The sequence below is a fragment of the Microtus pennsylvanicus genome, chromosome 4 (assembly GCF_037038515.1).
Source record: "Microtus pennsylvanicus isolate mMicPen1 chromosome 4, mMicPen1.hap1, whole genome shotgun sequence".
In the NCBI taxonomy this organism is placed as follows: domain Eukaryota; kingdom Metazoa; phylum Chordata; class Mammalia; order Rodentia; family Cricetidae; genus Microtus; species Microtus pennsylvanicus.
In genome coordinates this window covers 117,050,171-118,203,603 of record NC_134582.1, presented here as the reverse complement: position 1 = coordinate 118,203,603, position 1,153,433 = coordinate 117,050,171, and the positions used below count along the sequence as shown (strand labels likewise).

At 39.5% G+C, this 1,153,433-nt stretch overlaps 5 protein-coding genes, 2 non-coding genes and 2 pseudogenes across 10 annotated transcripts; 4 read left to right on the top strand and 5 right to left on the bottom strand.

Annotated features, from left to right (window-relative positions):
- The first annotated feature begins 436,995 nt into the window (after nt 1-436,995).
- On the top strand, nt 436,996-982,352 carry Adarb2 (adenosine deaminase RNA specific B2 (inactive)). The gene is made up of 10 exons (XM_075970268.1): nt 436,996-437,488; nt 799,285-799,371; nt 811,443-812,350; nt 895,648-895,762; nt 923,083-923,251; nt 926,930-927,081; nt 939,441-939,609; nt 954,449-954,630; nt 973,101-973,279; nt 976,476-982,352. The coding sequence occupies exons 1-10, from the start codon at nt 437,386-437,388 to the stop codon at nt 976,650-976,652; spliced, it is 2,241 nt and encodes a 746-aa protein (XP_075826383.1). The 5' UTR covers nt 436,996-437,385; the 3' UTR covers nt 976,653-982,352.
- On the bottom strand, nt 449,462-449,910 carry LOC142848915 (large ribosomal subunit protein uL15 pseudogene; annotated as a pseudogene).
- Nucleotides 982,353-987,217: 4,865 nt separating the features above from the next.
- On the bottom strand, nt 987,218-987,345 carry LOC142849123 (small nucleolar RNA SNORA33). Its single transcript, XR_012910525.1, has one exon. It is a non-coding gene; the product is annotated as a small nucleolar RNA SNORA33 (small nucleolar RNA).
- A 12,728-nt stretch (nt 987,346-1,000,073) lies between these two features.
- LOC142849162 (U6 spliceosomal RNA) lies at nt 1,000,074-1,000,181 on the bottom strand. Its single transcript, XR_012910555.1, has one exon. It is a non-coding gene; the product is annotated as a U6 spliceosomal RNA (small nuclear RNA).
- Nucleotides 1,000,182-1,010,947: 10,766 nt separating this feature from the next.
- Wdr37 (WD repeat domain 37) lies at nt 1,010,948-1,081,415 on the bottom strand. 4 transcript variants are annotated; one of them, XM_075970264.1, is made up of 16 exons: nt 1,081,126-1,081,415; nt 1,076,839-1,076,973; nt 1,072,117-1,072,198; nt 1,065,678-1,065,855; nt 1,060,253-1,060,349; nt 1,055,345-1,055,440; nt 1,054,944-1,055,008; nt 1,051,267-1,051,402; nt 1,049,389-1,049,460; nt 1,047,156-1,047,200; nt 1,045,271-1,045,347; nt 1,036,964-1,037,204; nt 1,035,637-1,035,778; nt 1,019,153-1,019,287; nt 1,018,602-1,018,716; nt 1,010,948-1,013,987 (listed from the first exon to the last, which is right to left on the bottom strand). In XM_075970264.1, exons 4-16 carry the CDS (start codon nt 1,065,813-1,065,815, stop codon nt 1,013,856-1,013,858), a joined length of 1,491 nt encoding a protein of 496 aa, XP_075826379.1. In that variant the 5' UTR covers nt 1,065,816-1,065,855; nt 1,072,117-1,072,198; nt 1,076,839-1,076,973; nt 1,081,126-1,081,415; the 3' UTR covers nt 1,010,948-1,013,855. The 4 variants fall into 4 exon arrangements, with proteins under 4 accessions (XP_075826379.1, XP_075826380.1, XP_075826381.1 ...); XM_075970265.1 differs by lacking the exons at nt 1,076,839-1,076,973; nt 1,081,126-1,081,415 and adding an exon at nt 1,072,410-1,072,786; XM_075970266.1 differs by lacking the exons at nt 1,076,839-1,076,973; nt 1,081,126-1,081,415 and having other exon boundaries at nt 1,036,964-1,037,201; nt 1,072,117-1,072,389.
- LOC142848359 (isopentenyl-diphosphate Delta-isomerase 1) lies at nt 1,081,363-1,089,777 on the top strand. Its single transcript, XM_075970267.1, has 5 exons — nt 1,081,363-1,081,570; nt 1,083,581-1,083,753; nt 1,084,442-1,084,534; nt 1,084,914-1,085,044; nt 1,087,666-1,089,777. Exons 1-5 carry the CDS (start codon nt 1,081,437-1,081,439, stop codon nt 1,087,981-1,087,983), a joined length of 849 nt encoding a protein of 282 aa, XP_075826382.1. The 5' UTR covers nt 1,081,363-1,081,436; the 3' UTR covers nt 1,087,984-1,089,777.
- A 7,518-nt stretch (nt 1,089,778-1,097,295) lies between these two features.
- On the top strand, nt 1,097,296-1,102,072 carry LOC142849070 (isopentenyl-diphosphate delta-isomerase 2-like; annotated as a pseudogene).
- Nucleotides 1,102,073-1,104,395: 2,323 nt separating this feature from the next.
- Nucleotides 1,104,396-1,122,944, bottom strand: Gtpbp4 (GTP binding protein 4). Its single transcript, XM_075970261.1, has 17 exons — nt 1,122,813-1,122,944; nt 1,120,842-1,121,012; nt 1,119,002-1,119,105; nt 1,118,781-1,118,917; nt 1,117,945-1,118,045; nt 1,116,424-1,116,516; nt 1,115,129-1,115,320; nt 1,114,606-1,114,671; nt 1,113,190-1,113,279; nt 1,112,684-1,112,794; nt 1,111,264-1,111,341; nt 1,110,803-1,110,854; nt 1,110,274-1,110,374; nt 1,108,987-1,109,184; nt 1,107,381-1,107,446; nt 1,106,534-1,106,677; nt 1,104,396-1,105,525 (listed from the first exon to the last, which is right to left on the bottom strand). Exons 1-17 carry the CDS (start codon nt 1,122,858-1,122,860, stop codon nt 1,105,373-1,105,375), a joined length of 1,905 nt encoding a protein of 634 aa, XP_075826376.1. The 5' UTR covers nt 1,122,861-1,122,944; the 3' UTR covers nt 1,104,396-1,105,372.
- A 13,494-nt stretch (nt 1,122,945-1,136,438) lies between these two features.
- Nucleotides 1,136,439-1,136,911, top strand: LOC142848914 (large ribosomal subunit protein eL30). The gene has a single exon (XM_075971081.1). It carries the CDS (start codon nt 1,136,549-1,136,551, stop codon nt 1,136,894-1,136,896), a length of 348 nt encoding a protein of 115 aa, XP_075827196.1. The 5' UTR covers nt 1,136,439-1,136,548; the 3' UTR covers nt 1,136,897-1,136,911.
- Nucleotides 1,136,912-1,153,433: the final 16,522 nt, after the last annotated feature.

Sequence of the window (1,153,433 nt, the reverse complement as noted above, 5' to 3'; positions counted from 1 at the left end):
GTAAAATTAAATAATGTTTGCTCCATTAGACATCTTTAAATAAAACTGACAATAGCAAAAATTTCTTATTATTAAATTTAGAAAAATATTATGATTCAGAAATATAATAAGGGTATGACTTAAAGTTGATCATATTTTTCAGTGAGTAGACAATGTCCATTGAGTAGATTACTGACAACATTTAGATTAGAATTGGATGTATCTGAAAATGGTATAAAAAAGGAACATGGATACCTGAGTAAGAATGTGATAATGGCCTATTTGATGTAGTAGAACTTTTAGATAAAAGGCCCTGGGACTGTAAAAACAAAAATGTTTAGGAGTTGGGGTGTGTGTGTGAATAAGAATAGTCCCCATAGGCTAACAGATTTGAATGCTTGCTCACCAGTGAGTGGCTTCATTAAGAGGTGTGGCCTTATTGGCAGAGATGTGTCTTTGTTAGAAGTGTGTCACTATGGGACAGGCTTTGAGGTTTCAAAAGCTTAAGCCAGGTCCAGTGTCTCTCTTTCTTCCTGCTGCCTGAGGATCCAGATATAGAATGCACAGCTACCCTTACAGCATCATGTCTGCCTGCATGCTGCCATGCTTCCTACTATGACAACAATGGACTGAATCTCTGAAAATATAAGCAGCCCAATTAAATGTTTTCCTTTCCAAGAGTTACAGTGGATATGGTGTCTCTGCACAACAATAGAACACTAACTAAGACAGGAATGATGGAAAAATACAAACAATTTGAATTCTAGAACCATACAGGAAGTATATGTAAATTGTTTTCATAATTTGCAATTGTCTTCCAGTTATAATATTTGCAAAGCCTTTGTAAGGGAATATTTTTTCTTCAATCCATATATATATATATATATATATATATATATATATATATATATATATATATAATGGCCATTCAAAGGCCATCTATACTTAAATTCAAGATTATGTATAGCTGAGTGGACTTTTACAACACCATTTGTCAGAAAAAATGTAGAATTTTTTTTTCAGAATTAAATTAAATTACAATAGTCTATGTTTTATGTCATAAGATGTAATAACAATACTGTTTAACTGTAATGGATCTATTTATTAGTTTTGCTTAAGAAACTTGAATTATTTATGATCTACCATTCACATTTTTATGTTTAAAAAATCTTATTCTACTGCAGGTATATGATGCATTGGCCTAAACAGAAACTGACAAATTTCATAAATACAATGTCAAATGCATGTTTCCCACTAGCTCTTATGAAATAATATGTAAACATTATCTGTAAATATTCTATGTAAACTGTAAATACTATATGTAAATAAACTATTTCATGGAAAGATATACTACCATACGCTAAACTGATAAGAAAGATTAAATGTAGAATAAATGCCTATTTCATACATATTATTTTACCTCTTGATTCCTGTTAAGTACACATGTGTTGGGATGTTTCTCTTGCACTGTTGCAGATTAAGACTTGGGAAGATAATGAACCTTTATAGAAAGCTACTATAACCACAGATACATATGAATAAAAAGGACTTGGTGTAAGATAAACTAATTCTACTGAATGTACCATCATCTTTAAGCTATAGGCTAATCTTATTGCTATGTAAGTGAGCCCCTTAAAGTTTAAGTGAGATTTGCTTGAAATACATGCCTAATAATAGACTCATTTTCACGTGACAATCTTACAGGAAGAAAATGTCAATGCAGGTATTTCCTTTTCTTGCTGTTTTGTTCAGGAGAAATTGCTTTTGTGGCACAGACTTGTTACCTTAAAAATCCTGCAATTCATTTCACAGTTCATCTAAAACTCATTGTAGGATTCTGGCACAGAAAGACAAGCCTCCTAAATAAGGACAGAATATAATCTTGAGACCAAGTTAGCATTTTGATGGAATATGGTTTTTAAATGCTACTGTTTTCTTCCTGTAAATCCTAAACACTATTGTGAAATATTTCCCTCCTAACTTTCTTCAACATATCCAGAAATATCTCATTTTAACAATGCTTAAAAACACTTCCATAAATAATATAAAGGTTTGATATATACTCATATTGTTGGGATTTTTTCTGCACCCAGATATTTATATTCCCCCAAATTTGAAAACTATATTCAGTTTATGAGAAGAATGAAAATTAGTCTTCTAGCAGCTGGTAGGAATAATGTATCTCTTTTCCATTTTCAGAGGAAGCTAGACATTTCATAGTCAGTTGTAGCAAGTGGTAGAGATGTAACCCAGGTGGTATAGTATCTATCACATCTGAAGCCCTAAGTTCAATTGCAGCACCATAAAAAATTAGGTGTGATAATGCACGCATGTAGCTCTAACAACTAGCAGGTGGTGGCAGGAAGACCAGGAGCTCAGGAGCATCCTAGACTACATAGAGAGTTCCTGGCCATCTTGGGCCTGTCTCAAAACTGAAATGCAGTTATAATTTTTGTTATCTAAGGTAACTGTGGTTTTCCTTCTAGCACCACTCTGTCCTAATGCTTATGGATATGAAATATATTTGCAGTAGATCCATTCCCTATTTCTAGTTCACCAGAACAAACTTAAATCAACAGTTTTTTTTCTCTCTGTCATGATTGTCACCACCTCATAACTAAATTCGTTTGTATGTGCTGCAATCCATCCAGTATTTAGCAAGTATAACCACCAAAGATCAAAATCCTATACTTTTTTAAATTAAATTTCTACCATGGTATCATTGGTGTAAATATCAAAACGTCTTACCCTGGCCTCCATAGTTCTGGTCTCAAGCTTTACCACCACCACTTTTTAACACCTTAACTCACCACAGAAACCACCATTTATTTTTCTTACTGAAATACTTGAGTTTAGACATTTTATGTCTGAAACAGCACTTTCTTTAGCTTCTGTGTAAATTAATTCTCCATCTCTATCATCATTATATTTTATGCTATCTCCTATGCTGTTTCAACATACTTGTTTTCTTTGATAACTCAATATATCAGGGACAAATGCTTGTTTTAGTAGGATCAAACTTTATATCATGACTGAAAAAATAGAGACATCTGTAGTGTGGAGTGGCGGGCTGCATTCCCGCTGCCCAGCTTCCACACGGCTAGCTTATTCCCGGAAATAACAACACACAAACTGTATTCTTTTAAACACTGCTTGGTCCATTAGCTCTAGCCTCTTACTGGCTAATTTTCACATCTTGATTAACCCATCTCTAATAATGTGTGTAGCACCACGAGGTGGTGGCTTACTAGAAGATCTTAACCTGCATTCATCTTGGAGAGGAGAGCTATGGCGACTGACTGACTCGGCTTCTTTCTCCCAGCATTCTGTTCTGTTTACTCCACCTACCTAATTTTCTGTCCTATTAAAGGTCAAGGCATTTTCTTTATTAACCAATAGACATATGGCCCTCCTCCATCAGACATCCAGATTATAAAATGAGACACAAATCAGAGTCATTAGCAAGTATCAATTCATCAATAATTTCAAGTGTAGTGGCTATCAGGAGGCAAATGCAAAGCCAGAAGGTCCTTTTGATTCGACAGTTTTCACAGGGTCATGTTTATGACTTACTGATCAGTTTGATGAGTCAGCTTCTTTAGGCTGCAGTCTCTAGTTACTCAATGAAATACTATCTAAAATGCATTTTCTGAGGTCCCTATTCAGTAGAATTAAATGAAGAAGTGATCTGAGTTAATCTGGGTGGACAAATTTCATCAGCAGGCAGATCTATAAAAGGCGTCACCAAGTGACTGTAGAACCTTAGAGGACTGGCAGACAGAAGCTTCAACTGGAGCAGTTCTCGCCTGTACTGCCAGCTGCTCACAGAGGTTTCTGTCCTGCCTGGCCCCGAAGTCATTCAGTCCCAAAGAAACACACAGAGGTCTACATTAATTATAAACTAGTTGGCCTATTAGCTCAGGCTTCTTACTAACTAATTCTTACATCTTAAATTAACCCATTATTCTTGTTTGTGTTAGCCATGCCGCTTAGTACTTTTTATCAGTGAGACATTCTCTGCTTCCTCTATGTCTGGATGAGGACTACTAACTGACTCTTTCCTCTTCCCAGAATTCTCTTGTTCTCATTGCCCTATCTCTTCTTCCTGCCTGGTGCCCCACCTATACTTCCTGCCTGGATACTGGCAAATCAGCATTTAATTAACACAAGACTATTGTTCCACAGCGGTCAGTCATCACCTCTACCTGGATTTGAGTGCCTTCAGAGCTCTGAACACTTCTGTATCAACTCTTTCCATTTATCTCCTTCAAATCTCTGTATAGGTCCATTCCACTTCTTTTTATTATTCTGGTATATCTCTGCACATATTATGTACAACCCATAATTTTCCTGTAAATTTGTCATTAGTGATTCCCCCTCCAGCAATCTTCTAAAGTAATACCTGAAACATTTTGGGGAGATCCTATTCCATATTCACCTTGTAACCTACAATCAGGGTGCTTTGCCTCAATCTGATGCCAGTTAATTATCAGCCACTGTGCCACTGGCTTTTCCCTGAGTATTTCAAGATATAAAAAAAGAGATCTATATTATCACAAGAGCTATAATTTGTCCTTACAACCTTTCCTAAAGTAAGTTTCCTTGAAGTTTGATTCTAGTAAATGTCACTGGTTAAAAGTGTTGGCTAAAGAAATTCTTTTTAGAAACCCAAACATGTTATGATATAAGTTCCCCATTCACGTTTTTAAGCTTTGTTTGATTCAAGGTTTTGAAACCACATTTAAACCTGAGCTATTTGCTTTTTATTGGTTTGTTTTATTTTGGCAGTATTTTCCTTTTATTGAAAAGAGATTCTTTTCTTATACACACATCTTAGTTTTCTCTACCTCCACTCTTTCTAGTTCCTCCCCATCTCCCCTTTCTTCTAGATCCACTTGCTTTCTGCCTTTTATTATAAAACAAAAGGTTTACAAGAGACTACAATTAATCATGCAAAATACAATATTATAAGAAAAAGGAAAAACTATCATATCAAAGAAGGACATGGAAATCTAACAGAAAGAAAAGAGGCCCAAGAATAGGCACAAAATTCAGAGATTCACTCATCCTCACAGTCAAGATTCCCATGGAAATAATAAACTAATAGCTATGATATATATTCAGACAACCTGGTGCAGATCTAGGTAGGGCCTGTGCTTGATGCTTCAGTCTCTGTGAGCTGATATGTGCCTTGATTAGATGGTTCAGAGGACTTTGTTTTCTTGGTATCTTCCATCCCCTCTGGCTTTTACACTTTTTCTACCTCTTTTCTTCTCATGATTCACTGAGTTTTGAGAGGAGGAGATTGATGGAGATCTCTCATTTAGACTTTTACTCAGCATATTGTCTGGCTATGGGTCTCTGTATCTGTTCTCATCTGGTTCTGTGGTCCTGTGAAGGAAGCCTCTCTGATGATGAGTATCGCAGAATAATTTTGAGTCATTTTATTAAAACTTTTTTCCCCCAATAATGTTTAGTTTTACCTTTGCTCTCTGGGCTATCTAGTCTCTGTTTTTTTTTTTTTAATTTATTTATTTATTAAGGATTTCTGCCTCCTCCCCGCAACCGCCTCCCATTTCCCTCCCCCTCCCCCGATCAAGTCCCTTTCCCTCATCTGCTCGAAGAGCAATCAGGGTTCCCTGACCTGTGGGAAGCCCAAGGACCGCCCACCTCTATCCAGGTCTTGTAAGGTGAGCATCCAAACAGCCTAGGCTCCCCCAAAGCCATCTTGATTAGACAAGCAGTTACTGGTATAGTTTCTCATGGAGTGGACCATAAGATAAATCAGACATTGATTAACTACTCCAACAAGTTCTATGCCACTATTGCCCTAGCATAGTTTGCCAGAAGGACCAACTCTAGATCAAAACTTTTGTGGTTAGATTTGTTTTTACATTTTCCTTTGGTTGCCTACAAAGTGCCTTTGATGTGGGATTCTCTTCTGTAATTCTGTGATTACCATTAATGAATAAAGAAGCTCCTTTGAACCTATAGCAGGCCAGAACTCAGCTAGACAGGAAAAGCAAAACTGAATGCTGGGAGAAAGGAGGCAGAGTCAGAAAAGAAGCCATACTACAGTAAAAAATTTTAGGAGGTGCTTTAAAAATGTAGTTAAACTGCCTAGTCAATGTCCTAAATTATTTGTTTTTTGCTTGGCTCATTAGCTCTATCATGCTATTGGCTAATTCTTACATATTAATTTAACCCATTTCCATTATTTTCTATTTTACCATGAAGCTTGTGGCCTAACAGCAATGTTTCAATGTGTCTGTCTCCAGCGGCTCCATGACTTCTTTTCACTTTCCAAAAGAAAAATTAATTTGCTAGAATACCTAGCAGGCTTTGTAATTTAATTAAAAATAAAATTTTGTTGAAAATTTTGGAAAATAAAGTTGAAATTTTGCTAGTTGGATAGTGGTTTATAATCAAAATGATATCATAATGCAATATGATTATTGTATTATTATATTATCACAAAAATTTTCCAAATTATTTTCTTCAGTGTACACTGAGGCAGTTAGGTTAAAAAAAATCAAGAATTGTAAAGGTCATTGATCAAGACATTAAATAATTTGGCTACTTATGAGAACACTAATCTTTGCTCTATTAGTTATACTGACTTACTTTAGTTAATGCTTTTCAGCATGGTTTTATTTATATACCAGAGTAGTTTAAAAATTCTATGTAGCTGAAGATGACATCAAACACTTGTTCTACCTACCTCTGTCTTCCAAATGCTGAGATTACTGATGTGAACCATCATGTCCAAGGAATTATTGCATGTGAGAATACTTCATTACCTGAGCTATATACCCAGGTATCAGAGTTTTGACTTCAAATTCAGATCTACGGAGAGTGGCAGGGACCAGTGATTTAGTTGCTTATAATTACTGACTGTAATCCTTTCCAGGCTCTGACTACAATTTCATTTTCTCACTTAACCCTTTAGCTGACAGATAAAGTACCTCCTGCCTCTATGACTCTAGAACTATTGTGGAGCCAAAGGCAAGAGCGAACTGTAAGAAGAGGTTTTCACGTTCAGTGAATTTATTGATAAAAAGTTCATTAGCACCAGTGTGTTTCAATAGCTACTTGAAATATTTCCAGAGTAAGAATGTATGCTATATTTTGCCCTTTCTTGGTGCCAAAGGGTAAAGAAAGAAAGATTTCATTCCAGTCACTAAAGAGATTACATCCAACTGAGGACAAGATAAACATTTTTAAATGTCACATATAATGCAGCATATAATAGATTTTGAAGGGCATGCTACATATGGATGATGAATTAGACATTTCTGTTAGTAAAATTGAATGTTAAATACCCAACATCAGAACTTGGGTTGACTTTACATTCTATTTAACTAAATTCATTAAACAAGAGAAACAAGGCAAACAATTTATGAACTCTGATATGCCTAGAAAGAAAAAGAATAAAACATTCTGGAAAAACAAGAAAAAAAAGATACAGGTCAAAAGTCAATTTGACAACAAAAATAAGGGTAAGCTATGAGTAGATGAGTATGTACTAAAATCTTACATGTTTCTTCATCAAGCAGACAACAATCTCACTGAGTTTGCTTATCTTTTACTCTGAAAATAAATAATTTCAATCCTCCTTGATTTAGCAATTGTATACCATGTCTTAAAATCTGTAGTATTTCATTTTCATAAATTCTCTTCCTGAAACAATTTGGTCTTGTCAGTATATTTTTAGCCTTTCCATTTTTACTTTGTAATTCCATACTCTTGAACACATTAATCTTTCTATGTTCCATGAACATTAGCACTGTATGTAAACCCTGAAAGTGTATATTTAAATATATAATAGAAAATCACTGTGTTTAGGGATATTTCTCCCTCTACTAGACAACAAAGTTTGTATTCATGACATTTTTACTTTGCCAATTAACACTTTAATCTACTGACAAGAAACACTGGAACATTCGAAGTCTCAATGAATGTGCGGTCTTGTTCAGAGGAGAAATTACAATGATTCAGTATAAACACAGGAAGTGCTTTACTTGAAGCTATCTTGATATAAGGAAGGATAGATAACATTCTATGTAAAAGAATATAGATCTTCATTTGAAAATGAGGTGTAAGTATTGTCATACATTGTCAAAGGAATTAAAGGTTACTTAAGTGATATAGGACTTGAAGAGTCTGTTGTAATTTAAAAAACACCATGAAGAGAAGCCACACCATGCAACAAGACTCACATAGGTGGTTTATTGGAAGCAGAGAGAAGAGGGGAAGAGAAAGGGGCAGAGAGGGGTCAGAGACTTGTTTCTATGGACAAGACTGGTGGAAGAGAAAAAGAAAGGGAGAGACAGAGAAAAGGAGAAAGACAGGAGATGGGCAAGGCCCACCTTTAAAAGGGAATGTAGCAAATCAGGGACCAAGGACCCTGAGCCTAAGAGAGCCGTGGTTGCCTGGTACTAGGGCTTAATGAGTCAAAAGGTGAGAAACCATGCTTGAGAGATGAGTCCTCACACATGGAACATAGACAGATATGGAGAAGAGGGGGTTTACCAATTAAGCAAGTGTTAAGTGGAGGGGGCCCAGTGATCCATTAGTTGGAGAAGCAGAGCTATTACATGTGGACTAGGTTCCAGGGTTCCAGCATGCTTCAGACTACTGGCAGACAGAAGGAAGCACTGGTAGGGCCTTCCCTAGTAAGAAAACCAGTGCAAAAAGACGTCATGCCACACAGCAAGTCTCATATAGGAGGTTTATTGGAAGAGGAGAGGAAAGGAACAAAGAATGGGGAAGAGACTACTCCCTGGAGATAAGAGTTGCAGAAGAGAAAGAGAGAGGGGAGGAGAGAAAATGAGAGAAAAAGAGAGAGAGAAAAAAGGAGAAAGAGAGCAGAGGTTGGCAAGGCCTACCTTTTAAAAAAGAATGTAGCAAATGTGCACAGGAGGTGGTCTTGTGCCTGTAGCTGAGGATGTATTCTGTCAGGACCATAAGGACAGGCCAATACAGATGCCTAAATATTAGCAGAGTCAACATAGGCAATTGTCCTGTAGCAGAAGGTAGCATCTGTTACTACTTGAGTAACAGATGAAGGAACATCATAAGATCACAGAGACAAACTGAAGGAGTCACATGAGAAATAAGGCAGATGGTGCATTGGAAATAATAATAACCTTTAGAAGAATCTGATATACCTACTGGATAGCATCATGCTTTCCTATAAAACAACAAACTGCATTAGTGGGGTGTGGGAACAGGGATCTGAAACCAGTGAGTAGTGAGATACAGTGGGGAGGGGTAAGAAGTAAATCGAAGCAAGACATGTTTAGACAGAAAGAAAGCAGGTTAATTGAGGAAGGACACATAAAGGAAATCCCACACTAGCTCAGAATTGAGAATAATAGAGGGTTATTTATTTTGGGGTAGACTCACAAACCACAATCCTCTGCTGGAACAGAGAACAGCAACTGAATCCCGCAGCCAGAAAAGAGACCAGATGTGCTCTTTATATGGGCATAAATAGTGTAAGAGGCCACACCCAAGTGGGAGGGTAACTTAAAGGTTGCTGGCAGTAGGAATTCCTACAGCACCTCCCTCTTTTGTTTGAGTAAGAAAGTTCTAAGCCTAATACAAAGTTAAACACAATAAGAACAAATATATCAAGAAAGAAACATGATAAATGTTTCAATAATTATCGTATCCTAATGAGTTTAAGCTTGTATAATAAATAACTTGGCCAAGTCATGAGAGGAAAGTAACTGCAACTATCTAGTCTTCAACCCCATCAAAGATCTGAGAAGGAAGTGATATTACTTGAGTAGGCAGGAGTGCAATCAAGCAACTTCCAAAAATGTACAACAAATGACAGAGACAACTGGCTACCTGGGCAATCATCCAAAGTCTTATTTGTAATGTTGGAGCAACCAACTTGACTAAGGCCTAGAGTAACAGACAGACAATTTTCAGAGGCAAGAAATTTTTCACAACCATCTTACCCTGTCTTGGCAAGATTTGACAATCTTTTTTCTTGTATCTTGCTTATCCTGTCTGGACATCGTGCATTTTGTCAGTGGTCGATGCATGGGTAGTTTCTTGCCCAAAGGCCAGTTTTGCCAAGAAGAAAACAAGTTCCAAGTGGAGTATCTTCAGTGCTCAACATCTCTCGGGAATAGATCATTGCTGCCAGGTGCAATTGTGTCTGATGTCAACAGAACCCTAAGGTTATTTAAATGCCATATTCTACAGCTCTTTGAAGTAGTTGAAGTGATTACCTATCTATGCAGAATACAATCTCTGTGTATTTAACAAACCTGAGTAGTCTAACTATAAGTATGACAAACATAGCTGACTATTGATCTTTAATACATAATACCTATATAACTTAAAGACTAAGATTTCATATTAAAATACTATACAATAAACAACTGTGCAACAAATGAGGACAATGACCTCCAATTGTAAACAATGTATAAGTATCTTGATCAGAGGTAAAAATGTACATTGCAATATGATAAATATATCCTAAAATTGTATCAATATACAAAAATATTTTAAGCAGAGTTAGAAGCATGCATGCATACAATATGACAAAATAACTTTGCCTAGATATAGAAATATTGTAGATGAAAATAAGAACATATTCAATATAATTTAAGTTAGTATCAATATACAAGAATCTATACCAATGTAAATTGCCTATAAATAATAGCTCACAAGTATTCAGTCTATTACTCACTACTCTCAGTGTGAGTAAGCTCACACTAATCTATTATCCCATCTAATTTCTCCCTTTTTATTCAAAGAGATCCCTGAGCCTACATAATTTTTCTCCCAACTCTTAACTGTATACCAATTATAATCAACCCCTAAGTGAGTCCCTAACCCTGAGGACAAACTTTGCTGGGAGAGGGAACATTGTCTTCTAGAATTACTTCCAGCTGTCATGGGGGTGATGTTCTTTCTATGGGATCCTATGAAAGTGAAATGATGGTTAAGTTACAAGATTACTGTCTGATATAATTTTAATAGTCTCTGAGTATTTGGTAGGGTTTTTCTGAGGTTTCTATTTGGAGTTCTGGTCAGAGAGTTGTAAAAAAGTGCACTATTTCAGCTAACCAAGTGGGAACCATCTTGATCAGCTGGTATCCAAAACAGGTCTACATCAACCAGGTAGAGTTGTTGTTATGGGTCCCCATCTTCTCCCTGGAAACTTCGAAGATTCCTGCAGGAAAATTCATTGTTCACTGTGGAAAATTTAAACATTATTTATATAGACATATATATTCAATAAAAGTATGATAGAAATAAAAATAGGTATAAAAAATGTAAATTTTTTTCTAATTCTTTCATCTTTCTGTCCCATACCAGATGGCTGACTTGAGACAGAAACTCTGAAGTTTTCTTTTAACAACATACTTGGATTTAGAGAAGGACAGAGCTGTTGTCCAACTCCAAAGCCAGCTCCATATATTCTCTCTCTCTCTCTCTCTCTCTCTCTCTCTCTCTCTCTCTCTCTCTCTCACACACACACACACACACACACACACATTTAAATGTATATGTTTTATTCACCTGTCCTTACAAGTCATATTCCTTTTTCTTGATGATTCTTATTGGATAGTTATTTTTTAGCGTTCAAACATCCAGATTCTTTTGAATTTTTGGAGATGAATATTTTCAAGAACAGAACCCTGCCCCAACCATTATGAGCCCTCCTTACCACCTGTATAGTTGCCACCATTGTGGATTATCTTTCATTTCTCTTTTTCAAGAGGTTTCTTCTTTTTCAAAGTGAATCTTTATTAATTTCAATGGTATCCATAGTTTTTCTTCTCCTGTGGAAACAAGAGCAAAACCCCTTTCCCAATCCAGGAGATGTTCTGTGAGATCAACACGTCCTTGAAATACACTGGTTGACCTAATTCAGAAGACTTTTCTATTATCCAATGTCTCGCTACTGCTGTTGTCCCTTTCTCATTAGTGGTAAGAAAATTCAAGGTTAACAAAGCACTATACAATCTATTTCTGGGAGTATTTTCCATCCCTTTCTGTTTGTTTAATATATTCTTTATAGTTAAATTTGATCTTTGTATAACTTCCTGACTTGTAGGATTGTTTGGAATACCTGTAATATACTTAATATTATAATAAGCAAAAACATTCCATTTTCTTAGAGACATATGCTGGACCATTATCTGTATTTATTTGTGTAGGTATGTCCATAACTTCTAATAGATGTGTGATTATTGAATCAGCCTTTTCTGAGCTCAAGGTAGTTGCCTGCTGAAAACCTGAATAAGTGTCAATGGTGTGGTGTACATATCTTAATTTTCCAAATTCTGCAAAGTGGAACACATCCATCTGCCAGATTTTATTCCTTTGAGTACCCTTTGGGTTAGTCTTTGCAGGTAGCAGAGTTTAGCTATAGAAAGAACAAATAGGACATCTCTTTATAATCTCCTTAGCATATCGCCATGTGATAGAAAACTCTTTCTTTAAACCTTTGTTATTGACATAATGTTTTTAATGAAATTTTGAGGCCTGCAACACTTCCAATCAATAAATGATCAGTGACTGGATGTGTGCTATGTATAAAGAACAAAGCCTATCCCTGATTATATCTTGTACCTGGATAAATAATGAAGTCAATTCTGTATCATCTGGTATAAACTCAGCTGTTTCAATATGCAATGCAACTCTTTCTGTATATTGTGAATCAGTAACTATATTAAGAGGTTCTTTAAAATTCTTAGTGCCATGAGAATAGCATATAATTCTGCCTTCTGTACAGAATTACAAGGGCTTTGTTCCACCTTACTTAATTCTTCTGATTTGTAACCTGCCTTCCCCGATTTATTTGCACCAGTATGAAATGTGCAGGCTCCAGTTATTGGAGCATCACGTACAATTTGGGAAAGAACTTAGAAGTTATTTTTGTAAGGTTAAGTCTATTGCTTTCGGGATAATTGCTATTAATTTCTCCAAAAAAATTAACACGAGCTCTGTGCCATGGCTCATTGTCTTCCCATAACTTTTTTCATTCATCAGTAGTAAAAGGCACTATAATCTCTGCTAATTGACAAAGTCTCAATTTGCCTTTTGTCATTAATTCAGAGACATTTTCTACATAAATTTTTAGGTTTTTTACTTGGTTTATGTGGTAAAAAGATCCATTCTAAGATAATATCATCCCTCTGCATTAAAATTCCTGTAGGAGAAATTCTGGATGGAAATATGACTAGAATAGAATTAAGATTTGGATTCCCCCTATCCACATGTGCCTCCTGTAATTTCTCCTCAATAATGGTCAATTCCTTTTCTGCATCAGCAGCTAATTCGCTAAGACTATTCAAGTCTTTATCATTATCTAAGGTTTTGTTAGAATGAATTATTAGATCAGGAATTTTTTCCAATGGCCTGTCATAGACTGGAAATATCGCCTCACAATCTTTGAAAGTCATTAAGAGTCCTCAACCAGTCTTTCCTAATTTGTGCCTTTTGTGTTCTAATTTTCTGTGAATTTATTTCATAACCTTGGTAATTGACAGGATCTCCTCTCTGTCTTTTTTCAGGAGCAATAATAATCCCCATTTTGGTAAAACTTTCTTTCAGTGATGCAACTAGTGGTGACATCAAAGGCTCTGAGCCGCTTTAGTTTCCCACCTTGGTACTGATCAAATACTGAGAAATATGCTTTTCTTGACAAATTAGAAGCAATTAAATCAATTCTATACATGGAGCGAGAAGCCCAGAACTTACAGGCAGGGAGCACAAACTGGAAGGTGTACAAAAGATGCCATGTAGCAAGGAACACAGAAGTGGGGGAGAGGATGTTCGCAAGCTTGGGAAATTTCCAAGTCACTGTGCACAGTTAGCTCTTTGTGGCGGGGGTTTTACAAAAACTTGCTTAGGTAAAAGCAAGCCAAATGGGCAGGGTTGGGAGACTTTCTAAGATGTGTCTATACCAGTTAGGCCCTCAGGCTGTCCACCCGGTAGGTGTGGAGTACGAATCCACGTGGGGAGCCAGATGAAGAAGGACACTTAAAAGAAATCCCACACTAGCTCAAAACTGAGAGTAATAGAGGCTTATTTATTTAGGGGTAGACTCACAAATCACAATTCCCTGCTGGATCAGAGAACAGCAACCGAATCCCACAGCAGGAAAAGTAACCAGACACGGACTTTATATTGGCATAAATAGTTTAAGAAGCCACATTTAAGTGGGCAGGTAACTTAAAGGTTACTGGCGGTAGAGATTCCTACAGCAGTTAATATTATAAAGTAAAGACTAGGGATGTTTACTTTTGTAATGTTGTCTTCCTCTTTGCAAATGAAGTCTTACTCTAAGAGTAGCTAATAGTTTATGTTAGCAGTGAGCAGTACATTCCTAGTTCATACAGTCTGACTGCATTTCTTTTATGAAATCTTTGAAACTTAAGAAGTTTTTTTTTTTAAATATATAGCCACCAAGCTTTTCTGAATAACAGACTACAATCATTGCTTTCACTTATCTAACAGAGGCTACCAGCTCTACATTTCACTTATCTAACAGAGGCTACCAGCTCTACATTTCACTTATCTAACAGAGGCTACCAGGTCCACACGTTTTGCTCTTTGTTGAGGCTCCTGTCGGGCTTTTAGTCATATCCTTTCAAACTTATTTTTGCTTGTTCCTATGTTGGGATGACTAGTCACTATTGCTTGAATTTCAATCAATTTTTTGAAACTGTTCTTTTAGAGGACTTCAGCATGCTCATTTCATTTGGATCAATTTCTTTTCCACTAAATGCAACTTTAAGAACTCACAGTTATTTCTGTAACATTTCAAATATCACATCTTTCTTCTTAGCCATTTTCTCTTTTCGTTTATAAGATCAAGTCAAGTTTTGTTGTTTTACAGGAAAGAAGTGTGTGAGTTCACATGCTGAACTCTTACACATCTGAGTGCAGCTGTGTCTTTTAAATTTGATTTATAGGTTTACTTGATAAAACTGCCAAGAGGAAAAAATATCTTTCACTTCATTGAAGGTCAAGCTCTCTGTAGTCTACAGTTCATTCTTACTCACAAAACCGTTATTCCTTTTCACTTGGGAAGATATTTTAAAGATCCTTTTTATTTCTTTAAGGCTGTCTCAGCCATTTTCAGTTCAGAATTTTTAACAAATGTATTTGAATCTAGGGAACTTTTGTCTTCTTTCAATTGAAGACTGACTCAGAGAGCAAGTACATAGTTTAACTTAATATTAGTCAATATATACCCAATTTGTTGCATCTTTACTACAAATTAATAAGTAGTAACCTTCCCATGTAGGTTTGAATGAAATACACAACCCCCACCCCAGAATATCTGAAGTTTGACCTATAATTGCTATTGTTCAGACTTGGCATTTCAAAGGAATTTCCTTTCAAATGAGCAAATTATATTTATCAATTTTAGAGAAGAAATGAATGTATTTATTATCAGTTACAGAATTTAAAAATTTAAGTACTTTATGGCTTCTTTGATTTTCTTCCGCTGTATGTGGAAATGGCAATAGTGACTTATAGCACAAATTCTAATAGGTCTTAATAATAAAAATCTGGAGTCAGATATTAGGGGGTAAATATCTGAAAGATGAGAGAAGCAGAGCAGCCAGCCACTAGAGTTCTTTTCTCTGTGAAATCCTCAGACAGAAAAAGGGCCACGGTCCAGTCTCCTCCTGCCTTATATTCCTCTCTCTGCCTAGCCATATCGTTTACTATCTCCACCTTCCTAGTGCTGGAATTAGAGGTGTGTGCCTCCCACGTTCTGGGATCAAAGGTGTGTGCCACAACTGCCTGGCTTTTATGGTTAATTAATGGCTAGCTTCAACTTCTAACCCTCAGGCAAGCTTAATTTGTTAGAGCACAAACAAAATATCACCACAGTGTCTCATATTTTTTTTTCATATAATTAATGAGATGTATCAGTCTTTGGGATATTCTAGCAATTTGTCAAATTCATACCCCTTCATGAGCAATACATTAAGTTATAAAATCAAAGATGAGGAAAAGACTCCATTAGCAAATCACAATTTTCTCTTTAAAATGAGCCTACTCAAAGTATGAATGCCCACACTGGGAGTAGTCTTCTAGACGTGCAGATTTGATTGGTGATAAGTCTGAGTTGTTTTATACACTCACTGTCAAAGCTTTGTGTACCTCACACCACTCTGCCTCATGAAAACACCACTGTTGTCCCAGATACATTATTACAGGTTCCTGTACTGGTTCTGCAATTAACAGAGTGGAATCAAACCGGACTCTAAATATCTCAAGAATACTTTTGATGTTCCTAAGAACCTACAGCAAAACATTTCTTGGTTTCTGGAGACATGGAGGATGGGGGGATGGAGGAAAGGAAGAAGGGAGGAGGGACGGGAGGAGGGAAAGATATATAGCATGTGCCTATCCAAACAATTAAAATGAGGAGAAAAAAGAAACTAAAAGACAGAAAGCATCCAGCAACTATCTGAGAAAAAAATGAATAAAAATAAAAAATAATAAATTTTGCACTAAAATTTAAAAAAAGATAAGATTTTTATGGGAAAGTGACAATGACCATACTTTAATAAAATCTTTTATTTTATTGTGTGATGCACTCTTGTTTCTTATTTTCCACTATTAAATGAGCAGGTTAATTAATTTTGTGATCAACAAAACGGTAAAAGCTAAGTATGGTTCTCACAAAAAACAATTACATTTATTATTATGAATTAGGTAGTCATGTTTATTCCTTCGCTTTGTTTTATAATTATAATTACTCATAATTATAAGTATGTGTTCTCAATAGGTAGTCTTTATTTCTAATTCCTCATAATAATAAACATCTTCTATACATGAAAAAGTATCTATACATTAATGTAATCCCAAAGAAATCTTTACAGAAATACATAAAATAATAATTTGAGAGTTATGACTGTTTTCTTGTGTGCAATTTGTTTTTCTCAAATAAAACAAGAAAAATAATATTTATATTCAAATAAATGTAGTTTGTTTTTAAGTTATGAATTAGATTTTAATAAAATCTGGAACAAATGGTCAGGTCTGAAAATATATATACAAGTAACATTAAAGAGGCTCAACAGGTTATATTTGGGAAACTATATGTGTGTACACCTGTGTGTGCATGTAAATGCATGCATGTTATATATGTAAATATATGTATGCTATCACAATTCATTTGTATATAGCATTTTATATATGTATTTATACATAAATACATGCATGGTTTACAGTTGAAGAAAAAAGAGGCCACAAGTGGCCATGGGTATATGGGAGGATTTGGAGGGAAGAAAGGGAAAGGGAAAGGAAAAACATTGTAATTAAAAAAACATTCTCAAGAGTGATATAGCTGGATTTTGAGGGGGGACCTGTGAGGGGTGGAGAGAGAGAAACTACTTTCGGGAAGAATAAATAAAAGTAATACAATCTCAAAAATAAACAAAAAACCTTAAATTTAAATCAAAAGAAAATGAATTTTAAAAAATGGTTTATAATTTGAAACAAATAATATATGAAATTTTACCTGTTGTATGCCTAAACTTTCTAGATCTCTCAGTTAGCTGGCATAGTGGCACACATCTTTAATGCCAGTACAAGGGAGCAAAGGCAGGCAGATCTCTGAGCTCAAGGCCAGCTTGATCTATCTACATAGTGAGCTCCAGAATAGCCAGAACTACATACTAAGACCATGACTCAAACAAACAAACAACAAAAAAGAAAGAAAGGAAGGGAGGAAGGGAAGGAGGGAGGGAGGGAGGGAGGGAGGGAGGAAGGAAGGAAGGAAGGAAGGAAGGAAGGAAGGAAGGAAGGAAGGAAGCACACAAACAAAATCCCCATACTGTCTCCTCCTATTTTTGTCTTAGATTGTTTACCAAATTCTTCTAATTTATTATGGAAGCTCTCTCAATTTCTGCAAATACATTATGATTTCTCAGTTCTTTCTTCTTAATTATAGAACACACATCCCTATTCCTTATTTTCAAGAATGGAATTTGTCATTATTTTCAGTTTATTGCGCATTCTGAAAAGCTAAATGCAAGAAAGAAAAGAGCCGGGAAACACTTTGAAGCCTGAGAATGAGACTACACGTAGGAAAGAGCTGCAGATGTGAATCATTTAAAAAGTAAGGAAAACTAAGTGTTCTGGTGAAATCTCAGAGAAACTGGCTCATGGGCGCTTGAAGAAGATCAATGGTAAAGTTTATTGCTTCTTTTTCTGTTTATAAATAGGATACAACTCAGCATTTTGTGAATCTTCAGAGGAAATGTTTGTTTTCTGTAAGAGTACATGGATATGAAATACTTATCCGGTTTCCACTTATCCTTGATATTTATTTGACTAAAGAATCTACAAGTTACTATGTTAGGCATTGTGAAATATAATGGAATTAAGGATAGCAGTCACGGACAGAGTCCTCTCTTCAAACGGTTTATTCTTTGGGATATAAACCCTGCATTATCCAAATTATCCCACTGACTATTGTATTTTTATGCCCTTTAAGGGATGCTCAAGTACAGTTAGCTTTCCTTCTGGGAGCGTGGTAAGGTTGAACTTTGTGCTCAGCTAGAGTCAGGTGCATTTATGTGGAAAGTATGGTGAGGTTTTAGAAACTTATGAGCCAGTTTATAATTTCCCATGCTGCCTTTTTTTTCTTGGATGGTGACTAGGAATATTCCAGACAGCCCCTGTGATGAACATATTATAAGTGAGAATTAAACTGCTTTCAAATACTGAGATCTAATATGTTGTTCACCCATGCCTATCCTGATAGCTGCAGAACCGACATCAGAAGCTAATGGGTGAACAGGAATGTGGCAAACTTTTCCAAGTTTCTCTTCTTGCTCCAAAATTCTGCACTAGGAAGCTGAATTGGGAAACCATTTAGTTTTATTATTAGTTCTGATTTCATTTTTGGCATTACACGTTGGGATCTTATGTTTTTGACTTGTGTTCTCAGCTTACTTAACTTTTCGGTGAATTTACTTTGGACACATTATACATTTCTCTTGGGAAGCTACATCCCCATAGCACAACTACACCAGTCAGTGAACAAATAATCCATCATCTTTAGCTTGCTTTTGCAACATTTTAATGGTAAATCATATGATATTCCTACTTTTAGACAATAACATCTATTTTCTTGCTTTCTTTTCCAGTATAGCTATGAAGAAATGCTGTAGACGAAAGCAGTTGAGCTGAGATTTAGATGCCCATTTTTATGACTTCATTCAAACTCAGTCATAGGTTGCTTGTCAATAGTCCATAGAAGTTTACCAAAATTAAACCAATTGTTAGAAGGTTTCAAAATAAATCAAAGGGAAATTATGGGCCAATACCATGGAGAAATTCATAAGCCATGTGGGCATTGATTTCCATGGCTGACCATGGCATGGGATCCATATGTGTGATGACAAAGTGGAAGCATAAAACAGTCAGAGAACACGCTACAAAGATAAAATCGACACTTGCTTTATACTTGACTAATCTGCCTTCTTTATTGTATACACAGGGTCTAAAACTAATAACAATCTTCTTCTGGGTGTATCAGGCTTCAGTCATTTACTTTTCCCTGCAGGATTCACAGTTTGTTGGAGTCCAGTTTCTCAACTTTCTAGACAAAGGTGTCTCTTTTAGATACTGAAGGCTAAACTATTGTAGTCTCCTGTCAGAAAGTGGTTGTTTGTGTACAACAATAACACTACTTAAAATAGTGTTATTAAAAGTTCTAGTTTGTTTCTGTTTCATCTTTTCTTGTTTTGGTTTTTGTTGTTCTGAAATTAAAATATAGTTAGATAATTTCCTCATTCCTTCCCTCCAGTCCTTCCCTCATATACCCTCTCCCTTGCTCTCCCTCAAATTCATGGCCTTTATTTCCAAGTTGTTCATTTTTCCTCCTACAAACCTTCTCTAAGCTACAGCTGCCAGCTGGCAATCAAACGAAAAGAGCCCTGGCTAAGAGTCTGTTACTAATGTCTGTGGAAGGTTGACTGCAAACCTCCGAGTATGGTTTAACTTCTGCAAAAGAATAAAGAACTCCCTTGGCCACTCACAGCCATGAATATCCTGGAACTCTTGGTGCCTCATCCCAATGTAACCACAGTGAATAAAACTCCTCTTTATGCTTTAAAAAATATAGTATGCTGCTAGTGGTAACAGTTAGAGTTCTCCTTGATATTCTTCTGTATTGTACACTTTGTTATGATCACTAGATAGAAATCCACTCTCCCATCTTGCTAATGTCAGTAGGTGCAGAAATGAAAACTCCTTCACCACTGAGCCCATGGTTTTCAAATGTTTTTGAATTGTTTGCTTTGTAAAACCATAAAAAGTCTTATAAGTGTAAATTTCCAGGTATTGTTTTAAAATAAATACAACTGTGAGGCAAAACCAGATAAAACATTTATATTTACAAAGAAATAATAAATCTTCTGCATGTCTTGAATTTCCTCCATCAATAATTACAATGCATTAGAGACAAGGCAAGGAGGACAGGAAAATACCCTTCTTTAATAAACATTGACACACAGCTACCATGTTTTACAAACATCATCAGATTTTCCATTGGAAAAAAATATTCTCCTTTTCTTCTTCTGCATTCTGTTCACTTTAAGCTCAATTTGAGATGTTTCCTTTCCAAATATTTTACTAACATGTGTCACTTAATGCCTATAAATTACAAATAATAGTTTCACTTTGACAATAGTGGAAACTACATAAAAATATGACTATGTTTTTTGAGTCAAACATTTTACTTTAGTCTCAAATATCATTCCTTACCATCTATTGTATTTGTAGATATATATTTTTATAGATGTTAATTGGAAATATCAGGATTTTTAAATCTATCCAGTATAATTGCTTAGAAAAGAGAGCAGAACTGTTTTTTAAAATATAAATTCACTTCCAGGATTGCCCAAAATGCTTTTGTTGATATGGTTTCCTAGGCTACCATGTGTTAAATAATCATCAAGTCTTTGAATCCCTTGACACAGAAAATCTTATGTTAAAAAAAAATAAAAGAAAAAAAACTGAGAAAAAATGCTAAGAACTTGTAAAAAATTAGTTTTTGCCTTTATGAATCATTTGTTAAAGTAAGTGTAAATTCAGACTCAGGATTTTTCCATTAAATTTAAATCTGGTCATTTTTAACTTGAATTGTGCTGAAATGCTCACATAGATCTTAAATTTGAGCTTTAGACAGGTGGAACCTCAGTGTCAACTTCTCACTAGCCCTATGTAGAGGAACTGGATTCCATAATCTTACTTCACTTTGAAATAGGTGGGTACACAAAAATAACTAAGCTATTTCCTGATCATTCTATCCTGAAATTGCGAATAACATGGAAAAAAACTTCAGTGTTTTTCCTGTAAAACTAAGGTGGAATAAGTATTGAATTCATAGATCATTATTCAACTATATGTTTTCATACTCTTCCTCTAGCGTGAAACTGCAGAGAACCTAAAAATATGTGATAGATATCAGTCACTTCAAAGTTTTCACTTTTCAATAAACCAAACAGATATTCACCAAAAATATAATGGGAAGGTAAGCATCTGGCCTGTATCAGACTTAGGTAGTTTTGGCTCATGCACTGATTACTTTTGCTTAAACTCTGTAAAAGACTTTACAGTGTGCCCTATGTTATATGATCTGCGCAGTGTACTCTTTACTATGAGCTAGTTTTTCATATTCACATTGGCTATAGACCTGCCAGTAGCCCATGAGTACAGTAAGTTCAGTTAAATCTTACCAAAGTTTCTTTGAGCTCTGTTCTATAATAATCTGTAACTAATATCTATTTAGGTTCGGATGTCATTATTATTATAAATTATATTATTTATATTATTAAAAAGTATTATTATTAATAAAAAATAATTTTCATCAAGAAGCTAAAACTTGCTTCTTCAAGCTTGTTTTTTTTGTGTGTACATACTCATAATTATATATACTGTGATTTGACAAATATCCACTGTTGTTTTCTATGTAATTAAAGTTTCTGTTTCTATCATTGTACCTTTTGTTCATGATATAATATTTATCTACAGAGAGTAGGTATTAATTTTACAATGTTATATTTTATTTGTACTTGTCAAAATTTTGAGGATGAGTTAATAATATGCGCACTGGAAGTCTTGGGGTAGACATCATTTTTGCTTTACTACAATTAAGGAACAAATAAATTTGGAATAATAAACCCTATAGAATTTTTACTACATTGTTTCCCAATGGAAGGAGTTAGTTTAAGTCACTTTTTCCTATATGTGGAATATATATATGTGTGTATGTGTACATATGCTTTATTTTATTTACATATAGATTACCTGAATATGTCTTTATAAACAAGCATATCACTGGCTGACATGAGAGTACAATCTTGAATATTTCAGAAAAAAATGAGTATGAGTTGAGATGGGGAGAAGGGAAGCCTGAGTGGTGAGAACTTTCAAAGTACATGAACTATTTGAATAAAAAATGTCTTTATAGAACTAATTACAAAATACAATGAGTATACATAATAATATATAGGAAAAGTATCTAAAGAACTATTTTATATGAAGAAGAGTTTGGAAATATCCAGTAACAGAGAAATAACTAACAAATAAGAAGTATCAAACAAATTTGAAATTTTTCTAAGGGTATTAGAGAAGGTTCCAGAGATGATGCCTACTGACTTGTTGGTAGCTGAGAAACTGATCATCTATATAACCAAAAGACAAGCTGAGTTTAATGTCTATAGAGAACTATACCAATGATTCACAAAGAAAAGAAATTTAATTTCAGATTGAAAAAGGTTAAACTGATTATTCCTCTTGTGAAAAGAAAACCATTGAAATAATAAGTTTTGAGGTACTTGAGGAAGAAGTATTCAATTTATTGAAAGGTGTTTGTGCTGTTTAGTCTTGATTGTCAGCTTGATGGGTCTAATAACTGCCATGAAAAAATATCTCTAGGCTGTCTACAAGGTTATTTCCAGAATGGTTTATCGAAGTGGGAAGACCCACTCTAAAGATGGGCAGCACATTTTCATTGGATGAAATCCTGAACTGAATAATAAGAAAGAGAGCACTGGGCACCTTTCTCTCCTCTCTGCTTTCTGACCGAACATTCATTGTGATCAGCCGCTTCCCTCTCTTCTTGCCATGCTTCCCTTGCCATAATGAACCATATCCTCAAGCTATGAGTAAAAAGGAACTCTTCTTTTCTTAATGTTGCTTGTATTCATTTTTGGTCACAAAAACAAATAAGTATCTAATACACCATGCTACTAAGACTTATCTCAAATATTCTCATTTTCTCTCCAGAGACATAAGAACACACTGAAAAGGTGGCCTGATGAATGGAAGGGAATGAATTCAGAAAGCCTGGCCACCAGAATTGATAGGAGAATGGAATACGGATACAATGCCTGAAGTAGATGAATCACACCTAGCAGGTTTTATAAAATGTCTTATCTGTCACTGGAAGGAACCATTGCAATTACTGTCAGGAGTTATTTGTATTTGATGGTATTTGGAATTTTGCAATTAAGTCAATAGTGATTTTTAATGTGACTCTGATAAAAGAGGGGAAGAAAGACGTATTATAGAAAAATACGCTATTCATAATTTCCTTGAATGCAAAACTACTAGAAAAATTAAATTTGATAATTCATTAAGTAATTTTACACAATACCAGTAAATATATGAAGACCTCTAGCAAGACTAGGAAGAGATTTTAAATAAATAGAATGTTAGGAAAGATTAGGACGTGGCTATATTTAAGATTAAAGCAGAAAACACTTGGAAGGTTATTTTATGGTAGAAACCGCCAGTGTTCTCTCCTGCAGGAGCTCTCTCAAGAGCAAATACTGATGAAGTGGGTCTTCTAAAAACACAATACATGCTGCCAGGTTTTTTTTTTCATAAAATATCGCCACGAGTCACTTAGAAATTGTAGAAAATCTACAGATGTGCAGAGAAGGAATAATATTTGAGAGTGATGGTGACAGAGAAGAGAGCTTAAGGGGGAAAATGGGGGGAAACGTGGGTGGTTTAACAGGGAGAGAGAAGAGAGATAAATACAGAAGTTGTGAGGAGGACAAAAATAACAGAAACAACATCTAAAACGGCATAAAGAATCATATTATCTACCTATCTAAACTGTCTATAATACAGGTAACCATTGGTTTAAATATAAACACATTTTTAAATAAGATTTCTCAAATGGGCTGGCAATGCATCCATAATGAGCCATAGACTGTCAAAAAAAAAAAAAGAAAGAAAGAAAAAAAGAAAGAAAGAAAGCCAAGAGCCACAATAGTAAGCATGAGAACCCCTCTTTCGAAACTTTGTTCAGAATTGCCAAAAAGATTCCCAAAACATAAGATATTTCATTTGCCCTTGGTTATCTGCCAGAGCAGTGAGGTAAGTCCATATTGCTTTAAAGACCATGCGCTTTGGACACAGGGCCAGGAGGACCATAACTGGATCTGAGTAGAAAGTCTCCTACCTGTGGATTAGCTTTCATTGTACCTGAAAACATCATATGGGCTTCCAAAGTTAGAAAAGAATTGATCTTTTTTTTCTCAGTGTTAACTGCTTTATGTGTGCAAAAATACAATCCTATCTAGATATGACCCTATGAACCACAATAGCACAAGCATGGCACAATAACCCTAGGGCTGCAATAGTGACACACATACTTTGACAGTCCACTACAGCTCTCAGATTGGCCCTAAAGTCATGCTGAACAAGAGAGAAACATACTTGGTGCTAGAGACCTATAACCACTACTTTACTAAATCAGCATAATCTCTTAATATCTGTCCTTTTACCATCAGGTAACTGTAGTCCTCTCTCCTCACCAAGAAAACTGCTATTTACAATAGCTGGAGACCAGAAGATAAAGCTACAACCACCTAAAGTACAGTTATGAATCCTAGTCCCAACAGGTACCTCTACAAAGACAACTCCTGCTCCTACATTTAAGGCTGTTTGAAGACAAAGAGACAGAACAATGTTAAGACCCACTGGAATGGGAAGTTTTTTGTACAAATGTGACACCTAGAAATGTCAGAGAAGCTACACCCAAGAAGTCTCACTAACATGGGTGCCTTAATGAGATCTGAACCTGGAAGAAGGAAGCTCATGAGGCCTCAACGCCACAGAAAGAACCATAGGCAGCTAACAAATGTTGAGCGTGAGAGAAATAGTCTTCTCCAGGGAAGAGTACACCAGTTCGTCACCCGATACCAAGTGACCAGCCTTGCAAACGTGCATACAAGTAACATTATACAGACTTTTCTGGTTTCACAACACACGTGCGTGCATGCGTGTGTGTGTGTGCGTCTGTAAAACAACAAATAATGAATCCATTAAATTGATAGAGACCAGGGAGGGAAACATTGAAGGATTCGGAGGGATGAAAAAGAAGGGAGGAAATAATGTGACTCTTTTATAATCTCAAAAAGCTATAACAAAAAAAGAAATTGACATTTATTTTTTTTCTAAAAGAAAGTGAGTAATTTTTCCACAGAATTAAAATGAGAAGAATACATTTCAAGATGAATGATCTTCTTCTTTCATAAAAGAGAATCTTTCTAAATTCTGAGGCTAGGGAAATGAATTCTTAAGACACACACACATCAGTGACTGTTTTGCAATGACTGCATTTTCACTGAAAATATCATCACCTTTAAAAATAAGGAAACGTGCCATCTTGGAAATAATGTGTTGTTCAGCAATGTTCTGGGCAGAAGCGTTGGCACGTCTGAGCCTAAGAATCCAATCTGTCTTCCTTGCAGCTCTGTGAAGCAAGATGGCCTCTGACAGTGTTAAAAGACCGCTGCTGGAGAGCACTCCTCCACCTGCCTCTGGAAAGACTGTTTGGCAGGTTTGAGTTTCTGGCTGAGTGCTTCTGCTATTACCGCTCCCATTCAGTGTTTGTTATTGAGTTCTGCTGTCTCACTCATCAGAACCAGGGTATTTTATGAGACTTGTATTGTCACTTTATGTTTTAGAAGTTCAGAAACAGGAACAGGTGAATAAATCTTTCCTAAAAGGAGAGAAATAGCAGACATTTTATCTGACTTGCCTGTTGATAAGAGAAACTACGTCTATGAAATAAACAAGAAATTGAAAATAAATTTCTCAAGCTTCTACCTGAGATGTTACCGAGGGTTATATAAAACAGAAAGTCATGTAAAATACAATGTGTGTGTGTGTGTTTTTTATTAAAGTGGAAAATCAGAATTTGTGAAGTATCTGCTTTGAATATCTTTTAGAGTTCTAGTCTTGCTGAGTATATAGCTTTGAATACAGTTCTTTGTGTCACTTTTCAGTCCCTGATTTCCATCGCACCTTGCATTGCTGAGAAGTACAATTTCCTTTCACGTTTAAAGCATCCATCATTCCATCAAGTGAGGCAAATACCATGGCCTTTGTAACAACTAAAGACTCAGACATTTACAAGGGTCAGGTCACTTGACGTTCCTGTACCCTCCGATCAACTGCCTGCTTGTGAGGGTTGTGCTGGGTACCTATTCTTGCAGCTGGCACCAGAGCAATAGAAGAGACAGCCTGCAGCATTATTGCTCTCTCCATGAGATGAAAGGAAAAAAGGAACAAGAAGGAGTAGAGTTTGTAAGATTTAGAAATAAAAGACAAATGTTTCAAGACTTTTAAATCCATATCTTAGAATTTCGTTACTGTTGAAGTATAATAAACATTGAAGGCTTACTAAAACACCACAGAAGTCAAGACAGTGTAACACTGGCTAAAGAACAAATTGAAATTTCAATAGTATATAATGCCCATCCCAGAAGGGAACATGTGTGAACTGTCAGCTGATTTTTTTTTTGCCGTTTTCAATAAGACTTTATTGGTAAAACCAGGCCGAGGGCAAGATTTGAGCAGCAGGCTGTGACTCAGCAGCTCCGCTCTGCTCAGCTGCCTTATCGATGCCTCACGAATACCCTTCTGTGCTTCGGGTAGGTGAAGTAGACAAATCTCTTCCTACAAGATGCTCCAGGGTGACAAAGAGACCCTGGACTGGGAATAAGACATTTAACCTCGGACAGCGATGCCATTTTAAAGCTATAAATGTTGACAGATAATGCTTCCCCCCCCCCAATACCGTGGAAGATTAATAAAAGTTTATGTGAACCATTTGATTTACTCAGCGGAATATCATATTTAATATTAAACTGATGTTTTTTCTTTTTTTTTCTTTTTTTTTAATTTATTTATTTATTAAAGATTTCTGTCTCTTCCCCGCCACCGCCTCCCATTTCCCTCCCCCTCCCCCAATTAAGTCTCCCCCCAGCCCGAAAAGCAATCAGGGTTCCCTGTCCTGTGGGATGTCCAAGGAACCCCCACCTCCATCCAGGTCTAGTAAGTTGAGCATCCAAACTGCCTAGGCTCCCACAAAGCCAGTGCGTGCAGTAGTCTACGGCCATACCACCCTGAACGCGCCCGATCTCGTCTGTCAGCTGATTTTTAAGAAAAGCAATGGAAACAAGGAAGGTCTTTTACTACATGGCACAGTAACTACTGAATGCACACGGGTAAAGCTGTACATCCATGCACGTATCCTGCAACAGTTCCCCAAATGAACTAGATTACCTTCAAGTAAAATAGGAAATGATAAAAGCACCAGGAGTTAGTAAAGCTCTAGGTGGCTTTATGTTTGGAGATGATTTCTAAGTTATGATAAAAAGAATTGTCTCACCCACAAAGGGTGCTAAATTGAACTATTATCCAGCATATAGACAAAGCCACCTAATATTCAACAATTTAATAACAAATGGATCAAAGACATGAACAGACTTCAACTTAAAACCTACGTAGATGTGAAATAAGCAGGAGCAAAGATAGCATTAGTTATTACAAAGGAACAAGATACCATTCCATACCTACTTGGAAAGCCACATTCAAAATACTGGCAACTGTAATTGCCGGCGAGGATGTGGAGTGACAAAGTCTTCTTTGCTTCTTCTTTCACTAGGAATGGAGAACATCGTGGCCACTGTGAAAGATTATTTAGCACTCTCTTCTAATAGTAAATATACCACTGAAATAAGATTAATAAGTCCAGTTTCTTGGTCCTCAGAAATGTGTTGGAAGTACATTCACACAAAAATTTGAACATGAACATTTACAGCTGCTTTATTCATTGTTTCCCAAATTCTAATCAACTGAGAAATCTTTCAGCAGGTGAATGGATAAAAATACATTGTATACCTAGAGAATGGGATATTATTCAGTACCAAAGATGAGAGATCAAGATAGGAAAAGGCATATTTCTAAACAAAATTAAATAATATCAAAAGGTTGCACACTATATAATTCAATTTTCCGTCTTAGAAAGGCAAACTGTAGTAAGAGTGAAAAAGTTTGAATGTTTCAAAGATTATGTGAGATGAATGGGGAAGCAGAAGGAAAAGAAATCTGTCTGAGGAAGTGAAACTACCCAGGCTTGATCATATCATGATATGATCAAGGTAATAAATGATCAAATAATAGATTTTTAGACCCAGAGAAAGTCCAACATGAAGCAGGAAACTGCACAAGCTATGAACTCCGGGTGATAATGGTGTGTCTGATGTATCTGGGGGATATGTACCAAGGAGGAAGTGTACCTTTATGTGGAGTTGTAGACAGAGAAGACTGCATGTGTGGAGGCAAGCGATAGGCAGATCTTATAGACCTCTCACTTGTGATATGTACCTAAACTGTCTGAAGTTAATTGAATTAAAAAATAGTCATCAAACTTATTATTTTCTGATCACACATTTTTCATTTCCTTCATCTGGTTCTTTGGTCAGTGTACCTAGCAGCCTCATAACAAAATTGTCTTGATTAGGAGGTAGAACCTGCCCAAGCCACTCTCTGTCCTTTCCTGGTCACTTGCAAGATAGTTGGGTTTTAGAACTTTATTGTGCATAGTTTATAGCAGAAGAAAATCTGAAGAGCATGTTGAGCTTCCACTAATTGTCATTTACAAATCGCAACTTTCAGAATTCAAAACACCTATTGGACAAACTCTCATGTTAAGAATGAAAAAAACTCTTCCCTTTCCTCAGTTTCTCTTTTTATCTGTGAGTGAAACCCATGAGTATTATATCCTACAATGAATCCTAAATGGCTCTTAACAAGTTCACATGCACAAAGGCAGAGATGAACACATATGTATGCACAGGAAAGAACATAACAATGTCCCAATTAAAGGTAAAACATCAGCCCAGACACACCTGGGTCAGTCTGTAAGCTGTAAGTTACATTATAGCTACACAGAACAAAACCCCCAGAGATGGTTTGGACATAAAGTCTCATCTGAGTTGTTCATTATATTTTAGTGTGCATTTGTGCATGCCTCTGTGGGGTGTGTGTGTGTGTGTGTGTGTGTGTGTGTGCGCGCGCGCACGCGCCATAGTGCTCATGTGGAAGCCAGAGGACAGGTTGTGGTGGTTGGTTCCTACTTTTCACCATTTGGTTCCTATGATCCAAAATCAGTTCATCAGGCTTGGTTACCCCTGTGCCATCTCTTTGGACTTCATACACACGATTACTGGAAACCACCACTTCAAGTTGTCACAAAACCATTTTCTAGATGATCTAAGGTTTTTATTAAATAAATATGACTAGCAATAGTTAGGGAATTTGAATGTGCATGTTTTATTAGTGTAAGCTCATTAGATAATTTCATTCCATGATACACAAGTGACCTCATGACAATATCATCAAGTATAGGAAGTGATTAAAAATTAAATGGAGATAGTAAACTGGCTATTGAGAAAGATTTTGACAAACAAGATGTACAGATCTGGTTAGCATTTTCAGTGAGGTGCTGGTAGAAATCAAACAGGACAGTGGCTTCCCAACAAAAACAACACACACCTTCATCTATGATTAAGGAATAAACTTTCAAGTATTTTAAATAGTAATTAGATATTTTTAAAGATTTATTTACCTTTATTTTCCTTTTATGATTTTTCTGCATATATATGTATGTATATATATATATATTTGCCAAAGGACAGATATAATAATAATAATACTAACAGAATATCCCCTTTGAAAATTAAGTTGGAAAAGTGAGCAGTGATCCCCACACCTTCCCCTCCTCACACATTTTGTCCATTGGCTCTTATTTTTTTTGCCAATACTTTTAACAATGGTAATTTCATCAGACACTGATAATCAAAAAAAATATTTCAATAGTTATTTTAGCAACATACTATAAAAATGAACAATTGTGTTGGAGAGAGTTAATGTAAGGTTCACCTGCAGAAATAAATATGGAAGTTAGTTGAGAATCTGTCAATCAAAATCACGATGGGTTCTTGCCTTTGCGCTATGGACAAACAGCATGAGAAATTGTTGTTTTCTTTTTGAGGGTGGAGTATAACCCGTGGCCTCTAATGTTCATCTTTTAAAGTTATAGCAGAGGGTCTTGCTACTACTTTGATAGTGCCTGACACACCAATAGATCATGTAAAAGCTGGTTGCTGCCAGGAAGCCCAGGATGTGGGATGAAAGATGTGGAGTCCCTTTGCTTCTCTGGGGTCCCAGCATCTTCATACGGTGAAGCCATCTGATCCTGATTATCACATTCCAAATTAGTCTCCTAGACTTCCCATTCTGAGTGACAATTGGATCACAATTGTTTGTTACCTATTCTAGTGAGTCAGAAGCAGGACAAAGAGAAAATACCTTTCTGAAAAGCAAATGGTAAACCAGACATCAGTATAAGTAACTTCTTGTAGTAGACACAAACTATTCTGGATTATAATGGAGACAGGAGAAAGGCAGAGAAAGGTTAATTTTGACTTCAAGATGCAGGACAAGGGCAAATGTAAAATCCCCAGAGAATTCCTGAACACATTCAGTATTCTTTTGTATTCTTCATGTTGAATTATCTTTTGGTTACATTTTATTAGTTATTAGTATTGTTTAGTTACCAAATTATTAGTAGTATTATTTCTCACTGAGAACTCTAAACTAGCTTTGTATTTTTCTTTTGCATCTAATATATTGTAAATTATTTTCACCAAATTATTACACTCCCCCACTGGCATTATGTTGGAGGATCCCAAGATTGGAAAGCCTGGCAGAACAGTAGAAGCACAGGAAGTTGGTGAAAGTTATAAAATTCAGGTAATTAAAATATTCTCAAGCCCCTCCCCCAAGGTTCTCTAAGCAGCTAGGATATGCTGGGAGGAGGGATAATTCTTATATTTCTGACTGCTATTCAGAACTCCATGAATGCAGATTTTTTTAAGTCATCATTCATGTAGAATGGACTACTTGATAATGCCATTGCCTTTGATTCACTCATCTCCTGTAAAATAATCGCAATAAATAAATTTAATACATCAACATCAACTAGGGGAACCAATTCTTTGGTTGATCATCTGTGCTCTATCTGTAGCTATCAAGTTTTAGTCCATGTCGTCTCAGGAAATTTTACACAAGACCATCTAAGTATATGCCAGTAGCCTTCATTCAGTTGTTCAGTCTAGACACGCTCAAGAATTATGTTTTTTTAATTTCCGTCTACAAGCTCTACCTATCTGTGAATGCAAAGATACCTAGTTTAGAATAAATAAGGATTTCACTCATTAACACCTTATGCCAGCCATCATAGTTACTCATGTGCTAACATCATCTCCTAACCTTGGTCCTCATTGTTGGTTAATATACGTTCTCTGTGTAGCATTACCTGCCTCATATTCTTTTATCTGCTGCTTCTCCCATACATATTAATATGAAACAAGTGCTAGACTTACACCTCTACTTTAATTAATCTGACATAAGGCTAGTGTTTTTGCATTTCCTACTAATTTTTTTTTTTTTGTGTGTGTGTGTGTATACATATATGTGTGATAGGCATATGAAAGTATGTATGTGTTCTTGTGTTTATGGGCCAACATGCACGTGAATATGAAGACCGTAGGTTAGAAGTCTAATATCCTTTTTCTCTTTACACCTTATGCATTGATGTAATAACTCTCACTGAGCTCAAAAGCAGAGCTAGTGTACATAGACAGCTTGCCTCAGGATCTCCTGTGTCTGCTTTCTGAGCACTGGTATTACCACTGAACCACCGTTACCACCCAGATTTTATTTGAGTGACTAGGGATTCAAACTCTAATCCTCACACTTGTGCAGCAAGGATGTTATCTACTGGACCATCTTTCAGTTTCATTGTCTACCAAGATTAATGCTTTACGTTAGGTATCCAATGCTCCCTTCCACTCATCTTTGGGAGATGTGCATAATGACATGTGGTCAAGTTGATGGAAGCTCCGCATCCATTTCACAGCGTGGTCTGGATTGTGCTTTACTTTTCTCAGTGTACTAATTGTTGACCAGATACAGTTTTTACAGTGTCTATCATATGTCTCTCTGTTGATTATCTACCCCTACTGTCTATATGTTGATTATCCGCCCCTACTCAACTAGAACACAATTTCTATGAGAGCAGTTTTTTCCTTTATGCTTTTAACTACTCTTTTCTGCTTTTAAATACTGTAATTATCCTAGGTAATATTTTGCAAAAGATACTTAATAGTCAGTTTCTAAAGAATTCTAAAGATTCCAGAAATTTAAAATATGTAGAGATTTAATTTAACAGTGAATTCAATCCACTGACAAATGACCTTTAAAAACTGTGATAACAACCTAAGATTCACATTATGTCTCTTAAAGGTATCTAGGCTTCAAGACGTCTAAGGAACATGAACCTGTTTGTCATCACTCAGTGACATCTTATGCTATTGTTTCATACTTCCTATTAGGTGATACATTGTCTTTTTCTTGTCTATATAAAGAATTCCAGCTTTCTAAGGATGTTTTAACATCGAGGCGTTCTGGACTGTATTAGAGAGTGAGGAACAAAATGACTAATTCAATATTTTAAAGGTTAGAAAAGGCTAATTCTTTGATTTGCAACAGAAAACAGAAAAAGTATTAATGTGCATTTTTCTGATCACTTTTAATAAATGTCACAAATGATTAGGGTGCCAAATGCAGTCAATGGCAATAAAGGCCTCTGTTCCACGTTCAGAGCTAAGGAATGTATGATGTGCTAAACTTGATTTTAAAAATGTATTTAAAACTATAAGTGTGTGTACATGTGTGTCAGTATGGGGTCATGTGCACATGGGTGACATGCTTGTAGAGGCAGGAGAAAGTCATTGATCCTCTGGAGCTGGAGTTACAAGGAGTAGTCAGAGCCCAACATGGGTGTTGGGAACCAAACTCTAGTCCTCTGCTCCTCAAGCTTTTAAAGGTATCAACTGATTGAATAAAATTGTGCCATGTCTCCATTTGAGTGTTTCAGAGGAAATGAAGGAAGAACATATGAGTATACCTGGTAAGCAGAGTGCATGGTTTAAGACACTATCTCAGTCAATTCATGCTGATATAACAAAATTTTCATAGAGTGTATAGTTTAAAAAAACATGAATTTTGGCACAATTCTAAATGTTGCAGTTCAAGACAGACTTTCTGTTAGGTTAAGTTTCTGGTGAGGTCTATTTCTCAACTGCCTTCTTGCTATATCCTCAGATGATCTTTCCATGGTGTGCACATGAAGTCTGAGATAGCTTTTCTAATTTTTCTTCTTGCTACCCAAACAGCATGTTGCCCTATGGTAGCTGTGTTTAACCAACTTCTGTCCTCAGTGTCCACATGCAATTAAATAGAAGGCTATGACTTCAACAAATTAATTTATGGTGGATACAGTAAATAAATAGTAAATGTGCAAAATAAAAACAATCGTCCCTAAAAACAGAGGAGAATAAAAAAAAAAAAACTTGTCAGAAATTTTAGGATAGGTAGCTACTGATCATTGGCCAGTGATTTTTCCTTTCAATTCAATAACATTAATATCAGCAGAATGTCTAAAATTTAGCAGCAGTGGTAGCCACCTTGGTTTCCCTGTCCCATCACCACGAATAAACCAGGTGGACTTGTTTCTTCTCATCCCCCAGGCTTCTGTCTCTTTCTCTTAAGATTTGCTTTTTCCTTCTCCCCTTTTATGTTCAATGCTTGTGCATATTCCATTATTCTTTTTGCTTTTTTTCTCATACACCCTGAGTGATGCAAACTTCTCTGTACCTTTATCTTCTAACTTGAACCCTTGAAGAAATCTGTGAAAACAAGAAATAAATAATTTATGAGTATGACTTTGTGGCTGATAAATGTGAAGTGTTTTTCCTTTTACCAATATCCCTGGAATAGTGATCCATGAATTCCATGGACATCAGCTAGAAAAAGTGGGATGTTGGCTATCCATGATATTAAAATCAAGAGCTTGAGCCCTCATTACAATTGTTGACTTATCTGCAATTTTTCTTCCATTAATTTTTATGATGAACTTATAGATAGTATTCAAATAAGTCCCCAAATTTCTGAGATCATTTCAATTTTATAAAGTATTCCAATACATATTATCACATCACCATTAAGGTATCATTGTGTTAGTATCTTTTGTTAAGATAATAATAGGGTCACTTTGCAAGAGGAAAAACACCATTCCTGGGGGATTAACGGTCTTAATCATCACCTAAACACCCTACCCATTTTTAATCCTGGAACTGTACTAAGTATTTTTAATATACAAAATAGGGATGGCAACACTGTTCTTACAGCCATGCTATAATCAGCCCTTTATGCATTTTGGTTTCTCGGAGAGGGTGTGGTCCTTAAGTGAAAAGACTGAGTTTGAAGACTCTCTTTACTATTAAATATTGGCTAATAATGTTTCTCCCCTTTAACTCTACTCTGACATTTTCTATGAAATGCCAAGCAATATCTCCAAGATGTCTGGTTAATTAAATTATGTCAATAGAGGACAGAAAAATTGTTTGAATAAAGACATCAACATGTTAATTATACTATTTTGTTTTATTTGATTTATATTTTTAGATTGCTTTAGTTATCTTACACACACACACACACACATCCAAGAAAACTTTTGTTTTCCTAGTCATGTTTTGTTTTCTGAGTGATGGACATTGCCGTAGTTGGAACATAATTCTCCTCACGGCCTTTCCTCTGAGAGTGACAGATGTGTGTGAGAATAAATGCTTGTTATACTCAAAACAAGAATATGAATATTCAATATGTACCTGCATCCAAACATCCTCACACCTAATTCTGCATGTGAACTTTTAGGTGAGAATTAGTTTCTCCTATTTTTTTCATATTCATAATTTTTAGCAATGGCAGCTCATAATACAAGAGTTGCCTAAATTACAGCAATGTATAAATGGGTTCTTCTCTTTGGAATGATTATAAATTCTTAGAAGGTAGATACTGATTTACTCTCTTCAGTTGTTATCTATCAGAGAAACTGTTGGAATAAATAATTTCTACAAGTTAGATACTTTAATATATCTTTTTGAATTCCTAGAGCTTGAATCATGGCAATGTATACAAAGCAATTGTTCTATCACTGAGTTATATTCTCAGTCCTTGACAGACCTCCTTTCTGATCTTGGAAGAAATATAAAAGAGCCTTTCAGTTTATATATGTTACAATCCCAGAATGTTAATATTACAGAAAGCTGACACATAATACTTAAGGGTGAAGTTAATTTTGGCTCACAGTTCGAAGATTACAGTCTCTCATTAAGGGATAAGCTTGAGAGATGTAATGGCTTGTACTTGGAACTAGTACCTATAAAAGCCATTCTAACAGTCCCTAACCCATTAGTCTAATTTTCCCCAAGCCCAGATTCTTTCTGTTCTTTTCAATTGTTTATCTCCCAACTCTTCTCCATCTCTTTGGAATCCATGGCTATAGTTTCTCTTTATTCATCCATATCCATATGCTGCAGAGATGGAAAGGGAGTGGGAATTGACCAGGATCAAATCAAATTACTTTCATTTTATTAATGAATTAACATATGTAGGGATAAGTCCCGCCCCTTAGGGGGTGTGTTTGCCTTGGGCTAATGTTGGCCTATAAATTTGGCAAGCGTGCTCCCAGCCGTCCCTTTCTGCTTTCCTGGTCTCCACGGGAACAGTGGTTCTGTAAGTCTATTTTGCCATTAAAGCTATATATATTTTTATAATCTGTCTGCATTCATTTACGCCGTTACATTTTGGCGCCCAACGTGGGGCTATTTTGCCCCTGACTCAAGCGGGTAGCCCACTAGCTAACAGAGCACCCTCCCAGGTGCTGTTTTTAGTTCGTGACTCCGGCACCAGTGCTGAGTCTGAGACATACTCGGCCACACAGGCCCATTCTGCCTGCCTTGGCTAAGTTTGTAGCGGAACCCCACTGCCTGAATTAGCAGAAGCTCAAGTACCTGCGGTTTTGCAACAAAAGCTGCCACAGTGGCAGATTTGGTCTGATACAAAGTGACTTGGCTGGGCAGTGGTGGCGCACGCCTTTGATACCAGCACTTGGGAGGCAAAGGCAGGCGGATCTCTGTGAGTTTGAGGCCGGCCAGGCGGTGGTAGCGCAAGCCTTTAATCCCAGCACTTGGGAGGCAGAGACAGGCAGATCTCTGTGAGTTCGAGGCCAGACTGGTCTACAAGAGCTAGTTCCAGGATAGGCTCCAAAAACACAGAGACCATCACTGGCAGGAACCGATCATTGCAGGTAAAAAAATTTTCTTTTATAAATAAAATGTCTGAACATGTTAGTATTCAAGAATTTAACAGTTTTTTTTTAATTGTACCATGTGGGAGATTTTACAAGAGGTGTCTATCACCCCACATCTATGGATCCTTCTGGGATTCGTAGTTTTCATTGCCACTAAATGGTTTGATAATAGAAATATGATAAAGTCTTTACGAGATGAATACAGGATTCTTAAGGCAGAGATTGAATGCTTAAAAACAATTGAGAATCAGTTTGAAGTTCTCCAGGCTGATGTTAAGAAGAAATTCATTACTATGGAAGAGGGAACAGTTGATCTGGATCGTAAGCTTCAGTCCCTTTCTGTAGGAACTGAAATATTAGTGGCTGATATTAAGGAGAAATTCATTACTATGGAAGAGGGAACAGCTGATTTGAATCGTAAGCTTCAGTCCCTTTCTGTAGAAACTGAAACATTAGTGGCTGATATTAAGGAGAAATTCATTACTATGGAAGAGGGAACAGCTGATTTGGATTTTAAGCTTCAGTCCCTTTCTCTAGGAAATGAAACATTAACTGAGAGAATCAAAACTGCTGAATGTGACAATCGGATTTTGTCTAAAGCTTATGACAGATTGATGGAAAGATTGTCAAGACAACAAGGCACAGTTTATGCCATAAAAATTATGTCCAAAGATGAGATGTTATCTCTAATGGACAAACTTCATACTTTAGAATCCTCAATGAAGGCTTTGGAACATAATTTTGGACAGGAGATTCAGACATTGCAGAAGGCAATGGTGAATAGAATTGAAAAGATTGAGGAATTTCTAAATTTTGATGAAGAAGAGCAAAGGGTAGAAAGGCAAATTTTAACTATATCTGTGGGTAAATCTCTCCGGGACAATTTCCACAAAGCTCTACCTACAGCTCTACCTGCCTTTCCAGTAATAACAACAGAGAAGGTGATTGGTTCCAGAAACCCTAGGGTCATCAAGGAGGATACATGGGAGCCTGTCCGTATGAATGATCTCAAGGAAATAAAACAGGCTGTCATGACTTTTGGGATGCAAGCTTCTTTTGTTAAAGAGATGCTAAGATCTTGGGCCACGACAAGCAGAGCAACCCCCTCGGACTGGCTACAGCTGAGCTCTGCGGTACTTGAGAGTGGACCACAATTGAAATGGAAATGCTTATTCAGGCAAGAGGCTAGACTCTTAGAACAGCAGGAAAAAGTGAAGGGAATTGACATTTCCCTAGGTAAAATTCTACAGGAAGGGCTCTTGTCCGACCCTCAGGAACAAGCTAATTTGGATGAAAACATACTCTCCATGTGTACTACAGCAGCCTTAAGGGCTTGGGACAGAGTACAAGACCCAGAACAGAGAATGGAATCATTTATCACAGTTAAACAGGGTCAGAGAGAACCCTTTAGTGACTTTTTACAAAGATTAACTAAGGCTGTACAAATAGGGATATCTGACCCAGAAGCAAGACGTATAATATTTGAGTCTTTGGCTTACGAAAATGCGAATGTGGAATGCAAAAAGATCTTGGGGCCTTTAAAATTCAGATCAGCGTCCTTGGAAGAATGGGTCTTGCATTAGTTTACGCCGTTACAAACATATGGCTTGAAAAAATGAAAACACAAACCAACAAGAACATTGAAAATTCATGCTGCTTTTAAGGTTTCTATCATCATTCTTTGATGTGGGATTTCCCTTTGTATGTTATGATTACCATTAATGAATAAAGAAAACTGGCTTGGCCTGTTGATAGGACAGAACTTAGGTAGGTGTGGAAAGTTGGACTGAATGCTGGGAGAAAGAAGGCAAAGAGTGAGATACTATGTAGCCAAACTGGAGACAGAAGACTAGTTGGACTCTTGCTGGTAAACCACAGCCACATGGCGATACACAGATTAATAGAAATGGGTTAAATTAATATGTGAGAGTTAACCAATAAGAAGATAGAGCTAATGGGCCAAGCAGTGATTTACTTAATACAGTTTCTTTGCGATTATTTCAGGTCTAAGCTAGCTGGGCAGCAGAAACCAACAAGCAGCTCTCTCCTGCTACAATTCTTTTAATTGTATTTTATTAGTAACTAACTTGATTCTTTGAGAATTTCATTTACCTATGTAGTACATTCTGGTTCTTCTTTTTTCTACCCTTGCTATCTCTTTCTTATTGCTATCAATCCTTACCTCCTTCTTTGCTACTTGTTCTAAGTTCCTGGGTTTATTGTTTGTTTGTTGTTTTGTTTACTTTTTTGACCCATCTAGTTAAATCAGGGCATCTGTTTGACAACTGGATTGGAACTGTCCATGGGTACTTTCTTTAGTCTCCAGACAGTATACAGCTGAAAGGAATGACTCCCCCTTTCACAGAATCTTTCAGCAGGAAATAGTCCAACATTGAGCAGTAAGGTTCACTGTGCTCTTCCTGCATCCATGCCTGTCTGGGGATAGGTCCATACTTATTTTTTCATTTTTCTTACTTTTAATTAAAAATATGTTCTTATCCCCATAAAATATATTCTGATTATAATTTCTTGTTCTTCCTCTCCCTCTGGTTTCTCCCCACTTTGCCTCTCCTCCAGTTCCACTCCATTTCTATTATTAGAAAAGAACAAGCTTCTAAGAATAACAACCAAACATGACAAAATAAAATACAATAAAATGAAGCAAAAGCTTTTATAATGAAGTTAGGCATGGCAACACAATAAGAGTCCCTAGAACAGGCAAATAAGTCCATTCTTAAATAGTCATTGTGATTCTGGAAAAACATCCAAACTAGACTGTAGCACACATATAAAAATCTTTACTTTCAGATGTAATGTAAGCCAGATGTGGTGACACACAACTTTAATCCCAGACCTTGGGCAGCAGAGGGAAGCAAATCTTTATGAGTTTGAGGCCAGCCAAGTCTACAAAATGAGTTCCAGGATAGTTAGGGTTACACAGAAAAACTCCATCTCAAAAAACAAAGCAAAAAGAGAGAACGAGGAAGATGTAATGTAAACTGTGAACTAAAAGTAAGACTGAGCAATAGATTTCTGGTCTTACCCAACAGTGTCTCACAAGCACTAGAGGTAGTATCAGAGACAATATGGGGCTAAATAAATCATGCTCATTTGCAAGAAAAAATGCTACAAATAACCCATTCTATAGTGTCTAGCTATATGTTCAAATATCCTTTTCTGAATTCCATTGTCATAATCAAATTTCTGCATATTTTCTTGGATAGCTACCATTTTCTCTCCTTTTAAGCATTAAAATATCCTGAAACTTTATAGTGAAAACTCAGTTCAAATCTCAAATTGCAGAATCTAAATTGAGAATCCATAGTTCAATCCAGATCTTCATTCTTCTAGAATTTCTCAAGTGCACCAACAACAATCCATGGGACTTCTACCTGCATTATTACAGATGAATACCTGCCTGAATATGTACTGTTCTGATATGTTCTGAACTTATACCAACAAACTGATGATGAATATATTTAGGAATAAATTCCAGAGTATATAGTCATAGAAGGAAAGAAGATGGGGTCTCAGAACATTTCAGATCAACTCTGATAGCACCAATGATTTACAGTGTTTTAATTTTGACTTGAAAGGTATAGTAGAATCTGTGTTCAGTGATATTCAAAATCACAGTGTGCAGCTATCAAATGCAGTAGTTGATCAAGGTATTTTGATTGTCAAAGAAGCCCTTTCTTTAGGCCTTTGTCCAAAGCCCTTAAGGGGTATCTGGATTTACCCCAAAGAAGTATTCCTAATTGGCCTTAACCAGTTTCAGACTAGATAAAGGCTAGGTATTGAATGTTCTGATAGCAATCCACATTACACTTATCTTCCAATTATTTGCTTTTATGTATATTATTATTGCTCAATATTGATACTTTCCATTAGGCTGCAAATGACATAAAGTAAATGAAGCCTGATTTACTTACTGCTATGCCTTTCCATCTAATAGTACAGACACAATGTGATATAATCATTTAATAAATAAAGTGAAGAAGGCAAATATTTTAAGGGAGAAAGATGTCTGAAAAGAAGTACAAAGATGCACCACTTTTGCTTTTATAATTTTCTTCTATTTATTATCTAAGAAAATACACAATTCAATAAAGTTAAGAAATTAAGAGGCAATTACAGGCAAGATATTAATAGTGTTCTTTTATTTAAATATCAATATTTATCCAAGGGTAAGGAATAATAAATCATTTCATTGGTGTCAGAGGTTCTATTATTGTGGACTACACTATTCAACTCTTTGAGTCATTTTTTAATTCCATCAAATGTCAAAAATGCCACACTGAGTTTGTAGACTTGGTAAGGTATCCATACCTGCTGGAAATTGAAATGGAGATGTTTTAACAAACTTATGGAAAGTTATCTTCTTTTTTATTTATTTATTTATTTATTTTGTATTGAAAAAAAATTCTGACTCCTCGCAGCCTCCCATTTCCCTCCCCCTGCTCCCACTCCTCTCCCTCTCTCTCCACTCCTCTCCCCTTCCCCCCACTCCATTCACTGTCCCTCTAGAGTCTGAAGAGCAGTCGGGATTCCCTGCCCTTTGGGAAGTCCAAGGTCCTCCTCGCTCCATCCAGGTCCAAAAAATCAGTTGCCCTCCTATACACAAAGGAAAGGAAGCAGAGAGGGAAATCAGAGAAGCATCACCATTCACGATAGCCACAAATAGCATAAAATATCTTAGGGTAACTCTAACTAAGGAATTGAAGGATCCATTTGACAAGAACTTTAAGTCTTTGAAGAAAGAAATTGAGGAAGATACCAGAAAATGGAAGAATCTCCCTTGCTCTTGGATTGGGAGGATCAACATAGTAAAAAGGGCAATTCTACCAAGGGCAATTTATAGATTCAATGCAATCCCCATCAAGGTCCCATTAAAATTCTTCGCAGATCTTGAGAGGATAATAATCAACTTTATATGGAAAAACAAAAAACCCAGGATAGCCAAAACAATCTTATACAATAAAGAAACTTCTGGAGGCATTGCCATCCCCGACTTCAAACTCTATTACAGAGCTACAGTATGGAAAGTCATCTTCTTAAATTTATATGTTTACTGTTTTTTTTCTTTCCACTATATGCTTGCTATAATTCATGGGCTTTTTCTTCCATATGATAGGTTGACATTTGATTTTTCAAGATCAAACTAATATTTTCTAAATCTAAGAGACTCTACCAATCCCAGTAGATTTTTAGAAGGAGTATTCAAAAAAAGTAAGTTTTAAAAAAATTAAGCAGGCTGCTGGGCAGTGTGGCACACACCTTTAGTCCCAGTACTCAGGAGGCAGAAGTAGGTGAACCAATGTGAGTCCAAGGCCAACCTCATCTGCAAGAGCTAATTTCAGGACAGCTAGGGCTGTTACACAGAGAAACTCTATCTCAAAAAACAAAAGCAAACAAAGAGTTAAGTAGGTCAAATGTGGCAGATCCTTTTAGGCCATTATTAAGAATTTTCAAACCACTACTTATGATAGATAATATAGCCTTGAAGATAGAAGGGAAGGCTCTGAAATCATTTTATGTATGTGCCTCTTAAGCTCCAGTTTTTGAAAATGCCATAATCGCCATGGAGGGTATTGATGCTACATTCACTCAATACTGCAAGCTGTTATTTTTGGAGTTGACTAAAACCAAAATTCAGCTTGAGATACATTGCCTCCAATTCTACCAATTTACTTGACTTAGATAAAAAAAAAAAAGAAGAATCATGCATGTATTCTCTTGAGAAATCACTCTTTGAGATAAAAGACTAAAATCTATTCACTTTCAACATTATGGGATTATGTAGTCACATCCTTTTGATGTGTTGTTGCTGGAGCAAAATGTGTACCTGGGTGAATTTGGATACCATCTGAGTTGCCTAAAAGGAATTTTCTTCCTCTACCTTCGAGCATATACTAAGTCAGGCATGTGTTGCTAAACCACAGAATACCATTGTCCCACATCCTGATCCCAGTCTAGTGCTACCCTGTATTTTGCATTATAATAGAGACCCACATTTCTGTGTTCTCCTCATAAAACCCAAATGATTTGTCCTGCTCTTTAGCAGAGTCCTCTACAGGGACCTCAAATGAAGAAAACTCAATTGTGGCCAGAGTTTGGTAGTAACAGGTGTCCTCCTGACACCGAAGCATGTCTCAAAGACAGCTATAAGAACAGAAATGAACCTCTGAGCAGAATGTCCACATATTTCAGCACCTTGGACAGTGGTATGCTATTTTTAAAGGGGAATTCTCATCATTTATATTCACAACCAGAAAATACATGCTCCCCAAATGCTATGCTTTGATTTCAAAAGGGAGAAGTGACTGATTTTTCTCACCAGGTTGTAAGGATGCCGTCTTATAAGCTCTGGAGTTCTCAGCATGGTTGCCTGGATACTCAGTCTCCCTGAGTATTATTCTGATTAAAGGGCAATTTAGAGATTTTTTTTTCCCAAACCTATCTGTCATTTAGAAATATTATCAGCCCTCTGGTGCACTGATTTGTCAAGTGGCAGATTGAGCATTATTATTTAAAGATGGGTTTTCAATAAGGTGAAATAAGAATGTGATTGGCCATATATCATCAGCCTCCTTTTGATAGATATGTACTAAATTTAGTGAATCTTCTTTGGAAAAAATGAGTTCAATGGATTGGTGGATTGCAAAGTGTGGGAAGTAAACCATTGGCTAGGAGTTTCTATTTTATAGTTTAAAGATAATCAACCACTATTATGAATCAGTGGCCCTCAGGATGGTTCTTAGGAGAAAAGAAAGAAGAAAATGCAACAAAATCAACATTTTTAGAGGACTTTCTTCTAACCTTTTACAGCTATTATGATAATGATCTCAGAAGGCAAAGACCACAATTCTAATTCACAGAAATCTTCATGCAATAAAAATATATAACCATAATCAATCGATAGTCATGCAATGTGTTTCTATATAGGCAGAATTTGCATATACTAAGCTACATTTGTTTAAGGTGTTTTAGTTCAGTAACCTGTGATATTTGTGTCCATCTGTGGCACAGCTGCCCTCAGTGAGAGGGTACAAAAGCAGCCATAAGCTTCCCTGTGTCGGGTGCTGTTCCTCTCACTACTTCCCATGAACATGTGTCCAGTTTGCTCAGGTCCATTTCCTATCCTAAGAAGTAAATTAGCATTTTCTAGAGAATTTCATAGCTATGAGTCTTTGTATTTTTCCCATCTACTGCACAAAGAAGCCTTTCCAATGATAATTGAAAAGGGCAACTATACATAGATTATTTTTTTCCTAAACTGCCCTATGTTCACCCCTAAAATCCATTCAGTTTCTCTTTCTGAGGGACATCCATGTATCCCCCTTAGTCCCTTCCTCTAAATCTAACCTCTTAGGGTCTACAGATTATAGCTATATATGTAATGGCTAATATCCACATATAAGCGAATACATAACAAATTTATTTTTCTGTTTCTGGGTTAGCTCACTTGGGACAATTTTTTTTTTATTTTATGATGCTGGGGTTCTTTTTGTGTTGCCGTTGTTTGTTTTGACTGCTCAGTAATGCTCCATTGTGTAAATGTACCATATTATCTTTAAATTCTTCAGTTGATGGGCATCTAAGTTGTTTTGAGTTCTTGGTTATTATGAATAAAGTTGCTATAAACATAGTTGAGCAAGTATCTTTGTGATAGGATGGAGCATATTTTGGGTGTATTTTCAAGAGTGATATAGCTGGATCTTGAGGTAGATCAATGACCAATTTTCTGAGAAACTGGAATATTTCCACACTGGCTATACAAGTTTGCACCCCCATCACAGTGGAGAAGTGTTTCTCTTGCTTCATATTCTTGCCAGCATGCTCTGTCACTTGTGTTTGATCTTAGCCATTCTGACTGGTGTAAGATGGAATCTCAAAGTAGTTTTGATTTGCATTTCTCTGATGGCTAAGGATGTTGAACATTTCTTTAAGTGGTTCTGGGTTTATTGACAACTCTGTTTATATCTGTACTCCATTTTTAAAATTGGATTTGTTCTTTTCATATCTAGTTTTTTGAGTTCTCTATATATTTTAGATATTAGACCTTTATCAGATGTAGATAGGGTAAAATCTTTCCCCCTAGTATAGGCTGCTGATTAGCCCCCTTGATGGTATCCTTGCCTTCAAGAAGCTTTTCAGTTTCATGAGGTCCCATTTATTATTTATGGATCTTAGTACCTGTGCTATTGGTGTTCTGCTCAGAGAGTTATCTTAAGCTATCATCTGTGGTTTCAAAGCTCAGACCTCCAGTAAACAGTTTCCTTAACTGTTCTGGTTTCTTTGGACCAATGTCCTCCATTTTGAGACTGGACTCACCTCTTCCAACTTGAGTTCAATACTGAAAAGCTTCTTTTTTATCATGTGCATTGGTAACACATCCTGACAGTTATTTCAGGAAGATGGTATTTGTGTTTCAAGTATTTTAAACTTAGGATATGAACCCTTCTTGCTTCATGGTGTGTTAAGTGTGAATTCAATCTACTCCCAATTAGTATTCAAGAGTCCAAGATTCAACTGAAGTCAAATACTTAACTGCCTATTATTATCATTCTTAATATTGTTTATGTGCTTTAGAGAGCAAGCAAAATCACAAACATTCTCAAGAAAGACACAGGATTGAAAAATAATCATGTGACCTAGGCTCATAGTAATCATTTTTAGGATGTCATTGATACAAATGAATAGTTACGATATTACCAAACTCATTAAGTTTTGAAGTAAATTGTTTTATGCAACATTCCTCATGAGAAGGACTTACAACAGTATTCACTAGGCCCCAGCATTCATTTGCTATAAGTGAAGATACTTTTGTCACAATAACCATGCATTTTAAAATAAGCTGAATTTAATTAAGTAATTGTCAAGCTGTAGTTTCAGTTCTGAATAAAAAGTTGGAGTTGGGCTTAAGAAGGACGACTGGTGAAGCACTTAAAGATGACTAGTCAAGACACTTCTCTTGAAAATCATATCTCCAATTGGAAGACAGGGTTCTTGCTATCAAAGATATTTAAGCATCAGAATTAGTATATATATCTGCAGTTATTCAAAGTCCCTGCATCAAGAATCCATATTCTATCTCTGGAGGAAACTAACTCCCACTATGAGAAATCATATCCATTCTCACATTATCTTAGTATATTAATAAATAAATATATTATAAATTAAGAAAGGGTTGGTTAACTGGTTATTAAGATGATGAGAAGTTTTTTGGGGGAGGGGTTTATATATAGGGTTTCTCTGTGTTACAGCTCTGGCTTTCCTGGTACTCACTCTGTAGACCAGGCTGGCCTCAAACTCACAGGGATATGCCTTCTTCTGTCTCCCAAGTGCCGGGATAAAAGTTGTGCACCACCACACCTGGTGGGACAAGAGGATTTTCTAACTTTAGAATCCCAGTATAATCAGTAAGCCTTGTGAAAACAGAACAACACAAATTTTGATCCTAATACCCAGTGACTTGTGTTGACTTTCTAAACATTTACTTCTGTCTGTGTGGATGGTGGTGAATTTGCACGGGTGCCACAAGACATGTGTGGAGATCAGAGTACAGGAGAAGGTTTGATCCTTCCACCGGGAGGACTGCAAGATCCTAACTCTGGTTGGCAGGCTCAGAGGCAAGCCTCTTTACCCACCTGGCTATCTTAACAATACAAATTATGATTTTTAAAATCATTTACAGACACTTTACTTTCGAATATCTTTCTTCACCAATAGGGGACTGCAATTAACACATGCCCCATTGAACACAAAGCAGGAAACTCTCTTTTACTGTCAGATGCTCCAGGAGAAGCAGAAACAGCTGTGCAAAGAACTCAGAATACATACTTAAAAGCAATAATTTCAGGGAATAAAAATAAGCAAACTTCTGTTTCTTTCACCACAGTAATTCAGCTATCAGAAGGAGACAACTATGGTTTTGAGTACCAAATTTAGGAGTACTTAAAATAAGACTTGAGCCTTTTTTGTAACAAGAACAACAACAAAATAAGGTTAACCAGAAACAACTGAATGGAGAAAATATGTATTGAAGGGATCTTGGCATGAAAGTAACAGGAAACATCTGTACTTCAGCAACTAAAAACAATGTGCACACATGCCCACACCCAGACATACACACACACATGCATACAACTATATATATATACACACAAATATATATATTGAGAAGATGAACTGAGGAGATATGTCTCAGTAGCTAAGAGCATTGACTGCTCTTCCCGACAACCTTGGCTTGATATCCAGCATGTATAGGGTATTTTACAAATATTTGTAGCTCCTGTCCTACAAGATGTGGGAACCTCTTCTAGACTCTAAGGGCACCATACATATAATCGGTGCATAGTCATATGTGCAGGCAAAATATCCACACACATGAAATAATAATAATTTCCAAAAAGATAAATTGAATCTTGTCTGCTTTATGTCTATACAGAATAATAAAACTGAAACAAAGCACAGAGTCTTAACCTCTAAGGCTGCTTCAGGTCTTTCCTGTTTTACTCCGTTCTCCACACTAGCAGCAGGATAGTTGGTGGAAATTGCTACATATAGCCAGGAATCATATGTATACCACAGTCAGGACCCTGTGACCTAGGAATGGAACACAGATCTTCAGAGTCAGCTCAGACATCGGTATGGTATATACTTTACCTCAAAGCTTGGACTTACACACATGGAATTTTGTTTTCATTCATCCATTAATTTTCTATTTGAGTTTAGACTTGTTGAATTTATGTCGTACACAAAGTTAAACACATCTTGATGAACTCTGAGCACATTTTTGGTTTTTCATTTATCTTTTTGATTTGCTACATAAAAAGCAAAGCAAGATGAAAGTGCATCTTTGTGTCAGTGAAAGTCAGTGGCAATGCTGGTAAACTGAGGTCTGTTGTGAATAACCTTGTACCTCCAGGTACAATGAGCAGGCATGCTCCTGAGCCATAGCAATTCTGGCAACACGGGTTATTCTCTTCTGGGGCTTTCCCGGCCACTGCAGACAGTAATGGAGTCCCTCAACTCTACCCACGAGATTACAGTATGATCCCTAGGTTTCACAATGAAAATTGTCATGAGATTTGACCTGATATATCATGGTGTTGGGGTAAGGGAAGCAATACATGGTCAACTCAAAATGGAATCAGTAGTAATTTGCAGACATTTTAGCTTACATTGCTTTTCTTTGTTTCTGTCTTCTTAAACTTTTAATTTTATTGTAACACTTCTGATTTTGTGTTTCTGTGGATGTGTGTATATATGTGCATGTGTGCTATACTTGTGTTTTCTTTCTTCCCTTTGTGCTGCAGTTTGTTTGGAAATTTTTGCTTGTTCATTTGCTTGCCTGCTTGCTTTCTAAAGAGCAAGAGAGTAAGGGCAAGTGGGAATGTGGAAGGGATGGTAGGGGATCTGGGATGAGTTGGGAAAGGGGAAAACATAATCAGAATATATTGTCTGATTTTTTAAACTAAAATATATTTGCACATGTTTATTTTGTATTTAAGAGTGCATGTATGTAACAGTGTATAAGTATATTCAATTCTGATGCATTATGTACCCTCAGTACACTGGTGATGCTAGGTAGTGTGGTAGTGTTCTTGTACATTTGATGTTATAAGCTTGGTCTGAGGATATAGTTATAGAATTATTGGGTCCTTGGTTCACATCTCAGTACTTCACAAAAACTCACATATTTGAGACACCATAAATAAATAACAGAGAATCCCAGAGAAAAAGTACAGTAAACTACATTAAACTTAAGGCAAGAAACTAAATTACAAATTTAAAACAAAATTTTTCAGTAGTTTTCCTTTTTACACTCATAAAAATTTACAGATGTGGGTAGATTTTGATATAGCTATCTATAGAACAATGCATAAAGCATAGCAATTCTCTAATACAGTAATTATTTTACATATATATCATAATACACATACATACATACACAAATTTATACTTCCCTCTGGGAGCACATAAATGTATCTTCTTACCCAATAAGGATGGATCATAAAAAGAATCCAAAGATAACTGAACTTACTTAAGACACAGCTGAGTAAAAACAACAAATATATCATTGATAATTAAAGTATGATTTACATTAGTTGGAGTTTGTAAAAGTAAAACAACAAGCAACAGCCTTAAATATGCCATACACTTTGTTGTTCCTTTGCACATTAAAATTTCAGAACAATCCCAAGTAAGAATAATGTCTTCTGTCTTTAGTTTTGAGTTTCAGACTGTATGCAGGAAGTGTCAGGGTGGGTGGGAAAGCCACACTAGGATGTTTAAAGATTTGAACACCATATTTCCAACTGAAAAGCTTTTGCTTCTCTCTGAGCTGTCTTCATCATAAGAGTTACTAAGATCTCCTTGTGACTAAATTATCTATAAATTCATATGGACAACCATTTTAAAGATGAGCTACATTAGTGGGTGTGTTCACCAGTTTCGGAGGCCAGATGGATTCTCCAAGGTTTTCTCACTGTGCAATAGAAGAACCTGCTGTATGGGGCAACCAGAGATCTACAGGGCTTCCTCTGGTTAACAGTATATTAATTACTGGAGCCCATAAAAAATGTTTAAAGCCTGATGAGATGGTTCCGAGGATAAAGAAACTTTATCTCAAGCTTGATGATCTGACTTCAATCCCTGAGTTTCAAGGAAATGTGGGAAGAGAAGCAACCTACAGTGTTATTCTCTAAAATACATGTGAGTCCTGTGGACATCTCCCACCATACACATTATATATATGCAAACATTCAAACACACACACACATTTTAAAAATTAAACCTGACTTTTCTTGTATAGTCATTAATATTTCTTGTATATTCATTAGTATGCTTTCTCTTGCTAAATTGGGTTTGTCTTTTTTCAAAGAATCATCATTCAGTCCCCTCAGCACATCTTTGCTATAATATAAGGCAATATATTAATCTGAAAACGCATCGTTTTTGAAAATTTACAGCTTTATAACCTCAAAACTTAAAATGTATATTGTGTTAAAAGAAGCATAGACTGAAGACAGAAAGTCTACTCTTAGGATGTAGTAATATGGGCGGCGGGGCTGCGTCCCCAACACCCCAGCCGCCTGCTCGGCTAGCTTTTGCCCCGAAATAACAACACACAAACTGTATTCATTTAATCACTGCTTGGCCCATTTCTATCTAGGCTAATTCTCACATATTAATTTAGCCCATTTCTAATCATCTGTGTAGTGCCCATAGGTGTGCCTACCGGGAAGATTCCAGCCTCTGTCCATCCTGGGTCGGAGCTTCATAGTGTGCGTCTGCCTGGGAGCTGGGAGCATGGCGTCTCTCTGAGGCGTCTGCTCTGGAGACGAGAGCTGTGAAGTCTGAGCTCACTTCCTCTTCCTCCCAGCGTTCTGTTCTGTTTACTCCACCTACCTATGCTCTAACCAATAAAATGGGCCAAGGCAGTTCCTTTATTAGCCAATGACCTTCCTCCATCATTTCCCCTTTTTCGGTTTAAACAAAAAAAAGGCTTTAACTTTAACATAGCAAAATTACATATAACAAAACAGTTATCAAGTAAAAATTACAATAATCTTTATCATAACTAAGGAAAACTATAACTATAACTAACTATTCTTAACTCTGTCAAAGACTCCAGAAAGATACAATACTACCTAAGCAAACAAGAAAAAAGCAACTTTTAAAACTCTAGAAATGACAGAGACATCTCGCTGCCTGGACAGTCACCCAAAGTTCCTCTGTACTGCTGGGGCATCCATCTTCAGCCTTCAGGCCCATGGTATCCAGCAGACATTTCCATAAAGCAGGAAAATTCAAAGTCAGTTCAGTCACTATCTGTTGTGTCCTGCAGAATGTCTTGCAGACTCTTTCATGAATCAGGAACCCCGAAAGATCATCTCACCTTAGGCAAGTTCAGTAGTCCTCTCTCTGCGGGTTCTCTGTGTCCAGTTTATGCAACAGTCCAGGCAAGAGCAGTTTCTTGCCCGAATGGCTATCAAACTCCATAAGGATCCTCTTCGATGCCCATCTTCTTCCTGAAGTAGATTGGTGCTGCCAGGAGCAATTGTGTCTCACTATCATGAAACTCTGAGTTAGATTAAAGGACATTTTCTACAGCTCTTTGAAGAGGTTGAAGATTATCTATCTATACTGAGTATAATCTCTATATTTCTAAAGAACTTGATTAGTCTGATTATAAATGACAAACTTAGATGACTATATCTATATAATTCTCAATATCTATCTAACTTAAAGACTAAGACAATAAACAACTGTGTAACAAATGAGGATAATGACCTCCAAATATAAACACTGTACAAATATACATTGCAATATGGCAAATATATATCAATACACAAACATTATATAAGTATCTTAATCAGAGGTAGAAATGTATATTGCAATATGGTAAATATATACAATATATATATCAATACAATATATGTCAATACATAAAAATGTTTTAAACAGACATAGAAACATGCATGCATACAATAGTCAATATAATTTAACTTTGTTTCAATATACAAGAATTGATACCAATATATTTGTCTAAAAGCAGTAACTCACAATTATAAATCTATTATCCCACCGTTCCCACGGAGACCAGGAAAGCAGAAGCGGCAGCTCCGAGCTTGCTAGCCAAATTTATAGGCAGACATTAGCCTGAGGCGAACACGCCCCCTAAGGGGCGGGACTTATCCCTACATTAGGATTCATGTAAAGGGGAAGGAAAAGAGGAAATGCAAATCAGAGGATGAGAACTGGCAGACACATGGATGAGTAAGTCTAAAAGTTATAATATATACTCTCACAACCATAGGGAGTAAAATTGTAGTGTGGTGATATTCATGCTAAATGAGCAAGTGTTAGTGAGTCTTGCTTCAATAACAACAATGTGTAACTATGTAAAATGTGTCTATACTACTGTATTTACCATATAAAAATCTATATGTATTTATAATATCATCTTGTATCTTTTGGTACAGCTTAAGTATGCAAAATAAAATTTATTTTATAATACGAAACGAATGACAGTCATTCATGTCTGTGTGTCTCTTTATATGTATGTAGAAATGGGCATGCATGCATGCCTCTCAGAGCACATGTAGAAGAGAAGCCAGAGGAAGACACTGGTAGTTCTGCTCAATAACTTTCCACCTTATTTACTTGAGGCAGGCTCTCTCACTGAATCTAGAGCTGATCTGGCAGTTACTGATCACAGTAATTCTTCTATGTTCGTGCCTCACAGCATTATAGCTGTAGGCTACTACATAGTCACACCTACAGTTTTATGAGGGACCCAAGGATTTGAACCTCAGTACTCATGCTTGTTCAGTAAAGGCTCTTACATACTAAGCCATATCTCTAGTCTCAGTGATGGGGTGTTTTTTAAATGTTATTAATGTAAACAATAATTGTCATTAAGCGCTATGTTGTGACTAAACACAAAACTTGACTCTTCCAATAGGCCAAAAAAAAATGTCTTGGGAAAATTCACTATTGAATTAAATAAATAAATGTGTACAAAGTTTAACCAATAAATCCCTAAATTATATAAAACAATTCTGTTCACCACCAGGCACATATTTAGTGTGCAAGCCTTGAAGACTTCACATAGGTCCTCAGATCATTTTTGCCATCATTGCAAATAATGGGCTAATGAAAGCTTAGTGGGACTGACTTGGAGATTTCACGTATGGGTCTCTATGCCGCTCTGGAGATATGATGGGTTGAATTTAGAGATATTCCAGTAATTAAAATAGGCTTACTAAGAATATTCTAGCATGTTCATAATTAGTAAAAATGTAAAATAATTTGTTAAATGGGAGGGAATCAGGACACAGCTGATAAAGATACACAGATGAGACCTATGCATTTCCAGCTATTACATAAAGTAATGGGAGGACTCTTCTGTTTTCTGATGATGGAAACACTAGTTCCCTTTGTAGACGTTTACCAAAGACTGGCTTAGTAATTGCTTTGACTAAGTGAATCCCTCTTTAATTATGGTACACGCAGCAGGTGTTTGGTCATATAATTTACATATGTGCATTTTCATTCTATTGTTGTGATTTTTTCTTGAGACAGAGTCTCATGCAGTCCAGGCTGGCCTCAAACTTGTTGTCAGGTGAGTCTGGCTTTAATGTACCTATTTTGTGGATAATATGCCTATCCTCATTTGCAGTATCTCTAGTCTGTCATTTAACAGTCACAAACCTGTTGAGGTTTTTTTTTTTTATTTTATTTATTTATTTATTAAAGATTTCTGTCTCTTCCCCGCCGCCGCCTCCCATTTCCCTCCCCCTCCCCCAATTAAGTCTCCCCCCAGCCCGAAAAGCAATCAGGGTTCCCTGTCCTGTGGGAAGTCCAAGGAACCCCCACCTCCATCCAGGTCTAGTAAGTTGAGCATCCAACCTGCCTAGGCTCCCACAAAGCCAGTGCGTGCAGTAGGATCAGAAACCCATTGCCATTGTTCTTGAGTTCTCAGTAGTCCTCATTGTCCGCTATGTTCAGAGAGTCCGGTTTTATCCCAGGCTTTTCCAGACCTGTTGAGGTTTGGCAGCAATTCTAACTAAGATATTTCCTACCAATTGTTTCTCATTATTGACCTTTATTCTTCTTTGATATGAACCCCTAATGGCTGGATTAGTTTTTGTCCTAGTCCATTTTAAAAGCCTATTTGCTAAACCTACAAAATTTTTTCACTTGTACAAATTCTAAAAGTAAATAATGACTTGCCTTGGCTTTAAGCTTTGAATAGCATTTCTTTCTTTCTGTATTAAAGACATTGATACATGTCAATTAGTTTTGAAATACTCCAATCATTACCAGGAAAGCTAGTGTGTTTATTTCAGCAAAATTTTATTCATTTTTTTTATAAATGCTACAGCAAGATATTGAAACTAAGTCAAATGTGTTGTGCATAAGTACATATAGACAGACATACATATTACATGTGTCTGTATATGTTCACATGTCGATGCATATATATGTTTCTGTTTCCTATTTCACACACAAACTCGTTTCAATATACTATTGTTTTAAACTTCAATATTTACAGAAATTATATTTTCTTATATTTTTAATTATGTGTTTGTATATGCAGTGCTCACCAAGTCCAGAAGCGAGCAATAGATCACCTGCACCTGTAGCTAGAGACACCTGTGAGTTGCCCCACCTGGGTGCTGAAAACTTGAACAACACTATGTGTTCTTAACAACAGAACTGTCTTTTCAACTACATATAATTTATATTGATAGAATAGAGGTATTTATTTTGGTGCCAACACAGAAGACAGATAAAAAGTATTAGAAAATTAATTGTGACAAATGTTAGGACATGGAATACGGGTAACTGCTACACATTTAAATTAAGTGAATGAAATGCACCTTATACAAAAGGAATATGAACAACTGCTTACATTATATGGAATGTATATCTTAGACCATAAATGTCCATTATAGTGTCTACTAAGTATTTAACATAAGCATGTGTAATGATGGAATAATGTTTTCTATGTCATCAATATCAGTATATGCAAACAGTTTTCTCTTTTTCTTTGCTGCATGCATAGGCATTCTTGTAAGAATCATTTGATAGATAACTTTAAGTAAGAATAATTCTGGGGTATTCGTGATGCAATGATATTAATATTCAGATGTTTTATTTCAACATTGAAGCAACAACAGTGGTAAAATATCTTACAAATTGAGGGTTTCTGTATATTTATTTATTTGAGCATTTCTTTTGTTTATATTTTATGAAGGAGGAAGCAACACTGAGAGGAATTAATGGCAGGTGAGGACACAGAAGTAGAGACTGGAGCCATTGATTAGCATCGAACCTGACCGGCCATTTATTCCTAGGCTCTTACTGGGATTCTAAGGCGGAGGACAGGAGTACAAAATAAAAGAAATAAAAGCTGGGTCAGCAGGGCTATAAGGCAGGTGACCTCAGCCAACAGGTTTATTAGTATCACAGCTCCTTATATACCCTCAAATGAAGAAGCAGAAAAGAGGTCGGTAAAGTTCATCAGACAGAAGAATTACTGGAAACCCAGAGAATCTCTACTTCCTCTTTAACAAGGTACATGCAAGAACAGTAAATAAGACCCTTCACATCTTAGTGTTTGGAACATTGGACCACAGCTTTACAGAGAAACTGTTAAGCATCAGCTCATCGTCAACCTTGTTAAGTATGATTGTGGCAGGAACAAAATCTCAATGCTCCTTGTTCCATCCATAGGATCCAAAAGGGTCTTTGGACCTACTATCCCCAACATAGCATGAAGTGGTGTTCAGATAAACATTGGGGTCTCTTTTTCCTCTCAGGATAATGCTGGTTGTTGCTCACCCCAGGCACTTTGGGGTGCTGTATATGTCCTTAGCCATTCTGTTTAAAGACCACTTGATTCTTTGTACTGTAATCAATTTTGACATTCCAGCACTGTCCTGGCCTTTAAAAACTCTTTGGACTAAGGAGGCAGCAGCAGACAAAAACGTTCATTTTTTCCTTCCCTTTCATGTCTTAAGATTCTTAAAATGTGCCTACAAAAGAAGAAATGGAAACATCCCCAAAGTACAATTCATTAAAACACTCAGTATATTTGTGTATGTGGTCCTAGAACAATTCACAGGCTGAGGATCCTTGCTTCAGAAATCACTACTGTTAATGTGAATAACATACTTTGTTTTAGATATACTGATCAATAAATACGAAATTTTTGTTTCTGAAAAAGTTCCTTTATAATATAAGATTATGACCTCTCTTTTCATGTTGAGGAACTTAATGTTACCACCTCGTAAATGTCACAGGTTGATCTTGTATGCACTCATGATTTATACTGTAGGAAACATAAGAACAAGCAAACTGTTGTCCCTAAATACTGTCACCCTTCTTCTCAGTAAACATTTTACTGTTTGATTATGGGAGAAATCATTCTGTGGAACACAAGATATAATACTATGAGCAGATAGTTCCTAGCAGAACATAAAATTTATGTGTATTTTTATTAACTTACTTACACACACAAACACACAGAGGCCTGTATGTAGGTAGACATACAAAGTTACAAACCTGAGCTTTTAAAATAATAGTTCATATTCTAATTTTTCATTACAGTATTTCTCAGAAAGAACAGCTTGAAAAAAGATCTGAAGAACAAATTCACATTTAATGACTTTTAGTATATTTTAATTCCCTTAATAAAACATTGAACATCTACAGATGAAGACAAAAATTAAATCATGATGAATTTCATGAATAAAACGTAATGAGTAGAATTAAATGGCACAAATTATTTTTACGCTTTTAGTTGAGAAATCCTTACATATATTTTCAAATGTTGTTTTAAGATCTATTAGAATTATGCAAGTTTATACTTTTCTATGATTTCTCTCTGAATGTTATCCTTTAATAATTTATAGCCACATATAATATTAATATAATACAAGATTAAAAAGTAACTGAATTAACAATTTCGCTTCTTTATCAGCTAGGAGTTACCTATTCTTCAGCAAAAATATACTTTTTATATTAGTTATAAGAATTACAATCTTTCCAATAGAGCAATATATGTCAAGTATAGGAACATTCCGATGAGAAGTTCTTTGTATATTAGAAACTACAGGTTAAGAGCACTTTCTGCTCTTCTAGAGGACCCAGATTTGATTCCCAGCAACCACATATTAGCTCTCAACTGTCTGTAACTCATGCATGTGCTGTACAGATATGTATGCATGCAAAAGAAAAAACCCAACACCAACACAATACAATAAATAAGTAAAGTTTAAAAAAAAACCCAATTTGAGATGAATAAAAGAACCTAGGCTACCAAATTATAATGAGTTATAAGAATTATTTAAATTATTATTAGTAATGCTTAATCACTCTCATGCTCCAATATATTTTATGTGTATTACTTTTGACAGTTCTGTGGCCTCTGGGGTGCCGTAAGCTCACTCTGTGTGTAAAATGCATTTGAGTGTGGTGCTGAAGAGATATGCAGGAAAGTTGCCAGGGTCACCTTTTGTTCTTTCTGGTAGTTGATTTCTATATGTAGACACACCTAATTAGTTTCTTATTCCTGTGACCATAATAATTTCAGAGAAGAAATACTTGATTCACAATTTTAGGAGACTTAGTCCATCCTGGAGGGAGGGTGGGCGATGGAACAGTTCAAACTCCATACTGTGAAGAAGTGTCCAAGGTTATTTTCACCACAGAAGACTAGGAAGCCAACAAGGATGTTCACACCATGGCACAGGAATCAGGGACAAGGAGCAACACTACTATTGAATGTCCTCCATGTAGGACACACCTAGCAGGATAACAAGTTACCAAATCAGGACCCTATGGAGGACATTTCATGCTCAAATCATAACACTGCATATGTTGTTTATGTTCTATTAAGTTGCCATTTTGAAATTAGAGGTGGATGTGCGAATCTGATTACACAAGAGAGGCACAGTAGGAAAGGAGGGAGGATGCCATCTTGACAGATGCCACACAGTCCAGAAACAGCTCTGGGACTTGACTTTTCTTTTCTAAATGATTTCAGTGATTTTGAACCAAACACTGGGACACGTTAGATATTAACACTTGAATTTGTTATGTAGGAAGTGAACTAAGTGATCTCATGAATTCTGCATCAATATAACAAAATTGACAATATTTAAAATTCCTTAGCAACAATTTTACCAAAATATACCAATAAAAGATAAATTGGATCAACTGACAAAATGACTAGGAGATTATCCAAGAATGGATACTACATGAATAATTAAAATAAGAGATAAAATAAGTCTGTGTGTCTGTCTCTCTCTCTCATTACTCTATGACCTTCATACTAAATCTTCCAGTTCTTCAATGATTGATGTTTTAAGCCATCATATTATCATGCACTTCAAAAATATTCAGATACTGTTCAACATTATATATTGCAATAATGTACCTATTCACTGAGGATTTGGTGATCGACATTTCACCCTGTAAAAATACAGATATCTTTACTTTCTAAATATTCTGTTTTCAATATATTAATCACATATTTAGTTTTTCTTCCACCATCTGTATATACCATATCTTACTCCAGGTTTTTATATTGCTTGTATTGTATTTTTATGACTAGAAGAAATAGTCAGAATGACAACTGTGTAAAATCAGAGTATTCAGCCTAAATTTATATACATTTAAACCTTAAAAGATAAAAGAAACAATAGTGTTTTAGTAGGTGGAGATTAAAAATACTTTTAATTGGGGTAGGTTTTAAGATTTTACCATAATTTCATTACGAATAAAATAACTTCTGATTATTTCAGGTATATTGACAATATTATGAATTTATTGTTATTATCCCATTGAAACATCTTTAGCTATTTAATTGCATCAGAACAATAATTCATATTCCAAAAAAAGGACCTTTCCAAAATATTTTTTGTCTCTATTTCCTTGTTTCTGACCAGTTCTGCTGAGCAGGTCTCTGTATATTAAAAACTAGGCTATCAAAATAATAATGGCAATTTAAGATACAACAATTATTTACATTAGTATTACAGAGAAGTTAAAAAATGTAAATTAATCTTTGTGTAGCAAAGTACTCCTTAAAATGGGTTTTCAGCATGCCTGGTAATGAATATTGCTATCTCCACCGAACAGACATCTAGAAATAACTGTGTCCGAAGTTGTTTAAAATCCTTCTGCAAATATTTCAGTTTGAGGAATGCAAGGATGACTGATTTCCCCCTAATAAAATGGAACAAAACAAGACTGTGTCCTGCCACCCTCCCTGACAAATCAGCTGTGACTTTGATATGTTTCCTGTTGACCTTCTCGGGAATAATCACGACGTTTGACTTTTGAAGATCAATCAGCTCACACAAAGATGACGTTCATTTCATTAATATAAGAAGTAAAAAAAAGAGAAAAAAAAAATCCCAGGATGGCTCTTCATGCCATTTCCTGTTCTAAAAAACTGCATCCTGTAAACAGCAAACAACAAATTTCCAATGAAGCTGCAAATGTGCCGGAGAGGTAAAAATGAATTTAAATGGATGTGACTGTGGGTTTGGGATTGCAAAGATTAGGGGTGATGCCTGTTGTTATAATTGCCTGCTTGCTTCCCCTGTCACTCAAGAGCACCACGGCTACATTAGCCACTCTCATCAGAATCTAATTCTAAGATCAAATTCCCATCCTCAATATACCTTTAATAAGACTTCCATTCTCCATTTTTTACCCTTAATTATTGTTCCCTGTCTCCCTTGACAACCAAATTAAAGATACCTGCTACAACTCTGTAATGATGATGATGCTCGTCATCATGCTTTTAACAATCACAAACTGCTCTATATGGTTAATCCAAGCTAACCTTGTCAAGGTTGGCTGTGTTCTGATAACTAGATTTTTCTATGGATAGCTTCAGCCCTGGAAGATAAGAAATACAATTATGTAATCTTTTATTGATTTTTCTCTTCTTTTACCTCCCCTTCAGTACTATGTACAATTACCCAGGCAGTTTTCAGATTGTTGAAGTTGGAAGTGGAAAATTTACACTCAGCCAAAGCAAATTGCTTTAACTCCTTGCTGGATGCAAAATAATAAAGCCACAGCAGTTTATGTGATACAAGGGCTTCGGGCTACCTGGGTCAATGTACTGACTAGCTTAGTCCATTTTGTGACTTTGTGAAGGTTATTTATTGAAGTCTAAAATCTATATTTGTAACTACAAAGTGCAAATAAAATGTCTTTGTAATTAATGTTTGCTGTAATTCTCCATAAATTAAAATAAGCCTCTGCTTTCTGTATATCATTTTCTAACAATGATTATACTATTCAGTTAAGTTGTTTCTCAAATTTTCTTTCTCTGTAGCTTCCATCTTTCCTTCTTCTTTGGGGAATTGTAGCTGAATTTCTCATTCTGTTTTAGTTCTTGCTATAATTGGGATTGACCTGTGGTCATTGAAATTTAAACCAATTCTTAATGACATTGCTTTATACCTATATTAATGCATCTCTCAATCCACATCAGAAAAGTTTCCATATGCAGTAGGTGGTGATTAACACAAATACCAACACCTGGACAAGGTGACGGTAACAAGGAAATTCAAAATAGTCATCCTTATATGGGACATCTGAATCACAACTCTCCCTCTCAAGGCTAATAGATACCTGCAGAAGTGGGGGAAGAATGAGTCTCAAGGCCCAGAAGCTGTGAGTGACTGCAAGGAATCAGTGCAGCAGCAGTGTATTCTGGACCCAGAAGGTCATCTGAACATATACATTCACAGCAGTTGTGACAGCATGCACAACCGTGCAAGCACAAGATGGAATGAGCCCCAGAATGCAGGGAACAGGTTGACATGAAGTCCTACTCCTAGCTCACGAGCTGCTGGCAAGTTGACCATACTCCAGTGGAAGTACGCACTTCCAGTAATCTATAGGCACCCCCAAATTCTGCATAATGAGTTAGTACAAAAGAAAAGACACAAAGTCGGGCTGCTAGGGAATAGAAGCTATATCTGGAGGTAGTTTGGAGTGCAAAAAGTATCATCTAAACAGTAATATAAAATTCTCAGTGTACTAAGGAAAAAATTAAAGCTTACATCAGAGGATGTAGCCTCAAGGTAAGTGAGAGAACATGTCTCAAAAATAAGGGGGAGAGTAATTGAAGAAAACAGCTGTGTGTCCTCCATTGCATGCACACACAACAAATGGCATTGCCAACTATTATTCGTGCTGGCTATAGCAGTGATCGTGGGAGCAAAGGGATCATTTACATAGAATGCTTGATAAAGAGGTTGATTTGGAGTTAAACATATTTAGTCATGGGACGGTGAATTGCTGCTGTAGAAGTCAAGGACAATTGAAGTGAATCTATAAGGCAGTGTTTTTGTAGATAAGGAGAGTCTGCAAGAAAGCAGAACTCAACATGGAAGCCTTTAATTACTCAGATACCAGTATTGATTGGGATAACAACTGTGCAGAAATGAAGGCCAGAGATCGGCTTGTAAGAGAAGGGCAGGATTGTTTTTTTAAGCAGTTTATTGAACTATCTACATGGTCTCAGGCAATACTAGCTCTAATCCTTGGAAATAGGAGGAGCCTTAGGGGAGGAAAAATGCAATGAGCCCTTGACTGATGAGTGGCTTCTTGTAGATAGAGATGGCTTATAGTGAGAAAACACAAACAAAGGCTGGGTCAAAAATGTCAAATAAAGATTAAAAGTTAAAGGAGTGCTTACATATCCCTGATTGGGAAGCAATCTGAAAGCAGGGGTGAACCTAAAAATAATATCACTGCAATGACTGGAAACACTGCAGATGCAATCCTGTACTATGTGAGGGCAGTGTACTGAGTGAACTTTAAGGGTAGCTACAGTGCTCTGTCCTCTATCAAGAGAAAGGTCTCTTTGGGGAGATGCTTAAACACTAAGTCACTTGATCATCTTAACAAATAATAAAAAGTAATTTTCCATATACATTACCAATAAGGTTACTATTGTTTAAGAAATTTACTTAAATTTATAACTCAAACATAATAATGACAAAATGTACATCAGTGTGTGTGTGCACGTATGTTTTACCTAGAGCAATAAGTCAACAAAAGGAGATCAAGGGGATACAAATAGGAAAAGAAGAAGTCAAACTCTCACTATTTGCTGACAATATAATAGTTTACACAAGCGACCCCATAATTTCTACCAAAGAATTTCTACAACTCACAAACACTTTTAGTAATGTAGCACGATACAAGATTAACTCAAAATAATCAGCAGCCCTCCTTTCCACATATTATAAATGGGCTGAGAAAGAAATCAGAAAAAAAATCACCTTTCACAATAGCTACAAATAGCATAAAATATTTTGGAGTAACTCCAAAAATACAAGCAGAAGATTTGTATGACAAGAACTTTAAATCTTTGAGGAAAGAAATTGAAGAAGACACCAAAAAATGGAAAGATCTCCCATGTTCTTAGGTACATTTAACATAGTAAAAATGGCAATCTCACCAAAAGCAATCTACAGATTCAATGCAATGTGCATCAAAATGCCAGCAAAATTCTTCACAGACCTCAAAAGAACAACCCTCAATTTCATATGGAAAGGAAAAGAACCCAGGAAAGCCAAAACAATCCTGTACAAAAAAGGAATTTCTGGAGGCATGACAATCCCTGACTTCAAACTCTACTACAGAGCTGCAGTACTGAAAACAGCCTGGTATTGGCATAAGAACAGACAGGAGGACCAATAGAACCAAATCAAAGGCCCAGATATTAATCCACACACCTTCAAATTTTGACAAAGAAGCAAAAAAATAAAATGGCATAAAGAAAGTATATTCAACAAATGCTGCTGGCATAACTGGATATCAACATGTAGAAGAATGAAAATAGATCCATATTTATTGCCATGCACAAAACTCAAGTCCAAATTGATCAAAGACATCAACATAAAGCCAACCACAATGATCCTCATAGAAGAGAAAGTGGGAAGTACAGTTGAAAGCATTAGCACAGGAGATCACTTCCTAAATATAACCCCAGTAGCACAGACACTAAGAGAAACAATTAATAACTGGGACCTCCTGAGAAGCTTCTGTAATGCAAAGGACATGATCAACAAGACTAAACAGCAGCGTACAGAATGGGAAAAGATCTTCACCAACTCCTCATTGGACAGAGGTCTGATCTCCGAAATATACAAAGAACGTAAGAAATTGGTCATCAAAAGAACAAATACTCCAATAAAAAATGGGGTAGAAACATAAACAGAGAATTCTCAGCAGAGGAATATAAAATGGATGAAAGACATTTAAGGAAATGTTCAATATCTTTAGCCATCAAAGAAATGAAAATCAAAACAACTCTGAGATTCCTTCAACTCCATTGCTGGTGGAAGGGTAAACTGGTACAGTCGCTTTGGATATCAGTATGGCGATTTCTCAGAAAATTAGGAAACAATTTACCTCAAGACCCAGAAATACCCCTTTAGGGTATATATCCAAAAAATGTTCAATCAGACCACAAAAACATGTGCTCAACTATGTTCACAGCAGCATTCTTTGTCATAGCCATAACCTGGAAACAATCTAAATGTCCCTCGACTGAAGAATGGATAAGAAAAATGGGGTACACTAATACATACTACACACCAGAAAAAATAATGACATCTTAAAATTTGCAGGCAAATGGATCAATTTAAAAAACATCATATTGAGTAAAGTAAGCTAGAAAGACAAATATTATTTGTTCTCACCCATAAGTGACGTTTAGACATAAAGCAAAGAAAAATAGCCTATAATTCATAATCCCAGAGAACCTAGACAACAATGAAGACCCTAAGAGAGGGATACATGGATATAACCTACATGGGAAGTAGAAAAAGGCAAGATCTCCTCAGTATACTGGGGAGCATGGGTAACATGGGAGAGAGAAGAAGGGGTAGTGAGAGGAAGGAAGGAGGGTGATGAAAAATATATAATTCAACGAAAGCAATAAAAATGAGGTGGTTGCTGAGTACCTTAAAAAGTCAAAGATCAAGGTAACATTTTTGTATGTAATTCATACTCTAGCCTTCATATGTTTCATCAGCTTAAAATTTGTATGAAGATATGGTTGACAGAGGCTATGAGAGAAAAACAAGTTATCTGAAGACAGACGTGCTGGAAATAAGGACAGAGACCCAAGCTTCTCTGTATTCATCAAGTATGCTCAGGAGGTGGTGCAGTCTAACTACACTTCAGAGTCTTTGTCTACAGAATGTGGGACAGGAGGAATTACTTAAGTATCAGAAGAGAAATTAATAAATAAATTGTAAAGGTTTTGCATTTATATTGCTTAGAAAATATGAAATAAAGTACAATAAATCTTGATAATCAAACATATACAACTATCCACATTATTTTTAAGTTTCAAAATTTTAATCTTTTCTAGCATCTGGAACAAGTATCAAATACAATCTTTCTAAAATATCTTATTCTTTTGAATCAGGCACCAAATTTCTTTACTCAGATGACTGAGTAGGTGAGCAGTAAAAGGTCATTAAATGAGCAACCAGAGACATAGACATCTTTTCTAAACCTGCTGTTAATTTTATTATATCAAAGCTGGCCAAGTTTCTTTCATCTTAAATCCATTTTAATCAAAATTATAGGTACCCAAAATTAAATTATCTCAAAAATGTTTTGATGTTCAAATGGGGTAGCTCTTCTACTTATTAACTTCTTTAACAATGTCTTTTCATCTTTTATTGTAAAGTTGTACACATAGCAATGTAGAACCCAGGAGCTGGTCTGTCTAGCATCTGTTCACTCATCTACTGATTTCTCTGTCTTAGATACTTTTCTGTGGCTACTAAGAGACACCATGACCAAGGCAATTTATGAAAGAAAACAATTAATTGATGCTTTCTTGCAGCTTTTGAGGCTTAGTCCAGGTTTATTTCAGCAGGAAGCAGTGGTCAGAAAGACAGATAATTATGGCTCTGGAGCAGTAGCTGAGAGCTTACATCTGCTTGCAAGATGGAAGCAGAAAGCAAGATTGAGACTGGAATCAGCATGAGTGTGAAACCATCCCCAATGACATACTGCTTCCAACAAGCCATACCTCCTGATTCTTCCTAAACAGTCCACCAACTGGCAACCAAACATTCAAATATAGGAATCATTGGAGCCATTCTCATTTAAACTGTCGCATTACCCACCCATCAATGCATATATCTGTTGTGTCTGCCTATCTATCTATCTATCTATCTATCTATCTATCTATCTATCTATCTATCTATCTATCTATCTATCTATCTATCTATCTATCTATGTGTCTGTCTATCTATCTATGTATCTATGTATCTATCTATCTATCTACCTACCTACCTACCTAATCTATTATTAATCACTAAAAAATTTTATACACACACACACATATATGTACACATGTCTATTAAAATTCTCTGAAATTGTTGGCATAAGTATGCAATGAGTTTTAAATTAACTTTTGAATTTTTAAACTATAGACAGAAGTAAATTAGCAATACTGAAATGCCATCACAGGTGGAAAGACATTTCAAATAACTCCTAACATCCATTATTCTACCCATTGATAAGATAACGGGCCGACAGCTGGCCTGGGTCTGAAAAAGCATGGGATAAATCCGGACTAGCTGAACATAGAGGACAATGAGGAATACTGAGAACTCAAGAACAATCGCAGTGGGTTTTTGATCCTACTGCATGTACTGGCTTTGGGGGAGCCTAGGCAGTTTGGATGCTCACCTTAAGAGACCTGGATAGAGGTGGACGGTCCTTGGGCTTCCCACAGGTCAGGGAACCCTGATTGCTCTTCAAGCAGATGAGGGAAGGGGACTTGATCGGGGGAGGGGGAGGGAAATGGGAGGCGGTTGCGGGGAGGAGGCAGAAATCCTTAATAAATAAATAAATTAAAAAAAAGATAATGGGCCGACAGTTTATATCCAAATTAGATTGCTTATTTCTATTTACACCTCTACATTTATTTTTCAATAATGTAGAGTGAGAAAAATATTCACAATTTCAAACATGTTTATTCTCCTTGATGTTAGAAGATAGTTGGGCTATAGGAGATGGTGAGCAGGAAACTGTCTTCCTGACTACACTGTGCTTCCAGGACACTTTGGAAGGATCGTATAAATGAAAAGGCAGAGCCTCAAGCCCAGGAATACAGCCACTGGGTCCAAGCTAATAAAACAGTCATGCAGTTATAAGGAAGTAATGAGACTTATATTTGGGTGAAAGTTTTCCACCAACTATGTTGAAAGCACATGATGGGCCTCAGCAATGTATATGAAGGGAAAAAATTCTAGAATTTGCAAAAGTAAAATGTATTAATTATTATGATCTTGTTTCTTTTATGTATGGTTTCCTTTATGGGAGAATGTTTGGGACGCATGGTCATTGAGGATTAAGGAGAAACTGACTCAGTAATAAATTTAGTTTTATTTAAAAGAGGAACCAGGATTAATAAAAAAACTGGGGATATTTTCAGGATATTTAACTGTAACAATTGTATAATATAATGTGTTTCTCAAATATAAATGATGAGAAACATCTTCAATAAGAGCTTTAGAAAAAGAAACCAAGTTTGCTATTGCACCAATAAAAAGGATAACTCCCACTTCTAGACATAGAGTAGTAGTTGCTGAAAGGATAATCGTTTTGTTGTTGTTATTGTTGCTGTTGTTGTTGTTGTTTTTTCAGGGATGAGTCCCCTGATAGCTTATCCAGTCTTAACTCATCATCCTTAAACTCATGTGCAAAATTGTAGCACTAACTGGATTCAATAGATGTGTATTTGTGTGTGTGTGTGTGTGTGTGTGTGTGTACGCATGCACGCACACACGTGTACAGCAATAATAGCTAACAATTATTTAAGGAAAAAGTAGAATTTGAGAATGAACAGAGAAGGACACAAGAAACTTAGAGCAGGAAGAGGGAGGAGTATAAATGATACAAAACAGTATTAATGTGTGAAATTCTAAAAAATACATTCAAAGTGAAAAATGACAACATTATGTAGGTAGAACGACAGATCATAAAACATATAACAATATCCTATTCTGAGGAGATTTTAGACAATAAATATTGCATACTTTGTGTTTCTTACTACAGCAGTATCCCATATGGTAATATTTATAATTTTAAGTGTCTATATATTACACACTCAGAAATTTATTATTTTTCTCATGGGATTCTTCTTTAATCTAGAAAAGAATGGAGATAAAGGAAGTGTAACAAATCAAACCTGTCATAGAGGAAAGATCAGCAAACTATGGTTTGTCAGAACACAACATCTTCAGGACACATATTTAAATAAAGTTTTATTGGAGCATGAACATGCTCTCCTTTGTATTATATATAGATGCTACAAGGATGGAACTGCATAATCATGGGGCTTATGGCTACAGTAATTTCCATTTTGTTCTGTATAGAAAATTTTGCAGGGGACAGCTCTCTTGTGAGGGTCAGGGCCAGCTCTCTTGCTGTCCAATGAAAGGCAAGACCAGCTTTCTCTGGACCAGTGAAGGGTGGGGACAGCTTAGCATGGCCATATGATTTCATACTGCATAGTTCCTATGGCCCTCTGAGGTAATCCGGACCACAACATCAACACAGACCCCAGTGGCAGCAGGACTGTTGACCCAGACATGGCCCTTGGCAGCATCTTGGTTAGGGCCGGACAACACATTTTAGTACAGGGTAGAAGCACTGACCACTCAGGTCGGGTTGGTTCCTACGGCAACGTGAAGACTGAACACCAACAAGACCTCAGGTTGTAGACCCGTCCCGGGCTTCGGTGTGACCTTTAGTGGCAATATAGGACTCGTCCTTCAGCTCAGACCCCAGCTGCAGTAGGATTATGGACCCAGCCATAGTTCTCGGAACCAGCCTGGTTTGGATGTCACCGCCGCCTCAATTGACAGTGCAGACCTCACGTATCTGCAAGGAAGAGTTGGCCTTGCACTTGGGAGAGATGGTCCCACCTTCACCTCACCACAGGCCAGGGTGAAGCATCCCTGAGGACTGAGTCTAAGGGAACTAACTCCACCCTCTCACCTCGGCAGGTGGCTCAGGCTGACAGTTGACTCCCACACAGGTTCACAGCCGGGCGTGGGGTTGGTTGGTCCACCCTAACATCTACCTCATCTAGGACCTTCTAGAGCCCAGGAAGCACCGGTGTTGCGGAATGGAATATTATCTGCAGGATCCCATGACTCGGAGCAGCTACGGGATATCCCAGAGGAGTCCCAATGAGGATCCAGTGATGATGGGGTACCAGAAATCAGAGGCCTTGAACCAGACCAGTGACTCACGTCAGTCAACAACTGTCAGTAAAGTTGATCGGACAAAAGAGCATAGCACTATGGCATACCGAGGCTCCCAATGCCACCAGGACAAATGAAGAGGTGTTTGAGAGGCAGAAAAGGAGGGACAAAGAGGTCTTTTTGTTTTGCTTTGTTTTGCTCTCATTTTTTTTTTTTTTTTTGCTTGCTTGCTTGGTTTTGTTTTGATTTGGTTGATTTTTCAAAAAAATTCTTTTGTGAGGGGGTGCTGCAGGGTTGAGGGGAGGATATGGAGGTACTTGAAGGTGAGCAGAATCAGGGTACATAATGTGAAACTCCCAAAGAATCCATAAAGAAATTTAAAAAGGAGAGAGAAAATTTTGCCGCTGAAAGCCAGTGGGTCAATGCTAGCATGTATGGTCTCACATCTATGAAGAACATATGCCGAGAGACTGATTAAGCTAATGTTTTAAGCAGTAATTATTTTAAATTATTTAACATAAATCACTCTTTAATTATGCTTTATTAGATAAAATGCAATATAAAAGAAATAAGAATATTTAGAGGAGTGTAATTAGAAAACATGTTGTTTTTCTAATAAAGCAAGCTTTTTCCATTTTCTCCATATATACGTCTTTAGATTTAAAGTTGAAGTTTAAAAAGAAAATGCATTGAGACATAAGACACATTGGCCAGTCTTAGCACATATCAGCCAGATATAAATGTATTGGCTTTTCCTCTTTGTTAACCTTGAAAATATTATGTGGCTTGGATCATGCTCCTGATTTCTTTATGGCTTAGCTTCTATTGTTTTCAAATCTTTGCATTAGTCAAGTATCGTTCCTTTCTAATGAGACAGCCTTTGTCTCTGATTGATACTATTGTAAAGTCATAATTAGAACTGCGGGAAAATGAAACAAACAAACAATAACCCTGACACCCAAAGGAGAGAGGGCAGCACTGATGAGACAGCAGGATATTGTTCAGATTCCGTTTGATATACACTGAAACGAAAAGGTTATATCCACAAAGATTCTTCTTCAATCACATGACAAAGAACAGTACTACTTCAGGACAAGCTATACTGCATACCAGCTTCCAGTCTTAGAGGTACTATGAGGAGGGCAATGTTCAGAAGTGCTCACTGTGACCACATTTATGGAGCATGAATCTTTGAATGTGATTTCTAATTTTTCCAGGGATTCAGTAAAGGAAGCTACAGCCACAGAAGTAAGGGGGTATTCAGGAAGGAGAGCAAAACCATGGGGAAGGAAATGCTGTCTCAGATTCAGAGTTTCCAAGAGGTCCTCCTGACGTCAGTGCTTGTACCTCCTGACATATAACTGCACAAAATCATCTTCTTTTTTTGGAAATGAGGTCAAGGGAATTAATACAACAATCAAAGCATCAGCAGTTTTCAAACATTGATGTTGAAATGAAGAGAACAAATGGCATCAAAATGCTGGACAATGATCACATAAAAGGGAGAAAATACTCAGAATTTCTTCAGTATTTTATGTAATTATGAAATCAAGCCTATATAATAAAATTTGAAATAAACAAATCTCCACATTAGTGCAAATAAAAAACCTCTTTTATTCTACCCCGTCTGCACACACATTTGTACATTTTTAAAAAAACTTTTTATTGACCTGAAATATTCTATTTTTCTTATCCCCAAGAATAGCCTTATACCCTGGAACCACTATATTATTGGTTAACTATTTCTAAAATTTTCAGTATTACATTGTGAAGGGGAAGCCGGATGTCTCATGTCTCTCACGTTGCATTGACTGACTATATATTAGAGGTTGATTCAAATTTTTGGTCCCTCCACCATCACCTTTTGAGCATGGGGCCTGTCGACATATGGCACCATTCCCTGTCTACTCAGTGCTTTAGGTAACTTGGAGCTTTGTGCAACCTAAGTAAGCACTCTACAAAGTTCTGCACCCTCAATGCTATGAAATTAATTGCATTCACACACAGCCATCTACTATAACCCAATAAGCCCTCCTCTTTATGTCTTCCGAATAGACTTTAATAATTTTGCAAAAATCAATACAAAAAATTGATAAGAAACATAATTGAATGTGATTATTTCACATCTATTAGCAATTACTTTCATATCGTTATATCCTGTGGGAATGTCACATAAATCTATGGTACATAAAAATGCATGTATTTATGTAACAAGGATAACACAGGAGTTAATAGTAAGAAAAACCCCCATCTGTCATGCTTTCTGCTTTTGTTATGTTTCAGAAACAATTATAAAGGTACTTTCTGTATTGACACATTGAAGAAAGTGCCAACAACTCTACAGCATAGGAAATATTTTATTCAAATTTAAAAATAAACCCAGGGCAGGATACTCTTTACAACATTCTCCATTTTGTTTTCCAGGCCAATGCAGAATCAAAGATATCTGCCATGTAACAAACAGGCACAATATATTCTAGGTCAACAGAGAATGATCCGTGTGGATATCTCTCTCACCATATTTTAGTTTTAGGAATTTTTCATTAAACTGACTTGGTTTTATGCTTCATCTCAATCTTAGGAAACTGCGGCACTTAACAATTGCCATTCCTATTTGCTTTGAGTTTGGACATCTACCTTCTGAAAAAAGGCAGACTGTAAGTTCTATACAAAGAGAAAAAAGAAAAGCAAATTCCAAGTGGAATTTCCAAGACACTTATAAGTGATAAGTCCTCTATGAGGTAGACTGTTTCCATACCACTGCAACCAATCCACTGTCTAGTAATCTGCATGTTTGCTGGTTTCATGGAGCTTAGAACTCCACATGAGAGACAACAAAGCATCACAATGCTTGTTACTGAACCAAGATGTAAGTACAGGTGTTTTTTATTTTTCAAAGAATGCCTTTGGTTTTCTACTCCTTGTGTATATTTCATCTAATTATCTTTTGAAAAATTCTCATTATTTTAACAGAAGAGCAGATATTAAGGGATGACCTTTCCCTACTATTCTTGGCAATTTTTAGTGAACCTTTAAAGGAAATCCAGAAATCTACATCTCAAGTGGTGTAATGTTGTGGTTTGCACACTCTAATCCATCTACACTGTTTCGGGAACTCCAACTGGGATCTGCTGCTTTTTCTATCAACTTCGAAATAAATGGAGAAATTGAAGCAAGAATTTTCTTTCTTTTTTTTTTTACATGTCAAATTTCTTTTTTTTATTTGCCATGGTTTTATTTTTTTTAATTTATTTATTATTAAAGATTTCTGTCTCTTCCCTGCCACCGCCTCCCATTTCCCTCCCCCTCCCCCAATCAAGTCCCTCCCCCTCCTCAGCCCAAAGAGCAATCAGGGTTCCCTGTCCTGTGGGAAGTCCAAGGAACCCCCACCTCCATCCAGGTCTAGTAAGGTGAGCATCCAAACTGCCTAGGCTCCTACAAAGCCAGTAGGTGCAGTAGGATCAGAAACCCATTGCCATTGTTCTTGAGTTCTCAGTAGTCCTCATTGTCCACTATGTTCAGCGAGTCCGCTTTTATCCCAGGCTTTTTCAGACCCAGTCCAGCTGGCCTTGGTGAGTTCCCACTAGAACATCCCCATTGTCTCAGTGTGTGGGTGCACCCCTCATGGTCCTGAGTTCCTTGCTCATGTTCTCTCTCCTTCTGCTCCTGATTTGGGCCTGAAGCAAGAATTTTCTAACGTGTAATAATCCACAGACTGTAAAGTAGTTATGCAGCTTCAAAGAAATAGAAATGAAGCAATACAGTGTTTAGAGTATCAACTTTGTGGTAAGGACAACAAAGAAGAAAGGAAAGAATACAAAATACAGAATTAGAGTGCCTTTGGTGGGTTACAGGAGAGGATGGGACTGGGGAGGTTAGATTAGGAACATCACTAATGCTTCTTTTATTGATTTACATGGGGATTTTTCAAAGTGTATGCTATAATAATGCTTCATTGCTTCCATATATTTTACACACATGTGCTAATAATTGATTATTATGTATTCATGCACTAAGTTGTGATTTATCAATTATAACACTGTAGGTAATCATATTATTTATTTCCTACCATCTGCTTGTAAAAATTAATTAGAAGGAAGGAAGTCACTAAAAGTAGCATTTGCAGCATCTAAATAGGAGATAGAAAATGATGCGGGCTGTGTAATCATTAAAACATGAAGTTCTGGTGTATTAGTCTCGATGTACACCATCTGAAAGGTCAAGATGCTAAGAAACACTCTCATTATAAAAAGAAAATCTTCTGAGTGAACTAATCAGGGCTTCTCACTAGAAGACAGGGATTGAAACCTTGACACAAATATGTTTTGACAGTAGTCAAGGGATTCAGAATAAGAGCCTATAATTTAATCAGCTAATTCCCCAAAAAAGATCCACAATCAGAAATAGTTTTGTACAGGAAGATGTCAGCAAGGTGGGCAGTACAAATCGGGTCGATTCAGACAATGAGCACATTTCAGAACATGTACGATTTATCAGATGAAAAGCGGTCTCAAAAGTTAGTGAATTAGAACAAGATTTTTAAGTACTGACAGTATTGTCTGTCTTAGTGGGAATTTTTAACCTGTTAATATGCAGCTCCCCCATAGAAGCTTAGCCATAGAAAGAAAACAAAATTTATGAGTTCATATGAATAAAATAAGTCTAAATTCCGTTTACCAGGACCAGTTACATTTATTATTATTAGTAGTAGTAGTAGTCACATTTTCAACAGGATCAGAGGCCTGCTGCCTGGGATTATGCCCCAGACCATATATATGTATGTATGTATGTATGTGTGTATGTGTATCAAAATACCACCTTGTTTGGATGAAAATATATTCTTTGATAAATTTTGTAATAGTTCACATATGAATCAAAAGACTTAAGTATAGCCTAAAATTTATTGAAATAGGAAAATAATGTTCATTCTTAACATACAGCTGTTTTTAAGATTTCGAGCTTCCATTTTAGACTATTTTCTTTTATTTTTTACTGAATGTAGTTTTATCATACAATAAGGACTTAAAAATGACACGCAGAGCTGGAGAAGTGTCTGAGGTTAAAAACAGGTCCTGACTGCTCTTGTAAGTTTGTAAGTTGGGTTCCAGGCACCCACACTGGGAAGTATGTGTCTGCCTTCTAACTCCAGTTCTATGGACGCTAACAAATTTTTCTGACCTCTGCTGCCACTGCACTCAGGTGCACAAACTCCCTCACTGAGATACAATAATTGAAAATAAAAGTAAATTGGAAAATTACACATAGTAATGCAATGACATTTGGTGTTCCCATATGCTAAACACGTCATACAATTCAGGCACATAATATGCAATACTGTCTATAATTATGTTAGTCATCAATTTAGATCCATTTCCAATGTAAATTATTAATTTAAAGAAAAGTTAAGCATGAATATTATGGCACCATTTGTGTCAAAAGACAACAAATATTAAATTTAAGATCTTTTTTAAAACTTTTTATTGAAAAAAATATTTCTGCCTCCTCCCAGCCTCCCATTTTCCTCCTCCTGCTCCCACTCCTCTCCCCCTCCCCCCACTCCTCTCCCCCTTCCTCTCCAGTCCGAAGAGCAGTCAGGGTTCCCTGTCCTGTGGAAAATCCAAGGTCCTCCCACCTCCATCCATGTCTAGGAAGGTGAGCATCCAAATTGGCTCGGCTCCCACAAAGCCAGAACATGAAGTAGAATCAAAACCCAGTGCCAGGCTGGGCGGTGGTGGCGCAGGCCTTTAATCCCAGCACTCGGGAGGCAGAGGCAGGCGGATCTCTGTGAGTTCAAGGCCAGCCTGGTCTACAAGAGCTAGTTCCAGGACAGGAACCAAAAGCTAAAGAGAAACCCTGTCTCGAAAAATCAACAAACAAACAAACAAACAAAAAAACCAAAACCCCTTGCCATTGTCCTTGGCTTCTCATCAGCTCTCATTGTCCGCCATGTTCAGAGAGTCCGGTTTTATCCCATGCTATTTCAGTCCCAGTCCAGCTGGCCTTGGTGAGCTCCCAATAGATCAGCCCCACTGTCTCAGTTGGTGGGTGCCCCTTTCGCGGTCTTGACTTCCTTGCTCCTCATGTTCTAAGATTTTACTTAGGTGGAAATACAAGTGAATACATAAAAAAACAAATTAATCACAAACATCAATTTTGTCTAAGAAAATTTATGACAAGGTCACATGAAGCCTTTCTGCATTTCTTGCCGCGTTTCGTCTTAGCTTCCTTTTAATGATGTGATGTGAGGACATAGCCCAGAAAAAGATGAACACTTCTGAGAGGAAGATAAACAAACCAAATGACAAACAAATGGGAAAAGCCGGTGAAGACGACTATCTAAGATGAAAAGATGCTCATACAGAATTTCCCAAGGTAGTATTCAAAGAGACAGCATTAAAACTCAAGATGAATCTGCAAGAGAGCTGTTGAGCGTGATTAACACTAACAGAGACAAGAGAGTCTTGGACCAAATATACAGCCCGTGTTCCCAGACAAATGGCACACAGCGGATGTGTGATGAGGTAAGGCTCACATCCCAGAGATGATCCAATGTTGGGACGGCAGCATGAGCACTTGCTAAGTATGGACAGCTCTTAGACAAGAACCATTTTCACCAAAACCTTAGAAATTTCATTTTGACTATATTGCTTGAAAATTTCAAACTAAGTTACTTTTACATGCAAATTTTGCTAGCTATTACAAATGTTCTTCTTATTGAATAGTGCGTTCCTATACCCTATGTTAACTTTTTGTAAAATCTTTTTTTTGGGGGGGGGCTTCCATTTATTAATATCTTCCACCCAAATAAGGAAATATTTTAAAAGAGGAGTCTAAAATGATAAAAGTTAAAGGTAATTGTGGGGACACATGGGAAGATGGGAGGGTCAAGTCCAGAAATAATCCAGTAGAGGTTTGTCTGAGGCCAAAAGGACATTCACATGCTGGTATTCACGGGGATTGAAGCTGTGGCAGAGGTTCTGACTCATGGTTCAGTGCACAGAAAAATAAGCACATCAAACAAATGAAGGTGTTGTTAAGTCTAGAAAACTGAAAGCCAAGAAGGAAAAAGTGATTATGGTTATCCATGTGGTCCAGATGCAATTGATATTTACACGGTCAAATAAAACAACTCCTGTTAAACATGGCAGAAGACATTTCATGATCAGGGCTGGGAGCTTGAGAGACCAGAGGAGGCTGGGAAATCTGAGCTTCCTTTAGAACTTGTCGGGATGACCAACTCTCTTCCATGACCTGTTCTTAATCTGCTGTAGTTACTTTTTTTTCTTTGTTGTTATTTTCCTTTGAGAAAGTAAGACCAAATTTATTAGCTTAAAAAAAAAAAGACTTCATGTAGTTCAGTTTGTAGAATGCTTGTCCATTATTCATGAGGCCTTGGTTCGGATCCCGCCGTTGCACATTACATGCATGTTACAGGCATGGTGGCTCAAGGCTGTAAATTCTAGCACTTGGAAGGTGGAGACAGGAAAATCAAGAGTTCAAGGCCAATCCTTAGCTACCCAGTGAGACTTTGTCTCAATGAAAGGACAACTAAAGAAATAAAGGAAGATACAGATAAGAACGGCGAGCACGTGTCAGCCACTCCGGACCTGTTACTTCTTTGCTGTGTGTCGTTTCTGCTCATGGTACCTAATTAACAGATCCACAGTCAGGAAAATACTATTCTCTTTCCTACAGCTGAGTTCTGAAGCCTCTTCTTCAATATCAGTTTTTTCCAGGGCAGATCCTCTGTGTCGCTGCTCTTATCCCAGCTTGGGCATTGATGCCTCTCACTGTTGAGACTTCTGTCACACAAGCAGAATTTGGAATTTCTTTTTTTTAAAATTTATTTATTTATTAAAGATTTCTGTCTCTTCCCCACCACCGCCTCCCATTCCCCCCTCCCCCAATCAAGTCCCCCTCCCTCGTCAGCCCAAAGAGCAATCAGGTTTCCCTGCCCTATGGGAAGTCCAAGGACCACCTACCTCCATCCAGGTCTAGTAAGGTGAGCATCCAAGCTGCCTAGGCTCCCACAAAGCCAGTACGTGCAGTAGGATCAAAATCTTTTTTAATTATGCATGGTTGGTTTTAGGCATGCATTGTTATATATGTCGAAATTGTATAGAGGTATTAAAAAGATAAGAAACTGTAATTAAATTTGTGGAAAAACTCTGATACTCAATGTGACAGAGTTTGGAGCATAGTATTAACCCCCTGATTTCTGACACCTTTTGCATCCCTTTTGTGTTTAAAGACACGCAAGACCTTAGCTTTGGACTAACGAAATGGTCGCTGAGTTATATAAAAAAAATACATTTAGTTGTGGAAATTATGTTGAGAAAGTAGTTGTTAAAAATGCTAAAATCGTAAAAAAAAGTCAAAAATCTGAAGAATATGTGAAACCAATGCATGAGTTTATGATATGAAGTAGGAATGTGTGCATTTTTTTCAGATTGTTTTATAAGAAAAAGCCATAATTAAATATAATCTAACATTCTTATCATAAGCTCTTTTGTAAAGTACTGGGTGTGTGAACAAATAAAATGTTTCTCCTTTAAAGGAGGTCATAAGGTAGTGAGTCTATTTTTAGAGAAATAATTATGATATATTTTGCAAGTACTATACTGCAGAAATATACATTATCAGGGACATCTGATATCCATAATAAAACTTTTAAAATACTGCGTTTGCTTTTTAAAATTATAGCACTGTATACATTTAAACCATGACCAAAGTAAATCTGAGGAATTGCATTCAAGATTTTTGCGTTTCATTCTTCCTACAGAACAGTACAAGTCTGTAAGTTTATGGATATATTATCAAAATCAAGATTTTTCATTTCAGCATATCAATACAAACTACAGTTGTGTAAAGAAAGAAGGCAGATGTTCAATATTCCACCTGTAAATTGAAAAGAAACAACAAAATTCCTTGTGTGAGGATCTTAAGTAGACAAATAATAAGCAGCGACCGTGGAGGGACGATTTAATGAGAAGTAGTGGAAATTGGTTTATTTAAGTCTGCGATTGCTGGTTCGATACATTAATTCTAAATAAATTATTTTAAATGTTACAATAAAAACAAAAGAAATTTTAAAAAACTAAACAAACAAACAAGCAAAGCTTGGGAACGCTAAATTCCCAGGGACTCACTTCTTCCCTGTGGGCCACACATTGCACTGGAGACCTGATTTGCTGGACCCCATCCTTTTCATTCTTACTTCTCTGACACGAAGCCTAAACTCTAAGCCCAGAGAAATGAGTCAACAAGAGGCTTATTCTAACATAAGGTAGAGATATATTTAACTCAACGATCCACACCAATACAGATAATTTATGTCTCCTTCAAAGTGTGCAATTAACTCCAAAGTAAGTATCTGTGAAATCACCTTCTCACATAAGAGGAGATTTTAGTAATTTAGTGTGGGCATATATATTATTCTAGCATTCCAGTTAATATAGATCTGAGTGAAATAAGGCAGAATTTACATAAATAAGTTTTGTGATTTTCCATCACTTATAATTCTGAAAATGTTTGATAAATATAAAAGATTAATAGAAAAAGTATGCCCTTAGGTGTTTTACTTTAAAGAACATTTCTATAGGGTAATATACAAAAAGATTAGTTAGTATTCAAGTCAACAGAGCATGGTTAATATACACTCATGATACTATTAAAATTGTGGGAAACACTGGGATAAAAAAAATGATATAGGATCACATGTGGAATGTTTGTGTTTTGTTCCAGAAGAAAAGGTGAAAAAAAATTTATTCTTATCTCATGATGGACACTTTCCTCCTTAAAGCTACAGACAGAAATTAAAACATGGTGATTTTTTATTACTGATGCATTCTGACCCGTATAGCAGTGCTGGCCAGAACTTAGACCCAGCTGCATGGACCTGCTCTCATCAGTAATCCGCTGACTCTCCTGGAGCCTTCCTCGTAATAGTGGGCAAGTGGAAGCCCTGTCAACTTGCAGTTTCCTGTCCTTTCCGGGCAGCTATGAGGTCTGCCAGCCACATGGCAATTGTTCCCAAGGAAGGGAAACAACACATCTCTTTGACATTGTAGGATCTGACCTACTGCTTTAATTACCACTTTTTTTTTTCAGAAAAGATAGGTAAAACGACAGCTAATCTTTCCTACTTCCTTCCTATGGTCTGCTTCTCGAGCATCATTCCCAATTAGTCGTGGGAGCCAGTCAAAGCAAACTGTGAAGTACGACTCTATATCCTCCTCATAATCTGGAATATGTCTGCACAGGAAGATCTGACATGGAGGGAAGACACTTTTTTTGATTTATTTGTGCTATGTTATGTGGAGTGTTTTCCCTGTCTATGTGTATGTGTACTATGTATGTGTCTGGAGCTCTTGGAGGTCAGGATAGGTCTTGAACCACCTAGTCGTGGAGTGATAGATAGTGGCAAATACCAATTATAAAAAAAAAAAAAAGATACCAGGTGGGTGCTGGCAACTGACCCAGACACTAAGGTGTGTGTAACCATGGACCTATCTTTCCATCCACAATACAGAAAGAGTTCTCAATTCCTTGTCAGGAAAATTTTACCAAGCAGTTTCCTCCCTTAGGACCTATTATAAATTAACCACAGTGAACCACAGAGACCTACATTGGAGGAAGCTTTTATTTATCACATTACCAAGATCCTTTTAATTTGCACAGAGTTCCTTAAAGCCAGCCACTACCTCTTACCCCAGACTTCTGAGTATGCAACAGCAGATGAACGAAAACTGTAATGGTTTTGATCTCCTTAGGACATAAGCATTAGTGGGGAGCAATTTTAAAAGTAATTGACTATACTTTACCCAGCACTGGGAGGGGGTCGATCTTACAGCCCAACTTTTTCTGAGGCTCTTGTGGTTAGCATTCGCCTCCGCTGTGTGCCCATGTGTTAGGTTTCCATTCCTCAGAGGCATTCAGTATCTCTCTGGTATTCAAACCACAGCCTAAGAATATCATGGCACTAGCTAATGCTGCCCCCAGTTGATTGTTGACAATCTTTCACCCTTAGGGAACCCAAATGTGTTGTTTCCACCTTGACAGTTTCACGTTTCTCTCTACTTAAGAATCTGCATAAAATAAAGGGCCATATTACCTCTGATGATTTGTAATTTAATGAACCCAGTTTCTCCACTAAAGCTTTTACTGCAAGATACAGATCCATGCATAAGCCATGATCTGATTCGATTTTCTTAAAACTGTTTACACCATCTATTGTGAATTTACAAATTCAATAAACATTTACTTTAAAATATCTTTATGTTTACAAAGAAAAGTAAAGACTGTCAGCTGAGGTGAGAATCAGAGCACTCAGGAGACTCAGACAGAAATGCCATGAGTTTTGTGAAAAATGGGTTGCATAGCAATGTTGCCTCTTCAACAAAAGGGTCAAATATTAGAAATAATTTTGTATTTTTTGTTTTTATTATTTATTATAACTGATCATACATTATGTAAAAATAAATAATGTCATATTTTACTAATGTCCATATTTTATTCATATTTTCTCTTTGTCTCGTCACATATCTTTTCTGTTCTGGGGTGATATAACAGATAGAACCTGATGCAGAAGCCAGGATACAAAACTAAGGCAATACTGAGTCAACAATAGCAGGATTCCTGGATGTCAAACATGTCTGTGGACAGTGCCACAGACTACAGGGTTCCAGCAGCTCTCAGCGGGGCCCATTCATAAAAGAAGGCAAAAAGGTAATATCAGGTAAGAACATAGTAATGGCTTGGCTCCAATACTTACATTGACAGGTTCCCAGCAATTAGATTAAAGTTATGCAAATACTGGGAGCCAAACATTGGAAGTCTGGATTTTCCACCTGCGCCAATACTTCAGAGTAAGCCATACACCCATCAACTTCCGTCTGTATCTCTGGCTGTGTTTGATGAGCAAACACAGAAAATTCTACTTAGCTTGTCCGATACCTATGTACCTAAAGGATGGCCTTCACATACTTCATATTAATTTAGGTTTCTGATAGCCAGAAAATAGAGGATTTCTATTTTATAGTAAGAATACAAGGTACCTGGAGAAAGAACCATCGATTACATTTAACAACCAAGTGTATGTGAGTGTGTGCACCTTCACACACACTCGCATGTGCGCACGCGCGCACGCACACAAAAAGAGAATGGGAATGAAAATGTGTGTGTGTGTGTGTGTGTGTGTGTGTGTGTGTGTGCGTGCGTGCATGTGTGTGTTTCCTAACAAAGCAAGGAAAGTTATGTGGCTTGTGGAAATTGAATCAGACTGCATTTCCTAGGGAAAATGTGAATGGACTTTAGTGATACGCACTTGAGGCATCATGGCACTAGAGTCAATGCTTTGTGAACCAGAACCATCACAAAAAATTTGAATCCCACACTTAGATGAGACAGCTTCAGTGTTTTGTTTTTTTAAAATTACCGAGAGAAATCTTTTTCTACATACATAGCCCAGAGACATTTCTTCTCTGTCTCCTTAGCATGTGAGCTGTGGGTTTGGGGTGCTGGGAAACAAACTTGGGTCCCCTGGAACAACAGCAAGCGCTCTAAACAGCTAATCTGACTCTTCAGCACCCCAATTTACTTTTATCTCTAATTTAAAACATAATCTTTTTTATCTTATAAGTAATGAGGAATAGAATTTTTAAAATTTAATGTTTCTTTAAACTTTATTTTTTATGATTTGTTTATTAGTGTGTGTGTGTGTGTGTGTGTGTGTGTGTGTGTGTTTGTGTTTGACTTAAGATGCCTATGGAAACTCAAAGGACAACACTGTGGTCTTGGTTCACTCCTTCCACCTATGCTTGGGCTCTAGGAGAAAATTAAAGAGTTATCTCACAGTTTCTAAAACTTAATGTTAGATAATCATCGTCAAATTATATATGTTCCTGAGCTTATATGATCATATAAATCAACCATTATATCTATGTATGTAACGAAAGAGAAAAAGAGAAAGATGCATATATAGGATATAACAGAGAAGTAAAACATGTAATGGGTAGGTACAAAATTTTGTTTCAACTTTTTCATATTTTTATGTTTTCCCTTTATGTTTGAAAGCACTATAATATAAATGAAAGTTAGTGAAATAATTTAAAGAATAAAATCTTCAAACAAGTTGAACAAATGATCAGCATGTTAGCATCTTGGCTTTCATCTCCTCGAAGCTGTTTTTTTTTTCTCAGTTCTGCTCTGAGAACTGAAGAATTAGATTACACAATGAATAAGTGGTCATGAGTTTTTGTTCTGTGTCATGCCTTCTTCCAAGGTGTAGGTACAGAGTGCTGAGGAAAACTGTTCATATTTTTGCTGATTTTGGAGATTACAGTTCAATAGAGGGAAACAGAAATCAATTTTTAAATGCCTGGAATTTTTGATAGTAACAATTTCCAGGAAAGGAAAGTAATACAATTGGTAAGGAACAAAATTATGTATAATAAATTTATAGATCCTGGGAAGGCAAAGAAATCCTCCCCAAGGGCTGGAGACATGACTCGGTGGTTAAGGAAACTTGCTGATCTTGCAGGACTTGGGTTCTAATCCTACCATCCACATGGTTATTCACAGCCTCACTCATGGTGTGCATACATACGTGCAGAAAAAGCACTTCTCCATAACAAAACATGAACAAATCAAATTATTTTTTGAAAGAAAGCTTCTTTGATAAGATGGTGGTAATAGGAGGACAGTGTTAAATCCATAAAGACAAGAGAAATCCTGGAAGCCAAAGATACAGAAGTGAAACGTGTTTGACATAAGTTACAGAGGTGAGGAAGAAAAGAAAGGTAAGGAGAGTTAAAGAGAAGAGAGGAGGATATGGGAGAATGAGGAGGGTGGATAGGAAATCAGTTTAAGTGTACTGTTCAGAATGGACACTGTGTGTGTGCTTATTTAGCGCGTATTTGGCATGCCCACCCATGGCTGAACTGAATGTTTGTGTCTTCCCCTTTTATGTGTTGTACTCAGATCTTCTAGTACTTAGAAGAGGAGCCTCTTGAAATGCACAGACTAAGAAGAGAGCATGAGTGTGTGGTTGCCATGACTGGAGTCATTGTCCTTTTCAGGGAAGAAATTAGAGAGCTAATGTACTACTTTGAGAACTTACCTAGAAGTGCCACCAGCCAACCAGAAATGGTCATTTCCCATTTTGTTTATTGCTACCTTAACTGTGGACTTCCATCATCCGCCACTGGAATCAATAAATTATTATTTTTTTCCAGTGTATGGTTCTGTCCTATCATGCTAAAATATGGACTAAAAAATGCTCTAACTAGCAAATTTAAAGCCTTTTGGGGTGGAGCAGACACTCCCGTTTAGGTGTTTCTCTGAACAAGAGCAGTCATATCACTTCCTGAAATCCTGAAAATGATGTTGGTAAGAAGAGTCATTAATTTCACTTTGTGCATATTAAATATGAAAGATTAAAGTCAAAAGTTGGCTAACCAGTCAAGAATGAAAAAGAAAAAAACCTAAACCCATTAGCCTAGAAAATTAAGATTTACACATGACCCCCTCAAAAAAATGAGATGCTCATGTTGATTTTAACTTTCATGAAATGGTACTTTAGCCTGCAGAATAAAAGAAGTTCATGAAGCCATACATTAGGAGAGTCTTCAGTGTCATATGTATTTATTGATGTATCATAACTCCTAACTCATTGTTATGCTTCTGTATTATTTTCTGAGAATAGCAAAAAAAGAACAGAAAATAAAAGAATTCACTTACAGAATTATTCACAATTGAGGCATTTGGAAAACAGTTGTGGAGAAGGAGAAAACAGACTCAGGAGTTTTCTATATAGAACAGCATTAAGAACTCCCAGCTGCCTAAAGACAGGCCTAAACAGAGAACTCTCAGCAGAGGAATCTAAAATGGCTGAAAGACACTTAAGGAAATGCTCAACATCCTTAGTCACCAGAGAAATGCAAATCAAAACAACTCTGAGATTCCATATTACTCCTGTGTGAGTGGCAAAGATCAAAAACACTGATGACAACTTATGCTGGAGAGGTTGTGGGGTAAAGGGAACACTCCTCCATTGCTGGTGGGAGTGCAAGCTGGTACAACCCCTTTGAATATCAGTATGGCGATTTTTCAGAAAATTAGGAAACAACCTTCTTTAAGATGCAGCAATACCATTTTTGGGTATATAGCCAAAGGATGCTCAATGGTGGCACAAGGACATGTACTCAACTATGTTCATAAAAGCATTGTTTGTCACAGCCAGAACCTGGAAACAACCAAAATGACCCTTGACCAAAGAATGGATAAGGAAAATGTGGTACATATACACAATGGAGTACTGCACACCAAAAAAAAAAAAGAGACATCTTGAAATTTGCAGGTAAATGAATGGATCTTGAAAACATTATATTGAGTGAGGTAACCCAGACCCAGAAAGACAATTATCATATATATTCTTTTATAAGTGGTCTTTAAACATAAGGCAAAGAAAACAAGCCTACAATTCATAATCCCAGAGAACCCAAACAACAATGAGGACCCTAAGAGAGACATACATGGATCTAATCTACATGGGAAGTAGAAAAAGACAAGATCTCCTGAGTAAATTGGGAGCGTGGGGACCATGGGAGAGGGTTGAAGGGGAGGGGAAAGGAAAGGAGGGGAGCAGAGAAAAATGTAGAGCTCAATAAAGTCAATAAAAAGTATACCCCCCAGACAAGAAGTTATGTTTGAAGCTTCATCACCTCTAGTGATCCCATTACAGTATACTCATCACGCCAAATGATCTATCTAACCCTGGTGGTAGAGATGCCTGTATAGGTTCCATTAATAAATGTGAAGATTTGATATAGTCTCTTACTGTCTAATAGCTATCAAAGCATCTAAGAAGATAATTTTACTTGAGATGGTTTCTTTTATTTTAGGGTTTTTTGAAGCATGTGATTGGTAGGGTACACTTGTATGTCAGATATTACATGTGAGTGTGCATGCATATAGAGGTTGTACCATAAGTTGGTAATGAGTATCTTTCTAATTAATTTCTCATTTCTGTATTTTGAGGTGATAATTTTTATTAAAGCCTGATGCTCACCTTTGGTCTAGTCTCCCTAGCCAGCTTGTCTCAAGGTCCTGCCTCTGCTTCCTGCATGTTGAGATTACAGGTAGGATTCCATGCCTGTTTGGCATTTATGCAAGTTCGAGTGTGGATTGCCTTGGCGGGCCACTTAGTCTAGGGTTAGTAACCCGCCTGGCAGTTCAGTTATTCCAGGGTCACGGAGAGGCACTACCTGGAAGATATGGGCTAGGAGACAGGAAGAAGGCCATGCAAAGTTTGTCAGAGCCTCCGTTTATTACAGATGGGGTACAGCTTTATATAGAGTAAAGAGTTGGGGGATGGGCACAGGGTTCTGGGCTCTTGCCGCGTGGTTCACGTTGGTCACATGGTCCGAGTTGGTCACGTAGGCAGGAGGTTATCTTCGGTCAAGTCACAGTAGGCCTGGAAGTTACAACTAGGAGATGACACACCTAGTTCTCTAGATAGTTTGGAATGGGGGGTGGGTTCCGCTAACAGATAGCTCTCATTAACAACCAATTTGGGTGTGGGGTAGGCTCTGTCAATAGAACTATTCCTAACACAATTAGGGGTGTGGGGTTCTCTGCAGACTCCCCAGGGTGATGGTTCCTGTAATGATTTTAGGAGGAAATTGGCTCCTGACATTCGAGGAACCAAAATTCAGGTTTTCATGTTTACATAGCAAGTGCTTTATCCACTTAACCATCTACCCAGCAACAAGGTATTATCTTACTTGTATTTACTGTCAAAGTCCCTCTAAGACAAACTTTAATACAACCTGAAGACTTTATTAGAAATAATCAAATCACTGAAAACAAAAATGAAATGATTATCTATCTATCATCTATCTATCATCTATCTATCTATCTATCTATCTATCTATCTATCTATCTACCTATCTATCTACCTATCTATCTATCTATCTATCTATCTATCTATCTATCTATCTACCTATCTACCTATCTAGTTACCTACCTATCCAACTATCTATCTGCTGTGTGTGATGTATGCATTGTGCACATGTGTGTTGTGGTACACATTCCCAAGTGTTTACTTGTGGCAGTCAGAGATTGAAACCCGTATCTTCCATTAAGACACTGTAACTTATATTTCTGAGATTTGGTTTTTCATAGAAGTGGGAGCTCATATTTTGAGTCGACTTGCTGTGTCTTCTCATACACCACTGGGTTACAAGCACAAGCTTCCACATTCACCCTTAACATGAGTGTTAGGAATGCAAAAGCAAGTCTTCACACTCACATAGCAAGCATTTTGTCCATGGAGGCGTCTCCCTAGTACAAAACATTTTATATTAATTTACTCTTGACAATAACACCAATTAGAGTCTTAAAATGAAGACTCAGGAAAACCTCTCTTTTTCTGAGTAGAGGTTTTACCTGACACTCCTGTAAGTGGAGATATCAGGTACACTACAACCGTGTCAGAAAGATCAGCCATGCCCTTTCATTACAACTCATGACATTTTGCCTTAGATTGACTTATTGGCATGTTTAATGTCACCTCATAAACTAGGAAGAATTTAATTACTACAGAATATAAGTAAATAATGCTCTCATGTGATCAAATTACAACTCCAGGTTCAAGCTTTTCACTTAAATACATGCATCTGTTCCTATGATTTTCAGTAAATCCAAGCTGATTTCACCACATGTTAAATTCTCTAGCGTTATTTAGAATGTCCCCTAAGTTGAAAATGTTAGGGAAAGATGCAATGTGCAAATAAGATGTTTTGTTCATTAAACGGTTTGTACAAACTGATTTGAAGGTAATTTCATTTTATCTATTAGTAATCCAGTTTAATTCATATGTCACTAATATTCTGCAGAAAAATAAATAAAAACCAGTATTCCAAAGAAATAGCATGTACTTTGGAGTGCTTGATGACTATATGACAATAAAGGAATAAGGTCCCACTTTGGGGGTTTTGACCTTCGTTTGGTCTCCTCAGGTCACTGGTGAGCAGGTAGTGAACATGGGCCAGATATCAAACTAACAGCTTCATGAGTGATCAAAATATATAATCTATTTAAAAACCATCACTATTTAAAAACTATCACTGCAAAATACAACATGAAGCATGATATCAGAATCATAGATTCTGCAATGACAAACTCAGAAACATATAAAGCTTACTAAGATGTCTACTAGGTCAATGTTCTTGGTGTTTGAATTTTATATAAGCCATCTTTTCAAAGAACATTGGAAAAATCAAGAGTTGTGGTATCTTGAAAATTTAGAGTACTGACTCATGGAAGCTTAGTTGATTTTAGAGTGTTGTACATGAAGAGAAAAGCATATAGAATTCAGACACAGGAGCTTACACTAATCAAATATTATCGCTATGCAAGGCCCTAGTGGTTCTTATACTTGTGTAAAGGCATTACACAAAAATATTTGCGATGCCCTGACAGCTTCAATGTTACAGGGTATTAATAACTGAACATATGACTATCTTCATAGAAAAAATTTCTTTTCTTGTACACTTTCAAGCTACAAAAAAATACTGTCCATCCAGATGGTACTGACTATAAAACTTAATATTTGTAGAAAATAATTTAGGAAATATATAAACATCAAGAAATTAAAAATAGTGATTCTGTATGTGGTGCTCTTTTTTTTATTTTTTGTGGTGCTTTTTTATACGATCTGAAGAGAAACCAGAGCATGTGTGGTGCTTTTTTAGATGATAAAAATATTAGGGTAATCTAGTAAGGATTTATCATATTAACAATGAGTAGGATTAATATATCCAAGAGTAACCCAAATGGGATATTTGTGTATTATTAGCTTAGCTGCTATTGGCAGCTACAACTGGAACAATGTACAAATGGAAACTGCTCAAAACCATAGCCTGGAACAATTGTGTACCAATAAGTGCTCAGAGAAAACCAACCCACATTCCCTCTATCCTTATTAGCAAGCCTAGTTCACAGTCACAAGTAATAACTAGCAAACTCACCATTTACAGCTGTATAGGTAGAAGTCAACACTGATGTCGTTTAAATGGAAGACCTGGGATACCTATAAGTTGTGTACAGGTGTCTGGGTTTTTGAACTTTCTTCTGTCAATTATATAGCAAACATGTGATTCACTTCTCAACAGGTAGACACCCACCCATTCTTTTTTGAAGTGGGGGAAACAGCATTTATAAGATAAGTCAATATGTGAAAATCAGGGCATTTTATAAGTCAGAGCCATTTTCCCTCTTTGATCCAGTTTTTAGAGATAAGTAGGTTGTAATATCTCATCTTTGATGCGGTACAGGCCAATTTGGTATGTATGTAGAGCCACAGCGATAGCCATTGTCTCCCCCAGCTGCGAGGACTGGCACTCTTTACCTACGGGAGCAATGAATGACATGAAGGAACACTAGGGTGGCTTTGAAACCACTGACAAATACATCTGTCATTCTGATTTCAATATTTTTCAACTGAGAATGGCCTTCAAAAGAGAAGAAAATGACATGCTTTGAAACAGACTTCTGAATCTTAGAAAATGGGGGTTTCAAGCCAAGTCAAAGCATTTACACATTTCTTGAAATCAGTTTGTTTGCACATAAGAGCATGTGCTAAGTAATATCATTGGTTCAAATCACAGAAGAAAAAGGAAACACAAATTTTCTAGAAAAATCAGGAGATTCACACAAGATCAGTCACCTGTTTAATTTTTAGAAATTGAAGTCTATAAATAATATTTTCATAACATTTTGATTCATTATGCATTTTTTCATTTTTATTTTCATCTACCCATTTTTTTGTTACACTAGACAAAAGTCATATTCCTTAGCTCTGTCCAAACCCTGCTCCTTTGACATGGGAGATGTACTTTCAACTTTAGTCTTCATTTTCCATGTCTGGATTTGAAATTATATGTGTGTGCATGTTTGTATATAAGCACACATTTAATTATGTAGGTCAATGTAAAAATGAGAACTGTTCCTAAAATGCCCTTAATCCCCCAAAATATTCATGCTAGGTTGTGGCAACACTTAGTTAAATACCTACATTAGTGTTTACTATTATTATTTGTTTTGTGTTGTTTTAAATTCACAATTTATAGGAAAAGTAGAAAACAAGCATACACACCTGTACACATTCACAGGTGTACACAAAATGACTAAACAAATAGCTGGGGCTTATTTTCTTAGCATGATGAATAGTATTAACAGGTTGTACAGTGCCTTCATAGAATATATAGACCATATTCCACAGGGAAGATATAACGGTAAAATGGAGTAATAGTAAAACAAACTACAAAAAAAGAGAGAAGCTCTGCCTTGGGTTCGCTTTGCTACTATAGTTGAACAGTAGTTAAATCTTTAGGAGTTTTGAACATTAGCACTATCACTCCCTAATGAACAATCAATGTTAAAAATATAAACCATAACTCAAAATGCTGGTTCATATTTACTTTTCAATACATTCTATAATATAAACTAATTCTATCCTACATTTGATATATATTTCTTCATGGGTGTAATTTATGCTCTATTCGCAAACAGTCCATATTCATAAATATCATGTTTGGATTGATTTAGTTTTGTCTTTGTACACAGCCTGTTTCATAGGCTCCTAGAATTTTAATTAATCTGGATTTGGGGCATTAATTCTTTGTGCCCTGATTAATACTGAGTGGGCTTTATTTAATTAAAGGGACAGACTGGTAAAAAATGTTTTAATCAAAATTTTCAAACGCATACAGTACTTCTGTATGTAGTATTCAGATAGGGAAAACACTGATTTATTGTATTTATTTCTAAATGATTTGAATAAAGCAATAGTCATACACCCTGTGATGAATCATTGTACATACCTACTTAATCTCAATGTCATGAACACAGAGAAGAGGAAGAATAGAGAAAAGGGGAGAGACAGAAAGAGAGAGAAAAAGTCCAGATTGTAAGGTATTCATTGCAAAGGCAGCAGGTCTTAGATGAAAACTGGCAATAAAACCTGACTCTTTTATATTTCTCAAGACGTCCTACTAACGATGTCTAGGCCCCTGAGGGAGGGATAACTATTAATTTTCATAAGTAGTATATAAAGAGGTAGACCTTAACCCTAAAGTTTAGGAAACTCATTATGGTTGAGAATCTATGTTTGACATAAGAGCATGTGCTAAGTAATATCATTGGTTCAAATCACAGAAGAAAAGGCAAACACAAATTTTCTAGAAAAATCAGGAGATTTTTGACACTCTTGAAATGGACTGCTTTTTAGAATGACTGTTTCATGCATTGTGTTCAATGTCAATGTACTCAAATCCCATGGACATGTTAGCCATTACCCTACTACTATGTGTGCCCTGTTGGCTATGACATCATTCTCTGTAGAATGGTTCCAGTTTGAAAGCCATATTATAAAAGCATAGTAATGGTGTAGTAGCCAGACCATCAGATTTTACTATAAATGTTCTCCAGTGCCAATAATCCATCTAAGTGAGTTGTTGACCGAAGGGGCTCCAGGAAAAACCCCTAAACATACATCTAAGGTTACTTGCAAAGCTATTGGTTGCTATCTTCAAATTGATTGTGAGGCCCCATTACTGAAAACAACTTTGACATCTCTCATTGAACTCTGAAAAATCAAGCTGGTGCACACACAGAACCTTCACCCCTACCAACTAGTTTTCATGTTACTGTAATACATGCTGCACACCAACGTAGCCTCAAAACTTCAATCTACAACAGGAACCTACCTGTATGACACACTGGTACAATAGTGGGACAAAGGTGTGGAAGTAATCAACCACTATCTAATTGGATGTGAGGCCCCTTTTATGACATGGAACCCTGCCACACACGTAGCAAGTGGCCAAGAACCTGAGACTAGCTAAGCCATGGACCTAGAGAAAAAGCAAATACTATTGTTCTGTTAAAGGAATGTAGCAATAAAATGACAAATTACATTCTGCTATATCCATAGACCAATGTTTCACTAAGAATTAGTACAGATACCTACAACTGGACAATGTGCAGGCTGTGAGAAATTTTGAAACACTAAGTCCTAAATGTGATGTCTGCATTAAACACCTCCCCTCAGGGATCAAGGGACTATAGGGAGGAGGGGGTGAATGATTTCAGGGGCCATAGGATGAATGACACCAAAGAATAGTGTCTTCCAGACACAGCAGGACTGTACACATGAACATACAAAGACTGTGACAACATGCATTAGGCCTGAACAAATTCAAGCCAGATTGAGTCCCCATCCTGTGAAAGAGGAGTACACAAGATCTCTCACCCATAACTTGCTAAGGGAAAAATAAATTTTCTCTAATGGAGCCTCACAAGGCAGATAATAAGGGTGGGCCCATGTCCAGCAGTAGATGACCAACACCAAACAAACTCAATGATGCTTTTATAGATTACTTCTGTCTCATATTGCTTTGGAGCTTTTTAATAAAAATCTTATTCGTATTTTGTTTGTAAGTATGAATTTTTAATGGTTTTTATATGTATGTATTTTTCTTGTGCATTCTTTTGCATTTTTAAATTATTATTAGTTTCCTTTTTACTTGCTAAAAGAGAGAGAAAGAATTAAGGCATGGAGTTGGATGCATGGAGCGGGAGAGGATCTTGAAAAAAATGGGGAATAAAAAAACATGATCACAATATTATATGAATTTCCAAAACAAAGATACCGAATGCAAGGACTGGTGAGATGGCTCAGTGGTCAGGAGAACTTCCTATTCTTGCAGAGGACGAAGGTCCAATTTTCAGCACCAACATGGTAGCTCGCAGTGATCTGTATTCACCAGTCAAGGGGCTCTGGCATCCTCTATGGTCTCAGCATACACATGACATTTGTATGGATCTTATACTCATGTAGATAATCACTCATACATATAAAAAATAATAGATATTGAATGCAGTTACTTAGACCAAACTCTTAGGAATATCTAGCCACTTTTTAAGATTCTCAAAGGCACACATGTTGTTAAGTTCACTATATAAGAAAATGTGAATTTTTACAAAGTAAAATGGCTTCAAGAGAGCTGTTAAATTATCCAGACTTCTGCCGGGACATGTTGTTATCAATTCATTTTCTGTGTGTTTACAGTTTGCTTGGCATATTTTATGCAATTCAGCCCAGTGTTTGGACACTTATTTTTCTTGTAAAATTAATTCAGACATCAAGAAAATGATGAAATCATTTCCAAATCAAATTTATGAAAGAATATCAGCTGTCTATGATTCAAATATTTATAGAGCACTGGAAACAGTTCAATGAAACAGTTATGTGGATTGCAGAAATGGAAATATTTGTACAGTTTATCTTTCTCTCTCTTTTGATAACTTCAAAATGCATAGGGGTTGATCCAAAATAACATAGATTCTAAATCAAAAGAGAAGAAAATATAATTTGCACGACATTTTTGGTAGATTTTTAAATTTAAAATAGTAGAATATGAGAATTAATAAAAATTATATTCTTAAGTACAAAATTATGTATGAAAGAACATATCTATATAGCATTTTAGATGAAACAGAAGGGATACATTTCAAGATATTGGGATCTGTGTGTTAGTGCTTGTGCCTTCCAGGCCTGGAATGGTCAGATTCCCTTGGGGCTGGACTCAGAATATTTTGTGAGCCACATTGCCCGGGGGCTTGGAACTGAACTCAGGTCCTCTTCAAGAACAATGGGTGTCCTTAAGGACTGAAGCATCTACCTCTCCAGCCCAGATAGCCTTATCTTTAATTCATGAAGATGATAATGCTTGTGTCTTTCTCATTAGAACTCCTCATTCTAGTCCTCATTATCAAAAGTGACTCCTCTCAGAGGGCACGTGGTGACTGTTGCTTCCTTCCTGTGTTTAGTTTTATTTGTTTGTTTTAATTTCTTCTAATTTATCTTCATTTGTACTTAAATTACATTGTGCTAAAAATAATAAAATCTAGTTATGCCATTTCATTTTTACCACTTATATGCTTTTCATAGTATACAACTTAACAATTATGCATGTGTGACTATACATATTAATATTCACATATGCACATGGTGCATCTAGAGTCAGCTTACTAGACAAGTTTGCTGGTTGCATAAAGTTTCATCCATATGGAAGGTTTTTTTGTTTTAATATCCCAAGAACTGATTTTATACTTTGGAGTGTGTCATATCTTTCTTGAAATCGTTTCTTTAGTTCTTGACCCAAGTGCCACTGACTGGGAATTCAACAGCATTTACATCAGGAGACCCAGGCATGAAGAGCCTACAGCCAGAGTCAAAAAGTCAAACAAAAATGGCCAGCCCTAAGCTCTGAACCTAGAATCAATAGGATCCTATGGAGCGTCAGGGGAGCCCACATGTGATTTTTACTATAAGAACAGGGTTGTTGCACACAGGAGTCTGAAAGGAACAGAAAAGAGAGAAAATTGTACTGCTACAGGCAAAAGCTGCACTGTTGTTAGAAATTTCCCAGAGGACCAGCCCTGTGTTCTTTTTGCCCAAACAAAAAGGCTTAACTTGTTCACTAAAAGGATGCAAAAGTTTGTTGTTAGCTCAAGCAGTGACCAGGGATAAAACAGCCTGGAAACTGTTGTCCAAACAGCTTAGAGGCAAGTCAGTCACATGTAGCTTTCTACACAAATGTGCTTCAGAGACTCCTCTAAAGGGAATGACAGCAGAAGGTCACATCTGCAGAGTTTTGCCAGTTCCTGCACATATCAGTTGTCAGCACCTCCAGGTTATGGCTGTCTGGCAGGAGATTACAGATCCATTGTGTTACAGATTTGACTCAAAATAATCACAGGTGTAAATCTTTCAATGTCTTTTTGTAGAATTGCAATTTACCCTTAAATACTACTCCCTATCTAAGGATGTACACAAATCTTGAATGAAGATGCCTCATCTTATCTAGGAGAAAACAAGAGGATGTGCTCAGTAGATTATCTACCGCAGTATTTTCAAACCACACTTTATCTCATTCTATAATCTTGCTTCCTGCAACATTCTTTTCTTTGTATTAAAGTAGAATAACTAAAAAGCAAATCAGGAAAGACTTTGCTCACACATTATGCAGCTTAGTTTTATATCCACCTGACACAAGCTAGAGTTATTTGTGAATAGGGAACCATAATTGATAAAATGCCTATAGAAAAGCTTATGTATTTCCTTGATTCACGACTGACGTATGAGGTACAGCTCATTGTGTGCAGTGCCACCACAAAGCAGGTGGTCCTATGTGCTCTCAGAAAGTGGGCAGAGCAAGTCATGGGGCACAGTCACGAAGCAGCAGTCCTCCAAGGCCTCTACACCACTTCCTGTCTTCAGAACTATGCCTGAGTTCCTGCCATGATGGCCCTCAGTGATGGAGTGTAATCAGAGACTTGTGAGCTGCAATAAACCTTTCATACACAAGTTACTTTACATCATGTTTCTATATCACATCTATAGAAAGATACACACATGCCTACCCTAAATTATGAAATGAATTCAGTTTTCATCTTAAAAGTAAGCAATAAGAATCCTTTCTTTAAATTATACAGAGAAGCCAATATAATTAATCAAGAGTTTTGCTACTTATTTTTTCTTTGTGATCAAATTGATAAGAGTCAACATTTATTAGGAGGTGTTTATATGCCAATTACACTGAAATATTACTAGCCCCTAATTAAGTTGTTTATTTTGAATGAACTAGGTTTGATCTCTAATAAATTAGTTGCATATTTGAATTATGGATAACACAATTGTCATTGTAATATTCAAAGTTTACAATCTCTCCCTATTATAAATATTAAAATGTAGTATCAAGAATTATAGCATTTATTGTAGTAGCATTTATTTATGTTTTTGCTTCTAATAAAAACACAGGCATAATTAGTATCTTAAATAATGAGAAATTTTGGAAATTTATTCCAGAATATTATCATGATATTTTAATTAATATGTAAGTGTTAGCATACTATCTAGGGGAAGCTGCGTATTCTTTATTTACTGAATAATGAATTAAAATGTTGTCTCAAAATCATGGTTATTTTTATAGTTATTATTCCACAGTATGAATTTTGAAGGAAAATATTATAATTAATTTTTGATACTTCAGTAATAAGGGACACCATTGGTTTATCAATAAAGACAAAAGCTTACTCTAAAATGTGATTTAAACCTCAGAAATCAAGGTGTATACTAAGCAAAATATTTTGTATGTATATATTGATGATTATCATGCTGGATAAAGTCAATGAACACACCTAAATAATACTTCAATGTTGTGTTTTCCTTGCATTGCCAATGTGACTTGATGAAAACCAAGACTCTGGGCTTTACTTTTTATGCTGGGAGTATATAAATTAGAAAATCAAAGCCAGAAGAATATTACAAAGTTTTATACAGAATTTTAAGGTTGGCTCAATCTCAGGACAACAATTTAAGCAACTCACTTTATTAGAGGCAATAAATCATAATACCTTTAAAAACATGATTTTTAAAGAGATACCATTCAATCTTGAAAAAAATAACAGCAAAAGAGAAATCGATGCGAACCCTTATGATTTCTAAGGGGAAGCTGCAAACCTGCCTGAAAATTTTATTATAATTCAGAATAAATGGCTGAAATTCTGCCTGCAAAGTTGATTCCTGACTAAAGAGTTTGCTCTCACCATTCTTTAATATTCGGTATTAAGTTATAATTCTATATTTATAAACTGCATGCCTTCCTGACTAGTAATTTCTAAAGACTCTTAATTTAGATATAGAAGATGAATTTATTCTATTAAAGAGTACTGACCAAAAAAATTTTCCAAGAAAATCAATTGCTTTTTTCTTTTTGTGAAACCTGAAGATTTAGTAGAAAAACCATATCCTCTCTAATTGAAGACAATATGGACAGTTTAGGAGACATCCAAGCCTTTATCGTCATCTACCAATAAACATGATATTGTTCTCTCTTCTATGATAGGGAAAGGATGTCAACCTTTGTCCCTCTTACTCAATTGACAATGGAATTCTTAGTCATAGGCCTAAGAAAATAGGAGGAAATAAATTCAAAAAGTCTATAATCCTTAGTTTCTTTTTCCTTTTTTTTAATTTTCGAGACAGGGTTTCTCCATATTAATCCCTAGTTTCTAATAAAATTATATGTTAACAGACTTGAAGAATGTCATAAACTCTTTAAAGAGATAGATAAATTTATTAAAGTGGCAGCACCCAAAAGCTATTTGCAAATTCAGTGGCCTTTTACATAGCAATAATTACATTTCTGAGGGGAAAAAAATCAAGAAAGCAAATCCAGTCATGGTTGCTACAACAAATAAATATACATAGGAATAAATTTAACCTAGGAAGTTAAAGAGCTCTCCAAGAAAAATCAACAAAGGTATAAAATAAATTGAAATGAACATCAAGAGCAGAAAGATATTCTATGTTCTTAGACTGGCATGAATCATACTTATGAAATATTCATGGCACCAATACAATCTACAGAGTCAACATAATTGTTATCAAAATGGCAATTGACTTCATTATGGAAGTACAAAATAGAAACACTCCTACATTTGTACAGAACCACAAAAGAACTCAAATAATCAAAATTAACAAAGCTAGAGTTATTAAAATGTTTGACTTAAAATTGTTAAGTGATAGTAGCCAAACCATGGAGAATAGACAATAAAACTAGCAGACACACACACACACACACAGAGAGAGAGAGAGAGAGAGAGAGAGAGAGAGAGAGAGAGAGAGAGAGAGAGAGAGAGAGAGCGCAATAGAAAGATAGTATTGTGACAATTAGATACTTACACACCAAGGAATAAAACTAGGCTCACTTCTCTAACCATATTCAAAATTAACTCAAAATGGATTAAAACTGAAATCTGGAATTCTAATCTGTGTATCTTCAAAAGTACATAGAACCTGCTTGTAGGACTTAATGGTCTGGGTAGAAATTTTACTTAAAATTCCCAAAATTTAGAAAAAAAGTAAATACTGAAAAAAGAAATTACATCAAGCTGAAATATGGTGTACAATAAGTTTTAAAAAAAATCTCACAGAATTAAGGTATAACCTACAAAATGGTAGAACTATTACAAGCAGTACAAGGACTGAGGAATTAATTACTAAGTTATATTACTTAACAAATTAATGATATGCTTTCAAAAAGTATAAAAGACTTTTAAACCAACTGTTTTATTTTTACTGTTTATATTTGTTTATGTATTTGCATGTGCTATGTATTAGTGTAGCCATGTTTGCATGAATATATACTCACCTGTGTATGGGGTATTTGTATCATATGCATGAATTTATGTGGACCTAAGGTACATGTTTGGATGCCTTCTTAAATTGTTCACCACCATATTTTATGAGACAGGTTATCTAAATGAAGGTGGAACTCACTGCTTCAGCTAGATCTCCATTTCCCCTGTGTTGACGTTAAAGGCAATTTTCACCATATCCAGGATTACAGGGCTCTGAACTCAGGTCCTCCATCTTACATGACAAATACATTGTCCACTAGGCCAAGTCCCCAAACTGCTTTTTTTTTAAAAAAAAAATGGGGTATGTACATGGCTAACAGGTATAATATGTGTGTGCCTGCATGTGTGTGTGTATACAAAGACACATATATAAAAACTCAGTAATCAGAAATGCAAAATAAAATTATATCATCTTACCCTAGTTACTGTGGCTACTATCAAGGCAAATATAATAAATTCTGGTAAAATTTTAGAGGAGGAAAAAAATCTCATGTAATGTTGATGAGAGCACAAATAAACACAGCCACAACAAAGAACATGTTCCTTACACAAAAACTAAAACAGGAAACCAATCTATATGTCTATCAGTGGATGCATGGGTAATGAAAACATGGTGCATTCACATAAGTATTTATCAGCCACAAAATAATGATTTTCTGTCATTGTTTTGGCAATATGGCTGGGACCCCAAGACAATGTGTTATGGAAAGTAAAGCAAACATACACACAACCAAATACCACAACCCCAGTTGTATATGTAACCTAAAATTTAAATAAAATAATGATCTCAATCTTTTGTGGAGATAGTTCAGTGAACAGTACTTGCCTTGGAAACATGATAATCTGAGTTTATTCCACATAAACAATATAACTAAGAATTCTGTTCCTGGCAGCACGTTCTTGTAATCCCAGTGCTAGGAAGATAGACAGGCTGGTTCCTGATACTTACTGATAAGGCACTCTCTCTAAACTGTTGAGTATCTGGCCATTGAGAGACCCCGACTGAAAGGAGGGATATAGCCATCCTGAAGTTGAGGTTGTCTTCTGGCCTCTACACACATAATCATACATGTGAATGCACTCAAACATACATGTGACTAAATATACAGTGACATCCCCACATAAAAATTCTGAGTAGTATATCCTAGAATCTTGGGAAAGCAAGAAAAAGATCAATGAGAGAAAATGGAAAGATGGTATTTAGACAAAATACCAAGCTAAATTAAATACTAAAGATACTTAATAACTCAAGGACAAGACTGGGTAATGGAATAGAAAAATGGCTTTAATGGGAAACATTAGCAATTCAAAATAATGAACTATAGTAAATAGTATTTGCCAATGATAAAATATTAATGTTTAGAATTGTGATATGATTGAATTAGATGTTCATAGCTTTGGAAATGGGATAATTAGAATATGTAAATAATTGGTAGAATTTCTGAAACAAATTTTATTCTTCTTTGAGTCTTAAAATTGCTTCAAAATTTTTAAAAAGGTCAAAACAAAGTGATGAAAACAAAACACGTTTCCTTTAACAGATTTTTCTGTAAATGAAGGTCATGGAAGTCTTTAAGGTAGCCCCTTCCATGTGGCTACATGAAGAGAGAAATTGAGAATAGTTTGAAGCTATTATATTTGAAAAGGTAGTGTATCACCTGAATTATGAAGATGAGCTTCAGCTGTTTCTATAAAAAAGGGTTTCCATAAAGCCAGAGGGCAGAATTGAAAGCAAAGGAATCACTTGCATTGATGGAGGGGTTGTGAATGGTCTTTTGGAAGCAAGTTTAGAAACCTTCATCTCTCATCAAGAAAACTTCTCCTTACAACAGAAAGAGACCACAACACAAAACTATAACCAATCAAAATGTAGAGTGGTGGAATCTACTTTTGGTGGATACACCTACAAAACACTTCTGAATCAAAGGCGCAGAGAACACTGGGAGAGAGTGCAAAAAACTGCAAGCACAGGAGTAACAAGGAGTTTGCTGAGAGACTGGGTCTTCTGATAACATCAGAAGTTACTCTCATAAAGTCTCCCCAAAAATCAGCTGAACAAGGAAAACACCAATGAACACGTCAAACTGGGTGGAGAAAAGCCAATGAGGCTTCAACATGACACCAAGAAGTACCAAAAGAACCTGGGAGCAGGAGAGGTGGTCCCCAGGGAAGAGCGCTCCAGTTGGTGTCCTCTACCAAATGATCAGCCTTAAAATGTACATATAAGTAAAATTATTCATAAGACTTTCCAAGCATATTTAGGAATATATATATATATATATATATATATATATATATATATATATATGAATATATTATATATTGCATATACTCACATGAATTCATCAGCAATGAATGAACAAAGAGGCCATGAATTTGAAGGGGAATGGGAAAGGGTATATGGGAAGGTTTGTAGGGAAGAAATGAAAGGGCCACATGTTATAATTAAATTTCGGTCTCAAAAGTAAAATGTTGAACACAAACCTCTTATACATTAATAAATTCTATGTTATATGTCAAGCCAATTGAGACAGATCATATGTTTAGGCAAAAAGGCATGCAAATGCCCAAAGCACCAGGTTTTCAATATCTCCAGAACCTTGAAGTGGTATCAGACACAGAAACTGCTGACTTCATAGACTGCATGTGAGTTTTTCCTTATGGTTTGGTTTTAGTTACTCAGGGAGATCTTGTATAACCTAGGCTGCCCATGAACTCACTATTTAGCTGACAGTGACGCTGGATCCATTTCCAAGTGCCAAGATTATAAGTGCACATTACTGAACCCAGATTTCTTACTATTTTATTAAATGATAAAAAAAATCTATACATATGTGTGCCTTAAAATATTATGGTATGTAAAAATGTGTTGTTGATGATCTTGTAGTATGTGAGTGCTCTTATATAATAAATCACAGTATACAGGTAGAAACACAGAGAGAAGATATTGTTGCCTAGGGTTAAGGAAGGCAGATGAGACTAGCTATAAGCAAATTATTACAAACTTATTGCAGTAATAGAAATGCTCAAAACTAGATTCGGATGATCGCTGAACAACACTGTCAACTTACTTTAAACATTACTAAAAGATATACTTTCAAGGGACATTTTATGGTTATAACAATGTTTTATCAAAGATTTAATAAACTGCTTGCTAAAGAGAAGGCTATTTATCAGACACTATCAGGCCCATCTGTTGCATAAAATCTGTGCTAGGGAAAAGCAGTGCAAGAAATACACCGAAAAGGAGCAGATACTACCTGATGGGGAGCATAGATTGGATTTCAGAATTCAGTTAAAATATATCAGTAAATATACATGTATATACATTTATATATCTTAAATAGATATATATAGAGAGAGATCTGTTTGTGATCTGATATATATATATATATATATATATATATATATATATATATATATGATTGTGTACGTGTGTGTCTGCCTTTCTAAGTTTGTAATATACGAGTGCAATGCCTGAAGAAAAGGGCGGCAAGCCCCTGGAACTAGAGTTATAAGCCATGGTGAACCGACAGAGTTGGGTGCTGGGGCCTGAATATGGGTCCCAGTGAGCAAGTGCTCTTAACCAAGAAGCTATGCTCCCAGTCTTACCAATTCAATTATTTCTCAAGACTTTCACCATTTTGTTGAAAAAAATATCTCATGTGTGCCAATGGCAGAGATACTGAGGCTGGCTGGGATTGAAGGCCAGAATCTTTATCACATAGTACTTTTTAAGAGTTTTGTAATTTCAAGTTGTGTAAAAGTTATGGGTAAAGGCCTGCCTCCCTCAGCACCTAGCTCAGGTTGAAACTTCCTGAATCTTTGAAATCTATTGCTTTTGTTAAACTTCTCAACATAGTGGAAGATTTGTGCTGTATGCATGACATTCATTGATATTGTATCAGTAATTTAGAAATAAAGCTGGTATTGTAACATGACAACTTATGATAGTTCATATCGATTTTCATTTTGACTGGTTTTAGACTCACCATGGAAAAATACCTCTCAGTGTGCCTATGAAGACATTTCCAGCAAGTTTTAACGGAACAATAAGTATACACCCCCCAGTATTGGTTTCACTATCACATAAATTACTTTTCAGGACTTAATATTTTAAAACAAGTGATCTGAGTGCCAGCATTTTTCTCTTTGCTTCCTACCTGTGACTAGCTTCTTCGCAATACTTCCTCACACCATCACCACAATGGACTGTCCTCAAATTGTGAGCCACAGTAAAGCATTTCTTCCTCAACTTGATTTTTTTTTGTATTTTGCCACAGAAATGAAAAAAAAAATAACCAATATAGAAATCTATTATCACAAGGGAGTGACAACTGATGAAGCAGGTCCAAGCCAGAGACCTCGGTGGGACAGGGCCCAAGCTAGGGACATTTGTGGGAATAATCCCATGCCAGGGACATTTGAGGGCATAGGCCTGAACCAGCAACCTCTGACAGAGCAACCCCAAGCAAGCAACCACCATGGAAGCAGGCCCCCCAAACTTCCAGGATTAAAGAACAATCCCCAGGCACACTGAAGGACCTCTGGGAACATTGAGTAACCTCTGGGATAAATGAAACCATCTTTCTGACTGCAGCATGAGGAGCAACCATCTGAGCCTTGGATCCACTGGCACCTGAAAGATTGATCACTAGAAACACAGCCCCAGCTACACCAATCAGAAGAAAAGATGGGTAGATAAGGTAAGAACACACTCAACCACACAAATTGCAACACAACACCAGTAAAATCTAGTGACCCCATAAGAGCAATACTGGAACCACCAAATATAGATGAAGTAGAAAAAAATGACCTAAAAATAACTTCAGGAGAATGTTTGAGACTCCCAAAGAGGAAATGAGAAATTCTTTCAAAGAAATGGAGGAAAAGACAAACAAAAAATTAAAAGAAATAAAAAAATCCCTTAAAGGAAACCAAGAAAAAGCAATCAGATGAAAGAAACTATTCAAAACATGAAAACCAAAAATAAAGACAATAAAGAAAATACAAACCAAGGGAATTTTAAAAACAAAAATTATAGGAAAGTGATCAAGAACCAAAAATATAAGTATAAACAACAGAATAAAAGACATGTAAGAGAGGATCTCAAGTGCTTAAGATACAATAGAGGAAATAGACTCATCAGTCAAAGAAAACATTAAATCTTACAATAGTTTAACATAAAATATCCAGGAAATATGGGGCACAATGAAAAGACCAAACCTAAGAATAATAAGAATAGAAGTCCAACTCAAAAGCACAGAAAATATATTCAACAAACCCGTAGAAGAAAACTTTCCCAACCTAAAGAAAAATATGCATATGAAAATACAAGAAGCTTACAGAACACCAAACAGACTGGATAAAAAAAAAAAGGCTCTTCACCACATACTAATCAAAACACTAAGCATACAGAACAAAGGAAGAATATTAAGAACTGCAAAGGAAAAAGGCCAACTATCATATAAAGGCAGACCTATCAGAATTACATCTGACTTCTCAGTGGAAAGAATGAAAGACAGAAGGACCTGGTCAAGCATTATGCAGACATTAAGAGACCGTGGATGACAGCTTAGATTACTATACCAGCAAAACTTTCAATCACCATAGATGAACAAAACAAGATATTTCATGACAGAACCAGATTTAACCAATATCAAACCACAAAACCAGCTCTATACAAAGTACTAGAAGGAAAACTCCAATCCAAGGAAGTTGGCTTCATCAACAAAAACATAAACAATTGATAATATCACAGCAGCAAATTCCAAAGAAGGCAAAGGCACACACAATAACATCATAAACAACACTCAATAAAGTAACAGGAACTAGCAATCACTGGTCATTAATATTTCTTAATATAAATGGACTTTATACAAACTAACCAAAAGGCAGAGACAGAATATCCAAATTAACAAAATCATAAATGAAAAGAGGAACATAACAACAGACACAGAGGAAATCATTAGGTCATAATTCAAAAACTTGTACTCCACAAAATTGGAAAACTTAAAGGAATGGAAAACTTTATAGATAAATATTACATTGATGCAAATATATTCAATAAAATACTGGCTAATCAAATCCAACAACACATCAGAAAAATCATCCACCATGATCAAGTCAGCAACATCCCAGAGATAAAAAAAATAGTTCAACATATGAAAATCTGTCAATGTAATCCATCATATAAACAACTTAAAAAAATACAAACCATATAATAATTTCATTAGATGCTGAAAAAGCCTTTGACAAAATGCAACATCTCTTCATGATCAAGGTCTCGGAAAAAGCAGGGATAGTGGGAACATACCTAAACATAATAAAACCAATATACAACAAGCCAACAGCCAACATCAAACTAAATGGAGAGAAACTGAAAGTGATCCCACTGAAATCAGAAACAAACACGGTTGTCTACTCTCTCCATATCTTCAGTATAGTACTTGAGATTCTAGCTAGAACGATAAGACAACAAAAGGAGATCAAGAGGATACAAATCAGGAAAAAAAAAGTCAAACTCTCACTGTTTGTTGATGATATGATAGTTTACATAGTGACCCCAAAATTCTACCAAGGGACATCTATAACTCATAAACACTTTCAGTAATGTAGCAAGATACAAGATTAACTCAAAAAAAAAAATCAGTAGCCCTCCTTTACACAGAAGATAAATGGGCCGAGAAAGTAATCAGAGAAACATCACCCTTCAAAATAACCACAAATAAGGTAAGATAACTTGGGGTAACTTTAACCAAACAAGTGGAAGACCTGTATGACAAAAACTTTAAATCTTTGAATAAAGAAATTGAAGATGACACCAGAAAGAGAAAAGATCTCCCATGCTCATATAGTAAAAATGGCAATCTTACTAAAAGCAATCTACAGATTAAATGCAATGCCCATCAAAATCCCAGTGAAATTCTTCACTGACCTCGAAGTAACAGAACTCAACTTCATATGGAAAAGCAAAACACCCAGGATAGCAAACACAGTCTTGCATAATAAAGGAACTTTTGGAAGCATCACAATCCCTGACTTCAAACAGCCTGGTATTGGCATAAAAACAGACAGGAGGACCAATGGAACTGAACTGAAGACCTGGATGTCAGTCTACACACTTAGGAACCCCTGATTTTTGACAAAGAAGCAAAAATAAAATGGAACAAAGAATGCATGTTCAACAAATGGTATTGGCATAACTGGGTATCAATGTGTAAAAGATGAAAATAGATCCATATCTATTGCCATGCAGAAAACTCAGGTCCAAATGGATCGAAGATCTCAATATAAACCCAGCCACACTAAACTTAATAGAAGGGAAAGTGGGAAGTACACTTGAACTCATTGGCACAGGGAACCACTTCCTAAATAAAACTCCAGTAGCACAGACACTAAGAGAAACAATTAATAAATGGAACCTGCTGAAACTGAGAAGCTTCTGTAAAGCAAAGGACATGGTCAACAAGACAAAATGGCAGCCTACAAAATGGGAAAATATCTTCACCAACTTCATATGGGACAGAGGACTGATATCCAAAACATACTAAGAACTCACGAAATTGGTTATCAAAAGAACAAATAATCCAATAAAAAATGGGGTACAGACCTAAACAGAGAACTCTCAACAGAAGAATCAAAAATTCCCAAAAGACACCGAAGGAAATGTTCAACAACCTTAGCCATCATAGAAATACAAAGCAAAACTCTGAAATTTCATCTTACACCGATGAGAAATTTATGCTGGAGAGAATGTGGGGTAAAGGGAACACTCTTCCATTCCTGGTGGAGGTGCAATCTGGTAAAGCTGCTTTGGATATCAGTATAGTGATTTCTCTGAAAATTAGGAAACAACCTGCCTCAAGACCCAGCAATACCACTTTCGGGTATATATCCAAAGGATACTCAATCATACTACAAGGGTATTTGCTCAACTATGTTCATAGCAGCATTATTTGTTATAGCCAGAACCTGGTAATAACCTAAATGTCCCTCTATAGATGATGAATAAAGAAAATGCGGTACATTTACACAATGGAGTACTACACAGCTAAAAAAAATTAACGACATCTTGACATTTGCAGGCAAATGGATAGATCTAGAAAACTTCATATTGAGTGAGGTAACCAAGACCCAGAAAGACAAATATCACATATACTTACTCATAAAAGTCTTTCAATATAAATCAAAGAAAAACCAGCCTACAATCACAATCCCAGAGAACCTAGACAACAATGAGGACTCTGAGAGAGACATATGTGGATCTAACCTACATGGGAAGTAGTAAAAGACAAGATATCCTGAGTAAATTGGGAGTATGAGTATTCTGGGAGAAGTTTGTAAGGGGAGCGGAAGGGAGAGGAATGGAAAAAATATATCACTCAATAAAAACAATTTGAAAGTAGAAATCAATTATCATTTTTTATCCTCTCCCCACATAGATCCACAGTCTTACAGCCTTTAAAAGTACTAAAGGCTTGTGAATGAAGTCCTGGGGATCTCTTAATGATATTAAATGAAGACATCTATCAGTTCTTGAGGAGTCTCATAAGCTATGGTGATAGATCAGATTAAAATGTATTAGCTAATATTTATTTAAATACAATAAACATATCCTATTTTTAGGTTCATTTTTACCCTGTAGGAAGACATTGAACAGTTAAATAAGTTCCCCTGAGTGATGTGAATGGCAGGTTGCCAACAGGGAACGGAGACAGGCAAGCTGACTTACATACCTATCATGTCACACGGTGCCTCACACCTCCAGAACACCTGGCACGCCTGAAGCAGCACTGTAGTACGATCTGGAATAAGAAATTCCAGAGTTCTTCTCTGAAATGGAAATGCATAAATTCTCTGATAACACCAAGGATCCAGGCTTAGCCACCATATATCATAAGAAGTTTTTATGGAAGTCCATATGCATGTATGGCCAACATCAGAGGGTGCCTCACATCTTGAATTTATGGCTATCTGAACCTGCCATTTGTACCTAATGTATATCAGGAAATACTGAAACTATTTGAAATTATAAAAGCATGAAATAATGAGAACTACGCTTTCAAAGCTTACAAAGACTCCACAGGAAATAAAACAACAAAAGTCTGAGATATCTGACTTAAATGTCTCAAAGACATTTACCAAATTTGATGCAGTACTGAGCTGGCTCAGTGGGACATACCCCTCCCTAACTCCTGCCTCCAAAGGGGAAGTTTTCCGTACTTTCACTGGCCCAACAAACATCAGGGTTCCGAGAAAAGATCACTTGGGTTGTGGTCTTAACTGTTTAGCAGCACTTCATAAATTCTCTTTTCATAACTCTAGATAGCAAAATGAGATATGGATGGGAACAGTTGAGACACATGAAAGATGGGGTAAGGTTAGATTTCTGAAGAGAAAATTATCTGATAGCACCAAGGAGCCAGGCTCAGCTAATGCTGATACTATCAACAAGGGGATGTGAGAACAACCTCTCTCCTCAAAAGAGAAGACTGCCTTTTGAAATCATCAAAGCACAAACATTTTATCTGAGTTTTCATTTCCATAAGGTAAAAATTGAAAACAACAACAAATAGTAGACTCTTACTTTTCAATTATCTCCTTTTACACAATCTGTTTTCTTTACTTTTCAATTATTTTTTTAAATCTGTAAATATATATTGTCACCACAAGAAAGTTTCTCCCTGTAGTAGGTAGCCCCAAACCTTGGGGACATAATAAGAACTTCTACCTAAGCCTTGAACTGTTTTTAGTGCCTTCATTTCTCTTTAACTATGTTTTTAAACATGCGACTCTCCATGTTAATCATTGAAACCTAATGAGCTCCATGTGAGGAAGCCTGCCACAGTGGTAACTGGTAAAGTGACTCACGTCCTTCAGATTTAGAGAAAAGGGGTATTATATAAAATCTCCAGGGTAAAAGGGATTGGTAAATTCATTTTTTTAAAAAAAGAAAATCATATCTAAAGAGGTGATTTAAATATCCCAGAATTCAGAAAATATGGTATCAATAACATCTATTCAAGGTATACTGAACACTGAACAAAAACATCACAACCTTTTTGACTGCTTTAAATTAAAGAATGGGTTGAAAATCTTGGGGTGACAATCAAAGGTTTTAGATTTCTGACATAGTTTTGGATTAGAGCTAAACAAAATACAGGACACCTCAGACAAATATTCTAAATGTGAAATATTCCAAAATGTATGACTTCTGGATAAAAAATATGGCATAATCACTATAAGTGAACAATTCGACACCTGACCTCATGCAATAGACCAGTCAAAGAGTGGGTGCATCAAAACATTGCAATTAAGGTATGTGTATTAGGTAAATATGGAACTTAAATGAACTCTGGGTTTAGATTTATGACTCTTTTCTAAGATTTCTTATGGTAGAGAGAGATGTATTCTAAAGTTGGGGGGGGGGGTAAACTCCTCAACACCACTGGTACCAAGTATTTTTGATAAGAGAAATGTTAGGGATAGTTATTTTTAACATTTATTGTTCTATCTACAAAATAAAGCTAGTAGAGTCAAAAAAAACTTAAAGACATTGTTTGAAAAAATATAAACTCAATATTAAATATACATAAAGTCATGCACCTTGGTTTTCTGTCTGTTCCACTTAGCTCCTACTCAGTCTCTCCAAAACTGCAAAAGAAAGACTGAAGCTAAGATGCTGCTCTGTTTTGGTTACAGTTCAATTGTATTCTCAAACGTTTCCTTTATTCAAGCAGAGTCCCCAAATGTGAGATATTAAAGGGGAATAACCTTAATCTGATCACACCATTTATAGGTGGCGATTAGCTTTGGGGGATAATTAAAGTTATGTAAAGCCAGGAAGAAGACTTTTATTTGAGTCCTGGTTACTTTACAAGAAGAGAGGTACAGATACCAAAACATATGCCCCCACATATTCGTCTTCCTATTATGACATGATATCACTACTTGGGACTCTGCTAACAATAAGACAAATTCTAATTGTGGCCCCTTCACATTGAATTAAAACTGGAACCAAAATAACCTATACTCCATTATTTAGTCAATTTATGACGCTATGTTTTTATAAATAGAACATTAGCTAAGACAAATACTACACTGATGACCTTTCCTCCCTTACCTGGACTTCTGGCTTGGTAAGATATATGTTATACAAACATTTAATAGAAGACCAACATATTTACCCACTTAAAAATGCTGTCATAGTCATCCTACCCAAGAGTTTACATGTTTTTCTCTATTGTGAATTTACTATTTTCTGACCAATTTCACTTTTGATAAAATGTTACATGGGAAAAATTGTGATAGCAGAGAATAAAGATTTAAAGTAATTTCACAAAAGAAAAAAATATCAAATGAAGATAATACCAGCCATTAAATTTTTGGTGTTAGGAGAAAAAGACTACTATTATCCCATTTCAGTGGTAGAATACCCTCCATCTAGCTCTCAGAAATCAAGAGTCCACAGATGCTTAATGTGACAACCACAGTAGGAAGAAGTGCATTCTTTTTGTTTGGGACATAAAAGATGGAGGAAAGAGTAGAGTGATTTGAGTAGGGAAAGATTGGCAGATGGTCCTTTGTCTGCTTCAGGCTCCTAGCAGGTGGCCTTCTGTTAGTTTTCTGTGCAGTTGGGGATAGAAGGAGACAGGGAACTTTCTGGCTGTTTATTTTGAAATTAGTATGGTTTTACTTTCTTTAGAAACTTTAAAATATTATTGCCTTAGCAGACAAGCAGACAAGAGTGTAATTCTCTGGTACATTTCCATGATCTTTGTTAATGGGTACACTCATGACCATTACTAGTCAAAGCATAAGAAACTTAAAGCATCCTAACAACCTATTTTGGGACCTGTTCCAATTTAGAAAGTATATCTTACCACCTTGGGAAAACAATGTTCTGATGTCTGTCTAAAAGTGTTGAGTCTGTTATGGTTTGGGTATGTTCTTCCCACAGGGTATTGGATATAAAACTTTGATTCTAGCTGATAGTGCTTTTAAGAAATATTTGGACCATAGTGTGGACCATGGGGGATGCTTATGTGATCAATAGGTTAACACACTGACAAATACATAATTTACAATTTTCATTACTGAGATACCATAGAATATAGGACATGAGGACAACAGTTTGTATAGAGTGAGTCACTGAATATGTATTGAACGCATTATCTTGTTTCTGGACTCTTCCTGCCTACTTCTGTACTTTATAGTCATCATGAGATAAACAGTTATGCTCCTCCATGCCCCCTGTCACAATGTTCTCCCCCTAGGGACTCAAAAACAATGGAGTCAGGGGATACTGACAGAAACTTCTGAAACCATGGGCCTTAAGCCAAAAATGAATCTCTCCTTCTTTAATTGAAAAACTGTGCTGTCTGCCACCACAAACAAAGTCAAGCAGAGACAGATGATGAACCTTTGAACTGTGTAATATTTAGTAAGAGGTAATATGAGAAGGAACTGGGTTAATTACTCTAAAGTAACCAGCCTAACATCTCATCCCCAGCTGGTGTCTTTATAGAGAGGGAAACACAGAAAACTAACTAAATCCTATTCCTTTGGTCGGGTGCCCAACAGATTCCTGGAATTGGTGATGTCCTTGCAGCCCCCATTTTTGCCCTCTTATACTTTTAACTCATCAGATTTTGGGTCATCTCTACTCAGACACTTCTTCCATGCCTGCTGGAGTAAAGGAATCACAAGTCTTTACATTCCTCCAGGCACCATCCAGGGTGGAGTGCTATATCAGAACAAAGAGGACATTGAAAATGTCTATGTAAAAGTTATGATGAGTGTGGACAAGCAACCTTTTTTCTGCTGAATGGCACAGAAAATTCCACCTTGTTTTCTTCACGCTTTACTACTCTCACTTGTTTTCCTAAGATGTTTTTTTTACAGTAACAGAATAACTAACATAGGTTTGAATTTTGTCAGTGGAACTGTAGAGGCTATATTCATTGTAGATACATTTCATTGCTAAACAACGAAGGTATTACTGACATACGGATGAGAAAGCCTGGGCATTTTCACCCTAGGGAACATGTATGAGTTCTAATGTATCATTCTAATATGGAAGCTAATAGTTATTGAACAAAAACTGATCAACAGATACCAATCCTAAAGTAAAACCTCAGGAGTTGTAGAAATTGCTCAGTAGTTAACACAATTCCCTGCTATTGTAGAGGCCCCGATTTCACCCCTAGCATCCATATGGTGGATAATAACCCTGTAGAAATCCAGTTCCAGGAGAATCAATGCCCTTTTCTGGCATCCGTGGGCACTGCATACATGTACACAAACATATGCCAGGTAAAGCAATCACACATAAAATAAAATAAATATTTATAAAAGAAAAGAAACTCCTACTTTCCCTAACTAATTACAGTTTTAGTTTCTATTTCTTTTCCTGTTTGTGGCTCTGTTGTGTAACAAAGGATCTTCCTTGATACTGTTTTTACTTTCATACACTTTATATCTCAAAAAATATTTACAATCAAATTTTATGTCTCAGGCAAATATGCTTCACAGATGTTTACTAGAATGGTCAATGGAATATTAATTGTTCTTATTTTTAATATGCAATGGAATTAATCCTAGGAAACACAGTTATATTTGGAAAAATATTATCCTACAAGTTGACTACAACAGCTAATTATACTTACTTCTAACTTTTGCAACTACCAATGATGATTTTGGAAAAATAATCCTTCCTGGAAAACTTCCTTTTTCATATAGTCAGGGCTTATAAAAATATGCTAGAGAGCAATTTCTAGGTCAGAATAAATTAGAGTTTGTAATGCATTTGCCTATATTGAGAAAGCATAAAAAAAGAAATGAGGTAATTTTGTCAGGGTTTGATGCTCATTGTTCACTGAAACATAATGCAAGTTATGTCTTTAGCTATAAAATAAAATAATGAGACAATATATCCCAAGTCATTCTCATAGATTATAAGCTCAATATTCCAATTGTGTATATTTAATGACTCTACACTGCTGATCACTTATTTCCAAATGGTGTTTGGAGATAATAAGCTCAATTCTTTTCAGAGAGCTGTGGAATTTGCTTTTCCAAAATGAAGGGTGCAAACAATTCTGTTCATGTTACCAGGCTCAGTGAATGCCGTAACATAAACCATATTTTACATATATGCCTATGAGATTCTACTTATGGCCTTGCAAAATCTATAATTTGCAGAAGCTAAAGAAAAATTCTCAAGTATTTTAGTACAGTCATATCTTCATTAAACATAGAATTTCTCTTTAATTGTTTAATGTAACTGGCTACAGAACTCTGAGACAAAACCCAGAGTCAATGATATTTCTCAAAGAAATATAGCAATCATGAGTTCTGTATGCCAAGAACATAGCATGTATGTAATATTATATATATTATGTGTAATGAGAAAAAGGGAGGAATTGCATTTTAAGAGCTGAAAGTGAGTGATATCAACATTAATTGTGAAAACCTTTACCATGCAATTAATTTTCATACTTGTTCATGCTTTCTCTATAACCAAAGTTTACTTGTGTTTGAATGACACCATTATCAACTGCCAACGATTATTTGAAGTATGAAAAATGTAAAAATAGCATTACTAGACTAGATGAATGGTATGTTAAGAATTCAACAATGAAAGGCAAAGACTGTATTTGCTCAAACTAGAAAGTGACCTGGAAAGAGAGTATCACCATCACACAACACCATACACTTAACATGCTGGGCTTTATTATATGAGTTGGAGGGACAAAATTGCAGGTAAAGATGATAATGATTCATTGTATACAGGCATATAATTTTCAAGAACCAAGGTGATGTGAGATTCCTTTCTGTATGCTGTGAATACCATTGGTTAATAAAGAAATTGGCTTGGCCTGATAGGGTAAAACAGAGGTAGGTGGGGAAAACTAAAATGAATGCTGGGAAAAAGAAGGCAGAGTTAAGAGAAGCCATGGAGAAACCATTGGAGACAGATGCGCCTGTGGGCCACGAGCCTAGTGGTAAAATATAAAATAATGGAAATGGGTTAATTATAGATGTAAGAGATAGCTAATAATATGCTTAATCTATTGGTCAAACAGTAGGGCAAATAATATAGTTTCTGTGTGATTATTTCAAGAGTCTGGGCAGCCAAGAAAACACAAGAGGCATCCCTACAACACCAAGGTAATGTAGTAATAGGAGCAACAGGCTGCTTCCCGCCACCCGGCTAGCTTTATACCCGAAATAATTACATGGAAACTGTATTCTTTTAAACACTGCCTGGCCCATTAGTTCCAGCCTCTTATTGGCTAGCTCTTACATATCAATCTAACCCATTTCTAATATCCCTGTAACACCACGAGGTGTCTTACCAGGGAAGATCTTAACCTGCGGCTGTGTCGGGAGTGAGAATCATGGTGACTCCTGAATCTGCTTCTTTCTCCCAGCATTCTGTTCTGTTTACTCTGCCTACGTAATTTTATGTCCTATTAAAGGGCCAAGGCAGTCTCTTTATTTAACCAATGAAATTAACACAAAACAGAAGACTCTCCCCCCATCAAGGTAATACAATTTTTTTTTAAATAGTACGTTTGGGAGAAAGAATTTCTGTTTTGGGAAAATTAATCTCAATGACCATAAAGAAAACATGAGGAAGCCAGGCAGTGGTGTTACATGCATTTAATGCCAGCACTTCAGGCAGAGGCAGGATCTTTGTGAGTTCAGTGCCAACCTAGTGTACAGAGTGAGTCCTAGGACAGCCGAGGTCTCAAAAAGAAAAAGAAAGAAAACATGAAGAGATAGCAAATGAGAAATATTCATGATGCTCCATTATTTAATGATAAAAAGAAAATAAAGTAGTCAGAAACAAAGTGAAAACATAGCATAGTGAAAACAGCACACTGGAAAATGAATAGGAGATTTTAAAACTGGTTGGTGACAACATATGACCAGTAAGTTCTGCTGAGAACATCCACATGACCGATGTCCTACACCATATGCTGTGGATCAGTACCAGAAGGCACAGTCACACCTTCTGTGGAGATCAAGAACATGCCATTTGTTGACCTTTTGATAACCTTTCGTAGTCATGCTACTGTATAAAGCAGTTAATAGGTTTTTTTGTTGTTGTTGTTACCTATAATGAACAGAATAATGAATAGAACAGAAAGTTCTATTTTTATGATTTGGGGCATTAAGTGGATGTTCTATATGGCAAGAATAATTACACATAGTAATTTGATGAATTTCTTACTGGCGAAGACAGGTTATGAGCTTTTAATGTATTCCATACTAGAAGGCTGATCAAAGCAGAGATTTACTGGTAGGTGGAAAGATGGTATTTATAGTCTATCCTTTTGGTATATGTCCAGCACAAGAGCCTCACAGATGAGCCATTGCATTATCTAAATTTTATTCTCTGAATAATTTAATTAGATCCAAAAATCAGTCTTGTCACTTTCCTTCCTTCTCCAAATCCTCCTACTCTCAACCCTGCCATCTATTGAATTCTGAATGACATTTTCTAGTAGAGTAGTTTCTGGTCAATAATTTGCTGACATCAAGTATCCAAGATACGAATTTTTTATACTCTTTGTGGTATTTAAATGGCATGTTAATATAAAATGGGTTATAATATGAATTTGTCATTTTATTGAGCTTTTGGAACACAAGCAATTACATGATTTTAACATAAGGAAAAAATAACATTGTACAAATCCACTAACATGACCTCAGATTTAGGATCTATCTGTGGGAAATTCATTGTATTGTATGAAACACCTCATGATTTAATAATTTCTATAACCATAACAGACACAGGTACAGGTATGCTTTCCTAAACTCTGACAGATGTCTCAGCCCAATCCTTTTTTCAGTCAGATTGATCATTACAACCTATTCCATGTTCACTCCAGAAACAAACATATATTAATGTTCTTGTTCATCAATGACCATGAGATTAAGAGCTGTGCTCAGTTAGCCTCCCCATACTACAATGTTCTTTCTGCCTTATATAGTCAGAGTTGGCTACAGACTGAAATCTATAAAACAGGAGGCAAACAAATCTTTCCTCCCAAGTTGATTGTCTTAAATATTTTCTCAGAACCAAAAGTCAGCTTATACAATGGACTACATTATGCTTCTGTCAAGAATCAGTTCTGAAGGCTGTTAACATTCCTATTCTAATAATCTATTTTCAATTAGTCTTAATTCACCTGACCGAAAAACTTCCTACTCACTCCCCTATTACATTTCAAGGTGTTTACTGATAGTGAAAGACAGTGCTGCAGGAGAGTAAACATCTGTAACTGTATATCCTGTGTCCATGTACTTAAGATCTGGTACAACATGATTCTATCATCTAAAGCATCCCTTTAAGTTTTGGGCATGTGAAGTTTCATGGGTTAGATGTGTGCCTTGCCTGTATGGTAATGTTTCAATATCTTTATTTATTTTGATATGACTCTAATAGAAAACTTTGTCTACTTTTAGATAAATATAAGACAACCTATTGGGTTTTTCTTTGAAAATGGCAATGATTTGTCAACCTTACTCTACAGAAGGAAGTGATTCTTTAACTGTGTCTCATTCCTACTGTCAACTATGCTATTTTCCACCTGTAGAACTGAGGATTTCTGGAACTTGTAACATTCAACACTCAGACATGTTAAGAATTCAACATTTCTCTGAAGCACTTTAATTCTACAACTAATTTAAAAGAGAAGAATCAAGAGCATCTGCAGCTTTCTTAACTAATGGGATATTAACAACTGCAAGTTAATGGATTTTTTTAAAAAATGTTATATATATTCATGGAAAATACATGAAGAACTAGATCTATTTTCCATTAGACTCTTAATATAATAACCATGATTACTATGTTTTCTTGTGTTAAAACATGCTTTAATTCTTTGACAAAGCCCTACATGGTTATTATGTTATTTCTCATTCATAATCCTAAGCAAAGTGTGCTGAAAGCTGAAATGCTTTTGCAACAGTAAAACATATCCATTAGAATTTTTTTATTCTTCTCTCATACAATACATCCTTACCGATGTTTCCCTTTTCTCCACTCCTCCAAGCCCCTTAATACTCTCCACCAGATTCACTCTCCTTCACTTTCCTTTAGAAAAAATCAGGCCAGCAGAAAAATGTTTTGAATTAGGAAATAAAAGGTGGAGGGAAGAGATAAAAATATTTGTTGACTCAGATATGATCTAAGTTTATGTCTAAATGTATTAAACACTAAAGAGATAGTGTTCTTCTCTGTTGCTTAATACATTAAACAAAAATAATGTAGAGAAAGAGGTTTATTTGCACTAAAGTTGTTGTGTGACAAAACTTTCCCCTGAAGAACACTACACACATTGTCTACTCACCTCAGATGGGAAGCCAATGACAAGCCAAGGTATTGGTACTGCCAAAGACCAACTTGGTAAACCAACGTTTGTTGAGATTACTTACAGGAATGAGAGAGGTAGAGAAGTACAGGAGATACAGACATACAGGAACAGAAACAATTCAAAGACCACTACATCACCAAAGCTCACCCCAGCATGTGTGACACCTCACAAAACTTGGGAAACTGGAGGACTCTGAGAAACCTTACATGCAGCTCAAATGGTTGAAGCTTAACACAGTCTCCTCCAAGTTCTGTTTCTTCCAGGCAGCTCTTTGGGGCTGACTTGACTGCAAGTTACTCTTGGCAGCTTTATTGCTTACTCTGGAAAGGAGAAGCTGAGTGAATCTGGTCAGTTTCAGGGACTTCCTGAGGCTATTTTGAGTTGTTTACTGTTCTGCTTGATGAGGTTCCCTGAGTGATAGAATGTTTCAGTCTTTGTGAAAACTGCTACACAACAATAGGTTACAGGGAAACCAAGGAAGGACCCGGGAATAAAGAATTGAAGTGAGATTAAGGAGGAGTGTTGCTTACTGGATTGCCATGCCTTTCTTTTTTCAACCTAATTTTTTCATACAAACCAGATACACCTGCCTAGTGACGGTACTGCCCACAGTGAACTCCAACCTCTTAAGTAAATTAGCAATTGGTAAAATGATTCACAGGTATGTCCAAAGGCCAATTTGATCAATGAAGGAAATTCTTCAATGAGGCACCCTCATCACAGAAATGGAACAAGTTACGATGAAATGTTTCACTTTTGGAAATAGCCCAGATAATAAGCAAATGGATTTGAAACAATAATCCCTCTTAAAATTTTCCTTTAAAATTCCTAATTTGCATAGAAATAGCTTCTAATGTGAAGCTCCAAGAAAAAAAGATGACCGCAGATCCAGAATTATTAAGTTATTTAAGTCTCTCCTAGTAAGAGTTAAGGTAAAAACTTTATTGAACTTCAAAGGAAATGAATTAAATTCATCTTTTAACTCACAGCCCTTTCCTGTGTTCTCACCACTGTTTTTCACCAACACATGTAAATATTTGGAGAAAGCATTCTATGTACATTTTATGAATGAATTCATCTGAATTTGCCTTACTCATTTACCTGTCAATTTTCTGTTTGGAGAAATATGTCGAGGCAACGACAGAGCTTTGGACTGTAGTCTTAAAAGTGACTATACAACAATGAGGAAAATGTGTAATATCAACTATAACATCAAAGATGTTATAAAGATGATAATTGGGATAGGAACAATAAAAGCAACTAAAGAGTCTGTAGTTTGCATTGTACTGTGGGGCAGAAGGACTAGATGGATAATGGTTTGTGGCTGGAATATTAAGGGCCACATGCTCTGCAGAGACTCATTTGTTGTCCTTCCACCCCGCTTGTGGTGTCACTGATAGTTGATTGATTCCTTATGGCATTAGGCTCATTAGTGAATTAAACCAACTGCATAGATGAATAAACTTTTTAGCGACAAATTAAACAAGGAGTAGGTTCCTGGTGTCATGCCTTTGAAGAATTCATCTTAATTTCTTCTCTACTTCATGGCTGCCATAAGGTGAACCAACCCTGCCTCCACATTCTCTTTCCATCACAATGCTCTGCTTGGCCACAAGTCATTAACAGTGAAACCCTTCCTTCATCCATGTGCTTATATTCATAAGCACTTCCATCTTTTAGTTGCTTTTTATACATATAAGTGCTGTAGGGGAAGAAAATTAATTAACACATGAGAAAAGACTTAAAAGAGTAGAATTGAGAAGCAGAAAACAGAGAACGGAGATTCTGGTCTTTAAGTTTGTATGTAGGAGGACAACAAAGAAGTTTATAAACCAAGCGTGCAGAATAAAGGACTTCTAGATGCAGTGTATATAAGAGAGTATGGAAGAGGAAGCCATACTTTTGTTGAGGAAATAGTTTTCAGATACTAAAACAAAGTGTGGAATTGCCAAGACCACCTTCAACAAGTCACTCATATATATAGTGTGTGTGTGTGTGTACAGATAGATGTGGCTCCATTCCAAGCAAATTCTAATTTTGGATGCTAAAATTCAAACTTCATATATAATGCAGTTTTAGCTTATTATTTGATATTTTTAAAACCACATAAAAATATGAAGATTTTATTCTCCTGAGGATCAAATAGAAGTACATTCTTGGGCTAATTCACAAGCCAAGTTTGTCATCCCCTGACACAGTGAACATAACAATGAGAACTCCAGCTAGGCATCATTTCATAATTCAGAATTATAATTCATAAATTACAGAAACAAAGGGATGGATAGGAATGGTGAACATTCTTTTAAAAAGAGTTGAGTTTAGTTTAAAACCATACTCTGATAATTTTATGAGTTTGGCTTTCAGTTAGGAGGGGTGAAAAACACAGGTCTAAGCTACTGAAAAGTTTGCATTCACATAAACACACAAAGAAAATTGAGCTGTACTTTCAACATCATTGCGTATTTATACAATAAAGACAACGTTGTCTTTTAAAGTGGAAGACAGACTAATTGCATGTTAAGGAAACCATGTCACATGCTGGAAACAAATGATGATACAGAACATAAGGGTGTGATCAAAGGAAACAAGGGCAGAGGTGAATCTGTCCCTGAGCATGCTCAATTCATTAATTATAACTATAAAGGTGGAAAAACACATGACAGCTTGGTAAGAGTAGGACAAGGTTGTCATGCACAATACCTTTGGCTCCTCTCCAATTTCTGCTAACTTTACGAATTCTTATTTTGAAAGAAAGAATTGTCAAGTGCATGCCAAATTTTCAGAAAGCACATCCTGACAATTCTCATACAGATAAAAAAAAACAGCAGGTTTTTTTTTAAGTTTAAAGCTGTGTCTGAGAATTGAGTTGTATAAAAAGTTGACACTGTTACTCAATTTCTCAAGAAAGGTACTGTTTTATTATTTCAAAAGGAATTATCAAGCCTTGTTCAGACATCTCCGTCACTGTAAACCAAAGACGTAATTTGATATTTTACATTGTTACAGTAGAATTTATCCATTCTAGTTCTAAAAGTAATTTTTTCATTTAATTTGTCGGATCACTATAGCACCTATTCATTTTTATTTCAAGATTAAATTTATTAAAATATTATGATGTCTCTTATATCAAAAACCATAAAAATGAAGGCTTTTCTTGTCTTGAGTCTGAGACACGATATCAAAACTTAATTGAGAAACTCATGTTTGATTCATCTCAATTATGCCATTGGAAGATGGCTGAAAAATAATATTCATCAAGGCAAACACAAAGCCAGAGAATTCTGTAAAATAACCATCTAGGATCCCTCAACAAATTAAATATTTTGTGAGATCTCAGCACTACTCTACTTAAATGTATTGTTTTGAAACATTTTTTATCAAAATAATGTAATTTTAAATTTGAGGGGGCATAAAATATTAAAATAAAAACATGAAATTATATTTAAATTCCATATTTGAAAACATTAATAATGTTACTAATACAGTTACTAATAGTAAGCAGGGGCATGAACCCATGCTGGTACACATATGCTTAAATAGATTAATATATAGTTGTATATAGTCCTACATAAATAAAACAAGAATTAGACATATTTCCTGTTGTATTACATATATGTAGTAAACAATTTTCTAAATTAACATTGTCTCCCTTTTTCCTTTTAATAAAAGTTTGTTTAGCTCAGTTTGGAGGACAATGGGCCTAGTAGTAAGAAGAGTATTGTCTACTTATTTTTCTGCTTTTAATTTTTTTGTTTATTAATGCTATTTAGTGTTTTGTTTGCCAATAATGACTGTTTGGTTTTTTTGTATGGAGTAGAGAAAGCCCTGAGTGAGTGAAGGTTTGAATGAATGTGAGTTTGGTTTGGGCAGTGCCACATCGATGACCCTAAGTCAACTGACACATGATAAATTGCAAAGTCTTTACCCACATGAGCCAGGCTCAGGAGAAATGGTCAAGCTTTCCTCTTGAGTCGGAGTGTTTATAACCAATTAATCAGTGTGTGCAGAGAGCAGCAACTGAGGTTCCTCCTCATGGATTTCTATGGCCTGGGAATGCACACCATAGAGACCTTTTACCAATTCCTGCCAACTAGTGCCCCCTGTGCTGTACCCAGTAAACAAATTGAGGTTCCAGGTTGCCATGGAGATTTAGAAAACTAGACCCGACACCAGATTCACTGTGCATGGCTCTGTGTGTCTGTCTTTTCATTCTCTCACCTTGCGTAGCAAGGGATCTGAGACACAAACTGAGTAGGAATGGCTGGTTATTATTATTAATATTATTGCTGTTAAGTATTTTGTTAATATTTGTTCTATGGTTATTTTCTTTTTGACTCACATCTATAGAATGCATCCTTTATGTATTAATTCAGATGTTCTGCACACTACTCTTTGAGTCTGAAATTTTTTCTGTAACAATTTTGAATAGTTTGTCTCCTGAAGAGTTAGGATCTTAGCAATAACAAGTAGAAAATCTAATGTTTTCTATGGCCTCTCTCCTCCACACAGCCTTTGGTGTTATCAACGCAGCTAATAAAGAGTCATTTCTTCACACTTATGAATAGCTGGTGGTGTGACTTCATTTTCAGAATCTAGAAACTTTATGAAATGGAGCCTGCCTAGGAAAAGTAAATAGGAGTGTGTCTTAGGGTGCTCTGCTTTGCCCCAGTTTATTCCTGAAATGTAGCTCTCTATTTCCTATCAACTACAATACAAATGGCTTCTGCCATACATTTACTTCTTCAAGATGTTATGCCTTAAATCAGACTCAGAAACAGGAGTCAAATGACCTTGGTGAAAAAAAAAAACATTTGTGCCACAATTGCACCAGTGGGCATACCTTTCAGGCAGGTCCTTATTGTAGCTAATGTCGTTCACAGCTGGGTGAGACTGTTAATTCCTTTTTGAATCCAGAATTGTGTATAGCTCTTCTAGTACTGTGAACACTATCCTATAGCATGATGTTTTTACATAGTGAAGATAGACATATTAATAAAGGAGGATTCAAAATAAATATTACTTATTGAATTTTAAAAAAAGGAGTCAAATGACCTTGCACTGAACCCTTTGAAACCATAAGCCGAAACAAACCTTTATTCCCATAAAATGTTTTTTTCTCATTTGTGTATTCATAATAAGCAGAAAAAAGAAAAGTGACCCGAATTTTATTGAGAGTAATTTTTATAATATAGTTCTAAAAATCATCAGTAATACAGCTATAAATGTCTAGGTTCAAGTTTTCATGTGGGCAACTTTCTTTGGTTGGTGTCATGGAAGGTCATAACTAGACTTTAAAATATATTCTGAGAAATTTTCCGAACTGGTTTTCACAGTGCCTATGCAATGTTACATTCCTCTTAGCAATAGATAACAGTTCCCATTGCTTCACGTTCTTCATCCATGTCAGTATTCGGGTGTTGAAAGTGAATCATTCAGTTAGCTGTATTGTGATGACTCACTATTTTAATTTGTATTTTCCTAGTGATATGCCATGTAAAGCTCCTTTAATTTCTGTTTCACTGGGGAGTGTGTTTGTGTGTGTGTGGGTGTGTGATGGTGGTAAGTGTATGAGTGTAGCTGTGCCTGCAAAGGCAAGAAGAGAGTATCTTATCTCCTAGAGTTGGAGTTTACAAGTAGTTCTGAACCACTCAGCATGGGTACTAGGATCTGAACTCAGGTGCTCTGGAAAACACTAAAAACTCCTAACCATTGAGCAATCTCTCCAGTATCGCTTGTTCCTTATTTTTGATACAAGGTCTCCCTATATAGCCTAGGCTGAATTTATGCTTCCCTTCCTTCAGTCACCAGAATGCTAGAATTACACGCATGTGTAAGTCACCACACTAGATCTGTATTTTATTTTGATTATTTCCATTCTGATGGTTTTCATTAGGGTCCTAGTGTACATTTTGTTGCTGTTATAAAACCCTGACCAAAAACAACTTGATGAAGAAAGAGCTTAATTCTTTTATGTTTCTGGCTCACAATCCATCATTATGGGAAATCAGGGAAGTAATTCAACAGAAACTGAAGCAGAAACCTTGGAGGAAAGCTTCTTATTGGCTCACATTCAATAACCTACCCAAGGATTATATCGCCTACCATGGACCAGGCTCTCCCACATCAATTAGAAATCATTAAAATATTCCACAGACACAACCATAAGTCAGTCTTCAGCTGAGAATCCCCATGAAGTCTTTTCCTTTATAAATCATACTTTTGATATCATATCTAAAAGGCTATTGCCAATTCTTGCGTCATAAAGATTTTCCTCTGTGATTTCTCATAGAATCCTGGTACTTGTGCTTTATTAAACATGGGCAGTTACCCATTTTTAGTTGATATTCATGAAGGATATGGAGTATGTAGCTAAGCACTATTAAACTCACTCTATAGACCAGACCGGCCTCCAACTCACACAGATCTGCCTACCTCTGCCTCCAAGTGCCGGGATTAAAGGTATGAGCTACAATCACCTAGATAGTAGTATTTTCTTTATCATGTTATATAAACGGAGGTTTCCCTGTCCCACAGCTGCTTCTAAATAATTACTCAGAGGCCTAACGATAATTACAAACTGCTTGACCTATAGTTCAGGTTTATTCCTAACTAGCTTAATGTGGATGTATTTGCACCATATTCAAGCACTAAATGTAAACAGAGACTATTCTCTGTGCAGCCCTATCCTGCATCTACTTCCAAATACTCACTCAGAGGCTTATATTAATTTTAAATGTTTGCTCGATAGGTCAGGCTTATTATTATCTAGCTCTTACATTTAAATTATCCCGTATTTCTTATCTATGTTTTGCCATGTGGTTCATAGCTTGTTACTTTCATTTTTATGTGTCTTGCTTCCTCAATAGCTGGCAATCATCTTCAAGATTCTGCCTTTCTCCTTTATCTCTGCTTGAATTTCTTGCCTGGTTCTATCTTGCCTTGCCATAGGCCAAAGTAGTTTTATTTATAAACCAATGAGAGCAACACATTTCTATAGTATACAGAAAGACTATCCAACAGCAATCTTGTCTTCGCTCCTTTGAGAAAAAAATCATTTGACTATTCATACATTTATTATTGGGGGCTCTCAGTTCTGTTCCATTAGTCTACTTATCTATTGTTTGTCTAAATAATAACTTCCATGGTAAATGTAAATTCATAGTATATCTGGAAATCACATAGTACTCATCCTACAAATATTTTCTTCTCCTTTAGTATTGTGGTGGCTACTCCTTATCCTTATGTGCTAATAATTTGTTACTCTTTAATTAGAAGAAATAACTTAGAAAACTGTTTAGTTTACTTTCCTCTAATAACTATATTAATTGAATAACCTCAAATCTTAACCATATTTTGAACTAAAATATTTTTATTTAACCTATGTGAATGTTAGATAATGGATTGAATGTTAGAATTACCACTGACCTTTTCATTTTACCCTGTTATTTCTGCATGTTCATTGTTTGATTAAAGTCTTATACTTTCACTTTGGACTGGGTCATGCTATGAGTATTGGAGGGAAGCGATCCTACAGAAGTTAGGGATCCCTATCAGATGAAGAGGAAGAAGAGACTCCCAAAGAAAGCCATTTTGTATTGTTTGGAAATAGAACAGAATATGGTTTTATTGGAGCAGATGTTATAAGTCAGAAAACAGTGCCAGATGGAACTAGAAATATGAATGTGTTTATGATCAGAAGTCCTGGGTTCTCAGCCATGTCGTTTAACTGAGTTGTCAGGGTGATGTTACAGACTGTTCAATAGCATGTCCATTATCTATTTTGCTGGCAACTTTAATCCTCCCAATAACAGTTCTAAACCATTTGACACAAAGAGAAATAAAACCTTACAAATAACCAAGGGTTTTTCTGGTACTATGTGATATACTCTGTTAACTACTCGTGTGACTATGATGACTATAAGTGACCGGAACCCTTACATTTAATTATGATATGTACAGATGTATTTTCGAACTGTGGAAGATACCAGGTTTCTGATGTATCAAATTGTGTTTTAAAGATTATTGAAAAATTCTGCTTCATTATAATATTCAACCTTTCTGGCTAGTTTTATGTTAACACAATCTATATTCATTTCGGGAATGGGAACCTCAATTAAGAAAATCCCCCTAGCACATTGGCTTGTAGGCAAGACCACTGGGCATTATCTTGATTCATGATTCATGTGAGAGGGCTGAGAACCCTGTGAGAGGTAGAACCACTGGAATGGTAATCCTGAGTGCTATAAGACAGCAGGCAGAACAAGCCTTAAGCAATCCAGTAAGCAATGTTCCTTTGTGACTTCTGCTCTTTTCCTACTTCAAGGCTTCTGCCCTATGTAAATTTTCACCCTGAATTTTCTTAGTGATGGACTGTAATCGGTAAGGAGAAATCACACCTTTCTTCTTTCTTCACATTGTTTTTGATCACAATACCTTTTATAACATTACTAATCTTAATGGAGACATCAGCTTTTATGTATTAAATACTTCAAAATGTCTTTAATATGGAAGCTTCCCCTTCCCTTTTTTGGTTACTCAGGACAGGATTTCTCTCTGTAGCTCTGGCTGTTCTGTATCTAGCTCTGTAGACCAGACAGGGCATGAATTCATTGAGATCCTCCTGCTTCTGCTTCCTGAGTACTAGGATTAAAGGCATGCACCACTACCACCTAGCAGATGCTGAACTTCTTACTCAATCATTGAGGAAGAAATGGGTTTTTTAAAGAGAAGATAATATAATCTCTTTAATATGATAAAGATGAGATCATTATGTGGTCATTAAAAGAGAAATGAAAATTAAGGGATGCTGAGTAGATAGAATCATGAATATACAGTGTTACTAAAGGAAGTTATGTGTCATGAAAACAGCCTATAACTAACATATGACTATAAATATGTGATCCTTATGAAAGTCAAAGATTGTCATGAAATGAAACCCAGTATTAATTTGCAATTCCTCTTCTACAACATATTTTGGATATTTGTATTTTAATTCATAAGTATTTGTATATTTCATTACTCCTTGTAAGAAGAAATTTCATTTCTTACATATGATGCAGTCTTGTTGGAAATGTTGATATGTCTCGGTGCTTTCATAATGGGCTAACTTTTTATTATCTATTTCTTCTCTATCTTTTTTAGGAACAAATTTAATGCACCTAGAAGCATCAGCACCTGGGGGTAGGAACAACCCTGCTTACCTGCATAGCAAATAACTATTTAAAAAAGAAGAGGAAATAGCTACTCTAAACATTTCTATTAGCCATAAATTGCTCCATCTTTAAATTGCAACTTTGCTTTAATATTGTCATTGGAAATAGTTGAAAATAGTTGAAGATCTAAGACATTTGTCACTGCAAATACACTAGAGAAAAGATTCTCTTAAGTCAAGAACACTCTACTCTGACAAATTTACTAACTTTCTACATGAGGACGGAAAAGCATTTAAGAATCTCAATGGGAAAAAGCTGAGTCAATTAGTAGGATTGATATATTGTTAATACAAGGCTTCCAAATAATGGTGGTTTTCTATAATATTATATTATCTAGTATTGCCATAGAAGTGTGCACACATAACCACATACAATGTATAGATTTAGAAGATCATTGAAAAGACATATGATGAAACGAATGTGTTATAGCTTTGCAACTAATTAAATAAAAAGACAGTTGTGGAAGAATGTGAATTCTTCTTATCACACCGGAGCCAGCTCCCAGGTTCTTTAATTTCAGAAATGGAGAAACGCAGAATTCCCTATGATAAACAGTATTTTTACTGAGATAATAAAAACACTGTGTAATTACATACTGTTTTTAAGCTGTGCACTTGGCAGAGGTGATCTAGTAGCATAACCCTGGGTTGGCTATGCTTTTGTTTTATTTGGAAATACTCATTTATATGTGCTGGAAGAATTATATTTTTGGAATATATGATGATCAAGTTGAACACAGGGTGAATCTAAGTCTCACTGATTATGTTCTAAGCAAGACAAAATGTGCAGTTATTCATTTCTTTGTATAAATCGTGGCTTATATATTCTCTCATATTCCCTCTCTCTCAAATTTAATGCTGACTATATGCTGAGGATATTATTGAATTGTGACACAAGATACACTAGCATTGAAATAAACAAAACAAAAGAAAATATAGACACAATACTTGCAATTTGGTTCAAATAAAACATAAGGCTTTTGTTTCATCTTATCTTTTTTTTCTGTCATGTATTTTACAATATGTTAAGGTTTGGCTGTTTGCAAATCACATGTGTTCATTTCTATAAGAATCACAGAATCACTGATGGCTTCAATTTTCTCATTGCTTCAAGAGAAGTGCTGAAGCCTTGCTTGGCACAACAGTGTATGGGATTGTAATGATCTGCACTCAGGCCACAGTTGGACAGTTAGAAAAACTTGATTATGGACATATAAGTTATTGAAGAACAAAGGTATAGTGTCCCCAAAGAAGTTGCCCAAATGAGCCAAATAATGATCCCTGCTGGGGAAGAACCACTTCTGGTCTGGATATTTAGTGCTTGGGTTCAATCCAGGCAAACAGACAAGTATGCAAGTGACATCTTATCAATGGAGAAGGATTCTTCCAGGGAAGGAGACTATGAGGAAAAGGGAAGTGCGTAGGAAATATGGCTATTAGAAGAGCAGAAACAGTGAGCACTCACAGATAAAGAAGAATACCAGTATCATTAATATGAGGGAGAAGGAAAAAGTCTAGAAAAGGTATGACCTCCAGTGTAAGTCACACATTAATCTGTCTGGATAAAAGTAGGAAACCCTAGGTGGACTAAAACAACATGTGTATATCCTCTTACAGTTTGGGGACAGAAACTCTGAATTCTGGGCTTGGGAATGAAAGCAGAGTGTTCCAAGGTTATGCTTTTCTTGGATATCTAGGAGACAGGTGACTCAGTGTGCTGCTGTGATTTCTGTGCTGTGTAGAGCTATATCCTTAAACTGTGACCAAAATAGTCTCTTTCTTCCTTAACGTACTCTCATCTGGGTGCTTTACAGCAGCAATGGAAAAAGAAATGAAATCCAGGAAGCTAGTCATACTGGCTCATATTGCTCAGCCCATGATTTCCCTTCTATATCATCCACAGTGTAGCACCCCCATCTCTGAAGAAGGTAGCATGATATCTACCTTCTGGGGTAGAGTCTACAGCCCACAGGGACTCTGTGTTTACAGTTCAGTTCTAGCTAGATAATTGAAGACAATATTCTAGTCTTCAGATCCTTAGTGGAAATTACATTGGAAAAACTCCCTGTCTTGGCATCAAGTGTCACCCACAGTTCCAGGGTTTTGTGCTTAGATAGCTGGAAGATATTCAGACCATTACACTCCAGAAGGAAGGAAACAATTCCACTTTATCTCCAAAAAGTATTGAGTAGACTTCTTCCAAAATAAGAGGAAGGTATCCCATACCCAAACTTTGCCTGCTGTATATCCTACATCCTGACTTTCATGAACATGGCCCTTGGTGGATGTAAGTAAAGTGACCTTTGTTGTTCGAATATTATGAGCACTTGAAACGATGGAAACTCACTCAGGACAATATTCAGTCAGGATCTTCCCCAAGAGTTGAATCATTTTAGATTTCTTTCAGTACTTTATTCCAAAACAATTGGGCCTCCAGGATTCCTAAAGGGTATCTCAATTTTATTTTATACGTATGCTAGGTAAGATAAAATAACAAACTCCTTTAGTAAGGTACAGAACTTCTGGAAGGTATCCAAATCCCAAACATCCAAAGCCTATCATCAGTATGCATTCTAGGCATTTTGTAATAGATATTCTTGAATACACTTTGAAAACAAAATTGTATCTTGCACATGAACGCATTTTGTAATAGATATTCTCGAATACACTTTGAAAACAAAATTGTATCTGCACAAGAACTCAAAATCTCAGAAACAGAAGATCTGAAGATTAATTTGGAAGACTACAAAGACTGGGAATGATAGCTGGCAACTATGAGCAAACCCAAAGTCAAACCTAAAAGTCATCTTAATATCAAGTATATTATATTATTATAAGCTATGCAATATATATAATTATTATTATTTTATCCAAGTGTTAATTGTTTGAAAATCTGTATTGATTTAAGACTACCTGCTTCACTATTGGATCTTTAATCATGGATTATTTAAATTTTGGATATTTCATTTCTTTCATGATTTATTTTTACTTAGCACTCAACAAACTAACACACAGTTAATACTGAATCACTACCTACTGATTCACATGAAAACAAACTGAATTTTCATCAGTAAAAATAATTCTCCTATTTTCTGTTGAAGATAATAAAAATGATTTGGAGCTATTAATAATGGGTAAATCAGTTTGTAATTTCCATGCTTTGTTAATGAAGGTAACCTTTCGCAGTTTTATTTCATCATTTTTATAGTTGAGGAGATGAAGCAACCTAGGAATCCAAGCTCCTCTGGAGTTTGAGGGAGATTAAAGCAAGAGAATTTCAATTAGGTCTAATTAGTATATTGGGTAGATTCAAAGCAAGAGATACTGTCTCTAAGATCAAAAGTGAAAAGACCTCTGGGGATACTGTTCAGGGCATTTACGTATCAAGTAGAAGGACCAGGTACAGTCTTTACCAGCAGTTCAAATACGTTATATGTAAATGAATAAATTGATGTACAAATTTGCTATGGCTGTTCCCTTTTCATTGATGAACTGAATGCATCTAAACAGAAAGAGAAGAGTCCTCGCTGATCTACAGCCATGTGTGATTTGTCCTCACAGGATCTTTTTTTTTTATTAAAGATTTCTGTCTCCTCCCCGCCACCGCCTCCCATTTCCCTTTCCCTCCCCCAATCAACTCTCCCTCTCTCATCAGCCCAAAGAGCAGTCAGGGTTCCCTGCCCTGTGGGGAGTCCAAGGACCTCCCACCTCCTTCCAGGTTTAGTAAGGTGAGCATCCAAACAGCCTAGGCTCCCACAAAGCCAGTATGTGCAGTAGGATCAAAACCCAGTTCCATTGTTCTTGACTTCTCAGCAGTCCTCATTGTCCGCTATGTTCAGTGAGTCCGGTTTTATCCCATGCTTTTTCAGACCCACTCCAGCTGGCCTTAGTGAGTTCCCGATAGAACATCCCCATTGTCTCAGTGTGTGGGTGCACCCCTCTCGGTCCTGAGTTCCTTGCTAGTGCTCTCTCTCTTTCTGCTCCCTCACAGGATCTTTTAAACCACTCTTAATTTACCTGTGCAAGAACTTGTCTTGTTAATCCATCAATTCAACATTAGCTAAAAACTTGGTATTTAATTTGTTAAATACTTATTTAAAGGCCATATGATTTGACTGGATGACTAAGATATGACTGCACCAACACCGACTTCATAAGAGCAGTAAAATTAATTGAGAAATAAGGAATGGTGTCCAAAGCCAAGGGTAATTTGCAGTACATGCTACAGTAGCTCTTCCTTTTAAGACCCATTTGTTTTCACAGCAGAGTCACTGAGCTTTTTTACTGACATTTTAATAAAACAATTTCTTAAGTAATTAAAAAAAAGAACTTGATAATTCTCATGTGGCAGAAGGGAGTGGTTGCTTTGGTGAATTGTTTAGGAAGCCTCATGATGACCGGGGACTGGGGGTGGGACATTCTAAATGCTTTGTCTTGCTCATTGAGCTTGAAGCTTGAACAGCCTCAGTAATTAAAAAGCTCAATCCACCTGAGTCAAGATGGTTGCCTGTAGCCAGTGCTGCTGGCCAGACTGCTCTAAGTCATAGGGAAATTTCCACCTGAGCTAGGTTTTTAAAGTTTAACTTGAAAACATGCTAGCAGCCTCAGATCCCATCAGGTGGCCCCACCTCAAATAGATTCTACTACCATTAGCTGAACTGGGAATAATTTGTCTCCTTTAGAAGTACTGAGTGAGAATGTAGGCCTTCCCAGGCAAGGAAAAGCAGCCTACTAGATAAGTTGGACATATAACTAACTGGACCATGAAAAGAAAATTAACACCTGGCACAGTAATTGCATGTCTTTCTTTTACATCCAAGAAAAGAATATCCTTACAATTGTGTCAAATAAGAAATTTTATTTCTGAACTGCAGAATAGAAGTTGAATATGCTTAGATTATTTTTAAAATTCTTAATTTGATCTTACATGTTCAGTAGAAAAGAAATGGATGCTTGGTTTATTTTTAAAAACTCATTTCCATGTCTTTAAAGATGTATATACACTATGGTTAATTTTCAGAATTGATCAGGCTTAGGAGATGGTTCAGTCAGTAAAGTACTTTCCATGAAAGCATTGGGACCTGAGTTTGGGCTCTAAAAACCACACGGAAAAAGCAAGAAATGATTTCCAGCATTGGAAAGGGGACAATAGAATCCCTGGGGCTCAATGGCCAACCAGTACGGACTAATTGATGAGCTCCAAACTGCTAAGGATGCTATGTTATAGAGCAAGGAACATTAATGATACCTAATGATGTCTTCTGGCCTCTACATGCATGTGCAACTGTGCCCAAAGGCATGTACTCACACATGCATCTACACACACACACACACACACACACACACACACACACACACACACACATTGTCCTGTTCTGCTTACTTTTCTATCCTAGAATGTTACTTATTTCAAAATATTAGCACATTCAACATAATATCCTTATATCTTTACCAAATAATTAATCCAAGAATTACTACAAAAATATCCTTATTTGTAAAATATTTAAAAGTAGTTTTTAAAGTGTGATAGTATGTGTATAAATATAAACCAATGAAACATGACATATGACTATTAAGTAATTAATAATTATTGTTTTATTTTGTATATAACTAGAGAAAAGTTACGTGTAAGTTCACTCTAGAACATTCTTACGAATCAAAAAGCAAAGACAAATATATAAATACGAGGCTAAACATGTAAGAAGTTCTAGGCTACTCTAAGCATCACTTTCCAGGCATCCTCATACGTATAAATTGGTATAATGGTAGAGTTAGGATTTTCCCACATGGTGGGAAAGTTTCAGGATTTCCCTAGAGAACCTATGGATATTTCCCATGTTCAGTTTAGGATTTTCCAGAGCTGACTATTGGGTTTCATTGCCTAGTGTCCCTGAATAGTTGAGCTGAGGATGACTGTAATCAGACAGAGTTCTACTCCTAGCAAAGATCAACACGAACAAAGCAGAAGAATCATAAACCTGAAAACAGAGTAAGGTGAAAGAAGTCAATAATTCTTAAATGGACTTCTTCATAGTGAATCCAGGACTAAATATGTTAGTTGGAGGTATGGGAGGTTCAGACAGGGCTTCTCAGGTCCATGCCTCTCACTGAGAGATATTCAGACTGTTTCTCATTCCTGAGGGAAACAATCCCTGGCAACCTATTTCACTTTTCTGTTGCTGTGGGAAAAAAAAATGCTCTGATGCAAAGCTGTGTGGGAAAGAAAGGCTTGATTCTGACTTACACTTCGAGAAAGCAATTCAAATTGAGGGACCAGAGCAAAAGATGGTTGCTGGTTTGTTTTTAAGTTCAGGTTCAACTACCTTTCTTAACTAGCCTAGCACACCTGTAATGGTCTGTCCTGTCCTTTTAAGAGACAAGCCACGCCCACTCCACAACCTCACTAAGGCAAGCTGATCTTCAGCTTCCAGCCTGAGTCCCAGTCCCTCCTTTTCTATTCTCTCTCTGTCTCTCTGTCTCTCTCTGTCTCTCTGTCTCTCTCTCTCTCTCTCTCTCTCTCTCTCCTCTTCCCCCTTCTCCCCTTCTTTTCCATAATCCACTAAATAAATACCCAACTTCACTCTGCATGGCATTCTCATAGTCTCGGGACCTGCTGCTGCTCTGGGACCTGCAGCATGGTCTCATGACCCGCTGCTCACTTTGGCCACTGGGGACCTGCAGTGTTTTACTTAAACCATTACATTTACCTAGGGATGACACTGCTACAGTGGGCTGTGCCCTCCCACATCAGTCAAAACTTAAGACAATTCCTCATAGATATGGCCACAGGTCAATGTGATCTGGGAAAAATCCCCAACGGAAATGTCCTAAAATGACACTGTGGTGTATCAAGTTGACAGCCACAGCTAACCAGGACAGATGTTTTTTTCAAAAACACAGAGTTCTTGATCTTATTGTTCCACTACTTGTTCTGCTAATATTGCCAGGGTACAGAGGAAAGATGGTTATCACAGTTGGTTTTATGTCAACTTGACCCAAGATAGAATTATTTGTGAGGTGAGAACTTCAATTGAGAAAATGTCCCAACAAGATTAACCTGTGGACAAGACTGCAGGAGATTTTCTTGAACAAAGATTGATATGGTAGAGCCCGACGCACTGTGGTTGGGTCACCTGAGCAGCTGGGTGTTATAAGAAAGCATGCTGAAGGAAGTGTGGAAAAGCAGTCCAGTAAGCATCCGTTCCTTCCACTTCAGTTGCTACCTCCAGGTTCCTACCCTGAGGACCTAATCTGACCTCCCTGAGTGATAGACTATGAACTTGGAGTTGTATGGTGAAATAAAACCTTTCCTCCCCACGCTGATTTTAGTCATATTATTTTATCACAGTGATAGGAATCCCAGGTAAGACAATGGTGTTTCATGAAGTTGAGAACTGGGAAGTGTTTGTCAAAGCAGATTGTGGCTATGCTGTTTGCCAAAACTGATGACATCATGGAGAAAAGCATTACCACAACATTAGAGATGATTATCCCCAACTTTTTAACTTTTAAAATTAAATTTAAAGTGTATAAAGGCAGGGAAGTCATCAAATTCTGAAACAGCAAGATCTGATTCCCAATATCCTTCTCTGAAGAAGTAGTTACAAGGAGTGTCAGCATTTGAAAGGAAAGGTGATCTGATCTCAAACTCTTATTTGAGTGACGATGAATGGTCTTAATTAAGCTAATCTGCATTTCCACATTTCGATGCCTTTATTAATGATGATATTAGAAACTCCTTGATTTCCTTAAAACCTGTTCAACTAGCCAGGTGATGGTGGCACACACCTTTAATTCCAACACTCAGAGGCAGAGGCAGGTAAATCTTTGTGAGTTCAAGGCCAGTCTGGTCTACAAAAGCTAGTTCCAGTTCCAGGACAGACATCCTTTCCTAGTTACAGCATTGCTTAATTCAAGAAGAAATCCAGGCAGCACAATATGTCGCTGATGGTAGAAAGCTGGTGACAGTGGAATGCTGAATTCATCAGGCAGATACGATAGCCTGGACATTAAAGTGAAATAGATGTGTGGGCTAGAGAGTTGACATAGAGGGTAAAGAACTAGCTACAAATGCTGAGACCTGAATTTTGTATGCCCAGCCCTAGCATACGGTGCAGAAGTACATAGAAGCCCATCTGCAATAGCAGCACTGCATGCTGCCCTTTTAGACTAACTAAACTGGCCAGCTCTGCAGTCAAATGAGAAAGAAGAAAAAGAAAAAGAAAATCTCCTGCTTCATTATATAACATGGAGATCATATGAAGATGCCTCATGTCAATTACGTACATAAACGCACCCCCTCACACACTCACAACAACATGTACACATGTTAGAAGAATCTTTTCGATGATATACTTGTTATCAAATGCACTTTGGAAAGAATCTAAATTAGAAATAAACTCAGTGGTATTCATCAACAGTGCCAATATCAGCATTTTGAAGAACGTCCTTCCTAAGTATGGAGAATTCGGTGAACTTTGAGTTCAAAGAAATGCACAAGAGAAAAAAATGTAACTCACCCCTGAGGCATTTGCCTGGACGTAAAGAAGACTTAAAGACTTCTTCAAGTGAAGACTTAAAGCAAGTAGGTTCTGTCAGTCCTTACATATATAGCCACTGGTAAGGTGAAATATGGGCTTTATCAATAAGAGCATAAGACTAGAGAATCTGGACATGAGGGTGACTTGATCAGGGGAGGGGGAGGGAAATGGGAGGCGGATGAGGGGGGGGAGGCAGAAATCCTTAATAAATAAATAAATAAATAAATAAATAAATAAATAAATGTTAAAAAAAATAAACTCCGAAGTCATCATTTTCTTTTTTTAAAAAAAAAAGAATTGATTTACATATTTTAAGTAAGACAATCTAGAAGACCTTTCAAAGGGCTTTAAGTAAAAGACATACTTTACTTTCTCAAAAGAAATAAAAAGTATACTGTCTAATTAAATAGTACCCAAAAGCTCAGGACGTTTTGTTTTTCTTAGTTTGCTTGTTTTATGTTCTAACTCAGTATCTTACTCTTCTGGTAGTACGGAAGATTGAAACGGGGACATCATATATACGAGGACAGCAGTCTACCATGAGCTAAAGTCCCAGCAACTCTTTTTAAAAATGCAAGCATCAGACATAGAGGGATTCCAAACAATTCTGGCTTTGATGTCCTAAAGCAACACAGTATAAACCATATGAATTTATTTACTTAAAACAACGAAGATGAACATCCTGTTGTTCTTGAATGCATTATGCTCTTTATAATTTTTTAGATTTCCCTCCATTCTTATGCCATTCAACCATTTAAAAATTGGCCCAGACCCAAAACAAAATTGTTTTCATTACTCTGGGGCAAGACCATCATAAATGCGGAGATTTTATATGAAAATATTCAACTTTTCCTTCAAAATACACTATCTTCCTTTTCAAGAAACTGCATCTCATAATTTCCTTTCTGCATGCATTTATTTAGTTTGTGTGCACGTATTCATGAGTGGTATAGGGTCATGTTCAAAGGAAACCCTACAAGAGTTGATTCTCTCCTTCTATTTTGTAGTTGATGGGCAATGAACTCGAGTTATCAAGCCTGGTGGCAAAGAGTTATTTTTTTCCCATGAGCCATCTTGCTGGCCCTATTTATTTGCTAACAATCAAAATCATTCCTCAAACGATAATGAAAAACTTTACAAAAGCGTGAAGCATACCTCATTAGACATGCAGAGTCTAATAAAGGTATCACAATTATACACTCTTGCACAAGAATTTTTAAATAATCTTTTGGATTTGGATAAATTCACCTGGGAGGTATAGGAAGCATCATGCTGAAATATAAATCAATATCATACCACAATCTCATCTCCATATTTTCAAACCTTTCTTCCAAAAAGCATCTTAAGTGCTTTCACTTCATGAAATTTTTCAGTAGATTGGTTTCGAGACTCCTGACAGTTGAAAGCATGCCATCCATAATTACAGTTGCTACTGTGACATGTATTTTCTAGGTGGCATTGTTGGTTCTGTTACATTCATTTATTTACCATTTATCATAGCACAACTATCTGATTCCTTGATTAAAAATAAAGTTCGTGTGCATTTCAGTGAACACTTCATTTTATTGTGGAGCGATTGCACAAGCTCTTAGTGCTTTCAGTTAATTGATATTAATATCGACATGTATCACCAGCTGTACTAAGAGAGCAGCTTTGTTTTTATTGAGAGTGTTGTGACAGTAACTTCTGAAGCTTCTATATATCCAAGAATGATTCTGTATTTGTTCCCATCTGTTGCAGGAGGAAGCTTCTATAATGAAGGCTGATCAAGGAAATGATGTATTAACACAACAGGATGTCATTAGGAGTCATTATTTTGCTACCTGTTTTTCATAACTTTATCTCTATTTATTCTTTGTATCTTTCACACCATGCATCCCAATCCCACCCATCTCACACTCCCTCCCACCCAAAACAAATAAAATTTAAGATAAAAAAGGGAAAAAAGAAAGAAATGTAAAAAGGAAGAATGGGAAATCTCATCATGGAAGCTGCAGTGTGAAACAGTGAGTTACTCACTAAACCTTTTTATTCTTGCATTTTTATATGCAGGCATTTATTGCAAAGAATCATTGGTTTAGTTTGAGGGCCCTGATCTCTTCTACACTATCAACCTTGGACCCTCACTGGGATTCATCTGTCACTGCCCTGTGTCATGGAGATCCCATTGCTCTGTGTTGGCAACACCTCACCCCCAACCTTTGTACCAGCAGATCACAGAGGTGGACATTGGGGTGAGCCAATACTTAATCCTGGTCCTGTGCCTTGGAGTTGCAGGACTGGTTTGCCTATCTACTCTCTCTCCCTTGTCTTCATCACCAGGTTGAATGCCCCAGCTCTGGCTGGTTCACCCCTTGCAGCTAAAAGCAAGGGGCAGAGCCAATTCTGCTTTCACATCCTCAGGGTAGGTTCTCCCACACTTACACCTTCAAAGTCAGCTCTACTGTTTTGCCCAGTAGAGGAGTAGGGGTCACTCTTTCCAGAGCTGCAGCAGATACAGAGCAGGGACAGTTATTTTATGACCTCAGGGTCAGCTCTCCCACCTGAGTCTGGAGCGGGGAATCTCTCCTAACCTGTGCCTCCACAAGACAGAAATGGGGACAGTTCTTCTGACTGCCCCACTGATTGATGGAGGGCAAGATTTCTCTCCTGCCATTTCACCCCCTGACAAATAATGGGTCCAGCATTCCCATGCTCACAACTTTGAGGCTGGTTCACCCACACCTCTGCCAACAGGGTCAGGTCTGCTCTGCTGCCCAAGTGAGGTGCATGGCCCACTTTCCCTAGTGCTGCAGCCGGTATCAGCAGGTGGTGAGGGTGATGGGAAAGAGAGGAGCATCTCTCCCTGCCCACACCACCACCTGACAGTGGAGTAGTGGTGACAACTTTTTCACACTCACACTTTTGCTCTCTCGCACCTCCGACAACAGGGTTTGACTCTGTTGTGCTGCCCAAGAGAGAGGCAGGGCCTGTTCTCCAAGTGTTGCAGCTGGAGAGGGCAGCTCTTTTGCTCTTATGACCTCAAGTCATATTTCCCATCCATGCTGCCATGTGGCAGATGAGGAATGGGGCCATGTCCCCATGGATCACCTGTGCCCTTGTCAACAGGATCATTTTTTTTAAGAACAGTAGTATTTTGTATTACCCTCTGTCTCTGGGTTGTCTAGTCTCAGGTTCTCAATCATCCAGGCATGATTTCATGATGAGTATGGGTTTTATCTCATAACTGAGTGGGCCTTAAGCCAAATCAGATATCAGTTGGTTACACTTGCTTGTATCCCACAAGCATTGTACCAACATTGCCCTAGCAGGACATGATTATAGATCATAGGGTTTTGACTGCTTTGGTATTTACATTTCTTTGTTTGGTAGTGTGCAGAGTACCTTCCTTTACCAACAGTGTTAAAGAGTAGGCATGAAGGCTCTATGTAGGCATCAGCTCAACTTCTCCATGTTTAATGAGTTATTTGGATGCTGCCTTCGGCAATGGGCCATGCTGTCAGTTGGTGGAGCGCACCCTAGAGTCTTGATAGCAGTTTTGAGAGTTTGGGGATTCTATGGACTCTTTTGGCCAACAACTGAATTAGATGTAACCTAATTTCAGTAGAAGCTTCCTTTGGTGATAAGAAATGGTTAAATGGGACTCTACTTCCCCCTTTATTTGGTGATTTCATTTAGATTGCTTTCATATATGTATACATTTTAGGAAGTGTTGGGGACCCCTGATCTAAAGTGCCGACCAATCTTCCTCATCCCCTCTACAAAAATAGATTTCTGCAGAACAGCCTACTGCATAAACAGCAATAGTTTCGAGACAGAACTGACCGCAAACATTCCAATGAGACATTACACATATAGCTGTTGTCTTCTGACACGTCTCATGGTCAAGACATATTATAGATAGTACAAATTTAGTTGATGATGTTCCAAGCGTCTTGTGGTCAAGACATTTTATGAGGAATAACTGCTTCCCCCTTGGCCTAGGGCACTATAGTTTTAGTTCCCCTCCAACCTTACCCCTCCCTGCCAAAACTTTCCTATAAGAATAAATCCCTGCTTGCAATAAAGGGAACCTTGACGCATTTCAGATTGACTCTGTCATTCTTTACTCGCGCTTGGTCTCTCTCCTTCTTTCCCTCCCTTCCTACCCAGGTGATCCCGAACTTGAGGCCCACGAATAACCTGGCCTGCTGGACGGGTCAAGGAAGTTTCTACTGTATTAGATTTCCATACTGCCCCTTAAATGGCCCTTTATTTTAGCTGTTTCCCTCTGTATTCCTTTCCTTGCCCCCTTCTTCCCTCCTTTTCCCTAGTTGATGTCCCCATTCTAGTCTCCATCCATCTCCCATCCATCCATAACTATCTATTTTATATCTCTTTCCTAGGGAAATCTTTATGTCTCTTCCTCTATATCCAACCTCTGTAGCTCTATCAATTCTAGCTTGGTTAGCATTGACTTAACTGCTAATATCCATATGTATCCTTCTTAAAGTTAGATACATCTCATTTGCTGGAGATAGTTCAGGTCAGTCCTCCTCTGCATCCTTGTAAGAGAGTGAAAACACCAAGATAGAAGATATTAAGGAAACCTTGGTGCATCTTACTTTGAATGTTCCTTCCCTGTGGCTCAAACCACTACATTAATATATACACATAATGCCCCAGAACGTCATCTTGAGGGAACTAAAATACAACCAATGAATGCAGATAGTCTGGCAGTTCTGCCTGTAATATATACATTTTATCCTTGATACAAGAGACTTGTTTCTTCCTTCAGTATAAACACAGGATATTGTGGCAAGCCAATTTTATACTTTTAAACTATGGTAAATATCAGACCTTTTAAAGGTTTATATTTAGCAAATTGTACATTTATCAGACAGAAACATACCTGTAGCAAAACATGAAAATTTAACTAAACTGGGTGTAATATAGTAAAAAAAGGGACTTAAATATTCACTTTCATTTATATAACCACAAGTTTCATATGTGTTTTGAATACGATCGTGCAATTTGATCATTATTCAGAGTCTCTACAATTTCTATGCTAATTATGCATATGTCATAACCTACCAAGCAGTAGAAGAAATTTATCAAGCAGTAGAAGAAATTACAAAACACAAGTGGGGAATTGGGGAAGGTCAGGCTGCTTGCAATTGGAAATTCTGAGGTCAGGATTTCAAAGTAGCAAATACATTAAAATCAGGTAAATCAGGAACCCATAATTTCTAATTGGGATGTCAAGACAAGTTTAGGATCAGAGGTCAGAATCCTCAACATATGATCTGAACATTAAAGCTTCTGTATTTCAAAATGGCAGAGCAAAGCAGTTATGGACCAAGGCTCTGGTCGAAGCAGATAGAGACCTGACTTTGACACCTCCAAATTCTTTGCTTGAATTCTGGTTACTGCTTCCTGCGAGTCTATTAACCAGTAAGATTACCTCTGCATCCTATCTTTAGTATTTTGAGAAAGCATTATTAATTATAAAATATTAAATATAAAAGTCAGAATTTTTAAATAAATGAAAGTATAATATTTCAAGTGGTCTTATTTTAAGTCTAGTTACAATATTAAAATAGAAAATCAACAAAGATTTTAAGAGACCTGCCAAATTCCTTACAATGCCCTCACTATGTCCATATGTCAGTCTTCCAAGCACAACTGAGCTTTCCTTCTTTAGAGAATGTGCTCTCATATAGAAACAACTTTATACAATTTACTTAGGAGATTAACTGAAACATGAATCAATTATTTTTCTCAAGTCCTGGTGTTCCATAAAAATGTATTGTGTGAGGAAATTAGTTTATTCTTAATCATGAAAACAGACGTTCCAACTCAGTGAATGTAATGGGAAAAACTAACAATTTATTTTTGGAGCATTTTTCTCCAGGTTTTAATATCAATATATTTATCCTCAATTTACCTTTGAATCTGAAAATTACTTAATATTTGACTTGTTCTTCATGAGCTGCTTTTTTTTTGAAAAATAAAGTTTTTGACATTTTTCATAGCCTTGCTCTGGTTATTGAATCCTATGTGGCCCATTATTTTATAAGTTTACATTGATTACGAATAAGTATTTTAGGAGATGACCGTAACTGCTGTCTATTTCTGTTCTCCTTGGTCAACACGTTAGTCAGTGTCATAGTGATTAGCACAGTCATTCTTCTCTATACTCCCATTTAGTAGCTGTGGAATTTGAAGCACGGATGTGAACATTGTTAACAAAGATGGTTTTGCAACAGTTGACATCTTCACAAAGTCCAGAACCAGATTGCTGGCTTTTCATCACCATGCTACGTGGCCCTATCTACAGTGGAGTGAGCAAGCATTCTGGATGACACACTAAGTACTCCTTGAAAGGCTAAATGCAAAGCATAATTTCACCCTAACTTTCAGATAATTAACATAATAGTCGAGTGCTTTAAAGACAAATTTTTGATTCATTTATATGTATGCATTTGTGTGTGTGTGTGTGTGTGTTTGTGTTTAAACATTTTAGGAGAAAACCCACTAATATTACTCTGCTAGACAGACATGAGAGTATATCAATTCCCAATGACTGATCATATTATTGTAATATGATAAGACATTTTTCAACCCTCAACACAGAAGCTTCTGTTTGCAGTAGATACTGATCAACACAGACCCACAACTGGTCAAGGTGCAGAGAATAAGAGGCCACAAACCATCTTCCTTCCTCCACATATCAGGGATAACAGAACAAGAGGGGAAGAAATAGTGTAAGAGCTAGTGCCTAAAAATACCTATGAAGAAACAGTGAGTTCTGAATGCAGCAGGGAATTGTCTCATATGAACTTACAGTAGTTGTAATATCAATTTACAAGATTCAACCAGGCTAAATCCAAGCAGGGAGAACAGAGTTTGGCAGAAGGCTCTACCCATAGTGTAGGAGCTATTGGAACTTCTTAGCTGTAGAGGGAAGGTTCAGTTTTTTCAAAGTATAGTTGAACCACACATCCGAACTATTTGTATAACACAGATAACACAAATTAGCCTTAGTGAAGAGAAAAGAACATAATGTTGGATGAGAAGGAAAGTATGTGGCTCTTAGATGAGTTGAATTGGAAGACTGAGGGGAATAAGGTCAAAACACATATACATTTCACAGAGAATTGTGTGTTGTGTGTGTGTGTGTGTGTGTGTGTGTGTGTGTGCAAGATTGAATTCAGCTCATTTAACAACAGAACTCAGATTTCTGAGCATAGTTTGTATGCTGCATGTCATTCTCTCCAACTTCCTAGGCCATGTGAACAAGATATGCTCCACTTAGAAGGTATTCATGTCCCTCTAATATGACCTGCCTATGTGAGCATTGCCAAATATAGTTTTGTTGTGTTTGAATAAGATTTTTCTTCTTTGATTAACCATTTACTTTTTCAGGTTCCAGTTATTTAAATGTTAAAATGTTAAAGACCCAAGACAATCTTATTATGATTTCCAAGATCAAAAAAAGCATAAGTTGAAATTATTTTATTAAACAAATACAGTCTTAATTTAATAACTTGGTAAAGGAAAATTTACTATAAATAATATACCACTTAACATAAGAAAATGTCACAACTATTATTAGATTAGACAACTGAAAATGTTGTGTATTCCATAAAGTAAAATCTGTTCCCTAGGAAACTTATAACATAAGAAAAATTATCAATAACCAATAGTAGAAAGCCCTACAAGCATTTATAAAGATTGATGAAAGTGAATATTAACATTTATTTTTATAGAGATTTAATTAAAGTAATGATGGGAAGAACTTAATGTAGGTAAAAGAGTGAAGAAGGGTTTTAAAGGGTATCATTATGACTAGGATACTCAAAAGGTGGGAAGGGGGCTTCCTGCCTCAGGGCATTTCATGAAGAAAACATGTCATTTAAGAAGAAAGAAGAACAAATGTGTACGGTGTCACAGAAATTATAATTTGAAGTAATTTTTTGTACTTCTTTGAGGTCTTTGTTTTAATACCTTCAATTTGTTGGTTGTGTCTTGGTTAGTGTTTCTATTGTTGTGATGAAACACCATGACAAAAAATTTAGGGAGTAAAAGATTTCTTTGCCTTACATTTCTGTATCACCGTTTTTCATTGTAGGAAGTTAGGACTGGAATTCAAACAGGACAGGAACCTGGAGGCAGGAGCTGATGCAGAGACCATGGAGGTCTGCTACTCACTGACTTGCTCCTCATAGCTTGTTCAACCTGATTTCTTATAGAACCCAGGATTACCAGCTCAGAAAGAGCAATACCAACAATGGGCTTATAATGCCTGGGTTAATATTTTCTGAATTAGTGTTTTATTTCCTTGTTAAAATGGTGATTAAGCTCATATGGCAAGTCTATCAATATTTTAAGCTGTTATGTGAATGCTGGTAATAATTATATCTTTACTCTTATACATGCATAAAATGAATGAATTACATTCTAAAGGCCAATTAATCAATATTATTATCCCTTCATCTTTATCTGTAAGGAATCTGAAATAGCAGAGAAGACATCCCAATTTATCTAGTAAGCTAGAGGAACATCAATGCAAATAAGACTTAAGAAACATTGAAGGAATGAAGTTTGAAGATTATGGTTGTAATCAAAGACTCTCAGGGCCAGTGTATAAAAGAAACAAGTCAAACACAGAGGAGTAAATCATTCTTCATCTCCACCAGTACTAAACTTTTGATATCTTTTTTAAAATATTTTTTTATTTAAAAATCATTTTAATTTTACATATTAGCCCCAGTTTCCCCTCCTTCCCATTCTCTCACCCACCCACCTCAGCCCATCCATTTCTCAGAGCTGGTAAGGCCTCCCTTGGGAAGTCAAAAGAGTCTGGCATACCAAGTATCAAGGCTGAGCAAGGTATCCCATCATAGGGAATAGGCTACAAGAAGTCAGTTCATGCACCCAGGATAAGTCCTGCCAGATCCCCTTCAAGAGATCAAGTCACACAACTGTCGCACACATTCAAAGGGCTTAGGTCAGTCCCATGCAAAGTCCCCGCTGTCAGGTCAGAATCCATGAACTCCTACTAGCTTAGATCAGCTGTCTCTCTAGTTTTCCCAATCATGATCTTGACTGCCCCCCCCATTGCTTGTTTTATCACTCCTCCCTCTCTTCAACTGAGCTCCAGGAGCTCAGCCCAGTGCTTGGCTGTGGATCACTGCATCTGTTTCCATCAGTTACTAGATATAGGTTCTTTGATGACAATTGGAGTAGTCACTTGTTGGGGACTGTGGACCCCCCAGACCCTAAATTTCCTGTAACCTTCTGCCTGCCAGAGTAGTAAACAACTTGTTTTCCTATGCTTACAGCTGCTCTGAGCAAACAACTTGTTTTGCAGCTGCTCTAAACACGAGACCCTGAGGAGTTCCTGATGGCAGGGGAGTGATTTCTGGTGGGCTTGCAGCTGAGAGTTAGGGTATGGCCATTAGTCAAGGAGATCCTATAACCTGCCCTGGAACAAAATAAAGGGGCATTCTGGGGGCGTTCGTAGCATTACCCGTGTGTGTGTGTGTGTGTGTGTGTGTGTGTGTGTGTGTGTGTGTGTGTGTTTCAATCTCCAGGCTCTTGCCCGACTTGAGAACCAACCATACGCATGAAGCGCATAGAGCAGGCCTTGTACCGCAGTCACTAATCTGATTATAGGGGAAGGCCAATTCAGGCACCCTTGCCATTATTGCTAGTAGTCTTAGCATCCTTGTGAATTCCTGAGAATTTCTCTAGCACCTGGTTTCTCCTTAACCCCATAATGACTCCCTCTATCAAGATACCACTTTCATTGCTCCCTGTCTCCATCTCTCTCCCAACTTGGCCATCTCTCGTGCACCCTCATGTTCCCATCCCCCATCCTCTCCCTTCTACTCCCCTTCCCAGTTTAACAATTTCTTCCCAGATCTTAACGATTTCCCTTTCTTTGGGCCCACCATGTGTGTCTCTCTTAGGATCCTCCTTTTTACCTAGCTTCTCTAGGGTTGTGTATTGTAGACTGGTAATCCTTTGCTTTACATCTAATGCCCACTTATGAGTTAACACATACCATGTTTGTCTTTCTGGGTATGGGTTCCCTTACTCAGGATGGTTTTTCCCAGATCCATCCATTTGCCTGAATATTTCAACAGCCAGAACCTGCAAACAACCTAGATAAACTTTTGACTTCTTATCTGCAGCTGACTTGACATCTTCCCCAAAACTCTTGTAATTGCGTAGGTTTACACAATGCATTACCCAGAAGACAACCCCACCCCCCCCAAACCATGTTGCTTTAATGCTTTTTGCTAGAAGATTGTACAACAAACTATAAGAACATTAGGTTTATATGTTTACACTAAAAAAGAAAACAGTTGTGAAATTGGTGAATGGATATTTAGAAACAAAATCAACAAATACCCACTAAAATGACCTACCAATTTTGGGTTTTGTTACATATTTTTTTTCTGGAATTCCTAGGGTAACATTCCATGAAACACATCATTATTCTTGTTTCAGAAAAGAATTAAGATTCAAGAACATGAGTAAATTTGCTCAAAGGGATACACACACAGTCTACAGCAGAATTAAGATTCAAACCAAGAACAGCCAAAACTGCAAGCAGTGTTTTGAGATCCACCCAGTTCAATACAATGATTGGTTTGTCATTTCCCCTTATTAATTTAAAGTCAAACTGCTCTTTTCCAGAAGTAGAAACTGAATGTGTGAGATTGTCCCGCACTTAACATTCACAGACAGGTTTGTGTCTTCTAATATTATGTACTGAAGGCTTGTAGCTATTTGCAGACAAAAGACCAAGAATTAATTTATTCTTCAAGGATTGATTTTTTTCTTTTGTTCATGTGCCCTATTGTTCGCTCTGCACCTGTAGGCACTTTCTTTGAATTCTCAGGAGCATTGCTTTTTAAGTTACTTGAGCTGACATCCTTCATGACCTGCCAAAGGCAAGAAAAGTAAACACAATTTTATGATAGAAGAGTTCCCACAATATACTCTTTGAGGAAAAGCAAAGCTTTTCATTGTATTAAAGTACAAGTAAATCACATTTTGTATAAAGAAATTTCCTTGGGATAAAAGAGGAAAAATGCGATGCTAACAGCTCCATTTTACAAGTTTCAAACTTGACCCTCTTAACCATTATTTAGAAAAGGGACATGTTAAAGAGGCACATTTGAAGATAGTGCCTAACATTCAGTGTATTTCCTTATGCAGATGCCTTGAAGCAACATGTCTATAGGACCAAAAGGCAAACATTAAGGTTTTTGGCAGCCATAATAATATTAACGGGTTATTAGAAACAATAGTGATTCCACCTGGAATACAATAGAATATGCTTTAAAATATTTATACAATGAAACATGATATAACAATGGTAAATGAGTTAATAATTAATGAAATTAGATGAGAGTACAGTATTCAGGATGGTGCTTAAAGGCATGTGGTATTGCCAATCTCTCAGAGTCCCAGATATGATTTGTAATATTGCACATGTGGTGATTCTCTCTCTCTCTCTCTCTCTCTCTCTCTCTCTCTCTCTCTCTCTCTCTCTCTCTCTCTCTCTCCCTCTCTCTCTCTGGGTGTATGCATAGAAATACTTACACATTTACCTGTTTATAATCCAATTTAGCTGGGTTTGTAAGATTTGTCTTTCTTATTATAAACCATTTTAAGAATAAAATTACCAAAAATAAATAAAATATACTAACAATGTAAAAATAAATGTGACTCATATTTAAATTACATGTTCTTAGTGTCAGTAATCAATTTCATTTATTAGAAACAAATTTTTGGATTGGTAAGTATATAAAATAGGAGAGCACACGTCTTTAGGTTTTGAAATTCACATTTCAAACTTTAAATATAAGTATATATTATTTCCTATAAATGAATTATTATGAAATATTGAGAATGCAGTTTTACCTGCTCTGATTAAAAAATATGGTAGCTTATCTGCACACCGGTTAATATTGTTTCTTTGGGAGTGTATGTATGCAAAAAAATGACATAATAGAAGTACATGTTCAGTAAAATTAAAAGGCAGAAAATCCACAAATCTGCAGTTGTAAATATATCTCATAACTAACGTAATATGTGCAGCGAATCATGCTTGGGCGGAAACTGAAAACCGTGTAGGACTATAGTTGAATCTTATAAAGCTTTATAAAATTATTTTCCCTCAAATGAGTTGATATGACGGGTTTATCAGGAAAAAGGGGAAAGATTCCAAGAAAAAAGTGGAAATAAAAAGAATGAAATTTCAAATACATCACCTACTCATGAAGGTGTCATAAAAAAGACTCACAAGGAGAACCCATGGTTGGAGTTACACCCCTGTAAATCAGATGTTCTTTGTCAAAGCAAAGACTCAGAGGAGTCCAGTTACAGACCTCTGTCATACTTTCAAAATGCAGATTCCTAAAGCCTGTGCTTGAGACCTTTGGAAATTTATTGTGCTATCCCTGTTATATGAATATTTATCAAAGCTAATCTAGGATAATAACCACAACTTACATGTCAATATCACAGCAAAAGTAAATAAGTATAACTTCTATTAAAATGCCACTGGGCAGTGCCCAGTGAAGTATTGGTTCCTAACACATTAAGAAATTATAAAAGCAATTTCACAGAATGTATGAAAATCTTAATCCAACCCTCACAGGCCATGAAAGGCATAATTTTATACCAATAAAATATAATAAAAACTGTAACATAGTGTTAAAATACAAGATTTTAGAAAACAAACAGTTCAACAATAGACAACAAGGGTGTGGTCGTTTGGTTGAAAACAGCCCTCATAGGCCCATAGGGAGTGGCACTATGAGGAAGTGATGTCTTATTGGAAGAAGAATGTCACTGGGGGCGGGATTTAAAGTTTCAGATGCTCAAGCCCGGCCTACTGTCACTCTCTCTCTCTTGTTCCCTGCCAGTACAGATACAGAACTCTTGGCTAATTCTCCAGCACTCTGCCTGCCTGTGTGTCACCATGCTTCCTGGACTGACAAGAATGGACTAAACCTGAACTGTAAGCCAACCTCAGTTAAATGTTTTCCAGTGTAAGAGTTGCTGTGATCAGGTGTTAACAGCAATAAAAACCCTAAGTCAAAAGATTTGTAAAATGTGGGCTGGGAACCTCAGCTTGGTGGTAAATGCTGTTGTTCCCAGCATTCAGGAAGCAGAGAAAGGTGGATGCCTATGGTTTTGAGACCAGTCCAATATACATAATGAATTTCAGGCCATACAGAGCTACATAGTGAGACCTTGTTTTAAAAACAAACAAAACTAAGAATATAGACTGGAAGATAGTAGGGTGATGTGGGAGTCACTCTGTGTGCTGTGATTACCATTAGTGAATAAAGAAACTGCCTTGGCTTGTTGGTAGAGCAGAACTTAGATAGGCGGGGAGAACTGGACTGAATGCTGGGAGAAAGAAGGGTGGAGTCAGGAGACACCATGCATCCACTGCCAGAGATAGATGTGCTGAAACTTTACTGGTAGGCCATGACCTCTTGGTGATATACAGATTAATAAAAATGGGATAAATTAAGATGTAAGAGTTAGCCAATAAGAAGCCAGAGCTAATGGGCCAAGCAGTGATTTAATTAATAATATCTGTGTGATTACTTTGGTTCTGGGCAGCAGGAGAAACAAATGGCTCCAGGCAACAGTAGGGTGTAGAAATGAAAGTGTAAATAAAGCTAACCTCATCTGAACTACAAGTACCGGATGTGAAATACTCATCAACAACACCTTTACATGGGCGGGACATGAAGAAAACTAACAACGCCCCCCAAAGCAGTCATAGACTATAGTAGATGCAGAAAATTTACATGAAGATACAGTTGGCAATGGCTGTTTAATTCTCCAAAGAAGGAAATAGAATCACTTCTATGTGCGATATCCTCAGTTCTTGTGTCTATCATGAATTGTGATTGTTCTTAATAATAAAACCTTGGAGTCAGCTATCGGGGGTAAAAGCTTCAACCTACTTGCTTAGACTCCTCAGACTGCTTCGGACTGCTGCCTCAGACTGCTCCTCAAATGGACTTTTCCTCAGACTGACTGCTTCAGTTGCTGCCTCAGACTGTTCCTCAAACTAGTGCTTAAGATGGCTGCCTCAAACAGTACTGAGCTCCTGTTTCCTCCCGTCTTATATTTCTCTCTCTGCTGAGCCCTAACACTCATGTCTCCATCTTCCTAGTGCTGGGATTAAAGGCCTATGATCCCAAGTGCTGGAATAAGCTTTGTGTAAGCTTTGTTTCTCTTTTAGATTGAATCAATTTTGAGTAGCTCAGGGTGGTCTTGAACTAACAGAGATCCTTCTGCCTCTGTCTCCCAAGTCCTGGGATTAAAGGTGTGTGCCACCACTGTCTGACCTCCAGTGGCTTAGCTTTGCACTTTGATCTTCAGGCAAGTTTTATCTGTTAAAACACAAACAAAATATCGCTGTACTTGTGTGTTGAGCAGTTGGGAACAGTCATTAGAATTAGAAGACGTTTTAGCTGGGTATTAAATACTTAACTCAAACATTCTTTCTTTAACATTGTGTGTGTTTTTGCTATAGTGGATCAGTAGAAGAACATTAAAGTTAACCTTCAAGAAAATCTTCTTAATTGAAAGACATAGACCTTCCCACAGAAAGAGCATACTGTGTTATTTCAGATTTAGCTAAAATGAACATTACAATGGATTTCATTGGATAAGGTAGCTTTTGACCAGTATAATAATTAATCAAGAGAATTAACTTATAAAATAAAGTTGTCAATAAGGTTTACTTTGTACAACAGTTTGTGAGGTTCTAAACCTTGACTGGTTAATGTGGTTGTTTTTACATATAAGATAATACAGTGCATAAAGGCAAACCCAGTCAAATAGCCCATTTTACCACATGCAAAATTAAAATCAAAAGTAGGGGGTTGGGTACACTATATAAATTAAGAGTATGCTTGAAATAACTCGAGGATATGTTATTGGGTCCTGTCTTTTAAAGATTTCAACTTTTTTAAGAAGCAACATAGGATATTAGTCAAGCCTTTAGGGACATTCCAGGTACAAAATGCAACAATCATTAATGTACAAAAAAAAAATCATGTGATATTTCTGAGAAAAACCTCAGGTAAGAGGAGAATAGAAAGGTCAAATCAATTTTAAGGGAAAGAAAGGTAAGTCTTATACTGACGCTTGACAACAACATCCAGTCACAGAAACAACGAAAAAGTTAGCATTGTAGAAAGACCACTGGAGTCAAGGATCTTACACACAACTAAAGTGTCTTCTAGTTCTGAAAGCTGAGTGCCTAGAGGGCTCAACAAATCAGAGTGCTGAGAAGGGTTCTCATACAAGCCCTTCTGAGAATTAGCTCACAGCGACTTCACACCTTCACACCCTACTTCCACCCCCCACCTCTAGACAAGAACACCACAGCCAAGAGAGGTCACAGAGAATGCCAGCAGCAAACTTTGAACAAAGCTAATATTTTTCAGCACACAGCCTGTGAATTTGCAGTTCTTGTGATGGAGTAGTGATAATATTATTTAGAACGGATGACAAATCCTGTGCAAGAAAATAAAATTAGGATTTTCATAATAAATACGAGTACTAAAATATGAGCAGATAAAGTCTTGTATTAAATTAAAGGTATAATACATCATAAGCAAGTGAGATTTCTTCTAATGAAAGATAATTTCATATTAATAAATCTTCTTAGATTAATAGAACTAAGGAGAGAAATGTGTGATACTAAGAATATATTTAAAATCTAGTGACTATATTTTAAGCACTCAAAATTCTGTTGGGAGTCTGGTACGATGGCTCAATGGTTAAGAGTGCATTTTACTATTGAAGCAGAATTAGCACCCATGTTGGGTCGTTCACAAATACTGTAACCCCAGCTTCAAAGGATCCAAGGTCTCTGGCCTCTGTAGGCACTGCACTTATGTGTATGGACTCACATAATTAAAAATAAAATACGCTTTAAATGTGAGTCTGTTGATGGAGTTGGAAACTCATGTATCTAGCCCTATGCAATCACTTGATTCTGCTCATCAGAAGAATGTATGCAAAGATGTAAACCACTAGAAAGATGTAAAAGGTTATTAATTACCAAGATTAGAAACCGCTAAATGTTTGACAATATTATTCTGCATAATGAACATGTTGCACACTGTATAGTGGCAAAGCATGTGCAGGATATGTCCCTCAGTCACCCATCAGTTAATATTGGCCTGAGGAAGAGCAAAAATCAGACTGTGACTTCAGATGACTATGCTGTAACTCTGGAAATCTATGAGGTTGGAGAGTTCTAGCAACAACATCTGTTCTGGATTTCTCTAGTACTGCTGAAGACAACTTCTGGATCCAGAAGGACTCAGTGTTTCCTTTGCTCAGGAGTAGCCCTCCATCAGGAGGTACTAAAAGACTGATGATCAGCTCATGGTGATTTGAGGTCATTGAACAACATGCTACAAAGGTTTGTACATGGAGCTCTTGGGATTGACTTCTTCTGTCCACTAACATCAATGAGTTCAATAATTGCTCTTACTGATATCATCCTTTGCTGTCTTCTCTAGCATTTTCTTATTATCTCTTGGAGATATACTCTTGGAGGCTTGTATTAGCTAGTACTTCACTTTCAGTACAAACCAAAGAAGACCTTGTACAAAAATTAATAAACAAAGCAAAGATTTTATTTACACATTGAGATTATCTATTTTTAAGTGAAAAAGAATAAGAATACACCAGCATGTTATTTCAGTAGAATATGCATTAATATATACTTCTGTAGTCTTAGAATCGCTTGTAGAAACGTGTGTAGTATGTCTTTGAAATATATTGGAAGAAGGGCAATATAGGTAGTTATGTTTGTATATTATGGCTATTGTAACAAAACTCAAAATATTAGGAATTTCAAACTACACAAATATATTATTTCACAATTCTGGAGACTGATAGGTTCATCAAGAAGTCAGAGGTGTGGCCTATACTTTAATGTATAGTTGACTGACTTCTTTAAGTCGTTTTACAGAGCATTTTTCCTGTGCCCCTGATGCCTTCAGATATCTCCACTTTGTAAGACAGCACACGTACTTAGATTGGCCTGCCATAAAACATAGTTTGGAGCCCCATTTTGAAGTCATGAGCTTAGGACTTTGATACATGAATTGGGGATGTGGCAGAGTTATGCATACTCTGGAGATAGGTTAGAGATATATGCATTAGCAATTTTTATCCTTCTGTGTTTTGATTTACAGTCCTATTTACATAAACTTCTGATTAATTATTAAATTTAATACAATATTAACATATATATATATAATTACAATTTCATAAGTTCTGAAAGAATACTAATAATGACAAGAAGTCATTCTCTGGCTAGATTTTCCGGATGATGACTAGTTATGGTAAATGGAAAGGACACTGTGGTCTTCACCTGTTTTTCCCAAAGCTATTTTTTCTAGCAGTGTCTGTCATCTCCTATAATTATTAGCTGTGACACTTGTACTATCTCAGTAGAGAAAACACACAAAGTGTTTTACAGATGTTTCTGTTTAGTTCTAAGAATAACAGGGCAGGGGTTTGAAACCTGTGTTCTCTTGTTTGCAGTTTATGCTACTCAACATATAAAGACCAAAGGCTTTCGTCAAACTACGAAAACCCTGTTGATAAAAAGAGTTTCCTGTACTAGTGAGGAAGATTTAGCCTGATAGCCAGGGGCTGATAATTTTACTGCTACACAGTGGACACAGAAGTGTACATATTGGGAACCCATAGGGCTTCTCGCATCCTCACTCAGGTTCTATACACAGGTAGAGGTTTCTCAGCAGGCAGTCATTTGGATCTGACCGAAGTCCTACAGTCGTGATACTCAGGAATGAAATCAGAAAGCCTATTGCCATAGAGTAAGAGGAATCTAGACTTGTGTAGGAGGAGATGATGAATACAGGCAGCAAGCAGACAGAATCAAATGTGATCATGAAATTAATCATTTGATTTTATCACTCTATTTTTTGTCTTTCAGTAATTGTAGCTTTCTATTTTTTAAAGAAATGCTCACTAACAAGTTAGAATTAATACTGTGCAGCAAGAATGGGTCCTGGCAGAGAGGTGCATGGGCTGAAAATTTTGTTTTCATGATTTCTCTATATATCTTGAGAGATCATAGATAAAAGTTGACTGTTAGCTTCCAAATTCACCCAAATCTCCACAATACTGACTGAGTAATTCCTGTGGAAACAGGAAGTTTTTGTCTTGCCTAAAAACTAGACAAGGAAAACCCTGGGAAGAAAGCTCAGCAAATGGCAGATGGAACTGAATTACATGTTACTCGTGCTTTATATTCCGACAGTGGGTCATCTCTGTGGACTGCAAAACTAAAAGAAGGGAGAATAGGGATCCTGGCGTTCTGGAATAATCTGTGTCAGAGTCAGGTTGGTAGTTCCTCCCTTCCTTTGGAAGATATACATAACTCTGTTCACCACATTTCATAATTAAATTAATCCTTTCAATATGTATATTCTACTTACTTAACGGTGCTAAATTTTAATAGGTATGATTTCCATAGACTTGAGAAATGTCTCAATGGTACAGAGCAGTGACTGCTCTTGCAAAGGATCTGGTTCAATTTCTCGCACCCACACAGTGGTTCACAGCTGCCAGCAACTCCTGTTCTACAGATATTTGATGCCCTCCTCTGACCTCCATGGGGACCAATCACAAACACAGCAAACAAACATACATTTAAGGCAATCCATTAATAAAACAAAAGTATATAGTGATATAGAATTTAAAGATAAATAAAGATAGATATTATTTCTATTTCAGACTGACTAAACACAAAGATTTTCTTTAAAAAATTTAAAAATCGTTAAAATGGATTTTTGAAAAAAGACCACAGAGAAGTAAGGCACAGATTTAAACAACATGCAGAACTGGAGTTCAAATAAACTTTTCAACGGCTTTTTGTCACAGGTTATTTCAGACTAAGGGATGAAATAACTGCACAAAAATGTCATAAAGCATGTTCAGAGATTTCTCAGTGGAAGGAGTTACCAAGACACTTATAAAATCCATAATAAGTGTGGGAAAGACATTAGCAAGTCAAGAGAGCTTCTGCAACGCAAAGGTGGGTGACATGTCATCTATACATTGTTTGCAGCTTTGTATGCCAAAGTGCCATTTTTGAATGTAGATTTATTCATATACTGTGTTTCTATTAGAAGTCATATCATTTTATTCCCTAAATTGTAAGACTGTGAAGTTATCATCAGTTGGTAATAGCTGTAAATGAAGAAAATCAAAACATTTGTAATTTTAATCTGTTTTGAGGTAAAATTTTATTATCCTCAAAAATTGCATAATTATCTATAAAAGATTAATTATATAGAAATAACATTACTATGATTATTAATTTTACTATCATTATTATATTACATTGTAATGAGACTATAATGACATTACAAAAAAGTTAAAATTTTTTGTCAAAATTAGTAAAGAATATCATTCACACATTGATTTTCTGAAACATTTTGTGATTCTCATTACTACGATCTTTAGCAATAACAGAACAATCTTCATTTACTTTAAGATACTCACATATCTAAAAATGTTCCTAGATAATAGGACTCAATTCAAATGATCTATCAGAATCTGGTGGTTACAGTTAATAATAATGTATGTTTTAAAGTTTATGAAACAGGGTAGCTATCTTAGCCAGGGTGACTAGCTGTAATGAAAGAGTATGGCTAAAGCAAACTGGTGAATAAAGGGTTTATTTGGATTTTCCTTCCACATTGCTGAGCATCACTGAAGGAAATCAGGGCAGGAATTCAAACAGGGCAGGAAACTAGAAGTAGGAGCTGATGGAATGGGAGCTGCTTACTTACTTAGTTTCTCTGGGTCTGTGGATTGCAACATGGTTATCCTTTTCTTCATTGCTAATGACATTTATAAGTGTGTACACACCGTATTTGTCTTTCTGAGTCCTTGGTTACTCACTCAGTATGATCTTTGCTAGTCCCACACATTTGACAGCAAATTTCATGGTGTTATTGCCTTTAATGTTACTCCTTTGTGTAAATGTACAGATAATATAAAATGTATTGCTATAACTCTAATCAGGAAAGTGAAAGACCTGTATGACAAGAACTTCAAGTCTTTGAAGAAAGAAATTGAAGAAGATATCAAAAGAGGGAAAGATCTCCTATGCCCATAGGTTGGTAGGAATAATAGAGTAAAAATTGCTAGTTACCAAAAGCAATCTATAGATTCAATTCAGTCCCCCATAAAATTCCAATACAATTCTTTACAGAACTTGAAAGAACAATACTCTGCTTTGAGACAGGGCACTAGTACAAGCACAAGCAAGTGCATGCAAAGTCACAATGAATAAGCAAAATTAGCCAAAACAGCCTGTCAGAGGACCATAAGCATAATAACTAATGACATGCACTCCTAGACAATCACACCAGCAATGATCACCAGTTTCAAAAGGACCAACCAAAAATGTTCCGGCTATAGCTTAATTTCCCTAACACCATAAAAAAATGACCTTTTAACAATAAAGAGCTTCTACATTGGAATCTCTTAGAGCTTGTGTTGTTGCCTCCTTGATATTGACTCACAGAATGGGCCCATTTCTACCCTTACAGCTTCCACCAATGCCTTGGTCAATGCCAAACTTGATAAGGATGATAATTTTGTCCTATCAGACCATGTTTTCTGGGTATATGGACAGTCTGGCCACTTACATAGGGATTGGCACAGGGCTAGTCCAAAGACCTAATGCCCTAAATGCCAAAAGGGCTATCATTGGGCACTAGACTGTAGAAGCTCCCAGAGGTTCCTAATATAAATAATAGACTGGACAATTGCTTCACATTCCTGGTGCATAAAGGTAAGTAATGTGCCTTGGTTTTTAATGGTTAAGGTAGCTAGTTCTCATCCACTAGGCAGATCTTTTCAATTTCAGAAGCATAGTAGATATCCTTTAAAAAGAAGTATTGTCCCAATACTATTATTCTTTCTGCTGAGGTTACTTAAACAGCAGTAGGACCAAACTTAATAGAGATTTTGGTGTCTGTGTGAACTATCTTGAGAGCATTGGTGGAACACCATTAGGTCCTCTTCCAGAGCCAAGGTGGCAGCAGGGAGTTCCTGTTGCTCATGCTCTATGTGCTCAGCCAGCTTTCTAGGATAGTCTATGAAAATAAGACATTTGCTGCCCTTCAGGCCAATCAGCCACTGCTTATGGTACTTGGTGTACTTCCTGACCCAGGAGTTACAGTTGTAGTTATAGATTGTAGAGACATTGTCATAAGCAAAGTCAGGAGAAAACAAAATAAAACAAAAAAACAAACAAACTCTTAGAGAGGAAGTCTGTTTTAAAGTGGTTGCTATGTCCAATATGGACATGCTAGATAAACATTTCCCTCAGGACAGACGACTTTCTTCCCTCTGCCTTTTAAAATTGAAGATAAAAAGTTATGCCACACCATCAAAAATGCCATCCTCCTGGCCACTATAGCCTTTACAGATGCTAATGAAACTAATTTTGGGATAATAATAATGGGACTTAATCATAAGGAAAGGGCCTATACCCAACTAAATCCTGGATCAATACAATTAGAGGAGTTATTGGTAGTCCTTAAGGTATTGGAAATGACCCAATCAGAACTTGTAAACATTTTCTCTGATATCCACTATGCTTTACAAGCTTGCAAAATACTATCTTTTGCAAAATTAAAGTCCCTAAAGGATTCCATCTCCAAAACAATGAAAATTGTTTAAGACTTATTACAGCCCAGAGGACACCCTGGCATATACAGCATCAGGTCTCATATGGGGTTGCCAGGAATGCTATCAACAGACAACTTCAGATTAGACTGCCTAATTAAGACTATGACAGTATCCTTGCCTTTTCTGTAACAAGCTATGCTCATCTATCAGCAATTTCATTTGTCCCCTCAAAATTGCACACATCTTTACCTGGTTTTCCCTTGCCCAGCTGTAAACATTGACCATCAGAACCTATGCAACTTATGACAGGAGTCGAGTCATTGGATTTGTCTACCTAATTTTTAGACCAAGTAAGGGATCACATAAAATCCCTACTATATCCCTCTAAACTTATTTCATGGTGCCTTATGGGAGGGGTGGTGCTGGATCTAATACTTGGCTTAAGTGTCTCCTATAGCTATGATCCTCACAACAGCAGGTGAACAAGGTAACACTGCAGGTGTTAAAGGCTATAGAGTGTGCTGATCCAAAACCTCCAAGAGAGGTGGTCCATGCTTGGAACAAAGTACAGGAGGCCATTTAAAGCTCCTAAAGGTCTCCTCTTGCTTCTGAATTCTTGGAACCTTCCAAGGACTCAATCCTTCGAATATTGGTAGTCAAAGATGGTAAAAGTCTGTTTGGCAGGTCAACCTAAGACAGGCACAGCCCAAAATACTGGGGTATCCCCAAGGTTGGGTTATAAAAGTCCATAACTTCCACCAGGTAGGCCAATAAAAATATAATAAAAAGGATGAGATTAGGCAGGGCAATAGTGCAAACACAAACAAGTGCATACAAACTCACAATGAATAAGCAAAATTAGCCAGAAAATCCTATCAGCAGACCCAAAGCATGATAACTAGTTATGTGCAGTTCTAGCCCATCACAACACACCATCAGCAACCACCAGTTTCAAAAGGACCAACCAAAAACATACCTACAGAAGCTTAATTTCCTTAATCCCATTAAAATACTGATCTTTTTTTTTTACAATAAAGAGCTTCTGCATGGTAATCTCTTGGGGTCCCTGTATTTGCCTCTGTGTCTTCTCACCCCCTCTCTCCTGGGAAATGGGGATTACACAACAGGCAGCAGCAACAAGCCCACAACAACTATACTGCTTCATATGGAAAAGCAAAAATCCAAGAACAGCTAAAAACAGTCTTGTACAATAAAGAACTTCCAGAAGTGTCACCATTTCTTATTTCAAGTATACTACATAGAAATTATAATTAAAAAAACCACATTATTTTGGCATAAAAACAGACAGGTTGATCTATGGGAGCCTAACACAAGAACTAGAAGTAAATTCACACAACTATGAACACTTGATGTTGGGCAAAGAAGGCAGAATTATACAATGAAAAAAAGACACCATCTCCAACAAATGGTGCTGGTCTAACTGGATGCTGACATGTAAAAGAATGCAAATAGATCACTATCTATCACACTGCCCCAAACTCAAGTTCAAGGAAATAAAGACATCAACATAAAACCAGATACACTGATCCTGATAGAAGAGAAATTGGGGAATAGCCTCGAACACATTGGTACAGAGGACAACTTTCTGAAGAGAATACCAATCCCACAAGCACTAAGATCAACAACTAATAAATGGGACTCCATGAAACTGAAAACTAAGAAGGCAGAGGACAATGTCAAAAGACCAAAATGGTAGCCTATAAAAAAGAAAAGATTTTCACCAGGCTCACATCTGATAGAGGGCTGATATCATCCTACGTTCTTATAGAAACCAGGAATACCAGTGCAACTGTGGCCCCAGACACAATGGGATGAGCCTTCCCTTATCAATAACTAGTTAAGAAAATGCCGTAGAATGGTCATTCTCAACCTTCCTAATGCTGTCACACTTAAGTACAGTTCCTCAGGTTGTGGTGACCCCAAACTACAAAGTTATTTTTGTTGAAACTTTATATTGCTACTGTTATGAATAACATAAGTATATATTTTCTGATGGTTTGAGGAGTTGAGACCTACATGTTAAAAACCTCTCTAAAAGTAGCCACCAGACCTATCTTATGGAAGCATTGTCTAAATTAAGGATCTCTCCTCTCTGATGGCTCTAGTCTATGTCAAATTGACATAAAACTTACTTAGGTCAATAAGTGTTTGAGGAATGAATATTTTAGTTACTTCTATTATTGTTCTTACAGTGAGAAAATATTTTCCACAAACGATTTAAGGAAGGAAGGTTTACTTTAGCTAATGTATTCAGATGGTTACAGTCCACCTTGGTAAGAAAGGCATGGCAGCAGGAACATGTGGGAAGGATTTCTTATGTGGCAGTTAGCCAGAAGACAGAAAGTTAGATCAGAACTAGCATGATGCCAGGCTTTTAAAGGCCCACTCCTCCAAGACATGCCCTACATCTCAAGGGTGTTTCAACTCACAGAATAGTGTTTCCTACTGGAGAGAGCATCAAAGCACATTAGCCTATGGAAAACATTTCAGATTCAAGCATGACCACAAGTCCCAGGTTAGTTTTACTATATGGACATATTCTTTGCATTGTACAAGGTGTGCACACATATTAAATACAGAACTATTACCAATGAGAATGATTTATTTAAGCCCTAGAGCATGCACCTCACAGACATAATAAATACAAGTATAAAGGCAACTTTCAGATGAACTATGTCTATGTGTATGCTCTGTGTGTATGTATATATATACATTTTTTTGCTTTTTTAAATCTAAAACTAATTATACTGATTTATTGAAGTAAAATGTCTTTTCTATCAATGTAAAAAACCAACTAATTTAAGTTACCTGGACATCTCATTAAAGTAAGTGTAAAGATAATATTGCTCGCATCAATTAAACAAAAAGAAAAATTGAGAAGGGACACACTTAATTTCAGTATGGACTTAATGTCTACTAAAACAAATCAAAATAAGCACTCTATATTAATCTATAGATTTGATTTGAATAATTGCTACTAATATATATTACAGAAAGATGAGTGATCAGAATGCAGATATATGTAGATGCTACAGGCTTGAGTATTTATTCTATTCTGGATAGTTATTTTAAAAATTCTTAAGATATATTTCTAGAATGAAGAGGAAAATAATTTCATTTTTGTTCATTTTGAAAACTTTTAAAAGAAGACATTCACTCTCTATCCAGTTACCATGAAAGCTAATTTGAAAATAAGTAGAAATCACCATTTTTACCCAAATTATACTTAAGGATATAAAGCATAGATGACAAAGAAAATATTTTCTTAAAGGCAAACAAGCACCTTACTGCAAAACACAGAAGAATTGTAGCAAAATCATGACTATTTGATCCTTATGAGGTAAAAGCCACACATGATTACACGATAGTACGCCAAGGAATGGTAATATGGGGAGGTGTGGTTAATGAGCACTGAATTGCTCCCTTTGGGAGCCTCGTGTGCCAAATGTATCTATCAGACATCAGCCAACAGTGAACAAAGCTAATTATTCTCTCAACAGCACCTGGCCCTGGACTCATCGTTATAGCCAAAGCTCATATAACTGTAATATAGAACTAATCTCTAAATGGACAATGGTGGAGAGATTGGCTGGCTTAAAAGACTTTAATAATTTCCCCCACCTCTTGACATAATTGCAACACTATGATCTACACCTTCACAGTAAATTAATTGCCACATTTGTATTGCTCCTCCTACCGAAGCCCAATGGGGCATTTTATCTCCACTAATGTAGCACCATTACCATTATGCACACAGAAACTACGCTGCTTCAGATTCAGAGACATCATGATAGAGCCAATCACATCAATAGGAACCCAAATAACAGAGAAATATATTTTATAAGTGATACCTTGTAGTGTTGGATCACATATATGAGTACAAGAGAATGAAACATCAGAAAATAAGTATCTGAATAAGAAAATAATGTTAGTTTTGTCATTTGCTCAGATGTGTAGTGAAACAATGAATCCGATAGTTTGGCATCAGGAACATAAGGAGATTAATTGAAGTTTTAAAAACTTATCTTGAATTATATGTCTTTATATATCTGTGCATGAGTATATGCACACACTCTATAAAGTCAGAGGTTTCTGGTTCCCAGAGCTGGAGTTACAAGTCACTGTGAGCCACCTGATACGGGTTCCAGGAACTGAATTGAGGTCTTTTGGAAGAGTTTGTACTCTTGATCACTGAACTTGCTCTCTTGTCCTTAAACTGGAATTTAAATAATGTAACACTTTCTCTTGTTCACTCCTTATGCTCCCATGTTGGAAGATCCCTCTGAGATACCAAATCCAACGTAAATCCTCATCAGCGGCCTATACACATCTTCAAAGAACTGGGTTCTTGCCTTTCAAAGCTTCCACTTACTCTCTGGAGGGAAAAGGCGTTGTGTGCACACTGGAACCTGTAATGTCTAGGATAATGTATTAAATACATTTGGAATATGTGGCTATGGTTAAAAACAGTCTAAGTCCTATAAAAGTTTATGACCTTGCAGCCTACAAAGCCATTTACTCAGTCAGACACACACACTGTGGGAAGCTAATTAGAAATGAAGGGTCAGCATTATCTGCCTTCACGAGTAAAAGGAAAGTGGTGGAAGCGTAGAGCTGTTTAGATTTTGTAACAGTTACAGCAGGACCGAAGTGTTGTAGAAAAGAGTGGTACTCAGCAGAAAGTAATTTTTCCAGGAGTCAAAATTTGAACCCTATGACATCAAGAGTTTTGTTTCTTAGTAACAGCGACAAGAGGATGATGGGGAGTTAGTGTCAGCACAGTCTTTCAAACCCATCTGAGAATAAACTGAGCTAGAAACACATTACAGTACCTTCAAGGGAACTTAATAAAAGAAAGGTTTCATTAATGAAGAACTCCAAGAAGAGAGTCCTTTAATTATACGGACAGAGTGCCAAGATAGGAGCCACACTATTCAGCTGCCAAACCAGAATTTAGACGAGAAAGGACATCAAAAGAAGTAATGGGCAGATGTTTAAAAAAAATAACAGGTGATAAGAAAATGTAGGAGACAGAATAACAAATGCTATATAGATAGTAAGCTAGCAAGAAATGTTGCCATAGAAACGCAATTTAAGACAAGAAAAGGTCGAAAGTTCCCCTTAAAAGCTATAGGATGATTAGGCTGGAAAGTGTAGAGGTCACCGAATGCAGCCATCTCCATTTCATTAAAGAGAATCTGCTGCTGCTGGTATCTACAAGGCCCTCCTCCGCAAATGCAATAACAAGTCTGAACCCAGAAAACAAAGCAGAGGGAGACAAGAAAAAGACTGCAAGACAAATGGAAATAGGAACAAAGAAACTTCTCTATTAACTGAGGGATGGGTACTTAGTAAAATCTCGTACCTTGTTCTAAATCAAATAGGAATTTTATAATATCAAATGGCCTAAACTTACCATAAGTGATAGATAAACAAGAAAGCCATAGATAACACACCATACAGTATTGTAGCATGTTTACAGTACTTTGTTGATTTATTACTAATTTTGAAGGGTAGGCAAATAAGTATTGATCAATAGAATAGGACTTTCCCAAGAGTAGGAAGGAGTCCTGAAAATGAGTTGCTTGAGTAGTTTTTTTAACACCAGGGTTTCAACTCTATTTGCAAACAGATTATTAGGCAAGATTAGCTGTGCAGCTAAGCTATATGAACACCATTTTCACCTCTAATTTTGAGATAAAGTGTCTTTAAGCTAACCACATTGACCTTGAGCTTGCTACACTCCAACTTTACTCTCCTAAGTACAGTACTTTGGGAGGTATTATGATACCTTATTTCAATGAAATCATTCCTAATGATATTCTGCTATACTAATAGATTGGTGCCTAGCCCAGTTGTCTTCAGATTTCACCTAGCAACTGATGGAAAAAAATGCAGACCCATAGCAAAACATTAGCCAGAGCTCGGGGAATCCTGGGGAAGAAGGGTAGGACAGAATGTGGGATCAGAGAGGTCAAGAATACCACAAGAAAACTCAAAGAATCAACCAACCTTGATTCATAGGGGCTCACAGACTGAACCAACAACCAGAAAGCTTGCATGGCTCTGACATAGGCACAATGCATATATGTTATAGTTATGTAGCTTTTTGTGGAACTTTTAACAGTGGGAGGGAGCAGTGGCTGGCTCTGATTCTGTTACCTGCTTTGGGAATCCTTCCTTACTGCTTGGTTGCCATGTCCAGCTTTAGTAAGAGAGGAGCTGCCTAGTCTTACAGCAACTTGATATGCCTTGGCAGGCTGATATACATGTTTGTCTTGACCTTTTCTGAAGAGAATGGAGGAGAATAGATGAAGATAAAAGAGCTTGGGAGAAGGGACTGGGAGAAGAGGAGGCACGGAGGGGAAACAGTGATTGGTCTGGAACAATAATTCAATAAAAAGGGAAGCATATTTATTCATGACTTTTATTTTAATTGCCAGTAATGTTTGGTTCTATCCTATGTCTCTGGGGTGTCCAGCCTCTGGGTCCTGGCCATCCAGGCAATATCACAGATGGGCACTCTCTCATGATATGGCTCTCAACCTGGACCAGTCACTGATCGGTTATTTCCCTAATTTTTGTTTCACCTTTACTCCAGCACATCTTGTAGGCAGGGCAAATTGTTTTAAAGACAAATAAGAAGGGTTTGAATGTCCACTGTGTGGGAAGACAATGCTGCACCCAAAAGATATGAGTAATCAAGTTAAAATTTCACTTCCGAGCGTCAGATTCTTCCCTATGAATTATGTAAGAGAGGCTATAGCGTTTTTCAAAACATAAAGGTGATTGCCATCATCCTTGGTTACTCACTATAACTATATGATTTGACTATTTTTAAGATTCTACACATTTGGCTAAGGACATAGAGAAATTAAAATTTCCAGGAATGTTCTTCTCAGCTAGCTTTTATGGAACCAAATGGTGCTATGTTGGCCCTGATAGAGAAAAAAAAAAAAAAAAACAAAAAAACTCAAAGGTCTTATCCAGTGCTGACTCCTGCATACTAAACTCCTTCCTGCCAGGCAAGACAGGCTCATAGAAACAGTGGTTACCATGCTTTGTCATAGTAACCAACCACTCCTTTCTATTCTTTGAATTTTTTTTTAAGTTAAGATAAAATGTGGTAGGTTTTGTTTTGGCAGTTTCTTACATTTGTCGTTATGCTTTGGTATTTTGTTTTCCACTTCCACCCCTGCCATCCTCTCCTGTAGCTTCCTCCCCTCCTGATGAGTCTTTTCCTCTCCTGAAATAACCATCTTTCTGTTTTCATGTTACATGTATTCCACTACTTGCTGTTTCCACCCACCCCCAACTTAAGCTCCTTCCTTCCCCTCCCATGAAAAGTTCTCAATTGCATTAGTTCATTTTTAAAACTGTTTTTATTTGCATTTTTTCAGGTCCTTTCAGCAAAATGGATAGTTGACTATAGTCTAACCTACAAAACCATTTTGTCCCCATAGTGCTCTTAATTCATAGTTATCATTTCCATCCACCAAATAAAGAACAAATTGTATGTCACATAATTTACGTAATGACACTAATGTGAGAAGCAGTAAAAATACAGCCTGGATTCTATTTTGTTCTGAAGCTTGTGAAATTTCCTACAACACTAAATAATTCTCTTTGGAAAGGAACTTTGAATATATGGTGCTTTATAAAATACATAAAAACAATTTTAGTGGATGTAATAAACCTGTTTATTCCTCAGGTAATGAGGTCTTCTGTTAACTGAATATGAAAACTCATGATACATATATAATAATAACAATGGTGTCTCCTTTTCAAAAAATAATTCTAACTATAAATAATTCTGTAGTCACATAAGTCAAATTTATAACTGAAGTAATGATCACCTATATAATTAAAATGAAGTCAGCTGAACACATTCTAAAATATACATTTCACAAAAGACAAGAAAGATTTAGTTGCAATACAAAATTGTCTAGTAAAGTAGTATTTTCCTAAATTCCTCCAAAAGTAGGTTGAAATCTATAACTTTAAACTATCAGAAAGAAACCCTTCATATTTCATGTTATCTTTGATTTAGTATGTACAAGGCCTAGCCTCATCTTTACAAAAATATACTAAGAGTGTCTTTTAGCTATTGTCAGTTTGTTTTTAATTGTGATAAAACACTATGACCAAAACCGGTTGGGGATGCAAGGGCTTATGTCAGCCTACAGCTCCCAGGTCAAAGTTCAAAACTGAGAAAACTCAAGGCAGGAGCTCAAGACAGAAAACTGGAAGTAGAAATTGTAGCAGAGACCATGGAGAAACACTGCTTATTAGCTTGCTCCTAGTACCCCATTGTCCCATGTCTTGAACCCTTGGGCCACCATTGGTGGAACTGTTTTAAAGGGCTTAAAACCTTTAGGAGGTAGAGCCTCACTGAAGAAAGTCAGTCATGTGGAACATGCTTTATAGTTTACTTGTCGATTCCCACTTCCCATCAGCTCTCTGCTTCCCGATCTTCTGAGTTGTAAGCAAGCAGTCATACATGTCCCTGCAGCCAAAGTCAAAAGCCACCTTCCACGCCTTCCTTCCCATTAAGGAATATAATCCTAAACCACTAGGAGAACAAAAAAATCCATTGCTTAACTTTATTTCAGCTAAGATAAATTTGCTTTAGTTAAGATGAATATCAGAACAATGATAAATGTAAACAACCCCCAGAACAAGTAAACAGAACCAACCTGGAAATGGAAGGAGATACTCATATTAAAAGGACTTGGAAGGCTAGTAAAGCAGAAAAGTTGTTAAGAACACACATGTGTTCCAGGACAGGGTTTATTTGCCAGCACTGGTAATGCAGTTCCTATTTTCTTGTAACTCCATTTCCTGGGGATCCAATACTCCATCTTGCCTGTGCAGTCACAAGCAATACATTTGGTTCACAAACATATGCACATACATATACACAAAGTAAAACTAAATAAATTTTAAACTGTCCCTTTCAAAAGAAACAGAAAAATACACGGAGACATGATGACACTCATCATGAGTGTCTTGATAACTGGTCTCCATCATCTAATTATGACATTAGCTATTCACTTTTTTTGGCATACAGGCACACTCTGAAGGACTTCATAGACCTCATCCAAATGCTGCATTAAACTTCAAACCAAAGACTGTCAGGTCTTCTTTATCCAGAAAATAAAAATGCGTGCTTATAAATGTTACACACTGAAACTTCTTTGAACAGTCTTGAACTTTAGCACTGGCTAATATGTTATTGGTCTATCTACTGTCTCCAATCTCAAGACACCAGTGACATGACCTTCATAGTACAGTTTGGGACACCTTATTCACCACCCTATACACATCTTGAACACTGTGTTATGATAATAAATATGCCCACAATAAACATGCCCAAGTAGACAGAGTTGAAGAATTAAAGAATGTGTTGCATAAAGCACAAATTGTTCCTTAGGAGACTCTGAGATCTGCTAGTCAAATACTCTAAAAGGGAAGAAATGCATCCATTAGACAATTCTTTTCCCATCAAAGGAGCACCAATGGAAAGGTCTGTCCCTTCCTTTTGAGTATTCTTTCCTCTCCATCACCCTACGTCATTCTATATGGCACTTTAGAAGAAACAGACCACAGTAGCTGAGAAAATTTCAATTTTTCTGACAAAAGGAATCTGGGAGTTCTTGGAGTACTTCTAATTTTTCTTTATATTTTCTTCTCCTCCCATCTCTTCTCTTTTTATTTGTTTGTTTGTTGGTTCATTCTTCCTTCCTTCTTTCCTTCCTTCCTTTCTTCTTCCTTTCTTCTTTTTTTCTTATATTTCATGCAATTTCATTCCCTTTACAAATATGTCATTGGCTTTGAGCCTCTGCAGCTCCAATGAAAGCCTTAAGACTTCTTTATACTTGATTCAGTTTCCATCCATTTGGAGAAATATAAACATTCACTTTTTTTCCAGGCAAACTTCTGCTTCTAGTCTTGACTTATACATTTTTGAATACAAGTGACTGCTGTGGAAATGGTCTTTGAAGTCCTTTTTGTTCAGTTCTATCTGCCAATTGGTTATGGCCTCAAATCTGACAGTGATTATTAAAAAGGGTTTTTTTTCCTGGTACACAATGATTTGGCTTCAGTCTTCAGGCTATATATTATTTTGGGAGACTTTTATTGGCTGAACAGAGATGAAAGATTAGGAGTGGCTTAAATTTCTAATCTCACAAGACCAGGTCTATGTATATCCCTGTAAATTTTGTATTCAAACTGACCATTAAAAAAATCCATTCATCTTTTACTATAAAATACTATGAACAACTGAAATCAAGCAATTGAATTTTTAATATTGTGACTGGAAATGGTGTTACCTACCCCAACTAGATGTTTATTAATATGTTTTTCAGGTCACAGAAGATAACAGAATGCAGAATTCTATTTAGTTTTCTTGTGCAATACTAATCATTATTTTTAAATTCCAATGGAAATTTTCATGATTTTTGTCCTTGATCATCTCAATAATTATTTTTCTTAGTTTCTTAGCAATGATTCTATGTAGGTGTGAACCATTATATACATATCAGATGTTCAAATTTCCCATAAGTCTAGATGTTGACCATGCAAATCTACCATTCTGAGCCTATAACTGATATTGAAGATCAGGTTTTATTTTGAGATTTAAAAAAAAAAACTTGAGGTTTTGGAATCTGATTTTAAGATATAGATCACCAATAAATTTGTGAATTTTGCATTACAAGCTCTGCCTTAGTTCCTTCTCCTCCTATTGCAAATATGGTTACCCAACCCTGAGATCATAGTTTTCAAACACCACATGTTCTACACATGCAGGGATCCCTATATATTCTCTTACTGTTCTCCTTTTATGTAGAGCAACTTTGGTTTATGTAAAATTTTGAGAAGCACAAGAAACACAATGGGAATAAGAACATCACAGATTATTAGCAGTAGTTAATTGTTAACGAAGTTAGATGGCTATTGACCACCAGATAATTCATGCTCAAATCCAACTCTTTGTTGCCCTGAAATTGAAAATATTTAAATATTGAGAATAGTGTCTTTATAATACATAAGAAAAATTGAGCCATATGAAGGTGCTACAAGAAGGAGAGATTGGAATACTGCCATAACAGAGAAATGGGAAAAAGAGAACTCCGGGGAAAGATGCTGTCTTCTTTTTAAAATGAGGAGAAAGGAGCTCAGATAAAATTCATCGCCATGCTGTACCAAAGAAACATACCTCATGTCTTAAGAGCCTTTAGGTGCTCCAATTACTTACTTTCCAAATTTTAAATTTGAAATGCTGGGGTTGCGTTCAATACTTGAGGTCAAGGGCCTTTCCAGCCCTTAATAATTTTGAGTCACTCATACATGGGAGAAGACACAAGATAAAAGTAAGGAGAGAAAAGAGTACTAGAGAAAGAAACAGTGGTCCTCCAGGTTATTGCAGAGGAAATGCACAGTGACAGAAACTGGACATCCAGACTTGATACTAGTGAAGAACAATGAGTTTCAGGCACAGCCCCTAACTTACTGCCTTTGCATGCTGGCACCTGCGAGACAACCATTTAATAACGGGTTAATTTTGAATGGATTTGCTTCTTGTGGAACTGAGCATATGTTATTGGGCTTTGCAATATGTTGAGCCATTCTTAGATGTTAGCACTAAAATGTGCCTTCTTCCAGGCATTTTTATTAAAATTGAAATAGATGTTTTTATGTGACAAAACTACACGATCGTATTTTTATTTAATCTGTCAGGTAACGACATTATAATTCTTATTTAACCAAGAAGCACAAAATCCAGATTTTGTGAAGCTTAAGCAGAGTAGTAGAGAATGTTACTAAGGGTGGGATTCAGCCTTAAGAGTTTTAATCCTATATGTTTTGACACAAGAAGTTCATTTCTTTCTGGGAAGAATTATATAGCACAGGACAATTTGAGATATTGGGGACATAGAAGAAAGAGTATTTTATATGCAGACAATAACAGAATTGTGCTAAAAAGGAAAAGTTGGGGGGTCTGTTCTGTGCTGAATGTGAGAAGCAATGAAGCTGGCAGAAACAGCGTGATTTCAAAAATGTATGCTAAATGCTAATTTGTGTCATGGATATTTTATCTCTTCCTCCTTTCCCTCCCCTTAATCTTTTCTCGCAGCATGCTCAAGCAGAAGAAGATAATAATTAAGCTCGTATGCGTTGTCTTTCACTGTCTTTGGCAATTTATGAAATGAGACAGAAGAATAGGCCTCCAAAAAGCTCCTTTAAATGGTGATATGATATTATGTCTTGTGAATTTACATAGAGCTGCCAGCAGTTCTGTCCCCATGTAGCTTTCTTTGCTTGTGGTCCAGCAGAGGTTGCAAACTCTGGACAGGAAGGATGAAGATGGACAGGAGTTGCGGCTCAGTCCTGTGACTTTAATTCAGCACTGGTGGTATGAACCTTTAAACAAAAGAAAAGATCTGTTTTCAGTCCCAGTATTTCCAGAAAACTCTTCTTGAGAGGAAATTAGGAACTTGGAAAAGTTCTGAAACTCTAAGCATTATATCAAGGATAATCTGAAAATGAATCATCAAATAGTCAATTTGCATCAGGATGAGCTTGATGGAAATCTGGGGAGGGGGATGAATTATGATATTCAGGGTTTGGGAGCTAGCACCATTGATATAGTACTTCTGTAAACTTAGGCACCTGAATCCAATCTCCAGAACTCACATAAGCAAACCCAGAACCGGGGCGTGTTCTTACAAGTAGAAAACTGGAGAGGTAGAAACAGAGGAATCCTGGCAGATCACTGGCCAGCCAGCCGAGCCTAAGTCTGCAAAAGACAATGCTGTAAAAAACAAAGTGGATGGATTCAAGGAGCAACATCCAGTGTTGGCTCCTGATCGCTACATCCCCATACACCCACACACTCACATGCACATAACGGGAAAAACACACATTAAAACGAAATGGACTATTCCCATGCAGATCAGCTCTGTATTCCTTGTCCTGGGCTAGAAAATGAATGTCCAAGCTTGTGAGATGGTCCCTGTTTAGCACACCATGGGAGAGAGAACTCATTTAAAGTTTTATTTTATTTTATTTGTCCAGGGACTGATTATAAAATACTTATTCTATAATAACTTATTATAATTAAAGCACAGGTATATATCTCTTAATTGATATATTTTACTTCCCCATGAGAATGCATTGTCTATTAGTAGGAACTTTATTATTATTTTTACTGTGTTTGTCTTTACCAAAGATAAGGAAGAGAAGCAACATTAGGAAATGAGTGTGTTGACCTAGGATAGGTTACATTTCAAAATAGGTACATAGGTAACTAAAACAAAGAAAATAACTATTTTAAAGAAACATTTTCAATTTCTACAGATTCTATCAGTACCTGTTTATAATCTAGTAATCACGTCAAATTTAGTTCTGATGTATGCATTTTAGTTTCCTTAATATTCTTTGGACATATTTCATAACCTTTTGGCCAATAAAAACAAACATCTAAAAGTGACATCATTTATCCTGGCCCATGAAAACATTGGGTTAGATGTTCTAAAGCTGTTCTTAGTTTTATACAATGCATCTAGACATGATACAAAATGTGATGATGGCAACATAGCATTGGATCTTTAACAATCATCTTCATAATATGAGGATAAGAAAGCAGTACTGGGAGCATGGCTTGGTGGATAAAATGTTTGCTTTAAATGCCTCAAACCTGAGTACCTGCGTTTAGTTCCCCGGCACCCACATGAGAGCCAGATGTGAGGGCACACATATGTGATTCTGGGGTAGACACAGGTCTGTCCCAGGGATTGCTTTGTCAGGCAGTCTAGTCAAAACACAAACTTGAGTACAAGAAAGGCTGTCTCAAAAATATGGCGGAGCATGACAAAAGAATATATCTGATGCTGGCCTCCGGTCTCCACATGTACACACACAGAGATGAAGACATTCTTGAACACACTTGCACATATGTACACACACCACACACGCATTCAGAATGAGAGAAGCCAACAATCCTAGTAGACACATAAGTAATTCTGTGATCAAGTAAACAGTTTAAGAATATATAGGATGAAGTCTGTGGTGATATGCATGGTAAGACCTTTCTGAAAACACATCAACAGAATTGAGGCAATGAATAAACAACAGTTCAAAATAATAATTTGTAGTTTGTATTATTTCCCAGATATGACTGAAAAATGACATTCATTAATGGGAATGAAGCAATAACAGCTCCAACAGAAGACTTTTGGTAGAAATATTTTAACAAAGTAGAAAAGAAACAGTACCAAATTAATGGGGCAAGTAGGTAGCAAGAACTTACCATGTTGCCAGGCGTGGTGGTGCATACCTTTAATTCTAGGACTAGAGATGCAGAGACAGGTGGATTTCTATGAGTTCTAAGTCAGTCTGGTCTAACTAGAGAGTTTCAGGAATATTGTTACATAGAGAAATCCTGTCTCAAAGAAACAATTAACAATAAAAAAACTGAAGGTGAATGCATAGTAAATTCAAAGAGGGGGGTTTTCTGATGAAGCTTCCTATTCACTGTTTGAAAGCCAATAACTTCCCACATTGGTGAATGCAAAGACAATACTTTATAAAATGGAGAAAGATTCATTAGTGCAACAGGTAAGGGGAACCATGGGAGTTACTACCAAAATAACGCCCTCCTTTAACAAAGAAACAAGGTGATTTTGTTCATGAACCTATAGATACTAACATAGGAAAGAATTTTCAAGGCAAGCACACTTCTGAAATGCTGTATTGAAAGAGTACATTAGTGACATACTCACCTTTACATCATAGATTAAGAAGGAAATTTAATGGATTTACTTCGTTATTTTTAGCTCAACACCATAGGGCACATATACAAAAGACTGATATAGTAAGGAAGGAACACGTTGGAATATGATGAGATTCCTTTATAAAATTATAGTTGATAAAAAGTAAAGGAAATGTTGAAAGCCATCAGTATAGGAACAGTGCCCCCAGGGGTGTCCACCTTCTTCAACATCTGTCATCTACAGAGGTCACCACATGCTTTTAGTTCATTCCTCAGATTTAAGCATGGCACATACGTGTAGAGTTAACTACCAACTGAATATTCTATTCTCCTGCTGTGGAAATCTCTGGTCCAAAGGGACCAAATATTAGTTTGGAACTTCAGCGGATCTTATCCAGTTTCCCCAAATTAGATTTAGCCACTTGAACTGAAAATTATGCTTAACATGCATTCCTTTCTAGAACACTTTTCCTAATGTTTTCACATTGATTATGATCCCCTGATCTACCAGACTGTGGTTGGGTACAAAAACATAACACAACATCATTATATATTAACCAAAAGTTATTCAGTGGATGATCTAAACAGAAATAAATTTCCAGAAATTTGAGGCACCATGAAAAAGAACCATGAGTCTGAAGGATAAGACAAAAGTTAATGATCAGAAAAATTAATAAAGATTAAAACATAACTTTTAAAATTTTAATTTTACAACTCATAGGAAAGTAACAAGAATTTACAATAAACCAAAAGTTATTTTATTTTAAATTTTTTATTCATTTTGCATACCGAACACAGTTTTCCCTCCCTCCCCTCTCCTGCTGCCCCCAGGTCACCACCCCCATCTACTCTTCATAAAGGATAAAGCCTCCAGTGGGGAGTAAACAAAGCCTGGCAAAAGTTCTTTAACAGTAGAATTACGTAAAAATTTAAAAGCCTGATCAGAATATAAAACATAAACTGTCAATTCAAAGTAAGTATCGTGGTGTGCAATCAATAGACTACAAATACTTAGAAATTCAGAAAAAACTCAGAGAAATAGCAAACAATAACAAAAATATATAAAGATCAGCAAATGGACTCCTTCATGAAAAGCAATCAATTCAGAACTTGCAATAGGCACTTGATAGAAGTGATAGAAAGATGGATTAAACAAGTTATGACGGATACATTTGTCTTTTATTTTCAACCAAAAGAATAAATTAGCAATAAAAAGGTAAGACAAGTCTGCATGTAATATATGTATATATAAACATTCATATGGCATGTAATATGTATATGTATGTCATTGTGAGTGTATGTATGTATGCTTAAAATTTGGCGCATGCCTTTAATCCCAGCACTCGGGAGGCAGAGGCAGGCAGATCTCTGAGAGTTTGAGAGCAGCCTGGTCTACAGAGCTAGTTCCAGGACAGGCTTCAAAGCCACAGAGAAACCCTGTCTGAAAAAAACAAAAAACAAACAAACAAACAAAAAATTAAATGGCTCAGTATTTAGAAAATATGAGTCTTTATCCTGAAGATTGTATTCAGCACAAAAGAATATGACTTAATGAGTAATTCTTAAAATGCTAATGAAAAAAATGAAGGTCTTAAAAGCTGTCCAGAAAGAAAAAGAAATTTTATTTCAAGGTCAGAAGTGGAATGACAAGATTGGCAATATTCATCCTGAAGTTTCTCAAATGGGGCAATTTCCAAGATAGAATCCTATTATCTCTCCAAATGAACACTCAGTAGGATTTGAGAAGAGACCCTCCCGAACATTCTTTCAATTATTTTGAACCCAGAGTGAATCTTTACAAAATTAAAAAATGTTATAAAAAGGTATAAAACTCCCTAGGCAGTATAATGGCAAACATTCTTTTCTTGATGGATATACTCATAATTTTGACAACCAATGTTTAGAAATAAATCTGTAATATAAAGATATGCTGTGAAAGTGAAAAAAGATTTAAGACAGACAAGTCCATCAAATAATGGAATATACGGGATACTATACTTAACTTTAACAATACATTTCACACATAGATTTTGTTATTCATGATAAGAAGTACATAGGCCAGCTAGCATGACATATAAAACAGACATGAGATCTTGTGTCATATGAGAGAAGGCAAGCACAAAACTTGAGATTGTACTCTGACCTCCACATACGTACTGACACAAGTGAGCTTATACTCAACTATGTTATATACAAATACAAACAAAACTTAGTGTATGGCAGAAATGTGGGACCTAATAGAAAACAGTAATGTGACTGTTCATGGAACTTTAAATTAGCGGAAAAAAGATATATCCTAAAATTAAGTACACAAGAAAATGTTTGTAATCAATGACAATAATTTGCCCAATTTTCTCAACTTTATATAGAAACCAGGGTTTGTACTCCAACAAATTATTCAATTCCAAAAATTAAGGTAGAGTCAAAGAATTGTTGGCCTCTGTGGTTCCTCTGTGTTGCGTTTTTAATGAAATTTCAATAATAACACTAGCTTTAGATAAATGTTGAAACAAATTTCTGAGTTTTCCATTCTTAGCGCATTCTGATTACTGTATGGAGGTTGGGCCGACTGACAGATACAGACACACACAGACACACAGACACACACACACAAAGAAAAAATATCCTAGATGCCATGTCTGGCCATATAACTTCAATATTCTGTTCTTGTCACTAATAAAGAAGTCTGGGAAGGATCTTCAGCAACTAAATATAGGACAGAAGGATTCTAAAACACTCAGTGACTGCTGTCAGAAGGCAATTAAGCTGAAGAAATGACATTAGGGAAAGCAGATGTCAGATTCAAGACAGGCTCCTAATTTTCATTCAGTCGAGGCCTACTGGTCTTTCATTTTCTAATAAACAAAAGATTGACCAACACCTGTCTCTCTCATCATCCAGCAAGCCGTTTATTTGGGGAGTAATGATAGCACCAGGAACAGTTTAGCATGACTCCCAACATTCTGTGTTCATTCCTAAGTAGGGCAGAAAGAAAATCAAGGAACTTAAAGTGTGGAATCTCTTTTAGGTTTAATTTCACAGACATCTAACTATAATTTTTACAATCTCAAAAATAAATATCTTGATAGGTATTGTAGATTGTTTTAATAAGACTGTCATTTTTCGTGGGAGGGATAGCAATGGTTAATGTGTAAAATGAATTAAAAAATAAATGTAAAAAATAAAATAAATAAATACACTTCTTACGATCATTCCACAGCAACACATGCCTTGGTAATTAACATTGTTTTGTAGTAACAACTAGTTTCTCAAATTCATTCCTGCTTCCTGTCAATCAAAACAAAGTCCTTTCTTTCTTTATTTAAAAAAAACAACAACACTAAGTACACTTAGCATGAATCATAAACACCCAGAGCCAGATACTGGGATTCAACCTCATACTAAATTGGCTATCCTGTCTCCACAATTCCTCAGAATGAGACTGAGCTGAGACCTGTCTCCTCCAGTTTTATATTCCTCTCTAGTACTAGGATTAAAGGCATGTACTCCAACGGCCCACTAACTAGTGTGGCTACTGGTATTAAAGATGTGTATTACCACTGTCTGGTCTGTAAGGCTGACCGGTATGGCTGTTTTACTCTCTGATCTTCAGGCAAGCTTTATTAATTAAAATACAAATGAAATATCACAACATCTAAGTATGGATAGAACGGTGTTTTAAATGATCACAAAATTATATTTTGTCTCAGTTTCCTTTGCAATAAATAAATCCATGAAGGTCTAGTATCAAGAACATTTTTAATTGTATATTTTGTCATGATTTGCATGGGTGTATTTAGTATAAAATAATTTCATTTCAAATTTTTATTTTCGCACCTTCTCTGTCAAAATATGTAGAAGACTTTATTTCCCTCTGAAACCTAAAAATGCCTTTCTGTTCTTCAATTTAAATATTCACTTCTCCATATGGTCTGCTTAGCCTGATAAACTCATCCACACATTATAAAATAATTGTAGCAGAGCTAAACAATTCATATCCGTATAGTTAGGTTATGCCAGCATTTTTATGTGGAATGACCCCTATTCAATTCCAGGGTTTATCACTGCACAAGCAATTTGTTTTAAACCTGCATGCAGGTGGATGGAAATGGTGTGTCATGCTGTATTTTGCCCAAGAGATTATTTTTGCTTACCAATGTGGTTAGTTTTAAAATCCATTCTTTTAGGAAATTTATTTTCTGCTCTTATTTTTAAAATGCAGTGGAAAAGCATAAATTAATTCAACTGAATCAAAAGCTAAGTACTTTTATCTTAGTAGTAATCTTATTAGATCTGCAGAAGTTATTCCCAGTCATTAGCATAATCTGTAATTATTTGACTGATTCCTCTTCTTTATGTGAATTATACTTTAGTAAGCTGTCCTAACCCAAACACTTGAAGTATATATTTAAAACAAATGTTCCTTTGCACTGATACTAGATTGAAGAGTAAAAAAACTAAGTGAAATTAAATTTTTTTTCAACAAATGGTGAAATTAAAATTTAATGTGCCTAATTTTGATAGCGGAAGTATCTCCCGATATACTGAGTGGAATACTCTCAGGAACCTAATAATCTATGTAAGACAATATGTGTGTATATTTTGCTATTGATTATTTCCACTGAATATTCAGTATCTATAGTCCAAGATACTTCCCACCCCAGACTATCTTCATAAGCAAAAGTGTACTTGCGCAGACACATAAGTTTTGGGTTATGTAAAAGAAAATGACCTAAACAAATCAGTCTGTTATGACTGTGACAGAGGCCATATCAGAGAATCCAAAGACTGTGCAGCCAATTCTCAGAAAGCACACGGTTTGTAAAATAAACCAAAATAAAATAAAATTCTAGGTTACTCAGTAGTGAATAAAAAGGTATTCACTATAGCTTGATAGACGGAAAAAGAAAACTAATTGTAAATTATTATTATTATACAATAATTAACACAAGTAACAAAATTATATTTTTTCTTTTATTGAAAATAGAATCTTTTCTCACACAATATGTCCCGATTACAGTTTCTTTTATCTATACTCCTTTCATCTTGTCCCACTTCCCCTCCACCAATATCACTCACTTTCTGTCTCTTATTAGCAAATACAAGGCTTCTAAGGGATAATAAGATATAACCAAAATAAAATACAATTAAGCTAAAACAAAAATTGTCAATTGAAATTGGACACCACAAACCAACAGAAGGAAAAGAGCCCAAAAGAAGTGACAAAAATCAGAGATCCACTATGATCATTCACACACTAAGGGATCCCATAAGAACACTAAACTGGAAGTTATAATATATGCACACAGAAGACTTGGTGCAGACCATATATGGAGGCCCTAAACTTACCTCTTCAGTCTCTGTGAGTTCATGTGAGCTCTGCTCATGTAGAGGGCCTTGTTTCTTGGTGTCCTTCATCTCCTCTGGATCTTATGATTTTCTGCCTCTTCCCTACGCAGGGTGCCCTGAGTTCTTAGGAGAGGGATTTGATATACACCTGAATGTTCCAGTTTCTCTCTCTCTCTCTCTCTCTCTCTCTCTCTCTCTCTCTCTCTCTCTCTCTCTTTCTCTCTCTGAATAATGTCTAACTGGGGGTGTCTATATTTGTTCCCATCTCTTGTAGGAGGAAGCTTCTATGATGATGGCTGAACAAGACACTAAACTATGAATATAGCAGAACGTCATTAGGAATCATTTTATCACTGTTTTTGTTGTTGTTTATTTATTTATTGTTTTGTTTTTAAGGCCAGTAGTATTTTGTTTTACCCCAAGACCTGAGCTATTTGTCCTCTGGTTGTGGTGACCCAAGTGGTATCAGATATGGGTTTCATTTTGTGGACTGGGTCTTAAGTCAAATCTGATACTGATTAGTTACTACCATAAGCTTTGTGCCAACATTGTCTTAGTATATCTTGTTTGCATGGCACCATTGTAGGTCAAAGGATTTGTGGCTGTCTTTGTGTTTATGTTTCTTTTTTGGTAGTGATCAAAGAATTTTTCTGTACCAAAAGACACTAGAACATAGGACATAGGAGTGAATGCTCTATTAATGTGATTTCTCCATGTTTAATGAGTTGTGTAGGTGTTATCATCAACAACGGTACCTTGCCATCAGCTTGTGGAAAACAGCCTATTGCCTTGGCAACAGAAAAGTTTGGGTTGGATATTCCCATGGGATCCCTTTTGGCCAATAACTCAATTAGATGTAACCCAGTCCTGGTACTGGAAGCTTCATTTGGTGAAAATAGGTAGCCAGTTGAGACTCTGTCTTCTCAGTTACTTGGTGATTTTGTTTAGATCACATTCATATATGTTTATATTTTATGAAGTCTCTACATTATTTGGTTTTCATAATATCCCTGAAACATACCTTCATTTTAGCAGTCTCTTCCCATATTCCCTCACTCAACCCTCTCTCCCCCTTTTGCTTAATCTTCCCAAAGAAACAAGAGTCTTATAAAAATTGCTACAGCAGTTAAATGTGCATCAAGAATATGAAAATAGAAGTGATGACAATAGGAATCTCAAGCAGAATACATCATGAGTATAAGCAGAATTTCCTGGTAATACATTCTCTTTTAAATCCAAGATTCACGAGTGGCATAAGAGATGTGCCAGGCAGCAAAATGCTTTCCTGGAAAGCATGAGAAACTGACTTTGATGCCGAGCACCTACATAAAATTCTAAGTGTGATATCATGTGATTGCAATCTGGCTTGGGTGAAAAAGGTAACGCCCAGGGGCTCATTGGACAGCCACCCTTGCCTCATTGGCAAGTGTAAGAAGCAATGAAAGATCCTATCTGATAAACAATGAGAGGGGAGTTAGACTTAGACTGAGTCTGAGGAACAGCACCCAGAGTAAACAGGCCTCTGACATACAGTTTCACATATGCGATCACTAAACATCAGACACAGACATGTATCAAAACATGATTTATGAGTTCTAGATCATTTTGAAATACGGTAGAATACTCTTCTTTGTTTAAACATGTCTAAAACAATAGCCTTGAAATTTAACCGAAACAGTAATGCAATAGTAATTATAACTTGCATATAGTACTAATTATTAGTCAATCATTCTTCTGGGCATCTCACAGAGAACTCACTAACTTATTAATTTATTTGATAAATATTTGCAATTGTTTTATCTCTGAATATCCTTGAAAATTTATATTTAATATTAACTAATAACATCTAGTTGTTCCCACCAATATTAACATGAGTGACAGTCACTTGATACTGAATTTCACCTGGCAAGTGTATTGTAATGGTCCATCTGCTAATGTGGAGCCAACAAATCATTTACTACAATAATACTACCAAATTTAACTGAAAATCTAATACTAAAATGCACCAAGTCAATTTTATATAAATTATATCAAATTATTTATCAATAATTCATAGAAATAAGATTATAAAAATAAGTTTGTATTTGCTATATGAGCTAGTGCCAGATAGAATTAGATATTACAGAAAATTTATTGAAGTTTACATAGAAGACAGGAAAACATGGGCACTAGAAAACATCATGGATGTTCCTTGCTCTGAGCTGTTTAGCCTCTACATTCTGAAAGGCAATTGAATTTATATTTTTAGGAAGTGATGCGTGTGTGTGTGTGTGTGTGTGTGTGTGTGTGTGTATCCCAAGTAAATGTGAACTGGCATCTGAAATGCTACCTTGTTATTAAAAAATTCTGAAATATAGAATTTTGGTTTGACAGAAGGAAAAAAGTAAGTAAACATTTTACTCCAGAAAGCTAAACATTCAGCTCTTCCTGTGTGTACACGTGTAACAGAAGTGTATGGTTGTATGTGCGTGCATGAACTATTATGGAGCCTATCAGGTGCCCTTCACTACCAAATTCTTCCTTATTCACTTAAGATGAAATGTTTTACTGACTATTGATGTGGGAGTGTCATATATCAATCTGTTGATTTCTTTGGCTAAGCAATAAAGAAACTGCTAGGCCCATTTGATAGGCCCACCCTTAGGTGGGTGGAGTAAACAGAACAGAACGCTGGGAGGAAGAGGAAGTGAGGTCAGACTCCGCAGCTCTCCTCTCCAGAGCAGACGCTTCAGAGAGAAGCCATGCTACCTGCTCCAGGGAAGACGCACGCTATGAAGCTCCGACCCAGGATGGACTTAGGCTAGAATCTTCCCGGTAAGCGCACCTAGGGGCGCTACACAGATGATTAGAAATGGGCTAAATTAATATGTGAGAAGAGGCTAGATAGGAATGGGCCAAAGCAGTGTTTAAAAGAATACAGTTTCCGTGTAATTATTTCGGGTAAAGCTAGCCAGGCGGCTGGGGTTTTGGGGATGCAGCCCCACCGCCCCTATTACTACAGACTATGGAACAGGCTAGCAGCCAACAAGCCTAGAAGTACTTCTGTCTATTCACCACCAGCACTTTGGTTGGAATGAATGCAGCTATGCCTGGCTTTTTACATGGACTGAGAATAGAACTCATGACATTACTCAATAAGCCATTTCTCTAGTCAAATATTTTCGTTTGTTTTTAGGAAACCAGAAATGCTTTAGAAAGCAAAACTCATCTCTAGGGGGTTTATAGCTCTTAAGAAGAAAGTAGAAATCTCATTATTTTGGTTTTACCATTCATCATAATTCAATAAAATTATAGGCCATGGAAGTAGTAGAGTAACATTTTCAGATCTCAGTATCATCTACAGAACAGAAACACACACACTCGTTTATGCTGTGATATTTTAACTAGTATATTCTAAAAATTGTAAACTATGTGTGTTTGAATTTGTTTTCTGTAACTCACAACTACCCAAGGAACATAAAATAAGGGACTGGAATGTTCACTTCTCACTGAACATCTATATCATACTCCCTGCTCCACAGGCTCAGGGACTATTTGGGAGGAGGATACAGAAGGTTCATAAGAACAAAAGTATTGGAAGACTACAAAGAGGCTGTGTCTTCTAGATATAGCAGTGCAGTTGCATATAAGATTTCACAGTGCTTGTGACAGTATGCAGAAAACCTGTAAGAGCTCAAACCAAACCACATCCCAGCATGGAGACAGGGCTTGGGCACAAAATTCCACCTGAAGCCATAGAGCTATCGACAATTGGTAGCTTCTGGAACAGGGAGTATTGGTTTTAAGGGTGAGGCCCTTGAGAAATTGACCATGCTTCAATGGAAAGTCACTTACCCAAGAATATATGAGAAGGACAAATTAAACTTAACATTTTGTTTCTTAAAGAATTACATGGAGTTGTAGAAACGGCTCATCAGTAAAGAATACTTGCCATTCTTGCAAAAGAACCAGAGTTATTTCCTGGCATCCATATGGTGGCTCAAAACTTATGTAACTCCATTTCCAAGGATTCCAACACCCACCTGTGTTCAATCTATTGATATTTCATGCAGGTGGTGCACACTCATAAATGCAGGTAAACACTCATACACAAAATAATATATATTTATTAATATATAGTATATAATAATATATAAAAATATATTAATTTAAAAGATGGCGCAATAAAGAATATGTAGGGATAAACAGGAATCTGGGAAGAGCTGGAAGAGCGGGTGAAATGACTAAAGTACATTGTACAAGACTTTCAACAAACTAAAAACAATATAAAACAAAGAACATGAACATGATGGTTTATCTCTCTCTCTCTCTCTCTCTCTCTTTCTCTCTCTCTCATATGTGCGTGCGTGTGTGTGTGTGTGTCTGTGTGTGTCTGTGTGTGTGTGTGTGTGCTAAGATTGAGTAAGAGCACCTTTTGGCCATATACTCCCTTTTATTCTTTTTTTTAACTTTTTAAATTGATTTTTATTGAGCTCTACATTTTTCTCTGCTCCCCTCCCTGCCTCTCTCCTCCTCTTCAACCCTCTCCCAAGGTCCCCATGCTTCCAATTTACTCAGGAGATCTTGTCTTTTTCTACTTCCCATGTAGATTAGATCTATGTATGTATCTCTTAGGGTCCTCATTGTTGTCTAGGTTCTCTGGTATTGTGATTTATGGGCTGGTTTTCTTTTCTTTATGTTTAAAACTCACATATGTATGAGTACATGTGATAATTGTCGTGTCTTACCTCCCATTCTTTAAGCACCCTTTTTATTCTTTACATGATGCCTTTTAGTATGGGAAAGTGTCATTCTGAGGTAAAACTGGGTTCAGCCTTAATTGTCTGTGAGATTAGTCTTTTATCCATTTTGGAGCACATACATACATATATGAAAACATATTTATTCTATATAGGTATAACATATAATGTACCTATATGAAATACACTATAAATTATATACACACATGTAATTGAGAAGATACACACACCAATGTCTGTATGTATATACAAAATGAAACTCACAAAATGTTATAGATATAAATTTTTAATTATCATAACTAAAATACTGGCTTTATTGAAAACATGAAATCTTGCTACTCAAAATATAATCCTAGGTAGGTACAGAGATTTTAAAGAAAAATAAAATAAACTTTTATTTTTAAAAGACAAGGAAGTTTTGATTCTTATTCTTTTCAAATGGAAGGATTGTTGAGGGCAAATAAATTAAACATGAACTCAACCATAACTTAGTCATTGATTTCCTCAGAGACTGTCCATTAACTGTGCTTGTGAAGAGCACAGGTCACAGAGAGAGGGAGATGCCTTAACCTAAGTGGACCCTGAGACAGACATCCAGACCTCCTACACAGTTGAGGATACAATTATTTCCATTTTGTTATTAAATGGAGTAATAAAAATAATAACTTAAAGTAAGGGTAATAAATTAGCAAATACTACTTTGGGAAACACAAAGTTGAGGAGAATTGGGAGGATCTGTATTGAACTTCGAAGATATTGTGGCAAATTCAGCCTCCACAACTAGCATTCCCGAAATCAGTTATCCTCTCTGTAAGGGTTAGTATGAGCCTCTTGCACTTAACAAACTGCTTGAGCTAAAATATAGACTTATCCTGGGGCAAGCCATTCCTTTTTTGTAACTCTGTAGAGGTTTCATATAGAATGCTTCATTATTTCTGAAGTGAAAGTGTAGAGGTCAAATACATCACAGACTCCTTTTCATTGACGTTACCAAGGTAACTTTCTACCATGGGAAATTTGGGAAATATTATTTTATTTTGTGTATTACAGTTCATAATAAGCAAATACCAAAATAATATCCTTTTGGAGACAGGGAGCAACATAAAGAATTCATATCTCCTTTGCCGCTTTTCACAAAATGTGTTGTAAAAGTGAAAATATGTCAAGGTGGAAACTACAGACCCTCAACTGTTAAGCATGAAGACGTTGCTATGCTTGAGTGCCTTGTGTTAGATTTGGAGTGGGATGGACCAGGAGCTGCATCTTTCCCATGCGGCCCAAGGATATATTCCTGGGATGTGTGAACCTTGCCTTGAATTCATTTTCCACAAGACTTGGTACCTTAACATCTTCTGTTTTCATGTGAGGACAAAGGCTAAGAGATTGTCTGACCTTGATGTACAGGTCAGCTTTTTCCAGTTCACAAACATAATTTATAGCCATATTCCCTTTACTCCTGTTCACTCCATGCCCCATTTCCTAGGCCAAGTCAGATGAAGCTAGGATTATGATAAAGATGTTTTTTTTATTTTTTAATTTTTTGTTTATTTCCCTGCTTACTAGATATCTTAGTCAGTACTCTATAATTACAGACCCCATAATTACAAAAATCTGCAGAAAAAAAAGCATTTAATAGGGGCTGACTGACAATTCAGAGGTCTAGTCCATTATTGTCGTGGTAGAAAACATGACATCAATCGAGCAGACAAGGTGCTGTAGAGGTAGCTGAGAGTTCTACACCAGGATTGGCAGGCATCAGGAAGAGACAGAACCACTGAGCCTGGGTTGAAGTTTGAAACGTCAAAGACTACTCCTAATGGCACACTTCCTCATCAATGCCACACGACTTAATAGTGCCGCTACCAACTGAGCAAGCGCTCAAATCTATGAGCCTACAGAAGCCATTCTTATTCAGATGACAACACTGGATTTCATTCTTCCCAGCCCTGTCTTCTAAAGACACGGCTTGTTTTTATCTTTTTACCTAGAGGTGATTTGAACAAATATTCTGAGTGGTCTCTGCCTGTTTCTGAAAGATGCTCTTTGCTCCTACAGGGCAATCCCCACAAGAGTCCCCACACATCTTCTTAGGGACAGAAGTATGTCTCAGCATTCCTAAATGATCCCATTTTTTAAATTTATCTTACTTTTTGGGAGATTGCATCTCATGTTGATTTAGAATTATTTTCAGTCCCTATAAAAAGGTCAAGTGAAGTTTCATCAGTCCTGTTTCTTAACTTGGAGCTTGTTTATCTTTCATGTTTATTTTTCATGACAGTTGTCAAAATGCTCTTTACCTTTTCCACAGCCTTGTTCTTACTTTTCTGTTGAAAATATGGTATTAGCATCTCCTTTCTCTTGTAATATCCACAGATATTTTCTACATCTTTTGAGTCATCTTCTCTAATTTCAAATTTTGAAGTAATTATACATGCTTTAGTTTCACCCTTCTGTAGATTACATCCCTTGATTTTTCTCATCCGATATTGACTGTCTTCAACTACCAGGAAGCTAATGTGTCTTAGTTGAGTAGTCCTATTTTAGTGATAGGAAACACATATTGTGTTATCAGGCAATATTTTATGATTCATGTCTTTTTTTTCTCTCTGAAGTTACTGAGGGTCCCAGCCATTCTCAAATCTGTTGAGTTTATTGTTGCATGCAGGCTTCAAAGCAACCCATTGCCTAAAACTGAAGCACTATAAATGTTAGTGGTATAGTTTAATAACAACAAAAATATGTAGAAAGTTAATGGGTTTGATAAAAATTAATAAGGAAAGCTACAATCATGTGACAAAAAATATTGATGTTGTATATATATATATATATATGATATATATCTATCTTCTTTTCATCTAAAGGACATTCTATTTATTTATTTATTTTTGGTTTTTCTAGACAGGGTTTCTCTGTGGCTTTGGAGCCTGTCCTGGAACTAGCTCTGTAGACCAGGCTGGTCTCGAACTCACAGAGATCCGCCTGCCTCTGCCTCCTGAGTGCTGGAATTAAAGGCGTGTGCCACCACCGCCCGGCCTTAGTGTTTTGTTTTGTTTTTTGTTTTGTTTTGTTTTGTTTTTCGCTAAAGGACATTTTAATTCAGGCTTAGTGAGGGTGAATGTAACTATATAAGAAATGATAACCTTCTGCTCCTGATTTGGACCTTGAGATTTCAGTCCGATGCTCCAATGTGGGTCTTTGTCTCTGTCTCCTTTCATCGCCTGATGAAGGTTAATATTCAGGAGGATGCCTATATGTTTTTCTTTGGGTTCACCTTCTTATTTAGCTTCTCTAGGATCACGAATTATAGGCCCAATGTCATTTATTTACGGCTAGAAACCAAATATGAGTGAGTATATCCCATGCTCCTCTTTTTGGGTCTGGCTTGCCTCACTCAGGATAGTGTTTTCTCCAAGCAAGGAACCCAGGACCTCGAGGGGTGCACCCACACACTGAGACAATGGGGATATTCTATCGGGAACTCACCAAGGCCAGCTGGCCTGGGTCTGAAAAAGCATGGGATAAAACCGGACTCGCTGAACATAGCGGACAATGAGGACTACTGAGAACTCAAGAACAATGGCAATGGGTTTCTGATCCTACTGCACGTAATGGCTTTGTGGGAGCCTAGGCAGTTTGGATGCTCACCTTACTAGATCTGGATGGAGGTGGGTGGTCCCTGGACTTCCCACAGGGCAGGAAACCCTGATTGCTCTTTGGGCTGATGAGAGAGGGGGACTTGATCGGGGGAGGGGGAGGGAAATGGGAGGCGGTGGCGGGGAGGATTCAGAAATCTTTAATAAATAAATAAATAAAATATTTTTTAAAAAGAAATAATTACCTAACTAATAAGCACTGCAATTCATAACATATATACATACATATATAAATATGTGTGTATACATAACACATTTCTGACCACATATTTGCAAGAAATATTTACGTTAAGATTATTTTTGAAAATGTATATCAATTATATATAACAATTAAAATAATCCAAATTTTAAATTATGTGTTAACCTAGTTCTCTTTTGTAGTAGTATGTCCTTAAATCTATAAATTAAGCGAGTCTAGTATTTTTAGTAATTTTCTCTTTCAAATATCTTTGCATGACAGATTACATAAAATCTCTCAAAATGAGGAACCTTAATCATCATAGGCAAAATAATTGTTTCGGGTAGACGTCTGCAAGTTTGAGGCCAACCTGGTCTACAGATTAAGTTCCAGGATAGTCAGAGCTGTTAAAGAGAGAAATCCTATCTCAAAAAAAAAACCCAAATAAATAAACTAACTTGCCTATGTGGTACATAGTACATTTGTCTAGACCTTTCTGGCTTTTAGAATCTCCAATGAGAAGTCAGGTGTAATCTTAGTATATCTGCCTTTATTTGTTACTTGGTCTTTTTCACTAGCAGTTTCTAATGTTCTTTCTTTGTCTATTACATTTAATATTTAGATTATTATGTACTGAGGGGACTTTTTTTGTAATCCAGACCACTGTGTTCTATAAGCTTCTTGTACCTCGATGGGCATCTCCTTCTTTAGGTTAGGGAAATTTTCTTCTATGATTTTGTTGAAAATATTTTTTGTGCCTTTGATCTGAGTTTCTCCTTCTACTCCTATTTATTTATTGCTTTAGTTGGTGGCATGAAGCTGCAAAATCAGGGTCTAAAACTGATTTGAATTAAGGCACAGTGTAAAAGTTGGACTCATACCCAACACTGTTTGGATGATCAAGTACCAGAGACCAAATAGCTTGGGAACATAGAGTAAATCCAAATACTAATGTTCTAAAAGCAAACAAAAAACCCAATACATAGCAATACAATTACTTCTATTGACATACTGCTATACTCAGAAATCAATGTCTTGTTCAGCTATCATCAGAGGAGCTTCCTTCTGCAGCAGATGGGAACAAATCCAGAAACTCACCAGACCTACATGATGAAGAGAGAGAGAGAGAGAGAGAGAGAGAGAGAGAGAGAGAGAGAGAGAGAGAGAAAGAAAGAGAGAGAGAGACACTTTGGGACATCCCACTCTAACAACTCTCCATCAAACTGTTCCCAACAGAGCTCAGGAAATCACAGGGAGAAGGAGGCAGACAGAGTATAAAAGCTAGTGTGGATGGAGGGCAAAAGAAAAACAAGGTCCTCCAAAGCAACGTGACAAAGTTCATATGAACTCAGAGACTGTGTGAAAATGCATAGGGCCTTCACAGTCTGCACCTGGTCCTCTGCATTTTTATTTTGTTTTCAAGTTTAGTGTCTTTCTGGGATTCTTAGATATGCAAATGAGTATATCTCTGATTCTTGTTCCTTCTCTTGGACCTTTTTCTTTCTTTTTTGTCCAAATCCATTGTTTTTTGTTTGTTTGTTTCATCTTATTGTATTTTATTTTGTATTATCCCTTAGAACCTTGTAGTTTTGTTGTTTTTTTTTTTAGCTCTTTGCTCTTTGAGGGCCCACCACCCAGATCTCAGATAAATACATGGAGTTTTATTCTTACTTTATTAATACATGGCCTTAGCTTGGCTCATTTCCAGCTAGTCTTTCTTAACAAAATATTCCATCTGCTTTTTGCCTCTGGCTTATACTTTCTCTATTTTATATACCTTTCTTTACCTCTTTTTCCAGACTTGCTGTGTAGCTGGCCCCTGGTATTCCCTCTCCTCCTTTTTTTCTTTCTCTTCAACCTTTCTTTCCATAATTCTCCTCTTATTTATTCCTTCTGCCTGCTAGTCCTAACTATCCTTTTCTCTGTCTAGCTATTAACTGTTCAGCTCTTTATTAGACCAATCAGTTGTTTTAGACAGGCAAAGTAATACAGTTTCACATAGTTAAACGAACACAACATAAAAGAATGCAACAAATCATTGCATCATTAAACAAATATTCTACAGCCTGAAAAGACGTAATGTGTCTTTAGCTACTATTCCACAACAAGACCCAGATGTAGTATATAAATATATACTATACATACATATATGCATACATTGCACAAATACATGATAATTTCTTCATCTAAAAGTTTATATTTAGTAAAATATTATACACTAGACAATCATGTATATATATTATATAATTCATATGAGTTGCTGAATACAATTCCATAAAGAATAATGTAATAGAATAAAGTAAACATAAATATAAACGATAAGAATACAGAACATTTTCTTTTGATGACCAATTTCTTGAGTTCTTTATATATTTTGGAGATCAAACTTCTGTCTGATGTAGAGTTGGCGAAGATTTTTTTTCCCATTCTGTAGGCTGCTGTTTTGTCTTGTTGACCATGTCCTTTTCTATACAGAAGCTTCTCAGTTTAGGGAGGTCCCATTTATTAACTTTTTCTCTCAGTGTCTGTGCTACTGGGGTTATATTTAGGAAATGGTCTCCTGTGCCAATGCATTCAAGTGTACTCCCACTTTCTCTTCTATGAGGTTCAGTGTGGTTGGCTTTATGTTGAGGTCTTTAATACATTTGGACCTGAGTTTTGTGCATGGAGATAGAGATGGGTCTATTTTTCATTCTGCCACATGTTGATATCCAGTTATGCCAGTACCATTTGTTGAATATGCTTTCTTTTTTCCATTTTATATTTTTTGCTTCTTTGCAGACCTAAACAGAGAAATCTCAACAGAGGAATCTAAAATGGCTAAAAGACACTTAAGGAAATGTTCAACATCCTTAGCCATCAGAGAAATGTAAATCAAAACAACTCTGAGATTCCATCTTACACATTGTAAGAATGGCCAAAATCAAAAACACTGAGGACAATGTATGTTGGAGTGGATATGGAGTAAAGGTAACACTCCTGCATTGCTGGTGGGAGTGCAAAATGGTACAGCGCCTTTGGATATCAGTATGGCGATTTCTCAGAAAATTAGGAACAACCTTCCTCAAGACCCAGCAATAACACTTTTGGGTATATATCCAAAGGATGCTCAATTGTGCCACAAAGACATGTGCTCAACTATGTTCATAATAACATTGTCCTAGCCAGAACCTGGAAACAACCTAAATGCCCCTCAACTAAAGAATGGATAAGGAAAATGTGGTACATTTACATAACGGAGTATCACACTGCATAAAAAGATCTTGAGATTTGTGGGCAAATGGATAAATCTTGAAAACATCATATTAAGTAAGGTAACTCAGATCCAGAAAGATAATTATCACATGTACTCACTCATAAGTGGCTTTTAGACATAAAGCAAAGAAAACCAGTCTATAATTCACAATCCCAGAAAACATAGACATTACTCAGGACCCTAAGAGAGACATACCTTTATCTAATCTACATGGGAAGTAGAAAAAAGACAATATCTTCTGAGTAAATTGGGAGCATGAGGACCATAAGAAAGAATAGAAGAGGAGGGGAGAGTAAGGGAGGAGGGTAGAGAAAAATACATAGCTCAATAAAATCAAAAAAAAATTTTAAAAATAAAACTGAGAAGACTGGAAGAATGAAAGCAAAAAAAAAATACAGAAAATTTTCTAATCTGAATTCTTCTCTCCTATATTTGAACTATCTCCTGTTTCTTCCATGGCTGCCAGTGGCTACATAGTTGATTCATGAAACAGTGCAATTCTATTCCCACTTATCTCTAGGAGATCTTATTTCCACGCACCCTGGCTTCTCAGATTAAGGTTCTGTCTGCTTCTCCTTGTCCAGTGCCAGACATGTTATTGTAGTCAACTGTTTAGAAAAGGCCAAATGTTCTTAGCCAATCTTTGCTCCAAGAGTCCCCTGGGGAAGAACACAGGGGCCTGGAAGAACATTGATGAAAGATGACAACTCATGCCTATGCCATAGAAGTATTTTGTACTAATATATTGCCTTGAAATGGTTATAAAGTTTCTTTTGAAATTATAACACAAAACAAATACTGTCTATAATTCTTTAGAACATTTCTGTCTTGAAAGGTTTGTGATGGACGATCTGGTTATATTGATCTTTATTAAACTGAAAATTTCTGATGTAAAAATGTGATTAGGTAAGTATTCTATCAATCAGCCTTTGACCTCATAGGGGTAATGTAAATGCAATGTGGGAAGTCCTTCTGTCTATGTGTTGATTTTAATGGTTAATGAATAAAGAAACTGCCTTGGCCTATAGAATGGGAGCTAAAGACAGAGTCAGAGAGAAGCCATGGAGTCGCTGGAGACAGATGCTGGAAACTTTAGCAGGTAAGCCACTGTCACATGGTAATACACAGATTAATAAAAATGGATTGAATTAATATATAAAAGTTGGTCAATAAAAAGCTAGAGCTAATGGATTAAAGAGTTTTAATTAATATGGTTTTTGTGTGATTATTTCAGGGCTGAGCAGCCAGGAATGAACCAGTAGCCTTTCTTCCAACATAAAAGTACAGATGATATTAGATGGAGAGGATTCCAAAATTCTCTGCTGTGATACTTATTTGAAATCAAAGACTGATATTGGATTCAGTTATTGGCATCTTCAACTGCAGTTATAGAGTCAGTGCCTGAAACATTGCTCTGTTCCATAGATGAAGAAAAATGTTGAGTGTGAACAAGACAATAAAAATGGATCTAATAATGCTACATCCACAACATAGTGTCCACCAAGAACAACAACCTTTATAATTACTGTCAATTCTAATATACTTTAAAATGAGTGAGATTTACCAAAAATAAATTTATTCACCCATTATTCTGATTTGACATTTTTCATTGGCACCTGTAATTTATCATACCAATCTTAAGAACATCTCAGATTGTTTCACGTTTTGTTTGATTTTTGCCTTCAATTTGTTCTGATCATTCTGAGTAATCCAGGTTTGCTTTAAACTCACTACACTTTTGTCTCAGTTTCCCATAATGGGGATTATAAGCATGCGCCATCATGTCTTGACTAGATTTGGTCTTATCTACACTGTGGTATTTTGAAAAAAAAAGCCTCCCAAATGGAATGACACTATTGAGAGCTGTGTCCCTATTTGAGGAAGAGAGTCACTGTGGAGGTGGGTTTTGAGATCTCATATGCTCAAGCCACACCCAGTGTCTCAGACCTCTTCCTGTAGGCACTGGGATCAAGATGTCATTCCATCTCCACTCTCAGCTCCTTCTCCATGTCTGCCTTTATGCTGCTGTGTCCCTCCATGATGATACTGGACTCAACCTTTAAATCTTTAAACCAATTAAATGTTGTCCTTTATAAAAGTTGCTGTGGTCATGCTATCTCTTTACAGCAATAGAAACCTTAAGCCATATACTAAACAGAGAATTAACAAGTTGTCTGCTGTTTATATTTGCTAGGTTATAATATGGGATTTCAGTTCATTAATGAGAAAGGCAAGAAATAGGATATGCTTAACTAGTAAAAGCAAATGAAACATGTGATTACATGATGTATTCTATTATGAAACATTTTGTATATTAATATTATATTGAACACTAAGACGTGTAGTATTAAGAATTTATTTTGTATACACCTACATTTTAATATTAAAATTTATGAATTAAAAGAAAAAGTATTGTAATAATAGACTTTAGTATCATCCAATTAAAATCACAGTGAAAATAATTTGGAGTGCTATTCCACTCAAAGAATCCAGAGATGATTATAGGTTTCTCAGTCAGTATAGTTACCATCTCAAACTGCATGATTCTAACATATTAGCCAAAGTGAATTTATTATAGCTTTTTACCAACCCATGCAACTCTGATTTAAAGTCATGCATTCTAATGTGTTTTGACAAGTAAATTGCTTGCCTTTTTTCCATGATAGCCAACCATATAAATAATGCATGCATAGTAATAGCTAGAGCAATAACGTAAAAGTCAACCATGAAGCACAGGCGGCATGTTAATGACAAAAGTTCCCTAGCCTTTGAAGAAGAAAGTCATGAGGACCCGTACAAAAAAAAAAAAAAAAACAGCATTCCTGGGTCAAATACAATGAAGTTTGCACATTTTTTATCCCACTGTCCCTTTCCCATTTAATCCCTATATCCTTTATACATAGGAAGTATCAAGATTTACAGTAGTTCCTGTCTTAAAAAATACTTGATATGTTTTAGAATTAACTTATGAATATAACAGTATATAGAAGCATCCTAAAAATGATAACAAATTATTAGAAAAAAAATTTTACTCTCAAAATATTTTAACAACAGCTCTCTCTCTCTCTCTTTCCTACTTAGATATCAAATAATAATGTTACCTGAAATGAAAATTTTCAATAATTTTCCTTCTCTATATCCTGTTGGATAATATAAGATTTAAGGTTTTTCTCTGTCATGTTCTTGTTTTAATTCAACATTAGACTTTTTAAAAATAAAAACAAAAACCATATATTCATGTTCATACTAAGTTTCCAGGTTATCTATCATTATCACCAACATCCCCATAATCACTGTCACCATCTTCATCATCACCATTATGATTGCTCACTATTACCATCATCTTCCTTATCATCTCTGTTATCATCAGCATCATCATTAGTTACAATCATGCCAAAAACAATTATTAATCTCTAAAACTGATCCCACATTCTCCTTCTCTGACTAAAATTGCAATATCTATAGTTCAAATTTCACAAGTCATATTGCAATGATCAATTCACTGCAGTCTCCATTCTGCCATTATTATTTATTGACCTTGGTGGAATAATGTGTGCCAGAAATACTTGTGCTCCTTATAATTCCTACTCTGTGAAGTTAGACAAGGAAATGAGCTATAATCAGACTTGAAGCAGAAGGAATGAGTATCATTCAAAAGCCTAAAAACAGTTCCACCTAATGTGAACAGTCTGACATGCTAACAGCATGCACAGAAGGTATCTATGTAACAAGAAAAAGATGACATGAATTTTAAAGAGAGCAAGTGGAACCAGCTAGCTACATGAGAGGGTTTAAAGGGAGGAAATGGAAGAAGAAATTGTATACTCATATTAAAATTTCAAAAGCTAAAACTTTTAAATAATTTCTAAAAAGAATTCTGAGACAAAAGCTGAAAATAATCAGGAATTAACTCATAACAAGGCTACTGGACATGTGATAGTTTCAACGTAAGAGAATAACAAATTGGGACACACTAAAGTCTAAAAAGTAAGCTTGTATTTTTTTACCAACATAATTTTTCTGATGTTCTCTCTGTGTGTACATGTGTATGTGCAAATGTGTGTGTGTGTGTGTGTGTGCATTTGTGAATTTGTGTGTGCAAGCTCAGGCATGTGGGCTTTCATACATGTGTTCCAGGGCCCAATGTGAATGTTATCAGCTATTACTCCTTGCCTTTCTTCTGGCTTAAGGAAGGGTTTCTTCATTGTTCTTCACTGTGTAAACCACACTAGCTTCCCTGCAAGATTCTGGGGATTCTCGTATAGCCACCTCATGCTTTATCTGAATTGCAGAAGTGTCTACCATAGTCAGCTTTGTGTGAATTCTGGTGGTCTGAACTCTAGTCCTCATCCTCACCAAATGCTTTTACCTACTGAATCATCACTCTAGCCAAAATATTTGTTTTATAGTAAAGGGTTAGTAAGTTTGGGGTTTAAATCCCTTTTAGTAAGTATTCTTCTTGTGTCTAAAACCATTTCAACACTGGTATAATTTAAAAACCCACTAGTTGCATCAACAATGGTTTATCTGAGACAAATTATACTTTTTTTTAGCTGCATGGAAGGATTGAGGTGACAGTGATATTATAATAGTGACTCCTTTACATAACTAAAGAGACAAAATGATGGAAGTAGGATTGTAGCTTATTGAAACAGTAGAAAATATGGAAATATGACAAGGAAATCTAAACCATAGCAGACATATTTGTAGATAGAATAGTCTAAGAAAAAGGAAAGGGAAATAACAAAATGTCAAGGGAGGCTCATTTCCAGAAGTTCTTTGAAGTAATATTTAAAATCACAGTGAAACCTCCAACTTTGATCCATGGTAAGGTCATTGATAAAGTCTATCAATCTTGTAAGTTATTTTCTCCATTTTTATAAATCTATTTCTTATTAAAAGAAAAAAGGACATAGGCCAAAATTATCTTAATAACAAACCAGGTAATCATATAACATAAAAAACTCAGACACAAAAGTTCTTAGCAAGACATTACTATAAAATACAACTGAATAAAATTATCATTTTATGTCCCATTTATGAAAACATATTAAATTTAAGAAACTTTCCCTCAACTTAACAAAAAAGAGCTAAAAAGAAAGAAAGGAAGGAAGAAACAAAAGAAAGAAAGAAAGAAAGCAAGAAAGAAAGACAGACAGGAAGGAAGAAAGGAAGGAAGGAAGGAAGGAAGGAAGGAAGGAAGGAAGGAAGGAAGGAAGGAAGAAAGAAAGAAAGAAAGAGAACCATACAGTGACTATTATGCTTAGTTGTCAAACACTAAAACCTTTTCTGCTGAGTAGAGTTGCATTAGTTTACTGTCAAAGTAGTAAGTGTAGCTGATGCACTAAGAAAAGAAGAAAGAAACAAAGATTTACAAGGTAAGAAGAAATAAATAAAGATGATGGTTTCTAAGTTATTATTTTGTTCACGTAGTCCCATACATCTAAATGATCTAAATCTAAACAATTGATAACCAGGTAGCAGGGGGTAGATATATAAAAGAAAGATTAAATCTACTAAAACATAGTTTGTTCAAAAATGTCATAATGAAATTTAGTACCTTGTATGTTAATGCTAAAAATTAAAAAAAAACTTTTTATGATACAAGTGCAGATTGGTTTCAAAACGAGAGAGAGAGAGAGAGAGAGAGAGAGAGAGAGAGAGAGAGAGAGAGAGAGAGAGAGAAGAGGAGAGGAGAGGAGAGGAGAGAAGAGAAGAGAAGAAAAGAAAAAAGAAATAGTAGCTACGTAGCTACCAAGGACTGGAAGAGATAGAGAGAAATAGATGAACAGAATAGAGCATACTTAGGCAGTGTAAATCTAATATTCATTATACGTTGTTCAAACTCATAGAATATATAAAAGCCAAGAGTGAGTACTAATGGATACTTACTATATGTGACAATCATATTAATAATGACTCATTAATATTACCAAAACTTACACTCTAACTACAGATCCCAGTGTTTAGAGAAGGGAGTTAGCTGGGAAAGCGCAAATAGGAAAGTTCTATGAATCTAAAACTACTCTAAAAAAAGCAAATCTATGACAGAGGAAACTAAAATAGAACGCATCCATGAATTAAGCAGTCTTTTAAGCATGAAGAAAATAAATTTTATAACCATAATGAGATTCTATTGATCTGGGAAGAAAGCAATGTGGTTTGATAACAGTGATTTTTTTTCAGAATTTGAAAAACTATTTTTATAAGAATTGGGTATTTAGTATTGTGTTTCCTGTTTTCTGACACGAGGCTGAAAATGTTGGCTAACGAAACTACAGTTTATGTCATTTGCACAGTGTGCTTGCAATATTATATAATGCTTCAGAGGCTAAATCTGTCTACAGTCTGCTGTTTTAGTAACGAATATGCATAAAGCAAATGAGCTAAAATGGAATTATAGCTAAATATGCTCAAATCCTACTTCTTTTCATTTTGTTTATTATTACAGTACCAGTGTGCTTGTATTCTCCTCTGATCAGGCTTCTGAACTAATCATTGTAAGTATGCATTGATTTTTTTTTGTCTCTCTATGTATTTATTTGTGACTATCAAAATTTCTGACTGGTCCTTTGAAATGATACATTAGTGAATGTTTTGTCTTGCTAAAAATGTTTTTAATGAGACTTTAAAATAATACTTGGCTTACAATCTGGCAAAATTAGTTCAAGTACTAATTCTTTTTAACTATATTTATAATCTAGTTTATTCAGGTAATCCCGAGTATAATTTGTGCTCTATTCTGAATAATGCAAACATGGTTATGCATTTACCTTTTATAAACAATATGATGCATTATTGTATCTAACATTCATCTAAGACAAACATTGTTCAGACCATAACTTTGGAGAGTATGCCATTTAGTTTGGACAATATGATAATTGGTAAAAAGTACTTCTACAAGAGGATATTAAAATTTATTTTTAAAGGCATTTATTTTGTCTGTGTGAATACTTTGCATACATACATACATTAGAACATGCTCCTTAATGTCAACATAATCTAAAAGAATAATTACATTACCTGGACCTGAAGTTATAGATGGCTGTGAGCAACCAGGTGAATGCTGTGAGCTGAACCCAGAACCTCAGCCAAAGCATCAAGTGTTCTTATGCACTTAGTCATCTCTCCAGCTCCAACAATAAGGATTTAGATCAAAACTCATAGCCATCATAAATGAAATTATAACCTTCCTAAAACTTACACCTTTCCAGATAGGTTCTTTTCTTATGTCTGTCTGTCTGTCTGTCTTTCTTTCTTTCTTTCTTTCTTTCTTTCTTTCTTTCTTTCTTTCTTTCTCTCTCTCTCTCTCTCTCTCTCTCTCTCTCTCTTTCTTTCATTTTGTTTGTTTTGTTTCTTCAAGATATGATTTCTCTTTATCTTTGGAGCCTGTCCTGGAACTCTCTTTGCTGGCCTTAAACTCATTGTGGTCCACCTGCCTCTACTCCCGAGTGCTGGGATTAAAGGTGTGCACTACCATGGCTCAGTATGTCTTGCTCTGTTCAACATGTGAAGGAACAGGTGTTATTTGCAAGAAATGACAGACATAATTGTTATATATATATATATATATATATATATATATATATATATATATATATATATATATATATAGAGAGAGAGAGAGAGAGAGAATTTAATTTTAATTTTATATGTATAGGCATTTTGGTGTGGGTATAAATGTGAATCATGTGTGTTATGCCTGATGATACTAGAAGAGAACAAAGGATCCCCTGGAACTGGAGTTATAGATGATTGTGAACTGCCATATGTGTACTGAAGACCAAATCTGGGTCCACTGGAAAAGCATCGAATGTTCTTAGACATTGGCCATCGCCTACTGCAGTGATTCTGAACCTGTGGGTCACCACCCCTTGGAGGTCTAATGACCTTTTCACAAGAATCACATATCAAATATTCTGCATATCAGATATGTACAGTATGATTAATAACAGTAGAAAATTATAGCTATGAAGTAGCCACAAAAGAAATTTTATGACTGGGAGTCAGCACAGCATGAAAAACTATAATAAAGGGTCACAGCATTAGGAAAACTGAGAACCACTGTTCTAGTTCCTTATAACTTATATTTAAGAACGCTGGTTATTTAAAAACAAATACCTAGCAGAATAATTAGTGTGTGTAAATGAGCATTTAACAGAAGTTTTGTAGGAATCATGATATAAATTCTAGTGTCATGTAGTTCATGAAACAATGTGAGCTACAGAAGTCTTAATAATATAAACTTGAATATTTAGAGGAAAAAATCTTCAGAAAAAAACAAATTGAAAATATTATGATAATAAGACAATGATGTTGAAAAGTAGATTAGTCTAAAGTAAATGTTTAATTACAATGAATTTTCCATTGATGGTAACAGCAAACATCATTATCAGCTCAGAAATTATAAAATAATTTCATTATATTCATTTATGCTCTTAATGTATAATTCATTACCTACTTGCTGTTATGTCCCAAACTGTCTGCAGGGATATTAGAAAACAAAAAAAAAATGCTGTTAAGTGCAATATATGTAAGATATACATACAGTCTAAAAGGAAATAGTACATATTATTGAAGAATAAATTGGATTTCAAACAACAATCCAAACTGGCTAAAATTTTGTAACTCACATTAAACAATTTCCTAGCTATCTTTGAAATGTATGGGGACATGTGTCACCCGTCCTACACATGTGGCATGAACAATGAGTCAGAATGAGTGGCAGTGCACATCAGATAAATCAAGGCCTCCAAGCTTCTCTTCTAAAAAGTGCTACTCTAATTTGCATTAGCATCATTTTAATTTTGACATCTCAATATTGTCTCCATAGGTTTGCTTTGACAATTGTGTTGTGACACTGTTTTCAGTTTTATTCCAAAGCCTTAAAATTTTAATTCTTTGTTTCATATCAGAAGCACAAGGGCACTCAGTTAAGATATTTCCCCCACCCTCTCTGTACTGTTTTGAATAGGGAGCAGTGGTCTGAGATCCAGTTGAGGATTTTCCCTCCCTTGCCATGGGAAATACGCGTAATTGACTTCTAAGACCCCAGCATCATTTTTTTCTTGATTTCTTGATTTTCTTGACTGAAAGTTCAGGATAACATTAGTGATGGGGAGCCCTGGGGTCTCGCTTCTTCAGGTGAGCTTCCAGGGCTTGAAACACAACAAATAATGGTTTTTAAATTTCTGAAGAAACATAATATTTCAGCACAAACCAATTACATTTTGTGTGTTGTTAATAAAATTTATCAAATGCTCTGCATGGTGGTATCTACCTGAATTTCCGGCATTTGTGGTGGAAGGAATAAGTTCAAGGGCAATCTAGGTTTGAGTTTTTGTCTCATATTGACTCTCCAAAATGTTATCACATGCTTCAAAAAGAGTGTACAACATTGAATGTGTCTTGTAAAATTGAGGGCATGTCAGCATAGGTTTTTAATGGTCTCCAAACTTAAGTCTAAGTCTAACTCAATCTATAGTTCTGACTAGCTCAATACTTAAGTTTAATGACACATCTTTATTTCAGCTAAGTTGTGATAGAATTTATATTATGCTGTATCTATCTAAGTGCTACACATCAAATGTAAATAGTAATTTTAACTCGTTATGATCCTTTTCCTCTAGAAGAATGTAAAACACAGCCTTCTAACAGCCAAACAAACATTTTACATGAGATAAGTGTTTAAGAATCAATATCTTCTCATATCTTGGAAAAATTACTCATTTAAAAATTCTCGGTATAATGTGTTTGTACATGAGTATGATTAACAGTCCCCCTAACAAACTAATTGATGTCATCTGAGCATGCCCTTAACATAATACATTCCAGTGTTTTAAGATGCAAAATAATGACAGTTAAACCTGTGACTAGGCCAGATACCCAAGTATATATACCCAGCAAAACTTTCAATCACCATAGAAGGACAAAACAGCATATTCCATGACAAATCCAGATTTAACCAATACCTAGCCACAAACCCAGCCCTACACCAAATACTAGAAGGGAAACTCTAATCCAAGGACGTTGGCTACACCAACAAAGACACAGACAATCGATGGCCTCATAGCAGCACATTTCAAAGAAGGGAAAAACACATAAATTAACATCACCAACAATGAAAACTAAATTAACAGGAGATAGCAATTACTGGTCATTAATATCCCAAGTATATATTAAATCTTCATTTCTATGTGTCTGTGAAAGTAATTCTGGGAGGTAAGTTTTAAATCGGAAATTTATGTGTATAAAATAAACAAGGTTGACAAAGATAAGCAACGTCTTTGTTCTTCAAACTGAGGTTTGGCTTTCATAAGTATAGATAGAGGCCAAGCATGGTGACTCTGCACTATTACACGTGGGCTGTGTCTAAGCCCAGCGAGACATGAGCCAGTCCCTGAAGGATCATTGCAGTTCTGTTGCTAAGCCACTGTGATGACTTTAACACAGTATGGCTCTATATTAAATGATTAACTGTAAGAACTGTCTAAACTTTGACATTTAATGTTGTGCTGAAAAGCTCAGTGTGTACTCATGCATGCACACATACGCCCACAGACAAACCCTCACATAAGCAGCGATATCTGAAAAAAAAAAGTTATCTTTGAAGCTAGAAAAGCATAGATGGAGTCTACAGGATCACAACTAGCTTGATTTGGTCAAGCAAGACACAAGAATATTAAAATTCAAGGCTCTGTCTCCTAAAGACATCATATCTCAGAGGAATTAAAGTGTTATGTATCAAAGCTTCTTTGCACATCATAGCCTGTGTGTTTACTGCTCATAATTGCAACATCGGTATGCACATATACCATCTCAGTGGCAATCACATATAAACAGGAGATTTAAATGCAGGGTCCTCACACCCTCAGGTCCCAGCTCCAGAAGCAAGTCCGAGAAACAGCTGGATTTCCTTGTCTGTGCCTAGGTTTTCCTTGTCTGTGCTTTTCTGTGCAAGCATGCAATATTTACACATAAATGGATCATAACTTTGCATGACATTCTTCTTTGCTTGCATGGTTAGTTGTCACATTTTATTTTTAAATTAAAGTTCTCAATGCTTCTAAGAAATTTTGGCAGCCAGAAGGCAGAAGCGGGTGTTCAAAGTAAGCCATGAATACCGAGCCAAAGATGTTATTTTTAAGGGAATTTAAACTAATTAAGGCATTTTTAAAATTAAGTCTATCAATACTAATTAAAATTAATTGGCAGACGTCCCTGGGCCAGCATACCAAGGAAAATAACTTTAATTTATAATTTTAAAACTCTGTTCCCATCCACTTGACTTTATAAAGCAACATTTTTCATTAGGATTCTTGACATTAACTGCATATCTTAAACAATTACTGTTTGTGCGTGTGTGATCATGAATTAGACTATTTACAGGTTCTTGATTGATAATTGCTGAATTTCTAACATTTTCTTGTTTTTCTCAAAATACAGAGACTTTATCCAGTCTTTAGGCAAGTGGAAAACATGTGTTTTATTGAAGGAACAATTTTAATGCCAAAAGAAATACATTTTGACAAAATAATTTGTTCTGCATAAAACATCAAAATGTGAAAGAACAAAAAAGGTTTTACTTCCTAGATATCATTTAATGAAGATTAATCACGCATATGTTGCTCAAGATGGGTGGTTGAGAAAGGAACAATTGCTGACGCATTGAGACATATGGTTCTCTTCCTTCTCTTTCCAGAAAATTATGATACTATTTAGGCTGGCAGGCAAGTATACTTACATATAAACCCATAATCTGCAAGTGGAATTTATCTTGTAAGCTGAATCCTATGCTAGATCATTTTATTTTTTCACAATGTCAGAATTTATTGAATAATAATATATTCACTAGGTCTGACTATTTCATAGGCAGCAGGTTGCCTGAAAAATCCTGCTTTCTCTTTTTAATCTGGCCAAGGCAAATAGTGCTTTTTTGTTTTTGTTTTTTTATTTTATTTTTAAAACAATCATATTTTACCTACCAATTCCACTCTCTCTCCCTACCCTCTTCCTGCTTCCCCATCTTCTCCCACCTCATCACCGATCCATTTCACAAAGAGGGTGAGGCCTCCCATGGGGAGTCAACAAAGTTTGTCACATCACTCGAGGCAGGACCAAGGCCCTTCCCCTTTATCTAGGCTGAGTAAGGTATTTTTCCATAGGGAATGTTTTTCAAAGAGCCAGTTCATGCACTAGGGATAAATACTGGTTACATGGCTTAGTGGCCCCACAAACTGCCCAAGTCACACGGCTATCACCCACATTCAGAGGGGCTAGTTTGATCTTATGCACACTCCCCAGCTGTCAGTCTGGAGTCAGTGAGCTCCCACTAGCTTGGCTCAACTATTTCTGTGAGTTTACCCATCATGGTCTAGGCCCCTTTGCTCATTGATATTGCTCCTCCCTCTCTATGGCTGAACTCCAGTAGTTTGGCCTAGTACTTAACTGTGGACCTCTGCATCTGCTTCCATCAATTACTGGGGGATGGTTCTATGATGACAATTAAGGAAGTCATTAATCTGATTACAGGAAAGGACATTTTAGGTTCCCTCTCCACTACTGCTTGGATTCTTAGCTGGGGTCGTCATTGTCTTCCTGAGAATTTCCCTAGTGTCTAGTTTCTCTTAAAGGAACTGTTTTAGAATACTGTTGCCCATGCATCTTTCTCTGATTCTTGGATAGCCAACCTTATTTAAACAATCACGAAGCAGGTAGGTCTTGACCATGCACAAAACCCCAACACCAGTTTCTAAGCTAGCCCTTCCCATACTATCACAATAAACATCTTACATGCTTAGATTAGGGAAGGAAAGTCTCACATAATATTTTTCATTACTTTCTGATATAAAGGAAAAAGAAATTACAAGACTTGCCATCACAAAATACTCCAGACTGTGTAGCTTAAAAAACAGAAATGTATTCTCCCACATCTCCCACATTTAAAGTCTATAGTCAAAAATCAAAGTATTTGGCTGGATTGGCTCCCTCTGAATAGCTCCTTAACTTAAAGATGACTACTTTAATGCTGTGTCCTGGTGAAACCTGTTTGTTTCCACATGCCCTTGTATGTCTTATAAGTCCTATATAATCTCTTAAAAAGACATATGGATGCCTGTCATAATGAGCACATTACTAAACTCATTAGCTCATTAAAGTCACAGTGACCTCAGATACTGGGTGTCAAAATTTAACATGTCAACTTTGAAATAACGTTATTCAGGCCACAACAATATATTCATCACAATCAATTTGGAGACTTTGCTTCAGTGATAATTATTCCTTTATCTATCCATTATTTTTCCACAGTGAAACTGTTTTTGCCTTCTTATTTAAAGAGGGTCACCTCTGAAAGTCTTCACGGTCTATCAATTTTATATTTGACAGAATATAAATATTGATCAATGACTATCCTAGGTATCTTTTGAAGATAGGTCCTAAAACGCAATGGAACTTGCACCTTAATCATAGAAACATGCAGCCATGTTATACACAGACTGAAGCACAAGGAGGAAGTCTGTATGAACATTCTGGTTAACAGGCATTGTCAGCTGTCATCCTGGCCCTGGTTATGTAAGTGGACAAGACAATACAGATGTGTCCAGCGCTTCTAACATGAAATAGACAGCACCGTCATGTGCCAAATGATGGAGAGACGGAAGGATTGTGGAGAGACCTGTTCTTAAATCTGTGCAGTCTCCCAAAAAGCACCAGAGTGTGCTCTTGACGCTTTAATGATGATTGGGAGTATATTCAAGAAAAGCAGTATCAGACCTTGAGGACCTAAACATACTACATCTGGGTGGAACATTGTGCAGGTCACTGGAGGCAACACAGAGCATCACAGAACTAAATAAATTCTAAAAACCCATCTGTGCTTCAAGGCACTATTGTCCTCTCCTCCATGATTATGTTAAAATGCAAGAAAAGATGTGGATTGGTGACTCATTTGCTCAGGTTTCAAAGGGAATTTCTTAGAAATATAAATGAACTAAGATTACTTCTTATGCAATCTAACCTACTTCTTGTCCTTAATCTCTCTCTTTAGAAGAGAGAGGAAGAGAGAGAGAGAGAGAGAGAGAGAGAGAGAGAGAGAGAGAGAGAGAGAGAGAGAGAGAGAGAGAGAGAGAATGCCTAGGTATAGACAAATTCATGAGTGTAACCAGAAAAATATGTCTCTAGGATAAATGTGGGGCCAAAGATTCCTATATGCCCACTAAGGTTCATACACCATAGACCTGTTCAGAAAAGTCTATGATCAGATATACCCAGAGTGATTTTCACTAGTGAATTATAGAGATATGTATTTGACATACAATAGAGGAGGACTAGCATCTGAACACAGAATAGCTCTTTTGTCCACTCAATTAGGGGTTACTGGCAATACATGATGAAAATAAATTTTGATTGGCAGCATGGAGGGTCACAAATGTCCAGTGAATTAGGGAAGCATGACTGGTAATTTCATGTTGCTATAAATGAAAAGATGATGAGGACTCTGTCTTAATGAGCACTTAATGCCCCAATGACACGGTTTCATAAAATGATTGGGTTATTTGAAGATGGTGAAAAGAAGGATGTGGGATCCTGTGAGGGAGAGTAGGTCCCTGGGGCACATCTTACAGTTGCCCTGCACCCTGTCCCTTTCCTCTATCCCATCTACCATGAAGTTAATCAGTTTCTGCTGCTTGTACTGCTAACATGATGCATGCATGCTAACATGAACAGAATGCCATAAAACCTTAAACAAGAATAAATGACTATTTCCTTTATTCATATTGGCTCACACTAACGTACAGATGGTCAACAAAGTAACAACTTTTGAAGGTGCTTGTTTGTTTATTTTGTGAATGCAGATACTTTTCTTACATGGAAGTCTATGCCCATCCAGAGAGACTAGAAGAAGATGTTGGATCCTCTGGAACTAGAGTTGCAGAAGGTATTGGGAACTGAACCCTGGTCCTTTGGAAATGCAGCAATGCTCTCAGCTGCTGAGCCATCTCTCCAGCCTCACTAATGATTTTTTTAAAGTGATCCTCTCTTCCATTCCTTCAGCTGAAATGAAACACTCCAAGCACAGAGACCAATTGTAAAGAAACCAGTCTGAAGCAAACTTGCTAAAACAGAGAGCATTTTGTAGTCAGCACTACCCTATTCACACCACAGGATGGCCTTTCTTGTACACGTTCACATCACATACCCTACATGCACACTAAGAGTTCCCCCTAGTCACGCATAAAAAAAATACCTAGATGGAAATGCAAAAAACATACACACACGAAGGTTTACACATAAACCCAGCATAACTGGAAAATTTTTATATAGAAATATGTAAGACACAAAGAAAGAAATAAAACTAAAAGAAAAGAAAAATAAAGTCAGTAAAGAGGCTTTTTAAATAGATATAAACATTTCTGCAACCTAGTCCAACAGCAGTATTTGTATAATTTCTAATAGCTTTTTATGTAAGTCCAAGAAATTACCTATGGAAATAATCATAATGAGTAGTTACACATTTGATACAGGAGATTTTCTTCAGAACTTGTAAAATGAAACTTACATATGAACAATTGCATATATTTATATATATTAAAACATGAATAATAAATTTGTGTGTGTGTTTGTGGGGGGGGAGACAACCTCTGGTGTCTGTCCTTGACTTTACCTTGTTTGAGACAGGGTCTGTTCACTGTTTTGTTCCTTGTGCATGCCAGGCCAGCATGTCTACCGACTTCTGAGGATTCTCCTTCTCTACATTGGGATTAGAAATTCTTGTTATCATCCAGCTTTTAAATGGGTCCTGGGGATTCCAAGCTAGTTCATCATGCTTGCATAAACAGTGCTTTTACCAACTAAGCTATGTCCTCAGCTTTCAAAATATTTTTTAAGACAAACGTGATTTTCAGTCTTTCTTGTTATGTTTTAGAGGCCCAGATGTATTTATTATGTTTTAACTAACATTTATAATAGTTTAAAATTTTTAGAGACATATATGCCTTCTGTTTTTTCATTTGTTAGGATGTAAATGTAAATATATGATAGGCCTGGCTAACTTACAGACATACCCAGTATGTGACAGAAACTCATGTCATAACAGCTTGGCTTGCCTCTGTCTAAGATCTGTGATGGGTTTATCTTTTGTGTGTTCAAGAAAATGTGAAAATAATAATTCAGTACTTTTAATAGTTTAATGTGACAATGCAATTACCACAAAGCACAGTTGAACATAAGTCTATATTATTATCTATTTTTTGTATAATCACTCAGCAAAACTTGACAGCTAGAATTACTGAGGGAAGTTGTGATAACAAGAATAATAATTCTTTAAAATTATGCGGGTTGGCATGGGTTTTGATATGTGCACCTGCCAACAATTACTTTTCAGCCTAGAGAATAGCTATACTCTAATTATAGGATGTATGGTGTAGGGGCTTTTTGCCATCCTGCATACTCTATTAGATGAAATGTTCCCAAATTTACTGGCAAAGATCTATGAATACATACTTGGTTATAAGTTATATTGCAATTGACGGTATGCAGAGGGTCACACATAAAAGGTGCTCAAGAAATATTTACTAAAGATACTTGTTATATAGTGTGTTTATCTACTGCCTAAAGTCCGTAGTTTATGTCAATGAGAACAAAAATAATTTGAATGCACAGACTGTGTTCTGGGTTCCTCTATTTGAAGTCTTAGCATCTTTTGTTTTCATGTTGTGTACTGAGCTCTGCTGCTAACAGGAGGCAACACCATTCCCAGTTAACATATTTTCATGTCGGCCTGGTAAAAGTAATGGGATAAGGTTTGAAGAAAAATCACTAAAGGTTTTTGTGGATATAGTATGACAGTGACTTTCTTTTCACAGAATATCCACTTCTTATTTTACAATATTTCATTCCTGACCACTTGAACCCACTTTGGGTCAAATTCTTATAAATCATTTTGGCTTATACTGGAAAGGAAAATATACTATTGCTATCATCCATGTCCAGCCTCTGTGTTCATTGCATTCTACAAAAGTAGAAGGAGATCGAGAGCAGTTAATAGCAGCTCCAAGTGCTACCAAAGGGTATAAAACATTTACTCCGAAAATTGTTTAATACTTAATAGCTACAAGAAAGCATCCTTGATTTTTAATTTGTGTACTAATCTGATTTCAGAACAGGTGTATAATCAGCTTCAATAGTCCACACAAGCACTGTTTTCCATCCAAATTGGCTTGAATTCAAATTTTATTCATCCTTTGAGAAGACCATCAGTTTCATTGACAGGTGCTGAAAATGCAAAAGGAATAAAATATCTTATTAGTCTGTTTAAGAGAGTGGTCTCATTAGCCCATGCAGGCCTTGAACATGCCATGTAGACTAACTCCTGATTGGCCTTTCTCCATATTCTGAGTGCAAATATTTTTTAATATTATTTGTATTTTTTATCGATTTTTATTGAGCTTTATATTTTTCTCTGCTCCCCTCCCTGCCTCTTCCTGCCCCACTTCAACCTTCTCGCAAGGTCCCCATACTCCCAATTTACTCAGGAGATCTTGTCTTTTTCTATTTCCCATGTAGAGTAGATCTATGTAAGTCTCTCTTAGTGTCCTCATTACTGTTTAAATTCTCTGGGATTGTGTTTTGTAGGCTGGTTTTCTTTGCTTTATATTTCAAAACCACTATGAGTGAGTACATGTGATAATTGTCTTTCTGTGTCTGGGTTACCTCACTCAAAATAATGTTTTCTAGCTCCATCTATTTTCCTGCAAAATTCAAGATGTCATTATTTTTTCTGCTGTGTAGTACTCCATTGTGCAAATGTACCACATTTTCTTTATCCATTCTTCGGTCAAAGGGCATTTAGGTTGTTTCCAGGTTCTGGCTATGACAAACAATGCTGCTATCAACACAGTTGAACACATGTCCTTGTGGCACAATTGAGCATCCTTTGGATATATACCCAAAAGTGGTATTACTGGGTCTTGAAAAAGGTTGTTTCCTAATTTTCTGATAAATCGCCATACTGAAATCCAGAGGGGCTGTACCAGCTTGTACTCCCACCAGCAATGCATAACTGTCCCCTTTACCCCACAACCTCTTCAGCATAAGTTGTCATCAGTGCTTTTGATCTTGGCCATTCTTACAGGTATAAGATGAAATCTCAGAGTTGTTTTGATTTACATTTCCCTGATGACTAAGGATGTTGAAGATTTCTTTAAGTGTCTTTCAGCCATTTTAGATTCCTCTGTTGAGAGTTCTCTGTTAGGGTCTGTACTGAGTGCAAGCATTAAAGGCATGCACTACCATGCACAATTTTATGTGATGTTAAGGATCAAACTCAGGCTTTCATGCATGTTAAACAAGCACTCCACAATTGAGCTACATCCCAAGCCTTAAACTTCCTTTCTTATGAACTTCTCTCTGCTAATGGAGAAACACATAGCTACAAAACGTTGTGTTAAGTACGCAGATGCTGGCCTGTAACTGTAAAGAATCAGCATTGACTATTCCACATCTGTGGGTCAAACCTCGTCTACTTCTAAGACATAGGACCTTGAAATTCTTTAATACAGAGCAACCTTTGGCAGTAAATTTAGTATCTTTTAAAGATCTTAGAAAGATTTACTGATCCCAAAGAGAAGTAGTAAGCGATTTGCTGAACTAGGCCCTGCATGTGGGTGATAGTATTGCAGACTTGACTTTTGTGGAAACCCTGGCTGTGAGACCAGGAACTCTCCCTGCTGCATGAAAGGGCTTGTGGGAGTCCATTTTCTATGGTGGGATGTCTTGCTCAGCCTTTATGCAGGGCAGGGGGACTTGTTTCTGCCTCATCTGAATGTTCCAGACCTTGTTGACTCCCATGGGAGGCCTTACCCTTTCTGAGGAATAGATAAGGGTGGGTTAGGAGGGAGTAGGGAGAGACAACTGTGTTTGGCATGTGAAATGAATAGAAAAAAGTAAATACACATAAAAAAGTGATTTGCTGAATTCATCCTGAACACTGGAGTGTTATAAGAGGAATGTATTCATTTTTCATCTAAGAAGAATACCACTTGAGCATAAAAAGGAGAGAAAATTGATGGATTTAGAATAAATGCTGCTCAAATATGCATGTATATGTAGGTGACTATGAAACAATAGATGGGATTTTATAGGAAATGATAGTGAAAAGTAAGACTAAAAAAGCTGCACCGACAAGAGAGCTTTTGAGATGTGCTAAGACAGCATATTCTCAGGCAGCATGAATGGTCTCCTTATAAATTGGTTTAGAATGTGTCTCCCTAAGAAACCCTTTACTCAAGACAAACACAACTGCTCTGTGAAGATTCCTTAACTTGGGGTATCTTAAATAATTATGAAATATGGAAAAATTCTGCTTGTCTTTTTAAACTAATTCTATTTTCTTTTACAACAGAATAGTTCACAGAAATTTTAAAGGAAAAACTCTAATGGGCATTTGCTTTCTACTTCCCAGCCCTGTGCTCAATCAGTGGATGACTCACTAGAGGTGCTGGAAGAAAGAAATGGGCACCTAAAATAAAAATAATCAACAATTCACTGTTAAGGCTCAGATGAGGTGTCATTTCATTTAAATGATAGCCGTAAGCTCTTAATCTTTTAAAGTTCCTTTAAAAAATATGTTTCTATTTATTTATATGCATATGTTTGTCTGTATCTGTGTGTGTGCCTACACCCCCCCCACTCAAACACACATACTATGAAGATCATAAGACAACTTGGATGAGTGAGTTCCTGTCTTTCTCATTGGGGTTTCTACGATAGAACTCAGAACTTCAGGGTTGGTGGCAAGTACCTTGACCCACTGAGTTCTATCACCAAAATCTGTTTGACTTCCTGTAGTGAAGGACCATAGGCTATGTGAATTTAGAGCCATAAAAATGCATGTTTCAAAGTCATTGATTGTAGATGTCGAAGTCTCTTAGCTTGGCATCTGGCAAGGGCTCTGTTTCTGGTTCATGGAATGTGTCTTCTTGATATGTCCTCTCATGAGAAAAGGATCCCAGTGCTCTGACAATACCTTGCTTCCTCTATCATATGTATTCTTCACCCTATCATTTTTGGAAGCTTTATGACAAGACTCATCCTGTGCATTTATCTCTACTGCATGTACTGGATTTTTTGGGGATCTTATTCTTTTTGGATGTATACCTTGTTCAGCCTAGATGTAGTAGGGAGGGCCTTGGACCTTCCACAAAGGAAAGTGCCTTACCCTCTCTTAGGATTGGAGGGGCTTGGGGTGGGTGGGTATGTGGAGGGAATGGGGGGAGAGGAGGGAATGGGAGGAGAGGAGGGAATGGGAATTTGGATTGGTATTAAAAAACTACTAATAAAATACTAATAAAATAAAATTAAAAAAGAATTTTAAAAAAAGATTCATCCTGTCTTTAACCAATCACAAAAGCCCAGGCTCACTGGATGTCCCCAATGCCATAGGATTCTAGACTCATATTGTTCTCTGATCCCCATACTTTACATGGCTTCTTCATTATATCCTTGAACAAGGTCATCAGGAAATTCATCGATGGATGCATATCTTTTGAGGATTCCATTCCTATGCTAACCCAAGATCATATATCGTGCATGTTTTATAGTCTCTTTCTTATCTGTGACCAAATAGACAAACCATTGCTGAGAGAAGGTTGTGTATATTCAGTGTCCTGATAAAGTATCCCTTTATGCAAAACAGTGGTAAGGAAAACATGTAGCTCTTTTCACTGCAAGGTACCTTTTTGCTTTGGGTACCCAAAATATCAAGACACCATTGTAATAGAAGAGTGTCTTTGCCTTCCTTAAAGTTATAGCTAGACCGTAAGGTCTAAAAGGTATAAAAAAGTATTGGAGGATGGTTTCAGAAAACAGAAGAGCTAGCAAGTAAATCAGTTAAGAACTTCATAAGCAGCTGAAGAGGACAATGGTTCTTGCACATCTTGGTGGATTCTCTAACAAAGTTCAAGAAAAAGTTTTCAGATTCCATTTGCTATCACCTCTCGAAAGGTCAAATTATCACATCCTTCATCCTGCTTTGCTAACAAAATTATTTCAATGAGCTAAAATTAAATGTTATCTTACTTTTAATACTAAAGTCCTTCTGATTATTTTAATAACATGCAAATTGTATCTTTATAACTCAAAGTACATAATAACGTGAGTAATGATCCAATGGATTAATTTTGGATTAAAATGTATTCAATTAATTAACAGCAGTTCATTGAAATTATAAATATGCAAAACATCTCTCCATTAAGAAAAAATGATAGCATGGTTGAAAAAAGGACACTTTAGGTTCTAATTTATTTATTATGTAGTTAGTACAGACAGATACATTCTTTAAGATCGATCCTGTATCACTTTGCTTATATTGAGTTAAAACAATAACAATGGATGATTATAAAACATTGTAATACTTTAGAAAGTAAATATTTGTCTTCATGTTGATCCTTTCTTCTTTAAGGAGACAGCAGCATAACTTCACTAAGCTATCAACAGTGAGGTGACTGAGTAGCTCAAACCACTTAGAAGATGTTATGATTTAGGAAATAACTGAGTTAACATCAGGAAACAGACAGCACTGGAAGGTTCAGAAGGCGAATCTCTATGTAGCAACTTAGTTTTCAGCAAGTAACCTTGAAAATTAAGAGAACAGACTTCTACTGACACTACTAAGTTGTAGACTTTATCTTAACACTTGAAAGTAAGTCTTCTGCTATAACAGAAAAAAAAATCTCTGTAACTTTTTTGTTTTCTTAGTATTTTCAAGTCAGAGTTTTTCTGCCTAGCTTTGGAGCCGTCCTGGAACTCTCCTTGTAGGCCAGACTGGCCTGAACTCACAGAGATCTACCTGTCTCTGCCTCCCGAGTGTTGGGATTAAAAGCATGTGCCACCACTGCCAGGCTTCTGTAGAAATATAATTATCCTTTATGGTTTGTCACTGAGCTCATAATATTTCAAAGTAGATATCTTTATTTGCTACTTTTGTTAGCATTTCTCTTCTACTCTTTTTGCTGTTTATTGTGCATGTGTCAACTTCTATTCACCTTAATATTTATTATGTTTATTATTAATGTGTTGTACGTGCATGCATGCATGTGTGTGTGTGTGTGTGTGTGCGTGTGTGTGTTCTACAGCACTCTTGTGTAGGCCAGAGAACATCTTTTTGAGATAAGTCCTCTCTTTTTACCTTAACATGGGTTCTGGGGATTGAACTCAAGTATTCAGGATAGCGTTACGTATTAGGTTTGCATGTCAAGTGCCTTTCCCTCCGCCCCATCTCAATGGTCCTTAAACTCCTAATCCACCAATTTACTTAAGTTATTTATAGTAAATTCAAATCATGATATTATATTTGACAGTTGGCAGAGCATCTGAATATCTGGTAACTGTCAGCAAAGAATTTATATGGTACATTCATACATTCCATACCCACTCCAGCAAAAGTTCTATTTCATTATCTCATTTAACCTGCTTTGAGAGACAATACAAAATGTGGGACATCAGCATTAGTTTTTATAGAGCATCAAGGCATTCCAGGCTTAATAAAATGCAAACCAGCCCTGTGTAACTAGATAAGTTAGCAATAAAAACCTTTCCTGTCTCTCAGGACCAACTGACCCATGCCCCAAATGTTGTTAACTGCTGAATTTAACAAAAGACGTGGAATGGTAAATGAGTAAAATATTGATCAACAGCTTCCAGACAGGATGCTCAATGATGTTACACAGAGAGTGCCAGAGAAAATCCATGTTTATGCCCATTTAAGGGAAGTCATTTAAAGTTTGATTACAACTGGAGACTAAGATATAATAACAAGGAACAAAATATGACCATGCTCAATACTATAGTCTGTGCAGAAACCAAGTGGGCAGAATATTCATCACGGGGAAGAACACCAGAAAGAAATAATCTATGCCAACGTAAATAGGAGCTTTGGGAGAACATGTGCACTGTAATTGGAAAGGAAAAGGCCCCTGTTCTGGCCAAAGGACAGACAAAGCAAAGGGAATACTAAATTTGAACATAAATGTCAATGTGTAAAAAGCAAATTTTGTCTGAAATTATAACGGACAAATTCTAATCTAAAAATACCACACAATAACAAATGTTTCAAACAATACTACTTTTATAACAACTAGTGTCCCTTAAAGAATCTAAAAGCAGAGATCAAGGATTAATAATAGAAATAAAGGATTTTAAGAGCATTTGTGTAAAATGCTATTGATACAAATAATTAGTAAAATCTAGACTCCATTGACTCCCATAAAATTTCTTTGCAAGCCAAATATATCTGATTTTACATATCAGTAAAATATGAGAAAAAGTATACTTATGTCACAAGTATCAGCTTATGAAACTGCTTCTTACAAAAGTTCATCTATGTAGAATATTATAATGTTTGGGGAAGTACAGGAATAAAGAAGTAGATAAAAGAAAATCTTTAATGTAATTGCATATTACACAATGTTCTAATTGTCACAATTACTAAAACTTTAATAAGTGTAAACTCTAAGTTGTACAAAATGGTGATACATAATACACAATGAGAGATAAGTGATGATAGATAAATAGATGAATGATAGATGATGATACATGGTAGGTAAATGATGATGCTTGAAAGATGAGAGAGACAGATGATGATAGATAGATAATAGGTAGATAGTAGATAGATAATTAGATAGACAGACAGATAGTAGATGATAGATAGATAGATAGATAGATAGATAGATAGATAGATAGATAGATAGATAGATAGATAGATAGGCTGGAACAAATAGAAAACTAATACTTGCTAATATCCTTATATAAAAATTTATGTACCTATTCAATCTAAATAAATGTCATATTTTAAAAAGTAAAGTAATTAAACTACATTGGTCTTAAGTCAACATTTTGAAACATAATTTAACTTTTAAAAGAAGAATATTTCTTTCTCAGAACACATAATCCAGGCACACTTAGGAAATTGGGCTAATATCAATTTGTTAAAATTTAACCTACTTATCTTTTGCTACCACTTTTCAACTATGAAATAATTGAATTCTGTAAATACTAAAACCAGCCTTCTATTAAATTCTTAAACTTTTTATGTCATTTAATAAAATGAATTTCAATTTGTTAAAATGTAATGTTGTGAAATTAGCACTAAACATAAGCAGTGTCTAATGTATGCTTCTATTAGCTCACTGCTGCCAATGAGTTTTAAGAAGGAACTACATTTTTCTCTCTTATTTGTTTGAACACAGTCTGATACTTCTTTAGTATAAATTCTAGTGTAGAATATATTGCTTCGTTCAAAATATGGTATTTACAGAACATGCCCATTATATGAGGACTACACGCCAAATGTGAAAATCAATTTCCATATTTTAAAATCTGCATTTGACATGCATCAATGGATTTTAAGTGTATGCTTTATATACAAATCATTAAATGAAAGGTGACAGAACAATATTAAGTACATATAAGATGCTAAAGAGATAGATAGATAGATAGATAGATAGATAGACAGATGATAGATAGAAAGATAGATAGATAGATAGATAGATAGATAGATAGATAGATAGATAGATAGAACGTTAATATGTATATTATCATTATTTGAGTCTGAGAATCTCTTCATTCAGTTCTGTCTGGTCTTATCACATATACATATTGTTCCTAGAATGTATCCCATTTTCTAATGTCAATGGAGTCAGACAAGCTTCTGCTGAACCTATCTTACTCATTCCCAGATTCTGATTGCTGCAGAACCTGGATGAATGGAATTAACAATCACATAAAAGAAAAAACAGTGTGCAGAGAGACTAAGGTTACCTCAGCAGTGTTTCTGTAAGTGATGCTGTTGAGAAAGGGTCCTCATGCACCCAAGGATAAGTCCTGATCCAGTCAATCCAACCAGTGGCCACAGGAGTGACCAGTACTAGTTGGGGTTTAAGAATTTAGATCTTCTGAAGTCTAGTCAGGCTCCATCTGGACATGGAACAAAACAACAACTTTCTGTCCAGATATAGAATTTGAGAAGTCTTGATGGACTTTAAGGAGGCCCTCAGTGCACTCCCTCATGCCTCCTCTTTCTTTAAAGCTTCTTGAGAAAATACTCTGTATTATAATGACAGTATGTCTTTTAGTTTATTAGACAAACTTGCAAACATTTTAAAATTTATCTACTGAGCTACTTCTTTAAAAGAAGCTCCTGTTGAGGACATGGTCTGTAGGGGAGACTCAGCCAATCACCTTGCTTGCAGTGGGGCGGGGGTCCCCCGAGGATTTTTTTACTTATAAAGATTGCTGGCTTGCCCCCCCCCCACCCTTCCCTTCTGTTTTCCTGTTCTCTGCTGGAACTTTTGGTTCTGTATGTCTATTTCCCAATTAAAGCTGTATATATTATTACAATTTTTGTCTGAGTTCATTTAAACCGCTACAATGGTCAATAAGTTTAATAAGAAATGAATCATCAAAATTTCACTCAAACTCTACTTTGAACCCAAAGTTGAGCTATGCTTTGTGACAGATTTATTAGCTTTCCATGCAGTACCCTCAAGGAGTTAACAATGTATTTAAGAAGATGATTATAACACACGATGCAAATGTGACTATAAGACAGCATGTAATTGAGAGCTAAATTGTGTGGAACATCGTCTACGAACTGTCAAAGTTGGAAGGAGACAAATTAGTAGAAGCTGAAACACAGAAGCAGTGTGTACAAGGAATTGAGCTACACCTTTAAAAGTCGATCTCTAATGGACATCGTCAAGAGACACTGGGTTCAGGAAAAAGAGAGAGATAAGAAAATATTCAGGAAGAGCAGGGGTTCAAATCCTAGGCAGAATTAAAATATGAATCAAAGACATGGAGAGTAACCACCGTATTTTCTGACTCACAGCTCAGAACAAGGTGTACTTCCAAATGACTCTTACCATTCTCAGTTCTCATTAAACCGTTAGAAGTGGGAACTGTGATTTTCTAATTTAAACACACCAACTGAGGCAGAGTAAAATTAAATTGTCAAAGATCCTTCAACTAATGAATTGTAGATGAAGATTCAAGGCACACCAAAATGCAGAAGATACAGAAGGAAGAAAGAGGGATAAAGTCAAAGAAAAGAAACAGGATCTACGTGTTGCACTACCTTATTCTCTAGAGCAAAATTCTCTTTTATTCTCTTATTGAACATATATTTTTATATAATATATCTTGATCAAGATTTCCCCCTCCTCTGCTTCTCCTAGTCCTTCCCCATTTCCCCTCCCATCATGATCCACCTCCTTCCTTTTCTCACTAGAAAACAAACAGGCTTCTAAGAGCTACTAATAAAATAAAATATAGTAAGATAAAACAAAACCAAATACACTGGAATTGTAAAAAAAATCAAAGAAATAAAAAACAAAACAGAAGGAAAAAGAACCCAAGAAAAGGCCAAAGAAACAGATATAGATATGGAAATACTCATTGACACACTCAAGGATTCCATAAGAACGCTAAACTGGAAATCATAAGACATACATGAAGGACCTGTAGGAGAGAGAGAGAGAGAGAGAGAGAGAGAGAGAGAGAGAGAGAGAGAGAGAGAGAGAGAGAGAGAGAGGCTCATAAATAAGAAGATAACAGGACCTAATTAACTAAGGATTAGCAAAGATTTCAAAGATTGAAAAAAGTAACCTAAGATATAAAATATTGTAAAGAACACAAAGATCCTTAAAAAAGAGAGGGAAAAATTTTAAAAATACATGTAATCCAAGATAAGATAACACATATCAGATCAATACAGTACAATGTTTTGATGGTATATTCTATGTTAAATTTAAATATATAATTATATGAGAGTAATACAAGTCTTTATGAAAGGCATTATTAATTATTAGACTATACTAAATACAATACACTGTATATATAATATAGCAAAAAAATGAATTGTAAAGTTTGTGGATACACAAAATACTTCATTTCTCTGTGCCAGAAACAATCATGCTATTTACTTTATTATGCATTTGTTAATACATATACATACACATAATACATGTGTATGTATATAGATAGAAATAGATAATGCATATATAGTTATTAGTGTTATGATTTATATTTTATCGACTTTATGTTTGATTTTTCTTTTTAATTTTGCATAGTTGGACAAGGGAACCCATGCAATGGTGTGAGTGTTGATGTCAGAGGTCAGCTTATAGCAGCTGTCTCTCTTTCTACCGGGTAGTTCCAGGGATCCAACTAACGTGGTTGTGATTGACAGGCAGTGCCCTAACCTTCTAAATCATATCACTGTCCCTCTCCTATATCATCATGAGGATAAAACTCTACTTCAATGTGAAGGCTGTGCGTTTTATGCAAAAGAGAGATGAAGTCTCAATCATTTAATATATCTTAAGTTCACTTCTCAAGTGTATTGTTTTCAGCTGTTCGTGGATATCATTAAAGATACACAGTGCTAAATAAGCAATCAGAATTGTTCAGTAGTGTGTTTTGATTATTTATATAGACTTTGCTGTTTTTGCACTTTTTACAGGATTCGGTATATCATGTTCATATACCAGCAAGTTATTTTTTATACTATAACTATTGAGTTTTCCCTTCCAAAGCCTGGAAACTTTTCTTGACTAAGTATAATAATCCATACCATAGTCCTGCCTTTTTATGGGAATCCTAAAGTTATAATTAATTTAAAACGGATTAGTTCATATTAAATATGCAACACATATAAACTGAATATTGTATCTTGTTTCATAGCATTATATCCTCTTATTAAAAGTTCAACCATTATCAGAAAACAGCATTAATATAAGGCAGTTTTGAATGGTTCTTTGTGAAACATTACACTTTCAGCTAGTTTTATTGCTTTAAGAAGATATGCCCTTCCAAGAAATATCGCTAATTTTGTGTTTCTATTTTGTTTGACAGGCTAGTTGGTTCCTAAGCTTCTGGGATTCTCCTGTCTCTGCATCTCATCTTCATGTAGGAAATCTGGAATTACAGATGAACTCCAAATTTCACTTTTATATGGGTTCTGTGAATTTTAATTTACATCCTTGTACGGGACTAGTAAGCTCTTCAGTCAACTGAACCATCTTCCTACCCATTGAATCAAGATTTCTTCTAAATGTGTGCATACACGAATGTGTGTGTATATATGTTGAAATACATACATGTATATTTAAAGTCACATACTGTCATACTTATGCATAGGTACACATACATGTGGTTGGAGATACAAATACAATATGTGAATATATACTTTGAGTGTATGCTACATGTATTTCTTCTTTATACTTTCTTTAACTTACATAAATAATAGAGGCAAAATATTCAGTCTAAATTCCTATTACAGAAATAAAAATTAAGTTAAATAGACAAATTTGTTTATTTTAATGCTTTAGAATCCATTAATTATTGATGACGATGAAATTCATTTTCAGACATGTACAGAATACATTGCCAGTCCTCTGCTATCTTCTCTTGTCTCCCTTCTTGAAGTTACTTAAGTGCTGAACCACATTATATGTTAAGTCTCAAACCCTGGGGAGTGACTGTTTAACATATCAAAGCCAACCAGGCCACTAGGTTCTCCCAGTATCCTTCAGTCCCTACCTGTTACAGGGTATGGTTGGCATACTCTGTCCCCTACCCCAGAATTCTTTAGCAGGGATTGAGCTGCCCTTCCCCCAGAGGCTCTTCTCCACATCCAGCCCTTTGGTTGCCTGCCTTTTTACCTTTTGCCCTCTTGGCTGCTGCACCTGAATCATCCTCTCCACCTCTCCCCTCTCCCCTCTCTCTTCCCTTCCTCCATCACCTCGCGTGGCTCAAGGTAATGTCCACTCTGGACTCTCTCAGATGACCTTGCCTCTGGCTATACTTTCCTGGTTTTCTACAGTGAACTTTCTCCTCCACCCTACCTAGGGACAGTCATGCCCTTTCATTATTATTTATTCCTTCATTCACTATACTGCAATGAAAAGCAGTTCTCTTTACTCCTCTGCCAAGAAATAGTCTCTTGACATTCATTTCATCTGAAAAAAAGTGACCAAAGGAAACAGCCTTAACAAGCTTCCACTATTTCCTGATAAGATTTAAAAAAAAAAACTACCACAATAATTTTAATAGTTAATCCAAGTATTACTCATGTTGATCACGTTTAGAGTTCAATATAACTTCTTATCTTTAAAATTCTTTTTTAATTTTCTCCATTTATAGTGAACGAAAGCTTGGCTGGGTATAGTAATCTGGGCTTGCATCCATGGTCTCTCAGTTTCTGCAGTACATCTATCCAGGACCTTCTGGCTTTCATGGTTTCCATGGAAAAGTCAGGTGTAAGTCTGATAGGTTTACCTTTGTAAGTAATTTGGCCTTTTTCCTTTGCCGCTCTTAATATTTTTTCCTTATTCTGAATGCTTTGTGTTTTGATAATTATATGGCGAGGGGATGTTTTTTTTTGATCCAGCCTATTCGGTGTTCTGTATGCTTCTTGCACCTTCATAGGTATATCTTTCTTTAGGTTGGGAAAGTTTTCTTCCAAAGAAGTCGGGACCGCGAGGGGTGCACCCACCCACTGAGACAGTGGAGCTGATCTACTGGGAGCTCACCAAGGCCAGCTGGACTATTACCAAAAAAAGCATGGGATAAAACTGAACTCTCTGATCATGACGAACAATGAGGGCTGATGAGACGCCAAGGACAATGGCACGCAGTTTTGATCCTACGCAATCTGCTGGCTTGGTGGGAGCCTAGCCAGTTTGGATGTTCACCTTCCTAGATATGGACGGAGGGGGGAGGACCTAGGACTTACCACAGGGCAGGGAACCCTGACTGCTCTTTGGACTGGAGAGGGAGGGGGAGAGGAGTGGGGAGAAGGGGAGAGGGGTGGGAGGAGGGGGAGAAGAGTGGGAGGAGGGGGAGGGAAAGGGGAGGCTGGGAGGAGGTGGAAATTTGTTTTTTTTTTCCTTTATTCTTTTATCAATAAAAAAAAAATTCTTTTTTAAGTAATTAATTTATTTATTTAGTTTATTTTTTTAGTTGTTGCAAAAAATAAAATTTCTGCCTCCTCCCGTTTCCCATTTCTCTCCCCCTCCTCGCACACATCGTCCCCTCCCCCCACTCCCCTACACCTCTCCCCCTCCCCCCCCCACTCCATTCCCCCACCCTCTCGAGAATGAAGAGCAGTCCAGATTCCCTTCCCTGCGGGAAGTCCAAGGTCCTCCCACTTCTATCCAGGACCAGGAAGGTGAGCATCCAAACAGGCTAGGCTCCCACAAAGCCAGTTCATGTATTAGGATTGAAACCTAGTGCCATTGTCCTTGGCTTCTCATCAGCCTTCATTGTCTGCCACGTTCAGAAAGTCCGGTTTCATCCCATGCTTATTCAGTCCCAGTCCCGCTGGCCTTGGTGAGCTCAAAATAGAACAGTTCCACTGTCACAGTGGGTGGGTGCACCCCTCATGGTCCTGACTTCCTTGCTCATGTTCTCCCTCCTTCTGCTCCTCATTTGGATCTTAAGAGCTCAGTCCGGTGCTCCAATTTGGGTCTCTGTCTCTATCTCCATCCATCACCAGATGAAGGTTCTAAGGTGATATGCAAGATATTCATCAGTATGGCTATAGGATAGGGTCATTTCAGGTTCCCTCTCCTCAGTTGCTCAAGGTACTAGCTGAGGACATCTCCCTGGACACCTGCGAGCCCCTCTGGAGTCAAGTCTCTTGCCAACCTAAGATGGCTCCCTTAATTAGGATATATATTTCTCTGCTCCCGTGTCCACCCTTCCTTTATCCCAACCATCCCATTCCCCCAAGCTCCCCCCATTCTCCCCTTCTCACGTTTCTCACCCCATTTCCCCTTAGCCCCATGCCACCTCATCCCCATGTTCCCAGGTTTTGCCCTGCAATCTTGTCTACTTCCCATATCCAGGCAGATGACTATATGTTATTCTTTGGGTTCACCTTCTTATTTAGCTTCTCTAGGATCACAATAATATGCTCAATGTCCTTTATTTATGGCTAGAAACCAATTATGAGTGAGTACATGCCCTGTTCATCTTTTTGGGTCTGGGATACCTCACTCAGGATAGTGTTTTCTATTTCCATCCATTTGCATGCAAAATTCACGAAGTCATTTTTTTTTTTACCGCTGAGTAGTACTCTAATATGTATATATTCCACACTTTCTTCATCCATTCTTCCATTGAAGGACATCTAGGTTGTTTCCAGGTTCTGGCTATTACAAATAATGCTGCTATGAACATAGTTGAACAAATGCTTTTGTCATATGATAGGGCATCTCTTGGGTATATTCCCAAGAGTGGTATTACTGGATGTTGGGGCAGGTTTATCCCTAATTTCCTGAGAAATCGCCACACTGATTTCCAAAGTGGTTGCACAAGTTTGTATTCCCACCAGCAATGGATAAGTGTGCCCCTTACTCCACAACCTCTCCAGCAAAAGCTAACATTGGTGTTTTTGATTTTAGCCATTCTGACAGGTTTACACCTTTGATGGTATATCAAAGTTGTTATAATTTGCATTTCCCTGATGGCTAAGGAGGTTGAGCATGACCTTAAGTGTCTTTTGGCCATTTGAACTTCTTCTGTTGAGAATTCTCTGTTCAGTTCAGTACCCCATTTTATAATTGGGTTAATTAGCATTTTAAAGTCTAGTTTCTTGAGTTCTTTATATATTTTGGAGATCAGACCTTTGTCTGTTGCAGGGTTGGTAAAGATCTTCTCCCAGTCGGTAGGCTGCCTTTTTGTCTTAGTGACAGTGTCCTTTGCTTTACAGAAGCTTCTCAGTTTCAGGAGGTCCCATTTATTCAATGTTGTTCTTAATGTCTGTGCTGCTGGGGTTATATGTAGGAAGTGGTCTCCTGTGCGCCCGTTTGTTGTAGAGTACTTCCCAATTTCTCTTCTATCAGGTTCAGTCTGTTCAGCCTGATATTGAGGTCTTTAATCCATTTGGACTTGAGTTTGTGCATGGCGATAGATATGGGTCTATTTTCATTCTTCTACAGGTTGACAACCAGTTCTGCCAGCACCATTTGTTGAAGACGCTTTCTTTCTTCCATTGAATACTTTTAGCTCCTTTATCAAAAATCAGATGTTCATAGGTTTGTGGGATAAAATCTGGGTCTTCTACTCTATTCCATTGATCGACTTCTCTGTTTTTATGCTAATACAAAGCTGTTTTCAATACTGAAGCTCTGTAATAGAGTTTGAAGTCGGGGATGGTAATGCCTCCAGAAGTTCCTTTATTGTATAAGATTGTTTTGGCTATCCTGGGTTTTTCGTTTTTCCATATAAAGGTGGTTAATGTCCTTTCAAGATCTGTGAAGAATTTCAATGGGATTTTAATCAAGTCCTCATATTCGGTGCTAATTTTCATACATTTGTCCATTACTTATTTTTTCTTTTGTCATTTTTAAAAATTATTTATTTATTTATTAAAGATACCTGTCTCCTCCCTGCCACCGCCTCCCATTTCCCTCCTCCTCCCCCAATCAACTCCCCCTCCCTCATCAGCCTGCAGAGCAGTCAGGGTTTCCAGCCCTGTGGGAAATCCAAGGACCTCCCACCTCCTTCAGGGTCTAGTAAGGTGAGCATCCAAACTGCCTAGGCTCCCACAAAGACAGTATGTGCAGTAGGATCAAAAACCCATTGCCATTGTTCTTGAGTTCTCAGTAGTCCTCATTGTCCGCTATGTTCAATGAGTCTGGTTTTATCCCATGCTTTTTCAGACCCAGGCCAGCTGGCCTTGGTGAGTTCCCAATAGAACATCCCCATTGTCTCAGTGTGTGGGTGCACCCCTCGCAGTCCTGAGTTCCTTGCTCGTGCTCTCTCTCCTTCTGCTTCTGATTTGGACCTTGAGATTTCTGTCCAGTGCTCCAATGTGGGTCTCTGTCTCCTTTCATCGCCTGATGAATTCTTTACAGATAATTTTACTATATACAAATTTAAAATTCTTTACAGATAATTCTTCTCTAAACTTTTGTCACCATACATAAATAATAGACTTTACTACACAAAGTTAAGTTCTGAAAAATTAGTGTCTTTCAAAACTGATATATTTTCCAATGTTAATGTTTAAATATAAAATAATTTAAGCTTTATTGTGGGCTTTAGGGTATTTTTAAGTTCTCGCCTTCTGACAGCTTGCTATAACTTAGATTTAGACAATAGGCATATTTCTATTATGTATTACTTGAGGAAATTAATGGAATTGCTATAGTTCCAACACTGCATCGTGTATCTCTGCATGAGGTAAAAGAAAGAGCCGGTGAGAATTAGTTTCTTTACCTCACATCACATTTTTGAAATACCCCTCACATCTCTCCCTGCTGGTAAAGGCACTGATGGAGTCAGAAGAGGAGAAGCCCTCACATTTAAGTAGAGACAATTGATTAGAGTAAGGGATTTGTAGTTGACATCTTCTTTCTGTGGGGCTGTAAGACCCTCCCTTCTATCCTTTCAAGTCACACTTTCTTTACTGGAAAGGCAAACTCTTGAATCTCTCGTTTGGAAGGCACAGAATATGTTATTTTTTAATGGTTTTCTTTATGTATTAATTTATTTTGAGACATAATTTTGAGAAGTAAATTTCATAAATCTGAATATGAAAACTGGTATTTTGAATTGGTTATGGTATCTGCTTTCTTTTAACACCTTGCTTTTCTCCTGTAAATTTGTGAATATACATATGATATGTTTATTGCTTCTTTTGTGAGGTGTCAATCATAACTGATTGCTAGACTTTGGGAAGGAAATGTATAAATCACTTTATTCCATGTTCATGAACTGTAAGTTAACAAAGTGTTATATTTTTCTTAAGAAATTTTTCCTTCAGGAGGAATTAGCCAAAGTTGGAATCCTGGCTGCTGTCAATGACAGAAAGGCTATCATTCCAATATCAGTTTTCAATTATCAAAGAAGCTATTGTACCTTGCACACACTGAGTCTTCTTCTCATAAATAAATAGTACTTCTCTGCTTTATAAATTTTCTTTTTAAAACACGTTGGTAAATTACATGTGAAATTGAATTTGTTTAGATCTCAAATATCTCCTCTACATAGCAATTAAATAATAATAGGACATCTTGAGGTTAATAACCTACAGAATATTCTTTTAAAAATGCAAAAAACCCAACTTGGAGGCCATTACTGGTTCTCAACAAGGAGAAGAATCATCATCTAGGTTTTTAGTTCTGCCTCTAATATAGCCTTCCTTTCATCTATGAACAATTTGTGTTTGCTAGTTAATAAGCTTCTCTGTCTGTTCCTTAAGATTCTGGAACTGAAAGTCCAGTTGTCAGTTTGCTCTGTGTCAATAGTCAATTCCTTTAAGAAATTATTAATCCCAAGGATTAATCTGTTTATTCCAAAAATGGAAGGAAAAAGACCACCAAACCAAATCATCACAGACAAATTAATTAAAACAAGCAATTAATAAAAGCGGTTGTTTTATTCATTCATGTACATGGCCTGTCTCTGAGAGGTCAACATTAGATGTGAGAAAGACAAGGCTTTTATATTTTATAGCTCAGGGGTAGGGGGTTTTACAAATAGTAAGTTTGGTGGGAAAAACATGTGGAGTTACAGGAGTGGAATATAAACGTAGAAAGTCAGTCTCTCGTGAAACAGACATGGTTGCACAGTCAAAGTAGGTACCAAAATAAGGTAGTCATGTTAGTTATAGAACCTTTTAAAGCAAAGGTAGAATTGTGACATGGTTATAAAATACTTTCTGTAATAAAGACATTATTGTCATTGCTGTAATTGTCAGTACAGAACCATATGTAGGTAAGACTACAAGGTCAGGCATAAAGAAACCTTGAGAAACAGAGGTTTACTCAAAAATAGGAATGAACCTAGTTTGTCTTCATTATAAGATGGTTTATAAGCTTAAGACAGAGGCAGACTGGTTCTTGACTTCCTTGAATCCCTTTTATTTTAGGAAAAAGCCCATACCTTCGATTTCTGAGCCCCCCCCCCCCGAGCTTTTCAACACAAAACGCAGTTTTAGATGCAGCTGCCTCCTTCATTGTAAGCCAGTTGCTCCGTCTGTGCTTTATAAATTTAAAATCTGGAAACTTATCTCCATTCTGGTTCCACCCAACCTCAGCAGCTTTTGTATATTATTAACCCATTTCTCTTGCATTTTAGTGGCGTCTGAAGAGAACAGTCAATACATGAATTGTACATTTTAATCCTCTACTTCTTCATTCTTTCACGAATTTCACCTTCTGGTGAGGTACCACAGCATGAATCTCTCATTTACATGGTAGTAATGAATGTTAAATAAACTATTATAATACACACAGTTTACAAAATCACATGACAGCATAGATATCTCATTTTGTTCTATTATTATGAAAGAAAACATTCCATTTTGATAACTGCTTTAATTGTTCTACATTGCTAACCTCAACCCTAAAGTAAAATTTAAAAGGGTCAACAGTAGTTTTTGTTTTCTTTCATGAAAATGTAAGAATTCTCCTTGTTCAGCAATTAAATTCTAATATAAGCTATATATTAGAAAATATTTACTTTGACTGTATGTTTTTAACATCTGTGAGCATGAAACCACATACATAAACATCATTTGAACATGCCAAAATCACTTTTAAAATATCTTGTGATAGTATAAGGTTTGTCATTTTATTCTTGTAAACAGCACAGTTAATTGTGTCACTACACTGACAAGTTTGTAAACAATGCCAACAGTTATTTCCAGAATTTTCAATCTCCCATTCAGAAACTCTATACCCTATGAACTACAATTCTCTTCTTATTCCTAATAATGCATACTTTACTTTATTCTTTATGAATTTATCTATATTAGATACTTTGTATATACACAAACACTCACTATTTGTTATTAGTAAGTTTTTATAAAAACTTTAATTTTTTATAAAATTAAATGATCAAGTTTATCTCCATTGTAACACTTTTCAAATTAAACTTCATGACTACATAAAACACCAGTATATAAAAAGGTACATTGTGTTGCCCATCACTTATTTATGTACATTTGGATTATTTTCATCATTGGGTTATTGTTAATAATACTGCAAATGTACTTGATTCTTAATTTTAATTTTTTTGTGTTGAAACTAAAGATGGAATCATTTGGCCACTGTGTAATTTTATATTTTGATTTCAATGTTCTTATACAGCATTGCAAGTTCTTATACTCCTCTAGTAATGCACAGACACACATATTTTTATTGTTTTTATTGAGCAATATGTTTTTTCCAATCCCCCCTTCATCTCCCTTCCCCTTCTACCCTCTCCCATGATCTTCATGCTCCCAATCTACTCAGGAGATCTTGTCTTTTTCTACTTCCCATGTACGGCTCTCTTAGGGTCCTCATTGTTGTCTAGCTCATTGTTCTAGGTTCTCTGGGATTGTAATTTGTAGGCTGTTTTTTTTTTTGCTTTATGTCTAAAAGCCACTTATGAGTGAGTATACATGTTATATTTGTCAACATAGTGGACTAAAATCTATGTAAAATCTGAGAGGGCTTGAAATGGAATTCTAGACACAAAAATCAAAGTTTAGCAGCTTTTTTTTTTTCTAGTGTCTTGGCTTGCTGCAACTCCATTAAGAGAGGTTTTTCCTGATTTAACCAAAGCAAAAAAAAAAAAAAAGACCATCTTATATATTTTAAATGTAATTTTATTTTCTCTCCCTTTAGTTTGAAAATCTGCACTTAAAGCAAAGAGAAAGAAACCAATAATTGTCTTTGAAGACAGACTGACTTTTCTTGTCAGCAGTGTTTTTCTTTAACTTATATGCATATGAGCTCTCTATAAATATCCTTTGAACATGCTATAAACTGTGATTTAAGTTTTCTTCTCCAAAAATGTTAAAGCTTATTGTGACTATCTTTTCATAGTGATGTTGATATAATTTTCTAACCTCAAATATGTTTCTTTTTGTTATAGATTTGATCTTTATGCATGTGTATGTTGTTAGTTGCTTTTACTCCTTTTACTTTCAGGGTCTGCCAACCAACTCCCAAATAAATCACAAACAAAGGCTTATTATTACAAATACCTGGCCTTGGCTTTCTTAACTTAAACTATCCCATTTACGTTTTGTCTCTGGCCTTTTTCTTACTTCTGAATATCTTACTGTTACTCTTACTCCATGGCTGCCTGTGTAGCTGGGTGGATGGCCCCTTCTTTTCTTGCTCCTTCTCTTGCTCCTAGGTCTTTTGCTTCTTTTTATTCTCTCTGCCTGGAGCCCCACCTATCCATTTCCTGCCTTGCTATTAACCATTGAGCTCTATATCAGAAAAATCAGGTATTTCAGACAGTCAGAATAACACAGCTTCACACAGTTAAACAAATGTCATGAAAAAGAATGCAACACATCTCTGCATCATCAAACAAATGTTTCGTAGCATAAAAATGTAACATATCTTAAAGCAATCTACAAATATATGTGTATGTATGAGCACATGTGTACAGTTACCTGTAGAAGACAGAGAGGGGTGTGAGAAATCATGAAGCTAGAGTTACAAGCAGTGACGAGTTACCTAACATGGGCGTAGGGAAGTGGACTAGAATACATGCTCTTAAATATCTAATCCCTGGGTGCAGTTTATCTTCTCATCATCCTTCATTTCTTTTAGCATTTGGTGACATTCATATTTATTTTGTTGAAGGTCTATCATTTCACACACTTTATTTTGTGTTGGCATTACATTTGACCCACATTTTCAGTTGAACACACCCAGCCTTCAGCTTTTCCTAAATGTAAAATTCAGAAGTCAAACATGAGGAACCCATATTCTCTAGTTGTAGAGAGGAATTTATGCAGTGTGTCGCAGTAACATATGTGACGATGCTTATGTTTGCCAAAGGAATAAGAAAATATGACTGATTTTTATAATTGGTTTAGCTAGAATTAGCTGCACAGTCATATCCGCATCATATACCCCTCATTAAGAGAAAGATCTACAACACAAGTAATCTTTCAAGATCATTAGCAATTTTCTTGTTCACATTTCCTAGTGTTGTATCAGTACTGAGAAATAAAGTTGTATTGATTTAATTTTTTAACGCTTAAATATTTCTGATTTAATTTACATAGCAATTTCTTAATCATTGTTAATTTGTTAATGTAATATAATTTTAAAAATATCTTTTTTTAATAAATAGAAAGGGTCTCAGAAATTTAGAAATCAAGTAATCCTTCACTACATTTCCTTCATTTGGATAAATCCATCTCAAAATGTTTGAAGAAAAAATCTCGAGTGAACGACTCTGCCTTAAACAGAAAGGTGATGAGTGGTGAGAAAGAGAGAGAACACCAGTCCCTGGCCTTTACACACTAGCAACAAGCACACAGTTATATGAAGCCTCATGCACATCCACATACATACACAACCCACAAGCACACACACAGTAATAAACACAAAAACTATCCTCATTCAAACCACTTCTCCACATACCTGGATGTATCACTGCACAATGAATTATTTACCTGCCGTACCCTGTTTTCATATCTGTAGAATTCGACTACCTTATAAGACTTTGTTGGAAATTAAATACTTTAATAACTCAAATGTACTATGCGCAGGATCTACCACATACTTATAGCTCATCTCGTGTTGAACATTAGGTGTTGATGAATAGTACTATGTGCTGCTTTCTTATGTTTGCTAGTGTTGCCTGGCCCCATTTGAATGCAGGGCAAAACATTACCAAAATGCGCGGCTTGGAAGTATGCTTCTTGTTTTATTTATATAAAACATTTTTATTAAAAATTAGTCCTTAGTTCTGGATAATGGTCTCCAATATCCAAACATTATTACCACTTAGGAAGAAAGCATAGGAACACATAAATTTTTTAGAGTCAATTTTTCTTAAGGTAAAATTTTATTTTAGCAAAGTTTTATTAAGTTAATATTCATAATAATATCAGTAGCCTGGCAGAAAGAAATAAGTGTGTTGAGTGTTTAACATGTAAGCAATATAAATAATGTAAAAGGAAGACATTTAATTCATATATGGCATCTCAATCGTCTTCTATTCTGAAAGCTCAAGTGTATCAAAAACAGAGGAGAGAGAAGACCCTGGATCCTGTGAGTACAGGGTTCTGTAAGTACTGATTCCTGTGAGTATTGGGTGCTGTGATTACTGGGATGAGTGAATACAACATATAGGTACCCAGTTCTATGAGTACCAGGTGCTGAGTACAGAGTCCTGTGAACAATGAGGATTATGAGGATTAACGGATTCCATGAGTACTAGGTTGTGTGAGTAGGGGTTACTGGAAGTACTGAGGGATTTTTGTAGTTTCTTTTTTTTTATTGAGATATACATCTTTCTCTGGTCGCCCCCCCTTTCCCTTCTTCTTCCCTCCCCTTCAACCCACTCCTGTGGTCCCTATGTTCGCAGTTTACTCATGAGATCTTGTCTTTTTCTACTTCCCATGTAGAGTAGATCCATGTATGTCTTTCTTAGGGTCCTCATTGCTGTCTAGGTTCTCTGGGATTGTGATTAGTAGGCTGGTTTTCTTTGCTTTATATTAAAAGCCGCTTATGACTGAGTACATATGATATTTGTCTTTCTAGGTCTGGGTTACTTCACTCAATATGATGTTTTCTAGATCCATCCATTTGCCTGCAAATTTCAAGATGTCATTATTTGTTTTCTGCTGTGTAGTACTCCATTGTGTATATGTGCCACATTTTCCTGAGGACTGAGTTTTAACATAACTGAGTCCTGCTAGTTGTGGGTCCTGGGATGTGAGCAGCATCATTATAAAGCTTCTTCTGGTGAGGCTCGTGAAACCGAGGACTTTTCTAGTCAGAAGTCTTAACTCACTGATTTGGTTGTCATTTGAATTGTGTTTTAAATACCCTTTATATGTTTATGTACAAGCTTGAGAATTTGCAGTTAACATACAAAATATCAGACGAGAGAGAGAGAGAGAGAGAGAGAGAGAGAGAGAGAGAGAGAGAGAGAAAGAGAGAAACAATTCAAGTAAGCCAGAAAAGAAAACTCAGTATTTTGAATGTGTTGATCAATCCAGAGTACTTAGTTATATAATGTAACCAAATCTTAACTCTAATAGTGAAGGCGTAAGTCAAGATCTTGCTGAATATTCTTAAGAGTGAGGATTGTAGTTGTGGAACTCTTTCATAGTGAATTCTATGGCCAAAACCGAACATGACTGGCTCAGTGCAAGCACCAGGTCACTAAACATTATAAGCACAAGTGTAAGTTTCAAAGACCTGACCTTAAAGATCAGCCTTAGGTGTGGAGAGCGCAGGTGAGGCACACAAAAGCCTGCTCTTGTAGACCTAGCTCACTTTTAAAAGCTATGAGGTAACATTGAATGTTTTTAAGGTATTTAAACTAAGCATATGCAAAGTTCCCTACAACTTAAATCCATGTGATATACTATTTGTATACTATTCTCATGAAAATTCTATGGAATATGTGCTTTGGTGAACACTTCATGATGAGAAAATAGAGCCAGACATTGTGACTCACATCTATATGCCAGCATTTGAGATGCCAAGGCAGGAGGATTACTGATAGTTCCAGGCCAACCTGGGCTACATAGGAAGCTCCAGACCCAATAGTGATAAACATGGAGACCTTGACACAAAGAAAACAAGCTCAATAAGATATCAGAATACAGGATAATGATTTCAAACAGTTTGCTTTGGGAAACTTAGCTAATAGTAGACATGCTCTTCTGACCTGTAAACCATGTCTTTAAATTTGAAAGAAAATAAAAGCATCTGCTCCATCTCAAAGGATGTTGTGCACACACACACAAAATATAAGATTATACCATCTAAGTGCTACAAAAATTAGAACTGGGACAGATTCAATAGACAATATATTTGCCATAAATGTATAGGAGATAATTTCAAATCTCCAGAATCCACGAAAAGCCAACTGAACTGGCACACATACACAATCTCAATGCACCAGTGGCAAATTGGAAAATGAACACAGGAGACTCCCCAGGAGCTGGTGAACCTGCTAGCCTAGTGTACCAAAGGCCAGCAGCTAGAAACCCTGTCTCAAAGAAGACAGAAAGTAAGTAATGCCAAGGTTGTCTCCTGACCTCCACAAGTGCAATGAAGCATTGAAGCACACCCCAACACACATATTGTTGATACATATCTACACACACACACACACACACACACACACACACAACTGACATTTGTTGTTGTCAGATCAAATGACGATTAGGAAACTACAAACTATGCTTGAGCCCCCCCTGCAACATGAGATTTTTTTAAAAAAAAATCAAAGACAAGGCTTAAGGAGATAACTCAATTGGTACATATGCTTGATGTGAAAACCTGAAGATGTGACATCAAATCTGAAGCATTCTCTTAAAAGTCAGATGTGACTGTGCATGCCTGTTACAGCACTGGCAGGTGAGGACAGACATTTCCCCAGACTTCACTGGCCAGACAGCCTAGAGAAAATAGCAAGCCTTCAGTTCAGTGAAGCTGAAAGCAAGTTCATTGTCTGAAGGAAATAAGGCACTAGCCTCTGCAGGTGGGGGGAGAACAGTCAAAGACAAGTGTCTGGTTTCTGTTTTCATTCACCTTTATTCAGCTAATGGGCACGCATTACTTATTTGCAAAGAAAGTAGAAGTGTGGGCTCTGTCTAGCAACAACATAGACACTAAAAATTTTCCTAGGCTGCTAGAAATCCTCTGAAATGATGACAGCCATAACTCCACTTGACGTTTACACAGTTCTTCACCAGATAAAATCCAGGAGCTGTGAAGCTGGGCACTTCATCCTGAATGGGCAGCTGTGGAAGCACACGCTTTGTTATAGCAGTGCCCCAAAGTTCTGCATATGGATACCCAACACGATAAGGCATAGGTACTTCCCAAAACAAGCATTCTTTTTGCCCAATATTAAAGAAAGAGGCATATATCTGAACTATGTTTTCCAAGTTCTCTTCTGAATTTCATTGTTCACGTGCAACTGAATGTAATATTGTATGGAAACATTTCTCCACATCCTTGAGCACTGAGATTTTCATCTACTAACCCCAGTCTTCTAGGCTCTACATTGTTCTCCCATGTTGGCTAGCTCTGTTTAAGTCCTTCCAGTTGCAATAACACAATGCTTTAGTTGGCAAGCTAGTGATGTTTCTTAAGGCTGATTAATACATTCTTTACTTTGGTTAACTGTAGTTAGAGTTTTCTGTACCATCACTGTTCCCAAGAGACTTATTAATTGTAAATGATCAGCCTATAACTTAGTCTTGTTACTAACTAGCTCATACATTTTAAATTAACCCATTTATTTTTATGTATGTTCTTTTCCTTGTCTAGGTTAACTTTACTTTGTAATGCCCATGCTCATGTTACTTCCTCTGTGTCTTGCTGGCAACACTCACAACTCCACCCTTCTTACCAGCGTTTTCTCTGCCTTGAAAATTTTGCCTAGCTATTAGCCATTCGGCTTTTTATTAAACCAATCTGAGTGACAAATCTTCACAGTATACAAAAAGATTCCACAACAGTTAACCCATCCCTCAACTATTTATTCCCACATCTTCTGTTCCCATCCCCACATAAGCCTTTAATTCCAGGTAACCACCTTCATTTTTACATCAAATGCATTTTAATATCTTCTTTTGTTACATTTTATTAGAGTAGTAAGTTCACGGGTTCCCATGTAACTTCTTCACCTACACTTTATTTTGGCTGAACTTCACTGTCACAAACACTTTCCTACTGGTGTGTCAATTTTGGTGTGCTCCAAAATATATGACATGAGTAAGAAAAGGAGTAAGAGTCAGGAATCACCAAGCAGGAGGAAAAGAGCTAACAAGACTCTCCCGGGGACAAAATAGGCCAGTCACCCTCCAACACAGACAGTTAATGGACAGTTTTACTAACGACCTTGTTATTTGGATTAAGAAAGACAATTGCAATTTTAAAGACTTTGTAGGCTTAGCAGGGCTGTTAGGAGGGAGTGCATATGGATTAAAATGTCCTTCTGGTTTTTAAGAGCACAATCCAGTTAAAAGTGGATAAAAGCTTTTGTCCTCCACTGGTGATAAGCAAATCTGCTTTCTAAAATCTCATCCATTGGAGCTGGGATTAAAACAAAAATAACTCAACAGACCCACATCCCCTTTATTTGAATAGTGAGAGCATCTGCAGGCAAAATGCTGTTAATGTATTTCATTCACATGCTTTCCAGTAAGAAACACCACAAAACATAAAGGTGGAAATGTTTACATGGGAAAGGATGTGTAGAAGGTAAGCAAAGGGAACACATAGGTCACAATTCATTCTACGTATCTTTTAGGTGTGACTAGCCCTTAGGGAAGTGGTTGGCCATTGAATTGCTTTCTAAAGAGTACATTTCACCTACAGGTGGTTTCCCTTTTAGTCTGCATTTATACATACAGGAGAAATGGTTATATCGGGGGGAACACTGGCACACTACTAAGAAGTGGCACAGATACCTTCCTCCTGATAATGTGAGGAAACAAAAAAGTAACAACATACTAGCGATCTCATTCATAAAAACATCACAATCAATTTGCAACTTTATTAATTCAGATTTGTAATCCCTACAGCCTTTTTCTCAGGCAAGCTATTTTTCCTTATGAATGCTACATATTTTCTAACCTGCCCCTAATTAATTCAATCATAATGTAGAAAAACATTATGGCTAACCATCTCCATCATTAGAACATGATTTTCATTCACTCATGATGAAACATATGCTATTAAGAATTTAAAATCACGATTGTGAAGTTTCGTATTCAAAACACTTTTATCTCATACTCTTTGGAGACTCAAAATTCAATTCTGACTCTCAAAAAATAAGAATTAGGTCTTCCATATTCGTGGTTCTTTTGTCTTTTCTTCTACCTCTGTGGAGTGAATAACTGTGGCACAGAGAAAGGAAACTATAATTAGTAGATATTCAAATCTAACTCACTTGCAAATTCTATGTAGAATTCCTACTATAACCCACAAGAGGAATATGACTTAATGAACCATGACACTGAGAACGACGTCATTCTTAAATATTCTATGGAAGATTATTCTGTAGGCTCTGAAATATTCATTCTGTGCTTCAATTAGGAGATGTATTGTGAAGCTGAAGCGTCTGATGACTGGAATAGCCGCGTGAGTTACACTAACAGCCTCGGTGTTTATACTAAGTGTTGCTATGCTCATTAGGCAGAAAGATTTTCTCAAACATTCCTGTGCTTTCTAAGTTACACATTGTCATTTTATTTTATAACTTTTGGCTATTATCTATTCCAAACATTACCTGCCTCACCATTTTCTCTTCCAGGCTACTGGCATTGTCTTTTATTTCACAATGCAAGGATTCCAAAGCTTCCTGTACCTGACAGAATTTCTTAGATGATATCCAGAATTTGCAACAAGACAGGAGAGAAAAAAATTGTTTTATCATAATTCCTTTTTATACAAAACAAGTACACATACACATGTATACACATATTCACACACACACACACACACACAGCGAGAGAGAGAGAGACAGAGACAGAGAGAGAGAGAGGACTGTGAAGCATGTGAGACAAAAAAAAATCCGTAAGAAAGCAAGAAAAAAGGCATTCCACAATGATATAAAAATGAGCTCACCTTTTATCTCACTTATTTTAGACATATTTCTGTTTTTCAGTTAAACATTTCTGCAGTTGACCGTTCTATGCTTAGTTTAAGCATGTAATTTTAAAATATATTTCTGATCAGGAAGATTTCACTCTGATTTCCCATGCTTTGTAATGTGATTTATTTTAAATGGCATCTATCCAATGCTGTTTTTTCTTCTTCGTTACACAGAGCTAGGCTTATTATTAATAAAATAAAATATCACATCTCTTAGTAATATATTTTACTTGAAATAACTTCATTAACACACATTTTCTTGACTTAAATTCATCTCCCAGGTGGTAAAACATGGGCGATATGGATGACGACAGCATTCTAATAGCTGTCATATGAATCCTGTATTTTGGTTGAAAAGATTTCTGAATGAGGGATTGTTATTTTCTTGGTTACTAAGCAATGGACAGGGAACATAAGAAAATATATTTTTTTCTTTTCTTTTCTTTATTGAGCTTTACATTTTCTCTGCTCCCCTCACTACCTTTCCCCTCCCCTTTAACTCTCTCCCAAGGTCCCCATGCTCCCAAATTACTCAGGAGGTCTTGTCTTTTTCTACTTCCCATGTAGAGTAGATCTATGTCTCTCTTAGGGTCCTCATTGTTGTCTAGGTTCTCTGGGATTGTGATTTGTGGGCTGGTTTTCTTTGCTACATTTAAAAAATACTTATAAGTGAGTACATGTGATAATTGTCTTTCTGTATATGGGTTACCTCACTCAAAATGATGTTTTCTAGCTACATCCATTTGCTTGCAAAATTCAAGATATCATTATTTTTTCTGCTGTGTAGTACTCCATTATGTAAATGTACCACATTTTCCTTATCCATTCTTTGGTCGAAGGGCATTTAGGTTGTTTTCAGGTTCTCAATATAACAAACAGTGCTGCTATGAACATAGTTGAACATGTCTTTGTGGCAAATCGAGCATCCTTTGGATATATACCATTTTTTAAATGAACAATTTTCTGAGTGGCTAATCTTATCTAACAAAGTAAAAACGTCCTTTTGTAAAGATTAATATAGGAGATTTGCTAATATTCCATTATATACATCACATAGCTATATGCTTCCTTTTTACTGAATCCTTTATGCCATGTGTAATATTACGATGTTATTCTAAAAAGTTCTAAGTGTGAAATTATTTACTACCTTTAGTAACAGCAGAACACTTCATTATATAAACAGAGATCCCACACTCTGATGATTATTTTTGTTTCTGTAATGACAACTGAATCTAGGGCTTTGTATCAGTTACTTTTCAGTTACTGTGATAAAATATCTTAACAAAAGCAACCAAGCAAGAAAGTGTTTCGATTGATTCGCTGTTCCAGGGTATAGTCCATCATGGCAGGTAACCTTGGCTGGCAGCAGGCATTTGATGCTGCTGGTCACATCACACCTACAAACTGTAAGTAAATAAGAGTACATGCTTCTATTCTACCCCTCTCCCCCACCCCTGTATCTCTTTCATACCATCAAAGATTTCAACTAACCGGAGCGTGCAACCTAAAGTAACCAGGTTCTCCTCTTCAGTTAACCCAAATGATAAGCTCTCACATGATACCCAGGGGCAAGTTGCTCAGGGGAGTTTAGACTTCATCAAGTTGGCAATTGAGATTAAACCATTATAGACCTCCTGTGTGTGCTAGTTAAGGGCTCTCCTCCTGCCCTCTGTTCACTTTGCTTTTTGTTGCTTTTCGTTGATTTTGGATATTTTTGTTTTGTTTTTGAGACAAGGTCACATCCTGCCTTGGTCTCCTAAATAGCTTTAATAATGACTATCTTTGTGTCTTTATGTGAAGCAAAAACAAAATGAACGTTTTACTCGGGTTTCCTTCTACACTTAGTCTTCCCAGATCTTATGACACTTGATTTTTCAACCTCAAGTCTATAGTTGATTTCCCCTCAGAGTCTGCGTTCTCATACGTTATTGTCACCAAACTTTTTATTTTACAACTTCCTGTTGAATACACTTCTTCTCATTCTCAGAAATCATTAATATTGACACATGCACAGTGCATCTGTTGCCATGGAGGTTTGTTAGTGTCCTAACCAATCACTCTGTAAGTATTGTTTAGTATATAGTGATGCTTGTAAGCATGCGATTTGGAAGGGAGGGATTTTTGTCTGAGGAAGTGTAGTCCTAAAGGTGAAAAAATTGAGCATATGCCAGATGTGGACCTTTTCTACAATCTCAGAGGAAGAAAAAGACTGTATGCCTTATTATATATTTCCCCTACCCCAAAAAATTCCATTATAAGAAAAATTGGTTATGAAAGGCAAGCTGTTAACAATTAGTGCATAACTAGTAAGGCAAAATCCTCCTGGCAGTTCATTGATAATCTACAGTTATTATCCACCATTCAACTTTCTAATATAATGGAATGTTTCCCATCAAAAAATTTTATCTGATGTAATCTTTCAAGATATTATTCAGAGGTGAAGTTTATTTGTGTGTTTGCATTATCATATGTTTTAGAAGGAAAAGTGTGTGGATAAGTTTAAGGTTTCAGGATAAAGATAAAGAGGATAGCCACCACCTATAGTGGTTAAAGAGGTTAGCTCCAGGAGAAAAAGACATATAACTCTTTATTAGAAAGCAGAAAGGGCAAGAACTTACCTATGGATGACTCTATCTTATAATAACGTAGAATCATTTGAAAGGAGAAAGCCTGAACTGAGATTTATGCTGAACAGGTTCACTGTTTAAAAAACCTGAAAATGAATGTATCTCCCTATGCTGAGTATACAAAGGCCAATGTAATTGTGGTCCAAGTAGGCCAGTATCCATCCAAAGCTGGCATCAGAATTAGTACCATTGTTCCTATGGTACTGGTTTTCTAGATGTGAAACATGAAATACTGTGAGGGTCATACAAATCTTTGACTACACTTGCATAGAGCTGCTGAGGCCTTGCAATACATGGCAAGAGTTGGTGAAATTGGTCGCAGAAATGTCAGTATATGTAACTGTGAATGTGATGTCTAAGTTTCAGTAAAAACTTCAGGATGCAGGAGATGCCAGAACCATGAGATATCCTGGAAAGAAATCTGGGGACATGGAGTGGAGTCAGTCTAAGAAAGTCTATATATCCCAGAGTAAACAAGGGTATGTGATCTAGGCTATCAAAACTCTTTGGAGCCAAAAAAAAATTTTATCTAGAGCCTCAAATTCTGGGTATTAAATTGGAGACTTTGGCATTTTTCCCATTGGCTTTTGGTTTTGGTTTGGTTCTGTCATTCTTTTCTGTGCTATATTATGTACAACATTGCATGCATGCTCCCTGCCACAAAAATTTGAAATTCCTTGTAATAAAAGGAAACTAATGTTAATAAATTTTCATAAAGATTGCAAGTACAACTTACACAAATGAAAAATAAAATAATTATGTTTAGCAGCCTATTTATAATACACTGTGGAAAGCATAATACAAACTGAATTCCAAAATGTGACATAAATAGTATCATTTTACCTTTTATCAAGATTGTAATGTTTCTAAGGAAAACAGTATGATTACTATAGGATTCTAAAGAAAAATATCCTTTTTCTGCTTGTAACTGCATAGCCTTTGTCAAATGTAGATTTTTTATGCTCAAAATAATCTGATGTCTCTATAAGACAATTTCATTTTAAGCAATCATGATGATTATATGAGCTACAGACTCTGAGAACTTGAGTTTCTACTTGACCGTAAATCAACACTGTTTATAGCAGTGCTAAGTTCAGGACTTTCTGATTTCAGTGTTATGGCCTTTCTGTAACATGGTACAGTAAGTTAGGCTAATGACTTCATCAAATATTGACAGCTTCCAGCTTCACTTTTAGCACAGTATGTATCCCAAGGAACTTTCTTACACTTTTGGTACTCTCATTTTTTTCTCTATAGAAGATTTTATTTATTTACTCATGCATGTGTTTTTGTCTTTGTTTTGTGTCAAGGTCTACTTAAGTTGCACAGGCTGACCTTGAGTTGTGACTCTTCTGCTTCAGTTTATTGAAATTTTAGGTATAAGAAGTAAACTCAAGAGAATGTTGAATGATTCATGGTCCCACTGAAAAGGAAAAAATGCATTTTTATAATTTTTGTCTGAATCTTGTCCTAGGAACTCTGGAGCAAGACTGAGAATATGTGCTTGATTCTGTATTTGTGTTTGTGTGTGTGTGTGTGTGTGTGTGTGTGTGTGTGTGAATAGACAATTCTTTGTGTAGTTTCTTAAGGATTGCTCTCAAAAGAAATGAAGAAGAATATGAGAAAATAGGGGAGAGAAGAAGAATCCAAGCTATAATAAGTCAGAAACAAAGGCCTGGGTTAGTTTGCTCTTCCGTGAAACTTTAGAAATACAGAGTGTATCAAGGGTCAACACTCTGATCTATTGGAATCCTGAACAGTCCTTAGCGGAGGACTTCACTGGAGCTTGAGAGGGAAATAGAGTTCAAGGCTAATACTGAAAAATAGATCAACAATTAGTGTGTATCTGTGTCTATCACCTTCTCCTGGGAGGCTGAAAAGTCTTTGGGCATTGGTGGTGATTTTTTGAATTATTTCTTTTAATTTTTGAGATTATAATGTAGTTACTTCATATTTCCCTTCCTTTTTCTCCTCTAAACCTCCCACATAACCCTCCTTGCTCTCTTCAAATTCAAACCTTCTATTTTCACTAAATGTTTCTACACACATGAATAAATATGTGTTAATAATTGATTGATATGTCCTTCCCTGGACAAGACTATTTCTTCCAATCACAGTATTCTTTAGCTTTCTCCACCACTTTTTATAGAGCTGAGGCCTTGTGAGCGTCCCCAGTCCACTTTAGCATGCTTTGTTTTTGTCCTTATTCAGGTCATATTTAGGCAGTCATTTTAGTGAGACTTTGTGGGTGTAGCTTCTTACATTACTGTATAAGACCATCTCACGGCAAACTCCCTGATCTTCTGGCTCTTAAAGTAGTTCCACCCACTCTTCTGCAATCACTCCTGATTGGAGTTCTATTATAAATATACCCATCCTGACTGGGTTTCACAGTTCTGTATTTTGACTAGTTTTGATTTTCTGTAATGGTCTCTGTATGTTGCAAAGAGAAGTTTCCTTCATGATGGATGAGGAATTCACTTCTCTCTGGATAAAAGAACAAGTATTTGTAATGCAGTCAAGGATGATAAAGGCATACTGAAGTGGTGGTTGCAGCTTCTTCTCCATCATCTATGTCTTTACTATCCTTGGGTAACTAGCACCAGGCATCCCTTCTGTCTTTTGAGAAGGTCTTACGTCAAATAGAGAGTTATTGATTATTGTCAAGTAATGGCTTCCACTAGTGAACCCTTAGGGTTATTGTACCATGCTGGTTGTTGTGGTGGTTCAGAGGTGTCGTAGATGGTTAGGACTGCTGGTTATTTCCCTCCATTAAAGCTGCTACGGAGCCTTCTGGTACTGTGAGAGCTCCTCCTCGGGGAGGAGCTATTCAGGTCAGTTCCTTATCAGGGGCCTCTGAACCTTGTGTCTTCATCAATGGGACCTATTCATCTCTGTCAGACAACCAAGGATAAAACCAATAAGCTCTACATTTGGGGAGTCCTAGACATTCATGGCCAAAAGAGGACTTCTCATGCCTGGTGCTGGTTATTGTTATTATTATTATTATTATTATTATTATTATTATTATCATCATCATCATCATCATCATCAAGGTCTTTGGCTCTTTGGGAAACATCAGCCCAGATGAAAAATTTTCATTTTATATATGTGGACTTACTCTTAGGCTTACCTATAATTATATATTTTTCAGCATATAGTTAATAACATGATTCTTTATAATTTTTTTTCAGAATCCTTTTTCTTATTTTACCCTTCTTTCACTTTATTCTGGATTTATCTTCCTCCTCACCCTATCTAGAGCCCCCATCTTTTTTAATTTCCCCAGTCAGGTTACTTGTACCCTGTAATCCATTGTTTATTGTTTCCCAACATCCCCACTCTGACAGTGGCTCCTACTAATTTCCTGGTTTCTGAAGATACTCCAGAATATATACTTATATATGAAGATTTAGAGCTAGGAGTCTCTGATGAGAGAATATATGCAATGTTGGTCCTCCTGTTACCTCAATGTGTTACCTCACTGGGATTTTTAAAAAATCATATGTAAGTAGAATGAATTTATGCTAAGAATACTTCAGCACACTTGTGTCAATCATTATATAACAATATATGTCATTTGAGACCGCTGACTTGTGGTTATAGAAATTCATAAACAACAGTCATATTGTGTTCCCTGTTTTATTTTCTCTCCCCTTCTCCCATTCTAATTACATTAAGTCTACTATACAACTTTGCATCTTTGCCTCAAAGCAATCAGAATATAGAAAGAGAAATTCTAAAAGAATACAGACAAAAGCAAAAATATCCATCAGGATTGTAAATGTGGGTAATCCTATGAAAATACAAAACTCTTGTGCAATATAAATCAACACGAAGACCAAGTGCACCTTTTCTTGCTAAAAACAAAATGCAAAAGAAAACAACCTCTGCTTTCATGTAACCATAAATAATGCTTCATCAGCAGAGATAGAACTTTTGATTGTAGAAATTAAGATACTTTAATGTAGGTAGATAGAATGGCAATTATTTCTTTTTATTTTATTTCATGACCACATCAAACTCAAACGGTATTTCTCTTTCAGTTCGATCCACCCCACAATGAGAATTGCTTACCTGTTATCTCTCTAACAAATTTGACCCATGACAGTTTAGGCAGGATAATAAGATTGCGTGACACTGAGTCAGCTCTGTGTGGTTCTCCTCCCAAGTGTGATTAAAGTAGCGATTGCACGCCAAATGGGATGGTTTCTGACTGAGCCAGCTAATATGAGAGATGTATTAAATTATATTATCTGTTACTATCACCTTCTCTCAGGAAACAGAAAGGTCTTTGGGGATTATTCATGGTACTGTTTTAATAACTCCCTATAGCTTTGCTGATGTGTGGTCATTAAGAACTTTATAAGGAGTGATTATAGTGGAAGTGGATTTTTTAATAAATACAGGTCTTGCAAAAATGCTTCCTTTTCTTTTTTTTTGAAAACCTTTTCAAAATAGTATTTGACCCACAGAGTCTAGAAAATCAGCCAGAGCTTCATCTATAAAACCTAGGAAATAAATGATAAAATGGAGAAAACAAGAGAAAAGTTAAGGCTTAGTTCCTTTCCTGGTGGCTTTGATGTCCTTGAGGATAAGCCAGCGTCATGAAAATATAGAACTGTCAAAAGAAATAACTAGAAGCAGTAAAATTATGGACATCAGATCTAATAACTATGTAAATGAACACAGGACCTGAGTTGAGTGGTTTCAAATACTTAGTAATAGAATATTCAGAACTTGGGGTAGAGACGAATTATTGGCACTGAAGTAGATATGTCTAAAGCAGAGAAAGTTACTTTTCATGTCATCAGTTAAAAAACAAAAGCATTGGACCACATACAACTAGTTCTGCCTTTCAGAGTAGTGATCAGAAAAAGGCAACAGGTTGCATTCATAGAAACATCTTCTTGAGTCTTTATATTCTTACTCTGACCCGTACCAAACCTATAAGCTCAGTAAGTTATTTATGCTTGATCTCTCCTTTTCATTTATAAAATAGATAAAATATGTGCATCATATAATTACTTTAATGACCGAATTAAAGATTTAATAAAGGTAGTGGAAAATAAAAAATGTTGCATTAAAATGACCCAACAGCATTAATGTTGCTATTGTAATCCAGTCTTTGTATATAAAAGAAGACATGGTTCAATAGTCCCTGAGGTCAGAAATAATCCTGACATTTTATAATGATGAGCTATCCACAGGTATGGTGTAGCATGTTTCCTGCAACTGGCAAATGACACGAGGGATTGTCGCTAGATACCATTTATGCACTCAGGAAACCAAATCTTATTTTATTCCAAGTAGAATCAGATCTATTCCAAAAATTCTTAGATTATTTTTTGTTCATCAAGGAATTGTTTTCTTTACCTGATAATTACTGAAAACTATGAAATTGCTTGTTGGAAGATTTTTGGTAAGGTTAATTTCCCCAGGGATAAAATAATTGAAGTCTGCACTGTTTAAAGTATATAACAGAATTATGTTGTTTAATGTGTTTAGCTGAATTTTGTTGTCTATCCAAAAATGATGCAGAGTCTTTGTTGCTGTGATAAAAACCATGATGTCAGTAACTTAGGCAGAAAGCTTTCATTCTGGATACTAAGTCAGGGCAAATTCATTATGGTGATGAAATAAATAGGGTGAGAAACAGAAACCAATGATTACTTGTTATCTGTCAGCTACGTTTCCCCATTTTATAACACCAGGATTTGCCAAGGAAACAGTCCTGTCCAAAGGCAGAGTGGGTCTCCCCACATCAATTAACTTAACCAAGATAGTACTAGAGTTTTACCCCCATGACAAATCTAGATTCTGGCACATTGACAACAGTCACCATCACAGAAATTCTTCTTGCCTGCAATAAAAGGCTCCTAAAATACAACTGTAGGTCCTTGCTTCTCTGTCGGTAGTGTGAACTCCAAATACATCAAATTGACTCCTCAAGGAAGAACTCATTAAAACCATATCATTGATCTAAGTTAGCTCACCCACTTTGGCTTTTTTGAAATTTTATTTTATTTATTGTTTTTAATTGAGCTATACATATTGCTAAGTAAACTTGATAAGAATTTAATTATCCAAACCTCTTCCATGAAAAGCCAACTCTTCTGATACGATGGGCATGGATTCTTTTTCTTATGAAATCACTGTTACAAAGACTTTAAGTATGATCTCATATTTTAAAAAGCATTTTAAAAGCTACCTAAGTGACTATGTATTTAAAGCAGGTGTAGGTCAGGAAGTACTTAACCAGAGAACACATTAAGTGGATCAACTTCACTTCGGTCTCAGGGTTGTGTACACAGACCATGTGAAAAGCACGTTGCGCAATTCCAAAGATGAAGCATGGAACAATGACTCAGGGATCAGGGTCCGATGAGATTTAAATAAATGAGTTTATGGAGATAAAGGACTAACTGGCACTGATCTCCTAGGGATAGTTGTAATCCCAGAGGAATAGCGACAGAGTAGCTCCAGAAACTACTTGGGATAATAAAAAATATTTTAAAAAACAGAATCTTGAGGTCACACATTTATCATTTATTATCTTACAACCATTGTCTCTATCTGTAGCACAGGCTTGAGGAAAACAACCGTGTAGCTAGATTGGTCTCTGATTACCAGCCTTCTATTTCCGAGCCTTGTATTCTGAGAGTATAGACATGTGCCACAATGCCCAGCACTAGTGATTATTCTTAATTCCACAATAAATAGTAATTATCATATGTTCAAATCCTTCTCCTTAATGTTTTAGAGTGTCTAGTAACTCTCAGATCAACATTGCTAAAGTACATTGGAGCACAGGACAGAAATCTCAAGGTCCAAATCAGGAGCAGAAGGAGAGAGAGCACGAGCAAGGAACTCAGGACCGCGAGGGGTGCACCCACACACTGAGACAATGGGGATGTTCTATTGGGAACTCACCAAGGCCAGCTGGCCTGGGTCTGAAAAAGCCTGGGATAAAACCGGACTGGCTGAACATAGCGGACAATGAGGACTACTGAGAACTCAAGAACAATGGCAATGGGTTTCTGATCCTACTGCACGTAATGGCTTTGTGGGAGCCTAGGCAGTTTGGATGCTCACCTTCCTAGACCTGGATGAAGGTGGGGGTTCCTTGGACTTCCCACAGGGCAGGGAACCCTGATTGCTCTTTGGGCTGACAAGGGAGGGGGACTTGATTGGGGGAGGGGGAGGGAAATGGGAGGCTGTGGCGGGGAAGAGACAGAAATCTTTAATAAATAAATAAATTTATTTTTAAAAAAAAAGTAGAAAAAATCCCTTTTAAACTAAACCTTAATGTACACATTCCTTTTCTTCTCTCTTCAACTGGGCAGGTTTTAATGACCTTTTTTTCAAATGTGTCTCCCTTATATAGACTTTTTACCTGTCAAAGGATACATTTCTTCACAAATACACTGCTATTTTTTCTTTTTATCCTTCCTTGTTTCCCTCTTTTGCTTCTAAATACTTTCTAATCATTTTTTTCCAGCTAACACATCTAGTTGTGTGTGCTCTCTGATGTGCACATTTCTCCTCTTCCTGATCTGTGTAGACCACGATGTCCTTGTTCCTCCACAGCAGCAGTGAAGACTAAATGGTCACAAACGTAGAACTGCGGTGTTTCTTTCCACTGCTCTTATTGTGCTTTCCTTTTGTTTAAGATAGCAATCATGCTGCAGTGATTATTAAAAAGACAGACTGACAGACTTGTAAGATGTCCATTCTTCACTGAGGGTCCACTAGATTTCTCCCACTTCACTCAGAACATTTTTCTTTAAGTACAACTTAGTTCATCTAAAGAAACAAAGACTGAGTTTTCCGCATCGTATAGCACCTTTTCCATGCACCAGAGCACTGTGCTATGAGCCCTTTTGAGAAGGGCAAGGTCTACTTAAGCTCTCCATCCCCCATTCAGGGTGTTCTAGGCTGTTCGCTGAGAATTACCAACTCCCATCCCGCAGTAAGGGGGTTGAAGGTCACCCAAATTCTCAATGTCCTAGACTTATCCCTGTACCTCTAACACATATGCTGGTATCCCACGTTACATGAGCCCTTTCTGTCTTATTCCATTTGGCTTTAACAACTTCAAGATTCCTCTAGAATGGTAATGCCAGAGAATTATGCCAAACTTCACACTGATGCCATGTTTATTAGACTCCCACCGTTCCCTTGGTCCTCTGTAGTACTAGAAGCTCATCTACCCTGCAGAGTTATTTCCACAGTCTCTTCCAGATCCTTTCTGTGCTGATTATATTGTCCTCTGTGAAGACTTTTACATTCCTTTTCATACCAAGACCCTGGGATTTCTCTCTGCTGTAGACAGTCTCACTTCTATCAATACAGCTATGGCTTCTCTTATTTGCCATAATTTAACTGCCATATTTTGAGTGTGGTTGTATACAGAAGTGAGTATAACCAGTATAGTAGTATTAATAACTTAATTTTTCCTTTCACTTCAGATAAATTTCTTGCTTATCAATATTGGCATTACACAAAATCCCTTTGGTCTTATTCTCCAGAAAGATCAAGACCTAACTCTATTGGTTGAAATTAACAATGTAAACCAGACCACATAGCTCAAGCCTAGAATTTGAGGAAAGATGAGTACAATTCAAGATCAGGGTGGGTCACAAAGTGATTCAAGGCCAAGTTGGATAACTCACTGAGACCCTGTATCAATTTGGGAAATGCTAATTGGATTTATTCAATTATTTAAAAATAAATAAAAGAAGTGGAGGGCAGGAAATTGGTAAAGGATAGAGATGAAGGGTTGGGGTCATCTCTGGGGAGCTGGAAAAAGAAATTGAGTGTAAATGTGATCATATTTTGTTGATTAGATTGTGCGGTTCATAAAGAATATATAAATATGAAGGAAAAATAAAAGTAGTAGAGATATCTCACCAGTGTGAAGCATTTGCCATCAGGTATAAGGTCTTAGATCCAACTTCCAAGATACAAAAACAAAATAGTGCCAAGAAAGAGGATACACAGTTCAGACATTACCTCTTATTCATGTTTGATCTGACCTCTAGATGTCTGCCCTTATTCCTTCATTCTTGGATTACTTAGTTCTTTATGTTAGGCACTTCTGCTTCAATTACTCTAAAGATAGAGAAATTCGGGCACTTGTACACTACCAGTCATCAAAATTGCTCATCTAAAACTTTTAAAGTAAGCACAGGTATCATTCATTTAGAATATGATAATCAAGTGATGATTCTGTCGGTAGAATAAAACATTAATCATCACAGCTCTCATAATTGTTTACAACACTAGAAAATGAATTCAGGGTAGGCTTTGCCTTGGAAAAACAAATAATCATCTTGATGCACATTTATATTCTCTCTTGAACAAAAAGAACCACACTTAACAACTGTAATTTTCAAAGATGGCTCAAAATGACCGTGATAACAGGCCAGCACAGGAATGACTACTAAAACAAAATAAAATTCCTTAGATATTCATACGAGTTTTGTCTTCAGAAGTGTTTTCTCATTTTTCCTTTTCTGTGTTCAGTGTATTCCAATGCTCAAATACAGTTATTAAAAGACAATTATAGAATTCCTATACACATATTACGTGTAGAGCTACTAACGCTGTTGACATTGATGCCATACTAGCAGTGAATACACAGCACAAATTCTCCTTGGTAATGTGCCTTATTTTCCAAATATCACAAAATAAAGTCTATAAATTTTGAGTGCCAACTAACAACTTAAACATCTACACCATATGTTCATGTGAATACAAAACAAAGTGGAACTCATAAGATTGGTGTTTTATCATCATGGAAACCCTGGTTGATGCTCCAAAACCCAAGTTTACTTCACAAAAACAGGCTTCTATTAGCAAAGAATAGTGTGAGCAGAATATTGACAGTAATATTAAAATACTAGATATTGGCTGAGTTACACAAGCCTAAATAAAATCTATCAGTTCTGATGAATACTATTAAGCATGAGACATAGAAAATCATTCAAATAATCATAATAAAAACATACATATGAATTACATAATACAGATTGAGCAAGTTGTATTTATGTATCTTAGAATGTGTCTTTGTGTGTGTGTGTAACAACATTAATGAAAAAAGAAAGCATAAATTTGAAAGCATAAATTCCATATACAAGGAAAAGTATATGGGAAGATTTGAATGGAAGAGGGAAATGATGCAATTATGTTATAATCTCACATATTAAAATAAATACATTTTTTAAAGTCCTATGTTCTAGTCACCAATAACGTTTAACCTGACACCACTTGGAGTCACCTGAAGAAGAAATATCAACTATATGATTTCCTAGATCAGACTTTCCCGAGGGCGTGCCTGGGGAAGATTGTCTTGATAATTAGTTCAAATAGCTGGAACTAGTCATTTTGGGCACCATCCCCTCGATAGCTGGTCCTTAACTATATAAGAAAACTATCTGAGTATAATCCTATCTGAAAATCAGCTAGTAAGCAGAATCTTCCATGGCTGCTGCTGTACTTCTGTGGCTGTGCAGTAAATTTCTTGGTCAGAGACAACAGTTCACGGGAAAGCAATCAGCCTTGCCTTCCTTGAGTCCCTGACTTTTTCTAATGATGAAGTATAACCTACAAGCTGAAATAAAGCACTTTCTCCCCCAAGTTGGTTTTGGTTGTGGTATTTGGTACAGCAATGGAATAAAAGTATAACATCATATAAAAATGATTCAGAGAAAATATGAGATAAAATTAATGAGTGTGTGTGTGTGCATGCATGTGTGTGCATGTGTGCACACGTGCCTGATTGGCATAGGGGAAAAATTTAAACTGCAGTCAGTTGATTTCCATTACAATTCTGTTTCTGAAGCCACAAGCAGATCACAGGTAGCCCATGCCCATATTATATTGAGGAACTTTATAGTCACACAGAACTCAAGCCATCTGATCTTTTCCTGACTTTTGAACAGCACGCTGCTGTGGCTAACTGACTCATTAAGGTCAGCCATTCTTCTTGCCAACTTTAAAAATCACATTCTTAGAAGAATTACACAACCAAGTCAGACACTGTGGGCAAATTTAATTAACTAAATGTCAGAGACTGCTGTTGTTACAAATGACACAAGAGGAAAACACAGGGTAGGACACAACCTTGAAACACTTGTTATTTGTGGGAAGTGTTCTTAAAGAACTGTCACAGAGTGTACCACTTGGTCTCAGAAGCAGGTGCAAAGGATACAAATATTTCAATAAACAAAAATATTGTATTGGTTTTCCTGCAATTATCTTTGTTGGAATCACATGAAAATAAACAAAAAAAATAGGAGACACTGTTCATTTTGTCTGTTTTCTCAAATGTTAAGTTGGGTATTTAGAAGAACCATGTTCATAGAGATTCCTATAAACATGGGTCTATTTATATATTGATTATTATCTATGAGCATAGTTTTATGGATCTATTATCTATCTACCTTCTGGCTAACCAATGATCACATAATGAGCCCACATAGAGTACATCACTCTAGGAAGTGTTAAAATCCTCTATTATGCTGAACATAACATGGTCACTTAGAACTGAGATGCCATCAGAAGAAAGTATAAATCAATTGAACAATTTTAGATTACTAAGCTCATCTTGCTATGGTATTAAGCATCTACATTTTGTCCCATCTTACTTCCTTTATTTCAATAGGCATCCACTTACTAGCAATAGCCAGGGATTTCTATGAAGCCTGACATAGGCCTCCGGTCATGTCTACCCCAGCTCTATCCTTATCTATTGAGAGGAGTTACAAGTCCTTTCCTGACTTGTACTCAGATTTTATTGAGTTATTTCAGCTACATGACACTTTGCCATGGCTTTTCAAACTTTTGATCTCTTCTGAACATCTAGAGTCTTTTGCTGCCACCAACAGACTGGAACAATGTGCTATGCTGAAAACCTGGGCTTGCAACATGAAAACTTTCCTGCTATTGAATCACAGGCCTCTTCATTGTAAATAATAGTCAAGTGTTATAAACACTTATCCACATTTCTAGTATGTGACTGGATAATTTTTCTGGTTTTGCTTTTTATTTTTTATTAGATATTTTTTTAAAAAAATACCAATCCAAATTCCCACTCCCTTCCCTCCTCCCATACCCTCCATCCCCCCATTCTCCCAATCCCCCCTAATCCCAAGAGAGGGTAAGGCATTTTGCTTTGTGGATGGTCCAAGGCCCTCCTTACTACATATAGGCTGAGCAAGGTATACATCAAAAGAGAATAGGATCCCAAAAAGCCTGTACATGCAGTAGTGTTAAATCCCAGTGCCACTGCCAGTGACCCCTCCACCTATTTCTACCAGAAAGGTATTTTTATAAACTCATTATAAAGAGCCGTTTTGGTTATTATTTTCATTTTATTTACCTGGACTTTTTCTGTAGTAGTAAACAAAGACTTTTTAAATAATAGACTAGATTAGAATTTTCTTTTGGGTCTATACTCAATAACCCAATTAGGATACATAGTTTATTCTTATCTCTGGCATTTCTGATTTATTTCATACAAATTAAGAATCACCGTGTAAAATGAACACGGACTGTAATAATTTTTTAATAATCCTAATCATTGCCTTCTGAAATGTTTGATATTAAGGAATAAAATCCATATAACATAATTAAGGACATAACCATTCTTAATTAAAGAATTGGTTATCCAGAGAGCATATCTAATATTTCAAGTTCCTTTTGTTTCAACAAATTTATTAATTCTTTATCAACTCAGACACCTAGAAATCTTGAAACTGGAATGGCACTTCTCTGCTGCCTTCTAATAATAAATAGTTGTAAAGATGATGAATAAAAATTTTATCGTACTGATTTAAGTGATCTATGAAATCCTTACTGAACCATCTATCATCTATCTATATTTATTTACCTCTTTCTCTTATATACATACACAGAAACAGAAACAGACACAGACAAGAAACAGCAACCCCCAACTTACTCACATACAGGTGCATCATTTCCAAGAAGAAACCAAGACATAGAGATTGTGAAACTTATTAAAACTCATCCATATCCTAATACATCAGCTATCATTCTGTATAAGTCTTGACTCAATAGGTTCTAGCTATTTTGTTACAATACGGTACTCTTCTACATCAAACCCAGCACAAATTCACAACAAATAGAAACTTCTCTACTTTCTAAGCAACCACCCTTACTTGGTCGTAAGCACAAAACCCAATATAATTTGTAGGCCAATCTCATAAAATAATCCCTTTAGCTCATTTGAACAAAAGAAAGTATTTGTTATTCATGTCAGAAAAGTTAAATGTTTAAGTCACCATTGTGAGGAATCTGGATAAATGACTTAAGGACTAGCATTTACTAGAGAATTTACTTAAGACAAAAGAAAAATTAATAAAAATTAGAAAGCTAAACTCTTAGATTATGGGGTTATATTTTATATATATGATTATAGTGTTAATATTGATTTAGAGTAAAAGCTGTTGAGTTTAGAGTAAAAGAATGTGTTTGTCAGACAGAAGATCACTCTTAATAAATAATAAATTATGTAGTCTCTCTGGATTTGTGTATGTGTACATGGCTCATGTGTGTTCAAATATGCCTATAAGCATGTACATATGCTTGGATATGCCAAAAGAGAATAGCAGGTCTTATTCCTCAGGTGCTATCTAGTTTGTGTTTTGGAAATAAGGTTTGTCTGGGGCTTGCTGATTCATTCAGGCTGGCTGCTCAGCCACACTCAAAGGTCCAACTGTCTCTGCCTCCACAAAGCTGGGATTTCAAGCACTTGCTACCTTGTCTGAGTTTTCTTTTTCTTTTTCCTTATATATGGGTATTCAAGAAATCAAATGTGAGTCTTCATGCTTCTACGGTGAGCACTTAAGTGACTGACCTCTCCATCTAGCTCCAATGCTTTTCCTTAACCATTTAAGAATACTCCAGATATTAATAGACTCTCTTAACAAGTACTCATCATGAAAACAAATACATACATTTGCTACTCTGAAGAAAACTTAACTGAATAATTCCAATAACTTGTGAGTTTTTGTCTTAAATCTTCAAGATATTTTTTCTGCAGAACATTTGAAGTGGCTTCTGCTGCAGTCTGATTTCTAAGTATTAATGAGGAATGGTTCCTTATGAGAATTCTGAAGCGCTGCTTAAAGATAGCTATGACATATTTGTTTAATAATACTCTCAGTGACCAATGCATTAATCAAAGGAAGAGAAAGGATGAGAAAAAGGGGAAGAGGGGGAGAAATATGGAGAAGGAAATGAAAAGCAGTAAGAGGAAGTAGTAAATTTTTTATAGTTTTCATCCTGAATTTATTAAAAAAAATCTAACATGGACTGAATAAAAGCATTGCTTATAGATTATGAAGATTAAAATGATAATCCAAAGTGCTTTACATATGGCAAATTACATTTACTATTACAGATTCGTGTGGCAGATTTGCTGTTCAGAATTGTATACTAGGTTTTCTTCAGAAGATTCATGGATAAACTGCTTCTGAAATATTTGTCAGTATATAGAATAGAATTGAACAGATGTACCACTCAAGTACTATGAAAATATTATCTGAAACTTATATTGCCAGTTGATGGTGTACTGGAAGACAGGCAACTTCGAGTTGCCAGAAAACCACTAGAAGCTTGAAAGAGAAAAGGAAGGGTTTTCTAGCAGGTAGCAGAGGGAACATGTCTCTGTTGGCCTGATTTATTTTATTTTAGCCTCCAGAGACATGAAACCATTAATTCTTATTACTCTAACAGGTAGTATGGATATTGTGTTACAGAAATTGTGCAGTACTGAATCTATATACATACCACATCTAAGCAAGGATAAAGAGGAATGTTATTAATACAGATGAAATTCAAGTATTTGGAATTGATGAGGTTTCTCTACGGCTAATAAATTAATCAATAAGGTAAATAACTTTGTATACTGACTTCTTCTGGTTTCAAATTGTTTAAGAAATTTGAACTACCTCTTTATAGCTCATTCAAGTTATTTTTGATGTACCTTTGCAGCAAAGGAATAAGACAAAATAAAAACGTGCTGTGCAAGTTCATGCTTCTTCACTTGATCACATTTGGTTCTACTACATTCTTCCCAGCTGTCTTTAATACAAGGTATAAACTTATGTGGGATGTCCTTCTGTATATGTGTTTCTTTTATTGATTGATGAATAAAACTGTTTTAGTGAATGGATTAGCAGAGTAAAGTCAGGTGGGAAATCTGAACAGAGCTAAAGAGAAAGAGTATGCCAAGTCAAGGGGATGTCATGTAGCAGCAAAAGGAGAAAGATGCCAGAAGCTTACCTATAAATCACAACCTTATGGTGATACATAGATTAATAGAAATGGGTTAATATAACATTTAAGAGCTAGCTAGAAAAATGCCTTAGACATTGGCCAAACAGTATTATAATTAATATAGTTTCTGTGTGATTATTTTGGTCTGGGTGACTGGGAAACAAAATCACAGTCTCTGTCTACAATAAACAGAATTCGTCACTTTGATGATGTCAACAGAACAATTTATTGAGATTGATACTGTCTAGAAGAAATCCTTTCTCTCATTAATAAATAGAATTCACCAGCTTTCTTCTCAGTTCTGAAAATTAAGTCTTTTTCCATTTATACACCATCTCTCAGGCTTGATGTCAGAAGGTCAATAATGTAGCTATTTTGATGAGATCATACTCATAAATGTGTTTATGGCCGATAGCAATACTGTAACCAAATGCTTGAAATTAACAACTGGAGGGATGAACAGCTTAAAAATGTGTAGAGTTTTATAAGCAGCTTCATCCAGGCGGTGGGAGTGGTTCCATTCCTGGTTAGCAGAGCTCTTCAAATGTCTTTAACCACATTAGAGTCAGGGCCATTCATGGAGACCTGTTTCCCAATGAAAAGTTCCACATAATCCGAAAGGCACCTGCCAACTGTAAATCAAATAGAAACATAAACATTGAAGGCAATATTTTACATTCAATTAATTACAATAAACATCTACCATTTCCTGAATTAGCTCTTACAGAGAAAGCTGTCTGAGGGTCTCTACTCTTTCCTGATGTAATTATGCTCCATCCCACGACTCCTTTCCCATAACCTCATCCTCCACACAAATCAAAAAAAAAAAAAAATACAAGTGTTCCATGAATTCTTGCCTGGCATTTTAAATAATGAAATATCATGGTTCATATCTCATTTAAAAAGTCCTAGAGACTGAATTTGAGAAACAGAAAACTGGATCAAAGTATACCTTGAAAACATACTGTGTCTACCATGCCCTTCTCCTGTGACCAGTTCTAAAAGTAACGTTTCTACTCTTTCAGCACAGTAGCTAGCCCCAAAATGGTGGTCAACAATTATCAATTCAAGAAAAAAAGATCTAAACAGTCAGTCAAAACAAAAATAGATGAACAAAAGGAATAATTCAATGTAACCAATCTTACTACTTTATTCACTTATTTATGTATTAATTTATTTGCCTGTTCATTTGTTGGTCTGGGACAGGATCTCACTCTGTAGCTAAGGCCAGTCTGTAACTTGTTAAGGAGCCCAGGCTGGTTTCAAACACACGACTATTTTTTCTGCCTCTTTCCCTTAAGGGCTAGAATTACAGGAATAGTTTCACTGTTTTCAAATAGTGATAAAATTTTAATCAGTGTCTTCATGATTCGGCAAAAGGAGAATAAATAATTACAGAAAAATATGTATTTTCAACACAGAAATAATATGTGTTGATTGATAGCATTTGTAAGAAAGAGGGGTATAAAAGCAACATTGATGAAGTTCATCTTTTAAGGAAGCATTGAGTGTAGGAGATTAGTCACACTGTATGACAGTGTGCTCAGACTAAAGATGTGTTTGTAAAGGCTGTGGTCGAGGGTTTCTGTGACAGGAAGGAGAACTGTCTGAGGAAATTATAAATAAGTAGACAGTAGGGTTGCAAAGGTCAACTATGTAATTTAGGTTCACATATAGGAGGACACCAGCCATAATGGCTGCTCACAGAGGATGCATGAGGCACACTTACATCTGGACTCTGTTTGGGATCCACACTGAACTATCCTGTTAGAACAGCTAGAAATCTCACTGTTCACTATACTCACCAATGTGCCACTAAACCCCGTCTTAACGGTGTACAGCGTACTGTGATTGCCATCATTTATAGTAAATGTAGGGTGTAAGGCTTATCTATGATTAAATGTAAACTAGGAAAAGGTAACTTTTGAAAAAAATCTTCCATTTAATGAATTAAAAAAACACGGCCAGGTATGCTGGAATTTGCCTGTGATTCTAGCACTTATAAGGCTAAAGCCATGAGTTGAAAGCCAGTCTGGGCTACATGGTATGATGTTGTTTAAAAACAATCAAACAGAAACTATCTTGCCTTTTCCCTGTCCTCATTTTATTAAAAAGATGAATAAATAAATCACTAAAATAGGTGAATGTTTCTGAACCATATTAAAATGCATGTGACTTTCTCAGGAAGAGTATTATTATTTACTTTTTCTACTCTAATAATGTCTTCAATTTGTCAGTAGTATGTAAGGCAGCTTACAAGAGGCACTTAAGCATGTCAACAAGGCAGAGTGTATTCATACCCATTTAAAATTGTTCAAGGAATTAGCTCGTGAAACAAAGGCAGCTGGGGGATTAAAGAATTAATTAAACTTCACAAACAGAGCTACAAGTGGATGTGAAATTGCTTTAAGCATGAAAAATAGTACCTTTGGCACTCACTTGTTTCTAACAATAACAAATAAACTCTTTGAAGTAGAAGGACTGATTTAACAATGGAGTGAGAACTCAGAGGAGATACGAGTTGTTATTGAGATGAGTAATTGGAATCACATAATGCAACTCATGGATGAATATTCAACAACCGTCATTACATATAGTCAATACTTACAGTAATTTGGTAAAATGAAGGTGATTTAGCAACAAAATTTGTACTTAAAATTTTAGCAAATATGCTTTTATATAACTTAGAAGTGTGGGTTCTAAATACAACAAGTTTGTGCACAGTCCAAATGAGTGAAAAGATCAGAATCACTGCAGCAAATCAATTTTGAAAAGACTCAGAAGTTAATACCTTGGATGATTGGGTGATCCTGCACTTGAGACTAGCATAGAAGAAACGCAAAACCATTTCCTGTTGTTATTAGATCTACACAAAAGATACGTTATTCAGAGGAATCACACGCGTACTTACATACACACATGCACACACACACACACACACGCACACATACACACACACACACAAGCACACATACACACACACACAAACACACACACACACACACTGGTTTTAACCTACATGTTTATATACATTTCCTGATGAAGGATTTCATGAGTTAATATCCTTTATCCATCACTAGGAATTCTTTAATTACCATTGCCTTACATATCTGTTCTCTGGGACATAAAGATACTGTTTCCTCAGCTTTGTACTAGAGATATGATATGGGTGAAGTCCCTAGACAACCATTAGAAGTTTGTATATGTGAATCAGCAAGTAGGAGATATGGGACACATCTTTATACCAGGTCAGGCCCTCTCAAATTATTACAGTGACAGTTCATTAGGAGAAGAAAATAAAATGTTCCCCAATTCCCACTACCATTGACCTACATGATTTGGTTTTATTTAATACCCTCTAATTGCTTACTATAATTCAATTGCAACATAAAGGATCAGGTACTTGATATTATTATGCAGTATAGTACACAAATGTCTGGAGAAATGGCTCAGTGGGTAAGAGTGCTTGCTATGTAAACAAGAGGATCTGAGTTCAGATCCCCACACACATGTCAAACCCATGCATGGCAATGTGTTCCTGTAACCCCAGTATTAGTAGGTGGATACAGTATGAGAAGTGATAGGCAAGCTAGCCTAGCCAAAACCATGAGTTTTAGGTTCAAAGTCCAACTCAAAAATAACAAAGAGGTGACAGTGGAGAAAGACACTCTACCACCCTCTGGCTTCTAGTTGTGTGGTTATGGACTTACAACATGTATCTACTCAACAAATACACACACACACACACACACACCTACATAATATACAAAAAATATTGACAAAATACTGCTTTATTATTTTCTTTTTTGTTTGTTTGTTTTTGTTTTTTAAAACAGAGTTTCTTTGCATACTTTTGACTGTTCTAGAACTCACTCAGTCAAGCAGGCTGGACTTGAACTCAAAGAGATCCTCCTGCCTCTTCCTCTCAAGTGCTAGGATTAAAGGTATGTGCCACCACAGCCTGAGTTGCTTTATTATTTCCTAATAAAGTCTTGCCACTACTGTATAAGTACAAGTCAATTAATCAGCTAGTACTAGAATATACTCCTATCATCCTAGCGTTCAGCACAATGAAACAAAAGGCTTGCACACCTGCCCCCCTGCCGTACCTTGCCTACCATGATGGACTATATCTCTTCAAACTTTGAATAAAAATAAACCCCTTCTCTCTTAAGTTCCTCCTTTCAGTGTTCTCTCAGTGCAAGAAGAAATGTAACCTCTACAGGAATCCCTGGAAGTGAATACAAGCCTGGACTGACCTTAGAACAGGATGCCTTGGCTGCAGGAAATGAGTGGTTTTATGCCTAGTTCATGGAGGACAGGAAGAGCAGATCTCCCTTCTATTTCTCACTTGATTTATGTACTTGCTATCTTTTCATTTTTAACAGACACAGTTTGTCGCTGGGTTTTCTTGGGAGTTAAGTACAGAAGGAGAGACCTTCCTGTTTGAATTTAACTTACTAATTATTATGATAAAGAGACATTCTTGAGTATAAAGACCATGCTATCTGCATGTGTCAAAACACCATTGGGAGATGTGCACAAGACTGCTAGCCACTGACAGAGATTCATAGCTGTACAGAACAAAGCAGTAAATAAATATTTAACATGGAACCCTTTACTTTAAAAGAAATAAATTATATTGAACTCTGTAACTACCACAATTATTAGCCCCTAGAGATAGTGATGTCATATTCCTTAGCTGTATGAGTAAAATCACAATATTTTGTCATCAAGTATCTTTTTGACTTATTTTTTTTAATCACAGACTAGTCTGTGTTCTCACCTAAAAGGAACTCTTTCCATGGGAACTTTATTCATCAAAGACTTAGTGAGAACTCAGAAAATCAATATGATTCTGAACGAATCTGGTGAGGCCGGAGCAGATGTTGGAAGGGGATCATTTTAACCACTCCAGGGTTGGCTGTTTACCATTTTTGATTAAATAAGTGACACTGGACTGCCTCCTAACCAGGGAAGGCATAAAAATTTTAGCTGATATCGAATTTAAACACATTAGGATGTCTCTTTGTCATGCTAACAAGACTCTTATTCTTTTTTTAAATATTAATTTATGTATTATGTGTACAATATTCCGTCTGTGTGTATGTCTGCAGGTTGGAAGAGGGCATCAGACCTCATTACAGATGGTTGTGAGCCACCATGTGGTTGCCAGGAATTGAACTCAGGACCTTTGGAAGAGCAGGCAATGCTCTTAACCACTGAGCCATCTCTCCAGCCCCAAGACTCTTATTCTTTTTATTTATTTATTTATTTTATTGAGAAAAGGAAGAAAAAAAACAAGTTTCCACCTCCTCCCAGCCTCCCATTTCCCTCCCCCTCCTCCCACCCTTCTCCCCCTCCTCTCCCCTTCTCCCCCTCCTCCCACTCCTCTCTCCCTCCCTCTCCAGTCCAAAGAGCAGTCAGGGTTCCCTGCCCTGTGGTAAGTCCTATTCTTTTTGAGACCCCAAAGTTCCTAAAGCACCCAAGTCCTAGGCCTACTTCGATGCTTGAATTTAAGGATTTTAACTTTATGTACATACATTCAACATCAAGGATATGCATCAGCATCATTCTGAAGCAAAAATATTCCTGCTTTATTGGATGCAGCAACCTTTGTCTTTTTGTGAAGAAGAATATCTTCTGAGGGGGTCCTGAATCCTAATGTTCCTCCTGAGCTACTAAAGAGAAAATGCTTGCTGTCAATCAAACCTAAGCACTCTCTATTCGTAAACAGCTAAGTTATGAAACCCGCAAATCCAAAACCTATGGGTAGGTATAAAAAGGCTTTTCCATTCTTACTAAGTTAATAGTCATAATAGTATGGACTTTGATTTTTATTTTATTTATGGACTTTTAGTTTTATCTTTGGTGTCTGCCTCTTGCTTTCTCTGCATTAGCACAGTTAGATGCCGCAAGCGTAGGGAAGAGAGTAAAGGAATGTCTACGACACTGAGTCTAGTGAAGGAGCAAAGAGCTAGAGTAGTCTCCTGACGCCACCATTCATCACTTCCTGTTTTCAGCATCATTGTCTTCCGGCTATTTTCAGAAGTGACCATTTCATAGGCTTCAAAAGTGCACTTCTGACATTTTTCTGCTTGCCTATGGAGGAAAGATTGTTGATATTTGCTATTAGTCCTTTGATGACTTCTTAACTCCACAAAGGAATGCGGACTTCACAGGGAGAAGAACTTATGCCCTGCTGTTATTCACTGAAAAGATGGCTTTCATCAAGTAGCCAGTAAGGACTGTCACAAACAATATCAAGTAAAACACTACTTTGAAGACATGTGCTTCAAACACTCCCCAAGGGAGGTGAAAGAACCTCACAAAAAGTGAGCGTGAACATCTACTACAAGGGTGTCAGATGTTGAAGGTTCTTTACTGAAAGAAAATGATACAGGAATCTTAGGTACAAAAAAATAAAAATAAAAAACCAAAGGGACAGTAGAATAAATAAATTTTATCCATATTTATATTTAAAGGAATGACTATATTCAAGGATGAACACAGTCAAATACTGTGTACTTGTAATACAAATAATAGTTATAATTATAAAATTGATAATTATGATATATTCTGTGTCTAATTATCACAGATGTGTACTTACATGCAAACATACATGTACAAATGTATAGGCAAAGACCTATATATAAATGACTACTATGTGTCTAGTTTAGTTCTCCTCAATAGGATCATTTCTCAGTTTATTGTCCTTCAGGGATGTCCTAAGAAAGGGCTGGGATGTCATGGATGCTCAGTCTCATGTGGTCCTTTCCTATCATCAAGACAGCCGGATTATAGTCTCTTCCTCCAGTATCAGTTTATGATAAATACATTCTTTTAAGGTTTGAGTTTGAGGTGTCCCATGAAGCTGATGTGTTGCAGGCTTGGTGGCCAACTAATGGGCCTTGGGAAAGTGACAGAGTCACAAGGAATCATCAACAGATGCAGAGCTAAAAACCCAAACAAACAAACAAAAAAAAAAAACCTACGTAATTAAGATGCAGGAAGAGAAACTTTTGTCTTCAGTCAAGATTTTTATTAACTCCCAGACAACTGCCAGAAACACTCCTCTGCTCAGGCCCACACACGTTGCTAAATCTCAGGCTGCCGAGTTAAACTATTTTTCCTCTAAGCCACTAAAATTTATGATGATCAAACGTTACTTTGACAAAAATGGACGGATACTTTCTGTTCATAAGAAAGAACTGTTTTAACACTAAATACAATATGGAAGAGGTGGGTGGCTTGCATACTCATAAGTGGAAGTGAGTGCATCTTCCAAAGACACATAGATTGGTGGCATCTGGGGATGTGCGTTTTGTTAACTGAACCTGGGACACGTTAACATTCGTAGGTTTTGATGAGTGAGAAAATGAGAAAATTAGTCATCTGCTTATTAAAAAGTACAATTAAGTGTCCAAAGACAAATAAAAGAATCGAAAATATGCTTTGGAACTTAAACTAGCAAAACATAAATTTAAAAAAAAAGTACTGGAAACACAGGAAGCAGAAAAGACAACACAGCAGAGAAGGAGAGTCTCACAGTCTTTCTCCAAGCTTATAGTTAAGAGGCTAGAGAGCAAAGGCAAGGCCATTCCAGCTCAGAGGGGCCTCAGGAAAATGCAAATTAAATCCTCAGCAATTTAACAAACCCACACCTACTCAAACAGTGAGATAATAAAGACTGAAAACAGGGCCTGGAAGATGGCTCACTGGGAAAAAGTAAGAATAAAAATAGCTGGCTTGGTGGGAGCCTAGCCAGTTTGGATGTTCACCTTCCTAGATATGGACGGAGGGGGGAGGACCTAGGACTTACCACAGGGCAGGGAACCCTGACTGCTCTTTGGACTGGAGAGGGAGGGGGAGAGGAGTGGGGGGAAGGGGAAAGGGGTGGGAGGAGGGGGAGAAGAGTGGGAGGAGGGGGAGAAGAGTGGGAGGAGGGGGAGGGAAAGGGGAGGCTGGGAGGAGGTGGAAATTTGTTTTTTTTTTCCTTTATTCTTTTATCAATAAAAAAAATAATCAAAAAAATAAAAAAAAAATATAAAAAGAAAAAAAACCCAAATTTTTAAAAAGCTACTTGTCATGCAGATGTGAGTACCTGAGTATGACTCCTCAGAACTTGTATAAAAGCCAAAGGCTTCAAACAAGCTTCCAGGATTCAATGTTCCTGCTGTGAGGTGAGAGGCTAAGACTGCATCCACAAGCCCTGAGTCTGGAGAATGCAGCAAGTGCAGAGTACCAGCACCTGACATTGGCTTCTGGCCTCTGCATATGTGCACATGCTAGACCGCAGTCACACACATGAATACAGGTACACACATGGGGTGGGGATGCAGAGACAGAGAGAGAGGAAAAGAGAGAGATCTCTATCACAGATAATTCAAGGAAACCACTCTACATAAAAGAACACAGGTGGGTCTCTGTCTCTATTTCCATCCATCGCCAGATGAAGGTTCTACGGTGATGATGGATGGAAATACAGACAGAGACCCACACTGGAGCACCAGGCTGAGCTCCCAAGGTCCCAATGAGGAGCAGAAGGAGGGAGAACATGAGCAAGAAAGTCAGGACCACGAGGGGTGCACCCACCCACTGAGACAGTGGGGCTGATCTATTGGGAGCTCACCAAGGCCTGCTGGTCTGTGACTGAAAAAGCATGGGATAAAACCAGACTCTCTGAACATGGCAGACAATGAGGGCTGATGAGAAGCCAAGGACAATGGCACGGGGTTTTGATCCTACTTCATGTTCTGGCTTTGTGGGAGCCTAACCAGTTTGGATGTTCACCTTCCTAGTCCTGGATGGAGGTGGGAGGGCCTTGGATTTTCCACGGGGCAGGGAACCCTGACTGCTCTTCGAACTGGAGAGGGAGGAGGAGAAAAGTGGGCAGGGGGAGAGAGGCGGGAGGAGTGGGAGGGAAATGGGAGGCTGGGAGGAGGCGGATTTTTTTTTCTTTTCAATAAAAAAATAAATAAATGATACCACCCGAAAAAAAAAAAAGAAGAAGAAGAACGCAGGTGTGGGATAAATAGGTTGGCTGTTAAAAGCCCATACAGCTCTTGCAAAGGATCTGAATTAGATTCCTAGCTGCCATGCCAGAAAGTTTGCAATCTGCTTTAACTACAGCTCCAGAATTATCTTATTCTGCTGAACTCCATGGGAACTTGCACTCAGCCACACACACAACACACACACACACACACACACACACACACACACACACACTATTTAAAATTAAACATAAAAAATCACATAGGAAACAACCATGCACTATGAAAAATAAAAGCAAACATCTTTTCAAATCTGTGATTCCTCCTCCTCCTCACACACTTGGCATGTGAGCATGTGCACACTAGTAATTCCTTGTCTGAGCCTTTCTCTCCTGTGCATGTCTTCAGTTTCCTGATTTCCAAAACGATTGTGCTAACAAAGAGAGACCAGAAGTCACCCTATTCAGCTGTCTTAAGAGTGTACACGGAAACGCAGTATTGTGTTTTGCTTCTCAACCAAGCGCAGCTTGGCATAAAGAATAAATTTTAGGTGGGTGGACTGGAGAAATATGAAAAAATAAATAAAACCAGCTGCATATGCCGAGGTGGTAGTTTGTGCCAATAACTGATTCATCTACTCTCTGCATGGGCTCATTACGTGTAGAAGTGCTTTTCTTTGCAGGCAATGTAATGAGTATGTCCGCCCCCGACCATGCAAGCCCCGGAGCTGCAGTAAAGAGTCCATAGGCAATCCATAGACTGGAGCTCTCCTTTGTACTTGCTCTTAATTTTTTTATGAGGTATGTTAATCGCCACCTCACTCCCTACACTTTATAATTAGAATGACACTTACACTTTCACCTTACTAAGTGTTTCTGAAAGGCTTTCAAATTTAGGTTATGGGTTTCATTATGACCATATTATTAAATTTGAACTACTGTTACACAGAGCTCAATGTAAATAAGTTCCAGGGGATTTGGCTTCTGTCTACCTAGCATGATATTTTGCTGCTGGTATAATCTAATAGAAGGCTTTCCGAAGAGATGCAAATTTGCTATAAAGTAACACCCCTTCTCTCTGTAATTAAAGCGAGGCTAAGAATAACTGTTTGTTTGATTGACTATAGCTGTGAACCCAAGTGGGTGTCAAGCTGCCAAGAAAAGGCTGAAATTCTGCTTGCTTTCTCCAGGTCTCTAGATCATCTTCAGGGGCTATATTTTTTAAAACCTCCAACATTCCCACCTCACCTTCTTCCTGATGATTAATTCCCTGCCTACATTTGGAGCAAATTAGGAGGCATCCAGACAACCAGCAGCACTTCCTTCCACAGATCTCACCTGTACCCTATGTTAATATTACCCCATCACTAGTGGTCGTCTCTGTGTCCTTTCTTTTGATGGGTAGTATTATACATGTGTACACAAATCTAGAAACTGCCCAGTGATCCATTTTAAGATTCTGCACCAGAGCATAGCTTTCAGGTCAGCATTCAGCTACAACTTGGAGAATAAAAGAAAGAACATAATAAGAGACACTGCTGCTTTTCTGCACAGGGAGCTAACGACAATTTTGGATCAGCCTTCTGTTAAACTAAGTGTTAAGAAGCAGAAAGTCATTTCCACTGGTGCTTGCCTTGTTGCACATCTACATGATGTTTCTTGACACAGTTTTATTCTCATCCCCCTTCCTTATAACACCTCTAATATCATGTCCAGCTTGATCCTGGAAACATTACTAGGGTGTCAACAGAACGAAGAAAAGGCTGCACACACACACAGGCTTCCATACAATGCTTGAATCTGACTATCTCTTGTTTGTTAGTTTTTGAGATTGTGTTTTAATCTCAGTATTTCTCCCTTCCTCATCGTCCCTTCAAACCCTCTCATAGGCCCCTCTCCACTCTTCAAATTCATGGTTAATTTACCATCAGTTGTTATTGCACGCATATACTTATTTTATATACATAAAGTCTTAAATATAAACTTTTGAATATATAATGTTATTTGTATGTATGTTTTCAAGACTGACTGGCACTGGACAACCTATTGGTGTGCTCTTCCTTAGGGAGGACCACCTCTTCTTCTTCCAGCATTCCCCAAAAGTCTGTGGTTCACTGCGTAGGGTTGAAACCTCATGGGTTTTCCCATACACGTTGTCAAGGTTTTTGGTGTCACATTTGGGTGGTCATGTTGGTGAGATTTTAATGGGTGTAGCTTCTGATATTACTGGGAGACACAATCTCACAGAAAAAATCCCTGGTCCTCTGGCTCTAACAGTCTTCAGTTGCTCTTCTACGTTTCCTGAGCCTCAGGTGTGAAAGTGTTTTGTAGTTCATTGGGACTGTATTCCACACTTCTGCATATTAACTGGCTGTTTTCTGTAGTGGTCTTCATCTATTGCTAAGTTTCTGGTTGAGGGGTGATGGAAACTGCTCTTATCTTGTATATACGAGCAAATGTCTATAGACTGCTGCTAGGAATTATTCTGATTTAGTAAATAAGTAGTTGTAGATGCTCTTCCTATACTCATAATTTCATTAGCACTGATTAGTTAGCTAGGTTTCCAATCCCAGACATGGTATCCTTCTTGTACATGGATCTTAAGTCTTATCAGAGAACAGTTAGTTACTGCTAAGAAAATTGTAACTGATTCTTTAGGGTTTTTATGTCACACTGGATGTTGATGTTGTTCATGGGCTTTATAGCTGGGTTGGACTGTTGGTTATAATGCATAAATTCATTGTATAAATATACATGTACAGTCTTAATAATATATATACATACACACATAGATATATGATAGATAGATAGATAGATAGATAGATAGATAGATAGATGATAGATAGATGATAGATAGATAGATAGATAGACAGATAGATGATAGATAGATAGATAGATAATAGATAGATAGATAGATAGATAGATAGATAGATAGATAGATAGATAGATAGATAGATAGACAGATAGACAGATAGATAGATAGATGTCAGTCTGAGCTGATGATGCCCCTCTAAGAGCCAAAACCACCTAACAAAAGCCCCAATGCAAACATAAGCAGCTCTCTTTTGAGTTGTTGGCCTGGGTTATAGAACAGATTCTCAAAACATTTAGTCTATTGCTGTTTCCCTTGGTTACTCCCAGCGACAGAAAATAAGGAACTATTGCTGAGGACCTCGTGCACTTCAGAACAGGGATCCAGAGGCCCCTGAGCTGGAGCATACTTTGATGACATCTCCTTGAGAACTAGTTTTCATGGTACCAAAAGAAGCCACCTAAGCTACCAAAGAAGGGAGACAACAACAGTCTAACTTGAATTCTAATTCCAACGTGGCAGTGTGTTGTCCCTCGTAGCAATATTGCCAAACAAATGGTAGTCAGAATATTTAACTTGCTCATCTTTTGTTAGTTAATGAATCCTAAAGGAGTTGGAGAAATTGCTCAGTTGTTAAGAGTGAATACTGCACTTATTTAGGACCCAAGTTCAGTTCCCAAAGCTTCCTGTTAGGCTACACAGATTCATCCATATCCCCAACGTCGGGGGATCTCATATCCTCTGCTGGACCCCATGAATTACATTTGGATATAACCATACAACACACACACACACACAAAGTAAAAATTCTAAAATAACTTAAATTAACAATAATGTATTGCCCTATTCTAAATGACCTGAAAAAGGAGATTAATAAGCAGGCAATTTTCTAGCACTTCCTTTACTAAATAGGAAAATGTTATTGATTCAAGTAAATAAATGTTCCATCAGTTACAGCGATAGAACAGTAACTGTGGTCATTGATAACATTTTCAACAGGAATGAGGTTTCTTATCTGTTGTTATTCAAGTTGCTATTGACTCTTATGTGAATAAAGATTGATCCATTAGAATTATGAAATAATTTGAATTCCAGTCAGCGTATGACAACTTAAAATTTAGCCTCAGCTTTCACAGAACCCACAGTTTTACTGAAGTAGATTAGGCTGTACAAACCTACAGACAGTCTCTGTATTCCTAAGTCTTATAGGATCATGGCAATGTGAGGACAGTAGCACTCCTTAAAGAAATCAAATATTTTTTGATAATCATATAAATTACATACTGGCTACCAGATGGAATATTTTAGTAAAGGATATTGGAATATATATATATATTCCTTGGTGCCAGGGAAACTCCCAGGAATCCACAAGGATGATCCCAACTAAGACTCCTAGTAATAGTGGAGAAGTTGTCTGAACTGTCCATCTCCTGTAATCATTGGTGACTACCCTAATTGTCATCATAGAATCTTCATCCAGTAACTGAAGTAAGCAGATGCAGAGATCCCATAGCCAAGCACTAGACTGAGCTCTGGGAGTATAGTCGAAGAAAGAGAGGAGGTATTACATTAGCAAGGGAGGTCAAAAGCATAACAGGGGAAACACACAGAGGCAGCTGACCCAAGCTTGTGAGACCTCATAGACTCTGGACTGACAACTGGGGAGCCTGCATGGGATGGAACTAGGCTCTCTGCAAGTGGGTGACAGTTGTTTAGCTTGCTGTCTGTGGGTCCCCTGGCAGTGGGACCAGACTCTTTCCCTGGAGAATGAGCTGGCTTTTTGCAAGCCATTTTCAATAGTGGGATGCCTTGGTCAGCCTTGATGCAGAGGGGAGGGGCTTGGTCAACTGGATGGGCCAGGTTTTGTTGACTCCCCATGGGAATCCTTACCCTTTTTGAGGAGTAGATCAGAGGGTGGGGCAGTGGAAGGTGGGAGGAAGTGGGAGGAGGGGAGGGATGGAGGACTGTAGTTGGTATGTAATATGAATAAAAAAATTAAAATTAAAAAAAGATTTACATTACACTCATACATCACTGTTGTTTAATCGGTCCTTTGTTTCAACTTGTTGAAGTGACATGGCCATTGTTGTGTCATGAGGAAATGCAGTTGATTCTTTCACAGTGCATCTACATGCTCAGATACTGCCGAAAGAAGCATCACTGAGAGTTTTAGAAGCCTGGTGTTGTCTGCTGCTCACTCTGCAAACAAGTATGCCTCAGATGCCTATTCAAGAAGGAGCTCAGCTGTGCTAAATATTCTCTGAGTGTTTTGGAAGGTCCTTTCTAGTTTTTCCCATTTGTAGCTCTTCAGCTTTGTTCTGGAAGAATATTTTCACCAGGCAACCAATTTATTGGCAAGGACACCAAAATACCAAATTGTGTATTTGGAACTATAGAAGTAGTAATACAATGTGGATAAAGGGAACAGGTGCTGCCATTTTTCTTTGTCTTACCTTGATCAGCCAACACACAAATCTTTATTGAACACTTTTTCATGTTCTAAGCTGATAGCTTGGCTGCCCAGAATTCTACCCTCTTGTATATTTTTGTTCAGTCAGTTGGCACACACATTATCCCTGCTGAGGGTCAAGCTTTGCATTGGTTACTGAGACCAGAGAGTGCCAAGGAATAAAATTACAATCAGGATAATGATCTTAATTGATTTTATTTTCAATTCTACACCTTGACAATACTTCATTTCACAAGAGGGGCAATAAGTGTTCCAATGTGCGGAGTAGCAAAATTTAGTCTTATACTGGCTTAAGAGAGGTAGATAAAACAAACAGAAATAGTCAGAGCCAGATGAGGTGGATGCCTGTAACTCCAGCTGTTGGGAGGTGGAGGCCTATGGATCAAGAGTTCAAGGCCAACCTTGGATATATGAGATGCTGCCTTAATTTTTTTCCAAGGTGTTTATATAATAATAGAATTCTCCAACTTAAATTGCTTCAATTAGGCACTCTTAAAATCATAGTACCTGCTGACTAAAAGACCTTGGAAGATCTTTCTTCTTCAGGATCATTTAAATCTAAGTTGATAGGTGCAAATATTTAGGCAAGGTGATAAGAGGAGTTAGATCAGTTTTGTCATTTCCAGGAGGATCCTTCTCTTTGAGGAGGAGGGAAACTTGGTTCACTGGTGTTTTCAGATGGTAGGAAACTAACAAGGATCATGAACCCTGTGGTATTTGCTTGGTGATTATGATAAACCTTTGAACAAGAGTGATGGTACACACCATTTAATCTCAGAGCTGGAGAGGCAAAGACAGGAGGATCTTTGTCAGTTCCAAGCCATATGAGACTCTGTCTCAAAACCAATAAACAACAAAGAGCCTGTGGACTCTCCATATATCATACAAAACACGATTTTTCCACAGATGTTTTAACATCTGATTGATTTATATAGCTATACAGAGTTTAAAAAGTTTCACATTTGTAATAACAAATTCAAAGTACTTGAGTATGTGGAGATTCTTTGTTGCAAGCTTGCTTATGAATGTTTGGAACAGCTGAGATGAATGAGTTCCTATGTACCACAAGTTCATGAATCAATAGCTAAAAATAAAAGGAGAGAGCAATTGCTCTCTCAACCTTCTATCTTCTAAAAATATTAATACAATGCAAACAAAAAGTAGTGAGTATAAAATAAATGAAATGAAAATGTCATAAGGATGTACTTGTTTCCATGTATTCATTGGAATATACGGATGTAAGGATTCATGTACCATTCCGATTGCTCCAGTTATTGAACACACAGATGTTGCAACATATAAGAGAAAGCTAGAGAGGTTTAAGAAGCGTAGACATGGTATAGGCAAATTATCGAGAACTTCTTTTCTTATCCCCTGGCATAAATTTTCTAAAGGAGAACTTGCTATTCAGAGAGAGTTGTTAGAGTAGAAATTTAAACCTAAGAGACACAAAGAAATGTATAGCCCTCAATTACATAATCTTATAGTAATTTATAATGTAAAGTTAAGAATGTAAATAGAAATTTATTGTTATGATTAAATGGTCTAGATTAAATGAAAACAGAATAAAATGTAACTAATGAACCAATTGCTACGGCCAATTCAGAACTTTGACCCCTCAAGAAGCTATACCGATGGTTTGGACTGTTACAGAGAACCTGAGTTCAATTTTCAGCACACACATTGGGTGACTCTTAACCTGTACCTACAGATCCAGGGGTTCAGACAATCTATTCTGGATTCTGAGTGTTTCTATAAACACATACAATAATAACAATAATAATAGATCAGTAAATAAGTAAAAATAATAAAATATCTTTGAAATCTTACAACCATTAAGTGTCAATAACTAAGGTAGATGATGGACTACATGTAATATTTTCATAAGTTTTGTATTTGTAGAAAATTTCACTTGTATTAGATAGATATAGGTAAATAGGTAGCTAGATAATCGATAGTAGATACGAGATATTTTATTAAATTTCTACATCAGCATAGTAGATTAACTTAGTTGCTCGGTCTACAATGATTTTCTTAACTCTTAAAAATAAATGAATGTATCTCCTACCTGTGACTGATCCTCTTCTCATGGCTTCCCTTTGGGCAGCTGGGCAAAACATGGTGACTGAATGGAGAATGTCTTCCCTTCACAAATCAAGTGAAATTGGACATGAGGGCAACCAGTAAAATGCATTTTAACAATGAGAGCAAAATTATTAAATTTACTAGCCATGTATATAATTTTATTAAACAACATTGTCAAGCTACTAGATTAAGAATTGCTAATCAGCCATTGTAAAAAGTGGATTTTGAACAATAGTGTTTCATATAGTTGATTTTTTAGGATATCTATCATAGTTATATTTTTTATATAATTAAAGAAGGTCGCATTATATTCATCTTATTAAAAGGGATTTGAATATGACTGAGTTATGAAATTTGGAAGTATTCAATGCATAACTGAATACTACACTGAAAACTGATTATTAGCATTTCATGTTTCCTAACATCAATTTTCCTTCCGACAGGAACAGATTGAGGAAGGCGTGAGGATAGGAAGGGCATGCTGGCTTTCACCACGGTCTTATTTTGCATTTTATTTAGACTGCATTTAGAGAGATTGATTAAATTATTTTGTTATCTCCATAAACACGGCAATTTTCTGCTCTCTTAATTTTTGAGCACCACATTCACTTTGAGTGGGTTTTACTTTTCTTTTATTTATTTATTTTTATTTTTTATTTTGATGATGCAGCCTCGAAATTTGAATATATTTATTTAGTCTTAGGATGTTGAGCCTGGAAGCTGTCTTCAGTATTAGCAGCCTCCAATGTGGGTATCTTTAATTTGCTAACTGCTCTGCTTATATTCTGGAACAGGCCCACAGCACAGGACCGGTGCTTTCGCTTCTACTGTAATTGCCGTTCGCAAATCATCTTCTATAGAACCTGATCAACGGACTCCACAAAATAATTTCCAGAAATGTAATTTTTCACCACCTCCTTTACAATCCATCACTGTAATTTATAACTGCCGTTTGAAAGCTTTAATTTCCTGGTGGGAGTTGCCTTATTGCACACCCAGGATAAAGGATTATGGAATGCTCTATTTCTTAATGTGAATGTTCCAGCAGACAGAAGTTTGCTTTGCAGCACCCTGCTCACTAAGCTGATCTCTCTCAATCCCGCGCCTGCCATCCAAAAGCTAATTTCCACACCCTCTTTCTCATGCTCATCCAGAAAAGAGGGGCAAGAGCTTAAAACCAGGAAATAATCTTAAGTGAATTTCCATATAATTTAACTCTTGACTGCTTTTCTGTACTTTCAGCTTCCTTAAAATTGAAGGTCAATAATGCAAATAAACTGAAAATACATACATAAAATAGGCAATCTTGATCAGTCTTCTGGGCTTCACGCGAAGCAAGTCTACTAACTAATTCTTTTCATGTATTTTTTTTCCAAAAATTTCAGAAACATGAAATAAATTTGCTGTCGGATTTATCATACTGTGAATATCTAAAGATAAGGAAATTGTAGCAGTACATGTGGACCATTAACTACTATGCAATGTTTGCACTGAATAAAACATCAATAAAACATTAATAATAATAATAAATAAGCCAAGACAGGAACACAGCAGGTTTGGGTAAATGTTCTTTTCTTTGTAATATTTGCATATATTGAAATTGATCATAGAAAAATATTAATAATGATAAGCCGCTTGGAATACAAAATATTGTAGAAATCTTGAAAATAGCCAAAAATTGTAAAATTGATCACATGTTTTTCACAAAATGTGTAGGTTAAATTTTAATGTCAGTGCACAAGGCAGGTAGTGATCAAAGGTTATGTCTTTAAATCCCATAGTGTTACGATTGGGATATTTCAAGTTAAAGATCAGCATTATAGTTGGTAGAATTTGTAATTAACCCTCAAGAAATCATGTAAACAAATGCAATTCCTAAAAGAACCACTTTACATTAAAAATTGATAAAAAGCACTTTTGGGGAAATACTGAAAGCAAACTAAATATATTCAAAGGCTAACATAAGAAAAATTTAATGGCATGCATTAAATATTCAAAATAACCAAGTGCAATGAGGTGTTTAAAACTGCCTCAGCAAGCCTTCTAAATATTTTTATTTCATTATTGTGTTGAATATATCATCTTTCATTATGCTTTCTTTTTTAAAGTTTGTTCTCTCATTTATTGCATCCCAACCAAAGCGTCCCCTGCCTCCACTCCTCCCAGTCTCCCCCTCTCCCCTCTTCCCCAAATCCACTCCTCCTTTGTTTCTCTTTAGAAAAGAGCAATCCTCCAAGAAATATCAAACAAACCCAGCATAACAAGTTACAATAAGACTAGTCACAAAGCCTCATATCAAGGCTGGACAAGGCAACCCAGTAGGAGGAAAAGGGTCCCAAGAGCAGGCAAAAGAATCAGAGGTAGTTCCACTCCCACTGTTAGGACTTCCAAGAACACCCAAGCTACACAATCATAACATATTTGCAGAAGACTAAGCTCAGACACCCATAGGCTCCATTATTGTCACTTCAGTCTCTGAGTCCCTGTGAGCCTCTTCCACAGGATTCTTCAAGTTCCACATAATGTTTGGTTATAAGTCTCTTCATCTGTTCCTATCAGTTGCTGGATGAAGCCTCTCTGATGATGATTGAGCTGGGCACCTATCTATGAATATAGCAGAATATTGTTAGGAAGCATTGCATTCACTTTTTTTTTCTTTTGCCAATCATGTTTGGTTCTACCTTAGGTCTCTGGGCTCTCTAGCATCTGGGTCCTGGCCATCCGGGCAATGTCAGGAGAGGGCTTCCTCTCTGGAGAGGTCCTCATGTTGGACCAGTCATTGGCTTGTCACTCCCACAAGTTCTACACCACTGTTATACTAACCATCTCCTCTAGGCAGGGCACATTGTAGGTCAAATATTTTGAGGCTGGATTGATGTCTCAGTCCTACCACTGGAAATGTTGCCTGGCTACAGAAGATGGCTGGTTCCAGTTCTGTTTCCCCCATTACTTGGAGTTCTCACTAAAGTCACCCTCATAGATTCCAGGGAGTTTCTATTTCATTAAGTTTCCACATAACCCTCAAAATACCCACCCCAATTCCAGTCATCTCTCCCAGTACTATCTTCCTCCATCTCTCACCTCACACAAACCCTCCTTGTCCCATACCCTTCTGCCCCCAGTCCACTTGTGAAATTTATTCTATTTCACCTTCCCAGGGAGATCCACGTGTCCCACCTTGAACCCTCATTGTTACTTAGCTTCTCTGGGTATGTGGATTGTGGCTACCCTTTACAGTTAATATGTACTTATAAGTGAGTACATACCATGTTTGTCTTTCTGCATCTGTGTTACTTACTTGGGATAATTTTTTCTAGTTCTGAAGATTTTCCTTCAAATTATGATGTCATTATTTTAACAGCTAAGTGATACTCCATTGCATAAATTTATCACATTTTTAAGCCCATTCATTCTTTTGAAACATCTAGGTTGTTTCCAGTCTCAGGCTAATTAAAAATTATGACTGACATCAACATAGTTGAGCAAATTTTCTTGTGGTATGTTGGAGCATCCTTTGGTTAAGTGCCCAGAAGTGGTATAGGTGGATCTTGAGGTAGATTGGTACCCAATTTTCTGAGGAACCACCATATTGATTTCCAAAATGGTTATATTGTACTCCCACCATAAATAAAGGAACGTTCTCCTTGCTCTACATCCTCACCAGCATGAGCTGTCACTTCTGTTTTGTATATTAGCCATTCTGATAGGTGTAAAAAAGAAATCTCAAAGTCATTTTAACTCACATTTCTCTGATGGTTAAGGATGTTGAACATTTCTTGAAGTGCTTCTCAGCCATTTGAGATTCCTCTTTTGAAAATTCTTTTTGGATCTGTACCACATTTTTTTTTTTAACTTAGACTGTTTGGTTTGTTGATATCTGGTTACTTGAGTTCTTTGTATATTTCAAATGGTAGCCCACTGTCAGATGTGAAGTTGGTGAATTTTTTCCCATTTTGTAGGCTGCCATTTTGTCCTTTTGATGGTAACTTTTGCTGTACAGAAGCTTCTCAGTTTCATTAGATCCCATTAATTAATTGTTGATCTTAGTGTCTACACTATCAGTGTTCTGTTCAGGAAAGTGTCTCCTGTACCAATGTATTCAAGGCTGTTGCCCATTTTCTCTTCTATCATGTTTGATTTACCTAGTTTTAGTTTTATGTTGAGGTCTTTGATCCCCTTGAACTTGAATTTTGTGCAGGGTGATAGATATGCATCTATTTGCATTCTTCAGCATGCAGACATCCAGTCATTGCCCTTTCTTACCCCTTCTTGTGGAATAGAATATTTGTTTAACTATGTAAATATCTATTGCATTTGTTTAACTATGTAATGTATTGCATTTGTTTAACTATGCAAAGATGTGCTGCTGTTTCACCTTGCCTGCCTAAGGCACCTGATTAGTCTAATAGAAAGCTGAACAGTCAATAGCTAGGCAAAGGAGAAACAGGCAGGGTTTCTGGGCAGAGAGAAAGGCCAGACATAGAAGAAGCAGGAAAGCAGGATTGGCAGTATGTAGATGAGGAAAACAAGCCTCAGGGCAGCACATGGATTAACAGAAATGGGTTAACTTAATTTTAAAAATCGAAAGATAACTATCCAGCAAAAAGCCTAAGATAAAGTTGTACATTCATAATTAGTAATAGGTATCCAAGTCATGGTTTGGAGGCTGGCGGTCCAAGAAAGCCTGTTACAACCTCTCCCACTCCAGATGACCTCTTCATTGGCCTCTCTTACACCTATAACTGCAGGTGATCCCATCTTCCCCCTAGTTCCTCCCCTGATTTCATATATTTACCTTATGGGGTGTGTGACTTAGCAAGTTTAATTGGAGTTGCTGATAATGAGCATGGGTAAGTGACTATTTACTAGCACAGAAACAATTTACCATTGGCTAAGCCAATGAGGGCAATGACCTCCCACACACCATGACAGAATGTTCAAAGGTCCAATTTGGTCAGCTGTTATGCAGGAAGCCACAGTTGCTGTGTGTTCATAATCGTAACAACGATGTCATATCCAGCAGATGGTGCTTTAAGGCATTCTTTCCCATCCTCTGACTCTTACAGTCTTTCTTCCCCTATTCTCACAATGTTCTTTGGCCTTTGAGACATGTTGCAAATGTTCTGTTTAGAGCTAAACATGCAGCAATTTCTTATTCACAGCACTTTGACCTGTTAGACTTTCCATACCAGCCATAACAAGAAGCTTCTCCATCTGAGGCTAAGTAGAACACAAGTTTATAGGAAAAATTATAAATGCTTACAGGGTACTTGATAAAATTTAGTGAAAAATCAGTAATAAATTCTTTAGGCCTGTGGCCTCTGAAGCCAGATCAGCTATATGTTCTCTCCCATGGGTAGGTCTTGCATGCAATCTTAAAGTAGTTGGTTAACCCCCAAACAGCCATGCCACTATTTTATTAATAGGTATAGCTTGTCTGTTAGGCAAATATTGTAATGTTTAGAATATTGTAATGTTTTATCAGGCTACTGATAAAATTTCTTCCCCAGCAGCAGCTTAAATAACATATTATAGCTCTGTGTGTGGTGCTAACCAGCAAGAAGGAAGCCTCAAGTTCAAATTAGCTTGATTTCTGTGTCCTTTATCCACAATGTATTGTCTTCAACCATAGACACTTGCCATATAATTCTGGTGGGAAACCAAGAGAAATGGCGATAGATTATATTTTTTTGAGTGCCTCTGCAATATCCCTGGCCAACAACTCATAGGGAGGCACCTCACTTCTGGCACTCAGATGTTTGTTTAGAAGCTTCTGGGAGCAACGTCTGTACCTATGCAAGATACATCTACTCAAAACTCTCAAAAATTATATATATATATATATATATATGTGTGTGTGTGTGTTTATATATACATATAGATGTAAGTAAGTGTATATTTGTATGCACAGATGTATCTGCAAATATAAATGCATATATATGTGTGTTTATGCATAATTTAGTCCAAGTTAACATATATGTGTTAGCTTATAAGTAATAGATTTGTATATGGATTTAATTAATATATAGTTTTTCTTAGCCTTTACCGCTACCCTCAGTTTTTCCCCATCTCCCCACCTAATCTCCTTGTAAATCTTCCCATAGTATCCCACCACTCTGTTTCATACTGCATGTGGAAAGCAATATAAATGCCGCTTTACTTGATATGAATTTCACATCTCTATTTTAATGAGAAAATTTAACTTTAGAATTTAACACAAGACATTTTCTATACTAAGGCAAACATATGTATTTTATATAAACAAATACCTCTACATAAGTTTTTTTTTTTTTTCTTCTTGAGAGCAGTTTCTCTACTACATAGCCCAGGCTGATCTTGAAATTATACCAGTTCTCCTACCTTAGCGTCCCAATGCTTGGATTAGTCATGAGTCACCATGTACAGCTTACATAAATACCTTAAAATTGATTCTTAAGGTGATTACTTTTATTTATATCATGATCTAAAAGTGAACCCTACTTGTAAATATGAATATATTTGCACTTGTATTTATATAATATATGTGAAAGAATATTCTGTAAAATTTTCAACACAAATGGAAACACTATTAATTTTAGGGTATATTAGTAAAAATATAGAAAATTAATCAGAGTTTGAGTAGGAATCTTAGGAAAAAATTCTGAAGATTTTATTTTGGCATTGATTTTTCCACTGAAATTATCTCTGACTGATGCAATAAAAATGCAAATTCCAAGAGAATTAGATATTAATAATTGATGCAGACCTGGATGTGTGGTTAGTTACCCTGTAGGTTACAGACTGTGAGTCTGAAAGTTGTTATCAAATCTCGTGAGTTCATGCTAATGAAAGCTAATAAATGTGAATAATCATTTAAAAACACAATTAATGTGGTAATTTGGCTTTAATAAAATACACCCTAACACTCGTATCAATTATTTCTTCTGATTTAAAAGTCAGATATAACCTAATTATTTAACCATGGTTTGATGGAAATTTTACTTAATATAAACTAAAAATATTTTGATAAAAATGTGAATCATATAAGTGAACCAATATGATAGAAAATGAAACAAAATAACTTTCTGATATAAAAAATTAGGAAATATTTGTTGAAAAACTAAAGATTTAAAATTATTATTTTGCTTTATAAAATATTGAAAATGATAAATGTTACATTAAATGGTCCTGTGAAAGAAAACTAAACATCAGTTTAAAACTAGGGTAACTATTTAAATATCTCTCATAGAGTGCCCTCTGCATAGTAGGCCTGAGAAAGTGACCTCTGTTGGAGCAGGTCCAAGGCAATGACCTCAGCGGGAGCAGTCCCAAGAAAGCAACATCCATGTGAGCAGGCCCAAATGACCCCCAGTGTTGCAGTGCGATGCTGAGCAATCTCCAAAAGCACCAAGTACCTCCAGGGTGACTGGAACCTTGGCCCTGACTGCATCTTGAGGAGAAACAGTCTGAGCCTTGGATCCACTGGCACCTTGAAGATTGATCACCAGAGATACAGACAGACCCAACTCCACCAATCAGAGAAAAAAGATGCATAGACATGGTAAGAATACACTCAACACCAAGAAAAGAAACACGACAAAAATAAAAACTAGTGGCCCTACAACAGCACGAGTTGAACAAACAATTGTAGATGAAGCAGAAAAAAATGACCAAAAAATAAAAAAATCAAATAAAATAAACTTTAGCAGAAGGTTTGAGGCCCTTAAAGATGAAATGAAAAATTCCTTCAAAGAAATGGAGGAAAAAACAAACAAAAAATTGGAAGAAATCAACAAATCCCTTTAAAAAAAAACACACAAGAAAAAGCACTCAACAGATGCAACTATTCAATACTTGAAAACCAAAATAGAGACAGAAAAGGAATCACAAATATAATATGGAAAAAAGAAGGCATATTCAACAAATGGTGTTGTCATAACTGGATATAAACATGTAGAAGAATGGAAAAAGATCCATATCTATCGCTGTGCACAAAACTCAGGTCGAAATGGATCAAAGATCCTAACATAAAGCCGACCACACTGAACTTCATAGAGGAAAAAGTGGGAAGTACACTGGAACGCATTAGAACAGGAGATCACATCCTAAATATAATGCCAGTAGCAAAGACACTGAAAAAAAAACAATAAACGGAACCTCCTGAAACTGAAAAGCTTCTGTAAAGCAAAGGACATGGTCAACAAAACTAAACAGCAGCCTACAGAATGGGAGAAGATCTTCACCAACCCTGCATCAGACAGAGGTCTGATCTCGAAAATATACAAAGAACTCAAGAAAATGGTTATCAAAAGAACAAATTATCCAATAAAAAAAATGAGTATAGGCCTAAACAGAAAACTCTCAACAGAGGGATCTAAAATAGCTAAAAGACACTTAAGGAAATGCTCAACATCCTTAGCCATCAGAGAAATGCAAATCAAAACAGCTCTGAGATTCCATCTTACACCTGTAAGAATGGCCAAGATCAAAAACACTCACGACAACTTATGCAGAAGAGAATGTGGTGGTAAAAGGAACACTCCTGCATTGATGGTGGGATTGCAAACTGGTACAGACCCTTGGATATCAGTATGGTGATTTCTCTGAAAATTAGGTAACAACCTACCTCAAGAGTCATCAATACCACTTTTAGATATATACCCAAAGGGTGCTCACTCATACCACAAGGACATGTGTTCAACTATACTTATAGCAGTATTGTTTGTCATAGCCAGAACCTGGAAACAACCTAAAGGCCCCTTGACCAAAGAATGGATAAGGAAAATGTGGTACATATACACAATGGAGTACCACACAGCAGAAAATAAAATGACATCTTGAGATTTGAAGGCAAATAAATATAGTAAACGTCATATTGAGTGAGGTAACCCAGACTTAGAAAGACAAATATCATATGTACTCACTCATAAATGGCTTTTAGACATAAAGCAAAGAAAAACCATCCTACAGTTCACATTTTCAGAGGACTTAGGCAACAATGACGACCCTAAGAGACATACATAGACCTAATCTTCATGGAAAGTAGAAAAAGACAAGCTCTCCTGACTAAATTGGGAGAGGGCAGAAAGGGAGGGGAGAAGAAGGAAGGGGAGCAAAGAAAAATACATAGCTCAATTAAAACAATAAAAAAGAATTATTTCTTTTATTTTTTAGATTATAATATAACTGTCATATCCTCCTTCCATTTCCTATTTCTAAAGCCTCTTATCTCTTATTTATGCCTTCTTTCCCTTTTTCAAATTCATGTTATCTTTACCCCCCCCACACACACACATAATGGATATATACAACCAGCTAAGTTTTATAATGCTGTTTTTATTTGTATGTATTTTTTAAGGCTGACCATTTGGTACTGGATAATCAATTGTTGTGTTCTTCCCTAGAGAAACTATTAAATTTCTCATGGGTTAATAATGTAGATCTTGTAATAAGTCTGGTTATTAATAATATCAACACTGTTATAACTATGAATATTAAACAAAGTTAATACAAATTTTTTTCTTTACCAAATAAACTTAAATAGGATTGAGTGCCACTCAAAGAAAGTTTCTGAGAAGCTGAAGCAAACGGGGATGGCCTTATGTAAGGAAGCCCTTAAATGGTGTTCCATGTGCCAGTTCACTCTCAGTGTTATGACACATGCTTTATGAAGTACATTCAGCTCTGTCCCGTGTCTCTGTCAGATGAACAATTATGATCAAATACACTTTTAAGTATTAAGTATTAAAAGACAAAATTAATTAAACTATATAATATAGATTTTTGAAAAATTTTATTTAAATATATCAAGAAAAAGTAGCTAAGCTATCCCAACATTGAAGACTAATCTAGTTGATCAGTTTCTCTCTCTGTACAGTTGTTAGATTTTGTTATTGCTATGTTATTATTATATTTTTCTCTATCAAAATATTTTTTCACATAACGTATTTTACCACAGTTTCTTCTCCCTCATCTCCTCTAAGACCTTGCTACCTAACCAGCTCCATGCTTTTTTTATCTTGCTTTAGAAAACAAACAAATTAAAAAAAAACATAATAAAACAAGGAATTACAAAAGTAAAAACAGAAAAACACAGATACATACACAAACAAAATTCATAATAAATAGAGGGTTACTTTCAGGTTGTTATTAAGCATTTTAATTTTTTAATGTGCATTTCTTTTGCCTATATGTGTGTCTTTATACCACATATATGTCTTGTCTGTGCAGAGGGCAGAAGAGTGCATTTGATCGCCTGGGCTCGAATTAGGCCCTTATGATTTTCTATGTGGGAACTGAGAACCGAATCCAGTCCTCTAGGAGAACAGCCAGTTTTCTTAACACTGAGCCATCCCTCCTGCCTCATCTAATGTTTTTAAGAAAGTGAATTAGTGTGTTTCCTTTTTAAAAGAAGGGTATTAACAGGGTGTTGGTGGAACACACCTTTAATCCCAGCACTCAGGGAGCCAATCTCTGCGAGTTTGAGGCCAGCCTGGTCTACAGAGTGAGTTCTAGGACAACCAGAGCTATACTGAGAAACCTGTAATTCGGGCACTATGTTACATGTCTTTATTTATAGTTTCAGAATATGTGTCATGAACTGACAACACACAGAAGCCCATGTTCCTCAAATTCTGATGCTCTTTTTGACTCATGTAGGGTATGGGAGGTGGGAAAATACAAAGTCTGTTCTAGAGCCTGATAAAAGTAATCACAGTTCCTGTAACACAGTTGCACGTTGATCCAAATTCCATTTTGCAAAATGAGTGAAGTTTTATGAAGCTTTTATCGTAACAGAATTAGGAAAGCCATGAAGAAGGCACTTTTGGTATATGTTGATTGAAACATGAGAAAGGCCAAGCAGAGAAGCCTCAGTGGGGGGGGGGGATCTGTTGATGCCCATAGCCTTTGCTGCCTAGAAAGTATTGTTTTGTTAAGATAATATGTTCAAATTGTTTTATACACTACTCACAGAATATTAGGTCAGACACAAAGGTTGACAAAGGTTGTCAGGGAATGGTTATTTACTGGGTCAAAGCTAGCCCAAAGTAAACTGTAGTCTAACTCTGGAGCTGCAACATTCCAAACTCTCCACATTTATTGCCCCTTAATATCCTATTTTGGAAGCATGGGGTGTATAGTATTACACTTTGAAATGTGAGAGTTGTGGGCTTTTGTGGAAGCAGATGTGAGCTCTGCAATTTGTATATAACACAGTTTCCTATTACTGCTCTAGTGTCTAGGAATTGCCCTCTGCAAAACTCCCCCAAGAGGCATCAGTATCACTGACTATGTAAATAATGGTCCCAAAGGCTGTGCTGTCCCAGCTCTGCCACTGCATGTAGTGCTCTCCATGATACACAGCATAACATATAACACACGATTCACACCGTGCAACGTACAGGGACTTCACTCTGAGGTGCAAATGTGCTCCAGGAAAGCTGTATATAATATTTGGAGACACAAAACAAATTATTTCTTTTTCATCCCGTGGACTTTATTTAACTAAATCAATGCAGTCTCATTGATCAGCAAAACACCTGTCAGTATAAAATAGGCTACCTTTGTGCATAGGTAGTAAATTCTTTCTGGCTTGTCTTTTATCATTCTGTAATGATCAGTTTGAAATGTACTTGTGGTTTTCAGACCTTACATATACATGCAACTTGTAGTCAGGGAAAGAGCAATTGGAAGATCTGGTCTATTACCCTGACCTTCCCTTTATAGGAATCTGATTTATATGCTGTCCCTGCTGCCATTGTTTTCTGTTATATAGAAAAATTGATTTTATCCTGCTGCTCAAGCTTGTGAAGCAGGGTAAGCCAGAACACAAAGTAAAACAAGCAAAAGTTACAAATGACCCAAGGCTAAGGAGAAAATCTTTTAATGGGCACAGAACTCGTCACACCCTCCGGTAGTAACTGTTAGCTCCCTTGAATAAATACTTAATAAACATCCTCAGAATCATCCGTGTGAATTCCCAGGGTCAAACACGAAAAAGGCAAGTATATAGGTATGTAATATTTTCTAACATAACGGTGTTCAAATGTGGAGAATTTCTGAACACTTTTTCCTGGTGTGGAGATGATTTCTTTCTTAAGGAATTTAAGTACCATGTAAAACAAAGAGAAGGGCATAAAGCCTTCGGCACCAAGAAGATAACTGCAGTGAAAATCACAGAGATGTTAAGAGAATCCTAACAATACACTTCTTTTTTGTCAGGAGCATTCTGTTTATCTCCATCCAGTGGAATATTCAGCGAAAGCACTGTCACAAATGCACGATGAATTTCCATGTTTGGGAGTTGCAAAAAAAAAAAAAAAGCCTTTCTGTTTTCACTAGATTAAGTACTCAAAGAACCCCCAAGAGACCATGATATATGAAGTAAATTGGATGTAATTAATTGGAATCTGTCACCTCCCCCCTTTTCCATATGTTCATGTTCCTGATGTCCTTTGCAAAATGGCAAGACAAATTCCAGAAACAATGAAAAAATAACCCCAAGATTTTTATCTTCCAACTCCATTTTCAGAAGTTATGTTTATATCCGTGCATGTTTCATGATGTGCACTATGCGAATAAGCATTCTGTTTCATGTTATGCACTATATTCTTACTGTCCCTTAGGAATTACTCAGTTATTCATTTTCTTAATATCCATTCTTTGGTGAGGTGCTCACTGCTAACTAAAAGTAAACCTGTCAAACATAACATATTTGCTGAAGTGTGATTGTCTCAAATTCCAACATTTTGCTTTCCCTCTGCATGTTGTTTTGAATTCCAAACACTTTAGATTATTTGCCCTTTTCCCTCGTTTTATGATTATTTTTGTTTGTTTTTGAGATAATCTCACTACTGAATACTGGCCTCAAATTCACTAAACAGCCAAGTTGGAGCTGAATTTCTGATCCTCCCGTTTTTGTTTGCTGGGTGCTGGGATTGCAGGTGTGTGCCATCACAATCCTGTCTAGATTGTTCATTTGTAGAATGGAAATATCAGTGTGATCTGACTAGTGTGGCTGTTGTAAGGGCTAAGAGGAAAATGACACAATGGCCTAGTTGAATTTACATTTATATATCATGCATGAATTTACATTTATATATTATGCATATAATAGCTACTGGTGTCAACAATGGCAAAGAAAATTATCATAAATGAGTCATTAATGATGATGGTAACATTTATGAATTTCACAGTGTTTAAAACTGTAAGCATGATGTTTGTGTTTAATGGTAATTTCAGTGTGGAAAGAAAGCCACTAGTTCATTTCTTTATTGTCTTGCCGCTCAGACCCAAAATATCCACACAGAAACTATATTATTTAAACCACTGCTTGGCCTATTACCCATAGCTTCTTATTGGTTAACTCTTACATCTTAATTTAACCCATCTCCATTAATCTGTGCATCACTACAAGGCCATGGCCTACCAGCAAAGTTTCAGCACATCTGTTTCCAGCAGTAGCTCCTTGACTTTTCCTGACTCTGCCTCCTTTTTTCCAGCATTCAGTTTAGTTTTTCCTGCCTAGATAACTTCTGCCCTGCTATAGGTCCAAAGTAGTCCTTTATTAACCAATGGTATTCACAGCATATGAAGGGGAATCCCACATCATTTCAGATACTAGGTTTCTTTAGATTCCCAGAGTGTTGTCAAGGATATAATAGCAGATTATATTTGCAATTTGTGATGAAGGAACCTGTACTCCTCACAGGAGATCATGATTTTATTTTTTAATCTTATGAGAAGATATACAATAAGAATTATTCAGAAAATATGTTAGATTGGACTTCTGATAAAATGACAGAAATAATCTATTCCACCAATACAGATTGTTATTTTTCTTTCAATTAAAGAACATATAAATGTTAGAGCCACCGTTTCACTGCTTTAGTTATAGGAAAATTTCTATCTAATTTCAGTTTATTTTCCCATTACCGGCTGAAATAAAATGATGTGTGACAATTAATAGCTCTTACTCCGATGTTTACATTTTAATTAAAATAAGAAACTACCTCTGGGCATATTAATGTTTTGCTGTAACTTGAGTTCCTGGTCATAGAAATATCAAGTCAATAAAATTTAATGCTACCTTTTAAACACATTACCATAATTTAATGTTTTTGTCTTTGGGGAGAAAAAAAAACACTTGTAAAGTATATCATGCTTAAAGTTAGTTAACTAACTCTTAGTGCACTGAGGTTTCTGTGATTCCCTGAGTCTTTCAATATTTATCATTCGATTTACATTATAGATTCAAAATGTTTTAGTATAAATAAGTTCCTAAACTTTCAAGTTTTATTTATTTTTCTTGTATTCTGTTAATTCTTCTAATTGTGGAGTTTATATCATACAGAATATTGGATGAAGCATAAGCAAGAAAAAGAAATTGTTAGGAATTTTTCCTAAAGCAAGCTCTCTGCCATGCAAAAAATCCCGATCAAGCCAATTCACAACAAGTCAAATTAATATCCAGGTTTAATGGGATTCCTGAGCTCTCCGGTGGCCCCGAGGGGGAACCCGGAGGCCATAAAGGTGACCTCCAGGAGGAAGGAAAAGAGACCAAGGTTCCTCTTCTGGGAGCTCTCTTAAATACCCTCCAGGGAGGGATCAGGACCTAGCACACTGGGATTTAGAGCCCAGACCAAAACAACTCTCAGGCCTGGCGGCTATGCTCCCAACTTAACAGAAATGATTTTCAACAATGCACAGGATAACCTGACTCACTCTGTAGCCATTGGCCATTCACATTCCAGGAAGCCCAGCCAGGACCCACCTTTGCTGGAGGCTGTCTTTGTCTCCTGCTGTTTCCCTCTCCTTCCCTAGTATTCCAGAATTTATAGATTTCATGATCATGTTGTCACCCAAATTTTACCACACACTCCGTACTATCTAGAATACTTGAAGAATAGCCTACTACCTCATGACTGTTCACAACTTGTTTATCAGACATGAGATAGTGTTTGTTTTGACATAACAAATTTAATTAAAACATTAATCAGTGATTTTTGTGAATTCTTATGTACAATTTTCTGTTCTTGCAATACCAAACCACACTAGATCTATTTACAAAACTAAAAACTAGCTTCAACAACTAATTCTGAGATGTTCAGTTTTGATTAAATAAATCTACATAAGGAAGAGGCAAAATGTAGGTTTCAGCCATTTATTAAATATTGTGCACTTATTCTACAGATATAGGAAATTTAATATTTATGAAAATTACAAAGCATATGTGACCTTACCTTTATTATAATTTTGCCATGATTATTTAGTATCTGTACTTTGAATTGTTTTTATTTCCATTATTTCCTTAGATACTTAATTTTCAAAAGTATTTAAATGATTTAGATGCTAACGAATACATAACATAATGTAAATGTGTTACCAAAATATTCTCCTTCAAATAATACTTATAAAGCTCAACACAGTTTGGAGCTTTAAAAATCACATGGAGAATGTTCTTTTTTTTTTTTCACTTTGAAAGTCCCCGAACACTTCCCGGTACACTCATTAGCCTAGCCTTGGACAAGTAGAACACTTCAAAACTGCCCATAGGCGACAGAACCATGTAGTCCACTAGAAAATCCTCAAACTTTTCTATATGACATTTTAACATTCATTTATTGTGCTTTGTTGACATGTTTAAATGAGTCCTTACAGCATTAACTTTTGTGATCAAAAGGTGGAAGAATCAAATAATGAACTAAAAATAGGCATCAATAAAAGACCATATGAGAGAAGTTAAATAAACTATAAGAAGCTGTTTGAGAATCTACAGAATTTATAAATTCTTAGGAATATCAGTCATGAACTAGAGAAAACATAAATATTTTTAATTAGATGTGATAAGTACATATAATTACTGACTTCAAAGTTGCCAAAAATTTTATGGAGATATAATGAAAATGTCTTAGAAATATATATCAAATACACTCAGTCTGAAGAAAAACATATATAAACCCATCTAATCAGCCCATGCCCAGCATAACTGTAGTCTTGGGCAGTTGGTATCTTTTTATTTTCAGGATGCTTTGACTCAGCATAGCCGTCAAGGCATGAAGGTCAACTTGTCCTGTAGACTAACTTTCTATTCAAGTATCATTTATCCCCATAATTACCCATCCCAGATAAAGACTGAAAGATAACTCTTAACACAAATTTTAAATAAATTCAATTACTTACTACGATATTTCCACAAAGAAAACTCCATGGTATAGAAGTAATATAGTAAATTTTACCAAATAATGAATTAAGTAATAATACTTGTTTCTCAGAGAATTGTCTTTTCTGTGAAGAATTCTTATTTGGATAGAGCGGTGCGTGCCTGTTCCAGCACTCCGAAAGCTGAAGTAGGATCAGCCTCTTGATTCCAGGGCAGCTTGAGCAACAGTGAGTTCAATAACAGCTGGGTTGGAATGTAAGACTGTCACACACAAAAATAATAATAGATGGAACACGTAACTATTAGATTAATATTAATTTCATTTATATGCTCAAACATTTGACATATCTTCATCAAAATTATATAAATGAAATATTTTATAAACAAATCTCATTGCTGTAGATACAGACAGCCATTCAAAAGTCATTCATGATTAATGATAAGCAATAAGATTTTAAAACCAATTTAGATGTTATGAATGCAATAAAAGCAGACCATATACAATTATACAAAAAAAAAACTAATGGAGAAATATTCAAACTATCTCTTTGAACCCAGGAAGGCTTCTTCTATTTATTCTGTATATTAGAGAATGTCCACCGATTCAGTAAAGCAAGAAAAATAAGGGCATATGAAGTTTTTGAAAAAAAATAAAACAATTAAGCATATAGTTTTTGCATGCAAAAATTTCAGTAGAAAGTACAGAAAAGTAACAAGAAGTTTATGTAAAATAACAAAATTTAAATACTGTAAAAAAACTTTCCATTCTTATCAGCTCTCAAAATTTGTAACAAAAACATTCATGAATTTTTTTCTGTATAAGATTATGCTATTTAATAGAAAATTTAACCATGTCTATTTCCTATTAAAAGTTTTTGTTTATTTTTTTCCTGACTAATTGCTCTGGTATGAACTTCTAGCACTTTGTTGACTTTAGAGGAAAGCTTTCATTTCGTCACCATGGTTATATTAGCTGTGGCCTTGACATGCATAGCCTTACAAACAGTCTTTATGTTCACGTATAATACTTCAATACCTAATGTCAGCTGAGAGGGTAAAGGACTACCAGGTGCATTCCAGCCTCTCAGCACCTTTCAGAGCTTTCTCATATGTGTGCTGTAATGAGCAGGGCTTTTTGGTTGTTGATGGAATGGTTTGAAAGGAGCCGTGACTTACGCAGGAACCTGTCATTCAGAATTCAACAGTTCTCTGAAATCCATGATACATCAACCTTCCCGAGAAGGGAAGGAAGGGCTCTGAACTACCTCCCATGCTTTCAATGAAGCCCTGGGCTGTGGAATTTCTCCAGTACCCACTGAAGAGTGCACAATGATACAGCAGATGTAATGGAGGCTGAGACTGCCCCCTGGGAAAGTTAGCAGAGATCATATGTGAGGACTTGTGGGGTAGCTGGATTGTCTATTTGGAAAGAAATCAAGGTCCAAAGGCAGATGAGATAAAAATCAGTCTGGAGAAGCACCCAAGGTGTGCTTCAAACAATTTTCCCTGTCAATATCAAGTTAGGTGTTATTAATCCAGTTAAAGAAGGTGGTATACAAAGCCAGGAAGTAATCAAGTTTTACAAAAACAGCCAAAGATTTCTTTCTAAATCTGGGTCTAGGAAGTCTTTAGTGATTTGGGGGGGGGGGGGTGGATAAGCTTGACCATCAGAAAAACCCAGCAAAGAGAACAGAAATGGATCAAAATATATTGACACCTCTTACTGAAGTGAAATAGGTATTTTAATTAGTTGTAACTAATCTGCAAATAGTATAGATAATCAAGTAGAAAATGAACCCACGGAATTGTCTCATATTTTAAAGCATTTTAAGCTGAATAAAAGTATGGTATAAATAAATAAAAGTTATGAAAGAACTTGCAAAAAAATCAAAATGTGGTATCAAAGTAGGGAATGTCTCCCTAAAACATCTCACTAGACGACATGAGAAATGCATATACATACATATGCATACAAACATACACACCTGCATAACCAAAAATTCTACATGAAATTAAAGGCTAATCACACAATAGAAAAAGTATTGCAACATGTATATCAACAATTCTGGTTATGAATTTTAATATATTGCAGTTATAAAATAAGAGTTTGTTGCACAAAATGTATATTTAAGAAATGACCACAAAACAAAAACAAAAACCAACCAACCAATAAACAAAAACCATATCGGGCTAGAATGCTTAAGGAGCATGTGCAGCTATTTGAGAGAACTTGGATTTGGTTCTGAAAAGCCAATGGCTCACAACCACCTGTAACTCCAGTTCTAGGGGATCTGAAGTCCTTTTCTGACCTCCAAAGACACTTGTACCCATGTGAACATACAGTCTCATATACACGTGATTTAAGATAAAATCTTTTTAAAAACTATGTCACTTTGGTTCTTTATTGTTACAGAGTTCATAAAATGTGTGTCTATCAAATATACTTCTCTTCACTTAAAAAACTCCTAAGTTGTCTAACATTCTATTGTATGCCAGCTTAAGATATCCAACTTAAAACATATCAATCTATAGTCCTGCAACAATTAAATACAAAATTCATATCACAAAATCTGAGCTTATTGATTGTACATTTGTGTCAAAAATTGTATGCCACTTATACGTTTAAGTAAAAAATAATAAAATCAGAAAAATGGATGTGCAGGAGCCAACTGAGAAACTTCCCCTTTTGGTTTAAGCTGAGGTATCAGAGCTTGAGGAAGTCTGTATAGTTGGAACATTGTCTTTCCCTTGCCTTTCATCGTTTCTGAAGCATCCACCTACTTACAGCTTTGCTGTGCATTTGTAGAGACTGTACTGTGTAAAAGTCCTTCATAGAAGGTGATAGCTGTGATAATCAGAGCATAATAATAAATACTCTAGTTTAGCGTACTGACTATAGAGACCACAGGCGGAACATGGTTTCAATTTCCTCACTATTTTCAGGCCTATTTCTCATGAGCATAAGGGACATTAAATGATGTCATATTGATTAATTGAAAAAAGAATCTTCATTGATGTAGTAGATATCCACTAGGCCCATTGCTTAATGAGTTAAAACACAAATAAAGTAAGAATTAGCTGCAAATAAAGACCACAACAGGCTTCCACATGACTACAGGAAACAAACAAGGACAAATCACCCAGGCAATGTTTGTAGAGTTTCTAGGGAAAGTGGTAATCCAGCTCCATGTCACAGGTGTTGCTTTGCACTGTGGCATTTGTACTGGTCTATAGGCATGGGTTTTTACAAGTGCTATGACTCTCTTATCCTCCCTCAACTTGATTGAATGCACCACAGTTATATAACCAATTGCACATCAGAGGACGTAGAGGTATTTTCTTCATCTCCTCCTGGTAAGTACAAAAGATAGAAAACTCCCTAAAGACTCCTGCACGTCTTGTCTGCAGAGATGGAGGCAAATAGTTGCTGCCTGTGTTATTCTTGCATGTGTAAAGAGGGTTTGTATAAGAAATCCTCTGGTGTAAACACTTGAAAAATTGTCCTAAAGGATTAAAGCACCAAAAATGATCTGGGGAACTGAGTCTTCTCACGACTGCCTTGATGTAACAAAACCTCAGACTTCCAAAATCATTTTCAGGAACCAAGAAGAAATACAAATAAACAAAAGTTAAAACAATCATATATTCAGGATTGGTTTCATTATTTCAATCAAAACATGAATGACTCAATATATGTAGGTCAGGTAGATATATGCATACACAAGATTTATTGGATAAAATTGGAGACAAAGGCTCATACAAACATATGCGTTCATTCAAGCCAGGTTAAACTGAAGGCAACAGTCTTATGTATTTATGACCTCCAACATTATATCAAATCAGGTATATGAAACTGCTAAGAATAGAGAATGTCAATCTGAGGCCCAAGAGAGGGAGCCCATGCCAGACACTGTGTGGATGGCCAGGAATAGGAGGCTGGATAGCCAAAGACCTAGGATAGAACGGAAAAAAAACTGGCAAAAATAAAAAGGCAATAAAATGCTTCCTTTTTATAATTAATTTTTCTTTTATGTGCATTGCTATTTTGCTTACATGTATGTCTGTGTGAAGGTGTCAGATCCCCTAGAACTGGAGTTACAGACAACTATGTACTGCCATATGGGTGTTAGGATTTGAACCTGAATCCTTTGGAAGAGAGGCCAATGCTCTTAACCACTGAGCCATCTCTCCAGCCCATGAAATAATTCCTAATGCTATTCTGCTATATTCATAGATATGTGCCTAGCTCAAATGTCATCATCTAGCAATTGATGGAAACAGATGCAGAGACCCACAGCCAACCATTGGGTAGATCTCAGAGAACCCCACAGAAGAAGGGAAGGAAGGGTTGCAGGAAACAGAGGGGTTGAGGAAACCAGGAAAACAAGCAGGGCTCATAGGGGTTCACAGAGATTGAAGTGGTAATCACAGAACCTGTATGGTCTGTGTTGGGTCCTCTGTATCTATGTCATGATTGTGTAGCTTATTGTTCTTGCGGGACTCCTTACAATGGGAGTCTCTTTTTTTGAGTGCTCTTGGGACACTTTTCCTCATACTAGGTTGCCTTGTCCAGCTTTGATATGACGGTTGGTACTTAGTCTTATTGTAACTTATTGTGCCATGTTCGATTGATATCCCTGGGAGGCCTGCTCTTTTCTGAAGGGAAACAGAGGAGGAGTGGATCTTGGAGACATGGGAGGTGGGAGGAGAAGGACTGAGATTAGTGGAAGGAAGGGTAACTACAGTCAGGATATGAGAAAAAAATAGAGAAAATCAAAGAACAGAGGAGTCAGAATACAGGTTTGATGGCATGCTAACATAGAGATTTCAGGACATTTCCTAATTTGCCATTCCATTTCTCATAGCGAGTTTTTTTTTTTCTCTTCCAGCTGCGTCAGAAAGTTGCTCAATGTCAGTGTTTGTTCCCTGAAAAGGAAGCTTGGTCTGGCTGTCATAATAATCTCCTTGGATCACTTAATCATTAACAGCTTTAATCCAGCAAAGCACTGCTTTCATCTCCTGGCCAAGGTTGGTAAAGAAGACAAATATCTGAATCTCAGGATGCAGCCACTGGGCAGACTTCTAATGCCCTAACAATATTCTAAAGATTATAGATAAATCTAAAGATTATAAATAAATCACAAGCCTAAATGGCACCTTCTGCCCATCTGCTCTGCCCTCTGGAATAGAAAGACGCCAGAATACATTCCAATTATGGTGGTGATTCCTGTCCTATCGCAAGATGGGACACCCAGCTAACCTTTAAAGCTAGTGTGTCATGGGGAAGTAAGTCAGAAGAGGGCTCACTGAATAATCTAAAAGATGAATTTCCAGAATTCACTAAACATGTGTTTTCAAACTCAGTTTATGCTACTCAACACAAACTTAAAAATATTTTAAGAAGAAAATTACTAGCTGCTGGTCATCCTTGGTAACAGTTAAAGAGGAACAATATTTCCAGCACATGCCATCAGACAGCATGCCCTCCTATGTTTTGCATTCCAAAATGCCACCTAAGTGGAGCTGGGGGATCTCTGGGGATTAATAACAAAGAAGCAGAAAGCTGTAGTCTTGAACATGGAGATTACTCCATCAGTGATTCTGAGACTCTTGATGCACTAATTGGCATTGTAATTAGAAACTACTGACTTTCTAACATCTACTCTAAGCTAATTTTCTATTTAGCGAGGCCTCAAAAAGATTATTTTGGGGGGCATGCTGGATCCTGTTACTTAAGTTTTACAGATGTTTGCTCAGTATTTCCAGAGTAATTCCAAGGCATGGGCTGCAGGCCAGCTTTTCTCGCATTCTCTTGTCACCACAAAGGAGAATTTTCTTCCACACTTTTTCCACACCTGCACTCAAAACTGGGGGAGACATTCTATTCCACATGTTTTTCAGATTCTCTTAACTGGCCTGTCAAAAACTGCCTGCTTTCGCCTTCACAAGGACCCTGCAGACGCTGTACAGGTTGCTGACAGAATGCCTGCACTTATTTCCAGATTTCATTCAGGAAAGGATTGTACTCTCTTGCGCTTTTTCCGTTTCATAATAGCTAATATCAGTAAAAAAAAATCACAAAATATTTAAGAGAGTTCTTTTTAAAAAAATAATTTGCGTATGCCTCAGTTACAAGAGGACTTTGAAGGAAGACTTGATTCTAGAAAGGTCTTTCTTAAAATTTAGTTCCAAAAACTATAGGAAGAGAGTCACTAATATTTTACCAGCTATTTTGATGTCTTTTTGCTAGTTGTGTGTGTGTATATGTGTGTGTTTGTTTAATCTTCTCACATGTCTTTTATTAGGGGTTTCATGATAACATTGCAAAGAAATCAATTTCATCACTGTGGGGCTTTATCAGCCATACTTCCTCTAGCTGTAAATCAAAGACTGTACATAGACTGTACCAGGTTCCTACCACCAACGAGTTGGGAGGAGACGGGGCACCACTGTCTGTTGGCATGACCTCACTTGGTTTTCTTCTCTGGGTCTGCATAATTATAGCAACCTTTTCCTATCTGGTGCTGTCCACCAGAAATGGAGAGAAAAGCTGTAAGATCTACCTTGGGTACACCCCTATTCCTCCCGCTAGTGAAACTTTGTTTTTTCTATTGCAGTTGATGGTGTTGTGAATTTGCCAGCTACATGACCTGGTCAGGCTGCTTTCTTGTCCTCCAACATTAATTAGTTTGCACTTTGTGCCTAACGCCTGCTGCCTAGAATCTCAGGAGTTAATCACATCGCAGGAGAATATGTGCTAGCTTAGAGACTTGATACTGCAACATTAATTGTACAATTAGTCTAAGGTTAGTTGGGCACAGGAGCCATGCAACCTCTTGCAGAAATCAGAGCATAAATCTCAACTGGAGCAAGACTTTTCTTTCACAACCACACAGAGGGCAATGAGAACTTCATCCAGATTGCAACTCTTTATCTTATACGTATCTGAATGTACTTGCAGGTATTGGTAACAGGAAAGAGTTGCTGAGCACTTGACTATGGGAATTAGTTGAATACAAAATTTACTGAAATATATAGGATAGGTACAATCTACAGTTAAGCATCATTATTGTATGCAGGTGTAGCAGAAATCTCAAATGGAGGTTTTCCATATCATAAAAATTGTAAATGAATATTGTTTCAGAAGGCTCTAGGATCCAGAGGACACACACACACACACACACACACACACATTTTGGCCTAAGATAAATATATCTAAGTGGAGCATTTCTGAATTCAAACTAATTTTAAGGTGATGTACAAGAGGTCTAAGACTGTAGACTGTTCTGTGACTGCCAAACAATCTAGTTAATCAAGGGCAGTCTCTCATAACACTCTTACAGTTTAGTGAAGTGAATACACTCCATTGTACTTAATCTATTTTATACCTACTTTAATAAAAGCAGCACTCGAGACTGTAAAATGTAAGTACTTGGAGGTAATTTTATGTTTCTGGCTTGTGGAAAAAAAAATACTTCTGTTTTAAGGAGATACTTTCCTAGTCTACTGCTATATTTTAAAAAGAAGCTATTTGCATAATAATTGATTGAAAGGGTATGTTTATGAAGGAAAGCATTAAGATGGGGAGCTTGTGGTATAGCTTTAGCACTACATGTAAAAAAAAAGACAGTTTAGTAATATATAGGAAATATGCCAAATGGACAGAAAATTGCTGAGTTCATCTGTCACTTGACCTGCATCAGGTCAAAAGTGCTTTCCTGGTGGCCTCAGTGATGGTCATTTGCTGTGCCATGACACCGTGTCTGCGTTTGTTTCTCTAGTGGAATATGGGGATCTGGAGATTGGGAGGTGGATAAGATTGCATCATACTCAAATTTCTCATTCAGCTTAAGAATCATCCTAGAGCTGAGCCTGAAGACCTTCCAGACTTACCAAAATGCAGGAAGATGAAGGTTAAGTGTAATGACCAAGTGCATGTTGCAGGCCAGTTCAACTTGGAACCTGAGAGGCATATTTCAATTCATTTGTGACATGTCAGTAAACACATAGATGGTTTTGTGGATGATTTGAACTTTGTTCAACAATTCTCCAATAATTTGAGACATTATTATTTCACTTTCTGACCAACATTTGTTAAGAGACAAAAACCATAAGCTTCATGGAAATGCAGTCTTAACAAATCAATATGAACACTGACCATGATTTCTCAAGCTAGAAACACAATCACTGAAAAATAAAAACATAATACTAAAAAGTTAAAATATACATAGCAAGAGCAGGATCATTTTATAAACACAAAACTACAAACAAATAAATAATAAAGTCTTAAACAGAAGTTAGGCTAATAAAAGAGAACAAAAAATAGAATCAAAGTATATTTTCAACAAATACAACTTAAGTGCAAAAGGAAAAAGAGAAAAAAGCCTCTGAAGGGATAATGTCAAGAAATTTTTCAAAATGAATAAAAGTGCTAAACCTGAATCATAGGAATTCAGTGGACTTAGCACAAGAAACAAGCAACACATGTACACTTCAATATTTTTATGAAGTGGGACTTATTTTTATTTGGAAGATAATAAGAAAACAATATTTATCAAATAAGACCTGAAAATATAAAATGATAGTTCAATTGTTATCGTCTACAAATGTAGCCAAAAAGGAATTAAATTATATTTTTAAAATTAAAGGAAAACATGCTTTGATTTAAAATGTTATGGTGATATTTAACACATTATATGCCATTTGAAAATCATTTAAAAAAATTAAAGAAAATCCTTTTCATGCTGAATTAACTTTCTTTTTTATTTACAGAAAAATTATACCAGAATACAAGCATTAATATTATTCTAGTAATCTGTACCACTGTCAAACTTGATTATTGGTTCTGGATTTTTCATCATAGGATTTTGGATTTTCTATTAAGAAAATTATACTCCATGTGAAATCATCCATATTGTACTATTCTATTAGCTTCCTGCAATTCTTTTTGTTTTTTAAGACAGGTATCTCTGTGCAACAGTCCTGGCTGTCCTGGAATTCCCTTTGTAGACTAGGCCTGCCTCGAACTCACTGAGATCTGCCTGCCTCTGCCTCCCAAGTGCTAGGATAAAAGGCATACGCCAACACAGCCTGGCCATGCCTTACTTTTCTTATAGATAAACATGAGCCAACATTAATTTGTTCTGGCTAGGATACCAATGAGAAGCAAAGAAAGAGTTCCACACAAGTGTAGCTTTGTGAGCCAATAAGGTTAATGCAATTACTTACAGTACTGACGATGAGGTTACTGCACCTACTTACAAACCCATGGGTGACTTAAAGGCACCTTCTACAGCAAAAATCCCATCTCAACAAGGGAGATCGCTCACAATGTTTCATCTTCTTAGCTCGCTGCCAAATTTTTAAGCCACTCCTTTGAAACCCTTACCTTCCTCAGCAATTGCTATGGTTTACATAATCTCCAACAGGGGGCAAGTGAATCTTCTACTGTATTTCATTTACTTCCTGAGTCTTAGGAACCTCCCTCTGTTCTCCAAGAAGGGAGTTCTCAATTAAAAGGAAATGCCTACAAAAGGCATCTTATTGTGTTGTCTAAAACACTCAGGATTAGGATGAGGATTAGGGAGGAAATGCCCCTGTCTTGCTGCTGATCATAGAACCATCATTCACTGTATTTTTTTAGATAGCTGTCCTTTTTTATGTTGCTATACTTCCTGAAGGCCTCTTGTTTTCTAAAGGATCATTTTAGAATGGGTATTGAATTTGCAACAGGGTCCTCTAAATCTCTTAAGATAATCATGTGCCATTATTTAAAAATATATTTACAGATTTAATTAAGTTTGCTGTTTTTCTGTTTTACTTATTTGTCATGTTTATCTATTTATTTATTATTGAAGATAATACATTCTCAATTCTCAATTCTTCTCTCATGCGATACATCCTGACAAAAGTTCCCCCTCCCTCCACTCCTCTCAGCTCACCATCACCCTCATCCTCAGATCTACTCCCCCATTAAGCCTTCATAAAAGAGCAAGTGATAACAAACAAACATGACAAAACAAAATACAACAAGATAAGACAATAGCTCCCCTTTGCAGGCTGGACAAGGCAACTCAGTAGGAGAAAAAGAGTCCCAAGAGCAGGTAAAAGTTCAGAAACACATCCCTTCCCAGTTAGGAGTCCCACAAAAACACCAAACAAAAGCCAATAACATATACACAGGACCTGGTGTAGACCCCTGCAGGTCCCATGCTTGCTGCTTCAGTCTCTGTGAGCATATATATGCCCCACTCAATAGATTCAGTGGGTCACTGCTCTCTTGGTGTCCTCCATACTCTAGGACTCCTACAATCTTTCCTCCTCTTCTTCTGGCTTCCCTAACCTCCAAGGGAAAACTTAATGAATACCTTCAAATTAGGCTCTCTTTCTCTCTCTCTCCACATAATGCCTTGCTGTGGGTCTCAGTACCCACTCTCATCTTTTGAGGGAGGAAGTCTCTCTGATGGTGACTGGACAAGGTACCAATCTATGAGTATACGAGTGTAGCAGAATATTACCAGGAATCACCTCATTGATTTCTTTTCCATTTGTATTTGGTTCTACCCTAGGTCTCTGGACCATCCAGTCTCACGTTCCTAATTATCCAGGGAGTATCAGGCTTGGGATCCCTCTTGTGCTTGAGCCTCAAGTTAAAGTAGGCATTGGCTGACCACTCCCACAAGTTCTGCTCCACCATTGTTCCAGGGCTTCATACAGGCAGGGAAGATTGTAGGTCAAGGTTTTTGTGGCTGGGTTGGTGTCCAGGTTTCTCTTTCCATAGCCTGTAAAATTCCTTCCTGTACCAGAGAGACTAGAATGTAGCAGTGAAGGTTCCACGCAGGCACCAGTTTGACCTCTCTACCTTCACTGAGCTGAGAGGATGGTATCCTCAACAATGGGGCCCTGCTGTCAGTTTTTGGAGAGCGACCCTCTGTCCTAGCATCAGCCTGGGTTGGGCCATTACGCGGTTTAGATCCAACGCAATGTACTGGCTTGGTGGGAGCCTAGCCAGTTTGGATGTTCACCTTCCTAGATATGGACGGAGGGGGGAGGACCTAGGACTTACCACAGGGCAGGGAACCCTGACTGCTCTTTGGACTGGAAAGGGAGGGGGAGAAAAGTGGGGGGAAAGGGAGAGGGGTGGGAGGAGGGGGAGAAGAATGGGAGGAGGGGGAGGGAAATGGGAGGCTGGGAGGAGGTGGAAATTTTTTTTTCTTTTCTTTATTCTCCTTTTATCAATAAAAAAAAAGTTTTATATACTGAAAAAAAAAAGGAAAATCTCACAGCCAAAAGTATAAAAGTTTACTGACTTTCAAAGTTTAAAATATCCTTATATTCTTGGAAAAAGTACCAGTTTGCCATTTTTATATGTTACGGGATTCTATAGTTTTGTCTTTTCTCAAAAAATGTCTCAGCCTCTATTTATGCAGACTAATAACCAGTAATTTTCCTATAATATTTTCAACTTGCTATTATATAATGCTGTCATTGACAAATGAAGGACTTGTGTCAAATTGGCATCTTTTTCACCTACACACTGAAACTATAGGGCAATTATACCTTTGAAAGTACATCTTAACTAAAATAATTTTTAATACATAGACTATTGTTCAAATATATTATCTCAAACGTACTTGGCAATTTGGATTTCCAAAGAGTCTCTGCTGCTCAACTCATTTGCATAGAATTGTTATTCTTTGAGTGACTGTGGGACATGATGTCCTCACTTTGTTTCTAATATTCAGACTTTGTACTTTTCTAGTTTATTAGCATTGGTTTATGTCTTAAAAATTAGGTTTTCAAACTGATTTGCTACTTTTCTTATGTGAATTTAATGAATACCTGACCTGACTGCTTTGCCTTCTTCATATATGGCACATTTATTTCTCTTTCTCTGCTTTCCTGGAGTATATTGATTTTTTGTATATATTCTTTTATAATAGTTTAAAGGAATAGTTGCTATCAATTTCTCTTTGAGCACTTCTTTAGAAAAGTGGAGCACTGGACTGAACTCCTAAGGTCCAAACGAGGAGCAGAAGGAGGGAGAACATGAGCAAGAAAGTTAGGACCGCGAGGGGTGCGCCCACCCATTGAGACGGTGGGGCTGATCTAATGGGAGCTCACCAAGGCCAGCTGGATGATGGAGCATGTGATCAAACCGGACTCCCTGACCTTGGCTGACAAGGAGGGCTGACTGAGAAGCAAAGGACAGTGGCACAGGGTTTTGATCCTACTGCATGTATAATGACTTTGTGGGAGCCTAGTCTGTTTGGATGCTCACCTTCCTAGTCCTGGATGGAGGGGGGAGGACGTTGGACTTCCCACAGGGCAGGGAACCCTGACTGCTCTTTGGACTGGAGAGGGAGGGGAAGGGAGAATGGGGGGAGCGGGAGGGAAATGGGAGGAGGGAAAGAGGTGGAAATTTTTAATTAAATGATAAAAAAAGAAAAGAAAAGAAAAAAGAAAAGAAAAGTATCCCATTCTTTCCTATGCTGCTTTTATGTCTTCTTGACCACAAATAGACTGTTTTGACATCTGTCCTCAAGATGTAGCCTAACAGTAGAATGGGAGTCATGAGATTTGCATACCTTAAAATAGTGTCCTTACACTAGACCTTCCTTGTTTTCTCTTCATATTGAATTTTAAATGAGATGTTGACTTCTCTCTATTGCAGTTAGGTTAACAACCCACCAGACCCTAGAATAGCTTCAGTTTTTGCATCTTTTTTCCATCCTTGACCTTAGAGCAATTCCTTCCTTCTGATAGGATTTATTCAAACTAGGCATGAGAAATGCAGACCACAGCTGGAAATTCTGTCTCGTGCAGTGAAAACTCTCATTCTCCAGTGCCAAGACTCTCAAGTCTCAGTTGCTTCATCTCTCCTAGACTCTTAGGTCAGCCACCTCAGCTTAACATGATCTTAGAATTATACAGGGACTTTAGAGCTTTCTCTGAGTTTAGAAATTGTTCTCAGACAAAAAATCAGTATGACTGGAGGACCCACTTCATGAGATTTCTTCAACAAATGCATCTCATACATGGTAGGACTAAACTGTGTGTTACAATCTGGAGAAGCAAACACGACATTGCGATTTAAAATGGAAATGGGCTACCCCTGTGTCACTCGTTTCCATTATACCTGGAAGTAGAAGTCCAAGTCTCCAGTAAACACTTTTAGTAGTTAGTTTCAACTGTCTGCTTAACACAAACCTAGAATCATTTAGGAAGAACAGAGCTCATCTAAATGACTGCCTTGTTCACATTGTCCTGTGACCATGTCATTGAGGCATCTACTTCATTGTTAATCAATACAGGAAAGCCCCACCTACTGTGGGTGGTACCATTTCCAGGCAATTGTTCCTAGCTTTATAGTGAAGTTGAAGAAACAGAACCTAGGGGAGATCAAGTCAGGAAGTAGCATTCCTCTGTGACCTCTTGCTGAAGGTGCTGCCTTGGCCCCACCTTGACATTGGACGTACCCACATCATTAGATAAAGCCTTTCCTACCCAACTTGTGAATGTAGGATAAACTGTAGCAATACCCTTTAAAGATATTTAGTCATAGGAAAATTAATTTGAATTCAGTATGCATTGTTTTTCTGTATTAAGTAGAAAAAGTGAGCCAAAACATCTGTCCTTTCCAGTGCAGGCTTCACAGCTCATGTGTGAAGTTTCCAAGGAACATCTGTTGCTACAAGCACCATGCCAGAAGTCAGTAAGCTTGGAAAGTGATGTCACTGTCAGTCATGGTGAGCGTGTGAACATCTGATATTACACATTTTCAGATATCTCCAGCAAGTACTATAAGAAACACATATTTCTTTGTTTCAGAAATGATAATAATAACCACAGAATGATAGCATCCAGAGGAAAGAGGACAGGTGCTAAAAGCTTAGGAGACATGTGTCATCTGGAAGGCGATGCTGCTGCAAGTGTAAGAATCTCAATATCAATATATTTCTCAGGGACTTTTGCCATGTAAGTGTTTTCAAAGAGTGGCGATGTAATTTATGTAATATAAAAACTTAATACATTGTTGGTTATAAATATCTACTGAGCTTTTATCAAATATCAAAAAAACAGCACACTTTTCTCCATCATGTGATTTTTTTTCATGTACATAAGGGCATGAATATTAGAACAATGAAAATTAGAACAAAATTTAATTATATTCCTATTTTGAAAACTTGATAAGTTAAACAGTGAACAAAAATCATAATATTTTTCATTAGGAAATACTAATATAAATATATTTAAAATTTTGACAATTTCAGTACCGTATACCTCAATGTTAGACAACTCATATTTCCCTGTATATTACAAATTTAAAACCTCACATATTTTATTTTAATGTAAGGTCTCAGGCAGCCCAAGTTAGTCTTAAACTCACCATATGGTCAGATATGACACTGAACTCCTAATACTCCTGCTTCTGCCTCTCTGACCCCAGGATTATAAGCATGTCATCACTCTGGCACATACACATTTATTGTCGAGCAAGACACTGTAAAGATTTGGAGAGATGACACTATGGGTCAATACTTGCTGCATGAGCACGAGGACCTGAGTTTGCTTACTCAACACCCCTGTAAAAAAGCCTACCTGCAAGCTCGGTGATGGGTTAAGTTACAGCTGAATTACAGGGCCTTGCTGGACTTGTGCACACATAATCATACATTATAGCATACACATGCGCACACACATGCACAAATAGAAACTGAAAAAAAATTATGAGACATAGAAACCTCAAAATAACTCATATATTACCTTTAAAGTTCTGTTTTTTATATAGTCATATTTTCTGTGTCCCCTTCTAGAACTCATGTATTCCATATGAACTCTGGCATGTTTACTCATTGGACATTAGTGGGATTAACACAATGATCCAACCCTGTGGTTTTCCAGGCAAATCATGGCAAATTTCAAGAGCAATACACGATGTCCCAGGTTTGAAGCAAATATCTAAGACTGTGCCAGCATCAAGTGTGTTACTCTGGTAACCAAGAGAACTGAGTGTCAGAACCTTGCTCAGTATTAAGAATATCAAGAAAGCTTTGACTCATCCTGGAATGTCTACTGCAACATTCAGTATGGTTCACTGTGATTCCACTCATCTCTGTCCCTCTCATATGGAAAGTTCTCTCACCCAACCAGTGTCCTCCACGACTCACTCTGGTGAAACAAAGCTCAAATTTTAGTTTCATTACAGGCATATTACATGCCAATTTGGCTCCTGGAATGCAAACTTCTCTTGATACAGAAACATATGAATTAAAAGTTAGTGGGGCAGGAGAGATGAATTAGCATTTAAGAGCACCTGCTGCTTTTGCAGAGGATCATTGCTCAGTTCTCAGTATAAAACTGTCCATGACTCCAGCTCCAAAGGAGCCAATGCCTTCCTCCCACCTCTCTCTCTCTCTCTCTCTCTCTCTCTCTCTCTCTCTCTCTCTCTCTCTCTCTCTCTCACACACACACACACACACACACACTACTATTTGAGTAGCCCTATACTTGCAATAGTCACTCAAACACAATAGAGTAATAGAGTGGAGGCATTCTAGTTACTGGTCCAAAAATGTTTGGAGTTCTGCCAAAGCACAGTTACATTAGGTAAATCAGCAGTGTTCCCAATGAAGCCTTGGCACTAATCCTTACTAGTGACGCTGCATTCTTCTACCCTGTGGGGCATTCAAAGTCCTTGGCTACTCACAAGTGGCTCACTCATTCGTTGCTGTTTGTGGATGTTGGTTTCCCTAACCCTTCTCTAGCTTTTATCCTCTAAGACAGAAACTATCATCTTTTGCCACATGAAACAGCTGATTTACAGATACTGCAAAAACTGAAATCTTAGAAGTGTCTTCAGTTTCACACGTTACAGCCTCTTCTAGGGCCATAGGACATTTTCCATTCTCAACCTCCTGAATTCAGGATGACTTTTTTAATACACTATTTGAACAACTATTATTGGCCATCGGTTTCTTCTCTTATAGTAGTGAACAAGACCTTGTTCCATGAGGTGTTTGGTCATTGTGCAGATGTGATAAAGAGCCCCCAAGGCATTGCCATTAGATAATCTTATTTTATGAGAACACCACTAAGTACACACTCTAAGTCTATATTTTGGAAATATGTTTTTCTCTCAATCTTGTCTTAATCATATTTATGTGATTAAGCATATAAAGATTTTATTGTTAAAAATTTTAGAAAATTATCAACAGTAAACCTCTACAAGCAATCACTTTGAACATTCTAGGATCCCCAAAAAGACTCCAATAGCTCACATTCAGTTTGATCTTCAGCTCAATGATCCTGTTAATGGTGATTCTTCAAGAACAGATAAGGACATGATACAGGACAAAGACTGAAATTCTGAAGTGCCTTGTTTTTCCCATCTAAAAGTTTAGGAGAAATTTAACATTGTCATTTATAGAGACATTTATGACTCAGGGTACAAGGACATATTTGGAAAATGGCATCTTGCCAAGCAATGGAACACTTTGAAATGCCACAAAAAAATCACAACATATTTGAACTTCAGCTGGAAATCAAAGCAAATATTCTTAGTTTCTGGTAATCTCTACAAGATATATGATTTTTTCCACAAGGTAAACTTGTAATAGAATACAACATTTTAGTTTCGGTTAAATGATTTAGGAGAATATTGCCTAGCAACAGATTTAACAGATTAAATGATTGTTGTGTAGTTCATACGTGTGTGTGTGTGTGTATGAAACTCTGAATCAGGTGAAAGTATATCTTTTAAATTAAAGTGACTTTACTTTTTTGCTTTTGTTTGTTTCTTTGTTTTTGATTTTCAGGACAAGGTTTCTTTGTATGTAGCTATTGCTTCCCTGGAACTTGCTCTATAGACTAGGCTGGACTTGAACTCACAGAGATTCACTTGCTTCTGCCTCATCAGCACTGGGATTAAAAGTATGTGCCACCACCACCCAGGTAAAATGGTTTTACTTTTAATGGCTGTTGAAATTATTATGAATTCTACAAGTTAGCTTCAAATGAGAGTGGCCTTTGGCATATCCAAAGCTTTTAAAAAAATATTTGAGTACCTAGTAGATCTGATTCCATCCTCAGGAAACTGTTTTCTTTGGGGGGGGGGGTTCTTATGGAGACTCCACTTCAGTGTCTATACCTCATATCCATTACAAATAGTAAAGTGTATGACCACATAAAGGTTGAGTTCAAAACTATATAGACACATGGTGAATCCCTCAAATTGATATGGCAGCTATATGTAATCCCACCACTAGAGAGGTAGAGACAGGATATACCAAGAAGTAGCTGCCTGTCAGTCTAGCTAATCAGTGAACTCCAGATTCAGAAAGCTTCCTTTCTCAAAACTAATGTGGCAAGCTATTAGAAAGGTATCCAGAACCAATCTCTATGTTACACACCCATTCAAAGATACACATATTTGCACCACACACACATTGCATGATCGAACTGATCTCTGTAATCTGAAAATGTCCGACCCATAAAAGAAGAAAATTATCATGGTTACTAGAGACCAACGGTAAACTAACTAAATAAAATATTAACCAAAATATACAAGGCTAACTTAGAGAAGTGGTCTAAAGTCACTGACCCTTTGCACAAAATGGTGACATCCATAAATAATAAAATATTCTACATGCCAAAATCATCAAATTGGTATAGGATTATGAGAAGCAATTTTATATTTAGTTTGAATTGTCTGTTCTTTTATGTAACTACATGTGCCCCATGAAAACCTGCATATGTATTTTTATAACAGCTCTATTCATAATTCCCAAAACTTAGAAGCATTTCAAAATTCCCTTCAGTAAGAAACCTTACATCAATTGCTCTGTTTCAGTAAGCAGCTGACAGTTAAGCAGTAAAGGCTTAACTTAAAGTAGCTTGGCTCTTACTCTGTATGTTCAGTGCATCCGTCTTCCTAGGAAAATGCCTGGTACTGATTATTAACATGTTAAGATATGTTATGTCCATATGAAATGTAACAGAAATGTTGCTCCATGGATACGTTACAATGATCAGAGGCAAAAGTTGGATCTGAGATGGAGGATGCTCATGAAGGGGTCAGAGACTAACTTAGACACATCCGTAGGATTCCCCTGGAAGAAAGAATAAGTCTGGGTTTGATTTTAGAAGTCTCTGAGCTCAGTCAGTGGAAGCAATCTATATGGAATACATCTTCAGTATGCTGTGATTAACAAAATACAAAATTAAATCAAATAGTGATTAAGGATATTAACTGATCTTTGTCCATGTTTCCTAAGTGGAAAGCCCTAAGAACCATCCTAAGAGTTCTAGGGCTTCAGCATGACCAGACTCTATTTGTGGACAAATGCGAAACACGGAGATAGCTTAGCTATGGTTTTGTATTCTGGCTGCTTTGAACCAGACAACCTCTGAAATTTGGTGACATATCTATTTGCTCCAGGATAGTAGTTTGTTACTTAAACTTCAAATACACCTGACCTTGGGGGTCTAAATTCATTTAATCTAAGAATGCCCGACACATCACAGAATGAGTCAAGTTTCCTCCTTTCCTCTCATCCCATGGGACATATAGCATGAAACACTTATTTGGTATGGAAAGGACATGGATTGTGAGCACACTGCATTGGATCTTCCGCTGAGGGTGGGTCTGATTGCCACTTTAAATGACTTTTGTGCAGTAATGACCAAAGTTAAAGGCTATTGTCATTAAGTGCTACATCCTCCATAAAGGAAGTGATGATGACCTTACACTTAGATAGCTCCCTTCAATGTGGAATGGTCCCAAGTTTATTATGTGCTTAAAGTAAATCACCTGATCCATCACTAAAATATGGCTGCTTCCAGGAGGGAAGCACATTATTGCATTGAAAGTGCAGGAGAGTGTGCAAACATGCAGTGGACATCACCTGTAAGAAAGTACAAATCAAACCAAGTGTGTCTCTTTGCTTGTGAAGATAGTGTACAGTAGTTAATCCTGACTGACAGCCCAAATGGAGATGAGTAAGGCACACGTCTAGGTATGCATATGGAGGCATTTCCTAATATGTAGAGACTTCATCCACCCTCAATATGGATTGGATTATCCAATAAGCTCGAGACCTGCATGAAACAAAGGCAGAAGATGTGCAAGCCAAGCAAGTATATGTTGGCTCCTTTATTCTCTAATTAGAACATCTATGCATCCTTTGCTGTTACAATCACCCATAGGCCGTAGGGGACTCCAACTTCTCAGTGTTTCTACTCAGACTGGCACTGATGACTCTTCAGGCAGCTCACAGATCTTAACCCCCAAACAGGAACACTAGCATTAGTTATCCTCTTTCTGAAGCTACTAGTAGCTTCTAGTAGACTGTGTGGCTACTTTCATTATCTACCCTGATAATCAATCCGCTACCAAAACACTCTTTGGTTCCTTGTTGTACAGATAGCCATCATGTTGCTATCTGTATGTAAGTCATGTATAAGTATGTAAGTCAATTCAATAAATTCTCATTTTATAGCTATTTACATATTTAAAACATGTAATAAATGTGTATTTAAAGTGTGCATTTTGTATATTATATTTGTATATTTTGTAAAGATAAATATCACATATAAAATTATATTATAAATATGTATTATAAAATATATATTATAAATATCATATATAAAATTATATTATATTTAAAATTATTTATATAGCTATCTGCTTGCATGTCTATGTGTATCACATGCTCGAGGGTGCCAATGGAGGTCAGAGAGCATTGGATCTCCTGGAATTAAAGTTATAAGCAGTTGTGAGCTATTATGTGTGTTTGCTGGGAATGAAGCTTCTATATCTTCTCTGTAAGAACAATAAGTGCTCTTAACTCTTGACACAACTCTGCAGCCTCCAGTGTGTGTGTGTGTGTGTGTGTGTGTGTGTGTGTGTGTGTGTGTGTGTGTGTATTTCTCTAGAGAATCCTGATACACATGCTTTTTTATATCATAAATAAATTTTTGGTTCATTTTTTAAAAACCAAAGCTAGTTAATGATCTTTCAAATTTAAGTAGGATGTAGTTATCATCTTCATAATCTCAAACAGGAATCTGAATCTTCAATATAACAAGAATGAGGTTACACTTATATGAATTTAAATAAAATGTGTGTGTTCTCGTTATTGACTTTTTATTAATCATTTTCTCTTTGACTGCCCACATTTTTGAAGAAAATATACTCTCAAAAAACTTCTTTTCTTTATGACTTAGAGAACACAAAAGAATGAACTTGAAAAGAACACTTACAAATAGTTCTTACCTACGCGAGCTTCACTTCACTCCTGGTTTTCACCATCTCAGGGTTTTCATGAAAATAAGATTCTTTCTCTTCTATAAATTGATTATGGAGTTTTTTATTACTTCTGGAGGTATTTCTTGAGGTAAGGGTCACCAGTTTCTCAGAGAAGTCTTAGAAACACTGTTGAGAAAGAAACAGGTTCTCACGGCCTTCACCAAACAGCACTACCAACTTTTGATCCTATAAAAATATGAATTTGGACATGGATTCTGTTAACACATTCTTTTGTCTGAAACTATACCAAGGCAGGTGAGGTCCAGTTCAGCGCAGGCTCTACATGACAACGCTAACTACATTACCTATAGCACTATTCTAAGCTTCCAATTCCTGAGGCTTTCTGTTATACACCATGTCTTGACTGTGCTTGTCTTGTGTTCATTTTTTTGACCTAGTCACTCATCTCCAGGGAGGAAGCCACCTTTCATTAGTCTGACTTGCCTTCCTATCGTTTGGCACAATTATGGTGGTTCAAGAAACGTCATTTGACCGTGCAGACCACCTCCTGCTCTGTAGAAATGGCATCTCACTCGACACCTCACACAGCCAATGGTATTTTGTTTTCTTTCTGAGTGGCAAACCTACAAAAAAAAAATCCCTAATACCTTACGTTTAAAAATAAGTAAAAAATGAAAATTTTCTGATACATTATGGCCAGAATTCATAATCTTGCAGTTAATAAGTGGGAAAATTAGTAAGATAGTTGCAAACTTGAATTGAATATTTATCAGTCTTCCTCTAGCTCTCTTACACACTTCCCGCTTTCTCTTTCCTTACTCTTTTCTTCTTTTTCTTTTCTTCTGCTTCTTTCTCTCCCCTGTCTCTTCTTTATTTACTCTCCTTATCTCTTTCTCTTATTCTACAGTGTCTTTCCAGACAGAATGACTTGTTTTAAATTAAGTAATGTAGACTGTGATTCAGTGTCTTTTAGAGTCCTCATCCTCATCAACACTGTCACCAAACACAATGCCAGGCATAGTTCCAGCATGCCAAAGATTCAGACTTTTGGATCCTTCATTATTTACCCTGCTTATCAAGTAGAGACTCTGAATTGCACTTGGCTTCTGCACTGTAAATCATCAGATGGAATAATATTAAGCTGAGTGGATACTATACTTGAGACCAGTACCCACAGAAGGGTAAAAACCAATAACACTCATTTCTCTTTGGGGAATTGGAAAAATACTTGATCCCAGGAGGCTGCTGACAATGTTATGACAAAGCAATTTCCACCTGAACCTGAGGGCAGCATTCTCATAGAATGGAATTTGAGGTTTACATCATTACATGCAGGTCAAGCATCCAATTGATTTTTAACTGTCTATTTTATTGTTTTTCATGAAAGACAAAAAAATCCAATTTAAGGGGATTGGTTCCTATAGACAAGCTAGTCACTTAAATATATACTGGTCAGCCTCAAGAGAGCATGTCTTAGTAGCAGGTGACTCCTACCTTGGGGACACACAGATTGGAGCCATCACAGAAAAGGTCACTGAAAGAAAAATGTTAGAAACGAGTTACAGCAGAGGTGGTTAGGGGTTATAAAGTATTATTACCTTCTTTATTGCTGGATAAAACAGCTAGTTCTTTCTCAGTGTTAAGACAGTGTAAGTTTTAGCAACTCATCAGCCATTTGTTCTTGAATGTGAAGTGGGTTTACGAATTCAGCAAAGCTTCCAGGAGATGTTAGGATACTAGTGTGGGGTTGAAGAAACACTGAAATGACTCTGAAATAGTTATTATCAACCTTTGACCAACTTTTCAGGATCTCTAAGAGATACATATTTTGAGTTCTAGAATATTGGTCTTTATGTCCAGAAATACAGATTTATATGAGGTCTGATCAACATACTTATTCTTCTAGACAAACATCCACGTTTTTATTATGGTTTAAAATTCTTCTATTCCTTCATGCCATGAAAATTGTCTTAGGTTTTGCTTTAAAAAGGTCTCTGAGACCTTATTCATCTAAAAAAGAATAGGAAGCAAAAGTGAAACAGAAGAGCCTGTGCTAAAAAGAAGGAACATAGCTAGTCCCACAATAATGCCACACACTCAGTATCATCACCTACATTTGATGAAGCAAAGGTGTCTTCTCATTGTACAGACACTAAAACTTGTGCTTAAGGGTAGACATGAGAATTCAATGAGATAGAATTGCTTATGAACAGGTGTATCTAAAGTTCTTATGCCAAGTCTTATCCTCCTAGAAACCACTGCATTTGTAGCATCTCTGATCCAGTCGGAGAAGGGAAAGACCAGCAGTTCTTTAATCATTCCAACCTAAAACCTATACAATCAATGACACAACTCCAAACGTCTGCAGCCTTCATCAGAATATCGTAGTGATATTTTGTTTGTGTTTTAACATATAATGTTTGCATCAAGATCAGGATACAGAGCTAAGCCACTAGAGACCAAGGAGTGGTAGCACACACCTTTAATCCCAGGAAACAGAAGCAGACGGATTTAGTTTAAAGTCACCCTGAGTTACACAAAATTGATCCAGTCTAAAAGAGAAGCAGCTCACACAAAGGTTATCCTAGCACTTGGGGTCACACACCTTTAACCCCAACACTAGGGAGTGAAATAGCCAGGGAGAGGAATATAAGGTGGGAAGAGACAGGAGCTCCGTGAAGTCAGGGGATACAGTCTGAGGATGAAGTCTGAGGATGTAGTCTAAACATGCAGTCTGAGGATTAGTAGAGACAAGATTACCCCTTTTGTCTGAACATTGGTAGAGGTAAAAACTCAGTGGCTGGCTGCAGTATTTCACTGATCTTTCAACTTTCACCCCCTATTATCTGACTCTGTGTTTTTATTCATTAAGACCAATTATACTTCATGCTACAGAGTATAGATGGGTAATATATAAAAGATGGATAATATATAAGTAAGTTAATATATATGTATATATAGATGGATGGATAGATAGATAGATAGATAGATAGGCAGATAGTGTGTAGATGAAATATAAGTTAGATCACAGAAATAGAGAATAGAGATAGCATGCAGGTGTAAAGGTGCACATAGAAAGAGGATATAGAAGGATATATGATTGGTAGATGCACACATGCATACACTACCTATTTACCTATGACAGCCACAACTTACAAATGGATGTTTTAGGTGGATTTTTCTTTGTTTCTGAGTATACGTTGTAACAGTAGCCACGAATCTTGTTTTACCTGTAGCACCAACAAGATTCTGCTAACAAGGGTCACTTATAAATCACATGCATTTGTAATTTATGGCATCTGTGTGTGTGTGTGTGTGTGTGTGTGTGTGTGTGGTGTACCAAGCATATGACAAACTTTTACCAGTTCTAGAGAGTTTCCAAATGGCACTGTGTTTTATATTTGCTTGCAGCTAAGGTACTTTCATCCATTGCACATAAGGGACAAGTTTTTCTAGGGAGAAATATTTCACACCCTGTCATGTCAGTTTTATGCCAAAAGCTCCCTGCTTCAAGAATTTATGAAGAAAATACTGTATCTCAGTTAAGGGTGGGATTAAGGATAAAAGGGGGCACTTATTTCCAAGAAGTGATTATCACCCTCACTTGCATGTGTGTATGTGTAAATGTAAACAAATGGAAAATAGAACCCCAAGATGAGACCACGCTATAGGGATGACCCAGCACGCAGGATGGCGGAGCTGATACTCTATGAATGATGGGCTGTTGGAGAGATCACGTGGATTTGCTTATCTTCTGAAAAGCATTTGCCGAGAAGAGAGATCATGTTGAGACTTTGACTCTGAAGTTGTCATGGAGTCATTGTACAGAATTAGTCAGTCATGGATATATTCTCTTCAGGCAGGTGAAAGTTAAAGGACAAAGCACCCAACTTCTACCTATGTAGCATCTAATCCTGAAAGCCGGGATTCAGTTAAGACAACACTTGTTCAAGATTCCCCTCATCCACCTTTAGTAAGGAGAGTTGGAGCAAATGCTCTGGTCACATGCTGTATCCACTTACAGGGCCTCCAGAGGCGTCAACCAGAGGTCTGCCTGTTGCCTTCACTCTCTATTTTTTCCCATTTTTCTCATGCCCAGGAAACTAATTCACAGATGTGGAGGACCTGAACTAGTGCAAGAAATAAGAATAGAACTCACAGGAATACACAGAGCCCTCACGGATTTTATTGTTTTGAAAATGTTTATGTAACTAACCCTGGCTTGGAGCACTTAGACTGCAGGTGTCAATTTTATGAATCAAATAAATTCTTCCTTGTTACTTGCAGTTGTGTTCATGTCTCCCTGAAGACAGGGTGGCTCTCAGCTTTATTAGCAAACATGACATATTTGGAGAGTTGGGTTATGCCTGAGAAAGTCATGTGCTTTGAACCAGCAGTGAGCATCCCTTCTGGACAGACACATACGTTGTTGAATCTGAGCGAATATTTTGGCTTATACAAGGTAGCCTTTTCAGTTGTGTGATTATTTTTTTTTTGAGATAGTTGGCCATTTCTGAGACATCAGGGGTTACTTCTGGTGGAAGGTGTACCGGAAGAAGATTGACCTTCCAAAATATGCTCTTCTAGTTTTAAAACTTAGATGTGTTTAACAACTTACAGTTACCTAACCTGTAAAAGAAAATGAGTAGAATAGTTCATAGCATACAGGTATTATAATACAAAAAAGTCACCCCATTCCTGCCTGGAATATACTAATCAATAACTCATATGCAATCTCTTAGAGATTGGAACAGCTGCAAAGACGGTTATGTAAGCAGTAGCAGTGGAATAAAAACATGATGACAAGGATCATGCCAAACATTGGATTGGAGGTTACCTCAAAAAAATAGTCTATCATCATGCAAACACTCCTCAGTGTGAATCCAGAACCAGGTTATTTTGCATTCTAGAGAAGAGAAAGGTGTGTGCATACAAGACAGATGTTCAATGAACCTGCGTCACACATGAGTCTGGCTACTCCTTGTCCTATCTAAAGTCAGAGGTGACCTTGCATCCTCCCCTTCATATTTAATACCGTATAACTAGATTCTTCCTCAAACGGATACCATCTCATGGAGCCTCCCTCTGATCTGAATAGATGGGCAGAAAAGCACTTGATTGCAGAGACCATCACTTGATAAAATCTCGATGTTTTTGCATATTCCTTGTGCTATTGAACTGAGTTAATTATTCAGAGGAAGGAAGAAGGCAAATTATACTCTTAAGGCTGTAGATGGGTATTTAGGTGATATTGGTGGAAGTAGTTCTATTGTGAGCACAGTGCCAACAAATCTCTAAGTCAATTAAAGACCAGATCATCTTCGGTCAGCCGTAGACTAGCTGATCTCCTAAGATAGATCCTATCAGCATTGCTTTATTTTTTGAATGAAGTTTTTGATAAACATCAGTTTCCCTAGAAACTATTTTTCTCCAAAATCTCTGGCAAACTCTCCAACTGGTTTAATGTATATAAAATATTTGACATAAATCAACCCTAAAAATCTGTATGATTAACCATTATTCATTCTGCTTTTTCTGAGTCATTTTATTACCTAAGTCCATCACTGGTCCAGTTCCAAAGTCTCAACTTTGTGCCTATGTTGTTTAATCATTGATTTCATGCAAAGCCTACCATAATTTAAACAAATTGAGATATTCTGAAAGCCCTTTCTGCAAAGTAAAACCCAAAGTTTCTCAAGTTCATGAAGTCCATCAGAGATATCTAGTTTTTTGAGTTCATTAAATAATGATGAAAGAAGAATTAACATAATCATGATCAATAGATTTAATCAAGATTCCATGAAAATTAATATATTTGTTAGACCACAGTTTAGAATCTCTGTTTAGGGATTAATCTGTATAAGTGGTCCTCAGGTTGAGACTTTGAAATCTGACAATTAATTTCCTTTTAATAAAAATGACAGAATATTTCATTTAGAAAATTAAGGCTCATTATGACCTTCAAAGCATTGCACTGACTTTTCACGTGAGTATCTCCAAGGACAGACCCTATTGTAACCTTATTTTTTGCAGACAATTAAATACAGCCTTCAGTGGTTGTGGCATCATTAGCCTGTGTATGGAAATCGGAAAATAGTTGGTTTATGATGAAGGTGCTGTAATGACTTATTTAAAATGGTAAGTTCTGTAGAACCAAGCTAGTTAGGGCAACTCTTAAACTCCAGATTGACAGCTGTAGAGCCTGTGTGACCGAACTAGGCCCTCTGCATGTGGGAGAGAGTTCTGCTGCTTGGTCTATCTGAGGGGCCCCTGGCAGTGGGACCAGGATCTATCTCTGCTGCATGAGCTAGCTTTTTGAAACCCATTCTCTATGGTGGGATGATGTGCTCAGCCTAGATGAAGGGGGAGAAACTTGGTCCTGCTTCAACTTTGATGTGCCAGGCTTTTTTGATTCCCCCATGGGGGTCTTTACCCTTTGGAAGAAGGGGATAGGGGTGGGCAAGGGGGAGCAGGAGGAGAGGTGGGAGGGAGAATTGTGGTTGGAATGTAAAATAAAAAAATTTTTAAAAAGTAAATTCTGCATTGACAGCAATAAGTGACTAACAACCCCTACTATAGAATGCATTACTGAGCTTGGGTTTAGTACCGAACTTTTTTTTTTTAATTTCAAACTGCTGTTTTTTTTTTTTAAATATGAACATGAAGATACACCACACTCTCAAAAAAAAAAAGGACATAACATTTTAAAACACCAGGAAAAGGAATCCTAATGAAAGTGTAGGAAAGGGTCTGTCCTCCCAAGTCCCTAACATGAAGTATTTGCTATTTTCTTTCCTTTGAAAACTTATGAAAAGAGGAACGATACTAAAATAAAAAGGTTCCAGAACATGAAAAGAGAAGTACAGTATCTGGATTATAAAGCAATTATTAGAATTAAAAAAAAATTGGGAGGCTGCCTGAAAATGCCAAAATATGTTTAGTATACCATAACTCCTATTTTCAAACTACTGAAAGACATTCACAGTAGCAAGCAACCAGACTTAGTCTGTGTGGCAACTGCAGGCAGATTCTATGTACATTAGAAGCCAGACAGGCTGATATAATTTTGATTTGATTTATTTTTCTTTTAAGTGTATCTTCTGTTCAGTAGATACACTACAGAAATATTTACTTGTGGTACGACCTGAGCGGCTGAACTTACACTAGGGGCTTCTTATCACCACATACCTGTAGGCAGTTGTCTTTAGCTAGGGTCTCTATTGCTGTGAAGAGACATCATGCCCATGGCAATTCTTGTATGGAAAACATTCAATTGAGGTGGCTTGCTTTCAGTTTCAGAAGTTCAGTCCATTATCATCATGATGGGGAGCGTGGTGGCACACAGGCAGATGTAGGCTAGAGCTGAGAGTGCTACATCTTGCAGACAGGAAGTTGACTAACTTGGCACTAAGTGAAACTTAAGCAAACGAATTCAAAGCCCACCTCCATAGTGACACATTTCCTCCAACAAGATCATATGCACTTCAACAAAGTCACACCTCCTCACAAGGCCACTCCCCATGAGATGATGGGAGTCAATTACTTTTAAACTAACACAAGAATGAAAGGCAGAAAAGGCAGAAAAGTTTATAGGATCACTAACTAGAATCATTCTTGGTAAAAAGAAAACAAAGGCTTAGTCCTGTGGTTATATAGATCCTGCACTTCTGCCGCTGATGACAAATCCTCACTTCCATATATACACTCCTTGACAGCATTACTCTCAAGATGATCGGAGGATCTGTGCTTGTTGGTGTTTTAGTGGGTTTTTGTTTGTTTATTTATCAAGAAAACCTCTCAATAAATTGCCAGGTTATCCTGGAATTTATTATGTAGTAAATACTGAACCTTGAACTCATAACCCCTTAGTTCTTTCAAATTGGGATTGTTGGTGTTTGCCGCCTCACCAGGCTCACAATGTACTTCATGTTGATTCACTTCATCTGAAGGATCAAAGGTTTATGATAAGAATATTCCTTTTTCCACAGACAATATTAAACTTAAGTCAAGTAAAAGAATTTGTGAGCAAATATCAGTCCTCCTTTGAAATTTGTAAAATTCCAGGCTAGACCTAAAGAGTAGGAGAGATGGAAGGAATAAGAAAGAAAGAAAGAAAGAAAGAAAGAAAGAAAGAAAGAAAGAAAGAAAGAAAGAAAGAAAGAAAGAAAGAAAAGAAAGGAAAGAAAGAAAGAAAGAAAGAAAGGAGAAAGAAAGGGAAGGAAGGAAGGAAGGAAGGAAGGAAGGAAGGAAGGAAGGAAGGAAGAAAGAAAGAAAGAAAGAAAGAAAGAAAGAAAGAAAGAAAGAAAGAAAGACAGAAAAGCAACATGGCAATCAGCATCTTATTTAAGATTTTCTGCCTCAGATGTGTCCTTATGCCCATGGTTATATGAGTTCCTAGCAAGATGAGCCACAGGCCTATGAATATCTGTCTCATGACTAAACAGCTATTCAGAGAAAGTTGTCATTATGTAAAAGTTGCTATACAGTGCTCAAATATGGTTAACACTTCGAAGCAGAATATGACATTTTATTTTTTGTTTGAAAATAACTTTACAAAAGGAAGGAGCTTCCACCTTCTAAAAGACATCCTCGGCCTGGGTTAAATCAAATGTTTATTTATCCAGTGCATGGTTTTACTTCCTTACTAGAGTGCCACCAAGGGCTACATTTACAAAGAGGCCTTCCTTTTGTTTGGTGGACTGCCAACATTTCTTTTATTTTTCCTTTTTACCAGTTAGTGAGGAGGTTGTCCTCATAGCACTAGTGATGGCATCCAGGGATGTAATTTTTCCAAATTGCTGGTTTTGTTTAGCAGAATGGAGTCGGCTATCCATAGCAATCTCTGACAACTTTGCACTGAATGTTTAGACCCACAAAGCAATTAGGAGGTTCTCAGAGGAAATCCCACCTGCAGCTGGTTTCCCTGTGAGAGCTGAGCCAGATCTCAGAACTGTGTAGCAGCAAATGCCTTCCAGAGCTTAGCTTCAGAACTCATTGCCTTCTGTTGTCCTATTTAATTCTAGGGACCTGTGCTGCTCTGTCACACCACAGGTACAGAATGAACTGCTTGCTACTGCCCTCCTGGTCCTGATCCTCAGTTGAGTGCTGGGAATGAGCAAAGGCCAGAACACACTGCTTCTTCTTGGTTTTATTATAAGAGAAAGGCGGAAATGTTGTAATCTGCTGGCCTGGCCTGTCACCTTGGTACCTTGTCCCTTTAAGAGACAAGCCCTATCCACTCCCTTCCTGCCTAGGCAAGTGGGTCTCCTGCCTCCTCTCCATCCCCCTCTTCAGCCTGCTCTCTCTTTCTGTCTGCCCTTCTTCTTGAGAGGCAGCTTCTGCTGCTCTCTCTTTTTCACTCTCCCTTTCCTCTTTCCTTTTCCCCTCCATAACCCACTAAATAAACTTTATACTCCAGCTCTCTCAGCATGGTGTATTTGTCTGTTCCTCACCTGATGTAGTCTTCCACCCGCACGGGGACACACTGAGACCTTGGGTCAACAGCTTTATGAATGATAACAAAGATCACCCCTTCTTCTCTCTGCTTCTTTGCACAAAGAATAAAGAACATGCAGAGGTAACATACGTAAGTTGATTTATTTCATTTTTACCCTCAGACCCTATTAGTCAGATCTTTGCCTGCTATAGTGAATCTTTCTGAGCCCTCACAAGTTTAATGGGCTTAACTCCAAAACACACCTCAATAAGGATGACCTGGAGCCTGCAGGGGTTCTCCTGTCTTCTCCCCCGACTTCTCCATGAGTTCTGGACTCTAACCATGTGTCACCTTGCCAGGCAATGTATGAATTCTGAGATTAAACTCAAGTCTTCACTCATGCACAGCAAAAAAATTGCCTCCTGAACCATTTTGATATTAATAAAATAGCTTTACAGGACTAGGTGGATAAATAGTGATTTTCTGACATTGCCCAAGTTTGGGTAGCCCTAATTAGTTGTGAAAAAAATGCAATTCTCAAGCATCAGGTTGAACAATGATACCAAATGTGATAGCTAATCTTGCTTTGGCTAATAAAGAACTTTGTTTTATTTAAAGGCATATGGAATTATTCATAAATTATTCAGTGCTTCTGGGAAGACAAAAACAATTGTAAGAACATTAAATTTCCATTAACCATATTAAATGCAAACATACTGTCAAATGTTCTCTTGAGTATCAGATGCTGCACTGTGTCAGATTGTGTGACAGGAAGAAGCTGGAGTCAGTTTAGCAAAATATACTAAACTGTTATTTAAGATAGAAGTTAAAAATTAACCTTCCCAAAGTACTCAGGGATTCAAAAAATGAATAAATCACTCTACCAGTGTTAGAAATCCTGTCCTTTGGGGTACAGCTGAGGTAACTAAAAGACTTTATACAAACGCAGGTATCCAGATACAGAAAATGAAGCATTGCATGATCTCATTTATTTATGAGAATCCAAAAAGGGTAAATTTCATAGAAATGGAGTAGAAAGAGAGTTACTAGGGGCTGGAAGAAAAGAGGTACATGCGGGGTAGGGGCTTCATGAATCAAAGAATTCAAGTTTTAGTGACCTGACATACTGGTCAATATAGTTAATATTAAATTACTGTGTATTTTGAAATTGCTGAAAGAATATATTTTAATATCCTTATCATTAGAAAAGTTGTAACTTTACAATGTGGTAGAATGCATTGAAGAGATTAATAGACCATTTCTATAGCATAGACATAGTTAAAGGTATCGTATTGTTTCCCTCTGCAAAGTATGCATGACAATCATTTGTGATCTAAAAATAATGTGAACATACACTGCTTCGGGTAAATATATTGCTCACAAAAACATTTTAGGCCAAAGGAACGTGAATCAATCAGGACAAATGGTGAAGGCACCCTAACTTAAATATGTGGGAAAATCATTCTGAATTCATATTCAAAACTAACTAGCTGTAGGGGAGAATGGAGGAGAGCAGGGTAGGGGGAGATGATAGGAGGAGAACAGGGTAGGGGAAGATGATAGGAGGAGGATGGGGTAGGGGGAGATGATAGGAGGAGAACAGGGTAGGGGGAGATGATAGGAGGAGAGCAGGTTAGGGGGAGATGATAGAAGGAGGATGGGGTAGGGGGAGATGATAGAAGGAGGATGGGGTAGGGGGAGATGATAGGAGGAGAACAGGGTAGGGGAAGATGATAGGAGGAGGATGGGGTAGGGGGAGATGATAGGAGGAGGATGGGGTAGGGGGAGATTATAGGAGGAGAACAGGGTAGGGGGAGATGATAGGAGGAGAACAGGGTAGGGGGAGATGATAGGAGGAAAGCAGCGTAGGGGGAGATGATAGGAGGAGAGCAGGGTGGGAAGACACAGAATCAACATACAGTATAGACATGTAAAAATATTCTCTGCACAGTACCATGTACAATGAATACATATAATAGGACTAAACAAGGATAACTTGTTTCCGTCCCTCCTCTATTTAAACTCCCTTCTACCACATTAGACTACGTGGATGATGGAGGTCTATGTGGCCCTCACACTTAGAACTCACAACAACCCAGGACAGGATTCTTACCTCAGCCCTGAAGCTAGGTCTCACCCTTCCAGATCCACATCTGCTTTCTGTACATTTCACAGTTTTATTTCCATCTGAGTCACCTCTTCCTATTCTTTGGAAACTTATTGTTTCTCTTATTTTCACTTACTCAGGCAGGCCAGCAGTATTAGCTACTAGAGATGTCTCTTCAGCCTGGCAGAATTTTTTAAAAATCCTGTACAGTCTAGGTCCTCATTGATGTGTGAAATACAGAACTAAACAACACCTTCAGATACTATCTGCAAAAGGCCACAAGAAAAGAGCAGCATCTATTGCTCTAAACCACAGGCTCAGAAATGAAGTCCTCCTGCCTCTGGGTGGGTTGTACCATAGTGTAATATAAGCCCTGGTAATGGATATGATTAGGCCTTATTGCATTTGTAAGAATAAGTCAGACACAAACCATAGCACCTGTTACAAAAAAAAGCCCCCAAATAGGAATAACTGTTTCTTTTCTATACATTTGACTTTTAACTTTTAAAAAAGTTTCTTCATTTTTTTTAAAAAAACTTAGATAATAAAAAGTGATCCTTACGGCTTTATGGTGAAATACTGTGAACAGCTATCTAGTTTGAAAAGATTTCTTAAACTAAGTATTCAAATGTATCTCTAGAGGAGTGAAGTGATAAGATATTCTTTCCTGATATGCATGCATATTAATACAAAATTTCATACAATGCTATAGCCACTGAAATATATTTTCATTAAATGTAAAACTTACAGAGATCTAAATTTTTGAAAAGGTCACCACTTAGAGAAACATGCATTATGTGTAATATTGCCAGATTCAATGATATCATCTGATAAAAATCAGTGTTCTTTCACTTTTCTGCATAATGTGCCTTAAAACCAAACTAGTGATTTTATTATGATATGGAAAGTGGCAATTTCTAGGCAGTGATGGGAAGGATTTTGCATCATGTAATTTGGATTTACACAGAAATGGCTAAGACCCAGAACTGCACCATACTATGGAAAAATGAAATTGTCACTCCAGGACTAAGTTTTGTATCTAGACTCCATGCAAGGGTATTGGACAGGGAGGAAAGAACCTGCAGAAATGACCTAGCAACACTCCTTTTGCACTGGTGCTAACAATTCCTATTAGGAATACAATGATCTAAATCCACACATTACTTTTATTTCTGCCTTGATGAAATGCAATACAGAAACAATATAAGCAAAGGATTATTTTAGTTTATGGTTTCAAAGCTTTTAGTCTATTTTTGGGTGGGACCAAAATTTGGGACTCATGGCATCAAAGTAACAACAAATCATATTGTGATAACAAAGGGAAGAGCAAAACCTTAACAGGAAGGGATCAGGGCAAAATATGTGCTCCAATGATCCAAGGACTGTCTTTTTCTGAAGACACCAAAGTCCGTAGTTTCACCCAGTCTCAGCAATCAATTCAAGTTATAAATTTATCTATGATTAAGTCACTTATTCGTCAAGTGGTCTCAGCATCTAACTATCTCCGAAGATTCTCTCCAGACATGCTCAGAGATGTGATCTATAACTCCTAAGCGTCTCTTAATCCAATCAATGCTAATCAAGATTCACCATCACATGCCCACTCCTTGTTGACTTGAAACCCAGATGTGTATCCTTAAGCCATGAAATTCTGCCCTCACATACATCTCAAAATATGAAACTCATTTCGTTCTTTTCCAGTATTATGGTAGAATTAACAAGTCCAAAATTTTCAAAAGCCCAAGTAAGATTCCAGGCAGCTTTTAGCTGTGAACTACTATAAAATAAAGAGCAAGCCATTTCTTTCCAATGCAATGGGGAGTAAATATTTTCATTCCATCAGAGATGAGTAAAAGAATATCAAAGAAGAATCAGATAAAGGAAGACTACACCAAGCAGAGAAATCTCTAAATCCTATAACTCTATCTGGCATCTGGGAAATGTGTCATGATATGAGCTTTATCCTCCGGCTCTTACAATGCATAGTCTAGTTATAGCAAAAACTACATCAATAAAGTCTCACCAGCATGACTGCCCAATATGAACTGGACAAGGATGACACCAACAAATTTGCCCAGATAGACAAAAAAAAGGACCATAAGCTTCAACTGTACACAAAGAACCATAGGCAAATGAGGAGAGCTGGGAGTAAAGGGGTGGTCTCTCCAAAGAAAATACCAATTGTCTGTCTAGTACCAATCTGTCAGCCCTGAAAACACACACACAGGTAGATTATTGAGATTCTTCAGGTTATATTTAGGAATATATATGCATAAACATATATAAATATGCATGTAATAACAGTAAATAAGAACAAAAAGCTTGTTATTTGAAGGAGAGCAGGGAAGGGTGGGGTATTGGGAGAGTTTGAAGAGATAAAAGAGAAGTGAGAAAAGTTGTAAATAAATTATAATCTTGAAAAAGGTTGAAACATCTCATTATTATAGTCTTATACTCTGGAGCGCATGTCTATATTGACTGCCCTTGATAAATCTGGGAACATTCCCAGTCTGAATGTCTTCCAGATTCTGGAGTTACCATTATATCTGCACCTTCACAGCTCCATGCACTGCCCTCTCAGGGGCTGCTTCTAGGGCTTCTGACCCTGTCATGCATTGCTTGGCATCATGGGACTTTTTAAAAAAAATCTGAGTAGAAGATTCCATGAAACAAAAAAAAAATGTGGAAGGCAACATTCATTTTGCTTCTGCTCTTCAGTCCAGAATTCTGGCAGCTGGAGAATGAGTATCACCTGGTTAGACACATGGACTCCCCAGTGCCATCCTCTGCATTCAAGCATGCTCCCTGGGTAGATCCCGTGTGCTCTAAGCACTGAGTCACCCCACTAGTCATCTTACTGTTTATCCCATACATAGAGAGTGGCAAGTGAGTATATCATTCAGAGGATGCGTAGGACACTGGAGTCTACTCTAATCCTCAATAATCCTCCTTTCCACTAGAGATCCTATAAGTCCTACTTTTGCCCTTTGAGTTTCTATGAATTTTCACATCTGATCTCCCATCATAATTGCCCACTGGATTCTGCTTGCATCATCCTTCATTTTATCTAGCCAGTTTTTCTAATGTTTTCCAGATTCTTCTTGAACTACTTTTAAAGGCTTGAGAACCACATACTAAGGTTTAATCATAGCAAAGACCCTTATTCCTGGTAGCAATTTTCTGTTGTAGAATATTTGATCATACTGTGTAAATATGTGTCTCTATTTTACCTCATCTGCCTAAGACAGCTTCTGATTGGTTTAATAAAGAACTGAACAGCCAATCGCTAGGCAGGAAAGATAGGTAAGATTTCTGGGCAGAGAGAGTTAACTCGGTGGAAGAATGTGAGATTTGGAGATTCACGAATGGGACATGGAGGAAATGGGACACACAATACCGAGGAGAGGTAATGAGCCATGTGGCAGAACACAGATTAATAGAAACAGGTTCATTTAAGTTTTAAGTGCTAGTTGGGAGCAGGCCTAAACTAAGACTAGGATTTAATAATAAATAAAAAGTTGTTGTGTTTTTATTTAGGAGATGGCCATCCAAAGAAAGACCAGTTATTGTTTTCAGTGTTTAAAAAATAACTTTGAAATCATTAGTGTAGAAACAAGTCATAGGAGTACCGATATCTCACCGTGACAACTGTTCATGTCCACAATGCTAAAAATACATTTAAATATACTGCGTAAATTTGATACCATATTATTTTGCGACATGGAGAATTTGGGAACAAATTCTAAATAACTCAGAATAAAACCTGGATCTCAGGTTTGTTTTGTCACTGTTCTACTTATCTTTGAAGACTGCATGCAAGAAAACAGAAATTAAGGTAAATGATACATGGTTTTAAATTGTGATAGTTTATTCAAGAGCTCAAAATGGACACAGGGTGAACAGAAAAACCATATTTTTCATAGAAGTTTTGGAACTGACATTTATTATGTGTGTACAAAATAGTATTAAATAAATAAAAGAAACAGAGCCAGCTCCCACAAATAGAGAAAGATTTTACTTCATGTGCACATGAAATATTAGGTTTATTTCCAGCTTATATGAATTATCTTGGAAAGAGTTTGCTGGTAGCAAGAACATTGGGAGGTTTTTTTTCATGCTGATTAATTGAACATTTAACAACTTGTTTTCATGTATGGTTTACACAATTTATATAAGCAATTACTAGATTTGCATGTACAAATGGATGAAGCTGCAAAGCCTAAGGTATTTATTTTTTTTATTATATCCACTAAATTTGATTCAGGAAATAGGTCTTTAAAAGTAGCATTTGGCATAGTTCTTGCTACTAATGATAAGCACAGCTCAACACTCTTATTTGAAAAGAAGTACTGGAAAGGTCATAGTGAACAAATAAAATTAATTGAATTTGAAATGCAGGAAATATTGTTTCCAAGCATAAAATGCAAGAGCATGAATCTGAAACATGCCCAACCTTGATCAAGGCCTAACATCTTAGTGCCTTAAATTACTAATGCAGAAACAAGTTACCGGAATGTAGGTAGCTTACTGTGAGACATGCTCAGGGGTGTGAGGTTAAAATACATTTGACTTTACTATGTGAGGTTGATTTTGTATTATTTTGCAGTTTCTCATGATTGAGAATAACTTCCTCAAAACTTTTGTATCTCTATGTATGTTTGTATGTATATGTATATGTGGATGGGTTCAAGAGCCCATGTGTGCATGTGTATTAAGGTCAGAGTTCCATACTGAGTATCTTCCTCAGTCACTATCTCACATAAATATTTTGGGAGTTATTTTATTTTTAGGTAATATGACAAATTTATACAATGTATGCTGATGGTATCTGTACAGCACAACCCACCCTTCAACTTCCTCCTAATGTCCTCTAGTCCATCTCCTTCAACTTCATGATGATTTTTCACTTATTTTATTGTTGGGTACAATAAGTGTTTCCATTTGGTCATCAGTTGGGGCCATGAGCGACCTATCAGCTGTTACATTTCTCAGGGAGAGTGACTCTTCTTCTCTCATTGGTCATCAACTGTCAATAGATCATCCAATAAAAAGAGCTACCTCATCCATTCTGAAATTTTGACAACCTTGATTTTGTACAGGACTTATGCAGGTAGACACAGCTTCTGTGAGTCCATGTATACAATAGCCGTGCCATGTCCAAAAGTCAGAAATCCATACACAGGCCTTCTCTCCATCTGCAAATTCCATTGTTCTTTCTGTCCTCTTCCTAGAAGTTCATTAAACCTTAGACAATAGGAGACTGATACAAATAAACTATCAAGAGCTGAAAATTAAGCTGAAAACTTTAGAGTCCCTATGTTAACTACAATCTGCTACAAAAAGAAAGTTCTCTGGCCAAAGTTAGTGGTGTCTTCAACAGCAGGGCTTTACCATCAAGCTCATGTCTTAAGCTTTTGAGACAAGACCTTTAATATCTAAGACACTCTCCAGCCCCTCCATCAAAATTTGACATTACATATTAAGCTATTTAAGACTGCATCTCCTTATTTTATCTGACTTCCATTCCATAATTTGAATTGTATAATTCTAATACAGCCTATATAAATAAGGAAAAGATACTATTGTGATTCCTGATTACTTCTAAGCCAAGATGTCATGCACATTTCTATTTATTGAAATTTCATGTACATTTATATTGAATAAGCTAGAAATTTATTAGTGAATTCATGTTTTTAAAAGTTTTATTTATGGCACGATTGGTGAATTAATCCAATAAAGCTTTGTCACATCGTATTAGATACCCTTCTTCTCAGAAGTAATGCTGTGGTTTAGATTTGAAGTCTTTCAAAGCACATAAAATGTTCTCACATTTATATATTTTAAGTCTTGTTAGTGCACAGTGAGCTAATTGGTTTGTAACTCCTGGTTATAAATCTAAAAGTCTTTCCACCCTAGATCGCTTCTACTTTGATCTCCACTGAAATGTATCATAAAGAGTTGGAGTGACAATCAGAGAGTTTTAAACCTATAAAACAAACCCAATAAATTTCAACTGTTTGAGGCATTGTTATAGATTCTAGGCTACCTTTGTGAGCATTCAGTGATTAGTTCCTCCAAGCTAACATGGATCTTCCCCTTTACTGTACTCTTGGTGGGTAAACTGCCTTAGGAAAATTCGCCCTATCACCTTGCCTCTCATGATTCATAGGCTCCAAGTTTCAGCCTTATGAAAGCAATTTATGTTTAGTGGAGTTCAAAGACAACTTAAATGAATACACTGTCACATCCCCAGATTGTATTGGTATAAATGATGTAATTCCTGTAAGGCAAATTTGAATCGATTCTGCAATAACATTTACTATGTATGTTATGTATGCAGATTGGAATTATTAATTCAGTTATTATTTGTACAGATTTCACACTGAAATTAATTTTCAAAGTAATGTCTAATGCCAATTGGCATGCACAGATATGCCTGGCATCATGCCAATACCACTACATTTCTCTAAGTTGAGATTCTCTAACTTGAAATATGATAGTCTGATTTACACTCTGTAACCCTCATTTTACAAATAAGAAAATGTTGAGACCCATGAAAAAAAGAAATAACTTGTACAGGATGCTAGCTCCAATTAAAGGTCAGCTAAAGACCTAATACATGAAACCCAATTACATACTTGACCTATAGTTCTTATGCTTTTTCTAACATTATTATAAATGTTGGGCTTTTTAATCACTAAAATGTGTTATGACAGAAAATGTATAAATTCTTATGTTACAGTTTGAAACTGAAATTCCCCCCAAAGACTCTTTGGTCAGAGGCATGGTTAACAACTGAAGGGCCTTTGAGAAGTATTTGGATCATGATAGCTCTGACCTCATAAGTAGATTGCACCATTACAGCAATCATAATTTGAGAACATTGTTTGGAAATGATAGAAACCAGGAGATGAACCATAATGGGAAGATGCACATCAACAAATGATGTGCCCTACAAGAAATTCATCCCATATTTTCAGCATCACCTATTTTCTCTCTGTATCTTTTTGTCTCTGCCATCAATCATCCATCAATCCACCCTCTGTCCATCCATCTACTCATGGGTCTAGCCGTCTGTCCGTCTGTCTATTTATCTATCTCTGCATCATCTACCTCCATCTCTCTCTCCTGTAATAATGTATTATCCTCTGCCAAAAATTCCTGCCACCATGCTGTTTTTTTCTCACCACAAAGCCATATCAATCAAAGTAATCATAGAATTAAACATATGAAAGCATGAGCCAAAATAAATCTCTCTTCTTGGCAAATTGATTTTGTAGGTAAGCATTTTTGATGTTGTTACCAAAAAGCTCAGCCCCTAACAAAATCAACACAACCTTTTAAAGTTTCTCCTCTATATACATCTAAGTCTGTAAAATCCATCTAAAGATCTCAGGTGTTAATTTTTTTGCCTGAAATCAAGAAGCTGTCCCATGAAAATGTAAGAAAAACCAAATAGTTCAAATTATACTCAAAAGGAAAAAATGGAAAAGATTTTATGTCTCCATTTTAAGGTACCCTTGCACACTAGAATAATGGTGATACAGTTATGCTAGCATAAAGACAGATGTGAAGACCATCATATGTAATTAATAGTCTATAAGTAATCTTGTGCATATAAGGAGAACTGATTTATGAGAAAGATTGTCAAGATTAAATGGCTAGGGGATAGTCTTATCAATGATGTTTCAACAGCCGTTGATCTTTCTAGAAAAAAAAGTCCTGAACTGCACCCTTAACCTGTACCAAAAGAATAGTTCAAAGTGATTTTTAAAATATATGTATGATATACAGATATCCAAATTCTTATAAGAAAAGATGGATATAGATTTTGATCTTGGATGGTACATTGATTTCTCTTTTCAAAGCTTCTTTATGTTTGACATATATATGTATATATAAACACAATGAAATATAATCATATTTACCTTAATTTCTACCTTACAATTCTCCCCCAATACATCACTCCTCTAATTTCATGTCTGTTTTGTTGTTTGACAACTGACCTAGTCTAGTTGGTGCAACCCATGAGCATGGGTGTTGGGCCATCCATTGGAGCATAGAAATCCTAGCAATGGTCATGTCTTCAAAAAAAATGATTGGCCCTCTCCCAGCAACTGCTAATATCTACTTAGTAGACTTTTTGAATTTCACATTTCAATGTCTAACATATTCTGTTAAAATATGTTAGCTATAGCAAGCTATTGAAACTTAACTCTGAAACCCAAGCTGGCGTTGAAAATGTATATCCTGGAACTGTCAAACTCTCTGCCATTCAACTCTTCACAATGAATAACTTGTTATGTTTAAGAATGATTATTTAACCTGATCTGATTCTCAGCTACATTTACCCAAGTCTTAAACCTAACATTATAGCACTTATGTTAATGAAAAGTTGCTTGTCAGTCAACAGTGTGTGACCCAGTACAAATGACATAAAGCTGACCTTTATCACCTTAAGTGCAGCCTCTGGTTTCAGATGCAGGGCATCCTAGGATCCACATCTAAAAATGTCCTCCATAAACATTTTCTGCCTGTACTAGGGCTTCAGTCTGCTCATGCTTGCCTTGCCATCATCATTAACCTCTTTTAAGCAGAGAGCGGGATTATATAAAGTGGGTTAGGAAAAATGATGTGCCGAAATTTCAAAGTAATAATGCCAAGGCTGTTTGTATATTAGCTGCTCATGAATCTACCAATTTGTTTCTTCCCTGGAAACTGTGTCCTGTGGATAAAGCCCTGACTTCATGTTTCTCAAACACATGAAGTTATAGATTTTTTTCCTACCATCACCACCAATCATGTTAACCTGGACTGGACTGTTGATCATGCTGTCAAAATAATTGATTGCTCACAATACTTCATTAAATGGTTAAGCTTTTTGGAGGTAAAACAAGACTATTCATGATTTTCCTGTTTCCCTTAATCAGAATCTCCCTTCAGAAAGAATCTTCCCAAATATCATTTGATGTTCATGTTCATTGTATAAAAGATCCATGACCAAGTTTTGTAAATCAGGCAGAGAGCAGGGAGTCATTTTTCAAATAGTGCCTGCAGTACAAAATATTCAGGACATTGTATATTTCATTGTAATCAGCAAAATGATGTTAGTTGAATTACATTAATCTTTTTAATGAATAGGCTTCACGATAAATAGTACAGGGTACAGAAGTACCTCATTGACAAAATGTTTATCTAGCACCTACAAAACTCCAGGTTCAAGACACAGTATCACATAAGCTGGCAATGGTGGCTGAGGGATAAAATACTTCTGAGACTGAGATAAGCAAATGAAGACATTCAAGGTCATACTCAGTTGTATAGTGAGTTTGAGGTCATTTTGAGCTGTATGAGATACTATAGATGGGGAGATGGATAGACAGATAGATGGGTAGATGGATAGATAGATGATAGGTAGATAGATAGATAGATAGATAGATAGATAGATAGATAGATAGATGATAGACATAGATGTAGAGATACAGATGACAAACTGGGAATATTTTTCTCTTTTTTTCTACAGTTATAGTCTTAAATGCATATATCAGATACAAATGACCCTCAAATGAATGAAGAAGGCCCTCCTATGAACAGTTAAGGTACTATATTTATTTCTTTAAAGCTTTAAGAATTTTTCCCATGGATTAATACTTTTAAGATGATGTGTAAAATCCAAGCTTTTGTATTGCTGACAGAGTTTTGCAGTGCCTTTGAAGTACAACTCGGAAAGGGCCCCTGCATTTAGTTCTTTCACCAATTAAAATCCTGTACAATTTTTGAGGAGAAGAGTTGTATAAACTGACAAGTCTGAATGTTATAAAGCTATTTTGTTGTTATGGAATATTAGTTTAAGATGTGTTACATTCATTTATATTGTGGGATATTTGTTTAATTACACAAAGATGCATTACATTCTTTGGCGTTGCCTTTGTTTAACTCTCTAAAGCTCTGTTGCTTTTTCTGCCTAAAACATGATTAGTCTAATGAAGAACTGAACGACCAATAGTTGGCAGGAGAGAGAAATGGGTGGGACAAACGGCAAGCAGAGAGAATAAATAGGAGGAGAAATCTAGGCTTGAAAGCTAGAGAGGGAGGAGCAAAAAAAGGTAAAGGAGAGGAGGATGCCAGGGGCCAGTCACCCAGCCACACAGTCAGCCATGAAGTAATAAGGAAAGAAACATATATAGAATAAAGAAAGACAAAATGAAGTTAAAGTGAAATGGGATCACTGAAGTTAGAAAAGCTGACCAGAAACAAGCCAAGCTAAGTTCAGACGTTCATAAATAAGAATAAGTCTCTGTGTATGTATTTGGGAGTTGGATGGCAGTCCCCCAAACAGAAAACAAATAAAACAAAAAAACAGAAACAACAACACCCCCCCCCCAAAAAAAAGTACATGTTGGCCTTCCAAAATGAGGCCTGAATATCCACACAGAGTTTGTGAACCTTTAAAAAAAAAAGAAAGAAAGAAAGAAAAAAGAAAAAGAAAACAAATAGGAAATAGCTCCTGTACTAAACAGTGTTTTCCAGGCTAAATAGAAACAAAAAAAAATAAGTAAAATACACCTGCCACAGTTCAGGGCACCAACATTCCAGAGCTGGAGGACTGAATGCAGTTCTCTGTCCCCTACCTCCAAACCAGCCCACAAGCTTTATGTTTGGCTTTCAAGGACCTAAGAAGGGGCAGAGTCAGCCAGCAAACCCCACGCAGGGACTGAGGAACCAGCCATAGCTTAGCAGTTTAAGGATTTTCTCATGCAGAGAAAAAATGCTAGAGAAACATAGTAAAAGAGGTCCAGACAGAAAAAAAAAAAACTCTAAACAGTGTTTTAACAATGTGTATAGGCTTAAGAAAAAATAGAGAAAGGATGTGGACATTATAGAAAGAAAAAAGTTTAAAAATAATAAAGTCTTTAAAAAGAATTAAAATAATATGAAAAAAGAATAAGCCACATAGAGGTAGGAAATACACAGAGAGTCTGGATCCTGTATGTTGCCGTATTGACCTTGAATTTTTTATTGTTAATAAGTAAATAACAGCTGCTGAGAGACGTAGGATTGAAAGGAATGTTGGAATAAACCAACCTATAAACTTTAGGAATACCTTAACTTCAAAATGGAAGTCAGAAAATGTATTTGTCAAATGGAAATCAAAAATGCTTTGGGGAAAAAGTTATGCTTTAGTTTACATGGGAAAGGAAAGGCTATGGGTTTCTTTAGGATTGATATGGCTCAGGTTTGATCTGGAAAGAGCTGTTGAGTCTTGACAGGCAATATATATCAATAAAGATTACATCTAGTCTTCCCAGACCTTGGACATTATCTTAGTTTTCTCAGGGACCCATAAAGATGCCTTCACCCACCGACAACAGGGAGAAGTCTGGAGAATGACACCCACATTCCTAAGAGTTGGTTAGGGTGAGTTGTTGGTTATTTGATGGGTTTTGGATGTTTGTTATTATTTAGGGGAATATAGGATAAAAAAGACAACTATTAATCTCAGATAATTTTGCATTGGTATGGATTTTGACATTGTAATACAAATTTAAAGTTATTTTTGTTACACTGTATATATGTTTCTACTCTTGTTTGGGGTATTGTGCTTATGCAACTCATTTAAAAATGCAATGTATAAGCCAGGTGGTGGTGGGTTTTGCCTTTTATCCCAGCACTTGGGAGGCAGAGGCAGGTGGATCTCTGTGAGTTTGAAACCAGCCTGGTCTACAAAGAGAGTTCCAGGACAGGTTCTAAATATACATACAGAGAAACCTTGTCTTGAAAAACCAAAAGATAAGAAAAGAAAATGTATAATTTAGAAGCAAGGCTAATAGTTCATATGTTATGTACTCCACAGCATAAAAACAATAATGACATCTTGAAATTTTCAAGTAAATTGATGGATTTAGAACACATCATACCGAATGAGATAACTCAGACTCAGAAAGACAAATACAATATGTATTCATTTATAAGTGGCTTTTAGACATAAACCAAAGAAAAAACAAGCTTACAATTCACAATTACAGAGAATCTAGACAACAAAGAGGACCCTATGATAGACATACATGGATCTAATCTACATGGGAAGTTAAAAAAAAAAGACAAGCTCTCCTGATTAAATAGGGAGCATGGGGATCATGGGAGAGGGCAGAAGGGGAGGGGAGAGGGAAGGAAGGGTAGAGAAAAATGTATAGCACAATAAAAACAATTTTAAAATAATAATCATCTTGTAGTCACTTTAGGTATGCTTTCAAAGTTAAACAGGTATATTTTTGACAGACAGATGATTGAAATACCTACAGAATATGGCATTAAGAATATTTAATAACCTAAAGCTTTTCATGAAAATGAGACACATCTCCTTGAAGTACCAATTTATTTAATAATATTATGGGTATTGAAGAAGCTCCATAGAAGGTTTGCTTTCAATGTGAAAAGGCTATCCATTTGGGTGACAAACTGCTCTTGTCATAATGGCTACCAGTATGCTGTACAGAGTGGACAAGTGGTATACTGGAAAAAAGACCATTGAGACCTGCCAAGACAAGGCAGTAAAGTTTTTTGATATTCCTTCTGGGGTCTTTGATGGAGCTAAAGACTAAATAGTTAGATTACAGTTTTTCTTAGTTATGACAGAAAGTAGGCATAAAACTTTTGAATCACTAAGACAAGATAGATAACGGGGTATTTTTTTCTACATTTGCTAAATACAAATAGACTAAATTTTGTACATGTAACTCTTACTTGATAACTGTTTTTGTTGTATATAGTTTTACTATGTTAAAGATAAAATCTTTCATTTTTATTTAGACAAAGGGGGGAAATATGGAATATTTGTTTCAGATATGTTACATTTGTTTATGCTGTGAAATATTTGTTTAATGTTGCAAAGATGTATTGCATTCTTTAATGTTACACTTGCTTTTCTCTGTAAGGCTATCTTACTTTCTCTGCCTAAAACATCTGATTGGTATAAAAAAGAGCTGAAAAGGCAATAACTAGGAAAAATAGAGAAATAGGCATGCAGAGAATAAATATAAGGAAAAATCTAGGCTTGAAAGGAAGAGAGGGAGGAGCAAGAAAGGGAGAAGGAAAGGAGGATGCCCGGGGCCAGCCACTTAGCCAGCGACAGAGTAAGAAGGAAAGAAAGATATCCAGAATAAAGAAATGCAAAAAGCCCAGAGGCAAAATGTAGCTAAATAGAAAAGTGATAATATAAGTTAGAAAAACTGGCTAGAAACAATCCATGTTAGGCCAGGCATTCATAACTAAGTCTCATTTGGTATTTCGTTGGTAGACCCCCCAAAGAGAAAACCAAACCAAACAAACAAACAAAAAACCAACTTAAGTGAAATAAAAGCTGTGTCAATTATATTAGTCTTATGCTGTAGTCTATGTTTCTTCAACTAATATATGTGATGGAAGGCTTTTAAATCATTTCAGAACATACAAATATTATCTTTATATATACAAATAAACATGGAAAATCCTAAAAAACAGAAAGTTTTAAATAAAAATAAATAGGTAAAGAACAACTACGTTCACTGTTTGGTATTAAATATATATTTGTCATTTAAAATGTATGATGTCATTGTTATGTTGCCCGTTATATCTATTTTTCATGGAAGTGCCCCTTTCCCATAATCTTCAATTCACATTTTAGGGTTATTTTCTGAAAAAAAAATTCACTCTCTGGAGATGCTTACTCTGTAAGTACCCAAAGGCTGTGATGACAGATGGGTGACTGAATGTCATAGCCAACTCAACGAGATTTGCAAATAGATTTATTCCACCACTTAATTAAGCACATTAGTCTATGCAGGTTTAGAATAGAAGGTCATTTTATCATGAACACCAACTGATATGTGAATACATGCCTTTATAAGTTAAAATTTTGTTAGCCTTGTTTACCATCCATGCAAGATCCCATTATTTATCAGCCAGGCTCTAAAGGTAGATAACTTGGTCCAAATAAAGTTCTACCACTGCATTTCAATGATTCTGAATAAACACTTATCTCTGTGTACCTCAATCTGCATACAAAAAATGAACATATGTAAAACTCATCTCTATTTGACTATTTGCAACTAAACATTATACATATATGTGTGCATATGTAAAAAGATGATAACTATGTAGAAATATAATAGAAAATATATAGGTAGGTTGATAATAGATACATAGATGATAGATAGTTGGCATATAAAAATGATTGATAAATAGGTGATACAAGAGGGGGGTATATAGGTAGACAGACAGACAATAGATAAATGTGTGTTAAGTAGACAGATGATAGATTGATGATTGACAGATAAAAAATACATAAATAGGCAAGTTGACTTGGTTAAATATATGACATTAGTACATATACCTAGTCTCACTGTTGTTGTTATCATCACCAACAACACCATGGTCATTGATGCCAGGCATGCGAAAAAGTGAAATGTTATGTTGTGATGCTGTTCGTTTGAAGAATGTACCTGAGGTGGAAGATGAAATGTATTTAACTAAAGGAAGTTTAAAATGACTTATTAAAGAGAAGTAGAGATGGTAATGTTTAAGCAATTAATAAGAAAAATTAATAAATCAAAGTATTTCTAGAATTTTATTATTATGTTTGTGAAATACTTCCAGACCATTTCTAGAGGAATAACTAACAACATCTTCACATAAATATGAAAATATTGACTCTTCCTTCTCTACCTTGTGATTTACAAATAACAGGAACTAAACTAATAGGATTGTCCAATTTTTAATTATTTTTCTTATCAGTTAAATCTTAATTAATCTAAAGTGTAGTGGAAGATATCAGGTACATTCTCAGTCAGCAAGGTTTCCTAAGAATAAAATCCAAAGGCTGAAGACATCACCCAATTGCAGAAACTCAATTATATAAAGCAACAATGCCAATATTGACTTGTTATTTCTTAAGTACTATTTTATTATATACTAAGCAAATAAACAAAATGGTTACTCTTGGGGGGGGGGACATGCAAGAGGAACAACAAACAGCTTTGGAACTCATAAAAATGGCTCACCAATCAGCATCATCATGGTTGGTATGACTAGGAGAGGCAGAATCTGGAGGACCATGTGTCCTGAGGACCTCATGCTGTCATGGAGCATAACTCTGCTCATTGCCCTGCTGGTCACCACATCCTTCATCAACCATAGGTTGTATGAAAACTTTAAGGTGGTTTCTAGCCCTCACTGGACAGTGCCACTGTTACTCACAATAATAGTGATTACCTTTTCCCAAGCATTGCTGCTGGAACACATTAATCATTACTACCTTAGGAAAAAAATTGGTGATAATGACTGTAGTTACTAGAGATTATTTTAACTCTTTTTGTTTATTATTTGTGTGTTTCATATCATGCATCTCAGTCCCATTAGTTTCCCTGCCCCTTTGTATCTATTCTATGCCCTTGCAACTTCGCCCCCCCAACAAAAAATTAGAATAAAATTTAGGAGAAAAAAAAAGAAAGAAATGAAAAAATGGGGAAATCTCTTCATGGCAGCTGTAGTGTGCTACAGTGAGTCATGCAGTAAACTTTTTTGTCCAAAAACACTTGTAAGTGTTCATCATGGTTGTGGTTTTATTCCTCTGGTTTCTGCTACACTATCAATTCTGGAGTCCTCATTGAGACTCCTTCTGAATAACCTGTTGTTGTCTGTGTCATGGAGATCCTGCAGCATTGGATCTGCAGGACTGGACCTTCATGTGTCCCCACCAATCATAGATGGGAAGGATGTTAAGGTGGGCCAGCTCATAACCCTGATTCTGGGCCTGGGTAGTTGCAGAGTTGGTCAGCCCATAAGCTCTCACCTGTCCTCACCACAAGGGTGAGCTATTCAACATTGCCCCAGCTAGTTCACCTCCTGCAATGAGCAAGGGACAGGACTCTCTCCTGCCTTCAAGCCGTCAGGGACGGGTCTCCTACACCTGGACCATCAGGGCCAGCTCTACGGTTTTATCCAGGTGAGGTACCAGGGGCCGCTCGCCTGAGTGGCAGAAACATTTCTCCCACTCTTATGACCTCAGGGCTATCTCTTCTACCTACCATAGGGGTGCGGGGCAGGAGGCATCTCTTCCCTGCCCACACCACCCACTGACAGTTGGGGGTGCAGATCTCCCTTGCTCATGTTTGGGGCCAGTTCACCCATATACCTGTCAATAGGGTCAGCTCTACTGTGCTGCCCAGGCGAGGTGCCATGTCCACTTTCCTGAGTGCTGCAGCTGGCAAGGGGAAGGAGGGTCAACTACAGGTGGCAGGGTCCACGGGGAGGAGATCATCTTCCCCCCACCCTCTTCATCAAATGGCTGAGGGGGGCAGTGTGGCCAGCTATCCTATTCTCTCACCCTCTTCGTCAGCTCACCCATGCCTCCACCAACAAGGTCAGCTCTTCTGTGCTGCCCAGGCAAGGAGAAGGGCCCTCTTTCCTGAGTGTTGTAGCTGGTAAGTGAGAGAGATAGCTCCCCCTTCTGTCACAGACATTGAGGGGCAAAAGGTGATAGGGTGGGGGAAAACTCTCCCCCACCCACACACTTGCATGACAAACATGTGGGGACAACTCTCCCACACTCACAAACTCAGGGCTGGCTCAGCCACGCCTCCACCAACAGGGTCTGTTCTCCCATACTGCCCAGGTGAGGTACATGACCTGCTCTCACAAGGGCTGCAGCCGACGAAGGGCAGGACCAACTCTTCTGCTCTTATTACCTCAGGGCCAGCTCTCCCACCCACTACCTCAGGCACAGATGGGTTGAGGGGGCCGTTGGGAGCTTTGCAGCCAAGTTGCAGGGCAAGGCATCTGTGGAAAGAGATTCTCAATGGCAAGGACCAAAAGTCCATGGTACAGCATGGGAATTTTGCAAATTCATGCCTCTTGCAGGTTCTTTTCTCTCTCATTATATTGGTGATTCTTTAAGAAGGTTTTAGTTTTACTTTATCAGTCGCAAATGCAATAGCTGTAAGTTTCCCTGGAAATTCTGTTCTTTTTTGAATATTTTCCCCTAAATTTCAACAGGGGCCTAATGCTTCTCAAATCTCTTATCTGGAATCACTCACTATTACTAATTACTACTCCTAATCCTGGGAAATTTTCTGACTCAATAAAGATAGTTAGGTACATATGAGAAAGCAATACTTGGAACTCTAACCATGTCTCAGTTCTGGGAAGGAAAGGAAAGCACACATAGACAGAATAGGGGGAAAGTCTCAGGAATACACATAGTGCCAACTGTTGAGAGTAAGTTCCCTGGACACTAAGCATGGAATCATTGGTAGACTTTGGTATGCTCCGAGAGGAAATACTAAAATAAAAAATATGGTATGAATAGATCCATCTTTAACGTATATAGGAGCTTCTATTGTCAGAAGAAGTATGGCATAGTGAGATGGAAAAAGAGCTTTGTCGAGGTCTGTTCTTTACAGAGAGATTGAGACATGGGATCCTCTTGTATAAAAACATCTTGCAGACATGAAAGAATTGTCTGGGTTTGAATATTATTGTCTTAAAGTATTACACCCATGTCTATTTTCTAACTTTGCAACTGCAAGTAGCTGCCAGCTGTTATAAGTGTTCTGAGAGCAGGATGTGTCTGCCTCGATATTTACTTAAGCCTGCAAAACTGCTAAACTCTATGTCTAGAAAAAGTTTAGGCAGGGAAGGTGTATTTGGGGAAGCATAGGGGGGAATATTGGGGGATGTGGGGCCGAATCTCTCCTGCTCATGTTTTTAGGCCAGCTCACCTGTGCCCCTGTAAATAGGATCAGCTTTGCTACGCTGCCCAAATGAGAGCTGGTAAAGACAAGTGTCCACTCCCTCAACAGCTGGAGGTGATGGGGCAAAGTAGGGGCATCTTTTCGTCACTACCACCACACCACAATTGAGGGAGGCAGTCCAGATATGCCCCTCTCATGCCCTCAAGGCTTGCTTACTCGTGTCCCTGACTACAGGGTCAACTCTACTGTGCTGCCCAGAGAAGGTGCAGAACTTGTTCTCCTCAGTGCTGAAGCTGATAAAGGATTAGGTCAGGTCCCCTACCTGCTGTAGGTGGCAAGAGATGAAAGGAGAATACCTTTCCCTCACCCAGGCTGCCACATAGCGTACAAAAGCGGAGTGACCTACTCTTCAGTTCTCATCAACTCAGGGTCAGCTTGCCCATGCCCTGTGAACAGGGTCCGCTCTATTGTGCGTCCTGAATGAGGCGTAGGACCTTCTCTCCTGAGTGTTTCAGCAGGTGAGGGGTAGGATCAACTCTCCCTAGTGTTGCAGCCAGCGATGGGTGGAACAAATTCTATACAGCTCTACCCAATAGGCTTTTAGTGGTATCAGGAACCACAAAAATCAATAGAAGCCAAGGCCACATCAGAGCCATGAACCCAGACAAGAGCCTCCAGCAACAGTCTTCTAAGCCCAAACATCATCATGGCCCTGGGAGCAATCAAGTCACGCATCCCAGCCAGCTTCTCCCTCCTTTTGCCTCTTCAGGTATGCCTCTATTCACAGGACATGAACAATTCTCTCACTCGATCATACCACACCATATTTCTGCCAAACATAGTAGTGCCAAGGCTAGAAAGTCTGGGTTGTATTTGGTTGAGTTCCTCCCTCCCCAACCTGGTTAAGACGTTTTTGTAAATGGATTTGATGTAGAAAATCTTGGGAAACAATTTAAAGTTTAGAAAGGCACAGTTTCAATAGTTGATCATGGGGCTCGTTAAGGTCAAAGAACAAGAACAAAGGCAGCCCAGTTATTATTAGCTGACCTTCCTTTCTTGCTAAAGATGGCCATTTTTGCCCTTAGTTTCCTTGTATGACTTAATAACAAATTGTTGATGGGTAGGTATGCATTCTGAGGACTTAAAGTAGAAATGGGTGGTTGTTTATACATATAAAAGTTTAGATTTGCTATTCTTTTAAAGTTTCTGTAAGATTACCTTTTGAGATAAATAATAAATAATTGATCCTTTCTTTGTAACTGAAAACAGCTACTTGCCAATACAAAAGGAATGAGCTGAAATATCTTGGCTTACTTAAAATTTTGTTAATCAATTATAAAAGAATTATTGCATAAGGGCAAAGAAAAATGTTTAACTATTTGTGGGCCTCTAAGAAAAATGTGTGACTTGTGAGCATAATGGGATTTTTCTCCTGTGTAAAGATTTTAACTTGTTTTTGAAAAATGTATAACTTGTGGTTGTTAGGTAATCTTTTCTTGCATAGAAAAATTTTATCTTAGGAGGTATAAAAAGGATAAGAGAAAAATAAGAGAAGTAGAATAAAAACATCAGAGAAGATATAGAAGGAAAATGTCAGGGAAGATTTAGAAGGAAAATATCAGGGAAGAGTTAGAAGGAGAAGAACTGGGAGGAGGAGGAGGAGGAGGAGGAGGAGGAGGAGGAGGAGGAGGAGGAGGAGGAGGAGGAGGAGGAGGAGGAGGAAGACAGCAGGGTAGAAGAAAAGAACAGGGTAGGAGCAGACAGAAAAAAAACTAAAATGAAAAATTCAAACTAAATTAAGAATTAATGCTCAGATAAAGTTCCCATGTGTGTCTGTGCATCTGTCTACTCCACATCTTGTCTTCAGTTTTGAAATTGTAAATGACTCCAGTCAACTCAGGGAGCGATAATTTCATATATATTACAAGACACTACCAGGGTCTACACAGTGTAAATAAGTGTATTCATGTCTACGACAACAATGCCTTACTTGCTGTGTGTGCATGTGTACATGGTATGGAGGTCAGAGGTAAAAACTGACTTTTGGCTTCAATCACTTTCTCACTGAACTTGGAGCTTCCTTATTTAGACTGCTGGGCTAGTAAATCCTAGAAGTGAATGAGTCTTTCCCTCTCTCTTTCTCTGTCTCTGTCTTTCTCTCTCCCCCCATCCTTCTCCCTCTTCAATTGTCATTCGTTTGGAGGTATAGTGGCTTAATTTCTAAGTTATTAGAAATGTTCTGTTTTATCATAACCAGAAAGATCACAATCACTCAAAACCTAGTTTACAGGCCCTAACAGGTTTTCAGGGATTGAAATCTTTCTAGAACTCTCTCATTCATGTGGTCATTTTTGATTCATGGTTCATGTGTCCTTGAACAGAACATGCCTTTTCTCAAAGCTGGACCCATTATATGTAATTCAGTTATCTTTTATGCAAAATTAATATATTAAAATACTGTGTATAATTTAATTTTTTTCTCTTTACTGGCAAACATCACATTCTAAACAATGTCACATGAATTAAGACCTCATTGATAGATGTATGTGTTTATTCTTAGTTAGATCTATTTTTCTTTATATGTTTTACAGTCAGAATGTGGAATACACACGGATATAGAATATCATTGTTGTCTTTAATCCCAGCACTCGGGGGGCAGAGACAAGTAGATTTCTGTGATTTCTAGAAAGCGATTTCCACAACAACCTCTACAAAAAACTAAGACTGTCTCAATAAAACAAACAAATAAACCAAAAAATAGAGAATATAATTATCTTATTGGAATAATCCTTTGTCATTTGAGATCTTTCTTATTGATGCTAAACAATGGTTATTATTTCCTTGATGCATGTCTTATTCTGAAACTTCACTTTGTGATTGGAACATGTCTCAGCAGAACCACTTTTCTATTCAGTAATATACACTTATTTTTAACTATATACCAATTGAAATTTTTTGTATGTACTAGTATAATTGATTTTTAATATTGACTAATTTTCTCTTCAGTTCTACACTGAATATTTAATGCATTAATGATTCCTAATATGAGGCATCAATATATTTAATACAGTAATAATAAACTCAGAGTCACCAATAATGTGTTGGTGTCTGATTAAGGAAATAAAATAAAAGCACTCCCCAATGCTGTCAATTACCCAAACGTGATCCCAGACTTAAGTTCTCTTAGTTCTCCCTGTGTCTTTTTTTGTCCTTGTCTGTCTAGTCTATCAGTATGATTATGTCCCTACTTGAATGCTATCTTGTGATTCTGTCTGTCCCTAACTCTATGTGTGTACATCTGTGTCTGAGTGTGTCTGTTTGGGTGTGTCTCTTGCTAGCAAAGAGCTTTGCTCTCTCTTTTATTGAAAAGCACAGGAAGTATCACATGGTGAGAAAATGCTGAACATTTTACATTAATTCTTAACAGAATTTGACAAGGGCTTAAGTCACTGAATTCAACAGACCCCAAATAACTCAGGCAACAACAGTCCTATAAATACCTTTATTAATCAAGCATTATCCATATGTTGCATTTAAGATTTATGGCAGCTATTCATTTTATAAAATTACCTTCAACTTATATATGCTGTTTTCATCAAATGATTATCACAGTGCATGTACGCAAGTTATCTTTGGATGAAGGACATAGAAGACTACATAACTTAAGATCACACTTACACATTATCTTAAATTAATTAAACAAAAAAATCCAAGAAAGCAATGTTGGTTGTTGCATTGTTCTCTTGTAGGCTAGTAAAACAAATAGGCTACATTACAATAACAGTCTTAAATGACCTCAAGGTGTGTTGTTAACTTTGGCTGTGAGATATTAGAAAAGATTTAGTCACTTAGACTTAGTCACTTGGGATATTATTATCACAATGCTTTACACTATTCAAGACATATTTTGAGTTACTTCGACTATTTTTATCTGTTATTCATCTATGTCCCACCACATAAAAACAAGTTTATTATTTAATCCTTTGGTATCTTTACTGCACACACTAGGGATAATAGCATATACTTTTGACTTGCTGCAATGCAACATAACATATGCTTACAATTTATGAATATCATTAACACCACTTCTCTATTTGTGACACTGGTTCAAAGCTAAGATTAGTACTGGAAGTTTCTCTACACCATAATCAGTAATGTTTTTGTTTAAAAAATAGTTATAAGAATCCAAAATTTTAAGTTAAGAATTAAAATGAGTTTAATGACTAATAATTGTATATTATTTCAACTGTTTTTATGTCTTTATGTTACAGGTACATATACTAAAGATTCAAGCTCTTTGTTTATTGACTATGGGGCACTGATAGTCTCTTGTTTATTTTATTTTATTGTAAGACTCTGAGTGGGAAGTAGCTTATTAGTTCAACTGGAGACTCCAGTTAGACAGACATGCTTTTTAAAGATCTACAAAGCTGGTTTAAGAGATCTTTTACTCGAGAGCTTTTTTATAAGCAGAAGACATTCTGTGATCCACTGGATGGAGTCTACTCAACAACCCTCGTTCATTAGTCTGTGATACTGTTTCCCATTAATAAAGAAGGTAAATGGAGAGAAATGTGCTTCTATTAAAAGTGGCTCTTGATAAGCTGTTTTATGTCATGCATTTATTTTAAGGAGAACATTTTGAAGAAACTAAAAATAAAAGTCCCTAAATTTAAAGATATACCTAATATACAGGATTAATTTCCATCTGGATACTATATAATCCCATCATTTGATGTGATAATTACTGGTTTTAAGAAAGCTCAATTGAGGACAAAAATACAAAAAGCATCCCCAAATTAGGGGTTTTACTGCAAAATTCAAGTATCTGAATGCTTTGGAGATGTGTGAGAAGAGGTATTTGTGCCAGATCCGTGGGAGAAACAGGGACAGAAAATCGTCATGACTCCTGCTTCGGCACTTCATTCCATTCTATTTCCCCTAGCCTTTCCGGTCCTGTGCTAAGTAAACATTCACATTTAATGGTCCTTTATATTCAGCTCTTAAACAAAACACGCTTTAAATATAGATTATGATCTAAATCTAAAAGGCACCTCAAAAACAGGCAAGTTAGTTCATGTCCCTTCTGCCGGCACTCAGGAGTCTGATGAAGGCAGTTGATATGTGTTTGACAGGAGACTAGGCTACAGCGTGAAACCTGTCTAAAAACAAAATTAGTGTTCTGGCTGGTTTTGTGCGTCTGCTTGACAAAGGTTAGAGTCATCAGAGAAAGAAACCTCAGTTGAAGAAACGCCTCTATGCGATCCAGCTGTAAGGCATTTTCTCATGGAGTGATCAGTGGGGGAGGCACCAGCCTATGGGATGGTGGTCCTGGGATCTATAAGAAGGATGGCTGAGCAAGCCATGGGGAGTAAAACAGTAAGTATCACTCCTCCAGGACCTCTGCATCAGCTCCTGGCTCCAGGGACCTACCCTGTTTGAGTTCCTGTCATGTCTCCCTTCAGTGATGAACAGCAAAGCTGAAGTATAAGCCTAAAAAGCCAGTTCCTCCCCAACTTGCCTTTTGGTCATGGTTTTAAATGTCAGCAAAAGAAACACTAAGAAAAATTGATACCAGTGTAGTGGAGGTATTGTTATGACAGATCTGATGATGTTGTCGAGAGGACTGTGCAATGACGTTGGAACTTTCAGCTAGAAGAACCATTGAGTGGTAAGAGAGTGCCAAAAACAGAGGCCTGGCTTGCAAAATTCCAGAGGGAGGTTTAGAGACTCTATCAGAGCCATTGATATTTTGAATTGAGATTCTGTGGTTCTTGTTAGCAGGGCTGAAGCATCAGCTGCGATTAACAAGATGCCAAAACTTCTGAAGTGAAACCTTTATTTTACTGGGACAATTGATGCTGGTCAGCTGGAACTAAGAAATTAGCAGTAAGAAGACACCAGCATCACTGGTGATATCTTCTGGGAAGTGTTTCCCAAGAGCACAGAGAAACTGTTCCAGAGACAGCTAAGATTTTATGTCATGCTGGTGGCTGGACTTGGAAATGCATAAATTCATGAAGAAGTCATGGAGAACAGCTGAAAGTTGGCACTACGAGAGGCCAGGAAAGGCCATTGGTGAAGCTGCAACCTCAGTGGCAGTTGAAGGCCAAGGGCTGAAGTGGTCATGCAAAGAGTTCAGGCTTGGCACCATGAAGAGAGCCTTTAAGGGGCTACTAATGAAAGTGCAGCTCAGTTGCAGCAAAGGATCCCAGGATTTTGGTGATTCCAGTACAACGGAAGACCACCAAGAACAGTAGCAGCAGTGGAGTGGAGCCAGCCAGAGTCTAGAAGATAGCATATGCAACAGGGGGCATTGCTGGAGAAGTGTCCCAAGCCCTTTGGAGGAGTCCAGAGGATCATGAGGAAATCCCAGATAATTGGACATCGAGTTATTTATGTGTTGGAGTTTGGGTTTGCTCAGTTGAGATTGTGACAGTACCCTGGTTCTTCCCTTTTGAAGATGTATTTAATTTTGATTTTTAAAAGAACCAACAGCTGAAAGATTTGAACTTTTAAAATGGATTGGCTCTTCTAAAGAGACTAAAATTTTAATGTGTTTGAATTGGTAAAGACTGTGGGACTTATAAAATTATTTATGATTATTGTGGTATCTTGAGAATTAATATGAAAGCAAGGGATGTGACTTAATAATGATACATTTGTGTGTCAAGTTGGCAACGAGTTAGTTGTGCCTAAGAGAATTAGTTCATCAGAAATTAAGTCTGTATGTACACTTGTAGAAAGATGCATATAGTGAACCTCCAGAGCTTCTCAATAATTCTTTAAAATTAGCATCTACTACTAACCATAGAGATCTGAATGAATCTCCCCTTTACCTGGTTTTCTTACCAGGAAAGAAAGAACTTGGTGCATTCAATCTATGATAAATGGACATCATGACTGCTAAGGAGGATCAAATATTGCATCCTATAGCTCAGTGAATTTTAATTTTAGGCATATTAGTGATAAAAACCTGAAAGTCTTTAGAGAGATGGATAAAGAAAAATATATAATTTTCAGCTACAAGAATCACTGTAGAGTACATAATTTCATTTTTAATGTACAGATGGAAAAACAGAAATCAAGAAGGTTTCATTTCCTGACACCAAACCAAGACATATTTTTGTTTTCCTATTAGAAGTTTTAAATAAAGACTATCATTTGCCTTAGGAATTTTAACAAAACTAGCTATTTAAAGAAAATAATGTTGCGTCATTTGTTTTCATTCTTAAAATCATTTATTAGGTATATCCTATAATTGTATTCAATATATGTACAAAACCACAAAATATTAGAATTTTAACATTTTCAAGTATACTCTAAGTGATCAATATATACCTTAGATGCCAGCCTCAAAACTAACACCATAGAGTAACATGCTCACATGGAAAGTACTTGTATCACTCAGACATTTGTAAAGCTAAGATGTAAGTTATGCCTTGCTTCAAAAATAACAAACAGCTGGTAATGGAGCAGATGCCCAGAACTCTTGCATACAGGTTGTCATCACTGGGCTGTACAGTGAGACTGGCTCTCTCTCCTCACCATCACCATATGGATATGGATATAGCATATATGTAATACTCTACCAAATAATTTGAAAACAGAAAAGAATCTTTAACAACTATTGATACTATTGGTGTTGCTCTTTTGAACAGCAATTAAACTTAATAATATCATTCCGAAGAATGTATGCAGGTTGTCTTAACACTATTTCCCAGCAACAGACTGCATGAGAAACCATCTTCAAAAAGTCTGATTTCCTTCTCATTTTCACATTGTTTGATTCCTTGTGTTTCATTTTGTTTTTCTCGTTCTGATGCTTTCCCGGAAGTTTAGCACAATGCTGCCCTGTGCTTAGACGTGTGGCCACAGGCGTCAGGATCCTGGAAGAATCTCAACAAACCCTGGGATGGCTGCAGAATCTGGTAGAGCCAATGCTTCAGTTAGCACTAAACCCCAGAGGACTGGTTAACAGCGGCCTGTGTTCTAGTACAAAGAGTGCTCTACCAAACATCCCTGTCCGGCAAAGAATCTGCTGCAACTATTTACTGAAGTGTATGGTAGGTAACCTGCTCAGTCAAGGGTTCTGCCAGTCAGCGCTGGAAAAGGGAACAATCTGTCACAATCAAAAGGAATTCCCAATTCCATTCTGCTCATAATTCTATGACCATATTGCAGTTCCTCTTTTTACATCTGCCTTATTCTTTGTTCTAATTTCCACATTGTAATTTGTGTGATGTAATTGATGGTCTTTAGTAAGACAATGAGCAATTAACAACTACAGGCCTTTATGTTCATGCAGATGTAAAACCACCCTCCATTCTAGGCTGTGTTTTCCCAAGCCAGTTCTGGAAAAGGAGCACACAAGTCTAAAATTTCTTATTGACTTTAAAAACCCCTCACTTGTGGGAAAAAATTACTGATTTAAAAACAAGAACTGTGTAATTGAGAACATAAAACAGTTTATAGTCTTCCTGTACAACAGGTTTGAAGTATGTATAAATTGTGGGAGGGCTAATGTATATTATTCTGCATACTTACTTTTATATGAAAAGAATACTCAAAATCTCCACTTTGAAAATTTCTAGAATGTATTACAATAGTTTTAACTACGGGTAACACATTGTACTGCAGATTTTATGAATTTAGGGGACATTAGGCTCCAGTTTTATAAAACCAGTTTTATTAAAGGAAATACCATTATCAGAGAGAAGTGAGCATGTTTTCTGCTCTGTGCCCTGCAGGAATCTTAGGACCCAGTCTTTGTTACCGTAAGTTCTGGCACCCTTCCGGCCCAGAATCTAAAGGAAAGTTGCTTTCAGCCCTGCTAAACTACAATGGCCTTCAGGTCCGTTCTCCTTGCTGTCAGATTTAGTCACCTGCTTGACCACTGTTCTACATAATTCTCTTCCGTGCAGTTGTTATCTGCTTTGGATCTCCATCTCACCCATCCTCCCATCCTCATCTGTTTGTTACTGAACCATATAATTAACATTTACAGAAGGCCACCAGCCTTCTACAGATGCACCTGGGCAGGCTTAGTTCACTGCACCGCTGCCTGCACAAAGCAATCCAGTCTGTCCCCCAGGCTGGCGGCTCGCCCTGGCCCTCTCCCTGACTCTTATCTACTCCCTGCATTTGTTATTCAATTTCATATCATCTACTCTCTGCCACGCAGCTCTTTGGTTTCTGTTTGTCTTATTTCTCAAAACAGTTCCTAGAGTGCATTAATTGTACTTTTTGTCAAAATGAATATGCAATGTTTACCAATGTTGAAAAGGTCTATGAAGCTTGTATTTTAATTCTTTGAATGTTATTAATGGCATCTGTATGGTTTTAAAAAGTGGATGGGGAAAGTAACAGAGTCTTCTGGCTGCAGGAAACAGACACTGGTGATATCAGTTGATTTTTAACGTGTAAATGGCAAAATGGAAATCGAAATTAACTAATGGATTTCTCTCAAAAAAGATTTATTTATTTATTTATTTATTTATTATGCATACACTATTCTGTCTGCATGTTTACCTGTCCAGAAGAAGGCACCAGATCTCATTATAAATGGCTATGATCATGCTGGGAATTGAACGCAGGACCTCTAGAAGAGCAGCCAGTGATCTTCACCTCTGAGCCATCTCTCCAGTCCTGATGAATTTCTTTATATGAGACAAAAATAAAGGCAGAATTTCTGGCTTTCTGGACTATGGAGAGTTGCCATTAAGGGGTCGCATTTTTGCCTAAAAATCTGATAGCAGAACTAGCTATTCAAAAGAAGTAATATTGTTGTTTATGACTTTTAAAGAGGCCAGTTGTTTCCTCTTAGCTCTTAAAACTAATGGAGCATTGGGTTTCTGAATAGTTACAAATGATCTCAAAATATCTGAATGTTAGAGGGGTATGGCACACACTCCTATCATCTCAGAGCTTGGGAGATGAAGGCAGAATTAACAAGAGTTCAAGATCATCCTCAATCACATAACAAATTTAAGGTTATCCGAACCTACATGGGACCTTCTCCTAAAAGCCCAAACAAGCAAAACTAAAATAAAAACTATATATATCATAGCAAAGTTCAAGGAAATTACTCAAAAATAGACAAATTATGGTACATGTACATATAATACTGTGCCCTTTCTTTTATTATTTTTAATAATTATCTTTTCAAAGTAGACATTCTGCTGCGAGGCATATCTGATTGAACACATTGCTATTATCTCTGAAATGGTAATTACTGGGGTAAAGTTTAATGATGAAAATGGGAAAAACATAAAAACCGAACCGTCATGACGACTTGAAGAGCTTGCTGTGAGTGGGCTGTGAAGACAGGCTCAGAGCAAAGGACACCATTGCAAATGACAGACTTCTGCTTCATTCTGCTGCTCTGAGGGTGACAGGCTGAGACGAACAGACCTAGCGTTCCTTCCTAAGGCATCTCAGTCGTGGGATTGTGTGTGTGTGTGTGTGTGTGTGTGTGTGTGTGTGTGTGTGAGAGAGAGAGAGAGAGAGAGAGAGAGAGAGAGAGAGAGAGAGAGAGAGAGAGAGAGAGAGAGTCTATGTGTATATGCATCTATGAGTCTGCGTATGTGAAGGCCAGTAGACATTGCTTGTCTTCTCCCATCTCTCTCCACCTTAGCTTTTCGGATATGGTTTTCTACTGAACTTGGCACTCACCAGTTCAGCTAGACTGGCTAGCAGTGAAATCCAAGAATCCTTTTCCAGCACTGGAATTACAAGACCCAGTACATTTGCCCCCACACTTGGCTGTTTAATAAACATCCTAAGTATCTGAACTTGGGCCTGTATGTTTGTGCAAAAAGAACTTTACTGACTGAGCCATTTCTGTAGCCTTGATTCAACTGTGAGTTTGGTCTGCTTGTGTTTTTTAAAAGTGTAGTTATTTAGAAATATCGTCAAGTGTTTATTTGACCATAAGCATGTAGGCTTATCAATGACATGGGGTTGCTAAGTTTTCCCACGAGCAGATTTTCAGGATCCTAGATGGATTTACTTACAGCTTCCTGAGTAGCTACTGATTGAATTGGCAGGAAAACAAGCACCCCAGTGGCCAAGGAGCAACTCTCAACAGAGGTGAGTGCTTACAGCTTCTGATTCAAGAGAGGATGGATCTCTGTCATGCCTTCTTCTGTCTTTCTAGCATAGGGACTGTGTCTATCTAGAAACCTTCCTGCTTGTTTAATGGGAAGAAGTTTCAGCTGAACCATGCGAATCATGAGCACACGCATGTCAACACATCAGAGGGTATGGTAGAGAGGATGCAGACAGAACAGAAGATACAGCAGGAGAGTGACCCTTAAAGCATTGATTGTATCAGGTTGGTTTTGTTCTTGGGGAGGTCATGGAGCATGGTCTTTTTGCTGTACTCCAGGATACATTTTGAAAATACCAACTGTACAGATAAGAGAATGAAATAAAAAGCAAATTTTATCTCTTTCAGCTGGTTTCCATTAGGAGCTCAAAGATGATGCCTCAATCATATACTTCTGAGCAGAATTGTTTTTAACTGTGTGTGGTGAAAAAATAAGCACTTAGATACTGTTTTAGGTACACGTCTCACTTAACTTTGGAAGGCACTTTTAAATTAGCTCTTGTAATGAGATTGCCAAACTGAAAATAGCCATAGATAGAAAAAGCTATAGATGACACACATGCTGCAGTGTGATTTAAACAATAAAAAGAATTTTAATACTGATAAGGAAAATATTGATAAGAAAAATAGAATAAAATTAATTTGTGTTTGGGGAGATGGTTCAGTATATAAAGCACTTAGAGCAAAGGGATGAGAATCAGAGTTTGATACCAGAACCCACACAAATGCCTGTATTCACAGGGCATCATACCTGTAATTCCATCACTCAGAAGGCAGAGAGGAGTTCCCCAGAGCAAGTTGGCCAGCTACATTAGCCTAATCAGTGAGCTCTGGGTTCAATTGAGAGAGCTTGCTTCAGTGAGGAATGTGGAAAGTAACTGAAGAAGACTCCCAACCTCTATCCAGCATGAGGTCTCCACACATGAGCACACTCACACATGCACGCACACACACACACACACACACACACACACACGGGTGTGTGTGTGTGTACCTACAAACGTGGACACAAAATATGTACCCATATTTGTATAGTTCCACTCTGAGCTAACCCTAATGAGAAAGACCTCAGGAAAATGAGCTAATTAAGAATAGTAACTTTAAAACATAAAAGTGTTAAGACTGAGGAGGTATATTGTGAATCTCACCTGTAACATATCTATATACAAGACAGATAAAAAAAAACAATAAAACATGGGGCATGCCTCTTGCTACATAGTACACAGAGTAGTGCACTCAAGACTCAAACCGTCAACCTAGCAATTTCAATTCACAACCTAGGATTCTAGATTCACAATCATAACCTAGCAACCAAGAGTATGTTAACATGTTAGTTCAAATACTTTCCTTATCAGGGGAGATTTTTCAGCACATTTTACCCCAAAGCAAAGCAAAAGAACAGGATCGAAATCCTTTTCAACAATCCTGAGATCTTTGATCCTCTGAAACTCAAAATGTTTAATACCAGATTACAAAAATACCAGATATAACCTGAGCTTGAGGGGCACTCCTTCTCATCATTTGCAGGACTGCCAGAGTTGCAGAGGTTTGTCAAATAAAGCCTGGGTGTGAAGGTGAGGGGTTGGCATAACAAGACTGTAGATGACTCTCTAACTCATCCACGATGAAACTGCTGAATAGAAAACTTTCTTCCCTGCTAATCTTCTAAAACCCGAGAAAGTATTGGTTCAACACACTGACCCTGCAAGTTTTAAAGACACTTCACTTAGAACCTGTCCTGATAGTTAGTCAGTGTAGGCAGAGACTGCTCTGCTAATTCATTTCCCAGCTGCCCAGACAGGTAATAATTACACAGAAACTACATTAAATACAACACTGCTTGGCCAATTCGCTCATGCACATTTCTAGTTAACTCTTACATCTTGAATTTACCCATTTCTATTAATCTATGCATCACCACAAGGCTCGTAGTTTACTGGTAAAGTTCTCAGGCATCTGTCTCCCCCCCCCCCCCAAAAAAAAAAACAGTGTTTGATCAGATTTTACATTTTCCTTTCTTGTACAGTTTCGAAAGGACACTGAAACTGAAATTTTCCTCTTGACATATTCACCTCAATTCACAGAACATGTTCTCTATTCCCCTAATATTCTTACTCCACTTTCTAGATTATGTCTCAATACAGTTCTTGCAGACTGATATTCTACAATGACCTCATACGGCTTATCTCAGAATATATATACCCCATACAAGACAAAGATTTTTATGTTGTGTGACCTACTGGCTAAATATTTAAATAGCCTGAATATCTTCATGTTTTGTATGTCTTGCTGTGTATAAGTACCACTTTTAGACATTTTGAATATACTTTTTAAAAGTGACATTCTGTAAATTTTTTTCTTCTAACTTGTCCATTTATAGGTGAAAGATTTATTTCTGTGAGTTTACTTGCTGTGGAAAAAAAATTCCTATTCAACTGATTTCATCTTCTAACTTTTTTGTAAAGTGGAATATATTTTAAACTGTAAGGGTCTCTCATAAATACAGGGTTCAAAACCTTTCACCCTCACCCACGTACCATGAGAGCCAAAGTTTTAATTACTATGCTTTAGAGATCCATGAAACAAAAATGCCTGTAATCTGAAAGCCTCTTGTGCAAGTTCAGATAGTTCCTAAAATGCTGGAGGCTATTATATTTGAAGATAATAAGTCACAATTTTTTACTCACCTAAAAAAGTTTGCTTGACTCATCTGTACTAGATGTGCTTGATCACATGTGGGCAGAAGGTTCATAGGCAGGAAATAGTCAGGATATATGCTTGCCCCTGATTGGACCTGATGGGAAATGCAATGAATTATGGGTTTTCCTTCTTAAGTCACTACAAACCATGATTTGCGGCTATTTCTCAGGAACCTAGGTATGGACCTGGGCAGAGCCCATCCACTAGCCAGTAATTAAAGCTTGCTTCAAATTTGGCTTTAACCTGTGGTTGTGGTCTTATTCCCAAATGATGAGATTAATAATATTTTATTGAGTCATGCTTGACAAATCAAAACAAAGCATTCACATTCAAGGTGTATAATAATATTAAAATGCACTCTAAAATTAAAAAAAAAACCGAGTGTGAAGTGTAGAGCTTGAAAGAAAATTATACAAATGAAGCAATGAAAACCATTATTGTAAAGACCCCTGGGCAGTATTCATACTGCATGCCCTCTATGTGAGTTGTAATCTCCATGCTAAATAAATGGCTGAAGCCCTATACAGAAGACAGATCTTGAAGAATTCTATCATTATCTTTGTATGTACTAATTACCCCTTTCTTGGAAAATAAAACAGAAATGTGTGTGTCATTTAAAAAAAACATTCAATTTATTTCCAAATTCGCATCATAGACAGGGAGAGGCAGTTTTGCATATAATTCTTGTTTCTATGTTATTTCACTGGACCATGTTATTAAAAGAAGAATATGATTCTTTACTTTATAGGCAAAGCAAGATAAATTCACCAAGAGTGCCTGGCTCACATTTCTCATCCTAATTCTAATGACATTTGTGCAAATATGAAAAATTACCTTATTGCTCTATAGTGAAGCAAAACTATAACTTTATAGTCTCTGTGAGTTAATACTAGATTCATTTCCTAGTAAATGTTTTCTTATTTTCTAATGAGGTCCCAGTAGAATGAGAATGAAACTTGGGATGACAGGGTATACTTGTTTCGAAGCTTTTCATTACGTGTTAATAGTCCAGGGATTTTATAATCAAATATGTCAGGTATTACATGTACATCAACACTGTGATATTCAGTCATTGGAAATTATTATTAAAAGAGAATACTTTTAATAATATCTTCATCCAGAATTTTTTATAAATGTTAAGTGTGCACTGACAGTATTTAAACCTCTTTATAATAGCCTAGGAAGGCCAAATCACGAGATGAGGAATGCTGCACACAGATCTTGCTACAGCACACAATTGGAGCTGGAGATTATTCTTCAATAGGAGGAATCCCATTGTGCCCTCCTAATTACATCAAGAATGGGAAAATTAGACATTTACTAGATACACCTGATCCCAAGGATGAAATGTCTACAATTCAGATGCAGAGCCTGAGGCCATGGAGGACAAGAGCTCAGTTAATAAGCATAGAGGAGTCAGAATGGTATGGTATAACATAAAAGGAGTAAGACATCAGGACCTTCCCTTTGGGAGTGTTCTGAGGGAAACAGGCCTATATAGTAAGGCTCAAACATAATTAGGGAACATCTCAGTGCTTATCCTCTTGCCAAGTAAATTGTAGCCTAGTGTCTGGCCCCAGAAGAAGTATTTTCCCATGGTCAGGCACTTGGATTAGGGCATCTATTCCCTCCAGGGCTTGAGGAACATTCCTGTTTGCTAAAAACGGTAGACAGCCTCATCTCCAGCAAGAGAAACTTGTGGCTCTTTCATTCACATAGACTTGTCAAAGTCAAGGCTTGTTCCTCCAATCCCTGATCTCAGGGCACACCCCACCCGTTTGTTCTGTTTAATCCTACATGCTATAAAAGGTGTAGTCTTTTGGACCTGAACCCCCACCGAAGCAGGTCTCCAGCAAATGATATTAACACCTAATGTAGTAGGGCCTAAATTATACTTAGAACAGTTCCATGAAATATAAGAAAGTATTCAGTTAATAGTGATTAGGTCAAGGTGATTCGTTTTCTTTTCTCTATTTGCTAAGCATCCTAAATTAACCACTGCTATCATGTAAAAATGAAAATCCAATAATAATTTTAATGTGCCTTTCCCATATTAATTTAATTTTTCTATATTAGTTGTTTGTTCAAATAAATCTCTGGTATCTAATATAAACAATGTATTCACAGGTATTTCTTAACATATGTTTCTATGAATTAATGTTTTTAACAAAATATTTACAGATGTATAATTTTTCTCATTTAAATTTCATAATCTATTGATTTTGACAAAGGTAGTTTGAAGAATCAAATGGTCCATTGCTAAAATAAAGTATTAACAAGAATATATTTGAGTGTGGAGGTAAAGGAAAGATAAATAGCTCAGTGTTAGATATCTGAAGTTTAAGATGGCACTAAGACACAAACGGATATACCTTAAAAAGGCCGGGCAGTGGTGGCACACGCCTTTAATCCCAGCACTTGGGAGGCAGAGGCAGGCGGATGGCTGTGAGTTCGAGACCAGCCTGGTCTACAGAGCTAGTTCCAGGACAGGCTCCAAAACCACAGAGAAACCCTGTCTCGAAAAACCAAAAAAAAAAAAAAAACTTGATCACATACTTGTACACAAAGCAAGTCTCAACAGATACAAGAAAATCGAAATAGCAGCCTGCATCTTATCTGACCACTGTGAATTAATCTGGATATCAACTACAGAAAGCTTTCAAACTCATGAAAACTGTACAACTCTCTACTGAACGAAAAATGGGTAAGACAACTTAAGAAAGAAATTAAAGAAGTTCTAGAGTCAATGAAAATAAATATACAACAAACCCAAACTTATGAGGCACAATTAAGACAATTCACAGAGTCAAGTTCATAACATGAATTGTCTGCATTAAAAAAAATTGGAGAGATTTCATAACAGCAACTTACCTACATACTTTAAAACTCTGGACAAGAAGAAACCACTCCAAAAAGAGAAGGTGGCAAGAAACAGTCACAATCAGGCCTGAGATTAATAAAACAGAAACAAAACAACAACAAAAAATACAATTCTTAGAGAAAATCAATACGATTGACAAAAATATTATCCAAAATAACTAATGGGCATGAAAAAAAATACCTAAATTAACAAAATTAGAAATGAGAAGCAGGACCTGACAGACACTGAGGAAATCCAGAGAATCGTTAGGATATACTTTAAAAATCTGTACACAAAATTGAAATGTCTAAAAGAAATTGATAATTTTTAATACATATAACTTACCAAAGTCAAATCAAATAATCAATTAAACAAACCTATAACTCCTAGTGAAATATAAACAGTCATTAAAAGTATCTCCCGCCAAGAAAAAAGAAAAGGTCAGATGGATTTTGCAGAATTCTGCCAGACTTTGAAAGAAAAGTTAGTGCCAATACTCCTCAAATTATTCCCAAGTAGAAATAGAAGAAAATTTGACCAGTTGATTTTATAAGGCCTCGGTTATCCTGATATTCAAACAACAGAAAGACTCAACAAAGAAAGAAAATTACAGGCCAATTTCCCATATAAATATAGATACAACACACTTAATAAAATACATACAAACCGAATGTAATTAGAAGCATAAATGGCCTTTGACAAAACTCAATACCACTTCATGATAAAAAGTCCTGCAGAGCTTAGGACAAGAGATGTAAGAGAGACAGTTTACAGCAAGTTGATTTAAATGGAAAGAAACTCCAGGAAAATAAAGCCCTGTAATCAACATGAGCAAAGCTCATAGGAACTCACAGAGACTAAAGCAGCATGCACAGGACCTGCAAGAGTCTGTACCAGGCTCTCAGCAAAAATACATGGCTTCTCGTTTAGTATCTTTATGGGATTCCCGGGTGTGAGAATGAATGGGTCTCTAATTCTTGGGCCTTCTCTTGGTTTGTCCTATCCTACCTCAATGTGATAACTTTTTGTTTTATCTTATTATATTTTATTTTGTTATACATTCAAGAATTGAATTAATAAATGAAAGCCTAGCCACTATGGTAAAAGTTAACAATGAACTATCATTTATTCCTGGCTAGGGAAATCAATTTTTTCTAAAGGAATGACACTAGGTACACCAAACATTCCAGGAAAGCCCTCATGTTCAGGAATATTTGGTCAACATATAACGAACTGGACAGCTGTTTTTTTTCTTTCTTTCCTCTTGTGAGTGCTTTTATTTAGTTGCAATTTGTTGAGTTTTGTTTTACTTTGTTTTTTGGGTTGTTTTGTTTTCTTCTTGTTTGAATGTTATTTTATTTTGTTTTCCTGGTTTGGGGACATTTTGTTGTTGGATTGGATTTCTGTTATTTATTTATTTATTTATTTATTTATTTATTTATTTATGTATTTATTTATTTATAGAGAATGAACTTGAAGTTGGATGGGAGAAGGATCTGAAAGAACTTAGGAGAGGGGAAAATATCACAACATTTAAATTTAAAAAGTGTTTTATATAATGAAATATAATAAAAAGGAAATAAAATCAAAGTGCTTTAGGCAAATAAATCTATAAACACCTACAAAACCTGAAAACAATGAAAAGATGGCACTAAGATGCCAAGTTGGACAGGGCACATGTAAAAATACTAGAAATGATAGGGTATTCAAACAGGTGAGGCTAGAAAGAAATCGGGGTTGGGGGGAGGTCGGTACTAAATCTTGATCTGAAAGTGGAGAATGGAGGAAGACTAAGCCTCACCAAAATAAGCACTAGTATAGTGGGAACTAAGAGAAAGTGGAGCCAGGGGAGCCCGGAAACTCCAAGGAGGAAGGTAATCAACAATGACAAATTCGGAGGTGAACACACAGGAATGATCACCAGGTTTACAGATGTGAAAGCCATTCTTGCTTTGCAAGATATGGAAAAGACCTTGTCTTATATTAATAACTCTGATGTAGAAGACAGAGTTTGAGGTGGCTAATTATACACTATTCTATGTCCCTGAGGCTTTTTACCCTGAAGCTTTTTGTTTCATACTCAAATATAATAATTTTAGTATTATCACCTGGACTGCAAATAACCATACTCAGCATCAGAGAGGAGATAATTCTCCTCAAATACTCAGACATATTAAATCAGCTTACAGACATTACAAATAAGAATAAATAATGAAAATGAAAAAATTTTCACTTAGACTCAGATATATTTACTCCCCCCAGCACTGAAAATAGTTTCTCTTCCTAGATCCTGACTATTGTTTGACCTCCTTCTTTTTCACCCAGTTCCTCCTCGTCTCCCCTCCCTTCTCAATAGAAGAGAACAGGCTTCTAAGAGATGACAATACACAAACAAAACCAAACACAATGAAAGATAATAAACAATCACATCAAAGTTGAACAAGGCAAACCAACAGGAGGAAAATAGGCCAAGAGAAGGCACGAGTATCAGAGACCCATACATTCACACACTTGGGAGTTCCAAAAAACACTAAACCTGAAGCTAAAATAAATATGCACAGGACCTGGTGCAGATCCACGTAGGCACTGTACTTGCTGCTTCAGTCTCTGGGAGTTCATATGAGCTTTTCTCAGTTGATTCAGAGGGCCTTGCTCTTCTGGAGTCCCCCATCCCCTCTGGCTCTTCTACTCTTCCTCCCTCCATTCCCACAGGTTTCTCTGAGCTCTTGGGGGAGGGTGGTTGATGGAGACATTCGATCTATAGCTGTGTGTTCTGTGTATCTGTCTCTGTCTCTGTCTCTCTCTCTCTGTCTCTGTCTCTCTCTCTCTGTCTCTTTCTCTCTCTCTGTCTCTGTCTCTCTCTCTCTCTGTCTGTCTCTGTCTCTCTCTCTCTCTTTCTCTTTCTCTGTGTGTAAGCAATGTCTAGCTTTTGGTCTCTGTATTTGTTCCCATCTGCTGCAGCAAGAAGCTTCTCTAATAATGCCTGAATAATGAATGTATTGACTTATGAATATAGCAGAATGTATATTTTCTTATTAAAGGATATTAGCCATTAAGTAAATTATAACCAAGCTATAATCCATATACCAAGAGAGGTTAGTTATAGAGGGACAAGGGACACATGGATCTCCATGGGAGGGGAAAATAAAATAGATTTTATGGATGAACTGGGGGTGAGAGAACGGAAATGAGGATCAGATGAGGAGGTTTAGGGAGAGAACATGGAACAGACAGAACTGAGGTGCATTTGAGGGGTGGTATGGAAACCTATTACAGTGGAAACTTCCTAAAATATACAAAGGCAATTCTAATAAATTCTCCAAATAATGAGAGAGATGGAATCCCAGATGGCCATCCCTTTTCACCAAATGAAGTTTCCAGTACTGGAACTAGGTTACATCCAATTGAGCTATTGGCGAAAGGGATACCATGGAACAGTCTAAACAATCCAAGCTGTCGCCAAAACATTAGGTTGTTATTCAATAAACTGACAGCAAGGCCCCATTGCTGAAGTCAACATCCACACAACTCACTGAGCATGGAGAGGCAGCTGGTGCTTACATAGAACATTCACCCCTAAGTTCTAGTTTCTTTGGTGTGGGAAAATACTCTGAAGGCTACCAAAAGAGAAACATAAACACCAATCTAGTCACAACCTTTTGATCTACAATACTGTCTGGCCTACAAAATATGCTAGGGAAATGGTGGCATAAAGTTTATGGAAGTTACCATCCCATGTCCCGTTAGACTTAAGACCCACTCCATGAGATGGAAATCATTCTGACATTGATTAGGTGAGAAAAAACAGACACTAGCTAGCCCAGTGACCTAGGGAAAACTAAATATTACTGTTCTTAAAAATAAAAGTAGTGATAAAATGACTCCTAATATCGCTCTTCATTTCATTTATTTGTGTGTATATGGGGAGTATTTGCTTGCCATGGCACCCATGTGGAAGTCATATGAAAACCTTTGGAACTTGGTTTCTCCTTCCCCTTTGTAGACCCTGAGGGTTATACTCAGTTTGTTAAGCTTAAAAGCAAGCACCTTTACACACTGAGACCTCTCACCATCCCATAGTGCTATTTTTATAGAAGTCAATTCAAAATAAAAAGTGATAAATTCATATACTATCTGGACCTTGAACAAGGTTTTACTGTAAAAAATCATCTCATACAAGATGATATATACTATATATATATATATATCAAGTATATATATACTATATCATCTTGTATGAGATGATTTATATATAGGGAAAACAAGAACTAGGTTTGTAATAAGAATATACACATTGAATCTTTGACATTAAGAAGTTAGCTATATGCTCTATAACTGCTCCTGAGGAAAAATGAACAAATGCCTTTTGACCACATAGCGGATACCAACAAATGCCCAATGAAATGATACCAAGTTTAGTCTACGGAATCAATGAGTTTATTGGTCTTACATTATAGAACTCAGGTGAGAAGACACTTAGAGGAGAATGGATGGCATAGGTAGCTGCATCACCTGAAAGCTCATTCCAGCATGGGTGGTGACGTATGAACACTATGTCCAGGAGCACTCTACACAACTTGCAGGCAGTTCTGCTGAAGAGTCTCTTCTCTTCAGCAATGAATTATTACTTGAATAAACCCAGGGAGGGGCTCAGAAATCGTTTGAGTTTCCAGAGGTCATGGTTTGCTTTTAATCTTACATGTTTCTTCTGATCTTCATAAACCTTCAGAGCATTTCTTTCCTCCAGAAAAATAAATTGTTTCAACTCAAAGAAAATAATTACATAATACAGTAGGATTGATTATCAAATGAGAAAAATTAGTACCAGTAAAACTGATTACCTAAACACACGAAGAGTGTCAAAAAGCTAATTTTTAAATCAATCTCTACCACTTACTGTTTAAACTTCATGTTGTTTCATTCCTTTGCCCTCCAGTTTTCTTATCTGTAAAATGAGGATAATTTTATATACTTCTACTGTTCTTGTGAAATTTATATAGGGATAACAGCTAATTCATGATTTGGGTAAAATTAAAAACCTAGACAGGCCTTAGTCTTCTTATTGCTGATTAATTTTTTAAAAACTTATAAACAAGTTTTTCACAATTAATCTACAATTATTAAAGGCCAGGTAGCATGACAAAAATTTTTGAAGACTTTTTTACTTGAAGATCTACCATGAAATATGTAGTTCAGAACACACATATAGACGGTATCTCATTTTGAATGTGTGAGTCCTTTTTTTTTGTTTGTTTGTTTTTTGTTTTTTTTTTTTCGAGACAGGGTTTCTCTGTGGTTTTGGAGCCTGTCCTGGAACTAGCTCTTGTAGACCAGGCTGGTCTCGAACTCACAGAGATCCACCTGCCTCTTGCCTCCCGAGTGCTGGGATTAAAGGCATGCGCCACCACTGCCTGGCTTTGTGTGAGTCCTTATTAGATTACACGAGGAACTTTTTATTATGGTTTTGTAATCAACCAAAGAGACACTATTCTGTTTCCACAGTCATCCTCCATGACTTCCCACATCACCTAGACCTGGGTCACCCACGAATGGTTCCTGACACCCCAAGACACCGTTCTGTCTACTGTATAGCCCTCCACACAGCACGTGGAAACTGACATCTTGTTATTGCTCCTTCATGTCACTTCAGACTGGTCAATGACTTATTTTGGTCCTGACTCTTATGGACTCTTGGGCCTTCTGGAAGTCCAGTGACAGCACTTATCCTGAGTGAATAGTATAGATTTCTTGCTTGATAACATTAGTAGGATCCAGGGAAAAGACCAAAGGGACATTTATTTAAAAGAGCTGTGGAGGGAACAGAGTCAAATATAAACAGAGATCTGAGGTTTCTTCTTGTTAACAGCTAAGGGATTCTGCTATCCATCACTGGTCAGAAACCACACTTTCTTCCCCAGGGTCACAGGGGAAAACTTTCTGTACACCTACTTAGGACACCAGAGCCAAACACTGCGTTTCAGATCCCAGGTGATATGGTGTCATCATTTCCCAAAAGAGTGAAAAGTTTTTATATCTGAATAAAATAAAATCCTATTGTCATGGCAGGGGCATTGGCCATCACTTCCATAAGGAAAACATGAAACTCTCTAACACTACAGGGACTACAGAAATGTGTCCAATTCTGTTTTAATAGTAAATTCTTGTAAGTGTGATTTTTCACAAATAAAAATAGTTTGTAAAAATCCTGTCTAGTGAAATCACATAGTCTTAGTGCTTCATCTGCACCTCTCCCCAGAAATCTCTGCTTCAGGTATTTTTCAAGTTCCAACCCAAAGGTTTTCCATGATAAAATCGCCTTGCGTCTGAGTCAGAATGCCATGCAGACATTGGAGAGGGTATCAGTTTCAGTCACATGGCATTATTCTATTTAGCAATAAAGGTAAATGTATTCATCATAGAAATCAAAAGCATACCTTCAATTTTATAGTGAACAATAAACTGTTTGAGAACAGAAATAAGTCTGACCTAGTGATGACTTCAAACTTCAAGCAAAAGAATTTCTACACCTCCAGGAATGTAGCTTTTGTCAGTCACAGGCCCTTGATACAGTCATGCAAATGTTGTTTCAGGAATATTATACATATTAATAGTTAAATGAATCTCTGCAGAAGGTGAATCTCAAGGTTGAGAATGGGAAGTGGGGGAAGAAGAGAGGGTGTTTTATGTTTAACTGAAGATGAAATAAAATAATTTCAGCTGCAATAGGAAAAAATGAAACAAAGTATCAGGCAGAAGTGAAAATAAAATGATACAGAAGATTCCGCCGCTAGAAATAAAGTCAGAGATTTATCACGAACAGAGCACCATACACACATTCGACACAATGCATTGTAGGTGAACTTTAGATTGTAAGCAGGAACAAATATCCCTGCATGAAATAAAGAATCAGAATCAGAGTTAACAAGGCAGCACGCTAACAAGGGGAGAAAAATTATGTTCAATGCTTGAAGAGATAACAGGATTTGAAAAGAGAAACGTAAAGAGAAAGTGAATGAGGCGGGAAGGAGCTGTATAAAATTTTATCTGGAATAGTTAAAAGGCAACTTTTGTATGTGTGCAAGGCAAAACTAGTGGACTGTTAGGATGAAAAGTTATAAATAATGACAAGGGTTTAGTTTAAACTTTCAAAAGCCCATTCAACTATCAAACTATCTTTGGAGGTATGTATTTGAATCTGTACACTTGAGCAGAGACCAGAGATGAAGCAGATATGGAAGAGAAGAATAGATTGTGTTAAAGTAATTTTTCTAAAAATAAAAAGTGAGTTGTATAGGGTCAGTAAATTCTAGGACAAAAACAGTTTTAGTAAGACATCAATTGAAAAGTTTTTGTTTTTTTTTTTTTAAAAAAAAAGCCTTTGCCTAGAAGGGTGTGGATGGGGAGCCAACACCTGTATCCCATGGCATAGTTCAGGCGTGGTTTCACATTTTCAGACACAGAGCAAAGCCCTTTTGTGCCATGGTGTCCCTACTGTTTGCCAGGTTTGGATTTACCTCATATCCACACCTCTGTCTACTACATAGATGTCCCATGTCTTTTTGAAAGTGACTTCTTGATATTGCTCTGGAATTGTGACTTTAGTATGGCCCAGAATTCACTTCGGTCCTAAGCTTCCTCCCCAGTGGCCCCTGTTGTATATGATGGGGGTGGATTGAGCTAACGTTTGGGCTGATTACAGAGGAAATGGTAACATCAGGGCTCCTTTACTTGCTGGTCACTTCTAGGAACTGATTGTAGTACAAAGTGGTATTAACCTTCTGAAATATCTAGTTATCTAGTTAGATTTATCTTATCTAGTGAGTGACTAAGAGAAGCCCTTCAGAACACTTCACCTGTGTACTTGAACGACCCCCTTCCTTTCCCACATCCCTTTCAGGACCATAAAGTTCATAATCAACGGGCTCTTCACTGAGAGATATTCATATGCCTTTTTAAAGCAAGTTCTACAGCTAGCCAGCCTGTTAACAAGTGGTCCACAGGGTGTTGCATTTTGTTTATCGTTAAATAAAATTTTGTTCTGTGTTTATAAGTTTGGGGTTCCTTTTGTGCCTAAGGCACTGATTAGATATCATATCAGAATGCAAGCAAGTCTTCATTGTGAACAAAATCACTGCCCAAATTAAAAAAGGACAGGGAGAAAGGAATTTGCTTTTTGGCAGTTGAATTTCCCACTGGCAGCTGAGTTCACTTACCCTGTTGCTGCCACTGATGATTCTGTCACTGATATTTAAACCAACTTTTCTGGGCTTTTGATATGGACTGAAGACCAGTAGCTGGGTAGTATCCCTCTAGGCCTTTAGAAGCACACAGAGACAGCTGACACTTTCTGCCTCATAGAGGGAGAGGCTACTGTGTTGTGGGCCTCTCTGGTGTGATATAGGTATCGTTGGAATAGTTTAACCATGTTGCACTAATGTGTTCAGTAAATTCTTTTTAAACACTCCCAGTGCCGGAATCACCCCCTACCCAACCCTCCTACACATATCCATTCTACCATAACTGTTCCTCTAAAGAGCCCTGGCTAACAGAATTAATATTGTCTTGTCTTGGTCTTTTTTTTTTTTTTTAGTTTTACCTTAGTTTAAAACTTACTCTTCTATGTGAACCAACTCCCCCACATGCCCTAGCAGATGTTTTACAAATTCATGCACAACTCTTGATCAACTGAACGTAATTCACCTCTAAGTTGAAAATTTTCTTCCATCACTGAATCAACTGTCCAGAAACTCTTGACCCAACCACACTGGTCAATAGGGCTTCATATTTTATTGACACTGGGTAATGGAATCGCAAATTTCATGGCTTTGAGCTTCATAGTAATACTGTTCACTGTATTTTTGTTCGCTGTCATATGTATCCAAAAATGCAGTGGTCCCATATTTGCATAATATTCCCATGCATTTTAGATTTACACTTTACATGTTGGGAAATCCTCCTCTTTCATTTTAAGCACCTTCTTCTAAGTAGCATGCTTGTAAGGCTTATCTGTGCTACAGATTCACATTGGAATTTCAATTATTTTTAACATTATATGAAGATATTTTTTTAGATCCAGCAATATAAATAATGATGTAATTTAGGTTCATTAAACAAATTGCTTAAATGTGTGCATTAGCTGGCTGAAATTTAGGTTGTGTGTGTTTAGAGGTGTTAATTCTGTTGACATATACAGTTTTGTGAAGACATTTGTCAGAGTTCATTTTTGTCAACTTGACACAAACCTAGCCATACCTGGGAAGAGAAGATCTCAACTGAGGAATTCCCTCTGTCAGACTGACCTACAGGCAAATTTGTGGAGCATTTCCTGATTAATGGTTGATACGGGAGGACCAAACCCACTGGGAAAGTGGGCATTAAGGAAAGTGTATTAAGAGTATTACGGAAGGTAGCTGAGCAGGCCAGAGTGAACAAGCCAGTAGGCAGCATTCCTCTGTGGTCTCTGTTTCGGTACCTGCCTCTAGGTGTCCGCTTCAGGATCTTGCCTGGTTTCTCTCCGTGATGAACTGTCATCTGTAAATTGAAATGAACTCTTTCATCCCGAAGATGCTTTTGGTGATGGTGTTTATCACAGTAAAAAAGAATCAGACTAGAACAGAGTTATCTCTAAATCTTAATGCTCTCCCTGGTTTATACTGTGTTTACCATGTTGTGGGACAAAGTTATAAAAACTTTGCTCTGTCTTTTGACATTAGAAATAATTAACCTCCCACTTGCTACTGTTTAGAAACTATTTCTATCTCTAGGGACCCTCAGCATCCATACATGTTTAGGATCAGTTTGTTGAATTCTCCAGTTATATATCTGGGTCATTGACAGGACGTTATCCAATCTGGAGGTTAATTTCCATCTTAGCTAGACTGTCCCATTTTCATGAGCATGAAATGGTTTTCCATGTATTGAGATCACTGACTTAGTTCAACAAGATATTAACATTTCCATAGTATAAATTTTGGTTTTCTTCTGTTAGTTATATTTAATGTATGCCTCTGTGGAATTTTTGTTATTGTTGATTTTGTTTTTGGATTGTTCATAACTAGCTCTGAGAAATAAAATTGATTTTGTGTGTTTATTTTGTAACCTAAAGTCACTTGTTTTAATCAATTGAATTATTCATTCTCTACTATATTCTGTATACTAGATTTTATATGATATACACAGATACTTTTAATATTTTCATTTTAATCTGAATGCCATTCGGTTTCTTTTCTTCCCCCTCTGACCTATGTTGTTTTCCAGTTTAATGTTACAAAGTGATATTACAAATATAACAATGGAGAGCAGGGACAAGGGAGGAGACAAGGGAGGAACATAAACAGGGTAGGGAATGTATGTAATTTTAATTTAATATTTTAAAATTTATCATTTTATTTTTTTAAAACAATATTTTCTCTTCTTTATACCAATCCCAGTTCCCACTTTGTCCTCTCCTCCTGCTTTCCCCACCTTTACCCCCCACTCCACAACCCCATCCACTCCTCAGAGAGGATAAAACTTCTTTTGGGGAGTCAATAAAGTCTAACACATCACTTTGAGGCAGGGTCAAGGCCCTCCCCCTTATCTAGGCTTAGCAAGGTAGATATCTCTCCATAGAGAATGGAGTCCAAAAAAGCCAGTTCAAGCACTAGGGATAAATCCTGGTCCCGCAGCCAGTGACCCCACAGACTGCCTCAGCCATACAGCTGTAATCAGATTGATGACTACCTTAATTATCATCATAGAGCTTCCATCCAGCAACTGATGGAAGCAAATGCAGAGATTCACGGCTAAGTACTGGGCCGACCTCCCAAAGTCCAGTTGAAGAAAGGAAGAAGCAAAGGGGTCCAGACATGATGGGTATACCCATGGAAACTGACCTGAGCTCATGGGAGCTCACTGACTTTGGACTGACAGCAGGGCAACCAGCAGAGGACCAAACTAGGCCTTCTGAGTGTGGGTGACATAAAAATTTTAAACATTAAAAGAACTAACAACTGTGGGTAGTTTTTCTTGCTTTCTATTTGAGGTATTTTATCCTTGATTCTGGGGCCAACTTTAAGTATTTTAAAGGAAAATTTTACTACAGTAACTTTGTTCTAACTCTTGTTTTGTTGACTACTTTAATGAGTGGTGTTGAATTCTATTAAAGCCTTTTAATGTCTAGTGAAGCGATCCTGTTGTGATTATCCTTTATACTGTTGTTATGGTATATTACATTAATTGATTTTTAGGATGCTAATCCAATCCTTCCCCTCTAGGATAAATCCCTCTTGATCATGTTATATATTTATCCCATGATTAATTGGCTGGCAACGATTTTTAGTGTGTAGTCATACCAAGTTTTTCATGAATCCTCATGGGTATTGTTATTAACATAACATGCTGCAGAGAGTGAATTAGGAGTGAATATTTGTTAGTAATTCTTCATTATCTATTAACGATTACAAGTGAAAACAATTGCTCTTTATTTAACTGCTTGGGAAGTTTTTTAATTACTAATTAAAGTCTCTTTAGTAGGTCAAAAGTCAACTGAGCTTTCTAAACTCCTCTTGACTTAGTCTCAGAAGCTTTTATTTATAGTTCTGGAAACATGGCCTTTTCACCTAATGTATTTAGCTCATTGCCCTAAGATCTTTATTTCTGTAAGATGATTTTTGTTAAAGTTCCCTTCTTCACTCCTGAATTTAGAAGCAATCCTCTCCTTTTGGGGATTGATCAGCGTAACTGAAAGATCTGCCAATTCGTTGCTCTTTAAAAATAAACACCTTCTGGTAGCCTTGGTTCTTCTCCATGGATTTTCTGTTTAGGGTTTCACTAGTTTCCCTTCTAACATTTATCATTTTCTTCTTCCTGCTGGCTTTCCTTTTAGTTTGATTTTCACTGTTGCATGTTTTAAAGTATAAAATTAGCTTACCATCTCAGGTTCTTTCTTTTTTCCTCCTGACTACAGACTTTTCAGCTGTTAGCATCTCTTTAAACATTGTGGACTTCACTGACTTCTAGGCAGAAACTTCACTATGCTATACAGAGGAAAAAGGCATCTAGTCTTTTCTAAGCAGTTGTTTAGATTTGGTTAATGAGCTCTTTGTTTTTCCTGGAGAATCTGCAGTGTGTCTTGAGGTTTATAAGTATTTGGCTGTTATTTGATTGAATTATTCTATAGTTGTTCTATAGAACCCATCAGTTTTGTTTCATAATCAATTATTTAATATTATTAATAAGTTATTGATTGGGAGATATACTGACTAAATAGAACCAGAATATACAAATATAGAGAAACACAACACATAAGAAACTGAAGCATCAACTTTTAAAAAACTGTGTACAATAAAGGTATAAAATAAGTATTCAGAAATGTCATTTATTGTGAGACATGTTTGCATCAAGGAAGATCTGAAGAAAAATAAGAATTAAGTTTTGGTCATGAAATAAGAAAGAGAAGAGAAATGAACCATTAAATAAGACTTTAAAGCTGCATGCCTTGTATAAATCAAACTTGAAAGTTACAGACTAAGACCTAAAAAATTATGATAAAAATGAAATATAAAAATAATAAAGAAAAAGTAAGTTGCTAATTTTAAAATAACAGTGAATGCTTAATGCAATGGTTTAATGAATCTACGCATGCACTAGTCACCTTTGTTTCAGGGTCCCAGACTCCTGTTCTTATCTTCATCGGCATGCATTCATTTACATCAATTTGAATAATACTCAATCTATTGCTTGGGACTTATAAGGCAAAATATCACATTCCTGACCTCCCAAGCTACCTGATTTCAAATAAGGTTATTACTAATCCTGTTTGGAACCTAAGTAAATGTCCACAAATTTTCTCATAGATATTTAAATTCACTGGTATTAATTCTTTTGAGCAATTATGTAGACTGGACCCTGGAAATCATAAGTAGTGGAAGTAAAAAACAAATTATTAGTAAGTTTTGTGATTGAGCTTAGGCTGTCCCTCTCTTGTCCGGTTCCCTGAGATGTTCAGCTTTCTTGAGGAGTGATCCCTGACCTTTACCCTCTACTGTAAGGCTTCAGAGACATTGTCCAGACACCCTGTGTAAGATTTATTTATTTAAGAGTCATAAAACTCATAAGATCCCAAGCTCTCCTTTTCAACTGCATGCCCTGATTTACATAACAAGTTCCTTCCGAAATGTTTCTGTTTGTCTCCTAACACAGCATGCCCCATATGGAGGCCTAATGAACAAATTTAATGAGCCTGCCCCGATCCATTTGTAAAGGATAAATTGGTTTGTAACTTACAGAATCGTTCTGAACACTTATTTGCAAATTTAAATATACATGGGTCCCTGTTGCAAACAGTTCCTAACCATTCTGGACAGATTGGACATCTTTGAAACCAAACGAAAAGTTTTAAGATTTTTGTTTGATCTTTTAAAAATCAACTATGTTTTTTTCTTTGAGAAAATCATACATATAGACAATATGTTATGACCATGTATGTCCCCATTGTCTTCTGACCAATCCCCTCAATACATCTCTCTTCTAACTTCATACATGTATTTTTTTTAATTCCCCATGTATCCTATTACTGCTGCCCATTTGAGCATGGGTGTGGGGCCATCCACTTGTAGAGCTTACCACAACCTCAAAGAAGAATTATATTCTCCCTGCCACTTGTCATCTGCTGCCAATCGTTTCTCTGCAAGGGCTGAGACTACCAGAACCTGTACTGAGCCATGCTGGGATTTCAACTGGGTTGATTTCTTAAAGGTAAAGATGAAAATGCAATTCTGAAGTTACTATGTTTATTATATATAATGCACATATAGTTCATACTGCTTCTTACAGTGTACAAAATGAAGCTTTCAATCTGTGAAATCAAATGTGTGTGCACAGTCATATTTGAAAAACTATGCCATGAAAACCGGGATACTGAGACAGTGCTATGTTTAGTGAGTGTATGAACACAAAGTTTCCATTTTTAAAAAAAGAGGAATATATTTTGGCTCAGAGTTTAACAGTACAGCCCATCTGTCAGGAAATTATGGCAGGAGGTCACACAGTGTCCAGTCACTCAAACAAGAAAAGATCAATGCTGATTTACCCTTTCCCCATTTGCTAGAAAATTCACTTGGCCTGTCCTAAATCTCTGAGCAGCACCGCAGGGAAGAGCAATCTTATGCAGGCACTTCTGCTATGAAAGTGTCAAGGAAAAAACACCAAGCTCATACAAAACTAGACAAAGTTGATCAGTCTATTTCTTTAGGGTTGAGTCATTGAAGAAATTATCTGGTTGCTTTATTCTGGATCTAGGTTGCTTAAAATGGATTTTCTACATTGGTTTCTAGGACCATTCTAAATCCATCAAGATTTTAAATATAATTGAGGATTTACATTTTTAAAAGTTTAATAAATTTCTAACTTTTAAATACACAGTCAACTTAGAAATTAGTCAACTTAGAACTGCATGTAGAATTCTAAGAGTTATGACCAGTTTCATCCTATCTCTTTGCCTCTCTTCATCTTTCTCCTTTTTCTTCCCCTGCCCTCCACTCCCTTCTTATTTTCTCTTTGTGCATAACACTTTAAGTATATATATATATATGTGTGTGTGTGTGTGTGTGTACATATATACATGTATCACATATATGTGTATATATATGCACATATCACATAAAGATACATATATAAAACATGCTTTGCATTACATATAGTATATATATATATAAACTGATTTTATGCATCAACCTGACTTAACCATGAGATGGTCGGGTATTTGGCTAAATACAATTTTGAGGTTTCCTGTGAGTACGTTACTTATGTGTGTGTGTTTAGATATTTATTTCTATATCATAAAACTATCATGGATACATGTATTTCACTTGCATGCACACATAAAATAGATGTTCTAGGGTGACGTAGGACAAGGCACCCTTTCTTTATGAGTTTGAGAAGTTTATGACTGCTTATAAACCTCACTAGAAACGTGGGATAACTAAATAAGACACCAAAAAAGAGTGTCTCCCAAATTTAAAAAAATAAAAATGTGCCACAAGCTGTGCTTGGCAGTTTAGGCTCTGTACTTACACAGTAAACACAGCTTGGAAATTAAGTCTCCTATTTTTTTGCCTTAAAAATAAATCAGCGTCTCCAACAGTTGATGCTGCAGCATCCTCTTTTCACTGGTCTTGTCAACCCTGATCCGCATCCTGTCTCTGCACTGTGTTGCTAGGCAATCCTTGGCATGGTTGGATTTGACTAGACATATGGATGGGCACACGTGCTTGCATTCCTGCGAAACAGCCAAGACACTTCACCCACATTTGCTCCCAGAGCACATATGAGGCAAACAAGATCCCTTCATTCCCCTTCACACCAATGACTGAAATGTTCAAGGAAGTTGTCATTTAAAATTTTACTATATGGGGGTGTGGAAAATTAATATAAAAAGTTAAGTTTCATTATAAATTGAAATGTTGCTATGATATTTGCTCCATCATAGCTCAACAGTTTAAAAAAACATTTTTAAAACTTCATACATTTTTCTATTGCCATTCATTTATTTTAATCATATTTCACAGTAATGAGATTTTTTAGAGGAAATGATATACTGTTTCTCTTTTCTGGGTATAAGAATATTTGCTAATGATGTATGAACATGTAGTGCTAAATACAGGAAGTGCAATGAGAGAAGACAGCCTTTGGCTTCTAAGAGCACACATGTAAACTTTCTGAATGCTCATTGTTATTTCATGAATCATGGCTCCATTTTGGGTTTCCTAAGATGATGCTATACTACATACTCACAGTAGAAAAAGACAAGATCTCCTGAGTAAATTGGGAGCATAGGGACCTTGGGAGAGGGTTGAAGAGGAAGGGAGAGGCAGGGAGGGGAGCAGAGAAAAATGTACAGCTCAATAAAAATCAATAAAATAAAATTTAAAAAGAAATGTAAAATAAATAAAAGAAAAATATAAACAAGCAATATAAACAAATATAAGGAAAAATACTTTAAAAAAAATCTCAACCTGTACATATGTGTAAGACAGCAGCCACTGATGGACAAGTGTGTCTACACACACTTACACACTGACATAACTGAATTCATATTGTACTCAACATTACCTCAGATCCACTTCTTACTTTATTGCACTGTCTTTCCACTACAAACCCTCTCATAACTGGCACACAATTATATGTGCATATTGAAAACTTTCCTTGGTCGTGAAAGATAAATAGACACACAAGTGTGTGGATGGAGACTGCTTGTTCATTTTCTGGCTTCTCAGACCAAATAATCACACAGAAACTATATTAATTAAAACAGTTTGACCTATTAGCTCAAGTTTCTTAGTGGCTAGTTCTTATATCTTAAAATAACCCATTTCTATTATTCTGTGTATCGCCATGAGGCTGTGGCTTATGGGGTAAGGTTCCCACTACCATCTCCTTCAGCAGCAACATGGCGTCTCATTGACTCCACCTGCTTTCTCTCTATATCTCTGTTCTGATTTCCCACCTGGCTTTACTCTGCAAAGCCATTGCCCCAAGCATCTATCTATTAATCAACCAATAAAAGCAACACATATACAGAACAATATCCCGCATCACAAGTGGAATAGAGAAAAATAGCTGAATGACATTACTTTCCCAAACTTCTTGTATTTTCTCCACATAGTATTGTACAAAGTAAACTTTTTCATTGCAAAGAGTGAGTATAACACACAATGTTGTTGTTTTCATGATGTCAAGCTTTGGCTTTAGAGGTATCCATTTCATTTGTCAAAATGTATTTTATATATTTAGTAGAAATATTCTCTTAGTATCTATCATACCTGAATTGAAATGAAGAAAACAAAGGGAAACTTTTAATCATGAAATAATATACCATATTTTTTTCCATCACCACCATGAATCCCTATACTAGGTTTAATGAGTGGGTCCACCATAAAAGACTGAGTGTAGAAAATACCACTGAGATGGCACAGAACTTCAGAGATGGCAGGCCAGGCAAGCAGCTCTGCTTTCCAAAACCAAAGTTGAGAGCAGGTGCTGGGCAACTTATTTTATAGCAATAAAGGAAATATCAGTGTTCCCAAGAATTCATTTCAGTTCTGCCTCAGGGTTTATGGGTAAGTGAATTCCATCACAGGTTTCTTCCTTCCTGTAACTCTCAAGTACTACTATAAATCAATTTGATAAACTAGGAAAGAAAGAGAGGGAGTGGACCAGAGCCAGAGACCTCTATGGGTCCAGGCGCACCCTAGTCTGGTACCTCCGAGGCAGTAGATTGGAGCCAGAGACTTTTGCGGGACCAACCCTAAGCCAGGGACCTCCACAGAAGCAGATCCAGACCAGAGACATTTATAGAAACAAGACTGAGCCATCGACCTAGGCCAGAGCAGGCCTGAGACAATGAACTTATCAGGAGCAGAGCAAACCCAGGGAGCACCAAGTGATTTCCAGGAACACAGAGTGACCAATGGGATGACTGTAACCATGGCACTAACTGCACCATGAGGAAGAAGAAGAAGAAGAAGAAGAAGAAGAAGAAGAAGAAGAAGAAGAAGAAGAAGAAGAAGAAGAAGAAGAGGAGGAGGAGGAGGAGGAGGAGGAGGAGGAGGAGGAGGAGGAGGAGGAGGAGGAGGAGGAGGAGGAGACTGGAACAAAAAAAAGTCCCCTCGCCACATAATAATCAAAACCCTAAACATACAAAATAAAGAAAAGAAGATATGAAGAGCTGCAAAGGAAAAAGGCTAAGTAACATATAAAGGCAGACCTATCAGAATTAGACCTGGCTTCTTAATGGAGACAATGAAAGCCAGAAGGTCTTGGTCAAGCATTATGCAGACATTAAGAGATCATACATACCAGCAGCCCAGATTACTATACTCAGCTTAACTTTCAATCACCATAAAAGGACAAAACAAGGCATTCCATGACAAATCCAGACTTAACCAATACCTAGCAACAAACCCAGCCCTACACAAAATACTAGAAGAAAAATTTCAACCTAAGGAAGTTGACTACATCAACAAAAATACAGACAATTGATAGTCTTACAGCAGCAAATCCAAAGAAGGAGAAAACACACAAATTAGCATCACCAACAACAAAAACTAAAATAACAGGGGCTAGAAATCACAGGTCACTGATATTTCTTAATATAAAGGGACTCAACTCACCTATAAAATGGCACAAGCTACCAAATTGAATATGAAAACAGAACCCATCCTTTTGCTGCATACAAGAAACACACCTCAACCTTAGAGTAAAGAGATGAGAAATTTTTTTCCAATCAAATAGACCTAAGGAACAAGCTGGTATAGCTATCCTAATATCTAACAAAATGGACTTCAAATTAAAATCAATCAAAAAGGCAAATAGGATATTTCATATTTGTCACAGAAACATCCTTCAAAAGGAAATCTGAATAATGAACTTCTATGCCACAAACGCAAGAGCACCCTCATATATAAAAGAAACACTTCTAAAGCTTAAATCATGCAGTTTGTCATAGCCAGAATCTGGAAACACCCTAAATGCCCCTTGACCAAAGAACAGATAAGAAAAGTTTGGTATATTTACACCATGGAGTACTACACAGCAGAAAAAAATAAAGATATCTTGAACTTTGCAGGCAAATGGATAGATCTATAAAACATCATACTTAGTGAGGTAACCCAGACCCAGAAAGGTAATTATCATATGTACTCACTCCTAAGTGGTTTTTAAATATAAAGCAAACCAGGCTACAAAATCACAATCCCAGAGATCCTAGACAACAGTGACGACCTTAAGAGAGACATATGTGGATCTAATCTACATGGGGAGTAGAAAAAGACAAGATCTCCTGAGTAAATTGGGAGCATGGGGACCATGGGAGATGGTTAAAGGGGAGGGGAGAGGAAGGTAGGGAAGCAGAGAAAAATGTATAGTTCAATAAAATCAATTTTAAAAAGTACAGAGTAAGCATGTCTGAGAAGAGCTAGGGTCATGCAGAGGACAAATTGATCAAAAAGGAGATTGTAATTTGGAAACAGTTATATTTTTTTTCTCTTGGGTTTGTGGTTTCCAACAAAGAAGTGTGCAACAAACATAGAAAGAATTTATGGGACATTTCCCACATCATATTTTATGTAAATCATAATCATCCCATATGTTGTTTAGCTTGTTTGTGAAGTATAAGAGTAACTATTTAGGAAAATGCATGTCTCGTGGGATTTGAAAGGCTTATGTTTTTAAAGAGAGGCCCATATGTTGCCACGAGGAGATACATTTTTCCAAGATATAGATATCCCCTGCAAGCAATGTGTCGCTTCAGAAATTAACTTCTCCTAGCCAACATGTCTTTAACATTATATTAAAAGGCAAGTTATTTCGCATTTCACAATGAGATAAAGAATGATCAAAATCTTTCCCACATATTGTACATAGAAATGAATTCCACTTGGAATTTTGCTCATGGATTAGTCCTTCAAAGATGATGTATTCCTATCATGATATTGCTCCTATGAAAGTGTTTCTCCTTTGGATAACAAAGTATATACTGAGGAGCTGGAGAGATTGCTCAGTGGTCAATAGCACTATTCTTGCAGAGAACCTAGATTCAGTTCCCAGCACTCGTATCAAGCAATTCGAAACTACCTATAATTCCAGTTTCAGGGAATGTGATGCCTTCTTGTGGCTTCTGTGCATTCAAGGCATGCATGTGATACACATATACATTTATGCCTACTAACACATAAAAATAAAATAATCAAACAAATCATTAAAAAAGGCAGCTATTGATGAAGGCATTCAGAGGACACTTCAGCAACCTGAGACACAAGCCTTTAGGAACAGTTACCTTAGGTTTAAGCACAGTGATGGTTAATGTGTTTCCATGTACAGGAACTTGAGCCAGCTTTTTCTTGCAGAGGCTCAAGGAGTCCTCTCCTACTAACTTGCCTTCTGCATATTAGGCATTAAACAGAAAGCCGCTGCCTTCTTCCGGCACATTAACACTGTTTGTAAAGAAAGCACTATTTCTCTAAACCAGCTGCTTTATGTTGCAATTTCCTGTTTCTTCCCTAGCCCAGCATTCCCTCTGTCAGCATCTGCCCCCCATGGTCACTCCACAGCGCATTAGCACTGAAAGAGAGCTGCAAGATTCAATAGGATTGAATGGTTGACATGGGAGCTCTCAATCACCATCCTGGAAACAGTAGCATTATCCGTCGTTGCCAAAACCTGGAAGAAACCTAAACTCCTCAACTGAAGAATGGATAAAGAAAATGTGGTAAATTTACACAATGGCATACTACACAGTGGAAAAAAATAATGACATCTTGAAATTTGCAGGCAAATTCATGGATCTAGAAAACATCATATTGAGTGAGGTAACCCAGACCCAGAAAGACAATTATCACATGTACTCACTTGTAAGTGGCTTTTAAACATCAAGCAAAGAAAACCAGCCCACAAATCACAATCCCAGAGAACCTAGACAACCATGAGAACCTTAAGAGAGTCTTACATGGATCTAATCTTCATGGGAAATAGAAAAAGACAAGATCTCTTGAATAAATTGGGAGCATGGGGACCTTGGGGGAGGGTTAAAGAGGAGGGGAGAGGAAGGGAGGACAGCAGAGAAAAATGTGTAGCTCAATAAAAACAATGAAAAGGGACATAAGAAGAAAATAATAAATATTTCCTCGTTTTAGGTTGTTTATGTTCGACGTGCAACAAGAAAACAGTCTCTTACTCCTATAGTTGTTGCATAACCTCTGCCTTTTGTCTCCTTTGTGTACACACTAAGTACATCCAGTTCATCTTCTCATGAGGACACAGGCTTTTCCTTTTCTTATTTTTTATTTTTTTTTATTTTTCCATTCAAAAATTTAAACTTCCTCCCCTCCTCCAATTCCCCTCCCGCTCCCCTACTCACCCTCCTCCCTACCCCTCCCTCCTTAAGAGGGGGCAGGGAACCCTTCCCTGTGGGAAGTCCAAGGTCCTTCCCCCTACATCCATGCCTAGGAAGCTGTGCGTCCAAATAGACTAGGGTCCCAAAAAGCCAGTACATGCAGTAGAAACAAGTCCCAGTGCCTTTATCAATGGCTTCTCAATCAGCCCCCATTGTCAGCCTCATTCAGAGAGTCCGGTTTGATCACATGCTCGTTCAGTCCCGGTCCAGCTGGCTTTGGTGAGCTCTCATTAAACAGGCACTCTGCCTTAGAGGGTGGACCAACCCCTCTCAGTCCTGACTTCCTTGCTCATCTTCTCCTTCCTGTTGCTCTTCAACTGGACCTTGGGAGCTCAGTTCGTTGCTCTGATGAGGGTCTCTGTCTCTATCTCCATTTGTTGCCGTCAAAGATTCTGTATCATCAGTGTGATGGTGGGGCAAGGACAGTTCAGGCACGCTCTCCTCTGCTACCCAAGGACCTAGCTGGGGACATCACTGTGGACACCTGGCATCCCCTCTAGAGCCCAGTCTCTTGCCAACCCTAAAATGGCTCCCTTAATGTAGATATCTTTTTCCCCGCTCCTATAGCCGCCCTTCCTCCATCTCCACCCTCCCACTCCCCCAAGCTTTCTCCATTCTTTCCCTTCTCCCTTCTTTCTCCCCCTCTCCCCTTCCCCCAACCCCACCGCACTCCCAACCTTTCAGGCTTTTCCTTTGACACCACAAAGATCACCAGTGTTCAGGCTCTTAGCTTGATCAGCCCTAAATCAAGACATATTTTTACAAATATGATTTATCTCACCTAAAATGAGATAAAATTGCACCTAGTATGCACTAGATCCTGGCCAATCCTTAGCACTTCAAAAAGACAGAGAGAGATAAAGACAGAAAGAGGGGGAGGGAGAGAGGGAGAGAGAAATTTTGCAACCCACTCTGAAGCCCCAAATCTAAAATGCTGTCTTCACCTCACATAATTTTGCAAGTTGAGTATGTTAAATAGATTCCATACTTTTAGTTTAAAAGTGCAATATGATTGTCGGTGTTAGGATGGCATCTACAATAGTTAAAAATAATGACAAATAAAAAAATCATTCTTTCAGGTTTTCTGCACTCAAAATTCAAAACAACTAATTTGAGTGTTTGTGTGACTTTTTTTTTTTTTGAGTTTGAGTTGCTGAGGTATCACATTGAAGCAGCCTGAGACATTCATCTTGATCTTTTTATTCCCTCAGGTGCCATTTCCAAATAAATATATGCACTCCATAAAACCAGTGTCATAAATATAGACAGCTGACTCATAATGCTAACAGGATTTCAATCTCTTTTGCAAAGAATGTGCAAAGCCATTCAGCTCCCACCCAAGTGGGGAAAAAAATCTCTAAAACTTGTATTTTTAGCCTGCATTTTATTTTATTATATAAGAATGCTGAGAAACAGAACAAGCTCATATCTACATAGAAAATACACCCCCAAGACACAGTACTGACTTTTATTACCAGTGTGCATTACAGCTGTGGGAACATTCCTCAAAGAGGTCTTAAAACACTAGTAGCTAGCTATCAGCCAATCAAAAATTATTACAAGTATTTTGCCTGCACAGCCCTGAACTTGATATCCCGAGACAAATAATGAAGTGTGAGACAGATTTCTCGGGCAAAATTATGTAATGTACTGCAGTTGGCATACTGTACCCAAATTGGCAAGGAGAAACTTATAGAGGACTTCCTACCTATAAACAATATGTAACAAACTTCTGAGCACAATTCAAGAGAAGGGGAAATTGTGACTGTATGTGTGCATGGGAAGGAAGTATGTGGATATATGCAAATATTCAGATAAATTCACAATGATGATTATCTGAACTTGTCTTGGTTTCAAAACTGATTCTCAATATATATATAGCCTAAAATAGTCTGGACCTCACTGTGTGGCCCAGGCTAGTCTCACACTGAAAATCCTACCTCCTCAGACTTCAAATCCTGGAATTATAGAAGTATGACAGCACCTCAACTATATTTGTGTTTGTGTTGGTGTGTGTGTGTGTACATCAAACATCTCAAGAAATGGTACAACATGTTTGATATCCAGGAAACACATATAAGCTTCATTTTACTAGCAATGTGTTTAAGGCAAATTTAATTATTGCAGTTGAAAGAACTCTAAGAATAATGTACAGTGAGTTTATTTTCATATGCTGGGAAGATCTGGCAAGAACCCCAGCTAATACCCGAACTATGGGTGCCCTTGCCTTAGTATCAGTAGACAAATACTGCAGTAAATGAGATACGTCATTTACTCCATCCTGATTCAGTCATCTTTTTACTACCTGTTTTCTTCTTCATTCTTTATTTTCAGGTCTCTTTTAGCTGCCAACTTGACATAACTGAGCATTGTCTGAAGGAACCTGACTTGAAACATTGTTTCGATCACATTGGCTTGTGGACATAATTCTGAGGCATTGTCTCCCTTGATGATTGGCATGGGAGGCTTAGCCCACTGTGGGAGGCGCTATGAGCAGGCAAGTGGGTGCTGGCATACTGAAAACTAGCAGAAAGCAAGCCAGAGAGCAAGCCCGTAGGCATTGTTCTTTCACAGTCCTTGTCTCCAGGCTACTGTACTAACTTCCCTCAATGATGGTTTAACCTGTGAACTGAAAAACAAAAGCAAACGAACAGAAACCTAACCTTTCCTCCAACATTTATCACAGAAACAGAAAGCAAACTAAGGCAAAGCAGCATGATATGAACACACTAACATTTTATGTATGTCTTCACTTATGTTATTTTTTAAGACCGGTATTTTGTGTGTATGTGTACACTCTTAATTTTCATTTTGGGTACTTTTAAGTAGATGTAATTAAGAACACGGGTGTTTGTTTTTTACTATTTATTTACAATAGATTTGCCCACTAAATTCTCTCTCTCTCTCTCTCTCTCTCTCTCTCTCTCTCTCTCTCTCTCTCTCACACACACACACACACACACACACACACACACGCACGCACACAAAAACACAATTCTTCACAATTTGTGCCATTTTAGCAACCACACTCTCCTTTGCACTTCAAATTCCTTGGAAAGAGAGCATATAGCCGCACCCCTGCCCTGTACTCCCTCTCCTCTTACTGTCCTCACCTTTAGTTTTGTGATGCTGCCCGGCAAAGGTCACCAGACACCCATACAGACACTGAACGTGCGTTTCTACCAGTTTTCTTATATCCCTGGAATAGGCAGCTTCAAGTTGCTGAATTTTTTCCTCTTCTGGGATGTCACCTCTCTCAACTTCTCCAATGCTCACCCATTTTTCCCTGTATTGTTCACCTTCTGACCTTCCCTTTATCTCATGCATACTAAATGCAAGAAGGTTCTAAATGACATAGTTTCTTATATTTGAAAATCAAATAAATGCACCTTGGTTTGTCAGCAAGATCAAAAAAGCAGAAGCATGCCCAGTTGCTGATCAGACTTGAAAGAAACACGTGACAGATAAAGCCAGAAGCAGACTTCAGAAAGAGCTTTCTCCAAGGTCAGGTAGCACCTGTAAATGCCATTATGGCCCCCTCTTCGAGTGGGTATTGCTTTCTATCTAATAACACCCTAGAAGTGCTTGCTATTTCCACCCAGAAATTGGATACCCCGTTGCTAAACTGCCCTTAACTCGTAGCAGCACCTAATCCCTAATTAATCCTCACTTCCACTAATCCCTCCAAAGAGCAAGCAATTCAGGACTGATCCCTGCCTCCCCCAGGTCTGCATCTTATTTCTCTCTACAAAGAATTCTTCCACCTTGTTGTTAAGATGCATCTTCCACTCCTGTGCAGTGCTCTGTGGCTGCACCAGATCAAAACATATGACGACAGGCTAGTAGTCACATACAGGTATCTATGTTTCTCATACTCAAAACCCCTTATTGTAACTCTAAAATATATCCTTGGCCAACAGGATTGTTGAAAACATTCCATTTTGTTTAACATATGTGATTTATTCAATATATCTTAAGCCCTTTAAATTATATTTACTTTATATATGTAAGCATATAATGTATATATATCATGTGTTAGTGATATATGCACATATACTTGCATAAATGTGCCCCAACATATATGTATAATAATGTCCATAAAGATTATCATATTTTAAGCAATCATTTGATTTGATTTAAACAGGTCATATGTTACAGTTCTACCCATAAAGATAATAATTTATTTTTTATAGTTCAATGTCTGCAGCACTAAAAATTATCTCAGCTATATGGTCATCAAAATTATTGACTTCCCATAAAAATGAACTTTAGCAGTATCTCCCTCTTAAAAATGCTCATTAAAGCTAGTTTCCACTAAGAAACAGTAAGCAACTAATGAATAACAAGTGTAGTTATTAAATATTCTTGTTTATATTTGTTTGTGTCAGAAAATGATCCATGAATGAAACTGTGTGAGATTTCTGAGATTTTGTAAGAAAACCCCAAATAAACAAGAGTCTTGTAACCTCTGCTTTTCCATAACATGGATTTGGTTTTGGAATCTGTTTTCATCACCCTCCCAGGTGTACTAAATAGGAATGGATTTTGCTTTAGATTACCTGTTATTATTCAGAATGATGTTCCCATGCATAAATTTTCTTTGTGGTTGTACACAGCCTAAACTCATGTGACCTTTTACTTGTGACTGTATACAACTTTAATGCAAGTGAACTTTGTTCACATGACCCTTCTTAACCCCCAGAATGCCATGAAATATAAATTATCTGAAGCTTTGAATAAAGTTGGCAATTGCAAAAAAAAAAATGCTCATTGGCTTCTTTCTGTTAAACTAAGTATATTACGTAGTTTCAAACACAAACTTTAAAAACTATACAACATTAAAATTACATTAATCCTACATCCTAGATGAACAGAAAAAAAGCTGCTCATTTCACAGTGAGGAAAAGTATAAGAGATCACTTGTTTTACAGACAGCATTGCAGAAACTTAAAGAACAAGTTTTCCTTCATACTCAGACACCCAGAATGAGGAAGATGGGGAACCTCTGATTTCTCAGGTCAAATTTCTGTTTTTTAGCATCTTCTATCAGGCTTTCAAAGCCTTAGAAAATGCCAAAATTTCATGAAAGGTAAAATTGTGTTATATTGTTGATCAATATATTTTGAATAAAATAAAATGAGAAGGTAGTTTTCATTAAATCTCATTAAGAACATGTTTGAAAAGGTATAAACTGAAATGATGCTGCCTCTATTTATGATGCAATTATTAGGAAGCATAATAAAAGCATATGGAATGATATAGGGTACTTGATATTCTTTCTAATTCAAAATTTTATTGGGCTACTCCATATATTTTACTGCCTATAAACATTTCGCTGCATATAGATTTTTCTGACATAACCACAATTTGAGTATACAGCTGTAGACACTGGTTAAAACGTACCACACTAAGGAGTCATTTTAATTTTCATCATTTATCTGTCTGCTTTCAGTCTAATCACCATGCAAGGAGAGGTTAAGGAACATCTATTCAACTGTTATCTTGTTGAACCCAGCTCTGACTTTGTGCGGAGCTTTGTCAGTTTTCATAATACAGATTAATTTTTAAGCGCAGATGAAATATTTAAGACAGACAGAAACTTGGAACAGATTTATAAAGTTTATCCTATGAAAATCTCAATCATGTGTCTTGGGTCTTCATGAAATAGATTAATTTACTTTTTACTTGCTGAAAGCCTTATCTCTGGAAGATTTAAAAGTGAAAACTGTAGGAAGTGAGTTTCTTTGTTATTTCCAAACAGAAGCTAAACTTTCAAGTGCATCTCACTCAATATTTCAGTTAGGAAATATGTTCATACATTCATTCCTTCTAGATTTACATACATGTATGTATGTGCATGGTTTGTGTCTCTTGGTGTAATGCTCATTGATACAATGAAACTACTTATGTATAGTAAGAGGATGATGAATATTAAGGAATTTTGCAATGGCTATAGAGATTTAAATTATCCCTCTACTCTTTCTTCCTTGAAATTCTGTCCAGATGTTCATACATATGCACATACACACAGTGACACACATGTGTGTATATATATATATATATGCATAAGCTTATATGTACACATAAACCTACCTGTGCTCAAACACACAAACACACACTCATACATGCACACATGCATGTATGCATGCCAGCACACAGATACATACACACACACACACACACACTGCCTATCTTCTCACACTATCTCCACAGGTCCTGGACATTTGCTTTTCATGTTCCACACTTCCTTCTCATCTGCACACACCACACAGTAGCTTTCAAGTCTGAATACTTAGTTCACTTAGCCTCCAGCTTTTACCTTTCCAACAACTCCAACAGACAAGTGCTCTCTTTTCTGATTCTAACTTCCTAAAGTTCCCGTGTTCATGCTGATGGAATACTTCGTGATTGCCTATGTGTATGTCTTTCTTCCCTAAGATATCAGCTTTCCAGGGAGGGCATGACTACATTGCCAATGAGAAGTCTGCATTGAGCCATTAAAGTATGTTTCCTAGTAGTAAATCCAAAATCTGACTGACCCGTTCCCAGCTTGGGGATCCTCAGAGAGGAAAACCATATCTTTTGTTCTTTTTACTCAATATTTTAACTGAAAGAGGTATTCAGAACAAGCAGTTTTTATTTATTTATGTTAATATCATTAAAAATGCCTTGAAAAAATGAGTCAAATTAAATTCGACAAATCTGAATTCTCCATATCCCAGTCAACTTTCACATTAATCCAGTGGTCAAAACATCTTTTCTGTAAGCAGTTATTTTATATGAAGTCATCTAAGACAATCTATTAAATAGGCAATATTAAAGAACAAATTAAAATATCAAGTAAATTTATCAACACTATGGACTGACTCCTAAAGATTTGTTTCATCTTTAATTACATCTGTCTGTCTCTCTGAAGGCATATATGCATATGAGTGCCCATGGAGATCAAAATAGGGAACCAGATCATATAGAGCTGGGGTTACAGGCATCTGTGAGCCACCCAACATGGGAGCCAAGAATTTGAAAGGGCAATTCATGCTATTAACTGCTGAGCAATTTCTCCATCTCAATCAATACCATAAAATCGTAATAAACACCTTCAATATAAAAACAAGTACCAATTTTCCTATATATAGTTAGATAAGACAACTAGTCAAATGATAAAAAATTAATCTCTCATATATTGTTTACAGGAACATAGATCTTAGAATACTATGAGACCATTTTTATCTCCTATCTTACAAAAGGTATATATGTTGGAAAAGCCCCAGTTTATACTTGTGGTTCCAGAAAAATGATTAATCGAGTTCTTTTCCTACTATTAAAAATATTCACTCTTGCATGACAAAGAATTGATGATATGATTCATAGGACAATTTCCAGGAAGTAAAAAGTTTGGCTAGAGGGAGAACTGCTGGACCAGCAAGACTTCACGGCATTCATCTTGATTCATGCCAGTGGGCATGCTCTTCCCTGATGCCCAGCATGTCACTTATCTTCAGTGAGTGCCACTGGGCTTAGTTGAGTCTATGAGTCAAAGGGTCCATTTATATCCAGTTCAGGGTAAGTAGCTCTTGAAACAAATGCAATCAGCCTATGCCAGGGTTTGTTGAAACTCTATATGTTTTATGACATTTCCTAGCAAGACTGGTTCTACTCACCTCAATTAGAGGGGCTAATCAGACCAAAGAAATCAATCCATTCAAGTACCGTTTGAAAAACCAACGAGTTTGTTGGGATTATTTTCAGGAGCCTGGGTGAGGGTTTACTAACATAAGTAAGAATGACTTGGTCAGTTGCACCACTGAGAAGTCCACTGCAGCATAGGAAATGATTCATAAAAGCTATGCTTTTAATTTATCCTGTACAACTTGCAGGCAGCTTCATTGAAAAGACTTCTCTATCCCAGCAACTTCTTACTACTCTCAAAACATTGAGGAAAACTCCCTTGAGCCTTATAAGTTTCCTGATATTCCTCGCTCTTACAATTTCCTTATAAGTTTCATAAGCTTAGCAGGCTTCTCTCCTCCCTGCAGAAGGGAAGGTTACAACCCAGAACAAACAATACTGGGCACTACATCATCATGATCCATTCAAGAATCCTCAGTACTCCATCATATGGCCAAAAGGAAAGCCACTTTGTATTCCAAGATGATCCTGCTACAGCTAATTCTCTTGCTTTCTGAGTAAGCTGATCACTATCAACCACTTTTAGTTACTATTCAGGAGAAGTATTTAACAATGCTAAAATCCCACCAGTTTCAAAGTCAAGAGCTATATATGCTATTGTTCACTGATGGCAGCAATTGTTATACTTTCTCTTCTAGAAAAGCGGATATTCCACATTAATTTAACCGTGTTGGACCTCTAAGAAGGTCAGATTGCTGAATCTTCTGTACTTTTCTTCTATACTTATATAACTCTAAATATTTTTCTGAATATCTAGGATAATATGTACTTCCTGATTTACTATGTCAGATTTTCATGTTGCATACACTGAATTAGCTAGTCATCTCCAGGTATAACTAGAATGCCAACATCCTACATTATAAGAGGCAAGAGAAGGATTCAAATACCTTGAACTTAGTGCATACAGACAGGCAGACTGTCTGTATTCTGAGGATTGGATTTTTGTCCTACTTTTGTATTTATATTATAATTTTTTGTATTTATATTATAATTTTTTGTATGTGCTCTTAACCTCTGAGCTGGACCCCTTGTTTGTGTGTTTCAAGAAGGACTTTAAGTCCACAGTCATTGTGTCAGCTAATACCTCACTTCTTTCATGATTTGTAATTGTGTCTTTCTCCAGGTAGTTGGCTTAGTAAGCAGCTACACCTTCTTTGGGAAGAATAGAGTCATAGTTTCCTCAAACACACGCAAAGCATGGAAGGTACCTTCCACAGGAAAGGAAGCCTTCCTGTTCATCAATATTCACAAGGTTCAGCCCAGAGAAATTTGCTAAGTTCAGTAATTGTGGTCACTCACCTTTGAGACTTCAAACATTGAACATCTTTCTACATCTCATTATTTCCTGTTGCAATGTCCTTTTATCTTCCTCTTCTTGCCTACTAGCCCATCTCTATTATTTCATTTTTCTTTATTTTTAAAACATTTTTGTTAGCTGAGAACTTATTACTAGCCTTATTTACATCTGTATTTTTTCATTTATACCTCATTGCATAATTTACTCCACAGTATATGCTTATATACTTCCTTCAAAACATAAGGACACAAGGATTTGTTACTTTGGTCATGATGCTCCTAGCTAGGCTACTATGTTATTGGTTGTCTTATTCTTTTCTCTTTGCTATTTTGGGGGCATCCACCACCCAGCCCCCAAATATATCTCATATGGAGTCTTATTCTTTCTTATGACCAGCTTCTCTTGGCCTGCTTCTAGTCAGCTTTTCTTATCTTCTATTATCCCATCTATCTTTTGCCTGTGGACTTTTTCCTTTCCTTCCTTCTGTAATCTTACTCTGTGGCTGGCTGTGTGGCTGGATGACTGGCTCCTTCTTTTCTTCTCCTTCGTTCTCTCTTGCCCCTTCTCCTTCTTCTGATTTCTCTTTTTATATATTCTCTCTGCCTGCTAGCCTCACCTGTTCTACCAATCAGGTGGTTTAGCTACACAAGATAGCACAGCTTCACAGAGTTAAACAAATGCAACATAAAAGAATGTAACACATCTTTGCATCATTAAATAAAGGTTCCACAGCATAAACAAATGTAACACATCTTAAAATAATATTCTACAACACTACTATTCTTATTCCTTTGTGCTCTGGCTGCCCCATTTCTCCCTACCACCTACCTCTTCAACGACTGATTTTTAAATAGCCAAATAAATAATGAGCTTCTCATAAACTAAGCAACATGCCATCTCACAAGATTCAATAAAACCTTGCCTATCCCACGTTCAGGCACATGGTGACCCAGATGCTATATGCTGGGCTGAACTGCACATGGTGACCCAGATGTTGTACACTGGGCTGAACTGCACATAGTGATCCAGATGCTGTACACTGGGCTGAACTGCACATGGTAATCAAGATGCCGTACTGTAAAGAATCTGATCTTCTCTTCAGCATTCGTTCCCAACAGCAACAAGATAGATGTACTCTGATTAACCACTTAGAAAGTGTCAGGAAAATTGCCAAATGTATTTCTTTCACAAGATTGCTCTATTTGGAAACTCTCAACTTCCCATTACCATGGAAACTACTAAGATTTATCTGTGAATTATAGTTTGAGAATTTTTAGTTGGTTGTGTATAATTAATTTTGTTATAACATGTTATTTTGATATACCAGAAAACACTAGGGCAATATGCACAAAAAGACTTAATTCTCTGATTTTAGAAGGTGTAAGATATGGAAGGGTCATGGGAGAAATCATAATTCATGTTCCGCCACTATCAAAGCTGTTATTATATGCATAACTTTAAGTAAGATAAACCTATTCTTCACCTAACTCTCTCTACTCAAGTGCTGGCTTAGCAAGCTCAAGTATATTTGCAGACCTTCAGGGCTCTGAAATGTGGATCTGATTTAGTTCAAGCAGTCCTCTTACCTTTCGTGTGACACACATGGACCTAAGCACTAGGGAAGAAGCAGTCCTGTCACAGAAGTCTATCCTTGTCCGAATAAAATTTGTGTCACATTCTACCTGGGGCTTATTTAAAAGTCCTTAAGTAGGTAACATTGGCCCAATAACCAATCTGAAATTAACAATTTTTAAAACATCACTAAATAAAATAATATCAATAGTAATGTTAATAATAATCTGGGCATACAGGCACAGATCTTTAATCCCTGTTTGTGAGAAGCAGAGGCACGAGTATCTTTGTGAGTTCAAGAACAACCTGGTAGACATAGATTGTTCCAGGACAGCCAGAACTAGACCTGTCTCAAATCCCCTCAAAACAAAACAAATAATAATATTTATACAGATGTTACTGCTACTTTCTAAGAACATGCATATTTCAGGCTCTGAGCTAGACATGACAGAATGACCTACAGGAATGACTTTAAAATGTAATGACTCAGGGACACAGGGATCGCTCAGTCAGTTTTTAGTGTTAGAGTTTAATGATCAGTGCCCATGTTAAATAGCCAAGCATAGTAGTGAATGCTTGTAACCACAAAAGTGGAAAGATGGAGAAAAACATGTCTCTGGTACTTAGTGGCTAGCCAACCTAGCCTAACTGGCTATTCTGAGCCAACAAGAAACCCTGTCTCAAGAAAATAATCTGGACATAATCTGGGAAACAGCACCCAAAGTTGTCCCCTGCCCTACGGATACACTAATACACATTATACACATTGACAATCATCAATATCCATTCTTATAGAAAATCGAGGTTTTAAATTACTAAATTAAATAACTTATCTCATAATCTCTGTGTTATAAATAGTAGGACTAGTTTTAAACTCTGGTCTTTTCACACTCTAACCTTACTACTTTCCTATAATGTTTTTCCTCTTAGTGAAGGGGCCATGAGGGACTCTTGTTCTACTGACGTTTCCTGAAATTATAGTGTCGTAGTTTTCTAATAACAACTACAAAACCAGCAATTTATATTCTGATAAAAGGGAAAATGAAATTAAAATCTCATATCTCCAATTTATTCTCAGTCATTGCATATAGTTTATTATTATTATATTATTATTATTAAAATAAAATTCAAGTAAGTTGTTTTTTTTTCAAAAAATGCTTTAAGGACTAGTAAGGTGGCTATACTGGATAAAGATACTTAAATGTATTTTTTCATTTTTTATTGATTTTATTGAGCTCTACATTTTTCTCTGCTCACCTTTCTTCCTCTCTTCTCCCCTTTAACCCTCTTCCATGGTCCTCATGCTTCCAATTTACTCAGGAGATCTTGTCTTTATCTACTCCCCACGTATATTAGAGCCATGTATGTCTCTCTTAGAATCCTCACTGTTGTCTAGGTTCTCTGGGATTGTGATTTGTAGGCTGGTTTTCTTTGTTTGATGTCTGAAAGCCACTTATGAGAGAGTACATATGATAATTATCTTTCTTGGTCTGGGTTACCTCACTCAGCATGATATTTTCTAGATCAATTTGCCTGCAAATTTTAAGATGTCATTATTTTTTTCTGCTATGTAGTACTCCATTGTGTAAATGTACCACATTTTCCTTATCAATTCTGCGGTCGAGGGGCAGGTTATGGCTATGACAAACAATGTTGCTATGAACATAGTTAGGATATGTTCTTGTGGTATGCTTGAGCATCCTTTGGGTATATACCCAAGAGAGGTATTAATGGGTCTTGAGGAAGGTTGTTTCCTAATTTTCTGAGAAATCGCCACACTGACATCCAAAGGGGCTGTACCAGCTTACACTCCCACCAGCAATGAAGAAATGTTCCCTTTACCCCACAACCTCTCCAGTGTAAGTTGTCATCAGAGTTTTTGGTCTTGGTCATTCTTACAGGTATAAAATGGAATCCCAGAGTTGTCTTGATTTGCATTTCTCTGATGGCTAAGGATGTTGAACATTTCCTTAAGTGTCTTTCAGCCATTTTAGATTCCTCTGTTGAGAGTTCTATGTTTAGATCTATAGTCCAATTTTTTAATGGATTATTTGGGTTTTTTATGACAAATTTCTTGAGTTCTTTGTTTATTTTGGAGATCAGTCTTCTATCTAATGTGGAGTTGGTAAAGATATTTTTCCTATTCCCTAGGAGGTCTCAGACTCACATCTGGACCTGCAGAGGTCTCTGGTTCCCTCCTTGTCCCTCCCTTGAAGGTCCCATACTCATATCCAGACCCTTTGAGGTCCTGGCTCAGACCTACTCCATTGGTTGTCCCAGACTCATGCCCAGACTTGCAGATGTCTCTGGTTTTTGCCTACTGTCTCAGAGGTCCCAGACTCCCACCCAGACCCTCAGAGGTCTTGGCTCAGGCTTACTTCCTTGGAGATCCCAGACTCATGCCTGGACCTGCAGAGATCTCTGGTTCTGGCCTACTCCCTCAGCAGTTGCTCCCTTTTTCCTGCTCCTATGGAGTTGCTGTCTCAGGCCTGTTCCAACCTAGGTTCCTGGCTCAGTCCTGTTTCTGAAAATGACCCTGATCTGTATCTGCTACTGTGGAGGTCCCTGTCTTGGGGTTGGTTCCTCAAAGGTCTCTGGCTCTGGTCTACTCCCTTAGAGGTCCCAGACTCAAGCCTGAACTTGCAGAGGTCCTTGCTCAGGCCTAGTTCCTCAGAGGTCCCAGACTCCTGATAGACATAATTTTTAAATTGCATTTAACTGTCAGTAACTGTGTAAGAAATATGTCATAACGCAAAGTATCTCAGGTATAGTATCCAAGTTGATAGACCAGTAAAATAACTTGTTCCATCTCTGTGTCAATTACTTTGTTTCTATTATTACTTCTTTCCTATGGTCAAATGGTTTAAATGGTTTATTGTACTGTTTCAGATTTTTCATAAGTGTGTGCTGATTAATACGTAGTTTTCAACAGCAAATTTTTTGCTAATGGGTTCTGCAATTCAGCACCACAGGAATAACAATTATGAATCAGATGATCCAATCCCTGTAAAAATGCCCAGAAACAACCAGGTGGAAAACTTTAAACTTTCACTACAGTTTAGAAGATAATCATATGCTTTACCTTCTTTTGCTTTGGATATTTGGATTGTTTACTTTTCCCCTCAATATATAAGCTATATATTCTCATATCTCTTTTGAGATTTAGATACAATTAAACCAAGGCTTAGAACCAAGGTGTTTGGAATAGTGGCATCTAGACTGCAAGACCCGATACTCCTTTAACTTTTATACCTGCAGAACTTTTCAATCCCCTGGTAAGGTCCATTTCTTGGAAATCATGCTATGGTAAATGCCGCAAACTTTTTAAATTACATTTTCTAACTTAATGAATATGTTAGTACCATGTGTATATGTAGACGTCAGAGGACAGTTCTTTCCTTCCAACATCTGGGTGCTGGAGCTGCATCCACTGAGCCATCCCAACAATCCTTTGTACATTTTTATAAAGGTTTCATTTATGTATTGTGTGTGATGTAAATAGTTTATGTGATTTTTGAACCAACAGCAAATATGCAGGATATTTCTAACTTGGCTGGGAGGAGGAGTAGAATCACCTATAGCTTATAATTTAAGTTCCATGGGTGATGATGAACCTGAACCTTCCTCATTAGCTGGTTTTATACCTGGTGCCAAACCACCCAGAGTGATTCATCCTTGGCTCCAGGGCCACCTCATCTCTGTGATGCTCTGAAAGGAACTCATCCTGGTGCTTACGGCGGAGTGGGGGTGGGAGCTGTTAGTTTTCATTTGTCTCTGTTTAGTTATTTGTAAATTCATTTTGTTTGTAGTTTCTTGGTTAAACACTCACCTAAATTAGAGCTAACAGTATCTTCCTTTAAAAAACAAAAACACAAAAAAGTAGAGCAAAAGTCAATTTAGGACAGTGGTGCCTAAGGCACCAGAACAGTCATAATCATTTGGATTGTGAATGAAACTTTTTCTCTCCCTCTGTCTCTGCTATGTTATTTAAATATTTTTTGACAAGCACACATATTTATATTTTAATAGTTTTAGTCCATCATTTCTGAATGGTATAATGCAGAGGAAGTTACAAAGCGAATAGCATAACTGGTGTTTTGGAAATGATCCTAGACAGTTGATTAAAATTAATAGCTAGCCTTGACTGAGTACTTGTGTCCCGTATGCTGCTGTGCACAAGCAAATGACAACCACCAAATGAGGAGGGGTGAAGGTTCAGCGCAGAGGTTGCAACATGGTGGTGTGCAGATCATGTGAACACAGAGGACATTTGAAGGCAGGCATAGGAGGGAAAAGCATACGGAAAAGGTCCAACTGTCACATATATGTAGATGGCTTAGGTCAGCCGTGTAGGCCCATATTTCCTACATGGTGTGACAGCCATGTTCACGGGCCATGCCTGGTATCCAAGGCGGTTACTGTCCTGCCAGCCAACCTGTGGCTCCCTAACGAAAGGCTCAGTATGAATGGCTCCTACTCTTTGTTACTCTGTAGATCGCCCGGAACGAGGTGTGAATTCTAAGCTGGTGACCGAGTAGCACATGTGACTGTACTCCTGCTATCCCCCACAACCTGGAAAGAGAATATGAATGAGCTTCCATCTTGGTTTAATTTGGGGAAAAAGGGTGTTTAAATAATAAACGTGGATGATCTTCAGGAATGAATGAAGCCTGAGACTCCCTTCCGATATTGCTTTATGAACTGTGTCTCAATTTTTCCCGTGCCTCCTCACTGGTACAGAGAGGGAAAAGTAGTTTATGTTGAGGCATTGGACTCCGAGACAGCCCCATGAAGCCTCTCTGGTGGTTGGTTCAGATTCTTAGGAGTTTCTTTGAGCCAGTTTTAGTTGTTTCTATAGATTTTCTTATAATGTCCTTGACCCCTCTCCTCATACAGTCCTACTTGCTCTCTTCGGTGGATTCCCCCAGTTCGGTCCAGTGTTTGACTATTGGTCTCTGTATGTCTCTACCTGTTGATGGTTCTGGATGAAGGTTCTCTGGTGACAGTTGGAGTAGTCATCAATCTGATCACAGGAGATGGCAAGTTCAGGCTACATAGCCACAGTCTTTCTTTGTCCTAACGCTAGTCACATACTTCTGGGCCTCTTCATCATCACCACCCCTCACTTAAAAGAATTGAAGACTCAACACAATGCTTTCAGATTGTTTAGTCTTGTACTTAAATCTGATACACATGATGATTCCGTCAACAGTGAGTTTATGAGTTCAAGAAAACAGAAATAATAAGAAGCAATCAAATGCAATAATAACCTTAAGTATCATCAAAAGCAGCCAAATAATCCATAAGGAAAAAAACATTTAAGTCTCATTTTAGCTTGAAAGATAATCATGAAAGACTTAATTTTTGTCTGCGAAATTAGAGCAAAAGCAAACCTGTCAATTTGTCTTCCAGGTTGTGTCTCGCAGACGATCATAGACTCACTGGCAGACAAGTCTAATTTTTTTTAAATCCTTTTTTAAATATTTATTTATTTTTTATGTATACAATATTCACTTTGTGTGTATGTCTGCAGGCCAGAGGAGGGCACCAGACCTCATTACAGATGGTTGTGAGCCACCATGTGGTTGCTGGGAATTGAACTCAGGACCTTTGGAAGAGCAGGCAATGCTCTTAACCACTGAGCCATCTCTCCAGCCCCGACAAGTCTAATCTTTGACATTGAAATGTAACTTTGTCATCTACAAAATTCATGTTTCAGAGCTGTGCAACTGAGTTAGTAAAAAATAATAATATTCTCATAATAGTCAATTAAGTTTAGGATTTTATGTATGGCGACATTCATAGTTATCAAGGGCATGTGTGTCTTCCAGGTCAAACATTAGCCACTCCTATAAGTTTTTTCATATAATATATTCTGATCACAGTTTCTTATCCCCCAATTCCTCCCAGGTCTTCCTTGACTCTCCGCCCACCAATATCTAACACCCTTCTTTCTCTCTCATTGTAATACAAACAGGCATCTAAAATAATAAAATAAAATACAAATAAAAAAACAAGAATAGGATGAAACAAACAAACTATCGGGGGATTAAGAACCAAAGAAAAAGCATAAGAAACACATATATGCAGATACACACACATTCATAAACATAGAAATCACATAAAACCTAACATTAGGAAAACCATATAAGGCATATAAGGAGAAAAGGAAAGATAATGACCAAAGTATTATAAGGTAAAGACCTCCCAGATGCCATTGAGGTCATTTAGTGTTTGCTATATACTGCTGGGCATGGGACCTGTCCTTAAGTGTGGTTTGTATATCTAGTGAAGATTCCATTGGAGAAAACTCCTTTTTCCTTTCTGAGCAGTTATCAATTACATACAGCTTTTGAGTTAGGAGGGGATGGAGACTTATATGCACTTCTCCAGTCTGCATCAGGGCCACATCATGCTTAGAACTGTGCATGGACTATGCAAGCTGCCACAGTCTCTGCACGTTCATGTTCATGTCTTGCTGTGTTTTAAAAGGCCTTGATTCCTGGGTCTCCTCCAGGCCCACTGCATTTAACAATCTTTCTACCTGCTTTTCCACAGGGTTTTTGGAGCCCTGGGGAGAGTTTTAATGGAGCATCCCATTTGGGACTGAGTCGTCCAAGGTCTCTTATTCTCTGCAGTTTGTTCCATTGCAGGTCACTGGTTTTGTTATCACCTACTGGAGGAGGAAGATTCTTTGTTGATGGACCATCAAGGAACTGATCTATGAGTAGCAGATTGTCATTAGAGTCGTTCAATTGTTACGCTCTCCTAGTAGAACTGCAGTATTTGTATTTCCCCTAAGTCCCTGATCTATTTAATCATAGGTTCTTGGATACCTAAATTGTGTTGGGTATGGGTTCCACCTCATGGAGTAGGCAAATCTAATCAGGCATTGATTGGTTATTCCTGCAAGCACTGTGCCATTGTGGCATCAGCCTATCTTGCAGCCAGGTCGTGGTTGTAGATCTAAGCACTGGTAGTATTTACTTTTGTCCATGATATTTTCTTTTCATAATATGAAATAAATTGTAGTAGCTATCCAATATTTTATAACAAAACAGATTTAGGGAGACTAGCGAGATAGTTTAGTGTGTAAAGTGCTTGTTGTACAAGTATGAGAATTTGCGTTTGAAACCTCAGAACCTATGCAAATGTTCTGCGCAGTAGAGTTCATATTTGTAACTTCAGCTTTCCTACAGGAAGATTAGAAGCAGAGACAAGGGGATACAAAACTAGAAGCTTGTAAGAGAGTAATCCTGGTGTACTGTACATAGTAGAAAGACAGCAACTAGACCCTGTCTCAAACAAGGTAAAAGGGCAACCAGTGTTCAGCAATGTGCCTACACTCAGTACACACACACACACACACACACACACACACACACACACACACACACGCCATATACTTACAGAGATAAAAAAGAAAACTATTAAATTATTTTGCCCAATTATAGGTTAATATAGCTAAGCTACAACATTCAGTATATTAGGAAGAAAATGTGCTTTGATTTAAGGAGTTTTGAGTGTTTGTGTATGTATGTGAACATATTCATGTGTATGTGGGAGCACATGTGTGTACCTGTGCTTGTGGAGACCAGAAAATAGCATTGCTGTTGTTCAATAGCCACTGTTGATGGTTTTTTTTTTAACTTGTTTTGAGGCAGGATCTCTTGCTGGTCTTGAACTTGCCTAGTGGTCAAGGCTGAAGGCCAGTAAGGCCCAGTGATTCACCTATCCTCACTTTCCCAATGCTAGGATCAAAGCATGAGCCACCACATCCGCCAGTTTTGCATGCATCCTGGCAATTGAACATAGGTCCCTCACACTTACAAGGCTAGGTTTTTACTATGTAAACCATCTCCTCAGCCCCTCTCTTAATGGTTTCTTAAGCTAGAACAAAAGGATGGAGATAGAACTTTGCGAAAGTAGAGGAGCATCTGTAAATGTGTTGCCTACACCTCAAAGACATGAGAGCCATTAATTTGCAATGCCACCATCAAGAAAGAAGGGGCCTCTCACTCCTAGACTCTGTTTAGAGATTCAGGACTTCTCTTGCATATGTGAGCTAACCCAGAGATTTCATTGAGACTGACTCCCTACTTCTCTCTCTTTCTCCCTTCCTCCCTCCCTTACTATACTAGATCAGAAGTACTCTAAGAGCAGGGGTTTAAGTCAGTAGCAGACTTAGATATTAAACAAGTTAAGTGTAAAGTTCTCTCCACAATGAGAAACTCATGCCTGGTACTGTAATCTGCCCAGAAACTTGAGACATAATTCATAGGGGATAATCTATTACTATTGTTTTGCTAAATGGACATAACACCAAACTATCTTCTAATTACTTATCCTTTCCATAGATAGGTGCAACTCTTTGTCTTCATCAGAGAAGCTTCTTTACACAGTGGGCAGCAGTTAACACAGAGATTCATCACTGATCAAAGTATAAAAATTAAGTGACTGAGGCATGCCCAGCCCTAATTGAGACATCTGAATCCCACTTCTTGAAGCTCTTGAGGGAGTGTGACCTTACCCTGTAACTGAAAGACAGAAAGAAAATGGGGAATTGGGGAAGGAAGATGGTATGGGTGGCATTTATCACCACAGCCACCGTTCTGAGCCCCTGCCAGAAAGTGTATACTGTGCTTCCATGTCGCTTCATTCACTTCTCACAGTTACTTCAACACCCAGTTTTGAACAGTGTTAAATCCAGAGGTTGGGGAGTTCTACTGCAACACACACACAAAAAAAGTCATTCAATCATGTTAACATTTTTCATTCAAGTTTTAGTGAATGAGCGAATGGTAAGTCGGTACATTTAAGGAGCCCGTTAAGAGGCTCTTGGACCTTCTAACTACTCTCTACTTGTACAGTCCATGTCTGTCCTTTACTGGACATATAAGACCCAAAGGCCAAAAGTAAAATTTCCTAGGGTGCCTGACACCAGAAACAGGAATCACAAGCCACATGCCGATAGCCCAAAGCTGTTCATGGCAGGAGTTTCACAGACTTATAAATGGTATTTTACCATTGCATTCAAATGCACAAATCTCAGTTCTCTCTCCCACCTATCTATATTCTTCCCCAATCTGCTTTATAAAGCCCTATCTTTTTATTAGTATTATTATTATTATTACTTCGATTTATTTTACAAAGAGCTGTGGATTTCTCTTTTCCTGTCTTTCCCTGATAAGCATTCTGCTAAATGAAATACAATGAGGCTATTGGTGCAAATTACTGAATAGATAATGTAGCCTGACCTTGGGGTCAATGGTGTTGTTTGCAGTGGGAAGATAGTTAAATTGAAACAAAGAATTGTTCAAATTAGAGAACACGCAAGTTATTGGCTGGGCACAAAGGGTAAAATTATAAATATGCTAATATGTCTGGCTATCATACTATGACTTTGTTGTGAATAAAATATTGAAAATTTATAATTATATTAAATATAGTAGACACAGTACTTTTTAAATATGTATCTACTATTTGACTGCATTTTGAACTTTCATCCTGACAATCACAACAGAGAAAAGAATAAATACAATTCTGGTTGATGTTATCATCATTGCTTTTAGACTAAAAAATACCTCAGTAACATTGAGTTCTTTTAAGAAAAAGAAAACTTTGCATTCAAGTTTTTACGAGAATAATGCTGAGTCTCTATAACTTTTTCTGTTTATTTTTACCAGTTGATCTTAACTCTATTATGCATGTCTAGGAGGTGATGTGGCAGGAAGTGGAGTGGGAGATGATTTACTGAGCACTCTATACTGTATGTATACTGTACACACCATGTTTGTGTCATGTCAGCTCCTTCAGTTCCTCCACAAACTCCCCTCCTTCTCCACCCAGGTCCATCTGAAGACACTCTCAGTTATCTCTAAGTGACCCTCTAAATTACCAACCTGCCAGATGTCAAATAACACTTGCCACAGCAAGAACCTTAATCAAAAACTATTTGTAAAAGGCTCCCTAAACCAAATGACCATCAAGGAAAGTCAAATACCTGACACGAAATAAAGCAAGTTCACACAGGGAGAGACCTGGAAACAATTTCAAAATTCTTTGAATTATCAGAATTTCTTTTCTCCCCCACCTCTCTCTCTCTCTCTCTCTCTCTCTCTCTCTCTCTCTCTCTCTCTCTCTCTCTCTCTCTCTCTCTTCTGTGTGTGTTCATGGGGAGGGGGGAGGGAGAGCAAACATGCTCATGTGTGTGGAAGCCAGAAGCCATTCTTGTGTATCTTCCCCAATCATTCCCTTACTCTCTATTTTATGAGACAAGTCCCTCCTCTTTCTCATGCACTGATTCACCAAAACTTGTTCAAAAAGACCCCAGGACAATTCTGCTCCCACTTCTCAGATTTTTTATTAAAAGTATACACCATTCCTGGCTCTATGGTCCTCCTACTTGTGCGCCAAGAAGTTACCGAGTGAGCAATCTCTCCAGTACTTGTATCTAGCTTGGAACTAAAGGCCAATTAAAGAAAATGATTCTAATCAACACAATCATTCAGTCAAAACATGGTTGATAGAATATTTGCCAACAAAGAGGACCCCAAAATGGGTGCTTGAGATGAGCTGGCTAGACTCCTTTTAGAAGCATTTCCTGAAGAGGGAACCCCTTCGTCACTTTTCTGAATGATGGCTGCTAATGTCTCTTGACAGCACTTTTCTAGAGGAATTATCCTTTGCCAAAAGAACTTTCTCTTCATAGGTAAAGTACAGCCAAGGAAGCCTACCATCTTGGAAAACAAAAGCCAGCATCCTCCTCTGTTCAGTGGTACATTCTTGAGCTTCTGCTCTGAGAATCATATACCTAAGCCCACACGGAAGTGTTACTCAGTCTTTCCCAATCACCTCCTATGTTCTTGACCCTATATGAGTCTTCCCTATGAGTAGCCTTGAAATCAGTGTCATGTATCACAACCATTATCAGAGATAAGAGTGTGGGCTTGTACCATCACCCCCTGAAATGAGTTCATGAATCTTATAAAATTTGTACAGAACTTGGGCTATCGTGAAGCAGGTAAATAATTCTGTCTCAGTCTTTACCACCACTGCTGATCCTGACCTGAGCCTCAGGTGTTGTAAAATAATCACAGTTTTAAATGTGCCATACCTCTGCATACTAAAAAAAACTCATTCTCTCCATCCAAAAATTACTCAGACATGAGTTGTGCATGATCCTTTCAACTTTACCTAGGACATTATCAAATATAAACCCTCTAAATCTCCACTGATACATCTTAGTTAGGGTTTTTATTGCTGTCAGGAGACACCATAACCACAACAACTTTTATAAAAAACAGCATTTAATTGGGGCTTGCTTACAGTTTTAAATTTTCAGTCCATTATAATCATGGCAGGGAACATAGCAGTGTGCAGTAAGTCATGGTGCTGGAGTAATCCCCGAGAGTCCTACATCTGAAGGAAACAGGAAGTCGACTGTGACACTGTGATGCTTAAGCAAACAATCTCCAAGCCTGCCTCCACATTGACACACTTCCTCTAACAAGGCCTCACCTACTCCAACAAAGCCACACCTCCCAATAGTGTCACTCCTTTCAGGGGCCATTTTCTTTCAAACTACTGCAGATACTTTATGGATGATACGCTGAACTAGTTGTCCCCAACGACCAACCCGGACAAATACCAGTTGACTTGATCCAGTCAAACATGAGTCTGTCTTCACTTCTTCCACTAAGCTTTAGCCGACCCTTGAACTTAAGCTTGAAAAGACTGGATATCTTTCTTAGAGAATGGGCTGACTTTCTAGGTGACACTAGGCCTCTCAGCTGTGGGAACTAAAAGACTGACGTCGGGCCATTCCTCCTATTGTAACTCCCAACCTAATATTTTATTAGTCTTTTCAGATAAATCTGAAATACTGATACACTTTAAAAGTCAAGTGCTTATTGCAACTAGACCTTTAAAATGTTTATAATGAAATGGAACAGAGCCTCTTAAAGTATATTCATTCAGAATGATGATTTAATTGATCAGTTGAGATACAACTTTTCTCAACTTCTCTGAGATACAAATATCATTGATGAAGGTTTATTACAAATGAAGAAATTTGGCCCTAAACACCCACGAGGTTGAATATATTTCTCCCTCAGATATCTCCCTTTGTTGCTAGCTTCCTTTCTCTACTATGTCGGATAGAAATTTGTCCCTTGAGATAGTAGCTGCTCTCTGGAAACAGAGGACTGTTTTGTTTTGAATATTAAATATTCCCCACTGGATTGTGTGTTTGAACACTCGTTTGGCAGTCGGTACCACTATTTGAGGATGTTGTGGAATCTGTAGGAGAAGGAGCCTCATTGGAGAAAGTGCAGCCACGCTGGCTTCCTATTTGTTGTCTCCTGACTGCTGGTCAAACAACCTCCTTCTTCTGCTGCCATCTCTTCCCTGCCAAGATAGACTATATTCTCTCAAACTATAAGCCAAAACAAACTCTTACTCATTTAATTATCTTATTGCAAGGTATTCTGTCATGGTAATGAGAAAAGAAACTATTAAAAGAGCCCTGTTTAAGACCCTATATCTCATGCATAAGTGTCATTAGTGTTAATGCATGAACAATGCAAGATCCTACTTCATAAGCCTGTTGCAAACATTTAAATGGTAACTGTGCAAAGCTCTTAGGTGTTCTGACAACCTCATAAACCATCACAAATGAGTATTTATAATGTGTCCTCTCAAGCACTGCACAAACTGTATTTCTGGCAGAGAATAATCAAAGACATTCTTGCTGCCAAGAGCTGGCCTCCTTGATTACAAAGCTCTTACCATGTATACAAAATTTGGTTCTTTCTGAAAACTTAGATGTTAATCTGAGCCTCAGTATGGGGAGCTACCTGAAGAATGGGCACCATCTACTTGGAACGGATTTTCTCATGACTGAAAACAGCTTTGGCAGCTATATTCCATGTCTTTATGGGGCTCAACAGGATCAATCTCCCGCAGCCGCGCTTCAGGAATGCACTCTGCAGCAGCAGGCACAGTAGTACTTACCAGTGTTAATATTACAGGTTATCTTATCATTTGTCTCTGAAAGAATTTGTAAACAAGTCAATGTCAGTTCCTTAGAGTTCCAGACTGCATTTCTTAGTTTGTTTTATCTGTGTTTGGAACAGGCAGAACTTACTTTGTCTGTTTGTAATAACTAGTTAGGCACCCACCATTTGTTTTCAGTCTTCTACCATGACAAGGGCTATCTGAGATAGTTTCAACTATCAAGTTTGCACAAACTAATGTCATTTTAAAGGGTCTCAGTTGAGGGAATACCCAGATTAGTCTGTAACCATGTGTTTTTGAGAAATTATCTTAATTGATGATTGATGTAGGAGGGCCCAGCCCACTGTGGGCAACACTAACCCTAAGTAGGTGGCTTGAGCTGTATAAGAAACTAAATAGACCAGAGCTATACAGTGAGCTAAAGTGAGTGAGCCAGCCAGTCTCAATCCTCCTTTGTCCCTGCAGGTTCTTGCCTTGAGTACCTCTGCTGACTTCCCTCAGTTATGGACTTGGACCGGGAAGTGTAGGATTAAATAAACCTTTTCCTCTCCTAAGACGCACTTGGTGGGTGTTTCATCACAGCAACAGAAGGAAACTAGAACTGGGGACTTTTATTTTTGTTTCACTAGAAGGTTTGTTGTTGACGAACTTTCAAAAGCAGCTCTGTTAAATTTCATTTTCTTGGCTTTAGTCTAGCATTATATCTTATTGAGTTATTGAAGTGGGGACAAAAAAATAAAAGAGAATTTGCACCAGAAATTATAAAATATAAACTATTAAGAAATCCAAGGGCAATATATGCAAAATGAAATATTTCCAAAATAAGCAGGTGTGTTGGATCATGTTGGGAGTCCTAGCACTCAGGTGGCTGAGGTAGTGGTATTTCTAGGAGTTTAGTGCCAGCATGTTTATAGTAAGTTCCAGATCTACCTATTTATATAGCAAAATCTTACTTTTAAAAAAAGTCTTAAAATAAATGGAGAGTCACGGTTTGTTCGGGCATAGGTGTGTGTGTGTGTGTGTGTGTGTGTGTGTGTGTGTGTGTGTGTCACATAAAACTAAATAATCATTAGGGAAAGAAGCTGGGACTGTGATTTCCTTTAGCCTTTGTCCAGATGTACCATAGTCAACACCTACAATGAAATAGTCATTGTTAGACATAAAACATCGCCCACCAGAAGCACATCTTATTTAAAGCAAATATCTCTCAGCAAAGTCATTTGTCTCCTTCACGACTCCAATATGGATTTTTCAGTAGTTTTAGTTATGCCAGTCAAGCAGAAGGGAACATAAAAATAAGTTGAACTTAACTGTGTTCTCTGTCCCATATTAAACACTAAAACTGAATTATGCTTCTCCCTATCTCCAACTTGCCTATAATCACTTTTATTTATGACATACACTTTGGAAAGGAATCCAAAATACATAAAATACTTTAAAAGAATTAAATAGATACAAACTTATTAGATTTACATCATCATTTTTACTATACATTTTTATATTTATGTTCTTAAATTTCATGTAAGTCTAAAGAAGTTTTCTATGTGATTAATGCCTGTATCGATCTAATAAAATCACAGGAGAAGTCATCACTGCTAGTTCAGTAGCCTTCCCTCCCAGCACTATTTGAATAATCTGAGTTACCTCGCTCTAATAAAGTGCACTAATACTTGCTAATACCTTGTCATTTAGAGAAATAGCCCTTGCTCAGTTACAGTGGATTCAGGAGGAGCAAGTGGCTTGCTAGTCTTATAGTTTGTTAACTTAACTGATTTATTTTTACTAGTTAGTTGCTTTTTTAATTAATCAGTCAGATTATTTGAGGAGCATGCATTTTATGGCACGTATGTGGAAGTTAGACAATAACTTGCAGGAGTTGATTCTGCACTTCCCCTGCATGTCCAGAGACTCTGGTAGTCAGACTAGGCAGCAAGCCATCTCTGCGGTCTTCAACAACAGGTTTATTCTATGGTTCCGGAATATGACCAAGCAATAGTATGTTTATGAATACATCTTTACAGATATCTTCTACTTAGAGCTAATCATGATAATCACGAACCTTTCCATGAAACAAGTAGACATTTGTTGGGGTTTGAATGTGAAATGTTCATAGGCTAATACATTTGAACTCTTGGTCTCCAGGTCACAGTGCTGTGGAAAAGGTCATGGGATCTGTCGGACACTGAGATGTGCTGGAGACAGTGGGTGACAGGTCATGGACCTTGAGGTTTCATAGCTGAGCACTCTTTCCTGTTCACTTTCTGTTTCTCTTTGTCTTAGTTAGGGTTTCTATTGTTTTGATGAAACACCATGACCAAAGAGCAAGCTGGAGAGGGAAGGGTTTATTGGGCTTGTTCTACACTGTAGTCCAGCTGAAGGAAGCTAGACAGAAACTCAAGCATGTCTTGGATCTAAGGCAGGAGCTGATGCAGAGGCTGTAAAGGAGTGCTGTTTGCTGTCTTGTTCCACATGGCTTACTCAGCCTGCTTTCTTTTAGTTGCATTTTTTCAGTTGAGGTTCCCTCCTCTCAGATGACTATAGTTAGTGTCAACTTTACATAAATCTAGTTAGCACAACTTAGTCCTTGTCAGATTTGACGCACAAAACATCACTATTAAGTCACAAACTTTCCTTTTTTGATCATCCCCAAGATCACACATTGAGATATCACAATATAAAATATTTCACAAACTTAAAAAGTCTCACATACTTACATATTCAAACACATTAAAAATGTTTCTTTAAAGATATCCAGTCCCTTTAAAAATCCAAATTCTTTATTAAAAAAAAGATTTGGGAGTTTAAGTTTAAAGTCCCTCAACTATGGACTCATAAAATGAAAAATAAATTATGTACTTTTTTATTTCAAGAGGGAAAAGCCAGGACAAAGTCAAAATATGAGAAAAGCAAAGCCAAACCCTTAACAGTGTAAATAATAATGGAATGTCCAACGACTGGGCACCACATACCATCCACTGTACTCCTTCAAGGGCTGGCTCACTTTTCTGACTGGACTCATTGCAGCACACACGGTTTGTCTTCCAGGCTCTGGCTAGTTCTACTCCACAGCTACTAGTGTTGGTGGTGGTCCTCCCATGCTACTGGAAACTCCAAAATGCTAAGGTCTTCTGCTGCAACTGGGCAACAGCCTCTCTGAGGCTCTCTTCATGGTCCTGAGCCTCAACATCTCTGCATGACTCCTTCAGATCTGGGCCTTCAATTGCCACACAGGCTCCAGTTTCACCAATGGCCTCTCTTGGTCTCTCACAGTCAAGTCTCAGCTTCTTTTCATGATCCCTTAGTGCCTTCAAATCCAGTACCACCTGAGAGACTCTTGGACTGCCAAGTTTCGTTGCCTGCACAAGGTACAAACTTGGCCATTTCTGGAGTACAGCTTCTATTTACTCACTCTCAGGAAACACTTTCCAGAAGATTCCACCTTAGTGATGCTGGTCTCTTCTTAATAAACACCAATCTTTTTAGCTCCAGTCAACCAGCATCAAGTAGCCCACCAAAGCAAAGGTTTTGCTTTTCTAGCTCTGGTTTCTTGTTAACCACAGCTGATTCTACAGCCGCAGCTAACCAGAACCATGGGCTCTTAATTAAAATAACAAATGACCCTGATAATCTTTAGACTTCCTTCTGAAACTCCCCAAGTCAAGCCTTCATCTTCTACAGTGCTCTGAACATTCTTTTCTTACAAGCTCCTACAGAAGAGCTGACTGTGTTCCCAACACTCAATGGTTTTTCTAAGTCAAATTTCCAAAATCCTTCCACAATCTTCCCTAAAACAACATGCTCATGTCTGACACAACAGTACCACACTGTCTTGGTAACAACTTGCTTTATTTAGGGTTCGTATTGCTTCGATGAAACACCATGACTAAAGTTGAAGAGGAAAGGGTTTAATGGGTTTACACTTCTACATTTTTAGTCCATCACTGAAGTAAGACAGAAACTCAAACAGGGCAGGAAGCTGAAAGCAGGAGCTGATCCAGCAGCCATGGAGGAATGTGGCTTACTGGCTTGCTCCACATGGCTTGCTCAATCTGCTTTCTTATAGAAGCCATGACCATCAGCCCAGGGATGATGGCCCCTACCCACGATGGGATTGGTCCATTAGTCACTAATTAAGAGAATGCTCTGCAGGCTCTTCCACAGCCTGATCCTATTGGAGGCATTTTCTCAGTGGAGGTCTCCTTCTCTCAGATGACTAGAGCTTGTGTCAAGCTAAGAGTAATCTAGCTAGCACACTATTGATGGTGCAGTATACACAATTGGCTTCATGTTTCTTCCTTAATGTGATGAACTGTATTCTCCCAAATTTTAAGACAAAATAAACTCTTTCTCCAGTATGATGCTTTTGGTCAGACATCTTATCACAGCAAGAAGAAAAGTAACTGATACTATGTAGACAAGTCCTGAAATTCTGCTAGTAAAGTCATTTTATCTTTAATTTTACAACAGGTACCAATGTATTTAGCAAATATCAATGCAGTTAGCAACAGCCTTTCTAAATGTAGGCTCTCCAATGTTGTGGTTTATGAGTAGAATAATTATGTTTGTTGAATTCCATACAGCTGGATGTGACAAATCTAAATTCTACAGACTTAGACCACTGTGTGTGATAGTTTGAATGTAAATGGCTCCCATAAGTTCAGAGGAAATGGCACTATTAGTTGGTATGCCTTGTTGGGAGTCAGTGTGACCCGGTTGGAGGAGGTACATCACTGTGGGTTCAGGTTTTGAGGTTGCCTATGCTCAAGTGATGCCTAATTTGGACACAGACTCCTGCTGCCTGCAGATTAAGATGTTGAACTCTCAGCTAACTTTTCCAGCACTGTTTCTGCCTGCATGCCACCATGTCCCACCACGATGATAATGGACTAAACCTCTGAACTGTAAGCTACCCCAATTAAATGCTTTCCTTTGTAAGAGTTGCTGTGGACATGGTGTCTCTTACACAGCAATAGGAAACCTAACTAAGGCACCACGACAGGAAAAACACCTTCAGATGCTATATATTCATTACATTCCTCTCTTGTAGAAAATTTTATAATTTGTTTACCTGGGGCAGACATTACTATTGTGACTTATCAGAATTAACTATAACTTGACCAGTAAAAGGCAAAACTATTGACAAGATAATTTTGTCTCTAAAAGAATATTACCAATAAACTTTACTATATTCTTCAAATGAAGTTTTATCTTTGATTCCAAGAATAGCTGTATTAACTCATACCCTATTTTCATTGATACAGCTAAGTGTTTCAATATCAATTTTGGTGATTTAGGATTTGGTTCCTTTTAAATTGTCATCTATTAAAACTGTTCTTTAATAATTTCTCATATGTATGTATGATATTCTGATTACCTTATTCCTTCCCCTTTCTTAACTTGCTTCCATGCGAGTATCAACATCCATAAGTCCCTTTCTCAGACATATGTATTTTTGAGTAGTGGTGTTTTATTTGTATTTTAATAAATAAACCTTTCTTGAGGATCAAAATAATGAACAGTCACACTGGCCAACCTGAAGACCAGAAAATCAAAGCAGCCAACCACTGGCTCTTACCTCAACCTCAGTCTGAAAATGGTGAATCCGCCTCCAAGAAACTTCAGAATGAAACTGAAACTGAGAGCTATCTCCTCCCATCTAATAATCCTCTCTGGTTCTGGGACTAAGGGCGTGCACCACTACAGCCTGGTTTCTATGGCAAGCTAGTGTTCCTACAGGGATTAAAGGTGTGTGTCATTGTTGCCTGGTCTGTAAGGCTGGCCAGTGTGGCTATTTTACTTTTCTGATCTTCAGGCAAGATTTAGCTATTAAAGTACAAATGAGACACCAGTATATTTCATTTTGTTTAGCCATTGTCATCTTTATGGCCATGGGTTTGTAACCATCTACTGGAGCATGCTGGGCTTCTCAGTGGGTACACAGGTGACCAGAAGGTCTGTCCATCCTCAGAATCCATCAGCCTTAACTACAAGTTGGTGCCCATAAAATTAACAGTTTGCTTCTGGGAGTGTATATTACTATTACAATATAATTATTATTATTTATTCTTTTATACCTAGACCACAGTTCCCCCTTTGTCCACTCCTCCCAGTCCCTCACCTCTCCCTATCCACTCCTCTTCTGTTTCTCTTCAGGAAAAGGCAGCCCTTCCACGGATATGAACCAAACATGGCAAATCCAGTTGCAATAAGACTAGGCACTTCCCCTTATCTTAAGAGTAGACAAAGCAACGCGGTATGAAGGAAAGAGTCCCAAAAACTGTCACAAGAGTCAGAGATAGCCCTTGCTCCCACTGTTAGGAGTTCCACAAAAAGGCTTAGCTATACAATGGTAGCATATGCAGACGGCCTAGGTCACTCCCATGCAGGGTCCCTGGTTGTCAGTTCAGTCTCTGAGAGCCCCTAAGAGTCCAGATTAGTTGAGTTGAGTGTGTGGATTTTTTTTGGTGTCCTTTACCCCTCTGGCTCCTACAATCCTTCTTTATCCTCTTCCATATAGGATTCCCCTGAGCTCCTGCACCTAATATTTGACTGTTAGTCTCTGCATCTGTTTCCATTCAATGCTAAGTGACACCTCTCTGAAGACAATTGGGCTAGGTACCAATTTATCAGTATAGCAGAGCATCATCAGAAATCATTTGACTGCCAGTTCTGCTTGGTCTTTTCCTAGATCTCTGGAGTAGTCAACCTCTGGTACCTGGCCCTCCAGGCAATGTCAGGGGTGGGTTCCCTCTTGTGGCATGATTCCCAAGCTGGTTGGCCACTGCCACAATTCCTTAGTTATCTTTACCCCCAGAAAATCTTGTAAGCAAAAGCAATAGGTTTAGGGAGGATAGAGGAAGAAAGTACTGGGAGAGACAACTGAAATTAAGGGGCATCTTGAAATGAGCTAGAAACCTAGTGCAATGGAAACTCCCAGGAATCTATGTGGGTGACCTTAGCGAAGACTCCTAGGAATGGGGGATATGGAGCCTGGCCTATCCATCTCTTGTAAGGAGGCAAGACTTCTAGTAGAAGGATTGGGACACCAACACAATGTCATAGCCTTGGATCTAGAGTGTTTAAACTGCAGCAAATGCTAATGTTCACTGAGCTAATTTGTTGAACCATCTGTATTTCTTTTCTTTATTTATTATATGAATATCTCTGCAAAGGTTGTGATCTTTGTTCCATGAGATTATCTTACAAAAGAAAATAAAGATAAGTAAAGCCTGGCTTTAGTACTCACGAAGGGACACAAGAACCTGAGAGTGTCTAACAATAAAACAGACTAGGGATGGAGAAAAATAGTGATTGATAAGGCTTAAGGAAGATGACAGAGCTTTGCAATATATGAATAAAGCAGAGGAACTATTAAAATTCTACATCACTTAAATACGTCCTTATCATTTCATCCAAACTGCTGTGTTTACTCTTCCTTTTGTTGAAGGAGATAAACTAGATAATGGACAGTCAAATTATAGACATCAAAACACAACTTCATTCAATACAAAGAATGGCATATATCTAGAAAGTTAAACCTATTAAAATCATCTAACTTATAGGGCGATATGAGGTAAACACAGATTATACTAACCCTTGATGAGAAAAATGAAGCATGAATGGTGACTATGTAAATAAAAGTCGTTTTCAAGTATAAAAATCTGTAATTAATTATTATACTAATACAGAAAATAATTTCTAAACCCTTCATTCCAAAACCCATGAGAATTGCTGGAAATTTCCAAATTTATTAACAACTTTGTCTGATTATTGTAAAGTAACACCTTCAGTGATCATAGACCAGAAAACATTTTGTCACTTGCTATTACAAAACTGTGTCCTATATAGTAGAAAGAATGTGCATCTGTGCAAATTATGAATTTCAGTCTTCAGAATATCTCTTTAATGTTTGTAAAAGGGAAACCACAAAGCTACAGAAAACCCTGTCTTGACCCCCCCCCAAAAAAAAAAACTTACGCAGGCCATTTAAATTCCAAAACTTAAACTGAAGTTCATCACAATAAATTATTTTACTTTTAAGAAGTTGACTATTAAGAGACAATAAGTCACAGATTAAAATAAGGTGTTTTAAAATCACATATTTGGCAAAGAATTCAAGTCTATAATATATAAAGAACTCTCAGAATCAACTAACACACAAACAACACATTTTTGTGTATAAAGGTGTTAAATAGAGACTCCTCTATGTTATGTCAAAAACATGTAAAAATAGATCATCATCATCCTTCAGGGAGACAAGAACTATTGGCTCTATTTCTGGGAAATGGGATTGACACACCTCATGAGAAATTATTTGGCAGCTTTTTTTCTTATTTAGTATTTATTCATGATCATAAACAACTCTACAATCCAACTCTAGAACTGGAAGGAAATGAGTAAAATATGGAACCCAAAGAACTCCAGTGAGAGCAGAGATTACAAGGTATTGCAAGCAGATGGGGTGGGGGTACTCTCCTCGGTTACAGAAGGAATGGTCTGGTGGGTAAGATGCCCTAAAGTTAGAAGAATTAGAGTTGTTCACAGATGGAAATGGTGATCTTCTTGCTAGTCTTGCCACTTCTGTACTCCAAAACGCTCCCTTGCTTCCATGATGTGATGCTCACGCCTTTTTTCACCTTCCCAAAGGTCACATGTTTGCCTGCCAGCCACTCAGTCTGAGCAGTGCAGGAAAACAAAAACCAAAACAAAACAACAACAAAAAAAAAACCTGGGAGCCATTTGTGTTTGGTCCAGCATCTGCAATGGACAAGATGCCAGGACCTATATGCTTCTGGATAAAGTTCTCATCCTAAAATCTTTTCCCCAAAGATGGACCTGCCACCAGCATTGTTATGGCTTCTGAAGTCACCACCCTGGGACATAAACCCTGGAACAATCCTTTGAAAGGAGAAACCCTTATATCCAAATCCATTCTCTCCAGTGCTCAGACTCTAAAACCTTTCTGCTGTCTTTGGAACTTTGTCTGCCAACAGCTGGAGGGAGACACAGTTCAGGGGCTTGACATTGGCCATAATGTTGAAGAAAACTGTGGAGCTGACCATAGCTGCATCATGTGACAATAGGGGACAAGGGAGTCTGCAAAGCATGTTTGGTATCTTCCTCAGATGTTAAATATATACCTGCCATAAGATGGAGCCATCTCACTTCTAGGCATTTGCCCACAGAAATCAAAGTTTATGTTCATCCTAAGACTTGCACATACAAAACTGTTAAAATATTAAGAATAGATTAAAGCAGATTAAATGTCTATGTCCTTTTTCTAGTGTTGAGTAAAAGAGTTAGGATGCAACCTACTCCATACCAATTAGAGTTCCTGTCTCTAATGAAAAGTAGATTCCCAGAGAAGCAATACCCAAGATTGGCCTCTGACTGCCACATGTACACATATGTGCACCTGTGAAAATACACACCACACATGCGTGCACAGTACTTTTTGTTCTAGACATTCATCAAATAAAAAAGCTAATAATATTCATTAATTATTATACCTTAGGTCTATAGCAAAAAAAAATAGTAACTGCTGTGTCAGTGCTTACTATGGAAATACATAGGCTTAAAAGAAAATATAGATTCAAATGAGTTATATTAAAAAAAATCAAAGCACACATTTTTCTCAATTTGGAATTTATATTTTAGGCTATGAGTTAGACTTCTATCTTGACAGATTTAAATGGTAATTTGTTATAACATGAGATGGCATGAAATGTATTTATTGACATTTCAAATTACAGCATTTTCAATGAGAAAGATATCTAATTTTAAGCCACTAAAACAGCATGATGCAGCCATACATTTCTTGCTGAATAGCAGTCACTCAGATATGGGTTCTGATTTATTGCTGCTATCTAGGATGGGAGTACTACACACAAAAAATGATGTTAAGTAGACAAGAGGTTGCCATCACGGTTATTGGCATGCTCCACTTCTATTTTAAAATGCTAAGTAATTCTATGATGTTTCAGCATTTAATAATTGTGCCAGCTCAATAAAAACATGTGAAACCATTATTTCCTGACATTAATGAAGTCGACTTCTCCAGCACTATTTGAATAGGCAATTGAATGAGGAGACTCAAAAATGCATTAAAACCAGGTCAGCTGTTCTGTGTTTGCCACAATACGTCCACAGTTCCATGAAGGGTAATCTTGAACTATTTTTTTAGAGCAGCCTGTACATCTTTATCTTGAAATTCCAAATGTTTCAACAATAGACAATTGTTAAGAACCAGACAATTATTTTTCAGCACCCACTGATTAATGACTTAGTCTGTGACACGGGAGAAGTGTTAGAACAAAGGCATCCATTATAATAAATGCACACGCATTAAACCATCTTCATTAATGGGAACTTCTGATTTCAGTTCAGCATAAAGCATAAATATGCCAAGAAAGAAGCTGGGTGGTAAGAATTTTAAACGTATTTTGAAACTCACTTGATAAGAAGATTAAATAACATCACTGTCCCCTATTAAAACTTTTTTCTTTCATTTATATCTTTCTCTTTCATGCCTCCATCCTCTTTTTTCTTCCTTCAAATTTCAGTCTGTTCCCCTCTCTCTTTATCTCAAGCACATTTACAATGTTAACCCAGTAGAAATTATCATAAAATGGCATTTTATATTACAAGAAATTAATATTTTTAAACTCACAGGTTCAGCTGTCATTTTTATTCCGAAGATGAGCATTTTATGTAATTACCGTCTTTTCAACAAAAATGCAATATAGCAGTAGAGAGGTGATATTGCTTATGTCATTTGAGTAACCTTACCCACTGGGTAATTTCTGTAATAGTAGCAGGAAAGATGAAGCTTTAGAAAATGAGATTTTAAAAAACTGTTTAGATGCTGAGCTTGGTCTGTAGAATTCCTGCTCCTGACAGAATTGAAAAGTGCATTGTGATTATCATTCCACCCGAACTTTCCCAGAGTCCTATCAGGCCATTGCTCGGTTCCCTATCAAATACATATGTATATGTGCTGGTCAGTTCCTTGGTTGCTTCCACAGTGATAGTAATATAAATATAGATATAAATAACCAAATTCATGAATCAGAAAGCAACTATGATTATCTTTATACCTGGTGAATCTGGCACTTTTCAAATCTACCCCAAGCAATCTGCCTGAATAATGTCATCCGTTTTCATAAGAGGCAAAGTCTGTAAAAGCTACAGACATTCCCATTTTACAGAAGAAGAAAATGAGTCTTGGTGAATTTGAGTTTCAGATGATGTCATGGTTTTTAATATGGACATTATAGACCATTTTAATTCTGTGTGTCTTACATGGGTGAGTTGTCCTGTAACTTTTTGGAGCAGCCCTAATCTACATTCCCTTTTACTGTCACCATTCTTCGTACATATTTGCTATTCTTCCTAGTCATTTATTCATAGTGTACAACCAAAGTACCTTTGGGGAACAGAATTAGGCTGTTTTCCCAGAATGCTTTTGATCTCTGCTTCTCAGCATGCACCTCTGTCTGTATTAGATGTGATGAGCAGAAACCTGGGGGGGGGGGTCAGAGAATGTCACTTCTGTAATTTAGTTGTGAAGCTTTTTTGCTTCTGTCTTGAATACCATCACTCCTCCTCTTCAGCGTCTTCCTTTTCACCCTCCCATTCTTTCTCTTTCTCCTTCACCCCTTCGTCTTCTTTTGCCTTTAGTCTTCTCTCTTTCTGACTCTTCTAAGTCACTTGGACGGCTACCTTTTAGAAATCCTGGAATACTCTGAAAGCTCATGGAGAAGCTCAAAAGCTGAGAATCAGAAGTCTACTCCTAATAGTCAATAAGGACCTGTATTTGCCCAACAACCACTGTGGGAGTTTGAAAGTAACTCCCAGCCAAGCCTCGGGTAACAGGGTATTATCCCTGGCCACTATGTCAGAAGCAAGAAGCTAGGAAAACTGTGTTGCACTAAGATGCTGAGTTCCAGGGTAATTTGTTGCCCAGCAACAGATGGATGAACAGGGAGTGAGAGAAAGGCAACACTTTCTGAAAGTGTGGGATATATAGTGCTATTTGATAATTATAATGCTTTTGACCTTTGAAACAAGTCTATGAAATATTATCACCATATTTTAGAGTTGAGATCAAGGCTAACCACAACCCAAGCTCAAGTTCTGTCTAAAGAACTGGGCTGTGGGCAGAGACGGCAGAAGACAGAAGAACCAGCTCTTCTTTGCTCAGGGTCTACCTTTCCACTCTAGAAAACTGGGATGGTGTGTGTGTGTGTGTGTGTGTGTGTGTGTGTGTGTGTGTGTGTGTGTGTGTATTCTACCAATACCAGCACAGGATGAGATTCTTAAATTTATCAGATTGCTGCTTGCCTGGTGTTGGTGGAGGATTAGTATGATGAGCATTCTAAGTCTTAATGTTAAGATTCTTAACTGCTTTCTTGCTTGTTTCAATCTTTGTACTAGATTTTCATTACAGTGATCTAATCTGACTTTGAGTTTCCTGATGCAGACTGCAATTAACCTGTGGATTTTTCCGGGGATTTAACTACAGAAGATATCTGAGCAACTCTGCCAACATGCTTGTGACAATGCTTGGCTGCTAGTTTTCTTGGGAATTAAGACTTTAGAGCTGGTTTGAAACTGAGAAAAACAATTTAGAATGTTTCTGTATATTATTGGGGTGAAGACTAATGGGAAGTGGGACAAGTTAGAGAACTAATAGAAAATAATTAGGCAGTTTAACCAAAAGCTTTTCCAAGGCTTTAAAGATGGTTCAGTGAGTAAAACGTTTGAATTTCAAGCATAGGGACCAGAGTTCAAACATCATGAATCATGCAAATATGGGTATAGCTGTGTGTGTCCTTACTCCCTGTGCTCCTATAGCAAAACAGGAGGCAGAGAGAATTGCCCAAAGCTCAAATAGTTAGTCTTATGTGTGCAGCAGTGGAGAGCAAAGAAGACATCCTGTCTCAGTCTCAGTCGAAGGTGAGAACCCACACTGCAGTTGTCCTTTGATTTCTATATGCCAGCCACAGTATACACACACACACACACACACACTCGTGTTTTCTATTTGTATCAGTGTGGATATTTGATTTTCAATAAGTTATTTCTTTTTCCAGTACAAATTTCTTTGTGTTTGGAAGGCAGCAAACATTTACCCATCACCCCAATGCCAGTGTAGACTATTAACAGAAACCTTAGGAATGGTTTCTTTCTTTGTTGTCAGAATTGTTAAATAAAATAATTCCTCCTTTGGGACTAATTTTTGCATTCTTTTTTCTTCATCATTTAATGGTTTTCACTGCTTAGTTTCCATCTGAAAGGTAACTTCTTACAGAATCCTCTCCGAAGTCAGTGTCTGTGCTTGTGATGGTAAAGCTGACTGCACTCTGTGAAGGATCCATTAAGTAAATGGATAATTGCCCAAGGAAAGTGAAAATGTGTGTATTCATTGAAATGGTACTATAGTAGCTATTTTCTCAGTGCTCTGACAAACATCTAACAAAAAGTTACTTAAAAGACAAACAGTTGGTGTTAAATCACAGTTCAAGTGGATCTCGTTCAACAGATCTAGCAAAACACAGAAGCAGGCAGGGAGGGCATGAAAGCAGGAAGTGGTGAGAGCAGGTCACATTGCATCTTCATTCAGTGATTAGAGAATAAATAGAACCCAGAATCAATCCATAAAACCTCAAGATTCAGACTTCAGCAGCCTGCTTCCTCCAACAAAGCTCCGTATTCTAAAAGATCTATAAACTTCCCTAGGGGTGTCATCATTTGAGGACCAGTTGTTTAACCACATGTTCTTCCTTGGGAACATTTCTGTTCAAATCACAGCAGGTCATGACCATGGGGTTGTCTTCTGTCTTTACTACCAATTCTAACTCTATCACTGAGTGTCATAATGCACACACAATAGTCAGGAAAAGGGACAACAAAATGAGAGAATTGTACAGATCAAAAACACTAGTTGTCATTATTTATATCTTGCTACCTCTAACTGCCAAAGTTACTATGAGCATAGAGTGTGTTCTTGAAACATTTGCTCCCAGGAGAAATTTCTAGATGCTCCTGGTCATACTAATTCTGACATCAGATGAACATGTAACTTTATTTGTGTGTTTATTTAAAGATAATGTATGTCTTAATTACTTTTCTATTGCTGTGACAAAACACTATGACCAAGGCAATTCTAAAAGACAGAGGTTAATTGGGCTTATGGTTCAAGAGGTTTCAATTCTATGATAGGGAAGCAAAAACAAGTAGGACGTAGAAAGAGAAGCCCACTGGGAATGGCACAAATCTTTGAAACCTCAAAGCTGGCCCGCAGTGATACACTTTGTCCGACAGAGCCATACTTTCTAATCCTTCTCAAATAGTTCCACCAACTGGAGTCCACGTGTTGACAGGCATGAGCTTATGAGGGTTATTCTCACTCAAACCAACATCCTTTGTTTATTATTTACTGTGGAATCACTGACTGTGAAACAATGGAAATCAAACTCACCTAAACAAAATTAAATTAAAACGCACAGATTTTCTCAGTAAAGAACATCACAACTTATGTTTGAGAACACTAACAGAATAAGTTAGTGTGCTTGAATCACTGTGCTTGAATTGCTTTAAATGTCTAAATCACCAACAAAACCTGCCAGAATGTAAAAGCATGACACTAAGTCATGAAAGAATAGCTGTTTACAGCATGCAGCCTAAAAAAGCACAGAGTCTCTTCTCAGCATGAAATGTGGGTGTCAGTGACCCCCCCATATCTCACTACTTTCCAAGTCCTGAGTGCATGTTTGCAAACAACCCTAGCACCATAAAGATTTTTTAAATTGAACAAAGCAGGGGAACCCAGAAACACACATCTGGAAATAAAGAGGGCCGAGTCTGGTAGAAATTTACCACAAGGATGAGCAAATCATCGCCCAGAATCCCAGTGACCACTATTTGTGCTGGTGACGTAGGGAACTAGGTCAAGCCTACCAGATATAAAACCCTTCCTGGTGAGAGAGATGGTGCTTAGAAAACCAAATTTCTGCACAGCCTGGAAGAAGTGATAAGAGGAGATGGCTGCTTGGGCAGAGGGAAGGAACAGCTCACCTTTGAGTTGGTCGTTTGCATATTTATCTATGTCATTTATTTGTTTGTTTATTTATTTGTTTGTTTGTTCATTTGTTTATGGAAAAGCAGAGGCTCACTTAGCCCAGGCTGGCCCAGAACTTATTCCTTTATTGTTAGGATAATCTTTATCTCCTTATTCTTTTAGTTCGACCTTCTAGTTTCTAGGCTTACAAGCCTGTGCCATGAAACAGCTTTAGTTAACCTTTGAACCACAGTTTTATTCAACTAGAATGTTGTGTGGTTTAATTTCAAAGACATTACATAGAAATTGTGGGAAATTTGCATATACATCTTATTGTGAAGATTTGTGTTTGGAAAAAAATATTTCATTGTTAAGTAACAACTTTTTATTTCAATTTGTTTCTGATTTCATTTCCCTCTAGACTTCACTACCCTTCCACAGAATACACCAGTAACATTAATTTTAAGCATCAGTGAGCCACACCTTCAAAAACAAATTACCCACCCCCAAGAAATGGCAACGTTTCACGCTACTTTCATTCATTTAAACTTTTCTTAGCTTTTAAACATCGAAATCATGAAATTAAGGTCTCCCAAATGTGTTTGGAGGTCTGATTTCCCCCCGGGAAGTCTCTGTGTTGCAGTGGTCCACAGGCATGGGTCCTGGAACCATGACTAGGTAGAGAGAGGGAATGAGGAAATGACAGACACCAAGGAAATAGCAGAGACACTAACACAGAAAAGCTGCTGTTCTGGGCTATGTGCTTTCTGATGAAGCCACGCCAGCTATTTACAACGGCAACAACGTGGGACCTGGGGTGGTGTTTATGTACAGCACAGAGCAAAGACTTACCTAACCCTCAAAAGAGCTGTTCATAGGTGAGCGATCTCAGTCCATAAACACAGCAAAGGAAAGAGCTACAGCTGTCAGGGTTTGCCAACAGGTCAATTGTCCATCCTGAGGAAGAAGGCTTTTTCAACTTTGAGCCTGGTGTAAATGGCAAAAAGTTTTGCCAATTTCCCATAGATAAAAGGTTTCAGTCCTTGTCATGGTTGTGCCCATGTTTACAATATATGTTCATATTCACCTGAATTTAATTCACTCGGGGCTTCCTTAGCTCTCCACACTGTTCCTTACACAGAAAGCTATTAACAAAGAAATGCCTGTCATGATAAATACATGCAAAGTATAAGGGGAGGGCTAATTACATGAGATTCTTTCATTGTCCGGTGAGGCTTATAGTACTGTCATAGATGAAGCCAGCATACATACTGGAGAATCATTTGAGTTCTTGCCTCATTTAGAGTAGTATTTGTAAATTATTAGCCTAGAGTGTCTAATAAAATGTTCACTTTAATCATCAACAATAACCCCTCTTGAGAACAGTTATTTCATTTATATATGAAATATATAATCATAATAAATGAGTTGCTCATTGTTGTACAGATTCAACTTACTCTGCTTTTTTAAAAAAATGATATTTTAGAAGATAGTTTTGGTGATTTTTTTTACAATGTTAAAAATGTATGTAGGATAGTACTTGCTAACCTCCTGAGAGGAGTATGCCTGAGTATGTCCACTGCACATGGAACTTGTATGTTGTCATGCGACTGATTATTGTTGGATGTTTAATAGAAAAACTCTATGATAACTAAGAATTGGGTTATAAGTCATTTTATTGATAAGCAATTCCACTATAGTTTCTAAACAAATAACTTGAAGAATTTCTTTTTATATCATTATGCAATTCCCATTAATTCAAATTAGCAGTAATTAAAACATATGGCCATAGCAGAACAGCCCATCAATTAAGAGGTTAGTAAAATCCAAAAGGATTTTAGCATAAAGTATTTATACTTTTTATGTGATTTTTCATAATTGCGGCAATGAAATTTTTGCACACGGGGGGGGCGTTGCGATTATTTTGATAATAACCTATCTCAGTAGCAGCAGCATTGTTATATTTGGATATATCCCATAACTTTTTCTTCCCATTCTGTTTGAGTTTGGATTTTAACTTGATATGGTTATTGCTCAAATGGCAGTGGCAGGAAGTAATATATTCCAAACTTGACCAAAAACTGTGGGCACTGACTATGGTTTAGTCACTGTTCCTCTCTTGCTCTCTTGAACACAGAAAAGTGCCTTTGGGTTTGCTGTTAACTTACATCTGATAAAGGTAATTGTCATGGATATCCTTGTTAACTTGACAACTACTGGAATTATCTAAACCTCAATAAGTTAGGTAAATCTGCGTAGGATTTATTTTTTCATTTGAAGTATGAAGACCCACCCTAAATTTGAATCTTTTGAGTTAAGAAAATCCACCTTAAATCTGGGCCACACACAATCTCTGTAAAGCACACTGAATAAGGAAGTTTGCCTGCTTGTCCTCATTCTCCCTGGCCAGTTCATTCCTTCACTGGCATTAGAACTATCTTCTTGGGGATTCTGATGTATGCTGAAGACTAGCTGAGGCATTTAGCTTTGTGGACTGAGCAGCTATTGAACGTGTGTTTTTTCCACCGAGAGACAGTCATTTGGGGAATAGTCTAACCATAACGTGTAAACCACTCTAATAAACCGCATAGAGTCATTCTATCAGTTCTGTTTCTCTAGAGAACCATGACTAATATTATAAAGATGGAGACCTTGTAGCCCAATTACATAACAGACAGCTAGAGCGATTAGAAAGAAAACTTGTGAGCACTCATTCCTGCAACCTAACGTAGAAAATGTTGAAAGCACAGGTTGATATTTGTACTGGCTGGCTCTGTGTGTCAACTTGGCACAGACTGGAGTCATCAGAGAGAAAGGAGCTTCAGTTAAGGAAATGTCTCGATGATATCCAGCTATAAGGCATTTTCATCAGTAGTGGAGGGCCCAGCCCATGGTCAATAGTGCCATCCTTGGGCAGGTAGTCCTGGGTTCTATAGGAAGGTGGATTGAACAAACTTTGGGTTCCTTACTGACTTATTTTAGTGATGAACAGCAATGCTGAAGTGTAAGCCTAATAAACCCTTTCCTCCCCATCTTGTTCTTTGGTAATGAGGTTTTGTTGAAGCAATAGAAGCCCTAAGACAGTGTTGATTTAGGAAAAATGCAAAAAAGGTGAATTATCACTATTTCTAGAAAGTTTTGACTTAAGCCTATTGTGGTGGATTATAAAAGCGAGCCAGACCTTAGTAGACCCTTGAGATCTTAGCACAACTGACTCCATGATAGAAGTACCATTCAGGCTGTAAAACTCAGCATGTAGACAGCACTGACTGCCAAAACCAAAACAGAGACCTAATCCATCAAAGCCCATAATTCTGAGAAAATGTACAAGCCTTCCTTCTTGGCTTTGGTAATTCCTCTTCTGGCTAACTGTTCTTGTTAACTGGAGTATGTCAACCCAGGATATGTTTTTTTGTGCTTAAAAGCTCATCCTGAGAAAAGCTCGGTCCTACTCTGGGATCCCGAACACCCAGTGTAGTTGCCAGCTGGCTAATAAAGACTTTCTATTGGCACAAACCCAGGTCTGAGCAGTCTTCTCTGGTGAATACCCCACAACAATACATGCTTGTAATCCTGAGATGAAAATAGGAGAATTAGGAGTTCATGCCAGCCTTGGTATGAGCTTGAGACCAGCCTAGTTTCCATGAGATCAGCTCATAGAAGAGAGCTAGAGCCAGAACAAGGAAGGAGACATAGAGGGAGAGAGGAGAGGAGAGGAGAGAGGAGAGGAGAGAGGAGAGGAGAGGAGAGGAGAGGAGAGGAGAGGAGAGGAGAGGAGAGGAGAGGAGAGGAGAGGAGAGGAGAGGAGAGGAGAGGAGAACTTCATTTCAGAGCACAGATCAAAGAGCTTGGAAGTGAATCGAAATGATTCTTTGCAACTGGGAATGTAGCTTAGTTTGAAGAGTGCTTGCTTGGCATGCATGAAACTAGAGGTTTAAAACCCCAAGTCACACATTATCGGATGTGAGTACACGTCTATATCCCTGCGCTCTGGGGATAGAGAAAAGAAAAGGATCATTATTTGGTTATCTTTAAATACATAGGGAATCAAAGGTGAGCCTGGGCACAAACTAGGGGATTTCTTGTCTCAAGGAAAGAAGAGACAAAGAAATATATAGAGGGGGAGGGAGGGGAAGGATGAGAGAGAGAGAGAGAGAGAGAGAGAGAGAGAGAGAGAGAGAGAGAGAGAGAATTCTTTATATGAAGAAATAGATCCCTTAACTCTTAAGGCTTATGTTAAGACTTAACAGAAAGAAATACCTTAGAATTTCATGATACATCATCATCTTTGTGTTTTTCATAGTACTGAAACATCTGCTATTTTTCATAAAATAAAATTCAAATGTCTATGCCTCTAATAAATTCCTTTCAGAAAACCTCCTCAAATTTGTTTGCCCATCATCCCTACCATGCCTAAGTACTCTACGGAAGCCAGAATGAATACCTGAATACCCCTAAAAGATGGTAGGCCACCCCGTTCCTCTGTCATTGTGCCTGCATTCTCCTTCCTATCTGCAGATGTAGATCTGAGGCATCAAACAAGCCCATCTCTAGTTCAAGGTAGTTATACACACAATAGGAATTTGCTGGTTCAATGCAAGCTCACTCACTGAATTAAGACCTCTCAGACTTCTTAGTATTATGAACTCCCAATTTTAATTCTTGATCTTTTCCTGTTTGTATCAAAATTAGTGTAACTTTCCGGAAGGATTTTATGAGGTAGTAGTTAGCTAAATTTGCATACATTATTTAAGCTGTCTCTATGCTGCATTTTATTGGACAACCATGGTGAACGTTTCCTAGAGAACAACCTGCTTGTGTATTCTCTATGACAAATATCTTCACATCTGTTGACCAGATATCCCTCTTTTTTCACTAATCCATATTTATGAGACTGATAACTTAGCAACTGAGAAAGTCGCAAAAATCACCTCCATATCTCTAGTCCGAAATGTTTGCTTTATCTTTCTCTAATATAAAATTTCTACTTATAGACATTACATGATGGCAGAAGGGAAGCTATTTGGAAGAGCAGAAAGAGAAGAAAAAAACCTGCAAAAGAATGAGTAAGAAACAAGTATTTTAGCCTATATATTTGAAAACCCTACAATGAATCCAATTATTTGTATGCTAACTTTTCAAAAGTAGTTAAAAAAAGATTTTCTCATGGAATGAAAAAGTTAGAGTAAATGCTTTTAGTTTTATGAAATTGTGTGCATAAATTTTAAAATAAATTCAGGATATGGTTACTCAACAGTAGATAAACCTAACACTTTGTTAAGCTCTGTTCCTTTATTGTAATAGATTAAACTCAAAAAGTCAAACAAGAAAATCAATCTTTCCATCACGCTTACAATTTAACATTCAGAATTTTAATTTTCAGTTTTCTCTCCCCAGACAAGGCATCATAATAATTTTTTCCAAACTCCACTTTAAACACTGTAACACTTCTTAAGTGCATTGTTGTACTCTTTCATTCTTCCGTTTTTAATACTTTCCACATCACGCAGTATAGCTTTGTCCCTTGTCTTTTTTAAAGCCAATATTTTGGCACCTTTCATTTCTTTTCTGGAACTTCAAGCAACCGATGCTGTTCTTTTACAAGAACACGCTTGAGGAAACTTGTCTACACAGGAGAATTTATCTCCAGCTCTCGTTCCCCTTTATTAAATACTTAGAAATGAATTCCTCCTTTAATTTTCTTGCTTCGCTTTTTCTTTAATCTTGTTCCTAATGAGAGTATCCTGAGGCAGTGCAAGAATTTTGCTGATTTAAGTTATAGAAGGATGCTTTAGTTGACAACAGCTTTGCTCTCCAGTGACCCCCTGTGGCTACACAAGAAAGAGTGCATTCTCTACCACTCTAATATCACAGATGTTTAGTTGAGTAACTGGTGTGTATTGGTGTACATGTGTTCATTTCTGTGTACTAAGATGTACCTTCATTTAAGGAACAGGAATGATCAGGCACTGTACTTTGTTAGAATATATTAACCTGGAAAGCTTGATTATTTTAAAATTGGAGGCACTGGAGGTTGGAGAGATGGCTCAAAAGTTAAAAATGATTAGCTGTTCTTTCAGGAGCCCAGGTTTAATTCCCAGGATACATGTGGTGGCTCACAACCATATGTAACCCCAGTTCCAGGGGATCCAACTCCCTTTTCTGCTCTTTGCAGGCACCAGAAACACGTTGCATGGATATACATGCATGCAAAAGACCCATAGAATTAAAACAAAATTAAATTAGAATTTTCAAACTGGCAACATCTTTCCTCGCTCAAACCACAAAATCAAAGGGAAGTATTGTTCAGCCATCCAAAGATTATGGACTCAGAGTTCGATGTGCTTGCCTGTATTCTGTCTGCTGATAAAAAAATCTCAGTTGGACTATGATGGGAAAACACATCTGTAATGTCAAGACCAGAAAACTCTAAAACATTGTTTTAAGGATAACAGAAAAGCAAAGTATATTTTAATACAGTGAGTTATTATTAGGGGTAAGCACTGGTTTAGAAATGGGTAAGGAACCTACCAGATATTTCAGTGGGTAAAGGCTGTTGGCCAAGCCTGATCACCTAAGTTGGATCCCTCAAACCCACATGGTTCCTGCAAATTGTCGTCTTACATCCATATGTGGGCCCAGGAATGTGTGAGCCGAGGCACATCATGATTGCACACATATACCACACACAAACACACACACACACACACACACACACACACATACATACACCTACACATGTACAGGAATAACTAAAAGCAAAAAATAAAATAAATAAAAACAGTTAAAGGGCTGTAAAAACAGTGCAGTTGGTAAAAGCTTACTCTATAAGCATCAGGAAAATAGTTGGGCACTGGAAATGGCCACACAAACTTATACCCCATCACTACAGGTTAATAGGGAAGAAATAGAAGGATCGTTGCTGAGGCTTCCTGACTGCTACCCTTGCTCCAGTTTCAATAAGAGACATATCTCAAGAGAATAAAGGAAAGGCTGATAGAATGGAACATCTGATTCCCACTAGTGGCCTTTGTGCACACGTATATGCTCAATTACCTACACACAGAAACCACACACAAACATAAACAGTTCGTGTTTTGAATGCAACTTGTAAGCACTCCTAAAGCATAGTTATGGCAATCATTTCTGATGTATTAAAATGCAAACTTTTCTCCATTTCCCCAGTTTTATTGACCTGTTGATTGGGCTGTTGGCTTCTTCTTTCACCCAAACACTCTCTTTAAAACTGTCACCTGGGCACAAAGGAAAGTTTGCAGTGTCCCAGCACCTAAGCAAACCTCTTCCATGTAGGGTGACACCCCTGGGAAGAAGGGAGCCATGCTTCCTTCGTAAGAGCCTAGAGGTTAAGAAAGAAAGAAAGAAAGAAAGAAAGAAAGAAAGAAAGAAAGAAAGAAAGAAAGAAAGAAAGAAAGGGAGAAGCAGAAGCTAGAAGAATTTTTGCTCCTGTGTAAGATACTGAGACTTTTATAAAATCTGTGTTTCACAGATAAAAGATAGATTCATTACCCCCTTCCAAAAACAAACAATAACAGAAAATCTGAGGGTGGTTGCAATTTCTGTACTGAAGCCCCATCTAACCCCAAGTCGGCTCTGTGGGCTAACTGAAGTCATTCATGTTCAGTCTATCCTCAGACAACAGAACTACATTGACCTTAGCAGTTTTCTCAAGCTCAGCACAAGCAAACAGGACTTGAATTATTGCTCTCCTACAACATAACAATCTGATTGTTATGACCCCTTGTGTCTTGCAAAATACACTAGAGAGGTAATTGTGAATGTTTCGCGTTCCGTGTGTTATAGTTGGCAGGGGTCAGCATTAGCCGAGTGGCCTTTGCCCAGTGCTCAAAGAGGTAACATCTCTTCCCTTGCTCACTTGATAAAATGTTAAACAGCATCAATTCAGGCCATGTTTTTGTGACTCAGGAAAGCCAAAATCATTTTCCACGGACGCTTCTCTTTCAACATTAAAGGAGAGCTGGAAGCATGACCGCTCACACCCATTTCTAACAGGTATGGATACTGAAATATTAAAAAGTGTTCTTTATGAAGAAATGGCTCAGTCAGTAAAGGGTTTGATGTGAAGGCAGGAGGACCTGAGTTCAGATCGCGAGCACACACATGAACCGCGGCTTTGGGTGGTATAAGCCAATAATCGCAGTGAATGCTGGACAGACAAAGACAGATCCAGGAGCCTCACCAGCGATACTATGTAGCTGAATCAGTGAGCTTTAGGCTCTATTAGAGACTCTCTTTCAAATAATAAGGTAAAGAGCAATTTAAATAGGTACCAGATAACAACCTCTGGCATCCACATGCATACACATGCATGAGCATATAACACCTACTCACAAAACACACACTATACCATACACCACACACCACACACACTACACAGACATAGACATGGACATGGGGACACACACACACACTACAAGCTTTATCTTATATAAAAGATATATATATATATACACACACATTGGCAATTTACCTAATGACTCATATAAGGAAACAGATAATGCCAGAATTTAAAAAAAAAAACAGCTTTAAGTCAACATTCTTATTTAAGCCATATATGGGAAAAGATAGGAAATTACACATGAATATGGCAACTTAACACAGGCATAAACAAAACTCAGGGTCCTTTTTTATTTAATCACTGATCATTGCAGAAAAGATGACTTATGTCCTTAATCAATGAATGTCATCTAGCTAGACACTTAAATATTATACTCAGTCATTTTCCCCAAAGAATATTTGCATTAGACTTTGCAAGGAAAACATAACAAAAATACAAAATAAAATTAAAAAATATTTATACACCTAAAATCAATGCAAATGAAACACAAAGAAAACCCCCAAAATACCATTGAAGTTTCAAAATCTGAATTAATATTAAAGATAGACTGATGTGAAAGTTCCCATTCATTTATTTCTGTTTTACTTGTCCTAAAAACAAACTAAACTTTTACAGAAAGAATAAAGTAAAATCATAATAAAAGAATGAAACATGTTACTTGGGGAATAATCACATGGCTGTTAATAAAACTGTAAAAGTCTCCAGCTTCTTGTATAAGTAGAGGCTATGAAAAAAACTATTTTGAATTATAGGAATAGTACTTAGAACAATAGTGCTCTACCTTCCTAATGCTATGACCCTTTAATACAGTTCTTCATGCTGTGGTGACCCCCCAACCATAAAATTATTTTTGTTGCAACTTCATAAATGTAATTTTGTTACTTTTATATACTACATTATAAATATTTTTGTAGATAGAGGTTTACTAAAAGGGTCATGAACAGCTGTCTTAGAACAATCAAGCTAATAACTAAACCCAGATTTCATTGGGGAAAAATTCTAGGAAGCATGTTAGTGTAGTCATGGAGAAAGGCCTTCAGTGGCCCACTGGGTAGCCAAAGTCTCTCGTCTTAAGCACTTAGCTCTCAATGTGGAAGCTTATTGATTCTGCCCATCATCTGGATTCTTCTTGGGATATAATTTAAATGTTATTCTTCCTCATTTATAGCACTGTTTTAATCATATTTAATCATAAATAAATACATTCAATATTTTGCAGCTTAGTTAGGGCAGTATGTCATGAAATAATTTCCCAGTCCTTGCCTTGTTCCATTGATCTATGCCTAGCACACTTCTTCCACTTAACACATCTACTAAAATCACAGCTGCCTTCATTCTTCTCTTTGTCATGGAGGTATGTGCCATGTTGAAGTCAGTTTCATCATTTACACAGTGGTTACACTGGTTTCTAGCATGAAGATTTGTTAATTGCTCATTTCTTGAATAGATGTGTGGTAGCATGGGAAGACGATCACAGCTTCTAAACTTTCGGGATGTCAGCTTTATTCCTTTTTCTTTTCTTTTTTTATTTAAATTTATTTATTTATTAAAGATTTCTGTCTCTTCCCCCCCACCGCCTCCCATTTCCCTCCCCCTCTCCGAATCAAGTCCCCCTCCCTCATCAGCCCAAAGAGCAATCAGGGTTCCCTGTCCTGTGGGAAGTCCAAGGACCACCCACCTCCATCCAGGTCTAGTAAGGTGAGCATCCAAACTGCCTAGGCTCCCACAAAGCCACTACGTGCAGTAGGATCAAAAACCCATTGCCATTGATCTTAGTTCTCATCTAGGAAAGGACAATTTCTGCTAACTCTTGAATTCAGTTGGACCTAACCCCAAAAGTTCTAAAATTTTTAAAAGAATTAACCTACCTCAAGATCCAGCTATATCACTCCTGGGCATATTCCCAAAGGACTCTTTACCATACCACAAGGACACTTGCTCAACTATGTTTCTAGTAGCTCTATTTGTAAAATGCAGAACTTGTAAACAACCTAGATTCCCCTCAACCAAAGAATGAATAAAGAAAATGTGGCACATTTACACAACGGAGTATTACTCAACTGTTAAAGACAATGACATGAAATTTGCTAACAAATGGATGGAACTAGAAAAGATCATCCTGAGCAAGGTAACCCAGATCCAGAAAAGTTGATGGAGGTTTTTATCCCACCCAGTCCGGCAGCCATTCAGTCCCAAAAGAAGTTGACATTAATCATAAACTTGTTGGCCTATTAGCTTAGGCTTCTTATTAATGCTTATATCCTACATTAACCCATAATTCTTGTCTGTGTCAACCATGTGGCTTCATACCTTTAATCAGCGAGGCAGTCTCACCTTGCTTCCTCTGCATCTGGGTGACAACTGCAGACTGAGTCTTTCCTCTTCCCAGAATTCTCCTGATCTTGCCACCCCACTTCTACTTACTGCCTGATCCCTCCACCTGTACTTCCTGCCCAGGCTAATAGCCAATTAGTGTTTTTTTTTTAAAGCAATACAGGTAAAAGTGTAGAAGACCATTGTCCCACAGCACACTCCTAGTTTTTCTTCAAAACAAAAGTTCTGCATACAATCTCTTTTGTTTAGCTTTCTTCCTGACCATTATCCATAACAACTTGTAACCAACATTTTACACAAAGACAAACATCCATAATCCATTTTATTCAGGAATCTGGGCAGCTAGAAAATGAACAAGCAACCTTCATACAACAAATTGAAACTCCAACGTGTGCTAGCAAAATTCACATAAAATCTGAGCGGGTTTGGAAACAGCTTTTCTCAAGATCCAGCAATACCACTTTTGGGTATATAGCCAAAAAATGCTCAATCATGCCACAAGGACATGTGCTCAACTATGTTCATAGCAGCATTGTTTGTCATAGCCAGAACAAAAACAACCTAAATGTGCCTTGACCAAAGAACGGATAAGGAAAATGTAGTACATTTGCACAATGAAGTACTACGCAGCAGAAAAAAATAATGACATCTCAAAATTTGCAGGCAAATAGATGGAGCTATTTCTTTGAGTGAGGTAACCCAAACCTAGAAAGAAAATTATCATATGTACTCACTCATAAGTGGTTTTTAAACATAAAGCAAAGAAAGCCAGCCTACAAATCACAATCCCAGAGAACCTAGACAACAATGAGGACCCTAAGAGAGATATAGATGGATCTTATCTACATGGGGAGTAGAAAAGTCAAGATCCCCTGAGTAAATTGGGAGCATGGGGACAATGGAGAAGGGTTGAAAAGGAAGGGAGAGGAAGGAAGGGGAGCTTAGAAAAATGTATAGGTCAATAAAATCAATTTAAAAAAACTGAAGGGCTTGGAAGGAATTCTAGACACGCAAAAACAAAGTTTAGCCACATTTTGGGGAGGGGGGCTGATGACATGTCACAGCTTCCTTAAGAGAGGTCTTCTGAGGAGCAGTAGCAGGAGAAAGAAATGCATCACATGCTTTTTCAAAATGGCAGCTTCCTGGGCTGTGCTGGCAGTATGAACTCTGGCTCTTTCAGGAGACTGATCATTTAAAGGGGGTTTGTAAGCAGCATGTTACAAACTGCTTAATGGCTTGAGATAAACTTGCTGCATACGTGGAACTGGGGCAGTGCCATGCTTGACTGGGTGGAGTCAAAAGGCAAAGCATCTTTAGTACTTGTCAAGCCACTGCTTGACTTTTTCAGTAGTGCTTACCATTTTAAGAAGCAGTCCTGGTCAGAAAATAATTACAGATACAAAATAAAGACAGATTTAGATAAAAAAAAAAAAAGACCTCTAAATGGGTTGGATAAATGTATGTACGCTTGGGAGAGGGGAAAAAAGAATATAGGGTGTTATAAAAAGAAGTAAATGGTTTTTAAAAAAAAATAAAGCAAAATTTTTAAAGAGACAGAGTAAACTTGTAAAAAAAGTGATAAAAATAAGGAAAAATAAGCCGCATAAAGATGGAATATACACTGAGAGTCTGGATTATATATATTATTGCATTTTCTTTAAATTTTTTTATCTGCAGAGAGACATTTGATTCTGGAGACTGCTAAGTTAAACCAACATATATATGCCTCTAGTCATTGTAGAATAGTGGTCCCAAGTCTCCCTTTACAGAAACTGCACAATAATGTTTCTTAGGTTACCTCTGTATATGCTGTAGCATAGTGATCCTCAGCTTTGCACTATAGAGTCTCCAGAATAGCGGCCCTCGTTGTCTCTCTAGGTGCCTCAAAAATGGTTCTCATCATCCCTCTGTAGATGTTACAGACAGTAGTCCTCAGCCTCTCTCTTTAGATGCTGCATATAATGGTCTTCACAGCCTCTTTATATAAATACTACAAGTAGCATTACTCCTCAGTGCCTCCTCCTGTGAATATTACAGATCTGACTCCTCCCCCCTCAATCTTTTTCTGTATAATAAATATAGTGTTCCTTGGCACCTGCTTCTACAGATGTCCCATATAGTGACCCTCAGTCTCTTTCTGTAGATGGTGTGAAACACTGATCATCAATTTTTTTGAGCATTCACAATTACCTGTGGAATATTTAAAGGTGTCAAATTTTTAGGATTCCAATCTCAGATTCTAATTAGTGGTGAGCTTTCTTACTACATTTTTATTTAAAGCTCTCCCTGAACTCATAATGAATGAATTACTGATGAGAAAATAGAATTAGCTCTGTAGTGTCTTAGGAACTTACCCCCCCCCCCAAATTTTTGAAATTAAAAAGATATGACAAGTGCTTGTTTTCTTACCATTTTTGTCTGAATTTGGTTATCTAAGTGGTGAAAATCTATTTTAGCTAACTGAAGGACCTTGTAATTTGAGATTTTTTTAAATGAAATTAAGCTGTGATGAATCAATAAACTATATTAAGCTGTGCAGGTTCAGGAATCTATGAAAAATGTTATTCATGGATAGTTGATGCAATCTATCAGCAGTCAAATAATTAGTGTTGCATAGTGTTTTTAAGTTATGTATCATTTAGCAACCTTGTCACTTTCAAGAAAGCTTGATGCCCATCCAGTATTATGGATAATAATCTCCAACTAAAGCAGAATGGCATGCGTTAAAAGGGGAGTTTATAAAATCACACCCATTGTCATGTAGCATAGACAGAAGTTATACATGCATCTTTCTGTCAGTGATCTGTTAGCCCTGTAGACTTTTCCCACACGTGGCAAATAATGGCTCTCTCTATAGATGTTGCAGAATAATGGTCCTCAACATGTCTCTGTAGATGCTGTAGAACAGTGGTCTTTAGCTCCTCTCTCCATATTTGCTACAGATAGTTGTCCTACTCTGCCCTTTTGCATGCCACATGTTATGATCCTTAGTCCCCTCTCTAGATTTTCCAGGTAGTTGTTCTCAATCCCTGCCTCTATAGGTACTCTGAATCATGGCCCTCAACCTATTTCTAGAGGTGCTACAGTTGTCTTCTGTCTAATATATCTAAGACAAAAATGTTTTATAGATAAATTCTTTTCTTTTGTACTTAATAATTTAGATCAGATTTTAGAATATAGTAAAGTTATCTGTTCTAAAATGTGATAGTAAATTTGTAATTGGACCTAAAATATTATAGTTAATATTACATATTTATGCTATATTTAGATATATAATATGTAGTATAATATATAAATTCTTATCTGAAACATTGTGGTTAATATTTTATAGTTAATCTGTAATTTGGTATAAAGCAATGTAGTTGGAACTTTTGGTCATACTGTTTGCAGGTAGAAAAATTAAACAGAAGTAGAGATTTCCCATGCAATAACACACTCCTTCAGTTCCCTATAAGCTTAGTATCTTCTCTTTGGGGTACTTTGGTTAACATTTGTGAACTGGCCTCATCAAGACATCATTACTACCCAGAGTCCTTGGTTTACCCTTTGCTTTTGGTGATGCGCACTGCATGATTCTGAACCAATGTGTGATGATACATATTTACCACTATAGGGTGGATTTACTGCCTAAAATACTCTCTTTTCTCTGTCTAGTAATCCAATAACTACTTCCTAATGCCTAGGTACCAGTGGTCCCTCTACTGTACCCTTCATTCTGATTCTCCCGTGTTTTCACTTAAAGTCAGACAGTAGTTAAAACTACACTTTAGTTACAGTTGCCCCTTTGCAGATGTGCTATTTTCACTTAGCAATGTGCATGCATGTTTTCTCCATGGTTTCTATAGCTTGACAGCTCATTTCTTTCCTAAAAGACTATATAACATTACTTATATGGATGCCATTCATTAATCTATGAACCTACTGAAGAATATTTTAGTTGTTCCCAAGTCCTTAATGAATAAAGGTCCTCTAAATACCTGCATGTACATTTTGTATGGAGGTGAGCTTCAATTCATTATGTAAATACCAAGTAAAGTAACTGCTAACTCACATTCAAAGAGAATGTCTTGTTTTGTAGGAAACCACCACACTGACTTCTATAGTATCTGTACCATTAGAGAGAATGGTAATAGTTTCAGTAGAGGCTTTGGCTTTGCCTTCTTTTAAAAATATTAATATTACAGTGCGGGGGGTCCTACATGCATATTATATTCACATCATTTCTAATCTTTCTTCTAGTCCTCCCATGTCCCCTCAAACACCTCTCAAGTTCATGACCTCTATTCTAATTACCATAACATACATTCTTCTTAGTTCATTTATGTTGATCATATGCATATGCATATTTGTTTAAAGTTAACCACTTGGGTTTGGATAACTTATCAGGTGATTCATTCCTGGAGGAAGTTGATTCTCCATCTGTCTGCAGGTATTAACTCCCTATAGATCTTTATCTATGGTTGAGGCCCTGTGAGATATCCCCATACACAGTGGCATATCAACTGGTATTTTCACTGTGCAGGTTTTGTTGAGAAGACCATATCTTTGAGATTTGATGGATGCTCTTTCATTATCATTTACAGAAGAAATCCTTGTCCTCCGGCTCCTAAAAATCTTCTCACCCCTTCTTCTGTGATGATATTTTGGTATAGGGGTTACCTTATAGATATAAAGTTTCTGTCCTGCCCAGTCCTACAACCATTCAGTCCCAAATAAACACACAGAGGTTTGTATTAATTATAAACTTTTTGGCCTATTGTCCAGGCCTATTATTAACTAGCTCTTATGACTTAAATTAACCTATAATTTTTATCTCTTATATTTAGCTATTGACGTGTTATCTTTTATCAGTAAGCCATTCTCATCTTACTTCCTCTGTGTCTGGCTGGTGACTGCATCTCTGCCTTTTTCCTTCCCAGGCTTCTCGTAGTCTAGTCAGCCACCTATACTTCCTGTATGGCTATTTGTCAGAGTCTTATTAAACCAATATGAGGTACAAATCTTTACGGTGTATAAGAGCATTATCCCACAGCAATAGCAATTGATTATGGGCATCCCATTGCTATTCTCTGCATTTGGACCAATTGTAGATTTCTGTGATGGTCTCCAGCTCCTACAGAAAAACCCTCCTTTGATGAGGGATGAGAAGGACAAGTTTTTAGAATGGAGTTAGAAATAACACTGGCTTAGCAAAATGGCAATAATGGCTTCTCCTCTAAAGTCCATGATCTCACTATCCAAAAGTAGTTGATAGGTTTATAGTAGGAATGGTTGGGAGAAAAAAAAAACAGTGGATGACTATACTAAAACTGTTTTTCCAGACCCAATAGGGTAGTTACACACATGAACTCACAGTGACTATGACTGTATGTATGCACAGGCCTACAGAAGATCAATCCAGACAAAAATTTAACTAGGTTTGAAGGAGATATCACACTTTAGCTGAGGAGCTATAACAATTCGTGGCTGCTAGGAGGAAGGAAATTCATTTTTTTATTAAAAATTTGCACCTCCTCTCCTCCTCCCATTTCTCTCCCTCTCCCCTTCCTCTCCCCACTTCCTCTCCAATCCTAAGAGAGGTCAGGGTATCCTGCCCTGTGGGAAGTCCAAGGCCCTTCCCACTCCATCCAGGTCTAGGAAGGTGAGCATCCAAACAAACTAGGTTCCCACAAAGTAAGTACATGCAGTAGAATCAAAGCCCAGTGCTATTATCATTGGCTTCTCAGACAGCCCCAATTGTCAGCCACATTCAGAGCATCCGGTTTGATCACATGCTCCATCAGTCCCAGTCCAGCTGGTCTTGGTGAGCTCCCATTAGATCAGTCACACCGTCTCAGTGGGTAGATGCACCCCTCATGGTCCTGACTTCCTTGCTCATCTTTTCTCTCCTTCTGGTCTTCTTCATCTGGACATTGATAGCTCATTCCATTGCTCCAATGTGGGTCTCTGTCTCTATCTCCATCCATCGCCAGATGAAGGTTCAAAGGTGATATGCAAGATATTCATCAGTGTGGCTATGGGAGAAGGCCAGTACAGGCAACCTCTCCTCTGCTGTCCAAGGACCTAGCTGGGGACATCCCCTTGGACACCTGGGAACCCCTCTAGAACCAAGTCTCTTGCCAACTCTAAAATGGCTCCCTTAATTAAGATATCTTCTTCCCTGCTCCCATATCCACCCTTCCTCCCTCTCAACCATCCCACTCCTTAAGGTCTCCCCAATCCTCCCCCTTCTCCCTTATCTTTCCCCCTCTCCTCTTCCCCCACCCCACCACTACCCCTATGCTCCCAACTTTACCCAGTGATCTTGTCTACTTCCAATTTCCAGGAGGATAAATATATGTTTTTCTTTGGGTTCACCTTATTATTTAGCTTCTCTAGGATCACAAACTATAGGTTCAATGTCCTTTGTTTATGGCTAGAATCCACTAATGAGTGAGTACATACCATATTCATCATTTTGGGTCTGGGTTGTCTCACTCAGTAAAGTTTTTTCTATTTCCATCCATTTGCATGCAAAATTTAAGTTGTCATTGTTTTTTTACTGCTGAGTAGAACTCTAATGTGTATATGTGCCACACTTTCTTTATCCATTCTTCCATTGAGGGGCATCTAGGTTGTTTCCAGGTTCTGGCTATTACAAATAGTGCTGCTATAAACATAGTTGAACAAACGCTTTTATAGTATGATTGGGCATCTCTTGGGTATATTCCCAAGAGTGGAATTGCTGGATCCTGAGGTAGGTTGACTCCCAGTTTCCTGAGAAACCGCCACACTGATTTCCAAAGTGGTTGCACAAGTTTGCACTCCTACCAGCAATGGATAAGTGTTCCTCTTGCTCCATATCCTCTTCAGCATAGGTTATCATCGATGTTTTTGATTTTGGCCATTCTGACAGGTGTAAGATGGTTGGTATCTCAAAGTTGTTTTGATTTGCATTAGAGAAGTTCATTTTTCTTTAGGGATATATCCCCTAAGAGGCCACCTATGGTCTAGTACATACTGGCACATACTGGCAGCACCAAGCACATACTGGCAGCACCAAGTTTACTTAGTGTTTGTTTGCATGATTGTTTGTTGTTTTATGCACTAGAAATTTGAAGGCAATAGTGCCTCAGGGATGAGGAGGATTTGGAGGAAAGGAAATAGGGATAGAGCTGACTAAGCTATATTGTAAGAATGTACAATATTTTCAAATCATACATATAAAAATCACTACACTTCATTTTCCTGTTTTGTGTGTGGAAAGTGAACAAGGTGAACACAGCCAGTAATAGATCTGCTGCCTCCATCTCAATGAGCAGAAGTCATCCAACTGAGAAGAGAACAAAGAAATTTTGTAAAAGAAGTTTCAGTTTAATAAAGGTAGGAAATAGATACAGCATTTTGATCCTTAAAAATAGTTCTATGAATTCACAGAGAAATGCCATACGTTCATTTACTTGATCTTAAAAGCCTCAGTTTTCCTACCTGCAAACAAGGAGGGGAGGATGATGAGGCAGAGCAGTGGCTTGTGAATATGCTCCTAAAGAACAGAGAAGTAGCTGTGCCCAGAGTCCAGGGCAGTAAGGAGGCCAGAATCTGCTTCCAAAACAGCAGCTGCTTCGACAGTGAGTATAATTGGTCACTTTCAACATACACTTTCATTTAAACAGGGTTTTCTCTGTCCACAAAAGGTATGAATATTCATGATCCTAGTGATCATTGAAGGCAGCCTTTGGCCCTAAATTCTGTAAAACCCATTGAGTCTTATGAGGAAGGTCAGTGATTTGAAGAAAAGAATGAGAAGCAAATCAACTTTACATTTTCAAATCTGAATTTACTTTACATCATGTTCCATGTGGGCAGAATTTGTGGACTCTGATGATCTTTTCCTCAATTCCATTTTGTGTTTACTTTCTTGCTTTGCCTGGATTTACTCCTCTTAATGAAGGAGAATGAACAGAGATTTCTTCCACATTTTATCCAGCAAATCTCAGACTTACTAGGAACAGCAGCACTGAACATAGATTGGGGGCCAAGGAATCTCCATTTCGACCGCTCCAGAGCCTTGGGTAGTTTGTATACCTGAACAATTGTGAGAAGAAGAGTCTTAGAAGGATGTAGATACATTCATATAAGTGAGTCATAATACATATCATACTGGCCCTACCTACGGATTAAAAACTTTTCAAAATATATTTTATTGTAAATAATACAATTAAACAGTTTTTCTGGGGTGTCTTTGTTCTTGTTCACACATCCTTTGTCACTCTAAGCCTGTGATGCACACTCATTAATGAACATGACAGAATTGGCATCACTTTTTCTAAATTATGGCAGCAGATCCATGTCTGGAGAAAGACAATGACTATAAAGTACATGGCATGGGGAAAGTAAAGATAACTGCTAGAATATATGAATCAAATGTGATATAGGTTAATAAGGAAAAATGTGAGTGTCCCAACCATTCCCAAACACCACTCACAGCCTATGACAGAGTCACTCTGAAGGCAAGCTTATCCTATCTAAAAAGCAGAGGACCTGCATTTGATCTCCAATTGCCATCTGGTTTGTAATTACATGCAACACTATGATCAACCTGCCCAAAGAGCCCTTATCTGTTTATTTTTATGTTTTGAAATTTTGAGTAGATATATTATTACAATAATGTAATGAGAAAACAATTTTATTTTCCCCATGTATCAAATTGGAAATTTACACAAAGTAAAAGTGGTACATTTAATTATTAACACAATGTGAAAGTAAAAAGCAGTCATTTCACCCTTAAATATTTGAGTCTCATAAAAAACCAATTACAGCACTGCCTAGTAATTTTCCAATACAGACTACAAATTTTAAAATATAGTTTTACAACAGTAGACATGCTAATGTGGATAACGAGTAGCCCAGGAGGCTCAGCCTCACACAAAGAACTACAAGCAACCACTGAGGGCTGAGAGCTGGAGAAATAGTCTTCCCCCGGGAAGAGCACACCAATTGGCTTTCCAGTACTAGATGGTCAGCCCTGAAAATATACACTAAGTTAACATGATGCAGACTGAACAGTTTGTACTTATGGATTTAAGAATAAATACATATTCATATTCAATACATATGCATGCATATACATATACATACACATATGTTAGAACAATTAATGAAAAGAGGAGGCCAAGAACTTGAAAGAGAACAAGGAGGGGTATATAGGAAGGTTTCAAAGGAGGACAGGGAAGGGGGAAATGATGTGATTATAGTATAAACTCAAAAAATAGAAAAACAGTTTTTTTAAAATTGAAAAATAAAATATTATTATTGACTTATTTAAACTTTGAGGTCTGAGATATCAAGAGACTCAGTCTTAAAATTATTGAAACACTATGATTTGTGTAGGTTGTAGATATAAGGTTACATTTTTAACATGCATCTCTAAAATTTTCTAGTTTTTTTAAAAAAAGAAATACCATATTAGCATATTTCCTTTCATTTTATCAGAGACTGCTTCCTAGCTACTTAAGAAATGGAAAACATTGTAATAATAGCCAAAATGATTTTTCCATTTTAATCCTTTTCAGGGAGTGCTCAGAACCGATTATTGCTTTAATGGCAGGCCTTTGACTCTAACCGTAAGAAGGATCGGTATTTGTGGTGGTGCCTTGTCCACTGGGAGGTGGTCACTGACACCATGGATCAGCTGGTGCCATCCAGAGTGGATTGCGAAGCAGAACAAATGCGTGCTGAATGCATGCCCTCCACAGGTCCAGCCAGTTCTGCTGCCACGAACAATTACAAAGGACAAGAACACAGACACTTGAGCAGTTGGAAAGCTTGACCTGAGAGCAGAGACTCATTTGGCACCACACTTATTCAATAGAACACTGCCCTGTAATTTCCCCTCCATTGTTATCTGTGAGCGTTTACACAGCTTCACCTTCATTATGTCCCCTGTTGCCAGCATTGGCTGTTTGTCACATCTATTGATTGCACTCAAACTGCAATTTACATGAATTGCTGGTGACTGGTCTTAGAAAATCCTATCTCCCTCTGATGGCTTGGCTGCTAGCTCTTCGGACAAAGGACCATCACAGAGTGTCCCATAAAAAAACAATATGCCTTTAAATAAACTTGTGCCACTGTCAGTCCATAGCCAGGACGGTCCCGGCTACATAAATACTGTGGGTATATCTAAGGATGCTGGAATCCTGGCAAACTTTGTAAGTATGTAGTTGAAATCTGCTTTCCTTTCCCAAGGAAAGTCCCAAGTACAATAAAACATCAATAATATCCCTATGCCTCTTTAGTGACACCATAATGAGGGCAAAGGAGAGATATGGGAATTCCTAGGAAGTGTCTGGATGTGGCATTTTCCATGAATCACATTATCTGGTGGCCCAACTTAACACATGAATACATATCTTGACATGTGGCAGATTAGATGGCTAACATCGCAAGGGTTGAACTGTAGTCAAGGATGCATGGCTCCAAATCCACTCTTGTTCTCAGGTTCTGTCTACACTTCCATATGCACTTGAGGAGTACACGCCTCCCAGTGGAACTTTCTTGTTCAAATTTCTCTTGAAATTATGGACTTCTCATGTAATGTTTTAGAACTCGTCCCCTTTTTTAATTTCTGCATTCTCTCTTTTGCAATTACTCTTTTGCAATTGGAAGACTGCAATTACTTCATGTATGACATTTCTTGTGTCATTTTGAATGAAATATTTCTGGTTCAGAGAAGGACTATATGACATTAGACATGTGAATTAACAAAGAAATCATTTACTACTCCATCCCCTTCTACTCTGACCCAAAGATTTACTCTAGAAAAGAGAAAAGGCATTTAGTCACATGTACAGTAAAGAGAAGAACCCAGACATTGGTGAATGTGTCTACAAAATTACAATGGTACCAAATATATATTAACATTGAATCTGTGGTCCAATATTAATGTGGAGCAATACTGTGGTCAGAATAGTGTATAAAACACTTGAACATGAAGATCTAAGTTCAAATCCCCAGAATCCACTGAAAACCATGGCAGAACACATATTTAATCCTAGTGTTCCTGTGTGATATAAGATGTGAAGTGTAGACAGGAAAAATCTGTCAATGCTTATGGGTTTGCTAGCCTTGACATACATCACACACACACACACACACACACACACACACACACACACACACACGCACACACAGACACCGGGGGGGGGGAGAGAGAAATAGAGAGAGAATTTCTTATTCCGTGTCATCCTTCCTCGTGATTTAGCCACTGTTCTGACACTAGGAGGTTGGTACCAATATTCTCTGCCTCTGCCAAAGGGAAAAGTAAAAATACAGATAACCCAGTTGTGGTCCCATCTGGCTCTACCCCCTCTCAACTATCTTCTTTCATCGTGATGCTGTGCCACCTTTCTCTGCCAACAGACCTGTAGGTTGTTTTCAGAGACAGCAGCTGACTTGAGTTATTTTCTGGTACCTGCACACAGATTTCCATTGCTTCAATAACTTTCAAAATGCCAACTCCTTTAATCCTTACCTTAATACTTTGAAGTATAGCTGCTTCCCAGCGTACAGAAGAGAAACCCAGGGTCAGAAGGCCTTAACTCTTGGGGGAGAACTTCCCTAGTGGTTGGATTTTGAAGTCGTGGACTGATATATAAATAATTTGACTGAGAACTAAAAATATGAAGCAGGAGAAAGCATGGAAATAAATTGCTGGAAGGATGTCCCATGCTCTAAAAGAAAGACAATTTCGTTCTCATAAAATGTTCAAGAGATCCCCAAACTCCCTAGGAAAATTATAAAGACAAAGGGCTGGAACTCTGCAGATGTCCTATGGAAACCATCGTGGCTCAAAGCTAAAATGACATTAATGGTTCAGTAGAAGATTGCAGTAAGCTTTCTTTTGTTCTGAAACATTAAGGAGAAGCTCATGAATATACCCAATCCTACTTGCTCCCATGATGCTGTGGTGTGATCACTCACACTGTCTTCATTGTGCTTTGTTTACTGTTTCTGTGATAGTGATATAGTAATAGTGATAGTGGTGTGGTCCCAGTACAATTGTTTGTGTTATCAGTGCACTTACAAAGGTGAGCAGGATGTGGATTATTTGTCTAATCCACGATAGTGTTAGAAGAAAGATTGCTCAGTTTGGATCCAGTCTTTGATAAGTAAGAGAAAATGCACATTTCATGAAACTTAGACACATGATCAGAAGTTGCATTTTTAATGAACATGTGATAGCAAAAATACTTCATTTATTGTGCATTGCTAATATTCAAAAATAATACATTTATTCTTTAAAAAGTTTATCTATAGATCTTATACACAAATTACATATATACACATATTTGTATTTATAGTATTTTGTTCATACCCTCCTCTAGTTTCCCCCAAGACAATCCAAAAAAATGTCTCCCTCCCTACTTCGTGTCTTTATAAAAACTTCTGAGGATGGCAACACTGTCACATAGTGTCTACACTGATCTGTTGTAGTGCAATGACACTATTCGTGTAAAGGATTATCTTTGGGGGGAATCACATTGACTCAGGTAAGAGACAGTATTATGTTTCCTATAGGAAAGCCTAACACTACTGCAGTGCTGGCCAATTTTATTCATGTGCAGTCTCAGAACTACCAGATAGTGTGGAGGCACCTGCAGTGAGATATTTCTGTTGCTATGCTAGAAAGGCAGTCAGGTGCAGATCCCAAGACAGAGAGATCTCTGAGGAAATAGCCAACTCCTGTTTTAGCCTCACTTAAAACCCACCAAGAACCCACATCTGTAGTCCCGCTAGTATTTCCCTAGTTTTCCCACTGTCTCTTGTAACCCAACATATGACCAATAGTGCAAGGTTTTAGAAAGTAGTACATAACTATCAAAAAATTCTCATTCAAGCCATTTAAATATTGTGACAAGCAGTTGTCCATTTATCTCTCTGGAGACAATCAGAAACCAATGTAAGGACTGGAAAATGCATAAAATATTATGTTAAAATTTTATAATACTCACACATTAAGTACATATGCATGTATACATGCATGCGTGCACACTTTGTATCTCAAATAAAGGAAGATGGAAGACAACCAGAAGAAGCAAACTGTTTAGACTTTAAAAAACAGAATAGAAATTTAAAAAAAAAAAGGATTACATCAGTTGGTTTTAGTTTGAATGACAGAAATGGATCCTTGACAATCTCCCTTCCATTTCTTTCAACTTATTACACTGATTAACATCCCAAACCATTAATTTCACTTGTGTTTCCTTTCTTTCTTGCTACTGTTGTGGAATATGACATCATTCATTTTGAAAATCACTGGTTTCTAAAAAAAAAAAAGGATCTGGAAAGTACAGGAAGAAACAATATTAACGCCTTGAATTGTGTCCCTTAAGACAAAGAGACACATACTGTAAACTGTGTAGCTGCATACCTTCAGATGATGGTAATTCTTTATGATTCAATAGAACGTCAATGTTTCATATTTCAGAAACTAGTAACCAAGAGCCTTTTACATGCAAATGTAAGCAATTGAATCTATCTTGAATGGGGAGGATTATTTCATGCCATTATTTTCATATCCTGCACAAATATTTAGTAGTAAAATACCATACTTGACTCTATCAGAAGGTCACAGTTGTCATAAAGCAGTGATTCTGCACATTGTCCCTGAAGCTGGCAGAGCCATCTCAAGAATGACCTGAACCCGAGGAAAGAAATGGAATCAGCTGTTACAATTAGCCCTGAGGGAAGATTGATTCCTCGGGGTCACCTACGGTGCACAGCTTATGGGCCTTGGGTTCTGCAGACTCCCCGGCAATTGGAACCTGTGCACCAATGTGCCTGTTGTTTGAATGCTTTATTTTTTCATGGGCATAGCAGGTAAAATCAATGCCCCGTGTGCCACAAGACGACAACAAACATAGTATTTGACTTCATAGTTTCAGGGTCCATTCACAAAGAGTCCTACATACTTGCTCCTATTTAATCTACAATTCTGGTGTCATTTTCTTTCATTTTATAGGGGGAGTCTAGGACAGGCCAATGTCTTTAATAACACAGTAGACATAGAACACAGAGAGAAGGAATCTGAAGTTTAAATTTGCAGCTATAAATGTAGGTGTATTTAAAAAAAAACTCATAGGATCTCATATAGCCCAGATGTGCTACCATTTGCTACGTAGCCCAGAATGGCCTTCAACTCTCTCTCATCTCTCTTCCATGTTTGCAGCACTGGGAACACATGCACTTGCTACCATATGTGACTCATGACTCTGGGTATCCTGCCTAGATTCTGGTGCATGTGAGGCAAACTCTCCACCGACCATGCCATAAATTCATTATTTTTCTTGTTCTGTATTTTCTTAGCAATTCAACTTTAATGCAGAATTCAAGTAAAATTTTTCTTGAATATAGAAAGCCTACATAAGCAAATTAAAATCTGTGTGATTCTCACCAAGAAAAAAAATCTACCTGAATTATTTTGCCTAGAAATTTGTTTTAGTTGCTTTAACTTTAAAAAAAGAACTTCATAAATCTGGTCCATACCATGTTCACTTCGAAAATTGCTAAGAATGCACTTGGGGTTCCTAAACCATAGGCATGTCTGGGAAAAAAGAATCCAAGAACAAAAGGGGGAAAGTAATTTTAGTAGGCGCATGAGGTAGACAGCATTTTCACATTCAAGATTCTTCCCTGCTCCCCAGGACCTCTCCACTAAGCCTCATCTCACCAGCCTGTCTCCACACCCTTTGACGGGCATGTGAATAAGAATGCATTTGATACAGTGGCTGTTATCGCAAAATATCATTCTGAGATATTTTCTGGTCTCATGCCCAAGTCCTTTGATGTGAGTTATTTAAATTTAAGAACAATGGCAGAAGATGAAAGAGTAAAATAGCCCTCTTTTACTGTGTCTCTGTTTGTAAAAATAATAACTTAATACCATGTATGATGATATAGTGAGTCAGCAAACACAAATATCTCCAGGGAAACCTTTGTTCTGATATTTCCCACCTAGTGAAATTTTCTGGTAGGGAGAGAATATTAAACAAAATCCCGACTCTAAGCAAGTCATGTTTGTTTATATTGGTATTTGCAAAATATATGTATATATATACACATATATACATAGATATGGATAGATATAGATAGATGGTATAGGTATAGATAGACACATGAAGTTTTACCAATCATAAAATTATTTCATTTGTAGAAAAATGGGTAGAACTGGAGATGATCATGTTACATGAATGAAGTTAGACCAATAAAGAGAAATATTATACATTAAAGTGAGATGTATTTGTGATGCAAAAAGAGAAAGAAAATGGTGAACCAAGAAAGGAAAGCAATAAAGGATATGCTATGATAAAAGTAGGTCATGTATATACACACATATAAACTTACATATATACATGGCAATATCATAATGAAGTTGTTATTTTGTTCAGTTCATGTGCTGATAAAAACAAATAAAGGATCAAAGCCCTTGTGGGTTTGTATTAAGCATTAAGACTCCAGAATAAGCATGTGTGGTTGTACACTAATACAGGAGTTCAAAGAAAAACCATCCATAATGAGAAAAAGAAGACTTGAACTTGTTCTCAAATCTATCATCTCTGTAGTTGTACCTCATGATATGCTCCTTGATTCTCTTACTAGCAAAATATGCAAGGTCATGTCTGTTGTGAGAGCCTATAATTCTGACAGTTGTTCCTTTTGGATGGCATTAGAATAGCCTATGGAAGTCTTGGATCTATCACCATCGTTGATGGCTTTCCTCTCTACCTGTACATTTATTCCGAGGAAAAACAGGTAATATCTGGGTGTGTGAGAATAATAAATATAAGCCAGGGGCCTTTCTACTGCTGCTTTTAGTATGATTGGAGTCACACTCAGTATTAAAAGATAGCTCTGCTCTTTTTCTTTATAAATAGCATTTCCTAACTCACAAACATGTTTTTGTTTTTGTTTTCAATTTGAAACAGGGTTTCTTTGTCCTGGAACTCTCTCTGTAGACCAGGCTGGCCTCGACCTCACAGAGATCTGCTTGCCTCTGCCTCCCAAATGCTGGGATTAAAGGTTTGTGCCACCACTTCCAGGCTACACAGGCTTTAAGTTTGCTGAATTAACTGGTCTCAGACTCTAGAGTAAAAATCAGTATTGCATAGTGATAAATCATCAAGGCTATGGCCTAAGCATGTCCTCTGACTTGCAAACATCCACATGAATTTTGGCATGTTTCTTTTTCTCCAAGCCTCAGTCTCCTCATCAATAAAATGATCTTTGCTTTGGTTATGCTTTGCAATATGTGTTGCTTGAATTCAGTGAGATTCATGGTAATAGTTAAACGTTACCTGTTCTTTGGAAATTACGATGCATCATGCAAACAAAATCTTCTTTGGATTTAGAGTTGTTCTGAGTTGGGCACATGATTTTAACTGTTGTAGAATAAACATTAAAGAAATTAGCAAATTCATCATGCAAAAATTTGGATTGTTATAACACTTGTAAGAGGCTTGCTGAGAGCAGTGAAATGTCACACAGGATTGAAACCAGGGAGACACTTGAGTGTGAGGACAAGCAGAGGCCGTATTTCCCCCAAGTCCTTCCATTCTTAGCTCTACAGCTTATAGGTACATGCAGAGCTATGGAGCTCTTGTTGGCATTTTTGATCAGCCTGGCTCCTCTTTGGAAGCCCCTTTGCTAGTTCTCTGTTCTGTGGGAAAAACAGCAACTGAATACAATTAGTACAGGACACATCCGTGATGCAGGCTGATGGGCAGTGGGTTGAGACTGGCTCCTGAGCCTAAGCCTCTTCCAGCTGCTCTTCATCATCTCAAGCTGCCAAGCTCTGCTCAAGTGATCCAGGAAAAAGACAAACAGCGAAAGGACTCATCAGAAGAGTGGCAGACTGTCAACACTGCTCACTTCCAGCCCTGCTGGCGCTAACAAACTGAAACATTAGAGACCATGCCTGAGTGTAAATATTTCCCATCAGAAACCGCTTCTGCTTCTAGTATGAAGACATACATTTGTTTTTATCCCATTCTCACTAGAGGACTAAGTATACCATTTATGAGGCACCATCACACACACGGACAACAAAGTATACCAAGAGACCTCTGTATAGTAATATTGCATAGATTATGCACAAAATAAACAAACAGAAACTTCAAGAAAAGCAAATGTTTGCCAAGATTTGTCTAATTGATGTTAAATTAAGATATTGACTGCTTATATTCAGAATTTAGTCATGTTATTCCCTCTCCCAAAACTATATATATATGTAAACACACACACAACATATATATATATACATATATATATTCAAAATTCTGTTCTATGCCTCCCTTACATACTGTCCTAGTAAAGTAAGACTCAGTGTGTATGAGTCTCAGAGATTACATGGTGGTGTGGTTATGGACCTATGGGAACATTATTAATGAAGTCATATAATCAAGTCGCAATGGGTCATCTGTGTGTAGTTTTATCTGAAAGACCATCCATTGGTGACTCACCCTGATGACAGGCTTTCTGCAGGCACACACACAAGAAGGGAAACTCAGGATTAGGTCAGGCATTCTGTAAGGAGCACAGATGCTTATCATCTGTGAGGTGTGGTTACACAGCTGTATTTCTTTTTTTTTTCTTTTTTTAAAAATTTATTTATTTATTAAAGATTTCTGTCTCTTCCCCGCCACCGCCTCCCATTTCCCTCCCCCTCCCCCAATCAAGTCCCCCTCCCTTGTCAGCCCAAAGAGCAATCAGGGTTCCCTGCCCTGTGGGAAGTCCAAGGACCTCCATCCAGGTCTAGTAAGGTGAGCATCTAAACTGCCTAGGCTCCCACAAAGCCAGTACGTGCAGTAGGATCAAAAACCCATTGCCGTTGTTCTTACAGTTGAAACTCCCAAGCCTTTGCAAGGCTGAAGGGTTAACACGGCTTCTGATATTTGTCCAGCTTCTGACATCCCCTTGAGGCTTGGATGTGCCAAGGAAGGAATTTTTACAACTAAGGTCAACTTAAGTCTTTTCTGTTAAACTCCATAATTTCCACCTTTGATCTTATAAGCACTGCATTATGAATGAGCTTTTTTCTTCAATGTTGACCTCATGGCGTGTTTACTTAATTCATTACTGAAAAATCTCATAACCTAGAGCAGAAGGTGTTTGTTTCCTTGTTCTTTGTTTGTTTTGATTTTATCTGATGTATTATAATTCCTCACAGTGTCTGCTCTCCTTGAAGTACACCACAAAGTCTGTATGTATGTTATGGGAATTCTCAGTGAACTTCTCCAGAATCTCAGTCTCTTATGTTACAGGTTATGTGAGACTGTCATTTGCCTTCTCAGCAATCAGGAGAAGTCCTCAGTAGCACTAGGCAGAGATGTTGTTAGAGGGAATTGTAGAATCTAACCCAAACTGGAGAAGTTTGTTTGACTGCCGTCTTCTCTTTGAAACATGTCAGGATGTCAAATAGTCTAAAACAAAAGAAAAGCAAGTTCTCGATCTCAAAGGCCTACTTGTAGGAGTTTCTTGAAATTATCCAAATTATCATAGATAAAGTTAACAATCACAGAGTGGTTATTGTCTGCTAGTTACTGTCTATAAATGGTCTATAAAAGTATGAATGGCCCCATGAAGGCGCTGTGGTTGCTATCTATCCCTGTTTCACAGATGAGGAAACAGAGGCACTGTTTATGCAAATGGCTGTGAATCATAGCAGTGGAGTCAGGATTTAAAATTCACAGTCTCTGTCTATCATCGATGAAAGCTGAGTAAGGATTGCTCAGCTCACGAATGCAGCAATCCATGGACATCCTAATTACTTTCAATGTTCCCTGGAAGAATTATGTCTTATATAAGAGAAATAATATGGAAATATCAAGGGCCATAAGGAGCTTGAAAAAGGAAATATGGAACTCAGTAAATAACAGAAACAGAAAATAATTTCCCCATCTTCCTGTAAACTAATCCTACCAAATTTCAGATTGAATGTTTATCAAACCAATCTTATAATCATTCATTATAATGATTAATAATTTATGAGATTTAAATACAAGATGCCATTGTGATTGCTGGATTATATTCCTTTCTATGTCTTATATCGGAGTTATATGTCCTGGAAGTCAATTCTTGAAACCTAGAATATCCCTGAAAACACAATTTTAAGATTATCTCAATTTATAGTCCACTTCTTCCTCAATATTCCGTTCTGTATGTAAATATTACAATTGCCATGGAATATCCTCCTCTTCCTTCTCTTTCTCCCCCCTCTCCTTCCCTCCTCCCCACCTCTCCCCTCCTCACTACTAACCTGTCTCTCCTATAATTGCTCCAACCGTGGATAAAACAGCACGGGAATCCCCTTTCTATAAAATTCAGATGAAATCTTAACACCAACTTTATGAGGTTTTCCTTTTTCTAAAGGAACAGCCTAGGGATATGAAAAGGAGGTGGAGTGGGAACCCACCAGAACAAACATGCGAACGGACAGATACTCGGTCTCTGAGTAAACAATTCCTAAAGAGCTTGTCTTTTTTGGCAGTTACAAATCTCAGCGTATTTCTGACTAAGGTCCTGAACCGAACGAGATTCTTCCCGCTTCAGACAATGAGCGTATTAATAAGACAACTAGTTAAAAATTGCTGGGTTTGAGAAATTAGTCCTTGCGGCTTTCGAGCATAACAAGTGGACGCGGCAAGAAGCCTTGACATCCCAGCATAGCCACCTTCCCCGAAATCGCATCTTTGGACTTCTCCCAGTAAAACCAGTTCGGTGTGGTTGTGGCTTCCTCTGAAGCCTCTCTCCTTCCAGCCTGCCCTGGGCGGCTCCATCCGTCCAAATGGGAGCTGAGTTTGCAAGCTACCAGAGGCGGTGGAGCTGGTGCTGCTGATGTCAGAGCCAGAAGACAGTTGTGATTGGATCTAATTAGACTTTGCGGCAGCAAATAGACGAGCTCCCTGCGTGATTGGCTTTAAAGTGGATGGTGCCAAACAACTCGCAGAGGCGCAAAAGTAGCAGCCCTGCTTTGGGAGCCCAGAGGAGGAGAAAAGAGCTCCGGGGCGCTCAGGACGCGCGGGAGAATCTTTCCCAGAGCTTTCTGCCTACGGAAGGGCTCAGCTTTCCAGCGCACAAGGGAGGCTTTCAGCAGCTCTAGAACCAGGGGACGCGGCAATTAAAGAGAAGGTGCTTGCTAGCATTCCCAGTCCTAAAAAGTGAGCCTGCTACTTGATTTGGAAAGCCAGAAATACTCACCGCAGCAGCCACCGCAGCAAGAATAAGAAAGGCGAAATTGAATAAGGACCGGCTCCTCTCTAAGTCTCCCAACTGGCATGGCATCTGTCCTGGGGAGCAGCGGCAGAGGATCTGGAGGGCTAAGCAGTCAACTCAAATGCAAATCCAAAAGGAGAAGAAGGAGGAGGTCCAAGAGGAAAGGTAAGAAGCTCTCGCTCTCGGTGCGTGCGCTCTGGTGCCCGCTGCAACTCTCCCCCTTTTCTCCCCTTGTCCTTCCTGCGATCTCGGTGGCCGCTTGTAGGTTTCCGCTTCTCGCCTTTACTTTAGGATGTTTCTGGGATGTCCACACTCAGTAGGGCACTTGCGAGTTCAATTTTTTTTTTTTTTTTTTTGTAAATAGGAAGGGGTCTTTCCCCAAGCCCGAACGGTACAGCGAGCCAGCCCACTACTAAGAGGAAGATGTTTGGCAGGAAACACTGGGAAGGAAGCTGAGAGGGCAGAGCAGAGGAGCATCCACTCTCTGATGCTTGTATTCTGGGTACCACCGTCCCTACTGGATACCCAAGGCTGGCACTTAGACACTCTTGGAGCCGACATTATTAGAGGGTGCAAAAAGAAACACTCACTTAAGCCAACACACATAAAAATGAGGGAATGAGCTCTTGCCCCAGCTCCTCCTATCCAAATTGTCTCAGAGGAAAAAGAGGGCAAAGCCCTGACAATCTCCTTCCCAAATTGACTGGCTTTTATTTATTTATTTTCTAACTCAGTGAAATATCTCGTGGTCGTGTAAACACTGGCATAGACAAAGAGGACAAGGCACGTCCTTGCAGAAATTACTGCCAGTAAAAAAATTATAATAATAAAATAAAAGCTGTGTATTAATGGTAGGAAAAGAAAGAAAATTAAGCCTTGCAAACCAGAAAAGGATGGACAACCGGATGGCAGGTTGCACCTGACAAACTCGGGCTGTGCCTTGCTACTGACAGTGTTGGAAACGGGCGGCTCAGAACTTAGTCAATGTCACCACAAGTGCAGGGATTCCATACAAGGGTTTGTGTCAAATTAGCAATTCTTCCAACGTGATAGGCGGTGCCCTAACATGCATCTTTAGCCCGTGTGCATTCCACAGATGTATTTAAAGATGGTCCCAAAGCTGTCCCTTCCTTCTCAGAGAGGAACTTGACTCTGTGAGTCGGTGGAAGTTCAGTGCTCTTACCAGTGTCTGGAAAGTATTTTGTTTTTCTCTGAGCTTTTAAAGTGTTCCTAGAAATATGCAGAGCAGACACAACTTAAGTGAGTTGGAATTTTTAAACTATTCTCATGCAGAATACATTGTGAGATATGGTGGTTGTACTAACCCTTCTAGAATCTATATCGATAGCCTAAGATAAGTTTCTGCTCAATGGTTTCCCAAGTGTTTTCTAGCAGTCCCTGCATCCGATATGATTTCTAATAACACAAATTAACAAAACAAAAATGTCAGAAGCAAACAGTCCTTGCTTATGATAGTGCAAAGACCCCTGAGAGCAAAGGAGAGCTGACACCTGCCTTTGATTGTCTCGAAACGTTTGGTTTCACAGGGGGGCTGATTTTATAATTGTACTTGAATTCATAAGCAGCTTAAATGTATTTGGTGTTCATTTCATTATCTGAAAATGTTTTGAAATTGACTCACTGATTTCTTCTAAAGCTATGTACTATTAAAAATGACATGGATAGTGAGATAACCATAGCTTTCAACAGTTTGACAAAGAATGTCAGTTTTAAAAGAAGTAAAGAAAAATTGAAAGTTTTATAGTCTTTTTAACTATTTAGAACAAAGCAAATGGAGGAATATTTACAATAACACCGTCTCTAGAAATGTAAGCTGCACCAAATCCTCATCTTCCTTCATTTGCCTTACCATGAAGGCATACTAACTTAAAAGCATTCTGGAAGGAAATAAAAAAAAATCTGAGAAAGTCTTCATTTACTAGAAACTGAACCATGACAGCCCAAAGTAAAACATTTCACAGAAAATATTTGTACGTTTGACTATATTTGTAATTTTGATGATAGTAAGTGTCCAGATTTTGATAACAAAGGCAATAGGCAATCATATAGCAATTTCTATTGTGTGTAGACCTGTATATAAGTGGCCTTTTTGGTGGCACCTGTCAGCAGCTCTTGTGGTAGGATAGACAAATGAAATTATTAAATATTTGCTTCTACTAGCAAAGTTAACAAAATATGATAAAAAAATAAAAGCTAGTATACTTGATTACAAGACATAATAAATAATTTTTTACATCTCTCAAAAAGATAAGTTTATTTATAATATCTTATAAATTCACATTTCTTCTGCTCCATAAAGAGCAATGGTGTCTTTAAATTTTATCTTAATGATCATGTATCTTCACCAAGATGGAACAGCACAGCTTCAAATTGTAAGCCAGACCAACATGAAATCCCAGACATGCATGGGAGAGAGTTAAGGAATTCTAGAGAGGTTATGGAGTAAATTTGGAAAATGTTGATTATAATCTGTGAAATTATTCTTGCAAGTTAAGAAATGTAGCTATGATAAATGCATGTGTGCATGTATGTTCCCAGCTCATCTCTCAGCCAAACTTCAGGTTTTTAAAAAGTGCCTCCTAGCATTCAGCTGGTCAGTGTCAAAGGATCTTTTATTTTCCATGTATAGCCTTGAAAAGTGTCTTTGGTGCGGTATGCTTCCCATGCTCCAACAGTCGGTTTGAACTGAAACACTAACTACAGCCTAACCATGGTAATGATAGGATATGATTATCGGCAAATGCAATCCATCACCTTGGAAATGGGGTTCTTTATTTCACAGGGTGGGTTTCTGTCACACTACCACTTAGGAAGTAGTACATATCTTTAAAGCATAAAAAACTGAAGGAAAACTTAGGCACAGAATATTACTTCCAGGACTACCTAGCAGAAGCACGCATTTCTTTGCCAGATAGACTTTAAAGAAAATTCTTTGAGAAGATTTCCTTACCCCCATCTACTTTACATTTTCTTGAGACCCTGTATTAGTCACCTTTGCGTGTTTTCTGTTTTGGTTAGGATTTCTTTTAGGGATGGTTTGTACGTGGTTTACACTGTTTAGACGAATGGAAAGTGTGAGAATCTTACTTTTATATGAGACAGTGACAAGCGAAATAAAAGTACACTGAGAAGAACAGGCAAAGCTTTTGATTTTTGTACCTGTGTAAAAGTAAGGACCAAACCCATTTATGTGTGGAGTGTAGCAGTTCATCCTCCTTTGCTGTCAATTAGAGACTTTGGGGAAACAATGGTAGCGCAGGTAGTTATGAAGGCTATCACCTGCCATCATTAACCATACAGTATTGCCTGCAATAGTTCACGGAGCGAACAAAGCGATTGCACTTTATTTTTCTAGTTCTTGGTAGAATTACACAGCATGATTGTAAACAATTTCATCTATTCCTTACTTTATGAAGGATAATTCTGCTTTCATTAGAAAATATTGCCACTATTGAGTAAATATTGCAAAAGAATTCATTTTAACTTAAATAAAGGTTAAGATTCGAAGTGTTTTTTTTTTAATTGTTGTGAGCAGCAGATCACTCAGGTAGTTTTCAAAATAGTTCAGTTACAGAGAAGTAAATCACTTAAACTTTAATCCCTTCCCATAGACTGTCAGGATAATATATTTGAGGAGTCTCATAAATACACCTTGACAGTCTCATTGATTAAAATAGTATATATTTTCTGTGTTGTGTACCTGTTTTTCTTTTTCTTGTTGTTGTTCTTAGTGTACTTTCCCCAAAGAAGCTATACATTGACCTGAAATTCACTTTTCAAATAAAATATTTAAATAGACAGCCCTTATATAAAACAAATGAAGTTACTGAAAATTTAAAACAAAACACCTCTTTTAATATGGACCTAATTTGAAACAGATACCCACTCAAGGTAAACTGAAGGACACACAACATAGTGAAGTGTATCCATCTTCCATCAACTAGGAAAGGACTTAGGGAAAGTATCTAAGAGATATGCAGACACTTACCTGACTGGTCAGCTGAGCTGGGCATTGGCACATAATGTGTCAATCTTTGGAGCATTGACAACAGAAAAGTTGTCTTGAAATGAGATATTGTTCCAGAGTGGTTCAGTGTACAGATCTTTAGGGGTCTGGGTGTGAATTTTGGAAGCAACCCCACAAAGCAGATCTACGAAAGTAAATTGGGAATCTCAGCAAGGTGGTGAGGAGCAGAGCAGCCTGCGAATGTTGTGAAATGCAAATAAAAAGTTGGCAAGGGGGACATAGTAAGTGGAGCAGATGGATAGCAGACGCCGGCTTGTTGGGAAATGAAATTCCATGAAAAATTAATGAAATAGAAAGATTGTGCACTGGATGAGGGTGCAGCGGCCGTGTTGCTCTCTATCCCCTGAACGCTTTAGTAATCCATGTGGCTGTCATCTCGGCGGGTAAAAGACAGCCCGTCTACACCACTGGCTCTTATCTCGCTCGCTGACAGCTCAAGAGGAAGGACTGGATTTAGGGATAAAAATCAAATTGATTAAACCAACCGTTAGTCAGGATCTAATTGCATGAGAGGTTTTCCGTTTTTTCTTTCTTTCTTTCTTTTTTTAAAATTTATATTGGTGCTTCTGATTTCTAGTGACCCATGTAATAACAGTAATTTAAGATTGCTTCAAGGGCATTAGGTATGATGAGGGAACATGAATTTAGAATATAGGTATTATATTTGTGTATTCTTACCTAAATAGAGGCAATACGGTTATTGCAAAAAGCCATCTCAGAATAGTCTTACATAAAGAAATGGAGAGTGAGAGACTGTATTTTGTGAGACACAGAAAGGTAACATGTTCTGAAAGCATTGTGTTTAATTTAAAACCTGTATGTGCATATATGTTCCTATGCGTCTGTGTGTGCATGTATTGCTATGTATGTGTTTGTATCTAAACAGTAAAGACTAGAAATATTGGATCAATTTTATACCTGTCTGTATCTTTTTCAAAAAATTCTAGAAAATGGAAGTGTATATTTTTATAACAAAAGCAGTAGAGAAATACCCTAAGAATGAAAAAAAAAGCATTATTTGACTCTTGGTCATTTATAATCTTTATTTCTAAACAGATGTTGCTGTGACCAATCTGGGTGCTAATGATTTGTAAGCAAGATTTGTAAAGGGGCATATTTTCTTATCATGAACAAGATATGAAAAACACTTAACCACTTTGACAAAAATGAAATCAAATTCCAAGTGAGCAACGAAAATCATGAATGTCCATTACAAAATAGCTTAACTATTGAATGTTAATAATTTGTATGGGGTTCCATGTGAGCACAAAATAATTGAAAATAATAAAAGCCCGAGAACATAGAAGAGACACAGTAGTGTGCCCTGGCTGATGGTGTCACAATCCTGATCCTTACTGCTTGGGGTTTTTAGATAACATGAATCTAAACTAACCCTTATTCTTCAGTTATATGGTTTCCTTTGCTTAGAGGAATATATGCTATAAATTCTTGATTGCGTAAATACAACTGTTTATTTATTGCTCTTAATATATTATAACTCACTTAATGTGCCAATATCAAATAGAGGGACATGTTTTTTTTTTTTTTTTTTAAGGAGAATAAGTCAGGGGGAACAGTTCCTTTTCAATTTTGAATACACATCCTTTGATAGGCTCGTGTGAGACCTTGGGAAGCAAGTGTAAAGTTGCCTTTAGACTTCGCAAACTCCAGGACAGATCTGTGTGTCTGTTTGTGTCCCTTGCTAGCTTGGTCCCCAGGCATCTGTGTTTAATGATGGTGGTTCAGGTTTTCCTCTCTGTTTTCATTTTACTTAGAAGGAAAGAACGTCAAGGGCTGTTGCGTCTGGCTGCCTGGATGGCTGTAAGTAAAGTCTAAAGCATAGCTCTAAGCTCTAAATCTGCAGCTGAAAATGTGTGAGTGAATCCAGTTTCCCGGGAATCACATCCAGGCATCAGCCACTTAGGAGCTGACTCGTTTGCCTTTTAAGGGAATTTTAGTTTCTCAGAAATGAATCTGGCCACTGGCAGAGACAACGGACTTTCTTTTCTGGGGAATTATGTATATTTTTATAAAGAGTTAATTGGAATCACCTGGGTCCTCTAAATAAATGCTGGATATTTAATTACCTTTTATTTTAGTTATAGGTATTGAATGTGAAAGGCAGTAACATAATTCCATTTTATTCTTTTATTGATTGTGAATGAATTCCATTTACATCTGGCTTCTGGGTAGAAAATAGCCAGCAATTGCCCCCTTTGTGCTATTAAATTCAAATATATTAGAATTTATTATCACCTGTGCTAAATTAGAAAACTGTCAAATAGTTAATGTTTCTTCTAATTTTTCAAAATAGCAAACAGGTTATATAAATTTTATGTTTACATGAAGGACATAAAAATGATATTATACCTGAGTAAGAAACCATGTATGATAAACGGAGCCTTCCTATAAACAAAGAAAAGTAATATTAGTTTTTAAAATTGAAAGCGAATACACTCTAAATACCCAGACATTTTTATGCTCAGATAACTTCATGTTCAAACGTCTTAAAGCTGAGAACTGAAAGTGTTTATGAAGCTCTGAATACTTCAAATCTTGAGCCTGAGGGTGGATCTGACAATCCACTTCCAGGGTAAAGGACAATTAGAACAGTCATGTTTGCTTAACTGCTAATACATTCCAATCTGAATAGTCACCGAAAGCCTTCTCTCACCTTGGCAAAGCAAACACTTCTGTGGATGAGAAAGGAAGGTCTGAATACAGAGATACAGTGTTGCAGGTGTTGTTTTCAGTCTAAGTACCTGCCTCTTACATTGACACTCAAGCTACAACCAGGTGCCAGCAACGCCACTGGACATTTTTTAATCAGTGACAACAGAAAAATCATTCATGTCACAGGCCAAGTTTTCATTCTGTGGCTGTTATTTTGCTATTCAAATAATACATAAAACAAAACTATTCATAATATATTCCTAAACTCTCTTTTCTGGAATCTTGAGTAGGTGAAGTGAATCTAATGCTGAAATGATCATCATAACACTTTGAAATGAATTCGTTCGTGTGTGATGCTTTTAAACACCTTTCCCATAATGTGCCTCGGATAATTCTATAGATTTAATTAACCTTTGCTGTTTCGTTTATTGGATATGAGATCTCTTCTTCTTGTTTCCGTCTGCCTCATCATTTTGTAATGTCTTACATGATTTCTCAAATACGTCTTCACAACTATGGTATTAAAATAGGGCAGATGTGTGGGGACATCTTTTCTCACCATCAAAGCCTGTTTTCAATGGAAAATGCTAATCTGGTCAACTTCCTTCTTAGGGTCAGGATGAGACAAAGGTGGGGAGTCTAATTTTCCTAAAAACACACCATCAGCTAGTGGGATGCTCACGCTTCAGATTTTTTTAATTGTTTGAAAAAATCAACTGTGCTGTTCAAACTACGTTGGTTAGTGTGTTTCGGCGTAAAAGCAATATTTTTTTAAAAAAAAATTTAATTGCATTCCAAAGAATACAATTTAATAAACATGACAGAAACGTCAGCAAAATAGATTTTGACCTCCTCCAAACCCCAAGTCTAGCTGGGTTCACTCATCCCTGTCTGTAACAGCTGCTGAGTTCACATTGGGCCCGTGGCTGTGAAAATAGCTGGGGTCTTAAAGGAGAAGCCCACCCTCTTGATGTTAGGCTGTGTTGAAGGTTAAGAGCCCAAATATTAGCTGTTGAAAATATATGCACACAACTGTTTCTTAAACTCTAATTTATAAATTTGAGGGATAGATAAATAAATTACTGAAAAACAATACTTTTCCTTAATCCTTAGGTGAACAAAAAACATTGAAACATTTATCTGTGCTGAGCCCCTAAATAATATAGCTGGAACTCGAAGGACAAGCAATCATCAATGTTCTACCAGAACTCTAACAGAAAATGACTTTTAAAGCCAGTGTATGTGGTCAAATTAATATTTTAAAATTTAAATAATTATATATCTCAAATTTTCTCCTCGATAAAGAATCATGATTCAAGAATCATTTATTAGATGTCTAGGTAAAATAATAGGATATCACAAGCATTTGAGAAACTCTGAGACAATAGCAGAGCTAACTTTGACAGCCCTTCAAACGCACACACAGCAAATAATACAACGCTTAAAAGTAGCTTTGCTGTGTGGTAATGTACTCCTCCAATATCAATATACAGCTCCAGTCTGGGGTTTAGCAAATGGGGAGACTTTGAGTACTAACTGAAATTGAGAGATATACTTTTACTTACTAAGCACATAGGAAGAAAAGTCCTTTATTATTAAGGCTAACAAATTTAAGTGTGCATGCATATCATTTCATGTAATCAGCAGAGTTTTAAATCCACTTTTTCATTGCATGAAAATTGAATCATGATGTGGCTTTTGTGTGTAGCTAATGAATGGCATTCAAGTCATTAAATTGTGTGCTTGTGTGCTTTGTGTAGACTGCTAATATATGCACGTGGAATAGAGAAATGCCAGGCTCGAGATTTAAAATGCAATAAGTATCTATTGAAATATTGAATTTTAAAATGTTAAGAGATTCGTCAACTCTGAAATAGTAGTTATCTATTATATATTTTTAAAGAAATAATGTACCACAATAAAAATATCTTAGCTATATCTGAGAGCGTAAACACTTTGAGAAATGGTGGGAAAATGATAGTGGTTTGTGGTTATACTTCATATTTCTGAGGAAAACATTAATTGTTTAATTGCAAAAGTTCCAGGGGATCAACAATTAAAATTTCTCCTTGTGCATATTTCACATGAAGTAAAATAAATCTTCTTGTCTTTGCTACTAATAAAAAGTAATTCATCTTCTTACATCATTAAAAAACACTCTTGTACAAAAGGATTTAATAAAGGACAAAGAACTCACAAACCAAAGTCAAATGGAGGGGATAACTTATAGTATCTTTTCCTAAGCTTGATTAAATTTCTCCCCTCTTACCTTTTATTTTGTGTAGCTTTCATTACACAAAGATACATGATTTAAAAATATGAGCCAACCCATTCCATTCTGCTGCTTGCGGAACTGCTAAATTTTGCCTTAAACAAGTATGAATATGCAGACAAAAACTGTATTTGATAATTTTTACTAATCTACTTACTTATTAATGTGTATGCATATCAGCATTTCCTAGTATGGTTTATATAATATAGATGCTACCAAAGCCCAATAAAATGAAGCCGATATAGTGATCTTCTGTAATCTTATATTCCATATAAAAATACAAATCCGGCTGTATCAAATGAAAGCAGGGAGTGATAATAACCTACTATGACCGCATGTAATGTTGGGTCTTGTGATATTTTAAAAAGAATATGCTCAACATATACTTTAAACTTGTATTAAACTATCCTCATATATTACAGTCCCATTCACAATGAACATAAACAATGATTTGTTTAAAACAAAAGCCACTAAGTAGAATGAGTTGCTTTTATAAAATTAAGTATAGCTTGTATTTCTTTTATTATTTAAAATAAACGTTCCTTATAAAACTAAGCTATTAAGATATAACATTGCCACTCTTTCTATAGTGTCAAAACATAAACGGTGCCCATTCGCTAGGAGGAGCTTCAGGGTTGGCTGTGCAGTGAAGAGCACTACCTGCTTGCTATCCACAGGACCTGAGTTCAATTCTCAGCACCTACATGGCCCCTTGGAGCCATCTATGACTCAAGTCTGAGGAGATCCAACAATGTTTTCTGGCTTCCAATGACACTCACATGTGTGGTACACAGGCATACACGTAGACAAAATAACCTTTAAATTTTTTGAAACTCACTGTGAAAAAAAAATGTCAATTTTGAAATAAGTCGTGGTCGGTGGAATGTTCTCAGAGAGGCTATCTGGGTGAGGCTAGAGGTAGGAAAGGGAACATGGAAAGTATTGTAATTCTATTTTAATTAAAACATAGTCTTAAAATGACTTTTTTTAAAAAAGAAATAATCAGAAAACAGAAGACTTTCTACTAAGATTATATATAGATAGTGTGAACTATGGCAGCTATGGGAAGGGAAAATCAGGGAGGGTTATAAAACGGCAACCAGCATACATCTTTGGGGACAATGTAATCTAGGAAAAAATAGACTCTTCAGATCTCAGGTGTGTGAAGGAATGTGCAGGTTGAATGAGGGTGTTGCTACACTCTTCTTTGTCATCCCTCAAAATGGATATCCTGGTGTGCTCTTTTGTATTCTCTGGAATTAACACAGTGATAGCATTGTGCATTATCAATAAATATTTGCTGTAGAGTTATTTATAAAGCGTTCTGTCTCCTTTATTTCTACAGAAGAGTTACATAACTCTAGAGTTTATCCATCCACCAACCATTTAGTAGAACCTTTTATTTGTCAGTCATGTAATAAACAGTAGAGATTAAACAATGTAAGCTCTGAAAACTGCTCAGAATCCCAGAAATCAGATTTCGATGTCTTCTGCCTTCTCTGACATTTACGTGGAAGAGATATTTTACAAAACTCCCTTTTCAGAAAACGTGGGCGGCTCACTTCTATTGTTTGCTGAATTAGTCTCCTGATGATTGGCATGCTCATTGCTCATCAGTATTTTCCTTGTAAGAAATGAAATGAAGCCATCAGACCCAACAAAACTAAAAGAACATGAAGCCTTTCTCCTGGAGCCAGCATTCTTAGACAAGTGTCTTTGCTGCCAGGCCAGGTTTTCTCTTCTCTGCTTCGTTTATCCTGCTTCCAGCCTGAGCACCTGTCATCTCTGTAAGGGGGTGGTCCCTGCTCCTAGATGCTCCTAGATATACAGCTATGCTACTGCATCCCTTGCCTGGAACAAGTGACTCAATTTCCTTCTTCCGAAATGGTTCAGGCACCAGCCAGTTGTTAGCCCACCATTTGAGCTGAAAATGAACTTCTGCACTAGCCACTGTGTGACACAAAATCCTGGCACCAAAACAAAGAAAGTAACTTAAATTGCTGTCTCCTGCTTGTAAAATACACTAGCAATTTTTGTGACCAAGGACAGGATAGCTCTGCCTGGAGGTCATGGAAAGTGGGATGTACACCCATCTGTCTAATACAATTTAAGTACAGTTCATCTATATCATCAGTAAAGGTGTTGGCACTCCCTCCCATTCCACTCAATATTGTCAATATGAGATAGATTGTGACAAAAACAATGAAAGTCACTAAATCTACCCTCAGTCTAACTAAATGGCTTGCTCCTTGGTCTCCTTTATCTTCTATGTCTGCCACTCGCCTACCTGTCTATAATCTATTGTCTCTTTCTCTGTACAAGCAGGAGACATATATAGAACTCACTCCCAAAATATAGTATCAGATGACAAAATTCTTTAGTAGCTCTTAAGCTATTGACCTGTGATTTGCAGCTACAAAGGTACTGGCTGCAGTAGATACATCTGGATATTGATTTCCAATTGTTCTTGGATTTTTTTTTAAACTTGAGCATCATAGAAGTTAAAAGTGTAAAGTGATTAAATTGAAATCAAACAAAGAATTGAGTGTCATTTGCTATTTGTATATATTTATCTGGCTAAATTATACATTGTCCATGATTTAGATATTAGCACCAATGCCTCTTCTGTATGGAAGCATGGCATATTAAATCTGGTATCTTTCAGCAAATTTCTCACACTTGGTTGTTGCTTCTGCTGTCCACCTTCTAGCTGGGTTGTTCTTTCAGCAATCTCAGGAAGACTTGCCTCTTGTCCCTCTACTATGAAGGAATACTTTATGCCAGAGTTCTTTTCTCCAGTGTCCAATACACCTGTAACTGAGAACATTACAAGTTTCACGCACCAACACCCCGAGATTCTCTTCCATACTGAAAGTACTTTTCTTCCTTCCATTCCTCCCTTCTGGTGCTGCCCTGGAAAACCATTCTGTCTTTGAGCTATCCTGGCTCTATCTCTCCTGGATCCTGGATCCACAGCACTCACTAAAATGTCTTCTGCATGACTCTGATCTAATAGTTTGTGATTTGTTATAACGTAATGTTGCAAGAAAGAATGATGTCCTAGTCTTAGCTCATTGCAAAAACAGACCACGACTTTTTTTTTTTTTTGAAAATGTTAGCATTTAATTGGCCTCCCTGAGTGGCTTCAAGCCACCAGAACAGAGGCACTTCTAACACCCTTTATCTTCTCTTCAGCTCTTCTGCTGAAAAATTTGGCTTTCACGATGACAGGCCGCTTAGGGAGCTTTCCCTTCCCCAGAACTTTGTAGTAGCCCGATCCGTCAGGACATCAATGATGGGAGCAACTCCAGTCTTGTTCTTGGCCGCATTGACCCGGGTCTGCTCACTGACCAGCGTCCACAGTTTATCCAGGTTGACAGTCGGGCAGAAGCTCTTGTTTCTCTTTAAGTGGTAATGCCTCATCCCAACTTTCCCGAAGTAACCTGGATGATATTTGTGGAAGTTGATCCTGTGATGATGCATGCCTCCAGCGTTCCCGCATCCTCCTGGATGCTTGTGGTGTTTACCGATGCGGCCATGGCCGTGGCTCACGTGGCCCCAGAGTTTCCGGGTCTTCCTCAGTCTGGATGGCATGGCAGTGGCAGAAAGGAAAGAGCCAGACCATGACTTATAATAACAGGAAACAGAAAAAATAATCAGAAAACGAAGAGCATAGGTAATATATTAATAGGAAAAAATATATGAATTTCTATCTGAACTATAGACTTTTCAGTTTACTCCTAACACAATAAAAGTATAAGAAGTATAAGAGAGATGGCTCCACAGTTAAGAGTGATTGCTGATATTGCAGAGGACCTGACTTCGGTTCTCAGAACCCACTTAGGTGACCCACAATCCCTTTAACTCCAGCTTTAAAGAATCAAAGGCTGACTTCTGGCCTCCACAGACACTTCTACAAAATGTGGTTGGGAAACACACACACGAGAGAGAGACAGACAGAGAGAGAGAGAGAGAGAGAGAGAGAGAGAGAGAGAGAGAGAGAGAGAGAGAGAGAGAGAGAGGAGAGAATCAGATACATTTATGCTAAAATTGTTAAACTTGCCTTAGAGAAACACAATATAAGGGAGTCTGGATTCTAAAATGTTGAGGTTTTTTTTTTAACCATTAATATGAAGATTCATTGCATTAGTCAATACAATCAGCAAGGTACCATTTGGTTCTTAGACAACCCAAACATCTAATATTTGTCTAACACATTGTCCTGAGCTTAGGCTATCTGATTTAATCCTCCTGGTGATACTATAAAGTAGTGATGTGAGTTATTTTCATTTTGCAGAGAAAGTGCTGAAATACGCAGAGATGAAGAAGACATGTGCTTGAGGCCACATGTTCAGGAAATGGCACTTCAGGCATCATGACTGTCTTCAGTCTCATGGGTGATACTATGATTTATCAAAAGTTCTGCTACCACTTTCCTGGTTAAGTACTGCTCTCCCACAGCGGACCAAAAGGGCTAGAGTCCCCCACTTTTATATATGTGGGGGAGGGGGGTTGAAGGTATATGGGGAGTGTATGCATGAGCATATGTAGTATACCTCATGTGTGCAGGTGCCTATGGAGACCAGAAGAGGGTGTTGAATACCCTGGAACCAGAGCTGCAGATGATTGTGAGCCTCCAAATGTAGGAACTGGGAAGCAAACCCAGATCATCTTCAAGAAGATCAAGACTATTAAACATTGAGTAACCTCTACAATTCCAGGGTCCCATACTTTGAACAGGAAATGTATCACATCTAATTCTTTTATTATTTCATGTGACCCCAAGCTTTCCAAAGAACTAGTAGAAACAAGTGACACACTAAGACCAAGCACAGAAAAGAGGCCTCACAGCACGCTGCTATTGTCTCACGATCTTTGGCAGGTCATCACGTTGCAGTTTACAGGAGGAAGTTTAGTGCTGTGCACGCTCATCATCTTGGAGGCAACATATCTTAAGAAGATCATTGCAAGGATTTCATATACTTAATATGTGAGGATGACCATGAACTGGCCGAAGATATATTATGCTGTTTCAAAGTCAAAGAGGCTTTCAACTGGTAGTCACATTGCATCATTCTACACAAAAGACCAGATAACAGCTTTTGGAATTTAAAAAAAAAATTAGCATGTCAAGAAATTGGCATAAACGTAATTATAATCATAGAAATCATAACATAAAGCAAATGATTCTTGGTGCAACATATATATGTACATAGTTTTAATCCTAAATTATGTTGTCTACTCTAAGATCTAGAGATTACTCTCAGCCATGTAACAGTTGCCTCTGACGTGTAGTAGGCTTTGAAGTATAATTGTGTGATGTATGTGTTGAGTATTTCACTCTTCAAACACCTTCTTTCTAAATGCTGTCACAAACTGAGCATGACATGTTAGATCTCCTAAATATTCTGAGACTAAGTTACTTTTTACTGGTATTCTTGGTTGTCAACTTGAATTTATCTTGAATTAACTAAATCCCAAGTAACTAGGTACACCTGTAAAGGGGGGTTCTTTTTTTTAATTTTTTAAACTTTTTTATAGACCTGTTTGTGATCTTCCTTTTTAATATATAATATTTTTATTGAGCTCTACATTTTTCTCTGCTCCCCTCCCTGTCTCTCCCCTCCCCTTCAACCCTCCCACAAGGTTCCCATGCTCCCAATTTACTCAGGACATCTTGTCTTTTTCTACTTCCCATGTAGATTAGATCTATATATATCTCTCTTAGGGTTCTCTTTGTTGTCTAAATTCTCTAGGATTCTGATTTGTAGGCTGTTTTTTTTTTTGCTTTATGTTTAAAAAGCACTTATGCGTGTGATAATTGTCTTTCTGGATCTGGGTTACCTCAGTCAAAATGATATTTTCTAGCTCCATCCATTTGCCTGCAAAATTCAAGATGCCGTTATTTTTTTCTGCTGTGTAGTACTCCATTGTATAAATGTATCATGTTTTTCTTATTCATTCTTTGGTTGAAGGGCATTCAGGTTGTTTCCATGTTCTGGCTATGGCAAACAACACTGCTATGAACATAATTGATCACATGTCCTTATGGCATGATTGAGCATCCTTTGAATATATACCCAAAAGTGGTATTACTGGGTCTTGAGGTTGGTTGTTTCCTAATTTTCTGAGAAATCACCACACTGACATCCAAAGGGGTTGTACCAGCTTGCATTCCCACCAGCAATACAGCAATACAATCCCTTTACCCCACAACCTCCCTAGCATATGTTGTCATCAGTGATTTTGATCTTGGCCGTTTTTACAATTTGAGATGAACTCTCAGAGTTGTTTTGACTTGCATTTCGCTGATGACTAAGGATGTTGAACATTTCCTTAAGTGTCTTTCAGCCATTTTCGATTTCTCTGTTGAGAGTTCTCTGTTTAGGTCTGTACTCCATTTTTTTATTGGATTATTTGTTCTTTTGATGACCAGTTTCTTGAGTTCTTTGTATATTTTGGAGATCAGACTTCTGTCTGATGTGGGGTTAGTGAAGATCTTTTTCCATTCTACATGTAGGCTGCCATTTTGTCTTGTTGGCCAAGTCCTTTGCTTTACAGAAGCTTTTCAGTTTCAGGAGGTCCCGTTTATTAATTGTTTCTCTCAGTATCTGTGCTGCTGGGGTTATATTTAGGAAGCAGTCTCCTGTGCCAGTGCATTTAGTGTACTTCCCACTTTCTCTTCTATAAGGTTCAGTGTGGCTGGCTTTATGTTGAGGTCTTTGATCCATTTGGACTTGAGCTTTGTGCATGGTGATAGATATGGGTCTATTTTCATTCTTCTACATGTTGATAATCAGTTATGCCAGCACCATTTGTTAAATATGCTTTCTTTTTCCCATTTGATATTTTTTGCTTCTTTGTCATAAATCAGGTGTTCAAAGGTGTATGTATTAATATCTCGGTCTTTGATTCAGTTCCATTGGTCCTCCTGTCTGCTTTCATGTCAATACCAGGCTGTTTTCAGTTCTGTAGCTCTGTAGTAGAGTTTGAAGTCAGGTATTGTGATGCCTCCAGAAGTTCTTTTTATTGTACAGGATTGTTTTCTTAATTAAATAACCTGAAAATGGGATGTTGCACCTTTAAAGTGAATGTTTGAGGTGGGAAGATCTACCTTTATTCTGTGCCACACCTTATGTTAGCAGCCCATACAAGAGATGTGGAAGGAGGAAGTTCTTGCAGCTTTGCCTGCTGACCTTGCTCTCACTGGAAAGCATTCCCTCACCAGCATTAGAGCATACTTCTTCAGGGTTCCAGCATCAGCCGAAGGCCAGCTGTGGCATCCAGCCTCATGAACTAAATACTGGGTTTGTGGGCTTTCTATTGGTTGGCATCCATTGTTAAACTAGCTGGACTGCAGCCTGTGAGCCACTCTAATCAATCACTTTTATCAGTTTTGTTCTTCTAGGTCTAGAGAACCACGACTCATGTAGTACTTCATCCCTTGCAACCAGAATATTACATTTCTGTCACTTTGGATACATTTCCTAGACAGTAAAGCTAGATTATATTATCAGAATCCTCTCCAGAAACAATACCTCTACCTCTGCAAATTCATAAGTACTGTTTTCATCACTTTAAAATTGCTCATAGATAAACTATAATATCTTCAGGGATGTGAAATCTTTGTAGAACTGAATTAATAGCAGATCCATTTAATGTCCAGAACATTTTTCTTTATTCTTCTGTCATATCCATGGCTACACAATGGTGTGATGCATAGATTGTGAAATGTATCTTGTTCTGTCTTGTTTCCTCATCTCCCTGACTTCTCTGAAGTTCTCCCAGTTCTAGTTAACAGTGGTGGGAATTGACAATGTTCCGAAAAGAGAGTAAAGTTGTGTTTCCTTGTGATAACTTTTGTTCTCCAACAAACAGAGTTAGTCTCATAATTTTTTTCCCTTTGATGTAAAAAGAAATTTAAAACATGGATAGCTGAGCAACATTTTTATTTTATGGATAAGAGAAGTGAGATCAAGAAACTGGAAGTAACTCTTCAGAAAACTAGATGAAAAAATAAAGTGAATTGTGTTTGCCACATAAACACCAGGACATAAGTTTAGATCCCCAAAACCCACAAAAAAGCTGATGTGGATATCTATGTACATGCTGAGCAGGTGAGAGCAAGCTCCTTGCAGATCACTGGCCAGCCAGTATAGTAAGTCAGTGAGCTGCAGGTTGGATGAAAGACCTTTACAAACATATAACACACAGACACACACACACCCACACCCCCCCACACTCGCATGTGCATGCACACACACACGGTAGAGAGTGATAAAGAAAACAGTCCACATTAACATCTGGTCTCTACACCCACACAGGCAACTACACAAAAGAAGACTTATTGTGTGCCAATGTGGTGGACTAAATCCATGAGAAACCTGAGAAAGCTTAGAAAGGAATTTTAGACACAAAAGAACAGAGCCAAGCATGGTTTGATAGCATTATTTTCTTGGGTGGGCTCAGTTTGTTAGAAGCAAGCAGAGTCATGGCTCCTTTAAGAAAGGTTTTCCTGATTCAGCAGTAACAGAAAAAAAAAAGCTGTTGTTTTGAAATACTGGCTTTCTGGGCCATACTTCCGGTACAAACTCTGACTCTTTCTGGAGGTCCAGCTATGGAGCATTTGAATGGGGTTTGTGAGGAATGTGCTATGGCTTGCTTGGTGACAACATGAACTGGCTATGTGCCCACAGATGAGGCATTGTACATGGCTCTCGGAGGCAGGGAGTAGCTTCACATGCTAGACTGGGCAGGGCAAGCAGGCAGTGCCATATTTGCCCTAGAAATGGCACGCTTTAAGTTTTTAAGAAGCTGTTAGCATTTTAAGAAGCACTCCTGGACAGTAAAGAATTACAGATACACATTAAGACAGATTCCATCATAAAAGACCTCTAAATGGGTCATAGTGTTGGATAAATGTATGTAGGCTTAGGAGAGGGAAGAAAAAGGGTATAGAGAGTTGTAAAAAGAAGTAAATGGTTTTTAAAAAATAAAACAAAGTCTTTAAAGAAACAGAGTATAGACAGTCAGATTAAAAGAAGTAAAAAAGTAATAAGACATGTAAAGACTATAAAATATACAGAGAGCTTGGATTATGTATATTATTGTGTTTTCTTTGAGTTTTTTGAATGTGAAGGAGCTAAGTAGAGAGAGAAATTTTATTGTATGGGCTGCTAAGCTAAACCAACATATACGTTTTAAAGGTTTCTTGACTTCAAAATTTGCATCTAAGGATATGTCGCTTTGGAAAAGAGCTTCTTCCTTTGTTTCCACAGAGGATGAGAATCTGTGGATTCATTCCAGGCTAATGTGGTTTGATAGACCAAGAGCCCCCTGAAAGGTTGTCTTGAAAAAAATTACTTTGCCCAATAAACAGCAGAAAGAAGTTTGGAGAATAACTACACCCATATTCCCAAATATTGTTTATAAATGTTTCTTTACATTTAAAGGGAACTATGCTATAGAGATTTGCATTGGTTATGGATCTTGGTTTATTAATACAAATTTAAGGTCAATTTTGTTTATATATATATGCTCCTGAGTAAGGTATTGTGTTTGTGCATCTCATTTGAAAATGTAATGTATAATTAAGAAATATAGGTTAATATATAATTATCTATAATAGTCAAGCTTGTAGTCATGTTAGTTAGGTTTACAAGATGTACATATATGCATTTCAGATGAATAGCCATTCTTCAAACCTTTCAAAGACTACAGAATATGGCATTTAAAATGTTTAAGAAGTTAGGACTTTTCATGACAGTGAGACACATATGCTTCTGGCAGCACCAATCACTTCAAGAAGAAGATGGGCATCGAAGAGGCTCCCTATGGATTTTGTTAGCCATTTAGGCAAGAAACTGATCTTGCCTGGACTGTTTGATGAACTGGACATGCAGACTCACAAAGAAATGGCTGATGAGCTTGCCTAAAGGTGATATGGTCATTCAGGGTTCCTGTTTCATGAAAGAGTCTGACAGACATTCTGCAGGGAAAAAAAAGTGACTGAAAGCTGCCAATATAGGTGGAACTGTCTTTGAAATTTCATGCTTCATGGGGAAGTCTGCCAGATATTATGGGCCTTTGGGCTGAAGATGGATGCCCCAACAGTCCAGAAGAACTTTGGGTGAATGTCCAGGCAGTGAGAAGTCTCTGTCAATTCTAAAGTTTTGGAAGTTTCTTACAATGTACTTCCTATTTACTTAGATAATATTCTTCTGGAGTCTTTGATGGAATTGAAGAATTTATAGTTATAGTTTTTCTTAGTTATGATAAAAGATAAGGGATATATAAATATTGTAACTGTAATCCTTGCTTGATACCTGTTTTGTTATATGTAATTTTACTGTGTTAAAGTTAAAAACTTTTATTTAAACAGAAAGGAGAGGTGATGTGGGATTTTCCTCTGTATGCTGTGATTACCATTGATTAATAAAGAAATTGTGTTGGGCCTTTGCAGGGAATAGAGGTAGGTAGGGAAAACTAAAGTTAATGCTGTGAGGAAGAAGGTGGAGTTAGAGAGAAACCATGGAGCTGCTCTTGGAGACAGATGGTGGAAACTTTGCTGATAGACCACGACTTCATGGTGATGCATAGATTAATGAGATGGGTTAAATTAAGATGTAAGACTCAGCAATTAAGAAGTTAGAGCTAATAGGCCAAGCAGTGACTAATTAATACAGTTTCTATGTGATTATTTTGGGGCTGGGCAGCCAGGAACCAACAAGCAGGCTCCTTATAACAGTGTGTGATTAAACATATATATGCAGGAGACTACCAGTAAAGCACAGACTCATGAAAAGATATTTTACAAGAAAATACAAAACTCAGGAAAGGATAATCTCTGGGCAATAAAATTAATTGTCACTTAAGAGATTTGTATGATGACTTCTCCATGTTGATTTTCAAACAACTGTCTCATAAGCAATATGTTACTAACAGCTGTCACATAGAGTCATAATAAAAGGGAGTTTGTAAGGAGAGTTTTATACTTCTCTTTCCAAGAAGATTCTGAAGAACATTAACCAAGTTCACATTGCCTTACCAGTAATATGTGGAGTGGATGTATGTGCTTGTGTTTGTCCTTACGCCTGTGTACACATTCAGGTATGAACAATTTATGTATACCTTTCCTGTGCTTTCTCTACCCAGGTAGCATCAGTCATACAATTTTCTGACATTTAGATTAAAGGAAATCTTATAGATTGCTGAACTAAATTAATATACACAAACATCTTCCTTTTTAGATATCATTCATTATATGATTATTGAGTTTCAAAATAATTATTAATCACTGTTCACTTAAGTAATACAAGCAATAAAGATCAGAGTTAAATGTTTAAAATCTTTAACTCAGGTAATAAATAAAAAACGAAATAAATATGCTATAAAATGTACATATCACACTCACACATACACCATACAAAAGACAAGTAGAGATGAATTCAATGCTGTTATACTCAATTCAGCTAATAGTTTTCAATTGAAAGAAAGCATGTCATCCATTCAGAAGAAACTGGCATCTAAAGTCAACCACCATGTGTCTATCAGATTTAAATAGATAATTTGTTTAATGTGCATTTAAATTTAAAATGAATCACCCCACCCCACCCTCACATTACCTTGTGTCTCTGGTGCTTGCATACAGTATATTTTCATCTTTGATGCATAAACAATAAGCTTAATGATTATGTTTCCTAGATTAAGTTTGTTCTCATTTTATGCAGGCAATATAAGGCTAAAATAAAAATGAAGCCCTCAGTAAACATATGTAGGTAAATGTATGTATCCTGTTTTAGATGTAGTTAGCAAACAAATGAGGAGTAGATTAAAGAGACAAATCCAGATGCAGAGTGGTCAAACAGGACATTTGAACTCAGTGTGTTGTGACTGACTCTTGGTGTGCCACCCTGAAGAAGAGAGGTAAAGTCATTGAGCCCATCCTAAAATACAGACTGTGTGCCCACCAGATAACAAAGGGAAGTTCACTCTCAGAAGAATACATGAACTCCATTACATACACATTAACCGAAATGGCTCTCTCCATCTGTTCAAACTTTACTTATGAAACTGTTTTACATAAACACTCACAGGTAGGTTTTCTGTGGTTTGACTTTTTCTGTAGTGACATTTTATGTCTAATAAACCCAGGATTGTCAAACCCCATCCCCAGAAATGAAAACATGAAGGTTCTTCATGCCCCTGAACAAGTAGAGAGTTGGTTTCTTTAGGTTCTTGCCTGAGTCCTTTTATGGAAGCATGGAATCCCCCCCCCCTTAGCTGAGAACTAGGGCAAAGATACCTGCGGGTGGGCTGAAGAGAAAATTATATGGGCCTGAGACCCAAAGCTCAGTTCAGTGAAACATGCAGGCTTCAGTCCACCAATATTTACATCTGACTGAGTTTATACATGGCAGTCTGTACATCTGGCTGCTACAGGCTGTTGACTTCTAAATCTATAGTAGCAATGTGTAAAAATTGTCATACACCCATCTCTTAATATTTACACAGGATTAGTATCAGAACTCTGTTAGATACTCAGGTTCTCTGCATAAAGTGAAACAGAATTTTCACAGAACCTCTGCAAACCCTCCAGTCTACTTTGAAGCTCATGTAGATTACCTATAATAACAAATACACTGTAAGTGCTGTGTATGTAGTTGTTACAATGAACTATTTGGGGGATGAAAATGAAGTTTTTTGCATAAATTCAGCAGGAATGTAAATTTTACAAACATTTTAAGTGCATAGTTAGTAGGATCCACGAATGAGAGAGCCTTGCGTATGAAGGACAAACATGTCAAATGCTCTTATGACTCAAATGCCAACAAACTTGCAGCAGAACTTAATTTATGCTGCAAAATTAACTCTGTGTGTGTATGTTTGTGCACACATGAATATATATGCACGTGAGTGTGTGTGTGGGTCTGATGATTGTACTCCATATTCTATTTAGAGGTGGAGCGACATCAGGTTATTTATTATATGCGTTTTTTATATTAAAATGGCATGAGTAAATTTGAAAGTAAGTTAATACATTAGTTTTAATGTCTGTGTTTTGACACTGTCCACTTTGGATTAAATTATATCACCATGAATATTTCTTTGATCTGATCTTTAATATTCAGTATGATTTCACCTTCTGCAATAATTTAGTTTATTTTTCTCTCTTTGTTACCACCTGTATTCAAAGTGATATTATGTCTACAGAGTCTTGATAATGATGGATTAATCACTCTGTTGAATCATTGAGTTTATTCATTCTGTTTAGATCTCTTCAAACTGAGAAAGGCAAAACCCATGAGCTTGAAATTTAGGCTCTTTAATTAATCTCTTCCCTCATTCAAATGAGGACTGACTTAAAAAATAAAGTTGCTCAGTGCATTACTCCCTCTTAAGTCACAGGTTGGGTTAAAATTTTAAAATTATTTTTATCAAAGAAATGGGGAAGACTGAGTGGATTGTGTTCTCTGTATATTTAAAATGACAAATGCCTTAATTTTTGATGACCTCTAACTAGAAGCATCCAAGATATCACACATTGACAGAAAATCACATGGTATTTCCAAAAACTCAGAAACTGATCCTTCGATAACTTCATTAGCTCTTTTTCTCATTACCAAAATGAAAGGACTTCAGTGAGAAAGAATTATATTGGCTCACAGTTCGGTGAACTCACACATCAGTAAACAAGGAAGCAGAAAAAGTAAAATGCCAATACTTGGCTTGATTTTTTTTTTCCTACCTTCATTCAGTCCCAGAACCCAAACCATGAGACAGTTCTACCCACATGGAGGGGTCATCCTTAATCTCATCAGTTAATCTCTTTTTGACCCTCCCTCAAAGACATACCAAAATCATGCTTCATTCATTCCCTGAGCATTTCTTTAACCCACCATACTGACAGTCAAATCAATCATCACCCCATTTCACTACATATGCTAATTAAAGACAAAGCCCAACACAAGATTTTTCTTTCAGTAATTGTTTGTCAAAAAGATTATGTATCAAATGCATGTAAAAACAGTTGGTTCTGTGGAATTTTTTCTCTATTTAAACAGGTTGGTATGAATGTTGCATTAAATGAAAGGAGATGAGATTCCCAAATTGGGAAGCAACTGAAGGCTACATTTGTCTCTGATACCCTGAATGTACTGAGGATACATGAAAAAATAGGCTAATAAAATTGTTTTGGTTTTTCTTTTAAATTTGGTTTTGTTTGGGGAAGGGGTTGCAAGGGCAAAGGGTGGATATGAGGGGATAGGGAGATGAGTGGGATCAGAATGCATGATGTGAAATCTACTAAGAATCAATAAAAGTTTAAAAAATGAACTTTCCAAGGAACAAAGTATATGATTATGAAAAAGAGAAATATAACTTTACAATGTGATCAAAATGGATTTCAATGTATTCTTTGCTATGAGACAGATTGAAAACAAATGTTTAGCATCTCCACAAATGCACAGAACACAATCCCCATGCTTCATGAACCTTGTATTTCTCTAAACATGAGTCTTGGATACAAGTTAAAATACAAAAGCTGAGCATTGTTCTGGGAGTGCAGAGACTGGAATGTTATTGATGGAAGCTGGTGACTTGCATATTAAGCAGGCCTGAGATCACATATACCTTGAGTTGATTGAGTCAGACCCCCACCAACACACCTGCTCCAACAGATACTCAGAGAAGCCACATTCTACATCTTCCTAATCCTTCTTCCCTGTCTTCTTTCTTCCATGGAGTGTAATACTTCCCTGTCTCCTTTCTTCCATGGGATGTTGCACCCTTTTACAATGAGTAGAAGAGGGACCCAGAATCAGCTCCACATTAGCTCATGGACTCCATTGTGAACTTGCACAAAGGCATGCAATAAAAAGAGCAAGAGGGGTCTTGGTGTGGTACTGAGTGTGCACTGTCCTTCCAGTGTTCCGCAACTGCAGTGGTCCACATGCAAAGGGAAGGAGTAGCAGTCTTATCAACCAGGAGATAAAAATAGAAGTTCTAGATGGTTCTTCCCAGCCATAAAGTAACAGCAAAGATTCAGACCTGGAGTCAAGGGACTAGAAGAGATTACAGTTTTACCTAAATTATAGCTCTTTGTACCTCAGCATCAATATTTGTGTCTAAAGTGAGTATTCTTGCTATTATTGCATATGCAAAGATTTATTAATGTTAATGTAAGCCTGGGTTTCATTGTTTTAATTGGTTTCTGGTTTTATCCTTTATCCTCCCTCTTTCCCTTCTTTCCTTCCATACATCCACCCATCCTTCCTTTCTTTTTAACACTGTCTGCTTTATGAATTTTATAAATTTGAGATCTCTGCTTCATATTTTTCTAATTGTCATCAAAATGAAATGTGGTATTTTAAAGCTTATTAATTTTTTAATTTTATTTTATAATTGAAAATTTTCCAGGTATCACCATGTTGCAGCTTCAAAGCCAATTTAGTCTGCATTTGCATTGAGTGAGGCTAGTATCTTTCCTAAATCAGAATCTAGAAGTGGCCATGGGGGTATCAGAGTGCTTCTTGAGGGATTCAGCTCTGTGAACTAAGCTTCAGGGCACAATACAGAAGATAAGGATATATGTACCCCAGTCAGAATTGTGACACTCAGGATACTTAGTTGCCTCCCTGGATGTCCAGAGCTACTCCTTATCCAGTCAATCTACCACATAACTCAAAGGGCAACTGTTAATGTCATCCTCATCACATACACACAGGCCTGTGAATTCTGCCCTAGAGTTGCTCTAAGAAATGGGCCAAGCTGTCTCTAAATGGAGGAAACACAAAGACTTTCCAAAACAAATAAAATTGACAAAAAGTGGAAAGAAAAGATATTCAAAACAAATCCTAGGTGGAGAGAAGAAAATCAAATGTTGATAAAATTGATATCCTAACTGAAAGTGGTGGCTCATATTTATAATCTCAGAAAGTGAGTTAACAAGGCAAGAGGATTCCTATAAATTCCAGGTCAACCGGACTAGAGAGTAAGACCTTGTCTCACAAACAAAAATTTAAAAAAAGTGTCTTAGCACTTTAGTTTCCTACTTTATAAAAGTGGGTGGAACTAAGATGATGGTTCAGTCCCTAGCATATTTACCATGCAATTGTGAAAACCTGAGTTTAGCACCCATGTGAAACTCTGGGTATGGTGATCTGTGCTTTTATTCCCAGTGCTGTGAAGGAGGAGACATGCAGATTCCCAGAGTGAGGTCAGTTAGCCTAGCCTACTGGGCAAGCTCCACATCAAGTGAAAGACCCTGTGCCAACACAAGTTAGGTAGGAAGACACCACCCTTGATCTACACGGACATGTGCACACATATGCACACAGGCATGCACACACACACATACACACACACACACACACACAGAGAGAGAGAGAGAGGGGGGGGGAGAAAGAGAGAGAGAGAGAGAGAGAGAGAGAGAGAGAGAGAGAGAGAGAGAGAGACTCTGAGTAAAACAGAATTAACAAGTTCAAGCTCAAAAGAATATTGTCTCTAGGAGTGCTTTTAATCCTGTAAATCTTTGTGGATTAAACATATAGTTTATTGTTATCCAAGATGTGTGTGAACTTTTTAGGGTTATTTCCCAGACTGTTTTATTTTTGGACATTTTCTCCATAGTAGCTCCTTGATATTCATAAGAGATATACCCTCAGAGATTTAAGGATCCTGAATCTGCCAAAAGTTTTAGGGCATACCATTTTTTCCACAGAATGAAATAAAATTTCCAAATGGACTTCTGTGTAAGGTATATTTATTTAAAAGAAGAGCTTGAGATATTATGATTTATATAAACTTAACAAGTTTGGCTGGAGACTTTTCAGCCAAGGAAGAGTAACATATTGTATTTCCTATTCTTAATTCAACCTTAAATTTTGGTGGAGCAGCATGAGAATCTTGCTAAATAGTAGTGTTCAATGGGATAGCCTTTAGGAAATTCTTAGGTCATCTGATAGTAGTTCCAGAAGTTTCTGTTTCATAAGAGAATTTGGTACTAAGTAAATGGTGTTAAATTTTCAGTTTATCTGCAGTGTTTGTTTTCTTTTTATAAATTATAATATTTTTAGTTTTTTTTAATACTTTCATCATGACTGTCCCTAACTATATTAGATAAATGATTATCTGGCTAATGGTTATTTTCTAAAGATTCAGAATCTAAATTTGCCTTCCTAACTAGAGAAGCCATTGTGCTGGCCTGGGTCTAAAGCAGGAGTATCTAAGAGGACATCACACAGTACACTGAATTATGAGGCTGGATCCAGGTTGTCCCCTAGTAGAGGTGCCCAGAGATTGTATTCAGTAGTTGGGGGAAGAACAGCATGACTGGAAGATTCACCTTGATATACAGTCACCCGGCTCCCAATCTTTCTCGGAATCTTCAGAAATTTCTCACTTCTGTAACTGGACCAGTCTTCTTCCTATGGTCAGGCATCTTCTATCATCATTCGATGAACATTAAGGAATTTAGTTTAAACCTGAGAAAAATAATAACTAACAGACTGTATTATTCTCAAGATTTTTAAAGCATAATAAAACAAAGCAAGGCGTGGCGAAAGCTGCTGGGAAGTGAATATTAAGCTACCAACTCAATCACCATAAGGGTTGGTTTTTTAAAATTACTTTATTTTTTATTCATTTTACATACCAACCAGAGTTTCCCCTCTGTCCCCTCCTTCCTCTCTCCCAACATCTCTCCAACTCACCCCCATCCACTCCCCAGAAAGGGTAAGGCCTCTTCTGGGGAGGCAACAAAGCCTTCATCCTGTAACTGATGGCGGTAGATGCAGAGATCGTGATGGGAAACCCACGATGGTAGGTTTTATCTGCTAGATAATCTAGATTCTAGACTTACCTAGGGCATGTCTCTGAGGGGCTGCAGTGATTGCATCAGCTGAGGAGGGAAGGCTGACCCCCTCAGCTCCATAAGGCACCATTCCTTATGGAGGTGATTCTGAACTGCAGAAGAATGGAGAAAGTAGGCTGAGCACTAACATGCAAACATTACTTTATTACTGGCTGTGTATATATTGTAGACAGTAGCTTCAAGTTTCCTGCTGCCCTGGCTTCCCCACAGTGATTCACTATAACCTGTAAGTGTGGGCCAAATAAACCCTTTCTCCCACATGTTGCTTTTGTCAGGGAATTTTAGAGAAGCACTAGAAAGTGAAACGATGACAGAATCCCACTAGCTTATTTTACTTTGTTTAGAAGACAATTCTATTTCCGTAGTGCAATGCTTCCATATCTGTTTCTCTAGACGCTTGGGGTCAATTTTCCTTCATACTGTTTTAAAAATCACATTGAATTTGAAATAACCCTGATAGGTTGTTTTTTCAGTCATCCAAAATCTGCCACTCACATAGTAGAGAAGTACCAAAATATATTTAGTGACTTATTCGTACTCTTACTCTAAGGAGGGGTGTAGTTTAGCTGGTAGAATGCTTACATGCCACACAAAAACCTCTGGATTTGATCCCCAGCAGAGTCATATCCAAAGCCCTTCTTCAACTTACTGTCGTCTCTTTCTTCAAGGAAGTTATTAAAGCTATTGTATCGATAATTAGCTTTCAAGTATACTAAGAGGATCATTTATATTTCTCCCGATTCCTCTGTCTTCTCTCTTCAATCTGCTACCTGTTTACTAAACTGATTATCACTTTAAACCAACGTCCTAAGAGTACATAGTCTGAACCAAGCTTCTTTTCCTAATTCTAGAGAATTAGGATGGATGGAGGGGCACACACACACACACACACAAACACAAACACAAACACACACACACGTTAGTTTTACTAGTCATCACAAGTTTTTCTGAAATAGGCCAGCCCACTGAGACTTTGTGAAGTCCATCCCTACCCTGTCAAGCTTCCCAAGTAGGTGTGCCCTCCTCCTTAATGCTCAGTGTATTTAATCTGATAGCCCAAGAAGGACGCTATCTCTGTTTTTTAGCTGGATTTCTTTCCCTATTGAAATTTGATGGCCCCCACTTGAAATCATATGATAGGTAATTTCACAAGGATTTAATAGACTGACAAAAACATGTTGTTACCACTAAGGAATTTTATTGTCAGTATGTAATTCAGTTTTTGTAGAAAGTTATTAAGGTTAATGTTATTTTAGTAACTGATAAAGCTATTTGGGAGGATGGCAGGGCCCTACTGATGCTATTAGGTGGCATTGAGGCCACTGCCAGCTCCTCCTGAGAGAGTCAGCATACTAGCTACATGCCTGTTTCCTCATGCAGAAGAGAAACAAAGAAAACGAGAAGGTATGAGTCTTGTTATGTTTTGGGGATTTATTTCTCACTTTTCTACAAAAGAGCTCACCAGATTATACACTGTTTGCCTGTGAGGTTTTTTTCCAGATGTATTAAATTAAACTTGCATTTCTGCTTGGCCAGGCTGTACAGGCCAGTTTTGAACATCAGTCATATGCCAAGATATAAGCACAGTGTAACTCACAAATAAGAGCTTAGTCTCTGTCACTTGATCCTTTGAAGCATAAACGTAAGGTCTGTGTTAAATGTAGTTTATAATACTACAGCCCCTTACATTTGCTTAGTTTAATGTAGGCATGCATAATTGTGTATTTCTTTTTACATTATTGTTTGACTGCTGTATGTGTGTACATATGTGTGTATGTATACATGTATGTGTGTGTTTGTGTGTAGACAAGAAGTGACTCAACATCAGGTGTCTTTGTCATTGTCCTTAATTGTTGAGAAAAGATCTCTTATTAAGCATGGAATTCACCAGATCAGCTAGGTTGTTTGTCTGGCCAGCAAGCTTCTGGAATATACCATTGTCTGTCCCAGTAGGATTAGGGTGCTAGTTGGATGCCACTGTTCTGGGCTTGCCAAGGGAGTGCTGGGAGTCTAAATTCAGGTCCTCATGCTTCAGCAGTAAGAATTTCACCAACTGAGACACCATTACAGCCATGGCTTCCTATTATTAATATAATATTTATTTGCATATTTGTTTGTTTGCTGTATAGGGATTATGCCACAACCTGTGTATGGAGGTCAGGGAAAACTTGCAGGAGTAAGTTCTTTTCTTAAAACATATAGATTCCAAGGATCCAACTTTGATTATCAGGTTTTATGGCAAATGCAATTACTTACTAAACCATCTTTCAAGCCCCAAGTTTTTTATATTTAATGCATTTTTTAGCATATCAATTACAGGCAGCTTGAAAAATCTTCAAGAACCAAAAGTAAGCTTTAATCTAAAGATAAACAGCTAAACACTCAGACAATTTATCTACGTTTTAACTCCTCATTGAGACAGCGAGTGAAAGTACAGTGCAAAATTGCATCAAATTCTAAGGAGCATTGTGAATTCCACTACAATCCGGTGTAACCTAGAAATGTCAGCTCCCCTTTCTTCCTAGTTCTTAAAAAATACAAAGCTGCTCTTGTAGACATACAATGACATGGAGAGAAGGGAAGTACTTCTATCATTTGTTCTCATGAAAAAAGGTAAACAAGTCGTCACTTTTAAGAGTACTATAGCTCTCCATTTGTTAGAACTATAATTCCAGAGAAAACTAAAAGAGTAGCTGAGATTGATCAGCTGGTAAATTAGTTACGAATATTCTCAACATCATATTATCCTTTGTTTTCTTTTTTAATTATAATGTAACACCTTCATGAAATATTCTCTATCAGGACGTATTATATACCAAAGAGCAAGTTAACGAAACACATCAATCATTAGTTTTGGGTGTCCTGGTTAACTGTGAGGATGTTCCCAAGTTCAATAGTGGTCATGACCAGGAAAAGAAGCTGTCTTCAGGGTACTCTGTTCAGAGTTGAAGTCTCAGATTCGGTCTCTAAGCTTCGTACAGAAGGTGTTTCAGCCTAGATTTCCCAGGAAATATGTTTTCTGTGTTCTTTTTAAATTACAAATCTCTTCACAAGAACAAGAAACTGGTACCTCAGATCCATCCCACATATGCAATGTTTGGTTTTCCAAACAGAGTTCAAGGCATACCATGACAAAGCCACCTTCTCCACATTAGGCTGAGTGGATTGAGAAATAATGTAAGGGAAGATATTGAAGTCTCAGTGTGGTCTTTCTAGTCAGTAAGACAGGAGTGTCCTAAAGACAGGAGTGGGATGGGAAAGCAAGAGCAGTTCATGGGACCTTGGGGTCCGCAATAATAGATGGATACACAAGAGAAGGCCAGAGTCCTCCTTCCGTGTGTGATGAGCTGAGTCCTTGTATTCTTCACTTGTGGGTAAAGGGAACAGGGTAGAACGAAGCCATGGCAGCTTCTATGCACATGTGTTCTAAATGTAGACACCAGGTTTGCCTGATCAACTTCAACCCCATGGAGATTCATAGTGTTTTCTGCTGACCCATCATATTCCCTTTAAATAGTAACTTTTGAGGAGAAAGTATGGTAATTATCAAAGACACACAATGCCTGTGGCATCTAATTCAGTGTGACAGGATATGAAGACGATTTCTCATTTTCAGAATTCATTATTACTATTCAGAGATCACAAGGGAAATTGCATAAATATATTAAAAATCAAATTTACTCTTCTGGTGTGACTATAAAGGAAAGTAAGTATCCCTGGCATGTGACAAGTTAATAATCAGTAAACATCCTTCACGTTGAGAATGGGGACTGCCCTAGGAAAGCCGTCAAGTCTTGCTCTAGTTTCTGATCAATGCTAAGCCTTGAGTTTAGGATTTAGACGTTTAGGACACTCTGTCCTCTACCAACTGCTTCAGAGGGAAGGTTATTAGCACAGTGAGGGGACTGTTCTCTCAGGAGAGCTGCACGTAAAATGACCAGGGAAGAAAATAGCAGCAACTTCTCAAATTAGCATAATTAGTAATTATCTCTTAATCGCCCCACTCGGCTTTAGAGACTTGGCACTTGAATTTCTGCTTAAAGTTCACTGAGGAAAAACAAATTTCACGCTGAAACATCTCAATAACACAGCTGAGCTGCTAGGTAGTTCCTCTGCAGAGGTAAGAGGACAAAGAGGGACATATGGAATTGAAGTGCGTTGTAAGAGTCAGGTAGGCAAGCTTCCCTATTGTGACAGGAGAGCCCAGAATTCAAGTGTGTAACTTCTTTTAAGTGGTCCCTCTTTGCTTTCTCTTTGTCTCTGAATATATGTTCAAAAGTTTGCTCCCTTGGAACTGTGTTACCTCCTACTCTAAGAAACATTCTATCTAATGAAATAATGCCGCTTCCTTAGGCCCCAAATCAGCCCAAAATAAAGAGACTATACAAAAGAAAACAGAAGGATACACTGCCATTATGTGTGTCATAATCACACGCTACCAAACTTACTTTTTGCCTATTGGAATGCAAATCCTAATAAAAATAAAAAATTAATGTCCATGATGAGAAAGGAAATAGACTCTACCATGGTGATATGCGACATGGGAGACAACTATAGCTTAGAAAAACTACACATCACCTTGATTGGTTCTAACTAACAATGAATGATTTGCCACCTACTAAAGCAATCATCTGTAATTAATTAGTTGTAATTGGGATAAATTGCAATGATTTGTGCAGAGCCTAAACCATCACTTTACAAGATAGATCAATAAACAACTGGACAGTAAATATGGAACGGGCAGACATAGGTTTTCCCTTAGCAAGTTCAACAAAGAAGCTTATGCAATGCAGGAGCAAGGCACATTGTAAAATTAATTATCACAGAGTTGGGACTCTTTACTTCAGACAACCTAGCGTATCAAGATGAAGGATGAGGATGCTTGTTGGAATTGAAGACTGAAGTCCCCTATTCCTTTCTGCTAAAACTTCCTTCGGAGCCACTCTCCAAGTCCCTGACTTCATGCACATACTCTCTCCACCATTGTTTTCCCTTTCTGTTCACTTGCAGACCACACCCCCATTTGCTTGTAAATCAGTCACAGCTGTCAGTGGTCACAAATATGGCCCACAGGCTAATGAGTTTGTTGTGTGTGGGCTCTAGAAATAATAAGTAGGGGAGAAAGGATTTGGTATGTGATGATCACTTCATGTCTGACAGTGGTCTCTCTGGTAATCATGTCATTGATCTTCGTAATGACCCAAGAAGGAAAGGTTACCATTTCTCCTCTGTAGTAGAAGAAAACCATGCCCTAACATAGCAAGAAGGTAGCTTGGTTCTAAATATTTCCAATGATTCTAGGTCACCCATCAAATCTCAAGCTGATTTTTCTGTTTTGCTTAATGTTTAGATGTATCAATCACAGATGTTTATTAATTTGTCTCTAGAGCTTCTGGTGTGCTACAAATTCACATTAGCAGCCTGGAGCTTGCTTTAAAGTGGCTCGTAGTGTTTGCTTAGATGGAATACTCAATGTTGTAACTAAATTAAAAAACAGTCATCAAAGCTCTCAAGAGTGTATAGCAGCATGTATGAAGGCTTTTTAAAAATATTTTTTATGTATTTATTTATTCGGTGTGTGTATATGGGTATACACACACACGTCTGCATGTATGTGCATCATATATATGCAGTGCCCAAAGAACCAGAAGAGACTGTTGAATTCTCCCAGGAGCTGGAGATAAGAAAATTGTGAGCATTTTTGGGTGCTGGGAACTGAAGCTGGATCTTCTGTAAGAACAACAAGCAGTCTTTAAAGCTGAGCTATGCCTCCACTACTCCGTTAAAAAAAAAAAAAAAACATACTGTATTTCAGATCCTCGGAGACCCAGCAGTGGAAGAAAGCATTAAAGCATTATTTACAAGTTCCCCATTACTATCCTGAGGAAATGAATATGGGTCCTTGCTGGCAGCTAGCACAGGGCATCCCTGCAGGAGTCTCAGCAGCACCAGTGTGCATGAACTCATCCTTTGCATTCAATAGGAAAATCAGCACAGGTTTAGTCACAGCTGACTGTTACGACGCAAAGCATGAACGAACACAGCACAGCATTGCTCCATCTTGGAGAGGCAGACGGCTTTTGCAACCCAAAGCTTGGTTTGAGCACCTGCCCTGAAAATGCAAGTGAGTAAAGTGTTTTTACAGAGTTCCTTTTCACTTTCTTCTCTAACACAGTGAATTTTCCTGACTTTCTCTATGCTGTCACTTTGTACGTGCACGAGATGAAGTCAGGTTAAATCACAATCTTTGCTATGGAGGAGTGGCAACTGCAAGGGACAGGAAGCAACCCACGTGTTCAGAGTCATAGAGAACATCACCAAGTGCGTTGGAGCTCCAAACTCATACACCTATCATTCTACCCTGGTGCATACAAGACTGGATGTCATTTTTCTAAGAGAAGCCTATGTCTTGGGCATCTCTGTGTGAAGTAAGGACTTTTTACACAGTACTTTTCATGATGAGAAATAATTGTAGTCACAACTCTTCATAGATCCCCTTCAGTCCACCCATGGACTGGGGGCTGCCTCCTTTGTCCTCAAAAGCCAGTCTGGTTTGCTGCACAGATAGAGAACAAACCAGGGATAAACTCAAATTCCGTGGTGCCTGAAGGAAGCAACTTTAATCCTGAACTTGAGTTGCACAGCGTTCAGAGTCTACTTAACATGCATACAAAAGAGAAGTCAAGGTATTTTTCTAGGAAATTCTAAGAAAGCCAAATCCAGCCCACTGATACAGTGCTCTATCTATGGTCAATGCCTTCCAGCTTGCCTAGTCTAAAATCAGACATGGAACCCATCATTGGCTACTTTCTGACACATGTTCAGCCACTGCAGCTATTTCCAGGCACTGTTTTAACAAATAAAAACAAAACTTTTTAAAATCAGGAAGACTTGACAGTTGAAAAAAACAGAAAATTACTAATGCATAAAATGGTACTTTGAAAATAATAGGACTGTAAGGAAATGGCTGCAGGATTGAACAGTTTGCAAGTCAGACAAAATGGACCACCACTGTGCAACGTTAAAGTACACAGAACAAAGAAAATTCTAGAAAAACATATCAATGAGAACTAGGAGAATCAGAGTGCTTACCTCTGTCCTTTTCTTCCTTAGTTTCCCCCATCTTGCTCAGGGAGTTAGAAAGCAAGCAGAAGCCGTGAAAGCCGTGCTGTGTGGAAAGGGCAAGAGCAGACTGAGGTCAGGAGTATGGAATTAGGAAACCATGTAAGAGCTTAAAATATCTTCAAAAAGAATCCCATGTGAAAGACAGTAAAACCTTAGAAAATAATTTTTATTATTATATAAATAATTTTGATATCAAATGTAAAAAAAACTGTGTTTTACTGAATACAGTTCACACTTCATTGTGGACTATGGTTTTGTTTTGGTTTGTTTTTTTGTTTTTTGTTTTTTTTTTGAGGGGGGGGGGTGTTTTGAGACAGGGTTTCTCTGTTGCTTTGGAGCCTGTCCTGTAACTAGCTCTTGTAGCCCATGTTGGCCTCGAACTCACAGAGATCCACCTGCCTCTGCCTCCCAAGTGCTGGGATTAAAGGCATGTGCCACCACTATGAATTGACAGAGAAGAGTGTGACTGCTACAGTATTTGCCTCAATGGGATTTTATTGACTGTCTTTTTCTCTTGACTCTTCAGTAGAGATGATATTTTCAATTTAAATGTAAGACCTCATGTCCCCATCATTAGCTAAGGAGCTATGTATTGTTGATGGGTTATGGGATAGGAAGAACCTATTTCCTTTGGGAGTGTGGTCACTTGTAGGTCTACCATGCTCCAATGGATGGTTTCACATTTGTGAATGTATGTGAAGCAAAGCTGGACTTGATGGATGATAGATAGATAATAGATGAATGGATAGAAAGATGGTAGATAGATAGATAGATAGATAGATAGATAGATAGATAGATAGATAGATAGATATAGAAAGATAGAGAGATAGATTAGTTTTGGGGGATTAAGGCTGGGGATATATCTAGGATGAGTTAGAGCAAAAAGTGACAAGGAGAATATGATCAAAATACAATGTATATATGTATGAAATCTTTAATTAATAAAATATTATATATTTTAAACAGTAAGAACTCTGGCAATCAGTGTTTGATTTGGCCTTATACACAGGAAGAAGATAACAACAGAAGAACAAGATTTAAATTGCCTAAGTTACTTCATAAAGCTGTACAATTGTGTTATATATATATATATATATATATATGTAATATATTATATAAAATTAAATATATTTTGTCTCCAACTTCATCTTTAAAATAAACATACTTGACGGGATCAAGAGAAAATGGAGCTCCTCTATCGGACATCGTTTGAATCTGTTGTCTTGAAAGGGAGAGGTGGCCGTACTATAAACATGATGATTACACATATATGAACCGATCGTTGTCCTCCCTGTGTTCATAATGCGAAAAATTACTCAGGAAATAGGGGCGAGGGAGGTAGGATTCTGGACTCTCCTCCTCGTTGGTTTCACCCATAGCTCTCCCTCAGTTCTTAGTCCCATTTCACATACATGGAATCTCAGCTTCTGGGCAGGAAGAAGTATGAGTTCTGTGATGTCAGCGGGCACACCTTTGAAGAGTCGATGTCTTTTAGGGGATAAGTACTGTGGGCACTTCAGAGCAGACCTGGAAAATACCAGCTCCTTAGCAGTTAGAGTAAGACACAAGCAGAGGGCTAGCCCCATACACACCCACCTTATAGCCAATAAAAGCAGGTCCGTGTTTTATGCCAATCACACTCACTTTAACTTTACTAATAAAAGCTAATGGTTGGTTAGACATTTATGTGGACTAGTACCTCAGAGAAGAAAAATGATAAGATAAAATGACAAATAATGCAAACTTTAATATAGGGGATGAAACTTTTGGAATTCACTTACAACATCTTTTGCAACCTTTGGATCTCAGAATATCTAAAAAAAGAAAAACTTAAGACAAAAAAAGTCAGACAAAAATTGAACACCAGATATACTAAATTCCAAGCATTTTGGATGGCAGCATGTAACTTTATTCTCACGCCCCCTTAGAGCCGGGCATTGGAGCTAGTAATACACAGGAGTAAAAATTGCTTGGAAATCAAGTGTTGGCTTTTACACGTTTCTCATTGCCTGCTGTAACATTGGCATGGCTCTTCAGTTAAGTATTAGTGATGGAATGTTTGAGCCCTACAAACTTAACGAGCAACATCCTGTTACCCTGGCAAGCAGTAGGGATCTTTATTTTACTGGAAGGCAGAATGACAAAGCCTGACTCCATTTTTTATTTTGTTTGTTTTCTTTGCTTTTGTGATTACAGGTGGACCTGAAGGAATAAAACCCTTTTCACGGGATGCTGAGGGAATTTCTGCTGTGGATGGTTCATGTTCAAAAGAATGATCTCTGGGCCCCTCTGTTTCCTTTAGACAAAAGACACCAGACCCAGATTCCCCAACAATTTGTAGGCACATGCCTTTGGCATAATGAAAACAAATGGTGGCTGTTCATAAAAGAGGGAGAGAGAGAGAAAAGTTACAGATAAATTTAAGACAGAGTATGTTCTTAACTCCTTAACTCATCACCGATTAAAATTTTTATTTTAATAAGTTCTTATTTACCCCTTACTATATATCAACCTAACCTCCCCTCACTCCATGCTGTAATCTTTGGACTGCCAAAAGTCTCTTGTGGAATGAGTTTAAAGTTATGCAAATGTAAAATATAAATGAAATTACCTGAAATAATATTTTACTCAAATATTCATAAGAATGGGTATTTTATTATATCATAAAAACACTCATATGGATATTACAGAGTAGATTAGAGATGGTATAGCTTTTTGAGGCTATAACTACATCCAAGACCTTTAAAGCTGTCCCAGACTAATTTAGTCTATACCATGGAGAAAGAGGGGTCATCAGGCATTTGAAGCAACTCAATAGTGACAAGGGACCACAAAAGGAGTTGCACAATCATCTTGTGGAGGAATTCAGAATACTGAAAAGGAGTGCAAACCAATCAGGGAAAACTGGAGTTCTGTAAGCTACTACTGCCTTGAAAACTACCTGTTGTGGGTCCCAAACTAGGCTAACGTACTTGGGTGTGTTAAATGAGGTATTAGAGTCTGGGTAATTTGCCTAAATGAACTGACCACTCAAGGTAGATACTTTCCTTATTTGGTATTAAAAAGGAAATGTTTTTCAAAAAAGAAAAAGACAAGGTGTAATGACAGAGCTCTGAGAGGAGCTGAGTGCCAGAAAACTATTGTGAACTAAGGCAGAAAACAACGGGTGTGTCCATGAGGATGGCCAGAGTGTGTAAGAAATTAGCAAACAGGGCAAGAAGATCCGCATATGAGGAGGGGAGTAAGGAGGTTTCTTCAAGTGCACTATGTAGGAGAGCTTGATTATTTAGAAAGAACATGCACAGCTGATTGAACAGAGGAAACTGGCATACCACAGTTTGGTTCCACGCAGAGAACTTGCTAAGCAACTGCCCATTCTCATCTTTTCCTGACTTGGTAACTATTTCCCCTTTATCGTCTCATCTAAGCTAAACCCTCAGTTAGGATGGTATTCAATCCAAAGATTTTGTATGAATATGATTGAAAGAAACTTGCAGACAGTTAGGGAACTTGAAGCATGTAAGGGTCAATTGAAGAAGTCCATCAGGACTTTTTAATATCATCGTGATATCACTCACTTCAGGACACAGCAGGCACTTAGCTCTGGATCTCTTTCTATGAAGGAGCCTGGAGCTCACGACACAGCATGAGATGTTCAGAGCATGGACCGTAGCTGTAATCACTCTCTTCAGCTTGTCTGTGCTGAGGGTGGACATGTAAAGCCATCTGAGGGGAGGAGTGAGCATATGGTCTGAAGCTTTCCCTCCGTGTTTGAAGAGTTTGTGCCTAAAACTGTTCTTACTTCCTTGGTGTGCCTTAGGTTTGTGTTTTGTTTTGTTTTGGGGAGGTTGAGGAGGTTGTTAGTAGCTTTTTTCCATATTCTTTACCCTCTCATAAATATGTCTTATAAATATGTCCAGTCATGGGGTAATTTTAAACAGTGTTCTATTTTATCTGTTTTAAACATTTTTTTGGTGTACATGAATGACTGGCTATTTTGTGGAATCCCGGGAATAAATGAAAGAAAATAAGATCAGATCAACAAAATGCTGACTTTAAGATATTTTCATGTTCCCCTGTGCTTATCTTCTTTTACAACCCCAATAGAGAACCTACATAAGTGACAATGTTGTCATGTGCTCATGGGTTGGAGGGATTGCTCTCTCTCTCTCTCTCTCTCTCTCTCTCTCTCTCTCTCTCTCTCTCTCTCTCTCTCTCTCTCTGTGTGTGTGTGTGTGTGTGTGTGTGTGTGTGTGTGTGAGAGAGAGAGAGAGAGAGAGAGAGAGAGAGAGAGAGAGAGAGAGAGGAGAAAGAGAGAGAGCTGGGGAGTTGGGGTTGGTAGAGTGGCAAAATATCCCTTCCTGCAGTTGTGGCTCCTGTGCAGACCCTGGGTTGCCCTTGTTCAAACAAGAGCCAAGGTAGAGTCAATTAAAGCAGAAAGAGAAACATTTGGAGACCATGGAATTCAGAACAGGAAACAGAACATGTTCTGATAGCTGGAGCTTCTGAGAGGAAGTAAATTGTCCTTCCCTGAGGTAGCCTCCTGTCAATCTTAACACAAGCTTCAGGGCCATTTGAAATATGTCAGACAGAACTGGTCCCCGAGTAGGGAGGACAGGATATGATACAGGTGTCCCACTTAGGGCAGAGCACTCTACAGTCTCTTTTCTCTGAGCCTTGACCAGTTGTGGGTCTGTGGGTTAGCTACCATCTGTGGTAGAGAGCAGCTTCTCTGATGTGTGATGAGAGACACGTTAATCTACGGGCAGAATGAAAAGTCATGAGGAATTCAAGGAAGCTGTGTTTTCTAGGCACAGCAAATATGATCAGACAGCAGTTGTGACAGCATGAACAGGACCTGCACTAGCTCAAGTCAGACAGAGTCCCAGCGTGGAGAGAAGCGGTGGGCACAAAACTCCATCCCTAGCTGAGGAGCTATTGGCAACTGATAGCAGCTACAAGGGTCAGTTTTCTTTAAGGGTGCACCTGCTCCTCCCAAAGGTTGACCATAGTCCAGTGGGTGGCCACCCACCAAAGAACATGCGGACTCAAACAAATTAAATAAACAAAAACAAACAAAACAAAACAAACAGGTTTCGATTAAATTTTTTTAATGAGAACACAAATTTGGATACATTGGAAAATGTGTGGTTCAGGGAAGAGTTGGGGGAGGTGGTAAATAGAATGGAAATACATTGTTTGAAACTCTCATTTTGAATAGAAATGGAGGAGCAGTGGATTTGAAAGAGAGGCGAGATACAGGGAGGGACATGGGGGAGGAGAGAGTGGGAGACTACAGTCAAGATGTATTGTATGAGAGAAGAATGAATTATATATACATATAAATACACCTACACTATGAATAAAGATATAACTACAAAAAATAAAAAAAAATGAGCCTAACACTCTTACAGCAATGCTGAGATGCAATCCTCTGGTTAGCTCACCTGGAAAATAGTTTCAGCAGATGTTTCTCCCACAGGTAAATGTCTAAAATATCCTTGGAACACAAAGCAATAGGACATGGGTTTTAATCACAGCATAGGTAATTTGAGTTGAAATAAGACTATTTAGAGAATGAATATCCTCAATGTCAAAAAAGCAAGAGTTCTTATTGTTCCATTGCTTTTAAAAGAATATAATATGTAGGCACATATATATAGTCTGGTACAACATCACTTCTACCATCTACACACAGCACACACGTGCATGCACATTTGCATACACAACACATACATTCATACTGTGTATTTGTATACACATACTTCTATTAACTCATATACACACAGGTGCATATATATAAACATGTACACACTCTTTCACATTTTTGTCCAAGTAAATAATACACACACACAACACACACATATTACTACCCACGCACATCCTAGCTCTAAACTTCCTTTTAAATTGCCTCACTTATCTAACCATCTATATACATTTTGAGATTGTTCAATAAACAATTGATTAAATGAGGGATTGACTCAATGATGATTATTGCCCTTAATGTGAGCAACTTAATAGGAAAAGAGATGGGAAGCATCATGGCTGAGCTGCTGGTATGTGCTCAGCTCCTCATTCAAGTTGGCTGTTGCTGGTGAGTAAGCTGAGGCTCATGAGAGACCATCAATAGTACCCCCATGCTTCACACTGGGCAAAAGTGAGGCTTAGAGGCTAAACCAGGTCTGATAAGTCCCCTGGGTGCCATTCTTCCAGTAAACAGCATTCTGATGCTCACTATGCAGGGAAGTGTTGCCTCTGCTTCAGGAGGGCTATGAGAAGCTCCCTGTATTTCCAGAGCAGGTCTGTTGATGAGTTAGTCTACTGCCCGTTCACCCAGTGCTGCTGCAACTCTTTCAGCTGCAAAATGTCCAGGATCAGACATTAACTGATATTTACATTCAATTGCCTTGCAGATCCTCAGTGCCTCTTATAGCCCCAGAGCCATGGTGAGCTACTGTATCGGCGTAAATAAATGCAATGCAGATATTAAAGAATATTTACCACTTTAATGATAAACTTACAGAACCGAAGTTCCCGTAGCACAGGAGGTAGGAAGGAAGGGGCGGAGCCACCTCCCGTGTGCGCCCATTTATCGGTAAGCATTTGCCCAAGGCAAACCTCGCCCCCTAAAGGGGCTGTCTTAACCCTACAAGCTACAGCCTTCTGATTACAAGTGTACATCACGTTAACCCTTCACTTGAACACGAATCACTGTGATGCGCTACATAACTGGGAACATCTTGCTTTGCACCTACCTAACAGGGCATACCTAGCTCTGGCAGAATGCTCCATCTCAGCCATCAAAAGGCTGCTACTCTCCACATGGGTCTGTCTCAGGACCTTCTCATTGCTTGCAAGCATTATATTAAAAGTGTGAAATTGAATGAAATTTATGCCCTGGCAATGCTGAAGCATGCATGGGCAGCCCACGTAAGGTGGTTCTTGTTGACCTTGTCCATATTGGGTTTCATGATCTAAGTTGATGAGGATGACTGACCAGGTCTCTTCCTCCGAGAGGGCACCTGATCTCATTACAGATGGTTGTGAGTCACCATGTGGTTGCTGGGAACTGAACTCAGGACCTTTGGAAGAGCAGGCAGTGATCTTAGCTGCTGAGCCATCTCTCCAGCCCTGTTTTGCTCTCCTCATTGTCCAAGGGTACTTTAGTTTTGGTTCTCTCATTTTACAGTATATTTAATAGGACTAATACAGTATATTTAATAGGAATAATCAGTTTGAGGGTCTGTTGAGGAAATCCTATATGTTGACAAAATGCACAATAAGCTAGGTTTACTAAACTGCAAAGAAAACCAGAAATCAAAGTCTTTCCTAAATATCACCAGGATATCCATCACACTGAGCTCTATGTTCAGATAAATTTAGTGACCAAAAAGTGTGGCTAGCTATTACAGTTGATAAATATAGAGTTTCATAATATGTATTCAATTAAAGAACAAGTAAGACTCAGAATTCAATATTCATGGGACAGAATAAACATATGCATTATTTATACTGCATTGACCATTTGAAAAGATTAAAGCACAGCCCACCTGAGAGTTTTCAGCAGAATGAACTGTCTACATAGCACACTGCCCTAATTAATATATAAAATGATTTGCTAGTCATAAGAATGGATTTCAGAAGCTTTGAGTTTCACACCAAATACTGAAGCTTAATCAATATTCCCTGATCAGTGATATTTGTAATAAAATAATATAAAAATACTCTTTGGGAATAAATATAAATCAAAAGCAAAATTGTTTTACTGCTAATCAAGTAAATGCAGGAAGTCTGTACTCAATACGCTCCATAATGTTATGTAGATTAAAATTCAAAACATTCATTGAGAAATTCTTAGACTTCCAGAAGCCATTTGGCTCCAGCATCTCTGATCTATGCAATGTCTGCTATGTCCTAAGCAACTGGTGTTCTGTAGTTTGCCTTCTAGAAAAACCTGTAGAAGGGACCCATTGACTTTTTTTTGACAGCCTGTTTGTAGGCAAGCCTTGATGAATATCAGACAAGCCCACCTGAATATCAGTCCCTAACAATGATTTGGAAAGGAAAGAGATACTCTCCAGTCCCCCCACCAAAAAAAATAAACCTTTAAGGGGGATTCTAGAACATGTGTTATTTTCCTTTCATTTCTATCATATAACTATTATGTAAACACGAAGTGACATTTTGAGTTTAACCCTTCATCATTTTTACCTCTGCATTGATGGTCTTAAGTTAGTGTCTTAAGATTGTCGTATTTCCATACTTAATATGACATTAATCACCATGAGCAATCATCAAAGACCCCAACTGAATTTCAGTATCTTACTAATAGAATATTATCACCTGTGAATCTGTATTTAGGGTATTTATGGTTGGTTTTGTTTTTTGAAATAATACCTGATATGGGGTTCTTTTCAAATTGAGTAATTATAAATGATATCCCCTAAAAAAAAATAGTAGTTCATTTAGCTTTAATCAAAGGGTTAAAAACTACTTAGAGTTAGGTTATTGATTCGAGTTACTATGTGGGAATTATAACAAAAAGGAGATAAGGGAAATCAAAGTGTGATGGGTGGGGTGTAGAGACCTGTTCTGCTGTCCTGAGCACTCTTGCTCACTTTTCACCATCCAGCAGTTGCCTTGCAGGGTTTGTTCTCGAGACCAGGCATTGAGAGAGCCAAAGCACACTTAATCTCCCTAGACTCAGACTGTTCAGCTGGAAAATGAGAAACAGGGCAAGGATTTCCTCTAAGACCCTTTTAAGTTAGGAAACTCAGGTTTGCATATTCCCTAGTGTCCCCACAACTTCACCAACAGACAAACCTATGTGTTGCATAATTAGAGATAAAAGACTTAGCAAATACCTGAGAGTTTAACACACCGGAACCAATGAGCTCAGTAACTTACAGTTGATGACATAAAACTTCAACTGAATGGAGGGAGGGTCTTCCAAAGACTGGAGGTTTGGGGATCCCTCTTGGAGGGATGGAATAAATGAGAAGGGAAAAAAACAGAGAGAAAAAAATTATTCAACCAGGCCAAGAATATTCTAGGAACTAGAATCTAAGTGAATATAATTTGTTAGTATCATTAACATGCTAATTATTATTCGTGGTTTCAAACTAGAATTGGATCAATATATTTCATACTTGATATTTTTGACCTTAGAAAGTATTTTAGACATAGCTTCCATAGTCCACTTTATCATTATCCCACTTATTCAGTTTATGTTGTGTGTGTGTGTGTGTGTGTGTGTGTGTGTGTGTGTGTGTGTTTACACATGAATTCAGTTGCTTTGCAAGGCCACAAATCTCAGAACCACTGGAGTTGGTAAAGAGGTTTAAGCTACTAGATGTGAGTGACTGGGAACAAAATTTGGGTTCTCTAGAAGAGCATCAAGTTTTCTAAAGCATTGAACCATATCTATAACCTTCTATTATTTATTTTTATTGCTTCAAGAAAAAATATTTATAGATCTCCATCTACCAAGAAGCGAAGTATTATTAAGTCTATTATAGCCATCTGAAATATCTGATATATAGAATTTCACCACGACTTGTCTCCCTTAAATTTTTATCCCAGTGTTAAATAAGGCATACCTCCCTCCTTTGTAATCTGCCAGCATTTTCTTTTGTTTAAGTCAAGACCCCAGGACTTGAGTTTATAACTATCTCTGTTAACATGGAACTGGAAACTACCAGTAGCGCTGTCCACTTGTCCCAATGATCCGAAGTCAGAAGACAGCTCCAACGGCACTTATCTCAGCCAGACCCATCTTTATCCATTCTTGGGGGATGAAGGCATGTCCAACGTTTTGACCATCCAAAAGGATGCAATCATCTACAAAGCTTTTGCTCAACAGCTATATGATTCAGTTACAAAACAAAACAAAAAATCATAATATTTTCAAGAAGTTTATGATTGTATTCTGAGCTGTATCCATAGTTATCCTCAGCTGCTGTAGGCTGCCATTAAGTTAAAACAATTATTATAGTTTTAATAAAACAGATTCTTCTCTGTTAATCTAAAGGTTGATATTTCTGATGGAAAATGCTTCAGGTATATATAGGAATGGTATAGCTGGTCATTAGGTAGTTTTACTTTCAGATTTTTGAGGAACTTCCATACTGATTTCTGAAGTCCTCAGGCTAAGAGGATGATGATAATGGCTTAACTATATGGTGTACTTAGACAGAAATGTCTACGAAACCCAACCCAACACTAAATATGGTGAGTATATATCAATAAAAATCATGTTAAATAAGAATGGCAAAAGAGAAGCACATGTCATTTTTCCCTCTTTCTCTCCCTGCTATTTTCTCACTTTCACATGATTTTTTACAAATCTAAAAAAAACCTCTCTTTGCATTGTAGAATTTTAGCAGATGCTAGTCCACCATTGAGAGTCTCACAGTTCTAACCAAATGCAACTTTTTATTCTGAAACTCTTTCCTGTGACCCCCATACTTACACACTGTTTGATCCAAAGTGGGTCTTTTATTCTTTCCCACCAAAGCTTTTGGGTCAGCAAAAACACATGACCACAGGAAGAAAAATCTGTGTTTCATATCTTGAGGCAGATGTGTCAATAGTTACTTCGACCCAGGGCAGCTTGTTTCCATTGGTGAAATATCAACACCAGGCTTTGTGTTTCTGCTCCGTGGACAGTACACTGTGATCACTTAAGCTTCAACCCTGTACATGCCTCTGCAGCTGCGAAACATAAGCCTCCACAGAACCGTGTGGCATTAACGGCAAATTCACAATGGAAATTAATCTCCCCTCTCTGGATCCTTCCACTGATTACTGCCTAAGAATAGCTGGGAAAGTGTACAATGTGCTGTTTTTTTTTCCAGCCCCACCAGCTCTTTGACAGCAGGAGGTCTCAGGGAAGCTTTGTTTGTAAGGGAAATCTGTTTCCTTCCAGGAATCATTTGTAATTTTAATAGTAGAATCTGAACCTTCTGTCGTATCGCTTAAAAATTGCCACAGATATGTAGGAAAAGAGACAATTGTTAATATTGCTGTAACTTGGTGAATAAATTTTAGCTATTAAAATCCACTTAATCATCAACTCAACAATTTCATATTGACATACACCGCATATATTTTATGATAATGCATATATGTTACCAATAAAATGTTGAACAAGGATGTTTCTTGAGTCATTTCTTGAAAATAATCCCACAATAGTTCACTTAAATGCCTGCCTGTCAAGAGGAAAATGGCAATAAATTATATCATGTCTTATTATGGAATAAGTTATGACCATGAAATGCAAGGGCTGAAGTTAAATGTTCTCCAGGATGCATTTGGGGTAACCTGTTAGTGGTGAGTCTTCATTTGGTATATCATATAAACATACATTCTCCTTTGGGCATAAAGGACTTAGGCAAGGTGATGCAAAGCGTTCCTTATTCTGTTTTCAGGGGTACAGGGTACTGAGGACATAAGGTGAAATGCATTTCAACATATAAACAGTGATTATCTCTTCATGATGTGGCTTGTCAAGTGAGCCATTAGACAATTTGGTCATTGTAAGAGCTCATGCTTACTTACCAGTCCAAGGTTACTTGATATGGCCTTGAGGAATTAAACCAGGATGGTTGGAGGGGACACAGCAAGACTGAGGCTGTGATAATTTTATTGATAGCAATAAGATTTTTATATCTATATCAGAAACAGAATATAGTGGGAATTGCCAGGATCCATACAGTTAGTAGTTTTCAGGATACGATGATGTCTGCAAAGTTTACAGGGCACACAAGATTAAATGACAAAGACCAATTGTCCTGTCAAGCTTCCATGCTTTCTTGAATTCCAAAGGAACATACAGAGAAATACAAAGTGGCCTGAATGTTTCACTGCCTGAGGGAGTGCAACAGTCTCTCAGGAACTGGAAGGCACATTGTGCCCCAGGAACCAAGGACCTTGACACATGTCTCTCAAAGCAGTTAGGCCAGGCTAACTGGCCTACAGTTTTCTGCAGGTCATAGGGTAGGACCACATATTATTATGAGGAAATACGCTCTTTCAGAACACCAGCATATATGTGGTCAACCATCTAAAACATTATGTGAGGTCTGATGACTGGGCAACTAAGAACACTTGTGGCTTCTGCAGAAGACACAGTTTTGGTTCTTAGCACGGCACATAACAGCTTACAATAGCCTGTAACTTTAGTTCTGTAGCGTCTAACATCCTCTTATGGTCTCTATAGGCACCAGACATGTACATGGCACATATACAAACATACAGGCCAAACATTTGAACACATAAAACAAAAAATAAATAAATAAACTTTAAAAATTAAAAAATAGTTTGTCACAGAGCTTTATTTGTGTTCTTTGTAAATATGTGTTTACAGTATAATTAGGTTTTTTAACTTTTAGAACTTATACAGAAGTATTGATGATTTGGAGATTCTACAATAGCGGTTCTCAACCCGTGGATCACAACCTCTTTGAGGGTTGTATGACCCTTTTACAGGGGTCACATAAGACCATTGGAAAACACAAACAATCCATTGTAATTTATAATGGTACCAAAATTACAGTTATGAAGTTGCAATTAAATAACTTGATGGTTGGGGGTCACCCCAAATGAGGAACTGTATTAAAAGTTCCCAGCACTAGGAAGGCTGAGAATCATGGTTCTGAGATCTTTACTGACAATCTCAAGGTCATGGAACTTGGAATACTATTGCATCTGAACTGGAAGTATGAAGAACTGGGGGAAAACAAGGTACTAGGATATCACCATCTCTCCTTGACATTCTCAATGCCAGGGTTACCTCTGGGAGAACCCAGAACTCACTCTTGAAGGAAGGCCCAGTCACACATCCCAAAGGAATGGGGATAGAGACAGGGCTGGGGTAGTAAAACACAGTCAAAGAAGCCTTTCTTCTCAACTTCCAATTTATCTATTGGTTGTATCTAATCCTTTAAATTAAAGCTCCCTATTTTTACATCTCCCTGTTTGTCCAGACTATCAGGCCCTCTAAGTATCCTTATTTATTTATCATTTATTTATTTATGCAGCAGAATGGGCTTCATCATTTTATTTTGCATATTTATTATTTTGAGACATTTCTCTGAGATTTCACTGAAGAGCAATCAGATATTCTAAATGAAGTATCATCTGCTCACAGTCTTTTGAAAGGAGGCTGTGAATCCAATGACACATGTGACATGCAAACACTGAGGCTGTTCTCTTCAAGGCTGCCACATTATGTATGCACTAGTAATTTTAATATCAACCTATTCAAACCTCCTTAATCTCTAATGTGGTGGAGCCGAATGGAGGAGGTGGCTTCCCTTTCCCTCACCACGTGTCTAAATGTTGGGTCACCTACACTCTATTCCTCCAGGATCCCCAGGGCCCGTCTCAGCTCCTGGTCAGGCTGTTGCAGGCCATCCATTGAGCAGTAGCCAGAATTAAACCGTGGACTCTGAGTCTTTAAACCTACAGGAAAATTTGGATCCCCAAAATTTCTTTTCCAATGGAAATATTATTTCAATAATTCGATGTAGGTTATACGTCTTATTATAAGCTTAGTTTGCTAAATCAAAAGTGAATTTTACTGTATTATAAAATCAACTAAGTAGGACCATAAAGTTTCTCTTGCAGAGTTAACTTTAAACCTGGAAATTTGGGGGATAGAATTTTGGACACCATATTATGTTAGTTTGAGGATTAATGGGAATGTTAATTTGCCCTTGTTCACCACTGTGTACAAAATCTATTCTTGCATATAGCCATGAAAGAATATTCAAATAGCAATTAAGCCTTAAGAGCTAATTCAAAATTCTTAGAAACTCTTCCTTTAAACAGTTATGAAAGAATCTGTGTGAAATCCACACGTTAGTTATTTATTGGATGAGAAGGAGGAAAAATCAGACTTTTGATCTTGAGCACATTGAGCATAGATGGCAACTAAACAAGGGATAAGTCTCAAATGGATTTTTTCATTTTAGATTTGATCATGATTAACTACTTGATACATTCACACATCTAAGCTCATAATTTGAGGTTATTCTTTGGGTTATTATCATTTCTGAAATGTTCAACAATAAGCATTTTTTCATATTAGTATTACATCAATGATAGTATTCTGGATGTATATCATTAGCATTAAAATATTATTAACGTGCCCACTACATAAAATAGTTTAAAGCATAGCCTCTGATCTTCATGTGCAAGCAGGCTAATTATCAAAACAATATGCACCCATAGACAGGAACAGGGGTATACAATCACATCAGTTAATTGCACACCAAAGCCCATTTCATTCAGAGTCTTGTGTGTTTCCTTACCATGTGCTGAATGTTCAGCTATTCCCGAAAGATTGATGGGCGCCATCAGCACCCTGCGGCTTTTGTTTCTTATCACCTAAACACCATTAGACCTTTCTCTGGTTTCACGCAAATTAACTGCTCATCAATTTCATGATTGCAAGAGCTTGCAGCAGCTGTAGCTTTCAAACTATGATTACTTGAAACCTATTTGATACTAACTTTCAGCACATGATCCTCTCTTTGTTCAACTCAATTGATTCATTCCAACCAGTTTATAACAAGGACATTCATTTCACTTAACTGTCTATCTGAATAGGCCATAGAGAGAGTTGGCCGTCGCCTCAGCACCTGCAGTTTAGTGACCCAGCCATTGGTACCAGCTTTCGAAGTAAAGCACTAGTCTCCATCACCAACTTCACTTTTTCTGATTTTTATTTTTGTAGACAAATTTGAGAGGCAGGTAAAATGTCTAACAGCTCTCAAATGCCAAGGTTTATTTCACTGAGAAGCAATTACCATCTCAGGTCTGACCTGATTAAAAGAGGGGGGAAAAGGGGATGGGCTGGGGAGAGGGTTCAGGGAATAGAATACTAACTGCTCAAGCATGAGGACTTAGATTCAGATCACTAGAACTCATTCTGAACACCAGACACAACAGCACACAACAACCTCAGTGTTAGGTAGGTGGAGAGAGGTGGACACTGATGGCTTACTGGTTTGTACAAGATGGTGCACTTTGGATTCAATGAAAAGCCCTACTTCAAATAAAGAACAGGTGGAGAGTGATTGAAAAAGATGTTCTAATGCCGGCTTCTACACATATACTCAAGCAAAATACCATCACACACAGATACACACCCATGCATACACACAATTTTCTAAAGATTAAATGCAAGAAAAAGAAAGGGTACAGGATTAGGAGAAGTAATTCTTAGGATAATCAACTTTAAGAAAGTTTGTAAATGCCCCACCCAGATAAAGTCATACTAAAAAATTTCATGCTTCCTAATGGATCTAAAATCTTGTCAGCCAAGCACACACCCTTTCCTTTCAGAGATCTCAGTCACCCAAGATCTACAAATGTCTGTTGTGTTTGCTTTGATATAATGACTCTGCCAGAACCTCATTCCAGCTCTCAGCAGTCTCAGCAGGATCCTTTAGATGTTGGCATGTTAAAATGTTTTTATTAATTCTTTGATAATGTCATATAGTGTATTTTGATTGCCTTCTTTACCCTAACTTCTCCCGGTAACTTCTCTCAGATGTATCCAGAACTCCTTCTGCCTGCTAACTTCATTCCCTCCTTTTTATTTTCTTTCTATTTAGTCATCCATTGTCGCCAGTTTGTGTTTTTCACATATTTTTGGGAATAGTGTCATGTAGCGGAGTATTGATGAACTACCAAGAGCCACACTCTTAAAGAAAACTCACTCTTCTTCCCCCAGAAGCCATTAGCTATCCTAGCCCCTAGGTTAGAGGGGGAGGTTTGTGACCGCCTTCCTACTCCATGCTAGAATGTTGACTGTCATACACATACACAGATTGTATTAGTCCAGGAGATGTTGTTTTTTCTCTTCTCTGGGCCTCCCTGATCACTGGCTCTTAGATGCTTTTACTCTTCCGTGATGGCCCCAGAGTGTGGGTGAGGGGATGTGATGCAAATGTCCCACTTGTGGCTGAGCCTTCTACAGTCACAACTCATGTACTTGGACCAGTTATTAGCACCACTCACTGCAGAGAGAAATTTCTCTGACAATGCCTGAGATTAGCACTAATTATAGTTCAGGACTGGTATGCCCCCACCACTGACTATTTTTTAAAGATCTGCTGGTGTTTCTAGTTAAAAAAAAAAAAAACAACTATGAAACCATCCCCACAATTTGTTTTCTTTCTCTCTGTTGAATCTGTGCTCTATATAAGTATAAAAAGACTATCCCACATTTCAAAATAGAAAATAAAACAATTACTTTGAATAATTTCTTTGATTTGTTAGAAAAGGAAATGGGAATTTTCTGAAATTTGTCCCAGAAAAAAATTTAAATTACAATGATAGTAGTGTGCTTATTTTAATGGTTACTGTCTCTGCCTCTCCATCGTCTGCCTCTGTGCATACATAGAAACACACACATGCACATCCTCACACGCACACAAACGTATACATATGCATAATACACACATTCACATGAAACACAGAGAGCTGCTAGATAGCTAATATGCCCCTGGCTTGGCTACTTAAACCCCGTGTTTTCTTGTCTGGAAGGTCTGATGTTCCCCGTCCTTCATTCGTCACCATGGGTTCACCCATACCTTGTCTCTAAGCACAAATGGAAGCAGAATTAGAACCAGGTGCTTACTTGACCTTGGGGCACCTCTTACTCAAAATCATAACGAATTTCTGTCACTTTATTAAAATCTGAAAGCCTTATATACCAGTTAGTTTTTTCTGAGCAAAACCTGACCTTACCACGTACCACATAATAGCTAAAACCAAGAAAGTGTTTGGGCATACTAAATAGGACAACAAGTTACATAGCAGTAATTAATAAGTTGGATTAACAAAGCCATTCCCATTTGTGAAAATATGAAAGTCTATAAGTGTTCAGGTTAAGGCAAGACAAAGGAGTGCTTGAACCCTCTTTGTTTTTTAGTTGAGATAGTCCACGTTTCTGGTCTTGTTTTTTGTACTGTGTAAAACAGAAATATCAATTTAAAAAAATTCAGGGAACACCACTCTACTATTTCAAATAACCGATACACAAACCACACACAGGTGTGTGTATGTATACATACATAAGTGCATTGTGCATATGATACCATATATGTATGAATATGATATTAAGTATCAAGAGACATGTAAGCACATATAACACATTTTTCTGTGTAAAATTCACTGTTAAATTTTATGCCAACTATTTTACATTCACTGCTTCTCGGAGTTCTAAAAACATATTTACAAGTTGTGGAACTTCAGAAGAAATTAAAAACCAACAAACAAAATAAACATTATTTCCTGGGTGAGAAGTGTGGCTTCAGGTTTTAATGTCCTCTCAAATAATTCATCTCAGACAAGGACCTGTGTCTCTGTCATGGATTTCAAAGGCATTAGATTGGACTTACTATCTTCAAGTGACAGATACACGATTTTGTTCCATGCTTTGGGGGCAAGCTCACTGCATTGTCTTGTATTGGTTCACTCAGATATACTCTTTAGAATCATAAAATGTGTTACGCTCTCAGAGGAGGACTATCCACATCTGGTTTGAGCACAGGGTATATAATTCTATGTCAAGCTCTAGAATTTTAATAAGCCAATAACGGTTTTTCATATTAGCTTAAGCCATTCTTCCTGTGATCTCTTTAAAGTGGCATGACTCAGATAACTTGCTTCTCCATTCAAAACACTAAGGCTGGCTAAGTGAGTTCATTACACATTTAACATCTTATTAAATGTGTGAATATATTTTTGCATCATTTTTTACCTTCTGTCTATTTCTCTGGTCATCCAAAAGAAACTATAATTTCTATGCCACAAATTTTGGAAATGGTTATACTATTTTTCCTTATTTCTACCCTCCCCAGCATTTCAAAATAGAATGGGGTGTCACATTAACAACTAGGTATTTGTTGCTGTCAGCTGTCTAAATTCTGTGTTAGAAAATTGATGAAACCAGTGCTAAAACTACTTTTCTTCAGTCCTGGAGCTGAAGACACAGGTTACTCAAAGAATAAACCAATTCTGCCCTCACTTCTGACCCACGTGGCTCATTGTGTTGCAAGCCAGCATCAAGGACCACATTCAGGGAGCTTGGCACTTCCCATTTCTAGTTATTCTGAGTCACTCGGGGTGAATCTATGGATGAACACTGGTTCTTTTCATTTCCTTTTCAAAAAAAACAGAGATCATTGGTGTGCTCTTGGGCTGTTTCTTTTTATCCCCACGCCTTCTTTTTGAACCACATTCCAAAGATGGCATCGGTGTCAATAAAAGCCAAGTTTCACATTTATAGAACTAAGTTCACTTTAGTACAAAGAGACGTATAACCCAAACTGGGAAATATACATACCTCTGGAAGCAGACTTTACCCGGATAGGAAATTTAGAGTTACTTCTAATTTTAACTGGACAAATGCAAGCAAACGTCTCACCTACGATCCAGGAGAAATATGCACACCATAAGAAAACTGTGAAAAAGACTCAAAGGGATGTATTGTGATAACCATCTCTACATCCATACAAATTCACCCAGGATGAACTGAAGGGTTGTGTAATGATAAACTTACTCACTACAATTTAACAGCCTTTTATGACCACATACTTTTCTTTTTATAGTTTAAACTTATTAATTAAGAATGTAGTGTGCCTCAGGTATTTCCCTACCCATTTTGATTATTTTTCATTTTTTAAACATATGCAATTTAATTTTCATAGAGACTCACCTAGTGTTTTCAACTCCTCAATACACTCGGCAGATGACTCAAATATGCTTTTCCTCATCATACAAGTAGAAAATGGCGATTATCCCAGCACACTTTTTAACATCAGGAAACAGGAAATCAAAATAACCATTGTTGGAGATCATAATGACTTTCAGAAATGAAGCCTACACATTGTGATATGTTCAGATTAAAGAAAAAAACAGCTAGCCTGAAGAAGAAAGGAAGAAACCGTGTAATATTAAAGTTCTTTTTCAGTCACTTTCTTTAGGAGGCACTTAACAGTTTTATTGCTCATTTTATTGGACAGTTTAACACAGACATTTGGGTGGCATTTTCTGTGTTTACTTTTCTCCTAACAGTGCCCATTGTATTCTTGAATTTATTATCGTTTGGAAAATTATCTCATGGCCGTTCTTCTAGGTTAGACCCTTGTGGATCTCTAGAGCATTCAGGAGAACACAGAACTGCAGTCTGACTGTCCTGGTTATTTTGTGTTTTAGTGTTTGCCACATCAAGGAGCTGCTGACTTTGTGCTATAGAGTCTGGAGATCTTTGATGGCCTGTGCTCTCTCGGTCCTGTGTTATTTTTCTCCCATCTTCCTGAAGTTTTAGTTCATCTTTGTTTGCACCTGACTGTCTATAATTCTGCCTCCACAAGTCAAGTTCAGTGATCAAGAGAGTGAAGGCGGTTTCAAATTTATGTGAATAATTAATATGTGCTAGGAGCTAGGGTATAGCCTGATCTCTAACTATTTGTTGTTTGTTTTTTTTTTTAAAAAAAGGAATGCCAGGGTTAATGAGATAACTAAATTGATAGTGTTTTCTTTACAAGGAAGAAGAGCTGAGTGTGGTCCCCAGAACCCACATTAAAGAAAAAAAATACTGGACATGGTGGCAATTTAACACCAGTGCCCAGTGCTAGTGGAAAGAGGCAGATTCCTGAGCCCCAAGCTAGCCTAGCATACTTGTGGAGCTACAAGCTACCAGTAAGGAAGTCCTAGTCTCAAAATATAGATATAAATAAATAGAGATAGATATATAGGTGGATGGATAGATAGATAGATAGATAGATAGATAGATAGATAGATAGATAGATAGATAGATGATAGATGAATGAAAGATATGCAATACCTAAGGAACAAAGTCCAAAGTGGTCCTCTAGCCTCCACATGGATGTTCTCAAACACCCATTAACACACACACACACGTTTGGCACACTGAGTGTGTGGCATTTCCTTTGACCCTCACATGCTGTTTCTAACATGGTCCATCCTGGCCCCAGTCTTTATCTTCATTACCATCCACGTCAGGCTGCTCTGTGGTATACGCACTTGCCTTTGAATCCTGGCTTTTATTTGCTGCCTTCTCACTTGGGATTCAGTGGCTAGGAGAATCATTTGCAGGAAATCAAACCAAACACCCAAGCCTCTTGGGCTTATTGTTTGCACAGGAAATCAGTGTTACTGGATGCTATCATGAAGGTAGAGGCAGGAGTACGAGGGTAACAAAAGCTCTGGTATGAAGCCAGAGTATTCTTTGGAGAGCTTCTGCTCACGGGAGAATTGCAGAGCAGTGGCTCCCTTGGAAAGCTCAGGACTATCCAATTCAATCACCTCATTTTACAGGTGAGGAAACTATGACCCTGAGGCCAAACAATTTGCCCAAAGTCATACAGATAATTTATTGCAGAGCCAGAACTAGAATCTGTACGTTCTAATTCCTGATTTAGGGCTTATTTTTTTCTTCTTTGAACTGCATTAGTTTACTGCTTCAAGTTTTGGACTTTTCTATGAAAAGGAGAAATGAAATAGTAATGGCCATGACAATATTTCTTTGGACTTTTATTCTCCAAGTTGTTGGGAAAGGGGACATTAAGCACCATGCTGTGTGTGTGCTCTGACTCGGAGTCGACTGCTTTGAGGAAATGAATTTGAGAGGGATGTATTCTGGTCTCCGTGGCTTGGTCATAAAAATTATTCTATTGCTGCTACTAGGTAAACTTGTCGCTTGCAGCAAAATAAATCAGTTGAAAACAAGTCAGAATGGCATGCGTGCAGACAGGCAGGGGGGCTCCTGCACTGAGAGCAGTGTACTGTATTCACACCGTGGGCTTCTCTGACATCACATGCTTTCTGCTCAGGGAGGCCCATTAGCCCAACATTTCCAACTATATCATGATCCAGAAGGCAGACACTTAGTCATCACCATCTAACCAAGATGCTGTTCACTTTGCATCGCTGTGACAACATACCTGAGATTGCAATGTAATCTCAGGGAAGAAAAATTTATTTCAGTGGTGCAGTTTCGTGACTTTGGTCCATACTGTGGGTCTGGAGTGAGGCAGAGCATCCAGACAAAGAGGGCAGAGTGGAAAAGAACAGCCCTTACATCATAGTGGTTGGGAAGCAGAAGCAGAGAAGAGGCCTGGACAAGGCAAACAGTTCAAGAGCATACCTCTAGTGACCTACTTCCGCCAATCCACAGCTATGATTTCGCCGATGGATTAATCCACTAATAAAGTTGGAGGCTTTGTGGCACAATGGCCTCTCAAATCCTAGTGTCTGTAAACCAAGTCTTTGCTGAGTGAGCTTCCCATGGGGAGTTTTAAACTCAAACCATAACATCTTTTTTTCATTTTCAAAATGGATTATTGTGTTACAACTTACATGATTGATTAGTAGAATTGGTAGGTCTAAAATCTGGGATTTAACATGGTTATGATGGACAGTGAGCTAAACGCTGGTGTTTAAATGCTCTCTTCTTTGGCCATAATGAAGCATCGCCAGGAAAACACCTCAATTAACCAGGTCACACAAAATGAGCTTTTAAGGGTCCAGGAGTTTCACTAAGTGGGACCTGATCACCTTGACTGTAATCAACCATTCTGTCCAGGATAGATTTCCAGCCAAAATAATGGCACAAGGGTAAATCTCTCATTAGTAATTCCATTTATGCAGAATTCTAATTAGCTCTGCTTGGGAAGATATGTGTCTGATGATATGATGGAGCAAGGGAAATAGAAAAAGGCCCCTGCCACTGGGCACACGGCACAGTCTCCTCTAAATAGGATGATCGTATCATTTATCATCCAAACCAGGACACTTTTGAAAAGGAGACGGCTCTATTAATAATTATTCCAGGACAATAAGCATAAACTGGGACTGTCCAGGCGACCCGGAATGTAGAGTCACCTGCCCTCTAAGGATAAATGAGAAGGTTTTCTCCTTTCTGCATTTCATTTCTCAGTGACCTGAGTTATCTTTGGAAAGATGAAACAGAAAGTGTCCCATATCTGTTGTTTAAAGCCACCTCTCAGGAAATGTAGCACAGGCAGGTGTCTCTTATTGTAAGAATTGGACCAAATCGTGACTGGTAGCAGATTAGGAGAAATTAAATGGAGAATGCAGTCATGTCCCATTTCCATAGGTACTGGTCTGGATGCCATGTGGCTATGAGCTCAGAGTCCCTAGAGTCATGCAGGACCCTTGTCTCCTGCTTCGTTTGTGCTTAGTGGGCATGGAACTAGCAGAACCAATGCTAGGCACCAGCGTCTAGAAGAGACATTGAGAAGCAACACATTTGCTGTAAAGAGCTATGACAGACAAGAGGAGAGGAGGTTTAGTGCAGAAACAAGAGAACTGCTTCTAAACATTGGAGCCACGTGATATGGAAGGAGAAAGGACTACTCTTGCTTCCAGTGCAAAGGCCACAGACAAAGAAATGTCCATTTGGAATTAACTACAAGTGAAAATGGCCTGGTAGAGGCAAGTGAACTCTCAGCCATGAAAAATCACCTTTCTAACTGTAACCTCACTTAAAGGAGTCAAGAGAGTAGATGACCTCGTTGTCCTTTTAGGCTCTTTGGACATTGGATCATTCATGTGTGTGCAGGTGTGTCTACATGTGTTTAGAGGAAAAAGGACAAACAACATCGTGTCTTTCTTTGTCAGGCAACATTCACTTTGCTTTTTAATACAGAAATCTCTCACTGGTTTAGCTGTGATTGAGTCTGGGGTCCTTCTGTGCCTACCTCCCCAGTGGAACTATAAACTAGCACCAGTATGCCCAACTTCTAAAAATATATATTTATATTTTTGAGATTACAATTACATTGTGCCCCCTCCCTTTCCTCCTTTCATACCTTCCCATATACTTCTGTTTCTCATTTAAATCGTGGCCTCTTTTTTCATTAATTGTTTTTACATACGTATGTCTATATGCATATGCCTATATAGGTCTAAATGCACACTGTTCCCCAACATTTTACTTAGGCATGCCAATCAAACCCAGATTCTCACATGAGTATAGTAGCCACTAAACTGATGAAGCCATCTCCCCAGCCTCAGGCTCTGAGTTCACGAGATGCTGTAAAGGAAAGACAAGTGAATATAGAAAGGGAGACCTAGAAGACAAAAGAGAGGCTCAAGTTCCGAGTGACCCAGCTGTGAATCGCATAGCTTTTGGTTCTATTATGCATGAGCCTGTGCTGCTACTGTGCCAAACACTGGAAGAAGAAAAAAAAGAAGAGTCAGCTGCTCACACTGACATCATGTGGATTTTTGACTTGGACACTTGCTGTGTGACTGTTGTCCCTCTGTTAGATGCTAAAATCACTTTTCAAGTCAGTGACTCTTCCAGAGTCTGTGATCACAGGACTGAACTTTTAAAGCCATCGGGTCTTTGGTATGGTGGGTGCCAAGTGATCCACGTTGTTCTCCTGCTGTCTTCAGGCTATTGTAAACCAAAATGCTTACAGGGAAGGATTTGCTGGGAGATGGAGCCTGTGCTTGGAACCCTCTGCTGACTGGGAAAAGACATAATGGTGTTGTTTACTGGGTGCAAAGTAGATCAATATAATAAGCGTTTTAGCGAGGTAAGATTTTCTGGGAGAGTATACAAGCATAGTTTACAGTCCAGTCCTCAGAGAGGAGTAGTATACAAGGAGATTCTGAGGTTTGCCTGGGTATGACCACAAAGATGATGCCGCCCCATTATTATTGCAGTGAGCATATTATGCAAATACAGTTTAGTTGCAATTTCTAAGAGATGACAGTTAGGTGCACCTGAGTATAAATCAAAATGTTGGGTGCAGAGGAACCTAAGCAAGAGATTATAGCTCAGGGGTCACACTGTTACATGTCTATATGCTTACAAATGAAACATATCAGCTGTCTTTCCCCCAAAGAAATTCCATGACCTCAAGCTCCCTCTAATGTCCTAACAACCCCACACACGTTTATATGCAAATGTTTGTCATCTTCTCAACTGGGCCAATACTAGCCCAAGACTGTCCAATTACAGTGGGTTCCAATATTTAGAAGACTTAACAAGAGCCCAGGTCTGGCCAATTCCAATGGGTTCCAATATTTAGAAGACATATCAAGGCTGCTCCCATAAAACTCGTTGCATCTATTTCTATGTTTTAATTCAAAATGAGAATTCCATTGCCCAAGGGCAGAGCTCATTATCTGCAGCTGTAGTCCAAAGACAACAATGACAGATTCATATAAAGGAGCTTAACAAATGATAGGCTTACAAATGTTAGAGGAGCAGGTAAAGGCACTTGAGCCAATGTGAGTGTGATTTTCAGTTGGGGCAGTGGAGGGGTTGTTGCCTAGCTGGTGACTGTAGAGGTTCTTGTTTACTGGATCTGATGAATAAGAGAAGTTCTTGGGCAGTTAGGGGGATTCTGGAATAAGGAAGTTACTACTCATGTGTGCTGAGGAACAAGGCTTAATGAGACTAGTTTCTCAAGGTTTCAAAGACTACATTTCATTTTCTTCCCCATTGTTTATTTGTTTTTTGTTTTGTTTTCATGTGAGCATTTGTTGATTTGGCAAATGATCTCATTTAAAACATAAAAATTGGCAAAACTCAAAACTCAATCAGAATACACATGACAGTAGAGTCTACAGACATATTTAAACAATCCCTGTGATGTTTGCAAGACCCCATGTATTACTCCTATGAATAAGCTCAAATGGTCATCATAAAACTGAAGAAGAAAACCACAGTCCATTTGGTGTCTAATGTGGTCATACACATGTCATCCTGAGGCCTCGTGGGTATTAAAACTAATGAACTATCCTGCTTTTAAAGAGGTTTCTATGCTTTAACATATTGCTATAAAATGTCCATGAAATTTTTAAAACATAAAACACCACAGGCTATTGAGCCAAGGGCTCACATTCTAGGGCTTGTGTACATGCGGAAGCCCTGATCACAGGTTCAGTGGCTCTGATAATAGATATTAAAAAACCTGAGTCTGCAAAGTCTACACAAACGAGACTATTGTGAAGATCTGAATATTGACTCCTCCTGCCCTCAGTAGCCAAAGATTTTGTTTGTTTTGTTTTGTTTTTGTTTTTCAAGATAGGGTTTCTCTGTGTAACTTTTGAGGCTGTCCTGGAACTTGCTCTGTAGACCAGGCTGGCCTCGAACTCACAAAGATCCGCCGTGATGAGAATAAAAGCCCATGTTACCACTGCCTGGCAGCAGAATATCTTAATGCTGCTCTTCCAAACCATTTTTGCTTAATTCATTTAATATCACAGTTCTCCTATACAAGTTAAGGGAAATTTTGCCTTAAACTGCATTAGAACCTTCAGGGAAGGATCCTGTTACCCAGAATTCTGTGAGCATGGGTCATAGGCCCACACAGATTTGCCCCAGTGTAATAGACCTGTTAATACACATCTTCATCTAAGTGGGTGAAACACTAATTCCCAAGAATTTTCATGTGTTCCTTGTCTGACAGGAGTTAGAGATATATTCTCTGTGGAAATCTAAAGCCCATGTACTTGGACTGCTCCTCAGAACAGAGTCAGGTACCTGACTTTCTTCAAGGAGGGAAACATGGGGCTATTCTCCTCTGCCTAATAAGACCAATCATTCCCTGTAGTCAGAACTCGTCTTTGTTTAGTTTAATTTTGTTTCTTCTTCTACTTAATGATTATCAAAGAAGGACAAAACATCCCATTCAGTGTTTTCCACAAATGGTATCATCGATTCTTGGGCAATAGTCCTTTGAAAAGGGCTTTATTATCTCTGTTATTACTGATAGGGACACTGGCTCAGATTAAGCAATGAATGTTAGGTCATAGGTTTCTAAAAATGCATATTTCTGAATTCAAATCTCCAGAGTTGGGTCCTTTGTTTCTGACATCATATATTAACAAAAAAAACCCATATCCATGAGACTTGTATGTCTGGATATCATTCATATTTCCCTGTCTTCAGTGTGTTGAGTGTGTGTGTGTATGTTTGTGTGAATGACTGTATTTATGTTATGTGATTGAGTGTGTATGTGTGTTTGGGTGAATGACTGTGTGTATGTTATGTGATTGAGTGTATGTGTGTGTATTATACTATGTGGGTAAGTGTGCATAGATATGATGAGTCTTTCTCAGTCCTGCCAGTTAGCAATCAAATAACAACATGGAGATGTTATTAATTATGAAATATGGCCTTTACTTTAGGCTTGTCCCATTAGCTCTTAGAACTTAAATTAACCCATATTTTTATTAATTTACATTTTTCCATGTGGCTTTTACCTCTCCCTCATTCTGTGTGCCCAACTCCTTCTGCATCTCTATGGCATCTCTTGTGTGCCTAGATTCATCTCAAATTTCTTCTTTTACCCCAGAAAGCCCACCTATATCTCCTGCCTAGCTATGGGAAATTCAATTCTTTATTAAACCAATCAGAAGGCACCTTGGCAAAGACACATCTTTGCAGTGTAAACAAATATACCACAACACATGGCCATACATGTGTGTAGAGGTCAGTGGCTCATCACAACTGTCATTCATTAGGTATTGTTGACATTGGTTTTTTGAGATAGGGGCTTTCACTAGACCCACTGGCCATAAAGTCCCAGGGATCCACCTGTCTCTGCCTCCCCAGTGCTGGAATTGCAAGCGTGATTCCTCATGCCTATCATTGTTGTAGGAATTCTGTGTATTGAAATCAAGTCTTCATGCTTGCATGGCATGAAGCAATCTCCTCAGTTCCTCAATTTGTTTCTTGGACACTAAACTCCCATGAGATTTGTTTTGTCTCTTTTATATACTCTAGGTTGATTAGTGAGCAGTATGTGACCTTCAGGACTGCTCCTTCAGAGAAAATGTATCATAGTTTGATCTAGAAGCTAGAAATCAAAAGCAGCGTGCGCTCTTTAACCTTTCTAACCACAGCATGAGCAAAGGGCCTGGTACGAATAACTTGAGGTTTGGGGCTAATGATTTGTGTGTAGTTTATCAAATCAAGAGTGACACAGTTTCATGTGAGGCTGCACTTACTGTTCCCTCCTGACTTTTAATGTCAAACAAACTCAAAAGTGATATAACCAACATTTTTTAAGTCATAGTGGCATCAAATCCTTCACAATGCTAACCGAGGAGTCCTAGAGCGTCAATGGCAATGACAGCAAACGCATGTAATCAACTGAATGAAACACAACGTAAAAGTCACTCTAAGTTAAAACTCAGGACTTATAAAGTTGGAGCTGCTAAAGCTACCACACTTGCCAATTTTCTAACAGGGGGGCTAGGGGATTAAAAACAACGGATGTTTCAGAGAATCATTTGTTTTGAAGTAGAGAAAAAGAGAAATGTTATGAAAAGCACGCCCAGCATAAGAGATGATTTCTGGGCGACGGGCCAATGCGGTGGCTCCCAGATGCCTTTTCTCATCCCTCACATGTAATATTGCACTTCCTTTAACTGCGGCGGCTAAAACTTATGCTACATAACTTTTTACAAACAATAAGTGCACGTTTGTTTTGCTTGGTTTTGCATACCTAGAGCACTTATTTATTATTCACAATCACACTGGGTATTATAATAAAGAATAGATGAGGACTCTTGGTGCTGATTCCTTTCATTCTCACCATGAGCCATTCTAGGAAAGAGATGAGCTAGAGTTTGCATCTAGTATGTCCCCCACAGGGTCGCATTTTAAATACTGGGCTCACAATTTGGAAGACTATGGAGCTGTTAGGAGGCAGGGCCTGGCCAATAGACATAGGTAACTATGGATGTTTTTTGAAGGCTATATTTGCCTCTGGTTCAAAACTGTACATGCTATATCCTGTCCGTCACTATGTGAACAAGGCTCCACGGCATGCTGCCCCTACAAAGGATGGAGTTTCCTGGCTACTCTGACTTTCAAACAATGATTAATTGAAATCTCCAAATTCAAAAAAAAAAAAGTAGGGAAGAGCCTGCCCACCCTCAGGAATGTGGCTCGAAAGTCTTTACCAAACCATATCTAGTTCTTTCCCTCCATCAACCTCTTGCCTCTCATGGCGCCTCCACCTCTTGTGAGTCCTACCTCCCTTAAGTTTCCTGTGAAGTATTTGGTCACAGTGACGAGAAAGTGTCCAATACAAGACGGTATCCTGTTTGTTTTGCAAATGAGTAAGGAAGGCCCAAAGATGTTAAGCAACTCACCTTGGACAGATACCATCCCAGAAAGAATTGAGTCAGGACACACCCCAGGTGCCTTTTCTGGAATATAAATGAAAACTCAACACTGCCCTGCATACAGGCAGTGCTCACTAAGAGGTAGCTACGAAGTTCAGCTAGGGTTAAGCCTGCATTTTTTCATCTAGATACAATGTGTGAGAGGACTTGGAAGCCTCTCTTTACCATCCACATGGGTCAGCCATGTTTACCATGTTTCTTCTTCTCGATGCTCTGTGCCTCCCTATGTCCCACGTTCTTATGAGAACAATCAGTACCTCAGTCACAGTTTTCATGAATAACTTACAAGTGAGCTGGTGAGATGGCTCAGTGGGCAAGGACACTTGCTGAGTGGGGTCCTGAGTTTGGGTCCCAGGACCTGAATGGTAGAAAGAAAGTACCAGCTCCCCCAAATTTTCCTCTGGCTTCCATATGTGCCATGGTATGCATATATATGCACTCAAAATAAATAAATATAATAAAAATTTGTAATTTTTCTATAAGTTTTCGATCTGAAATTCTGTTGTTTTGAATTTTATATGTATGTGTGGTACACCCTATTTATATACTCTCTCTCTACATCACGTCATCCCTCCCACCCATGTCTACCCTCCACCTTCCTGCAGTTCCTTTTTCCATGTGAATACCTTTTAATTTGGCTTTTGACTCATTGATTTTTATCCAGGACTGTCTTCGTAGCCAGGGGTTTGGAACTATTCATGGGACTGGGACTGTGATAGAGTCCATAGGGGAAAAAAATACTTATGATATTCTAAGTCAGATACTGAAGCTAAGTTATTTACTTACAACGTAACTTAAATCCTTGTGGATGTAGACAGAAATCAGAAGCTTGTTACACCCGCACACACACACACACACATACACACACACTTTTTCATTTATGTTTTGTGACTTTGACATGGGGTTTTTACAAATATCAAAACTGTAGGTTTTTAAGTAGTCCATCAAATTTCAGGTCATCACCATTAGCCCTGGCAGAGGCTTTACCAAGAGGGTGCTGAGATGAGGTGTGTTTGATACGGTGGTGCAAAATTTGAGGCAGAATCAGACATTTCCACTTATTCTGCCTCTGGCCTGTTAGTAGCTCACAAAATCCAAAGCTGCTAACATTGGATGAGCAGGAAATGAAGTCCTTGTTAATAATGTGTCTTCACCTGACCTGATTCATTAATATACCTTACGCCTATTTCTAGTTTTTAGTTGTCTTGTTTTTGTTGTTGTTTATCTTTTTTGTTTTCCTCTTAAATGATTTGTCTTTGACTTACTCATTCCATCTAAAAATTAGAAGTGAAAGTTTCTGGGTGGGCACTAGGAAGGAGGAGTAGGAAGCATACACCACTGAGAATAATTTGAGCTACACCCAGAGATGCGATAACGAGCTGTGAGGAGAAATCCAAACAATATACATACCAGCTAGTGGAGCCAAATCCTCCTCTCTGGCAAGGTTTGATTTTTATATACCTATCCAAGAAAAGTCAACAATCTTGCAATCAATAGCATTCACTCAAGAGATATTAATTACAAACCATGTACAGTTTACAGGTAAGTCTAACCAAAAGAGACTTTTCTACATAAAGAGAAAAAACGTTGCTGCAAGTTCACGAGGTGTTAATTTCCTACTTACCTAACACATCAGAGCCCATTATGGAGTCTGTAATTTAAAATAGAAACCTTATCCACATCCTCCTGTTGAGATATCTCCACAATCTGACTCCCATCCTCTAGACTACAGCTTTCTATCCCAATAGTCCTCGAGCAAAAAAGAATAGTGTGGTTCTGGAGCCTCAGCATCATCCTTTGGACCACAGGAAGTCCTAGATGATGGACGATGTGGTCTTAGACACGGACATAAGTACACTAACAAGAGACAAGTGTGAGGCTAGCGATCCTCTGCCAATTCTATGCTGTCTTTCATGGGTTGTTCTCAATCTTGGCATCGAGGAATTTTACATTAGCAAGACCACATGAACAAAGAATAAATATGCTGATGAACAAGGGTTTTAAAGCAGGTCCCCACACTTGCTGTGTGATGTTACCTAAGGAAACATGAAAAAATGTCTGTTCACTCCAGATAAGGCATCAAGAACAGAACAAACCACCCAAGGAAGCCGATGATAAATCAGTGAGGTTTAGAAGTAAGGCTGCCTCAATGGCTGTTGAAGCATGCAAAGACCCTCCCCAACCTTAGAGGGGACTCGGGAAAGACACATCCTTAAAGTTCCAGACCCAACTCACGGGCAATTCCAGGACCTCCTCTCCTCAGCAACTGTTTGCTGCTCATATAAATTTAAGAAGGGGCCTTGTGAACCTTCAGACTTTCAAAGATTCCTGAGCTATGATCCTCCTTTCTTCTTCTAGGAGGGAATTTTCTATTTGGGGTAAATAGTAACCTAGTTCCTTCCAGTAAAAAGGAGAAAGATGGCTTGGATTAGCAGCTGTGTAACCTCACACTCAGAACATTTTTTTTCCTTTTAAAAAATTAATAATTAATTAAAATTTCCCCAGCCTGATCACAGTTTCCCCTTTCTCCCTCCTCTTCTATCAATCACTCCCCCAACCTCCCCTCTCCCACCCCCACCCCCATCCACTCCTTCTCCATTCTCTTCAGAAAAATACAGTCCTCCCATATATATCAGGCAGCTGTGGTACATCAAGTCGCAGTAAGACTAGACACCTCTTCTCCTATTAAGGCTGGGTGAGGCAAACCAGTAGGAAAGGGGCTCTAAAAGCAGATACCAGAGTCAGAGACATCTTCTGCACCCTCTGTTAGGAGTCCCACAAGAAAATCAAGCTACACAATGGTAAAATGTGTGCAGAGGGCATAGATTCATCGCATGCGAGTTCTCTGCTTGTCAGTTCAGTCTCTATGAGCCCCTATGAACCCAAGTTAGTTGATTCTGTGGGTTTTCTTGTGGGATCCTTGGCCCCTCTGGCTCCTATATTCCTCCCTCCTCCTGTTCTACAGGATTTTCCTAGGTCTGCCTAATGCTTAGCTGTAAGTCTCTACATCTGTTTCCATCTGTTGCTGGGTGAAGCCCTCTGATGACAATTGAACTAGGCAACAATCTGAGCATAGCAGAATATCTAGGTGTTTTCTGGCATCTTGATGTTACAGAACATATTTGTGGCAGAATGGCCACAAACACCTCAGCTTGGCAAAAGGCTATGAAACATCCCTTGAGGGCAGGAGACAGGATACAACGGGACAGTACAATTTTTAAAATTAGACTTTTATTTCAGTAAAACGTATAACTTCCTGATTTGATAGCATTTGCCAAGGGCTGTGACATGTGTCAGGTATAATCTGAAGGAAGACTTGTTTGATGCTGCTCAAATGGTGCTGGTCTGTTTTTCACAGAGTCAGTATTGTTAGTTCTATTCCTGAGCATATGTGTAAGCTCACAAATGTGTGTGGTTGGAAGGATGTGTGTGGTTGGAAGTAGGTACAACCCATGGCTCATTTTATATATTGCCAAGTTGTACATCATTTGACCTAGAACTGACAAATATTATCAGTTTCATAAACAAAGAAAGCACCAAAATATGTATGTGTCTTCTCCCTCACAATTTGTGGTGAGGAACCCCTGGCTGGGACTTAAAAGATATAAGTTTTATAGAGACAAAGAAGCAGAGCCCAGACTTCTAGGAGTCTCTGCACGTGGGTGAGCAGATAGCATTGGCGCTGTCAGACAACTGTGCCTTTCTGGAATCCTCATTGCCCCAGAAACGGGCTGTCACTTGGCAGAGAAGGAAAAAGAGAGGATATGAGAACAGACAGCAAACCTAGAAAATTATGTTTGAAAAGTGGATGTATGACAGGGAAGATGAAATTACCTGCATTTGACCTTTCTTTTTCTTTCCACATAAAGAATTTGAAATTCCATTTAAAAATCAAAATAAGAAAAAGGCTGGAGGTGTGTAGCTGACTCACTCAACAGACGTGTAATAAATGCAATTCCCATTTATCAGTGACACTGACTTCCTGCCTCCTCCACCCCTTCCAGGCGTCTGAGCTTCCCATTGTCTGAAATCGTTTCTTGTCATGGTGCCTGCACAGACATCCTAATCACCTGCTTGTAATCACTCTATATAGAATCGCACACAGGGCGCTGACAAGAAGCAAGAACAGAATAGGCAATCCAGGAAACCAGAATTCTGGCCCTACATCTATGTGTAGAGTCCATGACCTTTTTATTAAATCTCAGCCTTGCTGAGCCTCAGTGCTGTGAAGTTACAGGGAAAGTAGCTGGACCTTATAAAGTGTCACACACTCAACTGTTCCCAGGCACCAGGAAGCCTTCAGTGGCTAAACCAGGCCAGATGTTGGCTAGTGGTCAGTGTCTGCCAGATAAAAAGAGACACAGTACACAAGAATCCACAAAATACGCCAACAGTACCAGTAACATCCCTGCCTCTCTGGTAAAACATTTGCTATCTCCAGTGGTCAGATGTTCATTAGGAAATTAATTATTAATTAGAAAATATATTGGAGGGAGACTGTGTAGGGAATGAGGTTTTTAAATGTTCCAATGTTCTGAGAGATTAAAATGCCCCCTTTACCTACATTTTAAACATATATGGAACAAACCACCCTTTACTTGGAAGCCAGGCTTGTCATTGTGGAAATCAGCTATAATAATATGAAACACGATTAATAAAAACTCAAAGACAGAAAATGGGGGCTAAACCTGAAGATCTGAAAAGCAAAGCAGCCAGTTCCTGGCTCTTACCTCTACCTCGGTCTAAAATGGCGATCCCACCTCCAAAAATCTCAGAATGAGACTGTGTCTGAGAGCTGTCTCCTCCCATTTTATAATCCTCTCTAGGTCTGGGATTAAAGGTGTGCACCACTGGGATTAAAGGCATGCAGCACCTGGTTTCTATGGCAACTAGTGTGGCTAATGGATTAAAGGTGTGTTTTACCACTGCCTGGTCTGTAAAGCTGACCAGTGGGATTGTTTTACTCCTTGATCTTCAGGCCAGCTTTATTCAGTAAAATCCAAATGAAATGCCAGTATGATAATATACCACAGATAGTCCAGATGTGGCCTCTTGGACTTCTCCTCAAGCTACCCGTCATAAGCCACAGTTCGGGGCAACATCTGTCAGGGTCCAGCCTTGACAGAATTCACAAATTCCAGAGTAGGAGTGTGAAGATTAAAATTATTAAGCAAACAGAACAGAGATATGAGAAAAATAAAAGACAGAAACACAGAACAGCATTGGGAGGGAATGCCTGTGTTTATTTTCCACATGCTTATATACTTCACTCCAAAACGGGAGAGGGGGAAGCAACAGACTTCATTAACATGATATAAGGAATAGACCAACTATCCTACAGACAGCTACTTTCTGGAACCTCCTGCCAATCTCCTTGAAGGAGCAGGAATAGATTTGAATTCTCTGACCTTTAGACAGGTGGAGCAGATTTACTGCTATACTCAAAATACTCATTAACCACACCCTAGGTCAGGATCTCTTATTTGTAAACACAGCTGGTGTCAACAATTTTGAGAGAGCAAAAATAAGCTCAAACTCTCTGACCTTTAGTCAGTTTGGAGTAGACTCACATTTGTGGGCCCTAGGAGTTACCCCCCACCCCAGATGGCTACTTGTATCTGAAATCCTGTATCTTCTCTGCTTTCAGTTACATTTCTTCAGTGTCAGGAAGCCTATAAGCCCCTGATTCTAATTAGCTGACTAAAAATATCAAAAGCTTGGAAACAAAGAATATAGGTATTTAGATGTTCATTTAAAACATGGGCATATTATATCTGAACCTGCATGCGAGGTACTTGCCCTTGAATGAACAACATTGCTTTCAGTGTCTAACTTTTGAGCTGTTTCTTCAGATGCCCTGAACACATCACATATGGAAAAGCAAAGTCATCACGCAGCTGGGTTCTAATATGCTACCTCAAATATAAAAAAAATAATAATCATAGGAGTTGATCAAATGGGTAAGAAGCGCTATATTCACATGACTGTAACACAAGTGACCAAGCCCAACTAATACATCACAAGGTGAATTAATGTTGTAGATGGAAATTTCTCAGAGGAGCTGGTGGGTATCCACACCTCCAGGTAAGGAGGAAGTCTCAGCAGGACTGTGGCTGATACTGGCTTTTGCAGGCCCACAACAATCACTTTGCAGAGGGACCATAGAGGGGTCTCATTGTTGGCGAAGGAGACAGAAAGAGGCACTGATTCAGTCCTAGCCCAACATACTGCTAACAGTACCACGCAGGTAGGGCAAGAGAGAGAGAGAGAGAGCATGCACGATGTGTATGCATGTGAATGCATGCTTGCATGGTGTGGTGAGCCCTACAGTTGTAGGATGGCTTTTGTAAAGTTCAAGAGCATATTAACACAAATGAAAAACAGAATTTTATCATTAAATTCAGAAATCACAAGGAATAGCCCAGAAAAGCCTCTAATTTGGGCCCTTAACGGACAATTGAACAGCATTTTTCTTGTTTATCTATGGGTTTGCAACAAATAATTTAGGACCTTTTTGAAGTCTGCTAAGTGTGGGCTACTCAAACTGCCAAGTGTTCTCCAATTACAGTAAACATCCCTCTGAATATTCAGCTGTAAAAACAAGGATTGCTTGGTCTCACTGGAGATCAGAAAATTGTTTATTTTTTTCATCAGTTGCAGTTTACAAATGCATGGTTTATTCTCCTGGAGCTATTTCTGTTTCACACACAAAATGACGATGTTTTTATTAGCGAAGTTATTTATAACGAACCCCGTCTGTAACTTGATGTAGTTTTACTTACAGAATGTGTGAATTCAATTTACACACACCAAATCCCAGTGCCTGTGAAGTCTTTAAAACATATCTAAATACAATATTTGCATGTTTTCTAACTCTCATAAAACATATGCTTTAGGCTTGATAACTAAAGAAAAAAATCAGAGAGACCTTAGGTATAAGACTGCGGTATCTGTTAAATCATCATGTGACATTTACTATAAGATTGGGTTGTTATTCTGAGCATTCCAAGACAAAATTTTAAATCTATGATTTCAATTTTAAATCTTTTTGAGACAAGCTATGCAAATAATTTCTTACCCAAATATTTATAGATGCAAAAAGCATTTTTAAGTATACTGATAATTGTTGGGTGGTGGTATCAAATGCCTTTAATCCCAGTCTTAGGAGGCAAAAGCAGGCTGATCTCTGAGTTTGAGTTCCAAGACTGCCAGGGCTACACAGAGAAATCCTATCTCAAAACAAGCAAATAAACAAAAAAAAATTAATAATATCAATATTAATTTCATAGTAAAACCTGAAAATAGCTCTAAGTTTGTAGCAGATTGTGTTGGGGGGGGCATTTCAGAGTCTCTATACATTCTAAAAGTGTGCACAAAGGTCTTTACCAGAAGTCCTACCCAGTACTTTGGCAACCAGGATATAAAACTCTCAGTCAGTGTCATTTGATGAACACAGAGTGCCCCAAAATTCCAACTGTTTGTCAAATCTGTCTGCTTTATATACTGGCCTTATTGAGGTTGCAAGTTTTTTTTCTTTTCCATTCTTAATTGACACTAATAATTGTACATGTTTTAGAAACATACTAAGATAATTTGATTCATGAATATAATGTATAAATATCAAATCAGAGTGGCTATCATCCATATCTACTTAAACATTTATTTTTTTTCATATTGGGAGAATTAAAGCTCCTTTCTTCTACAACACTTGAACAATTGTTGTATAGTTATCTATTATACTCTAGAGTACTAGGACTAATCCACCCAGCATAACTACATGTTGTGTTTATTGCCTAACATCTTGACACCCAGTTTCTCTCATCTTCTTAGCTTCTAATGACTTTCAATCTTCTCAAAGTCTTTTTGAAATGTGCCTTTTTGTCCTGTACATGTTAGTCACACAACGTAACATTTGTCTTTCTTTATCTGGCTCATTTTAGTTAATGCAATGTCCTTCAGCCCCAAGTGCAATGCTGAAAACAACAAAACAAACAAAAGGATATTTTATTCTTTTTATAGTTAAATGATGCTACATTATATAAATATACCATCTTTTCCCTATCCACTTCTCCATGAATGGATAGTATGGTTGACCTGTATCTTAGCTGTCGTGAGCAACACTGCAGGATGTACTGGAGTACATCTATCTCAATCATATATTGATTTCTTTCCCTTCATGGACCCACAATTGGGAAAGCTAGATATACAATAGCTTCACTTATTAATTAATTAGTCAATAATTGCCTTTCACAATGGCTATACCTATCTCCACCCCCACCAACAGTGTAAAAGCATTCCCTTTCCTTCATTCTTGCCAGCACTCATACTTGTCTTTGTCCTACACTAAGGCTCGTGACTAGTCAGACATTTTTAAAGTTTATCAATAGATTACATCTTTATAGATTCATACATTTCCAGTGCTTAGACACTTTTCTGAAATAATAAAAAGCAATAGAATAGTATGGGAGTATGCGTTTGAGGAGACTGCAGCCCGTTGGAAATTGCCCTCATAATTCCGAGCACACATTCTGTTATAGAAGATTGCTAGATATCTGTGATAGGGAAGACTCCAAGAGGCTGTGCAGGGAATGGTGTGCATGTTGTTTTTCATAATGGAAAAAAAAATCATCGTCTTCCCAAAAGAAATGTGATTTGTGGAATGCAAATGGGACCTGTCGCTCAGTGCAGATCTGTACAGTCACAAGACTCATTCAAGAACAGAGTACAGAAAACAGAGCCAAGAGAGTCTATTTCTGCAGATGCTAACTTGAGTTTGAGCTGTGGCTAAAGAGCAGGTGACCGAGAAGGTTCCGTATAGATAGCCCAATCCATGGACAGTTAGGGGTGAAAGTTCTGTGGTTCTCTGCTTGCCTTGAGCCACACTGTTCCACAGTGTCCTCTGGTCTTCTCAAGATTCTTCTCTTCTTTTCTGTTCTGCTCTGCCCAAATCCCCTGGTGTCCCTCGATGTTATTCTGCTATTCAGTAAATATGTCTTCTACACCTGATGCTTGGGACCCACAAAGTTAGAATCTTTTCCAAGGACCTCCCCAGAGAAACCCCATCCATCCTTTGGTCACTCAAACCCTACATCAGTTGTATATGCTCCCTAATTTCTATTTCTGATCCTGAAATATAAGAGTTAATTTCTCAGTACCATTTCCTAGCTGCTGATATTTTTCCCCTGGTTGTCAATGATCACTTCTTGGCATGGGGTAGAGTGGAAAGAATCCTGGATTGGAACCAAGCTGCCAGGTGCTGCCATTAACCCATCCACCATCTAGGTGAGGCACTGGGCCAAAGGATCAGCTCTCTTGAGCCGCAGGTGGTGTATGGGAGGCAGCGAGTGTTTTGCCAGATGATCTTTCAGATTTGCTCAGCTATCGTGTGCTAGGAGTGGGTGCAAAGGTCTTTATACCCCAAGCTGAAAGCATTCACCATTCATCTGACTTGACCTCTGCCCGTAAACCCCTCTTAGTGACCAAACACAAGACCGCAGACAATGCCTGCCTGACGTGTGTTTTGAATTAACTAGAAATTGTCATGCAGGATTTAAATTAACTCTTATGCAAAGCTTTAAATATTAAGGAGAGATCTAGGGCAATAAGCAAAGGAGCCAGGGGAAATAAGCAAAATTAAAGATGTTGAAGTCAGAAGTTCTCAATGACCTAAGCTTTTTTGTTCCTTCTTGTTTTTTAATTATAGCTTCAGCACATCCTATGGGAAAGGAGGAACTCTTAAGAGAAGTTATAACTCTAGTGACTTTAGTGATAAATATACAGGAACTTTCTATATTGCTCCTGGTCAAGGATGTCTGTGGTAGCCTGGAGTCCCATGGTTGTTTTCTGTTAGTTTTGTGGATTCCCAGGTGTGATTCCCCTGTCTGGGTTTCTTCACCCAGTTCATTCTAAGAAAATCAGCCAGCACACTCAGCTAGGCATAGAATGACCCTTGACAGTGCTTGAGAAGGCATTTCAGAAAATAAGTAATGTCATGGTATGATCAAAAGAGATAGGGGATAGAAAGAGCACAACCTTCTGAGTCAGCTTAACTTGAGTTTCCACTTCTATTTGCTAACTGAGATCTTTGGGAAGTTATTTAACCTTCCCTGCATTCAGTTTCTTATCACCAGGCAAGAGATAATAGTAGCTACCTAGCAAGGCTTCCAGATGATTAAATGAGGTGAAGAGTATGAATCTCCCCTTCCCCAAGCACACAGCATATACAGAAAGAGAGGTAACTTCGTTTAGTAACTCAGTGAGATGATATAAGTAAATCTAATTCCCTGGACTATGGGGCCATTTCCCCGAACGGAAGCTCTGATCACAGTGTCAGGCGGGTCATTAGGTCTGTCCGGCTTCTGAAAGGAGCAACAGGGAGTTTCATTCATTGATGGTGCGAATGCGAAATGGTGCCGCCAGTTGGCAGACAGTTTTACAGTTTCCTTTAAAATTAAATGTACCTTCACCATGTTGTCTACCAACCCTGCTGCTCCATCTTAACACAAATGAGTTAAAAGTCTCACATCCATACAAAAACTTACACATAAATGGTTATGACAACTTCATTCAGACTTGCCACACTTGAAAATAATTAAGATGCTTTTCAGTAGCTGAGTGAATAAACTATAGTATATCCACTCAATGGGATATAATTTATAACTAAGGAAGAAATGAATTATCAAACTGTAAAACTGAAGGAAACTTAGTAGCACAATGTTTAGTGAAAGGAGGCAGTGTGAACATTCTATGTACTATATAGTTTTGACTGTATGACATCCGAAGTTGCCAAGACAATTGAAGTGGTAAATAAAAAAAGATAAAGCATTCACAGGGGCCTTGGAGGCTAAGGTTGGATGGACAAAACAGAGGATGTTTTAGGAAAGTAAAATATTTATTAAAATACCATGACAGCTGTTATACATTTTTAACACCACACGACCATTATGACCAACTGAGTGAAAGAGGAGCACGTTAGGTTGAACACAGTGTTTCTGTATGGCTTCTTCATCTATGGATGGACCACACTGGTACCAGTTGTTAATAACCAGGGGAAATGTGTGTGCAAGAGGAGAAGGAAAGTGTGGTTGCACTTTCTGCTTCAAATTTCTTTTAACCTAAGGCTGCTCTTAACTTTTCATTTACAATTGATTACTTTAGTTGGGCTGCAGGGGGGTTGCTCAGTAGTTAAAGCGCTCACTGAGCAATCATGAGGCCCTGAGTTTGTACCCCTAGGACCCAAGAAAAGCAAGGCATGATCATCTAAGTCCATAATTCCAGTGCTCCTATGGAAAGAAGAATGAAGAAGCAGGAGAATCCCTGAAAACCCACAGGCCACCTAGCCTACCACATACAATGGTGGGAACCAAAAGGGGGATCCTGTCTCAAACATTCTGAAGGTGAAGAACAAGATCTAGGATTGTCTTCTGACCCCCACACATATGTTACACACAAACATGCACAAATGCAGTACACATAAGATTAAAGTACTTTATTATTTGCCACAAAAATTTGTTAAGCATATTCATTTGTCAGGTGATAATAGTGGTACTTAGAAAGAGTCGTATGCATGCATAACTGATTTAGGTTCAATTATGCTTCAGCACATGTCTGTATAGAGATAGCTACTCTCAGCACATCATGGTCTACATTGTTGGATTAATGAGCAATTCTCCCAGACCATATTCTTCTGTTTTGCTGATGTTTATAGTCTTTGTGTATATAAATGTCTGAGCAGTGTATAAACACAGCATAGATAACATGAGCCCCACTTCAAAAGCCAGTCAAGACATGTCTTTGAGACTAGAAGACTGAAGCCTCGTTTTCTTTTTGTTAGCCTAGGGTTGTCTAAGTGAATCTGTATTACTTTCCCATGGCTGTCTTAACTACAGTGGATTGGACAAAGCTTACAATGCCTCTGATTTTAAAGAGACAAAATCCCATGATGTTGAGGGTGATTAAATTGTCTCTGATTACGAAGGGCATCTCCCTATTTCAGGAGAAACCTAACGTATTTACAAAGCCCTTTCAATTAAGCAATGTACTCAACCCCATGGGTGTCTCATGGGGCATGGTTGTCAAAAAGGGACTATTCCACTTACTACTCATGTGCTGGGACAAATCACTGCAACTGGGCTTTATTTGTTAATGCATCTAGTTTGCCTTTACTACAAGCTCTTTCCTTTCCTTTGGCCTGATAGATCTCTCTCAGCCTGTTTACCTCTCTAAAGGCAGTGTGCTTTGATGGGAGGAGAAGACAGTTCTTAGAGCAATGGTTACCACCTTCCTAATTTCAGCCCTTTAATTGGTTCCTCATGTGGTGATAACCGCCAACCATAAAATTATTTTGTTGTTGCTTCATAGCTGTAATTTTGTTACTGTTATGAATCATAATGTAATTATCTGATATATAGGAGAGCTGATGCGTTACCCTGGGAGAGAGTCATTCTGCCCCAAAGGGGTCACGACCCGCTGGTCCAGAACAACTGTCTTAGAATATGAGCATCAAGTTCTAGTCTTTTTTTCTGTCCCGTTTTGCCTGCAAGATTTATGGAAATTTTGTGAAAGTGGTGCCTTAAGTACCAACGAGAATAGAATGATTATCTGACAGCATTTTTGAAAGTTGACTGCAAGCATGTTATAACTGGGCTTATTTATTCTATGGTAATAGACTGAATTCTTTAGAGGTTAACCTTGTGCCTACTCCTTAGCCTGCCACCTCCCTCTTGAGTTTTTCTCTACTTTGCTGTACTCCATGTTTTTTGCTGGAATCACTTTTTACTACAACTCCCAAATACACACACACACACACACACACACACACACACACACATATATATATAAATCTCCTCTTCATTTTCTTCCCTCCAATCCCTCTTATATACTCCCTTGTTCTCATTCATGCATATATATTAGTGAGTCTATCTATCTGATCAGTCCATCTAATGTTACTTGTATGTATATGTTTTCCTAGCTGAAAATTTGGTATTTCATAAGCATTTGGTTTACTCTTTCCAAGAGAAGACCATTTATTCTACTCTCAGAATTCCTTAGTTGTTTGCAGTTCTTTGTCCTGTTGCCTCTTCAGATTGATGAGGACATATATAAAAGCATTCAGTTAAATAAAGACAATAAGGATAAAGAACCTGGCAACAGTCAGCCATCCTTGTTCTTTCTCTCCTGTAAAGAGATAAGATGAGTAGATTTCAGGATGGGAATGAAAGATAATCCATAGGACATAGCTGTCTGTCACCTCAAAAACCTGGAAAACCATACTACCTGCAGGTGTGCATAAGAAAAAAAAACCTGTGTCAGATGATAGCTCAGATAAAATGACTCCAACAGGAAAATGGAATGGGATTTTACACCCTGGATGAACGGAAAGGCCAGAGAGTCGGGGAAACAAGAGCAACAGGTTGAGGCAAGCAAGGCATTCACACATAGCGGGTTATCAGATCACTAATCATTTTACACTCCTGATCACATGATAAATTAGGTTCCAGTGATAGAGCTGAGAAGCACGGGGAGGAAAGTAATCATGGAATTAGTCATCCTGCTTCTGGAATATTCAGCTGGTCAGCTTGAAGTGTGATAAATTAAAACTCATGGTTCTACTGATCCCTGACAGGAGTTCCCAACAAGGACTTAAAACTGTCATCAAAATTGGCAATATTCCCTTCAAACTTAGTTTGGTGTGTTATTTTCATTAGCCTGAAAACTTACCAGGGATAAGACCTATGTAACTGTCTTAATATAATTTCTGGCATGAAATAAAAATCTCAGTGAGTTTTTAATGAATAAAAGCTAAAACCAGCCAACAACAGTGCTTGTTAACAACTATATAATAACTTACTTGTGACTGCTCCTCCAGTCAATGTTTTGTGTCTGTTCTCAAAAGAAGCAGGAGCTGGAGCTTGTGGATAATGTACAGCATCCTCTTCTTCCTACAGGTCCTAATGGGTTGCTAGGGAAAGAGGGATTAAATAGGAGGCTCCTACTCTCAGCAGCTCACAAGACACAAAAGGGATAAGCTTGGATAAATTGGAAAATGACCCTATTTGATACAATCTAGTGCATTCGCAAAGCGTCTGCCAAGGGCATCTTGTAATTGTAGATTTTCTGTATGGTGAATGACACAAATCTGGACTAGAATTATATAGGTTTTAACATCTAATGTTTGTACCACTTTCTAATCTGACAGTATCTGGCAGGTTGTGAGAATTCAGTCTAAGGTGACCAAGTAGTGGGTCTTTGGGAGAGGATCCTTCCAGGGAGGAGCAATTTCACACTATTACTATCTAATTTGTGTGCATATTTCATTCTAGCATTTATATTTCCTTTTTACTTTACTTTATTTTATTTTTTGGTAGTGTGAACTGCTAAATGGTTCTCTTTAGCAGAATTACGCAGGGTCTTGTATGCTGTCTGTGTGACTGGTCTGTGTTTGCTTCTACTCTGAAACAGGATGGGAATTAGATAAGCAAAGAGACCCTGGGGCAAGCCAGTAACGATGGCCATTACCATTTATTAAGCAGGTGTTGAATGAATTGGTCTTTTTATCGTAATGCAGATTTACAGTGCAATAGGCAATCCATTTTTCAATTTGGTGTACTGCCGCTGATAAATTAACAGATGTCGATTGATTTTTTTCCCTCCAGTCCCCTGTTTACACCTGACAGGCCATACTTTATAGCTGAACAGTTATTTGAAGTTATAAACATTATAATTAGCAATTTTTTAATTAGGCTGACAATTAACAGGAGATTTGCAAAGCTGCTAATTTGACATGTCATACTCTCTGTAGTGTTTATGTTAACCACAACTTGAGTGAATTCACTTGAACAGAACCACAGTGTCTGGTTTTTACAAAAACAACTGGGTCTCTGAAGGACCTCTCTCCCCACTTGGCTAGCATCACAGACTGGCACTTTTGACAGAGAAGCAGAACTTCTGTTGAGATTTCACAGGATAATAACACTGACAGGCAGTTCTGAAACAATAGAATCCCACACAAAGGGAATAGCTCAAAGCACATAACACAAAAGCCATTTTCACTCACTGCGTTTGAGATGCATATGTTAAAGTTATACCAATCCCAGGCACATTTGTGACTGTGTTCAGAACCAAGGATTCAAATGGGAGCAAAGTAGGTTCTTCGAACTCGTGGCCAAAGGATCTTTTCGATAAGATCCACTTACTTGTTGTGTGACTTTTTGTAGAAAGTCATAAACAAATGTCATTTTGCCCCTAGTTTGGGAACTAGTGAAAACAAAGTAACAATTCTACCAATGTCCAACATGGAGAATCAATGAGCTTACATAAGGAGTTACTTGCAAGAGAAAGGATGGCTCAAACCCAACCATGTCAAGAAATATCTGGCATAAGTTGTAGACAGCTCAACAGGTCAGAAAGAGAATGTCTTCTCAGAAGCAAGCCTTACTGCTTAGAAACCCTTGAGTGGGGAGAGGTGAAGTTGTCTACTCATGAAAATTTCCTTGCGACTTGGGAGTTGTCTTCAGAGATCCCTCCAGGATGGAATGCTTCGGTTTAGAGGGAATTGTTTTCCAAGGACTCCCAGCAAGTTTCCTCGGATCTCTCTTGCTCCTTTGCTATGTACTTCAGTGCTGTTATTTCCTGTATTAAATCTGATGGAATGAGAAAGAAACAGAAGGATGCGAACAGAGATAAAGGTTGTGTTGCTGGCTTCCCAGGAAATTTCCCAGCTTTCCTATCACGCCATCGTCATTTTCCTACCAAAAGCAGGGTTTATGTTGGCTCTCAGCTCCTGACGTTCTAAAATGACATACTTAGTTTATAGGGCAGGTAATGTTCAGCTCCTCTGCCATCTTCTGCATTGTCCTAAGAAACAGTTCCCAGCAGAGAAGATGCTACATGCTATTGAACACTCCAGATAGTTTGTAAAAGGAAAGAGGCTCAGCAATTTGTAATTTCCAAAGTGAGATGGACAGTGTGGCTCATTTTCTCCACAGTCTGTGCAAGGCCAAGAGAATAGAAAAGAAATTACTGAAAATGTCCAATATGAGGAAGATGAACCATTATTTCTGTCAGGCTTAATAAAAGGAAAACATTTTAAAGATAAAAGAATATCCAGTTTTAAATTCTACCAGTCCTTCACCACCTTCTTTCCCACCAAGGAGTCTAATTTTCTATATGCCATGAGCAGACCATTAGTAAAAATTTACAGTTCTTCTCAAAACAACTAATTGAAGTTAGAATGTCCCCTGAGCGTTAATTAATAACTTTTTGCTGAATTCATTTTTTCTATCTTTTAAAATCTTGATATGAAGAAAGTTGCCACCTGGACATCTAAATCTAAAAACTTCTTTTGATGTTTTCACAAGCCTCATGGTTTCTCTGGTGTATGTTGCAAAAGAATATGATACTGTAGAATCCAAGTGCACTGAATTATTCAGAAATTCCAAGCATCAAAAGCACTTTTATTATTATAAAATTAGATAAATAACATCACTTTAAGGAAACAATTTATGAATTTTTTAAAAATGCTAAAACATCTTTATTTTTAAAAGTCAATTCTGTTTTTCTCTGGTCTATCCTCATGCCTGTACTTCATGTTATGGGAAAAAATCTACTACCTTTCTGAGTGACAGAAAAGCTAATGATTGAGAAAAATAATTTAAAAGTATCTGCTACAAATATAAATCCCTTTTTAAAAAATAACAATTATGATTTTTATAATTAATTTGATAACAATTAATTAATTAATGTTAACAATGTATTGGCCTAATGAAGTTCAGCCCTATCCCAAATTTTAGCCATATTTTATACACATTCCATGTATTGAAGAGCCATAGGTCTTCTAGGTCACAGCGATGAACCACAATTATTAAAAGAATGGCCTCTTATGAACCAAGCAATGTGTCACTCACAAAGGTATATACTTTACCACAGAAGACCACAGAGTCTTATATAATTATCCTTTTTTCCCTACTTAGCCCATAAGAAAATTGAACAAACTAATTATTATACCTTAAACATTTTGCACAAACTTTATTTTCGGTTAGGAGACTGAGCAAAGAAGGAAGGTAGAATTAGACATGGGTGCCAGAAAACTGATGAAAGACGGCCAACGAACAGAAAATGGTGCTATCTGGAACCCGCCAATAGGAATATATATATATATATATATATATATATATATATATATATATATATTCATATTTTTCTGAACACCCTATTAACCCAAAAGGAATTATTTCAGTGTCACTTTCCAGGAGAGTAATAGACATCCACATGGATGACACTGAACCTTAATAAAATTAACTTGCTATATTCTTGTAAAAGGCATGGAAGTCAGTTTTAAAATATCAGAAACATGTTACCAAGAAATGATTGTGGTTACATTCAGGCCATACTCTTAAAGAGATTTACTTCATTATTTAAATTAAAATTAGATAAGTGAGAAATACATTGCATATATGAGTAGCACATATCTCTGACAAATCTTACCCTCAGAACAAATTTTATTAAAAATACTCAGTGTAGTATACACATAATTAATGCATTTTAAACACAAAAGATGCCTTCTTTTGCTCCCCCAGAAGGAGCTAATTTATATCCACAACAGTGACTGTGAATAGGAATGCCAGTTAAAACTTTCAGGCCTCAGGTTCTGACAAGTTAGATGGGACACTAACTCTGAGTTTCCTGATAAACTTATTTGTGCCCACTAGGAAGATTTATAATAAAAAGGCATTAGTCAACATACAGTTGTGCTTTTATAATTCCACATTTATAAAGTGGATTTCCATCTTCTCTCTAGAACCAATTGAAGTGCTGAACTTTGGCCTAAAGAATAGAATGTTTGGAAACAGAGAAGCTGTGGGTACTCCTTCCCTGTGATGATGAAGTAGACAAGACAGTTGTAACAGCGGTTGTGTTACGATAAATGGTTAATCAATAGTAAATTAGTTATAATTAAGTATGCATTGCAAAGGTGTTCTCAGCCTACTAATTAAGACTGTTTTCTCCTAATGGACCCAATGAGCCTTGAGAAAATGCAAGCCAGAAAGGCCCATTCGAAGATCTGCCAGCAAACACTTTTTCATATTCTACATCTGCCTCATCTGCTTAGACCACGGGGTTTCAGAGAGGTCGCCATCTTCTGTAATATCATGCTATGCATTCTTTTAACAGCCCTCAGATGTTCTAGTGTTTGTCTTTCACAATAATGATGCTAGTGTATTCAGCAGTCCTGCAAAGAAACCCATGAGAAAAACTAAACCTGCTGACTCCAACTGTCCCCCATCTTGATCCTCTCCTGCCTTTTTCTGTATTCCTTGTATTGAGAAGTAAAGATTTTTTCTGGCCTGTTTATTCATCCTCCAAAATTATAGGTGTCTTTTGAACAGAATAAAGAATAATGAAGAAAAGAAAAACACTGGCATTTCAGCTACCATGGTCTTATCAATGATTCAACCGAACTTTGATGTTTCATTGTGCATACCTGAATTGGACCAGTGTGACCAGAGGCTAGACTGAGGAAGATTAAAACAGAGGCAGAAGAAGCAGGATTGGTACTCCTGACTAAGGAGTGTCTGTGATCTCCAAGCAGATACAGGTGGGCTGACCTTCCAGAAGGCTTTCCTGGAAAGGTAGCACAATCATGAATGTGCTATGTGACTGTCATTACCAACTAGTGCTTATAGAAAGATACTTTTAGAGCAGAGCATGTAGCTTAGCTAGCGGAGATCCTGCATAGCAGGCAGGCTAGGATTGAACCCCCAGAACCACATATACCAGGCATGGTACTGCATACCTACAATCTAGCACTCAGGAGGTAGAGGCAGAGGGGTCAGAAATTTAGAACCATATGTAGTAAGTTCAAGACCAGCTTGTGGAGGACTTACTCTGCATCCAGGATGAATTCATATTGGAATACATCTAGGTAAAAGTGAGAATGCCCCATGTGGAGGAAGGTATATTCTAGAAAAAGTAGGCAGAGTACAGAAGCAACAAGGTTTGCACTGCAATTCCTGCAAAACACCAAGTGCACAAGGGACTAAGGGAGAGGCAGAGCATGGCACAGAGAGGAGGGAGCTCAGTTAAAGCAGGAACTGTGAGGCCTGGCAAGAGTAAGGGAGGCTATTAAAAAAGTGAAATTTAAGCCAGCACTAGATAATGGAAAAGCATCCTCATGCCCCCAGAGAAGACGTTCTCACAGGAGACTATCCAAGCCAGATTCCTTGACTTTGGGCAGCCACAAGGGGAAAAAAAACCCTGAGGCTCATGTGTAAAGGTCAACTGAGGCTTGGTGAGAAAGGGACTTGACAAAAGTCACAAAAGTCTTCTAGGAGTCTGTAAAGAATGTGGCCTTTGCTTTGATAAGTGACCAGGCAGGGATTGGTCATAGAACAGGACCCAGACTGTGAACAGATGGAGCTAGTATTGTCCTGACTTTAGGTGATTTCTTACTCTCCTCCAGCTGCCATAGGAAACTCCCACAGACAAGGTAATCATTAACAGAAGAATGGGGAACTACTGGTTGTGCTGAGGGCTTCTCCCTAGCTGTCAGATGAGTAAATCTGTCTTTGGGTGGTACAAAGATGGGTAGAAAACTATTAGGGTCTCTTTTTAGGACAATTAATCTTATTTGTGTAGACTTCACCCACTCCCAAATCTCGTATCCTAAAGCTGTCACCTAGGGGCCAGGATTTCAAACATAAGACCTTGGCAGGGCACAATCAGTCCACAGTAAGCCATCCAAAGTGGGAGCAGGCAGGTGAAGAGCTGATGCATAGTCTATCATAAGGCAAGAAAGGACAGGATGAGCATGCTCTGGAATGCAGGTGAGGCACTGTGGCAATCTAAGGAGGAGCCCCTTGGATTGAACACGGGAACTCTCCATTTGTTTCTTAGTGTACATTTTTTAAACATTGATTCTCACAAGCTCAGGTCAGCTATCTCTGTGGGTTTCACCATCATGATCTTTATCTTGACCCCTGCCCCCTTGATCATATAATTCCTTCTCCCTCTCTTTGACTGGACTCTCAGAGCTCAGTCTGATGCTCAGCTGTGGGTCTGTGCCATATGCTTCTATCAATTACTGGATGGAGGTTCTATTATGACAGGTAGGGTAGTCACCAATCTGATTAGAAGGTGCATGAGCTGGCTTATTGGAACCCATTCCCTATGGTGGGATGCCTTGCTCAGCCTTGATGCGGCCGGGGATGGGGGAGGTCCTACTTCAACTTAGTGTGTCAGGTTTTGTTAACTTCCCATGGGAGGTCTTACCCTTTCCAAGGAGTGGTTGGGGTAAGTAGGCCTTACCCTTTCCAAGGAGTGGGTTGGGGGAAGTAGAGGGGAACAGAAGGAGGGAAGGGAGAGGGAACTGTGGTTTGTATGTAAAATGAATAAAAACTGTAAAATTACAAAAAAAACATTCATTTTCTTAATTTACTTTCTCTAAGGAACTCATGTTTCCAGCTTCTGATTTTCTAAAATGTCATGGGATCCATAAATACTGAAAAATGGGATGGATAGAGAAAGCAGTTTATTCCCAGACAAGCTCCTGCTGGGATTCTACAGGTTGGGTTTAAATGACAAGTCTCAATTGCCAGGAATCAGAATTCCTATGTGGGTCATCACCATCGAAGATATAGGGAAGATGAAGTCAGCAGGTCCTGGTAGTCCCAGCTCCTCTCTACATCTATGAGTACCTGAGATCAAGAAGCTTCAGATATATTCCACATTGTTCTTGGTGTCTTTAGCCATTATATGTGAATAAATATCCATTATATGTAAATTATTGCCATTAGATGGCAATAATTATTATAAATGGCAAAAAACATTTGTCTAAAATCCCTGTATGTTTGATAAATGTGTTTAGCTCACAAAGGACTAGCATTCCTAATTTATAAGATAATTCTGGAAACATCAATCAGGAGAAGTGGCTATGTGGATTTTATAGATGAGATCAGCAGACAGGATAGGGCTCACTGTGGAAAGAACCCTGGCAATCAGCTTGCAGAAGTGCGGTTTCCCTCCTTCGGAGAAAACAGTAATACATGGCCCCAGGTGTGTCTCCATAGATTTGTGAAATGTAGGAAAATGACTGCCGGAGCCCAGGCATTCCTGTCAGGCTTGCCAGAACCGCCAGGTACATCTTTGGAAACTGTATGTGTGGGGCTGGGGCAGCATGTATGAAGAACTCTGATGAAGATACATTCTCTGCTGTTTGTTTAAGCACACAAAGTTTCTAATGGAGCCGTCAGACCTTGCTTATTGGCTAATAGTTTAATTAGGCCCATCTGGAGGATGCTGTGGTGAACACTGCCCAGGCTCTGATAATGGCAGGGATGCAATTTGTCATTCTGTGGCCAATGACTGGTACACTCCCAGCCCTAAAGCCATGCAGGAGCAGTGCTGACTGTCTCTGGAGGGGACAGGTGAACACCTGAAGCATTTCTGTGGTTCACCTTGGTGCGGAAGAAATCACAGCTTCAGAAAGTCACACAGAGACTGTCCTGTCGGCCATCCCAGGAGAAAGCTTTCTCTATCATGCGCAGTGAAGTCATTGCGATGCATTAGCCTTTGACAGTGAGTGCTCTGCTCTCCGCTGGGGAAATACAGCAGGTGGCTAAGGAAAGGAGGGACATGCATCTTTTTCAGGTATGACATTAAATGTCAGGCCTGCCCCCACACTACTGGAACAATACCACAATGAGTAAACAGAGAATTAAACTTTTACACCCTGAAAGACTTTGCTGATGTTCAAGGTGAGTGATGTCCTCGGGCAAAGATTATAGGAGAGAAATTAAATTAAACCTTTTATAGACCGATAGCATTGATTTCTGATGCTGTTAGATTGGTGTCTGACATTTAATAGTTCAAGGTTCTATGGCTTCCACAAAGAAAAGACTGGAGAGTTCCACTTTTCTGTTGTGAGATTTTATTTTTAAAGTCATTTATTTTATTTTATTTTTTTTATTGAGAAAAGGAAAAAAAAGTTTCCCCCTCCTCCCAGCCTCCCATTTCCCTCCCCCTCCTCCCACCCTTCTCCCCCTCCCCCCACTCCTGTCCCCCTCCCTCTCCAGTCCAAAGAGCAGTCAGGGTTCCCTGCCCTGTGGTAAGTCCTAGGTCCTCCCCCCCTCCGTCCATGTCTAGAAAGGTGAACATCCAAACTGGCTAGGCTCGCACAAAGCCAGCACATTAAGTAGGATCAAAACCCCGTGCCATTGTCCTTGGCTTCTCATCAGCCCTCATTGTTTGCCATGTTCAGAGAGTCCGGTTTTATCCCATGCTTTTTCAGTCACAGTCCAGCTGGCCTTGGTGAGCTCCCAATAGATCAGCCCCACTGTCTCCGTGGGTGAGTGCACCCCTCGTGGTCCTGACTTCCTTGCTCATCTTCTCCCTCCTTCTGCTCCTCACATCTACTTGCACAGTAGTTATACTTTCGTTCTTCTACTTCCTTTTGTAGCCTTCTCCTCTAGGACCACTCTTAAAGTCCTTAACATGTTAAATATCTGATCCAAATGTTTTTTACCATTTTATCATGCAGATGCTGACCTAATCAGAACATCAGCAAGCTCCCATTGCAAACCCAGCATTTTCTTAAGTGACATAGACATCAACTGAGATTGAGTATCTTCTAGAAACACTGAGGGAAACATAAATATATAAATCAGCCTGTAAATCTCTCTTTTGATAGGGATGTCCCTTAACTCTGTGTTTTAAGGGGGAATGTGGGAAAATCCCATGGTAACCATCACAGTATTTATGGCTACATTCTATGTGGGAACCAATAGCTATGGCACATGCCATGTAGCAGCTCATCAACATTTCCCATTTTAAAGACCCTCAAAAATAATCTGTAATTGCATTGGAAAGCCTTTCCAGTGGGTTCTTTTTCATTTTGGACTTTATACACGAGCACTGCATCTACACCACTCCTGCTTCTCCCTCCCTCCTCCATCCAACTTCTCCCATTGACAGGCCTCCCAAAATTAGGATCTTTTTTTAATTAGCATTGGTACATGTATAATACACACACACACACACACACACACACATATATATATGTTTATATATATATATATGTACATGTTCATACAACATACTAAATCCATTTAAGCTTAGGTAGGGTTCCTGTTGCTGTGACGAGACACCATGACTCTTATAAAGGAAAATATTCAACTGAGGGTGGCTTAGAGTTTCAGAGGTTTCATTATGACAGGGCATGGTGGCATGCAGGCAATGGTACTGGAGAAGGAGCTGAGAGTTCTACATCTTGATCCATAGGCAACAGAGATTGAACTGAGACACACTTCCTCCAACAATGTCACACCCTCTTCACCAATATATACCTCCTAATGTGCCACTTCCTGAGTCTCTGGGGTGTCATTTCTATTCAAAACCACTCAACATGTGCCCAGTACTGACCACTTGGACAACTGTGTGGAAGCTTAGATGGGAGGAGACTAATTCTCCCTTTCTCAGCAACCGTAGATCACCTGTAGTTCTTCATCTAGTAGTGGGACCATGTGGAATTTCCCATATTAATTAACATTGTCATTATAGTAATATAGTTTGGGCAACCATTTTGTTGAGACTTCATAGGTTAATCTACCCTGTCATGTCTGGGGAGCATTGCCTAATGGCAGGCACTTTGAACTTCAATCTTTTCATCACCTTTTTTTGTAATTTTCTCTAAGTGTTAAGAATAGTGGTTACATTGTAGATGTAATAGCTGGAGTTGGGCACACACAGCCACTCATTCTGTACATTCTAGGCAGTTGTGGATTTTGCAACGGTACAATATAATATGAGTAGTCGTAGTGCAATTACAGAAGCCAGACTTCTAAAGCATCCTGTTTACATAATCGTCACTCCTCCCTTAGGACATGATTTCAGAAATTGGTTTAGGAATAATTAAGTACACGTCACAGACTCAAGAATATTAGCAGAAGTTGAGAGACTTTTTCCTGCCTTCGCATATCTCTATGACATGCAAATAATACACTGGAAACCAGTGGCTCAGTGGGCCAGTAAGTGGGAAGGGAGATGTAATCAGGAAGATTCCAGAACTGTCAGTAGTTTCTGCTGAGACATACCCACACTGACATAAGGAGGAGACACCTACTGAACCATAAGTTTTGACAGCCTGTCTTGCTATTTGCCCAAGTTAAAGGGTAGTTACTTCCAAAGCAATCCACAAATTAGATTTAGTTTTATATGCCTAAACATTTAAGATTCCAAAGAAAACAAAAGAGAGGGTTGGAGAAATGGCTCAGTAGTTGAGATTTCTACCTTGCGGGGTGGGGAAAGGAGAGTGATGCCTCTTACAGGTAATCAGCAGTCTCTGAGCAGCCGACTCCTGGTTCCCTCTGCTAAATTAGAGAATCACAACAGTGCCATCCACAAGGCATTGCTGTTAACCTGATTGCTCCAATGCCCAAAAGTATCTTTAAAATAAATGACATAGAAAAATTGTTCACTAATTAGTCACCATTTATTCTGCTGCAAGCTCAGACTCACTCATACGAAGTTTTGTTAGTATAACTACAGATTTAGTTTCTGCATGTGCATTGAAGGGGAAAAGCAACTAAAATAGTAGAAGAGGTTGTATGTATGAGATTATGTTGGTGGTCCAGATCTCTTGATGAAGCATGACTATCAACCAGTTCTTAGGTACATACCTATTTTTCTACAGTTATAAGAGAAAAGAGAATACAAAACTGATTCTGAAGAAAACATAGTGGCTGATATGATGTTTCATTGGGTAAAGATACTTGTCAGCCAGATTCGTGATCTGAGTTTCATTCCTGGAACCTATATGATAGAAAGAGGTAACAGACCCCTGCAAGTTTTCCTCTTACTTCTATATATGCACCGTGGAATGAGTGTCACCTTCCCTATCCACATATATGCAAACATATGTATGTGAAAAATTAATTTGAAAAAAATGTGATTTATCCTGTAAAACTAAGGAACTAGTCAAGGAAATCCCCAGACAAATATTTTAAATTAAATTTGCTCAACAACTCCTAACCTGACTCTACCTCTGTTTTCATTTGTTCAATCCTAGGAATGCCTGATGGAAAGGCTGAAGATAAAACTTGCTTGACTTCCTGCCCCTCCACTGGCCACTTCAAATTAAAGCACATCACTTTGTGCCTGGCTATGTGTGAAAGAGTTAGAAATAAATCCACTTTGAAGAGAGCATTACTGAGGAAGATGAAGTATTTTAGGAACCAAAGGAGAGAGTCTAGGACACATGCAGTATAAACTTCATATAATAATCTTCAGAAGCTCAAAAGGGCAGAGAAATGCTATGCTTTATTAGAAAAGGAGAAGCTTTTCAAAACTGTAAAAATATATTTTTCAAATTTCTAAGCTTCCTGCTAACATATTGACACATTCTTAAATCCAATCTTGTTGAATTTCTCTATGCGATTCCTCTATGTGTGTATCTTTCTATTTAGAATGAAATGTATCTATTTAGAAATCCTTACACCAACTCAATGATGTCGAGCTCATAAACTAGAGCATACAATTTCTGATACATCCTAAATAAGTTAGTTACACAGAGACAAATATAGAGTGGATGAGGATGGAGATGGTGTAAGTGGAAATGATGGAGACAGAGATGGAAATAAGGATGAAGATGATGGAGATGGGGTGTGGATGAGGTTACAGATGGTGTGAGTGGAGATAATGTTACATGGAAATGACAATTTTTTCTTTTTTAATTTTTAAAATTTTTAGTTGATTTCACTGAGCTATACATTTTTCTCTGATTCCCTCTCTTCCTCTCCCCTCCCCTTTAACGCTCTCCCACGGTCCCCATGCTCCCAATTTACTCAGGAGATCTTGTCTTTTACTACTTCTCATGTAGATTATATCCATGTATGTCTCTCTTAGGGTCTTCATTGTTGTCAGGGTTCTCTGGGATTATGAATTGTAGGCTGGTTTTCTTTGTTTTATGTTTAAAAACCACTTATAAGTGAGTACATATGATAATTGTCTTTCTGGGTCTGGGTTACCTCACTCAATATGATGTTTTCTAACTCTACCCATTTGCCTGCAAATTGCAAGATGTCATAATTTTTCTCTGCTGTGTAGTACTCCATTGTGTAAATGTAACACATTTTCCTTATCCATTCTTCAGTCAAAGGGCATTTAGGTTGTTTCCATGTTCTGGCTATGACAAATAATTCTCCTTCTGTAAAGCAAAAGACATGGTCAACCAGACAAAACAAGAGCCTACAGAACGGGAAAAGATATTCACCTACTCCACATCAGACAGAGGTCTGATATCCAAAATATACAAAGAACTCAAGAAATTGATCATCAAAAGAACAAATAACACAATAAAAAATGGAGTACAGACCTAAACAGAGAGCTCTCAACAAAGAAATCTAAAATGGCAGAAAGACACTTAAGGAAATGCTCAACATCCTTAGTCATCAGAGAAATGCAAATCAAAACAACTCTGAGATTCCATTATAAACCTGTAAGAATGGCCAAGATCAAAAGCACCAATGACAACTTATGCTGGAGAGGTTGTGGGGTAAAGGGAACACTCCTGCATTGCTGGTGGGAATGCAAGCTGGTACAGCCCTTTGGATATCAGTATGGCGATTTCTCAGATAACCTTCCTCAAGACCCAGTAATGTCACTTTTGGGTATATAACCAAAGGATGCTCAATCATGCCACAAGGACATGTGCTCAGCTATGTTCCTAGCAGCATTGTTCTGCTGTAGTTGATTGAACCTAACACAGCCAATATGTACAGAAATGAAAACTAACATAAGTACTCCCAGCACTCATCATTGCCACCATTGTTGGTATTTGTATCTTTGCTTCTTATTGTTTGATGCTGAGAATCAAAATTCAGATTTGTCCATTCTATGCAAGTGCTCTGCCATCCAGCCCTCTTAAAGTCTGAGGATCTCTAATTCTCAGAGCACACACCCCCTAAACCCAGTTCTCTTCCAATAGAAATCTGCTAATGGTTTTACGCTGGCCTCAGCTGTCCAATATTCATCCTCACATTATACACATGGATTATTTGTCCTCCAGGAACCTCTCACAGATGCCTTTGTATTAGGTTAGGCACCATTCACCGTGTCGCACACTTCCTTTAGACCTCAAATAACCATTCTTATTTGTCATTGTCTGTTTGCCTGTCCTGTCAGATGATGAGCTCCACGGAGACACTAGAGGATGTGTCCGAATGAACCCTTTGCACATTTGAGAGACTGAATTTATAAGTGAATAAGTCTTGATGAATGAGGAAGAGTGAGGGTTGTGGAAATGCATTTCCAACAAAAATAAGGAGCATTGGGGTGTGAGCGTTAAAATCCATGGCATGGAGCAGAGGAAGATGGAGAAATGAACATAAAACTGAGTTACAACGAGGATGAATCAAGGACACTGATGAGGCTAGAAGGCAAACTGGTAGCAAGAACAGACCTGGGGAAAGCTGGACTAGAAGAATAATCTTGGGACTGTTATGTATATGTAAACCACCAGTTTCATCTTCAGTCTTCTGACTCTTCATGTGTATATTATCTTCTAGCTTACATCCAGCGCTCAAATATGATTTTTTTCTGGAAAGTGATTATGTTGGTTTATCCTATGTAATTGGTGTGTGTATGTGTGTGTGTTGGATGTGTTTGTGTATGTGTGCATGTGTGTGTGTGTTGTTGTGCGTGAACATTTCTGCATATTTGCAGAGGTCAGAAGTTGACACTAAGTGGTCTTTTTTTTTATTCATTCTCTACCTTATTTTTGAGAATGCTCTCTCACTAAAACTGGAGCTTATAGATTGTCCAAACTGGCTTGGCATCCAGTCCTATGGATCCTCCTGTCTGCCTCCACAGCAGTGGAATTAAATGTGTAAGCTTTCTTGTTCGGCTTCTTATGTGAATGCTGAGTGTCTGAACTCAGGCCCTCATGCCTATGTAGCGAACACACATCTGAAGCATCTCCCCAGCCTCCACAGATAATTTGCTGCTTTGATTGGGATGTTGGAATTTCTTGTGCTTCATGTGGTTACAGATTCTGTTGGTCTGCATGCACCTCTTGCCTGGGTCCACTTACTCTAGTACAGACACACTGAAACATTGCCTGTTGGTTCTGCCTCATCTGAGACTTCTGAACTGGTTCAATCCCTTGTTCCATAACATGACTGAGGACAGAAGCATGCCAATTTAAGAGTCAGATCTCCTATTAGCTACTCAACTTCAGCATTCTCAGTTCCTTCATCATGCTATTTCCCCCGACAGAAATGCACACTCTTTTCCTCCTTGAAAGTACCTCAGTGCCTGCTGGATTTTTTCTCTGAAGACAGATTTCTACTTTTTTTTTCTTCAAATAGCTACTTCTTTTACATCCAGTAATCTTATGGAGAATACATTTAGCCAGACTCTGAGATTCTATATTTTGTCTCACAATGGTCTTTCTGTATTTCTCTAAGTGTAATATGTACTTTAGAAAATAATTATGAGTATTAGTATTATCAAGGCTAGAAAGACAACTCAGTCAGTCGGGCACTTCACCATGTGAGCACGGAGAGCGGAGTTCAGATCGCCAACACTCATGTAAAAAATGTCAACTGTAGCAACATACACATATAAAACCTAGGTAGCAGAGGGTTCTTGGGTTTGTTGACGAGAAAGTCTAGCTGTATTAGTGAACTCTTGGTTCAATGAGAGACCCTGATAAACTAAAAAGATAATGGTGAAGATATCTAATGTTAACCTCTTGCCAACATGCACACACAGACACGCACGCATGCACACACACACACAGACACAGACACACACAAAGCAAGGAAAGCTAGCATTAGAGAGCCATACCTAGACAGGCGTATAGGCATTACCATGTATAAGTGAAATCTCATTTCAAAAATACAAACATTAAGAAAACAAAATGAAAATAAAAGCCTGAAAAAGAAAACCAGGGTTCTGATGCCTGTGCATTCTATGAGTCCATCAGAAAATTAATTTAAGAGGCTCTATTCCGTTTTAAATGTCTAATGTATCTGTGGCAGGAACTCTACATAGCCTATCTAGAGTAGACAAGAAAAAACTGTGCCTGCCACCATCATCATTGACTGTCCACTTCGTGTTGCTACCTGACAGGACAAGACAAAGCTCATGTGACAGCCACTAGACTCACCTGCACATTTCTCTGTCACTGTCTATGGTAACCCGTGTGGCAGTCACCAAGCTCATGATTCTTTTTTCTAAGGTAAAGCTTACCACTCCTTTGTCCTTCTCTGCATTTCCAACCAAGCCCTGATAGCAAAATGAGGTGATAGATGCAAACAGCTAAAAATAGTTTGTTTTGCATGTAGCATACAAGCAAGTGAATAATTTCCTCCTGTAAGCAAGATGCCTGGGGACAGGGAAAGCTTGGTGGCAGTGGCAGCGTGAGGACATTGATGGAGTACTGTTTCCAGAGGAGTAAATCAGTAGTGGCACAGCTTGGCACACTAGTGAAGGTGGATGAAGCCCAGAGGCAGAAAATACCAAAACCCTAGAGAAATACTTCCTGCATTTAAAAATTATTCTTGAGCTCTTTGGCAGTTGACACAAAGAGTTGATCATTTCTCCCTTGCTAGTATGAATGGTGTAATGAGAGTCCCATTTCCCTGTGTTAGCTGTACCCGCTCCTGCCTATGTGATAGACTGGAATATTTATTTATCCTGAGCCAAGAGGAGACAATGATGGTTGAATGAGCTGTGAGGATGTTTAGTGATTAACCCTTTCATAAATGAAAGATAGAGGAAGGAAACCATGTCGCCTCCGATTTATGATCAAGTAGAGCATCCAGGTCTTCAGTGAAGGCAGATGAACCTACCAGGCAACTGTCGTGGGACAGTCACTGTCAGTCTTTCAAAAACATCTTTAAAATTGGACTCAGATATCTGTGATTGGTTTTCTGCAGAGGCAGCAAATAAGTCAGTACACCTGATCGTGGCAAAAAAAAAAAAAAACAGTGAAATTTGGGTGTAAATAAATAAAACATAAAAGTCAAAATAACAAACAAAAATATGCACCAAACTGTCCAAGATCCTGCATTTACAGCTTTACTAAAGTGTCTTTTGCCCTCTCTACAGTAAAGAGGTTTCCTCCTTTAGTGAAGTGGCAAATGCAGGATCTTAGAGTCAGTCTGCCTGACTTCACCTTCATAACAAAGGTATGAGGGAAAGGGGCTCTTCTGAATCCCAAGATGCTATCTTTTGCTCTTCTTTTAATTTTAGGTGACTTCTGCTTACAACCTAAATGACTCTTACAATCTAAACACAAATATAGGCTATTTCCCTTAAAAGTGAGCAGTTTAAAGAACAGTCTGAGCGGATCTAGGCCTACTGTTAGATTGTTCATGTCTTTGTTGAAATTTCATTAAGCAGCAGAATTCAGTTTCACTCAATTAGAAAACTGAGTGGGAAAGTGTGAAGAAACCCATTTTGGATTGTTGGTTCAAGGGGAGATTATTAAAAGGTCTTAATAACTCTTGTAGAGATATTTCATTCCTTGACAATTCTGAACTTAAATATAAATTTCTAAAAGTTTTGTTGGATTATTGTATGCTTGTCTCCAAGTTCTAGCATTGGTTACTCGTGGATTTCATGATAATTACATGCATTTTTGTTTGAATAGTGATTTGTGACTTGCCATAGTTAGCTTGTATTTAACTAATTTTATGCTTTAGTAACATTGACTAATAGCAGACAGAAATAATTATACTTTTTCTCTTAAAGCTAACTTTCCTTAACTTGTGATATTTATTACCTTTAGATAAGAGTAAATTTTGGAATCTTATTTTTTTTTTTTACCTCAGGCAGGAATGCAGGATAACAATAACCCTGTTGGTACAAGTTATAAACACCAGCCTGCCTGATTCAGAATTTTTTTTCTGGCTAAAATTCATTATCTGTCTTTAGTACCTTCTTAAAAGTCATTTTTAGCAGTAATACATTTTTTTCAGATGACATGCAGAGACAGAAAATTTTCTTGTGTGGTATATATGTGTCACACAGAATGTCCTGTTAAATTATTGATGGTAAAATACACACATGCACACACGCAAACCATATATTATGCATACTATAGAGCCCTATAAATATCCCAGGAAATGACAAGATTTACTGTAGATTGGTTTGTTGTGTATAAAGTGTGTAAGATGTTGACTCAATTTATGTGTTGAGTTTAGAGCATCCCCTGGTTTTGGTTTTTGTGTTGTTTTGTTTTTATCTCTTGATTGTGGTTTTCTTCATGTTTAAAGTCAAACTGTAAATGGGATATTTGGCCCCTTTAACTGTGATAAATCATACTTGCATTTAACCTTTCCTGAAAGGTGAAATTGCTTTTTGCTCATTTGTCATTTTTCATCTACTTTCTTTTAAACATCACTAGCAATTATCATGCTAAAAGAGAAAATAATATTCTGTCTTCTCTCTTCCCCACTTGTCCACATTAAAGAGCTGAGCAGCTAGAAAGTATTTTCCATTCCCTCTTCCTTCTAAGATGGAAGACAGTGATCACCCCAGGCGAACAGGACTGTTAAACTGAATTTCCACAAAAGTACCATGCTAGGACATTACCAGAAACATGCATGAGGGAGAGGTAGTGAGTTTCTCAGCAATGCGGATGTTTAAACATAGCTGACCTTCTGTCTTGACCCATTCAGTGACAAGACAGAAAGGGAAAGTTACAGATGGGAGAGGAACTGGAGAGAAACTGAGAGGAGTAGAAAGGGCAGGTGAAACTGTAACCAGGATATAATGTATGAGAAAGGAAACTATTTTCAATAAAAGAGGAAAAACATATTCCAGACATGCCTCCATCTCCTTACAGTTTAAAGTTTTAATCTGTGTGTAACTAAGAGAACTTGGGTCTGGGGCTCAACTGGGTAGCCAGCATTGGTAGAAATCAGGCCCAGGCAGGGACCAAGGGCTTCCTTTGCAGGGGTATGGAACAAATATGGCTCAGCAAACTATTCTGAATAGTCCAGAATTTCAAAACTGAAGGCGAGACTAAGTGAAATGTGTGCGTTCATATATATAATACATATATACATAATATATGTATTCAAAGATCATGGCATTTCCCTGACTCTTGATGCCCTGGGACATCCTTGAAGATTGTGGGTCTGAGCAAGCTTCAAGGACAATGAATTGCCAATAGAACAGAAAACTGAGACAAAGGCTTGAGCTGTGGATAATGAACATTGTTTTTTTTTTTTTTCACTAAACCAGTTTCTCCCATCTGAAACTTTTCTGACAAGGTTGAATTCATGTTTTGACTCATTTCTACTCCAGCTACAATCACCCTTTGACTGTCATGAAAGGTAATAGCTCGGATATTTCCAAACTGAGACAATGAGGCAGTTTTTCCCCACTGACAGACTGAGTGATGAGAAAATCAGTCAGGTGCCCTCTACCCCAGTTTGGTGGTGGGAGGGGAGATATATTATCTATAATGTGAATGAATGAGTTAAGAATGTGCGAGCAAGTCACACATATTATTAAGTAAATAGAAAATGAATAATGGATGAAAGATTTTTCTTTTCCTAATGCAGATCTGATCATGTTATCCTAGACATCCTAACAGGAAGGCTGCAACAGGATGCGGAGCTCATTAGATATCTGTCCTTAGACAAATGCTAAATGTTGACTCCCATCCCACAAAGTGAAAAGAAAATGTTCTTTCTTCTAAAACTGGTATAGGAAACTATAAAAATCACTAGATGTGACACAAACAAAACCATTTCATCAGTAATCAATACTCAATAAAAAATAAGCTAGAATATATATTTTTTGCTTTAACTGACCTGAAATAAAAGTCTAGTGAAAGTAAAACAATGGAATGGCTCTTTATAAGGTCTCAATTGAGTAAAACTGGGAGAAAGCTTGCCTTTAGCTACATCTGTTATAGCTTTTATAAATGCCATTTTTATATTAACACTGAAAGATTTATTTGACATCAAGTTACTCCAATATATGTACTCTAAGCATTTAAATTAACTTCTTGTCCCGTAGTCTAAATGGGGAAATATGTCATCTTTTTTTTTCAAACAATCAGGGCTCATTATTAATTCAAAAGTTAATGACATTTCGAGACTATTTCCCTATATTGAAGTATAATATCTACATCTGTCCTCTGCTTCTCCCAGAATGATTAAAGGTTGCTTCATTTATATTGGCTGTTGGATTTGACAAGGTAATTCAAGAACTATCATAGCAATGAATGAGATTTAGAAAAGCAACATTTTGTTGTTAGAGTTTCCTCCAGGTTGAGAGACGGTCTTAACCATTTTCTCCGAGTCGTCCAGTGGTCATGATTGCCCCCAGCTCTCAGTCCTCATCTGATACTGCAAGCTGCTTCACTTCTCCTTGCTCACAGAAAGAACTTGCTGTGTTTACCGTGCCAAACAAATGATTTAGTGATTTTTATTTCTACTGTTCCGCCTGGAATTCCTGATGTAAATATCTTTACGGACACAAGAAAGGGGGCACCATGAAACATTGGGGAGCAATAGAAACCCTCTATCTTACAATCAGAAATCACTCAGATATGTTAGCTTATTGAAGAGACAAATTACTGAAAGCAATTTTTTGGCATATCGTACTATAAAAATGCCACTTAAGACTGGGGAAAAATTAAATCCCATGCACACATGCACAATGAAGTGTTTGGAAATATTTTGATAGCTGTCTTATTGTCTTTTCCATTACTGTGACAAAACATCATAATCAAAAAAATTTATAAAGGAAAGAATTTAGTTGGGTTTATGGTTTTAGGAGGTTAGAGACCATGATGTCGGAACAAAGCCATGCCTATAAAAACTGCTGAGAGCTCACATCTTGACATCCAAGTAGAAAGCAGAAAGGTACACTAGAAATGAACGGGGTCTTTTGAAATTTCACAGCCAGCCCCAGGTGCCACCTCCCCAGTAAGACCACACTTCCTAACCCTTCCCAACACCAACAGACGTCCAGGATTTGAACATAGGAGCATGTGGTGCCATTCTCTCCCAAATCACTACAATAACAGTTTTATCTACTCTGTAGCTGAGAGCTGCTTGGAAGTAACCCTCAAACTTGCTGCGGTGCTGCCCCATCCTCCTGAAAGCTGATATTGCAGGCATGCGCCATCCAGCTTGTGATAACTTCTTTTTTTTTTTGATGAGTATTTGCTTTCTTATTAGATTTCTGTCGTTCCATAACTGAAGTAAAGGCTTGCCATTTTGATTAGACTGTCTAGCCAGTAAGTGTACTTTGGTGACAGATGTGTGTTAACATGCTTGGCTTTTATGTGGGTTTCAGGATCTGAACACTGGCTTCTCATGCTTGTCTAACATGCACTTTAACCCACTAAGAAATCTCCCCAGTCCCAAATGAGTTTCTTTACATACAATTATTTGAATATTCTAAAACTCTAAGTTGAGATAATTGTTTAAGCAAAAAAATCTTCACAGTCTAAAGGAAAGTATATTTGTTTTTCAAGAGTATCCTGTGTTTCATTTAGCCTGCATTTTCTGCTAGTAATCAAGATTTACAAAGCTCTGTATGATTACAACTCTAATCAAGGAAGAATGTCATAATTAAAGACTGAAACTCATGACAAGCGATACTCCTCATTCTTTCTTGTTCCTAAACTGTTAAGGTAATGCATTCCAGGGATTCTGTATAAATAGGATTTACATCATTGCTAGCAGAGAAATAAACTGCCACAGGCCTTATATCAACAATAGAGCCATCATGGGGAGGGGTCCATATTTTAAAAGTAAACACTGGCTGGGAACGTAGCTCAGTTAGGAATGTTGATCTAGCATTCAAAAGACCCTAGATTTGATTCCCAGCACAGCAAGAATAGGGTGTGATGGTAAACACTTGTAACCCCAGCACTGGGGAGGTAAAGATAAGGACCCTTGGAAGTTCAAGGATACCGTCAGCTACACAGTAAGATTGAAGCTAGCCTGAGGTATATGGCATTCTGTCTAAGCAAGAAAGCAAATAAATTAAATAAATAAATAAACATAAATCAAATAGTTAAGTAAATAAATTAAAAAATGGCTTATGGCTTTAGTGTCCCAAGTTGTACAGCGTACCTGCTTCTGTAGAAGACCACAAAATTTTCCAATAAATTTTGAACTTTTTAATGTCCCATAAGTAAAAGTAACAGAATTTTGTTTTCACAGAAAAATGCTATCCTCTTAAGAGTCAGAGTTAAACAAAAATGTAAAAATAATGGGATTTTGAAAAATTATTATTCATATGTGCGTGTAAATTCATACCAAATAAGTTCAAATATTACACATCCTCAAAGTTTCCTTCTAGTCGTCATGGCTGACATTAAGCACAGCGCTACCTGTGATGTCTCTCCTGGAACCACGTATGTGAAAACATCCCCAAAATAGACAAACAAGGCTTATTTCGTTCTTTTTAATCGCTCAGTGTGCTGTCCTCTTCGGTTTCTCCTCTCAGCCTTGCTGTCCCTCTACCATCTGCTTTTGATTACTCTGGTTTTCCTGAGTTGTTTCTCACATTCACTGTTGCAAAGCCATTATCCTGCAAGACGTTGCGCATAAGAAAGGGGTGACCTTTCACTGGCTAGAGCTCAGAGTCAGGTGGAAGGAATCTTTGCGCTGAAGTCCAGGTGTGGTGTTTGCCATGACAGCTTTTAGACTGCACAGTCACTTTGATTTCTGATTGATCAGACTTTGAGTTTCTGTACAGGCTCCGGATAGTTCTGTTGGCTAGATAATAAACCCTTCGATAAACACTTTGATAGAAACACCACTGATAGCCCAAAGATGAAAACCGACAGGATCACAAAGAAGCTACAGTTTGCTTGGAGAGAAATTTGGAGGAAGATAAAAGGGACCAGAATCAGTCGACAGAAGAAAATGGAAAGTGACTGAATGATGATTTTTGTTTATTTTTATCTTTTCTTCATTTAAAGAGTATTGTGTGGTATATGTACATGTGTAAACATATCAGCAAATGCATGGTGTGGGTGTGGGTGGGTGTGGGTGTGCGTGCGCGCACGTGTGCGTGTGTGTGGAGGTGCAGGTTTGTGTACATGCACATGGAGGGCTGAGGCTGATATTTTAAATCTTACTTGATTTTTCTACCATCTTATTCTGATGAGGTAGGATTGCCCAGTCAATCCCGGAGCTCCTTGACATGGGTTGTCTCACTAGCCAGCTTGCTCCAGGAGGCCCCTGTCTCTGTGTCCCAGCACTGAAATTACAGGCGATCCATCATATATACCCACTCCGCATCCAGTTAGGGATCCAGGCAGCAATTCTCTTGCTTACTTAGCAAGCTCTTTTTTTTAATGATACCTTTTCTCAGCTTCCATGACTGTTGAATCTACAATAAAACACGCATCTGATTCTCTTCAGGAAAAACTTTATGGAGAGAGGTGAGGATGCTTTAAATCCAACATAAGGATGTCCAGCAGAGGAAAAAGCTTAGTATCAGGGATGGGGAGTACTGCAAGCCATGTATGTAGATTTCCAGCTACTAAATAAGGTAGAAATCCTCTGGGAGGAACTTGGTCCTATCTAAGGAAAAGTGTGAAGGCAAAGTCTTTTGGCAAGCCCAACAGTATGTTCCTTGAACCCAGCTATCTCAGCCGGAAGTTGCCCAGCTATTTCACAAGTCATATTCAATATGCACCTGCAAATGGCAATTAGATTACTTTCTGATGGACTGCCATAACAAGTTTAGTATTCCATTCATGGCGTTTGCCACTAAAACTCCAAAAACCCTATTGAATGAGTTACTAGATAAACATTTCATGTGGTGACAAGTTTCAAATAAGGAATGGATATAACCATTCTCCAAAAAAAAAAAAACACCTCTTAAAAGTATATGTATATTTAAACCTTGACATCCAAAGTTTATAGAAGCAAAAGGCATTATTGTATGTAAGATAAATTTAGAAATATAAAAATGTCACAAACTAGCATACATTACGATCTCTCTCTCTCTCTCTCCCTCTCTCTCTCTCTTCATCCTTCCCTTTCTCCCTCCGTCCCTCTCTCTCAGAGTGCACTTGTGTGTGGGTGCATGTTTGGAGTCCAGAGACTGACAGAAGGAGCCTCTCTCAGTTGCTCTTTACCTTTTTTTTTTTTTTTTGATGCAGCTTCTCTAGCTGAAGCTGGAACTCGCCTATTCAGCTTGCCGGCTGGCCAGACTATCTCCACCTCATCGGTGCTGAGGGCACTGCCATGATTGGCTTTTCTCTGTATGTCCACATGTTTTCCACAGCAAACAGTTTACTGGCTGAGCTATACCCCCACCCCGAGACATGATTAGTGATTTATTTTTCAGTTTCACAAATATGCTTAACATTTATTGGTTCCTAGAGAAATGCTTAGGTATATGCACATTTTCAAGAGTTTACATGAAAGCTAGCTTCTAGACTACAGATTGGTTTAACTGCCTCCCATTTCAACGGTGAATTGCCTAGAGGAGAATAGAATAGAAAAATTAAAAAGTGTTTGTTTTAGAAAGTAACCACTGTTTTGTGAAAATCTTACTAGAGCTAGCTAAAGCTGAATTATTAATAAATATTTGCATATTTATATTTTTCAGCTATTCCCTACTGGTTTTTAGTTTTGAACTGAATTTGAATGAAAGTATGTTGATGATATGTAATCCAGAGCACATAAATTATATGAACTGGAAAGATTGCATGAATGTATTCTTGCTTATAAAGCTCTTTAAGAAATCCGAAGTGCTATAATTGTCATAAGTTAAGTACATAAATGTTTCAGAATGCATGATAATACTTGATCAACTCAGGTCTAGGCTTAACCTGGACTAACGTTAACTTACAAATTTTAGAAAAAGCAAGTGCCTAATGGTAAGAAGGGCTAGCTGGAAGGAAAAGGTTTTGAGTATGTGCATTGCCTGAACTCAGATGGTAACTGAGGAAGCAGGAAGCAAAGGAAATGGGGCTTATTTTTTTTAAAGCAAACATAGAGCTAAAATCACTTTTGTTATCTGTCAACATGAATATGAAGAGAATTTAGGAAAGTGCCCTTGCCTTGAGTTAACAAACTACATCGCTATGTGCTAGGTATTTCCTAGCACATGTGCATGTATGTGCACATGTGTGCACATCTGTGCACTCTACGTGTATATGGCTGCAAATATGTGAACTTATTTAAACAGTTCTATGTCTAATATCTGTGTTGTTCTTATTTGTGGAAAATTTAATGCCATTATGAATTTATTTATTGAAATTTTTACTATTTCTACGGATTGTTTATATATTAGCTGAAGATAATCGTGCTTCTAAGATTCATAACGTTGAAATTCATTAGTCTTTCATTAAGACATGCTTCAGCACTACCACTGCCATTTTCGAAGATAACAAACACAACAAACAGAGTGCTTGTCTAAGAGTGTGTTCATTGACACCTCTTCGTAGCAGCTTTGAGAGACAGGTGACAATCTCTAATGTGTGAACAGTCGCAATTTAGAATTTCTGCAGTACTCTGCACCTCCAGAAGCACTCAGGGCATCTTGTTACATTCTAACAGCTTACTTTCCAAGCTGGCATTTGGAATTATATATTCTCATTTATAATAGCATGCACAAATACAGAACACACCATACTACGACAGCCCAATACTCTGTTATATTTAAAGGGAAATATTGGTTCAAAAGAAACCAAATATCCAGTGTTGCCATCTCTGCATGCTTATTCAGCCACTCCACTGTTTGTCTGTGTTCCTTCACTACACTGTACCTAATGTCCAAAGAATTGCTTCTCACTTCTCCTAGTTAGACGTCCTTTCTAAGCAGAAAACAACAGAGGCTGATAATGGTGGATACTAGTAAGTTTCGTCTAAAGGAAGAAGGCAAGAATGCAATAATAAGGGATGGAAGTGCAGGTGTTTCCTTAAATGCTCTTATGATTATATGTGAGGACTCTTGGTTAATTAAGTAACTGACAAATACTAATTCATTTTAGTTCTTTGGACATTGGAAATGCATAGATGGCGGACTAGTGCACTTACCATTCTCCTAACATGCTAACTAGCAGTGAAGAGGAGATGCTGTTGACATGCACAAATTTCTCTGATTATATCCGTTATTCTGAAATCTTTTTTTTAATTTTTTTTATTGATAAAAGAAGAATAAAGAAAAAAAACAAATTTCCACCTCCTCCCAGCCTCCCCTTTCCCTCCCCCTCCTCCCACTCTTCTCCCCCTCCTCCCACTCTTCTCCCCCTCCTCCCACCCCTCTCCCCTTCCCCCCACTCCTCTCCCCCTCCCTCTCCAGTCCAAAGAGCAGTCAGGGTTCCCTGCCCTGTGGTAAGTCCTAGGTCCTCCCCCCTCCGTCCATATCTAGGAAGGTGAACATCCAAACTGGCTAGGCTCCCACCAAGCCAGCAGATTGCGTAGGATCAAAACTGCGTGCCATTGTCCTTGGCGTCTCATCAGCCCTCATTGTTCGTCATGATCAGAGAGTTCAATTTTATCCCATGCTTTTTTTGGTAATAGTCCAGCTGGCCTTGGTGAGCTCCCAGTAGATCAGCTCCACTGTCTCAGTGGGTGGGTGCACCCCTCGTGGTCCCGACTTCTTTGCTCATGTTCTCCCTCCTTCTGCTCCTCATTGGGACCTTGGGAGCTCAGTCCATTGCTCCAGTGTGGGTCTCTGTCTCTATCTCCATCCATCACCAGATGAAAGTTCTAGGATGATATGCAAGATATTCGTCAGTATTGCGCTAGGATGGGGTCATTTCAGGTTCCCTATCCTCAGCTGCCCAAGGAACTAACTGGGGACCTCAGCTTGGGCACCTGGGAGCCCCTCTAGGGTCAATTCTCCTGCCCACCCTAAAGTGGCCAGAACCTGGAAACAACCTAGATGCCCTTCAATGGAAGAATGGATGAAGAAAGTATGGAATATATACACATTAGAGTACTACGCTGCGGTAAAACACAATGACTTCTCGAATTTTGCATGCAAATAGAAAACACTATCCTGAGTGAGGTATCCCAGACCCAAAAAGATGAACATGGGATGTACTCACTCATAATTGGTTTCTAGCCATAAATAGGGGTCACGGAGTCTACAATTGGCGAACCTAAAGAAGCTAAGTAAGAAGGTGAACACAAGGAAAAACATATCGTTATCCTCTTGGATAAGGGAAGTAGACAAAATTGCCGGGGAGAAAAGTGGGATCTTGGGGGTGGGGTGGGAAGGGGGTAAGGGGAGATGGGGAGAAAAAAGGTAGAAGGGAAGGAGGGGGGACTTGGGGAAACAGGAGGATAGGGATAAAGGAAGGTTGGATAGGGGAGCACGTTATTCTGAAATCTTAAGGGAGCATTTCTACAGAGAATGAGTTACTGAGGCTGGAATTTCAGTTCTAAGAAAGAGAGTTTGTTAATCACGGAGCAAGGAAAAGCAAATGAACAAACAGTAAGACAGGTTTTACCATTTGTACAGTTTATGAGTAGATATACAGATAGCACAGCATGAGCAGATCGAGTCCATACACCATCCTGCACAAATGTCTGGGGACAGTGTCCTGCTGACAATGTCATGTTGGAGTTCCCGACTAAGAGTCGCTGGTGGAACAGAGATTTCTCCCTATGGATGGGCTTATGGCTTCTTATTTATACTGCAGTCTTTACACCGTGGGATTAAGCAATAGTAACCTCAGCTGAAAATGGCTTCTCTCAAGGGTACCATGTTTTTAATGTCCATGGATCAACCTGACCCAGGATGGGGCATCTTGGTGGACACGTAAATATATTTGAGTCATAGAAACTCTCTACACTCCAAGTGTGCTTCCAAGTAGTACAAAGAGCACACAACAATTTATCCATGTAACTTATACTACAACACAGAGCACCAATGCATTATGGATTATGGACTGACATATGACTTGCACCTTCAACAGTTTTATGTCAAAAACCAAGCATTTGAACATATGACACCTCCAACCACCCAGCTCAGATTCCCTGTTAGCTAGTTAGACACAAATGCTTGAACTGAGATGGGAACTAAGGCCACTTCTTATGGTCAGCATGTAAATGACACATTCCACAAAAGAGCTCACTTTAACCAAAACAAAGTGCAAAATAATTCACTGAGCTGTTTCCCATAAACACTCTGATGTTAAAGTGAAAGACAGCAGCAGCTGGCTAGCAATCCACCTGTTTGGATTTGTGGAGCACTTATCACTCCCTGAATGTATGTCTCTATTTGCACATGTATCATCTACCCTAACCCTCACTTGAACACAAGAATCACATTCAGCAAAGCCCTGAAATTACGGTTTCTGGCTGCTCGTAGGTTCTTTCAAAATGTTTGGTTAATATGTGAAAGAAAACCATTCACCTCCTTTTTTTTTTTTTACTGAAGAGACTAAGGCAACAATGCCTAGTGCTTTTGGTAGTATATATCGTAACTGAAATGTTAATCAGTTGGCTAAATAATCCTGAGCAAAACAAAATATACCAAGTAAAAGCTCTGGGGTGACCACAAAAGCAGAGTGAAAATACAAACTCAACTTGGGGATGATGAACAAATAAAGACATGAATTAAGTCAACTGACATGAAAAAGACGTTCTCTTCCTGCATCTTCTTGTGTCTCATTAAAATATATTCCCTATTCCGTTTACAATCAGGGTAGACGATTTCATGTTAATTTCTTTTAATCAGTACATATTAATTGTACATCAAGGCAAGTTTGTCTTGCTAGCTTCTGTGGAAGACACAGAATATTTATGAACAGTAACTGAATTGATGCCTCTAAATTCACATCACCTGTGCCATTGTATCTTAAGAGTTTCTAGCAAATTCAGGAGCATGACAGTATTTCCCAATGCCTTCTCACAAAAGTCACTAAAATAAGCAAAACTCCCTGCTGTTTTAGAATGGACTGCTGTGGAGTGACAAGCCTATAGATTATTAGCAAAGAAGAATTGTATCTTGGGATAGGACACTCCAAGGAAGCTTTATAAAGAAAGCTAGTAATGAGATGTCCTGTGAAAGCATTCTCAGCTACCTGGAGCAGCAAACTCAGAACCAGAATGACCTCATTGAAACATCAGTGATGACTTGTGGAAGGTGGAGACAGCTGTGGTTTGGTTCAAATGACAGAAGACAAAGTTGGAAAAAGTGGCTAGGAATCCAAGTATAGACACCAGGAACACCACCATGAATAGATGGCCATCAGTTTTCAAGGAGCCACATTTTAAGGAACAAACTGGCAATTGCTTTAGAAATAGCATTTAAAGAACTACAAAGTGGCAGGCCAAAATCCCATGTTCTAGGCCCAGGCCACTCAGCAGGGTGTCTTTGGAGTGGGGTTCTGTGGATCTTAGAGAAATGAAGGGGAAAGGTGACTCAAGGGCCTTCAAAGCCTAAAATAAAAACCTAAACCCTATGAATGTGAAATGAAAGTGTATGTTATTCTTGGATTCTGGGGTTGATCAGGAACATTTAAAAGAGATGATTTGAGTCAGTTCCTACCGTTTGTCCTCTCCAAGATAACGTCCCTGTTTCAAGAATAGCATCTCCTTTTGGTTCATTGTGAAGCCCCAAAAAGAGGACTATCTTTTATCTTTCTTACACATTTTATTGGTTAGTCAAGTCTCTTCCTGAAATAAAATTAATTTTATGTATGCTCAGCCCTCACAGTGAAGATAGAAAAATTGGCAGACCTGGAATTAAAACCTCAACATATAGACATTCTAGTGTGGTATCTCAAAGTGTATAAGTAAACTTAGCTGACAATAACATGTGTCTGGTTTGGAGGTGGGCCCCAGGCTCAGAAAGAAAAACAAACAGCAAAGAAGGAACAGGTTGTCTTGAATTCTTCTTTAGGGGCTGCAGACAAAGTTCAGAGGTTAAGAGCACCTGCTGCTCTGGCAGAGCATATGGACTTGGTTCCCAGCACCCACATGGATGCTCACAACCATCTTTAACCCCCTTTGGCCTCCTCAGGCACCAGATGTGTATGCACTGCAAATATTCTACACATAGAATACAAATAAATAAAAACTTCAATTCGTTTCTGTTTCTTAGTCTACAGAAGAAAGATTCACCAGTGAAGTTTTGCATTCCTTTTAGTTCATAAAAACGCCAGCAGTGGGGCTAGCGAGGTTGCTTGGTGATAAGAGGATGTGTTGCTCTTTCAAAGGACCTGAGTTTGATTACCATCACCTATGTGCATTGGCTTTTAACCATCGACAAGTGCAGCTTGGGGAGATCCGACTCCTGCTTCTGTGCTCATTAGGAACCCACAAACCCACACTCACATTTGCACAACCTAAGAATCAATGTTTCCAAGTTATTAGTAGTATTTGGATATGTGTGTGTGTGTGTGTGTGTGTGCGTGTGTATATACCCATGCTAAAATATTTTAGTGTTTGAATTAATTTTCTCTAATCTGACTGTCTTCTAAACCCATAAACTCATTGCATTCTTTTTACATACAAAATAAAACAGAAATCTAGGGCAGCTGAGACCCACAAGGAACATGCAGAAAGATATTAAGAATACATTTCTGTTACCAACAGCCAGTGGAAAAAAATCCATAATTAAATTATTTTCATTGTAAAAAAAACTCTATTTGTCTTCCTTATGCAGAATAGTGGCATATTAACTTCCTCCCTGCGCCATCACAGTGGTGGAATTCTAAAATGTTTTGAAAACATTCCTTAGAGCCACACAACAATAATTAACAGCCTAGCAAGTGCCGAACAGCAAGCAGCTGATAATAACGCAGCCTAATGTCGGCTGAATGCAATTAATCATGGCAACTACCCATCGAGAGGAGGATTTATGCTCGGTTCTCACGCAGCACCGAGGAAGCTGCTCTTGGCCTTTTCCAATGTATGTATTTAGTGTGTTTTAAACATACTAAGAAAAGCAGAAGGAGAACACAGAGAATTGGATTTATTCATATGTTTTTTTTCTTCTTGTCCCATTATGCACTTAACAATCTTTTCCCCAAGGCTGTACCTTGGTTCCTCAAAGCTGCCTGCACTCCTGATCACCCCATAGATAAGCGGAAGTGGGATCCAGAGTATTTACAGAGTGACAGGCAAAAACCTGGATTTCCTAAGTGGAAGCAAAAAGCCTGTTTTACAATGGTGATAAATCTGTCCATGGTACTGGTGAGGGATGCTGGGAGGATGCTAGCAAAATGCTGGGATATGCTCCTTCCTCCTGGACACTTCCCACTGGATTTACCTGCTCCACACTCTGTGACATTCAAATGAATTCCTAACAAGTAAAAGGATAGGCATCGAACACTCTACAGAACACCAGTCAAAGCAAATGTACTCACTGTATGAATGAAACAGCGCTCCAACCTGTAACCAGGAACTGTTTGCGGATAGAAATGGCTAGTGCCTTGGGATGTAGTCAAGCGCAAGTCCTTTTTTCTCCTTTCAAGTGTCTGTTGTTAATATATACAAAAACATGAAGGCAAATTAGTGTCATATTAAATGTAGTCAGCCCTTGTCAGTTTCAGACTCCTGTTTCTTCCTCGTGTAATGAATGGATAAACCCCAGCATTGTCTAACTTACTGTCATCTATAGGGTGGTCAGGAACAAAGCGAAGCACTGTGAAAGTTGGGAACAAAATTAATGATGGATTCTCCACACTCCTAGAGAACCTTAGTTGATATATATATATATATATATATATATATATATATATATATACACACACACACACACACACACAGTGTGTGAAAAAAGGCAAACAGAAATGACTACCATGAGCAGGGAAGAGGGAGCTCAGTCTGTAGTCTGGGACGTGCAAGCAGTAGGTCCTGAGCTCAGCCCTCAGAATCTACATTTCAAAATCCAGACGTTGTATTTCTATACACACACACACACGGAAGTGAGGAGATCATTGGCCATCCACACTCAGCTACTTGGCCAGTCTTAGGAAATTCAAAGACCCTGTCCCAAAAAATAAGGTGACTAATATATGATGAATCACATACAAAGTTGTCCTCTAGCCTCCATGTACCCACAAATGTGTACTCTCACACACATAAACATGTACACATATGCACACATGCATGCACACACACATACACATATACAACACACACACACACACACACAGTAAGAGAAATAAGTTTAACAGAAATATATGAGAAAAAAGTTTGTTGGTAGAGGAAGAAACACAGCACCTGGAGAGTCTGTAGAAGATACTGAGTGTTTGGGCTAGACCAGAACACATGTTTCCAAAAACCAGAGTAAGTCACTGTAAGGAAAATCCCAACCAGAAAGACATGTTGCAGGTTGTTTGTTCTTGTATCTTATTTCGTTTTATATGTAACAGGAAGAATAGAAGGCACAATAGAAGGATAACAGCAAAGAACAACTGTTGAATAAAAAATTAAGAGAAAAATCCCTTTTCCTGGTGGTAATTTTGTAAAAAACAGTCAGGAAATTTTGTTCTTCTCTCTTACAGCAAATAAACCAGCAAAAGAGAACCCTATTCGAAACCCCAGCACTAAAGAAAAGTGTCGCTATGGTCATGTATGCACAATAAAAATGAGCTGTTATAGCTGATGCTTTTGTACCATGATTATAGGAACTATGTAAGAATTGAGATTTAAGTCTAAAATAAAACTTGTTTGCTAGATACTGGGATCTTTCCTTTAACCTCCAGACAGTATCATTAATGTGTGAGAGAAGAGATGGAATGCTAAGATAGAATGGCAATTCATCCAATTAAGATAGAGCAATCTTGAATACATAGACTGACTCTACCCTGAAAGTAGAACCATATACCTCATGACTGCCAAACTAAGTCCTTCTCACATTTCAAATACTATTAAAAACCATCTTTCAGAATTCTAATCCTTCACTAATGTTGGCTAGACAATGGTCTCCAAGGCAATAGATCGATCAGAAGTTAGCCAGACCCCTATTGACTACATACAAATTTATTAAATGTGTAAGCCTCTGTACTTTAAGAATGGGTAATTTATTTAAGGACAAATGTCCAGAACATGGGGATAACCAAATCACACATGAACAATTATAGCAAGGCAGCACCCCAGCTATAGTACCCAGGAAATATTTCATAAAAGCCTAGGTGAGCTGAGGCTCAAGGGTGAACCAAAGACCCCAGCAGAAAAGCAAGGTGTAGAAAACTTTTCCCTCTCTCTTAGCATTGTGATCTCCAATTGCATGATTCTCCAGCAAATTATATAACTTCATTCTTTATCACAATTGAATACACCACACTTCCTTTATTCTTTCACTTGTTTTGCATCTAGGATGTTTCTGTATATAAATGTCTTTTAATAAGTCATAAAAGTAACATATTATTAAAATATCTGTAGTCATCTATGGTGACTCCATCCCTTCAGTTCTATCCTCCATCTAAGGCTAGGATGGATTTTCTAGACTGTCTCTGTTGGATCCAAGGACAACCTCAAGGCACCAAAGAGTTGATTGCTGTAAGTTTGACATGAAGCTAGCTGTCATGGCACAGGTAACCTGAACTTTAGCTAAATTAAACTTCAATAACAATACAAGTAACTCACAACTCAAGGAGATTGCAATAGTGTCAGAAAATACCGTGAAAGCTATGTGCAAATAATACCTGCTGAATTGCAATAAAGGAAAGATGGCAGACTGGATATGGAGTTTATATTGTAAGTCAAGTACAGACTGATGTCCAGGCACGAGAGGGGCAATACAAACTCTGAGAGGGTATAAGAGACTGGCATCTTAATGGCCATACACAATTGGAAAGGAGAAGAAGTAAAAGTCTAGAGCAACTCAAAAGTGAAGAGAAAAATAGCAAAGAAAGAAAAAAGATTAAGACGGTTAATTGAATGTGGGTTATAGAAGGCCTTAAAATTTTTTTTAAATGTGGTGTAAGTTTTGTGGGCTGATTCTTTTAAGACTATCTTTCTAGATGATGCACAACACCTGGCTGCCAAGAGGCAGTTTTTAGGCCCAAGTTGTGACATAAATTGAAGCTCACCACACATTGGTGTGATTACATTGAAAAACTCTACACAGCTTCCCTACTATATTTTTGTATTTATTTAAGATTTTAACTGTGAAAAGAACATATAATCTACCTTACTATATTTTTGAGACAAGGAAACACTCTGTAGTCAAAACTGACCTGCCACTCACTGTGAAGTCCAGTGAGTAACCTCATAGGAGTCCAGATGCCAAGCTCTGGTGTTAAGGAGCAAGTCACCATGCCTCGTGGCTTCTCACTTCTTTTTTTTTTTATTGATAAAAGAAGAATAAAGAAAAAAAAACAACTTTCCACCTCCTCCCAGCCTCCCCTTTCCCTCCCCCTCCTCCCACTCTTCTCCCCCTCCTCCCACTCTTCTCCCCCTCCTCCCTCCCCTCTCCCCTTCCCCCCACTCCTCTCCCCCTCTCTCTCCAGTCCAAAGAGCAGTCAGGGTTCCCTGCCCTGTGGTAAGTCCTAGGTCCTCCCCCCTCCGTCCATATCTAGGAAGGTGAACATCCAAACTGGCTAGGCTCCCACCAAGCCAGCAGATTGCGTAGGATCAAAACTGCGTGCCATTGTCCTTGGCGTCTCATCAGCCCTCATTGTTCGTCATGATCAGAGAGTAAGTCGACCAATGGAATCGTATAGAAGACCCGGATTTTACCCCACAAACCTATGAACACCTCATTTTCGATAAAGGAGCTAAAAGTATACAATGGAAGAAAGAAAGCATCTTCAACAAATGGTGCTGGCACAACTGGATGTCAACCTGTAGAAGAATGAAAATAGACCCATATCTATCACCGTGCACAAAACTCAAGTCCAAATGGCTTCTCACTTCTTAAGGAGTAAATGGCAGTTCGCATGGTGAAGTTCTTGTGAACCACCATGATATAAGCTCACATTCCAAACCTGTACAAGTGAGTCTGGGCAACAGCTCTAAAATAAAAAGGAAGGAAACCCAAAACAAAGTGCCGAGATCGCAATCGAAGTCTCTATTAACTAGTACACTGTGGCCAGAGTTTTTCGATCCCACACCTACATGTGAAGGGGTCATTGTACTATGTTTCATATTAACATGTTACATCCTAATATTTTTCCATGATGATAAAAGAGGCAACTGTGACTTCTGATTCAATAAAAGGCCTAAGTCTTAATGGGTGTGTTTAGAAAAAGGCCTTGTTCTACTGTGTACTAGATACATTTGCCTCAAAATTACAAAAGAAAAATAAGCCAAAAAACTAGTCTGTTGAGATTTAGATTCTAAAACTCATCAATAATTCTGAATAATTTATGGAGACATTTTGCCAACACTAAACAAATAGATAATTTCATGTTTTTCCAAAGACCTTAAAAAATCTTTAACTAAAGCAACAGTTGAAGAAAGATAAGTGCTTAACCGTGGATGTGGCTCAATGCTACACAGCATGCTTAGCATACAAAAGCCTTGGATTCGATACTTAGTACCTCTCCAAAATAAGTAAGTAAATGAATAGATGTTAGAAACTGTTCCAACACAAGTTTCTAATTTTATTTTTTTCAAAATTTATAGATATTTTAGACAGGCCCTTAAATAAATATAGTATATATAACATTATTCACAGTTTAATGGTTAAGGGTGCTTGTATGTGAATGTGTGGCTGTATTTACATATTCATGTGTTTTCAAGTGCACATCGAAGCTAAAAGACAGTCTTGTATGTCACTCATTAGGCACCCTTCATATCGTGTTTTGAGATGGGTCTTTTATTTGTACCCGAGTCCTACAAAGTAGACTGTCTGGAAGAGCTAATAAGCCTCAGGATTCTAACTGTATCCCCAATACTGGAATTATGAGCACACACCACCATATAAGGCTTTCATGTGTGTACTGGACTTCAAACTCATGCTTGTAAGGTCAACATTTTACCAACTGAACCATGAGCCACCTCTCTAGCCCTTTTTTCCCCCACACTAAGTCAAGGAAACTCTACAGTAATTATAAAAGCCATATTCTCTTTCAAGTTTTCTTCCTTTCAGAGTATTCTATTCTTTACCTCCAAGGACTCTGAAGATGAAATTAGCAGTCATTTTATTCCTGCATATTGGTAATGAATAATTATGCTGTCAAGCACTACATAACTATTAATTACATGGCTGCCTTCTTATTTCAAGGAGTTATTTAATAATTTTTAATAAAGAGTTACATATGTCAGTCTCTTAAAAACATATCAATCAACGTTATTTTCAGAGGTGGAAAACTGTCATAATCTCATGAAGAATCACTCAGTGTGTGATTATAGATTTCATAGTTAGAAGGATGCCACCATCTCCAGGAGTATTCACAGCATCTAGAATACACACAGCAGCTCCCAGGACACCAGGTGCCTGCAGGTGGGGCACTAGGACAGAACGACAGGATTAGTGGTGTGATTACAGTGTGTAAACCTCCTGTTGAATAGTGTCGCTGTGCCCATCTCTGTGCATGCCGTCATGTTGCAAGGTACTTTTGTGCCACTTTCTTACGCTCATCGATGTTGAATCACTACTGCAAGTATACGTTCAACTATAGAAAAAGCTATTAAGCTGTTTCTTCCAGATAGATCCACCATTTTATATTCCCAATAGCAAACAAAGTATGAGGGATCAAGCTTCTCCATAGTCTATCCAACACAAGGTGTCATTGTTCTTTTAGTTAGCAGAGCGTAGAGAGTATGTGGAAACGCCGTATTGTGATTCTGACTGAATTTTCCTAATGACTAATGTTGCCAAGCATCTTTTCATGTTGGTACTTGATTTTTTTTACATGTCAACTTTCAAATTTTATTTTTATTGATATTTATGTATGGGAGAGCATATGTGGCTGCCTGCAGAAGCCAGAAGAGGTTGTCAGATTCCTGGAATTGGAGATACAGACAATTACTAGTTGCCATATGGGTAATGGGAATCAAATACAAAGCCTGCGGAAGAGCAGCAAACGTTCTTAAATGCTGAGCATCCTCTCCAGCCCCAATATTGAATTTTTAAATTAGTAAAATGGAGAATGTCTCTGTATTTACTCTGATCTCCAGCTTATCACAGTAATTCTCTCACTGTTTCCAGTATACAGATTGTGGTTTGCTTTTCTTAATAGTATCCTTCATCTTTTATTTTTATTTTATTTTAGTTTTCTCACTATTACTTCTTTGTATTTTCAGAGTGTCAGGAATACATAAACTATGCATGGCATAGTTGTATTCTGGTGTCCTACAAATCCTAGTAATATTGTTCATTAATTCTAATAATTTTATTATTATCCTATCAGATTTGTTGCAATTTGCTAATTGCAAATGAGTGCTGCTAAATTTCTTTCCTTTCCTGAAGTGCCTGAATATGTCAGCTAGATTGAATGGGTTTATTCAATTGTTTAAATACTTAATTTTCCAGCTAATTGTTTATCAATAAGTAAAGTAGAAAATGCAGCTTTGCTAGGGTTCCTATTTCTATGGGATATGTTTTTACCATTGTTTTGAATTTTAATCTATTTATCTCTCTGTTTCTATGTCATGTATACTTAAAGATGGAATATAGTTAAATATTTCTCTTATCAATTCTGATCATCTCTGCCTATTTATTTGCATGTTTAGATCATTAAAGTGTAGTGAAATTATTAGTGTATGTGTATCTGCCATTTGCCATTTCTTTTTCTTATGTCTCCTGTCTTTTATTTTTCTCCATCTATCCTCCAGTGGTTCAATGTGCCACTTTACTTCCACCATTGATTTTTTTTTCTAATCATTCACTACTCTAAACCAAGTGAACCGCTGAGCACCACCACAAGGCTACACGTTCTCATAGGCCATTCTCACCTGCTAAAATCTCTGTTGTATAGCAAAGGTCAGGGGGTGGTTTCAGCTCTGTGTTTTCTTTCAAAGGGAAGATATGAATGTTTCTTCAACTGCTTATTGCTTGAAGTCCTATCTCAAATTTGTTTTCAAGGGTTACTTTCTGTCATGTCTTTGAGCAAAGCACAGTGTTCCTTCTGTAAAAATAAACCCTTTATTCTTTTCATTTAACACATCTAGAAAACATGTGTATTAACTTGTCATGGGTTTTATTTTTAATTTTTCTACAATTTTGATTAAAATTTATTCAATCCCTTTCAGCCCCATGTGCCCTCCCTACAACCCTTCCCATGTCCTCCATTCTCAAACTGATAGCCTCTTTTTTTTATTGTTATCTTTACATGTATTCATGTGTGCACAAATATATAAATACAACCCCTTACTCTGCTATTGTTATTTGTGTGCATATGGTTTCAGGGATGACCACTTTGTATTGGATAACCAAATGGAGAGCTCGTACCCAGGAGAGGTTAAATCTCCTTCCTGTGGTAGTCATTGGTTGCCTGTAATTATTGTCTATGGGTGGAACATCCCCTCTCCCCATTAGCATGTCTATTGATATTTCCATTGTTCAAATCTTGCTAATGCAACCATTTCTAGAATTTCTTACAGTAGATTTCCTGGTGTTATAGTTCTCATAATTTTTCTGACCCCTCTTCTCTGTAACTCTCGGCAACATCACCTAGAGTCTAATTTTCAAACTTAATATTATTAATAATTGTTTTTAAAATGACCCTTTAAAGATAAAAATTCCTCTGAGGGATAATATTTGTGGTTAATTAAATCAACATTTCCTATAGTTATAGGCTAGTTTTAAAAGCTGCTAAATGATAAATATTATTGCAATAGTCATTATAAACATTGATAAGTTTTCATTCTTTGAAGTCAGTTTTAAAAATATGTTTGTGGATTTGAAAAAACTAGAATCATAGAATCTTAAATGGGGAAGGGTTCATAAATAAACCCATTTTTCCCATTTAAAGAGCAGTTATATGATACATTGATATGTGCAGTGTTTAAACAAAGATGGAAACTTGGGTATCACAAGTTTTGTGGAAGCAGCAAAAGGCACACTCAGAGTGAAATTTAGAAAGGAAAATATCCTCAGAGGTGTGAAGAATATTGGGAGAAGCAAAGATAACAAATTGTTTAAGAATGCACAGCCTAAGAAAAGAGAGTGAGTTCTTAGCACAGAGGTCTGTAGCTAGGGAGGAAAGTCATTCAAAAGAAGTCTCAGTCTTAGGTGGGAAGACACAGCAACTGTCAGAGACAGGCAAATAAAGACGTCTAGAACTCCTAGCCCCACCCTCTGAAATGCAGCCACACATGCTAATGAGTTGAAATCAAGAGAAATATGAGAAGTGAAATTCTCAAACACCAAGTTTCCAAGGCACGGAGTCCCTGAACAGCAATGCTGCTGCCAGTCCAACTGTTTTTTGACCATCATTCAGCTTTACCTGGATCAATCATTTAAACTTCCAACACAAGAAGGGGCACAAGTTCTATCAGTAGAAGAAATTTAATTTTCTGAGGATTGGAACTCAGGCACACTTCCACTGAGGCTGTCTACCAAAAGGCAAGTCGTCGTTGATGTCTTTCCTACATGGTGTCAAGAGAAATGAAGGAAATACGTATCAATGGACACAACTGCCATGTTATGGGTTTTTGAACCTACTGCACGTACTGGCTTTGTGGGAGCCTAGGCAGTTTGGATGCTCACCTTACTAGACCTGGATGGAGGTGGGTGGTCCTTGGACTTCCCACAGGGCAGGGAACCCTGATTGCTCTTTGGGCTGACGAGGGAGGGGGACTTGATTGGGGGAGGGGGAGGGAAATGGGAGGCGGTGGCGGGGAAGAGACAGAAATCTTTAATAAATAGATAAATTAATTAATTAATTAAAAATAAATTACAGCCATATTATCTTCCAGAGTACTCTCCATGCCCAGCATGGATATAATATTCTTAGAAAGAAAGGACACCTTCAACTTAGTTTCTGTGATTCTCTGTTATTGCTGTATGTCTATCATTCCAAGACATTTGCTTTGGAAGCATGATGGAATGGAAGATGCATCAGGATTGAGTCAAAGCACCAGATGTATGAAAACCTTGCTTCCTAGTAATCAGTAGTAGTGTGCCTTACATCAAGTTCTGTGTTTGTGCCACTTCTTTGAGAGTTGTGGTGTACAGAATACACAGGGGGTACAGTAGAAGGATTAAAGTGACCGCTTATATTATTATACAACTTTGAAAGAAATGACACTTGTTTCTTGATCTTGGGTTCTTGAGTTCTATTTATGTCCAAGGTTATCTTTCTTTCTAGGAAAATTATTTCCATGTTGGGCATGGTACCTTTATATGCCCACTCTAATCCATAAGTTCTGATCCCAATAAAGCATCTTTGGAAAGGAAAGATGCAGGGAAAGACAAAGTAGTAGTCTGGAGAATGAAGTGAGAGGTATAATGTGTCTTCTGATCCCTTCTAGAGCTTTCTACCACATTTTCATTGTTGTAATTCTTATCTTCATTTTCCTCTCTTAATTAGAAACATGGAGTATTTAATCTTATTAATTTCTTTTTTATCATTTTAACTTACTTATTTATTCATTTTACATATTCATATGTATTTGGTTTTCATAATTTTTCTTTTTATTTGTATTTATTTGGGTTTTTTGAGGCAGAGTCTCCCTGGGTAGTCTTGAGTAGTCTAGACTATACTATGTAGCAAAAGCTGGCCACAAACTCACTGAGATCCTCCTGTCTTTGTCTCCAGAGTGCTGGGATTATGGGCATGCACCACTACAGCATTATTTTTCTAAATCCAGTGTGGGGAAGCAGGGGACATGAAAGAAAAATAAAGAGCATACTTCAGAAAGAAGTACTTTATAAAATAATCTACTGCACACACATCTCAGAATGCGGAGCAAACAGCCCAAGCAGTCCACAGGTACAGAACAGAAAGCAGGCAGGACAAGTGGGCCCTTGAGATCTGTCCGTGGTCCTGAATCTAAAGGCAACTGCTCTTAGGAATCATATGTGTTTTCTGACAGCTATCACACAACACAGAGAGGAAACATGTTTTCCTTCACCTCGAGTGTATACTAATCATCAAAACTCAATGTCTTTGTTCACTGACCTAAATTCTGATAGCATACATAATCAATCTAAGCTTCAAAAATTTTAATCATGGTTTATAGACTCTTTTTTAAAAAATGCTTTATTTTCCCTGTGTTTTACAAAGTTCAAATTAAGACTTTGGATGATGTATACGAATTATGATTGCTTTTCCTGACTCAAAAGTCTCCCAGTGAGAAACAGTGGCTTAGAGAAAACACTGTATTTCTTTTCATTTTAATGCTGTCAAAAGGCACAATTTTTATATTCTGATAATATGGTATAATCAAGTCTTTTCACTTTCCTTGTCCTAAAACAAAAATTTTACTTTTTACAGTTTTAAGTGGGTGACATCTGCACATCAGTATGCATTTTCTCCAGAGATGGAAAGGTTCTGTTTCCCTCTTTAACAGCCCCGGCTGCTTTCAGGCTTGAATTAACATGCCTGTCTGTGTGTTATATCAGTGATGGACATTTAGACTTCAAGGTATAATTTCCAGTAAAGAAAAGTCATTTTATTTCCATCTGAATAAGCACTCTATCCTACTAACCAAGTCAAATAAAGTTATTATCTGGCTTTTTGCCAAGGTATAAAAAAAATTAGAAAGGTCATATTTTTAATAGCTTTGTACTCTATAGTAATCAAATTTGTAAGCCTGGAGAAATAAACTCCTTGAGCCTCTTTGTGATTGGCAAGCACGTTTAACCACTCGCTTGCTGCTCTTTGGTATAATACCATGGGCTGTCAGCATTCTGCGGCTACCTTATGCTGGTTATTAGCTTTGTACATAAAAGTCCCATTGCCAGTCATACAGTGGTAGAAAACATCTAAGAAATAACAAGTCTGCACAACCCCACATTTGAAGACTGTACCAGAAGATAACTATCCATCCAGTTGCAGCAAATGAGATTGCAATGTGTAAACGAGCATGCTCTTAAAGTGCTAATGTATTACTCAGGCTGACATTAATTAAAACAAACACCTGCTTTAAAAGTCACCTTTCTTTTGGGTGACTGCACTGCAGGGCTTGGCATTCTAAGCAAATTACTCCAGAGTGCATCTGTAATAGACTTTTGAGTTTTGCTTTGAAATTATAGATAATTCTTAGGTTTGAAGTATGTCCTGTGGGTATTGCATAAGAATAATAATGACAATACTGGGGATAATCAATGAGAGAGATACTCTACTAGAGAAACATAAAATCCTTTGTGTGTCTACACTGTTGCCCATGGCACCCAGACATTCAACTCTGCTAAGTTCTACTGGCCCCTGGGAATTTAACCTCAGTCCTTTTTATTTTTGATTTAAAATATTGTATGAAATGGATCGTAGGCGACTCAACTGACAGCAAAGAGCTTCAGTTGTAATAAATGCTTATTTTTCTCAACAGACATTCCACAACTTAGAGTGTGACCTATGAGTAAATGATCTCACTTTTCATCGGTTTCTATCAACACTCTTGAGATTGAAATACACTAGTAAAGCTTATTTTGTCACTGTCATATGCATTCTAGAAAACTATTACTTGGCATTTGTCATTCCAGTGTCCACTGACTTGCTAAGTATCTTAGTCAGTGTTGTTCTGTGACTCTAAAAGTGAAAGAGAGTGCTAACCTAACCCTATCTCATCAGTGGTAGCTTTTACCCAAAACATCAGACATTTCTTTAATTCAAAAGGAAATGTACTATAGCTACTAATCACAATAGCCAGATCGTTTTAAGCAGAGCTCAGCAAACTTTTCCTTGATGTCATATGGGAAGTATTTGGGGGCAAAGAGCAAAACCAAGATATTACATCGCTACTAAAATAGTTAATATTGCTTATAAAGGAGATTTATTAGAATGACTTTCATCTTGTGGTCCACTTATTCCAGCAATGGCTGCCTACCAATAGAAGATCGATCCATGAATCTAGTAGTTGTTCAGTCCATGAGGCTGGATGTCTCAGCTGATCTTCAGAATTCTGATCTCCAGAATCCAAAGAAGTAGGCTCTAATGCCAGTGAAGGAGTAGACCTGCCAGCAAAAGCAAGTAGGCAAGAAGAGCAAGCTTCCTTCTTCCATGTCCTTTATATAGGCTGCTGGCAGAAAGTGTAGCTCAGATTAGAAGTGGATCTGCCCACCTCAGTAGATCCAGTTAAAGGTATATAGTCCCACTTCAAATGACTTATTAAGAAAATCTTCCTCACAAATATGGCCAGCTGCTTGGGTTTTGGTTAATTCCAGATGTAATCAAGTTGACAGCCAAGAATAGTCATCACAGTACCTATAGACATGCTTAAAATGGAACCACTTAAAAATGTAAAAAGAAAAAAACATGGTTATTTATGGGTTATAAAATAAATACACAGGTAAAGAAAATATCAAATAAACTAAAACACAGGCTCCAATCTAACTTTAGCCCAAAGTTCATTAGCAGGAAAGGGTAATGATTTACAGTCAAAGTTCAGAAGAGGGACCAGTGGGAGGAGTGATTAGGAACAAGCTAGGATAATGGGGTGGATATGCTATAAGTACATTGAATACATGTATGAAAATGTCATAATGAAGCCCATTAGTACATACAACTGCAACACCCTAGGAGCCCCAAAGATCTAATGGAAGAGAGAACAACATCCAATTTCCCTAAGTTGGGTAAAAGAATCTAAACATTCAGCCTTTAGATATATTATGTTTCTTAATTTCTGGTAATACTAAAGTTGACCCTCGCAGCTCCACATGGAATGAAACAGCTAAGACACTCATAGATCCCCAGACTGAGAGGAGTCTCTTGATTATGAGTCTACTCATATAACGATGGAATACTCAGACATCCCAAGGACTCTACCTCTGCAGTGTTCTGTTGTTGCAAGAGTTGCTCCTTGAAAGAAAGAGTGGATTTCATGCACATACACACACACACACACACAGAGAGAGAGAGAGAGAGAGAGAGAGAGAGAGAGAGAGAGAGAGAGAGAGAAACATTAAAAAAAATACAGCAAGTCACCTTGAGCTAAGGTCATGTGGAAGGAATCCCATACTTCTTGGCAGAAATGACACCAAAGACATTCTTTTTCCTTCATCTTAATGTATGTGTCACATCTTGTCTTAAAAATGTCAACAGGAGGACATGTCTTGTTCCCAAGGAGAGAGTAAATATACAATGCACTGCAGAGATGAGAGCAGGGAAGGAGAGATGGGGTAAAGCTCCCATCCTGCTTAGACCCTTTCTGTTCATGGGCCTTTGGGGAAATGAGAAACTTCAGCAATATAGGTTCCTATTAGCAAAGCTGCAAGAAGAGAAAACCAATTACTAGAAAGAGAATGTCATCCAGACAGGTGGTTTCCAAAGGAGTGGGAGTGAATTTCCCCCTTGGATTAAATATACTGCCACTGTCTTAATGTCTTAAATTATTTGTTCTGAGAGTAAGCTGAAACAACTCCATGTTAGAGAGTTTGGTAGCCTCTGCGTTCAGGAGCCGATTTACAGGCCTTCAGTGGACTCAAGGTACAGAGAATAAAGTGGGGGAGGGAGAGGATATGTTTTATCATGCTGTGGTTTCACTCCAGACCTCCAAGACATACTTATAAGAATCACCCATGTGACAATTATCAGCCATATAGAAGAGTCTTTGGTATAGAGAAGAGTTTTCTATCCCCCTCTTGCCTCTGCCTTCCATGTTTGAGAAAGGGTGAATTTTAGAAACACACACACACACAATCACCACTAAGAATCAGAAAACTGAAGTTTTATTTTGATTCATCTGTGTGTGTGTGTGTGTGTGTGTGTGTGTGTGTGTGTGTGTGTGTGTGTGAAGGACCACATATTTGCATCTGAATGGGAAAGACAATGTCAGTATTGTGCACCAGAAGCTGTTCACCTTGTTTTTGAAACAGAGTCCCTCACTGACCTAGAGGTAGGCTAAGTCCCAGGACCTGATTTTCTCTACCCCTCCAGCGTGAATTCTGGGGATCAAACTCTACTCATCGTGCTGAGAACTTAGATACTTTATCTGAGACACTGAAAGTAAACAATCTTTTAACACCAATATTTCAATTAAGTACCATGTGTATTTCTTATTACTACAATCTGAGACTCTTTTTATTTCGGTCTTACAAGTTGTTGGGGCCAAATTAGATTCACAAAAGTTCAAGTGTGAACTCTAACCTCAAATACTTCAGATGGTACCTAACAGTCTGGATACTGATGTCTGTAGCTAGATACCTTAGTGTGTCTGTATCTGCAGTCCTTTGTGTAAGTCTATTCTCTCTCTCCCTCCCTCTCTCTATCCCTCTCTATAAGTATATATGTGTGTGTGTATATCTATCTGTATGTGTAAGTCTATATCTGACTATGCATATGTGTAAGTATGTGTCTTTGTATGTATGTTTGCCTGTGTGTGTGTGTATGTGTGACTGTGTGTGTGTATGTGGACTTGCTTGTGTCTGGATATAAGTGTCGGTGTGTGTGCGAGTGTGTGTGTGTGCGTGTGTGGGCGTGTTTGTAGTGAGTTTTGCTGAAGTCATCCTTCTTTGGCTTTAGTCAGGTTGCTGCTGCATTTTCTTCTTAAAACTTTGAAGTTGATGAGAACAATCCTCAGTCTCTGCCTACATTGTCTCCAGGGACTTTGATTAAATACTATGACACAAATACAAAGAGCTCTTGACTATGAGTTGTTCATGGACCAGAGAGGAATCAAATAAATCACTGTAGGGGAGGGGAATTAGTTGCACAGGGAGCAGGGGAACAGCAATGCTTTCTTCCCTTTATGCTGGGCACAGCAGGAGACACTGGACAAGAACCAAGACTAAGACCATTTGTTCTGACCCCAAGTAAATTATCCAGTTTTTATGGGCACTCAACATCCTGATAGCTTTCTTTTATCAGCTTGTTTTACCCAGAACGCAGTGAGGGTTACTGAAACTTTTCCTTCCATCATTGTAAAGACACTGAAGGGTGAGAGAGGTCTGGCACTGAGTGGAGTGTGAACAGGAGAGTTAGACTGAAAGGTTCCTGGCTTTTGTGGTAGAATGCAGTGAGAAATGGGGATCTAAGAACACATAGTCAAAACAAAACAACAACAACAAAAATACAAAAAAAAAAAAAACCTAAACCTACTCAGGCTCTAGATGAGTACTTAGTGTAGAGTCCTGCTGTAGGGCAGACTATGCTTGTGGTCTGTGGACTCTGGAAGGACAAGGAAGAAGTTAATCAAATAGGAAAGATGCTAGAAGCATTGGTGAGGACGGGATATGAAGTTTTACTCTCTTGTTTCTCTCAATATATGCAAGCCTCTCAACTCACTCTCTCTCTCTCTCTCTCTCTCTCTCTCTCTCTCTCTCTCTCTCTCTCTCTCTCTCTCTCTCCTGGCTAAAGCCTGAGGACCTGCTTCACATGCCAATCAGAGCTGGCAGTCTTCTATCTAAATCTAAGAAGGACACCTAAGAAGTTGGAAAACAATGGCGTCTTTATCCCTTAGTGATAAATTCACTCACGATTCTGGGGTTGGAAACATTGCACTGCAATTGATGTGTCCTTCTATGGGGACCTTCTTTAATGAGCCTACAAGGAGCAGGACACAATAGACCTATGAGATGTGCACACCTAAGTCCAGCTCCACTTTGTAAGGACATTCGGGAAATCAGGGTGGCTCTAGGTGTTCATGCCCTCCAAATCTCCCACAGCCTGGTCCTGTGAGGTTCCTTCAACCTCCACATGGTTCGGCCACAAGCCTACTTAGGATGAGCCATTGTCATTAATGGACACCCATTATAGTTTATCACTGCAATTTAATGTCTGTGACCTGTTGGTCACCTCATAATAAGAGAGTCTTTAAAAAGAAAACAGGCAGTAATAACAATAATTAAAATTATCAGTAATCCAGTTCAGCTGGTGGTTGCCCAAGCTTGAAGGGCTCTGGGCACCTTTGTTTAAATACCTAAAAACAAAATTATAATAAACAGGAGCATTAAAAGTCAATCTGAAACTTGCCCTGCTCCAATCATAATGAAAAGGGCAGACTGGTACTGGGAGCACCCTGCTATTAATTACTTGCCTTTAAACACTAGAGAAGTGTATTTAAATCAGACACCTGGAGAGGCTGTTTGCTAATTGCATGTGCTGAAATGGCTATGGACACATGGAAGATCGTAGTCACTTCAGCTGAACAACTTGCCCTGTTGTATTGATTACAACTGTCCTGCATGTCTACAGATGTCAATATGAGGAAACACCCCCAAATGATGTTCCCTTTGTAAGCACTGTCGTGAGGGCAGGCAATATCCCAAGATCTATCTTTTTATGCGCACAATTAGGGTGGTATGCAATCCCATTGTCCCATGTGCAACCTTCGCCAGCTTATACTCTGGTTTAAAACTAGAGCTTTCTACAAGGACTTGGGGTCCTAGCTGTATAGACTGTGGTCCTTGTCTACTTCTTAGACCTAAGGACCTGAAATGCAGAGACAGTTATCTGGCAGCTGTGCCCTCTGCCCCATGCAGCCTTCTGGCTTGCATTGTTTAGATCTCAGCACCAGGGCAGCAAACAGTTAAAGAAAGAGACAAAACCCACTGTGACCAGCAGGTCTCCGCGCAATCATCAGTAGAACTAGCTATTATAGCCAATTTAATAGCTTGAAAATGAACTCATTAGTGGTCTTTTATCAGTGGAAAAAAGTCTATTAAATCCGGATGTGTGAAGCGGCAGCCCGGCAGCTCATTTCCATCCCACTTGTGACCTGAACAAATCTGAGAAATGCTTTTCCAGGAGTGAGGGTCACTCTCCACACAAGGAGAGCTGAGGACTGCCTTCTCCACCCCCAGCCTGTACCTCTCCTGGAGGTCTCCTGCATTCATTTACAGTTTGCTGGAGGGTGTCGCAGGCGCCTTCCTAGCCTTCCACATTATCCATGCACACCCCAACAATGAACAGAGGCTGCGAGAAGCCGTGATCTGAAAGACAGAACTAATACATAACAGTATCATCAGGCCCTGCCCACAACCGCTGAGCAGGGCAGTCAAGACATAGCAGCTGGGACTGTGTCGGAAAACAGAGCTTTCCGGATTTCTCTCTGCCTCCCCACCGCACTCCTTTCTCTTCCCCGCCACCACTCTTGCTGTCAGTGGTCACTGAAGATGTGGCGAGTGGCTACATTCACACACATTCAGCATTTCCTGAATTCTCATGGACTAATGGCTTAGCTGAAACACAGGCAAGCTGACTCTTCATTAGCTGTGGGACTGAGGGGCCCAGTTAACATAAATCTATGAAATAAACTGTGGGGGCAAAGACAAAAGATCTTCCCAGCATGCCTCCTCCGTCTATAATATTTTGAGAACTTTCCAGGCTCTGTTCCGGACACCAGTCCTTGCTTCTAGATCATTGCAGATCACTTTTCATTTGCATTGTCTCTTGTGAATAAAATTGTAAATAATTTTAAGGCAGAGACTATTGTATCGGATTTTTTTTTTTTTTAGAATTGTCTCAAAACCTAGATTTGTTTTCAAGGGACACGTGTTAGCTTAATCCCCAGTTGTTGCAGGATTAGCACCTCAGGAGCTAATTGGATTATATTTCATTGTTATGGCATGCTGTTGTATTGGGAACAATCAGAAGAAAGCACTCTTTGGAATGATCCAGCCAGGTGGCAGTGCTAAGCACAGCCATTGCTTGCCTATTAGAAGCCAGTTTCCTACTTAAATTCCTACAACCCCTGGAGGTACATACCATTAGCCGCATACACAGGTCAGTGAATGGAGCTCGGAGAAGCCAGAATGTTTCCCAGGGCTAGAAAGCCAAAAGCCCTGTGATTTCTAGTATGTGAGATTGCACAGCATCCTCTGGACAAATCCAGAAACACTGCTCAGATCCCTTTTGCCTTGTGTTTCTGAGCTCCTTCCAGTGGACTGCATTGTATAAAAACCACGGCATACTCTGACTTCTCTTGAGAATGACTGCAGCAGACACAGAGACTTTGGTCCATAGGGAGTACCCACCCTAAGTCTGAATCTACACTGGAATTTGTATTGGATGCCATAGCCCTAATCACCTCCACTTCTCCAAACCAATGCAGTACTGTTGTCTGTGGCTGAGATGTGTACCTTAACCACAAGCATGATATGATATGTTGATATGATAGGAGTATCATAGCCAAGGTTAATCCCCTGTGTGCAAGAGTGTCTCGGGTTTCTGACTCTAGAATTTCAGGGACCTCACCAAATCATTGCTAATAAGTGACAGAGAATCCCATCCCTGCAGGCCTGGTATCCTGTTAACATCCTGTTGCTGCGGTCGAGAGAGACAGAAGACAAAAATCTCCTCAGCTAGCCTCCATTTCCATCCGCTGGACCTTAAAAGTTGCATGTTTATTACAACATAAAAGACCTACTTTCTAAAATAAATTGTTTGGTGTAGCGTGTGTTATGTAAAGAAAAAACACCCCGGCTGCTGTGGCCTGACTAAAAGTGAGATGCTTTGTTTTCGGTGTGTAGCGCTGACCTTTCTTTATAAGAACCTTCATGGATTCAAGTGCGAAACTCTTCATCCTTTGACACCATCTTTGGTCTTCGCGATTTATGTTTTGTCATAGATATCCCAGCAAATGTCCAAAATGATAAGAAACCATGTTCCCTTTCCTTAAGATCATTTTAACCTCAGGTTCAGTTTGTGGAATAGACACACGTGGGTGACTAGTTACAGCCTGTTTTCACAGGCTCCTTTCCCTTAGAAGAAGCAAAGTCCAGCCTGTTAAGCCTCCCATTCCTTCTGCAGGAACATATCTCCTCCAGTGAGCCAACCCACAATTCCTGCCTGCACTGTATCTCAATGGGAAAAAAATTCCCATCAAGAAAGTACTATTTCTGTGAGTTTGAAACCAGTCTGGTCTATACAGGGCATCTGGTCCCACATGACTACAATTATAGATGGCTGTGAGCTGCCATGTGGATGCTGGGAACTGAATTCAGGACCTTTGGAACTGACTCAGGACAGTCAGTGCACAGCCAGTGCTGTTAACTGGGTCTGATCTACACAGAGATCTCTAGCTGAGCAACATCCAAATGGCAGCTCACAGCCATCTATAATTGTAATCACGTGGGACCAGATGCCTTGTATAGACCAGACTGCTTTCAAACTCACAGAAATCTGTCTGTCTCTGTCTTCAGAGTGCTGGTATTAAAGGCGTGTGCTACTATGGACCTGGCTTCTCTGCTGCTTTTGTTTCCTCTTGATAAATGTCCAGTTACACACAGCTTTCCCATGGCCTCTTCATGCTTTCACTGATTCCCAGAACTTATGTCTAAAAAGACAAGGAGCAACAGTATACACATGATCTCAGTGCTGGGAAGGAGACAGGTGGATCCCTATGAACACTGCCGGGGCACCCTCACCTACTTAGTTGTCTGCAGGTGGTAACTCCCTATTTCTAAGTGGGAGTGGGTGAGTGCAAGGTATCTGAAGACTGAGAAATCACTCTGTCCTCCACATCCAAGGGCACACACGCATGCGCGTGCACACACACACACACAAGTCATAAATATGTGAAGGGCAATTGCTAACTGCAAACTTCAAATAATTCCCTACTAGCCAAAGGACTTGCTCTTCCCAGGCCTGGTCATGCGATAAGAACAGAATGCCGTGGATTTTCTGCTTAATCCAGAATCCAGCTTCCTTGAAGGATACCACTCCATTCAGAGCAAAATCAGGAATTTACTCCGAAGAAAAGGCAGTCAAGTGGGATTCTGGACCCCTTGACTCTGTGGGCGTTAGTACTGATATACAGGACAGTGACATAATTAAAGTAGGAGCTGCATGTAATCAAAAAAATCTGATTAAATTAGCGACCAACAACTGTCTGCAGGTCCCCTGTAAATTACGGACTGATAGAATGAGGCTCTCGGTGACCCCAGAGGCCATACAGGCAAAGCTGCATTTGCTAGTAAGAAAGGAATATTCAAAGGGAAATATGATAGGAAGAACTGATTTTCCCCCTGGTAGTCTGTTTGCAAACAGTCTGGTTTTATATAGATGAGATTTCCATCATAGCTAAGTTATTTTCCCAACAGGAAAATTTAATATACTCTTTATTAGCATAACTCCATTATATAAATGGGTTTGTTCTGCTATTACAAGAATAATTGCATGGGAAATGTGCCTTGTGAACTCCCTGGTCATAATAGCTTGCCCTTTATGTTATCTCAGTCTTCTAAGTTTTAGCTGTGATGTTGAGGACAGAAGAATGAACAGCTTTTTAAAAAAGCATCTTCTTTAGTGGTGCCCAAATGACAAGCCAGGAAGACACTTTCTCTTCAACCTTACCCCTAGAGTTGCCCACTGCCCTTTGAACCTACAGCCAAGCCAAATATGCCCAGGCTTATAGTTGTGTGGATTATGGATGCATTATTTCATTGACACCCATGAAAGAGAAGACTTAGACAAGAAATGTATGAATTACAGATGTCAGTCTCGAAACACTTATTTCAGCTTGTTAAAATTGAGGGCCAGTGACAGGGCTTAGTATGTAAAGGAGCATGCTACCAAGTATGCAAACCTGTGTTTGATCCCTGGAACCCACATGGTGGAAAGAGAGAACTGATCCCAAAAAGCTATCCTCTGCCCTCCACATGATGATGTGGGAATACCAGAACCAGACAGGTTGCTCCCAGGTAGAAATCATCAAGTTCATTTTCATGAGGATTCAAATGTGGGCTGAGAAAAGTGGTATCTAAAGCATAACTGATCGAAGATGACCAACACAGATGAATTTGCTAAAACTACAGAAGGAATCCAAAAGAGTAAACCACTAGCTGTGTACAAACCAAATGATTGCATCCATGTCTATGGTACCAATATGCCCTCGCCCCGAATTAAACCACATGGTGTTTCCTTTACAGCCTTCTTCAACGGAAGGGCATTGAGAGGCCCAAGGCAGTCAACCAAACCTAAATGTGTTCATGGAATGGTGATACTACCTTGACATTTTACACTACAAGGCATCTTGGTTGAAAATTCTAACCTACTAACTAAAGGAACAATTTCTTAAAGTGAACTCTACTCTAAAAATAATTGTGACTTACTTTAAAATAGGGATAGCTATAGAGCACTTAACATCAAAATATATGAAAATATACTGTTGTCAAGCACAATCCTAACTACTGCAGAGTCTAAGTTAGGAGGGTAGTAAAGCTGGGGGCCAGCCTGAACCACACAGCAAGACTTTGTCTCAGCATGCATGTCGAGAGAAGGGATCAGTTTAATCAGTGTGTAGCAGGTGAACTTGAACAGTGGCTCAGAGAAAAATCTGAGCTTCACAGAAATGTGTACCTTCCCAAAGTGCAGCCCAAAGAAATGGCTGGCTCAGAATTAACAGCCTACCAGGTCTATGTATTTGCATATGCTCTCTAAGTTCCACTAACATATTTCTATCTGTTATATTGTGAACTTTTGCAGTATGAGCCAAACAGTATTTTACCTATGTCTTGTTTCATTCATGATCATCTCCATTTCCCTTGTCCATGAAATCCTGGTACTCTGTGCTTTATGGGTTCTACCAGAGCCTGAGACACGGAGAAAGTAGCACAGACCTTTAATATCAATTCATATAACATTTTTAATATTTACTGTAAGAAAAGGCACAAGACGGTACAAAAAGAATATTGTATTTATACATTTTAGATAAGTTAAGAGTATTTTTCATGTTTTATAAGGCAAATTTCTAAAAATTTGGGAGTACCATTTGTCTGGCTCCTATCATGGCCAGAATAATCTTATTTATCTAGAAAGTCTGGAATAAATGTGGGTTAATGGTTTATTATTCCATAGTGCAGCTTGTCACAAATTATCAATTTTAGGGTTTTTTTTTTGACACAGAATGGGTTGGGGTTATATAACTTAAAAATGGTAGAAAATTTCAACTTAGTATTAAATCATTATGCCATTATGACATTGACAACAATTATTTATCCACCACAATATCTCTGGATTATCACAAATCATAAGAGTGTAAGCCTCAGCATCCTTAAAGGACCCTGCATGGCTCTTGGCTCCTAATGAGCTCTGAAAATATATACATGTTTCCCTTAAAAGCCAAAGAAATCATTCAAATCAAAGTAACTTCAGATGTGACAGATAGGATGTTGGGGACTTCCTTCTTCTAAACAAAAGCTATCAGCTATGTAACCCAGTGGATATCTGCAGCCCTTCCAGATGGGACAGGCTGTGCTCAGAGCAGAATTCTAAAATGCTCAGAGCTGACCATCTGCAGGGGGCACCTGTTTCAAAGCAAACTCTGCTTTCGACTTTGACTGATGGGGCACTGGGGATCTGGCCTATCTGCTCAGGAAAAACAATGGCTATTTTGTCCCTGACACTGCCCTGCTTGTCTTCCCAAGTGAGATACCGTACTAATTTCTCTTCAAATTGATCTTTCTCACCCTGGGCACCACCCTTAGCTCTTTTCTTTATTTCTACAGACAGCTACAACCAAGCACGTTCTAGAAGAAATAGCCAGGGTGGCCTCATATCCTGCTATGCATTATGATGGAGTCTGTTTCTTTGGTGACAAAAGGGGCCAACCACCTCCTCATTTATCATTGAGAAGTGAATCGACATCCTGAGAGACAAGGGAAAAGGAGAAGAAGAATGGCCACCTCTTCTCCATCCTTCAAGGGGTCTGTCTCTCTGGGATGCTGTTAAGAATAACTAATTTGAGGCAAGAAGACAGTGCAGGAAATAAAAAAAAAGTTAAGCAGAAACAATATTAAAAGCAGAGTAGACCTGGATTTTAGAGAGGTGTGGAACACAAAACAAATCTCAGCGAATGACTTAACACGTCCCGAGGCTATGGCTGTCCAGAGTGCATTTGTCAGGTGCCAATCAGGTGAACAAATCTCTGTCTTAGGAAGTCTGTGGCTTTCCTGTCACATAGCTTAAAGGAGAAGGGGTTATTTTTATCATGTTTCTGGAGTGTTCAGTCTGTCACAAATGGGTGTGGTATAGTGACATGGGACAGCTCACATATGTCAACTGTGAAGGAGGCAGAATCCATGTTAGAGAGGGCTTTCTCTTTCTTCCCTTTTATCCTGCATGTCCCACTCACATTCATGGATGAGTCTTCTCTATCCTTAGTTAATTCTCTCATTAACGCCTTCACAGACACACTCACAGTGAGCTTCATTAATCACCCAGGCTCTCCACAACCCAGTCATGTAGACAATCAAGATTAGCCATCCCAGGAAGGATTAGTCCCCAGTCATGTAGACAATCAAGATTAGCCATGCCAGGAAGGATTAGTCCCCAGTCATGTATACAATCAAGATTAACCATTCCAGAAAAGGTTAGTTCTCAGTCATGTAGACTATCAAGATTAGCCATCCCAGGAAGGATTAGTTCTTTCTAGATGGGATACCTAATTGTACAACCATCCCTAGACTATAATCTTCTCACCTCTAATTCTCAATGGAATGATGCAGGAGATTTTTAACCATACACCCATGCTTCTGTTGCATTTCCCAAGGGACCCCTGTTATTCAGTTTGGGTATTAGACCCAACAGACCTGGGTTCAAGTATCTCTTTCACCATAGCATCTGTAAGGACCATCCTCAGAGGGATGGTAGACTAAAATAATTTCAGACCAGGCAATGTTGGCACAGCCAGGCAGTGCCTCCAGTACTCAGGAGGCAGAGGCAGGCATATCTCTGTGTATATCTGTGATTCAAGCCATGTGTTTTTTTTTTTTTTGCTTTATTTTGTTTTGCTTATTTGCTTATCTTTGGCTTAGTCTTTAAAATTATTAATAATAACTGTGACATATAAGAATTACTTTAATAAGTATCATTAAAAATATCCTTTAAAAGTAGCAAGAAGCATCCTAAAACAGACGACTGCCGCTGCCTCCAGCCTTCAATATTACTCTCTATGATCTATATTAACTCTCTATGATCGCACCATCTTTCCTTCCAATGCCTCGCAAATGCCTATCAGCATCGCAGCTCTGGTTACTTAGGAACTCAGCACTCATTTATAATCTACACAAAACAAAGACACTTGAGTTCTTTCTTACAAGACTATCAGTCTAAAGGACAATGGCTGAAACATGTGTTTAGGAAAACATCAGGCTCTAAATAGCAGTGTTAGAGAAAAACTGACAGCATTTGGCAAGGCACAGACGAAGCATTTCATTCAGAGAATTCCAACTACTAACTCCGAGATGGACATGCCAGCGAGAGAGTGAGAAAAATTAGTTAGCTTAGAATCAGATGGCACAAATGACCTTGGACTTTATCCAACGATCACGCTAACACCCACCTGGTACCACCTGGTACATATCACAGCATTGCCCTCTCGGTCCCTGATGCCTGACCTCAGGCGAGCCACCATTAGCGGGAACAGTGAAAACAGCAGGGAGTTTGTTCTGAAGTTCAGCACCTCACTCCATGCTTCCCTGGGAAATTAGGAAACAAGTTAGCAGTATCCAAGAGAGCAGAGACCAGCCAAGGAGGTTGGCAGAGTGTGGATAATGGAAACCTGGCTGGTTTTGCATCTGAATAACACAAGCTCTTCACACTCCGAGATTATTTCCTCCAATAAATTGTATCTGGCATCAACCCTCTGTGCCTGAGTAAGGCCCTGCCACTGCTGCTCACATTAAAACATTATTGCTGCTGTTATTGTTATTATCATCTCTGCTACCAGCTAATCTGTTCTGAGAACCGCATGCTAAATGCTTCATATTTATCATCCGGGGCAGTCGTTGCAAACACCTGTGAAAGAGGGTACCATTAGTATCACTGCTTTATGGATCAGAGTCCTGAGGCTCAGAGAATCATGAATGTGTCCAAAGATGCAGAGCCGCTAAATGACAGTACAGGATGGATGAACGTGGAGGTGGAAATAAACATTGACTAGTTTCGAGGCAGGGAGAACGTCTATTACCTGCAGTGCTACATGGTTTCCTAAGTGAATCTTAATCTCCACTAAGTGCTAAAAATACTATTGGATCACAGAAGTAAAAGGACAGCAGTCTGCTGATTGTGAGACATTGCCTGTGTGGTTTCTGTATGTGTTGCTATGAGTGAGTAACTGGCCCAAGATCAGTGCTTAACCGGCACAACTACAAATCTTAATTTATCTCTGCAGACAGATTCTCATTCTCATTTCTAGTTCTGTGCTGTTTATACCATATATGCCCTGCCAACAGGACAGCCTGGCTTTATCAGATAGTCATGACCTTTTTGATTTATGTGTGTGGTATGTGTATGTGTTGATGTATATGTACACGTGTGCATGCAGATAGAGACCAGAGGTTAATGTGTCTTCCTTAGTCACTTCATTTATTTTTCAGGTAAGATCTTACACTGAACTTGGAGCTTACTAATTTGGCTAGAATGGCTGGCAAGTGAGCTTTAGGGGTCTGCCTATCAACCTCCTTACTATTAGGATTATAAGCACATAATACCATGCCTGGCTTTTACATGTATGCCAAGGGTCCAAATCATGTTCTCTTGCTGACACAGCAAGCACTTTAGCGATTAAGCCCTCTCCCCAATGCCTAATTAAGACTTCATATAGATTTCTAATAAATACTATTTTAACTTTGTAATTTTTATTTTTACAATTTATTAGTTTGGTGTTTTGTGACTCCTAACAGTGGTAGTGGGTATTTCTCTGACTCTTTTGCATGCTCTTGAGATTTTTTTCCTCCTATTGTGTTGCCCTCTTCCAGCATCGATATGAGAGGTTTTGCCTTGTCTTATTGTATCTTCTTTATCCTGTTTGGCTGTCCGTTCTTGGAGGCCTGCTCTTTTCTAAAGAGGAAATGGAGGGAGAGAAAGGAGGTGGTGAAGAGCTAGGAGGAATCAAGGGGAGAGGGGAAACTGTGGTTGGGATGTATTATATGAGAGAAGAATCTACTTTCTTTATTTTTAAAAATTTTCATATTTGTTTTACATATCAACCACAGTTCCTCCTACCCTCTCCACACTCTTCATCCACTCCTCAAGGAGTGTAAGGCCTCTATGGGGAGTCAACAAAGCCTGGACATGCCATTTTCAATTTTTTAAAAAAAGTTCACAAAGACTCCCTAGACAGAGGTTGTCTTTTTGGCGGGTATGCTGTTGTACACCTGTAAACCCAACTCCTGATAGGCCAAGGCTGGAAGATCACAGTTGAAGACCGTTTTGAGCTATATAAAAGACCCTGTCTAAAAACATAAAAGAAAAAGAATTTTGTTTGAATGGGTTTTTGCTTAAACATTTCTATTGACTTCTGCCATTCCTAATCCTTCTTCTGTGGTTTAAGGTTGAACTGGGAAGGCTATATTGTCCCAACAATAAACAGTGTCCTTTATGACCAGGAAGCTGTATTCAGTATTAGTAAGTCTTTTATAGAACACATGCTCTCTAGATCCACATAACAAAATACTTTCTCCACCAGTTGATTTCTTATCTAGTTCCTGTAGCATATGTACATATTATACAAGTATAGGAGATGCTAGTAGTCATAATAGTGATGATACCAAATACAATATTCACGGAGACTAATAGTTATTTTATGCCTATAGGTCAAAGCACCAATGCTATATATGATTTCTCACTTAATCTTCACAATAAGCCTCCAAATTTGAACCTATTATCATCCTCATTTTACAGACCAGCAAACCGAAGCCCATAAGTAAGTTCCTGATAATAGAAGAGTGAGATTATCCATTGCCTTGGTTCATCCTTCTCTACCATTCCTAGGCCCTCAGACCCTTTATCATGACAGCCACAGCAACCAATCACACACTGAGAAGTTTGAATTGTATGTTTTAAATGCACTATTAGCTCACAAGATGCAGTTCTTAATTTATCAACTTAAATTTCTTTCGAGTCACTTCATTAGCATTGTGTATATGCTTGGGAATTACATTCTTCAACTGCACCATAAGTTGACGAGATTTGTGTGTGGCATGCAAGTCATGGTCTTCATACTCCTGTCAAGCTGCGCACTGAAGTGTGTCTGCATAGCCTCCTTCACTCAGCGCGCAGGTGCACACTGATGCCTGAGAGATTTGGTGGTGGAAACATGCCCTGGAGCCTGTTCCCTAACATGGGATTCACTCTTTCCTACTGGGGTATCGCTTGTTACAGGTGAATCTTTTTATTTTTCCCCATAGGCATTGAATCTGTCTCCTAACCAGACGTTCCTGTGATTCTCTTATGGGGAACTTAGCATTTTGATAGTTTAAGGGATTCCAATTTAAGATGACCATGTATCTTTTCAAAGTTAATTTCTGAATGGTGCTATAGGGATTCCCCCTCAGAGTGGCCCTATCTATGCCTGGAGGAAAAAAACTGCCTTTCCCAAGTGTTTCTGATCATTGATTGTTGATTGCTTACTAACTAAAGCTGCTTATAGCGATTGCACTTTAGCCTGGAGTTTAGGGATAGGACCATGTGGAATTGAATGTGCACCAGCATCGCGATTGTCAGAAATCCACTGCATCAATGCTTCACTCGCTTCCAGATGGCAGCTGGTCTGTTTATGTGCTCATTAGCAAGGCTGTGCGTGTCACTTACTTTACAGAATCCCCTCAAAGATAAGTGAGATTTGTTTCCACAGTGGTTCTATATCCCACCAATTTGACAATCAAAAGTTACTACCATATTGGGTGATGGAAAATTGCTTTAAAGATTTTAAAGGATAAAGACTACAGTCATGTACATATCTACTTTAGTTTTTGCGACATACATGTATAACTCCCAAAAACTGAGCAGAAAAGCCAAACCCAAAGGGCTTTACTTGAAAGGCTTTATTTTCATTTCATTACTGTCACTTGAAAGATTTTAATGAAGGCTTACAGCTCTTCAAAAGAAAGGCACCATCAGCATGAACTATAATTATTTTATGCTCTTTGCTTATATAATCATAACTCCCTAAGCCTGTGGTCGGTAGTTCTAGTGAACTTACATGAGACTAGTAGCCCCCTGGGCAGACGGTTCATTTAATGTCTAGCACAGTGCACTACCATTGAGGGACTTTTATTATTATGTCCCCGAACACATTTCAGACTAAGGTGGCTATTAGCACCAGGGAGATTTAATAAAGAAGGACTTCAGAGGTGGGGAGGTGGTTAATGCAATAAAGTGCTTCCACTCAAGCATGACGACCTGAGTTTGGATAACCAGAACCTATAGGAAAAGCCGGGTGCAGTGTTGTGATTTTGTGTCACCAGCACTGGGGAGGAGAAGACAGGCCAATGATTCCTGGGTAGAGTTAGTCTAGATAAACTGATGAGTTTCTGAGTCAGTTGGAGACCCTGTCTCAAAAGACTAAGGATGGGAAGCAACTTAGGGACCCCAAGGTTGACCTCAAGGTTCAATATGCACATATACACATCACACACACACACACACACACAGGCGGAATGCTTCCGTGTAAGCTGTGGACTTTTCCCAAGTTTCCCTCTGTTGCTGTCCTCCTTGCCTTTCCTTTCATCAACATTGGCATGTCTGCTATACTACAAGGACTGAAGGGCTTTCCAGGTGGAACCTCCAAGGTAATGAATGATCCGCGAGTCAGAACTTACTGTTTGATGACAATGAACCCTTCTTTCCTATATAACTGGATCCTCTCAGTCCTGGCCATAGATGTAACTACTAAACACCAGTCACCAAATACCACCTTTAAACATTTCCTAAACCTAAATGCACAGATATGCATTCTTGTGCTGAGTAGACACTGGTAATGCAGGCTCTCCTCCAAAACAAACAGAACAGCAGAACAAAACAACGACAGTAACAAAAAACAATGCTTTGAGGTTTTTCTTAGCTCTCAGTGCAGGATTTTGCACATACATATTTGTCAAGTAACTCCAATGGCCTGACATCAAAATTTTAGTTTCATACCCACTGATGTTATTATTAGTATTGTTAATTTTTGACAGTATTACTAATTGCAGAAAAAATTAAAAAGTTGCTTCTTCATATGAGGAATTATCTTTCTACTTGACCTATTTTGTTCCTAAAAAATAGATTTGTCAATTTTCTTTTTCTGAAGAAATTGAGATATAAGAAAAAATAGCTCTGTTGTAAGAATCTTTACTTATCACTCTTTTCTCACTTAATAATGCTATTCTTATAAAATATCCCCTTGGGATGTTATTATTTTTAACACAAACTCATAAACTATAAAAAAAATCCTAAAATATTTAACTCAGTGGTCCATAATATCCAATAATGTGCACCCCTTTTCACCTAGTATTTCATTGACATGAATAAGCACCTCTCATTATTCTAAAAGCAAATCCTAAAGAGGTCACAAAAGACGTGACCATTTATATAGGCAGACTGCGGCGCTATAGGCTGATCTATGACACCACCAACTATGGGTGACTTCTGAAAGCATTAAACAGGTCAGTGGGTCACAGCAGGTCAGTGGGTCACAGCACAGTGTTTTCATTAAACAGGTCAGTGGGTCACAGCACAGTGTTTTCAGAAGTTTGCTCATTTTCACATAGTGAAGCCGAGACACCAGCTGTAAAAGCTGCCGCATCTGAGCTGTTCCATTCTTTATGGACACCTGTCACAAGCAAATTGGAAGTCAGATATGTTCAGTGCCGAGTGTTTGTCTTCTCTGCTGGACTTTATAACGTGATGGCAGGCAGCACATTCCACTCCTCTCTATTTCCCTTAATGTCTGAGGGTACCAGTCAGGTGCTTGTGTGGAACTAGAAGGAAAAAATCCTAAGACTAGGTGTAAAGAGGATTTCAGAGACTTGCTCTAGAGTTCTTATTGACCCCATAGTATATTCCTATTATATACAATAACTTATTACCTATTATATATCTCACATACATATAACCTAGTCAACAGTATAGTTGTTTTGCATATATAACTGGCACATTATATTTATATTATCCTATATTTCTAACTTTCCATATGAGTCTTGTTCTCATATGCATTGCTGTGCTGATTGGAGGCTGGTTCTCTACAGCACTTAGTCTAACACAGTTCATTTTGTATAATCTCCTCCCACATTCATAGGTTTCGGTTTTGTGCTTGTATGAAGCCCAGAGTACATGTCATGTGTCCAAATCCTTCCATCCCTGGCAGTTATAAAGATCTTTTTCCTCTCTCTGCTGTTATTTCCCTATTCTGAGCCCCGTTATCACTTCCTACAATGTTAGTTGTATACAGGAAATTTCCAAAAGACAGTTCATGAAACTATCCACCAGGAGAATTCTCTTCTTCGTTGCAAATATGCTACGAACCAGCTCCCAGTTTCTTTGTAGCATTCCATACCAGTCCCCACTGGCACCAGAGGTGTTTGTGTTTGCTACGGATATGTTTCAGCAGTTCACCATACCTACAGACTCCCGAGGAAAACCTGTTTCTCGTGCATCTCCAGTTTCTGCACTCACATTCCCAGCAGGTACTGTGCAGAGGGTAAATATTCAGTGAATGTTCACTGACTGGAATGATGCATGAACAAATGAGCCAGGCACATTTGACCTGTATTTACCCACTGAAGGGGTGAAGGAAAGGCTCCTTAATTTTAAAATTCTTGATTCTCCATTTATAGGATTTACAGGACCTAAACCCCTGCAACTGGCGGCAGACTAGCTGAGGGTTCTTTCATTATTTTCCAACAATTACACTTTATCTTGCTCCAGTGGCTTAAGCTGCTTTAAATGTTAATGTTGAAAAGGAGTCTTCTGGTCAGCCAAGAAAATGATGAGCAAATGTTTCCCATAGCATTAAACTCATTACAAAGTATTTGTCAGAGCCTCTGCGCTGGCATGGTGGGGCGCTGACAAACACAGAGAGCCTGGTTCGTGTGGTGTGCAGCCCACTCTGAGAGTCTGGGCCATTTGACAACTAATTAGCAACATCAGCTCATAGCAAGTGTCCATGCCAAAATCATTTCCAACAAACTTGATGGAAAGCTTCCACTCTTGGAAGCCGAAGTTTGTAAATAGGCCTATCACTGAAGGCTTTAGCAGGAAAGTGGAGAGAAGAAAGCTATCACAGAGAGGAAGCCTGGTACCGGGTGCCTGGCGTGGCAGAATGCAAATGTGCAGTGCAAAAGTCAATGAATAAGTAATATTAACCGTGCAATTAAGAGGCCTGCATTCATGTCCAAGACCTGCTGTGTGATCTTCATGTCCTGCAGCTTTCTGAGCCCAGTGAGATAGGCTGAACTGAAAATATGCATGGAAAAGCACTTTGCATATTTTCTAATATTCTCAGGCAAATGTTATTCTTATGAATTTTCCCAAAATTGTTCCACTCAACACTAAATTAAGAAATAGAAGAGAGAAGGCTGGAGTCAAGTACATTTGGAAAAAAACAGTTTGCACACAGTAAGTTCTAAGGAACTTTACATTAATAGGCAAGTCAACAAGCTAATTACTTTATTAAAAAGGCATTTTATTTGCTTTTCTGTTCTTATGTAGCCATTCTTATTTTTGAATTTTTAAACATTAATATTTAACAGAAATGATGAACAATGGAATATAGCTGGAAATTATTGTGATTTTAAGAATTATTTTTATATCTAATTGGAAGTATCTAATGGGGGTGTGTAATGTATATTTGATAAATTCAAGATCACTTTGCACTCAAGATATGCTTTACACTTGGTCAAGCCAAAAGAGGAAGCTTAAAGAATACGGCTTGGAGAGGGAGAGCCTGGTGGATGGTCTGAGCCTGGCAGACAGCCATGCAGAACAGTATGGATGCTGGACACTGAGAACTTTGACTTCACTGAAATTGGAAGAAGGTATTCCCTAGTGTTATTAGAGTCAATAGGAATTTATTTCCCTCCTTGAGTGCCTGATGTTCTTAATATCTTCTTCACATCTTCTTAAGCGGTCACTCAGATTAGTTGTGGGTTGATCACACCCTGATAAGAGAATCTGGCTAAGGTGGGCGGTATTGATATTCTTGGCAAGCCAGCATCATACATTGGGACAATGCATATCTGTCAGAACAGCTCAGAGGGCACCAAGGGCCTGGGCTTTATTTGAACAAGGTGAATAATGCTCACTGGAAGAATTTGATCTTGCATTTTCCATGACTAACTAGTGAGCAGATTTTCTTTCATTATAATAATTTATCACTTACAAGATACCAGAGCCACACAGAGATTGTTGAATAATAGATGAAATTGTGCTGAACCAAGTTTCTGCCCTGAGGAGTTTGCCATGTAGAGGCGTAAGTGGAATTATGTCGGACAAGCGTAACACTATCCAGTTGCTTGTCAGACAAGATGGGGTGAGATTTCTTTTGTGTGTGTGTGTGTATGCATGCGTGTGTGTGTGTGTGTGTGTGTGTGTGTTGTAGTAATAGGAGCGTTGGGTGCCGTTCTGTTGTATTAGAAGCCACGGGGCTGCGTCCCCAGCACCCCGGTCGCCTGGCTAGCTTATGCCCCGAAATAACAACACACAAATTGTATTCATTTAAACACTGCTTGGCCCATTTCTATCTAGCCTCTTCTAGGCTAACTCTTGCACCTGGACTAGCCCATTTCTAATATTCTATGTAGCACAGCTAGGTGCGCTTACCAGGAAGATTCTAGCCTACTTCCATCCTGGGTCGGAGCTTCATCGCGTGTGTCTGCCCAGGAGCCGGGAGCATGGCGTCTCTCTGAGGCGTCTGCCCCCAAGAGGAGAGCTACCGAGTCTGAGCTCACTTCCTCTTCCTCCCAGCATTCTGTTCTGTTTACTCCACCTACCTATGTTCTAACCAATAAAATGGACCAAGGCAGTTCCTTTATTAGCCAATGACCTTCCTCCATCAGTGTGTAAAGAGAGAGAGAGTGAGAAAGAGAGAGAGAGAGAGACTACATAGCAGATATAGAAGCAAAAGACAGAGATGTGGAGTAAAATGTATAATGACAGAAATATAAGAGAGGAAAAGAGAAACAAAAGATTCATTTACCACACTGTATAAAGTAGCAGGCTGTGTCCTACCAATTTAACACACACTGGAGAGGACAGTGTGGCAAACCTAGTAGCAGTGGAATATTTTCAGAAAGTGCTAAGGAAGATCCATTTTCCCAAGACATAGTACTGTACCTAAGAGTCTTGAATACCATTGAGTCCAGACATTCTTTCACCAATCAATGGAAATGACTGAGTCCTAGCAGCAAATGCTTTAACAGTACAGAGTAGAGGCGAAACACTAGCTGGACATAGAGGTGCGTTGTCGGAGAAAGAAAAAAGAAAAACTAAGCAGATGCTAAATAGCACCATCTCTGTTAGGTACTTACAGAAAGTCTTCCATGTAAAATGGGGAATAATTTGAAATTACTTCTCACCCCCACCACTCAGAAGGACTTTGAACCCCGAGCCTCATCCCTACTTGGTCCACTACATTCATCAAGGACACAGAGGTCATAAAATCAGGCTTCTCTCCAGATTCTCAACCCAGTCAGGAAACTTAAGAGTCTTCTTTGGAAAAGCCACTAAATATATGTCCATCAGTAAAGTGCTTATCTGCAACCTGGAAAACTGAGTTGTGTTTTCAGAACGCACTTAAAGAAAAATCTGAGCATCATGATGAGTGCTCTTCATCCAAAACGGGAGACTACGGGTGGATCTCTAGGACTCTAGCCAGCCAGTCTGGACTATTGGGTGAGTTACAGGCCAATGCAAGACTCTGTGTCAAAAAACCAAAGGGAATGAAATTTGAGTAACGGCACCTCAGGTTGCCCTCTGAGCTGCACACACATGGATACACATGCATTTTACACACAGAAAAAAAATAGCTGAAACTAATTTTATAAAAACTTTACCAAGATAACGTCTGTGCATATTTAAGGGACATAAGATCATGTTTTAATAAAAATATTCAAGTTGTTAAATGATGACTACACTCAGTCAATTAACATCTTCACCTCCACATATGGTTCCCATTATTATTTGTGGGGAAAATACTTTAGAACTATTTAGTCTCTGAGCAAAGTTCTTGTATATAACACAGTGCTATAACTGTATGACACCGATAGCTCACTGATGCAGAAGACTATTCTGGCAGGCAGAGAAGCAGAGACGGAGAGGAGCCACTGAGGAGATAGAACACCTACAGAAAGTAGAGTATACATAAGAGTGTAAGGGATACAATAGCACTGAAGCTGTTTTATGTGTTGTGCCAAAAAAATGTCTGGAACTTACCAGAATGTACTATCAGTGCTGACTCTACTATTAATCAGCTTTGCCCTCTAAAGATTGTTTGATTTTTCCAACAAAAGATAACCTTAGAGGCTCCCCGAGAAGGAGCCCATTTGGCAAACCACCTGGGCTATTTAGCCTCCTACTGGGACCTTGCCCAGAGTTGGCTCCCTATGCCACCCATCCCCAGGAAGCTGGGGAAGAGCACCTGAGAATCACTTGAGACAGGGATCAACCATCCTAGTAGCACCGGTTTAGGTATGAGTATGTAAAGCAAATTAAAGCCTCTGAGACATTGGCTGAAAATCTGGCTCTCAGAGACACAGAGAAATCGGAAGTGTCACCACTCTCTGGGAGCATAAGTACTCAGAAGAGATGAGTCTGACATTTTAGAGCAGCAATGTCCAACCCTTCCACCTACAGAAATGACCACAGTGTGATCCTCAGCAGCTTTCCCAACCTCACTCCACCTACGTGTGTTCCACTCCTGTGCCTCTTTGCCTGCCCGCCAGGATTATCTCACATCCAGTCACTTTCTGCCTGAGCCAAAGCTCCTAACATACTAACTAGGTTTTGAAATCCTCTTTATGATTTCATAGTTTCTTTCACCTATGCCCACACTCCTCTCAAATGGTTAAAGCCATTTTTGAAGCCAGTCACTCCCTCTGCTGCCTGCTTCTAGGAGCTATAATAAGAGAAGGGACCCCATCTCTGCTTCTTCTACCAACACTGTTCATTCTGCTGGTCACACGGGTTCCCTGGGCAAGCCTTGACACCAAAACTTGGACACACCTGAACACTCCCTATTATCCTGTATCCGGCAGAGAACTTTCTAGGACTTCTCTTCAGATTAAATGCACTGACACAGTGCTGAGTGAACACTGTGTCTCCTCAGTCACAGAGAACCACTGGAGGCACCTTTCTTCTTCTTCAGGGCAAAGGATTTGTTGGGTCTGATGTTCTCTGACCCCACTGAATCAGCGTATCTAAAAAGGATGCTCATAGTCCTGTTCATTGTTCATTTTCATACACACACACACACACACACACACACACACACACACATGACTGCCAGACCTCCATGTTAAGTCATAAGTAACAAAATGCAGAAGGAAGATGTGCACGAGAAAGAAAATGAAAAGAAGAAGGGGAAATTGTAAGATGAAGAAATGGCCCTTCTGATCCTTCTTCATGCCCGAAGGTCATTTTCACCACCTCCTTATAGCCAGGAGAAGGGGCTCACTCTTTTGGCAGAGCCTGTTCTATATGCACAGAATTAATTGTGTTCTTGACATATTCAAACATTGAGAAAAATTTCTTTCTTTCTACATCCTAGACCACAGCTCCAAAGTAAGCCTTCCTTGTGCACATAGTCATAGCAAAGCTGTGTATTTGTCTTGGTTTGTTTTATTTTGCTTTCAAGACAAGATTTTGTGCATAACAGCCCTGACCATCCTGGAACTCACTCTGCAGACCAGGTTGGCCTCAAACCCAGAGATTCTCCTTCCTCTGCCTCCCAAGTGCTGGGATTAAGCAAAGTGTCACCACACCCTGCTTAAAATTGCACAGATTTAAGTAACTGAAAACAGATTCTGCTTTATACACTTTTGAGTTTCTTGAGTCTGTCTTGCAATATTTCAGCAGCTGATTCTCCTTCCTGGCTGGTTTATTAAAACATCAGTCTATCTTTTAGAATATGTTGATATAACTAAATACAATTTCTGTCTTCTAAACTTCAAGTCTGGCAAGGTAGCTACATCAGTATAATCCACATGCCTCTCGGAAGAACAAATTCTCAGGAACCATCTCTTCTCAAAGATTAAGCCAAGCCTTGATATGGGCAGGACAGGAATCTGCATTCTTGCCACCTCCAGAGATCCTTGAACCTCTAATCTTGAGAGATAGCAGCATAATCAAGACAAAGTCTTCAAATCCTCAGGAAAGTGTAATGTTTTCACAAATTCACTGACAGTTTGCACAACCATTCAATGAACCTCTTTCTCCATAACTGTTCTAGATCACCTGCTAAACACACCAAGTCTTTTCTCATGAGCCAAAACTGATCACACATCCACTACCATCACAGTTGATCTTCAATCCACACGCACAAGCACATATGCCATACTGCAAAACCAAGTAACAATATAAATGTCTAGACATATTTGCATAGAACCACACCCTTCTGTCAGAAATCTAACCTGCGTGATGATCGTTACTCCTGTTGAGACAGTGACTTTCAAATTTTTGCCCTTTTAAAAAACTTTGCATCCAAGAGTAGCCAAAAAAGTCAGATATTTGTGATTAAAAACTCAGTCCTCCAGTTTTTCAGAGCTCTGAAGCATCACCAGTTCCTTCTTAAACCAAGGAAAACACCTGGAAGGTTCTAAAGTACTCTAGATTTCCAAGAAATACCATTAGTAGATTAGAATCTTCATGCCAGAAATGTGGTATTTTAAGGTTTTTTTTTTGGTTAAAGAAAAAAATATTGTTCAAAGTAAACTAATTTTACATCCAAATTATCTGTAAGCAATAAATGAAATGAGACACTTTGGTTACAGGAATGAGTATACAATAGTTATATTAATATAAAATGAAACAAAACAATAATCTTTTGTGTGACCAAAAATAGGAAATTTGCAATTACCCATTATAATTGAATATACTTTTACAGACTTCATTTTTGTTTTGAAAATTAATTCTTCCACAAAGCGGATGCTCTGGTTAATTTAAGTTATAATTAAAAGCAACCTCAGCTTACATATTGATTTCATTACATATTTTATTTCTGCCTATTGTTTTAAGTTGTAACAAGTTAATAAGGAAGACTTTTATGTATTCCTTTTACTACTTACAAACTCAAGATAATTTTTTTAATGAAAATCACATTTGCACAACAGGTTTTCCCCCTCCTACTACAATCATGGGAGCGTTGCTTAACTAACCCATAATTCATTAATTTCTTAGGAAAGATTTCATCTTCCTGTGTTTTCCCCCCAGGCAAAATCAATTCTAGTTTAATTCAAAATACAAAACTTCACAGCAAGTTCTTATCATTGCATGGTGGAGGAAGAAGAGCAACTCTCCTATGTGAGAGTTATTTGTAGACACATGTGTGACCAAGCTATCTTCCGAAGCTGCTGGACCATTTTACACTTTCACTAGCTAGCTACAACAGAGTTTTAATAAGCCAGAGATCCATTATTTGCCCAGGAGAAGTTCAATTTTCTCCATATTCTCACCTGCATCTTATGATTTGCTATGATGGGTTTTATCAATTCTAGTAGGTGGAAGAAGTAGATATTTGTATATGTATGTATGTATGTATCTATGTATGAGTGTGTGTATGTATGTATGTATGTATGTATATAATATATATGAACTTTATACATAAGCATTGGAACTTCCTCACTCATACTCATACTCCTACTGCCTCATATCAACTCCTCCTGTGACGACACTCCCTTCCAAATTCATGTCCCCTTCTTTATTCTCTCATTCTCTCTCTCTCTCTGTCTCTGTCTCTGTCTCTCTCTCTCTCACACACACACACCACACACACACACACACATATATACATATATATATACAGCCTAATGTATTCATGTAGCATTACCTGTATGTATGTACATATGTACATGTGTCAGGAGTTTGCTACTTAGGATTAGACAACCTATGAAGGAGCTCATCCCTATAGGAAACATTATGTCTCTCTCAACAGTCATTGGTCACCTATTTTTCTTCATCTAAGGGATGGGAATTTGTAGGACTTCCTCCATCCATGTTGGTGTGTCAACCTGTGTTATCATTTTGTGGGTCTTCTTCAGGCAATTATATTGTTACAATTGGTGCAGTTTCAAAGTCCTGTTGAGAGGACACTATCAAATGCAAACATCATGGTCCTCTGGCTCTTAACAATCTTTTGGACCTTCCCTTCGGAAATATTCCATGAGCATTAATTTTTACTGGTTTCACTAAAGATATATCATTTGGGATTGGGCACCCCACAGTTACTTATTCCTTGTATCTTGACCAGTTTATAGATCTTGCTAAGAGTCTCCATCTATGGCAAAAAGAAGTTTTTGATGAAGTGTGAAAGCTACACTTATCTGTGTCTAAGGATACGTATTTAGAATATAGTCAGAAAAACATGTTACTGATGTTTTATTTTTTTCACAAGGAAGCTGTCTATGTGTTTATTTTTCATTTGTGTCTTTGGTAAAGTGTTGGTTAAAATTTTCAGTTGTTTTATTTTTAGTTATTTCTTATTGTCAAATTTTTGCTCTTCTCATATTTTGGATAACAGTCCTTTATCTAATATCTCCTTTAAAAATCTTTTCTTCCTAGTGATAGAAGAATTTATCTTTTCCTTGATATTGCATTCACTTTCTCAGAGTAGAAGGTTTTTATTATAAGGGAGTACAGCTTATCAGTAGTTTTCATACTTTTGATGTTGTATTTAAAAATGCATCACTATACCCAAGACCATCTAGATTTTCTTCTGTGTTGTCTTGTAGGAGTTTCATATTTTCATATCTTATGTTTGGAATTCATTGGAGTTGTTTTTGAGAAGTTATAACATCCCTGCCTAGAGTCTTTGTGCACAAGCCCTTGCTCCACCACATTTGTCTAAGATCAGTTGACTATATCTGTGTGTGACTATTTCTAGTCCCTCTGATTTATGTCCAGTATCTAGCATGATACTGTGCCAATACCACACTGTCTTGCTTACTGGAGCTTTAGAGTCAGTATCCAAGCTGAGTATTACCCATTCTGACTTCTTTCCTTCAATGTCATGTTGGCTAGTCCAGGTGTTACAATTTGTCATATGATCTATAGACTCCAACAACTTACTGGGGCTTTGATTGTGATTATGTTGAATCTAGAGATCAAGTCAAGAAGAAATAACATCTTAGCATTATTGTGCCTCCCTTCCCTCAGATAGAGAACATCTATCTTTCATCCACGTAGTTATTTCACATTTTATCAGTTTTCTGGTTTTCCTTGTAACATTTTGCTAGATTTATACACAAGTATTTCACTTTGAAGGGTGCCCTGTGTTCCTTTTGGGCTTCATTTTTCATCATAGAAAGTCCTTTTCTTTCTTTGGGCCTATGTGATTTTTATCTCCAAAACATTGCTATATATATTGCAGAGGGCTGTTGCAAAAACCAAATCATAAATCAAATTTGAAAGCACTTTGTAAAATGCAAAGCTCTATGGATGTTCACAATCATATTTATATGAAAGGTCCTGTCAGTTTGTAGAATTCTTTGACCATTTGTAAGATGCTGGTACCCGTGTTTCTATCTTACTGTGTGAGATTTTTCACAAATCTCCTGTGAGGCAAAATTTTGGAGGCATTTAATATCAAAATGTAGCCTCTGTGGAAGGAAGCTTCGTCAAATGTTATCTATGGCGTGAAGTGACAGTTTGTTATAATCCTGGGTAAGTGTTCATTCCTTTGTCAGAACACAACTAGACAATCACTTTATGATGATAGATGGAATCCTACAGCAACTAAGAAAAATGATGCTGCCCATATGAAGTGCAGACTGGAGGACTGGGTAGCTGGTTTAGCGGCAGAGCACTTGCCAAGTATGCACAAGGCCCTGGATTCAATCCTGAGGACAGGAAAGAAAATGAATTGCTGTAGGAATTCGTACCACCAGTAGCCTTTAAGTTACCTGCCCACTAGGGCATGGCCTCTTATACTATTTATGCCGATGTAAGTGCGTCCTCTCTCTCTCTCTCTCTCTCTCTCTCTCTCTCTCTCTCTCTCTCTCTCTCTCTCTCTCTCTCTCCCTCCCTCTCTCTCTCTCTCTCTCTCTCTCTCTCTCTCTCTCTCTCTCTCTCTCTCTCTCTCTTCCAGCTGCAGCAATGGTTGCTGTTCCTTGTTGGAGCAGAGTATTGTGATCTATGAGTCTATCCTGAAATAAATAACCCTCTATTATATTCAATTCTGAACTAGTGTGGGATTTTTTTAAGCATACTTCTTCAATGAATAGAGTATAACAATAAGAATGACTTAGAAATTCATAAGGAATCTATACTATTAAGTATATATAATACATATAATTCCTTTTATAAACACAGTTTTAATGAACTTTCTTCACTCTGTTTGATGGTGTTTCCTCCAAAAGCCAAAGACCATCTAACAAAAGTCCCCAACACCAAGCATAGGAAGCCCTTTGAATTATTGGTTAGGGCTGTCCAGGAGACTCCCCAAACGTATTGCCTATTGCTATTACCTTTTGTTACACACCACCCTAAGGTTGAAGGTAAGTCCATATTGTTGAATATGTCATGTACTTCAGAAGCAGAACCTAGAGGCCCCTGAGCTGGAACTAAACTGAAAGACTCCTCCATGAGGAGTAGCTTTCATGGTACTAGAGGGCACCATATAAGTTTCCAAAGGAGACAAGCAACCAAAAGTCCTACCCAGCTATAAAGTCTATAAAGAAAGTCTGTAAACCACATCAAGGAACAGCATGACATAATTACCCTAAAGGCTCAGCAGTGGCATATAAACCTTGGTGGTAACCAACAGCTCTCTAGTTGGGTTTAAGTTTCACTCAATAAGAGTGAAACCATGCTTGCTATTAGAAACCTGGGTAATTATTCAGTGCTAGTGAATTCATTGATATTAGAGGAGAATCTACCACCACCACTTCACTAAGTCAGCATAATCCCTAGCAAAAATCTATAAACATGTGTCCTTATACCCACACACAAGTAGTGTGTCACCCCCTAATAAATTAACCCTTTCTTTGCAACAGAGACCACTACAGAAAACCAAAATCAATCAAAATGTGGAACTGTGGAACCAAGTTCCAATAGATACATCTGTAGAACACTCCTACACTTAAGGCTCAGGGAACATTGTGGAAGAAGAGGTGGAAATATTATAAGACAAAGAAGATAAAGGGGTCTGCTATGATATTATGTCTTCTAGTGAGGTCAGATGCTGTGCCCATAAAGACTTATGAATATGGCTGTCTAAACAAGTGCTGAACAGGTAGCGCACCAATAGACTTAGAAAAGTGGATCATAAAAAGCACACCAACTGGTTATCTAATATTAAATGGGCATCCTTGAAAATATACATACAAATAATATTTTACAGACTGAGTTAGGAACGAATATGTAGATATATACACTTATATATGTGTAATAACAATTAATAAAAAAGAGGCCACTAATGTGAAAGAGAGAGGGAAGGGGTATGTTAGGAGGGTTTAGAAAGGAAAGGGAGAAAAGTTGTTATCATAGTATTATCTCAAAAAGTTTAAAAGTTAAAAAGAGTGGAGTATAGTATGATAACCTCTGTAAGTATTGATGAGCTACCATCTCAGTCCATACAGTGAAGGATCCTTTCAAAGCCAAGCCCATGACTAATCCTTATCACAGTTCAACAGAGCTGGTAAGGTTCTTGCAGTAATGAGGTTAGGTCTGAGACATCATGAAAGTCGGCTTTGAAAGAGAATTATGATGAATGTAGCAAAACAATTTAATTAATGCTAATCAATATGATTGATATGTTCCCCCTGTAAGATGGAGCCCTTGGAAAGCTTTAAATCAGTAGAAATGGAAGCAGCCTATAAAAATGTCCATCTACGGAAATAGAAAACACTATCCTGAGTGAGGTAAGCCAGACCCAAAAAGAGGAACATGGGATGTACTCACTCATATTTGGTTTCTAGCCATAAACCAAGGACATTGAGCTTATAATTAGTGATCCTAGAGAAGCTAAATAAGGAGAACCCAAAGAAAAACATATAGGCATCCTCCTGAATATTAACCTTCAGCAAGCGATGAAAGGAGACAGAGACAGAGACCCAAATTGGAGCACAGGACTGAAATCTCAAGGTCCAAATCAGGAGCAGAAGGAGAGAGAGCATGAGCATGGAACTCAGGACCGCGAGGGGTGCACCCACACACTGAAACAATGGGGATGTTCTATTGGGAACTCACCAAGGCCAGCTGGCCTGGGTCTGGAAAAGCCTGGGATAAAACCGGACTCTCTGAACATAGCGGACAATGAGGACTACTGAGAACTCAAGAACAATGGCAATGGGTTTCTGATCCTACTGCACGCACTGGCTTTGTGGGAGCCTAGGCAGGTTGGATGCTCAACTTACTAGACCTGGATGGAGGTGGGGGTTCCCAGGACTTCCCACAGGACAGGGAACCCTGATTGCTTTTCGGGCTGGGGGGAAACTTAATTGGGGGAGGGGGAGGGAAATGGGAGGTGGTGGCGGGGAAGAGACAGAAATCTTTAATAAATAAATAAATTAAAAAAAAATCAAAAAAAAATGTCCATCTACATCATGGTGGTCTGTGAAGTCCTTTGGATGGACCTTTAGTCCAATCTTTAAGGAACCATTGGCTGACCAATGATGTGCTCGTGCTTGGAGAAAGCTAGTTCTTCAGATCTCAAGATTCTTTGATTGCTGCAATTGTTAGTGTAGGGCTGAATCCTCTTGAGTTCTCCCTTATCCACGTTTGGAAACTGCATACATGCAAATTTGCACACACATGTCAACATGTGACGGAGCTCAGAAACAGCACGTATGTACACATGTGTGCCAGAATTTATATCTGTTTAGATGGATCGCTTGATTAGTTGTTTGATTGACTGATTGTATGTGTCTGTGTGTAGGTCAAATAATAATTTACAGGAGTCAGTAGCAACAATTAATTTTAAAAGAGGTCATGAATTTGAGTGAGAGCAAGAAGTGGTAGACTGAATGGTTTGGACGGAGGAACAGGAAAGAGAAAATAATGTAATTATAATATAATCTCAGAAAATAAAATAAATTTTAAAAATTAAATAGTAAAATGTAATTGACTGAATTATTTCTTGGTACACTCATTGTTTTCAAAAGTTTCTGATGAGTACTTGTGACAGAAGTCACAGTAACTTCATAACTGTTCGTGTCAGCAATTCCATGTAAAAATGAGTAATATATAAAGAAAAATACAGGAGTTTTTTTTCCCTTTTAAACCTGCCTGTGTGTGTGTGTGTGTGTGTGTGTGTGTTGGAGAGATGTATGCATGTATGACCATTGTATGCATAATTTGAGTGCACACATACAGACAGACCAACCTTATTCAGACCTCACTTGTTTGAGACAGGGTCTCTGGCTAATCACAGCATACACTAGGCTCACTGACCCGTGAGCTTCTGCTGATTCTTCTGTCGTACAGACGAACTGGGGTAACAGACATGTGCTATGCCTTGTCCAGCTTTGCATGGGCACTGGGAATCCAACTTAGGTCCTCGCACCTGCTTTGTAGCTGTTTTAGCCACTGAACTGAAGACCCCAGGCACTGATAATTAATTCTATTATCATTTGTCAATTACAATTCCTGCATGTGATATAATTTCTGAGGGGTTTAATTTCCTCACAAAGAACCAACATATCAGGGCAGCAAGAGATTTTGCTTTGTAATGGAATCGAACTTGGGAAGGGTCAGCGACATGAAAGCCTCAGGCTGAGGCCAACACTGATATGGAGCTCCTGACCCAGTCCCTATCCCGAAGGGCTGCCTGGGTTCCCACTACAGCTGAATTTACTGGGACACAGACAAGCAGTGAGATAGTAGTTTCTTTCTGTCCCAAGGTGCTCATCTACCACTTAATCCATTTGTGCATCTCATCCATCATGTAAATGAAACGTGGAACAGCCCCAAGTTTCAAGAGGCTGTTAGCCCTCGACAGTGAGTAGTTCAGAATTGATTAGATTAAGAAGGTCTGCTTGGACCTCAATTCAAGTGCTGCTTGTGCAGCTTAAGTGCTTAGTGAGAGGGGGTGGGAGAGACCTCAGCAGCAGCAGCAGCAGCATCCAGCGTGGAGGCACTGAAACAGTGAAATGGGGTTTGTCGTGCATGAGCAGCTAAGTTAAGATTAACTATTTGGAACATTTCTCTTCTTTCTCTCTTTTCCTATATATGCACATATGCATGCACTTACACATCTAAGTGTATATATGTACATGTATGCATACATGTGGAGTCTCACATACTGTGTGCATATATTTTCTACATATCTTTATATAGAAGCAGAAATATATATACACACATATATACATACAAATTAGCTCATTTAATATTCAGGAAAAATAATTCCATCTAATAAATAATACTGAAAATTTTCTCAAAAATTACCCCTGCATGCAATAGATGCCATCATTGATTCATTTGGAACTTTGTATTGAAGGTAATTATGCAACCCCATGCCCTTACTGACATTAAGGAGAACCAGGTGAAAAATTCAAGCCAGTTGTTGCAAGGTTCCTGCTGTTGTCTTCTTCCTGGTTTTAGAAGGAAGGCTCTGTGGCTTCCCAGATTCCTGCACTCAGAAAAAATGCTTAATATGCATGGGTAAGTGAATGGAAAAGAATGTTGACATGTGTGTTCAATGAGCTTGGGTGTGTGCAATGCATCTATATCTCACAAAACAAGACATATGAGAACTTGAGGCAGATTTGACCTAACTTTATAGGGGATTTCCTCTATGTTGTAGACATTATTTTGGGACTGATGGCTCTATGACAATCCTCTACAAGCCCAAACTGCTTTGTCTCTTTCTACTATGACTTAAGGTAGATAGAGGAGAGGTAGCATCATTAAAGAAGTCAGATTTTAAAACCTACATCGGATAAAATTATAGCTAAATGACAGTATCGAAAAAAGTAAAATCATCGAGACAATTAAAAGGTCAGCGGCTTCTAAGGGCTAAAGAAAGGTGGAAATCTACAGCAGGAAAGCAACTGTGTTTATAGATGTGAAATCATTCTGTCTGGTATGACAATGGTGGATGTTTATTATAGCTTTGTCTAAACCCATAAAGTGTGAGTGCTGAGGCAGCTGTGAACCCTGAGTGAGGACAATGTGTCAGTGTAGGTTCTAATTGCAATGAACACACACACCATTCTCCTGAGGGAATGTTTATAGCAAAGAAGCTATACACAGTGAAGTCAAGAGGCATTTGGGAAATCTGGACAAGTCAATTTTGCTTCTAATCTAAAACTGACCTAAGAAGAAGATTAAAATAAAACAGAATTAAGACAAGATATCTACTGATATATCTCTTCAACAAACCTATATATATACATACATATATATATATATATATATATATACATATATATACCATTTCTTAAGTATGACACACAGTTGAAAGAACTGCAAGGAGCCAATCTACATGAAGACACGTCTACTCTCCATCATTTGCCCGATAGTCTCAGCTACCAAACGTCAGTCAGATCCTTAGAGACTAAAAACTGATTTTGAAAATATGAAAAGATCTATGGTTGTTCAGCAATCAGAGAAGTCTTCAAAGGTGGGTCAATGACAGAAATTCAGAAAGGGGTTAAAGATCTCATCGAATGCAGGAGGCAGATTTTGCCTTTCTTTGTGCACATAAGATGAAATAACCTGATCAATTCTGCTTGCATTCACTTGAAACATGGCTTTTCCTGAAGTATTTCTGATTTGTGTAGATAAATGCAGTGCTAGTAACTTTACTGCAGCGCCATCATGATACCTACTTGGAGTGTATCTGAGAGCCCCCTTCTTTGTCTCTATGAAATATAAATCCAAAAAGAGTCTGTGTTGTATGGGTATTACAGTGCCTTTCTTGGCAGCTGAACAGAAATGTCTCAAATCATAGTAAACAATTTTCTTCACTCTACCAAAATGATGATTAACTTGGAGTTACACATATACTGTAATTTCCCCCATTTTCATCTTTCTTTAATAAAATGCAGAAATGACATGAACCAGCTGCAAAAAAAATAGATGTGTTACTGGGCTTCACAGAGCTGTAATCTGAGGAAATTAGCTGTTCGTTCTCTTTATTATTTAGTCTTTAAAGACTGAATCTGGTGGGAAATGTGTTTCAAGGGTATATTTGCTCTTGGAGATGGGATCTTCCTTCCAGTTGCTGAGCGAAGAGATGAGGAGTGCCTCATTCTGCCTGACCCACACTGAGAAATAAGAAAAACAGGAGGGAGTCCTACAGGGTTCCTGGAAGTTGGAGCTCAAGATAAAGGTATATTGAGGCAGGGTAGGCAAGTTTGTGTCTCAGGTTCTCTCCTTTGCTTTCCTATCATTGGCTCTCAGCAATTTGACTTACTCAGAGATCTCAGGACTGACTCCACCTACATCAATACTTTCTGCCTCTGTCTGCCTGCACCATGCTAGAGAATTTTACCCACTTCACCAACCTTGACCAACCTGACAACAGTGTCTTCTCTGAGCCTTAGTATCAAGTCCTTTTTCCCCAGTGATCCAAGACAAGAAAGTGTGTGTGTGGTGATGGAAGGGATACTTATGTCTGTATGAATTTATGTGTATATGTTCGTATGTGGTATGTGTGTGTTTGCATATATGGGTTACATAGAATGTAGTATATGGCATATGGGAAGTGTGCCTATATGCATCATCGATGGGTACTTTCTTCTGTTTCCCTGTGTCACCATGTGTATGCATATCTCTACGTGTGGTTCTCTCTCTCTCTCTCTCTCTCTCTCTCTCTCTCTCTCTCTCTCTCTCTCTTTCTCTCTCTCTCTCTCTCTCTGTGTGTGTGTGTGTGTGTGTGTGTGTGTGTGTAGGGACTCAGTTTCCCCCCGCATCATCAGCCATGTATCATTCCTAGCACATCATAAAAGCTCTCACCAACTGTCTAGGAAATCTTAAACCACTCGCTGTTGGAACAGTGTATGACTCAGTACAAATGCTACTGCCAGGAAAGCCTAACCAGAGTCACCCTAAAAAATGAAATCCTTCCTGTGAAATCCAGGGTACTGTAATCGTTGTATTCATTGCCTTCTTTTTGTTCCAATATAACTCCTGACAAGAACCAGCTTGGTTTGGCTCAAGATTTGAAAGGAAACAACTCACGGTATGGGAGGGTGTGGTGGAATTCATAATGGCTCCTGTCCATGGTGACAGAAATGTCTGAATCCATGAGGTGATTGTTTACACATTCATGGGTCAGGATGCAGAAGACTTTTGTCCCAGGAATGGGGCAGTGTTTTGGTTACAAGGCCCTCTCTTAGAGGCTGACTTCAACCAGCCAGACCTCACCTTGAATATGTCCTACAATCTCCCAAACTGTGCCGCTAGCCAGGCACGTGTGCAAATACATGAGTCTGTTGAGAGCATTTCGCATTCTAACCATTGCAATAACAAAATATCTCAGTCTGTAATTCCTGAAGAAAAATAGTAAAAAGAATAGTTTTAAAATATTAAAAACTGGAGCTGGGCGGTGGTGGCATATACCTTTAATCCCAGCACATGGGAGGCAGAGGCAGGAGGATCTCTGTGAGATTGATTGAGGCCAGCCTGGTCTACAAGAGCTAGTTCCAGGATAGGCTCCAAAGAGACCCTGTCTCAAAAAAATATATTATATATTAAAATATATAAATATATAATATATTATATATGTATTATATATAAAATATATAAATATATATTAAAAACTGGACTAAAATGCATTGGAATATTCTAGAACTTGCTCTTTCCCTTTCATTTTCTGGCCCTGGGATAGAGTCCCCATTCTGCCACATACTCTCTGTATCACTTGGGAAATGGTAACCGTTCCAAACTTGGTCTTTGTTCTCATTTGCCATGAATACAGTGTTCATCATCTTACAGACCTATGGTGCTGACTAAATGAGAAAACACGGGTTTCACAGTCAGCCTGGCCTGTCATAACGAAGTACCACAAATCAATCAGTGTACACAACAATGGCTGATTTTCTTAGAGTGCTGAAAACCCAGGATCAAAGTGTCTTTGTCCAAATTCCAACTAGAGGATGTGCAAAGCATATTAGCCCGCAAAAACCTGAGACTTTGCAGCTGTGCCCCAACTTATTTACAGTGTGTCATGGCTGATTGCCTCAGAGGCCTGCTTTCTCTTCCACCTACCAGTATCTGTGGCACTATGCAATAACCAACATCCTAACCCACCACAAGAGTTTTGAAGATTTTTCTAGAATTTTCCTCGGTTTGGGGCAGGAGAGGGTACAGTGAGGTCTGTAGTGTCTCTGTGAATGGCTTTGAGTCCTCACAAAGTCGTGTCACAGATGGCTCATTGGACATAGGTTAGTATTGTTCAACAAGAAGGTAGGAATAGCCACCGTGCAGTCTACCCTACCACAGAGCATGGTAGTGACCTGTGATCGCTGCCTTCTTGTTTACTCTGGATATACAGGACAAACAGGAGGTATAAGGGGACTATGTCTAGCCCAGGTTTTATTGCCCTGAGATGTACAGACCTCAGGAAAATACCTGTATTCCAAAGGGTACCAATTTGGGTCTATATGCAATAGTCACCAAGTGAGTTTCTGCTTCAGTAGGTACTGAAATAGCCCTGCTCCATTGAACAAGTGAGACCCTCATCCAATGGATACCAAATAAGCCTCATATCCAATGGACTTTGAGTTTCCCTCTCATCTGGAGGGGATCATGTGACCTCCCTCATCCAATGAGTGCTAAGTGAGTCTCACAACAGTTCAAGTTTGCCCACTTTGTTATAAGAACGGACCTTGATAAGCACTGTAGAAAAGGGGCCTTGAAATATCTGTGGCAGATTAGGAGAGGGTTGATTTAGGACAGTGCTTAGTCCCTATTTCTAATGTTAGAGTCACACCAATCCCTCATATTTCACTATCTTTGCCTGAAAACTACATAACTAAGCCATCTTAATACATAGGAAGGTGCTTAGTCTTACTGCAATTTGATATGCCATGTTTTGTTAATACTCATGGGAGACCTGCCCTTTCCTGAACAGAAACAGAGGAGGAATGGATGAAGAGGGGGAAAGAGGGGTCATAAGAGGTAAGGGAGGGACTGGGAGGAAAGGGGGAAGGGAAACTGTGGCTGGGATGTAAAATAAACAAATTTTTTAAAAAGAATGTAACCGTCCCTATTTCTTTGTCCTTCCTGACCCTTCCCTGGGTCCAATTACAACCCTTTTGCCAAGCACCTGTCTTACCCAACAACATGGCCCAAGGGCTGGCACACAGGGGACAGGGCCACAGAGGTGCCTCGCCAGGTGAGAGGAGGACAGAAGCAGTGAGGGAGGGACAGGTGGGCAAACACTGGTGCAGTCCTCTAGGACTATCACAATGTGCGCATGTGCATCGGGTGTGTGCCTACGGGAAGTTGCAAAGAGTATTTAAAACCGGATGCTTTACAGCTCTCCGACCCGGCAGGTACTTACACTGAAGCACTGCTCACTGCTTTGTTGTATTTCCCACCCTGTGTATTTCTCCAGTGTGAAATGCGTTGCTTTGGCACTTTTAAGGCCCATTATTCTCCATGATTACCACCTGTGAGCTGGCAAGGAGGCATCATGGGTTGCTTCTCTTCCAGAGAAATATCAGCAGCAGAGATACAGAATGAACCCTCTACAGTTTTTAATGAGCTAAGCAGCCTGCCCATTAATTTACAGCAGCTTCTTAAGCAGCCAGGGGAATATATTAGTTTTAATTTTTTTTTAAGAAACAAAAACAGCAGAATTGCTTTGCTCGTAAAATCCAATCAAAGCAAGTCATTCTATGAGGGGTGAATTAATTAGCACTAGTTATTATGGTTTTACTGTTATTGATTCATTCTACTCTATCAATAATCTTAATTCACCCACAAAACTAATCCAATTTAATAACCTGTAAAATGGAGTCAGGAAATCGAGTTGCTTGCTAAAATATTACTTCTCGGAGTTTTCTCCTTTGGGCTCAGTTTTTCCTGAATGTCAGCAGAGTCCTTGGATGCTGGCCCCTGGGTCTCTTAGCTGCTATTGTAAGACACCTTCAAGCGTAACCCTGGAAACCTCATCATCATGTGTACACTGCCCCTCCCACCTATGCCAGGAAATGAAATATCTTTAAACTGTGGGCTTACTGTGTCCTATGCCTTCTTTTTTTTTCTTTCTTTTTTGGAGGGCAGAGGCAGGTGAGGAGATTCCTAGTGTGCTTGTACTGTCAACTAGTATCAACCTGGAAGGGAGTCTGAATTAAGAATTCCTCGAATACACTGGCCTGTGGTTATGTCTGTAGGGGGCTTTCTTAGTTGTTAGTTGGTGTAAAAGGACTCAATCTCCCGTGGGTGTTACTACTCCATGGGCAAGTACAGAAGACCTAGCTAAGCATAAGCCCAAGAGCGAGGCAGCAAGCAGCATACCTCTGCCATTCCTCCTTCAGGCTCCTGCCTTGAGTTCCTGCCCCGACTTCGTTAATGGTGGGCTGTCACTTATAAGCTAAACCTTTCCCTCCCTTTAATTTCCTTTGGTCAGAGGGTTTATCATAGTAACAGAGACGATAACAGATCAGATGTAAAATCAACATCTACCCTCAAAAAGACAGCAGCAACATCCCAAAGAATGACTCAATCTGGTTCACATTGATGAGTAAATTGACTATATTGGAGGTGACATACGGAAAGATGGATGACTATGAATAAATTTTTACCCCAAAGCTGCCAATCTCCCATGTACCAAGTTCCTCTTTGATATGGTTATAAGTCTCTTGTGGAATGGGTGGGAACCTAGGTTCAAAGCATTTGCAATATGGGTATCCCTCGTCAAATATAACCATGCTACCCTTGTTTATACTTGTGAAATCTGAGAGATCTAGTCCCATGGATCATTAAGCCCCTTCTCCCCTTTCTCTCTGTGATAGAGACAGGTACATCCTAGGTAAGCCATACAGATATACCTCCTTCCTAAGCCCAAAGCTTTGTTTTCCAGCTAGATGTGCCTGAAGCTTCTAGCCTATAGGGCTGGGGATACTGACTCTCCGACTGCAGCCAGGTCCAGAAGAGCAAAGCAAGTGAGCAAATCAGAGCTGTGAGTGTGCAGATAGATAAATTACCCTTATCCGAGGGTGTCCAAGTCCCTGAGTCCAAGACAGAGTACAAGGACAGACAATTCAATCTTATCTAGGTTAGATTTGTGCATTCCCTAAGGGAGGAAAAGCCCAGTATCACACAGGTCCCAGAAACAGTTTAAACAAGTGTCCAACAGGGCATAAAAGACATACCTGAACCCTAATGACATTCCTGTTTCTGGAGACATTTCAGGCTTGAAGCCTACTTAGTGGCATCTTCCCAGTGCTCCCCTCTCTTCTAGAGCTCCTTCTAGTCTAAGTGAGATAAGACTTCTCTAGTCTCACACACAAAGCAGAGAAAGGAGGGTGAAGGGGACAGTGGGTAGGGGAGGGTTGGTTTCCAGTGAAGCCTCAGACCAGATTTTGTAGGCAGTGGCAGTAGCTACCACCTAAGAATCTGCCAGTCAGGGGTCCTAAGGGTGTTTAACTTCGTTTTCTTTCCAAAATCATGTAGTAGAAGCCTTTGCTGTCTAACAGGCCTGCGCTGAAGGCTGAACTAGAAAACAGTGAGAAGCATGTTATATGTTTGGGGTCAGAAAGGACGTGGCCAGTACCTTCAGTCTCCTTTAAACCATGGACAGGTGCATAAATGAGACTGCTTATGTGAACCAGCAGTGGCCACCTCTTTTCCAATTTGTAGGGCTCTGGACACTGTAGATACAGCTAGTCATCCCACAAAGATGGGGTGGGCAATGATAGAGATACTTCCAGTACACAGCCTCTGGCCTGGAAACTTCTCAGGTTCTACGGAGTTCCCCAATGCAACCCTCCTCACCTTCAGCAGAAAAACCTTTGAAGCTTTGTGACAACTTTGCTCTGCACTATTCTGCATCGCTCTGTTTCATGTCCTATGTTTGTAGAAAAGAAAACTATCAAAGAAAGCAAACATAAGTGAAATAAATTATAGAGGAATAGGCAAGTACTATGTAAATATTTTCATGAAGTTATAAACAAAATCTGTCATGCAAGCTCTTTTAAAAATACAAAAATAGATCAAAAGTTATGTCTCTTAAAGTATGCTATTTTTCTTGTACAACTTTGTAGTTCCTGTATCTTCCGGCAACTGGAGATCTCCTTCGCTGAATGAGCAGATATTCAAGATGATGCCCTATGGAAGTGAGCTCGGGGCATGGACGTCCTTCTAAATGCTCATTAATTGAAAACTCATTGGAAATTATTCATAGATTGCAGATTTATTTACATTATTTGTTAGAAGAAAAAATAAAATTAATTTATTTTCATTAAGTGGAAAAGACCCAGTATAGCATGGTGAAGCATACCTGTAACCCATGTTCTCAAGGCTTGGGTCAGAAGGATCTTGAGTTTAAAGAAAGCCTGAGTTACATAGTGAGACCCTATGTCAAAATAAATAAGAGAAGGATGGTTGATGGATAGACAGAAAAACCTTGGCAGCAGATTTCACCCATAAGGCGGATTCTCCACCCAAAACTTAGAAATATTTTTTTCTATTTTTTTAAGCATTTGTAAAAATTTTATTAGTAATGTGACTTTTCTTTTTTTAATTTATTTATTTATTAAAGATTTCTGTCTCTTCCCTGCTGCCACCTCCCATTTCCCTCCCCCTCCCCCATCAAGTCCCCCTCCCTCGTCAGCCCGAACAGCAATCAGGGTTCCCTGACCTGTGGGAAGTCCAAAGTCCTCCCACTTCTATCCAGGACCAGGAAGGTGAGCATCCAAACAGGCTAGGCTCCCACAAAGCCAGTTCATGTATTTAGGATCGAAACCTAGTGCCATTGTCCTTGGCTTCTCATCAGCCTTCATTGTCTGCCACGTTCAGAAAGTCCGGTTTCATCCCATGCTTATTCAGTCCCAGTCCCGCTGGCCTTGGTGAGCTCAAAATAGATCAGTTCCACTGTCACAGGGGGTGGGTGCACCCCTCGTGGTCCTGACTTCCTTGCTCATGTTCTCCCTCCTTCTGCTCCTCATTTGGATCTTAAGAGCTCAGTCCGGTGCTCCAATTTGGGTCTCTGTCTCTATCTCCATCCATCGCCAGATGAAGGTTCTAAGGTGATATGCAAGATATTCATCAGTATGGCTATAGGATAGGGTCATTTCAGGTTCCCTCTCCTCAGTTGCTCAAGGTACTAGCTGGGGACATCTCCCTGGACACCTGCGAGCCCCTCTGGAGTCAAGTCTCTTGCCAACCTAAGATGGCTCCCTTAATTAGGATATATATTTCTCTGCTCCCGTGTCCACCCTTCCTTTATCCCAACCATCCCATTCCCCCAAGCTCTCCCCTTCTCAAGTTTCTCACCCCATTTCCCCTTACCCCATGCCACCTCATCTCCAAGTTCCCAGGTTTTGCCCTGCAATCTTGTCTATTTCCCATATCTAGGCAGATGACTATATGTTTTTCTTTGGGTTCACCTCCCTACCTAGCTTTTCTAGGATCACAAATTATATGCTCAATGTCCTTTATTTATGGCTAGAAACCAATTATGAGTGAGTACATCCCATGTTCATCTTTTTAGGACTGGGATACCTCATTCAGGATAGTGTTTTCTATTTCCATCCATTTGCATGGAAAATTCAAGAAGTCATTGTTTTTTACCGCTGAGTAGTACTCTAATATGTATATATTCCACACTTTCTTCATCCATTCTTCCATTGAAGGGCATCTAGGCTGTTTCCAGGATCTGGCTATTACAAATAATGCTGCTATGAACATAATTGAACAAATGCTTTTGTCATATGATAGAGCATCTCTTGGGTATATTTCCAGGAGTGGTATTACTGGATCTTGGGGTAGGTTGAGCCCGAATTTCCTGAGAAATCACCACACTGCTTTCCAAAGTGGTTGCACAAGTTTGCATTCCCACCAGCAATGGATGAGTGTACCCCTTATTCCACAACCTCTCCAGCAAAGGCTATCATTGGTGTTTTTTATTTTAGCCATTCTGACAGGTGTAAGATGGTATCTCAAAGTTGTTTTAATTTGCATTTCCCTGATCACCAAGGAGGATGAGCATGACCTTAACTGTCCTTTAGCCATGTGAATTTCTTCTATTGAGAATTCTCTGGAAGTCCAAATGGATTAAAGACCTCAATATCAGTCCAAGCACACTGAACCTGATAGAAGAGAAAGTGGGAAGTACCCTACAACATATGGGCACAGGAGACCACTTCCTATGCATATCTCCAGCAGCACAGACATTAAGGACAACATTGACTAAATGGGACCTCCTGAAACTGAGAAGCTTCTGTAAAGCAAAGGACACTGTCACCAAGACAAAAAGGCAACCCACTGACTGGGAGAAGATCTTCACCAACCCTGCAACAAACAAAGGTCTGATTTCCAAAATATATAAAGAACTCAAGAAACTAAAATGCTAGTTAACCTAATTAGAAAATGGGGCACTGAACTGGACCTTGAGATTTCTGTCTGGTGCTCCAATGTGGGTCTCTGTCTCTGTCTCCTTTCATCACCTGATGAAGGTTAATATTCAGGAGGATGTCTATCTGTTTTCTTTGGGTTCTCCTTCTTATTTAGCTTCTCTAGGATCATGAATTATAGGCTCAATGTCCTTGATTTATGGCTAGAAACCAAATATGAGTGAGTACATCCCATGTTCCTCTTTTTGGGTCTGGCTTACCTCACTCAGGATAGTGTTTTCTATTTCCATCCATTTGCATGCAAAATTCAAGAAGTCTTTGTTTTTTACTGCTTAGTAGTATTCTAATATGTATATATTCCATATTTTCTTCATCCATTCTTCAATTGAAGGGCATCTAGGTTGTTTCCAGGTTCTGGCTATTACAAACAATACTGCTATGAACATAGTAGAGCATATACTTTTGTTGTATGATAAGGCCTCTCTTGGGTATTTTCCCAAGAGTGGTATTGCTGGGTCCAGGGGTAGGTTGATCCCGAATTTCCTGAGAAACTGCCACACTGCTTTCCAAAGTGCTTGCACAAGTTTGCATTCCCACCAGCAATGAATGAGTGTACCCCTTTCTCCACAACCTCTCCAGCAAAGGCTATCATTGGTGTTTTTTATTTTAGCCATTCTGACAGGTGTAAAATGGTACCTTAAAGTTGTCTTGATTTGCATTTCCCTGATCGCTAAGGAAGTTGAGCGTGACCTTAAGTGTTTTTTGGCCATTTGAAGTTCTTCTGTTGAGAATTCTCTGTTCAGCTCAGTGCCCCATTTTATAATTGGGTTGATTAGCCTTTTACAGTCTAGTTTCTTGAGTTTTTTTTTTATATATTTTGGAGATCAGACCTTTGTCAGTTGCAGGGTTAGTGAAGATCTTCTCCCAGTCAGTGGGTTGCCTTTTTGTCTTAGTGACAGTGTTCTTTACTTTACAGAAGCTTCTCAGTCTCAGGAGGTCCCATTTATTCAATGAGGCCCTTAATGTCTGTGCTGCTGGGGTTATATGTAGGAAGTGGTTTCCTGTACCCACGTGTTGTAGAGTACTTCCCACTTTCTCTTCTATCAGGTTCAGTGTGCTTGGACTGATATTGAGGTCTTTGATCTATTTGGACTTGAGTTTTGTGCATGGTGATAGATACGGATCTATTTTCATTCTTCCACAGGTTGACATCCAGTTTTGCCAGCACCATTTGTTGAAGATGCTCTCTTTTTTTCCATTGTATACTTTTAGCTCCTTTATCAAAAATCAGGTGTTCATAGGTTTGTGGGTTAAAGTCGGGGTCTTCTATTCGATTCCATTGGTCGACTTCTCTGTTTTTATGCCAATACCAAGCTGTTTTCAATATTGTAGCTCTGTAATAGAGTTTGACGTCAGGGATGGTAATGCCTCCAGAAGATCCTTTATTGTATAAGATTGTTTTGGCTATCCTGGGTTTTTTGTTTTTCCATATAAAGTTGATTATTTTCTTCTCCAGATCTGTGAAGAATTTTGATGGGATTTTGATGGGGATTGCATTGAATCTATAGATTGCTTTTGGTAGAATTGCCATTTTTACTATGTTGATCCTCCCAATCCAAGAGCAAGGGAGATCCTTCCATTTTCTGGTGTCCTCTTCAATTTCTTTCTTCAAAGACTTAAAGTTCTTTTCAAATAGATCTTTCACTTCCTTGGTCAGAGTTACCCCAAAATATTTTATGCTATTTGTGGCTATCGTGAAAGGTGATGCTTCTCTGATTTCCCTCTCTGCTTCCTTATCCTTAGTGTATAGGAAGGCCACTGATTTTTTGGAGTTGATCTTGTATCCTGCCACATTACTAAAGGTGTTTATCAGCTGTGGGAGTTCTTTGGTAGAGTTTTTGGGGTCGCTTATGTATACTATCATATCATCTGCAAATAACAAAACCTTGGCAGCAGATTTCACCCATAAGGCAGATTCCCCACCCAAAACTTAGAAATATTTTTTTCTAAAGGATGCATCCAACATTGGTGGCATTTTTATTGTAATTAGATGGGAACAGTGGTGTTGCACTTCTTTTCATGAATATCATAGGACTGGCTCTTCCAAAGAGGAGTGAACTCTTCTCTATCTTGTAAAAAGCAAAAGCTTGAGTCTCCCGAGGAGTCTCTGTCCTCTTCCCTCCAGCGTGACTCTCTGCGAGTTTTCATACCTGCTCCCCTAATCTCCCAGCTCAGATTCACCCCTTCTGTCTCCGCTCTTTTCTACATTTTAGCAGGTTTCAGTTTGCTCCTAGCACCATTCAAATTCTTCATTCTTCCCATGACCGTGTTCTTACTGATCAAGCCGAGCTACGACACCGGTAGACACTAAGAGCTGATGAGTGGAAGGGCTGAAGAGACGGCCGAATGGATACAGGCCCAAGTGCTCCTGTGGGCGCCACAAGTTCAGTTGCGAGGATCCAAATCTGGAGACTCACAACTACCCGTAACTCCAGCTCCAGAGTACCCAATGCCCTCTTCCAGGCTTTGCAGGCATCGTTAGTCATATGGGCATACCAATATGCATATATACATAATTAAAAACAAAATAAATCTTTGTAAGATGTGTTTATGGATGGAAAGAATTGACATATGCCAGACTATCCTAGGCAAAATGCCTGTCCATCAACACAGGAACTAAAACAGCCACAGCTGGATTCTTGAATCAAGAAGCAAAATAATACTAAATAAGTCTAGAAGGAGAGAAACAAGCACTTAGAAAAGAAACTGATGCTAGCCTTGCCACTGAGCACACTGTCTGTCTGTCTGCCTTCACTTTACAGGTTGAAACTTGGTCAAGCTTCAGTGTGCTGAAGACCATGAAAGGGAAGTAGGTTCTATTAATCGTGTCTAAGTCCAATAAGTTCAAGTAGAGAAAGAACAGTTAAGCATTTTTAATGTGTTTTACCAAGTCACTCTCTAATTAAAGCCCAGCCTAAGCTGACCATAACTTATACATCTTTAAACAAGAGTATATTCAATTTTAAAAAAGGCTATTTTAAAGCAAGACGTTGCAAACCGAAATGTTCTAACGAAGTGTGCATAAGACCCTCTTAAGTTTTTCTGGTTGTGTGGAAATTTTAATATCTGCAGATACATGTTTTGTTTATGAACAGTTACGTGACCACATACCTGACTTGGGAATGATGTTCCTGCTCCTAAAGTCAATATATGTTGTTTTCATTCACAGGAAACTGTTGGTTTTGAAATGAAGCTCCCAGGGGTGACTCAGAAATTTATTCAAGTCAGGAAACAATGAAAAATGACATAAATTATTCTTAGGTTCCTTTCTGACGTAAGCCCTGCCCATATCCCCAGGCAGAATGAAAATACAAGGATTGAAAGTAAGCAGCCCCTAAATTGCTTCAAAAAAATACCCACAGACAGTATTCAACGTAGTATCTTATAATTTTTTAGCAATACCACACTTATCCTATACACTATTTTCATTATTTAATATTCCATGCATATAATGCATTTTAATGAAATACATTACCATTCTCTCCTCCCTAGCTCCATCCCCATCCCTTCACCAATTTCCCTCCTAGCTACTTGTGCTGTCATTTTTTTAGCCCACTTGTGCATTTACCGCTGCCTTTATGTACACGGGTGCAGTAGCACCCTCTGGAGCATGCATAGCCTCTTAGGGACTATACCCATGAAGAAATGTGACTCTCCTCTCCTAGTATCTGTCAAATGCATGAGCAATACCACATTTTAAGAGGGAAAATCATGTTTCAGAAAATAATTTCAATGTGTCTAAAGTACTAAGGTGAAACATGGCCAGATTTATAGGCAATTAAACCCTTAACTGATTTGAAAATATGGCAAATGGATATAATTCCTAAAAAGGAGACAGGTGCTAAGGTAAAAATACTTATTTCCTAAGGCTTCTTCCTCAGTAGCTCATCAGGATGGAATTTAAGAGTAAAATTAGAAACAGAAAAATAGACTGCATAAGAACCCAGAGGCAACCTTTGTTGACCTCATTATGTGTTACAGAGGTTGGGTTCATAGCCGTGCTCCCATAGGGAATAGCAAGGCTGGTTCCCTAAGCAACACATTCTCGGATCAGGTCCCATCTTTCCTGGCCAGACCAAACCAGGACTTCAATATATATGTGGCACACATGGTGCTTGCTATGTCTCTGTCTTGCTTATCTTTAACTCTCTCTCCATAGGACTACTCTATTCTCTGGTCTATCAACACCATTATATAAATTATAATTTACTCAGAGGAACTAAAATAGTCATGGTTATTCTATTATGTGTATTTTGTCCTAATTCACCCATGTAAATATCATCCTAGACTCAAAAGTCAGCATTTCAGAAGGCTGGGCCAGCATCAGCCCATAAAACACTCTTACCTTTTACTGAACAGTATTTTTAAGCTTGTTATGAACTGGTAAAAGATGGCTGTCGTGTGGAATTGACAGCTTGCTCTCCTCCCTCTCAGCCACCTTCTCTTCCTTTAACTGACAGTGGTCATTCACTGAAACAGCTGGGATAAACTTCAAATGACCTGAACTGATTGGTGTGAAATTTCATTTGTGTACAGCCTTGCTAGCTGGACACTCTCCCATAGATAAGTAATTAACACTATTTTTCTGTGATCCTCGTTTACGATCTCCTCCCCGCCTTATACCTGTCTGGTTTTTGGAGACTGTCTGGCCCTGATGCACCTTCAAGCACAAGATTAACTCAGCCTGCTCTCCAAGATTGAGGAGGCTAAACATCACTTCTGGCAAGTGTCGCCACACCGTATACACTGCCCCCTGGGTGTAGCAGACTCCTATAAACTAATCCTTTTGCCTGTGAGTGTTTGCAGGGAACCAATCTCTTGCTGGTCACTGAGATAGAAGCAGTTACTCTTCCAGCCATGTTTATTGTTACCTCGTAAGTTCCCTGTGAACTGAGACTGTACAACCAATCACTTGTGACATGACTCCCCAAAAGATGGAAATGAGGCTACATTATGAGTGCCTTCTACGTGAAACAGTTTCCTTGAGCCCAGGCTGACCTTCAACGTGGTATATAGTTGGAGACGATCTTGAATGTCTGGATTTTTCCCCTTAATTCTACCTCCCAGATGCTGGGATTCTAGCTGTTTGCCATCACACACCTGTCTTTGTCATGGTGAATGGAACTTGGGGCCTTGTGCATGCTAAGCAAGCACCCTAATGACTGAGATACATGCCCACCCTTTAATAATAATTTTGAGCAGTTGATCAGGAGACTTCACTTTGCTGGGGAGCAGTTTCCTCATCTAAAAACTGCTTCCACAAATGCTTCCTGAGCCTTTACTATTTATTCACCCCAGTGAAAAAATGGCATTATGAGGAAGAACAGGCAAAATATTTCCCATCTTCAAGACTCAAAGCATTGGTAAACGTAGTTGATACAAGTAACATTATTGAAACATGAATATAAGGAACTGGGGAGGGGGCTCATCAAATAAAGTGCATGCTGAGCAATCTTGAGGACATGTAAACACAGAGAGAATGCTGTAATCCCAGCATTCAGAAAGGGAGACGTGAGGTCCTCTGAGCAAGCTGGCTAACTACACTAATTTAAATGAAAAGCTCTGGATTCGAATGAGACCTTACCTCAATATAAAAGGTGGAGAGTGATCTAGGAAGACCTCAACCTCTGTTCTACATATACACGCACACATGCATGCACACACACGTACTCACTCTCAGTTACACATGTGTGCCTACATATGTACAAGTACACTGTACACTTGCATATGCACACCAAGCAAAAAAAAAAAAACAAATATGAATTCCAACTATCACATATGCATTCAGGCTAGGACCTAAAACCCTCAGCACAGAACATGTTATACACGGCTTATACAGAGGGTTTACTGAGTTTATCTTCTCTTCAGGGCAGGAGTGGGTGTTCAGGAGAGAGACATGGTAGTAGGGTAGTCAAGGTTGAGTCTTGAATGACATCACTGTAGATTCCATTAGGAGGTCAGAAGGGATACTCCTAAGCAAGGAGCTAGATGATCAGCTGCAGAGAGCTGAACGTTGAGCCCTGAAGATCCCAGTTTGGACTGAGCACCACATCAGCCCTGTTGCTCTGGGAATTCATGGGCTTAAAATTCACTGGATGTTCAAAAAAAGAATGTGACATTTCTGAGAAATGGGCCCAAGGTCTAATTCCAAAAGAATGGAATTGCAGGAATTCCACAGGTAGAGACAGGTTTGTTTTTCTTGTAGAAGGCCAATGCATCATTTCATGACTGCCATGAGGGTTCTAAATCATCATAGTCTTAGTGCCTCTCACTGTCAATAATTACCAGGCTCCATGGCAGCCAACATTCCCTTGCTTTCCAGACTCAAACAATTCTATGGAGTAACTCAGAAGTCTAAACTGAAGAGACCACAATTAACAGTTTTTACTCAAATTATGTTTCTTAGCCCCAGAGTTTTCATTTTAATTTCGACGTGTGTTTTTACTTAAATGTCTCCTTTTCTGTTTTTTCTAGTGCTTTCAAATCAATTATAGTGATATTTTTGTTCATAAAAATTTCTCTAGCAGAACTTTAGAATTATAAAAATGTAGTTTGATGGAGGCAGAATTTGAGAAGTGGACACATACATTACTATAATTGATAAATTTAGATGGTAAAATGTTATAGAGAGCTATAGAATATCTATTTTATATAGATATATGTGTATATATACATATAGAGATAGAGGAACAAAAAGGAGAAAGATAACACATAGAATACGTAAAAATAAGACTTTTAACTTTCAATTTAAAATACAAATGAGCATGTTTGACACTAATTTTTAAACTAATGACCACAGATGTGAATCTCATGCTTTACTTGGTCTCTTACTATTAGAAATTGACCATCACTGATATAATTGGTTTTTGTATTTTTTTTTAGCAAAGGTGCATATGTTGTTTTTCCCTATAACATTTCTCCATCAACTGCTAAAATACACATTTTGTTATTTCTAAGTATTTAGATGATCTCTATTTCCAATGGGCACAGCTGTTAAGGGAAAACAATTAGGTTTCATTGCACCTGGTCCTTAGAGTGGCAACATGGGAAAACAAATTATAATGAGAGAGACAGTGGGGGATGGAGAGATTAAAGAAAAATAGAACAACTTCTGGTGCCGTGCTTTGAAGAAGAAACATATGTAGAATGATAATATTTGCCCAAAACAGAAATCTCTTAAGTTAGCATTAGGCCACTAGCAAAGGAGCAAAGCCTTTCCCTGACAAAGCCAACAACGGTCATTCTCCCGATATAGAACTAAAACAAAGGCTTAACTATTTTCAGCGTGGAACAGTCCCACTGAGTTGTTTCTGGCTCAGCTATAGTTTTCACCAGACTGACATCATCCCGAAGGACTGAAAACCATCACAGCAGTATTGAGATCCTTAATTCTGTGTTTTTGGAGGACCCAGAGAGTCGACGTGAGATCCTGTGTCGTTCTCTAGAGACGAGTTAAGTGTAGAGAGCGATATGTGGGTGGCAGATCATTCTAGGAATAAAAATGCCTTAGACATTCTCTTTTTTCTTCTTCTCTGCTTTTTTCTCTTCTCTCCTTTCCTCCATTCTTCTCTACTTCCCCTATCTTCTTTCCTTCCTTCCTTTTCTTACTCATCCCTCTATTTTAATACCTTTTTATTTTTTAAATTATAGTACACTTACATCATTTCCCTCTCCCTTTCCTCCTTTCAACACCCCTTCTATTTACCCGCTTTCTTGCTCTTTTTCAAATTTACCCCCTTCTCTCTCTCTCTCTCTCTCTCTCTCTCTCTCTCTCTCTCTCTCTCTCTCTCTAATAGTAATGGGGTTATTCCTAAATACATAAATACAACCTGCTCAATCTGCATGTTACTACCATGTAATATTTTCAGGACTGACCATTTAGTACTGGATAAGAATTTGCTGTGCTCTCCCCTGTTCTCCCACTCCAAGCACTCCTTGTTTTCCTATATTTCTTTGTGTAAGGTGAACTTTTTCCCATCCATGTTAGCGTGTCTCTTGGTGCTATCCTTATTCAGGCCGTGTTTAGAGCAATCATGCTGGTGAGAATTTATGGGTGTGGCTTCTGACATTTCTAGGAGACATATTTCACAGAAAATTCCCTGATCCTCGGGCTTTTACAGTCTTCCCATCCTTTCTTCCCCAATAATCCCTATGGTAGCTTAGATGCAGGGCTGTGTTGTAAATGTATCATTTGGGGCTGGGCTCTGATTTGTTGTAGTTTTCTGCAGTGTTCTCTGTCTGTTGCAAAGAGAAGTGTCCTAGTTAGGGATAAAAGCTAATCTAAGGACTACATATGTAGAATGTAGTATGGCAGGGTCTCGTAGCCTAAACTTCCAAGTTCATGTAGACACAGCAAACTCATGTAGCCAAGAATGATGAGATGGTTAGTCTCAGTTGTTGTCTTGGTGAGGTTTAGAATCACCTGGGGGATAGAACTCTGGTCATGACTTCAAGGAAGTATCGTAATTGACGTAGGAAGACTAGCCGACTGTGGCTGGCACCATTTTTTAAGGCTAGGATCCTAGATTGTATAAAAAGGAGCAAGTGAGCTGAGTACAGCCTTTCATTGCTCTCTGGTTCCTAATTATGGGTGCAATATAAAACTTGTTTCAAGTTCCTCACTTCCTCTGATGAACTAAACCCTGGAACTGTGAGTCAAAATATGTAACTAATTAAAAAACAAAATATACAATAGATTTCAAATAATTTGTGCTATTAAAGAAAACATAGGCTATCTCATTCATGACTTTATGTTGCTCGCATGCTGACATAAGAGTAGCTTTAGATACACTATATTGGATTAATTAAAAATATTTTAAAAATTCAATTCCCTTTAATTAGTTTTTTCTGTAAAGGTTAAAATTACCTACTTGGCCCACATGACATTACAGTCAGATAATGTAGGTAAATCATTTAAAAATGTAAACTTTCATTGAGTAGCAAGGTCCTTACCAAAGAAAAGCAAGAGGAATTTACCTTCATATTGACAAGGGATGGTTGTGAAAGCTGATGTCTTTCTGTGAGTTGTGTGACCTCAGATGACCTCATCAAGAGGCAAGATCAACTCTCATATCTTCTAACTACTCTGCAACAATCTACCTACTCCATGGTTCTAGTAAGGACAGGTGGGCAGCCCTAGTCCCTGGTGAGAACTTCCCAGAAGTTGGCCTTCTGTGTTGACTAGCATTTTGGATGCCAGATTCCTGATATGAAGACCATAGAACAGAGCATTTCCTGTGTAACCTACCTTTCTGATATTCATACACGCATAGTGGCTCTCTGTGCAATTTGCTCTCTGGAGTGTCTCATTGTTACATGTTTTCCTGCTGCCTATTGTTGGTGGAGTAAACTGTGAAACTCTTGCCACTTTAGATAGTTTAAGGTGTTTTGGATCACATAAGAATTCTAATAGTCACCTGGGGCCTCTGGAAATGAATAAAGAAGTAGAGTCCCATTCTTTTCAAGACTTGATATTTAAAATATGGGTTATGGGGAGAAGTGTGCAAGAGAAAAACAACCACCAACAGAAATGTTTATCTTTGAAAGATTTTTATATAAATATTGTAGCAAACTGAATCACCTGAGACTCTTAAAACTTGTTAGGTAATAATCCAAATTGGTCTCAAAAGATAAAATCTCCTAACCTTATCATTTGTCATAGATATCAAAACAACTTTTCCAAATGTATTTCCCCTATATTTCACACTGTAGAATACTTTGTCTGCCCAGATTCATGTATGGAACCACAATATTTATAAGAAGAATCATAAACCCAGCTGTTCCCATAAGAGGGAAGGAAGACATCTGAGTATCATTGATTCTACTTAATCCTAGTTGGGGAGAAAAAGAACTGCAGTTTATGTTTCTCTTCATTGTTTTCTCTTTATCATTCCTCCTTTATTTCCTGCCTCAAGATAAAAAGCCATGTCAAATCAAAAGAGAATCTTATAAATTGTTTTTAAATTTCTAAGACCATTTGGAGTTAATTTGTGGCAACAATATAAGGAGTGGAATGTGTCTTTTGTTCTCCAAGTTTTGTTCCTATCCCTTCCCCCATCCATACTCCCACCCTATCCTTGACCTCAAACCACTCCTCTCCAGGTTGCTCCTGTCCTTCTATCAAATCTGCATGGGAATCCATTAGCCAGCATCACATTCCCAGTTGCTATCAGTATAACCAAGTGTGTACTTGCCTTATCTCCAGAAGATATTGGCAGAAGAAAAACTATCAACCCAGGTCTCCTATGCTGGAAACTCTCCTCTATAAGGAAGAATCCTCCTGGGTAATGCTTTGACGTCATGATAATTCATATTTCAAGAACACTGGTATATTATAAGCAACAGATTCAAAATAGCAACTACTTACATATGCATACTTTTGTGCATGTGGAAACATCATGTATTCAGTCTTCATCCTCCACCACAGCTGTGCTCTTCTCTAAGGAGTATCTCAGGTTGTTTTTACCCTAAGGGGATTTTTTTGTTTTTGTTATACTAGTATATATAGGAGACCAGCTTTGACAAGTATACCACTTATCAAGGTACGGGAATGGGGATTAGAAAAATAAGAAAAGAGAACAAAGACACAAGTAAAAATAATAAAACAGAACCATGGGATAGTACCAATAGGGAGTTCTAGTGAAGACTGAAATCCACCTGCATATTTTCCCATACACTTTTATACCCCAATACAACGGGGGGGGGGGGCAGAAGACAAAAGACTGCTTTAACATGATACGAAAGACAATTAGAAGAGCTTCTTGCTTCAGTACTTGAGATATCAAGTCATTAATTCCTGAGAAAAGCATTCTATTGTTTAGGCAGTGAGCCTACCCTAGACCAAGTCTCCTGAAGGCAGTCACTCCCTAGGTCAAACCTCCTATTTCAAAAGAAGGAGCATAAATATGCTTGAATTTCCTGACCTTTGATCAAGGTGGAGTGGATCTACCTGTCTGGGCCATCTTAACGTCAAAAACGCTAAGTAACCACACCCTAGGTCAGGGTCTGGAACCACACTTGTTGCCAACAACTTTGAACAAGCTAAAACTCTATGACCTGCAGACAAGGTGGAAATAGGCTCATATTTTTGGGCCTCTGCAAATGCAAGAAGCTCAAGAGCTTCAGTGTTCTAGAGCCTTTCATGAACACAAGTGACAGATGTCTCAGCACTTAGAATGCTGCCTGCCAAACATTTATCAGACAGTTACATAAGGTGAAGGTCTCATTGTGACCAAAACAGAAAGTATTAGTTCTCATTTAGTATTAGTTTTAGTGGAACAGGGCAAGTAACAATATATATTATGTTCAGACATGATAAAGGATTTGGCATAAAACGAAGCTGAGCAAGACATTGATGTGAATTCCTGTAGGGGACGTGGAAAAGGTGACTGAGTTTGATCACAACCAGAATGATGAAAAGGATAGAGCTTTGGCGGGGGTTGGGGATTCTCCATTGTTGATGGCAGTTTCTGTCCCACCCAGTCCCATCCATTCTAATCTTTGTTTAGCTTTTTTCCTGACCATTATCCATAACAATTTGTAATCAACACACTAAACAAAGACAAAAATCTATAATACATTCTTGCGAATGTGGGCATAATTTTCTAGGCTACTTCCTGCTGACTGAAGGCACTAATAATCTTTGGAGGACCCTTACAAAATTTAGGATTATGGTCAAATCCTGACTGGAGTATTCTGTGAGACTGGATCACCTCAACCAGTCACTTGAAGCTGTTCTAGATGTAGAACTCAGAAGAAAGTGCAACAGAGGTGTTCTGAAACATTGGATCGCCTGGGCCATCCATTCCCATTGGAAATTTTTCAGGGGATCTTCCTCAATCAAACTTTATTTTTCTTAATCCACAGCCTATCATTTCCTGTGAATGCAAAAGCAAAACCTCTTCTCCAATGTAACATATCTTTTGACTTAAATTTTGATGTCAAGGCATTTTTAAAAGATATAGGTTGGATTAATTCAGCAGCATTTATAATCAAATATCTTTTAGGAACTGATGCTCAGCAATCAAATAACTCAAAACAACACAATAACATGTAGTATTGAGACTATTTGTGTATTTTCCATCTTTAAGTGGCTTTTTTCTTACTTTATTTCTTTTTTAAGAACTTCCTATATCTTATTCTTTTCTCTCCTAAGCCTACATATATTTTTAAATACACTGTAAACCATTTAGAGGTTTTGTTTTCTATTTGAATCTGTCTTTAGTGTGTGCGTGTGTGTGTGTGTGTGTGTGTGTGTATTCTTTAATCTGCTAAGCAATATGGCTAAAATTAAAGCTGCAGCTTTGGCAGTTAGATCTACCGCATTTCTTAGCTTCCTGAGAGTCTAGCTTCATGGCAGAGGTACAGGCAAGAGCCATGTTTATTGCCACAACTCTGTAGAGTTTCTTTGTCCATGTCTCCACTAAGAAGCATGCTGAAATGTCATCTGGGGTTTCCTGTCCTACCCAGTTTCTGCAATTATTAAGTCCCAAAGAAATCACACAGATGTCTACATTAGTTATAACCTGATTGGCCTGTATCTCAGGCTTCTTATTAACAACTTATATTAGCCCGTTATTCTTATTTGTGTTAGCCACATGGCTCAGTACCTTTTTCAGTGAGGCAGTAACATCTTGCTTTTTCTGTGGCTGGGCCAGGACTGCACAAGCTTTCCTCTTCCCAGAATTTTCCTGTTCTCATTGACCCACCTCTACTTCCTGTCTGGTAGTCCCGCCTATACTTCCTACCTGGCTACTGACCAATCAGTATTTATTTTAAATATAATTGACAGAATACAGACAATTGTCCCACATCACTGAAAGCTGCTCATAAACACATTTAAGTGTTTGGAGACAGGGACTCTTAAAAGAGTTGTGAGGATAAGGAAAATGTGGTACATTTACACAATAGAGTACCACACAGCAGAAAAAAATAATGGCATCTTGAAATTTGCAGGCAAATGGATGGGGCTAGGAAACATCATTTTGAGTGAGGTAACCCAGACCTAGAAATACAATTATCACATGTACTCACTCATAAGTGGTTTGTAAAGAAAACCAGCCCACAAATCCCAACCCCAGAGAACCTAGACAACAATGAGGACCCTAAGAGTAACATACATAGATCTAATCTATATGGGAAGTAGAAAAAGACAAGATCTCCCTAGTAAATTGCGAGTGTGGGGACCTTGGGAGAGGATTGAAGAGGAGGGTAGACAGGGAAAAGAGCAGAGAAAAATGTAGAGCTCAATAAAAATTAATAATAAATAAATAAGAGCAGTGAAGTTTTTGCCAGTCAGGAAACCTCTCTTAAAGGAGCCATGCCTTTGTTTGTCTCTAGCAAACAGAGCCTACCAGAGTAAAAATAGTTACCAAAACTACTGCATTTGACTCTGTTTTTGTCTGTCTTCTGTCTAGAATCTTTTTTTAAGTTGTAGAGTATAGTTGGTAGACCTCTCCCAAGGTTCCCATGCTTCCAATTTACTCAGACGACCTTGTCTTTTTCTATTTCCCATGTAGACTATATCTATGTGTGTCTCTCTTAGGGTCCTAGAATCTTTTTTTAAATAGTTTTCTTGGGTTTTATGTGGAAATTCTTGCCAAACGTATGGGCGCCTTTTGCATCAGAAGTTTCTGTCCCGCCTGGTCCCATAGTCATTCAGTCCCAAATAAACACACAAAGACTTATATTAATTATAAAATGTTTGGCTTATTGCTTAGATTTATTACTGACTTGCTATTACAACTTAAATTAACCCATAATTTGTTGGAAGAGGGCTCACTTGTTCATCCCAGCCGCTTTGCCCACAAATAACTATACAGAAACTGTATTAATTAAATCACTGTTTGGTCCATTAGCTCTAACTTCTTATTGGCTAACTCTTACATATTAATTTAACCCATTTCTATTAATCTGTATATCACACAAGGTCGCGCCCTTCAAGCAAAGTTCCATGGCGTCTCTACACTCCACCCTCCCTTTTCCCAGCATTCAGTTCTGTCTTCCCTGCCTACCTAAGTTCTGCCCTACCAATAGGCCAAAGCAGTTTCTTTATTCATTAATGGTAATCACAGCACGCAGAGGGGACTCCCACATCAACAATTCTTATCTATGGTTAGCCATGTGGCTTAGTACCTTTTCTCAGTAAGCCATTCCCATATTGCTTCTTCTGTGTCTGGCTTGCAACTGTGTCTCTGCCTTTCCTCTTCCCAGAATTCTCCTAGTCTGGTTACCCCACCTATACTTCCTGCCTGGCTACTGGCCAATCAGCATTTTTTTAAACCAGTATAAGTGACAGATCTTTACAGTGTACAAGAGCATTATCCCACAACACTCCATGAAGTTCATCTCTTCCTTACTCCGCAGAATGCCTGGAAGTTCATGGCTGTGTCTGCTCAAATGCTGGCTGTAGCTGAAACCTGAGCTGTGCCTCAGGAAGACTTTCATCAGTAAAGTGGCTGGTTTATAGGACCAAGATGAGATAAAATGAAGAGTAATGTGAAGATCATGTAACCTTTTGAAACCCAGCCTCAGAACTCCAGAGTGTGTATCTGCTACCGGGATACTACTTATGGGAGTGTGACAAAGTGTCCCCAAGTCCAAGGAGATAGCAGATAAACCCAGCCTCTTGACAATATGCAAAAAAAAAAGATCTAGGAGAGAATCTAGGAATGAAGATGGGGTGTGTAGGATTTAAAGTCATCTAGTGAATGACTGTTGGGAGAAGGGAAAGGGATACTAGATCAATCAGCTAGGAACCAAGAAATCCATATTTGTGTGGACAAGAATGTAAGTATCTTTTAAAGAAAACCCAGAGACAATGGCCAGTGAAGAGAATGGAAAATCAGACTGTGGAATGTCCTGGAAGCTGAGAGAACTAGGTATTTCAGGAGAGAAGTGACAGATATTGTAAATTTCTAGAAAAATAATATGTCAGGTAGGACAAGGGTCACTTACCTACTCTAAATAAAGTAAGAGTGGAGAAATCTCCTCATTGGGTCAGAAGTGAATGAGAAGAGCAGAGTAATTAGGACTTCAAAAGTGAGAACTGAGGCAGAAGTGTATGGGATTTAAGGAAATCATTTGGGAGCCTAAATTGAGAAATCTGTTCTAATGAAGTTTTTCATTAAGAATTAAAACTGGGGCTGGAGAGATGGCTCAGTGGTTAAGAGCATTGGCTGCTCTTCCAGAGGTCCTGAGTCCAATTCTCACAGCCACATTGCGGCTCACAACCATCCCTAATGAGATATGGTGCCCTCTTCTGGGCTGCACATATACATATAGGCAGAATACTATATACATAATAAATAAATAAATCTTTTAAAAAATATGTAAAACCAATGATACTAAAGAAAAAAGGTAGAATTGTGAGGAACATTTCAAGAGGGAAGGAAGGCAGCATGTAAGTACACAAAATGACCTAAAGATCCAGCCCTTGCTGCTCAGTCAGGGACTCAGAATACAGGTGAGTGTCAGGCACAAGGCATTCACAGGTAGATGAGAGAGGATGGATAACCTTAATGCAGAATCTGAAGACATGGGCAATAGCTAAGAATGAGGAAAGCGATAGCACTATTGAAGACTAGTGAGAGATAGGATTGTGAGTGAGTCTCCGAGAAAAGATTACAAATTAATTGGGAACTGTGTTTGGATTGACAGACAGCATGGGGAGCTGTTTGAGGCGCGTGCTATGAATTTTTGGTGACATTCATTGGCAGGGTTTGTTGTTTCTCTCCAGTCACATTTCAGATGCTCAGGTGCAGACCTGAAATAGGCTGTGAGTTGGAGCCAGACAGGGTTGGGGTCACTCCAAGGCTAAAATGGTTACAGATGAGAATGATGGAGGAACCAGGCAAGGAAGCCAAGAGTCAAGCATGCCCGAGCCTCCTGCCTCTACCCTCCAAACGTCAGGATTATTGCCGTGTAAACTGCCTCCAGTGCTGTACTCTTTAACCAAGTCCTAGTTCCCTACGACAAATGTCTGATGTATTTCAAGAAATAGCATGTGACAGATTATATGAAATAACACTGGACCCACTATTATCTTTGCTTTTTTTGCTATTGTTTCAAATATCTGCCTCACTATGTGGCCCAAAATAACCGAGAACTCAAAATCCCCTTGCCTCTGCCTTTAGAGTGTTAGGATTAAAGGAATGCACCTGTACACCTAGATCCCATTGTTCTTAAGAGAGATAATTAAACTATGAACTGTAAACGCCCTTTAAGTGTTACAATCTAAAGATAACTGTTTTTAAAAAGCCCATACAATACACACTAGCTAAAATTTTTTAAAGGCTTACTGAAGTCCCAAAACCAATTAAGTAATTTTTTGGGTGCTGTGGAGAGCACAAAGAATAAAATAATAATAATAAAAGCAATGTGATCAATGCTAGAAAGCTGTTTTCTGTGCTCAAAAGGAAAGTGACTCTTGTCCCAGCATGACCCATTCTGTAATAGTTAAAGCTAGTTAACAGAGGGATGGGAGAAAAAGAGAAGTACCTCTTGGTTTGCATTTTTTAAAGTGGACTCTATCTCTGATATATACCAAAGAAGTACCAAAACTTCTCAGGTTCAAACCAAAGACAAAAGAAATCACACTACATGTTTAAACCCAAGGGTGTCTAATGTAGGAAATTTTTTCTGTGGTCAAGGGTAAGAAACCCCAAGAAAGAAGCCAGGAAGGTAGGAAAGTCACTTCCCGAGGAAGAAAGGATGAGTAAAGAATGGGGTGTTCAGAGCCTAGACACAGTCCTGTAAGACCTAAAGAAGAAACAGAGGCAAGAACCCTGGACACGTCTGTGCTACCCAGGAGGGATTTACACACCCCCTGCTTCTGTCACTTCCCTGAGTCCAAAGGACTCAAGATCTCCTGAGAAGACAGAGTAGCAGTAGAAACATCAGGAAGGACCAGAGGTTACAGAGCCGAGCAAGCATCACCTGGCATTCATTTTCAGAGCACTCTTTTCCGAGACTCTTTTAAGTGTACAATTTTCAAAATCCAGTTGAAAATTTTTCCAGTAAATATGAATTTCATTTATAGATGGCCTGAATGGGATTTGTACTTGGGGTAGCAGAAGAGGGCAGTTTGTCCCCGTTCACTCCTATACAGCTCTCGTGGCTCATTATTCTCAGAATCATCTCCACACTTAGAAGAAAACTGCACGTTCTTTGTTGCCTGAGCTCCAAACACCCCTTTTCATCCTTAACCTACTACAGCAGTGCTCTTAAAAAGCACATATATTTAGGCTTCTGGGTAAAAAGGACTGTAGGTTCCTCTAGGAATAACTTGTTTCAAGTCAAACAGAGAAGAAGCCTGGATGCTTGTGAACAATATGAAGGCAGAGCCTGCCTCGAGTCTATTAGAACACCATTCCCTTTGATCACCATTTCTGCTGTGGAAACCACAGGCTTTCTGTGAGATCCGCCAGAATCTCCGATCTGATTAAAGGCTGTTCTTGCTTTCCCCTGAACTCTCTTTCTCTGCTGTGATTAGGCCAAATGCTTTTGTGAGGAATCTCATACCTCTTGCACTGCTGAAGCCATCAGAATCCAGTGTTTCTGTCAAGAAGGCACCATGTGCCAAAAAAGATTGAACCAGATCCAAAATGTGTGCACCATGCAGCTTGGGAAAATTTAGCAATTAAAAGCAACTAAAACTAAGCAGTTTATGACTTACAGATGTCAATTTATGACAGAAATCTCTGCATATATTGTACCAGCAAACTGACATTTATTTGGTAATTAATGATTAAAACAGTAATTTCCTACTGTTATAGGCCACCTGGTATCTGATGGTGTTCAGAGAATAATCTGTACGCTCTGGGGACAGGATGTATCCCTGTCAATAGCTCTGTGTCTCCAACAGGGAACGTCTTGCACTGGGCTGGACTGTTCTCTCCTCTCTGTCCTAGAATGTTCCAAGAGCTAATTGGCAGAGACTCTGAGGTCTACACACAGTCTTTGCCTCAACCTTCCTTATGAGTGTTTGCTGAATGAGGAACCAAATAAACGAACTGATTAATATTGCAAATGTATGAAAAAACAATGACCAAAGCAGTGCAGAAATCTTAAGCCGATAAAGATTTCCGCCAGGGGCAGATGTGTCTATTGCTCTCCCCCTAGAGACAAATACACAACTGAGTGGGATTTGACTCAAAGGCTGCTTGTTATGCAACAACATGGTGGGTCTGGAAATATTTCTGTCTCATCTGCCTCCCTCTGCCTCTTCAGAGTACGTTTCTTGGTTAATCACAGAAAGATGTTAGATTGCACTGCGAACAGCCACTGGATCTGCTCTAACACTTGGCAAGGTAGCACCTTATGCTTCTTGATTCTTAGTCATGTATGTGTGCCAAAACATGGTGTGCAGACGTGCACGCCACAGTGGACCCGAGCAGACTTTTCTATGGACCTGGTGACTTGAAGAATAAAGCCAACTCACTCATGCTTACCCTCTCAATCTTCGTCTACAGGCCACTTAACCCGCTCTGTGTTGGGGGAAGGGTTGTTTGTTCGCCCCGGCTGCCCAGCCATGAAATAACCACTGAGAAAACCATATTATTTGCAATACTGTTTGGCCAATAGCTTAAGTGTATTTCCGGCTAAACTTATATCCTAAACTAACCCATCTCTATCATTCTGTATTTTGCCACATGGCGGTGGCTTACCAGGTAATGTTCCCAGTTTCTGTCTCAGGCAGAGGATCCATGGCATCTCTTTCTCTGCCTTCCTTCTCCCAGCATTCAGTCAGGTTTCCCCACCTATCTACGTTCTTCCCTATCAACAGGCCAAGGCAGTCTCTTTATTCATTAACCAATAAAAGCTACACATAGACAAAAGTACCTCCCACACCAGCTCCGTACCATTCCGGTGTATTCCCAGCCTCCCTGGTAGAGGCAGATCACTCACATCCTGTCTACTGTCCAGTCATCTGCCCTGTAACTTGTCCTTCACAACAGGTTCCAAGAGTTTTGAACTCAGCTATAATTTCTGGAATTCAACTATTTGGTACCCTCCAAGGTCTTTCTTAGATCCATCCCACTCAAGCATGGCATTCCTTCCAGTCCCGGTGGTCCATCTCCTGATAGAGGAATGCTTGGAGGAAGATCTTTGTATCTACAAAGCCTGCATCCCCACATGAATGCTTTCCAGAGGGTGACTTCCTGCACTTCTTTCATGGACTTTACCTCTTGACTGCTACATCAGAGTCCACTGTAAGAAAGATTTGTTGTTTTAAAATTTTGTGTTGAACCTTTATAATGAATTCATGTGCAAGTTACAAAGTCTATGTCTGTCTTGACGTATGCATCTGACATCATGACTTTATTCAAAAATGCCAGAACAACCAGGGACATGGTAGGGAGGAAGTGGACACATCACAGTACCCACAATCAGGAGAGAAGGTCTAAAGGGACCACAGATGGAAAGATATCTATTCTATATCTTCACATTACTTGCCCAGGTGTAACTATCAGCATAGTGACAAGTAAGGAATAATTGTTTTAGATTTTGATTGTTGTTGCTGCTGTCATTGTTGTTTTCAGTGGGTTGCTTGGCTTTCTTTAAGCCTATGATTATCAATAAGAAAATATATTTGACACTTCCACGGTTGTTTGCATTCCACCAAAAGAGCATGGCCAAGTAATATTTACACTAGTAATGCTAAGTGAGGGAAAAAAGAAAGGAGGCAGACAATAACTTAAACTGTTCTTCCTATAGAAGCACACCCATATGAGAGAAAGCCACTTAAGTGTTCCTTTTCATAGCAGCAGTAGGTCTAAAATGCCTGGAGCTGTGTCCTCTGACCACCACACGCTGGGGCTTAGACTGTAAGGAACTGAAAGCCCTGGTGCACACCAGCATCTTTCACCAGGCATGCCTAGTGTTCTAAGCACCCTTCCCCTTGCAAATAAGCCATGTTAAGTATTGCGAGCGTCCACCGAGGACGTAGAGCCCAAAAGATCCAGCTTGATCTTCTGTATCCCAGAACGGTAAGATTTAGGCAACTTTTTGATTTCTTTCAACTCTAGGCACCATGAAATTCTAAGTGTTGAAGAGAGACTCATTACCTAATTATAATTTGCCTTAATATACTTGAGCAAACAAAACAGCAATATCCAGGTGACTATCTCTCTCTCTCTCTCTCTCTCTCTCTCTCTCTCTCTCTCCCTCTATCTGCAATTGATGATACAGCTCTCAACCACTGCTGCGGTGTTGTGGCTGCTACCTTACTACCGCCGTGTGACCTCACACTGAGTGACTGTTTCTGTAACCATCCTTTCTCCAAATACAGTCACATGTTGAGATGCTACAAGTTAGTCCTTCAGCAAATAAAGTTGAGAGGGAGAACTGTTCAGCCCATATAGTATCCTTTTTGCTTTTGTTAATTTTGTTTGTACTTTTTTATGTATGTGTGTGTGTGTGTGTGTGTGTGTGTGTGTGTGTATTCCTGTGTGATTAGAGACTTGTGTGTGCTATGGTATATGTGTGGAGGTCAAAGGACAACCTCAGACAATGTCAGCCCTCACACTGCCACAGGGTATGTCAGGCTCTGTGTCATAGAAGTTTCATGAGATTCTCGTATCTCTAACTCCTATCTCACACCTGCATGGTAAACACTTTGCCCAGTGACCCTCCCCCAGATCTGCTTGTATGTTTTACAATACAGCATGATAGGAGGAATAGGGAATGTCCCCCATGGGCTCACATGTAAGACTTATCTCTAACCTCTGCTTTGGTTGGAACTTTCTGCAACCTTTAGGAGGTGGGACTTCACTAGAGGCAACGGAGCTGTAGCTTAGCTTCTACACAGAGCTCTCTGCCTCCACTAAGAAGAGAACAGCCTCAGCCCATGGTTCTACTGCCCCAGACTTCACTGTACCTTCCCTTCAGTGATGGGCTACATCCTCTCAAACCAAGAACCAAAATAAACCCTTCCCTTAGGTTCTGTAAACTATCCTATCACAATAACAACCATAACCAACACACGCAGGATATTTTAAGGATCTGGATCTTAATGCTGTGGACTCTGCAAAGTCTTTCCGATGTGACCTGACACGGCTTTACTTTCTTTCACCATCGTGAAGAAGAGAAGCTCTCGGTCAGAATCCCCCGGCCTTTATTCTCACAACAGACTAACCTCCCAGGATCTCCCTCCTCGATAAGTGCATCTGATAGATGCTCTTGATCATTCTAAACATCTATAACCAATAGAGCCATTTTGTTTGAAAGTCTCAAGTACATGAAATTATAATGTCATAAAGACCTACTGGAAGGGAGCCCGGGTTCGTGCCTTTTGAGGTACAAATGAAGTAAGTAGTAGTGTGCTGGTCCATGTGATCCCCGGAGCTTTAATCAATGGGATAGTATATGCACACACACATAAAGTCATTAAATATAAAAATACTTTGGTGCATTTTTTCTGGTTTTCAAAGACCTCTAGCACTTTGGAGGTTTCCAGGTTAAGAAAAGAAAAAAAAATCATTATAATCATATCAAAACTCTCGGCGAATGAGAAAAAAAAAATCAGTATAATGACATCAAAACTCTCAGCGAAAGAGCTTTCCTGGTAAACAGCTGCTATGCTCGGCTAGCAGGTCAAAGGTCAGGAAGGAAAGGTACTTGAGGTTAGCACTTCCTGGAAACTCTGTGAGAACAAAGCAACAAAGAGGTTCTTGAGATTTTGATCCCAGGTACAAGGAGGAAAACAAGTCAGACGGAGTGATGCCTTAGTATTTGCTGACGACAGAGAGGGCTTCGTGGTCAGCTGAAGTGCCAGGAAAGCAGACTGTTTTTCCAGGCAAGCCATTTGAAGAGAGAATGACATCCTTTGGCCTTCTGGGCATGTGCAGTTTTGATGCCTTTTTCTGTTTACTTGGTTTTTTTTCTCATGTGTGCATCTGTTAGCCTTTAAATCCCCCGTCTCTTGAAAAGTTACCTTCTTTTTCTCCTCCCTTTCCTCCTTTCTTCCTTCCTTCCCATTGTGGAGGCATTCCCTGTATTTCAAGTTCAAATTACTAAGAAAAGCTTAAAGCTCAATGGATAAATACCAGGAGAACAAAAATCAAAGAAACATATGCATTTAACACATTAGCATACACACGAGAGGAAGCCTGTATCCAGAAAAGTGCCACCAGCTCTGCTGTCTGCCCCAGAATGAGCAAGAGGAGGAAATGCAAGCTGCATTCTCCAGCTCTTCCTGAGATGTATCCTTTACCCTTTGGTTAGCTGTGAACCTATACAATACAATAAACAAGAACTAATTAATGACATTACATCCCAGGCATGCCACACTGAATTCTGCCATATTTGAATTTAGGAAGCATTAAAATAATTTTTAAAATAAAATTGATAGAAGATCAGAACCTGCTATATTTTTCCATCTGAAAATCCAAAAAGATGTGACAAACACATACACAAATTCTATTATGACTTGTAAGTAGCTTTCTGTTCTAAATATAAGCACGTGGTGTAGACTGGACCTTCAAGGAAAGAGGTAAGCTATTGAGAGCCCTATCCCTCCAAATCATAGATGATGGAAACTCCGAGGTCCTCCATGATTGAACACGGCTTTTCATTCCTCTGAACTCACTGCTGTATTTACTCATTATTACAGCTTTAGTTTTCACGTGTGCAAAATGGGGCAGCAAGTGTGGCCATGTCCGTTACAGAGATATTCACAAAGAAGAAGCTGCACTTTCTGTTTGCCTTCCCCTTCAAATTGCCCAAAACAGGTCCTAGAGGAGGGATAAAAAATGTCTTCCCCAAAACGTTCAGAACAAATCACTGAAACTCTGTGTACCAGACCAGGCACCCTCGGACCACTTCCACAGTTCCCCCTCCCCTTTTCTCCCATCCCCTCCATTCCCTCCATCCCCCATCTCTCCCCCTCCTCTCTTACTTCTCTGCTACTTCCATTTGCATATTTTTGCTATAATCAGATTTTGCTGTGCCTTCAACACGTGTATCCAGTGGGATAGGGAGGAAGAACAACTCCACTTTCAGTCCAGGAGGTTTCAAAACAGGAACTCATCCTTATCAAACAAAGAAAGTACAATTAAAAAAAAAATACCCCTTTGTCTGACTCCAGGCTAAAAGCTTTGCCCTTCGCCAATCAGTTCTGCAGTAAGAAAGGTGTTCATCTTCCAAGCAAAAGAAGTTTCTTTTAGTGCCTTTTGCTTTGTGTAGAAGACTCCTGCCCCTTTCCCACCCCACTGCAGAAACACGATTGCATACTTCTGCAGGTGTTTTCAAAATCCCAGCGGTGTGTCAACAAACTTAAGAGTAGCAACAACACACACACACACACACACACACACACACACGCGTGCCTTTCCCTCCTCCCCTTACTATTTCATAGTCATATTTCTTTAGCAATTTATTCATATTTATAGCAGGCACATTTCAATTCATTGCACCTCAGTGCTTAGCTCTTCTTTTAACTAAACTTTTATCCCATGCACAAAATTATTCTCTCCCTGACTCAGTGGCAATTTTCCAGGTCCCTAATTTACTCCATCTTGTTGACATAGTGTGACTGAAGTATCCTGTGATTGACAACTGGTCAATATTCTCTTGAATACTGGGGATTCTGTGATAAGAATTTCACGTGCCTTTGCTCTTTCTATCCACTGTGCAAGCTTATCTTCCTCTACTTATCTTGACTACTTCTCCCATACATTTGAATTGACATCTATGACTTTAATTGCAACCCATATGGTAATGTGTTCTCTGTCTATTCCCTGTGATGAGGGTAAGCCTTCTTTCTTCATTCCTGATGCAGCTACCTAGGGGCCTCTGTTCTTGGACATTTCCTTGACCTGATGAACACAAAACTGACTTTAACATCACTGTTTGTGAGACTATGCAACTGGCATCACCTCAGGCAAGGGGTCTGTGGCTATGCTGGAGTCACGGAGAACACTCTCTAAGATCAGCAACACCTGGAAATACTAACAGACTTCAGCAAGGCAACACATTCACGGGCACAGCTGATTGCAGGGAAGCTGTAAACATTGTTATTGACAAAGAGAAAGGCATGCAGGATGAACTCAAGCAAACAATGGCACAAGCTTGTTGGCATCCATTCCCTGTGTCATTTCAGATGCACTTAGTTCTCTCAGCTGTGATGGGTGAAAACACACGAGTAACATTCCCCATGAGGGTATCTCACATCCAGGGGTTTTATTGTACACAAGGTAAATGTTGTTCTTATAACTGACCACAACTCTTTATACCTCATCCTACCAAAGGAAGATGGGGGCTCACTGTAAAATGTATTATTAGAATAAACCATCAGGACAAATTAGTGCCACATGCCTCAAACCTCAAGCACAAATATTCTAATTCCGTAGATCATCCTGAGGCTTGGAGCTTTCCCAAGAGTTAGCTGAGGTCCAGTCCTAAAGACTACTCTTGCTTGGAAATGTTATGAGTTTAAGCAATGCAGGCCTGCTAAGTTAGCTCTGTTGGAAGGGCTGGGGATGGAAGCCAGAAGATAGCCCTGACTGTCATTTCTCAGGCAGTGTCAATTTTGGCCTTTGGACACAGGGTCTCACTGGCCTGGAACTACACAAGAAGGCTAGCCTGGCTAGCCAGAGAGTCCTAGGGATCCCTATGTCTCTACCTCACCAGCCAGTGTCACTATGTCAGACTTTATTAAAAGTAAATTCTGAGGTTTAAACTTGGGTCTTCATGTTTACATGGCAAGCATTCTACTGAGTGAGCCATCTTCCCAGTTCTTATGACTGTCTGTCCACTATCAGGAGTCCTACCACCTGACTGCGATAATGACATCTTTGTGACCAGCTTACCAGATGTGCCTCACTTCTGCCTTGACCTTCTGTTCCACCCCCTAAGTTATAGGCCGCATGCTATATTTCTATAAAAAGCTGAGTGAATCTCTTTAATGACAGAGACTATGGAGCCTCCTCCATTACATTTATGATCAAAAGATTATTCTGTTAGCCTAGCCATAAACACTCCTCATGACCTCAAAACTTCATGACAGCACATGCCCCCTCTCTTGCCGCTTTGTGTATTCTCAGAGAACCAACACTTTGGAAGTTTTCTTAGAATTAGCTCAACACTCACACACAGGTCACCACCCTACTCTCTCTGCATGTTCTGCTTTGATGCATGGAAGCCCAGACTTTGAGTCTAGGTGTTAGTTCTCTGCTGCTCATTTCTGCAAACTCTGTCAGCCTGCTGCATTCTGTCTGCCTTCATTTACCTTCTCTGTTTGTTCTTTCCAATAACGAACAAATGAGCAAAGATGAATTTGTCTTTGCACCTACCCCAAACCTCCTTCCTTGTAGCTGCAGCAGCCAGCACTTCCGTGCTTCCCTGCCTTGTTCAGCATATGCTGATGAATATCTAGGGCTTACCCAGCTTTGCAGGGAGTAATTTGTCAGGGCCCTTTTAGCCGGAATGGTTATCAACAGCTTGGTAATAGGTTCTGGACCCTTTTGACCTCTCCAGCATTGTTTTCACCCTTCACCCAGCTGCAGCCTCCTAAAAGTCATTACCTATCTCCAGTTCGAAGGCAGCCTTCCTACAGGGATTTTAGCCACTGCCTTAATGGGCATAAATGCCATTTAGGGATTACATTCTTGCTTTAGATGTAAAAAGCACAAGAGACTGTAGGGAAAATGATGCAGTGTTTTCTACCGAGGCTTGGAGAAGAGAGTAGAGCCTTGAGAAAGACTCCGCTTATGGACATTGGCTCTGACTCTTCACCTCCCCTGCCTCGTATTAGGAGATGATAGACAGACTTCTGTTGTTGTTTTTCAAAACAAAAGTTGCAGGTGGTCATTGGCGATATGGCTGGGGCTTGAAACCCCCTTTTGGGTTTGCACTTTCTGAGCCTTGACTGGAATCTTCTTAAAGGTCTGAGGTCGGGTAACACATCCAGCTGAAACGGAGCTGCAGTGGGAAGGTGTCTACAAGTGGGGTTCAAGATCACAGATAAACTAACCCAGGTTGTGGGCAACATCCGCCCTCCTCCTTTGTCCCAAGTCCACCATGCTTGAGACAGCTGACTAGGCATCCTGGGAGGTCACATCTCAGGTCCGACATAGTTTCCTATGTTTCTGCCTCTGGTGACATGGAAATTACTAATGCTCATGTTGCAATAGCCCCTCCCACGACTGCCGTCAATCCCGTTATCCGGCACCGGTACTTCCACGCCTGGATGTGCATCGTTTCCGGCTAGCAGTCGGTTTCCTATAAGTGAAGCTGGTGAGAATAGGGTCAGTATGAAAGAGATAAAATTCATGCAGAATTCAGGTTTCCTGCCAGTTTTGACTCACTGAAAATGTCTTTACACACAAGGCAATCCATTGTTCTGGTCTGTTCTACTTGATCTTACTTTGTTTTTCTTTATTCTTCATCCCAGTTTATGACGTGTTGTTGAAAATACCCCTCCAGATGATCTTAATCATTTTAAACTACTTTTAAGTCTATGAGAGATAATTTTAAAAATGAGTGAAACACAAAGTATCTGTGCATATATTTGCAAGTATTTTATGTTCACACATGTATCTCTGTGAATGTAAACTTGATATGTGATCTTTACTTTACAAATACTGTGCTTTAGGGATAGTTATAGGATAGCCCTGGAAAGTTCATGGGTTGAAGTTGAATCTCTATTTTAAGATAATAAGGGAAAGAAGGCTTAAGCCAAGAAAGGATTCTTCAACAAAGTGATACTCAGAAGTGGAGCCTTTGGAAGTAATTGGGACTTGATAAGGTCTTTAGGGTCAGAGGCCACATGATTCCATATGGGTAATTTTTCAAGAGGGAGAGTTGACATGTGATACCCAATGCCAATCTGAGACTACCCATGAGCACATGGGAGCCACTCAACCTGAAGAACTGTGAGCTAAATGGCCCCCTTCCCATATATAGAAAGTTACCCATCCTCAGGTATTTCACTATGCTATTACAAAATGATACACATACAGCTTGTCTTCATCATATATACATTTTACATAGAAATTATATACTATAGAAGCTTTACATACTGCATGAACTTTGCCATATTATAGGTCAGTATATAAATATACTAAATGCATAAGACTTTGCTAAATATTCTTCACCTATTAGGTCTAATATATTAAATATACTAAATGCACAAGACTTTGCTAAATATTCTTCACCTGTTAGGCCTAATATATTATATACATTTACATGACATGTGTGCTTTAAATGCTGTGCATACTTTACGTCTTGTATGGGCTTATGTATTATTTGTATTTTTGTGCATCACAAACATTGTATATATGTATACACATACTTTGTTTATCACATAAATTTACATGCTACCTTCACATCACAGTAGAATCTACACATGTGCAAATGACCCTGCTGCCTGTACTCTTCCCCAAGCTCCAGTATTGTCCTCTCCAAGATGGTTTATTGAATCTCACTCCAGCCTAGTCCTCCATTCCCTCCACCTCATTATCGACTACCACCCTTTCCTGTCTTGGAAATTCTAAGATGGGATCCATTGCAAGATGGGGGAGCAATTTCAGGTAAGCAGCCAAATGAGTGCTGCCCACACACCTGGGCTACTGGTCATGTGCAAAGTCACAGCTCCCAAGGGCATACTCTTGACATACCTGGTATCTATATCTACACTGAACCAAAGTACAGAAATGCACCTCAAAGCCCACATGAGGTGGCACATTGTCTAAAGGTCTTCCTCATCTATGAAGTGACACTTCCTGCAACTGTGCTTGGGAGCTGTGCCTGCTGAGGTAAAGCAGAGCAGTAGACACTGGCCGATGGTCCTAAAAACTGAAAAGCTCAGCTAAGACAGTCAGCATAGCACCCAAGGCCAGCATAGCCTCACCTGGCTTTATTATACCGTTCATGGCAGCTGTTGGTATTTATGCATCAATGGGGTGGGATGTCATGCAGGTGGGGTAGTGTGATTCCACTCAAGGTAAACACACTCCTTCCTGGTGGGTAGGAAAATATGCATAGAAGCTACAGTGATAGGCCATATTGCCAACCTGAGAGGATGATTTAGGAGACAATCCTGTGAAAATACCTGTAGTTTGTTTTGTTTTTGTTTTAGATTTGGTTAACTGAGGTGGGAAAACCCATCCTAAACCTGAATGGAACTATTCCTTAAGTATTCCAGAGTGCAAAACAGGAATAGGGCTAGCTGAGTACCAGCATTGGTCCCTCTCTTCATCCTGACTGTGGATGCAATATGATCAGCTCCTTGATGTTCCTGCCACCATAACTCCCCTGTCATGGTGGACCATGTCTTCAAACTGTAGCCAGAGTAAACCCATCCTTTCTCCAGTTGCCTTCATCTGACATTTTGTCACATTAATGGGAAAAGTAATTCATGCAATTATCATCACTCATATGTTGAGTTCCTGGAATCCCCAAGTTGGTTTTTGTTCCTCAATGCCAATCTTGCTTTTGGTAAGAACAACACAAGGGCAGCGAAAAGCCCACACACCCACCACTAGCCATTTGTAAGAGCTAAGTTCTTGAAATTCAGGCAAAAACTGACTTGAATGGGATGAACTTGAGTTTCTGACCGTAGCCACCTTGTGTCAGCACAAGCTATAAATGGCATACTTCTCTGCTGCTGGCACTAATAAGTTAGCCCTGCGCTGCCCCTTTACAAAGGACAAATAATGAATACAAGTCCCTGGTTATTCAGAAGAATGCAGGCACAAATGTTTCCACCACATCATATTTCAGGGTTTTTTTTTTATTTCAAAAGCTCCCTTCATCTGTTGACGAATGAAGTTGGTGACAATTTATCTTCTGATGTTAGTATTTCTTCTTCTGTGTGAAGTCTCTTCATCTGCCCAGAGTTCGTGAGAGACACGAGCAGCTCCAATACTGCAGAAATGTAACAATGGGGAGCATAATTTGTGTGCTACTGTGATGTCTAAATTGTCCTTCAGGTAAGTTTGAGGGTTTTGTGGGAGCTTTAATTGATCTCTGTTTAGATACAATGAGCTATCAAATATGGAATGCTAAAGAACCGGCTCTTTTGTCAGGGCCTGCTATTAAAGGGAACAGAGAGATATTTTCGAATGTGTTTCTAGTGTATTGATTGCAAAGGGCCCTTGATTTGTTCTGCTGACCCCCCCTGGAGGACATCTGTCCCAGGAGCTGTTGTGTAGAAGCTGGAAAGTCCTGAGGGCCCAGCCTTCTTTAGTAAGGAGCTGAGAAGAAGGTGTGGCAGGATGCTAGGATATAGTTTTTCAGGGTTTTGTTTCTGACTTCCTGATTTTGCTGTCTTGGAATGCCATCATCTTATGACTCTAGGATACACAGAGAGAGGAAAGTGCTCAATACTGCATGAATGGGATATGATCCTCTCTAATAACCAAGTAGGAAAGAGACACTGTTGCTCTCAGTGGAGGCTTAAACGGCCCCACCACCAAATCCAGGCTGAAAACTGAGGCTGTTCAAACTGTTTACTGTAGTCACAGGATCCAAATTGACTCTGAGTGAGGAGCCTCTGTCTCAGGGGGGGGACACTTGAGATTCTAGTTCCCCTGGAATATTTAATGAGGCATCCAGAAGGTTTCTGTGGTGTCCACAGTGCTCTGGGTAGCACAGACTGACTTAATTTGTATTAGATTTCTATCCTTGTTGGTGACTGAAAAATTCCCTTTATTCCCCAAGCTGTTGAGTAGTTGGACTCTCCTCATCTTAAATATGTGAACTTTAGTTTAGGGACCGGAAAACATTCACATGTCAGAAGTAAAGAACTGAAAATAAGTCTCATTTTCTTCTTTCATGGCTCTTTAGAAGAGAAGGCTGATTTGGTTCCTGGCGGGAAAAAAAAAAAAAGAGTCAGCTCTGCCACTACTCAGATAAAATCCAAACTGTCTGTTATACCTTTAATTATCAGCTTGCCTTCTGGGGAAAATGGTACTATTCAATTATTGTTTTTTGTTCACTTGTCAGCTACCAAAAAAAATTATCACTGCTTTCAAACCACTAAAAGAACAGAAATTCTGCAAATTGCTTTTTAAATGTAGTTCCTTCAGACCCAATACCTCTCTGTGGAGTGTCAGAAGCTGCACAATGCCATGTTGCACTAATGTGGCTGTTTCCATGATTTGTTGTACATTATGTAATTTTATTGAAATGATTTCCTTTGTCACCGCTTTCTATGGGGCTCATTTTGACACTTCCCACTTATCAAGTAAAATATATGTTTGATGCAGCTCTTGTAAATAAAAGCAAAATTGTCAAACAGTGATATGTTCCTTTAAATCCCCCTCTGAGCTGATGACAATAGCCTGGTCGGCCAGGGGGATTAGCCTTAGCCTCTCTAGGAAACCAGCCTCTCCATGGTCTCCCTCAATTACAGGATGGTATTGGTGCAATCATTGGAGCCCTAAAGGCATTACACTTCCCAGGTCTTGTTACAACTTTCATTTTGTATCTTTACATAATATCACTTTTTCTTAACATCTCAGTGGGTGAAGGGCTATCTTTATGTGTGTGTGGTATAACCACCTCAGAGTTGCTCAGAAAAGGTTTTTACATTTGGAATTTAACTTACAGCATTGCTGTATTACAAAGAGTATGTTTCACTTTTTTTAGCTAGCAAACAGATAATGGCCATTACAGTATACATATTGATCATTGTACTTTGCTCATATTCTCTTCCCACTAATCTTCCCCATACTCCTACCCTTCTCATTGGCCACTGGTATAAATATATATAGTGTGTAGTATGTATTAAGTCTATGTCCTGCAGATGACAAAATATGTAGATATTTTCCTTTCCCCATTACCCTTCCTCTTCCCTTTAGCCTTCTTCTTCTGTCATAGTAACCTTCTGTTTCATATCATATATACGGGGGCATGTATGCCATAAATGGATACATTTTTACATATTAGAGAAAACATAATATTTGTCTTTCTGAGTCTAGCTTATTTTGTTTAACATGTCCATTCCAAGATCCATCAAATTTTCTGCCAATAGCTCAATTCCATTCTTCTTTATAGCTGATGAAAACTTTCTTGTGGATATATGGCACATTTTTCATCGTTTCACCTGCTGGTGACCATCTGGGTGGTGTCATAACCTGTCTATCATGAAGAGTGCAATAATAAAATATGAATGTGCAGTCAAGTGGTGGTGGTGCACACCTGTAATCCCAGCACATTGAGGCAGAGGCAGGCAAATCTCTGTAATTTGAGGCTAGTATGGTCTACAAAGTGAGTTCCAGGACAGCCAAGACTGTTACACAGAAAAACCATGTGTTGAAAAACCAAAAGAAGAAGAAGAAGAAGAAGAAGAAGAAGAAGAAGAAGAAGAAGAAGAAGAAGAAGAAGAAGAAGAAGAAGAAGAAGAAGAAGAAGAAGAAGAAGAAAGAATGGACAGGAATCTCTGTAGCTGAGACATAACACTTAGCATTTATAGGTCTAATGCCCTCTAACTGAAGTCCTGAATAAGGGATGCCTAATGTAAGTGCCCCATGTGTTTATGCCAGGCTAGCCCAAAGCACAGAGGAACTAACAGTAGCTACAAATGATCAGCATGTGCAAAATTTATGAGTAGAAGATCTTTGTTCTCCTTTATCTTAATTAGTAAGTTTTTCTTAAAATGAGTGAAGGAGGTAACATTCCTGCAGTACCCTGGTTAAGAACAAACTGCAGGGTTTTAAAATGCTCAGTAATATGACAAAGCCCAGCAATGCTATACCATGAAGCCAGACTTCATCACTGTCTCTCAAGTTTCCATGTTTCAGCCATTCTACCATTCTACCCCTTGGCCATAATTCCGCAAAGGACAGTCCTCAGTCTCAGAGATTTATATTCTATTGTTCCTTCCCTGCCCAGAGACTCCTGAAGTATCACCTAAAAATGACACCTGGTGTTGTTCAAGTTCTAAAGACTGTAGAGAAACTTGCATGGTGGTCCATGGAGACATACTTTGAAAATGTGAGTGTCTTTGCAATGGATTTCTCTTATTCTCTACCTGTAGCATCAGAGGCTGAACACTTTTTTTAATTTATTTATTTATTAAAGATTGCTGTCTCTTCCCTGCCACCACCTCCCATTTCCCTCCCCCTCCCCCAATCAAGGCCCCCCTCCCTCATCAGCCCAAAGAGCGATCAGGGTTCCCTGCCCTGTGGGAAGTCCAAGGACCACCCACCTCCATCCAGGTCTAGTACAGAGGCTGAACTCTTATGTGAAGAACCAGCCACCAGATTGGAAGAGAGTGTAATCAAGCTTGCCTCCTAGTCTTCCCCACACTGGTGAAACACTCCACTCACCCAACACAACCTTGGCTTTCTTAGCATATCTGATGGCAGCCTCCTATACCTTCACACAAGTTGCATCCCCTGTATGGAGGCCATCTTCTCTCTGCTTGAAGAACAACCTGCTCTCTGTGCCCATGATAGCCTTTCCCTGCTAGTCTAATGTATAGGTCAGGCACACATTTCCAGGGTCCTTACAATGATTATTTGGACTTCTAAGAGACTATTTATGATAATAATAAGAGAATTATTGTCATTATTTGCCTATCTCCTCCAGCATATATTCTATCTTTTATATTCCAGATGTTCTCATATTTAGTAAAAACGCAAGAGTGCATGAATGAAGGATTAGATAACATTCCCCTACTGTATTCTCTGAAATGGGCACACTTCTCCTAAAATGCCTGCTTTACCAACCATTGACAACAGCTACAGGCACAAACCATAACAATGTTGTTGAACATGTTGGAGATATTCAAGGACACAGCACTGGATCAGGGAGGAGAAGTAAAGACACACAAATACCTACCGTATTGTATGAGTTTACAGTCCACTTGGCCTTCTGTAAGGTTCTCTGACTTGCATACTGTTCCTGTGAGACTGGTGACTCCTCAAACATCTTAAGATGTTTGTATTCCTGAATTCATTCCCAATTTTTGCTTAAAAGAGAAATTTCAATTTTATCATTTTACTTGTAATGATTGAGAAAGTAGGGTCTTAATACTTGGCCATTTAAAGCCAGATATCTGGTAAACATGATTTAGCTATTTATGAAATAAGCTCATTAGATAGATTCTACAACTGTGGCCAATCAGAGGAGGGTGTGTAGTCAGGTCTCTCATATTGGAAACTGTTGTAAGGTGGTGATATCCATAGTATATCTTTACCTTCAGTGAGATTTTCTGACTGCTGGTGGCTCCTGACCAAGATGGTAAAGAGGAAGTCATCCCTAAGATTTATAGAGTGACTTGCAGGGAAGCAGGACTATAGTCTATTTGACTGTCATGTAAAACATCATCATTTTGTGGCTGAAACAATAGATATGTGTCTCTTCAGAGTTATGAAGGACTGGGGAACAAGATCCAGCTGCTTGGTGGCTGGTGAGTTCACTCTTCCTGAGTAGCAGATAGATGGCACATGCTCCCTGTGTCTTCGTGTGATGAACATAGGGAAGGGACAGTAGTAGTCTTTTTCTTTTATCAGGAAGCTACAACCCCACGGTGTCATCTAATCTTAATCCCTTTGCGTGGGACCTCATTGTGAATACCAAAACTTGGGTTCAAGTACTTCAGCATGCAAACTTGAAGGGATTCACTCATTGGAAAGGAAACTGAACTGAACATGCCAATACCATACCTAATCACTCTGGCCACTCAACCAAGTCTCCTGAGCCTGGTTAATGGGTATGGGCTTATGTAAAAGATTGTGCTTTGCCTCACTTTAAAATAAAGGAAAAAGGCAGAAGTCTGTGTTGTAAAAAGGCCGCTGGTTCCCGGCTGCTTAGCCCCAAAATAATCACACAGAAACTGTATTATTTAAATCACTGATTAAACCATTAGCTCTAGCTTCATATTGGCTAACTCTTACATCTTAATTTAACCCATCTCCATTAATCTATGCATCACCACGAGGTCATAGTCTACCAGCAAAATTTCAGCAAATCTATCTTCAGCTGCAGCTCCATGGCTTCCCTCTGACCCCGCCCTTTCTTTTCCAAGCATTCATTTTAGTTTTCCTCTCCTAGCTCTGTTCCCCTATAGCTCTGCCAAGGCCCAAAGCAGTTCCTTTACTCATTAATGGTAATCACAGCGTACAGAGGGAAATCCTACATCAAGTCTGATAGGAAGGAAGAATACTGACCCACATTCACTGCCTCCAGCTGTTAGTGTTTCAAACAGTCTAACATTTAACTTTTATTGACTATTAGGGGCCAAGAGGGGTAGGGCAAGGAGACTCAGAGCAGGGGGCAACTCATGCAGACAAGTGAAGTCACACCTCATTAGGAGGATGCAGGTAAACAGAGGAGCAGATCCATCTCAGGACAGCTTGAATTATGTCTACAGGGTCCCCTCAAAGGAAAGCAAGTGTCATGGCAGCAGATGAAGCATACCTCACTGTCACTTTCCACCCTGAATAAATGGATGGCCCAGCATCTCACCATCAGCGACATTGCTGTCTGGGGAAAAATGGAAGAGTTGAGTTTGATGTTATAAATCACCATAATTTGTTACAATTTCCAAAGACAAATATGACAGGGTGGAATTACTTTGCCGTACCGAGTTAGTCATTTGCAGAAGCCATAAAGTGCCAGTATAAATCTGAGGATGAGATATATTTAATCTGAGGAAACAGAGTGCAATATCACTTCTGTATATTGTGTTTACCAAGAACTTAGCTACACTGATGCTGAAGTATCACCAAATGTTCATTTCATCTCTCCCTCTGAATTGAACTGACTCTCGTATAAAGACTGTGTTAATGGCCAGGAGGGCTTCTCTTCAGTGTTTTACATTTACTCCACTGAGGGAAGGGCAGAGTTGGTTTCTCTGTTGTCTGCGGACAGTATGATCAGTAGCATCCTGGCAGAAGGCAGAACCTCCAGACCCATGACAGATGGTGACAGATTGGAGGAGGTGGAAGGGTGAGCACACCTCTCAACCAGAATCCTGCAGAATTTGTCAGCGTGACTTAAAGAAGACATGGTTCTGGGTTTGTAACATACTGACTCATTCACATACTCTTCTGGTTGTTGTCACTTCCCTTTCCAACCATAAGCTCAGTACATCCAACTCAAGGGCCTGAGTAAATGTTTTCTAATGCTTAGAAACAGATGTTATCAGGAGGATCCACAAGTTGAATGAACATTTATTAAAACAGAGAACTAGACAGCATAGTCCTTTCTGCAAAGGAGCATGGGGTTCATCTACCCTAAGAGACAGTTTCAGAAAGGAGAATAAAATGGGGAGAAAAAACATTACTGGATACTCCTAAAAAGTGCCACAAACAAAACTAGTTTGCTCAACCTTGTTGGACAGTTAATCTTCATTGTCAATTAGATTTGGAATCATTCAGGAGACATGCTTATAGTTGTATCTATAAAAGCGCTTCCAGAAAAGTTTAACCAAGGAAGCAAGATTTATCATAAATGTGGATGACATCATCACATGAACTTGGATTCTAGACTAAATATAAAATGAAAAATAAAACTCTCCTCTCTTCCCTTTCCTCCTCCTCTTTCTCCTGACTACTACCAGAAACCTCACACACGATCATCACTCTGTCCTGATGGACTATATTCCTGCAAAATATGAGCCAAAACAAACCTTTCATTTATTGAGTTGTTTTTTGAGTATAATATCAGTCATGAGAATAGTAACTAATACTCATGTAATAGATTTATCTTGGTTCTCAAGGACTCCTGCCTTGACTTTGACCATGGGGTAGAACCAGATAAAAACTCTTTGACAATGCTGTCAAATGGGCAAAGAAAAGAGATTTAACATAAATGATTCCTACTATCTCTTAAGATAAGAAATGTTATTAAAAACAGAATAAGTACATATCATTATTTTCACAAATCACTAGGCATTTGCTAGGTAAGACAATAATATTAAAGATGATACTAAAAACAAGAAAAGTAGCATTTATAGCTTAAAAGTTTTACAGAAAATGCAATGTAAATGGTTCTTATCTGTGACTTTCTTCTGCTTGGTGTGTCCCCAAGGGGCTTTGGCAGAAAGCACATGGCTATAATGATCTTGTGATAAGATATAAAGTTCAACACTTGCACATTATCTGCTAGACCTGTTGAGAGTTCCCATCCATTATTGCTCTAGACCATCTACGTGAATACTCCAGGTTAGCCTTGGCTTCAAAATTAGGAACCATTTCTCCTATTTGTGCTTTTCTTATGATATAGACTATACATACTCCCTTGGAGTTGTGCACTCATAAGTCTTTCAAAATGCCCCATCACTGGAGATCAGTCTCTTGAATAACTAACGGTGGTTAGTTTCTGTAAGGTGTTCATTTAGAAAAGAATGCCCACTGGGAAAATTACATTACACGTGCTATACCACAAGACCTTTACCTAGACTAGGAAGATGAAGTCCTATGGGGCCAAAGGGAAGACCCTAGTAGAGTCGTCTTTCCTTTTTGCTCTAGGAAAGTTTCAACAACCAGAGCATCTGCATAGTTGGCTTTTAGTATTCACTGAAAAAGCTCACTCCCTAACATTGAAAAATAGAGAGAGGGAAAGGATGATAAACTCTTTTAACTTCTGCTCTATTGCAATCATTGTAGCTATCACTCCTCTCTCAGGGTTCTAGCTGTCATCGAAAGACTGGCAGCAACATCACTGATTCTCTGTTTTCTCGATATCACATAATCAGCTCACTCACTATGGTCCTGCGGTTCATCACTTCTAACATGAACACTATCAATCTTTTTATCCTGAGTGTCTGGGGGTTATTTACAATAGTGTCATTATGACTTCAGTAACCGGAATGGTATTTTTAATGTACCAATAATTGGATTAAAGCACTGTCAAACTGCAGAAGCCATCAGTATTGTTCATTTGCGGAAAGGGGGAAGAAAATAGTCAACTAAATGAAAAAGGAGAATTTATTTTAAGTTTTCTTTTACTGTGGGATTCACTTGGACATGCTTTATGCTTCTAGTATCTCCAAAGAAAAGATGGAAATGTATCAAATATTTTCCAGGCAAATTTTAATCCTCTAACTCTTGCAGTGTTATTTACAAGGAAGTTTAGACTATCCTCCCAGATCATTATTAATCCATGCCTGTGTGTTCATCTGGGGCAATGTACCCATGCTTTCCTGTGCTTAGGAACTGCAGAGTCAGAAATTAAAGTGGCCTCTTCGTGCCCTAAAGCAGTCCCAAAATGACCATGCATTCCTGGTAGGATCCACTTCATGGTGATGACCTGGTCACAGCCTTCTCCTTGCTTATTAAAAGATGATGTTTACCCAAGTAACAGTGATCGGAGCTGGTTACTCTCCAGGGCAAATTGGAAAATGTAATGAGCATTGGATTCAATGAAGGTTGAATGCCAGGACCCCAGCCCTGCACCTCCCTTGGGATAATGAAATGCAATACCATTTCTCCCCCTCATTTGAGTGGGATCCCATTACAGGCCCTGCCTACATGCCTGAGGTTTATGTGGGTCTCCTGGGGACAAGCCTGAGGTGTTGAGATGTGCCTTATTATCAAGATTTATGCTCATTGAAAACTCTTCCATTCTATGTCCATATATGCTCTTACATTTTCAGGGTCTGGCATGATGCTTCTTTATCCACTCACAAAATAAAAGCATTATTGGCCTGCTGGGAGAGTAAGCCTCAAGTCATTAACCAGGCAATCATGTCTTCCTAAAAAACTGGTTTGGACTCCCATCATTACTACTTGTATTAGGGATTATAAAAAAAAAAAAAAACCTATCATCTGCTCATGGTGTTGTCTCAGTGTCTCTGATGGGATTTCCTAGCTTGGAGGCTGAGAGGACAATGTACTGGAGACATTGCCTTATTGTGTATAAGTAATTTCTATGAATTGCTAGACAACTTAACATAATTCCCATGCCCTGTCAGGAAAGTGGCCCATGCTATACATGCGTCCTTCTGAAATGATACCACAAGAGAGTGTTTTCCAAGCCCTATCAAGCCCAGGACACCAAAGCATCGGTTTGTGTCAACTAGTAACATGTACTAACCCAAGCACACTGATGGCCAACTGAACCTTCATGAATAAACTATTAGCTACTAGTGAAGACAGTGCAGAAAAGTGGGTAGGCCATTGACATATTTCACTCTTTTATATTTAAGGGGTTTGACTGGATAATTCACCTGCTGAAGTTGATCACTGTTTCTGCCTACTCTATTAAAATAACCACAGGGAAGTTTACCCTCATTGACCAGTTGGACCTGGGTCCCAGAAGCCATGTGAAGTGTTCTTGATGCTCCTCCCTTCGAAGTTACAGCCCCTACTCTAACCCAAGCACTTGCATCTCTCAAACATGCTGATGTGCGTGTGTTTGTTGAACCACCTTTTGGTGTGGGAGGTCCTTCTGTCTATGTGTTGCTTTTATTGGTTAATGAATAAAGAAGCTGCTTTTGGCCAATGGCTTAAAAGAATATAGCCAGGATGGAAAAGATATATATATATATAGAGAGAGAGAGTAGGTAAAGTCAAGGAAAAGCCATGTAGCTGCCAGAGGAAAAAGACACGAGCTGTCAGCCAGAACCTTGACCGTAGGCCACAACCTTGTGGTGATGCACAGATTAATGGAGATGGGCTAGTTTAGGATGTAAGATCTAGCCAATAAGAAGCTAGAGCTAATGGGCTAAGCAGTGATTTAATTAATACACTTTCCATGTGATTATTTTGGGAGTCTGGGCAGCCAGGAACAAACAGCTTCCCCCAACATATTGGCACGCCAGTATGGGGCAAGAATTTCCATGTAAAGTCTAAGAAAGCTTCTTTTATTAAAAAAAAGACTTCTAGACCCACAAAAACGAGCAGCCTCTGCCAACAACCTCTTCTGAGTTTATTTGAAGACAACCACAAGTTCCCTTAGCAGTTGACAAAACAGGTAGCAGAGCAGCTACCATGAGGGAATGAAGATGTTCTGCCATATTCTTGGAGCTTTGTCTCCCACGTGCAGGGAGTTAGGTAAAGTGAGATTGTACTCCAGTGGGGACAATTGTGTGTCTGTAGGATCTCCTGCTAAGACCCATGTTCAATGTCCCTAAGAATGTTGTAACACAAACCCTGAGCCCTGGAACTGTTATAGGTTGGAACGGTCTGAGAAGAGCCAGGAGACTTGGCTATGAAGGAAAAACGTCCAAGCAAGATAGTGGCAACACCCTTGCAGGGTTCCACAAACAGATTCAGAAATTGGATACTTCCTCTTGATGGAGAAAAGGCTATGAAGAGAGAAAGGAGAGGTGATAAAAGTATAATTCCAAAGAAGCAAAGGCACAGCTGCTTCCCTACCATTCTGTGTGTCTGTCCCTCCACCAGTCTGTGTCATCTGCCCCTTTCTTATTTCTCCACACAGAGACACCACGTCTGCACTCCCCAGAACAGAGAGATTCTCACTAAAGGAGGTAGTCGGAGAACTTTAAACTGCCAGGGATTCTGCAAAGGCACCTGTCAGGAGACCTCCCAACCCTCCAATGATGCCAGGACTATCACACACTGGACTTCCATGGTTCCAAGCCTGACATGACCAAACTCCATGACTCTCATAAAACCCTTAAGCCCAGAAATGCCCAGGGCTGCTTTTCAACCCTGTATAATCTGAGCAATGTGTCTGATCACTTCTGCTCATTGGTGTGTGTGTGTGTGTGTGTGTGTGTGTGTGTGTGTGTGTGTGTGTGTGTGAAAGTTGTTCCCAAGTCTGTTTTGGCTAGTGGCAAGAGTCAGTACAAAGAAGAGGGCTGTGCTGGTGAGTACAGGCATTGTGTTTGTATACACTTGGAATTTTCTGCTCCAGACTTGTCCTTTGCTCACCAGAGCTATGCAGCTTCCCATAATGTCCACCCAGCCAACTTGGCATTCATATCTGATATAGATCTGGCTCTCTACTTGTTTTGCACAATTAAACTATCTCAGGCTTTCTGGGCACTGTTATTTCATATTAATGACACATCTCAGAAAAACCCAGCCTGTTCTCATTTCACGTTTTGTTTATTTTGTGAACCACTATCTAGCAAACCTTTTATTCCTCAGAGAAAAATATATCCGGTCAGCAGGTAATATTTTATGAAGTTCGGATACATTTTGAAGGCACTGAGTGCATCCAAAGGATTCAGAGACTCAGACCTCTATGGTTTGGCATTGATGGCCTTCAACGAATGTTTCATGCACTGTGTTTCATGCACTGCTTCTTTGAAGAGGGACACAACATGGGCTAGGGGGTTGGCTTATGTAAACTGCTTGTTACGCAAGCATAGGGATGTGAGTTCAATCCCCAGCACCAAAGTAAAAACCAGGCATAATCAAAGGTACCTGTAATCCCAGTGCTAGGGAAGCATAGACAGATTCCTAGAGCTTTCCCAGACATCTGCCCTACCTGAGTTGGTATACTCCAGCCTCAGTGAGAGATACCAACTCAAAATAGAAGATGAAGAGCAACTGAAAAAGATACCAGATGCTAATATTTGGCCTCAATATGCACATGCATACATACATACATACACATGCACCAATGTGCATACACTTACATGCTGGAAACATAAATTACAAGATGATGTGTAAGAATTTGTAGAGGATTTTAAACGATCTCCCAAAGAACATGTGCCACGTTGGCACTTGCTCTCATTCCTTATCTTCCCAGTGCACCTGCTACCCCTACAAGGGACAGCAATGACTAAGGTCATCCGCAGGCTTTGTGAACTGAGAATGATCCTGTCCTTATTCAAATCCTGGAACCACTGAGATTTATTTGGCTCTATTAAGTAAATTTCCATAACTGACAAATGAAAGAGCCTATCCCTGCTCCTGCAAAGGAAGCTTGCTTCCTGCCTAACAAACAGATGAAGAATCATGGGAAAGTTAGGGACTAATTCAAGAGAACCATAAATAAGTTCATCAGCCACATCAGACCTACACAAGATGTTTCAAGCCCTAAGGAAATAAATAAACAGGGAAAAAGTAGAAAAACAACACTGAGACATGCTGTTCAAAAGCCCCCAGTACAGCTTTCAACATATATTTTCTTAAGCTGGTTGCCAGGATCTCAGTATTTTGTTTAGCTGGAACTTATAGAATATGCAGAGAGAACTCAAAGAAGTCATTTGCTTTTCTCTGAGTCAATAGCATGTAACAAGGCCCTGCTGTGAAGACAGGCTGGGACTCAGACTAGACATACTCCCATGTTTTTTGGCTCATTATCGTAGTAAGAGGACTAGCATTCATCTCTGGCTTATGCTAGTAGACTTGGCACAGTATAAACTGCAACTGCATAACCAAAATGATTGCTTTCACTGTTTGAAATTGTTGGAAAATATGTAGGGAGGCATCTTCTTGTATGTACATGGAGAACTATGAAAGAACCATGTTAGACATCCCAGCTCCCCACCAGGTACTTAGAGTGTTCAAGACTTGAGGAATAAAGATATTCCTGAGGTTCTTATCATACACACACACACACACACACACACACACACACACACACACACACACCTAGGGACAGTTCCCAAACTGTGAATACTATATCTTATCAGTTCTGGTATCAGAACCCTTGAGAGAAAATAGAAGGGTCAGCATTTATGAATGCAAATGGAACCTCCCTAATTATTCTGTTCCTCAGTAATATTTGCAGCCCAGGTAGATGGGCCCATTTCAGCAGTTCATATAAATGATGACAGAGCTCGAAGAGATGTAGGGATTTGAGCAGGGGCATCTAATGAGCTAACCCCAAACTTACCCAACGATAGTCATGGATCTACTAGCAGACCTAAAGGTTTCTGGCTTGTCCTCTGATGATGTATGTGAGAAAATTCTGAATAGAAACAAAAGGAGACTTGGAAGGGGGTGGTCAATACAACTTATTCCTTAGGCCATGTGGAGGTGTGGGTATGCACCAAGGTAATGACTCACTTGTGAAGAAACCAAGTCAAAATCACCCCTACAATAAGAATCAAGTTTCTCTAGGATGTCTGCTATCTCTTCTGATGTTTACCTTAGTAATTCCTTCACTGGACCATCCTTCTTTAAATGCAACAGTTCTCAGCAGGTGATTTGTTAAATAACTTTGCACTTCATAAATAAAGGAAGATGATACTAGATAGAATAAAAGATGAAGTGCACATTGGTAGAAAGAGGAGGGACAAATATTATGACCTAGTAAAATAATGAAATTCCTGGTTTTATCTCAACTGCAGAAAGTTATTTCTTAATTCTAGATTTGGTGTCATCTTTTATTAATGATGTCAACAAGTAAAACTTCCAGTAATGAGCACAGGTTAGTAGCTCTAGTATAAAAGAAGGTGAATTGCTAACCTCCAGTGGTGTTCCGATAAAGCACATTTGGTTCAAAGTTGTCCCAATTGATAGTTGCCTAGACAAGTGTGCCAAGCCTGCTGAGTCTATGAAAAATGCCCTTGTCCTTGGAAGATCCTGTTATCTGAGCAGCATTGACTCCAGAACACATAGATAAATGTATCTAAGTTTACACCAATCAAATTCTTTAATCAGTGTTTGAAGAACATAAGATGGGAAAAATAAATAATAAAAACATAAGTATGCTTCATGCTGAGAAGCCCTTGGCAAGGGTAAGGGGAGTATAAAGACATATAAAGATATCTAAAAGTTCAGTGGATGAAGAAGGCCATAGGGCCCCATTCAAACCCAATAGGAAAAGAATCCTACACTCTCTACGGTATTTAGGGAAAGCCAATAAACTTCTTACTTTGTGTCTTCAGCACATTTCTGTAATTATTTTAGGATGCAAATATTACAAAACAAAATGAGCCTTGTATAACTGGTATCCCCATGAGTATTCAGACTGTGTGTTGAACAAAGCAAATACTCTCCAAACATTGTGTTCTAGCGCTTTCTACATTTCTGTGACAACATATTCATTCATCTTGGCACACATTTCTCTGTCTGCAAAGTGCACAGAGTGATTATTCTCCTTTACCTCAAAGAGATCCTTCTCTCTAAAACATAATGCATAAAAGACAAAATGCCTCCAAACATTGAAGAAGTCCTCTGAGCTCTCTCCTAAGACAGGCAAAAGGGAAAATTGCACAGTCTAGCTATGGAGGGCTCAGAAGAGAACAAACAGAGCCAGGTCATGGAGACCATGACTGGATTCTCCATTAAAAATGTATAGCCATTCATCATCCAAGAGTAGAATAGAGAATCACATAGGAAGACTTAGCCTTTGTGATTTATTAAGACAATAAGAGTACAGGACAATTAACAATACTGACTTTATGAGTTTCTTAAAAGAAAAAAAAACAATACAAAGAATTAGAGGAAAGTAGATATGCTATCCTGAAGGAAAAATAATAGCATCAGCAAATATTCAAAACTTGTTTGTGTTTAGGACAAGAAACACTAATAATATAATACATGTCTGGAGGAACTATGTAGTAGAAATAGCAATTATTAATTCTATGCAGACAGTGTCCAGTATTTGTTTCTGCACTGATTCAAATATGAGTCATGAGTGTATCTGTTTAAAGGTATTTATCCCAAGACCCTAATAAATGGTTTTTACAAACAGAGTGAAATAAGTAAAAATCACATATGACATTATAAGGAGTATTAAATGGTTGGAAACAAGGCATGTAATTATTGACTGTATGTTCTTTTAAGACAAAAATATGTATTTGAAAGACATAGTCACTACTTAGCAAAAATAATAATAAATCTGAAAGGTCATTGCTTCAATAAGTGAAATGCTTAAATGAGTTACAATTTGTGTAAAATATTGTAGATCTCTAGCTCTCCTTGTAGAATTTTTAATGTAGGAAATATGAACAGGCAGAGGCCTAGAAAAGCCTTGCATTCCTGGAATGCTAGTTAGTTCCTTAACCAAAGGGTTCCTAGAACAAAGAGTTTGTATATTAAAGAACACCATCTTATTAACTTTATCCTAAAAGGGTATATTATCAAAATCCCCAAAATTCAGGGAGACAAGTTCTGTTTAATCATCCTTATTTTTTTTAGTCATTCACCAACTATTAATTATGCTTGTGGAACACAATGTTCAGCCCTGTAGGTTCATGAAAAGCCCACTCATAGCTCTATGGGGAAGATAGCCTGCAGTCTGCCAGAAAGCCAAAGATTAATCAGCAATTAAACTATGATGCCTGGTGTGAACACCTCTCACTAGAAGATTCGGCCTCATGGGAAGAAGGAGGGGATTAGGATGGGCTTCTATGAAGAGGACAGATGTTATGAGCCCTGGATATTGAGTACAATTCAGTGAATAAACAAGGAAAGCCATGCCTGAAATGAACAGAGTGAGTGGGAGAGCCAGAGATGCTTAGAACAAAGAGAAAGGAGCAGACACAATGGGAAACTGACTTAGAGTGTTTGGGAACACTTCAAATACTCATACCCTAAGAAATCATAGTCAAAAATCAGTAGTGGAAGATGTCCTATGTGGAGGGCTTTGAGTGAAAGCATGTTTTATGGTTCATGCATAGAAATGACTAGTCTGCTTCATGGAAAATGAGGAGGGAGAGAGGAGTTCATCTATCTTGGCAGATCACCTAGAAAGTTGCAGTGTATACCAGATGATCCTAAGCAGTGATGCAGTAATGCAGCAATGGAGAAAAACATGAGCTGATTTCATCAGAATCTTTTTTTTTAATTTTATTTTTATTTTTTTTTTAATTTATTTATTTATTAAGGATATCTGCCTCCTCCCCGCCACCGCCTTCCACTTCCCTCCCCCTCCCCCGATCAAGTCCCCCTCCCTCATCAGCTTGAAGAGCAATCAGGGTTCCCTGACCTGTGGGAAGTCCAAGGGCCACCCACCTCCTTTCAGGTCTAGTAAGGTGAGCATCCATACTGCCTAGGCTCCCACAAAGCCAGTATGTGCAGTAGGATCAAAAACCCATTGCCATTGTTCTTGAGTTCTCAGTAGTCCTCATTGTCCGCTATGTTCAGCGAGTCTGGTTTTATCCTATGCTTTTTCAGACCCAGGCCAGCTGGCCTTGGTGAGTTCCCTATAGAACATCCCCATTGTCTCAGTGTATGGGTGTACCCCTCGGGGTCCTGAGTTCCTTGCTCGTGCTCTCTCTCCTTCTGCTCCTGATTTGGACCTTGAGATTTCTGTCCGGTGCTCCAATGTGGGTGTCTGTCTCTGTCTCCTTTCATCGCCTGATGAAGGTTAATATTCAGGAGGATGCCTATATGTTTGTCTTTGGAATCACCTTCTTATTTAGCTTTTCTAGGATCGCGAATTATAAGCTCAATGTCCTTTATTTATAGCTAGAAACCAAATATGAGTGAGTACATCCCATGTTCCTCTTTTTGGGTCTGGCTTACCTCACTCAGGATAGTGTTTTCTATTTCCATCCATTTGCATGCAAAATTCAAGAAGTCCTTGTTTTTTACTGCTGAGTAATACTCTAGTATGTATATATTCCATACTTTCTTCATCCATTCTTCCATTGAAGGGCATCTAGGTTGTTTCCAGGTTCTGGCTATTACAAACAATGCTGCTATGAACATAGTAGAGCATATAATTTTGTTGTATGATAGGGCCTCTCTTGGGTATTTTCCCAAGAATGGTATTGCTGGGTCCAGAGGTAGGTTGATCCCGAATTTCCTGAGAAACTGCCACACTGCTTTCCAGAGTGGTTGCACAAGTTTGCATTCCCACCAGCAATGGATGAGTGTACCCCTTTCTCCACAACCTCTCCAGAAAAGGCTATCATTGGTATTTTTTATTTTAGCCATTCTGACAGGTATAAGATGGTATCTTAAAGTTGTTTTGATTTGCATTTCCCTGATAGCTAAGGAAGTTGAGCATGACCTTAAGTGTTTTTTGGCCAGTTGAACTTCTTCTGTTGAGAATTCTCTGTTCAGCTCAGTGCTGAAAAACAAAAAACCCAGGATAGCCAAAACAATTTTATACAATAAAGGATTGTCTGAAGGCATTACCATCCCTGACTTCAAACTCTATTACAGAGCTACAGTGTTGAAAACAGCTTGGTATTGGCATAAAAACAGAGAAGTCGACCAATGGAATTCATCAGAATCTTAACAGACCAAAGAAGTGAGGACGTGTCAGTGGTTATTGTCAATTTGTTGAAACATGATGAGGAACACCAAAGAAGAAATATATTAAGAAGGAAAGAAATGGGGCTGAAGAATTGTTGGTAGTTAAGAACCAGTACAACTTTTGGAACTGACCAAGTTGAGTTTCCGACACCTCAGTTGGTTGGCTTACAACCACCTGGAACTCCAGCTCTGGGGAGTCTGATGCCTCTGACCTCCACAGTTACCCACAGTAACTCACAATTACCCACACATGCTCACACACATAATTAAAAATAAATCTTATCAAAAGAGAAGAAAGAAAATATGGAGAATATGGAATGCCTTTGTGTAGAGCTCAAATAAGATGAGATGTCCACTCAGTTTGGAGTCATGAATGATGCCATCAATGACTACCAATAAGTGGGTGATGGAGTCTGAAGCCCTTCTACAATAAGGCCCCAGGTAACCAGTAGACAGCAGGGGTTGTGACTCAAGTAGACAGATGTAAATAGATAAAGAGGAATATTTTGACCTTGATACTGCTGACCCATGGAGCTGAATGATGCGTTGTTATTTATCCAGGGTGTGAAAGATATTTATCAGCATCTCAGCCTCTGCATGCCTATCTCTGCATCAACCCCATGTGTTGTGACAAGCAAAAATATCTCTAGAGTATCAAGTGTCTCTTGAAAGAACCTCATCTCCCAATATTTAAGTAACTGATTGGGAAGCAAGGAAGAGGAGATCCCAAAAATTAATGTTTGTAAATGAGAGAGATTTATTAAGGTTTAGCATATGGTGATAAGGATATGGTTGAAGCAAAAAGATACATGAGAAATGACAAAAGATGCGTTTTCCATCTGAAAAATTAGAAAGACATATGAGTCAAAAGTGAAATCTTAACCCCTGAGTACAGGAGGAGCAGGTCCCCTCATTGCTTGAGTCCTGCAGAGAATGACCTGACCAAGGAAAGTCTTCATCACCCAAAGGTCAAGAGTATTTCAGATCAGAGCTGAAAGGAAGGACAGGAGGGTTGACGGGGTACAAGGAGAAACTAGAATGGAGGTCACCAATCCAGGTTGTGCTGGCATCACAGACAAGCAGTCAGTCTGAAAGTTCTGGGCCACCATTTACTAACAGAGATGAAAACATGCACTCTGGGGTCAGGACATGACTCAGTAGGTAATGCACTAGTAATTCAAGTGTGGGGCTCTGAGTTCTACCTGAACCCACATAAAGCCGGACCCCTTAGGGAACATCTGCATTCTCTGTGTCCCTATGGTGAAATAAAAAGCAGACAGAGAATGCCCATACGCTCTCAGCTTGCTATAAGGCTTACCCCTCAGGATCTTTGTCTCCCTCTCCTCACCTCCTTTATGTTTTCATCAAATCAACAAATAACTTTAAATCTAGGTTCTCCACATAAAAAAAAACCAGTATTTTATGTTCTGAGTCTAACTTATTTTGCTTAATATAGTGATGAGTTGGAGAAAGAGAGGGCCAAGGGATATGTGTAGTATAAAATTATATATAGGGACTATTTGGAGGAAAGAAAGGAGGCAAGGGCGTGGAGAAGAGTATGTGGGGATGGTGTGAGTTAGAGTGAAGTGTAATTTCACACATGTATGAAATGCCATGATGAAATCCAGAACTTTTACATACATCAACCTATTTTTTTCTGGTTTTTCCAGACAGGGTTTCTCTGTGTAACAGCCCTGGTTGTCCTGGAACTAGATCTTATAGACCAGGTTGGCCTCGAACTAACAGAGATCCACCTGTTTCTGCCTCCTAAGTTCTGAGATTAAAAACATGTGCCACCATCGCCTGGCTACATTACCCTAATTTTTAATGCCAAAATTTTTAAAAAAATAAGATATATTGTATACAAGTATGAAATACTAGAGATAGCTTTTAAAATGCATACCTCATCAGGTTATTGTAAACAAGATATAAAAGTTATCACACATGTAACTCTTTAACTGACCACTTGGCATTCAGAAATGACTCCATAAATAATTGATTCTAGACCACACACTGATTCAGTTACATTAAAATAAGTAATGTGGTAAGACTTGAAAAATCTGGGCAGGTAGTGATTTAAGTGATGAGCATTTTGAGCTCACTAAATATGCAAAATGGTTCTGTCATGCTATCGTGCAATAACGTTAACAAAACTGAAACGTGTTAAATGGATCTTTTAATTGCTTCAGATGGAGTCAGATGGCGGTGAACATGGCATGCGATCTATTGCTGTGCATTTGGCAAGAGACCGTGTGCTGGTTATTCATAGCCTTCTCAAAAAGACCAGAGTTCATAAACTGTGAGGGCTGTTATTGATGGTGGCATGATTATCTGTGTCACACTGCACAAATATATCAGCCTGGCATTTCCCTACTTACTCTGGGAATTTTATAAGGTACAATTCAATGCCATTCTTGCTTGGTGAATAATTTTAATTTGGGCATCCCGAGTGATAGATTTGTGAATGTTAGCGATGGCAAAGACCCATCACTCACCCGCTTCTTCTCTCTGCTGCTGCTGGCTTGCTCTCTCTGCCCAATCATCTATCTGATGTTCTCACCAATACAACTTAAAATATCTCATGCTGGAAGACTTGCCTGTGCCTTTAATAAAATGTGTGATCAAACAGAAGGAAGAGTATTCCAATATAATATGTTATTCCCATTTTACCAAGCCAAATAACATCATACAGTATCATATTTTTAACTCTGCAATCATCCTGTACATAAAATGATGGATTTCATCACCAGCCCCCTTCACAACGAAAGCAACACCACCCTTTTGGGCAGACATGTTAAAGGTGTTGGTTTGGACTGATTATTCTGTTTTGGTTTGTTGATTATTTTGTTTGAGTGTTTTAAAACGAAAATTAAAGAATTTTTAAATACCATCAAATGTTCTGGAAATTTCAACTCAAAACGTCCTGTAAAATCATCAAAGTATAACTCTGGCACCACCCTATATCACCCTAGAATCAAAGCTCATCTGTACTACAGGTATAAGACTATTTCTCCAAGATTCTTACACACATGAGGCTTTCATATATTTTTGGGGGGTTGATTCCCTACTTTATGTTCCTACAATCCCTTCTCTGTTGGACTGAACATCTTTGTACTCAATATTCCTCCTTCATTCCAATGAGGACCAACATCAAGAAATTAAATAATAACAAATGCTATTGGTGAGATGTGCAAAAGAGGACCTTTATGAACTGCTAATGGAGTGTAAACTTTTGTATCCACTATGGACATCAGTATGTAGGTATCTCAAAAATTTTTAAATGAAACTACCATATGACCCAGTTACCCTCTTCCTGGTCATATACCTAAAGGTCTCTACATCCTACCAAAGAGATGTGGCACATTCATTGTGTATATTCACAAAGACACAGACTCAGCCTATACTATGTGATCTGCAAGCTAGGAGAATTACATAGCCTTTGAGGATCCTAAATACATACACACTAATTTCTATATTGAATTAGAGGCAAGAATTTTCGGTAAACGTCTTATTTTTGAAATTAAGTAGTTCTGGAGGCATTTCCTATCAGAATCATTTTCCTAGATATATACTTGTCCCTAGTTAGAGAGTAGCTTAATGTATTCAACTGATTGATATCATTCCCAAGTTCTGAAGGTTCCAAACAGTTGGAGGACAATTTCTTTCAGAAGCCATAGCTCTGGATGAAGGATCCATCATCTCTGTTCCACATTATTAGCAAAAACAAGTTGAAGTGCTTAGAATGTTTGCCTGCCATCTGTGAAGGGGATGAGAGAAGACAGAACAAACAGCAAAACACCCAAACACATGTGCTTGGTTGTGACAACTTTTATGTATGGTCAATACATTAACCAGAAATGTTTAGTGTTGCCAAAAAGAAGCGAAGAAAGAGTGGCTTAATTCTGCTAATGCTGTTGCATTAGCACAGCTCACGCACTTTATCATTGAGATGAGGATAGAGCTCAGTACTTAGCCGGTAGCAACTTCTAACTAGTCATCTTCAACCTTCACTAGCAAGACTTCGTCATGCTCCTTTGCAACCTGGAGCTTCTACCAGGGAACCACTTCTGACTACGATATATTCTGTACTTCCCTCCTCCTTCGCATCCAAAGATTCAGCTCTCAGTCAGCAAAACTGAAGTCCAATTATGTACAAAGCAGAGATGTCTTTATGAAAATGTAGCCTGATCCCATCCTCTCTCACCGAAACTCATAGGCACAGTCCCTCAGTGGTTACAAAGGGATGCAGCCACAAATCTGACAGCAGGATTTTAGTCAACATGACACATCCTCAAAACACATCATATTAAAGGGTCCTTCATCTGTAAAAGTTACAGATGAATGCTGGGGGACAGAGATAAGACTATGCCAAGATTGCCAAAGAACAAAGGAGTGCTTTATAGGAATCATACTTTAGAAATGTTCTCACATTTCTGAACAATCTACTCAAATGGATTTATGAAATTTCTGAACAAAACAAACTGGCAATAATTATAATTTTCAGAATGATTATTTCAAACACTCTGGAGTAATAGATTGAACCAGCATGTTACTTACTGACACTTGACATGTAGAATCAGAAATTTCTTCTTCTCTAAATATAAATAAGAGACAACTTATTTAAGTAAGTCACATTATATTCCTAACTTTTGATAGTTATTAGTACTTCAAGAACTAATGTGTGAGACTGGATTATAGAAGATAGTCCTATTGGTGAAGTTATTATTTTATTATCAAGATCCATAACTGAAGTAAGGATGCTTACTGAAATTAGCAGCTGGCTGTGAAAATGGGGGCGGGGGGGGGTAAGAAGTAATAGTGATGTGTGGGTATAAGTTATCCTTAATCCTTGAGGTTCAGATTTCAAGCTTAGATTTGATTTGATTTGCCATTTTTAACTTATTACAATTTTAATTTTTTTTATTTTACGTGTGTGGATATTTTGCATATGTGTATACCTGTACACCATGTTAGTGTCTTTTGATAGAGAGGGGGGCAGATCATTGGAACTGGAGTTACAAGTGGTACAGCACCATCTAAGAGTTGGAAATCAATTCTGAGTCCTCTGGAAGAAATGGTGCTTTTAACCACTTAGCCATGTCTTCAGCTCATTGATTTGCAATGTGTGTGTGTGTGTGTGTGTGTGTGTGTGTGTGTGTGTGTGTGTTTCATTTCAGATAGATTAAATGTCCCAAAACTTAAAAAAGTACAAGATAACTGGCCTCCACGGCATCTTTCATTACTGATAACCATTTATTTCTAGAGCCCCACAGTATACATACAAACACACATGTGCACACACACATACGTGGGATTCTGTTCACTCACTGAACCATTTCTTAATCAAAGGTGAGGAGAGGGAAAACACCAGCCTACTGCAAACACTCAGAATTAGATTCCCATGAAAACCAAACAAAAATGCAATAGAAGAAAGAAGTGGGAGATATTAAATTTTTCATTAGATCCATCACACCAGAGCTTTTAGGCTTTGATCTGGGAAGGAATGCTTCCTTGTTGACCCATAACTACTCCAGTCAACAAACTTAGTAAACGCATACACACAGAAAATCATAACTTCAATGGGCCTTGAAAAACTGCCTCAAAGTTTTCTCATAATGGTAGAAAAAGAAGGAATAATTGAGGAATCTTTAATAACTTGTATTTTATTTCATACATTTACTAATAAGTTATTAGAATGGGTGAATGCAGCCTTATCAGGCTTACACTTGCTTATTGCACTGGCACAGGAACACTTACTGAATGGAAATGCTTTTTAATCACAACACCAACGTTGTTCTACTTCACCAGAAATAGTAATTGCAAAACTGTGTTGCATCTTAGACATTTCTATAATAAATAGTAAACCTTTCTGGTCATTAAGAATTGACAATTGCTTATATATCTGTCTATCCTTTATATTTCTATGTATTGATACTTCAATCCCATCTATTTTTTCTATCTATTCTATCTGTCCATCTATCATCTGTTTATCTATCTTTCCATCTCCATGGTATTGTCTGAAAAACATGAAATACAGAATAAATGAATTAAATCCTTTAAAAATAATAGATGAATTAGCAGGTAACAAGTTAATAAATTAACCATATTGGTTAAAATTAGATGGAAGACCATAAAGCTTACAGTAAGGCACGAGACTAAGCACTTACAAAATAAAAGGTAAAAAGGAGATTAGAGGTATGAATATTTTGGAGCTTTTCTGATAGACTGATAGAAACATAATGAAGAAGCACTATGTTTTAGAGGAAATCAAGCCCCAGAGTAAAGCTCTTTTTTATTACAGGGAAGACTGGAGTCGCTGCTTGCTTTGGGAAGGAAAGATCTGCCATGAGTTTGGAAAACACAGATTGACAAATTTTCTGTTACATAGCTGATCAGAGGGTTATAGTGGCAGGACTGGATGACAATTAAAATTCAGGACCTTGTAATATAAAGATGTGATTCCATGTCTAGCCTATAGCCAATCCTTGATGTGAGCCAGTCAGCACTGAGTGCATAGAAACAGCTTTCTTGTGTGCCTAGCACAATGGCTGTGTGAACATCCAAAGCATCCTAACATCTTAACCATACCACCATTGAACTTCCCAATCACCGGCATCACGTTTATGTGGTCCATTTGCTTACACAGCAACATGGTCTTAGCTTTTAGGATTTATTTTCCACATCTATACAGATATCTCAGAATCTGTTATCAGCTTTCATTGTTAATTAGCATGTCATCAGATTATATGACTATAACTGTCATATTTGTTCATCTTCAAAAAATTAAAAAAATAAATGGAACAGCAGTTTCAAATTTTAACCCATGTCCTTCAGCATTTGCTAATTGAAATGTTCATTATTGCACTTCCGAATGAGAGGAGTGGAAACAGGCAGCCAGGAGAGAAATATAATATTGTCAAACTGTTCACTCTCTCACAGTCGTCCATCTAAATCTGCCCAAGACTTAGCCAAGCAGAGAGCTCGGTTAGCTTAAAGAGATCTAGATTTGAAAGACACCTAAAAAGAGAGCTTAAAGGCTTTATAACCAATAACACTGTAATCCCCCCTCTAGTAAGAGTGGGCAGTCTTAATACCACTGGGAAACAAAAGGCACAAATGAGCCACATGGTTAGGAATTGCTGACGAGGCTCTGAACTGCACATAAAAAACAGCCAGGGATTTCACGTGCACTATTCCCTCCCAATGACACAGGAACACTCAGAAAAGAAGAACCCAAGTATTCTCTCAAAGCCACTAAATCCAGAGTTAAAATATGTTAGTTTAATAATACTTAGGTGTTTGCCATCCTCAGAATTTTGGATTTAAAATAGCAGAGAATAACAAAAGCCAAACACAGAACCAACAGGCAAGACTCAAAATCATTGGTCTGTATACTCTAAACTGAAAGACCCAGAGAGAGGAAGCTACAGGGAAAATCTGGAAAAGGTGAGAGCTCTCAGAGGCAGAAAACTACTCACTCCTAGAGTGTATCAGGGCAGGAAAAACTTCCCCAAAGCTGCTTCTGCAAACTGGTATGTACATATATAGTACACACACATGCATGCATGCACTCACATATATGAAAAGAACATGTTTCTGGTCAGGATAAATACAGGTGCCCATGAATTTTCAAGCTCAATATTTTCCTTGTCTTGTGACTAGTTTTGGATTTTTTTGTGTGTGTGTTCTAAGTAGCTCCTTTCTCTTTTGTCACTCAACCTGTGTGCATGTGCCTGTGTGTGTTTGGGTGTGTGTGTGTGTGTGTGTGTAATACACATATATGCACATGATATAGGGAAGGGGTAATCTTACCATAAGTAGGTATTCTTATACACTGATATAGATCCTGTTGCAATTTGCCTCATCAGCTCTTTCTTTTCTTCTTCCTTTATGTTTTATCATGCCACTATAACAATAGAGCAGTGATAGGGATTGGAGCAAAACAATGGTATTTTTTGTTAAACAACTATCTTAATCAAGACAGATGCCTTTCTACTCTTTTTTCTTTCTTATTGATTTTTATTGAGCTTTACATTTTTCTCTGCTCCATTCCCTTCCTCTCCCCTCCCCTTCAACCCTCTCCTGTGGTTCCTATGCTCCCAATTTACTCAGGCGATCTTGTCTTTTTCTACTTCTCATGTAGATTAGATCCATGTATGTCTCTCTTAGTGTCCACATTGTTGTCTAGGTTCTCAGTGATTTGTAGGCTGGTTTTCTTTGCTTTTATGTATAAAAAACCACTTACGAGTGAGTACATATTTTAGTTGTCTTTCTGAGTCTGGGTAACCTCACTCAATATGATGTTTTCTAGCTCCATCCATTTGTTTGCAAATTTCAAGACGCCATTATTTTTTTCTGCTGTATAGTACTCCATGTGTAAATGTGCCACATTTTCCTTATCCATTTTTTGGTTGATGAGCATGTAGGTTGTTTCCAGGCTCTGGTAATGAGAAACAATGCTACTAAGACTGAGCATATGTCCTTTTGTTCCCACTTTCTCTTCTATAAGGTTCAGTGTGGCTGGCTTTATGTTGAGGTCTTTGATATATTTGGACTTGAGTTTTGTGCATGGTGATAGATATGGATCTATTTTCATTCTTCTACATGTTGATATCCAGTTATGCCAGCACCATTTGTTAAATATTATTTTTTTCCATTTTATATTTTTTGCTTCTTTATCAAAAATCAGGTGTTTGTAGGTGTGCTGATTAATATCCAGGTCTTCGTCCTTCTCTACTCTTATAGCAAACATATGTAACAGAACTTTTGGGGCACATCAAGGATTGTGCGTGAACATGATGAAATTTGCAAAAGTTTTGATGTCTATGATTGAATACAAGTGATTAGTTGGTAGGGCAGATTTTGTACTCAGATCTTTTAATGTTAGTTCTGTATTCTCAACTAGGACATTCACTGCCTCTTCAGAACACACAGAACACCAATTCCTGTGTTTCAGGGAAAAATAATACTGTATTCACTAATGTATAGATCTTAAGTAGACTCCACTTCTATAACCACTATATAATTCATGCTGTAATTCTACTTCATCCTTTCTGTCTAACTGTTGAACACATGTAAATGTTAATAACAGAGCCAAATGAGTGAATCATGCTATCTATTCTGATTGATTTAAAATTCAAAGAATCAAAGGTGAAGTGAAGAACAGGGCAGAATCTACAAGATCTTGTTTGACATTTCCAACGTGTGTTCCTCCCATTGATTTGTACTCTTTTTTTTTTTTTTTTTGATTTTCATGGAACTAGCTCTTGTAGACCAGGCTGGCCTCAAACTCACAGACTCATAGAGATCCACCTGCTGCTGCCTCCTGAGTGCTGAGATTAAAGACGTGCACCACTACCCCCCACACTTTAATTTGTATTCTTACTATATTCTCAGATTACAGGAAGTTTCAAGAAAGTACAGGACAATACCTTGAGAGGACATATGCAGAGAGACCAAGAAAACACATTTTTATAGATATTATACAGAGGGCATGGAATGTAACATATGAGTACATGTGTGTTAGTTCCTCTGATCCATTGCTATGATGAAACACTTAACAAAATGACTTAAGAAAATTAGGATTTGTTTTGACCCAAAGCTTTCTCTTTCCTCTTTTTTTAATTTAGTCTAGGACCTTAACCCAGAGATGATACCACCCTCATTCTGGGTGGTTTTTGTCAGCTCAGTTAAGTCTTTCTAGAAAAACTCAAAGGTTTTTTTTTTCCATGGTGATTCTAAATCTTATCATCTTGACAGTGAAGCTTAACCAACATAATATTCAAATCATAAAATAATAATAGGAGCAGCACTGGGGAGACTGTGGTTGAGGGGGTCACAAGTTTGAGACCAGCATAACCCCTTTTTAAATTGAGTATTTTAAATAAAAAATGCTTTTAAAAATAGTATTTAAAATCATCATCATTAAATAATTTTAAAGTTCATCCTTTGTCTTAGAATTGAACAAATCTAGCTTTTGGATAACATTTTGCTGGAGTAAGAATAGTAGTAAAATCAAGTTGTGAGACCATTCACTGCTGTGTATCTTCATTTGTTTTGATGCTCTGTTTTTACATTCTACATAAACAAACAAAACAAGAGAACTGAGACCCAGTAGTCAGGTGGCCCATATGATTTTTCTTATCTGATTGCAAAAATTTTCTATCGCTCTCTTCAGTGCCAGAATGCCTTCTTTTTTTTAAATGTATGGTTCTTTATAAAGTAAATGTTATCTGCTATGCTTCTTTTTTCTTCATCTCTCACTGGTTTTTACTTTCCCATTAGGAAAATCTATTTCAAAACTACCTTAGGCTGAAAGGGATGTGAATTCCACCAATCTTATGATCACTTAGCAATATTTAGGGACCACCTCCCATATAGTGTATAGTAGGAATTTGTGAAGGCCCAAAAATGTGAGCCTATATCCACCTTGCCTGATGGTCAGAGAGTTTGGAGGTTGTCAAAATGGTTAACAAGTATAGCTACACATCCCAACTCAGGATGTGGTTACTTGATTCTTTTGACATTAAGATGGCTCATACAAGTAGATCCATTCTATCCTGACAGATGATCAGGATATGCAAGCGTACTTCTGCTCCTTCTTTTGCAATATGAGGTTACCTGGGGAATAGCTGCCTTCAGCTATTTGGTCTAGGGTGGCTTCACTGCCTAAACAACAGAATGCTAATGACTTGACGTCTCAAAGTGTTAAAGCAATTTACTATTGGAGTTGTCATTTATATCATGTTAAAGAAGTCTTTTGTTGCCTTCTTCCCCCTTTTTATTGGAGTATAAAGGCTTATGAAAAATTAAATGAGGGTGACTTCAGTATTCACTGGAACTTCCTCCTGGTAATAGTCTATGATTTCTGTTTTATTATTTTTAAATGTGTCTTTATATTCTTTACATATATTCCTGAACCCCACGTCCCTACCCTGGCAAGTGGTATTTTTGTTGAGACTGGTCCCTGACAGGCATTGCCTTGTGTTTGAGGGTTGTAGTTATGAAGAAAAAGGAAGAAGACCAATAAGCCTTTTCCTTATGGAGCTGAAATTCTGGTTATTTAGAAGAAGAAACAGAAGTCTGATTAAATTAAGTAGCTTCACTAGCTCATGAGAGAGATGGAAAGGAGTCTCGTGCAGTTTTCAGTGTCATAGGCTCTGTCAGAATGCCCTGCTGTCATTGAACACAAGCCATTGTAGGATGATGTTTAGGAGCCGTGTATTTACTTTCTCTTCAACTGCTGTGTATAAAATTCCATGACAAACTTAAGGGAGAAGGTTTCAGTTTTGTTATTGTTGCTGCTGTTTCTAGTTCAAGGTGTATCCATTGTGGCAGAGAAGTCGAGGCAGCAGGATCTAGTATCAGATGTACACAGCACACCCATGGTCAGAAAGGGGAGATCAATAAGATGAATTTTAGTGCACTTTCATGGTACCAGAAGGCACTATGCAGTCTTCTAAAGGAGAGAAATAACTCACAATCCTAACCAGCCTTGACACCTGTCTTCGTTAGGGTTTCACTGCTGTGAAGAGAAACAATAACCAAGGTAACTCTTATAAAGTAAAATACTTAATTGGGGCTGGCTTACAGTTTCAGAAGTTTAGTCCATTATTGTCTAGGTGCAAAGCATGTCAGCATGCAGTATGCAGGCAGACATGGTGCTGGAGAAGGAGCTGAGAGTTCTACATCTGGATCCTCAAGCAGCAGGAAGCAAATGTCACACTAGACCTGACTTAAGCAACTGAGACCTCAGAGACCACCCCCTAATGACACATCTCCTTGAACAAAGTCACACCTACTTCAATAAGGCCACGCTTCCTAATAGCACCACTCCCTTTGTGTCTCTGGGGACCAATTACATTTAAACCACAATAACCTCCAGCATGGCACAATTACCCTAACAGTGCAGCAGTGGCATGCATATCTTGTCAGTAATCAACAACTCTCTAATTGGACTTATGAACCTTTCAACAAGAAGGAAACCATGCCTGGTACTAGAAGCCTATATTAATGCTCAGGGCTGGTAAAATCATGGATTTTTTAGTAGAGCCTACAATCATAACTTTACTAAATCAGCATAATGCCTAACTATACTCTAGATGTTAGTGCTTATATCCAGATGGTATAGTCCTTGATTACCATCAAGGGAACTTTTCTTTGCAATAGACAGAGACTTTTGCAGAAAGTCACACCAATCAAAATGGAGAATTGTGGAGTCCAGTTCCAAAGGATACATCTACAAACTAGTTCTTCATCTAAGGCTCCAGAACATGGTGGAAGAGGGGTAGAAAAATTTTAAATGCTAGAGGATCAGTGGATCTCTTAGTAATGTCAGAATCTGCACTCACAATGCCTTTCCAGCATGAATTCCCTAAACATGAGCTACACAAGAACAATACCAATAGCCATGCAAAGTGGATGGGGGAAAGCCCTCAAGGCCTCAAGGTTACACAACATACTATAGACAACAAGGAATGCTGAGAGTGGGATAAATAGTCTTCTTCAGGAGGGAGGATAACCACTGATTATCCAACACCAAATGGTCAATCCTTTTAACATAAGTACGAACAATTTTATAAAGAATGAGCTAATTATATTTAGAAATACATAGGTATCTACATACATATATAGGCATATAACAACAACTAATGGAAAAAAGCCAAGAATTTAAAAGAGAGCCAGGAGGGGTAAATGGGAAGATTCAGAGGGAGGAAATGGAGAAAAGAAATGGGAAATAATGAATTACATAATTCAGAAAAGGGAAAAAATGCGTGCTAGGATTCAGCTCCATTTTATGCAGTCAGGATCTTTTGCTGAAGAAATGGTCCTGCCTGCAATTAAAATGGGTCTTCCTACATCAGTTAACATAATCAAGATGATCCCTCACAGACTGTGTCGGAAGCTAACCTTAATCTAGATAAGTGGGCCCAGAGACTTGGTTCATGTGACATTCTAGGTTCTATCAAGTTGAGAGTTAATACTAAACTCACAACTTGTGAGTAAGGAACCTGACAGAAATCATTAACTATAAACCAGCATGAAGAATCATGTTAGCACTCTGATTGGTGGATATCAGGATGGGGTGGGAGCTGATTAGGAAAGTAAGGAAGGGAGAACAGAACCTTTAAAATATAAATGTCAGTAAAGTTGACCCTGTCTTTTACTTGTCATATCAAGAGCTGATTTACCAAGCAACCATTGGAAATGTCTACCTAGTACCCTCAGAGATTGTGGCTGATAACCCCTGCTTTATAACAGAGAAACGGTTAGCATTCAGGATTGTTCTTCCCATTGTTTTATAGAGAATGTAAAGAAGGACGAGGAAAAAAATAGGTTCTATGTTATTAATTCACTTAAATAATCTGAAACAGGAAAATAAAGAATGGTAACTGTCTCTAACTCAAGGCCAAAGATATGGTATAGTGGGTAAAAGTGCTTGTGGAGCAAGCCTAACAACCCTGAATTAAATCTGCAGAACTCAAGTAAAAGGGGAAGACAAGAATGGGCTCCCAGAAGTCATCTTCTGTCCTCACACGCTCCAAGTCTCCTGCAGGGGCTCTCTCTCTGTCTCTCTCTCTCTCTCTCTCTCTCTCTCTCTCTCTCTCTCTCTCTCTCTCTGTCTCTCTCTATCTCTCTCTCTCTTTGTGTGTGTGTGTGTCTGTCTGTCTGTCTGTCTGTCTCTCTCTCTCTGTCTGTCTGTCTCTCTCTGTCTCTCTATCTCTGTCTCTCCTCTCTCTTCCCCTCCACCCTCTCATATAGTAACAACAATTTTTAATGTTTTAAAAACAGAATCCCTAAAGAATTTAAACAAACAATGTCAACTGCCCAGCAAAGAACAGCAGAAAGCAGGAGTTACTGCCAGGGTCTGCACCAGAGTGACGTTATTTCTCACACTTGGTGCTTCCAACTCAAACTCTGAATTTAAAATCTTCTAATGGAAATCCTCCCTCCAGTGGTCAAGGAGGCTGGCAGCCAGAATCACTGGGATCAAATGTTCCTCTCCACAGCAGGTGCTCCAGTGCAAGCCCAGGGAAGCACTGACCAGTGTGGAAGAAAAGCCTGATCATTTCTGCTATCTCAGATGAATAATGACTCCCAATCTCAGAACATGTAAGGCAGAGTTGTAAGCAAGCAAATTTTAAATAAACGATCTGGCAACCTTTCCATTTGCCATCATTGCCGGAGAACTTTAAAATACAAATATTCCAGAGACAACCATTTTCAATTCCTTTGTTATCATCTTGAAGATTATTTCCAGACTTTAACTGATTTTTTTTTATTTCCATAGTATTAGGGTTGACAGTGCACACAAGACTATTTGTAGAGAGCTTTGCTTTAGGTGCTATTAGCTAGCAACACTGTTAAAGCATTTCTTTTCTAGCTAGCCCTTATTGGAAATGGGATGGCATTATCATAAGAAATCACACTAACCTTCATTTTCTCCAGCCCAGAACAGCCAGCACAGGTGAGTGAGCAGAGGATGAGTACAAAGCGTGAACATCAAGACTGAGTGCCTGAGTAATGAGCTGCCTGTAGGCATCTGAATCAGGCTCTGCACCATGGAAAAGAGAAGAGGGAAGGAAGGGAATTCTGTCTATGCTCAGTCAGAAGTTTTGAACCATGGTTATCAGCCAGAGATCTTCAACTTGGATCTCCAACCGATCAGATTGGAGAGATCCACAAGAAGCAAAGTAGAGGGTATTTGAGGGTGTGGAAATAGGTTGGGACAGTAGAACTACCAGGAGGAATGTCAGCCAGCAGTCACCGCATCCTCAAAGCCGATAGACGTCTCCATTTGGCAGCTAGAGCTTAGTGCTCCTGGGATAGCTCAGAGTTTACTGAAGAAGGAACATACTCAATATTTTCCCGGTATGAAGGAAGTGAGAGTCAGTTTTCATGGTTCAGCTGCACAGCAGGAACACCAACAATGTCTGCAACACTTCATTTGAATTGGGTTTGGTCCATTCCAGTATAAGCCTGGTTCAAACTCCAGATCTATGTGTGCAGAAAGAGAGCAAATGAAGGTAAAACCAAACAAAAGCATCACATGCTTGAGAGTTTGGGATGAGTAGAAAGCAGATGTGAAGACTAAAGGGGCAGGACATATGGTTCAAGTTTCCAAAAATCTCACAAAGAAGAGTTAAAGTATCAGAGAAATCAGGTCACAGAGGAGCCAAGTAAGAAGTGCGTCCCTGGAGCTGGGAGATAGTTTGGTTGGTAAACTGTGTATCATGTAAACATGAGGATCTCAGTCCCTAAAGCCCTCCTTAAATGCAACATGTGCTTGTAATTCGGGAGGTGAAAACAGGCAGGTCCCTGATGCTCACTGATCAGGCACCCTACCCAAATCTAGGAGTTCCAAATAAAAGTAAGAGACATCAATCAATACCCAGGGTGGAACAACACCTGGGGTTGATATCTGCCCTCTCTGTACACATGCACACCCTCGTGCATGTATATGAGTGTGAGTGCACACATGCATGTGCACACACACACACGAGTGTGCACATATACACACTCATGCACAAAGTGCTTCATTGCCACGGGTGCTGATTGGCCCACTGGCACTCAACATTGAGTGAACAAAGTTCTAGATATAGTATTTAGAGATCTTGATGTTTTTTTCCCTAGGTCTCTTAAGAAGTACTAGCTTCAGGCCATGGACCAGTCTTTTAGGCACAGGAGAATAAACTGCTAGTGGAGCTAGAACAAAGGTTATATCTAGGACTTGAGACGCATCCTGAAACTAAAATGTTGTCTCACTTCTTCAAGTTCTCCTGATAGGAATAATACAAAGATATGTTTGGAACGTTGTAATATCATGAGGTTGTCCAATCTATTTGCTGACATGAGTTTTCTCCAAGACAAATAGAGACTATTTGTTGGCTAGAACTGCACAGATCACAGCAAGCTTCATGTTCTCGGGAAGTGCTGGTACAAAGAGTTGGCTCTGCCTTTGAACAGCACCAATTTGGGCTGTTCTCTGCATATTGTGTAGTTTTTCTCCCCAGTGACATTCTTTTTTATGTTGTTGCATGACCACTTGCAGCAACAGTTTTCCCCCAAAGTTCCCAAAAGCCTCCGGCTAAAATTTAGTTTGCGCATTGCCAATAGATTTGTCTACTGCTATAAAGCAAAAGTTTCTAGTTCCCACCAATGAAAAGTACCTGTCCGTGTTATGGCCTCTCTAGTTCACTCCCTCCTCCACCTCTTCTCTGGCTCTGCCAGTCACCGATGCCTTGAGAAGTGGGTGCCCTCCAAAATCTGGTAGTTCTCAAACCAGGTCTCTAATCCTGCCATTATATGAGTACTGGGGTCTCTACTTCTTTGTACAATATGGCCAAACTTCATAACTCTCCGTGTGCTTGACAGGGAATAATAATAACCCTTATATAAAGTGCTTCTTATTCTTGCCACATGAAACTGGTAAAAAAAAAATGACTAAATAATAATTTTAAGCCTCACAGGCAGCGGTCTTCAACACCATGCTGTTTGCACTGACAAATACACTGGCTTTCAGCCACAACTGGCTATTCAAATTTAATCAAAATCAAGCAAAATTCAAAATTTAGTTTTTCTATCTCTCCAGTCACATTCCTTTAAAAAAAAAAGTTTTGCTTTGTTTTTTTTTTTTTGATAATCATTAACATATACTGATGGAGTATAAGTGTGTTTGTGGATACATGCATACACTGTGGAATGATCAACTTAGGCTATCTAATATATTACTGCCCCAAATACTTAGCCGTTTGTCCTGACAACATTTAAATCCACTCCTTGAGCTATTCTGAAAAACACATCATTTCTAATTGTGGCCACATAAAATGCAGTGAAAGTCATTCTCCTATCCAGCTGGAATGCTGCTGCCCCTCCCCCAGCATCTGGAAATCCCTTTCTTCTCTGTTTCAAAAGGTTTTCCCATAGGACATTAGGCAGTCCTCGTCTCTCTGCACTTGATTTATTCCATTTATCAAGTTGTCCTCTAGGTTCATCCACAGTGTTGCAAGCGACCAAACTTCCTGCTTTTTAAAGGCAGAGTTGTATTTCACTGTACCTGGTAACGGTGAGTATTTAAAATCACCCATCCACTGACCGGGACCAACATTGTTTCATACTTTGGTTATTTTTGCTGGTCTTATAATGAACTTGAGAGCGCAGACGTCTTCTCAGCCAACTCATTTCAATTTCTTTGCATATCTACTCAGGAATAAGATTGCTAGACATATGCTGATTCTATATTTAGCTTTTGAGCACTCTCCACACTGTTTTCCAAAATTGCTAAACTAATTTGCAACAATACCAACAGTGTAAAATTCCTTTTTCTCTAAGCTCTCATCACCAACACTTATTGTCTTTCGTGTTTGTTTTTTGTTGAAAAAAGTTTCTCCACACAGCTCAGGCTATCTGGAAGTCTCTAGGTAGCCAGGCTAACCTTGAATGATCAAGCCACCTGCTTCAGCCCCCCCAAGTAAAGGGATTACAAGCATTGACTAAATTACTCAACTTCTTTCACCTTGTTGATAGCAGTCAATTTAAGTATTAATTGATAACCCGTGTATTTCATTGGCAGTTCTCTGTTAACTAAAGAAGTTCAGTACTTTTTCACAGTTTTTGGACATTTGTAAAAAGGTATTAAGAAGTTCTATGTTAGTCACCTGTCAATCTTTGGTTTTTGTTATGTAACTTACAGTGACAAACTCAGATTTTTTTTTTTTTGTCTGAGAAAGTCATTATCCACTCTTCATGTTTGAACAACAGAACTGCTAGGTATAGTAGTCTCAGCTGATAGGGTTTTATTTTTCTTTTGGGATATTGAACATCTCATCCCACTCTCCTTTGGCCTACAAGGTTTCTGTTAAGAAACCTACTGATAGTCTAATGGCAATTTCTTGATATGTGACTAATCATTCTTATGCTGCTCTGTATACTCTCTGTCTTTAACTTTTGACAATTTGATTGGGGTGTGTAATTTTATTTCTTTCATGCTGGGAATTGAATCCAGGGTCTTATGCTTGCTAGGGGAAGCACTCTACCACTAAGCTACAACCTTATCCCTGTCACGTGTCTTTAAGTAGATATCTGAACTCACACCATCTGATGAATTTTGGACTTCTTGGACATGGTTTTCTATTTTGTGTCTCAGATTTAAAGATTTTTTTCTACCATTATTTCTTCAAATACATTTTCTGTCCTTTTTCTCTTTCCTGTATAAAAATATGCATTTTTTCCTTGCTGAGTCATATAACTTTCATAAGTCAGCTACACTCTCAAATTCTATTTACTTCTTACTCACCCTTGAAGTGGGTAACTCTTGGACAGCCATCTTTGATTTCACTCTTCTGTTTCACTAACTTTCACCTCTGTTGATAACTTCTATTGAATCCAGGTGTAATATCTTCCGCTGCCATTGTTTTGATTTGTACTTATCGATTTTTCCTCTTTGCTGCAGTTCTAAGTTTATGCCTGCATCTTGACATCAATGAACATGCTTCTGACAATTATTTCAAACTATAGGGTAAACTATGGTCTCTCCTGTCAACTTGCGACAGCCTGTAGTCATCTGGGAGGAGATCCTCAGACAGATGGCACATTAGCATTCACTAATACTATAAGTATACCTAGCCAATATCGTTTCCAACTTCCCAGAAGCATGCACAAGTGGAACAGAACAAATAAAAAGAAAACAACACTGGACTGAGCTCCCAAGGCCCAGATGAAGAGCAGAATGGGGGAGAACATGAGCAAGGAAGTCAGGACCGCGAGGGGTGCGTCCACCCATGGAGACGGTGGGACAGATCTAATGGGAGCTCACCAAGGCCAGCTGGACTGGGTCTGAACGAGCATGTGATCAAATCAGACTATCTGAATGTGGTTGACAATGAGGGCAGCCTGAGAAGCCAATGATAATGACACCGGATTTTAATCCAACTGCACGTACTGGCTTTTGGGGAGCCTAGTCTGTTTGGATGCACACCTTCCTAGACCTGGATGGAGGGGGGGCCTTGGACTTCCCACAGGGCAGGGCGCCCTGACTTCTCTTAGGACTGGAGAGCAAGGGGGAGCGGGAGGGGGAGTGGGAGGAAAATGGGAGGATGGGAGGAAGTGGAAATATTTTATAAATAAATAAATAAAATAGAACACCTGCAAAAAAAAAGAAAACAACAAATCTTGGATTTAAGATTTTACACTAATAAAACATTATTATTGATTTTTGGCAAAAAGCCTTTAGTGTTTTAATACAGACTCCATGTTAGATACTTGTGAGGAAGCAACTATGTTGGAAAGAAGTTTTGATCCAACAGTACCAATAATTATGATAGATCTGTAGCCTACTTTAAGATGGCGTCCATTCTCCCTTTCATTTCCAAAATTCCAGTAGCGAGTTGCGAATGTGAAAGTCAGAAGAGAAGCCATTCCCCATAGTCAGCTGAAGACGTCTTTGAATTTAAATTCAACTGGAAAATAATCGTTGGCAGTAAGTATCTAGTGGCTGAAGACAGTAGTTAGAAGTGCCCCTGCAGCATGGCCTTATGATAATGAATCTGAGAAACAGTCCAAGCACTAAAATACAAATTTAAAACCCCGTCTTTGGAAACTAGGCAGACAACTCAGCCTGAACAGTGTTTACAGCACAGCATGAGGACCTGAGTTCAGATCCTGGGTACCTATCTTAAAAGCGGGGTGCGGTAGCATGCCCCTGTAATCTGAATACTGCAGAGATGGAGACAAGACAGTAGAATTCCTGAGACTTACTGGCCAATCTAAGAGAATCATTGAACCCCGGGTTCAATGAGAGACTCTGACTCAAAAAATAAGGTAAAGAGTAGTAGAGGAAAACACATCACATTGAAATCTGCCCCTATACTCCCTACAGGTTCCCTCACTCCCCCATCACACACAAATAGACAAGTAAAATGCAAATAAAAAAAAAACGCTCCCTAGTTTTGGCTTAAAGAAAGCATGAAATAGGTAGACCCGTAGTTTTGTACAAAGAGAGGGCTTGAGTTAATACCCCTTTAAGATCCCTAGCTGGGACTCTCATTTAAATTCCCCTTTCCATTTCACAGCTGTTGCAATGTTTTCCAAAAAGACTCTGGAGCTTAATTTGGATTTGAGCACTTTTGAGCCCACATGGACCTAATGAGAAACTGCACATCAGCAGTCTGGTACCACTTACACATCCTTTCCTCAAACAAATCATCTAATACCTCTTCTGTGAGGCAATGAATTTATTAAAGACAAATAGTCAGGCCTGTCGGCAAAGCCTGCAGAATGCAGCATTTTGACTAAGTGACATTTAGCTAAGTTGTAACTCTAATGGCAAACAAAACAGTAGCAGCTCAGTGCTTAAATCTTAGTCCCATGGTAGATATCATTTCCAATATCCTGCACAAACTCTTTGAAAGGTTTGGGGGCCTGGCAAACCCCAAAGGGCTTCTTCAAAATGAGTCGGTGGTAAGGAAGCATCAAGCAAATTTATTGGTTATCATCTCCCATGATTGCATAAAAAATAAAATTAAAAGGAAGCCTCAGAAGGGTACTTTATCAAGCTTGGTAATGCCACCATGGCTGACAGTGAGGTCATAAAAGCATATTAGTGACCCCCCAATGGAACATGTTTACTGGTAAAGTCAAGAGGATTGATTGTTTTAGCCAGGACGTGATATTTGAGCTCAACATGCTGCTGCTGTTAGGCTGTGACTAACACTGATCATCTCACGCAGGAGCACAGCGAAGGTTAGAAACGAGGCTCAAGTATAGTCTTAGTAGACCTGCCAACTCCTCACAGGAAGCTCCGGAACACAGAGCAGACCACTAGTCAAGAGTTGTTGCCTTACCTCTTATTTAGTTCCGCCAGCCCTGTGGTGAAGTCAGGGTCAGTCAAGATGAGCCTGCTTCACACTTAGAACAAATCTCAGCAGACCTTGTTGACCATTGGATTTTCTAGAAACCCCCAGACTCCAGGCCTTTATTACAATCAAGTTTTTGCCTTGTTCCATTTGCACTGCTTTGACAGAACGCCTGAGGTGAGGACATTCATAAACACAAATTAATTTCTTACAGAGGCTGGAAAGTCCATGATTAGGCATTAACAGATTTGGTTTTTGGACTGTTCCTCATAGACGGGACTTCTTAAGTATTCTCACATGGTGGAAGAACCAGTAAAGCAGAAGGAGGTCTAGAATGTTCCCACAAACCTCACTGTCTTTTTATACCACCACGCTGGTGATGAGGTTTTAACATATGAAATGGGGAGGAAACATTAGGACCACAGCAGCTTCTTGGAGGCTGTGAGAATTAATATGAACCACTCAGAGAACAACAGACTGAGCTACACTACCATGTAAAGGTCTCCTGGGGCTCTCATATCAGTTCCATGAAGGGGATTTACTACTCTTCTCATTTTATAGATGAGGAAACTGAAGCTCACCAGCAATTCAGTCTGACAGTGATCCAGACACAACCTCTATGTCTTCCTCATCTGTCCATGGCCGAGAGTGACCTCTACTGAAAATGGTCTTAGAAGGAAATAGGACAACTAATTAGCACAGCTTCTCCATCCACTTAGCTTCCTCTTAGATAAAATTAATTATCTAATTAATTAATATAAAACTCCCAAGGACTTTTTGTCCATACATCCCTAGGGAATTTATATATTCAAGCATGACTTAATTTGACCTTGTGAACATGTGAAGTGGGTGCTCATATTTATCCATATTGTGTAACTTGAAAATATGAGACAGGGCAACATTTGATGGCTTCTCCATAGTCAGGAGATCAGAAAATGATGGAAATGGGATTAGTCGTAAAACTTAGATGGCTTTCAGAATACACTGTGATTTTAAGATGAAGAGGTGAAAAGCCTTGAAAAGAAGTAAAGTTTTAAAATTATCATCCTACTGGTGGCTTATGACCAAGAAACTGCCTAAACATCTTTCCCAGCCCTGCAGTAGAAATAGTGCAGATTTAGAGACCAGGAAAAGACAGGCTCTCCAGATTATCTTCCCTTGAAATTGGTTTCATGCCCATCTGAGCTGGGAAAGTTGCACGGGTGCCAGGCCCAGCAAAAACCATTGTGTCTTTCCTGCGCTTAGAAGATAGAGCTGGCAACAAGATGGAGGGATTCCTTCAAACCAGGTTCTGCCTCAACTTCCTTGATGCTCAGATTCAGCTTCCCTCTGCTTCTACCCCAGCTAGCTGAAGATGATATCTGAAACATAAACTCCATTAGCAGGTTGTAGTCACCTTGTTGGGAGCTGTCATCCTGATCAAGTGTAGACATTGCTGCGGCTCTCAGATTAATGTTATGTAGAAAGAGCTGAGACCAGCTTTGGGAATGCGCTTTGAAAACAGTATGGAGCAAAGCTGTAGTGAGGCACAGAAGGCAAGGATTTACACAAAGGTGCCATTGTTGCAATCCTACTCTGAGCTGATGTGTTTATGGGTGTCTCTTTCCAGCTGGAGGAGCTTACAGAACTTACAGAACCCCCTATTCTCTAAAACGGGTTTCCTCTTTGTATCAGCACATTGGAGCCACTTCCTGCTTCTCTCCTCTGTGGCATCATCATCTTCCATCATCCTACATAGACATATGTTTGTTATAGTTGTCTTATAGATCTAGCCTTGTTACCAATTAGTCCCTCCACAAGTACTTGAAGGATGTGTTAGGAGACTGAAACGCATGAGGACAGCAGCTTGTAACTTTGAAGACTACATATCAAATAATCAGACTGGGAAAGTTACACATCTATGTTCAAGGGTTGGTTTTGAGAATAAGGCGCTGGCAGAGCCTGTATCTGGTGGAAATGCACTCTTTGATTCGTGAGTGGGCATCTTCTTTGTGTGTCCCCAAATGACAAAGAGTTGAGGAGGGAGAAAGGCAGCTCTTTCTCCTCTCTGCTCATGATTTCTCATGTTCAGAAGAACCTCAGGAGGTAGTGCAGCAATGACAAAATTCAGACCTTTATAAATCACATCATTTATTTTGTCCTGACCAATATCAATCCTGATAATCATTTTCATACAAAAATATTGTAAAGGATTCTTATAGCTATCTAAAAATATGTTAGATGTACATCATTTTAAATAGGTTAGATACCCATCATTTTTGTTGAAGATCCAATAATATAAATTATCAGATGAAGGGTTGATGCATGCTATCAGATATGAAAGGAAATTGCTGGTAACAATTAGATGGCTATTAGAATACACTATAATTTTGAAATAAAGAGGTGAGAAGCCATGAAAAGGAAAAAAATTAAATCACCTGTCACCTGTTTGTAACATCACCCACACAAAGAAATAAAATACTATAGAGGCTCGCGGGTTGGAGTTTTGTTAGTAAAGGAAGATGTTTGTTGGAAACAGATGGCAAGAAACGAGAGCAGCAGACCTTGGGGGCTGCTGTGTAGCAAGCTGCCCACTGGGGGCCTCTCGGAGCGGTAGTTAGAGCAAATGGCTCAGGGCGGGAAGGTGCTTGGGCCCCAACTCATGCAGAACGGGTCTCTTCAGTGAGAAGGTGTGTGTGGATGTGTGTCAGAATATGCCTTAGGGAAATCATTTAACCTCCCTGAGACTCAGCTAAGCCAACCATAAAACTTCCCTGGAAAGGAAAACTGGTATCTGAGTTATTTGTTGCCAAGAAAGAAGAAAAAAAAAAGCGACCCACTTCACTATCACTGTGACTGCCCTCTTCCCTTCATGTTAGTCGTCATTTGTGGTCTTTCTGTTTATGCAGAATATGCGTTAAATGGAGCAATGCAGGGCATGCTGGGCGTTTGTCATTTGCCCAAGGCTGTGTGAGTCCAGGCCCAGATTTGTGAACTTCACAGTCCACGGAAATTTTAAAAATAGCATATTGGGCACAACATGAACCTATCAACTACTCTGTGTCTTAGTAGCAAAATAAATAAATGAATAAATGGCAAAAATTTGAACGATATTTTTTAATATTTAGAAAATACAGTGACATAAAAGTTTCACCTCAATATCCTGTTATTTCTTCTTTGGTAATGGCCTGAAAGAACCTATTATGGAACCTATTTGCCCTCTGCTCAGAGAGTGACATTTTGGACTAGTTAGTCCATGTTGTGCAGACATGAGAAGGCCGGTACTAACAACCCATGCTTTTAGCACAGGCCCAGCTGTAGATAATTGAATTCACACAGGTGGAAGGTGGCACCTCAGTATGGTGCCCACCTACTGGTAGGTACCAAGGGTGTGCTAAGTACAAAATAGACACAGATATGTCTGTAAAGGGAGGGAAACTAGGTGCCAGGATACTCATATCAGGGTGGATTGTTTCCCTTTGAGTAAAGAAAGAAAAAAAATGAGCTGTTTTAAAGAAAAAAATGAAGGCGCTTGACAATAAAACCAATAAGAGTAACTTAAGAGCTGTAAGGAAAGAGGATACAGGATCCTGCTTGGTGCATAGCACAGCACAGCACAGCACAGGTATGCTTGTGGGCAGCATGAGAAGATGGCCATGTTGGATGCCACGGTCTTTGTGTTGAGTAAATTCAGAGGGATTTGGATGTGAGCAACTTAGAACAGAGCTGAAATTTTAAGAATGGGAGGGAAAGAATGAATTAATGTGTTTGAATTCAGGGTTTGTGTAACGCACAGATCTTTATCAATGTCTTTATTCCTTCAACAGAGGCAAAGTTGAGTAGCAATGGAAAAAGAAAGTTGATTGGCAGAGAATACACATTTGTTTCTCTTTTCAGAAAGTGTATGTCACCTTAGATCCAAACTATGTCATACAAACAAAACATAACAATTAACATAATTATGACTAGTATTCAGAGCGGGACCAAAACGTGATAGTTTGGGTTCTTTAGAAAGGCTTGTCATGGTGTCTGAAGTTTCAAGAAGGTCATCAGAAAGACAATGCAGGTGTGGTGATTCAACCAAAGTACAGCCAGCAAAGGGGCAGAAAAAAGGGTGGGAGAGTGAAGAAAGGGGTCTTTCTGGAGCAGCAATGTCATAACCTTTGACAAGAAAGCTTGTCACACAAAGATGAAGGAACTCAATATAAAGGTAAAAGCTATGACAGAGCTATAATATGACAGATACTGGAACCAAGTTTGGGAGCGTTCTCAATTACCATGGGTACCCAAAGTGGTGCAACAGAACAGTCCATCAGCACAGTATCTTAGTCCTTACATTCCAGATGCTGTCTATAGTGTCCAGGAGTCTTAGAGAGCCATACTTATCTAGATAACTAAGGATAAGTAAAACATGCTGAATATATGTAAGCATGTTTTGAATTTGGAAGGATAGTATGCTGCCCAAGAACTTTGGGGTTGATATGTTTTATCACGCTATAAACCTGAGTATCAATTTTCATGATTTAGTCATAAAGATTATATTGTAGAAAATATGGATGGAAAGTGTTGACTCGTTGATGCTACAAAAATCATCTTATTCTTCAATAAATCCCTCAAGACAGGTTGATGTAGCATAATGAGTGGTTTCTTTCCTGAAACTTAAATGTGGTTATTTTATTTATAATGGAGTGATATAAAGAAACTCCAGATAGGATGGGTATATGCCATAATCTTTCCATTCTTTTTTGATAAATGCTATTATAAAATGTATATATTATACATGTGCTTAGGCTTAATCTCACTGATATTTCTTAATGCTTAGTTTCCAAAAGTTATTTAAAACATAATTAAGATAATATGCTAGATTGCAACACGAAAAATAAGGAAATGTAGAAAATACTGAAATGGCACCATATGGTTATGCCATTACAGAGATCTGTCTGAAGTGCAGGAATCTCAGCAAAACGTTTTAAAAAAATAAATCTTTCTTGCCTGTTTAAAGCTTTTTATATGAAATAACTAGACAATGCAATCCCATTTCTTTTTCTATTCAACGGAGCTTTGATGAAAAATAAAGGCTAAAATAATATAAGTTGGAAAGTCTGTGATTTAAACTTCATCCTGCACAAAGCTTCTGGCCTCATATGAAGCCAGTTTGGACTATGTATGTATGTGTGCATATGTGTGTGTTTCTATATGTGTACATACAAGTTCACATGTCAACCTTGGGTGGCATTTCACAAGATAGCACTTTACCAGCTAAGCCATATTTACAGCCCCAATCCAGACTTCTTACACTTCATATGCAAATATGATATACCTAGACTGAAAGCAAGGTGAACAACCCACAGCACACAACAAGCAGACATCTTGTGGTTTCAAGTTCACTTATTGTAGCTTTGCTCCTCTTCAAAGACATATACATGAATCCTATTTGTTTCTCCCATAATTTGCCACACTATTCCTTCAGGACTGGGAGAGGATGACAGGAAATCTTGGAGGAATTTTAAGGCTTTTTAAGGCTTCATTGACAAAACTACACGCTATCTCTCTAGAAATACTAAATGTATGTTTGTGTTTGTATTTGTGTGTTTGTGTGTGCATGTATGTTTCTGCATAGTACAGAATGAACACTTCTTTCTGGTATAGATAGACAAAACACAATATTAAAAAATACTTTAAGAAGTGAATTTCTACTATGACTTCTCCAAATTATTAGAAATAATTAGACAGTTGTATAAGATATTCCTTGGAAGAACCTTACCAGGAAATGACCAGGTACAGCAAGGATACCAGACAACTATCTTGTCACGGAATTGCTTCTGCATAAACTAGGCAAATATGTAGTCAGTTGCTGCTGACTCCCAGGTAGGACCATTTGTGTAGCACGTTTTCTCCCTTGTTTATTTGCCTGCTAACAATTGGCCTTGATGTTCTAGGAACTGCCTCACTCTTGCAGGTTTAATTTCAGATCTCACCAGGGTATTCCCAAAGTGTAACACCCACTGACCTACTTCGGAATCAGGTAGGCAAGTAGCCCATTCACTCCGGCAAAATTCTCAGGAAGACAAAAACATAATCTTCATCTTGCCCTCTGCCCAGTTGCTTAGCAAATATAACGGCTTCATCCAAAGTTAAAACACTGAATTTTTTGCCCTATAGGTTCTTGTCGGTGAAGGAAACCTTGAATTCTGTTTTCTAATCCTCCTGAAATGCCCAGTAGGGAGAAAGGATATTTATGGAGGATTGTGTGAAGGACATGAAGTCCATAAATTCCCCTGACTGGTTTACATTTTACCCTTGGATCAAAACAGACTGTGAGAGAGTGATATATTTTAGCTGTTTTCATTGAGACCCTCTGTGGAATTGTTCCTTGCTAAATTGATTTTTGATTATATTTTGTTTTTAATTGAATTAAGGGTACTTGTGAGAAACAGAAAGGTAATTGAGAGAGAGAGAGAGAGAGAGAGAGAGAGAGAGAACGCACGCACAGGAAGCCCATTTATTCTTCATTCCGAGTTCCACCTTCAGTGATTCTGATTAGGGTGGGGCTCAGAACTCTGTGTTTTATCAAGTTTTGTGAATGATTTCAATACAACTATCTGGAAGATACATTGTGGATGAAACTACCCTCAAGAACTCAGAGAAATAACTGGATAATTAATTCCAGAAAATTCCATATATGCATAGTAGATTCTATGTGCAATTTCGGGACTTTTGAAAGTGTTTTCATAAAGGATAAATTAAAACCCTTTTTTTTATTGAGAAAAGGAGAAAAAAAAACAAGTTTCCACCTCCTCCCAGCCTCCCATTTCCCTCCCCCTCCTCCCACCCTTCGCCCCCTCCTCCCACCCTTATCCCCCTCCCCCCACTCCTTTCCCCCTCCCTCTCCAGTCCAAAGAGCAGTCAGGGTTTTCTGCCCTGTGGTAAGTCCTAGGTCCTCCCGGAGGGGGGAGGACCTAGGAATTAAAACCCTTTTTAACTGAAAAAATATTTAAGTCTTCCAAGTGCATTGCATACCACTTCCCAGAAGAGCACAGGAGAGAGATTTTCCAAGTTTTGGCAACAGCTTTTGCAGAATAAATAGTTGGGATTTGTTTTCTTACTTTAATTCTTACAAAATATCATGATAATTTCTTTGCATTGTCTACAAGAAAGCTGCTATCAAAATCTTAACTTGAGACACTGATTTTTCTGCCATGCAGGTCTTGTCAGAAAAAAACAACTGAACATTGAGCTTGGTGATATATATACAAATCCTGGTACTCAGGAGGCTAAAGCAGGAAGATCAGAAGTTTGAAGTTTCTTCAAAAATAAAAATCAAAAACTTTATCTCTGTTTAGTCATCTTCCTAAAATATCCAGTATTTGTTAAAAAGACAACACTATTATTAATGTATATCTATTTTATTCTACATGATCTACCTAATCAAAACTCCCTTTGCTGAAATTCACCCTTGAATATTATACCTTTTGTGTTATAGACATTCATGAATAAATAAATATGTGATTAATTGAATTGTTCTTTTGTATTAACAAATAATTATCATTTTAAAGTCACCCTTTAAGTACTAAGGTGGGTTAGGAAATTCCCATTGTTTTTGTCATGCAGTCCCTTTTGACAGCGGTGAAAACAGAATTTCCACTAGAATGATGGTTTGAGAGTAATACCAGAGCTACCCCCTATAATTTTCTAAAGAGAGAAAAAACATACCAGTACTTTTATATATTTTATACACAGTTAGATAACAATTTCTTTTATGTTTTGAGATGGAGTCATATCAAATAGCCCAGACTTTTCTGGAACTTACTCTGCTTCCCAGGCTGACTGCAGACTCAGTCCCCCTTAATTTTCCAAGTACTAGGATTACCGCCAAGCACCACCAAGCCCAGCCTAGATTTAAACTATTTAAGGCACAAGAAGAAAACTGAACTAGATGTAGGACTCAAGCAGGTAATGACACCGGAAGGAAGCAGGTAGAGTTTCTGAACACAAAATGTTTACCATATCTCAGACTTAGGTACCTAGAATTGGGTACCTCAGACTTGAATTCAGTATCACTAGTCAGAAACAGGAAACAAGGCTTAAAAATTCTCTCAAGGATTTCAGAGGAACTCATTGATATAGTTTAGCCATTCTCCATAGTCTGGTGTTCACTGTGCTATGTGTGGTGGAAGTTAAGTTATATGGCAAGGAGAAAAGAATGATGATCTAAAGATGGTAGCGCTAATATCAATGATAACTATGGTGGTTAAGATTAATTATCAACTTAACAAAGTTGAAGATCACCTGAAATACAGGCCTCGGGGCATGACTGTGGGGTGATATTGACTGCCCTAGCTGAGGTGAGAAGACTGGCTTTCTATGGGTAGTCCTGTCCCCTGGTTGGGATCTTGGATTCTATAAATAGAGAAAGGGACCTCATCAGATGTATGCATTCATCTACTCTCTGCTTCCTGGTTGTGGATGCAAAACAACCAGTTGTTTCAAGTTCCTGATGATGCGAGTTTGCCATGATGAGGGACTTTACTCTTGAATTGTGAGAAACTAAACCCTTTCTCCTTTTACATTTGTCAAGATATTTTGTAACAGTTACAGAAAAGAAACAAAGGCAAAATTATGTGTGCAGATGGTGATGACAATGACAATGTCAACGTCAATCATAATTTTTATACTGATGGCACTGAGGACCAAGCTGTTTTTGGGTGGCTGCTGGTGATGCTGATGATGCCTACTCTGGTTAGTTATAGTTGCCACATGACAAAACCTAATGTCACCTGGGAAAGAAGTCTCGATTATAGATTGTCTATAACAGGCTGGCCTGTGAGCATGACTTTGTGTATTGCATTTGTTAACTGACATGGAAAGACCCAGCTCAGCAAGTGTGGGGGGAGGACACAATTCCCTAAAGAAAGGCAGCTGAAATGTATAAAGAGTGGAAAAATCAAGTTGATAGCAAGCAAGTGAACACACATTCATTCCTTCCTCTTTGCTCTTGACTGTAAATATGACTAGGCACTTAAAGCTTCTATCATTGTGACTCCTCTGCTATGATGGATTGTAACTCAGAACTGTAAGACAAATAAACTCTCTTTCCCCTTAGTTGATTTTTGCTAGGTTATATTATAACAACAGAAACAATTCAAACTAGGACGACATTGATAGCAATAATGGGTATGATCTGTGCTATTGGTGGCAATACAATGGAGATTATAATTATGACGATGGTCTTGAGGGAAATGATGGCCATGACGTCGATGAGATTATTGATGATATCAATGGTAATGATAATTATGATGACAGTGGTGATGTCAATGGCAATGATGATGATGTTGATGGTAATAATGACCATATTTTTGATGAAGTTCTTAATGATGGTACCAATGATTATGATAATGATGACAATGATGATGCTGATGTGATAATGATAAAAAAAACTATGGCAATGACAATGATCACTGTTTCGTTGACGATGACATTGATGGTAACAATGATGAAGACAGCCATGATGGCTAGAAAGATTTGCACTTTTCTTCAGATTCTAAGTAACATAAAATATTTCTAAAACCCATCAAAACTTTGAATAATTTAGGAACTAAAGTTTACTCTAAATCATTTCTAAGACTGTTTTGCATGCCCAACTCTACCATAGGGTTGGAATTCCAAGCACCAACCTGAGTATAAATGTTTAAGTCCCTGTCATACTAGAGTTAATTTGTTTGCACTTGGAAAATCTAAGATATTTTCAATTCAATTCAGACACTGTGTAAGTGTCCCCTCTGTCATCTGAGGAGCTTTATGAGTATTTACAAATGTTAACTAGATATCAGATTTACTTACTTGAAACATAAACTGTGCGTGTTCTACCATATGGATCTTTTTTGATTTATTTTTTTGGTAGTTCTCCGTAGGTCATGTCTTATTTTATTATTTATTATGTGTGTATGTATGATGCGCTCACACTTGTGCAAATGACAAATATGGAGGTCAGAGGACAACTGTTGGGTGTTGATTCCCCTTTCCACCTTGCCGAGACAGGGTCCCTCTTGGTTTTAGTGTTGTGCCACATATTCGAGGCTAGCTGGCTCAGCGAGCTTCTGTGCAGGTCTTCTGTCTCTTCCTCCCATCTCATCATCAAAAATATTGATATTTCAGATGCAAGCCACTACAACTGCCTTTTTACATCAGTTCAGGGCATCAAGCTCAGGTTGCCAGGCTTGCACAGCAAGCACTTTCATCCCCAAGGTTGATTTTATAGTAATCTTAAAGGAATTCAGATCAGCAATACATATTTCTACTACATATGAAAAAGCAATTTGAAAATCAGCCATACCATATGCACTATCCTGAAAATGTAATGTTAATCAGAATGAAACTGTTTAAACTCAATAGATTAATCAGAATATTCTACTCAGAAAAATGAAAATTATAACCTGTGATGTGGTAGGAAATTTAAAACAGGAAGAAAAGAAAACCTAAAACATCTTTAAACCAATAAAAATAACTATATATATATATATATATATATATATATATATATATATTAGCCAAACATCATTAAATTTCAGTACATAGGTATACTTTGGAAAGCCACAGGAGAGTTTCCTTGAATCAACAGTGGATTGAAGCCTACTGTAGGCATTCAAGGGGTCAATGATACACTACACGTATACACTCTTGCCACCAGTTCACAGTTTGGGGCAAGAAGATTTCATTCTTCCTTTTTTGGTACTAGTCTGTATTAGTTTTTACAAAGCAATGAGTTTCATAAAATATCTCTGTTCAAGCATGTTAGCTATTTTGATTGTGGTCACCCTCTCCTATGACCCTCTCTTGTTCCCTCCAGACTAGGAGGGAACTATCTTCCTCTTCCCAAAGATTCTTCCTTGTATTTTCACATCATACATACAGGTGTACAGTTGAGTTTCCACAAATGAGAGGCGCCACAGGATGTTTGCCTTTTGTGTCTGTGAGGCTGATTTTCTACTCAGGAATTAGATAGTAAAGCTCATTACATTTGCTTGTACAGTTATTTAAAAGCATTCCACAATGACACATCAGTGCTGTCACCTGGCTATAGTAAGTTTGCCATACTTCAACATAATCAGAGCTAGAGTTACCTAGCAGTTGGTGCTCTGCCAAGCTGAAAATAACATTTAAGAGGCTCTTAATCTATTGCATGGGTTATAGTCCCCAAGGGTGCTGTTGTAGTCCACGGATTTTGAAAATTAGAACAAAGGGTCATTTTCTCTGAAGATTTGTACTTGGTGGTGTTATTATTGCAGTTTTCAAAATCAGACATTCACTAAGAAGCACAGTATTTCCATATACCTATGTAAATATGGATACTTAATAGTAGACAAGAAGCAGAAATCCAGAAGACATAGTTTCAACCAAAGAAAGCAGGTAAACCCAAGCTAATTTTCAGAAAGAGACATGGATATTGTCTAAAGACAAAATTATTCCTTCAATATTTTAACATTTAATTTGAGAATAACAAAAACAGGATGGTATTTGTTTTCTATCTGTTCTTTTTATCTAACGTTTTAAATATAAACCTTATTGTAAAAAACCTTACAAGTAAAACACATCACAAACCAAAATTAACCAGACCCAAAGTCTTCATCAGTGAACTTCTGTACAGATAGACTAGTCATTCTGAATCTGTGAGTCTTCACATTGGGTTTTAAACTTTCACTCTCAAATATATTTTTATGCACTGATCCACCACCATAAAAACAAACAAAAGGCCGGGCGGTGGTGGCACACGCCTTTAATCCCAGCACTCGGGAGGCAGAGGCAGGCGGATCTCTGTGAGTTCGAGACCAGCCTGGTCTACAGAGCTAGTTCCAGGACAGGCTCCAAAGCCAAAGAGAAACCCTGTCTCGAAAAAATAAATCTATGACAGAGTTAGAACTAGAAATGCAAATTTTAACTTTTCTACTGAATACCTAAATCGGTATTCTGAGTAAAAAAAATGTGGAAGTGGTGTAGATTTTTGGTTTATATGTTAGGTGCTCTTTTGCTTATGAGTATGCATATTTACACTGTGCCTAGTAAACTGATGTTTAGATTCTAGCATGTTTGACTATACTAATTTTTCAGACAAAAGATAGGAACACATCCATTTTTCAACAGTATTCTCTCATCACTGACCCTAATGACTACTTAGTTGACTAAGGAAAGAATTATTTGTGAATCTAGCTGAGATAGGCCACTAAAAAGCACTTGATGGGATCATCATGAAGTGCTAACAAACGTGCCCTTCAACTTCATTTCACTTGGCTTTGTAGCTCACAGAGACAAATGTTAGCACTTGTCCTCCGAGTCCTTACATATTCATTATTGTTATCTGAATATATCATCGTATAAAACTGGAATAGTGACCCTTATTTTTTTAAAAAAAATACATTCATAGAAATAAGAATCAAATTATAAAGTACAAATTAGCAAACAATAAACAAACTTTTCTCTTCTGCGCCACCTGAAACCTTGCACATAGCACAAATATTCCATTGTCAAATTGCAGGGATAAGGTGAAAGAATATGATGCTGCTGAAAGCCTGAATCTTGAGTGAATTTGATCACTTAATCAAAAGGTGCATGAGAGAGTGACTTCTACTTGTGTTAAAAGTTGTGATGATGCATTTTGAAATTTAATGGACACTGAAATTGCCAGCCAAGGTGAGAGCTCAGGCAGTAAAGTGCCTGACACATAAGCAGAAGGACCTAAATTTGATCCTCATCATCCTCATAAAAGATAGACAACATAGTATACCAGTGGTATACCAGCACTTGGAGTTCAGAGACAGAGTCCTTAAAGTTCATTGGCTAGGCAGGTTACAAAAATAAATGAACTGTAGTTAGAGGAAGAGGCTCTGTCTAAAAAAAAATTAGGTAGACAGCAATTGAGGTAGATTCCTGACATAAAACTTTGGCCTTCACAAACATATTAATACATTCACACATATGTATATGCTGCATACAAATATATGCACATACACACACATGTACAAATACACACCACTAAAATGCTGTCACGTGGTTCTAAACGTATATTTAAGATTTATGTTTTGTGTGTTTTTAAAAAATTCATTTACTGCCGGGCGATGGTGGCGCATGCCTTTAATCCCAGCACTCGGGAGGCAGAGGCAGGTGGATCTCTGTGAGTTCGAGACCAGCCTGGTCTACAGAGCTAGTTCCAGGACAGGCTCCAAAGCCACAGAGAAACCCTGTCTCGAAAAACTAAAAAAAAAAAAAAAAATTCATTTACTTTTTTATGTATATGAGTACTTTTCGTGCATGTTTGTACCTACTGCATGCGCATTCCCAGTACCCACTGAAATCAGAAGAAACCATTAGTTACAGATAGCTGTGAGCCACAATATGGGTGCTGGGAACCAAACTTGTTTCTTCTGTAAAATGAGAAAGTACTCTTAGCCATAAAGTTATCTCTCCAGTCATGTTCTGGGTTCTGGGTATTTTTAAGAAACACTATGCTTTGAAACCATTTGGTGTGGCATTGCTGGGCCTGTTTACATGGTGTTACATCCAAGGAGACCTACAGTAGTCGGTAATGAAGTCCAAATGCAGAATCCCCCTCTCTCATCCCGAGGTCTCGCTGACTTTCTTCCATTTGGCTCTCCATCCTCTAGTCATCCTACAGTCCATCTTCCATTCATGGGATGCAGAGCTTGGGAACCTCTCTCTCTCCCCTTTCTGCCCCTAATCTTGCACCTGTAAGGGGCTTTTCAGAATAACAAGGAGTTGCCTGTGGATCCTCTAACAGAGTACTGATTCTGGAGAGTGAAATGCCTAACTCTACTAGTTCCGCAGGCCAGAATTTTAAATATCAAGGTGTCAACAAGGGTGTCTTATCTGCAGGATGAACAAGATCCTTTCGGCTGCTCTCCAGTTTCTAAAGATCTGCTATCACATGCCAGTCTTTGTCTTAGCTGTCTCAACCTTCTCCCAACAGCTCTTTGGCTTCACACTATCCATATTGGATCACGGCTCTGTCCACACCACCTGTAAAAGCAGTATGTCTGAACGAGCTCATATTCTGAGATCTTAGGGATTTTCAAAAATGTCTTATCTCTTACCAGTGGAGGGGAGACACACAGTATGATCCACAATAACCACTATATTAAGTTCCCTCCCAGCTGTGACTGTTCCCCAACATCATATTTTATCTCCCTGGGTAGCAGTTATTATAGCCTAGCCTACCTGGTTTTTCTAATTTTTGGGTCAGACAGTATCTCACTGCATGAATTGTATTTTGCAACCTAGATTGGCCACTAGCTCATAGGCAATCCTCCTGCTTCAGCTTCCAAAATGCTGAGATTAAAGGAGTGAGCCACCATACACTATAACCTGGAAAGTCTTATTCATTACTACATTTTATTTCTACAAATGTGTGGGTTTTTTTTTTTTTGTTAACTTGGCACATTACAGTTAACTGGGAAGAGAACTCCCAATTGAGAAATTGCCTCCTTCAGATGGCCTGTAAGCAAGTATGTTGGGCACTTTTCTTTATTAATGATTGATTTGGGAGGGCCCAATTCACTGGCGATGCCATCCCTAGGCAGGTGATCCTGCACTAGTATAAGAAAGCAGGCTAAAGCCGGATGGTGGTGGCGCACGCCTTTAATCCCAGCACTCGGGAGGCAGAGGCAGGCGGATCTCTAGGAGTCCGAGGCCAGCCTGGTCTACAAGAGCTAATTCCAGGACAGGCACCAAAGCTACAGAGAAACCCTGTCTTGAAAAACCACAAAGAAAGAAAGAAAGAAAGAAAGAAAGAAAGAAAGAAAGAAAGAAAGAAAGAAAGAAAGAAAGGAAGGAAGGAAGGAAGGAAGGAAGGAAGGAAGGAAGGAAGGAAGGAAGGAAGGAAGGAAGGAAAGAAGGAAGAAAGCAGGTTAATCAAGCGACGGAGAGAAAGCCAGAAGGCAGCATTCTTTCATGGCTTCTGCTTCAATCCCTTGCCTCCAGGTTCCTGCCTTAAGTTCTTACCCTGACATCCCTCAATGATGGGTCATCTTGAGGACTGTAAGTGAAAACGAACTCTTCCCACCCTACATGGTTTGGGCCATAATCTTTATCATAGCAATAGAAACGTAACTAAGACAATATTCTTCTCTGTCTTAGTCTAAACTCATTTTCCCAAGTCAAACAGAGACTGAATTAAAAAAAAAAAGAAAAGCATTGAATGAAGGATCAATTTCCACACCACGATATAAACATCAGCAGTTGCTAAGGGCTAAAAGAAAGAAAGACCAAAAACTTCCAACTGAAGCGTTTTCCAAGTGAGTCGTAGCTTTCTTCTGTCTTTTCTCCTTTGAATTTCGCAAGAATCCAGACAGGCAAGCGAGGGAATTGTTACCTACTTTTTAACGTGGGAAAACTGAAACTCAAGAGGTGGCTCATTCAGCTGTGAACACAGGCAGAACATGAAAGCAGGCCTTTTGCCTCTGTTTTTCTCCCCCACCCTCGGCCCCCGAAATCTTATGTCAAACAAACTTACAACCTTGTTGTGAATTGGGTTGCATATGGGAAGGCTGAATAAGGAAAGTGTACTGTAGGTTCTGTGTAGATGAAGTCTAAGGGATGGACTTTCTCAAGGTTGCAGGACTCATTAAACCTAATTTTGCTCATTTCATTTTTATTTTCCACAAACTCAATGCACCTCGGCTCTGGACTTTTCAACTAATTGGTACCGTTAATTATGAAGCAGAATTACAATTGAGGTGACAAAGCTTCAAATAAGGTGGGCTTCCCCTGAGAACACACACTGCTTAAAGGTTGTCCTCCATTTTTAGACATGTTATCAAAAGGGTTTTTTTTTAACCAGTTGAAGGATATTGATACATTCAGTAGGTGCCAGAATGCTAGGTGTCAGTGAGATTATAAAACTGGTTATACCAGAAATAGCAACAAAAAAAAAAACTGTTTCCACAAAGAATTGCAATGTTGTAAGAACTAGAAGATTCTTTTATTCGCCTGTTACTTTACTGTTAACAGGAAGGATGCACTCCATTAGAACTGGCTTTTCAAACACCCTTCCCCTATCCATTAGGCTTAAACACGATTTCCTAGCTGCTGACTTGTGAGCTTCACAACACATGTTAACTTTGAGAGACAAAGGCAAGAACCAAGTTCAGCTCTTGGTTGTCTTATTTCCGTGTTGCCACCACCTTGTCCAAGCCATTTAGCAACCGAATTTTCTTTCTCCAGAAAAACTGTTTTATTAATAATCTTTCCATTTCTTTCATACATGTATACAACATACTGCAATCATATGCATTCCTCTGCAACTCTCTCTTACAAAGTAGCAGTTTCCTTATGGCATTTTACAATACTTATTTTCAGCTGAGCCTCCCCCTCATTTTCAAATGGCAAGTGTCCTATTATCCCTACCTCTCTTCCTTGAGGCCTATGTTTTCTCTCTCCATGGGTCTCTTCACAGTTTCCTGGTCTCTCTATGCACTCATCCCCACATAGAAACTAACACATAAAAGCTAAAAACTGAGACCACCTGTGAGGAAGAACCATGCCACGTTTGTTTTTCGAAGTCTGAGCTTGTTTTACCTCCCTCAACAGAATCTTTTCCAGTTTCGTTCATTTCCCTGAAATTTTCATCATTTTTATCACCTATTAATCTGTTGTTGGGCTTCTATGCTGATTTCATTTCTTAATATTTTGAACAGAGCAGCAATAATAAACACAGATGAGCAAGTATATAACAAGATACAGCATCCTTTCGGTGAGTGTCCATGAATGGTATAGTTGATAGTTTTGTTTTTAGATTTGTGAGAAACTTCCACACTGATTTCTACACCAATTTACACTCTCACCAACAGTGAATGAAAATTCATTTTTTATACTCCCTGGTCAGAATTTCTTGTCATGTGTTTTCTTGATGATAAACAGTCTGACTGGGGCAAAATGCAATCTTAAAGTGGTTTTAATTTTTATTTCCCTGATAGATAAGAATGTTTAAAAAGTTTAAAAATACTCATTGGCCATTTATATTTCTTCTTTTGAAAAATCTCTGTTCAATTCATTTACCCATTTTCTTTGGTGTGTGTGTGTGTGTGTGTGTGTGTGTGTGTGTGTGTGTGTGTGTAGCATATGTGCACATATAAAGGTGCGTGCACCTATGTATATTCAGTAGACGCTGACAGACACCAAATGCCTTGCTCTATCACTCCCCCATTACTCCTCTGAGACAGGGCCTATCTCTGAACCTGAAGCTAAACTTGCGGCCAACAAGCCCCAAAGATCCCCCTGTCTCTGATTTCCACAGTGCTAGGGTACCAGGTATGCATACAACCATGCCTATCATTCGCCCTTTTTTATTAGGTCATTTGTTTACATTTTAAAATAATTCTTATTAGTTCCTCGAGACTTTCATACAATGCATTTTAGACATATTTACCCCACCTCTTACCAGCTTCTCAACCCTGCAACCCCTTCCCACCCAACTTTGGATTTTTTTTTTCTTCTTTCCCCATTGAGTCTTGTTCATGCTGCCCAGCTAGTCTGGAGATTGGGGCATGGTCTGGTGTGTGGCCATCCAGTTTGTGTATATTATAGATAGTAATCTTTGGTCAAAGGTTTCAAAAGCCTTTTAATCCCATGAGGCCCCATTTGTTGACAGTATTTGCCACAGCATTTTTTATAAAGACCATTTGCAATAATATAGTTGAGCTTATCTTGTAAATAAGGAGATGATTATAGATACACAATTATTTTATTATGTATCCTAATGCTCTAAGTCATTACATCCCTGCAATCTACAGTATAGAGTCGCCGGCTAGAGATGTCTTTCTATTGCTTGTCTAAGCAACAGAACCCTAGTCTTCCTCCAGGGCTAGTCTGGATAATATCTTTCTAATGGCCAACATTACAGTTCCTCTTTGGGGCTGTTTGCTCCTTGGTGACAATCTTTTTCACAGACTGATTGACCATACAACCATACAACTATTATCTAGGGCTACGATTGTTGATCAGTTGAGGGAGTGATGGTCAGCTCACTTTTATGTTACAAAACCTTGTAAAAGTGAAGCCTCCTTACAACATGGGTGCAGTGTGTTAGTTCAAATGTCCTTAACTTTTCAGTCTCTCTTACCACCATAGGACAAGCTACATAAGAAAGAAATTGAGAAAAAGAATGTTGATAAGAATAGGCTGTGAAGATGGCCTGGTGGGTAAACCATTTGCCTGCAGAGTAGAATAACCTGAGTTGAATCCCAGGAACCCATGCAAAGCAGGATTCAGTAACATGAGTCTGTAAACCCAGCATTCTTACCAGAAACAGCTAGCCTGCCACATGCAATGGCATACTACAGAAGACCCTGTCTCAAACAAGGCAGAAGGCTGACACTAACACCCATGCTTGCCCTCTGTGGCATACTCACCTGCATTTACACCCAAATGTGCACACACATTATACACATATTCATACACTCTGGTATAAGCACATGCACAAAAGGTTTTAAAATGGTCACAGCCACCTCAGTGTCTCTTAATACAGCCCAGCCACAGTTTACCATCCTTCCACTCATCCTAGGTACCCCCACCTCCCATCTCACCTCTCCCCTAAATCCACTCCCCCTCTGTTCCCTCTTCAGAAAAGAACAGGCCTCCAAGAGATGACAGCCAAATAGGACAAAACAAGATATGATAAGACCAGGCAAACGCCATCTTGTGGAGGCTGGACAAGGCAGCCCAATAGGAGGAAAAGAATCCCCAAATCAGGCAAAAAGAGTCAGAGACACCCCTGCCCCCACAATTATGAAGTCCCATAAAACCAATACAAAAAAGAACCGACATAACGTATACCCAGAGGACCAGGTGCAAACCCATCCAAACCCGGGCTTTCCACTTACGTCTCTGGGAGCCCAAGTGAGCCTTGCTTAGTTGATGTTGTAGGTCATGTTCTCCTTGTGTCCTCCATCCCTGCTAACACCTACAATCTTTCCTGCCCCTCTTCTGGGGGCTTCCCTGATCTCTGAATGGAGTGACCCAAAGGAGACCTCCAATTTAGACTCTCTCTTCATATAATGTCTCCCTGTGGATCTTTGAACGCACTGCAATCTACCGCTGGATAAAGCCTCTCTGATTATGACTGAGCAAGGCACAAATCTGTGAGTAGAGCAAAGTATCATTAAGAAACTTTTGTTCCTTGCCAGCCCTGTCTGGTTGTACCCTAGGTCTCTGAGCTATCAGGGATCCAGTGTAGGACATGGGCTCCCTCTCACGGTGTGGGGGTGGTGAAGGTTAAAGGAATAAGAAAACAAGGATGAAAAGAAAACCTAAATTTGTGGATTTCCTCCTAAGTAAACACATGAGGCTGTGGAATCACAGGAAAATGCTGGATCTCAAGCTGCAGTGGCATGCAAGTGGCAGATTAATGTCCAGACGCCACCGGATGACTTAGCTCTGGGTCCTGATGTATTTCATGTATTCCAGAAGTACACGGTCACGCTCTGCCAAAAAGGACAAGGTCAGCTGACTCTGAGCCTGCTCAAGTTAATGAGAAGCTGGCCAAATGTCTAAGAGTTAAAATAACGGCACATAATTTTGGCCAGGAAAGAAGCAGATTAAGGAACATTTGGCCACCATACTTTGCACAGCCTGGAGAAATCTGGAAGAAAGAACCTAACTGATTTGAGCCACATCATTGTACTGGTAGGCCCAGTGCCAGCGGCGTGTGGACCTTGAAGCACAGCAATCCATCCTTCCTGCCAGAGAAGGCATCATACAACTTCTGTCAAAGGAGAAGACATATTGCACTCTAATGGCTGCCCAATTAGATCAGTGCTCTTAAAGAACAGACCCCGTCATCGAGAATTACAAATATTCATCAGCATTGTCCAATTAAATAAATCCCAGCACATGTGTGACTGGTTACAAGAAAATGTAAAAGATTTGAGGTAGGAAGATGACTTAGTCATCAGAGATGGCTTGATGTACAAGCATGAGGTCCTGAGTTCAGTGTCCAGCACCCATAAAAGTTGGATGTGATGGCACATGCTTGTTATCCCAGTACTGAGGAGGTGGAGACAGGTGAATCCAGTGCTTTCTGACTGGTCACTCTTGTCTAGTCAGCTTCTAAGGAACGACACCTGACACCTGGATGGATACACACACACATACACACGCGCACACACATACACACACCATGTGCATATAAAATAAAAATACTCAGGGAACACTTCTCTGTTCAGAACCTGCATGAGAGTGAATTTATAAACAAAACACACATGCAATGAGAAACAGATTATTTGCACTGGAGGAAGGGGCTATTGTTCACTAATCAAAAGCTTGGAGTCTTCTGATTCCCCTGAATAAAAAGGTCTTTCCTAGAGGGTAAGGCTAATAGCTCTGTGAAGAGCCCTGCAGCCCTACCAATATTGATGACAACACAGTCTTTGAGGGGAAATATATATCCAATGTCTTCCCGTCTCAGTGCTGCCATTTGGCCCTTTGTCTATTTTCACACCAATTTGATAATGTACTCCCTGAAGGTCACTCTTTAGGAAATGCCTTAATTAAGATTTCTGCCTGCAGCAAATTGTAGCCACTATAATATATCACACTCTAGCAAGCTAGACACAGGTCATTGGCTACTCAGATCCGGTCATGTGGTGCGAACAAATATTTCCATTTTCATTTTGAACTGGGTCATTTTGAATACCATTAAGAAGGCTCCAGCTCTCTCCCCTCACTAAATGGTTCACTCTGCCCCCTTCTTCTCAGAAGCTTAAAAGAAAGGAAAGTCCTCATCCCAAGAAAAATCTCTCCAAATTTCTATAAATTTTTACTACATTCTTTTTTTCTTTTAAAGAAGTGTGCGAGTGTTTTCAGACATGTTCAGTCTTTATTTTCCTTACTGAAAATAACTTGCAGTTAGAAAGCCTAAGAAATGTGAGCACCCTGAAGGTTCCTAGTTGGGTTGGATTGGATCAAGTTTCCAAGAACTTTCATGAAACCTTCTCTCAGCTCCACTCAGCTGGAGACTTGAGACCCCAGGTTTGCTGTGAAAGGCCTTGGCAAAGTGGAACAGAAAGTCAGCCTCTGGGGCTCCAGCCCCCTCACACACAGCTTCAACTGGGGTCTGGGGTTCTGCTTTTCTGTAGGCTCCTAAAGATGATTCTGACACAGAACTTGGTTTTGGAGCCAGAAGAATCCCAATCAACTAAATCAAAGGGAAAAAAGTGCTAAATATTTTTCTCTCCTTTCCTCTTCCAAGCTCAAAACCAACATTTATTTCCTGTATCCAAACTCAAATAATGACAGACTTGGAAAATTTTAGTTTGGGAGTCAATCCCCTCCCCTTTCTTAGACACACACACTCACTCACATGTACATAAACACTCTCACACACGTACACACACATATACATACACATACACTCAAACACACTTACATACACACATGCACACACATATACTCACACGTACACACGCTTACATGTACACACACTCAAATATACTCACATACACACATGCACACACATACACTCACACATACACACGCTTACATGTACACACACTCAAACACACTCACATACACACATTCACATGTACATACACACTCACATACACACTTATACATACACACACTCAAACACACTGACATACACACACACATGTATCTAGACTTCTGGCTCTTTTTGTAACATCTCACAGTTCTGGACTCACATTCCCACATGATACTCAAGGGCTATAGGTAGCCCCATCGATCTCTGACTTCCCGAAGCCAAGACTGTGCTGATTGCTATTCAACACTACTAATGTCTACAAGTACGTATTGATTCCAATGCAAAGAGCTCGCCTTTCAGGCATGAGATCTTGGGTTGTTCTCCAGACATCATATTAAATAGCTGGATACAGTGGTGTGTGCTCCTAATCCCAGTGCTATGAAAACAGAGACAAGCAAATCCCTGGGGCTCTCTGGCCGGCCCGTCTAACCTATGTAGTAAGATCCACCCTACCTGAAAGGAGGTAGATGATAACTAAAATTGTTCTCCACTTTCCATACACATTATGTACATGCATGTGCACCCTCATATATATGTGCCCATAACACAATGCACATCTCTAAAAATAAAATTTACAAAACAAAGCATAGACCAAGGAGAACACAAATTAACTATTCGGGGTAAGAGTGATCTTGACCACAACTGAATGTAAATGGATAATGTAAGTGCAGGGCCCTCTGCTCAGCGTTAGTCAGATCCTACCTAGTTCCTGTAGACATTTGTGTTTTCAATCTCTAGATCTAAAATGTTCAAACGTATGGGCTACATTATACAACTGACCTTTATACAGATGACATTATACAGATCTTACTTGTCCATCTAGTCTCTAGGCAGGATATATACTTGTGATCCGGAATTTAGGGAGAGTAAAACAATAATTTAGAATTTCTCGGGTCCCAAGATTAAGGTCTGCCAAGGTTGCCATGAAAGCAAGGAGATGTACACCAGTCCTCAGCGGAGACACACATATGCATACAACAGCTTTCTCACTGCTGTTTCTCTACCAAGGTTGACAAGAACAACTTGAGATCACAGGCCAAGTGTCAAAGTTTAGAGTGAACGGCAGCCGATAGGGTGTCTGCAGGAACCGTGCCTCTCTTCCGCTAAGTCCTTTCAGATACCAGAAATACAGAACCTTGTAGCTCTCATACAACTGAAGTAGACTTTAATTCCCTGCCAGGCTTCCTCAAATATCCAATTGCTAAAGTCAGATGATACTGCCAGAAAAGGAAGAGAAGTTATCTATTTTGTTTTCAGTTTGATGAAATTCAGCTCTCCAAACCAAGGCTAACGTTCTTCAGATTAGCATCACATCAGAAATGTGAACATCTCTAGACCTGATGTACAGACTGCCCATACACAAAAAACATAGCGTGGAGAGATAAACAAAGGACACTATTGCCACCTTTGTCCTACCACCAAATAGTGAGTACTAGCCCAAACCTTCCCTGCAAGGTGAGACATTGTTATCACACAACACCAGGGCTTGACAGGACAGCAAGAAACAAGTTAGTGTTTCAGCCTTGTGACTCAGATGAGGCTAGAAATCAACTGTAGCTGGAGGGTCCTTGGGAACTCGGTATCCTCCCCAAACCCTCTCTGCAAGGCAGGCAAAGACAGCGCTGCACCGAACAACATAAATACATAAATACACATGTGCACATAACTACATACACAATCATCACGTCCCTATCTATGTTTGAACATACATGCCTGCATTTGTATATGTCTGTATAAACATGTGTGTCTATAGATATGTATATATATGAGTAGCAATATATACATCTATGTGTGTCCCTACACATTTACCTGTGTATCCACCACACCCATGACAAAATACATATCTATATAAGTATCTCCCAATGAACATGCAAAAATATGTGTCTGACTGCACATATACTAGCATGCCTACATGTACATCTTTATGATCATCCATGCAAATAGTTTATGCTTATCTATTACATAGTATATACATACTGTATACATAGCTTATTTACATATATACCTGCACACCCACATGTTCACATCTAGAACACAAACTCTTCTACCTATATATGTACACACCTCCATATTTACATATGTATCTACAGATGCATACATTTGCATATAGTTACCTGTGCATAAAATACACATGCTCATGTATATGTATTTCATGTAGCTACTTGCATGTATTGTCTACTTATCTACTTATATATTACTTCTTCATATACATACCTCTCAGTGGCATGTATACATATGTGTATGTATGCATGTATATCTATACATATATCTGCACCCACCTCTTATCTATCTAAATATGAATTTTTGAACTATGTCAAGCAGTTCACATACATCCCCAAGTGACGAGCCATGAAAATGCCCTGCATTCAGGTTTTCCTCTTTGTTCAGCTTTCACAGACATAAAATGAGTGGTGGGGAAGGATGTAGCTTGACCACTGCAGTTGATTGATATAAGTATGGCAACCACGGTGGTTGTTTCACTGCCAAGTGACTTTTTTTTCCGTCCTTAACTCCACTCACACATGAGTGTTTTACAGGACGGTGCATCATGAAAATAAGAGCATTTAAGGAAAATTGTGTGCAGGAAGAATTTAGTTCTGACCATGTGCACATGCATGCATGTGTGTCCATGCATGTGTGTGTGCGTGTGTGTGTGCGCGTGCAAGTGCGTGAATGTGTGTGTGTACGTGCATGTGTGTGTTTGAGTGCACGCGCATGTATTTCAAACCAATTTTCAAGGATTTTTCTTCTTTGCAGCCAAATGAGAAAAATAAAGTCTGCACATGAGAGATAGTATTGTCCAGGGAAATATAGAGAGGATTAATGTATTTTGACTGAAGCTAGCAGGAAATTGTGTTTCGGTTGCGCTTATGGGCATATTGTGAATACGTCACATCAAGAGCAATTTGTTAAACAAGAAATATAGGTTGTAGAAATGGGAAAGCAAAATAAATGGGGAGAGACAGATTCAATAGCGGCTTTGATGTGTATCTGCATTGTTAATAAATGAGATGCTGCCTGTCTCATTCAGGAAAAGTCCTCTGGCACACGGTGGCATCAGAAAGGAGGCTTTCATTTAAGTCACTTCTGTGCCACATTTGAAAGCAGAGGGGTAATTCCAGCACTGCTGATTTGTAAATACTTTGAAAGTTGAACCAGCTCTAACGAGCTCAATTCTCGCTTGATTCAATGACATCCTGTTACAGGCACTCGTGTATTTACTGTCTTTTCACATTTGTAAATGCTAAGCTCCCCCAAACAAAGCCAGGATCAAAGGATACACCTGAGTCTTGGACCTAAGTGACAACAGAGAGGTAATTGAAAGTCACCAGAAGTCAAAGTACCAGCTAGATGGCTCCAGCCTGCTCTTATTGTTTATGGATTTGTTTGCTTTCATTAGTTTGGAGAAAAGGGAAAGTCATTTATATTTTTAAAAAGTATAGTGTAAATCACCTCATAATCCATCGGTGTTATGTTATCATGTAAAAGGCCCTGCTGAGAGTTTTTACAAACAACATCCCAGGATCACAGGGACAAAGCGATTTCCTAGTTTTCCATGGAGAAAATTTCTCAAGCAAAATGCTGTTGAAAATTATTCTCTCCCTGGAGAGCTCAGCCTTGTTTTCCACACACATTTATAGAACTAGAGTAAAATAACTGTAAAATGTTCTTGGAATGACTGCCAAATTATAAAGTTGGTATTCAGGACGCTATGACAGTTAGACCATCAAAACTGTGGGCTTTCAGTGATCATGTCGTCCAGACCCTAAATGACCTAGGCTAACAGTGTCCAGGCGGGTGGGAGGAGGCCAGGAAGTAATAATGATATTGATGAGGGAGAAGACTTCAAAATAGGCTTATTTTTATTTTCATTTGAATATATAATTTAAATTTTATAAGAATTGGGGGGAGAAAATGATAAACTCTGGGGTTAAAGGGCTAGTTTTCTTATAGTAAATACTCATTTGTCAGATCATTGAAGGCAGCTATTTTAATGTCTCCAGTGTCTATTGTGAAATAGACAATAAAATACATTAAAATCATGACCAGAAGTTGGGATAAAAAGAGGAATATGATTTTATGTGCAAGGTAACTATGTATGTATTTATATGTGCAATTGTTCTACTTTATAAAACTTTTAATTAATTGTCTCTGATTTTTACACATATACACAATGAAATATGAACAAATCCACTTTCCATTTTCTCCTCCCACTATCCCTGGATATGTCCTAACAACTTCACCTTCCAACTTAATGCCCTAGTAATTAATATATGAATTAATTAATATCTATTTTAATAACCCACCCAGTCCAATCACTGTTGTCCATATGTGCATAAATATAGGGCCATACACTGGAACCAGGGAAACCTACCATGGGCACACACACCCTAAGACAAGACTCTCTCCCTTCCGTACTCTCAGCTGCCAATATTTCCTCAGGTATTCTGTTCTGTGAGCCCTCTCCCATTCATGCTAGAATTTACCTGGCTTGCCCTTGTCCAGGTCTAATGCAGACAACCTCTAGCCACTAAGTTTAGAGGCACAATCGCTATGCCATGTCCAGAAGACAGCCTTTAAGAGGCTTAAGGAGAGCCACAAATTTACCTCTGCGTTTTGTTAGCATTGTCATAGAAAGAAAAACGTTGGCCACATGAAGGTTCTGTGAAGTTGCTATTCATAGCGTAAAAAGTATCCAATGTTTTCAAAGGTGCTGAGAACACAGAATGAAGCCAGGAGGTAGTGAGTATGTTCACACTGTATCCCCACCATCCATCCACAGGACCCCTTCCATCATCCCCAGTCAGAAGTCGATCTGAGGGCTGTAATGCACAGATACAGTCTGTCTTTATGCCTATATAAAATAGTATTAAAGACTTTTAATACAGCATGATACATATCATCTGAAAAGAGAACTTTCTTTTTGGTTCCCATTTATGTTTGTGTGCTTCTTTTTTACTGTTTTTAGGCAAATCATCATGTGTCCATGTTTATCCATTAATTTTCTGCTTTATTTGACCCATTGCCTGAGAAAAGGCAACTTAAGGAAGGAAAGGGGGTTTATTTTGGTTCACAGTTCAATAGTACAATCCCTAGTGACAGCACGGTCACAGTGGCAGAAGCTTGAAGCAGATGACATGGCAACCACATTCCAGAGAAAAGGTGGATGCTGGTGTTTCTACTCTGTCTAGGACCTCGAACCCATGGGATGATGTCACATCTAGGGTAGGTCTTCCCATCAAACTATCCCAATCTAGACACTCCTATGCAGACACACCCAGAGGCTTGTCTCCTAGGTGATTCTAGACTTTTTCAAGTTGACAAATAATATTGATCAGCACATCATGCGGCATACTGTGTAGAGGAGGATTAGCACCATTCACAGAGGATGAATCCAGGTTTGTAAACACTTGGGTTACAGACACCAGTGCTAAAAGAGCATCTGTGGCAAACACTATGACTTGCCCCAAGATTACAATTCTTTAAGTTGTGAGCAGCCCAATATATTTTTTTGTATTTGATTTTTTTTATTGAGAAAAGGAAAAAAAGTTTCCCCCTCCTCCCAGCCTCCCAATTTCCCTCCCCCTCCTCCCACCTTCCTCCCCCTCCCCCCACTCCTCTTCCCCTCCCTCTCCAGTCCAAAGAGCAGTCAGGGTTCCCTGCCCTGTGGAAAGTCCAAGGTCCTCCCCGCTCCGTCCATGTCTAGGAAGATGAACATCCAAACTGGCTAGGCTCGCACAAAGCCAGAATATGAAGTAGGATCAAAACCCTGTGCCATTGTCCTTGGCTTCTCATCAGCCCTCATTGTTCGCCATGTTCAGAGAGTCCAGTTTTACCCCATGCTTTTTCAGTCACAGTCCAGCTGGCCTTGGTGAGCTCCCAATATAGCCCCACTGTCTCAGTGGGTGGGTGCACCCCTCGTGGTCCTGACTTCCTTGCTCATCTTCTCCCTCCTTCGGCTCTTCATTGGGACCTTGGGAGCTCAGTCCAGTGCTCCAGTGTGGGTCTCTGTCTCTATCTCCATCCATCACCAGATGAAGGTTCTATGGTGATAAGCAAGATATTCATCAGTATTGCTATAGGATAGGGTCATTTCAGGTTCCCTATCCTCAGCTGCCCAAGGGACTAACTGGGGACATCGCCTTGGGCTCCTGGGAGCCACTCTAGGTTCAAGTCTCTTGCCAACCCTAAGGTGGCTCCCTTAACTAAGAATTGTGCTTCCGTGCTCCCCTATCCAACCTTCCTTTATCCCAATCATCCTGTTTCCCCAAGTTCACCCCATCCTCCCCTTGTCACTTTTCTCTCCCCATCCCCCCTTACCCCCATCCCACCCCACCCCCAAGATCCCAATTTTCTCCTCGGCAATTTTGTCTACTTCCCATAGCCAAGAGGATAACTATATGTTTTTCCTTGGGTTCACCTTCTTATTTAGCTTCTTTAGGTTCACCAATTGTAGACTCCATGACCCTTATTTATGGTTAGAAACCAATTATGAGTGAGTACATCCCATGTTCATCTTTTTGGGTCAACCCAATATTTTTATCTCTGTAAATGAAACACATTAAGGACTGCCAGTTATAGATTAAACATAGTTGCACCAAAAAAAAAAGTCATAGACCCGAGCCCAGGCCCATCACTTGAAGCTGTGTTCACATCCCAGAGAGCCAAGACATGCTCAGAGTTTCTGGCAGTTTCCATCTGACTGCTCTTCAGATGACTCACAGGTGTGCTATTGGTGTAGTCTGCCTTTGCCTCCCCTGGATGTGCAAGGTATTGTCTGGCACTTGGAAAATCCACTGCAAATCAGAGTTCTGACTGTGGATGGCCTTTCCGATCTGGTTGCCATGGGAACCACGGTCAGATGGAAGAAGGATAAGGTAAGGGGAAGTTATAAAAAGAAAGCTATCTTTAAAACCTTACCTGTCTTCCCCAGTCTAGTGTGTGTTGCCATGGAAGCAACAGCAATAACTACTCACCAAGTGCATTTGGGGGCCTTCGGCTTCCTAGGCTGTCAATCAGACAACTTAGGCCTCCTAAGAAGAGCCTCAGATTCATCCCATAGGAAATGGAAGTTTTGTGAACACATTCTCAGTGCAGAACTCTGAACCCTGACCACCATGAGCCCTGGATCCAGAGCTCTGCACACGGAAGCTCACAGGGAAAAGAAGCTCTTTCAGGAAACAGGCCTGGTCTAAGACCATCAGAGGAGCAAACCCTAGGCATGAACTCTGACCCCTACTAAGTGGCTTTCTCCCTCTTTGGCTGGACTTCCTGACCCCTGTCTATGCTCCCTGACTTGGGAACCACACCATTCGCCATTTTTATTACAAATGATTTCCCACTGCTCTCTCACACAAAACTCTTTGCTTGTATCTAAAGTCCCATGCTGCCCCCTCTTCTCTCTTCCCCACCCAATGGGATTGTCCTTTTGTAAATTCCTCTTTAATAGTGTAGTGACAATTTCTCACCTCCAAAGAACATTTCTTTTTGTTGAAATTGCAAAGAGTTTTCACTGTTTCCAAAGAAGCTAAGAATTTTCTCACAGTGATGTTTTACTGCCTTTAAGACAAATGATTTTCAATGAGATTCCCAGAGAAACAGAAATGTTAGTGTTTGAACGTGAATAGGCACCACCTTCCTGCGCCTAGGAAATTCATACAATTAATTCTTTGGCTACATTCCTGGGACTGGGACTCATTTTCTATGGCCTTTGTATCGTGAGATAAAGTGAAGGCACAAAAGGGTAATTGATTTACACATTTTCTTTCCATTGGCCAGCACTATCACTTCCAAACTGAAACCAGATTTACATAAAATATCCATCAGTCATAAAATATTAGCGGGACTCCTAGCTTTTAAGATCGATTTTTTAAATTATGTGCATATCACATTAAGCAATAATAAGAATCCAGCAAATTCTCTCTTGCATTCTTCTCGACATGCGTCTCCTCAAATTTTTTTCAGTCATGCAAAAAACTTACAAAATATATCTATGATTTACCAATCTGAAAAGCATAGCTAGAGACATTTCATAGCTGGACCATTTTAAAGAGGCAGGGGAAACTTTATTCTCCCTCTTTATAAAGAAAGTTATTGAGCCCTAGAGGCAAACAATTTGTTTTTTAGGAGAAAACATCAAATTAGAGTAAGAGCCCCTCTCTACCTTCCATTGCATTACAGCAAATAAATGGCAGCAGAAGGAACTGCTGAGGGTGTAGATCGGGCTCAGTTGGTAAAGGGTTTGTCTTGCAAGCATAAGAACTTGGGTTTGACACCCAGAACCCACCTAATAAGCCAAGCATGATGGCTATGTTTGCAATCAGAGCATAGTGAGGCAGAAACAAGGATCCCAGCTCATTCTCTGCTTTGACCCTGAACATAAGAGAATGATTTTCAAACCACACCTGTATTATAGACACATGGTTCTTTTGTAGTTAGACTGACCCTTCGTTAGTTACTTGGAACATACTATGGCTTACATCTTGTAAAGTGCACACAGCATGCCATGTACCTATTATTTTTATTGTTGTGATAAAATACGTAACAAAAGAAACCTCAAAAATGATTTATATTATCTCACAGTTTGAGAGGACAGTCTGAGATAGTGGGAAAGTCAGGGTGGCAGGAGTTTATAGGAACTGGTTACATTGCATCCACGGTCAGGAAACAGAGTGATAAATGTTGGTGTGCCCCTCACTTTTTATTCAGCCCAGAACCTTAGCCCATGGAATGGTGCCTCACACATTTAAGAGAGCCCTTTCTTCCTCCGTTATTCCTTCCCAGAAATGCCTTGACACATGTGCAGAAAGGGGATTCTAGACCTTTCCATGTAGTCAATATTAACCATCATATTAGACTTTCCACACTTCCCTCGTTACATCTGAAACCATTCTTGTCCTCTCTGGGGGTATCTTTCAAGTTTACACTCTGGTCTTCCATGTGTTAGAGTGTAGGATGCCACCTCTCTCCTCATCTCATCTTTCCTATCAGAAAAGCCTTGCTCATCAATTAGTTCTAAAAGGCTCACCATTGACCACAATCCCAGAACTCTTCTCCTCTCTTTGGGTGCAATTTTGGGTTTCCCAAGCATTTCCATTGTAAAATATCAGCTTCTTATTGCAACTTTAACAAGCAAACATCAGCCTCCCCTCTCTGCATCTCAGAGGGCAGAGATTAGGGTCTACATCCTTTATCTCACAGAAGCAAAGGAGATGATTAGAGCTCAAGCTGTCAGATTCCCATGCCAGTGTAGATGATAGCTATAAATCCAGAGAAGAGTAGACTATACCACGCACAGGCACCTTCACACACACACGCATGACTAAACAAGTGAAAGCTGAAATTTTAACACAAATGTACATATAGAATATTAATAATAGAGCCGATGCTTCATAGAACTCAGCAGCGGGATGAAACAAGAAAATATTTATTCTACTCCTAAACATTATCTGGTTATCAATTTACTGTTTCCTTGGGATGACGCACACACAATTAAAAACTAACATATAATTCACATCATCTCTATTTAGAGATACACCTTCATGTTATAGTGGTGGTGCACGCCTTTAATCTCAGCACTCGGGAGGCAGAAGCAGGTGGATTTCTGGAGTCTGAGGCCAGCCTGGTCTACAAGAGCTAGTTCCAGGGCAACTTCCAAAACGACAGAGAAACCCTGTCTCGAAAAAATACATAAATAAAAAAGATCTGCTTCCATGTTTACATTTTCATCCTAACAAAGGGTACAAAGAGCCACTCAACTTTTTCAATTGACCCCACCCCCACACCTCTCTCTCTCTTTATCTTTCTTCCAAATTTCAAATCAACAAATGCTATGAACTCGCTTTAACTTAATAGCGTTAAACTCTTCTCCGTCTCCAGGAGCGGCCCCTTCACTTTAGCTCTGCATCATTTCTTGATAACCGTAGCTCTGATGATAAAGTTTCTAAAATGCAAATCTAATTATTCCCAGACTTAAAACACTTCAATGATTCTCTTTTCACTTTGGCATAAAGACCATGATGCTCACCTGTCCAATAAAGCTCCTCATGGTGTGCCCTGCTCCCCATCCCTCCTTCTGCCACTCCCTTCCCTAGCCTCCCACAACCTACTTTATTTTTTGCCACATTATATTGCAAAGTCTACTAAATTTACTTCCTTTTCCCTCACTTCTCTATTTTTACAAGCATCTTCCTGTACTTGGACTTTACAATCTCACTTGCCCTTAAAGATGCCGCTTTTTTCTTATTTTCATATAAATTATCTAGAAGTCCCCACATCAGGAACAAATAACACAGGATCATTTCCTCCACTTCCCAGAAAGTTTCTTCTGCCATGACCTCTTTTACAATGGCTGCTCCAGGAACCACAAATTAGGATAGACATCCTTCCTTCAAGCCCCAAATCCAGTACCTGCCACTGTGGACTAAGTTTTAATACTTTACTCACCAGTATTCACAAGGAATATACCAACCAGGGGGTACAATGCCATATTTAGTTGAAAGAGACAGAATGACTGGACTCTGAGAGAAAGGTGATTTCCCCAATGCCAAAGGCCTATTAAGTGGCCAGACGAAACCACAAGTTCTACCATGCTGGTTCCCAAAACCTCAAGTTCTGCCATACTGGTTACAGCGACTGCTCTGATACATGGTGCACCATGCCCAACTCCATACCCAGCATCCTGTATTGCTCATCCCGACCATTCTATAGCTCTCAATGTAAAGTCTCCACACCAGTTGCTGACAGCCCACCCATGGATTGCAGAATGAATCTAGCTTGCTGTCCATCTTTCTTGCATGAACCCTTAATCTGTATTAATCTGAGTCAGTCTTTCTCTGTGTAACCCATCTTGGTGGTATTCTGTTGGCCTGATGGAAATAGCCTGAAGCTTTTAAAAGGATTTTTAGTAAGCACAGAAAATAAGTTTCCATACAACGTTGCACACATATAAACAGCACGTGTTTTGCCAATATTCGCCACCCAACATCATGCTTTCTTTGTGCATCCTCACTCCATCCTACTAACCCCTTCTTTCTCACTTCATTCTTCCCAAACAATCTTCCTTCTGCTTTCGTATAAGATTACAAACCATAGAACTGGTTTGCCTCATGATCTGTTGCAGGTTTTGACCCTCATCCCACTTATTTCTCAGTTTGGCCCCACTGACCATCCAGCTACTTAATATAATATGCACATTAACTCCAAACCTTCAGACAGACTTCCTTTCTCTGTGCAATACTTTCCCTTCACCCCATATGAGCAATTATTGGAAGGAATAAAATATTCACTGACTTCTAAACAGGGGTGGATATATAGCAAGAACTAGAGCTAAATAGGTACAATCTCAGGGAAAATCCTCATGAATGTCACCCACCAAATCATCAAAATTTTTACATAGGCGTGATTTCATTTATACATGTCATACAACAGGAAGCTCTATTGGATGAAACTCATTTTCAACCATTTCTAGATGGTTAAAATGAAGCTATTGCTGCCATAGCTCTTCTATTACATACCTGTGCTCCTTGCCCAATAGAGTGAGAAATATTCAATGAAACCAACAAGGTTTACCCTGGTCTAGACAACCCATCTGAGCCCACTGTGCCTAACCCAGTAGCGTGGAGCTCCTTGCACCTCATTTGTGCACTTTATTGCTTACTTGACATCTTTGTGCCCTTGCCTACATTTCCATCTTCTTTATATGTGGCTACCTCACTAACCATTTAGGAAAGGAAGATACTGTGATCATTGTTATGGCCCCGTTGTTCAGCCCATGCGTTCTAGCATGACACTTGCAGGAAGATGATGCTTCAGATTCATTTTCTCTAAAGAAATGTCAGTACTCCTTGCGTCTTGAGAGTAGATACTGGGTCTTGTTCATTTCATTAGTCTCAGCTAGCACACAGTAAATAAATATTCCATGTGTTTATGCAACTCTTAGATTGTTGTGTTCCCCCACCCCTTTGGTACTTAGCATACTTAAGCTTGTATTGTCATCATTTATTATACAAAGCCGCAACTAAAATCTTACTATTCAGTTCAAGAGGCAACTGATTACAGAGAGTATAATCTACATTTATAAGACATAGGGTGTCATCCTTCATTCTGTCTTATTCAATATTTTACTTGTACAAAGGTCATAAACTCATGAAGACACAAGAACCTGAGTAGCATGAACAATTTAGACTTTAAATGCAAAATAAAAAAAAAAAATCATCAGGTTACAATGGTGCAAACAACTAAGGGACATAACGTTTAAGAAGAAATCACAGGGTGATATCCTTAGTTTCATTCCCTCCCTTTAAAATGTACAGAATATTGAAGAAAGGAGCAGCCACTGCTGGCTGTCTTTGGAAAGACATGAAAACAGAGTTCTGTGAGCTCCGAGAACTTTCGAGAGGAAGACACCGGGTAGATTTTGCAAGGAGGGGAACTACAAATGTGAGAAGACTCTCTGGAGAGCTCCACAGAATGAAATCCTTTGTAAGACAGTGAGTTTTGATCCTTTTAAGGCTGAAAAACCACTCCCTTGGGATCATTCCCCGGTAGGGTGCCAAGCTACTAAAACAGTGAGGATTCCTTTGTGTGTGCCTCTGTGTGGTTCTTACCAGCCACGGACTTGGCAGACCTTTAGCTGTTCCTCCCTCTAATGGTCGTCTACACATAAGCTAACGTGTGATTCATAAAGCTTACTAAAAGCTTATCTTCTTGAATTAATAAACTGAAATGAATGTGTTGGAAATAAATTCCGGATGTTAAAAAGTTCCCATAACCATATTCACACAGAGGAGAGTAGAATTCCTGAAGATGGGGACAGGAACACTTGTCCTAAATACAGCTTTAACATTATTTTGAGTTCCTTTCTGTCATATATACATCAATGCTAATTTAGCATTTTCAGTTATTCTGCTATATGTCATTTATCAGCCCCATAGATCCTCGAGTGTACAGTAAAACAGTTCATCTGTCTTACAATTTACTTCCTATAGATTTGCAAAGATGTAGGTATTATAGCTGCACTGTGAGTAACCAACACACATTCTGATGAAGTACATAAGCACACAACAGCCGTCAGGTATTAAAGTTCTGGAAATGATTGTTTTGTCTGAATCTTTTGCGGCCGACAAGTGGAAATGGGTTCATGAAACTGTACTTTACCAGAACTGAGGATGGGAATGGTTAAGACAATATTCATATATCAGGGATACACTACAGAGCTGGAAAGAACTTTCCTACAGTTTGGATCTACAGATCTCTGATGTTACCTTGACAAAGTCCAAGGTTTACTTGCTCACATTTAATCCCTTCCTCATATTCGCTTGAAATTGTTTCATACAAACCGAACTGATCAACAATCCCTACGAGAGTCTTGTTCAGCCTTCTCTCACTTGCAAGATTTCCAGTTGTATCCATTCATTCATACTTACGCACCCCCTTATTGGGCCCTTTGTCAAAATACCTCTCACAAAAGCCGCCAGGAAAAGTTTACCCACTTTCTCTTTTAGCATCTCTTTTTCCATACAATGATGCCTAGAAAAATCAGCCTTCTCTTCTGCACAGACCTTCAAGGTAGCAGCAGCGTCTTGCTTACTTTTCTCTTTAAATTTTTTTGGTGCACGGAGGAATTGGTGACTTTGTCAAAGAGAAAAACTATCATTAAACCGATTGATTCAATCAATTGATTTCAAGATTCTTTTTAACTTAGTATTCTCCCGTCAATCTAGAGTTTTCTCCTTGTTCAGAATTCCCCAATAGGCCTCTAAATTTAACTTGCATAAGAAAGTAAGAGTGTGATATCAAAAGTGGAACAATTATCACCTGAGAGCTTAAGTGAAATGTAGACCAACTAATGGTTTCCAAATCGTTAGCACTTTCCGAAGACAAATCCTCAGATTATGATTTTTTACATCTAAACGAGAAAGAGGGAAAAGATGATAGAAGTCCAGGTGTGACTACTAAATGCTGTCTAAAATATTTACGTCTGGCAGCTAGAGGAAGGCTCCCGTGAACAGCGGTGAACAGCACGCTTTATGGGAACAAACAGGAAAGAGGTCTCTCTGTTCTGCTGGAGCAGGATCCAAATCAAAGCCAGCCCTGAAGCTGCCCTCGATAATAAAAATGACTCCTTCAATGTCTGCCGCCTGTACTTTATGTAGGAAAGAGATAAAAGGACTGCAGCTGGGGAAGGGGGATGGAGGGGGCACTGCCAATCCCTAGGGGGCAATCTCGACAGACCAATAAGCGGAGAGAGTGTCGCCATAGTGGAATCCACATGAGCCAGGGATCAGGTGGTCAGCCCAGCTGTGCAGTGTAGGCAAAGGGCTCCAACCTGCTGATCTACAGCGTTCTCATCTGCAGAGTCACAGTGATCTCCGCAGGCTTTTCCCAGGCTTCGTGTTACACAACTCAGGAAGTGTAAAGGGGTCTGGCTTAGAGATGGGGTTTTACTGTCTGCGACCATTGTAGTGTCATTTTAGCACCACCAGCTTTACCACTCACGTGACTGCCGTGTCAGAGTAAAGATGCTCTTTGTGCAGGTGATGTGGGATGGCATGGGGGAGACACAGGTGAGCACCTCTATGTGTGCGTGAGTGTGTGTGTGTGCGTGCGTGCGTGCGTGTGTGTATACCCAAGAACAACCTCGCTTTGTTCCTTAAGCACCTTGTAGTTTCTGAGACAGGGTCTCTATCTAGCCCAGGACATCAACAAGTAATTTTCTGGTTTCCATCTTGCCATGGCTGGGATCACAATCATGTACCACCATGTCTGGCTTTTTGCATGTGTTCTAGAGATGAAACTCTGGTTCTTATACTTACGAGGCAATCATTTTACCAGCTGAGCCTGCTACACAGCCTAAGAAGAAGAGACCTGTAGTAAGATGGACTGGGGGAATGGGAAACAAGTCTCCAGGTCTCAAGTATTCCAAACCAGGCTATGGACACACTTGCAGGTCCCTCTTGAAGTTTTGATTTACTGGAAGTCGATTGCTGTCTACTTCATCACAGAAATTGGAGTATGCACGGGGTTTGGGGCATGCATTGTGCTGGCGTACTGTTCTCCAAAACCAAGGAACTTAAATTCGACTGTGCCAGGATTAACGGTGTAGACAAGCAAACAGTGGATGAGATAATACTGCACTACATAGAAGGACAAAGCTGTATCTTCCATGGATTCCGTAACATGGAGAGGAGATATTTTCCAAAGAAAGAAGGCCGCTGTCTTCAGAGACCAGGATGAGTCGTGCACCCGCAGTACCTGACCTTCCTGAGGTTGCTGGTCCCATCTCAAGCAGTCCTTGAGATTCCTTTGTGGCTGTCAGTCTCAAAGTGATATTCTATGGCAGTCTAACCAGGCAACTGGGATTGACTTTTTTAAATTTATGGCTATTTTTCTTTTCACATAAAAATTTTAAGTAATAATATTACTTTTAGTTAAAAAAAAAAGAAGCAGGAAGAAAAGGACAGGATTAATCCAGACAACCTTGCATGGATGACATATTAAAAACATATTGGCGGAGAAGCTACCATTAAAAAGAGCTGGCATAGTAGCTCAATGCATTAGTGGGCTAGTCTTTTGATTCCACTATAATTATAGGAAGAAAGCATCAATCCCTGCAGTGGGGAGCATTTAAAATTACAGCTGAGGTAGTAAATTACTGGTCCTCAATGTCCTCGTCAGACAGATTGCTTTCATTTCATGAAGAGGGACACAGTGCTGTGTCAGACCCAGCTTCCCCTGGCGAGCTTAATGTGTTCTATTTAAAAGCACAAGATGGAATAAAGGAAGTAGTAGGGGATTTTACAATCTGCCAGCATAAACATTTATTTTTATTTTCCCAGAGCATGGAGTGCCAGAGTTACACTGGGAATGCTTTACATTACTCATGTTGAGGGGTGTGCGTGTATGTGTGTGTGCGCGCGCGCGCGTGCTTTCTATGCCTCTGGGAATAAAACTGACCAGTTAACAGCCAGCGTTTTGCTGGTTTTGCTGGACACAGTTACAGCAGTGAATTAAATTCTCACACAGCGGTGGCACAGTGCCTTTTGTACTTGTCACTTTTGGCCTGTCCCTAAGCTTCCATCTTGCTCCAGTGCCAGCAATTGAAGCATTAGGGATTTAATATGTCAGCACAGCCCAAACAAAACCACAGTTGGAACTAGTATCCGATTTGCTTTCCAACCTTGGTCTCATTTCCAAGGAACCAGGGAAAGAAGGCAAGGGAAGTTATTTCCCGTGAAACTGTGCAGAGCCTTAATTAGTTCTTGAAAACCCAACAGGACCTTTCCCCCCTTTGGGTTCGGTCCAACAGATAGTTTGCTTTGAAGATCTGACAGAAGCTTGAAGAAACAGTGAGGATTTTATACACATATTCTCGCTGGATATTGAGTATATCTTGGCTGGTAACTGAGAGCCAAATTGATAAGCACTTACGGTGTTAAAGACAGATACCGACAAAGTGGCTGCTTTGTGAGAAGCCAAAGTACTGTAACTTTATATGGTAGATATAAACCAGGAAGTCTCTCTCCTGGTTTATGAGAATCCACCAAAGTGCTGCGGGGAAAAGTAGAAAGATGGAGAACATGAAGTAAATAGGTTTGAAACTAAAAAAGAAAAGAAAAGAAAAGAAAAGAAAAGAAAGGAAAGGAAGAAAGGAAGAAAGGAAGAAAGAAAAAAAGAAAGAAAGAAAGAAAGAAAGAAAGAAAGAAAGAAAGAAAAAATAAGAGTCATCTAGTCAAGACCCATTCTTCAAAAAGGGTAAACTGAAACTTTCTTCAGAATGGCATAAAACACATCTTCAGAATTTCATGTTTAAACTTTTAAATTGTCCTTCCATTATGTAGGAATTCCTACCCTACTGCCTTTAAGTTACCTGCCCACTTGGGCATGGTCTCTTATACTATTTATGCTGATGTTAAAGCACACATCTGGTGTGTGGGATGTGGTTATTGTTCTCCGTTCCAGCAGAGGACTGTGATTTGTGAGTCTACCCCTAAATGAATAACCCTCTATTATTCTCAATTCTGAGCTACTATGGGATTTCTTTTAAGCGTCCTTCTTCACTTCCAATATTCTGAGATCCACACTCCCAGCTGTACTTAAATCTGCCTTTACTTGGGCTCAGTTTATTTTACACAGACCCAGGCAACCTCCAAAACTAATAAAAATTAGAAATTTTTCTACAATTTATTTCTCTTTTTGATAGCCCAATTGTGCAATTCTTAGGTTTGAATTTTGTAAATGGCAATACCCTGGCACGATGTCAAAAGGATGAACACAAGGTATAAGTCCTCCACAGAAAAAAAATCTAGACTTTTGTTGTAGGACTTCCCTGGATACAATACCAGAAAGACCAAGTAAGTCTGAAACTGGGAACTTCAACCATCATGACAGAGACTTGAAGAGAACATAGGCAAACACCCAGCATGGTGGTGCATAGCTGTCAGGCTAGCACTCTAAAGGCTGATGCAGGAGGATCACTGAGTTTGAAACTAACCTGAGCTACATACCTCTATTTCAAAAGCATGTTTGCAATGTGTTTATCATTATGTATTTTGACCATGAATGTATCTCAGAATATTTGCCTTGCATGTGCTAGCCCTTGACTTCTATCTTCAGTATTTTTTTTAATCCTTAGCAAATTGACCACTCCTTCTGTAGTAAGGAAGGCCGCTAGTTAGTTCCCAGCTGCTTAGCCCCTAAATAATCACACAGAAACTGTATTAATTAAATCACTGTGTGGCCCATTAGCTCTAGCTTCTTATTGGCTAACTATCACATCTTAATTTAACCCATTTCCACTAATCCGTATATCAGCACATCTGTCTCCAGTGGCAGTTCCATGGTTTTTCTTTGACTCTGCCCTTCTTTTTCCCAGAATTCAGCTTAGTTTTCCCTGCCTAGCTCTGTCCCCATATAGCTCTGCTATAGGAACAAAGCAGCTCCTTTATTAAACAATGGTAACCACAGCATACAGAGGGGAATCTTACATCATCCTTCCACATGCTCAGAATGGCTATTCCATTAAGAATGGGATAATTGGATAGTTCAGTCTAACCAGCAATATATAACTGCATCTTGCCTCCTCCCTGGGAGTTCCAAGATATAGTTACCATGTGTAAGGTAATTTCGAAGGAATTAGACAAATTTAGAGAACAATATGAACAAATGCATTTAAGAGAAACACATAAATGACAATAATATGAAAATGTCCAGACTACCACACTGTAGGCCACCCAGCATTTCCCTAACCTATGTGAGACCTGGAGGAAGAAGATCCATCTAAAATGTCTGTATTCGTTCACCAGAGGATATAAACAGTATCCTGTCTCTGAATGGCAGCTTCCTCTGAGGTTTAAAAAAAATTTTTTTAAAAAAATAAGAACTGGTATGGGGATCTACAAATGTCATGATATAAAGTCAGAGGTCAACCAAAGGACCTGACTAAGGACATGAATGATAGCAGCCAGGAAACTGTAGCTAGTATGCCCCTGTACTTAAAGTAGGTTCTTAATACAATTTAGATACAGGACTTGTGGTACGAGCTCATAATCCCGGTAACCCAGGAGGCCAAAAGAAGATCACTAGTTAAATGCCTGCCCAGGCAGCAAAACAGGCTCCAGAGCAGCCTAGTCACTTTACAAGACCCCATACACAGAGCAGAAAGGGAGCTGGAGAGAGAATGCAGTGGGAGAACACTGGGCTAGCACGGGCGACTGGCTTAAGGTCAATCCCCAATACCATAAAAGGTTGTTTTTAAAAAATAATAAAAATGAGAGGATCTGTGCTTTTGTCACAATCCAATCCTACTCTGTCCACTCACGTGCTACCACCTGAGCCCCAAGTCAGTGTTGACTCAAGTTCTACAAAACTCTGAATTAATCCCTCCGTGTCTCCTGATCCCAACCACAAGAAGCTAGATTTCCCAAGACCAAGAAAAGGCCATCGTCTGTCTTCCCAAAATCAACTGAGTGTTCATAAAATGAAATTGCCATCACCTCAATGATATGATTCAGACCCTTGTTGGTGGGAAAAAAATGGTGTGGCAGAGATCAAACAAAATCCCAGAGGAGAGAACTGGCTCCCCAGTCAGACAGGACAGGACCTACCAGTGAACATAACTCACAGCACCCCTAGACTGGGGAAGATGCCAGGATGCATTTAGTAAACCTGGCTCATTCCTGCATATGGGAAATAGTGGCAGAGCACTTCCTCAGGCTGAGATGAACAACTGGGACAGCGGTTTCTTTATGTAGGCAGGTACCTGAGCACAGGAAGCACACACGACTCTGAAGATCAGTTTGCCTTCTCAGCCAGGCAGTAAGCAAGATGTTTTTATGCCGTCTACCAAATTTCATCCCAAACTTGAATCCCTTAAAAATCTGATCCCTCACACTTGAGGAAAGTAGGGCAAAATAAAAGAAAGTTACCTGGATTCCTGTCCTTCAGAGTCGGGCTTCCTCATACAGGGCTACAGGGAATATTGAAGGTGGAGAAGGCTCCCACATCTCCGAAAGAACCAGATGCTTTCTCTTGCTGTGCCACCTCATTGGGTTCAAGACCCTATCTTGCTTTGCTCACAGGAGACCAGAGAAGGCTGAGGGCAGCCTTTTCTCCCTCAAGCTAACAGGCCTCCCTGTGGAGATGTGTGTGTCAGGCATTGCTGCTCACGCTGGCTGCCTGCCAGAAAGACCCCAAAGTTCACCTCTGAGGAAAGATGACTTTAAATTGGAAAAGAATGTTTGAATGTCATTTTCTTCTTCACGTTCCCCAGGAGGCTTTAACAAACCTGAGGTAGACAGGAAACTCTCGCCTTAAACACTACCAGTGGGGAAAAGATCCATAATTGACCATTAAAGGAATGTTAGCATATGCTAAGTAAACAGGAAATCTGATTCTAAGAGACTGGAGAGAAGACTACACTCCACATTTGCCTACTGTGTGTGCTCAGTTCGGGATTACCTCAGCTTGTTCACTGTGCAGCAGCCCTAATATAAGCATCTACCCACTCCACACAGATTTTGAGGGGCTCAAATGGAATCAGTCATCGCAGAAAAGCTCAAATCACTAACCTACACAAACAGCATTATCATGACTGCTTTTTCCACAGGACAAGAGGCAACCTTGGGAAAGGTCTTGCTAGAAGGTCAGAGAGCCAGTTCTTTTTTTTTTTTTAAATTTTTTTATTGATAAAAGGAGGATAAAGAAAAGAAAAAAAAACAAATTTCCACTTCCTCCCACCAGCCTCCCATTTCCCTCCCCCTCCTCCCACTCTTCTCCCCCTCCTCCCACCCCTCTCCCCTTCCCCCCACTCCTCTCCCCCTCCCTTTCCAGTCCAAAGAGCTGTCAGGGTTCCCTGCCCTGTGGTACGTCCTAGGTCCTCCCCCCTCCATCCATATCTAGGAAGGTGAACATCCAAACTGGCTAGGCTCCCACCAAGCCAGCACATTGCGTAGGTTCAAAACCGCGTGCCATTGTCCTTGGCGTCTCATCAGCCCTCATTGTTCGCCATGTTCCGAGAGTCCAGTTTTATCCCATGCTTTTTCTGGTAACAGTCCAGCTGGCCTTGGTGAGCTCCCAGTAGATCATCTCCACTGTCTCAGTGGGTGGGTGCACTCCTCGTGGTCCCGACATCTTTGCTCATGTTCTCACTCCTTCTGCTCCTCATTGGGACCTTGGGAGCTCAGTCCAGTGCTCCAGTGTGGGTCTCTGTCTCTATCTCCATCCATCGCCAGATGCAAGTTCTAGGATGATATGCAATATATTCGTCAGTATTGCTCTAGGGTAGGGTCATTTCAGGTTCCCTATCCTCAGCTGCCCAGGGAACTAACTGGGGACCTCAGCTTGGGCACCTGGGTGCTGGCACAACTGGATGTCAACCTGTAGAAGAATGAAAATAGACCCATATCTATCACCGTGCACAAAACTCAAGTCCAAATGGATTAAAGACCTCAATATCAGCCCGAAAACACTGAATCTGATAGAAGAGAAAGTGGGCAATACCCTACAACAGATGGGCACAGGCGATCGCTTCTTAGGTATAACCCCAGAAGCACAGACATTAAGGGCAACATTGAATAAATGGGACCTACTAAAACTGAGAAGCTTCTGTAAAGCAAAGGACACTGTCACTAAGACACAAAGGCAACCTACTGACTGGGAGAAGATCTTCACCAACCCCGCAACAGACAAAGGTCTGATCTCCAAAATATATAGAGAACTCAAGAAACTAGACTTTAAAATGCTAATTAACCCAATTAAAAAATGGGGCGCTGAACTGAACAGAGAATTCTCAACAGAAGAAGTTCAAATGGCCAAAAGACACTTAAGGTCATGCTCAACCTCCTTAGCGATCAGGGAAATGCAAATCAAAACAACTTTGAGATATCATCTTACACCTGTAAGATTGGCTAAAGTCAAAAACACCAATGATAGCCTTTGCTGGAGAGGCTGTGGAGGAAGGGGTACCCTCATCCATTGCTGGTGGGAATGCAATCTTGTGCAACCACTGTGGAAGTCAGTGTTTCGGTTTCTCCGGAAATTCGGGATCAACCTACCCCTGGACCCAGCAATTCCACTCTTGGGAATTTACCCAAGAGATGCTCTATCACATGTCAAAAGCATTTGTTCAACTATGTTCATAGCAGTATTATTTGTAATAGCCAGAACCTGGAAACAACCTAGATGCCCTTCAATGGAAGAATGGATGAAGAAAGTATGGAATATATACACACTAGAGTACTACGCTGCGGTAAAAAACAATGACTTCTCGAATTTTGCATGCAAATGGATGGAAATAGAAAACACTATCCTGAGTGAGGTATCCCAGGCCCAAAAAGAGAGCCAGTTCTTATACTGTGAGCATGCATACCATTTTTGGGTTCGTGTCAGAACAAGTGATATTAAACCTGCTGAGACTTCCGTCTGTGCCACTAATCCCAACACAAAAATGCCCCTCAACTAAGTCACACACTGAACAGTTCTTAATTTTTTCAACTTATTTTATTTTTCGTTTATTTATTTATTCATTCTTTTTTTGAGACACGGTTTCTCTGTGGCTGTCTGGAACACACTATGTAGATCAGGCTGGATTCAAACTCACAGAGATCCACCTGCCTCTGTCTGCCAAGTGCTAGGATCAACTTATTTTAAAATTAATTTTCTTTTTGTGGTGCTCAGAATTGAACCCAGGGCCTCATGCTTGGTAGACAAGCTCTGTAACACTGAGCTACATCCCCAGGCCTAATAAATGTTTCTGTAGATCATCATCTATGAGTCATACTGAGTTGGGAATGCTACAGAGATGAGTTGTGGAAGGTTCTTCTTAGGCAAGGTGGGTACACACAGGAGGGATTCTATATATGTGAGGTGAGCTGGAGGAAAGATATCCAGCAAATGCCATGGGTGACCAGACAGGATCCTGGTATTGTATCCCAGAGGTCAGAAACTTGCTATTCTCTCCATGGTCGTATCTACAAATGACCCTGCTTAGCAACAGAGGGCAGAGATCACATCCATGATTCGTGAACTGCCAAGATGCCACTAATTCCCAGTCATGACATTCACTCAGTACTTTCTCTCTCTTCACGGAGCTTACTGCTGTCCTGCCTGGTTTCTGTCCTCCCACCAGGTCCCACAGCCGTTTAGCAAAAAAATCACACAGAAATCTATATTAATTATAATCTAATTGGCCCATTAGCTCAGGCTCCTTATTAACTCATAACTTATATTAAACCATTATTCTTATCTATATTAGCCACACAGCTCAGTACCTTTTTCAGCGAGGAGATCACATCCTCCTTCTTCAGTGGATGGGCCAGGACTGGGGAGGAATGGGCTTCCTCCTTCCCAGAATTCTCCTGTTCTCATTGACCCGCCTCTACTTCCTGTCTGGTTGTCCCACCTATACTTCCTGCCTGGATACTGGCCAATCAGCATTTATTTAAAACATAATTGACAGAATATAGACAATTGTCCCACACCATACTGTCTCATTGTCCTGCATTCAAGCCTCCCCATCTAGCCTCAACAGGTTTTCTGAAACTAGCTGTGGTAGATTCTGAGACAACAAACATATCAGTCTAGCATGTCTTCAAAGTGCATGATATAAAAATGCTCAGGAGCCTCTAGGAGCCTACTGTGGTTTTATCTTTATTTTTAAAAATATTTATAATTATATGTTATTTAATTCATAATTGCATATAAATGCACATATACATTAGGTAATTCTCAGGTGCACAAACCTCACCCCATTCTGTAGATTATCATATTCACCCTGGAATGATTCATTTTGCTCAAGACACAATCAGCAGGGGAGGGGCTGAGTGAACCTGGCACCTTCCTTCCAGATCCAGTTACAAAGTATTAATTTTTCTCCTTGCTGTGCCAGGTCATCTGACAGAAACAACACAGGAAGCAAGGATTTACAACTCCTGTTTCACAGCATTATAGTCCTTCACAGTGGAGAGAAACGGCAACTGGGCCAGCTGGGATAGCTAGATCTGCAGGAGCCTTGGAATGTCTCTGAGCTGGTCAGATAGCTGAGAACACTCTGAGAGTAACTGGGCTGGTCTAGAACTCGAAAGCTCCATCTCTATGGCCCCATGTCCAAAGGGTCCACAATCTCTAATAGCAATACCTGGAAGCCAAGTATTCAAACATACATGAGCCTTTGGGGGCATCTTTTATGTTCGAACAATAATAAGCGGCGTGTGTATTGTCACCATTACTTCTCCCCTTAAGCTTCAGTTGATGAGGTTTCCACAGGAACCAATGACAATGAGCAAGCAGAGACCTGAAGGTAGAGACAAGTGGGCTTTAGGTGAAGGCAGAAGCAGTTATCTCATAGAAGGGTGGGGTGGACACCCACACAGGTAGCCTCAAAGAGGACAATAGTTATGGTACAAAAGGCCAGAGAGAGAATATGAAAGCATACCTTATTCATTCAACTTTGAGAAATAGAAACCTGATAGCAAAATAATCATTAAAACAACATAGACACAATCTCTTGTGTTTCCTGGGGTGATGGGGGATTTGAAACTTGTCCTGCTGCTTCATTAGGACATTCATTTAAGCTCTATCAGGGCCAGGAAAGGCACGAGAAATCGGTATTGTTAGAGAATCTCTCTTGGAAATAAGCTTTTTCTGATTGGGGCAAGTTTCTTTTTTTAAAAAAAAAATCTATGTGGAAAAAGAATTAGATAAATCGCCCTTGAAATTTCTCTATTCTCATTTGGTAAGAAATAAATCATCCACCTCGATGATAAAAGGATTATGAGTCGGACGCTCATTTCCTCGACCCTGGGAAGAACTATAATTGCAATGACCATATTTTCAGAACCAAGCATCAGGACCGCAGCCTTGACAAGTACACGTGTACTTATAAAGACAATAGGACAGGTTATCCGAAATGGAAAATGACCTACAGGAGCTAGCGTGACCAGGAGCAATGATAACACAGAAGTAAATTAGTTTTGAGGCATTTTTCATGATGTCATTGGTGTAACAGTTCTCTGTCAAGTTCTGAATTATAAAAGTGTGACTGAAATTATTCCCTCACTTCCCAGCCAGGACATACAGCAGGCATGGATTTTTAAAGAATTTAATTCAATTGAGTCAAACTATCCACTTCTCTCATCTTAGTAAAGATGAACAAAAACAACAGAATATATACTGTCTAAATTAGCATTTAAATACAGCCATAAAAATCTGTCAGCATATTTACACAGAATTGCTTTTTTTTCACCATATTTGGTCTGCTGAGTATTTGGTCTATCCTACTTTAAGCAAACGGAATACAAAATTTTAAATGTACATTAGGGGACGATTATGTGTATTGCTGGATGGCACCTCATTGTTGCGTCCTTTCAGATGAGAACAGTTCTAGTTAGTTAAGAACTAATAGGTTATTAAACAATAGAGTGAAGGGCAGGCAGAAAAGTGAGGAAGTCAGGATCTATACACCAATTAAAGAACTAACCATGGAGCTAAGATGATGGACTAGTAAAGTTGGTGTATCAATTGATGAGAAACTAACTTGAATGTTCAGTAAGACCTGAGAGGAACATGCTGCCAGAAACACTAAGCACAGAGTTCTTACTTGGGTAGTATATCAGAAATAAGTGCTTTAAAAATACATCTATGGAAAGCTGATTTTGCAAGGCCTTGCAGTCTCCAGAGGTAAGCAGAAAGAGTTTTTTTTTTTTTAAAGGCATAACTGTTGCTCAGAAGATCACAATGATTGTGCCACTGTCACAATACTGCCTGCTTGAAAAAAAGTAAGGAAGAAATAAGGGGAGGAAGGAAGGAAGGAAGGAAGGAAGGAAGGAAGGAAGGAAGGAAGGAAGGAAGGAAGGAAGGAAGGAGGAAGGAAAGGGTTGGAGAGATGCCTCCGTCAATAAAATGCTTGCCACATAAGCGTGAGGACTTGGGCTCGAGTTTGCTCCTCCGAATCCATGTAAAAGTCACACAAGGTGGCATTCACTTGCCAGCGCTGAGCAGAAACAGGTTGATCTCTGAGGCTTGATGACTAGCTAGCTTAGTCAAATTAGTGTGATCAAGCCAGTGAGAGTACCTGTCTCAAAACGCAAGGTTTACAGCTACACACACACACACACACACACACACACACACACACACATATACACATACACACACGAAAGGACAAATGACAAAAATCTAGGAGTAGACTCCATTCACCAAAATCTTCTTGGACTGTATTAGTCAAGTAAGGATGATGTAACAAAACACTAGATTAAGCATCTTAGATGACAGATGTTTGTGTCACACTTTTCTGCATACTAGAATTCTGTAATCAATGTATCAGAATATAATTGGGTCCTCTTGGGGCTTTTCTTGGTTGGTAGATAACATTGCTTTCTCAGTGACCTGACAGCGCTTTCAGTCTTGAATATTTTTACTGTCTGTCCCTGAAAATGTCCTTTTCTTCTGAAATGACCTGTCATATTTGATTAGGAAGTGCACAGATGACTGAATATTAATTTAATCCTCTTATGCAGAACCTACTTCCAAATTCAGTCACATTCTAAGTTACTTGGAGTTAGGGATTCAACACATGTTTTGGGAAAGGACACTCAAGTCAACCCATATGCTGGGGTAAAACCAGGCCTTACATAATTGTAAGATATGGATAACTGAACTTCAGGAGGACTGGGCACCTATAATGACAGGCAACAATGCAAAAAACTAAAAAGGTCAGTGAAGACGGTGGTTTCCTAGGATTGGAAGGCTTCATGTTAGAAATAGCAAAGAGTTATCAAAATAGAAGAGGTAGAAGGTCCATTCATTAACGATGGCCTCCACCTCATTGTAGCACAGCACATCTCAGGGGCAGTGGGCAAAGATGGAGCCACTATAGGGCCTTGAATGGGAGACTGACTCTAACTCTTGGTGCCCAAAAAGAATGGAAAACAAAGATGCTTACGTTTATAGAAGATAACTGATCACTAAGTTACACAAGAGGCAAATTTATCTGAGACACAAGAGGCTTATTTTCTAGTAGGACTTTATTTACATTTAAAATGAGGGGGCTGCTGTGCAGATGGGGAGTCACAGGAAATCTGAATGGACACATCTGCTGCTCTTGCACAGGCTCTCGGAGACATCAGTACGCATGCGCTGGAGGCAAGACTGGGGTACCCAGAAGGCTGTGGGGTGCCTTTTATATGTGGCTTTAAGGAGGTGTCTCCCACTTCACAGATGGAATGAACCTTTCAAGGGGCAGAATCAGAAAAGAGAATGCAGTCTGAACATCAGCTGGAGGCTAGGATTGCTCATGTCAGTGATCCCCAAACCCTCCCAGAATTGAGCTTGTGAGGGCATGCTGCCTCTGCTATATTGCCTTTTGCACAATTTCATTAGTCTGTGTGGTCTTTAATGGTTTTTTATTTATCTGCCTAGAAAATTGTTTTCCAAAAATTTTTTATAGTAGTTTTCATTGACTTAATTCAGTCCAGATGTGTTGTTTAGTAGAAAGATCTGTCCCAGGAGATCATGAAGTGTAATCTCTTCCCAATAAAAAGAATTGATCTTTTCTCAGGCAGTCCAAAGATCTCAATATTTCATCTTATCCTAAATAAAAGGTTAAATAAATGCATGTTTAAGGGTGGGAGGAGGCAAGAAAAGACCATCCGTGACCTTGGTGACCTTCTCACTAATGTTCTAGATTCTGAATTCATTCTGGTGACTGACAGTGCCAACTGTCAACTCCCTCAGAAAGATGATCAAATGGTCTGCCTGTGGACGGTCGAGGTTATTAGGCTTCTCAAAGCAGGGAGAAAGCAGTGTTCACTTGGTAGAGCCTTAGGAGTCCCAAATGGATGTTCTAGGGCTATTTATAAGATTTGAAGCCTGGGATGGCAGACATTAAGGCAGGTCTTGAGAACTTTCGTGATCCTTGAGATTCCTAGGCACAGCTGTGGTCTGGAAATGAGTCCCCTCAACAAGCTGCCCTTGTGGATAAGTAAGCAATTTAGCTGCTCCATGGGCTTATCTTGCAGGTCCAGATATTTTTTGGAGAAAGTAGTGAGCTTAATATTGTCCTGGTATTGTTTAACCCCAGGAAAAGAAATTACATTGGTTCCCATTCTTACTGAAAGATAACATCTGGAAACTTTTCTAAGCTTTCTCGTTAGCCAAGGCCAGTGGTGGAATTAGATAAGATTGCAGGCATCACTGATCAGGAATCTTAGTTAGAGATGGAAGGATCTCTTCTTTCAGCTCACTTGATCTGCCTGGAAAGTATGCAAATAATCACAGCCAAATCATATATGTTCTGAACATCATGTAAGCACTTTTAAGCAACTCTTTTGCAATTGAGTTGGTCAATTGTGAAGTAGAACATGAACATTTAAGTAAGATGAATTATTTGCTTATGATGACGTCATCTTGTTTCTATTCACATAAGACACATTTGTATTATGATGAGAGAGGGCTAGGCCAGAAAAAGGTATTGTTTACATTCACCAAAAACTGCTTTCTTTTAATAAATTCTTTTGCACAAAAATAAATCTGCAATCAGATGATTTAGAAATGGCTATGTATCCCTCCTCCCACCCCCACCCCATCCAGTAGAGTGGGAAATGAGAGTAAAATGAGAACAGATTGTATTAAAAAGAAAATTTGAATTTAAAAAACTGACCTAAAAAGCAAAAAAAAAAAATCTCTGCTGATCTCAAATCAAGAGTTCAAGTCAATAATCAAAAAAAATTCTTGAAAAAAGCAATCTCATCTTCTAAATAAAAAGAAATGGATAGATATCTACTAAGAAAATTGGGAAGTGATCATCGCAAATGGATTAATTCCTTCAGAATTAGCTGTAGTATTATTATAAAAATTGTGGAGAACTAACAATCTCCAGAGCAAAGCCTTTCTGATGTTTTTAGGCACTGTGTACATCACATAAACCTTTTGGAGAAAATGAAATGGTAGCATCCCAAACTCAGACAAAGCACTGCTTAAAGTTTAACTTTCCAAATGTTTGCTTTGAGTTATACATTATGACTTAACTGTGGCCTCTGTTTTCTTTCTTAAAGCTTTTTTGTCTAATTTTTGCCTTCTTAGGTCTATCTGCTACACTAGTAATTCAACATTATCATCATCTGAATTATCTAGCATCCTAAGCTAATAAAACTATCTTTCCTAATTATGGTCTTCATCGTAATCATTATAGATTAACATTTTAAATTCAGACAGTGGCTATTTTTAAATACATATCAAATGATTAAATTTTTTCCAGGTGGTGCTTGGTTTGCATCTGGCACAAGAACAGGGAACCATCTGTTTTGTTTTTTTTTTCTAATAGCTGGCTACTTTCTCACCTGCAGCCCTTACTCACCACCATCTGTTGGCTGCATAGATGTGCAAGCAGGACTTAGAGTACTTGTGCATGCACCACACCTGTGCACACTTTATTGCTCAGGAACAAGGGATGACACCTTTCTTGAATGGAAAGGAGCCCTGAATCTATCTGTCCTCTGCTTTGTGAGCAAGCTCACTCCATATGATCATGCTTACTCACAACTTTCTCTGGATACTCATCCCATCTCAAACAAATGACGAGATCTGACCATGTGCTGGGCTTAAAAGACAAGAGGACACTGTTCTTAGAGCCCATTATTTTCCCTGCCATTATTACCATTTGTTTTATTGGTCCGTGTGTGTGTGTGTGTGTGTGTGTGTGTGTGTGTCTGTGTGTCTGTGTGTCTGTGTGTCTGTTTGTCTGTATATATACGGGCATCAGATCCCCTAGAGTTGGAGTTACAGGTGGTTATAAACCACATGAACTAGGTGCTAGAAACCGAATTCAGAGCTTCTGAAAGAGAAATGCATGCTCTCTAATCAATGAAATATCTCTCCAGCCGCTTTTCTTGGGTTTAGTTATTTTGACTGTCTTGTGGTCAGTTGGAGGAATGCTTTACCTGGTGTTAATAGTAATAGTTCATCAAATACATGCTTTACAAGTCTCTTCTGTGATTCAATTTTTATTTTGATTAGACTCAATTTTTTCTTTTGTTTTCTATGCTTTTGGTATCTCAGCTAAGAAACCACTGCCTAACTCAATGCCATGCCATGTTTATCATGTTTTCTTCTAAGACTATATTAATTGGAGGATCTTACATTGAGGGTTTGTTTCCATTTTCAAGTATTTTTTTATATATGGCATTTGGTAAAAGTCAGAACTCATTTTTTCATATATAAGTATTGATCTTGTGCAGGCAACAAAACTGCAGTGAGTTTATGAGTACAACAGGCCTGTTGTGTCCGAAAAGTATTCTCCCGTCCTCCAAACACATGACTATTACAATATTCCTGTTTCCTCTTTCACGTCATCACCCTTGGGGCTTACCACAGTCTCTTATTCTCCACACTGACTGGTTATGAGTCTCTGTGTTAACCACCATCTACTGCAGTAAGTACACTAATCTACAGGTATAGAGCTAAATATTTAGAAAGCAGTTTGATTCTATGTCCATTTAGCAAATAACAGTATTGCATTCAACCTTACGGCATAAAACCTCCCTGGCCACAGGTTTATAATACCAGGTATGTGTTCTCTCCGGTGGAGCAATCTTAAATCCAATCATAAATCTATTGATTACCATCATAAGATTCATGATGCTCTAGCACCAATGGGCATATCTTGTCAGGCCAGTCATTATTGTAGGTCACAGTGTTCACAGTCAGGTAAGATCGTTGATGACTTTTCAGGCTGCAAAAATTACACAAAATTTTAGGTGTTTGAAGTGACGAAGATTTTGACTTTGATAAAGGCTGGTCTGCCTTCAGGCAAGGCATCAGACAATCACTACCCAGGGGATGGTGCTCAGCATTTTGGGCTTTGACCTTGGTTCTCCCGTTGTCTGTAACTCAAGTCCTCATATTCTGTGCTATTTTTCATACATTTGTCAATTACTTATTTTTTTCTTTTGTCATTTACTTATTTATTTATTAAAGATATCTGTCTCCTCCCCACCACCGCCTCCCATTTCCCTCCCCCTCCCCCAATCAACTCCCCCTCCCTCATCAGCCCGAAGAGCAGTCAGGGTTCCCTGCCCTGCGGGAAGTCCAAGGACCTCCCACCTCCATCCAGGTCTAGTAAGGTGAGCATCCAAACAGCCTAGGCTCCAACAAAGCCAGTACGTGCAGTAGGATCAAAACCCAGTGCCATTGTTCTTGACTTCTCAGCAGTCCTCATTGTCTGCTATGTTCAGAGAGTCCGGTTTTATCCCAGGCTTTTTCAGACCCAGGCCAGCTGGCCTTGGTGAGTTCCCAATAGAACATCCCCATTGTCTCAGTGTGTGGGTGCACCCCTCGTGGTCCTGAGTTCCTTGCTTGTGCTCTCTTTCCTTCTGCTCCTGATTTGGACCTTGAGATTTATGTCCGGTGCTCCAATGTGGGTCTCTGTCTCTGTCTCCTTTCATCGCCTGATGAAGGTTAATATCCAGGAGGATGACTATATGTTTTTCTTTGGGTTCACCTTCTTATTTAGCTTCTCTAGGATCACGAATTATAGGCTCAATGTCCTTTATTTATGGCTAGAAACCAAATATGAGTGAGTACATCCCATGTTCCTCTTTTTGGGTCTGGCTTACCTCACTCAGGATAGTGTTTTCTATTTCCGTCCATTTGCATGCAAAATTCAAGAAGTCATTGTTTTTTACCGCAGAGTAGTACTCTAATATGTATATATTCCATACTTTCTTCATCCATTCTTCCATTGAAGGGCATCTAGGTTGTTTCCAGGTTCTGACTATAACAAACAATGTTGCTATGGACATAGTTGAGCATATACTGTTGTAATAGGAGCGTCAGGGCTGCATCCCTGCCACCCGGCTGCCCGCACAGCTAGCTTTACCCGAAATAATTACACGGAAACTCTATTCTTTTAAACACTGCTTGGCCCTTTAGTTCTAGCCCTTACTGGCTAATTCTGATATCCAGATCAACCCATCTCTAATAATCTGTGAGCACCGGTCTTACCGGGAAGATTCTAGCCTACATCCATCCTGGGTCTGAGCTTCATCGCGTGTGTCTGCCTGGGAGCGGGGCATGGCGTCTCTTCTGAGGCGTCTGCTCCCGAGAGGAGAGCTGTCGAGTCTGAGCTCACTTCCTCTTCCTCCCTGCATTCTGTTCTGTTTTCTCCAACCACCTGTGTTCTAACCTATGAGGGCCAGCCAAGCAGTTTCTTATATTTTTTAACCAATGACCTTCCTCCATCAATATACTTTTGTTGTATGATAGGGCCTCTCTTGGGTATATACCCAAGAGTGGTATTGCTGGGTCCAGGGGTAGGTTGATTCCAAATTTCCTGAGAAACTGCCACATTGCTTTCCAAAGTGGTTGCACAAATTTGCATTCCCACCAGCAATGGATGAGGATACCCCTTACTCCACAACCTCTCAAGCAAAGGCTATCATTGGTGGGTTTTTTTAGCTTATTAAATAGACGCAAGTCTATGTCATCTTTGACCAATGTAAAAACAAAAAAGAGTTATTCCTAGAAAAATCTGAGTAATATTTCTCTATCTCCATAATCAAAGTGCCCCCAAATTTCCCATCTTTCTGAGATGTAGAAGGAAAAGTACGTCAGATTGGGCATGTGTCCTCTTCAAATAAATTCATACCACACTCAGCTCTTTGTCCATCATTGCAGCTCCTTTCCTCATGAACAGGTGTTCTCTCCAGTAAGTTTAACCCCTCTCCATCCCTCCATGTCCCTCCACATATAAACATGACATTTTCATATATGTGCATTCCCTCCCTTTCAGGTGTGTTCTCTACAGACATATCGTCTCCCCCGTAGTTGTACGTCCTCTTCCTGTTCCTAGTCTTTGTGTTAACCTAGGTGTCTGATCCAAGTTGGTTCAGACTTAGAATCTTATATGATTCTATGAGTGGACTAATAAGTCCTTTTTCTGTTAGAATAAAATACATGACGCTAAGTACTTTCTAATGAAAAGATGTTAATTAACTCATAGTTCCAGTGGTTCAAAAGTGTAGCCCCAGCATCAGTTTGACCCTAGAGAGCACTTTTTAACAGAGGGCAATGAGAGCATAAGGAGATGTATGAAGGGAGGACACAACACACACAAGAAGCTAAAACAAAGCTTATGCCCACAAGAAGAACAGTAATCCTATTTAATAGCATATTCCAAAAATCCAATGACCTTAAACTGGGGAGAGGGACCAGGAATTAAGAGCACCAACTGTTCTTCCAGAGGACCTAGGTTTGATTTCCAGCACTCACATGATGGCTCACAACTGTGCTACACACATTAATAGAAATGGGCCAAGCAGTGTTCAAAAGAATACAATTTATGTCTTGTTATTTCGGGGCATAAGCTAGCCAGTTGGCCGGGAGCTGGGTGGCAGGAATGCAGCCCCGCAGCTCCTACAACAAGGTTCCCTGGAACTAGACTTACTATCAGTTATAAGCTTCCTGGTGTGGATGCTAGAAACCAAACTAGGGTCCACTGCTTAAGTAGTATGGACGCCTACCTGCTTAGCCATCTCTTCGTTCCTGCATAAATATACTCCTTGAGTTCCCGTAAGCAGTCTCATGACAGCAGATAGAAGACACTATTAGCTTCCTCAACACTTACCAAGTCCCTGCACCCAGAAGCCTCCATCTGCAAACACTTTTAACGAGTGAAATTTGGAAATGATTGAACAGCAAGCTAAAGGTGTCAGGGGTTGTTATCCCCCACCTCTGGCAGTTGACTTCAACTAGTGAAGAATGAGAGGTAGCTAACAACTCAAATTTCTAGCCTGTGGGTTATAACAACTCTAAGGTAAATTGTGTATCATTTTCCAAAGCCCCAAAAACCACACTTCTGAATGGCCAGGTGTTACTTCTTCAGCAACTTTCCCTACTCCCGCCAATGTCTCCTATCACCACCTCCAAAAAGGAGCTCCCTATATCCAGATTCCCACCTTGGAAATTTCTTTTAGGGAAAATAGAAAGAAAATAAGCCCATTCCTGTTTCTTTGGCTTTTCAATCACATCTACATGGTGAGAACCAGACATACTGAATTTAAAAAAAAAACTGTCCAAAGGTATAATGAGATATAACTTAACAAGACTGATAGGAATGTGAACACTGTGAGGTCAAAAGGAGGACGCTGGTGCTGAGTAACCCCCAAATGTGGGAGAAGTGGGGACAAAAGATGGATACTTGTGCAATGTCCAAGCATCCTAAATGCAGCCATAGCTGCTGAAGAGATAAAGGTCACTGAGGCCACTGAAAGGAAAGCAGACAAACCCCCAGGCAATTACCTTTAAAAAATGATTGTATTCTTTCATATAAAGAATAATAATGAACAAAAATGGTTTATTCTAAAATAAATGAGTCTCTTATTCAGAACTGAGACCGTGCATAAAGAATTCCTTTGTCACAATGACTGAGAGGGGCTCCATTCACCTGCTTATCAGACAACACGGAAAGCCCCCAGAAAAGCTCTGGACACAAAGGCAGAGTCTGTCTACTTTGGGGTGCCATGACAACGGGGAGCCTCTTGCATGGATGAAATCTCCCAGCAAGGTCAATGAGACGCAATTAGAATGCACAGGCTCTGCAGCCACCTCCACATCCACGCCCTTGGCTAATTGAACTCACCCAGATGTTTTCTTTTCTACTCACTGAAGGGATGACATTATTGGAGGTTAATAGTTAAATGTTTATCTAAATTAGGTATCCATAAAGTTCTTAATTTAGCCATTGAGTGCCTAATAGAGATTAAATTGGACCTGGAGATACTATATTTCAATCTTGTGGGAATGACTTTGCATAAAACCGAGGGCTAGTGCACTAAGAAGTCTCCTCCTTTCACATAATAGAAAACCTTTAGTTCCTAACAATAAGGCCATCAGCCCCTTGGGAGTTACATAAAGTTTTATGTGAGCACTGTTAGGCTTATCCTGTGTATATTTCTTTGTATGGGGCTCTGATTTCTTTTGCAAGAATCTTTTGCATAAGATGTGCCTTGATCTGCTAGTATAGGGGACCACAAAAATTCAACAAGAGCCAAGATAGGTCATAGGTGAAGTTTGGGGAAGAAATGGGCAAACAGGAAGGAGTACTGGATATGAGACATTTTAAGGAATTTTTCACTTTAAGAACAAATTTGCCCTGCATTAACCCAGTAGTTGAGGAAATCTGAGTATTATAGATTGATAAAGCAGACCATTTGTATCTGGAGAAAACCTGGGCTACAAGAATGAAATTTCAGAAGTAAAAAAATGATGGCCAGAAGGAAACAATGAGTGAGTCATAGTATTGGAATGGAAAGTGATCATTGCTGATGACTGTGTGTGTGTGTGTGTGTGTGTGTGTGTGTGTGTGTGTGTGTGTGTGGTGTGCAGCTAATTGCCCCTGAAATAAAGCATTTGTAGAGAGAAATATAAAGAAAAAGGAGAATACTTCAGGTTAAATATAATTTGTCATATCCAGAAAACAGAGGACTCAATATTATAAAGAGTCAAAATAATATACCCTCAAACCCCAGTGTATTAATGCTTGCATGTCCTGATTTGGATCTGAAGCCTGGTTCTTATAGGGACTACTTCTTCAGTGTTTGTGAGAGACTAGACTGTGCATATGCAATGTGATACAGGCATAAAGATAGTTTTATCTGTGGGGAAGAATCTGAAACCTAACTGAGATACCAGTAAGGGATGATAGCTAAAGAAGGTTCAGATGAGAGAAGTGATTAAAAGTTGGGTGGATGGAAAATCTTGCACATCAATCTCCTAAACTCTATTTCCATGGATTATGAGTCCATCTTTCTCTTAGTACTCTGCAAATATTCTTTATGAGTGATTTACCTGTTCTTCCCCTGAGCCCAGATGAGTGAACTAAAACATCTCATGCAATTTATTTGTGAAATGTGCACATCACCTTCCTTTTCTTGTTTGTTTTTGTATTGTTTTTCTGTCTGGTCTTTTTTTTGCTTTTTTAAATGAAGCATAAAACTTCCCCATGAGGCTAATAATGGTACATGCTGAGCCCAGTGTGGCATAAAGTTCACCTGGATAGGAAGTCTAACTAATAGAAACAAACAGATCCTGCATTGTGTTTTGCTGTATTTCAGGTCATTTGGCAGAATCAATCAGTTTCTATTAATTTTCAGAGCTCCAAGGATGATACGTACATTATCCTTGTAGGACATCATCCTTAGTAGGAAAATGGGCTTAAAATGTCCAACGGTAAGCTGAATCAGCATCTACTATCAGGCTCCCATGCAAAATAATAATAATAATGATAACAATAACAACAATAATAAATCATCTAAGGTTGACAACTGGAAACTCAAGTGCCTGAAGCTTAATACATAAAATTAGTGTGTCTTTCTGGTTTTCAGTCTTAAGGCAATCATTTAGATTAAGTGAGTTTGATATGTGGTGCCACATTTCAAGAAGATATGATCAACTCTGTATGTGCAGCATGTGACAGCTGATCCATTTCTCTCTAAAGGACAGGTGTTCTGGTGGACATCATCATGCCCACCCACTACTTTGGGTCCACGGGTCACTGATACTATCAAAAAACTGACAAGCGCAGGTAGTGAACATAAACTCTTCTTTGTTCAAAGAGAGGTACAAACCATCCAGTGGTAAATATGATGTTTTCAAAAGTGGAGCGTAGGTGGTGATAGTAGGTCACTAGGGGTGGGTCTTTGAAAGTTTGCCCCTGGTTATTATCTGCTTCCTCTACTGCTTGGCCTGTGCCATGTGAACAATCTTGGCAACATAATTCCTGCTGCTCTGAGCCTCTCTTGCTCCCCTGCTTTGCCACCACGACATCTGGAATTGTTTTCAAAACGTGAGCCAAAATAAGCCCTTCCTCCATTTAGTTGATTCAGTCAGGTATTTCACACATAGAAACATATGCATGTGTAGACAGAAGTTTCTGTTCTGCCAAGTCCTGCAGGCATTAAGTTCCAAAGAAACACACAAAGGCTTATATTAATCATAAAATGCTTGACCTATTACCTCAGGCTTATTATCAACCAACTCTTATAACTTAAATTAATCCATAATTCTTGTCTGTGTTTAGCTAGCCATGTGGCTTGGTCTCTTTTCTTGAGTAAGGCATTCTCATCTTGCTTCCTCTGCTTCTAGATAATGACTGCATCTCTGCCTTTTCTCTTCCCAGAATTCTCCTAGCCTGGTTACTTCAACTATACTTTCTGCGTGGTTACTGGCTAATCAGTGTTTTATTAAACTAATATGAGTGACAAATCTTTATAGTGTACAAGAGCATTATCCCACAGTATTACCCTTTTTTTCTTCTCAAAACAAGACCATGAATCGAGTCTCCTTTGTTTAGCTTTTTTCTTGACCATTATCCATAACAACTTATAACCAACACACTAAACAAAAACAAACATCCATAATCCATATTTTGGGAACATAGGCATAGTTTTCTAGGCTACTTATTACTGATTGGGTGGGACGTTGATAATCTTATCAGGACCCAAAGAAAATTTAGGATTATGGTCAAGTCCTGACTGGAATATTCTGAAAGTCTGGTTTATCTCAGCCAACAGTCTTGAAGCTGTTCTGGATGTAGAACAGAGGAAACTACAACAGAGGTGTTCTAAAACATTAAATCATCTGGGTCATCTGCTCCTATCAGAAATTTTTCAGAGGGTTTTCCTTGACCAAACTATATTTTTCTTAGCCCAGAATGAATTCGCAGCCTCTAATTTCCTGTGGAAACAAAAACAAAACCTCTTCTCCAAAGTAACTTATCTTTTGACTTAAATTTTGAAATAAAGGTGTCTTCAAAATATATATGTTGAATTAATCCAGCAGCACTTATCATCAAATGTCTTTTAGCAATAGTTGCTCCTTCCTCAGCAGCCAAACAATTCAAAGACAACACAATAACTTACAGTATACAGAGTCTCTATGTATTTTCCATCTGTGTGTGTTTTATTTTTTTACTTTTTTTAATTTTTGGTTTCTCCGAGACAGGGTATCTTTGTGTATCTTTGGCTGTCCTGGAACTCACTCTGTAAGCCAGATTTATACAGATATGATAGGATAAAAGGGTAGAATCTACTTTGAAAAGAAAAAGGGAAGATATGGCTATGGTAAGATAAAAAAAAAAAGGTAGATTGTTGAATCTGCTTTTAGAAAGCAACTACTAGTTTTAAATGTTTTACATTGGATTGGACTTTTGCATATTGTATATAAATTTTGTATGTTGATACAAATTTGAGATTAATTTTTGTTAAAACAGACTGTACGTATGTTTCCATTCTTGTTCAATGTATTATGCCTATACAGATCATTTAGCAATGTAATGCAATTTTCTAGTCCTTGAAAGTTATTATTACCAACTGTTTAGGATAATAAGGAAGTACAGGTTAGTAATTAGTCACCTATTGCGATCAAACTTGTAGTCACATTAGGTATATTTTCAAGGTCAAACAGAGATATATTTTTAAAAGACAGTTCATCTTCAAACACTTCAGAGATCTACAGAATATGGCATTTAATGTGTTTTAATAACATAGTTTCTTTTTTCTTTTTTATGACAATGAGACATATCTGTTCCTGGCAGCACAAACCTACTTCTGAGAAGAAGATGGGCATCAAAGAAACTCCACATGGAGTTTTTGTTTCTCCGTGATAAAAGTATGCCACTGGGTAAGAAAGTGCCCTTGCTTCAACTGCTGACAGTATGCTGTCCTAATGGGACAAGCAAGGACACAAAAGAGAGTGATTGCTCAACAACCTTGCCCACACAAGGCAGGCAGTACTTAAAAAAAAAAAAACTCTGATTCATAGAAAAGTCTGTCAGATATTCTAGGCCTGTAGGCGTCACATGGAGCAAACACATTATGTAGAGCCTTTGTTATTCCATCTAATCCATCTCAACTCTCTGAAATATACCTCCATTTTACATGTTCTTCCTTCTTTAGATCTCTTAAGTTCTGCCATTTTAAAAGGTAGTTATTGGTTACAGGTTATTCAAATATGTACATTTTATTCAAAGCCAGTAACATCTGCATATATCCAGGTTGCTCAGGATTGATGTCTAAATTTTGCAGTTCTTTATTCTATATATTAATGTCACTCACCCACCTGAGTTGCCAACAGTTGTCTCTAGGCTACTTCTTCACTCAGGTAATTGTTTCTTTTACCACACAGGAGCTATTTAATTGCATGTAACTGTCTGACAGTTTTTAGGGATATTATCTGTGCTATTAATTTTTGGTGCATAGATCTGTCATCTCCTCAGGTTTGTTTCTAGCTATTTTATTGTTTTAAGCTCTTACAAATGAAACATTTTTCCTAGTTTATTTCTTAGCAAGTTTGTTATTAGTATAAGGCTACGGTAATGGATTTTGTCTATGGGCTTTGTATTCTGCTTGTTTACTTAAAAACTCAGATCTTAGAGTTTTTTGGTAAGGTGTTTAGTTTCTTACATAAACGATCATATCAACTGAAATTGGAGGAAACTTGTCTTCTCCATTTCCTGTTCATAGACCTTAATCTTTCTCTTATCTTATTTTTCTAGCCAAATATCAAGAATTATATTTAATAAGGATTAAGAGAGCAAGCACCCTGTTTCATTGCAGATTTAAGAAGAGATGCTTTTTTGTTTCACCTCACTTGATGTAATGTTAGCTATGGAATTCTCACAGGTAACCTTTATTATAGTGAGATGCATTCCTCATAGTCATACTTTCTTTAGGAGAGATGTTTATACTTTTAATGAAGTCAGATTATTACATTTCTTTTATTTTGCCATTTTGATTCTCTCTTAAGCATCATAGACTCTATTAAATTTCATATAGCTTTCATTTCAAATGTATGTCTTCTACCCACCTGTACTTGGTTTTTGTATTTATAAGAAATAAAAGTACAATTCTATTTCTCCACATTGATAACTGGTCTTCCAGAATTTTTAAACAATTGATATTTCCCTCAAAATTATAATGCATTTTTATTCATTTATTTTATATTACAATTTGTTTATCTATTCATTCTTTTCTCTACCACTTTATTCTCTTTTGATGTATAAATGTGTTTTAAATTCAGATTACACAACATAATATTAGAATCACTCATAACCTTAGCTCTGTCTGCTTCTGCATGTTTTCCACAAATCCATTTCACATCTGCCATGTTTGTGCCATCCTCCAAGCTTTAGCTTCAGTGTATCCACTTCCATTTCATTTGTTCCTTTCAGGTGTTTCCCAAGGAAAGTTTTCAGAAACCAGTTGTGTATCAATAGGGAACTTGGACAAACAGTTCTCATGCAGCTTCTTAGATTAATGTAATATCTTCACTTCCCGCATACTGAAACTACAAGTCTTGATTATGCAAGGCAGGTGCACAGCATGTATTCCATTGACTTGCAGAAACATTCTCTCTGACTGGGGCATAGAAATGGAATCATATGGTCTATCCTTTATCCTCTTAAATCATTTCCAGATTCATATGAATTTAATAAAAAAGGCTAAATTTGGCCAAGTTGTAGAACCTCACAACACTTTCTGTGCAGATTTGTAGCATAAGTTCTGATGCGTTCCGTGTATCCTTGTCCTTTCTGCTTTCAGGAAAACTGGAAACAACATAACAAGAAGAGAGACTTGGGATTCTTTCTTTTTGCTAACCACTTAACAAAGCACTTTTCTCAAGACTCCAGAATTCTGTGAAATCAAAAGTTCCATGCCATTGTTCTTGAGTTCTCAGTAGTCCTCATTGTCCGCTATGTTCAGAGAGTCCGGTTTTATCCCAGGCTTTTTCAGACCCAGGCCAGCTGGCCTTGGTGAGTTCCCACTAGAACATCCCCATTGTCTCAGTGTGTGGGTGCACCCCTTGTGGTCCTGAGTTCCTTGCTCATGCTTTCTCCTTCTGCTCCTGATTTGGACCTTGAGATTTATGTCCGGTGCTCCAATGTAGGTCTCTGTCTCTGTCTCCTTTCATCACCTGATGAAGGTTAATATTCAGGAGGATGACTATATATTTTTCTTTGGGTTCTCCTTATTTAGCTTCTCTAGGATCACTAATTATAGGTTCAATGTCCTTTGTTTATGGCTAGAAACCAAATATGAGTGAGTACATCCCATGTTCCTCTTTTTGGTCTGGCTGCACGTACTGGCTTTGTAGGAGCCTAGGCAGTTTGGATGCTCAACTTACTAGACCTGGATGGAGGTGGGGGTTCCTTGGACTTCCCACAGGGCAGGGAACCCTGATTGCTCTTCTGGCTGAGGAGGGAGAGGGATTTGATTGGGGGAGGGGGAGGGAAATGGGAGGCGGTGGCGGGGAAGAGACAGAAATCTTTAATAAATAAATTTAAAAAAAGTTCCATGCCTTATGTCACAGTTGCCTTCACTTTACAAACATGGAAAACTCACTCAAGTCTGAGCCTCTGTGAACCTCCTCATAGATATTTTCATACAAACTTCCTAGCAAATTTCCCATGTGTGTTCCTAACATCTATATTATGCACATTAATCACTGTGGAGAGTATGATTGTATTCCCCCTTAACACTTAAAAAGCAAAACACCAAATTTAACATATATATTTTCAATGTTCTTCCTTTCCTTAAATCACAATTAAATTAAGAATAAAACAGAATATTTGAAAAATTGCATAGATTGAAACTTTCTGAGACAATTAATACCTGGAATTGTTTTTTGTTTTCTGGGAAAAAAAGAATCCAATTGTTGTGTTTTCCATCAGCTTACCAACTGCACCTGAACCCACTGATACTTTAAATACTTTCTGTGGCCTGGTTGGACGTCTGGATGGCTAGGCCCAGCTCTGACAAACGTAGTTTTTAATTCAGTAGCTATTCTTTAGCTGTTGTTCTATTTACCAATAAAGACTCAGGAATCAGATGTTAGAATGAAAATTAGTTAGCTCAGAGAAGTTGAGAAGCAAACAGCTAACCTTCCTTTTTGGCTAGAGACCCAGCAAGAAAGTGTCTCTCCAGCCATCCCAAAACAAAAATACCAACAAACTCCAAGTCCCTTCGTTCTTTGAATGTGTCTCTCTATCCATCTCCCTGACATCTTTCTTCTCTCTCTCTCTCTCTCTCTCTCTCTCTCTCTCTCTCTCTCTCTCTCTCTCTCTCTCTCTCTCCTCTCTGGCTAATTCCTGTCAACTAGTTTCCTATTCCACTCTCTGATCCAAGGATAATTTTATTGACATAATCTTGAGTTACAAAGTGTAATCAAATATTCCATAACATCCAATTTCATTTTCCTATATTGATAATTGTTTTTCCATAACTTAATTAAGAATCAATATTTTCCTCAAAATTATAATAGACTACTATGCTAAGTATGAGCCAGAACTTTCAAGAGTAAGAATGAATACAAATAATATTGAACAAGTACATAAGAAAACAAATAACCAAACCCACCATGAATCAAAAACTGTAGCAAATGATCTCACATATAATCTCCCTCCCTTAAAAATTAAATGGCCATGTAGCTAGGACTCCATATTCTTATTTGATTTTGTTTTTACATATTGGAATTATAATGACAGCCATTTTTCTCTCTATTACCTGAGGGCCAAGTTCATTTGATCCTCTCATCTTTTGAAAATAGTTATTAAAATCCCAATTTAGAGATTAAAAATACCTAAAACCCAACAAAGCTAATTTATTTTCCCAGAATAATCTCAAATATTTGCAGAACCATGAGCACTCTGTTTTAGACCTATTATAAAGCAATTCCTTCAATATTGTCTAATTTCTTTCATGCATTGCCCAAAGTAGCATTTTACTGACCTGATTATCCTAAAGTCGCTAATTTAATCTCTCACTAAAATGCTTTGGGTAAATCTGGCATATAAAATTATAATTAAACTATTAGTCTCTGACTATAATCAACAAAGAAGTTTCATTCATGTTTTATAATTAAGTGATTAAACAATGAATTTTCAAATATTTCCCTAATGAAATCATGAACTTCAATAAACCAAGTGTTGTAATTAAATTAAGAAAAAATGGAACAGAACATTTAAAAATCACATAGTTTGAAATCCTCTAAGATAGTTCATCTCTCCCTGACTATAAGTCAACTCCTTTCAAAAGGGGAAAAATAAAAACGTTTGGATAAATACATAGGAAAACAACATTTTTCAGAATCCACAATATATAAAGTACTGTAGTAAATAAGTTCACACAAACTAAAATTTTCATTCCCAAAAGAACATTGTAGATTTTATTTCACTATCTTTTTTTTTAAAAAAAAGTATGAACACAAACTTGGGGAGTTCCAATAAGTTACCCCAAAAGGCATGGGTCTCAGTTGAGAGACAATGGTAGATGTTTCCAGGTGACCCAGTGCTGCTGTCACTGTGGCATTACTTGCCTACAGATCATCTAGGACCAATGCTTCATTGATGACTATATAATCATACAAAAATCCCCTTTTGCTCACTTGTAAAGCAGAACAAACAGCAATGGCTTACATTTATAAGAATTAACCTAGATGTGAGAGTACTGGCTCATCAGTCAAGAGTATGTAGTGCTCTTGAAGAGGACCTAAGCTATGCTTCCAGCACCCATGCTAAAAAAGCTCACAACAGCCTGTAATTCCAGCTCCAGAGAATCTTATGCAATTTTCTTGGCTCCACAATCACCTACACTCATGTTTGTGTGACTACTTATAGACACATACATATATGTATGATTTTTAAAAATAAAAATAAATCTTTAGAAAAAAGAATTAAACCAGTTGGTGTAAGCAGGATTCTTAGAAAAGTAACTGCTGCATTGTAAGTGCTCAGTAAAGATGGATCCTTATTTTTTTTTCATTACTACTGTCAGTGTATTTGGGTACTCTTTGGATAGTGGGCAACTTCTGTCTGTTCTTATAATCATCTGAGGTAGTAATTATTATTATTATTATTATTATTATTACTATTTTTGTAGACAGAAGTTTCTGTCTTGCCCTGTCTTACAGTCATTCAGTCCCCAAAAGACAGAGCAGCTTATATTAATTACAAACTGCTTGGCCTCTTAGCTCCAGCTTATTATCAATCAGCTTTTACAACTTAAATTAACCCATAATTCTTATCTATGTTTAGCCATATGGCTTGGTAACTTTTCTCAGAAAGGCTTTCTCATCTTCCTTCCTATGCATCTGGCTGATGACTGTCTCTGCCTTTCCTCTTTCCAGAATGCTCCTAGTCTTGTTGCCTCACCTATACTCCCTGCCTGGCTACTGATCAATCAGTGTTTTATTAAACCAATACGAGTGATATTTACAGTGTACAGATTATCCCACAATATTTCTTTTTTTTTCTTTTCAAAACAAAATCTCTGAATCTAATCTCCTTTGTTTAGCTTTTTTTCTGATCACTATCCATAACAACTTGTAATCAACAACCCTAAACAAAGGCAAACATCCATAATCCATCTTTTTGGAAATGTGGGCATAGTTTTCTAGACTACTTCTTGCTGATTGGGGGCACTGATAATCTTATGGGGACTCAAAGAAAATTTAGGATTATGGTCAAGTCCTGACTGGATCATCTCAGCCAGCAGCCTTGAAGCTCTTCTTCATGCAGATCTCAGAGGAAACTGCAAACAGAGGTTCTCTGAAATGTTGGATCATCTGGGCCATCCACTTCAATCAGAGATTTTTCTAGAGGGGTCTTCCTTGATCAAATCTTGTTTTTCTTAACCAAGAATGAATCCAAAGCCTTTCATTCCCTGTAGTAACAAAAGCAAAACCTTTTCTACAAGTAACATATCTTAAATTTTGAAGTCAAGGCATTTTCAAAATATATAGGTTGGATTAATCCATCAGCATTTATAATCAAATGTCTTTCAATAGAAGCTACTCCTTCCTCAGCAGTCAAACAATTCAAAGACAACACAATTATCATACAGTATCCAGAGTCTCTTTGTATTTTTCATCTTTATGTGACTTTTTAAAACTTCATTTCTTTTATTTTTATTTTTTAACTTTTGATTTTTTGAGACAGGGTTTCTCTGTGTACCTATGGCTGTCCTAGATCTCACTCTGTAGACCAGGCTGTCCTCAAACTCATAGAGATCTACCTGCCTCTGCCTCCCAAGTGCTGAGATTAAAGGTTGGCACCACCACACCCAGCTACTCTATTTCTTTTTTAAAGGACTTTCTCTATTCTTTTTCTTTTCTTTCTCAATCCTATGTATATTTTTTATATACTATAAAACATTTATAGGTTTTATGGGTTTTTTTTGCCTGAACCTGTCTTTACTCTATATCTCTATCGTTTTCTGAGCACATGAGTCTTAAATCTGCTAAGCAGCATGGCTAGGGTTAAAACTTCAGCTTTGGTGGCTGGCTCTACCCCATTCTGTGGCTTTCTGAGAGTCTAGCTTTATGATGGAGGTACTAGTGGGAGTCATGTTTATTGCCACAACTCTGTGAAGTTCCAAGGTCCATGTCACCACCAAGAATCATGATGGCAGTTGCTAATAAACACTAATAAAGTGTTTGGTGTCAGAGCTTCTTAAAAGAGCTGTGAGGCTTTTGCAGCTAAAGCTGAGTCAGGAAGCCAATCTTAGAGGAGCCATATCTCTGCTTGCCTCTAGCAAACAGAGCCCACTAGAGAAAAGACAGCTACTGAGAAGCTGCCCTTGATTCTGTTCTTGTCTGTCTAAATCCTTTTTTTAAGCTTTCTCAGACTTTCTGTAGAAATTCTTGCCAAATGTTGAGTGTCATTTGTAAACAGAAGCTTCTGTCCTGTGTGGTCTCTCAGTCATTCAATTCCAAAGAAACACACAGAGGCTTATATTAATTACAAGCTGCTTGATCTCTTAGCTCAAGCTTATTATCAACCAACTCTTACAACTTAAATTAACCCATAATTCTTGTCTATGTTTAGCCATGTGGCTTGGTACCTTTTCTCAGAGTGGTATACTCACCTTACTTCCTATGCATCTAGCGGATGACTGTGTCTCTGCCTTTCCCCTTCCCAGAAAGTTTCTAGTCTGCTTGCCCCACCTATTCATCCTACCTGGCTACTGATCAATCAGCCTTTTTTAAAAAACCAATATGAGTAACACATCTTTACAGTGTACAAGAGCATTATCTCCCACAGCGTATTTCCATTTCAGAAATAAAGACACTAAGACTCAAAGGAACTTTTCAAGATAATTATAGCCTAAAAGTAGGCCATCAGGGACACAGAGACTTATGGTTTTAAACTTCTTGTCATGTTCTATGAAAACACATGCATTACTTGAGTGATGTTTACTTTGTCATCCTCCACTCTAGTCACTCTTCTACTGTACTAAATTCCAGTGACTAGTATGTGGTCAGCTTTAGACCAGTCTGGTGGAAAATAGTAGATAAACCTGCTAGAAAACAGAACCTTACTAGATAGAGAGTAAGCTTTACCCAGAGAGCAAGATTCCATTTTAGATTATCATGTCCCCCCAAAACAGGGCCAAATTTTTCACTCATTTTATCTTTAAAATATTGAATGATCCATTCTAGGGGTTTTCTCAATTATACCTCTTAATTATCCTTTATGTGGAGAAAAATATTTTTCTTTTTTTCTCACCTTTAATAAACTTTCTTTCAGTTAACTAATCAAATTATTGTAAGCCCATCTTTCTTTTTCTTTCAACCTGACAGTCTACATTAATACTGCTGAAAGTTCGTTCTCTTCTGTTATTGGTAACTTTTAATTTGCTCAACTAAAGAGTTAGATATGTAATAAAATGAATCTATTTCATACTTGGTATATTCTTATATTATGTGATTCACTCATGAGACCATACATGTCATGGATGGATGTATAACTAGGTAATAGTACTTATATCTTTCTGCCATCATGGTATGGTTCTGTGCCTCCATATTTACTAAAGAAAATTTTCATTTTCTACTTTATATATAAGTCTCTAGGAAAACATAATTCACTGCTATCATCCATATTAGTTGGGTTGTCTAACTTTTCAGATTGATCCATCACATTTTCTTTGTTCTCATTTTGTTGTTTTGTTGTTAGCCCCTTGGTTGTGGTTGATGTGGCTATACCCTTTATCCATCTCATGCTCTTCCTATTCTTTTCTAGGTCAGAATTCCATTTGTGTTCCTTCCAACTACTCGTCTTTGTGTATTATAAAATGTTTATTGTCAGTGCACTGTGGGAGAACTTGGAGAAGGGATCATTATTCAAACCAACAGAGAAACTGTCCTATGGACACATTTGATTTCCCAGTTTGTCTTTATTGGTTCATTATGAGGAACTGCATGATTACCTCTCCCAGGCCTGTAATGTGCATTTAATATCTAAATGGGAAACTTTAACACATAATAACACAGAGAAAACTTGAGGTTTAGACTAACTGAGACCAACAAGTAAGTCCCCAGAGTGATGTTTAGGAGAGGTGTCATAGACAAGATATAACTTGAATGAAATTTGACAAGATATTAGGAAGTGATACTTACCCAGAAGAAAAACCTTAACTCTGCTGTAGTCTCACTAAGAAAACTGAGAGTGGTGAGGAAATCAGAGTAATATTAAGCTACTCCAGAAAAATCAGAATTATCCAAATCTTATACAATTAAAATTCATTGCCCCCATAAAAGTCTATGAGATATTAATAACTTTATAGCTTCAACCTGGAAATTATTTAAATATTTTTTTCAAGGTTGACTAATATTAATATGTTGAACATTCATGCAGTTTACTTATAGAAACTTATCACAAAGTTGATAGATTGTCATAGAAGAAAATAAATATAACAATATATCATAAAAATAAGCAAAAATGATCCCTTTCTGAGTGATCTTGTATGAGTAAAAAATAATATCTACTATGTAGGAAAGAGTAAATATATGGTTCATATAGATAATGTGTGTAAAAGAATTATAATAATGTTGCCAGCTATTACTATGTTTTTAATTTAAAAGGTCTTCCAAAAATAAGAAACATAAGAAAACATTAAATTTATGCATTACCTTTTCTCTGAAAAGTTACCTTTTTATTGTGAAAGATTGGCCACGCAAATACTTTTTTCATTTTGATGTTGGAAAAAAATATGTCAAAAGCAGTGCAAGTGAAAGGAAAAATTGAAAAAGCAGACAGAAATATTGCCTTCCCAGAAAACAATTTTTTCCAGACAACTTAACTTATTGGGGAAAAATAATTTGCTGGAATTTTTCTCTTTCTCTTCTTTCTCCCTTGTAAGCAGTGTACCATATACTTCTTAAGTTTGATAATAAAATGAAACTAGAGAAGGAATCACTAATCTCTCAATAACAAATGAAACTAGGCATCTACTGCACAGATGCAAAAGCTGACATCTGGTCTACCTGACAGTTGTACTTAGGAAAGTGATTCAGCTGACACCACCAAGTGAGCTGAAAGCTGGCTTGCCATTGAACCTGCAAAGTAAGTGTAATCACAAGACACTCCTGCTGTTTGCAGGCTCTTCCCCTCGAGGCCTGGCAAAGGCTGGTGTGAGATGTGTACATCAGTTTTGTCAGGTATTTCAATGTCTCATCTGAAGCATGAGAAACGTTGAAAAATTCACTTCAGCCCTCATAATTCATGATTTCCTAAGGACCTCATCATTCCATTTTAAACAGCCTGATCTCCTGGTCTCCAACTAATTTCTATCCAACAATAAAAAAAATTATAGATAAATATTTACAGTTAAGATTAAATTAATATCTACATTAAATACTGTAATAAACCAACAAAGAACCACATCTAAAATGGGCTACAAACAGATTGGGAAACCAGGAACTCAAATTAAAAATAAATAGGTAGCCGGGGCGGTGGTGGCGCACACCTTTAATCCTAGCACTCTGGAGGCGGAGGCAGGCGGATCTCTGTGAGTTCGGGGCCAGCCTGGTCTAGAAAAGCTAGCTCCAGGACAGGAACAAACAAACAAAAAAAAAGCTATGAAGCTATGGAGAAACCCTGTCTTGAAAATCAAATAAATAAATAAATAAAATGAAATGAAATGAAATAAAATAAAATAGGTAGTTGGTGTCATTTATCATCATGGCACTGAAACTGATCCACAATTTGGTAAAGTCTTTATGAGTTGCAGCTTCAGCAAGCAATCTGAAGCCAGTGTTTATACATTTTAAATATGGTATTTCCCCTCTAATGAAAAAACCTAAACCCTATATAAAAATAGTAATGAATGTCAACCAAGCTTTGGAGTAAAAGAAAAAACATATGATACAGAGTATTAGCTGTGATTAATAACATGAGGTTTACAAATGAATGACTAACCCCGTGTCATTTCACGAATAAATGTCAAAATTCAGTTTGAATTTCAGTGTGTCTCTGTAAACCTGGTTGTGCTCAATTTATAAATAGTATACGTTAAATTCATGGGTAAACATGCAATGTGGCTAGAGGACCTAAAACCAGGTGGATTGCCTCACCGAACTGGAAGTATGCTGATGCATAAATTAATAGTCCAGAATGTTTATTCTATTGAGGCTCTGACACGGTACCACTCTGCCTCATTCAAAGAGGAGAGAGAGGTGAAGAAAAGACAAGAAGAGAAAAAGTGGAAATCTCAGTTCTCATGAGTCACAAGAAGTGCATGAATGATACTGAAATATAAATGGTTACAAAATTACATTTCAGATCAAAAATATTCAAGAGACAGAAAATTAATTTATAACTACATAAGATGATTTCAGCTTATTAATTAAAATTACAATACACATCTTATCTTTGACACATTTTTGCCTTTTGTTTGTTTACTAATTTCTGTATGTTCCATGTCAAATTTTATTCAAAAGTCTTTACTACTGTTAATCTTCCATCTTAAAATTCTGGTTTTCACTGGAAATTCATGATCCCTGTGTAAATACTGTTCTCAAAGGGTCTCTCCATTATGGGGCTTCTCCTAACATTTGGATATACTTCAACCCCTCCCTTCTGAACACAGCCCTTTCTATTAGTCATTTTCCAATTAGCTTGGATAATTCATCTCCCTCAGCTCAACTTTCTTACAGGCATACAACAATTATCTGTGTCCTTTAGGTCAGCTGGTATACAATTTTTCAGATAAAGTCCCTATTCATGTCATTTATAGATGATTGGCTGTGTGTGTGCACATGAATGAAACAGCTCTGACAGGAGTAGCTTCTACAATACAGTTCTATACAACATATGTGAACTACAACCGCAATTCTAGAAAAACACATTATAAATACAGGTAAATTTCACAGATATATATTATTATAAATATACAAGAACTATAATGAGTATGTAAATGAAAACTGTATATAAACTAAATCTATGCTTTAGTATGTTATGGCTATTTCCTTTGAGCTGAAACATTTCTTCCCAAAGGGAAGGGGGAAACTACTAGACTCAGGAAGGTCCTGAAACTTAGTAGGTTCGGGAAATTTAGAAATCTTCTAGACTCCTGTGGCCCCTCACCAGAATTATAAAAGCAATAATTAAATGACTTGGGGAGTCAATTCTTTGATGGGGCTGCTTGCAAGCTGTGCAGGAAGCTCCAAGAATGCAGTCTTCATGAGTCATCAGGCATGTGGCTATGAACTTTTCTGTGGGGCAGATAGATGTCTTTGAATCATCCATGATACTGTAAGTAACCCCTCCCCCCTGCTTTCAACAGTAATCCAGATGATGAACTGTTTATCCAATCTAGAAATTATATCTTTTATCTGTTATTGACGCTCTTCCTCAGTAAATAGACATTTGTTCCTGTAACCCCAGGAAAAATCATACAGCAGTATTTCTGCACACACATACATACACACACACATACACACATATACATATATTTATATCCTCAGATGTATGTACATGTATAAATTTAGTTATGTGTATATTTGCAAGTATTAATAAATATAAGATTTCTTCAGCAACAAATGTAAATGAAATATTTTATTACATATTATATTAAAGCAATTACTAAAATACGTATTAACAAACTACATATTTTAGAGGCAATTGAAAAATAACTGTTACAATATCCCTCATTTTTCCCATTGAAGATGTTTCTTAAGCTTCAAAGCCTCCATTAACACAGCTGATGGAAAACAGTAGACAGACTCATTCAGGTGAGCAGAATACAACGATTCCTACAATTGTATTTATCCAAATATGTAACCACTACAATTTCCTAATTTTTTATCCAACTAGCATGAACACAGATGTGGTGAGATTAATAGAAAATGCCAAAGAGCAAGAAATATAAGGATTCCTGCACGTCTTTGAGAAAAATATCCTCCTTGAAAGAGATAGAGTCAATAATAAATCAAGACGCTTCAGGGTTACACGAAGCGGCTGAATTTTCATCATAGAAAATAAGATCTTTTTATTTAAATGAAATCACTGGTTTAAAGCAGAAATGTAAAATCTGAAATGGCAGTTAAAGTCGCTTCTCCCCAAGGGAAATTTAGATCTATCTGTGTGCATTAACATATTTTAATGTTCTGTTTCCTAAAAAGCTTTACAAGATAGAAAATTTTATAAAACAAGAATTATATGTTCATGATGCTTTTATTAGGTTTTTGTAATGGTGTTTGTAATATCCATGCTACTATAGGAATAGTATTATAGGAAAAGTAAAGGATTCCAGCCCTACCACTGTCACACATTATATTATGGTTTGCAAGTAGCTCCAGATAGGAAGCTAGACATAATTACCTTGAAAATGGCAGGCTTTACTAGCTTTGATGCATGAGAAATAAACATGATCACTAAAAATCAGTAAAGTGCTTCCTTAAAATAATGTTTTTTAATGTAAGGAGCTGCTCAGGAGAAAGCAGTTGAAGCTGCAAGGGAAGCCCAGACGTAAAGGACCAAAAGAGGCCAAGCTGGAACGCACAGGTTGCAACCTCCCTCCCCTAAAGTGGAAAACACACAACCTTAAGGTGCCGATATTAAGGTACCTGTTCTCCCTTCCACACAGCACCATGTTCAACTTGCTAAAGAGGGAAGGATCTGAAAACTCTACCTTTCAACTCAGCACGACTGTGTTAGCAATTCATTCCAGAAATATGTGCTGCTCTCAACCTTGATTAGAGAAGCTTCTTTTTGCAGTGAGCAATGGATAATACAGTCTTGTTACGACTTTTCTAAGTGCCAAGAATAAGTGAGTATAAGAGCTAGGTCCTAATAGGGCATCAATAACAACCCTCTACCCACATTCACATCCCAAGCTTCAGGGAATATAATGGAAGAGGGGGTGGAAGAGATGTCAGAGCTAGAGAGTTGGGAAAACACTGTGAAGTGTTGTCTCTAGACGTGACATGGCACCACAGTCTGGACTTATGTCCTGTGCACTGGTCTGCTTGGACTCCACTACCAGAAGCTCTCATCATTGCCCCCCTTGAGAACAGTCAGCCCAGCATCCTGCTCAGGAAGAGGCGGTAGGGAAAGCCCCTTCCAAGCTTGGAAGTAGGCAGATGACATATATACGCCTTTCTCAGAAAATATAGCTTGCCAAACCTCCTTGTCCTTAAGGAAAGAAAACATGGTAAAGCAATCGGACCTTTCGAATTCCACCTTACTTTGGCTCAGGGACAATTCTTGTTGGTTACTCCCCTGGCCTTGAGCCACTGTGGGTAAAGTGTCCTAGTTTTTATCCTCAGGGCCTCCCAGGTGCATCCACTGTATTTTCAACTTCCTGTGCCTCTGACTGTTTCATCCATGAAGCTAGATGAAGTTAAAACTTGTGGAGGGAAAAGACATACTATTTACAAAGAGAAAAGGAATGCATAAAACCTTTTCAAGTCAGACTTGATGTGGAACGTTTTAATCACCACACACATGTGGTTAATCACCACACGCACGTGGAGATCAGAGGACAGCATCAAGTGTAAATCTTCTCCTTATATCTTTCCTGGGACAGGCTCTCTTGTTTATTTGTATATGCCAAGATGGCTGGCCCATGAGCATCTAGTTTCTCCTATCTTGCCCCCATCACACTATATGAGCACTGGGTTTGCAATAAATGCATGCTATCTTGTCTGCCTGTGCAGGTTCTGGGGTACAAACCAAGGTCCTCAGACTTGTGTAACAACCTTTGTATCCACTGAGCCATCTCCTGAGGCTGGAGGTGTCCTCTAACACTGGCCTCTATCTCTACCTCCAAACATTTTTGTCATTTTAAATTTTTTCTCATTATCATATTACCCTGACTCAAATGGGTCAATTCAATATTCAAAATTTCTCTAACATCTGCTTTAAGATACTTCTGTTTTCTGCCTGATTCCAAACAAAATTTAGTTCACAATATTATTGAACACTTATGTTGACCTGTAGCATCTGCTCAATATGCACCAAACTGATAAGTAATTAAACATCTTCACCTTTGATGATGTTGATAAGTAAGGACTTCAATTGTGAAGTTCTGATATCAAATAGACCATGGCTTGTTCTAGTGGGAGATTTGATTTACTTCTAAGCTTACTTTGTATTATTATTGACAGAACTATTTAAGTTCTGAAGGAGTCATTTTAATGGAGGGAATGCTATTTCATAAAAATAACACTCCACTTATGGTCCTTTGAATTATCTCTGTATAGTTTCCAAACCTTCATGTCTTATTCTGCCAGAGATCCCCCCTTTGATATGATGGGGCAGCATTACTGTATAGGTTACCTTTCTTGCTTCTAGGATAAAATACATAAAGAAGTAACTTAAAGGAAAAGGACTTTATTCTGAAATGGTTTAGGAAGGATGCAGCCCTTGGTGGCAGAAAGCACAGTGGAGGAGTATGAGACAGAGGTCACATAGCATCCTGAGTCACAAAGTAATGACACATTACTGGAGGTAGTCTGATAACACCTTTCTATCCCCCTATTTTTTCCACCACAGATCCCAGCCCATTGCTGATATTACCTGCATTCAGGATAGATCCTTTCTCCTCAGTCAAACCTCTCTGGAAATACCATCACAGACACGCCCATAGAAATGTCTCCTAGGAGATTCTAAATCCAGTCAAGTTGATGGTGAAGATAAACCACCAAAAGCACTAATTCCTGGTTGCTATTGATAGATGATAGGCCTATGAACAAAATAATAAAGGTTTAGGATTGGACAGACCTGGGATATAACCATGGCCCTTATAGTTATTTCTCAAAGTTATCTTAGTCAAATGACTTAATCTCTCTGCCTTGATTAACAATTTAGCATGGGATAAAAGCGGACTCGCTGAACAAAGCAGACAATGAGGACTACTGAGAACTCAAGAACAATGGCAATGGGTTTTTGATCCTACTGCATGTACTGGCTTTGTGGGAGCCTAGGCAGATTGGATGCTAACCTTATTAGACATGGATGGAGGTGGGTGGTCCTTGGACTTCCCACAGGGCAGGGAACCCTGATTGCTCTTTGGGCTGACGAGGGAGGGGGACTTTATCAGGGGAGGGGGAGGGAAATGGGAGGCGGTGGCGGAGAGGAGGCAGAAATCTTTAATAAATAAAAAAAAGAACAAGAAACCATTCTCAAATGGGTTTCTTTCAGCTAAAGATACTGTGATGTGGGAGAGCCCCCTTTGTGTGCTGTGATTACCATTGATGAATAAAGAAACTGCCTTGACCTGTTGATAGGGCAGAACTTAGGTAGGCAGGGAAAACTGGACTGAATGCTGGGAGGAAGAAGGCAGAGTTGGAGATGCCATGGAGCCGCTGCCAGAGGTAGTCATGCTGAAACTTTGCTGGTAGGCCACCACCTCATGGTTATATACAGATTACTGGAAATGGGTTAAATTAAGACATAACAGTTAGCCAATAAGAAGCTAGAGCTAATGGGTCAATCAGTGATTTAATCAATACAGTTTCTGTGTGATTATTTTGGTTCTGGGCTGCCAGGATGAACAAACACCCCCTCCTCCAACAATATTGTTCTTTATTTAACTATTATTTATGAAATTTCTATGACATATCAGACCTGATGCTGGTAACACACAATGAATTGTTGTCATTACATCATTTAGCGATGCCAATGTACTATTATGAATTATGATAAACTTCATGACAGACAGGAGATGGGACTCAAACAGGAGAGCTTGCCTCACTAAGGTATTGGGGATGTCCCGAGTAGTTCTTTTTCAGGAAATTTTCAGTTCCAGCTTTATTTTCTTAGATGATTATGGGACTCTTCTGGTGGTTTTTTTCTGTCTTGACTGAGTTTCTCTAGTTTCTAGTTCTCTAGAGATATTTCTTCTGTGTTAGTTTATGAATGGAAAGCTGTTCCATTTCCCTTGCCCTTTGAATGACAGCAGATTCTGTGATGATGACCTATTTCTGATGTTCATGACTTTTTTATTCTTTTTGTCTTTCTCAGTCTTACCAAGATATCCGTAATTCTTACAGTTTTTTTTTTTTTTTGAAGAACAAGTTTTCTTATGTGGTTTCTTACTTTTCTGTTATCAATTTCATCAATTTCTTCTTATATCTTTATTCCTTCACTTCTGCCTGGTTTCACTTTTTTTTTTCCTTGTAATTGATTGGCTTGCTGGTTGGCCATTTAGTTGCCTGGTTTGTTGGTAACGAAGTAAGTTGGTGGGTTAATGGATTGTTTGACTGGTTAGTTGGGCAATTATTTGGTTGATGATTGGTTATTTAGTTGGTTGGCCAATTAGTTGCCTGGTTTGTTAGTTATTTCATAAATTAACTGGTCAGTTGGTAATTTAGTTGGGTTTTTGGAAGGTTGGTTTGTTGGTTGGCCAGTTAATTGGTTGGTTGGTTGGTTGATTGATTGACTGTTAGTTGGCTAGCTAATTGATTGGTTGATTGTTTGGGGCAGTGCCGAGGCTCACACCCAGAGCTTTACACTTACTAGTGACCTAGACTGAGCCATATTCCCATTTCTGCCTTTTCTGAGTTCTAAGAAAAAGATTTTGATTATTTGGTTGATACTTTCTTCATTTCTAATATAGAAATTTTAGGGCTATACCAAATACTTGTAAATACTAAATGTGCTATAAACTTCCCTGTTAGCAGTACTTTAACTACATCATATGTATCTTAAAATTGTATGTTTCCATTTCATTCCTTTATGTTTTCTTTCAGAGTTTGCATGGACTACAAGTGTGTTCTTTAATTTCTGAATGCTAGAAGAATGTTTTTTCATTTTTTTCTAATGTTTATTTCTATTTCAACTCCATTATGAACAATAAACACATTCTATATAATTTCAATTATTTTTAAATTTCCTGCAATTTGGTCAATAGTCTAGAGTATGTTCTATATTGATATTGGTTCTAAAGAATTTGAAAAATATGTGTATCTGTAAAATTTTTATACATGTCAATTAGATCCTATTGGCTGATGGTATTAAATTATTCTATATCTCTACTAAATTTCAATATAAAAATTGTATAAATCAGTGAAAGTGCGGGGCTTAAGACCTGAATAGAAAATGCAGACTAGCTTGTTTTAAATTTCAGATATGCCAGGTTTTGCTTCATATATTTTTTTTATTTCTATTGGTTAATATATAAACATTAGGACAGTGAGAAATTTTCAGTGGACTGGACTTATGCTTTTATTATTATGTAAGTTTCCTCTTTGTTTCTAGGGATTTTCTTTGTTTTGAACTCTATTTTTTTTGAGATTGACAAGAGTATTCCTGATTTATTGCTTTTACATTCACATTTCTTTTCAAGGAAAGGTGAATGATGTTACAACACACTAAACTAACAAAGGCTGTGATCACGTATGTGCCCATCAAATGCTAGCTTCATGCATGTGCCAGACAGGGCAGGAACTTTTGCCTGCATTCACACATGATTCTGTGTGAGGTGGGTCCAAGTCTACAGACAAACATACAACTAGGTTCTCTTCACAGGGTCAGATTTTTTTATTTTGTTTTTTGTTTTGGATGAGTTGTTTGTTTGTGAGTCAGAATTTCTGTATGCATAACAAACAGTTCAAACCTGAAGTTTCAGTCTACCTTATTGGAAAGCCAACGATGTGTTTTGGGTAACGAGTTCTTTGTCCTCCAGCAGGTTAATGAGAATTCATCAACTACAACACCAGAAGCACCACTGCAGTTTGCAGTCATGATTTAATGCATCATTTTAATTATGAAATTTATGCAAACATAAACTCTACATAACCCTGTAAGCAGTTAACTAAATTTCTTAATTAAACTTTTAAGATAATTACAGATTTACATTGTAAAAAAAAGTGTCATAGAGCTATCACATGTATCCCTGACTCAATTACCCAACCCATGATAGCATCTTATGGTACGATATCACCACTAGGACATGGACACTAATACAGGGCACCCATCCTGCTCAAATTTCCCTAGCTTTTAAATTTTGCATGTGTGTGAGAGTGTGTGTGTGTCCAGATGGTTTGTGGAATTTTACCACAGATATAAAGTTGTGTAACTATTATCAATGTCAAGAGGCGAAACATCCTGTAACCACAAGCATCCTTTCTATTGTCTCTGAACAAATAGACCTGCTTACTTCCTCTCCCCTACAACCCCCAAAAATCACTAACCTGTTCTCCATTTCTAGTCAATTTTTAAAGATGTATAAAAGGAATCATAAATCATGTAAGCTTTTTTGGACTGGCTGGTAATGATTAAGCCTCCCTGGAGACTTTATCTACTACATCACTGTCCACACAAATAGATCATTGCTATTTTCTCGTTGAGTGGTATTCCACGGTGGATATGTAACAGTTTGTTTAACCATTCATTCATTGAAGAACATCTCAGCTAATTTGTCTAGGCTATTGTGAATAAAGATGCTAGGAACATCCATGCACAGGTTTTCACAGACATAAATTTCATTTCCTGCTGAATTAATATCCAAGAATACAGTTTCTGGATCATATGCTAGTTACATGCTTAGTTTTATTAAAAAGTATTCTAATAATATCTCACTGTAGTTTTAATTTGAATTTCCTCAACAGTTAATGATGTTAGACTTTTTTTTCATTTAAAGATGTGTATTATTATTATTATTAATTTGTGTGTACATGTGTGCAGTTGTCCACGGAAGCCAGATGAGGGTGTCATATTCTCTACAACTGGAGGTGCAGAAAATTGTGAGCCACCTAACCTGGGTGCCGGGAAGCAGATCTTCTGGGTAAAGAGCAAGGGATTTAAATTCCTGAGGCATTTCACCAGCCCCTGATGTTGAACATCTTTTCACATGCTAATGGGTCATCAATATATCCTCTTCAGTAAAATAACTTGTCTTTTCCAATTTCTTTTTTTAAATTAACTTTTATTCGTTCTTTGTGGTTTGCACATCATGCATCCCGATACCACCCACCTCCCCACCCCACCCCCACGGCACCCACCCTCTACCCTTGCAACCTCCCTTCCAAAGCAAAACAAAATTTAAAAGGAAATCCAAAAACCCAAAACAAACAAACTAGCAAAGCAAAACAGGAAAGAAGAAAGGGGCAGAAAAAGGTATCTCATGTATGGTTTTGGAAGCTGTGCTGCAGTCCCGGGAGTCTCGCACATTCCATCCTTTAGTCCTTTCGTCTTCATTTGCAAGTGTTCATTGCCTGAGTCTTCCATCTGGTTCAGGCCTCTGTCCTGTGTCTCACTATCAACAATGGGCTCTCAGTAGGGCTACCCCGGGACTTCCCTTTGTTGCCCTCCATTGTTGTGTAGATCCTACACACAAGTTTTGGATCCATAGGTTCATCCCCTTCTCATGTTCTAACACTTCACAGATAGAGTGGATCAGCTGCCGCGCACAAAGCAGGCCCTGTGTCAAGCCTGGGCAATGCACTAGAGCTTGGTGGTGCAGTAGGAGAGCGGACTCTGAAGGCGTGAGAGTAGGAGAGCTGACCTCTCCCTCTCCTCCGTTGCCATGTGGTGGCATGGGTGAGGGAAAGATGCCCCCCACAGCCCCTAGCTACTTGTGGCAGGTAAGAGCCCTGGATCACGAGAGTGGGAGAACCAGCCCTGCCTCTCACCAGCTGCAGCACACTGGGAGCAGACCCTACAACTGGCCCAGGGCACCACACTGGAACTAATGTAGCTGTCAGGGGCACAAGCGAGTCAGTCCTGGGGGTATGAGCGCAGAAGAATTGACCATCCGAGCCCCTGTATGTCCCCTAGAGCAGCTGTGAGAGGGGGCCCTGCACTTTGCTGGATGGGGCAGTGGAGCTGGCCCTGGTGGTGTGAGTGTGGGTGAGCCCCACTAGGGACCTGAGAGCAGAACAGGCTGCATTAGATGGCTGGCGGGAGCAGTGCTGGAACATGACAGGGGCAAAGGGGGCTGGCAATGGAGGAAAGCTGCCAGGCCCAGCTGACACCCAGGCCCTGGACCAATGTTGTGAGTTGGCCCACTCCAACATCCACTTCATCTTTTCCAGTTTCTAATTAGACTGCCTATAGCAGCCAAGTTTTGAGAATTCTTTATACATTTTAGATGCCAGTCCTTTGTCAGAGAGTCAGTTTGCAAATATGTTCTCCTGGTCATTGTTGTACACTCTTAGAATATTCTGCAGGACAAAGGTTTTAATGTTTTTAAGGCCTGATTTATGATTCTATGGACTATGCTCCTGGGGTTACCTGGTGTTATAACTAAGACCCCAGCATTGTTGTTGTTGTTGTTTTAAACAAACCCTTATTTATCTTTATCAAAAATCTGCTGTCTTGTGGGTCTATCTTAACTTTAAGTCTCAATCTTAGAGATAAATAACTTAAAACAGCAGATACTCCCTCCTAATTCTGCTCGAATTCTGCCCCCCTCCATTTTCCTCACGGTAACCACCTTCAAGGTGAACCTGTGAGGTCGTGCCCATTCCCCTTGAGGCAAAACACATGCCTGTTCACCATTGCAGCCCATGGCCTAGGCAAAGGGAAACGTCTAAGCAGATGGACGAAGGCATACATCCCCGGATCTCTGCCTACACTGTGTTCTTCATTCAACATAGTAAGCTCTGTGCATCACCCCTGGGAATGCAGAACTGATCGTGCATGCCTTTCTTTCCAGAGTTTGTCCCTTGCTTTCTTTTTCGGTTACAAAGATGACAGAACCGTATGATTTCAAAGAACCAAGCAGCCCTGCTTAATGATACAAGCACATTATAGATGTGTTGTCCTGAAGCACGATTAACAAAAACCCAGAGACAGAAACTGGGGTTCAACCTGAGGACCAGAAAATGAAGCGGCCAGCCACTGGCTCTTACCTCAGTCTGAAATGGCGATCCTGCCACCAGGAATCTGAGAGTTGTCTCTTCCCGTCTTGCATTCTTCTCTAGTTCTGGGATTAAAAATGTGTACCACTACTGCCTGGTTTCTATGGCAAGCTAGTGTGACTACTGGGATTAAAGGTGTGTATTGTTGCTAGGTCTAGATGACTGGCAAGTGTGGCTCTTTTACTTTTCTAGTCCTCGGGAAAGTTTTGTTTATTAAAATACAAATGAAATGCCACTACATTGTCCTGTGGTAGTGACGTGTTCACTGTGTCATCCCATTTCCTGGTACTAGCCAGAAAGTCCAAAGTAGCTTTTTTTTTTAAAATCCGAAGTCCCTTTTCCATGTCAGCTCTTAAGTCCATTCTCCATACTGGTTTGTTTTGTCATGTCAGATCAAATACAAAACATAAATATATCCTTCTAACAAACCTACACCTGTTCCAAATGACCTGAAGAGAGGAAGAAACTAGAGCATGCCCCAAAATTTTAATAACTGCTTCTCTGTGGAATTAACCCACACCAATGAACCCCATATTGAACCACTCTCTCTCCCATCCACATTTGCACGTTCTCTAATGTCTGAGTTATAGCTGGAAGGCAGTAGCTTTTACCAAGGGTTGATACTTGCTCATTTATTCCAGCATGTATGTTAATACCCATGAGGTCTTCAGGATGATCAAAATTAACCCACCTCAATAAATTCAGGCTACAAACTAACATCCTGACAAAGAGAAGAAATCAGAGAAAGCTGGAAAGCAAAGATAGGTTTTGTGGCTTTTTTTGTTTGGGTTTGTGCTTGCTTTTGCAGGGGTTGGTTTATTGGTTTGGGTTTTTTCTTTCTATTTGGTGTGTGTGTGATTTGGTTTGGGTTTTTATTTTTGTTTGTTTGTTTGTTTTGTCGGGTTTCTATGTTTAGACTTGGCTGTACTAGAACTTGCTCTTAGACCACCTTCCTCTGCCTCCTGAGTGCAGAGATTTAACATGTGCCATCAGCACTCAGCTCAAAGTTAGATTTTATTGGGAGGCAACATCTGAGAGCTCAGAATGACTCTAGCAAATGTCTGCATTTATAGATGAGATCCTGATGTTTCCCTGAGAGATCTAAGAAAGCAGAACACAGAGCTTTCTACACTCTGGAAGCTCTATAGCCACATGAAGAACAGATAAGATATGCAAAAGAATCTTTGGAACATCGGCTGGCAGCACATTCAGTCTCAGAAATTAGACACTTCATGTATTGTTCAGAAAATATAGCCATAAACTCAATACAAATAGCATTTGTTAGGCATTTATAATTGTGTTCTAGGACAAGGACTTGTATCTCCATTCTATGAGAAGATTAAAATCTATTCAAGGATACAAAAACCTAAATAAATGGATTCCATCAAACATAATGTGTTCTCAGAAGCAGGTGGTGTATAAAGTTGAAGAGCCATGACTAGAGCAGTCCTTCAGGAAATCAAATGAAGTAGACAATGAAATCTCAATTCTTCTTCCTGCAACCCAAGATGTGATGTCCCCTTAGAAAGACTTAAAATATGAAAGGGCAAGGAAGATTCCATTTTCTTTGAATCCTGACCAAGGGATTCTGTTGTTTCCCTTCATTAATAAAGTGACTCTGTGTGAGTGTGTGTGTGTGTGTGTGTGTGTGTGTGTGTGTGTGTGGTGTGTATATATACACATCAGGGCATTAAAGAAATAAATTTACTGCCCTATTACTGTGATTAGCATTTTTCACATAGCCGCCAATTTTTTTTGAGAGCTTATGGTAAAATTTCAGCTAGAAAGAATTAGAGTTGATACTTCTTCGAACAGCTGGTGGTCTCCTCCACTCATTCCCAGGTGGCCACAGTTCCAATTTGTGGCTAGTCTTGTCTTCAAATATCTCGGGGCAGCCAAAATACGACAGGATGACAGATCGTCCTCTCAATGGATACTGACAAACAAATTAGTGCAAAGATGCTTTTCGCAGCAGACCAGATGTGTTGAGTGCTATCATATGGAACAGGCAATGAGAAACTGTCCGTGCCCCATCTGTGCCTTTTATTTTTTATTTATCTCTCTATGTCTGTCTTTTTTCTCTCCCGTCTTCTAATGTACTGTCATGACAAAACGCCGAATCTACACACGCATTTAATGAGCACACTGAAAGACTGGCCTCATTGCCGTCTCTAAAGCTTTCCTAGGATGGAATCCAGGAAATGACACACGACACGCTAGAACTCTCCAGTGGAATATGAAAGCAATTTGTAAACGCTCTGTTGAAACCCAAACCTTTACCACAAGTAGGTAAAGGCCAGGGAGAGGCCAGGAAGCGTTCTACTGCCCTTGCAATCTAGAAATGTGGCTCTACACATAGAGGATAGAATGATTGGGTTATGCCTTTATTCTTGCTTGGGATAGATACATGGGATATCCATTAGACTAAGAAGTAATTAGTTAGATGAAAAGTCCTAGACTCCTACAACCTCTAAAGCCACATGAAAAAAAAAACATTTGCCTGTGTTGCTTAGTTTAGTTCATATCAACCAATAAAGGCCTTGAAAATCTTCTTTTCACACAACTTCACTAAGAACTAGGAATAAAGAAAAGAAGTCTCCTTTGAAAATCTTAGCAAGCAGTGAACACATGAAGGGGCCCACTGGTGCAAGCAGCATGCTGAGAGGTTGGCTATGGCATCAGTAATGAGGGGCTTGGAGGTGAGGAGGACAGAGAGATTCCAAGGAGTCATATAATCCTACAGAGCACACCAGAGCCAAACAGGACTAAAGAATGAATGGGAAGCAGGTTAGTAGGGGAAAGAGGAACAGCAGTTCCCAGATGGTGGGAGATGGTCTGATGGCCATCTGGTGGTATGAATCTGGGAACCAGCAGATACCTGAGACTAACTTTAGGGAGAGTTGAGGAGACAACAGGAAGGGGTCCATTTTGAAAGTTCATCTAGAGCCAGATGAAAATCTGTCACAATGGGAGAGACTATGAGTGTTTTGAGAAGAGCTGGAGGTATCCTAATATCCTCTTTGTTTATTTAGGCTCCAAAAAATTATACAATTGATAAAATCTGGATCTGTAAAGTATGAAAAGGGTATTCATTCCACCTAACGCAAAGTTCTGTAGTGATTTCAGCTTATCATTCATCTAGCAGACTTACAGTTATAAATACCAAAAGATGAACATTCATGCTGCCCTTGTTTCAAGGGGTCATCCTTAGGAAGACTCAGTTCCATCTGTAGAGTGGGTTGGAGGAGAAAAGGTAAAATACAGGCAGAGGTTAGTGTGGGCTCAGGGAAAGCACAGCTGTCAGAGACAGATGTGCAAACATGGGATAGAAAGAACCACTCCACGTGGAGCTGAAGAATCCAGACCAGTTTCATGAGCTAGCATTCCCCGACTGCTGGGGCAGGTTCTGAAAGCCTGTGACAGCCCCCTTCAGGTGTTCAGACAGGTTATTTGAGCAATTTTAGGTTTGTCTGAGATCATTGTATATTTCATAATTTATATTAAATGACAACACAAATTAATGTGGAGGATGGAGTCATGTTCTGACACATTAAGGAACCTGTAGTTTGAAAAAATATGACCTTCATATACATCCAAACCTGAGTGCTGAACACTGGAGATCCCTTCTAGTTTGAGTGATGGTATAGCCTGTTTTTTGGCTTGTGTTAACAAAGTATTGTCACAGATAGCATAATTTTTGGAGCTCCTAGAGGGCTATTATAGTCTAATTTCTGCTCATACAACAGAATAGCACTGTAGTAGTTGCCTGTGTTACTCCTGTGACAAAATGCTCCAACAAACGCAACTCAAGAAAAGAAGAGTCTATTTTGTTTCAGAGTTCAACCATACAACCCACTATAATGAAGAAGTCATGCCCATGGTGACAAGAACTTGAACTAAGTAGTCACATTGCATCATCAGTAGGAAAGGATGAAGCAATTAATACTTGTGCTCAACTAGTTTTCTCCAATCTGTCCAGGACTCATAGAATGATGTCTCCAATCTGTCATCATATCATAGAATGATGTCCCTCACAGTAAAGGTAGATCTTCCTACTTCAGTTGAGTGAATGTAAATAACCTTTCACAGGAATGCCCAGAACCTCATCTCCTAGGTGACTCTAGATGCTGTTAAATTGGCCATATTAACCATCACAACCACAGGCTGGTAAATTATGAATGAAAGCATTAATTAGTTCTCTGTTCTTCAATCTGGGAAGTCAAATATCAAGGGGCTACATATGATAAAAAGTCTTCTTGCTAGGTAATTATACTAGTTAGCATTAATTGTCGACTTGACACAGTCTAGAATCACTTGAGAAAGGAATCTCAATTAGATGATTAACTAGATCATACCTGCCCTTGTGCATGTCTGCACGGTTTTGTCTTGATTAACACAGGAAAACTAGGCCAAGTATGGACAGCATAAATTTTTGGGATGGTGGTCCTAGGCTGTAGAAGAAACTTAGCTAACATGAGTCTGTAAGTGAGCCAGCCAGCAACATTCTTCCACAATTTCTTCATAAAGCTTCAGCTTGGGTTCTCTCCCTGACTACTCTCAATGATGGAATATGATTTGAAACTGTTGGATGAAGAAACCCTTGGCTCCCTTAAGTTGCTTTTGATTGAAATGTCTTGTCACAGCAATAGGTAGAAAACTAGGACAATAAGAAGAGGACAAAATGGCAAGCAAATATTCAGGAGATGAGGAATCAGTTTGAGTTCATTCTTTTTGACAGGAACCCACTCACCACCCTTTTGGTGATGAACCCAGTCCCTTTTTAGTATATTCATGAAAGAAGTGTCCCCATGGCCATCTCCTTTTAAAGATCCTATCTTTTAATACTTTTACAATCTCAAATTTCAACATAATTTTTGAAGAGGATGTCCAAATTATCCCATCAGCTAGCCTTCACCAAATAGCTGGTGGACAGTGTCATCTTTGAGTACAGGTGTATATAGATGTTGTTTACAAGTTAATGTCTCCTAGGTGATAAAGGTAGGGCTCATGGAAACTAGAAGGTAGTACCAGGAAATACCTGGCTACCACCAGGAGTAAGTTTAGTATCCTACTGAGGACTCAACTCAGTGAGCAAATACTGTCCTCATCCATCCATGATGCTGCCCCACTAAAATGCCCAGATGGGCCCAGAACTTGAGAGCCATAGGCTGATGCTACTGTCTCTAGAATCATTTTCTGCGATCTGGCTTGAGAGAATGAACATTAGATTCTCTTCTCATTCCTGGGCACTCACTCAATTCTAGGACAGCTGTCCTTATCAATAAACTTACAGGACCAAACATAGGAAACCTTATGTATGTATTTCAGGATATTTCAAGAAAGGACAACACTGATAAACATATCTGGACTTGACCTCAGTCCACATGTTTTTGATCATTCTTTTGATATACTTTGAATCCTCATTCTACTCTTTCTGTAAACTTTGGATTATAAATTCATAGAAGTCAAGGGCTGAGTCTTTACTTCCCTAGACAAGTTTGGGAATTTCTTTGGTAGAAGTCAACAATCTGTAATTGAGTTATTTGAGTATGGAAATCCCTTGCCTGATTTCAGATTCTGTGTTTTAAGTCTAAAATTCTACTATTACAGTACAATATGATAGGGTGCACTTCCCACCTTTTCTGCTTGTTTTTGTTTTAAAAAATCTCAGGGAAGTACAATTTGATTGGGGGTTAGTATTATTCCTCCAATTTCAATTTAGGAACTCTCCAAGAATTTCATCTAGATCTACAGATAGGCAATGGGTTCCACCCCACAGCACTTCCCCCTTTGTTTAAATAAGAGAGTTCTAATCCCAATACAAAACTATATACACTAGGAACAGATATCAAGTATAAGATTAGAATTACAATGAGCATAAACAATATTAAGCAAGGAACATATGCTAAATGTTTTAACAAACATTCTATTCTAAGGTATCTAAGTCTTGTATTGGAAATAGCTTCACTAGATTATAAAAGGATAGTAACTACAACTATCTAATCCTCAACCCCATTGAAGCCCTGAGAAGGGAGATAATATTACTTGAGTAGGCAGGAAGTATAATCAAGCAGCTTCCAAAATGTGCAGTAGATGACAGAGACAACTGGCTATCTGAGTAATCACCCAAAGTCTCATTTGCAATGTTGAAGCAACTAACTTTGGCTAAGGCCTAGAGTAACTGACAGACTATTTTCAGAGGCAGGAAATTTTTCAAAACTGTCTTACCCTATCCTGGCAAGAATTGACAGTCTTTTCTCTTGTATCCTGCTTTTTCAGTATGGACATCATGCATTTTGTCAGTGGACGATACATGGGCAGTTTCTTGTTCAAAGTCCAGTTATGTCAAGAAGACAAACTCCAAGTGGAGTATCTTTGGTGTTCAATACTCTCTCAGGAATAGATTGGTGCTGCCAGGAGCAATTGTGTCTCATGTCAACAAAATCCTACGTTATTTAAATGCCATGTTCTACAAATCTTTGAAGTGGTTGGAGGTTACCTATGTATCTATGCAAAATACAATCTCTATGTATCTAAAGAACCTGATTAGCCTACCTATAAGTATGACAAACATGAATGACTATTGGCCTATAATACTTAATACCTATATAACTTAAAAATTAAGACTTCATATCAGAATATTAAACAATCTTTAAATAACTGTGCAGTAAAGGAGGACAATGATATCAAAATGTAAAGAGGTATAAATATCTTAATCAGAGTTAGAAATATATAATGCAATATAATAAATATATCCTAAAATTGTATCAATAAACAAAATGTCTTAAACAGAGGTAGAAATATGCATGCATATAATATGACAAAATAACTTTGCATAGGTATACAAATATTGTAAACAGAAATAACAAATATAATTTGAACTTGTATCAATATACAAGAAACCATACCAGTGTAAATTGTCCATAAATAATAGCTCACAAGTATTTACTCTATTACTCACTATTATTATTCACACTAAATTACCTATTATCCCATTCAATCTTCCTTTTTTGACATTTCTAAGCCTACATAATTCCATCCCAACCCCCATCCTTATATGAGTAATAATCTAACTAAATGGTATTTCTAACCATGAGGACAAACTTGGTTGAAAGAAGAGACATGGCTTTCTAGAATTGCTTCCTGCAGTCATGGGGGTGATTTTTTTCTATGAGATCCTGTAAAAGTAAAATGATGGTTAATTTTCAAGATTGCTGTTTTGTATAATTACAAATGGTCTCTGAGTAGTCGATAGAGTTTGTTTGTTTGTTCGTTTGCTTGTTTCTTTGTTTGTTTTCAAGTTCTTATTTGGAGTTCTGTCCAGAACGTTATAAGAAGATACACCATTTCTGAAGCTGGTACCCAAAAACCAGTCTCTTAGTAGTGCTATCAGCATCATGACATCATATCAACCAGGGGGAGTTGTTATTGTGAGGCCCCATTTTCTTCCTGGAAGCTTCAAACATTACTGCAGGAAAATCTACTGTTCATTGTGGAAAACTTAAGCATTATTCATATAGATATATATTCAATGAAAGATACAATATAAACAAAATGAGCATGGAGAAAAGTAAAATATTTCCTTAAAATCTATCTTATTTCTGTCCCATACCAGATGGCTCAAGACATGAGACAGAAATTATGAATTTTTCTTTGAACAACATGCTTGGATTTAGAGAAGGATAGCCATTGTCCAACCCCAAATCCAACTCTTATTTTTAAATATAGATGTATACATGTCGAAATAATCAAATTTTACAGTGTAGGTAATACAGCATCATAAGGCAAATATCTCTTTGCTTCTTGATTCTTTCTGTATAGCTATCTTTTTATCTTTAGGCATCTAGATGTTCAAGATCTCTCCACTCTTTGAAGATGAATATTTACCTGAAAAGGCAAGAACAGAACCCTGCCCAACCTTTATGAGGTTTTCTTACCACCTATGTGATTGTCACCTTTGTGGATGAGCCATCACTTCTCGTTCTCAAGATGTTTCTCTTTTTCAAACCAAATTTTTATTAATTTTGATGGTATCCATCGCTTTTTTCTCCTGTGGAAACAAGAGCAAAACCCCTTCCCCATCATAATATATCTCCTGGTTTCTATTGTGAGGTCAGCACATTCTTGAAATATACTGGCTGATTTAATTCAAAAGTTTTTTCTACTATCCAATGTCTCTCTGCTGCTATTGTTTCTTTATCATTAGCATTAAGAAAATTCAAGGTTAATAAAGCACTATGCAATCTATTTCTGGGGATATTTTCCATCCCTTTCTGTTTGTTTATCATATCCTTTATTGTTTGGTTTGATCTTTCTATAACTACCTGACCTGAAGGATTATTTGGTATCCCTGTAATATGCTTCATATTATAATAAGCAAAAAATTGTTTCATTTTCTTAGACACATATGCTGGACCATTGTCTGTATTTATTTGTGCAGATATACCCATGATGACCTTAACTTCTAATAAATGCATGATTACTGAATCAGGCTTTTCTGAGCTCAAGTCAGTTACCCATTGAAAATCTGAATAAGTGTCAATGGTGTGGTGTACATATCTTAATTTTCCAAATTCTATAAAGTAGAACACATTCATCTACCAGATCTCATTCATTTGAATATCCTTTGGGTCATTCCCTGCTGGTAGTAGTATTTGGTTATAGAAAGAGAAAGAAGGACATCTCTTTAGCTTGTTGCCATGTAATAGAAAATGCTTTCTTTAAACCTTTGCTATTGACATGATGTTTCTTATGAAATTCTGAGGCCTTTGGCACACTTTCAATCAACAATTGACCAGCTTCTGCATTATCTTTAGCTAGAGGACCTGGCAGGCTCATATGGGATCAGATTGTGTTATGTATTAGGGACAAAGCCTATTTCTGATTATATCTTGAACCTGTATGAATAATAAAGTCAATTCTATATCATCTGGTATAAATTCAGTAGTTTAAATATGCAAGACAACTCTTTTTGCATATTGAGAATCAGTAAGTATATTGAGAGGTTCTTTAAAATCCCTTAGTACCATTAGAATAGCTTATAAGTCTGCCTTTTGGACAGAATTATAAGAGCTTTGTTCCACTGTACTTAAGTCTTCTGATTTGTAACCTGTCTTTCCTGATTTATTTGCATCTGTGTAAAATGTTTGGGCTCCAGTTATTGGTGCATTAATTACAATTCGGGGAAGAATCCAAGTAGTTCTCTTTATAAGGTTAATTCTATCACTTTGGGATAATTGCTATTAATTTCACCCAAAAACTTAACACAAGCTCTTTGCCAAGGTTCATTGTCTTCCCATAAATTTTTTAATTTCATCAGGCATAAAAGGAACTATATTCTCTGCTGGGTCTATACCTGCTAGTTGACAAAACCTCAATTTTCTTTTTATAATGAATTCAGAGACAATTTCCATGTACGTTTTTAATTTTTTACTTGGTTTACCTGGTAAAAAGATCCATTCTAAGATAATATCTTCCCTCTGAATTAAAATTCCTGTAGGGGAAATTCTGGAAGGCAATATGACTAGAATACAATTGAAATTTGGATTCACTATATCTACAAGTGCCTCCTTTAATTTCTCTTCAATGACCATCAATTCTTTTTCCGCTTCAGCTGTTAATTCTCTGGGACTATCTAAGTGTTTGTCATCATCTAAGGTTTTGTTTAAATAAACTATCAGGCCAGGTGTTATTCCAACAGCCAGTCGTAGACTGAAAATATCTCCTATCTTTGAAAGTCATTAAGAATCCACAATCAGACTCTCCTAATTTGTGATTTTTGTGTTCTAATTTTCTGTAAACCTATTTTGTAACCTAGGTAATTCACAGAATCTCCTCTTTGTATTTTTCAGGAGGAATTTGTAATCTCCATTGAAGCAAATTTTTTTCTTTTTTTTTTATGTGGTTCAGCTTAGTTTATTTTTTTTTAATTTATTTATTTATTAAAAATTTCTGTCTCTTCCCCGCCACCGCCTCCCATTTCCCTCCCCCTCCCCCAATTAAGTCTCCCCCCAGCCCGAAAAGCAATCAGGGTTCCCTGTCCTGTGGGAAGTCCAAGGAACCCCCACCTCCATCCAGGTCTAGTAGGTTGAGCATCCAAACTGCCTAGGCTCCCACAAAGCCAGTGCGTGCAGTAGGATCAGAAACCCATTGCCATTGTTCTTGAGTTCTCAGTAGTCCTCATTGTCCGCTATGTTCAGAGAGTCCGGTTTTATCCCAGGCTTTTCCAGACCCAGGCCAGCTGGCCTTGGTGAGTTCCCAATAGAACATCCCCATTGTCTCAATGTGTGGGTGCACCCCTCGCGGTCCTGAGTTCCATGCTCGTGCTCTCTCTCTTTCTGCTCCTGATTTGGACCTTGAGATTTCAGTCCTGTGCTCCAATTTAGGTCTCTGTCTCTGTCTCCTTTCATCGCTTGCTGAAGGTTAATATTCAGGAGGATGCCTATATGTTTTTCTTTGGGTTCTCCTTATTTAGCTTCTCTAGGATCACTAATTATAAGCTCAATGTCCTTGGTTTATGGCTAGAAACCAAATATGAGTGAGTACATCCCATGTTCCTCTTTTTGGGTCTGGCTTACCTCACTCAGGATAGTGTTTTCTATTTCCATCCATTTGTACGCAAAATTCATGAAGTCCTTGTTTTTTATTGCTGAGTAGTACTCTAATATGTATAAATTCCATACTTTCTTCATCCATTCTTCCATTGAAGGGCATCTAGGTTGTTTCCAGGTTCTGGCTATCACAAACAATGCTGCTATGAACATTGTAGAGCATATACTTTTGTTGTATGATAAGGCCTCTCGGTGAAGCAAATTTTTTTCTTCAAACATTCTTTCTATAGTATCTGCATGTGAGTTAGATAACAAAATGTCATCCATGTACTGGTAAATTATAGACTTAGGAAATTGCTTACATGTTATATACAAAGTATTGGCACAGCATGGGGCTATTGAGAGTTCCTTGTGGGAGGATGGTCCACTGGTATCTCCTAGTAGGCTAAGACTTATTATAAGTAGGCATTGTGAAAACCTTTTCTTGTAAAGGTATAGTGAAGCAAGAATCCTTTAAATCAATAACTATAAGAGGATACACTAGTTCAGAATTACACACAATAATGGGTTATTTAGCCGGGCAGTGGTGGCGCACGCCTTTAATCCCAGCACTCGGGAGGCAGAGGAAGGCGGATCTCTGTGAGTTTGAGACCAGCCTGGTCTACACAGCTAGTTCCAGGACAGGTTCCAAAGCCACAGAGAAACCCTGTCTCGAAAAACAAAACAAAACAAAAAAACAAATAATGGGTTATTTATTTAGGGGAGACTTACAGGTCACTGTCTTAGATCACAATCCTGTGCAGAAATGGGGAACAGAAAACAGAGTCTAGCAGCCAGAACTGAGAGCTGGAAGCAAGAAAGAGAGTGCAGGCTTTACAGCTGCATTTATAGTATAAGAGACCATGCCCAAGTAGGCTAGTATCTTAAAGGCTATTAGCTGAAGGAGCAGAAAGAGCTCCCATACATGCCTTCTTTGTCCCCATTTCCCTTTCAGCGCCCTTCCCTTTTCTGCTAAAACCCTTATCTCCCTCAACAAGGTCCTTCCTCCTTTCATGCTATGTCTTTGTGTGTGTGTGTGTGTGTGCGTGTTTCTGTGTGTGTGTTCCACTGAGTTTTGCAAGGGTTGATAGATGAGCATAGATGTCTTTATTTACTAGAAAGAGCATAAACAGTTTTTCAGTAGCTACACCAATGAAGAAAATGGCATCCTATCCCCCAGAAACCATTGCATGCCAATAGTCCCTCAGGTCTGAACTTCATGAGTTCTTCTTCCACCCTGGAATGGAATGGAGGATAGATCCAATTGTGTACAGAGAGGCACAGTGGCCATGGGTTCATGAGTCTATGTCATGTCCAAAAGATATATTTTTTGTCATACTTCTTAGCCTTACATTCTTTCTGCCTTCTCAATGTTCCTTCAGTCTTAGAGGGGTGATATCTATCTCCTATTTAGGGGCAAACACCTCACCATCATTATTCTTGGCATTCTGACCAGTTATGAGATTCTATGCTAACTGCCACCTGCAGTCCTAAGAAGCTTCTCTGATAGAGAGACTGCAGCACTAATCTGAGGGTATAAGCATAACTATTTAAAAGGCAGTTTAATAATGTATTCATTTAGCAAAGCAGTAGAAGTTGGTGGCTCATACTGTGTCTTTTAAGATATGTCATAATTTGTTGTTGGTTCTAAGCAGGTGTTAATTGACAGGATTCTCCATAGTTACATTTCATGCCTCCTCCTCTTCCTCTATATTTCCAGTGTCTGTAGCCTAGGCAGAGCATATGTTTCTGACTGCAAGCTGTTGCTCACACTCAGAGAATGCTGTGCTTTGACTATCTATTTTTCAGTCAAGCTATCTCATTTGCAATGCCTTTAATTTTGATTCCTCTTTTCTGGAAGATGAGAACCTGCCATTCGCCCATCAGGGACTGTGTTCCTCATTGTAAAAAGCTGTAGCCCAGAGGCCAGCTTCCATGGGGTATACAGATAAGGCGATCAACTCTCACTGCCAATTTTATAAACCTCTTATAATAAAATCCTCTCAGATGTAAATACACTGCCTCAATAGTTAGATAAATATACCCAAACACTGGTTACCAGCCTACGGAAGGGAAGGATCTAATTATATTATTTTTCAGTGACTCACTATCCTGGAAATCACCCCATCAAGTATCTGTCTGGGGCTACTTTTTTGTCAGCCTTACACATAACTATAGATGTGGAAATTCTTATGAAAGTAACTGCTTAAACATGAAAATCACAAGACGGGAGCTCATTAAACAAAGAAATGGTATGAGCTCTGCTCTGTACCAGATTAGAACTTTAAATGATCTTTCCTGCTAGCAGGTAAGGTATGGGGCCTTTAAATATTATTATTCACATTTAATCATGTGCCAAATGCAGCTGCCTAATTGCTAAATGTTTTCTCTTGTGCTTAAGTTTCATGCCACAGATTATTAAAAATTGACTCTACAATATTTATTTTACTTATCTTCTCAAGCCAGACTGGGTTTAGCACATAGATTTGGTGAATTATTAATTTTTAAAGGCAATTTGTGCTACATTTTACACTTGGATGAGGTCCAGAGAGACCCTGGTCTCTAGTGCAAACCTTACAGAACTGAATCACTTTGATTCATCTTTAATCTAAAGATTCTCAAAGCACATAGCCAGAGATGTAAGAGCTAATGAACCCTCTGATGTAACGTGAAGTGCTAACACACATTTAGTTAACACTTAGATTCGTGTGATGAAAGAGGAAAACCACCATTCCCAGCAGGTAGTCTGAGCAATAACCTTGGACAATATAATTCATCCAGTTATGTAATAAGAACTGCTTAGAGACATAATGAAGCATTAATAAAACCACAGAGCCAACAAACACCTCGACACCACTCATAATTTATGCAGATTCCCCAGACAGGCCTTCTGAGATTATTACACCACTGTTGACCCACTCTATCAGGTAAGACTATGTCCTCCAAAAAAAAGGTCATCTTTGCTTTAGTTTTCCTATAATTCAATGTACTTGTGTGAGAGATAAAATCAATCTCAGTCTCTCTCTCTCTCTCTCTCTCTCTCTCTCTCTCTCTCTCTCTCTCTCTCCAGGCCTTATATATTCCAGGGTAACCTCAATATACTATATAACTAAGGATAATCTTGAACTTCTGATCCTCTTTTCCTTACTTTGAAAGTGCTGGGATTATAGGCATGCATCACCATGCTTAGTTTAGGCAGTGCTGAAGACTGAACCCAGGACTTTGTGCATGCTAGACAAAGATACCAATGTAACTACTGATGGACTTAAAATAAACATGGACTGGCAAGACCTCTGAGAGTTCAGAAAGGCCTGATGGAAGAAGCTTGTCCAACACGAGGCTGAGACAAGTTGTTGGTGCCAAGGACTGCCCCTCCTGTCTACATAGATAATCCTCGGTCTGTAGAAGAAAACTAATAGAATGTTACCTGTGAGGTTTTATCTCTAGAAAAAAAATCAAACCACAAGAGCTATGCCCTTTATAGTTCCAAGGTCCCTACAATTTTGCCATACTGTCATCTAGACCTGTAAATGGAGATTGCTCATTCATTTCCTGACTGCTCAGACCTGAAATAATTACACAGAAATTATACAATTACAACACTGCTTGGCCAATAGCTAAGTTTCTTATTAACTAACTCTTATGTCTTAAATTAACCAATTCCTATTGTTTTATATTTTATCATGAGGCTTGTGGTTTATCAGTGAGGTTCCAGGGCATCTGTCTCCTTAGGCAGCTACATGGCATCTCCCTGACTCCATCTTTTTTTTCTCCTCTATCTCTGCTTGGAATTCCCGCCTTGCTCTATTCTGCCCTGCCATAGGTCCAAGTGACTTCTTTATTCATTAACCAATAAAAGGAACACATATACAGAAGGACTTCCAACACCATAGGCCCAGTTCATTCTCGATTTCTAGTATCCTCTTCAGCACTATAGAATGTCAATGGCATCCCTGCTTCCTCCCACATTAAGATAGTACCATCCCTCACCCCATAGTCATGATAGTTAAAACTGCCTACAGACACCAACAAATGTGCCCAAGGACAAAATCATGCACATGGTGAGTATCTGAAGTTACTATTTCATGGATGAACTGAATAGAAATTTCAATGTGACTCACTGTTACTGGACTGAAATTTTTTTAATCCTATTTAACTGAACTTATTTCCAACATTTACTGAATATCACTAAGCATTTCTGCCTGTTTTGGCAGAATTGATTGCATAATTGGAAGATCAGCTTTTATTGAATTTGTGTGGATTTTGAACAAAAAAACAAAACCAAAAAAGATAAATTTGTTCAGTGCTCATCCTAAAAGCAGTTCAAGGATAAAGTTGAAGTGCAACTCAGCAAAGCAATGGAAGATGAGTTTAGAGGTATCAGCCTGTGGAAACTGGGCTTCACTGTGTAGGACCAAATTTTCTATCCCCCAGGTTCCTACTTTGCGAGGCAGGAATGATAAGAGGAGCCGTCTCGTAAGACAATAAAAAAGGAAGAGAGTTATAAGCATATAGCAATTACTCTACTGATTTCAGATATAATTTTAGCTATTTTAATTAAAGGGGAATAACTACCACTGGCTGAGCACATATTAACTCACACAACATCCAAGTGTGAATTTGGGGCCACACATAAGAATGAAGAAATAGAAATATGCCTTTTAAACATAAATCAATTCTTTGAGAATTTTATGCAGTATATTTATATTCATATTCACCCAAATTCTTTCCTTTACTCCTCCTAGATCTTCTACCACCTCCTTACGATCCAGTTTCTTGACCTTTTTGTTTTTTATTTAATAACCAATAGACACCAGTTTATGTTATCAGGGTATAGGGTCAACCACTGAAGCACGGTCAACCTACTGGGAGTCACATCTTTAAAGAAAACTGACCTTCCTCTCACAGAAGTTAACTGTCCACTCTTTAGTCAAAGTTAGGGGTTCATGAACACCCTCTGACTCCGTGCCAGAATTTTGGCTGGCTCTATCTTGTAGAGCTCTACTGCACATAGCCACAACTGCTGTGAGTTGATAAGTGTATCAGTCCTGTCAAGTCCAAAAGACACTATTTCACTCTGCTCCTCCCCAACCACTGGCTCCTACAATCTTCCCATTCCTTTGCCCATGATGGTCTCTGAGCCATAAAAAGGGGATGTGAAGTAGCTATCACGTTTGTGGCTGAGCACTCTACAGTCACTTATTCTTTGGACTTAGACCTGTTGTGAGATAGAAATATACTAGTATTGCTTGTATCAGTTACTTGTCACTGTGACCAAACAGTGCAAGGAGTTTATTTTGGCTCATTGTCTGAGAGGCAACAATCATAACAGGAAAGGTCTTTTGGGAGACAGTGTTGTAGCAGTGGGAGCAGAGAGCAACTACTTGCTCACATCTCAGCATACCAGAAAAGATAGGAATGTAGACTTCAATGCCTGCCTAACAGTGGCCCACTTCCTCCAACTAGACTCTGCCTCTCAATGATTCCACAACATCCCAAAGCAGTATCACCATCCAGGGACCAAGTGTTCAAATGCATTAGTCTAACAAGGGACATTTCATACTTCAATCATAAGATTGTTCTGGAACTCATCTACTTAGTTCAAAGAATCCTATTTCAATAAATAGAAGAGAATTTTGTCCATGGTATGACCAATTTTCAGTGATACAGGCATTGGGCCTGGGTTATGGATTGGTGTCAAGGCATTAGAATAAGGACTGTTTGAAAATGGTAAACCAGTGTTTTTGCTATAACATCAGAAGCTCTGGTTGGTCCTCAAATACTTACCAACAAGCAATTACTCTAGGCACTCAAGGTCCTGCCCTGTCTGATCAGCTGCTTGAGTTATTCTAATCCTTTATGCCCTGCCTGTGACTGGGGTGGTCTCAATGGCTTCCTGACTAATCTACACTATTCATTGCCCAGGTCTCTACTAACCTTACAATGTCCCCTCTCCTGAGAAGCAACCATATTTAAGTTCCCCTGTCCATCATCTTATCAGTCCCCACACAAAGCACCAGTCTTGTCTAATGGCATAAAGGCAATAAATGGAGAGAGAGAGAGAGAGAGAGAGAGAGAGAGAGAGAGAGAGAGAGAGAGAGAGAGAGGAGTCTGTGGAAGAAAACAAAAAAGGGTTTGTCACAGAAACAGACCCCAGATATACATAAATAGATTCTTTTACTTGGTATTCACAAAAGCTCTATAAAGTAGCTAATTGTTTTTTGTAGTACAATTTTTGTAGAGAATTGACACTTTAGACAAGTGGTCTAGCTTACCCAGAACTACATAACTCTAATGAGAAACGAGAATAAGGCTTGGAGTCATGGCCCCAGTTCTGTGAAAGCCACATCCACTCACAAATCCCTGAGCAGAAATGGGTTCGGCTACTGTTAATCAGACTGATGATTTGGTCTACTACTCAAGAATAGCCTGTCTACTGCTCTTGAGTTAATTGCATGGAATATTATCTAACTCAATTCTATCAGACATAAAATTTCGTGATGTAGATTTTAACATAGAAAAATATTTATGGCTAGTTTGGACTTTCTTTTCTGAGACAGAGTCTCATTGTATAGCCCAAGCAGGCCTAGACCTCCCCTTGTAGCCCAGGATAATCATGAAATATCAATCCTCCTGCCTCTGCCACCCAAGTGCTGGAATTGTTAGCCTGTATAATTATTCCTAACTATATATTTTTACTTATAGGTACAGTAGCTTTGACATAAAGTAGTGGTCTATTTTACAAAAACAGCAAAATCTGCAAACCTGGGTAACTAAAGCTCAAATTTAGTAAGCATTTATAGAGCTTTTAAAAAGTTCATTTATCCAAAGAAAGAGTTTCTTCTAGTAAATTGTAGGCTTTTCTTTTCAGCAATACTTCATGTTGACACAGTAAACAGACAAAAGAAAGCGATCATTTTCAAATGGATTAAAACATTCTTTTAAAGACCTAAGAGTTTTCGTAGAATGGAACTACTCTTCATTCACTCCCAAGATCCTTAAAAAAAATATTCTGAGTCTCTTCTAGAATATGTTGAACTGGTTTGGCATAGCATCTGAGGTGAAGTTCAAGTATAAAGATCTTGATTGCTTCCTTACTGCACAACATTTGTCCTAGAGTGATGGCAAATTTGTCAGAAAATTATTATCTTCTTCAAAATCTCCAGGAAATTGATCAAAGAGAAAGGAATGAGGGAGGGAGGGAAAAAAGAAGGAAAGTAGAAGGAAGTGAAGGAGGGAGGAAAAATGAAAGGGATGGTAGGTATTGGATCAAGTGTATTGAATTGTCTGCATCTGATAGGCCATTGCTAAAGGTAACTGCTAAGTCAATACTAGTTAAAAGTTGCTTTAAACTGTGATTTATTTATAACAAACGTATACAGGTAGCTATGAGACAGTGGCTGCTTCCAAATTTCAGTTGAAAATACAAACAAATAGAGAACAGCTTTTGTTGCAGAATCGTCTGTTTTTTTTCAAGGTGGAGTGCTTTTTGCTGTCCACCTATTAGTCTGTAAGAGCTTTGTAAGTGACACCTTGCTAAATTCTCTCAGGAGCCTTGTTAGTAAGTGTTCAGCTGAATCTTAGTAGAAGGCTTGTCTTCTACATTTGTCATTTCTTCATAAAGTCACATTTGCACTGTGGTCAAATAATATTGTAACCTGAACTCAATGGACTTGCATCTCAGAGAGTGCAAAGCCAAAACAGGAATGGGCAAGATATAAGAAAGAAGAGAGTGATTTATTACCTATATCAGGTAGGAAGTGCATGGGATTTACTTCCAAAGCAACCTCCTCTCTGCTCAAAAGGATGTGGGATTTTATTTAGGGAAGCCATATAGGTTTATAAAGAAAAACACTTTGGAGGAGGGAACACTCCCCAGCATGCTCGATTTAAGAGACACACCACTGGCTGAGCATGCTCAGCTTAAGGTCAAGAAGGAATGATAGAAGATACATTCCTGGGAATGCTAAGCATGTTCAAAGGTGGACATAAATACTTCTGGGCATGGTTAGCTTCTTTTTACCCAAAAAGCTTTTAACAACAGTGAAAAGAAAGAACACTTTGAAGACATGTCAATACAAGAGTTTGCCCCAAGTCTACCAGCTCCACTTAACTCCTAACAGCATCAATCATCCATCCCCAATCTCTGTCTGAGAACACTCTTCACGCAAAAGACAGCCTAACCTAGGGATGTGTCAGAAAGTTACTGGTGAAAGAAAAGAGACAAATTCTTGGCTTTGGATTCACAGCATCTTAGATACAGCTTAAGTGGGTTCAAAATTAGAAGAATTATGTTTCAGAATGTCCCAATTTTGCTGATCCCATCTCATTCATTAGTTTGGAGAGAGACAGAAAGGGGTTACTAATATGTTCTTAGCTGGTCCCCTTTCAACTAAAAGAAAAAAGAAAGAGTGGCTAATATTCTTTCTCAGTGGCCTCCATGAGGCAGTTCCAAGAGACAAACACACTGCTTGATTCTAATGAGGTACCGGTGAGAAAGAATGTGTCTGAAGACTGACTGTGGTTGAAAGAAGACGGACTCATGAGATCTCGCTTCGATGCAGCCCACACACCTGACTCAGCTTTTCCGAGTGGTCACTGACTTTCCATGTAGAACCAGACACTTTCAGAAGTGCAGCCCAGGGAACGCGGCCGGAACACCAGAAGTGCAGCCCACACTTGACACTTCCTGGAGCACCAGAACCCAGGTTGATGACCCAGAGACCTAGAATAGAACCAAACATAACTGAAGGGGAAAATGTTAATATAATGATGTCTAATGATATTCTGCTATATACATAAATTGGTGCCTAGTCCAATTGTCATCAGAGAGGCTTCAACCAGCAACTGATGGAAACAGATGCAGACCCACAGTCAAACATTAGGGAGAACTCAGGGAATCCTGCAGAAGAGGGAGAGAAAGAATTGTAGGAGCCAAGGGGGTGTCAAAGATACTATAAGAAAACTCACAGGGTCAACTAACCTGAGCTCATAAGGGCTCAGGGAGCCTGCATGGACTGACCTAGGCCTTCTGCATATATGCAACAGTGGGAGCAGGGCTTGTCTCTGGCTCCTTTACTGGATTTTGAGACCCTAGTCCTCATACCGGGTTGTCATTCATAGTCTTAATACACGGGGAGGTGCTTAGTCTTACTGAAACTTGATATGCCACGTTTTATTGATACTCATGGGAGACCTGCCCTTTCCTAAACAGAAACAGAGGAGGATGGATTAGGGGATGGGAATGGGGATGGGCCTGGAAGGAGACGAGGGAAGTGAAACTGCGGCAGGGATGTAAAATAAATAATTTTTTTTTTAGTATGTGTTCTATAGTTCAGTGCTCACTTTGCAGCGTGAGAATGAATGGATGCTTGATTCCTCCAGAGCCCATTTTTCTAAAGCCAAGAATGGTGCCCTCTCACTTGTAATCCCAGCACTGGGGAAATAGAGACCCGCAGAGCCCTGGCTTCCCTGACTAGGCCAGCCTAGTCTCTTGGGCAAGTTTTAGGTCAAAGAGAAACCATGTCTCAAGAGAAAAAAAAACAAGGTGTAATAACTCGCAAGTGAAGTTATCTTCTGGCATCCGCACGCATATGCACACATGTGCATGCACACAGGAACACATATATGTGCCTACATACACAAGAACATGTACATGTATCCAAAAAGTATATGTATTACAGCAACTACATATAAATACCAATATTTATTATAGCAAAAAAATGGATAGAAAGTATGGAAAGGGTGAGACATATTTTGATATATATTTCTAATTGAATGCACTGTATGTTTAAATTTATGTTTTAAAGAAAGTATTTTAGATAATGAAAAGTATCTACAACATATTAAATGAGGGGAAACCCAAGATTATAAGACATATAAAGTATAATCACAATTTCATTTAAATTGTTGTGCTAACATATACACACAAATTAAATTAACCTCTTCTTAGCTACTATGTTTGTCTCTTGAGAAAAGATAGGCTAAAACATCCTGTAAAGCCTGACTTATGGAAAGCTGGAAGCCATAATATGTGAGACAAAGAATCTCTAAGGGTTCTGTTGGGTTGTATTCTGTTGACCACCTATTACCAAGCTCAGTGCCTACCTTAGGAATGGTCGGTTTCCCCAGTGAGACTTCTTTGGAGAAAACTATTATTTCATTTTCAAGTGATTATCAGCAGGAAATAGCTTCTGGATTGGGTATGAGGACATGTGTCCATGTCTCCTTTCAGTTCTGGAACCCCATCTGGTGCCGACTGATGCGGGCCTGTGCGTGCTGCCTCAGTGTCTGTGAGCTCATCTGTGCATCAGCCATGCTGCGTTTGAAGGTCTTGTTTCCTCAGTGTCCCCCATTCCCTCTGGCTCTTACACTCTTTCTGCCTCTTCTTCTGCAGGGTTCCCTGAGCCTTGAAGGGAGAGATTTGATGGAGACATCTCTTTAAGGGCTGACTGTTTCATGATCTCTCACTCTGCATATTGTCTCATAACTAGCTGCTGCTCAGCTAGGGAACCTCCCCCCAGAGGTGCCAGGAGACATCACACTTGAGAAGTCTCCTTCAGTGGTGCTTGTAGGAGACAAATGACTCTACATGTGCCGCGCAACTACGACCCATCCTCCCAGGCTTCCAGGAAGAGGAGAGTCAGAGAGACAATTAAAAGTCAATGATGCTTCCCAGCCAAGCCAAACATCCCTGTTAGAGAAACAGAAAATCAATGTGGAGATCTGCTGGGCTCTGAGCTGGTCTTGTTACCACGTCAGGGAGTAAGGGAGCTGTTAACAGGTATTTAGTGGGCTCTGTAAGTGCTTGTATAAAATAACACATTTAATTTAATGCACGGTTATAAAAATAAGTGGACTTTATGGCTGCTAGCTTTGTGAAGCTGTGAAGCCAAGAAGAAAAGACACTCCCACACAGGGCATGGGTCACTCATCTCTGCTGGCTACCCGGAGAAAAGTTGCAACTCATTCTGTTGTTTTGAGAGATGTCTCCACTACCTTCTCTCTCTCTTCTCCCTATCTGTCATCTTCTAAGTGAGAATTCCCAGGACCCATCATTCAGTCCTGTAATGGGGCATGAGCCAGGGATGTGGTTCATAGAGATGGGATGCTGTAGGAAGTCCTTCTGTCTGTCAGACATTCTGCAGGACACAGAATAAAGTAACTGACAAACTGCCAATATAGGCAGAACTATCTTTGAAATTTCCTGCTTCGTGGAAAAGTCTGCCAGATACTTTGGGCCTGTAGGCTAAAGATGGATGCTCCAATGGTACAGAAGAACTTTGGGTGTCTACCCAGGCAGCAAGATGTATCTGTAAATTCTAGAGTTTTGGAAGTTGCTTACAATGCACTTCCTGTTAACTTAAGTAATATTATATCCTTCTGGGGTCTTTGATGGAGTTGAAGAAAAGATAGTTATAATTATAGTTTTTCTTAGTTATGATAAAAATAAAGTAAATATAAATATTGTAACTATAATTCTTGCTTGATACCTGTTTTGTATATGTAATTTTACTATGTTAAGGTTAAAACCTTCCTTTTTATTTAGACGGAAAAGGGGAGGTGATGTTGGAAATCCTTCTGTATATGTGTTGCTTTTATTGGTTAATGAATAAAGTTGTTTCATCTCGTGGCCTAGCAGAATAGAATCAGGTGGAAATTCCAAGCAGAGATAGAGGAGAAAGAGGTGGAGTCATGTAGAAGCCATGTAGCTGCTGCAGGAGACAGATGCCAGACACTGGATGGAACCTTACTGGTAGGCCACAACCATGTGGTAATACACAGATTAATAGAAATGGATTAATTTAAGATATAAGAGCTATCCAGTGAGAAGCATGAGCTAATAGGCCAAGAAGTGTTGCAATTAATATAGTTCAGAGTGCTTATTTTGGGTCTAGGAGGTTGGGAAATGAATGGGCAGCCTCCAACTGCAACCAGGAGGGGGGTGTTGAAAGAGAAAAATATAGTAGGGCTCCACACTGCAAACACGAAAGTTATTTCTACTTTAGGCATGTATCCTCCACACATGGTGGGCCCAAAAAAGGGAGATAGTTAAGATTGCCTGAATAAACTGGGAGAGGGGATAGAAGAGAAAGGATGGAGGATGGAAACTTAAGGGTGCAAGATAGACCAGTTGGGGGACGGACAGAGAGGGGAGCAATGAAAGAAATATCTTGATAGAGGGAGCCATTATGGGGTTAGGGAGAAACCTGATGCTAGGGAAATTCCCCGGGGATCTACAAGGATGACCCCAACTAAGACTTCTGGCAATAGTGGAAATGGCCTTCCCCTATAATCAAATTAGTGACTACCCTAGTTGTCCAGTGACTGGTGGAAGCAGATGTAGTAATCCATAGTCAAGCACTGAGCTGAGCTCCTGGAGTTCGATTGAGGAGAGGGAAGAGGAATCATATGAGCAAGGGGGGTCAAGGTCTTGATTGGGATAGCCACAGAGATAGCAGACCTGAGCTATTGGGTACTCACCGACTTTGGACTAACAGTTGGTGAAACTTCATGAGTTGATATGTCGGGGGGGGGGGGAGGAGTCTTAGCAGTGGGTCCAGAACTTATTCTGGTTGCATGAACTGGCTTTTTGGAGCCCATTCCCTATGGTAGAATACCTTGCTCAGCCTTGATATGGGATGGGAGGGAGAGACTTGGTCCTGCCTCAACTTAGTATATCAGACCTTGTTGACTCCCCAAGGGAGGCCTTAACCCCCTGAGGAGTGGATGGGGTGGGGATGAGGGTAGGTGGGGAGGAGGAACTGGAGCTGGTATGTAAAATAAAAATAAATTAATTTTAAAAAGATATTTTTTTAAAAAAGCACATGTCCTCCATGAAATTCAGAGAGGACATCAGCATTCCTCCTGGCCTGAAACCTTCTTTGTATTTCAAGACAAAACATTTCTGCATTTTTCTCCGAAATCCACTTAGACTTCCAATACTCCACTTTGCTTGTATCAAGTGAGGTTGACCTAAATGCTCATTTTTCAAACTTCAAAGGATATTACAATCTATGAGAGGACAGACCAAGGAACCAACAATAAATATCCATTCAGGAAAGCTGAGGAAATTAAGAAGGAAGCAGATAATTGCAGGAGATGACCATTTGTGAATTGTCACTACCAGCCACATCCGTCACTGAGCCAACTCCCATGCCCACCATTTCTCAAATGCTCAAGACTAAATAGAAATAGATACAGTGGTAAGACATCACTCTGAGCCCTTGAGAAGGGATTACCAATGCGTGTGTCCTGAGGACAAGATGTTGCTTGCAACTCAGCCCCTGAGCACCTGGGAATGGGTTGGCATGTAGAAGGAACCAGGACATGTTGGTTAATCAAGCTTGCAGTGAGGGCAGCTGGGCAATGAGATTTATAGTGGCCACATGATGGCTGATCACTCAGGATGCTCATTAAAATGAAAATTCATTCTTCCACCACAGAGGCTGAAAAGGCTTGAATGAGAAATGTCCCCAGCATAGGCTCATGTGTGTGATCATCAGCCAATGGCACTATTGGGAAACTGCTGGACCTGTTGGACATGAGGCTTCCCTGGCAGGTGTGAATATATGGGAGTGGAGCTACAAGTTTAGAGTCAGCCCCACTTCCTGGCTGAGCTGTTTCTTGATCCACCATGATGGACTAGTGTATAGTCTCAAACCACGCCCCCAAACAAATCCTTCCTCCTTTAAGTTGTTCTGGCAGCTAGAATTCTGTCACAGAGAAAGTAAAGTAACTAACACAAATTGAAAGCAACAGTTTGTAGCCTCGTCTGGAGGTGAAAGGCATAAAGGCCACTGTTCTCAGAGGTGTCCATAGTCATCGTGAACGGGTGAATGAATTAGGGTTGAGCCGAAGATCTCTCAATATGAGAAGACTCCAGAGTTGGGCTGAATTTGATATTGCTTAAATCTCCTCTTACCTTGACTTCCTTTTGGATAAAAAAGGAGAATAATAATTGCTGTTAACTCAGAAGGTTGTCCTGAGCATTGACTCATTGCACATAGATGAATGCTTTTTATTTTTCTTGAGACATAGTCAATATGCAATAAATACTCATTAGGACTGTGGCTGTTAACACTGTCTGTGCAATAAGGTGTGAGGAGAATCGCAACTCGAGACATGGGGCTTGCACTGGCATCTGTCATCCGGTATTGGCCATTTCCGACACAAATTCATAATCTCTGAGACGTCCTAGAGGTATGGTGGAGGACATGGGGAATAGTCCCAACTCCAGCTTATACAGTGGGAATTTTGTTTAAGAATCTTTTGAGACTTCACTTAAACAAAGCAGATCATAGTGCTCTGCTGATTAAGCACACTACACAATCTCAAATGGTCTAAACAATAAAAACTAAAATCGTGAGTGTCAAGGGAATTCATCCATTATTGTCTCAGGACACTGAAGAAGGTGGTTTGAAAGTATTTTTCCAGAAGTCCTTTGAATTTTTATAAAATCTTTCTCATCCTATTGCCTTTGGGGATCTGGTTGGGGTCCTTTAGGGTCATGAATTTTATTGCTAACAAAGCTAAAAAAAAAAAAAAAGACACAAAACTGTAGCCTGAAGCAGTCTGGCTCTCACCTTCCTTGGAGTTTTAAGTAGTTCAAGATGAGCAGGGGAGGTTTAGAGTGTAATGGGTTTGGATGCAGCTCCAGCCCATGCCGTGCACAAGTGCTGTCTCTGCCATCTGCAGAACCCCGCCTTGCTGTCATTTAAACTTGAGACTGCCAAGCTACACAATGATAACGGCAAGGGCAAAATAGAGTTAATGCCCTACAATGTATAACCTGACCCAAATTACTCAAGGTGGTGTCGTCCTTGGCTTACAATAAAAATAAAATAAAATAAAAACCAAAAGCCAAACCCCAGCAGTGTCAGTCCAGCACTAGCCGCTGTTGTCCCTGCGGTGTATTTGGCTGGAAGAACACTTTGCCAGAAGCTACTAGGGACACACACCTCTGTGGCACAACCCATGAGATGAGCTTGGGAATACATCTGCTTAAGATAAACAGACCCAGAAGAGACAGCATTTAGTGGAGCTCTGAATGTAAATATTTCTAACCTAATTGCCTAGGCTCTATGGCCAATGTTCAAAGGCAGTGGATGGCAGAAAGTTCTTTCTCTTGAAGAAATCATCCTCATTTGGGACTAGCTAGCTTTAAAAGAAATTATCTTATTTTGATTTCTGTGTACATACATGTACACGTCTGTGAAAATGTCTGTTATAAGTGTAGGTGTAGTCAGCGACCAGAAGAGGGCGTCAGATCTTCTGGAGCTGATACACTAGGCTGTCATGTGCCATCTCATGTTGATGCTGGGAATTGAACTTGGGTCCTCTGGAAGAGCAGTTAGTGCTCTTAATGGCCGAGTTGTCCCTCCAGCTCAAGCTTATGTTTTAATTAACTAAGCCGTCTAGTGCTTGTCATTGAGAAAACAATGGGTTCCCTGCATGGAAGTTATTTCTCCCCCTAGTCAACACAGAACTCCTATGATGTGCTAATGGCAAAGACTCCCTCACTCTCTCCCACTGTGTGTGCGTGTGTGTGTACTCCCTTCTGAGTGTGCATCTAGACATAAAGGTGCTTGCATGTGCCCATAGAAGTAGATGCTAGAGGACAATCTAAGCTGTCATTCCTCAGGCTCTATCTGTCTTATTTTGTCTTGTCTTAGCTTTGAGACAGGGTCTCTCACTTTCCTAAAATGTACCAAAAATTCTAGGCAGACTGGTCAGAAAGACCTAGGCGTGCACCTGTCTCAACCCCTCAGCACTAAAATTATATGTACAACCATGCTTGGCTTTTTTTTTTTTACATGGTTCTAGGAATCCACACTAAGGTCTCTTTGCTAACAAGGCAAACACTTCACCCGCTGAGGATCTCACCAGCTTATAAGAAGCCTTCAGTTCCTGGTTCACAATGAGTCGGAAGAACAGCCAGTATCCTGGACCTGTGGGCTGTTAGAGATGTAAAACTTCCCCCAGAGATGTCGCAGCTAGCCAATCAGTATCTGTAGAACAGTAGCCCTGTGACTGGGTCACCATAACACAAGTGTGATGCTGCGGATGTAGCAGTGAACTGTGAAGCCAAATTAGCTGAAATAGTAGAGAACAATATGATCATCACATTGATAAAGGTGCTTGTAGGATATTCCAAAAGCCTGAGGGGGGGGACGCCGTCTGAAATAGTGCATTAAATGAAAGAGTGGAGAGATTAAAGAGGGATCAAGCCTTGTAGCACACTGAGTGGATCCTGGGCTGCAACCAGGGAGATGCCAAATCACTAATCTCCAAATGAGCTGAGTGACTAGGAAGCCATTTTTCCCTTAGAATATTAGACCGCTGCAGTCCCCGTGTGTTTTTGTAAAGACTCTGCACTTTTCAAACTGACTGCTCATTTTAGCTTGGCCCAAGCAGCAGCCTCAGTCTGTTCATTCTGGCATGAATCAGGTGAGAATGAATGATAATGGCCCCTTGCTGACTACAGTAGCAAAAGAGTTCTTTAGGAAATACATTACAGTCTGAAGAGTTCCAGCCCACACCTTGCCAATACCAAGCACAGCAATTATTTCTGCATCTCAATATGGGTTCCAACTCTCATCCCAGATAAAGCGAATGCTCAGTTCCATGCAACATAAGGGCAGGGGAGTGATAACGGAGTCGAGGCCCTTTCGATAACCTGAGGAGATATTAGGATTTTTCACTTTCACCATGAAGGACTTGAAGCCAATAAAAAAAAAAACATTGAAGTTTTGTAATTAGCATTACATAAGTCAGAATAAATTTGGTCGCAAGTGTTAGATAACCAGCCTTGGCTCCCAGAACTGGGGAGTTGAGAGACAGGGCTGGCTCGCATCCCGCTGGAAGCAGCATGTAATGATGGATGGAAATCAGAGCTCAGGGGCAGGCTAAGCCCAGCCTTCCTCCACCTCCAACTCTTTGGGTTAGAGACAAGTGGTAACCGGAAGGTCCAGTATCCTGAAGTTACATGCTCCAGACTCATCCAGTCACTCCATTCAGTAGGAATGCGTATCAGTCAATCAAGAGTCCTAGGTCTGACTCTCATTAGCCTGAGTTCTGTGCCCACCCATGAAAGAACCACTAGGGAAAATATGTAGTTTCTCAGGCTTGGGACAAGTGACATGTCCTGCTCAGTAGCACCCCACCCTTAGATTAATGTTCCAACGTCAATATCTTTAAATATCTAATGATCTTTTAAAAAAAACAGGGCGGCACAGTTTCATCGGGTATAGATTGCAAATTTAGGAGTCTCTTATATATATATATGAAGACAGAATAGGTTAGATTATCAGAGCTCCCCCTAGAGGTGAGAGGGGTGTGAGTCTGGCTCAACCTGTAACTTAAAACTCTGGAATGGGTACTCCAAGAGGAAGCGAAGTCTGCTCACTTGAAGGAAAATGGGTGCTAATGAGCAAAGATTATAAACGCCCACAAACATGATGAGGATCCCACATCAGATCCTTGTATACAATCCTTTGCTGCTGTCTTGGTCTTGGAATGCCTGACGTATTTTCCGATTTGTGTTTGGTGTGAATGGTGAAACCATACTAGAATAACTTGATTCATATAAACATAAATAAATGTTTTTATTTTGCCTGTGAACAAAATCTGTGCAGCACTATTTCTCAGTGTAACATCCTATATTTGTTTGCTACCAAATCCCCCACAATGTAGGAAATCACTGTCCCTTCATGACTTAGCAAATAATAATAACAATAACTACACTGACTGCCAGTCAGTTCATACATACTGTTCATAAATAGCATTTTTGAATATACTCCCTCTCTATATAGACCACCTCTCTACACATGATACTGACTTTTGTCCTCCCCCCCAGAAAATGTGAGTCTGCTTTCCATTTCTTGCCCCTCAGCCTGGAGCTCAGCAACTCAAATCTAAATGCAAACTTCCCATTACATTACTTCGGAAATATCTGCAGGGCAGTTCGAATGACATCAGGCTTGGTCTTCTGTTGGTCCATGGGTCAGCATTTCTCAAGCTCCTCCTGTGGAACAAAGGTTCCCTGAGATGCTCCTGAAAAGCATTCCAAAGCATAAGAAATACTGCTGCTAAATCCCTCTCAGATATTTCAGATGATGTCAGCAAACTGCATATCACTCCAACCCTAGAAAAGCCTTCCCAGGAAAGAAGTCTGTTTAATTTTATAGACCTCAGAATTCTGAGAGTGCATTTAAAGCACAAGGTGGAAAATACTCCCATAGATCTCCCCACAACATTCTAATGAAAAACAAATCAACTTCCTTGGGTGACGTGCATATCTCTATGAGATGGTAGAGCATACCAAAAAGATGTTGAACTGCGCTGTAGTCAGCCCAGACCAGCCTAGAAACCATTATAAAGTTTCTGCGTGTGGTTGAAAGAGAGAGGCAACTCCTGTGGGTTGGCTTCTGACCTCCAAAGGTACACAGCTGCCTCTCTGTCTGTTTGTCTGTCTATATATATATCTCACACACACAATTATTTTTACGCATATTTTACTACCTAGAGTGATTACGTATGGGCTTTGGAACACTCCTGCTCCCACAGATTGGTGCTGTCTGTGTTGCTGTCTTTGTGTTGGGTTTCAGAGCCCGGGCCTGGTCTGTGTGGAGGGCCTATGATGACTAGAGCGGGCTGCTGATCAGCACCTATCCTGCCATCAACAATCCTTGAGCTGATGACACTCAGATAATGACTTTGCAACCCCCAAACCTGGGCCTTCTTCTCTGAGGTGGGAGGAACTTATTGGCCCTTTCGTGTAACTGAAAATCAGGACTGATGAATAAACTTTCATTTTTTAATTAATGGTGTCTTCTAGAATATGTGGGTACAATTAAATCCCTGCCCCGTTAATTGGTAGCGCCACCACCTCAACTCCACAGACATCTCTCCTATAAACCCATGTGTTAGAGATGTGTTCCCATTCGACCCTAGGTACTCACAGGTCATGTCAGTTTCCTGTTGATTTTGCCTTGTTATAAAGCTAAAAACAGGGCCACAAATACCTAGGCAGGCCCCCAGCCACAGCATCCTCACCAACTACTCTACAAGCTTCCCTTCCAGTGGGTTTCTTTCTCATCTGTAGTGGGGACCCTGATAATAGTTCTCATTGTGCTAGGGGCTGTGTAGACTCCAGATGGTGAGACAGAGAGGCCTCAGGCAGGTGTGTGGTAGCAGGATATGGCAGGATTCTTCCAGATGGCTAAGAGCCCACACCAGGTGTTCTCAGAAGCCTTTGTTCTTTCTCTTTCCAACTTTTTGGTTATTATCAAGACCTCCAAAGGGAGCAACTTCCCAGAGAAGTGATGATAATATGTCCCTTTTTGCCTCTGTTTTCACCGTTGTTTCCAGACCTTTCCTGACTTGGCCCAGCACGGCTTCCCTGGCCACATCCTCCATATGCCCTGATCTCCAAAATAACTACTTTCTAGAATGAGTAGATGATTTGAAGAAAAAGAAGAAGAAAGAGAAAGACTGAGGAAAAAAATTTTTTTGCAGATTTCATTTTCCACATTTTAGTATCAAACCCTGCAGAATGTGAAGGAAAGGGCCAAGAAATGAGGCTCCTTATACGAGGAAGGTGGTAGAGTCATATTCTCTGTGGAAGACGTTTTACCTCAGTCAGCAGACCTTCAGAAACACGCCATGTTGTTCGGCTCTCACCCCATAGAGGCGCACGGGAGCGGGTAATAACTCAGGGTATTTTATCCCTCTGTGTCCTCAAGCTAGGCACTGGATGAGAAAAACACTCTGGAAACAAAATTAAATAGTTTTAGATCTAATTTTACCAGGCTGAACGAGGCTGCAGATTGATTTTCATGGGATCTAATAGAGAGCGGCACTACACCGCCCATCTTGTAGAAAATCCATCTCCCGCACTCTGCTCTTTACTTACTGGGCTGTTCACGAGAAGTAATAAGAAACTAATATTTTACGGCGCAGTGTGTTTCACTCCGTAAATGGTCCTTTCGCATGAAGCTGTTGTGGATGCTTAAGTTCAACCTGGGGTTTGTCTCTGAAAACGCCTGCTTGGGTTTGACGGGAAAACTGCAGCCAGGACTCACCTCTTCTATTTATGTACATGTGTGCACACGTTTTATGTGTGTACAGGTATGTGCACACACGCAGAGGCCAAAGAACAACCCCTGGTTTCAGCGTCAGGAAGGCTACCCATCTCCTTTAATGACCTGGAACTCACCAGCTAGCCTAGCCTAGCTGACCAGGGAGCCCCAGGGATCCATGTGTCTTGCCCTCCCCATGGCTGGGAGGTGACATGACATCTGACATATTTATGTGAGTTGGGGGATGGAGCTCAAGTTCTCATACTGGTAAGGTAAGCGTTTTACCAAGTGGTCTGTCCTTCCCATCAGAAACTCGCATTGCCCCTCTTAGCCCATGAACAATGTTTGAGATCTTGCTTAGAGGCAAGGTCGAAGGTTTGTTGGTGAGGGAACCCAAACCGTTGTGTCCTTTTCCTGAGTCCTTTCATTATCCCATTGCTATTCTACTGTAGTTCAACTAAACCTGGGTAGTTCTCCTTTCTCTAACTCCTCCTGTTGCTTTGTCGACTTGAGTGTCGGTCGGTACATGGAACACCGAGCCTTTACATACTCAGACAGAACTTTGCCACTGAGTTCCAGCCTTAGCCCTTTTCATTTAGTTTTTGCCTTTTATTTTGAGCTTCCCAGGCTGGGCTCTACTCACACTGCAGCCCCGGCAGCCCTTGAGCTTATGGTTGTCCTGTGACAGCCTCCCAGGTAGCTAGGATTACAGGTCTGCAACGCCATGCCTGGCTCTCTGCCCTTCCTCTTCCTCAAAGACAGACACAAAGATGCAAGCACCAATGCCTGCACATGCTCCGGTGCCCCTTGAAGCACTGGGCGCCTTTAAGGTGTGCACAGAATTGGTTGCTTTGTCCTGAGCATCCTCCAGGACATCTTCTCTTGAGCGCATCAGCCGAACACCACAGTGCCCTCCTTCACTGAGTGGAGGCCCTGAGAACAGCCAGTTATTGGGTTTTGTTTCTTCCTCTTTTTCAATGCAACCTAACATCCTCGTCAAGCAACACAGGTAAATCTTCTAAAACACACACACACACACACACACACAAGATGGGAAGAGGGAGAGAGGGACCTAATCACCTAGCACTCCTTCCAAATAATGACATAGTAAGTTTGAATATTCTCCTCACTGTTGGGATATGATTATCCACATAGCATGAGCATCTCCTGCAGAATATGTGTAATCTTCCTTACCCTGAGCATTTGTTAGCAACTTCATAGGAAGCTGAGGGCAGAGAGACCCCAAGTAACAGGTTTGGGTGAGCTTGGAAATTGACTGGAATTCAAACACAAAGCAGAAAAATGTTAAACTGTAATGAAAACCAGTAGTTAAAAGAAATAATGGTGTTGATTAGCAATCTGTTTAAAACCCATTCATCCGGGGCCTGCTGATTCCATAAAATGGTCTCATCTACAAACAATATAGGACATACTATCACCCTTCTTCAGCCATCTAGTTACCAAAAAAAAGCGCCAAGAGAACAAGATCTCGTGAAGCACTTTTCCTTTCTTGTGAAGCACTTTTCCTTTCTATGCTTGAACCAAAAGCACCATGAGGTTGCTTTACAGTAGGCTGGCTGCCACTGCTTTTGTTTTGTTTTGTTTTGGTTTGGTTTGGTTTGGTTTTGGTTTTTCAAGACAGGGTTTCTCTATAGCTTTTTTTTTGGGGGGGGGGGCTGTCCTGGAACTCATTCTGTAGACCACACTGGTCTTGAACTCACAGAGGTCTTCCTGCCTCTGCCTCCCATGTGCTGGGATTAAATGTGTGCTCCACAACCGCCCAGCTGGGTGTCACTTCAAACACACTGATAGGCACCAGTTCACACTTGAAGACCATGTACAAGAAAGAAAAATAACTTTCTTTTTGTATATAATATTTAGCCTGTGTGTATGTCTGTGCACCACAACCATGCAATGCCTTCAGAAGCCAGAAGGAGGCACTGGATCCCCTGAGAGTGGAGTTACAGATGGTTGCGAGCCCCATCACTCCAGCCCCAGGAGTGATGCTCCAGTATTTAGAGGGAGGCTCCCACCGCAGCAACCAATGGCAAAGAATCCTCTTAGATCGTCTTAATGCATGTTTCCTTGCCTCGCGGTATTTGTCTCGGCATTCAGTGAACATTTTTTGTAGCCTTGCAGAACGGTAAAACCCATACTCTGTTCTAAGCAAGGATTCTGCAAGAAAACCAAGTGTGTTTGATGAACAAGTTGCATCCTCGAATTCTCTCTGGGAAACTCCTCTGTGTTTCCCGAATAAGCCACAGTCCCTAGCAACCCCGACAGACAGAATGGCCAGTCTCCCTTTAGCAATAAACTGTACACTATGCTGACAATGCAAGACGAGAAAGGCACATCTTCCCAAATGTAAACTTGGACTTTCATGGAAACTGAGGCACTCTACAGAGTCAACTGTGCTATCTGAGAGTCATAGGAAAGCTCTAGTATAAAGACACTTCCACATCTATCCTGATGTCTGAAATTCCACCATTAAAACTGCAATTCTGTTAATGAATTGTTCCTCAGTCTACTGTAAGTATCTCAAGGCAAAAATAGATTAATATTCTTTGTGCATGTTCTGCTCTTGTTCTAGAACTGTGTTCTGAAGATGTTAAGGGAAGCATGGAAAATTCATCTGGATAGTGGGCTTGTGAGTTTCTTGTTTCCACTGTATTTTTTATTTGGAAGGTTTTTTTCATTTTACATACCAACCACAGTTCCCTCTCACTCTCCTCCTCCCACTCCTACCCACACCTCACCCCACCCAACCCCATTCACTCCTCAGAAAGGGTAAGGCCTCCCATGAAGAGTCAACAAGTCTGGCATATCAAGTTGAGGCTGGACCAAGACTTTCCTTCCTGTATCTAGACTGAGCAAGGTATCCTTTTATAGGGAATGGGCTCCAAAAAGCCAGTTCATGTACTAGGGATAAATCTTGGTCCCACTGCCAGTGGCCCCACAGACTGCCCAAGCCACAGAACTGTCACCCACATTCAGAGGGCCTAATTCAGTTCTAAACAGGTTCCTCAGTTGTTGGTCCAGAGTCAGTGAGCCCTCATAGCTTGAGTTTGCTGTTTCTGTAGGTTTCTCCATCTTGATCTTGACCCCTTTGCTTATATAATCCCTCCTCCATCTCTTTGGCTAGACTCCAGGAGATCAGCCCAGGGCTTGGTTGTAGATCTCTTCATCTGCTTCCATCAATTACTGGATGAAGGTTCTATGTTAACTATTAGGGTGGCCATCAAGCTGATTAAAGGGAAGGTCAGTTTGTAAATACCTGTGTTATATCACATGAGGCTATTACAGGTCATTAAGGACAGAGAAAAGCTGCTTTGATCTTATGATTTTGCTCTGGTCAACCCTAGAGAGAAAAATTAGAAGCATGAAAAAAACATTCTATTAAGGAGGTTAAAATGGTAAATATCATTTTCATACATTAGCTAGAAGTTCAATCTAAGAGAAGTGATTCAATTAGACTTGCAAATTCAGGTACTAACACTTTGACCTGCTCTCTAAACAATTACTCGTGAGATCATTGTTCCCCTTACAGTTGTTAGAATGTCTGATCCCTATAAGAGATGAGAAAGCTGCCAAATTTCTAACAACATTGAAGAAGAGCACTGTTGACACCATGGCAAACTGAAGTTAAAGGAAAGGAAGGTGACTCGCTAGGAGGTTTCATGCCTTAGTTCTAATAGTCATTGAGTTCAATTCAGTATATTAATAAAATAGAAAGTGAAATTAAAAGAAACATTCGATCCAATTGACTTCAGAAATGCACATGGTAAAATGATCTACAGAAAACATCTTGTGAGATGCAGTGAGAGGTAGTCAGACTTCATAACCATAAAAAGCTAATGATTAGGAACATGTTTTGAGTTTGTGCCATGTTTCCTTTTAGATATACATCTCAGTTAAGTTGCACAATATGCCCATGACATAAATACTGATGACTATGGTGATAATGCCAATGCTGATGCTGATGACAGTGATGATGATAATGATACTGATGATGGGTGGCGATGGTGATGATGAGATGCTTGACCCTAAATGGGACATAGACATCATCCCTTCCAAGGCTGATGGTGATGGTGATAATTTGAACTGAAATTTAAGGAGATCAGAAATATTGGGCAAGGTCTCGTAGCTCACATGTGTATTGAAACTCAAAACTGCCTAAGCCCGTTCAAAACCAACCAAGACTTGCCTTAGCCCTTAGGGAGAGACAATCCCACTGGGAAATAGCATACAGAGGAAGTTGTTTTCTATTATAGGAACATGAGTCAAGAGTAAGGAGGGAGTTGTGCTAAAGGAAAACAGAAGGATAAGATAAAAAGCCAGAAAAGACCTCAGTGACTCACAATCTACATTCAAAGCCATCTTGGACTTCAGATGCAAAACATGGGGGAGAGACAGCCACTTTCTCACTTATTAATGGCAGTGGAGCTTAGCATCCAGCTTTTGCAGTAGGCTTCATTTCAAAGCAGTATCTTCAACTGTGAGGTTTCAGCATGGTGAGTTTAGAAAAGACAGCTTAGGTTTGAAGACTAGAGTTGTCTATGTGTCGTATCTCCTCATACAGGGGCAGATTCTCCTCTTAGAAGAGATGTCCCTTTCATCTGTGTAAGTCCTTACTCATCATAAGGGTAATTTATTCATTGACGCTGCTCCTTCTCACTTCAAAATTCACATAGTGATCTTTGTAGGAAGCAAATCTCATCCCTGCCAGTCTCGCTTCAACCCTGCAATGTTCTATGTCAGTCTCGGCATTGTTATATGGCAAATGGAATCCTGGAAGGCTCATCTCCGCTCTGACCACTTCCTTTGTTGCGGCTCACTCTGAACTCCTTTGCCCAACCACAATAACCAACAATGCAACTTCAAGCACACCATACTATTCCTGTCTCCTAGACTTCTGTGTGTTCCTCACTGGAGGAGAGTGGTTTGGGACACACATTAAAGTACAGATACACATGATATGTAAGAAATCACTGCAAAAGAAAGGTTAAGGTAATGATAGCCTGATAAAGAATAAAGAAATGACAAGAAGATATACCTATTTATCACAAGGAATGAGGAAAATAGACAAATAGAAGTGACCCAAAGGTTCCTAATTTGGACCTTGGGTAGATGGCACTAAATGGGTCAGAATATTCAAACATATTCAGTTTGAACAGGTGGAATCAAATGCCTATAAATTAAATATCCATATACATATATAACTATATTAAACTATAAATTAGTTTAAACTATACATTAAAATATCCAGTAGAAGTAAAGAATTTAGCTTTAAAAACATAATATTATCTGGGGTTAAATAACACATACAGCACTATCATCAAATGAGAGCCTTGTTCACAGGTAGGGTGACCTTATACTATGTTTTCCAAACTGGGACAGCTATGAGTTGGCATGATGCTATTAAAGATCAAACTGGAGTGACAAGACAAACTGGGGCAGGTCAAGACATGCTGGGGCAGGTTTTACCCTGTCCCTAGTGAATACTAAGTGAAGCAGAGCAAAAGCTGTACTCATGAGAGGCACTGTGCCTTTTATACAACAGAAAGGTTGAGCACGTTAACAAAAACTTAAGGGTAAAACTAGCTACCATGCAAGACAAGGAGTCGCAGGCTTCCACAAGTTCCAGATCTTGAGAAATATGCTCTATAGTGGTACAAGAGATGAAGAATTAGAGGGCCTATAAAGAGACCTGCAGCAGATGTGGCTTGCAATTCTAGTTCCATTTCAAGGATAGGAATACATGGTGTACCTGTCAAAAACTCAAATGATGGAGATGAAGAGATAACTGAGTTAGTAAAGAGCCTGTCTTGCAAGCAAAAGACCTGAGATTGATCTTCAGAATATATGGGGTTTAAAAAAAAGGCAAGTTTGATGGCATTTACTTGTTATCTCAGGGCTGGGAAGATAGAATGAAGTAGGTCCCTGGGGCTTGCTGGGTAGCCAGTCTAGTATTCTAGGTGAGAACTAGACCAGTAAGCCACCATGTCTCAAAAAAAGAAAGAAAGAAAGGGGGAGGAGAGGAGAAGATAAGAGAAGAAAATAGAAGAGGAAAAAGGAAAAAAAGAAAGGTAGATGGTACCTAAGTAATGGCAGCCATGGTTGTCCCCCTGGCCTCCACACCCACACATGTGTAACTGTACACATAAGAACATGCAAACATCATTCTCTTCTTTTTGAATAAAATCATGTGTGATGACAAAAGGAAAAGAATGTTGTGAGGCTCCAACAAAAGGCCAGATATCTACAAACTTCTCCCCCAGGAGCAAACAGTCCCTCAGCAAAAAGAACTACTTATGATGGAGATGGACACAATGCAGCTGTAAAACTTTGACACTTAAACCTGTAAAAGGCTTCGGTCCTCTCAAGTGTATAGAAACTTTGCCTCAAGTCTAGCTAAGAAGAAACAAATCTGTATCGCAGAGGAAAAGAACAGCCAGGTCATTTTCTACAGTGACATAAAATTAGCAGGGAAATGTGTACAGATGTGTATGAGTGTCACGAGGGATGCTGGATGCTTGTGCCAGCGTGTATTTCTAGTACTTAAACATAAGAGTTAAATAAATAGACAATAGCTATTTTTTCTCAATTTAAGAAATATACTGTAGTTTGTGTAAAATCTTTCCAAGTGACTAAATAATTTCAGGATGCATGTGCTGCTATAAACAGATGAATTGCCCAGACAAATCCTTTACAAGTTGTGGATTCAGGAAGCACTTGCTGAAGGAATAACTCTGTAGAGCCTCCATCCCATTGATTTTGCTGAGAGAATAATTTATCACGTGAGCCACTTGCTCTCGAGGGTTTGAAATGATGTGGCAGCTGAGCTCTGTGTGGCCTTTGCTCCCCATCACACCATCCCGTCACTGAGGCAGACCCTTAGAGTGAGTGTGGAAAGGCTAGAGGAAGACTTGAAGTAGTCAGCTCTTCCCAGTTCAGGTCTTGAGGCTTGTGGCATACACCCTTACCTCCTAAGCCATCTTACAAGTCCTGGTGTGGTCATTTCAGATATCTCAAGCAGAGGGGGCAGTAGGTAATGATGCCAATAGGTCAGGCCCCATAATCCATTTGTCTTAAATTTATGACCTTCATGTCAGCAATAAAGTCAAGGAGCATACAGTGGAACAGAAAAGTTGCCTGAGAATGCTAAAGTCAAATGTAGAGAATGATGTTATGCCATATATACAATTCTAAAAAGATCCATTCCCAGACTCTAAAATGAGGAAATTCTTTAGACTACTGCAAAGCCACAGAATGCCTTGGCACATCATTTAGAAAACTGCGCAAGCCTCCAAGAGAAGTGTGAACATATACCTTGAGAAGCTTTTCCTAGTTTAAATGCATTTTCCTGCAAAGATCCACCTTACCCTGTCAATCATTTGTCAGACCATCTGTATCTTTGCCCGTCTTTCACATCTGGATGTGTACATGGAACAATCTGGTGTCTGCTTGTTTGTATATAGGCTTTTTCCCTATTTCTAAAAATAAGCCAAAGTTCATTGGAATGTGCTACATATATCAAGTATGTCTGTATGGTCTTGGAAGCTTTTCACAGCACGACAGTAATTGGTCCAAAACCTACTAGTCAAATGATTTCATACTGCTACAAGAAGATTCTGTGAGGGGCAACTACATAGAAGAAGAACAAAATGCCTTAAAATGAAGGACAATTTTTATACAAAGGCTATATATTTTGCCATATAAGAAACCAATAGCTGGGCAGTGGTGGTGTACACCTATAATCCCAACACTGGGGAAGCTGAGGCAGGAGAACCTCTAAGGTTAAGGCTAGCCTGGTCTACAGAGCTAGTTCCAGGATGGTCAGGGCTACACAGAGAAATCATGTCTCAAAGAACAAAAAGAAAAAGGAAAGGAAAAGGAAAAGAAAGACAGAAAGAAAGAGAGGGGGAAGGAAGGAAGGAAGGAAGGAAGGAAGGAAGGAAGGAAGGAAGGAAGGAAATAAGGAAAGAAAGAAAGAAAGAAAGAAAGAAAGAAAGAAAGAAAGAAACCAATAGCTATGCTTCTAATGCCTGTGGATAAGAGGTTGCTTTTATGGAGCTAGGCCAAACAAAGTGCTTGGTTCTGTCTCAGTACCACATAAAACCAGACATGGTGGCATATACCTATAATGTGAGCATTTGGGAAGTAGAGGTCAGAAGACCAGAAGAAGTTCCAAGTCATTCTCTTACGTAGCAAGAGTAAAACCAGCTTAGGATACATGGGACTCTGAAAAACAGAAGTTCTGTTTGTGTTTACATGGCTCCCAATAGCCCCAGCATGGCCAGCAGCTTACTGCAACTTCCACGAAAGACTGATTCCTATAAGCATTATGCTTTGAGTCTTATATGCATCCTCATCAACCCCAGGCTCATGGCTTGAACACTTCTTCCTGGGCTGATGGAGCTTAGTGATAAAGGATGATGCAGGATCTGTTAAATACAATGACTTTGGCAACTCTGAGGAGGAGCAGGCCCAGTGCAAGTAACCACAGCTTCTGTGAGCTCGTGACTGTATTGGCTGTCATGTCTATAAGATGGGTTCTCACTGACTGCCTTTCTCCCTGTTTCCTGGTTCTTAACATTCTTTCTACCTGTTCTTCTGCAATGTTCTCTGAGCCTTAGACTGGGAGGACTATTTCAGCTGGCAATGGAGACAATGTTACCTCTGTGTCTAGCTGGAGGTAACAAATGGATCATCTACCTTGCTTTAATTACTGGCTGGTTATCCTTCTGGACACTATAGAGTCTGAGGGACCTGGGTCGGTCTGAGTAAGAATCTCAGTCTCTCTCTCTCTCTCTCTCTCTCTCTCTCTCTCTCTCTCTCTCTCTCTCTCTCTCTCTCCCTCCCTCCCTCCCTCCCTCCCTCCCTCCCTCCCTCCCTCCCCTTTTCCTCTCTCCCCACTCCCTCCTTCTTTCTCCCCTACTTCCCTCCCCCCTAATCATCTCTTACCACCCAGAAATTCCATTGCTACCTATCTCCAAGACTACCAATTTTAAACTCTGAACCCGTTACTGCCTCAAGTTTCCATATTCATAGCAACGGAGAACTCTCCAAACTAACTTCAGAAACTCAACTAAGATCCTGGATCATTACTCAGAACCCTCACACCTGCTGTTCCTCCTACTTAGAATGCTCTCCTCTCTCTGAGACGAAAGCCTCATAAGACATCCTGTGAGAGACGACATTCGAATCCTCTACAGCAGTGGTTCTCAGCCTTCCTAACGCTCTGACCATTTAACACAGTTCTCATGTTGTGATGACCCCCAGTCTTAAAGTTATTACATTGCTACTTCATAACTGTAATTTTGCTCCTGTTATGATATGTAGGACATCTGCTATTCGACCCCTGTAGGGGTCGTGACCCACATATTGAGAGCTGACGCTCTGTTGCTTCTTAAACCACAGCCATGATCATGTACTAGGTCTTGGCCCATCAGTTACTTCATAAAAGCTGCCTCCCCGAGGACTCAGGACTCTGCATCATCCAGTCAGAGTGAGGGAGTTTGAAAGCATGTATAACCCTGTAATTATCTGCAGGAAATCAATACTTACTGAAGGACATACTGTTTAGCTAAAGCTGCTGCAACAATGCCACACTTGGCTTAAACTGGAGACATGTTGTTGCCCCACAATTCTGAAGGCTGAGTCTTAGAGCAAGGCATTGCCAGGGGCTGAACTCCTCTGAGCCTCTCTTCTTGGCTCACAGATAGCTACCCCACCCTGGTGACCTTACTTCGCCCAGTCACCACCTGTAAGGCCTTACCTCCAAACAGTCACATTCCGAGCAACTAAGTTTTAAGACGTCATATGAATTGTGAGGACACAACTGAACCCACACAGCAGCCCAGTGAGTAACTGGTGCTCCAGGTTGGTCTCCTTTTCAATCGGATGCTCTCAGGGACCAAACACCTGAGTTCTATGCCTCTCTGAAGTTGTCTGAAGATATTTCCTCTCTGCAATCACCAATGAGAATTCAAATCTTCTTGTGTTTTACAAAACTTAGTGTTGACCCAGGGTCTTCTTTAAAGCTAGAGGAATCGCTTTGTGTGGTTCATGGGACTGGATCTTAAAAACAGCACTTAAAAGTTCCTGAGAGTATGAAGATAGGACCCTTAGCCCTTTTCCCAGAATGCCATTGCCGTCTCCCAATCCCATGCGGGTTAATTAGTTTCCTGACTCTAGGGGTGGCCCATGTGTTAATGCTTATTTGAGGCTGTGTTTAGATAGGAGCAGTATTTAGTTAAAGACATACCTGCATTCCCTTAGACTATACAGTTATGGAAGAAAATGGGTCAAGCTTGAGAGAGGCCATCTGTCAGAGTGTGTTTTGGCAAAAGGAAACATAAGAACGGAACTTACAAAAGAGGCTAAGGATTGTAGCCCAAGGGTACCAACGGAGTTCTGTAGACTCCAACTGTCACCCTCCTTTTCCAGTTACATAATCGTTCAGGATAGCTGTGCTGGATGGAAATGTATGTGGCCTGCAAGAGGACAAAAACTTCACTTCCAATTTTTAAAATGAGGACAGCACTAACGTGTTCACTTTAGGTGGTTTTGAAATAGCCCATCCTATAAAAATACTTGGTGGCACCTTTTAGAGGCAAATGATCAAGTTCTCAGATAGTTTAGCAATCATCTCTTTTCATTAAACTTTCTAGTGCATATGTTATTTTGCATGAATGAGTTTTCTAGTAATTGGCATGTCCCTACTGTAAGAGATTGTCTAGTCATCCTACTTGCTGTAAGAAGGGTGTTTCGTCAGGGAGTATAGCTCAGTGGGTGGAGTGTTTGCCTACCAGTGTGCAGCCTAGGCTACACGAGATGCTGTTTAAAAACAAAGAGCAAAAACCCAGGATTTTGATGCACAAATAGGTTGCAGAAAATGAAAGCTTTTGCAGCCCCTGAAATGGTCTCTGTGAATAAGCTGACTCGTCGGGGCTGCACAGATGTGCGCAGCCATCCTGATTCTGACCTCGCCTTTCAACTTTCTGGCAATCTCACTTCCGTTCTCAGAGGAGACTCTCCGCTTGGTGGTACTTTGGCGTTCAAGCCTTCCCACAACTCTAAGAATGGTTCCAAGAGATTTTATTGTTGTAGAATATTATTTTAAGGTGTGTTACATTTGTTTATGGACTGGGGCATTTGTTTAACGATGCAAAGTTGTGTTGCTTTTGTTTAACTCTGTGAAGCTGTGTTACTTTGCCTGTCTAAAACACCTTTTGGTCTAATAAAGAGCTGAATGGCCAATAGCAAGGCAGGAGCTAGGGTAGGTGGGGCTGGCAGGCAGACAGTATAAATAGGAGGAGAAATCTAGGGGGGGCGGGGAGAAGAACAAGAAGAGAAGGAGCAAGCAAAAGAGCAAGACATCAGGGGCCAGTTACCCAGCCACCCAGCCACCCAGCCACATGGCCAGCCATGGAGTCAGAGTGAAAGTGAGATACACAGAAGTAAGAAAAGGAAAAAGCCCAGAGGCAAAAGGTAGACAGGGATAATTTAAGTTAAGGAAAGTGGCTAGAAACAAGCCAAGGCCAGGCATTTATAAATAAGAATAAGCCTCTGTGTGTGATTTATTTGGGGACTGAGTGGTGGGTCCCCAGAAAGAGTAAAAAGAGTAAAAACAACCAACAACATTTTGGCATTCCAACATGGGGTTAGAGTAAAAGAAAATCCAACTACACTTTATCTTTGAGGCTATAAGTTATCGTTGTTTTTCTTATTGTCTTTCTATTGTCAGGGCTTTTTAATAGATCTAAGTATTCACAACTATAAATAAACAGGCAATAAACTCTGACTCTAAATCCTGATAAATGAGGCCATAAGTGACTATATAGTTTATTCTTCTGAGTCGATCCCTTCACTCAACATCTGCTATCCTGACCCTTCTTTGCAGGTGAAATAGCATGCACCCCAGCCTCCATTTCCCTTTTTCTGGTAAATTGATACTTTGAGGCTTTGGAGGATTTGTTTTCTTGTACAATTATGACTTGTGTTTTAGCATTTTAACCACTGAAGTGTAATTTACATAATCTGGAAGGTTGTGGTTTAGTGATACCTGCAGACAGACATAAAGCCCATGGTTTTAATATCTATACCGTAATACATGCATCCACACAAAGCCCACAGTCTTAGCAACATAAAATGTGTTTCCATCATACCAGAAATACTCTTCATGACCTCTTTCCAGCCACCCTGTAACTCAACCATGGGGGCTGTCTGATGACCCTCACCACAGAGCGTTTTGCAGAAACAAAGAGTTACATCACAGAAGAAGGATTTTCTTTCACCATGAAGGTGTTTTTGCCTGCTCTGAACTTTCTCAATGCAATCCAGTAGCACATTTTGCTTCATGACTGTTTTCTCCCCTCCATCTAATGCTTCAGAGACACGGCCATAGCATGATGTAGTTTGACAGTTCAATCCTTTTATTTCATTTTATTTTGTTTAGCTCTGTGCTACGCCATCATATAAATATATTGCAATTCATTTGACCATTTCTGTTGATGGGCATTTGAGATAGTTTGAATTGGGAGTCATAAGACATAAAGTTTCTACAAAGGCCTCTTTACAAATCCCTTATGAAGATAGCTATTTCATTGACATTATCTTGAGAAAAATCTAGAAATGGGTTGATAGGTCATAAGTCAGGTGTATATTTAACATCTACACATATGATCTACTAATACGCGCTTTGTGAATTATCTCTGCATCTTTTTCACATTTAGTATTAGCAGTCTTTTTCAATGTAAGTTTTTCTAAAAACTATGCATTGGTTTCTCACTGTGGTTTTAATTTGCATTTCCTCAAGCTGTAATATTGTTCAGTACAAGTCGGTGAATTTATTGGCAATACATCTATTTTCTATTGTGAAGTTTGTGTTCTTGATAATTGGATTTTATGGTCTCTGTTAATGAGTTATAAGAGTTCTTACTGTTATTCCACTGCAAAACTACAGCTCCCAGCGTTCTGCTGGACTCCAGCGCACGCAAGCGCGGGACACATTTCCCAGAAGCCTTTGCATTCCCCGTTAAAAAGCAAGGCCACCATGAGTTCCCCCTTTCTTTCTTCTTCCCCGCACACCTTTTACCTGCCTGTTACCCCTCCCCCATTAAAGTGCATCCAGGTGGGACCACAGCGTGTCTGTGTCTTCTTCCTCGTGTAACGTCTTTACCCTCTAACACGCAGCCAGTCAGAAATTAAGAACAACACTTACACTATGGGCACAAATATACTCTGGGACTTTTAAGAGCATAATCCCAGTCTATGGATTCCTTTTTGCTTTTAATAGTGTGATTAATATTTATTAAAGTTTTGTTTAGTTGAATTTTTATTTTTAAACAATATAATCATATTATCGCCAAAAATTGGCCTTCATGGTTTTAGTTCTTTGAAATTTATGAAGACCTGTTTTATTTCTAAACAAATTACCTGTCTCAGTCACTGTTCCTTGAGAGAGGGAAATAAAAGTACATACTTCCCTGGTTGGCTGGAATATTATGTGCTTGTCATTGTAATCAGGCTAGCTGAGGACTCTGTTAAAACTTCCTGTTCTGCACACCATCCTTCCTCCCTACTTCCCCTTTAAGTTACTGAGAGAAGAATGTTAAAATCTCGATGATGGTGTATTGTCTACCCTTCAGTTTAAGTTTGTTAGTTTTTGATTCATGGTGCTTGAAACTCTAAGTGAATGCACTCTCAGAGTTGTCCTTTTGATGATTTACCAGGATAAGTTGTCTTTTTGATTCATGGTAACTTTCTTCATCTCAAGATTTACAATGTCTATTGTTAATTTAGCCATCTACCTTTCTTTATGATTAGTACTTTCATGATATATCTTTTTATACACTCTCATATTCAGTATGTTTATAATCTTTACATTTGAAACTTATTTCTTTCAGACATCAGTCAGGTTGACTTTCAATAAAATCTGAATCTCTGCACTTTGATTGAAGTATATAATCCATTTATATTTAATAGGATTATAGTATGTTTAGATTTAGGTTTATCAAACTGCTAATTTATTTTCTATTTATTCCATGTTATTTTTCCCTTCCTTATCTTTTTAATGAATCACTCATTTTATTTTCATGTTTGTTTTGGAGTTATACTTTGTTTTATATTATAGGGTTGTTAGTTTTTGTTTGTTGGTTGGTTTAAGGTTTGTTTGGTTTTTGGTTTGGATTTGTTTTTTATTTGTTTGTTTATTATAGGGCCTCACTCTGTAGCCCAAGTATATCTAGAATTCACTATGTGTTGCAGGATGATCTGGACTGCAGCAATCTTGCTCCTTTGGCCTCTCTACTCCTGGATTACCACTATACCCAGCATCAAGTAGCAACACCCAGTGTTATATTTTAACACTTCTTTTGACTTTTTAACTATGTATATATTTTTTCAAGTAACAGGGGTTAGAATTTTTAAGTAAGATTATTTAGCTAATCACTAATCTAGTGAATGTTTTCTTGCAAATATAACAGTTTCTGGCTTCAATGTTTAACTTTTAGACTTTATTTTTAAATTTTGTCTTTTCTACCAACAATCCATCTATTCACTCATTATGTCCACATTTTCTTTAAATTCTTTTTGTTGTTTTGTTGTTTGTTTGTTTGTTTGTTTTCAAGGCAAGATCTCAATATGTATCCTTTGTTGTCTGAAATTTTCTGTGTACATCAGGCTAGCCTCAGATTCATAGAGATCTGCTTGTCTTTGCTTCTCAAGATCTGGTATTAAAGGTGTGCACAACCATGCCTGGCTTCATTAAAATTCTTAAAGATTCTTATAACATCCATATAAAGACATTACTGCTAATTTCAACATTATCTTACCGTAGTACTATGCCTGAGATTTTCCTGGCTGGGCTTCTGTTTTCTGTCTTATCATCCACAATATCATTAACACTGTTTCTACCTTCTAGACACCAAAGATTCTGTGTTTGGGTATTGCAGTGTCTTCTTGACTTTTCTTCTGGGAAGCAGTTTGTTACCAGTCAGTAGGCTTGCTCATTTCACCTAGGGTATAACCAATCCTGAGACATGACCTTTCTAAGATTCCTACTAAACAAACTTTCTCCTCTGTCTAACCAAAACACCTACTTTCATTACTCTGCAACCTCCTGACTCTTCCCTCGGCATTAAGATCCCCTGAAACTGTTCTCTGCCAGGCTCACAGTCTCCAATCGATTGTGTATAGCTAAGATAGCACGGAACCCCAGCCATGTCTGGAGCCCTATCTCTCTGTGTGGAGCTTCCTTCTGCCCTCAAATTCTACTTATCTTAACGGCACAACCTTTATTCTTTGCTTAGATCAACTTGAGGATATCACTGTGGACATCGTAGGGTCTACCTTTCTACTAGAAAACGATTCCCTTTTCTCAGAGACAGCCTTTGTTCACCACCTGCTGTCCAACCTCTGCAAACGGTCCCTTCGTGTATTTTGTGTTATTTTAACTCATCGTGGCCAGTAGCGTTTCCACCCTTGTTAATGAGCCTTTCTTCCTGCTCTCTCTCAGACCTAGGCATAAGCTTGAGATCTTATAACATGCTCATAGGCACTGCTCACAAAAAGGAAAGGATAATCCCTCTACAACTCCCCCTCTTTAGCTACAGGAAAACAACAAGACAAACTGAGGAGTTATTGCACCCTGTTCTCAGTGGTGTCATGGCTTCAGCTTCGGGCAGTAAAGGAGGAAGCACCACCCATTCTATTTTCTCAAGTGGGAATATTCCTCAGCATGATCTGTCACTGTGTTTTAGCTAACCACGATCACTTCTGTTTATGAGCACAGTCCAAGTGAATGCTTCGAGAGCAAACACGTATTTTTTTCCTAAATATTAACCTTTAAGTCTTTTATCATTGTATTATTCATCACATGACTCTTTTTCTTTATATGCCTTAAAATCAAGGATGACACTTTTCTCTTTGATTTAAATATGTGACAGATAATGAAACACAAAAAGATAAATTTGATAAAGGAAATACAAGGTCGATTAATCCAGAAATTTTGGCAGCAAAGACATTTTCACTCTGGGATTTTAAAAACATGGTGAGGAGGGATAAAGAATTCCTTAAACACATTAGTCCCCAGATAAGAATGTGGGCAAGTCCATAGCACTGTGGATTAGCCCAGGTGTTTCATTTAGCTATAGAGTCAGTCTCTGTTTCTTTCCCCAGAATAAGTACATCAGAGAAGAAAATCAGGTCCTCGCTAATTGTATATGATAACTCCTATCCTAACAAAGTACCTTCAATACAGACAGATATTTTGGTTTGGCAAAGAACTATGTTAGCATACATATTCCAACCATGCTTCTTAATGTTCAGTATAACTAGCATTCTTCTGGGTGGAGCGTTGTAGGAGTTGTGTGATGTTTTTTCTCTTACTCTTTTGGGGCACCCGCCACACAGCTCTCAAATAAATCACATACAGAGGCTTATTCTTAGTTATGAACACCCAATCTGAGCTTGGCTTGCTTTTTGCCAGCTTTTATAACTTGAATCATCTCATCTATCTTTGGCCTCAAGGCTTTTATCTTTTTCTATTCCTGTATACCTTTTCTTTCCTTCTTACTCTGTGTCTGGCTGTGTAGTTAGGTAGCTGGCCACTGAAGTCCTCCTCCTTCCTCTCCCATTCCCAGATGTTTTTCTTCTTATTTATCCTCTCTGCCTGCCAGCCCCGTTTATTCCTCAGATGTTTTAGTCAGGCATAGTAACACAGCTTCACAGAGTTAAACAAATGCAACATAAAAGCAACACACCTTAAAATAATATTCCCCAACAAGGAGTCACAAATCCCTGCTACCAAATGAAACTTTGCTGGTCCGTTCACATGTCTTTTTTGTGAAAGATAAGCTACAGTCATAGGCATAGATAATATTTACCCCCAAAATATTGGCAAAGCATAGGGAAGCTGCAGTATATATGAAATAAATTTTCAAAGATTGTTAATGTTGACAGGAAACAATACATAATTTATTAATCTACAGAGATGTTTTAAATTCTAAACATGATGAGAAAGAGTTTTAAATAGCCACAAGTTATTCCAGTAAGTACATCTTTCAGCACAGAAGTTTTCCAAATTAATATAATGCTGATGATATCATTAGTTCTCTGCCTTGCAAATTCCAGCTCTCTCATGTCTGAGGTTCCATAAAAATCCTTCCATACCCTGAAAATGCTTCCCTACATGTTCCCAAAAAATACACAGTTGGTTTAATAACAGCAAAGTTATTTGTTATACAAGTAATATGGTTTATAATGCAAGTGTCCTAAGACATTTCAAGCAATGCATTTAAAATAATGTTTGGCTAATTATGAACCAAGCTTTGGTGAAATGCAGCCTACTCTTCCCCACTAGGGCCATGCTATCAAGGTCAGTTTCCAAGGGGACCACATCAACCAGTGTGAGCTACAGCTAAGAAGAAAAAGATAAGAATGGCCTCAGAGCAGGAAGGATCCAGGCAGGTTCTTCCAGGTTATTCCTTGAAGAACCCCTTGGCCCATCACCAACAAGTCAGTTTGAGAGGCAACCAGAAGTGTAAATAGAATTCATACAGCTTCTGGAGGCATCACGATCCCTAACGTCAAACTCTGCTACAGAACTTCAATACTAAAAATAGCCTGGTATTGGCATAAAAAATAGACAGGACGACTAATGGAACCAAATTGAAGACCCTAATATTAATCCACACACCTATGAACACCTGATTCTTGACAAAGAAGCAAACAACATAAAATGGAAAAAAAAGAAAGCATATTCAACAAATGGTGCTGGCATAACTGGATATCAACATGTAGAAGAATGAAAATAGATCCATATCTATCACCATGCACAAAACTCAAGTCCAAATGGATCAAAGACCTCAACATGAAGTCAGCCGCATTAAATCTCATAGAAGAGAAAGTGAGAAGTAAATCTTGAATGCATTGGCACAGGAGACCACTTCCTAAATATAACCCCAGTAGCACAGACACTGAGAGAAACAATAAATGGGACTTCCTGAAACTGAAAACCTTCTATAAAGCAAAGGACATTGTCAACGAGACAAAATGGCAGCCTATTGAATGGGAAAAGATCTTCACCAACTCCACATCAGACAGGTCTGATCTCCAAAATATACAAAGAACTCAAGAAATTGGTCATCAAAAGAACAAGTAACCGAATTTAAAAAAAAATGGAATACAGACCTAAACAGAGAACTCTCAACAGAGTAATCTAAAATAGCTAAAAGACACTTAAGGAAATGCTCAACATCCTTAGTCATCAGGGAAATGCAAAGCAAAACAACTCTGAGATTCCATCTTCTACCTGTAGGAATGGCCAAGATCAAAAACACTGATGACAACTTATGCTGGAGAGGTTGTGGGGTAAAGGGAACACTACTGCATTGCTGGTGGGAATACAAGCTGGTACAGCTCCTTTGGATGTCAGTATGGTGATTTCTCAGAAAATTAGGAAACAACCTTCCTCAAGACTCAGCAATACCACTTTTGGGTATATACCCAAAGGATGCTCAATCATACCACAAGGACATATGCTCAAGCATTGTTTGTCATAGCCAGAACCTGTAAACAACCTAAATGCCCCTCAACCAAAGAATGGATAAGGAAAGTGTGGTACATTTACACAATGGAGTACTACACAGCAGAAAAAAATAATGACATCTTGAAATTTGCAGGCAAATGGATGGAGCTAGAAAACATCATATTGAGTGAGGTAGCCCAGACCCAGAAAGACAATTATCACATGTACTCACTCATAAGTGGTTTTTAAACATAAAGCAAAGAAAACCAGCCTACAAATCACAATTGCAGACAACTTAGATAAAATGAGGACCCTAAGAGAGGCATTCATAGATCTACATGGGAAGTAGAAAAAGACAAGATCTCCTAAGTAAATTGGGAGCATGAGGACCATGGGAGAGGGTTGAAGGGGAGGGGAAAGGCAGGGAGAGGAGCAGAGAAAAAATTATAGATCAATAAAATCAATAAGAAAAAAGAAAAACTCCAATGCAGGAAAAAATTCTTCATATACACAAAATGCTGAGAATTGGGTCAAAAGAAATATGGCCTCTATCTTTCATTTAGCAATCTGCATGAAATCTGCTTTCAAAAGATGTCCATGAAACTTATGAGAACCAGAGTTCCATCCACAGTGAGCCAGTTGAATAAGATGTCGAATGGACAAGAGGCATCCAGGAGGAGATAAGGAAAGACACGGACATCAAATAACTTAGCTCCAGTTTTTCTGTACATTGAAAATGTAATTGTTCACCCTTTTCTGAGAATGTTATAATGATGTGTTAAGTTCTATTTTAAACACCATTATTTCTGGAATGAAGATGTAGTTCTCTTGTGTAAAGCAATGCTGGTATCAGATAATAATTGGCTCTTTAATTGTGCATGTCTGAATTCCCTGTTTTATTTGGTTGCCTTCATTTGATTGGTAGAAGCTGGTTCTTGAGATATAAAATCTACTAGAGAAAATAAGACTTCAAAAGACATTAGGACTACTAGATAAAATATAGGCCAGTTGATGGATGAAGAAATGAGTGCTCTTGCAGAAGACCCAGGTTCAGTTCCCAGCGTCCACATGGTAAGGCACAACCATCCATAGTTAAAGGTCCAGGGGATTCAATACTCTCTTTTGATCTCCAAGGGCACCGGGCAGGCATGTGATGCACATAGATACATGCAAGGAAAACTCTCACACACATAAAATAGATAAATATTTTTAAAGAAAATATAGGACATTCAGCTAAGTTTTCCTGTCTTTGATGTGGTTATGGTTTAATTTAATTTAAAAATATTTAATCGGGTCATGAAATGATATATATTTAAAGCTTATCATATTATAATTTAATATATATATTGTATAATTATCATAGTTAGGTTAATATAACCATCACTAGTCATAGTTACCATCGTGTGTGTGTGCATGTGTGTGTGCACACTAAGGGCATAAAATCGAATCTCATTAAGTAGCAAGTGTTCAATGCATTGCTGTTACCTACAGCCATGATGCTGTTTGTTAGGGAATCAGAACCTTGTCCTCTCATATGTGAAAGCTTTACATTCTTTAACTGGCATCTGCTTTCTCACAGCCCAGTGCCTTCAACTTTTCAGATTGTGCATAAAATGCAATCATACAGCATTTGTCTTTTACTCTAAAGCCCATAATTGCAACCATATGGGAAGAAATTGTATGGCTTCTTTCTTTTGCTTGCTGAACACTACTCCACAATGAGGGTGTACCCTACTTTTGTTTATTCATTCATCTGACAGTGGACACTGGTACCTCTGTCTCTATGCTACTGTGAAGTGAAGCTCTTAGTTCTTTAAGCTCTAGAGCTATGAGAGGGATGGCTGCATTCACACAGACCCAGCTTTGTGTCAGCATCAGCAGAGCTCAGGCTTTGACTTTCCCTACACCTTTACCAGGACTCTGTTTTCTGTACGTTTCCAATAGCTATACTGTGGGTGTGGTGCGGTGTCTCATTGTGGTTTTCCTTGCACATGTATGTCCTCAATAACTGCTGATAGTAATCATTAAGTGCTCATTGGCCAGTAGAATATCTTCCTTAGAGAAATGTCAGTCCACACCTGTTTGCCTTAAACATGAGCTTCAGATAAACAATAAATACTTGTCCTGGTTTATACTTGCATCACGCAATATGGAGAATACATGGACTCTGAAAAACATTGTTCATCTGAAATTTGGTTTTAACTGGATGCACTCTTTTTGTTTGATAGACATGGGGAAAAAACAGCAATGACAAAAAGTGAAGACTTGAATGGATCTGAAACAACCTTTATTTATTTCACAGTTTTGCTGTGAAATAGTTTGGTATATTTTGTGGGGGTTTTTGCTGGTGTTCCTGCTTTATTAAAAAAATTATAATTTCATTTCAAGATCCTCCAGACAAAATCATTTGAGCTTCACAGTCTTTGTGCAACGTTATTGGACTCACTTAATGAAATTATAACTCAAGCAAGGTATTTCATTCTGTTGGAGTAAATGAGCTTGGGAGATGAGAACTCGGGGGGAGCAATGCCTTTGCTGCGTTGATCCTTCATGTTTGGTAGAATGAAGGAGGGGCAGGCACTTCATATTAGAGTTATTTATTGTTTTCTTTGTGTGAACACTATATTGGTGCCTGTCTCTACTGGAAACAACAGCTGTTAACAGGCTCTGAGATGAATTTCAATGTGATCTCCCCTGGCCTCTGGAAAGCTTGGCTAAAAAGAAAATCGGCTCAGCCTTGGAAGAAAAGAGCACGTTCCATCCTGAGTTTGGTCGCCTGAAGGCTAAGGGCAGTTAAAGCCACCAGTGAGCATTTCATGGGTATCTGCCCTTCGATCAAGGTACAAGTGCAAATGGGAATACGGATACAGGCAGGCCACCGCTGTAATAACAGCAAGAGACAAGAAGCAATGTTGAACACAGTGACCCCCACTAAAACATCCTGCCCTCAAGTGGGAAAGACTGCAGAGGAGAAGGAAAGACCCCTGCACAGCACAGCAGCCAAGTCCTTCATGGCCAGTGCCCCAACCAGTTTAAGAGAATATCAGCAATGGCTCTAGTGCTGTATCACAACAAACAAGTTATGGGAGTCCTTTCATCTGTGGTCCAGAATCATAACGAAACAGACACAAGGAGACTGGGGATCCCGAGAGTCTCCTGCACTGAGGCTCTGGCAATAGAGAGCAGGTGCCGTATGAGCAGACACTCTCAGTTTCTGCTGTATAGTTTGCTCAGTGGAATCCTCTAAAATAAGAAATTTTGACTTGTTTTATTACTTATTTTAAAGTATGTTTTCCAATAACACATCCCACCTAGAATTCCTTCACCTCTCTGTTTAGGAGAGGAATTGCCAGTTGGGCATATTGGTGCACAGAAGTAATTCTAGTGTCTGGGAGGCTGAGATTGGACAATATCGAGCTCAAGGCCAGCCTAGGCTACAGAGTGAAATAAACATCAACCAGGACAAGAGGGATGAAGAAAGCCAGCTATTCCTGGGTCCCTGGAATTCTATCAGTGTCAATGACATTTGAGCATCCCCAGGATGGTTCAGGACCTCTACCTAACTCTGGCCTAATCCTCACCTCTAGTACTTCTACTAATATACCCACTAAGTGACTTGATCCTTGTGTGCATGTGTGTGTTTCTAACTTTCTACTATTTTTACCTCATGTATATCATTCAAGAGCTCAGAGCAAATGTTACACGAGTGGGGGAGCTGGGAAAATCCTTTGCGTGACAATTCTCTCTTAATTCTGAAATTATTTAATTTAACTTTCTAAAACGTTCCACGATAGGTGTTAGCCCACCCACCTGTGAATAGATGAAAGGTTCTTCTCCTGAATGCAATTAAAGTTTTCAAGGATGTGGAACAAGAGCATAGACGGTACCAAAAACAAATAAAGAAGGGAAGAAAGATGGAAATCATATGGTTTTAAAATGAATGGAGAGAGGAATTTGATAAAATGTTGTCAAATATCCAATAAAAGATGGAGCCAGAAAGACGAGCCACGATTATCTTTCCTCCTCCCTCATCCAATCTTTTGGTAATCAGAACATATGAAAGGATTGAGTTTTCCTGAAACTCGATGTCAAAAGTGCATTTTCCTCTTCTTTCTCTTTCCAGACAAAGTAAGCATATTGTCAACCTTCCTCGCTCCCTTCAAGTACCTAAGTCCTGGAACCACAAACACGGAAGATGAAGACAATCTAAGTAAGCAACCCCACTTCTCTTGTAGAGTGGTTCTCACTCAATGTGTATGGGGATGGGATTGTCTTTCTTGGCTGCCTTGTAGCTATGGAAAGGGGACTGGCTGATCTTATCCGGTAGAGGAGACCCTGCTCCCAACTTCAGCAGATCCATGTTCTTCCACAGTTACATCCTTACCCGTAGTTCCATCCTCACCTGTGGCTCCACAGGCTCCCTATTCCCATAGTTACTAGTAAACTATCATCACCTGAAGAATGGAGTCCTTACACAGAGTCTAGTCCTCACCTGAAATTCATCTTCAGGACCAAACTCACACAAATACTTATCCTCGTCCACAGCCTTGTGCCCACATGTAATCCCATTGTTAACACGGTACCAGCATTACCTGCAACCCACCCTGACCATCAGGTCACCCCACCTACCGGAACAAATTTACACATTCTTCATGGCAGTGCCAATTATACCTAGGATCCTCCCTAATCTGCATCCATCCTCACCTTCAGGACCAAATTCACGCAGAGTCCTATCCCCACCCAGAGTCTCATATTCCCCTGGAATACCGTCTTCCCTTGTTGACTATAGTCCCTCATCCCTATGGTTGAATCTGCACCAGATGTTCTGTCCTCATTTGGATTCCCACTCTCGGTGGAAGTTCTACCCTTAAGCTAAAGCCCCATCTCCCCTTGCAGCCCCATCTTTACCAGCTACCCCATTCTTGTCCACAGTTGGTGTGTGTGCAGCCTCATTCCTGTCCAGACCTTTTTATCTCACCTACCTACTTACCAACACCAGGAAATCTACCCTTACCTAAAGTGCCAGTCTTATCTAACATCCTGACCTCATTTGGAATTCTGTGCTTACCTGGAGCACCATCATCATCTTAAAGATAAGAAAATATCAGTAATGTGTGACCAAGAGCCCCAGACAGTGTGGGAAATGAACTAGTTTTCTTAGACAGTTCTCTTCTTCCTTTTCTTCATTCTCCTAACTATAGAAAAAAAATTGAATGATTGCAAAATGGACTTTACAGTTCTTTAACAATAAAAACGATAAATAGGGGTTTTCTATTGAAACATTTTGAGGGCATGAAGCTAGAGAAGACGCGGCAGCAGCAGCATTAGGTGTCTGATATTGAGGTTGGTTTAGGGAAGGGGTCATATTCATCTCTTAGATCAAAAGGGAGAGCTCAGAATAGAAACTGAGAAAGAGAGGAAAGAAGGGGAGAGAAGAGAAGAGACAAGGATGAAAGAATGGAGAGGAGAGGAAAGGAGAGGAGAGGAGAGTGGAGAATTCTGGAGAGAGGAGAGGGGAGGGGAAGGGAGAAGAGGGGAGAATTCTGGGAGTGTTTGGCTTGCCCTGTGCTCTTCTCCTACCTGTCGTATATTGTCACGCATTTAAAAAGAAGTCCAAACATCCCACAAGAACACCTCTCTGTGTCTTAACACGACCTAACAGATGGGCTTCTTTTACAACTAAAATGAGCTAAGAATGTGTTTGTCGTGGAATGTGAAGGAAGCAAGGTGCTATTGGTGGTTGGTTGCTAAGATAATTGGCTGAATCAAGCAAAACCACTAGCAGAGATTTCCATGGGAATGTTGTCTGTGTTGCCATCGGCCTCTAAGAATCACAGCATATCATTGAGGGCATCCTCTCTCTAGACAATTCTTAATGCTTTTAGAAATGCGTATTTCTTCCTTTAATTAGTCCCTTTCCCCATTGCTATGGCAAATGCCAGCAAAAGCTACTTAAGGCAGAGAGGGTTTATTTTGACTCATGATCCGAGGGTATCATGGTGGTAAAGTCGTGGCTGCAGAGCATGGTCTGGCTGGTCACACTGAGTCCTCAATTGGGAAGCAGAAAGGAATGAATGCAAATGCTCAACTTGCTTTTTTCCTTCTCAGGTCAGGACCTCAACCCATGGGAAGATGCCACCAATCTAGGGAAGGTCTTCCCACTTAGTTAAGACTAGAAACTCCCTCACGTATGTGACTAAAGACTTTCTCCTAGGGGACCATGCCTAGATCCTGTCAGGTTGGCAACGAATAGTAGCCATCCTACTTCCCTACCTCACTGTTCAAAAGCAAAGTTGAGAGAGCTCAAAGGTCAGAACCTTGCCAGATGGTCACAACTTTCTACTTGGATCTTTTTATTTCTAGAGAAGGGGAGAGAGGGAGAGGGATAGAGGAAGAAACTGGCTGGGTTTAGACAGGGGTTCTGGACCCTGAATTTCTGGGCTCCCCTCTTAACAAGGCTTATAGTTTGAAGCAAAATTTTGACATATCGTTGTGTATATCCTTTCGGTGATCCAAATTTTAAAAATTCTCAGATCAGTCAAATTATGGATGACTAGCTCAGAAACCTTGGAAAACGAGGAATTAAAAAGCATATTGTCTGGCCAAATTTATTCTGACATGAGAGGAATCTGAATTCTGTTTGCAGCTCTCTCCACCTGGAGCTGCTGGGAGGCCAGCTGAATCAGGAGAAGAAAGCAGGGAGTTACCTAGGGAACTTCTGGAGAGAGAGAAGCAAACAGGTTCTAGTGTACAGAAATTCAGGTGCCACTTTCCTGAAAGTAACTAAAGGCTCAGATCTTAAAAACCTCAAGACCTTTGTAACATCACTGCTCTGTCCAGGGGACACTGAAAAAGTCACACACACCACCACCACCACCACTACTAACACCACCAGCCCCAGCCTTAGCAGCCACAGTTGTTGCTGCTCCTGCTCCTGAGGCTGACCAGTTAAGAAATTAGGAACATAGTTTGGGATCAAGGAATTCTGAAGGCATGTTTGCTCTTGAACTTGTGAGCTTACAAATGGGAATGGGGAGTTACCATCTCAGAAAGGCGTAGGGTTGAGGCGAAATAAGGACATAGAACACAAGGAATGCTCAATCAAGGATGGGTGATACTTGCAATTCAAGCTATTTTCCTCTAATCTGCTTTACTGGCTAGTGGAAAGAAATGTATGGATAAAATAACTTTTAATTGTTTATTATATATTAAAATGCTTTTGAAGTGCTTGGGGAGCCTCATTTTTTGATTAACGGATTAATTTGTGTATATGTGATTGTGTGGTTAGGTATGTTGGGGGATACGCATGTGTGTATAAGTGCAAGTGACTGTGAATGCATGTGTATGTGGAAGCCAGGCAAGGATATTGGATGTCTTCCTCTATCTTTCCCCCTTCATTTTTTTTGTTTTGTTTTGTGCATTTTGAGACAGTGTCTCTTCACTGAACCTGAAGTTCATGTCTCTATCAGACTATCTGTCAAGCAGCCTCTGGGATCTACCTTTGTCTACACCCCAGTGTTGGGGTTACAGACACCCATGGCAGCTCCTGACTTTCGCATGGGTGGTGGAGACCAAAATGCAGATCCTCCTGTTTGTATAGCAAGGGCTTTACCCACTAAGTCTTCTGCTCAGACCTCTCTTCCTCTCTAAATGCTGTTAGTTCATCTAGAAAACTATTTTTATACATTCATGTTTGATATACGTATGTCCATGGTGTGAATGGTATTCATGTTTATCTACATATATGTGGCATGACTGTGTTTGTCATGTATATGTCTGTAGTGTGTAAGAATGGTATTGTGGTAAATGTGTATGTTTATATATGGGTAGTGTCTGTGAACATGTGTGTGGAAGCTAGGGTGGGAAGAGGAAGCACATATGATCAACCACTAGTCCCATGCTTCATGCATTAGCGTCCTCTGGATCTGTCGTGTCTGTACTACTCTAATGTAAAGACACTTCATGTCTAATCATTTACATGTTTTCAACTGTTCAAGAATGCCTCTCAGCAGCAATCTAGATCCTAGCAACATGGGATATATCAAAGGCATTGCCTAGAGCTGTGAACTTCTCGAGAGACAGAGAAACACAGCCCCGAGACATCCATTACACACCCATTAGGCTCTGCCTATAGAACATTGGTATCTAGGAGCCAGTCAGCAGTAGGCTGGATCTGAGCTGGGAGACTCATACAATACTGTGTTTTCAAGACATGCCTGCCTTCATCATTCAGTCTGAGAAGGCTTCACCTTGCAACACTGAGAAGTAATGTGTCCCTGTCTGCCCATGCCCCACCCTCTGCTCAGAAGCTAGGATTTGACCAAGATTCAAAGACAACTGAGACCCAGAGTTTCATATTGCCTTGGACTCTAACAGAGGACATCTCCTTATCGACTGTACCTGCTTTTCCCTGAATTCCATGCACACACATCACAGCATCGTGGTTACTCATGACGAGCCTTTGAAGAAGGCACCTTCTAACAATCTGCTCAAGCTGACAAACTGTTGCACCCACATACACAAGCAAATGCCAGGCTTGTGCTACCTCCTGCATACCTCAGCTTGAACCTATCTGTCATGCACCCTACTGTTTAGGCTATCTCCTGCCCCTCCACACCAAGCCCTCTCTGCTGTCTGGAGGAAGGACCAGGCTGCCTGCCATTCTGCTGTTGTTAAGTCCTGTCATCTGGGAGGAGCTGTTCTGTTTTTAAAACCAGGGCTGCTTGGCAGCCGAATAACCTTCACCAGGAACAATATTATCTCTTCAAATGTAGCGTGGCGCACTGGATGGCTGGCTCTCCAGAGCCCTCCTGACCTGCAGACAAGACAGTGTCATTACCAGTGATGCATACTATCCCAATGATGCCAAGCCATGAGAGGAAGCCGGGTATACATAATAACCGGGTAGAAGATTCTGGCCTGCAAGGGAGCCAGCAGAGAAGTAGGAGGCACATAAAGAAATCCACAAGCAAGGATGGCGTCTTAGGGATGATAGCAATATGCTCTCACTTAAGACCCGACCACCACCTTGTCTAACAATTCCTGAATGTTATCAGCCCAGATCATCAAACTTAACAAATTGCAAATTACAGACTTATTTAGAAACTAAATACATAGCCACAGCTATGACAATATACAATTTTTTTCTTCCTGTCCAAAATGTGGCTCCTTCATGCATTAGACTTTAAACTTAGCATTATAATTGCCGACACATTTTGTCTGGAGAAGAATTCAGGTGTGAGAGAAGCAGAATGGAAATAATTTCATTTTTCATTTTCCTATACAGATGCCTTCCTGACTTAGACATTTTCTTTCTGTGCCTGGCGGTCTTCAAATTGCGCGTGATTGTCCTATTACCGTTGCTTACGGTATTTATCTAATGTTGTCTGAAGTTATTTGCTTGCTTTTTTTTCCTCTAATTCCCATGATGGGAAGACACATGCGACTCCCTGAAAAGACCTTATGGGAGTCACAGTTTTGAGATGTCTTCTTTTACGGTGTCTTGAAGAATGAGGCAATTTGCCACTGTATGTATCAAAGCAGAAGAACCTTGGGCACTGAAGCCATGCATGTTGTCTCCTTGGGAGCGAATTTCATCAGGAAAGGTGTTTGGAACCTAAATCAGGAATGTTCTAAGGGGAGAAATGAGAGCTGAGACTCTTACATGTAAGCCATCTGCAGTGACAGAAGAGCCATTCTGTCACCGCAGAATTACTGCAACATTCTGCTTCCCTCTCTGCCTCCTCAGCATCCCAGCATCCCGAGGTAGGTCTGATACACTCCTGAATATCCACTTGTATATACACACATGTGTGACTGTGGTTAGATCTCCTAAGGTCTAGTCTGCTCTCTCGGGCAGTAAGCACATGCTAATTCCACACCCGGTGCCTCCGGGAACACTCAGAGAAAGGTATAATACTCAAAGTACCCACTGGGTAAGAAGACCAGAGCAGGTAGAAAGTCCTCATGTCCTCTCAGAACCCAGAAATGTACACGGACTGCCAGTACAAGAACCACTGGGCAGGGCTGGGAACTGACAGCACAAGATCCACAGTGTTTACACAGTCCTCCACATTTATTTGTAGGATGCGAGAATCTCCCCACTACTCCCCTAGTGAGTGCCTTCACAACAAACTCTTCCAGACTGTGTGGAAGTCAGAGGTTTTTTTTTTTTTTTTGATCTCCTGACTTTTCTAATCTGTCGATTATTATATGTGACAATTGGGTGTATAAAACCTATTAACTAAATGGAGAAAAAAATGAATATAATTTCCTGGGTCAGAGGAGGGGAGTGGAACATATTTAATGCCTTCTCCACGAAGAGGAAAATATGAATGTGTATGTCAGAGTTAGAGCTATAAAGAGTCCACAGAAAAGGCACTAGGAAAATGCTCAGATGCACCTGGCTTGGTTGCAATTGGATATGAATAGCAGCAGGCAATATTGGAGTAAAGAAGGGTCCTTCTGTCTCCAATCTTGTCACAAGATGAGTGTTACCTGTGTCTGTGTTGGTCCCATTGGCATAAAGGAGCCCAAGGAATAAAGGTAGGGCTTGTATCCACATGAATGGATATACACAGGCAGTGCACTAGAATCTAATAGGCGTGAATGTATGCCTTCTCAAGCAAAGGACAAGACCAGGGAAGTGTTTTGCTCTGATCTTAGGAAGCAGGTGCTGTTCTTTTGTCCACATTTTTGGGTGGTAAAGTCACTATCTACCATTCAGCACACCAGAGAAATCAGAGAACCATTTACCCTTCTCTCTGTACACCTTTGAGAAGCTGGGTATGGATAGAAGTAGGAGGTCCTGCACTGACTGCTTCCATGATGTACTTTAAATGCCCCGGCGGTGGTCTCTTTGCTAAGTCTGATAGATAGATAGATAGATAGATAGATAGATAGATAGATAGATAGATGATAGATAGATAGATAGGTGATACATACATATGTACATAGATAGATACATACATACATACAAACATGCATACATATGTAGATAGATAGGTAGATAGATAGATAGATAGATAGATAGATAGATAGATAGATAGATAGATAGATAGATGATAGATAGGTGATACATACATATGTACATAGATACATACATACATACAAACATGCATACATATGTAGATAGATACATACATATGTACATAGATAGATACATACATACATACAAACATGCATACATATGTACATAGATAGACAGATAGGTAGGTAGATAGATAGATGATAGATAGATAGATGATAGATAGATAGATGATAGATAGATAGATAGATAGATAGATAGATAGATAGATAGATGATAGATAGATAGATAGATAGATAGATAGATAGATAGATAGATAGATAGATTCATAGATTCATAGATTCACTTAATTCACTTCCACTCAACTGATAAAGCAAATATAAGTAAAATCTTCATTTTCTGCCATTTAAAGAAATGAAGCTTACACAGAATGATCTGCCTAGGATTCCAATAATCATAAACAACAAAGGCTTCATTTGATCTCTCACCTGCTTAACTCTACACCCTGTGAAGTGGGCACTGAACCACCTCAAGTACTAAGGGTCCCAGGACAGAGACCACAACCTAAGTCTAGCTGGGCTCTGAAGTACTTGCTTAACTCTGAGGATCAGTTAACCAACACATTTTAATTAGTAATAACACCATGGATAATGTTATTCCAGAGAGTCTACCTTGTCCAAGGGACCAATGTCTATAGTCTTAAATCAACTGCACTAATTACTGATTATTAAGAAAGGAGCTCACAGGAACTGACAGATAGTTCATATGGTTATGTTTATTTCACAAGCACAACTCCTGGGTTTGATATCCAGCACCTGTATAAAAAGGTGTACTGGGAGCACCTGTAATCCCAATGCTGGGGAAACAAACGGCAAGATCAGGGGCTTTGTGGCCAACCAGCCTGACCTACTTGACAAGCTCCATGTTCAGTTGAAAACCCTGTCTCAAACTGAGAAGACACCCAACATCAACCTTTGGTTTCCACACATACGCACACGCGCGCGCACACACACACACATGCACATATGTGCATACATACAAACATGCACACACATGTACCAACACACACACACACAATAAGAAAGGGACTCACATCATGGTTTAATAATCAATGTTTATATAAAGAGTTCCAACTACGACAGTAGTAAGATATTAAGAGTTACAGAAGAGAAGCAAATAAAAGGGATTTCACCATGTATAGAACAAAAACATTATTTTCTGAGTTCAATTCTCAAGATACAGCAGAGGTCATCTGATATGCTAGCCACCATAATCACACTGGCACACTTATTGAATCCCCACATTGTAAGAAATCAATAAGAAATTAGAAGGCTCCAAGCAGGTTTCTAGGCAATCTGATGTGGGGATTTGGGAATTGTTTTGTTTGCTCTTTATTTTCCATTTTGAGTTCAGTCTGGGAAAAATCACATGGTTTAATCTAATGTACACTCTCCCTTGCCTTGAAATACCCTAAAAGACAGAGTCCATTGCAGTGTGCATAACCCAGAGCTCACAACGATCAACACAAACGGCCGAGATTTAGCACTTGCTATCTAAAAGGTAATTATTTTTGCTGAGATCCATGACAAATGAGTGTTGCATGGTTATAACTGAGAAAGCAGCCAGGTCCACACTTTTGAACAAACTAACCTCCCCAAGCCTAATAGCCTTTTAGTAGCAAATTGATAGAGATAGTAGTAAGCCCATTTCACAATTTATAAAATTTAAACTGAGAAGCTGAACTCATTTTCAATGCAGAGCCCAGTGCCCCCCACTGGAGCATCCTAGAAAGGACTGTTTGGACTTCTTTATAAAGACATGATAGCTATGACCGACAGGTTAGCTCTGAGCTGAGAGGAAGTAGAGTATATGCTGAAAAGAACATTCTCAAATGTCGGGATACCTCTGAAAAGCCCCTGATTTTCAAAGGCATCCTTTGTGGCTGTGAAATTGTACCTTCTTCTCCGTTATTCTCCAACAACAATGCCATAAACTGAGAGGTTAGGCACACAGCAGCCATTCTGGCAGGTCTCAACCTACGTAGCTTTCAGGCCGCACGAGAGAAGCAGGTCCGTGTGTCAACAGCCAGCCAGGCATTCAGCGTCTGTTTTGAAGTTGTGGGTTCACTGGAAAATTCACCTGGAATTTCCACCAGCTTAATGAGAAAAAGAAACATACACACACACATTCCCACCTGCCACAGAAAGCCCCCCAGCCCCTGAGGACATGTGCAAGGTGCACGGAAACCTGGACACGGTTCTGCCTGGCCGGATCAGCCCCGGGGCTCATCACACATGGAGTAGACTTGGTTTCATTATATCCAGATGGCCTGGGGAGGGGTGTCAATCTACAAAGGCCAAGAAAATGTCACAACCATTCTGTGTCCATAAAATCAACATACAGCCACTGCACAGATGAGAGGAGTGTGAGATTCCTAGGACAGAGTCCCATCATGAACACAACAAGCATACAACCTTTATAAATAAATTATTTCAACTCCTTGAGTCTCAGCTTCTGCCTGCCTGCTTATAAAATGTTGACCATACAAGCCACTAACTAGGGACTAAGGAAGAAGAAATATATAAAAGTTAGGTTCTCAACAGAATGCATAGAGGCTGATGGGTCAGTTGATGATGCCAGACTATTCAAAGGCATAATCCTTGGGTTATTATAATAAAACTGAGAGTTTAGCTTCTAGAAGCACAAACCTTACACCCTAGCAAAGTTCAGCAGGGGTCATATGGTCATGTGGCAGTTCACAACTGGGATTTTCTAAACAGGACAACTTTATTAGAAAATAGTCATTCAAGGTGCCTACTAGTCTTAAATTATCTTTAAATTCATCTTCACTCAGTTATGGTGTGTGTGTGTGTGTGTGTGTGTGTGTGTGTGCGCGCGCGCGTGTGTAGTTTTCAGGCTGCACAAGAGGAGCAGGTCCATGTGTCAGCAGCCAGCCAGGAATTCAATGTCTGTTTTGAAGTTGTGGGTTCACTGGAAAATTCACCTGGAGTTTCCACCAGCTTAGTGAGAGAAAAAAAAACAACAACATATTCACACCTGCCACAGAGCTGAGCGCTCCCAGCCTCTGAGAGAATGCATGGAAGGTGCACACCTGGGCATGGCTATGCCTAGCCAGATCAGCCTCAGGGTGTGTGTGTGTGTGTGTGTGTGTGTGAGAGAGAGAGAGAGAGAGAGAGAGAGAGAGAGAGAGAGAGAGAGAGAGAGAAATAGGTAGATGATAGATAGATAGATAGATAGATAGATAGATAGATAGATAGATAGATAGATAGATAGATGTCGACTATATATAGTTTAATATATAGTTATAGCGAATGATGGTTTTGGTGAACTTACTTTATGTTAGTTTTTTGCAAAGATATAAAATGTTGGATCAGCAAAATGGTTTAGGTGATAGAGATGCCTGCCACCAATCCTGATGGCTCATGTTAAATCCTTGAGATCCACAGGAAGGAAAGAGAGAACTGACTCCTGCAAGTTGTCCTCTGACCTCCACATACATGCCCTGGTGTACACACACACACACACACACACACACACACGCCAAACACACACTGTACTGTTTTAAAAAGAAAGAAAATGTTACAAGTACAAATGAAGCCATTCTTTATCCATTTCTTTTCCTTCCCTCCCTCCACCTCCTGTGGGAGATGGGAATATGTCTTTATGATATAACTGTCTTCAGTTCTTTCATAAGTCTGATTACACAAATAATATGTCATGTGAGTATTCTTATAACATTCTATCCGACTCAATGGAATTTGTCATCTAACATGTTGATGAGTTTTATTTATGTTGAAGCATATAGAGTCCATTAAGATATAACTGTTGGATATCATTCTGTTGTTGAGTCTACTGAAACTTAACCATTCCTCCAGGTGTAGGAAGTTAGATATTTCCTACATTTTCAATTTTAAAATATTATGTTACAGTGAACATCTTTATTAATCTCAGTTCTTGGATGCATCCTTAATGGCATATTACTGAGTACGTAGTGTTTCTTGGTTGTCAGGGGGTGTCCCTAATTTTTTTTTGCCATGGAATTGTGCCTGTGTTCATTCCCACTGATCTGTGGGTGCATATCCTAAGAAATACATTACATTTTGATCTGTTTTACCTACTTGCCTGGCTAAAATGGAAAGGCTCTCAGAAGAGTAATCCAAGGATTCCTGCTATCCTGTAGGGGAAGTAGAGCCCCAGATTTGCAGCTGAACCATGTGGTTCATTTAGAACCGTTTCCAACCTCGATATGTCAACATGTGGCATTTTTATTTATAAGGACAAAGGACTTCTAGTCAGTGCACTTTATTAAGAAGTCCCAGGTGATTGTGGCAGAGAAGACCAAGAACCATATTCAGATGAAGAACCAAAGCTACATCCCAGCACCTGTGGCTTTTGATGGCTTCCCATGAGTTGTCTCAGCTAACATGGGGCTGGTTGACCCAGGCCCTATGGGCCCCTCAAACTCTCCAGTTCTGTTACCAACCAGCATGACTGAGGCCCAGCAACTGTACTGGCCTACACAGGCAGCATGCGGGTGTTTAGAAAAGGTAGCTGCGCCTCCATTTGATTGACTCCTAGCTGTCTCCTCCATGGAGGTCTCAGGTCTCATTTCTTACTCCCAGATGTGATTTGGGAGGCAGGGTTTGAGAAACTCTATTGGGCTTGATATGAAAGAACATATTCTTGACAAAGCCCTACCCCCATCTTCAGTGCTAAGGGCATCACGAGCATCAATCACACACCTGATAGCCCTGGAAGCACATGAGGCAGGAAGGTGCTCATCATTTCAAGAAAAGCCTTTCTAACATCTGCTGTTGCCCCAAACCATGCATAGACAGGGCTACTCGTCTGTCTGATTTTTAAGAGATAATGTAGGTGCAGAGGAAGTAGGCACTCGTAAGTGATATCATCATAGCTCAGACAACAGAGAGTGAGACCATGCAGAGGACACACCCCTTTCCTGTCTCTTCCTCGTATCTTTTCAGGCCTGACTTTCTGAGGATTGCCCGATGATGGAGTCTTTCCTCCATAGGCATCTGGTCCCCAGTGTTCCTCCTCCTTTGAGTCTTGCACAAGGCACTACAGCACCTTTCCCAGACTGGCTGGAGGCGCTAATGGCAAAGACCTGTGAGCCTGGATTCCCAGCCTTCCAGAGCCATCATTAGCAATAGTTTCTGTCACTAGTAGTGACCTGCCAGTGCCCTGGGTCATGACTAATTTGTTCTCACCTCCAGGTACGAGCAGTGCTGAAGTGAAGGAAAACCGAAATGTGAGCAACCTGGGGACTAGAGCCCCGCCCCCTGGAGACTGGGCCAGAGGCAGCGGGCCCAGCATTAAAAGGAAAAGGCCACTGGAGGAAGGAAACGCGGGGCATTTCTGCAAACTCCAGCTGATCTGGAAGAAGCTCTCCTGGTCTATGACACCCAAGAATGCCCTGGTCCAGCTGCATGAGCTGAAGCCGGGTCTGCAGTACAGGATGGTGTCACAGACGGGCCCAGTGCACGCCCCAGTCTTCGCAGTGGCTGTGGAAGTGAATGGGCTCACGTTTGAAGGCACGGGACCCACTAAAAAGAAAGCCAAGATGCGGGCAGCAGAGATGGCCCTGAAGTCCTTCGTGCAGTTCCCCAATGCGTTTCAGGCCCACCTAGCCATGGGCAGTAGTACCAGTTCATGCACTGACTTCACCTCTGACCAGGCTGACTTCCCAGACACGTTGTTCAAGGAGTTCGAACCATCTTCAAGAAATGAGGACTTCCCGGGCTGTCGTCCCGTCGACCCGGAGTTTCTGTCTTCCACCTACCGGAGAGGACGGCTGTTCTACCACACACTGGACCTCATGGGCCAGGCTCTGCCCGACAGGTCCAGGTTGGCCCCCGGGGCTCTGGGCGAGAGGAACCCTGTAGTGGTGCTGAATGAGTTACGCTCAGGTCTGCGATATGTGTGCCTCTCGGAAACAGCCGAGAAGCCCCGAGTCAAGAGTTTTGTGATGGCTGTGTGCGTGGACGGGAGGACGTTCGAAGGCTCTGGACGCAGCAAGAAGCTGGCCAAGGGCCAGGCAGCACAAGCTGCTTTGCAGGCCCTCTTCGACATCCGGCTGCCTGGCCACACACCCAGCAGGAGTAAAAGCAACCTCTTGCCACAGGTGAGACTTCTCGGGTAGCTGCCTGTCCGTGGAAAGATGGATGTGAGTTGGGCTATTCTTGCTGTGATGGGGGAATGGGCCTGCCCCTCTCTGGAGCCCAGTGTCTGGGAAAAGAGCATGGTAAAGCTCTGGCCTTCCTGTAAAGGCCCCTTTCCTAAGCACACAGAGAGGAATTGCCGGTGTTTTGTTTTGTTTTATTTTGATAAAGGATCGTGGGAATATTAAGAAAGCAGAGTTCATCAACTCAGCAACCAAGCAGAAGTAATAAGAGAACTCATGAAGCTAGGCAACTTTCACAATGATGGGATCAACTATAGGGAGGAAAGACAACCAGGGTCGCAGGAAACAAGTGGAGCCAGCAGAACGCAGAGATCCAGGCTGCAGGAAAGGAAGGCAAGACTCATTCACCAGGTCCTCCAGTAACTTAGAAAATGAAGAACCAAGAAAAAAAAAAGTGTGTTGGCTGGTGGTCTGGGCTGAGTTTCTAGTTAGTTACTGTGAGCAAACCAAGATGGAAATTGTCTCACTAGGAGTGGCCAGAACCTCTATGATTATGGTTTCCAACCAGGTGAGAATGTCCCCAGTAAGACACTAGCACAGACCAAGAGTCATCGGAAGAAAAGCTGCTGGAAGGCAGAGAAGCTAGAAATAAGGATTAGGGAACTGTGGCTATGACTCAGGTGGTCTAGTGTTTTCCCAGCATTCACGAAGCTGGGTTCAACCCCTGGTGCTGCATGAACCAGGGATGGAAGTGCAAGTCCATAATCCCTGCACCAGGGATGTATGGGCGAGAGGATAAAGAGTTCAAGGTTATCTTCAGCCTCATAGCAAGTTCAAGGTCAGCCTGGCCTATATAAGAGAGGGGGTGGGAAGTAGGAGGGAATGAAGAAAGAAAGAGAAAGGGATCTCTCCCCGTTTTGCCAACATAATGGTGGGTCTAATTTCATTTTTTCTTTCTTGTTGATACTGGAATTCAGACCCAGAGCCACTGGTACATTAGGCAAGTGGTCCCCCTGAGCTACACCCCCAGCCCTGTGAGTCTGCTTTCTCACAAGAGTTTACCTCCACGTGTTTAAGGTGCCTGTGTAGCACTGCCTGTATGTCAAGAAGTATTCTCACACCACTTAAGACAACCTTATTCTGCCAAGTTCTATAATTGCTTATTTATGCAAATTATCTTTTCTCTTATCACTCTGAGACTTATTTGTAGGTCTCTCTAATGTAGTCGATACAGAAAATTATTTTTATTCATTCTGGGCATCAATCAAGGAAAGAAACACTTTACATAGTTAAAAGGCACTTAGCCCCGTGTGGGATTCATCATAAGTACTTAATAACTGTGAGTTATTGCTGTGATCGCCACCATCATGACATCACAGCACCTGGAATAGAATCCCTTATTTTGCTTTTGAAGATAAAAGAACCCATAAAAGAATTCAGGGTGTCATCAAAATGCCAGATACTGCTCAGGGATATGTGTGAAGCCACAAAGAGCATAAAGGTCTCTTTCAGCTTGAATAATAACTGGATAGAGCATTCATTTGTTCATTTCATTCATTCATTCATTCATTTTATATTTGACTCTAAGCAGGCATGGGAAAGACGCCAGAGCAGATGTCCTTTGTGTATGTGTGTTTGCAGCACATGCTTGTGTATATGTTTGGGTGTGTATATGTGTGTGTACACACGTGTGTGCACGCATGTAGAGGCATGTCAGAGACCAATGTGGCATGTCTCCTCTATCACGTGTCACCTTATTTTTTTATTTATGTGTATATGTGGGGATATGAAAATGACTGTAGTGGCCCCAAGTCCAGAAGAGGCACCTGGAGTTACAGGTAGTTGTGAGCCATGTGATGTGGATTCTGGGAACTAATGGAGGTCTCTGCAATTGTAGCATGCACCCTTCACTGCCGAGCCATCTTTCCAGCCCCTCCATCTTGTTTCTTGATACAGAATCTCTCACTGAATGGGAAGTTCAGCAATTTGACGAGACTAGCTGGCCAGTGTGCCCCAGTGATCCGTCTGTCTCTACCTCTCTAAAGCTTGGATTATAGGTCATGTTACCATTGCCTGTTTTTATGTGGATACTAATGATCCAAAGTTGAGGCCCTATGCTTGCAGAACATTCACTCTCTTGACTGAGCTGTGTTCCTGATCATACGATGTACTGTTTTTCAAAAATCTTCAGTGAGAGAAAAGACACACTGTACATGAGTCCCACTTGAGGGACAGTGGTTTTTTTTTTCCTGCTCTATCTACTTCCTACTCATTTACTTCACCTCAAGCATTTATTGCACATGTAATAATGACTTAAGGAGCAGGTGGAAGGAGGTAAGCCATAAACTTCATCAGTCTTGCCTTTCAGTTCACGCTCAAATAAATGCATAACCCCAGTGAACAGAATGGGCTAGAGAAAGAAGCAAGAACATTTTCTAGATCCATTCCTGCACACTCACTAGCAAGAAACCAACCTTGCATCTTCTCTTTCCTATGCCTTTGTCTTTTTATTTTTCTGACTTCCCCCATTCCACCTCTCTGCTACAAGAAATCAAGCTTGCAGAAGTGCCACGGAAGCAGTCTCCTTCCTACTGCCCGGACTCAAGGCTGTGCAGAAGAATGAGCCCTTTCTGAAACTGCCCATGACCTTTGGCATGAGCTTGATCAGCTCATCTCTCTTGCCTACTTGAGAAGGTCCGACAGCAATTGTGGGCATAGCCCTTGTGCTGTTTCACGTGGCCGCAGCTTGATGCCACTTTGCAGAAAGGCCAGAGCTCCCCGCAAGGCTCCCAGGCAGGCTGGGGATTCTCTATTTACTAGGACACCCACCCCATCTCTCTCTTCTGCTTCCTACTGTGTGAAATTGAAGGACGTCAGTGAGTTCTCGGTGTGATGCGTCCTTCTTTCATGTTGTCAACTCTGAGTTCTCACGATGGAGAAGCCAGGCAGCGCTACTACTTTGTAATAGTCATTTGACCCCAGAATGCAGCACATCCGTTAAAGCCATGGCTGCTAAATTATTTTTCTCTGACAGTCTGCTAACCACTCCGACTGGATGATGAAGGGCATGGAGCGGCTCGAGGGTTGCGGGCCATTCATCACACCACAGCAGTACAGCCGTGCCAGGGGCTCATTATCCTCTTGCCTCAGCCCCTTAAAAAGTGCACCCTATAGCTGGGTGGGGGCCAAACGTAAAAATGGGAATCAGGGCTGATGAAATTGAAAACCTGTCCTAGACAGGGTCTGAGTTCATGGGAGAATATATGAAAATAAACAATTTTTAAGGTTTACCATAAAAGCTGTTCTGTCTTCCTACTCAGCCTAAACCCCTTCCTTCTAGGAACTGTGTTCTCTCAGCACCACTGTCAATAATCCATCATGGGGCCTCTGTCTATAGATCACAGAAGTCCTAGCTATGCACTGTTGAACCTTTGTCTACATGTCATGCAATCCTCTGTTTCTAGAACCTGAGTGCCTCATCCATAGGTCATAGATACTCCATCTATATAGACCATAGAAACTCTATGCACAAATTATAGACCCCTGTCTGCACATCATGGGATTCCCATCTATATATCAAAGCTTTTCATCTATAGATCATAAAGCTTCAGGAAAACTATATCTGTGAATTGCGGATTTGCCTGCCTATAGACATGAGCCCTGATCTGTAGATCAGGGAACACTCCATATACACATCACAATACCTCATCAAGACATCATGGAACCTTTACCTATACTTTGTGGACTACAACCCATGCATCATGGACCACCCAGCTAGCCACCATGAAAACTGCCCAAAAATTCTCTGTGCCCCTCATCTAAGGAGCACAGAATCCTTCATTTATACTTCATGAAATTCCCTCCTTGATATCATGAACACTTATCCTTCAGTAATATTCAAGCAAACACTTGGTCTCAAAGGCACCATGACTCTAGGTCATGGGTCTCTAGGGATGTGTCCTTTTGCGATCTTTATCTGACTGCTCTGCCAGCACTGCCTTTGGTGCAGCAAACCAAACATCTTCACAAAAACATTGCATGGGCTCTCAGAACAGGGCACTTTCCAACTCCCCTGAGCAGGGACAATTCTTCCAGAGTTTGCCTTGAGCAGTGCAGTTTCTGGAACTTGGACACTGACACTATTTAATGTCTTCACAAATTCCCATGTTCTTCCCCATGCAGGATGGCAAAGACACACATGTTATTCCATAGAAGATAACTAGATGTTGTCTGTCCAACGCTTTAACCAAAGTTAAAGCATTACAAACAAGGCTTCAAGCCATCCTAGTACGAATTCTCTTAATTATGTGATAGGCTATGAACAAATACCGCATGGGTGCCAGAGCTTAGGAATATCAGGAAAGCATGTTTAAGATGCAGCTGTTGACGCTAGAGAGATGACTCATTTAGTAAAGTCATTGTCATGCAAGCAAGAAGACCTGCGTCTATCTCCAGCACCCATTGAGCAAGGATAGCATGTTGGTGTGCCCTTGTAATGCCAGAGCTCAAGAGCCAGTGACAAATGAATCCCTGGATTTACTGGCTGGCCAGCCAACCTAACGGAATCAGCAAGCTCCAGTCGAAAGAGAAACCCTGTCACCAGAAACAAAAAGGAATAGGTCCTGAGGCATATCACCTGAGGTTGACCTCTGCCCTCTAGTGCATGCCACGCACATGCACTCCCATGTGCCCATGCACGTGAACACATATATGTTCGCACGCACACACATAGACACAGCTGAGAATCTTATTTTTTATTTATTCTTTGTGTCTTTCACAACTTGCATCTTGACCCCATTCATTTCCCATCCCTGCATATCTACCCTCTGCCCCTAAACTGTGTCCCCCACCAAGATAAAAATCTAAGAGAAAAAAAGAAAAGAAAAAAAATAGGGTTATCTCATTATGGCAGCTGTGGTGTGACACCGTGAGTCACGCAGTAAACACTTTCATCCATATATCCTTGCTTGCAAGTGTTCATTGCGGAGAGTCACTGGTCTGGTTCGAGGCCTCTGGTATCTGTTATACAATTGATGCTGGGCCCTCACTGGAACTCCTCTTAGTTATCCCACTATTACCTTGTGTTTTGGAGATCCTGCAGCTTTGGGTCTGCAGGACCAGTCCCTTCACATGCTCCAGCACATCACAGATGAGGTGGATAATGGGGTGGTCTGACCTATAACCCTGGTTCTGGGTATCGGTAGTAGCAAGGTTGGTCAACCCCACAAACTTTCCCTTGTCCTCACCGTCAGGGTGAGCTCCCCTGCATTGCCTTGGCTAGTTCACCCTTTGCAGCGATGAGCAAGGAGTGGGACAGTTCTTCTTTCATCTCCTCAGGGTTGCATCTCCCACACCTACACCTTCAGGGCCAGCTCTACTGTGTTGTCCAGGCATGGTGTAGGGGCCACTCTCGAGTGCTGCAGCAGATGAGGGTCAGGACCAGCTCTCCCACTCTTAGGACCTCAGGGTCAGCTCTCCCACCTGCCTCAGGCACTGATAGGTGGGGAGGGGTGCATCTCTCTCCTGCTCATGCCACCACATGACAGGTGAATAGAGGAGACAGCTCTTCCATGCTCACAACTTCAGGGCTGAGTCGCCCACACCTCTGCCAATGGGGTTGGCTCTATTCTGCTGCCCAGGCAAGGTGCAGGACCTGCTCTCCTGAGTGTTGCAGCTGGTGGAGGGCGGGCGCAGCTCTCCCGCCCTTCTGACCTCAGGGCAGCTCTCCCTCTCCCATGCCACCACATGACAGATAAGTCATAGGGACAGCTTTCCCATACTCGCAACTTATTGTACGCTGAGAGCCCTATTGAGTTCTGGAATGAAGACAAAGAGTATATAGGATAGATAGGCTAATCCTAAAGAAGTAGAACCTCTTAAAATTTCCCCAAGACCTTGAGATGAGTCCAAATACACGATGGCAGTTGCTGTGCTCAGAATCCAAAGCATCAGCTTTACTAAACTACCTAAAGTAGAGGCCCAGCAGGCGCGGGGCAAGAGTCCACATTGTTTCTGCTGTCTGGGTTTTGAAGGAGTAAGTTCAATCGCATGATGCTCACTGCAAAGGTTCGAACTGCAGGAGTGAGTTCATCGGGGTCTAATTTTCTTAGCCAGAGTAGCAAAAGCGAACATTTATTAATATCTTTAAGGCATGGAACAGACATAAATAGGTAGGGTTTACTGTGCTGATAAGAAAGTGTGCAAGTCCCGGGACTCCATAAACAGCTGTTGGAAATGCTGTGCTCACTGCGAGATAGCCAGGAGGCTCCATCCAAATCCTTCATGTTTTGTTTATCTACCTTTGGTACAAGACCCCTCTAGGCTAGCATGGCTAATAGTAGGAACCAGAACAAGAGCATGAGAATGGATAAACACTCATTACCTGGTAGTATCATCATGAGAAATAATAACAGTCTCAAGGCCCAGTTCTCACCACTAGCATGAAAAGATCTGAGTTCAGAAAGCACGAATTCAAAACAGTATGACTTTTTTTTAGCAATTCTGTTGTTGAAAAGGGGGTTAGAAAATTTTTTTTTTTTTTTTTTTATTTTTGGTTTTTCGAGACAGTGTTTCTCTGTGGCTTTGGAGCCTGTCCTGGAACTAGCTCTGTAGACCAGGCTGGTCTCGAACTCACAGAGATCCACCTGCCTCTGCCTCCCGAGTGCTGGGATTAAAGGCGTGCGCCACCACCGCCCGGCTAGAAAAAAATTTTTAAAAAAGTATATCGCAGCAAAAAAGGAGCTAAAGAAAAGTTAAATTCTCCCTGGGCACACAGTAAATCTGCAAAGAGAATTAATTGGCTTGTCTGCAGTTTTCTCATTCGCCCTTTATTTCCCCATGTTTGAAAATCGCTTTATCAAGTGGACTGGTGTTTGTGGTGTTTTATAAGGGTTTAGTCAAAGCAACTAAAACACATGTGTCCTCCAAGCAGAAGAGGAAATGCCTTCTAAAGTGACTGTTGAAGGCTGGCTGATTGGAACAATCAAGCCGACAAGAGGGCCCGCTGTAGAAGACTGTGCCTGGGGCTTCGGGTGTGTAAAATTGGCAAGAACTTGACATAAGGATGCCTCAGAAGGAGCCTCTGGGATCAAATGTTAAAAATGAATGCCACATTTCTCCTCCCGCAATGACCTCCATGCGCAATGTACATTAATGGTTGAACCATTAATAGTAGTAGGGAACCAGCTCTTCTCACCCAATCACTCTTGATAATTCTATAATTTATGTAGTGACATAAAAGACGGTGGCTTTGCTGACTCATTATTCTTCCTCGTCAGGAGTTAAATCCCATTCTTAAAAGCTGTGATGTTTGGTTGTTGGTACCTGCTTTAAGAATGGTGGAGGAAGGCGAGACAGAGGCATGCATGGCTCTTTGAGCCAGAATCATGATACTATCTTAAAAATGGGCTTTGGGGGCTGCTGGAGAGATGGCTCCAGAGGTCCTGGTTCAATTCTCAGTAATTACGTGGTGGTTCACAACCATCTATAATGAGATCTGGTGCCCTCTTCTGGCCTGTAGGCATACATGCAGGAAGAACACAGTATACATAATAACAAAGAAATCATTTTTTTAAACTGGGCTTTTTGTGGGCTGGCGAGATGGCTAAACCAGTAAAGGCCACTTAAACCTCAGCGCTTTTGTAAAGGTGAAGGAGGGAAGTGAATTCACAAAGCTGTCCTCCATGGCATGTGTACAGAACCCTACACACACCGTGCAGACATCTGTACAAAGTGGGGAGAAGGGGAGAGGGGTGGGAGGAGGGGGAGAAGAGTGGGAGGAGGGGGAGGGAAAGGGGAGGCTGGGAGGAGGTGGAAATTTGTTTTTTTTTCCTTTATTCTTTTATCAATAAAAAAAAAATAATCAAAAAAAAAAGAATCCTTTTTTAAAAAGAATAGGATTTCATCTCATCTTGGGTCACATTTATAAGGTCCTCTGAAAACAAACACCAAAACCCTGGTGCCTTTTGGTTCCTTTGGGGAGCTTATCCAAAGGGGCACTTCCTAGATTATGGTTTATATGAAGGTATGTCATTTCCCACCAACCTCCCCATGATGGTTCTGTTTTCTGAGCAAGGCCAAATCTAACTGGACCTAAAAATCCAGTAACCAGGTCCACTATGTACCTGTCCATCCAGGAAAGGCCACTAGTTTCTCTGTACCCGTACTCCCCTAACATATTAGCAACACAAAGCAGAAACTAGGTAGCACCTCTGCCTTCCAGAGAGAACTGTCTCCTTCAACGCTTCCTCTGACCTCCACACAAACCATGTGGCAAGTGTGCATGGGTGCTTCATGTACACACACACACACCCCAAAATAAATAACACGTATGCAAATTTTTAAATAGAGAAAGTCTTTAGTTAGGTGTGGAAGACTTTGTAGATGCTTCACACTTTTGTAAGTCTATACAATGTATCATCACATTTACTATCCACGTGTGCACTATATATTATGGAATGTATATCTAGCATGCCCTGTTTACTTATAGGTTGTACATCTGTGTAGTGTGCTTACAATATATGCAATACTGTATTCAACATGTTCATACAATACACTGTGCCTTGACACAATAGCTTCTACCTTATTTCCTACTAAAGCATGAACATTAAACGAGGACAAAGATTTCCCAAATAAGCATTGAAGCCTGATGCTCTTACTAAGTTTGGCATTTTAAACATTGTACATGTAACTACTCATCAGTTAAGGAGTGTCTACAAGGCAAGTCCTGTCAATTGTCTAATTCCGTGGCCATAATTAACGATGATGACGGTGGCAGAGGCATAGCAGCTAATGTTTAATAGCACTTGATCTATATTGGCTCTGATTCTGTGTTTACACATAATGGCGCATCGGCCCTCAAATGGAGTCTTTACGCGAGACGTTAATTACGTTCCCATGACAGATGACTGTGCGGAGGCCCTTCTGAGGCAAGTAAGGCCCTGGGCTAAAAATCGAAGGGAGGACAAGTACAGAAAGGCCCAGCACTTGGCTTCTGTAGGGCTGTCGTAATGACCTTGTCCTTAAGGTACCTGTCACTCTCCCATCTTCCAGTGGCTTTCTGGCTTATGAAAGAAACTGAGTACTCTTGGCTGAAAGGGAAGTTTACAACTTCATAAAACATAAGCCTAAAGGGACTAGCTATTAGTTCCTAAGAAGCAAAACGTATTGTGCTCTGACAAACGGAAGGGGCTGCTTGAGTCTGGAAGGCTGCAGAGTCTGTGTACGAGGAGAGCTGGAAACGGGAGTGGGACACACGCCCTGGTGTCAAGTCCCAGCAGGTCGTTGATTTTGGAGTACGTGGAAACTCCTACTTGGGCAGGAGGAAGCCTGGAGAAGGTCAGCGCTCTAGGCTGCCCTCGTGGATGAATTCCCATTAAGAAGCTGTCCTCCTGGCTCTCCACACTCCTGCTGATGCCTCTGTGGAGCAGCAGGGTCCTGGAAGCTCGCCAGGGGCTCCCATCTGAGAACATTGACGCTTTAGTCGGCTCAAAGCCTACAGCCGCAAGTGCACTTGCGTAGACAGGCTTTCTGGGGACAAGCGGGCGCCGCCTTCCTATGGGATTCATTGTTGCGCTGAAAAGGAGACAGCAGAAAGAGGATGGCAAATGGTGGAATGCCAACTTGTAAATGAGCCAGAGAAAGGAAAGATCCAGAGAAAAGAAAGAGAGTGCCCCATCCCTGAGCTGGAGGGAGGGTGGCAAAGAATATACCCACCGAGGTGCCAAAGCTGGCTTTGTCTTTCCAGTCCAAAGGGCACCTAGGGGAGATCTCACTCCTTTAAGGTCTCTCCCCCTTTCTGATATGTTCTGTGTTCTCTCTGGCACCTGGGTGACTTGGGCTACTTTCAGTTGCGAGCTTCTGTAAACCCCAGGCAGAGGCTAGGGAGATGGCCTCAAGCGAGGCCTCAGGATGGAGCAGAAACTCTGCCTACTGCTGCTTGGCCTAGTGAGGTCACACGATGTTGGCAAAAGCTCAGAGTGATCCAGATGTTGAATCTGGATGTTTGAGCTTCACAGTTCACAGCTCCTCCTCATCCTATCTCTGGTTTCCTGGGCAACCAATGGCAGATAGGACTTAGAATGTAAGCTTTGTTGCTGGGTTAGAGCAGGGAAGTTGGAGAAGAAGAGCAGAATTCTTCGTGGAAATTTATAGGCCACTGGTAGGAAAAAGGAAGAGAGGCAGAACTGAATAGAGTACCTCAGACTGGTTAATGCACAAGACAGCAAACCCAACGTCAGCCCACCCACCAGGAACTTCCGCTGCAAACCCTGACTGCTCTGGCAAGTGCAGCGGCTGTCCCATAACCTGGCCATCACCTTGGGCGGTCCAGGAAAGACAGCCAGAGCTTGAATAGCTGTGGACTCAAAGGTGCTGCAGAAAGGATGGATCCCTGATCATTCGTTCATATGCGCAGGAAACAGGGTCCAAGCCAGTCTAGACAACACGACTGTCTAGAAAACCTACAATCCATCCTAGATTAACTTTTGACTGAATCCTGCAAAAACTATGTCAAAGATGGTTCAAGGGAGTTTATACATAATGGGGAAAGAAAACGTTCTCTCCTCTAAAAATTCACCCCATCCCACCTAAATGAACTGTGTACCCCACGCTCTGTAAACCATTGTTAGGGCAGTGGTGCAGCCATCCTGGATGGTCTTAAATTCACATGTTCTCCCCCCATCTTTTCAGTTACCCTGAACCTATTCTATTGCATGATTAGTGTCCCTGGTATATACACTAGGAATATTCTAAGTGCTTTACACACAGATGGTCTCAGGAGAGTGATACTGTACAGGTTATAGGCCAACAGTTTTTGTGCAATTCTTGCAGGATTCCAGCCTGAATGACGTAGCCAAAGAAAAGCCAAGGATCACACAGATAATGGGCACAAGGAGCTTAGAAATAAAATCCTGAGCTCTTGTCCTGTGTGCTGCTCAGCTCTCTCCTGGAACAGGCATGCTTATCCACAGTTGGAGAGAGGGAAAATAAGCCCTGGAGGGGAAAGAGTTAACTAGTCTTTTTGAGCCAGATTGTGCACACACACTCACTAGCTATGGTACCTAAGGGCCTCTGTTTCCTGGCCTGTGTGATGGGATGGTCATGAAGGTTCCCACACCAGAATGGTCAGGAGCCTCAAGTGGGTTAGCACTGGGATGAAAACAGCGTTTGACACAGGGAAGACTATAGATGTCTCTCATTCCTCTTCCAGGGACAGCCACAGATATTCCCTACGGGTGGACAAGAGAGGGGGCAGATACTCCCAGAAAACTTAGAAGCGGAACTGTGTGGGAGGTGGGGAACCAGGACTCTGATGACATTTGGCCACTCCTGGACCTCAGTTTCCTTGCCTGTAAAATAAAGGTCTGATTAGTTATGGTTGCTTCTATAAAATGGTGCTTGTCAAATTCAGCATGGACAGGGTCTGTGAGGCCCCACATCTTGCTGAGGAACTACTGGCAGTCTGTCTTGGGGGTAAGGTTGTCATTTTTCTTCAGTGGCGCAGCTATGAGTAATTGCCCACGTTCCAGAAAATAATCCCACACCCATGCTAGTGTGAGCACCCCTAACGAAACCCAGTGGCTCTTTAGAAAGCAGAAAAGGGAGGCTTTTTCTGAAGAAGACCAGAGGAAGTAGGAGGGGAATAAGAGGGTGTAATGAGGGGAGGAAGATGATCAAAATGCATTGTATAGCTGTATAAAATTGTCATCCAATGAATTAGAATACCTTTAAATAATTAGAAAGTAAGGGCTATGGTTGACTGCTTACAGCTCTCCCATTGAAAAAGATTCTGGTACAGGATGGCCATATGTCAGCATGATGTATCCAGTCTGGGCACAAAATGCCTGCAGCTGCTATTTGATAACATTTAAAGAGCAACACAGAGGCATCCTCAGGCTGACAGGCAATCTGCAGCATCTTGCCCCAAACCAGAATTTGTATTTCTCACTCCAGCAGTGATTTTTATTAAGATATAGAGTTCTAAACCAAGGAGAATACTGAGGACACTGGGTATCCGGGAAATGATGGAGATACAGTGGTTATCCTCACCAGACAGGGGTGGACCAAAGCCAGTGGGCCCCCATGTAGTGTTGAAAGGGAGAGGAGAAGACACACTAGAGGATCTTTTATCTCCAGAAATCCCATCATCACTTCAACTGAAAGATTGTCAGAGTCCAGAGCCTTGGCTGGATGTCAGGTCTGTTTAAATATGCTGCCTCCTGAAGCTTTTCGTGCCTCAAGCAGCCACTCCTCAGGGTCCCTCAGAACACTGTGAAGCACACAGGCTCAACCATGTTAAGTCCCAGGATACAAATCTTATAATCAACTCCCGTCACCATCTGTGATGCATTTTAAGTAATATACGGTGACAATTTCGGTTCCCCCGGGCTGAGGGTTGTGGGTATCTCTAGGCACAGTTCCGTGAACTCGTAAGAGCTGGAGTGCTCCGAGAGCCACTCGGGTAGGACGCTAAGAGCTCATTACTCCTAGATCCCAGTGCCACACACCCTCACTCTCCCAAACGCGTCATGTGTCTGTACATCTCGGATCCCAGTTAGGCCTAGACGGTGATAAACCAGAGCGTGAGTTTCCAACAATGTGCAGCAATTAGACAGTTCTAAGATGTATTTTTCTAAATTAATGCACGCAAGGGAATTGTGGCTTCATCAAGTACTCCAAACTTAAAGGCATAGGGACAAAAGTTCCTCTGCAAACACCAAGTACAAGAAAGATGTTTTGTAATACAAGGTATTTTCCTCCTGGTCACAACTTCAATTGATACAGTGACAAAAGCCTTCTTCCTCTGCCTGTTGCACGAGGTGTCCCCTTCTTGCAGTTTTGATGGCTTCAGTGACATCTCAGGTGCTTAGTAAAATGACTCTCCAGTTGCCAGTTTGGTTTTATCTGGTTATCCAAACTGAGAAAGCAGAGGAAATGTTGCAGTAAAGTGCACACACTGCTCCCCCAAAATCTATCCATTATTGCGCCCCCCCCCCGCCAAAGCATCTATCCATTATTGCGGCTTTCAGTGCCCAGAACCAGGTATGAACGACCACACAACAGCCCAAAGGGAAGCAGAGGTTTGCAGAGAGGAAGCCTCTAGCAGTTAGAACCACAGGATGGACACCCAAGAGGGTCTTCTATCTCCAAGTTCACTGCCTCACCCACTCGTCCTTCACCCTGAGAGACTACAGAAAGCATAGATTGGTTTAGCGTCATGCCTATTTACACGGGTTGCATTCTGAGTCCCTTCAAGTCACTCTTCAAAAGCCTCCCAAACACTTTTGGGACATTGCGGAGAATGAGAACACAGCTGTGCTCCTCTGCCTGTCCCCTAAAAATCAGTCGTCAGCCCCGAACTGTCCTGACAGCCAGGGCCTCACAGAACACACTTCAGTTCCTGTCACCATGGCAGCACTCTCTGTACTGCCTCCTCTGTGAAGGGACAGAGGCATAGAGCTGGGAAGCTTCGCCCATGTCTGCGCCCATTGGTCCCCCTTGGGAGAACATAGGAACAAACAAGCCTCCACGGAGTAGGTGAGCTGTGGGGAATATGATCACTTGTATGGAGACAACACCTCAAAGACCAAAGCTAGCTTAATTTTAAAAGGTTGAGGAAAAGCTTCCTTGGGACTCAACAGACTTGAGTTTGCATTTTACTCTACTTACTAGCTAGATGCCAATGGGCAATTTACTCAAACTCTCTGAGTGCCCTCACCCGCATAATGGCCCAGTGTCCTGGCAGAATTTGCTGCTATGAGCATCCAGAAGGTCATATGCACCAAATTATATGGAAGTTACTTTGTGGCTCTGTTCACTGTGGATGTTATTCTGGATCCAGTGAGAGACAATTATCATGAACAATGATGTAACGATGGGTTTCCTTACCTAGAGCCTAAAACAAAACCAACTCCCTACTGCCCAAGGTTGTAAACAGGGTTAGAAACTCCACCCATTGTAGTTCGTACCCCTTAGCATGAGGGGACTCATCCTTTGCAGGTCTGGGGGAACCTCCCAGACTCCATATCTTTCTTTTTTTTGTTTCCTTCTTTTTCTAACTCTTTTTTCCTTTTCTCTTAAGAATTTTTTAATACAATTTTTCTCATTTTACATAGCTATCCCCATTCCTATTCCCTCCTCCTGTTTCCTCCACCTTTCCCCCAGCCTATCCTCAGAAAAGTTCAGGCTTTCCATGGGGAGTCAACAAAATCTGACACATCACTTTTAGGCAAGACCAAGGCCCTGCCCCCTATATCTAGACTGAGCCAGGTATCCCCCTCCAGAGAAAATGTGCTCCTAGATACCAGCTCAAGCACTAGGGGTAAATCCTGATCCCACTGCTTGTGGCCCCCACAGACTGTTCAAGCCTCACAACTGTCCCCTACATTTAGTGGGCTAATTTAGTGGTCCTATACAGGTTTGCCCACTCTAAGTCCAGGGTCGGTGAGCTCTCGCTGGCTCAGGTCAGCTGTGTCTGTGGGTATCACCGTCATGGTCTTGACCTCTTTGTTCATACTATCGCTCCTCACTCTTTTGGGCTGGTCTCGGGTAGCTCGGTGTGGATCTCTGTGTCTGCTTCCATCAGTGGCTAGATAAAAGTTCTATGATGACAATTAAGGTAGTCATCAATCTGACTACAGAAGAAGGCCAATTTAGGCACCCTCTCCACTGTTGCTTAGAGTCTTAGCTGAGGTCATCCTTGAGGATTCCTGGGATTTTCCCTAGTGTTATGTCCATGTCTTATATGGGGAGAAGGGGTACACAGGGGCAAAAGGCCTTCAGTAACTGCCCCATCTTAAGGGAAACTCCAGAATAGAAAAAAGAAAAAGAAAAGAAACACTCCATTAGACCGTCTTTGGATGCCAAGGCTTTCAGCATGCGCATCTACTGGCATTCGGAATAAGACTTAGAATGGAAACTATTGAAATTTCTCAGTCTATGACTGACTGCTTATTTGACCTTAAGCCAGTTAGCTAATCTTTCTGGGTGATGTGGGAATGATGAGCAATAATATCAAGGTCTGGGGAGTCTGTGAAGTACTTGCTACATAAGCATGAGGACCGCAGTTCAGCTCTCTGGAACCCATACTTTGTAGTACTGGTGCTGGAGGCAGACAGCAGACCCCTGGAACTCATCCGCCACCCAGTTCTAGCCATCCTCAGTACAGAACTCACCACCTCAAAAACTGTGTCATTCTAAACCATTCCTCCTAGAACACAAAGTACCTGATTTTCTTATTTCCATATAAGTAGGGTTTTTTAATCAAATGGCTAAAGATGAACATTTTATATGACAGAGATCCAACGAACAGAAATTAGAAATGGAAAAATGGTAAAAATGAAGTTTATCTATAATGTAGTTATTAAAGGCCAGAAGCAGGGAACGGTGGCCAGTCATTTGACACTCTGGAACATAAGATAGCTAAACTTCTGTCTGAATAAATTTAAATATGTTGGGCTGAACTTCTAAAGCACTGTGAACAACTGAGCACCGATCAGCAGCCATGAATGAAAGCAGAAATGACAGCCATGGTTTTATGTGTGCCTTGTTTTCAGTGAACTGGCCACAGTTTGGGACATGTGTTCTTTCTCGATGTTTTTTTGTCCCATATGAATTTGCTTTCTGTGACTATTTTGCATAGATGTTTTTGGTTTGGTACGTAATAACATCCACCAATGATTCTAATTTTAAGCAAATGTTAGACCCAGCAAATCTCACAGCGTGAGCATGGTACCCAGGGTATGTGTTTCCTGATTTGAAAACCCTGTAGGATTACCACCCAGAAGGAGAATTCTAAGGTCACTTTGAAAATACAGGGTGCTGGACCTTTGTACTCCAACCAGCTACTTTGAGAGATCCTGTGATTCACTCTTAATTTCTCCTAGTATTGAATGGATAGTAAATAAAACTGAATTAGATACTGTGAATAACTGAAACGAGTCAAGAGAAAGAACTGGTATCAGAGAATTCAAACTCATTCCGGAATGACGTGAAGTAGGTTGTGGAGGCAGATGAGGAAGTACAAAGGAGCCGATAAGCCCTATGTCCATAAATATTCAGTGACATCATCACCTATATGCCACAACACAACAGACAACACTACTCAGCTCATCATCTGTCGGTTCACACCAGTTGCCAAAGTTCTCACGTCTTATAAAGCAGATGTGTGTATTCCTTCACTGAAGTTGATACTGTGTTGCCATTAGCATCCATAGTTAGAGTCTAAATACTGTATGAAATAGGGCTGATTATTTTGTCTATCTAAAATTTTGTTATTTCTCTCAAAGATTTAATTTGGGGACCCAGATGGATACACCCCTATACCGTGTGCTGTTTTGAACAGCTGATCATCCGGACCACCCCCATACTTTCTCTTAGTAATTAATCCACTTTGTAAAAGGTCAGTTCTGGCTGTATCTAAAATATACGCAGAGCCTGGTATAGTGGTTTTTTGCCGATCATCCCAGCACTAAGTGGCTCGATACATATTGTGAGTTTATAGCTACATAGTGAGTTGAAGTCAGCCTGACACAACAAGACTCAAACTCAAAACTAGTGCACAAAAATTAAAGATAGACAAAAAAGTAACGGACACACAAAACCTCTAACTAAAAGAATAAGAAAAATATCAGTTGTTTTGCTCTAAAATAGCTTAGTTCCATAGGTCCACGGCTTTTTTGCTATCTTGAGTCATTGTTCCCAATACCGTCTCCAAGTGTAGGAGATGGCATACACACCATAAAGGTTATTACCACTGAGATTTGCTGATGAAGACAGGAAGTAATGGGCTAAAATATTCTTTCTAGAGCCACAGATAATAATAAAACTTCTCCTGACATGGGTGGTCCTCCATGGACTAAGGAAGTGCAATTTTTTTCTACAGAGATGTCGCACGGTCTTCTGAGGGCAGGCCGACTGTAGGAAATGTCTTTTCCATGAGGAACCCCTCATAATTCATCAGCAGCTAAACCTAAGGAGATGCAAAGGTCATTCTTATTTCACAACAAGAAGAAATATCTAAGGAACCTTTAAACCCTTCATTTTCCCTGCACAGCTACCCAGCACTCATACATCATAATGTAGAATGATCCGCCTCTCTGCAGCAAGGATATTCATTTAATAAATACTGTGGATGGGTGTTCCCGTGATTTATTAGTAATCTTGAAGGATACAAAGATATACAAGAAATTCGATAATATCCCTTAGATCCACAACGTATTAATTAAGCACCAGGTATTCAAGACACTAAGGAAACAAACATGATAAATTTGTTAAAATCACAGTGAGTAAGAGACACAGACAAGAGAATAACCACACCAATAATGAGAGGAGTTACCGCATTCCTTAAGGGGTTCTATCTTATTATCCTGAACTGAGTAAAGGTCTAAATGCATTCCAAGATCCCATTGTTTAAAAATCTCCTGCTGGGAACCCCTTGGTAAATTGGAAAATGATTCTGAGATGAATTGGTGCTGGATTTGTGCATTCTAGAAATCTCAATGTTTGCTTGTTGGAATTTCCTAAAGTAGGGGACATGTTTAGAAATCACTGGGTTTTACAAGCAAATTATTCCTGAATAAGAGCTAATTGTGTTTATATTTGTTGTGAAGATATATAGAAACAGTCTGTGAATGCTCCTATTAACCACCACCGCCAAATGAGAAGGCATACTTAGTACTATTCAAAGCCAAATTCAGTGCGGAGGCACTCAGAAGGCAGTCTGTCTGGGATAAAAACGTATCTCTGACTTGCATATTCTAAACAGAATAAAACAAGCAATGAGCTAGCCGTAAAACAATAAGATTATCAGGATGTGCGAATTTAGCTTTGATAGCTTTTGAAATCTAAGAAAAGTTGCAGAATATTTCCTACTTAGACAGAAACTTGTTTATTCTTATTTGAGATTCTATCAAAAGGGTCCTTGGGTTTTAGTAAAACATCGATGACTACCTTTGTTCATTGTTCAACCTGTGGAGAGCAGTCAAGCCTACCCGGAAAGAGTCAAGTCTATCCACAAATGCCATTATCTGCCCCTCCCTCTACTCCTCAACCAGCTATCTGTACATCCAGGAAAACACCCATCCTTGCCACCACTCAACTTTCTCTCCATGTGTCTATCACCTCTCTATCCATCTACTCATTCATTCTATAGACATCTGTATTCATTCCTCCTTTATAGGTCATAAGCCAGTGCGTGGAGTACCCAGAGAGGTGCTTAGGGTAAAGCCTTGTCCTTGAGAGGTTCTCACAGTCTAACCAAGAGGTTTCCCATACACATCCCAGTAATGGTCATCAGAAAATTTTCCTGCAGTTCTACTTCTGTCACTGTGGGAAAGTGCCCAAGATGATCAACTTATACAGAATAAAAAGCTCTTGACTCAGTTCAGAGGTTTTCATCCATTGTAGTAATAAGAGTGGCGGGGCTGTGTCCCCAACACCTCAGCCGCCTGCTCGGCTAGCTTAACCCGAAATACTTACACGGACACTGTATTCATTTAAACACTGCTTGGCCCTTTAGCTCTAGCCCTTACTGGCTAATTCTGATATCCCGATCAACCCATCTCTAATAAACTGTAGCACCTGTCTTACCGGGAAAGATTCAGCATGTCTGACCTGGTGGCTTGCTTCATTGCGTGCGTCTTCCCGGGAGCAGGGAGCATGGTGTCTCTCTGAGGCATCTGCTCCCGAGAGGAGAGCTGTGGAGTCTGAGCTCAATTCCTCTTCCTCCCAGCGTTCTGTTCTGTTTACTCCTCCCACCTATCTTCTAATTAATGAGGACCAAGCAGTTTCTTTTTATTTAACCAATGACCTTCCTCCATCAATCCATGACACTCATTCCATCGTTCAGACCTGTGACACACCAGAGCATCATGAAGGGAACAGATAATGGAGCAAAGTCTTTTACCTCATGTCAGCCAAGAAGCGGAAAGAACAAAAAGATCCTGAAATCCCAGCATCTCCTTCAAGGACACGCCCCAATACCTTCACTTTCTTCTACTAGACCTGTTTTCTAAAGATCTGTCAACCGTGGAGTAAGGCTTATATCATAGGCCTTTTGGAACCATTTAAAGACCAAATTACAACAACTTGGAAACATGTTTAAAAGTACAGATAGTGGACTCTTATCACAGACTACACAAATTGGTGTTTCTTGGGATATATTTTAATAAATCTCCCAAATAATTCTTACTCAGCCTGAAATTTCAGAATTCAACTCCTGCAAGGACTTGAAATTAGAACAAGTCACCACAATACATCTGACTGTGCTGTGTGCTGTAGTAGAGATGGGTTAAGACTGTTGTCACAGCACTGGAGAAAGAAGGCCAACTCAGAAACCATGAAAAAAGAAGACCCTTTGACAGCAGTGCCAGAGCCATGTCCCTGATCCAAGCACTTCCCAGGAAATCATACACAGGCCAGGTTCAACAGGTAAAGACACCTGCTGGCAAGCCAAAAGATCTGAAACCCACACGGCAGATGAATGGAACTGACTCATGTGTTGTCTACTGGTCTCCACTTGCATGCACTGGCAGGCACACACACAACACACACACACACACAGATAGATAGATAGATAGATAGATAGATAGATAGATAGATAGATAGATAGATAGATAGATAGATAGATAGATGTGATTTTAATGCTCAAATATTAAAATTTATGATTCAGAGATGAAGCTCAGTTGGGAAAGTACTTGCTTAGTGTGCACAATACCTTGATTTCAATCCCCAGTGCTATAGAAAGTGGACATGGTGTCTCACACCAGTAATTACAGCACTTAGGAAGTAGAGCAGGAATATCAGTGGTTCAAAATTGTCCTAAACTACATGGCTAGTTCAAAACAAGCCTTCAACCCATCAGGTCCACCCTGTCTCCAAAAAAAAAAGAAGTGGGGGAGCTAATTTAATTTAACTCCATGCTAATATATTTGACTTGTGGGAGATAATTTCTTATAAAAGGACATCTTCACAACACATGAAAAGATTGGCCATGAAATCTCAAGAAATCATCTAGCAAAGTTAGGAGTTTTAACAGAAGTGTGTGTGTGTGTGTGTGTGTGTGTGTGTGTGTGTTTATAATACAGATTTTCAGTTGTAAATAAGATTAAAATAATGTGTATAGGAGTATGTGCATATGTCTACACAGATATGTGTATATATGAATGGATTTTGTCTACACACATTTGTACACATGCATAGGAGATTCCTGCTCTCTTGAAGCTTGCAGTGATGAAGCTCATGCCTGACACCTGAAATATCGATGCTCATGACACCAACATCAATCATAACCACCAAGGCATCTGATAAAACATTTTCAAATGTATCTGACCAAAAAGCTGATCTCTTTCATAGGACATCTCATCAATTAATCTATTTGCTGCATGTAACTAAATACCTACTCCCTCCAAATCAGCTTCTTTTCTGGTTCCCAGTCCCCTTCAGGAAAGACACCCAGCACCACTCGGAAAGTTCCAGGCATGGAACTTTCATCATATTGCTCACATCGTGCTTCTGGTCTACTTGTGCAAGCTTATTTGAATAACTTTCTATCTGAGCCCCTTCACTGTGTGGTTTATTTGTGTGTATTTATAAAAATAGAGGAGTACTCTGTGTCCATTCGCTTGGAGATTTTTTTTTTAATTTTAGCCATCCGGTCTGGACTGGCTGTCAGCTCCTGGGCACTAGCGATCACTGTCACATCACAGGTAGTGTGATTGAGTAGAAGCAGACAGCACAGAGATGAGTTGACAGCTTGTTTCTTTTACCTGGTTCTGCAGAGCAAATGGGAGCTTGCAGGCAGCAGCTACCTGCTGCAGCACAGCCAATGCCTCCCTGTTTCTTTGTTTGGCTTTGCGATCTACTGTATCAACTCCACTGTCTCTTTCCTCAGCTATCACCTTCCCAACCCAACCCCCAGCCCCCTTCCTGCAGACATGTTTTTCCTGGTGAAATTTTCCATGTTACACGCACGCACACACACACACCTACATACATATACCCCATTCATACACATGCACGTTCCAATCAAATATACACTATATTCCATATAGTCACATATATCCACACCATTTCACTTATTTTATGACTTGTGTTTAATTATAAAAATGAAAAAGATATGCAGAACATGTAAGAAAAACTTATGTTTGGGACAAAAAAAATCATACTCAAATTGATCTTGGCTTGCCAATGAAACAAAGTGCTTAAGACCATGGACTTGGAATTTCAGCTGTCTGAGCCTAGATCTTGGCTCTACCCTGTAATATGATCTTCATGGTTTGGGGCATTTTATCTAAAAAACTGTGTTCTGTATACTTGGAACTATAGAGCACTTACTCCTGAGTGTGTGGTGATGAGAAATGAAAAGTGCCTAGTACCCTTTCAGAAGCCAGATCTTTCTAAACAAAGCTTCATTTGGTGCCCAAAGATTGTGTAACGTGTGACAACTTCAAACCAAGCAATTATGGCATTAAAGTGAATTAAAACCAAAAGAAAAGCTAGTAAAAATTGAGTAAACTCAGCTAAGTCTGGAGTGTGGGGCACTTCTAATGATCTTGGCAATTGAATGAGAAATGGAGCAAGCACTTTTCCTTAATGAGCTTGGGGACTTATGTGCAGGCATGGTCACTCGCAATTGGAGCTGCAAATCAATAGCAGAAGGATGATGTGGCTGGTTCCAGATGGAGCTCCTTGCCCACCATTGTGCTGTGGTCAACAAAAGTATCTTCTCTGATAGATTATGTTCTCCCTCTCTTTCTCTTTCTCTCTCTCTCCTTCTCTCTCTCTCTCTCTCTCTCTCTCTCCATCCCTCTCTCTCCATCCCTCTCTCTCTCCCCATCCCTCCCTTCTCTCTCTCTCTCACACACACACTTCCAATGCAATGAGATACATTATTGTGACTTGATAAATTTATCTTTTGTGTTAATCAAGTCATATATAGCTTTGGGAATTTTGCCTCAAATAAATAGATGTGCCCTGTCCAAATACACCAAACTGGTCCACTGTTCCAGTGACTAGTATGGCTATATCAAACAGATACAGTCATGGAAGCAAAATTAAAGAGCTGGCAAATGAGAGAAAAATGATGGGAGGCCCAGGCATAGGGGACTTTTTCTATGGTCCTTCATCTACATGCCATTACTCTCAGAGGTGAATGCCTGCCCTGAGCTATCTTGAAGTCCTTTGGATTCTTATGTCAAAACATCAAAATTATGCCAGTTCCTGTTGGAATGTTTTTATTAATGAATAAAAGCATTCAATACTCAGGAGGCAGAAGAAGGGGGATCTCTGTGAGTTCAAGGCCAGCCTGGTCTACAAGAGCTAGTTTTGGGACAGGCTCCAAAGCGACACAGAGAAACCCTGTCTCGAAAATCCAAAAAAATGAAAGAAAGGAAGGAAGGAAGGAAGGAAGGAAGGAAGGAAGGAAGGAAGGAAGGAAGAAGGAGGAGGAGGAGGAGGAGGGGAGGAGGAGGAGGAGGAGGAGGAGGAGGAGGAGGAGGAGGAGGAGAAGAAGAAGAAGAAGAAGAAGAAGAAGAAGAAGAAGAAGAAGAAGAAGAAGAAGAAGAAGAAGAAGAAGAAGAAGAAGAAGAAGAAGAAGCTATCCAAACAGTGCTGTTCACTAGTATACTAGTAAATCCATTCTATCTTGCCACGCAGAATTAAGACTTGTGTGTGTATATGTTCTTGTGTATGTATGTATGTATGTGTGTCCATGTGTTGAAGCACGATTAATATAAACTCAGAGGGAGAAATTCAACCTGAAGATCCAAAAAGCAAAGCAGCCAGCCCTTGGCTCTTACCTCAACTTCAGTCTGAAAATGGCAATTCTGCCTCCAGGAATCTCAGACTGAGACTGAGCCTGAGAGCTGTCTCCTCCCGTTTTATAATCCTCTCTAGGGCTGGAATTAAAGGCATGCGCTGCCTGGTTTCTATGGCAACTAGTGTGGCTACTGGGATTAAAGATGTGTGTTACCACTGACCGGTCTGTAAGGCTGACTAGTGGGGCTGTTTTCCTGTCTGATCTTCAGGCAAGCTTTATTCATTAAAATACAATTGAAATGCCACTACAATGTGGTGGCCATGTCAACTTCAGGTGTCGTAAATTAGACACCCTCTATCTGTTATCTTTTTTGAGACAGTCTCTCCATAGCTTGTAATTGACTATCTGGCCATTAAGTCCTAGAGATCTATCTACCTGTTTCCACCTTCCTGCGGTTGCAAGCATGTCTCATCATGCCCATCTCATTTTAACGTGGTTACTTAGGACTGAACCCAAGTCATTGTGCTTGTAAGGCAAGCACTTTACAGACTGAGACATCAGGTCAGCTCCCAGGTTTACAGCTCTTCACATGTTCAAATACTTCTGAATCAAATTAAAACAAATCGAATCCAAGCTTTGTGCCTCCTCAACAGTGGCGAAGCATTTTCCCAAACACTTTCCATGCTACCATGGGAGAAGAGTTCTGAAAATTCCCCGAAAGCAATGCCACCAAGTGAGCAGTGCATACTTAGTTAAGATAACGGACGAAAGTCTCCTATGTGTAGAGTGTATAGATGACACATTGCATAGAAAATTAGGATTATGGAGGCGGCTCAATGGTGAAGAGCACTTAGAGAGGACTCAGGTTTGGTTCTCGGCCTCCATAAGGCAGCTCATAACAGCAGAAATGTATGCACGCATACTTACGTAAATAAATAAACAAATAAATATTTTGAAAACTGTAAACTTCTTTGGGCATTTTAATCTCATTTTTCATGAATGAATTTATTGATATTTAAATCAATTGTCACAAAATTTAACCTTTTAAAATGTCCAATTTAATTGTTTTGGGATTTTTTTGAGCGGGGGGAACACACACAAAGTTGTTCAGCCGTCACTATTACCTGATTATAGAACATGTTAATTATCCCAGAAATAACCTATTATCATTTTTTTTCTCCTGGCACACAACTAACTAATCCTCATTTACTTTTTGTCTCTATAGATTTGCCTGTTCTGGGTATTCCATATTTTAAAAGAAAGAAAAAGAAAGAAAGAAAAGCCCAGATAACATGTAACCTTTTGTGTCTAGCTTTTTCACTTACTGTGATGTTTCCAAAGCTCCCCTGGTTCTAACAGGAATTATGACTCCGTTTCTTTTCAGTGTTGTGTACTATTCCATTTTATGAGCGGACCGGACCTTGTTTATCTACTCATCAGGTGATCCTCCCAACAGCCAGGTTGTTTCTATTTGAAGCTATTAGGACTATGAGTGTTAATTCCCATGCGTCTTTCCAAGTGCCTATATGTCCTCATTTCTCCCTGGTATGTTACCTACCAATGGAATTATGTGGTCCTAATATATTTAGCATTTTGAAAATATTCTTTTTCTTCAGACTGGTTGCATCATTTAAAAAACTTGCATGAAATGTGTGAGAATTCCAATTTCTCCACATCCTTGCCAGCATGTGTATCATCTGTCCACCCTATCAAGTGAAATGTATCTTGTCGTAGTTTTAGCTTTCACTTCCTCATGCCTAATGATACTGAACATCTTGTAAGGCATCATTTGGTATCTGTATATCTTCTCCAGAGAAATTTCTCCTCAAATCTTTACACTGTTTTTATTTGGGTCTTTTTAGTACTAGACTATAAAATTTCATTATATATTCTGGTATTGAATATCACAACCAAATGTATGACTCCCAAATATATTCTCCCATTCTGCAGATGTTCGACTCATTTTCTGTCATGATATAGTTTGAAAGATAAAAGCCCTTTCTTTTAAAGTGTATGTGTTTGTGTGTGCATGTGTCTGTGTGTATGTGTGTGTTAGGGTGTGTGTGTATGTATGTCATGGTGTGTGTGTGCATGTGTGTATGTGTATATGCATGTGCATAGTGTGTGTGTCATGTTGTGTGTGTGTGTGTTTGTGTGTGTCATGGTGTATGTGTGTGTGTGTGTGTGTGTGTGTGTGTGTGTGTGTATAAGATGATAACTTGCATTATTAGGTTCTCGCCTTCTACCATGTGAATTCAGGGAATTGAACTTGGGTCATCAGGCTTGTCAGCAGATGCTTCGATACAATTGAGCCATCTTACCATGCCAAAGTTTTTAATTCTGTTCTTTATGTCTGAGTTGGATTCACACTCTCTGGTACCTTCTTAAAATGCAAAAAATGAATCAGAATATTCAACCTTCATTGAGTCTCTACTCCACCAAACTTAGAAACACTTCTATTAAGTCCTATTTATAAAAGCAAATCAAGGGTTAAGTGTCCAGTCTAGTAAGTGACACTGGAATTATCAGACAGCGACAGGAGGGATTGTCCCCAAGTCACCAAGTACAGACTAGAAACGAAGTTATAACAGGGGCAAGATTTGGAGAGCAATTAGTAAAATATTAAGACCAGCCATCCAAAAGAGCCCTCATTCTCCAAAGGAAGCAGACAGAGTTGCAAAGTTCACATGGAAACTAATGGGACAAAAACCACAACCAGGAAAAAATTAAGGCTTGAGATAGAACATGGCTAATAGAAACAGGAACTTTCATGTAAGATATCAATGCCTTAGAGATGGTTACAGTGCCAGCCAAGGCCAGCCAGCTACCTCACCATGTAGACAATTGCTCTACAATTTTTAAACATCGGGATATTCTGTTTCCAGTCTGCAAGACATTGAGCAAGTGATACATTTTAATAGATTTAATTATTTAACCTCTTATGGATCACTGAAACAAATTTAGTAGCAGAGGGTTTTCTTATTATTTTATTCATACTTTCATTATTGTTACCACCCAGATTCCCATTTAGAAATAAATAGTCTGACAATTTTTACATCTCAACTGGCAGCAGGCACAAAACAGGAGACAGCTGCCAAGAAGCGCTCTGTCGTGCTGGAATGTATTGCCGCATTTTGTTAAATCCTTTATCTACATAGCTGCCACGGGCTGCACGTGTTAGAGTGTGAACTTTGTATTGAATCAGAGCAATGTGTCTGAACGAGATGTATCATAAATTAGCAAGTGACAAACTTCAGGAGCCCCTTTCCTCTTGCGCTGCTTCTTGATAAGCAAAGTGAAATAAGAGTTTGATGTGCCAAAGTGCTGGAGGGTGATTTTTGACACAGCCATAATCCTGTGGAAAGCAACAAGACATTTTTCTCTGCTTGATCAACAATCCAGAGAGAACTGTGCCCTGTGCTGAGAATACCTACAAAGTAGATGATGGTGGTGATGGTGGTGGTGATGGTGGGGGTGGTGGTGGTGATGGTGGGGGTGGTGGTGGTGAATGAATGAATGAATGAATGAATGAAATGTTAAGAATGTACTCTTCAACAGAAGATATTCTGTAGGATTTTAATTAGTCTGGGTTCTCCAGAAAATCAGAGCCAACACAAATTGTATACATAGCAAGTAGATGGATAGATAGATAGATAGATAGATAGATAGATAGATAGATAGATAGATAGATAGTAAATAAACAGATGATGAGCAATAAATAATAAACTTAAAGATAGTAACTGATAGGTTAGTGATAAACATAAATAGGTGGATGATGTGTTTATAGATATATGATAAAAGGACTGGTAGATAGGTGATGGATTTACAGATAAAAGATAGATAATAGATAGATAGATAGATAGATAGATAGATAGATAGATAGATAGACAGATAGATGATAGATAGATAGATAGTAAATAAACAGATGATGAGCAATAAATAATAAACTTAAAGATAGTAACTGATAGGTTAGTGATAAACATAAATAGGTGGATGATGTGTTTATAGATATATGATAAAAGGACTGGTAGATAGGTGATGGATTTACAGATAAAAGATAGATAATAGATAGATAGATAGATAGATAGATAGATAGATAGATAGATAGATAGATAGATGATAGGTAGATGATAGGTAGGTAGATAGATAGATAATAGATGGATAGATAGATAGATAGATAGATAGATAGATAGATAGATAGATAGATAGATGATAGATAGATAGATAATAGATAGATAGATGATAGATAGATAATAGATAGATAGATGATAGATAGATTGATAGATGATAGATAGATAGATAGATAGATAGATGATAGATAGATAGATAGATAGATAGATAGATAGATAGATAGATAGATGACTAGCAGATGAAAGCAAGAGGTGAAAGATAACTGTCTCATCTCACCGGGTGAAAGTTCCATGTTAGATTTCTACAAGCTGAAAAGCCAGAGAAGATGGCAGAGATGCTTAGTCCCAGGAGCTGAAAGCCTCTGATGAGTCTGTCAGCACATCCTCCAGACAAGGACCAAAGGCTTGAGAGCCTCTGAAGGCCTCAGGGGCAAAACCAATGAGCCTTCAATGTGAAGCTTACGAATGACAGTCAGAGGAAATTTATTTGCTCTTTCACCCACTTCCCTGATCTGCCCAGTCCTCTATGTAGAGGACAGTACTGCCAATGTTGAAGAAGTCTTCCCATATCCCTTTCCTGACCGGTTAGTCTTTGCTAGAAACACCGTCAAAGATGGAACTTTACCAGTTCCCTGCAAATTCCTCCATGCAGTTAACTTGACATTTGAAATAAGGCATCACAGGGTTGAGCTGAATAACTGAACCTTCCATAGTATAGACTATTCATCTCCTGGGATTGGATTGGGTGTGTGATTCCCTAATACATAACTTGTTTTGGAGACATCCTCCAACTTGCAATCTTCCTATCTCTGCCTCCTAAATGCTGAGATTTCAGGCTGTGGTGCCACGCCCAGATGCTAACACAACTTCAAATTCTACCTCCTCCCCCCCCCCCCGTTTAAGAGCTTTCCTGTGAGTCACATGCCATTTTTTGTAATGCTCTCTTTTATTCCAGGTTGCTGTTTTTCAGCAATTTCCTTCCTATTGCCTTTCATTAACTAAAGATAGGGGTCCTCAGGATCCCTCTTCAAACTCTCTGTGGTGGTCATGGGCTGCCATGATAATTTAGCTCAACACGTGGAGACCACTTCTACCTTTGAAGATCCTATGCTGCCTTGCTATTCCCAAAGATGTCACTTCAATGTAGGTACACACCCAGGGCAAATTATAACAAGACTATCTCACTCATCTCATTTCCACCATCCCTGAAACTTACACTTTCTAATGCTACTAGAGAAATCTTTCCACATCTCATATCTCACCCACTCCATAGTTCTTCAGTGTTTGCCCAGCATTTTTATTATACAGCCAATGCCCTTTCCCTAAATACAAAGTGTCTGACATCAACATCATGCTATTGCACAGTAGCTGATAGTATACCTTCCTTGGTTGTAACAAAATATCTGAGTTGTTTTATTTATTTAGAAGTTTCCAGTTCATGAGATAGTGTTCCCTTAGCTTTGGATCACTGACAAAATAGTGCATCATAGCAGCATCTAGACGAACCAAATTACTCACCTCATGAACACGAACAAAAAGGAGAAAGGAATGGGTTCATATTTCACAGTCCCCTTTAAGAGTATATATCCAATGACCTAAGGACTTCTCATTAAGCCGTTCTTCCTAAACATCCCAGTCTATAAGTAGTACCGTCCTGGTTATCAAATCTTTAACATATGGACCTTGAGGATACACGTATCCAGAGAATACCAATAATGATACTCTTCCACTTGCTGTTACTTGAACCATTACAAAGGCAATTTCTTCTACTGGAGCATCCTCCTTTACTTCTGTCACCCAGATGCCTCATTTGTGTACCAGTCCTCAAGTATTTTCTTTTCCTCCATGACTCTCTGGCAGCCCTTTTATTGTCCCATCTCCAGGTAGGTCAGCTATCTTTCTTCTGTGCTGTGGCAGTATTGGTACAGGACTGTAGCTACCAGGGATGTGTTACTATCACATCATGCCCCACAGTGTCATGGCTACCTTTCTCCTGCTCATCACTTCCTGCTGGAAGAAGGACTGTGACTAGCTTTCCCCCATTTACACTTCTGCCAGGGTTCCAGTCATAAACAAGGGTCCAACAAGTGTTCTGTGGGGACATCCGTATTCTCGTTTCCTTGTTTGTTTTTATAGTCATTGTTCCCTCCTCGCCTGCCTTTGTAAGGACAGTTAAGTGCATATGTGAACTGCACGGTAAGGGTATTTCCTCAAGTTCATAGGAAAATTGTAACTGAGATGAAATTAATTCATGCACACTCTTACTCAGGGACAATATCTTTTCTGCAAAGTAAGTCATATTTTCCGCCTGTGTCAAGAGATGGTCTGAGACACTGAAAGAATTCTGTTTTACTCCTTAGACGGCTCTTATTTGGAACCACTGAATAACTGTGACATTTACTGAATAAAAGGTCTGAACCACTTTTCAAAAACATTCTTTCCTTCCATCATAACAAGTAATAACATGAGTCGATATATGTTTAGTCTCTTTATATCACAAATCTGCTCCAAATATGTGCTTAAACATATAAAAGTGAGTTTTCAGTATGTTCAACCTTATATACAGAACACCAAGACAGCTGAGTTTACCAAATGGAAAAGTTCAAAATCAATTTTATTGTGTTAGATTGTCTTAATATTTGCCTGTTTTTTTAACTTTCTATTGTCTTCGCATTGCTAATGATTTCACAAGAGAAGCGTGTGCTGCATGTGGACTACTGCTGGCTAGTCGTATTGCGGAACCACGGAGCGAGTCTGCTCGGCAAACACCTTGAGTCTCTGACCGGCTATTCGTATCTGTAGATTTGAGATGAGCCTCGGGACTTTATGTATGCAATGGATATGCATGTGAATATTTAAATGTCTTTCATGATCACAAATGAGCACAGTATCTTAAGAAATGACTAAAATTATGTGACATTTATCTATTATCCCTCAATAATGACATCCAGAAAAACTATAGCACATTTTAACACACACTTTACTACAGTCAGTAATGAACTATACACTTCTTGTCAGACTTCCTATTATAATTCACATATATGTGTGCACATGGGTACATGTATATGTACATATGTGTACATGCATGTGTGCATGCATGTGTATATGTGTTCCACTATCACTCAATACACAGAACTCCCCTCTCCACAAGGTCCTTCAAGTATCTTCCTGTAGCCCCACCCACCTCTCTCCCACCACTTTACCTTTAACCTTCAGGAGCCACTAAGTTTCTCCTTTCATGAATATGGAATAAACATAATCATAAAGACTTAAAGACTTTTTTACTCAGCATGATACTCTGGAGATCCATTTGAGTTGTTGGGTGTGTCCATGGCTCATCTTTTTTATTGTTGAGTATCATTCCATGGCACAACCCTCTTTCAATGTTTAACTAATTGGAGAACCCTGGGGTTGATTCATGTTTTAGGCTATTGTGAATATATCTTCTGTAAATGCTGGTATATACTTTGTATAAGACCAAAACCTTCCATTTTCATAGGATAAGTACTCGAATGCTTTTGCTGTTTTCTAGGAGTACGTTGTGGAGGGAAACACTTCTTGGCAGACAGCAAGTGCAGTAGGGCCATAACAGGAAGGAGCAGGGAAAATATACATCCCCAGTAGCCTATTTTTCCAGCCAGGCCCCACCTCTCGTATTTTCACCATATCCCCAATTAAATTTTTAAAAATACAAACAGTTCAAAAGATTCATTGAGCCAAAGACCTCATCATCTAATTGTCTCTAAAACACCTTCACAAACACCTGAAGTGTGCTTCACTAATTTCCTGAGTGTTCCTAACCCAGTCAAGTTGACTAAAGGCCAGCTATCACTTGTCTTGAGTCTATTTTCTACTCCATCTTGATTTTCACAAATCTAAGTTTCAGGATTTACCTCCTCTTCTCCTCTTTGCCCATGGAAGCCTAGCTGTTCATTGGTTGAAAGATTGCCTCTCCTCCATGGAATTGCATTTGTGCCTGTTAAAAACTTAGCTCAGCATTTCTATTTGTGCCTTTCTATTCTGCTCCATCCATGTGTCCATCAGTTTACCAATTCATGTTATCAATTGTGGTGGTTGTGCAGTGAATACTGATGTTGAATAGCATAAATCTCTCTACTTTATTTTTCTTCCTCATAAATAGGTGGTTTGGGTTTTTCCAAGACTTGTGCTTTAGCATACAAACTGTAGAATGAACTTTGTCAAAGTCCACAATGTTGAATAAAAATTATACTCAACTCTAGATACATTTAGAGAGCTGACGTATTTACTAGTTGAGTCCTCCATCCCATCAGTACAATGTGCAACTCCTTTAATTTAGTTGGATCTTCCTTGTTTGCTTTAATAAATATTTTGTAATTTTCAACACAATGGTCCAAAGAGAGTATTTTGATTATTTTATTACAACTTGGAAATATTCTAAAGAATTTTAAAGTATGATGATTATAATGCTGCAATTTCTATGATGCTACAAAGTACTAAACTCTTCTAAAGTGTTACTCTATTGGTTCATTTTAAAAGACAGAGTCAGATATGTTGATGTACACTAGCAGACCCAGCACTTGGGAAGCAAAGACAATGAGGATCAGTAGTTCAAAATCATCCTCGGCTACATAGCAAAGTCAAGGTCATTCTAAGTGTTATGAGATCCAGTGTCTAGATCATTACATATTAAATAATAAATAAGTGTCAGAAATAAAATAAAAACACAAAACAGTTTTTGAAATAGAAATCATCACTTTTTGATCTTTAATACTTATTAAGGTTTTAAAACTGTCCCCAAACAGTGAGGTACATCGTGTTGTTGACTGTAACACTGTCCTAATAAATTTGACACAGTCAAGTCCATCAATACTTCTTTGCTATGCTAAGTGTGGTAGAATGAAGTCTGTTCCAATTATGTGTCACTGGTGTCATCTTAGTTATATATAGTTTGGGAAAAAATCACACAAATCATCACGTATCATTCAATTTGGAAAAATGAATGAAAATTATATCTTTAATATCAAAGAATTTTCTCTTTAGTAATGAATGTAGAAATTATCATGATTCTCCTTAGATGGAGTATAACAAGCAAACTACTTTTCCTGTGTCTGTCGTCATTCTACACTTAGAAGACTACAGTGAGTGGTACTGTCAGCCCTCCCTTAAGCCTTTTCCCCTATATTAAATGCCTCCAAACATAAAAGTGTTTCAAATTCCCTAGCTTGTCTCATAAAATACTTCACCATATTTTCTCAGTATTGGCCTAGTGGATAGCTAATTCCTTTCTCATCATTTAAAACTCTGATGGAGTTCTCTAAACTAATCAGATAATCCATTACATGATATAAACAAAAAAATGCAGTAATGAAAAAGCCCAACTAAAATATATACATATATTTTATGAATGTTCTCTATATAATACATTAAATATTAATGTAACGTCATATAATGTGTATATATTGTATTTGTAGTATAGTATGTGCATGCAGGTGTGTGCACCTCTATATGTGTGCATGCATTTGTGTGTGTGTGTGTGTGTGTGTGCATGCGTGTGTGTGTGTTGCAGTTTGAATGTAAAGTGTCTCAAGAGGCTCATGTGCTCAACCACTTGGTCCTTAGATTTTGGCACCATTTAGGAAGAAGAGCCTCACTGGAGAAGATAGGTCACTCAGGAGGAACCTTGAGGTTTTTCAGCCTGGCCCCACTTCCTGTCCATGCTCTGCCCCTGACTTCAGATACAATGTGGCCAGCTGCCGCACACTCCTGCTGTTGTGTTTTCTTCATCATGAAGGATTATATGCCTTGAACTTTAAGACAAAATATGCCTCCTCATTTTTATTGTTTACATTAGTGTGAATCATCTTAGATATCATTATAGAAATTTTGAACAAAATGGGTCTTAGTGATTGTCCCTTTTTCCTTTAAGTTTCTTCTTATCAAATAGTTGGTCACAGTAGTGAGAAAAAATAACTAATATTACTTGTGGTGTATAATTCTATATTATATAGCATACTATTATATAATCACAAAAAATATAGTATATATTTTATAGAGATCAACTCAAATTCTGTAGATTTATAGAAAACTATCATATACAGATAGACAGACAGAAATGGAAAGAGAGAGACAGGAGACAAAAAGTTACAGAAGAGGAAACGGGGGGAGGAGAGAATGTAGATTCAACCTAAAGTCCATCTGGCTCTGAGCCTAGCCTTTTGCTCTACGCAATAATGGGCAAAAGACAAAGATAAAACAGCAAAGGGGTTTGAGTCTTTTTTGCCCTCAGAAAGTGGGATTTGGAGCCAACCACAAGAAATCAAGTTTATGGCCAATCCTTAATTATTGCCCTCTTTCTCATCACCTCTCACCAAGCTTCAAAGATTTTCATTACAAAGACAGCACGGAATGTTGAGGCCTGCACTTTTCTCTGGTACTGAGTTATTTAGAAATACCACCAGGGACTAATTTATGCCTCCTGAGCCCAGTGCTTGGGTTGCTCTGAGGAGACAGGAGAAGATGGTAAGGAAAATGAGCAGATGAAGTCCCTTCAGCTCTGCTGCAGGCCTTGGCCTTAGCTTTAGGATTGGAAAGTACACTGAGTAGCCTCTGTCCTGTCATTAAATCTCTTCTTCTTTCCTACTCTCCCACTTCCCAAGTAGCAGTTGGATGCAGATGCCCATAGGCAGGAACTGAGTCCGTAAATCTATACCCACTTTGTTCCAAAGTAGAATGTGGAGTAGCCAGTTCAATGCAATTTTCATCATGAGCCGTGGTCCTTAGAGCTTAGAAGTTTTTTTCTGGGTCATAATGAGAAGTTGTGCTTAAGATAAAGGCAGTATTAAAAATAGTAGCACTATCCCGTATCTAAAAACTTTAGATAGTATGATAGTCTTTCATTACAATGGGAGTTGTCCAAATAGTATAGGCTCAGGGACTGTAGAGATGGCTCAGTAGTTAACAGTACCTGCTGCACAATCTTGAAGATTGAATTCTGGATCCTAGCACCCCTGTAAAATGGACATCCCATGTAAGCCTGTAATCCCAAACCTGAGTAAGACAATGACAGGAAGATCCCTGGAGCTTTATTTCTTCCAGTCTTGTGAAGAAAACTCAAGCCTCAGGGTCAAGAAGAGACCTTGTCTCAAAGGAATAAGCACAGAGTGTCAGGACCCCTGGAGCCCTCTGCTGGCCTCCCTATACGTGCACTGGAACACGCATGTGCAAATACACTCAGACACATACACAGACAAGATAAACAAATACCCTCTTTTTCCAAGTACAGATTCAGATAGATGTATTCTTTGAAATAAAGAAGACCCCACTGTAACCTTATCCAACCTACCCAAACTACAGCAAATGTCAGTTCCTATCTTCAAACCATCACCACTGAATTACAAAAACAAACCCATATTGGCCAACAAATCCCTAAGAGTTTTGATGCCCTTGAAGCTACTGCCATGTGGCTTGGAGAACAAGAACATAAGGCCTTAGGAATTGGTTCTCTTATCTCTACCTCTTCAAGACCAGGATGACAGCTGCATGCCTTCTTTTAGCTATTTTAATGTGATTGCTTGGGGTATTGTAACCTTAGGTCCTTGTGATTGTGTGTCAAGAACATTATAACCCATCCCAGCTCTGCAGCTCTTATGCCTACTTTTTAAATGAATTATTTTATTATTGGGTTATAGTATTCTAGATATCAATCTGTTGTCTGATATTCTGAATATGTTTTCTTCCATTTGCTGGATTGTCTTTCAGTCTCTTGATAGTGTCTTTTGATATACAAAGGTTTTGCTTTGGGCAAAATCCCATTTATCTGAAATTTTTACTTTGTAACTAATATTTTGGTGTTTTATCCAAGAAATAATTGTCAGATCAATGCCATAAAGGTTTATTCTTGTGTTTTCTCCTGAAGTTTTTATAGTTTTAGCTTAAATTATCATTGCATCTATTAATTTATTTAGTGTGTATATGTATGCATACATGTATGTGTGTGCATGTGCCGAGAGGCACACACATATGGAGGTCACAGGAAACTGGTGGAAGTCAGTTTTCTCCTTCTACCTTTCCCTGAAAGAGTCTTGGGGGCTGAACTCAGGTCATCAGGATTGCCAGCAAGAATCTAAAGTTTAAGAATTCGAGTCACACAGAATGGGAAATTCTTTAGTAAAAAGTAATAGAATAGACACAAACAAGCAGTGTTTTAAATAAAAAAAAGACCCCACTGTGCTAATTCACTGTCAATCAGACTTCAGCTATAAGGAAAGAATGAAGATTTGGGTAGGTTTGGATGCTCCCTTGGCAAGCAAGCGGAGGTAAAATCTATATGAACACCGTCATAAGGGAAGACCTATAAAGACCTAACATGATAGATTGCTGTTCCAAATTATGTCTATGGGCTTCTCACTATTCAGTCATATGGCTCGTCAGCCTGACAAATGGAAGGGGAAATGAAACCTGTGGTTGCAGGGATGGGAACTTCACATGCTTTAGAGCATTTCAGGGTAAAACATATCCCTCATGAGGAACCAATCCCAATGATCCTAAATGGGTCACCGGGCTCTAATTCTAGATGAGATCAGTTCAGTTTATGGTTATAAAGTGGTATTCCATCTGCACATGGTCTATCCTCCAAAAAGTTTTATTACAGTATCTAAGAAACAGAAAGTGATGTGTCAGCCTTTGCCTGCTGAGCCATCTCTGCTGTTACCGTTTCTTTTTTTTTATTTTTTTTAATTTATTTATTTATTAAGGATTTCTGCCTCCTCCCCGCAACCGCCTCCCATTTCCCTCCCCCTCCCCCGATCAAGTCACCCTCCCTCATCTGCTCGAAGAGCAATCAGGGTTCCCTGACCTGTGGGAAGCCCAAGGACCGCCCACCTCTATCCAGGTCTCCCAACACACTGAGACAATGGGGATGTTCTATCGGGAACTCACCAAGGCCAGCTGGCCTGGGTCTGAAAAAGCATGGGATAAATCCGGACTAGCTGAACATAGAGGACAATGAGGAATACTGAGAACTCAAGAACAATCGCAGTGGGTTTTTGATCCTACTGCACGTACTGGCTTTGGGGGAGCCTAGGCAGTTTGGATGCTCACCTTACCGTTTCTTTATCTGCAATGCTGTTCTCATCCGCCTTTGGTTTGTAGTTTGTCATGGCACTTTCTCCTACTAAGAGAAATAGAGACCGTAACAAACAGGATCTCACAGTGGCTGCTAGCTGGCACAATGGCAGTTAGTGGCCAAATAACTCTGGAATCTCCCTCCTCACAGCTCACCGTCCAATAGTTCATACCTAAGAACTGTCCAGTACACCCACATCTGGCAGTTCTTCGTAGCCTGAGAGAGAACATTTGCCCATCACCAAGGAAACACATGGAAAGATGAAATTGTGCTTGCTTTCACCTGAGCTCAGAAACTGGCTCACTTAGAAGAAAGTGGTATCTACATGATGGAATTAGAACGATGCTGGGTACCACTCCCTGGATATGGATGGTTTTTAATTCATACAAATCACTGACTCATGCCTCTTAAGACTCAAACGCTTCCTAAAGCCCCACTATGCTGAGTTAAAAACAGTGTTTCTAGGTGTGGTACCTATAGTTTTAGCACTTTGGAAGTTAATGGGAAAAGGTTGTTTTTTTCTGTCTTGACCTCCTAAGAGCTGGGGTTATAGGCGTGCTCTAGCACACCCAATTTACACAGTTCTGGGCAGGCGCTCTACCATCTGAGTTACAACCCAGGCCCTTTGTGCTATTGTTACATGTTATTCTACCATCTATGTTAGGGTGGGATCTAAAGACAAGTCTCTACTTGCTTACAGTCTTCTTAAAAACCTTCACCAAGCCCTGCTTTTCTCTGTAAAATTTTGTGGTACCCTTCTGTCACATCACACAAGTCATAGTCATAAGAAATAGGGTCTGTGTTAGTACACCGGGCCTGCTTCCCAGGCCCGAGAACAGCGGCCCTGCCTCCCAGGCCCAGTCTTATTCTGGTGCCAGTTTCACGTTATTTTATAATCTTCAGGTAGGATTTTGAGAGGATTCACATTGCAGAAAAAGGAAGATAAGGCCATTTATTGTGTTTATGAGCTGTTGGAATTTGTCCATTTTGAACAATTTTCTACTAGGAAACACGTCTGTCTGCAGACTGGTAATCTCCCCTCACCCTGCTGGAATTTGTGGGCTGTGTTCTAAGACTCTCTTTCTGGCAACAAGGGTGGGAATTAGATTGTTTTCTGTCTGTCGCTGACATGGTAACAAGAGAATCCCACGCTCTTTGGTATTCTTTCTGACAAGGACAAATTACGTTTGACAACACTCTTGAGTTCACAGAAAGGCCTTTCCAACATCAGCTCCCTTGGTCTCCGTCTCGTTCCTGAGTAGAATGAACAAGCATTGTCATCCCCACTTATGAATGAGAAGACTAACTCTGAGGGGACAGCAGAACTTGAATTCCACCAAAGCAGCCTGCTTTCTGAATTTGCTGCCACAAGCCCAGCATAATGGGGGGAGGGGTGTTATACAAAGAGCTGGTAATTTCACAAATGAATGGGTAAATAATATTCAATGAATCCAAGCCCCACTCCAATCAGAGAACACATCTGGTACTTCTTGTTACTTTTGAGTTTGACTTTCCAACATTCCTGAAAGCTTGAGCCCAGTAAAATTTCTTCTTCATTCTCAAGAATTTCATACACATTTACAATAAAACATAATCCCCATCCAACTTCCTTCTATGTACCTCAGCACATCTCCCTCCCAACTTTGTGTTTCTTGCGTTTTTACATAACCCTCCAAATCTAATTAGTGTTGCCTGTAATGGCATTAGTGTGGGACCATTTGCTAAAGCATGAATTTTGTCAAAATATATCCTCAAAAAAAAATAATACCCACCCAGCAATCATCAGCTGTCAAAGGATCCTCGCTCTGGGGCAGGGTTACAAGAATTCCGGCAGGCTTGATTGTCCTCAGGTCTTTTGTGGATAACTACAGCTACTAGGTGTTCATAAGTGAGATATCTGTGTCACGTCCAGAACACAGCATTTCACGGCACTCCTCCCAATTCTCCAGTTCTTACGTTCTTTCCTCCTCTTCTTCTGATGTGTTTCCTGAGCGCAGGGAGTGTGCATGGAGCAACCAGTATTCAAGTGTAAAGACAAATTTTTTATATATATCATGGCTGCAAGAAAATGCAGAAGCAAATGAGAAGGACTGAAGTATACCACTGGGACCCTAGGCTTCATCATATTCTCTTCTGGCCGAATTTATGACCTGTCCTTGCCCCTCTCAATAGACGGCTTCATTTGATTGTTTTTGCTACCATTAAACCCATTGTATTACTTTTCCTATTGCTATAACCAAATGTCCAGCAACTTAATGGAGGAAGGTTTATTTTTGGCTTATAGTTCCAGATACAGTTTATCGTGGTGGAGAAGACATATCGGCAAGAGTTGGAAATAGCTGGTCATGTTACATCCATAGTCAGAAAACAGAGGGTAGACAGGAAGTGGTATCTGGCTAACAAACCTCAAGGCCCACTATCAGTAACCCATTTCCTCCAGTGAACCTCTACATCCTATGGGCTTCATAACCTTTTAAGCAGCACTGCCAACTGGGAACCAAGAGTTCAAATACATGAGCCAGGAGAGGACATTTCACATGTAAGCCACAACATTCAAACATACCAGGAAACAGCATGCATTTCCTTTTATGTAACAGAATTACAGATTATTTTCCATCATCTTAAATTGCCCACCCGGGCAGTAGATATATAACAACAAACATCTCAAATCCATTCACAAAGGGTAGTCTGATAAAATTACTACATTTTGGACGAGGACTCTGCAGGAACCTAACATGCTCACCCTGGATATTGAAGGAAGCTAGTGCTGAGGGACTACTTACCTGGAGCAAACAGACTAGGAAGCCTGCAGCCTCTGAGATAGAACTCAGTGGGGGCAGCTGAAGATCTGGTAACCTGTTCTAGCTGGACCTTTGACTGGGAGATGTTGCCCCCGAGGCCAGAGTGGGTGATGAAAACCAAATCACTTTCTTCAGCCCCCCTATCTGCCATGCCCCCACTGATAGACGTAAACCGAATCCAAAGGCACAAAACTCTGGGTACTGCCCTTTGGGTATGAAGGCAGATGGAAACACCCAGCAAAGAAAGAAAGAAAGAAAGAAACACCCAGCAACACAGAAAATCAAAATATATCTAAAGGCACTGTGAACTCTCTTGTATGGAACTCTAACCAGGAGACAGTGCCTCGGAAAGGGGATTTTTCTTAATACTGTTCTGAAATCTGGGGAAACTTCATAGAGCTATTAAAACTAAGCTACATGTGCTGAGAGAGTTAATCATTTTTCCTTCAGTAAAATTAATAAACTCATAAGATCCACGCTGTCCTGGAAAAATCCAGGCCACAAAGTCTCTTACAAAGCCAATCGCCTATGCATATCAGGTTCTTGGTGATTATGTAATTATGTTTAGGATTATGCTTGATTGTGTAACTGATATTTAGTGATTAACTCCCAGGAACGTTATCTGACTCAAGGTATAGAGGATGTGATATAATAATTATCTTTAAATTATGTCTGCCTGCCTCCATTGTCATTTTTCCCTAATAGAGTAGAAAAAGAAGATGTTAAACACAAAGGAGAGAAACTGGAAGCATAAAAATTGGCAAAAATAAAAAGTAAAACAGAAATAAGTAGTCAGCAAAAAAAAATGCTGGGGAGGGAAAGGAGCCCATTCAACAGCCTTTATAAAATGGAATTATTTTATCTTGCCACGGCAATGCTCATAAAAATGACTTTTCCTTCCAGCTGCAACTGCAGCAGCTCAAGAGGAAATGGACCAGATCTTAGACTGGGGGTTAACTGGGAGAAAAATGGTGAGGCTGCATTTTGCACACAAGTGTGCACATGCATACACAGGCACACACCCCCGAAACTGCAACCTTGTGCTTCAGAACAAGCACATTATTCATCCGCAGGGGAATGATGTGAAAATCTATCATATCCGTATTTCATTTTCAGGGCCTAAAGTCAATGACAATCTAGTTTGCGTTTTGGCCAAATGGCATTTTCATTCATGCAAAAATGGACACTTTTGCAGCAAGCCCTGGTAACTGGACACCCCTGTATGTACACTAGGGGACCAAGAAGAAAGGGGTTACAATTCCATGTGCCCATGAGATGTACAAGGGTTTATACTGTCGCGGGATTCGGTAGGAACGGCTTCACATCACCTGAATGCAAAGGTACAGGTGCTGCCATGTCGTAAACAATCCTCTCAGGGTGGGAGGGAAATCGATAGCTGCCAGACTGATCCCACAGCCATAGGGGTTTCATACAACTCATAAGGTGAGGGCCAGATGTCTAGCAGAGCCGAACACCGCCCGGCATCTTCCCCAAGTCCACTCGCTACACCTTACATCAGCCATACAAGACATGGCTTGCTATGACCCTACTTTATGGATGAGGAAACTGAGCTCTAGTGAGGCTGTAACTGGGTCAAGGTGGCAGGCAGGACTGATACTCTAACCACCTGGTTTCTGGGCTTGGACACTGTGCTCATTTTTCTTATTTATTTATTTATTTATTTATTTATTTATTTATTTATTTTGTGTAGATGGCTGGTGTATGTGCGCATGTGTAAATGTGGTCATATAGCCAAGCACCCACCCATACGGGGGAAAATATCGGCTGTCTTCTATCTCTCTTGACCTTATTCTGTAGGTATAAGGCCTCTTACTGAACCCGGAGTTAGGCTGACAATCCTCAGGTCCCAGCAGTTCTCTTCTTTTCCCACCACTCTCTCAGCACTGACTTTTTTTTAACAAGGGTTACTGTGACTGGTGGAACAGCTTTACCTAGCTTTAACGCAAACTCTTGGGATTTGAACCCATGTCTTCACGCTTGTGCAGCAAGCCCTCTTGTCCACTGTGAAATCTCCCCAGTCCTACCACTGCATGTCTTAAACACACCAACAAACTCAAAATGGAAATGAATCCAGCTTAGAAATCAAATAAAAGCAGACGCATCCTTGGTTTTCCAGCTGAGGAGGAAATGAAGAATTGCCAAGTTCATACCCGGTGTAAAAAAAAAAAAACATTAAACTTTTAACATTAATTGCTCCTGAACATTTGTGAGTGCCCAAAATCCTGACATAAAAGCTTTAATTTCTATGCAAAACAGATAGGATGATTGAGTTATAATTAAAATGGTAATTATACCCTTAATGCTCCATATTTGACTTTTCAAAAAAAATGTTATGCTCCAAGAAAAGCTATTTAAAGATCAGAGGGAAAATGTTTGAAAATGAATGTATTCAAGACATTTTAAATCTTTTAAAATCCAGTTATTGATTTTTACATGCTTTCAAATGTAGTCTAAAACATTTTCTTCATTTATTTTGGTCGATGGAAATAATAAAAAATCATTGGAATGTGAAAAGCTTAAACGAAGGCAATATTCTAGAGGTTGATATTTAATGTGATAAATATTTGAAATGTTGGGGCATAGAGGGAGTGCTGTCTCCACCTACAGCAGCGGCTGAGCCCCTGGAAGCCCCACCCATGGAGGGCACCAAGTTACCTGGGGTAGCTCCCTCTCTGGCTTCAGAGCGCCCACTATAAGCTTGAACACTGCAAATATGACATTTCCTTTGATCCTTCATTGACTGTTTAGAATTAAAAAAGAACACCTAAAGCTATAAATCAAATGTCAGGTGCAGCAGTCTAGTGGAACCGTATCAATATTTCATGATGTATAGCTTGCTGGGAGACTTGAGAAACGCCAACCTCGCGGGGCGGGGTGGGGGGTGCTGGAGGGAGGGGAAAACTGCATGCATGATGCTTTGCACTAGCTCAGCGCGCAGGGTGCCCCAGGCTGAGGTGAGCTGCACTCAGAGCTAGCTGAGCCTAACATAGTAGGAGAGCCCCCTGCAGACCTCCTCCTTACCTGGTCAGCCCCAGGCTAGTATATATTCACTGACCTGCCCCTGGCCTCTCCCTTTGAGTCCACACCCCTTGGAGGAGTGACCAACTCAAATCGCTCCTGGCTTCCTTGCCTCTTGCCAAGGACCCTAGAAAGTTAGAAAGAGAGGGTGCTTTGGGATTCAGAAGAGATGTCCCAGCCAAGCCTTTCTTTCTGTTTTTCTTTTTAAAATAACTTTATTGGAAATTTTCTTTCACAGTTTCCTACATGTATATGGATATAGTGCATTTTATGTCTAAGGGACAGAATCTCATTGGGTATTCTGGGCCAGCCTGGGCTCTGCAGCTGGCTTTGAATTCACCATCCTTCTGCCTAGTCTCTCAAGTGCTGGGATTCTAAGTGTGTGCCACCATGTCTGGACACCATACCTCGTGTCGTCATGGAGGCTGAGGGTGATGAGGACATATAAGAACGTTGACAATACAATAACAAGAAGCCAAAGTCGACCTTTCTACAAAATCCAAGTCCCTCCCTCTTTCGCCTTCTGTTGGTGTCTCTCTCTCTCTCTCTCTAATGTTTTGTCTTCATTTTTTTCTTAATATTTTAAAATAGTCTCGTATAGCTTAGGCGTTCCTTAAACTCACTACGTAGTTGCGGATGGTCTTGAACCCCCAACCCTCCTGTCTTTACCTTTCAAGTACCAGAATGACAGATGTTCATAACCACCCATCCTTCTCTCTGCCTAATAGATCCTAAAGTATTTTGTGCTAATGGTAACATATTCAAGGGCAAGAGAGGTCTTGAAGTTGGCCTGCCCACCACACTCAGCACAGACAAGGCAGAGAGCCCTGTCAGGAGACACGCTGAACCCTCCTCCCTCCTGGAGTACATCTCTGCTGCTTCCCTTCGTGTTCATGGCCTGGTAGAGGTGTCCTCAGAGAGGCCTTTCTTGCCTAGGTGTGACAGACACACTTCACTCCTATAGAAGAGTGTCCTAAAGTCTTCACCATCCACAGCTATAGCTTCAGAACTACTGTGAGACCTGGAGACACAGAGAGGTGAATAGCCAGTCACATCAGAACTGAGGCCAGGGCAAGCAGGAAGCCCTGACAGGGTCATGAGAAGAGGAACAAAGAACAAGGCAGTGCGCAGATGTGAGCCAAGTGCGGCCGTGGAAGGAAGGACTCTGTTAGAAAGCTGAGTTCGGGGATAGTAAGATGTCAGCATAGAGAAGCACAATTCTGACAGCCTGAGTTTGATGCCCATGTCAAACAAGATGGAACAAGACAACAGGTACCACAGACTGTGCTCTGACCTCCACACGCATGCCGTGATGCACACAGGCAATAAATAAATAAATTATCTATTTATTCTTGAGGAGAAAGAATTAGATGCTAGAATTAGACGGTGATCAGGGGCATCTGCTCAGTCAAGAATCCCAGTCGATTGCCTGAATTTTCTCACCACACAGCACTTCATCCAGGGCCTCTTCAACAGCTGGATATGGTCCTGCATCCTTTGCAAAGATGGAGCAAAAAGACCACCGAGGATGGCAGATGTGGGATGAGGCGATGGGGAGAAATTTCCTCACTTCTTGGATTTTCAGAGCACCATATTTGGAGCGCTGGCTATCAGCTCAAAAGTACAGCACTAAGCCGGGCGATGGTGGCGCACGCCTTTAATCCCAGCACTCGGGAGGCAGAGGCAGGCGGATCTCTGTGAGTTCGAGACCAGCCTGGTCTACAGAGCTAGTTCCAGGACAGGCTCCAAAGCCACAGAGAAACCCTGTCTCGAAAAACCAAAAAAAAAAAAAAAAAAAGTACAGCACTAGCAAGGATTGCTGACCATGCCACACATGGGGAAGGTGCCATCTTCATGAAGGCCATAACAGTTCCTAGACCAAAGAAAAAGGAGACCTAAATTCGAGAACCTAAAATGTCAGGTGGGTAAGGAATACAAAACCCTAAGACAGCCATGAGGAGCTCCTGGCACTCAGGGAATACAAAACCCAAAGTCAGCCAGCGCCTAAATATGAAGAGTTCCTGAGCGCTCTCATCAACCTATAATTTGATTTCCACGCACCTTCCTCCCTTCATCAAGAGCTGAGACTAGAAATTGCCCTGCAGAATGTTCCAGATGACTGCTTTTCAGACATAGTGAATATCAAAAATATTACCAGTTAGCAAAAGACACATTATGGATCTTTAGCACTGCCAGTTGGCAGGAGAAATGCATTGGGAGGCAGCACTGATAGCCATGAGCATTTTAGGGATATCTACAATCTCAGACAGAAAGTTAATGGCAAGCACATTTTTGTGAAAGCTTTGCATAATAGAAGTGTGGCCTCGGCTCTGAAGGGTCCTTTGATTGACTGGCTGGTACCAGTCCTGTGCACGTGGCTGAAGTTCCCCCACCTCCCCTCTGGTCAGGCAAAGCAAGCAACCAAACCCTCCTAATCAGGATTAGCTGCTTATGCTCCTATCGTCACAGGAATCCGTGACTCACGGTGAAGACAGTGCTAGCGAGGACAGTTTCACTAAGATCCACCCATACGTGACAGAGATGATAATCCACAAGTTTGTTCACACTTTCTGATTGATGGGGGAGGGTGGTGGTGGTGGCAGCTACGGTGGCAGTGGCGGCAGCAGTGGTTTTGAGACAGGGTCTCTCTCTCTCTCTTGGGAGTCCTGACTTTTCTCAAATTCATGACAATCTTTCTGCCTCAGCATCCCAAGTGCTGAGATGACAGGCATGAGTCACCACACCTGGGTAGAGTAACGCAATTTATGGCACACGGTTATATTTCTACCTTGATGCCTACCTTGAGACCCCAACAAGATCCTGGGAACATTCTGCATATCTCTATTAAGTTCCATCCCTGATAGTAGGGCATACCATGGACAAGAAGAAAGGAGTTAGGAAATAAGGATCAAAGCAGTTATCCCTCAGAGGCTCACAGTCAGGTCCTAAGCTGAGGCTGTCCCTAACTGGGGTGGGGAGGAGTTACCCAGGATAAGTAGGTAACTGAGTCACCTATGCACATCCATTTCCCTTTATATTGTCCAGTGCTTCCCACCCAAATGTTTATGCAAGAATTATAAGAATGGAGCTCAGTGAGATGGCTCAGTGGGTAAACGAGTTTGCTGCCAAGACTGACTAACCTGAGATCAGTCCCTCATACACACACAGTTGAAGGAAAGAATTGACCTCTTGTAAGTTGTCTTCCGACTTTATACATGGACCATGGTTTGCATGCCCATACACACACATCATACACACACACACACATAAATAAATAACTAAAACGTTTCAACTTTAAACATGTAGAATGATCTTCCACCTTCACCAGGTGGAGAAGTCTACATGGAATTTCTTCTTTTGTTCAAATGAAGTCTCAGGATGCTGTCTTTCTATACTCATTCCTGCATCCCTACTATTTTCTTCCTCCTTCTTTCATATAGTTATCTTCATCTATAGGACAATAACTAAGCAGGGTACGGGAACGATGCTACAGGGCATACAAGCAGCACAGCCAGTGGTCCAAGGAGGAGGAATTCAGCCTGGTGGAGATGGACAGATCTGGCTTGCCTGTGATGTTGTGCAGCAGCATAAGTGTTTGATAGGGAGTTTCGATAGGAACTGCATATTGTGCCAGCTCTGCCTCTGTAGAGGAACCAGTAGGGGAAAAGGAAGAGTTGTCAGTACGGGTTTTAAACCCTGACGGCCACTGTCATAGACCTAGATGTCTTGGCAAGTGACTCACCTCTCTGCTTCTTTCCTGTTCTGTAAATAGGAAAAGCCACCATGGCTGCTCTGAAGGGTTATTGTGACAATTAACTTGGAGGATGTGTGCCATGTTGGGTGGTGCCAGCAAGTGGCTGTGGGTCCCCACTCCCTTCTGACCAGTCAGCGTAGGCACCATACTGTACTGCTGGGGCAGGGTTAGCTTCCTGTGCTCAGCTTTGTAGTGTGCATCTCCTGGCGTCATGGGAAGCTGTGACAATGCATAGTGGCATTGATGCTTATGGTAACAATGAACAACTGATAAATTTGGCTCTCTTATGATCCCTAGAGAAGGAAGTGATCAGAAGACAGGGGTGGGACTTAGGCGAGCTCTGAAACATGTTTTGGGAGAAGGAAGGATTGCAAGCATAGAAACTTAATCGGACCTGCTGTGGTCAAGTGGCCAACCTTAAAGCTAGCCAATGCTCTCCCTGGCTCAGGGAATGGATGGGCGTTGTGTTCAAATATCGGTACTTCCAGTGTTGCTGCTTTTGTTTCCATGAAGTATAGTCATACATACAACCTACCGCATCCCCACAGAAGCTACATTCAGCCCTACACCTCCAGTGAGTGCACACATAGCCAGACAGCCTGCATGCCACCCCAGGTGTAAACACTTCCGAGATAAGATGAATCCCAAGCCAGCCACAGCTGCAGAGACAAACACTGGCTGCCCAGGAACTGCAGACCAGGCAAATTGGAAGTTATTTTTCTGTTCCATCTCACCTCAAAGTCAAATTATTGATTTTAATACTTTATTTTCACATGAGTTTACTTGAGCGACAGACACTACTCAGGTAGCGCCCATGAAGGGGAAATTAGATTCTGGTAATTAAGAATCGCATCCAGAGGTCGCAGGTACCACGGAGGATTAAAGCTGCTCACTCGAGTGAGTACAGAAACTCTCAGGGGATTAGGACAGAGACTCAATAATTTCTTCCAGTTTCTTAAATTACACTTAAATTCTCAGGAAGGCTTAAGATCCGGCCCATTGGTTCCAAAAAGAGCTTCATTTAGCTGCACTTCCATCATCTCAGGGTGCAGACCCAACTTTGAGCACCAGTTGCGGTGACAAGAATCAAAGAGCCATCAGAAGAAGGGAAAGGCCAGTTTCATGGAGGAAGGCACATGGACCAGCATCTTTGTCTGCCTTGTGGGTGGTCTCCATGACCAGGTGACCCAAGCCTTACCACATCCTCACTGAAGGCCATGTGTCTGAACTCTGGAGGGGCTCAGATAACGTGAAAATCTACCGCTGAAAGGCAAAGTCTTCAGAAGTTCTTTTGGTTGTTGTTCATTTCTTTGAATTTTCCTGGGTTTTAACGGGTCCTTTCAGGGGGTATCTGAAGCAATAGCATCCACACTGGTGCCTTTCCAAAGCACCTCTGCCTCCCCCAAGATGCCTTCAAGGAGGTTTACACCCAGCCCAAGTCTAGATGCCCACTGAACTTCAATGCACCAGAAAGAAAAGTCTCTCCATCAGCCACAGAACGAATGCCTAATGTAGGTACCCAGCATTTGTGCTGGGTCTGCCTAGCCAGGACCCCAGTGCACTGCTCTGCCCTCCAGACACCAACACTCTCTGCTGCAGGAGGCTCATCTTCCTATGTCTTTGCCTTCTTTCTCTGCACTCAAGAGAGTACAGCTCTCTGCTGGGGAAAGCTCCTATGTATCTCTTTGCCTGGGTGACATTAGGTCGCCCGTGTTACTTGCCTGAGATCACATGACTGTACAAAGGCGGTGCTTGGACTCTTATCCAGATGTCCTAATAAACACCACATTGTCCCTTTTTGACACCTCCACTGTCCACTCTGGGAGACTATGGTATTTTACTTTTCATCTCCTTGTAGCCACATCTGGATTGCTGGTACATGCTTGTTGAATGACTGAAGTGCTAATTGATCCAAAAACACTTGCTTTTACTATTGGATTGAAATCTATGAAATTTCCAGTCTTCTGGGTAAAATTACATTTCAATATTATAAAATTAACACTAAATAATTTCTAATACTAGCCTCAATTTATTTTATTTAAAAAATGTTTTTAGCTAAATAGTTTTCTATAAAAACAGCTCATTATACTTATAGCCCTGTCTCTTTTCCTTATGCCACTCCCTTCACAAAGCGACAGTTGAGGAGCAAGGGAAATGGATTGAGGTTAGACACTTCACTTGCAGCAGGGAGGAGCCAGACTGCCCTCCCCTCCGTTTCCCATCCTACCCTTTCCAGTTCATATCTCTCCTGACCATACTTATCCATGCATAAATACCAAGAGGACAAGGGCCAGAGCTGGCAGGGTAACATCCCCTGTGCCTAGAATAGTGCCTGTCGTGGAGTAGGTTCTGCAGAAGTTACTTCCTGGTCAACGTATAAGTCAGTAGCAGATGGTTTTATTCCTCCAACCTGTAGGATGTGGAGTCTGAGTTACACTGGTTCTTTTCTCAGTCAAGGAAAGTTATTAAGAGTCATTCCATATGTGCACACAGATGGAATAAGAAAGAGGGTTCTTTTCTCACTGACCCTAATAATTCTGGGCTTTATCAGGAGTGTTTAACCTCTAATGCAGATGGCGCGCTGTTTGAGGCTGCTTATCTGGAGCTGGTAAATGTCAGCATCTGGGAGTTTCTCTTCACAAAGCATTTAACAAATCAAAAATCATTTTGTTGTGTAAATGTGAACATCCTCTAGTTTCCTACCCAACATGATAACTAAACCATATCTGATGTTTTACTTTGCATACTGCTTTGTCCAGGATAAACTCGCATTAAATTGATGATGGGAGGATGGGTGGATAAATGGATGGGTGGATGGATGGGTGGATGGATGGATGGATGGATGGGTGGATGGAGAATTGAAAAGACTTCAGTGCAATAAAGTACCAAAAACCACTTTAAAGTGAGGTCTGAAGGGCAAGAATTAGTCAAGAGAACATAATAAGTTGTGGGGAAAGTAGAAACAGGAGGATTAAATAAACTAAACGCTGGAGGACAGAAGGTCCTGGGCATTACAAAGGCCAGCAGAAAGAGGCCAGACCAGCACTGGAACTCACATATCTGCTTAAGAGAGGATGAGTGTGCACCTCAGCTCCTAGGTCATGTAATGGGTATCTCTGGCAGGAAGACAGACAGAGGCACCTTCCTGCCCAGGCAAACTCCAGCCTGCCTTCCAAGAGCAACCAGCTCAAGACTGGGCTCTGCATACAAAAGAGTCTCAAACCATTTAAAAAGGGGAGAGATGACCACTTGTAATTTTATCAAAGGTGCCTGTTATTCAGTGATGGACATTGCTTCTTGTATCACAGACTTTCTCAAATCTTTCTGTCTCCATCAGAAATGTTGCTACCAATAGAAGCTGCATTTGCCACTTCATTCCCCACAGCCATCCACCAATGCTAGAATCCTGAGTGTAGCCTCTGGTCTTGTTGATGTACTAGGGGCATTTTAGGAAGCAGAGCTGGTATAGGCCCAGCTAAGGAAAGCCATTCTTGGTAACTAAGACTATGGTCTATACAGAGGACAAGAGCTGTATACACTGAGCCAAAATGACACCGAATACATGAAACCACATTGGTCACAACTGGCAGTTTTCCTTCTCACAGAGTTTGAAACCTCCAAAGTGACAGCAAACATTTAGCGATCACCCACAGAGTGCAGAGCACTGAAATCCCTAGACACAACCTCAGAAACATCCCAAAGCATCATTCCTCAATCCTAGCAGCCCAGAACCCTGAACTATGCATACTGTTTGCCGAAAGAACAGTGGACTCGGCACACTTTAAATATCAGCTGAAGAACTTGGGTTTGTAGCTGGAGATGTGGCTCAGCTGGGAGGTTGCAGGAAGCTCTTGGTTCAATCCCTGGCACCACAGAAGCTGGGTGTAATGGCACACACCTGTCACCCAACACGTGCGTGGTAAGCGCCAGAAAAACAGAAGTTCAAGGTCATCCTCAGCTACGTGTGACTCCAACCCAAGAAGAAAAGAAAAAAATCTTAACAGAAAAAAAAAAATACACACACATACAAAAAAATACACATCCCCAGGTTGTTTTCCCCCAAAAGGGAAATCTGTCACAGTTCTGACAGAATGTGATTCTTGTCATTATCAGCTCATCTGTGTGCCCTAAGAAACATCCAGAAACTTCTTGGCAGCTGAGGAAGAAGAATGCTAGAGAAGAATATGCATCTTATTCTGTCTACCCTGTTCTCTGCAGAGAAGAATAAATAAAAGATTCCTTTTCCATACCCCGAGCATCACCCACAAATCTGTATTATATGATTGAAAACCAGTTACTCAGAAAGTAAATTCAAACAACAACGAGAAGTTGAGGAGATGGCTCAGTGAGTAAATAACTGTTGAAGGACATGAGTTCCATGCCCAGAACTCACATTAAAAAAAAAGGCATGGTAACCTTAATTTAGAACCCCAGAAGAAGCAGATATAGGTAGACCCTTAGGGCTTGCTAGTCAATCAGCTTAGTCTACTTAGCAGATGAGCAAGGGTCCTCATTAGGGTTTCTATTGCTGTGAAGAGACACCATGACCACAGCAATTATTATAAAGGAAGCACCTAATTGGGGTGGTTAGGTTCAGTCCATTATCATCATGGTGGGACATGGCAACGTGCAGGCAGACAGAGCGCTGAAGAAGGAGCTAAGAATTCTATATCTTGATTTGTAGGCAACAGGAGAGAATCTGACACACTGGGCATGGCTTGAGCATATATGAGCCCTCAAAACCCACTCCCAAAGTGACATAATTCATCCAACAAGGACACATATCCTCATAACACCACTCCATTTAGGGGCCATTTTCTTTCAAACCTCTCCACAGAGAAAAGATAGACAGCATCTGAGGAACAACAGCTGAAGTTGACCTCTACCCTCTGTATACACATGTACATACATGTGCATGCACCTGCCCACCCAAATGCATATGGATAATACCTGTGTGGACATGTATGTGAACACACACACACTCATATTCAAATTCTATAACACTGGCAAACACCAAATGCTGAGGAAGATGTAAAGAAAAGAGGTTCACCTGCTACTGGTAGAGATGCAAAGTGGCTCAGGCACTGTGGAAGACAGGATGACAGATTCTCACAAAACTATATGTATTCTTACTATAGTATTCAGCAACCTTGCTGTTTACCCAAAGGACTTCAAAAGTCATGCCCACACAAATGCCTACCCACAAATGCTTATAGTAGCTTAATTTATAGTCACCAAATCTGGAAACAAGATTTTCTTTAATGGGTGAAGGGATAAATAAACTGTAGTACATTCAGACAATGAAATATGACTCACCACTAAAAGTACACCAGCTATCAAGCCATAAAAAAAAAGGACTCAAGTGCATATTACTAAGTGGTAAGAAGCCAACATGAAAAGGTTCCATCTATGCAAGTGTTTGCAAAAGACAAACTATGGAGGTGATGAAAAGACAGCTGGCTAGCAGAGGCTGGGGGGAGGGAGGAATGAACAGGGGGAGCATGGAGGGATTTAGGGAGCAGAAGAGCTTTGTGTGATGCCGTGAAGCTCAACACTTGTCTAGATGTTTCACAGCCTGCCCCATGCAGAGAGAGCATCCTAACATAAAAGATGCTCCTTGGGAGGTGGCTGGAGCACAGCATTATTCATCCTGGTGCGAGATGCTGATGGTGAGGAATGTATGGAGGGTACAGGGGAGTCTGGGAATTTTCCACTCAATCTGCCTGTGGACCTAGAATTTCTCTAAAATGGGGTCTGTTTCAAAAGTTGGACACCCGATAAGATTATACCAGAGCTTTCAGCATAAAATTCAGTGACAGGAGATAAACCTCAAGGAGTGCTATAATGATTTGCCTGATAACCACTCTAGACTCTAATTAGTCACCCAAGCATTTAATCAGCAAATCTAATGAACCCTGAGAATGAAGGAAAGGATGGAGAGAAGAAGGGAGAACCGGGCAGAAGGGGGAGGGAATCAAAGATTGTCTGCAAAAGGTCGATTTTCTTAAAGATTTGTGCTGGACATTGATATTCTGTGTTCTATATTGTTATTCTACTTTGCCCTTAATAGTGCACATAAGTGCTTCTATTTGCTATAGGTTTTGATTCTTCACTCCATATATTCAGGTCCTATGTGGAAGACAACTGTCACCCTCTGTTGGCAGCAGGCAGAGCTGGTGACTCTTGCTTGACTACTTAAATCTTTTTGTCATGTCTATGGACATTCCAAAGTCTGTATTTCTGTATTTTGATTTTAATGCAACTAAGATACTTGGCTCCTTCATCTTTATCTTTAAAATAAGTACACATGGTGTCTAAAAAATCTTCTGGCTTGTTCAGCCTTTGTTTTTTTAAGGTTTATTATTATTATTTATTGAGCTCTACATTTTTCTCTGCTCCCCTCCCTACCTCTCCTCTCCTCTTCAACCCTCTCTCAAGGTTCCCATGCTCCCAATTTACTCAGGAGATCTTGTCTTTTTCTACTTCCCATGTTGATTAGATCTATGTATGTTTCTCTTAGGGTTCTCATTATTGTCTAGGTTCTCTGGGATTGTGATTTGTGGGCTGGTTTTCTTTGCTTTATGTTTAAAAACCACTTATGAATGAGAACATGCGATAATTGTCTTTCTGTATCTGGGTTACCTCACTCAAAATGATGTTTTCTAGCTCCATCCATTTGCCTGCAAAATTCAAGATGTCGTTATTTTTTTATGCTTTGTAGTACTCCATTGTATAAATGTACCAGTAATGTCACAATATTATACAGATACCAAAATGACCTCCATATTCTTTCATTGTTTTACAAGAGATGTAGGCATCCTGACAAGTACTAGGTATCTCTTGGTATTCAGGACATGCGGCTCAAGTTCAGTGGTTTATAAAGTTTTCTAATCACACAGAAATTTATACCAATTACACAGAAACTGACATTAATTACAAACTGTTTGCCCTATTAGCTCAGGCTTATTATTAACTAGCTCTTACAACTTAAAGTAACCATTTCTATTAGTCTTTATTTTGCCATGAAGCTGTGGCTTATTGCTTCACATCTTGCTTCTCCAGCAGCTGCTTGTGCCTCCCTGATTTCACATTATTTTTCTCTCTATCTCTGTTTAGATGTCCTGCCTGGCTCTATTCTGTCTGGTTATTAGCCAAATCAACGTTTTTATTAACCGGTGGTAATAAAACATATTTGCAGAGTACAGAGAGGTATCCCACATCAGAAAAACTGGAGCTATACAAGTGTGTGTGTGTGTGTGTGTGTGTGTGTGTGTGTGTGTGTGTGTGTGCAGGTACACATAGAGGCTAGAGGACAATGTTGGGTGCCATTCCTCAGTCCCAGTCCACTACTTTGTTTTGTTTTGTTTTAATTCGTCTTGTTCTGAATCAGGAGTTCTCACTGGCCTGGAACTCACCAAGTAGACTAGACTGACTAGCTAGTGAGCCTACAGGGCCACTGTCTCTATGTCCCCAGCACTGAGATTACAGCATGCAGCACCAACCCAACATATGCTACATAGATTCTGGAGACCAAACTCAGGTCCTCATGCTTATTCCATAATCACTTTACTGACTCGTTATATACTTTGTGTGTGATAAAAACAACCCTCAGAAATAAAAATGATTACCTAAATCCAGACAGGCAGCACCTGACAAAGTCCACTCATACCAGTATGCTCTGATTTCAATTCCAAATTCTTTCAGCAAACATTTACAGAGTGCCTCTTAAGGTACCGGGAATTTATAAATGAAGGAAACACAGTTTTTGTCCTCGGGGAAGCACCTAAAAATATTTTTGATTATGTATTCAGTAAATATTGAATGAATGAATGAATGAATGAATGAATGAATGAATGAACAAGTTATAGTGGGTGATGGATAACATAAGAAAGCTACTGTTGATTATAGGAGCGCTCACCAAGAATTAATAAACAGAACAGATTCGTCTGCCCTTGGCAGCACCTCAAGGACTCGGCAGAGCTGAGCTAGCATGAAGGAAGGAATCATAACACTAGGAAGGGGCAGAGTTCAGGGCTTAGAGTTTCCCAGAGTCGGTTCAGTGACTAGCAGGAACAGCTATGACTGCAGAATGTGACATGAGGAGGTACAGTAGTGGCCACTACTACAGGGGAAAATGGGGGGATGTAAAAGAGCCTCTCCTGGCATGCGAGCCACCTTCAGTGGGTTTGATCAGTCCTTCAACAGTCTGAGGAAAGGGGCTGGGGTGGTGATGATACCATCTCTGTGTGGCTCTAAACAAATGTAAGAAACCTATTGTCTCTCAGTGAGGACCCCAGACCTAAAAGGTAATGAGGCAGCAGGGTTGGTTCATTCCCAGAATTTCCAGGAGAACCTGTCCAAGCCTTTCTCCTCACCTCTGGTGGTGGCCTGCAATTCTTTGTCTCCTGGCTTGTGCCTGCATCCCTCTGCCCCTGCTGTCATGTGGTCTCCCGTTGGATGAAACAGCATCTAGGGATCAGTAATTGCATGGTTAAGTGGTAAGGGAAGAAAAGGAGGGACCCAGCAGGTGGCAGTGGCACACACAGGCTGCACTTCATAATGTCCGCACAGGTTTGTACTCCCTCTTTCCCTGAAGAAAGAGACTCTACTAAGAGTCCTCATGGCCAATACCGACAGTCGCCTTGAGAGAATCACCCAGCAGACAAACCTGTGGGCCTGTCTATGAGGGTGCTTCTAGAAGACTCACCCCCAATGCAGGTGGCACCATTCCCTGAGCTGACATCTGAGAATGCATAAGTGAACTGAACACCAGCGACTGTCTCTCTCCTTCCTGAGAGTAGATGTGGTGTGACCAGCTACCCCATGCCTCTGTTGTCATCTCTTCCCTGCCATGAAGGGCTGTACCCTTAAACTATGAACTCAACAAACCCTTCATTCTTTGAGTTGCTTTCATTGAATAGTTATCATAGCACCATGAAAGGTAACTACTGCAGAGGCTTACAACAGCAGCCAAGGGAGTTCCTTGGGAGAAGGGTCACTGTCTAGGCAAGGTCTAAGTCGGGAGTTACAGCTTAGAGAACTCTGAAGGACCCTGCAGCTTAGGATCTATGCATTGCTCAGAAATCGATCCAGGGCTTCGAGCATGCTAGGTGAGCACTCTAGGAGCTGGGTTGTGGCCTCAGCCCCTCTAGGTGTTTTCTTAATCCAATAAAATTGGAAATCAAAATTTGTCATTACAGAAGGCAAATAATAATACATAAGCAAAATCACAGAGGAAACTGACATATTAGAAAAGACAATGAAGGCCAGAGAGATGGCTCCGCAGTTAAGAGTGCTTGCTGCTCTTTGCCAAGGACCACAGTTCATTTCTTAGCATCTACATTGAAATGGTTCACAACTATCTATAAACTCCACTTCCAGAGAATATGACAACCTCTTCTGGCCTCCTCAGGCACAACACACACACACACACACACACACACACACACACTTTTTAAACAACAAAAAAGAGACAGTTATAGACACATGACATCCTGAAGAAAATGGTGAGAACAGAAGCAAGACTCATAGCAGCAGAGGGGTTAGCCATGGAAAGGAGGAATGGTCTCTGTTTCTGGTGGTAAACAGGGGTAGGAGTATAAGGCAATGTAATATACAGTTCTGATGCAAGATGACACCAGTTTTAAAAGCCCTCAGCATACAAGTATGCTTGTCAATGAAAGAAGGGTTGAGATGGTTCTCTGAGAGTGAGCAGGGCAGTCATTGGCCTGGGGAGATTTTTTTTTTAATTCTCTCCTATATTACATACCGACTACAGTTCCCCCTCCTGCCCTTTCCCCCAGTCTCTCCCTCCCCCAGATCCATGCCCCACTCCATCTCCCCTCAGAAAAGAGCAGGCCTCCCAGCGATCTCAACCAAACATGGCATAGTCTGCTCCAATAATAATGTGATGGTACATACCATCACATCAAGGCTGGAAGAAGCAACCAGTAGGAAGATGGTTGGAATTGGTGTCCTGAAGACTCTACCATTACTGATTCAGTGAGACTCAGGAGTTCATCTAAGAGGTACAAACTAAAAATGGGGCATTAAGTGACTTGTCACAAACCAAGGACAGCCTAAATTATTGCCTGCCAACACCAAGGAGCCCCTCAAGGTTAGAAGTCCTAAATTTGAAACACCATCAATCACTTCGAATTCTTATGTCATGACTTTTCTGTCATTTTGCTTTTTAGTTTAGAATATATATAACAAGGGATCCTCCTTCCCACCACTGGATTGTGTCCAAAGAGTTTTACAGTTAATAGTGGATGGAAAGATGAATCACAGGCAATCCCAAGAAACCTTAGAAACAACTTCCCTGATGACCTTTCCACTTGTCTCCCTAACACTTAGGATTATTTGACCTTCTCTACCTCCCTCAGAAGCCCTCCAGGCAACAGACTTTTCCCTCCTTATTCTCGATAATTAGGTACCATGTTGCAGAAGATATTGGGAAAGGCATCAAATATATTATGAGTGTGCCAATAATCAATAACTTTTTAAATAATTATTCAAGGTAGTATTATCATAAGTATCTCTATTATAATATATGAACAATCCACAAGAAAGAAAACACTGCTTGGTGTTTCTTTAGGCTTTGCTCAGTATTCCACAATTTAACTAAACAAATCTGCTGATATTGATTAGACTGTAGGTCAGTTAACTATCCTTTGTCTCCCTCTGCTATGGAACAAATTGCTTTCCTACCTCAGAGTTGCTGTCTTATGCATGTACCTACCCTAGGACCCCCGGTATAAAATTCACTTTTGCAGATCCACTTGGACTCTTGAGCATTACTATGAAAAGAAAGTTATTCAGATAGCTGCTAATCAAAGGGACGTAAGATACAAGTACTGCAAGACTCACCACAAACCACACTTAGAAACCAAGTTCAATGACTCCCAGCCTACCTCAGTTCCACTAAAACCAAACCTGAGACTCTTAAGTGCTAATGAATGCTGGCTAAAGAAGTCCTTGATTTGGGGATGGTTTGCTACCCAAGTGCTTATTGATACACCACATATAAAACCACTACTCAAGGCTGTCATCACAGAACTTTAAGGAAATTAAGACTACAGATTATTCTGCAAAAGCATAGTTAGTAATACTAAATAAAATAGTTTATTTTTCATGTTTTAGACTTTTACAACTCAAAAACTTTTTTAAAACAAACTGTTTAGTGAGTCCCTGCATTTATTGCTATTGCTGATCTCAAAATGAAACAGGGTTCTAGAACCAGATCAAGTTCTTAGTTGTTGTGTGCTTGTAAACAGACCAAAGCCTGCAACAGCTCAGTGGCCCGGACACCTGCAGACCATGAAGCCAGGTAATGACTTTAAAAGTCCAAAGTGTACCTTTCTGCTTGGGGCGTGAATGAGTACATGACAACATTTCTTCCCGGACCTCGTGGTCTCAGCTCCTTCAAGCTTTTGGAGCACCTGGAATGTCATGCCTTGGCCACCACTCCTGCGGGTTTTCATCCTTCAGTGCTACACAGTGTCGTGGTCCCCCCAGCCCCTGTCCGTCAGCCAGGCAGCAATTACAACTATCAGTGTATCCAGCTCTGTGATAAACATTACAGCAAAATTCCCAAAGAGAAAGATAGTATTGCCGGGTGTGGAGATCCGTGTCTGGAATCCCAGCACGTAGGACACTAACGCTGAAGAGATGGGAGTGCGAGGAGGCCTAGACTGTGTAACGAGTTTGAGGCTAACCTAGGCTAAACAGTAAGAAATTATAGTGAAGAAGAAAGTTATTGCCATGACTTTCCAGGGACAGTGAAGTCTAAACAGTCACAACAAATGAATGGTCGGTCAGACATGGTGATGCACACCTTTGATTGCAACACTCAAGCAGCAGAGACGAGCGGATATCTGTGAATTTGAGTTCAGTGTGGTCTCCATAGCAAGTACACAGCTATGGCCAGCTCAGAGCTGCATAGTGAAATGCTGTCTCAGATAAATAAATAAGCAAACAAGCAGGCAAACACATAGAATAAAGACATTCAAATGTTTTCTCCAAGAAAGAATATGTTATTCCAGCAACAGTTGACTATTTACCTTCTTTCCTGAGCCTCCCCACTCTAGTTCTGCATGGAAATCTGAGTTCGAAAGGCAGAGATGCCCTCATCTCATTCCCAGGCTTTCTATATAATTGTTCTAGGCTGAGGCCTTGACTCTGGCATGTTTTCAATCTCCTCATGAGGATGATATGAATCTAAAAACCACAGCTAATGGTGTGGGCATATCCCTCTGTCAGAACTGCAGAGAGACCTTTTACAGGAGACGCAAATCTTGACTCAGTGAAAGATGTTGCTTGGGCTGAAATTTCATTAAAAACCATCATGATGAGTACGACAAAGCCTGGAAGCTGGGAGGAAGAGAAGAGAGTAGCCAACACTCTGGCAATCACCCCAGGATAGAGAGGAGAAAGCTGGTTGAGGCGTGCATGGGCACAAAACATTCCCCCAATCATCCCCCCCTTGTCATTCATTAGCAATTACTTGAAGAGTCAGCTGCTTTGCCCGAGTCTTGGTTCCTCCCCCTGTAGAACAGAACATACTACACCCTTCTCTCTCTGGCTAAGCCAGAAGATCCACTAGCCTCATTTATAAAAGGTTTCGCCCATCTGCAAATGTCCAGCAGAAACTAGAAATGACTCCTCTTCTGGTGACAGAAAAGAGCTCGTGACTCACAACGTCACTCCTGCCAGGGCCTATTGCCATCTCAATTTTGCCTGGGACTTCCGTCCTTACCCATTCTGTGCTGGTGATGGATTGATTCCAGCAGCCCAGCAGCTCACATCAGAAATGGAATCTGGCAGAATAGAAACGTGAGAACACTGGGCTGAAAGAGACTGCAAAGACATCTAATTTATCACAACAGCCAGAGTTCATCTTCAATGCTGGGAAAGTCAAACTTCACCACTGTCTTCCACAACCTGGTTTTGCCCACTGCCTTTTTAGCCATGTTCCACCTGATGCACCGCCCCCCCCCATGGGATCTTCACCTGGAGGAGGCTTTCTTCCCCAGCTCTGAGTGGTTTCCCTTTGTTCGTACTCTTTCCGCTCTGTGCCCACTGCCTCCCTCCATCACAGATGCTATCTTTTGTTTTGCATCTATGCCTTGAGGAAGACATTGCCCTGCTGACACCGTGAGAAGCATAAGTGAGTGAAGCCTGTTATCCAGGCTGCAAAGCCATCTGGACTTTCTGCTGGAAAGGTTGGACATGGTTTTAGGCAAGATTTTTATCATGTCTGACAGGGGAAAGAAGTCTTGAATGCATTACCATCTTCCAAGGTGGGTGTCAGATTTTTTTTTCCATTGTCAGTTGCAAAGCAAAGAAAAAAAACAAGATGACAGACAAAAAAGGAGTGGAGGATGAAGATACACATCTCCAGAGAGGTGTTGTCAAAGGTAACGGAGTACAAACAACAACAAAAAAAAATAAATTAGTTCTGGTTTTATCAGGAACTGGACAGACATCTTCTGGTATAATAATTTACCTGGTATTTCTGAACCTTTCCAAGGGGTGACCTTAAATTGAAAAAAAAAGCTGAGATGCAAACAACAAAGGCCAAGATTTGCTTCCTAAAACCTGTTAACAATTTTTATAACACACACAAGCAAGAAAAGAGAGTAAAGCAAGCCACGTGGAAGTAAAATTGCTCAATTACTTTGAAATCGCTCCCTCTCCTCCCCCCCCCCTCTCTCTCTCTCCCTCCCTCCTTCCCTCCCTCCCTCTCTCCCTCTCTCTCTCTCTCTCTCTCTCTCCCTCCCTCCCTCCCTCTCCATTTTTCTATCTCGCATACAGTTTTCTAAAAGGGTTCTGCTTTTCAGGGGAAGAATTCTAGGTGTCTTAGCAGTGTGAGTTTTTGTCAGTTTTCTCCTACTCTCCTCAGTGGGCTGGAGCTCTGCTGTTAGAAGGATTCCCCTAATATCCTTGTTTGGTATACAGCCTGTGCCTAGTGGCTTGCTCCTCAACCTCTCCAACACATCCAGTGGTGCCCTTGAGTTCCAGAACATACTGAAAAGTGAGGACCTGCAGATTAACATCGTAAACTATCTTCTGAAAAACAGTGTTGTAGGCTACCACTGTTGACTGCACCCTGAACTGTAGGATAAACACAGGATCCAAGGGGATCTCACTGTGGTAGAGAGACACCACATGTTTTTGATTTCTACTACAAACTGATATGAAGAGCTGTTCGTGTTGCATCTGCAATCAAAGCAAAGACATGAGCTCGAAAGACGGCCCAGTGGTTCAAAACACTGGCTGCTCTTCCACAGGACCTGAGGTCAATTCCCATCACCAACATCAGACAGCTCACAACTGTCTGTAACTCCAGCGCCAGGGAGATCTGCTGCCTCTGGCTTGTGTGAGCACACACTCACACATAGTCACACACATATGCATAATTAAAAATAAAATGAATCTTTTAAAAAAGAAACAGAGCAAGATGAATGCCGATGTTCAGTTCACTTTCTCCTTTCTGTTTAGTGCTGACTCCAGCTTGTGGAATGGTGCCCCGCATTTAGAGTTAGTTTTCCCACCTCAATCTACCCAGCCTAGAAAACCCCCTCACAGACACGTCTACCATGTCTTTTTAGATGAGTCTAGCACCTGCCCAGTTGGCAGTATTACCCTTCGCTGTGTTTCTGTATGTTACAGTTTAGGAAGATGACCCTCTATCATGAAGGATCTCACTGATCCGAGCAAAGAGGACAGAGAGGATTCACAATGGAGTCATGATTACAATTAGTGATCCTACAAAAAGGATTCCTATCGTTTTCTTCCTGAACATTGACCTCAGAAGGAATTTGCTTGCTTCTCCTAATCTGTTCTGTGATTGTAGGAGTGAAAAACAAAGCACGCTTTTCCTACAAGTGTATCTAATTTGCTTGGACAAATTTGCTTTCGAAGCAGTTGTAAAGCAGAAGACAGATCACGCATATTTACATGAAAACTAGTTATGACTGCATAGACAAGAGCAGCTGGTTTTGGAAGAGAGTATTATAGTGCTGTCTGAGATTACAGAGCTGTGTGTGAAAGGTTTTCTGGCATAGGAGCATCTCGGCAGTCAGGAGCCAAAGAATACCACAAAGCCACACCGCGGAACAAACCTCACACACGAGGTTTATTTGTGGGAAGAACAGAAGGGAGGCTGCCTCTGAATGGGAAGAAACACAACAGAGGGTTGGGTGAAGGGGAGGGCTTTGGAGGGTTTCTGGGAGAACGTGGAGCAAGCTAGTGGAAAAGCTGTGTGGCAAGAAGTATCCCTTGGTCGTTGATGCTGAGTCATGGGGGCTGGGATTTCCAAGTTTCAGGTTAGAATCAAGCCAGGGGCAGGGTGTTCTTTCCTTGGTCCCCTTTGCCTACAGTGTGTGAGACTTTCCCTGAAGAAATGGAAATAGGTGTCTACTTGTTCCTCATGTGCTCTTATACCCTAATGCAAAAGGGGGAAGAAGGCAGAAGACTGCTTTAACATGACAGAAAGGACGACTGGAACAGTTGCTTCAGTACTTGAGACATCAAGCCATTAGTTCCTGAGTAAAGCATTTTGTTGTAAATACACCCTAGACCAAGTATCCTGTAGACAGCCACTCCGCATGTCAAACCTCCTATCTTAAAAGAAGGAGCAGGAATAGGCTTGAATTCTCTGACCTTTGGTCAGGGTGGAGCGGATCTACCTCTATGGGCCATCTTAATGTCCAAAATGCCAAGTAACCACACCCTAAGTCAGGGTTTCTTGATTGCAGCCACACCTGTTGTCAACAACTTTGAAAAAGTAAAAATAAGCCCAAAGCCTCTGACCTTTAGTCAAGGGGAGCAGGCTCACATCTATGGGCCCCCACACTCTAGTGTGATCATGACTCTTGAAAACTGCATCTGTGTGACTTACAGACACTGCCAGATTGGAGAGTTACAGTCAGGAAACAGTGCTGATCCGTTCGAGACTCTCCTTCTCTAGCAGCTGTTTACTGCTCCCTTAACCCTGGGGAGAGGCCTTGTGAACCTGGTTAACCAATTTGGAGGAAATTTCTAGACGCGCACACACACACACACACTGGGACAGAAGCAGACAGAGTTCCTGAACCTGCTGTTGCACAAGGCCTGAGGAAGTCTGAGGAAGTGAAGTCACTAGGCCTCAAGTGTCAGGTCACTGCAGTCTGGCCTGGTAGGAACAGGTAAGAAGAGTCACAGAAAGAATGTCCTGGTGGTGACTGACGGTGAATGGAAGAAAAGCACTGGAGGCAGAAGAGAAGCTGACACCCATCTAATAAAAGCTTGTGCACCGTTCACCACTCCATAGGGCTAGCTCATACTCCACCAAAGTATACCTGAAGATGTCAACTTCATTTCATATGTGTTCTAAACAAACTTAAAATATCACTCATCTGAGGTAGACTGTATGCTTATTTTTCCCTAAATTTTATTGAATTCTGTGACCTTTACTAATACAGATGCCTTCAATTCAATAGTCACATTAGATGGATAAAATAATAATCAAAATCAAGATAAACATCAAGAGGATGACATATATTTTGGCTTGCAGTACCGGTGATAGGGGAAGACTGGGGAGTATAAGCCAGAGCAAGAAGAATAAGTGCAGGTACGGATAGCTGAGACATGGCTCTGCTCTGTTCTTGCTAGAAATGTTTGATAATGACCCTGTCCTAGCTTGGGTCACAACCCAAATACACTCTTTAGAACTGCTTTGCCATTTTAATCTACTTTGCTTCTCTCTGGAGTCTAGATCCAAAATAAAGAAAGCAGTTTGGGAGCGGAGGGGTCAAGTCATTAGTAATGAAGTCCAAGGGCCTCTCCTTTATGGTATCTAGAAGTCAGTATGACACTCTTCTTGACAGTGGTTTTACAAAGCAGGTACTGACATCCCTAATTATCTGGCCAGTAGCTAAAAATGTGAGCAAAGTCCGGGAACACAACAAACGCTAACTTTCTTTAGGAAACAACTTCTCCCACAGGAAGCTTGTTCTTGGGGTATTGAGAATGTTTCCTCTTGTTTACGCCTTTCACAATCCAACTGAACACAAACAACTATGAATCAACCCCAAACGGAGGGCCTCATCTGTTATCCCCATTATATGAGCACACTAATGCGAGTTTAAAGATTCTAATTAAACCCACACTCCAAATCTTCCCAACCAGATCAGAAAGCACCAGCTTAACAAAATCAGAAATATTACAGCTTTCCAATGTGTTCTGTATGGGCTGCGTTTTTATAGCATCCGTTCAAAGTGGATTACTAAAGCAACAGCTACTGCTAATTGCGTGAGAAGATTAGTGGCTATCCAACGTCGTGAACACCTACAAATATACTCTGTCAACAGTAGACAGGCACGTATTGAAGCATATACTCTCGATTACTCAAGGCACTAGGCCTTGGCGCTCTTGTCTTGGGCTCATCTGAAATCTCCAATTAGTAAATAGGAAAATGATAAGAAACTGGAGGTACTTCTGACATTGTAGGCACAGAGCCCAGAGGCTGGAGCTCAAATTCAAGTTTCAGGAGTCTAATTCTGATGCTACTCTGCCTCGCTGAGTTAGCTTGCTTCCATGTTGGTCTTTGCGCTGGCACAAAATGGAGGGACGAATAACATCCCCCTTAGTGCCTGGGAGTCAGGCATCCTCAGATACTGTCAGAATGGACATCTTTTCCTCTTATTAGGAGGAGGGACCTCCCCTGTGCTGCTGATTAGAAGCTGTGCATGAATTTGAACTTCCTGTGTCCTTCTACTCTGCTACAGATGCCACTCGGCTTGACAATAGCCAAGTTAATTCACAAAACAGGTAGAAAAGACAGAGGGTAGAATCTGTCAGAGATGGTGGTGAAGAAGGCCAGTTCATAATCCTATGAAACTTCTGTCATCTGTACAAGAACGAACGTCCCTATGCCTGTGGTCCAACTGCAGTCCAGAAAAGCTATGGATGAGGCACAAACACAGTTGTAAACATGCTTAAAGCTATCTGAGATTTCTTTTGTTATGCAGACTTCATGCATGTAGCAATGCTCTCATGGCAGGGGGCAAGAGGCAGTGCATACCCACATGTATGCGTGTAGTGGCCAGAGGTCAGCACCATGTGCTTTTTTTTTATCACTGTCCCCTTTATATATTGATTCAAAGTCTCTCTCTTGAACCCAGAATGTCAGCTAATCTTGCTAGCCAGCTTGTTCTGGGCACCCCTGTCACTACCTCCCAAGCTCTGGGAATATACATGCTAGCCACCAACCCCAAGTGACATTCACAGGGTGCTGGGAATCTGGGCTCCAGTCCTCATGATTGCTTGGTAAGCCCTCTCTCCAGCCCTGGGAAATATTTTGTTAGGTGTAACTTGCTTATACAGTTGTAGATAAACATTGGAGATGGCAACATTGGGTCATAATGTCATCCACATAAGGAAGTGTGTGCTCTTACAGTCCCCAGTCACATGGAGGACAGCCCTAACTCTCATAGCGTTGGGTACTCACAGAGCTATGTCCCTTCTTTTACTTTATGCAGGGTTTTTTTTATTTTCAAAACATTGTTTGCTTCATTTTTCTTTAGTGCCTTTTTTTGGATTAAATTAGAAAATACAACCCAAATTAGGATGTCCCAATGCCATAAAACTGGAATTTAAAACTGTTCCCAACTGCCAGTCTAGTCTGTGCCTATTATAATCCAACCCATCACACATTTCAAAGACCTTCCTAGTGCAGGAGCCAAAAATTGCTCTGCTAACCACCCCTGAAACAGGGAGACTAGAGTTCGGGTCCTTGGGGTTTGCTTCTTACTTAATATGGTTTGTTGGGGCACAGTGACAGGAATGGGTGACAACCAGTCTCCCCAGAAAAGGGTAAATTCAGTGAGAGTCCTGCTGCCACGCTGTAGGGTGGACAGTGTAGGGTAATGCCTGCATGAGCCAGAGGAAAGGAAGCCTTGCTGTGGACTCCAGTGAGAGGAGGCAGGAGGGTGGCCTTTAAGGGCCGGGAACACGCTAATGAGTTAAGTGCTACTGAACAAGGCACACTGTTATAATTTCACCACACAGGGCTCTCTCTGTTTCTTTCTTTTCTAGTTGCTATGACAAGATACATCAAAAGCAACTTTAAACGACGGGGTTTACTTTGGCTCACTGTTTGAGGGCACAGTCTGTCCTGGTGAGGGAGATGTGGTGGTTGAAGCAGCTCTGGCTGTGGCAAGAGCTTTGAAGCAGCTGGCCACACTGAATCCACAGTTAGGAAACAGAGAGGGGTGAGTGCTGGCACTTGGCTCTCTTTCCCTGTTCCCTTCCATTCAGTCTGAGAGCCCAGTCCAGCGCCAGGACAGTTCCACTCCCGTTCTGGGTGGGCTTCAGGTAAACCTCTCTGGAGACGCCCTTACAGACACCCAGAGGTGTGTCTCCTGGGCAGTTCCAAATCCAGTGAGGTTGACCATGAAGATCAGTTGTGATTCCACTCACTTTCTCAGCCAGTGGAATCTGCCTACAGGTCATGAATTCCTGGTCTGTCCTGCAGAGCAGCCGCAATGGCTTAGCTGTGAAAAGTCCCATCAGTTCATGTGGGTTTGTTTGTTTGTTTGTTATTATATTTTATTTATTTTACATACCAACCACAGTTCCCCCTCCCTGCCTTCCTCCTACTCCCTACCCACCCACCGCCATCCAGTCCTCAGACAGGGTAAGGCCTCACATGGGGAGTCAACAAAGTCTAGCACATTAAGCTGAGGCAGGGCCAAGCCCCTCCCCACTACATCAAGGCTGAGCAAGGCATCCCACCTTTGGAAATGGACTCCAAAAAGTCAGCTCATGCACCAGGGATAGATCCTGGCCTCACTGCCAGGGGTCCCACAAACAGACCAAGCTGCACACACCTAGTCTGTTACCATACAGGCTACCCAGCTGTTCGTCTAGAGTCTGTGAGCTTTCACTAGCTCAGGTCAGTTCTCTCTGTGATCATGATCTTGACACCCCTTCCACACACACACATAATCCCTCCTCCTTCTCTTCAATGGGACTCCAGGCGGAGAGTTGAACAGTTGGTCTCGTGACAGTGGTACTGCTTTGGAAACTGAGACCTCTTGGACATGGAACTTAGCTAGAGTCTGTGGGGTTGGAGAGAGACAATTTCTGAGTTATATTCGGGCCCTGGTTCCAGTCTGAGTTTTCTGAGAAGCAAATACAACATCATGAACAGGAGGGGCTCCTGCATAAATACTACCAAGGCCTCTCCTGTAAACACTACCAGGACTTTCCCCCACTTGAAGCTGTGTGCTTCTTTTCCTAAATTGTTCCACTGGTATTTGGTGATGGTGATGAGAAGTGACCAACAGAGCAGCTGACCTTGGCTTCCTGAACTCCTGCTGTTGTGCACAGAGGACTTTTCCCCTGCCTGCATTCCATTCCTTCTCAAGATCCTCCAGGATTGGAGGAACTGCTTCCCTAGGGAAACATCTCCTGCAATTAGAGTTTCCTGGGCTCTATGGTCAGAAGCCCAATTCAATTTCAATCCTGGATATAGGTAGATGGATCCAGGTACCCTCAGGTGACTCTGAGGCAGGGGTTGCCTGTCTATTTGAGGAAGTTGGGTGTCATTGCTTCCCCTAAACTGTTAAAGTAAAAGTGGTCATATGCCTGAAACTTGTAGGTGGAATCTGAATGTTTTTTTGGTGTCTGCAAATGGTTGCATTTATAGGCTGTAAGCTCCTTTTGCCTGAGAATATAAGGGCAACTCTCTGTCTCTTCCCTCTCTCTGTCTTTCTCTGTCTCTGTCTCCCTTCCTCTCTCTCTCTCTCTCTCTCTCTCTCTCTCTCTCTCTCTCTCTCTCTCTCTCTCTCTCTCTCCCCTCTCTCTGTCTTTCTCTGTCTCTGTCTCCCTTCCTCCCTCTCTCTTTCTCTCTCTCCCCCCCCCCTCTCTCTCTGTATCTTTCTGTCTCTCTCTCTTTCTGTCTCTCTGTCTCTCACTCTGTTGCTCTCACTCTTGCTGTGAGATGTTACTCCAAAGAATCTGAATGAATTTGTATGGTTCCTGGATCCACAACTTAGGGTCTGTGTATAATAAGAAAGTTTTTTTTTTCTCAGCCTCCACTTGCTCTTCTACGAAGCAGGGCACTGACTGCAGTGGCCTCTGAGGATCATAATGTACATTGTGTATGCCAGCCACTCAGAATAGCACTTGTTACACAGTGAGTCTTGGAGAGACACGCTATATCACACAATGTTTCCTATTTCCTTTTTGTATTGCAGGCGTGTGTGTGTGTGTGTGTGTGTGTGTGTGTGTGAGAGAGAGAGAGAGAGAGAGAGAGAGAGAGAGAGAGAGAGAGTGTAACCTTGTTTGATTTGTTTCTGTATTTCATTAGTACTTTGCTCAATAAATTTTGATTGATTCTTTCCCTCAGGGGACAAGTAAGGAGATGAAATAAAAGCAAAGATGCTTGGGAAGTAATATCACCACTACGGCTTCTTCCCAGCCTGCTCTTGAGACAGCACAGCTTGTCCGTGAAAACGGCCCTGATGAATACCTTTTAGCTCCTCCCTATCCCCATTTGAGGAAGGTTTCTGAGGCCAGTTGTGGCTGTACAGACCTTCCAAAGTCAAGTGCACAGTCTGCTTAGGATAAACCATGCGCATCTACCAGATGTTGAGAAAGCAAAGATGACGTAAAGTGCTCATCCTGGGGGCACAAGCCGAATAAAGATAGTGTACATGTCACCAGTCACAAAATAATGACACGAGTCATGGGGCCAGAGGAGGGAGCACTTAAGTCAGAGAACAAGACATGAAGAGAGCAAGTAGCTAACACAGGACAGCGTAACTCTGAATAGTAGTTCCTAGTGTTTGAATGCTGGGTGGCTGAAGAGACTGGCTCCCAACTTTTATGAAATAATTATTTTAAATGTAATAAAAGGCTGTAAGATGAATTTAATTAATAAGCATTTCCCTGTCCAAAAAAAATCACAATGTTTTTACTAAAAATGACTAAATGAGATGGTTGATAGGCATGTAATTTCTCCTTAGTTTTCAGAGCCTAAATACACCCACACCTGTGTCCGTGGGTGTAGAGTGAAGGTCAAATCCATAGCTCTACGTTCCTCATGATCCAAACCATTATTCAAGTTCTTCTAAAGTAGATGACACCAGGAATTCGGAAAAATGGATCACAGGGTAACTGTGTGGTCAGACAGCATTAACCCAGCCAGGAGAGAGGGAGTCAAAGTAAGCACTTTGACATTGAAGACATATTTTAGAAGAGATTAGTTGAACACACACCTTCCCAAAGTTGCCTGCTTAACACATCAAAATGCATCATTTAAACAGCCTACAATGGAGAAAACTTGAATCTTAAAATGCAAATAAGTGTTCGGTGTTCCTACATTTTTCCCTAAGAAAACTCATGTTGGCATAAGGATGGATAATAATAACACAGCTAATCAATTCTGGGTGAGGAGGGCGTCAGTATGCTCTAGTGAATGCAGGTAGAGCTGCGTGTGTGTGTGTGTGTGTGTGTGTGTGTGTGTGTGTGTGTGTGTGTCTGTGTGTGTCTGTGTGTGTGTGTGTCTGTGTGTGTGTGTCTGTGTGTGTCTGTGTGTGTCTGTCTGTGTGCGTCTGTGTGTGCCTAGAGGCCAGAGGTCTCCTGTGGTTGCCTTCCTCGGGTGCCATCTTCTGGGTTGGGTTTGATTGGGTTGGGTTTGCATTCAGCAGCTGGGTCCCTCATTTGTCCTGGAGCTCACCAGGTAGAACAGGCTAACTCAAGTGAATCCCCACCAGTGTATCTGTCTCTGCGTCCCCCAGGCTTGCAGGCCACCATGCTGACCTTTTCCCATGGATTCTGAGGCTGGAACTCAGGTCCTTGCACATGGGGAAGTGCTCACTGGCTAAGCTGTCTTCCCGCCCCGTACCGTTCAAATGTGATTGCTAGATGCTAAAGAACCATATTAGGTCCTGGTATAAATCTTAGACGCACAAATTCATTAAAGCAATCACATCCCTGTCTAATGTAGACACCATTCCTATTTGAGAGCTGAGGAAATCAAAACCTGCTTATGATATATTATACCTCACCTAAGCAACAACGTCAGAGTATTAATCTGAATTCCTATATCTTCACACCATTCATTCTGAAGTCCTAATCTGTAAAATCTCCCAGAATACAACAATATTTAAATGAAATTTCTGTTGGTCACCATTACTGCAGAGAATAGCATAATTAAGATTGTTCACAAGTCCACTATTAGAGAAGTTCCCATCATGGCTTGCTCTCTTGTGCTCCATGTGGAATTAGACAGGATAGTTCAATGGAATCCAGACCCTGTTCCCCAGAAAGCTCCCAAAAAGGGCCAGGTTGAGTTTGCTATTGTTAGATTGCTCAACTAAACTCAGTTCCTCTCCCCTGGTCCTCTCCAGACATTCCCCCCCGCAAAAAAAATAAAGATATGTGCCAGCCCTATCGGTTGGATCAGTTGCTGAGAAAAGAGTTGGTAGATGGGAGAAGTAAAGGATTGTTGTGTGATGACCAGTGAGACCAAAGCTGCTAAGGAGCTATGACTGGAGTTAAATCTGCCACAAACGTGACGGTTCTGGATTTCAGAACAACTAGAACAGAGAAAAGACCCCTGAGATGCCACCTGCAATCTTGTACTGCTGCCAGCCAAAAATGACACTGAAGATGCTCCTTAAAATGCACGTCTGCTTGTGTTCGGAAAGGTTGCTCCCCATCCTTAAAAATTGATTGGGGGAGGGGGAGGGAAATGGGAGGCGGTGGGGGGGAAGAGACAGAAATCTTTAATAAATAAATAAACTTAAAAAAATGCATCCTCCAGGAAGGGTCCACAGCAGTGCTGATAGGTATAGGTATGTGCTGTGACTCAGAACCTGAGCTTCCGGGGGTTATCATTAGGATGCCTCTTCTATGTGAGGAACTGATGTTCAGAGATGCTAACGGTCTCTTAGCAGTGGCGCACTTAGATGAAGACATTGGCAGAAGCCAACCGCAGCTCTGACTCCGTGTCAGGTCTTTCCCACACTGCTATGGTCACAACAAAAGACTCATTTCCCGTGCCTTCATTCAGCACTTCTGTCAGTCTGTAGGTAATTTGAGACACAAAAGAGCTGAATAGTCAGACAATTTGAATTGCTTAGTTGACAGTGATTTTCAGCAGTCCTTGATGCTGAAATTAATGAGGCTTTATTATAATTGTCAGCAAACAGGACTCGTGACCAAGATATCCAGACTGCTTTTTTTTTTTACAAAGGCATACACGAATATTAAGACAGAAATTGGAGGAGATCGGCCAGCACTTTCTCTGCTTTTCTCCAACCCCTGATTTGCTGTCTCACTGAGTGTTTTTGCTTGTTAACCAGCAGCATTGCTCCTGCCTTCCCAGTTCTGGAAGGCTGCATTGTTCAAGAGGAGCACAAATCTGTTGCATGGCACGGAGGATGAACACCATTACCATGTGAACACTTGTCCTACCCCCAAAGCCCCGGTCATCACAGCCCTCACCATGCGCCACTCCGTCCCGTGAAACAAAATTCACAGGAGAAAGGAGCAACAAGAATGTTGCAATCTGGGTTCCCAGATCTGGTCTTGCCCAACCCACATGCAAATCTAACCTTTCAGATATTTCAGCATCATAAACACAAAGATGGGATTTCAGCAAGAAAATATTTACCAAAGGCTTTCTCCCCTATAATCTATTGATTTTAATATCCCTACCACTTTGGCTGAATGTCAGTTTTACCCTAAGGACTACTATTGCAAATTTGAACACAATTTATTTATTTATGCCACTCAAAATATTAGCACTGGAAATGAATAAAGTTTGAGTCTTGCAATGTTCCCATTTAAAGTTTATTTTTCTGATTTGAATAATGCTGGCAATTTGCTATGGTAATCAGGGCCAAGAGGTAAAATGCAGGCAACTAAAGGCAGAAGCACACATGGCGTTTTGTCTTCTGTTCCTGTGAAGTACGGTAGCACGCCGCTCATTAAATGTGGGTCAGCTTCCCCACTTAACCTTTGGAATGGGAAGCACCTGATCGCTATCATTTAACAAGAATCCAGATCCTCTCTCCTGTGACTGCTTCTGCTCCAAATGTCCAGTTCATGCCAATTTGGTCATTAAAAGCTTCCCCGCTGGGTCTCTAGATCTGTGGGGATCTAAGTCCTAAAGAAGCCTGACAGAGTCCCTCGGGACTCTCTCTCTCTCAAGAAACCCTGCTCTACCACCAACCTCCACAGTCAACAGCCATCCCTCGTGATTGAAGCCAGGGCTGTTTCACGAAGTATCATGGAGGTGGTTCCTCCCTCTCACTGTATAAATGGTATCCTGGGAGGCCGTGAATGACTGTAGAAGACACATTAACCCTCCCCTGCTACCAAGGGACCCTTTAGCAAGCATTTTCTAAATTGCTAAATTACCAACAATAACGAGTACAGCTGGACGGCTCTCTTCTTCATATTTAATGAAGAATTGATGTGGCCAACTGTTGATTAGTCCCGGCTTTGTGGAGCAGTTTTAGAGTCTCCCTGAAGAGTGCTCTCTGTACCTCAGAGGAAACTCTAGCCTGCCCCTGTCCTAACTCTCAGGCTGTCACCTGTCCTCCAGGGAGGTGGGGCTTCTAGGGACACTGTGTCTGTCTACACAGTAACCATGGATATACCATAAAGGATCTGCAGCCCCTCCCACACTCAGTTCTTCAAAGCTGGACCCAGACGACATAGGTAGACTTGCTTGTGTGTGACAAGTGCACACGTGTAGATGGGCATGCAGGTCCAGACGTGAGCGCGTGCATGTGGAGGCTGGAGATCAGCCTTGGGTAATATTCTCCAGGAAGTGTCCACCTTGGTTTTTGAGACATGGTCTCTCACTGAGGCCTGAGGCTTACTGATCAAACTGGACTGACTGGCCAGCAAGCCCTAAGACCCCATCTGTCTCTGTTAACCCAGCCCTGCTTTTACCAGCGTTCACCAGCACACCTTGCCTTTTTCCCTTGGTTCTGGAAAACAAACTCAAGTCCACATGTTTGAACAGGAAGCATTTTATTGGCCAAGCCTTTCTTTCTGGTTTTGAAGGATTTGTACCATATGATCAGATTTCTGTCCTGACACCATTCACGGAATAACCTCAAAGGAGCATCAGATAGCATGCTGAGATAGCCCAGAACTTAGACAAAACCACTGCAGTCTAGCCTTAACTACCACTTGTTAAAAAAAGAAACCTTTGGCCAAGTTACCACATCCCTTAAAACATCCACATCCATATGACAGGACTCACAACCCCCTGTGACACAGGTGGCGAGCTGAAATGGCATTGAAGTCTTCCCAGCAGAGTTTTCGCTGACGATCAAGAGGCTGGAAAGAGTGATGCACAGTCACTGCTGGAGGGACGGAGGCAGGTGGCAAGAGCCGGTGCACTCACAGTGAAAGGCGTTAAGTTCTCCAGACCAGTAGCACTCTTGACAATTCATCTAAGGAGGCTGAAAGTGTAGCAAAAGCGCAAGCTGTCCATCACACTATGACTCTGGAGAAATCTCAGGGCACCAGCGTGGTTCATCCATATAACCTACAAGACATGCATACTGGGCTATATATATCCTACAGTTAATTCCCAAAGAAAATAGAGATAGAGGCATAACTTTAACCACAAAGCAGTTTGTGAGGTCAAGAGCAAAGAATGCAGGTAAAGAACTTAGGAAGTGTTTGATGCCTGGTAAACTCAGTGTCGTTTGCCTTAATTGCTGTTAAGCAATACAGATTCGATTAAAATAGTAGCTGCTTGTCTGCAATAGCTAGGAAACAGTGTGCATATAGGACACAGAAAGGAGGCAGAAACACACCAGGACAAGCAATATCAAGCATGAGCTCAGCTTCTAACGCTATAGGAGCCTAATGAACACCAAGAGTTCTACATCCAGGTAGCCTTTATGAAAGAGCTGGCAATTCAACTGTTGAGAAACAAGCTTAGATTTGTTTGTGTTTTCTTATAGCTTCTGTGTGAAGTGGCCCCCACAGGCACATGTGTTTGAACACTCAGTTGCTAACTGGTGGCACTCTTTGGGAGATTATGGAGTCATGAGAAGCTGTTGTCTGGCTGATGCGATAGGTCACTGGGGGAAGCCTTTGGAGGTATAGCCCAGCCCTGGTCCCTGTCTAGCTCTCTACTACTTGGCCTACCATGCCTTACCTCATGCCACCACGGACAGAGCCAGCCTAGCTATCATGCCTCCTCAATCATAGTAGACTAGATCCCCAACGTGTAAGCCAATAAAACTCTCCTCCTATAAATTGCTTCTCATCAGGTCACAGCAATGAGAAAGAATAATCAATAGTCTGGCTCCTACGATTCAAGTTCAAAGCTCAAATACGCAGAAACTATAGGCACGTGTTATAATCCCCAAAGTTGTTACTGCACAGGCTTATACACAAAGGTCATTATGATACAGAGGTGCATGTTTCTCGTGATATACAGTGTGATGTCTTTGTCCTCTAAGTAGGGTGAGGTGTCTTATACTAAGCCTCAAAGTAATAATACAGTATAGCTTGGCTCATAAACTCACCTGCTTTTTAAACTGTTTTGTGCTAAATTTACACACGTTTTTTTTCAACTGCAGTACTGTAAGCATGACTTGGAATTCGAATTCATAAAACCAAGCAGGAACTACAAAAATGGCTCAGTGGGTAAAGCCAAACACACACGAACTAGAGTTTAGAACCCTGACAGGTAGGCATGGTGGCCTGCCTGGAATCCCAGAACAAAGGAGGGAGAGACAAGAGATTTTTGAAGCAAACTGGCTAGATAGACTAAGGGAATCATTGCTCTCTAGGTTAAAGAGAGACCTTGACTCAGTATATAAGGCAGAGAACAATCATGAAGGTTTCTGATATCTTCATCTGGCCCCCACATCTATACCCACACACATGCAAGCACAAAATACATGTACACACACATACAGCATATACATGCGCATGCCAAAAAAAAGGCTAATCAAATGCAAGTTCATATGTGAGCATTTTAGGTGCTTCTGGTGTAAACCAGTTGTCAGGTGGAAATGCAAATGAAATCACTGCAAGACCTGTTGAGTGAGGTTTGCAATAAACCAAGGTGACTGCATTAGCACCCCGTAATCAAAATGATAAAACTCTAGTGTCCAATTAGACATCTATGCTTCCATGTAAGAATCCCAAATTTCTGTCTTGCTTCTAACCCCTATATAATCAAAAATAATGTCATTTACATATACAAATTCAACTACTAAAACTACATAGAAATGCATCATTTAAAATAGTCACACTGTGGAGACAGCAGACAAGTGAAGGACTTTCATGGGAAAAAGGAAAATGGAAAGATGAAGAGCGGGAAAGCTCAGGCTGGAGAGATGGCTCAGAGGTTAAGAGCACTGGCTGCTCTTCCAGAGAACCTAAGTCCAATTCCCAGCAACCACAGGGTGGCTCACAGCCGTCTATAATGAGATCTAGTGCCCTCTTCTGGCCTGCAGACATACATGCAGGCAGAACACTGTATACATAATAAATATGTAAGTCCTTTTTTTAAAAAATTGACTTTAAAAAAAAAGAGCAGAAAAGCTCAAAACCATGATTTCTCTGGACCTTTCTAAAGCCAACATTTTCCCTAATGATTCTTGAAGGTCTGAAAATAAAATAAAATAATAATAACTTGTTCAAAACCACATAAACTACAAAAAGTACATAAACATCCTATCAAAGTTTCCTTTGTAAACACATTTTAAAAGTGAGCTAAGGACTGGAGGAGGCAGGTAGCTTAGTAAAGTGCTTGCCACACAAGCATGAGTTTATATCCCTCTGTGTCCACCTAAGATCGTGGGGAAGGTGGCACAGATCTAGGGATGCAGAGAGAGGCAGATCCCTGGGGGTTGCTGACTAGCAATCCTCAGATGCCAGTGGCGCTCCCTGTCTCTCCTTCTAGTGAACAGTGGTAAATGTAGAAACTCATGTCTGCACAGGGTGTAGAAAATACATGATGAACAAGGCTCAACCCTAAATAGGCCATATTTCTAAAACCTATATAAGACTCGGAGAATATCAAGAAAGAAGGAAATAAAACAATTAAGAGCCAAAACTAGGGAGAAGAGTTGAGAAGTGTTTTCTGGGCAAGACATAGTCATTGCAATCATGAACTCTTGCATCTGGGGAGGTCTGCCCTGCATCTGCACAAGAATGAACCCCACAATAGTCAGGTGTGGAAAGGGAGAAACCAGGAGGCCCTATACCTTGCTGCTGAACTCTTTGCTAATGATAGATTCAGGGAGCATCATTGCCTTCACTTGTGTACTCTGATGACACCATCAGACTCCAATGGATAATTCCAACCAAATTGCCACATAGTGAGTCCTGGAAACTAAATGAGTCACAAATAAAAACCAAAACAACGTGAATCTGAGTAAGGGACTAATAGGGATGAGTGAGAGTTGACAGTGATGGAGAGGGCTAAAAAGGGTACTGGAGAGAGTAGTCAGGGTATGTTTATATATGTACTGTTGCTATATAGATATAATATACATATATTTGTTATAGTTGTCAAATAACAAAGACAATTAATTAAAAAATTGTGTACAGCTCCTGGGGAATGACACCTGACGTTGTTCTCCAGCTTCCATGTGTGTGCTCATGCCTACACACATACTCAGACACACTTGTAAACACACAAATGAATAAGTAAGTAAATAAATAAAAGTGACTTGGGACAGTCATTAAAATGTACGTGTTTAAGCCTTGTATGACAATACATACCTGAAATGCCTGCACCTGGGAGACTGAGGCATGAGTTTAAGGCTAGCCTTGCTACACAGAAAGATATCTAAAAAAGATACAATATGATAGATCAATACACACATACATAAAAGAAAGTAAAAGAGAATAAATAGATGATATATAAATAGGTGGATAGAAATAAATGATAGATGATAGACAGATTAGATAGATAGATAGATAGATAGATAGATAGATAGATAGATAGATAGATAGATAGATAGATCACATAATTGCCAAACACAAAGGTAGTGTAGGTCTCTGAATTTTTAAAATTCTAAGTGAGCTGACTCTGTGACATACATCCAGTATCAGGAGGCTGAGACAAGAGGATTTGGGCCCAAGAGTTCAAGACTAGCCTAAGTCAGTATGGTGAGCCTCCACCTCAAGACAAAAATAAAGCAAACACCAAATTTGTTCTGGCAGAATGAGGAGGCTAAGAATCTATAATGAACATGACTCCAGATCATATCTGTTATCATTTCTAGAAAACAAGAACTTATGGGATGTGGCAGTATTAAGGGAGGTGGGGCATTAGGGGAAGTGGAGTATTAGGGTTGGTGGGGATTATTAATAGAGGTCAGCTGCTTATACTTGTTATGATCTTCAAAGGGAAGTGGAGAGTCTCATGTTGGAGCCATGAGCAAGACTTGTTAAAGAGACCACAGAGTAACTCTGGTTAAACAATAGAGAAATAAATCCTAACACAACTGAAAAGTTGTTCTTATTTCAGTTAGTTAACCACCCAAAGTAAGAAAAGTTAACGAAATTCTTGATTTGTTTTTCTCTTTCTTCTTCTTCTAGTCACCTTTGTGAAACATTAGTTAAGAAACGGGCTTAGTATAAAGTGTACAGATTCTTCAAAGTGTTTTCCAAAATAACAAAAAGAAAAAAGTTACAGCAAAGGCGATTCTAGTGGGGAACGCCCTCACGGAGCCTGCTTGGGCTAGAGACGGCAGCTGTCATGTCTGCCCGGAGCCCTTGCCCAGGCATGATGGGTGAAGGCAACCAGTCTGTGCATCTGTCATGGCTGATGAGATACAGAGCAACATTCAGTAACTTTGCACCCAAGTTAGAGGGAAATCTCCAAAACAAATCCCTGAGCACTCAAATTCTCTTTCTCTTGGTCCAAGTTCATCTGGCACAAAGAAGATAAACATTCCATGCTTTGTGGCTCTTCATCCATGTGAATCCACAAGGTAGAAATTAAAATTCCATACAGCTGAAGCTTCCATAATGGCTACTTTCATACTGAAAATGCTTACAACTGGCCAGCAAGAAAACACAGACATGGTCCTTGAAATCTGAGACACCCCACCCCAGAACACCCCACTCCTAGGTGGCTAGGGGAGAAATTTGCCATATGATGAACTATACCTGACGTCCTACCCACACATTATTTAGATTTTAATTAAAACAGATTCTAGGCTTGAGATTTTAACATTGATGCTGGACTGAGTTAAGACTATTGGGCAGTTGGGATGAATGTATGTTTTGCCATGCAAAAGAACATGACTAGGAGATGGGTAGAAAGCTATTGACTGTGTGTTTGAAGCTCTACATGCCAAGTGACTGTATTTGGAAGTCGGGCCTCTGAGGGAGTAGCAAAGTCAAACAATATTAGGACCCTGATTCCATGGTTAGTACCCTTAAAGAAAAGACAATAGAGTGCTCATTCTTGCTTTCTCCCTTTATCCACACAACAGGAAGAGGCTATGTGAGCACACAGTGCACACAAGCCAAGAGAAGAGGTTCAGCATGAGACTTATCTGGTTGCTCACACCTTAATCTAGTACTTCCAGCCTTCAGAACTGTGAGCAAGGGCATAGCTGCTGCTTAAGCCATGAAGTCTATAGGAATCTGCTATGGCAGAGCCTGCAGACAAAGACTGCGTGTTACAGTTGGAAGAAATGTCGAGGGTCACTAACAAAGGAAAATTATCAACTCTTCCTTGAAAATTTTAGCCCTTAGACGGTCACACATATGTCCATTTAGTTCACGCCTGAGGATTTTATGAATTCATATTCTCACTCATCCGTTCAAGATGTGCACCATTGTCCATGACATTTATGAGCACACACTGTGCTACAGCAGAGCAAAGAAAGTGCACAACAAATACAAGCAATGATTCCCAATCATAAAGGTAGCCTTAAGTGGCTCGTGTCATTAAAAACATGAAACTGCTAAATATTATCATACAAGACAAAATTCTGCTTTAATCTCACATGGATATTGCTAGCGTTCTGAGCACTGATGGGCTGTAAACAAGAGAAAAAACGTCCAAATACTGCAAACAAAGAATAATTATAGGGTTTTTAAATTTTTAATACATTTTATTTGATATATGTGTCTATGTGGGAAAGGGTGTATGTCCATGGTACTCAGATGGAATCCAGAAGACAACTTGTGGCCACTGGTTTTCTCTTTCCATCATGTGGGTACTGGGAATAGAACACAGGTCAACAAGCTTGGAAGTAAACAAGACCTTCACCCACTGAGCCATCTCACCAGTCCCTGGGATTTAAACGACCAGAGACAGAATGGCATATCACAGATTAACAAGCAGGTATGACAGCCAGAGTATCTGTGTATGTTGAGAGGATGAAGCCCCCACCTACCCGCCCTGGCAGGGAACAGTTACTAATGGCCTTGACATGGCCTTCCCAAGACTGAGTGTAGAATGCCAAGGTCTGCAACCTAACCATTGGGAGCTGTATCTTAGGCCTCCTGGAAGTGGCCAGATAAGGGAAACCCCGCCCCCATGAACGGTCTCACTCTGCTGTTTTTCTCAGTTCTAAGCCATCTGTGCTAGCTAGAGGTCTCCGTCACTCTGCGAACAGCACCTGAAGTCCCATCGGCCCATGTGCTTTGCCAAACCAAGTGAGTCGAGGAAGCCATCATCTGTGGAAATGCTGAGATCCGAACCAAATGTGATTTGTTCTGCTTCAGCATTTCCTCAAATGACTCCATTAGGGGATGGCTGCGGCTCAGGACTAATTAACTCATAATGGGTGCAAAGCATCCTGGGATACCAGCTCAGAGGGTGTCAAGGGATCTTGGGCCTTCTGTGCACACCCTGACCCTCTTCGAGATGACAGTACACATTCGGTTATGTCCAGTTACAAATAGGCCTTGCAGATGGAACTAAGTCTGTGGGGAGTCTTAAGACATGAATCTTGCTTCTTGCTGGAGCAATTAGGTTACCAATTCAGCATGGAAAGTCTAAGACATATGTGGAATGGGGGTTAAATTCTGTGTCTGTCATATCCTGGCCAGGTAACTTTGGTGGCATCACTTCAGTAACTAAAGGGGATAAAAGGCAGTGCTCTCTTTGGAAGGATTAATGACATAATGCATACAAAGGCCCCAAGTCTCTGTTGTCTGCATTTCTTTCCATCCCTAACAGAGACAGAGTGATATTTAGATCTCCAAAATGACGTTGGTCTTCTGTAAGCTATGTAATTACTCAGTGTTTAGAGGGAATCTTATTCTGGGGACTTCAGTGGGCGCTTTATCAGGCATGTACAAAACAGTTAAGAAATTTCCCCCTGTGAGGCCTTGTTATCATCCTTGAACACTGAAATATTTCATGATAGAAAGAAAGGACAATTAAACATGCTGTTTAGAATAACTCTAAGGAAGACACAATGCCCGATGCCAAGAAAGAGATTTTAGAAGACACTTATAGACTCTGCTCTTTGTAAAGCTTAGGAAAGAGATTAACATGCATGAGAAACTAGAAACTGACTCCCAAGTTAGAAAGACAAATGTCATGTGGAGATGACAGGGTGTCACTGAGACCTCCAGGGCAGGACAGTCATTCCCGGAAGATGGACGTTGAGGATACACATGTCGGTAACATATCTGCTGGTGTGCTACAGCAGGGGAAAGAGGACAAATTCATTCTCTCGCCTGAGAAATAGAAATTTGAGGAAGGAAACACAAGAAATCCCATTCTCTCCCTTCAAGGTTCAATCTATATCAAACATCAGCATTAGCCCAAGCCTTTCTCATTACTTTGACCAAATGGGACCCAGCAGGGGACTGTGGGTGTAGATGCAGTAGGCTCGGGATCCGGGGTGGGCAGCTTCATTCAATTTCCCAAACCTGCACAAGACCTCAAAACATAAGGTCTTGCATGGAATTTGGACTCTAAGGGCCAGGCCTGTGCCATCAAATCTGGTTTCTAGAGTACCCCCCTTTGAGGATGCCTAGTAGCTCTGGAAAGACAAAGCAGGTGGCCCCATACCCACCACACAGCCCCTGTGAGAGGGGCTGCCCTATTCCCTACGAAGCTGTTTTGATCATTTTCTCTGGGCTCTCATGGTGAGCACTTGACACCATTTGTATCCCTAAGAGGAGGAACTGTACATGTCAGCCAAACCTTGGGTCCCTTCCTATCCCCAGCTCAAAGCTTGGTCCCCGAGTTCTCAAGATTTGACATCAGAACTTCTCTTCAGAGGAGGATGACACCACCCTCCTTGATCATAGCGAGGATAAGGGCCTACGGTGAAGGCTGCTACCTAGTCTGCCGCTGGGGATGTTCATTTTTTTCCAAATTAACAGTGGAGCTGCTCAAAACCAAATAGGAATTAAGGAAAGCCACGTATTGTGGTTTTAATGTGAAATGAGCCCCATAAACTCATCTATACAAACACTTGGTCCTCGAGAGGGAGAGCCTTCCTGGAGGAAGTAGAACACTTTAGGACAGGGCTTTGAGGAGATTTCCAGCCTGGCCCTATCTTCTATCTGTTCTCTTCTTACTGACTGTGAACATAATACTTCTTCTGCCATGTCTTCCCCCACCATGACGGGCCGTAGCTCCTGCGACTATAAATAGAAATAAACCCCTTCTCCCTTAAGTTACTCCTTGTCAGGTTGGTCACAATAAATAGATTGTGCCTCTGTGAGAAAAAAATAGCTATCCTCTCCTTTACGGCCAGAAGTGGGAAAACAGTGCGGAGCACAGCGGAGGGACAGGGTCCGGAAGACACCGGCAATAACTGTGACTGTAACCATATGTGGAGAAAGGATCTTTGTGGATGCAGTCAGGTTAAAGGGGTTGCCATGAGCTCCTTCTGAGTCATTGATGTATCATGAACTCATTGCAAAGGAACCATACAAGCGATAGAAGAGGAAGAGACAAGGGCATGGCGAGAAGGCTGTAGGAAGTCACGGGCTGACATGGAGCCCAGCGCCGACATCTCAGAAGCACCTTAAAGGAGAAAGGGTTTCTTTTGCCTGGAGATGCTGAAACTCTATCTCTATCACAGCACATCACACAAGGAAAGTATGGAGTATGGGCCAATCACCACATTGGGTCCACAGTCAAGAAGCAGAGAGAAGACCAGAGATGGGATCAGGCTATAAAACCTGAAGGCCTGCCTCTAGTGATAAATTGTGGAGCACCAGACACTGAAGGAGGCAGGAAGGATCTTCTACTGACCCCCTCCAAGGGAGCGCAGCCCTGTGACAAGTGAACCTTGGGCTTCAGCCTCCAGAACCATGATAGGATTCTACTGTTCTAAGCCCCCAGGTTACAGTCGTTCCCCAGCACCATGTCTTAGGACGCAAAGTGTCTAGAAATGTAGACTTTAGACCTCAGTCTCTAAGACATAAAAGGACAGGGCAACCTCAAGCCGACCCAGGATTTATTGATAAAATCCTGTCTCTCTGTCAAGTCCCTGAATGTCGTGATCTCTCACCAAGCAGCTCGAGTGGAAGAATGATGGGGAGAAGTTATCTAAAGGAAAGTCCCAGAAAACTCAGGGCTTGCCTCTCCCCTCCCCACACAGCCACTTACGGGAAGCCCAGTTTTTGGAGTGTCTGTCTGTTACACGGTTTCCATAGTGATTTACAAAGCATTTCAAAACCCAAGCACCTGCCAGGACAGTGACAGCAGCATGGGAAACAAGGCTGTCGAATCCCAGAGTCTGTGCTGGGAAGAGGCAGCCCTGGCCTCCCTACTGCCCACCCTTCATCAGTGAAGAATTGGCAGGGGAAATTTTGGGGTTATTTTTGTGGGCAGGATTGTTTCCTGAGACAGCCCTGTTTGCACATGAACATATTTTATTACACACAAATGAAATCTTTGACCTGCCAATTTATCTCTTAGTTTTATGTAACAGATGTCTAAGATTCAGTTGTCTGCACAGTATCAAAGTGCACATGATGGAAACATTAATATCTAACTCACTAAAAAAAAAAACCTAGTTTGATATTGGATATTTTTATTTGGCAGCACAAAAATTTGTCACTACCTGCAAGGGCCGGGGACGAGAATGAAAAGAATAACAGTTGCAGCATCATTACTGAGCACTTACCAAGTGTGATGCACTGTGCTAAGCATCTAAGAAGTGATAATCCGTTTAATCATTCCCAAAACACGATCAGATGAAAATTAAAAGGATGACCTTGTAAATTGGCTAATCAGGGCTCAGAGGTTTTGAATGACTTATCCCAGCTCATAGACTTCCAAACTGGGATTCCAAGCAATTCCTGTGCCGCTTGTGACAGTCACACCATGCAAGTCTCCCTAGTGAAAAGACGTGGGGTTCCAAAACTAGAACACGAGGCTGCAGCTGCAGGACCTGGAGGAGGGGTGGGCACAGAGTCACACCTTCTAGGCCTTGCTATTTACTGTACACTTACTGCTTTAATAGAAGTGTGAGTTGGCCTTAGAATAAGTGTGTTCACGTATGTATATATGTATGGCTTATGTGTATGAACATACATGTATGTGTGTATACATGTGTGCCTACATGCATGTGTACAGTACTCATGTACTGTGAGTGTATTTATATTTGTGTGCACATGTGTGTGCATGTATATGCTATGTGTAATACATGCTGTATCTTCTCATGCGTACATACTTGTGTCCGTGTGTTTATCTGTCTGAAGATGAGAAGGGAGGTTATGGCACAAGCTGTGGTGACCAGTTCTCCAGAAGAGTAGCCTGAGGTGTTCTGACTACTTAAACACTGGTCTCTGAATCTAAAACAGTGGTTCTCAGTCTGGTTCACGACCCCTTTGCAGTTATGTGTCAAATATCCTGTATATCAAATAGTGACATTATGATTCATAACAGTAGGAAAATTGAAGTTATAAAGTAGTAACAAAATATGGTCATGGGTCACAATAATATGAGGAACTGTATTAAAGGGTCGCAGCCTTGGGAAGGTTGAGAACCACTGTCTAAAAAGAAAGCAGACCAATAGTGAATGTGAATCACCCTGCAACTCTTTCAGGATTTTTCTCAAGTTCGCCCGAATGTCTCCTCTGAGAGTGCTGCTATGCAGGACAAGGATAGGAAGGAACTGTGTGTTTTCATGTAAAGGTTACCTGCTCAGTAAAGGGCACAGAGCAGGGACCTGCTCAGACACAGAACAGGGACATGCTCAGACACAGAACAGGGACATGCTCAGACACAGAACAGGGACATGCTCAGACACAGAACAGGGACATGCTCAGACACAGAACAGGGACATGCTCAGACACAGAACAGGTACCTGCTCAGACACAGGAAAGTGATCTGTTCAGACACAAGGACAGGAATCTGCTCAAAAACAGGACAGTGACCTGCTCAGACACAGAACAGGGACATGCTCAGACACAGAACAGGGGCCTACTCAGATATATTGAGCAGGGCCTCTCTCAAACAGAAGGGAAGAACCTGCCCAGATACAGAGCAAGGACCAAACCAAGCACAAGCTAAACTTCCAGGAAAGGCAATGCTTGGGGTTCATACCTCACATCAAACTCCTTCCTAACAGCCTGGATCAAGGAGAAGCAAGCAGCAGGCAAGTGGGGGACTCCTCTGGAGGACTGTGCAAGGCGGACCTGAGGAGAGAGGTGTGCCATAGCCTGTTGTCACAAGTTGCTTCTATCCAACACATCAAAGAGCAATGACGCTTGTGTTTTACAGGATTTTGCAGACTCTGTGTCCCAGCTGGTCACACAGAAGTTCCGTGAGCTGACAGTTGGCCTGACATCTGTGTATGCCCGCCACAAAACACTGGCAGGAATCGTCATGACAAAAGGTAACTACCTTTCTTTTCCTGTGGCAATGTTTTTCTCCACAGAAAGAAATGTTAATATTAACCTGGTCCTAGGAGTCTAAGGATGCTTCCTACCAAATGGAGACGGACAAAGGCAGGCAATGTGGAGCACAAAGATGTCAGTGGCCACTGTTACTTCCAGAACAACCACACTGGCAATATTGTGAGAACTTCTGATGTTCTTCATTCCCATGAATTCCATAAGATGTTTATGCATACCCTCACTTTCAAGAATGATGCTGGTGTTTGTAAAAGCTGGAGTTGGAGGCCAGGATACCTCATAAGTCACTTAAAGCCAATAGCTAAGGAGGTGCTCTGCTCCTCTGTAGGTGGAGTTTTTCCTGTGTCCCAGCAGCCACTCCCAAACAACCACAAAGAGGATTAATATTAACTATAAATGCTCAGCCAATAGCGTAGGCTTGTTTTAGCTAGCTCTTATAACTTAAATTAACCCATTTCTACTAATCTATGTGTGGCCGTGTGGCTCATGACTTTCTACCTCATCTTGAACACATCCTGCTCCCTCTGCATCTGGCTGGCACTCCTCTGACATGGCCCTCCTTCTTCCCAGCATTCTCTCTGCCCCGAAAATTCAATCAGCTTTTTATTAACAATGAGAGAAATGCATATTCTGCACCACTTCTCTGTCACTTCTGAGGTGACTGATGATGTCACTCACACAGAACGAGCACACTGCATGAATCCAAACACAGAGCAGAAAGATGGAGCCAGTGTGTACAAAAGAAGTCAGGTGTGGAGGTGGACTGTCCAAGGGATGTTGGCTGTCACAGTATCTTCTTCTCTCGCCAAAGAATATCTGAGGGTCCTTTTCAGTGTACACTCTATACATTCATCCCACCAGTCGACGGCTGTGAGGAAAGAATGGAGGAGGCACCAAAGGTACCTAAGGAACAAAGATGTGACACAGTGGGGACAGAAAAGGACATGAGAGACAGCAAAGAAATACGGAAGCCAATCAGGACACAGTGCATAGCAGACACGGAGAGCCACAAGGTCATGGAAAGATCCAAAGGGACATAAAGAACAGGAAAAGACACAGAGGGATACGACAAGACACTGGGGTACATTTCAAAGTGTCTGCCTCCTGAGTGTCTTCAGGTCCTCTTACTGGGGTAGACACTACGAGGTGAAAGTCCTTCTTCTTATGCAGACTCGTCTTTCCAATCTGCTCTCAGAAATGGAATCCCATCGTAGGAAACAATAATGACAAGGCCTGACAGGAAGTCACTGCTACTGTTTGCCAGGTGGGGAGAAACGATGGCTGGATTTGGACAATGAGATTTCTGAAATTCCCCAGTTGCTAAGCAAATGTAACTAATCATCTGGTTGTGTAAACTCAACCCTTTTATCTCCACAGAAAATAACAATTGTCATAAGATCAAAATTATTAGGGAGCAATAAAAGGTTCACACTTACACGTGGCTTTGTATAGGTAGGGAACGTCTGGGACTGAAAAACACTATCTATCTGGAGTCCCAAATTATTTACACTTAAAAAATGAAAAAATATCAAATGACTATAGAGTTTCCCTGTCACTCTAGACACCTAGGAATCACTCCAATATTCAAGAGCAAGGAAGCAGGAGAACAACCCCTTGGGCCCCATTGTACACCTGGTACAGTATACGCAAGCCAGCCTTTCCAATTCCTGCATCAGAGCAAAGTGGAAATCGCAATGCTTCCTCACAGTGTCGTTTGTAAGATAAAGTACATCAAATGCTTTGGAGAGTGAGAATCGCTCTATAAACACAATATCCCGTTCTAAGGCAAAGCAATTTGCTTTTTCCAATGATATTATTGTATGTGGTGTCATGCATAAGCCTGAGCCGCCACGAGGGCTGCCTCCCCTCCTTTCACTCATTGAATGACATCTGCCCCTGCAAAACAGGAAATGTTCCAAATCCAGGGCTGAATCAACCTCTGACAAGACAGTGGCGTTGGGTGCAGTCTTTTTTTGTTCAAACATTTTATTTTATTTTATTTTAGTTTAGTTTTATAAATAATACCATTCAAAATTTCCACCTCCTCCCCTCCTTCCATTTTCCTCCCACTCCCCCACTCACTCTTCCCCTCACCCCCTCCAGTCCTAAGAGAGGGCAGGGTACCCTGCCCTGTGGAAAGTCCAAGGCCCTCCCCTTTCATCCAAGTTTAGGAAGGTGAGCATCCAAACAGCCTAGGATCCCAAAAAGCCAGTACATGCAGTAGAATCAAATCTCCGTGCCATTATCATTGGCTTCTCAGTTCGCCCCCATTGTCAGCCACATTCAGAGTTCGGTTTGATTAGCTACCCAGCCTCTAAGGCTCTTTGCACTCACCCCCAATCTACATGAAAAGACTCAACCTCCCACTCAAAATTAAACCGCCCATTGAGGGAGCCAAAATGAACCCAGCTCCATCAACTGTTAGCTCTGCGACTTTAGGCAGGTTGCTTGACCTCTCTGGGACTTCGTTTTCTCACTCATAAAAATGAGACTAATGAAAGGCATACCCACCTAGCAGAGATACAGTGAAGGCTAAATGTGTGTGTAATACACTTGGAAAAGGCTTGCTGGTTAGGTTTTTCTGTCTACTTGACATAACTTAGACTCACCTGGAAAAGTCTTTTTATGCTTTTATTGATTTATTGAAAAGTTAATACAATATATTTTAATCATAATCTTTTTCTCTCCCCCGATACTTCCCAGATTCATCTTTCATTATGTTTCTTCATGTTTTTTTCTCTTTCTCTTAAAAAAAAATTAAAAGGCACACACACACACACATACAAAGAAGCATAGAGTGTGAATTGTGTTGGCCAAGGATCTTAATGGAGATTTCCTAGAACAGATCATCCTGTGGACTTGTCTGTGTGAGACTGTTTTGATTTTCAATTAATAGAGGTAGGCACAGCCTATTGTGAGAGGCACCATTCCCCAGACAGGGGTTTCTGAACAGTATGAGAGACAATAAATCTAGATGGCATCAAGCAGGTAAAGAAATAGGCCCTCACACATGTGTGAGTGTCTTCTCTTCACTGTGAATGTGCTGTGACTAACTGCTTGAGTTCTTGCCTAGACTTCCCCTCAAGACAGACTGCAACCTGACTTGTGAGCTGAACAAACCCTTTCTTCCCTAACCTGATGTTTGCTAAGATATTTATCATAGCAACAGAAATGAAGCTAGAAACTAGTTCTAATCCATAGTAGGAAGCATATACAGTTCATTGGTAGTCATGTTATCTTCAATACACTATATACATTATACACTATATATATAATGCATATACTATATAATGCACTTTAATGCGCATGTTATCTTTAATGCAGTATTGTGGGCTGAGTGCCAACAACACGGAGGTTCTGGAGAAACAGCAAAAAATAAAACTGACCAAGTGCCTACTCTTGTGACTCTGACAATCACCTGGGGAATGTGTCATTTAAAAATAATATATAAAATCAATACAAAATAATCCTAAGAGAGCATCATACACAGAGTCTCAGAACACACAAACAAAGCTTTGGCAACTTTTAAAAATTTAAAGTGCCCTATAAGTTTCTGCCATAAGTGTCTACTAAGACGGGGGGTGGGGAGAGAAAGAGACACTCCTCCTTTCTCTTGTATAATAATGTTCAAGTTCATAAGTCTGCATGAGTATGACTCCACGAGTCGGTTTTCAATAGTTTCTAGTTCCTGAGCATCTTTCCACTTTCATAGGAAACTCAAAATGGCAATTTTTGGAAGTTATTTTGAGGCTCTATATGGAAAGCAGTTATGTTTCACAAGGGCTTATGAAAAGATAACGCTCCAGTTGCTGTCAAACACTCGGTTTTATACACAGGTGATTTATTTATTCATTGTGTGAAAGAGAGTCTCTACAAAAGAAGGCTTTGTAACTAGTCCTCTGTGGACCCCAGAGTACCGATTTCTGGAATTTGCTTTCCTGTTATAAAGGGAATAGTTAATAAACTTTGATTTAGAAAAGATTATAAAGAAATGTGAAAAGTAATGAATAAAAGTATTTGTAAATATTCATTTACTCAAATTTGATGGGCCATGTAATCTTAATTCAAGTTCAGTTATTCAAACAAATGCCTGAGGAATTCCAAGAGATAGTGGTGTGTGTGCTATACCAATTACAATGCAATAAATTAAGCTGATTCTGAAATAAACTTCATTTAAGTTTCACTATTTGCAGAAGGAATATTATTTTTAGCCATTATGAAGAATACTATTGGGAAAAAACATACTTATAAGCAGACTGATATTTTATCTTCATCTAATTATCCCGATCATATGATTAAAAAATCAAATAAGAAAGAACTTATGAATAAAAACTAATATTCCCCAATTTCATTGCTCACCATTTCTACCCAATAGAATTTGTTTTATTAATCCTTTGAGAATTTCTACATACATAAAATGTGTTTTGATCATATTCATCCATAACTCCTTTAAGATCTCATCCCATTTCCAACTTCATGTCCATATTTTTTAACCCACTAAATCCAATTTGTGTCCCATATCGGTGTAGGGCCATCCACTGCCAGGAGCCACACCCTTAAAGAAACCTGACCCTCGCTCTCCCAGAAGTCATCAATTGCCAATAGATCCTCAGCAGGAGTGGTGACTCGTGCATCTCCCTGCTACATGCTAGAATGTTAGCTCATTGATTTTGTGCCAAACACCACGGCTGCCGTGAGCTCACGAGTGCAATATTCCTGTCGTTTCAGAGGACACTGCTTCATCCTGGCCCTCCCTTACTTCTGACTCTTTCAATCTCTCCACCTCACTCTGGCACCTATTCCCTGGACCTTAGTGAGAGGAGCTATGATATAGATGTCCTCTCTATGGTTGAGCACTCTAAAAACACTTATTCTTTGTGCTTTGGCTGTGAGTTTCTACGTACACCACCAGCCACTACAAAAAGAAGCTTCTCTTGGAAGGCCTAAGAGCTACAGCTACATTCTACCCAATTTGATAATTTGTTCCCATTAGTTCTACATTTCCATATTTTTGATTCTACAAAATATCTATTAAGCAATGCTATTGCAATCTAATACTCCTTCATTTGTGATTTTTGTAGATATAATTTTATGACATTACTAAATAAGTGTGATTTTATTCCATTTGGATTGCACAGCTTCCTATTCTGGTAATTCTCTTGGCAGCCACTCAGACTTTTACCTACTAGCCAAATTCCACAACTATAATTTTTTAATAACAGGATCCTAACTGATAATAGTTATATTCTAGTTAACTCTTCTATATTTTGAGTACCGCTAAGAATTGAAAAACAGTAACACAACATCTACATAACTAGGCACAGAGCCAGGCTGTGATCTTGAATTACGTTTCATTCTCTACCAACACAATCCTTCCGAGAGAGCAGCTATCCTAGCCAGGTCACAGACTCTCCCTTCCATCACTGACTCGAACTCATGTCTCTTGTTCAATTCATGTTAATGGCTAGAACTAGCATGCAGATTTTCAAGTTATGTATCTTTTCCTGGTGTCTTAGTTTTCTTTTTTTTTTTATTTAAAAAGGGAAGTGATGCCGGGCAGTGGTGGCACACGCCTTTAATCTCAGCACTCGGGAGGCAGAGGCAGGAGGGCTTTCTGTGAGTTTGAGGTCTAGAAGAGCGAGTTCCAGGACAGGAACCAAAAAGCTATGGAGAAACCCTGTCTCGAAAATCAAAAGAAAAAAAAGGAAGTGAAAAATAATAAACCTTTAAGACATTTGCTAAGTCATGTAGTCTATGGGTCAGGCTGTCCGTGGAACCAGCCCACTTCCCCCACTGACAGCACCCTCAGAGGCTTGTCCCCAAGGACCCTGGCATACCACTTCTGGCTCCAAAATCAGTATCTTTCACCTCTGCCACTTTTCTTTGTGGCAGGCCATCATGAAAAAAAAAATCAGAGCTGAAGAAATGTCTCAGTGTTTTAGAGAACTTGTTTTTGCAGAGGACCCAGGTTTGGTTTTCAGCACTGGCGTGGTGGCTCATAACCATCCATAACTCCAATTCCAGGGGATCTGGCAACCTTTTCTGAAATCTTCAAGCACCAGGCGTGCATGTGACACACACATACACACAGGCAAAACATTCATATGCATAAAATAAATAAATTTTATTTTTTTTAAGAAACGGCATTCCTATTTTAAAATATGCACAGGAAAGCCTAGTGTGATGGATCATGCCTGCAGCCTCAACAGTTAGGAGGCTGAGGCCAGTGGAGTACTACGAGTTTGAGGAAATTCTGGACTATATATTAAGTTCTGCACCAGCCAGGACTACAGGTAAAGATCTGTCTCAAGGAAAAAAAAGGAGCAAAGAAAAGGAACTTGTGAATAAGGTCTTGAATTGGTTCTCACCCTACCTTAATGGCTATTCTGAGCAAGGTGACTTCTGAGCAAGTCTCAACAGCGTCAGTCAGCCAAACAATTAAGGGCGTGGCTTCATGAAGGAAGTCTAGTATGTCTAGTATTTCCATAATAAACTGTTATTGAAGGAGCAATCAATCATGCCCATTTTAAGTCCTCCCTGAAAAACAGCCAGGCCTGCTTTAGTGTGAAAATATAAAAAAGTCACTTAATTCACCAGTGAAACATTCCTGATTTGTTTCAAGTTCTAAAGTGTAGAGCGTGTTTTGCCTGCTTGCGTTTGCCCTGAACCTAAGATGGGCATCGGAGGTAGAGTAATCTGCCTGCAGTGTCCCGGGTACAATCACACGGCGGTATCCAGCCAGACAAGGCTGCTATTTAAATGCCACGTCCCGTTTCCTTTTGATACATCACGACAGTACAGACACATCTGAAACTTCTATCGCAGAGCTTTGTGAAGGCTCACCTTCACGAGTGCCTAGCAGAATCATGGCAAAAGAAGTTTATTCCCCACATATCTCAAAGCCCCTTCCTCTCCATTTTCTCCCATGGATGACTAGAAATCACTTTGATTTTGAAATTAAGCAGTCTTTTCATATACATTCAGTCAAGCATGAGGGAGATAATCTGAAACAAAGGAACTGGACCCAAAATAATCACACTAGCAGAAGCGTCATACCAGGATGTAAAAGGATAAATTATCATCTCGATTTCTAGAAATTGATCTTAACTATGACTAAACACATACAACACAACATGGAGCTGCTGCTGGTCTTTGGGATCTGTCCGGGCACATTAAGATTCACAGATGCCGACATCCGAGAACAATAAGGGCTGCTGATGGGCAATTGATTTTTAAATCTTTGGTTGAAACTGTTTAGACTACGAAATGCAGGATGGATTTGACTGCCCCTGTGGCTGACCCTTGTGTGGCTCCAATGCCAACCCATCCTACTAATCATCTCTCTCTAAAATAAAACCAGAGGAAAGCAGCCCCTGCCGGGATATTTACCCCAGCCCAGTTCTACTTATGGCTCATTTAGAGATAAATGGTTTAATTTAAAATAATTCACAAGGTGATGATGAAAATTCACAGAGCTAAAGGGGAGAGTCATACATCTCACCATGAGCTATATCCTTCTGAAATGCTTGAATTTATTCCTCCTCAGTAAGGAAGGGTTTAGGAGGAAAACGTGGATTTTGTAAAAAGGAAGAAGAGGTCTGAAGAGATGGCTCAGGTGGTAAAGTGCTGGGCAGGTAAGCAGGAGGACTTAAATTCAATCCCCAGAACCCACATTTAAAAAGTTGGCTGCGGTGGGGCATCCCTTGTAATCCAGAACCAGGAAGGCAGAGACAGGGGGACCCCTGGGGCTTGGTGGTCAGTCAGTGAGAAACTTGTCTCCAAACACAAGATGGAGTGAAAAGCACCTAAGGATCTACAGCTGAGGTTGTCCTCTTGTCTACTCATTCACTCGCGTCCACATGTGTGCACACAAAGAAACACTTCTGCACTCTTGAAATCCGGTCCTTCCATCAAGGCTTTTCAAACATTTCTACGATTTTTTCATCATCAGCTCACAACTGAGCATTCAATTTCAGTTCTCCTCAAATGGCCCAAAAGCTTTCGCTTAGCAAGAAAATCCAACACTGTAACTCAAGACAATAAAACTAGCATCACTAAAACTATGGTCCTGCTTTTGAATGGAAAGAACACAACGGTTTGTTAATGAAAGAAAAAGAGGGAGGGGAGCAGAGAAAAATGTAGAGCTCAATAAAAATCAATAAAAAAAAGAAAAAAGAAAAGACACTCACTTGTATTGGTTGCTCAAGTACCAGGCAGAATTTTCTTTTTTTTTTTTTTTTTTTTTTTTATATAAAAATTTTTAATCTTTATGTTTAAACTATAGACTATACATGATTTGGAAAGGAGACTGTAGCAAACAATGATCAAAGAAGAATCATCCGCTCTATGCCTTTTCTTTTATCTGGTCACTCAGAAATATAATGTTATCAGCTATGATCGTCGTTGCCTGCCGCCTCACGTTATTTTTATCCATGTATTCACCATAGTCCACTTTCCCTTCCACAAATATGCGAGCCCCCTTTTTCACATACTGATATGCCAAATCTCTGAGGCCTGGTCGAAACACTGATATTCTGTGCCACGTTGTCTTCTGACTGACATCACCCATTTGGTATGCGTCACTCTCCCCTGACCGCCACATCTCATTTGTTGCCATAGAAAATATCGTGACCGGAATTTTCAAGTGTTTAAAGTATGCTATTTTAGCCAGTACACTAAAAGTTTAAAAATATTCAGTCATCCTAATTCTCTCTCTTACCCTTCCCACCATGTTAGAGCTAATTAAGAAACAGATGTGAAACTGAACAATATTGCAGCCCTTTGAGCTCAAATGCATGCACTTGATGTCAAAATTCAAACTCCTTTCTTAACTAGTTGACCTTATATTTAAAGTTTTGAGTTTTTCTGTCTACATTAAGTGATATAAAAAGGGTTGGTATCTTGTAAACACTGAAGAAGGAAGTGGTGACAGTCTAGACAGCTCTGCATTGGGGGTGGGGGTTCACATTACAGTGTGCCAAGCAGCCTTGTGTCACGATGGCAAAAACCCAAGATCATCAAATTATAAACAGAAAGGCTGCTCTGGTCTCACAGTTCTGGAGGTTCTCGTCTATAACTACTTGATCCAGGTGCTTTTGAACTGTAACAAGGTCCATCCAATAGCATGTGTTAGAACAAACCCAGAGGACAAAAAGACAGAGGGAGAAAGTGGTCCCCTAATCCCCTTTGAAGACACATTCTCAGTGATGTAATCTTCCCCTATACCCCACTTCTAGACATCTTCACCACCTCCCTGTAGAACCAAGCTATCAACACATGAGTCTTTAGGGATACAGAATATCTAGCCTATAGGAGAACAACACCCTGCAGGTATCTTGCCCAGTGTCTTTACAATCAAGACTACGACAGCAACTGAGCTTTTGAGTTACCCTGGTGATGGTCAGCTACAGAAGTGAGCCAAGAAGACAGGGTTAGTAGAGGAAGGGAGGAGAAAGTCAAGTCTTGGTAGTGAGCTACCAAAGAGCAAGATGATCTCAGAGCAGTGCACACCTGTATCATTCAGCCAGTAATCACTGAAAGGTGTTTCAGCTGACCAACCAGACTTGAACCAAAAGCAAGTCACATTGCTCTGTCAAGGAAGAATAGGTGATATTAGGAAGCTGAGAGAAGGAGCCTAAGTCAGAAAACTGAGAGCCTGCATAAAATTTCCCTTTGAACTGCTTTGAATACAATCCCATATCCATCTTCTGACAGACAGCAAGAATGGAGCACACTTGTGCACACAGGCACACACACAAATGGAAATATCAAGTGGTTGCTTATGGACACAGAAAGCACCGCCACTTAAACTGTCCCTCCGTGAATTATGCATGAGCTGTGACTTTGTGCTGTCATTATTTCTGGGTTTAGCATCAATGAGGAGACTTTGTCAGTTATCTCCCATGCAGGGAAAAAAAGATTTCTCATCGATCAGACCAGGTGTCGCAAAGCTGCTCCTTTGATACAAAAGGATGAGTTACTAATGGGGCAGAGAGCACACTCAGCCCAATCCAAACAGGGAGATAAATAGATTCTTCAATCTATTAATTGTAAAGAGTTCGTTGTCATTCTACTTCTTTCTTAGAAGTAGGATGAGGGCATTGAATACATTCACTGAAAAAAATTACCATATTTATATCCAGTGAAGCTCTTTATAATGTTGATATTTGGAGATATAACTAACGGCATAATCCTCATAGGCTGCTCTCTCTCTCTTTCTCTCCTCTTTCTCTCCCGCCCCCGCTCTCTCTCTCTCTCTCTCTCTCTCTCCCTCTCCTCTCTCTCTCTCCTCTCTCTCTCTCTCTCTCTCCTCTCTCCTCTCTCTCTCTCTCTCTCTCTCTCTCTCTCTCTCTCTCTCTCTCTCTCTCTCTGTGTGTGTTCCTGTGGATATGTGTGTTGATGGGTTCATGTGGATATGTTCAAGCATGCATGTGGGAACACATGCACATATATGCCTGTACATGTTTGTCTGGAGGCCAGAGGTTGATGTCAGGTGTCTTCTTCAGGTGTGCTCCACCTTGCGTTTTTAAGACAAGACTGAGCAAGCCTGAACCTGACGTTCACCTAGGCTGGCTATCCAGTGAGCTCCAGGAATTCTCGCCATTCTATCTTCTCTGTATTGGATTACAGACCCAAGCTACCATGCTCAGGTTTTTACATGGATTCTGGGGAGTGAATTCTGCTCATCATGCTTGTAGAGCAAGAACTTGACTGATTAAGCCATCGTCCCAATCCTCACATCAATTTTTTTTGTTTGATTTTTGTTTTTCGAGACAGGGTTTCTCTGTGGTTTTGGAGCCTGTCCTGGAACTAGCTCTGTAGACTAGGCTGGTCTCGAACTCACAGAGATCCGCCTGCCTCTGCCTCCCGAGTGCTGGGATTAAAAGCGTGTGCTACCACCGCCCGGCCTCACATCAAATTTTTAACATGTGCCATGTACTTCTTTGAATGCTATGCACTTTAAAGTTCATGTTTGACTGCAAGAACTGAAATAGCTCATCAGCAATGTCTTGAACGAATTCTTTTTGTTAGTGTCATATAACTGACAAACTGAACAGGCTTGATTCAAGCCTTTGATGGTTTCAGGGTCTGCCTAAAGTTCCCTTGGCCTATCTCAAGGCCCTGCGAGGTCAGACCAGAAAAACGAATACTTCCTGTGTAATCCTGCTGGCTACAAGTTTACCACTGGCCCCCAAAGGGAGTGGCACAACTAGAAGGTGTGGCTGTATAGGGGTGGGTGTGACTTGGAAGACGTTTGCACTGTGAGGTGGGCCACACCCAGTGTCTCAATTCACTTCCTGTTGCCTGCAAGGTGTAGAACTCTCAGTTCCTTCTCCAGCACCATGTCTGCCTGCACACCACCATCAAGGGCTTGAAATATGCATGGGTGGTGGTTTCCACCACGTCTCACTTAAACTCTCCTGTCTGGCTAGTGCAGAAGACAGAAGTTATTACCAGGGACTGGGGTGTTACTGTGATAGGCCTGACCATGTTTTTGATTGAAATAATATGAACTTTGGGAGTTTGGGTTAGGAAGGCAGTGGACTACTTTAAGACCTGCCTAATGGGCCATAACTAATAGAAGCATGGAAGCTTAGAAGTGGTGCTAAGAATTGTTTGAACCGTGGGAGCCTGGCTTAAGAAATTTCAGAGGAGAATAATAGTAATATGTGACCTAGAGATCATTCTTGTGATATTTTGGTAAAGAATGTGGCTGCCCTTTTGCCCTTGTCCAAATAGTCTACCTGAGGCTAAAGTGAAGAGTTTTAGATTAACACTTTTGGCAGAGAAAATCTCAAAACAGCCTAGTATAAGACTCTGTCCTGTGATTATTAGTGGTAACTCTAATGAAGATGTATAATGAAAAGGAGCAAGCTGATAAAGGTAAATTAAAAATTTAAAATATTAGGAGAAAATGAGTACCAGGAAGTGGAATGGAGCTAAATACTATGTTCAAGGAGATAAACAGATTAAAAAATTGGAATAAAAGACATGGTGACCTCGGGGCAAGATCCCACCCAACCAAGTTTCCAATTTGTGAAAGGGAACTTAGAGCAGGGTGTGTTGGGACACACCTTTAATCCCAGCACTTGGAAGGCAGAGGCCATCAGATCTCTGAGTTTGAGGCCAGCCTGGTCCATAAACCAAATTCTTGACTGATAACTGATACAGGCGCCAACAATCAACTGTGGAGTCTACCATCACCAGGTAGGAGGTCTCAGGCTACATAAGAAAAATAGCTGAGAGTCAGAGAGTAAGCCAGTTGGCAACATTTCTCCACAGGCCTTGCCTCCACTCCTACCTCAAGTTTCTGCCCAAACTCCCTCAATGAGGGATTGTGACCTAGAAGTATAAGCTGAGAAAAACTTTTCTTCCCCAAGCTGTGCTTGGACCGTTTGTTTCATCACAGCAACAGAAAGCAAATTAGACCAGCACGTTTGACTCACTAGAAATCACAGACACGTGCGTAAACCAGTACGTCTCTAACTAGGGCTGTGGTGCTCAGCAAACCGTGCAGCCTCCTACTACAAAACACAAAGAAAAGTGGCCAGCTCTGGTGGCGCCCAGGTTCACCTCCAAGCCCACTTCTAGATCATCAAGTTTGAGAGAGTTCAGTTTTCTCAAAAGGTAGCAATGCTCACTAGCCGGCTGATACCTTGATCTCACCCCTGGCAGTGAACTTGACTCTTTGAAGTTGTAGTGAGGGTGGCCACAGGGCCTGAGTTGATCCCACATGATCAATGAGTATAGATAGCCTCAGCCTGTGTCTAGGATCCTCCAGTACCTTTCTCCAAGCTGGGCTTTTCCTGGAGAGATCAGTGTGTGTGTGATCAGTGTGCAGGCTTAGTCCCCACAATGCTCAATACATACAGCTCAGGGACTGCCATCCACGCAGCAGAAGAAAAAAAAAAAAACCTCCCAGCAAAGCACCTGAGACCATCACATTCCTATCAAGAATGTGTGTGAATTTTAAGCCCCAGGCATTTTAGAAGGAAAATGTATGTGTGTGGTTAGAATAGAAGAAGCATTCATTGTTAGCATCCTGAAATCCAAATACCGGTTCAATTTTTCAATTTTGGCTCTACTAAGACCTCAGATCAACTGGATCCATCCTCTTTGCTCACCAGGATTCCTGCCAAGCAAGCTAGTATTCTTCCCAATGAGAGTCTCACCAATCAAAAGGGAGAGACAGGCATATCCTATAGAAGCATCTTTTCTTTACTTCTATTTTCTTTTATTTTTGAGACAGGATCTTATTTATCCCACCTGGCCTTCAGCTCACTATGTAGCCAAGGATGACCGTAGACGTCTGATACCCCTGCCCCCACCTCTTAAGGGCTAGGATAACAGTTATGGGTCACAGTGCCCAGTCTGTGTGGTGCTAGGATTTGAACCAGGCCAGCATTTACCAACTGAGCTTAATCTCCAACCCATATTTTTCTCTCTTTAAAGAATGGTAACGAGTCTGTGATTACAGAATTTTTCTAACAAGTGGCATGCTAGAGGATGCTATCGGGTATGTAATTACTGCAGTTACTCTAACAAGAGCTGTGCTGACGTTCAGAAAGCTGGGCTCTTGTGGCTGAGTCATAAAGTGAGCATCAGCTGTAAGATTCACTGATGAAGCCTTTGAAATGTGAGCAGTGAGGCACATGGTCACCATGGTGTCTGGAGTATCAGCAGCGTCAGTTCTTTGTAGGTACCCCTGAATTCTCTATGTTCCTCATGCGTGCAAATCTCAATGTGAAATAATCTGCTTACCCAATCCAACGAAAAGAGGCTTTTTCTTTCATGTGTGGTGTGTGTGTGTGTGTGTGTGTGTTGTATATTTGTTTGATTTGATTTGTTTTGAGACAGGATTTTTTTTAGATAGCTCTGACTGTTCTAGAACTCTCTATATAGTTCATGCTGACCTCAAACTCCAAGAGCTCTGCCTCTGCCTCAGGAGTGCTGGGATTAAAGGTGTCTACCACCACATCAAGCTAAAAAAAAAAAAAAGTCTTTTCCAAACTGTGACTTTGGCAGCTTATAGCCCATATGAGAGATAAAATCCTGCCTGTGTGCATTTGTGACTCGCAAAGTCACCCACACGCAAGACCCAGAAACATTACCAAAAGACGGACTTCCAGGGACCTGACAGAGATATGTTCTTTCCACAGTGCAGCCTTGTGCCTGGACAGGAAACTCAAAGCTCTTGTCACATGTCGCATTTGTATGTCTAATAGTGAGAGTCCACTGACTAGATCAGTTCAGGGGAGGGGCATTAACCTGACTGGTGTGTTTCACAAGAGGACTCTTAGTTCCTTCAGCACTGGTGAAGGTAGCATGACGGCCAGCTGGGGTCCATTCCCCTCCAGGGAGAGATCCCTGGGAGGAAGGTGGTCATGGTGCTGGAATAGCCACAGGCTGGAGCCCCACTACATCCTTCTCACAGTTCCATGCTCCATATGACCCAGCTGACCCCTCCAGAGCTGATGATGGCTTCAGACAGTTCTCCTCTGAAACTCTGTTCCCTGATTCATCTGGCAGACAGCCCTCAGCACAGGCAAAGGTTCCTTGTCTCCCCATCTCTAACATGGACCTGACCCCTTCAGTCACCCCTTCCCACCCTCACAGACGCCCACAGGTCTGTTATGTCCATAATCATAAATCTTTCTCTCCTATCATGCCAGCCTCTTTCCCCAATCTGTGTGTGTGCTGGTGACACAGGGTTTGGAACCTGAAGACAAGGGACAAGTTGCCTATCCTCACTTTCAGGAGAAATCAATACTCATCATGGGAATAGATGAATGAAAAAAAGATAAAAATGTGCCCTTCATACTATCAATACTTTTTCCTGAATTTTCCCTTAACCTATACACCAGTGCCAACTCATACTTACCTTTAAGATCCTCTTGAATTGCCTGCCTTACAGTTGCTCCAAACACTCTTGCTCCTGTATGAAGAACACACAGTTTGTTGTGAACACAAGCAACAACAGAACACGTGATTTTTAGTGTTGTTCTAACTATGGAAGTCAGAGAAAAAGATAGGCGGACAAATATAATCATATGTGTAATGGTAAAATAAAAATGCTGTGGATCCCCAAGTGGCTGCAGCGGCAGAAACACTGCAGGTCTCCAAAAGCAGCTGGTCCCAGAGACAAGGACATGGATAGGCACACCATGCAGAGGGAGGTTGGATATTTATTTAGTAGGTTACGGAAGGGAAGGGGAGAAGAGAAAAGAGCAGATAGAGGGGCAGAGAGGGAGAGAGAGAGGAGAGAAAAGGAAGAGACAGAAGCTGCCACTTCAAGAGGGAGACAGAAAAGGAAAGAGAGTCAGGCTGCAAACAGGAAGTAAGATCTGCCTGCCTCAGCAGATGGGGGAGGGAGTGGGCAGACCTTGTCTCTTAAAGGGACAGGACACTATGGAGATAGATAAATATAATTATATAAGAATTGAAATATATCACAACAATAGCTAAAAATTAGTGTTCAAATTTTAAACTTTGCATGATTTTCTTTAAATTCATTTTTCCCCACAAGGCAATGGAGTTAATTGAATTTAATGTAGTTAAATTTGCTTGTCCAGTATTTCAAGTAAGTAAGAAATGCAGTTATCTATGTTCTGAGCCTCATGGATGCCTCCTCCAGTCTGGTGGCCATTTCGGGTGTGTTGTCTGAAATTCACAAGACACTGACACCTAACTTACTGGACCAGAAGCAATATAATAAGAGCGTAGCAGACACTGACCTCTTCCAGTTCCTAGAGATGACTTTCAGTTAACACGCTGAGGAAAGAAAAATCTCCCTGCTAGAAGCCGAACATTTCCCAGTTCTAGCCCAGTTACACCTCTGGATCAGAAATGCCCACCAAGTGCATCTTTGATTCCGCCTGATTTTGAACTAACTAGAGAAAAATTTAGTATGGAAACTGAAACTTAAGAAGAGATAAGAATTTATTGAAGAAAAAACTTGGACATAAAACAGATGTCAATCAAATAATGACCAGAAGCAGGATCATAGGCAGACTGATATTCTCTGCAAACACTCAGAATACAAAGCACAAAGAGGCAGGAGCTCTGGCACATGAAACACGAGCAATAAACTGGAATTATGCTCATGATCACTGGGGTTGATCACTGGTGAAGCTTACCCAATGCCAGGAGCCAGTCCACTGGGAAGAAGCCTTTCTCAGGGGACATGTGCAAACCTTCTTATGGAGTCATTAAACTCCATGCCACGATACTAGAAAACTGAATCAGAATAGATTGTGTACCAAACCTTTAGACAGTCTATGTATATAATAAAAATCTTTTCTTTCTGTCTCGAATTTCTATAGAAATGTATTGTTTATTAGAGATTTATTTCTTTAACATATATTGATATTATTTTACTCTTAGTTTGATACTTTAGAAAGTTGGTGGTGTTTTCTTCCAGAATCAAATATGCTGTTATGAAACTTGTATTTAAAAAGTGAAATAAGAATTATTTAGCTCAAGTTAAATGAATTAAATGCAGTGCCAGAAAGTTCCTAGAGCTGGGTAGATAAAAGTGTGCTAAAGAAATACCCCTTTGTGCTACTGTAACAAGGTATGCCTTTCTGGGGAGTCTATAAGCAACAGAAGGTTTGGGGAATACTAGAGGCCAGGAAGTTCAAGAACAAGGGCATTGTGGTTGCTTACAAGTTTTGTAAACTGTAAATAGAGCAACTGTAAGGATTCAGGTGAAGTTATTTGGTGTTTCACATCCAGATCTTAATCCATTTGGCTCCTGCCCTGGTGCGTGATGGAAGATGAAGATGCAATTAAATTTTCAAATGAGTCTTCAGTCACGAGATGCTGTTGACTAGGTGCTCTCTACCTCATGGACTCAAGGGTTGGCTTTAGTTCTCTTATGTATTCAGACTGAGTTCTGCACTTTTTCCTTGTTCCACCGGCTCACAGAAGGCATTCACTCCACTGTCATCTGTAACAAGCTTTTGCCACCAGCATGCTACCAGCTAAGTTAGGGTTTGTCTCCTAGCATCAGTGCTTTGCTCCAGTACTCTCTGGGTTTTCCTGGAGAATCTGTTTTTCTGGCTTAAATAAAGAATAACTAAACTACACTTTAGCTAGGTGTTGTTTAAAATAAAGCACTCTTGCTGTTTCTGTTAGTATCCTAACCTTATAATCAACTGGGAGAAAAATTCATGGGGCTAATCTTCCTCCTCTAAGATGGCAGGGTATCTTCCTGCGTGTTCTAATATTGTCAGTGCCCTTAAGTAGAGGGGTTTCATTTTGACAGTTCTAGGGAGTGCACACCTGTAGAGCTCAGAGGACAGCTTATAGGAGTCAGTTCTCTCTTTCCACCATGTGGGTTCAGACGATCAAACTCAGCTGGTCACACTTGGTGGCAAACACCCTTACCTTCTTGGTCCGTGTCTCCAGCCCCGTTAGTGAGTTATAAAGCATTAGTCTTCACAGCCCATCCTCCTTTCCCTAGCACCTTGTTTGTGGCCATTATAAACAGGGTTGTTTCCACTTTATTGTTTCTCTCTAGTGGTTGTGTGTATATATGAAAACTATTGATTTGGGTGTGTGAGCTCTGCTCCCTCTCGTTCTATTGAACTCTCTTCCTGCTTCCAGTAGTATTTCAGCTGGCCTGTCTTGGGGGTGCCACGTATGCAGTCTGGTCAGACGGCTCTTGTATCACCTGCTCCTTTCAATTATCGCACTTCTAATTTATTTCGCTTGTGCTGAGTGGTAGTTTCAACAGATACCAAATAATGGAACTACACTGTGCATTCTTCTAACAGCAGCAGAAATGCCTCCAGGTTGCCCCATTAAGCTGTGTGTTTTGTCGGACACTGGCTCCGTTTCTGTGACCATGATCATCTTTCTCTATTGTATTCTAAATACAATCTATTTTCGTATTTTATCTAAAGTCATGATTTTTTTTTCAGATGCTGGCTCTATGTCCATGTTCATAGTTATCTTTTTGTATTGTAGTTTTATATACAACCTATTTTTACATTCTGGAAGAAATGAGCTATTCTGTTTAGTAAATTGTAGTTTATTTAGAAATTATAAAAATCTATGATTTTATTTCTGTGTAGTCTCAATCAAGTGTGTATTTTCAACATGGGTCATTTCTAAAACAATTTGAGGCTTTTCTTAGTTTCATAACATTTTATATCACCTTAAAGTCATCTGTCTGATATTTTAAAAGTCAGTGGGTTCAACAAACCTTAGATGGGTGGTTGAGGAATGGGATCTTTGATAATTTTGCTGTTTACTTTATAGAAATCTGAGTTTTTCTGTTTTCGATAGTTCTTCCTCATGATATTCTATAGGGTATTACTTTTACTTCAATCTAAATTTGTGCCCTTTTTCTGATTTCTCTAGGAGGGTTTCTCTGGTAGCTCTAGCTATCTAGCTATCCTGAAACTCACTCTGTACACTCACCTGACCTAGCACTCACAGAGATCTGTCCGCCTCTGCCTCTGAATGCTGGGATTAAAGGCATGCACCACCACCATCCAAATTGATTATGCCATTTTTTTAGATTAATTTATTTTGTTTTATGTATAGGAATGCTTTCGGTTGTATGTATGTCTCTGTACTTCATAGGTGCCTGATGCCCACAGAGCTCAAAAGAGGGTATCAGATTCCCTGGAACTAGAATTATAGAAAAGCTGCCATGTGGGTGTTAAACCCAGGTCTTCTGGAACAGCAACAAGTGCTCTTTACAACTGAGCCATCTCTCCAGTCCAAATTGAGGCCATTTTAAGAGAAAATAGGTTGAACAAACATCAGTGATGGTTCCAAACAACTTTTCATTTTATAAACTATCACAGCATTGTTTGATGGAGTAGATGTTGCTGGTACCACACCCAAGGTCCTCCAGGCTTCTCTTGCATTACTGCTCTATGCACTGGCTGGGAACCACTCATAGCTATGTCTTCTCCTGACGAATGCCTTGGCTAGAGGAAGCCAGTGCTCTTGGAATACCTATAGCTGACATCTCACAGAGTACTGAACTCACAGCCTCACCTCGAGGCATGATAACCTTATCCTAGTCTTCATATTACAGAGTTTATGCAATGTCAACCTCAGACTCCAGCAAAATCTCTTCTTCACCCAGCTTCTGCCCTGTCTTGATTGACTATAAATTATCTCCTGGAATCTCCAACTCAGCCTCTAATTTTGGGTGTCCTGACCTAAGTCACATTGTTTATACAAAGTATCATTTATGGGCCATTCACTGCACATCCCAGGTATCAAGGATTTACAAACTGCAACAAGCCAGATGGTGGTGACATGAGCCTTTAATCCCAGCACTCAGGAGGCAGAGGCAGGAGGATCTCTGAATCTGAAGCCAGCCTGGTCTACAAAGCTAGTTTCAGGGCAGCGAAGGCTACACAAAGAAACCCTGCCTTGAAGGAAAAAAAATGGAACCAAAGTTTCACAAAGAAAGTGCAACTCATTTCCAGGCAACAGTGGGTAGCTTCTGACCACTAATGTCACCTCATACACCTTTGACTCATCCATGGGAAGCAAAATTCACAAGATTTGAGATTATTTTTTTTTCTCAGAACAGGCAGGATCTTCATCTGGAAGAGTGGGGAGTACAGCATCTTACAGAACTGAAGACCCCTCTGGGCTTATTCTATACCTCTATACTAGAACTGTAGGGTGAACGACTTAAGAAAAACTTGTCTTCCTAGAGCGTACAATATAGCTTGTGTTTCTAGTAATTTCTGCTTGTATTTTTGATATTGAGCTCTATTTTCCAACTCATAAAAGACTAATGTCATCAAGTCACCCTCTGTGGCATTTGGAGGGAGAAATAAGGACAAGACCTCTATCTTCTGTTCTCCCCAAACTCAGACTGTCAACCTCGAACTTAGCTGAACCTCATAAGAATTTTTATAGTTTTCATTTTTACTATGTAATTCTCAAGCATTTAATTTTCACCTCTTCCTGTTTTAATTTTCCAGTCCTCTTGTTTCACGTCTGTTATCTTCTCCCCAAGTTCTCCTATCTACTCCTTTCTCCGGTTCACCATTCCCCAAATCACAATGTCTGGACTCTATACTGCTGCAGCAGCCCCCAAACTCTCCTTTCTATGCCTTTCTCTGGTTTACCACTCCCCGAATCACGATGTCTGGACTCCACACTGCTAAAACAGCCTCCTGCCTATTACCTCATCCCTCTTAGGACATTGCACTGAACCCACGCAGGGACAACAATGTCACTGTCCCGATCAAAAAGTTCATAACAGTCTCACGGTCTAGTGTGTAAAATCTAGTATCTATCTTAAGGGTGGCATTCAAAATCTTGTCATCAATTTCCACTTGCCTTTTAAGCCTAAGAACTCCCACTTTTTTATGCAAATCTCCCACTAGTACCAAAATGAACTTTTCATTGCTGTATGCACACACACATACACACACACACACACGCACAAATTAGGCATGTTCTCTATCCTGTCTATGCCTTGGGCCACTGTCTTTGTTCTGCCTAAGATACACCATTTCTCAGGATCTGCTCAAACACTAAAGTTCTACTGTAAGCTTCCTAAATATGATTCTGTGTGTATGTGAGACAGAGAGAGAGAGAGAGAGAGAGAGAGAGAGAGAGAGAGAGAGAGAGAGAGAGAGAAAGAGAGAGAATCTTATTTTACAGATCTTCTGTTTCTATACTGTCTTCCTAAATACATGCTAAAGGGTAGGGCCATGTTTTAAGTGTCTTGTCTCCAGCGTTCCTTAACTTGGTGCTGGCACATTGTAGGTGAGATTAATGAAAAGTGAATCAGCAAATAATGCATTTCTTGAGCCGCATAATTGTACTAAATATGGCAGAGCCTGGAGTCAAGCAGTGTTGAGAATTAATGAGGGGCGAAGGGAAAGCAGTTTCTTTTTTTCTACGGCTCTAATTTCCATGGAATCAAAAGAAGCCAGGGCCTCGGGAGTCACAGTGCCTACTCTCAAAGAGCCGTCTGAATTATAGTCCATGTACGCCAGCCGTCTACATGCTGAAACACTCTTAGCGAGAGTTAGCAGTGCTGGTTTGCATCACCTGCTTTAATGCAGCTAGAACCTGGAAATGCTTTCTCCATCAGGAGAGTGTCCTCATTACGTGTTCCCCAACAGTCCACGGATCCTGTTAACTCTTTCAATTAGGAAAGGGCTCCTAGGCATCCTGGGAGAGGTGACTAGCTGGCTCCTGCGGCTCCCTGTAGCTTTAGCTCCAGCTGACAAATGACTGTCAGTTCCACACACAAGACTCCCAGTCAGGAGGTGGTCCGCCTGGGGAACAACTAAGCGAGAGGATTCCTGGACCCAAGGAAAAAAAGCCAGGTATGGTGTGTAGCTGTTTTCAGCTTTCCTGCGGGAAGAAAGCATTAGGACTTTGCTTGTATCCTCTTTTTGCTTTTCTCAAAGCAGGTTAGCTGCCAGCTTGAGAACATTCTCAAAAGATTATCAAGAAACTAAATCCCACCATGAAACTAAATCCCACCACAGGGAAGGAGACAGTAGAAAGACAGCATGTCGTGGACATCTGAGTCCTTCTAAGAAATGGAAGTCACCAGAGCCAGGAGAGCAATGAGAATGGGTAGGAGGTAGTGTGTGTGTGTGTGTGTGTGTGTGTGTGTGTGTGTGTGTGTTTGTGAGTGCGTGCGTGCGTGTGTGTATGTGTGTGTTTGTGAGTGCGTGCATGCGTGCGTGTGTGTGCGTGGAGGGGTTTGTGCTTAGGAGAAAAGGGACAGACCCAGCTGAGGAGTGTTGTTTCAAACCTGGGACAAATGGCTAACATATCAAAGTGGACTCTAGCGGCCAGATTCTCCCTCAGTCCTCAGTCCCTATCTGTTACAGGGCCCTCCTGGCTCCCTACCTGAATTCTCCAGCTGAGGCTGGGCTATTCTTCCCTACATAATCTGATTATTTTGATTACCTCGTCTCTGTACCTTTGGGCCTCCTGAGTGCTGCACCTAGTAGCCCGCCTCACACACACACACACACACACACGCACACACACGCACACACACGCACACACACGCACACGCACACACACGCACACGCACACACACGCACACACGCACACGCACACACATGCACACAGGCACACACGCACACACACACGCACGCACACACACACGCACGCACACACACACACGCACACACACACGCACACACACACGCACACACACGCACGCACACACACGCACACACACGCACACGCGCACACACACGCACACACACACGCACACACACGCACACACACGCACACACACGCACACACGCACACACACACGCACACACACACGCACGCACACACACGCACGCACGCACACACGCACGCACGCACACACACACGCACGTACGCACACACACACACACACACGCACACACACACATGCGCACACACACACACACACACACACACACACACACGCACACACCTCTCTTCAGCCCTAGCTTCCCCTCCCCACCTCCTCACATGGCTCAGTCTGGTCATGTCCACTCTGGACTCTTCCCTTCCTCTGGTTACACTTCCCCACATCTACAATAAAACTTCTCCTCCACCATGCCTAGGAGCAGCCAGGTTCCCTTCATCTCTAGTTCCTTTTTTCCGTTCAGCACAGTTGGCTGCCACGGAGGTTGTAGCATGGATAGTGGATTAACCTCTGCTAACCGCAGACAATGCAAGCACGAGTTTGCCCTCCTTTCCCATTACCCCGTCCTTAGGCTTCCATCTGATCCCCTTGGCAAAGTATTCTCCCTTTCCTCCCTGCCTCGTCCCTATTCTGTCCCACAAAGGAAGATCCACGCAGGGGGTGGGAGTAGAGAAGGAGGTCAGCCAGGCTTCAGGATTTAGCTCTCAATGGGGCAATTCTCTACTTAGAACGAGTCTGTATCGAGTACTTTACAAGGCTGTCAGCACTGTTTGCGCTCGGAAAAGTAAATCTTATTAAAAATGGAAGGTCTGCTCCACTGGGGGGCCCAATTTGCATATCATCTCTTTAAAGAAACGGTTCATCCATAAATTTATCAAAGGATTTAACAGAGTCCAGGAAAATCTGAGGCTAAGCCAGCGCTCTGCACCCACCGCGCCACACAGAATCCGAACCTCAGCAAACAGCAGCGTGCGCACTCATAGAGCAGAGCCCGTGGGCATCCCAACCCATGCTCTGACTTTCAGTGGCGGGACCTTGAGAGTTGGATTTGTATGGGATCCTCCAACAAGGACTGATGCCATCTCTCTAATCACACAGACTCCCGGAGAGCCCCTTCTTAGAGGATTTCATGGAAATTCTGCTTTCTATTCTCCAGGAATTCACCATTAAAGCGAGGAGAATATGTGGGCTCACACTTGCATCCATGAGGGCAGGAGAAAGAATCATCTTTGACCTTCTTCGTAGTCTTCTAAAACAGCGGAGGCCATGACATATTTTAAAGACCTTAAATTTAGAATGTGCTTTCAAGGTTTCCAGAGAGCCAGTTTTGTTGACCAAGTTCCTTTGGCTCTGAGTAGATGGGCATCGTCTCGTGAAAAATAAGTCATGAAATGTCTAGTGTTGTTTATTTTATGTAGTATGAACTATTTGTCATCTCATAACAGTTGATCAAATTGGGGAAAAAGGTAAAAATTTGGAGATGGCAAAGTGGTGTAAGGAAGGGAGTAGCCCCCATTTTATAGGTCGGAAACTGGTTATTCAGGGAGCTCTCTCGCTCTCTCTCGCTCTCGCTCTCTCTCTCTCTCTCTCTCTCTCTCTCTCTCTCTCTGTGTGTGTGTGTGTGTGTGTGTGTGTGTGTGTGTGTGTGTGTGTGTGTACTCATGCCATGGTAGACTTGTGGAGGTCAGAGTTCAACATCAGGTGACAGTCCTAACCTTCCCTCTTGTTGGAAACAGGGTCTCTTGTGTTTGTCACTGCTAGCTAGCTGTCCCCCAAGCTCCCAGGGCCTCTCTGGTCCTGTTTCACTGTAGGAGTGCTGGGATTGCCAACACAGGCGACAGTACCTAACTTTACATCAGTTCTGGGGATTCTAACTCAGGTCCTCAAGCAGTTTACCCACTGAGCCAGCCCTCTGACACCTCGAAGAGAGTGTTTTCACGTGGCCATTCTGTCAGTGTGGCCTCCACACTCTCTGCTCTTGCTCTTGCCCTGCAGTGAGAGTCTTTAGAGGACGTGATGATAACCGAAGGTGTTTTACAAAATGCCTCTGGCGATCTTGATGGAGCTGTTAGAATTCCTTCTGTTGGTCACTAGCAGAAGCTCACTTCCACAGTCCTATAAATCACTCCATAAAAGTTATTTACTTCTCAGGTTTTATAGCCCCAAAGACCTGCAGTTGTGTGTCCCGTAAATAGACCAGAAAAGAGAGAAATAATTTGGGGCTACTCCTTTGGTTCCTCTATGAAACCTCAGAGTTGGGAGATTTGCCTCTGAGCCAGGGAAAGTGCTGAATGTGAGCAGAAGTTCTGCTGCCTGCTTCCTCCCATCTATCCTGCAGCTCCCGGGAGAGGGGGAAGCTTTACAATTTCCAGTATGACTTCCCCCTCCCTTCCTTTGCTTTTATGGATTTGTGACATTATTCTTAGATATAAGAGTCAGGAAGTATAGATTTTATATGGATATCTAAAATCATATATATATAAATATATTATATATAATAAAATAGAAGCAGAAGTGTCTAGGGAGATGAAGGGCACTAATGGGAGAGAGAGAGAGTGATGAGAACAGAGAGGTAGAGGATGAAGTGAAAATATTTCAAATATACAATATATGCTTATATTAAAACGTTCTTTGTATGAGCCAGCCGATAAAGAGCAGAGCCATAAAATTCTGTCTCCTGGGCCAGGCTTGGCCACTGTACTCAGGAACTCATAGCTGTTTCAGTGGCCTGCACAGGGCCTACAAGAGTGGGCCCATCAATAGCCCATCAAAGATGTGGGAGGGACTTAAGTGGGCTGGGCCCTCCCTGGGAAATAATGGCAATATGTGGCTACTTGGGGCTGGGAAGCCATTGTTTTCAGTGGTACCCACTGGTGAGTGTACATGCTCCAGTGGCTACCCATCTGGCCCTGATTACATTCAGTGGGTCACAAAAAAGCCAAAAACAAAACAAAAGGACATAAAAGTGGGACAATGAAACCTTGTCAGAAAAAGTGAGGTTGGTGGGGGTCAAATGGGGATAAGAAAGGGTAAAGAAATTAATGCGATTGCAATGTATTTTATATATATATATATATATTTATATATATATATATATATACATATATATGAAACTGTCAACGGAACATTTTTAAATTTCCTTGTGTAATACAATACCATGTAGGATGAACATATACAAAGATTTTAAGATTTAGAGATTCAGGACATGCCTATAAACACGTGCCCCTAAATCCGGGTCCCTGGAATGAGATCAGAGACAAACCAGATCCCAAGCAATGGTCATGGACACAGCTCAGAGCTCCTTCTCAAGGCTGCAATCAATGTAGTAGCCTCAGAGTGGAGCTGGTCATTCTGAGCACCCACTTCTGATAAGGTGTCCAACCTTAAACAGGGTAACCTAGAAAAGAGACACTCCCCCTCAGACACCACTTCATCAGCCTCTGAAATGTGATCGTGGAGGGGACGTGTTCTGAACCTGACCCTGTGCCAGGTCACCAGCCTTCACACGTCTGTGCCCTGAGAGGCCTAAACATCAGCCCCGTAGCTACATTCTGCTTTCTGCCTTGTTCCTGAGGCACGAGTTGTACACAAACCACACGTTCTTGAGTGTTCCAAACTACTGGACCTTGTCCAGCTACAGGGTTGACCTCCACTGAGGTATGAGACTTCGAAAGGCAATTGTCCCCACTATGCTCAACCGTGTGCTAAGTAAAACAAAGGGCAGAATCCAGCAGGACTTAGAGAGAGAGAAGTACATTTGGGGTAGGAAGTGAAGGAATGACGTCGTCTGAATTCCACAACTCACATGAATCCTGAAAGCTGAAGGAAAGAAAAAGCCAATGTTTGTAGCCCTTGCATATGCCCAGGTGTCTCCATAACACCCTGTATACCAGTAACTTTTTTCATTGCTGCAGCAAAAGAGCTGACAGGAGGCAATACAAGAAAGGAAGGGTCTGCTGTGGCTTATAGTTCCAGAGCCTATAACATACAGTGCACCATGGCAGAAACGCATAGGGACTGATGATGGCTGGTCATGCGTCCATGATCAGGAAGCAGAGAGTGAACAGGAGATGGGGCAAGCTGTGAATTCTCAATGCCTGTCCCTGTCCCTAGAGACCCACTTCCTCCAGGGAGGCTCCACCTCCTAAATGCTCCACAACTTCCCCACCCAGCACTCCCTAGGGAGTGAGCTTACAAACACAAGAGTCTATGAGTACCATATATTCATGCTACACTTGGGGCCACCTCTCCCCCTGAATATACAGATGTGTCTGCAAGACAGAGCCCAAGCTAGGGGTCCTTCCTGGGCCCTCCGGGCCTTCTGTGCACCTCCTCACTGGACACTTCCATCTCAGTGAAGATACAGCTGTCATTCCGAAGGGCAAGGACCTGTGGCAGAATCTCCAGGGTTAGAATTTGGATTGTTATTGCACACGGGACTAAGAGCCCAACCTCTGTCCCTTTAAAGCACCTGAGGTGGCCCAGCTTCTCTTCCAGAGACAAGTTTGATTATGACTGTCTCTCCTTTATCTCTAGTATCAATATTTCCACAAAATCCTGCTACAAAAGAAAAAAAAAATCTTTACTTCTCATCAGGTCAACAGTCATTGGGGCAGAACACAAGAGTGACCATGTTGCTCCCAGTCTCAAGATATCAGAATGACGTCTGTCAGTCTGGGACCCGACCTTTGCGTGGCTATGATGATATAGACTGAGAGCAATGTAAAGGGAGGGTCTATCTATTTTGTGCATGGCTTCAGAGATTTCAGTCCCTTGTGCCCAGGGTGGCATAATAGGATAGAGAAACTTTCGCCCTAGTGGGCTGGGAAGCAGAGAAAAGGAAATTATCCACACTCCACCTTCTTTCTTTGTCAGCGCCTTCTGTTCCGTGGAGGTTCCCAGCCCAAGGGATGGTGCTGTCTCATCCAGAATGAAAGTTCCCCAACAGTTGGTCCTCTCTGGAAACAGATTTATAAATATACCTGGAAGCACATCTCACAAATCTTCTTAGGTGATTTTAAATATAGTCAGGCTGACAATAAAGACTAGTCATCACCCTGCCATAAGCACCAAGGCTGGTGGCTCCAGGAAGGTTGATATGTTCCCTGCAGTGGCGTCCTTGAAGCCTAAGCTGTTCTGACCACCCTCTGTGTCCCCTAGGCTTGGACACCAAACAGGCGCAGGTCATCGTCCTGTCCTCTGGGACCAAGTGCATCAGCGGTGAGCACATCAGTGACCAGGGGCTCGTTGTCAACGACTGCCACGCTGAAATTGTGGCCAGGCGGGCATTTCTTCACTTCCTCTACACTCAGCTGGAGCTGCACTTGAGGTAAAGGGGCCCCTGGCATGGGCAGGACTGACACACCTTAGCTAGTGAGGAGGCAGGCGACGAGGCAGTTCAAAATGTGCCATGCACTTGGCAGATGCCATACATAGTAAGTGACAAGGCACCACTTTGTTTATTCAGACTTGGAGCGCCCTTTGGATACTGCACAGACACGGAAGTGTTCAGTTGCCTGATTTGGCATTACACCCAACATCTCACTCCGGGAAGCATGCTGCTTGCCTCCAGGTCACCACACAGGTGCCCACAGGCATGGCACACAGGAAGACATCTTGCCATGGCTCATTCCACTTGGTGATTTTTTTCAACTAAAACACTCAGGCAGCCACGATAACATCCCTCAAAAAAGCAATTTTCTTTATGAAACTCAGATATCCACAGTCATCCCTGGATCTTACATATCTTCAGTAAGCTATTTATTCAACCCGCTCCTCAAATGACAAATGTCAATGGGACAAGACAGCAATACAGTTCTAGGAGACACCTGCGGATTGCAGGGAATTTCTTGGAAAAAAAAATGCAACCACCAAAAAGGAGAGGACAAAACAGGGAAAGACAGAGAAAAGAAGGTGAAGGACAGAGAAAGGGAGGAAAGAAGAGAGAGGGAGGGGAGGGAAAGCGGAAGAAAAGGACGAAACTGACTTGGCTGTCTCTCAGGAAATAGAAGTCATTGCTCTCTGAAACGGCAATTCCGTCGATTGAGTTGAAAGACTGTTTGGTATAATGTGCGATAACTTGAATCGATTAGCTTGCTCCCTGGGAAGAACTTTCATTTCGGCCATGGAAAGGTGCCAGGTTGACACTGACACTTCTGCTCCATTCTGACAAAATTGTGTCCACTTCAAGCAGGGCTCACAGGTCAGCAATTTCTACAAAGGGAAGAGGGTCCCCTCTGCAGCCTGGTCAGTTTGGGTTTGAGAATTTCTCAACCAGCGTAGCTTCCTAGACAGTTCAGAATTATTCATGTCTAGCTAGGGCCATCTCTCACGGGCCAGGCTCATAAATGGGCCGTCATTTTATTTCCTGTCCCAAGTCCTAATCTCAGGGTCAGGCTGTTTTCATTGTGTGAGCCAAAGGTAAATGACTCTTAGAAAATACATGATAGCCATCTTGATAGAGGTATTCGATACTTTGTAGTTTTTGTCCTAAGAAGTCAAGTCACCTTGTCCTGGTGGCCTCAGATCCCCACATCCCCACATTACCAAATACGTGGGGATTATTATCCATTCCCTAGACTTTTAGATTTCAAGTCAGGAGATGTGAGTAAAGTCGTGTACCCTTGTGTGTGCATGTGTGTGCAGGTGGAGATCAGAGACAATCCCCAGATGTCATTTCTCAGAAGCCATCTACCTTGTTTGTTCTGAGACAGGACATCTCACTGACCTGAAACTCCCAAAACAGGGTAATCTGATTGGCCAGTGAGGGATGAGAATCAGCTCTGTCTCCACCTCCCTGGCAGTGGGATCAAAGGAGCATGCCAGCAAGCCCGTATGTTTTTAAACATAGGTTCTCGGAAATAAACTTGCATCTTCATGCCTGCCAACCAAGCCATCTCCTAAGCCTGCCATATATGTTTTAACGATGATTTTCTGGAATGAACCGGTGCTAAGAAATGTGGTCAATTTGATGGACCCCCATGGCAGCCATCAGGAAATAGCAGGCTGTCATATGAGCTGGAATCTCTCTGGAAGACACAATAAACCCCAGCAGAAGCACAGGTAGATTTGTTCATGTGACACTCCATACACATTCCTGAAGCAAGCCAGTCACAGTGGTTTAATTGCCGTGGGTCTCCTTGACAGAATGCTCTTTCTTTGCATCTTCCAGCTGCCCTTTCTTATCGTTTGAAACAGGGTTCCTTGAATTCACTAATAATGGCCTCTCAGAGGGGCTTTAGTGAGTGGCTCATTCACATGAACCTGTTAGCAAGTACAGAAGTCACACAAAGGGAAAAAGGGCCCAATAGATGCCAAGCAGACTCGAATAAAGGCAATACCTTAATACACTCAATTAATTTTTATCTGAGCCTCTGAGCAGCGCATAGCAGCATGATATATTGCCACATCAGTTCCAGGAGGCCTGGTGAGGGGTCAACTGGGATAGACAAGAGCTGGAAATCTCTCAATATGTGAGAAAGGATTTCTACTGAAAACCCAACAACTCAGTTGGAAACGTTCTCCAGTCCCCCCACCTCGGGTATGTGTTGCAGAAGACAATCCAGTCAACTTTGCCCGGGTTTTGATGCATTTTAGGCACCTCACAGTTATCTGGAAAAGTCTAAGATGGTCACACCCATCCCTGTCTGCAGGAGGGTACCAAAAATGGCTGCCAAGGGCCTCAAGAACAAGTGAGCTTTCCCTCCATGGGTCTGGCTCTGCACTGAGGAACCAAGACTGGATACAGTTGCTCACAGGACTGCAGAAGAAGAGCCACACATGATGGAGGAGTCTGCTTGGGCACAAGAAAGGAGGCAGTAACACCTGAGCTTGGAGGAGTCTCAAGGATTTCTGGGGACACAATGTCCATTCTGCTGCCTAGGAGATCTCAAGGCCCTGCGATGCAAAATCATCACCAACAAGGCAGAACTTATACAAACAGCAAGAATGGCAGAAAGCAGACTACAGGGGCTTGCAGAAGGGTCTGGAAGAAAAAACACAGCTCAGTTTTTCAGTGCCCAATGTGGTATCATTCCTCCTTGGGGAGGCAGGGCTGCTCAAAATGTGGGGTTAAAGGCTGTGAAGAAGGTTTTCGTGAAGCAAGAAGATATAAAGCTCCAAGATTAGGAGGTATGGGTTTGTTCTAGATCTACCCAGAATGATTTATAAAAAGCCAATTCTGCACTGTTTGCTGTTTCCACCTAGTTTGTTGGCACTCAAGCTCAGACACTGCTTAAAATCCTTTTTCCCTTCATTGCACACCCTAGCGCCCACTTAGGCTGTGTTAGTCAGTAGTGTCTCGGGACACCTCGTGAATGGTGACTTGCAGGCACAGAGGACTGTGGTTTTGTAATAGTAGATACTGGCTTGTAAAAGATAGATCTCAAATGGTTGGAGAGATAGTTCAGTTTGTAAAGTGATTCTCACACAGAATGAAGACCAAAGTATGACAGTAAGAATTCATGCCTAAAAAGAAGAGGGGAAAAAAGCCGGGGCACAGTGGCACGTGCTTATAATCCCAGAGTTGAGAAGGTGGAGACAGGCAGCCCCTGAGGCTCACTAGCCAACCTAGCCTACACTATGAGTTCCAAACCAAGACTCAATGTCAAAAAAAAAATTGGTGGATGATACTTGAGGACCTGAGGAATAACACCTGAAGCTGTCTTCTGACCTACACATACACACACACGAGAGAGAGAGAGAGAGAGAGAGAGAGAGAGAGAGAGAGAGAGAGAGAGAGAGAGAGAGAGAGAGAGAGGAGTGCTAAAGTGTGACTGCTCAGGGAGGATGGAGAGGGAAACATTACTGCTGGTTGTGTCTGTTCCCAGGTAGTTTCACTGAGGCCTGTTTCCCAAAGTGTTCATGTAAGGGGCAAACAACATATGAGCGTAGAGAAGGAAAAAGCTGGGGAACTGCTAACCCCACAAAACAAGACAAAAGCAAGCACCTATCAGAACATCTTCATTTGTTTTGTTGTAAGTGACCTACATCCTCTTTGTGTCCATAGCAAGCATCGAGAGGACTCCGAGAGATCAATATTCGTTCGTTTAAAGGAAGGAGGCTACAGGCTTCGAGAAAACATCCTCTTCCATCTCTATGTGAGCACGTCCCCCTGCGGAGATGCCAGACTCAACTCTCCCTATGAAATCACCACAGATTGTAAGAAACCACAAGTTTGCCTCTTGTCAATAAACAATGCCAGGCCACCTTGGCCAAGGCATCTTGTGTGTAGTGTGGATGGATGGATGGATGGATGGATGGATGGATGGATGGATGGATGGATGGAAGTGAATCATTGCTACAATTAGCTAGATACCTCCAAAACCTCAGTCTGAATTGCTCCGACCATTGGCAGAAAAGTAGTTTGGGGTCTAAAATTAGCTATATAATTACCATAGCACTCTGCTTTGTTTTAGTAGGTCAGACAATCCCTGTATCCCAGGCTGGAAAATGGAACCAAAGAGAAAGCAAATGAGGATTACATGGGGTGAAAGCAAACTCAAACTAGCTCTTTTTGCCTTCATTTGCAACTTGGATGAAAAAGAAACTCAACTTTTGCAACATAGCCAGGGGCCAAAGTGTAGTGTCCATTAACTTTAAAATTCCATTACTAAACCCTTCTCTAGGACCCACAGTGCCAGTCCCCTCCCTCACCACTGTGCATTCCCAGGAGGGAGGACAAAAGTGGGTGTCCACAACGTCTTTGGTGTCATTGGTGCCACTGTGTCTTGACAATAAAAGAGAAAAATCAAGGACTCTTACCTTCTCACTTAAATTATGCTAGATTCTATTATTGTAACATGCATACATCTTTTACTTATTTATGTGTATACCATGCACACACTCACAGTCTTCCAAACTCTTTTTCTGTTTTCATTCTTTCCTTATTTATTTTTTGATTTGTACATATGTGTGATGTGTGTGCATGTGTGTACGCACGCACACACACACGCACGGACACATGTGTGACACGGTGCACCTGTGGAGGTCAGAAGACAACCTCAGCATCCATCCTCACCCTCCACTTTATTAGACAGATTTTTTTCTTTGTTGCTTGTGGCTGTACACAACAGGCTCACTGGCCCCTGAGTTCAGGGGATTCTCCTGTCTCGGCTTCCCATCTCACTTATAGGAGTACTGGGATTGCAGATGTTCAACACTGCACCCAGCTTTACATGATTCTAAAGGTGTGAGCTCAGGTCTTCAGGTCTTCAAGCTTGTACAGAAAGTGCCCATCTCACAGACATATGCACTGATATGGGAGTCCTCTCTGTATGCTGTGATTACCATTTATGAATAAAGAAAACTGCCTTGGCCTGATAGGGTAGATTAGAGGTAGGTGGGGAAAACTAAACTGAATGCTGGAAGAAAGGAGGGGGAGTTAGAAAGAAGCCATGGAGCCCTGCCAGAGACAGACGCCAGAACTTTAGCTGGTAAGCCACAGCCTAGTAGTGATACACAGATTACTAGAAATAGATTAAATTAAGATGTAAGAGTTAGCCAATAAGAAGCTAGAGCTAATGGGTCAAGCAGTGATTTAAAGAATATAGTTTCTGTGTGATTATTTCCATTCTGGGCATCCGGAGTGAACAGGTGGCCTCCTACACACACACACACACACACACACACACACACACTTTCTCTAAAAGTCTTAGGGAAGGAAGTGTTGTGATCTGTGATCTCCCATGGTTTATTCTATTCCCATTGCCCTTGGGCCAAAGCTGTGTCTACTATCATGTTGGCTAGGCACCACCACCCCCCTCACCCTGCTGGGGCAGTGCTTGTAGTTTCTCAGGTGGTGTGTTCCCTTTTCTGATTCTCACTCCAGCCTGGCTCTCCCATTTACTTTCTAAAGCATGTGAAATATAGGGAATCTCTGCCAAACTCTTTCTTAAAGGGAGAGCAATGGAGTTGACAAAAATGAAAAAGAACTTTTTTGAGTAATTATCCAATTTGAGAGGTAGACAAATGGGCTAAACATATATGGATTTAAAGACCTACTGCATTCCAGTGTCTTCTTTGTCTTTGTGAGCATCCTCTACGCAAGCCTGGCACACAGCAGGAATTTGATAAATGTTCTTCCTTTCCTGGCTTTGGAGACTGGATCATAAATGTAACCTCATCTACAAGGAGAAAAGAGGGTTAGAAACAACCCTTAATAACCACGGAGTGTGATGTGTTTCCACTGGGGATTTCCTCTGAGCACAGGACACATTTGATGGTTTGATAACTTCCTGAGACTCAGATCTCTTTCATATACTATATTGCTTTTTGCATAAAGTATTTTATGTTTTATTTAGCTCAAATGAACCCCAGAAAAAGTTAACTGTGTTTATATAGAAATGCACATACAACTGTTTAGTTTCACTGTCTGTGCTGGAAGAGCTTTCTAGGCTCTTTTGTATGTCTGGTCATTTGTATGTCTCTGTGATAAAACACCTGACCAAGGCAACCTAAACGAAGAGGCTTTGTTTGGGGTCATGTTTGCAGAAGTGTCAGACCATCATGACAAGGAAGGCATGGTATGTTCACATCATGGTTACCAGGAAGCAACAGGCAGAGGTAAAACAGAAGGCAAGCTATAACCCCAAGGATACATCTCCAGTGGCTTCCTTCCTCCAAAGACTCCAACTCCTATTTCTCACCACTCCCAATGATATCATGGTGTTTCAGATCCATTAAGAATTACTCCAGTAGTCGGGTCAGAGCCCTCATGAGCTAATGGTCTCTGGAGATATCTTCATAGATCCCAAAGTATGTTCCACTAACCTAGATGCTCCGTAATGTAATCAAGTTGACTATTAAAACTTGGGTGGGTAAGAAAGTGGAAAGACTTGGGAGGCGTTAAAAGGGAGTTGAATGTGATCAAGGCATATTGTCCAAAATTCTCAAAGAACTAATAAAAACTGAGAAAAAAATTAATCAGTACACCATGCGTTGGCCAGTCATGATGATGCATATTGGTAAAATATGCTGAATAGGCGAAAGCAGGTGGGTCATGAGTTTGAGGCCAGTCTGGGCCACACCTTGGGCTGGAAAAATGATTCAGTGCTTGTGGTACAAGCATGAGGGTCTCAGTTTGAATCCCTAGAACGCTTGTGAAAAAAGGAAGCCAGGAGCATCTGTAAACCCTGGATTTTTGATGCTGAGGCATACACACACTTGGGCTCATACACACACACACACACACACACACACATGCGCGCGCGCGCGCGCGCGCACAAGTATGCATGCTTGGAGGGAGGGAAGGAGGGGGGAAAGAGGGAAGGAAAAGGGGGTAGGGAGAGAGAGGGAAAGAGAAAGATTAAAAAGGTAAGGAAAGAAGGATCTGGTTCATTTTCTTAATAATATCCATCAAGGTAGATCTACATGATACTAACGTCTCTAGATATCAGTGAAATTTGGTCCATTTCCCAATAGCTCTTTGAAACATTTGGAGTTAGTTCTAATTTATTCAGCTCCCTCCTTGGCCTCTGTAGCCCCAGCAGGAGTTAGGAGAGGGCTAAGTGAGGACCACAAAAATGTCGACCCTGCCTGAGGCCTCGGTCCCCTGTGGGGACCATTCTGGCTCATTGGGTTTCCCGTGTCTCTGTACATCAAGCACCAAGTGTGGCTTCTCAGCCTTCGGTTCCAACTTGCAATGTCAGTGGTTTAGAAAAGCAAACAAATGCATTCTCAGAGGCCCCCTGAGGTTCGCTTCCACACACAGATGTCTTTTATTTCATGGCGCTTTTAAGAAGTGGCAGGTGCTGGTAGGAGGAGAAAAATGAAGCCTTTTCCTCACAGTATTGCTATGGATAAGGCAGGCAAGGCAAGATGCTAGACCTGCATACCGCTGATTTAAGCGGGTGTCTTCCGGCCCACCGGGGAGCACAGAGAAGGTAGGCACTTGCTGTCTTGCAAAGTGGACTCATCAGCTAAAAGCCATGCATCATTTTCCCCTCATCGCTCCAAAAGGGCAAGAAAAGCCAACTGCGTGCTGTCCTCTGAAGGAGCCTTCAGAGAGACTGCTGGGCATCCCCCACACCTCCTGAGGAAGGCAGCCACTCTCAGGAGCAGCTTTCTCAATTTCCACCTGAGAGACATTGCTACAGCTCTCCCCGCTGTCCCTCATACACTGATTTTGTTTTTATTGCTCCCCTTTACGGAGGGCTGGACTGCTGGATAATGGAATTCGAGTGATCAGGTCTTTGCTTTTAGGGGCTTCTTCCAGGGCCAGCAAAGGACCAAAGACAATAGTGACAATTGGCCAAAGGCAGGCTCGCAGAGAGCCTCTGGGAAAACTCCTGTGAGCTCTCCTAGAGGTCCACAAGCTGGCACCACCCACTCCCTACAAGTTAATTTGCAGAAACTCCAACTTCGCTATACCAGAAACTCAGGGACTCAGGGGCCGTGTTCCTAAATGAAACACTGGGAGCCCTCTTTCCTAGCCCTGACTGCCAGTGTGGTGTTGTTAGGCACAGAAGTGGAAGAGCACAGACACACTCAGCCAGCTCCACTGAGATCTTCATCTGGACATTCCAGAGCAAAGGAAGCTCCTGGGCAGGATTCTGCCTTCCGAGCTTCTGTCTCTGCCAGGCACAGAGCACTGACACAGCTGATCACTGAAGCTCTTTGTCACTTTACTCCCACTCTGTCACGAGGTCTAAGACAGCTGCTGGGCAGCTCCTGGTGGAGTCCGCAGTGTGCTGACCTTCATCAGCTCGCAGCTGTGGCAGGATCATTCATCCTCTCCCTCTCACATGCGTACGCATATGTATGTCGTGTATATAAACATGTGCACCTGAGCTCACGTGTATATAACACAGAACACATACATGCATAAGGCCATGTGACCACATGTGATTTATCAGAGTCTACAAGCACAACGACAACATGACTCTAAGTCCAAGAGACCTAACTGTGTGACATAAATTGTTCTCCTTCCTTTTAATCAGTGTAGAAACACAGAGCAGAACAGCCTAAGGAAGAAAAAGATTACAGTTTTAGGTTTTGGAGTCTGTTGTGTTTGTTTGTTTATTGTAGTTTTGTTTGCCTTGGTTTTTTTTTTCCTTAAGACAGGCTCTCATAAATCCCAGGCTAACTTCTAATTTGCTATGTAGCCAAAGGTGTCCTCAAACTCTCAATCCTCTGTCTATTTCTCCTCATCTGCTGGGGTTGTGTGAGTGTACACCACACCCAGTTAATGTGGTGCTGGAATCTGGCTCAAAGATTCACTCATGCGGGGCAAGAACTCTAAAACAGAACCATATCCCCAACACTTTCCAGAGTTTTGAGAGATGATTTCTAACACGTTTTAAACTAAAACAGAGTTACAGATGTCCCCTATTCCCTTTTATCACTCCAGGACCCATGTCCCTTACTTCTAATCCATCCTTACATTTTCAAATTGAGAGCCTCTTTCTTGATTATTATAGAGATGATAAATAGATGATAGACAAATGTATAAATACTTTCTGCTGAGATTGTTTTTGCACAAATATAGAAATAAAACCAACTGAGTCCATTTTGTTGTTTATGTGTTTATGATTTTCAGGGCTGGCCACTTTGTATTGGATGACCAGCTGGTGGCGGGGCTCATCCCTGGGAGAGGCTCATTTTTCTTTTGCATATATTATTTGTCTAAGGGTGAGAGCCCATGATGTCTGACCCTTCCACGTTATCATGTCTATTGATATTGTCATTGTTTAGGTCTTGCTTATGCACCCATTTCTAGAAGAGACGTCTCACAGCAGACTTCCTGGTATTGAGACTCTTACAATCTGTCTGCAATCTCTTCTGTTATGTCCCCTGAGACATAGGTATAGAAGCTGTGCTGGCTGCAGATGTACTCACTGAGTCTAGGGCACACATGACCCATTCTCTGTATTGTATCTTGTGGTTTTCTCTAATGGTCTCCATTTGCTGCATAGAGAATCTTCTTTGGTGAGGAGTGATAGTTACACCCATCTGTGGGTATAAGGATAATATCTAGAATTCAGTTGGCAATTATGCTGGTCTAGCAAAGTGGAAGTAGTAGAGTCTTTTCTAAGGTACATGATCTCACTATTCCCAGGGCTCGGTTTCTAGTAACGGGCATGATTTCCCTCCTGCTGAGTGAGCCTTTAATCTACTTAGCCATTGGTTACCACCAACATATGAATGCCACTATTTCACCTGTATGGATATCTTGCCATGCTTATCACTGTTGTCCATAGGTGTCACAGGTATGTAGGCTACTAGTTGCTTCCCTCCCTCGGCAACTTATATAGTACTTTCTAGTGCTGTGGAAGCTAGAGCATAAGATGAAGGCATTATTGTTTGATATAACTCAAGTTATCCAAGTCCTGCATCCTATGTGTGTAATGTCTTCATCAACAGGTGCTTACCTTCAACCTGTGAGACGCAAACAAGGGCAACAGCAATAGCTGCGTTGTCTCAGGGGTCACTCGTGCATAACTAGAAGACCCCTGAGAACACAGCCTGATTTAGAATTTCTAGGAGGTCATGTCCAACTCCCCAATAGGTCAGAGTAACTTCCTTCTCCCAGAGACCTTTCCAACTCATAGCCAGGAGGTTTCCTGAGTCCCTAGAGCACTATAGGTCAAACTCTAGGTGATCAACCCAGCTCCCTGCAGGGTTCCCAAATCCCAAGGAAAAGACAAGGGCGCTGGTGATATCAACAAGTCCTGATTTCTTGGGATGTCTGTAAATTTTCTGTTTCTCTGTTTAACCCCAGAATTTATATAGATCAAAATCTTTAAGTACAGAATCAATAACAATATTTAGAGAGATACATTGTCTACAAGCTTGGGAGCACACTGGGTTCAGTTGCTTCCAATCCAATCATGGTTTACCTATGGGGTTACCTAAGAAATTTTTCAAATTTGGGTTCCTGTTGCTTTTTCTTTGGCCAAGATTCTGTTGCAACAGAGGAGAATCACAACATCAGTCACTGGCTTAGAACTACCTTAAATCACATTCTGACAAGCCAGGTCATTTGTTTCTGGCTTAGTAGAGAGGCCTGCAAGGAGAAGACAGTGTGGCAGAGTCTCTGCCAAGGCCACACAGTGCTCTGTGCAGAACACGTGGCTCTCAGCATGGTCTGCTCCATGCAGCAGAAGGGGGAAAGCTGCCTCAGCAGCAGTCTCTGCAAGCCAGAGCCGCTTGTTCCTCTCAGGAAACTCAAAACTGCTCACTCCTGTGATTCCCTCTGGTTCTAGGCCAAGGTCCACTGAGGTGGAGCCAAATGCCTGAAAGTTACTTCTAGATAGGAAACCTTCGTCAGAGGCTTAGCTGCACAGATTTTCTCCCATCATGTGGGCTATTCCTCCACTCACTAGACAGTTTCCTTGGCTGTACAGAAGACATCTATTTCCATGAGGTCCCATTTGTTGGCTGTTGGTCTTATTCCATGAGCAGCCAGGGTTCTAGTTGGAAAGTTCTTGACTATGCCTATATCTTGGTGTATTTTTACTTACTTTTTTCTCTTACCATTTCAGAGAGTCAGGTCTTCTCTGGCAGCCTTTGACTCATTTAGTTTGATGTTTATGCATGGTGAAAGATACTTTTATTCTTCTACATGTCCTCTCTCAGTTATGGTTACTGAAGCTAACATGGCCACATAAAACCATGCATGTATTTATTAAATGAAATTGTCTAGGAGAATAAAAGGAACTAATGAGAGTGAGGAGGCAGGAAAGGGGGTGCCAGGGAGGAATAGGGTGAGGGAATATACTCAACATATTATACATACTGGTAAGAAACTTTTTAAATAATAATGATGGGTTGTATTAAAGATCCTAAATGTTAGAGACGAATATCACGACGCACACACCTCCCCATGGCTGAGCAACGTCTGTCTTCCTCTCAAATCATCAGTGGCCTCTTTATGAATCCCCTTTCATTAATTAACCTGGCAAACTCAATCCTTCCATCATTTCCAATGATTTAGCATATTAAATTCTATAATAAATCTTCCACAAGATGTCATAAAATAACAGGATTATATAAGATAGATATCTACGGCGTTGTGCTAGGTGCATAATGCAGTCAACTTAAGTCAGTCACATTCATTGTGTTAAAGGGCAAGGCACAAAACTGAGCCACAATCCCACAGACAGTCAGGGACCTAAAACATGGATCCTTAAATTCCTATCTTCAGATGTTCTACTGGACACAGGAACGTGTTACATAGGATCATGTTCACGCATTGCAGAGCAATACATTTTCATAGTTTCATAATGCAAATAAAACAAAGATCATCTACATAACCACATGGTGACTATTTGAGATTTTATTAGAGTAAATAACAGGCTACTTCACCAATACACTTTCTAAAATGTTCTAATTGAAGACAACTTGAATTTTTAATTTAGTATTTAAAAATCCTTTCTTCCTTTCTTATACCTTTGTGGGGGGTTGGGAGTTTTTGCTTGTTAAATTGCTTTCTTTCTAATTTTTAACTTTGATCTCTAAACACATGCACACACAGGGACACACACACACACACCATTGGAGCAGGCATAATGTTTAATTAGTTATGTTTCACCACCCCTTTTGAGCCTCTCATAAAAAAATAAATATTCACCTGACGAGTTTCTAAAGCATATTACTACTCTATTTTCTTACTATCAATCCAAAAAAGTTAATAAACACAGTAACAATGAGGCTGGTGGTCTCTGGGTATAAGAATCAGAGTGCAGTGGTCTAATGGACTTGGAACTGTCTGTGGATACATGACAGGCAGGATTTTAAAGTTCCACATCTTCATTGTCTCAAGGACACGTTCAACCTACTGCAGATTATTTAAAGTCAATCTCCCGCAGTTGCTGGCTAGATTGGCATTTCATTATACTTGAAGTGTCATCTTCAACTCCCTCCTACCTCTAGCAATTAGCCAAGAAAGATCCAGAGCCAGGGGGAAAGGTTTGTAGGAGCTCACCAGCTCTTCAGTTCACCCTGGGACTACGCAGACTCACCAGGGAACACACTAGAAAAGGCAAAGAAAACACACGTGGGAGCATCTCCCACACCTGGCTCTTGAGGCAAAATTAATCTAACCTAAAACTTTGAGTTGACTCCTAGGAAATACTGTAACTCTGTCCAGGCTTTTTCATTGCTTGACATTAAGGGATGGTAAAAATTTAGAAGGCTTTTAAACTATAATAGGCAACTTTCAAGGCCTGGAAAATGTTGCGTAGTGTCTTTGGAGAATATAGGGATAGCAAGTACCATACCTCCTGAAATCTGCCTCCCAGGCAGGATAGTAAAGTCCCTTACCTTTAGACAACACTATAGTTGTTATATAGAAGCTGTCAGTATTGTTATCTGCCCCATTCCCAATGCTATCTGCCATAGAAAGTTAATATTGGGAAGGACCCCATGTGAATTGTGTAAAAGTCCAGGGTTAAACCCAAGTCATCTCAAGTATTTTTGAGTTACATGAACTATATTTATCATTTACAGTTTTATTATCAGTATTATTGTCATATTTATCATCACTGTCATCATCATCTCCATAGTCACCATTATCATCACCACCACCATATCCACACTACCAGTAGCAGCACCCCCGCCATCATCATTCCCATACCACCTCATCTAATGATGAGGTCACCGTTAATACCTCCACAGTCACCATCATCTTCACTATCACCATCAGCATCTTTCCAGCATGTAGTGTTGTTTAAGTTTGCTTAATGCAACATCCAGGCTCTGTTTCTCTCCTTGCTTTGTCTTTCCATGGATGGCACAGGGACAAATCTCATCACTTATTAAACTGGCCCCAGTGGAAAAGCTGTCTGGAGTCACTCAAAAGTTTATCTTCCCTAAGCTTTGAAATTTCTTTCAGTCCAAGAGATATCCTATAAATGTGTATGAAGGAACATCAGCTCATAGGGTCAGTGTGAAGTACCCTGGAAACAATCACTGTTATCTCTGCAGGAGAGTTGTCCACAACTGGCTATGCTCTGTCCAGTATGTCGATGCGAATCAATGAGGGCGAAACTACATCTATGTAGCCTTCAAGTCTTAAAACACTTTTTAAATTTTTTAATAATTACTCATGCTACTGTGTGTAGAATTTGTACATGAAGCAGTTAGTTGGGCATTTGTCTAATACCATATTATCTAAACTCGATGTACAGAATTTTTTAAGGAAAGAAAGAAAAGCAAATATAAGAAGCGTCTCTTGTTCATGCTGGTTCAACAGGTAACTGTGGACCGTACACTGTAATGTGTATGGGTGTATATGTGTCAAGTAGGGTCTGGGAAGAAGGGAAAGCTCAGGGCGGACTTGTAAGAGACATATGCACACCAACCTCAGGAAGTTTGTCATTTGCAGGCAAAGAAAATACCTCCCTCATCTCAGCCCTTGGTAGTCAGTACTTAAGAAGAACTGCTCCAAGTTGTGTGTGTGTGTATGTGTGTCCATTACTGCACAACACAGTGACTTTTGTATGACATTTTCCACATTTATATCATTGTAGTTTGCTCATATCCACTCTCATCCTCCCTTCCCATTCTCCCATCCTACTGGTCCCCTTCCCTCTAATAATTCCCCTCTTCTTCCTAATCTGAATTTCCTCATAAGAGAGAAACATTCAATATTTGACTCTCTTCCCACCACCACCCCTTCTTGTTCCCCCACATAGCCACCTTCTACTTTCAGGAGCTATATAAATTTTTCAGATCTGAATTCTGCATGTAAGAGGAAACACATGATATTTGTTGTGAATATGGCTCGTTTTATTTAACACAGTTGTCCCAGTTTAACTTCCTACTGAGGTGGAAAAAAAAAACACCCTGACAAAAGCAACTTTAAGGCAGAAAAGGGTTGTTCAACTTACAGCCGCTGATTCCAGTCCTTCAGTGCAGGGAAATTTGGGGAGGAGCTTGAAGCAGCCAGTCACGTTCACAATCAGAACAGAGAGATGATGACTATACATATGCTTGCCTTTTAATTGATGCCAGAACCAGTCATTATTGATTATCATAGTGATGACCTCCAGTTCCATCTACTTTCCTGAACAGTAAAGATTTCTTTCTTCCTCATGGCTGCAGAAACTGCCACTGTGTGTCTTTTCTACTTTGTCTTCATTTGTTCCTGGGCCAGTAGCTATCTGGGCTATCCCAGCCTTTTCAGACCTGCTGGCTTTCCTAACCCTTACAGCCTAGCGGCTAAGCACCATCGACAGCACTGTTTTAAGAAGAAGTAACCATGTCACAATGGTTTTAAGTAGCTTTCCCACAGTCACACAGCAAGTTAGTGACACCGGGATAAAAATCTAGACCAGCGTGAGAGGCAAACCCAACCCAACACCTGCTTCTGGTGACCTAAAAGCTAGGCATGGCTTTACAATTGTCAGTGGCTGGGGAACAAGTGGAGAGGCATTTCTAAACCAAGCCTCCTTGACTACAAGTAATTATCCCTTCTGTATGACTGCCTGTAATTTGTAAGCATTTCTCTAGAATGCATACCAGGCACATTGGTCTATGCCTTTCTTTCTCACAATTAACCCTCCGGGTTGTATCCATGTTCACCTTCAGCTGGGAAGTATTCTTCCGGTTTTGTTATTTCTAGAAAAAGTTTACGTAAAACTGGTATTGTGATATCCTTAACCGTTTGGTAAAGTTTATTTTAAACAAATCGGAAAAGCTCAAAGGGAAAATATAATATCCTTGGGTATTATGGGGACCGTTCAGGACTCCCTGCAGAGGATGCTCTGATCCCTTATCAAATCACTATGGTGTTTGCACGTAACCTATGCACATCCTCCCATAAGCCCTAAATCACTGCTGGGTTACTTATAATACCTAATACAATGCAGATATGATAAAAATGACTGCTGCACTATATTGCTTAGGGAATAATAAAGAGAGAAAAGACAGATGCAATCTTTGGACCAAATGTCTTTGAACCTCAGTTGGTTGAATCCACAGCTACAGAACCTGTGGATAGGGTGATCTGACTGTAATTTACAACTTACAAAAATCACACATTTCAATTCTGAATTCCAAACAATGAGGACCCTAAGAGAGATATACATAGATCTAATCGACATGGGAAATAGAAAAAGACAAGACCTCCTGAGTAAATTGAGAGCATGGAGACCTTGGGAGAGGGTTGGAGGGGAGGGGAGAAGCAGGGAGGGGAGCAGAGAAAAATGTAGAGCTCAATAAAAATCAATAAAATTTTTAAAAAATGATGTCCAAAATTTCAGTGTTAGATGCATTATTTGACAAATCAGCCCAGTGATAGCTTTGTGCATCAAAGAAGGGTAAATGGGGACCATGTAGCCCCACAGAGTCTCTGAGACATCTGCTCTGTGGTCTTCACAGGGTAGTCGGCCAATCCCAGGCTGAAATCTGCATCCCAGATCTTAACCATTTCACTGTTGAAGCGAGTAAACTCCACCCCGCCTTCACGTCTCAGACTCGCCCCTGTGCCCCAGCTGCTTGATTTTGTCACACTTTCAACCCTTATGTCTCTGGACCAGTGTCCCTGCCACCTTTCACAGTCACTTCTTCTTTCCCAGGGAACAGCAGCAAACACATCGTCAGGAAGTTCCGAGGCCACCTGCGCACCAAGATTGAGTCTGGGGAAGGGACAGTCCCTGTCCGAGGTCCCACTGCAGTCCAGACGTGGGATGGCATCCTCCTGGGAGAGCAGCTAGTCACCATGTCCTGCACAGACAAGATTGCCAGGTAAGAGCCCAGTTAGCTGTACTGTTTTAAAAACCAGCTATGGACCTCAAGGAGGACAGCAAAGAGAGGTCTCAAGCAGGTCTTAGTATTGAACCCACTCCGAGAAACACGGTGCTTGTCATCAAGGACTCAGGCGTGCGTGTTCACATGTATATGCATGTTGTGTAAGCCCACACATACGGGGGCATTGGAAAACCAGAAGTCAATGCTCAGTGCTTTCCTCGGTCATTCTCCACCTTGTATTTTGAGGAGGAGTCTGTCGCTGAACCTGGAGTTCACCCTTGGGCTAGCTGACCAGTGAGTCCCAGGAATTTGCCTATCTCTGACTCCGCAGCACAGGGTTTATGAGCACACGCCACCCCAACAAGCCTTTTATGTGGGTCTGAGGTGTCAAACCCAGACCCTTCCATGTAAGCAGCAAGAAATTTACCAATTAAGCTATGGCCCGAGTCCCTGCCCTTCCATATTTTTCTTTTTTTTTTCTTTTAGATGTAATAGCTTTTTTTTATTTTATTACTTTTTAAAAAAATATCAATCCAAATTCCCACTGCTTAGCATCTTAGCTGGGGTCATCCTTGTGGATTCCTGGGAAGTTTTTTAGAGCCAGGCTTCTTGCTGACCCCATAATGGCTCCCTCAATCAAGCTATCTCTTTCCTTGCTTTCATATCTGTCCTTCCTCCATCTCAACTATCCCATTCCCTCAAGGTCTCCTCAACCCTCCCCTTCTCCCCTTCCTTCTACCTCCCCGCCCCCATGCTCCCAAATTTTGTCAGTAATAAGGTGAACCCAAAGAAAAACATATATAGATCCACCTGGAAATTGGAGAGACAAAATCCCCCTCCATGTTTTTCATTGCACCGGCTTGGGGGAAAAGCACATCCCTAGCAGTTTCAGGTGACCACGGCAAGGTCAAAAATCTCTGACCCAAGGATTAATTTTTCTTCTGTTGCAATGTTCAGTTGTAATAATTGCTTTTATGAGGAAGAAAAAAAAGGGCTAAGATCTGCCATCTCTGGATGCTGTGATCACTGTCAGGGAATGCGACCGAGTGTAAAACAAAGAGAGTTTTTCTCTGACGCACCTTTTACTTTGCACTAAAGGTGTTTCAAGAGCCTTCACAGGCTACTCTCAGAGAGGAGCAGCCTCAGCATCCAGGTGCACAGAAGGAATTTGCAGGAAGGGCATCTCAGCATCCTTCACAGACTCCTGCTACTTGAGAAAGGCCTGCACTAGGAGTGTGTCCCACTCTCCTTAGCCTCATTGTGATGCCCAAGATCCATTGCCTGCACACCTCAATTCCAATGCCCAAAGATACCACCCATTGCAGGAACAGTTCCATAAAACATGTTCAAAAATACTTACAAGTTATGCATTGAGATGAGGAGTCCTAGCAGCTTGAACCTGCCTGAAAAAGTTGTAAAGCCCCAAGCTACCGGAACCATAGCATAGGAAGATTAGAAAGGAGAATGGGAGTGGGCTAGAGAGACAGGTTGGTGGGCAAGCACTCTTGCTGCAAAATTATGAGTACTGAAGTTCTGATTCCGGTGCCCACAAAAAAAGCTAGGAGTCCTGCAAAGGCCTGTACCTCCAACTCCAAAGGATCTTACATCTTCTTCTGGCCCCTACGGAAGCACAGACATGTGTAACCATACATACACAAATATATACACACACACACACACACAAACTCAAGCATGTAAATAAACAAACAAATAAATCTTTAAAACTGAGTGAATCAGAAACTCTTTTGGAAGCCATGATAAATAAATTGATACATAGTTTATAACATAAGGGGGGGGACTGAGCATCCTAGGCTAATGTGGTCTCTAAGCAAGCATACACCCAAAAATTCCAACAGTTTTGATGCCCCTAAAATGTCCTACATGGATGCATTTGCAGCTGCAGCTAGTTCAGAAATGAGAATCTTAGTCTTGAAAGGGATGAATGGAGAAGGGATGGGAAGGTTAAAGGGAAAATAAAGGCCAAGGGCCCAAGGAGAGCTGGGTATATCACATAAAACAGCAAGCGTCTTACACACAAAGTCCTGCCACCAATATAGGATCTAGAGTATAAGACAAGCTGCCCCCCACAATCCCAAGAGATCCCCAGTAAATTAAAGTCCCAGGAGGCACAAGCTGTGTGTCCCAGTACCAGTATAAGACTTGAGTGTCTTATATGCTCAACAAAGGTACATGAACCAACTAAGCTATGTTAAGTTCTGTACCCTGAAGGACTCTCTTGAGCATCTTTCACTCCACCAAAGCCAGGGGTGCTGAGGGTTCCGTTCCGCTCGCATTTCAAGGTGGGGACATCAAACAGTGTATGGAAGCACAAAGTGTCACCCCAAAGTCCGGAAGTCAGCATCCAGGTCTCCTTCTTGACCCTATCCTGTGAGGATTCTGGGGCTACAGAGCTGAGAAAACATGAGCCTCTATCAACAGTGATTCCAAATTCTCGTGGGAAATTACCAAGTAGCTATAGAAAAAAGAGCACCATTTAGGCCCTGGCTTTGATTGGCCCTGGCTTGGTAGAACAAGGAGAGGGCTAAATGACCGTAAATCAAAGCTCTGATTTCTGTATCACAGGGAACAACCTATAGTCTTCAAACAGCCCATCTTTGAAAAGAAAATGTATTCCTCTTTACAATATTTTCATCTCTTCTTGGAGTGAAAGGGAGAAAAAAATGCAGCAATTTTCACTTTAACAAAAATTCTCTTGATACCCTCAGACAATGTTAGTTTTCTAAGTTAATTCTATGGCTCTCCAGCAAAATAAAGAAAATTAATGCAACAGAAATGAAATCTTGTCTCTGGGATCTTAAACATCAATAGACGCTAAATTAAACGGGCTACAAAACCCACCTTATATTGGTTGCCAGCAAGTCTATCGATGATAATGCTCAAAAGACAGGCTTTATCTTTTTAATAAAATCCCCTTGGAAAAAAAGCAGAAGTTAATGTTACATCATCTCGAGGGATAATCAAATGATGTCCTGGATGGGAAAATACTCTAGACTGTTTCTCTTGGTATTTTTTGTTGGAACTGGTGGTGGTGGTGGCGGCGGCGGTAAATTAGGATTTGTTTGTTTGTTTATTTGGCTTGGCATGGATTTTAGGGTTGGTTTTTTTTTGGGTTTTTTGTTTTGTTTTGTTTTGTTTTTTTTGAGACAGATCTTCTTTGTCAACCCTGGCTGTCTCTGAAACCCTGACTGGTCTTGAATTCAGGGACTCACCTGCCTTGGCGTCCTGGGAGCTGCACCACCACAGCTTTCTCTTGGTGGTTTTGAAACAGGGCCACATGGTGTAGCACAAGCTGAGCCAGAACTCACTGTGAAACTCAAACTGGCATCGCTTGCAGTGATCCTTCTGTCTCAGCCTCCTGGGTGCATGTGTGACCACACTTCACTTCTAGCCTTTTATTTTAAGAAGGCAATTGCTAGGGGAAACAGTAATGTCTCTGCTCCAGCTGGCCACAGAGAGACCACTCCCTGAACTAGCTCAAGAACCAATCCCCTGGCACCAGGTGGGTTCACACCATCCACCACTTAAGTCCTCTTTGCCAGATGTGGTGACGGTAGGAGGAGACAGGACAGAACAGAGGGGTATGATGGAGGCCAGAACTTAGAGATGCCCTTGCATCTTGTTGTGACCCCTCAAGGGCACCTCCCAGTTTCCTTCTTCTGAGCTTCACTTTCTCTTCTGCCTCCCTTACTTTCTTTTGTTCTCTCAGTCTCTTCTCTTCTTCTGTCTTTCTTGTTGTCTCTGTCCGTTGTCTATCTATCCCTGTATCTTCCTGTCCAGCCCCCCTCTCTGTTTCTTCCTCTGTCTTTCTATTTCTCAGTCTGTCACTCTCCATGTCTCTCTCCCTTTGTCTTAGGATCTTCCTGCCTTTCTCCTATTCTTGCCCTCCATCCCTCCATCCTTTCCTCCCTCCTCCCTCCTCCTTCCATCTCATTGCTGCTCACACACACTCTTCAACCAAAGAGCTCTGAGCTCACACTAACTGCTCAGTTCCATCTCCTCTCATCACCTAGTGTGCTATCACTTCCCTGTCCTGCAGGGAATGCTGGGAAGTTGCAGCCCTGCCCTCCTTCTATCCCATGCCATCACACACCCTGTCTCCTGCCCTGAAATGGCAGGGATACGGTACCTAATGCTGTTTGCTTGAGTTTGAGCTTGACCTTCATGGGATCATTGATGCCACTTGATTTGCATGGTGTCTGTCACAGTGAGATGCACATGATGGCTCTTGATAAACAGTGCTTATTGGTAATGATGAGGACAGGGTAAAGATGACCACAACAGTGGCAGAGATAATACAGTCACTCTAAACAGTTCTGGCTGGACCAGGCTGGAGCAATTGGCAGAGGAACCACTTCCTTTGGCATGGAAGTCCTTGTACCTCCTCCACAGCCAGACCCTGAGCATAACATAGGAACGTGAGTGCTCACACATGAGCTATTTTAGAGCAGAGGCACATTTGCCATTTTTGAGCAGGAACATATGTTATGATAATGGTTCAAGACCATAAGCATCTGCAGTGTGCATTATTTGTACGAAGGCTTCACAAAGAGACAGTCTGATAACGGATTGTTCATTTGTTTTCTAGCCTGTACAAAAACAAAATCTCAACCTAGGGCTTAAATACTGCTCAGAGCAGAGGACCTTCACACACAGGTGCATACAAAACTTGCTAACTGAATGGATTACTGACACTCAGTGCTCGGGAAAGTGAGGCTATGCGCATGCAAAAACACAGGAAACATAGTCTATAAAATACTGTGAGGATACACTGGGCTGCACAGCCTGTAACACATGATATACTGCACCCAATATCTCATCACGTTGGAACCAGCTGCACTTGGGGATTTATTATTAAATTTTTCAAGCAGTTTTGAAAGTCAGATGTTAAATACAGTCATTATTAAAAATGAAAATATACACACTTGCAGCTAAATTTATACTAAAAGTAGTAAACACTTCAAGTTTGCCACTTCAGAATCATCTGACCAATATGTGTGGTTTTGGAATTATTTACAGCTACTATGTCCACATAAGGGAATACTACAAACATCTTTATAAAGTCATGAGCTGCTGCCCAAACCAGTGTACCTCCTAAGTCTGTGCTCAGTGACCTCAGACTGGCAGCTCAAAACTGGTCGGGTCATAGCATTCGCACCAAGGGAACTAGAATAAGCTACAAGTGTACTGCTTTTTAAGGGAGGGAGCTAACTGCTGCCAGTATAGTAAGACCACCAAGTGTAGAGAGATTCTAGAAATAACTTATGTGAGACTGGCTGTGCATTTATTGTCTGTTTTAAGGAATCTTCATTCTTCCTTAGAATTCATCCCTAAATAGGGTGTGTGTGTGTGTGTGTGTGTGTGTGTGTGTGTGTGTGCTAGCACGCACGCATATGCGCACATGTATTTGCAAGGGCTCATATACATGTGAAACCTTCACTGTGGAAATCAGAAGTTGGCATCAGATGTCTTCCTCAATTACTTCTCCACATTTTTTTTTTTATCACCAAGCCTGGAATTCCCTGATTCAGCTAAACTGACCAGCCAGGATCCTTCTGCCTCTGCCATCCCCCAGTGCTGGTGTTACAGGCACACACCACCCTATATGCTTTTGTTTTTAATGTGGCTTCAGGTCTTCATGTGTGTGCACAGGTGTGCATTCAACGGCAAGCACACATGTGGGTGTGTGAACATGAAGAGTAGAGGCCAAGGTCCAGAATATTCTTCAATCATTCCCCACCTTAGTTTTCAAGTCGGTGTCTCTCACTGATCCTGGAGCTCACCAATTCAGCTCAGCTGGGGAGGCAGTGAGCCAGGGAGCTGCCGCCATAGTCTAGAACTGCAGACAGGTGCCCTGCAACCAGCTTTTTATGCAACTTGGGGTCTAAACTCAGGTCCTTGTGTTTGCATCAGAAGCACTTTTGCCAACTGAGCCATCTCCCCGACACTTGGAAACTAATATTTTAGGCGACTGTAATCTTCTCGCTGAAGGCAAGAAGTTATTTGTGCTGCCCATAGATCTTACAGAGGTGTTAAATATCAACTAAACCTACTGGGTTTTCTTTTCAAGAAAATCAGTCTTACCCCACATGATGCTTCCATACATACAGCTTCCATTTATTAAGAGAGATCTATGTGGTAGATTTATGTAGTAGATCTCTCTTAATAAATGTAGTTCTGCTTGAGCACTATAAAAAAATGAGTCCAGGTGACTTCTTTCTCACCCTTTATTTCTTGGGACTTCTGCATGTTAAGATGAGCAATAATAATAATAATAATATGGTGTTTCTAATTAAGGTGGAGGAAACACATCCACTAGAAAAATCTGTGGTTCTCTTTGAAAATTCCCTGAAATATTAAAGAAAAATGGACTGGAGCCTGATATATTCAAGGATCCGAACAATTAGCACAGCTGTATCATTCCCCCACGTGCAGATCAAAAATATTACCTGGGCTCCCTGCTTATGATCAATGGCACCTACAGGACAGTATTGCTAGGTAATAACAGCCATTCTTTTAGGTACAGAATTTTATGAGTAAAAATTGATTTCATTTTACAGGGTTAGTGGTATGATCAGTTTACAGGACAACAAGAAAATGATACAGAAAGCTTGAAATTTCTGTCATGCTTTATCATAAACTATAAAATAACAGTGCACAAAACACCTTTAGTTACCTGTCAGCTAATGTTCAAAAGCATTCTTCCTTCTGTCTAGAGTTCGAGGCTTTCACTGGAACTCCATCCTTCCTTTGGTCTGCACAAGGACAGTTCATCTCCAAGGCAGACAATAGTGACTGTAACTGTGGACCATCCTGACAGTTCTAATTCCTTACCAAGGGATGAGACCCTCATTGGAACATCAACCAAACCCCTTGAAGTTCCATTTCATGATTCTTTTCCATGAGACCTTGTGCTCCTCTAGGAAGCATCCAATGAGTGGAGTTCTCTGTTATAAAAGAGTCAGTTCGTATTTAGGAGGGGGGACTCTTACCCATTATCCTTTATCCATTGTACTTTTCTTCACATGTAGGTACATAGAGCATCTGTGTGTGTGCACGCACGCATGCATGCACACACACACATACACATTGACCCATGTAGAAACACTCATATAGACATATACACATAAAAAGTAAAAAGAAATCCAAACAAAAAACTCTTAGTTAAAACCCTGATGCTAAACATTCTGGACAGAAAGGCTAACTCACAAGTTCTAAGTGGGTAGAAATAACTACCCCTTGTGAGTGTCAGGCTTTCACAGAAAACAGAACTAAATCTCTGGCCTAAGTATCCCTATAATCCCATCACTTGGAAGACTGAGCCAAGAGGATCCCAAGATCAAGGCCAGCTTGAGCTATATAGGGAGACCCTATCCCATAGAATCAATGGCTAGAATTATAGTTCAGTGCTACAGCACTTTCCTGATACTCGGGCTTTGGGTTCCATCCCCAGCATTGTAATAATAACAATAATAATAACAATATTAATAATAATTTTTAAAATCCCCCAGGTCAAGAGTATGATCCAATCAAGAAAGTGTCTCTAAGAGGTGAGGCAGGAGGACTAACATAAGTTTGGAAAAGCCTAAGCTATCTAGGGAGTTCAAAGCCAACCTGGAGTACACAGTGAGACTCTGTCTCAAGAAAAGGGAAATAAAATAAAGAAAAATTAGGAAAATATAAAAAGTAACAGCTAATATGCCAACAGTCACAGAGAATAGTAGCCAACTCTGCTATGTTCCTGTCAATCTTTTTCTTAACTTACATTTTTTTTCCTACAGTTAGGATTTCGTTGTATTTACCAGTTGACTTATATAGGTTGTTCCTTAGAGCTACAACCACAGCTCTTTACCAAAATAGCAAGCACTTTAGTGAGAGCGTATTACTGCTAGTATTTATGCCACCAGCTGCTTGTCTTTCTCTTGCTGACTGCTTGCTATGTTTCCAGGTCATTGCTACTATGAGGAGTGCTCCCCCCACCAAAAAAAATTGTTCTAGATCTCAGATTTCCTGTGTAGGATCTGTGATGAAGGGGAAGCAATGGCTTCTCAAGATGGAACCAGCTGGGATGTAGCTAGTGAACAGACACCTCTAAAAATATGTGTCATTCCAGACTCCAACTTTATATGGCAGAATTAAGTCGAGGAGACTAATGGAGGCATGTACCCTACCTCAGATGGCTTCTGAAGGCAACCACATGTGTCCTTGTAAAAGAAAGGCAGAGAAAGTGTGGGGACAGGCAGAGGAGAATACGCATGGCAGAAGGCAGAGTTTGAATTGATGCAGACATAATGCAAGAGCACCAACAATTGGCCCCAGCAGCTGGAGTAGGCGAGGATGCATCCTCCCCAGAGCCTCCAGGGGAAATATGGCCAGGCAGGTTGACTACTTGATTTCAGACCTCTGATCCCCAGAGTCGTAAGAGATGTGTTTCTGCTGTTTGGGGCCATGTGGATGTAATTGTTAGCTATGGATGTCTTAGGAATACAATACGACATCATGAGAAAAGTCACTCATTTAGCTTAACTCTGGAAAATCGTGAAGCCAGATAAAAATCACAGTAAAATATGTTCTGAAAATCCCAGCTCTACCAACACCCTTAAAGGCTCAGTGGATGTACAGAAAATGGATTGTTTGAACTCATCAGTGAAAATTGACCTTCAAAACCACAAAATTAAAGCTAAGTAGCATGTCACCAACCAACCAGCCTGCTGTATACAGAGGAACAGGTGACAGCGGTGTGGCCGTCACATCCACATCCCCTGTGTACATAGCTGGTTTTTATACTCTCAGCAGCCGCAATCACAAGCAGAAGCCGCCGCCTTCTTAAAGAATGGGGAAAGCAGAGCAGCTTTTGTCTCGATGAAGCAGATATTGAACAGCATATGCAAATCTAAATCTTCTGGAACGAATGTTCCTTTAGATATGGCTTCTAATTTTAAGTACCTGGACCTGATTATTGATCACAGTGTCCCCTTAAGTGAAGGTAATTAAACTTTCTCTGTTAAAAAAATATGAAATGCTTTTTAAAAAAATATATGATAGCCACCTTCTGGAGAATCAGGCACCCGTCTGAGAGGCTGGCTGTGTGTGAACAGGATGCCCCCCTTCCTGACCAAGACCTGTTTGTTCCACTTTCCTTCCCATCGGCTCCCTCTTCTCTGCACCTAGGCCCCTAGGGGACAGTTCTGATTTCCTTCCTTCTTGATTTATTGGCAGGCCCCTCTTCTGTAGCACATTGCCAGCCGCACAGAATTCAAAAGATGATGATGTGTCATTTCCTGTTTTAGCAGTGGGCGGTACTGGAGATTCAACTCAGGGCTTCATGCATACAAACAAAGCAAGGGCCTATCACTGAGCTACACTCCCAGCCTCCCCCACCCCATTTCCGAGAGCAGGTCTCTTTGCCTAAGGTAGCCTGGAACTTCCTATAAAGCCCAATTGGACTTGAACTCATGATCGCCATGCATCAACCTCCCAAAAGACAGAGATCAACAATCATACCACTCTACTCATCTCAAAATCCTTCATACACATTTTTTCACACAGAGCTCACGGCAATTTTTACAACAGCGTTTAAATAAGTTTTGTACAATCTCTCATGATGAAAGCAGAGTGATCGAGGGGATGATACTTATCAAATACAAAAGCAATGACAGCAAAGTGTGGCACATGCCAATTCCGTTACTACTGCAACCACCCACAATGGCCAGATTGGTATCCCCAGGGACACGGGTGACTGCTGGTCTCCAGGACTCTGCTCAGAAGTGTGGAAACAGCAGAGGGCTGAGATGCCCAGTTCTACAAAACAAAAGAAGTTATCTAGATCAATGAGTGAGGATACTATGGGAAAGAAAGAGAGTGAGCAGGCATAATCTAAACCAATCCTAGATGTCCTATAATCTAAACTAGTCCTAGATGTCCTAATAAAAGACAGGGAAGAGGCATTATGCAGGAGGCCAGTCGGATATGATGTATCCACGTGAGAGTAGGTACACAGAGAAAACCAAGAGGGCAGGTGAGGTACTCAAGAGGAGCCCTTGACAGGGACAAGTGGTATGTACCACAAGCAATAAGGAAAGCAGTGTGGCTATCATATCTTTTCTTTCTGTGAATATACTGCAGTCTATTAAATCAGTTCTATAGTAAAAGGAAGCTTAATTATTTCCAGTCTTCTTTAGTTTGCTTTGCATTTATGACAATTCTGTAAAGACTATCCTGATACATATACTCTGGTACTTTATTAGAGTATAGCCATAGGATGAGCTCCTAGAAGTCCTGTTATTGATTCAAATGGTTATCTTTCTTCTCCTTTACCTATAAAAACCAGGGGAAAGTGGTTAGTCAACTGGGAATGGACTAGCCAAGTGACCCTAGCTTTGCATTATTAGTTGTCTTCATGAAGGTGGAGGGAAATTGGTGTGACACTAGAGAAATATGTAGTGGAAACAAGTATAACCCCAAGATGGAGTTCCTATAGTCTTTCAATGGCTTGGGATGCAGACTGCACTAGTGGAACCATATTCCAGTGCAAATGGGCAGATATCAAACTCTAACAGCATTGGAATCACCTGGAAGACTTGTTTAAAACACAGCTGCTTGAATCCACTACAGAGGTTCTGATTTGGCAGGTCTAGGATGGGGACTGAGAGTATGTGCTTCATCCAAGTGCCCAGCCCTGTATCACTCAGGTACCACACCTAGAGGATCTTTGAGTGAAATATTGCTCAACACAGGAAGAAGTGGTTCAGGATGGCCCAAATAACCAGAACCTTTTATATTCCAAATTTTCATTAACTACTCAGAAGCTAAAGTTTCAGCATTAAATGACATTGGAATACTGATGCTCAGGGTTGTCCAGACTCACAACCAATCAGAGAAGACTGTGTTTGGGGACGGTACTGGTTAGTTTATGACAACTTAACAATTAGAATCACCAAGGAAAAGGGAACTCAATTAAGGGATTACCATCAATCAGACTTATCTAGAGGCATGTTTGTGGGGCATTTTCTTGATTAACAATTGATACGAGAGTGCCCATTCTACCGTGGGCAGTACCATCCCTGGACAGGTGGTCCTGGATGCTATAAGAAAAGTAAGTGAGCCAGCCATGAGGAGCGGGCCAGTAAGCAGCATTCCTCTGCATTCTCAGCTTCAGCTCCCGTCTCCAGACAGGAGTTTGAATTCCTGCCTGAAGTTCCTACCCTGGGTTCCCTCAGAGATGTACAGTGTGACTTGGAATTGTAAGGTGAAATAAATGCTCTCCTCCCCAAGATGCTTTTGGTCATGGTGTTTATCACAGAAATGGATACTAGAACAAGAACCAAGGTAGAGAATGTTTTTAAGATTCTAGTTGGTCCAATATACAGGCTAAGTTGAAGACCATGGTTCCACCATAGTCCCTGAGTATCACCCACAGACTGTGACAGTTGCTTCCCTCAGGGTGACCTTTACAGGCTTCAGACAGAACATGGGAAACTTTTGCAATTGATGTAGTGTTTTGTTCAGAAAACAGACAGTACAGAAGTAAGAAGTGTGTGTCTATGGAACTATCTCATGCTGCACATTTATAATTCTAAAGAGTTGCATCTTTTTCCAGGACCACATCAAGATGCTATAAATAACAGGAAGAAAGAGAAAATGTCCAAAATATACATTACCAATGGATGTTCTCTGTCTGAACTTCAAGGCACACACCCGTGGGGAGGGCCTCATGCACACTGAGTCTCATCATTTTCTCCCTAAAGTAGAGGTCACAGTTCAAATTCAGCAACGAGATGACATCCCTTGGCTGAAGAAAGGCAACCTTTTCTAAAATCTCTCCTCCACTTATCTGTGGTATTTCTGTGATTGACAAACAGACAAAGATATATTTATCTAGGGATTATCTATATTGAAAGCTAGGCATAGGATTTCTGTCTCTGTCAACATTACAGGCATATCAGCTATTTGAACAAAAGGAAAGGTATTTTTCCATTCAATCCTGAATGCTGAGGATTCTCCAGTTCATATTCAGGGAGACATTTGGTTTTATTGATCGTGCTAGCTGAATTTGTTTAAACTCCTATAGCCAGGCAAAGAGGAGGTTGGTTTTTCTTTTTATTGTAAAGGTTATTAGGGGGAATCAGATATAGAAGTTATTTGTCTTTGGACAATCCAGTAGAATCAAAACACTCAAAAGTGCTCCACAAGTTTTGTTCAAAGCCAATACTTTAATGGTCTCAAGAATTATTATATCCCTTGGTGGGAATTCTCATTTTATTGTCTGGGGCTTAGTTTATATGAAGAAGATGCCTTGTGATCAAGGGATATTTATATATTATTCTGCTTTTAATTGATAAGAAATTTCTAAATTTTACCTACAGTCTAGGGGTTGAGAGCTCCTCTTCTGCATCTGTTACCCAAAGCCCTTTGCTCAGATGGTTGCCTCTTGACAGACTTTCTGAGCATCCTTTGTTACAAACCTTTCCTTGGCATGTTTGCCCACCATCTCCAAATCCGAAAAGAAAATGTCTAAAACACTACATGGTAGCAATTCTATTTTATTCTTCCTCAGTATTTATTTATTTATTTATTTATGTGTGTATTTATTATTTGTTTATTTATGGGCGTGCTATTTGTTTGTATCAAGCAGAGTACTGCCTAGGCTGGTCTCCAACTCACAATTCTTCTCCCTGCATTTCTCAAGCACTGGGACTAAGCTACAAAAGTGTGCATTCACCTTTAAAAAATATTTACTACATTTTTCTTATTTAATTGGGCGAGGGGTCCAGCTCATGCCATACTACACATGTGGAGGCCAGAGGACAACTTTCCTTCCAACCGTTGGGTTCTAGAGATTAAACCCAGGTCCCCAGACTTGGCAGCAGACATCTTTACCCATTGATCCATCTTGTTATCTCTCTTCTTAGCTTCTCACTTCCTTATCTTGTTTTTTTTGTTTGTTTTGAGTTAAGTTCTTTGATTTAGTTGTCTTATATTTGAGAGAGAGAAGCATGAGGTTGGGTGGAGAAAGAGATGGAGAGGATTGGGAGGAGTTGAGAGAGGGGAAAAACATGATCAGAATATATTGTGTGAAAAAAGTAATAAAAATAAATAAATAAATAAATGTCCAAAAACAAAGACATAAGGGGATAAGCCAAATTCCTCAAACACAACTCAAAACCACTAACATTCTTCCTCCTCCCAGGAAGAGCTCAGATATCACAGGACTCCTCCCCTGAGCTCTGTAGACAATCCGTAACTCACCGGTGAAAAGTGAGGGCATCAGAGGAACCACAGCGGGTGTGTCATTTATAGTGAAAATTCAGAATGAAGCAGAACCATTACAGCCAAAAGACATCAGGAATGAGGGCATGTCCTTCTTCCAGACATGCCCTTTGTCTCCGTCCATTCTGATATTTACACTGGCATAAAGCGCATGTACCCAAGGACAGCCCTTTCTTTGCCGAGAGGACTGGTGTGACTTCTAGAAAATGACCACAATATTTTTAAATGAAGTTATGCAAATCTGATAGTCTAAAGTAAATGTTTCATAAAACCAACGACTGTTTAAATCGTAGGACTAAATTGTTTGTATATAAATATTACCTTTTATATTCCATTTGAGTTTTATGTAGATGAACACATTACTTTAATGACCTGCATTTACAGAGGGAGACTGGGAGAGTGGTTCCCTGAAATCCTTGCCAGCCAGATGGCTGCCTTTTCTTGCATGAGATTAAAAGATGTTTCTCATTCACCATGATGCTTCCGAGGCAGATTAATATCGCCAGCTAAATTGCTTGTGTTTTCGGAATAAAATTTAAAGAGAACTTTTGAAAGCAATGGGTGTCACTGGTTCTTGGAGCAGATTGCTCTCCAGGTAGAGACACACTCGGTAATTAATGGAAAGAATTCTGTGTTAATTGACTGCTTCGGGAAGAGAGATACAATGACTCCTTATTAATCATCGGAAGAGATGTACAGCATGAAGGTCCCACAATAATGGCTCCAACAGTGGGAAAATGTTCATTAATGAAAAAGAACAATGATGTAAGAAATTAGCTACAGAACGCCTGCCTCCAACCGTGGTTCATTTGAAACACAGTAGAGTGGAAACCACCAAGCATTGCTTTAAGTAGCAGATACACAGAACTTTCTACCCTGAATTTACATCGGGGGATAAAAAAGAAACGCTTCTCACAGTACTCTGGCATCTCTGCTTTGAAGAAGTAAGAACAGTCACCCAGAGCTGTATTTATTTCAAAGAAAAGGCCGTTGTCAGTCATCTCTGATACAGGTTGTTTAAAATTTAAAAAAAAATCCCCAGACCAAAAGAAGGTCATTTACTAATGTCCTTTAATTTCAGCACAGTAGGACAAAGGGGATGGAAGTCAATGCTTTTCCCAAAATGGAAATCATCAAATTCAGTTTCGGAACCTTTCTCAGATAGTATGTAAGAAAACAACTTCTGAATCCCTTTGGTAACCAAGCATCTTCTTTTAAACAATCTAATTTGAAGTCACTGAGAGAATGGCACTTCCTGTCTCTCTAACAACTCGTAAAAAAGGAAGTTGAGTTTACTGAACATGCAGAGACACTATCAGAGTCAGAACTAGATCCTTAGAGTCTAGCAGAATCATCAGAGGCCACCCTGATAACTTGCCTCTGAGAAGTTCCCAGGCCATTGTTCCCCAGGCTGGAAAAGGGGTCACGGAAAGGAGCAACACCAACATCACTCACAGACCCAGCTCCCTGAATGGCCCATGAGCGGCCAGCTCTGCATCCCCAGCAGACACAGGAATCCCACTGACTTCACCCTTGCTTTTCCTTCTAGCTGGAACGTGCTGGGACTGCAAGGTGCTCTCCTCTGCCACTTCATCGAGCCTGTGTACCTCCACAGCGTCATTGTGGGAAGCCTGCACCACACGGGCCACCTCGCACGGGTCATGAGCCACAGGATGGAGGGCATCGGCCAGCTGCCTGCCTCATACCGGCAAAACAAGCCTCTTCTTAGTGGTAAGAGAGCAGTCTCAAGACAGAGACCTGCAACCTCCTCCTCCTTGTCTTCAAGCTGCTGAACATAGGCCCCATGGTTGCAACCCTTTTCTGATTGCATTCAGCTTGGCAATGGCAATTTTAGACATAATGAATAAATTGACAACAATGGAGAAACTTAATATGTGTGTGTGTGTGCCTGTGTGTGTGTGTTTGCGTGTGTGTATGTGATCATAGTATACCTGATAATAGGCAACATTTTAGTGTGAGTTCATGTAGGATCTAGCACATCACATGTCAGTATCTTGTTTTCACCACAATAGTTAAAGTAGCTCACACAAAGACCCTGCTAATGCAATGAGGTTCAAGAAGTCGCCAGCTCCTTAGGTAGCCCTGGTGTGTGAGAGCCTAAGTTTGGATCCCAGAATCCCTAGAAGCTCACTGGTCAATTAGCCTGATGTATTTATGCAATGACAAATAAAAGACCTTGTCTCAAATAAGGTGAAAAGCAAGGCCTGACACTCAGGGCTGTTCTCTGGCATCTCACTGTTCATTCTGTCACTGTAGCACACACATATACACACACATGTACACGTATGCGCACATGCATGCACACACACATACATACACACACCACAAACTAAAGAAAAACTGGAAGGGTCAGTCAGCCCCCAGGTCACCTGAGTGTGCTGCAGAACCTAGGGCACTCTCTGTTGCAGGGCCTGGCAGGAAGAACAAACTACACTTGCTACTTCTGGTAGACTCTAGGTGCTCTTAGGGAGAAAGACATATCACCCCACCTAGCAACAGTTAGTTGCAAAGGTTACAGGTCACACGGCCATGGAAACACTGAAAGGTGTGAAATTCTGTGTGCCATCGGAAGGGGCAGGGAGAAGTCTCCAAGGCCCTGTAAAGGTGGTATTTATCCCCTGGGACCACTGGACTTCTGTAGTAACTGGAAGCTTCCAGGCTTCTGGGAGACAACCTGAGCAGGAGGAAGAAGCACGTGGGTTTTAACCCTGTCCTGTTAGCCCTGGGGTGAGAACGTGGTGGAAAAACTCTCAGTCTTTAAGTGGCTTCCCCTTTGCATCAGGAGACCTCTCTGGAGGAACAACTTGTAGTAAACTCAGGAAGGCACACTGAGCAGCAGTGGAACTCCCTGTGCATGAGCAGACCCGGGCTCTGCTCCAGGAGATGGAGGCAAGCATTCGCCGGCTTGGCTGGTTTGCTTTTAGCTTGTGCTGTGGTATGAATGTGAAATGCCTTCCACAGGCTATTGGGCTTTTAGATTAGTCCCCAGCCAGTGGCACTGTTTGGAAAGGCTGTACACTTTTAGGAGGTAGAGCCATATGAGAAGAAGTAGGTCACTGGGTACAAGCCTCGAGTTTTATAGCCTCACTTCCTCTCTGCAATGCCTCCTGACTGTTTGTCCAATACAACCAGCTTCCATAGGCTCCTCTGTGATGGACTGTATCTCCTCAAACCGTAAGCCAGTGTAAGCTCTTTTTCTCTTAAGTTGCTTCTGTCAAGTAACTTGGTCACAGCAATGAGAAAAGTAATACAGTTCAAGACTCAGGAAAAAAACAGTAAGACAAAGCAGTTGTTTGGGTGTCTGTGTGTGTCTATCTGTGTGTGTCTATGTGCCTTTGTATATGTATGTATTTGTCTGTCTGTCTGACTGACTGACTGTCTGTGTGTATATCTGTGTGTGTACTCTGTGAATGTCTGCGTATCTATATGTTGCAGTTGGGCCTATGACTTATTCCCAGAGTTTTTAAATTGCTCCACATTATAAGATCGGGTGTGAAAGGGGGCCTCATGTGAGCTGTGGTGGGGGTGACATGAAATAATCCAGGCAAAGTGCAGATCTATGTTGAGGAAATTCTTAAGAGGAGATACAGCCTGGAAGCTTTTTATTCATTTATTCTACAATATTGACCACTTAAAGGTTATGTTAAATAAGATCACAGATGCAAAAAGCTAAAACAGAGAAGGTGGAAAGGGAGTTCTGTGTGTCACAACTCAGTCCTTCACACATTACAACCCCAGACAGTTTAGATGCTCTCTAAGCTCCTGGGGTCCTTAACTGAGACTCCTCTTTCTTTTAGCAGTGAGGAGAGTTCATAGCACTGGGACAGTGGGCTCAACCCTCGCTCCTGAAGCTGAGTATATTGACACATGCCTGTAATTTGAGTATTTGGGAAGCTGAGAGAGGACCATGGGATCAAGGACAACCTTGATACATAACGAATTACAGACCAGCCTGAGATACACAGAGAGACTAGCGTTATTCTGTGTTTAAAGGCAGAGGAGTTATTGACCATTGCTACATCCTGGGGTTCCAAGTGTGCAGCTAAGGAGAATTCATATTCAAATGTTGGCCAGTCTCAACAAGGCTACCTCACAGGAAGGGGCACCGCTCAGGAATGTTTAACAACTGTTTGTATTAAGACTTTGTCTTAGCCGGGCAGGGGTGGCACATGCCTTTAACCCCAGCACTCGGTAAGCAGAAGTAGGCAGCTCTCTTTGAGTTTGAGGCCAGCCTGGTCTACAAGAGCTAGTTCTAGGACAGGCTCCAAAGCTACAGAGAAACCCTGTCTCGAAAAAGAAAAAAAAAAAAGACTTTGTCTTATTTCACTGTAAAGAGCCTTGAGCTCTTGTGCAAGGAGTGATTACTTCATCTCCAGCCTGAGGGCTGAGCTGGTATTAATAAGGCTGGGGTCATATCCACAGACAGTGGGGAACCATCCCTCTGTGTGCTTGCTTACTTCTGTTTATTACATCATCCCTGTACCCCTACTTTGTTCATAGACCCTCAACACAGATTGTGTGATGGGGTCCATGATATACATAATGGGAGGGGTTTTAGTTCACCTGAAAAGTCTGAGCTCTCAAGGCTGCCTTTGGGTTCCATCTAGGCTGCAGAATCCATTACTCTAACAATAACAGCTCTTGAGTAACGAATATACTCTTGGGGACAGAAAAGAGGCAAGAAGAGTGGTATGTTCTGAGCGGTACAACTATTATAAAGTTCACAAGTATCCAGTGAGTGGCAAAACCGTTTAGAGAAATGAGATAACACTTGTGAAACAGGCCTGTCTCTCAATGTTGACTTTACGACATGAATCATCTCATTCAATCTTAATACCAACCAAAACCTAATACTAGTCCCTCCAATTTTCAAATGTCAAAGGAAGGTTAGGGAGCTATCTCAGTCTAAAATGTTTGCCTTGCAGGCATGAGGACCTGAGCCCAAGCTCTAAAACACACATTAAAAGACCCAGCTTTGTGGCTGGATGTCCAGACAATCTAGTCTCCTTGGAGATTGAGTCCCTGAGAAACCCTGTCTCAGGAGGTGGATGATGATCCTAAAGAACGATATTGGATGTTGACCTCTGACCTCCACACGCATGTGCACACGTGTGCAGCCTTCGTATCCATGAGTACACATTAATTAACACTGAAAGAGACTCACGCAAATTCAATATATTCCTGAAGGCGCTCTATTTAACCAAAAGGAACAAGGATTTACATTCAGATCTGGCTTAAACTTTAAATTCTTCTAATATGTCAGACTTTATCCTGAGGCAGTGCAATACAGCTTCTTAGATGGCTATTTTTTTTCAACTGCATAAAAACTAATAATGCGAAACGAGGCTAGTTAAAGAGGCAGCAACATCTAACTGCGGGAGGAGCGGCGTGGGAGCAGCGGGGCAAGGCGCTGAAGTGTGTACGAAACTCTTAGCTGCCCGCTGCTCTCGCAGTCACTCGCGCGGCACCGAAGACCCATCTATCGCCAAGCTCGGAAGTGAAAGGTTCGCCTTGAGGGCTAGAAAATTATATTTATTTTTTTAAATGGTCAATAATTTCAGCAATTCGGGAAAAATGTTACTTGGGGACCAAATTCTTTCTCTTTTTTGTTTTCATTATTCCTTGTTTTACTTTATCCTGTCTTTCCTTAAAGTGATGAGGACTCGCTGTAACTGAGTAAAGAAACTAGCTCTAGACACCGTAGCGAAATGGCTAGTTTGGAAGCATATGTGAATGTCTCCATAGTAGATGTCCCCAAATTCTGGCATAGTTCTTAGATTTAGTGTAGGTTAAACTTAAGGGACTTTTTATTTCTTATAATGGGTTTACATTCTATCTTTTTCTGTGCTCCGAACTCCTTGGGTTGTCCTCATTCTTCTGCATTTACCTAAGAGTTTAAAAAACATGATTTAGAGGCAGGACAGATGACTCATGAGTTCTGAGTGCTTGCTGCTCTTGCATAAGACCTGAGTTTGGTTCCCCGCAGCTGTCAATCACCTGTAACTCCAGTTCAGGGGATCCAATGCCCTCTTCAGATCCCTGTGGGCACCTGCACTCATGCCCACACACAGCAACACACATATAAAATAAGTCTTTTTAACAGTGACTTAAAATTAACAAACACTAAGAAATGGAAACTACAATGCAACCTCCCTACCAGCCCACTGTCAAGGGAGTGGCCTTTGTCCGTCCTCTGGGAACCAGTACAGCCCTTCTTGGGCATCCAGTCTCCTGTCTGTGCTCTTTATAAATGACACGCTTATCTGGTAACGTGGCAACATAAATAAAATGGTAACTTTTCTTTACTGTGGCAGTAGAGATGACTCAGCTGGCAAAGTACGCACTGAACAAACAAAGGGACCTAAGTTAGGTGCCCAGCACCAGCATACAAGCCAGCATACCTGTAAAGCCAGCACCGGGAAGGGCAGAGACAGGAAGATCCCTGGAGCTCACTGGCCAGTCAGTCTTGCCAAAATGGTCAGCTTCGGGTTCTCTAAAGAGTACCCATCTCAAAGCATAATGTGGAGGGCCACAGGATGGCTCAGTGGTTTAAAGCATTTGTCGCACAAGCCTGACAACCAGAGTCTGATTCCTCCAAAGCAAAGTTGAATAAAATGTTACATAGATAAAGCAGCAGTAGGCATAAGAGAAACTCAATGACGTAACAGGAGAGACTCGCCTCTGTAGGTTGTCATCCTTCCTCCACATGCATGGAGTGTGTGGTCACACATGCGCAGGAACGGAGATAAGCTTGTAATGATAAACATGGAGAATGAGAGAGGAGGGTGCCCACAAGCCAGCCTCTGGTTCCACATGCATGGAGTGTGCGGTCACACATGTACAGGAACGGAGATAAGCTTGTAATAATAAACATGGAGAATGAGAGAGGAGGGTGCCCACAAGTCAGCCTGTGGTTCCACACACGCATACACAGGTGAATGCAACCAAACACACATGCACACACAAAGAACTTTTAAATGTTAAGTGTGAAATCCGTGACTAGAAAAGGACAATTAGAGAAATCCAGGGCCACCTGATGGGCTTGGGATACTAGCACAGCCCTTGAGACTCTTTGTCCTCTCCCCGAGCCCATGTGGCATCTGCCTCCCCTGCAAGCAGTGTGGTCTGACTGAACCCGTCAGTCTTAACTTACTTAGAATATGGTTTTCATTACCGTCGAGATGCAAATTAGGCAACACCTTGATGGGCCATCTGATCAAACCCCTACGCAGTAACTTCATTGCCTTGGATGGACATTTGAAAATGAATCATGCAAATTTTAAAAAGAAATCATCCTGATTTCTGGGAGAAAAAAAAAACTAGAGTAGGGAGGATGAGGTATGGCATAAAGATAATAATAATAATCACACTCAAACAAGCAAATTAACTTCCCTCAAGGTCAGTTTGCAGAGTCACCTTAAAAGGTGAAGCGCGTGCATTAGGAGAATGAAGCCCTGCAATTTGGATGTGACTGAAGCAGTTCTGGGTTAAAAAGAACCAGCCAAGCTGAAAAGGATACCCTCGTTGCTACGGGCACAGAGTGCATAGTAATGTCTCAATGACAGACTTAAAATATTCTGCATAACACAAGCTAAACTGCAGCCAACTTCAGGACCAGAAATCCGTGAGTGTGCTGAGGCTGGCCCAAGCCTTCAATCGTTGGGGGCTGCTGTGTGGTGGGCGGGTCGGGGGGAGATTGCATCATTACCTGAACCAGCTACCCTAAAGAAGTCTGCCAATGAGCCTTCCTGCGAATTCAATAAAGCGAAAACAAAATAGTGAGATAATAACTAACAAAAATCTATACTTTGAATACTCATGCTTTTAGGGGAAAAGGTACCATAAAATAAAGTGACTTTAGCAGCTTGTCCTACCAAACTGAAGATATATACTTCTTTGAAGCATTCAACATCACAGCTAACTTTTTCTCCCATCAAGTAATAATATTTGCAATGGGATGAAGAGGTCTAGATAGCATAGCTGTGCTGGTTTGAATGAGAAATGTCCCCCATAGTCTCATTGTTTGAACAAGAGGTCCTATTTGGTAGCATTGTTTGGGAAGGCTGTGGAACCTTGCTGGAGGAAGTAAGTCACTGGTACAGACTCTGAGGGTTTATGGCTCGCATTTGGTTCTCTCTTCCCTCCTTTCTCCTCCCTGTCCTCTTTCTGCTCTCTGAGTGTAATTTGAACACCAGCTTCCTGCTTCTGCCTCCATGCCTTTTCTTCCTATTGGCATGTCTTGCCAGCCATGATGGACTCTATCCCTCTAAAACTGTAAAATGAAATAAATCCAGTCTTCTCTAAGCTGCTTTTTGTGAGTATATCCTATCACAGCAAAAGAAAAATAACCAATTCAATAGTCAAACTAGATTAGCACATTTAACAGGTGTGGATTTATGTTTATTTACTTGTGTTTGGGAAAGCATACTTGTGGAAGTCAGAGGACGACCCAGAGGAGTCATTACTCCCCGTCTACTGTCTGGGTCACTGGGACTGAACTCTGGTCATAAGCATGGCGGCAGGTCTCTTATCTATTGAGCCATCTCACCAGCCCTAGATGCAGGTTTTAATCCTGACCTTTCTCAACCCACACTGAAAATAGAACAATGGTTATTTTTATGGTACAAAGTGAGGTTATAGCAACAATCAAGAAATCTGAGGCCAGAGTCAGGCCAGAGAATTGGTCGTGAGAACCGTGAGTTGAAGACCGCTGTTTCAGTTTCGTGTGATGAATACTGCTGCTAGAAACAGGGGCATGACTTCTCTTTCTTCCTGGTACTGGTTGTCCTGAAACAGCAAAAAATAATAGCAAACATATCTAAAAGCTGTTTTAGACGTTATGTTTCCTGACAACTTAGAAGTTTAATACACATTAAAACCTTCACGAATTATAGGCTAAATTTTGCCCAATTCTAGTTGCTTTTGACACTCCGGATACCTGTTCTGGAGCCATTCATGGCCCTACTTTGGTGTTTATGAATCTTATATGGAGTTCTGATCCCCCCTAATTCAAGAGAAGTTTATGAGATTAGTGATATTTTGAAAATAACTCCAATGTGGTGAGAGCAAATTCTTTCATCTAGATATTACTTTGTAGAATCATTTTATATTATATCAAATTTGGGCACATGATGTTAGCAACTGACAAACTTCCATAAAAGTTTTTAGTAAATCCCATGTACTTTTTTTGTTGTTTGTAAGTATTAGAGGTATACAGGCCATTGGCCCCTCACAGCCTCTACTTAGACCTAGACTTAGAACTAGGCAGCTTCAGAAGTTGGTTTGAGTCCTCCCAATGCCCCAGGACGGCCCCAGGCAATCCTTTTGACTCCCTCCACTTAGGCGTCATCTATACAATGAACAGGATAACCACTAGCACCCCCCCCTCATCTGGCAAAGACTGGATCCAAAACTTCCACTGTGAAGGGAAGTACTTGTCCAAGCTTCGTGTCCAATATGGAAACAGAGAGCACAGGCATCAATTCCCCTGCCTGGTTCATCTTTTTGTGCTTTGGAAGTCTACGTATTGAGTTCCAGGCCAGCCAGGGCTTCATGATTTAACTCTGTCTCCAAAGAGGGGTGAGGGACATGGAAAATAAAAACCAAGGCACAGGGGCAGAGTGAGGAAAACTGCTACCCTAAAGGCCCAAGTGGCCACAGGAGGAAGAAGATACGGAATAGGATGTGGGAACATCCTCCAGAAGAAAAGAAAACTTTTTCTCTGTTGGCAAGATCTTTGTAGTTCCTTGCTTTCTTTTGGGTTAGCCTAGTTTGTGAAGATAGGTGCCTGTGTGGCTGTGTCCTAGATTTTCTTTTGACATTTCTATTTAGATCAGAGAATCTTCTAAACTAAACTGGTTTGTTTGTTTTGTCTATTTGGGAAGGGAAGTATTTGGACAGATAGAGACATGGCCCTGAGGTTAAAAGTACTTGTTTCAAGAGGACCAGAGTTGGCTCCCAGCACCCAACTCCCAACCCCACCTCCAGGGATCCAACTCCAGGCCTCCCCCAGCACCCTCAAATGGGTGCACATGAGCCCACATAGACACTCACACACAAATAAGAACACACTTTTAAAAAGTAAAGCTTAATAGTACACATCTGTAATTTTATCATTTAGAGACTGAAGCTGAATGACCACAAGTTTAAGGACAGCATGGGCTGTATAGTGAGACTCGGTCTCAAGAAAAATAAAAAGAATGGAATCTTTTATCCTGTTGTCACTGATCCAAGGAAAGTATTTCCGTTGCTACTACATCTAATTCCTACAAATATCAACACGTTTATTCGCATCATTCAGGTGTTTATTTCCTGACTCAATCTTAGGTAGAAGTTGGGAGATGCCGGCCATATTATTCAACAAATAGGAACTAGTTCCCTACAAGCACCAGGCACAGTCCTTCAGTGATGCATACATAAAGGCCTCATCTGGAGGAATGAGAGAATGGAGGATGGGGAAGAGAGGAAGAAGCAAAGGGGGAGGAAGACGAAAATGAGGGAAGAGTTTCCAAGGGAATTTCTTTGTTTGCTTGTTTTGTTTTGTTTTTTGAGACAGGGTTTCTCTGTAGCTTCGGAACCTGTGTTGGAACTAGCTCTTGTAGACCAAGCTGGCCTTGAACTCACAGAGATCTGCCTGCCTCTGCCTCCCTAGTGCTAGGATTAAAAGCGTGAGCCACCACCGCCCAACTTCCAAGGGAATTCTGAGGAGCAGGCTGTTCTCTGGTTGCAGTCTAAGGATAAGCAAATGGGAGACAAAAATATTCTTTGAGAAACACTGCTGGTTGGTGTCGGCTTCCCAAAGTTTGAGAAGCTAACTCTTTACTTGACTTTGTTTAAAATGAGTTTGGTTCCAATTCCGAGACTAGGTCACAACAGTCTTTTCTTCAGGGCTTTCAATGTGTCTGTAAGGTAAACAGGGAAGAGGGCAGACCATAAGATACCTTAACTCATCTTAGCCTTGGGAGACAACCTTGTAGGTGCTTGCCACACACATGTGAGGACCTGGTGTCTATCCCCAACCGATACAAAAGAAGCCAGGCCTCTACATAGGTCCTCTGGATTCAAACTCGGGTCCTCATGTTTGCACAGCAAATGCTTTCACCCACTGAACCATCTCCCCAGCCCTCTTGGTTTACATTTTACATACGCTGAGAACTTGTTAAGACAGCCTCACCACACGACATCCCAGCTGCCCACCCTCAGTCCTACCACATCCCACAGGCTTCGCCGCACATGTCATATATGTCCCACTGAATATGCTCTATTAAGACAGGAGAGTAGCTATAAAATTACTGGCAATTATGATGGTGTTCATGTTCGTGATAATAAACAGAATGACATTAATACAATAAATTTTACCAATTCTGTTTCCATTAGAAGTGTGTGTATGTGTGTGTGTGTGTGTGTGTAAGAGAGAGAAAGAGAGAGAGAGAGAGAGAGAGAGAGAGAGAGAGAGAGAGAGAGAGATTATACAGGGTACACAGGATATCTGGCAGTATATTAAATATTAAATTCAAAAGGCCCATTCTATCCCTGCAACTTTATGATTCCACGCATGCTACTCCATTCATTTTGCAAAATTAAATGTAATGCTCCCCTGTATTATAGACTCGCCTCACTTCATATAAAAATTACATCCCTGAAAGGTCTTGTGTAAATTTAATTTTGGGAGAGTGAATTACATTTTAAATATAGTAGGCTCACCAGCTATTTAAAGACAAGCTGTAATGTCTCACTTATATAATGCCTTTAAAAAAAGAAAAAAACAAATAAGGATTTCTTTAAAGTAAGGCGTCTTCATATAGATGTGTGCCAGCATAAAGCTAATTTCCACTGATGATATGTCGACAGTCTGTCTCCACTCCTAAAAGATGATGGAACTAAGAGCAGTGGTCATAATAACTGTCGTAATAATCAAATTCTGGTGAAAGAGAAGCAATACTGGGTTAATTAACTTATCAGAGATGGTATTACCAGGAAGTCATAGAGGTGAGAATTGACCTTGGCCTATTTCTGAGCCCACCTTGTTAACACAATTGTGTGAACTGAAAAGAAAAGCCAGACAACGAAGGGAGTGTGCCCCACCCCCACCCTCCAGAATGTCTGAGGCAAAGGTGGTGGAGACTGGCTGATTTTCTCCACAGATCGACTTTGGAACAAGAGAGATCTTTTCCAAAATGTCACCAAAGAAGACTAACCCAATTACAAATGTCAACACATCTCTGTGTTGAGTATCAGACAAACTTGCATTAGCATTTGTCTGCTTAAGATGACTTTGGTAGAAGAACTATTTAGGTTGGGGAGGTTCCCCCATGACTGTTCAGAAACATCACTAAGGAAGAGGTTGTAGTTGATTCCAGAGTTTTCATAAAATTGCATCATCCTTCGGGCACACTTTCCCCACCCCCTCACTCTCCGAGATTCCAAATATATAAGTTTCCAAATCAAAGAGCCTATTGCATTAAGACAGACCCACTCTGACGTGTGTTTCCTTCGTTTATTCCACAAACCTGAGAAATGAGCAGCTACCATTAAGGTATCTGAGCACAGTCTTCCACCATGGCTGAAGAAGGCAAGAGAAAGGGCAAACAGATTGCCCCAGAGAGGAGGACGCAAACTCTCCGGTCTGTAGATGTGTCCTTTGGCCAGTAGGTGGTGCCAGAGTGTGGGATAACAAAGGGAAATGATGCTCAGAGGATGGTGTTTTCCAGGAAGTGTCTGAGAAAGCCGCGAAGAGACACCCAGAGTGTGAGATTACTCCAGGAAGTGGCACACAAGTGGGGTTTCTGTAAAATGTCATATTTGGAAGGGAGGGGCTTGCAATTTTGATTAAAATTCATGAAATGTGGAGAAGCTGACAAAATCATTTCAGAGGGCCTCACGTGCAACCACATTTGTTATAAAAAAAAAACTGACAGAAAAGGGTCTATGCAGGCAAAAGAAGAGATTGAAATGATGCAACCATAAGCCAAAGAATAGCTGCAGGTTCTAGAAGACAGACAGGTCAAGGAAGACTCCTCCCCAGAAACTTTCAGAAAGCATGGCCCTGCTGACACCTTGACTGTAGATTTCTGACCTCCAGAACTGTCAGAGGGTAAATCTGATTGTTTCAAGCATTACTTTACAATAAGATAAATATAATGCTACATTGTTAAAGCACAATTTTCTCAATTTTAGAAATCAAATTATACACTATTATTCCATCATTACAAAATAATTCATTAAAGGCAAATGTTTCTTAGGGTTTCTATTCTGTCAATTTTATTTTTACTTGTTTTGGTTTCTAGATGCTAAAGAGAAAGTTCATAGAATCTTTGGTCAAGGTAGGCTGCAAAGTAGGAAACACGGCACTGTGTGTCTTAGTCAGAGTTTCTGTTGCTGTGATAAAACTCCATGACCAAAAGTAACTTAGGGAAGAAAAGATTTATGTCATCTCACAAGCCAGGTCAGAATCCATCACTGAGGAAAAACAGATCAGGAACTTAAGGTGGGAGCCTGGAGGAAGGAACTGAGGCAGAGCGTGGAGGAACACTTAACTGGCTTGCTCCCCTTGGCTTACTCAGCCTTCTCTCTTATACCACCAGTGACCACCCACTTTGGAATGGTACCACCTCCAGTGAGCTGTTTCCTCCATATCAAACACTGATCAAGAAGCTGTCCTACACACTTACCTACAGGCCAGTCTGTCTGATGGAGGCATTGTCTCAATTAAGAGTCCCTCTTCCCAGATATGTCTAGGTTTGGCCTAAGTTGACAAAAACCAACCGGCATACCATAAATTCCATCAAATTAATTCTAGTCATTTGCTCACAGTACTGTGTAGAATGTTCCTTTACACTCTTTGAGTGTATATTCTGATTGGCTTAATAAAGAAGCTGCACAGGATAAGATTAGGAGGAAAAGTGAAACTGAGAATGCCGGAAAGAAGAAGGGCAAGAATCAGGAGTCACCAGCAGACACAGGAAGAAGCAAAATGGGCATGCTGTACTGAGAAAAGGTCATTGGCAAAGCACAGATAAGAAATACGGGTTGATGTAAATGTAAGAGTTATCTAGTAACAAGCCTGAGCTATTGACTGAGCATTTGTAATTAACATTTAGCCTCTGTGTGGTTACTTGGGAGAAGCTTGCAGAACATAAAATTCTGCCTGCAGTACCAGGTTTCTGAATATTGATTCTTCACCAGGGGTATTCTTTTTTCTTGAACTGTAATCAACACAATACTCATTTTTCAAAATACCAAATCCATTTCCTAAATCTTAACTGGAATTGGGCCCCATGTCAGCTAGAAGATTCTGATCAGCTGGTGTCTGCCACTGAAAGGGAATTTCAGAATAATTCTGAGGAGATACTACTGAACTGGGGACAATTGGTAATGCTGTACATAGTTAGCATTCTAGATTATTAGGTACCATGGGAATGAATCTTAGCATGACAAGTTGTATCCTTCTTTTATTGTATCCTTAGAGGTTGGCGTTTATTTATTTCATTATTTTTCAAAACTGAGTCCCATGTAGCTCACTGGCCTCCCAGTCTCTATCTAGCTGACGATGACCTTGAATTCCTGGTCCTCCTGCCTGCACCTCCTAGTGCCAAGATTATATGCATGCACCACCATACCTACTTTTATGCAGATGAAGTGCTGAGAGTCAAACTTAGGACCTCATAAATGCTAGGCAAGTAATCTACAGCTACATCCCAAGAGCACCAAAGGACTTTATTTTAATGTTAAATCTTTTCGTGCTGCCTCAGGAAGAATAGCCCCTGTGATTTGTGTTATTTGTATCTATACCCATAACTGTAGAGAAGAATAAGTTAGGCACAAATCAGTCTTTCCTTTCCATGCCTGAAAAGATGTTCCTTCGTCTTAGCAAGCAAAGCCTAAAACTCTTATTATTGGTAGAGTTAAGCACTTTGGCCCACGGTCTTTAAACACTTGTAAACCTAAACCCCATTATCCACCCATTATCTTCTAGACTCGAGCTTTTTCCTGCAGGTCATCCATTCACTCTACAAGTAGGTATCATGCCCCTTCCAGGCCAATGAAGGTTAGTTTTACAAGAGTACCAAAAAGGTACCTGGAGCATTGGCTTAAAATTACAAAATCTATATGCAGTGAGTGAACTCTTTTATATATGTGAAAAAGGTTTCATAGAAACCAAATGTATTTCTAAGGACCAAAATCAAAGATTCTAGGTATCACATAATTATCTTATTAATATATCTTCAAGGCCCAGTTCACACCAGAGGGTGTGTGTGTGTGAATGCGGCACAGAGTGGGGGTGGGGTCAATGGAAAATGAAAAGAATCACCTAGAACAGAAAAACATGCATAGCAAATGGGAGTGGGACAAATCGGAAAGCAGTTTTCCTGACGACTCAGAGACCACACTCAGAGCTTCTTCCTCACTATGCCACCGGGGGCTTTCCTGCAGAAAGGGGTAACCTGGTGCTGACCAGTGGCTAAGGAACTAGACTCTCCCGCACTCCAACACTGTCCCAAGACACTGTCCCCCGACAACTGAGTATGTTGCCTGCCCTTACGGCATTGGCCCTACAGAAAAAGATTGTGGTGCCGGGCTGATGCGAGCATTCTGGGCAGTGATCATGTTTCATGGCACATTGGTAAATCTTTACGTTGCATTCAAGTGAGTCCGGCACACATATCCATCTCCTTTACTGTCGTCAGAACCAGTTATTAATTACAGCACTGTCAAAATTGCTCTCCTGGCACTAACACTTAGTCAACATTTCAAGTGATATTTCTTTGCAGAAAAATTTTAATGACATCAAAGGCTGGATTTCCATTCCCACCGATTGCTTTAGAAAGGATTTTTGTTTTTTCAGGTAGAGGATAGAATAAAAATAATCTGTAAAGTAGAGAGGCTCAGAGTATAAGAAAGCAATGATAACTCCAACAGAGATATTAATGTTAAATGTTGGACACATGTATAAAAGTCAAAAAAATGTATGTTTAATATAAAAATAATCCTGACTTTTGTTGTTGGTTGGTTAGTCCATTCCCTATAACAGTTCAGCAACTAATCACTAAACCTGACATATTTTCTGTCCTTTAACTGGGAATGTCTTGGTGTGTGGCTTGGAGAAGACTAGACAAACTAGAGGTGACCTTCAAATCTTCCTCTGAATAATAATTACTAGAGCATTTGATGTTTAGAAAATGTTCCTTTCTGTCTCAAGTCGTCTTCACCTAACCTTACGAAATAAAGTTGCCATCATCAGCGATCAAAAGGGAATGAATGATGTGTACCAAGGCCAAAGACAGGCTGGAAACCAAGTCTCTGAGGTCCTGAAGTCTGGAGTCTTGTTTTCATATTTAGTCCAAGTCTGTCGGCCTGTGCCTTCCATCCGTTGGATAGCACTCTTCCCTTCCTTCCCCCACATTCTTCATGTGTAGACACAAGAATGTTCGCGGCTGCCTCCCTGGACTGTCTGGGCTCTGGTGAGTCTGGCAGGCAAGGGTGTTGAGAGCAGCGTCCAGCCAGTTCATAGTTGAGCCATCTCCAAGACAGGTGTCTGCTTGCTGAGAGCCAATGGTAAAGTTCAATGTTGTCTCCAGGAAAGCAGTAATAGGAAGAGAACGGGCAGGGGTTGGGCGAGGGGGGTGTATTGAATTGCAAGGTAGCAGGCAGGTCGTGTGTGTTGACCTCAGACATCAGAAGGCTTTCCTCTGAATTTAGAGTTTAGGATTTTGGAGACGTCCCAAATGCATGCTTCAGTGGTCAATCCCAGTACAAAAACCAGAGGGATGAGAGACTGGGGAGGGGCAGGGGAACCTGCAGAGATGGAGGAGATGCCAGGCTGCTGAGTCTGGCTGCCCACAATTCCAAAGCAGTGATCGCATCTCTTCATACCCAGTCGTCCCTGACCTCAGCAGCTGTCTCTTCCTGCCTAGATGGTCCCTGCCCAGTAGGACAATCCACGGCTGCCAATGGGCCAGATTGTCCCCCCTGCCTAGCTCTCAGGGGTGGGTAGCCAAGACAGTGAACCACTTCTAAGGAAAAGAGCTGATGTGGATGAAATTTGCCTGAATGTCCAACGTTGTCCATCCATGACCAGAAGGTCACAGGGTGACTTTCAGTCTGAGAGCTGGGCTGTTTAGGTGGCAACCAGCAAAGCTAAACGGCCATGCGCCGAGAGAGCATGCCTCCGTTCTATCCAGGAAGACTGGGGCGGAGCTGGGGACACGGGAGGATCCTGAAGTCTGAGACTGTGTAGCGCACGGTGTGAGCAGAGCTGCCCCCTTACACGGAGTTGAATATAGGCCCCTGCCCTCTGGTGCTCTCACCCAGTCGTGATTTATACCTGGACTGCTTCCCAACATGTGGGCTTCTCTACTAAGTGTAGTGCATCCTGGGGACCCCTGAGCAGCCATCCCACTGGACCAAAAGCTCTTGCCAAAACCTTTGGTGCCCCCTGCAGCCTCCAGGCACTCATATGATAAATGGGCAAACTAAGAAAAACTCTCAGGTATGTCCATTCTTTTGAAAATTTGGCACAATGTTTTCTGCAAAATTCATGTGGAAGAATCATGCAAGTTACAAAAAAATAGCAATGCTTTGAGTGTTTTGGTTTGAATGCGAAATGTCCCCCCATAGACTCATGTAATAATTGGTTCCCATCTGCTGGGACTGTGTAGGAAGGCTGTGGAACCTTTCACAAGGAGAGCCCGGCTGAAGGAAGTGAGATTCGGGCCTTGAGATTGTATAAACCCAACCTCACTTCCTTTTGCTCCCTGTCCGTGGAGGCAATATGACCAGCCGGCTTCCCACTGTTGCCTGTCACGCCTTCCCCACCACGATGGAGTGTGTCTCCTCCAACTGTAAGCCAGGAAACAGTTCTTCCTTCCTTAAATTGCTTGTTGTCAGGTATTTTGTCACAGCACTGAAAAAAGTAATGAGTTTGTGGTGCGCTGCATTCATAGCTGTCCTTGACTTCATGGAGCTGCCTATGGGCTGGAAATGTCTGTTTGTGGGTCCATCTGTCTAGTGTCCATGGCTAGAGAAACAGAAGTGGACATGCAGGGATGGCTAAGTAACAGGTTTGACCTTCCCGTGCTAAAACTACACAAGAGGAGAGAGAGATCTATCTGGGCTGCATTTGGACCTGTGGAGCTGCAAGATGCTTGCAGCTGAAGTTATAGGCACTGTGGAGGATGAGAGATGCAAGAGGCATGAAGAGAGGGCAACTGACAAGGGCTTCCAGGCTGGAAACTAAACTCTTCAGAGCATCACTGAAGTGCCTGGACCAGAGATTGACTTCATTGTCTGCTTACTTTCAGGGTGGCTCCCCAAAACTCCGAGTAAAGATTGGGCCATACCATAGATTTCACAGAACTTAGGAGGGTATGATTTGTTATGCATGGGGTTGCTGTAGAAACCATCTGGGCCACATGTCTCCCAACTGTGTTTTTATTTAGATGATCTCTCCCTAGATATCAAGGGTCAGCAACCATAACCCTCAAGAAAAGTAGCCGAGAGACAAATAAGTGAGACACCTCCAGACTCTTGGCTGTGTTGGGCACTTGATATGATCAGAGAGAGCAGGTGTTCATTGTAGTTACCAGAAAACTCACCCCAACATTTCCAGGAAGTCCTCATCATAATGAGGAGCCCTGTGAGACAGTCAGGCAGGAGGTGAGGCTGGAGCTCAGAATATAATGTGGAAAGCATGAAACCCCATGCTGACCAGAGACTATCACCCAGAGTAGAAAGTCTTGACTTTCTCCCTCTGCTCTACTGTGTAAGGGTCATGTCCCACCTGAACACTGTAAACAGAGACTGCTTTTTCATTTCCCGGCCACCTAGACCTGAATAATCACACAAAAACTATATTAATTACAACGCTGTTTGACAAATGACTCAGGCATATTTCTAGCTAGCCCTTACATTTTAAATTAACCCAATTCTATTAGTCTGTGTATTGCCATGTGGCCGTGGTGTTACCTCATTTTCTCCATATCTTATTTCCTCTATGACAGGCTTGCTTCTCTCTCCTTCAGCAACTATGTGGCATCTGCCTGACTCTGCCTTCTTTCTCCCTGCATTCAGTTTAGTTTTCCCACCTACCTATATTCTGTCCTGTCATAGGCCAAAGCAGCTTCTTTCTTAACCAATAGTAATAAAACATATTCTCAGCCTACAGAGGGGAATCCCACATCAGAACATCAAAGCACAATGGTCCAACAGGGTAAGAGAGGTGCACCGTAAAACAAGGGTTTTCATGAGAATTCTGGGAGCCTCCTAGGCACTACCAGATTCTTCAAGGGTCAAAAGGCACACTCAGGCACATGGGAAGCTTAGCTTAGAATAACCTGAGCTTGGTTTAATGCTATGCTGTCATCTTGAGAAATGATGTTGCTATGCTAAGAACTGATGCTGGGACTTCTCACGTGCTAGGCAAGTACTCTACCCGTGTTGTGTATCCCTAGGCCTCTTCTTGTTTCTTCCTTATTTGGAAATGAGATCTTGCTGAGTTACTCCAGCTGTCCTTAACCACAATTTGTAGCCCAACCAAGCCTTGAACATGTTATCCTCTTGCCTTAGCCTGAACCACAGGCCTGGCTTGAAATTCTTAGTAACTTGCAATAAATGGATTTCTATTCTCATCTCACACTGAATCTCATCAATGCTTTTACAGACTGTATTGCTTGACTGATTATCCTAAATATATAGCTCTTATAGCTCCTTTATTAAATCTGTGGGTCTCTTCCTCATAACCAAACCATAAGCCTAAGAGCCTTTAAAGAATTTTTGGCTAACCTTGTGTTTTGGGTATCCAGTAGGTGCCCAATAAGCTCACATTCCTAGAATTTTCAAATGGTTTTGCTTGCTCATTAATTCATTCAACAGACATTCCCAGAAGAGGGGCAAAAATCTACCCATAAAATCCTTCCGATTAAAAGGTTAACAGCAGGTCCGGCAATGAATTTCAATACAAGGCTTTCTTCAGAGTTGAACTTGACTTCCAACCTCCAGCCAGACAGGTGAAACCATGACTTCAACGTGACTAAGTTTTAAAGAAGAAAAGCAAGACAGTATTTATGCGAATGTCTCGTCCCAGTTCAAACACAAGCTTTTGCTCCCATTACCTGCTCTCCCGGGAGCCCTGTTTCAGCTGAAGAACATAAATGCTTGACTACTTTCTATTTCTCTCTTGACAGGCGTGAGTAACACTGAGGCCCGGCAGCCAGGAAAGTCTCCCCAGTTCAGTGCCAACTGGATCGTGGGCAGTGCCGACCTGGAGATCATTAATGCCACAACTGGGAAGAGGAGCTGTGGGGGCTCATCCCGGCTCTGCAAGCACGTGTTTTCTGCTCGGTGGGCACGGCTGCATGGTAGGGTAGGTCGCACCGGTCCTTTCTGGAGAGAAAATTGGCTGTACCTGGGCTCTGGTTAAACTCCTGAAAAAGCTCCAGGGAACTAGGACATCATTTGATCTGTAGTCATTGTGAGACAGGACATGCAAACGGATCCCCAGGGTTAGTGCCCTTTCTCCAGCTGACTGCCCAGGAATTTCCTCCACACGCTTACCAGCTCTGCCACCCAAATGTGATTCTCAGGGCTTGGGAAGTATGTCTCTGTGAAATCAAGCAACAAAAGAGGTTATTGTTGGGCCAGCTAATGCCACCAGGCACTGTGCCAATTGGTTTTCGCAGTGTGTCATGAGAAAGGTACATAGAGAGAGAAGACCATGTGGTTAAGTATACTAGCTCCTCTAGGAGAGTCCAGGGGTCAGTTCAGAAATCTCATGGCCACACACAACTGTCTGTAGCTCCAGTTTCAAGGGATCCAGTGCCCTCTTTTGGCTTCTGCGGGCACTGCACACATGTGATGTGAATATATACACCCAGACCCATGCATATACACATAAAATAAAATAATATAATAAATTCTTCTTAAAACATTAAAAAGAGAAACAATATTATTCCAAGTTCAGGTATAAAGAAACTACTCCTCAGAAAGTATATAGAGGCTGACAAAGTGGCTGAGTGGGTAAAAGCACTTGCTACCAAGCCCGAGGACCCAAGTTCAGTCCTCATGACTTACACGATAAAAGAAGAGAACTGACATCTGTGACTTGCCTTCCGACTTCCAAATGCATATCGCAGCATACACACACACACACACACACACACACACACACACACAGTGAAGAGAGGAAAGGAAGGGGAGGGGAGGAAGGAAGGAAAGTGGGTAATTTCCCACTAATTTTCAAAGATGGTGGCTGTCAGAATTAGCAATTTTCTCCAACCCAGAAGGCTACCCATTTCTAGAAGAGCAATGTTTCAGAATCTGCTTTCCATTCATAAGCAGATAATAACTACTTTTGGAAGGTTAAGACTGAAATGCAGAATTTTATGTACTTTGAAAGCATAGCAGATTATAATAAAATACAGATAAAAACTAAGATAATGGAAAAAAAGGATTTTGCTCATTTTTTGTATTGGGACAAAGCTCAGTCAATGAAACCCTGGCCACGCAAGCACTAGGTCTTGAGTTAAAGCCCCAGAAACCATGTGAAAACACCCAGCATGGTGGCACTATTGGTCCAGAACTGGGGTGGTAGAGACAGGCGTGTTCCTGGGGCTAGCTGTCCAGCCAGTCAGCCTAGCCTAACCACAAAGCTCTAGGCCAGTGAGACACCCTATCTTAGCGGTCTCTCTAAGGGGAGGGGACAAAGTTGGCACCTTCTGAAGAGCATTACTCCTGAGGTTGGCCTCTGGGTCTCTGTGCACCTGCACACACGTGCACCCATATGAAATACACACCCAATAATAGTGTTTGGATTGGTATATCAACCAGTAGAATAGCAGGCATAGAAATGCTTAAGCATTTTTACCTACTCAGAGAATGTTTTCAAAAAATTACAGTTATCTAAGAGTTTGGCAGTAAGCTTCCTCTGCCACAGCCATGCAGATATGGGCATATGGCACCATATACTCCAGTTCTGACTAGAACGCTCTGCCTCTATCATGCCCACACTTACCCCTTTTCCCATGTCTCACTTCTTCCAAGGACTTTAGATGGTCTGGAGAAGTACTGGCTCTTCTTGTTTTGCTGAACAAATAGGTCCTTTTCTTGTTCTCTGTGGCACTGGCCACAGAGTGGACACATTGATCTGCAAACCCTCTGGGAAGACTGCAGTGTTATTGGAAGCTCCCCTACCATAGGCCTGCCCTCCGTCTTTCTGTCCTGTTGGGGAACTGAGGACATCGATGGATATGTTCTCTCTGCCTTGCGTTGCTCCACCTTCTGCCTCCTATGACTCAGAAGCCTGATAACATCCTGCTTTTACTGCCTTTCTAGTTAATGAACAACACAACTCAAAGGCCCTCTTCTCTCCTGCCTGCCATGATGCTGTTAGTGCACAAACCTACCCTAGCAATCCTTTGGAAAGAATAGATAAACCAGTGGTTTTATTATTGGCGCTGTTTTGTCTACTTTGTCTACTTTTTCTACAAAAGCCACACTGGTGTGTCAGGAAGCTTCCTCATGCCCTACTGGGCCACCATCGTGTGGAAAGCGGCACCTCTCCTCTGTGATTTGGGACATTTATCTCTGAAAAGTCTCTCAGTCCACTTGGGCACTCCCCAGATTGAGACTGTTATTACCATGACACCTTAAACTCTCTGTTCCCTCAAGGCTCTACTCAACAATTTCCAAGTACTTCCTCACCCCCTCGTGGGAGTTGCCTACATGATCCAAGTTCTGTGATCTTTCCCTGGCCTGTTTCCCTCAGAGCTACGTCCTCTATCTCTTTCTGGGTTTTGCTAAGTTTGGGTTTTTTTTGTTCATTTTGAGTCAGTGTCTTCCTATGTATCCCAGGCTGGCCTTAAACACATGGCAGCCTCCTGACTCAGCCTCTAAACTGCTGAGATTACAGGTGTGCATCATCACACCCAGCTAAGAAAGCAGTGTTAAATTCTTACTAGGAAGTGAGTCATATGTTATGTCATATGGGAGTCATATGTCATATGTTATCATCTGCTCTTCTGATAAGGCAAAGTATCCTTAACAATTGGGTTTTTCACACAGTTTCCCAATAGAATTCAGATAACTGCCCTTCAGTTTGTTTTGTTTTGTTTTCTCATGTGTTTGTGTGTGTGAGTTCACACATAGAGGAGGGAGGGTGCGTGTGACATGAGTTTGGGGGCCGAAAGTCCATGTTGAATGTCTTCCTTGATTGCTTCTCCTTATTCTCTGATACACGGTCTCTCACCGAACCTGAAACCCATCAAGTGTCTAGACTAGTCAGCCGACAAGTCTCAGGCAATGCCTGTCTCCGCCTTCCCAGGGCTGGGATTATAGACATGAACAAACACATGCAGCTCTTGACACAGATGCTAGGGATCCGAACTCAGTCCTCGCGCTTGAGAGGCAGGCCTTTCCCAAACGAGCCATCTCCTCAGGCCCTGCCGCTGTACTGTACAGCAAAGGAGACAAATGACAAGGGTTGGGACTAAGCTGGTATTTTGCTTGTGAAACTCCTCATGTTACTATGACTGGTTGAATTCACTTCCTCTTTCTCTCCACAGCTAAGCACACGGATCCCCGGTCATGGAGACACACCGTCCATGTACTGTGAGGCTAAGCTGGGGGCTCACACCTACCAGTCTGTTAAACAGCAGCTCTTCAAGGCTTTTCAGAAAGCTGGTCTTGGCACCTGGGTGAGAAAACCACCAGAGCAAGATCAGTTTCTACTAAGTCTCTAAGTCGCTAGACTCCTTTGCTGTTGGAGCAGAGCAAAACGCCTGGAGGAGACGCCATTGTATGGTGGTGTGGTGTGTCCATTGACTCTTAACATTGTTCTCCTTCCGTGCTCAGGAACACACGTGTTCATGTCTGGATCGGAGACTAGATTTGAGTTTTGTTCATGCTGCTTCTCCCTGGGTTGTTAGTTCCAAGAACTCTGTCCACATAGCTTGAGGTAGAAGCACTATTGCATTAGCCCCATCTCTTCCTGGGATCAAAAGGAAAGAATCTCTTCAGGCAAGGGGCGCTCAGAGGCAAGATTGGAAAGTAGTACTTACGTGCAGCCTCATGCCCCATCCTCCGTGCTTCCCTCCCCTTTCATGGGCCTCTCTAGTGGTGTGATCGAGTCTCCCCAGCACAAGTTTATATGACTTCCATATAAGCCACAGGTGAAAAGAAAAGCCATGGGCTCTTTAACTCCAAAGAACCCAACAGGAATGAATGCTGAATTGTTTTCATTATCCATTCAGGCCTTTCCACCGTCTTTCAAAAGTTCTTGAGATGGACACTGTTAAAGAGCAACTAAAGTCAATGAAAAACCCTGTTTATGACACAAAGGGATAGTTACCTAAGACACAGAAGAGTCGTGATCTATGATCTAAGAAAACTGCTTTTCATCTGCCCAGTTGTAGAATGTTTCAAACAAACCCAGGCCTGGTTTTCATTGTTTTTCGCACATATGACAGCCATGGAAGTGAGAACTGCAGAATGGTTATAACTACGACCCAATAATCTCTACATTAGGTAATAGTAATAAAACCGAGTCTTAGAGAAAGTTCTGAATTTTAAAATGGATTGTTAAAATAAAGAAAGCATACACACACACACATAAAACACTCAACAAAATCTTTAGGTTTGAGGAGCTATTCTATCATTTTAGATTTCTTAATCATCATCTTGCATGAATAAAATAATAATAATTTTAACAAGAATAGTTGTGATTTATCATAGCTGCCAAAATTAAAGAGACAGAATTATTCCACTTTTAGAATGTGCATCAAAGTTCATAGCTAGGCATAGATCTCTTTAATATTTAACCTATATCATCGTCCCTAAGAGGAGAAGACCCAGACAAAGGGAGGCATGTTGGTAACATATTTTTAGTCAACCCAAGTTCCTTGAATTAATTTTTCTACTTGGAGCTCATTTCTAATATTCATCAAGTTAGTTAACATGTGTGTAATCTTTTTTATTTAAAAATATCCCATCTTATGGGCTGTAGAGATGGCTCAGCAGTGAAGAGCATTTGATGCTCCTAGAGAAGACTCTGGTTCAATTCCCAACACTCATATAGCAGCTTGCATCCATAACTCCAGATTCAGTGCTTATGACACCCTCTTCTGGCCTCTGAGGGCTCCATGCACCTGTGCGATACACTTATATACATGTGGGCAAACTATCATATATATAAAAGAAAAATAAATCCTTTTTAACCCCATCTGAACTGCATTATTGGTTTTTGTTTTGTTTAAAAAGTATAGGAGGAACCACTTTTAGAACATGGAATTCCTGAGTAGAATTCCAGCTCATCAATCCTCAATAAAAATTCAACCATTACAACATGTAATATTTTAACATATATTGCAGATATCATAAGAACGAGGTAAACATGAAATATATTAAATTGTAGCTATTTGTTACAAGAAAAAGAAGAGTGGAAATACTAACTCCTTGGATTTAATATGAGACCACATTTATCACTAACATCCTTTGAGAAAAGAATATAAACACCATTGTAAAAGCATTTTCAAGATAAACTTTCAAAGAAATGCAAATACAAATATAAGTACTGAGGAAAATGGAATCTTCACTCAGTGTAAAGGCAACAGTCAAGGGCCAGCTTCTAGTGATCTCTGATAACTTGGTGTATAACTGGGAGGAAGCTTGAAACCTTAAGAGCCGAGTTGTGGCTTATGTGTTGTCTTTCAACCATTAGGTATGGTTACTTCCTGGCTGAAATCTAAGACCTCCCTCAAATTATTTGTGTTTTGAGGGGTGGAATGGAGAATACACAACACTTCATAACAGTGTGCTTCAAACAGTGTTATCAATTATTAAAAAAATTGGCATTAACTGCAGGATCCTAAATGTTTCCATCATGTGATGGAAAGAGGAAGAATAGGACAACTTGCCAAGTATCCCCAGGAAATGCCACCCCTTTGGCCTGTGCAAGAGACATGGGAAGCAGTCGATTGCCCAACAGTGAGCACCACCATGTGTACAAATTGCAGGTCTAGTGCTATGACTCATGGTGTCTAAGGTACTGTTTTCTCAGGAGCAATCCAAACTTTCCTAAAGATGAATATCTCCTTTAAAATAAAGCCACCCACTGAAGAAGTTCTACCCCTTAGCACTAGCATAGAGATTTGCTTACTGGTTTTAGTTATGTGTGCTGGAGGGTTTGTGCATGTGTGTGCAGGAGGCTGCAGGAGGATGAAGAGGGTGTCAGAGTTGCTGGAGCTAGGATTACAGACAGTTTGGAGATACTTTATGTGGGTGCTGGGAATCAAACTTGGGTCCTCTGGAAGATGCTCTTAGCCACTGAGCCAACTTCCCTGAGAATCACTTATTAAGTCAACAGGCAATTCCTAGCGAGGAGCGCTAGGGATCCAGATATGTCTATAGCAGGAAGAGATGTTTCTGATGCTGCAAATGGGATTTTAAGACACCAGGGCTTCTCCAAAGAGACATCACAGAAAATACTTTTTTTAATAGTTGACCATCATCTCGCAAGATCCTTGTCAGAGTGAGTGTGACATAGGAGGGAGATGAGAAGGAAGCAGGGAGTTCCTGAATCTAGTCAAGGAAAAGAGAGCTGCTGAAACTATCTAAAGTGAACCCTGCCACATGCTGAGAAGCAGAGGTCAGGAAAAGATAATCTTCAAGAAATGGGAAAAAACAAAGAGACATTAAGGGGAAGAATAAAAGTCCTGTGACATTTATTATTTGGAGCAGACAGGTAGCTACATCAGAATTTCACACCTACCCATATTGAGATATATATGAGCTACACCTGACCTACAGAAACCCAACCCACTTCAGAAGTAGCCAGTCATGGGATCTGCTGTACATGAATAAACCCTGAAAGAGTAAATAGCAAAAGATTTTTCTCACTTAGGTCTCCACAAAAGCATCCCAACCCTACTTTAGGCTTCCCTGCATTTTAGCTACTGGGTGGGTGACTTGGAAGCAGCTCAGAAACACCCCATCTGAAGTTTCTGTAAGAAAGAAACACACATAGGTCATATTTATCTTTTAGTCATCCCGAAAGCAAATGCAGTCAAACAAATCGAAAAGAATATGGGTAGAATATAAAGAGAACAGGCAGGTATCTTAGCCACCTTGGCTGTTCCTTATCCACCTGATTTATCTCAAAACTACCCCCAGATCTCTTTGATCATTGCACCCTTTGTTTGCAAATCTTGTCTTCTGTATCCACACCCTTTAAGTCTCACTCCTAAAATCCAAATAGAAGTCAACAGCATCTTTATCTGCTTCCAAAACATGTTGCTTTCCTATTGGGGAGATAAGTGATTTAAGGTTCCCTGCCTGGTTCTCAGTCAAAAAGCCAACGTCTGTTCATTTATGAGTCTTTCCACAGGACTGAATCTCATGATTAAGTCCATGAGGACACAGAAACGCTGCTCATCCACCTCCAGCAAAAGATTTCACAACAATGTATAATATCAAGTTACTGAATTTAAGATTTCTTTGAATTTTGTTTTTTGCCCAGGAAAAGATTTGAAAATCTCTGACAATCGCTTCCTTTTGATTTCTGTGATCCTGTGATCTTCTTTGTACCTGTATATATCTATCATGTCACTATTGATTTTGTGATGTCTTGTCCCTCACAAATGTCAGGCTAAGATGCTTTTCTAAAAGATGCATAGCTCATATTTTTTTCCCATATAATTTCCTTTTCACAGGACAGTTCTTACCAATAAATTTAAATGCTTTTTGTATAGTGTTTACCATATTTGATGAGCCATAAATAGTAAATACATAGTATATCAATTCCCAGAATAGAATAGTTACAGTATTTTGATGAAATCCTATTTTTAGATTATAAATTTCAAGATGAGTCTATAGTATCTTGTTTAAAAAATTTAAAAAGACAACTGAAATTTAAATAGAGTAGACTTTTTTATTTAGGGAAACTTCTATGATCATTTTCAAGAGGCCATTCTAAAAAAAAAATGACCTAATTGGCCCAAAAGATATCACTTTCTAATAGCAACCAAAGGAAGTTTAGAAAATGTCTTTCTTTTTATGTACTACCAGTTGGCTGTTGTAACCACATTTTCCGGCCAAAGTCTTAGCATTCATAAAAACCTATTTCTCCATCACTCTTATTGAGGACAGTTTTCAGAATCTACAGTCTTGTATAGCACTAAGAAATCTAGTATGTTGAACATTTTGTAGAAGAATCCCAGCTTTGGGTTTTTGCAGAGTTCATGAAGGAGTAGAGAACTCAAAGTGCTGCCTCAGGAAAGGATATGCCACCAAGAACCAACCCTTAGCTGGAGGTGATGGGGGAGAAGCGATAAAGTGTTGTTAGGGATGACATGGGAGACTGTACAGTGGGGACTGGGGCACTTCAGTGGAGGGCTAGGGAAAGGGTGGGCCCTGGGCGCTGCCCGTGGTCCTGAGTCATAGTTAAACATGGAAACACAACTATTTCTGGGAACAATGGGGCTCTTGTCAAACTTCTTTGACAAAGTTTGAATCAGATAAATGATGGTGGAGAAACAAGGAAATGGAAACAAGATGACATAGACGGAGGCCACTAGAGAGAGGTCATGGAGAGCAGAGCATTGTCCCATATCCTTTCTCCAAACCCAAGTCTGGGGAAACCGAAAATGGAGATGTTCATTCTCCCAGCAATTTTACTTCTTTAGATTCTTTTCTCACCCACCTCCCCACACCACATTCTTGTTGCACTTCCCTCCTACTAAACTTCTGCTCTCTTTGTTCTGGTCTATACCGGAGAGGAGTGAAGTAGCAGGCATACTGGTACTCACAGTCAGGAAGCTCCCTAAGTGCTCATGTGACAGCCATGACTACGGTATTTACAATGATCATTCTGGATTCCCAGAGCATGTCCACGTCAGCTGACCTCCAACCAAAAGAATCACAGATAACCACATCTCAAGAAATTTAAACCAAACGATATCACCCCTGCAGGGAAGTGTACAGTCTCAAAGCCTGGAGAAAATATCACCTTATTTCCCAACTCATCATTTTCTAAATGGTTTGAGAGATGATGCACCCTTTTCAAAATAAATACAAAATGATCTGGATTCTAGTGCCTCCTTCACATGGGCACCTGATTTCTATCACCTGGAAGTCTGTGAATCAATTTAATCAAATCTTTCCCAGAGGTGCCCAGCTAATTTTCAGCACTTTTTAAGTAAAATGAACTTTAAAAAATAGTCATTCTTAGTTGAAGGTATGTACATAAAAAAGCATGATTGAATGGCAATATTGTATCAATGGATGTATATTTGTAATATTTGTAAAATAAAAATCCAAAAACCTTACAATATGAATTTACATATGTTAATTTGCCTCTTCTGAGTTCTGTAAATTGCACTTTGGTGATACCTGATAAGTGAATGTTTCTCTTAAGTGAATAAAAATATCAAGTAAAGTTGTTCTTTCCTGGGTTGTCAGGCCTTTTTCATCAAGCTGTGTATTAAGGAGTCTCTGGAATACTGTGGTGTCCAGGCCTTAGTAAAGCCTCAAGAAGGTCCATCCTCTTCAAAGAAATAGAATATTTGCTCTAAAACCTTTTTCATCTAATAATAATTATGTTAGCTGTCAGAACATGCCAGAGTAACAATTACTAGCCCAGATGCTGCCCTTTCAGAGTTGATGTACTCAAACTGGTTAAATTATCATGGAACTAGGAATGAAAATACTTGTCTTCAAGTCTTGAGTCAGTGATTTATTTTACCTGGGGGACGTGGAATGAGTGACTTCATGCATGACTTTGAACCTCAGTTTTCTCACGATTGAGTGTTGGAAACAAGGCATATCTACAGTTTCACAGGATTTCCCAGGGAAATCAAAGAAGTCTGTGTTACAATGCTTTGAACAGGCAACACATTGTAAAGACTCAATATGTTCTCAGTTCTCCACCGAGGTTTTCCACAGCATATGAAATATGGCAGTGGCTGACAATTGTACTGTCAAACATTGATCCTAGTGGGTACCAGGGCATAAGATAAGCCTAAAACTTCACTTGAGGATGTTTATAGCCTCAACTCTATCTAACTCTGCATGACTGGACATTCGAAAGTTCGATCCATCTCAATAGCACATTTTGCTTCTTTCCAGAGACATAAGCTTGGAGCCAAATATGTTCAGGAAGGGACATTTGCTATTGAAAAGAGCTTTGATTTTTCTCCCTTTACCCTGGGAATAGGCAAAAATTTAAAATATGCTGAACAGAGGTCTCCTTTATGATCATTTGAAAGACTGATCTTTTGTTTCATCCTTATCTTAGAATGTATCTACACATACACAAGCCCTTTAATCCAGAGTAAGGATTTCTTCCATTTTCTTCAGTCTGTTTTATATTATGAAGAGTAACGCTTAGGTAAGAGCACATGATATCCTAGAAAAAGGCAGAGATGGAGTCTGAAACAGATTATGAGAAGACTGAGTTCCTCCATTCTCAACTTAGAATCAGTATTCTAAAGAGCTTCTCATGGTGGGGGGGGGTGAATATGTGCACACAAAAGCACTCAGATGCATGTGTAGGCCACAGGTTGATATTGGATGTCTTCCTTGATCAAGAATCATTTTATTTATTAAGACAGGGTCCCTTGCTGAATCTGAAACTGACCAATTTGGCTAATCTAAGTAGCGAGCTCGCCACAGAGGTCCCTTGCTTCATCTCCTGAGGGCTGGAATTACAAGTGGGCCACCACATCCACCTGGCTTTTATGTGGATGATGTAGATCCAAACTCCAGTCCTCATACCTGCACAACCAGCACTTTATCATTGGGACCATTCCCCAGCCCTGAGCTTCTCATTTCTTAGGTCTGATAGTCGGTTATCCCTAGTGGAAGGAATAATAAAAGGGTAGGATTTCTAGTAGGAAATAAAGGATACCACCTGAGGGTTAGGGATATAGTTCAACGGTACAGTTCTTGACTGGCATGTATAAGACCTTAGGTTTAATGCCCAGTATACAAAAAAAAAGTCTGTGCTGGAGAAAGGGCTCAGTAGTTAAGATCAGAGAACCAAGGCTCAGTTTCCAGCACTCCTGCGGCAGGTCATGACTATCGGTAGTTCTATTTTCAGGGAACCTGATGCCCTCTGCACTGGGGGTACGGGGCATACGTGTGATGCACAGCCATATGTGTGGGGGAAACCCTGTTCTCATATAATAAAACAGATGATAAAATAAAAAACAATAAACACCAATATTTTTAAAGGTAAGCATGATGGTTCACACCTGTCATCCGACACTAAAGTAGCTGAGGCAAGAGAATTGTACATTTTAGGACAGCCTGGGCTATATAGTGGCAACCTGTCTCAAAGAACAAACAAAAGAAGGATGTTCGAAAGTGTGGCTGAGAGATGTTCAAGGTAAGTTCTCAAGTGCATCTGAAGCCATCCTACTGGCATTACCAAACCTAAAGAACGCGAGCACTGGCTGGTGATAGGAACTGTTTCTCATCTGCTGCAGAGACTGGTCTCTGAACTCATTTATATTATCTCCCAAAATGTCTTTCTGCCCTGCTCTCCATTGCTTAATATTGCTTACAGGAGAACCCTGTTACAGGGTTAGGGGCGGGGATCTATCATGCTTGGGAATGAGTGATCAGAGCCTTGGTAACATCTTTAAATGTTTTACATCCATGCCCAAAGCATTCCTCCAGCCAGTCAGGCCCCTGCCTGCCCTAGCCTAGAGCAGATATATCTTTCTTGTGGCATTTTTCTTTCTTGTTGAGATTTTTTTTTTGAAGCACGGAACATGAAGTTTATGATATATTGTCTTAGTAAAAGGTTTCAGCTAAGTGTCTGTTCCCAAGGAAAGGAACTAAAATCTACTGCTACTCTTAAAATGCGATCAGTGCACATGAAGGTTGAAGGACAAAATGACCACCGCAGAGGATGTTAAGCCCTGTGATTGATCACACCCTTGTCTACTTTGGAGCTATTAAATCAAGTTCCCATAGTCAAGTTTAACATGATGACAGAAATACACTCTTTCCAGTGAGGTACAAAAAGTCACAATCCTTTATGGAAGAGACATGCTAAAGATGAAGTGAGAAGGGGGTGAGGATGCAACTTGGTTGGCAAGGTCCTTGCCTAGCACGATGAAGCTCTAGGTTAGACCCCAGACCACAGAAACCCGTCGACTGCTGCAAATCTGTAATCCCAGCACTTCGGAGGTAGAGTCCTGAGGATGATCAGAAGTTCAGTGTCACCCTTGACTGTGTATTGAACTTGAGACCATCCTTGGCCAGAGACCTTGCCTCAACAAGAAAGAGGATAAAGTATAAATAGAGCCAAATATGATAATGACAATGATGGACAAGTACTGATATATGTCAAGGCAGGCATACTCAGCTCCCTAGTCTTTCATTAAAAATTGCTCAACTAAACCTAAAATTGAATTCAGAAGGAACATCAGTGGTATGCCTGCACGTGAACATTTTTGTATGTGCATATGCATGTGTGTGCATGCATGTGGATGTCAGAAATCAACCTTGGGTGTTATTAACAGTCATTGAATACTTTGGTTTTGAGGTAGGGTCTCTCTAATCTGAAACTCTCCAAGAAAGCTAGCCTGACTAGCCAGTGACCCCAGTGATCCATGTGTGTGTCTCTCCCCAGTGCTAGGACTACAAGCTTATGCTACCAATGGCTGGCTTTTGTTTGTATGTGGTGCCAGGGACTGAATGCAGGTCGTCATGCTTACAAAACAAGCAATATACTGACTGGTTACTCCAGGCCATAACATCGGTGTTTTTAAACACAGCCCCCTTACTTGTTCAGAGCTCAGGTTGGCTATAGAATTTTGACAAATGTCTGGCCTTCATTATTACAAAACAAACTTCACAAACTCTTCAACAAGAGATAGGTTTCTTCTGTGAGGAAGTGGGATCTGGGGAAAGAATGAAAATCTGATGTCTTTCAGAACCTGTCAAATGGATTTCTAGTCATGCCAGTCGGTTCTGTGACTCTCTCAAGTTGCATTGCTCTTTCAGGGAATGCACCTGCACTTGGCAGGTAACTCAGGTGAGTGACTTGCCTTTAGCAACAGCAATACTTAAAGATATCATAATATTTTAATGACAAGAGCCTATTAGTCCTCAAGAGGTGGCAAGTATTAGACAAGAGAAGAGGGACTTTAACTCACAGAAAGTAATAAGTTGTCCTGTAGAATAAAAAGGTGATGTAATTTTTCAAGTCTAAGAGAAAAAAAAAACATGTCATGAAAATGATTGAAAGGAATAGCATTCAGAGGAAGAGCACTTGCCGAGCATGCATAAGGAAAATGGCCAGTTATGTGAAATTAATTCATAAAGAGAAGAGTGCAAAGACTTAGAACAATTATTTATAACCAAGAGAATGTGTGCATTAGTAAAGATGTCGTTAGACATTTTGACATAGTGAAGTAAGGCCAGAATACAAGACCATGGAGACAGTAAATACAGGTAGTGGGAGAGATGACTTAGAAATTAATAGTACTGGCAGCTCTTCAAGAGGTTCTGAGTTCAATTTCCAGTACCCACATGGTGGCTCGCAATCATCTGTAATGAGATCTGGCGCCCTCTTCTGGCCTGCAAGTGTACATACAGATCAAACTCTGTATATGTGATAAGGAGAGAGAGAGAGAGAGAGAGAGAGAGAGAGAGAGAGAGAGAGAGAGAGAGAGAGAGAGAGAGAGAGAGAGAGATCACTGGAACAAAAGCAAACAGAGTAGTAGAACAGAGGAGGAGGCTGGTCAAAGGGAAGAGTGTTCAACACAGAAAGCATGCTTAGCGTCAAGTGGGGAGTACTCAGAATAAAGCTGAGAGAATCTTCCAGAGACAATCAGGACCATCCAGGGACCAGAACAGTCAGGAGAAACCTCCAGACCTGGCCTCTAGTGTGACCTTGTTCCCACGGCTGCCCTGGACCCATCCCATCTTAAGCACAAGTCAGATGCCATTTGAAAGTCTTATAAAAGGGTCTTGACCAGTATGGAAATCCCACCCAGACCCTGATTTAAGTTCTCGGTATCCTCGGTGCTTCCTTTGCAGCTTGTGTTTAATAACCATGTGTAAAAAAGGGAATGAATATGCACTTCTGTTGATGAAGAGGGGCACAAGGAGGTGGGCAGCATAGAAAAAAGGACTTGAGCAAAAGCAAGAAAATCTTTTCAGACACTCAGCACAAATGAAGGCATTACTACCTAGTCAATTTAGCTTTTCTTCTTTAAATTAGATGCAAGTTATTTATTCAATATTAAGGTTTTTTCACTACAATTATTTCAGTCGTGAGTGCTTCCCAGCATGATAATGCTGCAGCCATTTTCAGGGATCTTAAAGATTTCAGCTGTCCTTTACAGCTTGTAACATGGCATCACTATTGCCTTTTCTAAGTTTCTGCGGAAGCACATTGAGATAAGCAGATTTACTGACTGGCTCCATTTTAACTTTTCTAGTTTGGAAAGCTCTCCAAGACTCAGCACTAAGTCTAAAAAGGTTTCCCCCATCTTTTCCTTTGAAACCATGACCTCAAACTGGAAATGCTCAGGAATGCACTCCTACCGAGCATACTCAACAATGTGCCAGACCCTAATACACACACACATGAGTGCGCGCGCACACACACCAAGTGGGGAGGAAGGGACATAACCATGCACGCACGCGCACACACACACACACACACACACACTTCCAAATGAAATCCCCTCCCCACGCTTCCTTTGTTTCGGCAAGTCATTGTTTGGACATAACGCCCATGCCCTCCTTACCTACTGCAGGTAATAAATCTTTCTCCTCTTTTGTGCTTCCTGAATGAACTTACTTTGGTTTTTGCACCCACCACTGTATAGACCTGCTGTATTTGGTTCCATCATCTCCCACACCTTCAGGGGAGTCAACACCCAAGACTGACCCAGAAGAGAACAGCTTGCCCCTCTTGCCTTTAAGGAGTATATTTCTTGCTTTCAGTCTCCCCGTGGGATCAAGCTAAGTTCAGTTTATCCCTGCACTCCTCTTGCTGCCTTTGCTCTGAGCACATGCTCTCTGCACATCTAGCTTTCTCAGGCTCCACTTCCAGCATAAGTCAGGTGGGAAATGCCCCCATGTAGAAGTGTGTTCAGAAGCTCGATTCTTTATAAGGAATCCTTCGCTGGCATTCGAAAAAGGAAAGACTTCTTCCTGTTCTTGAAATTCTTCCTTCATCTTGATTCTCAGTATAGCAAGAGTCATGGGTTGGTCACTTTTGCTGAGTCTCGAGCATATCTAAACATGTCTGGCCAGTTATAGAGTCTCTGAGAATCTGTTGTCAGCAGACACCCAAGAGACTTCTTGGCCAGGACTTAAGCGAAACTCTACTTGGGTCTACAGAGTGAAATGAGTGTACATCCAGCATGAAGCTAGACACTCAATGTCTGCCCTATGCCCTCATCATTGGGAAGTCATAGGCCGGATGAAGAAAGGAGAAGGGAAAGAGCTGCAACTGCTTTTTTCCACTTCAAACAGGCCTGCATAGCATTGGGCTAAAAGACAATAAGCTTTATGCGCATATGACTAAATACAGAATGGAAGAGACATCTTCACTCCTACATGAAATCAGGGTATCTGCAACCCTGAAACCCATCTCTAGGGAACCTCCAAATGACAGGAATGTGCCCTCCCCACCATGCTAATATGGCTCCTAATTTCTCAAGCAGGAAACCTGGGACATTTCAGCAAATATTTATCTGGCATGATAAGAAGAATCATGTCACCCCACCTTGGAATATGAAGTTTAGGAGTTGCACTTCCCAAATTAGCATGTGTGGCAGGAGTCTAGAAACAGCGCTCATCATTGCTGGACTGTTCTAACCTACTGTAGCGCGCCCTCTACCTTTCCAGGGCCCCTTGTTTCTATCCCTTCTTGCCCTCACAGGTCCTGAACTCTGCATTCTTTCTGGTTGGAGCTTCCCTTTGAAAGAAATCAGTCTAGCCCCTTACTGCATAAATTTAGCCCAGCTATTAAGCCTCTTTGCATAAATATCAAAGACTGGTGTCTTGAAATTTTCTCTCCCTAGGAAGAACTATTTGCATTTCAAAAGAAGCAGTACTACCCTGAAAGATCGCTTGGGAAGACAGGAGCTACTTTACGGATGGCATAGTCTATCGTCAAACCCAGATCATGTCCATCCATCCATCAAAAAAAAAAAAAAAAGTGAGACACGTCTGCAGACTGAGGTCCAGTTTGCAGCTTTAGCCTTCGGTGGGTTTTGTTCAGAATTGGGCTGCAACTTTTTCTGTTCCTTTTCCTGGCCCGTGCTAGATGTTTGTGTGAGTGATTTTCTTACAATGAGCAGAAGCTGGTTTCAAAAGCTGGCATCGGGAAGACTTCTACGCTTTCAGCAAGCCTCCTTACTCTCTGCACCTCCAAGTCTTCACCTTTTAATAGAATAATAATACCTGCATCAAAGGACCATTATGAAGAGGGAATGAGGGGAGCTCCTAAGACAAAGAAGGCAATAAATAAACAATAGTAATGATGTGGTTAGAGTCAAGGCAGAGGTTTTCACCACTCCCTATCTTCCTCAACGATCCCCTTTCCCCATCATTACTGTACTCACCTGGTCATTGGTAGGGATGACTCAAGGTAATCATAGGTGTCCTTATCTCTCCCAAACTCTTTAATAAGTAAATATTTATTGAAACTTGCTGTGAATAAATCACAGGACTAAGCCCTTGGGAATAATAAAAAGCATAGGTGCTATCCTGGTTTGCTTCAACTGTTAACATGACCTAGAATTATCTGGGGAAAGAATCTCAATTGATGAATTACCTAGATCATATTATCCTATATGCATGTTTGTAGTAAATTGTCTTGAGAGTTACCTGGTAGATGTAAGAGTTCCCAAACCATTTTCGGAGCACCATTTCCTAAACAGGTAGTTCTAAAGTGTTTTAAAAATGCAAATTGTAGGGACTGAAGAAATAGCTCATCAGTTAAAAGTGCTAGCTGCTCTCCTAGAGAACCTGAGCTCAATTTCCCAGCACCTATATGGCAGCTCATAACCACCTATAACCAAAACGTAGAGGATATGATGCCCTCTTATGCCTCTACAGGCTTCAGACACAGACAAGATGCACAGACATATATGAAAGCAAAACACTCATATACATGGGCTGGAGAGATAGCTCAGTGGTTAAGAGCACTGACTGTTCTTCCAGAGGTCCTGAGTTCAATTCCCAGCAACCACATGGTGGATCAGAACCATCTGTAATGAGATCTGGTGCCCTCTTCTGGCCTGCAGGCATACAGGGAGGCAGACTGTTGTATACATAATAAATTTAAAAAAAACACTCATATACATACAATATTTTTTAATTTGTAAAAGAAAAGAAAGAAATCAGAGAATTTGCTAGCCTGCCTGCTTGCTAGCAAGAATACATCCTCCATGATTCCTGCCACACTTTTTTAGCTGTGGAGTGAGTTCCTTGGTCAGAAGCAATGCTGTGTGAAATAGCAAACAGACCTATCTTCAAGTTCCTGCCATGACGGCTCTTATTGTTGGACCTGAAATTGAAAGCCAAATAAACATTTTCCTCCCTCATATTGCTTTCTGCAGAATATTTTATCACAGCAACAAAAATGAAGCTAAAGCAGGTACTTCTTGATATCGGCATCAAGAAGTTGACAGATCTTTTGATTAAGTAGAACTTGAAAGCACAAATAAATAGTGAATAGAGCACAGAAGCCATGTGAAAAATCATAATAGCTCAATGATAATGTGGGATGTGTAGCAAATGAGAATGAAAGAGAAGCATCGGAGCACTTCGAGCAAGAGCAGATTGGAGCGGTGAATGACAGGTGGCATCTGAGAAAATGAGGAGATAAAGGTACGGGGAGAAGTGTGGAGTCAGAGGCACAGAACTGATAGCAGGAGAGGATGAATGGGAAGAAGCGGACAGCAGCGGCTTTTATCTTTAATTAGCCAACAAAGTAATAGGCTTCATTCATTGTGGCAAGGAAGTACCGAGAAGGAGCAGCCCCAACACGGCTACGTAAAGCGTAGGCAATCGAAACCCAGTCTTGGCATAGTGAGTTGTCACTGTGCGTGAGAGTTCTCGGAGCAAAGCTGTGCCTTCCAAACCTTCCACACGCCTTAGCTGACTAGAACCTCGGCAGTCGTGGAGACGTAGAAACCGTGCAGGTTCAGAACTGAATTACAATTTACCTTGGTCTCTGGCTATAAAACCCCACTTCCCCCAAAATGGCTCTACATCCTAAAGGTTCTACAACTTCCCCGAAACAGCACTAGCTGCTGGGGACCAATTGCTCAAACTCACGAACCTATGGGGGCATTTCCCACTCAAACCTCAGCTCCTCTAAGAAACGATGGTAGGTTTAGACCTGTGTGTCAGGAGAGCTCAGGTCATATAGTCTGAGCACTTCCTTTTGAATCTTCTGGAAAATCCTGTCTGTCTGGGTCCCCCTACTCAGGCATCATACTGTGGACACCCAAGTTTATTATAGTGTCACCCCAGTACTAGACTCTACAACTTCCAACATCCTACACTGATGTTATTAATATAAACCTTTCAAAACTTATATCCAGAATATCTAATACTGTGATTATATATTCTTTGTAAAAATTTGCCTGAAGATCAGAGGGTAGATGTAACACCCGATTTTGTGTTACACCCTCGGTACAGTTCACACGCCACCGTACCCTATGCGAGTCAAGCAAGGGCCTGGAGATTGAAAGAACACACACAGAGACCTGGGTCATTCGAAAGGAGACCAGCCGAATGCCAGTTTATTCAGATTTGGGGGAGTCCTTATCTACCTAACTGCTGTACTAGGATCTCCGCCCAGGCAGGTGGGAAATTACCATATTAACAATGGAGACAACGCCCTGCAGCTAATCACCAGGCGGGGCAGGGAGAGCACAGAAACAAGCAGGATGCTTAGTCAGCTGACCATAAACTGTCCCCACAAACGCACCCCAGGAACAAGGGCAGACCAGGGCCCTACAGGTAGAGCTAGCCACTAGCTAACCATAGAGGTCTGGAGGTCTGTACAGACAGACAGGAAGTGATATGGCTGGATGGTGTGGGAAGGCCTTCGGTATATGTGTTGCTTTTATTGGTTAATGAATAAAGAAGCTGCTTTTGGCCAATGGCTTAACAGAATATAGCCATGCTGGAAGAGGTATAGAGAGAGAGAGTAGGCGAAGTCAGAGAGATACCATGAAGCCACCAGAGGGAAAAGACGCCAGCTGCCAGCTGGAACCTTGCTGGTAGGACATGCCCCTCATGGTAAAACATAAAATAATAGAAATTGGTTAACCAAAGATATAAAAGCTAACTAGCAATACACTTAAGTGATTGGTCAAGCAGTGATTTAAATAATATAGTTTCTGTGTGATTATTTTTGGGAGTCTGTGTGGCTGGGAAATGAACAAGCAGCCCCCAACAACAGCTGGACAGAGAAAGGACATGATAAAACAGGAGGAGACAGGAACTCAATCTCTTTTCAGCTGGGAAGTTGAATAAGTAAAGTAGCTGTGTGTTTGTTCCTTCATCTCTCTGATATCTCAGCATTTTTCCCTATATCTGATTCTGGGCTTTTATTATTAAGACCTATGAGAATTCATGCTGCATAATACTTTGGAGTCAATTAATTTTTTACTTAAAACATATATATGTAATAATACTTATCATTTCTGATAGTGCCTACCACACATTGGAAATAATTCTTGGGATGAATGTTCTCCTTACAACATCAGTTCTGCACATGCAGACTCCTCCCCACAAAACTCAAGTCTTAGTGTATGAGTTTACATCTTGTTGCTGTGATAAACACCACAACCAAAATCAAGTTGGAGAGGAAAGGGTTCATTTCAGCCTACAGTTTCTGGTCCACCATGAAAGGAAGCTAGAGCACGAATCAAGGCAGAAAGCTGGAGGCAGGAACTAAAGCAGACGCCACGAAGGAGTGCTGCCTATTGGACTACTCCCTGTGGCTTGCTCAGTTTGCTTTCTTTTATACTGCCCTGAAGTAGCACCACCCAGAATGGGCTGGGTCTCCCACATAAGTTATTAACCCGGAAAATGCCCACAGGTTTACCAGACCAATCTGATGGGGGTTATTTTCTCATTTAAGATTCCCTCTTAGCCAGGCAGTGGTGGCGCACGCCTTTAATCCCAGCACTGGGGAGGCAGAGGCAAGCAGATCTCTGTGAGCTCGAGGCCAGCCTGGTCTACAAGAGCTAGTTCTAGGACAGGCTCCGAAGCTACAGAGAAACCCTGTCTCAAAAAAACGAGAAAGAGAGAGAGAGAGAGAGAGAGAGAGAGAGAGAGAGAGAGAGAGAGAGATTCCCTATTTCCAGACTATGTCTAAATTTGTGTCACGTTGACAAAAACAAACAAACAGGACACTTGGGAAATTAAGCAGCCTGTACTTTGACTCATTGTCAGTCAAATGAATCAATTAACAGAGATGGATGGATAAAGTGCTTAGTTCTGTACTCAGCCACAAAATAAGGGTCAACATGCATTAACAAAGTCAGGTGAGCTGACCTCAGGAACTTCTTTTGGTGTGCTACAGCCTAAATTGCTTCTGGGCATGCTCTTCTAAGCGACTTCATCTTGGTATGGTGACCGCTGCAGCACAGCCAGGACGACTCTGCATGGCATGCCCTCAACAAGGGAAAATTAACGGAGAACTCATAAGGATGTTTTACTCAGAGCTGCTGGAGACAGAATTGTCTCCCTCGTGACCCCAGGGTAACAGGACTGCTTGGTCTTCCTGCCCTCCACCAGGAACCATAGCTCCATGTCCCCTACACCACCCACAGAACTGCTCCCTGTCCCTCTGGTGTGACATACAAAATCACCACGTACCACTCCACAGCTGACTTCACACTGAGTCATTTTTCAAAATAAAGCGAAGTGTCAGGCAGGTTTCCGAAATTCTCTCCCAGGCCTGGCAAGCAATGGCCCCAGGGGCTCCCGAAGGTGTGGGGAGGAAGCCAGAACAGGAGATGTGGACGGCAGAGCCAGGACACACTGAAGGTTGAAATTAATCACCAGATGGCCCCAGAAGCTCATTTCTGCACGCCACCAACAGGAGTGGAATTTCTCATGCAATCTCAGGAAGCAAAAACAAATGAGTACTTGAAGTAGCTTGAGGGTTTCGCGGACCAGAATTAAGCACCTCCGATACCCGAGGTCCTGGGCTTGTTACTGGGAGGTAGAGATGGATGAACAAGGCTGCCTTTGGGTAGCACAGCATTCTGCTACCGAGAAAGAGCAGGTGGGTTTTTATATGTTTTTACCAAAGACTGAAGCTCTGAGGAAGAGCACCTTCTGTCCTGATCTTCAGTACCCTGGTCCCTATGGTAAGTAAATGCTTCTTCATGTGCGACACAGGAAAGGGGACTTTCTCAGCCTATCACTAGAACACACCAGGTAAATCTGCACCTTAAAGGGCTAGGTTGCTGAACCTAGTCATACAGATTTAAAAAAAAAAAAAGTCACTGGTGCTTTATAAGATCCTGAGTTTTCTAGAATAATCCAGAACAAGAGAACCATTGTAACCATGAATGCCAGGAGTGCTGGTACAAACTGGTAATCTCAGATCTGGGGAAGCAGAAAGAGGAGGGTACCCGGTCTCGATGACCAACCAGTCTAGCTTCACTGATGAGCTCCAGGCAAATAAGAGATCCTATCTTTAAGGGGGTGGATGTTTACCTGCTGCAAGTGCAGCTCCAGGACATGCAGTACCTTCTTCTGGCTTTCAAGGGCCCCTGAGCTCACATGTACACATTCACACACATTTACACACATACACGGGATTAAAAAATAAAATAATAAAAGATCCTATCTAACACTAGACACGTTTCTTTAATGGTAAAAGATGAGTTTTAATATTGAGGGAAAGCAAGAGGACAGGGAACAGATAACCTTGGCCACTGGGAACCAAGAAAGAACATTGAACTCAAAGTTTCTCTCCTTGGGTTTCTAACTGGTCCCCTGTGTGGCCCTTTGCTTTTATCTCAGGAGAGAGCAGTGTGGCTCCTCTTCCCACCTTCACATAGGTGCGATCCCTCCACTGCGTTGCAAACTCCTGTTAGCTCCCTTTCCCACTGCTCTACCAAAGCAACTTAAGGAGGAAAGGGTTCATTTTGCTGTGCAGTCTGAGGTACACCAGACAACAAGGAGGATGCTAAGTCGGAAGCACAATGCAGCTGGATGCAGCTGGATGCAGCTTGTGGCAGTCCATCTGTAGTCAGGACCCCAGCCCATGGGATAGCACTGCCCACACTCAGCATGGGCTTCCCCTCCTCAGTGAAATCTTTCTGGAAATACCTTCGCAGACACATCCAGAGGTGTGCCTCCTAGCAGATTCTAAACCTAGTAAAGTTGACAGTGATGTTAGCCCTCACAGACCCCGAAGCCTTTAGTTCCTCTGCACATCCTTTCTGGCCTACCAGCTGAGCTTAGATTTAAATATTTTTCTTCGTTGCCTCCATCTCATTTCACTCCTCAAACTCCACAGACACAGAGCTGTGACACGCACGCTCACTTCTCAGGGTCTAGCTTTAGCTAGGACTTAAAACAAAGACTCTCTTTTGGGAGGAGGACTAATTTGACAGAGTCTCAGTGTATCCCAGACTTCCCTGGAACTTGCAATCCTCCTTCCTCCACACCCATAGGCCTTGGATTGCAGAAATGTATCATCTAACCCAACTGGAGACCTTAAAAACTTAAAAGCCCCATTTCCAGTGTTTGCTAGTTAGTGTGGTATAAACACAGATGACCCAGAGATGGAAGGTTTGCACACAGAGGCTCCGGGTCCTTCTTGTCTATCTTCCATTAAAGTACACCCACGGTAGCAGCCTTGTGAAAATGCAGCTCTACTTGCAAGGTTCCCTGTGGAATGTGTCCATGGCACTCACCCTTAAAAGAAAAGAAAGAAGAGGGGGGAAATCAACAAGATGACACTCTCTCTGGGTCTCTGCATATGGCTTAGGAGTTGCTCACTTAGATGTATGTATTGACAGATAACAGAAGGGGATTTTTCTTCTCCAGAAGGCATCCCATATGGATCCTCAAGAAATGGCACTTTTCCCCTTGCAGTGCATAAGCTAACACACACATGCTTTGTTAAGCATCCCCAAGCCAGCTACGGAGAGAACATCTCTCCACTACCCTCCTTAGAACAGATATTGGTTACACGTCACATCCTAAAAATAATCTTCTATTTATTAAGGGAAGTCATCGGATGCAGTAGCAGGAGTGCCTGTCAGGGCTCGGAAACAAAAACCACGCCACTGTTTTGATGAATTTGTTCTATGCTTCTGAACACAATGTGAAAAAAGTTAATGAATGAGGCCCAGGTAAGCCTGAGGGGTTTCTCTAAATCAGTGCATCAAAAGTCACAGCACATTCCCAACAGTTTTAAGAGAGGTTGTTGATGGGCATATTTCAAAGCAAACAACACTGCTGCTCTGACAAGCCAATTATATTACCTTACAGTGCCTACAGGCACATAAATTATACACTAACATATTTTAGTCTACTCCTAAGAAAGCGGCGATTCTCTGGCAGTCCTGACAGCATGCCTGCCCCCTAGTGGGGTCTCAGGAAAATGCTCTATGTCCTAACTGCCATTGCCCAGGGAGCATATGGAGACCCAAACCCATGAATTCAGAGCCTCACAGCAGAGATTTGCACACAGAGGTGTTCTCAAGGGCGAACCCGACCTCAGAGTCGTGTGTGTGTGTGTGTGTGTGTGTGTGTGTGTGTGTGTGTGTGTGTGTGCGCGCGCGCGCGCGCGCGCGGCGTGCGCTCATTTGTAAGCACCTTTTAAAAAATCTTTTCTTATTATTATTTTATGTCTATAAGTGGCTGCATGTATGTGTGTGCACCATAGACCGGCCCAGTGCTCTCAGAGGTCAGAAAAGGGTGTTGGGTTCTCTGAAACTGGAGTTATGGGTGGTTGTGAGTCATCATGTGAGTGTTAGGAGCCAAACCTGGGTGCTCCGCAAGAGCACCAAGTGTTCTTAATTGCGGAGCCAACTCTCCAGGCCCAAACAACCAAAATCGTTGGCTTTCTCGCCTAAAGATGTTAGCCAGAGTCAGGAAGAGATCAGGGGAGTTCTCTGTCTTTCATGGTCTTCGTTGTGGATTCTGCCAGATCATCTCCAAAAGTGGGAGACAATTCCAAATCTTACAAAGTGGCCCAAACAAACCCATTGAGGGCTTCCCTCCTTCCATACCCAGCCCTGCTTTCTTGCCTGTTGTTAGAAGCCCTCTGAAGAACCCAGCAACTTGGGCCATGAAACATTCGAAACATTGTTAGAGGCTGGGGAGGCAGTTCAATTGGTAAAGTGCTTTCTATGTAAGTATAGGGACTCCAAGGCAGTGTCCAGAAGCCACATTTTAAAAAAACAAATGTCTCTGCTGGAGAGATAGGTCAGTGGTTATGAGCACTGACTGCTCTTCCAGAGGTCCTGAGTTCAATTCCCAGCTAGAGTGGGATCTGATGCCCTCTTCTGGCATAAAATCATACATCCAGATAGAGCACTCATATACATAAAATAAATAAGTAAAACAAACAAAAAGGCCAAATATCAACACGAATTGGGTTTTGTTTGTGTTTTTCTTCTTCTTTTTAGTGGGAAGGATGGGGGTAGACTTAGGGGGAGGAAGGGAATGTAATCGGGGTGCATGATGTGAAATTCCCAAATAATCAATAAAAATATTGTGTTGGGAAAAAAGCCAAGTGTAATGAAACACACTTAGAATCCTAGTGCTGGAGAGGCAGACAGATCCCGGGGCTCACTGGCCAGCCAATCTAGCCTACTTGTCAAGCTCTCGGCTGGTGAGAGACCTTGTCTCAAAAGTAAGGTGGAGAGCACCCGAGGAGTGACACACAGCACTGACATTTGGTCTCACACACATGTGCACATGAAGTACGCACACTCGAACACACACACGGGGGGGGGGGGACTTTTTAAAAAGGTTGTGAGAACAACGTGCCATCTGATTCCCACTTTCACTGTAGTCTTCAACTATGGACCTAAGCCGAGATTCCTCTGTATACCTGGCATGAATGCATATTCACAAAACAGAGCAATTTCCCGTTTCCCAAACAAGTAGGAAGAAAGCAAATAATCCAAAATAGTGTGTCTTCTGTGATCATGTTTCGCTGAGTTTGACGGACATTTTACAGAGGTTGACCTTGAATGCCGGGAAGACTTCTGAAAAACCTAAGGTTCTGTTCTTTCTCACTTTGTCTCTTCTTTTCCAGATAATAGAAATTGCTTTGGTATAAGAATGAAGCCACTTAACACTCTACCGATGGCAATATTTTATATTATTCACACAATTTAGGAAATACAGCAAATCCACTTACTCTGACTCATTCTGTCATGCTAACTAGTATGGGGCTCACCATGACTATCAGAGATGTGCAGTTTGCTCAACATGATACTCTACTTTCCAAGTAGCAAATGGAGTCCCCTCACACCATTCCCCATCAGCATAAAGCTGTGTATTCCAAGTTCGGAGAAATTAGATTCGGGTGGTGGGAGACTTGTGATTCATCCATTACCAGAGCCAACAGTCTGACCCTTCTAAATAATGTGAACTTTCAATTGCTCGTGGGGACCGTTTCAGCTTTCCAATAAAGAAAGTGCGAGGTTCTATATCTCTGTGCATGGACGTGAAACACATGCACAAAATGCCGACCATGGATACAGATATGGTGTGGTCTCAACAAACTATAATTTCAGAAGTTTGTTGGGATAGAAAACATTTCTCTTTCTTACAGGATCGGAAGTTCTTGGAAGAGAGAACACTTCCTCTATGGGTCACCATGGCACAGCCTGGAGTAGGTGTTTCTTTGGGCTGTCCAGCTGCTGAACCCCTTTGAAAATTAGAAAACCCCCACTTTTTATATAAACAGACGAAGGTCTTGAGACCATGCCCTACACGGTGGGTGTGTTCTACTAGCCATTATTGTTTCCATTGTTTGTGTTTTATATTGTGCACCTGTTTACATTATTTATCTAGCGGCCTGTGTGTGGGCTCACACTTGACAGCACGCCGACTGCATGGTCCTCAGGCCACCTTTCAGGAGCAGTTCTCTCCACCTACCATATGGGTCGAGTTGACCAAATTTGGGTCATCAGACTTGATGACAAGCGTCTGTACGCATCACACCATCTCACCAGCCCAGTGCTACTCTTAGTCAGGACCTCTGGGGGTTCTTTGTGGAATAGGATCTTTGTTTGCAAATCTACTTGAGGAGTCAGAAAAGAACATCAGAAACCACTAAATTATGTTGAAAGGGATAGCAAAGAACAACGCCAGCCTACTAATGCATTTCCCTTTTGTTTTAATTTCTTGTTATTCTATAAAAATTCTTTGTTTCATACATGTATATGATACGTTTCCATCATCTTCATCCACATCGTCCCCTCTCGCCCCTTCCCTCTCCCAGTGAAAGAACCAAGGGATCTTAGCAGAAGAGTGAGCAATTCTCTCTGACATGGACAGCGTTGTAAAATGCTTGAGTTTTAGCAGCAGGGTGTGCTGCCTGCCATTCTTGGGGATGGTGACCCCTGCTCTGCCGTGTTTACTAAGACTGGGGCTGCCCAATCCAGGAGATTATCAGAATGCAGTCAACTCTTTTTCCACTTAAATCTTAATGAACCTGCAACCAGGGGATCTGATTGACACGTTCAAGAACTCAGTAAACAATCAGTGACTGTAGAAGCAATGCCTGGTAAAGTCCTAGCTCTATCATGCAATTCCTTCCACAGCACATCACTGTTCCTCGAAGTTGCTGTTTTCAGACAGCCAGCTCCCACCATCCCTACATTAAGTCAAGAATGCAGATGCAACTATTCTTTTCTTTTTAATTTTACATTCTATCCACAGTTCTCCCAGCTCCTCCCATACCCCTCCCACCTCCCTCCCAGTTCATCCCCTATCAACTCCTCCCAATGGGTAAAGGCTACCATGGGAAGTCAACAAAGTCCAGCATATTAAGTTGGGGTAGGACCAAGACCCTCTCCCCTGCATTAAGGCTAAGAAGCATGGCACCCCACCATAAGGAATGAGCTCCAATAAGTTAGCTCATCCACCAGGGATAGGTCCTGGTCAGACTGCCAGGTGCCTCATAGAAAAATATGGAACTCTTCACGAATTTCCATGTCATCCTTGCGGAGGGGCCATGCTAACCTTCTCCATGTCATTCCAGTCTTTAGAATATGCGCTGCTGCAGCAAACACAACCGCAACTATGAAGACACTCGTCACTGCTTTTGGTTTATAGCTGTTGGGGCAGGAGGGCGCAATGGTTGCTCTTCATCCTCAACTGGACTGCATTACCTAAGAGAGGAACCTTGGGACGGGCGTGTCTACAAGGTATTTCCAGGGAGGTTTAACTGAGGAGGACCATCCATAGACAGGAGTCCTGAGCTAAATAAAAAGAGGGGAAATGATAGAACAAGCCAAGCACACACCCCCTCCTCTGTTTCCAGACTGGGGGCACAGTGTGACTAGCCATCACAACGTGATTAGCCTGTCACGTTCCTCGTCGTGCCTTCCCTGCCATGATGGGGTGTATTCTTTGTCATGTCTTTTGCCACAGCAACAAGAAGAGTAACTAATACAGACCAGGGAGGGAGTAGGGATGTTGCTGTGATAAACCATTTCACAGGGAGGGATTTTTGTACTAGCTTGCAGGAGGAAGAGGGAAATGCTGTTGTACACGGAAAGCGTAATGGCCTGTTATAATAGTGTTGTAGGAGACCAGAATGCCAAGAGACATGCGCACAGTGGGATCCTGGCTCCGGATATTTTAGCAGAGAACAAAGACTCTATTGGGAGTTGGACTAGAAACCATTCCTTTTACAACCTGGCAAAAGTCTGGCTGACTTCTGCATGTGTCCCAAGAACTAAAGTGAGGCTGAATTAAAAAATAATGGACTCTGTTCAGTAGAGGAGACTTCAAGAGGGCATGACATTCAGGCTGCGGCATGGGTGCTGCCCAGCTCTGAGGTGTAGGAGGACAGAAAGACAAAACATGTTCGGCAAGGAAAGAAAAGAAGTGTGAGTTTTAGGATGAAGCAAACATGGAGAAGTGATTAATTGACCTGATTAACGTCATCTAAGAGAAACAAAGCTTCTATTGAGACAAGACTCCACCCAGTGAAGACTCCAGCTTATGAAAATTCTATTTCATCTGAATGAAAAGACTCTGACCTCAGAATATCAAAAAAAGGTTATGAAGTTAAAACAACCACCTCTGGGATGACGGCCCTGAGCTCAGCCACCAACACACACCAAGTCCTTACAGCTGTGGTAAAACTGGCATCAGAACTTCACCAGGTCATCCACATGCAGCTACTTTTTCAGGCATACAAAGTGCAAGTGTTCCGGGCTCATGGAGGCTGCACCAAGGTTCCAGAAAGCTGCTGGGGCCAGTATCGTATGGCAAGGCTCAAGACCCTGCAATTGGGCCTAAAGAGACCATTGCATAAGGCTGTGAAAGTGAGGCCTCAGCTACATTTAAGACCCCAGGCTGTTGAGAGTTCTCAGAGAGCCTTACTTTAAGTGCTGGTGGCAGCATGCCGGGGCTCCAGACTACATGTAGAAAAGTTCAGAAGGAGAAAATGAGCTGAATGCAACATTCATCTCTCTCTTCTTCCTGAGTGCAGGTGCAGTGAGTCACCAGCCTCTCCCTCCTGGGGCCGCTGTGACAGCTGCCCTCACTACCACACCCCCAGACTGTGAGGTAGAATAACCCCTTTCTTCTTTAAGTTGCTTTCATCAGGAATTTTCTATAACAATGATTAAAAATAACCACTCAAAAAGGACGTCAGGGTCCACATTTATTCAATGCATGGCACACAAGGTACACTCTCTCCTATTTATCATAAATAAAGACAAATACATTATTTAAAAGTGTAGGGTATATCTTTTTTAATAGAAAATCTGCTCAATTTATGATTCAGGAAACGAAACCAACCATCTATGGAGCCAATTCAAATTCTATCCATCTTTTATTTTTCCTAAAACTCCTGATCTGAACCATGAGAAATATTGCATAGAGTGAATACAGTTCAATGCTTTGAAGCATCTGATGTTCTCACGGCAGGCCCTCGCCATTCACTGCTTCTCATGGGGAGGCCTTCTGATGCCACTTATTTCAGCATTCGTTAGCCACAGCTTCCATCAGTTAAGCTAATCCCTCTTCTCTTCTTTTCTCCTCTATCTTGTGACTCTTGTAAACCCTAACTGGGCATCCTGGGTACTCCCAGGGCCTTCTTCCCAGCTCCTTTCCTTGTCACTTGTGTTCATAGGCTTAACCACAAAGCTCCGTGCCATCCTGAGGCTTCGTTTCAATGCTTAGTGCCAGCAGCACACTCACCCTGAAAGGTAGCACATCTATACCAAGTTACTTCTAGTGAGTGTGCTGGGTGGATTATCTGAACACAGAACAAACATGATGAAAGGGGTGTTTCTGCATCTACAACTGAAACAGGGAGAGCCAGAGAAGCACCTCTACCATGTTTCTGTGGTACATTTGTACATGAATATACTCATACATGGTTGCATGTGACTATCCCCTACATTCACACATGTAGTTTGTATGCATTCAGAGGTTATGTGTGCTGAGTTATGTATGCTTATGTATGTACACTGTATAGTGTGAATCTACTTATGTCTCCTAGTCATTACTGTGTTGCTGTGAAGAGACACCATTACCACAGCAACTTTTATCAAAGAAAGCATTTAACTGGGGCTTGCTTACAGTTTCAGAGACTTAGTCCATTATTATCATGGCAGGGAACATGCAGCATGCAAGTAGACATGGTGTTAAAGAAGTAGCTGAGAGTTCTACATCTGGATCCACAGGCAGTGGGGAGAGAGACATACTGGGCCTGGTTTGGGCTTTTGCAACCTCAAAGTCCACTCCTAGTGACACACTTCCTCTACCAAAGTCACACCTTGTAATTTCTTAAGTAGTACCACTCCCTGATGACTAAGCACTCATATATAGGCCTATGGGTGCCTTTCTTATTCAAACTACCACAGTATGCCTGCACAGGTATGCTATGTGCTTGTACATTCTTATGTGGTACATTTTTGTGTGTGCATGTGTGAGAGACAGGAGAGTGGGGGAGAGAGAGGAAGAGAGAGAGATCCAAATGGAACTGAGGACCCAGGGAAGTCAAACAACAACGGAGAGGGAGCCTGAGGACAAAGTAGGCACAGTCGCCTCTGGATACCCTGTACAGCACTGCTTACCAGCTCCAGGCCTAGGCCCAGTTCCTATGCCACACAGGCTCCTGAGAGCAGTTAAAATGTTCCTGCTGTCACTTAGGATCAATGGCTTCAAAATAGCAGAGATTGTAAAAAATACTACCTGTGCCCTTATGTCTCTCTTTTCCACGAAGGCTGCCAAAGCCTTCGGTGTCACAATACATCGGGGGTTTTGGTGGTGTGGTTGTCCTACCAGGCACTGGTTTGCAGACAGGACTAATGTGCAGACTAAAGCCAGACACTGCTGAGTAAAGCAATTCCTATGACATTTGGAAGCGCTGATAGCCACCATAGAAATCCACTCGGCGCACCTCAGCTTCCTTCAGGCATGATTATGGTGGCCAAGAGGTTAAGACGGTGTTTGTGCCAATCAATCCAGGCAGAAATGTGGTCAGGACACTTCAAAGGAATTTAATGCTTTTTAAATCAGGGTCATATTGATGGTATTTATTTGCTTATTTGATGACTTATTTGGGGGTTCTAGAGGTTGAACTTGGGGTTGTGTGCATGCTCAGCATGGGTTGGGTTTTCTCACTAAGCTACACCTCCAGCCCTCAAAATGCAAAACACTAATCACAAAGGCTACATGGTGGAAATGTAGGGCTCTTTTCACTATAGAAATCTTTCCATTTTTCTGTGGCCTTTGTTTCTCCAACTGAGCACTGACTAGTGTGTGCACATGAATAACAGACACCAGAAAAGATGGAAGAACTGTTGTTACTCAAAGATTTCATGGGGATAAGACTAATGGTTGCCCCCTCCAGACAGACCAATGGGGCAGTGTAGTGTCAGAAAGATCTTTCTTCCATAGTATAAGGCAACTAAGTGTGGACTAAGCATCATTCTGGTCCTACCTAACATATTTTAAAACTAAGTTCAAAGTAACCCCCAAAGCAATTGGCCTAAGATCTAGAATATTTGTAGGAACATTAAGATACCTAACGCATTAAAAGGTAAAATTTACTGTCAAGAATACAATCAAATCTTACCAGATATGTAAGTGATAAAAACAGAATTCAAAATGAAAAAGTTAACTCATAAAATATGGCCTGGGGTCAGTTGCTAGACTTAGCAGAGAAACACACTAAGCTCTATTATAATTGTGTTCCATGTGCTCCGCAAACTAAAGATGATGGGGCGAGAGAAAAGAGACACTAATTGGAATTCCAGAGGTGACAACATCAGAACCCAACCTTAAAGACACAGGATGGGGTTGGTGTAAATACAAGGTTACAAAACCCAAAAGCCAAGCATCAGGTTCATTACAGAGACTATGCTCAGAAAGACAGAAGGTGACAGTGAAAAAGGTGAAGATGCAGGGGAAAGGGCATATCCGCACACTGTTGGAATGAGGGTAATTAGTATAGCCAGGATAGAAAGAAGGATGGGTATTCCTCCCCAAAATTAAGAATAAAGCCACCGAGTCATCCAGCAATCCCACCACTAGGCACATATCCAAACAATATGATATCACAAAAAAGGAGCCTCTCCTCCAGCACGGGAAGAGATCTGCATTCCTGTGTTTACAGCAGCACTCTTCCCAACGGTCAAGAGATCAAGTTAATCAGTCTGAAAGATGCTTAGAGTATATAGGGTGTACACACACACGGACACAGAGAAATGCACACCAAAACACATGCACATAAACACACACAGTGACAGACACACACAGTCAGAGAGACATGAATACTTTTCAGCCACTAAAAGGGATAAAATCTTATCTGCAGCAATCTGAAGAGAATTCAGTGAGACAAGCCAGAAACATAAATACCACACAATCTCAGCCACATATGGGATGTAAAAAAGTTGATCCTCTAGAAGCTGAGTAGTATGGCAGTGACTAGGAGCTGGGACGAGGAAAACAAGGGATGAGAAAAAGCAGGCAACAGTTTATTAGATTAAGCTGGGTATGTCAGTTCTGCTGCACAATGGAGTGACTAAAGGTAATCAAAACCTACTAGATAGTTAAAAACTAGGATTACCCAATAAAAAAATGGAGTACAGATCTAAACAGAGAACTCTCAACAGAGGAATCTAAAACGGCTGAAAGACACTTAAGGAAATGCTCAACATCCTTAGCCATCAGAGAAATGCTAATCAAAACAACTCTGAGATTCCATCTTACACCTGTAAGAATGGCCAAGATCAAAAACACTGATGACAACTCATGCTAGAGAGGTTGTGGGGTAAGGAGAACACTCTTCCATTGCTGGTAGGAGTGCAAACTGGTACATCTGCCTTGGATATCAGTATGGCGATTTCTCAGAAAATTAGAAACAACCTTCCTCAAGACCCAGCAATACCACTTTTGGGTATACACCCAAAGGATGCTCAATCATACCACAAGGACATGTGCTCAACTATGTTCACAGCAGCATTATGTGTCATAGCCAGAACCTGGAAACAACTTAAATGTCCCTAGACTGAAGAATGGATAAGGAAAATGTGATACATTTACACAATGGAGTACTACACAGCAGAAAAAAATAACGACATCTTGAAATTTGCAAGCAAATGGATAGAGCTAGAAAACATATTGAGTGAGGTAACCCAGACCCTGAAAGAAAATTATCATATGTACTCACTCATAGGTAGCTTTTAAACATAAAGAAAAAAACCAGCCTACAAATCACAATCCCAGAGAACCTAGACAACAATGAGGACACTAAGAGAGACAGACATGAATCTAATCTACATGGGAAGTTGAAAAAAACAAGATCTCCTGAGTAAATTTGGAGCATGGGGACCTTGGGAGTGGGCTGAAGGAGAGGGAAGAAGTAGGGAGGGGAGCAGAGAAAAATGTAGAGCTTAATAAATATCAATAATATAAACTAGGATTGCCAGTAAGAAACTTCACTTGCTGATATATTTCCCAACTTGAATACTGTACAATGTATTCATGTGTGCAAACATCACATGGTACTCCATACATGTATGTGTATGCAAGTGTGTCCACATTTAAATATATATTTTTTTGTGTGTTGATTTAAAAATCCAAAATTGGCCCATCTAGACGATTCAATGGGTAAAAATCCTTGCTGTCAAGCCCTACAACATGAGTTCAAGCCCCAGAACCCACACAGGAGAGAAACGATTAAGTTGTCCTCTGACCACCACATCCATGCCATGGCACACAACACACACACACACACAAATACAACACTTAACAAATGAATGAATAAATAATAAATAGTTTTTTGAGGCAGGGTCTTACTATGTACCCTTGGCTGTCCTGGAATTTGCTATTAGACCAGGCTGGTCTCAAACACAGGAATCCTCTTGCAGTCCTCCTGCCTCTGCCTTCCCAGTGCTGTGACTACAGGCGTGTACCACAATGCCTGCTTAAATATGAAACTTCAAAATAATACAAAATAAAAATATTTCAGGAGAAAAATCATAAAAAATAAAGCACAAAGAGAGAAAGGAATAAAGGGGAATATGAACAGTCTGTTGTGGGAAATATCAGACAACTGGATGGATACTTACTTACTGGAGCTACTAAAGGAGAACAAGGAACAAGGTTAGATAAAATATTTAAAAAACAAACTGATGAAATTTTGATGGCAAAGGCATGTAATCTTATATGCAAATGGGATTCCAACTGTAATCCCAGTATGCAAGATCATGAACTCAATCGAGCCTTGGCCTGTACAGTAAGATGAAAGAAGGCAGAAAAGAAGAAGATGAAGTTAGAGAAGTAGAAGGAAGGGAGAAGGGGTAAATATTTATAGTAAACTCATCAAGCTCACCACTTCAACTATGTTTAGTGTTGTGTTTCAACTACAACACAACACAGCTGTTGGAAAACGGAGGGAGTGAATTTAGCTCCACTGAATGAGGATTAGTACCAATCATACATTTTGTTGTTCTGCAATGCTAGAAATGAAACCCAAGCACTATAACTCTAAGCTATATCCCCAGCCCTGCTGGGAGCACATTTTAATATTATTTATGATAATCAACCTGAGAGCCAAAAAACATTAATGGTTAAATACTGCAGAACATCCCCACCTACCCCAAAATGCTGTTTTCTAAACACACAAATTGAAAGAATAAATATGTATCCTCTGTTCAATGCAAGTCTTGGACTGCCTCCCAGATCTGAAATGATCTTCATTCTCAGTACATGAGCGACATAAGAAAACTACTCTTGTTATTTTATGTTCACACCTGGTAAATGAAATCTTTATTACATTTCCTACTTGGACACTAGGAGTCGTAAAATGTATTTGAAAACAGCCCAGTTCTGACACAGTATAGCACTCTGCCTTTGTACTATTTCCTTAGTGGCCATTTTTTCAAGAACACAAAATTGGCTTCACATCATCCTGTGGAACATGTGCAAACCGAGTGACTGAGAATGAGATGTTTTAGAATAATAAAACTACCTGTTCATAAGCTAAAGAAGAAACTAATATCTGAGATGGATATAATATGGTTAGACGATAAATTTGAAAGAGGCTGTCAAAAAGTATCAACATTCACTTTTTACACATTACTGCTCTTAATTATATACTATTATGATATACTAAAGGAAAATTATATTCATTATGAGTGAACCTGATATCCTGAGTTAAACCCAAGTAACTGCATACGCATAAAGGGAGATCCAATTCCACAAAGTTGCCATTTGACCTCCACACCTGCACCATATGCACAAGCACTTTTCACAACCTATCTTTACACAAATTAAACATGGAATTTGGCAAGCCTGGGTTTTCCCTGTTTGGTCCTCTGCCTTCCTACCCCAATCACACCTGCACAGAAAACATGAGAATAAATTTTGCATTTTTGTTCCTATGTGAGGACAGATAGGTAGGTAGGTAGACAGGTAGGTAGGTAGGCAGACAGACAGGATTTATATTATTTTCTTGGCTTGTGCCTTACAAAAATGGTTTCATATTGTGTATTCAATGGGTTACACTTTCACCCACCATAAGGTTCCTAAGACCAAGAATGGCAATCTAACCATATGTGGTTCACTGGGTTTAAACGATAGTAATGCTAATATGCCTGCCCCCCCACTGAAGTTTTCACTTGTAACTGCTGTGTTATGGATAAACATTGTAAGATACTATTTCCAAAGTCACTGTAGTATTTTATATCCCAGCCAACATTATGTAAAAGTTTTAGTAGCCTATATCCTTGGCAGGTCCTTCAATCTAACAATTGGTCTCCTGTTTCCTGATCTTCCAATCTTATTTGTTCTCTGACGTTCCCATTCTTACCTACTGCCCAATTTCCAGTTTCCCTATTGACATAAACAATTTTGTTTGGTTTAGTATCCTGCAAAATACTCTTCTATGACTACATGATTTTCACCTCGCTTTGGTTTTAAAAGATCTTACAACAAAGGCAACTCATTATTATATCTAATTAAAAATAAGCAAAAAAAAATTTAATGTGAATTTGTTAATCCTCTTAACACGGCTAATGCATTTTTGTTATGCTATTTTTCTAAGTCCAGTCATATAAACACACACACACACAAGCATGTCTTTCCTTTAACACTTCCTTCAGTAGTTACTGACGGAATTCACTTTGGTAGGTGTAAAGGAGTCATATTCATCATCTCAATCCATGTGAATCATTCGTTAAATAGGTCACTGTGTCAGGACTCTCCAGGGACAGAAGACCCACTGGGTATAGAGATGTATAAGAACTGGTCCAAGGAGACAGCTCTGTCAGTAAAGTGCTTGCCTTGCAAGGTAAGGACCTCAGTCCAAGCTCTAGAACCCACAGAGAAAGCCAAGGATAATGGCACACACTTGCAATCCTCGTGCTGGGGAGCCAAACACAGGCAAAGCTTTAGTGAAGAGACCTGCTCTCAAAACACAAGGTAGACAGCTCCCAAAGAACACTGAGGGCAACTTCAGCTATCCACCTGCATGTACTCACATACACACAGCCCAACATAAACATACCTGATGATTCCAGGAATCTACTTGTCAAAATGGAAAACAAAAATCTTTGATGTTTTCTCCAGTATGATAGTTCCCTTGTATCTTCATTCTTATTTCCCCCGATGCCACCAGTAACCACTTTTTATTATTCTAATGTGTTATTTGTGTATGTGGGGGGGTACCCAAGGCCAAAAGAGGGCACTGGATCTCTTGGGCTGGAGTTATAAGTGACTGCGAGCTGCCTGTGGTGGGTGCTGGGGACCAAACTCCAGTCTTCTGAAAGAACAGCGAGCACTCCTAAATGCTAAACCACACTGGAGAGCACAATGTGTTTTGTTTTTGAAGTGATTCTACTTGAAAATTTACATTTGAAAACTTAAAAATATACTATCATGAACTCAGTGTCCCTATTACAGAAGTTTACTAAATCAGTGACACTAATTGTACATAAACCCCTGCTGGTGCCCTTTGCTCATATTAAAGCACTTCACCCCTTATTTCACGTTCATTCTTCAAACCTGGTTTTTTGCTCAGGATGTATCTCTAATAATTTTTTTTTCTTAGCACTTTGAAACACTCCTATTTTTCACTCAGATTAAAAGCAGGGTCACTAATAATTCCTGGAGAAACTGGCTCGACCAATTCTCAGCCCAAAATTTCAAGGCAGGATCCTGATTAGCCATAGACGAGAAGGGACCATTCCTACTGGGCCCCTGTGGCTGAGGGATGGGCACAGTGCCAACACTGTGACAGTGCTAAGTGTTGGTGACAAATAAATTAGCAATGCTAAGTTAAAGTCTCCCATGATTGAAACTCGCTAATGTATTGCTTTTTAAGGGGTAATCCTTACCAACAGTCCCTTAAACATCTTGGAGACCCTGACGAATGCACAAGCATAACTAGAATAGGCAGTTCTTCAAAGATACTTTTGGGCTGTGGCATAAATCACTACCTGTGCTAGACCCAGAATAGACTCAGATCTGCCCTATTGCCATCCTGCATCCTGCTGCCAACAAGGTGTGGCAACAGCTACTGTCACCTGGACTTCCACAGCCTGTCGTATCTTACTGCATCTCCATGAGAAATCAACACTTCTTATCAAGGCTCACCCCGGTCTCATCCCAGGCCACCACCCACTTCCACACTGTGTGCTGCCACACTGTGATCAGTACCCACACCATGCCAAGCCCTCTCTCAACACCTGTGCATGCACCAACAAGAAATGCTCTGCAACTTCCTTCTACTGATAACCTTTATGCTTTGGTTAAATGTCACCTTAGCAAAGGCTCTTGGCTAAACGACCTGACATGACCTAGCAAACACCTCTCTATCTAAGCCCACAAGTCATGAGTCCCAAATGCTAAACCACACTGGAGAGCACAATGTGTTTTTTTTGTTTTTGAAGTGATTCTACTTGAAAATTTACATTTGAAAACTTAAAAATATACTATCATGAACTCAGTGTCCCTATTACAGAAATTTACAGTAACACTAATTGTACATAAACCCCTGCTGGTGCCCTTTGCTCATATTAAAGCATTTCACCCCTTATTTCACATTCATTCTTCAAATACTGTCATCGCTTCTTTCACACAGAACGCTCAGCATGCCAAAGATCCCTAACAAAAGCTATTTTAATGAAGCTGAATTTAAATCTTGAATCTTCCATAACTTCATTTTTAGCTTCTTTCTATAATGAAGCCCATGTTCTTTGTGCATAATTGAAATGTTCACAGTTTTGAAATAAGTTTTTTAAAATCTTAAGTTATTACAGGAAAATAAGACTTATGAATAATGTGAAAAGAATGTTTTGGCAGAACTTGGTGAAATCTTACCAATGCTAGTCTTTACTTGCAAAAGAAATGGATAAAGAATATAGCTGGGTTTTAAGTCTAAGATAAAAAAATTCAAACAGGCATTATAAGCAGTTCACTCGATTTCTGAACAACTGATCTTTCTATAACTATCAATAATGCTTTACAAAGTAACACAGAGGAGTAAAAACATAAGACTCCCAATAACATAAACCTTTATAAATAGTAATTACAGAACACAAATGTTTTAATGAACTTCATATTTCAATGAAGACACTGAACATTTAAAAACAATTACATCAATACAGGAAAGATAACTGATTCCACAGAACATTTATAAATGCACTTTTCCCTCAAAAAAACAAAACTTTTTTTCACAGATTTAAGTAACAAATGATTTACATAGTCTTCAGGTTCCCAAATATGTACAGAGCTTTTCTGACTCTACAGAAACTGGTACGCAGCAATAAGGGGGGAACGGGAGTGTCAATTCTGTCCAACAAGAAATCTCTTGGGAAATTTTGCATCAATGCACGTTTAATAACCACGCATTTCCCCTCCGTTATTAAATGAAATTCTGGACACTCGAGCACACAATAGCGTTCCTATCTCCAAACACTGTTTCTATTGAGATCACATGTGGCTGACAGCATGACTTACCCTTAGCCACATGCACACAGCCTGCACACACTCATGAGCACAAGCCTGTGCCAGTCATAAACCCTTGAAAATAACACTGACCACAGCAGCGAAGGGATGGGAACAGATGACACAGCGGTTAACAGTAAGTCACATCCTGCTCCTGAGCACTCTGGTCGAGCACCATTAGGGTCTTCTGGAAATGAGTGAAGAGCCTCACTTCTGTGTCAGAGGCTGGTCCCTCCAGTTAGCCAAAGAAAATAAGCAGCTATTGGCAGTAAAGGTCATAGTCTGCATAGAACTAAATGATCACGAATATAATTTTTTTTTAAAGTTCCAAAACTGTGTCTGGTAGAGATCTGGTTCTTATGTTTACTTTCAGATTAAGATACAAGGAACATAAGAACACAGTTTGTCCTCATCATGAGCAACTCTGTGAGTATGTGAGTATACTGGGATGGAGGAGAGAGAAATTCTGGTGGCTGTAAGTAAAGCAGACCACTGGGATCAGCATCCTCCAGTACTCCACCATCAAGCAAAATACATTCAAAACAGTCAGAGCTAGGTCCTTAAAAAGTACAATAATCAATTACAGTGACCAGTCTGACTCGGTTCACAAATACACCATGGTGAGACTTGTGATTAGAAGGGTCAGACTTTAAAAATACAATTTTTTTTTTAGTTGAAAAAACAAAATTCCTCAAAGAATCATTCTAAATGAGTCAGATGTGAAGTTCCTAATATCAGTTCCTTTGGTGCCCAAGTCAAAGGTGCCAATAACCAAGTTCTCACTCCTAGAAAGTACCACCACATGACACCCAAATGTTCTATGCACAACACATACATCTTACACCAAACTTCCTACCACTTACTAGTTCAGGTGCCCTCCTGTGCGACCCAAAGAAAAAACAGGGACCTAAAAAAGGTAAGAGGTGGGGTAACTGTAACAGCATACTACTTTTCCTCTTCTCCCCAAGAGGTCAGTCTCCAAAGGGCGGGTATAGAAAGGATTAAAATGCGAGGGGCAGTAACTGAGATGTCTCTTTATCAAAACTGTAACTCTGTAAGAAACACAAACTTTCAAATATCAGATGAACAGTGGTTTCTAGAAGGCAAGAACAAAAGGCTCACTTGTGCAGTGGTAGGACTGGCACTGGGAGGTATCCAAGCTGTTCTAGACAGATGCTTCTCGTTGCCTATGAACTACCCACCATGGCCATCACTCCAGCCTGTCTAGAGAGCCTTTCACCTTCAGGACATGTTTGGTATGATTGTCTTTCTTGCCTTCTACCTTGAATCCAGTATTCCAGCTTTAAATCCAAGCGCTTATCTAGACAACAGTGAGACTCCAAAGTTTTCCCAATATTTATTTTGAGGTAGTGCTCATTTATTTGCATCCTCGGCTCTCAAATACCACCAAAGAAGTGAACTCATTTAAAAATATGCAAATTCAAGGTGTAGAAAATAAATAAGATTCTGTCTTCAGGTAGCAGGCCTTTGTATAAAGGTCAAGTCACATTCAATGGATAAGTCATTTGAAACTTCTGAAACCTATTTAGAACCACAGCTATAAATTAAAGTGCTTTGATTTTTTTTTAATATCTAAAATCAGTGATGAGAATCATATTTTAAATTTTGCTTGTATGAGACCTTGGGAGACTGAAATCATTTTGTATAATAAAAGAAGAGAAATGTTTTTTTCTCAAAAGAAACTCTGCACAAATGTTGTAAATCCAGGTTACATTTACAGAAGTGGAACAGAAGTTAAGAGTTGAAATGAATTACATAACAGCACATGCCATAACTTCACACAAACCAAACATGAAATCTTTATCACTCAGTCTGCCTCTCGATAGCCAACGCAAATAAACTCTGCAGTCTTCCCAGGACACGGTAGGTATGGATACTTACTCCAGACAATGTAACAGACTGTTTATGCCTCACGACAGGTACACAGTTCACATTTAATTCATATAATGTAATGTAATGCCCTACTGCTCATCTGTCAACGTCAACAACTCAGAGCACTTTGTATGCTACATGGGAGGTGAGCTTCACTTCTACTGACCAGAGGATGCCAATATACACAGGACAAAAACAAAAAACAGAATCACACATCTCTCTGTACGTTTCATGCAAGCTGGGCACAATGTAAATAGAACATGTACAAGGCACCCTTCCCAGGGCCAAATTCTCACTATAATGGCTGATCAATATGCAGAAGAGTCTGCATGAATCAAAGGTCCATGGCAAACTTCAAACTAAGGAACACCAGTGACTTATTTTTCTTGTAACAATGCAGGAATATTGATGTTCCAACCAATAGCTTGCCTATCGAAGCCACATGTGAACAGATTGCACATGGGGTGGTCTTCACTCCACGCTGAGCAGCACACCATTCGTCTGTGACCCTAGGAATAAACACATGAAACAGGATTAATGCATTATTCCTGAAACAAAACATAACACTTTCACCATGCTAATCACAGTACTCAGATGAATAAAGTAAGAGTGAAAACTCAACATAGGAATAGCTCAAGTGAGCCAAAATCTACTATGTATTGGGAACATGTCAGTAGCAAGCTGGTAGAGCAAAGGCGAAATGTGTGCCACTCAGAGAATGAGGGGCTCATACCAAAAGTCACGATTAGTCTTTTCTTCAAGAAAATGATAAGATTATAGTCACACATTAAAAAGAAATGCTCACTTTGAATTTTTTTTTTTTTTTTTTTTGGATTTTTCGAGACAGTTTCTCTGTAGCTTTTGGTTCCTGTCCTGGAACTAGCTCTTGTAGACCAGGCTGGCCTCGAACTCACAGAGATCCGCCTGCCTCTGCCTCCCGAGTGCTGGGATTAAAGGCGTGGGCCACCACCGCCCAGCTTCACTTTGATATTTTTAAATGAACAAATAAAGCTAGAAGATGTATATTCAGATACATTAAACCAAATTCAAAGACCTCAAATATTATTTAGTAAATAAATAGTTCGCATAATAAAATAAAACATATATATGAAACATAAATATGGAATACCCTCTTCAGCTGATTCTAGAATCCTCAGGAATTCAAGTTAAATATCAAAATGTTGGAGGAAATTACTACAAAATAGTTTACAAAACTTATAATGTTATATGCTGTGTATGTACAGATATTTGAGCACAGAAGATAAACCCCAACATTTAGAATGTCTGCACGCTACACAGCAGGAATTACCAATAAATTAGTGTAATGGCTCTAATACGTTGTTGTCATTGTTATACAATAAAGCACAAGGATTGAGTAAACCGACAGGTATTTATCAATACTCGGCAAGAGTCGGACAAGATGTTCTTCTGTAAAAATTTCAATATAAATACTGCTTATACATATGGGTGATTCAACCAGGTTGCAAAACTACCTATAAAAGAAAAACCTGTATGACAAGTTATGAAGGTGTCTGAACTATTAAAACAAATCTTTCATTGATTCTTTGTTAAAAGAGTTTTGTTTTTCTTTTGTTTTTGTTTTTTGTTTTTTTTAAAGATTTATTTATTTATTATGTATACAACATTCCTTCTATGTATGCTTGCATGCCAGAAGAGAGCACCAGATCTCATTATAGATGGCTGTGAGCCACCATGTGGTTGCTGGGAATTGAACTCAGGACCTCTGGAAGAGCAGTCAGTGCTCTTAACCTCTGAGCCATCTCTCCAGCCCCCTTGTTTTTGTTTTTAAGGAAAACACATTTACATCCATTAGTTGGCAGTTAGCCATGCCTTTAGACAGGAACTACTTAAAAGATAACTGCAGGGTATTCCTGAAAAATACTGCAATCCAGTACTGGACAAATCAGTGAGAGAAAATGGCCATCTAGGCCAAGAGCTACCCAGGGAGAACACTGAAAGCCACATCTGTCTGAAAAGTGAATGTCACTGGAGATGGAAGGGAAAAGTGCACACATTATGCGTTCACATCATGACCAAGCGCCTAGAAAAGGGGATCAACCACCAACATACATAAAGAAGGCTACTCCACACTTCTGTGGATAGTAACAACAGGCATTCTTTTATTAAAAGCTCTAGGACTCTGTTCATATGGAATCCCACTTATTTACCTACAAACTAACACATACGAAGTCACTGGACCTCAGTGCCTTTTGACTCTGCAGCTCTTCCTAACAGTCCCCATAACATGCTTCCCTGAAACACCTGGGGCAGCTACTTACACTATCTCCAAAGTAAAATAATCTAAAATTGCTTGCTCTTTTCACTGAGCATGGTGGCACATGTTGTAGTAGGAGCGGCAGGGCTGCGTCTCCAGCACCCGGCCGCCCGCACGGCTAGCTTATGCCCCAAAATAATTACACGGAAACTGTATTCTTTTAAACACCGCTTGGCCCATTATATCTAGCCTTTTCTCGGCTAACTCTCGCACCTGGACTAGCCCATTTCTTATAATCTGTGTAGCCCACGAGCTGGCTTACCAGGAATGATCTTAATCTGTGTCTGTCTGGAGTGGGAGAATCATGGCGACTCCCTGACTCAGCTTCTTTCTCTCAGCCTTCTGTTCTGTTTACTCCTCCCACCTATGTTTTAACCTATGAAGGCCAAGCAGTTTCTTTATTGCTTAACCAATGAAATCAACAGATTGATATATGACACTCCACATCAGACACATGCACCAGTAGACTAGCTACTTTATGGGGCTCAGGCAGGAGGATCCAAGTTGAGGCCAGTCTGGGCAACTTAGTAAGACACTCTCCAAAAGTAAAATTTACAGTAGTGGGGTGTAGCTCAGTCACAGAATGCTTACTAACAGGAGTGGTGCTCTGGGTTCAAAACCCTTTAGTGAAGGAAACAAGCTTCCCATACATAGCAGTTCTCAAGCTCTGGGTCACAACCCCCAAAGACCATTGGAAAACATGGATATTAATATTATGATTAATTTTTTCCCCTCTGGTTTTTTGAGACAGGGTTTCTCTGTATAGCCCTGGCTGTCCTGGAACTCTCTTTGTAGACCAGACTGGCCTCCAAATAACAATAGCAAAATTATAGTTATAAAGTAGCAACAAAAATAATTTTATGGTTGGTGGTCAATGAGGAACTGTATTAAAGGGTCACAGCATTAGGAAGACTGAGAACCAGCCACGCATGCTCTGTTTTTAAAACTAGTCATCTGAAAGCACCTACAACAGTGAGTGAGTGACGGCTAGCTGTAATGATATAATACTAAATCTATACTTTATTTATTTGAAGAAGAATTATAGGTCTAAAACGAAGTTAGATGTTATTCATTAACCTTAAAATAAGCCTATTTAACATACTGCTATATGAAAAATAAACCCAGGCACAAAATTTCTACAATTCCAGCAAAGTTGAATATTTTACAAATAATTCCACATGGAATTCCGACCACAAAGTTCTACTTAGAACTCCTTACTTTCTTGGGGGAAAAGAAAGCATCAGAATAATAAAGCAGCACAGTCATCAGTCTCTTCACAAATGCTTGCTTTCTTTATATGTTAATAGCAATTTTGGGACACACATAAGCAGTCTACCCTGTTGAAGACATGACTAAAACTCTGGTAGGCAGATAACTCATGGAATGCAGGGTTGTGAAATGATTTTATGGGATTTTTCCTACAATGTACACTCAAAGAAAAAGATAGTAATTATTCTGGGCAGCACACTTTTGTGGGTGGCAACAAAAACCGGCTGAAACACTACTGCCGGAAGGATTACCGTGCTTGAGAAAAGGGTGCCATACTGATAGCTAATTCCTACTTCTCCAGACTCATCCTTAGTCTTCAGTGTCTGCAGTACACACCTGACACAAAGCTGGCCTGTGGCTTGGAAACTGTACTCTGAAGCATTTCATGATGAAGTGAAAATAAAAGAAAAGCAGACAGAAGACAGCAACAGGAGAATTTTTTAAAAGGCCCAAGCAATGCTCAAAGGTCAGACAAGTGACCTGGAAGGACCAGGGAATGGATGCATTAACAGACTGTCTTAGCTAACTCGTCAGACATTAGTGACATTCAGGGATCATCCAAAGGGGGGGAAAACAGAATTAGTTTTATGTCAACTTGACACAAGCTAAAGTATCTGAAAGGAGGAGATTTCGGTTGAGAAAAACGTCTCCATAAGATCCAGCGGTAGGGCATTTTCTTAATTAGTGACTGTGGGATGCCCAGCCCATTGTGGGTGGTGTCATCCCTGGACAGGAGGTCCTAGGCTCTGTAAGAAAGCAGGCTGAGCAAGTCATGAGGAACAAGTTAGTAAGCAGCACCCTCCGTGGCCTCTGTATCAGCTCCTGCCTCCAGGTCCCTGTCCTGACCTCCTGCAATGATGAATGATGATGTGGAGGCATAAGCTAAAGAAACCCTTTCCTCCCCAAGTTGCTTTGGCCACGGTGTTTCATCACAGCAATAGTAACCCTAAGACGCTATGCTTTGGAATCTCTGTTAAACACACAACCTAAAAAGGAATGTTCCTCATGACCTCTGCCTCCACTTCTTATCAACCTAAACAACCAATACATGCTGAGACCCCAGCCCCCACTTCACAGAGCATCAAAATCATCTAAGGACTTGCTTAAGGACATGGTGCTAGTTGTTCCCTGAACACATTCTGATTCTGCTCAGCTGAGCTGAAGCCATGAATGCAGGCATTCTGGGGTGATCTGAATAAAACATACAGAAGTACCCAATAAAATATTACATCTGATGGTAGCAAGGAGCAAATCCGTAATTTATTTAAAAAAAAAAAAAGAAGAAGAAGAAAAAGAACTTCTTTTTCCAGTGACACCTAACCACAGAAAGATATTTTTCTGGCTGGAGGTGGAGGAAGGTGCCATCTCCAGGAGTTTCTACCGACCTATAACTAGTTCATCATCTCATAAAATACATGCTAAAGCTAATTTTTCTCTCTTCTACATGTGAAAATCTCTGAATGTGGCCTGCTTGTATTTCCCTGATGCAGCACTGACGTAAAACACGGAACTGCACATTCCCCTTGGCTGTTCATGACGAACACACTGTAACCAATACCTGCCGGCTGCTCCGGGGAAGCCGAGCTAGTCGCACTCCTGACATATCAAACAATCGCACTTGCCGGTTGTCATGGGGGAGGGCTATGATTTTTTGGCCAACACATACATTGATCCTACAAAAAAGATATAAAAACAAGTTTATATAAAATACTGACATTGTAGTATCATGCAGTAGTAAAAGCCACATTTTTTCACTTTCAAGGCAAACTAAATTAGCAAATCACAGGGGTAGTCTGCCTATAACACTGGCCAAGAAACTTAAGATACACCTAACTGCCAGATCACACGTGGACTCCACACACAGACTAACAGCAGACAGAGCCTCTCAGGAGTAAAGAAAGCTCAACACCATCTGGCTACCAAAGGTCCATTCTGACTCCTTAAGTCTTACTACATCTATGTGATATTTATTGTGTGATGTAAAGTTAAGTACTTACAGACACTGAATTCACATAAGAGGATCAATAAAATACATCTTCCCGGTAGGCTGAACTCCCTTCCCAAAGGCTGTATCATTGAACAAGGTAATAAATTACAATTACTCCTTACCTATTAATGGCAGAGTCTGTACGAATTGTCGCAATTGGAGATCTCATATTTTTTAAATCCCAGACTTTTACTGTGCGGTCATCGCTGCCCGAAACAACGTTGTCTCCCACAGTGAACACAGCAGAGGTCACAGTACTACAGGTAAAGGTCAGACATATCAGCAGTTAGAGTGCAGGATGTACCAACCATCCCCCACAGTGCACATACATGCGTCTTGCTTTCAGAGGGGAAACAGAGGGCAAGGATGTGGGAGATATGCACGTTTACGGCATCTTCTGCTCTGCAACCTGTGCCTGTTTCGTAAATTCTCCTTGTGCATAAGTTACATAAGGAAGGACCCTTGCTTTATTTCCCAGCTGTGCAGGAAAATGAGTCTATGTTTACTTCGTCCTATCATCCTTAGACAGTGCAGCAAAGAAGATACTAGAAAAATATGGATTACACAGCCTACCAAAATTTATATATATATATATATATATATATATATATATATATATATATATATATATATATATATATATATATTCTGGTGGGATGAATTAAGAAAAAAGCCATTCCAACTGTAACTTCCAATTCAATCAAAACACTGGAGTTAGTAAAAAACACTGGGCATTTCACAATGGCAAAGAAGTTCAACTGACATTTTTTCCAAGTAAGTTACACCTGTGAGATAGGTCTGTCAATAAAGTACTTGCCATATAAAGTATTAGGGGTCCAATGCTCAATTCCCAGATCCCCTATTAAAAAAAACAAAAACCCATAGGCATGGCAGCAGACACCTGTAATCCTAGGGCTGAAGGGGTAGAGCCTGGAAGATTCCTGGAACTGGCTAGTCAGCCAGTCCTCTGAAATTTGTGAACTCCAGGTTCAGTAAGGTAACTGATCTCAAAAATTAAGGTGAAGGAAAAATGAGTGAGGAAAACACTTGATGGTGACCTATAGCTTCAAAGTACACACACACAACACCACTAGTCATTGGGGAAATTGTCCCAGTTAGAAGTTACCATGGTCTATTAGGTTAACTTGTAATGCAACCCTTTCTTTCAACCCAAAGTCATCAATTACTTGTTGGAAGACGGGACTGAAATGATAAAATGGCACTTGAAGCCTCCCTGTCTCAGCTCATCTGATCCCAGCGGGCACTTCCTCTCTATATGTGTCAATCAACAGCGTCTCCAGAAGACTACTGTACAACATCTGGATGCAGCATAAAAGACACAGCATACAGCAATATATGACCAGGGGAGAAACGGATATATGGACAAACTGTACAATCATGACTGACCTAGCTGTACTTTTTTAATAATTATTTTTATTTTATATGCATTTGTATAGTGTTTTCCTGAATGTATGTCTGTGTGAGGGAGTTGGATCCTGGGAACTGGAGTTACAGATAGTTGTCAGCCGCCATGTGGGTGCTGGGAGTTGAACCCAGGTCCTCTGGAAAGGAAGACAGAGCTGTTAACAGCTAAGACATCTCTCTAGCCCCACGTATTCTTTATTTAAATAAATAACAGCACACGGTCTGACTATAAATGGGGTGTGGCAAAGGTTACAGGAATGTTTGAAAAGCTTCTCCTATTGCCAGAGATTGAGAAAGCATAAAGTAAAGACACCCACTGACTTCTGTTTGCAGTGTGCTCTAGGAGGTTTTGGCCAAGTTAAATTTCAGCTAGTACCTCCCTCCAGCAATGTAGAGAAAAAAGCCTCAACAAAAGATTATCCGACCTTATGCTAATGAAATGCTAGAAGACATGAGGTTCCTAATAAATCACAATGCTGACGGGTATCGTAGGACATCAAGAGACAAGCATGGCAAAGACGCAGTAGTCTTAAAGGCACCCTTGGACTGTGGGTCCCACAGGGAGGCTAGTGAGCTACAACCACTCACTGGAAAAGCTTCAGACTCTGCCAAACTCCAGCAAACTCATTTATCTTGTCGTGGAGAGCAGCCAAGCATGTACTTCCAGCTGACAGTATGGTACCTTCTCACCACACACCACTGCCTGATCTGGAACATTCTGCTCCCTCCGTGGGTCTCAATCAACGGAAATACTGTAATGCTAGCACTCCTCATTAGGACTAACAGCTGTCTTCTCAGTCACACAGAGACACAAAACTGTTTTGCATAACAATCTGCCGAAACTTCACAGCTAAGGAAAAAAAATGTGTGATGTAAAAAATGCTGGACCATGAAATGCTAATGCAGTGTCCTTTTCTGGCATCATGTCAAAAATTGACTACTGGGTTGCCATTCCTTATTTTTAAAATATAAGTTCCTACAAAAGAACAATTTTGTATATGTAGGGTATTAGATCTGAAGTTTACAGAATAAACATTCCCTGAGTAGAAACTTAAGTGTATAGAACATACATAATCCATCTATCAAAAGAATGCGGTCTTTCCACTGGTCCACGTTAGGATGCCTATTGTTGCTGTCCTTGTTCAGCTCACGTTTAGACAGTCATGTTGGTGCAACTTATGGTATCGCTTCTAATATACTAGGAAACACAATCTCATAGAAAACTCCCTGACTCTCTCTCTCTCTCTCTGGCTTTTAAAAATCTCTCGGGAGTTGTTTTGTGGATTAACATATATACATATTACAACAATTTTTTAAAAAGAGGCCATGAATTTATAAGAGAACAAGAAAGGGTACATGGGAGGGTGTGGAGGGAGGAAAGAGAAAGGGAAATGATGTAATTATATTAATCTCAAGAAACAAGAAGGTTTTTTTAATGTATGTGGAGATGTAGAGATGGGTCAGAAATTAAGAGAACTTCTTACTGTTGCAAAGGACCCAGGTTTGATTCCCAGACACCGCATGGTAGCTCACAATCATCTGTACTCCAGTTCCAGGGGATCCTACACCCTCTTCTGACCTTAGAGGGCATAAGGCATGCCTATGGTGCACATATACACATGTAGGCAAAAATACTCATAAGCATTAAAAACATGTTATTTTAAAAAAATTCTTTTCGAGAATGTAGATGAAGGTATCACTGGGACTTTATTGCTCTGACCCGTCAACTGTTCGTGTGTATTCCAGTATTAATATCCAAGTGCATACACCTAGATTGAACAACAGAGCCAACTTTCAAACAGACCAGTTTGGAATTGGCAACCAAACTATGTCCAAACCAGCCTAGAAGGAACCTAGAACACTGTACGATGCTACAGAAAGGGGATGGGGAGGGGACATACAGGGGTAGGGGATCAGGGGTGGGTTAACTGTATGTCCTGTACCCAAAGTCTGTACCTGCAGTTTCTTTCTTGACGACTGCTTTCTAAACTATCTGTACAGACCAAACTCCTGACAGGTAACATCAGCCCACACCCTAGCAATCTAATCATGTAGACATGTCAGCATCTTCAGAAGTAATACTTTTTTGCTTTTTCTATTGTCAGTGTTTTTCAGGACTTACACAACCTGTGTTTAAAGCGATCAGATGCCAAATTAACCAACAGGAAAAAAGAAGTATTTCTGAGTATTTCTTGATGGCCAATTCCCCATATTTAGGAAATAAAATAAAAACAAATGAAGAAGCTGAATTTGTACCATTCTTTTTCAGTGAATTCAACTGTTCTCTGGGGAACAAAATTACTTTTGCTAGCATCTAATACTACCTTAATACTCTTGTTTAGTCATGACTTTGTAACCTTCCCTCCTCAGGATAACAGAATTCTGCAGTCTAGATTACTAAAGACCTGCTCATCTAGAAAGTACTTACTAAGCACCTTCTGTGAGTTAGGTCTCACTCTGTATAAGGAAACATGGACCAGAGAAGAGGAGGAAAGCAATGCCTGTGAGACCTCCATTCTAGAGAAGCCAGTGATGTTTGTCTATTTTTAATGAAAGACCATTTAGTCTGAGATGCCGGATGTAACTGAGAGCTAAACCTGCACTGCCAGCCGCCAATGTGAAGCTGCACCCATCTGGGACATTCACAGCGATGACTGGTCCACTGACCTGCAGGAATTTCTAAGAACTCTAGAGCAGGGTGTTTAGGACAGGACTAAAGACCTCATTGCAGCCTTAGCCAACTTGGAACTCAAAAGAATCCACCTGCCTCTGCTAGGATTATAGGTGTGCATCACCACACCCAATGGGACTAAATTCTTAAGACTGTTTAACTATATTAGCAAGAACCCCTTTCAAATTCAAAGATTAAAAATCAGTTTAAAATATAAATTTATTTAAAATTACTAAAAAGTTAAAATAATAAGATTCATACAATAAACTGGGTGGTGGTGGTGCATACCATTAATCCCAGTACTTGGAGTGCAGAGGCAGGTGAGGCCAGCCTGGTCTATACAGTGAGTTCCAGGACAGCCAAGGCAATACAGAAGAAAGATAGATAGATAGATAGATAGATAGATAGATAGATAGATAGATAGATAGATAGATAGATAGATAGATAGATAGATAGATAGATAGGTAGGTAGGTAGGTAGGTAGGTAGGTAGGTAGGTAGGTAGGTAGGTAGGTAGGTAGGTAGGTAGGTAGATAGATAGATAGATAGATAGATAGATAGATAGATAGATAGATAGATAGATAGATAGATAGATAGATAGATAGATAGATAGATGTAGGTAGGTAGGTAGGTAGGTAGGTAGGTAGGTAGGTAGGTAGATAGATAGATAGATAGATAGATAGAGATAGAATGCAATAATGTCATTCTTGCAATATCAAGAGTCAAGGCTCATTTGCTTTCTTGAAATCTGGTCTTTCTGGCTTAAAAACATTGTAATTTTAGAATATTTTAATTATATATAATAATTTTAAAGAAATTGGTAACAAATGTATTGTTTAAACTTTGTGAGAAGTGACCTCCCTCAGGTTTTGATTATTTAACTTTCTATTTCTTTTCTTGACCCAAGACTCTGTCAATAATTAGTAGTGGCCAACATTTCAATAACAGACATTATGTATTCATTTTGGAAGAATAAGAATTTTGAAGGCTCTGTTTCTGAAACATTACAAATTACATTTTACAACAACTTTTAATATAATACTTGGGCTGATAAGATGACTCAGTGAGTAAAGGTACTTGCCACCAAGACTGACAGCCTGAATTTGATTCCCCGAACCCATATGGTGAGGGGAGAGAACTAACTCTCAAAATTTGACCTCCAGACGCATGTCCAAGTGCACACACACCCCATACATATACATGTATGTACACAACACATACAAAATGTAATAACTATCTTAATGTAATGTAGACAAGATTTATTCGTTACAATGATTAAAGAAAGTAAAGCCACTACAATGTACTATAAGGTTTCTCACTCTTTTTTTTTTTTTTTTTTTTTTTTTTTGGTTTTTCGAGACAGGGTTTCTCTGTGGCTTTGGTTCCTGTCCTGGAACTAGCTCTGTAGACCAGGCTGGTCTCGAACTCACAGAGATCCGCCTGCCTCTGCCTCCCGAGTGCTGGTTATGCGTACTTTTTATCTACTTGTATTTGCTACTCATTATTCTATTGCTTCTGTTGCTACTTCTTCCTTTCACCTTTTATCTGAAGAGACTTCCACACCCACTTTCCAAGAAATACCAAAGTCAGAGACCATTCACCCACCAGAATCTGAAATATCGTCTGCCTCTGCCTGACAAAGAAGATGGTCATAATGATGCTTCCCCACCCAGTACTCAGCTCTACAGCATCCTCCTTCTACTCCATCTGGAAACAAACCTTCAGATACCCTCTACACCACCTCTACACAGGAACCTGTGTCTGCTCCCCAAAAGGAACAGGCAGAAGGACTGCCAGCAGATAAGCTGCGTGAGACCACGAGGATGCAGCCCTGCCGCTACTGCTAGCCCGACAGCCATGGTGGCAGCTGGCCTATTCGTTTTGCACCTCACTGCTAGTAATTGTCCATTTCACACTTCCGAAGAAATTAACTTTGTCTCATTCTTTTAAAATGGAAATTCATACCTACAATATTCATCAATGCAATAGATAGTTTTCCTTGTGAAATTTCACAGTTGTGTAACGTGACATGTTTCAAATCAGCTCCTTCTTGGAAAAGATGTATCCTGAGACAAATATAGTACCTTACTTTTTAAAACCCTTCTCCACAGTAAACGTTACTTGAAAAGCTACAATACTGAGTAATGCCTACAAGGCATAGCAGCTTCCCTTTAAAGTTAGGTAAATGTCACTTTTAGCATTAACTCAAAAAAGTAAGCTACTTTTTTGAAACTGTTTCTACTTATTACTCTGAATGGCTCCAAATGAAGTTCTACCTTAGAGCCTAAACACTGCAGACACAATGGCAGTCCTTTGGAGTTATTAATTAAGCAGAAGAAAAGCTATCATCTTGGTCACTTTACAGACAAAAGCATTATCCCTGTAGAAATGCCAAGCCATAGCGCCAGACTGAAGACAGTACTCACTTGATGCTCAGTAGACTAAGCAACAGTACTCACCTCTGTGCTCTCTAGACTAAGCAACAGCACTCAGCTAAGCTCCTGATTTACCTGTTTGATGTACCAGTCCTCTCTTCCCAGAAGACAAAAGCTATGAAGAGAATAAGCCATTCCTCACAACTACCTGCATGTGCACAGGCCTAAATACACATAATTTTAAAATGTATGCTCCTGTCTTGTTTTATAATACAGGCCTTCAGAATACAGAAAGGAATTCCTAAGCCAAACAATCAAGTTGTTGCTTTATAGTGTTGACATATGTTGATATGCCCACTTTAGGAGCAGTTAGGAACATAGCTCGGTGGTAGAATGCTTGCCCACCATATGAGGGCCAGGGTCTGATATTCAATACCATCACCTAGTAGATATACCTAAACATACACTCACATATATTTATGGGTCCTGACATATATATAAGGAGCAATAAATGGAGGAAATGAGGACTGAAAGATTAAACTTTACAGTCACTGTTCCACTGCTGTAAAGAGACACCATGGTCACAACTCTTATAAAGAGAAACTTTTAATTGGGGCTGACTTACAGTTTCAGAGGTTCAGCCCATTATCGTCATGGCAGGAAGCATGACAGCATACAGGCAGACATGGAGCTAGGGAAGGAGCTAAGAGTTCTATATCCAGATCCACAGGCAGCAGGAAGACAGAGACTCTGGGCCTGGCTTGGGCTTTTAAAGTCTTATTCAAACCACCATTGACAGTAATACAAGAAAATATAACTGATTCCAGAGAAGCCAAAATAGAAGACAAAGCAGACACACAAAACTCAAACTGCACCAGCCCATTCAGAATAGGAACAATGTGATACAAACAGGATTCCATATTCTTCTTCTAAGTCATGTTTGTGTAAAAGAAGAGGGGAGAAGGGGAGGGTTGGGGAGGGCTTGGGGGAGTGGGATAGTTGAAATGGAGGAAGGATGGATATGGGAGCAGGGAAGGAGATATCTTAATTGAGAGAGCCATTTTAGGGTTGGCAAGAGACTTGGCTCTAGAGGGGTTCCCAGGTGTCCACGGGAATGTCCCCAGCAAGGTCCCTGGGCAGTAGAGGAGAGGGTGCCTGAACTGGCCTTATCCCATAGCCACACTGATGAATATCTTGAATATCACCATAGAACCTTCGTCCAGCAATGGATGGAGACAGAGACCGAGACCCACATCAGAGCACTGGACTGAGCTCCCAAGGTCCAGCTGAAGAGCAGAAGGAAAGAGAAGATGAGCAAGGAAATCAGGACCGTGAGGGGTGCATCCACCCACTGAGACAGTGTCCCTGATCTAATGGGAGCTCACCAAGGTCAGCTGGACTGGGACTGAATGAGCATGTGATCAAACCGGTCTCTCTGAATGTGGCTGACAATGGAGGCTGACTGAGAAGCCAATGATAATGGTACTGGGATTTGATTCTACTGCATGTACAGGATTTTTGGGATCCTACTCTGTTTGGATGCACACCTTCCTAGGCCTGGATGGAGGGGGAAGAGGGAAGGGGGAGTCAGAGGGAAATGGGAGGAGGGGAGGAGGTAGAAACTTTGAATGGTATTATTTATAAAGCAATAAAAAAAAGAGATAACTTGAAAATAAATTTTGTCCTTAAGAGATTATTGGAGAAACTATTTATGTGGAACAGCTGGCTCCCCAAAGATGGTAGTTAATGCCATTATGCTGACCTACTACCCAGTGCCAATCTTGGAGCTCCAGTGCAAAGCAGAGAACCAGGCAGTAGATGACTGAAAAAGGGAGTGCCAGCAGTTGCAAGTCTGATCAGGTGATCATCTCACCTTAGCTAAGTATGGACACATTGTCCACCAATACTGGCCATGCCAGGACCAAAACATGCCTTAACTCCATTATCATTACCATCTTTTCCTTCAGAAGCTGGAGGTTTTTGGCAGCTCCTATCATCCCTACTTTGCAGATTCTACACGACACAAAGTAGTTTCAACCTATACTGGGGCCAGGCATGATGGCCCAAGCCTTTAATCCAGCACTTGGGAGGCAGAAGCAGGTGGATCTCTGTGAGTTCAAGTCTGGTCTACAGAGAGAGCTGCCAGTCAGGATTGTTATATAAACTGTCTCAACTAATAAACAATTCTACCTGTACTTGGTTGGACATGTCTCCTGTCCATTACAGTGAGTCAGAACATTTACAGTCTGTGGTAAAATATCCATTCATCCACTTAAAAGCACTCATTTCCTTTTGCTACTTCTTTTTATCAGTTTCTTAACTGGGTGGTTGGAGACAATACCTCAATGCAGCCAAGGCTGGCTTCAACCTCACCAGTGCAGCTACATGCTATCTCCGTCAACTGACCACTATGTTTTCCCGCAAATTTGTGTGACATAATTAAGCTAGTAATTAAACTGAGAAAATGGACTGAGAATGTAGCTCAGTTGGAAGAGTGCTTGCTAACAGCATATACAAAGCCCTGGGTTCCATCCTCAGCAACACCTATGAGCATAGTGGCAAACACACCTATGATCCTAGTACTTGGGCTCAGGTGGAGACAACAGGAACTTCTGATTTAGGCCAGCCCCTAAGGGGATTTAAAAAAAAAGAGAGAGAGAAACCTACAATAGGAGTTTAACACCATACCACTAGCCTTAGTTATTTTCACCCTTGATTTATTCATTTATTTATTTTTATTGAAATGCATATACGGAATTTCAGACATGTTTTTTTTAATCAAGTCTACCCCCATTCCCTTACCTCTAAATTCCTCCCCTAACCCTCATCACTATTTCTTCCCAATTTCATATGTTTGATTTTAACCCAATGAGTCTACTCAATGCTCCCAGTATGTGCATGGATATAGGGCCTTCTACTGGCACATGTAGCCTGTCAAGGGCCAAATCCCTAAAAAAAACTGAGGCGTGGTTTTGAGGCCACTGTAATCTTACAGGTGGATTTATTTCTCAAATGGCCATTTCTACTTGTGAATACACTTCTGGTGTTATACTCCTGTCCCTAGAGAGCACTACTCGCCGGTATCTTTGATTCCATGTTACCTCCTCCTCACACAGAGAGTGTAAACAGCAGTCACCAGTAGTAAACCAGATTGTAAAACTAAGCACAATTTGGCTACAGTGGTGCTCGCCTGTAATCGCAGCACCTGGGAGGTTGAAGAAAAAAAAAAACAAAAAACAAAACAACAACAACAAAAAAAAAAAACAGAAGTTCGGGCTTATCTCAGCCATACATTGAGTTCAACACTAGCCTGAGCTAAATATGAAGATTTTACCATAGATTTAAGTGTAGTTATTAAAGAAAGAGAGGCTCCATGAAACCTTGTATCAAAAGCACAAAACAAAATTAACTTAAATTAATTAATTAAAATTTAAAAAAAAACAAGTACAGGCCTCCAAAATCTCCATCAGAAGGCAGCTTGACACCAGAAAGCTATCTAGCCTATACCCAAGTAATTCCCACACGACTTTGACAAAGAACAAAATGCAGTCCTAATTAAAATTGACTGTTACCCAGGTAAAAACATCATTTTAAAAGCATAAATAAAACAGCCAAGATAATACAAAGCTACTTCCACCTTGATGAGTCTATCTAGAATTTAGTACTTAGTAGTAAGTACCTTCCACCAGATACTTGACAATGAAGGCATATGAAAATGTCATAACTTCAAAATAATCATTGCAATTTTAAGAGACATTTTTGTTTTGTTAGATGCATTTCAGTTTTCTTAGAAAAAAGTTACCAAATCTTACATTGAGAATAAAGCTACAACTATGTACAAAGAAAACCAAAAAGAAATAAAAACCTTCCATTCTCAAATATTCATCTACTCTGAGCTAATTTCCAACTGTTTCCAATGCCAAAGTTTATTCACACATGTAAACAAATACTGTCAGTGGGTATATAAACTACTCATTGGCCACCCATGGAGGAAGTTTAATGACCAGTGACTGCTCAACTGTCAGTTTCTTTTCTTAGTAATTGAAACAAAAGGGAGGGGGGCTCAGAACCTGAGGAAAGGGGGATAGTGGAGAGGAAAGGAAAAAATGTCAAGTTCTTAGACAAGGCAAAGGTACCAAGGGGAATTAATCTCAGAGAAGTGGCATGGAAGCCTTTGGTTATTTATAAGCAATCGAATAAGCATCTATCTACCTCACATGCTCCTCTCAAAGGGCAGAAAGCAGATTTAACCTAACAACTTTCATAATAGTAAGAGTTTCTCACACATACATGTATAGTCCACAACCATTTAGTTCGACAACTGTGTGGAGTCCAGCTGAACAGGCGGACAACAGATAAAGAGGGGAAACACTGGCTTAGGAAGTGGATGCCTGGGCTACTAAATTACACTACCAGGTAAAAACCACATCATTACACAGAAGAGTTAGCTAATTAAGAAGAAAGGCACTGAATTTTAGTATCCGCTGTTGATAATCATAATAGAAATTTATGGGAAACAATCATTTCAACCTCCAGGAGAAATTCCTATGTTAAAATTTTCAAAGTAGGGGCTGGAGAGATGGCTCAGTGGTTAAGAGCATTGCCTGCTCTTCCAAAGGTCCTGAGTTCAATTCCCAGCAACCACATGGTGGCTCACAACCATCTGTAATGAGGTCTGGCGCCCTCTTCTGGCCTGCAGGCATACAGACAGAACATTGTATACATAATAAATAAATAAATATTTAAAAAAAATTTTTTTAAAAAATTTTTCAAAGTAGCCATCTATTTTTCCAAGACCAAGGCATATAATTTTGTATTCTTGCTATTAGTAAAACAATATTATATGGTGTACCTAAAATTATTCTTCAGACAAACTACACAGAGCTACTGAAGACTGATCCAGTAAGAAATACACCATTACATTCAATAAATACTAATATGGTAGAATCCCTATTATAATGAAGAGATGTCATAATACACGGTGAAAATCAATGAAACACATCAAAGACGAAAAGGGCTTATTAGTGCTTTCTAAAAACGTGATAAAAGTAAAAGCCTTAAGCACAGCTGACATCAAGGAGCTCTGTCAGCATCCAGCAAACATAATGACAGAACAAATTTCAAGGGACCATTTGGCTACAGTTTTTTTTTTTAAATCTTACAGAGAAGCATTATATCTCAAACCCTAGTTTTTCAAAAAGGCACCAAAGTCATGTAAAAGTACATGAATAACAGAAAGAGAAAATTAAAAGGGGGAAAAAAATCTCAACTCCTTGAGAAATTGTAGCACAAAACTGGACTAATAATTTTGGTGCTTATATAACTACACCTTGCCTTAAGAAAACCCAAGATACAGAAATTCAGATTAACTAGAAGTTGTCAACTGTTCACACTAGAGACACTGGTTCTTTAACTAAAGAATTTATGTAGAGCCAGGCGTGGTGGCACACACTTTTAATCCCAGCACTTGGGGAGGCAGAGGCAGACGGATCTCTGTGAGATCGATGCCAATATAATCTACAGAGTTCCAGGACAGCCAGAGCAACAAAGAGAAACTCTGTCTCAAAAAAAAGAAAAAAAAAGGAAAAAAAGGAACTATGCTGAGTTCTCATAAATGAAAACTTGAACTACAATACAACTTTCTTTCCTCTTTTTGGTTTTTTTGAGACAGCGTTTTTCAGTGTATCTCCCCGTCCCCGTCTCTAATGTTAACAGTTGACAATTTTTTAGAGATACACCAATAAAAACATTAAACATAAAAGTGGAGAATTTGACTTTTTTGTATTGTAGCATTCAGGAAAAGAATAGTGAAGAATCCAGAAAATCATCTTTGCTTCTAAAAACCCTTTCCATGTCCTCATTCAGAGGGTGCTAGGCGGAATGCATGGGACGTGTACGTGGTAAAACAGACCATCCAGGAAGGTTTCAGTCCACTGCAGAAGATCCTGCAGCCTGCAGAGTTGGACCCTGCCAGAGTGATAAAGGAGGAGAGCCAGGGCTTATTTTCTTACGTCACATTCAGAACAGCAACCTAATAATTAAAGAGAACACACGCTGCAGACACTGACTATCCTTCTGCTCTTAATGGGGAATTAAACTGAGTTTGCTTTTAATAAAAGTGTGCCTTTTAGGGATCACAGATGTTCAGCTATATGTATGCATTTGCTACCTGCTATTTAGTCATATGGGCTCAATTTCTCAGAATCCATGACAAAGGTAAAAGGCAACAGTCACTATGAAGATTCTCAGATAAAAACATATGAGATGTCTCATTTCCTGTTTTTCTAAATGTGAAGTGTTTCTAAAGACTTACTGCTGATCATTATTAGAAATATTTTGTGTTCAGTAAAGATATCTACAGCTCCATCTGCTGACCAAGTCCTAAACCTACACAAGAAAGGCCAGAAAGAACTTTTTAAGCTCAGCCACTTTTTTTAAAAAAAATTCTTTTTCTTTTAAATTTTTTTATGTGTATGGGTGTTTTTCCTGCACATGTGTCTGTGTATCACTTGTGTGCCTGGTGCGTGAGGAGGCCAGAAGAGGGCTTTGGATCCCCCAGAACTAGAATTACAGACTGTTGTGGCTTATGTGGGTGCTAGAAATCAAACTTGGGTCCTCTCTCTAAAAAGTAGTCAATGCTCTTGACCACTGAGCTAACGACACAAAATTCAGAAGCAGAAGAATCCAGCTGACTCCTGCCAATTCAGAAAGGCCTGTGAAAATTAAAATTTATCCTTTTTGACAGAGCAAGGAAATTAGGATCAAACAAAAACATTTCAATGCTTTTCAGATATACACATCAATGCAATATGGCTAGTTCATGACTAATCAATTAAGAAAAGAGAAAATGTAAATAATCTGGGCAAGAATAAGCCTGACTCATGTATTTTACTCTCATTAAAACTTTTACTGACCCTGTGGTTAAAGGCAATCTAACAGCCGGACGGTGGTGGCGCACGCCTTTAATCCCAGCACTCAGGAGGCAGAGGCAGGCGGATCTCTGTGAGTTCGAGGCCAGCCTGGTCTACAGAGCTAGTTCCAGGATAGGCTCCAAAGCTACAGAGAAACCCTGTCTCGAAAAACCAAAAAAAAAAAAAAAAAAAAAAAAAAGGCAATCTAACAACTATCTTACATCTTGGAAAAGCTGGGTAGGAGAGAGAGTTCATGTGAATTAGATGCTTTTACTGTAAGCCTACTCTTGGTACCTATTTTAAAAACAAAAGCACTCAGCAAAAGCTGGCAGATCTTTGAATTTGAATCCAGTCTGGTCTATACAGTAAGTTCAGAGACAGTCAGAGATATGTAGAGAGACACTGTCTCAAGCATGGGGAGGGGCCAACCTTTTAAATATTCCTTGGCCTACATTAAAAATAAGAGCTCCAGTGGGCATAGTGATGAACGCCTTTAATCCCAGCACTTGGGAGGCAGAGTCGGGCGAATCTCTTGAATTTGAGGCCAATCTGGTCTACCAAGCGAGTTCCAGGATGGCCAAAGATACACAGAAAAACCCTACCTAATAAAACAAAAGGAGGAGGGCTCCTTAGGCCAAATGTGTAGCACATGCCTTTAACCTCAGCACTTGGGAGAACCACAGCTATATAGCAAGACCTTACTACCCAAAAGAGGGTGTACCAGGGGTGTGGGGGGTCACAACTAGTTATGTTCCTCATATTTCTAAAACAACTGTTGTTTCATGTAATAGCCAGCTGCAAAAAAATGTATCCCTAATTATATATTTCAAACATTAGCATTCACTACACTTTACAGCTAAAGGGATACAAATTAGCAATACCCCATCATTGAAACATCCTTAAAAGCTGTAGCATGCATCTCCATCAGCAAATACATTCTCTCAAAGCATGAAACATAAATAAAAAAATTTCAAACAACCAGAGTGCCAATTTTAAGTCTTAAAATGCCACCACAAGGCAAGCTGGAGACCAGGAGAAGCTATACTTGATCACTCCCTTAGAAATTAAACTCCACTGAAACCAGGCAGCCACCTGGCTTGCTCATGGAATAGCATCTCTGGAATAGAGACGATGCCTGACCAATCTGGGAACTTCACATCCAACCTGTAGAATCAGAACTACACCTGGCCAGGCACACGAAGGACTTATAAAACAGACACAATGCTCCAGCCTTCATCAGTTCCCCCACAAAATCCATTCTATCCTTGCAAACATGATAAGGACAAGCTGCTGGTCTGCCTATGACCGCATTTACTCTAACTTATCATAAGTATAGCTGCTAGCTCTTGAAAACAAAACGTTCTTCTTGGCCCAACTCAAATCTGATATTTTGCTTGCTCCAGTACAGGTTAGCAGAACCAACTGGGGGAGATGCCAGTGCTATTTTCCAGCCTAGCACATCATCCTATTGTAGAAAAATGATAGCAATGTCTAGAGACTAGAGGACAACTGGAAGGTTCAGTGGTACCAAGAGCCAAAATTAAAATGACAATAAAGGACTACCAAAATGACAAGCATAACCAGAAATCTGCTTATTCTCAAAAGGGCTAGCTAGTTAACATGAAAATAGCAGAATTAGAAACCACACCGTTTTGCAACACTCTTGTACTGTCTAAGTTGTCAGGGATCATCAATGATGGAAGGCTGCTGGGGAATAAGAAAATCACTAATCTCAAAGTGTCACCTTAGTAACTCCAAACTAGAAAACATACCTTTCTAGGAAGAGACATGACAGACACTACCTTAATCTGTGTTGTGAGAAACTAGATACACAATCTCCTTGTTTATTGAAAAGACCAAAAAGTATGTTTGTGGAAGAGCTCTGTTAAGATAGTCTCATGCTAAACTTTTTGATAAAATTCAAGCAGAGAGGGACACACACTAGACTCATAATCCGTGTGTGTGTATATACACAGACAGAAAAAAACCTACTCCTAGTGTATGCCCTGCAAATACACATAATAACAAAACCTTTAAAAGATACAACACAAGCCGGGAGCAGTGGTGGCACTTGCCTTTAATCCCAGCACTCAGGAGGCAGAGGCAGGTGGATCTCTGTGAGTTCAAGGCCAGCCTGGTCCACAAGAGCTAGTTTCAGGACTGGCTTCATAGCTAGAGAAGCCCTGTCTCAAAAATACAAAACAAAACATGGGTTTATCTATATATTAGGGAGTCACAAAACTAAAAAAGAGCCATGAGAGGCTGGGAAGTAGATCATAAAGGAGGTAGAAAAGAGAGAGACTAGTGGAATGTGTATTAAAAAAAAGGCAGAAGAAGAGTGTGGTGGTTTGAATAGGTATGGCCCCCATTAATGTGTTTGAATGCCTGACCTATAGGGAGTGGCACTATTAAGAGGTGTGGCCTTGTTGGAGTAGGTGAGGACTTGTTGGAGGAAGTGTGCCACTGTGGAAGTGGGCTTTGATGTCTCTATATGCTCAAGCCATGCCAACTGTAACAAGTCTCTTCTGCTATCTTCAGGTACAGATGTTGAACTGTCAGCTCCTTCTCCAGGACCATGTCTGCCTACTTGACATCTTGCTTCCTACCATGATAATAATAACGGACTAAACCTCTGAACTGTAAGCCAGCCCCAATTAAATGCTTTTCTTTATAAGAGTTGCCGTGGTCATGATGTGTCTTCACAGCAAGAGAAACCCTAAGACAGCAGGCAAACTGGGAGAAGAAAGGGAACCAGATAAGGAAAGAGGAAGAGTTGAGAACAGAGTATAATTGACACATGGGTATGATGATGCTGTTATTAAACCCAATACTTTGTTTGCTAATCTAAATTAGTCTAATCTGCTAATCAATTAATCTTAAAAAGACATTACAATAATTTGTGAGTAGTTGCACATAGTAAATCAGGCCTCTTGGTGGATAATAGGATTATGCTCTCACTACTCATGCCTGGAGTGCTTCTCGATTCTCCCTTTACTAAGCTACCCATTCTCAGTCTGACAGACTCTATCCCATTCAATCTCTTAAGCCCATCAGAGCCTTCTTAGTATTCTATATCTTTTGAAAGACATACCAAAATGTTTAGAGAGTCATCATTGTGGAAAAGAGCTAAGTGTCAAACAGTAGAAATTAAGATTAGACTTAGTTTCAATGATAACCTAGAACACTTTTTTTCATAGTTAAGATCTCTAAACAACTGCAACTCACTCCGTGTGTCCTTGGAAAACATTCACGGAGTGGATGGAAGGGTCCCTGAAATCCCAAAGACGGAAAGTTGTGTCACGGGAAGAGGTCACCACGAGCCGCTGGGTGGGGTGAGTGCAACAGTGTGTTAACTCCTGGTCATGCCCTACAACCAAATACAACAAAAATACAAGGTCATCCACCTGCAGACACACAATTAAAGTGAAGCTTTTTTAAAAACACAAGAACCAAAAGTATCCATCATCTTTACAGACAAAACTAATAGCTGAGGGGAAAAGTAAACCTTAAGGGATTACTTAGTAGTATGGGAGGAAGCTTGTCCCCTCAGACGCCTGAAGTCATTTCAGCTATCCACATTAAAAAAAAAAAAATAAGGAACTAGATACACTATAACTCAATTTCTTGTCTTAACAGTTAGAGGGTCAGACAAATCACTTTAACAGGCTGAACACAACAAGAATAACTTCTAATGGTATAGTTTGTGGGCCCTTAGGACAACATCCTGTCTTGAATTTAGACAGAGCCTATAAAAATATCTTTCTATAAATGGGGTATACAACAGACCAAAGAGAATTCCACATATGTAATTAAGGTCTCTAAATCAATCATCTTTGTGTTAATCGAAGAAAGGCTGTCCTTAATGGCCTGGCCTAAACAGCTGGAACCATTCAAAGGGCCAAGGTCCTTCCCGGAAGCTAGAGAATCCAGGGCAACAGAGGCATGCTCCTGCTGGCTTGGAAGCCAGCAACCTGCTATGTGGGAAGGGATTTTTGGTGGGAGCCCTGGATGCTCAGGACAGACCCGAACTGACCCCTACTAAGATTGTACAGCCCCAGTCACATAGCTACAAGAAACTGGATGAATTTTTACAGCAACCAGTGAGCACAGAAGACTACAAATTCCAGAGGTCCTGCCCAAGCCACACCTTCACTTCAACCAAGCAGACCCTCGCAGTTGAGGAGCAGCTACCCGGGACATAGAAAAGCTGACAAGGAAACCATCAAGGTAACAGATTCCTGTTATTTAAGTGTGTTTTTTTTAAAAAAGAGAGAGAGAGAGAGAGAGAGAGAGAGAGAGAAAGAGTCAAAGAGAAACAGAAAACCAATACAGCAACAGTATTTCAAATATTAAAATACTATATGCTACAATTAATCTCCTGAAGATAAAATAAATTTAGCTACAAAGAGTTCTATTAATCAGAAAGGATCTCCAAAAATGGCAACCAAATAGCCAATAGCACTAAACATAATCCTGGCCTGTAAGTAATCTGTAGGCTTAGACATAAAAACAGCCCAGCTAGGAAGAGTTTCAGATGTTCACGGCAAGGTACCTGTGAGAGAATGAACAAGTTCAGATGTCTCCACATCATACAGGTTGGCAGTTCTGTCCCATGAGGCTGTCACCACTTGCTTCCCACCAACCAGCCAGTCAGCAGCAATAACCACACCCTGATGGCTTTTGAGAGACGTCAGCGGAACGCGGACAGTAGGGCAGTCACTGGACACATCTCCATCAATGTCAGGCTCATCTTTATCAGAACATTCTATTTCATCTTCACCAGAAATTTGCTGCTAAGGTAAAAATCAGAAAAGAAAGGCTTTGTAGAACTCTTGAGATTTTTTTCTGACATGACTACACCTTTATCTTTCTAGATTTAGTACCATTAGAGCCAATGTAATTACAGTATCTGATATGTAACTGGTGCTCAAGGAATGCTTTCTCAATGTTAAAGCTTGGTTATAAAAGGAATGCCAATATCCTGGAAAATAGTAAAGCTACTATGGCATCGAAAGACCTAAAATTCATTTTCACTAATCAATAATATATAGAAAATAAAGCAAATTTCAATATTTTCATTTTACCATTTATTAGAAATACAATAAGAAATTAAAATGAATACATTAAATGTCACAATACAAAAAGCATTTTAATTCTTAGGAGCCTGTTTAAATACTTTTAAAACTTCTAAACTATAATATCTTAGAATTCTACTGTTCTAACAATGAGAGATCACTTGAATTTCCTGTATCAGTGAAATCTTTTATTAAAAGTCAGATAACATAAACTGTATTGCAAGTCTATACATCAGCTCTTCAAGAAAAATATTTATTCATTCAATAAATACTGATAAACAGTGTTGTTTATACAGCAGAGGAAATGATTACTCTAAATCATAAAGATGCCAGCATAAACACAATTGGTAAAGTTCCTGTCCTTACAGGAAAGACTACACACACTCACAAAACCCACATATGGACTAATGTAAGAATGGATGTCATGTGTATGCACATACTAGTATGAGAAGATGACACTTGAACAATATACAAAAGGAAGTACGTCATCTGTGTCATCTGCATTCACATGGTATGGAATGCATGGCACATACAATCAGCTGGCAGTGAGTGCTGTGAAGAGTAAGAAAGGGGACAGAAGAGAGAGAGTTGAAGGGTTGCTGTCTTACACAGAATTACACACAGAGGAAAGACTAACAACAATTGAGTTCTATTATGGAGAACAAAGAAGAGTATGCAGATACTAAAGGAAACAGCATTCTAGGCAGAAGAAGGAACAAGTATAAAATCCTCTTTCCCTGCTAGGCAACTGAGCTTGCAATGTGTGGAGAGACAGGGAGATGGGGTGGGGGAAGCAGTGTAGCAGGTGATGTTATGGAAAACCTGGTAGGCCATGAAAAGGACTCTGTGCTCTATTCTGCAGAGACATGGTATCACCTAAATTAATCTGCTAAACACAGGAAAATGAAAGGAGGCTGAAATGCACTAGACTGTACCACCCACAAACTCATAAGACCTCAGAATGGGAACCTAGTGGAAAAGGGCCCTTAAGAGGCAATTAAATTCAAATCAGGCTGGATATAGGACCTAGTCTACCATGATTTACTACTGCAATACAAAATTAAACAGAGACACATACAAGGGAAAAATCATGCAAGGGCACAGTAAAAAGGTGACCTTCTACTAGCCAAGGACAGAGGCCTTAGAATAAATTAATCCTTCTTCTACCTTGCTCTTAGACTTCTAGTCTACAGACTGTGATAACATAATGTTGAAGCCACCAGTTCCAGGAAGCACCAGGGAAAAAATAACTACAGGAAAGAGAAATTTAGATGTGGGTGGTAGTAACAAAGATGAGAAGAAAGGCTGACTAATATACCCTCTCAGGAAAGTTTCAGAATTTGCCAACAGATATCCACATAGATTACGAACACATGCGTGTGCATGCACACAATTTGAAGACACTTTATGGTCCAAACTAAGTGAATGGCAACAGCATAAACAGAGATCAATAATAAGATAAAAGTAGCAGGTTAGAAGGAATGTCCAGAACTCAGAAGCAAATATAAGACACCCAAGGGAGATACGAAGTAATTAGATGACAACCAAAGTATGGAGTTAAGAGGAAAGTCAGTATGCAAAATTTGAGACCCATAGTAACAGGGAGCCCTTTAAGCCATAGATGCTGAGTGAGACCAACAAGGACTAGTATAGGAGAACAACAGATGAAAAGCAGATTCACGCTTACACCAGCGAGTAGAGCAGAGAGCCACCCAACAAGGGTTAAGGGAAGGAAGAAACAGAAGGAAAGGGTATCTGATAGAATCAAAAAGTAGCCTCAGAGTCTGCTGGATGAGCAACCATGAAGGCAAAGACTGAGAAACAGCAGTCATGGGGACACTAAGCTAGACACAGAGTGTGACTCGAGAGGGAAAAGAGTAAATTCACACAACACTTCTGAAAATGCTGGTGTGGGAAGGAAAACCAGTGAGGTGGTAGTTCTGGATGGGATCTGGGAGAATTGTGTGCTGATGGTAAGAACCACTCTAAGGATGGAAGGAAGCACTGCAGAAACATTATCAGGAAGAGAGGAAGCAGAACTCTAATAATGACAACAAAGAATCATCAGACTATGCTAAAATCTGGTTAAGAGTGCAGAATGCATAGTACACAGGGTAGTGTAACTCTTCAATGAAGCCACACGCGATTAACATGTGAAGGAAGGGAAGTTTGGGGAAGGTAGGTACAGCTAAGAAAGGACAGAATGTGATAACTAAAAAAGCATACTTGTTTTCAGTATGGGCTGAAGTGTGGAGTATAAAAACTAAGACCAGAGAGATTTGCAAAGGGAAAGCAGAATAGACTCTGTAGTCTAGGAACCTAATGCTCATGCTTATAATCCCTGCACTGTGGAGGCTGAGGCAGGGATATCGTAAAAGGTGAGGGGCAGTCAGAGCTACACAGTGAGGGCCTGCTTCAAAAGCAAACAACAGGAGAAGGGGAGGGGAAGCCCAGCAAAGAAAGGACTTCATCTCAAAGGCAAAGGGGGAGTTATCTGGGTATCAAGATATTCGTTATTCTACAAAGATGACTCCTGATGAACTATGGAAAAGGAGCTATGGTAGGCAGCCACTAGATTAGATTCAACTGGTTAAAGAAGTTGAGAGCCTGGAAATCTGTGGAAAAGCAAAGGCTGGTAAAACCCTTTCCCTTCTGCATGAGATGAGAGCTTTGTTCCCAGGCCACGCTATTCAAGAGAAGAATGAGTCCTGGCAGATAAACATACCAAGACAGGAAGGGCTGCTACAATCACAGGAAATGCCTGACGGGAATACTACAGCACTGCTGTAGCTCTGAGCTCAGTGTCTAAACGCCTCCTGTCTCTGCTGTTACTCATAAAACTGTCCAGAAGGGCCTGGCTCCTTGTCACGGGGCTTCTTAGCTCCCATGCCTGCATCCAAGGAGTCTGGCGGTCCTGTATCTGTGCTGCTGCACAGTTCTGGATGCTCTGTGGACAAGGATCTCTCTGACTAGGTGATGAACATAGCTCCAGCAAAGAATACGGAATGTGACAGTTGACACAGTCTTGTCCATTTGTATTTCCCAATGGTGGTCCATGGAGAAACTCAGTGGATATCTCTCTTGTATGCTACACAACGGTTTCCCTGGGCAGTGGTGGCACATGCCTTTAATCCCAGTATTTAGGAGGCAGAGGCAGGTGGATCTCTCTGAGTTCAAGGCCAGCCTAGTCTACAGAGTGAATTCTAGGACAGCCAGATACACAGAGAAACAGTGTCTCGAAAAAAAAAAAAAATCCCCAAATAGTTTCCCAAGGTGATGTGGATTTCCCTCAGTATGCTGTGATTACCACTAATGAATAAAGAAATTGCTTTGGACCTATAGCAGGGCAGAATTTAGGTAGGCAGGAAAGACAGAACTGAATGCTGAGAGAAAGAAGGGCATACTTAGGGAGAAGCCATGGAGCCACTGCCAGAGTCAGACATTTCGAAACTCTAGCCAGTAAGCCACAGCCACGTGGCAATACACAGATTAATAGAAATGGGTTAAATTAATATGTAAGAGTTAGCCAATAAGAAGCTAGAGCTAAAGGACCAAGCAGTGATTTAAGTAATATAGTTTCTGTGTGATTATTTCAGGTCTAAGCTGGCCGGGAGGCCAGGAATCAACAAGCAACCTCCCTCCAACACCAGGGACACAGAAAAGACTGAACAACGGATTCCTTAAGATTTCATGGAGTAATGAAAATAGATTCATATCTATCACCATGCACAAAACTCAAGTCCAAATGGATTAAAGACTTCAATATAAATCTGACCACATTAGCCGGGCGGTGGTGGTGCATGCCTTTAATCCCAGCACTTGGGAGGCAGAGGCAGGCGGATCTCTGTGAGTTCGAGACCAGCCTGGTCTACAAGAGCTAGTTCCAGGGGCTGGAGAGATGGCTCAGTGGTTAAGAGCATTGCCTGCTCTTCCAAAGGTCCTGAGTTCAATTCCCAGCAACCACATGGTGGCTCACAACCATCTGTAAAGAGGTCTGGCGCCCTCTTCTGGCCTTCAGGCATACCGACAGAATATTGTATACATAAATAAATAAATATTTTAAAAAAAAAAGAGCTAGTTCCAGGACAGGCTCCAAAACCCTGTCTCGAAAAACCCAAAAAAAATAAAAAATAAAAATAAATAAATAAATAAATCTGACCACACTGAACCTGATAGAAGAGAAAGTGGGCAGTAGCCTGCAACGCATGAGCACAGGAGATAACTTCCTACATAACCCCAGTAGCACAGACAATAAGAGCAACAATGAATAAATGGGACCTCCTGAAACTGAGATGCTTCTGTAAAGCAAAGAACGCAGTCATTAAGACAAAAAGGCAACCTCTACTGAATGGGAGAAGATCTTCACCAAGCCCACATCAGACAAAGGTCTGATCTCCAAAATATATAAAGAACTCAAGAAGCTAAACCTTAAAATTCTAAATAGCCCAATTAAAAAATGGGGTACTGAACTAAGCAGAGAATTCTCAATAGAAGAATTTCAAGTGGCCAAAAGATATTTAAGGACATGTTCAACTTCCTTAGTGATCAGGGAAATGCAAATCAAAACAACTCTGAGATACTATCTTACACCTGTCAGAATAGCTAAAATCAAAAGCTTATGCTGGAGAGGATGTGGAGGAAGGGGAATACTTATCCATTGCTGGTAGGAATGCAAACTTGTGCAACCATTTTGGAAATCAGTGTGGCAGTTTCTCAGAAAATTGGGAGTCAACATACCTCAGGATCTAGCAATATTACTCTTGGGAATATATGCAAAAGATGCCCAATCATACTACAAAAGCATTTGTTCAACTATGTTCATAGCAGCATTATTTGTAATAGCCAGGACCTGGAAAAAACATGCCCCCCAACGGAAGATTGGATAAAGAAAGTGTGGCACATTTACACATTAGAGTATTACTCAGCGGTAAAAAAAAACAATGACATCTTAAATTTTGCATGGAAGTAGTAAACACTATCCTGAGTGAGATAACCCAGACCCAAAAATATGAATATGGTATGTTCTCGCTCATCAGTGGATTCTAGCCATAAACAAAGGACATTGAGCCTACAGTTCATGATCCCTGAGAAGCTAAGTAATAAGGTGAACCCAAAGAAAAACATATATAGATCCTCCTAGAAATTGGAAGCAGACAAGATCACCAAGCAAAAGTTGGGAGCATGGGGATGAGGGTGGGGTGGAGGGAAGGGGAGAGAGGGAGAGAGAAGGGAGAAGAGGAGGGTTGGGAAGAGCTTGGGGGAGTGGGATGGTTGAGATGGAGGAAGGACAGATATGGGAGCAGGGAAGAAGATATTTTAATTAAGGGAGCTATTTGGGGGTTGGCAAGAGGCTTGGCTCTGGAGGGTTCCCTGGAGTCCACGGGGATGACCCCACCTAGGACCCTGGACAGTGGAAGAGAGGGTACCTTAACTGGCCTTGTCCCATAGACAGACTAATGACTATCTTGAATATCATCATAGAACCTTTGTCCGGCGACGGATGGAGACAGAGACCCACACTGGATCACTGGACTGAGCTCCCAAGGTCCTGTTGAAGAGTGGAAGGAGGGAGAATATGAGCAAGGAAGTCAGGACCATGAGGGGTTGGTCCACCCACTGAGACAGTGTACCTGAGCTAATGGGAGCTTTCACCAACTCCAGCTGGACTGGGAATGAACAAGCATGGGATCAAAACTGGTCCCATGTGCTTGACAGTTGGGACAAACTGAGGGGCCAAGGACAATGGCACTGGGATTTGTCTCTACTGCATGTACTAGCTTTTTGAGATCCTATTCTCTTTGGATACATACCTTGCTCAGCCTGAATGTAGTGGGGAGGGCCTTGGACTTCCCACAGGGCAGGGTGTCTTGCCCTCTCTTAGGACTGGAGGGCGGTGGAGGGAGGGTGGGGGGAGTGGGAGGAAAGAGGGAGGAGGGGAGGAAGTGGGAATTTTGATTGGTGTTATTTTTAAAGTAATAAAAACAAACAAAAGATTTTATGGAGTAGCTAGGAACAGAGCAGGGAGACAAAAGAGTGTGTCACAGAGAAGTCCAAACTTCATGATGGGTGTGTTAACTAACCGGACTACTGACCTACAACAGTGAGCAAAATAGACTTTTGCTTTAAAAAAAAAAAATAGTAAGAAATGAACACCCAGATATAGGATGGAGCGACCTCCTCAGACAAGCAACACAGAGGAAAGCATTTGAGTGTCAAGATCATATGTATAGTTTAGGCCATGTGTAATGTTAAACATGTGTTCCATTGGAGAGACCATAGAAAAAAGACTCAAAAAAGGCTCCGAAACCTCATGTTTTAGAAGGTGAAATGACTAGTTAATTCTGGAGAGCAGAAGTCCATTATAAAGGTACCAACCAGTTCACTTTCTGAAAGAAGGGCTTTTCCCACCTGGTGAACAGCTGCCTTTCATGTAATGGAGAGAATAGAAAGCAGTCCCTCCGGTATCTTAAGGACAATAATATTATCAGATCAGGGTCCTACCCTATGGTCTCATTAAACTTGGACTACTTTCTTAAAGGTATTAATTCCAATTAAAGCCACATTAGCATACAAATTTGGGGATGACATAAATCACAACCATAACATTCTAAGCTGGGCCTCCAAATTACACCTTTCTACACTGGAAAATACATTCATTCTATCCCTAGACATCAGCTCATTCCAACATTAACTCTCAATCTAAAGTACAGTTTTAACAAAATCCCATTTAAATCGGGAGCTCTGGGGCTAGAGAGATGGCTCAGTGTTTAAGAGCATGCACTGCTCTTCCAGAGAATCGGAGTTCAATTCCCAGCACCCATAGACAGACAGACAGACAGACAGATAGACAGATAATATTACAAAAAAAATGGGAGGTCTACATGAGAATCAAGGTATAATTTATCCCCAGGCAAAAATCCTAACTAGCTATAGACCACAGAAAACAAACAAGCTATATTTATTCAAAATACAATACTGCAGAAGTACAGGACAAGTAATTCTATTCCAAAAGGGAGCAAAAGAAAAGGAGGGAAGAAAAACAGGTTTCAAACAAACCCCAAATCTAGTCAAGCAGATTCCATTAGATCTTAAGCCAACCTTAGGCTCCATTCTTTACCTTTTAGAACCACTAAGGAAGCTTCCTCACCATGACAGCTAGCTGGGCAGTCCCATCCCTGCTAAGGCACTGAGCTGTGGCACTCTGTCCCCCAATCCCCATGGCCCAAAACCAAAGAGAGGCCATGCTCTAGTGAAGCTGAGGGAAAATGCAAATTCAAGGCCAGCTTGGGTTGGGTTACAATTAAATCATGTCTGTTAAAAAGAAAAAAGAGGGATAGAAAAGAAGAAAATGAAGCAGAGAAGTAGGGAGGATGAAAACCAAGAAGCCTGCCCTTTGATATGAGGAGAAGCCAACATCAGGCCTATGGCAATTTCCAAATCACTTTCAGATCCTTGGTCCCTTATCCAAAGGAAGACACATATTTATAGCCAGGCAGTTCCACTTCCTGGTGCTTACGAGAGCCCCAGCACTCTGGCAGTCTTCCTCCATGTCACCTATGCTCTGTTCCTTACCCATTGCAGTACAACTCTTCTCTGCTCCCCGTGTCTGCTGGGGCAGCTGATTAAATTCACAGTTCACGTCTACACTAATCATTTAAACGTAGGTCAGTTACGCCACATCCAACCACACCAGACACTATCAGCTTATTCTAAAATTTGCAAACATCCAGAGTCATGCATGAGCAGACCAACAGTTAACTGTCAGAGTAACTAAACATGCTTACGCTAGTGTCGGCAACAGGCTGAGGTGTTGGAAGCTGTACCACGTATCTCCAAATATGAGCAGTCTGATCTCCAGAAGCTGAAGAGACAAATGGGCGAAGATTATCCACTGGGCAAAACATGCATAAAATGTGCTCTTTCCTACACTGTGGCCAAACATCAATCATGCTTTTCTAACTTAGTGATCATTTAGCAAAATAAATATACTTTATTTAAATAATGATTTCAGACTGTACAAGGTTATTAAGAATAGAACAATATACAAAATTAGGGTTACAATTACTAAAGAAAATATTTCCTCTTTTACCTTAGAGAAACTTTGATTTCTCTATATTTAGAGAAATATTTAAGAAAATGTTTTCTTAAATTCTCTATATTTAAGGAGAATAATTATAAAGAGTTTATTTTTAATCTATGTAATAAGTATTCTATTGCATTACATTTGTGACTACAACAGCCTGAGATGTTTCGGGAAAGGAAATGATACCTGCATCCATTCATCATTAGTAGGACTTAACAATATGTTTTACTTATCATGTTACTATTAGCATTACTTATTTGTGTTGCTTTCATATTCCTCTTCTTTCTAGCATAAATTTGTAAGAAAATGCTCTCATCAGGAGTGGAAGACAAAGAGCAGCCACCCAGGGCACTGAAGGCCCTCTTAGACTCCTGAGTGGTATTCCCAGCCCTCTCCTAAGTGGTCTGCTTTCCATCTGTCTTCACTGCTGCAAAACTTACCTAAAGAAGTTTCCATGAGCTGACAGTGCATTTGTTATGGCCGAAATCAACTGATTGGCAATTGCCAGTTTCTCTTCAAATCAACACTATATAAAAACTGCAGTCTAATTTTTTCTTAGATGTCACTTGGTTTCGCTTCTCCTTTCTAAGCCTTTGGTTTATATCTAGACATATCCAACTTCCATACTCCTAGTGTCTTTCCTCTACCAATCAAACAATAAACCTTCAGTGTCTTCCCCACCTCAACTCCTCACATATTATGTAGTAAGATATGATCATCAAAGACTGGGAAATTATTTAGAGTAAGCTTCCCATCACGTGTGAAAAGTCTTGCTCATTACACATTAAAAGTTCTCATGTTGGGCTCCCTCTTAAACCTTCCACCTGCACAGAGCACTGTGTCATCTCAACATGCACTCTATCCTGGGTCAGCACAATCTGGACCATTTCTGTAAATAAACTGTCATGTCCCATCACCTCCTACAGAGACACACTTTCATGCTATAAAAACAGGACAAAGCAGGGACAGACGTCATACAATCTGTCAAAGACAATATACTTACTAACTGGTCTTTTTCAGAAGCATGACAACCTCTGGCCCACCAAAGCTAACACATACTCTCCAAGATTATAGCCTGTACCCCAAAACATATGACTCCACAGTGGCCTGACAATTTTGCAGAAATAATCCTCAGTTCAAAAGGCTACCTTGGGGCTGGAGAGCTGGCTCAGTGGTTAAGAGCACTGACTGCTCTTCCAGAGTTCCTGAGTTCAATTCCCAGCAACCACATGGTGGCCATCTATAGTGAGATCTGGTGCCCCCTTCGGGCATGCGGGCACACATGGAAGGAATGTTGTACACATAAATAAATAAATCTTTTTTTTTTTAAAAAAAGGCTACCTTCTAAAAGCAGTAAATCAAGCTATGTTCTTAAAGCCAGTCTAAAATATAACATACACAAGCTACTACAGCTTAGGTAAATTACCTAGAAAGAAATGGAAATAGTTCATAAAATGTCTACTAAAGATTGTCTAACTTTCGTAAGTGCTATGAATAATTCTGATAGTACTAACAAAAGAATACAAAATTTACAGCTGTTTTAAGATTACTAATAATTTCATTTAAGAAAGGAAAAACAAACATACCAGTAAGAGCCAACTGCTCTGAGGGATGAAATTTTATAGAATTTACTGCAAAACAAAATATTAAAAAAACAGGCTTAAGATAACAAACCATGTCATCAATATTTATTAGCTATTGTATTACAAGTTAGTTATAAATTTTAATAAACTCTGACAGTTTGAGAATTTGCCAAATTTCAAAAAATTATCCATTAGTACAATTTTGTTAGCTATGCCTTTAAAATTATGTTTTACTAAAAAGCTATATAAAAAAGAGAGAATTCTATTTACTTTCAATACTGAAATAAATAATATAAAAGAGCTGGTGAAAAAATGTTATTTTCTTATAAGTAATAAATGTTATAATGCTAAAAATAAGCAAATTTATTTTAAAAATAAACCAGGGGTAAATGGGCTAGAAAGACAACTTAGTGGTTAAGAATTCTTACTGTTCTTATAGAAAATTCAGGCTCAGCTCCCAGCATCAACATGGCTGCTTACAACCTGTTAAAACTCTAGTTCCAACAGATCCAACACCCTCTTCTGACCTCTCAGCACCAGGTACACAAATGGTGCATATAAATTTTCAGGCAAAAATAATACACATAAAATAAAAATATATACATCGTTCTTTTAAAAGCATGGAGACTGTACCGCATGTTCTACAAAATTTTATCGTATTTTTGAGTTCCTAGTACTATATTTGGGGCACTGTATTTATAAACTAAGAAAGAACAGACTAATAAGAAAGGGACAAAAGAGACAAGCAGCAGCAGGAACAGGTTGCTATTGTTATGACAATGTTAATACTGTAAAGGGAGAGAAGGTGCTAAGAAAGAGAGGAGGTGGGGGAGAGGCTAAGATTCAGAGGCCTAGCCTTAGAGGAGACCACCAAGATGGTCAGGAAGGTGCTGAGTTAAATAAAGATTCATTCATGGGTGTGCTTAGCACAAGCTAAAGGTGAGGTTGAGTCTATAAATGTGAGCCTAAGCCGAACTGCAACATAAGCAGAGATGTTCTCAAAAGACACACACTGTGTCCCTCTCTTTGGCTACCAGACTGTCACCTTTTCTCCACTGGGAGAATTATTGTGTTTTAACAACATGCAGGAGTCCATCTGAAGCTGACCTCCAAAATCAAAAGAGGCTTCCACTCTATGTAAAAGACCAAAGGAATGGCTCCAGGGACTAAAAATCTCAGGACTGAAATGAGTGGGAATATTATATATCAAAAAAAAGAAGACTCGGGGGCTGGAAAGATGGCTCAGAGGTTAAGAGCATTGCCTGCTCTTCCAAAGGTCCTGAGTTCAATTCCCAGCAACTACATGGTGGCTCACAACCATCTGTAATAGGGTCTGATGCCCTCTTCTGGTCGGCTGGCATACACACAGACAAATATTGTATACATAATAAATAAATAAATTATTAAAAAAAAAAAAGAAGACTCTTTCAAAACTGAGGATCTTTAAACCCTGTTTTCTTCAGGTTAAACTTAGCACCAACAAAAAAAGCGGGGGGGGGGGGGGGGAGGGAGGGAGGGAGGGAGGGAGGGAGGGAGGGAGGGAAAGAAGTTTCTGTAAGAGAATGGAGGCAACAGGAGCCCAAGTCCCTTCCCTAAACTCACATTATGTTCTAGGCTCTGTCCTGTTGATTTCTATGAACTGTTAGGATGGTCACAGGCACAGCAGAGAAGAAATCACACACTCCTGACCTAAGTGCCCAATAACAAGACTATCTATCAACGCTAAGGGAACAGGGGAGCTAGCAAAGGAGGGGAATGAACTGGTAGGCAGCCCTGCACAGAGACTGGATGAAGACATTCTAGGTGGAAGAAATTTACAAATGTTTGGAAGAAAAATGTAAAAATGAAATTTGATCAAAACATTGTTAACACCCAGGATTCACTGAAGAGGCGGGAGAGAGCTACTGTAGAATAGAAACTGCAGATCCAAACACAGGCTGTGGGATGTGGGAGCAGCCTTTACTTTGCCTGACCAAACTATTAAGCATTAACAAATAATTATAAAGTTACACAATGAAGACTAACACATAGCACAGCTGTCTTTTCCCTGTATTACTCATACAAGGTAAAGCTTATCTACTCTGACTGCATCACACTGTCCCCCACCCACCAAAATATTAAAATTTTATATCAAGTATAAAACTTTCTACCAATATAGACAGTATTATGAAGAAAACTAAAAAGGCACCAAAGAAACCCAGCTTCTGATGCTGTGCCCCTTTAGGTAAATGCTTACCTGAGCCCATATGGCCGGCATATTTGACAAGACATCTGCCCGTCTCTATGCTCCACAGCAAAGCCGTGTGATCTAAAAAGACAAAGATGTCAGAACTTAGCCATCACTAATTTTACAGTCTCTTAAAAAATACATTAATATTCTAAAAATGTTGTCATATAGCCCTAATAGGTATTTTTAATTTAGTTTTATTTTAGTGTATGGACATTTTTGCCTGCGTGTATGTCCATGTACCCTTGAAGGATAGGCGAGGGTTCTGGATCCATTGGGACTAGAGTTAAGAACAGCTGGGAGGCACCATGTGGGTGTTGAAAATCAGAACTCAAACTGGGGTCTCTGGAAGAACAGCCAGTGTTCTTACCCGAGTCATCTCTCCAGTCCCCCGAATAGTTCTTGCAACTTTGATTCTACTACTTTGTACAATTCAGTTATCCTAAAGTGTTGTGGCTTGTCTGAAGCCACGGAACTGGAAAGGACAGCTGGACTTGACATCCTAGTGGACTATGACACCGAGGCCATCACGTGTGAAACTGGCATGCAGACGTCATCACAGGTCTATTATCTTCTCCTAAAACCAGAGCCTTCCAGAACACCTGTGATTCTCAAAGTCAATTCGCCTCCAATTCAGTCAAATTATATGAAATGATGGCTGTCCCTTTGGACCTTTTCTTCTCATAAGCATTGGGGGGGGGGGAATTAAAGAAAATTCTAAAATGAAATAGTAGTCAATTATCCAAATGAAATTTCAGAATCTTTAGAAGTCACTCCTCCTTTTTTAATAATATTTTCAAATCATCAAAGACATTTTAGTATGACTACAACAACAAACAGGCAAAGACACTCTCAACACTCTAACTAGGTTTCCTGTGTCTTTTACTTTTAAAAATAAGAATCCAGGCCAGGTGGTGGTGATGGACTCCATTAATCCCAGGACTTGGGAAGCAGAAGCAGGCAAATCTATGTGACTTCAAAGCCAGCCTGGTCTTTAGAGCAAGTTCCACAGAGCTATATAGTGAAACCCTTTCTCAAAATGCAAAACAAAAAAAAAAAAGAGAGAGAGAGAGAATCTAATGAGAAAGGAACTTCTCATAAGCTAAGAAAGTCATTTTCAACAACCAATTATCATTTATATCTGAAGAGATAGTGTGTTAGACTAATCTGAACTTTCATGAATTATCCTGTTAGTGGTGAAACCTACCCTGTGACCCCCGAAGAACATCCTCCCCTGAAGAGCAGCCTCCTGTGACAACTCAACAGTCTAGAGAATATGCATTTTTCAGTTGCTAGCAGAAACTTCCCCTTGACTGCTAGAAGAAAAATGACAAACCTGTCCCCAAATCAGAAGCACATCTGGCTTGAACAAAAACAAAGCCAATCAAAAAAATATCTAATGTTTTAAAACTATCTCACCTATGCTGTGTCGACCATTCAGATAAGACACTCTCACATAACTAGTTGGAGCCAAGTCTCTCCTTCCTTAAAAACATTAGCCCAACCTTAGCCGTGACATTCACCCACGGGACTACTGCAAAGGAAGACTACAGGTCTCAGAAGTGGGTGCTCCCATGCCAAGGCAAAGGGTTTTCCTTTTCTTTTCCCTTCTTTCCTCTTAATTTCATTTTTGAGAGACAACGTAACACGGCTTTATATCACACAGTCCATGCTGGCCTGGAACTTGAGGTCCTCCTACCTCTACCTTGAGTGCTGGGACTTTAGCACATACCACCAAACCTGGATCCAAAGCTTCGGTTTCAATAACTCTTCCAGCATGTTTTTGTTTCCAGGAACTATTCTGCCACTGCTAACTGTAAGTCACTTCCATGAGCTTTCAATCAAAGCCATATCTTATAAGCCAGCTGCCACCAGTGTCTGGCTCACCAGCAGACGCTGTCCCAAGAACCACAGGCTGTGTCCTTGCAACACTGACATCCCAGATGCCATCCCTGTGGCCAATATACTCCTTCACAAGCTGGCAGATGGCCCTTGATGTGGTAGTCTTAAAGCTGGAGACAATCTAAATTAAGAAGAAAAGAAGCACTTTTAAACACTGAATTTAATTTCTCTAAGCTAAAAAAAGGCAAAATAGCAAAAAGATGTCTTGAAAGATGTGTAAGTAATTTAAGAGAATATTGTAACCACTAATGGAATATAATACAAGCATGAGCAGAAGGAGCTGCCGCACACAATACAGCTGTTTTCACTGTGCTCATTATCAGAGGCTGCAGAAAATTCTCCCACTCCACTAGTAGATTCTTATCTAGATAATGTCTCACTGCGAAGAAGGCACAGAAGAAGGTGGGCCTTGCAAGCCACTCTTCCCCAAACTTCAATCACCAAACAAAACTCTCCATCTTTAAAACACACATATACACACAAAGAGAGAGATAGACAGACAGACAGTGCCCAGACAGAGACAGAGAAACAGGGACCAGACAGAGAGAGACAGAGAGAGAAACAAAAATGAAAAAGTTGAGAAAAACATACCCCAAACTACTAACATTAAAGCATGTGTTTACAGAAGAACTTCCTTTTTTTTTTCCTGAATTTGATCAGTTTACACCAACCACATATCAAAACAAAAAAGCCCAGGCTGTAAGAGGAATCAAATGACCACACTTGTAGCAGATGAGGAGGTTTGTTAAAGATTGTTTATTGAGCACTTGCTGGAAGCCATGTGCCATGCTAGATGGAGACAGAGCTGGGAGATACAAAGGCCTTTAAGAAGCTCATATTCTAATGGGAAACAGACATGAAATGATACAGATGAGAAACACACAGTAAGGTACTGGTCCATATAATGACACACAACAATTCTCATTTCCCTTGTAATGAAGACTATAAAGTGAGGAAGAAATAAATGCAAAGATTTCTTTATAAACTTTGGTCATGAAGCTGCACTGAGATAAATGAAAACATTCCAACTTTTAAGTAAATCTGGAAAAATATAAATAAAAAATCTATAAATCAAGCAAAAAATGAAAACAAAAATGGATTCATACAGCTTGCTTTTAACAATGATTCCGCAAAGCCTAGGACATGTATATAAATTTACTCTTACATATACATATGCAGTCATAATCTGTTACATTAATTAGGAATGTGCTTTCAAATTATCCCCAACACAGTAAAAACAAAAACACAATGCTTAGTTAAGAGACTAAAATTTTACAAATAATGTAAGTCATTTCTATTTAACTTGGTTTAAATTTTACAGAAAATAGAAAATGACTAGTTCAAATCTCAAACCCACTATTGTCATCTTATCATTCTAAAAGCTAGCCTCCCTCCTATAATCAGCAAAAGTATCCCTCTACATTATATGTAAGCTTGTACTTACAGAAAGTACCACCGAGATGCCAAATAGCATTACATTTTAGGGGGAGAGAAGTTACAGACCATACAAAATTTGCCACCATCCTTAAGTTGTGGCTCATCTTCCAAATCTCTCAACATTTCTAATATAAAGAATACTATTATGAGAAACTACTGAGCCACATTTCTTACCTACCCATTCACAAGGTAGAATGGAAGAGGCACTACCATGGGAATACAATAATAAGCTTCTCATGAACACCGTGGCATACCATCTCACATGCCACTTCCATAGTGCTCACTATGCTTCAAAAACAAAACCAAACACTGACTTCAGCCAGGCTTGGTGGTGCATGCCTTTAATTCCAACACTCAGGAAACAGAGACAGGAGAATCTCTATTAGTTCTATGCCAGCCTTGTCCATATAGTGAGTTCCAGGACAGCCAGGACAACATAGAGAGACCCTGCCTCTATTTTTTTTAAAAAAACAAAAAACCTGACTTGGCCAAGATTATAAAGAAATTCAACTGAATGAACAACAGCAGATTAATAAAATAATGACACAATGTTTTCCCCATCATCTTAAATCATTTTAACTACAACACAACCTAAAGTATGTTAAGAACAAATTAGGAAGACCCTTTCTACTACAAAAAAAAAAAAACTTTCTACAGAATATTTGCAAACATCTCCATGGGTTTCAGGTAGACTGTCTTGCCCTGACCCCACCCCATAAGCAGCAGCAATCAGTCATGAGCAGCCCAGGGAAGGAATAAAACCTCTCCAGGTTTACTTCATACACCTCTGCACTCCCACTGTCTCACCAAACATGCTACTTGCCTTTCATGGCTCTGAGTCACAAGGAGGGCAAGTAATGAATCTAGACTGTAGCATGTTCTTGTTGCATTCGTGCTTAGCTTTAATACCAAGAATCCATGCTGTGGTACAAATCAGAATATATCGTTACCAAAGTATTTCTTCAATGTTCAGATGTCTTGTGTTTCATTATTTTTAAGATGAGTACATACAGTGTACAAAGTGCTGTAAAGTCCATTAGGAATAAGCTTCTGACATATTCTAATCCTAAAATGACTGCTGTTAAATAGTTCTAGTATATTTTGTAAGCAAAATACTATTGTGCATGCCCTTACCTTTGTCCAAACCTTGTTTTTATTGCTCATGATAAAAGACTGCTATATATATATCTTCCTCTACTTGAGAAATAACCAGAAAGTTTTGAATCCTAAGATCACACATTGTATACACAGAATTGTAAGCATCAGAATAATCTATTTACTTCAAGAAAATGTAACAAGAAGTGAAGAACATAATTTTATACTTCATTTTGAAGAAAGACAAGTTAATTACAAATTTCAAAACTAGGGTGAACTAGACATTACAACAAACAAAAATCCAATGAAACAGCAATTTACATTCCAGATGTTATCTAAGTACACAGTAGAATATATCAACAATACTCATGTTCTCTTCTAAATAATAATTACCAAGAATTTTTAAATAAGGAGAGAAGGCAGAAAGGCTAGACTTCCCCTCTTAGTGACAATTAACCACACTGTTCCTGCCAAATAAACGGCTGTAAGCCCAAGACAATGGATTGTAAAAATAAAAGCTGGTGATATTTATGGAAACTGTAGTAAAAATTTCAATTTTTATCCTCACATTTAACCCAAGAAGCATTCACCAAAGTTAGGGAATTAATTTACCTTTTACATATTCAAAATACTCCAAACTAGAGATGTATAATGAATATACAATAACTTTCCAAACAATTAAATCCTTGCACTTCAAGTCAGTATGAGGCATTTTACTAGGCAAACTCCTGACTGCCCGTAGATGGCTCAGAAGCACATGCTCACCTCCTTCTTATACTTAGAAAATTGAAAAATAATGAAAATGTAACTTTAGCCCAAATAGAATTTCACTCCATAAAGTTATCTATAACCTATCTCTCTGAATCCATATACTTTTTAACAAGCCAATTAACAATAAAAAATATATTGTTTTTCTAAAGACAAAAAATTACTAATGCACAATATATTGATCTCACTGAAGTTAGTATCTAAGCATCTATATACTTACTACAGCCAGTTAGCAATGGTTGCATCTAGAAGCCAGACATTTTTCTATTACACATTTCTAACTGGAAAATATGCAAGTTAAAGTACACATCTGCACACCGTAAGCACCACATGACTGGCTCGAGAGCCAGTGCCTTGCATACCTTGCTGGTGGAAGCTTTGTAGGTGGTCTTTAGCTTCTGAGAAAGCTGACTGGTACTGTGACTGGCTGTGGAGACAGAGAACTGACAATCAAATACCCTTAACTCAAGAACCGCAGCATTACAAAGTGCAGCTATGCTGGAGAAAGGGAAACTCAGATTTGTGACCCCATCAAGTCACAGACTACAGAAGAGCTGGAAGAGGGACCCAAACTCTGTTATCTGACCTACATCTGAATTATGCATTCCAAGTCTGGCTGACAGCAGACAGCAAAGGAGTCAGTGTCTTCCATTAGATCCCAGTTCCCTTGATAAGTTATATATATATAATATAATATAATACACACACACACACACACACACACACACACACACACACAATACTTTACAAGCATTTATTTTACCTTTTGTTTTGAGCTGGCCCTTACTCAGTTCTGCCCCATCAATGGCTTGTCCTTCACCAGCTAAGCGTTCATTAAGAGTATCAATTTCTCTGCGCACTGGAAATAAAAACATTCCTTTTAAAAAATATAAAATTTGGTCTTATGTTCAAATGTATTCATCACTTCTAAAACTTACATACATGAGAATGTTGTGAGTTAGGACTATCAAAAAAAATAAGACGTGAAAAATATTCTAAAAAGCAAGGTGATAATTTATAGTGTCCAATACTCAAGCCATCATACCAGGTATCATTCCAAGAACAAAAGTCAGTGCTGGGAATAAAGCTCAGTTGGTAGAGCGCTCACCCAGCATGCATAAGACCTGGGTTTCATCCCTGCACCATATTTACAAGATATGGATGCCTAGAATTTCAGCATTTAAAAGGTGGAGACAAGAGAATCAGAAGCTCAGAGTCATTCTCAATTACATTTCAAGTTCAAGACCATTCTGGACTGCATGAAATCCAATCTTTAAAAATAAATAAATGAAAGCTCACTCTTGTGACCCTGTGACAATGTAACTATCAGGATCTCAAGCAGAACCCTGCATATCCAAATTCTTATTCCAGCATAGTTTCCTTTTTGGGATTTCATGCACTTAAAAACATTCTGGTACCGCCTAAAATTCAGTGAAATAATTACAGTTTACTTGTAGATACTGAAACTGAGGAAAAAATATAGTAAAAATATGCAACTACTGGTATATGACACAGGAAAATCTCCACATGAGGATTATGTATAACACAGATTTTAAAATTCCAGAATGAATAATTAGTAGGAAATGCAGGATTGGGACCATTACAAGGAACATAATCATTGAAGACACAGAGAACTATGATTCTCTTTACTATCAAAAGGACCTTGAAAACGGCCTCAGGCATCCACACTGTGAAACTGAAAGAGACTCGCCCGGAGAAGTAACTGAGTACTAACCTGGTACAGCTGGAACCTGACTTACACACAGGTTCACCCAACTCTAGGCCCTACCTGCCTGCCAGAATACCATGAAGCTTCCTGGAACTGTAGGGTACTTGTCTGACCAAAGTTTAAAACAAGTCAAGATCACAAATAGGCTGAGGACAAAAGGCTCTACACAGCACCCATGCTAAGAAACTGGGACTTAGCCGGGCGGTGGTGGCGCACACCTTTAATCCCAGCACTTGGGAGGCAGAGGCAGGCAGATCTCTGTGAGTTCGAGGCCAGCCTGGTCTACAAAGGGAGTTCCAGGACAGGCTCCAAAGCTGCAGAGAAACCCTGTCTCGAAAAACCGGAAAAAAAATTAAAAAATAAAATAAAACAGGGCTGGAGAGATGGCTCAGTGGTTAAGAGCACTGGCTGCTCTTCCAGAGGTCCTGAGTTCAATTCCCAGCAACCACATAGTGGCTCACAACCATCTGTAATGAGATCTGTCACTCTCTTCTGACATGTGGGCATACATGGAGGCAGAATGTTGTATACATAATAAATGAATAAATAAATATTTAAAAAATAAATAATAAATAAATAAATAAAAGAAACTGGGACTTATCAGTACCAAGGAGCTAACTAAACCTTTCTCTATGTGCTAGACAATATAAAGTTAAAGTACCTTCCAACATGAGTAATTTTTAAAGATTTATTTTTATTATTTTTAACAGGGGGAAGAGGTGTTTTGTGACACGAATGCCATAGTCACAATGAAAATACCCTAAATATTTTCGTTGCTAAACTGATCTTTAAAAATATCCTTAAAAGCAATCTACAGATCCAACGCAATAACCATCAAAATCCCAGCAAAATTCTTCAAAGACCTCAAAAGAACAGTACTCAACTTCATTTGGGAAAGCAACCAAGGATAGCAAAACAATCCTATGCAATAAAAGAACTTTTGGCAGCCTCACAATCCCTGATTTCAAACTCTACTACAGAGCTACAGTACTGAAAACAGCCTAGTGTTGGCATAAAAACAGACAAGAGGACCAATGGAATTGAATCGAAGACCCGGATATCAATCCACACATCTTCAAACACCTGATCTTTGATAAAGAAGCAAAAAATATCAAATGGAAAAAAGAAAGCATATTTAACAAGTGCTGCTGGCATAACTTGATATCAATATGTAGAAAAACAAAAATAGACCCATATCTATCACCATGCACAAAACTCAAGTCCAAATGGATCAAAGACATCAACATAAAGCCAGCCACATTGAACCTTATAGAAGAAAAAGTAGGAAGTACACTTGAATGCATTGGCACAGGAACCATTTCCTAAATAGAACCCCAGCAGCACAGACACTGAGAGAAACAATAAATGGGACCTCCTGAAACTGAAAAGCTTCTGTAAAGCAAAGGACATGGTCAACAAGATAAAACGACAGCCTACAGAACAGGAAAAGATCTTCACTAACCCCACATCAGACAGAGGTCTGATCTCCAAAATATACAAAGAACTCAAGAAATTGGACATCAAAAGATCACATAATCCAATTTAAAAAAAAAAAATAGAGTACCTAAACAGAGAATTCTCACAGAGGAATCTAAAATGGCTGAAAGATACTTAAGAAAATACTCAACATCCTTAGTCATAAAAGAAATGCAAATCAAAACTCTGAGATTCCATCTTACACCTGTAAGAATGGCCAAAATCAAAAACACTGATGACAACTTATACTGGAGAGGTTATGGGAAAAGGGAATATTCCTGCATTGGTGGTGGGAATGCAAGCTAGGACAATCCCTTTGGATGTCAGTGTGGCGATTTCTCAGAAAATTAGGAAACAACCTTCCTCAAGACCCAGCAATACCACTTTTGGGTCTATTATCCAAAAGATGCTCAATCATACCACAAGGACATGTGCTCAACCATGTTCATAACAGCTTTGTTTGTCATAGCCAGAACCTGGAAACAACCTAAATGCCACTCAATCAAAGAATGGATAAGAAAAATGTGGTACATTTACACAATGGAGTACTACACAGCAGAAAAAAATAACAACAGTTTGAATTTTGCAGGAAAATGGATGGAACTAGAAAACATTATTTTGAGGAAACCCAGACACAGAAAGACAATTATCACATGTACTCACTCATAGGTGGTTTTTAAACATAAAGCAAAGAAAGCCAGCCTACAAACCAAAATCCCAGAGAATTTAGACAACAATGTGAACACTAAGAGAGACTTACAAAGATACAATCTACATGGGAAGTAGAATGTAGAAAAAGAGAAGATCTCCTGAGTAAATTGGGAGCATGGGAACCTTGGGAGAGGACTGAAGCGGGGAGGGGAGAGGCAGGGAGGAGAGCAGAGAAAAATGTAGAGCTCAATAAATATCAATAAAATTTCTAGATAAAAAAAGATCCTTAAAAGCTGATGCTATACATAGTAACTACCTTATTTTATTTAACTGTTTTTTTGTTTGTTTGTTGAGACAGGATTTTTCTGTGTAGTTCTAGTTGTCCTGGAACTCACTCTGTAGACTAGGTTGACCTTAAACTCATAGAGATCCACCTGCCTCCATCTCCTTAATGCTGGGATTAAAGGAATGCACCACCACCCAGCATTTATAACAAAATTAGAATTGGTTCTTCCTCTAAGTTCTCAAGATACATAAAAGTAATGTAGAGAACCCAATATTAAAACATTAAATTTTCCAAGAGCAAAATGTGAATGACACAGAATTGCATTTTCTTTATGACTTATCTAACCACAGAAATTAAAGGTGTAAAACAGTCTATAATTTAATTGCTGCTTATTAATATTCATTAAATTCTTAGAGAAAGCAGTTTCATTACAGTTTAAATGGTATACGTGTTATAAACACCATCCCTCCCCCAAAATGAAAATTACCCATTTATACCAAAAGGGATAAAAGACATTAATTTCCCAATGGTGAAGCATTAACAACACATCTGCCTGATCTAAAATTGGATGAAAACTGCTCAGCCTCAAAGATATATCACCAGAAGAACTCAAAGCAAAAAAATACAGAAAATGTTTTCCTTTGAAGAATGTGATAGAGCCAAAGAGTTATATAAATTTCTTTAATATGGTCAACACATTTTTGAAAAATTTGAAGAGATGATATAATTTATATAATTTATGACATACTTGGTATATAAAAATAAAGTCATTCATTTTGTATAAAACTGTGATTTTGATTGGTCGATCTGGTAACCCCCTCAAAGATTCTCAAGGCCCAGCCCTATAATTTATGAACAATGTTACCCTGTAAGTTCAACGGCTCTGCAAGTAGGGAGGTCACCCTGGAATATCCAGGGGTTCAATCAAGTCACACATTCTTAGGATTGGGACAGATAGAATGGTAAGTCAGAGAGAAAACAAGAGAAAGCATACATCACTAAAGGAGATGCGCACATAAGCCAAAGACAGTGATAAGGGGGCCTGTCCTAAAAACACAATTAACTGCATTCTGTCGCCACATAAATAAACAGGAAATGTTTGTCCCTACAGGCTCCAGAAAGGAAGACAACTCTGCCAAAATTTGACATCATCCTATCAAGAATCATGCAAGGTTCACAGAACCGTAAGATAATCTTTTTATGTGTATGGGTATTTTGCCTACATGTATGTCTATATACCACATGAATGCCTGGTACCCTTGGTTGTCCGAAGAGGGAACAGAATTCGTGAAATTGAAATTAAAAAGTTGAGAGCAGTCACGTGGGTGCTGGGAATTGAACCCAAGACTTGTGGAAGAGCTTTTAACTGCTGAACAACCTCGCCAGCCCCAATAATATGGTTAAATCAACATGTTTAACATCAGAATAGAAAATAACAGAGTGATGACTCTAAACCACAAATATTAGTCTCAAAGAGTTCAGCAGAGAAGTAACCACTTTTTAAATACACTAAGATAGGAGATACTCACATTCTAAGTTTTCGATGTAAAGGTTTTCAAATTCTCTTTCTATCTGACCAAACAGTTCCAACAATGTACTGCGAACTGAGGAAGGCAGTTTGGAATCCTGTATAAGACAAATATTTCCGTTTAAAATGAACAAATGAATCACTTTAATACCAGGCAACACTTTTTTTCAAAGTGAATTATAATTTATCTTAAACTCTTACTTTATAACATTATGTATTTTATTGCTTATAAATATGAAGGTTTAAAGAATTTAAAATTTAGCTAGGCATGTAGCTCAGTGAGAGCATGTACTTAGCATGCACTTGGGTTCAATTCCCAACACTCAAAATTTGAGATTCAAGTTTCTACAAAGGAAACAAAAATCAAAAGGCATTCCTAGAGAAATACAAGATTTAAGAGCAAACATTTTACAAAATAACGTAACTTTTCCTTTTACATGTGTGAACATAGTTCTCTGAAGAAGCTGAATATGTGCTAAAGATCTTAAAGACTAACTGGCAAACCAAAACATCATGATTGTGGATCCATGAGGTTTCAGAAAGAGAACCCAAACAACCTGGAACTGCCTTCAGTGTTTTTTTTAACAGTCATTTACTATCAACGTCAGTAGCTGACCTAACATCCAGATTGCCAGATAAACCTTTAGAGTGCATGGGCACACCTCAAGCATCCACCAACCTAAAAGCTAAGGATGTCAGAACATCTGAAACCCACAGCAAAGACTCCCCTGCTCTGCGGCAGCCTGCCTATGATATAGCACTGACACATGCCACTCTTCTGTTATGTGACTCAAAGGTCGGTCGTGTACCCTCTTTCACAGTGGAGCAGGTTATTTGGTGAACATAATCTGTGTCCTTAGGCCTTGGTCACACAGATTTGACACAGAGTAAACTTTTTACTTTGATGGAAAAGTTCTGTTTTGCAATGACACAGAGGGAACAGGAGCTTACTTTATTCAAATTTTCCAAATTCATAGAGAAGCAAAGCCATTCCCAAAAGTGAAGCTATGTTACAAATAGTCTTTAGGCTCTACCATAAGCTATTAAAACAAACAAACAAACAAACAAAAACTATTCACTATTTCAATGGTCTATACACGGATAGAGAGAGGTGACTCATCACCTAATTAGATCCACTGAGCTTCAACAAAACAAACTAAAGATTTCCTATAACTCTAGACAAGAACTAAATGTCAATAAAAAGAGAACAAAATGTCTAGTAGTTTAGTGAACACATAATAGGTCATATCCTTCATGCCTTTGCACACTTCCCCTCCCATTTCCGGTCTCTATCTAAAAGGTAAAGTGAAGGCAAAAGGAAGTAACACAACATATTTCCAAGTTAAACATATAAACACTTCCAAGTACCACATAGTTCACAAAATAATTTACATTTCCTGAACACTGCTAATAGACAGAAGACTACTTGATATGCCTATCTTCTATTCTAATCTCCACAAGGACACTATCTAAATTATTAGTATGTATGCACCACCCATCCCCAGCATAAAAAAAATCTTTCAGCTGGGCGATGGTGGCGCACGCCTTTAATCCCAGCACTCGGGAGGCAGAGGCAGGCGGATCTCTGTGAGTTCGAGACCAGCCTGGTCTACAGAGCTAGTTCCAGGGCAGGCTCCAAAGCCACAGAGAAACCGTGTCTCAAAAAACCAAAAAAAAAAAAATCTTTCAAAAATAAAATTCTCAAATACTTCTATATTAATGTTCTAATATTTGAGTAACATCAGTATAATCTTCAAGTGACTTTTCAAGTTTATATACAACACCATATGTGGAGACCTGATAAGCTACAAATTAAAAAAAAATATTTATACATACATATTTATTAAGTTCCACCTTAGGTTAACTTCTTAGGACTATAAATTTCAGAAACCAATGAACATTTCTACAATTTGAATTTTTCAATAGTCATGTGCTTTTCCCTAAAGTTATTAAGCTATTTAAAATATATACATGCTAGCTTAAACACTGAATCTGAGAACTGGTAATCTTAACATCTCTCTAGAAAATTTCACTTACAAATTAAGATATAGAACATTAACCTAATACAGCATTATGGTGATTAACCTTCACCTTCTTTTTGATTCTATTCCTTAGTAACTGAAAGAGCTCCGCCACACTGTGTCTAAAGTGATTACTCCTGTAAGTCAGACTAGTGACACTCAACATATCTGTTTCCTGCAGCAATCCACTCACACCTACCATGCCAGCTGCAATAGCAGACACTGTCACGTTCTTCCCTCCTGGAAAGGGAAGGGCACAGAGGCCACTCAGAGATCATGCTAGTTGGTTTCACTCCGAAGAACTTCAGCAAACAAACTGTCTATCTAACATGGAAAATTCAGAGAGCCAGTAGAGCAGTGCACATGTCTAGGCTGCTCAGCTGAAAGAACTGTGAATTGCCTGTGAAATGCCTACTGTGAGATACAATTATACCTTATACTACATCACAATGGAAGACAATACTAAGAACAGATTTACCTCATGTGGGAAGTAACTCTAGAATATGCCAGCAAACAAAGTAGAATTTTCACTGCTAGTAATGTGAGTAAATGAAAAAACTTTTAAGAACCATTTTACATTGTCTACCTACACTGTCCAATTAGTAGCCACCAGCTACACATGACTATTTAAATGTCAATGTAATGATGTTCTTGTTTAGTCTACATTTAAATACTAAGTCATACCAATCATGTTTAACTGCCTACATGTTACACTGACCTTGTGGCAACACTTCCATCATCAAGGAAATCCTATCACTCTCTCAAATGGATGAATAGTGACTCAAACCTGAATGCGCCTGAATGTGACTATAAGAGTCAAGATTAGGGGCTGGAAGGATGGTTCAGAGGTTAAGATCACTGACTGCTATTCCAGAGAACCTGGGTTCCATTCCCAGCACTGACATGGCAGCTAACAACTGCCTGTAACTCCACGATCTGACACCCTCACACATGCATGCAGGCAAAACACCAATGCAAATAAAATAAAAATAAATGAACTATTTATAAAAAAAAAAGAGTCAAGATCTTTACTGAAGCAAGCAGTAAAATGCAGATATAATGATAATCCTAATTAATTATGACTAGTGGCCTTACAAGAGTTAAGGAAAACACACACAAAGAGGAAAGACTATGAGGATGCAAGAAGATGGCAGTCACCTACAAACTACAAGTAAGGCCTTAGGAGGCCCTTCCACACATTGATCTTGGATTTCATCCTCCAGAATTATGAAAAAAAATAATTTATATTTTCTAAGTCACATAGTTTATGGTATTTATTGCAATCACCAAACAAAGTAAATACTGCCAAAGCTATTCTTATATACATCACTAGATTTACTTCTTATAGAAAGTAGACAAGGGCAGAGTTGACCCTCTATAGTCACAAGTTTTACACCTGTAGAGTCAGCCAACTGTAGATCAGAAGCATTGAGGCAAAAGCTAGATAAGGTGCAGCATGTCTGTAATCCCAGTATATGAGGAGCAGTGACAGAATAATTCCGAATATCGGGCCAGAATAAACTACATATAGCAAGATTCTCTGTTAAAACACAGAAAATATGTGCTGGAGGGGGACTGTAAAAAAACAACCTGCACTAAACAGGGTGGTCACCCTTCCTAAACGCAGTGTAACAATTATGTTCCCAGCATCTACAGTGGATCAACTTCAACTGAATATCTACTTTGTGGAGGCCATAATCCTGTGGGTTTCTAGGTGAACACCACTGCCCCTATAGAATTTATATACTAGCAGGCCCTTGCAAGAAGTTGCTTACACAGTTCTAGTAAGATGATGAGGCCAATTTCTCAGAGGCAAGACTTTTTATCCTGCGGCACTATGGCTGGCACAGTCTAATTGTGGGAAAAAAATGGTGATAAAAGTTGTTTTGACTAAATCTCAATTGTTCGATTTTCAGATGCTGGGGTAAAAGTCTGCTAGCTCAGAAAACCAGAAAAAGCACTCAGCTGACCTTCCTCCTCCACCAATGTCCCAGAAAACTCCTACACCATCTCAAACAAAACTCTCAAGCTCAATGTCCCTCCCTTCTCCTTCCTATGCGTCTCTCTATCCATCCTCCTGACTCTCTCTTACCCTCTATATTTTTTTCCTTTTTGGGGTGTGTGTGTGTGTGTGTGTGTGTTTTCTGAGCCAGGGTTTCTCTGTAGCTTTGGAGCCTGTCCTGGAACTAGCTCTTGTAGACCAGGCTGTCCTCAAACTCAGAGATCTGCCTGCCTCTGCCTCCCGAGTGCTGGGATTAAAGGCGTGCGCCACCACCACCTGGCTATGATTTTTCTTAATAATCCTATGTTTACTTCATGTCAACTGGTTGCTTGTTCCACCTCTTGACCTATGGTTGACTTTACTTGATCCTGTTTACAATATTCAAGCTCTTGAATTAAAGGTATGTGCTAGGCCTGAGCCATACCACAACTAGAAACAGGTTTTCCCAATGAATAACACAATCTCAGGTTCACAGTGTGATCAAATATCCTGCAACAAAAATTATAGGTGCAAGCCGGGCGATGGTGGCGCACGCCTTTAATCCCAGCACTCGGGAGGCAGAGGCAGGCGGATCTCTGTGAGTTCGAGACCTGCCTGGTCTACAGAGCTAGTTCCAGGACAGGCTCCAAAGCCACAGAGAAACCCTGTCTTGAAAAACAAAAACAAAAAGGAAAAAAAAAATTATAGGTGCATACTTATATAGACATATACTGCATGGTTATTTTAATAAAACATACTTTATCTAGACTTCACAATAATACTCTTCAAATATCCTAACATTTTGACTTCTACAAAGGCACTAGAAAAATACACGCAAAACTGAACATTATCAATCGTGTATTAGTACGTTCATCAAAGAACAGTATACTCACTATAGCAGAGACAAAATCAAAGGCAAGTTAAGTCACCTCAGAGAACAAAAAGAGCATCAAAACTTATTCTCCCCTTTTCTTGAGACCATTAGAAACAGAAAACCTGTCTGAAAAGTCTAGGGCTAAACTTCTTTGAGACAACATGTACAAAGAGTAAAATGAGTCCATGCTGTCATAGCTGTATCTTTCTGTTACCATTCTAAATATATTGACATTAGCCAAGCATGGTAGCTCAAGCCTTTAATTCCAGCACTACGGAGACAGAGGCAGGTGAATCTCCATGAGTTCAGGGCTAGCCTGGTCCACATATTGAGTTCCAGGATGGCCAGGACTACACAGAGAGACCTTGTCTCAAAACAAAATAATAATAATAAACCAAAAAATATAATTCTATCTCTGTGTATGCTGGTGGATTTACTGTGTTCTTTTTAAAGGTTTGGCAGTTTAAGTCTTTCTTCTGCTTTAGAAACCCACATGCACTACCAGCATAACAACCCTCTTTAAAATGGGCACTGACCAACACTGACTTACCTGTCCTTCTAACATCTCTCTTGGTAGTCCAGTCCTCTCTTGTTCTGAGCTGTTAGTTCTTCGTATGGAAAGGCTATGAGATTTGCGCTTTTGTTTTGCTTGGCGAGCAGTTGAACAGCTTCCGCTTTCTGTGGGCATTACTTCTAGAAGGTAGTGTCCTGGTCACGCCTGCAATAAGCTAAAAACAGAAGGGAAAACAAGTACTTCATTTCTGATACAGCCAATTGAAACAACCAGCAGACAAGGTAAAGATTTTTTCCAATTCAAGCTCTTGCTAAGGTTGGTACCCACTATAGTTTAGAAATGAAGTGTTGAAGTCTTACAGTGACTCCTGTTGTTTAAACCTTTCTCAAAACTGTTTTAGCTATTTCAGTTCCTTGATCAAATCTTCTAATCTTCAAAAGATTTTTTTTAATCTCAAAAATTCTTGCTTTATGGGTTAGAGAGATCATTCAATGGTTAAGTGCACTGGCTGCTCTTCCAGAGACTCACAACCCTCTGTAACTCCAGTTCCAGGGGATCTGACACCTTCTTCTGGCCTCGACTTGGCACCTGGCATACATGAAAGTAAACCACCCATACACATTATATTTTTTTAATTCTTGTTGTAACTTTAAAAAGAATTTTGTTAAATCTGTTTATCAATTTGGGACTTCAAACCTATGAAAACATTTGCTCTTTCAGCAGTTTCTAAATGAGCAACCTATTTCTTGATTTCACTAAAATATCTTCTTATATTTTTTAGCATTTAAGCAGTTGTTTCTCATGTTAACTGATAATATACAAAATACAAAAGATTACTGTGTATTGGGCTTGTACCTCGCATTCTTCTTTATAAATCTGAGGGGAAATGTAGATTACTTTGCAGGTTTTGCTGTTGCTGTTGTTGTTTAATGTAAACTACTATTCCACCTGAAAAAAGCAAGGATAATTTCTTCCTTTTTAATTTGCAAGTTTTATTTCTTTATATTTTACCAATTTGGCAAGAAACTTTAGTACATCCTTGCTTTTTTTTTCAATTCCAAAGTAAGAACTTATTACCTTATACTTTACTGACCTTGCTAGAAATTTTAATACATTTAGTACTTTTTCTTCAGTTTCAAGGTAAGAATAGCCATCACCACTGAGAATAAAGCCAGTTACAGATTTTCTATAGTTATTTACCAAGTTGACAACACTTCTTTCTCATGAATTTTCTACCAACTTGTCCTAAATTGTCATGCTTTTTCTGCACCAATTAATATGTGGGCATGGATTTTCCTTACACTGATTATTTTCAAATACAGCTCAATACTGACGTTCATGGAAAGTCATTCTCACTCTATCCTCTTATTTTCTCTGCTTTCTTATAGATTACCTAGTGAGTTTAGAATTTCACATTGAGGGCTGGAGAGATGGCTCAGTGGTTAAGAGCACTGCCTGCTCTTCCAAAGGTCCTGAGTTCAATTCCCAGCAACCACATGGTGGCTCACAACCATCTGTAATGGGGTCTGGTGCCCTCTTCTGGCCTGCAGGCATACATGTAGTCAGAATATTGTATACATAATAAATAAATAAATATATTAAAAAAAATAGAATTTCACATTGAGAACAGAGATGGCTTGGCAGATAAATCACTGTGTAAGGCTGACAACTCAATCCCGTGAACCCAAATCACACACACACACACAATACTGTGGTCCATATCTGTAATATATATCCAAAGCCTGTATAACTAGACCATATAATACTTACGTTTTAACTGTTTTGAGGACGCTCCCCACTGATTTATGTTTCCAACAGTGTACAGGATTCCTCTTTTCCCTATATCCTCAACAATAACTGTGTTTTGTTTGTTTGTCTTGTTTTGTTTTCTCTTGATAGGTATACTGGTAGACATAACTTGACACAAATCTAGACACATCTGGGAAGAAATCTTTTTTTTTTTTTTTTTTTTGGTTTTTCAAGACAGGGTTTCTCTGTGTAGCTTTTGAGCCAGTCCTGGAACTTGCTTTATACACCAGGCTGGCCTCAAACTCACAGAAATTTGCCTGCCTCTGCCTCCTGAGGGCTGGAATTAAAATAAAGGCATGCACTACCACCTCCCAGCTGGAAGAAGGACTCTTAATTGAGAAGATGCCTGCGCAGATTGGCCTGTAAGCAAGTCTATGATGTCTTGCTTAACGATTATGTAGAAAGGCCCACTATGAGAGATACCACCCTGGGTTGTATAAGAAAGCAGGGTAAGCAACCCATGGGGAGGAAGCCAGTAAACTATACTCCTCCATCTCTGCTTCAACTCCTGCCTCTAGGTTCTTACCTTGAGTTCCTGCTTTGAAACAGACTAAAAATCAAATGTACCCTTTCTTCCCTGAGTTGCTTTTGGTCATGATGTTTATCACATCAACATAAAGCCAACTAGGATAACAGGCATTCTGATTGGGTGAGACAAAATCTCAATTCAGTTTGGATTTGCAGTTCTCTGATGGATAAAGATGCTGAGCATTAGATATTTCTATTTCTTCATTTGAAAAGTATTTGCTCAATTTATTTCCCTACAGGCACTATCTTCATTCCAAACTATGTACTGGTATTAACACAAGAGTAATTAGAGCGGTAGAAGGAGGCGGGAATCAAAGTTCAAAGCTACCCTTAGCTGAATAATGAGTTCAAAGCCATCCTGGGCTACCTGAAACCCTGTCTCAAAAAAATAAATGGCCAGAAATTAGGGGTCCACACTGTTCTTCTAGAGGACCCAAGTTCACTGCAGGGACAGTTGGACAACTCACCACCATCTGCAGCGACAGCTCTAGACTCTAGACTTGTAAAGTCTAGAGGATTTGATTCCCTATTCTGGCTTCTGTGGCCACTACACTCATGTGCCATGCATTTATGCAGATACAATTAATTAAATGTTTGATTTACTAAAAAATTCAGAGGGTTGACATAGTGGCAAGGACAATGAGGTTGCAAGCACTTGTAAAAGAACTATTGAAATGGTATACCTAGAACCCAAGCTAGACAAGGGAAAATAGAAAGAATGGCGAGTAAATGAAGGAAAGTCAATGTGGGCAGACCTGAGGTTGAAAAACTACTACAAAGGAATGCTTATGAGACGTAAATGGACTGATAAACACAGAGGAACTGATCCTCACACAAAATCACTGTCAGGAAGAATTTTCAAATTCAGTAAGAAGTTTGACGGTATTTTACAAACTAAACAGAATATTAATCAGACAACTGAAAAAAAGAAAGGAAACTGCTTCACTCTGGTCTGCAGGGACACAGCGGCAGAAGCCTTTAACCCCAGCATTGCAGGGGGGTAAAAGCAGGTCAAGGTCATTCTGGTACACTCAAAGAGTCCCAGGACAGCCAGAGCTATGTGGAGAGGGATTCTGTCTCAAAAGAAAAAAAGTAGAAAAGAAGAATTTGGGACAGGATGTAGTTCAATGGGAAGGAGACAGCTAAGCATGGTTGATATCATGGGTTTCAACACCAGCACCACACATACACACAAAAAAAAAATTTTAAAAAGTTACTTTTACTATGTACTACTTCACCTATATACACTTTTTTAAAAAGGGAAAGAAATCTGATGCTCCAAAACATAATTGTTTTCTTTCAAAACACATCTACACGATTCAACAGACAGATGAGCACTGATAGGAGACAGAAAACACTAGAGGGAAGCTACAATATAGTTTCCTCCTGCACTCTTACCTGACTCACGATCGTCAAACACATTTGTCCTTATTACATGTAGTCACAGGCATATTCTCTGCTATTTGTGAGCAAGGCAGAACTATACACGTCCAACTTTAGTGCAGCAGATTTAACAAATGAGTAAATCTCAACACACACTGTTAATGTACTGAATTCACACCTTGGCAAATGGTATAGCATTAAACGACATAAATGAACACGTAGCTTTCTCTCTTCTCAAAAGGTCCGTTTTAGTATGTATGTTCAATATTAAATTGTTACTACCTACATTACCAGATTTTTATTAAGTACAGACCAAAATGAGAGCTTGCTGAAGTAGTTTTTTCAGCAGTATAGCAAACTCTTAGTTTATGCTTTTACTTTAAATGATATAAAACACTACTCTCCATCCCATACCTTGCAAAAAGGACTTTATTTTTCTTCCAAGAAAAAAAAATACCTGCCTTATTTCAAAATAAATACTTGGTTTATTTCAAAAATATTAAGTATATGTAAAAGAATGGTTATACTATTTGTACATGGTAGTATACAATGTCACTGAATATCCAGAAATTCAATAAGTTAATACTATTACTATTTTATTATAATAGTTCGTTTAGATTAACTCCTAGAGGGCTGGAACACCAATGTAATGTCTAACCAGTATCCGAAGAGAGAATGGTCTCCACAAGCAACCTTGGAAATCTGTCACCAGCATTAAGTTGCTTAAAATGTTCTGTCACTGATGAGTTGAAGGCACAGGATGCAAACTTATCGATTCCAAGGATGACACTGAGCTGGCCAGCATAATTAATTAAATAAGCTACCACCAAGGTTTTATCTTAATAACTGAAAAAAGAAATTCAAATCTAGAATGAAATTTAATAGAAATAAAAACCTTTTTTCCTTAGAGAAATCAGGACAGGATAACTGAAAACTCTTAGGGAGAATAAGAATAAATTGCTGGGGAAATACCCAATCCCAACGATATTAGCTAAAGTCAAGGGCAAAGTAAGTTTATAGACCACCATATCTATAAAACAAAGAAGAAGAAGTAGTAGTAGTAGTAGTAGTATCAACACAGAGCAAGAGATCAGGAAGGAAACTTACTTAGTAAGGTCTTCGGTTCAGAACTTTTTGCAAGAAGCCTTGATATATACACAACCTTCCAACAGCAAAAATGCGGCTGACATAAACACTACGGTCACACTATTACTACCTGTGGCCACGGGCTACTGCTCTAGTGTCTCCTATGGACAACACTAATGGAAAGCCTCTACTCCACTTAGGTCGTATTTATATACTATGCTCAAGTGTGGGGACTAGACGTCAAAAGGAATCTACAAACACTCGAATTTGATCAGGAGAGTGACCAAAACAGCAAGGAAGGTAGCATAATTGAATATTTCTTAGAAAGGGAAAGGTATCCTGGAGGCATATTATCTTAAGCTGTATTGCGTATTTAGAGGTAAACAGTTTCAGTAATGCTTTGAAGGCAAATTCGTAGGCCAAAATAATCAATTTAACGGAAACCCATCTGAACTTCAAGGAAACTACCCAGCAATCTACATTGCAAGACAGTGGTGGAGAGCTAACGGAGTCTTCAAGCACAAGGAACGTCATTGAGTTCAAGTTGGATGATAAAACCTCTAAGAACCTGATCAATCGCTCGGTTATGTCGGCTCATAAATTGGGATCACATATCTATGCGACTTTTTGGTAAAACGGGCCTGTTGAGATGTCTTAAAATTAATGTCTATCTTCGGAGGTGGAAGTGTACAGGGGAAAGAAAAGGAGAAGTCTTCAGAAAGAGAAACAAAGGCGAGGCGGGGGTTTATCACTTCAGCATCTGCTCACCTTTCACTCTCCGTCCCCCACCCTTTCCCAGAAGCCGTACCCCCATCTTTGAGGGATCGAAGGTCACCGTCTTCAAAAGCCCTTCCAAGGGCTTCCCCCCAGGGCACAGACAGCCTGGCAGACACCACTTTAAGACACGGGGAAGCCAGAGGGAGCGCGCAGGGTTAGGACCGCATCCCTCGTCCACCTCGAAGCCTTGACCAGCTCGTCCCCACCGCCACCCCGACACCTCACCTCCTCCGGGCACACGGGAAGGACGCCAAGTCAGACAGCGGGGAAGATGGCGTCACTTGTCAGAGCAGCAGCACTCGCCTCCTCCTGGAGCCAGCCCGGGTTGCACTCAAGTCGTGGGTCCCCAAGCAGCTCCCAGGACCGACCCAAGGCAGCGTAGAAAATCGGCCAATTCCCGCACTGGCACGACCCGGCGACCCGAACTGGCGCGCCCGCACTTCCGGTAACTGCGGAAGTCCCGCCCTTAGATACACTTCACAACCCACAGTCCGGAAGCCCCGCCCCACACCCAACGGCTGCGGAAGCTCTTCCCTGATTTCCTTCGCACAGTCCCACGAGCCTATCGCGCGCGGCCGGTCTGCTGTTTCGGCTTGCGGCTTTGGCGCGGGTTCCTGGCGGCCTCCACTGTGGCCTAGCTGTGAGCAGAGCCAAGACCCAGCGAGTGACTGCGGGAGAACGAGTATGACGCCCCCTGGTGGCGTAAGCAGGCCCAGCACTTTCCCTGTCAGGCGCTTCCACAAGATGCCAGACATAGTTACTGCTACACCCCAAATCCTAAGCCCTACAAACACGGTAGTACATAGAACCCTTGCAGGAATGGTTCCCGGGGACCCTGGAGCGTCGGTAACATGGAAAAGCACACGCAGTCTCCGGAGCCGTGGGTACTTACCACTGCAGGTGTTCCGGTGAGGGGTCCACGGTCAGGCAGGTTTTAAGTCCATCTGTCCTAAAATCTCGCGCAAGCCCAACGACTGGAAAGGAAAATAATCTATTCAAATGCAAGGTCAAGGGTACTCTAACTTAATGGATTTCAGGATCTCTCAAATCCAACCCGCTTTACAAGCTGACTTGCTGGGTACCACTTCTCCGGCAGCTCTGTGGGAGCCCTGCTATCTGGCTGCAGGAGAGTCTGATGGAGATAGAACTATTAATATTTCAGCTTATCTGCAGAAGATGACTCACCCAGTTTCCTTCTGAAATATCTGATCACCATTGGCTAAGAAGAGAACACAGAATCAGCTGTTCACTGCAAAAGGTGGGACTTGAGCTGCCCTTTTTTTTTTTTTTTACTTTAATCTAGGTTGGGAAGATCTACATAACAGACTGAAACCATTACATAAAAAGCCTCCCTGTCTTTACGAGCAACTTTAACAGGGTGTTTAAAACTCACTTAAAGGAAAAGAATGAAAGTATTTCCCTCCTATGTAGGTCAACATTCTTCCTCTTCCTATAAAATAGAACTAAAGGTTAAGGTTCAAGAAGCAGTAATACAATATGTTTGTTGGAGAAGAAACAAATTTATCATATTTGGAGACTCAAATAACCAAGGCATTCTGTACAAGAAAATGGGAGAGGGGAGGGGACTGCTTGTCTATTAAGTATAATAATCAAAGCTTACCACTAGAAATAATTCTATAAAATGAACTGAGAAAGAGATTCGATTTCTCAGGGAAGATGTCAAACTTAGGGGCTGTGCTATTTAAATAAAATTTTATTTAGTAACAATGCATAAGATTCTGCTACTAGCAGTAGCGAGCAGAAAGAATTATGAACCGCAATTCCATACCCAAGTATCCACTAGGTGGCTTTGTTTACAACAAAGCAGCCTCATTTAGATGTCACTTAAGATACTGTTAATGGAAGTACACTCTATCTTTGATATATTTAGAGTTCCACCAAGAAAAGAAAGAAAAAAAGGGCTAGGTGCTCATAGAGAAGACCTAGGTTCAATTCCCAACACCCACATGATGGCTCACAACTGTCTGTAATTCCAGTTCCAGGGGATCCAGTGCCTTCTTCTGATCTCAGGTATGAGGCACACACATGGTGTACATTCATACATATAGGTGAAATACTTGTACACATAAAATAAGAAAAAAAGAAAAGTTTAAAGAAAAAAACAGCCTAAAGTTACAGAGTAAGAAGCAGAAATGAAACTCTTCTTTGTGCATAATATTAGCCATTTAGAAGCAGCTGTATGAATCTGAGTTGCATAAAAGAGCCTATGCATGTATACTGCACTACTGTGCATTCAGAATCCTACATTTCACCATCTCAAGCGTGTACACAAAGATGTCATTGTGGAGACATAGGAACTGAACTTAGGTCCTCAAGAGCTTAGCTATGAGTCCATATAAAAACAAGTTGCATCTTCCAACAGCAAAGAAATATTGCTGTTATACAGGGATGAATAGGGGAACGATTCCAAGGTACAATTCCCAAGTCTCATCTCTTTGCATATTAACCATGTGGATGTAGCTGTATGACTCTGAACTGTATACAGAGACCACTACATACAGGAAAGACTTCTGTTGTACATTCAGAATCATGCATTTGGATTGGACCAAGCAAGACCAAAGTTCAGCATGGAAAGCATTAAAGCTTATAGCTCCATATCCATCTGCAGTACATAGTGGAGCCTGGACAGCCTTTTGTAGTTTACATGCCTCTCTCTTGGGCTGGTTCCAGTCACTGTGGCTTTCTCTAGTAAATATTCAATTTCTAGCATCTCCCGCACTCTGGGGTCTCCATTGTAGCTTGAGGTTCACATTCATGGCTTCCTATATCACCATGCAGATACTGAGCACTGCCTGTGCTCTGGGGCCTTCCTTTAAAATCTTGGTGGAATCCTCCATGACCACATTGCTCTTGCATCCTGTGAGCCTGCAAAACCAGCATCATATGGACAATGCCAAGTTCATCTGCCCAGATCCAGACCCTTTGGATCATAGCAGTGTTGGCATCAGTTTCTGAGTAGCTGGACCTCAGAAAAGTATTTCTTCAGGTGGCCCTATACCTTGTGGCTCTGCAGTAATCTCAGGGGACAGTCAAAACGGGTTTACAGTTTTACACCTGCGTCCATGCTGGAAAGAGTTACCAAAATTCCTTGAAGGCATTTTTCACTATCCCAGTGCAAATTGTAAGATCTCTTTTCATTTTGCTTGTGGTTTTGTTTTGTTTAAGATGGTCTCATCAGGCAGTGGTGGGGCACACTTTTAATCCCAGCATTTAGGAGGCAGAGGCAGGCTAATCTCTTGAATTCAAGGCCAACCTGGTTTACAGAGCAAGTTCCAAGAGAGCCAGGACTACACAGAAAAATCCTGTCTGGAAAAACTGAAACAGAAGACAGAGGTGGGGGGAGAGGAGGAGAGAGGAGAGGAGGGACATTTTTATACATATATATCCCTATAGTTATTCTTATTAAATCCCTTTATTGCCCTCTGTGCTCCTCCTGTCCTCTCATCGGTCTCCTTCCTCTCCCCAAATAGTCCCTACTGGTTTCATTTTATGTATATTCTATTATTTACCCCATTGTTTAAACTCTCCTCCTTTAAACTGCAACCATAGTCCATTCTACTTATACGCCTTTCAAAAATGTGTAAACATGTGTAGATGGATTTAAATATAGATTCCACATATGATAGAAAGTATGGTACTCTTGTCTTTCTGAGTTTGGCTTATTTTGCTTAACATAAAGATCTGTGGCTACAAATATCCTTAACAACCACACCCTTCTGTGCCTCGGACATTGACTTGCTGCTCTTCTGGCCAGACTGCCTGCTTCTCCAATCTTTCTTCTCTGCTTTTGGCTCCCAGTTCTCACTGAAAGTATGTCTTAAAACCCTCCAGTCATGACTATAATATAACCTGAATACTAAGCTGTCTTCAATTTTCTCTCCTGAGTTCATTACCTTTGAACTTAGTACCTTAGAAAGTCTCAGAATGCGAGGAAAATATAGATAAATTCTTAGCTAGAATGTAAGCTTAGCTTGTATGATACCCAATGTAGTATTTGAAATTTCTATTAACACCAGAGGCCTCCAGAGCAGTGCTTCCTGTCTGCATTTCTGCTACATTCTGGTCTTCAGAGTTCACACCAGAATAATATAACATTCTAGGCTTTTTCTAGACTACTTCTCCAAACTCTTAACAAATTTCTCCTGCAAAATACCAAAGACTTAACAACCATATTATTACTGGGTATGGTAGCTCAAACTATAATTCCAGACCTTGGAAGCTGAAAAGGGTGATTACCAGGATATTTAGACAAGCCTGGGCTACACATAGTTCCAGGCCAATCTGAACTATAAAGTGACCCCCACACATACATACACAAGCAAAACCTGCCAATGTTGTCAGATACTCACAGCAATGATTGTGCTTCCTCTACTTACTAGCGTTTGTATCTCCATCACCAAATATCTGAAAGAGATAACTTTAACTTGAAAGGATTTGTTTGGGCTCATGGTCTTAAAGGTTTCTGTCCACGGTTTCTTGGACTCCTGAGCTTGTGCAAAAGCACGTGGAACGGGAGGGTCATGGTCAGCTATAGCCTTAAGGGTATGCCTTCAGTGACCTATATTCTCCAGCAGGTTGCCTTCCTACCCAGGAATACCATTGTTATAATCTCCCACACATTAGGCCACAAGCCAACCTTAAATGGCAACCTCAGATGGCATTTTTCAGGCACTATCCACCTTTCACTAAAGAGGAGGTCTCTCTTGGCCTGGATAGCATCAGAGAAGCCAGGCTGGGATTTATCTGTCCCTTCCTCCCTAAATCTGAGTTTACCAGCACACCCCACCATGCCCAGATGGTTTTGTTTGTTGTTTTTTTTTTTGAGACTGGTTTCCCTAGGTAGCCTTAGCTGGCCAGAACTCACTCCTAACTCAAACTCATAGAAATCCATTTGTCTCTCTCAGCCTCTTGAGTGCTAGGTTTAAGGTGTGTGCCACCACACCTGGCTCACCCATATTTTTTATGTGGGTTCTGGGAATCAAACTCAAGTCCTCATGCTTTCACTTAAACATCAAAGCCATCTACCCAACTCTCCAATGCTGTGTTTTAAATACATATTTCAAGAATATTCTCCACCATGCCGGGCGATGGTGGCGCACGCCTTTAATCCCAGCACTCGGGAGGCAGAGGCAGGCGGATCTCTGTGAGTTCGAGACCAGCCTGGTCTACAGAGCTAGTTCCAGGACAGGCTCCAAAGCCACAGAGAAACCCTGTCTCGAAAAACAAAAAAACAAAAAAAGAATATTCTCCACCACCATAATCAATCTCTCTCTCTCTCTCTCTCTCTCTCTCTCTCTCTCTCTCTCACACACACACACACACACACACACACACACACACACACACACACTGTGTGGATTTTCCCCTCTTCCTAAAGGATTCCAAATATTCAAAGAGAATCAACCATCCTGGTGGCTCAGGTCTGTAGCCACAACTACTCTGAAACTTGAGATGGGAGGATCCCAGGTTCCCTGCATGTCTGGGCTATAGAGTGAGTTGAAGGCAAGCCTAGGTAACTAAGTGAGAACCTGTCTCAAAGTTTATAAAAGTGGAAATAAAGAGCTGGATATGTAGTCCAGTGATACATGCTCACCTGACATGCATGAGGTCTCAGGCATGATCTTCAACCATGGGTAAAAGAACACCTCTCCAGCTCCTCGGACTCTACTCATTGAATATTTCTCAAACTGAGTGTGTTAATTAGCTTTCCATTGCTGTTATAATATACCTGAGTAAACAGAAAATGATTATTAATTTTAGCTGATCATTTCAGAGGTTGCAGTCCATGGTTACTAAGGCTGTATTGATTTCGAGCCTGTGGGGACAGAAAGGCAGTCATCATACTAGAAATGGCATAAGAGGAAAACTGATCACCTTACTGAAACCAGGAAGACCATGGGCAGAAGAAAGATCTTTGGGAATGTGTTTCCAGTGACCTAGTTCCTCCAACTATGCTCTAGTCTGAAAATTTCCATTATCTCCTAACATATTCCTTCAGTTTCCAGTGAACTAAGGGGGTTAATCCACTGATAAAATCATAATGGTTATGATCTCATGACCCCAGGCTCAACCTCTGAGTACTGCTGTGTTGCTATACTGGGGACCAAGCCTTCAACACATGACCTTTGAGGGACATTTTCTATCCAAACCATGAGCAAAAAGGAAAAAGAATTTCCATATATTTATGTTTCTTTTTTTGTTTCTTTCTTAAGATTTTAAAAATTCAGTTTATTGCTTGAAATATTCTACCACCTTGTTTCTTGCCTCATCATCCATAATACATAAAATACACAAAACTGCTTACAAAACTACTTACAATGCAATGATGTAATAGTTGAAGAAAACCTCTGAAATCATGCCAAAGGTTCAATATGTACAATGCAATCATATGTAATTAGGAAAAAAGCAATTATTTAATTTCTAAATTCGTATATTGTTCATCTCAGTTTATGTTTTGAACCTTGTACTCACACTCTTGGTACTGTTGGTTGGACCAGAATAGGATTTGGATACAAAGGCAGATACATGAGTCTAAATCAAGCAATCTGTAACAAAGGCCAATTCAAAAAGAGGGCAAGACTTTCCAGATTAGTCCTCTGCAAAGTTTAGTTAAAACAGAGGGCATCTACCAACTGAGTCTCAGCTTGAAAGTATCTGAAAAGCTGAGGAATCCCCAGGAAGGAGACTATAGCCATGAAGTGCTGAAAAACTCAAAGGCTAGTAATCCAGTTAAAAGTTAGGAACTGGGGGCTGGAGAGATGGCTCAGTGGTTAAGAGCATTGCCTGCTCTTCCAAAGGTCCTGAGTTCAATTCCCAGCAACCACATGGTGGCTCACAACCATCTGTAATGAGGTCTGGCGCCCTCTTCTGGCCTGTAGGCATACAGACAGAACATTGTATACTAAATAAATAAATATTTAAAAAAAAAAGTTAGGAACTGTCCCTGAGTTTCCCTGAAATATTAGAGGCTAGCAATATCTTTCTTCCAACCTTCAAAAATAACACACTGCTAAAGTACCTATCTGTTTGTGGGAACTTTTACTTCCCTCTGTCTTTACAACCCTTGTCTCCTTTTCTAGTGGTGTTTTGTTCAAATAAGAACAAGCATGGCACATTAAAATATTTCAAGCTAGGCATAGTGACTCATGCCTGAAATCACAGCAGTTAGGGAGCCCGGGCACAAAGGTTGTAAGTTCAAGATCAGCCTAGGGCTACATCACATATCAGACACTTTGCTCTGCAATGGAGAAACACTACTAGTTCAAAGCGAGCCTGAGACTACATGATATTTCAGGCACTGACTGTCCTTGCAATAGAGGAAACACCATTAGTACAAGGCTAATCTGGATTATTTATATATTTTCAGTTTAGCAAGACCTTGTCTTCAAAAACTCCAGTCACAGGTCATGTTAGGTCTTTGGGAAAATGCTCCTTTTTAAAAGAAAATTTAACTTTTATATGAAAGAGTGTTTCCCTGCATTTATATATATGCATCACACGTGTGCCTGGTGTTAGTGGAGCCTACGTGTCAGGTCCCCAGAACTACAGTTACAAATGGTTATGTGCCATGTGGGTGCTGGGAACTGAATCCAGGTCCAGTGCAAGAGCAGCCAGTTCTTCATGGCTAAGCCATTTCTCTAGTGTGCCTCCCTCCCCATCTTGATGGGAAAAGCTGCAGGGTCGTCTAGTTCACAGAGTCTTCTGATAGAAAAAAAAAAACCACTCTGCTTAAACCATTTCAAACAGCTGTATCTGGAATAATGCCTACAAGAGCCATGCTACAGGAGTAATAATTCAGCAGTGCACAGCTGTTGCTGTGAAGCTTCCTCATAGTGCCCATGGAGTAGTCAAAGTGACTGGCTACTTGGCTAGTTGACCGGCAGTCTTTTGTTCAAAGAATTCTAAGCACCAGAGAGGGGGTATCTGTTAATTAGGTAACAACCCTCACTTCCCATTTCAGCTAATATAAAAGAAAAATAACATAAAAAGGAATATTTACAATAAAGGCTTATTATTGCCATTATCAGTGACTTAATAGTATTTAGACGTGTTTTAACAAGGCTTCATTCCCATCCTAGACCCACAGGGAAAGGTGCCTAATGTGTCTCAAGATTATTGGTGATATTAATGTGATTGCATAATATAATGAAATATAAATAATGAAATGTACCAACATTTGGAAGACTTGCTTAATTCAGTAACTAATTATCCAAACGACCAATGCATATTATGAAATCATGCATAGGAAATATGTATTTAAGTTTACAACTAAAATCAGTGAATTCTAAAGTATCAGTATGAAATGTTCTCTTAAATTTCAAATTCTTGAACCAGGTCTAGTGGTGCATGCCTGTAATCCCAGCACTAGGAAGGTGAACTCTGTAAGTTTCTGGCCAGTCTGATCTACAGAGTTCCAGGGCAGTCAGAGCTACAGTGAGAGAGATCCTGCCTCAAAAAAAAAAAAAAAAGAAAGAAAGAAAAGAAAAGAAAAAAAGAAAGAGTGAGTTCCAGATTTCAAAATGGGAAATAACTATTACCAAAAAAAAAAAGGAAAGGAAAGAGAGCACGTGTGCTTGTTTTATCAAAAAATAACCAGGACTGGGAATGGCTCAGTCAGTAAAATTCTTGCCATTCATATACAAGGATCTCAATCTGGATCCCCAGAATCCACATAAAAACTGGGCCTGGAAGTGTACTTATATCCTGTAGTTTGTCACGTAAAATATTCTTCATATATTTTAGCTGATACAACACATACAGCTCAGTGTCCAGAGTATCTAGAGACCAACAAGTTTGAGAACTGTGCTTTGCACTGCTTAGCTGGCAAATTCAAGATAATTAAATTCCACAAGCATTGGGCTGGGAAGAGGGTTGGGCAAAGTGTGAAAGCATTAAAAAACTGAGTTCAAATCCCCAGCACCCATGCATAAAACCAGGCATTATCAGTGTATCTATAATCCCAAACCGGGAAGCAGAGCAAGAAGACTGGCTGGCTATCCAATCTCAACTGTCAATGAGCTCCAATTTCAAAGAGATATTCTCTCTTAAAAAAATAAGATGGGACGGGCTAGCGAGATGGCTCCGTGGGTCAAGGCCTCTATCCCCCAAGCCTGAATGAAGACCTGAGCTTGTTACTAAGGACCCGCGTGGTGAAAGGAGAAAAATAACTGACTCTCTTAGCTGTCCTTTAACCTCCCCCAGAGCATTGTGGTACACCCACACACTCACACAAAATAAATAAATCTATAATTTTTTAAATGTTTACTCAAAAAAAAGCGAGGAAGGCATCATGTACCTGAACATATTACATACACTACACAAAAATTAAATGATTTGATGTAATAAACGAACTTTTTCCCAATTACATATCTCATAATTATTAAACACTTACACAAACCTCATATAACCTGTAGTGAAAGACTGTGAACATATAACCTTGCTTTCCTAAATTTATTAAGAATGGATTGTCACAGGATGGTTTAATGACTATCAATTAATCCAGTACAAACTTTGCTGAACAATTAATTCCGCATTGCAAAGCAGCTTGGGGATTATTGCTGCTGCAAATGTACAAACTTTTCTTTCTGGAATAGCAAGCATATTGGGGAGGTAAGGGTAAATCTTCCAAACTAACATATTAACAATGATTTCTTGATTCTTCTTAATTTTCATCAAGTCCCACGAGAGTTTCATTCCGCCCTCTAGGTCTGATTTTAAAAAACAGAATATCGGATTGGGCAGGACCCCAAGGTTCCCTGTCACAAGGAGGAAAAGCTGAGACGTTCCTGTGTAAAGAACTGCACTCGCCAGGGCTCCTGTCTCAAGGCGTCTGACATCATCACGCACACACACCCGAGCAGCGTCTGGGACACGCCCTGACCTTGCCGCCAGCTGATTGGCGAGCCCGGGCATGATCGAAGGTGCCATTGGTTGGCTATCGGTTGGGTCGCACCATCCTCAAGACGTCTTCCCGGTAGAAAAGCTTTCCTTCCGCGAGGCAGCCAGGCGTGCTGGACGTTCCAGCTGTGCACCAGGAACAGCCAACACCCTAGACCGCGGCCCAGTTCCGCAGCCACTTCTCGAAACCTCCGGAGTTTTTCGGAGCCAAGCGCCAGGGAGGTGGTGCCACCGAGCGCAAGCCTGGCGCGGCCGTGGACGTCAGGCTTACACTAGTGGCAATTGGCTGAGGCTATGTGGCGCGGACGAGTGCTGGCGCAAGTGATTGGACATGCCTTTAAGGGGCGTGGCCTGGAGGCGGGGCTTGCTGCAAAGAGCGTTGAAATAAGGCGCACAGGACTTCACAGCGTTTCTAGCTGGAATCTCTGGTAAGTGTGACTTCGGTGAAGGATGGAGCGAGGGGACCAGGAGGGGCTGGGTGGCAGGATGAGGCTGAGGTGACTCGGTTTCCCACCTCTGCGCCGTGGTGGACCTGAGTTCTGGCCGCCTGGTACCGTTGCCTCAGTCTAGGCTTTGGTCCACTTGGGCGGGGATGGGTGGTCTATTGTGTCCCAGGGGCAGTGCATCGGATCCACCGGGCGGGCTTTCCGTGGAGATGCCCTGAGGAGCGATCCAGTAGTCCAAGAAATACTGCGGTTCATAGCCCTTGGGAAGCTGAGTTAGAAAAAGGGAGCTAACTTAACTTGAGAAAATGTAGTCTTTGCTTCAGTTTGGAGCACCTCACCCCTCTTCTTCCAGTACTGAATAAACAGGTTCCTAAGCTGCGTTCTTCTATTTGGGGGACTTGCAGGTGTTGTAGTTGGTAAATATCCATGTGGGTTTTATCTTTTTCTTGAGTTCGACGGTGTATATTTTTCTTATCTTTAAATGAATAATTTTATCCTGTAATCATGGAGTTGATTTTTAATATCCCGGCATTATGAGTTAAAGACGTTCAAAAAGTTTAGTAATTCCACAAGAATGAAATCTACTTTAGGATTTTAAATTAACCTATGAACATTGTAAATATATCCTGTGAGCTCAAGTCCATTTTTACTTCTTACAGAGCTTGTCCTTTTAATGTAATAATTAACCTCCTTTCTGTTTATTTAGTATTCGATATTTAGCCTCATTGTCATCAGTGATATTCCCCTTTCCCCCAGTTAGTTTATTCTGTACTGTATTTAGTTTTAGAAAGTTATATTAGGTAGCTGTTCAGTGGTATGTTTCAACTCCAGTAATCTGTATATTTGAAATTAGAGAACATGGACTCTTCAAAATAGTGTGGGAAAACTTACTTTTTAAAAAAACTGGGAAGATATGTAAGGTACTCTTACAAGCATTAGAAAAGTTAGAATCTGCTGGATAGAGAGGTGCAAAATATGTTAAAATACAGAAATATTTAAAATACCAAAATGCTTAAGGAGTTAGAGATCAGAAAATTAAGTGTCTACACTAAGGTCAGGATGTTTGAACTATAACCTAATATGTTATAAATATTCTTCTGGAGAAAAATTTTGTGACATGGGGATTAAGTGAAACTTAGATTTTAGTGTCCATAAATTGAAGACTGATTAGAACATAGCTGCACTTAATTTTACATTGTCTAGTTTAGGCATTGCCTAGTTCTTGCACTTACAAAGGCAGAATTGACACTATATTAATTCACCGTTTTTTAAAAAAAAAAATGCCAGGAACTGCACTAAGGCATCCACTTGAATATAGTGAATAAAGTTTTTGCCTCTTCATCAAAAATATCTATATATTGCCTTAGAAGAACTAACAAAATAGTTGCATAAATCTTTTTTAACTATGAGCCCAGGTTGAAAATTGGGTAAAATCTTACTGGGACATTGTCTATGGGATTGTGAATTGGAATTTGAAAACTGGATTTTAATGAACATTGATGTGTAGTGTTCTTTAGCAGCTGTACTGAGGAAGTGAATGGCAAAAGTAATTGGGCAGACTGTGGGAACATATAATAAAGAATCCAGAGACTGTTATGGAAAAATAGAACGAAACGTTAGGTTGGAGCCAGATCACGCATGGGAAAATATGTAAAGAGAAATCCTCCAAGGGAGAAAAGTTGACTTTCCAATGCTCCAAGAGGCGTCTGCGTAGTAATTTGCACAGAACACTGAGTTGCCATGTTAGAGCAACTGTCATAGAATGCTAGTTGTGATTGTAGGAGAAATGACAGTCAAGGTAGGGGTGAGTGTTTGGCCAGTGGCATCCTTGGAGAAGCCCAAGGGCAATGGAATGGTGAGGTGGCAGATGGGAACAGAAAGCATAATTGTAAGCTTAATGACTGAACTAGTTCCTCAGCTCAACTCTAGATATTCTTAACTATATATATGCCATTTAGAAAACGCTAATGTGATGATCTTTCTTAATGTCAGTGTTCTAGGTCAGATCAGACATTCTTTCACAATGCCTGAAATAAATACCAGCCATCTTGATGAACAACAGGTTCAACTTCTGGCAGAGATGTGTATTCTTATTGATGAAAATGACAATAAAATTGGGGCTGACACCAAGAAAAATTGTCACCTGAATGAAAACATTGACAAAGGTACTGTTTTAAAATAGTCTTTGTTATAAAGTGATTTGTCTAGACTTTTCCAGTTAGCTGAGAAAAAATATTGGGATAAAAGGAATGTTTTCCCCTTTGGGGCTGGGGATGTTCTCACTGTGTAGCTCTGGCTGGCTATTCTGCAGAAATCTGCCTCCCGAGTCTGAGAGATCCATTTCTTAATGATACTTTACATTTTATTCCAGTTAAGCAGTGTAGTGATAAAATCTGCCTTGCTACCTCTCCTGTAATATTTCTTTCCACTTTGTGTATCTTACTAAACTGCTTGAGAATTATTCTGGGCACATAGAGAAGAAATAGACTATTAACAGACTACTCAAGCCTCTTTTTCTGAAGACTAGAGAGAGAAGTAGATGTTGAAGGGAAACATGAACCTACACACACACACACCCACCACACACCACACTCACAGCAGGAAACTAAATGACCTGGGTTAGCAGTTACCAAAAGCGTTTGGCCTGCCTCAAAGCTGCCGACACTGCCATTCCTTTCACTTGGTGACCAAGTCTTACTGGTGTGCTGGAACTATTCTCTATAACGGCCGTACAGAAATTCCTGTTAATAACAGAACTGTCAGCAAATTCCTAGTCATAGTCTCATCTGCAAGAGGGAAAACTGCACAAATAATGGGCTTTTTCTAACCAGTCATACTTCTTTTTGCTTTTAGGATTGTTACATCGAGCTTTTAGTGTCTTCTTATTTAATACTGAAAATAAGCTCTTGTTACAGCAGAGATCAGATGCTAAAATTACCTTTCCAGGTTAGTATATTTAATGCACAAGCTAGCTTCTACTGGGAACTATGTTAATCTGATTGAACTTCTTAGTGCCAAGGTCCAAAAGGAATAGCTTGGTAAATGGCTTCATTTATATTTACTTTAATAAGCTTATCCAATAAGTATAACCTTAATATCTGAATTATCTCTGTTTTCATCTTCTTGGTTTTAAGAAAGCATTAAAACTTATCCATAACTGTCTTTTAGAAAATAATATAGAAGAAAAACAAACAAAGAAAATAATCTAGGTAGCCCATTGTAATTGACTTAAAATTCTGTTCATTTGACTACTTATAAAACTTCCATGATCTTTCAGACCTAATGTGAAGAGAAGTTTATCTTGGTTCATATTACAATTTTCCAGGTTGTTTCACCAATAGTTGCTGTAGTCATCCCTTAAGTAATCCAGGGGAGCTTGAAGAAAACAACGCCATCGGTGTGAAACGAGCTGCACAGAGGCGCTTGAAAGCGGAACTGGGCATCCCCTTAGAAGAGGTAATCAGTCTGTCAGAGAGCTTGCAGCCTAAGTCTAAATCACTCTTTCAGTATTGTCTGGTAACCAAAAAGAAATTTTCAGCAATGCTTTGAGTAGAACCCAGAGTTTTGTACATTCCTGACAAGTACACGTCTGCTAAGTTACAGTTCCAGGTCAAGAATTTTGTTTTGAGACAGAGTTTCACTATGTAGCCCAATCCTCCTGCCTCAGTCTCCCAAATTGGTGTGATTACAGTAGTACAGGTCTGTGCTTTATAGCTTCCTAATTACAGAATTAGCCCTTCAATAAGGAATATTAGAATATTATATTATGTGCATTTTATTGTTTTTTGTTGTTGTTTTGTTTTTGTTTTTTGAGACAGGGTTTCTCTGTAGCTTTGGAGCCTGTCTGGAACTCGCTCTGTAGTCCAGGATGGCCTCGAACTCACAAAGATCCACCTGCCTCTGCCTCTGGAGTGCTGGGATTTAAGGTGTGTACACCACCGCCTGACTTGTTTTGTTTTTGTTGAGACAGTGTCTTGCTATATAGCTCATCCTGGTTTCCAACAAACAATATGCTTATTTTTGCCTCCTAAATGCTGGGATTATTGGCATACCTTCCAAACTCAGCCAAATTTTTGTTTCTCTTTCTTAAAAAATACCTTTTTGCCAGACGATGGTGGCGCACGCCTTTAATCCCAGCACTCGGGAGGCAGAGGTAGGCAGGTCTCTGTGAGTTCGAGACCAGCCTGGTCTACAGAGCTAGTTCCAGGACAGGCTCCAAAGCCACAGAGAAACCCTGTCTCGAAAAAAACCAAAAAAAAAAAAAAAAAAAACCTTTTTATTTTATTGTTTGCCTACACTGATGTACACCACATATGTGCCTAGTGCCCAAGGAGACCAGAAAGCGGGTGTTAGAGCCCCAGGAACTGGAGTGGCAAATGGCTTTGAGCCCCATGTGGATGCTGGAACTGAACCTGGGTTCTGGAAGAGTAGGTGATACTCCTAACTGCTGATCCATCTCTCCAGCCTCTTTTCAAAACTTTTTAAATATCTATTTTTATTTTATGTCTGTTTTTCTTGCATGCATGTCTTGGGTGCCATGTGCACATAGTACGGAGGAGGCCAAAAAAGGAGTTCAGTCCCTTGGAACTAGAGTTAAGGCTAGTTGTTAGCTGCCATGTTGGTGCTAGGACTCAAACCTTAGTCCTGTGGAGAAACAAGCCAGTACTCTTACTGCTGAGCTATCTCTCCAGCCTCCGTCTTTCTGAGATGTGATGGATCTCATGTAGCTGAAGATCTTGATGATCCGGCTGCCTTTATTTTCCTAGTGCTGAGAATACAAGTATGCACCTTGCGTAGTTTATGTGGTGCTGAGGATGAAACCCAGCTCTTCATCCACACTTGGCAAGTCACTGAGCTAAATCGTAGTACTCAGGAGGCAGAGGTAGGTTTTCTGAGTTTCAGGCCAGACTTACCTGCATAGCAAGTTCTGAGCTAGCCAGGGCTACTTGGAGAGACTTTGCCTCAAAAGAAAAAAATAAATAAATAAAATAAAGTGTGTGTGTGTGTGTGTGTGTGTGTGTGTGTGTGTGTAATTTAAGGGAACAATTCAAAGGAAGGAAAAGGTTGTTTCATTTCACTTAGATTTGTGGTTCATGTTCCTAAGGATGTCTTACAAAGCAGCATTCATCTCTGATTTGCTCAATTATAATAGACTGGTATATCAATATTGAGCAAAACTAGGACTGTGATTTTAAGAAACCAAAATTTAAGGCTAGCTAGCCTGGCGCTCACTGTGTACACCATGCTATCCTTGAACTCTCAGAGATTTGCCTATCTCAGCTTCCAGCCAGCATGCTGGGACTAAAGATGCATACCACCATGCCTTACTGAATTGTTTTCTTTGACAATTAAGACAAAGTGTCTCACATCTATTGAAACAAAAAAAATGTTTTTTTGTAATAGCAACTTTAAAATATTAATGCATTCTATTTTGAGAAACAATTCTATATTGAGTAACATTCTAGTTTGAGTAACTATTTTTTAATACTTTGAAAAAATTGACTTATATTTAGTCTGGAGAATAAAAAATTTAGACACTCAAAATAGTAATAATTTTTCATATATCATCAATAGGAGAATAATACTTTAAAAGCTCTGATTATAAAACTACACTGCTGCCATTCAAGATATTGTTAAAGGGCTGGAGAGATGGCTCAGCACTTAAGAGCACTGGCTGCCTTCCAGAGGACCCGTGTTTAGTACTCTACACCAACACGGCAGCTTACAATCCTCTAACTCCAGTTCCAAGGGATCCATTGTTCTCTTCTCCCAGGAACCACAGTGGCTCACAGACACACATGGAGGCAAGACACTCATACACAAAAATAATTTAAAAGACAAAGACATTCTTGAGATGTGTTGGTTTTAGGTTATCTTTTGTCATTAATTTATCTTTTAATATTTTGAAACAGTGTCTCACTGTGTATCCCTGGCTAGCTTGGCACTATGTAGATCAAACTGGCCTCAAACTCAGAAACACCCACCTCTGCCTCCTGAGTACCGGGATTAAAGACATGCACCACTATGCCTGACCTCATTGGTAGTATTATTAATTGAGTTTTCTTTTTATGTTGTAGGTTGATCCAAAGGAAATGCATTATCTAACACGAATTTACTACAAGGCCCAGTCTGATGGTATATGGGGTGAACATGAAATTGATTATATTTTGTTTCTGAGGAAGAATGTAACACTGAATCCAGATCCCAATGAGATTAAAAGCTATTGCTATGTATCAAAGGAAGAACTCAAAGAAATGATGAAGAAAGCAGCCAATGGTGAAATTAAGTTAACTCCATGGTTTAAAATTATTGCAGACACTTTTCTCTTTAAATGGTGGGATAACTTAAACCATTTGAGTCAGTTTGTTGACCATGAGAAAATACATAGAATGTAAATGTGTAAATGAGTTGAAAATTTTTCTACCTTGTAAGAATGTTTTTTTGTTTTGTTTTCTTTTGAACTGGGCTCCCTTGTATAATACATAGGTATTTTACAACCAGAATTTGTTTGAGAAAAAAGCCCAATTGACTTTCAGTTTTGTAGTATGTATGTATGCACTGCTGTTTATAAGAGATATGAGAGGTTATTGCAAAATTATGCCATAAATAAAACTTAATTTAGCCTGTTCAAATACATGACTATGATAAAGAAATAAGTAGAACTCTTCATTTTTTACATTTTCACAAACATTTTCAGAACACTTTGCTATTCCTAAGTGTTTTTATATCATTAAATTTTATCATAGGCCAGAAAAACGAGCAAAAGAGATTACTTAGTTGTTTCAAAACAGCACTGATAGATTAAATGGTCAAGGCTGGGGATACGCTCAGTGGTACCATGATTGCCTTGCAGGCATGAGGTCATGGGTTGTTGAGTTCCTAGTCCTTAAAATAATTATAACTCTAATAACAGGCAGAGCAGAGTCTAGGGGAGTAAATGGTATCCAGTCATCCCTCCTAATCTCAGGACTCCCTTCAAAACTAAAGTTCTGGAAGTTCGAGTCTTGTACAATATGACGTTGTATTTGATGTATTCACACGTCACCTCATCTCTGGGTTGGTTGTAGCACTGACCACAGTGTAAATGCTAACGTGTATGGTTGTTATACTATGCTTTGTGATCAGTGCACATCAAATTTAATATACAATTGGTTTGAACCCTTGGATGCTTGGCCCACAGTTTTGAAAGGCCTTTTCTATATGCTAATTTCTGTCATTTTGGGGTGATTTTATGGTTTAACCGTCCTGAAATTATTTTATTGCTTAAAGTTAATTATTATTTTTTAGTGGTGATGGTAACTGGTTAATTCTTTTAAATAGTTATTTGCCATTTAACAAAATTCGTTCATCATTAGGGTGGAAGAGATGTTAGTTACTAGGTGGGAGCGAGTTCTTTAACAGGAGTTGAGAAGACTCTTAGCACCACCAGCACTGGGCTTGGATAATCTTGTTATAGGGGTCTGACCTGGGTGGGATGTTTAGTAGCATATCTGCACCCTTACACTCAATAGCATTTAGCACCCCTTTGCTAAGACAACAGAAAAAAATGGGGAAGGGGGTGAGTTTTGAGACAGGGTCTCTCTGTGTAGCCCTGGTTTTTCTAGACTCACTCTGTAGACCAGGCTAGCTTTGGAACGCAGGATGCACCTGCCTCTGTCTTCCAAGTGCTAGTATTAAAGGCCTGCACCATCATGCCCAGCAACAACCAGAATTTCAGTGGATAATACCAAGTGTCCGATAGGAGCAGAGACACCGCTGGTAGAGAACCACTTACTGTTCTGTAGGCAGGGCTTACTTGAGAGGTGGAAACAGGAGGGAATAGCTGTGAGGAAGGTGATGAGGAATAGATGTTATAAGCATATATTATATCGAGATTTTGATGTTATAGGAAAGGCTCCAAAGCCACAGAGAAACCCTGTCTCGAAAAAACCAAAAAAAAAAAAAAAAAAGGACAGGCATATGTTGAGATTGTGTCTTGATTGATGTACTGTTTAAAACTTGACATTGGTGTGTCAAATTTGAGATCTTAAGACAACTTTAGACTTGAGTGCTGGATAATAAATACTTTTTACTTACAAAAACTTTATAAATTTTAATTTCTTGATAACTCAGGACAATTGATTTATCTTTGAAGATACAGCTATGTAGCAAATATTTATTGAAAATTAAAAATAAATTATTTTAATATTGTCTGGTTTGTTAATGTCTGGATATAATAGGTTAGTCTGCATATTTTATCTTAAAATGATAAATGCTGTATACCTTAAACATATTTAAAGTAACTTCTAACTTTATTTTATACGAATTGGGGACTGACTGCATATAGTTAGTTTCTCAATAGCTTTATATATCTAGTGGCTGTCACACTGAACAGTGGTCTTAGACTGCAACCTGGGACTGTGTAAAGGCAAGTATTAGGGCGTCCTGTGCTGCTTAGGATGTGTGTATAAATATTCCGACCCAGTGAATTTCTGGGCAACCCCAATGTCTTTTAAAATAAGGAATTATATATATATAATATTACCTAAGTAAACAGGAAGTGCATTGTAAGCAACTTCAAAAACTCTAGAAATGACAGAGACATCTTGCTGCCTGGACAGTTACCAAAAGTTCTTCTGTACTGTTGGGGCATCCATTTTCAGCCTACAAGCCTGTAGTATCCAGCAGACTTTTCCATGAAGCAGGAAATTTCAAAATCATTCTGCCTATACTGACAGTTTGCCAGTCACTTTCTTCTGTATCCTGCAGAATGTCTTGCAGACTCTTTCATGAAGCAGGAACCCCAAAGGATCGTCTCACCTTTAGGCAAGTTTGATGGAGGAAGGTCATTGGTTAAGTAATAAAGAAACTGCTTGGCCTCATAGGTTAAAACATAGGCCGGGCGGTGGTGGCGCACGCCTTTAATCCCAGCACTCGGGAGGCAGAGGCAGGAGGATCTCTGTGAGTTCGAGACCAGCCTGGTCTACAAGAGCTAGTTCCAGGACAGGCTCCAAAACCACAGAGAAACCCTGTCTCGAAAAAAAAAAAACCAAACAAACATAGGTGGGAGGAGTAAACAGAACAGAATGCTGGGAGGAAGAGGAAGTGAGCTCAGAGGCCATGCTCCCCTCTCCCTGGCAGACACGATTCAGCTCCAACCCAGGATGGACATAGGCTAGAATCTTCCCGGTAAGCGCACCTTGGGGTACTACACACATTATTAGAAATGGGCTAGTCCGGGGGCTGGATAGATGGCTCAGAGGTTAAGACCACTGCCTGCTCTTCCAAAGGTCCTGAGTTCAATTCCCAGCAACCACATGGTGGCTCACACCATCTGTAATGGGGTCTGGTGCCCTCTTCTGGCCTGCAGGCATACACACAGACAGAATATTGTATATATAATAAATAAATAAATATAAAAAAAAAAGAAATGGGCTAGTCCAAATGCGAGAGTTAGCCCAGAAGAGGCTAGATATAATGGGCCAAGCAGTGTTTAAAAGAATACAGTTTGTGTGTTGTTATTTCGGGTAAAGCTAGCCGGTGGCGGGAGCTAGGCAGGACGAAAAGCAAGCCCGCAGCTCCTACTACACAAGTTCAGCAGTCATTTCTCTGTGGGTCCTGCATGTACAGTGAAGCAGTCCAGGCAAGAGCAGTTCCTTGCTCAAATGGCTAACCAACTCCATAAGGAGCCTCTTCATGCCCATCATCCTCTTGAAGTAACTTGTGCTGCCAAGAGCAGATGTGTCTCACTGTCATGAAAAGTCCTAAATTCTTAAAACATTAAAATGCCGTATTCTGAAGGTCTCTGAAAGATTTGACGAATACCTAACTAACTGAAATATATCTCTCTATATATAGAAAACCTAACTAACATGATTCTTATAGGTGATTAACTTACATTTCTTAATTATACATTACATTTTTAAATGAGCTATATAATCACAATACCTTAATTAAGATCAGAAATATACATATAACAAGACTGACCTTAAATTTGCTTTAATAAACCAAGATCCATACCAATGCAAATCTCTATAGCAGTTTTAGGAGATCAGTAATATTAAAGTTCACGTGAACCAATGTCTGAGTCCAACAACTCTGCAACCAACCAAGCTATAGCTTCTCTCCAGAGTGAGATGGCCCAGCCCTAGCTTAAGTCTCATGTGGGCAAAGTCTTCAACTCCTCACAATAGCTCCAGTGAGGTCATAGAAAGAAATGAGCCAGTCACAGCTGTTCAAAAAAAAAAAAAACAAATTCTAAATTCTTCACCTTCTGTCTCCAAGGACTACATTAGTTTTCTGCCACGACCAATTCCCTGAGAAGAAGCAACATGGGATACATAGGTCTTACTTTGGCTTGGGCTCTCAGAGGACAGGGAAGCCATGTCTGGGGACTTGGGAAGATGGATCTGGAGCAGCTGCTTACATGGCTTTGGCATGTCCTGTTGCCTCTGAGGCCCAATTCCTCCTGCTGGGTTCTACCACCATGGGGTTTTACAACTCCCTGAACAGCACCCTCTGCCAAGAGACCAAGAATTCAGAAACCTCTCACATCCAAACCTTGAGGAGGACATTTGGACTTTGATAAGAGCAGCAGTTACAAGAGTAATCTCTGTCAGCTTTGGGATAGCCTGGGTTAGAGAAATGGCTATGAACTAGATAGAGAGTGAACACACAGGCTTCTTCAAGGCCCTTTTTATTCAGACCCTCAAGTTCTCAAATGACTTCAGTTAATGCAGGCCTCTTCATCTCTACACTCATTATTCTCAATCCTTTTTCTCAAACTCATATCTATGGTTATCAAAAGAATGATAACCTGTCTGTGACACTGTGAGGAAACTGTTGTCTCTCAAAATTCCACAGAGCATATTTTGTCTAATGAGTGCCACGGTGGACAGAAGACCCTTAACAAGATAAGGGAAGTTATAATCCCAGGGAAAGACTAAGGGGAGTAACCAAGCAGGTGGGTACCCTCTAAGCACATTGCAAAATCAAATTCCTTATCTTTTAGACATAATCTGATGGAGGAAGGTCATTGGTTAAATAAAAAGAAACTGCTTGGCTCTCATTGGTTAGGAGATAGGTGGGAGGAGTAAAAGAACAAAACGCTGGGAGGAAGAGGAAGTGAGGTCAGACTCGACAGCTCTCCTCTCCAGAGCAGACGCCTCAGATAGACGCCATGCTCCCAGCTCCAGGGAACATGCACGCTATGAAGCTCCGACCCAGGATGGACTTAGGCTAGAATCTTCCGGTGCTATACAGATGATAAGAAATGGGCTAGTCCAGGTGCGAGAGTTAGCCTAGAAGAGGCTAGGTAGAAATGAGCCAAGCAGTGAATAAATGAATACAGTTTGTGTGTTGTTATTTCAGGCATAAGCTAGCCGAGCAGGGGGCTGGGGTGTTGGGGACGCAGCCCCATCGCCCTTATTACTACAAATGGCGCCCACGTGGACAACTGCTTCCACATAAAGCCTGAGACAGCTTGGGAAGTAATTCTAGAACAAAATGACAGCTTTGTGCATGGTTTTTTGGTAGCAGCACTCTCTTGGGTCTACTCTGCTTGCCACAGGCAAGCAAGCTCCTCATCTAAGAGAGGCTTCCTGACTCAGCTTTAGCTGCAAAGCCTGCAGCTCATTAAGAGGTCCTGCCACGAAACACTTAAACAGTGTTGACGAAAAGCTAAACGCATGCTTTTCTGTTTTCAGCCGTAGCAGGAAAAAAGCTGCGCCATTTAAAAATGCCGGCTTTCTGGGCCATCCTGCCAGGGCAAACTCTGACTGTTTGAGGCAGGAGGGCCGGCTACTGAGAGAGGACTTGAATGTTGTCTGTTGTAGCTCGCTGGCTGGCAGGGACCTTGAAACGCCATAGAGGTGTGGCTATAAACATGGCTACAGCCAGTACCTCAGCCATAAGGCTGGAAAGCTAAGGAATGGGCTACATCTAGCCGGCAAGGCCACGCCTTTAGTCCTACTGAGATTGCTTGGTAAATTAAAGACTCATGTGGTCAAAAAACAGAGAGATATACAGTAAAGAGAGATTCAAAGACAATGAAAATTTCTAAATGGTTTACAGTGTGTTGAAAATATATGCAGACTAAAAGTTCAAGTTCTTAAAGTAAAAACAAAAATAAGGAAGAAAGAGAGTAGTTGGGTGTGGTAGCACACGCCTTTAATCCAGTGCCTAAAAGGCAGAGACAAACAGATCTCTGTGAGTTCAAGGTGTAGTAGCAAACACCTTTAATCCCAATGCCTGGGAGGCAAAGACAGGCGGATCTCTGAGAGTTCAAAGACAGCCTGGTCTACAGGGTTATTCCAGGTCAAAGATGTGCACTCAAAAAGCAAAAAGTTAGCTTAGGAATGTCACAGCTTAGATTCTTAAGTGCCTAGTGATTTAAAGGCACAAATCAAAAGTGCTCCTGGATAGTAAAAAATTGCAGATTCACAATAGGACAGATTCAGACCACTAAATGAGTCACACTGTTGGATGAATGCACGTAGGCTTGGGAGAGAGAAGAAAAAGAATATAGAAAATAAAGTTAATGTTAAAAAAAAGGTAAAGTCTTTAAAGAGACAGAATAAAGTAAAGTGATAGAGTAAAAATAAGCCACGTAAAAATGGAAAATTCACAGATAGTCTGGATTGTATGCATTGTGTTTTCTTTAAAATTTTTGACTGTGAAGGAGCTAAGTACAGAGAGACATTTCATTATATGGGCTGCCAAGTGGAACCAGAACGGATATCATGAGGGTATGATTTCAGAATTTGGATCTAAGGATATGATACTTTGGAAAAGAGATTCTTCTTTTGTTTTCACAGAGGATGAGACCCTGTTCATTTCTTCTATTCCGATTTGGTATGATGGACCATGCCTTCCTGAAGGGTTGGTGTGAACACCTTCAGAAAATTGCTTCGCTCAACTGCCAACTGAGATGAAACTAGCTCACAGGTTATACCATGAAAGACCTAATTAACGACGCCCCCATTCAGCAGGAAGCAGTTTGGAGAGAAAAAACTGCGCCCATGTTCCCAAATATGGTTTATAAATGTTCTTTTACATTTAAAGGGGGATATGATATAGAACTGAATAATTTGCATTAATATAGATTTTGCTTTATTGATAGAGATTTAAGGTCAATTTTGTTATATGTATATGTATTTCTGATATTGATTAAGGTATTGTGATTGTGTAGTTCATTTAAATATGTAGTGTATAATTAAGAAATATAGGTTAATGGATAATCATCAGTAATAGTTAAGCTTGTAGTCATGTTAGTTAGATTTTCTAGATATAAAGAGATACATTTCAGTTAGATAGACATTCTTCATATCTTTCAAAGACTGCAGAATATGGCATTTTAAATGTTTTAATAACTTAGGACTTTTCATGACAATGAGACACTCTGCTCCTGGCAGCACCAATCTACTTCAAGAGGAAGATGGGCATTGAAGAGGCTCGTTATGGAGTTTGATAGCCATTTGGGCAAGAAACTGCTCTTGCCTGGACTATTGCATAAACTGGACACAGAGAACCCGCAGAGAGAGGACTGCTGAACTTGCCTAAGGTGAGATGATCTTTCGGGGTTTCTGATTCATGAAAGAGTCTGTGAGACATTCTGCAGGACACAACAGATAGTGACTGAACTGTCTTTGAATTTTCCTGCTTTATGGAAATGTCTGCTGGATACCATGGACCTGAAGGCTGAAGATGGATGCCCCAACAGTACAGAGGAACTTTGGGTGACTGTCCAGGCAGCGAGATGTCTCTGTCATTTCTAGAGTTTTAAAAGTTGCTTTTTTCTTGTTTGCTTAGGTAGTATTGTATCTTTCTGGAGTCTTTGATGAAGTTAAGAATAGTTAGTTATAGTTATAGTTTTCCTTAGTTATGATAAAGATTGTTGTAACTTTTACTTGATAACTGTTTCTTTATATGTAATTTTGCTATGCTAAAGTTAAAGCCTTTTTTTTTTTGTTTAAACCGAAAAAGGGGAAATGATGGAGGAAGGTCATTGGTTAAATAAAAAGAAACTTCTTGGCTCTCATTGGTTAGGAGATAGGTGGGAGGAGTAAAAGAACAAAACGCTGGGAGGAAGAGGAAGTGAGGTCAGACTCGACAGCTCTCCTCTCCAGAGCAGACGCCTCAGATAGACGCCATGCTCCCCGCTCCAGGGAACATGCACGCTATGAAGCTCCGACCCAGGATGGACTTAGGCTAGAATCTTCCGGTGCTATACAGATGATAAGAAATGGGCTAGTCCAAGTGCGAGAGTTAGCCTAGAAGAGGCTAGGTAGAAATGAGCCAAGCAGTGAATAAATGAATACAGTTTGTGTGTTGTTATTTCAGGCATAAGCTAGCCGAGCAGGCGGCTGGGGTGTTGGGACGCAGCCCCGTCGCCCTTATTACTACAATAATATATACTAGCAAAAGCTAAGGTAAAGAACGAAGCCAATGTACAATGTGCCAAAACTAAATGAATAGAGAATAATAGAAAGTGGTTGGTGATAAAAATAAACTGAAGCACATGGACAAACTAAATCTAAAACAAACAGTAAGTCAAAGTTTAGGCACAAACCCGATCCACAGGTAAGCACACTCACAAGGTTTAGTGGTGATCATGGGTGTTCAGTTCCAAAGACAGACAACACAAATAAAAAGCACTCAAGACCAAAGTCTTGAGTCAAGTTCTCTGCTGATGTGGGAGTGTCATATATCAATCTATTGATTAAGTAATAAATAAACTGCTTGGCCTCATAGCTTAGAACATAGGTGGGGGGAGTAAACAGAACAGAATGCTGGAAGGAAGAGGAAGTGAGCTCAGACTCCACAGCTCTCCTCTCGGGAGCAGACGCCTCAGAGAGACGCCATGCTCCCCTCTCCCGGGTAGACGTGTGATGTGGGAGTGTCATATATCAATCTGTTGATTTCATTGTTTAAGCAATAAAGAAACTGCTAGGCCCATTTGATAGGCCCACCCTTAGGTGGGTGGAGTAAACAGAAGGGAAGGCTGGGAGGAAGAGGAAGTGAGGTCAGACTCGACAGCTCTCCTCTCCAGAGCAGACGCCTAGAGAGAGACGCCATGCTACCTGCTCCAGGGAAGACGCACACCATGCCCCAGCTCCGACCCAGGATGGACTTAGGCTAGAATCTTCCCGGTAAGCGCACCTAGGGGCGCTACACAGATGATTAGAAATGGGCTAGTCCAGGTGTGAGAATTAGCCTAGAAGAGAATGGGCCAAGCAGTGTTTAAAAGAATACAGTGTTCCGTGTAATTATTTCGGGCCATAAGCTAGCCGGAGCCAGGTGGCTGGGGTGTTTGGGGACGCAGCCCCGCCGCCGCTCCTTATTACTACAAATGACGCCCAGACGTGTAGCTAACTAAACCCACTTAAAAAACCTGAGAAGTCTTAAAAATAAGGGAGAGAGAGTTTAACACAGATTTTTGCTGTTTGTTGGGGACGCAACCCTGCCGCCCGCTCATACTACAACAGACGTGATAGCTCTGCTCTCGGGCACACGCGATGAAGCTCTGACCTAGGATGGACGTAGGCTAGAATCTTCCTGGTAAGCGCATCTTGGGGTGCTACAAACATTATTAGAAATGGGCTAAATTAATATGTGAGAATTAGCCTAGAAGAGGCTAGATAGAAATGGGCCAAGCAGTGTTTAAATGAATACAGTTTGTGTGTTGTTATTTCGGGGCATAAGCTAGCCAGGCAGCCGGGGTGCTGGGGATGCAGCTCCACTGCTTCTATTACTACACTCTGCAGTCAACTAATAGCTTCAATGCAATGTAAGGGCAAGATCGAGGCCCAGCTGGTGCCTTCTATGGGTGGGTCACTCTCATTCCTCACAATGGCTCCTTGTAAGGGCACGGAGCATGGACCAATCACAGCTAGACAAAAACCCATCGCAGTTTTTGAATTCTTTGCTCATGGTTTCTCCCAAATTGATGCCAAGACTCAACTTAAGATAGGCAGAAGTTATTTTGGCTCAGGTTTTCAGAGGACCGGGCACAGCATGGTGGTGGGCTCTGCTGGGGGCGCTGGAGGCAGGACATTAGGTAACTGCTTTCATTGCATTGACAATCCTTGGGTCACCTAAGGTTCCATTTCTTCATCCAAGCCACACATCCAAGGGTTTTCTGGCTTCTCAGTGCAGGTCATGTCATATTCAAGGCCTACCAAAGATATTTTCCACTTAATAATAATAATAACTGATTGAACACTGATAGCTTGGACCCAGGAAACTTTGTGCCTCTCTGGGTTATGGACACAGGCATTTGCTGGCTAGAAACTGAGTCTATAATACATCACCACCCTTAGGACTTAGGCCCTAAAATTCTGGAACTGCATTTGTTTTTATAGTCCTTACCGTCTCAGTATGAGGATGTTCAAACCCTCTGGCTTTAAATGTCTTCTCCTGGTTTAAAAGGACTGTAGCCTCTAACTGAGCTGCTTTCCCACGGTCTGTCCTGCATACATCTGGGACCTGAGAGGAAGCAGTTTCCTCAGAACTTCCTTCTGAGAACCCTTATTTGTCCCATCAAAAATCCTAGAGCTCAGATACTGGTTGATATCAAGAGAAGCTTGTCAGCCCAGAAACCTATAACTAAGAGTGCTCTTGTTAAGGGCATGGGGGATGCAGCAATGCCCCCTTGCTCTCCAGCAAAATGCCTTGGATTGGGTCATTTATTCAGCACAAAAATTGATCTGCTGTATCGTTACAAGTGGTGATGTCAGGATCAAGCTATGAAGAGATGCGCTGTGCAAGGAGGACTGCTTTCTCTTAGAAACACGGTGGTCTGTCTGGGGATAGGAGGAGTCTCATTCAAGGCCAGCTTGAGAAAATGTGTGTAGTGGGGTTCTCTAAAGTAACAGAACTTATGGAATGAACCTCTCTGTGTGTTTGTGTTTATCCATGTAGCTACCTCTGTATCTATCTCTGTATCCATCCATCCATCCATCCATCCATTCATCCATCCTTCCATCCATCCATCCAAGCTGTGGTTCACATAATCCAACAATGGGGGCCTGTGAACAGAAGGTCCAAGAATATAGTACTTTCCCAGTCCACAAGACTGGATGTCTCACCTGGTCTTTAATATATGCTGGAATCCTAAAGAAGTAGACTCTAATGCCAGTGAAGGAATGGACTCGCTAGCTTGGTAAGAGCAGGCAAAGAACAAAAGCTTCCTTCTTTCACGTCCTTACAGAGGCTTCCAGCAGAAGGTGTCGCCCAGATTTTATCTGGATTAAATATCTGCATTAAAGGTGTGTCTCACTACCTCAAGATCTGGATTGAAGGTGTTTCATTTGCAGCTCAAATCATCTGGATTAAAGGTTATGTCTTCCCAGCTGAAAAGATCTGATTAAAGGTGTGTTTTTCTAACTCGAAGATCTGGATTAGATATAATCAAGTTGACTACAAGAATAGTCATCACAAGTCCGCCCTTGTCAATTTGCCAGACATTCTGCAGGACACAGATGAAAGTGAGTAACAAACTGCTAATATAGGAGGAACTGTCTTTGGAATTTCCTGCTTCATGGAAAAGTCTGCTGGATACTATGGGCCTGTAGGCTGAAGATGGGTGCTCAAATGTTACAGAAGAACTTTGGGTGACTGTCCAGACAGCAAGACATCTCTGTCAAGTCTAGAGTTTTGGAAGTTTCTTACAATGCACTTCCTGATAACTTAGCCAATATTATCCCTCTGAAGTCTTTAATGGAGTTGAAAAATAGTTTTCCTTAGTTGTGATAAAAGATAAATATAAATATTGTAACTATAATTCTTGCTTGCTGTTTTGTTGTATGTAATCTGCTACGTTAAAGTTAAAACCTTCCTTTTATTTAGACAGAAAAGGGGAGGTGATGTGGGATTCCCCTCTGTATGCTATGAATACCATTGGTTAATAAAGAAACTGCTTTAGGCCTATTGCAGTGCAGAATAGGGCAGGGTGGGAATTCCAAGCAGATAAGACAAGGAGTAGGCAGAGTCAGAGAGAAGCCATGTAACCACCAAAAGAGGCAGATGTCCAAAAACTTTACTGGTAAACCATGAGCTTCATGATAAAATATAAAATAAAAGTGGGTTAATTTAAGATACAAGAGCTAGTTAAGGTAGAATACGTTTAAGTGATTGGCCAAGCAGTGCTTTAATTAATACAGTTTGTATGATTATGTCAGGTCTGGGCAGCCAGGAAACAAACAAGTGGTCTCCGCCTACAAGCTTACCTGCCTCTTTTCCCTTGTCTTCTATTAATAGAAAACAGAGCACATTTGTGTTCACAGATAGGTCCCAGGCAAGCAAAACTCACCTTGATGAACTCCAGATAAAACGTCTGGAGGAGATGTGCATTGTCATTGACAAGCAGGATCAGATTATTGGAGCTGAAACCAAGAGGAACTGTCACCTAATGGAAAACATTGAGAAGGGTGAGCTGGGAAGAGGATGCCATGGGCATCCAGGCCTGGTGCCATCAGACACTCTCTGAACAAGGCAGTGTGGGGATGAAAGTGTCCAAAGTGTACCACTGCTGCTGCTGACTTGATAAAAACACTTACCTCATGGGTTGAGTAATATAGACTGTGATTGCTGCCTTGAAGTGGGGTGGGAGAGTCAGGAGTTGCAACCAAGATAGGTGTGATTGCGTACAACTTTAATGCCAGGTAGAGTCAAATGTATCTCTAAATTCGAGACCAGCTCCAGGCCTGTCAGGTCTATATAGTGATACCTAGTCTCCAGGAAGAAGGGGTGGGGAGGCATGTCATTGAGAGCACTCTCAGGGAATGCCTCATGTATCATAACTTCCAGGGCATAAGCAGTCACTCTGTGCTACTGAGTCATCCATACTTCTGCACAGGGTGGCAAAAGTAACTAGTTTATTTTGAGACCATAGGTTTAGAATCACACAGTAGGGTCTAAGACTTAGAATTGGGCTATCTAGCATGGCTTATTTTACTTCTTGGCTCTTCAGTTTTTATGTTTCCAAGTGGAAGAAAACTATAGTACTCACAGTATTACGGTGGGTAAATGAATACTGAATATCACCAAATGCTAAGCAAATGGTGTAGACTCTATCCCAGCAAGGAGCACCAGCTACTTTTGGTGCCACCATCCTGAGCTGGACGAGAATGCTCAGGCGGACTCAGTGTTGACTTCCATGTGATCCTAACTCAAGCTCACATACTTTACAGGCCTGTTACACTGAGGCTTCAGTGTCGTCCTCTTCAACAGAAAAAAAACAGCTCTTGGACCAGCAGAGAGCAGATGCCAAGTACACGTTTCCCGGTGAGCCGCGCAGTTGAAATCCAGGGAGCACTGGATTCTAACTTAGGCTTTGGGAAACTGAGAGGAATAGCAGTGGACAAAACTACCAGAGCACCATCCCCATAAGCCCCACTCAGACTGAAGATACAAGGACATTAAATTACAAGCATTTTGCAACTGGAATTGAGTTGTGGAATTTTATATTCTAGTATTTCTCTAATAGAACTGACACAAGTCAGAATTGAAGCTACTTTATATACTATGGCCAGGAGGAAAAGTGCTTTTTTATTTACTAAAAGGACACATTCAATATAGTAGCATGCTGTACATTTTCCCCAGGACATTTTACAGACTCCTGTTCTAGTCACCCTTTATACATGCCCGATGAGTTGGAAGAGAACGAGGAGAGCATCCCTGAGACGCCTGCAGGCTGAGCTGGGCATCCCTCGGAGCAGGTACTCACTCCAGTGTGGGACTCAGTGAAGTTTGTCATGTGTTCAAGGGTCTGTTTAACAGTTATAGTGTCACATGACTGCTATTAATTCCATCCATCAAGATGCTATGACTCAGGGGTGGCTGCCAGGCTAACATGGCTTCTGCCTTTCCTGTGGAAATGCCTCAAGTCTGGCCCACAGGACAGGCTGTGAAACAAATCACTGTACTGAAGCTCAAGTGTTTCTCATTTCCATTCTCAAAAGAAATCTTTCCCACTCCTGTATGTCCCAACACACAGACCTGTTTAGCCTCATGTCCTGTACACACGTGGTCTTCATGTGAATGGCCAGGACTTCATGTGCCGCCTTCAATGTGATCTACCTAACATTTAACGAAAGCTTAAATGCTTTGTGTGGCACTCTGTGAACTCTTTTCTATCTAAATTCTCATTTTCTCTTATTGAATTAATATTGTATCAACTTTGACAAAGATTTCCATAAAGGACATAATTTTTATAAACCGAATCTACCACAAGAGTCCTTCTGATGACATCTGGGGAGACCACGAGATTGGCTATCTTCTGCTGGTGAGGAAAGACCTTGTGCTGAACCCAGATGCCAGGGAAGTAAGAAGCTACTCTACATGAGCCAGGAGGACCTGCAGGAGCTCCTGGACAGGGGAGCTCTTGGGGAAGTGAAGATCACCCCATGGTTTAGAACCATCATAGAAGGCTTCCTGTTCCCTTGGTGGCCTTCTTTAGAGGATGTGTCTCCATTCATTGAGCCTGACAAGATATATGGACTGTGAGCAATATGGAAAAGTAATGTTCACAGCAGGGATTGGAGTTGAGATGACTCAGCAGTTAAGAGCACTTGGAGAGAACAGATGTCCCATGCCCAGCATCCGCATGGTGACTCACGCTATCCATAACTTCAGCTCCAGAGGACCTTACACACCTGGGATGCACAATATGCTGTATATACAGACAGAAGCAAATAACTCATACACATAAAAACTTAAAACATCTAAAACAAAAAGTAGGGCCATAACTAATCCGTGGCTAGAATGGCATGCATTACAGAAACTGAGCTCTAATATCCTCCCATTGTTTGTATTAAATTAAAATTCAAGCACTCAGTTTTGCTTCCTTTTTTTCCTCCATCTTTTTTTTTTCTCCCGAGACAGAGTTTCCCTGTTTAACAGTCCTAGCTGTCCTGGAACTAGCTCTTGTAGACCAGGCTGGCCTCAAACTCAAGAGATCTGCCTGCCTCTGCCTCCCAAGTGCTGGGATTAAAGGCGTGCGCCACCACTACCCGGCTTTCTCTCCATCTCTTAAAAATTGTCACCTGCCATGTATGGAAATGGTCACTTTTCTCCTAAACCCCCGACCTGGTGGTATCACATTTCTCCCTCTGGAGCTGTGCTCACTTCTCACCATGTCCAGGGCTCACAGGCGACCTGAGCCTGGCGATTACAAGCATATGGTGTATGAGGGTTAATTTGGAAAACAAATTTCATTGGGTCCACAGATTTTACAGGGACTATCTGTGGAGCTGATGAGCATGATCAGTTAGTTACTTCCTGCTGTGTTTTTACCTCAGTCATTGCTGAACCCCAGCACAAAATGCCTGTCTTGTACAGATGAAATAATGACAAAAATCAAAGTTTAATGTCTTTCAGTATAGATCAAGGAGTAAATCTGTGTGGTAAATGTTATTATGGATATACTTATTAATAATGACTAAAACTCATAATCTTTATTATGTAAATTATATTAAAAGATTCAGTCATCTGGAAATTTGGAAAAGAAAAATCTACCTGATTTCTCTTCATTATTTGCATAATGAAGAATTCTATTCCATTGCTTCTCAAACCCTTTGGAACCTGTAGTTATATTAATCTTTTTTTTTTTCTAAAATAGTCTCACTATGTACCCTTGGCTGTCCTAGAACTCACTATGTAGACCAGGCTAGCCTCCCAGAGATCCCTGCACCCCTGCCTCCCTGCTGGGATTAAAGACGTGTGCCATTATGCCCAGCTTAGGCAATTAATTTTCTTGAAAATTAAAAACATCAAGTGGAAGTATCCTAATTCTTCATTAAGTTGGGGTAGTCATTCCCACAATGAATTCAGAGCTGAACAAAACTGCCTCAGCTGGAGTAGAGGGATTCTGACATTAGAATCTTCTCTGACATGTCCCTGTCCAGTTGCAAAGTTTAGCCTCAGTGGCTTTTTCCAGCTGGAATTCCCAGAATCTAGCCCATCGCCTCTGACATCCTGAGGTTGATGGCAAATCTTTATTCTCCCTAAACAGCTTCTTCCCTGAAGTGTGGACAGCACTTACCTCACACATTCCATCCTAACATGCAAAACACAAGACAGCTGTGAATGCCAAGACCATGTAAGCTATGTTCCTTTGTAGTGATATTTCATTCGTATTTTACTAAATAAAGCTTGCCTGAAGATAACGGTGTAAAACAGCCTCATTGGTCAGCCATACAGACCAGGCAGTAGTGGCATACACCTCTAATCCCAGTAACCACACCAGCCATAGAGACCAGGCAGTGGTGGTACATGCTTTTAATCCCAGCTCAGTCTCATTCTGAGGATTTGTGGAGGCAGGATAGCCATTTCGGTCAGAAGAAGAGGTAAGAGCCAGTGGCTGGCTACTTTGCTTTCCTGATCTTCAGGTTGAAACCCAATATCTGTCTCTGGGTTTTTATTATTCATGCTACATGTCACTGGTTTTTGATAAAGGTCTGAATGGAAGCTGTGGCTCTGACAGGAAGCAGGCACCTTGAAGACTATCTTCTGTTGTCTGAACAGGGGATGTAGTACCAGCTACACTATGATTCTTCTCATTAATGTTTTAGTACCTTTCAGGGCACTAATCTTCTGTTTAAGCTCACTCCTAAGTTTCCCTTCTTTCTTTTAAGTGGAACTGTTCCTTAATCCAGCAATGGTTCATGAAAGAAGATGTCATTTAACTGCTGCAAAAACCGAAGCATTTGTTTCCCTGAAAAAGTATTTTTCATCTAAGAACAAAGAAGCAAAGTCTATCTCTTTGTCTTTTTTCTTTGGCCATCATAGCAACTTTAATTAAACCAAACAATACTTATGTAATCAAAACTATTTTTTTTCTGGAAGTTTATTTAATAAAATGGTGGAAGTTACAATCATACATTGAGCTGAATGTCTAGAAAATAATTTAAGAGAGTAATTTCAGTTCTCACACACTCCTAAATGTGCTTCCTCAGAAAGGCTGGTAGCCTTCTGCCTACACCTTCCAGTGGAGATGCTTTCTTCACACAACAATAGGCACTCTGGATAACAAAGTCGTTAAAATTTAAAAAATGGTGGGAAGGAGTCACACCACACAACGGGGTTCACATGGGAGTTTTTTTTTTTTTTAGAGGAAAGAGAAGGGGCAGAAAAGGGGACAAAAGGGGAGCAGAGACTGGTACCTGGGAACAAGAGTGGTGGAGGAGAAAAAGAGGGGCTGGGGAAAGAGAAAGAGTGGAGAAGTGGGCAAGACCCACCTCTGAAAAGAGAACAGAGCGAATGTACACAGGAGATGCTCTCAGTGGCTGCAGCTGAGAACACAAACTGTCATGTCAGGACCCCAAAAGCAGAGCAATAGAGGTACCTGAATACTAACAAAAGTTACACTACCAAACAAAGTTTGTTCCCCACCAAAAGCAGCCTACTTATACCAATAAATCTTTACCTTTTTATTTGTTTGTTTTGAGAAAGGGTTTCTATGGGTAGAGCTTGCTGGCCTTGAACTCAGAGATCCACCTGCCTCTGCCTCTTGAGTGCTGAGATTAAAGGTGTGTACGTACCACTACTGCCCAGCTACCATAAACCTTTCCTGTAAAATTAGTCCTGTAGATGCTCCATACTTAGACACCTGAATTATGCAGTGACCAATACACTGCACACCTAATCAGGTTTACCAGTTCCCAGCAAAGCAACAAGCACTTGTAAGTCTTTTTCATAGTTTCTTTCAGTTAACAGATGGTGATTCCAGATTTTATAAGGCACACCTTACCATACCCAGAAATAAACAACAAGAGTCCAGCCAAAGCACACCAACTGCAGAGGACACTATCTCCTGTCCTTTTTGCCAGCTTTCCTCTTCCCGGAGAGTAAGTGCTTGGGCTTCATATCAAACACATGCCTATCTGATTCCCCTTTCTTCCCCAAGCGATTCATCTTCTTCTGGGCATTCTTCATCATAGTCTTGGCTTTCTTCACCATCTACACAGGAGAATACACATTAATGAAAACCACATTTCTATCCTGCATTGCAATTACCTGAGAAATGTTCTAAGGGAACAGACACAAACTATAAAGACCCTGTTGAGTCTCAGTCACCATACTATTTCCAGAAACTCACTGACTATCTGAATACACCGGGGCCTGTTAGATTTAGAAGACTAGAGTATCTGCTCAAACTTTAAGAGTAACACTGAAACTCAGGAGAATACACCCTGTCACATCTGACTTCTGTCAATGCCAGCATTAAACCCATGGTTGAGTAGTGCACACTTGTAATTCCTGCTGAAGATGGAAGCTGGGAAATGAGAACTGTGAGTCTGGTCTCCATAGCAAGCCCCCAGCCAACATGGGAAACACAGCAAAACACTGTCTCAACTCAACATTCACCTTCTAGACTTCCAGATGGAGATGACATGTGACAAAAATTTAGCCTTTCATTAAGTAGACAGTCTGCCAATTTAATAGGTTTTCTCTTACATGTGAATTTGCAAAATACTAAAATTTGAAATAAAACTGTTTTTCCTCAAAAAGAAATTTCAGTAAAATCTTAAACACCAATATCATATTGACCCAGGCTGCCACCTTGAGGGGAAATATTCTAGTATTGTAAGGACACACAGGATCACCGGTTAAGGAACCAAGTTTCCCCAGGACCACTTCCTCACAGGGGAAATGGGGGACTCTCCCTCAGGGGCCACATCCTAGTGTTTTCCAAACAGCTGGGACCTAAGCTCAGACTGTTCATTCTTTATCCTGTTTCTGTCCATTCTCCAGAGTAAGGATTCCAGAATGGATGGCCAGGATCCAAGGGCTCCCTGGCCTAAGTTCCTCTCCAAAGGACTCCAGCAACCAGGAGGATGGAAAGAAGAGCTAAGATCTAAGCCACAACCCTGCTCCTCCAAACAACTGCCAGTGTTTGCTACAGGCTTTGTACAATAAATACCTGCAGGCTCTCACCTTCTTCTGTCCCACATCAAAGAAACTAACCTTGACATCCCGAAGACCAGAAACGTCACGTGGAGTTCGAGAGCAACTCCGACTCCGGGCTACAGAAGAAGGTGGAACAGACTCTTCCCGTTTTCTTTTCCTAGTGACACTCCGAGATCTTCTTGCCTGGACTGCATAGTGGGCCTGAAACACACAAACAGCAAACTCGGTAACAACCAAAATTACTCCAACAAGAAGGGAAGATGGTTAAGGTTTTAAGAACCATTATCGAGCTAGGGAAAGAATGCGGAATGTTTATTGAGGGATGTACTGGCACAGGGTCTGGTTTGGAGCTAAGGGGTAAGGGCCAAAGGCAATGCCACACTGCTATTGTCCCTCCCGGGGAGGTTTCAGGAATGTCCAGCTTAGCACTCATGCTCTTGGTAAATCAGATGGTGCTTCTGAGCCATGGCTCTTACACCTTCCACCTGAGGATGAGCAGGGGATTCAATGTGTGTTAATGTCAATCGTGTAAGGTAGTGACACTGCTTTGGTTCCACAATTTACAAAGTGTACGTCAAGGTTTCTAACGCCCTCCCTCCCCTCACCCCAATAGTCTAGGTAGTAGACATATTCACCAGCTAAGTCCAAGTACATCATGTGCATGCTATGATATTCACCTAATAAAAATCACCTAGTGGCAGACTTCTCAGAACACATCCACATCATTAAGCAGCCGTGACTATATGCAGGGTGTGGTAGCACATGCCTGACTACCAGCCCTGGAGAACTAGAGGCAGGGAAATACTGAATTTGAAGCTAGGTTGGGCTACATAGCAAGATAATGTGTCAAAACAACAAAAGCACAAATCATATCTAAAACCACGCTGCCCCTCCACGGACTTACATTGTCTTTATCATCCATGTCAACACCAAGACTTCGCATCTCGTTCTCCAAGTCTGCTCGCTGAACCTAAAGTGAGGGGATGATAACCTGTTAGTGGTAAAATGTCTGGCTGTACTGGATAGAGAAGGTACTGAAGTTGAGGTAAGATGGACTCAGAGAATCAGATCTCTCCTCAGAGACAACCAAACAAACATGTCTGCCTGCAGTATCAACAGTGACTCAACCACATGAAAAGGGTTTTAAAACCAGGAATGTCCACTGTGGCATCTACAGTGCCAAATACCATTCTGTCCCCTCCTTCCCAGAACCTTTTCTCCTTTGGGAACCTGCCGCTCATTCCCTTACTCCAACTTTCAGGAAGGCTACAGTCACAGGGGTTGTCATGTAATATGGGTCTTTCATCCAAACAAAAGCAGAAGTAGGAGACAATGACGTTCCAATAGGAAGCCAAGACGCGGAAAGAATTTTGACATCTTCTGATCCACTCACACCTACAGAGTAGCTCTCCCTATCCTCACCAGTATCAGGGACTGATGAACTGCTTTGTGGATTTAGGAATCTTAATCAATAGAGAAATTAAATAATATATATAAATATATAACTGGTGGCACACAGTTATAATCCTGGCACTTATGGACGAGGAATCAGGAGTTCCTTGGCTACATAACAAGTTCAAGGTAAGCCTGGACAACATGAAACCCTATTTAGAAATTAAGCTGGGAGCGGTGGCACTTGCCTTTAATCCCAACACTTGGGTGTCAGAGGCAGGTAGATCTCTGTGAGTTCAAAGCTACCCTGGTCTACAAATGAAGTTCCAGGACAACTAGGACTATACAAAGAAACCCTGGGGTGAGAGGTGAGGGGGGTAATGGATAACTAATATCCTCAAACTTCAACAAGTTTAGTTTTAACTTGCATAACTGCAGCAATGATTCAGTTTGTAACAATTAACCTGGAGTTGCATGCAGTTCATGGAGAAAAGATGCAACAGTCAGAATATCACAGTTCAAAGCAAAGAATATTGTAAGTCAGTATACCTCAGTCCTCAAAGTATGCCACCCGACATCCCCAAATGGTGGAAGCCTGTCTCTAGTGGTGGTTTACACAGGATCCAGCCTGAGAGCTCAGTCCTGCCTTTGCAATGCTCAAAACTGCCCTTCTAGTGATGGAAGCAGATGTAGAGATCTACAGCCAAGTACTGCGGCCGAGCGGCAGGAGTAGGTAGTCAAATAGAGGGAGGAGGGATAATATGAACAATGGGATCAAGATAACGACAGAGAAACTTCCAGAGACAGCCGATTCGAACTAGTGGGGGCTCATAGACTCTGGATGGACAGCTGGGAAATCTGCATGGGACCAAACTAGGTCCCCTGCATGTGGGTGGCAGCTGTGTGGCTTGTGGGAATCCTGGCAGTGCATGAACTAGCTTTTTGGAGCCCATTCCCTATGGTGGGATACCTTGCTCTGCTTTGTAGCGGGGAGGAGGGGCATAGTCCTGCCTCAACTTGATGTGCCAGGCTGTTTCTAAGGAGATGGGGTAGTAGGACAGGAGGGAGGGGGAACTGTGGTTGTTAGATAAAATGGACAAAACAAAACCAAGACTCACCTTCTTAGCAGTTCGGGGCATCCTGGGTCCCTGTGTATTCTTTTCTTTGGACTGTAGAATTTTCAACTTCTTTTTCTCTCTAATTTGTTTTGCCAGCTGTCGGATTTCCACCATTTCCTCATCTTCACTTTCAGAGTCACTGTCATACTCCCCAGCAGCTGTTCTTAGCTCTTCTTCCTTTTCTAACTCTTCCAATTTCTTTAAAAAAAAGAAAAACAACAAAAAAACATAAAATTAACAAAGAAAAACTTGCAAAAAATTAAGTGTAGCAACATATTTATAGGAATCGTGCCTGGGCCCCACTTGTACACAGCCAATCTCACAGGAAAAGGGAAATATGAAGGCCACAGAGACCGCATGAACACTGCATGCCCTATTTTCTGCCAATTCTGTTTCATCTTTAAAGATAAAATGCAGTGACCCAGTCCCTCATTCCTCAGCATCCCCAGCAGATTCACAAAATAAATTTGTACAACCTTGCATTCATCCTCTCAAATGGTGTGTTGAGCATAGCCATGTCATTTACAAAAGACAAAATGAAATTGTAAATACATATGTGGAGCTGGGGATGTAGCTATGTGGCAGAGCCCTGGCCTAAGAAGCACAAGACCCTGGGCTGACCCCCAGCAACAAGCACACACATACAATCAATCAACTAATCAATGATAAGATCATGTGTAAACACTGACATGCAGTGAAAAAGCAAGTAAGGGATAGGTACCAAGGTAGGAAGCTCAGCGATGGGACAACTCTCTGGGGAGAATGCGCCCAAGAAAAGGCAGGACCCACTGAAGGCAGGCAAACCCCTCTTTCAGATCCTACACATAACGGGGGCAGGGAAAAGAATCTGGAAATGAGAGTTCATACCCAGGGACTATATTTTCTTGGGAAAGCAAGGTCAAATGCTGGACTAGCAAAAGGAACCAGCAGGAGGAGGTCTGAGAATACTCAGAAAATGTCTACAACAGTTACACAGAGAAGGCTGAGCCAGTGACAGCATCTCGGCTCTACAGGACCAATCCAAGCCAAAATGACGCAGCCCATCACAAGCTAGTGTGAAAGGCCTGGCATCACCAAGATTACACAGGGCAAAGGAAGAACAGCGTCATCTAAATGGAAGAGTGATGTCTCCAACTAAATGGAAGAGTGATGTCTCCAAGTAATCAGAAACAGGGTGGAAGAATGCCCCAGGGCACAAAACAAAAAGAAGACAAAGGGTAAAATTGAAGCTGTGTTTGAACCTTCTAGTCATGTGGGGTGTGGGTGTAAAAAAAATGTGAAGCAGACCTTCATGATCGCAGGATCGATATAATCAGCAACGTTATGGCCTTCCCAGATCTCCGGTATCTTATCATATTTCTCAGATGAATTCATTAAGTCCCAGTATTCTAACGTTGAAAAAAAAAAGTTATGTTTACAGCAGTTTCTAGCATCTTCAAGTACTATGCCCCCACAAGGAATACTCTAGACGCCAAGAAAAAACACTTTACAGGGTAAACAGAAGAACTGTGTCCAACACTGCCTTACAGTTACTACTAACAAGATCAACACTGACATGCATGTCCTACCTTCAACTACAAAAATAATCCCACCATATGAAACAACAGAAAATAGTATGGAAGGCGTTTTACACAGCTCTGTAAATCTATAACTTCTAATCTTCAAAAATTAAAACTACAGAGAAACCCTGCCTCAAAAAACCCAAAAATAAATAATAACTTATAAACCAACAAATTCACTGCAAGACTTTCATTTCTGAACTCCATTTTTCTAAAACACTTTTCATACAACTGGCATTTCAAAACACCTTACTTACTCTGAAGATCCAAAATATAATCATCTCCCATTTCCAGCTCAAGATCACGTTCCTGCAAAGAAAACCCCCCAAAGTTTATTTTAGTTTGTATGCCCCTAAATATTTTGTTATACCTCCTTGCCAATAAACAGCCTGTGGCCCCTTCTGTATCTACGTCAAAAAGGAAGGCTGCTTTTGTCCTCCTGTGGACATAAGTGCATATGTGTCCTATGTACTTTGTTCACTGTGATGACATCGGCTGAGGAGCTTTATGACATTAATGAGTGCTAAGGATTCGCCACTCTGTCCTTGAACCTTACAGGACCAAACCCTGAGTCTACTGCATCAAGCCTTCTTCATGTGACTAAAGCCCTTAGCCTCTGTTACACAGTACCCAACACCAAATGCTGCTTTCTCTGCTACACAGGCAAGTCTTCTGTCACACGCTATAAAAACCCAGACAAAGAGTTACAGTAACTCACCCTCTTCTTCCTGGGCTCTGCAATCTCCATTCTTTTCCTTCGAGCCACCACTCCTTCTGGGATGAAAGGAGGTCTCTCCTAAGAACACATTATTGATAGTAAGTGAAATGCCTTCCAGAATATGACAGAAACTTAAGAGAAACCAAAATTCAAAACAAAGGCAGTCTACTAGGAAAACACAAAACCACCAAAACAACTAAAACAAAATACATTCTCGGAGTGAGTTTCAGGGACAGAATGGGCCTGAACGGAGACAAGGAGACCCTCAAAACTGATTCCATAGTTCATTTGTCAAAACTAAAAAGTATCCAGAAAATTATATAAGACAGAAGAATAGATCAATGAACAAGAAACAGACACAAACCCAAGTATGTTTAGAATTCAATGGCATTAAATTCACTGATTAGCTCAGTCCAATGACTTCCACATGAAACCAGGCCCACAAGTGTAAACCTCCCTCACAAAAAAATAAATTCAGCACATACAAATCTTCGATCCAAAAGAGGAATCAAAGCAAAAAACAAAACCATGTAAAATATAGAGGAAAATGGTACTTTAAAGTATTTTAGGAATGAACATAGCCTGTTCTCTGTAGAACTCAAAACCCAACAACTATGAAAGAAGTAAAATGTGTAGCTTTTTTGATATGTTTACAAAAAGGGGGGGAGGGCACTGGGGAGATGGCTCAGCAGTTAAGAACACTTGTTGCTCCCACAGACCTGAGTTCAGTTCCCAACACTCATGTGACAGACAGTTCCAAGGGATCCACAGACACCAGGACATACGGTATACATACTTACAAAGCAGGAAAGACACTCATACACATAACCATAAAATAAAACCATAAAAAAGTGACAAAGATTTAAAAAAAACTTTAGAAACTTATATCCTAAAATAGATTTATTTGTAGCAACATATGTGTATAAAGATGTATACTACTTGTAATGTCAATAAAATAAAAATGCAAAAAATATACTTCCATTGGCTCAATTTTTTTTTTTTTTCGAGACAGGGTTTCTCTGTGGCTTTGGAGCCTGTCCTGGAACTAGCTCCTGTAGACCAGGCTAGTCTCCAACTCACAGAGATCCGCCTGCCTCTGCCTCCCGAGTGCTGGGATTAAAGGCGTGCGCTACCACTGCCCGGCCTCCAATGGCTCAATTTAAGGGGGGGGAGGGTGAGCAGTTACTAGCAACAGCGTCTGACAGGAAGAAGCAGGGTACACAGAGCTCTTCATTACTTTGGCTCTTTCCTTCATGAACATGTGACTTTGCCAGCAGTGAGAAACTGATATCTCTATGTGAAGTCCACTTGTATCCACGTTTAACAATCTGCAACCCCAGGAAAAGACATGTGGAACCCACTGACCAAGTACAGCAACACAGCCACTGAACCGCAAAAGCCCTGCAAAGGGCCACCTTACCTTATCATCTCTCTTATTTGGCAGAGCTAAATGCAATCTATTCAGAACCTCATTCACTTTATTTCCTTTCATTTTCGTTTCTACTCGATGAGCCAAAAGCCTATCACAAGCCTAAGGAAGAGCAAAAGCAAGGCAGAGTCACAAACCCATTCTACACCAGCCCGTAACACATTATAAGAAAGAATCGTGTGTGCCAGCCATACTGTCCTTCAGCAGGTACCTAAGGAGGGCAGACTACTTTCTGGTAAGAAAGACGCCAACTCTTTCTGGGCTGAAGGCCAACCCAAGACTGAATCCCGAAGCAGCTCAGTGTCCTTACCCAACTGTTCCTCACAAAAATAAAATGTACCCTCATAGATCTCTAGTAATTTGAACAAATAATGCTATTCAACGAAAATGGAAACAAAACAAAACAAAAAAACCCACCAAAATTCTTTTCAGGGTGTAATTCTTAAAAAGAAAACAGTTTCCCACTATACTGACTTTTCCAAAACAAAAGCACCAACCTCTGTTTTAACCTGGATGACACCTTCCTCAGTCAGGGTACTGGTCTCAATGACAGGGAATCCTTCAGTCTGCAAGTCCATAAATATTTTCTGGGAATGGGAAAGAAAAGAAGTGACCCATGCACTGTTGTCCTCCAGTTTCCCAGAGAAACTGCACTGTTTCACAAATGGAATTGTATTTGCAAACATATTTGTTCAACAGCCGTGGTTCCTTTCTAATTTCTGAAGAACAAACAGCTGTAAGCTAATTTTTCCAATATTCTTCTACAACTAAAAATAAATAGATAGATAAGCTCCTACAGGATCAAAGCTACATAAACCTGAAGTTTTACAGAATACTCTGTAAGCTCGTTCCTCCCATCCACTCCTAGTACAAAAGACTGAACTCAGCTGCGGGCTACCACTGACGTATATCCCCTGCCCTGAGAGGTATAATTTTCAGGAGGAAAAAAAAATGCAAGAAACAGAAACACCAAGCCGGGCGGTGGTGGTGCACGCATTTAATCCCAGCACTCAGGAGGCAGTGGCAGGTGGATCTCTGTGAGTTCGAGGTCAACCTGGTCTACAGAGCTAGTTCTAGGACAGGCTCCAAAGCTACAGAGAAACCCTGTCTGGGGGGGGAGGGGGACAGACACCAGAAAGACGAAATTTTGTTGTGTTTTAAAAAGGCAGAGGCTTGATTTGTAGCCCAGACTGCCTAGAGTACAGTATGTAATAAAAGGTGGCTCTGCCCCAGTCTCCATTTGCCAGAACTAATGTATAATCTCTATATGTAGAAAAGATAAAGTTTTCCAAAAGATGTTTTTAGTGCTATTTCTATTCTTCTTCTTCTTCTTCTTTTTTTTTTTTTTGGTTTTTCGAGACAGGGTTTCTCTGTGGTTTCGGAGCCTGTCCTGGAACTAGCTCTTGTAGACCAGACTGGTCTCGAACTCACAGAGATCCGCCTGCCTCTGCCTCCCAAGTGCGCCACCACCGCCCGGCTCAGTGCTATTTCTTAAAGTTTCTGCCAAAAACTGTCCAAGAGAACGCCTTAGAAAATATAAAAATTGGTTATTTATCTATCATTTTATGGCTCACTAAGACTATAGAGAAGGGACTTGGTATGTTTTCCATCAAACGTCATGTTTATACCTACAAACACTCCCTAGTTCAGAGGCAGGTAACCAACTCTCAATAGTCATTAAACCTTCCCATGAACAAGGTCAACTTCTATTATCAAGGGACTAAAGCATGGTTTCAGAGAAAGCCAGAGTCTCAGCACTAATTCTGTCATTTAGCAACCAATGACCTGGTGTGGTGAGCCTCTCCACACATGTGATAACTAGAAGCACTAAAATTCCTCCTAAATGAACATCTGAGGATTCAAGATTGGTCTTTAAAAAGTGTACATATATATTAATATGCCAAGTGGTTTACCTGATCTTCTTCAGAAAGCTCGGCTATTCTCTTCACGTCACATTTGTTTGCCACAATAATAAGAGGCTAGCAAGGAAGAAAAGAAATTATTACTTTCATACTAAAGATTTAGCCCCTCCTTCTCCATGCCTTTGCTTTCTGCAACTTCATTTACCCAAGCTGAGACCAACTACTAGTGGAATATAGAAAGTGGAAAGTTCTACAGATAAACTACATATAAATTTAAACTGCGACCCATCCGAAGCAGTGCAATGAAACCTCCTGTCTTAGTGCCACATTCCACCCAGGACACAAAGCATCCTTTTGTCTGGTGCATTCACTCTGCATGCTACCAGGCAACCAGCCACTGGGCTTATGTCAGTTACCACATCAACTGTCACAATACTGCATGTGGTAAAGTGACATAGAACATTCATTCGGTATCATCTATCATTTCAGATGTCCACAGTGGTCTTCTTAGAACCCATTACTTACGAGTAAGAGGTACCAGTGTGTAAATTAAAGTATTAGTTACCACACTTACCTTGTTGATAAAAAGAGGCCTGATATTCTGGAAGAGTTCTAGTTGCTCCTTCAACCCATGTCCACACTGCTCGGACAAATCCATCACATACAAAACTGCAGCTCGGAGATGGGCCAGGGCTGTGATAGCCTGCATTTCAATGGTATTCCGATCCTCCAAAGGATGATCCAAAATCCCTGGGGTATCTACGACCTAACAACCAGACTTCATCATTTAAAGTACACTCACTCAAAAATGTCTGGGGGGGGGGGGGTGTCCCAGAGTCATTCTCTTATATCCAAACCAGTTCTAGCAAAACTAGTAAGTAAAATATGACACCAGAATCTGACAATGATGAAATAAACAAAAGAATGAGAAAAGAGTACATAATTCTATAAATGCGGAAACAAGGGGCTGGAGAGATGGCTCAGAGGTTAAGAGCATTGCCTGCTCTTCCAAAGGTCCTGAGTTCAATTCCCAGCAACCACATGGTGGCTCACAACCATCTGTAATGGGATCTGGTGCCCTCTTCTGGCCTGCAGTCATACACACAGATAGAATATTGTATACATAATAAATAAATAAATATTAAAAAAAAAGCGGAAACAAAATCCAGGAGCCTAGTATAGTGACTCATACCTGTAAGCCTAGCACCAAGGAAGCAAAAATAGGATGCCATGTGTTTAAGGCTAAATGACCTACACGGTGAGCTTAAAGCCAGCCTGGCTAGTGAGACCCTGTCTCAAAAGAACAGACACAGGTATCTAAAGAAACCTGCAGAGCCCATTAAAAAGATACTGGCTTTGGGAGAAATGAGTCTTTTTTCATACAGCTATCAAAATCCAGAAAAACTAAAAAACGATAACTCTCCCAACTTCTAAGATTTGGCTTCTTCATCATTTATAAATTAGATTTGGTTGTAAACTAGACTATTTCATGTTTTTCAATAGTAAATGCCATTTCTAATGACATATCTTAAAATAACAGAGAATATTTTATTCATTAGAGGCATTATTAAGGAAATGAAATCACCCCTGGGGAAGTAAAGCAGAAATCTATACGGCAGCTGCCAGCTTCCTCTTGGTTACGTCAGTCATTACACACCTCCAAAGTTCGGGCTGGTTCTCTTTTCATGACAGAGAGTCTCAAGTTCTTGGTAAAACCAGAGAAACAATCTCCCACCTCAGAATTGTCGCTAAAGGACGCTGCTCACCACTGGCTGTATACTAAGTGCACTATGGGATGGACATATATACAGCTCCTTAGATATCATCAAAACCCAGGATGTTTGTTCTATGTTTGCAGACGAGACTCACCTGCCAGCGCAGATACTTATAGTCCATGTGCCCAACAAACAGAGATTTGGTGGTGAATGCATAGGGCTGAACATCTACATCTGCTCTTGTCACCTAGAAGATGACAAAAAGGATGCTTTCACAGTCACAAGTCCATATCACAATCTCCCCCAAACAATCTAAGCATGGCACCCACACTTTATCAAGACTAATTTTAGCTAAACCAAACACTGCTCAATTTTCAGCCACATAGGCTACCGATACAGGAAAATAACAGGCTGAGAATCAATCTGGGCAACTGGGAAAGATGGTCTCAAAATTGAAAGGCTGGGTATAGTGAGGTCCCGAGTTCAAAATACACACACACAATCTTTTTGGTAGAAAATAAAACCCCAGTAGTACAGGACAGAAAGTATCATTTTGGCAAATGCCTTGCTCCTCTTCCCTTACACCAGGGTCCACCAGCCACTCTATTCTCCAAGGCTCAATATGCAGCTCATATCAGTCAGAAACTGAATTAGTTTAAACTACATGTCAAAAAGCCAGATGTGGCCAGAGGCCACTGTATCAACCCCCAGAGCACAAAACAGTCATAGCAGATTTAGAGAAGGCCGACTAGTATTAGAAAGTTCCATTAGAACCCCCGAGAGCATTGTGTGCTACCAAGTCAGGACAACTTGTGGGTAAAAATAAAACTTTCTGGGCCGGCAAGGTGGCTCAGTAGATAAAGGTGCCTGCCACCAAGCCAGATGACCCAAGTTCAATTTCCAGGACCCACACAGAAGGAAAGAACCAAGCTGTTCTCTGACCATCACACACACACTCACACACAAACAGCTTCAAAGCAAAATCGTTTCGGCACTGAGTGAGCCTTAATATGTCCAGAAACAGCAAATCACTTGTTCTTAAATGTCACACGAGAGCTTAATAATTCTACTCAGGTAAAGAGGGACACAGGCCAGGCATGGAGCCCATCCATACCTGATAATCCCTGCATTCTGGAGACAGAGGCAAGACAGCAGGTTCAAGGTCAGCCTGGACTATATAACTTGACCCAGTCTCAGAAAGAAAAAGAATAGTAGGAGAGACTCAGAAAACCTCTATTACAGTGGACGCAGTTCACACGAAAGCTGACACAATCACCAAGGTAACAAATCACCTAAGTAGCTTCAGGCTGGGAAACTAGCCCAGTGAGTGCTACTAAGCCTAAGAGTATTCCCAGACTGAGCTGACACAAAGCTGTCATGAAAACCTCTCAGTTAAAAAAACTTAACTGAGATGTCTCATACTCCTGAGAAATTGCAGGGCACACAAGAATCAAAATGAATGGTCCAGGCAATCACTACATAAATCTAGGTTCAAACAATGAGTTAAGCCTCCTGAAAGGAACTCAGATGTGCTTATACATCAGGACCTAGAGAAGTCATTTACTAATGACTAGTTAGAATATTCCCAAGCCCATCCTAAATCCAACAAAGGGAATGAAGCAGTACTTTGACCTAAGTTAATCAGACAGATGCTTTATAATAAAAACACACCTACCTTATTGATGAAGCTGGATTTCCCAACATTTGGATACCCACACAAAAGCAAAGTCCTTGTATTTGGATCAATGGTTGGCAAGCGGGATAAATGTTGACGTACTATAAAGAATTTAAGTTAGAAATTTAGAATTTAAGATTGACTTGAAATTTTATTTCTACTTAGTCATACTCCAGGCTCATAATTACCTGCACTCCTCCCTCAGCCTTCTGGGTAGCTGGGATTACACTTTTATAATTGCAAAACTGGCGGAGAAAGTGAGGCTGGTAAGGAATACCTGTAGAAGCTAACAGCATATGCACGTACACACAAAGAGTATTTTCCAAATATGGCTACACCACGAATCAAGTGCTTAATCTACCAATCTGTGATTTTGGTTGCTTTAGTCCGAAGTGAGACTAAGAGCCATGTTGGGAAGATGGTTACTGGTACTTGGTCTACAGCATGCTCTGATGCATGCATGCTGAACGGGAACTATTTCAGCTCAGTTACCTCACCTGTAACACCAGCAAGGCTCTAGCATGGCACCCACTGGCCTATCATGAGAATCCCACAGATCTGCAGGAAACACTTTCAAAGAACCTTGAGGAACCATTTCAGGGAAAGAGAACAATGCCAATCAGAAAGATTGTAGGGCTAGGGGTGTTGCACAAGGTTCGATTTCAAGCTCTAACTCAGAAATTATCCTATTAAATAAAGTGTTTTTAGGTGTATGTTTTACTTGCTAAATACTAAAAACATGCATTTCACAAATCTCCAAAAATATTAAAATTAAAATAAGTCCCAAACATAAAAGAACATAACAAACCCCACTTCTGCTTATGTGTAGCAAGTACCTTGTTCCAAATACTCCAAACTCTGCCTCTGTCTCTTGATAATAGTACACATGCGCCCAAGGGCAGCGCGCTTCAGCTGCTTGCAGCGGTACAGAGAATCACCATATTTCATAAGCCGCACATAATCTTTGGCAACACTTCGAAAAAGAGAAAATATCTAAGGCTTTTTTGTTATTTTTTGATAATAACTTACAAGATACTTTAGTAAGAAAATACCTTACTTGTCCACCAAATTTTTGGCAATATTTATTTGACCTAGAGCCAACTTGTAATGATCCTTGTCATAGAGGATATTCATCAAGTCAGCGTAAAATGGATGGATATCCTATAATGAAAAAGTGAAATATACAAAACGTCACTGTGGTGCAATAGTTTCTTAGCCTTATGCAACAAACACGAGAATAATCTCCCTTTCCTCTGTCAGCTCTGATCCCCAGACCTCTCGCCTCGCCAATAACCCTGTCAAATTACTCCTCTAAGGAACCAGAAGCAATCCCCAGGGAAGGAGCTGCAGCAATCACTTGTAGTCACCCCAACCTCCATCCGATGACAGTGTCAGAACTACCAGGACAGCACACAAACACTTAAGGAACTGTTAGTACTGCTAGTACGGGAGGCATCTCACCTTCTTTCCACTTGAGCACGCTGCACCACGATTTTATGAACCCAAGTTCACTAATAACCTCCCAACTGCCGATTATCACTTCTTGTAGCTGATGCTCACTCTGCCTACAGCATTTACTCTCTTCAATTCCCTCAGGCTCCCTGCAGAGACCTTCTTTCCTAGTTCAGCTTTCTTTCTTTGATATGACATGCTATATATTTTTATGTTTATGAGCTCCATTCACTAGAATGGGGCCATTAATTTTATTTTCTATTTTTGCTTGTTCTGAGACAATGTCTTTATTAGCTTTGGCCGGCCTGGAATTCACTATGTAGACCAGACTGACCTCAAACTCAAGAGATCTACCAACCTCTATCTCCAAGGACTAATAATTTCAGGCCTTTAGACTCAGCACTAGGGAGAGAAGCAGTAGATTCTGTAAGCACAAATCCAGCCTAGTCTACAAAGTGAGGTCCAGGTCAGCCAGGGCTATAACTATACAGACACAGGAAAAACAAGTAAAAAAAATGCTCTATTCTGTATTTTATGTTTGTTTTTGATGGTAGCATTATGCATCCCTGGCTGGTGAAGAACTCAAGATCTTCTCCCTACTGCGACACCAAGCTCAGCTGAGGAGAGTGCCTTTTACTGTTCTATCCCTACTGCTTGGAACTGTGCTTGCCATGTGTCTTCAGTGATTTACAATTCTGAAAACTATCCACCTGAGAACAATTTCAGGGTAGTAAGTACGATTGTTACTAGGCAGTAGTAAGAGAATAGGCAAGCAGTTGTCATATATAAAAACTAATAAAGAAATGCAAAAATAACCACGAAAAACTGACTACTTTAAAATACACTGTCTACTAAAGTGGGGTATTTCCTAATATCAAGTCACTTTAGATCATTACATTCTTTTTTCTAACCCTCAGGTTCTTTCCCATACTTGACCCTTCCCAAGAAATGAACAGTGTCTGCCCTTCCGTTTCTGAGCCAAACAAGCAAGTGACAGCCGTCAACTGCAAAGTAGGCTGCCAGTGCTGACCTAACCATCATCCACAAAGTAACAAGCTCACAAACCGGGGCACCTCTGGCCACTAACTCAGCTGAACCTAGAGGAAAGGAGGCCTCAGAACAGGGAAGGGTGAAGTTTGGACAAGCCACAGGCCAGCCAAGAATCCTGGGCTTCAGGATATGCAACCAGCAGCTTTCACTAAGCTAACACTGGAAGCCCAGACACTCTACAGAGAACGCCTGGGAAGACAGCGTTGGCACTACTGAATGGGGTTTGGGAAGAACACTAAAGATTCAAAAAACCTGGATTCCAAAACTAGCTTTGTCCCTGAATTACCACGTAACTGACAAATCAATTATTTCTTCTCTGACAAATGAATACATCAAACTAGCTAAACACTGATTCTCTGAAGGCTTACATTTATATAACAATACATGTCACTTACATCCAATTTGGGGAAATCTGTCAAAATCTGTGACAGTCTGTCATGGTAATTCTGTTGAGTAAATTTGACTTTTCTCATATAAAAATGTCGAATTCGATGAATTTGATAATGCTTATGAATAACCGTTGGAGTCTTTCGTTGAGTCTTGGATAATGTCAGGTCAATAAAGTCCTATGATTAAAGAAAATAATTAATATACAATTCAAATATGTACTTTCTATGCATTTGCTTATTGCTGTCTTAAAACATTAATCTGGCTCTACATGTTTTAAACTACAAAATTTACTTTTTCTAACTCAATTGTTTTATATACAACTTGGCTCATCTTCATAGTTTCAGGCCTTTAAGAAAACCTGGATTTGGAACTCACAAACACAGAATGCCAATTGCATTAGGTCACACATATCTCCATCATACTGTGGGTATAAATGCATTTATCTATTCCCTCAGAAACTGATTCTTAAGCATATTATTTTACCTTAGGTATACCTATGCAGACAGCACCTAGCATATACTGTTTACAGAAGTACCCCGTTCTCTTCAGACTGAATTTGTATTTCCAACCATCAAAGGATTACCATCATTCATCTACACATATACAAACTCATTAGTTTTCAAGAAACACACCTCATTTAGAGTGACAACGATACATGCTGTACTAAAATGTTAAAAAAAAACCTGTCACTCAGTCAACTATGCTAGTTCATTTGATCCAATGACCTCCATTTCAAGTGAGACAAAATGTATACAAACTCCTTCAACACTTGAGAGGTGGTCGGGGCAATCATGAAAACTAAAACACAAGATGTGATCCCAACATATGGTTTCTTTTCGAATATTAAAAACTAATGACAGTCGGGCGGTGGTGGCGCACACCTTTAATCCCAGCACTCGGGAGGCAGAGGCAGGCGGATCTCTGTGAGTTCGAGACCAGCCTGGTCTACAAGAGCTAGTTCCAGGACAGGATCCAAAGATGCAACGAAACCCTGTCTCGAAAAACAAACAAACAAAAAAACAAAAATAAACAAAACTAGTGAGATGTGTAGCAGAATGATTACACCAGAAAGAGAAAGGGAGAAATAACAGACATGTAATGAAAAGAACTCTGTATGTCACTAATGAAAAACATGGTTTTTGTCTTCTTGGTCTCCTAAAATCCACCTGCCTCTGCTTCCCTAGTGCTTGGATTAAAGGTATGCACCACCACGAAGACACTAGTTCATTACAAAACTTCTCAAAACACGCTCATTCAGAAAGGGGGCACTGAAAATACCCACACAGCCATAAATGGGATGACAACGACAGCAGTTCCTTCTCTGAATTGATCCTGCAACTCAATGCCCGGAGCTTTCAAAGAAACACGTGTATCCCCGTAGTTTCTTTCGCCTAGCTAATAGTCAACACTTTAACCCTTTAAGGGATGTATATTGCTAAGTTACACAAATTTGGCCTGGCTACGTTTACCTTGGGATGCTTAAAACCACCTGCATTTTCCAAGCCCAAAGACAAATGACAACTGCCTACAAACTTGTAGACTGTGACAGCAATGAATGAGGTTTTGCTTAAAGAAGATGATGATACATTTAACTTAGGATCCTAAAGCAGGGATCGCTCGATGCTCACCACTAACACCTCAGGCTCCCTGCCTTGTCCCTCCCTGTGGCCACCACCCAGACACTTTGTCACATCGGCAGGCCAGGTAAGAATCACAGGCTCTGGAAGGGTTCTGGGGTCTTGAAGGGACTCTAGGTTTGGGGGACCAACGATCAGGAGGAGAGGGATTTGAATTTAGAGACTGGACCTCATCTCTGAGGATCTCCAAGACAAAGTCTAGCAAGTGGAAACCGGCACTTGGGACCGAGTGTATCTGCGGTGTCCGCCTCTCCCAGCCTTGGGGATACAGGCCTGGACCGTTCCCGGCCACTTGTCAGGGAAGAGGGAGAGAAGCGGGAAGACCTCTGTCACCCCTACCTTGGCAGACGGCACCACCGTAATCTTCTTGAAGTTATAATGCGCCATGCCGGCGGTGGAAAGCACGAGGAAACGTGGAGACTCAGCGGACCGGACTTCCGTTGTCGGGGGTGGGCGGGACTTCCGATATTACGAGTGACAGAAGTTTAGCTACCGGGCCCAAACGTGGCGTCACTTCCTGAACACGGGGCGGCGTGCATCCTCCGAGGCGGCCTCCTCGTCCCGACACTGCCCCCGCTCGGCTGGGAGGCCCATCGCCAAGAGAGGACGGGGCCAGGTGAACCGCGGAAGAGGTCTGCCGCATTTGAGAAATGCGGGGGAGCTAAATCCTTGCAGGGTGACGGAGGGCCTCCAGGGTCCCTCTGAGGTCTTTGGAAAGCAGGCTTCGGGGCTCCAAAGCTGTTTGCTGCCTCGGGGGACGCCGCGGTCAGGGCGAGTGACAGAGCAGCGGAAGGACGCGGCGCTGGACACCTGCGTTACATAGTGGCCCCTCAGCAACACGTGCTGTCTCCTGGGTCTGTAGGAAGTTATTTATTTGAGTAAATAATGTTGACACGGGGCCTCTGTTGGTGGTAGAAACTATATCCTTCCGGGTAGCCCGAGCTCCCTCTCCTGACCTTGCAGCCTCGCGGCGGTTTGCAAACGTGCGGCCTTTACCAGGCCTGGGCCAGTGAAGAAACCCTGCCCAACACTGCCGCCCTGAGCGAGACCAGGCTCAAAACAGACACAGAGTCGAACCCGTAGAGACACACACAGTGGGTTGGAGCCAGCCTTCCCTCCTTCGCTTTCCCTGTCAGTTTAATTTAAGCCGCCTATTTCTTTGGATCCTTGGAATCCTCCTTGGCTCAATCCATCTAATTCTTGTCCCGATTGTCTTAACGATATGACCCTTTCTCAGGTATCACCATCTCCTTCAAACCCTCCCCTCTATTCCTGAGGCATCAGTCATTCCGGTACTTAATGTCAAGAATCCAGTGTGCTTTGCTAACTTGTCTTCCTGTTGTCTCTCCCTCACTCCTCAAGGTTCTTCCTCTTCTGTGTCTCTTCCTTAATGGTGACTTTACAGTCTCCCTGAGAACTACTTTGATGATAGGGGTTTCCTTCAGCCAGATTTCCTTTTCAATTCTAATCTGACATTTCAGTCAGAAGTGGAATTTCTACACTACATCATTGCGGATCTGTCAAATTAAGCATATCTGAAAATCGAGAGCGTTTAATTTCCGCTTTTCTACGTAAGCGCATCCCTCTGTGCTGCTGAAAAGAACAGCCTCACACCCTGGGTCCCACCAGGGTCCAAACAAGATTGAATACAGACCTTGGACAGTTAATATAATTTCCACTCCCGCAGTTTAACTCAAGAGTGCCATGTGAAAAAAAAAAGAAAAAGAAAAAAAAAAAAAGAGTGCCATGTGGTGTTAAATCTTGCATAGGGCTGACCATAAGTCAAACATAGAGCTCAAAGCAGTGGGCCCCAAATTAACTTGTTCGGCGCATACAAAAACCTTCCAATGTTGGTGGGGAAACAGAAGCATAGCAAGGCCAGAAGCCAGCATGAGGCTGCACAGCTCACAGACAGCAGAATAGACCCTGATTCAGAGTGGCTTGGCTCTGACAAAACCTGCTTTGACATACTGCTTCTAAGTCGGTGTGCTACCCTCTCACTTTTCCCATCTCTTAACAAGTCCTGTTCCTCTTACGTGAAAATGTCTTTCCTATAGTCCCAAGATTCCAGTGTTAAAGATCACTTTGAAACATGATTTTTGCCGTTTACTATCTTAATATTGCTGCCCATTTTTGTGTCATCAGGTTAGACAACCATGCTTCCCATGTCTTTGATAGTTCTAAAAGAAACCTCCCAGATCATTAGAATATACTGGCTGGAATCATGTACTTCTCAGAAATGCCCTGTCCGTCGTAGCTGAAATGAGCAAAGCTATTTCTCCATTGTCCCCCCTTTTTGTTTTGTTTGTTTGTTGCTTTCTCAAGACACATTTTCTCTATGTGACAACTCTGACTGTCCTGGAGCTGGATTTGGAGACCAGCCTGGCCTCAAACTCAGAGATCCCCTGCCTCTGCCTCCCAAGTGCTAGAATTAAAGGTGTAGACCACCACCACCGGGTGCCCTCTTGCCCCTTTATTCAGGTCCTGTGTTTTTCTTAACTCCCCAGTTTTTCCAAGCTCTCATAGGATTAGTTTTTTTTTTCTGTTGTTGTTTGCCTGGTTGATTTTTTTTTTAAATGAAGTCTTGCTCTGTAGTCCTGACTAGTCTGAGTCTCTGGGTAGCCCAGGTTTGTCTGGAACTCACTATGTAGCCTAGGGTGGTCTAGAATTCACTATATAATAGTTCAGACTTGCTGAAATCTGTGGTGATTTTCCTGCCTCCACCTCCTGAGTGGCAGGTTTATAGGTACGAGATGCCGCACTTAGCTAAATTATTTTTTTCTTTTGGAATGCTGGGGGTTGAACTCAGGCCTTCCATGTACTGGGCACTCTGCTGCTGAGTTCCACCCCCAGTCCTCTTTCTTTTACCATCATTCAGATAATACTTCATTTGCTTCTGATGGGAAGTCATTCTTTCTTCAGCACTGATGTGAAGGAAGTAATTGGGAATTTTCTTACTTTTATATGACCTCAATATTCAATTTTTAGTATTTAAAAACTTAGTATTTAAAAAATTCCGAGCAATGGCCAGGCATCATTGTGACTGCCTTTATTACCAGCATCAAGAGACAGAGCCAAGTGGATCCCCTGAGTTCAAGGGCAGCCTAGCCTAAAGATCAAGTTCAGGACATCCAAGGCTACAACAGAGAAACCCTGTCTTTAAAAAAAGAAAGAAAGTTGGATGGTGGTGGTGCACACCTTTAATCCCAGCACTTGGGAGGCAGAGGCAGGCGGATATCTATGAGCTCAAGATTAGCCTGGTCTGTAAAGTTCCAGGAAGGTCAGGGTTACACAAAGAAACCCTGTCTTGAAAAAGAAAGAAAGAAAAAGAAAAAAAGAAAAGAAAGGTGTCCTCTGCAACCTTCTGACCTGCTGCTAAGATTAGAAACTCCTTATCCAAGGTCACACAGGTGTGAGTGACAGACAGGACAGATCCAGCTAAGGCCTGCCGCTCACTTTCAACTATCTCATAAACAGTCATTATATACACAACACACTAAGGGACAGAAGTTTTTGCACAATTTGAAATGTCAATATACGTGATCGCCCTGATTTACTCGGTACAGTTGAAGGTAACTTTTCATTCAGAAAAGGAACCAGTCTTTAAAAGAAACAAGGATGCTGGGCATTGCTGGCACACACAGAGGCAGATGGATCCCTGTGAGTTCAAGGCCATCCTCATCTACAGAATTCCAGGACAGCCAGAAACCCTGTCCTGAAAAACCAAAAGATAAGTAAATGAAACCAAGATTATCTTTGATAAAGAGAAAGCGGGCATTGATGTCAGAAAATAAACTGGAAAGAGTTTTATAAACCAACAGAAAGCTAACAGAGCTCAATTTTTTTTTACTTTTTCCTAAGAATTTGAAAATACATTTGTTTATTTATTTGTTTTGGATTTTTTGTTTTTTTGTTTGAGGCAGGGTTTCTGCATAGGCCTGGAAGTCCTGGAATTCACTGTGTAGCTCAGGCTGGCCTCACAGAGCTGCCTGCCTCTGCCTCATGAGTTTTGGTGTTAAAGGCACCACCACCTAACTGAAATTATATTTACTTGAGCAAGTGAGGTAGAGTCAAAAGCTTTAAGTTAAGGCTTCAACTCCAGTTTACAAGCTGTGTGAGCCAGAGCATATTACTTAATTCCCTTGATCTCTAGTTTCCTCATTTGCAATATGGGAGGGGGGGTCAACTAATACCTACCCTCAAAGGATTACTGATGGCAGCTAAGAAATATGGACACAAAAGCAAAGCATGAATTGAGAGACAATGAATTTACTATTAGTCATAAATTTTAATTCTAAAATTCCTCTTGGTTATAATGTATATAATGCCAAATTACATTTAAGAATTCTTCCTTTCTACAAATGCCAATAAAATAATCTACTAAACTGCTTGTAGAATAGGGGTGAGTAAACCTAGCCCTGTTTGCTATTAGTTACTTGGTTTTAGCTGACTTTGAGAGGTCGTAGGACTGAGCACTGTAGTATTAGTCTCCCACTAGCTTCTCCTTAGCTAGCCCTCAGTGAGAATGGCCCTGATGATGCTTCCTATCTAGGTTACTTTTGTTAAATTACGTACCTTCTTTTTGTTTGGTTGTTGTTGTTGCTGGTTTTTGGCCTTTTTTTTTTCTTTTTTTTTTTGTCAAGACAGGGTTCTTTGTGTAGAACTGGCTGTCCTGGGAACTCACTCTTTAGAACAGACTGACCTCAAACTCAGAAATCCACCTGCCTCTGCCTCCCAAGTGCTGGGATTAAAGGTGTGCACCCACCACTGTCTGGTGAATTCAGTAACTCTTTACTTAGGCCTGCACCAATGTCCAGTGGTTGACTTTTTGAGGTTAGGAGGCCAAAACTCTACCCTCAGATCATGCTAACACTGTAATTTTCTGAATATGTGCCATAAAGATTGATTATACATGGTTGCTTTACCTCCAGTCAACTTTTTCCATGCCTTAAATTATCCCCCTTACCCCACAAATACCGACAAACCCTATTGTCAGTTACGTAGATTTGAGACTTGGGTCTGTCTTCTTAACCTTGACATCTTATAATAATCCTTCATGCTTGGGGAAATCCTCATGATTCAGTTATTTCCATAGATCTCTGGTTCAATAACACAGTCATAGACAACTTGGATTATTTGTTAACTTCTGGGGATAAGAACTACTAGAGAAAAAGAAGAAACAAAATATTTTCTCTTTGTTCAACTGTGAATATGAAGTTGGAAAATCCAGTCTGGAAACTAAAGCCCTTTGTCAGCAGCTGTCTGCTCTGAAATTGCCCACTTGTAGAGGATGCCTGAAAGAAACAAACATCCTGAGCCAGAGTTAGACCTGCAGTGATGAGGTGCCAAGCACCTCACACCACCTGCCTAATGCTGAGAACCCCATTCCTCCCACTCCTCTCATGGCTTGCCTGCTTCCGTGCAGCTTCTTACAGGCAGACGTGCCTCTCATATGCATGAGAGCATGTTTTGTCATGAAACATACTGGTTTCCCTTATCCAAGGTGAGCACACCACTGTTCTTCAGCAAAAACCAAACTGTTAAAAGCCTTTTAAAAGGGCAGAGATCCACCAGCAGCAGCAGCCAATCCTCTATCCCATCGCAGAAATTCAGATACCGGAGCTAAGAGAGAGTGTACTGAAACACAGAGGAGGGCAGCTTTGGCTATAGTGAAAGGTCATCTTCAACGGCACTCTGCCAAACTTCTGCCTGAAAAGGGTGTGATGGTTAAAAAAAAAAAGAAAGAAAAAAGAAAAAGACTCATCTTTCAGGCCCCTTTAGCTTGTAGGGGTAGTCTCTTCTGTTTTCTATCCATAATTCTGATTGATGAAAAGTACATCTTGCAATAGATGCTGTGCCAGGGGAAATGTGACCAAACTTCTTACCTAAAAGGAGCCTTTGTGTGGGGATTAGCCATAGGCAGTTGTCCTGTCCAAGGTATTAGGAGTAACCTGAGGTGCAGGTAGGTTATTTCCATGATCTCCTTAGAAGCCGTTCTGACAACTTCTAGTGAATCACACGCTACTTGGTGAAGTCTAGAACGCATCCTCATCTCTAAGAACAGCAGGCAGCGACTGTATTGTTTGCCACTCCTCAAAGCAAGCAGCATGACTCTGAGCAGTGACTGGTACTCTCCTGGCTGCAAACTTGCATAAGGTCCTCGTACACTTGGGGAGCAAACATTTGGGGTCTGCGGCCTTTATTCGTCAGGCTGTTTTACTGAATCACAAGGCTGTTGAAATCCCTGTGCATAGCCCTAAGGTAGGTCAGCACTCCAAACTCTATCACAGGGGACAAAACCATGCTGGCCTTCCAGCCTAATGGCAACTGGGACTTGTTCCAGACCAGAAGCATGTAGATCTCTGGTCTTTTGAAGTGAGGGAAGTTATGCAGGACCTCAAATTCAGGGACTGCAGCTTGAATCCTAGTGGTCATACACTCCTCAGATGAGGCAGTGCTCAGAATACTAACTTCTGACCCATGATATTACATGAAGCAAACATGCCGAAGCCCGTGGAGCAGGCAGGTGACTCCTCATTAGCCTAAAGGTGTGTCCATCCCCCTTTCTACTCACGGCCGCCCTCTGACTCCTGACCCATGGCCTTCTAGCATAACTTGATGCCTCAGCTGATCAACAAGGGCTGTAAGCTGAGTCCATGCAGTGTAGGTCTGTCTATCAGTGTCAAAGTGTTTGGTTAGGAAGAGAACTCACTGAAAAATGAGTGGTTAAAATATACCCATAGTTTTTCTTTATTATAATAATGGAAACAACAGACAAGAATTATACCCAAATCAATAGGTTTGGAGATTTGTTTTGAGACAGGATCGCACCCTGATGACCTGGAACTGGCCATATAGATTAGGCTGGTCTCTGACTCACAGAGGTGCTTTCGTTTCCACCTCCCGAGTGCTAGATTAAAGGCATCCGTCACCATATGTGGCTTGATTTTTTCTTTAAACTAACACAGTGCATGACAAGTTGCACATGGAGTATGTGTGCAAGCAATCCCACTTCCTGTGTGTTTCACGAAAGCACTGTGTGGACACGCACTGTTTGCTGTTTTGTGAGAATGTTGCTTCTGTCCTTAGTGTGTGATACACAGGAGGGACAGTTGTCATCGTGCTGAACTTTTTTGCCCTGCTAACATCAGCAGCTGTTGATAGACATGTTTCCATATGTTAATTCCAGCACCGATATGTGACCATTCATCCCTCTATATTTACAGTGTTAAAAACATTCTTTCCATTTTGCAATTTCCCAAAAGATGTTTTGGGTGTAATAAAAATCTTTCAACTTTCTTTCTTTCAAACTTTTAAAACTGTTGTAGACTCATGATAATGAAAGTTTGGAATTTGTCTATGTTTGAATGATCAGTTCACAAGTGATTCCAAATATCTGTGGGCAAAATTTCTTAAGATCAGCAAGCTCTGCCATACCTCAAAGACAAGTTTCACTTCAATATTTGTGAAAACTGGTTAAGCAGCTAGCTGTCTACCCCTCAGGATAAAAATGGAAAATAAGAAATTACTCTGAAGATGTAATGTTATTGTCACAAGTTTAAAAATTGATTGTGAAATGAAAGTCTGCACAAGAAGGTGATAGTCTTAGCAGTTTTAATTTCCCAGAAAGAAGAGACTGCGTTTTAAGGATTTATTTATTCATTAATTATTTTAATTACATTTATTTTTTGCTTTGTGTTATGTGAATAGGTATTTTGATTATATACATGTCTGCCACATGTGTGCCTAATGCCAGCAGAGGCCAGAAGAGGGGAGGTTGTCAGATCCCCTGAAACTAGAGTTACAGACGGTTGTGAGCTGCTATGTGAGTGCTGGGAATTGAACCTAGGTCCTCTGAAGAGAAGCCAGTGCTGTTTACCTCTCAGCTGTGTCTCCTACCCCAAGGCTTGAGGTGTTAATCTCACCTCTATCACCCACTTTTAGAGTACCTATTAACTAAGCTTCAATGTATTTCAATATTCAATGTTCTTTTTTATTAAAAGCATAATATTCTTTGCAATGATGAAAGGTAGTCTAATCTCAATTACTTCAAATATCGAAATCTGTGGGTTAAAAGAAACAGCAGAGCCTAGATAGCTTTGCTAGCACATATGTTAAATGCAAGTTTACTGCACCGTTGAAGAGATTCTGGCTACTTCAGTCATTCTTTTGCCACTCACAATAATGTTTTTTTTTTTAAGTGTGTGTGTGTGTGTGTGTGTGTGTGTGTGTGTGTGTGTGTGTAACATGAGTTCAAGTTCCCATGGAGACCAGAAGAAGACTTTGAGACTTTGGATTCCCAGGAGCTAGAATAGTTGTGAGTTGCCCAACATAGGTACAGGGAACTGAACTCAGGTTTTCTGCAAGAGCAGCAAATGCTCTTAACTGCTGAGCCATCCCTCTAGGCCTACAATAGCAAATTTTAAAATAAAGAAGTTTCATTTCTTTCACATGGTCAGCTAGGAATCCAAAACAGACTCATATCAAAAACAATGGACGTTACCTAAAACTTTTTTTTTTCAAGAATCTTTTGAAATTGCCTAAAATTTTTCAGGGCCAAAGAAATGACTTGGTAGATAAAGGTGCTTGCCATCAAGTTTGGTAGTCTTAGTTCAATACAGGACAAACATACACACGTGGTGGAAAGAACTGACTATGGAAAGTTTGTCCTCTGACGTCCACGCTCACATTGTGGGATGCATACATTTATATATGTATACACACACACACACACACAGTGTAATTTTAAAAGTTTTTCAGGAAGAAATTTCACTACACAAATGGAGGGAAGAAGTTGTGAGATATACAGGAAAATGTCAGCACTGTGACTGATATATGTCATCTATGACTTTGACATATATTGAAGTCAAGGACTACCAGGGATTACAGACAAACAGAAGATGGGGAAGAAGTGGAAGAGGGTACTCTCCTGGAGCCTTAAGAGGGCTCACCGATGATATTAGGCATCCAGCCCCCTAAACTGGGAAGAAAGTTTCTGATGTTTATACTTTGACAATTTGGAACTCATTACACAAGCCCTAGGGAACTAATACACAACACATCAAAGTGCTAGGGATCCTCTTTGCTCAAATACGTCATACTCTTATCATGACCCTGCTCAAGCACCATCTCCTGCCATTTAATGAGCAAATAGAAGAAGTCCAGAATGAAATGAGCCATGTTTTAAATTTTTGTTGATTAGTAACCACAAAAATGAAGACATTAGCTACACACATAAAACAGTATTTGTCTCCTTTAAATATGAGATGCACCTGTGACCCTAGGATTTGGGTAGTTGAGGCAAGAAGACCATGAGTTCCAGAGTAACTTGGACTAAAAAGCATGTCTGTAAATATACACATAAATATGAAATGCATCCCCAGGGTTTAATGATGATGATGATGAGCTACCAGTTAGCATTGGCAGCTGTAATGTACAGAAATACACATCAAGTAAAATTTAATACGTAACACCTGATTCAGTTCTGGGACTTTCAGTTTTAACAATTAGACACGAATTGAACAGCGAGCAATCTAAGTTAGTGCCCTCTGTTTTAATACAGTCACACCTCCACTGGTACCCCCATTCCTTCCGTCTGTCCTGATTTTCTCCCCGTTAGAGACTCCCACATTCCCTCCATGAAGACTGTTTTCTCTTCCTAAATTCCTCATTCCCAAAAGTGCACACATATGCTCATGGACACACACACACACACACACACACACACACACACACACACACACACACAGCTTTGTTCTCTTCAGTATCTGTCCAGTACTGTAAGGGTTCTTAAGTTCTGCCACATAGTATACGAAGGCGCTCTTGTACTGTAGTGCAGTTGTATCCTTAGCAGAATTTTTTTTGTTTTGTTTTGTTTTGTTTTTTGAGACAGGGTTTCTCTGTGGCTTTGGTTCCTGTCCTGGAACTAGCTCTGTAGACCAGGCTGGTCTCGAACTCACAGAGATCCGCCTGCCTCTGCCTCCCGAGTGCTGGGATTAAAGGCGTGCGCCACCATTGCCCGGCTTCCTTAGCAGAATGTTGGTGTGAGCTAACACCTAGCTAATTTTTACTACACTGACTATGAGGAAATGTTTTAGGCAAAAAAAAAAAAAAAGGGAACTGAAAGCTTAACCACGAGAACCACCTATTTTCTGCAGACCAGACTAGAAGTATCAACCAGGTTCTCCAGCTCCAAGCTGTGACACTGTGAGATTTGTTACAAGTGATTTGTTGCTAATTGTAAAGTCCTCAATTTCATCAGAGTTGTTTTCTTTTTTGAAGACTCCCTGGGATGCCACCCACTGATTTATCTTCCTGACTAGGAGTGGGGAAGAGTTACTACACCCACACCCAGTTAGTTTAGTCATCCCATGTTTTCTGGATGCCCATGGCTGTGTATGGAAAGCGTGAGTGTAGGCTCATGCTAGAGAAAACTGAGAAAGCCTGGTGGACGTGCTCTGTTAAACTCAGGGAGTCTCCGGTGAAGTCAGGAAGGTTTCACTGAAGAGGCAGAATTTCATCCACACCTTGAAACATAATTGGAGTTCAAACAGCAAAGGGGGCATGTCAAGTGAGAGGAGATGACATGGCCAATTATAAGTTATAGATTAGGGATGTTTGGAAAGCAGGTTGGGGCCCCTGGAGACTATGCAACACTGATATTTGATTTTTAAATTTTGTAGTTAATGGCTAAAACACATGGTGCCCGTGAGGGAGATGATAAGATAGCCACTTAGACATTTGTGTATTTCTGTGTATGTGTGTGTATATGCACATGCAGGGAGGCACGTGTGCCCATATGCAGAGGCCAGAGGAGAATGTTGGGTGTCTGGCTCTATGACCCTCCGCATTATTCATGACAGGGTCTCTCCCTGAACCTGGAGCGACTCCGTGAGCCAGCAAGCCCTAGTGATCCTTGCTGTGGAATGATGCTTCTGTACATTATGATAATGTGTTGCTTTCATTGTTTATAAAAAGCTGATTGGCTGATAGGTGGGCAGGATTTTTCAGGACAGAGAATGCCAGGCAGAATCTAAGGAGAGTCCATGAGACACAAAGGGAGTAGGACGGGAAGTATGGACATGAGGTAAGCAAGCCTCGGGGCAGCACGTAGATTGATAAAAAAAAAGGGGGGTTAATTTAAGTTACAAGAGCTAGATAAAAATGAGCCCAAGCTATTGGCGAAGCATTTATAATCAATAATAAGTCTCTGAGTGGTTATTTGTGAGCAACTGCCTGGACAAAGAGAAACTGCCTACAGATCCTCTCCTCTTCACCACCCCTGCATCCCCGGGGAACAAGCACACCTGGCTTTTCACATGCATCTAGGTTTTGAGCTCAGGTTGACATGCTTTTGCAGCAGTTGCTCTTCCTGCAACGCTGAGCCATCTCCCTAGTCCCAGGCATTGTTTGTCTCACACTGAATCAGAGAAACAAACCTCCCACTCACTGAACACCTGGTAAGCAGCAATGCTCCTGTGTTGCTTCTCTCTGTTCTCACAGTTCTTGTGAGGAGACTCAGTAACCTGAGAAGGGGCATAGTCATTACTCTCTTTCTCTGGCTTGCAGATGAAGAATTCTGTGGCGAGCCTCCATGTCTCCTGCCCAAGTCAGACCTTTAGACTCCAGCACTCAGAACCACCTCTACAGTCTTTCAGACTTCAGGGCTGAGAGATGCAGGCCCATTGAGGTGTGAAAGATCTGGAGAAAAGTGAACACTGCATTGGAAATGACAACACAAATCATTTTTATTTTACTTAATCAATGGCAGTTTTGTTCCTGCAGCTTCTACCAACAGAGCGTTGACAGTTTATCATATTCAACTGGGCAATTCTGTGGATGAGTGGGGCTCTATAACCCTTACAAATACTCTCTGAGTTAGCAATTCCCCAAAGGAGACAGCCACTCATTGCTGCCAGGGACACACCTTGAGAACAGCATAGTTCTGTGGGAGACAAGGAGGACTTCTGTGGATTCAATCAGCTCATTTCTTCCTGTTCCTTAATAATTAGGCAATGATTTGGGTGTCAGAAAGGAGTCTGTTTGAAGACTCACTTCTTATTTTGCTTTCTCTAGACCAGCAGTTCTGAACCTGTGGGTTGCCACCATTTTGGGAGTAAAATGTCCCTTTCAGGGGTTATCTGAGACCATTGGAAAACACAAATGTCTGCATTATGATTCATAACAGCAACCCAATTACAATTATGAAGTAACATCGAAATAATTTTTTGGTTTGGGGATCACCACAATATGAGGAACTGTATTAAAGGGTCATAGCATTAGGAAGGTTGAGAACCACTGTTCTACACCAAGCTGTGCTAGGCTCAGGGTAGGTGTAAACATTTAACAAACAGTGCTGGGAAAACTAGAATTCTAAATAAAAAAGATAGAAATTAGATCCATATTTCTCTCCATGCACAAAAATCAGGTAGCTGGGCGATGGTGGCGCACGCCTTTAATCCCAGCACTTGGGAGGCAGAGGCAGGTGAATCTCTGTGAGTTCGAGACCAGCCTGGTCTACAGAGCTAGTTCCAGGACAGGCTCCAAAGCCACAGAGAAACCCTGTCTCAAAAAAAACCAAAAAACAAACAAAAAAAATCAGATAAAATAAACCAACTGAATGCAAGAACTGAAGCTTTGAAACTGCTGGGGTAAACAGGGAAAAATACTTCAATACTTAAGCAAAGGCAAGGATTAGTCCTGAACAGGATTCCAAAAGCACAGGAAATAACCCTAAGAATTGACAAATGAGATTACATAAAATTAAAAAGCTTTTTCACCGTAAAGGAAACAATTACCAGAGTGATGAGTCAGCCTCCAGAACAGGAAAGACTTCTTTTCCTATTGCACATCAAGCAAATATATCTAGGATATATAAGGAGCAGCAAAGCTTAAAGCTAAAACTTAAACCAAATTATCCAGTCAAAAATGGGCAATTAACTGAATAGACAGTTCTCAAAAGAAGGAATAAAAATGACTCATAAGTACTTGAAAAGCGTCCTTAGCCATCAGGGAGATGCAAAGTTAAACTGCTTTAAGATTCCATCTCCCCACAGTCAGAATGCTTATCATCAAGAAGCATGTGTAGGTGAGGCTGTGGAAGAAGAACACTTACCACTGCTGATGGGAACGTAGATTAGGGTAGCTACTATAGGACTCAATGTGGATGCTTCTCAAGGAACTAAAATAGAACTGCCATATGACCCAGTTGTACCAACCGCTCTCAGGTCTGTATCTGAAAGCTTCGAAATCAACATGTCACAGACATGCTTGTATCTGTGCTGTGTTGTTCACGGTAGGCAGGAAATGAAAACAGCCTGGGTGTCCATCACCTGATGAATGTGTATATACACAGTGGACTTCTCTGTGCAGCCACAAGGAAAAGTGAGATCATGATATTTGCAGGGAACAGGATGCAACTGGAAATCACGTTGAGTAAAGCCAGATTCACAAAGACAAATACCTCACGTTCTCTTTTATATAGAGAACCTAGATTTAAAATTTTATATACGTGTGTATGTGTGTGTATGACTATATGTATATAGATCACAAAACCAGAAAGGGAATAATGAGAGGAGAGGAAGAGATCTTAAGGGAGGGGAAAATAGAAAGGTTAATGGAATACGTATTATATAATAAGAAAGCAGAAAGTGTGAATAACTAGGTGAAAGAAGGGAACCAATGAGAAAAAGGACATAGAGAATGGAGGTAGAGAACAGTGAAGGGGGACAACAAGTGAGAACAAAGTATAAGGACATGTAGATATGGGAATGTCATAATGAAACCCATTGCTGTGATGATAATAATAAGGAAATTAGTCTGGGGGCTGCGTAAATAGCTCAGCCATTAAGAACATGTACTGTTCTTGCAGGGGACTCAGGTTCAGTTCACAGCACCGACATGGCAGCTTAAAAGTATCTGTAGGGTCTTGGTGAGTGAGCTCTGCCGGGTGGAGGATCGCTCGGCGGCGGCGCGGGGAGCCCCGCTGCTTAGCGCTTTGCGCTCCCGATGCTAATCCTCTCTTCTGCCCTCTCTGTGTGCTAGGTTGGGGGCCGTCCCGCACCTAAGGCAGGAAGATGGTGGCAGCAAAGAAGACGAAAAAGTCTCTGGAGTCGATCAACTCTCGGCTCCAGCTTGTTATGAAAAGTGGGAAGTACGTGCTGGGATACAAACAGACTCTGAAGATGATCAGACAGGGCAAAGCGAAATTGGTGATCCTCGCCAACAACTGCCCCGCCTTGAGGAAATCTGAAATAGAATACTATGCCATGTTGGCTAAAACTGGTGTCCATCACTACAGTGGCAATAACATTGAGTTGGGCACAGCGTGTGGAAAATACTACAGAGTGTGCACACTGGCCATCATTGACCCAGGTGATTCTGACATTATCAGAAGCATGCCAGAACAGACTGGTGAAAAGTAAAAAGTTTTCCTTTAATAAAACTTTACCAGAGCTCCTTTTAAAAAAAAAAGTATCTGTAGCTTCAGTTCCAAGGTATCCTCCCCATCATATCCAGCTACTCCTCCCAGCTAGTTGTCTGCAGTTCTGCTCTCACTGCATATGGCTTCAGGGAGGGGCTAGAGCATATAGATGGGGAAGGACCAGGACTGGAGAGAAGGCTCTATTTTTGAGCCTATGGGAAGGCCATCATTTCTGCTGGGTAAAAACTTGCCATTGGGCCTTTTAGGAGATTACCCACATCCCTGAAAGTAACCCCTCATCTATGTTATGTTCATAAGCCCAATAAACTCAGTAGTTCCCCAGAGCAAACCTCAGTGGATTTGTACCTTGGCTCATTGTTGAACTTTAGGAGGAAGTATATATCTCTCCCAAGGAAAAAAAATTTAGTAACATCTTATAAGACTAAATGCTTTGAATATTATAATCCAATATGAGAGGATTGATCTTTGCATTTGTCTGTCTTTAAGCAAAATAAATGTGAACTTTGAAAGTATTGGGAAATAATTAAAGCAGTTAAAATACAGCTCATTATGAATCAGATATGTACTCTGAACTGCTGGTAGTGTAATGCAAGTTTTGGCAAGAAAAAAAAGCAAGCTACACTAATATCATCATTGGTCCTGTCACAATAGACTACAGAAGATGGGGCAAGAAGGACAAGTACTACTTGAAGAATATGGCAAGGGTGGAGCACAGCAATGATGAAGTCTGATTTCACGTAAAGTCAAATAATCCTGGCAGAGTAGCGTGTCTCTGAAAATACTCCAGCATCTACAATATTTTATTTTAGATTGGTAAAAACATAGGTGGATGCTGAAATTTACCTGCATATATCTAAATCTATTTGTGGATATATATATATATATATATATATATATATATATATATATATATATAACACACAAGCACACACATACACACACACACATATATATGATTATTTGTCTCTCCATCTAGCTACTGATAGGTTTGGCAGTTAAGAGCACAGGCTACTCTCCTAAAAGACCCAGGCTTAGTTCCTAGCACCCACATGGAAGCTTACAGCCATCTGTAATTCCAGTTCCAGGGGAACCTAATGCCATCTCTGGCCTCTGATAGCACTAGGCATTCATGTGGTGCACATACATATATGCAGACAAAACACTTATAAGCATAAAATAATGATAAATCTCTTTGTAGAAAGATTGATAAAATTGAAGCTGTTTTTCCCACTTGTTTTAGATTTTCAAGGAATTATCTCGACCTACCAAATATTAGGTCTTACTCTACTGGGTCAATTTGTGAAATATAAAAGTGTTAAGAACTGGGCTGGAGATGTAGCTCAGGCGGTTTATGAGCACTTGCGTGGCATGTATGAAGCCCTGGCTGTGATGGAACGTGCCTGTAATACAAGCACTCAGGAGGTGGAGACAGGAAGATGAGGAGTTTAAGGTCATCCTTGGATGCATAGCAAATGTGAGTCCAGCCTGGGATACATGGGAGTAACATTGACCTATTAATGCTAGATGAATAGACAAATAATCATATGTGTGTGTGTGTATCCAAATGTAGATACCCTGTAGAATATTAGCTTAAAGATGATCATAATGCTTCAAAGGAGTAAAGGCATTTTTAAAACACACCCAGTGCCTTTAGGTGCAGGCTGAAGGTGTAGAAGGGAGAACTCACTATTTGGAGGTCCTCTTTGTCGTGGGAAAAGGCAGCAGGTGTTGAGACATGTGGTTCACACTCTTCTGTGCCAGAAAAGCAGCTTAGATCAGGTTTCTGATCAGTCAGGAGTTCTGAAGAAGTGGAAGCATTAGCTACTCCTAATTTCTAGAGAAATGTTCTTTTGTGTACTTCTGATCTTTTAATGGTATCTCTTAAGCAATTGTTATTTTTCTAGTCATACAAGACTTTAAGAAATCACAGGGCAGTGGTGACTCATGCTTTTAATCCCAGCACTTGAGAGGTAGAGGCAGGCGGATCTCTGTGAGTTCGAGGCCAGCCCGGTCTACAGAGCAAGTTCCAGGACAGCCAGGGCTATACAGAGAAACCCTGTTTTGAATAACAAAAACAGGAAAAAAAATCCAATGCTGCTCAAATTCCAAACCATTGATCCATGAACATAATTCCATTAGACATTCCTCTCTACTGCATGCTTGACTGCAATAGACCACTTTCATGTGTCTCAGGTCTGTTCCTCAAGAATCTCATTTCAGAGCTGGTTATGATGATACACTCCTGTCATCCTTGTATTCGGAGGCCAAGGCAAGAGATTCTTGAGTTCAAAACTAGCCTGGGGTATATACTGCGACTCTCATTTCAAAAGCCTTCACATTTTACAGATTTGCGAGTGACTCCTACCCAGGCGGTGGTGGCCCGTACCTTTAATCCCAGCACTCTAGAGGCCGAGGCAGGCAGATATTTGTGAGTTCGAGGCCAGCCTGGTCTACAAAGCAATTTCTAGAACAGCCAGGGCTATACGGAGAAACCCTGTCTCGAAACCACCCCCTGAAAGACTCCTGAAAATTAAATGATGGGTCTGATTCTCCTAACATTGTCTGAGTTTCTGTTTATTTTCTGTCTTGCGCTTCACTGTGGTACCTTGATTTTATCACACCCACTCTGACAGCTATGATGTGTGCACATCCAAACTCTCTGACACTCAGTGATATCCTTGAATGCTGTCCTTTTTTACTATTGTCTCTAAGGAAACAATATTTATTTCATTTCTTCAAAGTCTATGTGGAAGTGTGCCCCCAACGCCTTGCTCCAGTGGCCGGGACAAAGTATGTGAAATTCTCATATACCTCTTGAGAATTTAGTAGAAGAGTCAGGCATTAGCATAACAGCAGCAACAACAGTAGCCAGCTAATAAATGTTAAATCCCAACTGTGCCATTTGGCACTGTTCTGAGCACTTGAAAGATAGGAGGAAATAAGAATTATTCTTGCCTTCAGAGCATTTGAGCTAATGGGATACTATAGGTGGAAGTTAACAGTTCCGTTTAGTCAGGAAAATGAATTTGAACAAACCTCTCTCTAACTGATAGTAACTATTGTAATCCCAACTACCACACCAGGGCCTTGCTATGTACCCCAAGCTGACTTAGTGTGTGTGTGTATAATATATATATATATATATATATATATATATATATATATATATATATTACTTAGGGTGACCTAGAACTGGCCTCTTGAGATCTGGGATTATAGTCATAACACTCCACTTGGTAATTTATTCTTAATTGAAGAACTTTTCAGTTTCTCCTATGTACTGGGAATCTCTAAAAAGGATTTGTGTTTATTTTAAATTTAAATGTTATTTGGTCTCTACATATGCTTTCATCTAGCACATAGACATTTCTATGTGCCGTGCATATCAGCTTGTGACTGAGACCACTAGGCAAAGAAAGAAACTGGCATCGGGTGTCAAGAAGGTACACCCCCACCTTTCTAGACAAAGAACAACTCTAGATTCTGGCTCCTGGCTTTGCCCCACCTCCCACTGCTATTTTTCCAGTTGTTGTGACATATCAAACCTGTTCCCAAACCTTTTAATGATGGGGTAGGAGGGTCAAGTATTTGCATAACAGCAGCAGCAATAATAGCTAACATTTGTTGACAGTATGTTGCATACCTAGATGGGTTCCAAGCATTTTATGTGCATTAATTGTCTCAGGTATCACACTAGTCCTTAAGGTAAATATCAATATGATATTTCATAATAAGTATTGGTATTTTGTAAACACCAACATTTACAGTGATGACTAGAGACCCTGCATTACCCTAGTGTTCTGAGATCAAAAGACTGTGGGTAACAAGGATTATTTATATTTAATATTGTATGTGCGAGGTGCTTTGCTTCACATAAATTACTAATCCTCACAGCAATCCTTCAAGAGATATTTTGTTATTCTCAATTTATAGGTAAGGAAACTGAGCTCATAAAAATGAAGTAACCTATCTGAAATCACACAGCTAGGAAAGGAGCTGAGGTCACAGACACTCAACAGTAATGAAGAAAACAGACACACTTTCCTCCAGTGATGCCACCCAGTGTGAGAACACAGACTCTCCAGGTCCTTTCTCTGTCCCCCAGATACCAGGCCACATGCCCTGCAACTGTTTCGCTGAAGCAGGGAATTGATAGGGAGCTTTTGCAGTTCCCCTTCTTAGCAGCTACAAGGTAAGTGTATAGGTTTAGTCTAGGGCCCGCCTCCCTGCCATTGGCTGTTATGCCAGGCCAGGCTGGTATGAAGCTTGCCCACCAGCCCTGAAAACGAAAGAGTCAGAGCTTCTTTTTGTTATTCAGACTTGAAGGAAAGCTTCTCTTTCTGTTCTTAAGGTCCCATTGTGCTTGTCTATGGCCATGCATGTCATAGCTCTTCTGTATTTCAGGAACCATAAGGTGTGCCTCTCCCTCTGCCATGCTACGATGGTGGTCTCTCCTAATGCAGGTTCTTTCTGGACCTGAAAGGCCAGCTGTCCCACTTCAGGATCCCCTCTCCTAGTGAAACCCCTCTACAGGTTAGTCTTGTGCCAACTCCTTCCCATGAACCTTCCTTTGAAGTCATTACTCCCAGGAAGGTTTATTTCAGAAGCTCTGTACAGTCTAGATAGTCAACAGAGAAAGCAGTAATGAGCAATGCACTCGTAGTTGGTGTTGGATCTTGTTGCGGGGACTGTGCTTTAGATGTGAGAGAGCTGCTTGGTCATGTGGAATTGTGCTGAGTCACCCCTCATGGGACCTTGACCTGGCTGCTCCCAGTGTTTACCTCTGCTGCTTTGTTTGGTGAAAGAATGTCAGTGTTTGCTGTTGTTAACCAGTTCTCGCAGACCTTCACAGGAAAGATGTTGTGTATGACTAGCCGAGGAGAACCACTTTCATTTCCCGTCTCCTCTAAAATGGTAGACAGCTTTCTGTCTCTCACTGTCTCTTTGTCTCGCTGTCCATTTAAATACAAAGCATTAGATATTGGAGATGTTGGAAATTGGTTTGATATTTGTGTCATGTTAGGTTTATCTTTTAGAATTTTGGAAGTCATGATAGCACCAATGGCTACCAGGAGCCTACGTTTATCCCATTTACCCAAAGACTGTTTGGAATATTCACCTCTGCTGAAGTTGAACTACATCTAACTTCAGTTATAGATCAGATTTAGGGAGGGCTGAATTATTCCATTTTACTGTATTATGAATAAGAGGATACAAGTCTAGGACTTTTTTTTTAATATATGAGTACTTTGCTGGCATGTATGTCTCTACACCATGTGCATGCAGTGCCCACAGAGACCAAAAGGGAGCATCAGATCCCCTGGGACTTGATTACAGACAGTTGTGAGCCACCTTATGGGTGCTAGGAGTCAGCTGAGTCCTCTGGAAGACCAGCAGTGTTCCTAATCGCCGAGCCTTCTCTCCATGTTTTTTTTGGGGGGGGGGGCGGGTTTCGAGACAAGGTTTCTCTGTGGTTTTGGAGCCTGTCCTGGAACCAGCTCTTATAGACCAGGTCTGGAACTCACAGAGATCCGCCTGCCTCTGCCTCCCGAGTGCTGGGATTAAAGGCGTGCGCCACCACTGCCCGGCTCCTTCTCTCCATGTGTGTGCATGCATGTGGAATCGGAAGTTGACTTCAAGAGCTCTCCTCAGTCTCCCTCTACCTTATTCAGTGAGGCAGGGTCTACCAGAGGAGATCAGAACTCACCTATACAGCTCCTTTACGTAGCCAGCTTGTTCTGGGGATCCCTCATCTCTGCCCCTGAGCACTGAAGTTACAGGTAGGCATCCACATCTCCCCAGTATCTACATGGGTTCTGAGGGGCCAAATGCAGTTCCTCGTACTTACATGGCAAGTACTTTGCTTTATCTACTGAGCCGTCTTCCTCGCATGGATGACTCTATTTTTCTAAGTCCCACAGTGTGACTACTTCCTTAAGGCACTGGAAGATTTTGTATTACTTATAAGCACTAAGTTCTGCGTGACTTCTGAACGCTCTTAACTATAATGTGCAAATAGCAATACCATTTGATTTAAAACTAAACTAATGAAAGACAATGTGTCTATGGATAGAGCACAGGGTACTGGGTCAAAAGTGAGGCAGATTTGCAGATGTAGCGGTGAAGTCTGCCTTGCCCAGAGCAAGGAATGTACTGTATGTTCCCTGCTTGTATAGAACCTGGCTCCAGGAAGCCTGCTGGAATCTCAACCAGTTACTGTATGCATTATTGCCCCACACTCCCAAGACTCCGTGCCTTTTCCTATTAAAGCCCTCCCAAAGACATACTTGGTGGTGTAAGATGATAGTCCCGCCTATTCGGGAGCTTGAGGCAAGAAGATTGCAAGTTCAGTCTCTTTGTGGGCTGCTGGATGAGTTCAAGGCTAGTCTCCCCCTCTCCTGCCCTACCCCAAAACTCTATGTAATCCTGGACGTCCTGGAACTCACTTGGTAGACTGGGCTGACCTAGAACTTACAGAGATTAAAGGTATATGCCACCACTGCCTGGTTCTCTCTCAGGAGCGTGCACTCTTTCTCTCTCAAATGAAATATGATCTCTCATTGACTTGAAACTTGCTGAAGAGGCTAGGCTAATGGGTCAGAAAGCCCAGAGTTTATCTTGCCCTCATGTCCCTAGCACTGGGATTACCAGCACACACCGCCATCTACAGCATTTTTTAAATAAATGCTGGGAAGCAAACTCAATCCCTAAAAAATTTTTAAATCCCTAAAAAGATTTATTTAATAATATATTTCATTATGACATTGCCATAATGTATATTATCGTATCTTCACCTATATTTGTAGCCCACTCTCTTGTTTATCTTACGGTTTGCCCCTCCTGCTGATCTCTTTCCTACCATCTTTCTGTTTTTATGTCATACATAGATCTAGGTATAGATATATACTTAGATACATATATGTACACTGGAGCCCAGGAATTTCCGAAGTCTGGACATCTGTGAGAAAGAAGAGGCCCTCAGTGGAGTAAATGAATGATCAATCCTCCAGGCATTTGCCCTTTGACTTCCACCCATGGAGCTCCTGCTGTTGTCAGCGGTGAACAACCTCCTTGTGTAACATGAGCACCACAGTGGGTGGTTACTGACAGCTCAAGGAGCAAATCTGACAGCAATAACAGAGACGCTCTCAGGGGCCCACTTGACAATCTCTACAGAAAATGCTCTCTATAGCAGAGAAGTGATTCCCTGAAACAAAACATCAGAAAGAGGCGAATGTTCTGATGCCAAGGACTTTGCTCTTGCCCATGGAGGGAAATGAAGAAAGGACTACCGGTGTCTGTGTCCTTGTTTTATCCAGCCATTTTTGTCTGCCTTTGACACTTAGGTGTTTATTGGTATGCATTGTGGACTCAAGAGTATTTAGTATTCTCAACAACTAGGGCTTGAAGAGGCTTAAAGAGAAAAAGACCTACTCATGAAGTTACTAAGGATCTCTTTCTCAGTCTGCTAACTGATGCCATGACTAGTTGGAGTTGTCTCTCCTTGACTTTTTTGACTTTTGACTTTTGTTTTTACTATCTCCTGGTTTTTCTTTTCTTTTTTTTCCTTTAGCTGAGGCTTTGCTATGCTGTTGCCTAAGATAGCTTCCAACTTCTGGTTCAATCAATCCTCCTGCCTCAACATCCCAAATATCTAGGACTAAAAGGCATATCACTACATCCAGGTCTTTCTTTGGATCTTATATATGCTAATCAATCTCTGTCTCTGTCTGTCTCATTGCCTCTGCCTACCTCTGGGTCTCTGCCTCCACGGTGTATATGTGGACCAGGTTTGCACACCTGTGTACAAGTACAGAGGCCAGAGGACCCATGGTGCCCTACTTTCTTTCTTTCTTCTTCATTCTCTTGAGAACAGGTTCTCTCTCTGAATCCAGAGCTTGCCATTTCAGATAGACTGGCTGGCCATCAAGACCCAGTGATCCTCTTGTCTCAGCCCCCACAGCACTGGGCATACAGGTACGCATGGGCACATCTTGTTTTTTACATCAGTCCTGAAGGTCTGAACTCAGGTCCTCATGCTTGTGCAGTATGAGTTATTGCCCGCTGAGCCGTCTTCCCTGCCTCTGAATGTTACCACCTTCTGAATCACTGACCCCTTTGAGAAGATAACAAAAGCAACAGACTGTGTCTGACAAGAGGAAAAGCTTATTCCTTCACATCTTTTCCAGCCCCTTGGCAACATAAATATCTGCACAGTATTTGTGGCAACCTGGCTGTTGTGTGACTTAACTCCCGCTGAACTTCAGTTTTCTTTCTTCCTTCCTTCCTTCCTTCCTTTCTTTCTTTCTTTCTTTCTTTCTTTCTTTCTTTCTTTTTTTTATATATTTTTTGAGACAGGGTTTCTCCGTAGCTTTTGGTTCCTGTCCTGGAACTAGCTCTTGTAGACCAGGCTGGCCTCGAACTCACAGAGATCCGCCTGTCTCCAGTTTTCTTGTATTTAGATTGCCTTCCTCATTTTAGACTTTTGTTGCTGTTGCTGATATTACAATAATAAACTATGTGAAGCACTCACATAGTTCCTTGGTGCACAAAATTATTTCATAAGCATCAAATCACAGCATTACAGCTCAGTTCTGATTTCTCATTTTCCTCCTTCACGTTACAATTTTCAAGGCCTATGACAAATGTCACCTATTCTTTTCCTGGAGCAGAAGCTTTTTGACAGCTCTTACTGTACAATGGAAAAGACTCGTGGGACAATGGTTTAGGGCACATTTCAGCTGTAGATTGTATTAACAGAGCTTCGGAGCAGCTTCTTTTCCTTCCAATAAGCATTACGAAGTACTAATGCCTTATTACAGAAAGCAATCTCACCTTTCTCCACATGTATTTTGTTCAGATTTCTTTAATGCAAGCACTTAAAAATCCCATAATCTGCATTCTGTTCGTGGTGTAGCAACATGTTTTATAGTTTACTTCCTCCAGGAGCAACAACAATTTCTAGACCCAGGCTTTATTTAAAGCAGCGTGCCCAGGCTGCCGCTTCCTTTGAGTGTTATGATCTCTGCCACTCACCTTTTGCTTTACCTGACTCAGTTTTAGCTCAGTTTCCAAGTTGGGAACATCCTCAAAAGGATTCAGACACCAGTGGAAGCCGACATGAGCTCCCTAGGCCTCACCCTGGCTCCTGACATCAAGATATTCCTTGTGGGGGCTGGAGAGATGGCTCAGTGGTTAAGAGCATTGCGTGTTCTTCCAAAGGACCCGAGTTCAATTCCCAGCAACCACATGGTGGCTCACAACCATCTGTAATGAGGTCTGCTGTCCTCTTCTAGCAGGCATATATGCAAACAGAATATTGTATCCATAATAAATAAATAAATATTAAAAAAAAAAGATATTCCTTGTGTCTGCATGTGGTGGCACACACCTTTAATCCCTGCTATTGGTAGGCAGAGGCAGATAGATTTTACTAAGTTGGAGGCCAGCTTGGTCTACATAGCAAGTTACAAGACAGCCAGGGCTGCACAGTGAGACCATGGGTGTGTGTGTGTGTGTGTGTGTGTGTGTGTGTGTGTGTGTGTGTATGTGTGTGTATGCATGCATGTACATGTATTCTCTCTGCTTGTTGAAGTACCACATTAAAAACTTTTTTTGGACACGGGGTCCCATGGAGCTCAGGCCAGCCTCAAACTATATAGCCTTAAACATAGTATGTAACTGAGGATGACTTTGCATTTCTACCTCTAGAGTGCTGGAGATTACAGGTGTGTCTCCACACCGAGTTTATCTGGATCTGTGTGAACTGATCTCAGGGCCTTCTCTGTGTTAGACAAGCATTCTACCAATTAAGTTATATCCTCACTCCCCAATATTTATCTTTCTAAGGAAAAACTATTTAATAATAAATTCTATACACATATGCAGGCTTTTGTATGTTGTCTGAGAAATATGGAAGGGTTAAATACAAAAGGAAAATGAGCAGAAGACACTGTCTGAGGGAGATTCTTCCTTATAATGAAAGCTGTTGGGTATCAACTGGTTTTTATGAAGTTTTTAGGAACTGAGTAATTACTGGGATTTGCTAGTAGTCCACCTCTCCTTGATTGACCCTGCAGAGGACAGACTGCAGAGTTCTTGTTCCTGGGTCGGGGAGAGGGGGACTTTTAATTTTCACCAACAATTAAAGCAAGAGGAGATTTTATTGCCAATGCCATGTGCCCTCTGAGCAATAAGTGCAACTAGTTAATGGAGGGAGGTAGGAGACAAGCCATGACAGGTAATTCTGTGAAGCTCAAGTCTGCTGGGTGTGCCAGTAAGGAGCCATTCTTCCTAGGTTTGGCAGCTGCTGTTAAGACTATGGAAATCTACCTCTTTCCTACATTCTTTAATGCTTGATAATCTGCTAGATTAGGCAATTCCCAGATGGAGTATTGCTGAAAACATTGAAACTGTCACCATGGGAATGCACCCCACATATTTGCAGGGTTTTTTTTTTTTTTTTGAGACAGGGTTTCTCTGTGGCTTTGGAACCTGTCCTGGAACTAGCTCTTGTAGACCAGGCTTGTCTCCAACTCACAGAGATCCGCCTGCCTCTGCCTCCCGAGTGCTGGAATTAAAGGCGTGCACCACCATCGCCCGGCTATATTTGCAGGTTTTGAAAACACCAGAGAAGGTAGGAAGACCCTTCTTCAGATTCAGAAAAAAATGTTCATATATGTCTTATGCTAGTCAGTTGCCCAGCTGGTCATCAATACTTCTAAGTTCTACTTTGTTGGGAGCACAAAGATCCCTTTCACCCCCAGATCTCCAGGGAAACCGGGAATATTAAGCACACAGGATTGTCCTCTCAAAGGATTGGATATATAACCTGCTTTTCCATCCAGAAAGCTGGGAATTTGAAGTGATTAATAGCCTGGTGATGTGTGTTATCTGTTGGGCCGGGCCATATCAAGCTCCTACAACCAGGACTAGCAGTAGCTAATAATCTAAATGACCCTCACATTACCTGTACAGCCAGGGGCTCCATGAGCTCTCACAACCAGGACCAACGGTGGTCAGTAGCCCAAATGACCTCTGCACTATCTGTATGATCAAGACCATGCCAGATCCTTCCCAGGGCCCTTAAGCTAATTCAGGTGGCCTATCTCCAGAACCATCTTTTTGGAAAAACTAACATACTCTTGAGTTGAATTTTAATATAGTTGTGCTTTCTTGTATACTAGAGATTATGTAGCACTGTGATTTTTTCCTCCAAATTATACTGGGTTTAAATATGCTGGCAGTAAACCACCTTGTATCAGACTCCCCTAAGTTTGATCCAGGTTGGCAAAGTCAATTTGAACCGAGTTTTTGTTCTCACCTTTTCATAATTCATGTCCCTTCTTGCTATACATGCAGGGAGCCCCCTCACTATGTTGTGTCTTGAATTTTTTGTCAGGGCCTCACTGGTCACCTAGAACTCCAGTTGAGAGAGTTCTTAAGTATCACTGGACTGTTCTAGAACATTCTGTCTGTGAGGTACTAGTGTGTCACCTTTGCATGTTAGCATTACTCTGCCAGAAAGCCCAACTATTAAAGTACCCACCACCTGAGAAACTTTCATATGTATGTCAAGTGCCAAGAATTTCTGTGGTTTTATTCGTTGTTTATGCTGAGAAATCCTCATCTTCTTCTGAGTGGGGCTTACTAGCAGAAGCACAAGTAACAGCTCTAATGGTGGTGCACCAGGTTACTGAAGAGAAGGACCTTGCTGGTTTCTTACTAGAGTGACTCCAAGAAGTGACAAGGAATTCTGCCACATCAGGCACAAATGCCTTTCTATGTAGTGAAGTGGGTGGGGGACCTTAGACAAGCCGGAAACTCCCGCCTCCGACAGTGTCGCTGACCTTTCCTGCTTGTGGATTTACCAGCCTAGCCAGTTAGTGAATCGTTTCTGAGAATCCATAGTTCCTAGCCTAAGACAAGTGGGTATTTAGTAAGTTCCTACCATGTACGTATACTAACATTTTCTACATTAAAATATCCCTTGTAAGATTCTATTTGGGCTTCAGAATGAAGACACTCCACCAAAAGCTCTGCACTTTCCCACATCTGGACCCTACATACTAAACTAAGATATGGTATATTTGCTGATACCTAAATATCTAATATGTTAATAGCTATTCAGTAAAAGTAATATGTACTTATAGTAGATTTATATATATCTATATATACATACAAGTTTTGTGTGTGTGTATATTTGTGTGTATACATTCAACATAAAAATAATTTGTAGGAGCCGGGCGGTGGTGGCGCACGCCTTTAATCCCAGCACTTGGGAGGCAGAGGCAGGCGGATCTCTGTGAGTTCGAGACCAGCCTGGTCTACAAGAGCTAGTTCCAGGACAGGCTCCAAAACCACAGAGAAACCCTGTCTCGAAAAACCAAAAAAAAAAAAATTGTAGGATGTTATTTTCTCTCCAATAATGTTCCAGTGTGAGAACATATGTATATGTATGTTTGCCAGATCATTTAAGATTTTGGCCTGAGTTTCATTTTGATGTCACAATGCTGTTCTGAGACACTTATTATTTCTAACCAGGATTTAACCTTCCCCTAATCTGGTTCCCACTCTCTCTTCTCACCCAGAATTCACTCATAACAAATATGGTTGTCTCTCTCTGACCCTTTCACAGTGCACATCACCGATAAGTTAAAGTCTTATCACACACCACAGCCATGATACAACCCCTGCTACTCTCTTTTTTCATGACTCTACAGGGTGCACCCTGTTCTGTACAGTTAGCACCTGCCCTTCCCACACCCTGCTTAGAATGTGCAAAGGAAGTTCCCTATCTGTCAGTGAGAAGTCTGAGTCATCTCTCAATACTTCCTCCTCTCCCCACAATCAAGGAAAAAATGCTGTTCTCTTTACTCTGCTCTTCTTGTGCTGGGATATATATTATATTTTATGCCCTGCCTTGTACTGACCATATGCAAAATAGCAATTGCTGTGTGGCACCTTCCCTGCTTTAGTTTCATTCCTTGAAGGCAAGGAGGCAGTTGAATCATAGTATTGTTTGTACTTTGTAACAACAGAAAGATGATGGTGGCTAGGGAAAAGCTATAAAGGAATGATACAATGTGAACAAGCTAGGGTAATTTTACTGCTACCTATTTCTGGTGTGTTTATTAACCTTACTCATCATAGCTAGACACGTTTGCATACTTGGTACATAATCTCATATAATTTATTCTATGCCTTCTTTTTCCAGTTGCCACCACTCATGTATCACCCAGTCATCCTTCACCAAGAGACAAAGTTATAATCCTGGTGTGGTGGAATACGCTTTTAATACCAGCAGTCTGGAGGCAGTGGCAGGAGGATCTCTTAGTGATCAAGGCCAACCTGGTCTACCTAGCAAGTTCCAGGACAGTCAGGAAAACTGAGAGAGACCCTGCCACCACCCCCCAAAAGAGGGCAAAGTCATAGATAAGGCTCCCCATTGCTATGGGCTCCTTGCTCTGGTATCAGTGTCTTGACAGAATTTGGGAGCAGGAACTTTGGAAGATGACCCTGTGCTCCTCAGGATGAAAAGAAAGGTAGGGATTTTACTGTCGCTGTTACATAGTAAGGAGCAAGAGCCAAGAGTACAGAAAGAAGCTGTCCTCTATTAACACACAATCACTCTTAGAATTCACACCTTAAAGCTGGCAGGAAGTCTATCTTTAAGGCCAGTCTTAGGCTATCACTTCCCAACACTTCCCCATAAGCCTCCAAGACTAAGATTCTAACTATACCATTAAAGTACCTGCCAGGAATATGTGTCCTGAAGGATATCATAGAACCCAGGAGTTTTGAGAATCAAGAGGTACAGGTTGCCATCAAGTACCATCAAAGCAGAGAAGAGGCAGTCAAGGGGATGGAGACATTTAGGACAAAGATGAAAGCCTTTCCTGAATCACTCATCTTCTCTCTTGGACTCCCTACCTTGGGCTGGTTGGATGCTTCAGAGTGAGGATTTCTACCCAGGAGCTACTCCAGAAGATTCTAGGCTCACAGATATTATTATTCTTTGCTTATCTTCCTTTCATTCAGCTGACATTTTAGCTTAGTGACCAGGAGCCCTGGTGGAGCCTACAGGACTGGGTTTGGACCCCCCCAACACCCCTAGCAGCTGTGCAGAAGTGGATAAGTTATTTGTTTTGATGTACTTTCAATTTCTCAGTATAAAATTGAGGGTAACAATGGTCCCCACAAAAATTAAAAATAACTCCCAGTACATCACAGTCCTCAAGACCAGTGACTGTGTCATCTTCCACGGCAAAAGTGGAACTTTGTATATGCAACTAAAATTGCAGGGCTTTGAGATGAGAAAAGTCATTCTAGATTATTTAGTCTTAATTTAATAACATGCCTTTCTGTATGTGAAAAATATTTTTCATCTATAGTTAGAAAAAGTGACCATGGAAGAAAGGACCAAGAGATTTAATGTTGCTAACTTTGAAGATTGAGGAAGTGGCCATAAGCCAATGAGTACAGAAACATCTAGCAGCTGGAAAGATTAGATGATGAGAATTTTACCCTATTGCCATCAAATCAACCAGCCATGTTGACACCTAAAATTTTAGCCTAATGAGACCTGCTTCTTCCCGGACTTATAACTTACAACACTATAAGATAAAACATTTGTGTTCTTTCAAGTCACTACTTCTGTAATAATTTGTATAGCAGTAACAGGAAATTCATCTACACCTCATAGGGCTGTTAATTAGCTGAGATCATATGTCAAACTGCTTGGAATAGTACTTGATAAATAGTGTGTTAGAAATGTATGTAAATGATCCACACAGCAACACATGCACACTCATGGGGACTAAATTCTTTGGGAAGTTGTTCTGAGCATTCTTTTTTCTTATATTTTAATTACATTTTAAATTTAAGTGTGTGTGTGTGTGTGTGTGTGTGTGTGTGTGTGTGTGTGTAGGAATGTATGTGTCTTGACACTTGAGTGGAAGTCAGAGAACAACTCGAGGGAGCTGGTTTTCTCCGGTCACCGTGTGGGTCATCTGGCTTGGCAGCAAGTGCCTTTACTGATTAAACGTCTCTCCAGCCCCTGTTCCGTGTGTTCTAAGGTGCTCAGTGGTATCTGTCCTGTATTCACTAGATGTCAGTAGGTCTGTCTTCCACCTTCACTCTCCTCTTGTAAGTTCTGAGTAATAGAAAAATTAAATCTTAACTTAAAATGAAAGCGATCCTACCTAAGTAAAACATTGATATGTGATGTTTCAGACCTCTGTGAAACCAGTGTATCTGAGTACTAATGATATATATGTAATATATTTAATATATGTGCACATATATAACATTACATATATGTAATACATACATATTACGGATGCATATATAATTACATATATGTAATATATTAGATATACATATATAATTACACCTGGGAGAATAATGCATGTATGTACATATTACACATATGTGGGTATACACATATGTGGGCATACACACAGACAATACTCACACACAAGATAAATAAGTATGCAAGTTTGTTAGCCATTCAATAATTTTCCTAGCACAGCTAACCATCATATTATACAGATCAAGCTAGCTCTCCAAAGGGTTGAAGGAGATTCCACAGAGTTCTTGGTGTGCCACAAGTTTACTGTCTGTTATACCAAAGGATGGTGACAACATGATTGAAGTATTGAGAAATATGAGCATGTTTCAAGGACACATATGGGTTTTTCAATACACAGGCTTGAAATGCTGGAATAGCTATAATAAATACTGTCTCAGTGGGCAAAGGCACTCACTGCAAGCCTGACCACCTAAGTTTGATACCTGAGACTCACATGGGAGAAGAGAACCGACTACTGTCAGTCATCCTCCGGCTTCCATGTGTCTGCTACGACATGCCTGTGTGTACATTCACACACACGCGCACACCAAATTAAATAAATGTGTAATAAAATCAAAAAGCAAACTAAACCATATTTATTGAATGATGATTAACCTAGATGAGCACTTCCTCTAGAGCACAAGATGATGAGAGTAGTCAGGACAATAGAAAGAGAATCAGACACTAGAGGAAAGAACTGAGCAGTTGGAGCCTCCTGACTTCTGGGGCTTCTTACCAGAAAGCACTGCAAATATTTCCCTGATTCCACAAGAAGATTTTTCTCTGTATAACCATATTATATATTTCTCAGTATGAAAAACTTCTGTATACCATCATTTTTAAACAAGGAAAGAAATCTGTATCATTGCAATTATAAACATCTTATTTTTAAGATAATGTTCTCTATTATTCTGAGAGTCTACTGTTTTAGGAAATTTGAAAAGTCTATTTTGGCTCAAGAGAATGAAGTGTGAATAAGTAGATGAGGATTTGGTTGTGTAACTAAGTTTCCTCACAGACATTATGGATACTAAACTATTACTTCATGGTTACTACACCTGTGCCTATGAGGACCCAGGGTACTGCTTGAGATACTGAATGCCCCTTTCTTCGTCTCTGACTCACATTCCATATCAAAGGCTCTCTGGATGGTTGAAAGCATACT

Bases quoted from the DNA above. Each gene is read 5' to 3' on its own strand.
- LOC142848359 (XM_075970267.1), top strand. From the start codon at position 1,081,437: ATGTGGCGCGGACGAGTGCTGGCGCAAGTGATTGGACATGCCTTTAAG. The intron at 1,084,535-1,084,913 runs GTTAGTATATTT...ACAATTTTCCAG, and splicing joins TGCTAAAATTACCTTTCCAG to GTTGTTTCACCAATAGTTGC. The intron at 1,085,045-1,087,665 runs GTAATCAGTCTG...TTTATGTTGTAG, and splicing joins TGGGCATCCCCTTAGAAGAG to GTTGATCCAAAGGAAATGCA.
- Adarb2 (XM_075970268.1), top strand. From the start codon at position 437,386: ATGGCATCTGTCCTGGGGAGCAGCGGCAGAGGATCTGGAGGGCTAAGC. The intron at 799,372-811,442 runs GTAAGCAACCCC...TCTCACCTCCAG, and splicing joins GGAAGATGAAGACAATCTAA to GTACGAGCAGTGCTGAAGTG. The intron at 812,351-895,647 runs GTGAGACTTCTC...TGTGTTTTACAG, and splicing joins AAAGCAACCTCTTGCCACAG to GATTTTGCAGACTCTGTGTC.
- LOC142848914 (XM_075971081.1), top strand. From the start codon at position 1,136,549: ATGGTGGCAGCAAAGAAGACGAAAAAGTCTCTGGAGTCGATCAACTCT.
- Wdr37 (XM_075970264.1), bottom strand. From the start codon at position 1,065,815: ATGCCCACAGAAAGCGGAAGCTGTTCAACTGCTCGCCAAGCAAAACAA. The intron at 1,051,403-1,054,943 runs GTATGCAAGGCA...TTCTTAATTTAG, and splicing joins ACAAAGCTTCCACCAGCAAG to ATTGTCTCCAGCTTTAAGAC. The intron at 1,019,288-1,035,636 runs GTGAGTTGCAGT...CTTTACCTGTAG, and splicing joins GTTTTCCAAGGACACACGGA to TACTGTGACCTCTGCTGTGT.
- Gtpbp4 (XM_075970261.1), bottom strand. From the start codon at position 1,122,860: ATGGCGCATTATAACTTCAAGAAGATTACGGTGGTGCCGTCTGCCAAG. The intron at 1,106,678-1,107,380 runs GTAAGTCCGTGG...TGTGTGTTTCAG, and splicing joins ACATGGATGATAAAGACAAT to GCCCACTATGCAGTCCAGGC. The intron at 1,105,526-1,106,533 runs GTTAGTTTCTTT...TCTCCTGTGTAG, and splicing joins CTGGTCTTCGGGATGTCAAG to ATGGTGAAGAAAGCCAAGAC.